This window comes from Microcebus murinus, chromosome 28 (genome assembly GCF_040939455.1).
Source record: "Microcebus murinus isolate Inina chromosome 28, M.murinus_Inina_mat1.0, whole genome shotgun sequence".
NCBI classification, from domain to species: Eukaryota; Metazoa; Chordata; class Mammalia; order Primates; family Cheirogaleidae; genus Microcebus; species Microcebus murinus.
The window spans coordinates 12,581,785-13,735,217 of NC_134131.1; the positions used below are offsets into that span (position 1 = coordinate 12,581,785).

A 1,153,433-nucleotide genomic window follows, 5' to 3' on the forward strand; every position below is an offset into this window, starting at 1 on the left:
AAAAAAAAAAAAAAAAAGGTCTAGCAATGATCTCCACTACCCAGTCAAGTTTGGGGAAGAGGGAGGTGGGTCAGAAGGTCTTTTTTTTTTTTTTGAGACAGAGTCTCACTCTGTTGCCCAGGCTAGAGTGAGTGCCGTGGCGTCAGCCTCGCTCACAGCAACCTCCAACTCCTGGGCTCAAGCAATCCTCCTGCCTCAGCCTCCCGAGTAGCTGGGACTACAGGCATGCGCCACCATGCCCGGCTAATTTTTTCTATATATATTAGTTGGCCAATTAATTTCTTTTTATTTATAGCAGAGACAAGGTCTCGCTCTTGCTCAGGCTGGTCTCGAATTCCTGAATTCAAACGATCTGCCTGCCTTGGCCCCCCAGAGAGCTAGAATTACAGACGTGAGCCACTGCGCCCGGCCAGAGGTCTTTTAAGAACTAAAATAAAAAAGATGCCAAGGCCAAAGAATGGCATGTCATTTGAGTCCTCTGTTTCCTGGGCTTATTTTATTAATTTTTTCTTTTTTATCACTTTCAAATTCTTGGAGATGGCATAGCAGATTTATTTCCGTAATTAAATGGATTGTTATTTACCAGTGGAAATAAAGCTGGCATAAAGAAAAACATGTGATCAGTAACATAGTTCAGGCTTTATGAATTATTAGTCAAGGCTGATGATGAATGGGGTCGTTATGTCCCTTCGTGCAGGTTCGCGAATGGCATTTCTAGGACGACGGATCAGAACAGGCTAGTAGTGACCGGCGTTGGTGAACCAGCCGTGGTTCCTCTCCCCCACTCCCCCCCCCAAGTTTCAGGATCAGTCGTGAAAACATGACAAAATACGATCTTTTCATAGCGCTGCGCTCAGCACTGGAGCAGCGCGAGCCACAGTCACAGTGTCATCGCTGGCAGGTGTTGTGTAGTGGGCTGGGATTCAACGTGTGGGATCGTCCACTTGGTGCTGGAGTTCCACATGTTGGGGGGGTGGTAGAGGCACAGACAGGTTCTGGATGAGTCAGCCCCCCAGTACAGGCTTGGCATCTTTACAGGGTTGAGGAAAATTCTGGAAGGTGATAATGACTTCACTCATAGGCTCGAAGACTTTGGGGTTGTTAGAACTAGCAGAATCTCTGATTGGGATGAAAAATATTTATAAGCGGGTCATGCAGTCTTCATGGCCAGAAAGGGGAAACAAAACAAGGAAAAAATGGGTCCAGCATCCACAAATAAATTTCGGCTGAGCTCTTCCAAAAATTGTGGAAACATCATTTGAGTTCATTTTTGAATAATACTGCTCCTAAAACTCTACCCAAGTAGACCAAATTCAGTTTGAGGATGAAGGGTAAAAGAACATTACAATTTTCAGTTTGAAAAGTTTAATAAACCTCTATCAGATTGTGCAAAGAATAAGATAAAATATCTTTTTTCCTTTCTTTATTTTTTTTTCTGAGTCAGAGTCTCATTCTGTTGCCTGGGCTAGAGTGCTGCGGCATCAGCCTAGCTCACAGCAACCTCAAACTCCTGGGCTCAAGAGATCCTCCTGCCTCAGCCTCCCAAGGAGCTGGGACTACAGGCACGCGCCACATTGCCCGGCTAATTTTTTCTATATATTTTTAGTTGTCCAATTAATTTCTTTCTATTTTTAGTAGAGAAGGGGTCTCGCTCTTTGCTCAGGCTGGTTTTGAACTCCTGACCTTGAGCGATCCTCCCACCTCGGCCTCCCAGAGTGCTAAGATTATAGGCGTGAGCCACCGCGCCCGGCCTTTTCCTTTCTTATGATAGATATAAACTAGTGAGAGTCAACCTTTTGTGTTTTACATACAGAGAAGAGTCAAGACAAGAACAGATTTTTATTGGTAATGCAGTTAAAATTTGCTAATGGAGTCTCCATATCAGTCAAGATGAGCCTTGTTTTGCTATGTCAAAAAAATTCGCCAAATTTCAGTGGCTCAAAACAACAAAGATCTTCCCCCATGCCATATGTCTGTCTTGGGTCGGAGTCTCTGCTTCCTGTTGTCTTCACTCAGGGACACAGGTTGACAGACCCTCCACTATTGGAATATCATTGTCACCCTTGCACATGTAAACGAAGGTGAAGAATGTGCCACGGCTCAAAAAGACTCCTGCCCACATATCATAGGTCTAAGCAAGTAACCTGCATTTCCAACTTCGAGTGCAGTCTTACTCTCTAGGACTAGAATAAAGAATACTGGAAATACTTGGTGATGAGCCATGATAACTAGCACATCCTCCGATCCATCTTTCTCTGATTAACCACGTTAGTCCAGAAATATGCATTTTACTGTTTTATATCACCTGCCCCTTTTTCTCTCTGACTGTACTAAATTCGATGTTTGATAGCAGAGTGGGGTGAGTCTATTTAACAAAAATAGATTCTACTCGGGTGATGGACACCCTAAATACCATGACTTGATTCCTATGCACTGTATGCACAGATCAAAATTTCACATGCACCCCATAATTTTGTACAAATAAAGATAAATAAGTGAGTAACAGGTATGTTATTTTTCTGTTAAAAATAGCATAAAATTATCTTAACAAACATCTGAAGGTTGAATGAAGGCTGTAGTTTTAGAAACACTGAGTTTTGGTGCTAGGGAGACCTTAGAGAATATTTGGTCCATCCTTTCGCTTTACAAATAAAATAGATGAAGAAAGTGTGGCTATGTTAAATGACTCATCTAATTGCGTAAACTGAGTTAATGTCAAAGGTGAGATTCTCAATCAGCTTCTTTTCTATTACATTACATACCCTTTGGGATACGATAGCAATAACTACAGTGTTTGAAGGGTTTCATTTGGGATTTCAGTAGTGTTCTGCCTAGAAAGTAAGATATTTGCAACTTTTGTTTTTTATAATGTGTTGGATATGTCTAGATTCTAACACTTACAAACCTCCTTTGATTTGAGTTCATGGGTGTGGGGCATTTGAATTTCATTAACTGCTAACTATAATTCCCAGTACCAAAAATAATATCTGGTACACAGAAGGTGTTAAATTAATATTCATCAGGCTTATTTGTTTGTTTGTTTTTTCTTTGCATATCCATTTATTCGCTTTTGCTAATGAGCTCTAGAGAGTTCTATTTTATTCATTTCTGTAGATAGAATCAGTGCTTAGCAAAAGACCTGGGCAATAGCACTTAGGTAAATTTTGAGATGAATGCATAAATGAAAGGAATAATAAGGTATCATTAGTCTGAGCTAATTGTGAAGATTACATGGGAAATCCGAATTACTGCAAAGGCTGAAATATATTTTTCAAAGAAATCTGATTTCATTTAAGTTCATATAGATGATAACAAAGCTAAAATGTCACTCAAAATCTCTTAAGCTTACGTAAATAAATTTACCTGCCCGTTTGTGAAATGGAGTTAAGTTCTCACAGATCCTTCAACAAATTCTTTTTTGTTGTTGTTATCTTTTTAGAGCTAAAAGGTAAGCTCTAAAAGAACTTCCATCACTCCCATTTTAGACGTATTTAAACAATTTGGCCTGCTTAACCAGGTTGACCATTGGCTAGCAAATAAATATGCAGATGGACTTGATTTGAATTTATTGTAATATCTTATTAAAAGTGGTTACAAGCTGCTGATTTATGCATGCTTCACTGTAATATTCTTACATATTTACTACATTCATTTTTTTTCAGTATAAGTCCTATTTTTCAAAGTGTATAAATTGCTCATTTCCTTTTTCAGCAAAGTGTTTGGACTCTAAGTCAAAGAGCTCGAGTGAGTGTTGGGTTGACCCATTTACACAAGAGTAAAACGTAGTATAAGAGCAAACCTCAGTGCAAATACCCCTTCAGACGAGTTGCCCCAGCCCCCACCTGGTTCCCTTGGTGTTCCTTCGACATCCAGCAGACTCAATGTGAGGTCTCTGCCGTGTTCTCTGGCCAGCCTCCTCCGAGCAGGGACGTGCTGGTTTGCTGTCACAGTGTCCCCGAGATGTGTGCGTACCTGGGGGGGGAGGGGGCTGGGGAGGGGGAGGATTATTTAACACTTTTTATTTCCCAGCTGAAGAGAGTTAAAAATCAAAAGAGCTGATATAAAAGGCACAATAAGCTCGGCTTCCGTGGGACTGCCTGGAGCACATAGCAATGTTAGCATCTATAACGGAAAAGTGACAAGCTCCTCCCCCCTCCTCCAGAGAAGCAGACCTCAGCATGCTCACTTAGCCTAGGAATAGCTACCTCTACATTTTATATATATATATATATATATATATATATATATATATATATATTTAAAAAATGTTTTTTTCGAGATAGAGTCTCACTCTGTTGCCTGGGCTAGAGTGCCATGGAGTCAGCCTGGCTCACAGCAACCTCAAACTCCTGGGCTCAAGCAATCCTCCTGCCTCAGCCTCCCCAGTACCTGGGACCACAGGTATGCACCACCACGCCTGGCTAATTTTTTCTATATATATGTTTAGTTGTCCAATTAATTTCTTTCTATTTTTAGTAGAGACAGGGTCTCGTTCTTGCTCAGGCTGGTTTCGAACTCCTGACCTTGAGAGATCCTCTCGTGTCGGCCTCCCAGAGTGCTAGGATTACAGGTGTGAGCCACCGCGCCCGGCCCCTCTACATTATATTAAAGATAAATGAATATTTTTACTGACTGTTGCATGAAGACTCATGAAAGACAGTCTATGTTAGACACCACGTCACCAAACTTCATAAAAGCATCTAAATGCTCCATTCCATCTTACCTCATCTCTGCAGATACAGTTCTTTCCTTTTTCTCTTTCTCTGCGGGCTTTGCAGTCATTCAAGCTGATGTCAGTTTTCTTTACCTTACCATCATTTCTGTCCTCCTCCAAGACATACACGTGCACACACATACACACACAGATATACACACACACACATTGCCTGTTCTTTTTTTTTTTTCATTATTTTGAGGAGACAGAGTCTTGCTCTGTTGCCCGGGCTAGAGTACTGTGCCATTAGCCTAGCTCACAGCAACCTCTAACTCCTGGGCTCAAGCCATCTTCATGCCTCAGCCTCACGAGTAGCTGGGACTACAGGCATGCACCACCATGCCTGCGTAATTTTTTCTATATATATTTTTAGTTGTCCAATTAATTTCTTTCTATTTTTAGTAGAGACAGGGTCTTGCTCTTGCTCAGGCTGGTCTTGAACTCCTGACCTTGAGTGGTCCTCTGGCCTCAGCCTCCCAGAGTGCTAGGATAACGGGCATGAGCCACCATGCCCGGCCTGCCTGTTCTTATTTCAAAAAAAACCAAAAATGATCTCTCTTGATTGCTTCAGGAAGGGTTCTCATCCATTCAGACATACAAATCATACGGTCATTTTAGGAAGGAAGAGAGGCCGTCTATAGCAGAGCATGATGTTTTTTCCCTGTCACTCGTATAGGAACTGGCACCCTGGTCTGTGTCACATTTTGTCCCAAGCTTGAATAAGCAGATTCATTAATTTAGTCAACAAATCCGTACTAAGTGACTACAACGTGCCGGACATTTTCCAAAAGACAAGTTCAATGTTTCATCATGACTCTCCAATTTGTGGTTTGTCTGACAAAAAAACAAGCAAAAACATTCATGCCATTCTCAGTAAATATTTACTGCATGGTGGTGGCCACAGAGCATTGAGCTACTGGGAGGAGAAGGGTGTGTTCATGATGCTAAGAAAAGACGGCCAGCTCTCTTGGACCTGTGCAATTCGCAGAAGGAATATTAGCATAATAAAGATGAAGCCTACCAGGACTCTTTGGCCATTGGATACTTATTTCTGGGTAAAATCTTATGGTTTCAAGGGTGTCTGAAGAGTCAATGAACTAAAAATACCATACCCAAGAGGAGTGACAGGAGGTCAGGGTTAGAATGGGTCTAGAAGTTAAAAGATCCAAAGTTCTCGTTCCAGGTGTGAGAAAACTAAAGAGCACACAGAGAGAAGACGATTTCTCAAATCTAGGTAGTTCTTGCTAGCTTTGGGGAACGCATGCAATAATGGCTTTTCTTCTTTGCTGTAGAGTTGGCATTGGCGATGAGGTGTTGGTGAGTCAGGCATGGTGTTTGAATACACAGTTAAAGGATCTATCCAAAAATTCAGAGCTGCAACTCCAAACGATGGTGGTAGGGAGATATATATATGTGTGTGTGTGTGTGTGTGTGTGTGTGTGTGTGTGTGTGTGTGTGTGTGTGTGTATGAAGAATTAATGAACCACGATAGAGTAATTCTGTCCCTCACTCAACAATTAATATATAGAAAGACGTTTTCTTAGGCTAAACTTAAAATACGACAACCAAATGACTCTTCCTAGCTACAAAAAAAGCAGAATCCAGGACATCTTCAGGTTAGCTTGGCCCTCTAACTTCTCTTTTGAATTGGCTTTAGTCATTTTTAATTATTTGATAATCAGACCTGAGAGCTGCTTTGGTCTGAATTCCTTAAATAGTGGAAGGAAGGGTGGCTGTCCCTAGTCTGCCTTAATCTGAATGATCTCTATTGGCTGGAACAGTCCGATCAACGCCAACCCTGGACTACCCCCCTTCCCTTTCTCTTGTGCAGATGTGGCCGTAGAAAGTTAACATGAGCATTCTTTTCAAACGTTATAGGAAAGGCATCACGTGCGCACAAATTCCTGCTAAGTGCAGAAGAAATGAATTATGTGTCTGGGTAAAATAGATCACCCAAGGTCCCTGAAGGGTGATTTGAAGGGTGATAGAAGAATGCTCGTGATCTCTGGGTTTTGTTCTGCCTTTGTTCGTCTCGGTAAGCAAGTATCCCAGTTAAGAATGGTACCTTCTCAAATGGCTCAAACTTCAGAATAGAAAATGCCATTGACACATGCTTGGTCTGCCCCTAGAAAGCTCTGTGGTGTGAATTTCCTACCAGGGATCCTGTTTCATGTCTCAGCAGATGTTGGTTTACCTCTATGAGGAGGATAAATGCATCTAGATCTTTCCCCTTCACATCTGACTGTCAATGTTTGAAGCCTGTAGCTCTTTTTGAACTCACACGGTATCGGCTTTACAAAATGAACATGTGAGCCCATACATACATGTACATATATGTACCCCAGTGATAAAGGCAGGTTTCTGGAGTCTGAAATGGAAAGCCTGTCTACAAGCCAGGGGAGATTGTTTCTAAATGCAAAAGCAGACTGCTTTAGTTTGCCATTTTCTAGCTAGCGCCTTGCGTTTAATTTGGTGGGTGGGTTTTGGTCTGAGTTTTGCTCTTCGCTTTCTACTCAGATAAGGAGAAGTCACATCTCAGGAGCAAGAAAGGAGAGCTGGCCCATAGGACTATGGTAGCTGAACGAGTCTAGGATCACATGACTGATATTGCCTTGGCATAGAGAGGAGCCTTTCTAAGAGTTAAGCCCCTCAAACGGTGGAATGAGGGAAGGGAAAGGTAAAAACCCACCTGTCAGGTACAACGAACACCATTCAGGTGACAGACACACTAAAAGCCCGACTTAAGGGTTATAAAAGGTATCCATGTAATAAAAACATTTGCACCCCCTTAATATTTTGAAATAGTAAATTTTTTTTAAAAAGTAAGAATTTTTTTTTAAAAAGATAGAGCGATAAGACAGAATTATCAAAGGATCTCAGAAAGAATGAAGAAAATGGCCAGACCACAAAAAAATAGCCTTTAGAAATTACTACATATTTGGAAATCTCTTAACAAAATTATCAATCACCTTTCCACATCTGGCACAGGTGTCAGTTTTCTCTTGCAGTAACGCCTTGCCTGATCTTTCCTCACTCTCAGAAACCATTTTGAAAATGATGGCAATTCAGCCATGACAATATTATCCTATGTATTATACTATGTTACATATTAGTCAGCCTAAGAACACAGACACAATGTCCTGTCTAGCCTTACCCTTTTAAGCTGCCCACTGTGGAACAGTGCATGTATGAAATATTGAAACATTGTAATTGTATCCTTATAACTATGTGTTCATGTAGATATATACATCTCTGTTTCACAGATGGGGAAACTGAGTCTTAAAGACATCGGGTAGCTCAGACAAGATCTCATAGTAAATGGAGGCTTCAGTACTCAGGCACAAGTTCTAATGCCACAGTCTGTATGTTGCATCATAAGCTATATTGTTTATCCAATGGCTGGGAAATTAACTGGGCATTAATATTTCATATATATAAACATACACTTATATACACATATTTACATATATGCATAAACATGCACACATATATAAATACAACTGATTATGTAGAATTTACTTAATGTTCATATATAGAAAGTTTATTAATATAAATACCTCATATTAATTTGTTTCATCTTTGTACATGCTTTTTAGTTCCAAGCAGGAAATACGGTAGATCTTACGACTGTTTTACGACATTCGGCATCTAAACTTCCTTCCTAGATTTAGGGAAATCGCCTTCCTTATGAGGTGGTGAGCCTGCCCTCCACTTTTGCATTTAAAATATCCGGACATTGTAACTCTAGCATTCTGGGAGGCCGAGGCAGGAGGATGGTTTGAGCTCAGGAGTTCGAGACCGGCCTGAGCAAGAGTGAGACCCTCGTCTCTACTAAAAAAAAAAAAAAAAGAAAGAAAGAAAGAAATTAGTGGGACAACTAAAAATATATATAAAAAGTTAGCCAGGCATGATGGCGCATGCCTGTAGTCCCAGCTACACGGGAGGCTGAGGCAGGAGGATCACTTGAGCCCAGGAGTTTGAAGTTGCTGTGAGCTAGACTGATGCCACGGCACTCTAGTCCGGGCAACAGAGCAAGACTCTGACTCAGAAAATAAAATAAAATAAAATAAAATAAAATAAAATAAAATAAAGTAAAATAAAATAAAATAAAATATCTGGACATATTCACTCCTAGCTTACCTTTCATGCAAGGGGTGAGAGGCCTGATTTTAAATATCATTCCTGGTGTTATAGTCACTGGCCTCGATTGCCAACATCCTGGAAGTCCTGGAAGCCTCCTAACATCCTCTTAATAAATCATGTGCCACTTACATTAGCTAAAGAAAAGTTTCTGTTCTGTGGACTTCAGAACCCCAGGCGCATGTTACAGTGGAAAGATTGTGGACTTTGGTGACAGAAGGTCACTATGGTTTTCTGAATCTCAGCTGTTTAAAGTATGGGAATTGGGATAGTAATAGTAAGTACTTCACGAGATAATAGCGAGAATTAAGTGTTGTGATAAGTGTGAAAATTGAAGTGCCATATCTGGCAATAGCAATAGAGTCACATACGGCGCCTAAAATCCAAGGAATTCTCGAAAATTATCAAAATCTAGGAGAATTTTTCATAATTGTCAAAGAAAATAAAAATTCAAAACCCATTGGATTTTGTAAGCAATGAATTACAAATCTCTAACTCCCTTTCTGACAAAAATCTGCTTTTGGGAGAAGATCTACATTGGAACATCATCTTCTACCTCCAGAGTAAATTTCTCTACTTCTAGAAGGTCATTTCTTAGTCAACTGAAGCCTGGGATGGAAATCATCCATAAGGAGCATTTATCGAAAATGAGCTGTCGCCAGAAATTTGCAATAAGTGATTTCAATCCACCCCTAGTACAAGCTTGGTTAAAATCCCTGTTTCTTCAAAGGGGAAAACATAGGTTCGAAGCGCTGTCTGGTTGAGGTTTGTGTAATAAACCTGACAAATAAAGGTATTCACAGACATGTCTTTTGATTTTACGTGTAGGACACGCTACCCCAATACAGTTCCTTGCTTCGCAGTGATGAAAGAGGTGTTTCTAGCCGACCTTCACTCTGCAGGGGGTGGAGATACCAGCCTTGTTGAATTCCTGATAAGTTAAAAGCAAGAAATGGGCATTATTTCACTTGTGTTTTCAAAGATGGTATACATTTATTAGTTTGTTTAGCAATGCAGTAAACTCAGTACAAGCCAAAGGGGGAAAAGGGTATGCCTTATGCTTTTCAGTGTGAAGTAAATCTTAAAAAGAAGAGTTTTTCATACTTTAGGTTCTCTCTTTTACCATAACCTCTTGTACTTTTTTATTTATTGATTGACGTTAGGGACAGACAGGGTCTTGCACTGAAGTTCTTCCAGGCTAAAGTGCAGGGTTGTGATCATAGCTCGCTGCAGGCTCGAACACCTAGACTCAAGAAATCTTCTGGCCTCAGCCTGCCAAATAACTGGGGCTACAGACTTGAGCCACCATGCCCAGCACCTCTTGTATTTTATTGACACTCTGATAGTTCCATAGGAACGCCATTTGACTCCTACTAGCTAAACAAATTAGCTTAAATCTCAACTCCTCTAACATCTAGCTGAGTAAGGCCCAGGCAAGTCATTTAAACGTCCTGGGTATTGGGTTTCCTCATTTGTAAAATGAGGAGGATATCAGCATAGAACTCATAGGGTTGTTTAAGAGTTCAATACCACAAGCATGTCTACATAGCACATAGTTAATTCTCAAGTCATGTTCACTAATATTTCTAAGATGAAATTACCTTTCAACAAATATAGATCATATAAATATATAGTGAATTTATATTTATAGTTATTTTTTATTAATTAGTATATTTATTATAGTTAAATATACTATATATCGTTCTTACACAAGGAAGATTCTTGTGAAAGAAACTGTAAAGGGCACTGCTAGCACTAAGCCGTCTACAATAAATTCACTTCTCTGATTCATACAATATGACTTTGGAGCTAGGGCCACTTGGTCTCCCTCACAAACAAGTGGACCTTATTAAATAAGCAGATTCCTAGACCCCAACCAGACCTACCAGGTTGGAATCACTGGGAATAAATCCTGGCAATTCTCACTTTTCATAAAAATCCAGTGATTGTTATGCACACTTAACGTTTGGAATCTTTGTTTTTCTTTCTTGCTGTGCCAGGTACCTTGGGCAAGCCATACAAACTTTCTGTGTCTTATGATTTGATGGAAAAAAGAATGTTGGTCTTAGAGGAGATCCACAGCCTGAATTTGAATCTGTGGATTGCTAGCTGTTTGCCTTTGAGAAGAGCACATGAACAAATTTAGCCTTGTTTGCATGATATGTAAAATGGAAACATTAAAGCATGCTCAACCTAACACACAGCTGTGTTACCAAGGTAAAATTAGCTAATAGAAGTGAGTAGTATTTGTAAACTCTAAGAACAATAGAGATGAGAACATTTTCCCTTTCCGTAAAAATTCAAAGATTTCCCAGGTGTGATGCCAGGGCAAATAAGATTGTTTAGAAAGCATTTTGAATTTTCTTTTTAAAGTTAGGTGTTTCTAAAAAGAGAATGTGAGTTGGATGAATTACTTATAATTTTTTAGGTGGTGTTATTAATATGTTACCTCTGAAGATGGTAAAAATTTATAGAGTGATTCAGGATTCTTCAACGAAGAATATTATAAATATCCTTTGTTTCCATTATAATTTTATCCATATTATTAAGTGCATAATAGAAAAATCTAAGCTGCATGTTTTGGTGTAGTCATGTGTTAAAGGCACTGAGGTTTTTATTCAGAGTGAAGTGAGGGACATCCTAAACTTATTATAATAATAATAATTATTATTATTATTTTTTGAGACAGAGTCTTGCTTTGTTGCCCATGAGTAAGTGTTGTGGCGTCAGCCTAGCTCACAGTAACCTCAATCTCCTGGGCTCAAGCTGATCCTCCTGCCTCAGCCTCCTGAATATCTGGGACTACAGGCATGCGCCACCACGCCCGGCTCATTTTTTCTATATGTTAGTTGGTCAATTAATTTCTTTCTATTTATAGTAGAGACGGGGTCTCGCTCTTGCTCAGGCTGGTCTCGAACTCCTGACCTCGAGCAATCCTCCCGCCTCGGCCTCCCAGAGTGCTAGGATGACAGACGTGAGCCACCGCGCCCAGCCTATAATTATCATTAATAATAGCCTGTGCCAATTTAGTGATCAATCTATTTACGCAGTATTCTAGTCCCTTCCTGTGTAAGCCTGGCCTAGGGCTGTGGGACTGTGGGCCCACTTATCAGACTGAGATCCAACCCAGCAACTCATTCTAACGTCCTCTAGAACTGAAAAGGATTTCCCCCTGGACTGTCCCGGTCATGAAACCTGGTTAGGTGAATATGGCTCTGAGTGTATTCTTGATACTAGGAACTTGGCTCTCGAGTCATCAACAATCTCTTCTCTCAAAAGTTCCAGTCTGTGCTAGAGGATGTCAAAGATGCGCTCTGAAGACAAAAGTGGACCTGCTGCGTGCTCCGACAGCATCCACGGGGCCTCTGACTCTTTCCCCGTCTCTCACGCCCAGGGTGGAGGATTTGGGGCCTCAAGAAAACGCAGGCTGGAAAACCTCGCTTCCGACCTCAGTCGCACCTGGGGGGCTGACCGTGGCTGGGGACTCAAGGGTGTTACGAACATGCAAGTTCTTAGCAACACGCTCGTCTCTTATTGTGTGCTCAAAAATTCATACAGTTTGTTTCTCTTTCCCTGAATTCCTTGTCCCTTTCCTTCCCCACCTCATCATTTTTTTTTTCCTACTTTCATTACTTTGTTTACTTGTTTGTTTATTTTCTCAGAGGTGTTGCTGACAAATAAAAATTGTATATATTCAAGGTGCTCAGCGTGAACATTTGATATACACAGTGACATGATTACCGCAATCGAATTGTTTAGCACACCCATCGCCACCCCTTCTTTTGTGTGTGTGATACGCGGGCTGTGTGTGTGCACTGAGGCTGCTGAAGTCCTGCGCTCTTACCAAATTTCACTCAAACAAGGCAGTATCATTAGCCGTAGGCACAATTTTCTTTTTACATTCTTTTCCCTCTTTTCCACGCTTGACGTTTTCCTCACTAGGAAAAAAAAAATAATCTTCATGCATTCTTTTTTTTTTCTGAGACAGAATCTCACTGTGTTGCCCAGGCTAGAATGCTGTGCCGTCAGCCTAGCTCACAGCAACCTCCAACTCCTGGGCTCAAGCCATCCTCCTGCCTCAGCCTCCTGAGTAGCTGGGACTACAGGCATGCGACACCATGCCTGGCTAATTTTTTTCTATATGTTTTTAGTTGACCAATTAATTTCTTTCTATTTTTTAGTAGAGACGGGGTCTTGCTCTTGCTCAGGCTGGTTTCGAACTCTTGACCTCAAGTGATCCTCCCGCCTCGGCCTGCCAGAGTGCTAGGATTAGGGGCATGAGCCACTGTGCCCAGCCTTCATGCATTCTTGATACAAGTATGTATTCTCTTGGAAAACTTAGTGATTTTAATATGCAAATGACTTCTAGCAAATTCTTTCCTTTTTTTTTCTTTTTTTTTTTAACACCAGAGATTGATACAGAGCAAACCCTTTTCAAATGGAAGAACTTTCAGGGTGTTTAGCAGGTGAAGGGGCATTACAATCTGAGTAGAAGGGTAACTTCAGAAGAAACAAATAAAATTATCTAGACACGTTTTTTCTACAAGAAGAGAATATTTTTTGACGGTTATGTATAAGTGATTGTGAGGTCTCTAACTCAGAGATACCTGGATTTACATTTTTTGATTAAAAAATCGTCGTTGCCTTTGTCTTGCCCCATGTAGAAGCATCACCCCAGTGATACTGTCCAAGTTAATGCATCCTATGAAAAAGGTAGGATGGCTGCCCATTTCTGGTGAGTAGTGAGTTCTTCCCCTATTCGCGTTCTTCTCACTATTCACCTAATGGGAAAACACGCTCAGAGAACCGGCTGCTCATTTTGACAAATGAAAGGGGCACACACTAATTTCTTAGCTCATCCCAGGATACAAGACAATAACCATGAATCAAAGATCAGAGCTTTGCTTGATTCTGCCACCACATGTCACTCTATTCTCAGTGTCACACAGCCATGTCGCTTGGATCGCTGCCCATCTCGCTCCAGCCAAGAGATAATTGCTCAGATTCAAGTCTGGGCAAGAGGCACACGCTGGCTTCTTGCTGGAAACCCCACTCGGAAAGTGGGTTAACAATCCTGATCTTCTTCCCAGTCTTTGGGTTCTGATGTAGCTTTTATTATTATTATTTAATTATTCATTGGACAGCAATAATTCCTCAGTCCTTACAATTGTTGGAATAATAATCCATGGCATCATTTGTTAGGATCTATCTACAGAGACACCCATAGACGGTGGGGCAAAGGACAGGCATGATTGCAAAGGACAGGCACACCTCCTGGGGGCTCAGTATGCGGTTTTCTCTGCTTTTAACTTATTGTTGGCAGGAGGTAGTGGCTCACGCCTGTAATCCTAGCACCCTGGGAGGCCGAGGCGGGAGGATTGCTCAAGGTCAGGATTTCGAGACCAGCCTGAGCAAGAGCGAGACCCCGTCTCTACTAAAAACTAGAAAGAAATTAATTGGCCGAATAAAAATATATAAGAAAAATTAGCCGGGCATGGTGGCGCATGCCTGTAGTCCCAGCTACTCGGGAGGCTGAGGCAGGAGGATGGCTTGAGCCCAGGAGTTGGAGGTTGCTGTGAGCGAGGCTGATGCCATGGCACTCTAGCTGGTCGGCACAGTGAGACTCTGTCTCAAAACAAACAAACAAACAAACAAAAAACTTGTTGTTACTGGCAATTTCAAAAAATATGCTATTCCTTGTGTATCTGAAATGAAATTAGCTTGGCTGGCTTCGCCCTCACTAAAATTTTGAAAGCGTGGGTCTTACCTTGGAAGATCAGCTTAGGCTAAGCACTTGAAGTCAAAGGGAGGAGGGAGAATGTCTCTGGAAATTAAATGTCTCCATTAGTAGGAGTTAGAGCTACTTCACTCACCCTTTCGCACGCTGTCACCTGACCTTGTGAAATGAAAAAAAAAAAAAAAACAGTCCAAGGAGAGGTGGCTAAGCTCCAGCTGTTTCTAAGCGTAAATACAACTAATGCCTACAAAATGATTTTAAAGCACATTAGGTTTCATAATTATTTGTAATAATAATAAAATAAAGATGATATAATGCTTAAATGTTTGATCTTTTATTATTTGTAGATTTACCCTAGCACTCTGGGAGGCCGAGGGGGGAGGATCTCTGGAAGTCAGGATTTCGAGACCAGCCTGAGCAAGAGGGAGACCCCGTCTCTACTAAAAAATAGAAAGAAATTAATTGGCCAACTAAAATATATATATAGAAAAAATTAGCCCGGCATGGTGGTGCATGCCTGTAGTCCCAGCTACTCGGGAGGCTGAGGCAGGAGGATCGCTTGAGCCCAGGAGTTGGAGGTTGCTGTGAGCTAGGCTGACGTCACAGCACTGTAGCCCAGGCTACAGGGTGAGACTCTGTTTCAAAAAACAAAAACAAAACAAAACAAAAATTGTAGATTTATAATGCTTGAGATTGGTGTGTTGTTGTTGTTTGCCTCATGAACAGTTTGAAATCTCTAACTTATTTTGTTAAATGCCCAATTTTGCAAAAAGGACTCACTATGGGTCCTCCCTTCAGATTCCCCTATATTTCTCAGAAATGAATTCCACTTAAAATTTTCTGACTGTTAACACAGTTATTTCTGACCATTCTCAGAAATAATTCAGTTTCTCAAAATCCGCTTTAGCAAAGGGAGGTCTGGATACATGAAAAAGGGTAAACTGATTAATAAAGTATAAAATAATTTGCCAGCTCACCCATAGGAGAACAGGAGTTTGAGCTATGGACTTGAGGTGTGTAACGGATGAAGAAGATAAACAGGGACACTACAGGAGAAAATACCGTTTTTAGGCCCCATGGCCTGTGGCTGTACCTCGGACCACAATTAGGAGAGTAGTAGCACAGCCAGGCGGGCTCCCCAAAGTAACTCTGTTGAGCTGTCTATGTGGTCAGGCTCTGCCTCCTCAGAATGTTCTGGTTCCTACTGGAGAAGACAATGGCCTTGGGGGCGGGGGCGGGGGGCGAGGACACCCTTCGTCGTACAGCTTGCCCACGCGTATCTCCGCAATGTCGTGAAGTCGGTGGGGTGGCACCAGAGGTAAAGGCAGATGACAGTCTGCGGCAGGGACGGCTGTATTGCCGCAGACATAAAATTACACAATGGCGGCTTCTGATTTATGGAGGAATCAGGCAGGGAGAAAAGGTAAATGTTTCGTTTACCTTTGATACCTTTATGTTTTACAAAGGCATAACTTACCAAGTAGCTGTAAGCTATAGAGAGCTCAAGACAAAGGAGAAAAAAGGATTCTGGAAATTAGTCAGCCTTCTGGACTGGGGGAGACAATGGTATTCCTTCTTGCCACCGGGAACTGGAAGAAGCAAAAACAATCTTTTTTTTTTAGACAAAGTCTCGCTTTGTTGCTCAGGCTACAGTAAGTGCCGTGGTGTCAGCCTCGCTCACAGCAACCTCCAACTCCTGGGCTCAAACGATCCTCCTGCCTCAGCCTCCCGAGTAGCTGGGACTACAGGTATGCACCACCATGCCCGGCTAATTTTTTCTATATATTCTTAGTTGTCCAATTAATTTCTTTCTATTTTTAGTAGAGACGGGGTCTCACTCTTGCTCAGGCTGGTCTCGAACTCCTGACCTCGAGCAATCCGCCCGCCTCGGTCTCTCAGAGTGCTGGGATTCCAGGCGTGAGCCACCGCGCCCGGCCCCAGAAACAGTCTTTCCCTTCAACCTTTCTAGATTCTCCACCAGGGCCTGTGACAAAAGACAGATTGAGCAAGAGGAAATGCACACATTTATTTGTTTAATATGGGTTTTACGTGTTACTGAAGCTTTTGTAAGGAAATGAAGATCCAAAGAAATGGCTCCGTCTAAGTGGTTTTGTACTGGGTTTGACGAAGAGTGAAAAGTCTTGGAAAATATGGGTAGGACGAAGGGATCGCAGCCAGGAGTAGTGAGCTGGGCAAACTCAGCAAGGCCTGTCCTTTGGGACTCCTCTCAGCCTCTCTATCTTGGAGATAAGGAAGTTCCTTTTAGTTTTCTTTATTTTAGCATATTATGGGGGTACAAGTGTTAAGGTTAAATATATTGTCCATGCCCCCCTCCCTCCTCGAGTAAGAGCTTCAAGCGTGTCCATCCCCCCGTTGGGGCTCATCGCATTCATTATGTATGTACACACCCATCCCCTCCCCCCTCCCACCTGCCCAACACCCGATAAATGTTACTCCTATGTGTCCACTTAGGTGCTGCTCCGTTAATACCAATTTGCTGGTGAGTACATGTGTTGCTGGTTTTTCCATTCTTGGGATACTTCACAAGAATGGGTTCCAGCTCTATCCAGGAAAATACAAGAGGTGCTAGATCACTGTTCTTTCTTATAGCTGAGTAGTACTCCATGGTATACATATACCACATTTTATTAATCCACTCATGAATTGATGGGCACTTCAGTTGTTTCCACATCTTTGCAATTGCAAATTGTGCTGCTATAAACATTCGAGTGCAGGTGTCTTTTTTATAGAGTGACTTTTGATCTTTTGGGTAGACGCCCAGTAGTGGAATTGCTGGATCAAATGGTAGATAAGGAAGTTTCTTTGCTTTGGATCTAGGAATGGATCCAGGAGAAGGTCAGAGAGCTCTTCCTGCACCTGCTGTTTCTCGAATTCCTTCAGTGTCAAACATTCAATATGCTAAGGCACCATATTTTAGAGGTAGCGTATTCTGAACCCCTTCAATTTTAAAGTTTCAGTGTAAACAAAGCACTTCTAAGCGCATGCTCAATTACCGCCAGGGTCATGCCAGCATTTCTCTTCATTTTCATTTTTCTCGCAAAGACATCAAGGAAAGAATGCAACAAAGGGAAAAATCTAACAAAGGCTCTTCAACCAGATATAATTGGTAAGGCTCATTAAGAAAAGAGAAAACATAGAGGGAAAGAAAAACAAAACCCTACTAAATACTCTCTCTGTTCTTGTATCCTTGCTCGTTTTCTGGCATTCCAAAATTCTCATTTGCAGAATTTGGTGTAAATACCATTTAGGAGAAGCCACAGGGTTAACAAGGAAGATTTTGTCCTCTAATTTTTATTTTGCTTCATTACTTTAGAATTCAGAAGGATGTTTCCATTTGCAAGACATATGCTTTCCTGTGTCAAGTGAATGTTATTGAGAGGACCTTATATCTCTTGTTCCTGTCTCTGGAATAGGGGTTTTTTCCTGTGGCTTGGCATAGTAGAACTGCCCCTTTTAGACAAGTCTCGAATGAGATTTCTTTTCCCATAATTTGACGGAAGCAAAATGGTACCCTCACCCAAAACGTCACCTACTCCAGACTGGCATCTTGCTTGATAGTAGAGGTCTTAGAACAATTCTCGAAGAGGCGTCTGTGTTTTTATCTCAGAAATGTCGCTCTATTACTGCATCTGAGACCACTTGGTTATTTCATTAGGTCAGATTTTAATCCTTAAGAGAGAGCAAAGAATTATAAAAATGGTACCTAGGGCACACAGATTTCACTTTGTTCATCAAACTTTAGAGCCAGAAGGAAAAATAGAGGTCACTGAATTGGGCACCTAGCAAAATGAATTTGGAAGAATCTCCCTTTCATTGCCATCGTGGGAGAGAGGGCCTCCTAGGGCCTCAATTTTTTCCTCCCATCATGTTGCTCTAGGTTTCGTTTTACATTTTGCTTTTCTTTATTAGATGAAAAGGATTTTTAAAACAATAATTTAAATATTTCATAGTAAGCAGGTAGAAAATTAGTTTATAAGGCATCAGATAATTTTCCCAGTCATAATTCAAGTAAAAGACATACTTGGAACTAGCATCAGGGTTTCTTGAGCTTAGTGCGCTGTGCTTTTTATTTTATTTTGTATTCTGTGGAAGATCTAAGAACCCAATTGGAATGCTGTAAACAGGACATGAGGGCTTGAAATAAATAGAAAGAATGAAAGGAAAGGGTTACAAAGAAGACTGAACTCATCAGTGGCTGTCACTGTCTGCTGAATTTTGCTTTCATTAAGTTCTTTCTCCACCTATTCGAGTATGTTATGGGTATTGAACGAAGTGATGAAGATAATTTGATAGTTTTGTCCATAATCCCTGGGGTTACTAATCTAGATCAGGGTATCTCAAGCTCAACACCACTGAAATTTTGGGTTGAATCTCTTTCTGTTGCTGCTGTCCTGTGCATTGTGCCACGTTTAGCAGCCATCCCTGCCGGCAACTCGCTAGGTACCAGGAGGAGATCTCAGTCGTGACACGTGACAATCAAAACTGCCTCCCTACGATGCCAAATATCCATGAGGTTGGGCCCGTCACCCCTAGTTGAGAGTCACTGACCTAGATGACATAGGATCTAAACTGAAATTGAGAGACCTGCCTGAAGATAGCTTGCCACATGTTAGTTTTTGTGTACGGACATTTGTTCCAAGGTTTCAAGCACTACAAAGAGATATTTTAGAAATTGGAAGGGTTATAATTGGGACTTTAAGCAAGGAGGCAGGTGTGGGAGTCAAAGCTTAATGCAAAAAGATAAAGTAGGCTGCCTGTGAGCTGACTGTGCGTCTCTGGTGGGCGTGGTGAGTCAAGAGAAAATAGTTAATATTGAGATTTAACAGAACTCAGCTCTTGCTAGCAGCGTCTTTCTGTGGCCCCACAAATGCTGGGCAAAAAAAAAAAGAATTAAATATTCATCTTTGCTGTCTAGACAAGGTAATCAACCTCAAGAACAGGGGTCCTCAAACTTTTTTTTTTTTTTTTTTGAGACAGAGTCTCACTTTGTTGCCCAGGCTAGAGTGAGTGCCATGGCATCAGCCTAGCTCACAGCAACCTCAAACTCCTGGGCTCAAGCGATCCTCCTGCCTCAGCCTCCCGAGTAGCTGGGACTACAGGCACGCGCCACCATGCCCGGCTAAGTTTTTCTACATATTTTTAGTTGGCCAATTAATTTCTTTCTATTTATAGTAGAGACGGGGTCTCGCTTTTGCTCAGGCTGGTCTTGAACTCCTGACCTCGAGTGATCCTCCCACCTCAGCCTCCCAGAGTGCTAGGATTATAGGCGTGAGCCACCGTGCCCAGCTGATCCTCAAATGTTTTAAACAGGGGGCCAGCTCACCGTCCGCCAGACCGTTGGAGAGTGCGCACTGAGCGTTGGCTGCTGAGCAGGACAGGCAGCGGTGGCAAAAACACCAGGAGGGCTGGATCAATGTGCCGTAGTTTGAGGACGCCTGCTCTAGAGGAGGACGTGGTGATGGTGAGGACACACACTTCCTTTACCGTGACACTTGGACGCCCAGATGGCCGTGCTCTGCAGGGGAAGATGCACAGTGTCAGGAGGGAAAGGCCGTCTTGGAGAATGGGCGACGGCGGGCCACGCAACTTCTGTGTGAGCCCATTTATCCCTTTACTTCCTAAAACCCAGGAGGCTTTGTTCATCAGCTCTCCATAGTTACAGTAAAAGAAAGCTATTTGTTGGCTTATTTGCTTATTTTCGGTCACTTCTTACTTTGTATGGACGAACCCCCCGTCATTCCAAATGTGGGGCCGTCTCTCCGTCAGCTGCATGGCTCTGGAGAGCCGACCCCTGACCGCCCACGGTGACCGCGGCGACACGCCGGAAACGCGGCTCAGCTTTGTCCGGTCACATTACGTTCATGATGTCTCTTCATGTTTGTTCTCTGGACATCGGCGTCGACCTCAGGGCCACTGTCACACGTTGGCCTTCGGGGTTCCGTAAGACAGCTGGTGCCGTCCTGGTCTGTCTTGCTCGCCGGCACGGACAGCCCGGCCACAGCGAGGGTGGGTCAAGCCAACGAGCAAAGTCACGCGATCGAAGGCAGGTGGGCTCTGAAGAACACAGTTTCCTGCCACTTTTTTTTAAAGCGCCTGGATCCAGCCATTCCTGAAGCTGGTTTTCCCCTTTGGACATCCAGCTACGTGAGCCGACGAAATCCCACTTTGGCTTCGTCTAGGTTGCCTCATGTTTCCGTCACTTTACAGAGGAAGGAGCTCTGCCGAGGACAGTGGCTAGTGTGCTCGAGCAGGTGTGGACCAGCGATGGAACATGCAAAGACACAGCGAAGTGAAGGATGTGGAGACACAAGACCAGCAGGTATCACAGGGGCTAGAAGTCCCTTGAAATTTAAGGCAGGGATGATGAAGAAAGAAAGAGGGAGTGCATGATTTCCCTTGCAGGCCTCTTCCTCAAGGACAAAGATTCAGAGAAACATGATCTTATAGCAGATTGAAACAGAGACGATTACGGAGGAAAATGTCCGGAATCAAACCAAAGGCTTGATTTGCTCACCGACCGTGAGCAAATGCCAGTGAGGGCAGACCAATTGTTCAATGCAACCGTGTAAAAACTGTTTTTGTTTTTCAGCCAACATACGTAAATCATCAATTAAAAGAGCGATTCTAACTTGATAAAGATCCTGTCTCTGGACTTAAAGGGAGTTCACTCTGAGAAACAAATATCAGTAGTTATGTGATGAAGAGGGCTCACGCACAGCCTATGATAGCTATTGCGGTAGAGGGGAAGTTTACCAGATTACTTATGGTTTCCTCAGCTGGCAAATGCAAAAAATAAAAAATCGAGCTAAAGTAAGTAGGAGAAGAAAAAGAAAAAAAAAAGAAACAACTGTATGGAACATGCTCTCAGGCAAGGCTGGGCCGGGCGTCCAAACCACGACCCCAGGGCGCGGCCTCCGCTCTCAGCCTCTCAGCTCCGTGTGCCTCTGCGGGGCTGCGCCCTGGGGACGCGCGTCCACGCCCGCGCGAGGGAGGATCGCAGCCCTGTCTCGGAGGTCGCGAACGCGCGAGGGTCGCCTCTCTGCCCCAAACGCCCCGGTCCACCCTGCCCGGCCCTCGGCTGCTTCTGCTCCAGCCGGGCATCGTCCCCACGCCGCGGCCGGGTCCCCTCTGCTCTGTCCTGGGTGTCCCCGCCCCGCCGGGCACCGTCCCCACCCGCGCTCGCCGTCCCCACCCGCGGCCGGGTCCCCTCTGCTCTGTCCTCGGTGTCCCCGCCCCGCCGCGTCCCCACGCCGCACTCGCCGTCCCCACTCCGGGTCCGCTCTGCCCGGTCCTCCGTGTCCCCGCCCCGCCGGGCACCGTCCCCACGCCGCGCTCGCCGTCCCCACCCGCGGCCGGTCCCCTCTGCTCTGTCCTCGCCGTCCCCACCCGCGGCCGGGTCCCCTCTGCTCTGTCCTGGGTGTCCCCGCCCCGCCGGGCACCGTCCCCACCCGCTCTCGCCGTCCCCACCCGCGGCCGGTCCCGGGCAGGCGGGGGCGGACAGTGGCCGAAGGGAACCGGCCACGCAGTCGGCGCCGTCTGCCGTTGCTGCGTTTTGTCTCCGTTATCGGCGCCGGCGACGTCCTGCGGTCTCTCTCTCTCTCTCTGTGACTTTGCACTGTGACGCCCCCAGCCTGCCCGCACGTCCTGAGTGGGACTCGGACCCCGAGAGTGGCCCCTGTGCCGGGTGTCAGCCAGTGAGCGCTCATGGGGCCTCCAGGGGTTGGGGGCACAGGACGCGTCAGTGTGGGCCGGGGCCTCACACTTTCTAAACAGGGGCAGGTCACCGTCCCTCAGACCGTTGGAGGGCCGGGCTATAGCTAAAAAAAAACTATGAACAAATTCCTGTGCACACTGCACACAGCTTATTTTGAAGTCAAAACACAAACGGGCAGAAACACCCGCATGTGGCCCGCGGGCTGTAGCTTGAGGACGCCTGGCGTAGAGAATTGGGTGTGACTATGTGGGTATGCTCTAGCAAAATTGACTAAGGTCTATATATGCGAAAATATTATCTATAGTTTGTCAAATATTTATTATGCGCCAGGCACTGTCCTAAGTAAGCACTTAAATTTGATAGTCTCATTTAATCCCCCCCAATTTTGTAAGGTAAATATTATTCTCCTTCCCAAATTGGGAATAATGTTGAGTGAGGTCAAGTAATTTATCCAATTAGCTAATGGCAGAGATTGGACTAAAACATAGGAAATATGAAACCAGGACTTGAATATCTAATATGCTTTTCACTTCATCCTATTATCCTGATATAATTATTAATGGCATATACTTTAAATCTAAAACTTTCCTGATTTGGACAATAATTGTATGATCACTCTAATACTGCCTCCTGATATACATATATGTACTTCCATATGTTTTATATGCACATTGTCTTTCATTTAAAGTGATTTTAGGTTGGGTGCAGGGGCTCACACCTGTAATCCTAGCACTCTGCAAGGTCTAGGCAGGGGGGTCACTTGAAGTCAGGAGTTTGAGACCAGCCTGAGCTAAAGCGAGACCCCATCTCTACTGAAAATAGAAAAATTAGCCGGGCATGGTGGTGCATGCCTGTAGTCCCAGCTACTAGGGAGGCTGAGGCAGGAGGATCGCTTGAGCCTAGGAGTTTGAGGTTGCAGTGAGCTATGATGATGCCAGGCATTCTACCCAGGACAACACAGTGAGACTCTGTCTCAAAAATAAATAAATAAATAAAATAAACTCTACTCTCAGAAAAATGATTTGGAAAAAAAAATCACAGGAATGAACAGCTTCCCTTATAACTGCTGAGCGTCTGACATGACTTTGGCAAATATGGCATAGCGTGGGCTGTTTGGGATATCACCTTCTGAAAAACAAGGATGCGAAGTAAGAAAATCAAGTGATATTTTAAATTCAAAGATTTCTAAGGTCTACCCTTTAGGTCAGATCCACTGAAGTAGGAGGGAGACAGTTATGATCTTAACTCCCTAAGAAATGCTTTCTCAGCGTTGGAAAGAGATTTCTAAAGTAGCTTTCGGCAACGCCTTCTTGAAAGTGACAGTTATAACAACGTTAATCACTGTTGGATTTATGGGAAAGTGGTGTGTTTTACAAGAAGCAACACAAATATCAGTGTCCAAGTTCATGAGGAGACATTGTTATACACGTTTACATTTTATCAATAGTTGTAAGAATCATGGCATGTAATTAGAACTGAAAGAAGTGTTAAAAGTTGGAGGAAAATATCTTTTCAGTTGATCGATGAGAAAAAGTGTATAATAGAAGACAAGTTGAATAATTTGCCCAGATCATGAGTTGTTTTAACCTTTTGTATCTTTATTGAGGTACAATTTAGATAAACAAACACATACATACGTTAAGCATATAGGTTGATGAATTTATAAATATATGAAGTGAACATAAAATTTTACATGATGACAATTACCACAATCAAGATATAGAACATTCCCATCACCGTATAAAACTACCTTACACCTTTACGTCTTCAATCCTCTCCTTATCCTCAGACTTCAGCTGAAAGGCTGTCACTAAACATTAATTCTGACTTTTCTAGAATTTCATATAAAGGTGTCATGCGGCACTTGCTCTTTTTTGTCTGTCTTCTTTTACTTGGTATATGTTTTTGGGATTTACTTATGTTGAGTGTATCAGTAGTTTCCTTTTTTAAAGCTGAGTAGTATTCCATTGTCAGGATATATCACAGTGAATTTATATTGGTTTTTTTTCCCTTTCTTTATTTTCTTCAGCATATTATGGGGGTATAAATGTTAAGGTTATGTATATTGCCCTTGCCCCTCCTCCCCCCTCGAGTCAGAGCTTCAAGCGACATTTGGGTTGTTTCCATTTTATGGCTATTTGTGATAACACTGCTATCAGCATCCCTATCGAAATCTCTGTGGACATACAGTTCTACTTCCTTGAGTCGAAGTGGAAATGTTTAGTTGCATAGTAAGTGCATTTTTAACTTTATAAGAAGCTAATAAAGAGTTTTAGAAAGTGGTAATATCATTGCATATTCTGACTGTGTATAAAAGTATTAGTTCCTACACATCTTTGCCAACACTTGGAAGGGTCAACCATTTTTTATTTTTGTTATTCTAATAGGTAGTAGACTCTTACTGTGGTTTTAATTTGTATGTCCTTGTTAAGATGATATCGACCACCTTTTTATATGCCTATTGCCATCTGTATATCTTCTTTGGTAAATATATATATATATATATATATATATATATATATATATATTTATAAAGAATATATATATAATAAAGAATATATATATATTCTTTATTCTCTCTGTGTGTATGTATCATATAACTTTAATTATATACAAATTATTTAGCAATATATGTTTTGTGAAATTTTTTTCCATTCCTGCTCCCTTCTCTTCTATTTTTGGAAGAAGTCTATGAAAGATTCATAAGTTTTTTCCTTAAATATTTGATCCAATTTCTCTGGACCTGGGATTTTTTTGTAGAAAGAATTTTTTAATATACGATTTTATATATCTTATTTTAAAGGGCTTTATTGAGATTTATCTCACTTCTCACAAAATCCATCCATTTCAACTCTACAACTTAATAATTTTTATTAGTTGTACCAAGTGTGAAAGCATCACCATAGCTAATCTAGTTTTATTCCATTCCCCTAAGTAAGATCCCTCATGCCCGTTTACAGTTACTGTTCATTGCCAACCACCAACCCCAGGCAACAGCAAGGTTTGTAATCATAAAGTATGTTTAAAAGAAAAAACCTTTTCAGATTTTCTGTTTCCTTTTGAGTCAGTTTTTGTAAAGCATGCCCTTTTTATGAATTTGCCTGTTTTATTTTGTTAACCATTTTTTTGGACATGAAATTGTTTCTAACATTTTCTTATCCTTTTAATGAGTCTAGGATCTAGAGTGGTGTTCTCTTTTCTTCATATCACTCATTTCTGTCTTCTCTCTTTTGTATTAATCTATTCAGCTATACATTGTCAATTTTACTGCTCTTTTTAAGAAACAGCTTTTGGTATTATTAATTTTTTCTGTATGTTTGCCTTTTTCTATTTTATCTAGCTATGGTTTTTATTCTTTATTGCTTTCCACTTACTTTAGGTTTAATTTATTCTATTTTATAGGTTTAATCCATATAGATACATGGATTAGATCACTAAATTTAAATACATCTCTCTTATACAAGGATTAAACTATTAATATCTTCCTAATACCTGCTTTAGCTATGCCCACACATTTAGATAGACTGCCTTTGTTATCAGTCATTTAAATCATTTAAAAATATTTTCTAATTACTCTGAATATTTTTTTTTGAATTGTGGGTTATTAGGAAGTATGTTGTTTTGTTTTCAAATATTAAGGGATTTTTCTAGATACCATTTTGTTATTGATTTTTAATTTAATGCTACCATTATTAGAATGAGTTCACTAATTTTTAACGTATTCAGACTTGTTTTATGGAACAACATAGAGTCTATTTGGTCAATATTCCGTATGTCTTCAAGTTCATTGCTCTTTTCTTTTGTGATGCACTACTGCTGTTATTTACAGACAGTAAAGTTCACAGATTGTGTTTTCTACATTGCTCTTTTCAGCTCTAGACATTCTATTTGGCTCTTTTCTATGTTTTCAATGTCTCTCCTCTTTACACTCATGTATTCTTCTAATTCTTGAACATATTTACTCTCTCTGTTTATATTGGTTTTTCTATTGCCACACCACAAATTACCACAAATGTGGTGGCTTTAAACGATAGTCATTTATCTTACAGTTCTATAGGTTGGAAGTATGGGCAGGTATAGCTGGGTTCTCTCCTTAGGCTCTCTTGAGACTGAAATCAAGGCATCAGCCAGGCTGAGCTGTTCTCTGGGGAAGAACCCACTTCCAGGCTTATCTGTGTTATTAGCAGCATTTAGCTCCTGCAGCTACTGTAAGGCTGATGTCCCTGACTTCTTACCTGCTGCCATTCAAGGGCCATACAGTCCCTAGGGCCATTCTCAGATCCTTCCAGATGGTCCCTTCCCCCTTGGCAATAGAGAACCTCCTTGGTGTCAAATCCTTCTCATGCTTTGAATCTCTTTTGCAACCAAAGAAAACCCTCTGCATTTGAAGGACTCGTGTGATTAGGTTAGACTCACCTTGACAATTTCTTTATCCTAAAGCCAACGGATTAATAACCTTAATTATGTCTGCATGAGCCCTTTTGCCATGGAACGTGTAATAGGACCATGTGGGTTATTTCAGTATTCTGTCTACCTTGCTGCCTTACTGTGTTAGTCTGCTGACTCCAAAATCTGTCATTCCAAAACTCTGTTTTTATGGACTGGTTTTTTCTCCTGCTTTTCACATGCCTTATAATTTTCATCGGCGTCTCTATACTGTAGTATAAATGTAATGGAGTTAAGTGTTTGCATTTCATTGCCTTCCATTAAAATCTGTCGAAATTTATTTTCGCAGGCATCACGCTACTTGAAGATCAGCTCCACACATTCCAGGCTTGTTTCGAAGACATTTTAAAGTGGGTGCTTAGCTCTACTATTAAAGTGTAACCTTTGTGGGGACTGCACAAAACGATCTGAGGATTCAACAAGGGCTTCTCCCTCTGGAGAGTTGAAACACAAGTGTCCATCCCTCTGCTTAGTGTTGGGTACTGACATTATACTTTCCTAGTTTAAGAATTAAATCTAGTGAGTAATGTACGTGCTCTGCCCAGAGCGTTTGAAAGTAATGTGTTCCAGACAGGGTCCCTGTGATAAACAAAGTTGCTGCCTAGAGGCTTAACAAAGGACCTGAGTTTCTGCACTAAGGCAAGAGCTGCCCAGCCCCACGGCAGTGGGGGTCTGGAGGCCACATGATAAACACATTGTTCCTGTGATTGCTGCTTAGCCCCATAGGATGGCTGGTTAGTCAATGACGGGTAAGGCCCCTCAAGAGAGGGGTGACCTAAGACAGGGACAGCCGCAGGGAATCAACTTAAGAGGAACTGGGGACGGAAAATGTCCCCTGTGGCTGCCATGCCCATCCTTGCTAACCTCGGTCTGTGATCTATGCCTGGAGCCTAGAGAAACCACATGGAAACCTTGAGTCAGGGGACATCTGTGTCCTTAAGGCTACGTGTTCCAGAATTTATGGCCATTGCTGCAATGCCTGGGTGGTCACGTACAGGGAACTAACTTTAATTTTTTAGAGTGTAAAAATAAACTGACCAGTGCATTCGACACTCGAGTCATGTGACCGTCTGTACATGTGTCTGTGTTTTCTTTTGTGTTCTGTGTTCATCCCCCATCCTGTAAATAGGCCACGGAAACTCAGCATGAACTCTGTTGCAGTTCCCAATGGTCGTTATGTTCCTGGAGTTCCCGGTCCTCATCCAGTGTTTTCCACAGTTCAGTGTTCAGCTAAACCTCTAGTGAACTACATGCAGATTTCTGGCCTTCCTGGTTTTGGAAGTCCAGCATTTGAAGGACTTCTCTCTTATACTCTGTTCTGCAAGTGATAGCTTCCTTAGCCCCCCTGAACTCTTGATCTCTGTCTCCTCAAATTAATCCATCTACTGTGCTCAGCTCAGGCACGAAAAGTGGCACCAGGCAGAAAGTCGTGGCATTCACAGAGCTTTCCTCATCCGCCCCCTTCTTTGGGCGTCATGGTCCCAAGCTTCAAATCATCCAACATCTTAAAAGAGTTGTTTCTTCTATTCTGTCCAGTTTCCCGATGATTGGCAGGTAGTGAGAGGGAAAGTCTGAGACCAATTAGTCCATCATGAGAAAGCAGAAGTCCTAAATCAAGCTTGACTGGCTAGCTAAACGAATGCCCACAAGATCTTGACCTGCTACCATCTCCCACAGAAATGAGGCTAGATCTCAATTCTTTTGGTTTACAGACACTTTGTTTCTTTTTGCTAGGTGGGATCCAAGGGAGACTGAAGAATTAAAATCATTACAGGATAAATAACTTGCATGGCTAAGCTACCTGCATCAACTTCTCTTACATAATTTCAACACAGATAGAAAAATAAGAAAACAGGCAAAATCGCAAAGAATCAAGACCTGTAAAGAGCATGCACGAGTAACTTAAGGAATATCATTTAGGTCTTAAATGAGGATATTAATATCCACATCTTAAATGTGGATATTAAACAACACAGTAGATGGTCTCAGAAGACAACTTAAGGCATTCATTCCCAAGAGAAAAATGCCCAATATTTTGAGCAGTTAAAAAATAGATCTATAACATCTCAGTTGACTGTGTGGGAGGATACAAAGCTCATCTGGATGCCCTAGTTTAGGTGCTGTGAAAATAGGGTTATCGTAAAATCTAATGTATTCAGTTAATATTGATTGAAACAAATTTTAACCAGGCAGGAAACCATTCATTGCATGGACCCACTCTAGGTAAAGCATTGAGCTTGAGCTGGATCTTGATTCAGGTAAGTGTTTGGACTTGGCAGTTTCAGGGAGTTAGAGATGGTTGGGGGTAGAAGCATCCCAGTAAGCTCCAACAGGATGCCACCCAGAGAGAGGATCCTCACCAAGACTGAGTAGCTTGTCCAGGGTCTTGGGGTAAATAGAGGTATTGACAGCCATGTGAAGACATAGAAGAATGAAAGAGAACAGACGTACTCTACCTCTTGTCTGGCAAACAAAGCAGAAATTGGACAAGTGAGTACCTCTGGTTCACTGGACACATCCTGAACATGCTACCCCAGGATAAATAATCCTGGAAACAGCCTGCTGATAAAATCAGCGTCTATTGACACAGACAAACAACAGAGTGCGGTGGTTATTAATGCAAGCCCGGCTGCTGAAAGTAGACCCGAGTGTGAGCTCCACTTCTGTATCCACAAGTTGGGAAGCACAATGATGGAAACATAGACTTTGGAAATGGACTTTTCCTTGTTCAAATCTGAGCTCTGGTGCTTCTTAGCTTTTTGATGTTGGAGCCACCCTGTGGCTCAGTTTCTTCATCTGAAAAATAACGGCAATGATAAGAATTACTTACCTTGTATATATCAGGGATTAAATAAATCACCATTACTGTGAGGATTAAATAAATCAGCATGTGGAAATAATTAGAACAGTATCTGAATCAAAGTAAGTGCCAGGTAAGTGTTATTTATTATAATTATTTCTTGTGTGAAATTAGGGTAATAATAATGGTAACGCTTTTATAGATTCAATGCAGAGATTAAACGAGGCACTGCATATAAACTGCCTATTTCGGTGCCTAATGCAAGTAGCTGTTCAATAAACAGAATAAATCTCACCCACCAGTCAGGGTTTGATTCAGGAAATACATGAGGTCCAATCATCATGTTCAATTGGCTGTAAATAAGCAGGTCTCCAGAATGCAAGGGCTGTGGGGTTTGAGTCTCACAGCAAAGCAACCAGTACTACTTTAGAATTATTACTGCCTTTAAATAGGTAAAATGTCAAATCCTGCATATCACCTGACACGTGCACACATATAAAATCTATATTATTGCTACATTTCTTATCATGAGATGAACACAGTAAATTGTGTTTTTAAGAGAATTTAAAATTCCATCAGGCATGTTCAGTCCTTTCTAAGTTTTAGTTTTAATTCCTACTCAATTGGTCATTTAAAGTAACTGTAATTTGGATCTTGATATTATATCTGCAAGGTCTGCAGTCCTATTGAGAGCTCTTAGGCTGCTATTCTCTGTGTCATAGAATTCTGAACTCCCTATAGTTCATTCCCACAGGTATCTAAGACTCAATAGCTACTTTTCATTTTAATTGCCTGCTTATCTTTAAGCAGTAACCATCTAAATTAGCACGCTCAATTTTGAGAGATCCAGTTCCCAACCAGCTTAAGCAAAGGATGGGAGGCATTGGGTGGCAAAGGATGGGAGGCATTGGGTGGCAATATACAACGCTCAAAGGCAAATACAGCTTCAGGAATTGCTGGATCCAGCACCTCAGAGTACTTCATCAGTACTCCACTTTTTCTCATTACAGCTTGGATCTGCTTCCTCCTTTTGTGGGTTGGTTTTATTCCCAGACAGGCTTTCTTCACGTTGTGGAAATGACAGCTGCTGGAAGCCTCAGGTCTAGCTAAGAGCCCTGTAGACCTGCCATCTTTAAGTATCAGTACATCGAATTCCAGGTTTTTTAACTATCTTTGGCCTCACTGGGGGACAAGAGAGCTCAGTGTGGCCAACCCTGGATGAGTTGGGTAGGTGGTTTGGATAGGTGGGGTGTTAGAATTGGCAACTCCATCTCAACTCGGGGTGACTGAAAGCGCTTCTCTCCCAAATAAATCAGTGATGATGTTACCAAAGGAAGAGAAGCAACATTCCCATCCTTTACCAACGTAGGGGACACAGTAGGGACATTGGAAGGATTGTAGGGGTAGAGTAGAGTACAAGACCTTATAGGCAGGTCTTTCTAGAAACTTTAAGGGAGGGATTAGTTTTTGCCTATTAAGTAAGCCAAAGCCATCTTGTTCTCTGATTCACAGCTCGGGAAGGGACAATAGTTTTTTTTTTTTTTTAAATGGCCATATAAAATATGATGAAGAGAGGAGATTCATACCTAGGGAATCACTTTTTGTAACAGTGACTTACGCCAAAGCTGTTGTTTCATGTCCCTACCCAAAGGGCAGGAAGAAAGAGGTCCTCCTTGTCTACCAAGAAAAGAAATGAGTGGGATCATTGAGATCTGGCATGAAAGAAAACTGGGGTGGGAGGGCTTCTTCGGTCCTGAGGTCGGATTCCTTGTGACTTCCTAGCCACTGTGTCTAAAGTGGTCAACAAGACCTGATAGAGGTAACAAGTGAGGTCTTTGTGAATTGAGTGCATTTGATGAGAGGGAACATGTGTGGAGTAGCTGGAAGCTAGAAAATATATCCATGAAAACTTCAGGGCAAGAAGATAATAAGGATGGCAAGCTGAAGAAGCAGTAACAGATGGCAGTATATTTAGTGAACAATACCGTGTTTTCCCGAAAATAAGCCCCAATAGGATTTCTAGGCATGTGTGTAATAGAAGCTCTACCCTGAAAATAAGCCCTAGTGATGGGCGTGGCTGTGTAGTGCATCTGCACAACCCATGCATGTCATCGCGGAGCGGTCAAGAAGATGAGCAGCCCTTCTCATCTGCCCCATGAGAGCTCTATGGCTCCACAGGAGAGATTGGGGCCAATGCTTCTAAAGGAAATAGAGTCACAAGAAATTCAGGATGGGATTTGGGGTTTGGAGAGTTATGGTGATGTTCTAGAAGAAGACGACTTAACTATATTTGAATAAATGTATTGTGCCAAAAATAACACATCCCCTGAAAATAAGCCCTAGGGTGTCTTCTTGAGGAAAAATAAATATAAGACCCTGTCTTATTTCCAGGGAAACATGGTATCTTTCGGTTTTCTGGGCCTCCATTTCCTGATCTGTAAAATAATGATAATAATAGTGCCCTATCAAATGTGGTTATCCTGAGAATTAAACTGATATATACAGAACCTGGTATCTAGTAAGCTCACTTGAAAAATGTGAGCTTTCAGTAATATTCATTATTTATACAAGATAGTCAACATTCATATAAATGTATTCATATACTGTTTATTATGATAATGATGATATAAATAATAATTAGCATGCATTTGACTGCAAGTAACAGGAAGCTCACCAAAAACTATGCTAAGCAATGCGCACGTTTTTTGGCTTATATAATCAGAAGTCAAAAGGTGGAGCTTTAGAGTTGGTTGGATCTGGTGCTACAAAGGGGTCTCTGTGTGTTGGCATCATCTTCACCCAGCGAATGAAAGGGCTACGATAATCCTGGAACTTGTGTCTACACACAGTCAAGCCCAAGGGCAGGAGCCCAAGAGGTATTTTCAGAAATGTCCATCAAGGCTTGCACTGTGTCTGTGTCATTGGCCTTAACTCCTACTAATGAACTATTAGAAAAGAAGATAGAATTACCAGCAGGGACCCATTCCAACCCACCTTCGCAGGCTCTGTGGGGTGAGTTTGTCTGTACAATATCAGGGTTGTTCTTAACAAAAGGGCATCAGAAATGGATAAACGGATGCTAGTTAAGATAAGACAAAAGATGCCTATTACTATAAATATAAAAGAAAAGCACAACAGAGTAGCTCTCTCTCCCAGGAAAAGCGAACCCCATTCGATCATACAATGCAAATGTGAGATTGTGTTTTAAAAAGTTATGGATGAAGACCTACAGAAACGGGGGAAGGACTGGCAGTGTGCATTAGCAGCAGTAGCAGGAGCAATAGCTGTTAAGGAGGATGGCCTTGTACATTACAAATTGGATTTAAATAAACAGAAGGGGACATGCAAGTGGAAACACAATTTCCTGCAGAAGATATTGGGCAGTGGAATAACAAAATAAATAAATAAATAAATAAATGAAACTAAGATGATCAAGAAAACAAAACGCTAAGCATATGAATTAAAACCGAGAACTTAATTGCAGTTTGATATTTTTATCAATCCCCGAGTGTGGACAGGTTGATGACTAAACAAACAGAGCCAAGCCTGCGAATGCATTTTATCATGTACGATCCTTGTGCTTAAAACTGGGTTCTCCTCCCATGAAAGCTGACATTTTAGAACAATGACGAACCCAGTCTTACTTCCATAAGCCAGTCTTACACGGAGATTTTTCAGCTCATATAATTTGAAAACAAACAAAAACAAAAACAAAAAACAAAGACCGTGACCTCTTTCAAGCGTCACATCCTATGCACCATGGCTAAAGGTACACAGATGAATTCGATGCCGTATGTACCGGCGTGTGATGATTTTGCAAGCTCAGCATCGCTTTCCTGGTTTCTCTGGTGACAGATTCCTCGCTCCATGTAGTTGAGGTGGTGCTCTTGCCTGGGGAGAAAAATAGTTCTGTGCTTCTGGCCTTTGCTGACCATTCCTATGGGAATGGCCACAGGAACGAACCTTTGACTCAGGAAGGACCAATCAAAAGCTTCCTCTGGGAGTCGATCAAGTGCTTAAGGCTTATTTTAGTCTTGTAATTTTTTTTAAAAAACAAAAGTATCGCAAAATGTACTGATCATCCTCTAAGTCCTGCAAACTGTGTACGGTGACTAAAAGGACAGCAATTCATCTGCCCCCGTTTCTGCTCTGCCCACGCTAGATTTCGGACACTGTGAAATACAGGCAGCGGAGAATGGCAAAGCCCATTCTGATTCATTCAACACATGAATGCTTCTTAGGCACAAGACACCGCTTGAAACATGGCCCCGGCTGAAAAGATAAATAATACCTAGCTCTTACCCTCAAGGATCTTACAACTTGGCAAGGGAAAATAAGACAGGCACACAGACGACTGCAATAAAAAGAAGATAATGATTGCAGCCAGATGCTCAGGGAGAACAGAGCGGAGCAAAGAGAGGACCCAGAATAGGGCAGCATTCAACAGCCGGGCAGGAATATTTATTGAGCAATCACCGGGTGAGAAATGAAAATGGAAGCATAGAGATGGAACCGAGATGCACACAGGTGAAAAATCAAGTGACATTAATTGTTACCCAACTCTGCAATTTTTTTTCTGTCATCAAGTTCCTAATACATAGGCTGAAATTAAAAACTAAATAAGGATATAATAGTCTCTGTCAAAGACAGCCCAAGGCACTGATGCTCAAGCAGGAGGTCGCAAGTACAGGTGTTCCCGAGGGTGCCTTTCTCTTGCTTTATTTATTTTCTTCTCCCCCTTGCAAATGAGCTGAGGCTACCTTAATAGGATATCTGTTTAATCTCTCCCACCCTTTTGGATCTGGTGTATTAAAAGAAGATCCTTTTGGCTTCAAACAACAGAAAGAAAATAACTATGTAAGTGAAAAAGTCCAGGGGCAATCCTTCAAACATGCCTGGGTCCGGGAGCCCAAATGTTTTCATCAAACCGCTTTCTCTCCTCCTCTCTCTTTCTCTCTTGCTTTGGGGTTCGAATCTCTCTCTGTGCATGTGGAAGTCTCTAGAGCAGCTTCAGACTCACACCCTCATGGCATCAGGGCTTACAGGAAGGAGCAGGGGTCATAGTGGCATAAGTTGTGCGCTTATGTAGTGGGGCATTGAGTCTAAAGGTGATTGACACATACATTGTACAGAGGGTGGTAGATTTGTGTATTCACCATAGCACTGTTTTCTGGAAGACGGCAGGGTCGTGTCTCGTTCTTTTATTTATTTATTTTTATACTTACTGTCTTCACTTATTATTATTATTTTTATTTCAGCATATTATGGGGGTACAAATTTTAAGGTTTCAATAAATGCCCTTTCTCCCTCCCCCTACAAGTCTGAGTTTCCAGTGTGACCATCCCCCAGATGGTGCACATCTCACTCATTATATATGTATATACCCACCCCTCCCCCCTCCCACCTGCCCAATACCCTATTACTGTAGTTCCTATGTGTCCACTTAGGTGCTGCTCAGTTAATACCAATTTGCTGGTGAGTACATGTGGTGCTTGTTTTTCCATTCTTGGGATACTTCACTTAGCAGTATGGGTTCCAGCTCTAACCAGGAAAATATAAGATGTGCTATATCACCGTTGTTTCTTAGAGCTGAATAGTACTCCATGGTATACATATACCACATTTTATTAATACACTCTTGGATTGATGGGCACTGGGCTGTTTCCACAGCCTTGCAATTATGAATTGTGCTGCTATAAACATTCGAGTGCAGGTGTCTTTTTTGTAGAGTGTCATTGGATCTTTTGGGTAGATGCCCAGCAATGGGATTGCTGGATCAAATGGTAGATCAACTTGTATCGCTTTAAATTATCTCCATATTGCTTTCCACAGAGGTTGAACTAGTTTGCAGTCCCACCAGCAGTGTAGGAGTGTCCCTCTCTCTCCGCATCCGCGCCAGCATTTGTTGTTTGGAGACATTTTGATAAAGGCCATTCTCACTGGTTCTTACAAGATCAGAATAGCGTAACGGTTTTCCAAAAGAGGCACATAAGGTATTTTGAGGACGGGACCCGTTTTTATCAGACTCACAGAGACGTTGTCTATGTGACAGTCATAACCTTTTGCCCCCACCCTGGCTGCCCCAGCAAAAGTCCAGGGATTAGCCCCGCACGGCTCTGGCTGGGCTCTCTGCCCATCCTTGAACTCAGCACTGCGGCGTTAAGATTCTGACGCTCTGATTAGCTTGGCCTGGATTATAGGCAGTGGGTGGGATGTGTTATCCTCAGACCATGAGCATTGGAATATGAGGGAGGGGCACAGCCAAATAGAAATGGAGGGACTGTCCCCCGAAGGAAGGGGAATAGATGCTGAACAAACAAACAAAAATGTCGTCTACACCAGGAAACACTTAGACCATTCTTGGGCTATCTAAAAACTGGTCTCCTACGCATAAAGCAACAGAAAATATTGGCCTAAAAAGAGCACCGTGGCCAAAGGAACATGACCTATTTTAACAGACGATCTGAAAGTTGAAGGGTAACTTGGATAGCATCCAATTCAATCTCACCCTTTTCCCATGGGGAAACTAAAACCCAAACAGAGGACAACAGCACACAAGTATTAGTGGCTCTTCTGACATTTTTTTTTGTGTGTGTGTGTGTGCAAAATAAAATAGTTCTCTTCCTTACATCATCATCAAAAAATATATATATTCTGGTTTTCTCTCCACTCTCTAGTCTGTATAATATGGGTTTGCTTCAAAGCCTCAGCAAGAGTTGAGTCAACCTTTTTGAGTCCACTCCTGGGAGCCCCAAAGACAGAGACATCAAGTTGCCTTAACATAGAAACCAGAGCCACTTGTTGCTTTAATGGGTCAAGTTTGGGCTGGGCCTGCAAGGAGTGGTGGGGAGTGGGGGGCGGACACCTTTCCTAAGGAACTTCTTAATTGCTTTGTCACCTGTTCTGGCGTCCTGACTTGGCCCCACGTCTCCAGCCAGAGAATCTTGAGAAAGGCATTCCCAATCTTTGGGGGAGACTTCTGCCAGTCCCGCTCCCTCCCCCCTTTTCTTTCCCCCCTTTGCTGCTGTTTTCCTACCGGCAAAAACCTGTCACCAGGACAGAAGCATCTCTGGAAATAGGTGGGAGGGGAGCCTTACACCTGTCAGCGCTGGGGAAGAAAGTGCGCTCAGCGGAGTTCTCAGTCGTTCCCTCTCTGGCGAAGAAGGAAAGAGGAGGGATGAGTCTCAGAGGTTGCTGCCGCCTCGGTGTGGGCAGGTCACCAGGCTCTGTTGGGTGCTCCTAACCCCTTGATAGACCCACAAGGATGCTCTCCCATCCCTAATAACGTTTGCTCTCGGCTTTTGCTTTTCTCAACGCCCGGCCCGGAGGCGTCTCCGGGTTAGATTCGTGTGAGTCGCGAAGGAGGCTCCTGCGTGCCAGTATGGTTTTCTTGGCAGGAGCTGGCCGAGTCGGTCTCCCTGCGCCCCTCCTTGCCTGGTTTCTGCGCCTCCAGACTCCCCGGGGTCCTCCCAGAGCCAAGAGCCCGGGATCCGGAGCCCCCAGGGTAGGGGGCCGAGCGCATCCCTGCCCAGCCCGGCCGAGGACACCCGAGCCCGGAGCGAGGCCGCGGGGCGCGGGCGGGCGAGAGGCTTCCACCGCGAGCTGGGTGCACGAGCCCGGCCGACCCTGCAATCCCCCGGGGACCCCGAAACTCCCCCGGCGAGGAAACCTGCCCCCTCCTTCCCGAGCCGCCCACCCTCTCCCCCCTCCGTTGCCTCCGCACGCAGCCCCTCCCTGCGTGATGATGCAAACCGGTGGGGCGGCGGGCGGGCGCCGGGCAGGGTGGGGAGAGCAGGAGAGTAAGCGAGGGAGGGAGGCAGTGGGAGGAGGAGGAGGAGAGCCAGCCGAACGACCATTTAAAGCGACAGCAGTCCCTGCCCTCTCCCCAGTGCCGGGCTGGAGGAGAGCGCGGCGCGCCTGGCGGCCGGCGAACCCGAGCGCGCGGGGCGCCCCAGGCAGGCGGGCAGGCAGGCAGGCGCCGCGGGACCCTGCGCCCCGCCCGGCCGCCCCCGGCGTCCCGCGCCGGCCGGCGGTAGCCACTGGGCTTCCCCGGCGCAGCTCGCCCCGAGGGGCCCGGACCTCGGCGAGCCCGCCACGGTCCCCTCCGGCGCCACCGCCACCGCCGCCGCCGGAGCAGCATGGCCCAGCTGGGGAAGCCGCTGCGCGCCCTGACTTCGCTGAAGTCCCCCTGCTGCGTGCTCGAGGTGCTCCTGTGCGCGCTGGCGGCGGCGGCGCGCGGCCAGGAGATGTACGCCCCGCACTCCATCCGGATCGAGGGGGACGTCACCCTCGGGGGGCTGTTCCCGGTGCACGCCAAGGGCCCCAGCGGAGTGCCCTGCGGCGACATCAAGAGGGAGAGCGGGATCCACAGGCTGGAGGCGATGCTCTACGCCCTGGACCAGATCAACAGCGACCCCAACCTACTGCCCAACGTGACGCTGGGCGCGCGGATCCTGGACACTTGTTCCAGGGACACTCACGCGCTCGAGCAGTCGCTCGCTTTCGTGCAGGCGCTCATCCAGAAGGACACGTCCGACGTGCGCTGCACCAACGGCGAGCCCCCCGTGTTCGTCAGGCCGGAGAAAGTAGTTGGAGTGATCGGGGCTTCGGGGAGTTCGGTCTCCATCATGGTAGCCAACATCCTGAGGCTTTTCCAGGTAGGGGGGCGCTCGCTTCGGGGCGCAGCACGCGGCGGCTCCGCGGCGCTCTTAACCGCAAGGGCCGGCTTGGAAGCCCAGGGGTGCAGGGCTCCGGTCTTCCCACCCCTGGAGGTCGTGCCGAGCCCCTCCCGCCCCACCCGGAGAGATGAGATACCTTCCCTCCTTGGTGCATTTTCCTCCTGTCTCTGTCCCCCTGTCCGCGCTCCACTCCCTCCGGCTCGACAGTCCTGGATTTATGGCCCCATTGACAAGAAGCAATCTGTGAAAAACAAGGCGATGATTTAAACGGGTTTGCATTACAGTGAAATATGGTCCGAAAGCGGGCTTGGAAAAGCGCCGGGGCTCCCAGCAGAGCAGGTTAGGTTGGGCGCTTGGCACAGGAACGATGGGAAGGTGCCTGGAAGCCGGGGGCATTTCCCACCTCCCCAGTTTCCCGCCCCCAAGCCACCCGGCAGAGCTCCACTCCCTCGGAAAATTTGGAGACGACCTTAAGGGGGCACTGGGCAAACCCAGGCGAGGTCTTAACCCCGAGGTGGACGTTCACTGCCCGCCTCCCTAAAGCTGGGGTTCCCGACCTGTAGCCAGCCTCCCAGGAGCGGGGGCGGGAGGTGCAATTGGGGAGATGCCGCCCACAGACGTGACCCCCGTGGGATTCCTCCGGGCAATTTTTTTTTTTTTTTTTTGCACCGTCCACATTGCATTTGCAGCAGCTGGGCTATCAGCTTTCTACCCCTGCCACTTCAGCCCTCGGCCAGAGAGGATGAGCTCATGCTAACTGCGAAACAAAATCGCTTTCCCTGCTTCCTCCCTCCGCCCCTCACCCAGCATCCCCAGCTCGGCAGCCCCCAACCCCAATTCTTGGCTCTGAGGACGGTTCCCGGAGCGAGGCAGGAAGGCGCCCGTTGGGAGCCGGTGGGGTGCGCGGGCGCAGGGCCCCCCGCGGCCCTCCTGCTCCGTGCGGGGAGGGCCATGGAGAAAACCCGGAGGAAGGCGGATCCCGGCCGCTGAGCGGTGGGCTCTTCCGCAGTGCCCGCGCCTCTGCCCCTCGCTCCTGCAGCCCCTGCCCTGTGGCTTCTGCTCTGCATTGGGTGGAAATGCGGGAGGTTTTGAGGTTCAGGGACTGAGATTCAGGGTCTCCCGTGACTGTGATTCCCTTCTGGGTGTTTTTCCCTACATGCGCATCTCTGTCTCCTTGCTCTGTTTTTTATTTTCCCCACTATGTTTTTATTCTTTTCTTCTCCCTTTCTATCTCTGGCTCCCTATTTCTCCCTCTCTATCCTCACTCCCAAGTTCTTGGTTCATCTCAGTCTTGAGATGACCCTTTCCTAATTCATGGCTGTCTCCCTGCCTGGTGGTACCCAAACCCGGCGCATCTCTTCCCCAGATTTGCAGGCTGATCCTGGCACCTCACTCTCCCCATTCTAAAGAACTGGTTCTCTCTCAAGTGCTTTCCCCTCAGGGTGCTGGTTTTCAGGAGGGGTCTCCTTGTGAAATTCAGGCTGTCACCACCCAGTCTCCCCCAGGAGTAGGAAGTTTTGTGTTCAAGAAGGAGGGGGTTCCCATTCAAGGCTGCAGCTTGGCATGGCCCCTCTGATCCTGGGAGCATCCCTGCCACCCTCCTGAGTGTGCCCTCCTGGAGGTCCCTAGATGTTTGTAAACCCAAAGTGCTTTGGGGGTAGCTAGCGCTCTTGCTTGCTTGCTTTGGGGAAGAACCTGGGTTGTTGTAATCAACCTCCAGAAGCACTTCCTTTATTTTTGAGGGTAAAGCTAGACAACTTGAGCGGCAGGGCTGCTGGAGAGGGTGAGGCCAGGGAGGTCACCTGAGAACCCCTGGGTATACTATTTACATTTTCCCAGTTAGTCCTGGGGGTTGACGGCAGAAAATGTTTTGTCTTTAGCATTTTGCAATTATTTTGCTTCCTGTTTCTCTCTTCCGCTCAGCATGGGCAGTACTGCAGACGGGCCTGTCTGTCTCTCTGAAAAAGACAGAAATGCTAAAGTTAAGAAAGGCATTGCAGACTAGGCTGACGGACTGTGTTTGCTGAAAAAGATTCCAGGGGGAGCTGATTCCTCTCCTAGTGTGTGAACCTGAGGCAACTTGCTTGGGAAAAAAAGAAAAAAAAAAAAAAAAAGGCTGGCTTTACACTCATTTCTCCATTGCCTGAGCTGGGGAAAAGAACCAAACGCCAGCGTTAGCGGTGTGGGTTGGGACTCAAAACCATTCAGAGAAAACACTGTCATTTTCTTCTAATTTGCAAATTGCAGCTATTCATGTTGGATTGAACAGCTGAGGGAAAAAAAGGAGCCCCTAGTTTCCACCTGCAATTTTTGAGAAGAGGCTGGAAGTAGGAGCAATGTACCAACTTGTAGCTTGTGCAGCTCGCAAGCTTGATAGAACAGTTGGTTGGCAATGGTACCTTGCTTAACCATTGCCTGTGTTGGGATATTTATTTCTGTAGACCAAGAATCTCTTCCAGTGGCCTTTCTTTTTCTTTCTTTTTTTCTTGTCCATGTGATTTTTAGAAGCTCCCGGCATGCTATTCCAGTCGCCAGTTGTCTAGCTTCTGCAAGCCTGCAAAATGAGTAGGGAAAATAATGGCACACATACCCATTGTTCATTGGCACTGCCGCTTAGGCAGGGGGGAAAAGGATTCCCATGCTGAATCTTCTCTGGGATTCTAAGGTTCAGCTCTATTAAGATTGTCCTATATAAAAGAAACTCCTCCAAATGACTGAATTCCTAGCTCTCCAATGATTTGAATTTTCTTTTTCCCTCTGGTCCCTGCCGATGCTGTGGGGGTCATGCCAAGCCGATCACTGGAGATATAAATTTATATTGAGATAATGCTCTAGGCTGTGTGTAGGAGGAGGGAAGGGGCGTATACTTAGGCACTTATTTGGGGGTGCTGAGTGCTGCAGGGCTGTAGGGAGTAATGAGATAGTAACAGATGTATCAAATGCTGCTACTGCCAGCAAAGCCTGGGGTGGATGGAGGAAGTTCTTTCCTGAAAATTAAGACCTGGGCAGGAATGACTTATGGAGATGGAAATAGTGTCTGTGACTTGGAGTTTTCCTGAGTCTGCTGGTGTACCAGATCTAAGACATGAGTTGAGCAAGTCCTGTCTCTCTTTCTTCTGTATACACACTGTGTAGGTTAGGAAATGACATGTCTGAGGACAGGCATCATACCCAGTGGGTCTTTCAAATCCAGGAATTTGAGGCTAATGAAATTAGCGTGTGGCCAGGGCTCTGCCAACTGAAATTAAATCACTCGCAACTGCCCTGCAATTGCATTTTCGGCCTCAAAGAAGCATCAGGGAGGAATTTCTGGAGATTTGTTTCTGAGCTTGTACAAAAAAAAATAATAATACTCTCCTAATGCTAAGAAAGATTAAACGTAAATTAATATTGAACTATGAGTAACATATTTTTAAAAAATCATCACAGAGTGGGGATGGCTTAAAGTGGAGAGGTTATATAATACGGTGACCAAAAGATAAATCTCTCCCCCGACCACTGTTTTATGGGCAATAAGTAAGATATATTATAGTGGAAAGTAATGGGAACATTTTTATTCAAGGCTTCTCTGTTACTGACTTAAGAGCAAACACTCCCGGAGTATAAATTACTCCTGCTACATCCTGACTCTGAACGAATAATATTTCATGTATAGTGACATGGTCTAAGCTATAGACTTGGAATGGAATGGCATCTGTTTCAGGTTTTTGGTTTTTTTTTCCTCTCTCAAAGCAACTAGATGTAAAAAGTGTCAACTCCATTCTTGTTGGACGATAGTGCAAATCTAAGCCAGTGGGCCTTGTACCATACATGAGATACATTTGTAAATGTGTCATTGTTTTCCTTTTGTTTATTGAAACTTGAATGTAATCTCAAACTTTGGGGGCAACATTGTATACATAAATAGATATTTTTCTTCTCTCTCTCTCTCTGTCTCTCACTCTCTCTCTCTCCATCTTATGTAATCAGCTAGAGCTAAGCACATAGAGTGATGTGGTATTACTATACTGGGGAAATTTAAAAAAAAAGCAACTCTAACCTACACTTTTTAAAATGTCATCAATATTGGTGCCACTGCCATTTGCAACAGTCTCTATAACAATCTCAGCCTCCACATTCACTGTGTTTTAGGAAATGTGCCTAACAGGTGGTGAGTGGGAAATTTTTAAAGGGGCAATGTTTAAAAGAGCAGAGAGGGAAGGGGATGAATACATGCACATATTATATTTGCATGTGAATTTTGTCTTTGCATACCCATACAATTAGGATGTCTTTGGGCGTTTTTCTCTTCAAGAATAATTGAAACAATGAATGCAAGTCATTCAGCTTCATAAACATTTGAGTTTAACAAATTACAGTTGCTCTATTTCTTGCATACATACAGGCTGTGTCATAGATTTCAAAGATCAGAGTGGGATGACACAGTATGTTCTTGTCTCAACCCTGCCATTAATGAGCTAAGTTATGCTAAATAAATCCCTTCATATATGGGGCCTCATTTTCCTAATCTGATTTTGTTTTTTCTTAAACATTGTAGTTTCTGGAAGTATCACATTTTTGTTTAGCTTGAAGAAAACCTGCTCTTGTCCAAACTCTATTTGTATTTCTAGTATCCACTTTGAACTTTCATTGAGTTTTGGGGGAACTTTTAAAGGTTATTTTCACATAGCTATCTTGGTCATGACTAGTTTAATTTCCCATATTCAGACTTTTTCCTTATCCTTTTCGCAGTTTGCTCCTCAATCACATATATGGCTAGTAGGGAAAATGACCTCCTGGGTCAGTGTAATGCATGGTCATAGACACAGGGCAGGGAGTAAGAACTGCGAAGTTTACAGTAGCAGTTACAGTTGCATCTCTCCAAAGTCCCATTGCTTTTCATCGTGTAAAAATACCAGACTTCTCTCTCTCTGAAAACTGCCAAACAGTGACATCCTGTGTTTGCTTATCTTGCTGGCCCCAGGGATGAGGCTTCTGACCCAGAGCCGAGCAAAGCAGGTAATTGGTTCCGTTGTGTTCATCTGACCTTGTCTAAGCCAATCAAAATCCTCCCCAAGATGCTTCTGCCCGAGAAAAATGGGAACACTGTCTCTTCTCCCTGGAATTTCCAAGTTGGGCAGGTGTGGTTCTCCCAGTGGTCATCCAGCACAAGAAGTGACGTTCTGTGGCATAAAGTCACGCAGATGTGAACGGGGCTGAGCTCTGGGGAGAGAACAGGCGCCCTGTTGACATTCTGGAACTCCCAAATCCAACTGTATCTGAATCTAGATGTCTCCCTGAATTCCTAGCACATGTTGTTTTTGTAAAAGAAACAAGTTTCTTGACACTATTTTAAGTTTGATTTTAGCCACATGCGATGGAAACTATCGTAGCTCAAACAGCTGCTTCCTTACATTAATGTGAGATCCGCTGACTGGCATTCACTAAGTGGGAAACCATACTGTATAGGGTGTTTAGTTACACATAACCCCTAGCCCAGGTTTGGGATATTCAAACGTCCACATCCTTCCCCTCTGTCTCCAACATCCACTGTAGTTGCTGTAAGGCTTTGTGATCACATCTTTCCCATCTTGATGCTGTTGAGAGCAAGGGTGGACACTGGTGTAGACTGCAGGCTCCAGGCCTCCTATCTGGAATTTGGGAACCATAATCAGTTCCTTTCATTAGAGCAAATCTTTTGTTGATATCCCCAGGGCTCAGAAGCATTTTCGTGGCATAATGGAGTACAAAGTACATTAAATTCCTGGGTCACTCTACAGTAAGCAACAAGCCTAACTCTACTTCTCCTCCCCTTTGCCATTAAGTAGGCAATTAAGACCAGCTGCAAACACATTTTCCCAACAACTAAAATGCATAGATGATTGCTATTTAAAAGGATATTTGTACAACATATAGTTGGGCCCATTAATTAATGGACCCTTTGCAAATTGGCATAGTCAATATATATATTTTCTGCACTTAAAAAGTCAAAACAAAACTTTTTTACAGGTAAATATTTATCTAGAGTGTTGTGCCCCAATTCTTACTGTTCTGACATTCCCATGTTTGACAAGTAATCTCCTTTCAATTATATTTACTACTAAGTGTTTTTTATTTGGGGGGGTTCACATTATTAGATTATAATGCCAAAAATAAAATATCTGAAATTGCAATGATGTAGTATACATGTCACATTTTATGAGAACAGACATTCTGATTTTTTAAAATAATGGTAGCAATGACCATGATAATAATCTGAGTCTGGACTACAAGCTGCAGGTCCATGTGCTAAAAATAACTTCATCTCGTTTATTTCTCACACTAGTCCTGCAATGTCCACAATGTCATCCCTGTTGTTCAGCGAAGGGAAGGGATTCTCATATCCTAAGGTCACGTAGCTGGTAGGTGGCAAAGTCTGGACTCAAACCTAGAAGTGTCTGACAATACCCAGGTTGTTAACCACATGCATCTATCAAAAGTTGCTCATTGCTTAACTATGTCTATTTACAGAAATAAATTGCTTTATGTTACTCCTAAAATGAGATTCATTGTGTAGTCCCATAGAAAATTGGAGCATACAAGCCTTTACCTCCAAACGAAAGATTCTTGTTCTCCGTTATTCAACAAGTAGCCCGGTATGCCAGCAGTAAATACACAGTAGACTTTTCATTCAAATAAATGAGAAGAGATGTTTCTTCTTGTCTTGATTCAGTGCCCATCATTATGGATTGTGATGGCTCTTCCTAAATTTTATTTCCTTCACTCCACTCTTTCTGCAGACCTCCAGTGTGGAAATCCATCATTCAGATGTATGTGCAAAGTGAGAGAGGACTGTATTAATACAATTGCCGAGAGTCAACTTGATAGAGCGCAGGGAAGTACATTCTAATAAATGCAGCGTTAATGTTTGCGTGGGCCGTCGAGGGAAGGGCAGGAGAATTTTCAGTTTAATGGATTATTTTTGCCTCTTGCTGGAAAAGAGCTGCAGCTTAATAGTTTTATAATTGGTCATTTGCAGAACTCTCCATCTCTGGGTTGTGCCTGTGTTTTCACCATTTTGGGGGCTGCCAATTCTTCTGTCTGTTCTTGATGGTAGGGTAGCAAGAAAGTCACTTAGAAGGGCTCAGGCTGCTCTTCCACATTATTGTTTAGATGAAAATATTTCTATTTGTTAAAGTATGATTTAAACATTTCTGTCATGTTTTAGACTCGAGGATGGTATTAGCTCAGGCAGGTATTTTGGAAATATTTCCTAGGAGGGAACACGCTCTATCAAAGGAATTATGAGACTCTTCATATAGGGGTTAAGAATCAAATTCTGGAGTTAAGAATCCCAAGAATGGAAAAACAAGCACCACATATATTCATCAGCAAACTGGTATTAACTGAGCAGCACCTAAGTGGACACATAGGAGCTACAGTAATAGGGTATTGGGCGGGGGGGGGGGGGGGCAGGTATATACATACATAATGAGTGAGATGTGCACCATCTGGGGGATGGTCATGCTGGAGACTCAGACTTGTGGGGGGAGGAGGGGAAAGGATATTTATTGAAACCTTAAAATCTGTACCCCCCATAATATGCCAAAATTAAAAAAAAAAAAAGACAGACCTGAATTGAAATCCATACTCTCCACTTGTTACCAGTTTGAGCTTGCCCAAAAAGTTACCACCCCTTTCATCAGTTTGCTTATCTTTGAAAATGGTATAATAAAAAAGTAGCTGTCTGGTAGAGTAATTGCAAGGATTGCAGGAAGAATTGATTGAAATGTGCATGGAAATATTTATCAATGAGCTTGGCATAAATGTTTAATACATTTAAAAGTTATTTTACTATTATTATGCTATCATTAAATGTTGCTATTGCTTAAATAATCATTATTGCCAAATTTGCTGCAAAATTAAAGTAATCCATGCTGCATTACACTGTTTTTTTAATGGAAAATTTATTTATTATTTAAATGAAACATATATATATATAGAGAGAGAGAGAGAGAGAGAGAGCGTGCAAGAGTGAGAACAGCTTAGTGATGCTATTCAGTGGAATGAGCATTTTTTATGGCACTGATTAAAGCAAATCATGAATTCCACAGACTTAAGATAGCAGAGAGGCTAAGAGCAGTGGAAGTCAGCCAGCCCCAAGTTTGAATTTCATTGCAACCCTTTTCTAGCTGCAGAGACTTGCGAACATTACTTACACTTTTTAAGCTTTACTCCTACTTTCCTCATCTATAGTTTTTTTTCCAGAAATATTTATTAAGCTCCTTCCTAAGTGCTTGGATACATCAGTAAAAAAGTAATAGCTTTCTCTCTCTCCTTTTCTTTCCTCCTCTCCTCTCTTTCTCCTCTTTTTCTCCTCTCTTTCTCCTCTCTTTCTCCTCTCTTTCTCCTCTCTGTCTCCTCTCTGTCTCCTCTCGTCTCTCCCTCCTATCTCCTCCCTCTCTCTCAGATTACACTCTCCTCTCATGTATGGAAACAGATGGCTGTTATAAATAAATCCTATGGTATGTTGGAAGTTGATGAGCATTATGGGATAAAGAGAAGAGAGTAGGACATGTTGAAGATTGTTGGGTTGGCAGTGCCAGAGGGATGTCACTATGGGCTCTACTTTTCAACAGAGCAGTCAGGGCAGACTTGATACGGTGACATTGGAGCCAAGACTCGGGCAGAAGGAGCTGGCGAAGCGGATCTAGGGGAGGACCACTCCCTGGGGACGGGAAGGACCAGCGCCCGAACTCCAAGGCGGAATTAGGCCGGGCATGCTGGGGGATCTCAAGGCAGCCCCTGTGGCTGAGTGGGACCAGTGGGGGAGGAAGGTAAGAGAAGTGATAGGGCCAGATTGTGCGGGGCCTTGTAGCTCATTGGGAGCATCTTGTCATTTACTCCAAATGCAAGCAGCCGGTGGTAGGACTTCAGCAGAGGTATAATAAGATGATCTGTCTCTTGTTTTCAAAGGGATGACACTCTCTGTGGTATGGAGCGTAAAGGGAAATAATGGATTCGGGGAGAACAGACAGGAGGTATCTGTGAGATAGATATGTTGGTTTTGGTGGCTTCAGCTTCCAAGAAGTGATACATTTTCATGGTTGAAACAGGATTTCCAGGTGGATCGAAAAGTGTAGGATGAGAAAGAAAGAAAGAAAGAAAGAAAGAAAGAAAGAAAGAAAGAAAGAAAGAAAGAAAGAAAGAAAGAAAGAAAGAAAGAAAGAAAGAAAGAAAGAAAGAAAAAAAAAAAAAAAGGGTGAATGAAGGGAACAAGGATGAATCCAAGATCTGAGACCCAGGTACCTGGAAAGGTGAAATCACTATCCCCCTGAAGTAGAAAAGGCTTGGCATGGAACAGGTTTGGGAGCTAGAAGGTTCCAGATGTTTTCTTAACATCCACTTAGAGATGTTGGATACACAGTTGCACAGGCAGGTGTACGGTTCTGAAGAAAGATCTGGACCAGAGATACATTTGTATAAAATGGAGATATTAAGAATAATTACCTGACATGGTTACCTAGCACAGTAAACGAGGTAATGGAATTAGCACTGTGGGTTCTAAAAAACGCTTAATAACTATTAGCTAAAAATAATTACCTGAAATAGAAAAAAAAAATCCTGTAGTTTGTTTTCGCAATAAAACTGTACAAAATGATATCTCCTTATTTTAATCATATTTGTGACACAATTATTTTAGACGCATTATTGCAAACATCTAGAAGAAATTTCAATTTCTTGCTTTTCTCCTGCAGACTGTAACTCGACCATATTTTGTAAGGGTTAAGTCAGTTGTGATAGGATACCTCTTTAAGGAGAAGCAATTCTGAACGATTTAGTTAGTGCAATAATTTATTATTATCATTATTAATTAATTTATGTTCCTTGTCAACCTCAGTTGAGAATTTGTCATTTCTAAAAAACATAATCAAGGGTAGGCAGTTACACAAGTGTTCAAGAATAAATAATGGGCTCGTCTTAAAATATCCATCTGGGCACCTACTTCAAACAATTTCACCAGGCATCTCACATCTTTCTTTGACATTTTAAATTAAAAACATGGCAGGGGGAATTTTATCTCATTGGTTTTCAGTTCCCTTTATGTATGTGCAAACCCTTAAACTGCCATTGTGGCTTAACCCAAATTCTGTTCCTTATTCCTTTGGCTATCAGATATTGGTCTAAGCATGCATCTACACTAAAAATGCATGACCACGTTATCTCTGCACATCTATAATTTTATTTTAACACTATCATTATGTAAGCTACATTTTAATTGTAATTATAACACATTTTCTATCAACACTCATCCATTTCTAGTGTTCAGGGGGAGAGCAGCATGTAGTAAATTTTATCAAAATACAGCTTCCGAGGAATGGAACAGAGGGTAATTGTGTACTTCTGTATTCTCTATAATTAAGTTCAATGGAGTTGGCATAATAAAATTATGATAAAAAAAAAACCCGAAAACTGAACAAAACCACTGAGGCACCATGACTCCTCTCCTCCACCCTCTTCACATTAGGGAGTGTGGATCTTAGCATCTTTCGGTACAGAAATAGGGAAAACAGAAGCCTACAGAGTGGAAGCAAGGAGAGCAGTATGAAAATGAAATATTGCTTTCGGATTTGGGTGGCGGGGAATATCAACTAGGTTGTGTGCTTACTGGGACCACGATTTCTGAAACGGTTCATCTCGAATATGCTGCCCCACCATCCTTCCCAGTAGGGATATACTTGTATTCCAGTCTTTGCTTCCTGTTTCTTCATAATTGGCTAAGAAAACGACCACCAGAACTGTATCAGAGGAGGCGAAGTCCATGGATTCGAAATGATTGGCAGCCCTTCAACGGCCACTCTCCAAGCTTGCATGCCTCACTCGCGCTCTCTTGTCTCTCTCTGTCTCTCTGTCTCTGTCTCTCTCTCGCTCTATCTCACTCTCACTCTCTGTCTTTTTTTTTTTTTTTTTTTTGAGACAGAGTCTCACTCTGTTGCCCAGGCTAGAGTGCCGTGGTGTCAGCCTAGCTCACAGCAACCTCCAACTCCTGGGCTCAAGTGATCCTCCTGCCTCAGCCTCCCCCCGAGTAGCTGGGACTACAGGCATGTGCCACCATGCCCGGCTAATTTTTTCTCTATATTTTTAGTTGGCCAATTAATTTCTTTCTATTTTTAGTAGAGACGGGGTCTCGCTTTTGCTCAGACTGCTCTCGAACTCCTGACCTCGAGCAATCCTCCTACCTTGGCCTCTCAGAGTGCTGGGATGACAGGCGTGAGCCACCGCGGCCGGCCCATCTCACTCTCTTTCTTACATGAACTTAAGTTTGGAGTGCAAGTTGGCTTATGGGAAAATGTCATTGTAATTTTTATGTCTTCGGAAGGCAGTAAACATGATGGTTAAGGGTGTAGGTGCTGAACAGAGTTCAAATCCCTGCTTTCCACTGGCCAACCGTGTGAGCTTGGGCAATTTTCCTGATGACCAGGGTCTCACTGTTCCTTCAGTAAAATGATGATGAACAATCGATCCACCCACAAAGGACATTTCCAGGATTAAATGAGGTAGGCCACGTCAAGCACTTAATACAATGTGTCAGCATAGTAAGGGTCTATTGCCCATTACTAATAGTATTTGTATGCTCACCATGCCAGGTGCTGTCCTTCCCAGCCGTATTCCATTATCCCCTACCTCCCACTCCTGTCATGTCCCTGTAAAGGGATGGGTCTGTCACAGAGCATTCGCCTCCAGTGGCATCTGACCCCTGCGCATCTCCCAGCATGCATTGCTGCTGCTGCTCCTTGAAACCATCCCTGGTTTGGGAAGGGAAGCTGGATGCCCAGGCAGCGTCGGGGAGAGAGAATCTCCTCTCTTCTTCCCCCGAGGGAAGGAGTGAAACATTCAGACGTCTCAGAAGGAGAATCAGGCAAAGAGCAGAACGCTTAATGACATGGTTTACTAATGGAGATCAAGTCAGACAGACTGAGTTTGAACTAATTTCCATCGCCTACTGGCAGCAGGATCTTAGGTGTTTGTTGTAACCTGTCTACACTTGAGACTGTCTGAAAAAAAGGAATGACAGTTTCAGGACCTACTGCAGGGGGTGGTTGAGAAACATGAATGAGTAAATCCTTTTAAAGCACTGGGCATGCTGTTTGGCATATCGTCAGCGCTCAGTAACTGCTGGCTGCCATGACTGCCTCTACTGCTCATAACATTATTATGGAGTAGAACGAATCTGAGGTCCTTCCCTTTCTGAAATGGCACCTGACCATTGGGACGACCAGCTTACGTTTATCAAGCATCATAGATGCGAAGACCCAAAAGTCTCTCATCTGTACCCCCCCAATCAGGGCCAGCTAGGGGGGGCTGTTATCAATACCACCGCTACCAACATCATCATTGCCATCGTTATCAATCAACCAAGCATATTGAGCACCCTCTGTGCGCCAGGCACCAAGCTCAGCCCTGGATCATGGACTGTAGCATTTCGTTCTCCCACTCAGGTAGGAGAAATTGTCATCATTTTCTAGATAAAGGCCCTGAGGTATTGGATAAGCAACTTGACCCAGAGCAAGAGACATGGAGCCAGGATATCCGAACCCCAAGATACTCTCTCCGACCTCATCAGCCCTGACATGGTATTATACCACAGTAAGGAAAGCTTTCAGCCACTCCTGTAAGAGTAGGGAAGATGCTCGATCTCTGTTCCCTGTGCCACCCTAGCCTCAGTGCTGGGAAGTAACAAAGGGAACCTCCTCGAAGAGCATTTGAAGAGAATCTACTCTCTTGAGCCTCTCCTGAATCAACTAACCAACATTTTATTTCCTTTTAAAAAATTCCCACATGTTCCTTTTGGTAGTTACCTTGACCTTTTAGTATTCTTACATTCCGTACATGACTCATCCACTCTATTTAAAGCTAATTTATTTGAGGTCAAGTGCGAGGTCTTACTCATCCTGAAGTACAATTTTCCTCTAGTGTTTAACTCTGCACTTTTCATCTTGTCGGACTTCTGCAGATATCTCTTTGAGTTTTGTTGAACCGGGCTCATCAACTATACATTAATAAAAGTTACGTGGAAAATGTCTTCTTATGGAGGGAAACATGCAAACTAAAATTGCAGCTTTTTTAAAAAAAGATTATTACAAGGGTCTGGGTTTTGCAGGCATTTTTTTTTTTTAGAGTAAGTGCTTCATATTCCTTTATTTGAACATACACTGATAAACCTGGTTTTTCTCTCTCAAGCCTACAAAATTTCACCAGCTTACAACTTAGCTTGTTGACTATGTTGTTGATGTATCCTTTTACAGTGACACCATCTGGTCATGGCAGAGGTGGAGGGGCCTCGGAAGGGCATACTCAACCCTAAACATGGGTTTTCTAGAGAAGTAACATAAAAAAAAAAAAAAAAAAAAACTACAGTTCTTTCTTATTTCTGCAGAACTCAGTGTTTTATTTTGATAATTTTATTTATTCGGGAAGTATACAATGATCTTAAAAGAGTCCATCTCCATTTGTTCAGCTTCCCTTCCAGTCTTAATGGGGAGAGAGTAGGCTGAATGGGAGGAAGTCATTATGGCGCGAGTCAGGGCTGGCTGGGAAGGATCCAGGGCCCTGGGCTTGCTGGTGTGTTTCCCCCTATTCATCTTAACTAATGCCTGAGTTCTCGCTAGGTGCAAGCACTTTGCCGACCACAGCAAATGCATCGTGTCACTTAATCCCTTGATACTTATACAGCAAAAATGATGCCACTGTGACCCTCTGCAATGAGCACACAGAACAGAGCCTCTGGGTGGTTTGGGGCTCATGCTAAAATATGGTGGAGTTGGAACTGGAACTCAGGTCTGTCTGACAAAACAGAGTTGTTTTTTTGTTTTTTTTTTTTTTTTTGAGACAGAGTCTCTCTCTGTTGCCTGGCTAGAGTGCGGTGGCATCAGCCTAGCTCACAGCAACCTCAAATTCCTGGGCTCAGGCGATCCTCCTGCCTCAGCCTCCCGAGTAGCTGGGACTATAGGCATGCGCCACCATGCCCAGCTAACTTTTTCTATGTATTTTTAGTTGTCCAGTTAATTTCTTTCTATTTTTAGTAGAGACGGGGTCTCGCTCTTGCTCAGGCTGGTTTCGAACTCCTAACCTTGAGCTATCCTCCTGCCTCAGCCTCCCAGAGTGCTAGCATTTCAGGCGTGAGCCACTGTGCCCGGCCAAAACCAGAGGTTTTTAACCACTAAATTCAAGTTGTACAACTCTACAAGCACGGCTAGATAGTTTCTATAATTCCTTCAGCTCTTTTTGTCATTCTTTATCCAATTGTAAGCTTATAGGGTGTGAGCAGTGGTAGGGAAGACTTCTAGCCCAGGAAATGTTTTTTTTTTTTTTTTTTTTTTTCAGATATGAGTGAGGGCTGTTTTACAACAGCAATTGATTTATTCAAAATATGTTGAGTCTCTGCTACGTGCAAAGGCGTTTTGGAGCACACGCATCTTATTAGTGAGCTCTTCTTCGTTAGACTCTATTGGAGCAGGCAGAGAAGTCCTGAACTAGTTTGTCTTGTGTAGGGCGTGAGGGGAGTTGGGTGCTGGGAGCCTAGCTGGTCCACGCCAGCAAAGCAAGTCAAGACATACTCAGGTGAGTTCCTAGGCACCTTGATGCCATGGTTACAGCAGCACGCTTGGATCGTACCATTGTTGCTTGGGGTTAATGCTAAAATGGCTTTGGGCTTGCAAGTAGACCATGTTCATGGGCTTGATGGCCCTGTGCATAGAAGGACATCACGTATCATCAGCCTGTAGTTCCCTGTCCCCTACTACTCCTGCAGCTTATACAAGCCAGACAAGGACCTTCTTTCCTCTCCTGTGGATAAGTTCTTGACAATGCCATGGGGCCCCATATCCCCTAGTAACTACATCACTGGCTAAACCAGTGGTTTTTCAAAGATGCTCTTTGAAAGACCCATAAAGTAGACTGACATTTTGCTGGTAAGAGTAGAAAATGGTGTTCTTTTATAATTCATGGGGAAAAAAAAATAGGCCACTGGATATAATTTTTTTTCAGTTTAAAAATTTGTATGTAGATAGATAAGAACAATTTTAAATTAAGGAGCTATGTACATATTTGGCTTCTGCTAGCAAGTAACAAATGAAATTATTAGTAGCTTTGCATACACACACACACATACACACACGAGCAGGAAAATAGCTGATCAGATTTAATTTAGTAGTTTGCTTTTTTGTAGATTTATGATAGTGACTTTATATCTACAAATATATTTGCTAAAGAAAATGTCTCTTCCACTTTTTGCGACAAAATTCCACTCGTTTAAGACCAATATAGCGCATCCCTAATGTTTCGGTGCAGTTTTAATCTTTAACAGCTTCAGAAGTATGGAATTACAAACATACCCCAAAAATATTGTTTGAAAGTTTAATTATTTAAATTCCCCTTGTACTTATTTACATTTGTGAATTTTGAAAATCATTATTTAATTGTCTTTGATTGTTTTTGTCCTTCTGATTGAAGATGGGAAACACTGACTAAAAGGCAAATGTTAAAATTAAATATGTATTATTAAAATGATCAAAATTATATAGGAAAGAAATTCAAATGATCAAGTTTTCAAAGGGCGATATTTTTGTGCATGAGTATAGTATTTCTTCTGCACAGATTAAATCCTTGAAGCTCTAGTAAGACTTTTGAGACACCTCGTTTAATGAGCAACTACTCTGTGCCTGGGATTGCATTATGCACTAGAGATTCTAGAGATTAACAGAAAAATAATGATAATACAAACAGTAACAACTAATCCTGTCAGGCAGGGAAGGAAAGTGCACTGGGGAAACAGACCAATAAATGACACATTAATAATGGCAGAGGCTCACAAACATTAGCGTGCTGAAGAATCACATAGCAAGCACGCTGAACCGGCGGATTCTTGGGCCCTTTCTCCAGCTGGCAGATGTGAGGTCCTGGGCACTATGTTTTTGTTGGACACTCTCAGGAGATGCTGAGACTGATATTCTCAATGGTCCTCCAACTTTAGTATTTGTGGGATCCACATGAAAGTCTTATTAAAACACAGATGCCTGGGTTCCACTCTCAGAGTCTCTGGTCACTGATTAGGTCTGCAAATCTAATCAGTGCCCAGGTGTTGCTGACCTGTTATTGGTCTAGGGACCACCCTTTGATGATATTACTGGTCCCGTGACCACTGGCTTTCAGAAAACACCTTTGGTATAAGATCGTGCGTATCCCACGAAAGGAGTTTAACAGAGAACCAAAGGAAGGCAAGGGTCTCTACCCTAAATTGGCCAAAGGTAACAATACTAGCTAGAATTGATTGGGCCAAACAAGATTATAAGAACTTCACCTGCATTAACCCATTTAATACTTCCAATAAGGTTTGTAGGTGCTACTTATTATTATCCTTCATTTACAGAGAAGTTAATTAATTTGCCTAAGTCGTACAATTGGTCTGTAGCTGATGAAGAGTTCGAATTAGCAAGTCTGACTCCAGAGTGTGGACACTTTTACATTACTTTTAATTGACAAATCACAATTGTGTTACATTTATGGAGGGCAGTGTGTTATTTTGATATATGCATACGACGTGGAGTGATTATATCAAGCTAATTAACATAGCTTTCCTCTTGCTTACTTGACTTTTTTTTGTAGCTCTGCATTTGAAATTTACTCTCGTAGTCGTTTTGAAATATACAGCATACCACACCCTTAGCCATTCCGATTTGCTTATTTTGCTTAATCATTCTGCTTCTGTACAGGAGTAAAGTGTTGTCAGCCAAGGCTTCCTGGAGGAACTCACCTCTGAGTGTAATGAGAAAGATGAGGAGACACAAAAATACTGCTATTTTTTTTAAAGGAAGGAATCAGACCTCCCCACATATCTACCCTAAGCAATCAGACTATCAAGAGTCTAGAATATCCTAGCACTCTGGGAGGCCGAGGCGGGAGGATCGCTCGAGGTCAGGAGTTTGAAACCAGCCTGAGCAAGAGCAAGACCCCGTCTCTACTATAAATAGAAAGAAATTAATTGGCCAACTAATATATATAGAAAAAATTAGCCGAGCATGGTGGCACATGCCTATAGTCCCAACTACTCGGGAGGCTGAGGCAGGAGGATCGCTTGAGCCCAGGAATTTGAGGTTGCTGTGAGCGAGGCTGACACCATGGCACTCACTCTAGCCTGGACAACAAAGTGAGACCCTGTCTCAAAAAAAAAAAAAAAGAGTCTAGAATAGCCATATAACTGTGGGATGCTAGGAAAGATTATAGAAACCTGATGTTAGAATTCAATGTCGATTCATAATGAGTTTGGCTGAAATAATAGAAATTGAATAAAAGTGTTTTACCTATTTTTCTCATGTAAAAAGAAGTTTGGGGACAGTTCTCAGGTTAATTTAGCTGGTAAAGGGTGTCCACAAGGAACTAGTTTCTTCTCCTACCTTCCTGTCCCCCAACTCTAGGGTGTCACTGTAATGCCCATAGTTTTGCAAGATGACTGCTGAATCTCTAACCCTGTTCTCCATGTTTCATGCAGGAAGAAAGAAAAGAAAAAAAGAGGCGGGGGAAGTGTTTAAATCAGGGGGCAAATTATTTACCAAAGATTGACATCAGACTTATGGTTATATCTCATTAGCTAGGGCTTTCAACTGGCCACTTCTTTGAGGATATTGGGGGGTGGGTCTCGTAAACCAGGGTTTAGATAGCAAGGAATAAGGGGAGAGTGGCTATTAATTAGGCAGCTCACAGTGTCTGCACCAGCCTCCTCCCGGGTCTCCCCTGAGAAACTCCCCAAGTCTATTTTATTTCATATATTTTACTTTGAAGAATGGTGTGGAAACATTACTTATCTGTAAATAGCCTCTTAGAAAGGGTACAATTACATAATTATACAACCCCCTAGAGAGCCTCTTTCTTCTAAAAAAACTCTTTGAAAAATGTTCAAGGTTGAGGATATTTTGATCTTAATTTAGTAACTTGGAGTTGATTATCCTGGAATGACATTCTCTCCCTGCGGATGTCCTGTTAGGTTTTTAGAAAATTCTGGAAAGAAGTGGAAAGAAACATTTTATGGCTCACGTATAAGCAGTATGAATCTTTTGAAAGTAAAACTCATTTGGGGACCAAAACGTATTTTATGCCTTTGCTGTTTTTTTTTTTTTAATTCTCTCTGCATTTTCACAAATCTTCCTTTCTAAAATGTCTTTGAAGAAATCTGTTTGCTATCACCCGTCCATTTCTCCTGACTGAATTCTTTATTGCTAAGAATAAAGAATATTGCTAAGAATAAAGAAAGAATTCGGCATTCTTTCTCTCACTCCTCTTTGTCAAAAGCATTTCTCTGGTTCCTCACTCCCTCTTCTCATCTCAGATTGGTACTCATCTCTCAAACTAAAGGATGAGTTTGCTATGGTTTCTCCAGAAGCTTGGAGAACTTCCCTCTGCAAAAGAAAAAAGTGGAGCTATTGATTAACTTAAAAGGCAAGCAATATGTGGAATGCTTCGGAGAATTAAAAAAAAAAAGATAAAAATGTAAGCAATGGAAAACGCTTAGTGTAGATTCTTCCAAAAACTTCATTTGACAGACAAAGACAACTAAAGTCTTAAAAAATGCATTAGTTAAAACACACACAAAAAAACCCAAAAAACAACACTAAAAAATATGCCTTAAGTCTCAGAGGTGTGACACATTGGGAGTTTATTGCTCACCACGCACTCACTTTTCTGCTCCGTGGGGCAGGAGCCCACTGTCTTCATTGCGTGGCTCTACTTTGGTCCCAAAAGCAGCAGAAGAGGGGAAATTGCAAGCTCACGAATAAGCTCATTATCCCTCAAACATAAATTCTCATGTGATTTCTAGTCGTATTCTCTGGGCCAGTAAGCAGTGACGTGGCCCCAGTCAGGTGGAGATGGGTTTACTATCCTGGGCTTGGTTCTACCCATGGCTCTACCATCTGGAGGGGCTAAAACTGTTTAGTCAATGCTGGTTATTTCTGCAACGTGGTCACTTAGCCTAAGGTGAAGGACTTGTGTGTGTGTGTGTGTGTGTGTGTGTGCACGTGCGTGCATTAGTGTGAGCTCACACTTAGGGGATTGTACCTTGTGAAAAGTATATAGATCCAATTGCCCCTCGTTGCTGTCTTTTCTGGTTGAAGACGATTACTATTTTTCTTTTCTTTCTTTCTTTTTTTTTAATGTTGTATTTTATTTTATTACTTATTTTTTTAGGAATTTTTTAAATTTCAGCATATTATGGGGGGACAAATTCTTAGGTTACATGTTGCCTTTGCCCCCCCCCGAGTCAGAGTTTCAAGTGTGTCCATCCCCCAGACGGTGCACACTGCACGCATTAGGTGTGAATATACCCATCCTCTCCTCTCCCCTCCCACCTGCCCAACACCCAATGAATGTTACTACTATGTGTGAACATAAGTGTTGATCAGTAGTTAGTACCAGTTTGCTGGTGAGTACATGTGGTGCTGGTTTTTCCATTCTTGGGATACTTCACTTAGTAGAATGGGCTTCTGCTCTATCCAGGAAAATACAAGAGGTGCTAGATCACCATTGTTTCCTATAGCTGAATAGTACTCCATGGTGTATACATGTGCCATATTTTATTAATCCACTCAGGTATTGATGGGCACTTGGGTTATCTCCACATCTTTGCAATTGTGAATTGTGCTGCTGTTTCTCTTCATCTTCTACCTCATAGCTGTCTTAGTATCAGTGTGAGGAAAACTGTGAAAGAAATAGTCCCAAGATCTCCAATGCTTTGAAAGATTATAGAGCACCCAGACCCTAACAATTTTACTCCATACAACTTCTGCCAATTTCAAATGGTGAATTTGTGGAAACTTAACACAGAAAGAGGCTGATTTTCTTTTGCACCAAGATCCTGAGCCATGGTGCAAAATAATTGGAAGATTAAAGAAATCTAAATCTTGTTGAAAATTAAAATATTTTAAATTCTAAAAGTAGTACGAACTCAATGTAGAAACTTTGACAATTAAAGACGACATAAATTTAAAAAGTATAAATAACAAATCTTCTTCCTAAGCAATGATCTCCATAAGGTTTTTGAGACTTTTTTTGTTAGTGAGGGTACACACAAATGCAATATAAACATACAATCTTTAAGTATTAGACCAAACTATAAAAATATTTTATAACATTTTTTACTTGCCATATTGTGAGCATGATTCCATGTTACTTACTAAAGCTCTGTATCATAATTTTAAATGATTGGGCACCATTCCATTATTTATTTAACCAGTCCCCTACCACTCAGCATTTGGGTTGTCCTTTCTCCCTATTTTGCTACTGCAAACAATGAGAAAAACATCTTTGTTCATATGTCTTTGAGCATTGATTCCTTTATTTCCTTAGAGTGACTTTTTAGAAATTGGATGGTTGTTTCAATTTGGGGACGTATTGACATACGGTCTTCCAGAAAAGTTTATACTACTTTCCTTTTATATCAGCAATTTAACATTACGTGCAGTTCTCGCCGGGACCAGCATTGCCCATTTACTTCATTTTTGCCACTCTGATGGGTAAAATATGGTAGCCATATGATTCTGATTTTATTCCTTTGATAACAAGACTGAGGTTAATCATATTTTTATATGTTTACTAGCTGTTTGTATTGCTTCTTTTGTGATTTTATGACCTTTACTCATTTTTACGTTGATCTATAACAACTTTTTTATATATTAAAACTTTCATTATTTTGTTTGTTGTTGTCAATGCAATTTGTCTTTTTTTAATTTACAAATTCTTATTTTATGTTCATAGAAGTTCTTTAATGTTGTCCAATCTATTCAAAAATCTTTTTTTAAACCATGAATTTTATAAGTGTTTCTTTTTATTATTATTTCAGGATAAATCATCAGCCACTCTCTCACATTTTATAATCAATTAATTTCCTTTTGTGCAATATGGAAATATAAGTCCCCTATTTTATACCATGGTTGAAAATGATCTATCCTCTCTGAAAGGGACTATAGCCTCTGTAATGCAGTAAAGAGAGATTTTACAGGGTAGACAGGGTGTACAGAAAAAATAAGGAAATAAAACAGCCACAAATCACACTCCATTGGTGACTGCCTTATTTATACAGGTGGCATTTTAGGGTTGTATACCTGTCGTCGGGTAGAACAATTATTTTTTGTTAATGTTAGCAAGAACAGCCTAGGAAGGCTTAGCTTCAAGAAGTGAGGCGTTATGGAAGTGGGAGATACCTTCTGTCCCTTCCCAATCAGCAACTCTTTAAACTGTGAAACTCCTGCTTGGGGGTGTTGATCCAGGTAAGGTGCGTTATCTGGTAAGGTGAGTAGCTGAAGAAGGCTAGGAAGCGATCACTGGTCTCCTCTGGAAATGAGCTGAAAGTATCGTGTAGAGCAGACGTGATCCACACACAGTCTGGAGATTTGGAGCTCCCCCTATAGTCCTGCAAGTCAGTGTGATACAAAATGCTAATATAGGAGCCAGAAGCCTGCCTGTAATCCTAGCATTCTGGGAGGCTGAGGTAGGAGGATCGCTCCAGGTCAGGAGTTCGAAACCAGCCTGAGCAAGAGCGAGACCCCGTCTCTACTATAAATAGAAAGAAATTAATTGGCCAACTAATATATATAGAAAAAATGAACCGGGCATGGTGGCACATGCCTGTAGTCCCAGCTACTCGGGAGGCTGAGGCAAGAGGATCACTTGAGCCCAGGAATTTGAGGTTGCTGTGAGCTAGGCTAAGACCACGGCACTCACTCTAGCCTGGGTAGCAAAGCGAGACTCTGTCTCAAAAACAAAAAAAGAAAAAAAAACCAAAATGCTAATATAAATCATATTGATAACAGTATCAGTAAGGTGACAGTGCTTTAAATGGCCCCAGAAGTTTTTGCAGCGTGCCATCCATGGGTAAATGGGCAAAGCCATTTGACAGATCTATTCGGTGCAACGAATAAATCTGACACATTTGGAAAAACTGAAATTGTATCCATTTGTCAAGAAGAGTGGCTACTTTCTGTGTTTTAGGGCTCCATGTAGAACCACAGGACATTGTAGGCAGCAAGGTGTCATCTCATTTGACCCCTGGACTTGTCCACAAGTGGAAGGAGCTGCCTTATCAGGTAGTCAGATCCTTGTCTCCCCAAGAATGTCACTAAATGAAATAAAGATCCTATTTATCACTTCTGTAATTCCCATTTATCGTTTCTGTATACTCTAGGGCATCCAGATTATTATGAAGAATTTCTAACAATATATTAGGATAGTTTTGAATATTTTTATTTGATTAACCATAATCTTCTAGTTATAACAACTGTCACCATCTTGACCATTAAATTATGCCCTTGGTCTTTCTTATAGCCTAGCAGTGTAGCCTTGAGCAAGTCACTAACCTGTCTTACAAGAGGCAGGAAAACTATATGCCTTTAAGGACGCAGAGAGATGAGGGGTGATGTTTGTACGCCAATACTCCGTGCATATCCAATTCACTTCCGTCCCTAGGTAATTTACATTCGTAGAATAGATAATGGTTAGTATGATGAGTCCAAGTTGATGAGAACCTAAGGGGAGGTTCCACACACACCCAAAAATATGGATGGGTTTTCATGCCAAGTGCAAATGTAGGAAGGCATTATTCTCACATTATAAAGGAGCTGGTGGGAAGACCAACCAACTTGAGGGGTCTCTGGGTTGTGAATCGAGAGATTTCATTCCCTGTTGTGTTTGCCCCACACCTGGCCACAGGCACTCTGAAGTTCTGTAGCAGGAACCCCCACCTTATACCCTTGTAGTGACTGTGTTTCCCCCAAAATAAGACAGGGTCTTATATTTACTTTTCCTCAAGAAGACACCCTAAGACTTATATTCAGGGGATGTGTTGTTTTTTTAAAGGACGGTACAACCATCCACATTTATTCAAATATAGCGAAGTCGTCTTCTGGAACATCATCCTCACTCTCCAAACCCCGAATCCCATCCTGAATGTCTTGCGACTCTATTTCCTTTAGCACCATCGGCCCGATCTCTCCTGTGGAGCACTAGAGCTGTCACGGGCGGATGAGAAGGGCTGCTCGTGTTCTTTCCCGCTCCGCGACGACACGCACGGGTTGTGCAGACGCTGCGCAGCCACGCCCGGCATTAGGGCTGATTTTCCGGGTGGGGCTTCTATTGCGCATGTGCTTAGAGATCTTGCTAGGGCTTATTCTATGGGGAGGTCTTATTTTCAGGTAAACACGATAGTAATAAATTCCACCACACAACTAATAGCTTATAATAGCTATAGCTACAATAAATACCATATATTTAAGATCTCCAATTTGTTAAGTATTTAATGATCTTAACATATTGATGGGACTGTGTTGTTTTGTTTTCAAGGTAGTTTGAGATTTTTTTTCAAGCTGTATTGAAGTATAATTGACAAATAAAAATTGCATATATACAAAGCATACGACTAGATGATTCAATATATGTATACATTGAGGAATGTTTACCACAATCAAATTAATTAGCATATGCCTCACCATGCATAATTACCATTGTGTGTGTGTGTGTGTGTGTGTGTGTGAGAGAGAGAGAGAGACGGGGGTGGGGGGTGGGTGAGGATACTTAAGATCTGCTTCTAGCACATTTCAAGTGAACCATACAGTATTATTAACTATAGTCACCGTGCTGTGTGTACATTTGATCTGAGGGTTACTATATTGCTGTGCTTAGCAGTGTAGTATCTCAAGCTTGGTGATCTTGGGTTGGGATCCCATCTGTACTGCCTCTTAAACGAGTGACATTTGGTCCATTGTTTATGCTTTATATTCCTTGGGATTTTTCCTATAAAAAATACACTCATGGATTATTGTCCGATATGTGGAATATTTGTTGAATTAACAACATATGCTTAGTCGAGATAGTAAGTGTGACACAACAGTGTATCATATATATCATTACTCTCTCTGTTAATTCTTGCAGTCATTTAAGTAGTCAGTAGCAATAATAAAGTTTTATAAGATGCTTAGGCCGTGCCAAGCATTTGACATATCTCATTTCATCTGTGCCACATGCTATTGTGTAGATATTATCTTCCACCTGTTTTTCTTCAGAGCAAGCTGAGGCTCAGCAAGATTGCTCAGCTTGCTCTGGATAGGCACTCGGGTCTGATTCACTCCAAACATGCGTTTCTGCTGCACAATGTCTACAACTCCGCCTCTGAGTTTGTTTGCTCTTCTTGTTATTTTTAGCTTCCAAGCAGCTGACTTGAAATTCCTTTCTTTATTTGGGGGATTTTTTTTTTTACTTTATCAGTCTTGTGTAAGGGATGGTGCCTTCCTCCACTGTATGAAGTGGAAATACGAGATACTTTGTATGCACTCTTTTTCATTCTCCGTTGCCACTGGAAGACAGTCAGGTTATGTAGGTTTGGCCAGTTGCACCTAAATCCTAGACCAGGCGTCCTCAAACTACGGCCCGCGGCCACATGCGGGCAGCCTAGCACATTTATCCGGCCCTCTGGGTGTTTTTGCTGCCGCTGCCTGTCCTGCTTAGCAGCCGACTCTGGGCCCACAGCGCGCACTCTCCAACAGTCTAAGGGACAGTGAACTGGCCCCCTGTTTAAAAAGTTTGAGGACCCCTGTCCTAGATTGTGAATTAGAAATGAAATATGAGGAAGCAAGGATGTCACAGGTCCTAGTGGCAGCAACAGTAACTAGGTCATCACCCTGCAGCCCATTCCTTTTTGTCCAGCAAGACAACCGGGACATAGAACTTCGCTTCCGGAAGATTCTGTGATTTCCATGGTGTGGCCTTGGCTTCGGCTCATTCCTCCGCTTCTGTTACTGAGACCTAAACTATAACCTTTCAGAAAATGTCTTTTCTGTCCAAGTCAGGCCGATCTTGTTCCTGCTTCTTGCAAACTTAGCGGGAAGGTGTAACGTAGTCCTCTCAGGGGCAAAGGGCGAGAAAGTTCCCTGAGCATCTGAGAGTGAGGAAGAAGGAGAAGCTGAAGCCAGTGCTGCTTGCTCTGTGATTTTATCCGTGGCTGCCTCTGCTTCGCAGACCGAATGCTAACAGATACATCTGTTTTGGATTGAATCTTTTTAAATGACAAATAATAACTGTACATCTTCATGGGGTGCATAGTGATGTTTCAAAACATACCGTGCTTCCCCGAAAATAAGCCCTGCCCATAAAATAAGCCCTAGCAGGATGTCTAAGCACGTGCGCCATAGAAGCCCTACCCCGAAAATCAGCCCTAGTGACGGGCGTGGCTGCGCAGCATCTGCACAACCCGTGCGTGTCGTCGCGGAGCCCATCATCTTGTGCATGTTTCTCCTAAGTAGCATAGGGGCTGAGTTTAAGAGTGAAAGAGAGGAAAGGATACAGTAATAAATCTCTCAGCAAATGAGATTCAGTCATCAACTTTCGTTACTTTTATATTGTGGATTCCTCTTAGCATTTACTAACACCAGTTTGTATTTTTTTTAATGTTTTATAATATTTTTGGTTAAAAAAATTTTTAATAGACACATAATAATTGTACATATTATTAGGGTACATAGTGCTATTTTGATACATATAATGTATAATGATCGGATCGGGGTAATTAGCATATCCATTGTCTCAAACATTTATCATTTCTTTTTCAAGGGGAGCATTCAATATCCTCCTTCCTGCTATTTGAAACTCTGTGATATATTATTGTTAACTGTAGTCATGCTACAGTGCCATAGAACACTTGAAGGTATTCTTCCTGTCTAGCTATAATTTTGCATTCTTACAAATCTCTCCCTCCTACTCTTCCCAGCCTTTAGTAGCCTCTGTTCTACTTTTTACTTCTGTGAGATCAACTTTTTTTTTTTTCCTTAGCTTTCACTTATGAGTGAGAACACGAGGTGTTTAACTTTCTCTTCCTGGCTTATTTCAGTTAACATAATGTGTTTGAGTTGCATCCATGTGGCCGGGAGTGACAGGATTTCATTCTTTTTTGTGGTTGCATGTCATTCCATTGTGTGTATTTGCCACATTTTCCTTATCCATTCTTCTGTTGGACACCTAGGCTGATTCCCTACTTTGGCTGTTGTGGACAGTGCTTCAGCAAACATGGGGGTGAGGATGTCTCTTCAGTAAAGTGATTTCCTTTCCTTTGGACTAATGCCCAGTAGCGGGATTGCTATGACAGTTCTACTTGTAGTTTCTTTTTGTTGTTGTTGTTTTTAAGGAACCTCCATGCGGTTCTCCATAGTGGCTGTACTTCTTTACTTTCCCACAAACAATATGTATGTATTTTTCAATATATCATTTTTATTCACAAAATATTTTTCTGTATGGTTATTATTTATATTCCATCATCTAACAAATGATATATATTTATATATCATCTAACAGTGATACTAGTTACAGACTATTGAAAAATTCATTCAACTCTACATTTTTTATCCCAAAGCTATGAAATAAGGTAGGAAATAAGGTGGAAAGTGAAAAATCTCTTTCCTTTGCATGGGATGAGGGGCTAAATTTAATATGATCTTGTTGGCATTTCTGGTTAAATTGCACAAGCTCTCCTTGGATCGTATGAGCACCTCTTATTAAGGTAAATGACAGCCTTTAGTGTAAACTTAAAAGAGGAAAAATGAAAAGCTTTTAGGCAATGGTCAAGTCAAAGTATCTATATTTTTGGCAATGAAAAACAAATTTCTTCTTGAAAAGCTCAACCACTATAAGTTCCATGGGTAAAATCTTTCTAGGTACAGGTAAAACTTCTTCTCATAGTTTGGAAAATTTCATTACACTGATGCTGAGGACCCTTATTTCATTTCTCCTTGTTTTTTTTTCCTTCCCCGTCTTGCTATATTGAGATTAAAGTCTGTAGCAGAATTACATATTAAGCAGTCTAGGAAATTGATATGACATTTTATCTAAATCTCCAAAGTAAATTTTAGATTGGAGATGCTCTGAAAGTCACACAAGAAAAAAAAAATTGAGAAATATTTTTATATTATCAAATGTACTGTAATAATGAAAGCAAATCTTATTTCTAGCTAATAAAACATAATTCCTTAGGTGGTGTTATATTATGGCAGAAAAGGAATTTATATTATCTACTGTTTCTATTCTAAAAATGCTAGGGAGTGGGGCTAACGGAACTATATTGATTATTTTGAATTGAAGTTGTAGTTTTAGTAGTCACTCTACATAGTGAGTCTTCTTAAGCAAATGGAGCTCATTTACCACCAACAACAAATACGTTATTGTGCAGTTTTACAACAAATAAGACGTTATAACATGTATTACTTTAAATGATTTGTATTAATGTATCTATTCATCTTTCTGTCAAAGTATATAACTATATTCCCTACATAAATCTATTTATTTTCAACTTATACCTTAAAAAGAGCTGTGTGTTCAAACTGAGCCAAATATTCTTAAATTGTCGTGGTTAATTATGAGTCTCTGAGAAGGAGCTGTGATGAGCAGCAGTTCCCAGATTTGTTTGACTATGAATCCTTTCCTTCATGGGCTCCTCTCTGGGAATTATGACCAGTTAGCACACCTTGAGAGATTCTAGTATGTTTGTAATAATTATTTTCTATTAACTGACTATATGACATTATTCTGGATATTTTGGAGGACACAGTGATGTGCATGTACATAATGTATAAGATGTACAACACAAGGACATCCAGCTTAGGAAGAGAAAACATGGAGTTATAATTTAATATGCTAAGTATATATATATATATATATATAAATATAGTTCAGATAGTATGCCTATATATAAGTATATGTATACATAGCTATATGTACATATATACATATATATACACACACACATATAAACACACATGGAAGTGAAATTCTCAAGTTGGGTGCTCGGAGCAGGTTTTGCAGAAAACTTAGGATGTGATCTGGGTAGGCTTAGGTTCTGACTTTATGATGAAATCAAGCATTTCAGCTAGTCAGTTGATCTGACCTTGGTGGAAAAACACTCCACCTGGAAAGGGTAAGTACATTAAAAGTGCAACTGTAGGGGGCCGGGCGCAGTGGCTCACGCCTGTCATCCTAGCACTCTGGAAGGCCGAGGCAGGAGGATCGCTCAAGGTCAGGAGTTCGAGACCAGCCTGAGCAAGAGGGAGACCCCGTCTCTACTAAAATTAGAAAGAAATTATCTGGACAACTAAAAATATATAGAAAAAGTGAGCCGGGCATGGTGGCGCATGCCTGTAGTCCCAGCTACTCGGGAGGCTGAGGCAGGAGGATCGCTTGAGCCCAGGAGTTTGAGGTTGTTGTGAGCTGGGCTGATGCCACGGCACTCACTCTAGCCTGGGCAACAGAGTGAGACTGTCTCAATAACAATAACAACAAAAAATGCAATTGTAGGGATGCCCAGATTATAACCTTCCAGCTCCTGGGAAGTGTTGAAACATCTCTTTTCTCTGGGGTATCTCAAGGGAAATGTCAGTAAAATAAACAGAGGCCAGTGCTATTTTTTTTTCTTTGCACACTGTTTTGATTCTATAACAAGTAGCAATCTTGTAATCTGTTTAGGATTGCCTTTATCCAGGAGGTTTCTTAGCAATAGGAGTAGGGAAGAAAGGTTTCTCTTTCTGGGGTTCTGTTCTCTGTCCATGAGCAAGAGAAGGTGCCAGCAGGCCAGCCAGGTCACAGCTATCCATAGCAGAAGGGTGTGGGGGACATTAATGCTCATCCTACTGAGAAGCAAATAGATAGCCAACCAAAGACAGACTTCAACCATACGCTACAACTTTTATATATTTTATATACTTGTTACGCTAAAATGTCACCTTTAGTGGGCCTCATTCGGTAGAAATGCCAGTGAGTTTTTGCCAGTATGTGGCAGAATCTTAGAGGTAAAATTGGGGATGAAAGTGGAAAACTGCCTTTAAATTCTACCCCTTTGAACAGGGAAGACACAATAGGTTTTCAATAATCCTAGGAATCACACTCATGATAATGACTATCAGAATAGCTGCACTTTTCTGTCCAGGGGAAATATATCACCACATTCTTTTCTTTTTTTTCCCTTTAACCTTACGACTTGAGTTCTATTTTTATTTTCATTTTGCAAGTTATGTAAGTGAGGCTCAGAGATGCTAAGTCATTTGGCCAAGGACACACAGCTAATACGGACTAAGTTTGAACCCTTTCTGTCAGATCCCGAAGACCACAATTTAAGGCCTTTCAGCATCTACCTCAGAGCCTTGGAATGAATTAATAAAAACATCTTGATCGTCAGACTGACCAAGCCGTTGCATTAGGTTAAGCAAAGTGGGAAAATGGCATGATAATATTTGGACAGTTAATGTAAGAATTTGCCTGTATCTGAGTTATCAAATGATGTTCAGCTCATGATCGCTTTGTGATTTTAGCCGTTGAATGGAAATGGACATATTTTGCTGTTTGGAATAAGATTACTCATTGAGTCAAATATATATTTATTCCTAGGCCAGTATCATATGAGGAGCAGGTGACAGTGAAGTGCCACCTAGCAGTCCCCCGATATAGTTCATCATGTCAGCATGGCCAACAATTTAAAAATGTTCTGAGTCTATAATCTATGCACCCATAAAGCATATTTCTAATCAATGCAAATAATATTTTCCCGTGCTAAACCCAGAGTTAAATTATAACATGCGGCATAAGATTAATGGGCCATTTTTTCTTCATCACTTTGTTAAATGACTTAGTTTGGAAACCATTCAGAAGGATGTGAATTGGAGCGGTGCTGAGCAGTTGGAATGAGACTCTGCTTTTGATGAAAGTATTCCCACGCCTGGCCCCCCTACTTCTAGCTTCTTAGAAAAGAAGAGAAAGTTTCTTCTAGAAAGCATCACTTGTTGAGAAGCTGGCTCCTAGCATATGCATGGAGAAATGGCGAGTCTTCTCAGCTAAGCCTGTCTCGACATCTAAGGGAATTTTTACCTACCGTTTCATAAAAGGAACATCTGATTCTGAGCTGAGGTCTTAAGTCATCTGATTCCTGGATCACTTTCACGAACGGATTTTGCTTGAGACTAAGTTGGAACTCGATATGTTAATATTATGTGCAGTGCAGTCCGTCTAGCCGCTGTGCATAATCTAAAATGTAAGTTGCCTGAGGGCAGGCCTATAGCTGTATCATCAGCACAGCCCCGAGGCTGAGCTCAGTGCCCAGCGTCTGGGAGACATTCAATAAACATTTGTACTGAGGTTTGCTTCCCACCTTTAGAGAGAGAAAGGATACCCATCCACACTTGTGTCCAGTGAACACTGGGTACCAGAATCTTGCTACACTATTGTTCAGTTCCCTTTGTGGGCAGGCTGATGGGACTATTGCAATGCTTAGAATGCCCGTCTCTTCTCATTCGCCTGCAGAATAACTCTTCTTCCTGGAATAGTTAAGTCCCGTTATTGACTCCTCGAGATTGCATTTATTATACCTCCTTGCAAAGAGAATGTATTTGTTCGTCAGCTGTGCTCTATGTTGTTTGCGTGTATGAGTGTGCATGCTCTGTGACAACAGTCATCACACTGTGTCATAGTTATTTACTTAAGTGTTTGCTTGCTCAGAAAGAATCCTTGAGCGTGGTGCATTTCTTTTCGACTTTCATCAGCAGCAAATTACGCTCCAACAAATACTTGGTGCTCCTAAGATGCTCGCTGAACTGAATCACATTATATCGCCCATAGGTAGATGATAAAACCCCTTTGTTCTTCTGACTTGCAGCTAGGAGGTCGGCTGGAAACTGGCACTAACATTTCTATAATTCACACAGCTGAACAGCTTCTTTAGTTGTTGTGTACAAGAGGCAGTACTGAATGTTCTAGCAGTTCTGAAGGTTTGGTGCTCAGACCAGCACATCAGCATCAGGTGGGAATTGGCTAACAAAAATGCAAATCCTTCGACCTCGCTCTAGGCCAGCAGTCCTCAAACCTTTTAAACAGGGGGCCAGTTCACTGTCCCTCAGACCATTGGAGGGTGCGCACTGTGGGCCCGGGACAAGTGGGCTGCTAAGCGGGACAGGCAGCGGTGGCAAAAACACCAGGAGGACCGGATAAATGTGCTAGGCAGCCCGCATGTGGCCCTCGGGCCATAGTTTGAGGACGCCTGCTCTAGACCAACAGAACCAGACATTCTGGGGTTCGAGCCCCCACATCTGTGTTTTAACAAATTCCTCAGGTGATTTTGATGCATGCTGAGGCTTAAGACCCACTGGTTCAAATCCACAGCTTGAGGTTTAGGCTCTGGAGCGACCCAACTCCAGGGCTGCGTGCAGTCAACCACGGCAGTGATCTGGAGCCAGTGACTTCTGGTAAGCTCTCCCCATTTTCCTCCCTTGCTTTGCTAACAGTGATAATTGCATTAGATGAATGCATTCACCGCACGCCTGAACAGAGTGCGTGTCCCATCAGTGCTAGCTGTTACCCTTGTCATCGTTCAGAACTTATTGACTTGGCCTGTACACACGCTTCTAATAAAGGTAATAATCCGGGTTGCAAAATTAGCAGCTTAGAAGAAATATAGTAAGAAATTCACTGGAAGGGTTTCGGGAGGAAATCAGGGATCCGCTGAAAAGGATCATTTGAGCAAGATGTAGCGAAACGAGATAGCATAGCATTATGGGGTCAGTAAAATCTTGGCTTCTTGTATCATTCTAGGCCTGGGGTGGGGGCGGAGAGAACGCAGAAGGCATTGCTGGGGAGTGGGGGCCTCCCCATAGCGGCTCTGACTTTAAGTTGAGGATGCAGCCAGCCCTAAGCAACTTGCCAGGGAGAGAGTCAAAAGAATCAACAGGCCAACTTCACCGTTCTCCCAGTTTTTCTCCAATATCCCATGGGCAGCCTCCATCGGTGAACCAGAGAGAAGCCACAGCAAGGACAGGCCGTGCGAGGCCTCTAGAGCACGGAGACGGGTGGACAGAGACTCCGGAAGGGCCAGTGGGGCGTATTCGGCACAGGCGTAGCCTTCTGTGCCATCACGCGCCGTTCTCACGTCATTCCCACCCCGGGCATAGAGGAGGAGCAAGTGTTTGCAGCTGGCTGGGCAGGCCCAGGAGGCTTCAGGGTAGACCTGGTGTTTGAATCAGGCTTAAAAGGAAGGTCTGGATCCTATTGGAGAGTGTGGTGCGGGGATCGGTGAAGAACCAACGTAAAGGGAGAGTTGCATCCCAAGTGGTGAGAAAGCAACAGCACAGAGCCGAGAAAAAGGCAGGGCATGCGGGACAAACAGCAGGTACTCTTCATGTGCCTGGAGCAGAAATGGACTCGTGGAAGGGTAGACTTGAGATGGAGTTAATATCTGAAGAACATCAGCATTCCCTCCTTCAACCTCAGTTTCCCCTTTCTCCTCTCTTCTCCAAGACTGGGAGAGTAAAAGTGAGCGTGACTTGGGCGTGACTGTTGAACGTGGCTGTTGATCCTTTGATAGTACTTATGCTAACAGCCCTAACACATCAACTTTTAAAATTCAACCTTATAACATTTCTTTTTTTTCTGAGACAGAGTCTCACTCTGTTGCCCAGGCCAGAGTGCCGGGGTGTCAGCCTAGCTCACAGCAACCTCAGACTCCTGGGCTCAAGCGAGCCTCCTGCCTCAGCCTCCCGAGCAGCTGGGACTACAGGCATGCGCCACCATGCCCAGCTAATTTTTTCTATATATTTTTAGTTGGCCAATTAATTTCTTTCTGTTTATAGTAGAGACGGGGTCTCGCTCTTGCTCAGGCTGGTTTCGAACTCCTGACCTTGAGCGATCCTCCTGCCTCGGCCTCCCAGAGTGCTAGGATGACAGGTGTGAGCCACTGCGCCCAGCCCAGTAATGAAGTCTTAAAACACATGAGCTTAGGCGACAATGATAAGAGTAGCACTTACTATGTGTCTGATACTGCTTGCGTTCTGTTACGTATCTTTCCTCGCTTAGCTTTATCTGTTTCTATAGACAAGACACAAGCAATGACTCACTTGTGGAGGAAAATATCAAAGGGAAAATGTACCAGAGTATTAATTTTTAATGAGCCTGTCAGCTTTATACATAACACAGGGCATGCAAAATACCCGACAAAGAGCTGGGCACAAAATACTCAATTGGACAACTTTTGATGAAATATTCAGTTTCATCTGAATGGCAAAAACAAGTTGAGGAATTTTGGAGGGCATGTGGTAATAACAGTATTATAGTGTGATGTTATAGTGTGATGTGCTCTAAGGTCTCAAGAGGCCAAAAGGAATACCAGGAAAGGGTGAAGAGTTCTCTCTGAAAGTTCTAGGAAAAACCAAGTTGCTAAGATTACAAAAATGGGAAATCCTAAAAAGTCAAGTTACTCATAGGCCTCCTTAAAAATGGGTCCATGAGAAATACTTACAGTGAACGGAGGCCAGGATAAAGGAAAAACACTGGCTTCATAAATGGGTAATTTATTTTAGACAAACTGGCTAATGATAAAAAATAAGGATACTTGGATGGGCATTACTGAGAGTTGCATCCACCAAACTGTCACTAAAGAGCCTAAACACCAAGATGTTCATGCTTTTATTGAACTCATTTTGGAGGTAAGCAAAGAGAGCATCCGAGAAGTTCAGGGGCTTTTATCCAAGGTCAACACCGTTAATTAGTGGTATATGCAGGACGTAAATTCATTCCTAAAATCCTCAGGTCAGCATCCTTTCAGGAGTCATAGATTTGCCTTGTCAAAAACAGCATGAATTTACTTCCAGGAAAAATGCATAACAAAATAACTGGGGCGAGAAAGGATGCTGATGTAACAGCTAGAGTTAAGAATCCAAAAATAGAGATAAAAAGTAAAGCAGTTATTGGTTAAGAGAATGCATAAACTCAGCTAGCAACAGGACATGGTTAGAGATGGCAGTCTGAAAACAGGGAGTCCCCAAAAGTAAAATTTGAAATTACAGGCAGTTTGGGGACCTTCAAGAGAGGTCTGACCTACAGAGAACAACCTAGAAAGAAAGCATTGCGGAAAAGTCATACCTGTTTGAACTGATTTGGGAACATGAAAACAGCTGTTTTAAAAGCACAGCATTAATCCAACCATTTGTCAAATAATACAAGCTATTTTGCATTTATATTAATTCCTACACATAAACACCACTTAAAACTAAAAACGAACAAAAATCCATAATCCTGATACTATTTTGAATCAACAGAAAGCTAACTTTTGCCCAAGTAGGCAGGTTAAAGACGAGGCCATAGACATTTGGGAAGAGAGCATTCTTGAAAACATTTATATTACCGTTTATTAGCTGTACCAGATTTAAAAGGTGATGGTATATAAAAAATAAAAGAGAAGTTAACTATTGATTTTTAAAATGTAATGTGTTGGCCAAAAGAGAGAAGCTTGTAGAGACTTAAAGTGTTCTTTTAAGGATATATTTGAATGTCATTTCAAAAAATAAACGCATTTCCCATCACAATGCAGTGAGGTTAATGGGAAATGCAGGTGAAAGCTTTCTGGCCCAAATGAGCCCCATCAGGGTGAGGTATTGTTGTTTAATACACCACGACCCAGCCGTGCGGGTGCCAGACAGTGGCTATTTTTACACGATCCAGCCCAACATTCACAGTATTTCTGGCATTAGAAGCTGGCAAAGATAATTTTGTTTGCATTTTCATGATGCCTTCTCTATTTAAGCTGAATAATCCCTCCTCTGTCAAACTGAAAAGTAGTTTTCTTCATCCATAGTTTATAGATAAAAAATTTGAGTTATAGAAAAATCCAAGTGAAATGAGTTCAAAGCTTAGAACTAAAATTCTACTACCCCAGATACTCGGATAATCCCCACATATTTATAGCTTTAAAATATAGGCCGGGCGCGGTGGCTCACACCTGTAATCCCAGCACTCTGGGAGGCCGAGGCGGGAGGATCGCTCAAGGTCAGGAGTTCGAGACCAGCCTGAGCAAGAGCAAGACCCCGTCTCTACTAAAAAATAAAAATAATTTAATTGGCCAAATAAAAATATACTGAAAAAAATAGCTAGGCATGGTGGCACATGCCTGTAGCCCCAGGTACTTGGGAGACTGAAGCAGGAGGATCGCTTGAGCCCAGGAGTTGGAGGTTGCTGTGAGCCCAGGAGTTGGAGGTTGCTGACGCCTAGCTCACCCCCCCCCAAAAAAAATATATATATATAAATTTAGTTTATAAATTTCTATTTCCTTAGAAATTTAGTTTATTGCTTCTGGCCACTGTCTCCTATCCACCATATGTTAATATGTTTTGCTTATCCATTACTCAAGCGATAATCACTTAGGCTGTTTCAACACTTTACTTCCACCATAAAGCAATAATAAACTCTTTTTACATGTCCCTGGAAGAACATGGCAGGGTTGCTCTAGGGTTTATGCTCAGAAATGGAACGGCCCAGGTAGAAGTTGTATATCTACCTTCATTCACAGATTGCTCCCAAGAACAGCGTCACCATTCACCTCCCACTAGCAGTACTCGACAGTTTCTCTTCCGCCATATCCTTTGCAACCACACGATACTCTTTGCTTTCTGACTTTTGGTAAACTGGCATATCTCAGTGCATATGTAATTATTTTTTTTCCAATTTTTTTTTTTTTTTGAGACAGAGTCTCACTCTGTTGCCTGGGCTAGAGTGCCGTGGCATCAGCCTAGCTCACAGCAACCTCAAACTCCTGGGCTCAAGTGATCCTCCTGCCTCAGTCTCCTGAGTAGACTACAGGCATGTGCCACCATGCCTGGCTAATTTTATATATATATATATATATATATATATATATATATATTTTTGTTTGTTTGTTTGTTTGTTTAGTTGGCCAATTAATTTCTTCCTATTTATAGTAGAGACGGGGTCTCGCTCTTGCACAGGATGGTCTCGAACTCCTGACCTTGAGCCATCCTCCCACTTCAGCCTCCCAGAGTGCTAGGATTACAGGCCTATTTTTTTTTCTCTTAGAGACAGGGTTTCTCTCTCTCACCCAGGGTGGAGTGCAGTGGTGTGATCATAGTTCCGCCTCAAACTCCTGGGCTCACGTGATCCTCCCACCTCAGCCTCCTGAGTAGCTGGGACTATAGGCATGTGCCACCATGCCTGACTAATTATTTTTAAGTTTTTATAGAGATGGCAGGGGTCTCACTCTATTGCTCAGGCTGGTCTTGAACTCCTGGTCTAAAGCAATCCTCCCGCCTTGGCCTACCAAAGTACTGGGATAACAGGTGTGACCCAAAGGGCCTGGACTGTAATTTTCATTTTAATTCTCCACTTTTCTGATTCTAATAATATTGAGTCTTCATATACTTTTTTGGCCTTCCATGTTTCCCTTTCTGTGAATTGCCCATTCATGACCTGTGCTTGTTTTTCTATTAAATGTCCCATGTTTTGAAATAGATTTTTAGGAGTCCCTTTATATTCAGATATGTCTGTTATCCGTATGTAGAGGTTGCATATTTCTTCACCTAGTTACTTGTTTTCAACTCTGACTTTGGATCCCTTTATTGTACATAAATCTCTAATTTTAATATAGTCAAATTAATCAGTTTTCCCTGTAAAACATACCCGTTTGTTTTTTTTAAATCTATTTTATTTCTTACCCTGAAATCACAATGATATTCTCTTGTAGTTTCTTCTATTGTATGTTTTACCTTTCACATTTAGATCTTAAACCCATTGAATTTCAGTTTTATACGTACTGTGAGATTGTACAACATAGTGGTTAGTAGAATGGGCTCAGAGGACAAGACTGTTTGGGTTTCGATTGGATTTAAGTTCCAAATCTGCTATGTACTTAGATTAATCACTTTGTTCTCATGCTTCAGTTTTCTCACCTGTAAAGTGAGGATAATAGTTTTTGCCTCATAGGATTTGTGTGTGTGTGTGAAGATTAAGCAAGCTATGTAAGACTTAGCACAATATAAATTATATTTCTGGGTTAGAATTTGGCTCTATGTCTCTTTATATAATGAGCCTGTTTCCCCAAAAGCTATAATTCGACTTTTTCAACAGGACTGCGATGCTACATCTTTCAAGTATTTCCCATCTATATATGTCTCTCATTCTAGCCCATCTGTTTAGTTGCATTTTGCATTTCTTGCAATAGCATTACTACGTTGTTTAATCATCACGACTCCCCAATATATCTTATTATCTGGTAGGGCAAGTTATCCATCATGGTCTTGCTTTCCAAAACTGCCTTAGTTATGTGGTGAACTTTATTCTTCCAGGATTAATTTCAGAATCACTTTTCATGCTGTCTTTCAAAACAAACAAAAAAAGTTGGATTTTGATTGGAATTGCATTTAATTTATAGATTAATATAAGGAGATTCATAGTATTAGTGTTAAGCCATCTCATCCACAGTTGTGGTATATATGATTATTACTCATGTATCTTCTCACAGAGAGTTAAACTTTTTACTATGAAGATTTTCTACATTATTTATTAGATGAAGCCCCATATTCTCTATAGTTTTTGTTGATATTACAGATGTATCTCATTTTCTAGCTGGTTATTGATTGTATTTGGGCTCTTTTCTTACATTTAATAGCTCATTTGTTTTCTCTGGTTTCCAAGTAAATGATAAAAGTATCCATAAAATGATATTTTAATCTATTAATGATTTTAACCTATTAATGATTTTAATAACTTTAATCTTCTTAACGTTCTCTCTCCCTCTCTCTCTCTCTCTCTCCCTCCCTACCTTATGTTTGCCAATTCCAGTAATGTTGGAAATCTTTGTCTTGATTCTCTTTTTAAGGGAAATGCTAAAATTAAAAAAAAATTATTAGCAAGATACTTTTCATTAGTACACATTTGGCATATATTTTTGGCATATAGCTTGTATCAAAAAAGCTCTTATCTGGTTCAATATATTTATAAAATTTACTTCATCCAATAAGTTTTGAACATTATCCAGTGCTTTTAATTTTTTATATCTAATAACATGATTTTATATGATTTTCTCTGTTTATTTAGCTTATGTAATGATTCACATTAATGATTTGCTGACATTGAACCAACCTTGCATTTTCCAGTATAAATCTAATTGAACATATTCTATTATTGTGCTGCAAGGAAGATTGTGCCATCATTTTTGAAACCTCCTGTCACAATATTTCAAAAATACTTTAAAAGTCTATGAAATAATACTATATTCAGTTTTATGGTTTCTAACTTATAAGGGACATTTGACTGATTTTTTTTTTGTATTGTCCTTACTCAGTTTGATAGTCTTATTTTTCCTCCAACCCCCTCATTCCAACCTGGGGGCGTTTAAATAGATGTAAGGGAATAGAAATGAGTATTACATTTTAAATCACATAGACTTGGACAAGTGGTTCCCATCATGCACTGAAGATGTTCTCCTCACTCTGATTTCATAATGAACTCTTGAACCTGCATGATCATGGGGCATTTTTAAGAAGGGCAATACATAGTATGTCTCATTTATACCTTAGCATTTTTCCTATGTTTTCAGCTACCATACAAGGAATTAAAATTCATTTAAAAGTGTCTTTAGGGTTCAAAGAAAGTTTCTCTAAATATACCTTGTATTTTTACCTTGATGCATTTTTAACATCTTTATGGAGGTATAATTGATATACAAAGAACTGCACATATTTAATGTGTGCAATTTGATGAGTTTGGACATATGTAAACATCCATGATACCATCGCCAGGATCAGGGTAATAAATATATCCACAACTCCCAAAGTTTCCTTAATGCATTTTTTGTAATCAATAGCAGCTAAAAGGAGACTAAAAATGTTCCTTACTTCTTGCAATGTATTCTATTTTTTAAATTAAAGATACTAAATGTTTGAAAAAAATAAAAATGCAAAGTATGAAGGGAAAATTCTTCATCACCCTAGTCTTTCACTCTCACGGGTGAAAGTGTTATAAGGTTAGGATATCAATTTTAAAATGTACATCAGATGAGAATGGTTTTTAAAAGACCATGAGGATATTTGCTCTTTGAAGGGTTATGTTGAAGAAGATAATCAACAGTCCAATCTCTAATTCAAAAATTATTGGCAAGAAGCAGTGGTCTAACAATGTGATCTCAAATCCAAGAAGGATAGTTAGAACTAAAGAAAAAGTTACATAGATCATTGGCTCTAAATTCACATTTTTCATCTGAGAAATGTGAAAATCATAAATCATTGAATGGTCTCCAATTATTTCTAAGTAATTCCACAATGCTATTTCCCCAACGTGGACCATGAAGAATGAGAAGGAATAAGGCTATTTTGGCTTTAAGGAACCATGGAAAGAGGAAGTTGATTCATTGTATCATTTCCTGGTGGATAGAGCTCTTCTAGGAACAAGTGCCTCATTAAAGTAGGGAAATGCAAGACATTATTCCGAAAAGTGCAAAAATATGTTTCCATTCAACCTTATTCAGGGCAAACACATTTTAAAGTTCATTTGTATTATATAGTGTTTTAGATTATAAAATTGCTTTGCCTTCAGGAGCCAGTTTGCTTCAGCCATGTGGGTTTGTTCTTAATTTATTCCTCTCTCCTCTCTCTTCTCCCTTATTACTCCCTTCTCACTTCTTATTAGCCAATCGGAAAGAAAATTACATACACCTTACATATGCTAAACTGTGCGATGGCAAAACCCAAAATATAACTAATTTTTTTTTTAAAGATGACAACAAGCAAGGACATTTTCCAGCCTCAGAATCTTGGGAAAGTGGAAGGAATTTCTGGGTTCTTTCTGTCTTCAAGTAGATTTGAGAGGTAGATTGGAAGCTGGCAGCTCTCTTTTCTAATGCAGGGATGCTAGTTGAGCCTTTGTTTTGGTTCCAAGAGAACAATCTGCTTGCATGGTTCTTACACAAGGCGACCTTAACCTTTGGAAATTAATAATGATGAACAGAATGCTGTGTACTTAGATGACATCTTCTTTTCTTTTCTTCTCATGGGCTCAAGGCACTTAAGCCCAGACCTGTTTAATAACCCTGACATGGGACAGATGGTTTTTTTCCACATTTCACAGATGAGAATACTGAGGTTCAAAGGGTCTCAATGACTTGGCCAAGGTCATTCTTTGAGGTGATGCCAGGGCTGGAAATAGCACCCTATTCCTTCGCTCACTCGCATTTGGTTTCCTGTCCACTGGTCCACTTCTCTTTAGATTCACTGTACCTGCCCTCACATAGTCTCTGAAATGGCCTTTCAGGAGGACGCCAAGACTATGACAAGACTGGCCAGACACAAAGAATGCGTAGAAAAGGATCAGTCTGTTTTATTTACTCTATGCCATAACATTCCACGGCCTCGCTCTTGTGAGAAACATGAGACATCCCTTAAGGTCACGCTCCCATTAGATCTAGCACAGACTAGATCGTGTGGAAATTAACCGTACATCTTGTGGCCTGACTGCTGAAACGAGTACCTTGGGAGTCAGAGATGCAGTGCTGCCTAGGTACATCTAGAATGCCCTTTGCTGATTGTTTCTCCCTCATTTCCTGGAGACTTTAAATTTGTGATTGACACCATATATTGTAATTCAGTGCCATTCATCATCCAGCTTGTACGTATAGTCTGGGAAGAAAGTTGCCCGAGTCATTAAATACTCTCATGATTCAAAAGATTATGACCCCAGGTGGCAGCCCAGCAGGTAGCTCACCAGGTGTACTAAATCATCCCTGTTAGAGACATTACAAGAGCATGACCTCTGACTCACCCAGCTGTCTCTCCATAAAATGAAAATGGAACGGAGAGGGTAGGGAAAAATTTTGCATCTGGCTCCTGTAGTCATCTAAGGAGATATTCATTTCTTTTCTTTCATTTTTTTTTTTTTTTTTTTTTTGGAGTTAGAGTCTCACTCAGCTGCCCAGGCTGGAGTGCTGTAGCATCAGCTTAGCTCACAGCAACCTCAAACTCTGGGGCTCAAGCAATCCTCCTGCCTCAGCCTCCCGAGTAGCTGGAACTAGAGGTGCTCACCACCATGCCAGGCTAATTTTTCTATTTTTAGTAGAGACGGGGTCTTGCTCTTGTTCAGGCTGGTCTCGAACTCCTGACCTCGAGCGATCTTCCTGCCTCGGCCTCCCAGAGTGCTAAGTTTACAGGTGTGAACCACCGCACCAGCCTAGGAGGTGATCATTTCTAGCTTCTGAGCCTGCCCTTTGATTGGTGGTTATTCCAAAATCAATGGTAAAAAACAAACAAACAACAAACAACAACAAAAAAACCCAAACCCTCTTCTAGACTCTTTGGAGATTTTTTTTTTCTATATTTTCTATACCTACATGTCCAGTAAAGGAAACCACCCACCTGGCCCTCTAATTATCTTCTGTTAAATACTATTCAGGGGTAGGTTAAGTCTTCCTCTATGAACTCTTTCAGGACAGAGGTGGGCCTTATTTTTCATTGCCTTTCCAGCAGATAGCACAGTGCTGGGCTCCGATTAAAACCTCAAAAATGTTAGTGAGATGGGTGGATGGGGGGTGTCAGTATCTTGCAGCACATGAATAACTGAAAATACATTGATTTTTTTCTTGTGTTTAAAAAGAACGATTTAAGTCAGGAAAATAAATTCCTAGCACCTCTGCCACCACTCTTTCCCTTCCCGTGTTCATGACTCACTACTAATCTATTGTGACATTCTTTCCCTCCGGGTCCGGACATGGCGCTAGAATCCTTCTTCATGGTCTAAGCCATCCAAGCCTGTTAGACTTGAGTTAGGAGCACAAGAAAAACTCTATTTTCCATCCATGATGTAGACGTTGGAGAAAATAGCTAATTTTATGCAAACAATTTCGATTTATATTAATAGAAGAGAAAAGTAGTTTTCGAGAAGTGACCTCATGCAAACTCTAGAGGAAGATGTATATCTAATTGATTACAGAAATGTGGTCAGTCATTCAGCTTCATCCTTCAAACGTCGTATTAATTTTTGTTTTAAACCCTCAAATGAACAAAAGGTATGGCAAAACAGAGTCCTTCTAGAGGATTCCTTCATGGCCTGATCCTCCAGGATTTAATCTCTATAGATAAACAGTGCCAGCTTCCTTATTGGGAAGTTGGGCAGGAGGGGGAGATAGAGTCGTACAAAGGATGATTCTAAGCTGACTTAGTCATCAAAAAACAGTATGTGAAAATCGGTTATGGTAGGTAGGGTAAGTGGACAATGAGAAATGGAAGAAGTTGAATTGAGTAGACTTATCTCGTATCCATGATCATCATCACTACTGTGCCAGTTTTAGCAGTGAATTAATCAGGGTTCAACGCTAGATGCTGTAACAAGCACTCCTTAAACCCAAGTGGTAGAACTTAGTAAATGTGTATTTCACATATTGGAGGCCAATATGGTTCAGGTAGTTCTTTCTTAGCAGATCACCTTTAAGTAATGAATCAGGAACCCACATCTCTCCCTTCCATCTTAAAATGTTCACGTCTTAAAACATGTGGCCTCCTAAATTATAGCAGAAGGGGATATGGGCAGGAATGCACAAAGTTTCCTGACCTGAGCCTGTCCTATGCCCCTCCACTCCCTTCCATGGAAAAATGGTCTTCCAGGAAACCGGTCCCTGGTGCCAAAAAGGTTGGGGACCTCCCGATGGTCTAGTACAAAGTTGAAGAACAACCATTGCAGATAATGATGCGTGAAGATTGAGGAAGACTGATGCCTTAATCCTTGAAGAGTGCTGTTTCGTCTAACGGCATTCTATCCTGCAACAAGTTCATTCATCCACTCAAAACCACCAATCCAGTTTGTGTGCTAGATAGCAGAAACCATAGTCCTGTCATTTGTTTAGTAATTCAACAAATATTTATATCTACCAAGCACTGTGCTGTCAACTGCCACCTACCACTGTGTTTTTCCTGGGCCCTAGAAGATTTCTAGTACCTAATATCAGGATCTGAGTAATTTATTTTGCATGGGCACTAGCCCCCTCGTGGGAGCTAATAATCATCCTTAACCAAAAACGACAGGAAAGTGGGCAGCTTTATTGTTCTGCTTATGAGAAAGTACCTCCTAAAATCTGGCTTTTTTTTTTTTTTTGCCACATTTGAGTTATTTCTTCTTTCTTCACTTTCCTTGGCTTACTTAACACTGCGATCAAATTCTCTGTCAGCTTTCGCCTTGCCAGAGTATACAACCACGTTTTCTTCAGCCTTTTTCTTAAAAGAATCTTTCATTGTTTCTTTATGCTTGGGAAAATCTGATAAGGTCACATATTCAAAACTCAGCTACTATAAAAAATAAACAATGGACATTTCTTCTGGGATTTTTTTGTTCACTTATCCAGCCAGTTTTAGAGTCTTTACACCTTTCTTAACAGCTGTTATTAATTTCTTATGTGTCCATCGGAAGAGTTTTGTGGATTTATGCAAATGCACACATGTATGTTTCAAACGTTATTATATTATGAAATTACAGAAGCAGGAAACTGGAACAAGTTGTCTAAGTAAATGTTTGTACTATCCGAGACAAGTGGTACTCACCAGGGAAAGTAAGCAAATAACCCATCTTTGCTATTTGCTTTTCAAATCAGATGTAAGAAGAGATTTTTTTTTCATGGCTGATGAAAACTTCTACCTTAGCTCTTGTTTATTTGCAGTCATATTTTTTTAAAACTTTTTGACTAGCTTCAAATATTGTTATTAGTTTTAATTAGGTTAGGATTAAACCTTCTAAAGCTAAAAAAAAGTCATTCTTATTTTTATTTATTTATTTATTTTATTTATTTTTATTTTTTAATTTTTTGGAGAAAGAATCTCACTTTGTTGCTGGGGCTAGAGTGCCGTGGCATCAGCCTAGCTCACAGCATCCCCAAACTCCTGGGCTCAAGTGATCCTCCTGCCTCAGCCTCCCCAGTAGCTGGGACTACAGGCATGTGCCACCATGCCTGGCTAATTTTTTCTATGTATTTTTAGTTGGGCAATTAATTTGTTTCTATTTGTTTTTAGTAGAGATGGGGTCTCGCTCTTGCTCAGGCTGGTTTAGAACTCCTGACCTTGAGTGATCCTCTCTCCTCAGCCTCCCAGAGTGCTAGGATTACAGGCATGAGCCACCGTGCCCGGCCTAAAAAAAAAGTCATTCTTAAAAGGGAGATTATTTTAGGCTTAGTGAAATGGATATGAAGCTGGGATCATGTGACAATCATATATGAGAGATTTGGAGATGATTTGCATCATGTCAGCGACATTCAAGTCTATTGACTGTAGGCAAAACAATAGGATAATTAAGTCAACTTTGCAGATTGATGGCACTAAATTAATAAATAAGGTCTCATTTTTAAACCAGATTCTTCCCCTCCCAAATATTTTTCAAAGAACGCTCATTTCATCAGACAGCGTCTGTCTGATAATGTCTTCATGCTGATGGTATTAAGTATTTTGTGTATCACCTGTGCTTCAATGGGATATTAGTTGATATCAAGTCAAAGAAAAATGAAAAAGGATTTTTTTTAGTAAAATTTGTTTGAAAAATGCTGGAATAGATCAAATGAAATAGGTTTCTTTTTACTAGAGGACTTCTGAAACGTAGAATGAGCTATATAACGTGCCCTGTGAATTTTCATGTTAATTATGTGTTGGTGTAAAGTGATTTTTAAACCTCATTTAGCTACACAGTGCTCTGTTGGTGGAACATTTTAAAGGATTCTTGTTTCTAGCAACTTTGGAAAATAAATGCGGTCTTAGTTTCTCAGTTGTGCCGTTGAAATGTTAGCAGTTGGAGGGAGGCCCACAAACTATCTCATCCAATTTCCAGTAGAGAAATCTTCGCTGTATCTGTGCTATCAGCTCATTTGACTGTAGATGAATATTTTGATAATGCAATGTTGAATACCTTATAAATCAGCTGATTCTATAGTTGGAATGCTCTTCTGTTAGGACATTTTAACTTAAATACCTTTTGTAATTAGAAAATTTTAACTTTTAAAAGTTCTTAGATCTGATCTAAGAACTTAGATTACTGATTGATTGACTTGTTGATCTTCAAAGAATTACCATTTATTTTCTGAAGTACTGAATGGTGAAATAGGATTTAATCCTGTGAACAACCTGAAAGAACTTTCTAGGCAGAGAAACAAGGATATAATGGGACACAAGAGAAGAAAAACAGTCAGATCTGACTTAGACCTGATCTCTGCATTAAGGAAAATCCTACTCAAGTCAAGGAATCTTTATTACTCAAGGAGAATTTCTACCTGGGGGAAAAAGAGATTGCTAAAATAAGCTATATACATAGTAATCAAAGATTAGTTTAAAATTATTTTTTAAAATATTGATTTGTAATTTATGTTAAAATAGGTTGTTATTAAATCATTAAAACCAGAAAATGTTCTTCTGTATATAATAAAATTTACGTTAAATTGCAATTATGCACAATTGGTAGAATAAAATAAACCACATGTTGTTTTGAGTGATTATTCCAACAAAATTGGATTATAACACAGTACTTTCCCTTCACTGAATAGGCAATATTAGCAGCTCAAATCAATCAGTGTAATTCTCGCAAAACTTCATCCAAAGAGTTGATTGATTTTCCTAAGGCCATCTCCTAATTATTTGATACTCAAATAAATTTCTTTTTTTAGCCCTATTGTGTTCCTTTACCTTTTTAATATGTGAGCTTTATCATTTAGCAATTGCTTCATATATTTATTCTAGCAGACTTCTGATATTATTTACATTGGTTTAATGCTATCCAATCTGCAAAATTTAGTATTTCACTTTGCAGTTGGTTTGCATTTACTTCTGTTGTACGGCATGATGTTTATATCGGGCATCCCTTGGCGAGTAATCAACTAAAATAATATGGGTAGGTTACCAACTTAGAAAAGCTGGATTCTCTGAGCAACTTGAAATTGTGAGGATGTGAATAATAAATACCTGGATGACAAGCAACCTGTCATGTGAAAATGCATACCCATGAACCCCACAAATTTCATGTACTATATTCTTATCTTTTTTTTATTCCTTAGTTATGGAGTTCTTAATTTTCTAGTCAGTACTGAATTCTTGATTATTTTCAGGCCTCCCCATTTCTAGGTCAAATTCGATGAACCTTTGTTTAGTTTCATTTTTTATTTGTGAAGTGGTGTTTCTAGTCTGACCAGAAGGTTGTTCCATTCAAGATTTAGAGTTTGAAAAGTTTTAGTAGCAAGTGCAGGCATGGGTTGTCCTCAATCCCTCAGTCTTCCAACTAACTCTACTTCTTGATTAGCTTGATATGATGGAAAGGTAGGCAAACAGACTGAAATGATAGAGTCCATAACTTTGACCAGCAATTTTTTTTCTCTCCTCCTTGGACTCCTGGGTATGCCATCCTTCTCAAAAACAGCCTGCCAGATAAAATCTCCATTCCTGATTTTGGTATTCAAGATACTGCATACTCCTGTCTTCAAAAGCCCACGTCCAGTCTTCCTCACTCTTTCTTTCTTTCACACACTGACCATCCATTCTCCTGGACCACATTCAGTTAGTAGGATATAAGTTGTTTTTCTTCTCTTGTGTCCCATTATATCCTTGTTTCTCTGCCTAGAAAGTTCTTTCAGGTTGTTCACAGGCTTAAATCCTATTTCACCATTCAGTACTTCAGTAAATAAATGGTAATTCTTTGAAGATCAACAAGTCAATCAATCAGTAAGCCATTCATAGGCTCATAGGTTGCTTCAATGAAGTTGCCCACCCACTATAAATAAAGTTGTCAGTCTTTGCTAGTGATCGTTATATTGCTCCCGTAGTAATGTATCCTGATGTACTTGTTTGACTTAGTGCTGTCCAAAATGACAATTAAAATATTCTTCATTGTTTTAGTTATTTTCACGTTTTGATATTGCTACGATAGTATCCGTTCTTTGAATCCATATTTATCATCAGTTTTGTCAATCTTCTAGTATCTTACCTTGTTTTTCACTTAGTGAGTGTTCAACAAATTTGACTTTGACAATTTAGAAAGTAAAGAAAATTTCCCTCTGTCCTCCCCATGACTGAGAACCGTATGGACCCTATCATTCTTTGCACAAGATAATTTGATTATATCAGCTGGGAAGATGAATTTGATAGGAATTTGAAAGGACAGAAAAAATCCTACATGTTTCAAGGCTTAAGCCAGTGTGTACAGTTATATACAGTTCCTATTCAACATGATAAATACATTCTTAAACGTATACAATGAAGAGTCACACTTTTATTGTTTTGTGATGAATCCCATACAATATAGTCATCAATATTTGTGCATACTCCTCAGAGTGCAATTCTTTTGGAGGTTTTATTTCTATACAAATTATTTCACAATTAAAAGGAACCAAAATATAACAGTTGGGTTTGTTGTTGTTATTGCTGTTGTGTTGTGTTTGTTTTATCCCATATTGTACCTTGGAGATGATGAAGCAACTTTTACTGATATTCTATGGCAGTTTTTAGGCACAATCCTTTTTAAATCTCGTGTATAAATATTGATTTTTACAGTCACATGGATGGCAGATATAAGGAAATGTGAATCATTAGAATATTTCTAACTTCCTGATTTTAAAATAGCAGGCAATTTCTCAATGTGCATCTCCTCATACATTCATCAGGTTTCTCACTTTAATAAAATCACTGGATCTATGCATACCAATGAATCTGAGTGTTACTTTTTCAAATTCATGCTAATATATGCTCTGTAAAATTTGGAGAATTTCTTTCTGTGTATTATGGATATTTCAGTATTCATCAAGGTGGTTTAAATGCTTGGGTGAATTTGACCTAAAGGCATCCAAATTCATGGCAATCAGTGTGAAAAATGGGACAATAGGATTAAACATCACAGATAGTGGGCTTGATACTACTGTTTCTTCCTTTACCCAAACATATTAAAAGTAGATTTAACCAGAAAAAAAGAATTTAGGACAATGCTCAGCCTTAGTTAGTCTCTATATAAGCATTAGATATTGTAGTTATACAATATGGTATATGGCATTGGTATATGGTATGGTATATGGCATATGGTATTGTTGCCCAGATTTTTAAATTAGAAGTAGATTGAGAAAAATATATTAATTAAATAATGGTGAATGTTGACCAGAGATTAAAGTAAATTACAAGTGATAAATAAAACTTTCCATGCAAGGTCAAAAATTCAGATGGGGAGGCAAGAAAAATGTGGAAAAGAGGCAAACAGAATGATGCAAATGAACTAAAATACATGTCTTATAAAATGACACCTAGGAAAACCGGAAATCAATGATGTTTTGTTAATTGCTACTTTTTGGAAAGAGAAGATGGATGTTTGTAATAAACTTAAATGAAAGAGTTTTAAAAATGGTTCCCCGGGAACACACAGGCACAAACAAATGCTCATAATTTCGTGGCTCGGGCTGAAGCATTTCTCAAATGTCCTTGAAACTTTCCTCGGGAAAGTATTTCTCCTGTGAGTAAATAATGTTCTTGCCTAGAAATGGAATTCGGTAATATATTACACTGCGCCTGAACTGATAGCCAGACTGGCAGACGAAGTTCAGAAAATAATGTCACATTACAATCTAGGGTTTTGAGTCTTGTATCCAAATTTCCACAGCTTCTTAAGAGATGCCCTCTGTATTAAGTCAAAATAATACAGAAGGCAGTTTTGACTTCTCTTTACCTACCCATTACAGGGATTTATCTGGAATTATTATTGCACCAACAACATCCTGACTTAAATTTTTTCGTGGTTGATAAGCTAACCATTGATAAGCTAAGATTTCTTTTCACCATAAAAAAGTCCTTTTTTAAGGAGTTATATAGCAATGACATTTAAAATATTTGCTAGTTTTTGAAGAAAGCGTTGTACTTTGCAAAGTGCTTTATACTTTGCAAGTGCTTTATATATGCATCTTTATGAGGCAGGTAGAACGTGTCCTGTCAACAGTATTTTAGAGAAGAGGAAACAAAGGCTGCAGAGGGAAACTGCAGGCTCAAGGTCATTCTGTGAGTTAGGCAAGGATTTATTTCACAGAGGAATGACTCAAAGTTCAGTAGCAAAGTCAGCAGGGAAAGCTTAAGCCTTTAGTTCATCTTTGCACAAGTTTTTTGCCCATCCCATTGCCCTGTAGGATGCCATAGCGAATGAAGTGCATTAGGTACTCAGTATCGTGTTGCTTACAGTTTAGTGGGGCATTTAGGGTAGACATAGTCTATACTAATGAAGATAACTCTGAAATCCTCATGACTGATCATATGGGCTTTAGAATTTGGGCTCCATCACTTACTAGTAGTATATCCTAGGAGGAAGTTACTTGACTTCTTGAAGGCTGTTTTCCCTCCATTAAGTGGCAGTTTCAATAGTCTTCTATGTGTATTCATTCATTCTTTCAGCAAATACTGGTTAAGCACCTACTTCGTGTGAAGCACCCTGCTAAGAATGGTTCAATTCCTCTAAAAGGCTGGAGAGATTTTTCAGTGGCTAGCAGAGGTCAGGAGCGGGTAGAGGTAAGCCTTAAACTGAATTTAGGGAAAGATAAAAGGCTCAGATAATAATAGGGAAAACAGAGGTGACTCTCACACAGTTCCAGGGGGTGGTGGGCCTGGAGACATCTGAAGCCATAATACGTTGTGGCTTTCGGATATCCTGCCGTCCCAGTCTCAGTTTCCAAATCTGGAAAATGGGAATAATGATCAAATAGATCTCATGGAGTTCATCTGGTAAGGATTAAATGACAGGATGCTTGGGATTGTGGCATGGAAATCATTGGATAAATTATTATATATGAGTATGCGTGCAAACAGAATCAATCTGTGTGACGCTTCTCCGTACCAAAGGATCACAGCGCTCTTTACTTTTCTGGCTGAGGCTGATACGGACACGTCCGGCAGCCCTCACCTTCGAATCAATGGGAAATTCTCCAAACCTCCCCACGCCCCCTACCAGTCTAATATCACTTAATGTTCATGCTTTAGGTATGGAGACATAAATAAAGGAAATCATAGAAGAAGTGTGTTTTAGATTTTGTGATTCAAAATATAGAAAAACATTATTCGATCTTGTGTCCTTTTACCTTTTTGCTGTGCCGATCGCCTATTTTTCCGTCCCTGCCTGGGTAAAAGAGTCTGAAGGAAGCACTTTACCATTTTGGTTTCAGATAGAAGGTCACGGAGGTATCTTCCTACTTGATTTAGACTTATGCCAATCCTCACCTGTAGTGTTTTAACATGGATAATGATAATTTTAGGAGATTCCAAGGTATTTAATTTCTGATAATTACGCTTAACCATGGTAGGAAATTAGGATTTGACTAAAATATCCCCTCCTCCTTTTCTTGTGCCTTAGTTTGCTCGTACATGACTTGTGGCTCTTCCGCCTTGAGATTTTCTCCCAGTTGACTTGTGATAGTCAGAGGTAAGACTCAGTTTCTGCCGATTCAGTCGATCTGAATGGAACAATGGAGATGAATCCGCAAATGTGCATCGTGCACTTTTTATGGAGTGGAATATAACACAGTAGTTAAGGGTCAAACAGGCAGAGCTATCTTCTATTCCTTTTCTCTACCAATCGATTAATATACAGTATATAACCAGCAAAAGCTATGCAGCATAGTTTTTCTCCTTTGCTTTATTTTAGATGTATTTGTACTCCATTTGTTATTTACGGAGGAGTTTTGACATTGCACAGCTGTTAATTAGTGACATAGCAATAATGCATGTTTACCCATTCCCAAATTAAGGTGAACAAACATGGGTAACATTTCTCACAGCTTTGCAGGGTGATTTCTCTGCAGATCAAGTCAAACTATTAACAGTTTGCCGTGGCTTCCCACGGGCTGTCCAGTTTGATGCCCAACTCGCTTACTCTAACACCCGTGATTGCCATCGCTTAGGGCTGGTCTTCATATCCATTTGGACACCTGCATCTGGGGGAGTTGTATTTCATGAGATGCTAATGCACGAAAACCTGAAAAGTTACTTCCACAATGAGCTTTTCTATTTTATTAATATGTATCATTCCATCTTGCTTGAGTGGACCCAACCATGGTCTCAGAATCACCCATTTCCCAACATGTCACCAGCATATCTCCAAGCCAATAGGAAGAACACGATCTAAAGATCCTTCTTAGATGATAGAAATTTCAGAAGAGTCTAAAGAGGCAGATAATTTAAAAATAGCCAGTGGCTCATGCCAGTCATCCTAGCACTCTGGGAGGCTGAGCTGTGTGGATTGCTCAAGGTTAGGAGTTCTAAACCAGCCTGAACAACAGCGAGACGCCATCTCTACTATAAATAGAAAGAAATGAATTGGCCAACTAAAAATATATAAACAAACAATGACCGGGCATGGTGGTGCATGCCCGTAGTCCCAGCTACTGGGGAGGCTGAGGCAGGTGGATCGCTTGAGCCCAGGAGTTGGAGGTTGCTGTGAGCGAGGCTGACGCCACGGCACTCACTCTAGCCTGGGCAACAAAGTGAGACTCTGTCTCAAAAAGTAAATAAAAAATAAAAATAGCAGCATATACTTCTGGAGACTGGCTGACACATTCTCTTGTGAACGGGCATGAAAATTACATCCAAAGGCATCCATCGCTGCGGCTTAGGGGAGTCTGTTCCATCAGCATATAGATGAGCCCGAGATGCGAAGTGTCCTCACTTTGGCTTGTCTGTGTGGTTTGGTTCTAACCCCAGCAGGAACAGAGGCTGTCGGGAGGCAACGGCTTTGGCTTGGGATCACGCCCGATGTGAAAAGTTTTGCAGGCAGAATCCGAAAGAGCAGCTGCAGGAGGAGAGCGATGGGGGTAGATGACAGCTAATGATTCAGAAAGCAATTTGCATGAGCCTTCTGCTGAGCAGGAGGCAGCCGTGCCCGGGGAGATGGTTCACCATCCACTGCCAGGCTGGTTTCTACACACCTGGGATCTTTCTTCTTCCCCCGGTACCTGTGTCCCCAGGGAATGCCCAGACAAACAGGTTCCACTCACCTGACATAGCATGCCTCGCTATTTAGAATTTCAAAGAGCTTTACATCTATTAGAACCCATGGATCCATTTGATCCCCAGGCTCAGAATGCCTAATCTCGCATAAACTGATTTAACGACAAAAGTGTAAGTAGAAACCCAGAGCTACCCAGCCGATACTCCTTGTGTAGCGGGCACTGCGCTGTGTGCTTCCCACGCCGGCCTTGCTTGATGCCAGCCCTCAGCAGCGGGCGTTGAAGCTTCTTGCTGCCAAGGGCCCCGTGTGCACGAGGAACAATAGCCGGGGAAAGGCCGAAGTGTTATTTATTGTCACTTTAAGCTTTCCCCTGTTATCTCATTTTGGAAATTCTAGATAAAGCCTTCTCTTTTTCCACTGCCCGCAAATCACAGATGACTCGATCACAGGATAAGCCTAGGATAACGTGACTTATCCACCTAATTACAGGCTGAGGTCCTTGGACAAGACTGCATGGCACATTCATCACTTTCTTTATTTTCTTTATTTTATTTTCTTGAGACATAGTCTCACTTTTTGTTGCCAGGGCTAGAGTGCTGTGATGTCAGCCTCGCTCACAGCAACCTCCAACTCCTGGGCTCAAGTGATCCTCCAGCCTCAGCCTTCCGAGTAGCTGGGACTACAGGTATGTGCTACCATGGCCAGCTAATTTTTTCTATCTAGTTTTAGTTGGCCAATTAATTTCTTTCTATTTTTAGTAGAGACCCTGTCTCGCTCTTGCTCAGGCTGGTTTTGAACTCCTGACCTTGAGCGATCCTCCCGCCTGGGCCTCCTAGAGTGCTGGGATGACAGGTGTGAGCCACCGCGCCCGGCCTCGTTCGTCACTTTCTAACGCAGTAACTCCTCTCACTGCTCAATAGGCATGGTGGTTATTGGCCAATAAAGTTCGCAATTTCCCTTCCAAGAACAGAATGGAGGGCCGTGGGGTGGGTCTCCTGTTCCCTCCCAAGAGTTTGAAGACTGAAGCGTCGTCTGGACACAGAGCTCTTTGTGACATGTTTTATTCTGTGTTTTCAAGACGCACCAATGGAAGGAAGAGTATCACGTCCATGTCACGTAACCCATGCCTTTAACCTTGATGCGGCCCTACTTCCTCACCTGCCAGTTTGCTTCTTATCCTGACGTCTAAAAAATTGACTGCCGTTCCGGGTGGACATGAACAACCATGAATAAGCTTGAAATGTGCTTAGATTTCCATTATCTGAGATAGTCACTCTTTGCTTTTAAGTGAGTTCTTCTATTACCTTTTCAGTGGCCATGAGTAACTAAGGATGTGCTTCAGTTGATTCAAATGACCGGGAATTCTCCAAGTATAATATTCAAAAAAAAAAAAAAAAAGACTCATATTTGTTTAAGCCTTATGGATGCTTCCAGAGTTTAGGTTCTAAGTCAAATAGGTTTCTTCTTGTCATAGAGAGGATGAATACAAGACTTCAGTTTGTAAATTTATTCACCCTTTTTTTTTTTTTTTCCTTCCCATAAGCAGGGACTATTGTTGGGTTTTTGGACATGGTGGATATAGGCATGTCCTTCATCACATCACAAATTTTGGAAACCCAACATGAATGTAGCACAGAACTTTAGAAAGAGATTAGGGGAAGCTAAGGTGCTAAGAAAATATGAGTCAGTATTGAAATAAGAGCTTAACACGTCGTAATTCATCTGGAAAGAAGCTCAGATCATGATTGTCAGTTATTTAATGTTGTGTTCAAAGACGACGAAAACACTGTTAGAGAATGGCATTTTGGCTGCCAGTGCAGTGGTCTGATTTCAGACAGCAGTGCATTAGTTGTGCTTAAATGGATAAAGAATGCTGAATAATTAAGTGAGGAGAAAACAAAAGACTTGCATTCCAATCTTGTCTTGGCCTCTGACACAAATGAAATTGACTGTCAGCCTGTCACATAGTCATTTCCTAACTCAGTTTCCTCACTTATAAAAGGAGGGGGTAGCCATAGATTTTTAATAATGCTTGATGATTTTTTTTGAGACAGAGTCTCACTCTGTTGCCCAGGCTAGAGTGAGTGCCGTGGCGTCAGCCTAGCTCACAGCAACCTCCAACTCCTGGGCTCAAGCGATCCGCCTGTCTCAGCCTCCCCAGTAGCTGGGACTACAGGCATGCACCACCATGCCCCGCTAATTTTTTCTATATACTTTTAGTTGGCCAATTAATTTGTTTCTATTTTTTTTTTTTAGTAGAGACGGATTTCACTCTTGCTCAGGCTGGTTTCGAACTCCTGACCTTGAGTGATGCTCCCGCCTCGGCCTCCCAGAGTGCTAGGATTACAGGCGTGAGCCACCTCGCCCCGTGCTTGATGATCTTTAGCTCTATGATTCTAGAACCATCTTTATTTGATTTATGTATAAATTCTAGCAAGGAAAAAAAAAGTTATTTTATTTCCAAAGTGGCTGTAACATTGGATTAATACAGCCAGTGAAATCTTTTGAGGACTGTTCAAAGAATCACCAGTTTAGAATTCATCTCCACTGTTGGTCTTTATTGTTTATTTTTTAACTTTTACTAGATCTGTGATGGCTTTATTTTTTTTTCTCCCGCACTTGGGCTGGCGGGTGGGATGGTTGGAGAGACACATCAACATCTGTCTTAGGTGCTTCGCTATCAGGAGCCCACTCTGGAACTTTGCTCTGTCCATGAATTATTTATTTCGTTGGTTATGTTTTTCCCTGGATTCCTAAAATTTCCTTTTGTCAGGATGTCTCTTCCCATTTATGAGACTGTAAATACAGCTGACTAAACCTCTCTAAATGGCTGAAGATATATCAAGTCTTTTGTGCGAAGGATGGTATCTCTCTGTTCAGAAGCCTGTTTTCATTCATTTGCTTTTCTTCTGTTCACTCATGGCAACATTGTCCGTGGAGTAAATAAAAGAATGGCACTTGATATTTATTTAAGGTGGAGTAAGAAGACTTGAGCTTTCTCTAACCTGTTTAACACATTAACTGCCATGTGCGTTGTATTTAATTCACTCTAGATTTCAGCCCAGGGGCTGGTGAAGCACGTGAAGACTCAATTCTCCGAAATAGATTCCATAAGTATGTTGTGAGTTACGTACAACTCAAGTGGGGTACAGTGTAAAAATTGATTCTAGCGCCACATGAGTTGAATATAACTCACACACAGAAAACAATAAAAAAATAACAAATTTTGCATTAAATTAGAAAGGATTTTTTTGTTTTCAAAGCTTTTTATTCTATTTTCATAATAAAACACCATGGCCCCATGCGAAAAAAAATTTTTTCTAGAATTTTCTAGAAATTCTACCCATGTGCTACCATGTTGGGGAAAAATCACTGAATCACTGACTTTCATCAGATTTGAAGGCTTGCAATAGTGTATTTGAAAATATTGGCTACAGGGGTATACTATGGACACCTCAAAGGGATAGAGCAATATCTCCCCAAGGGCATCAAAAACTAAGATAAAATGAGAAATATTTTGATTTCTCATCAGCAGAGATAAGATCCATGATGTCAGTGGTTTTTTAACTTTGGCCATACATTAGACTCTCTCAGGGAACTTTAAAAAATCTTAAAGCCTAGCCAGGCAGGTGGCGCATGCCTGTAGTCCCAGCTACTTGGGAGGCCGAAGCAGGAGGATCACTCGAGCCCTCGAGTTTGAGGTTGCTGTGAGCGAGGCTGATGCCATGGCACTCTAGCCCAGGCAATAGAGTGAGATTCTGTCTCAAAAATAAATAAATAATTGAAAATAAAATAAAAATTTAAACCCAGACTATAACTTCAGACCAATTAAAGATGAATTTCTGAGTCTGGGGAGTTGAGCCAGGACATTGTTATATTTTAAAGCTTGCAGGGTGATTTCAATATGCAGTGGAGATTGAGAACTACTCTCTTTGCTAATGTGGCTTTAAGTATCACAAAAATGAATGCTGTGACAGGGTACTCCTGCTTCTTAGGATGAGTAGCAATGTGGACCTTTTTTATTATTATTAAATAGCAGCCAATCATACATATTAAAGCACTTTAGGAGGCTACGGACACTCATTAAAGGAACTCAGAATACGTTAGCATTAGAGGTACATCTCCTGTACACTTGTCAACGGAAAAAAAGCCAAACTCTGTAAAGTAATTTTAAAGAGATTTATTCTAAGCCAAATTTGAGGACCATGACCCAGAGCCACTGCCAAGAGGCCCTGAGCTAGTGGACTGGATGTGATTGGGTTACAGTTTGGTTTTATACATTTCAGAGAGACAGGGGTTATGGGTGAAGTCATAAATCAATATGTGGGAGGCGTTGGTTTGGCCCAAAAAGGTGGGACATCTTGAAGTGGGGGCTTATAGGTGGGTTTAAAGATTCTTTGGCTTGTAATTGGTTAAAGACATGAAGCTTTGTCTGAAGGCTTGGAATGTTTTAACACAAGGAGCTGTTGTCACAGATAAGCCACAGGACATAGATTTGTTGTGTCAATCGAGGACCTGCAGGTGTGTCTTGCATACCCTTAGGCCTGTTAATGGGTTACAAAGGATGTCCCCAAGAAGGGAGGGGGGGCATGATAAAGCATGTCTGACCTCCTTCCTCCTGGCAGGCAATTTAGTTTTAGGATATTCTTTTGGCCACAGGGGGGTCCATTTAGTCAACCGGTGTGGGGGTGAGCCTTAAAATTTTATTTTAGTTTACACACTGTTCACTAGAAGTGGTTCTAGACCTGTGATTTAGAAGACCCCACACCTGGCTCATTGAGTGAGACACAGGGGAGACCCCAAAGCTACTGAAATTGGAAGAGAACACTTGTGACCCTTTGCAGGGTGGTGGTATCAGGGCTTATTGGCCCCTGGCTCCTGTTTTGTAAAATAGGGACACACAGTTTACATAGAAAATTTATATCCGGGGCTTCTTTTCCACCAGAAGTGAAAAGGTTAAGAATCTTCCACTGACAACAAAAATAGAGGTGGGGGCAGAGAGGATGGAGTAAAGAAAAAGGAAAGCAAGGCTGGCGGTGGCTCACGCCTGTCATCCCAGCACTCTGGGAGGCCGAGGTGGGCGGATTGCTGGAGGTCAGGAGTTCAAAACCAGCCTGAGCAAGCTCGAAACCCTGTCTCTACTAAAATTAGAAAGAAATTAATTGACCAACTAAAAATGTATATAAAAATGAGCCGGGCATGGTGGCGCATGCCTGTAGTCCCAGCTACTCGGGAGGCTGAGGCAGTAGGCTTGCTTGAGCCCAGGAGTTTGAGGTTTCTGTGAGCTAGGCTGACGCCACTCTAGCTTGGACAACAAAATGAGACTCTGTCTCAAAAAAAAAAAAAAAAAAAAAAAGAAAGCAAAAGTAATCCCGGTAGAGAAGACTTACTTCTTTTGGGTCAAGCCCTAGGCATATGATCATCTCCTGTTCTTCTGTCAAGATTCATCTCATGCTTTATGTATGCATTTAATAGTTTGCCCTCCTCATCCTTTAAGTTCCATTAAGGAGATTCATTGGTGCTGGTGTTTCGTTCTACCGAATGATAGGCACTTAGTCCCAGTCTCTCAGTATTTGTTGAGCGAATGAATGAACCAATTCATCAATCAATGCAACCTCAAACTCGTCACCCTTCTCAAATTAGTCACCTGCTTTTTACCATGACTGAGAAGGTTATATTGTCACATTGTTAGGTCGCAAAGGGAAACGTGATCTTGATTTTAGAAGCTGGGGTCATCTCTTCTGTCATCTTGCCCAATGTAAGAATTTCCTCTATAAACCAGGCAGTGGTTATCTACCGTGTTTCCTGAAAATAAGCCCTACCCATAAAATAAGCCCCAGCAGGATGTCTAAGCACGTGCACAATAGAAGCCCCACCCCGAAAATCAGCCCTAGTGCCGGGCGTGGCTGCGCAGCATCTGCACAACCCGTGCGTGTCGTCGCGGAGCGGGAAAGAACACGAGCAGCCCTTCTCATCCGCCCGTGACAGCTCTAGTGCTCCACAGGAGAGATCGGGGCCGGTGGTTCTAAAGGAAATAGAGTCACAAGAAATTTGAGATGGAATTTGGGGTTTGGAGAATGAGGATGGTGTTCAAAAGAAGACGACTTCACTCTATTAGAATCAATGTCGATGGTTGCACCGTACTTAAAAAAAATAACACGTCCCCTGAAACTAAGCCCTAGGGTGTCTTCTTGAGGAAAAATAAATATAAGACCCTGTCTTATTTTCAGGGAGACATGGTAGTCTCATGGTAGCCTTTTGAGCATTTCTGGTGACTTGAATGCTGCATTTGGTGATTTAACTGATCCTGGGTATGAACAGCTACAACTGCTATTAAGTACTTCCTTATTTCTGTCTCCTCGAAGCATCCCTTCAATTGACCTTACCTTAACTGGGTGGAATTATGGAGAAAAATAGGACAGTCTCACAAACACATATTGGCACGTCAGATTTTTGTAGCCCATTGTCACACCCTGAGATGTTCTTTTCTCTGGATAGACATCCCTGTGTTTTGTTCCTATGAATCGTGTGAAAGTATGTCTAAGCCCTACACCATCTTGTTTGCCAAGGTTTGCGTTTAACTTTCATTTTCTTAAGTTTACTCCCCAAAAAGTGGTGCTCAGATCTGGCTTTAGTGCTCCTACTGTGGTCCATGTGAGATAGAGAGGGGTCTCACTCACACACACACACACACACACACACACACACACACACGGAAAACCATATTACTATTAAACGTAATTATCATATCATAAAATATACATGTGTTTATTTCAAAAAAAAAATAAAAACTGCATAGGCTCACATAAAGAAAAACACAAAAGTCATTCAGAATAACCCATTACCCATAGAAAAGCCCTTTCAGATTCTTTCAGACCCATTTATCTCTCTGCTTTTTCTCTCTCTATTGTTGTGTTAATTTATGTGAACAGCACTAAGATGTGCATCCTCACAGGCACATGTCATTTTATCTAAATGAAAATGCAGTCTTTTAAGCGTAGGTTTTAAATTTATCACAGGTATTGGGCCTTATTACCTGGTCATAGTTTTATTTCCACATCAAAGTTTGCTGAGTCACAGCTGATGGGTAAAATGCAGCCGCAGATATTGTATTTCCCCCAAGACCTGCACAACATTGTAAAAGCCATGACATTTTGCAGGTTCTCTTGAAAACTGAATAATCTAGTGATTTTGGCTCTGTAGCCTTGCAGAGAAGTGATGGGAGCTGAAAGGCAGGTGTCTTCTTTACACTGGGCATCTCATTTCCATGGATTTAGTGGTTAGTTCTGCCTGTTTCTTGCAAATAGCCTGTAAGATCCCTAGCCCTGTAGGGCTGAGTGTGTGTTCTCTGACCATCATCGTTTGATTGGCTGTAGCACTAACTATTTGCAATAGACAGACCAAGATTCATTTCCTAAACCCCCTTTGGATAGACCTTAATCTTGGCTCAATGGTTTGTCTTTTATCAATAAGAGTTGCAGTAAACATCTTTATACAACATATTCACTCTGACACTTGATAATTTCTTGAGATGAAATCCTAAACTAGAGGTTGAATTTTTGGATCAAAATAGACTTTAATGTTTTAGAACTAATTTTAGTCTTTTGAACATTATCAGACCCACAAAAATGGCCTGCGTTTTTTTCACTCTTACTGTGTTAAGCAAAACTTGGACCATGATACGTAAAAAAAAAAAATTTAAATAAAATTGTTCAGACTTCATGGTGGTTAGCTTAAATATGTGCAATATAAATAAATAAATAAATAATAAATGAATTGTTAGAAAAAATCTAGTCGTTAATATTTTACTGTAGAAAAATTGTAAAATAAGAAAAATGTAGAGAAAAATAAATGTATGTATACTTTTAAGAGGATAAGTATCATTTCTACTTTTATTATTCTCACATTTATATGCACATATGTTCATATACATAAATATATTTGAATATACTCTATTTTATACATAATAATGTTGATATGCTATTTATATGACTTTTATCTATTGTATATTTTCACCTGACATTATAACATGACCATCACCCATATGAGCTGGCACATAAAATGATCTAATACTCTTCATTTAGATAATTTATAAGTTGCATAATATCCCAACATATGGGATCACTTATTTAAATAATCCTCCGTTATTGGGCACTTAAGTTGTTTCCAAGTTTCTTCTTTTACAAATAATTCTCCACTCAGTGCCGCTGTACGCAGATTTCTGTGACCTCTTTCTAGTTACGCACTGAGAACAAATTTCTAAATATGTGAACCCAAGGTCACACGTGTAGCTTTTACCTTATGCAGGCAATTATTTAAAAAGCTAAACTCAGGCCTTTGCATCGCGACTATTTTAATTGTATTCCTTTTATTTGTTTTGCTCTTTTGTTTTCCCCTGTTGAGAGACACATTTGAAATTGAACACATCTCTCATTGATCTTGCTGCCTCACCTCCCTGCCTCCTCCCAGCACTTTGCACACTTTTGGCATTAACTAGGCATCTTGCCAGGACGTCCCTTGGAATGCCCCCAAAGACAGTTGCTCAATACCGCTCTGCTTCCTAGGTGCTGAAAAATGCAGTTGTCATGATTTGTTAACATATAGATCCGATTAAAGCCTACTGTTTTCCCATGAGAGCTTACCCTCTGGGGCTGGTTCCTCAGAGATATCACAACTTTACTTGCATCGTGAAATTGTATTAATATTCCATCTATTATACATCGTGGCATATGAAGCAACAAAATCTGCGAAAGGATTTAAATGTGAAAATAATTATGCAAATGATAAATATTAGTTGTTATTAAGTATAATTAGTAGTTGCCAAGCGGATCTTTTCCCTGCCAAAGGACTAAACACCTTTAGAAATGAATGTTTGTAATTAATATTTAGGTAGGGGGGAAAAATGAGTTTTTCTCAACTTTTTCATCGTAGCCCAGATATTGCCAGGCAAACAACTTGATAGAATCAATGGAAGCTTAGTTAAGCAGGTGATAATCTTCTCTTGCCCTCCAATTTATCACTAAATGGCTTTTCCATGGATTGCGGATCATTGAAAGGTGGTAATTGTAGCCTTCTGCTATATTTACTGTTAGGAAATTTTCTTTTAAATTGAGCATGCTGTGCTAATAAGTGGTGGGTTTGCAAGCACTTGTTTGTCATTCGCAGTGATTAGGTTCCCCCATGTTTGAGCTGGTGCATAAAACACCAGTTACAGTATTTTAAAGTGTTTCCCAGCTACATTTCTGGTTGGACTCCTTGGATAGGTGCTCGGTTAATGTCTTGCACCGCTTGGCCTCTGCAGGCGATCAGCAGAGCCGCACCCCGGGAGTAGCAGGTGAGAAATAATGAGGCAAGAGTGGTGTCGTCTTGTAGGACTTAATTTTTTTTCATGTTATAATTTTTATTATGGATAAAAGCCCGCATACATGAAAGGCATAGAAAAATCTTCAGATGTCACAAAATGACTTCTGTCTTCTTTACAATAGTACACATTAATTAAGTGTACATTTGAAATTATGGGGATGTTTTGCATATTTGCATATTCTATATGCACATGTAGATTTGCATATTCTATATGCATATTGTATAGAATATGCAAATCTTATCATCACATTGCCAAGTACACCAGGCTACCATTTCCCTTTTTGCTCTCATCCGGAATCCCCTTGGGAAGTGACATTGGGAACTTGCTGCAAGTCACGTCTGTAGGACGTATTCCATCCTAGGCCACGGGCCTATCTATCCTTATCTTTTCTAGACCTCGAATATCACCTTTGATCTCTCCTCTCCATTTTCCTTCGTCAGTTTTCCTCCCACAGGGCCTATTTATGTCTTTATGTCTCATCTAACCAAGATAGAACTTAGGTGAGAATGATTCCCCAATAAGAGACTGGCTATGTCCCACCCTCCCAGTTCTCCCTGCCACCCGCTGAAGAAATAAATAAATAGGAACGTGGAGACAGAAGCGGGTAGGTTCCATTTATATTTCAAATGTAAAAATGTTGTTGAGATTTCCAATTCTCTGCAGCCTCCCCAGTGTTTTTGTCGCCTCCTGTGTATCTCTGTAGGGCTTTCGATCTGTTCCGTCTGTGATATCGGTATGCATTGTCAGTAAAATTCATCGTCAAAGCATTCCGTGTGGTTCAGGGAGGTGCGAGAAAGGAGTGATTCAGTCTCGCAGAGATGCGAGTCCAGTTTGGCAAGAGGGGCCCCATCTTCATGCTTGGCAATGCACAGAGTGTCCATTCCCTGTCCTTGTCCCCACGAGGAATCCGATTAGCTCTCTGTGCCTCCCTGACCACCTTCCCCGTCCCGCCGGCTGCCCGGCTCAAGATTTGCTTTGGAATATCCACTGGAGCCGGCGCTGAGCTGGAGCTGCTCCGAATGCAACTGGAATCTGGACGCCAGGGAAAGCTCCTCTGAGCTGAAATCCAGCAGTCACACTGCGGGACCCTGTGCATGACGATGCTGCAGCCAAAGGCCAGCCGCACACCACACAGCGGCTGCACTATTTTTTTGTTTTTTTCTTTCTTTGTTTTCTTTTTTACCCCCGGGGAAAAATAGAATGGATGTATGCCAATCTACTCGTGCTGTATATTTTGTCCATGGTTGTGAGATAAAACCAGGGGACAGGACACCGATGGAGTGATTTGGCCATCAATAAGGGGGTAGGACAGAAAAGACGTCCTACACCTGCCCCATGTACAATGAGAGACTTGTTAAAAGGAGCATCTATTGGAAAATAGAAAATTGTTTCAAATCCTAAGCAGCCTGAGAGGGCGTAGGGAAGGTGGGAGGTGCTGAATGCAGGTACCGTGTTTCTCCGAAAATAAGCCCTACCCATAAAATAAGCCCTAGCAGGATGTCTAAGCATGTGCGCAATAGAAGCCCCACCCCGAAAATCAGCCCTAGTGACGGGCGTGGCTGCGCAGCGTCTGCACAACCCGTGCGTGTCGTCGCGGAGCGGGAAAGAACACGAGCAGCCCTTCTCCTCCGCCCGTGACAGCTCTAGTGCTCGGCAGGAGAGATCGGGGCCGGTGGCTCTAAAGGAAATAGAGTCGCAAGACATTCGGGATGGGATTCGGGGTTTGGAGAGTGAGGATGATGTTCCAGAAGAAGACGACTTCACTCTATTTGAATCAATGTAGATGGTTGTGCCGTACTTAAAAAAATAACACATCCCCTGAAAATAAGCCCTAGGGTGTGTTCCTGAGGAAAAGTAAATATAAGGTCCTGTCTTATTTTGGGGGAAACGCGGCACTCCTGGCCCCGTGTACAATGAGAGACTTGTTAAAAGGAGCTTCTGTCGGTATACATATATATGTAAAATTGCTTAGTGTCAATGGGAAAATAAACAGCATATAATATTTCATTTATTATATTGGAGATCATGTTCCCCAAACTGAACAATATATAGCAGGAAATAAAGTAATATGGCATGTAGTTATTGTGTGCTCGTTAAAAAAAAAAAAAAAAAAAAAGGAGCTTCTGTCGGGAAATAGAAGACTGTTCGGGACCCTAGGCAGCCTTCGGGCGCAGGGCAGGTGGGCGGTGCAGAATGCAGGTCCGGCCCAGAGGTGGTCAGAGGGGTTTGGGGCGGATGGAGGTGACCTGAGCCTGTCATAGACCTTTTCCGCATCAGATGGGAGCGACTCTTTCTCCCCTCCCCAGATCAACCCCTCAGACACCTTCTCACAAGCAGACCTCCCCAAACGAGCTGTCTGGAGCGATCATCTGATTCTTTTCCAACCCCTGTGTGGCTGGGACAGAAATAAAGCCAATGGACAGGCAAACAGAGAGGAGTGAAAACGACAGGCGCTCCAGAGGGGAGCCGGCGCCCTGAAATACCAGCCCTGCCGTTGGTTTCCTTATATGCAAATCGAACAAGGCCTTTCAGGGGTCTGAACTGCAAGTTGCCTTGTCGGGAAGGTGGGGATTAGGGTCATTCCATGCTGGGTTATTGTGAGCTTTGCAGAGAACATATGTAAAAGGCCCAGCAGACATAAAAGACGTTCAGAGTGGCGAGTCAGGAAAAATAACTCGAGAGAAAAAAACACCCTATCTGACATGGACCGCCCTAACGTGAAGCAGTACGTTAATAAAAACTTACGGGCAGAACTTAGAGTGGACAAGGGGTCGAGTGACTGTGTGACTATATCCTGTGGTTAGGACTTAACACATACGTTTATGTCCAAATAGTTTCTCGGCGTGCAGTGCGGGTGACGTATTTCCATTTAATGTCGCTGCAAGAACTAAACCTTTGTAGCTTTTTGGTTTCTTAGTGTCTGATATTTCCGTCTTCATAATGCATTAGGGTACCTCCGAGTTTAGCTCTTACTGAATTATAAATGCGATCACTTTATACCTAGACGTACGGTTTGCCCGTGTAAGGAGGGGGCGGAGACAAACGTTTTGGACAGGCTGGCTCTGGCTTGCTGGGGTCCTGGCCCCGGTACAGAGGGACCAACGGTAGTGTCAGCAGAGCTGACAGGTGGATCGCTCCAAGTGTACTTGAGTTAGGTCACCATGCTAATATCCAGTTGCATCATGCACTTTCAGACAGTCTTTTGTTTTCTCTTGAGTGTAAGGGAGCTTCTTTTTCTATGTTTTTGAGAATAGACTAGCTACTGGCCCAAGTAAAAACTACAGGGTTGTTAAAAGCAAGCGCACTCAGTGCTGCTTAGCTGGTGACTCTTCTTGCCTTCAGGCGCAGCCTCAAAGGTGAGCCCCATCAGTTAGCAGGATGCCGCCCCCTCCGCTGTCACCAAGATCGCGTGCCGGCCCCGCGCCCGCAGCAACCGGGCTGCGTGGCGTCCGCTTCCATTGTGCACGCCTCAGATGTACAGCTCGATTCACGTTCGCTCCTGCCTCACTCAAACAGATAGCAACCTAGACCTCATTAGGTGAAAAAAAATGATATTAATATTAATGACTTAAATCAGGAAGGGCAAGATGGTATCGTCTTGAGGGCCCTTCCTGAATGATCGGTAGTGGCTGCCAGGAACACTCTTAGCAGAAAAGCGCAGAGAGGTCTCAGGGCTTTGCCCAGCCTTCGTGGGGGAGAACGCCACGATGGATTAGCACTGTCTGCTTGGGTGAAAGAAAGAAGAATAGAAGCACCTTGTTTCCCCGAAAATAAAACAGGGTCTTATATTTATTTCTCCTCAAGAAGACACCCTAGGGCTTATTTTCAGGGGATGTGTTACTTTTTTTTCAAGTACGGTGCAACCCATCACTAGGGCTGATTTTCGGGGTGGGGCTTCTATTGCGCACGTGCTTAGACATCCTGCCAGGGCTTATTTTATGGGTAGGGCTTATTTTCGGGGAAACATGGTAGGAAGAATAACATGGAAGACTGACAGGATGGCAGATCTCAGGCTCCTTTCCTGTCCTTGCTCTGTATAACTTTCTGGGAAACCAACATGATCCCAACTTTTTATCCTGTTGCTGTACAGTTCATTTCCCAAGTATTCATTTTTTTCCCCTTCAATTCTCCATTAATTCCTGCTGCATCCTCCTAACTCAGAAATTTCACTCGCTCTGTTCCCTGAGCCTCCAGGCTCGGCTGAGCATCCCATAATCCAAAGTATTTGGAGAGAGGCCATGCACTGTTTCCCCCGGGACCTCCTCCAGACTGCTGTATGCCATATGACACCCTCCTTTTGGATGGTACAGAAAGGATAGGAATTTGTAATCATTCCTGGGTGTGATTACGTGTGCATTTATTATCCCCTGTCTGAGGTCAAGAACTAGATCTCTCTTTTTGGCCAATCACCTTAGACCCAGCACACACGTGTGGAAGAGAATAGATGTTTGACATATAGTTGTGGAAAAAAAAAATAAATGCACTAAACTCTGAGGATTCGAACTTAATAGAACAGACTTGCTGGCTGCAAGGAACTCATATTCTAGCGAAGGAGGAACTTGATTAAATAAGGGATTATGATGCAATGAGATAAAAGCAATATAGTATGAGGGAATATTGTTGCTTGGGTGGGGGTACAGGGTTGGGACAGGACCCCAGAGGGGATGGTAAGATTAGGTTTTGAAGAATAAGAAGTGAAAATGAGCCTCAAGAAAATTGCTACTTATGAAAAATCAAACACTGCAACGTGCGCTCTCTATTTGGATGCTATATTTGGATGCTATACTGCGCCCTGCCTAGTCTTAACTCTTTATCCTGCTTTCTCCTTGCTGTATCCATTCATTGTTCTGATCCAGTAGCTTAGACAGAGGCCCTTGGTCCATTTGTAGAAGGTCTGTAGGAATTACATGAGCACAGCGCTTCTGAAACTTTAAGCAAAAAATGATTCAAGCATCTCCTACAGTTTGGGAACACTTGATAATAGCAGAATAATTTAGAGGAATGAAATTACTTTTTCCCTTTAGATTAATACGCATAATTTGGGGACAATAAAGGGAAAATCATTACTAGTACAGCAAGGGATATTTAAAATAAAAGACAGTTTTAAGTACAACACAGACTTTTTCACATCTTCAATGCTAAATTATTAGGTATCATATTCATTGTAGCAAGATGTAACATGTTACTTTCCACTTGTAGCTTTTTTTCAGAAATGAGCTAGATACTTTTGGCTTGTTCATTTGCTTGTCTTTCTATAGGGTAGAAAGGAAGGGAGGGAGGGAAGGATTTAATGAAGAAAGAATGAGGTGGGGCCAGGCGCAGTGGCTCACGCCTGTCATCCTAGCACTCTGGGAGGCCAAGGCAGGAGGATCACTCAAGGTCAGGAGTTCGAAATCAGCCTGAGCAAGAGCGAGACCCCATCTCTACTAAAAATAGAAAGAAATTAATTGGCCAACTAAAAATATATAGAAAAAATTAGCTGGGCACGGTATCGCATGCCTGTAGTCCCAGCTACTCGGGAGGCTGAGGCAGGAGGATTGCTTGAGCCCAGGAATTTGAGGTTGCTGTGAGCTAGGCTGACGCCACGGCACTCTAGCCGGGGCAACACAGTGAGACTCTGTCTCAAAAAAAAAAAAAGATAGAATGAGGCAAAACATTTCCTTAAATCACATTTAAAATAAGGTGGAGTTAAATAAAATACAGGAAGGAAGGCCGAAAGGCAACAGTCATTGAAAACAAAAGGCTTTTACAATTATATTATGGCACTTGCGAGAGATGTCGTAGTGCTCTGGGGAGGGCCCTGTCATTTCCCCAAAACATATTCATTCACCTTATCTCAGTCACATTCAAAGGAAAGTGTCCTCGCTGGGCTGGTGAAATAGGATCACACCGAGGCTTTAATTGGAGCCTAACCTGATCACAGGTGCGTGTGGACCCGCACATCATGTACACAGAGAAGCCAGGCAGCGTTTAAATCCAACGATGCCGCTTACTTTAAGACGAAAGCCGTTGAATGAATTTTAAAGTGGAAAAATTTATGCAGAGTCAGTTCCATCTTCATCCCCTATTTTATTTGAAATACAGGAGGACGTGGGTATAAAACACATCTTGCAACTTGTTCAAAATCAAAACTAAACTAGAAACAAGGGTAACGGCACGCCATGACCTGCAAGATCAAACCAGAAGTTTCAGTCCTCTTCTTGAAAGACTAAAAAGATCAATTGTGTGCCTAATGCCTGTTTTGCAATCAGACAAGCTGCAGTTTACCAAAAGTGTCTTTTGAGAAAGGACTGGCAAGAAACAAAAGCGTTGCCAGTCATTCTCAGATTCAGGTGAAAAAAAAAACTACACCAATGTGGTAATTAGGGCTTGTTGCTATTACTCAGAAAAGATCAAGCCAGAAGAATAAGTTTTTATTTTTTTTATTTTTTTACTTTGCCTATATAAATGGCAGGAAATACTGACTTATAAACTATTTTTTTTCCAACTCAGTGATTACATAGAAAAAGAACCAATAAGATTAGGGTGAAATTTAAACAAGGACAAGGATGGGCTAAGTGAGGGGAAGAAAGGAGCTTTCAAAGCTAAGCCAATTTCAGTGAGTTCCTGGCACTTATTCTGAGTATGGGGAAGATTTTTCTTGCTGTTGGTCGGTACGCACCATGATCCAGTCTACAAAACCAGGGTAGGATTGACTGCTGATTATGTCCAAGCCTGATTATTATTCATTCACTAGTGATGGAAGATCCTTGAAATTTCTAGCATGATCTCTGGGGCATGTTAGGCACTCAATAAATATCTGCTGAATGAATGGGTGAACCATGAGGAAGTATGTTTACTAAGACGCACACAGTGATATTTGCTCATTCATTTTTTGTTCACTCATCATTTAATGAGTATTGTTTAATATCATTTCTGTGCAGGGCTGTGCAGGGCCCAGATACAATAGTAGGCTGCCGTAAGAGATGTCCCCTGCCCTCCTGGAATTTAATTATATTAGGAGCAATATTGAGAAACAAAACCAACTAGAGAATATATCATTGCAATCCAAGGTTAGTTCACCTTAAATATTATGGCACTTAAAATTAATATGAAGGGCTGGGCACGGTGGCTCACGCCTGTAATCCTAGCACTCTGGTAGGCCGAGGCGGGAGGATGGCTCAAGGTCAGGAGTTTGAAACCAACCTGAGCAAGAGCAAGACCCCATCTCTACTAAAAATAGAAATTACAAGTTAATTGGCCAACTAAAAATATATAGAAAAAATTAGCTGGGCATGGTGGTGGATGCCTGTAGTCCCAGCTATTTGGGAGGCTGAGGCAGGAGGATCGCTTGAGCCCAGGAGTTTAAGGTTGCTGTGAGCTAGGCTGATGCCACGGCACTCTAGCCCAGGCAACACAGTGAGACTTTGTCTCAAAAAAAAAAAAAATTGATATGCAGGCATTTGAATGAGTGTATGTGAATATTTGTATGTCTCTGCAGGGGTATAGGTAACTGGGTGTATCTTTGACTGCCATAATATGGAGGATAGATATGGCTGAGAGCAGAGGGGAGGAGAGACCACGAGGTGGTTGCACTGCAGGTGGGAGATGGTTTACTATGTGAGGGTGGTGGCTGGTCAAAGGTAAGACAGGTACAGGTTAGAGATATATTTGGGAGGGAAAGACCAATAAGAATAGGTGAAGTTTGGATTTAGTTGGGGGTTTTCAACAAGGAATCCTAGATTTTTGCCTCGTGTGATGTTTATATCATGACCTGAGAAAGAAAGAATCTTTGAAGATGGCAGCCTTTGCCCAAATAGAATTATGTTGAGAAATGTCAATGAGCTAACCGCCCCTCCTCAAGGTCCTTAATGAACATCATTGTTTCAGCAGTTCCGAGAGGCCCAGTCATAGGTAGATCTGTTCCCCTGTGGCTCATTGATCACCTTGCACCCCCCTGTCCCCAGCTCCAACCCCAGAAAATACATTACACACAGTTGACTTGGAGAACTGGAGCCTGGTTCACATTAGAAGGGAGTGTTGGGTAGTAGAATGGAAGAGGAATTGGCAGGGATAGTTGAATGATCTTTTACTTGATTCGACAAAATGAGTAAAATGTATCAATAGATTATGCCCATAAACGTGAAATATCCATGCTGTACGAGTGCTTATGCTTTACACTATGGATAATTAGATGCAAAGTAAAAATGAGGGAATGGATATTAAGTTTATGGCATACTTGATAGTTTTAATTTTTTTTTTACAAAGGAAATCAATGATTTACATTCACATTGTCAAAATATGGCACTGCTCAAGAGTAAGGTGAAAGTAACCTGCAATCTCCACCCCCGCCCCCCAGAGAGATCCATTGTTAGCATTTCAATATATTCTCTTTATGCCAGTTCTTTTTTAAATTTATTTATTGCCTCTCAGCTCTAAATTTACTCTTTTTACCAGATCTGGGCCTTTTACGTAGTGTTTCCTTGGCCAGCTGAGGCGGTATTAAGCTTTGCCAATGGATGGCACTGGCAGGACCTTGCAGAAGGAGAGGCTTTGCTTTGCATTTCCAGTGTGCTTTCTTGGAAATCTCCGGAAGGCCTCTCCAGTATCCAGCCCATGAAGCACCTGTGACCTCAGTACCCAGCTCTGCAATGCATGTGGTTTCTCCAGCCTTCTAGGTTCCTCCAGAACCTTCTATCAAGAGCTTCTGTAGTACAGTCCCTCTGGCAAGAAACCTCCCCATGAGTAGCTTTTCCTGGAAGCCTCGAGGGTGATTTTCCAGTAAGTTCCAAAGGGCACATTTCCAGAAGGTTCCACCAGTACAGTACTGCGGAAACTCTCTGCCGTTCAGTGAGCCACAGTCATGCATGCCCTCTCAACCAGGTCTGGGTGTCTTCTCTGCCCAAGGTGAAGTGGCCGTTGCTCACATCTGCTACTCCTGTTTCGTAGGGTTCTCTTCACTTAACTCTATCCATGTTCTCATTAGTCTAATTCCCTGCCATAGTTAATAATTCTTTCTGTTAAACTTTTCGTGCTGACGTTATTGCATGGCTTTTCCCTCCTGGAAAACCACGGGCCACCTCTGGGAAATCCTGTAGCATGCAGCTTGTGCTCAGAGCTTAAAAAGTCTGACCAAATAATGAAGGGGAGTGGAGGTGACAGCAGGTAGAGCAGGCAGCAAATCATAGAGTCGGGTCTTATACACAACCTTAACTCCTAATCCCTAAAACTTGGGATATCTACAGAGCCCATCACATTTATCGCAGAATGATAACTGGTAAGTCCTCTGACCCGCTATTTGTATTATTAATAATATCTGTATTATTGTTTTAATTTTTAAAAGAATCATAGGCCCCCTTTCCACAATATTCTATGAGTTTCTATGTCATTATTTTAATAGTTTCATAATATAGTCCATAATAATTGTACATACTTCATCATTTCTCCCTTCTCCTATTATTAGACGTATAGACTGTTTCATTTTTAATTGTTAGACATATAAAATGTTTTTAAATGGTAAACAGTGCTCTGGTGAACATCCTTGAACATAAATCTTTGCTCGTATCCGTAATGATTTTCTTACAATGAACTGGTAGTCATTTGGACATTTTAGTTGACGGCAAATGATGAACACGCTATGCAAAGTACTTCGTCTAACTCCAGGGGCGTCTTGAATGCATTATTTAGTGGTACAGTGAAACATCAGAAAGAAGTATAGGAAGAAAGGAAGTCCTGGTGTTCATTGTCTCCTGCTGACAAGTTCATAGCAGAAATTGGAGAAATCTCCCGAGTAACAGGAGAACTGAAACCAGATTTGAGATTGAGCCATTAAATATCAATTATCATAAATCACTTCTAGCTGCTTCTTTGATTAAATGTTTTCCTTGTGTTTTACAATTGGGGAATTCACCTCATCAAAAGGATGGTGAGTGGGAAGGATTAAATGATTCGGAGGATCTTGGTTGTTCTTGGGAGGGAGTGCTTTGAGAAAGAAAGCAAATTATTAAGCTCAGCATCTTAAACAAATTGTGTTTAGCCGATTTCCTGTGCTTGGAGAAAACATCCCCTGTAGCTTCGGCCGGAAGTGCTGATGTGCTGGCCCAGTTGTTTTCCTAACATGTTTGCAGCCCAGGTGTAAACAACCTTGAATCTTGAGCCAAACATACCTGAACTACCTTTCGAGGACCTTTCGAGTTAATTTGAACCAATGAGGGAGTGATCCTGACTGGCACCCATTGACAATTCTCTCCCACCAACAAGGACATTGGGGGCAATGCCTTCTAGAACCAAGCATACTTCAGACACTGGTTCTGATAGTGCTCATCCTAGTTCTACAGTTATGTTTCTGATTTGTTTATAGTTGTTTTTTTGAATGAACTCCTGGGAACACCAGGTTCTTTTTTGTTTTGTTTTGTTTGTTTTTTTTTTATTTTATTGTTTTTGAGACAGAGTTTGCCCGGGCTAGAGTGCCATGGCGTCAGCCTAGCTCACAGCAACCTCATACTCCTGGGCTCAAGCTATCCTCCTGCCTCGGCCTCCCAGAGTGCTAGGATTATAGGTGTGAGCCACCGCACCTGGCCAACTCTACGCCTTTGCCTCTTACGGATCCTAGAGTCTGCAGTTGAAGATTTACAGTCTAGTGAAATTGAGAGAGACATGCTGGCTCCACAAATAGATTTGAGCACCTTTAACTTGCAAAGGGCTGGATCAGTCTAGGTAGGCTTGTATGAGATTTAAAAATAATAAAACAGCCTGAGAGAGACAGCACAGACAAAATCACTTCAATCATGAGGGAAGGAAGAGTGGAGGGAAGTGGGTAGAAGGACATGTCAGCAGGGAAGGCTGAGTGTGGCCCGTTCTCAAGTTTCTTAATTGGAACTCTGCTCTTCAGAGATGGGCCAACCCTGGGAAATTCTACAGCATGAAGCTTTTGCTCAGAGCTTAAAAAGTCTGATAATAATAAGAGGTAGAGCAGGTAGCAAATCATAAAGTTGTATCTTAGAAACAACCTTATCTCTTAATCCCCGAACTTGGGAAATCTGCTGATTGTAGAACCCATCCCATCATAGAACCCCTGTCTGGGGCACTTGCTGTTTAGCCATCAATAGGCAACATGGCGTAAAATCAAAACTGCTCGTGCATAAACTCAGCAGCCCCCCTTGCTTGAGTGTGTGACTAGTAACCCTACTGCTAGGATTCTGTATATTTTACATTTTTTTCTTCCTGCACAACTTATACAGGATCACAAAATCACAAGATGTTCCAGGAGACAGGACAAATATTTCATGCAAACCTTTTTTTTTTTTTTTAGAGATGAAGAGACGCTAGGTTAGTTAAGAGAAGTGACTTGATTCGTATAGACTTAACTAAAAAAATTATAAAGAGGTTGTAACCAGAAATATCCAATTGTACTACCTCCCATTTTTGAGATTCATTCACCTTACCATCAATTGATAAACCTGATTCGAATATAGAATACTTCAGATTGGCTTCGAAAGGCAATACCACCACCACCCCCCACCTCAAAAAACAAAGAAAAGAAAAAAGTGGGTAAGAGAATGAATAATAAAAAGAAAAATTAACTAAATCTGGGATTTTTTTTTTTTTACCAGAGTTATTCACATTGTTATTTTGGCGCAGGGCAATAGTTCGCTGCCACATTTAAATGAAAAGCCTATCTATTGCATATTTATAAATCATTAGATTCTGTATGTGTTATGAAAAAGGTAAGTAAGTTTTAGAATAGTGAGGTGTATGAAATTAATTTCTACTCTGTGTCTAAAGGCTCCATGGTAAGCAATTAATGCATAAAACACCAGGGACCACTGCCCTAAGGGCAACATTGCAAGATAAAATTACAGATCTCAAATCCCATTATTATCCTGGTATTTATTTTTTGTGTGGTTTAGGGAAAATGTAATCTTAAATTGAATATTTACCTAATCAGCAGGCTAAGAGTGTTTTCTGGTTTCTGTCTCCTTCCAATCTAGAGCGAAGTGTCTAGTGGTCAATGTTAATGTGTTACTCATATCCTAGGCTACTACTGCTTACTGTTTCCATTTCATGGAATAGAAAATAATAACATTTATATTCCACACTGGAGTAAACTGGGGGAGATTTAAGTGGAGCTTGGTGAAAATGGCATTATACTTTTCTTAGATTACACAGCTTTCATAAGAATACCATATAGGGTATTTGGGAAGATACCAGCTATTTAATTTACATAAAACTTTTAAACAATGTTTTCAAATTTTTAAATGAGAAATCTGTTCCTACTTCCACAAACACAAGTGTTGCTATCCGATCTTATGCTTTAACTTGTTACCTGCAATTTTGATCAATATGCTTTTATAACATTATCTTCCAATTCTTGATAATCACATTCAATAAGAAAATTTTAATCATTTTTACAACCATTTTGAAATTTACAAGAGGTGTTTTTTTGTTTGTTTGTTTTTTGTTTTTAATCTACAGTTTCTGGCCATGCATGTGGTGATGGCTCATGCCTGTAATCCTAGCACTTTGGGAGGCTGAGGTAGGAGGATTGCTTGAGGCCAGGAGTTTGAGACCAGCCTGAGCAAAAGGAGTGAGACCCCCTGTCTCTACAAAAAATAGAAAAATTAGCCGGGCATGGTGGCTCATACCTATTGTCCTAGCTACTCAGGAGGCTGAGGCAGGAGGATCTCTTGAGCCCAGGAGTTTGAGGTTGCAGTGAACTATGGTGACACCACAGCATGTAGCCTGAGTGGCAGAATGAGTCCCTATCTCACACACACACACACACAAAAAAAAGCAAAACAAAAATCTACAATTCCTTCTTTTACACACACACACTAATTGAAACATTTCCCGATAATGTGTGTAAAATTAAATTCAATCCAAGTTTGTCATTCTTACAAGTGTGTCACAATGATGCTGGTGCTCTGTTTTCTAGAAAGCACCGGCTAACAGTTAGAGCCCCTGTTTTCTATCCAGCTTGGACATTCCCTCAGCAGTCATATCATCTTTACCTGCAGAGACAGAGATGGGGTCACCACCTAAGTTCTCCCTGACCTGCTGTGTCCTGGAGCATGAGTCCTTCTAGAAAGCCCAGCAGTCCCTTGTTCACGGTGAGCACTGGTGTGCACGGGAGCTGGCTGTTGCAGACATGTATGTCCGGGTGGTTGAATATCAAGCAATGGTGCTGGACCCCTTGGTGTGGATGCAGCCCATTGTGTTTGCCATCTGTGGCCACGTAAGCCTCATCAGTCCCTGTCTTGGGCCACCGTCCTGGGAGACTGTGGAGTTGCTACTCACTCACGGCTGGATGTGACTCTGTGTGAGGCAGCCTCCATCCCAGAAACCCCAAGGTTGAGCGATCACTGTTTCACGCCCCCCTTACACACGTATGTTTCCCAGCGGTGTGCCCAGGTAGACTGCTGGGAATGCCCAGTTTTAGGTATATGATTTAAAATAGCCACGAAGGACTTAAAAGACACCTGCACCCGCATGTCTATAGCAGCACAACTCACAATTGCAGAGTTGTGGAAACAACCCAAGTGCCCATCAATACATGAGTGGATTAGTGAAATGTGGTATATGTATGCCATGGAGTACTATTCAGCTCTAAGAAACAATGGTGATCTAGCACCTCTTGTATATTCTTGGATGGAGCTGGAGCCCATTCTACTAAGTGAAGTATCCCAAGAATGGAAAAACAAGCACCACATGTACTCACCAGCAAACTGGTATTAACAGATCAACACCTCAGTGGACATATAGGAATGACATTTATCAGGTGTCGGGCAGGTGGGAGGAGGGAGGAAGGGATGGGTGTATACATACATAATGAGTGAGATGTGCACCGTCTAGGGGATGGACACGCTTGAAGCTCTGATTCGAAGGAGGGTGGGGGGAATGGGCAATATATGTAACCTTAACATTTGTACCCCATAATATGCTGAAATAATAAAAAAAAAATACCCCAAAAAAGTAAAACCACAACGGCAAACTTCTCTATTTTGCCCTTTATCTAGACTAAACCTGCAGTCTCCTAGGAGCTGAAAACATTGACTTTTTATGCTGAAAACACATGTATTTTCTGTCTTTCATTAATATTTAAGATAATCAGCAGGAAGTTAGCACACTTGGGTTGAATAGGGCAATTCAAGTTAGCTTGTTGCTTTACCTTGGTCAGAAAGGTTTATGGAGAGAAACTGAGGGTGAAGAACAAAATAGACAACCTTTTTTTTGTCCTGCTAGATCTAACCTCCGATCTCTTGATTTAATTCTATTATCTGAATGAGTTGGGGCCGATTCAGGCACAACCACATGTAAATACAAGCTCGAAAAGGCATTCTAAAGTCAAATGGAGATTATTTTGAATGGTCTTGATATGAAAATAATAGTTACGTTCTTTGTATATCCCAGTCTGTCCATTCATTCATTTTTTTCGTACCTGTATTCATGCATTCACTCATTTACATATTCATTCATACATTCACGTGCATTTGTTGGGGTGGACTCTGTACCTGGTATTGATCTAGGTGCTGGGCTAGAGAGGTCATTATATTCACTTTGGAGACCCCGTCAGTCCTGTGTGGAATCCTATAGGTTAATACATAATTATCTCACAATTTGACAAGTGCCGTTGTAATCATATGAATGGAATATCTGGGAGACGACAATTTCATTCAGTCTTGCTGTATATTTGACTACTTACCTGCCCAATGTGCAAAATCTTTTAATAAAAGTTGTGATTTTAAGGGGACAACCCATGTTTTAATCACTTTTATTTTAACCATGTTGCATTATCAAATGCTTTGCAAATAAGTAACTATTAAATCTATATAGGCCGGGCGCGGTGGCTCACGCCTGTCATCCTAGCACTCTGGGAGGCCAAGGCGGACATATCGCTCGAGGTCAGGAGTTTGAAACTAGCCCGAGCAAGAGCGAGACCCCGTCTCCACTATAAATAGAAAGAATTTAATTGGCCAACTAATATATATAGAAAAAATGAGCTGGGCATGGTGGTGCATGCCTGTAGTCCCAGCTACTCGGGAGGCTGAGGCAGGAGGATCGCTTGAGCCCAGGAGTTTGAGGTTGCTGTGAGCTAGGCTGACGCCGCGGCACTCACTCTAGCCTGGGCAACAAATCGAGACTGTCTCAAAAAATAAATATATATATTTATATATTATATATATAATATATATTTATAGCTATTTGTTAACTATCCACCCCTATTTTCCTCTTCCCCTTATATGGATTTTGTTTTTGTAAAGTGGCAATACTACCACAATTTCTATCTGTAAGATTGTGAGGACGGAATGATTGAACACATTTAAGGGGCTGATTTTTAGCAGCTTTGTGCGGTACAATTGGCTTAAAATAAACTACATGCAGTTAAAATGCACAATCTAAGTCTTGACTGAGCTATACATCTGTAAAACCCATCACCGCAATGATGCCCACAAAAATTTCCTCCTGTGTCTTTTTGCTAATACGGATGAATTCACGTTTTGTAAATCGTGTATAAGAAAGGGCTCACACGGCCACTGTTAGCTTCTTTTACTCAGCATAATTACTTTGACATTTATCCATGTTATGCCTGTCGTCCTTTTTAATGCTAAGCAAAAGTGTTCCATTGTGTAGACATACCACAGTTTGTTCCCGTTTACTTGCTGATGGGATCGTGGGTTATTGCCAGTTATTCAGGCTATTAAGAAACTAAAGCTGCTATGAGAATTTGTGTAAGAGCCTTTGTGTGGCTGCACGCTTTCACTTCTCTTGGGTCAGGGCACCCAAGAGACATGGCTGGGTCACATGGTAGAGATCAGATGCTTAACTTTTTGAGGAACTGCCAAACTATTTTCAAAAGTCACTGTACCATTTTACATTTCCCACCAGCATCACGCAAGAATTCCAGTTCTTCTATACCCTCACCAAGCTGTCTAGTCACTCTTTTTAATTTTAGGTATTCTAGTATGTGTGCAGTGATATCTCATTGTGGTTTTGATTTTAATTTCCCTAATGATGAACAATTTTAATTATCTCTTTAGCTTTCTTTTTTTTGCCATCCATATGTCTTTTTTGATGAAGTGCCTGTTCAAATCTTTGTCTACTTTTTGTTGAGTAGTTGCTTCCTCATTGTTCAGTTTTGAGAATACTTCATGTAGTCTAGAGATAAGTACTTTATCAGATATATGCTTTGCAAATTTTTTTCCAGGCTGTGGCTTGTCTTTTCTTTCTATTATCAGGGTCTTTCAGAAAGCAGAAGTTTTAGTTTTGATAAAAATTAATTTATGCATATAGTTTTTTTCTTTTATGGATAATGTGTTTGGTGTGGTGTCTAAGGAATCTATAACTAATCATAGACTCTAAGATTTTCTTCTATGCTCTGATCTAGATGTTTTATAGTTTTATACAATTTTCAATTAGGTCTATAGAATATTTTAATTGAATTTTGTATGTGATTATGGATTAAAATTAAATATTTTGCATATGAAAATCCAATTTTCCCGCCACCATTGTTGCATAGACTTTTGTTTCTCCGTTGGATTATCTTTGTTAAAAATCTGTTGCCAGAAAAAAGAAAAATTCTATTGCCAGTGCATCTGTGGGTCAATTTATACACTATGTTCTGTTTCATTCGTGCATTTGTTTATATTAACGCCAGCCCATCAATTAGTGTAGCTTTATAACAAATACTAAAGTCAGCTAATGTAAATCATCTAACTTTGTTTCTTTAAGGTTATTTTGATTATTCTAAGTACTTTTCATGTCCACATTATTTTAGAATCTACTTGTCAATTTTGACAAAAGCACCTGCTGAGTTATGTTTGGCGTTGCACTGAATTTATTGATGAATTTGAGCAAATTATCTTGTTAATAATATTGAGTTTACTGATTAATGAAAAGAGATCTCTCCCCATTTAATCTTTTAAAATTTCCTCAGTAATGTTTTATGGCTTTCAGTGTACAGGTTTTGCACACTTTTTTCTTTTTATCACATTTTACCCCTAAGTATTTTAAAATGTTGATGCTATAGGAGAAGATATTTTTTAAAAAACTCACAATTCTTTGTATCTAACATATAGAAATATGATCTACTTGATTTTGTATATTAACCTTTCATTTTGTAATCCTTGTAAACTTGCTTTTTAATTTTATAAATTTTGTAGATTTCATCCAATTTTTATATATATGATCATGCCATCAACAAATAAAGACAGGCTTTCAATTTGGGTTGCTTTTTATTTCTTCTCTTAGCTATATTGCACAGACTGATGTCTCTGGTACAAAATTGAATAGAAGTGGCAAAGGAAGGTAATCCTTGTCTTGTATCGGATCTTAGGGGAAAAAGCTCTCATTAAGTATGATCTAATCTGTAGATTTTTCATGGATACTCTTTATCAGATTGAGAAATTTCCCTTCTGCTCCTGGTTTTCTCAGAATTTTTATCAGGAGTGGATGCTGGTTTTGTTAACTGATTTTTCTACATCTATGGAGTTGATTTGGCATTCTTTTTTAGTTTGTTAATGTGTTGCATTATATTGATTGATTTTAGAATATTAAACTAGCCTTCTATTTCTAGAATAAACCTACTCATTCATGATATATGATCCTTCTTACATGTTATTGGATTTGATTTCCTAAAAAATTTGGTTTAGAATTTTTGCATATGTATTCATGAAAGATACTATTCTGTAGTTTTCTTATAATGCCTTTTTTCCCTCTGAATTTCGGTATCGGTAATTCAAGCCTTATAGAATGAATTGGGAGGTATTCTGTCTTCCTAAATTTTGTGCATTTTGTGTAGAACTGGTATTACTATCTTAAACACTTAATTGAATTTACTAGTGAAGCCATCTGGGCCAGGAGTTTTTATTGTGAGAAGGTTTTCCATCACAAATTCCATTTCTTCAGTAGACATAAGCCTATTAACTTTCTCCATTTGTTTTTTTTAAAACAGGGTCTTGCTCTGTTGCCCAGGCTACAGTGCAAGCAGCAGCATCATAGCTCACTGCAACCTCAAACTCCTGGGTTCAAGTGATCCTCCTGCCTCAGCCTCCCAAGTAGCTAGGACAACAGGTGCATGCCACCATGCCCAGCTAAATTTTTTTTTAGTTTTTGTACAGATGAGATTTTGCTGTGTTGGCCAGCCTCATCTCAAACTCCTGGGCTCAAGATCCTCTTGCTTTGGCTTCCCAAAGTGCTAGGATGACAGGCGTGAGCCACCTTCCAGACATTCGCTATTTTTAACATGAGCTTTTGTAACACGAGTCTTTCATTTAAAATATCAATTTATTGACATTAAGTATTCATAATATTCTTTTATTGTCCTTTCAATATTTGTAGAATTTGTAGTTATGTTACTGCTCTCATTTCTGATATGAGTAATTTGTATCTTCTCTTTTTTTCTAATCAGTCTGACTAGAAGTTTATCATTTTTATTGCTTTTTCAAAGAATCAGCTTTTTGCCTGATTGATTTTCTTTATTGTTTCTTGTTTCTATGCTATTATTTTCAGGTTTATCCTTATCATTTTGTTTCCTTGGCTTACTTTGGATATGATTTTCACTTCTTCTTCTAATTTTAGTATAGAACCTGAGGTCATTGATTTGAGATCTTTCTTCTTTTTCTAATACAAACATTTTGTGCTGTAAATTTTCCCTTAACTAGTGCTTTAGTGGCATTCCACAAATACTGATATGTTGTGTTTTTATTAACATTTAATTTAAAACAGTTACAATTTCCCTGGCAATATCTTCTCTGACTTCTGGGTTATTCCTCAGTGCATTATTTAGTTCATAAGTATTTGGGATTTTTTTCTTTTTTAGAGATCTTTCTGTGATTGATTTCTAATTTGCAGACTTACATCCTTTTAAGTTTATTGTGGCTTGTTTTGTGGCCAAGAACATGGCTTATCTTGGTAAATGTTCCAGGTGTACTTTCCAGGAAAAAAAATACATACATATACATATTATACGTATATGGAGTGGAGTGTTCTATAAATATCGATAAGGTCAAGTTCGTTGCTAGTGTTGTAAAAGTCCAAATAACCTTACTGATTTTCCTATCTACTTATTCCATTAATTATTATGCTTCATGTATTTTGTAGCTCTGTTATATTTTGCATAGACATTGAGAACTATTCTATCCTCTTTATAAATCGAGCTGTTTACCATTATGAAATGATCTTCTGTATCCCTGGTAATATTCTGTGCTCTGAAGTCCACGTTGCCCGGCCTTAAGATAACTGCTTCGTTTTCTTTGCCTACTCAGTATCGACACGGTTAGGTTGAAGTCTATCATCTTGCTGTCTGTTTTCTATTTGTCTCGGAGGATTTCTAATATTCTTGAGCTTCGTGTTGGGATGCAGGGATGTTGCTTAGAAATAATTTCATTCTTTCTAGTACGGCTTTCAAGAGTTGTTAGGAATGACCAGAACCATCTTTTCTTTGAGGCTATGTATTCCCCACAGCCTAGGCAAGATCTTTCTGAGACCTCTACCCAATATTTCATGAATTCATGAGGTTTTCTGGTCTGGGTAGTGAAAAGGTCCTATGCCAGGGAATTTTTGCACCTGGCTCTGTTACCTCTAAATCTTTTGTTCTTTTTCTGCTTTCTTTCCTCCATGCACCAGTCAGTGCTCGGCCACATGCTGAAGGGAAACCCTGTGCAGAAGTCTGGGGCTCCATCTGCATCTGTGTGTGTGGCTCCCTCTGCTCTGGTGCCCTGTCTATAATCTCTAGCTGCATGAACTGTCCAAGCTCTCGGCTGTGGGCTCCTCAACTCAAGGAATATGCGGGGCTCTGCCTCATTTAACCTCCCTGCTTTTTGGCCTCAAAATTAATTTCTTAAATTTTGCTTCATATGTTTTTCTTTTTTAGTGTTTCAGGTAAGAGGTTAAATCCAGCCCCCAATACTACATCTTAGCTAGCTAGAATAGAGAGCGTGAGAGCATGCAAAACCGAATTAATGGTACCATATGACTTCCCTTCCTATATTACTTTGCTACCAACATCCCCATGGTTAAAACGAAGTTTCACGTTTCCCTGTGGATTTCCCTAATGTAGTCGTGATGCAGAATTCCAACGACAATGGATAATTGACTGCACAATGCAACATCTGTTCTTAAGGAAATAAAGAAGATTAACATTTCTACCTTATATCAGCGAGGGTAATACGAGCTGGTGTAACGACGATTCTCTAGATTTTAGTGACTGAATGTGAAAAAAGGTTTGTGTCTTGTTCATGGGATACTAGAACATGGCATTTCTGATTTGCTAAGGGCTGTTCTCCATGGCATGGCTTGGAGACCTGGACTTCTTTCATCTGCTATCTCTGTCATTTCCTAAGTCCTCAAAAGTGGCTTTTTGTTGTTGTTGTTGTTGTTGCTATTGTCATCATTGTTGTTTTTAATATAGTTGGAAGACAGAGAAGAGGGACTTCGGTTCATAGTCCATTGACTGGGTCTAGATGCAGAGGGCTCTGGGAAATGTAGCCCTAACAAACCAACATCTAACAGCAGCTTTACGACTTGGAAGGCAAGCGAGCTCTTTGCTGAATTTCTCCCCCTCTCTTGACAAACAAGGAACTTAGTGGTCCTTTAACCTCTTTTGAAAATCTAGGCTTCCCTTTTCTCCCCCATCCCTCCAACTCTGACCCTGGGAAGCATCCCGAATGTTTCCTCAATCTTTTGTCCGCTCCTGCCGCCAAGGGGCCCTTCTTCTCCTGTACAACAAGCAAAGCAGGCTGGATTTCTTTTCATAGCAAATTTTCCACATTCAGATCAAATCCACGCATTGCATCTCACCAGGTGATTGCTGACTAATCTCAAGACTGTGGAGTCCCTGTGAAAGGAAGAGGTGATTGGCTTCCAAGGCACTTGGGCGGGGGCAGACCTACTGGGTGGGTTCCTTTTAACCAGGTAGGCTAATACCTGCTGTAGTTCTTTGGGATTGGTAGATTGCTTTCTTGACTGAAATAAAGAAATCATAAACTGAATGCGGTGTGCCAAAGGAAAAAAAACCCCAAATTCTGTAATATAATTTAAAGAAGTTTATTCAGTGGCAAATATGAGGAACATAGTTTTAAGAGATCCTGAGAAAATGTGCCTGAGGTATCCGGATTACAGTTTAGTTTTATGCATTTAGGGAGAGAGAAATTGCAGGTAAAAAAAATCACAAATCAATACATGGAAGGTATACATTGGTTTGGCCCCAAAAGGTGTGACATTCCCAAGCAGGAGCTTATAGGTTATAGATGAGTTAGAAGATTCTTTGATTTTTTTTTTAGTTGGTTAAAGAATAAATCTTTGTCTAAAAACTCGGAGTCAGTAGATAGGAATGCTTCAGTTGCGATAAGGGGGGGGTCAACAGAGATCAGAGAGCACTCACGATGTGCTCAGAGTGGTCTGTCAAGCAAATTGATCGCCTGCAGGTGATTTAACCTTTGGCATGCATGGCATTAGGCCCTGTTAATAATTTTAGTTTCATAAAGGGTCTGTCTTGTTAGTCTTATGATCTTTGTTTTAACATCGATGATGGTCAATTTTTGTGTCTGAACTCTACAAGGGAGGGGGTATCATGAGGCATGTTCGTCCTTCCTTCCCTTCCTGGCTAGGAACTCAGTTTTAAGGTTTAGCTGGGGTCCCCTTGGCCAGGAGGGGGTCTGTTCAGTCAGTGGAGAGCTCAGGATTTTATTGTTAGTGGATAAGTTGTTGTGAGGCTCAAATGAGATGACGTGTGTGAGGTGGTAAGCGTGGTCCTGGGCACATATAGAGAGCAATCCATAATTGAATCTCTTGTAATTATTAAATTAAGGGCAGGATATTAAGCAAAAATCGAAGTACACGTCTTGAGGACAGTGATAATGTAGTGAAAAAGTAATATTTTGGATTGCTTTCTGCAGCTAATTTATTTTTTTGATACATTATATTTGTACATATTTAAAGGGGACCTGTGAAATTTTGTTACATGCATAAAATGTGTAATGGTCCACTAGGATATTTAAGGTATCAACACGGTAGTATTTATTACATAATATCTATGTGTTGTTGGGTGCATTTCGAGTCCTCTCTTCTGGCTCTTTGGAGAAATACAATACATTGTTGTTACCTATAGCCACCCTACTCTGCTATCAAACAGCAGAACTTTTTCTGCAACTAGCTCCATTACTTACTACCTGTGTGAAATTAAGCACCCTCTGTTTCCAAGCTTGTGAAATTTAGCCAATGGTCTACCTTCCTAGGTACTTTAGGATGGGAATGACACCATATAGGTAAAGCACTTAGTAAGGAAGATGCCATATAGTAAGTACCTAATGAGTGTTATTATAATTAATAATATGACCGTAAAAAGAGGCAGTAACATGTAGTACATAGAATATTGGGATTGGGGTCAGGTGACTCAAATTTATGTCCATGTTTTGTTGCTTTCGACTTCGCCGTGCCTCAGTCTCTTCACCGGTAAAATGGGCCAAAAAAATCACCCTCACAGGGTTCGTGGAATAATTCTGTTATAAGGTGTGTGAAAGTGGACAGGACATTGCCTCAAGCGTGCAAAATGCCAAATACATGCTAAAATTCTTCACTTCGTTTATAGTATGTGTGGCCTTAGTCAAACTGATTCCTCTTTCACATTAATTATGCCTTGCTGTTGGTGAAACCAAATAAAACAAAATGAACCTTTAAACAACTATAAAGAAGAGTCCTGGACCATCATTATTATTTAAGAACAGGATGACATCCTTTGTCTGAAGGATTTGACCGCCGAAATTACAGAAGAAGACTGTTGGCGGATTTGTGCAGTGACATTTCTGAGACACGTGGTACGGCGTGGATTGCTTTCATCACAAAGAAGGGAAATGTTAATATCTTTGATCTCATAAGCCCTACCCCGGGTTAATTTTTAAATCATTAGCAAAGACAAATTTCGTTTGGACATTGAGGACCCTGCCAGAGCATCTCTCAGTGCAAATGTTGGGAAAGGCGTCACAAGACGTTCGGAAAGGGATAAAACTCGCCTATGCCGTGGAACGCCGTGGTGCCAGGCAGTTCGAGAGCAAAAGTGACCCCCTAAGCAAGGGATGGCAAACAGATTGTCCCTTATGGGCCAGCTCTCGGACTCTGCGCCGTGTTGGTAGAGATTCCGACAAGTCTGAAGTCAGCGGTCAAAAGGGACTTCACAACTAATGTTCTACAGTGAGAATTAGTGCGGAGAGGTCAGGTGGCACTGCCTGTTCACCCCGCCTCTGCTCCGAGGTGGTTTCTAATTCAAATTGGAGGATGGTGTCACTGCAGAGTGCCCTGCTACTCTCACACACTTCCCTCTGAGACTCTGGGGCGAGCTCAGGCACCATACGATTCTATTTTTAATTTTTTAATATTTTTGTACAAAAAGAAAACCTGAGGGTGTTCTGTGGCATCTTTTTCACATCTTCCTCCTCCTGTTTTTCTTTTCTTTTCTTTTCTTTTCTTTTCTTTTCTTTTCTTTTCTTTTCTTTTCTTTTCCTTTCCTTTCCTTTCCTTTCCTTTCCTTTCCTTTCCTTTCCTTTCCTTTCCTTTCCTTTCCTTTTCTTTTCTTTCCCTTTCCCTTAACCTTTCCCTTTCCCTTTCCCTTTCCTTTTCCTTTCCTTTCTTTTCTTTGACACAGTCTCACTCTGTTGCCCAGGCTAGATAGAGTGAGTGGCGTCAGCCTCGCTCACAGCAACCTCAAACTCCTGGGCTCAAGCAATCCTCCTGCCTCAGCCTCCCCAGTAGCTAGGACTACAGGCATGTGCCACCATGCCTGGCTGATTTTTTTCTATATATTTCTAGTTGGCCAATTAATTTCTTTCTATTTTTTAGTAGAGACGGGGTCTCCCTCTTGCTCAGGCTGGTTTCGAACTCCTGACCTTGAGCGATCCTCCCGCCTCGACCTCCCAGAGTGCTAGGATGACAGGCATGAGCCACCACCCCTGGCGTCTTCTTTCTGTTTTTCTATGTGGATGTCCTTCCTCTGTCTTATCTCCCTTCCCCAATCCTAAGCATCCTTCCAGACTAAGCTCGAAGTCCATTTCTGTGCGGATTCACCCACTCCCGGGAATCTCTCTCCTCTCTGAACACCTGAAAAAAGTGTTCATACCTCACAGTTGAGTGTTCAGCTCAGTGTATCTTTCATATTATTTTAGTATGCACGTTACTACGCCTTCATCAAGTAGCACGGGGCCAGGAGATGCATTCTGGAAGGAGAGGCTAATCTTTGAAGGTAGACATTGATTATATTTCAAATTACAATTTGAAACCCCATGCTAACGAACGCATAAGCTAAGCAAATATAAATTCAATTAGAAAAACATGCAGCCGTGCTTCATAAGACTGCTCCTGAGAATGACATCAAGTTTGCATCAAACTATCTAAAAATAGCTAGATACTATCTGAACCTTCCATCGATATGTTTAGATATAGCGTAAGGGTTTGGCCACTAGGATTTTATTTTCCATGGCAGGTCCATTCCGTGCGTGAAGTGACCCTGTGAGCATCTCTTTAAGATTACCTTTGGACCCCAGTGTACCATCTTGGGACTGCCACGCAACGCAAGGCTAAAATTTTCCATAAAGGCTCACTCTTAGCTTTTATTTCAGGAGCTGTTTCCATTTAGTTAAAAATTAATCTCTCTGCTGCAGGAATTTCTCCTAGGACTTCCAGAGCTTTCCACTCTTGATTAAGGTGACGAACCTGCCGGCTTGCTTGCTGAGGGCAGGGAGCTCAGAGCATAGCTCAGTGGCAGCGGAAGCCCAGTGCGACGTGTGACATTGCTTCATTGCAGAAGGACTGTCCCCTGGAGGGCCGCACCTGACATCTGCACAAACTCCTCTTCTGCACTTGCCTTCCCAACACTGATGCAAAAGTGTAAGCCTTATTCTCTGGTGTCCCATAGGCTGCGCATCTTGCACAGGATATTTTTGAATTGTATTGCGCCTCCGTGTACATTCGTCTCACTGGGTTTCGCATATGTCCCAGGTTAAAGCAGACCTCTCCTGTTCCCACTCTCGTTCACCCACCCCCGTCTCATTGGCACCCCACACACAGCGCAGTAAGTGGACACCTTTCCTCGTGTCCACCACTGGCCCGTCCCCTACTGCTCTGTCCTCAGGGGACCTGACTTGATAAGAAAGGAGATTCCTTCCCGGATATTTAACCAGCACAAGGGAGACCTTCAATGTTCCATCCATTCATTCAGCGTGCTAAATGTTGAGGGGACACAATGGGCAAGAGGGACGTACTCCCTGTCCACGTGGAGTTGACAATCTAGGGAGGAGGGAGGAGGATAAACAAACAGGTGTGCCACTAATTATAAAACATAATTGGATGCATTTTGTAACGATAAGGCATAGGTTATTATGATATGTGACATAGAACGGGGCACAGGAGGTCACCTGGTTTGGAAACAGGTGATCAGGGGAGAACAGAAGGACTTTTTTTTTTTTTTTTTTGAGACAGAGTCTCACTCTGTTGCCCCAGCTAAAGTGCTGTGGCATCAGCCTAGCTCACAGCAGCCTCCAACTCCTGGGCTCAGGCGATCCTCCTGCCTCAGCCTCCCGAGTAGCTGGGACTACAGGCATGCACCGCCACGCCCGGCTAATTTATATCTATTTTTAGTTGGCCAATTAATTTCTTTCTATTTTTAGTAGAGATGGGGTCTCGCTCTTGCTCAGGCTGGTTTCGAACTCCTGACCTTGAGCAATGCTCCCACCTTGGCCTCCCAGAGTGCTCGGATGACAGGTGTGAGCCACTTTGCCTGGCCTCCGTTGGACTTTTTAAAATAACTTTAGAGAGGTAAAATTTGCATATAATCCATTACACATATGTAAGTAACCTATTTGATGATTTTTTAATATATGTCTACACCCACAAAGCCATCATCACAATCAAAATGTCAACTATATGATCACCCCCAAAGTTTTTGATTTTGAGATCCATCCATGTTGTCAATAGTTCATTCCTCTTATTGATTGATTTGATTATTCATTTATATATTATTGAATAGTATTTCACTGTGAGGATATACCACAATTTGTTTATCTGTCCAACCACTGATAGGCAATTTGGTTTATTTTCAGGCTTGTTTATTTTAAATCAAGCTGGAACAAATATTTGTCTACAAGTCTTTGTGTGGACATTATACTTTTATCTCCCTCGGGTAACTGTCTAGGAGTGGAATTGCTGGGACATAATGTCATTGTTTAAGACACTTCGTCATTGAATAAGTGGCAATGACAGTGGTCTAGAACCTTCCAGGACAGATGTCCGAGACATACTTGAGAATTAAAGCTGAGTTAAACTAAATCCGAAGAGACTTGCCCAATAACCAATATGGATGTTATCAATTTCATACCCTAAAATCCATGACTTTTCTTCAAGAGAGTCCTTCCGGCTTTCCTTCAAAATCTATTTTGTACTCACGTTAGACTGTTCCAGTAAATCCAGATAGATAGCAAGTTTCTTATACCAGAGCATATTAGAAGCAGAAAATCCACAGCAAAAAGAGTGATGATATTGAAAAGCGTGAAATTATAATTCAAAACTTCAGTGGTTTAGAGCTAGCTATATTGTGTCCTGGGGCATATAGCCCTCATGGAATCATTTGGTTAAAGAGGAGGAAATGTTTGATGGAAAAAATGAAAATGCTGATCCGATGAGATAACTGATAATGAGAGTTACCCTTGGTTGTGCACGACATGCTAGGAGTGACTCTAAGCTCTCTCTGCCTATTATCTCATTTAATTCACATAATGACCCTATGAAGGAAGTATTGATACATTGTACAGAGGAGGAAAAGGAAAGCTTAGAGAAGTTAAATATCTTGGTTGCATGCCTCTTGGCCATGACCCTAGCCTGCCTAATCTAAGCAATCAAGTAATCTAGTCTAGCCTGCCTAGACTAAGTAATAAATTAGTAAGAACCTAATACATTTTAGAAACAGAATTTTTTTTTCCTCCAAGTTTTGAATTCTCCAGGGAGATGGCCAAGGTCTCTAAAATAGCACTTAAGGCAGAAACAGGTATATTGCAATCATGCCAAATAAATGAAGTTTTTCTGGAACTGCATTCCAATGATCACATGACCCTTTGAGTTCCCCTTTGAGGCTATGATCGGACTCTAGGAAACAGTAATTCCTGCCAAGTGGCCAGGGCAGAACGCTGATACTGGATAGTGTATTGCCCCACGTGGGCTCTTGGAGGGGTGCTGTTATCGCTTTCTTTTATTTATTTATTTATTTTTTGAGACAGAGTCTCACTCTGTTGCCCAGGCTAGAGTGCCATGGCATCAGCCTAGCTCACAGAAACCTCAAATTCCTGGGCTCAAGCAATCCTCCTGCCTCAGCCTCCCCAGTAGCTGGGACTACAGACGTGAGCCACTGCACTCAGCTAATTTTTTCTATATATTTTTAGTTGGCCAATTAATTTCTTTCTATTTTTAGTAGGGACAGGCGCCTCACTCTTGCTCAGGCTGGTCTCGAACTCCTGAGCTTGAGCGATCCTCCTGCCTCGGCCTCCCAGAGAGCTAGGATTATAGGGGTGAGCCACCGCACCTGGCCCTGTTATCACTTTAATTGCATGGAATTTATAACCCTCAAATGAGTCCATAGTCTTTTTTTTTTCTTTAAATTGGAAATCCCAGACACATAAATAGAATGTATCACGAGATCTATTTAGAATCCATTTATTTTTCTGACTATAAGTGTTATAGATCATCAGCCCACGATCAGTGCTCATCTTCCTTAGGGTGAGTTTAAAATGTGGTGTCTCTCCTGGGAGATTAATTTTTTTTTATTCACACTTTTGAGTGATCGATAGACAGCTAGAACCCTAAACTTATAATACTGTGCTTGAAGTAATTAATTCTAATGTTACATTAAGCAAACGTGGGCTTCCCAGCCCTGCCTTCTAAGGGGTGGCTCCGGCCCCAAAGTGTACTGCAAGCAATGACTCCAGGTGATCCATCCCAATGCATTCCTCTGCTCACCCCAACCTCCTCATTTTGGAAGATTCCCAACCTCCTCTTTCTCTCTCTCTCTCTCTCTCTCTCTCTCTCTCTCTCTCTCTCTCTCTCTCTCTATATATATATATATATATATATATATATATATATGTATCTTTCACCCTCTTAGATTTAAGAAAGTCTCAAAGGATTCCCTGTGGTCCTGATGAAGAGTTTTTCTTCCATAGAATGACTTTTGTTCTTTTGGGTGGATGCCCAGTAGTGGGATTGCTGGATCAAATGGTAGATCCACTTGTATCTCTTTAGGTATCTCCATATTGCTTTCCACAGAGGTTGAACTACTTTGCAGTCCCACCAGCAGTGTAGGAGTGTTCCTATCGCTCCGCATCCATGCCAGCATTTATTGTTTTAGGACTTGTTAATAAAGGCCATTCTCACTGGAGATAAGTGATATCTCACCTGCACTTGAATGTTTATAGCGGCACAATTCACAATTGCAAAGTTGTGGAAACAACCCAAGTGCCCATCAATACATGAGTGGATTAATAAAATCTGGTATACGTATACCGTGGAGTACTATTCAGCTATAAGAAACAACGGTGATCTAGCACCTCTTATATTTTCCTAGGTAGAGCTGGAACCCATTCTATCAAGTGAAGTATCCAAAGAATGGAAAAATAAGCACCACATGTACTCACCAGCAAATTGATATTAATGGATCAACACCTAAGTGGACATATAGGAATGACATTTATCAGGTGTTGGGCTAGTGGGGGAGGAGGGGACGGGTGTATACATACATAATGAGTGTGATGTGCACCCTCTGGGGGATGGACACGCTCGAAGCTGACTCGAGGTGGGAGGACGGAAGGGAAACATATGTTACCTTATCATTTGTACCCCCATAATATGCTGAAAATAAAAAAAGAGTTTCTCTTCCACAGCTATGACATCACTTTAGCACCTGGAAGCCCACTAAGCGCTGTGTATAACCAACAATCCCACCAATCCCAATCAGGGTCTCTCTATACCTCCTCTGCTCTCACCTCTAATTCCTCTTCCACCAAAATACCACCAGGATTAATCCCATTACACCTTTATTCCCATTTTACCTGTACTCGCCGAGAGTTCAAGCATCCCAGGATCTTTAAATACCCAGAATTTCTCTCTGCAACCTGTTAGCTCCCTTCATCTGACAGAACCTCCCATTTCTTTCCAGTCCCTCACCCTTCAAAAAAGAACTTTCAATATATTCTCTGGAACATGCAGTCTGTCATTAGCAAAATTACCAGTCTCCAATATTTTTTCTTACTATTTCCTTTGACTTCTGACTTGAATAAAAAAAAAAAATACTGACTTCCCCTGATGACACAGCTTCCATGATTGTCCCCCAAAAGAAGAACTCTTTTTCTACCTCTATTCTACCTGTGGAAGGGCACGTAGGGGCTAAATTCTCATTGTCTTTCTTCCTCCTTGCTTTTTCTAAGACATTTCTCCTAATTAAAAAAAAAAAAAAAAAACTCAGTATGTTTTAAGCACATGCCAACAAAATGTACTATTCTGGTTGTCATAGTTGTCTGCAGAATCTTATTCATTACTTGAATATTTTTTGCTGGCGGCATCCTGTCTTTATGTCACTATTTTTGGTGATTTCAGCATTTAAATGGGTCACCCGCCCCACACCCCATTCTCTCAGTTGCCTGACCTTTCCTACGTTTGGCGATCTTTTCTTCCACGTGGCTTCAGTCATCTATTTCTTCAGACGGATCCTAGAACTTGTCATCATCAAGAAGATCACAGTTTCCCAAACCTCAGTCGCCAGCGTCTCTGTCCTCACAGCCCCCTCCTGCCTAACTTCCCGCCACAGCAATGCTCCCAGTCTTAGGGTTCGCTGACCCCTTTTCAGATCCCGAAACCCTTGTCAGTTTCTCCTCGCCCTGTTTGACTGCCGTAATTTTGATGATCACTTCCTTGTTCTCGCCTCTGGTTCCTTCGGCTCCTTTCCGTCCGTTTGTCCAGCGTGCCCGCCAAGCCCCACTGTGACCCTCCATCTGTTAGGTCCTTAAATTGAAGCAGCAGAATGTGGACGGAGAAACAGGCGCAGGTGTGCCGGCCAGCCCCGCGCTGGTGGCACGGTGGACCTCCACGCTGGTCGGACGTCTCCTCCACAGCCTCCATCAACCACGCCTTCTCTCTACCCCAACATCCACCCCATCCTGCTCCCGCTTGTACGCCCAGTGACTCCACTCGCTATTTCATTTAAAAGTAGCACAGCCATGTCGAAAGGAAACTGCTTTATCTTGCTAGCACCAACTCCAGCATCCCAGCCGCCTTTTACCCTAGACAATATCTCCTTGTTCTTTTTTTGTTTTTGAGACAGAGTCTCACTCTGTCGCCCAGGCTAGAGTGAGTGCCGTGGCATCAGCCTAGCTCACAGCAACCTCAAACTCCTGGGCTCAAGCGATCCTCCTGCCTCAGCCTCCGGAGTAGCTGGGACCACAGACATGTGCCACCATGCCCGGCTGATTTTTTCTATCTCTTTTTAGTTGGCCAGTTCATTTCTTTCTATTTTTTTTTTTTTTTAGTAGAGACGGGGGTCTTGCTCTTGCTCAGGCTGGTTTCAAACTCCTGACCTTGAGTGATCCTCCCACCTCGGCCTCTCAGAGTGCTAGGATTACAGGCGTGAGCCACCGCGCCCGGCCTTGACCCATCCACTTCTGTAATGCGGTCCCTCCCCTCTGTCCTTCTCGAGCCCTGTGCCCACACCGTGATTCCCTTCTCTCCTGTGTGTTTAATTTCCGAGTCGCTTATTCCCACGGGAGTATAGGCATGCTGCGCTGCCATCCCATCTGTTCTTCAGAAGACCACCAGGAAGACTCAATAGCAGGAAGCTTTTACTGGTGATATCAGTTTGCAAACCGGGAAGAGATAGTGTAGGGCGATCTCTCTTTGAAGAGAGAAGGGGCAGGTTGGATTTTATGCACCACAAGGCCTGCATGGCACAATAGAGTCATATATTTTTTGCAGGTTGGGGGAAAGCCATACATATTTGAGACTGGGACCCTTGCTCTCAACCGTTAAGCTATATTGCAGCATGAATTACACTCCCGAAGTAGTAGAGAAGGAGGTGGATAGGTCCAGGTTTTATCAAGAAGACAAACAACTCAGTAGGAAAATAAAGTGGAGAGGATTTCTTCCTTAAAAAAAAACAGGAACAAACACTGTAATCATTTTACTTTTCAAGTTTAAGCTGTTTACTCGTCTCCAGCTATTATCAATCATGAAGCGATTGTGAGGAAGTCTGCTTCAAGGTTAAATGCAGGGGGAACTGCCTTCCTCTCTGGGAAACTGCCAAAGGACCCATGCGTAGTACGTTTCTCTGCGGCGTGTAATTGCAGCTTTTATAAATAAGATTAAAAAGAGCCTTGGGCGTCTATGGGAGCCCTCATTTTCTTTGGGGATGTTTCACAGGTGGCCAGTGATCTGCAAAGTGGGCGTAGCTGCTGTTTCAGCATAAACACAAAGCTCTGCAGTTTTGCCAGGAGAGAAGTAAATCATTTGCCAAAATCCCGGCCGTGTAGGAAACTCAGAACTTAAAGGTTCTTAAGAACTTTCATGGGCAGATACTCCTGCATTCTTGAGCTCAGCAACCCCACATACCTACTGTATAATGAAAAACACCTGTGTAGTAGTCCTGCCAGAATGCAGATGCTTCTCAAGCTATATCCTGGACAAGGGTGTACGGGCAGATTACCGCCTACACAGTGTGTCCCTGCGAGTGATTGAAGCCGACATTAACTGAAGAAAAAAAGAGTTGTAGTCCCGCCCGGTACGTTTCATCTGTTCTAAAATGCGTGTACACGTTTAGCGTTTCTGAAATCATGGCATGGCTTACAATCCACGTGGGTCATACCTTATTCCCCTGAAAATCAGACAGGGTCTTATATTTATTTTTCCTCAAGAAGACACCCTAGGGCTTATGTCACTTTTAAGTACGGTACAACCATCTACATTGATTCAAATAGAGTGAAGTCGTCTTCTTCTGGAGCATCACCCTCACTCTCCAAACCCCGAATCCCATCCTGAATGTCTTGCGACTCTGTTTCCTTTAGAGCCACCGGCCCCGATCTCTCCTGTGGAGCACTAGAGCTGTCACGGGCGGAGGAGAAGGGCTGCTCGTGTTCTTTCCCGCTCCGCGACGACACGCACGGGTTGTGCAGACGCTGTGCAGCCACGCCCGGCACTAGGGCTGATTTTCGGGGTGGGGCTTCTATGGCGCACGTGCTCAGACATCCTGCTGGGGCTTGCTTTATGGGTAGGGCTTATTTTCGGGAAACAGGGTAGTTTCATTGGTAGTATTTTTCCTTTCTTATGTAAAATAATGGTAGTTTCATTGGTAGTGTTTTTCCTTTCCTGTGTAAAGTAACGGTGGACTTACAAGGATGGCACCCTGGTATCAATGAAATAAATACTAAGGATACACTCGGTATGAATAAGAAGATGCACGCTTATTTTTTAAATCTCCGTTTCGTCAGGTTTGCCAAGCTGAAGCTTTATTGGATTTTTCCTCTACTTTGCAAAAGTTTCTTCTTGGCACCTCAATGCCTTCCCGTATCTCCCTGCATTGCTTTTCACCACTTGCGTCTCTGTGCGTGACCTCCCTGTTTTCACCACTTGGCCACTCCTTCCCCCAAATCCTTGTGCAACATTTAAGTGCAAGTGCTCTATTGGAGATCCACAAGTGCATTTGAATCAGCAAATTCAAAGCCCTCTTGATAGCTGTTGTTGCTATCAAACATCCCCTATCTCGGTCCGTGAGGGGCGGCTGTAACAGAGAACCGTAGACAAGGTGGCTTGCAAACCAGAGACATTTTCTCACAGTGCAGGGTTGGAAGTTCAAGATCAGAGTTTCATGTGCTTGGGTTCTGGTGGGGGCCTCTTCTGGGTTGCAGACTGCCAGCTTCTCCTGCCCTCGCTGGCCAGAAGAGCCGTAGCGCAGGAGCTCTCTGGAGCTCCTTTTATTAGGGAACTAGTCCTATTCCTGAGGATTCCGCATCTTGTGGGGACTTAGACCTTTAGTCGTAGCACTCCTCCTCTGCGAGCTCTCTCTTGCCTCTTATGACAGCTTGCCCTGGTTTTCAGACGTATCTATCTGGTCCCTTCCTCGCTGACTCTGCCTCTTCCACCAGCCTCCGTGATACGGGCATGGCTTACGAGTCAGTCTCCGACTCTCTGCTCTTCTCTCCAGGAATCAACAAATCTCCCGTCTTCAGCTGTGAGCCTCTGTGTAAGTAATCCTCAGGGAGTGATTCCTGTCACCTCTCTGTCCTGAACGATGGCCTCTCTCTGATGACCTTTTACATTTGATTTGGGTTTTTTTTTCTGTTTTTACATCAAATGCAAACCAAACTCATTATGTTTTTTATTTTTTTGTACCCATTGCCCCTGCAGATTTCTTGCTATCTGACAGCAATGCCATCCTCATCCTCCCTGTCTCCTGTGTTTGATATCTCAGGGCCATTTTTGGTTGTTTTTTTTTTTTTTTTTTTTTTTTTTTTTTTTTTTTTCCTGTCCCTTGACTTTGTTATAAGTCTGATTATTCACTGGGTGCCGTGGATGCCTTCTTCTAAATGTCTATATCAGGTGTTCTCAAACTACGGCCCGTGGGCCACATGTGGGTGTTTTTGCCCGTTTGTTTTTTTACTTCAAAATGAGATATGTGCAGTGTGCACAGGCATTTGCTCATAGTTTTTTTTTTTTTTTTAAAAAACTATAGTCCGGCCCTCCAACGGTCTGAGAGCCAGTGAACTGGCCCCCTGTTTAAAAAGTTTGAGGACACCCTCATCTATTTTATCTGTCCTGCATTTTCTGCTTTTACTGCCACCACTCTGGCCGAAATCCGTGCTCTGATCAGTTCATCACTGTGCAGCGTGAGGCCACACGCCACTGGGGGTCAGGTGCAAGCTCTGTTGGGTAGGCAAGGGTCCCTCAACAGCCGTTTGTCTAGTTGAATTGAACTGTGTCATCACAACCCCCAAACAGCCAGGAAACATGGGCAACAGGGAGAATGATGATGGTGTTACTGTCAGAAACCGAGAAGTCCGGAGGGTGAGCTGGTGGGGAAAAACCATGCTGAGTTTTGTTCTGAGTATGGAAAAAAGTGGGAAAAACATGCATGAATAACCTTCTGCCATCCGTTCTGAGTCAGAAATAGGTTAAACGTAAACTCTGCAAGAATCTCAACCCTTTCTCCTGCCTTCTCAATCCTGCCAAAGCCACTTTCTCTTTGACTTGCGAGATGCCAAATGTGATGGGTTAAAAATCTCAGTGTCTTTCTGTTTCAAGCTTTTTCAGGTTGTCAGAAAACTTTAAAGAAGTGTGGAGACACATTTATAGAAATAATTCTATGTACTCATACTCTATATTTGCAATAAAAGGCCTGGGGTTTTCCTCCCAGTCACTAGCTAGATTTTTAATAAGTCATTCTTAGCTGAACCTCTTTCAATTTATCTTTATAATGGGGATCATTAAAAAGCACCATACCTGCATTTTAGTGTTGCTGTTAGTATATTCTCAGTTTATATGTGTATAGGTATGTGCAGTAATCTGATATCTCATCTCACTTTTTCTAATTCAGAGCCCCGTCCCATGAGAATTGTGAAGCAGAGAAAGTTTATCGTTCATCTTTGCACCTGTCTGCGAGACTCATATGAAAACATGCCACATATTTGCCTTAAATCAACATTCCTCCCCATAATTGTAGACTTCTCTCCTCCACTCTCCTCCAAAAGTGTTTCCAGTCTCCCTTCACCTTTGACCTCATAAAAACCCAATTCAAATGTGAACCTACTCTCACCTAGGCGGCAGTGAGTGAAGTGAGCTGACAAATTGATTCACGCTAAATGTCAGTGGAGGCTTGCCAACATGATTTCCCAGGAGATGCATGCTCATAAACATTTCTTTTTTGTTTAAATGCAATATATTAAACAGCATGATCTGTAAATTATATACAACCTAAATGTCAAAAAAAATGGGGGCATTTCTAATTGTTGCATAATATTCCGTTATATGGAGTTAATGCCAATCATAAAACTCCAGAGTCCAAAAAAGGGAGATTGGGTAAACTAATTCCTTAGGATAGCACACTAAAAATGACACACAGCTACATTGACTTGGAAAGATGCTTGTGAATATTATTAAGTTTATACAAATATTATAAAATTGTAGATATAATATAATCCTTGTGGGGGTACATGTATGTGTGTGTGTTTATTCGAAAAGATGTGCATAAACATAGTAATCATTGTTATTTAAAGTGATCAAATTAGTTTTAAGTATTAGTGTTTTCCCTCTGGATTTTCAGATCTTCATGTAGTAATTGAAGTAGTAATATATGACATCGTACCTGTTACTTAATAAGCAGTTAAATGATACATGAAGGAAGGAAGAAAGGAATGACGCACTTTTCCTGGTCTCTGTTATTCAGTTAATTTCTTTCTTTCTTTTTTTTTTTTTTTTTTTTGAGACAGAGTCTCACTGTGTTGCCGGGGCTAGAGTGAGTGTCGTGGCGTCAGCCTCGCTCACAGCAACCTCCAACTCCTGGGCTCAAGCGATCCTCCTGCCTCAGCCTCCCGAGTAGCTGGGACTACAGGCATGGGCCACCATGCCTGGCCAATTTTTTCTATGTATATTTTTAGTTGTCCAATTAATTTCTTTCTATTTTTAGTAGAGACAGGGTCTCGCTCTTGCTCAGGCTGGTTTCGAACTCCTGACCTTGAGCAATCCTCCCACCTCAGCCTCCCAGAGTGCTAGGATTATAGGTGTGAGCCACCGCGCCTGGCTTGAGTTCATTCTTAGTCTACTCAGCAGTAGTTCTGTCTGCTGCCCTTCTCTTCTAATACTTCTCTTTTCCAGCTTCTTTGCACCGTGCTCTTCCTCCTCTTTTCCTTTCGATTTCATCCCTCTTTGCCTAGCTCCCTGTTTTCCTTCCTCCCTTTTCCTTCTAGACTTTTCCTGTGCCTTATTGACTAGTGTTTTTTGAGCTCTAACTCTGCAGCAGAGACAGCGATGAGTTGCAAGAGCAACATGATGAAAAGTGCGGGCCGTTTCCCTGCGTTCAGAGCATCGTTAACATCCTGGTAGTGGGGGAAGAGAGATAGTGAGCAAGGAGTAAACAAGACGGTTCTAGAAATTGATGGTGCTAAAAGACTAAAATGTGATAAAGTCACAGAAAGTATCTGGAGCTTCTTGCAACGTGATGGTCAGAGAAGACCCCTCTGAGAGCCATTTGGGGTGAGAGGTGAGTGGCGCGAGGGGACAGCCTTGCTGGCACAGGTGAGGGCAAGTGCAAAGCTCTGAGTCTGGAGTGGTGAGCGTGGGGCGTTCGAGGAGCAGTCAGGAGAGCAGCAGCAGTACACCAAGGTCAAGTTCAAGAGCGATTCAGACTAGATCCTGTTAGTTCCGCTTAGGCACTATTTTCTGAGTGCGACGGGAAGCCAGGAGAGCGAGTCTGAATGGAAAGTGGCATGGTCAGGTTGTGATATTTAAAAATCACAGAGGGCCGGGCGCTGTGGCTCACACCTGTCATCCCAGCACTCTGGGAGGCCGAAGCGGGAGGATCGCTCGAGGTCAGGAGTTCGAGACCAGCCTGAGCAAGAGCTAGACCCCGTCTCTACTAAAAAAAAATAGAAAGAAATTAATTGGCCAACTAAAAATATATAGAAAAAATTAGCCGGGCACGGTGGCGCATGCCTGTAGTCCCAGCTACTCGGGAGGCTGAGGCAGGAGGATCGCCTGAGCCCAGGAGTTGGAGGTTGCTGTGAGCTAGGCTGATGCCACGGCACTCACTCTAGCCCGGGCAACGGAGAGAGACTCTGTCTCAAAAAAGTAAATAAATAAATAAAGTCACAGTGGCTGCTCTAGGGGAGGCTGGGGTATATTGAGGCCTGAGATTTCTGGAAGCAGGGAGACGAGGAAAGGATACTTGGTCCACGGGAGATCTGACAGTGGCCTGGGCCAGTGGGGTGGCAGTGGGAGTGGAGATTGTCTGTTTGATAATGTCACTCTCATTCCAGAAGAGCAATGTATCCTTAAAGGAGAAACGCAGGCCCGGGGAGCTAGACTCTTTCCCCACATCAACTGCCCGTGAGCATCACCAGTCTGGTATCTAGGGAGACTGCATGGCCCCAGCTCTCACAGGTGTCCAGGGACCACTCTTTCAGGACTGAGAAGCTGGGTCTGTTGGGTGGCCAGCAGGAGTTCCACCCTGCAGCAGATGGACCCATTGTTCTCCAAGAATGCCCATCAGTCGCTCAGGGAATTATCTTTCTTATAGTATTTCCTGTTGACTGACTGAGTCTCACAGTGGTTTAATGTTGCTTTGATGAATACAATCACATAAGACTAAAAACTTTTAGAGAACCAATGCTTCTCGTCTGTAGCTCAGGCATACGCCATGAGCTACTGGTTTTTGCTGCTCTTGTTCTTGCTGTTTCCTATACCAAAACTCTGTCATATTTCCTATCATTTTCTTTTTTTATTTCACATAATGGAAGCAGAGATTGGGGTGTTAAGATTTAATTTTAATTTGCAAATCTTCCCCAAAACAGGTACTCCTACAGTGCCAAAATTTTCATTGCTGTATAACACCCAAATCATTTATATTTTCTGTCTTTGAGTTGCAAGCCACCATGTAAGTTGGCTATTTCTTTATTCTGTGCACACCAAAAGTAGGCCTATTTATACAGGCCATGTAAATAAATGTTCCTAAGTCAATGTTTCCCAAAGGCTCAATTTTACTCTTGAGATATTTATTAATAGGTATTCTTGCAAAAAAAAATTTCCTGATTTCCTATCATTTTTTAATGTTAGGTCAAACCGAATCAGTTTTCTTTAGCATGAGATTACTTAAATCCTTTAGAACAAGAATGTGCTATGAGGTTCTTCAAGTGGTCCGGAGTGGATAGAATATACCAGCTTTATCTAAGTAACTACAAATTCACCAGGGAACCCTGGTCACAAAGCAATTAGAAGTAATACATCAAGAGGTCCCATTGGAAGATATTTCTGTGTTCAAATGGCACTCTGGAAGGTAATTCTGCAGTCCAAAGGAAATAATATGCTTTTTTTCCCCTTTCATATACTTTATATACTTCAACACTTCGGCTAATGCTATTACAACAACACAGACAAAAATAGAATAGTAGGTTCATGAAATCTGGAATTTTTTTTAAGGTTACCCTTACCCTCAGCTTATAAATCAGAAAACTCAGGCCGAGCACGGTGGCTCACGCCTGTAATCCTAGCACTCTAGGAGGCCAAGGCAGGAGGATCGCTCTAGGTCAGGAGTTCGAAACCGGCCTGAGCAAGAGGAAGACCCGGTCTCTACTAAAAATAGAAAGAAATTAATTGGCCAACTAATATATATATATATAGAAAAAATTAGCCGGGCGTGGTGGCACATGCTTATAGTCTCAGCTACTTGGGAGGCTGAGACAGGAGGATCGCTTGAGCCCAGGAGTTGGAGGTTGCTGTGAGCTAGGCTGACGCCACGGCACTCACTCTAGCCTGAGCAACAAAGCGAGACTCTGTCCCAAAAAAAAAAAAAAGAAAGAAAACTCAGAGCCATTAGGGTACGGTGAATTGTCTAAGGTGACACATAACATAGTCAGAAATGGGATTCAGTATTCTACTTTTTATTCTATTTTTTTATTTCAAAATATTACATGGGTGTCAGTGTTTTTGGTTACATGGATAGCTTTTGTAATGCTTGAGTCAGGGTTATAAGTGTGCCAATTACACAGATAGTGCTCATTGTACCCATTAGGTAGGTTTTCATCCATCCCCTCCTCTGCCCAACCCCCACCCGGCTCCCCAGCTTGATTTCCACTAAGTTTTACTTCACTCTGTGCCCATATGGACTCATCAATTAGTTCCAATTTAATAGTGAGTACATGTGGTATTTCTTTTTCCATTCTTTAGATACTTCACTTAGGATAATGATTTCCAGTTCCATCCAAATTGTTGCAAAAGGCATTAACCCATCCTTCTTCTTGGCTGAGTAGTATTCCATGGCATACATGTGCCACATTTTGTGAATCCACTCATGAATTGATGGACAGTTGGGTTGATTCCACATCTTTGCAATTGTGCATCTTTGAATTGTGCTGCAACAAACATTCAAGTGCAGGTGTCTTTTTGATAAAATGACTTCTTTTCCTTTGGGTAAATACCTAGTAGCAGGATTGCTGGATTGAATGGCGGGTCGACTTTTAGTTCTTTGAGGAATCTCTACACTGTTTTCCATAAACGTACAAATTTGCAGTCCCACCAACAGTGTATAAGCGTTCCTTTCCCTCCTCATCCATGCCAGCATCTATTGTTTTTGGACTTTTAAATAAAAGCCATTCTAACTGGGGTAAGGAGATATCTCATTGAGGTTTTAATTTGTATTTCTCTGATGATTATGTTGAGCATTTTTTCATATGTTTGTTGACCATTTGTCTGTCTTCTCTTGAAAAGCTTCTGTTTATGTCTTTTGCCCACTTTTTAATGTTTTTTTTTCTTGCTGATTTGCTTGAGTACTTTGTAGATTCTGGTTATCAGCCCTTGATCCATTTAGGGAATTTTTCATTCATTTCCTGAATTGTTTTTTTTTGTTTTTGTTTTTTTTTTTGTTTTGTTTCTTTGAGTTGGTTTTCCATTTTCTCTTGGATTTCATTGAGCTTCCTTACAATTCATATTTGGGATTCTTTATCTGTCATTTCAGTATTTTCATTTTCGTTGGTATCCATAGCTAGAGAGCTGGTGTTCCCTTTTCAGGGTGTCCTTTTGCTCTCATTTTTGATACTTCTGGAGTTTGGTTTTTTTTACTGATTCCTTCTCATTTGGAGCAGCTGTTGCTTCTTATTTTGGGATTTGCATTGATTTAGATAGGGCTCCTCCCCGCACACACTTGTAAGGGTGTATCTGTAGCATATATTGGGTAAGAACATTTGGCATTGCTTGTGGTTGCTTTGATGGAGATCTAGGTCTGGATGGGTGCCTTGGTTATAGATATCCTTAGTGTGGTGGTTTTCTCAGTTGCTAGTTGTCTGTTGGCTGTAGCAGTGGTGAGCTCTGTGAGTGGGCAGATTCCCTGTCTCTTCTTTGATGAGAAAGGATGGAGGTCTTTGAAATCCTTTCAAAGGAAGATCTTTAAAGTTATTACTATTGTACCTGTTTTAAAGGTTACTAGCAGGAAACACAGATATGTTGGTAAACATTTGGTTTCTATAGTGTTTGCAGTTTAAGGAGAAATTGGAGGGAGGTTCAGCCATGAGGAAACAGTAAATGAGAGAGGACACTGTAGTCGTAGAAAAAGAGAGGCAGAAGCGGAAAGAGAATGGGAGGAAGATAGGGGTGCGGCCACAGGCTGCGTGCCAGACAATTTCAAAGGTGAGCCTTTGTCCGGGAAAATTTCTCTTAGTACTCCTTTCTTGCCCTGTCTGTCTTGCTATGTGCTCGTTGGCATGGCTTACACTCAACTCAGCAAGTACTTATTGAGTCTCTCTACATAAGACGGGCTGAGTGCTTTGATTTTTCTGGAGTCCTCAAAGATAAATATTTAACCCCGACAAAGTTACAATCAAGGAGAAGAGATAATATGCACATACAAGCAACTGAAATGTAATGCAGAATTGGAGGCAAGTGACAAAAAACAGGAGCAGTTGGCCTTTGCAAGCTAGTAAGTGGGTAATGGCACCTCTTCACGTTCGATAAGGCTTCCAGCAGAGGACAGAATCCAGTTCGGGTGATTCTGAAAACTTTAATGAAGGAACTGTTGACAGAGATGAGGATAGGTCCAAGGGAACTAGCAAGGGATGAGGTTGCTGAGACCAGCAGTCATGGGAAGCTGTTAGCAGCAATCTTGGCCCTAAAGGGGCCAGGAGAAGAAATAGTGTCTCTGAAGCCCAGTAAGGGCAGAGGCATGAAAGAGTGTTCCTCACAGGAGCTGTAACCAGGGAGAAAAATCAGCTACTGCCAAGAGAGGTGTGTTAGAATCAGGAGAAAGTCAGGAAGAAATACCTCCAGCTGTCTCTCTCTTCCCACCCTCTGATCTCTTGCCTCGACATTCCAGCAGCTGGGCCGGCCTGAAGTGAGCTGATGTGAGAGTCTAGAAGGTGCAGGCCACGAGATAATGCGGGGTCCTGGGGCACGGCTCAGGGCAGGGAAAGATGGCAAGAGATCTGAGGATGAGCTAACAGAGACCCATGTTGGAGTTGTCAAGAAGGAGCAAGTCACATAATGATACAAGCCCCTAGAACATGAATGTCATGGTCATCTCAGCGGAGGGCGTTCCTAGGGGTGTGAACAGATTGAGAAAAGGCAAGGAAGCGAAGACTCAAGGATGGCAAGCCGGATTGGCTCGAATCTATGGTGTGTGTCAGGTGAGCAGTCTTAAGAGTGAGTGACGTGTCCATCAATTCATGAGTGGATTAATAAAATGTGGTGTATATATATACCATGGAGTACTACTCAGCTCTAAGAAACAACGGTGATCTAGCACCTCTTGTATTTTCCTGGATAGAGCTGGAGCCCATTCTACTAAGTGAAGTATCCCAAGAATGGAACAACAAGCACCACATGCACTCACCAGCAAATTGGTATTAACGGATCAACACCTCAGTGGACACATAGGAGTAATATTTATCGGGTGTCGAGCGGGTGGGAGGGGGAGGAGGGGATGGGTGTATACAAACACAATGAGTGAGATGTGCAGTGTTTGGGGGATAGTCACGCTTGAAACTCTGACTCGAGGGGGGAGAGGGGGCAAATGCAATATATGTAACCTTAACATTTGTACCCCCATAATATGCTAAATAAAAAAAAATTTAAAAATATAAAAATAAAAATTAGGAAAAAAATATTTAAAAAATGAAAAGTTTGTTGTCATTAAAAAAAAAAAAAAGGGAGTGACCTATGAGCTGCCCAGCTGGGTGGCTTGTCGTGTGGTTGGGAGTCACATGGTCTGAGCTTACAAAGAGAAGCATGTTGGAACGATTGAACTAGCATCTGAAACGATAGCTTGGAAGCAGCACAGATCTGGCAGTGGGGAGAGATCAGGAAAGCATGGTTCTGCAGCCAAAGGGGGCTTAGCCATGGATTAGATGCAGAAGGGGACGTGAAAATAAAACCCATGTCGTTCCATAACACACAGACATAGGAAGTCTGCAGGAACTAGAACAGAGGGGAGAAGAGGTGAATTCATTCCCAGTTACTTGCACCGGCAGATGGAAGATCCAGGAATGGGGCAAGGCCTGAATTTGCACATTCCGGAGTCGACCGGAGGGAGTTGGCGGCGGCCTGGGAGGGCGTGGGGTTTCCAAGAATAGAAGATGGTCACTGATGTATTACTGGGAATTCAGCAAACAGCATCCCAGTGGTGTGATTTATATATAAAGGGATCAATGCAAGATGTAGAACAGGGATGTTCTGAGGCGGGAGAACAGGAGAAAATACTGTGTCCCACAGAGGCCCCAGAAAGATGCATTTTCAAGGTAAAACATTTCCAAGACGAATCAGGAATGAGGAAGACTGTTGGATTGTGCAATTATGTAAATTACCCTTCCTGAGACTTTGATGGTGCCGGAGCTGTGGGTAGTACAGACCCTGTGCAGGGGAATGGCAGGAGAAAGATTTTCCTTGTAAGTTCAGACCATTTGACGGCCACTGGTTTTATTTCTCTGATCGGGGAGACCCAGCGTGTTGGCAGAGAGAGGGGAAGCAATCCTCTTATTGTCGTATTTTCTGCCTGTTTTTTTTTTTTTTTTTGTATAAATGAAATACAGTCTTAGTTGTCCTTAATAAAAATGCAAGAACAACATGCCGAGAGTCCACAGGAGGGAGACACTGCTTCCCAGAAGTGACCCTACCAAGTATTCAAGTTGCCAAAATATCCTAATAACTAAAGCAGAAAGGTGAAGCCCCTTTTTTGTTGTTGAAAATTTTAAAAAGAACATTAAAAACAAAAACAAAAACAAAAACAAAAACAAAACAAAACAAAACAAAACACTTACCAGCCATTGATTCTGGACATGTGGATTCTTTCTTTTATCTAAAATATTACACTATTCAATTTCAGTATCTTACAAAAAAAAATAAATAAATAAAAAAATAAAATATTACACTTAACTACATGTCAGAATGAAGCAAAGATTATACCTAGACAAAAATAGCCAGTGCCCCAAAGGAAAAATTCATAATGTCTGGCATTTTAATCAAAGATTAGCAGGTATTCAAAGAGGCAAGAAAACAAGACCCATAATGAGGAGATAATCAATCCATTGAAATTAACCCAGAATGACACAGACATTAGAATTATCAGAGAAGGACATTGAAACAGGCATGAAAAAAAAAATTACAGCTTTTTTTTTTTTTTTAAAGACAACTTACTACTTACTGGGTGCGATTTTTACCTTTACGTACTTTGGCAGTGATAGAGACATAACATCCTTTCTATTATCTTTTTTAGTAGTTATATCCCCTGATCATACTGCTGGTGCTTAAAAATATTTTTTATTGTTTTTCTAAAGCATTTGATGATGAGATTGTGTGTTTGGATGGTGGAGTAAGTTGAATGTTTGTATTTCGATGTTGAAAGGGAGATTTTATTTATGGGTGAGCTGTTGCTATTTTTCAGTCTACTCCCTGCCATCTTGCAGTTAGTCACGTGACTTGCTTTTGCTAATGAAAAGTAAGCGAAAGAATGCATGCCGTTTTCCATGCTCTCTTCTTTGTTGGTCAATCCTTGTTGGCATCGTAAAATGGCGGAGATTCATTCATTCCAGATCCCTGAGTGATTGCTGGGGAAATAGTCTCTCTCAATCACATGAGATATAAATGACAAATAATCTTTGCTGGTATAAGCAGAGGTCACCACACTTATTTTTTGTAAAGGAATGTAGATATTTTTGACTTTGTAGGTAACATGATCTCTATTGCAACTAGTGAACTCTGCCATTGTAGCTATTGTAGCACGAATAGTCATAGACAAAAGTAAACAAACGGTCATGTCTGTGTTCTAATAAAACTTTATCTATAAAAGCAGAGAGTAGTCATACTTGGCCCGGGAGCCATAGTTTATTCACTCCTGCTTTAAGCCCTTGAGTTGTGGAGGTTGTTACAGCAGCCTACAACCTAGACTATACTGTCGGATGTAACTACCGCTACACTTTACAAAGGAAATTTGTTTGAGAACTTAAGAGATGAAGTGGCGATTGTTAAAATTTCAAAATGTTAGAAGGTTACAAATATTTTTGTTACATGAATAGCCTTTATAATGCTTCATTCAGGGCTATGAGTGTGCCCATAACCCAAATAGCGTTCATTGTACCTGTCAGGTAGGTTTTTACCCTTCTCTTCTCCCACCTCCTCCCTTCTTGATTTCCAACAATTTTTACTTCTTTCTGTGTCTATTTTGTGCTTCTCTATGAGAATATTTGTTAAAATAGGATTATGCAAAATTTGTTTAGTTTCAGATCTTTGTTTAATCTAACTGAATCATATCAGGAATCAAAGAAATAGGAACAAAAAATCGAAATGGGACAGCTAGTTTTTTTAAATAAGCCAAACATTTAGACTTTTTTTTACACTCAAAATTGAACACACAGGGGGAAAAAACACCAAAAGAAATCCATTTTAAAAGGCTATAATGATCTCTAGGGAAGTAGTACTTAGAGAACATGTTGAAACAAGTGTCCAGCAAAAGACATTTCCTGACTTCTTCTATTATCACTTAAACCTTAACACAAATAATAATTGAGTTCAAATTGTAATTATAGAGGTTTAAAAAGAGGCAAAAGGTGGGCTTCTGGGATGCTAGTTATTTTCTATTTCTTAAGTTTGTTCTAGTGCCGTAGGTGTGCTCAGTTTATGAGAACGCGTCCAGTTGTATACCTGATGATGTCTTCTTTTCTGCATGCATGTTATACTTTGATTAAAAAGTTTTCAAAATATAATTTTTTAAAGAACTTAAGTGAAGGAAATCCTTTTTGAAATGTTATGTCATAAATGCACAACCTGGTTTTAAAGGTGATTTATAAAGTGTGATTGTTATCATCAATAAAATTCAGCCTTCTACCGTGTTTCCCCGAAAATAAGACAAAGTCTTATATTGATTTTTCCTCAAGAAGACTTCCTAGGGCTTATTTTCAGGGCATGTGTCATTTTCCCCTCAAAGCCTCAGCTTGCAGCACGCACAGGGTGGCCGGGACCTGACAGGGGAGCCGACCTTGTTGGTGGGGCTGCCCGCACCTTTCCGGTCACCTCTGGGATAGTAGCTGTCACGACGGGGCAGATGAGAAGGGCTGCTGGTCTTTTAGACCACCCTACGACGACACGCACGGGTTGTGCAGATGCTGCGCAGCCACGCCCGTCACTGGGGCTGATTTTCGGGGTGGGGCTTCTATTGCGCACATTCTTAGAAATCCTGCTAGGGCTTATTTAATGGGCAGGTCTTATTTTCGGGGAAACACGGTAGCATACAATCAATGGGCAATGTCATACAATTGAGAATTTGCTCCTTTAATTTCTAAGCTCCCTTATTTTCTAAAACTTCCCTATTTTCCAAGAAGCTGCTTCTTTGGAGTAAAATCCCATAAATCATGGATATCTGTTTGATGAGAAGAAAATGCCCCAATTCCCCCCCTCCTCGCCCATGAGCAGTGAAGCCCCTCCTGGCCAAATGGATTACGTCCCTCTAATTTTCTGTCCCCAAAGCAAAGGGTATCTTCCTTCCCTTCAGCCTTTATTTCTTATCTCCCTTCTGTCATTCACATTGCTGTTTTCCTGTTTCATGCAAAGGAAACCTGAGCCAAGGGTTCCTTATGGGAGCTGAGGATCTTATTTACCAAAATCAAAATCCCTGGCAAACAAATCCCCACAGCTCAAAGAAAAGCCAGAGAACTGGCAAGCACAAAAGGAAGTCAAGAAGGAGAAATAGCCATGCAATTCCCTGACCTAGCTACAAACATATGGAATGCAGATGAAATCTTCAGAATGGAAGATGATCAGCTACTTGCAACACAGTAAGAAGTTGGGAATTAAAAGCAAAGAAACAAATATGTTAACAATTTTAGAATCCTGTTCTTAATTATTTCTTTTCTCACTGTGAGGAAAGGTTAAAGACTTAATATGCATGTACTTAATTCATTATTTTATAGCTCTATTGCCTTCTTGTTTCTTTCTCTTATTTTTCCATTTTGAAGCTGGTTTTATTAGCTATATTAGACAATTAATATTTTCTTGGTCAGGTGCCATAATGAGACTACTTTTCTAAAGAGATAACTTATCTTACCTCTTTTTAACAGAAACTTTAGCTAAATATTATAATAGCTTAAATGAATATGATTATATTTAAAATAAATGATCTATTAATTTTGTTTTCAAATTAAACTTCAGAACATAAGATGTGCTTTTAACAATAAACTGTTGGATTCCTTCTATAAGATGTGACATAGTATAGGAGCTTACATAATATTTGTCAAGATTTGTTCTGTCCTGCTAAAAGATTTTTTATAACACTTTTTATTTTTTTATCAACATAAATGCAACCACAATAGTAATGATACAGGATTCAACATTTTAAAAGGCACATTATGAATTGTCGCAGTATAATAGGAAAAGCACGGACTACAGGTAGAGTCCATTAGACCTGAGTTCAAGTTCCATCTCTGCTATTGGTTTGCTTTGTCATCTGGGGCCATTTAATTTTGATGAGCCTCCTTTTCTTATCTATATAATGGGGATACAGATTCTTACCTCACATGGTGATTGTCTGGATTAAATGGGATAGTAGACAGTAATTGGTAATTCCTCATTCCTTCCTAAAACATTGCCTCATTTATATTGTATAAGAGTCTTATTAAAAGATGGTTGTAGGCTGGGTGTGGTGGCTCACACCTATAATCCTAGTATTCTGGGAGGCCGAGGCGGGAGGATTGCTCAAGGTCAGGAGTTCAAAACCAGCCTGAGCAAGAGCGAGACCCCGTCTCTACTAAAAATAGAAAGAAATTAATCGGCCAACTAAAAATATATAGAAAAAGTTAGCCAGGCATGGTGGCGAATGCCTGTAGTCCCAGCTACTCGGGAGGCTGAGGCAGGAGGATCGCTTGAGCCCAGGAGTGTGAGGTTGCTGCAAGTTAGGCTGACTCCATGGCACTCTAGCCCGGGTGACAGAGTGAGACTCTGTCTCAAAAAAATAAAAAAAATAATAATAAAGATGGTTGTATTAGTCAACTGCTTTAAAAAACAATCCTGAGGTGTTAGTGGCTTATAAGCATGAGTATTTGTGAAATAAGTTAGCATTTGGGGACTGACTGAGGTATTTCAATGTCTCTCTCTTCTATTTCTGGGGATCAGGCTCTAGGGGTGGCCACTATTGGGGGCAGTTATTACTGTAGAGTTCAAAAAAAAAAAAAAAGACAGAGCCAAACTTCTGCTCAAACATGGCCCTTGTCATCTCTGCTCACATTGCGTTGAGTGGAGGAAGTCACGGGATGGAATTGTGTCTGAGGGTCTGTCAAGGCGCAGATCAACGGAAAGGAAAAGGGGAACCAATGATAAGAAAACTTGTAATATGCTGCAACGGTATTGCCAAGCCAGGGTTGACTCCGTGGAGTAATGGCCTCTTGCTGAAAATCCTAAAGGCCTAATAATAATAGTGATAACCGATACCCTAGCCTTCCAACAGAACCCAGAATGAGGAAACAATTCTAGAAGGCATAGTCATGCAAAGTCTTTTTAAAGGCTACGCTTGTGTGCGTGGGAATATGCTCTGGTTGGGAGAGGCAGCATGCATGTTAACCCTCTGTGTGTGTAATTTATAGACGAGCTATTGAATTATGAATGTATTTGTACATCTGTTAAAAACAAATGAAAAAACACACCTATTTGTAAATTGGCACACGAGCTCTTCCCACATATGAAGAACAGCTTGTTGCGGAGTTGAAAATATAATAAGATTAACTTTTAAATTGAGTTGAAAAAAAGAGTAAGCTACAGATAAATTGAGTTACTAGAGTGGTTTCACTTTTTGAAACCAAATTAGGGGCTTTGGAATTAATTTATTTCTGAACAGAATGTGCTCAGTGTAAGTCGCGTTTATTAATTTGTCTTTGGACTAACTCTTTTGAATGAAAAACAAATCCATTACAAAACTTTATTTTTCACATTTGTTGCCCTCACATCAAACTTTTCTCTATAATAAATACGAATTGAATACCACTTGCAGTTGTAAGTCCCATCTGCACATAGATTCACTTCAACAAATGGCATGTGTCTGTGACATTGTCCATTATGTCCCTTAAACCGATCACTTAGTTGAGATATTTAATTCATTTTAATCTGTGATCACATACTTTAACGGTAAAAATAATCTTACGTTATAGATCCGACATTCCAAATTAATTAGTGGGAAACATTCTAGGCAATCTGGAAGACTTTCTTATATCTATTGTTTTAGTTTTCTTAAAAAGAAATCAGAAGAAGGAAAAAAGACAAATGATTTTCTCTGAAGATTGAACCATTAGGAATGTTGAAGGGAAGTAATTCCCGGAGTGGTAGGTCCACAGGCTCAGAATCAGACTTACCTGCCGCATTTCAAATCGTGCTCCGTTCGCGTTGGGGAAATTCTGCGGAGCCTTTCTTAGACTCAGGCTCCTCATCTGAAAAACAACAGAAGGGCTGCTCTGGTGATTAAATTTGAATATGAACTTGCATCGCTTTGAGGTATCTCCATATTGCTTTCCACAGAGGCTGAGCTAGTTATAGCAGCACAATTCACAATTGCAAAGCTGTGGAAACAACCCAGGTGCCCATCAATTCATGAGTGGATTAATAAAATGTGGCGCGTGTACACCACGGAGTAGTATTCAGCTATGAGAAACAACGGTGATCGAGCACCTCTTGTGTTTTCCTGGCTAGAGCTGGAACCCATCCTATTAAGCGAGATATCCCAAGAATGGACAAATAGGCACCACGTGCACTCACCAACAAATTGATACGAACTGATCAACACCTAAGTGGACATAGAGGAATAACATTCATCGGGTGTCGGGCAGGTGGGAGGGGGGAGGGGATGGGCATATACATACATAATGAGTGAGGTGCGCACCAACTGGGGGATGGGCACGCTTGAAGCTCTGACTGGGGGTGGGGGCAAGGGCAATATACGTAACCTTAACATTTGTACCCTCACAATATGCTGGAAAATAAAAAAAAATTGAATATAAACTATATGCCTAGCAAACAGTATTATTCATAAAAGCACAGATTCTATGTTATGTGCCACTTAAAAAAATCACATGATATTTAAAAATCAAAGATTACATGATATTAAAAAATACATATACTGACAAAGAATCACTAATATACACATGTGAGAAACTTAAATATATTTTGAATGAATACATTAAAGGATATTATCCCTAGCCACTGGGGATATAGAAATATGGAAAAACAAGAGTGGCCCCTAGCCTAAGGGTAGAGGCATTGATCTACAATTCTCAATATATTGCTGGTGGGAATGTGAATTAGCCATTTTGGAAAATGGTAATGGGGGTTCTTCAAAAAACTGAAAATAGAATGACTATATGATCCAGGAATCCCATTTCTGGGTGTATAGCCAAAGAAATTGACATCAGTGTGTCAGAGAGGTATCTGCACTCCCATGTTTATTGGAGCACTATGTACAGTAGCCAAAGTATGGAATAAACCTAAGTGTCCATCAACAGATGAATAGAAAAAGAAAATGTGATGTATCACATGATGGAATACTATACAGCCTTTAAAAATAAGGAAATTCTTCTTGTCATTTGCAACAACACAGATGAACCTAGAAGACATTATGAAATAAGCCAGGCACAGAGACAAACACTGTATTATCTCACTTATATGTTGAATTAAAAAAAAAAGTAGATCTCAAAGAAACAAAGAGTAGATAGGTGGTCACCAGAAGGTAGAGGAGGGGGAACAGCATGGGGAAAGGAGAGATACAAAGTTTCAGTTAGAGTGGAGGAATAAGTTTTAGTGATCTGTTGCAATGCATAGTGACCACAGTTAATAATAATGTATTGAATATTTCAAAGTTGCTAAAAGAATAAACTTCTAGCCTTCTCACTACCAAAAATAAAGAATATGTCAGTGAGAAAATAAATCCATTAATTAGCTTCATTTAATATTTCTGCAAGGTATTCCTACGTCTGAATGTCATGTTGTATCCCACAAATATATACAATTATAATTTATCAATTTAAATACTAATTAATCAGTTAATTAAAGTTATAATGCTGTGCAGTGAGTACACGCAGTAGATCATTGTTGTACGAAGAGTTAACATTTTTGGGTCGTCCTCAGGATTGTACCATACCAAACTCTGGAATGTGGCTCGTTGACATTTATGACTTTTGCTCATTCTACGACTGGGGCATTCTCCATCATTCATGCAATATCTCACGTTATACATGTCGGCCATATTCAGTGTGGCAGGGAAATACATGTGAGCAAGGATAACAGGAAGTGAGCATCATGTGGGTCCATTTTAGAGGTTGGAGACCATAGTACATTTTTTTAAAAATAAGAATTTCATATATATATATATATATGATATATTGAGGTGATCTAGAAGGATTTGGAAGTATACATTTGAGGTTTGGTGAAAACAATCTTTTTTTTTTTCTTGCAAGTGATATATCTTTGGTTAGAATGATAAAACATAAGTATTGGGACAAACATAAAATATTGAATTGGATAACATTTTTAGATAAAATCTTTTTAGGTTATTATCAGTGAGAAACTTGACTTCCCCTTGCGAACAAGATGATTTTTAAGAACTTGTTTTATGCTTGAAGTGGTTACATGAAATTTCCAAAAAAAAATCAGAATTTTTTTTTAATGATGATCTCTTCAAATTCTTGATATAAACCTCTGTAACAAGAAACTCCATTCACACAAGTAGATAATATAATAATTAAAATCATTTTTTACAACCCTTGAAAACATATCAAATTACGTTTAAAGGTTGTAACCACTCTTTCTTTTCAATTTATTGTGAAAATGCGAATAGGTTTAAAATCCAATCATTTCTTTTTTTCATGTCAAGTGGTTCAATATAACGATGAAGCTCTAATTTACAAACATATGCACTGCCTTGTTGGATGAGGGACCCTAGGACAAGCTTGGATGCCTCTAAAAAAGAAATATCAGATGTGCCTCAAAAAAAAAAAAAAAAAAAAAACACATTGGACAGTGAACCAGCGAACCAATGCATGAGAAGGCGTTAGACTTCTGGCTTCTGGCTGGAGCTGTGTGTGTCGGGAGTCCTTGCTGTCATCTCTGGGGAGAGTCCCCTCTGCACAGGGCATTTAGTCCTCCAGCAGGCTCTGTGAGAGGGGCATCTTGGTAGAGCATCCTGTCCACAACAGGAAGGCCACAATCTGCAGCTGGGTCTTGAGACAGACGCACAGATGGTATGTCCATGACCAAGTCACGCTTCAGTGTGGAACAGCAGATGCTGGATATTAATCATCATTTTCACTGCCAGTAAGGACGAGGGGCTTCCTCAGTCCTTCCTCCCGGGGTCACCGCCCCGTGGAGGCCTGGAGACTCTGCTCCCAGCCGGAGGAGACCACCAGGGCACTCAGGCCACCCGGCGCTAGTTGGCTCCACTTCCACCCCGCACGACCCAGGACTCACCTCTCTCGCCAAACCTGTAACTCATTCATAGCCCACGAGAAACGTAGTCTATTTAAGGGTTTGGTACATGAATTTCATCCTATGATCCTGGCATCTTTAAATTTCTGAGAGCATCCAGACTTTTCAGTAATACTTCACTGAACTTTATGAATCAACTTATGTGCAACAGCAGTATATGCCAACTGGGCGTTGGCGGAGGTACTAAGACAGGCTTCGTGAGAATGTCGCATGCGGTCGTTTTCTAACTGGGCTGATCGTGAAGCTCATCTGGGAAGGTTTGTTTGTATGATTTTATTTTTATTTATTTATTTATTTTTGAGACAGAGTCTCACTTTGTTGCTCAGGCTAGAGTACGTGCCGTGGCATCAGCCTCGCTCACAGCAACCTCCAACTCCTGGGCTCAAGCGATCCTCCTGCCTCAGCCTCCCGAGTAGCTGGGACTACAGCACGCGCCACCATGCCCAGCTCATTTTTTCTATATATATTAGTTGGTCAATTAGTTTCTTTCTATTTATAGTAGAGATGGGGTCTCGCTCTTGCTCAGACTGGTTTCGAACTCTTGACCTCCAGCAATCCGCCTGCCTCGGCCTCCCAGGATTACAGCCGTGAGCCACCGCGCGAGGCCTGTATGATTTTAAAACATCGATAAGTAGGCATTGTTAGTGAGGGCTCTTTGATATAATAGCAGCTGTTAAAAAGTCAATTTAAATTTAAATTCAGACGTCCAGGATTACTTGAGAGATGGGAGAATCAAGAAGCACCAAAAATGACAAGCAAGTTATTTGCAGGCACTCTGCATTTCTCTCTGCTGACCCTGTTCATAGGCAGCCCAGGCCGAAGCTGTCTTCCATTGCATACTGCATAAAGAGGACGCCTCTTTTCTGACAGCTTCAGTGCAGGTCTTTGTGGCTATCATATCCTTTTTCACCTTCCTCGTGACTGTTATTCAATGTCCAATTTTACAAAAATAGTGTAAACCACATGAAATCATATGGGAAGGAGAAATCAGGATACTTTTATTAAATTAATTCTCATAATTGAAAACAATAATTGAAATATAATTGAAAATAATTCATATAAATGAAACGGCAATGCATAAAGATCTGTGTGTGAATATGTGTTTATGTGTGTGTATAGATAACTGAAAGGGCAGAAGAGACATTGATGTTGGTTCACAGTCTTTAAGTATTTCTAATGAATTAATACAAATTAATTGGTGAGTTACTGAATACCTAATATGTGTTAGGATCTGAAGGAGATCTAAGGATTGAAAGAACAGGCGACCTACCCTCAGGGCAGTTGACAGATAATGATAAATAAGACATAGGCAAATAAGTTCGAACAATACATAATAGCTCAAGGAATATGAGAGGGAGTGTTTATTAAGGAAAACAACAAACCTTGATAGACCAGTTAATAGAGGTAATTTGGCTATTATTTCTGGACAGACTTGAGTAGAGTGGTCCAAGGTATTTCTGCTTGGTTCTCCAGCTTCAACTAGGTTGCTCAGACGATTAGTGACAGTGTAGCTAATGCCAAGAAAGGTCAGCACTGAGGCAGGTGACCTTATTCTGCCATTGGACGGCAGCTGTGTGTCCCTCAGCAAGTGCCCTTGGCCTTTTGAGCATCTGTTTCCTTGTCAATCAAATGTAGGTGATGGTCATGCCTTTGTCTGTAGAGTGGTCAGAAAGATTAAATGGAACAGTTTATGTAAAACAGTGGAAGCATCACTACAAGCGTTAGTTATCGACATTGTTTTTGGTCTTAAACATCTTCCTTGTAAATCTTTTTCCGGCAGATATTCTTTAATATGCTCCAAAAATAGAGACACAGTGTCTGTCATCTTGCTGACGCACAGAGATTTGGGGAAGCCTGTTACCAAATCTCTCTTAATATTTGGAATAGTCCAAGGTCTCTGAACACGATTTATCTCAAGTTCCTTTTTCTTTCTTAATTTCCCACTCCTATGCCTAGAAGTTGTCCCATAAACTAATGGGGAATGTTCTAAGTTACTCACTAAGTTACTCACAAACTCAATTCCTGTCTGAGTTTGCTCTGCCCTGGAAAATCTGGCTCGCATTTTCCTCTTATTATCGTTTAGGAAAGAGTCTTAAATAATCGGATGCCCCGCAAAAATGTGCAAGTTCACCCATAGGTTGTTCGTTTCTTAAGGAAGAAAATGCTAAGCCTGTAACATAAAGGAGTTAGCTGTAGCTTCAGATCTAATCCGGACTCCGAAGCGCACACAGAGGTCGCGGTGCTGGGAAACAGGTAATTCACCTACTGGCTGACTGACAGCACTGAGGACATTGGCTCCGTGGCCCAACTCTCCCTGCAGGACAAGGGACACAGGAATGTTCAAAACACCCCCTCTCGTTCTGTCTCACATTGAATTATTGCAGACCATAATCTTTGCTTAGCCAAATGTCCTAACATCTAACATGGAAAAAGAGCAAAAGTTGGTACTCGAACTAAAATAAGATCTTTAAGGCTCCCCTCCACCCACAGGCTGACTAAATGGACCCCCTCTTGGCCAAGGGGGTATCCTAAGACTAAATTGCCTTCCAGGAGGAGGGAGGTCAGACACGCCTCATCATGCTCCTCTCCCTTCTTGGAGACATCCCTTGTAACCCATTAACAGGCCGAAAGGCTATGCAAGACACACCTGCAGGTCCTCAATTTACACACGAAATAGGTGTCCAGTGTCTTGTTTGTGATTAACAGACTTCCTTGTCTTAAAAACATTCCAAGTCTTTAGACAAAGCTTCATGTCTTTAACCAATGACAAATCAAAGAATCTTTAAACCCACCTGTAACTTGTAAGCCTCCTGCTTCGAGATGGCCCACCTTTTGGGGCCAAACCAATGTATGCCTTCCACCTATTGACTTACGACTTTACCTGTAACCCCTGCCTACCTCAAATGTATAAAAACCAAACTGTAACCCAGCCCAGTGAGCCCACTTGCTCAAGGCCTCTTGGGCGTGGCTCCGGGTCATGGTCCTCAAATTTGGCTCAGAGTAAATCTCTTTAAAATTATTTTACAGAGTTTGGCTTCTTTTCCATTAACAGTACAGGCTTGCTATAGTGTTTGTTTGGAAGATGCGTATGTACAACAATGAGGATGCAGTTTTTTTAAGATAAGTATACTCGTCTATAGCTGCCCTTTAGCCTTTTTAACTGGATCATTTACAATGAATGAATGATTTAGTTATGGCAAGGTACCGGTGTGACCTAGGAGTCACAGAGCTACCGTGATTCTCCGAAAATAAGACAGGATCTTATATTTATTTCTCCTGGAGAAGACACCCTCGGGCTTATTTTCAGGGGTCTGTTATTTTTTTAAAGTCCGGTACAACCATCTGCATTGATTCAAATAGAGTGAAGTCGTCTTCTTCTGGAACATCATCCTCACTCTCCAAACCCCGAATTCCACTCTGAATTTCTTGCGACTCTATTTCTTTTAGAACCATCGGCCCCGATCTCTCCTGTGGAGCACTAGAGCTGTCACGGGGCGGAGGAGAAGGGCTGCTCGTGTTCTTTCCCGCTCCGCCACGACACGCACGGGTTGTGCAGACGCTGCGCAGCCACGCCCGGCACTAGGGCTGATTTTCGGGGTGGGGCTTCTATTGCGCACGTGCTTAGACATCCTGCTAGGGCTTGCTTTATGGGTAGGGCTTATTTTTGGGGAAACACGGTAATTGTCTCTGGAACTTTCATGCAGCATTTTCATTGCTCAGTGGAAGTTGTCTTTGTGATTCTCTATTGCCTTTGTCAAGAATGGCCTACTTAGATAGCTGTTGATTCGAGCTCCTGCTTCGTTTAGGGCCTGGTCCTTAAGGAAATCATCTGGCATTCAAAGCAAACACTCACAACTGCTAGAAAACTCTGATGGCAACTCACATCATCCTGGGAGGCCCTTAGACACTCATGGCGCTGATTCGCCAAATGTGTTTACATTTAATTAAGAAAACTCTCTTCACCCAGCAGAAAGTTGCTGAAGGAAATATTCAATTGTTGGAAATTCACGTCTCCTCTAACGAACAAAAGGAAACAGAATTAAAATGCCGTCTTCTTAGAGAAAAATGGGTTTGCAAAGAAAGAAGCAATCATCACTTGATGATGAGTTTGTGTCCCTCTCAAATCCAAGTTTATGTCTACAATTTTGAATAAAGGACTCAGTTGTTATTACCGCACTTTAGGGCTAGAAGTGGCCTTCAGGGCTTGAGTGGGTGGACCTGCTAATCTCTTCCCTTCATCTTTTGCTTCTTCCTTGGCCTCTCTCTTTCTTCCTTGAAATGAGCTTAGCGAAAGATGACAAGGGCTCAGATTCTCTCCGCGCCCCCATCAATTGCACTAATAGCAGCTGAAACAGCCGACTTCTTTCAGACTCAGTTTCCTTATCTGATAACTGCAGGTGATAGTAACGGCTATCTCACATAACTTACCTGAGGACTGGATGCAACAACGAATGTAAACACACCTTCTCCCAAACTGTGAGTCTTTGTGATTGTGAGCTTATGACTTCTTTAAAGAAATAATTTCAGAATTGTTCATTCTTGTTGTCATGGAGGCCTTCGTGTTTCCCAAGGCAAATGGATTCCTTCATTTAACCCTTTGCACTCACTTGCTTTTTTCTCATTATCCACTCGACATTATCCACACTCGACATCCGAGTGCAAAGGGTTAAGCCAGTTTCTTCCCGTTCTGTCCTCGGAAAGAAAACAACTGGTGCCCAAACTTCTCCCCGTCCTTTCCTTGATTTTGGTAAGGCTTGTTCATGTCACAATGATGATACTATCTGTGTCACCCTTTCTGTGCCACTTTGATAACATGCATTGAGCATTTCCCGGGTGCTAAACATTGAACTAGTGAATAGAATTAACTCCCCCAACATCTACGGTGCAAGAACTATTATAAACACATTCTCTTTAAAAATGAGGAAAATGATGTTTATAGAACTTGCCCGAGATCACAAAGCTGAGAAGTCACAGAGCCCAGGTCCTCATCCCACTTTACGTGTTCGATCCTGCGCGCTGCCTGCCTTTGGTTGTTAGAAATGGGCTCACTTTTTGGACACTTTCTACTGGGTAGTCACCAGAGAAGAATGTCCTTAACGGAGAGTCCATGACCCTCTAAGTGAACGCTGCATGGGCTTTGGGAATCTGAGAAATCTCTGAAGTCGAATGCAACAGGTTGAGTCGTGTTCACAGATTCTCAGATTAGACTCCGAAATGTTAAGACCCAAGAAGACTCATATCTAGCAACGTTAGTCTTTATCAAAGGCAACCCTTGGCCTTGACAAGACGTTCACAGCAATTAGATTTACCGCTACATCTGCAAACCCAGACCTGTGCTAAAATATATATATTTATATATATACGTATATATATTTTTATATATAAATATATATAAAAATATATATACATATATATAAATATATATGATATATATTTATATAAAAATATATTTAATATTAAATTTTTTATTTTTAATAATAAAAATAATAATTTTTATATTTATTAAGAATTAAAAATTTATAACTATATATTATATATAAATATCACTGAATATATATTTGTTATGTAGTGATATTTGTTATATATGGTGATATTTGTTAAAGAACAATAGGGCAGGCTTTGTTAACCCTTTGCACTCGGATGTTGAGTGTGATTTGACACGGTGAGCAAAAATTATAGAGATTAAAATTACTCTTTGAATGTATCAATAATTTGAAGTATAAAAAATCCAAATAAATAAGTTTGCATGAAAAGAAACTCTAGTTTTTTATTCTACTGCCGCGCTTTGTAAAATCCTGGGTATTTAAAAAATTAGATCCCAAGTAGAATAAAGGGATCGAGAAAAAAGCAAGCGAATGCGAAGGGTTAAGGACCATCGTGATAGGTGTAGGGGGCCGTGGAATAGGGGTTTGCAGTAATGGAAAGAGATTAGGCTTGACTGCAAATAATACAACAAGGAGAAGTGGGAGTTTACAGCCGAGGAACAGAGTGTGGGTCACTGGATGGAGAATTAGCAAAAGGAAACAATACCAATAAGGGGAGATTCTGGCTAAAGGGACCTAGCAGGTTTCTTGGTGAAGGTAGACCCAAGGTTTTGAGACATTACCTGGGGAATTGTGGGAGGAGGCGGAGGAGGAACAAGGTCGGATATCCAGGGTGATCAGACAGTGAGGATGGGAGACACCGGCTAAAATGACTTAGCAGGATTCTTGCTCAGAGTGAGGAATTTAGAAACAAACACAGAAACCCAGTAGTCAGAGCCTGGTTGAGAAGAGGGTTCAGAGGAGCCTGCTTAGCGTTTGTCAAGCAGAGAATCATTGTCACCTGCAGGTGGGTGGAGAACAGGAGGGTAGGCACCCTCTTCCAAGGCTCGGTCCCCTCTTGAGGGAACTTTCTTGGCAATATCATGAATGTCTTGAAACCATGGAATTGCCAGAAAATGGGAAGACACACAAACAAACGTTCTTTTTCTTTTTTTTTTTTCCCTTGTGACATTGGCTAGTGAAGAAAGGAATTACAGAAGCAGAGTCAGGAAGAGAAGAAGGGTCTCCCAGAGTCCTTAAATCCCAGGTGTCCTGGGTCCCCTCCTGGCTAATTCTGAAACTCAGGAAGGTTTTGACTATCAGAGCCTTTGGTTCTGTCAACCTGACAGAAATGTGGGGAGATTAAGGGTTGGGGTAAAAATTGCAACTAATTTGTAGAAATGTCATGTAAGTGAAGTGAACTCGTCCATATATACACCTAGAATGGACCCTGGAACATATATTAGTGTTGCCAATAGTAACAATAATTAATAATATTAATGTGAACACAATTGAAGCCATATTTTAAAAAGTTCTCCATAAATATAAGAGAATACATTTATTATCATTAGTGAAGTGGGTGAATCTCTTTCCTGACCTTCCTAATGCCAAGTTTTCTTTTTCAAAGCATTTTTTAAGTTCATATGCTCATCATATTCTACCCAATGCCTTAATTTTAAGTGAGTATTTTGTTTTTGGTGGTATTTGACTACCATGAGGTACGTTTTTGGCCATTTTTATTCTTTGAATGATTTTTTTTTTTTACCCAGTTGAATGCAGAGAACAGAGCCAGAGTAATTATCTCCTGTTTTTCATTTAAATAGCTATCACTCAATGCCAGTGGTTTCAGCAGTACACAATCTGTTTTATCTAAAATGGAATCCATTTAATAACACCAAGAACTTATTCCTGTAATTGACTAACAATGGAAAGCAAACCTAGTAACAGAAAAAGGCAGCCTTACCTGAACTGAGGGCCATGGGTATGATAATGGGAATCTCTTTTCTTCAGTCTTGAAGGATTAAAAAGAGATTTTAAAATGTTAAGTGAATTTGTAATAGAAACAGTAGGAAAGGTATCATTTTATATTTAAGCTTCCACAAAAGCTTTAGGAAACAGCAGATCAGCCATTTGGGTGTACGTGGCTCATTTTTATTCTGCCCTTTGTCTTGCAAATGAAGGTTCCTAGAAGAGAGAGCATTCTTCTAAAATAAAATAAGCTTTTGAATTAACCTCAGAAAGAGGTTAAACTGCTGAATCAGATTAACCCTGCCTCTGAGCTCTGCTTCTTGGCTGCACTTTCTTTCCCTGCCACTAGAGTACCGGAGTGGACTCTGGGTTCCTAGTTCCAGAAAAGTCTTGTTTCTCTAGAGATCAAATGCATTGAGCTTCCAGGAAAATAATGTGCTTGAATCGACCAGGGTACTTGAGACGGCATGGCATGGTCTAGCTGAAGGAGACAGGCTCACCCTCAGCTCCATTTCCTTGCTGCCTGATGCTTGCTTTTTTTTTTTTTTTTCTTTTTTTTGAGGCAGAGTCTTACTCTGTTGCCCAGGCTAGAATGCCATGTCTTCAGCCTAGCTCACAGCAACCTCCAACTCCTGGGCCCAAGCAATCCTCCTGCCTCAGCCTCCCGAGTAGCTGGGACTACAGCCATACGCCACCATGCCCGGCTCATTTTTTCTATATATATTTTAGTTGGCCTGATGCTTGCATTTGAAAAGAGGATTTGAAAACCTAGAGATACCCTTTCGATGATGTAAAATCTCTTCATTTGAAAAAGAATGTTTATAGCAGCAAAATTCACAATTGCAAAGATGTGGAAACAACTCAAGTGCCCATCAATACATGAGTGGATTAATAAAACGTTGTATATGTATACCATGGTGTACTATTCAGCTATCAGAAACAACGGTGATATAACTCCTCTTATATATTCCTGGCTAGAGCTGGAACCCATTCTGCTAAGTGAAGTATCCCTAAAATGGAAAAATAAGCACCACATGTACTCACCAGCAAATTGGCATTAACTGATCAACTCCTAAGTGGACATATAGGAATAACATTTATCAGGTGTCAGGCAGGTGGGAGGGGGCAGGAGGGGACAGGTATATACAAACACAGTGAGTGAGATGTGCAACATTTGGGGGATGGACACGCTTGAAGCTCTTACTTGAGGGGGGAGGGGAGCAAGGGCAATATAGGTAACCTTAACATTTGTACCCTCACAATATGCTGAAAAAAATTTAAAAAAATAAACAATCTTCAGTATAGACTGTATGGCAGTTCATAAAGCAAGTCTCAAAAAAAATTAAAAACATTGAAATAATAATTTTAAAAAAGAAAAATAGTTCATTAGAATTTCAAACGCATATAAAAGCAGAAAATAGTATTTAATGACTTCCCAAATACCTATGATGGGGTTCAGGAAATGCTACCCCAAAATAGGCCACATTGGCAGAGTGAGTATCTTAAGCTGAAGGACATTGAGAGAAAGATGGAAGCCAGGGAGTGTTTTTGACCTTCGCCTTCCCTTCTCCCCGGAAGAAGGTCATAAAACCTGGGAAGGATGTTCCGACCGTCCCTGAGACAGGCCATTCCACCTGTATTAAGGGACAGGTGCCTCCCCTGTGCCCAGAGGAAAGGGACATCTTATCTCTGAAGACGCAGGACTCCGACCAGAATCTGAACAAAATGGGCCTTGTTGAGTTTCCACCTGTTTACTATCATTAGATCGTGCCCTTTTTGCCCTGTCATATTTCTCTAGGGACGATTTATTCTTTCTTCATTCAACCTACTATTAAGAAAAACACTCAGAAACAGCAACTCTTCTGTTTCTTTGGATCTCCATTTCCCTACGAGAGCTCTAGTATATTGACAATTAGATAAAAAGACTCAATCAATTCTGATATATATATATATATATATTTTTTTTTTGCAAGAAGATATGCACAGCCGTCTGTGATTTTGTGTGCTTCCATTTGAATGCATAGAAGGTCTAGATGCCTGTTCTTTTAGTAATGTGTGACATCCATCCATGATAATTGCCTAAATCTATTCATTGACTAAGGAATTCAAAACAAAAATCTCTGGACAGCATCATGGCAAGCTTATGACTCTACCCTAGATTTTCTGGTTCGCACTGAACCCAGGGAAAGAGTAGACACAGTTTGGCTCAGTGGGACTTAATCGGCAAAAGGAGCCTATTTTTAAAACACTTAATAATAGCTGAGATTTCACTTTATTTACTGTATTCTGCCTCAAGTCATTTATGCATTATTTATTGAAAACTTCTCTGTCTCCTTGCCTTGACTGTAAACTTCTTAAGAAGAGAGCCTGTGCCGTATTCGACCGTTGTATCCCCAAGATCTAGAAAGAACACCTGAGATAGTGTCGCTTCTCAATAGGGATTCGGTGATGGATGAATGGATGTGAGAGAGAATGAGGAATACAATAAAGAAATGGGTAATATATGCTACGCCGGGAACTGTCTTTCAGTCTTTGAAGGTACACAGATAAGGAATGTATCAGTCTTCTCTTGCTGTATCGTAACAGATGAACAGGAAAATTAGCTCCTTAAAACAGTGAACATTGATTCTGTTTCTGTGGGTAAAGAATTCAGGAGAAACTTACCCAGGGGGGTTCTGGCTCAGGGTCCCCCAAGTGGCAGTTGAGGTGTCTGCAGAGCTGAGAGTGGTAGTGCACGCCTGTCATCCCAGCGGCTGCGTGGGTAGTCTGAGGCAGAGGCAGGAGGATATCTTGAGCCTAGAAGTTTGAGGCCAGCCTGGGCAATACAGCAAGACCCATCTCTATTTAAAAAAAAAAAAGAAAGAAAAGAAAGATGCCTGCTAGGGCTCAGCTCCTTGACACGTGGACTTCCCCATAGGGTGGCGTGAGGTTGAATGTCCTAGTACCTTGGGAGCTGGTTTCCCCAGAGCGACTGATCTAAGAAAGAACAGGAAGGAGGCCGCAGCGCCTCTTGTGACTCAGTCTCAGCAGTCATGGCCGTCGCTTCTGCCCCATTACCGTGTTTCCCTAGAAATAAGACAGGGACTTATATTTATTTTTCCTCAAGAAGACACCCTAGGGCTTATTTTCAGGGGATGTGTTATATTTTTTAAGCACTGTACAACAATCTCCATTTATTCAAATAGAGTGAAGTCGTCGTCTTCTGGAACATCATCCTCACTCTCCAAACCCCGAATCCCATCCTGAATGTCTTGCAACTCTGTTTCCTTTAGCACCATCGGCCCCGATCTCTCCTGTGGAGCACTAGAGCTGTCACGGGGGGATGGGAAGGGCTGCTCGTGTTCTTTCCCGCTCCGCGACGACACGCACGGGTTGTGCAGACGCTGCGCAGCCACGCCCGTCACTAGGGCTGATTTTCGGGGTGGGGCTTCTGTTGCGCACGTGCTCAGACATCCTGCTAGGGCTTATTTTGTGGGTAGGTCTTACTTTTGGGGAAACATGGTAACTTGCTCAAGGTCACCCACTGGTGGAGACAGAATCCAGACTGCGGCTGTTGTAATTTCATTTTATACCCCAGGTTCGAATCCATCTTTCTAAACTTGCTGTTCGGGGCCAGTAGCATCAACCTCACCTGGGAGACTGTTGGAAAAGCAAAATCTCAGGCCACGTTTCCTACCTGCTGAGTCAGAATCTGCAAGTTAGCGTGAGCCCTGGCCGATTCCTTTGCACTTTAATACTCGAGACGCACTGCTCTGAGAACAGTGCTCTCTGTGGAACCTTGAGTCATGAAGTAATTCTAAATTCTCTATATTTAATAACCGTGGGAAAGCCGTGTACATAAAAGAAAATGGAACTTTGGGCTTCTTAATATAGTGAGATTGCTGGTGTTTTCACACCTTCCTTGTCCTGACAATTTTCAACAAGAGTAAGAACCAGTTGGACGTTATAAAGAGGGAACGGTTTTGCATTTTGCACTTTTAATAATCATACTAAAAAATAACTAAGCTGGGCCACAAAGAACAGAGGTTTGGGAAAAGTCCTTCTCCATACCCAGAGGAAAACAAAGTTCATTGTTTAAAGCCCATGGGATATCAGTCAATTATGAACTGGATAAGCAAATCAATTTCGCTAATCCACGTTGAACGGAATTGTGCAGAAATTGAGGAAAATCGTATAGCTTAGATACTCCGAAGCAGCTAAGTGAAGAGTAATGGTACCCTCAGGGTTTTTCATTAACGGTCATCTTTTCCCTAATCTGATGTTGATAAGATGTGCTCGCAATTCTCCACTTGCTGTTCATTATAATTACCTGGGAAGTTCCTACAAAATACTGATCCTCCAAAGATGCTAATTTCTTAGCATGCGGTGAAGCCCTATTATTGGAATGTTTTAAAAAGCTGCTCATATAGGTCTAATTTGCAACCCGAGTTGAGAACCGCAGACCTAGAGAATTACTCTTTGTTATGATTCATCTTTGTGCGTCTTGATTTTTCCCCCATTCATGTTCATTGAAGAAGCATAGTGGAGATAAAATGAAAAGTTCTACAAACACCTCTCATCTACTGTCCTAGTAGATTCACCGGTTAGATTTTTCGGTTCCAAGCACCTAACCCCACATGAGTTACGTAAAAAGGAGGAGTGATTTATTAGAAGAATGTGGGACATTCCACAACGCTGAAGACAGTGTGCTATCCGGTAGAAATGTGAACATGCAGCACTGAAAATGCTTATCTGTCGAAAGAACACTTTTGGTGAGGTATATCTTATAAGACTTGTGTATCCTGCATCACAATTTGAAAAGAGATGCAGCATATCTTTGCTACTAGATGTATGCTCCATGCACTGGTAGCATCGGAATGCAAAAATCCAAGCCCACCTCTAACATATGATGATTGTTTCACTGTATATTTCTATATTGAGAACATGGATGTTCAATAAATACACCAAAGGAGAACCTACTACCTACGATTTAGAGCATTGCTTCTCAAATTGTTTACCGGACATCGAACGTCATAGTTCAAATGCAGATTCCTGGAGCCCAACCTATATCTACTGACATCATTTCTGAGAGTCCAAGACTCTGAATTTCATACAAGGCACCTACACAATTAGTATAGCTAATAAAGTTTGAGAACCACAATTCAAAGGAATACAGTTGTGAAATCTATTGTAGAAGGCATTCTTTTATAGGTTGAATACAACACTCAACACTACAGACATCATCCTGGTGATCTTGTGTGTAAATTTACAAGTTTAATTGATTTATGCTTCATTGATACATTTGTTTATTTTTTTTTTATTTATTTTTTATTTTTTTGAGACAGAGTCTCACTTTGTTGCCCAGGCTAGAGTGAGTGCTGTGGCGTCAGCCTAGCTCACAGCAACCTCAAACTCCTGGGCTCGAGCGATCCTTCTGCATCAGCCTCCCGAGTAGCTGGGACTACAGGCATGAGCCACCATGCCCGGCTAATTTTTTTTATATATATATCAGTTGGCCAATTAATTTCTTTCTATTTATAGTAGAGACGGGGTCTCGCTCTTGCTCAGGCTGGTTTTGAACTCCTGACCTTGAGCAATCCGCCCGCCTCGGCCTCCCAAGAGCTAGGATTACAGGCGTGAGCCACCGCGCCCGGCCACATTTGTTTATTTATTCAATCTTTTTAGAGTGCCTTCTATGTGTAAGACTCTGCTTAGATACTGGGTAATTTACGATAAGTTTTTGTCTAAGAATGCTCAGTCTAAGTCTTTTGTCTAAGAATGCTGTTGGATAGAACACAGGATATAGTTCAGCTTGATGACAGTCACGTTACATAATGTAAAATAGTTTCTGAGAGCCAAGAAGAGGACATCCCTAGCTATGGTTGTGAATAGGGTCTCTCAGCAAAGAAGAAACCAGATCTGTTTTTTAGATGATACATGCAAAGTAGTTAGATCAGATCACCTTAATAAACTCTGCTAGATTATGTAATTCTGGACACATTATGTTTTAATGATTTTCTGGTACTTTGGTTATTATTTTCAAGCTATTATATGTATTTTCTCTCTCTACCCAAGTAGATGAATGGCCCTTAAATTGGCCAATCCTCTGTTTCCCTTGCATGTTTTCAGTGGCAATTAGGCAAGGTATATAGATGCACTCATGCCGGATACAAGAATATGCTCTTCTAACAGGCACTAGAGCACTTCCTTCTTAATGGAGCAGAACTATGGATTTGAACTGATCTCCCTCCCACGCCAGCACCCCAGAGTGGGCATAGGTGTAACTTGCTCATGATTGTCCACTTAGGACATCGTGGAGAAGGTTAAGAGAATGAACTTTCAGTTATACTAGACGCTGAGTGATGGAAGTGCCTTCCTTACTTATAAAAGGTCACTGGCATGGTCATTGCTAGAAGACTGAGACGCTGAACAGCTGGAAGCTGTGGTGCATAATTCTCCCGTCTCAGCTCTGTACAGGACTGACTCCCTTGGGGGAGGAATATTTCTGATGAACGAACTCAAGAGGTGAACCTCTTCTAGAAAATCTTAGAGCAAACCTTGGCTTAAAAGATGTTAAGACAAAGTATGTTTTCATTGTACAGTTTTTTAAAATCTTTTTTGCTTTTTTTTTTTTTTTTTGAGATAGACTTCTCACTCTATTGCCCAGGCTACAGTGCCGTGGTGTCAGCCTAGCTCCAAGCAACCTCCAACTCCTGGGCTTAAGCGATCCTCCCGCCTCAACCTCCCGAGTGGCTGGGACTACAGGCATGCGCCACTATGCCTGGCTAATTTTTTCTATATATGTTTTTAGTTGGCCAATGAATTTCTTCCTATTTTTAGTAGAGATGGGGTCTCGCTTTTGCTCAGGCTGGTTTAGAACCCCTGACCTTGAGCGATCTGCCCACCTCGGCCTCCCAGAGTGCTAGGGTTACAGGCATGAGCCACCACACCCTGCCTCTTTTTTGCTTTTTAACGTGGTTAGCGATTACTATATATGGATCAATTATTAATGATCTTGTATGTAAATTGGGAGTTTTAATATAGGCATGCATTATTTATTTGCTTATTCATCTAATAGTTTTTGAATGTCTACTCTGTGCAAGAGTCTGCTTAGGTCCTAGGCAATTCATGATACGATAAAATATAGGCAATATCATACAGTGTTTCCAAGGCACTTAGTGCTGCTTAGCACTTGGTGTGATGGTGTTACATACTGCATTACCACACTAAGGGGCTTTTTCACATAGAAATAAATTACATACACTATGAACCATACAGTCAATGAAATATAATGTGATATAAAAGAAAACAATAAGAAAGACATAAAAAAAATATGCACTGTCTGGATATTTCATTGACCACTGGTCCCAGCTAAGAGAGCTTCAACCTCTCTACTTCTGTAGCGCCCAGGATGGACTGACTCACTGGGCTCAGGAGGCCACCTGCATTCAGTCCATAATACTTCTAGGAGCCCAAGAAAATGCTTTAATTTCTTTTAAAATTGGAGGGGGGGGAAACAACCCTGATCTTTTCGATGGAAGAACATGTTTGAATATATAACATTGATGTGTTCATCTTTATATCTACATAGCTGTAAGTGAATTGTAAGGGTGGTTGTAAAATGCAGTTCTTTTTTTTTTTTTTTGAGACAGAGTCTCACTCTGTTGCCTGGGCTAGAGTGCTGTGGCGTCAGCCTAGCTCACAGCAACCTCAAACTCCTGGGCTCAAGCAATCCTCCTGCCTCAGCCTCCCGAGTAGCTAGGACTACAGGCATGCGCCACCATGCCTTGCTAATTTTTTCTCTATATTTTTAGTTGGCCAATTAATTTCTTTCTATTTTTAGTAGAGACGGGTCTTGCTCTTGCTCAGGCTGGTCTTGAACTCCTAACCTCCAATGATCCTCCCGCCTCGGCCTCCCAGAGTGTTAGGATGACAGGTGTGAGCCACCCTGCCCGGCTTAAAATACAGTTCTTAATATTCCTTATGGGAGCAGAGGCCTGCGAAAGCAAACATGCCTGGAGCCCGTGAGGGTCATCGTGCAGCCCACAGCAGCAGAAACGGGGGACTTCTTCCCTGTCCCTGGTTCAAAGGGACAAAGGGAAACTTCCCCTTAGCCCTCTGAGGTTCCCCTGGAAAAGGAACTGACAAAAGGCAGATCAATAGGCGAAAAGGCATATAAATTTATTAATGTGCGTGTGTGTGGGAAATCACAGAGTGATCATCCAATAAGCCAGTGCTTAGAGAGCTTTTGCATAGAGGAAGAGAGGGATGGCGGAAATGGAGGCAATCCCTTCCGGGTCAGAGGGCAGTAAACCCTTAGGGAGACTGAACCAGCATGGCGGGGAGGCGGAAGTCGAGCTGCACATGAGCGAAGGTCGTCTCGTTCCGCGGGCGAAGTCTCCCAGGTCGTCTTCTTGGAGCTGCCTTCCCAACGAGGATAGATGAAGGAGTCTGCCCGGGCTGTGCCGACTAATCCCAGTGTCGGCCTTCTCCGGAGGCCCATCTTCCGGTCGTTGCGTGAGACCCTGGGGACTGAGGTCTGGAGACAGCTGCATTTCTTTTGCGAAGAAGCCTGTTCGTGATCAGATCAGGAGGGTCCGGAGAGAGTCCCACCCACCCCTCCCGTCCCTGGTGCTTCGGGCAGAAGATCAGAGAGAGGCAGGAAGACGGGGAAGGTCAGAGGGAGACCTTGGTCCTGAGGCCCCTTTCAGTTTTCCAAAGCACCCGGCAGCGTGTGCCCAAGGACTGGAGGAATCCTTCTCTGTGCCCCAGCCCTACCCAAGGGGTGTCTTGGGGCCCCTCTCCTTTTCTTGGCGTGTGCGTTTCCTTCTGAGGGATTGTGGTTTAGTCCCGCACCCCGGGGCTGCTGTGACAAAGCACCGTGAAACTGGGTGGCTTGCGACAACGGAAGCCTATCCCTTTCCCGTCCGTGCGCGAGGACAGATGTCCAGACTCAAGGAGCAAATGGTGCTGGTCCTTTTCCAGGGAGAGTCGGGGTCTGGTGACAGCTGGAGAGCTCTGGCCGTCCTTGGCTGAAGCTGTGGGTCACTTCCGTCCCCCCTCTGTCATCACGAGGTGCCGTCCACCCCGTGTCTCTCTCCAGATTTCCGTCTTCTTAGAGGGACGAGTCATGCTGGGTTAGGGTCCCTGCTAATGACCTCGTCTTAACCTGGTCACCTACGGTGAGACCCTGTTTCCAAATAAGGTCATAGTCACATGTCCTAGAGCAGGGCTCCTCAAACGTTTTAAACAGGGGGCCAGCTCACTGTCCCTCAGACAGTTGGAGAGTGCGCACTGTGGGCCTGGGAAGAGTCGGCTGCTAATCAGGACAGGCAGCGGCGGCAAAAACACCAGGAGGGCAGGATAAATGTGCTAGGTGGCCTGAAGGCCATAGTTTGAGGACTCCTGTCCTAGAGGTTAAGATTTCAACATCGCTTTTCAGGAGGGAGAACAAAATAACTCGCAACAGATTATTTACATGGGGGAATCAGAAGGGAACCAGACAAACTATGGTGGCCTGGGTAGTGTCACTGCTGAAGGGAGATGATGAGGGACATGCTAATGAAAGTGACAAGAGGCCCAGCCTGTTCTCTGCCTCCAGGTAGGCTCCAAGACCTCCCAGCAAGGCAGGTGCAAACCAGGGTTGCAAGCTCCTTCCCTTGCAGCACAACTTGTCCCAGTGTCTCCGGAAACTTCCCTGCTTCCTTCTCTTTTCAATTCCAGAGAAATCTTACCTCCCTGGCTACTGGTTCTTTCTGGGTGGTCTTGCCTCCAATCCTCTTTTCATTTTATTTACAGCAGACCTATTTCACTCACAGCGGCCTGAATCTTTAGTGATGGAAAAACTAGTTTCCTCTTATCTAGGTCAGGGAAGGCTTACTGTTTGAACCTTCCCTGGGAGGGAGGGAGGGAGGGAGGGAGGGGCGGTCCATGCCATCCTGCTGTGCGTGCAGCTGAGGAAAGGAAACCAAGCCAAGCCCCATCAAACCAAACCCAATCCCTGCATTTCCAAAGCAAAGCCAACTGATCTCGTTCCTGCAGACATCAGCACCATTAGACATAGGGAAAACAAAAATGTTAATTTTTCCCAAGATGAAAAATGGTAGACAGAGAAGGAGGTGGTGTTTGCACTGGGCCTTCGAGAACAAATGGGAGATTCCTGGGCATAGACCTGTAGCTATTAGGGAAGTGGGTGGTGAGAGCCTTCTAGACAAAGACCGCAGCATGCCTCAGGACTCCCAGGGTGACAATGCAGGATTTGCTCACAGAATAACAATCCAGTGTGGCTGGGCAGCATGGCTCACACCTGTCATCCTAGCACTCTGGGAGGCAGAGGCGGGAGGATCACTCAAGGTCAGGAGTTCGAGACCAGCCTGAGCAAAGAGCAAGACCCCGTCTCTACTACAAATAGAAAGAAATTAATTGGACAGCTAACAATATATAGAAAAAATTAGCCGGGCATGGTGGCACATGCCTGTAGTCCCAGCTACTCGGGAGGCTGAGGCAGGAGGATCGCTGGAGCCCAGGAGTTTGAGGTTGCTGTGAGCTAGGCTGATGCCACGGCACTCACTCTAGTCCGGGCAACAAAGCGAGACTCTGTCTCAAAAAAAAAAAAAAAAAAAAAAGAACAGAACTATGGGTATCCTCCCTTTCTCTTTCTCTTTCTCTTGCATCTTTTCTGGTATCTTCTGTCGATGGCCTTCGAACACCTGTGTGTTTGGCTCTGCCTACATTTCCTTCTAACATTGGCCTCTTTCGATTTTTCTGAAGGCTCATCACCCAAACACCTTGTTAGAGGGGATTAGCAAGGGAGCACTGTTGAAAGACACTTGCAGTGTCTTTATTCAAAAGGCAAATCTCAGCTTGCACGGGGACCCACCACCGGTGACAGGTAGTAGGAATCTTCGCCATGGGAAGTCGTGAGTCCATGTATTCATAGCCTGTATCTCATGACACGTACCTTGCAAAGCCTTACGTGGCTAATATATAAAAGGATGCAACGAGGTGACTCCCTGTGACTATTTGTCATCCCAATACCCCTGACAGTGACTCAGTTGCAGCTTCTCTGGACCAATCACCTGCCTGATATCCTAAGCAACATGGGGAGGAGGCAGAAGGAGTGGATTGTGGGAGAGTCGTATCTGTCATAGAGCATGGTGGCACCTGACATAACCCAGTGATTTGGGGACCGTGACTCATGCGGCCTTGCTGTCTGAGACAAATTGGGTAGCACCTGAGGCTTTAGCCACGGTTGTTAACTGTCGTTCCCACCTGCGGGTTTTCCAGCACCCTCTGGCCACTAACGCCAGTAGCAACAACTCAACGCTCAGCAGATCTATCTATGCCGTTCCGAAGCTTATGGATAGCTTTGCTGTCCACACTGGATGGAGAATGACTGGACCCCAAATAAATGGACTCTTTGAGCTGCCCTTCCCTTACCCTTGCTTTTATAAATGCTCTTGGAACAACACGACTGGTAGTTGTGAAAATTCAGGGCTTTTCCATCCCTGGGAGTTTTCTCTGCTATGATTTTGAAAAGGGATTTAAATTTTGCCTCTTTCGTAAAGCACTCGGGAATGCTTATCATCACGGCACAGATATAAAAGAGAAACATCTCGCTGGCACTCAGGAAAGGGGGGAAGAATGCTCATTCATGAAAACGCACGCCCATGTAAGATTAATCACTGATGGTGCCAACTCAGTTTTTTCCTCGCTAGTAAGTTCTCTCCTACTCTTCACTCAGCTCATGTAATGGCTGATGATAAAAGCACTACTGGTGGGCCACTTCTCCCCGACTGTATCACGACAGAAAATATGGGCTTTCAGTGCAGTCACCCTGGATTGGATTCCAAAGCTACCCGAATTACTGTTTGACTCCAGTCCACCTCTCCAATTGATTTCCTTCTGCTCCATTACCAAGTTCCTAGGGCTGCCAATCAACCGGTCTTCCCCCAACATCTCTTGAGCTTTCAAAACTTCAGTTGCCATCTTCTCTCCCTAACACGCCCTCCCAACAAGATCTGCCTCTGTAGAGCACCTAGCCTTCAAGGATCAGCAGAAATGACGCCTCTTCCTTGAAGCCTGACTGTCATCTTCTTGTGTCAAGCCTTTAATTTGCAGAGATCCAAGCGCCCGGCGTTCAGTCTGTCTTTGCCTAGACACCCACATCCTGCCTTCAACCTCTTTCGTATTGTTGGCTGCCACCGGGGACCGCACCCCACTGGCCAACAGGATTAATCCAGCTCACAGACACTTAAAGGCATCCCCTGCAGTATTTGTAAATTAGGTTATCTCAGAAACCTGGATGTCTAGATCTCTGAGAGATGACAACAGCTACTGTTTCTCCCCGAAAATAAGCCCTACCTCTAAAATAAGCCCTAGCAGGATGTCTAAGCATGTGCGCAATAGAAACCCTACCCCGAAAATCAGTACGGTATGGTTGTACTGTACTTAAAAAAAAAAATAACACATCCCCTGCAAATAAGCCCTAGGGTGTCTTCTTGAGGAAGAATAAATATAAGACCCTGTCTGATTTTCGGGGAAACACGGTAGCAACATGGCACCTGTGTTCAAAGTGGCAGCGGCTGACCAGACCTGAGTGACAGCCAGCCCTGTGCATAGACAATTAGTCTCTGGCTTGCCAACGATCCTGCCATTCCGTTTGATCACATCCAACCAGCTTTACTCATTTATGCTATTTCATTACCGTCTCTCTAAAGGCACTGCGATCACCTGCAAATTAGCCTTTATTCCTTTTCTGTGTTTCTTTGATTTAGTAGTTTCACCTCACTACTGCTCACTCTCCACATGCAAGCTGGAAAAAGGAGAACAAGAAAGGCAAAAGCTGTACTAGAGATTCTTAATCACTCCTTTGGTTAAAACTACCCAGAGACATTGCACTGAATTTAGAGAAATTGCATGTTCCTGTGATAGCCTCCCCCCCCTGACCTGGCTCTCCCAGTTGCTCCTGTGTTTCAGCCATCGCTCTTTCTCCTCTCCCGGGAAACACTCCACGTTTTTCACTCCTTAGTCGTTTTTTGTTTTTTTTTCTTAGACATTTGTTTTTCTTCCAGATCTTTACATGGCTGTTTCCTTCTATCATTTAGGTCTTATTTGACTACCCCATATAAAGTCCCATTTTTTTTTTTTTTTTTGCCCCATTATCCTATCTCATTTTCTTCTGCTTTTCTAACATGATCCTGTGTATATGTGGAATACCTGCTATTCCTGTTTCCTTCCACTAGAGAGGAAGCTCCAGGACAGCAGGAAACTGGTCTGTCTTTTTCACCCCTGTTTTTCAGTCCCTGGCACAGGGCAGACCAAATGTAGGTGATTAACAATTAAAAGGCTGGGAGTGGTGGCTCATGCCTGTAATCCTAGCACTCTGGGAGGCCTAGCACTGTGGGAGGATGGTTTGAGCTCAGGAGTTTGAGACCAGCCTGAGCAAGAATGACACCCCGTCTCTACTAAAAAATATAAAAAATGAGCCAGGCATGGTGGTGCATGCCTGTAGTCCCAGCTACTCGGGAAGCTGAGGCAGAAGGATCGCTTGAGCCCAGGAGTTTGAGGTTGCTGTTTGTTAGGCTGACGCCACGGCACTCTAGCCAGGGCAACAGAGTGAGACTCTGTCTCAAAAAAAAACAACAAAAAAAAACACCCCACACACAGCAAGAAACCAATTACAAAGTCAGCTTACTAAATATGTGCCTGGGTCATAATGCCATGTAATAGTTATTTATGCTTTTTCTGCCCAATGAGTTTGTAAGCATCTTGTAGGTGAACACCTGGCTTTGCATATTTAAAAAAAATTTTTGAAAGTACAAAAGCAGTGAGCTATTTATGGATGTTCAATGGAGATTTGACAATATGTTTATTGAATGATTCATAAATAGATTTAAAAGGCCAGGATGAGGGAATCTGTAATGTTAGTATTACAACTTTTAGATGATAATAACCTTAGCCCCAAAATATCAAATCCAGACTTCCCCTTCTAGACAAGATGAAGTAACAGATACCAAATTCATCCTCTTGCCTGAAACCACTATATATATATATACACACACACACACACACATACACGTATATATACACACATTTATGAAACGGTGGTTTTCAATACACTTCATATCAGACAACTAAGAACAGAGATTCCTGGGGGATGGAGAAGACAAAGCGTGATCCCTATAATTTTGTCAGTTTACTGCACAAATAAATGCATAAAAAATGCTCAATGTGATGAGATACTAGGGAAATACTAATTAAAACAATCACGAAATACTACCATACACACCTATTAGAATCACTAAAACAAGAAGACTGACCACACAAAACGTTTACACTGACACACACACACACACACACAAAAATAGTGGAATCTAATGGAAATGTATAATAATGCAACCACTTTGGAGAACAGTCTGACAGTTAATCGGAACCCTTGTGCATTGCTGCTGGGATGTCAAATGGCGTAGCTGCTATGGAGAACGGTATGGAAGTTCTTCAAAAAAGTTAAATATACTCACCCCTGTAATCCTAGCACTCTGGGAGGCTGAGGTGGGAGGATCGCTCAAGGTCAGGAGTTGGAAGCCAGCCTGAGCAAGAGCGAGACCCCTGTCTCTACTATAAATAGAAAGAAATTAATTGGACAACTAAAACTATATAGAAAAAATTAGCCAGGCATGGTGGCGCATGCCTGTAGTCCCAGCTACTCGGGAGGCTGAGGCAGGGGGATCTCTTGAGCCCAGGAGATGGAGGTTGCTGTGAGTTAGGCTGATGCCACAGCACTCTAGCCCGGGCAACAGAGTGAGACTGTGTCTCAACAAAAAGAAAAGTTAAATATAAAAATATCACTTGATCCAGCAATTCCACTTATGGGGATATACCCCTAAGAAGTGAAAGAAGGGACTCAAACAGATCTTTGTACACCCATGTTGAGAGCAGCAGTATTCACAATAGTGAAAAAGATGGAAACAACCCAAAGATTGATTGATAGACAGATAAACACAATGTGGTCTATCCACACCATGAAATGTTATTCAGCCTTAAAAAAAAGAATGAAATCGTGACACAGGCTAAAACATAGATGTACCTTGAAGCACTTTGCTAAATGAAAGAAGCCAGATATAATACGACAGATATTGCATGATTCCACTTAATGAAGTACCTAGAGTAGTCAAATGCATAGTGACAGACAGTAAAATGGTGGTTGCTAGGGGTGAGGGTGAGAAGAGAGGAAACAGTTCTTTGTTTTGTTTTCTTTTTGTTTTTAATGTCTACATAGTTTCACTTTGGAAAGATTAAAAAGCTCTGTGGTGATGTTTGCACAACAGTGTGAATGTGCTTGATACCACTTAATACACTTAAAAAATGCTTAAAATGATACATTTTATATGCTATGTATATTTTGCTGCAATAAAAGAGCGAGACATTCACCTACATTCCTCTCCTCAGTTTTTATGCAAGAGAAAAGCATACATTTGTACAAAAACTTGTACATGAATGTTCATAGCAGTTGTACTTGCAATAGCCAAAAGCTGGGGCCAATAGAAATATCCCTCAAGGGGTGAAGGGATAAACAAATTGCGATATAACTGTTCAATAAAATAATGCCCAGCAATGACGTAGAATGGACTGCTAAGGCACACATGAACATTGAGGGATAGCAAAATAATTATGCTGAATGAAAGAAGACAGATGAAAAAGGACTACATTTTATGATGCCATTTGTAGAAAACATTAGAACATGCAATCTCATCTGTAGTGACGCCAAACAGATCATTGGCGGCCTGCAGGTTTGCATGCACGTGTCAGTGGTTTGCAACAAAACAAGGTAGGGTGGAAGGATTCCAAAGAACCACTAGGAAAGTTTGGGGCTGATGGATATGTTCACTATCTTGATTTTCATGATTTTCTAACAGGTACATACTTATGTCAAAACTCATCAAACGGAACACTTTTAAGTATGTGAAGCTTGCTGTATTTCGATTTTGCCTCAACAAAGGGTGTTAGAAACTAGTAAGTCTAATGCAATACCAGTGCAACAATGTCCACACGCCCAGGCTGGCCTTCTGATCCAAAAGCCACTGCTATTTATGGAAGACAGGAGACACGACTTGGCTCATACTCACAGTCGTTGTATCAAATGAATCCTGGGAAACATTGACTTCAGGAGCTGGAATGTATTTGGTGCCCATGCATCTTAATGAAAATGAATGATAACGATTTGGAATTTAATGGATTCCTTGCTGTCTTATTGAAATTTAATAGAAAATTATAGAGTATAATTTGAAATCAATTTAAATTATCCAAATGAATAATTAATATGCCTGTCATAAAATTGTCTAGCATCTATTATTTAAAGGCAAATGATTCGGAATGAGGTTTACCAAAAACTCTGGCTCTCTTGAAGCAGAGAGATGTTAAACCCATCCTCATCCCTTGGTCCTCTGTGAACAATTCTTGGAACAAAAGAAAGAATAGAATAGTCACTATTTGTATTGCAAAAATATGTTTGTAGCAAGAAATACCTTATTTTGTTTGACATTTATGTATAGTGTATGCCTAGACACTATCACATTATACCTTAGGTAGCAAAAAAAAAGGGGGTGAAGTAAATACCACCACCTTCATTTTACAGATGTAAAGCTTTCAATTAAACTCAGGATAAAATCCAATCACTCCATCCCATTGCCTTTCTCCTTGTGTTTTACACGCTGGTGTGTTTGCCTTTTTTAGCTTCCATCAGAACGCTAAGTCCCTTCACACCTAATATTCCCTTTGAATGCTCTTTTGTCTGCCTAGAACTCATTTCCCTGGATTTAGTATGGGTGCTGCTTTCTTGTCCTCAGTGACTGGCCTTGAATCCCATTATAATACGGACTCCAAATACTTCTTCATAAGAATGCCACTCCAAATACGTCCCTTCGTAGAACCTGATGCTGCTAATATTGTGTGTTCATGATGCACTGTTGTGTTAATAGCACCGCTTCGACATGTGATCTTCTTTGTTTTTAATATCTGTCTCCCATATAGATGGCATGCTCTAATTCCATTTTGTGCCCTAATTTATCTCGAGTATGTAGCACAAGGCCAGACCCAAATAGGCATGTAGTAAACAGATGGTAATAATAAACAAGTCAATCAAACTGAGACAGAGAGTTTAGTGACTTGGCCAAGGAAACTCAGCTAAGAATGGAACATCATCTTCTGACCCATACCCTACCCATTAACCTGCCTGTCCTCTAACATTGATCATGCGTTGAGGGAAATGGTAATCAATGCTTCTATGTCTAAGGAAGGATTTGTAGATTAATATTGCATTGGAAGTGCCTGACCTCCTAAAATATGTAAAAGACATCCCACGTAGATGTCAGCTGCTATGGTAGTTAGTTTGGTGAGCCAGCTTGGGGAACAATATGTTCTTGTACTTTAAATGTTGATTTTACTGTCTGAAATGTATGTAGGCCTTCTGCCGGAGAGGGATGTAGAACCTATACTTTATCTCCAAATGCGTGACTGATTAAGTAGCTGTGGGAAAATGTGGCTTGCAGCCCAAACTGTTCTTACATACTCTGAAATTTATCCCTGTGAGTTCTTTGGTTGGATGTGAATGGCATAGGTAGGCAACTTTACTTATATTTAACTGCAATTTTATAAGGTTGCGTGAGGATTAAAGGAAATAATAGATACAAAGCACTTAGAACGGAACCTAATAAATGGTCCATAAATGTTAGTTGTTATTGCTCTCGTGCTTAGGAGAAGATCATTCGGAAGTACACTTGGAGACAGATCCTCTCTCCTTCATATCAAGTGAGCATTATTTCCCCAACCATGCTTTCAGTCAAATTCCTTACAATATCTTTTAATAGGGGCTAATAGATCTTTAGGGTCTCAAGCTGTTTGCTCAAGGACACTATTGCATGAGTTGTTAGTAGGAAGTGACTAGTATACACACAATGAAAACACAAGAATGATAACATGATTCACTCATAATCAGAACCTACGGTCTGATTATGAGTGAATCAGATCCTTTGAAAACCTTCTAGTTCTAGTTCATTCTCTAATTTTGCAAATAAGGCAATTAGAACATGTTCTTTGAAAATACGTGGAACGTATTCAAAGATACAAAATGAGTCAGAGGCAGAACTTGGAATAAAATCTAGACTTCTGTTCTCCTATCTCAGGGGTCTTCCCACTGTCCTGTAACTTACTCAGTTCTATGCTGTATTGATTTTCAAGGACGACCAGAAAACAGTCACTAGAGTGGAACTGTATTTCCTCACCGTCATCAAGGCTAGAAGACTGAAATCAAGGTGTAAGCACAGGCGGGTCCTTCTGGAAGCTGACAGGGAAAATCTATCCCATGCCACTGTCCTAGCTTCAGGTGGTTGCCAACCATCCTTGACCTTCCTTGAGTTGGGGACACGTCACAGCATTCTCTTCCCTCTGTCTTCATATCAGCTTTTCTCCTCTGTGTCTCTCCTTTTATAAGAACAGTAGACATTGGGCTTGAGGTCCACTCTAATGTAGTATGACCCCATTTTAACTATTTACAAAAACTCCATTTCCAATAAGATGGCACTCCGAGGTTCCAGGTGAACATGAGTTTGGGGGGTATGCTATTCCACTGACAACATAAAGCAGATCATTTTTGACTTATCAAAATATAAAATGAAAAGCTTACAGTCAAGCTTTCTCTATTTTTATCATTTAGGGGTAAACATCAAATGCAATGTCATTGACGAAATCACTTCCAGTGTGTAACTGTAACACTGTAGCTTCTCCCATGCTAAACACAAACATTCTTGGGTTCATACTTGATTGAAATCTACTCTCTTTCCAGCCTACCCATACACAAAATGTTTCTGTAATGTGTTTTCCCCTAACGCTGTACCTGGCTTCCTCATATCAAACTTAACTTTGCCCCCTTTTCCAAGTCTCTTAGTCTTCTTCCTTGATGCCTAAGAAAAGGGAAGCAGAGTGGGGTGACCAACCATCTGGTTTTCCCAGGATGCCTCGAGTTCCACATTCAGAGACCCCCATCTTGGGAAACCCCTCAATCCCAGGCAAACTGGGACCATTGATCACCCTTGCAAAGGGTCTCAGGGGATATTGACTCAAGAGGGTGACAGTGAAGATGACTAAGCAGCATTCATTTGCTAATTTGTTATATTCCTGGGATTGTATCCTTCTGGGAATTGCCTTACTTTGCAGGTAAAATAGAACATTGATCAAAATATTGAAGTGCAGTTATCTGCAGCTATGCCTGGGCACCATTTTTAGGTCCTGTGGTTTAAATCTTTCATCTAATGGTCTTCGTGGATTCGATTATACACACCTTGTTGAGCTAAAGAATCATGCAATACTTTGTAGGAACTTGTCAAGGGTAGGCTAAGGGAAGAAGTATTCCTCTGGGTAAGTTTATACCAGGTTCCTTAAATGATCTCATTTCATCATTGATCGTTTCTTCCTAAATTGGTCTCATTACTGAAATCACTTGGGAAACATTAAAAAAAAAAAAAAAAGGAAAAGATTTTCTGATCTTAACTCTAGACATTTAATAGGTCTCTGATGGGGATTAAAAATCTGTGTTCATCAGGTGATTCTGATAATCAACCAACTTTGGGAAGAACAGCATGAAGCTACTGAAATATGTGGCCTGAGTTTGAACTATCAAAAACAAAAACAAAAACAAAAAAACACCCCCCAAAGCATTGTTGCCACCCAACAAGGTTCATTTTCCCACTGCCCAAGAGGAAGCCATACCCTGAGTCAGCAGGGTTTACAGTAGAGAAAGAGTTGATTCCACAGAGCGCTAAGCAGGGAGATGGGAGAAATTTCTCAAATCCACCTTCCTGAGAATTCGGGAGCCAGGGTGGTTTTATTTTATTTCTTACCATGCCTGGCTAATTTTTTTTCCATTTTTTTTTTTTAATTTCAGCATCTTATGGGGGTACAAATGTTAAGGTTATGTATATTGCCCATGCCCCCCTCCCCCCTTGAGTCAGAGCTTTAAGCGTGACCATCCCCCAAACGTTGCACATCTCACTCATTATGTTTGTATGTACCCATCCCCTCCTCCCCCCTCCCATCTGCCCGACACTGATAAATGTTATTCCTATATGTCCACTTAGGTGTTGATCCATTAATACCAATTTGCTGGAGTACTATTCGGCTTTAAGAAACAATGGTGACATAGCACCTCTTGTATTGTCCTGGATAGAGCTGGAACCCATTCTACTAAGTGAAGTATCTCAAGAATGGAAAAACAGACAGGGTGGTTTTCAAAGACAGTTTGGCGTAGGCAGTTGAGTCTGCTAATTGGCTGTGTTTGGGGCAGAACCATAGGGTAGTAGGAATTGTGGTCTTTGCTGACCAGGTTCTTGGGTGGGGGTGTCACAAGATCAGTTGAGTCTCAGTTCTTCAGTATGGGCTGCTGGTCTGGCTGGGTCAGCCCTTCCACTGGATGTGGGACCTGGAAGATGTCTCAGGACCTACCCCCTGGGTTTCAAGAAGGTGACATTATCTATGGAGCGAGCTAAGAATCTCTATGACCACCAGCTAGGTGGCTCCAGAGTGGCAATGACAGAGAAGCAAACGGAGGGACGGTGGCTAGTTATCATTATTTTTAGCTAAGCCTGTGCCTTATTTTTTAGCTAGGGGCTTACCACAGTTCTCGCCTTGCACCCCTCTTACTAATTTGCAAGGGCAGTTTTAGCATTTCCTAGGCAAATAACTCCCACCATTAGAAGCCTTGTTGCGTGATTCACAGCTACCCTAGAACAAAACAATCTCCATGTGCAGATTGATACGCACGTACAGACTTCAGTGTTGCCCCTTCTTCCTGACTTTAGTCGTTCACAGCATTTGAGAGCTAGGCTCTTTTCTTGGCTCTGGAAAGTATATATACATTTAGGAGCCCGGAATAGATATTTGTGACCAAGTGCTGGAAAGCCAAGCTGTGTGTAGGAACCAGAACCCAAAGCAACCGAAAGAGACCGGCTGATTCCGTTTGAGCTGGACACGGCTGGAATCGGTGTCCCTTTCCTGTCCTGCGAGGCTCCCCTGGGGTCCCGAGGGAAAGTGTTTTGGGGCGGCGCGGAGGTGTGGAGAAAGATCTCTCAGGCCTGCAGAAAGAGGAAGGCTCTGGAGAAAAGAGAAAGATCCAGAGGAAAAAGGCCTGGATTAAGCCCGATGGCTTGCACGGAGAATGTGCTTCGAGGGAGTCGATGTTTGTTTGGTCCTTGGTGGGGGCTGTGGATCGGGGCCGGCCAGGGCCAGGGAGCAGGTGGAAGTTGGCAAGCTGGCACTGGCTGTCTCTTTGGGACGCAACTCGTTCGCCCAGTGGTAAGAATGAGAGGGCTACTTCTCGATAAAAAAAAAAAAAATCCTTTGTTGAGGTCAGAGATGTGTAGTGCCTGGGACGCCAGAGCCCGTCTCTGGTCTTCTGTAATGGCCACAGCAAAAAATGGAAGCTAAGGCATCTCCATGTTGCTTTCCACAGAGGTTAAACTACTAGTTTGCAGTCCCACCAGCAGTGTAGGAGTGTTCCCATGTGAAAACAACCCAGGTGCCCATCAATTCATGAGTGGATTAATAAAATGTGGTGTATATATATACCATGGAGTACTATTCAGCTCTAAGAAACAACGGTGGACTAGCACCTCTTGTGTATTCCTGGATAGAGCTGGAACCCATTCTACTAAGTGAAGCATTCCAAGAATGGAAAAACAAGCACCACATGTACTCACCAGCAAACTGGTATTAACGGATCAACACCTAAGTGGACATACAGGAATGACATTTATCAGGTGTCGGGCAAGTGGGAGGGGGCAGAAGGGGATGGGTATATACAAACACAATGGGTGAGATGTGCAACGTTTGGGGGATGGTCACGCTTGAGGCTCTGACTCGAGGGGGGAGGGGGCCATGTGCGATAGGAGTAACTTTAACATTTATATCCCCATAATACGCTAAAATAAATTTTTAAAAAATGGAAGCTAAGAAGCCAAAGTAGGGTTTCTACTCAACTAGGAGAGAGAGGTCATTTCAGGTGATTTAGTCAGTATGTTAGAATCTCTACTGGAATAAAATGTAGTCATTATGAGAGCAGGGAAAGTATGAAAGGCACGAGGGGAGGAATAGAAGATAGTGCTATTCCAAGGCTTCTGCAAAGAGATGCATAAAAAGGGAGCTAGCTGAAAGAAACAGCTTCCTTTTATATATACTTTAAAAGGAGATATACCAGACCGTAAGAATGGTCTGCTTTCCCATGAGCCCATAAACATGGAAAAATGAGGGTGTATCAAGGATTCAGAGACATTTCAGAGTACAAGTAAGTCCCAGAGATGCCTTCTTAGCCCTCATATTTTGAAAATATTCATGAGTTCTTTTAGCCCTCCTAAGACACACATGTGGTTTAAGCTTAAATGAGTATTTTCTTTTTGCTGACATTTATTGAGCATCTACTATGTGCCAGGCTTTGTTACTAAGGTCATGGCATGCATCATTTTTGTTTATTCTTGACAACAAACGATAGTGTTTTTATGACTCCCACTTTGCAGATGAGGAGATCAAGACTGAGAGATGAATTAACTCCAGAGGAGGACAGAGCTGGGACATAAATCTGGGTCTATCACACTGCAAACCAATTGTTCTGGTAGCCCACGCTATAGAGGTTATTGCATCATGGTTTACGAATTGTATAATAAATTTCCCTGTAAAAGGGAGATAAAGGAGAGGCTGATAGCTGACTCATGGCCAATGATTTGAAGTAGGTTGAAAAAAAAGAGGAAAGAGTAAGAAGCATACTACAGCATAATGAAATTAAATTATAATTTTATTTATGGAAGTGAACTTGCTTTACTTGCTTTGTGGGGTGAGGCTATGCCTCATGTTGCTCGACTATGGCATGAACAGTAACATTGAAAATGGAAAGAGATCTGGGGGTCACAGTCTTCAGAATTGCATGTCGACAACTGAGCTCCCATCTGACTCTAGAATCTCTAACTCTTACATCGACTTCATTAAAAATACCATCTGGGGGAGGGGAGAAGGTGGAGTACACTCCGATTATAATTCAATGAAGAGCTAAGTAAACTGTAAATTAAATATTTTATTTGGGCAACTTTTTTTTCTTTAAAATCTTCTATACTTCAGTTTCACTGAATGAATAGGAAGGGTTCCCCATCTAATATGGAAACTATGTAAAACTCTGTTTTCTTTGTTAGTGCCCCACAGTTTTGCAGTGCTAAAGCACTGTTCTTCCAAAGATGTAGGGAAGTCTTGATTGCTTTATATCGCTGTGAATAACAATTAACAAAGTCAGTGGCAAAGTTTGAGTAAGATCCAGGTGAATCATGAACTACCCTGTGTTTCAAATCGCTCCATCTGCAAAATGGGTCTGGCTACAACTATTTCTGAAATTTACGGATTGAAGAGGGCATGACAGAGTGAGTGATTAGTGGGGTGAGTGATCTGTCTTGAGTCTCTGATTTCTCCACCCACGAAATGGTCCAGCTGCCGTCCCTCCCTGCATCTTCTTAACGTTGGTACGGTACGATGGGTAACCAGTAGATGCGAATCTTAGTGCGTTGGAATGTTTATTAATGTTTTTAACGATGCATCACCAAGCACTTGGGAATACTTTTGTGGCCTTGGGTGAAATTTCTAGAAGTGTTTCAACAGCTGTACGAGTTTTTCAGTGTTTTCTTTGTGGTTTACTAGCTACAACTGACTGGCTGCTAATGGGCTGTTACCTTCATTTAGAAAAAAAGTTATGCTTGTCAAGCTGGAAGAAATATACTCCATACATACAAAATTAGGAAAGAATTGGGACACTAGATCACACAGGTTTAGAACCTAGATATATCACTTGCAGAGTGTCTTTGGGCATGCTACTTAACTTCATCTTCTTGGGTCTCAGTTTCCTCATCTTAAAAACAGGAGTAATGATACTACACCCTGGGACTGTTTTAAGGATTAAGTGAGTTGATGTGTGGCACGTACAAAGCGATCCATAAGCATTAGCTATTACTTTTCTCACCTTAATTGGAACCGAGGTGCTTTTCTGCGGGGATATAAAATATTTTTCCACACTTCTTTGAGGAACTGGAAGGAACTTTAAATACCCCATCTCTGATTGAAAGAAGGGGCCCACAGGCACGCGATGGATTTGATAGCATGCTAAATGCCTGTAGAAACAGGGGGAATATATTTAGTACAAATATTTTAATTTCCTCAAGAAATAGAACCTGTTACTGCAGCAACAGCCCCAGATCTGACTACAATGTGTTCCCAAAATGAAAGGGAAAAAAAAAGAAGAGTAGTCATAGAAACCACAAAGGAGAAATTATACTTGGAGCGGATTTCCAAGTCTCTAGTTATTAAATAACAAACTGAGACCTCATAAACATGGAAATGTATTCTAAACATAAAGTACTCAAGCTCTACTATGCTAATTTAAATAAAGTCTAATTACTTTCCATATTAAAGAGGTAGCCACTTTTTTCCCTCTTGCTCATGCATTATAATAAATAGCATCATTTCAATTGATTAAAAAAAGGGCATCCAAATGAATAAAAGTTTTCTTTTCATGTACACAGACCCCTCTGTTGACTAAAGATGGGTTGATCCGGCCGGCGCGGTGGCTCACACTGTCATCCGAGCACTCTGGGAGACCGAGGCGGGAGGATCGTTTGAGCTCCAGGAGTTCGAGACTACCCCTGTCTGTACCAAAATAGAAAGAAGTTAATTGGATAGCTAACAATATATAGAAAAATTAGCCAGGCATGGTGGCACATGCCTGTAGTCCCAGCTACTCGAGAGGCTGAGGCAGGAGGATCGCTTGAGCCTAGGAGTTTGAGGTTGCTGTGAGCTAGGCTGACGCCACGGCACTCTAGCCCAAGCAACAGAGTGAGACTCTATCTCAAAAACAAAAAACAAACAAAAACAAAAACGTGGGTTGATCCATTGCAGCCTTGCAGTAGCTTAGACCTCAGAGAGCAGGCCGATGGCCTAGCACCCTTACGACATGGGGGAGGATATTGGTTTTTAGATCTTAAACTCTCTTGAATGTTTAGGAAAGATCTCTGCTTGGCCAGCTTTTTCTGCGCAGCCAGCCAAGAAGGGGGGTTCCCAGGTAGTGAGTGACACACAGCCCTACAGACCGGGTTCTTCCTCTGCCCAGCTAATCCTTGCCTTCCTGCAAACCATCCACACACCCGCTGCGTCTCCCTCTTTCTTTCTCTTGGCACCTGACTCGGATGGATTGTATTAACAGAGGAGAGACAGCAAAAGCAAAGCTCACTGGCTTAGCTGCTGCCTACAAAAACCCTTGGCTTTAGGGATCAGAGCTCCCAGATAAGATAGAAAAGAGCTTTCTAGGTTGAAGAACTAGGAAAATACTCACCTGTGCGATATACCCTTTCCAAAGGGTACATACCTGTACGACTCTATTTACTGCAACTACTTTTCGTGATGATGTGTTGGCTAATGTTTATTTAGTCTCTAGAGCCTGCCAAACAATGATAAATTTGTTACAAGCACTGTCGTGATTCTCTCAATAGTAAAAAGAGATTGATACGGTTATTATTTTACTTTATAGATGAGAAAGCTGAGGGAGCTGAGGCTTAGAGAATTTTAATGATTTGCTAAAGAGGGTGTAGACAACTAATAAGGTAGTGAATAAACACTCCATCCCCCACCCCTTTTTAAAAAAAAAAAAATTCCAATACTCACGTTCTTAACCTTGATGCTCACCTTCTTAACCTGTATGCCCGTTCTCAAAGTGGGGTCCCCAGAGGGCAGCAACATCATCTCTTGGCAACTGGAAATGCAAATTGTAAGCGTCCATCACAGACCTACTGAGCAACCTACCTGGGGGGCGGGCCCAGCTCTCTGTGGTTCAATAAATTCGCCAGGGCCAATGTGATGCAACTTTGAGGACCACTGTTTTATGCTGCACTGCCTCTTCTTTAAAACAGGAAGGGGAAGGCCGGGCGCGGTGGCTCACGCCTGTCATCCTAGCACTCTGGGAGGCAGAGGCGGAGGATCGCTCAAGGTCAGGAGTTCAAAACCAGCCTGAGCAACAGTGAGACCCTATCTCTACTAAAAATAGAAAGAAATTCATTGGCCAACTAATATATATTATAGAAAAAATGAGCCGGGCATGGTGGCACATGCCTGTAGTCCCAGCTACTCGGGAGGCTGAGGCAGGAGGATCGCTTGAGCCCAGGAGTTTGAGGTTGCTGTGAGCGAGGCTGACGCCACGGCATTCACTCTAGCCTGGGCAACACAGTGAGCCTCTGTCTCAAAAAAATAAAATAAAACAGGAAGGGAAATAAAGAAAAGAGAGAAAACACCCTCTTCTTGGTCCAAGTATTAGAAAATGGCCTTATATTAATCAATAACCCCCACTGAGCTTGCTGGGTTTCATATAGGCCTCTGACTGCCACAATTGCCTGGCTCTTCTCAAGAAAGAACAAGTTGTCAAGAAAAACTTGGAGAGAACCCAAGACTTCTGAAATCCTGTCCCTGTTCAAACCGTATAGGAATGCGGGATGACGTGGAGAAAACTGGCTCAGTTTGAAATGAGAAAGCCTTGCATTTTTTGTGTGTCGTGACAGGTATAATATATGGATTAAGAAATTTTCTATTTACGTCTCTATTTCACTAATGAAGCACACTGAGATAAAAGGAAACCTTCCTCCTCCGGAGCCCGTGTGACAGCTTATTTCCTTTTAAGAGATGAAAGCGATGAGCGATGCATAGGCTAGTAACCCCACGGTGGCATTATTTTGCTTGTGAATGTGACAATATCGCAACCCCATGTGACAGGTAGAACCTCCGATGTGCCATGATGGGGGGAGGAAAAAAAAAAAGACACGCAATTCCCACCTGGGATCGTCAGTCAGGACCAAGTTGAAATGTAGTTCAAGGGAAATGCCATTCTTGTAATATTCTGGCACAGCAACTGAGAAAACAAACAAACCAAACTCTTTGAGAATTCCTAGATAAATTAGAGTCTGTTCTGCCGACAGTGGAGTAGACCTGCTGCTGCTGCTCTGTCTTTTCTAGATTCTCTAGAAACTCTTCTCTTGCAACTACGCAGACTGGTTATCTCCTGTTTCCTTCTATGTTTCGGAATGTTTTGCATAGGAACACATATAGCATCCCCCTGGCATTTTAAAAACACCATGACTTGGCCCCGTTCAGAGCTGTGTCTTCTGTACCGAGCGCAAAGCACCTGCTTATACTTACCTGCCGCCTGGGTGGCCGGTGGGACCTCTCAGTAGGTCGGTCACTCCCCAGCCTGCGGCCCTTGTGTCTGTCTCTCTAAGCCAGCGTGCCCCGTTCCAGGATGGCCAGCTTATATAAAACATATTTACTTGAAGTTCAAGTTCAGGGAATTATTAAATTTTACCCTTGGAAGGAAGCTTAGAAATATCCTAATCCCAGCCTCTCTAGAACACAGGCGAAGACCGAGCACCCTCTCAACACCTCTTGTAACAAAGATCTTGCTGTTCTATGGTGGATTGTGTTTCTTGACTAGATCCCCTTTCTTTCTCTGTAAGATCTTATCCTACCATGTTTCCCTGAAAATAAGACAGGGTCTTATATCTATTCTTCCTCAAGAAGACACCCTAGGGCTTATTTTCAGGGAATCTGTTGTTGTTTTTTTTTTAAGTACGGTGCAACCATCGACATTGATTCTAATAGAGTGAAGTCCTCTTCTGGAACATCATCCTCACTCTCCACACCCCGAGTCCCATCCTGAATGTCTTGCGACTCTGTTTCCTTTAGAGCCACCGGCCCCGATCTCTCCTGCCGAGCACTAGAGCTGTCACGGGGCGGAGGAGAAGGGCTGCTCGTGTTCTTTCCCGCTCCGCGACGACACGCACGGGTTGTGCAGATGCTGCGCAGCCACGCCCGGCACTAGGGCTGATTTTCGGGGTGGGGCTTCTATTGCGCACATGCTTAGAAATCCTACTAGGGCTTATTTTATGGGTAGGTCTTATTTTCAGGGTAGGGCTTATATTAGGCAAATGCTTAGAAATCCTGTAGAGCTTATTTTATGGGCAGGTCTTATTTGGGGCTTAGGGCTTATATTGTGCAAATGCTTAGAAATCCTGGTAGGGCTTATTTTATTGGCAGGTCTTATTTTGGGGTTAGGGCTTATATTGGGCAAATGCTTAGAAATCCTACTAGAGCTTATTTTATGGGTAGGTCTTATTTTTAGGGAAACACGGTAAGTGTGGATATATAGGAATAACATCAGGTGTTGGGCAGGTGGAAGGGGGAGGAAGGGAATAGGTATATATATACATAATGAGTGTGATGTGCACCAACTGGGGGATGGACTCGCTTGAAGCTCTGAATCCAGGGGGGAGGGGACAGGTGTATACATACATAATGAGTGTGATATGCACCAACTGGGGGATGGACTCTCTTTAAGCTCTGATTGGAGGGGGGCGGGGGCTAAGAGCAATATACGTAATCTTAACAACATCTGTGCCCCCATAATATGCTTGGGGGGAAATAAATAAATAAAATTAAGAAATGAATGACCAGGTGGCGGAGCGGCCACCTGGTTGGAACAGGGAGGGAAGGGGGTGGTGCGCAGTTGAACAGGCCAGGAGGCCTGGGGCGCCCTGCCCCCCACCCACCACCCCGCGGCCCCCACACCGTCGCCATGGACCCTGAGTCCGACTACCTGTCCGAGCTGCTGCTGGGGGGCAACAAGCACGACCTGGCCGCATCCGCTTCCTGGAGACCCGCGCTAAGAGCGCCACCAACGCGCAGCAGGCCTTCATGACCATGGCCCAGAGATCACGAAGCGCATGGGCCTGGCGCGGCGGCCTCCGCCTCCTCCTCCTCTGCCTCCGGGCAGAGGCCCAGCCTCAAGCTCCACAGCAGCCCTGTCGTCAAGCCGGTGGAGGTGGAGGCTGTTGCCAGGAGAACGGGGCAGGCGGCGTGGGGACACCTTCTCCAGATGGTGCGGACAGGAGGTGCCAACCGTGCGCTCTCTCCCTGCAGGGGACAATTCGAGTCTGTGGCTTTTGGGGGTGTCCTCGGGCCCCCCTCCCCATCTCCCTCTGGCCCATCTGCCTGCAGCGCTGAGTGAGCCCTGACGTCGTCAGGGTCCCCAGAGTCCCCCCAAGGCAGGACACTGAGGACCCGTGGCTAAGGTGGGACTTGCCGGCTCTGTGGCTGCCTCGAGACGGCTTTCGAAAGACGCCCCACTACACACACTTTGATTTTGGAATGAGGGCCCCTCTGGCTGCCTCCCCCGTGCCCCCCGAAGTATGTGTGCCCCACACTGGGTCTCTCTCTGTCCCCTTCTTCCTTCTCTCCTTCCTTCCCTAAAGCTGAGGGCCTCCCTGGCCTCTCTTGCCCCCTGGCTCGGTCAGCGGCCGGGGCCACGAGTGTGGCCAGGGCGGTCCAGGGCCCGGGCTGGGCCTCAGGACAGGTGTGGGGGCCACAGGGGCTCAGCAGCCCACCCTTTCCTCCCTCCCACCCCCCACCAGCTCTCTCCCACCCCTCCCACACTCCCAGCTCCAGCCGTCCAGCTGAGCACAAGGAAGGCAGGGTTGCTTGCAGCCTGGCTGGGCCTGTGTCTTGAGCCCAGAGGGAGCCTGCCCCTGCCGCCCCCTGCCCTGCCAGACAGGCCAGGCACTGCCTGCCCACCCTGCCTTTCTCTCCCCAGGGCAGGCAGCGGCAGAGGCGGGAGGCCCACTGAGGCAGAGGCGGGCGCCAGCCTTAACCCTCACTCTGCCAGCACCTGGCTTATTCTCCCTCCCAGCCCTTGGAGCCTAGTGGGGCAGATCCGCAGCTCTGCCGCTACTTCTCTGGGGAATGTGGGCTCCACCCAGGCTTGGGGGACCCCCGCTCACCCCCTTCCCACCCAGGATCCTCGCCCCCTGCCCTCTGGCACGGCTGCTACCTGCTGAAAAACCAATCTTTGGTCTCTCCCTAAGAAGCCACGTCCCTGGTGCCGTCTCCTGCCTGCCCCACCCGTGCCCTGCGCCAGCTTGGATTTGAGCCCCTGGGCTGGCCCTTGGGGGCGTCGCCGGCTCCCAGGCTCCTCTCTGGTGTCAGGCCAGGCATTTCCCACGGAGAAGCCTCTCGGGGAAAAGATGGAAAAGGACAAAATAAAAATCCATGCATTTCTACCAGCCCTCAGGTCATCTGAGGGTTTTTGCAAGGAAAAGAATAAAAAAAGAAAAGAAAAAGAAAATAAACTCTGAATAAACAGGAAGGGAGTAATTTATTAAACACTTCTGAGCCATTTGGGTAGGTCCAGAGTCAGAACTGGGGAGGTTTCTTATCCCAAATCTGTAGTCATAGTTGCTGTGTTATACACGAAAGTCCAGCAAGGTCTGCTAGTCTAGGGGTCAAATCTGGCTCTTTAAAAAAAAAAAATATATATATATATATATATATATATATATATATATATATATATATATATGAGAGAGAGAGAGCACTCTTTTTTAAAATAAAGTTTATTGGAAAATAATTTTTGTGTTGTCTATATCTCCTTTTGCTCTACAAGGACAGAGTTGAATAGTTGTGGCACAGAGACCATATGGCCTAAAAACCGAAAATATTTACAATCTGGCTTTTTAGGGAAAAAGTTTGTCAACACTGGCTGTACAGAGTAAACATAGGAATCCTGGAGAATTGTGCTTGTCACCGAAGTGCTGTGCCAATGGTTGGAGCTACCACGCCATTGGGAAATACGCATCTGAGCATCTGATTTTAAAACTGAGGCTCACGGCCATAATCCTAGCTCTCTGGGAGGCCGAGGTGGGAGGATCGCTCCAGGTCAGGAGTTTGAGACCAGCCTGAGCAAGAGCGAGACCCCGTCTCTACTATAAATAGAAAGAAATTAATTGGCCAACTAATATATATAGAAAAAATTAAAATTAAAAAATTAAAAAAAAATGGTGGCGCATGCCTGTAGTCTCAGCTACTCGGGAGGCTGAGGCCACAGGATTCCTTGAGCCCAGGAGTTGGAGGTTGCTGTGAGCTAGGCTGACGCCACGGCACTCACTCTAGCCTGGGCAACAAAGTGAGACTCCGTGTCAAAGAAAAAAATAAAGAACTGAGCTTAGTGGTGTGTTGGAGTCCTATGGTTCAACCAATGCATCTCCGCCAGGAGGAAACCAAGAGCAGGAGAAGAGAAGTGACTTGCTCCGGGTCACAAAGGCATAATAAACCTCCAGGCCTCTAGAGTTCCAGCCAGTACTATTTTTAGAAGTTGATTTTTTTAAAAAGGCTTACGTTATAAGTGGATAGGTGGTCTCTATTGCCTAGTATTTGACATGCATCCCGTACAGTTTGGGGAGCTGATGCACAGTGGAATGCTATGTTTAGATTCTATCCAAAGATATCATAATAGTTAAATCTCCAGTAATAACAGAAAGACCTCGATCTAATGTGGACTCGTTGTTGAATGAAGATCCTGGCAGGAACTCTGGGGTCAGAATTATCACATAGCTTGAGTGATCTTTCAAAAAGTTTCTTGATTCTAAAGTTGGTTTTGCTCTCAAAAATCTATTTTTTTTTTTTTAAATTCCTATGAGATCTCAACTTCCCAATTCCACCAGTGTCATTCAGACTCATGGTGCGTAATTAGACTTCTGTGTAGCCATGCTTTCTTCACGGTGGTAAGTATTGGCAATGTGAGGACGTTGATGTTAAATATCTTTCCCTGACACGAACATAATTAATGATTCTAGTGCTGATTTCAACCTTGAGATTAAATGGAACAGGCAGAATTTGCGCATCGAGTTCTCGGAGTATTAGAGTCCTCCATAAAAGTTTGATTTCCTATATTTTTAATTATCTCTGACTTACATAGTCAAGCATAGGAGATAAGCAAAGTAATGGATTCAAAGTTTTCTCCCTCCTGATGCAAGCATAACTGAGCCAATGCCTTTTTATATGTCGAAACACAGCTCAGAGTTGGGGTAGCGTCTGACATTGGGGAATTGAATATTCAGATTTTTCATTGCAATTTTCTCTATAATGAAGTGTACACAGAAAATCAATACTTTGCCATGAAAATTACTGTCTGAAGTGTTCACATCAAATTACAGTTCATTAAAATTTATGCCCAATTGATGTTTGTACCTTTGTTTTGCAGACAAAAGAAGGTGAAAGTTGTCATGTATAAAGTATGAAAAAAAAAGCGGTACTGGGGCCTGTTAGCCTAGTTATAAGTAAATGTGGTTTACAAGTTTAGAAAGACAAGTTAGGATATCAAAAACATAACCTGCACGCCCATGTTTATTGTAGCACTATTCACAATAGCCAAGATTTGGAATCAACCTAAGTGTCCGTCAATGGATGAATGGATAAAGAAATTTCGATGCATATACACAATGGAATATTATATACCATAAAAAAGAATGAAATTCTACCATTTGCAACAAGGATGGAACTGCTGAACATTATGTTAAGTGAAATAAGCCAAGCACAGAAAGCCAAATCTCACATGTTCTCACTCATATGTAGGAGCTAAATATTAAAATAACTGATCTCACAGAGACAGATAGTAGAATGATAGTTACCGAAGGCTGAGAAAGGGTAGCAGGGAGGGAGGGATAAAGTGGAGATGGTTAACGGGTCCAAAAATATATGTAGATACTTAGCCAGAATAAACAACATTTGATAGCGCGACGAAGTGTAATCTACAATAAGTTAGGGTCTACTTTAAAATAGCTAAAAGAGTGGAATTGAAGTGCTTTCCTAACACAAAAAAATGACAAATGCCTAAGGTGATGGGTACCCCAATTAGCCTGATTTGATTAAGTCACATTAAATGCCTGTGTCAAAACATCACATGTACCCTATAAAGATATGCAACTATTATATACCCATAATAATTAAAAATTCAAAAAACCTTTTTTTAAAAAGGCGAGCTTTACTTCCCCCATGCTTTTAAAAAATTAATTGACAAAAATTGTATATGTTTATCATGTCCAACACAATGTTTTGATATAAATATATATAAACACATATACACATGTGCACTGTGGAATGGTTAAATCAAGTTAATTAACAAATGCATTAACTAACATACTTACTTTTTGTGGTGAGAACACTTAAAAAGTCTACCTCTTCGACAATTTTCAAGATGGCAGTACCTTGTTATTAACCTGATCATCACTGTGCTATACAATAGATCTCTTGAGCTTTTACCCTTCCTGCCTAACTAAAGTTTTATCTATTCTTTGACCAACATCTCCGCAGCCCCTGGCAACTCCCCTTCTATTCTCTGCTTCCGTCAGTTCTGCCTGTGATTTACACAATATCTCTCTGCTAGTGGTTTTGTTCCTCAGTCAGACAAAGGACTGTGCATTTCTAGAAGTTAAGTAAAATTGTCACAGCGTTATCACCAGAGATCAAATAAATATTAAAATGTACAAGGGACGTCTCACCCATGCCCATTCACTCCTCTCACGTTTGTTCATCCAACAGTTTATTGGGGTTGACTGTATTGCTACCTCGTCCTACAATGAATGTCAAGCCAAACCGAACACCACCATTGTTCTCATGTAGCAGGTAGTATGTATATAGAGCGAGGGGGCAGATGATAGGGTTTGGATATTTGTTCCCCCTGAGTCTCCTACTGAAATTGCATCCCCAGTGTTGGAGGTGGGGACAGGTGGGAGGTGTTTGGGTCATGGGGGGGTGGATCCCTTGTGAATGTCTGGGTGCTCTCTCAGTGATGATGAGTGGGTTCTCCCTTTAGTGGTTCATGGGAGAACTGGTGCTTTAAAACAGCCTGGTACCTCCTCCTCCCCCTCCCCCTCCCCCTCCCCCTCCCTCCTCCTCCCTCCTCCTCCCTCCTCCTCCTCCTCCTCCCCTCCTCCCTTTCCTGCCATGTGACACCTGCTCCACCTTCCCCTGCCACCTTGATTGGAAGCTCCATGAAGCCCTCACCAGGACTTGATGCTGCGGCCACACTTCTTGTACAGCCTGCAGAACCCTGAGCCGCCTGGACCTCTTTTCCTTGTACATTACCCAGCCCCAGGTAATTTCTTTTATAGCAATCCAAAAATGGACTGCCATAGAAGCTGTTCATCACATCATCCCACAGATATAATTGTAGAATTGCGTCCCAGGGCAAAATTAACTGTAGAAAGGTCCAGGTGTGGAGGGTTAGCTAGCTGCAGAACATATGTTACCAATTGGGTCTGGGACAGCTTTTTCTTTTTTACTGAAATTACTGGTGAAAGAATCCTTAGGAAAAGTTGCTCCAATCCCATTTAAGTGTCCAAAGGAGTTAAATATCCAGGACATTTCCTCCTTTTCTACCACCTCCCCATTGCTATAATTTAAAAGTCTGGTTTCAGGGTGGTTTTTTTTGTTTTTTTTTTTTAGAGCTCTATATGAAGTCAGCAATTTAAAATGCCTCTTAAAGTGCAAGAGCATTTTTTTTTTGAATTCTGCACTAGTTCCTATTGATTCAGCCAGAACAATATTTTGAGAAGGATTCCATGCAGATAATGAAAACAAGAAGGGAGGCTGACCTGCCAGCTCAACCTATAATCTCTGCATTAATGAGCAACTTTATTTAATAGTTTAGAAACTAAATAAATCTAATCTAATTAACTCTCTTAGCTGTAAAAGATGTTTATGTTAATTAATTTTTAATTCTTAGTTCCAAAGGACAAGATGCTATCCCCCTCCCTTCCCAGACTGGCAGAGTCTCAACCTAATAAAATAATAAATTATGTTAGGGAAAAGGCATCTCATTGCTTCAGAAATTCTCTTTTTTCTTATATGTTGCTGCAGGGGGTTAAGTTTGAAGCTTCCAATTTACAGAGAAGTAACACCTGATACGTGGAGCAAAAATGTGTTTTTGAATGAATGATTGCTTGTCTTTGAGCTTGGTGGCTTTTATTTTCAATCTGGGGATTTCATTACTTAACAGATATCATGCTGGTCAGAACCCTCCCTCCTGCCTCACGGCAGTTCCAGAAAATGTTTCATATGATAGTTTATTCAATGGACTCTTTGAGACTTGTGCAAAAGTAAGCATTTAATAGCAATTAAATTTTAGGTGTTGCTTATTTTTTTGTTGTTGTTCTGCTTTTGCTTTCATTGAGGTATGATTTACATAAAAATTTATTAATGTAAGTGTACAATCCTATTAAGTTTTAAAAATCTAAATCACCCCTGCAACCAAGATAAAGAATTTTTTTCATCGTCCTCTAAATTTATTTGTGTTATACATACCTCTGTATTTGTGAATTTAACTGCCTCCACACCCAACACACACACACACACACACACACACACACACATGTACACACACAAAAACCCTTGCAAGCATTGGTCAGTTTTCTATTGCTACAGTTTTGCTTGATAAATAGAGTAAGAGTATGTAATCTTTGTGTCTGCCTCCTTTCATTCAGTGTATTCCTTTTGATATGTGTCTATGTTATTGCAAGATTTGGTGGATTGTTTCTTTGTATTGCTGAGTGTACTGTTTTGTTGGTATGCATCACAGTTTGTGTATTCCCTGGGTGCTGGACATTGGAGTTCTTTTCAGTTTGTGGTTATTAAGGGTAAAGCTGTTATAAACATTTGTGAACAAGTATTTCAATGGACATATGTCTTCATTTCTCTTGGGGAAATACCTATCAGTGTGTTATTGCTGGATCTATGGTAAGCCCATGTTTAACTTTGTAAGAAACTGCTGAACTGCTGTCCAGAGTCGCTATTTCATTTTATATCCCAGCCAGCATTATGTGTTCCAATTGACCCGGACCCTTAATGACATTTAGCATTTTGTCTTTTTAAATTTTTTTTCAGGGTTTTTTTGTTTTGTTTTGTTGTTTCTTTTGTTTTGTTTTTCCTTTTATTTCATCATATTATGGAGCTACAAATATTGCTAGGGTTACAGTTAGTGTATATTGGTATTTCATTTTAGTTTTAATTTGTATTTTTCTAAAGCTTCATGATAAAATCTTTTTATGCACTCATTCACCATTTGTATATCTTTTTTTGGTAAAATGTCTATTCAGATTCTTTATTCATTTGTTTAATTTGGTTGTCCCATTATTTTTGAAATGTAAGAGTCCTTTATACATTCTGGATATAAGTCATTTATTGGATATATATTTTACAAATATTTTCTGCCAGGGTACAGCTCTCATTTTCAGTTTTTTAACAGTATTTAATAAAGAACATTTTTAAAAAATGTCAAAAAAGTTCAATTTATCCCTGTTTTTGTGTTTTAAAGTTTTTACTTTTTGCACCCTGTTTTTAAAAGTCTGTACCTAATTCAATGTTCTCCCAAGCTTTTCTCTAGATCCATTTGAAGTCAATCTTATGTATGTTATACAATAGGGCCAAGGTCCATTGTTCTCTATTGATATCCAGTTGTTTCAGTGCCATTTGTTGAAAATATTACCCTTTCTTGATTGATTGCCTTGGTACCTTTTTCAAAAATCAACTGACCATATAATAGGGCTTTATTTCTGCATAATCTGTTCTCTTCTGCTGATGAATACCACATTGTCTTGATTTATGATAGCTTTAAAATAATTTTTAAAGTCAGGTGGCAGTACATTCCTCAATTTTGTTTTATTTTTTTGAAATTGTTAAAGCTATTACAGGTCCTTTGCTTTCCCGTACAGATTTTAGAATTAGTTTGTCAATTCCTACAAAAATCTTTCTGGAATTTTGATTGAGACTAAAATAAATGTATAAATCAATTTTATATTCATACCTTACCAATATTGAGCAAAGGCTATTGAATTTCTCTAATTTCAACAATGTTTTTTTTTTTTTTTTTAATTTTTTTTTTTTTTTTTGAGACATGCTCTCCCTGTGTTGCCCAGACTAGAGTGAGTGCCATGGCGTCAGCCTAGCTCACAGCAACCTCAAACTCCTGGGCTGAAGCAATTCCTGCTGCTTCAGCCTCCTGAGCAGCTGGGACTACAGCATGTGCCACCATGCCCGGCTCATTTTTTCTATATATATTAGTTGGCCAATTAATTCCTTTCTATTTATAATAGAGATGGGGTCTCGCTGTTGCTCAGGCTGGTTTCGAACTCCTGACCTCGAGCAATCCTCCCGCCTCAGCCTCCCTAGAGTGCTAGGATTACAGGCGTGAGCCACCGCACTGGGCCTAAACAATGTTTTATAATTTTTATTCTATAAGCTTCATATGTATTCTTCAGTATATAGCTATTTTATATTTTCTGCTATTATAAATAATATTTTTATTTCAATTTTCAACTTTTCAGTGCTAGTATATATAAATACATTTGATTTTTCCATGCTGATCTTTTATTGTGTGATATAAATTTTCTCAATAGGTGGTCTGCAAATTAAGACATTTTTATCTTATCTTTTATGACTACATACTTTAAAATTTTTGTTACCTTATTGTACTGAATACAATGTTCAGTCCAGGTTAAGTAGACATGATGAGAACAGTCACCCTTGTTTTGATCTCAGTCCCAGGGGGAGAGAATTCAATCTTTCTCTACCAACTACTGTTTATTTCTTACAAGTTGTCTTATAGATTGAGGAAATTCATTCTATTCCTAGTTTCTGGAGTTTTCATTTTTAGCCATAATCAAAGATTAAATTTTTATCAAAAATCTGCCTCTGCATATATTGAAATGAATGTGTTTTTATTTTCTTATTGCTTTTCTCTTCTCTCTCTCTTTCTCTCATTTAATATAGTAAATTACAGTGATTGGTATCCGTACATTAATTTCTGGGATAAGCCTCACTTGCTATACTATTTTATTTATAATACTGAATCTATTATTTTGTAAAACACTGTTGAAGATTTTTGCACCTGTTTTCATGAAGAACGTTAGTCCTTAGTTATCTTTTTCCTGGCAATATCTTTCCGGTTTTAATATCGGTGTAATACTGGCCTTGTAATAAAGTTGAGAAGTGATTCCTCCTTATCTGTCTTGTGGAAGAGTTAGTGCAGAATCGCTATTGTTTCTTCCATAATTGCTTGGTAGAATTTGGAGTCTTCTTTGAGGAAAGATGTTTCTGTTGTTGTTTTGTTTTTCAAGGCTGGTCAAGTGGAGCAGTGGGAGTGGAGAAGGAACAAAGGAATCTGCAACTGGTTGTGATCAATTAGTTGTAAACACCACTGCACTCGGACCAACCAAGGAGGAAAAGTTTTTAATTAAAATTTATTTCTTTCACAGTCGTAGGGTTATTCCGGTTGTATACAGCTTGTTGAGTGAGCTTTGGCAATTTGGATTTTTTAAGAAATTTTCCCATTAATCTAAGTTTTCTGAGCAGTGGACGTAAAATTGATTATCCCATACCCATCAGTTGCTTATTTTATTGAGATAAAATTCACATAACATAAAATTCAGTATTTTGAATTTTATAGTTCAGTAGTGTGTGTGTGTGTGTGTGTGTGTGTGTGTGTGTGTGTGTGTATCTCATTAATCTCAACAGGGAAGGGACAGTATCTTCAATAAATGGTGCATGAACAAGGTTGTGGAAACAGCCCAAATGCCCATCAATCCAAGAATGGATTAATAAAATTTGGTATATGTACACCATGGAGTACTATTCAGCTCTAAGAACCAACGGTGATATAGCACATCTCATATTTTCCTGGATAGAGCTGGAACCCATACTACTAAGTGAAGCATCCCAAGAATGGAAAAACAAGCACCACATATACTCACCAGCAAACTGGTATTAACTGAGCAGCACCTAAGTGGACACATAGGCACTACAGTAATAGGGTATTGGGCAGGTGGGAAGGGGGAGGGGGACGGGTATATACATACATATGAGTGAGGTGTGCACCATCTGGGGGATGGTCATGCTGGAAACTCAGCTTTGTGGGGGGAGGGGGGAATAGGCATTTATTGAAACCTTAAAATCTGTACCCCCATAATATGACAGAATAAATAAATAAATAAATAGTGCATGAGAAACTGGATATCCAGATGCAGAATAATAAAATTAGACCCTATCTCATGCCATATACAAAAATCAATGGAAAATGTGTTGAAGACTTTAGTATGAGAAACTGAAACTGTAGAAATTATAGAAGAAAACTTAGGTGAAAAGCTCAATGACATTGGTCTGGACAAAGAATTTTTTTTTTGGATGTGACCCCAAAAAAACACAGCCAAGAAAAGCAAAAAATAGACAAATGGAATTACATCGAGGTAAAAAGCTCCTGCACAGAAAACAAAACAACAGAGCAGAGAAACTGTATACAGAATGGGAAAATATATCTGCAAACCACACATCCGATAAGGGGCTAATGTCCACAAGACATGAGGAATTAAAATAACTCAATAATAAGAAAAAAAACCAATTAAAGAATGGGCTAATGCCATGGAAAAAATGTTCAGTATCACTAATGGTCAGGGAAATGTGAATTAAAACCACACTGAGATATTACCTTACTCCTATTAGAGTGGCTATTATAAGATGAAAGATAATACTTATTGGCAAGGGTGAGGAGAAAAAAAGAACTTGTACACTGTTGGTGGGAATGTAAATTAGCACAGCATCATTTAAAACTATATGGAGGTTCCTCAAAAAATTAAAAATAGAACTACCATGTGATCTAGCAATTCCACTGCTACCGTGTTTCCCAGAAAATAAGACAGGGTCTTGTTTTTATTTTTCTCAAGAAGACACCCTAGGGCTTATTTTCAGGGGATGTGTTATTTTTTTTAAGAACGGTACAACCATCTACATTTATTCAAATATAGCGAAGTCATCGTCTTCTGAAACATCATCCTCACTCTCCAAACCCTGAATCCCTTCCTGAATTTATTGCAACTCTATTTCCTTTAGCACCATCGGCCCCCATCTCTTATATCGAGCACTAGAGCTCTCAGGGGGCGGATGAGAAGGGCTGCTCGTGTTCTTTCCCGCTCCACGACGACACGCATACTTCTTGGGAGGTGTTTGGATCATGGCGTTGCATTCCTCATGAACTGCTTGGTGCCGTGCTCCTGGTAGCGAGTGAGTTCTCAGCCTGGAGAGACTGGGTTAGCTCTCACAGGAGTGGATTAGTTCCTGAGAGAGTGGGTTGTTATAAATTCAGGATGCCCCTCTTGTTTCATCTGTTTGCCTGTGGACCTTTCCCCTTTGACCTTCTGCCATATTTTGATTCAGCACTATGCCCCTTAAAATTCCCAGTGTGCAGAGCTGTGAGCTCAATCTCTTTTTATTTATAAATTAGCCAGCTTTAGATATTCTATCACAGCCACACTAAATAGCCTAAGACATGCAAAAAATACAAAATCAGTATCTTAATGAGGTATCTGCACTTCCATGTTTATGACAACATTGCTCAGAATAGCCAAGGTATGCAACTAACCCAACTGTCCATCAATGGAGGAATAGATAAAGAAAATCTTGTATATATACACACGATGCAATGCTTTTAACCCTGACATAAAGGAAATTCTGTCATTTGCAACAACATGGAAGAACTGGGAGGACGTTGTGTTAAGTGAAACAAGCCAGGCACAGAAAGACACATACTGCATGATTTGACTTATCTATAGGTGGAGTATTAAAAAAGTCGAACTCAGTATAGAAACAGAGTGAACGAATGGTGGTCAATGGAGGCTGAGAAAGTAGGGGATTAGGAAGACATTGGTCATAAGACACAAATTTGTAGTCAGATAGGAGGCATGAATCGAAAGATCTATTGTATATCATGGTGACTGCAGCTAATAACAATATATGACATACTTGAAAATCACCAAGAGAGTAGATCTTAAGTGTTCTCACTGTAAACAAAAAAGAGATATGTACATGAGGCAATGGATATGTTAAATAGCTTAATTTAGCCATTTCATAATATATACGTGTATCAAAATACCACGTTGTTGACTATTTGTACAATTTTTACTTGTCAATTATAAAATTTTAAAAAATAGATATAATTCAGTGTTTTTTTTTTTTTATATCTCATTTCTCTTTAAATGTCTGTAGAACTTACAATTATGGCGTCTGTTTTATTCCTGATATTGGTCATTTCTGTCTTCTCTCTTTTTCCATATTCAGTCTAGCTAGGGGTTTATCAATTTTATTGAGCCTCTGAAAGAATCAACTCGTAGTTTCATTATTTTTTTTCTATTTAAATTCATTGATTTCTGTGCTTATTATATGATAATTTTTTCTACTGCTTTCTAGAGGGAGAGGTTAATTTACTTTTTTTTCCCCTAGTTTTTGTAAGTGGAGACTTAGATGATTTATTTGAGATTTTTCACCTCTTCTAATATCAATGTTTAGTGCTATGAAATTTTCTCTCTAAGCATTACTTTATTCACACATGTCCCATAATTTTTCAACTTCATTTAGTTTAAGGAGTTTTCTAATTATCCTTGTGATTTCTTCCTTGGACTTTGTGTTTTTGCAACTGTGTTGTTTAATGTCTAGATCTGGTGGGAATTTTCCAGTTATCTCTTAATTTCGCATTTCTAGTTTAACCCTGATATATTCATAGTGTATACTTTGCATGACTTTAGTCTTTTCAAATATATTGAGACTTGTCATTTTTACATTAAACATTCAATTACATTTTGAAGAGATTTAAGCAATAAAAAACACGTTTTTTGTATTTTCTCCACCTTGAACATTTCTAGTGCTTTTTATTCCTTGGTGTATGCCCAAATTTTCACCCAGTATAATTTTCCTTCTGTCTGAAGGATTTTCTTTAGCTTCCTTTAGCATTTTTTTAAATTCTCTCCTTGAGGGGGAAAAAGTCTCTCGATTTGAGCATGTCTGAAAGAATATGTATTTTGCCATGGAAGGATATTTTAACTGGTGTAAAATTATTCACCCTGGCCTCTTTGTTCATGCCTCCAAAATCTCAGTAGCCATCTGGTGTGCATTGTTTATGAAGACAAGTCTGCTATCATTCTTATTTTTGTTTTTCTATTCATATGTACATTTTTAAATTTGCTGCTTTGATGTTTTTCTCTTTACCAACAATTTTCAGCAATTTGATGATGATATGCCATTTTTTTCTTTTTGTTTATTTTGCTTTGGGTTCATTGGGTTTCTAGGGTCTCTGTTTGCAGTTTATGCAGATTGGATATCCCTTATCCAAAATGCTTGGGACCAGAAGTTTTTTGGATTTTAGGCTTTTTCTAATTTTGGAATATTTGCACACACATAATGAGTTAGCTTAATGATGGGACCCAATTCTTACCAGAAAACTTAATTATGTTTCATATGCATCTTATACATGAAACCTGAAAGTAGTTTTATATAATACTTTTATAATTGTTTGCATGAGACAAAGTTTTGACTATGACCTGTCACATACGGTCATGTGTGAAATTTTCTATGTGTGGTTTCATGTTGGTGTTCAAAAAGTTTCAAATTTTGAAGCATTTCATATTTCACAGTTTCAGATTAGAGATGCTCACCCTATATCAACTGCAGAAATGTTTGATTTTTTTTCATATATTTGTGGGGTTTTTTGGCTGTATCTCCTTGTTAGACTCTTATCCAACACGTTATATGCTGCTTCATATTTTCCAATGGTTCACTAACTTGACACTCTGTTTACTTTTACCAAACCCTTTTTGTCTCATTATTTGATTTTGGATGATAGCTACTGCATACTGTTCATTGCCATTAATATTTCCCTAGGCTTTTAATTTTATTCCATGTACTTTTCATTTTAGTTATTATATTTTTACCTATAAAATTTCCATTTGGATCTCTTTCATATTTTCCATTTCTTTTACCTAATATTCCTGCTTTTGTCTGCCTTCTTGAATATATGAAGAATATTTATAATAAGTATTTTAACATCTTTTGTGCTAGATCCGTTCTATCTGGGTATGTTTCTGTAATTTTTTTTTTCCCACCTAATTGTAGGTCCCATTACCTCCTTGGGTTGTTTTTAAATTAATTAATTTTTAATTTTTTGACATATAGGTTCATTTTGATTCGATGCCGGATGTTGTATGCATGGTTGTTTGGTGGATTTGTTGTTCTCTTTTTTTTTTTTTTTTTTTTTTTTTTAGCGTAGTGTCTTGTTCTGGTGTACAGCTAAGTTTCTTGAAAGCAGTTTGATTCTTTTGAGGTCTGCTTTTAACTTTTGTTAGCTGGATCCTGTTTGACATTCAGTCTAGGGTTAATCTGGCTCCAGACTGAGATAGTGCTTTCCGATGTTGCTGCTTGATGCCTTGTGCAGCTGGAAGACAAATTCTCCTCGGTTCTGTTGTGAGCGTTCAGTATTCTTCCATTTGCTCCTTTCCTGCGGTGTATTTCACAGCCTTGCTGGCTTGCCCACATGCCTGTGCGGATCATTATTTGGCCCCAAATGGATATTTTAGTGGGTTGGGGGATTCATTCTCACTCTCTCTCTCTATTTCTCTTTCTCTCTCTCTCCTCTTCACAGCAACTTCTCTTTTTTCTGTCCTTAAAACTCTGGTCATCTTGGGCTCCTGGAACTTCCATTTCTGACTCTTCAATTCAATAAGATGACCAGGCTCGGTTCACACTTCTCCCCCATGTTGCGTGTCCTATAACGTCTCTTTCTAGGGTGGCAGTAAGTCAGGGCTCATCTAAGTAGTTTTCCTGGACTACCTCTATTCCAGTTTTTCTGTTGTTTAAGATGGGGGAATATATCTGGTTTATTTTATCTTATCATGGCTCCAAAGTACAAGTTCCATCATTGGTTTTTTGTATCAGTCATTTTTTTTTCTTGCCTTTTCCTGTTTGTTTATTTTTGCTTAGATCAAATGTAAATCTATCACCTTTGGGTGATGTCTTAACTCAGTGTACGAAACCGTATACTGGGATTTTTCTCCTCTCCTCTCCTCCCCCTCCCCTCCCTCTCCTCCTCTTCCTCTTCCTCCTCCCCCTCCCCTCTTCCTCAGCATCCCTCTCCTCCTCCCCCTCCTCTTCCTCCCTGCCTCCCCTCCTCCCCTTCCCTTCCCCCTCCCCCTCCCCTTCCTCCTCCCCCTCCTCCTTCTTCTTCTTTCTCTCTCTCTCTCCCTCTCCCTCTCCCCCTTCCCCCCCACACACACTTCCTTTTAAATTTGGGGTACACCGTTGCAAGTCATTAGCTATTTTTTAAGACTGTTTTTAATACCAATAACTACTCTTAGGTTTCCAAACAAGCTGGGTGATTAAAAGCTGCTGCAACATTCTTCTTTAACATTTTTCCTTTCACAGGTGGAGGAGAATTTAGTTGAACTTGGGCTAATCATCTTGTTTATGCATAAAAATCAGGAGCTTAAATATTATATTAATATACGTCAACCTATATATGTGACTGAAACAAAAAAAAATCTCAATGAATGAAGACTTATTAAGCCAAAGTTGAGGATGCACCTGGGAAAAACACAAACTGCAGACAAACCTATAGCTGTTTTTCCCCAAAGGGGAATTTGAAATTTTTGGTATGTAAGGGGAACCAGGGCATAGAGAAAGAGGAAAAAAAAAAGTAGGGCATGGAGGTAGTGAGACAAAAAGGTTACATTCTCCTGAGACCCAAGAAAATGTGTATTTTACATAACATAAGGTGAATGTTAGAAGAGAAAAAGGGAATGAAGGAAGCATTCCTTATGTAGATGTCCCTGGGCAGGTGGAAGGATGTCTGATCCTATCTTGTCTCTGTTTTATACCTGTGAAGATAAACTTGTGATTTATTAGTGTCGAGTGGGACAGACTTTACTTTTTGGAGCTAGACATGGTGTATGTACCTAAAGATGCAATTTGCATGCCCTTGCTTATGGGAGTCAGCAAGGAAATTTCCTTGGTGAGTCATCTGTGAGGCTAGTCCTTTATAGCTGCCTGAGGCCTTTGCCTTCTCTTTTGTCTAAGGAATTGGGGGTAGTGGTCCTGAGTTTTTTGGGTTTCTTTTGCATATATACTGTCAATGGAAAAAAGCCAAACTCTGTAAGTAATTTTAAAGAGGTTTATTCTGAGCCCAATTTGAGGACCATGACCTGGAGCCACTGCCAAGAGGCCTTGAGCTAGTGGAGTGAGTGTGGCTGGGTTCCAGTTTGGTTTTATGCATTGCAGGGAGACAGGGGTTATGGGTGAAGTCATAAATCAATATGTGGGAGGCATACATTGGGTTAGCCCCAAAAGGTGGGACATCTTGAAGCGGTTGGGGGGGAGGACTTACAGGTTACAGGTGGGTTTAAAGATTCTTTGGCTTGTAATTGGTTAAAGACATGAAGCTTTGTCTAAAGGCTTGGAATGTTTTAACATAAGGAGATAAGCCACCAGACATAGATTTGTTGTGTAAATTGAGGACCTGCAGGTGTGTCTCGCATACCCTTAGGTCTGTTAATGGGTTATGAAGGATGTCACCAAGAAGGGAGGGGGGCATGATGAGGCCTGTCTGACCTCCACCTCCTGGCAGGCAATTTAGTTCTAGGATATTCCTTTGACCACAAGGGGGTCCATTTAGTCAGCCAGTGTGTGTGTGTGTGTGGGGGGGAGGTGAGCCTTAAAGTTTTTGTTTTAGTTTGCGACACTGGGTGTACACACACTCACCCCTCTCACTGCTGGTCAGGAGAACTGTCAGGCTTTCTTAAATAAAGCCCCACTGTAACTCGCTTTGGAATAAGTTATGTCTAGTTCTTCAAGTGAGAAGGAGCTCAAAGGTGAATCGGATGTTGTTGCTATTCTGGAATATGACTACTTACTTCTGTGAGATCTAGTGACCATGCTATCCCGTCATTATGAGGTCTTCCAAGAAAACTATGGGGGTGCCACATTACTTATGTTTATTAGTTATGCCACGCACATTTGATTAAATTCTTGTACCCATTTTCAGATAGTGTGATAATAATAATAATACTAAAAAAATCTGAAGTATTTTGCTCCTAAAAATAGCATACTATTTCATCATATTATTAACTTGAATTAAAATGGTCATCTTATATTAATATTTATAATTTAGTGCTTGATTTTACTGTAGACCTCATAGATGTTCTTATTAAGTTTGAAAGGTTTGAAAGTATTATTTTCTTTTTCTGATCTGATTAAATTTTCTAAATTACCCTGCAGTATAATTAAACGTACTCATTTGGATTTTGTAGGGGAGGTCTGTATCTGCATGGTGTGAATTAATGAAAATATTAAAAGGACATTCAATTAGGTTTATTTCAAGACCATTTGGTATGAAAAGCTAGGCTAACAGAGTAAGTGTTGTCTGTGATAGACCCTAGGAAACTTGTTGAAATTAGTAGATTGTAATGATTTTCAATTAACATATGGGTTGTTTCTATGCAAATAAAGGTTTCTCAAGGCTTAAGGGAATGTTTGAGAAGTTCATTTAATTACAATAGTTTGTAAGTATTACCTCTGAAATCTGTTTACCCCTGTATTTATACATATCTTTTGTTTTGTAGATAATCCTTCATTTCAACTAACCTCTTCCAAATTAGTAGAATAAAAAGTAGTGAAGTGGTTGTTTCTAGATAGTAGAAATACAGATGGTTTAAATTTTCTTCTTCAGATACTATTTCACTATTTTTATACATTTAATAACCTTTTCCTTAAACAAATATTTTTCATCTATATCATTCATAAAAATAGCCAAGAGCTGCCTTTCCAAAGTATCAAGTTTTTTTTTCCTTTCAAAATTGAATGGTGGTAAATCACTGCATTTAAAAAAAATGGTGATAATTTTAGAGAATGAATGACCTATAGCATATCTATTTTAGAAAACCTTAATGTTTGAGTTAGATGAACTGATCTCTGGAATATTTTCCAATTCTAATTTGTAACTGGGGAAATTGAGGCTCAGCAATATTTGGGGCTGGGCGCTGTGGCTTACTGCTTTGCTGTGTTGTGACTTAGCATCTCTTCATGCAGTAGAATGATCTCCATATCTACTGCACACTCTATCTCTATTGCTGAACTCCGAGTTAGTCGATTGATCTGCTTCGGCAAATGAACAGATACGTAGTCAGGCCATGGATTCATTAAGTATCTAGATAGGATATGTTTTGCATAATGAGTGTCTTGCAGTTCTCAGGCATTAATCAGCATGTGGTCAGCTTTCCCTCTGTGCCCTAATCTGATTTTCTGGAATTATTTTGATAGCCTCATTTGAATTAGAGGGAATCGCTCAGGTCTTAACTTCTATGTGTATAAACACATGCAGCATTTTACATTTTGCAAATTCAGATTCCTTTTTATTGAAGTCCAGAAACTGAGGGTTTTGGGGGGCCTTTGTGAAGTGATTGAGCATAGATTTTCTTTCTCTAGGCTATCCTATAGTTCTTGAAGACTAACTCTATAAAGTTCTATCAAATAACTCTAGAAAGTCTCTACAAAATAATTTTCTATTACTGATTTTTGTTCTATGCATTCACAATTGAAAGTATTTAACACAAATATTGTACTAAAGCTTTCTTTACCATGTTCATTGGTTAATACAGAATAGCACATTGATTAATATTAAATGTTTAAGTTTAGAAAGAGTTAGCTCAATTTTGTTCTACTGAGGGAGACAAATATCTTTATGCAGATGGCACATTTTGACTGTCAACAATGTTGTCATTCATTTGGTTAGGGTTTATCTGTATTTGTTGCTGTTTCATTAATAAATATTTTCGGTAGGACAAAGTGAATCCAGACAGGACTGGGAAACTGTGGTTTATTTTTTGACTGTTCTAAGGCAAAAGTTTTCTTTTTGTATCAATGAACCAAGTCTGAACAGCTGATATTTACTACTTCTTTTTACACTATTTCTCCTTCTCTTTTATTTACTCCCATCATTGTTTAATTCACTGATTTTTATTATTGGAAAGGCTGTATAAAATTTCCCATGCAATCCTTTTAGTATAAGTAACAAAAAAATATGACATCTCAAAAGGTTAAAAGATTAGCTCATATTTGCTTTGTTGGTGATTACTAGCCTAAATCTTCTGCAGAAGATTGCAACAGATCTTGAAAGGTAACTTAATGCTTTCCAAAATAGTTTCTTTTCTATCTGCTATGGTCTACATGCTGTGTCATTCCCTAAATTTGTATATGACGACCGTAGCCCTGACAGTATCTAAAATACCTAAGGTGATGGTATTGGGAGGTGGGATTTGGGGGGAGGTTGAGTCATGAGTGCGAAACCCTCATGAATGGGATCAGTGCCCTAATAAAGGACACCTCGGAGAGCTAGCTAGCCCCTTCTGACATGTGAGAGCTCAGCATGAAAATGTCATCTACGAATCAGAAAATTGGCCTTCTAGAGACACTGAAGCTGCCGTTACCTTGATTTTGGACTTCCCAGCCTCCAGAACTATGAGAAATGTATTACTGCTGTTTGTAAGCCGCCCAGTCAGTGGGATTTTGCTGTAGCAACCCCACATGGACTAAGACACCATCCTTAGAAGGTGGTAGAGTGTACATAGTCTAAAAGCAGTCCAGCATCCTTCTCATCCCTATATCCTAGAATGCTTTGGGGTAAGGGAGGGAGAGGAAGGGGTCTTCTTAGAAGATGGATCCAAGTTTCTTAGGGGATCCCTTTCATTCGGTTTTTGTTTCTCTCCCTTAGAACTAATATTTTTAAGTAATTGACAGGGCTCTTAGGTTCATGTTCCTAGTATCTTCTTCTGAGTATCCAGCCAACTTACATGTGGCAGAAAGCGTCTATCATCTACCCAGATTCGTGCCTTCTTTGCTGTGGTTGGCATAAAGCCATTGGAAATGACTTCCCCGCAGGCTGCTAAATGTACGCCCTCCAAGACCACCACCTCCCTGCATTTCAGTAGGGTGATAGGACTAGTGTCTGCCAACTGAGTAGGAGCAGAAATGTTGTATCATTTTAGGGGCAAGATAGTGAGAAAGACATGTGCCTTCTCTAATCTCCTCTGCCTTCCATTTCTCTTTCTCTGACTGCAATGCAGAGAAATCTGTGGCCCTAGGAGTAACCCCCCATATACACAGTAGAAGGAATCATTTTGAGGAAGAAAGCCGCGCATGAATCAGGGACATCCTTAATGAGCTGAACAGGAATGATAAATAAACTTTTGTCATGTGAAGCCACTCCAGTTTGGGTGTTTATTGGTTGTAGCCAGCAGCATTATGCTGACTCCAGTGGCTTTGTGGATTAATCGTGTCTAATAAAAATAAAATGCTTATTCCATTTACTACCTAGATATGTTTCCTTGTGCCTATACATGAAGAAATGGTCATATATTTGTTGAGGAAAGCAGGAAAGAATAAAATATGGGGAAAGATAAAGGCAGCATCTTTGAAGAATGTGTTGATATTTATATGGCATATTATTGTTTATCTCTCAGGCAATTTCCCTGCCTCACATGAGATGCATCAGCCACTTTCAAAGCGCCTATTTTCATACTACTGGGTGACTGATTTATAGACATCTTGCCATTGAATCCATGAGCTTTTTCTGAAGCTATTTCCATGAATGTAATTTAATGCCCTTTAAGCTTTGTTTGGAGTTCACTGTCATGTTAGTACAGGCATTTTGCGATGTGCTTTCATAAAAACAGTAATATTTACATATGGGCAGACTCCTAAAGAACACATCTCTCATGTTAGGGTGTGAGGTATGTGGGATAAATCTCAGGAAGGCTGTGTATGAAAATTCAGCGTAATATGCATGCATTTCCTTTATATTGGTTGAATTGTCCTTAGATAGTTACAGGGTAACTGTTAGCTATAAACATGGATATAATAATACTAGTAACAGTGGCAATAATAATAGCCAGCAATTTGTTTGTGTTTTGAGAGCTTTATTATGTTCCAGATAATGTTCAGATTTCATAAGTCCTTTTTTTATCTTCATAGAAAATTAATGTAGTTGCATATTAACATTACCCATATTTACAGATGAGTATAAGAGGGACAGAGAGGTTAAGCAACCTGCGTAAGTTTCCACAGGGAGCGAGCTGGTATTCAAACCTGGAGTTGATTATTGTTAGCCATTATACCTCTCAATTAAGACCTGGAAACCGTGATAGGAAAGATTTAAAAATTCATATCTTGGCCTGCCTTTATTGAGAAACTAGGCATACACATCAAATAAATGTCTCAGCAGAGGAAATGATAAAAGAGAAATTTAATGGGAAATAGCAGCATTTGATCTGGGTAGTAGATGAGACAAGTAAGGACTGACGAGGGGAAGAACAGGAGCTGACATAATGAGCACTTTGCATACAATCTCATGGAATATCCCTCCAAAGACCACCCAGCAAAATCGTTTTCATCATCAAGTTTTAAAGCAAGGAAGGGAAAGCTCAAAGAGATTAAGTAACTTTCTTACCAAACTAAGAGTAAATATAAGAGCTGGGATTTGAACCAGGCCTTTTAAAATACAGAATAGCACTTTTTTTTTCTCCCTTGTTATCTAATCAAGATGCTAAAAGAACCTTCCAGGGGAGAGAATGGTATGGGAACACTTGCAGAAGTTAATATGGCATCAAGCATCTTGAATTGTTCAGAGGACAAGAATCTGAGAAGATGAAGGAAGAGAGAGAGGCATAACCAAATGTTTGTACCCTGTAATATTCTGAAATTAAAAAAAAAAGAGAGAGAAAAAGAAATCATCTGTACCAAATCTATAAAAGAAAAGCCAGTACTCCTTGCTATAAATAGAAGGAAACCATAAACATAAATACATTATAAACAAAATAAGGTTATTGAATTCTAACTAGATACTGTTGCTTGCAGACAGTCCTAACTCTGAGGTCTTCTGTCTCTGTTAAAAAGGAAAATTAATAAGGCTACAGAGATGTTAAAGATCTTTCAGTAACAAACTGAGCCTGTCTCCTTGACTTAAGGGTTAAAAAATTCAAATGTAAATAAAAAAATAAGAAAGAATCAGAATAAGTTAACTAAGAAATATAGCACCTACTATATATACAATATTATGCTAGGAGTTAACAATAAACATAAAGAACTATAAGATGTGGTCTCTGCAATTCAGTACCTTTAACTGTGCCAGTCACCCCTGGGTGTTTGCCACTCTGATGAAATGTGACCCAGAAAATGGATCAGCCCAACACATAATTTGAGAAGGATAATGAGTGAGCAATGGAGAATTCCAAGTAAAAAATTGACTTTTAGCATAATTGTCTAATCCTCTCTTCCCACGTCTAAACTCTATTCAATTGCTAATCTATGCAAATGCTGACACAACCCATATCAATATTAGATGGTTGTCATCAACCAACTAAAAAATCTGGGTGATTTTGGCCAAATATAGTACATAGGAGATTAAATTTCACAAAGTATTCATCTTAGCTATGCCTCTTCATAGTGGAATAGCTCTATAAGAGGAATAGCTTATTCTTGGCTGTGTTCCTAGAAGAACTACACTAAAACTCCTAATTGAAATAAATAATTATGTTCCAAGGGACCATCTTATTTCCACGGTGTTTGGGGCAGCTGCAATGGAAACCGGAACGACATATTGAGAATAAAAGCACTTAGCAGCCTTTATTTCTTATTTCTCCTTTCCTCAGTAGCACAAATCAAAGCTCAGCTCAGCTGACTGATATTTTGTTCTAAACATAAAGGTACGACTTCTTGAAGCATGAGTATGGGTCTTGTGACCCAGCCCCCTCCAGCCAAAACTAATTTGTCTAGAGGATAACACGTTACCAATCCAAGGACTTCGAGGCACAGTTTAAGGCTTGTGTACAAGGCTTCACCGAATCAGAGATAATCTTCATTTTATCAGATTTATTCATTTTCGTTCTGCCTGGAGTTTGAACTCAGAGGCTGCTGTTCCCTGGTGTGATGGTTGGGTTGGTTGGCCTGTTGGACCAGGAGCCTGAAGGGTCAGCAGGTGACCCTGGGACTTAGAGAGAGGACATAGCACCACCAGCTGTATCTCAGAGGCAGTAGATCTCTCAGTTCCAGACAGATTATAATTTCTGTGCACAAAGCTTTTGCCCATGAATTTGATTTAAAAGAAAATCAAATCAATGCACCTTAAAATAATCCCTTTTTATATGACATAATTTGCATAGGTTTATGATCCTTGCAACCATAAGTGTCTTGGCTAAAAAACATACCAACTAAAAAAAAAAAGCAAAGAAAGAAAAGAAACTAATTGGCATGCAGGTGAAATTCCTTCTTGGGACAGACCCCAGATTTCTCCCTATTCCAACTGTGTGCTGTGTTACCTGCAAAGCAACACCAGAAAAAATATTAACCTACCCTCTTCTCCCCTTCTCGGTCTGCAGATTTTTAATAAGAACCTGTGTACCGTCCAGCAGATGCCGTCCATATTACAGACAAATCTGGAAATCTTAACACATGGAAATGTATTTCTAATTCATGTGGAGTAAAAATGAGTGGGTTTTGATCCATATGGTCATTCAGGTATCCAAGCAGACAGAGAATCTGTTTTTTTTTAAATGCAAGGCTCCCAGGAATACTCTGGTTGTTGGCAGGCAGCCAAGAGTCAAGGGGAAGAGAGAGTTAGGAGACTAGATAGAAGTCTCCATGGGTCAAATCTGGAAAGATTATAAGTAGCTTACATCTAAAGTCCATTGGCCAGAATTTAGTTGTAAGGCCACACCTGATTGCAAGGATGGCTGGGGAATGCAGTCTAGCTGCACACCTAGGAGGGAAGGAAAAGAGGCTGGAGAACAGCTAGCCAGTTTGTACTATAATATCTCTATTTCTACTACTGGATTCCCTTAAAGTATCCCCTCTGTTAAACTAAAATATAATACTGAAAATATAAAAAAATATATTACACATATATTATCTTTTAATTAAAACAATAAGAACATTTTACTCCGAGTCTCAGCCAACGATTCAGAGCACCTGCCATCCTAGAATAAAGTTATTACCAGAAATGGGAGAGCATTTTAGATAATTCATGGTGTGTAAAGGTACTGTATCTTTGCCGAATGTGTGATTCTGAAACAGAACATCCTTGTGACAAACCGTCTGAGAGACTGGAAGATTGCATGGAAATGAAAAATAGATTCAGATGTGTTTTTCGAATACTCGGAGGCAGTTACTGATATGTGCAACTTTCTAAGTCGCCAGCGGAGCAACTGAGCAAAGGGAAAACAATAGCTGCAGAAGCTCAGCTGCACTCTCTCCCTCCTGCCCTCCCAGATCAAGAGAGAACTAATGTTGGCATGGATGCGGGAGGCTCTTCCCATGGGAAAGGAGAGCTGGCCAAGAAAACAGAACCGCTTTATCTCAGGTTCTTGAAAATTAAAAAAATAAATAAATAAATGAGAAAACTCACGAGCTGGAAAACAAAACAAAGCAAACAACCAAATGCACCACGCCTTCCCTGCACCCACGCACTGCCCAGAATCTGACATTTCCGGCCAAAGCCACTTCCTATCTCAACAGCCAGAGTAGGTAGGGTCCGTGCACAAGTCCTTTTTTGTTTGTTTGTTTGTTTTTCTGCCCTGATGAAAATAAGACAGGACAACCGCGTGTTCCATAATCGGCATTTCATACGCTGCCGTCAGCATGATACAAGAAATGAGCAGCAGCGTGGCTGACACCCTCCACGCCGGTCCAAGGCATCCAGGCTCCATCTGAGCGTAAAGAAAACCTCGTTCCTTTGCAGTGTTGATGCAGAGGTTCACTAAGCATACAGCAGCGGCAGCTTCACGACAGGGCGGTGACAGGGCCGTGCAGTCAGACCCACGTCTTCTGCGGAGAGCCCAGGGTGCGTGAGGAAGAGAGTTTAGAGATCGTGTCCAGTCGCTGCCACCTGGAATCACCTGATGATCTCCGCTGTCATCCAGGTGTGGCGTCAGGTGGCCGGCTGTCCTGCGGGCTCCCAGGGGGTGGGTGCATGCTTGTCACCAAGCCCAGCGACCCTGTCTGTACCACGGAGCACATGCGCGCACCTTTATTTTTGAGACTAAGATGTGGATAGTTTTCAAAAAAATTTGTTTGCATGTGCCCCATTAATGTATGCAAATATTATGTTTCAATGAAAAGATTATAAATAAATAAATAAATGGATAGCTATGAGACAGGGTGGGGAACTCTGGGCTGGTAGAATTGTTTGCATTCCGAGGCTGGAGGAGTAAGTGGAAGGAGAGGTGACAAGTACCAGAGGGACTGCAGTTGGGGAAAGGACTGCCGAACTAGAGCTGTGGCCATCTGCAGAAACACAAAACCACTACCTACCTGCAGCCGGGAAGGGAGAGAATTGGGAGAATAAATACCCCACCCTTGTTTTCCTCTTTTTCTTTAATATTCTAGCACTTCCCATGGGCTGTTGAGAAATATGATTGAGGAATTAATGAAATGTGGCTCATAAGATGATTATTTTATTGTATAACCCAATGTTGCTATATTAAAGACAGAAACAGGAGTTTTCAGGGTTTTGCCCTAAAGAAATGTGTGGACTCAATGGTTCACTTATTAGAGGCTGCTATCATGGGAGAGCTCTCAAATCTCCAGTAGGAATGTTTTCCAGGAAGGCTTCCCAGTATCTCAAAATCTGTGAGCTTCCCTGTGTCTTGAAAGACAAGACAAGGCAAACATGGCCCACAGGATGGGAGCCGGAGACAATGAGTGCCCTTTGCCCAGAGATGCGCCCGGTGGTTATAAACAACCTGTTTACTAGACATGGGCTTCCTGCTCTCTCCTGTCTGTCTACCTTTAAGTCTACTGTAACTAATCAAAGAAATACAGAGTCATTATACCTCTTTTTTTATACCTTTGTTAATTGACAACTACCTCTTAGAACTTAGAAGTTAGCCCCTGAAAGACTTTGTACCTTTTTGTTCACCTTGATAGATTAGAAGCCCCTTGAGAGGACTTTGGACCCCAATCCACTACCTGTATCCCCTAGCAACTGCGTTCCCTGATATGCAAATGTGTTACCCTGACAACTGGTAATTGATTATAAAAACCTGTATAAATCTAACTGTATTGCTGGTGTTCATGGGGCTACGCCAGTCCCCTGAGTACCCCGCTGTGTTATATCTGATCTTTTTATACATAAAACTATAAACCATACCTTAGCCTCTCCATATTCTTTTATTCTCTCTATTTCCTATCGATTTCCTTACCCTCTGTGGGGGACTATCTTAGGGATTTGGCCCTGTAAAAAAAAAAAAATAGCTAATCTCCTCGCGGGCCTGCCTCAACTATTCCCCCAAAATGGGCCAAACCTGACCGAATGTGCGAGAATCCAGTTGCTGGTAGTAGTAACAGAGCAAGGTGAGAAGTAGGGATGGAGGGGATGGAGAGGATCCACCCTGCTCGCTTTACCCGCTCGAGTGAAAAGTGGCCTCGTGTGTTTTAGGGAAAGTGGCCATTGGCCCTACTTGGATCGAATGTTTGCACCTGGTGGCCAAGGCCATTTTGGTGTCCTGGTCGGGTAACTCTTCTCAGTGTGGATGTCTGGATGGTGTGATTGAGAACCGGGCCAAGCACACTCCTGGATTGGGCAAGAGTTTTCCAGCAAAATACTCTCGTAGATCCAGGTATCTGTGTGACAATGTACGGGAGCAACATGGTGTGTGCCGTGTGCGTGGTCGCGAGACATACATTTTCTCAGGCCGGTGACTCAGCTCAGTAGGTTCCAAGTACTTCACATTCACACCACTCAAGTGGCTGGCTTTCCAGAGAGAAGGAAGAGGAATAAATCCTGAGGGGGAGCCGTGTGCGTTTGCCACGGTGGTCTCCTTTGAGAAGATGGGCCAAGTCTCCTTCTAGGAAACCTGTATGGAAGATGGAGGGAGAGAGTGCATTCTCCTTCCTCAAAAACATTTATATCCTCGAAGTCCGACCCAAATCCAGAAAAGAATAGCTGGTCACTAAATGTTTCATAAAACGGTTAATTATCAGAATAATGGTTTCCAAGCTTTATTTTGTGAAGTCCCCAGGTCGCTGAGAAAAATGAGGAATAACTTGCTTTCCATATGGCAGCATCAAAATCCATATTCTATGTGCTTCACGCTTTTCTCCTTATAAAACGATTTGCATTGATTCCAAATGAATGCTGAAAATGGAAATTGTTATATATATATATATATATATATATATATGTACACACACACACACACACACACACACACACACATATATATATATATATATATTTGAGATAGGGTCTTGCTCTGTTTCCCAGGCTAGAGTGAGTGCCGTGGCGTCAGCCTAGCTCACAGCAACCTCCAACTCCTGGGCTCAAGCGATCCTCCTGCCTCAGCCTCCCGAGTAGCTGGGACTGCAGGCATGCGTCACCATTCCCGGCTAATCATTTCCATTTTTTGTAGAGACAGGGATCTCACTCTTGCTCAGGCTGGTCTTGAACTCCTGGCCTCAAGTGCTACACCTCTACCTCCAAAAAGTGCTAGGTTTACAAGCATGAGCCACCACCAGTGGTCCTAATAAATTTACTTTTATATAATAGTTGTTGCTTCAGAAAAATCTAGCAGTAGATTGCAAATACTGTTCCAACATGAGTACACCACAAACTGTTGTTCTCATAGGGTCTGTTCTTTTGGTTTGATGAAAACAGCCATATGACAATTAAAAAAAAAAGTCACTATGGAAATATACTAGGTATCAAGCTGATTTCTCTCTCTGTCCTTTCTTCTTTTCCACAAGATTTGGACCATGAGAGAGTTTGGAATGTCTTAGTACAAGATAGTTGCTCATAGTTTTTGTTTGGCCTTATGAGAACACAAGCTGCAATAATGGAGGGGTAGAAAAACTGAGAATTGTAGACAGAGCCAATGCAGATTCTGCACATCAAGTAGAAGCTACAAGCTTACTGATTAAAAAGAAATATTTCTAAGGGTTCTACCGTAACAGCTGCCTTATGAGTGGTCAACTGGTTCAACGTCACTAATTTATTTATTAAATTAGTGACTAATTTGTTATTATTAGTTTTATTTATTTTTTTAAATTTGCTTTTAAAAATTGCTTCCTAAGACTTTTCTTTTTGAGAGTGCTGAGGGCTTTTCAGTTTGGATCCTCTGGTGAGACAGAATCTTTATTCTTCATAAAGAAATGAGCACAGTGTTTTCCTTTGAAAAGCTCAGCGTCCCATTCTGAGAGGAACAAAACTCGTGTGGTAGGTCCCGCTTGAGTCAAGCTTATCAGGGGATGGTGGCTTTCTTCCGTGTGGTTCTTACGTCACCCAGTTTATCCGGGTTTAGGTAGTATTTGTTTTTGAGTTGCTTTCCACTTTCAGGTAGAGTACTTTAGCCTCAGAAAGGGCCTCGAAAGAGTTGATGGGAATGAAATAGGGAGACATCTTTTTGTCCTTGTTAAGAATCACTCTTGCCTCTTCTCAAATTAACACCCAAGCCTGAGGGATTTAACTAGTTTCACCTAGGGGAAACTTTCAGGTTCTGTCCCTGTCATTCAGGAAGAAAACCATGCTACCCTGCCTCTTCCACTGTCTTGACATTCTTGCCCAGCTTGCTCCTTGTGTTTTCTCCTCAACTACTGGCATGCTCCCATAGCTTCCTGTCTTTGCATTTGAGTGAGCTATGACTACAAAACACACAGGCAGCTACTGTTCCCCACACTGAGGACAGAAAGAACCATAAAACAAGAAAGGAACCGTAAAACAAGAAAGATTCTTTTAGTGAGGCTAAGTCCTTTGCAATAACTATTTAAAATATCTATGGGTTCAAAGTCATACAAAATTTACTCTCTTGCCAGTGATTGTATTTAACCCTTTGTGCTTGCTTGCTTTTTTTCTCAGTTCCTTTATTCTATTGGGATCTAATTTTTTAAATACCCCAGATTTTATAAAGCACGGCAGTAGAATAAAAAACTGGAGTTTCTTTTCATACAAACTTATTTATTTGGATTTTTTTTTATATTTCAAATTATTGATACATTCAAAGAGTCATTTTACTCTCTATAATTTGTCATGGTGTGATATTTTTTGAGACATTCACCCACACGAAGACCTGGTTTACGTTCACGTGTCTCGCAAATGTAAAATCGTCTCTCTTCTTCCTCCTTTGATTTTTCTGTTAGAACAGACAACACAGTCTTTGTGTTTTTTGTTAGGGTGAGGTGTGTGATTATATGGAGTTTTCCATCTAAACGTTGCTCTAAGTTGGTGGTTGATAATCTACCCCTGGAAGTTAGTGTGCCGTCTCTGCATTTACATTTTACTTGTCCTTCCTAATGTCCTTGCTAATGAAAACAAGAGAAGATACTGGAAAAATAGACAAAAATCACCCTCCTCCCGTGGTGAAGCTACGTGTCGAGTGTGGCTCCACATACGAGCTGCGACCGATGCCAGCTGTGTCGGGTCACACTGGACAGCCGAGTGCGAAGGGTTAATCATCAGCACACAGTCTGAAGTTCACTGGGTCCGAGCCGCAGCACTGGGCAAGCTCACCCAGAGGAGCCAAGCGTGGACACGCTCTCTGAGAAGCGTGGAGCACAAAGAAAGACTTGCTCTCAGAGCAACCGTCTCAGAAACATTTGCGCTCCTCAACTTGCGGGCCACGCATTTCTGCCCGTCTGCGAATTCTTCGTGTCACTCTTCAGTGGCGGAATCAATGCAAAACTTAAGAATTCGGCACCATAAAACTTTCAGAGCCGTTTGATAATGATTTTATATCCGCTCACTCTCATGACAACAACAACAAAAAAATGGGGATTGCAGTTTGTAAGTATCACACCTAATATTTTTAGGATTGTATTTTTATTATGTTCTAGAAATGATCGAAGGCAGCTTGGAAGATTTAAAATAAAGACAGAGATCTGGTGTTTTCTAGCAGATAGTGCGAGGAATACCAGTGGAGAATAAAGACCATCCCGATTCTATTAGTTTCCATTATCTTTGCAATGGATTTAATGTCTGCCTAGTAGGACGGTGGCCAAGTTTAAAAGCAGGAGCATATTAGCTTGCAGCTCCCACTGTGTTTAGCACATGGCAGATTTTTCAATCAAAGCTGGCTGAACTTGTTTCCATAAGAAGAAAAACCAAGAGTTGCTTAATGGCATTTTCATTGCATCTCACTCCAGCGAGCGTTTTAGTCTGAGGAACAATATTGAAGTCAAACCATTTTTTTTTCTATCAAGGCCTCCTTCAACCGGTCTATTTTTATAATTTGATACTAGAATAAGGAGGCAAATTAGGGGATAAAGGCCCAGCCCAGGGAATAGATGCAAAAATAAAAAAAGAATTTGGTGAGATTGTCATGGAATCTACCATGTTTCCCCGAAAATAAGACAGGGTCTTATATTTAGTTTTCCTCAAGAAGACACCCTAGGGCTTATTTTCAGGGGACGTGTTATTTTTTTTAAGTACAATATAATAAATAACCTACATTGATTCAAATAGAGTGAAGTCGTCTTCTTCTGGAACATCATCCTCTCCAGACCCCGAGTCCCATCCTGAATGTCTTGCGACTCTGTTTCCTTTAGCACCACCGGCCCCGATCTCTCCTGTGGAGCACTAGAGCTGTCACGGGGCGGATGAGAAGGGCTGCTCGTGTTCTTTCCCGCTCCGCGACGACACGCACGGGTTGTGCAGACGCTGCGCAGCCACGCCCGGCACTAGGGCTGATTTTTGGGGTAGGACTTCTACTGCGCAAATGCTTAAAAATCCTGCCAGGGCCTATTTTATAGGTAGGTCTTATTTTCGGGGAAACACGGTATATGAACTCAGATCAATCTTCTGCAGTAATTTACAGTGAATCATGATGCTTTAGAATGATATCCCTGCACTCAGACGGTGCAGCTGTCTAAGAAAAAGCCCTGGTGCCCAGTACTCAAGATTTCTCCACCAAAGACAGCCACTGGGGGATTTTGAGCAGCTCAGAAAGCAGCACCAGCTGCCGCCTGCAGAGACTTCAACTTGATGTACTGTTGTTGCCAGGTTGTCCTTTGAGGCTTTGCTTCCTTCTAACTTCTGTCCCTCCCGGCCTCCTCCACCACCTTCCTTCCCTCAACTCTGCATGGACAGGTTCCTCTTGATCTCTTTCACTGTACAAAACTTCCTGCATCTAAGACCTGGCTTTCCACATATTTTTTATAGAATATTCTAGAAGGATTCTTTCATAAAACATTCTGGTTCAAATGCCAATCTATTTCAGTCATCCTTTGTGCCACAAACCTAGAAGACAGAATTTCCCCTTCCTTGTTTCCAGATGACTTTGTATTTTCTTCTTGCTCTATCGTTCCATCCCAAGTTCTAAATGAAAGTTCTCTGATCTAGGTTTTTTTTTTTTGAGAATTTTTATTTTATTTTTTTGTTTATTTTTTTCAGCATATTATGGGGGTACAAATGTTGAGGTTATGTATATTGCCCTTGCCCCTCCTCCTCTCGAGTCAGAGCTTCAAGCATGTCCATCCCCCAGACAGTGCACACCTCACTCATTATGTTCGTATACACCCATCCCCTGCTCCCTCCTCCCACCTGCCAGACACCCGATAAAGGTTACTCCTATGTGTCCACTTAGGTGTTGATCAGTTCATACCAATTTGCTGGTGAGTGCATGTGGTGCTTGTTTTTCCATTCTTGGGATACTTCACTTAGTAGAAAGGGCTCCAGCTCTATCCAGGAAAATATAAGAGGTGCTTATCACCGTTTTTAAGGAAAAAAAAATTACTAAATGTGTGAGTATTTTGGAAAGATTTACTGTGTGTAAGGCATTCTTTTGGGTATGAGAGAATACAAACATGGGTTATCTGCTCCTTCAGTGTTTATTGGGATGGTCACTGTAACACACATCAGGAATAATCCTAAAGCCATATACAAATATACAGCTTAAACTGACTAATATAAAAATAAAAATAGAAGTCCCATTGTTTCCCAATGGACCATCTTGAACACTTTGTAGGCAAACATACTCCACTCGAAAGACTGCTCTTCAAAGGTGAGGTCATAAAGATATTAGGTAAATATATCATCAATAGAAAATTGTGTGTCATGAAATTTGACCATGAGACAGTGTGGAGTGATGAATGGGAACTATTATGTTAAACTAATGGATTCTAAGCATTTGTTTCACTGCATTCTCCGCAGAGGTTGGCAAAAAAAGGCATAGAGCCATAATATCGCATTTCAGAAAATTTTGTTTTATAGACTTAAGCCAGAAAAGCATTCACAGTTAATCAGAAATTTAAGTAAACAAGAGTTCTGCATTCTCTTAATATTTGTTATGCAATAGGTAATAGCAGTAATAAACTGAATTCTGTCCTTCGTATTCGTTCAACCTTCTGTTTTTTGCTAAAGCATTGGCCCAGGCCCCTAGGTTTTTGGAATTAACCGTAATTAGGATACCTCTTTTTTCCTAAGGGGTGCACACCCTGCAAAGAATTTTGCAATGTGAGGTCACGGCCAAGCAAGAGAGAAGGAGCACACTCTAGCAGACTCACCTCACCTTCTGTGTCTGTTTTGTCAGCTGTTAAATGAGAATAATGCTTGTTCTTCTACAGATACCGTGAGGACAGCTGAGAAAGGTCACTATGCTCTTTGAAAGAATGATACTCTGTAAATCCAAGCCAGCATTACAATTGAAATATCTTATTTCAACCTTTTAAGAGGTAGAAGCAAAAATGGAGAGCTGTGCAGGTGACTGGTGAATTTGAAACAGTTCACGTTGTTTATTTTTTTTTTCTTTAAAGAAATAATCCAAGTTGACTCTGCAGTGTTTTCTGATCAGGGCTGGGTAATTAAGCACCACGCCTAGGTGGCATTTAGTCGATAGTTGAGTGACAGTACCCAGGACAGGAGTGTGAGCGGGCAGGACAAGAACTTAACTGGTATAAAGATCTGGATCAGGATGAGTTCGCCTGTGACCATAAGACATTGAGGAGGGTTGACAGAGCACAAATTTGGTGATAGATGTTGAATAGAGGCTCTGGAAAGTAATTTCCGGAAAAAAGTAATTCCATTATGTTTTATGTAATGGTTTTAATAATTGCACATGCGTCGGTATGTTGTGAGAATCCCAGGTGGTCATGCCTGTAAAATGACCTTGTAGAATTCCTAATACAGGGCACCTCCAAAATGTTTATTCATTGTTGGAAAGTCTGATGCCAGAGTTCACTTAATGAATGGCACTTCGGTAGATTAAGGACTTAATGGGTTTCCTTCATGTAGTCACTCCCGCTCTTTCTGCTCATCATAGCCAAGCTTCTAAGAAGAATCGCTCACCAAATCCCTAAGCTGTTGTTTTATCATCTGTTTTCTAGTGTCTCTATTTCCTTCCCTTTCTACTCGTTGCAAAAACTTCTCCCAATTGCCTTTTGTTTTTTCCTCCTCACAAAATGTTTCCAAAAAACGTGGTCACCAGCCACGTGAATGTTTTTAAGGGCAATGGACATTTTTCCAAATCCCAAACTTATTATTCAGCACTCACTTCTGACACTTTAGTATTTTTTTTTCTGTACAAAACACTGTTCCTGTCTCCTTGCTGTGCACACTTTGCTTTGGAGATGTTGTTCATAGTCGTGGAGTGGTTGGCCAACCCCATAATCCACATCTGCAATGTGGAACTAACTCCCAGCCAGATTTTTCACTCTGAGCGTCAGAGTAATAGGCAAGACGACTTACCTGACCTCTTGTCTTAGATGTTTCATGGCCAACTGATACGTAATAAGTTCAGTCTAAATCCTGAATCTAGCACAATGTCCTTTGTATACACTGTATTCTTCTGGGACTATTATATTCCTTCTTAGCTTCACCTCACCTTGTAATGAGACAGACAGACAGACACACATGTACACACACATGGCAATTGTGTTGTTTTTCTTCTCTACTGGATTGTAAATAGAGACTTAAAAAAAAAAAGTAGGCCGGGCACAGTGGCTCACGCCTATAATCCTAGGACTCTGGGTGGCCGAGACGGGAAGATCTCTTGAGGTCAAGAGTTCGAGACCAGCCTGAGCAAGAGGGAGACCCCGTCTCTACTAAAATTAGAAAGAAATTAGCTGGACAACTAAAAATATATATAGAAAAAATGAGCCAGCCATGGTGGCGCATGCCTGTAGTCCCAGCTACTCGGGAGGCTGAGGCAGGAGGATGGCTTGAGCCTAGGAGTTTGAGATTGCTGTGATCTAGGCTCAAAAAAAAAATTATCTTTGTGTGTCCTCTACTTAGATAAGATAAGACCTGACACATAATTGACACTCAAAATATTTATCAAGTGAATTAATCTAATTCAATTTGTCCATTGCAACACAGCATTCATTCTGTAGCTCTTGGATCAAAGAATAATTCCCAATTTCAAGTCTTATCATTTAAGAAACACATTTTGTGGCTGCCATCATAGTGATTCCTCTGATGGGTGTGGGCAAGTGAATTTAAAACCTTCTGGAAAGGATTTGCCATTGTAGATGCCATTAAGAAAATGTGTGATTCATGGGAGGATGTTAAACTGTCAATATTAACAGGAGTTGGGCGTTGACTCCAACCCTCCTGGCTGACTTTGAAGGATTCAAGACTTCAGAGGGGGAAGTAACTACAGATGGGGTAGAAATAGCAGGAGAACTAGGATTATAAGTGGCTCCCGAAAATGGGACTGAATGGCTATAATCTCATGATGCAAACTCAATAGATGAGGAGTTGCTTCTTACTGATGAGCAAAGAAAGTGGTTTATTGAGATGGAAATCTGCTGGGGAAGATGCTGTGAACATTGTTGAAACAACAGAGGATCTAGAATATTACATAAACGTGGTCGATGAAACAGAAGCACAGTTTGAGAGGATTGGCTTCACTATGGGGGGAAAAAGTCCTACTGTGTGTAAAATGCTATTAAACAGCGTTGCGTGCCCCAGAGAAATCTTTCATGCAAGGAATAGTCCGTCAACGCAACAAACTTCACTGTTATCTTGTCTTAGAAAATTGAGATATCTACCCCAACCTTCAGCCACCACTCCCCTGATGAGTTAGGAGCTATTAACATCGACGCAAAACCCTCACCAGCAAAAAGATGGCAACTTGCTGAAGACTCAGATGATGCTTAGCATGTTTTAGCAATAACATTTTTAATTAATATAGATACATTGGTTTTTTTTAAATATAACATTGCACTCTTAATAGACCACAGTATAGTATAAACGTAATTTTTATATGCACTGGGAAACCCCAAAAATGCATGTGACTCACTTTATTGTTGTACTCTGGAATCAAAACTGTAATATCTCTAAGGTGTGCCTGTAATGCCATATAGTTAAGTATCTAGCACAGGTTTTTTTTTCTCTCTCTCTCTCTCTCTTTTTTATTTTAGCGAATTATGGGGGTATAAGTGTTAAGGTTACATATATTGCCCATGCCCCCTCCCCCCTCGAGTAAGAGCTTCAAGCATGTCCATCCCCCCAATGAGTAAGAGTTGCACATCTTACTCGTTGTGGTTGTATACACCCATCCCTTCCTCCCTCCTCCCACCCGCCCGACACCTGATAAATGTTACTCCTATGTGTCCACTGAGGTGTTGATCAGTTCATACCAATCTGCTGGTGAGTACACGTGGTGCTTATCTTTCCATTCTTAGGATACTTCACTTAGTAGAATGGGTTCTAGCTGTATCCAGGAAGCACAGGTCTTGATACAAAAGTACAGAAGGTGCTCTTATATTAATTCATCACTCTGCCTGTAGGCCTACATTTATTTATTTATTTATTTTTGCTGACCGATCCAATAATGTCCAAGCAGCTACAGAGTGTGAGATAGTGTTCCAGGGGCTGAGAATCTAGTGGTGAACAAACGGGGCCAGATCTCTGCTCTCGTGATGGCTCATATTATTGTAGGGGAAGACAGATAAGAAATGAGCAAGTATATTTGGTGAATTCTGAATATGTTCTCTGGGAGTTCTAAGAAAAAAAACTTAAAGGCCTTTCTATTAAAGTGTGATTTGAGCATGCTGAGGGAATGCACCATTCCCAAAGGAGGGGGGGGGGTACTGCAGGTAGAGCCAACAGCAACCTGAGGGGCGCTGAGTGGGAATGTGTTCTGACATTCTCGGAGCATCTCAAAGCATCCTCCAATGCAGCTGGAGAAAAATCAGTAACTTACAGAGGTAGAAGGTGAGCTCGGTGCTGTAATGCCTTCCAGGCCATTGTGGAGACTAGTTTCTTTTCTGGGTGACATGAAAATTATGGGGAAGGGAGGTCTGAGCAGAGGAGTAATAGAGTTTGATTTAGGTTGAAAGCAAATCCTTTGGTCTACTCTCTGGAGAACAAACTCCAGGGGAGCAAGGGCTGAAAAGGAGAAGCTGGAGAGAGAAATATTATGAAATATCCTGAGCGAGGGGCATAAGATAGGATGGTGGTTCTCAAGCATGCTTCCTGAAGCAGCAACCACAGCATCGCCTGGTCTCTCTACCCTAGACTTTCTGGATCAGAGACGTGGAGGTAGATAGAGCCCAGGATAGCTCTGATATAACCAGCCTTCCGGGAAATTCGAATGCTCACCAAAGTTCGAGAACCACTGCTCTAGGACATTACTAGCTTTGAAGGGAATAAGAAGTAGTTATAGTATTGATGTATGTTGAAGTTAGAGCTCCATTGGGTTGACTTATGGCTACATGTGAGGGATGTATGAGAACCAAGGTTTTTGAACCGAGGAACCGGTGGAATCCAGCCAGTTGCCATGTGCTTAGAGAAGACCCTGAGAGGAGCAGTTGAAAAGGGGGATCAGTTTAGTTCTAGGTATACCCATTTGGATGTGTCTATTAGGCATTCCAGAAGAGCTTGTTGAGTAGGTAGGCGGTTCGATATTCAAGGCTGGAGTTGATCTTTAAATAATCTGTTTAACTTGTGCATGTAGACTCATACATTGCTATCCTGAATTCCTTTATTCGAGAAATGAAATTAGAAGAGGACCTGTAGAGATTAAAGCGTTATTTAGGGCAGCATTTTTTAAATTAGCTTAAGAAGAGAAGTGAATTGTTCAATTTTTCCCAAGACTAATTCCTTCAATTTGTCATATGCTGTGGATCGCCTAATAGAATCTCTTAAATGACTAAGTGTATTTTAATGAGCCCAGAAATTAAAATCGTTCTATTATTACCTTGAAAGACAAAGGTAGCATGAGCATTTCATATCCTCAGGTAGTACTCTGTATCTGATTTAATAGCTTGCCAAGGGGCCGGGTTGCTTTAGAAGTCCAGACAGTGGCATTTTTATGGACATAGTACCAAGGATCCTAATAGTCTGTGAAATCTGTTTCACATTAGATCTTTTCAGAATTGGCTTAGCCTAATTTGCACCAATTAATTTAATGTTGAACATCCCAGGCTCAAACTTATATTGGTTGCTTATATATAACATCTTCTTTTATAAAGTTCAGGCACCTGAATCATATAGCTTGTTATCTATTTCCCCTTTGTTTTGAAAGATAATAAATCTTTTTATTTAAGGAATCTAAATATTCTTTATTCTTCAGCTAATAATATGCCTGGATTTATAATGGGATAAATAGTTGTATTTCATCCTATTATACGATTGAGAATCTAAGTAATGGCATTGTTCTCTAGCTAACTGTAAACAAGAATAGTGGTGTGGCTTTGTCTTATATTATGGTTTTGTTATGTCTTGATAATCCAGAGCTTCAGTAGTGGCCAACTTAACAGGAAGAGTTGGAAACCAGAATAATTTTAGAACTAATTACTTGGAGTATCTTGGAAACGGAACAAAGATTTGTTCAGTTCAACTAACTTTTTGCTCAATACTTAAGAACGAGTTGAGTGGTTGGCATGGTAGTTACAATTAAGTTAAATATACTTGAAAGGCATCAGTTACCCCTTCAAGCTTCTTTCTGAGATGTGTAGCCAGACAAAATATTAAATAGCCACCTTCTCTTTTATGTATGGAACTTACCCAAGCCCCAGAGACATGGATATTATTCAATTGTTTAAAAATCATTGTGTGTTATTCAAACCCTATAGAACGTCAGCATAACTTTAAAGATGAAAATTTAGCAATCAGATAGGAAAACAATTTGTGATATGTGCAATTAATAAAACAAAACATATGCTAAAAATAGTAATGGCAAACTTTGAGGGTCAATGACATGGTTTTGAGTTGGTAAAGATAATAAAGTTTTTTCCTACGTTAAAATTTTGCTAAAATTTATTCTTTGAGGAAAGATCCAGTGATAGTAATGTGTCTTAGATTGCTATGCATACCCATGGACAATAGACCCGCTGGCAATCCTTAGACACATTTGTATCACTAGATTAATCCTGGTTATGTTCACTGAAGCTATATTGAGTCTACAGGATCCATGTCTTACATTTCGAAGATGCTTGGGTTTTTAATTGATGTAGCATGACCATCCCAAGTATCACTTTATCGGAATAATTAAATATGCATGAGTGCATATGTGTATATACAAATGTATATGTATTTATAAATGTCTATTCTAAAATCTTAAAAAAAAAGTCCTATAGAAATACAAGTTAGTGTTCTTTTTTAACCATACTAGTTTCTTTTTAACCACAGGTCAGTCAAGCTTAGATGGGTTTGAACATTCAGGAGTTGTGTTAAATTAGAGAAGTAAGGGGAACATTGGGTTTCTAGAAGGCAAAGGTGAGGAACAGACAGAAGAAGGGAAAATGTTTTCTGAGAAGTATTTCACATACTTGATGATATTTGCCTAATACCCCGATGACTTTACATGCAGATGATTACTGACATGAAATTCTGGGTTTGGCAACTGGATGTTTCTCTCCTGCTCAGTGCTTTGTTTAGTTTTCCCCAGGAGAAGTTCCCAAAGGAAACAGCGGGTTGGAAGAACATCAAGTTCAAAGACTTTAGCATGTGGCAGTGAACCGAAGGAAATAAAGGGTTAGCCTCCTTTGTGTCCTTTCTTTGTACACTCGCTTAAGAAAAAGATAAAAGAATAGAGAGGGAGAGATTCAGGCTCACAAACCCTGGGGTGGAAACTTGCTTCGCCCAGACGTCAGTCTCTGACCGTCGGCTGTGGTCACATGGAGAAGCCACAGCTACTGGTTTTCCGCGACTAATCAGGATTGCAGTTCGTGTAGCTGCCGTCCCGGTATGTCCTCCCGCTGGTAAATAAGGACAGGGGACAGACACATTTCCTGGAGAAGAGCATGAGTGTGACGTGAAGGAAGACATGACAAGAGGCCAAAGTGAAAACAAACAGAAGAAAGTAGAAAAAACCTCTCACTTTTAAGGTTATGGTTCGTTGAAAAAATAACTTCCAAACACCTGATTAGTAAGCATGTCTTTTCTTCTTACAATGGAGGGATTTATTTAATTATCAAGAGAGTTACTCTTGGCTTGGGAGATTGAATGATCTTCCTAAAACATTGAACTTTGTGGAACATATCACTCTCCTCGTTCAAGTAAATGTGTCTCTAAGTTACATTATAGTACTGAAGGGTTTGGAATGCAACCAGCGATTCTGTCTGATACGTTCTGAGCTCTCTGCTAAGCGTTTATTGCACATCTTCTATACGGGAATACAGTTAATTTTCTTGCCCCCAACTTAAAAGTTCCTTGTAGCTCTCATGATCTTTTTCCGATTGATAGCTAAGGAAAAGACAGATTTATTTACAGTAGAGAGAAAATAGCTTTCAGGATCTAGGAACTTGAAAGAATACAGCTGAAGGAAAAGACAGACATAGACCTTTAAGTGTCTTTCTTCCCTGATAAATTGGTCCCCAGAACTAACATTTTAAGCTCTATTATAAGTCAATACTCTGTGTTCTAAAGCCCTGAGTACAAGGACGAAAGAGAGGTAGCAAGTGAATGTGTGTTCGAAGAGCTGAAAGCTCTCAGTCCGAAGACTCCGTGACATTACAGTTTCCCAGTTAATTCCTTTCTCTGTGACATACAAATGATACCTTGCCTACCTATGTATCTCAAAGGTTGTGAGAATTCAGTGATTATGTGAATGTATAACGAATGACTTTGTTAGTATTGATGTGAAAATATTCTACTTGGGTGGCGGCATTGCCCGATACCTAAAAAAGAGAGACAGCATGATGGTTTAGTGGGCAAAACAATAGAATAAACAAATGAGTTTTGCCTGGCCTGGGTTCTCTGGTGCTTTGTAACTGTGCATCCGTGAGCAAAGCAGCCGACATTTCGGAACTGCACTTTTCACACCTAGAAAATAAGAACGACGGCCCCTAGTTTGCGATCATACCGAGAGGATTAATGGGGGGGTATTTAGCAATGAACTTATGGCGGATGATGCAGAGAATGTAACTATTGCTACCAAGCCTCAGCCCAGCCCCCTGGCCTCCGCACACTTTCCCCACCTCTAGCACAAAAGGCCGGGCTGCGCACCCGTGCAGGAAGAGAAGGTCAGTCCTTCGTTTCTTCGTGGTGGCCGAAATCAGGGAAGTAGGTAAAATGGATAGTCACCAAGAGGGACACTTGTCTCAAACATGCCTTGAAAGAGAAACTAAGAGAATCTCCAAATCAAAAAACATCTGTAAGCGAGAACCTAAAATGGATTAGGACGTCAAGCATTTGAGATTTAAATGGAATTTTAAAATGGCAAAAAAAATGATGATACATTGACTGTAAATAGAGGATTACCTAGAATATGTCTTTCTCCCTTCCCTTCCCTTCCCTTCCCTTCCCTTCCCTTCCCTTCCCTTCCCTTCCCTTCCCTTCCCTTCCCTTCCCTTCCCTCCCCTCCCCTCCCCTCCCCTCCCCTCCCCTCCTCTCCCCTCTCCTCTCCCTTCTCCTCTCCCCTCTCCTCTCCCTTCTCCTCTCCCCTCTCCTCTCCCTTCTCCTCTCCCTTCTCCTCTCCCCTCTCCTCTCCCTTCTCCTCTCCCTTCTCCTCTCCCTTCTCCTCTCCCTTCCTTTCCTTTTTCCTAGTGGCTATATTTGTAGTGCCAGGGGTGATAGTGGCCAGTGATCACCTAATGTGTGGCCTCAGCAAATATTAGCTTACATCTCTCTATTTAGAAAAATAAATGTGGATCATTGAATGAATCCTTTTGTTCATCCTTTTCACCTCCATACGTCATCCAAAGCCACAGTGGATCCCACGGACTTGCTGATCATTCATATAAGCACCCATGGTGCCAGTGTAAACAGTAAGAGCCCATGGGGCATGCCCTCCACCATTTGACCCAAAGGTTTAAGGACTTAAAGCTACTTCTTAGGGGAACCCATAAAGCGCGAAAAAGAGACTTAGAGAAAGAATTTAGTTAAAACTTTTCTAAATGGTCTAAACTGACCACTTTGGCAAAGATGACATCTGTGTATTTCAGTGTGCACATACAGCTGTTGTCTTAAAAGCCAAGAGCTCTTCAGTTGCCTATTTGTTGGTGCTCAAGCTATTTGTTGTGTTTGCTTTCTCCAGCCAAACACAAATGTCGCTTACAAACATGGTTTGTGCGCTTTCTATTACTTTTGGCTTAACCTCTCAGTTTTGTTTTTTTTTTTAAACAGTTTTGGTAAAAAAGTATATCTTCTGGGAAATCCCAATTTTATTGGGTGGTTATTTTATTTCAAACAATATGTATCCAGTGCTTTATGGAATTCAATAATACCAGGGATAGCATACAATCTATAGGAGGGAAAATAGGATAAAGAAATATTATAAATAAAATATCAAGTCACAAAATCAATGTGAAAGATATAAAAGGAGAGACTTATGATATTATGTAATTTTCTTGCATCAGCTCAAGGTTTCATATAATAGAATGTTTTGTATATCCAGTTTCCTTTAAGCCTGTTTGTGTTTCTTCTGTAATTCTTCAAACATACTATAAAGAGATATTCTTTCTCATTTAATTATATTCATTCAAAATGCTGACTGTGAGCTGTGGAAGAATAAGAAGGATTGTGTATATTATATTATCACTGGTCCTCTAGCAGAGATTTGGGAGAACTTATGCATAGGAAAATTAAAATTGAAGGCATTAAGTTATGGAGCATCATGATACTAGATATAAACACTGAATGATACAGGCATTCAGGAAGGAGAATATCGACATGGACTGTCTTAAAAATATCCTTCCAGTGTTTGGCAACTAAGCTACAACTTTGAAGACCTTGTGTTTGAGTTTTCAGAGGCAGAAGAAGATACCAGTACAACAAGAACTGGTAGTTGAAGAATAACTACATCTCAAAGGATGTTACAAGATAGGCCTGAGTAATCATGAAAGACCAAGGTAAACACTTAAATTAATATCGAATTTCAAAAAGATGAATTTTAAATGCTACCATCCTCCAAGTGGAGGCCCTTTCAGTCTCTTCGTGATCATCAGGAAAATAATTTCGGGACACACCAGTAAGCCAAAGCAAGCAGCTTTTCCTGGCAGCAAGAGCGAAAGTACACTCTCACGAGCAAGGGAGCGGCAGGCTCGAAAAGAGCAGCCACGCCAGGAAGGTGTGATTTTTGGTCTTTCAAAATCTTACTGATTGAAGGGAGGAATATTCAAGACTAAGGCATTGGTTTTTACTAAGAATTTTGGTTAGTAATTCCCAGAATTGGGTTCCCTCCCATTTTCATACTTTATGTAGCTTTTTGGGAACTGTCATGGCAATTTCAAGGGTTGGAGAAATTTTAAAACTATGAGACAAATGGTATTGTAATTAGCCGAAGTTCATGTCAGGCGATCTAATTAGCTGACAAGCTGGCTGAAGCCAGTTCTTACTGTAGTTATCAACCCCCTTTAGTTAGACTTTAACTCCCACTCGGTAAGCCCTTGCATCTGGCTCCTAGCCCTGTCTCTGAGTCTCCTACTCTAACATAAGGAGTATAAAACTTTTTTAAAAATGAGTAGGCATGTGATAAGTGGAATTTGAGAATGGTGATGTGAACATGAGGATTTGGGGTGTGTGTGTGTGTGTGTGTCTGTTTGTGTCTGTGTGTGCAATGGGCAGCCACTGAGAAAGGTTAGTTTGACAGATGTGGATGGGGTAAAGACAAGTCTGGAGAAAGAGACTGACCGATTAGTAGGCTATAAGGGTGTCACCTTATAAAAAATATATATAAGGGCGTCACCTTGGCTTGGATGAGTGGCATTGAGAATGGGACAGTGGGGTGGACGTATGAAACAAGAAAGTTTCTGGAGCATGAGTAATACAAGACTATGCCCAACAATGATGCCACTGGAGTAGTACCATTGGTATCTGTTGGCTATCAGTCTTCTTCCCACATCTAAGACTTTGACCGACTGATACTCATCCCTGATGACTTCCTAACTCATGGAAACCACCTATGCTATTCTTGTAGTGCCTAATTGGCAAACCTTCTGATTAGGGTAGCCACAGAGAATTGATAGTATTACAGATCAAAGATGAAGAATTAGATTTCACGAGCTTACATGCAGAAAATTTTTATTATGTTCAAGGAACTCAAACTAGGAACCAACAGGTAATAAAGCAAAAGAGAGAGAGAAACAGAGAGATTCAAAAAATAGTCCTCCATCCTACATGAACTGCTAACTCAAGGTTAGCAATGAGTCTTTGAAGTGCTTAAGAAAATGAATTTAGTTTCTTAAACAATACCTTAAACTATTAGGGGATTCTATTACAGAGATTTTTTTTTAAACCAACTTCTTAAGAAAATCACACGAAGAGTAAGAAATAAAATAGAGAAGACATACTGAGATGAACATTAAAAATTCCACTGTAAATTATTAACATATTAAATGTATCTGTAATGATTTATTTGTCCAAGATACTGACATTGTATGCTTTCTGTTTGGGAACATGCTTTGGAATTTTCATTATGTACAAATTGATGGATGTAAATTCTTCAGCTCTGGAGAAAGGTAGAGGAATTTTACAGGTTAATAGGTGTCAACAGAATTGATTTGTGAGTCTAGCACTGTTGAACAAAAAAAAAAAAATCCTATGATAGAGGAACCAATTAATTTGTTAAATGTTGGTAACTAAAGTCCTTCTCTTGGGACTTGAACATCCTCTGGGTTTCTCCAGTGACTGTAAGTGATACCACACTGGGTAGCACAACTGTAAGACACCATCTCTACCATTCGATACAAGTTGTTTATTATTTTGATCAAACACAACACATAAAACACCTTGCACTAAATGGCTGCAAGGCATGTTAGCTAGTGCCTGCTGGAGCGTTTATGCCAGTCCATTTCCAACATTTCCCTTGCTGCAGGCATCAAGAAATGACCTTGTTTTGTGGTGTCTGCTCTCTTTTGGATGTGTTCTCCCTTTCAGAGCCCCATTATCTCATTAAATCATTTATGAGCAGGAGGAGAGATGTTACGGTGAATAGCAAACTCTCGCAATTTGTTTTTGATATGCTCTGCCTTTTCAGCAAATACATTTGGCGTAAAACCTATATAAATAACTTAATTAAAGCCAGGCATTTAATGCCGGGGATGAATGTTTTTGACAGTATGGTGCAGACTGAGTTGAAAAACCTGGGACAATTTTAGAAGTCCTGAATGACACGGTAGCTAATTCATGCCGCTGTGGACTTGATGTGAAGTTTTTGCTTTAGCACAATGCAGGAAAACTCTTTCCTCACCAGTGTTGCGATTATCAAACTCTAAATGGTATCATTTTGCTTCTTGTCACCTCAGTTCTCTCATTTGTAAATGGAAGCATGTATTGAATTTTTATTTTATTTTAAATATTTCTTGTACGCCATGAAGGGATGAATTAATTGATGGTCAATCAGATCAGAATCCAATGCCAAGCTCTTGAATTATTAACCTAGTCCTTGACTAATACTAATAGCTATTAATACCTTGAGGATATACACCTTCTAAACAGACATAGTTCCTTATTTGATCTTACATTTGACACGCGTGTATTGTTCTCTCTATAATGTTAAGAGCGTAAGTTTTAGTTACAACTTCTTGGTTTACTCTAGGATCCACTACTTTGTAGTTTAGTGATCTGGGCAATCGACGGTCATTTTGTACTTCACTGTGCTTTCCTGTGAAATGGTTTCTCAGGAGGCTTAAATACGACAGCCAATGTTAAATGGTTAAGTGCTGGTGGACACTTCGCGAGCTTCCTGAGTTCTGTTTATTCTTTGTGTTGATGTTTGCAGTTGCAGTAGTGTTCCTTGAATACCAGCGTCTGATGGGATCGTAAGTCAGTTGGGAGCCCGAAATAGCTTCGAAGCCTCTGCTCTCTACCGTGCTCGATTCAGAAGAACTGTTAATATGTGTGAGAATTATGAGAACCCCGCTGGAATTTGGGGGGTTAGTCACAAAGGTGGGTCTTCTCCCACTGTCCCCCGATATTAGGCTTCAAAGAAATTACTGAAATCAGTCAACTCTGATTTAGGAGGGATCCATGCATACACCTTTGCTTGTCACTCTCTTCCACTTGGAAACTTTAGGCAATTAAAATATGTCACCTTTAAATTTTCCAGTGAGATAACTAAGGCACAGTTTGGTTAATTGGCTTCCAAAGTCATACCAACAGGCACTGATGGGGAAGGCCACCTTGTTGTAGGAAAAGAGGAAATTCCTACACTATTGGATAAAAGTAGTTGCTGTTGCTCTTCTGAATTTAAAATGTTGGAACCAACTAAAGAGTTTTATGTTGAGCTGCTGAATACCTACCATGCACCTGGAGTTTTTGTAGATTGTCACCTGTGTCATCACCTTATAGATAATATCTCATCTAAGTCCCGCAATTAAAGACTCACAATTGGAGACCAGTATATGAGCCCAAACGTAGGGGCTGGAAAACTCTTATTTATGGGATGAAATTGTTTATGCATATTTTTTCTTGCTATACACTGATAAAGCAGTTTAGGTGATTGTCTTTCCATCTTCCCATCGAATTCTTTAACAGCTATCTTTCATTCATTTACTCGTTCAACAACTATCGAGCTGTTGAGCGTCTACTGGGGGCTATTCTAGGTGCCATGAGTACAGCAGGAAATAGTATGAATGTGCTCTTTGTCCTCAGAGTTTACATTCCAGGAGAAGAGACAACCGATAAAAAGGTAACTAATTTAATGTCAGGTAGTGGGGATGGCTCTGTAGCCGAGTGAAGCGAGCTTAAAAAAGGAGCCACAATTTCTTCAAACAAAGACCAAGTGTGGCAGAGTATCTTACTTAATTCTCTACATCCAACCTACATGATTGGCCATAAAAATGAGTTCATGCGCAGGATTATGTCACACTATTGCACAATATCATTTCACATAGAAATTGACTATTGCCTCTAGAAGGATTAACCCAGATTGAGGAGCAACTTAGAAAATTTCCCAGGCTATTCTTCTTAGGTTACATATGGAAAACTAAGAATTAACGTGATGAAAACCAGAAAAGTAGCTAACAGCAAAACTGAGCTTGAGAGATGTTACCTATATCCTAGGTTTAATACTCTTTTTCCTGCACTAAATGGACTCCTATTGGGCTATACTTTTGCCTAAAATGCAATTGCCACCTGCAAATGCATTACGTAGCTTTCGTAGGCAATATAACTATGACTATAGGCTACAGAGTTTATATTTTGGCTTTGCTGCTTCTTAGCTATGTACCTTGGGGCGAAATAATTAAACTTGCTGAGGCTCTGTTTCCTAATTTGCAAAATGGGAATAATAAAATGTATTCTGTAATTATAATGTTGGAAATTAAATGGGTTAATGCATATAAATCACTTACCATAGAGCCTAGTATTAAGTAAATGTTATTAAAAAAAATCACATCTTTATTTTAATCAAGGACACTTCATTAGTGCATTACGGTATTTAGCATGTAGAGAACCATCGTTAATGTTTGATGAATAAGATGGAAAAGTGCTACTTCCAGTGAGAACCAAGAGATTTCTGTTTTTAAAAAATCTGAGGAGCGTGGCAGCCCAACCCTGTTGTTTTAACTTCTTGTCCATCCCCTATAATATGTTGTAGGGTTGCCATAGTAGAATCTATTGGTCTGTGGTATTGCTTTAGTAGTCGTGCCTAACTTAGTCAACGTAAGAAAGAGACTTACTGAAAGTAACAAGGAGTTTTCACTTTCAACGTACTTCAGGAAATTAACTGATCTTCCCCAAACCTCTCCAAAGAAGGTAAATAGCTTTAATTATCTTGACAGATGGAGAAATGGAAGTGATGAGTCCCCAGACTCCACTCTTTTGCTCAGATTACTGAGTGGCTTGACTGCATGTCTAAACTCATTAACTTGCTATTTCCTACTTTCCTTTTCAAAGCAACCCTCTTTGGAATGACTCAGTGAGCGATTCCTCCCCAAACTGACGCCCTTTCTTTCAGGAACAATTGGGGTTCCTGTGCAATTTGTTTTCCCTTCCATGGCTTTGAATATTTATTCTGTAAGGAGAGCTCATTGACATTCCACATTGTGGGGGAGGGGGTCCCAGGACAGTGGGGGGATGAGAAGAGCATTCTTTCCCAGTGATTGCTTAAAAAAGAAGTGACTAGGCCAGGCGTTGTGGGTCACTCCTGTCATCCTAGCACTCTGGGAGGCCGAGGCGGGAGGATTACTCAAGGTCAGGAGTTCGAAACCAGCCTGAACAAGAGCGAGACCCCGTCTCTACTATAAATGGAAAGAAATTAATTGGCCAACTAATACATATAGAAAAAATTAGCCGGGCATGGTAGCGCATGCTTGTAGTCCCAGCTACTCGGGAGGCTGAGGCAGGAGGATCGCTTGAGCCCAGGAGTTGGAGGTTGCTGTGAGCGAGGCTGATGCCACGGCACTCACTCTAGCCTGGACAACAGAGTGAGACTCTGTCTCAAAAACAAACAAACAAAAAAAAAACCAACAGGTCACTGTTTTCTGTTATAGCAGGAACAGGCATTTTCATATTTCATAATTATTGTTTTGGAAGTAGGATAATTTATGTTATCTTCATGGAATGCAGCAGTGAGATAAAAATACAAACTGTTACAGAGCGAGGGGTCAGCATGTTGTCTCAGAGGAAATTTCCCTCTGTGCTCACTTAGCCGTATCTCTTTGCAAACTCTTATTTTGATTGTGTAAGAGTCTCAATTTCTCAAGATGTATTGAAAAGGCAAATTACTAATGCAAGATTGAAACTACTCAAAGAGAAAACGCACACTTTACACACCTACATATATGCATCTATAAAATATATATTCTAGTAATATTATATATTTAGTATATTATAATATATGTATTATGGTAATATAATATCATAGTAATATAGTATATATATTATAGTAATATTTTATGAAGTGTGTGTATAGACACAAATACACATACACACTTTATTGCTTACAACTGAACATGTTCAGTACATACTGTATTAACTTTATAGCTATGCAAATCAGTTACCTCTTATGTGTCTATTTGAAGTATCTTCCCTACAAAGTTCTATTAAGGCTACAAAGATATTAATAATAAACACAAAAGGGCCAAATGTGGAACAAAAAGCGAGGATATAGTATGCATCTGAGGCCCAAATTAGTTTCCCACAGGTCTCTGTTTACATTGAACCAATCCAGGAATGCAGGTCAAAGCCAAGTGTGGTAGACTGACAGCACCCAGATGGGGCCCACGGCATTTAGACTGCTCATCGGGGAGAACACTGTGCCTACACACAGGCTTGTCTAAGAGGGTGTGAGGCAACCAGAAAAAAATTGCTAGTGCTGGGATTTCAGTGCCCTCGCTGGCCACCCAGGGGATAAATATGGATCAATGAAGGCTAGGCTCTTGTCCCAATCAGAATCTTTGCTTCTACACCTTGTCCTGAAAGAAGTATTAGATGAAGAACCAAAGATAGTTTCTGCACATTTCCTTCTTCTCTGGGGTGGAATCTAAGTGACTCTGCTCTAGGACAACTTGGAGACAACGTTGAATTCAGCCATTCACAATTAAAGTGCTGGTAGAGTAATACGAAATATAAAAGAATTAGGACTGCAAAAAATGAGTGCCGGAATAAAGACTCTTTCATTCATTTCACTAAATATTAATAATAGAAATAACATGCTCCTCTGCCTTCATTCTTCCACTGCCTTTATTCTTCCATCACCCTTACCAGTCTGGGCTCCATACTCTTATTTATTTATTTGTTTAATATTTTAAATTTTTTTTATTTTTGGAGACAGAGTGTCACTCTGTTGCCCTGGCTAGAGTGCTGTGGCAGCAGCCTAGCTCACAGCAACCTAAAATTCCTGGGCTCAAGCAATCCTCCTGCCTCCACCTCCCAAGTAGCTGGGACTACACGCATGCGCCACCATGCCCGGCTCATTTTTTCTATATATTTATAGTTAACCAATTAATTTCTCTCTATTTATAGTAGAGACAGGGTCTTGCTCTTTCTCAGGCTGGTTTTGAACTCCTGACCTCGAGCAATCCTCCCACCTCGGCCTCCCAGAGTGCTAGGATTACAGGCGTGAGCCACTGCACCCAGTCACCATACTCTTGACTTCTCTACTAAACACTTCTCTGTGAGGCCATCAGTACTTTCCTATTGGAAAATCCAGCGACCTGATCCCACGTGTCAAAATTCTTGATTTCTCTGCCTCCTTTAGCATTAGAGACTACCCCCTTCAAATTGGAAATTTTTCTCCCCTAATTATTACTCGACATTGAATTTCCCCAAGCTTTGACTTACAGAAAGCAATAGGGAGCCATTGAATCTTTTTGAGGAGATGAGTAACCTACGGAAATCCAGTCTACTGTGTATTCTCAGCTATTACATCCTGATGACAAACATTAAAATGGCAAAAGGACAAAAGTAAAATAAAGCCTGAAGAGCACGGATTTTATGTTTTCAAAGCAGCTGTGAATTTCCAAAATTAAAACGGATTACCCAGAATGATTTTTAAATTCTTTACAGAGTTTCCTTATTTCCCCGGTAACAGCTGTTTCTGTCTTCCAAGTGATTCAACTTTGTGTCACGAATATTGAAATGATATGCCAAAAAAAATATAACCCATAGCACTTTGAATAACTGGATAAATGAATCGACAAATTTAAATCTGGTAGACTGTTATTCGTTGGGTCCTTGCATGTTTATAGTGAAAGCTAGATTTAAGAATCTGGAAGTAGGTGTTAGGCTAGCTCGAAGATCTAAATAATTCACCTACAACTATATAACATAATTCCATCGATGAACTATTGCTCACTTTTGAGTTATCAAGCAAATGGAGACAATGCCTTAAGAAATGTCCAACAAACACCCTGGAATTTAGAATCCGATGTAAGATTTTTATTTCTCATCTGTGGATTAATTTTATGCATTACTTCTCACCCATTTTTATGTATGCTGTCAAACAGCAAGGGAGATATTATCTAAAAAAAAAAAAAAAGAAGCAGTCAAGGTGAATATTTATGCCCTTAATTTTTGGTTTTACTCTTCAGTAAGACTGTAATTATAGCTCTACTGGAGAAAGCTGTTAGGAAGTATTTTTAGGTGTCATTTATTAAAAAAACAAAGCATCTCGGATGGGTAATAGCCATATGACGGACTCCATTTGTTTCCACTGCAAGGGGGTGTGACAATCTGCTCTAGCTCCTTAGAGTGCTGGGTTATGCATAGGATGAATCTTCCATTTAGGGAAGCTATTAGGCTTGGCGTGCTTACATATCAAATACACGATGCTTTGTTTCATCCCATTGAGAAATAGAATAAATGCACAAGCAAATTAAATGACTGCCAAATATGCTCTCTGATGCCCATGGGCCTTTCTTTATTCCAGCATTTATCATGAAGTTTGAGTATTATCTTTTTAATTATCTTTAACTACCATTAGACTATGTTCCTTAAAGCCAAGACCTGTATATTTTTTGTGCTTGAACTTGTTTCAAGTCTAATTTTATTTTATAGTAATAGCTCAGTAGCTGTTATGATCGAGTGAATAACTGAATGAAGGCAAAGGAACAAAGAAAAACATTAGGCCCAAAGAATTCCACAGATTTAATTGCAAAAAAAATAAAATATATATCTGCACACAAGGCCATAGGTACTGACTCGCCTCTTACATCTTCAAAGCAGAAGCAAAATATAGAAGCACAATATGAAAATGGAACAGAATTAAAGAGCCTAAACTTTTTATAAGATGCTGACTTCCTGAACTTTTATATATTTTTTGTGTGTGTGTGTAGGTCTCATTTGTTTTAGTTGACTGTTGAAATATAAGCTTTATGAAACCACAGGGTGTTTCATGGCCCGTGTACTTGGTAATATGAGAATGTCTCTCTGGGATTTCAGTTCAGGCACATCCCGAAACTGTGTTAATTGGCATCCCCCCTGCAGTTTTAAAGAGCTTGATGTGGCTTCCCAAGAGGCTCGCGTCTTTCTTTCCCCTCAGAAAGAAAATTGTACAAAGGGAAGATGTTTCCAATAACAAAAATAGGATAGTTTTTCATAGGCAAAAACACCAACCTATATCATAGTCTAAAATCCCCACTGTAGTTTAATGTCAATGAGCTCAGAGTGGAATGAATGGCGCGAAACACGTGGCACTTGAATTTTGCTGAGCTTCAAAATTCCCAACTCTACCATTATCTGAATTTGTAACTTTTCTTAATTAAAAAAAGAAAAACGTACATACGGTGAAATGTTCAGATTTTAAGACACAAATTATATAGGGTATGGTAAAGGTATGCACTCATATTACCATTGCTTCTGGCAAGATATAGAACATTGATTTCCATCAACACAAGAAGTTTCTTGGTGTCTCCGTTAGACCAACCCTTCCTCATACGAAGGTAAATGATGTTCTGACTTTTATACAATAGATCCAGTTTGCCTATCTTTCTCGAAATCTATGGTATAAAACGAATAGTATACTACGTATTCTTAACCTCTCGCATTTTGCTTAACACCTTTTTGAGATTGATCTATGTTGTCATGTGCATTCATAGTTTGCTTTTCCCATGCTGAGTCAAATTCCGTCGTACGGATATACCACAATTTGGTAATCCATTCTCCAGCTGATAGACATTTATGTTGTGTTTGGTTTTTGTTTATAGTAAACACAACCATTATGAACATTCTTTCACAAGTCTTTCAATGGAGGTATGTTTTCGTTCTTTCCTCGGAAAATACTTAGGAGTGAAATGGCTGGGTCATAGAGTGGCTTTTATGTTTAACTTTATTAAAAACTCCCAAACTGTTATCCAAAGTAATTATGCCATTTTTTGTTCCCATAAATAGCACATAAGAGTTCTCATTGTTTCAGAGCTTCTCCCATTCTTAGTGTTGTAGGTATTTTTAAATATAGCCTTTTTAATGGATGTATATTTGTACCTTATTTTGGTTTTAACTTCCATTTCTCTAAAGATTGGATTGTCATGTATAAATACCACGTTTCCCCCAAAATAAGCCCTACTCATAAAATAAGCCCTAGCAGGATTTCTAAGCATTTGTGCAATAGAAGCCCCACCCCGAAAATCAGCCCTAGTGACGGGCGTGGCTGCGCAGCATCTGCACAACCCATGCATGTTGTCGTGGAGCAGGAAAGAGCATGAGCAGCCCTTCTCATCTGTCCCATGAGAGCTCTATGGCTCGACAGGAGAGATCGGGGCCAATGGTTCTAAAGGAAATAGAGTCGCAAGAAATTCAGGATGGAATTTGGGGTTTGGAGAGTGATGATGATGTTCCAGAAGAAGACGAGTTAACTATATTTGAATCAATGTAGATGGTTGTACTGTACTTAAAAAAAAAAATAAAAAAAAACAGATCCCCTGAAAATAAGCCCTTGGGTGTCTTCTTGAGGAAAAATAAATATAAGACCCTGTCTTATTTTCGGGGAAACTCAGTATGTCACTACTGGCTTCTGCTTGCTGTTTGCATGGTGAATCTTTTTACAGCTCACCTCTTGCTGTACCCCACCCTACACATACCTCCTTCCTAAGTTTTATGGAAGACAGTTTTTTCACAGACAAGGTTGTGGGGAGCAGTGGAGCTCTGTAGCCAGTCCCTAATAGGCTGCAGACCAGTATGGGTCCACAGCCCAAGGGTTGGGGACCACCATTGTAAACAGCATATAATCGTGTCTTTATTGTGTGCTCAGTTCATTTGAATGTTTAGTAGATTTACATGAAATACGATCATGGTTACATCTGCCATTTTCTTAGGAGCAAGTTTATTTTATATATTATTTTTACAATTCTGTTTTTCTCCTTTCGTGCCTTCTACTGGGTTGATTAAATATTTATTAGTTTGTTTTCATGGCCTTTGGTTGAATAGATTTGAGGCTTTTGGCTAATAGCGTTTTGTATTTGTTTTAGTAGTGTTTCTAGAGATAATGATCTGCATCCTTAATTTATCCTTCAATCACTGCAGCTTCTTCAGAGATAATATTGCACTAGTTCATGTACAATGTAAGAGGATAGCGAAAGCATAAATTCATTTAACTTAGCCCCATCCTTTGTGATGCTGTCTGCCGCTTTACATGTATGTATATTATACATCTCTTAATATAATGTGAAAATGTTTGCATTCGCCATCCAGTTATCTTTTACAGAATTTAAGGAAAAAATGTTATCTACCCACTTATTTACCATTTCTATTTCTGCTCGTGCCTTATGTTGCCTTTGGCCTAAAAAATTTTGTTTTAGTTATTCCTTGCATGTTAATGTACCGTCAACCGTCTCAACTTTCATTCATCTGATACTGCTTTATTTCCATTGTTGGAGCTGTGTGTGTGTCTGTTTTGCCTTCTTACAGAATTTTTTTTCCTGGATGTGGAATTTTGGTTAGCAGTTCATGCTTTCAGACTTTAACAATGTCCTTCCATTGTATGCTGGCTGCCATTATTTCCAAAGAGAAGTCAGAGTTTCTGCAAATCAGTGTTCATTGGTACATAAAGTGCTGTTTTCTCTGGCTGCAATCAAGATTTTCTCTTTATTTTTAGTTTTCAGAAATTTGGCTATGATGTGCCTAGATGTGATTTCCTTAGTATTCATTCTGCTATGAGTTTGTTGAACTTCTTGGATCTGTAAATTGAGATGCTTTCCTTAAATTGAAGAATATTTATCTAGTTTTTCTTGTTCTTCACATATTTTTTTTCTATGCCATCTTCTGTTTCCTTCTGAAATTCTAATTAGACAAATATTTAACTGTTTTATATTGTTCCAAGCACTAAAGCTCTGCTCACTTTTTTTTTTTTCATTCTTTTGGTCTCTCCTTTATATTGAATAGAGTCTGTTTATCTGTAGTCCAGTTCAGTGACCCTTTCATTGGCTGTCTGAAGTGTTCTGTTAAGCCAGTCTAGTAGATTATCATTTCATAGATTAGTTGTGATTTTTTCTTTTAGTTTTTTAGCTGTACAATTTTTATTTGATTCTTTGATTCTTTTATATAGTTTCCTTTTCTCTGCTTAAATTTTCCATCTCTTCCTTAATTTGACCATCTTTCTTATAAGATTTCAATATACATATGAAACCTTCTCTAAAGATTTCCCTTGCTAATGTCAACAACTGGGTAATTTCGGGGACTGTTTCTATTGAATTTTTCACTTTACTGTAAAACTATTTTCCTATTTATTTGCATGTCTTTTTAAAAATTTTATATTAAAAATTAAAAGTAATATATTATAGAGGCTCTAGATTGTATTTCTTTTAAGAATATTGATTTTTTTTTTCTAGTATGCTATTAAAAATCCTAGGTGATTAACTTGAACTTTGGGAGACTTTTTTTTCACACATTGTTTCAGTTTTGTCTCTTAGTCTGAGGGTTGGTCCTTAGTATTTGTTCCAATGGTGTGGTCCTGAAGTGATTACCAAGCCTTTCTAATTGGATAGGATTCAAATTCTGAATTCTGCCTCCTCTATAATTGGGCAGAAGCTGAAATCTCTGCTCAACTTTTGCAAACTTCAAGCTATTGCTTTCTCTTGGAATCACTGGAATTTTCCCCATGCAAATTTAACTCAGGAGTCAAGAAGGATTTGAGCTTGCCAAAATAAGATTGTTCGTGGCCAATGTTTCTAATACCCAGACATCACACCATTCTGATTCAAGCTCTTGAGTTCCAATATTGGGTCTTATATTCGTCTAACTTCTGTTATCTTTTCCTATCTCCACTTCTGTAATTAATTATATACTAATATTTAATTGCATAGCATTTTTACACTGTTCCTGTGTACTGATGTCTTCACCTTCTTATTTTCTTTCTTCCTTTCCTTTTCTTTTTCTGAGAAGGGACTATCATGATAAATAGTTCTGGGCATCCAGAGCCCACCAATTAATACTTTTTATGGTCAATATTTTCAATACACCCAGCTATCGCACCATTATGATTTGTTGCTACAGGGTTTTGAATTCCAATGTTGAGTTATTACCTTTGTCTAACTTCTCTAGTTCTCCTATTTCATGGTAGAGACTAAAATTGTGTCTGCCCCAAATTCATACATTAAATGAAGCCCTAACCCACAATGTGAAGGCATTTGGAGATGGAATCGTTGGGAGACAATTAGATTTAGATGAGGTCATGAGGATGGGCCCATTATGATAGAATTAGTATCCTTATAAAAAGAGATATCAGAGAAATTGCTCTATCCCTTTCTCTCTTTGTCATGTGAGGACACATTGAGAAGGTGGCCCTCTGCAAGCCAGGAAAGAACCCTCAGCAGAACCTGACCATGCTGGTAGCTTGATCTCAGTCTATTAGTCTCCAGACTATGAGAAAATAAATTTCTGATGTTTTAAGGCACCAGTTCTACAGGGTGTCCCAAAAGTCTCCATACATAGGGACAATGGGAAATTGTAGCTAAATGTACCTTTATTTACAAAATATTCATTAAGAAGTTTTTCTTTTGTATGCAGACATTTGGGACACCTGGATAGTATTTTGTTATAGCAGACTGAGCTGACTAGTATACTCCACTTCCATAATCTGGTTGTTTATACATTTGTTTCTCTTTCTAATACATTATTCTAACAATCAGGATCCATTATCAGCACTGCAGAAACAATGCTCAAATCTTGTGGACTTCACAATCCAAAACTGTACAATTTATTTCTAGCAATAATAATTGATAGATTTTTTTTTTTTTGGTAAACATCTTTGAATGTTTGTTCTGTATTATGCCTGGCACTCATCAAATATCCCATAGTGTTAGCGGCTACCATCATTGTCATTTTTATTATCAGTCATCAAGTCCTGTGAGGAACAATTCATTTAATTCTTCCAACAACGTATGAGGTGGGAACTGGTGTTATTCCTGTTTTACAGAAAGAACATCTCAAGATCAAAAAGTTAAGCAAATTTACAATGGTAAATAGTTAAAAATTGGTATATCTAAGATTCAAAGTCATGTCAGTCTGGTCCAGAGTTCAGAATGTTAATCAATATATAAATAATATAATATAAATATACATATGTATATTTATATGGCATTACTTATGTTTCAGAAACTGTTGTAAATGCTTAGCATATTTCCATTAAATAAGTATGGCTTAATCATTTGTTCCCTGAGCATGAAGGCATTATCTTATTGTCAAAACATGTAGTTTTGAGAGATTCCCAATAAATACTTACATATTTCATTTTACCCAGGCCCAGATTTCTGAAATATTCAGATTTGAGATTCTAATGTTATTTAGTTCATCCCTAGTATTCTTTATCATAGTGTAGTAATGAAAATTTTAAAAAACTTAACATGTGTAGAAAGTGAAGAATTTTCCTAGTTTAGGACAACCAAGAAGTGAGCTGTTGACCTAGAGCAAGCTGACGAATTTGTTTCAGGGTTTAGTTATTTAAAGTGAATGAAAAATCATTGACATTCTATATCTATAACCATCTAGCCAAGGACCCAGCTGCAAAGTTGGAAGACCTGGTGGAAGCTTTGCCTACTCTGAGGTCTAATGTTAGCAAGTTCTCCAAGTTCCCCCAGGGGAGTTTTCGTTTAGGAGGTGTTGGATCATTTTTTATGGTTTTCAGTGTTTTCTCCTCACTTCAATAGAATTAAGTTGATCATATGTCTATAGTGCTGGAGATCAATAGCTTTTCTCTTAAGTCTTTCAAAGATTTATATTATATAAACTATTCCATTTCCTATTTAATATAATGTTTTTGTGGCATCTTGGAAATTTTAATGATTCTCATTCATTGTTTTTGTCAGCTTCTACATTCACTTTACCTCCGTTTTCTGTGTTTTGAATTCTTTCCAGCATTTTGTGAGATGGGTGGAATTATAAGTTAGGACAAAAAAAGAGAATTGAGTGGGAAGAATAAACTTAAATGATCTTCCATATATAGTACTTGAAATTTTTGAGATGAAACATTTGAGTTGTTATTGAATATATAAAATAATATGCAAAAAACCAGTATTATAAATATTTTATATTAAATAAAAAGAATAATTTTAATTTGCTGTCAAATGCCCCCATTGGAATTTATGTTGGTATTTATTGGTACTTTTTCTCACAATTCAAATGATAAAATATGTATAATTTCATCTGGAAAGTCATTCACTTCTTAAAAACTCTCTTCGGAAAATGTGTATAGATATTATGCTGCTTGTTCAACTAATTCCTACTTAATTCAGTCCATTTGCTTGTATGTTTATTCATTCGCTCAACTAATATTTACAAAATGACATGCTTTTAAATTGCTAACAATGTTAATTCATATCTAAAGAATATTAGGTATTTTCTTCCAATCTGCAATTTCTGAGAAAATCAAATTAGAAGAGAAATTAGACAAGATGAGTAACATTTTAATGAGGCAATTAAGATTTTTTTCTTTTCTTTTCTTTTCTTTTCTTTTCTTTTCTTTTTTCTTCTGGAACAATTTACTTCCTTGTTGACCCCACTGATGTTACAATTCTTTTCCCATCAAGTGCCTGAGTTTTCAAACTTCTTGGACATTGCTATGTTTGGCAGCTACCAAAAAAAAAAAAAAAATCAAATGTGGATGATAATTCTCAAGAAAACAAAGCTCCAAATGAATGGGATGCCTATGCACTTCCAAGAATGGGGCAGCAATCAGCAACTGAATAATGGCAGCAGCTGAGTTCTAACAAACAGGAGATGATCCAGCTGAAGCCACTGCTACAATTGGATGAATTTGGCACCAGGTCCATTTTATTTCTGGCGTTTGGACCACATTTTATCTCTGCTGGTGACCCCATTCCACCTGCAGTTGTCACTGCTACTTTCAGACATTTGACAAACCATTCATGGGATGAACTTGGGATGGTGATTTGGACTCAGGCACATGCATATTGTGCTTTCTATTTACAAAGGCTACAAGGAGAGCGGTTATGTGTGTCTGGCAAGTGAGGATGTCCTGCCCCCATATTGCCTGCCCAAGAAGAGAAAACCATGCCATTCACCGAACCAATGTATTGATGTGTAGTGAAATGCCAGGTGCTATGCTAGAGCTATAAAGGCGACCCAATCAAACCATTGTTAAGGCACTGAGTTAGACAGGAGCTACCCTTGTAAATGCACATAAAATCCATGGGGCTATGGAACATGAAGTACAGGACGGTTTCATGAGTTGAAACTGATGGGAGAACGTGCCTCAGATCACACAGCGTTTATTTTCTTTCATTCAGCAAACTATTACTTTAGTAATTGTTTGCATTAGTTAGAATAGAGATACTCTCTTTTTTTTCTTCTTTTTTTATTTTAGCATATTATGGGGATACAAGTGTTAAGCTTACGTATATTGCCCATGCCCCCCTCCCACCTCGAGTCAGAGCTTCAAGCGTGTCCATCCCCCAAACTTTGCACATCTTACTCCTTGTGTTTGTATATGCCCATCCCCTCCTCCCCCCTCCCACCTGCCTGACACTCGATAAATGTCATTCCTATATGTCCACTTAGGTGTTGATCTGTTAATACCAATTTGCTGGTGAGTACATGTGGTGCTTGTTTTTCCATTCTTGAGATACTTCACTTAGTAAAATGGGTTCCAGCTCTATCCAGGAATATACAAGAGGTGCTAGATCACCATTGTTTCTTAGAGCTGAGTAGTACTCCATGGTGTACATATACCACATTTTATTAATGCACTCATGAATTGATGGGCGCTTGGGTTGTTTCCACAGCTTTGCAATTGTGAATTGTGCTGCTATAGACATTCGAGTGCAGATGTCTTTTCTGTAGAGTGTCATTGGATCTTTTGGGTAGATGCCCAGTAGTGGGGTTGCTGGATCAAATGGTAGATCCACTTATATCGCTTTGAGGTATCGATAGAGATACTTTCGAAAGCCTTCAGAAAACAGGGAGCAGCAAGACAAACATGCATGGTTCCTATTCACTCCTGGAGTATGCAGTCCAGTTCTTTCGCCAGCTCGGTAGGTACCTGATGCATCTGATAACTGAACAAATTAGAGACTGATGAATGTTTGCTGGGTGGATATTCCTGTAATAAATTCCACAGGAAAGTCTAGACAGGTTGTCTCAAGTGGTCCTGCCCCATAAATCAATTATATGAACAAACGTTCTTTAAGCGGGAGCTTTGCAAGGATCACAAACATGAAAACTACGATGTACTTTGCTGTGAGTGATATATAACAGGGACAGGTAACAGATAGGACATTAGTCCCAGCAGAATCCAACCCTGGAAAAACATACTGTGAAATAGCAGTGATCACAAATAAATAGGATGGAACTGATGCTGAAATCAAAGTTCTAGTAGACTCAGGGACTTCAAGGTTTTATAAACCCTTTGCACTCAGCTGTGGAGTGTGACTCGACATGGTTGGCATCGGTGACAGCTCGTATGTGGAGCCACACTCGACAAGTCGTTTCACCACGGGGGGAGAGGGGGATTTTGGTCTATTTTTCCAGTATCTTTTCTTGTTTTCATTAGCATGAAAGGCCAAGTAAAATGTAAATGCAGAGACGGTACACTAACTTACAGGGGTAGATTATTATCCGCTAACTTAGAGCCAAGTTTAGATGGAAAGCTCCATACAATCACACCTCACCCTAACAAAAACACAAAGACTGTGTTGTCTGTTCTAACAGAAAAATCAAAGGAGGAGGAAGGGAGACGATTCATATTTGCGAAACATGTGAATGTAAACCAGGTCTTCCTGTGGGTGAATGTTTCAAAAAATATCACACCATGACAAATTATAGAGACTAAAATTACTCTTTGAATGTATCAATAATTTGAAATATAAAAAATCCAAGTTAATAAGTTTGTATGACAAGAAACTCCAGTTTTTTATTCTATTGCCATGCTTTGTAAAATCTGGAGTATTGAAAAAATTAAATCCCGAGTGGAATAAAGGAACCGGGAAAAAAGCAAGTGAGTGCAAAGGGTTAAGAGAGACACCAGTAATATCAGTTGTCAGTAAGATTAGTTTCATAATGCACTTGATTGAAAACAGATTGGCAAGAAGTATTTTTTAAGAAGTTAACAGTTCTTGAAAGAGCTTCAGAGAAGAAAGCAGTCATTTTTTTTTTCCACGCCACATGAAAGTCAGGTAAGATGGAAACTAAAGAGATAAAAATCAGATTTGTCAATTGGAAATTAGTTGACCTTTTACTATGCTGGTTTAAGTGGTAGGATATTACCAAAGACCCAATCTCAAAGAACTGGAACAAAAGACATGGAAAGGAGACCAGCAGGTTCCAAGGCATTGGGGTGGGGGGAGAAAGAGCAACAGTTTGGATGCAAGCAGAAAGGAAAATGTCTGAGCCTTCCTGGGATGGTTCTAATTGTTATTCTCTGTACCAAGCAGTGGGGTTGTTTGCCTGGGTGGTGCCCTTTTTGGTGGAAATGGCGTTTGTGCTGTGATTAGAGCTGGTTTAATCTCATAAGCAAGTGCTGCATGTTAGAGTGTTCAACAAACCATACAGCCTCTGCGTTCTGTATTTTATAGCCAAAATGGAGAGTCAACTTCCATGCAAGGGAACTGTGTTAGGTTCTATCCGATTGCAAGAAGCAGCAATAAGGTCATGTGTCCTTAAGGCAGTGAGACAAAGGAGTTGGTCACATGCACGGACAGGGAAGAATTGGAACATTGCCGATTTGTCATTGAATATAGACTCGCCACTATGGCTCTCAAGAACCAGTGATCCTGTATTCCCTTACAAGCAGGTGTTTGCTTCTACTGTGACTTGACTTTATCTTGGACTCAGTCATTCCTATTTTCCTCTTTGATTCTTGCCCTCTTGAGAGTTCTGCTTCTCTGTCATTGCACTGTCATTTCTCTGTGTCTCGTGTTAAAGACCTTACAAGAGGAAAGATTAGGGCAGTCAGTTCCCACCCATCATGTACTCTCTCATTTGATTTCTTAACACCAGACCAGACTAGAGGCTACTGGGTCTGATAGCTACTTCGGGCAAGTACATAGCCTCCTGGTTCAATCCATGATGGCCAAAGTAATAAATCACATAATGCACCCAAAATGCCACCTATGTGAGAGAGAAACAGCCAGGAGTTGTTTTCTCAGAAGGAGGGGCCAAGCACATTTGGTGCTTGGTTTCCATGCGGAGCTTCCCAAGTTCATCCAATGTGATGAGATTCAACATAGTGGCAAGATTCATAAGCAGATTTGTCTCAGAGATAGTATGCAATCGGAGATTTCAAAATCAAAATGTATTGTTTTCCCCCAGAGTAATGTTAAGGTTTTTTGTGGGTTTTTTTTCCTTAATTGAGAAAATTCTTTTAGAGATTAAGTAAGTGCTGAACGTCTGAGTAGATAGCATTCTCTCGGGAGGAGAGTCTATGGCCAAATACCGAGCACAGGAGTGGCTGGTGTGTAATGGGAAGGAAGAAAGACTCTTCCCCCCCCCTTTTTTTCCCATTTCCTTTTCCTTTTTTGCTGGGGACAATTTTATTCATTTTTGGTTAACCGTAATGTATAATCTGAACCAGAAGTCAGCAGAAAGATTGAATTCAGGGAAGGGGTACTGTGAAATTTGATCAGCAAGAAAAGCTACAAAAAGAAATAAGTATAAAAAAATGAGAAATCAAAGATGATGCTCTGTTTTACTGTGTACAGGTTATGTTATTTTAATGTTGCTATAAGGCTCTTGCTTTTACCAAATGCCATGCCATTTCTGACAAATGTTTTTTGTTCCTCTCTCCGTTCTATTGAACCATTGTTCACAATATGGGCTTAAATTAAATATCACCAGTTTTTATGCTTAGCTATCTTGTTGACTATTTTGTGCTAAGACAAGTGATACATGTAGGAAAAAATAGTCATTGCCAGTAGACCTACTGTCCGGGAATGGGCAAATCATGATCCCAAATGGTTCAATTTATTTAGGAGATTCTCTAGCATTTTCTTCCACTTCTCCATTCCGGTTCATGGTGGAGGAAGCTGAACTCTTTTCATTTCATCTTCTATATCCAATTGTATGTACTAAAAATAAAGCATGATATCAAATGAATCAATTCACTTGCCAGTAAAAGAAAACTCCCATCTGTATATTTCTTTGTCTTTATTTTGTCTTTTTTTTTTTTTTTGAAATTATATCGGTAGGTAATACCAATTTAGAGAAAAGCAATACCATTGCAAGCAATTATTACAATTTTCCCATTCTACCCAAGGTTGTGAAGAGCATGTCTGTGATTCCATTACAAATGCAATCTTCTCATCTAGAATTGATTTTTCTTTTTTTAAGTGTTTTTATCTTGCACTTTTAAATTAAATCTGTTTAGCTTTCCCTAAATTAGATGAACAAAAATCAAAGCCAAACCTATCTGATATACAAATGTATTTCACTGCTTTTCTAACTGTAAAAAGAAATATTTCTTTTTAAAAGTTTATAAGGGACATGAGGTTTGCCCCAGAGACTAAATCTCATTATTTATTTTAAACCACCAAAGCTATAAAACTTCAGTCTATTGACTGTGGAAAATCATTTAGTAGCCAAGTAATTTAAAACATCACCTACATTTTCAACAGGTTTTGATTACTGTGAAAACTTTTTAGAGACTCTAATGCCGAATGTCCAACCGACTCACATTATATGAGCATTGATTATGTATCGTTCCTTATCATTTAAAATATTAATGTAACATTGATTTGTAGAAACAAATAGAGATATGTCAAAACATCTCACCAATACATAAAGTGAAGTCAACTATATTAGCTTACTTACCCTCAGGTTATATACTGCAATTAAGTTCGTGCTAGAGGTACTCTTCTATTCCACATTCTTTGGCATTCATTTATGTTCATAAAACTTGAACAATCACCTACTAAGTGCCAAATGCTAGGCTGAGAGTGTCAGAATGAGTATGTTGTAGGGAAATACTTAGTGAATAGTCTGAGAGCAGGGAAGGATGTGTAAATAAGCAATAAGTTATAACAAGATCAACAGGGGAAGTGCTGTGTTTCCCCGAAAATAAGACGGGGTCTTATATTTATTTTTCCTCCAGAAGACACCCTAGGGCTTATTTTCAGGGGATGTGTTATATTTTTTTTAAGTACGGTACAACTATCTACGTTGATTCAAATATAGTGAAGACGTCTTCTTCTGGAACATCATCCTCACTCTCCAAATCCTGAATTCCATCCTGAATGTCTTGTGACTCTATTTCCTTTAGAGCCATTGGCACTAGAGCTCTCACGGGGCAGATGAGAAGGGCTGCTTGTCTTCTTTCCCGCTCCACGACGACACGCACGGGTTGTGCAGATGCTGCGCAGCCACGCCCGTCACTAGAGATTATTTTCGGGGTGGGGCTTCTATTGCGCACATGCCTAGAAATCCTGCTAGGGCTTATTTTATGGGTAGGTCTTATTTTCGGGGAAACACAGTATATATACCATGCAGGTGAGCACCGATGAGGACGATTCAACACAGCATGCATGCAGGGGGGCCTGGAAAGATCCTTCTGGAAGATGATATCTGAGATGCAAGTTGAAGTACAAAGTAGTGAGCCAGGGGAAGACAGGATAGGGGAGAGGGAGCAGGAGAGATGGAATGGGGTAGGAGGAAGAACTCTGTCCCAAGTCAATACAGCAACCTGAACAGAGGCACAGAGCTGAGAAATGGCCTGGTGTGGGGTCAGCCACAGGTTTCAGAATTTAAATCCTGAAGCACAAAATCACAGCAGACAGGCTACAGTGGTGGATGACGGCCCCTCACCAAAAGTGCTGGCTTAGCCAAACTCAGGTGCAGCGCCTGCCCCATGGGTGGGTCACTGAAGAAGGGTTTTGAGCAGGAGGACACAGGGCCCGACATGCATTTGAATTGGTTACTTTTCGGATAAAGAGTGATAAAAATGGATTGACCGCAGGCAAGCCTAGAAGGCAGAGTTGCTCGCTCTAAATGATATTATATTGCAGAGGTCCAGGCAAGGAGTCATGAAGGCTTGGAACTAGGAATACGTGTAAGGGGACCAAGTCAAGATGCATTTAGATGCCTGTAACCCTAGCTCTCTGGGAGGCCGAGGCGGGTGGATCGCTCGAGGTCAGGAGTTCAAAACCAGCCTGAGCAAGAGCGAGACCCCGTCTCTACTATAAATAGAAAGAAATTAATTGGCCAACTAATATATATAGAAAAAATGAGCCGGGCATGGTGGCACATGCCTGTAGTCCCAGGTACTCAGGAGGCTGAGGCAGGAGGATCGCTTGAGCCCAGGAGTCTGAGGTTGCTGTGAGCGAGGCTGATGCCACAACACTCACTCTAGCAACAAAGCGAGACTCTGTCTCAAAGAAAAAAAAAAAAAGATGCATTTAGGGCCAGGCGCTGTGGCTCATGGCACTTAGGGAGGCTGAGGCGGGAGGATCACGCAAGCCCAGGAGTTCGAGGTTGCAGTGAGCTATGATGATGTCCTTGCACTCAAGCCTGGGCCACAGAGTGAGACCTTGTCTCCAAAAAAACAAATGAATTTAGGAAGCAAAATCAGCAAGCAAGACTTACTATTTGATTCAAATTAGAAGCAGGCAGGAAAAGGGAAGAAACTATCAGGAACCCATTATAACATCAGTGGCTAAGAGATGCCCTTGCCTCTTACCGGCAGATTTGGAAGAGCAGAGGTTCAGTTTAAAGAATGACTTTAGCTATGGCTATATCTGTGATTAATACACAGGATAATTGCATAAACTCCTTATTGCATTGTTGCCGTTTCTCTTTAACTGTGTTTTTCTTCAGACTGTTCTAGGCCCTTTTGTTTACCTTTGTTATAACTTTTAATCGAATTATAGCATGCATGCAGTAAAGATGCTTGTATCATAGCTACATAGTTGTCTTCATTTTGAGGAAAAAAAAGTAGTGATCTGTAAACTTATGATTTGTACATAGCTCTAATTTTTTTTAAAGTGAACACACTTTCATAACCAGCACCTGGATCGAGAAGCAGACTATGTTACCAGGCCCCCTGAAAAACTTCAGGGCTTTCTAAAGTTAAGCTTGATATTGACTGTCTGTGAAAATGATATTCCTCAGGATGCCCATTATTTTAGGAAAGGGGCAAAAAGTGATGAAGTTGGAATTTAAGTTGGCAGAAGTGCAAAAGGCGGGAGATTTTTTGGAGTTGTTCATAACTACATGTGGTGAAGGTCACATCTGAAAGAAAAGCAAGCGCTGTGCCGCCAGTCCATGAATTAATAGCAGAAGGAACTGGCTCAGCTAATTTTATGAAAGAGAGTGTGTTTCTTCTTAATAGTTTGCCAGTTGAGATTCTGTATTTTATCATTCTTAAAGTGCATTTTCCCCCACAGTCTTGTATCTCTGATTTTGAGACGTGTCTTGCTACGGGTGCTGATTTACAGCCACCATCAGCTTGGCGTGTGGTGTGACAGCTCCATTCTGTTGTCTTTGTGCTCACTTGCTTGCACTTGGTCTTAGCCATGACTGCCATCCCTTCAGTTGCCAAGCAGTGCCACCAAGGAAGGGCAGGAGAAACGGCCCTGTCCTTCAGAATAGAAGAAAGACGCTTCGAATCGTGAATGAGGGTATGGCCGATTTGGCGGGACTATTGGTAGCACACCAAACGATGGAATATTCCTTCCTGCTGACTTTGAACTGAAGCTTCTTCACTCCTGGTGGCCTGTGACTCCATAGAGGAATAAGCAAAATAGAGTTTGTTCAGATAAAAGAGTGTTAGCGTTAAGACTTGAAAAAATGAGCTTGGGTGAAAATTCTGTAGAAAATAATGAAGCCCAGACGGATGGTTCCGTGGGGGGGGGGGGGGATTGAAAGGAGTTGGATCTTGAATATGATGAAGTTTTAGAAACACCTTAAATACTTTTTTTAAAAACACTATATAGCAAATATCTTTTAAAAATCACTGTGTAGTTAAAATGTTTCTTTCAATAAATATTAAAGAATTCTTTAAACAAATACAAAACAATTCTGAGTTATAAGAATGCATTGTGTCACAGTTTAATGGCAGTGGCTTTATTTTGTTTTTACTAATAGGCTTTATTTTCTAGAGCAGTTTTAAATGCACAGCAAAATTGTGCAAAAGCTCACAAGATTTTCTATAGAGCCCTTTCCCCAACGGTGATCCGGCACCTCTTGTATTCTCCTGGCTAGAGCTGGAGCCCATTCTACTAAGTGAAGTATCCCAAGAATGGAAAAACCAGCACCACATGTACTCACCAGCAAATTGGTATTAACAGATCAACACCTAAGTGGACATAGGGGAATAACATTTATCGGGTGTCCGACAGGTGGGAGGGGAGAGGAGGGGCAGGTATATATGTACATAATGAGTGAGATGTGCACCATCTGGGGGATGGTCACACTTGAAGCTCTGACTCGAGGGGAGAGGGGAAGCATGGGCAATATACATAACCTTAACATTTGTACCCCCATAATATGCTGAAATAAAAAAAAAGAAAAGAAAAAAAGAAAAAGAATAATTAGAAGAATGCTTTTCTCAAGTTAAAGTCTATAGAAGGCCAATGGATGGTAACTCTGTCTCTGTTTTCTAAATCAAGGGAAGGACTAATCTGTTAGAAATGTCAGTCTTCACTGGAGGCTGTTGTAGGAAGTTGTTCGGGACAGGTAGCTATAACAGGGTCACCCAGACCATTCCATTAAATGATGCCTGTCCTGACTACTCACAGAGAACCCCGGAATGGAATGCAATACGTCCGTCCTCCAGATTAATCCCTGCTTATTCTGAGCACACGAAAGGCCTGATAAGAAAGGCTGTGAATCCATCAGCGTGTATACGTCTCAGGGCTGAGATGAATTTTTCATCCTCTTAGCTCTCACAAATCAACAGTCTAGCATAATTTCATTTGGGCACAAAACAGGGACCAGGAGGTGATCTCGTTTAGACATTGTCTTTCAAATGCCTCATCACTGCCACTCTGAATACTTAGATGTTTCCTGAGGACTATGAGGCAGGGCTCCAGACAATAAAAGTGTAGATTTCGCAGGTAAGGCGCTACACAATGTGGGCTTGTTCTCCCATAGTCATCATCTGCACATTCCAGGGTGCACACCTGTCGTGCTTGATGGGGCATGTGCAAAGACTGTACCAACAGAATGTATCGATGGTGGCAAAGTAATTCCTGCCTTTGAGGATTGGTAGTTGTTCCCTTGGTGACCACAGGCACAATTGCCTAAGGGGCCTCTTCTCTCTAGCGGTTACCAGTGTTACCAAAAGCTGAAAATCATGAGCCATAATAACAACTGAGGCACAGCTAACATGGATAAATGCAGTTCTAGGTACTTGACTTGTATTTGCATATTAAGTCTATATAACAATCTTTCATCTTTGCATATGAAGTCTGTATAACAGCCTTTCATCTTTGCATATGAACTCTGTATATAACAATCTTTCACGATGAAAGATGGCCTTTAGGCAGATGAGGAAACTGAGGCCCAGAGAGATGCCGCTCATAAGTGGAAAAGTCACACATTTAGCATCGAGCTGTCTGGCTTTGGGGCTTCGGTCCCTTACCAGAGTCCCATAACCGTCTATATGTATGCCCTTGTTTCTAAAACTGTGCCGTCGTATTTGTGAAGAGGTGACATGGTCACTATCACAGATAAGCAACAGGGTCTGGAGCAAATGGAAAAATAATGGCTTGGAATGGTGCCAAGAAGAAATAATTCTCCCACCGTTATCGTACTTTGAAGATTTTGGTCATCGGGAGGAAAATCTAAACCTTCTCTTTTCAGACGATGCTCTATTTCATCTCCTCCTTTAAAAACAAAACAAAACAAACAAAAAGTGGCATTGGGTCCCCTGCAGAGGGTGGCTGGAGCTATTCCCTGACTCTGTGGCCTTCCCAGGAGTCGGAGGACCGGAAATTGAGTTTATAGCCCACAGCCACCCTGTGCTCACCCTGTTCTCCAATTGTCTCAGAGCATGAAGAAAAGAGAACAGGACAGACAGTTCAGATAAAAATATGAATTTAGAATCTTGAATTCCACTGTACGGGCTGCGTGAAGCTGGAAGAACCCTTAGCCACCTGGACCTCAGTGTGGTCACCACACCACGTGGCGTTAGTAACTACCGTGTTTCCCCGAAAATAAGACAGGGTCTTTTATTTATTTTTCCTCAAGAAGACACCCTAGGGCTTATTTTCAGGGGATGTGTTATTTTTTTTTTTTAAGTACAGTACAACCATCTACATTAATTCAAACAGAGTGAAGTCGTCTTCTTCTGGAACATCATCCTCACTCTCCAGACCCCGAATCCCATCCTGAATGTCTTGAGACTCTGTTTCCTTTAGAGCCACCGGCCCCATCTCTCCTGCCGAGCACTAGAGCTGTCACGGGCGGATGGGAAGGGCTGCTCGTGTTCTTTCCCGCTCCGCGACGACACGCACGGGTTGTGCAGATGCTGCGCAGCCACGCCCGGCACTAGGGCTGATTTTCGGGGTGGGGCTTCTATGGCGCACGTGCTTAGACATCCTGCTAGGGCTTATTTCATGGGTAGGGCTTATGTTCGGGGAAACACGGTAGTTACACGCTGCAGAAAAGAGTAGAGGAGGTCTCTCGAAATGCCAGGCTCGTAGAACTTTCTCAGCAATAAATCCTCCCTTTCTTTATTGGGTGGGGGCAGGGTAACTAAAACTCAAGTTTTTTGCCATCTAAAGAGCTGCAGGACCCTTATGATTCCTCTTTAATCAAGTCCCAGGGGGCAGTGGGCTTTGAAAAAATCATTTCTGAGCACAGCAGAGAATGCTTCTTAAAGATTACCAGGAATTACAAAAATAGAAGAAACCATTTCTGTCAAAGAGAAAAGGATTTTCCTTATGCATAATTATCCCATGAGGAACTTCAACACCATATGAATTATTTTGAGAGAAGGAATAAAATTTTATCTAGTATGTCCTTTAGCTCTTTTCCCTAAACAGTAGGTTGCAGAAAACAATAGTTTGCCTTTGAGACTTTTGATAGAGCATAAAGCGTCGTTATATGTGGTTCATTTGGAAATTGGAAGTTCAATCCTTCCAATTAAAAAAAAAAATGAAAATCTGATTTTTTCTTTCTAGTAGTGAGATTAAAATCATGCCTTTCTACGTGGTTTCTGTGGTACCCTATCATGCCAGAGCCTTTGGAAACTTCTACAGAAGTTTTTGGAGTTTTAAATCCTAACCACTGAAAATAAAAAAACTAAAATAAAAAACTAAATGAGTTGAACACCATAGTTTTAGGCAGAAAAAAAAAAAAAAACTAAATGAGGTTTTTGTTTTGTTTTGTTTTGTTTTTAAATCACAAGAACATCACCATTCTCAGTTTCCAAAATCTTTCCACATTTACATTTTATCCTAGCTAGGGTATTACATTTATTTCTCAGAAGTGTAACATTTATAATCATATCTTGGCTTGCCTTAAAACAATAACTAATCTCTATTTTCTCTCTTTTAACTAAGTAGGAGCATTCCAATTTCTTGGCTTTAAAACCCAGCAATTTTCTACAGAATTCTCACTTAAAAAAAAAAAAAAAAACACACACACACACACACACATACAATAAACAAACAAACAAAACGGCTGAATTTCCCAGTTCTTCTCTCTTTTATACGTTTTTATCCCATATTAGAAAATATGTGTATATGTTCGACCACTCAAATCATTCTGGAATTCCAAGGTTATATATACTTTTGCTTCTATCTTTTCTTTAAAAATTTCCAGGATTGTTTCCACATATGATTCATTCACATTTTTTATGAGATGGGTTTTTGTCCTCAATTTCTTTTTATTTCCTTAGAACCTTTCTAAACTGGTCCCTTGAAAAAAAATTGCATGATTATGTTATTGAATGTGCTTTACTTGAAATTATATACCACCTAAGTATCAATGATCTATTCTTGTCTGGTATTTGCAGTCCATGATACCTTCCTGAGATTTCACATACATACATAATTAGGCTGGTGGTCCATGTATCTTAGAAACCTCAGAAAGCACTTGTGGTAATGTTAGCAAAAAAAAAAAAAAAAAAAAACACCCAAAAACAAACAACAAAAATAAAAACCAATTATGCTCTCAAATATATATTTCACAGCCTTTACCATTTTTAGATATTTGATCTATAAAGTGAGTATTTTTAATTATTTGAAATGTCATCTAGCATTTATAATCTGGGATTGGATGTTTTCTTGTAGTCACTCATGTTATGCCAAATCCTGTATATTAAAGGATTAGTCTAATTTTTTTTTTCTGTGAGCTTTTCCTCTGTTCCAGTTCAAATCAGGAATTAGGGATCTCTACACAAACACAGTTTATTATTTTATAGATGAATTCCCATTTGTTCAAACCTAGAGCCAAATCAGGTCAATATCTTAGAGAACAACTTCAGCTCACATTTCAAGATTATGGGTGCTTCTGATTTGCATAGCTCATTTCCTCCCATTGTAGTATGTGATTGCATGGCATTTGTCTTGCTTTGATTTAATATGGTTTTTCCTTGCAAGGTTTTCTAGATATGACAATCTTTCATTAAGGTAGCAGATGAGGACTTTTTTTTTCCCTCTCTCTCACAGTCCTGAAAATAAAACCTAGGAGATTGAGAGATAAAATAAACAAGCACACAAAGTCTCTGATAATATTTAAGAAAACTGAAGATGTTTGAGATGTTTGTCTTCAGGAGAAAAATTAGAAAAAAGAGGTAACCATGAGTGTATAAAAAAATGCTGATTTACACAGTGACTGAAATATTCATGTACAAGGAAGCCTAACACAAAAGCAAAAACCTATGAGTCAAGTATGCAAGAATTTGGATTTTGTATAGGAGACTAAAGTTCTGCATATCTTAAATCTCAACTCCCAAATCCACACTTCAATCATAGGTAGTTGTGTAAGTCTACCTTAATTTACATAGCATTTTTAGGAAGTGAGAAGCTGGAAAGATTGGGGTACTCACTTTTTATCATAATTATAGTCAATATTAATTTTAATGTTTTCCAAAGAATTGAGCAACATACTTCTCTTGTTTTAGAAGTGACTGGTACCCTTGGGTAGTAAACATTTTCTATTAGGCATTTATAGTTTTTCGTGAAGAGGATAAGATCTATATAATAATAAACTTCATGAGCAAATTGTACAAGATTATGTCAGGATTCTATTGCCTATATTTTACATATATTACCAAACATACATTTCACATGAAACATAAAATCATTTCAACCAGCAAGTATGGACCAAAGGCTATTTTCTGTTTCTAAAACCAATGAAAATCTCAAGTCCATAAACTATTTGGATCAAAAGTATTTGATGACATTAAAAAAAATAAAACCCTCTTGTAACTGTTTGTTTATCTGGAGCCAGTTTAATATGTAGACCATCTTAAAGTTGTCTTTTTATAAATTTCTAGAGAGTGGTTTGTATTTGTTAGAGGAGTTGGAATTATAAAACTTGCGCAGAAGGAAATCCTAAATCAGTTTATACCACTGCCCCCCTTGGATTCCTGCATTTACCAGAATCATAACACTCATCACGCCATAGTCTGGCTTTTTCCCCTACTCCTCTCTCCAAATTCAGAGGTCAATCTCCTTACCCTCAGGGTGCCAGGATTCCTGACACATGCATATCTCAATAAATATTATTTAGTTGAACTGTATGTGAAAGCTCACTGCCACCAGGACCTTCTGTTACTGCCAGTAATACTCATCTGGACTTGGCCCAAGAACTTGACGTATCCTCCAACGGCAGAGTCCACTAAAAGGAAGTGACTCATGGACCGTAAGCCCCAGCTGCACTGATAGGGAGCCGCGCCATTTGACCTCTGCCCTGGTTATAGGGTCCCTGTGGTTTTTTTCACTCATGCGTCCATCTATCCATCTATTTATTCATTTTAAAGAATTGTGTCTATCGAACTTTGCTGTCGCATGGATTTGTTAATGAATGCATAACTGCATTCTCGAAGTCATTGTGAGCTACTTATGCCTTATGCAGACCTTTGACCCACGCTGGTGGGTTTAAGTAGCAGATGCAAGTGTGGACTCAGTTAGCCAGGAATTCTTGCAACCAAGACTCCGACATGATTCCCCTTTCTCCTCCTTTCGATTCTTTCCTGTCCTTTCCCCAGTCTCACTGAGAGGACAATTCATTCTCAAAGAGTGACGGAACATGCATTCAACATCTACGGCCATAAGGCCACCTGGACCTGCGACAGTGCAAAGACAACGAGGGAGCAAAAGTGTGCTTTGTGGGAAAAGCTGAAAACAGTATCAGCACACGCTGGCTGCTGTGGCTCGAACATTTCCCCCCAAATTCATGTATTGGAAACTTGGATCCTCAGGGCAACAATGCTGAAAGGTGGGGCCTATTGTCACAAGGGTGGAGCCTTCATAAATGCCTTAATATGGCTATGGAGGGTGTAGTTAGTTACCACGAGGGCACATTATCATAAAGGGTGCCCACCAGTCATGCTCTCGCTGTCTCCCAGGCTCACTTGCCTGACCTGGCACCATGCTCTTGGAACTTTCCAGCCTCCAGGACAGAGAACCAAATAAGTCCCTTTTCTGGTATAAATTTCCCAGGGTGTGGTGTTCTATTATAGCAGTGGAAAACAGACTGGGACAGTGACCAAACTGAAGCTTGGTGAAGCGTGGCAGTGGCATGCCTGGCTGGGAGGGGCCGTCTAGCAGGCTCTCTGTAGACACCTGGGCAGGCATCTTTACAGGATGGCCCTATATTTATTATGTTTTGCCCCAAACCTTTATTCATTTGTCATGACTAAAGGCATAAAGAATATACTAGTTTTGAAGACTAAGTAATAATTTTAAAACGCACTAAAAACTGCATGTAAGGAATATATATGTGTCAAAACACAGATTTTTTTTTTTACCAAAAATCCAATTCTAAAAGATAAAGTGACCATTAAGTGACATGTTAAGAATGAACCCAAATATATTTTTTATCTGTGTTTTAATATGATCAGCTCTTCAGGTTGTATAAGTTCATTTTTTGCAAAACAATGTATTTTTACCAGGTTGACTTTGTTTTGCAAAAAGAAAAAATATGGTGGTAAAATGCCCTGAAAAATGTAGCCGCTTACCCGTACAGTAATGACCTAACTTTTATTCCACCCTGAAAATACTTGCCAGCGAAAGATATTTCAATGCTAACATTTTAAGTTGTTGAAAATAGTAACTGAACATTTTCTGCAGCTAGCACGTGTTATTTGGCAAACCTCTGTCGGAGTTGATACCTGCCATTAGATACAAATAACTTTTCAAAAATAATAGTTAGCTCTTAAGTCCAAGGGAAATAGTGAGAGCAGCCAGTAAGCTCTTAATAAGCGCGCTGTTGTGGGGACGGGTGTCTATTTAACCTTGAATTATCAGTGTAATGACAACCTGGTGGCTATAAAAAAAAAAAAAAAGCATTTCAGGAATTTTTGAAAAGGTCCCGTTTTCCCTGTGGAGAGGCATATGGAAATTATGCACCCGTGCTCACAGTGAAATTGGTAAATTGCAATCGCTATACTCAGAAATTTCCCGTCTTTGAACGTATCAGTGGTAAATGCAGGATTCACACTAATGATTTACCCATCAACTGCGCCTTTCATCTCTTCTCTTCTCCTCCTCCATTAAAATTCACCTCTATTTATCATCAGAAGCATGTTTGTTGGGAATGTGCAAATGTGCTCTGCAGCTACTTCTCTAAGCTGCCGTGGTGAAGATGCATGATGACTGGGGGTTCCATGTATTGGGAGAGTGCCTGCAATCGACCGCCGCATCTGATTGGCTGTGGTGTACCCTCCTTAACGAAGTGGGGTGCAGGCTGGGCGCGGCGGCTCATGCTTGTCATCCTAGCACTCTGTGAGGCAGAGCCGGGAGGATTGCTCCAGGTCAGGAGTCCGAAACCAGCCCGAGCGAGAGCCAGACCCCGTCTCTACTAAAAAATAGAAAGAAATTAATTGGCCAACTAAAAATATATGGAAAAAATGAGCCGGGCATGGTGGTGCATGCCTGTAGTCCCAGCTACTCGGGAGGCTGAGGCAGGAGGATCACTTGAGCCCAGGAGTTTGAGGTTGCTGTGAGCTAGGCTGACGCCATGGCACTGTGGCCCAGGCAACAGAGTGAGACTCTGTCTCCCAAAAAAAAGAAGTAGGGTACATTATTCTGGAACACACTAAAGCAGAGATTACCTTCCCAGCTCACTTGTTTCTCACTCCAGTGGAAGCTTCTCAATAATTTCTATCCTCAGCCCTGGAGATCAACAGTTCCAGGATTTGCCTGTGCTTCTAAAAGAACACCAGAAACACCCGGTATTGGGGCCTCCCTGTTGCCTCGTTGATAAAAATCTTCCTTGATCCTTTAAATCTTTTCTGCTGGTCCTTTGGTCTGGCCACCAACTCCTGCACATCAATCTGCTGCCCTGCCTCCCCACCCCAAAGTTTGGTGCTCAATTGTATTTTGAGTATATTCTTGGCCATTTCATAATAGACTCCGTCCTGGGTCTCCCCCTATTCCTTTATTTTCCTGCCCTTGCCATGATCTGGCGCCTGTTCTGATCTAGCGACTTTGTGTTCATTTCTCCCCGGTCTCCACGCTCCTTACGCTGCGTGGCCCCCGGAGTGGCCCCCGGAGTGATACGAAATCATCCGTCATGAGGCTTTCATGGATATGATTGTTTTCATGGTGCTTTAAGGGTATAGTTGAAGTGGAAGCCATTCTTAAGTCAGAAGATATATATTCTTTTTTGTTGTTGTTCAGTTATTTGTATTATTTTTTTATTTCAGAATATTATGGGGATACAAACATTTTGGTTACATGACTTGCTTTTGCACAGTTAGAGTCAATGTTATACGTGAGAGGTGTGAATTTACCCATCCCCTCCTCACCCCTCCCACCTGCTTGATTTCCATTGATGAGCACATGAATATTGATCGATTAGTTCCAATTTAATGGTGAGTCCATGTGGTGTTTAATTTTCCACTCTTAAGTCATTTCACTTAGAAGAATGGTCTCCAGTTCCATCCAGGTTGTTATAAAAGGTATCAGTTTGCTGTTTCCAACTATTATGTTTTGAAGTTCCTCTGCTATGGTCTGACTCTGTCCCCTGAAAATTCATATGTTGAAACATAATTGTCAGTGTGATAGTATTAATATCATGAGGTGGGGCCTTTAGGAGGTGATTAGGCCATGAGGATAGAGCCCCGAGGAGTGGGGTTATTGCCCTTATTTTATTTATTTATTTTTTTTGAGGCAGAGTCTTGCTTTGTTGCCCAGGCTAGAGTGAGTGCCGTGCCGTCAGCCTCGCTTACAGCAACCTCCAACTCCTGGGCTCAAGTGATCCTCCTGCCTCAGCCTCCCGAGTAGCTGGGACTACAGGCATGCGCCACCATGCCTGGCTCATTTTTTCTATATATATTAGTTGGTCAATTAATTTCTTTTCTATTTATAGTAGAGACGGGGTCCCGCTCTTGCTCAGGCCGGATTACTGCCCTTATAAAACAGGTGGAAGGCCGTTTGCCTCTTTCCACCATACGAGGATGAAGCAAGAAAGCACCGTCTTCAAAGCAGAGGGCCAGCCCTCGGCCAGGCCCTGAATCTGCTGGCGCCTTGATCCTGGATTTCCCAGTGTCTAGAACCGCAAGCCGTACATTTCGATCGTTTATGAATTAGCCAGTCTAAGATATTTTGTGACAGCAGCATGCATGGACTCAGACAACCACCTTGGTGCCAGGCGTTGTGGGAGGCTGGGCACACACCGGCGGGTGAGAGGGATGTGCCTCTTACCTTGTGGAGCTCGGAGCCTAAAGGGGCCGACAGACAACAACCGAGGGACAAAGTTAGAGCAGTGTTGTAACTTGGGATGAGAGTCACGATGGGAAAAGAGCAGGACCTTGGGAATAATGAGAGAACTTGGGATGACCAAGGAAAGCCTCTCACTGGGGCTAGAAGCTATATATTCTGAACAGGAACAGTACTCCCTGATTCTGGCAACGTCTTGGTTCAAGAAGCATCTGTAATTTCTTCGGGGAAAGTTACACTGTGGAGCATAGAATGCTTCTATTTAAAGCCTTGTGATCCAGCAGGGCCTTGTATCTCTAGAGAGGAGAGCTACTGATAATCCAGAATGATACAGAAAAATCAAGACTTGTGGGAGGTGGGGAGGGTTGTAAACCAGATTTGGAACTTGCTAAATTACCAGAGTAATTTTGATTAAAGTTACCTAATAATGGACAAAATATTCATTATTTTGCCAGAGTAGACATGAGCAAACTTCAGATCTTTTTTTTTTTTTTTTAATTTCTCAGATTATACCAACTCCAGTTTTCTTTAATAACAGGGAGGTGGTTAGCCATTTATTAACAGACCCACTTCTGTCCTGAGCCCTTTCCCCTCACAGTGGGCAACTTTTGCAGAGAAAAGGAAGATGGATTCAAGAAAGATAATTTTTTAAGACAATTGTGAAATATAGCCATGGTCCTGTCCCACAGACTAAAATGATGCCTTTTGTTTCCTGAAACATTAATATGCTAGTCTAAGATTAATACTTTTTTTTTCTTTAAGCTGGGTATGATCATGCATGCCTGGAAAATCACTTGATCCTCTGAGCTGTAGGCCAGCCTGGACAATATAGCCAGACCCACTCTATTAAAAAAAATAAACCAATAACTTTTATTTGTAACATTTTCCTGATTTTTAGTTTCATCCCCCTCCCATCCTATGCTTTAGAGTGTGCATATGCAATAAAGATTGCCTGTTTGGGGAAAAAAATTAATCTGAAATTTAAAAAAAAATCCTTTTGGATAACAAATTTTTAGTGCTTTATTTAGATAACTAACGATAAGCAGGTTATAACGCCTTCTATTCCCTTCTGAGCTAATTCACTCTCACCACAAGCTGCACGTTTGCTTATTTTCTGCCGTTTGCACACTTACACTCATTTATTTCTGAGCGCCCAGTACCGTGATGCGACAGCTTGTGGTTAGCCTTATGGGGCATTGAGCACCTGAGACCCGTTGGTGGTGAAGATGTTGACGGTGGGAGGGTTCTCTCTTTCCGTGCCCCTTTTCTGCTATTGCTGCGGCTGCTGCCGTCTTTGAGATTGCTTTTCTTCTCCGGGCAGTGACCCAGCTAAGGACGGCAGCTCCTGAGTGTCTGTTTTGAGGGCGAGAGGCTTGGGTCGATAGAGACGGGATGTATGCGTGAAAATTGACAACCGAACTGTCCCCTTCCCCTCAGGGGGTTTCCTCATTGTCATGTGTTCTGTGCAGTGTCAGGAAATAGAACAATAGGAAAAAAACACAAAAACCAGAATCTCTTTTCCTGTTGCAAAGCCCACGGGATCAGGCCAGCCTGGTGGAAGAGGAACCTCGCACCAGAAATAGCTGCCAGGTCCCGAACCAGCCGGGAAGACCTGGGCCACCCACGTGGGAAGGTGACGCAGGCGGTTCGAACTTTCTAGAACCTTCAAGTGAATTTGACTCATGATAGGGCCTAGCCATAGCGATCCCAAAATAGGCTGGTGCTCTGGTGCTTTGTTAGGACTTGAAATTACCTTCCTGAAAGTGCCATCTGTTACCCCAACCACACTAAAAAAACTCATTTATAATTGCAAAGCTGTGGAAATATCCCAGGTGCCCATCAATTCAAGAGTGGATTAATAAAATGTGGTATACGTACACCATGGAGTACTACTCAGCTCTAAGAAACAATGGTGATCTAGCACCTCTTGTATTTTCCTGGCTAGAGCTGGAACCCATTCTACTAAGTGAAGTATCCTAAGAATGGAAAAACAAGCACCACGTGTGCTCACCAGCAAACTGGTACTAACTGAGCAGCACCTAAGTGGACACATAGGAACTCGGTTAATTGGGTACTGGGCGGGTGGGAGGGGAGAGGAGGGGGCGGGTGTATACATGCATAATCAGTGAGATGTGCACCGTCTGGGGGATGGTCACGCTTGAAGCTCAGACTTGTGGGGGGAAGGGAGGCAAGGGCATTATTTGAAACCTTAAAAATTGTACCCCCATAATATGCTGAAATAAAATAAATAAATAACTAGTCAGTGAAGGTCAAATGTGCAGCAGCCAGACAGACAGACAGACATAGAGCAACAAATTGCAAATCACCCCTAGTGGCTTAATGGCCATGCTCTGGAAAGCATGGCCTTGGGACACCACTAGTCACCTGTTGTCACTTTGGTGGGAGTATGGTCTGGTGGGTGGGAGAATGCTGCTGGCTGGAGAGGCCCAGGCACCTTGCTTTTCACATCATCAGCGTCCACTGTTTCCAGGGCTGTGTGGCGTGAGGAGGAGGCCCGAGTTAATTACTCCTCACATCAGGGAGAACTTAAAAAGATCCTTAATTAATAAAAAGGTGGCCGGGCAGGGTGGCTCATATCTGTCACCCTAGCACTCTGGGAGCTGAGGCAGGATTATGGCTCAAGGTCAGGAGTTCGAAACCAGCCAGAGCAAGAGCGAGACCCTGTCTCTACTAAAAAAGAGAAAGAAATTAATTGGCCAACTAAAAATATAAAGAAAAAAATTAGCCGGGCATGGTGGCGGCGCATGCCTGTAGTCCCAGCTACTCCGGAGGCTGAGGCAGGAGGATTGCTTGAGCCCAGGAGTTTGAGGTTGCTGTGAGCTATGCTGATGCCATGGCACTCACTCTAGCCCAGGCAACAGAGTGAGACTCTGTCTCAAATAAATAAATAAATAAAAATAAAAAGTTAACCATCCCAAGATAACAGGTGTTAACTCAAGAGAAGCTCTCTCTCCCTCTTCAGTCTGTTTCCCTGTCCACCTGTCTCTCCCCTCCTGTTACTCTTCATTTTCCACTGTAGTGTGTTTCCATCTCCCTGCTTCTCACTGCCCTGACTTTTCTCCTTTTCTTTTTCATGGCCAATGAACTAAGTTTGTGAAGAAATCATTTGAACCCCATGTCTCTGGAATACAGAGAACAAGATGCACACAGGTTTGATTTGACAATTTGAACACGTCGGGTGAACTGCAATTACGTAAATGTTCCACTGTAGAGAAGTTGTGGAAAGGTGAGCTCTTGGCTCGTAGCCACAGATTCCCCCAAATTGGCATGGTGCCCGCTTTTAAAAACAGCTCATGACTTCACTGAAAAAGGGATGTCACTTGTAAAATCATCCAACACTGGCAATTCTGCCAGAAAGGCAGAAGGAGGCACTTGGAAAGACAGTCTGCTATCTGTGTTTCTAGACAGCAGCCACATTTAGTGTGGATGGACGAGGTCAGGCCTCTCTCTGCCCCATAAAGACCTAAAGAAGAGAGATAACGTCTCTTTGTGTTCTTAACATCTTCCGCAAGGTGACTCCGATGAAGTGTTCAAGAAACAGCCTGAGCATACAAAGGATCAGACCAGTTAATGTGGATAGATTCTCCACCCCCACAAAGAAAATTAGAGTTAATATTTCAGCATCCACTTTCCTCATCACCAATATCTGTTGAATTCAGGGTGGCTGCTTTCTATTCCATGTTAGTATTCTTTAGAAAAGCTTCTCATTAGAATATTCCTTGGGATGTATAGGGATTTTGAGGACCACTTTTATTAACACTAACTGGGAAGATGTATGCTTTAAGTTATACATAATGTCTTCAAAAATTTTTGTAATCAGTAATATGTAGTGTATTGTAAATTTTATTTATCCGACACACACATAAATGAACTAGGCACGGACGTATTTATTTCGAACCTAAGAGAAACTCGTTTGGAATCTTTTGACATTTTTGCTGCTTCCAATACCCTTTGCCTAGCACGAATAGATAAGTTTTCAAATTTGGAAAGTTTCAGGTGCATTCTGCGTCAGAAGTGGAGTCAAAGCTCTTTAATATGCTTATTGATTTTCCTGTGGCAATAGATTAAGATCAGAATGAAAAGCGAAACTTTTTCTCTGGTAGAACAGTGCCAGCCTGGATAGATGGGGTTCTTTCAAGGAGGAAGCACACACTGTAGAATTTTAGAGAAAGGTAAAAGCTGGCCACAAAAAGACTGGAAGAATTCAAAAGTAAACATATGAATGGAGCCCTTTTGCTGTCAAAAGTCTGGTGGATACACAACAAAGTGCCAATTATGGGTGAAAAATTAGAAGAAATTCTTTATTTGGCATAGCAGTTCTTCAGCTTTCAAGATAGAAAAAAAAATGACACTTAAAGTATTGATCTCCTGGAGTGCATTTAAAATTTGATCGAGACACTTTTCGAGGTTCAGAGTGTATCTATTCATCGTATAGAATGAAATGCATCTCCATGGCTTTGCTCGACATTTTAGCTGGGAAGTTATCTTTTTATTCTTTCTTTTTCTTTTCTATGTGTGAATATAAACGCGATTCAGATCAGACTGCTAGAAACCAGACGCCTAATGCCTCTAGTTCATTGCCCCAGATTGCAGAATCTGAGCACGAGGATATGCAGAACCTCAAGGGTTCTTCATCTGGAATGATGTTTTATAGCTCTAGGTATTTTCCTGCTCTTGATAGAAGAAAAATAAAAAAATCATGGCTTCTTAACTACTCTAAGCCGAGTACGTTAAGAAAGCTATCTTTCCAATCCACGGAGAAGCATTTGGTGGAAAAGAACACAGGAACCTCAACAAACTATCACAAAATTGCCATTAAAATAAAGTTGGCAGGGAATGTCTTCTGAATGAATCTTAAACTTGCCTGTATTGGGCTGGGCGCAGTGGCTCACACCTGTAATCTTAGCACTTGGGGAGGCCGAGGCAGGAGGATTGCCTGAGGCCGGGAGTTCAAGGCTAGCCTGAGCAAGAGCAAGACCCTGTCTGTACACAAGAATAGAAAAATCATCTGGGTATGGTGGTATGTACCTGTGGTCCCAGCTACTTGAGAGGTTGAAGCAGAAGGATGGCTTGAGCCCAGGTGTTCGAGCTTTCAGTGAGCTACAATGATGCCACCACACTCTAGCCTGAGTGACAGAGCAAGACCCTGTCTCAATAAAACAATAACAAAAAACAAACAAAAAACCTTGCTTGTATTAAAACATTCAGTAAGAGTCTTTTTGCAAAAGAAAACTGAACATGCTTAGTGAACATTCAGAGATGTTCATAGCAGAAGACTTGGAACATTGTAGAGAGCATGCCATTAGAGGCATGCCTGTTTAGTGCCTGAAATACTTTCAAGGAACTAGGAGGAAGCACTGTCTGGGGTCCTTATAAGATGATCCTAATCAAAGTATACTCTCCACGTCATTTTTTTGCCTGTGGTCAACATACAATTAATATCCTACTACCATGTTTCCCCCAAAATAGGACCTACCCATAAAATAAGCCCTAGCAGGATGTCTAAGCATTTGCGCAATAGAAGCCCCACCCCGAAAATCAGCCCTAGTGACAGGCATGGCTGCGCAGCACATCTGCACAACCCATGCGTGTCGTCGCGGAGCGGGAAAGAACACGAGCAGCCCTTCTCCTCCACCCCGTGACAGCGCTATGGTTCGTCATGAGAGATCGGGGCCGATGGTTCTAAAGGAAACAGAGTCGCAAGACATTCAGGATGGGATTCGGGGTTTGGAGAGTGAGGATGATGTTCCAGAAGAAGACGACTTCACTCTATTTGAATAAATGTAGATGGTTGTACCATACTTCCGCCAACACCCGGAACTGTGGACAGCCTGAGGATGGAACTGGCAGGCCAGGACAGGTGGCTGGTCATATCAGGATTGCCGTACCAGATCCAGACTGTGCGCCTATCAAATTAGTTTGTGTGGCAGAGACATAAACGTCATTTCCACACAACTGTCATTTTTGAGTTTCCATTTTTGCAACCAAATTCACAATGGATATTGCTTAAGAAGCAAAATGAGTCATTTGTTGTTGTTGTTGTTGTTGTTAATTTTGAAATGTAACAGACAAGGGGACTAAACACCTTGACAGAGAAGGATGGATTCTCACAAACATCGTTATAAGACCTAGTCAAAGCACGTGATTCTAGTTGTTTCTCAGTAACTCCATGGCAGTGAGACATTGAGTGAATCACTTTGCCTCTCTGAACATTGTAGCCTTCTGTAAAAGTGGAGATCCAACTCGATTAGAACTGACATCCCATATGTGACCCATTGGATCCTTTTGTAAACTAAAATAAAATTTTAAGGCTCACCCCCTCCTCCTCCTACCGGTTGACTAAATGGACCCCCTTATGGCCAAAGGAATATCCTAAAACTAAATTGCCTGCCAAGAGGAGGGAGGTCAGACACGCCTCATCATGCCCCCCTCCTTTCTTGGGGCCATCCTTGGTAACCCATTAACAGGCCTAAGGGTATGCAAGACACACCTGCAGGTCCTCAATTTACACACCAAACCTATGTCCATTGGCTTATCTCTGATAACAGCTCCTTATGTTGAAACATTCCAAGCCTTTAGACAAAGCTTCATGTCTTTAACCAATTACAAGCCAAAGAATCTTTAAACCCACCTATCACCTGTAAGCCTCCACTTTGAGATGTCCCACCTTTTTGGGCCAAACCAATGTACACCTCCCACCTATTGATTTATGACATCACCTGTAACCCCTGTCTCCCTGAAATGTATAGAACCAAACTGGAACCCAGCCACAGTGAGTCCACTAGCTCAAGGCCTCTTGGCAGTGGGTCCGGGTCATGGTCCTCAAATTTGGCTCAGAATAAACCTCTTTAAAATTATTTTATAGAGTTTGGCTTTCTTTTCCATTGACACCTTGTTTTGACTAAACTGTCCCTCACGGCCTTGCATCTAAAGGCCAAGATCAGGAGGAGAGCAAAAGCCCAAGTCCAGCCAAGATTTCCCTTTCATAAGAACCTGCTCAGGGAGGGGGTTAGCAGCTCCATCTTAAAATCTCCCCTGCAGCACACTTGTTGAAATCCAGCCAGTGGTGCTGCCATTGACAACATCCTCTCTCTCTGTTCCTTAATCCCCACAGGAAGCAGTCAGCCTGAAATGCAATTGCATGTAAAAAAGATGCAATCATGGTAATTGGAAGATGACATGGTGGCAGGTGCTGTGATAGCAGAAGTCAAAGCCGCCGGATGTGGGGACGGAATATTGAATATGTTAAATTATAGAGCAAATCAATCGATATTTCCGGCAATATGCAGTGAAGTGAACCTACCAGGCTATTTCCAGGCTGGAAAACACATTAGAAATTTTACAAATGGTCCTTCACACATATAAACACACACACACACACACACACATACACACACACACACACACACACACACACACAGAGACACATGACAATATCAGGGTTTATTGACCCTGGATGAATGTCACTAACGTTGTGGATCTCTGGCTAAGACTTTTTCTTATGATAAAAATGTGTTTTCCCTTTTCCACTGGTGTATGCCCATCCAGGAGCTAGGAAAAAAGACCAAGAGGGAAATATAGAAAGACAGGTACTCAGGTTTGCTGCTTCCACCAGTATCTGTGATCTGTAGGCAGGAAAGATCTTTATTATCAACGTGAGCAAATTCCTTACTCCTCCTAACAGCAGGGAGTGACCTGCCTCAAATATGCAATGGAACCATAAAAACCTCTTGTCAGCTGGGCGCGGTGGCTCACACCTGCAATCCTAGCACTCTGGGAGGCAGAGGTGGGAGAATCGCTCGAGGTCAGGAGTTCGAGACCAGCCTGAGCAAGAGCGAGATGCTGTCTCTACTAAAAATAGAAAGAAATTAGTTAACCAACTAAAGATAGATAGAAAAAATTAGCCAGGCATGGTGGTGCATGCCTGTAGTCCCAGCTACTCGGGAGGCAGGAGGATTGCCTGAGCCCAGGAGTTGGAAGTTGCTGTGAGCTGGGCTGACGCCACGGCACTCTAGCTGGGGCAACAGAGTGAGACTCTGTCTCAAAAAAAAAAAAAAAAAAAAAACCTCTTGTCACAGAGACCCTGTTGAAGAATGAATGACACCCGTCTAATTGAGTCCTTGTGCAGAGAAGCTGGTGTCTGCGTGAAGCAGCCTCTTCGCTAGTTACACTGGACGCGTCCAGGACTTCGCAGCTCCTGAGATTTCTGTGTGTGCGTCTCCTAGCTATCCTTCCAGGACTGCAAGAATGCATGTCACAAAGACTTTGTGTACTTTATCAGTTTGGAGGAGTAATTATTATAATAGGAGAAGAAACAATGTGCATGTAGGTAGATATTCATGTTATTTATTTCATCATCTTGCCACTTCCTTCTCTCTCTGGCTGTAAATCAAATAAACATACGGCTTCCCCTCAAGCCAGGCACGTGTCTCTTATCTCTTCAAAGCAACCCCATGTCTTCGTTGCTCTCTGCATTTGTTTTTACCATTTCTTCTCCTTGGGGAGGGCTTTCCTTCAGTCTTCTGCTAGAGGAAAACTCCATCCTCTCTCCCAGCTAGCTTAGACAGCACCTCTTGCTCATGTCTTTTCCAGACTTCCGGGTTTAAGTCATTGTTCTGTCTTCGGTGAACTCTCAGTATTTTATTGAGACTGGTGCCCAGGCAAAGTGGTTCCTGAGGAGCAATAACCATGTGAGATGAGAACATGTTCTGGGGGACGAGGGGTTATGGGTCAAACATCTTTGTACAAACCAGAAATTACAACCCCCATTGGGTAAGTAACAAAGCATGAATACACTCAGGGGTTATTTGTGCATTCTTTGAATAATTTCTAGGTGCCTACAAGCATGTGTAGAGCTGCTCTCTCTTATTAATTACCATTAGTATACCTGCTGCACTTCAGATTTAAAGATTAAAGGAAAAAAGGTAATATACTACTTACGTGGTATTGTATTATCTGCATTGAATGATAAGGAATTACTTACCATGCAGAAATCATACAAATTATTAGTATAATTATTATTATTATTTTGGTAGTAACAAACAGGCACCAAGTGCTCATATGTCTAGACTATGAGGCATGTAAAAGCTAAAAGAAAAAAAAAGAAAGAAAGAATAAAAAGGAAAGAAAAACCATGGCTTTCCTCCTTTTTATAAGGGGAAAAAAAGTAAATAAAAATGCTTTGTGAAGTAAGCCTCTTTCAGGGAATCAAAGGATCAACGGAGATTTAACTTCACCTTCTGGAACATCTACATCTGTGGTCTTGTACGACGGGCGTGAATGAATGAGCCCACGGCTCCGCGTGGCTCAGAGTGGCTCGTGAATCAGTAAGTGAAGATTGCCCTGTGTCCAGTAGCACTTCTGTTAAATGCACTTTATTGTCCACCAACTTTTTGTGAAGCTGGAACTCACATCGAGCCCACCATGGAGTTTACTGGAACATGCAATTAAATATAGCACTCCATTTTCAACCACCCTGAATAATCGAGATTTTTTTTTTTTTTACTGGAACATACTTGTAAATGTGGCAGTGGTTCTCAGAAAATCATTTGGGTTTCATTTCCCTCCCTCCTGAAAGTCTTTCTCCACTTTAAGATGTTCTCGCCTGTGTCAGTGCTAAGGACTAAGTATTATTCTAGCAGCATTGCCACTGTGGGTTCTACGGGGACAGACCGGGTAATCGGAGATGGCTAGGAAATAGTAGGAGCTCCGATCATTGGGAAGGTCTGGCAAGTAGAAAGCAAAATGCGGAAGGTACGGAGTATCTACGAGACGTTAAAAATAGCTCCTGCTTTTCTTTTCATTTTGCAACCGTGGCGTGATGATCGTGATTGCCCTTGTCCACGATAGACCTGGAGCCCAGCGTCCTACACCGGTCGCTCACCCCCCTCCCCGCTACCAACCATACCACCATCCCCACAGGTGATATTTTGCATTTGTTTTTTTAAGACAGAGTCTAACTCTGTTGCCACAGCTAGAGTGCCGCGGCGTCAGCCTCGCTCACAGCAACCTCCAACTCCTGGGCTGGAGCGATCCTCCTGCCTCAGCCTCCCGAGTAGCTGGGACTACAGGCATGCGCCACCATGCCCGGCTAATTTTTTCTATATATTTTTAGTTGACCAATTAATTTCTTTCTATTTTTAGTAGAGACGGGTGTTTGGCTCTTGCTCAGGCTGGTTTTGAACTCCTGACCTCAAGCAATCCACCTGCCTCGGCCTCCCAGAGTGCTAGGATTACAGGTGTGAGCCACCGCGCCTGGCCAATATTTTGCATTTTTTAAAATACCGTTTGATTTTTACAGCTGGGGAAGATGCTGCTTAGCATGTAGGGCACAATGGCCTGGGTCCTGCTACTGATTCGGCACTGCCCAGCACCCGCCTCTTGTCCCGGACAAGCAGGGCCAAGGTGGAGAAACCCTACTCTGCAGAGATTTGACATTTATAGTGCTAGCAAAATACTTCAAAAGTCAGCCTTTAGTGTTCGGTAAGCCAGACTTCTATGCATGAGACTCTGTCTCTTGGGGCCTGAAAGAGATCTAGGATATATTCGATAAATATGAGAAATGTCGAAAGAACCCTTCACTTTGTTTAGTTTCTTGATATATGGTTGTTCATGGAGATTCATCCTAGTTTTCTGTCCAGAGATGGTTCACAGACAATTAAGAGTAAGCAAGACTTTAAGGTGTGTGTTGATGACTTCTATGGTATGATGCTGGGAGGGAACGGCCTCGGTTGTACTACTGTGTTTCCCCGAAAATAAGAGCTACCCATAAAATAAGCCCTGGCAGGATTTTTAGGCATGTGCGCAATAGAAGCCCCACCCCGAAAATAAGTCTGGATGTTTCTTTCATCTACGAATTCTAGCATTGCATCTCACTCATTCACAATGGTTTGGACCAGGCCATATTACTCCTCTTGAGTGGATCTTGTGGCTCAAGACATCCTGTGTGCTGATTGGCCAATTTGTGTCACATGGGCCAACGTGCAGATACAGTCATGTCTACCCAAACCACAGGATCTCAAAGGTGAGATTTGCTTCCTAGAAGCAGATCAAGGAGCTGCACCCAAAAGAAAGGCAGATGTATGCTGAAGAGGTAAAAAAAAAAAAAAAAAAAAAAACAGTGAATATGATAATAGCATTTCTATTTATTGCAGATTGTTGAAAAAAATTCATGAGATTTTGTATGTGAAGTGACTGTGTATCCAAATGTGTAAAGAATTTATAGAGCAATAATAAGAAGAACAGCAATGGCTAACATTCTTTTGAACAGGTACAATAACAGAGATGACCTGCAACCACACTCAAAACTTCGGGGATATCAAGGAAATGCTTACATGGCAGTCATAGAATGTGAATGTGTTTGGAGTTATATGATTAAAGAAAGGAAAAATGAAGGAAAATAAGAGCTACCATAATTGATAATTATCTCTCATGAGTAATGTAAGGTTGCATAAATTTTCAGATTTTAAACACATTCAAAATTATTAGTCATCCCTCAGTACTTTGGAAAAAATTAATCAAAACTAAATTACCAAAAAATTAAACTCATTGCCTAACCATTCTATAAGCAGAGATAGTATCTAGAGAGAAGATAAGTATATAAATTGAAAGGAGTGATGTTTCAAAGAATGACCCTGCTATGATTATGCAACCCTTTTCCCTTTTTTTTGGGGGGGGGGGGAGGATGTATATCAATAAAGCTTAATAAGAACCAAGAGTGAAATTACTGCTAACTGTGAACTTAATAATGCCCCACTGGGAGTTCATTACTATCTCAACAGGTACACCGGAGCTTTATCTTAATTGTACATGATACTTCCAAAAAAATTCCCTTTCACGAGTTTTGTGAAACTGCCCTCTGGAACAAGCATGAGTAAATTTTGTATGGCTTTTCCTAGCTATGCAGATTCCTATGAACAAGGAAATTGTGTTCACCTTTTCAAAAATAAGATGTTCACCAGGTGACCGAGCATAGAAACTGCCCTTGTAACATAAAAAGGGAGGGCTGGGTCCCGTGGCTCACGCCTGTCATCCTAGCACTCTGGGAGGCGGAGGTGGGTGGATCACTCAAGGTCAGGAGTTCGAGACCAGCCTGAGCAAGAGTGAGATGCCATCTCTACTAAAAATAGAAAGAAATGAATTGGCCAACTAAAAATATAGAGAAACAATTAGCGGGGCATGGTGGCGCATGCCTGTAGTCCCAGCTACTCGGGAGGCTGAGGCAGGAGGATCGCTTGAGCCCAGGAGTCTGAGGTTGCTGTGAGCTAGGCAGACGCCACGGCACTCACTCTAGCCTAGGCAAGAAAGCGAGACTCTGTCTCAAAAAAAAAAAATAAAAAAAGATAAAAAAGAAAAAAAATAATACAATGAGGGAGAATATAACATACAGAAGAAGAAGGCCAACATGCACCAAACCAATTCCAGATTTTCAGGGTTTATTTCTGAATAAATTAAATAGTTCCTTTCCTTGTGTATTCAAAAACTTATTTTGATGAGAATGGGGTTTGTGTCGCAGCAGTAGTGGTGGCAAGTTGTATTTTTCAAACATTCATAGACGCGACGTGGAGCACAGCTGGACTTGGGTCTTCGGTTGTTTCCACAGCTGTTGGCAGTGTGATGACGGGTACAGGGGCGTGCTTCCAAGCCTAGGAGATCCCTGTGGCCAGTGGGGTTGACTATGTGGAGATTATGGGATAAAATCAAATTTGGAAGGGCTCAGTCTCATCAACACTTGGAAACTGAAGGTGTGTCACACACGTAGTGTGTGATTCGTATGTATTGGAAGTGACATAGGGTTAGTTACTCCAGATTGGTTTGATGGACTCCTTTTATTCATTCTTTCTCTTTCCTCTTTTAACTTGAGAGTAGCAATGTTAACACAAAGTAAAGGGATTTAGCTAAAACTGAGTACACAGGACCCCCAACGCTGAATTTCCTGCTGGCGTCTGACAGCTTGGTTCCGGAGGGAAGGGAGGCTAAGGGGCAGACAGGGACAATCAGCCTGTTTAAAATGACACATCCTAGTGCGTCTTGCAGAGTTAGACCGAACCCTGGGGCACCATTGTATATATATTTTTTGTCTTGAGTTGTCACGACCAGGACCTAAGAGAAAAAAAACACAGTGAGTAGCTTCCTAAATTACTTTCTTGGTCTTTTTTACCTTTGAACTTCCATCCACATGACAGCTTTCCCTGTTTTACATTCTAATGACGAGGAAGGAAATCCCAGAGGAAGCGTTTTGAGGAAAAGATAGGATGAGCAAAAGTGTTGGCCCCAGTACCTAAAGCCACTCAGAGAGCTACTCAGGGCAGGGACGGCTCCCAGATGCTGGAGGGTCTCTCTGGAGGCACCGATCTTGCAGATGAGGGAACACACGAGAGGGCTCTGTTCTTTTAGGATTATTCCATTTCTTCATTTACCGACCTACTAGTCCATTCAGTGAACGCTGATCCTGTTCTATTCACAGTAGAGTGGCATCTAATGGCTACACGATGATGAGCAAGACCCTTGCCCCCATGGGCGTAAGCACTCTCAAGGAAGGAAGAGAACAATAAACAGGTCATTACACAGATAATTGTTTAATTAGAACTGAGATACTTGTTACCAAAGTGTGTTGCAGAAAAACTCATCAACTGACCTTCCTATAAACTCACTTGAACGCCTCCTAGAGATTTAATGTGTGCCACTGATTGGAGATAACGTCAGATTATTCTTTCAAGCCATGGAAATAACTCGATCGCCACAATCGCTTGTATTGATGAGATATCAACATTTATGTCTCAGCAGCGTTTATAAGGCATATAGGATGTGAGTAATTTACATGTCCATTGTGATTATTCTTGACATTGGTTTTCCCCTAGCTTTTTAATTTGCTTTTAGATTTACAGAAATTCTCAGAACCATACATATGGTATAGGTAAAATTAGGAACAAAGAGAATTGGACTTCTTTTTCTTTTCCTATGTTATAGTAAGATAGGAGTTTGGGAACTGTTATATCGGATGGCTTGAAAGGTGATGGTTTTTCTTGCTGTCTTCATTCCCTGTTTGCTTTTTCGTCGTTTAAAAATGGTCAGGACAGTTGACTTCTACATAAATTTGGAATCGTTCTGAGGCGTGGGAACTGCTCTGAGAACTTGACTACTTGAAACTAGTTTCCTTTCTTGTCTTGGGAGAAATAATTGGAAAAACCAAGGTGATTTTCTTTGAGATCCCTTCTTTGAGATCCCCAAAAGACTTGGAGATCCCTTTTCAACTATTTGAAGGCCCCCCCCATGGAGAGGTGAAAGTAGTTTTGCCTCCAACTGTAAAAGGCAGGAAGGCAAAGAGGACTTGGGGGATGTGCTGGCTGCCCGGCAGGGGGAGTGGTGGCCACTCAGGAAGAGAAAAATCCCCAGCAAGTCTACTTTTCACTTGAACCTCATCAAGAGGAAGTACGAGTGATTTGCAGGCTCCGGGAGGAGCAAAGATATGCCAGTTTGATAAGTCAAATTATTGTCAGTTTCTCCAAACAGAAATAACAAACTCAATAACTTCAAGACAACACAGGAAAGATTAAGCTTCTTTACAAAAAGAAGAAATGTAAATATTTTATGCATGAATAGTACATGAACAGTGAATTTGTAAACCACCCAAGATGATGAGATTAAATCTATTTAGCGCTTTAATTTTTACAATCCCTGTGTTTGTGTGGATGTAACTTTACATAAAAATGCATAAAAGCGATAATGACATATAAGTAGATATTTTTGTTATCTTTGTTCTTAAAATACTGGCTATTCATTTGGTTATCCAATAGAAAAAAAAACAAACTTAAAGTTCTAGTCTATGATATCTAGAAAAGAGATCACAGATGTATTAAAATATTTAATCTAAATCTAAAAAACAATTATGTGAATGTATAATCATGAAATCTAGGTAGCAACGGTACAATCAGCAAGATGGAAGACTTTTTTTTAACACTGAAAACCTACAAGCTATAAAATAAAATATGGATATAATAGATCATAAAAAAATGTTTTTGTACGTAAAAGATATATGGAAATTATTAATGATGACATATTCCTCTTTCATGTTAAAATAAATATATAGTCATTCATAGGCATATGGTAGACTTAAAAAGTCTTTTTAAATCTACATATTGTTGACTTAAAAAGATGTTTGTTTTGATACTTTATTTAAACAAAGAAGAGTGAAAAATTGAAAATGTTAAGGAAATAACAGATTAGGGAGTATGAATCTATGGTACTATTCATTAACCTGGGACTGCATATGAGAAAAATCATGAGGCACATTTGCAAATGACTAAAGATTGAAAAGTCCCAGTTTAAAGTTTAGTTTTTCTTTTTCACAATTTCTTTAAATTAGCAATAAATAAAATTAATTAGGACATGTACCATGTTTACTGTATATTTATATGAAAAGCATGCACTTATAAAAACCTGAAATAATGGAGACATTATTAAACTCATTGAAAAAAGTCATGGGAAGTGTGGGAAAGAATACTTTCCTGGAGTGTATTTTGTGGTCCTTACACATTTGGAATTATCTTTCTGTTAATTACCAAAAAGAAATTAAAGGCAAATATTGACAAGTTTGGACACACCGAAGAGAAGTAATGACTGTTGTTAAGTGTGACCAAAATTTCACCTTTACCACATTGTTCTAGGTTTTTCTAATATTACTAATATGTTTTAGCATGTTAAATTATATCAATAAGTGCTATAGGTATTGGATTTTTAAAACCAGTAAAGTAAAAAGGGAAGAACACCACGGAGACTTGACTGTTGTCATATTTGCTCTTCACTATATTGAACACATCAAGAACACTAGAGAGAAATGGTTGGTGCTACAGTGACATTAGAAAGATCACAACATCTAGCACATGGGAGCAACATACACATGGCTTTCAAAAGTTGTAAACTAATCTGAAGGATCAATAGAAAAATGACAAAATTGGTTTTCATCAGTGCTTAAAGTTATTTAGTGATATAGAAGCAAAAAAAATCTATAGTGTTCTAGAAAGTACTGATAAAAAAAATTCCCTAGAGGAAAATTTGATTTCTGTAGAAGAGTTGCCTGGATGCCAGGGAAATACATTGCAGATATGAGAGTATGAATTCACACATAGGTATTTACTCTGAAGTTACAGAATATCTTATAATAAAGTATCTTCATGGAAACAAATACATTTTTTTCCCAAATTGGGATTTTCTAGAACCATCTACACTTTAGAGTGATTTGTTGGCATAAGTGAAATCATAAAGATATTTTCATAGGTTATGTGTCAGCAGAGATTTATTGAAGGGAAATCTCCCTGGTAATTATTTTTTGGACATCACACAGAAAGCTCGGGCTACAAAAGCAAGAATAAATAAATGGGGCCACATCTAACTAAAAAGCTCTGCACAGCAAATGACGCAAGCAACAAAGTAAAGAGACAGCCTCCTAAATAGGAGAAAATATTTGCCAACTAATATCTGATAAGGGGTTAATATCCAAAATATATTTAAAAACTCACACAACTCAGTAGCAGAAAAACAAATAACTCAATTTATAAAATGGGCAAGGGACTTGAATAAACATTTCTTCAAAGAAGACATACAAATGGCCAGCAGATACATGAAAATGTGCTGGACATCCCTAATCATCAGGGGAATGCAGCTCAAAACTACACTGGGATATCACCTCACACCTGTTATGACAGCTATTATCAAAAAGACAAAAGATAACAAGTGTTGGTGAAGATGTGGAGAGAAAGTCCTTCTTAAATAGCTGAAAATAATTCGGAGATATCTCTGTTTTTCTTATAAGAGAAAAATGAGAAGTTGTAAGACTAAAGGTATGTAGTATTCCAGAAAGAACACATAGTGGTTAAATCCTTCAAGTATCGAGAGACAAATGTTTCAGACAATGCAGGTGGGAGAACATAGTATAAAGGAAGAGGAAGAAACCATCAACTGTGATGCTTTCTAACCAACATCATGTTCTCCTAAAGGAATTATATTAATAGCACAGTGGCTATAGAGACATATTTAACGTGAATTCCAGATCTTCCCCTTACTTACATATAACCTAGGAATGGTTCTTGATCTCTCAGTGCCGTAGCTTATTTGTAAAGACAGAAAAATGGAAATGTGGTGTTGTGAAAATTAAAATAAGACAACATAAGGCATAGGTGAAGAAAAAGACCCCCATTCCCCAAAAAAGGGAAATGGAAAGAAAATAAAAAGAAAGGATATAGGAGAGGAAGGAGGGCACCTCAGGGGGCATTTATGTCATGACTTGAGTCACCTGAGGCCAAATCTATGCTAAGCCATCATCAAGTCTGCTTTTCAATCAGGAGAAGAAACAAGTCGATTTTAAAAGATTTTTTAAAAGATAAAGAAAAAATATAACACTGGTAGTAAACTATGTCAATTAAAATCTCACTGGGACATTTCAGTAGTTATACTTCATATTTGTAAGAAAAATTTCAATGAAAGGTGGTAGGTGGCAAAATTAAAAAAAATAAGATAGTATATTATAGCTTTTAGAATGGTGTCTCATATATGGAAAGAAGCTAAATGATAATTGATACTGATAATATAATTATTTTGTTTTTGGTCATAGAATAGCTTTATTTAGATTCCCCAAGGAAGCACCATTCTGTCCACAAAACAAAAATAAGAGTAACTTATATTGATAAAAAGTATAAAGGAAATGCTTCAAAAAACATAGCTATCGACAGTGATACAAAGATTGGGTAAAGGGCCCCAGAATACTGTTGAAAAGAGTTATAAAATTATAAGGAGATGGTGACTTTGGTCCAGATGATCTAAACGTTCCTTTCAAGTTCCCTTCTCTTTCGAAATCTAAAGAAATGTATTATGAGTTCTACCTAAGACTGTATTTTGACAAAATAAAAAATTAAACAACAAGCTTAATTTTTCATTTGACTATGCATTTTCTCAAGAGAAGAAATTAGAATAAATGCTAGTTGGTTTTAAAATACTCACTGTTGAAAAAATAGGGAAAGGGAAAGCAATTTTGCCCACTCTCAATTGTTTTTCTAGAAATAATAGCTGATATAATTAGAAAATTAAATGAATTATTGCAATATAACTTGCTTACCTGAAGTCCCAAGAAAATAAACTGAAAGCTATTACAGCTAATAAAAATTTTAACAAGGGTGGAATTCACTAAGAAAACATACAACAATTAATAGATTTCTATATCCTGGTAATAAATAGATAACATGAAATTTCATCTCATACATAATGCAATGTAAAACACAATTATTTAGAAATAAAGTTAACAAATAATGTGCAAGGTTTACATGGAAAAAATTGTGAGATTTTACTGAGAAGAAAAAACAAGCAACTGAATGGATGAAATCAGATATTTTCCTATGGGGTGGGGGGGAATAAAATGTTGTAAATGTATAAATTCTACCCAAATTAATTTATAGCTACAATGTAATTCTCATAAAAATCTTAATGGAACTTTATTATGAACTTTAAAAAGTAATCTAAGGTTTATATGGAAAATTAAAAAACGTGATTACTCATGGTCAATTTAGGAAGGACAGTTATAAAGAGGGAATGTTTTGTAATTAATGTAGCCTTAAAATACTCTAAGCTTATTACAGCCAAGATAGCAAAACACTGGCCCAATGCTTGAAAGACAGGACAGTAGCATGGCAGAGCATACAATCCAAAGACCCAAGGGTGTTTAAGAATTTAATATATGACAAGAGCTGTCCTTTCCTTTCAGTAAAGAATGATTGATTATTTAATAAATTATTCTGAGACAAGCAGTTAACCATTCAGGAGGAAATAATACAGATTGTCATTCTACCTTATATACCAACCCAAAGTAATTGCCATAGTGACAAAGATTTCCATGTACACCTGTCACTTTAAGGGGAAAGAAAATGCTCATGGGTGTGTACAAAGAATTGGACTAGTCCTGGGAATTTTGTTTTTACTTCTAATGATAGTAAACATTTGAAAAAGGTTTAAATATTTAACAATGAAGGTTTGGTTTAGGTTAAATATCCACACAAGAGAATATTATGCAACCAGGGAGAGAGAGAAAGAGAGACAGAGACAGAGAGAGAGAGAGAGAGAGAGAGACGGAGACAGAGAGACAGAGAGAGAGACAGAGAGGAGAAGAGAGGAGAAGAGAAGAAAAGAAAGGAGGTGGGAGGGAAGGAAAGAGAAAAAGAGACTAAGATTCATATTTCAGTAATAATATATGTGCACATACCTAAATACACACAAAGACAATAAAGAGATATAACAAAATGTTAACAGGCATCGTGGCATTAAAATTAACTTGTTTTTGAAAGTTTTTCACTTTTTTAAAATAAATAATATATGGCTAATTTTGTAAGAAAAAGCATAAACTCATTCTATAAAGAGTATGTTGTAGACGTTTGTCATCCTGTTTGATGCTCATCAATAACAAAACCATTCTTGTGTAATAGACAACTCTTAATGAAAAGAATAACAAAATAAGATGACAATTTTATCCTACGATAAAGATCAGAAGTGTTTTAGTTGTTTTAAATTGGAGAAAGAAGGCTCAAGAAGAAATGGAATATCTACTTTTATAGAGCTGAAGTGTTGTTACACTACACTGTCTGTATCAAAAGATCAATTCTCCATTTCCATAGAAGACAGGCAGAGAGAGGGGAGGGTTTCAGTAGCAGCAAGATTAAGTTCAGCCTAGGCATCGAGGAGAGTGTGGAAGTCAATCTCTAAAGATGACTCATAATGATTGGGTCAGTAGTACGTTCCAGTTATAACACACATCTCAAAATAATGACTATATAGGCTTAAACATTCCTTTGAAAACATGAACTAAATATGCCACGTAAGAGCTAAATAAATAGACATCATTATATTTCATAGCGTCCATAAATTCCTCCAGTCCTCCATCTCTGTTGCTAGGAGGAATATTCTTACAAAGCCATGTTTTTAGCTCAAAACTAGAAATCCATTTGGTCTTTCATTCCTTATTCTTGCATCATTATAGGCATAGCGCAGCAATGAATATCATCGGATAGAGGGCATACATGAACCTGAAGGGAAATAAGGATCTTAAGCCAGGAGATACTTTTTATTTACACTGGAAGGGGCAGATGACAGATAGCAATCAATTTGAAGGGTGCATGGTAATGAGGAAAGACATCTCTTTCTCCGGGATTTTTCACTACTAAAATTTGCGGCATGGTCTAGAAAATGCATTTGCATTGAGGCACTCCACAGTTCTGACGTTTTCACAGCAGCTACAGCAAATGCAAATGCAAGTCCAGGGTGGATGTGTCTTTATTAGCCGTCTTTCAGAGGGAGAAAGGGATTTTGGCAGGAAAGGCATCTGCACAACAGCATGAAGCTTTTACATTTCCACAAGTCGAAATTGATGGAAATGTATTGACATGCTTGGCTTCTTCCCTTTTTATTTCTAGCAAAGGAAAGCCTCTCTCTCTCTCCCCCTCCTTCCCTCCCTCCCTCTATTTCTCTGCCCAAAGCCGTTATTCGGTTGATATATTCTTTACCCAAAACTTATAACCTCTGAACTACAGACGGGATATAGGTAACTCATTCTGTTAAGATATTTATACAAGCTTTTCCAAGGCGTTTAAATAAAATGCGTGAACAGCAGTCTAAGACTGACCAGGAAAACAACTTTTAGTGGCTATAGACTCAATGCTGTGAACAGAAATTGGCCTGGACTCCAGTTACCTACTAGCCTTTGTCGTTTCATGCATATTTTTAAAATATTTTAGTGGCAATCTGGCAATGTATATCATTTGTTTAAGTAAGAGTTCAGACATTTGTAATGGGCAGTTTGGGATTTGCACAGTGCTCTGTGGTTTATAGCTTGGTGACCCAAGGCAAGGCCGTGTTCTGCTTCCAAGTCTCAATTTCCTCTTTCGTAGAACAAGTTACTATTAGTGTAACGTAGTAGTCTGACGTGGTGTAGTGTGAGTATTTGCTGATGATTAGATAAGGCAATGCATATAAGACTCTTAGAATATGACTGGCACAAAACCAAGAGTTGGCTAAATAGTAGACATTACTTCTAAAGCAGCCATGATAGGAATATGTAAAAACATTGCCTTGCCTTTGGACAAGAAGGAGAATATGACAATATGTCACAGAAAACTTGGGGAGTCCAATGTGGGGACTGGGTAACCCCAGTAAGGAAAAGCATACTATTTTCTACTTTGACTATTATCACCCCATGTTCTAAACCAGGCGTCCTCAAACTACGGCCCGCGGGCCACATGCAGGTATTTTTGCCCATTTGTTTTTTTTACTTCAAAATAAGATATGTGCAGTGTGCATAGGAATTGGTTCATGTTTTTTTTTTAAACTATAGTCCGGCCCTCCAATGGTCTGAGGGACAGTGAACTGGTCCCCTGTATAAAAGTTTGAGGACCCCTGAAGTAAAGCATGATACAACATGTTTGCTGGAATGGTTATGGTCTTTTGTTTGTTTGTTTTGAGACAGAGTCTCACTCTGTGGTCCAGGCTAGAGTGAGTGCCGTGCCGTCAGCCTCGCTCACAGCAACCTCCAACTCCTGGGCTCAAGCGATCCTCCTGCCTCAGCCTCCAGAGTAGCTGGGACTACAGGCATGCGCCACCATGCCCGGCTCATTTTTTCTATTTTTTTTTTTTTAGTTGTTTGGCTAATTTCTTTCTATTTATAGTACAGACGGGGTCTTGCTCTTGCTCAGGCTGGTCTGGACCTCCTGACCTCGAGCGATCCTCCGGCCTTGGCCTCCCAGAGTGCCAAGATGACAGGCGTGAGCCACCGTGCCCGGGGCCTGCTGGAATGGTTACGAATCCTTTCCTCCCCAAACAGCCGTGCCCCTGACCTTGTAATCCCCACGCTGACCTCCTCACTCCCTCTCCCTAAGAGGAGAAAATAAGAGGCGCGAGGCAGAACAGGCGATGCTTTTGTGCCGCTAGGAGGTGGACGGTCGCAGTGACAGAGGCGGCCGGTGCACGGGTACGCGGCGATGCCTGCAAAATCACACGTCTTCTTGGCAGCTGAAGCCCCGTGTTTGGCCACGAGCGCGTTGTCACAGATGCGACTGGTCTGTGTCTGTCTGTCTGTCTGTCTGTCTGTCTGTCTGTCTCTCTGGTGCCACGGCGCGCTCTCAACGCGGCGCTCTCCTGTGTTTGCAGATCCCCCAGATCAGCTACGCGTCGACGGCCCCGGAGCTGAGCGACGACCGCCGCTACGACTTCTTCTCCCGCGTGGTGCCCCCCGACTCCTTCCAAGCCCAGGCCATGGTGGACATCGTCAAGGCCCTGGGCTGGAACTACGTGTCGACCCTCGCGTCTGAGGGAAGCTACGGAGAGAAAGGTGTGGAGTCCTTCACGCAGATTTCCAAAGAGGCAGGTAGGAAGCCATTGTGCAGGGATGGAGTGGACCCTGTCCAGGTGTCTGTGGCTGGCAGGTTCTCTGCAGACCTTATGAGACCAACCCTACAAGTGATCCTCCTGGCCCGACGCCCACACGTTCCCAAAGCCCTGCAGAGTCTTCATCGACATCATGGTCTACCTGTAACAGGGCGGATTCCAGGCTGTGTATGCAGACTGGGGCCATGTGGCTAGACACGCCTCTCTGTGCATGTTCTTCCTCCCCATCACTCTGCAACACGGGAGAATTGTTTGGAAGTAGGTGAACCCAGGCGCAGTGCCCCTGTGATTTGAAGAATGGCAGTGATGCCTTGGCCACATGACTTGGCCAGAACAAAATTAAATGAGTTGCCCAGGCCAGTAAGCATGTGTTTAGAGAAATAGTCTTTGAACTTGGGATTATTTTGAGAAAGAAGGTTCTATTTAGAAGTACTCGGAGAGGATTCTCTTGGGTTTCGTTTATTTATTTAGCTCACATCGGAAGTAATAGGGCCCAATGTTTGGCCAGCTGTCTTCCCCTGTGCAGACTTTGGAAAACGAGACAAGATTCTCCTAGTTAGGAATCCTGACAATAAAGATTCATGTCTAGGCCGGGCGCGGGGGCTCACACCTGTAATCCTAGCACTCTGGGAGGCCAAGATGGGAGGATCGTTTGAGGTCAGGAGTTCGAGACCAGCCTGAGCAAGAGTGAGACCCCCGTCTCTACTAAAAATAGAAAGAAATTAGCTGGACAACTAAAAATATATAGAGAAAAATGAGCCGGGCATGGTGGCGCATGCCTGTAGTCCCAGCTACTTGGGAGGCTGAGGCAGGAGGATAGCTTGAGGCCAGGAGTTGGAGGTTGCTGAGAGCGAGGCTGATGCCACGACTCTAAGTCTAGCCTGGGCAACAGAGTGAGACTCTGTCTCAAACAAACAAAAAAGATTCAGGTTTCCTTATCTGGATAGGCTGGGTGTAGTAAACATAGACACATATACTTGCCTGGGTATTGCCATACAGCTCTGACGCTAAGATTAGGTCCTCAGTTTTTGTTGGTAAGAATTACATCCAGTCCAGATTGTTATTGACCAGAACAGTTAACTGACTGTAAAAGCAAACAAACAAGCACGGCGATAGAAAGAGAAGTCCATTTTGTGACGAATGATGTCATAAATCCTGAGGCCAGAGCTGTGAGTGTTTGACTGTCAGACTACGGATCTACTGAGGCATTTAAAGCTTCAGCATATGGTCGACATATCTGTACATCGATCCTAAAAGAAGGGAGCTAGGGCTTGTCTGTAAACCCCTTGGTTTTTATTCATTGCATCCTTGTTAGCTACAATTTCAGAAATTCACGGGAAATCTGGGTCACTCTTATTGTCTCTCTTCTGTCTTAACACTGTTGACCAGACAGCTCCTAGCCACGGACGTGCCATGTCCTCCTAAACACCGTTTCTAGGTTCCAACACACACAGACACTCTCACACCACCGTTCCTGGTTGTGTTGGCTTGGCCTTGTGTTTTTCAGTTCGTTTTCCCTGCAACCCTTATCATAGGTTGGCATAATTTCTTTCTTCTTTTTTTTTTTTTTTTTTTTTGAGACAGAGTCTCACTTTGTTGCCCAGGCTAGAGTGAGTGCCATGGCGTCAGCCTCGCTCACAGCAACCTCAAACTCCTGGGCTCCAGCGATCCTCCTGCCTCAGCCTCCCGAGTAGCTGGGACTACAGGCATGCGCCACCATGCCCAGCTCACTTTTTCTATATATATTAGTTGGCCAATTAATTTCTTTCTATTTATAGTAGAGACGGGGTCTCACTCTTGCTCAGGCTGGTCTTGAACTCCTGACCTGGAGCAATCCGCCCGCCTCGGCCTCCCAGAGTGCTAGAATTACAGGTGTGAGCCACCACGCCCGGCTGGCATAATTTCTTGTTTGTTTTGTCTTCCTGTCCTGTCCCCAAGATGAATAGGAGACCATGTCTGTCTCAGTTACCATGGAAGCCCTGGCTGCTCTGTTCCTCGGGGGACATTTTCTGCTGTAATTCAGTTAGAAACTTCTTTCTGATTTGGAGAGGAATCTTAACTTGGGCTCGTGGCATGATGTGATGTATAGGACTCATTAGCAGTGGACTTCATGAATTCCCAAAAAGACACCTAATCATTTTTGATTACTCTCTGTTGTTTCTTCCTTTTTTTTTTTAATTCAGCTTTGATCAAAATAAGGCTGGAGGCTGACTTAGAAAAATATCAGAATAGAAGCAAATAGATAAGACGAAGAGAAAATACGGGTAAAATAGTAAGACATGCCTCAGAGAGAAGGTTCAGATGCCAGCTTGCGCTACATCACTGCTAAAACTGGGTCCCAAATTTAACACTGAGCCTTGTGCTTGGATAAAGCAAAGGAAGGATACTGCCCATTCAGTTACAAGGTTTACAGTATTCATGAGGTCAAGATCTTGGTTATTATTCAGTAAAGACAGCTCTCCTTGCCTTAGGATCAAAACAAGTGTTTGCTCTGAGTATACATGAAAGATCATATTGTATAGGCAGGTCGGTGGTGAGTATTTGAGCTTCGTATGGTTGTTTTTTCCTGGTGTCATTTGATGGAAACTTAAGACGTGATATACCAGTACTTGCTATGCAATGACTCTGCAAAGAGGAAAAGCCCTTGTGACACGGCAGGAACTCGCCAGCTCATATTTTCAGCTAATGCTACGTTGAAATGCACCGGCAAAGAATGAAGGTGGTATCAGTGGCGGGCATTTTGGATGGAATCTTTCCTTCTTAGAGTCTTTCCCTTAGGAATGAGAATAGGTAAAAACCTGGCCGGTGCAGCAGAAATGCAAGCAAACATTGCAGGTGAAAACATTAGGTGATGTCTCAAAGATGAGCGCTTCTAAGTATTTTGGTATTTGATGTGTATCTATAATAAAAACATCGGAACTGTATCACATGTACAATTAATTCAAATGAATTCACTTATATGCTTAGGAATTACCCCTTCTCTCCAGGAAGGAAAGAAGGAAGGAAGGAAGGAAGGAAGGAAGGAAGGAAGGAAGGAAGGAAGGAAGGAAGGAAGGAAGGGAGGGAGGGAGGGAGGGAGGGAGGGAGGGAGGGAGGGAGGGAGGGAGGGAGGGAGGGAGGGAGGGAGGGGAGAGGAGAGGAGAGGAGAAAATTACAATTTAAACGATATGGGGTAAGTCTACTCAGACTGGGTATGACTTAGAGAAAACAGAGAAAACGTGAGATTCATTCAGTTAGTTTCATTGCTGTGGGACTCTCATACTATGAGTATCTTGCTTCTCCAGAGATGATTCTGGAATTTAAAGACACGTTTTTATATCCCACTACCTCTAAAAAGAATCCAACTTCCTCCTCTGATGTCCAAAGAAACAGCAATATATTTTAGTTCTCAAAAAAAAAAAAAAAAAAAAAAGAAGAAGAAAAGAAAAGAAAAACTTGTTCTGTTGGGATTTCTGGGAAGTAGTCATGGTTAGGGATTTCTCAAGGGTAATTTAAATGTTCACTTCTTCCTCGCCTGCTGATTCTAGAACCTAACCCGCAAAAGAGATCCAAGCCCAGCGTGTGTGCGTCTCCAGTTAGCAAGACACTGGTTATGGCAGCAGGAAGACCTGGATTTGGATAATAGACTCCATCACTTCCTGACTCTGAAAAGTTTGACACATGATTTCACTTTTCAAGCCTGAGCTTCCTCGTATAAGGAGTGAGATTGATGGGGCCTGCTCCATCAGATTGGCAAAATAAATAAGAGGCTGCACGCGGAAGGCTCCAATACCCAACAATACATGATAATGACACATCCCACCGGGTCCCTGTCAACAAGCAGAGTTATTGTCTGAGTTTGAAACGTTTGGAAATAACTAGAGTGATAGATGTTATCTGCCTTTTGGTTGCAATTACAAGGTCATTTATTTTATAAGCTGAGTGACTATTCTTATTAATTTGCTTTGACCACATACGAAGTATAAGAAGAGAAGGAAGCGAGCTATTTGAGTTGTCCTATGTATGTGGGGTACATGTGTGTGTGTGTGTGTGTGTGTGTGTGTGGACAAGTCATAGGCTCAATGATGTTCTACTGTGTTTCCCGGAAAATAAGCCCTACCCATAAAATAAGCCCTAGCAGAATGTCTGAGCACGTGCGCCATAGAAGCCCCACCCTGAAAATCAGCCCTAGTGACGGGCGTGGCTGCGCAGCATCTGCACAACCCGTGCGTGTCGTCGCGGAGCAGTCAAGAAGACCAGCAGCCCTGCTCATCCGCCCCGTGAGAGCTCTATGGCTCAACAGGAGAGATTGGGGCTGATGGTTCTAAAGGAAATAGAGTCGCAAGACATTCAGGATGGGATTCGGGGTTTGGAGAGTGATGATGATGTTCCAGAAGAAAACGACTTCACTCTATTTGAATACATGTCAATGGCTGTACTGTCCTTAAAAAAAAATAATACATCCCCTGAAAATAAGCCCTAGGGTGTCTTCTTGAGGAAAAATAAATATAAGACCCTGTCTTATTTTCGGGGAAACACGGTATATGTACTCCTGGCAGGCTGGAAGGATTTATTTCCATGCTCTCTGAGTAGTTTGACTTTCAAGATTGTGATTCTCCTTCATTATAAATGGCTTCATTCTTTTAGAATGTTTTCGTTCCAAATTTTACTTTAGACTGAAATCCTGAAGCAGAGGCTGCTTATAAATCAAAGCCTGGAACAGCTCCACCATGACATAGTTGCAGGGAGTGCCTGAGTTCTCCATTGTTGCTCTCTGATAGAACAAACCAAGACAATGAAGTCAGAGAAAAGAAGCTGTTCTTTAAGAGGGGCCATATAATTGGTTTAAAACATGGAGATCTAGGCGCAATTTTTCTAAGCTGTCAAAGAAAAACCTCAGTAATTCTCCCATGCATACTCCCGGCAGATTTAAATATTCACGGTTGCTGTTCCTTGTTGAACTTTCAAAGAGGACTGTAACATGATTTTCTCAGATGATGAGATTTTGTAAAACAGTTGTATTTGCATAAATCGCCCTGTTTATTTGAATGAATGTACATGCAATGGCCAAAAAAAAAAAAATGAGGCAATTTATTTCTTAATATTGCAGGGAATGAAGGAAAATTCACTTCCAACGTGCTTCAAAATTCAGGTCAACATAAAATGACCTAAATTAGACAGAACGACTTCTTTTCCTAAGTGCGGGTCAAGGTAAATGTGTATGATAGCATGTGTCATTAATAAATTCCAGATCCTCTGAAGCAAATGGGATTCAAGGATTATAAGCGTGAGGACTACACATGACTGCTATAGTGTGTCGGACAGTTTCCAGAAGGTTCCCAGGGCCCCTGCTTCACAATACAGCACAAATAGTAGTGATCTGTCACTGCGAGGCTGTCTTGATACAGGCCAACTTTTCAAAACCTAAAAGAACATCTGAACCATCCTTTTGGCTTTTCATGGCAATAGCTTAATGCAGTTGTATTTCAACTGGCCTTATAAAGTAATTATTATTCAGAAAAAACCCTACAACTTCTTTTTAATTCATAAATCACCTTGGCCTAGAATCTTCTTTTCTGGAATGCTTAGATGAAGGTTTCATTGACTATTATTAATTATTATCCGGACTTCAGCATTTCAGACCTCGGGAACTAGATGGATTTGCTTACCGTGGGATTTTGTAGCACTGTGTGCCTCTCCCTTTCGCACGTAGAATGTTCTGTTTCATCGTATGCGTTGCCAATCATCCGTCTCCCCAGCTTGTTCTAAGCTCCACAAGAGCAAAGGCACTGCGTTGTGTTCCTATGATCTGGCATAATTCCTGGAGTTCAGAAACCATTTAATCGTTACACCCTAAGGGAAGGAGAAAAGGAAGAATTGTATTTTTCCCTTTGCCTTTTAGGAAAAGAGAAAGCATGTAGAGGAAACACTTGGGATATGTAATTTGTATGTGCGGCACACAAAACACTATTCCCTAGATTTTTTGCTGTGGTTTTTTACAGTTGCCCTTGATCCAAGTCTACACCATCCTTCCCTCTTGCCATTCCCATATAAAACTAACAGCAGTATGGGGCAGCCAGGCTACAGAATTCCTCATACCTGAGAATCCTTTCTATGTCATGGTGAGTAGGGAAAACTGACACATTTTAATAACTGGATAGATTCTATCCCTAACGAGGTGCTGGGTGGTTCTAGCTTAAATATAGATATTAAACACTTGAGGAGTTAATTTCACACAAAATCACAAAAACTGTTATAACATCATTTATCTCTAGGTGTGTTTAGAACAGAAGTGTACATTCCTCCGGAAAAGACTTTGTGTTTGACGTAATTTTTTATCCTACGTGGTTAGCAGCACGTTTTAGATTTTAACCCAGGCTCGATTTGTGAGCACCTCTTGAGTATGCTCCCCTTCTCCCTGTCATCATCACAATTGCCCAGCGCTGGGACCCATTTGATCCACCTTGATTTATAGCTTTAGTTATCCATTCTTCCAGAATAACCCCTCCAACATAGCAGATGATCTTTCTGAAACACACATACAGTCATTTCAGTGTCTTTTCCTGACTTCCTATTCCATACAGGTATAAGGAAAAGATGTTCAGCATGGAATATAAGGTTCCCTATGACCCGGTGGATGCTCTAATCTCCATTGTCACCCCTATATTTGCCCTCTTTATTATTATTTTTTTGCTTTTTTTAATTTCAGCATATTATACATATATTGCCCATACCCCCTTGCCCCCTCGAGTCAGAGCTTCAAGTATGACCATCCCCCCAACATTGCATATCACATTCATTATGTATGTATGTACCCATCCCCTCCTCCCCCCTCCCACCTGCCTGACACCCAATAAATGTTACTCCTATATGCCCACTTAGGTGTTGATCCATTAATACCAATTTGCTGGTGAGTACATGTGGTGCTTGTTTTTCCATTCTTGGGATACTTCACTTAGTAGAATGGGTTCCAGCTCTATCCAGGAAAATACAAGAGGTTATAGATCACTGTTGTTTCTTATAGCTGAGTAGTACTCCATGGTGTACATATACTACATTTTATTAATCCACTCATGTATTGATGGGCACTTCAGTTGTTTCCACATCTTTGCAATTGTGAATTATGCTGCTATAAACATTCGAGTGCAGGTGTCTTTTTTATAGAGTGACTTTTGTTCTTTTGGGTGGATGCCCAGTAGTGGAATTGCTGGATCAAATGGTAGATCTACTTGTATCTCTTTGAGGTATCTCCATATTGCTTTCCACAGAGGTTGAACTAGTTTGCAGTCCCACCAGCAGTGTAGGAGTGTTCCTATCTCTCCGTGTCCATGCTAGCATTTATTGTTTGAGGACTTTTTGATAAAGGCCATTCTCACTGGAGATAAGTGTGACTACACGAGTTGTGATGAGAGAACAAGCCTTTGTAACACTTTAGTGCTAATAAGGCCAGGCATTCATGTCACCAGCCTCCCCTGAAGGGAGCGCACAGTCAGTTGTTCACCCAGTCTCTGCTAATGAGACATACCTACCATATAGGAATCAAGATCTAAAGACATAAAAAAACAGGCACCATGGGCAACCCATTTGATTGGCAGCAGCAGCAGCAGCACCCGTTTCTCGTGGGTGGATGTGATGCCCGGCAGCAGGCGGCTGCAGTAGTGTAATCCCAGCTTCCCATTGCCAGGAGAAACTCTAGGCGTGCCCAGCTCAGCCAGCTTGGTTCTGTGGAATGTTTGTGTTTTTTTCTTTTCTTTTTGTTGTTTTTGTTATTGTTCTTTTTTGCTGTTTTTTTTTTTTTTTTTTTGCTTTGTTTCTGCTTATTTTCTGATTTTGCTTCGCTGGCCTCTCCGGTGATACTCTGCGAATTATCCAACATAATTTATACAAATTATTTTTCCGCTTAATCTAGACAGACTTGAATTCTGTTGTTGGCTTTCAAGCTTCATGAGTATAATTAGGCATGTCTCTTCTTAAGTCCTGTGCATCGCTGTATCATGGATTCGTTGCATTTCACTGTCGCTATCTGCCTAGTTATCTTCTCCACTAGAAAGTAAGATTCTTAGAAGGTAAACAGTATGCTGCATTTGACATTCAATACGCTATACCCAAGGCAGTGCCCCAGAGAGACGAGGTTAAATAGAGGCACATGGGATTTAAAAATAATGTGTTAATAATACAAGCAGTAATGACCTTAAGACTGTAGTTGGTACAGTGAAACTGTGAAAAGCTTTCACGATTCAGGTTTTCTGAGGCGATCGTTAATTTGCTATCATGAGCTAACTGTATGGGAGAGAAAAGTGGGAGAGGGAGTCTGGTGGCCTGGCTTGCACGTTCATGCAGCGTGTATCTGAGGGCCTTCTATGTGCCAGGCCCTATTCCAGGATAATAATAAATACTATTTATACTAGTAACAACAGAGAAAAAAAAATTTCTACTTTCAAAGAATGGAAATACTTAAGTAGAGCCGTGAACACAGCCTGGGTGGGGCACTCTACCAGAGAAGATTCTGGAAGAAGGAAGATGCTTAACTCAGCCCCAAAGGTAAACAATTTAGGAGTTAGCCAGACAAGGCTGACCTAAAGGGGGTTGTGTATGGCATTTTAGGACAAAAGAAGCATGTTCAAACCCTCCAATAAAATTGTCTCATAGTGTTTGAATTTTTGAATGGCGTAAGAGAAATACTGTTGATTTGAAAAAATGTATGACTCTTGAATTAATGTGATGGAATTTTTTTCCCCATGGAGCATCGTACCCATTCCAGAAAATACTCTCTGGCTTTTGAGCCAAGAGTGTCGGGTTCTGACCCCAACTCCTTCAGTCACTCGCTGGGAACCAGCATGTTGCTTCTCTGGGTCGCAAAGTCATCACTTATGTACTGAGGAAACTCTCCTCGTTGAGATAATTCTCAGAAGCGTATCATCCTAATTGCCAAGGGTGGGTTCCTCCCAAGTTATAGACCAGGGGTCCTCAAACTTTTTAAACAGGGGGCCAGGTCACTGTCCCCCAGACCGCTGGGGGGCCGTTGGAGAGCGCGGCGCACATTCCACACATGCGCACTGCGGGCCCGGGACGAGCCGGCTGCTAAGCAGGACAGGCAGCGGTGGCAAAAACACCCGGCGGGCTGGATAAATGTCCTCAGTGGGCCGCATGTGGCCTGCGGGCTGTAGTTTGAGGATGCCTGCTATAGACTGTCATTGTCACTGTGGTACTAGAAATAGATAATGACAGAATCTTTGGCTGCATGAAAAAATATACAAAAGCCTATCTCAGCAATTCCTTCTCTCTTCCCCCGGCCTTCACGGCACCTGAGAAAAATGGGGAGACACGAAAAGTCGTGAAGTAAAATGAACTTCTCTCTGATGCATATGCTAAAGAGAGAAAAGTGATGGGATTCTGGTATTGAAGTTAAAGATGTAGTGAAGGCCGGGCGCAGTGGCTCACGCCTGTCATCCCAGCACTCGGGGAGGCCGAGGCGGGCGGATCTTTTGAGCTCAGGAGTTCGCTCAGGAGTTCGAGACCAGCCTGAGCAAGAGCGAGACCCTGTCTCTAGATAGATAACTAGATAGATTCTATCCCTAACGAGGTGTTTGGTGGTCCTACACTAAATATAGATATTAAACATTTGAGGAGTTAATTTCAGGACACAAAATCTCAAAAACTGTTATAATATCATTTATCTCTAGGTGCGTTTAGAACTGAAGTGTACATTCCTCCAGAAAAGACTTTGTGTTTGATGTATTTTTGTATCCTCTGTGGTTAAAATACAAAAGAATTCTATTTTTTCTTTCTAAAAACAGAAAGAAATTAATTGGACAACTAAAAATATATAGAAAAAATTAGCCGGGCATGGTGGCGCATGCCTGTAGTCCCAGCTACTCGGGAGGCTGAGACAGGAGGATCACTTGAGCCCAGGAATTGGAGGTTGCTGTGAGTCAGGCTGATTCCACGGCACTCACTCTAGCCTGGGCAACAGAGTGAGACTCTGTCTCAAAAAAAAAAAAAAAAAGGATGTAGTGAAAAAGAACATAGCTCTTCCTTAAATAGAGGAGCAACGACTCCCATATATAGGGTTCCACTGGACAATGGAGTGTCTTGGTCATCTGGGTGACGGGAAGGTCATTACTGTACTGTGAGAGCTTACTTTGATAAACTGTAAAGGCGGGAAGTTTAGTCTGTTCTTCCTATTTAATGAAACTGTATCCCACCTTCGAGGTGAAGCTTTCTCTTCCCAGTCTTTACAAAAAATGTTCATTGAGAGAGATTCCTAGTTTCAAATCTCATAGGTTTTGATCACTGTCAGCAAGAGAGAGAAATTTCAATAGAAGGAAAAATAGAGAGAGAGAGAGAGAGAGAGAGATAGGAAGAATATCAGTGAGCGTATAGAACCGGAGGAACACATACAGAGCAAAGATCAATAATAGCCAGGTTTAGGATAGCGAAAACTTTCAGAATAGTAAAAATTACTTAAATGTCTCCCGTGTTTCCCCCAAAAGAAGACCTACCCATGAAATAAGCCCTAGCAGGATGTCTAAGCATGTGCGCAATAGAAGACCTACCCCAAAATAGACCTACCCAGAAAATCAGCCCTAGTGACGGCGTGGCTGCGCAGCGTCTGCACAACCCGTGCGTGTCGTCGCGGAGCGGGAAAGAACACGAGCAGCCCTTCTCCTCCGCCCCGTGACAGCCCTAGTGCTCCACAGGAGAGATCGGGGCTGATGGCTCTAAAGGAAACAGAGGCGCAAGACATTCAGGATGGGATTTGGGGTTTGGAGACTTATGGTGATGTTCCAGAAGAAGATGAGTTAACTCTATTTGAATCAATGTAGATGGTTGTTCTGTACTTAAAAAAATAATAACACATCCCCTGAAAATAAGCCCTCAGGTGTCTTCTTGAGGAAAAATAAATATAAGACCCTGTGTTATTTTCAGGGAAACATGGCACTGCCGTTATTGAAGTCTAGAGCAACCAAATTGTCCTCCACTGTGTCATGATACTCCAATTTCAGTATCTCATCGGAGAAAGTGAATTAGCTACTTAGGGCACTTGCCCATGTTTCAGTCGTGGGAGACTTAGGACATCTTGACTTTGAGTCTCTCTGAGGCTATAACAGGGAAGAGATATTCCCCCATGTAATTTCCATGCTCTCATCAAAACTTGGCTGGTCACAGTGTGTAAGCGATATGCTCTTTTTGGCTGCTTTTGCCAGAGGCTTCCAAGTGTTTCATCCCACTAGAACAGACAAGTAAAGGGGAGGGGGGTTGGAACTGTGCCCAATAAAAAAATGCAAGATTCACTAAGATAGAGGTACAGAGATGGGCGCTGAAATTAGTCGAATGGAGAGTTCTGAAAAAGAGGCAGAAACTCCAGTCCAAAAAACATTACATTAATAACTGGTTGCTTGCAAACTATCTATGTATTGGACTTCACCTGCCTCCTAAATTGTTTTGTGTTTTGCACAACTCCATGAGAGTAAACGTAGCCTCTTTGAGACTTCCACAAAGGGATCTGTTTTCCTTTAATTTGGCAAATGGATCCCTGCTGTTAAATCTTTTAAGAGGCTGTAGAAAATTCTACAAAGCCCCACATCGATTGCATTAGCACTCTCAGGCGAATGGAAGGACAGCCAGTGATGAGCGACACACCTTTGGCAGGAACAGTAGCCATCCTGAACACATACTGCATTCACTGGCTTTGAAATACTTTGACCTTGCTAGCTCCAAATTCATCTGTTCCCAATTGCTTGCTTTTACTCTTTGGTTTGGATGACTTCAAAGCAAGCACTTAGACATATTGCCAAGAATCATTGGACAGTATTATTCCATTGCATTCATATTTTATAGCTGGATTGTAAAATCCTGCTGTTTTGCTGTAAAATAGCCAGCTCCTGTGTAGGTAGGTGTTTCTTAGATATCGTTATACTCTGCAAGCAATGATATTAGGATGCACCTTTGATAAACTAGTGCATAGGTTGCATAGATTTTATATACAAAGGGAAATATTGAAGTCATCACAGAGGTATTACCTTAGAGAAATTATAGGCATATATCAAAAGGGCTCAAAAAATAAAATAATGCTTATTAGAAATGTCCATGTAAAGGTTTATTTTCCCTTGAGGTGTTCGTGATCCTTTTAGATTTAACTTGATTTTAAAAAACAACACACACACACCCCTAACAGGTGTATTTCTCATCAGAGATGATGATAAATTCTCTTGGGAAAAGGGAAGTCAGAATTATGATTACAGAAATTAAAATGAGTGCTAACTGATTATATAGAAGTATATTGTTTTCAAAGTTTTAATGCTAGTGAGTACAGAAATCATAAAGGCTTCTGATTATTATCATCATTTTCTTTTCTTTTCAGCAAAAAGTGGTAGTACTTAGTTCCTTTTCAGGATTATGAGTGTTATTTTGTAAAAACCTGGTATACGGTGATGGACTCAGTACATGTTCCACTGCCTACACTTTTGATTGACTGACGTAAATTTTGCTGTCGGTCTCTTCTCGTGGGTGCTTTGTTCAACAGTTGCCCGCGAGTAATTCAGATGGGAAATAAGACCTGGAACGAAAAGCTTACGTTAGACTCGCAGATCGCATCCTGATTTGGGGCCATCCATTTATCTATTAGGGCCCCACTGTGTTTTTGAACAATAGGACACTAGAGAACTTAAACATAACTGAACCTAAGATGGAAGGAAAAAAATAGAACAAGCACATTTTGTAATGAAAATATGTACTAGGCAAGTCATTGATTTTTTTTTTTCTTTAAGAATTGGACTGAATTACCTTTGATACATTTCACTATTCTTCCATATGTTTTCCTGAATTGGTATAAGGCAGTCAACTAAATGGTGGCACTGTCCCAAATATTTCTAAATTTCTAACTAAAATCTCTCGTTGAGAAGACAGACAAGCAGACAGAAGATGCTGGTTGGAGACTGAGTTTTAGGGGTGAAACATTAAAGATCAGGAGAGTAAGTAGAGTCAGGATGGTAGAATGCTAAGGATGGGGTAAAGCAATGGGCAGAATGTAGCCAGAATATGAGGGTGAGCCTGAGCAAGGACCCCTCCGAGGGGCCTGTCAGGCCCCCAAAGCATTGAAATAAAGGACAATCTTGAGTTCCTTTAGGGAAACTTTGTGACATCCAGCTAACCTTAAAAAGTCAACAGGCAACCTGGTGAGAACAATGGCCTTATAAGGGAGCCAGAGTCAAGAGGTGTTTAGGGTCCCTACACAAACCAAATGATGGCATTTCTTTTTTCTTTTTTTTTTTTTTTTCATGAGTCAGAGTCTCAGTTTATTGCCCAGGCTAGAGTGAGTGCCGTGGCGTCAGCCTACCTCACAGCAACCTCAAACTCCCGGGCTCAAGCGATCCTCCTGCCTCAGCCTCCCAAGTAGCTGGGACTACAGGCATGCGCCACCATGCCCGGCTCATTTTTTCTATATATATTAGTTGGCCAATTAATTTCTTTCTATTTTTAGTAGAGACGGGGTCTGGCTCTTGCTCAGGCTGGTCTCGAATTCCTGACCTTGAGCGATCCTCCTGCCTTGGCCTCCCAGAGTGCTAGGATGACAGGCGTGAGCCACCACGCCCTGCCTAAAAGATGACATTTTAACATACATTCTTAAGTTATTTTCCAGAAATCCCCACCTATCGAAAATGGGGAAACTGAGGAATTGAACTCTGTCCTCCACTCTTTGTTCTAAACGTCCTGCAGGGTGTCTGTCAAACCCATTTAACATTCCTTTCCTCTAATCCAAGTGTCTCTGAATCCATCTATACCCACCTCCCGTTTTCAGGATACTTCGCGCTTTTGGGGGCCAGATCAATGTATAACCTCCACATATCGATTTGCAATTTTGCCTGCCTAAAACGTACCCTTGCCTCAAAACGCCCTGGCTCATAAGCCACAGGGGAGTTTGGAGAGATCTTAAGTGTCAGCTGCTCATTCTTCTTGCATGGCACCGTGCTATGAAGATGCCTCTTTCTTCCTCTACAACTCTTGGCCCCAGTGTCTGTCCTTACCGTGGTGGGTGCTATAAAAACCCCAGTGTTGCCCGGGCACGGTGGCTCACACCTGTCATCCTAGCACTCTGGGAGGCCTAGGCGGGAGGATCGCTCGAGGTCAGGAGTTCGAAACCAGCCTTGAGCGAGAACCCCCGACCTCTACTATAAATATTAATTAATTGGCCAACTAATATATATAGAAAAAATTAGCCGGGCATGGTGGCGCATGCCTGTAGTCCCAGCTACTCGGGAGGCTGAGGCAGGAGGATCGTTTGAGCCCACGAGTTGGAGGTTGCTGTGAGACTCTGTCTCAAAAAAACAAAACAAACAAACAAACAAAAAAAAAAACACAAGCAAACTACAAAAAGAGCCCCTGGTAATAAACTTCTTCACAAATTTCTGTAGGTTGTAATATTATCCGATATGATCCAGAGTGTCCCCTTCATGTGATCGGGCGAAACAGCGTTTCCATTTCCTCATCACAGCGGGTAAAGTTCGGGCAAAGCTGCTTTTCTCTCACGAGTTCACTCGGCCTCAGATGGCTGCACTCAGATTGCAGTCACGGCTTCGGGTGGCGACCGGGTCCACAGTAAGGCCCGTCTGCTGAGCTGCTGGTCCCCGGTCTGACTGACAATTACCATGTGCTCCTCGGCGCACGCGCGCTTCCGTCACAGGGGCTGTCGAACCCACAGCTGCTCTGTGGACACGTGAGAGCGTGCTCTCCACTGGGCATGCGCGGAAAAGCGACTTCGTCCGTAAAGGCAGCCTCCCAAGTGTAAAGCACAGAGACTCGTTCGCAGCGAAATACGGATTCTGCGTCCCTGTGTGTGTGACCTTGTCTTAAGTTCTAGAAGGCAGCGCTGGCACCAGGCATCAGAACGATGAAACCTCTGGTGATTCTGAAAGTTGTTTTTATCAACGTGGGTTTTCCTTCATTATTATTTTTATTTGTATGGCCTTTTTTTTTTTGAGACAGAGTCTCACTCTGTTTCCTGGGCTGGAGTGCCATGGCGTCAGCCTCGCTCACAGCAACCTCCAACTCCTGGGCTCCAGCGATCCTCCTGCCTCAGCCTCCCGAGTAGCTGGGACTACTGCATGTGCCACCATGCCCGGCTAATTTTTTTCTATATACTTTTAGTTGTCCAGTTAATTTCTTTCTATTTTTAGTAGAGATGGGGTCTGGCTCTTACCCAGGCTGGTTTCAGACTCCTCACCTTGAGCAATCCTCCTGCCTCGGCCTCCCAGAGTGCTAGGATTTCAGGCGTGAGCCACTGCGCCCGGCCTTATTTGTGTCGTCTTTTTTGACTCTTTAAATCAGTTGTTCAAAAATTTTTTAGGATTACCCAAAAATAAAAAAAAGAATGTAAATAACATAAATCAACTGTGGGCACTTAAGCAAAACAAAAAACAAAAAAATAAAAGCAATGAATGCTTTGGAAAGTGATGAGGCAACTCAAGAAATTAGAGGGAAGACTAAAGAACCACGCTTGGAAGGGACAGGCAACGAGGCCCCTAAAGGATCCAGGCAGCAAAGATGACTCGGCAAAGCGATAAGTCAGCGGCCTTTAATTTTGGCTCCAAATTCAGGATCTCGTGGGAAAGCACACCAATGCCTGCCCTTGGTCACGTGGTCACCCTTCGGCCACAGGCATATGGAGCAGTTGGTTGACCATTCCACAAGACGGGTTTGAGGGACTGTTGTAAACATCCCAAGATAAACATTGGATCTTGATAGCCCACTCAAGGGGGGAAATGATAAATGTGCCAGGCAAAATGTGATAAAACAGATATTACCTCCTTCCCTGTAATGCACACCTGAAAAAAGAGAAATAATTAACAATGGTGTAAACATGTTCTCATCAAGTCGAAGCAGTTCTGTTAAAATTGTGAAATAAAGATTGGTGGGTTGTGTTTGTTTTGTTTTGTCGTCTTGTTTCTTTTAACCAGATCCTCAAAGAAGCCATTACAACTTTCAATACTATACAAGATTTTCCAAACTGCTAGCTTTCTAAAGCGATAAGAAGTGCAATTTTCCAAGCTCTGCATTTGTGACAGGGCTTGTTAGGAGCCAGGTTTCCATCTGCAGGTGATGCAGATCAGCTCTGCCCTGCAGCGCGACTTCAGCTGTAAGGAGTGAGTCGGGCAGTCTGCCTCCCCTGCTGGGAAGGTCCACAGTTCTCAGCACTCGTTCTGAGACAGAGGGTCAGGAGGAGCATTTTTCCAAGATAAGAACAGCCTTTGCTGGGCGTGGTGGCTCACGCCTGTAATCCCGGCACTCTGGGAGGCCGAGGCGGGAGGATTGATTGAACTCAGGAGTTCGAGTCCAGCCTGAGCAAGTTCGAGACCCTGTCTCTACTAAAAATAGAAAAATTAGTTGAATGTGGTTTTGTGCACCTGTAGTCCCAGCTACTCGGGAGGCTGAGGCAGGAGGATCGCTTGATCCTAGTAGTTTGAGGTTGCTGTGAGCGAGGCTGACGCCACGGCACTCTAGCTGGGATGATAGAGTGAGACTTTGTCTCAAAAAAAAAAAAAAAAAAAAAAACTTTTTCGTTTTTTCTATGAATCCCAGAATTTCTTCCAGCAAACCTGTGGGTTTTTGATAATGGGAGTAACAAACTGTCTTTGAAAGGTAGAAGTGGCCGAAGACAGGGCCTTGTTCCTGCTTGCTGCCCTGCAGGGACATGGGTTTAATAAGGTAGCTGAACAGTTCTGTGCTCAAGCCCTGGGGAAACAGACTGGCTGAGAAAGGAGGTGGCAGGCGGCCGCCACGCTGGGACCGGGAGGAGGCCCTCCCAGTGGCACTTGTCCTGCAGTCTCATAAAACTCTTCTCCAGAGCTGATTGGGAGCGCACTGCAGAGAGAGAAGTTTCTAGTAAAACCAGCTGAACAGGGCCTGGCGCTAGTTGTTCAGTTTGGAAAACGCTTTCTGCAGGAAAAGAGGAGTATCAAACACACACATCCGCCTTGCAGAGATGGGAACAGTGCTAAGGAGGTAAGGGAGAGAGTGAAATGCGAACGCTCACCGTATTTCCCCGAAAATGAGACAGGGTCTAATGTTTATTTTTCCTCAAGAAGACACCCTAGGGCTTATTTTCAGGGCATGTGTTAATTTTTTTTTTTTTTTAAGTGCGGTACAATCATCTACATTGATTCAAATAGAGTGAAGTCGTCTTCTTCTGGAACATCATCCTCACTCTCCAAACCCCGAATCCCATCCTGAATGTCTTGTGACTCTGTTTCCTTTAGAGCCATCGGCCCCGATCTCTCCTGTGGAGCACTAGAGCTGTCACGGGGCGGAGGAGAAGGGCTGCTCGTGTTCTTTCCCGCTCCGCGACGACACGCACGGGTTGTGCAGACGCTGCGCAGCCACGCCCGGCACTAGGGCTGATTTTCGGGGTGGGGCTTCTACTGCGCACGTGCTCAGACATCCTGCTGGGGCTTATTTGATGGATAGGTATTATTTTCGAGGAAACACGGTAGGTGCAGATTAATATTTTGCCATAAAAGAGAGTTAATGAGCAGGCTAACACAGAGAAAGAGGGCTGAAGGCCATTCTGTTTAAATCCTCTCTTTCCCTGGCTCTAAGCTTTTCTTTGGCCATTTTAGTCACTATCCTTTGTCCTTTATTTTCCCTGGAAAAGCCAGTCCCCAATGCCAGACATGGCATCCATCTGGGCTTTGACAGTGTCCTGTGCCTGGAGTACCCTCCCAAGCTCAGTTCCCTGGCAAACCCTGCCCTCCTCGAAGTTTCTCCTGCATGTTCCCTTAGTGTTCCTGTCATTGATACATATGAATATCTATGGCGACACATTTGCTTTTGCCACTGTTCCAACATGAAAGATTGCACACGCCTTTAGGGTAGCTACAGATATTAAAAATGGGGAAGGTGAGCTATAACTTAGGGGGCGTCTCTCCCGGTCCATGTGCTCGTCAGAGCTTGTAACAGAATCCCATGGAAATATTAAATACCAAGCAAATATTTGTTGATGTAGTAAAATTCTGGCGTCTCCAATCCATAAATCTACTTTTCCTTTTTGTTTAAATTTTGCTGCTATTCTCACCTATCTAGAGAGCCTTTATCTTACCCCTCTGTGTTTTGTCAGGGACAAACACCCATGACAATTTGTTAGAGAAACATGCGCTTCCTAATTCCTGAAAGTTGGTTTATACGTAAGTTTATGACAGGTTAAAAAAATAATACAGTATTAACACTAGGTTTAAGATTGTGATCTCAGTGATATTCTTGTTGTTAGTGGTTTTAAGATTGTTAAAGCAAGACCTAATGTAATTATGTTGTAAAACAGAAGCTTAAGGCCGGGCGCGGTGGCTCACTCCTGTCATTCCAGCACTCTGGGAGGCTGAGGCGGGAGGATCGTTTGAGCTCAGGAGTTCGAGACCAGTCTGAGCAAGAGCAAGATCCTGTCTCTAGGAAAAAAAAATATATAGAGAAAGAAATTAGCTGGACAACTCAAAATATATAGAAAAAAATTAGCCGGGCATGGTGGCACATGCCTGTAGTCCCAGCTACTCGGGAGGCTGAGGCAGGAGGATCACCTGAGCCCAGGAGTTTGAGGTTGCTGCAAGCGAGGCTGACGCCACGGCACTCTAGTCTGGACAACACAGTGAGACTTTGTCTCAAAACACAAAACAAAACAAACAAAACCCCAAATTACCTGAAGCTTAAGTTCTGCGCATAGATTAAAGGGTTTGTTTTATGCACTCAATACATGGAGTAGATTTCTGTATATTTTTTATGTGTATGAGAAGGATTGAGATTAAAATAGAGAGACAGATGATACATGCTTTAAACCAGAAAGTTAAAGAAAACTTGTTTGTATTGAGTCGAGAGATCAAAAATGAGTATGTTTTCTCCTAAATTATCAGGAGCTGTCTGAAGTTAAGAAACAGTGCAACTCTGAGTTTCAGGTGAGCTCTATTGTTTGTATGGCAGGAATGTTACCTGTCTCAAGACCAATTTGCTTTAGCATTTTCAGCCTTAAGGCCTCAGTAAGTTCATCAGAGGAGCAAAGTTTTAGGCTAACTTCATTATTCTTACTTTCCCCCAAAGTGTGTGGGATCAGTCCGGGAGGAAAAAACAATCAAGCTTCGTTCTAGTTTTATGGAGGAAAACAGAGGCGGTCACCAAGCAGTGGGCAAATGTTCCATACCTGGTATTCATCTTTCCTGCTTGCCCTCTTTCCCGTTCTTCCTTCCGTTTTCATCCTCGCCTCAGACATCGGGAGAACACCAGAAGGTTCCCATTTCCTAATGTTTAAGGGCGTGATTGGAAGCCAGGCTTCCCTAGGCTTACTCAGGCGTCCTCAAACTGCGGCCCGCGGCCACACGCGGTGTTTTTGCCCGTTTTTTTTTTTTTTCCTTCAAAATAAGCTATGTGCAGTGTGCATAGAAATTTGTGCATCTTTTTTTTTTTTTTTTAACTATAGTCCGGCCCTCTAACGGTCTGAGGGACAGTGAACTGGCCCCTTGTTTAAAAAGTCTGCGGACCCCTGGCTTAAATCCCGGCTCTGCCTTTATTAGATACGTGTGAGTCACTTGCCCTATTTAAACTTCCATTTCCTGGTTTATACAACGACTATGAAACCAATTCCTGCCTTAAAAGGCTTTCTCTGGAAAGTAAGTGAGATACCTACTGAATCCAAATGCTTGAGCTGGTGTCCACTATATAGTGAATAATCTAGAAACATTAGCTACTATAAGGGTCATTACAATTATTACGATAATGATAACACGAATACTAATATCAATAGCAAAAGTCCTTCTTTGGTTATTACTTCTGTGATTCATTTATTTTCAACAAATATTTCTTGAGTGCCTACTGGTGACAATCACTATTCTGGGTTGCAGGAGTGGACACCACACACCCAGACCTTGCCTAGACATGAAGGTAAGAAGAACAGAGAGTAAACAGATAGCCATGTCGTGTTGGGGACGGATTGGTGGACCACAGAGACGAAGTCCTTTCATTTGTGGTGCTTTTGTTGTACTGGGGAGGGGAGGGATGGCTTTAAACAGGGTGGATGCGGCTGAGACAGCAACAGGTGCTTGGTGACGTTATCAAGGTAGTGCCAGGAGGACTTGCCAGTTACTCGGCTGTGTGGTTTCAGGGAGATCCAAGTGTGACTCAGAGGTTTTTGCTGTGAACAACTACCGTGTTTCCCAGAAAATAAGCCCTACCCATAAAACAAGCCCCGGCAGGATGTCTGAGCACGTGCGCAATAGAAGCCCCACCCCGAAAATCAGCCCTAGTGCCGGGCGTGGCTGCGCAGCGTCTGCACAACCCGTGCGTGTCGTCGCGGAGCGGGAAAGAACACGAGCAGCCCTTCTCCTCCGCCCGTGACAGCTCTAGTGCTCCACAGGAGAGATCGGGGCCGGTGGCTCTAAAGGAAACAGAGTCGCAAGACATTCAGGATCGGATTCAGGGTCTGGAGAGTGAGGATGATGTTCCAGAAGACAATGACTTCACTCTATTTGAATCAATGCAGATGGTTGTACTGTACTTAAAAAAATGACACATCCCCTGAAAATAAGCCCTAGGGTGTGTTCTTGAGGAAAAATAAATATAAGACCCCGTCTCGTTTTCCGGGAAACACGGTATACGGGAGGCGATGTTTGCTGCTGAAGTGTGAGGAGCAGGTTTGGGAAATGGGGTGAGGCCCGGAGAGCCCTACTTTTGCCTTGTGAAGCTGGAAACATCTATGACAAATCCCAGGGGAGGAGCTCAGCAGGCAGGTGGATGCAGCCATCGAGAGCCGAGAGGGATCCACGGCAGAGACCTGAACGTGCGATGCGTGAGTGTGCGTGTGGCGCGCGGTCCTGGGACCGGAGATACAGTTGCTTCGGCAGAGAAGATGCCCCGGTGACGGAGCCAGCAGGACAAAGTCTGGAATTGGTGACAGACCTAGTAAGACGAACTGGGAAGTGTGTGGAGAGGTAGAAAGAAAAGCAGGAATAATGGTGTCCCAGAGACCACGTGACAAGGTGTTTAATAAGAGGGAAAGGCGAACCGAAAGTCTAGCAGGATGAGGGGTGAGAACCGATCATTGTATTTTGCAGTGGGAAAGTCATCGATGTCCTTGAAAGAGAAGTCGGTGGAACGACAAGGTCCACACCTGGGTGGATCGCTCAAGGTCAGGAGTTTGAAACCAGCCTGAGCAAGAGCCAGACCCCGTCTTACTATAAATAGAAACAAAGTAATTGGCCAACTAAAAACATATATAGAAAAAATCAGCCAGGCACAGTGGCGCATGCCTGGAGTCTCAGCTACTCGGGAGGCTGAGGCAGGAGGATCGCTTGAGCCCAGGAGATTGAGGTTGCTGTGAGCGAGGCTGACGCCACGGCACTCTAGCCCAGATAATACAGTGAGACTCGGTCTCAAAAAAAAAAAAAAAAAGAAAGACAAGAAAGAAAGGGAGGTGAGACATCAGACAGAGCAGACAACTTAACGGGAGGGTATTCTACTAGAGATGAGAGAGATGGAGCGGTCAGAGTCTAGGAAGGCCATTTGGGGATGTTTATTTGTTTGCTTTTCCATGTCTACCTCCTTTTCTCACATTACTCTTCTTCTTACTACTCTTCTAATTCTTTCTACTCCTTTAACCTCATTCTTCTCCCTCCCTTCCTTCTCCACCAAACTGCTGCTGCTCTGGACTCTATCACGGGAAAGGCACAAATATGAGATGCCCCAGGCCTGTTCCTCAAAGGGCTCCTGGTCTAGAGACAGACCGCGTGGCTGGCACAGCAGCCCTTCCTGCTGTAGGACAGGCTCATAGAAGTGTCAGGGGAGCCAGCAAGACAGGGCCCTCAAGACCACAGTCGGGGTCGTTGTCTCAGTGAACCCTGAGGAGCACTCGCTTTCTGATCCTTCTACGATGGGAATGGGAAAGGAGATTGCTCTTAGGGTGCAACCGGAAGCTCTTCCTGGCTCATGAAAAAAAAAAAAAAAAAACATGCACAACTCAACAACTCAAAGGAGAGATTGTCCCTCATTCATCACCCAGTCTGTCGTGAGCGGCCACTCTGTGCTCGTCGCTGCCAGAGGTTTTGAGTAATCAGCGATGGACACTCTTTGTCCCCGTGGAGCTTATACTAATAGGCAAGGGCAACACACGGCAAGTGGTTAGGGCAGATTAAGGGGAGACAGGAGAAGGGGTGTGTGTTGGATGTTATTTTGAACAGGATGAATGGGGAAGCCTCTTTGAGGACGGCATATCCAGAGGACTCTTTCATACCCAGTCGCATGCGTTCCACTGGCCGCCTCATAGACCATCACACTCCAAGTGTTTATCACAATTAAAATCAAAACCTAGACTCAAAATTTGTCTTTTTATAGCTCCGGACACTTGCAGTGGTCAAGCAATAAAGAATGCCAAGACGTTTTCTCAAAGCTACGTTTCTGCAAAATTATCACTCCTGACCATATGCCCCGGGGTGACACCCATCCGTCTCCAAAATCACGATTAACTTGGAGCCACATTTTCACTTGTCTCTCTCTTGAGTCCAGTTAGTTGCTAGACCCCCTCCTCTCCTTTCCGTTAACGTTGGCCATGAGAATCAGACATAAATCTTGGTTGTGAGGAACAGAAACCAATTTAAATATAAAGAAATGTATTGGCATGAACAAGAGAGAAATAGCTAAGCATCAGATAGCTCCAGGAAGTTTTAGTAATAGTCACCCGCTTCCTGCTAGGCCTGTGCGATTGGAATGGAAACATTCAAGCATTTCTTCTTCAGTTGTTAGAGTGCTTGACTCAAAGGCAGCGTCTAGGAGAGAGGGTCTAGTGGAGCCCACTGGGACCCTTGCCCAGCTAGAGTTGGTAGCAGGATAATATATGAACAAGCTAATGTCAATAGACAAAAGCCAAACTCTGCAAAATAATTTTAAAGAGATTTATTCTGAGCCAAATTTGAGGACCATGACCCAGAGCCACTGCCAGGAGACCTTGGGCAAGAGGACTCGCTGTGGCTGGGTTACAGTTTGGTTTTTATACATTTCAGAGACAGTGGTTATGGGTAAAGCCATCAATCAATACGTGGGAGGCACATATTGGTTTGGCCCAAAAAGGAGGGCCATCTGGGGGGGGGGGGAGTTACAGGTTATAGGTAGGTTTAAAGATTCTTTAGATTGTAATTGGCTAAAGACATGAAGCTTTGTCTAAAGACTTAGAATGTTTTCACATAAACTGTTTACCAGAGGTAAGCCACCATTTGTTGCATAAATTGAGGACCTGCAGGTGTGTCTTGCATACCCTTAGGCCTCTTAATGGGTTACAAAAGAAGTCTCCAAGAAGGGAGGGGGCATGACAAGGCATGTCTGACCTCCCTCCTCCTGGCAGACAACTTTGCCCTAGGATATTCCTTTGGCCAGGAGAGGGTCCATTCAGTCAGCTGGTGGGGGGCGGGGGTGAGCATTTTAGTTCAAAAGAAAAGGAAAAAAAAAAGAAGAAAAGCAAAAGGAGTCTCCAGGAGTTCCTATGGCTTCCCTAGTGGAAAGATAGAAAGTAAATCCAGGAAGCCAGACATAGCTAACTTTAGACTTTTATTATCCCTTCATTTGAGATACTGTGGTAGCATTTTACAGGTTTCTCTGTTTTCCCAATTTTCCCAACTTTCTCCCCACCCCCAACTCCATTTTCTGATGAACTGCCCATGCTACACCCCAGTGACTGCATTTCTTGCTTAGACACCTTCAGTGGTTCCAGAATTAACTGTACCGTACAAGAGCAAATCTACCGTACAAGCTGGATTTGTTCATAAAAGGCCAACCTCTGGATCCCCGGCAGTACCATGTAGAAGGGGGAAAAAAGATAAGAACAAAACTCTTTGAGTCATTCAGAGTCAAATATTTTATTTCCTATTGTCCATTCACTTTACCGTTTGAGGATATAAGTATATTTTATGTATATTTTTAGTTGGATCAGGTTTGGTTTGAATTTTTCATTCAAAATTCTATACAGTTTTCTGCAATGATGGATTCATGATACTACTAGAGGAGAAGAAAATTTCCACTAACAAAAAGTGAGATTGGTGTGCCACATATATTTAGTAATTGTCATATAGTGTACTTACCTAGCACATTGAATATCCATACTTCTAGTCAAAATACCAGCACTTAAATACTTGCTATTATGGCATTAGGGAAAAAGAAATATTGGTTACGGGAGACTTTATTTTAAAACATTTACCATTTAATAAATATATATTAATGATATACCCCTTTAAAGCTCTATTTAAATGTTTAAAATTTCAGTCATACCATCCATCTTTTCAGATTTACATTCTAATACCAATGCTTGTATTACTTATTTGGCATTGCCAATTAATTTTTTATCCTCCATAAATTTATTCAGTAATTTTACAAGTGAAATTTTGCTTTTAATGTAGTCAGATTCTCAAGGATTTGGAAATACAGTCTTACTTTAACTTCAAAGAGAAAAACTTCATTTTCATCAATATGGATGTCATCTTTTCCTTATTTTTATCATTATTTATAATATGTTTTCCTGAAGTTCCATTGATTTGGCTAAGGCTGACAGTTCCAATTTCAGAATTAGGGAAACTGGGACGGAGAGATTTGTATAATTTTATAACCAGTAGTCTCTTTACCCTGAGGACAAAGTACTTGAGCTCCTATTTAAATTATGAAGTTTTTTTTTTAAGAAAAGAAGCTATCCCTGGGTTTAAATACAGAAACTTTAAAAAAAAAATTATTATAGTAGCATATGTGAATTCTCTAATCTTATGCCTGTAACACTGCAATATTTTTTGGGACAAAAACATTATGTACCAAATGTAGCCACTAGCCTAAGGAGCATTTTGGATGATAGCTGTTGATGTATTTCTGGGTTTGCATGGCCCCGTCTCCATCAATTAGCTTGATGAATGAGCAGTCCTGTTGTTCATGGAGATATTATCTCTGGGATGCAAAACTGGGGTGAGCCCTCCCTCGCCCCACCCCCAGCCACCACCCCCACCCAGACTAGGAGATTGTTTTGGTGACCTGCAGACTCGGTTGCCATCCCAACACTGCCTGAAGTCTCAGTGGCAGCCCTGGGACTCCAGCCCAGAAACATGGGCTCTTGGGCTGCTGTGCTAACCACGAGGCCATGTGCACCAAATCCCTGCATCTTCTAAGCCAGTTCCAGGGCAGCTGCTTATTAACAAGCAGATGTCACTCGGTGGCACTGGCATCCATCAGAGAAAATGACTCGGCTCGCGTCAGTCCCCGGGCGGTGCAGAAGTCCCCACGGGAAGCGTTGTCCCCTGCTTCTTGCTTTAGTGATATTCATACAACGCCAGTGTTGCTCTGGCATTTATCTGGCCTTAGGAAACGAATGAAACCTGACTGTTTGTGTTTAAATAAGATGTCCTGTAAATCACGACGACCTTCGTATTTTTTCACGTTTCCGTTATTATAAAACGAAGTGAGCTATGCCCCGCCGAATGGGTTAGGGAGCTCACGATGCCCAGAATGAAGTGATGAAAAGATGGAATAGCGTTTTAATAACAGAGACGACGTGCCTCTTTGTATTTCAATATTCGCCGTTCTGTCGGTCATGGGACCTTAAGAAAGCAGTTTTTGTTTTCAGTCTGTCAAATATTTCCTCCATCAGCACTCTACGCAAAACCACGATCGCGGCTTCTCTTGTATCACTTTTGCTAAAATGAGAAACACCAGCCCTAGTAAGTGTAATGTGTTAGCCACGCACAGTAAGCATTCGATGCCGAAGCTTGATTAGTTGTTTATGTAGCGTGTGATACGCTGTTCTAATCAGCATGTCGTGATGATAGCCTCATTTTCCATGAAGCTTTCCTCATGGACGATCAACATGGGTTTACACACATGACGACCAACATGGGTTACATCAACATGGGTTTACACACGATCAACATGGGTTTACACGCATGACAGCATGGGTCTACATCAACATGACGATCAACATGGGTTTACATGGATTTACATCATGGGTTACATCAACATGGGTTTACACATGATCAACATGGGTTTACATGGGTTTACATCATGGATTACATCAACATGGGTTTACACATAATCAACATGGGCTTACATGGGTTAACATCATGGGTTACATCAACATGGGTTTACACACGATCAACATGGGTTACATCAACATGGTGATCAACATGGGTTTACGTACATCTTTATGTAGGTCTTTGCGGAGTGCCATTTTGTGGTTAGTTAAGAGTCCTTTGGTTGCCACATACCAAGATTTATTCTTGCAAGCTTAAGGGAAATACTGAATCTATTGAAAAGATACTGGCCTGTGTCATGTTTCTCAAGGCAAACTGGAATAAGCAAGCCTCTGAAAAGGCAAGAACAAAAGAGATGAGGACCTTTAGCAGTGGGACCTTAGGAATCTTTACTCTAGATTGCTGTCATCACAATGGCTCACCTCCAATGACTGCAAGGGTCACTTTGTCTCATTTAAAATATAGCCAAATTCCTGAGAGAAACTGGCCATACCAAAGCCTGAAACTCACTCTTCAATGAGGATCACCGTGGCGGTTCTGAGAATAAGAAAATCACTGTGTGCTAGGTAGTCAGCCCATGAGCTACCTCCCATATTCCAATCCTGTAGAGTCTCAGCATATATAAGCACTGCCTTTTCATAGAAAACATTAAGTACATCGCCCGGTACTTCATACATATGCAGTTAAATTTTCACTGTTGTTTTGGTGATGGTTCCATAATTTCCATGGCTGAGGTTATTCACGTCTGCAATGGACTGAATTCTGTCCTCATCAAATTCATATAGAAGCCCTTTCTCCCAGTGCGGTGGTACTACTGTGTTTCCCTGAAAATAAGACCTATCCATGAAAGAAGCCCTGGCAGGATGTCTGAGCATGTGCGCCATAGAAGCCCTCCCCTGAAAATCAGCCCTAGTGCCGGGCGTGGCTGCGCAGCGTCTGCACAACCCGTGCGTGTCATCGCGGAGCGGGAAAGGACGCGAGCAGCCCTTCTCCTCCGCCCGTGACAGCTCTAGTGCTCGGCAGGAGAGATCGGGGCCGGTGGCTCTAAAGGAAACAGAGTCGCAAGACATTCAGGATAGGATTCTGGGTTTGGAGAGTGAGGAGGATGTTCCAGAAGAAGACGACTTCACTCTATTTGAATCAATGTAGATGGTTGTACCGCACTTAAAAAAAAAAATAGCACATTTCCTGAAAATAAGCCCTAGGGTGTCTTCTTGAAGAAAAATAAATATAAGACCCTGTCTTATTTTGGGGGGAACACGGTAGTGACTGCAATAGCTGCTCCGGGGAGGACGAATTGTATCCCCTGTCTGTCTGTTGCCCGTGAATGGCTCCCAGGGCAGAGCGCCATGCCCTCTCAGAAGACCTTCCGGAGTCGGGCGCTCTGCAGGTAGCCTGGCTCATGCTGACGATCTCCTCATACTCCACGCTGGGAATTCTTATTTTCGGGGAAACACAGCAGGAGGTGAGGCCTTTGGAAGATGATTAGGCTTAGATAAGGCCACGAGGGCAGGACCTTCACGATGAGATCGGTGCCCTTAGGGAGAGACAGGAGGGAGCTGTCTCCACCGTAGAGACGGTCCGGCACCTCTGCCAGGGTCACGGCACAACAGGCGATGCTCCTGGCCTCGATCGTGGGCTGAAGGACGGGGAGAGACTCTTTTCCTTTCAAAGAGCTCTCGAACCTCTCCAAACCTCTGTATTTATCGCAGAGGAAGGCATGCAAGGTCAAAGCGAAGAAGATACAGAGAGCATGTTTGGAAAGCACAGACAGATAAAATCTCTGATGCCGTAAACACGTGATCCTAGAGAACCCTAGTGAGTGACAGGCAGCACATCCATATTTATCCAGGGATTCCTTGTGACTCCTTACGACCCTCAAGAAAAGGACAGGGACCCACTTCCGTCACACTCCTATGCATCTCAAAGCCTGCTGTATGCAGCGGCTGATGAGCATTCACGTCCCAAGTCCTGTTTGCAGGACGGCCAGATTTCCACCTTCACCCGGGCCTTTGTGCCTTCTCTAGTATCCTCCACTCTCCACCTCCCCACTGTGTGAGGACACGGCAGAATCACCTGAAGGACTTCCTAAAATCCAGGTTCCATGGCTCCATTCCCTAGAGAGTCTGACTCAGTAAGTAGATCTGGGATAGAAACGGATACTTGGTGTTTTTCACTCAGTGGCTGAGGCTGATGGTTTGGGGGCTACACTTGGAGAACCCCATTTGAAGCACCATAGGCTTCTACTTTCAGAATATGTTGCAGGTGTAATTGCATTGTTATTTATGCAGTGCTGTCTGTCTGCCTCCATAGATGGGTATCTATGTCTCCCATTGCAGGGGTCCTCAAACTTTTTAAACAGGGACCCAGTTCACGGTCCCTCAGACCGTTGGAGAGTGTGCACTGTGGGCCCAGGATGCGTCGGCTGCTAAGCAGGACAGGCAGCGGCGGCACAAACATCCGGAGGGCCGGATAGATGTGCTTGGTGGGCCGCATGTGGCCTGCGGGCCATAGTTTGAAGACACCTATCCCATAGCGTGAGGTTCTCTAAGAAGACAAGAGTAACACCTTACAGGTGTCTGTGTTAAAAAAAACAAAACAAAACAAAACAAAACGAAAGGGAACAGCCCTGCATACCAGGCTCAGTTCTTTGGCCTTTGTCTCGTGGATTGTAAGACATAGGGGCATGACTTGATGAGAACTCTGAGTTAGAAAGTTAGATTCTAAATCTAACTCTGATTTAGAAAGCGGGAGCCCCAGCTCCTCCCCAAACATCAGCACCAAGTCCGCGCCGGGCGCCTCGCATGTTGCTGGGAGTGAGGGTTCTGTGCGGTGGAGAAAGCTTCGCAGTTTAAAGCCTTCTCTCTGCAGCTTCCCCAGGAAAATAATACAACGGCAGTGGAGTCACAACAGCATGCTGTTTCCCAGGGCACCGGGGCCCTGGCCGCGGAAGTGGGTGTAGAATGCATTGTCACCAGAAATACGGGTGTCTTTCAGCACTTACGTGGGGAAAAGGGGCTTCCATGCTGGTGTTTGAAATTGCCAGTGCGTTCCACGTCCACATGAGTTCTTTCAGCACAGGATCTTAAACATCATGCAACGCCACTAAGACATGAGTTGTTCAGCACCCAAAGGATTTCCCAGAGGAAAATATAAGATGATCTCTGGGGTTTTAAATGATAGATCTCTACTCCCCCCCCCCCTGCCCCTTAAGTAACAAAATTAACCCTTTGCGCTCGCTTGCTTTTTTTTCTCCATTCCTCTATTCTACTCGGGATTTAATTTTTTAAATGCCCCAGATTTTACAAAGCGCGGCAGTAGAATACACAACCAGGGTTTCTTCTCATACAAACTTATTTATTTGGATTTTTTTTATGTTTCAAATTATTGATACATTCAAAGAGTCATTTTAATCTCTATAATTTTTGCTAACCGTGTCGAGTCACACTCGACATCCAAGCGCAAAGGGTTAAAAGCTCAATCTGGGGAGGAGGAAATTAGCAGAGTGATGTGGTAGGGACTTCAAATTTGTAGATAAAATAGCCAGATCCACATTCCTCTAGCTTATAAATGTTGGCAACCGTCCTCCTAAAGATAAAGAAGAGAACTAGATGCCTTTCTAGCTACTTAGTGGCCTTAATGCAGGCAGTGGCAATTGTAATAATCATTGCTTGTATTCAAGGCCTGGACGAGTCTATTTCTTCCCACTGGAAGTGTTCCAAACAGTGCTCACATCTTTGGTGGCTCACAGTCTGCAGGACATCTGTGAGAGTCAATACCTAGTCTCTCACCCACATCACATATCACAATATGACAACGCATATTTGTCCCACAGTGGGCATCATTGGACATTGTAGCAATGGTTATACATTTAATTTTTTAATATATTTTGCAATGGTTATACATTTAATTTTTTACATAATTTGGGAAAGGACACCAACTTCTGGGTAATTGGTGACAGGATAATAGAATTTTGGAGTTCCACTTGAACAGCAATACTTCCTTTGAAAGATTTCATCTAGTGGTACCATGCGACTGAACTTGTAAGAAACGATGAATGGTATACATAGTGAACTATGAGTTTTTAATAGATATATATTGAGTCTCTAATAGATACAGATACTATGCTCTATGTCAGTCCCTCTCTTAAGAAAATAGTTGTTCACCAGGGGAAGATAAATATCTACATATCTATGCTGTGATAATAACAAACACATAATTCATTATATGTATATACACATATTTGTGTGTGTGTATAATTATCCTCAGAACAGTCTTACAGGGTAGGTGCTATTAACTTCCAATCTTCCAGAGAATGACACTGAGGTACAGGAACTTGTTCAATGTCACCAAGCTAGGAGGTAACAGAGCCAGTATTTGAAGGCCAGCAGTAAATGCAACTCCATAATTTTAATCACTGCGTCCCTCAAAAGGTGTGACTACGTTCCTTAAGTTCCTACGTTCCTCAATCGCATTCAAGCTGAACACCAGGTTCTCTTGCCCTTAGTGCTTACGATCTGGGATTATTTCACCACTTCTCTTCCTTCCCGCTGTGGCCCCAAGGTCCAGATCAGCGCAGTGTGTCTCACCTGCAGGACGGCAGAATCCCAGCTGCTCCTCCTACGCCCTCTCCTACTCAGCACACCCTCCAGATGGTGGCCCTCACCATCTTCTAAAATGCATTTCGTGCATCAGGTTTTCCTAGGCCTGTTTAGTGGTTTATCATATCCAGACCCAGACCCTGAGCATGTTACCAAGGCCGTGCGTGCCTGACCTGGCCTTGCCTGGCTGGGCGCTGTTTCTTAAGCCCCCTTCTCCGCGTTGCTTGTCTGGTCCCACCCACGCTGTTCTTCTCTGCTCCTTAAATATACCTTGATGCTCTAGACTTGCGGTTCAAACACATGCTGTTCCTTCCGCCTGAAATACCCTTCCCTGAAATATGCTTTCTGGCTTTCCCCCGGCCCCCTCCCTCACTGGTTTGCAAAGTTAACTCCTACCCACCCCTGGAAGTTTGGCTCTTATTTCAGTAACTCATGGAAGCCTGACTCCCCCTCCAGGCTGAGATCATTTTCTCTTTAATTGATTACTCCAGCAGCCTATGCTTTTGGATGCAGCCTTTATCCCAACTGCCATGAAGCCATCATTCATTTTGCTTTTAGTAGTCTCTTTCCTCTGAAATGCAAGCTCGTTAGATTAGGATTTTTTTCTTTTGTTTTCTGCATGAAATCGTGCGTGGTTGAATTGGTGAATTTCTGTTGAAATGACCAGAGTCATAGAAATATTTCTATTGAGGAAGAAAGTGAAGATACTTCGAGAAGGTGGCATTTAATCTCTGTGTTGGAGTGGCTGGCTTTTCAATAAGACCAGGGGCGGGAGCGGAAAGAAGTCTTTCTGGGTAGCAGAAAACACCTAAAAATCTTAGGGATGGGAAAACACAATGTTTATAGTTTGTGAAGAGTGTAGATTTATTTGCATACAGAGAAGGAGAAGGGAAGTATCAGAAGATAAATTTGAAAAATTAGGCATAGGTAAAATGGGGAGCCAACAGCCGTACTTTTATTCTATAAACAAAAAGAAACAGCTAAAAAATAATCAGAGGATGTGAGCGATCTCAGTGGTTTAGGAAGATGAATTTGGCAGAAATATACTTGAAATTGGGCCAGGCGCGGTGGCTCACGCCTGCAATCCTAGCACTCTGAGAGGCCGAGACGGGAGGATTGCTCAAGGTCAGAAGTTCGAGACCAGCCTGAGCAACAGTGAGACCCTATCTCTACTATAAATAGAAAATAATTAATTGGCCAACTAAAAACATATAGAAAAAATTATCTGGGTATGGTGGTGCATGCCTGTAGTCCCAGCTACTTGAGAGGCAGAGGCAGGAGGATCGCTTGAGCCTAGGAGTTGGAGGTTGCTGTGAGCGAGGCTGATGCCACAGCACCATAGCTCAGGCAACCTAGTGAGACTCTGTCTCAAAAAAAAAAAAAAAAATTGTTTTAGAATCAACATGTTTCATTTCAATCCCAGCTCTCATCTTTACTTGATGTTTGACCTTGGAAATTTTACTTAAGCTTTGTATTATTTAGGGCAGTGTTTTTTACAACTAAGAAATCCTGAAGTTTCAGTGGCTTAATACAACAAAAGTTTATTTCAAGTTGTCCAATATGGGAGTCGTTCATCAGTAGTCCATGGTCTTTATTCCTCGTATCTTGTGGTTTTGCAATCACCCTAAAGCCTCAAGTCTACTGTGTTTGGCCGGCAAGTAGGGAAGGAGGCAGGCACGAAGTGCTACCTGGTTTGCAAAGTCCCAACCCCACCTTCCATGGGTGAAAACTATGATCAGGGGTCACATGGCCCCGCCTGCCTGCAGAGGCCGCTGAGAAGTATCATTCCCGGCTGGGTAGCTGCCTTCCAGGGCGGTTTCACACCACGGAAGGAGGAGTTTGAATTTTGGTAGGCAGTCAGCCAAGTTTGCCACACGCCCTAAGCCACGATTTATTTTTTTCAGTACAACGAGAATGGCAGCAACAGATTCATTGCGAAGACAAATAATCCAATCTGTGAGATGTCCCAGCCCAGTGTCGGGACGCAAGTGACCCCCTCCTTTGGATTAAAGAGAGAGTCAGGGCGCAAACTCCACGGAGGGCAATAGAGAAAAAAAAAAGAAAAATGGACAAAAACTAAGAAAAGTGTGTGTTATACTTGGTTCTAAATTGATGTTTTCGGTTTTGCTTTTGGAACATGTATTTAAACTCTTGAGGACTTGAATGGAAATGATAACTTGCCCACATCCGGCTCGAGACAGCCTGGCAGCGCAGCTAGCAGCTGCTCCAGCCGTCCTGTCCCGCGCAGACGCTGGGACCCCGCACCGTCAGCCGGCGGGCGCGGCAAGGTGCTCAAAGGTGCCATGGTTCTGTGATCTTTAACAGTTTCACAGTCTGAGTTTTCTTTTCTTTCTTTTTTTCAGGCAGAAACCAAGATTTTATTTAAAAAGCTAAGCAGTTAAGACAGTGTGGTGTTTACCCAAAAATAGAAAAATTGATCCATGGTACAGCGCAGATTGCCTAGAAACGTGTGTGTGCATTTATGGTCACCTGGTTTGCTACGAATTTGCCAAAGTTTTCATTTACTGTTGAAGATTGGCTGACACTGTTGTCGTGTGTCTCCATGAAACGAAGAACGCTATTGGAGTTTGCTGATAATGTGGGAGAGATTATCTCATCACTTCTTGATTTGGTGCTTAGCACACGACATATAGAACAAACACGGAAACAATTCAGTGATGGATAGAAGCTTGAAATGATGGGATCACCTTGAAACTTAACATTCTATCGATACATATCATCACGATTGAAAGAAAAAATTCTGCCAGAGGAGTCAGCCCAAAACCACCAGAAGTTGAAGGGATATTGTTACTGTTGGCTAATCTTTGTCTATCTGTATGTGTGTGTGTGTGTGTGTGTGTGTGTGTGTGTAAATTTCAAAGAGCTCATACCATCTGCATCATTAGATACAATAGTTCCATATGATTTCTGTTTTTTTACTTTGGCCTGACCAAGATAACAGTATGTGACATACAAACCTTAAAGTGACATGTATTTACATTTATAGACTAGGCAAAAAACATAATAATAATAAATAAATTCCTAGAGGTGACACTTCATATTATGATTTTGCAAGCTCATCCATTCATCTTTTGAAGAAGAAAACATATGCAATTGACCTGCTATATTTACCTGCAAAAACGAAATAGTCTGTTCTTTAATAGGGTTGGTATATAGGAAGTAATTTTTTTTATTGATGCCTAGAAAAATAAGATAAGCAGTTGAAAATGACCCCCCAGGCACTCAAACTGCAAAACTTAAACAGTTGTTTTTCCACTCTGATCTCTTAGAACTATTTGGTGGCCAAGACTTTGAGTTAATTACATCTTGGTTACCTTCCATTCTCCCATCCTCATCGTCTCTGTCTTAACTTAGGCCAGTGAACCCAGCCAATTTTCTATTTCATACCTGTGACTTCATCAGTCAGCTTTATTCATGTCACTCGACGTCCTGTCACTCACCACTGCCTTTAAAAGAATAGGAGCTAATCTTCATGTGAAAGAGGATTGAAGAACCACAAGGTAGGATTAGTAAAATCCCACTCTGGTCCCTAAATTTTCAGCTGGGGCCATTCAGCACAGTGCAAGTTCCAGGCAGAGTGAGCTCGTCTCTCTTCTCACGTGGTTGCTAAATTTTTCTGACTCCCTCTCCTTGTTCGTTTTGTTTCCTTCCTCTTTCACTCCTATATTTCTGCGAGTCAGAATCCAATCAGTTCTTCAAGTACTGGGTAGCCAGTGTTTGGAAAGAACACATATACTTAAACTAGACTCCCAGATACGATCCTAGCTTTGATCTGCCTTTATTAATTCATGTTTTGTTTTGTAGCAGAGTATTGAGCAAGTTATTTAAACTTCTGGATCCTCAGCCTTCTAGTCATTAAAATAGGCCACTGAATGCATAGCCTTCAGGGCTCTTTGAGGCTGAAGCATCAAAGTAGAAGTGACGTCACTTTGCTCTGCACAACCGTGACACTTTTCTGTCTTACTAGGATGATAGACACCATTGTCTCCTTATTTTTTGCACTGGTATTACTTCTGCTACCCGAACATGAGCTCTCTGAGGATATAGCAGTTGTGTTTATGTCTTCTTGGTATCTCTTTTGCCTTCACATTTTTGTCATTACAGAAAGAGCAGTGTTTCATTCATCTAGGTGCACAGTTGATATCTTGTACTTAATAGCTGAAATAAACTTAGGAAGAATGAAGGAGGGAGGCAGGGAGGGAGTGCACGGAAAATAACTTTGTTTGTGTTTATAAAGCTTGAGAAACAGGACATATAATGTATTTTTAATACTATTTATTAAGCCACTCATAATATATTTATGCTTATAGGACCCAAAAGTGACACTTTCTTATTACTTATAATTTACTATTAATTAAGACCTCAAGTTTGATTAAATCTTGTCACAAATGAAAACAATTTTAAAATATGATTAGTTTTACTCTTTTAACTTTTTAATTTTTTCTTTTCTACTTTTTCCCCAACTTTGTATAGAGTAGAGTAGTGAGAAGTGCTAGAAATTTAATCTCTGAATAACAAATATATTACTATAGGTGTTAAAATAGAACTTTTCATTCCCATAGTGATGTTCTCTGTCTTCCAGAAATAATTTTTATTATATTTTGTTCAAAATACCCAGTCCTGGCCGGGTGCGGTGGCTCACACCTGTAATCCTAGCACTCTGGGAGGCCAAGGCAGGTGGATTGCTCGAGGTCAGGAGTTCGAGACCAGCCTGAGCAAGAGCGAGACCCCCTCTCTACTAAAAATAGAAAGAAATTAATTGGCCAACTAATATATAGAAAAAATTAGCCGGGCATGGTGGTGCATGCCTGTAGTCCCAGCTACTCGGGAGGCTGAGGCAGGAGGATTGCTTGAGCCCAGGAGTTGGAGGTTGCTGTGAGCTAGGCTGATGCCACGGCACTCACTCTAGCCTGGGCAACAAAGCAAGAATCTGTGTCAAAAAAAAAAAAAAAAGATACCCAGTCCTGGTGTTAAATGTTATTTTTGCTTTCATTTTTATTTTTGCTTATTTTGCTGTTTTGCTGATTAACTGACTTCCTTATTAGCAGATGACTGTTTAATAAATTTAATATTTTGGTTAAGCCCATCTATCAGCCAATATGAAAGCAAGGCTTCTTAAAGAATCATTTCTCTGTGTTTTATTAAAGCCAAGGTCATAGCATGGCATCAGAGAGCCTACGCAGAATGTTCACGGACATTTTTGTGTTAATCACAATCACTTGGAAGCCAATGGTCCCAACATACTGGGCATAAGGACTGAGATAAAAATTGATTTGGAAGCCTCTTTTGGTCTTCTATTAATACACTGCCATGTTTCTGCCATTCTCTTCCTTGCTTGCTAAATGTTATTTGTTTCACATGGTATTATCAGATTTTGCATACTTTTTTTTCACTTTAAATGTTAAATGTCTCAATGACCCAATGACCTTGCTCTACAATTAAACACATGGCGTCCAAGGAGTTCTGGTCTACTCTGTGTGATTAGCAGAGCTCACTGCTCCCCAGCCCTGCTCCCATTCTTCTCTTCTAAGCTCTTGGCTCGGTACGGGCTGATAAGCTTGGTGTGAGGGTCAGGTTCAAGAGCCAGCTGTAAGAGCAGAGACTGCACATCACCCAAGTTGCTGTTGAACAACTTATAGGAAAGGCACAGTGGCTCAGGAACATATTCTCAATTGGGCTAAGACAGTTTAGATCAGGGGTCCTCAAACTTTTTAAATGGGGCGTGGGAAGTTCACTGTCCCTCAGACCGTTGGAGGGCCGGACTATAGTTTAAAAAAAACTATGAACAAATTCCTATGCACACTGCGCATACCTTATTTTGAAGTAAAAAAACAAATGGGCAAAAACACCCGCATGGGGCCCGCGGGCCGTGGTTTGAGGACGCCTGGTTTAGATCCTCCCCTCCAACTGTGTTATTTGGATACTCTGGAATCTTAGAGACTTAGCACAGTACGAACTTCAGTATAAACTGAGGTAGTTTGCCCGCGTCTCCCTGTCTCCCCAACCCGGACAGCACCCACACCGAACACCCCAGAGCGTGAGCAACTGGAAGAATCTGAAATATTTAACTTCCCCCCTCCCCCCCAAACATTTCTGTTTGCTTTTAAGAACAAAGCTCTTGTGTACGCAGATGGCTCAGTGCGTTTCTGTGCATTCAAGACTAGACCCAGGATTTCTCTCTGGACAGTGGTGACTTTCTTCAGTGCTTTCTCTTTTAAATTACAGGAATCAACTTCTGGTTCATTTTTCTACTCTGCATTTTAGACTCAAAATAGTTGCTTCAGGAGTGTCCTTCAAACCACTTCAAGGTGGTTTGATGTCACCCTCCCGCTTGTTCAAACTGGAAGGACTTGTTTCAACCCACAAGAGCTGGTCGACCTTTTCTACCCTGCAGACACTCTGTAACTTGCCTTTTTCCTAATCTAGCTTGGCAACATGGTGAATGTCATGTATCTAGTGCCAAACGAGGGATGCAAAGCTTGTCTTGAACTTTGTGCATTCCACTGACTGCTGTCAGTCATATGTATTTAAGGGACAGCAGTTTAGCTCGAGAGTAAGTTTACTGCATGCAGACATAAGAACCGTTGGGGGCAGAACCACTCAGTTTACCTAGACTTTTTAAAGTTCTGCACAAAAATGAAATCTCGAGAAATCTTCCAGACTTCATTCTCTTCCCGGAGGTTCACTCCATTGGCAAATCAATGGCCTTAAGACACCCTGCGGAGTAGAAATCCTTTATGTTGGTTAACATGGGATTTCCAAACTTAATTGACCTTGGAATCTACCCCCTTCCATTGGTTTGCACCTCCTTTAATTAACATCCGGCCTTCTCAGAGGACAGATTGAAAAATGATGGTCTAGAAACACTGCAAAAAAAATAATCGATTTATAAATAAACTATCATGGAAATTATTTGTTAGAATTTGCCAAGAGGGGTAAGCACACTGCAATCTGGTAACGACTACTTTATTTTTCAAAATGTTGAGAAATCATCCTCTTGTTAATTTGTGCTAGAATCTTGGCCAAAATAGACATTAAATAGTTCCTGTCTCACTGTCTGCAGCAGAGTCATCAGACATCAGACGTTTGTGTGTAGGAGGTTCATACTTCTTATCTCCTTTACTTTTCATCACAGCCTAGAGCATCCCGAACAACAACCTGTGGCCCTGCGGTTAGTGGACTGGCTGCGTAAGGGTGGGCTCAAGGGTGATCCACATTTTAATGTCCACCGGAGATTGCCATCCAATCGGGTCACACAGGGTAGAGTCACCTCTAGCGGGTATAATTTAGTCCCCTCATGGCTTTTAGTTTGAAGAGCTGAGTTCAAATCCACGATGTTCTGACCCCAGAGTTCATACTCTTTTCCTAAGAGACCCAGAGCCACGCCAAGGATTTGCCAGATACTTCTTTCGAGCAAAGAAACACTTTAGCAGATGATTGACGAACTTACGTCTTCACTGTCTCTTAAATCCCTAAGTTTTATCTCTCTGTGCCAGTTATAGAGACCGCTGAACCTGGAAAGCAGCAAAGAAATGTCCCACCTGACCAGTAGGTCTGCAGCCAACACCTACCAGTGCATTCTTTTTGTTCCTATTATTATTATTATTTTAGTGGACTCTTCTAGTATATTTTGCTACCCTTGGGTTTTCAAACTTTAAGCCAGCCCATTTTTATCCCTAATGCGCCCATTAGTTCATCTCCTTTCCTAGAAAAATTGAATTGGATAACCCAATCGTTTTCGTGATAATGAGTCCCATTCAACTAAGTCTTGGTGATCTCTGGGATTATTTTCCACCTGGCTGCATACTCAGTGTCTACTTGGTAACCATGTTGTGAGCACAGATGTACAGATGGAGAAAATCTTACATGTTGTTTCCAGTTCCTTCCAATCTTCTATTCTACATTGCCAGGAAGTTTTTAAATTATTACCCTTCTCTTCCTGCCATAGCCGATGGCCTCCATAATGAGGGAACACATGGCTCAGCTGCTTTTATAATGTTGTCTCTCCCACACGGCTTTTTTTTTCCAGGTTTATTTTAAAGGCCCTTCAATTAGATTTGTCTCCCTTCCATGCAAATTCATTCTTCCCAGACTTTAAGGTCCCTCTTTCCCTCTCTGGTAGCCTACCGTTCTGGAATAATCTCTGGGAGTTTAGAAATCCAGCCATCATTTTTTTTTTTTTTTTGTCACTGACTGGTTTAGTCAATTGTTAGTTTTCTATATTCTCATATTTTTTTAAAAGCATTACAAGTAGCAAAGAAAACAAAACTGTGCGTTTTATAAGCTGAGCCCTATCATTTTTAAAAGAAGAAATATATTTTTACCCCAGCTTTTAAAACGTTCTAAAAACACTGTTGAAATAAAATTACACAATACTTAAGAAGAGGTGTAGGATTTTAGCTTAACACATAAAAGTGTATATAAATCTAATTAGCAGTAGCCTTGATAGAATGTCAATTTGTTACTTTCATCTTCAAGTTCAAGGCCAAAGGATAAGTCAAAATGGTATGGTCTTGTTCCACTTATAACTGTTTTCTTTTTTGACTCTTTTTCTCCACTTATCACATTGTCCTTTTTTTCTTCCATACCTTCAACATTCAAGTTCAGAGAATTATGTAGGTAATTAAAAAAACTTCTCAGAATTTACTGACAATGCAAAAAATAACCATTTAAATAAAAGAGCATCATTGTATCTTTTAACCTTGAGACAGCCTCAAGCTTTTCACTCATTAATGTGCCAGTATTCAGGCATTTTGTAATATCAACTGCCCTGTAATTAGCCATTTTGGATAGTTTGCAAATTTTCTTCCCTCTAGTATCTTTGGACACTTTTTAAACATTATTGCTTCAATAAAAAGCTTTTGTCTAGGATTGCTTTTTGTTTTGTTGTTTTGGTTTTTTTTTTTTTTTACTTGTTGTTCCCTAATAATAAAGAAAGAAGATCAAAAAAATAAATAAAGTTACAACAAAATAAATCTAGTTTATGTTTCTACGCTTAGCTCATGTTAAATGCCAGGTTCAGAAGTGGTACCAGGTCCTTCAGAGTGGCTTTGCATGTTTTCTTTCTTTCCACAAGTCTTCAAGTAGGAAAAGTTCAATTGATTATAACAAGAATTTCTTCGTAAGAAAAATCTTCCTTAATCTCACCAATGGTAAGAAGTCACATCTAGGGTAAACAAATTCTCCTTAAAGTCAACTGGAATTTTTTCATTGTTGATTTTTTTTCCATAAGGGAAATAGCCTAGTTTGTGAATTCATCTAAAATTTTGTGTTGCAGATTTTGTTGTGACCCAGAGTGCTAGGTATTATGTATGGGGTAAAGGGGGATGTGCTAAAAAGATGAAAAGGACAGAAAGACAGTGGTCTAGAACTTTCGGAAGTTTGCAAGCAAATTATAACGCAACTCATGATAGCATGTGAATATATGCAGAATAGCATAGTGGGAGTGACTCTTACTCAGGATGGGCATCAAAGTGAATTATTAACCTTTTAAAATTTATATGCTTGCCCTTGCCTTGTTCCAAGAGACTCCAATTCTCTAGCTCTAGGTTGTGCCTTAGTATTCATATTTTTTTAAAGTTTTACATATATATCTCGTTAGCATTAAACGGTAAGTGTTAATGCCATGCCCATTGACATCAAAAACTCCAGATTAAGAAAGAACCCCTAATTGAGTTCTAACTATTACACTTTCTCATTGTATACAGGGGAGTAAAATACTTCATGCCTTATAACACTTGGTGCCTTATGTTTACTAAGAATGGAAAAAGTGATGATATAAAAATCTTGCATCCTGGGTCTGCTGTAAAATAAGTGCTCAGCAAATAAATATTAATTTCTATTTGTACCACTGTTTTCCTTGTGGTTGTTGTCATTGTCATTAACAAAGCAAACTGTCATAAATACTGTAGCTGACGTGTGCACACAGTGTAGTAAAACTCAAAACAAATCAGGGTGAAGAAATTAAGGAATTCTTCAGAGAAGAAGAGAGATTGGAGTTGTAGAAGAGAGATTGGAACATAAGACGATGGATTAGGAGCTGAATCAATAGAAAAATGATACATTGAAGACAAAGTATGGCCAGTCCTGAATGCCATGTTCACATATGTGGCCCTGGTACAAGATGTCACTTAAAGTAACATCCAATGTGTGTTTTGGAATGATTAGCCTGTGGCAATGGAGAAGATGATTAAACGGGAAAGAAAAGGAACAGAAACGGGAGGGAGAGAGAGGGAGAGAGAGAAAGGGAAGGGGAGAATGAGAGAGACTAGAGACAGAATTATTATGTACATAATGGACTATATAGTACACTTTTATAGCAGAAAATACAGCTAATATGGAAAATAAGCTTTTTCCTTCTCTGAAAAAGTAAAAAACTTTTGAGTACAGTCTCCATTTATCCTTTCCCGGATAATTGCTCCCTACTGTGATCTCTGCTTTTTGCAGCTCCTTGTATTAGATATATTAATGGAATTTATGTACCAATTTCCAAAATAGAATTAGTTTTATTGTCATTTCTAAATAAAAGCCAATGCATTACAACAGTTTTTATGTATATGTGTGTATATATATATACAATATACAAATATATACACATATATATACAATATATACAAAAACCAATGCATTACAATAGTTTTTATGTATGTGTATATATATTATACAAATATATACACATATATACAATATATACAAAAACCAATGCATTACAATAGTTTTTTGTATATGTGTACATATATATACAATAGACAAATATATACACATATATACAATATATACAAAACCAATGCAGTATAATAGTTTTTTGTATGTTTGTGTGTATATATATACACACACATCAGAAAATATATTTAAGAAAATAGAATATGTTAATCGTTCCGCTGCTCAGTGGTACTTACTGTGAACATTGTGGTATGGAGATGAATTCACATATAATTCTTCTCTTTTCTCTCTCCCCAAACCTTCTACTGTTAGCAATTTCAGAATTCTGTTGGGACTAGTGTAATGATAAATGATGTTTTACTTTCATTGAGTGCACCTACGTATGTGAAGCAGTGCCTTTCATGTATGTATGTCAAAATTAACAACTGGAGCTGGGCAGGGTGGTGCACACATGTAGTCCCAGCTACTCAGAAAGCTGAGGTGGGAGGACTGCTTGAGCCCAGTAGTGCAAGACTGTAGTGTGCACTATAGCCGTGCCTCTGAATAGCCCCTGAACTCCAGCCTGGGCAACAGAGCATGACCCCAGGTCTTTAAAACAATAATTAACAATTGATTGGATCTGAACGGTTCTATCTCCATGAACTAAGTGATTTTCTGAAATATGCCCATTGCACTGCAAAAGGGGAAAACATGTAACATACACCTAATCTTCTCCTTTTTTCTCGTCTATCAACAAGATATGCCTTCGAAACACAATACCCGGTATCTGAAACAAAATCTCTGTTGCTTCCCATTCCTGTCTGGTTTCTATTGGCAACACTTGCAGCCTTGTAACATTGTTGCGAGTTTAGTTTTCTCATCCTCTGTAAGTGTATCCAGGGTGTGGGCTGCTACACACCGTGTTTCCCCCAAAACAAGCCCCACCCACAAAACAAGCCCTAGCAGGATATCCGAGCACGTGCGCAACAGAAGCCCCACCCCAAAAATCAGCCCTAGTGCCGGGCGTGGCTGCGCAGCGTCTGCACAACCCGTGCGTGTCGTCGCGGAGCGGGAAAGGACACGAGCAGCCCTTCTCCTCCGCCCCGTGACAGCTCTAGTGCTCGGCAGGAGAGATCGGGGCCGGTGGCTCTAAAGGAAACAGAGTCGCAAGACATTCAGGATGGGATTCGGGGTTTGGAGAGTGAGGATGATGTTCCAGAAGAAGACGACTTCACTCTATTTGAATAAATGTAGATTTTTGTACTGTACTTAAAAAAAAATGCCCTGAAAATAAGCCCTAGGGTGTGCTCTTGGGGAAAAATAAATTTAAGACCCTGTCTGATTTTCGGGGAACCACGGCAGTCGGTGTAGAAGTCTCAGTGCCTAATGGTGTAACTGGGAGTCAATGCTGAAAAGTATTATCGAGTGCCCAATGATGGGGTGAACGATCCCTCTTTCGGGAGCTCAGAAGTAAAGGCCACCCTAGAGCGGCTAGAGTGTCCCGGTGAGATTTTAGAGGAGGAAAGCCTCGGGGCGGGCGTTGGCCGGCCTCGTCCTCAGCTTTGCGCTCGGGCAGGAGAGTGGAGACGCTGGTGCCGAGAAGGGCTACAATGGCAGCGTGAGACAAGGAGCACGTGTGAAATGAGGAGGGAGGAGAGGCGCTTATTTTAGAGAATGGAGTGGTGCGATGGAAGGCCAGTGACCGAAGCCTGAAGAAGAGCCAAAACTCTAGGCGGAGAACTTCACAGGTGATAAAATAGAAATTGTAGATCCCAAAGGCTTTCTGAGAGTGGGCAGGATATAATAATACATAATGTAACTAAATTTTTAATCTGGCAACGAGATTCTAGGCCAAAGGATGGCAAATTATGGCCTGCAGTCCAGATCCAGCTGATAGATTGTTTTTATTATTATTATTATTTCAAGAAATTATGAGGTTACAAACATTTTGGTTACATTTTATATCTTTGCCTCTCCCTAGCAAGGGTTAGAGGCCTGCCCTTCCCCTCTACAATGTCCACTGCGTCCCTCAGTTGTGAGTCTACCCTCCCCAACCCCCTAATCCCTGGAGAATATACCACCACCATGTGAGCACCATAGTGTTCATCAGTCAGTACCAATTTGATGGCGAGTACAAGTGGAGCCCATTTTTCCCATCTTGTGTCACCTCACTTTGGAGAATGGGCTCAAGATTGTTTTTGTATGATGCTCAAGTGAAGAATTTTTTTTTTTTTTTACTTATTTAAAGTGTTAATTTGGGCCGGGAACATTGGCTCATGTTTGTGATCCTAGCACTTTGGGAGGCTGAGGCGGGAGGATCACCTGAGGCCAGAAGTTTGAGACTAGCCTGAGCAAGAGTGAGACCCTGTCTCTACAAAAAAATTTTAAAAAAATACCTAGGCATCGTGGTGCATGCGTTGTGGTCCCAGCTACTCGGGAGGCTGAGGCAGGAGGATCGCTTGAGCCCAGGAGTTGGAGGTTGCAGCGAGCTATGATGACACCACGGCACTCTAGCCCCGGTGACAGAGAGAGAGAGCTTTATGTCAAGCAAACAAACAAATTAAATAATAATAAAGGTCATTTGAAAAAATAAAATAGAATATGCAACAGAGGACTCTTGTGACCCCCTCAAAGCCTCAAACATTCACTATCTGGCCATTTAGAGGAAAAGCTTCCTGAAAGAGGAGGGACAACGAGAAACAGTGCTGGAGTGAAGGATCTACGACGGGAGAGGCCAAGGGAAGGGCGGACGGTGGTGGCAACAGACCGCTCAGTTCCAACGGGTTACCAGGCGTTTGTTTCTCACTCCCATGACAGTCCCAGGCACCTGTTTGTCGCAGGTGATGTCTTTCTCCCACGTGGAGATTTGGGGCCGAGCTCTTTTTCTCCTGCGACCCTGGGGTTCTGTAGTGTCTCATCCCTGTCGCATCCAGAGGGCGAGAGGACACTGGAGTGGACGAAAGACCCTCCTCTTCTCATGCCCTTGGCTTGGAAGGTAATGCGTGCCTCTCCTCCATTCACTTCCTATTGGCAACAGCCGGCGTGTGGCTAATCTAGGAACGAGGGGCCCGGGAGGAGCTGCACTTCCTGGCTCAGTCGCCCCTGCCTGGTTACGGCTCTGTGGTTGGCCACCAGCTCTGCCACGCGAGAGGTGGCTGTGGCGATTAGCCCAGCTGGGAGGTGCTTGCTTTCCGCAGCCATGAAAGCAGTAGCCAGATGGTGATCTCTTGAGATATACGCATACATATGTGCATTATGTATGTATATGTATTACTATGGCTACACATATGCATGTGTATATATCATGTATACATACACACATATGCACATAGACCCCACCCCCATGCACGCACACGAAGAGGCAGTGAATAAAGGAAGTTTGGGGCCCGAGACCCTGGGTGAAACACATAGCTCTCCTACTCTCCATTCATGACATTAAAACAAAAGGTATTACCCTTTCTGGTGAATGCACTTTTATTTTTTTCTCATCTATCAAATGGGGATTTTCTGGTTCCTGGGTTTATCCTGAGGATTAATATCGCAAATACTCTGGGTAATTGCCTGGCATATAGCAAATGCTCAGTAAAAGCTGTCTGCTTCAGCTGCTGTCATCACTGTTAGTGTTCTTATACTCAAAGTATTCTGAGAAGTGTTTATAAGCTTACCAACAGTTGACGGACGGGAGACCCAAAGCAAGATGACCTCGATCTTTTGTCTCATATGATGGGATAATAGAGCCAGGGAAGATGGGAAGAACAGGATTGCAGGATAAATTTTAAAATGTGTACCTATAAGCAAGGTGAAACAGTAATAAAAATAATTCTTGTTACCTATATTCTTTTCAGGGACTTGGGAATTTAATGGTGACAAATCATCTTGCAGACAGAAAGCATCATAGAAATGTCACATCGCAAAATGAGGAATAGTGATTCTTCCAGCACTATATTAGAATGACTAAACATTTGCCTTTTTTGCTGAGATGATCGCATTGTTTATACACACTCACACACACATACATATAAAAGCAATGTAGACACACACACAGAAGCACACATGCATATGTATTCTACAAACAACTTTCACAGTAAGCAGATTGTTCTTTTCTGCAAGGTTGTTGAGCAATGATAGTTTTCATATCTCTGTAGATTTTTGTCTTGTTCTCTAAGCCAGGAGCCATAGTCAAGTTCCAAGTGCACCAAAGCTATTTGCAAATACCCTCTCTGTGTGCTTTCTTAATGGTTCCGTTTGGTTATGCAGTTTTGGAAGCACGTTGATCAGAGTAAGGCAGGCATTTGGCTTTCATTGCATGTTGGGAAGCCTAGTTACTCCTTCCTAATTTAAGGTTATCTGTGAGCTATTCTCAGCGTTCAGTGTTTCTTCTGGTAATATCCCCGAACGGATGTTGTCTTAGTCAAAAATAAAGACTCAGAAGCAGATTTCAAAGCAGATGTGTGTTGGTTTTAGACCAATGTGGGCTCCCTGGGCCCGTTTTTAAAGCCGAGTGAGATTGTGAAGTCTCCTGTTTGCTCCAATTTGGAAGCAATATCAGACAGATCTTGACCCCTTCACTCTGACTCCCGGCACAGCTTTTGCTTTGCCCTGCTAAGTTGCTCACGGACACTTCAACTTCCGCTAACAAGGTGCCTTGTTTTTGCCAATTCTTTTGGTTTCTACCTTGGGAAGAGGCTCCAGGGACTGTCATTTTGCAAGCTTGTTACTGTTTTGTGGATGTTCCCCCTGCAAGCCCGTTTATTACTGTTTCTTCTTTCTGTCTTGGAGTCCCCAAGCTGAGAACACACAGTGTGGCTGGATCCTCAATCAACTCACGCCGCCGAGTCCGGTCGCTAGACGTGGAGAGTGGTGCTCTTGCTGGCGCTCTCTAGTCCAGGGGTCCTCAAACTTTTTAAACGGGGCCAGGCCGGGCGTGGTGGCTCACGCCTGCAATCCTAGCACTCTGGGAGGCCGAGGCAGGCGGATTGCTCGAGGTCAGGAGTTCAAAACCAGCCTGAGCAAGTGCGAGACCCCACCTCTACTATAAATAGAAAGAAATTAATTGGCCGACTAATACATATAGAAAAAAATTAGCGGGGCATGGTGGTGCATGCCTGTAGTCCCAGCTACTCGGGAGGCTGAGGCAGGAGGATTGCTTCAGCCCAGGAGTAGGAGATTGCTGTGAGCTAGGCTGACGCCACGGCACTCACTCTAACTGGGCAACAAAGCAAGACTCTGTCTCAAAAATAAAAATAAAATAAATAAAATAGACAGGGGGCCAGTTCACCGTGCCTCAGAACGTTGTAGAATGCGCACTGTGGGCCCGGGACGAGTCGGCTGCTAAGCAGGACAGGCAGTGGTGGCAAAAGCACCCAGTGGGCCGATTAAATGTCCTAGGTCGGCGGCATGTGGCCCTCGGGCCGTAGTTTGAGGATGCCTACCTAGCCAGAGGGAAGATGGGCATCCTACAAAAGCTGTTCCAGAAACCTGTTTCCTATCATTCCCAAGCCATCATTGCATAACTAAAAAAGGATTTGATTGTACCTGATCTCAGCTCCTGCAGGACAAACAACTGGCGCTGTTGTCCGCCCACCTGTCCGCCCCCACCGCTACATACGGATTGTGCCTCTCCCTTTATTTCATTAGCAAGCGTCTATAGGCAACATGCTATGGACTAATCCTTGTCTATAACGGTGAACAAAAACATCTACATAAGCTTTATTTTTTTTCCCTTGATTTAGATTGGCCATTGCTTTGGAGTCCACAGTGCTCTATGATATTAGCCAGGGCAATGAGACGAGAAAGTGAAGTTGAATAATGTTAATAGTCAACCTGCAGCCGGCCCTTCCCTCCTGAGCACCTGCCCCTAGGCCTTCCATCAGCCCTTCGTGATAACTGTGAATATGTCCATCTCTTCCACTTCACGTAAAAACCCATTATGCGACTTATTCAATGTGGTGATGATTCTTTTATGCTGGACAGTAAAACTCCCCTTCATATACAGTGGCTGCTAAATATCTATTTGATGATAAATTTATTGTCTTTTTTCTTTTTTTTTTTTGAGTCAGAGTCTCACTCTGTTGCCCAAGCTAGAGTACCGTGGCATCAACCTAGCCTCACAGCAACCTCAAACTCCTGGGCTTAAGCGATCCTCCTGCCTCAGCCTCCCAAGTAGCTGGGACTATAGGCATGTGTGGCCACCATGCCCGGCTAATGTTTTTTCTATATATTTTTAGTTGGTCAATTAACTTCTTTCTATGTATAATAGAGACGGGGTCTCACTCTTGCTCAGGCTGGTTTCGAGCTCCTGACTATGAGCAATCCTCCCACCTCAGCCTCCCAGAGTGTTGGATGACAGGCGTGAGCCATGGCGCCGATTTATTGTCTTTTGTAGAAATCCCACTCCTGGATGTTTTTGCTAAAGAAATGGAGATTTATATTAATACTTGATTCTATACACATGTTTATTGCAGCATTTTCCCAATGGACAAATGAGTAGATACACTTGGAATACTACCCAGCAATAAAAAGGACCAAAATATTGGTACAAGCAGTAATGTGCATGAATCTCAAAGGTATTACATTGAACGAAACAAGCCAGTCTCGAAAGGTTACATACTATATGATTATATTTAGATGACACCTTCAAAAGGACAAAACATGATGGAGGCCGGGCGCGGTGGCTCACGCCTGTAATCCCAGCACTCTGGGAGGCCGAGGCGGGCGGATTGCTCAAGGTCAGGAGTTCAAAACCAGCCTGAGCGAGACCCCGTCTCTACCATAAAAATAGAAAGAAATTAATTGGCCAACTAATATATATAATATAAAAATCAGCCGGGCTTGGTGGCGCATGCCTGTAGTCCCAGCTACTCGGGAGGCTGAGGCAGGAGGATCACTTGAGCCCAGGAGTTTGAGGTTGCTGTGAGCTAGGCTGACGCCACGGCACTCACTCTAGCCTAGGCAAGAAAGCGAGACTCTGTCTCAAAAAAAAAAAAAAAAAAAAAAAAAAAAAAGCATGATGGAAAACAGGCCATTTGCAGGCAGAAGTAAGTGAGCAGGTGAGAATCTGACTTTAATGCACTAGGGCGTTTTTCCCGATGATGGAGCTGTTGTGATTGTGATGGCGCTCACCCAAGCCTGCACGCATGCTAAAACTCACAGAGCCAGATGCGTCCGTCTCTGCCATTCATGTTGAAATCTGATATGCAGCTTCTTCAACGTGGAGATAATTCTTTCATGCTAGGCAGCTAAAACTCCCCTTCATACACAGTGGCTGCTAAATATCTATTTGATGATAAATTTATTGTCTTTTGTAGAAATCCCACTCCTGGATGTTTATGCTAAAGAAGACACAAGTCAATTTCATAGCATATTGATTTTTTAAAAAAATTTAAAAAGTCATCTTTTGTCAACTCATACACCAATATTTTTTTTTTGAGACAGAGTCTCACTTTGTTGCTCAGGCTAGAGTGAGTGCCCTGGCATCAGCCTGGCTCACAGCAACCTCAAACTCCTGGACTCAAGCGATCCTCCTGCCTCAGCCTCCCAAGTAGCTGGGACTACAGGCATGTGCCACCATGCCCAGCTAATTTTTTCTATATGTATTAGTTGGCCAATTAATTTCTTTCTATTTGTATAGTAGAGATGGGGTCTTGCTCTTGCTCAGGCTGGTTTCAAACTCCTAACCTCGAGCAATCCGCCCGCTTCTGCCTCCCAGAATGCCGAGATGACAGGCGTGAGCCACCGAGCCTGGCCATCATACACCAATATTAATATTTCTTACCAGGTTCCATCACATCTAGATTTTAAGTCAGTATTCTTAAACTTTACTGCTCATCGGAAGTACCCAGACTTTTGATTAGCAGTACAGACCCTGCGCTGAGGAAGTTCGTTCCGTAGGTCTGCATTGCAATGAGACCCAAGCCGGGCGATTTTGGGAACACAGAGAAAGTGCGAGAAACTGCTCTAAGTCGCTGTTTCCAGACGTCAGCCTGGGTCAGAAGCAGTTGAGAAGACCTGCAAGGTCAGCAATGGTACCTAGAAATTGGAATTAGTACCAGGAACACCTGTGTCAGCTGGTAGGAGGGACAGATGTTGAGAAACGCCACGCTCTCCCTCAACACTGTCAAACAAATATGGCAGACTCCGCTTTGCTCTTGGCGTCAGCTCAATGGCTCCACCCGTCCTGGCTTAGCCTCCTCTCCTTCCTCCAGCACAGGTGTGAGGCACCTGCACCGGCCTCCTCAAATCCTCTGCCCCACGCCCCCAGGAGGTAGTGGACTCTGTCTTTGCCATCCGGGGAAACAGCATCTTTAGATGTCTCCTCTTCAACTTTCCGTCCTCACACTTAAACACACACACTTAAACACACACACACTTAAACACACACACACTTAAACACACACACACTTAAACACACACACACACACACACATTGGTCTGTCTCCACAGATGGCATTGCGTTGCATTCCATTCTGATTTTCAGTGCCTGGGGAAGAGATGAATCTCCTCTCTGAAGGCCACTCGTCTTGGGTCTGGGCTCTTCCTCAGAGTGGCCGCTGGCTCTCCGCTTCCTCTCCCCAGCAGTTCCTGTCTCTCCTGTTCTTGCTCCTTCCACGCAGTCTGCGAAGGTGCTCAGGTGGCCCCTGTCTCACGCTGTCAGCCCTCCTTTGACTCGGAATATTCTTTTTTGCTCATCCTTCCTGTTTCTCTTCATAGCCAGACTCCCCCAGTGGATAATCTCGGGTGACATTTCTTTAGTTAGGGCCGTCCCTTACTTTCCAGCCCATAGTGATGTGGCTGTCACCTCCTGCCCTGCAAGAAGATGTCGCATGATGAAACTCTTGCCGGTGACTTCCTGGGCACCAATCCTCTGGTCCTGTGCAGTCCTCCGAATTTAGCTCGCCAACTTCTCCTTTCTTATTCAAAAGTTATACCTTTTGTGTTCTCCTCCTAATTTCCTGATCATTTCTTTTTTAGGTTTCTTTCCCCTAGTGCACACTGTTTATCCTTCAATGCTTGCATTCTCCATGGGTCTATCTTTTGGCCTTCATTTCTTGTCCCTGAATTATTTTTTATTCTCTGGAGAATCTCTTCCATACTCATGACATTAGCCACCACCTATAAAGCTCATGATTCCCACAACTGTACCTCCAGTTAGGGCCATATGCCTTGAATAAGATGGTAGGTACCCGGTAAATGTTTATTTAAATGAGCATAAATATCAAATATTTAAATGTTTATTTAAATGAGTATAAATATCAAATGAGCATGTGCGTGTATGGATGGATAACTGAATGAATGTCCATGAACTAGAGAAACATCGAGGCAAAAGGAAATAGATCATTGGTTTCTGATTGTGCGGATTAATTTAAAGGTGACATCCCCTAAGTTGCTTATTTTCTCTCATTCATGTTTTCATCTTCTACCATGCACTTAGGGCGAATCAGAACACTATGTTGTGTTTGGCTTAAAGTTCATGATGAAAAATGCAACCTTATCAACCATTGCACCGCTTGGGAAGGCTAAGGATTTGGCGGAACTCTTGCCCCCTGTATTTCTTTCAAGGACCTGATTTCTGTTGTGCAAATTCAAAAGCAAAGCTCAGGATTAATGGGATAATGCATGCTAATTATCAATGCTTAGGTACCACATCTTGAAATCATCCCTGATGTCTAAGCTGTTTTGTGATGCACCCATTCGTGTTAATTTCTGCATCTTTCATTCCCTCTCTCTCTCTCTCTCTCTCTCTCTCTCTCTCTCTCTCTCATTTTCTCTGTCATTCACTCACATACACATAAGGACAGATATTGGGATGATTTATTAAATTCAAAAACAATATTTTCAGAAGGACTTTAAGATGTAACCTCAAGCTACAGCATATAAGAATTTTTGCACGCCAATAGACAACCAGAGACCAGACTGCTGACTGAGTCACCTCGCAGTGCCAGAAGTCAGGATCAGGGAGGTGACAGCCATCAGGGTGGACACGCCCCTCCCAGCCCAGAGCTGCTGGCAGGTGTCGCGATTACTTCAAGGTTAAAGATATAATCCACTGGCTTTGAAAGCAATGAGCGCGGTGCCTAATACATGATAGACAGCAAATGTCGGTTCTTGATTCCCTCATTCCTTTCCAAAGAGAGATGTCCTCCTTGCTTTAGACATCTGTTAGTAAGCCCAATATTTTATCTCCATTAATTAATAGAAAAAATAGTTTGCATATAAAAACGTATCTCCTTTCCTCCCCCAGTGGCTTCCCGTTCACTCACTAAATGTTTATTCACCAGACTTTGCCAGACACCCATGCAGAGTTACTCCTTGTCTTTTGTTGATCCAAGACAAGCTCTCTATTATCTCTGAGTCCCTATTTTCTCCTCTTTGAAGTGGGGATTGGTGGAATTGTCTCACAGGAACGAGGTGAAGTGTTCGGTGTGCTTGTTTAACCCAGTGTTTGGCGTAAAGGAATCATGCCAAAAAACGTCAGATGGTGCTATTATTACTGTTGCTACTGTTGTTTTAGATATCTTACTCCTATCTACAATTTAAGTCATCAGAGTTCTGGAATATTTTAAAGCCCTCATCTCCTCCATAGTGATCATGTCTCAGATCTAATGTCCATCTTAAGAGAGGACTTTTCTGACTGTCCAGTCTGACGTGGACCTCAGAGGCTTCCTCTCACAGCAGCCAGAATTGCGTGGAAGTTAGAAGTACAGAGGACTTAGGATGCTTTGAGGCTATCCTGGCTCTCCCCAGTTTCAGCCAAGTTACATAACCTCTTGGTCACTCAATGTCCTAATCATTGTGGGTTTTTTGTTTTAAGACAGAGTCTCACTCTGTTGCCCCAGCTAGAGCACCATGGTATCAGCCTAGCTCACAGCAACCTCAAACTCCTGGGCTCAAGCGATCCTCCTGCCTCAGCCTCCCGAGTAGCTGGGGCTACAGGCATGCACCATTGCCCGGCTAATTTTTTCTATCTATTTTTTGTTGGCCAATTAACTTGTTTCTATTTTTAGTAGAGAGGGGGTCTCACTCTTGCTCAGGCTGGTTTCGAACTTCTGACCTTGAGCGATCCTCCCGCCTCGGCCTCCGAGAATGCGAGGATTACAGGCGTGAGCCACCATGCCTGGCTTGTCCTAATCTTTAAACAGAGGTGACACTAGCACCTGTCTCATAAGGTTGTGATGAGTGTCAAATGGTTTAATATGAGTAAAATACTTAGCATAGTTTCTGGCACAAAACATATGCTAAATGTTTATTCTTTGTATGATTACAGTCACAGTCCTTATTGCTTTGTAAAATTATCTTGTTCAATCATCATATGATAATCTATCTCATCCTTCTAGAAGAGAATAGGATCCCATGGAAGAGGGAAGGATTCATGCTCCGTGATTCCTAGTTCGCTACTATATCAGAGAGGCTAGAACAGGGCTTGGCATTCAGCATGGTTTTGTCAAATAAATGAATGACACATGCAATCAGTCATTCAGTCCCTAATAACTGGCCTAGTACATTCTGCATTGTTACCAAAATATATTTGATGGTGATTAAAACCATATATCATTCAAGATATTTTTTAAACAAAAGCTTGCAGGCATAGTGTAGGGCTAAAATGGAGAGCTATAATCGCTCTCTGAGGTTTATGAATTCCTTCAGAAGGAGTCTGACTTTCCTCCATGCTTCAGTGAGCCAGAGAGCCCGTCTCTGTGTCACTTGATATAGTCTGGTGGCTTTTCTTACATGGGAGCCATGAAAATAAAATTGCAAGCACCCCCTGCCAACCGGGCACCCCAATTCAAAGAAAGGTCTCCAAAGATTTATTTTTAGAAAGGAAAAGGAAAACGAAATGGATCTTTATCTTAACTTTGGTATCTGGACTGAATTTTTCTTGTCACTCAACTCTATTCTTTGTGCAAGTTTTTGAATAAGAGAAAATAGGGATGTTGGACCATGTGTAATTGGTATGCTGGGAGCAATGGGGTTAAATTGGCTTCAAAGGTGTTTTATTTTAGTGATTTCTCCAGTAGAATCTTTAGAGCAGGGATCTGCAGAACTTTTGAGATTGGAATTGGTTAGATAATGGATAGGAAGGGAGAGAGAGAACATGCACGGTGCAGAATGTGACAGAAAGGGCGGTGGGGGGATTGTGAGTCTGGTAGTCCATTTCACAAGATCATACTGAGATATTGGGATTTTTAAAAATTACAAGAACTATATAAGTGATGACCAATATTTGCTACAGCCACTTACTTACCTTCAATAGCTCCCCATTTTAACCTTGAGCCAAATAAAACGTGCAAGTTTTCTAAGGTCTGTTGTATGAGTCAAGGGTCTCAGAGCACAGAACCAACAGGATGTATGTAGATAAAGAGATAGATATACAGATGGGTAGATAGATAGATAGAGACAGACAGGTATCTAGAAAACGAGATCTTTATTTTAAGAAATTGGTCTTGCATCATGAAGACTGGCAAATCCAAAACCTATAGGGTGTGCCAGTCCATTGTAGGTCCAGGGAGGGGCTGATGTTGGAATTCATGTCCAAATGCCGTCTTCTGGCGGAATTCCCTTTTGCCCTAGAGAGAAGTCTTCTGTGCTATTCCAGCTTCCGGCCTTTGGCTGTTTAGATAAGTCCCACTCAAATTACGGATGGCAATCTGCTTTACTCAAAGTCCACCTGTTTAAATGTTAATCTCATCCAGAAACACTCTCATAAAAACATCCAGTCTATGCCGGGGCGTGGTGGCTCACGCCTGTAATCCTAGCACTCTGGGAGGCCGAGGCGGGAGGATCGCTTGAGGTCAGGAGTTCGAAACCAGCCTGAGCAAGAGCAAGACCCCATTTCTACTAAAAATAGAAAGAAATGATTGACCAACTAAAAATATATAGAAAAAAACTTAGCTGGGCATGGTGGTGCATGCCTGTAGTCCCAGCTACTGAGGAGGCTGAGGCAGGAGGATGGCTTGAGCCCAGGATTTTGAGGTTGTTGTGAGCGAGGCTTATGCCACGGCACTCTAACCCGGGCAACACAGTGAGACTCTGTCTAAAAAAAAAAAAAAAAATCCAGCATAATGTTATATCTCATATCTGGGTACCACGGCCAGGTTGACCCATAAACCTAACCATCCTACCGGGCAGGAGCTACTTCTGCCCAATTATCCACTTCATCCTTGATCACTCATCTACTTCACACACACAGTGCTTCCTTCAGTTCCTCACAAACACAATTTTTTCTCCCGGATTTGGTGTTTTCACAGATGTTCTTTCCTCTGCCCTGAATGCCCTCCCTCCCACTCACGGCTTAGAAAATTCCTTCCCATCCTTCCGTCTCAGCATAGATGGCATTTCCCTAGTGGACATGCTCCTGACCTCCAATCTCAATCCAGCCTCCTCCTCAGCATCTTTGTGTCAAACCCACTGTGTCTCTCTCTCATGACACTTGTCACAATTATATGGCTCGGCATATTTGCAATGACAAATTTGTTTTCTGTATTCATTAGTTTAATGTCGGTTTTCCCTTTTAGTTTGGATGCTCCATAAGTTCAGGGACCTGACTCATTGTGTTCACTCTACTTTAGTGGGCATGGTAGTCACCCAGTGAATATTGAATAAATAAACCAATGAATGAGTGAAGCTCAAGATTATCAATTTTTTTTTCATGTTAAGCTTAGAAATCCAAAGCATTATTTTTAAACAGGGGCAATGTGAAACACTTCCACACACCCTTTCTTATCAAAGGTAAACATTCAGGTGCTTACTTACAATTGTACATTCTTGGCGTACAAACCCTGGGTGGGTTAGGAAGTGGGACTAGAGCAGGGGTCCTCAAACTTTTTAAACAGGGGACCAGTTCACTGTCCCCCAGACCGTTAGAGGCCATTGGAGAGTGGGGTGCACATTCCACACATGCGCACTGTGGGCCCTGGACGAGCCGGCCGCTAAGCAGAACAGGCAGCGGCTGCAAAAACACCCAGCGGGCTAGATAAATGTCCTTGGTGGGCCGCGTGTGGCCCTCGGGCTGTAGTTTGAGGACGCCTGGACTAGAGGATCTTGCTTTTTAGCAAGTGCCCCAGTGACTCTGTTGCTTCTGGTCAAATCAACCAACATTTGAAAACCACTAACGTTAGACAGAACTTTAACCTAATTCAGGACTCTCGGCTTTGGTGATGGGGAGCTCATTGTCTACTGACAGTGCTTCTGCCACTCCTGTAGGACACCCCCAAGCTAGATCCAGGTCTAGACCAAGTAGAGATGAAAATAACATTGTTCCCCATATTTAAAGACATCTTTCATCTCCACTGTTCCTTCATGTTCATAAAAAAAAATTTCAATTTTCTCAATGATAGTTACTCCTTTCTAGACCTTTAGTGCTCTCTGATGCCTTTAGTTCCCTAATATATGGTACTCCCAAATCTGCAGTAATTGGACTCAAGCAGTATTCTTTAGCCTCACATAATCCCAGTGCAGAAGGATGGTTAATCCTTCAAGGTCATTTGGTTCTATCCAAACAGACGTCTGTTCAATTGTTTTTCTCATTTTTCTGTCTTTCATTTTCCTAATCATTTTGTGTTTTTGAGATCTCAATCAAGTTTGATATTTTGAGAATTCCTTCTCCTAACTGAGGTAACATCTTGGGAAAAAAGTACTTTTTAACACAAGGTTACCCCCCCACCCCCCCAGTTTATCCAGAAACATGTTTAACTATCTGGTGTTAACAAACATCTTATAGACCAGTTAGTGGTGTGTATACTTACTGCTGTGTTTAAAGTCTCATAATTGAAAGTCAGCCAACTCAGTGAACCCAAAATACAAAACCCAAACAAACAGTACCTTGTGAGGAGGCCCATGTCTCCACCCCAAGTCCCTAATAAGGCTGAAGGAAAATATGGTGGAAGCTAAAGAAAGATTAAGTGCTCCCCCGTGGGGCATTCAGGTTGGTGAGTTAATATAAGACTCGAAGATGGATCAGTGTCAGATTGCGGAGGCTAGACAGCTAGATTTTGCTTTGGAAGTAGAGAGCCTAGAGCTCATGAGGAGTTTTAATCAGGAGAGCTGTAGAATCTGCTTCTGATGAAGATTAATGGAGTTCAGGAATAAAAGATAAAAAATGTGAGAAAAGAGCGGGCAGACAGGCACCCCAGTTAAGGGGAAGTAAAAAAAGGATCTGGCTCTATAAACAACGGCCCAGATGAATCTGCAAGATACGGTGCTGAGCACAAGAAGCCATACGCGAAGGGCTAGCATTCTATTATTTCATCTATAGGAAATCGAACAGCGGGCAAATCTAATTTATGGTGACAGAATGCAGTGTGATTGCCTTTGGCAAGAAGCAGTGGCTGGGAGGCTTCTGGGGTGCCGATAACCTTCTACATCCTGATTCAGGGTGTGCAAGCTCATCTAGCTCTACAATTGAGTTAGGGACAGACGCCCACTGACTTGCAATGAGGTGGTGTCAGGTGCGCCCATTGTAAGTTGAAAATACCCCATATTAAAAATGCAGTTGTTTCCAGCCCAGTGGGTCCAAGATGATGGGACTGGGCGCCTTGCCCTAGGACCCCTGGGTCAAGGCGGGGTGCGTCTACAAGGACAACAGCCTGGATCCCTGGCTTTTTGTAGGAAGCACATGCAAGGGGAGTGTAGTGTTTGGAGCTAATAGCATCGGTTCCACCAGTGGTGCCTCTTCTGTCCCCAGCACAGACGATGAGGACAGCGATCACAACCAGGAGTCCCACAAGGACTGGCGGTGGCAAGCACATGCTCACACACTAACAGAAAAGGAGGGACTCCATCAAGGAAGGCCGTGACGACCTTCAGACCATGTCCCCACCTGGCCAGCAGCAGGACTTCTCCACGGGCTCCCAAAAAGCTCAGCAAAGCCATTGTCCTACACAAGACCATCGATGTCATCCAGCTTTTGCACGAGGGAAAGAAAAGGCAGGAGGAGGAGGTGTCCACGCTATGCCAGGATGTCACAGCCCTAAACATCATGAAGGTGAACTATGAGCAGAATGAAGGCACACCAGGACAAGCCCCGTGAGGGCAGGACCAGGAGGTCCCGGTCTCTGACCAGGTCAAGTTCAGCGTGTTTCGAGGTATCATGGGCTCTCTGTCCCAGCCCTTCACTGCCTCCATCTCCACGGCCATTTTCCAGGAGCTTCTGGCCTGTGTCTTCAGCTGGTCTGAGGAGCCCTGTGAGCTACAGACGCTACAGGAGGTTGTGACTGGTGTCCTGCACCTGACTGGCTCGTGGCAACCTGCACAACAGCCAGCAAAGAGGCCTTTGAGTCTCCACTTGGCCCTGGAGCTGCTGGGCCCGTGAGCTTGGGCCACGACACCTCACGCTAGGCAGCTGGTTCCCACCTGGTGTTTGGTTTTCCCAGCCCCAACTTCATCGTCAGGGGGTCTGGGGTGTTTTTTTCTGTGAAAGCTCCCAATCAATGTATTATTTTGACCACCAAACTCGAACCTATTGAGTCTTCCCTCTCCCCATGGAGGTCCCCGGAATCAGAATCTGCTCTGGGCACCCCAAAGAGATCCTGGCCTCTCAGCCCTTTCCCTGAGCCTCAGACTTCTGCTCTCGGTCTGCATATATTTGGAAACTTTTTGCCTACATTTTTGTCTCTTGGCCAACATCTGGCCCTAGTTTGGCCATCTGAGCAGGTGAAAGGGGGAAGAGGAAACACATCACAGCCATGAATGGTGAAAGGCCACCCCGTGCCTGGACTAGGGCTGCCCAGTCAGTCCAAGGTGAGGCCAGGCTTTCTGGCCAGCTCAGAGCAGGGCTTCGAGCTCCTGCCCTGCTAGGGTGGTAGGGAAGCAGCCCTATCTACTCCTGCCATTCCCACAGGCTATTGTGCTGGTTGGCACAGGCAGGTATGACACAGCACTTGTATATTTGAATTTTTTTTTTCATTTTTCTAAACGCCAACGATGCAACTTTGCTAAAGCTACCATTTGGGAAAATTAGCTGGGCCCCAGAATTGCCCCCAGCCTTTCTGTCAAGCATATCTGGGCCTCTGTCATCTCTCAGTGTTGCCTGTATTTCTCCAAGGACTTGGGGTACGGAAGATACTCAAAAGGTTTCCTGGGTGCACAAGCCCAAGAGAATCCTGGGTGAACCCAGGATCCTCAAAATGCTGGTGTATAGTAGCTTCTCTCCATCCTTGTCCCTCAGGCTCCCTTCTGCCTGCCTCAGGCTTGAGATCTGAAAGGTTTGACTATCCAGAGGAAATTAAATATTTTTATATCAAATTATATTACCATAAATATTGCCAAATGCTTTCCTCAAAAAAAATAACAATGTATTTAATAACCCTAACCTACTGAACATCATAGCTTAGCCTAGCCTACTTTAAATGTATTCAGAACACTTAAATAAGCCCACCGTTGGTCAAAGTCACCTAACACAAAGCCTATTTTGTAATAAAGTGCTGAATATCTCATATAATTTATTGAATACTATACTGACAGTGAAAAACAGACTATTTTTATGGGTTCTCAAAGTATGGTTTTTATCAAATGCACATGGCTTTGGCACCATTATAAAATCAAAAATTATAAGTTGAACCACCGTAAGTCAGAGAACCCACCTGTATACTTTTGTTGTCAGGTGTCACTCAAAGAAGTTTACTCCACAAAAGGGTGGTAGTGTTGGAATGGAGGGGACAAAATTGCAAAGCCAGAAAAATGTTATTTCCACAATGCATCTTTGAAAAAAAAAAAGGTCTAATAGGATGCACAAACAGTGCCTGGCTATTTCTGTTATTAAGGTGGACTATGAATGTGAGGCTTATCAATGTAAGTATTCTCCAAAGATAACTGCTATGAATTCCTTCCCTCCTGTAAGTGGGCATGTCCGTTTGCCCTCCCCTTGAATTTGAGCTGTCCTTGACTTGCTTTGATCCATAGAATGTGGTAGAAATGACACTGACAGCTCTAGGTCCAGCCATTAAGAGGCCTGGAGGCTCCTGCCTTCTTCTTGGGACTCTGTCTACCATGTGTGCTTGGGCTGGACTGTTGAATGCAAGAGACGTCACGTGAACAGAGAGAGCTCCGAATGACCAGATATGTGAGTGGGGTCACCATGGGCCCTCCAGCTCAGTTGCTAATGGAAGCAACCAAGAGAGTGTCATGATGTCACATGATACAGAAGAGCCACTTAGCCAACCCTCCCTTGAATTCCTGACCACCCTCCCCAAACCCACACGGTGGTTGTTTTAAGCATTGGAGTAGTGAAACAGCAGTCAATAACTGCAACAGTTGTCTTCAAGAACAATGAAGAATTTCTGGCCCAAACTGTTAATGGTGCCAAGGTTAAGACATACTTACATAGAGCAATGATTCATAACTCAGGTGGTGCTCAGAAATTTTTCCCGAAAGCCATGTTTCCTAAACTTTCCTGATAATATTAGTCACCTGGGAGTCATTTTATACATATGAAATCTTAAAATCACTCCAGACCTTCTGTCTTGGTCCATTTTGTTTTGCTATAACAGAATACCTGAAGTTGGGGAATTCATAAAAAGAAAAGAGGTTTATTTAGCTCACAATTCTGCAGGCTGGAAAGTTCAAGAGCATAGCGGTGCATCTGGCCCAGTTCTGGCGAGGGCTACATGCTGGGTCTAAACATGGTGGAGAAGGAGAAAAGTGAATGGGTGTGTGCAAAGAGATCACATGGCAAGAAGGGAAGCAAGAGAGAGAAACTGAGGAAGCCAGTCTCTTTTTAACAGCTCTTCTCATGAAAGTGAGAACTCACTCACACCCCCATGGGAGGGCATTAATATATTCATGAGAGATTTGCCAGGATGACCCAAACACCTGCCCCGTCTCTCATCGCCACCACGCTGGGGATCAGATTTTGACATGAATGTTGGTGGGGAGAATCCACGTCTAAACCGCAGCAATCTTCCAAATCAGAATATCCAGGGAAGGAGTTGGGGAAATTACATTTTTACTTTTACTTTCATGGAATTTTAAAACACTGCTGTAGCCCAGTTTTTCTCAGATTTTAACGTGCATGCAAATAATCTGGGTGGGCATCTTGTCAAAGTATAGAATCGATTCACTTGGACTGGAGTGAAGCCCAAGTTTCTGATTTCTGACAAGCTGAGGTGGTGCAAAGCTTTGCTCCTTGGATCACACCTTGCACAGCAAGTCTCTAGAGCAGTAGTTCTCAAACTTTAAGGATGCCCTAGAATCGACTGGAAGGCACAGAGGGCTGGGATCACCCTCAGAGTTTGATTTTGCAGGTCTTGTATTCCTGGCAAGTTCCCAAGTGATTCTGAAACCCTGTCCTGCAGGGAACATGTTAGAATATCTAGAGTTTGAGGGAAGAGCATGACAAGGTTTGAAAAAAAATACATTTAATTTTAAAATTAGTTTAATTGGCTTCTAATTCTCGAACTTATTTTCGAATATCAAATCGCATGAAAAGAATGGAAGAGATGTTTGTGATTCTCAAAGGTGATCACAGGTTATATACTGGGACCAGAAGTCCTGTTTTAAAAAGTGGTGTTTTCTTCCTGGGTTGGTCCCCCAATTCTTTCTGAGTCCATGTGATTCCGTTCTCTGTAGGAGCTGCAAGTTGAATACTGCTGCCAATTTAGATACAAGACATTAATAGTAATGACCATAGCTATACTTTCTTGAAGTTTTGCTATATACTAAGCATTATGTAACTAGCTTGCTAATGCTACACTAGAAGATGGTAGTATTCTTCAGAAGCGGGTAGTACTATCCCTAATCCATAGATGGGAAAATTAAGGCATACTAAGTTTAAGATACTTACCAAGATCATCTAGTGAGCTTATATAGCCAGAATTTTCTGCCTGTCTTATCTGATGGATAATTGATTTCTCAGAGATAGGATGTGTGCATCTGTATTTAAATATGCCTTAAACGTTTCTTTTTCTTTAGCTAAAGCAGTAGTTCAAATGGAATGCTCTTTCTATATGATGAGTACAGGGAATGTTTTAGAGCAAGATTTAATATATCGCTTTGACCTGATGTGGCCATGGTTGACAGTTGTTACCGTCTGTTGAGCATTAATTACATTACCAGGGTTTTTGTTTGTTTTACCCTTATTAGAACTGTAGTATATTCCTTTTATCCTGCGATTGGGTCTGGAGCTCCTCGTGCTACATCTTCTCCAGCAGTGTTTTTGGCTAGATAAAAAAGTCTGTAGTCATCTTGTCTCAAATCGAAGATAATTTTCAAGACTTTCTTGTTCTCTATGATATATGTATTAATAGAAGGTAAGCGTTTTTCCTTGTCATCTGTTGTCTTCTCTTGCTAATAATGCGTTTAAGTCAAGTTCCAAGCAGGCTTGTGTTACTGCCACTCCTCAATTTCCTCCTCCCAAAGTCAAAGTACAAGATATTTTAAAACAATAGCACACATGCAAAGTTTCTTTTGCTGATGTTTAAAGTACCATTCCTTATTTTTAGCTTTCTTGAAGACATAATCAATCGCCTATCTTAAACACATCCCTGACCTTCTGAGTCAAAATCTCCAGGGAAGGGGTTTAGAAAACTGTCTTTTTACCTTTCTAGAAATGTGAGTGTCTACATTAACCTCTACTTTCACAATCTGGACTTTGAGCACCCAGTATAGGAACCCACTGACATTTTAAAAACCGATTCTTAATGAAGTCTTGTTTCAAAATGTGGGGGTTTTTTTGTTTGTTTTTTGTTTGTTTGTTTTGCAGTCTACACTTTTTAAATAAAATTACAAATTTTCTGAATGTTTTGGACATCATATGCTAAACAAAAATGTTCTTCTCAGATTTGAAATAAATACTCTTGTGTGTTCATATTCTTATTACTACAAATTTAGATATTGGATGTCAGATTGAGTCCAAGTCAAGTAGGAAAGACTTGCTAGAAAAGATGAAATTAAGCTGTGTTAAGAGTACAGAATGAATCAGTGCTGAAGGGATAGGCTTTTTAATGTCTAGGGGAAGCTGAGACATAATATTCGTGAATGGAGAATATTTCAAAGCACTTTGGGTTATGAATAATAGAAAGGAAAATTCAAAGTCACTTAAGCAACATAGGAAAAGTATTGCTTCTGTTAAAGGAAAAAGTTCAGGTATGAACAGGAGCCAGGCCTGGTTGGACCAGGATTCTGGCCTTGTACACTTGGAACATCATTTCACGGTGTGGGAGCTTGATCCTCAGACAGGAGGACAATGACTGTGGCAAATCCAGGCGTCATGTCAGTATTCAAAGTTTAGAGGACGAGCAACGGTCTCTTCCAATGGTTCTCTCTTAGGAGAAAGAAAAATCTCTTTTTCTTGCCTGGGACAAAGGTCCACTAAGTTTTATCAGTTAATATTGTGTTACCTGGCAATGATTTCACCATTCCCTTTGATCAAGACAAGTTAATAAAATTAGATTGGCTTAGCCCTGCATTTCTGAGCTGATTGTAGGCAAAGGGAGAAGGATTCCCTTAGACTGGTCAGGTCTGGAGTTAGGCTGCCTCTCCCTGAAGCATGCAGGCCACCTTGCCAGGGAGTATGGATACGTCCATGAAAACAGAGGAGACGTGTAATCCTAGCACTCTGGGAGGACGAGGAGGGTGGATCACTCAAAATCAGGAGTTCGAAACCAGCCCGAACAAGAGCGAGACCCTGTGTCTACTAAAAAAAAATAGAAAGAAATTAATTGGCCATCTAAAAATATATAGAAAAAATTAGCGTCGCATGGTGGTGCATGCCTGTCATCCCAGCTACTCGGGAGGCTGAGGCAGAGGGATCCCTTCAGCTCGGGAGTCTGAGGTTGCCATGAGCTAGGCTGATGCCACAGCACTCTAGCCTAGGAAACAGAGTGAGAGTCTGTCACAAACAAAGAAACAAACCAACCAACCAGAGGAGACGGATGCTGAGTGGGCAAGTAACCACTGCATAGATAAGAAGGTGGCCTTGGTGAAGTGATGTCCACTCTACCAGCTGCCCCATTCTGACTTCCTCAGGGGGACTGCAAGACAGACCACTGCTTTTTAACGGATGGAAAGATACTGAACCCAGTGCCACATTAATCATAGAGCAATGGTTTTCTTTTTTTTTTTTTTCCTCCATGCATTAATGATTACTCATATTAAAAATAGCTTTGTAAGAGGAAAAAGATGTGAAATTTATGTTCTAGGTCAATGTGTTTGGGACTTCTGAGCTGTTTTTCATTTGTAAATAAATAATTTCAGTAAAAACTCAAAAGGCTTGGCTCGATGTAAGTAAATAATTCAATAGCTCTCTTGGCTTATGGGTGATTTATTTAAGTATTTTCTCTAAAAATAAGTACAGAAGGAGGCTAGCAGTGTGGAAGGGTTTATTCTGTACATTTAGATCAAGCGTCCTCAAACTACAGCTCGCAGGCCACATAGGGGCTACCTGGTACATTTATCCGGACCTCAGGGTGTTTTTGCTGCCGCTGCCTGTCCTGCTTAGCAGCCGACTCGTCCCAGGCCCACAGTGCGCACTCTCCAACGGTCTGAGGGACAGTGGACTGGCCCCCTTGTTTAAAAAGTTTGAGGACCCCTGATTTAGATGGACGCATGAGAAGATGAACACTAGGGTTTTAGGCTCCCAACATTGTCAGTCTCCCTTTGTCGTTTCATAGGTAACATAGCTATTCTTGAACACCAAATGCTGTCTTTAGAAGTTACCGTCGATGTCCATATGAACCGGGTGGATTGGTCTTGGTTTTCAGAAACTTACTGAAGATGATAACTCAAAAAGAGTGGAAGATCTGAGGGCCCTTGGGTTGTGGATGGTACATTAGATTCACTGTCACATTGTGTTGTGCATCTTGTAACTGTGAATTAATATCTGGGAAAGATCTTTAGGTTGGGCCGTAAAATTGCTTATTTCAACTCCAAAGCTCGGCGAACTGAGTAATGTAAACTTCTAGTTGGCACCAGGGAACAGAAAGCCTGCCTTCTAGGGCTGGCCTTAATTTAGAAGCATGTAATTCATCCAGAACTATACACAAAGTGTGCTTATTAGCTGTGCAAATTTTATATAATACTCTTACATCATGTTTCCTTTTGATGCTGCTTTCCAACGCTGAGACTCGCTGACTTCAGTAGCTCCCTGAGACGGCAAGTCTTTATTTGACACTGGGAAATGCAGCAGAGCCATTCAGCAGGGTGTCTGGTTAAGTACGTGAGCTTGGTGGCTCACTGTTGGTGAACAGGGAAGGCGAAACCCAGACATTGGTGTAGAGGAATAAAAGTAATTTTCATATGTGGCCGATGAACTGGCCATAAAGATGATTTTTAAAGAGGGGTGTATATTGATAATACGCTAATTTTAACCACCTTGAAGGAAGACTCATTTGAAGGAATGAGTTTATGTAAACACTCTGGCTAAAATAGGAATGAATAGAATTGCACTATATGTGTCTTTAAGCCATTCTTAAAATTTCCTCTCAGAGCCCTCTCAGTGAATCAGACATGATTCTCTCTGTTCCTGCCGTTGTGTCAGTACCCCGGTTCCACCTGAAATACACCCAAAAGTCCTATAGCTCGGAGAGGAGTCTCTGACACAGTCATTATTCTTGTGACGTGGCGGGGAGTGGTGGAAAAGCACGTGGTTCTATGTTCATTAGTGTTTCTGCTTCCACTTTCTCTCTCTCTCTCTTTCACTGCCTCCTCCTGGCCACTTTCTTGCTTATTAGACCTTTCATTAGAAGGCGGATAGCGAAATCAAAAAGATAATGAAACTTAACTCTGCTAATTTTGCAACTTGCTAGCAGCTTCTATTAAATGTTCAGCAGGAGAAGAAGCTATCACTATTAGCTAAAATGAAGCTGAGGGTTAATCTATGGAGTTTATTTATCTGTTACTAATACATTAATAATTGATAATTAAATTAGGCAAACCAATTTATGGCACAACTAAATGATGCCCAATGTGCCTTTTCTTAGATGCTGATGGTTGAAAAGTTTGCTGGAAAGGAAACCAAGTATTATATGTTTAATGAATGTGAAATTTAATAAAGCGAGGTCTCTGACGTCCCAAAGCCAACCCCTTTTATTTCCTCTGACATTCGTCAGTGCTCACAATGGCTACGTTGAATCATCTTGGACCAGGAAAAATATAACCCTGTTGTTTCTAAGGTGCAAGACAGGAGAGTCTATCTTTATATCTGCTAAACTTTTGCAAGAAATGCAAAAGGCTGACACTCTACAAAAAAGACACCTGCACTCGAATGTTTATAGCAGCACAGTTCATAATTGCAAGGCTGTGGAAACAGCCCAAGTGCCCATCAATCCAAGAATGGATTAATAAAATGTGGTATATGTATACCATGGAGTACTATTCAGCTCTAAGAAACAATGGTGATATAGCACATCTTATATTTTCCTGGTTAGAGCTGGAACCCATACTACTAAGTGAAGTATCCCAAGAATGGAAAAACAAGCACCAGATATATTCTCCAGCAAACTGGTATTAACTGAGTAGCACCTAAGTGGACACATAGGTGCTACAGTAATAGGGTATTGGGGAGGTGGGAGGGGGGAGGGGGGGCGGGTATATACAAACATAACGAGTGAGATGTGCACCATCTGGGGGATGGTCATGATGGAGACTCAGACTTTTGGGGGGAGGGGGGAAAATGGGCATTTATTGAAACCTTGAAATCTGTACCCCCATAATATGCCAAAATAAAAAAAAAAATTGAAAAGAAAAAAAAAATAAATAAAAGCAATGATGAGAAAAACAAACAAACAAACAAACAAACAAAAAAAAGAAATGCAAAAGGCATGTGAGAAAATTCAGAGGTGCTGGTGGCAGTCAGGACCCAGCTCATGAGAGTGTGACTGTAATTGTTTTCGAGAACAAGGTGACATAAAGGAAATGGACAGCCACTTCAGCCTCCCCGTATCATTTGATGGGCTCTAATGGATGCTTGCCTCCAAACAGCTGACTTCCTGATAGAATTAGGACCTGCAGGTGTTGGCGGATGCTTAACCACTTCAGGACGGCGCTCACCGGCCGCGACGCCTCGCCCACAGCCGGCACTCGCAGTCCCCACGGTGGTCTGCTGAGCACTGACGACGAGTCCGTTTTGCTCTTGTGTGACGGGGAAGGCTCGAAAGCACTGAAAGCTTGTTTTACTTTACAGGCAGCTTTCCTTGTCATCTCAATCAGAATAGGTAACAGACATATATGTTTTCATTACGTTATTTTTAAATGGTCACAATTTTATGTTGATATACGCAAAATTAGAAAAGTCATAGCACGGCTGTCGGCCAGAGTCGCTGTGCGCGTTCACCTGTGGCTGTCGCCTGTAGTCGATGCTGGTCCTGAAGTGGTTAAGTGGAGGGAAGTTCAGGAGAAGGTTTCTAGTTGAAAATACGGACAAGAGGTGTATGCAAAATGAAGCCAGAGTTTTGGTTAGAGGTGATTTGCATGGTGAGAGGTGGTCTGGGTGGCCATACGTAAAAATGATGTAGAAAGCTGGCATGAGAAATTAAATGTAACCGGAAAGAGAAATAGCAGACCATAGAAGGGAAACAATGCTTTCTAGGGAGCAAGAGTCCAAGGAATGTGTTCATCACTGCTGCCCCAGTGAGCTGCTGCAACCCCATTTCCTAACAGCTGTGTACATGAGAGACTTAGGGGTTCTTGGCCTTGACTGAATGTTGGGAACACCTGAAGAGTTTGAAAATGCACAGCTGCCTACATCCCCAAGAATCCTGGGGATTCTGAGTTAACTGGGCTAGGGCAGGGCTCGTGTGTCCTGGGGTTCTCATATGCAGCTGCATTTGCGGACTGATGCTCTGGAATAGACTTCTCGTTGCATCTGCCTTCTCCTCTCTTTGCCACTTACATTCCTTCCCACCCGCAGGCTCACTTTTCTGTCTTTCCCATCATTCTATCCCTTCTACGTACATTGTCTCAGCCTCAACAGAAACGTGAGTGGAGTGATACAATGTCCTGACACCCAGTACCCATCCTCGCGTGCTCGTTTCCTCGCTCAGGTCCAAAGGGAAAGAGGAGTGAAGCTCTAGAAGCTAACACCTCATCCCCGTGCCTCCATAAACCAAGCTTTCCACGCCAAGTGGAGGGTTCTCCCTCCTTGGCTTCAGCTTTGCTCACTACATGTTTAGGGTGTTAACTCTGGAGTAGGAAACAGTAGACGTGTAGCAGATATTTAATATTTTTAAGGCACTGATAGCACAGATTTCAGAATTTGTTACTTTCGTTCCAAACCCTACTGATTTTGCTACATCTGTTCAAAACCAAAATGAAAATGGCACATTTTATCTTTTCAGATGCCTCTGTAATGATAACCACAAAAATGGAATATATTTACTCAAATTTGTTCCTTTTTTTAAAAGAAATGTCTGAGGCACAGAGGAGGAATGTTATTAAATAGGTCATTTAGATGGGCTCAGCCTGATATATTTAGTACAGCTGCCTTAAAATCGAACATGGCAAGATAAATTGAGAAGGCACTTAGAAAACGCAGTAGTGCTTTTGACAACAGCATATTTAGCCATTATTGTTCCTCAGAATCAAAGAGGATAAATATTTCACCCACCATTTGAGCCCTTTCCAAGAGATTTATTTATTTACTCATTCATTCACTCCTTGATTTATTGAAACTATGTTTTCTTTCCTTTTTTTATTTCAGTATATTATGTAGGTACAAATATTAAGGTTACATATATTGCCCATGCCCCCCCTCCCCGCTCCCACCCGCCCGACACCTGATAAATGTTATTCCTATACGTCCACTTAGGTGTTGATCCATTAATGCCAATTTGCTGGTGAGTACATGTGGTGCTTGTTTTTCCATTCTTGAGATACTTCACTTAGTAGAATGGGTTCCAGCTCTATCCAGGAATATACAAGAGGTGCTAGATCACCATTGTTTCTTAGAGCTCAGTAGTACTCCATGGTATGCATATACCACATTTTATTAATCCACTCATGAATTGATGGGCATTTGGGTTGTTTCCACACCTTTGAGACTGTGAACTGTGCTGCTATAAACATTTGAGTGCAGGTGTCCCATTTGTAGAGTATCATTGGATCTTTTGGGTAGATGCCCAGTAATGGAATTGGAATTACTGGATCAAATGGTAGACCTACTTGTATCGCTTTCAGGTATCTCCATATTGCTTTCCACAGAGGCTGCACTGGTTTGCAGTCCCACCAGCAGTGTAGGAGTGTTCCTCTCTCTCCGCATCCACACCAGCATTTGTTGTTTGGGGACTTTTTGATAAAGGCCATTCTCAGTGGAGATAAGTGATATCTCATTGCAGTTTTGATTTGCATTTCCCTGATGATTAGAGATGTTGAGCATTTTTTCATATGTTTGTATGTTTTCAAGTGGCAGTGATACTAGAAGAGGGTGCAACATAGACATGGCCCTGGCCTTCCCTGGGCTCAGAATCCTCCTTAGTTGGTGGCTGGCAATGAGGAGACACAAAGAATGAGAGTGCAGTGCCACGGGCTCGAGGCTGGGTGGTCTGCAGCTACCGTCCCCAGGTTGCTATTGCTGCTGTTCTACTTGCTGTTGTGTGACCTTGCTCAAGTTGCATCACTTCTCTTGGGCTTGGTTTTCTCATCTGCGGGATGCAGATGTATTTAAGAAATCCATATGGAGCGCCTTCTGTGTGCCAGGGGCCGTGCTGCTGGTGAAGGAACAGAAGAGAATGAGATGGAGAGAGGCTTTCTCAGAGAGCGACGTACGTAGCACCAGCTGTAATCGAGACTAGCTGTCATCTTTTTTTTTTTCTTTTTAAATCACGGGGCTGTGTTGTGTCTTATGGGTGTTCAGAATATCAAGGATAATTACTGAGATACATCTGATTATAGTCCCTAAAACCAATTATTTTATTTGACCAAATCGTGGCATCACTCCGTACTTCTCAGCAGTGGGTGTTTTCTAGAGGCACTCATAATCTGCATGTCGGAGCAACGGTGCTGAGCATTTAACACAATCCTGGATAGGATTTTTCAGGAGGGTGTGATGGATACGAGATCAAGTGATTTGAGGTTTTGGCAAGAGCATGGCTGCATATGCCGTCTGCAATTTCAGAAATCTTGTCTGTATAGATGTTCCTCAACTTATGATGGGGCTATATCCTGATAAACACAGAGTGGGTTGAAAGCATCCTAAAGTTAAAGTGTGTTTCATACACCTAACCCACTGAACATTGTAGCTTAGCCTAGCCTACCTTAATCATGCTCAGAACCCAAGCGTTAGCCTACAGTTGGGCAAAATTATCTAACACAAAGCTTATTTTATTCTAATAAAGCGTTGACTATCTCATGTAATGCTGTACTATAGGGTGAAAGCCAGAATGGTGGTATGGGTACCCGAAGGATAGTTTTTACTGAATGTGTATCACATTCACATCGTCGTAAATTTAACAAATCCTAAGTTGAACCATCACGAGTCAGGGACCATCTGTATTATTTAGTGCTATATTCCCAAAGATGACTAATTTCTGGAAAATACTAGGAAGTTAAGAAATATTTGAATGAAGGCTGGGCATGGTGGCTCATACCTGTAATCCTAGCACTCTGGGAGGCTGGGGCAGGAGGATCGCTCAAGGTCAGGAGTTTGAAACCAGCCTGAGCAAGAGCAAGACCCCGCCTCTATTATAAATAGAAACAAATTAATTGGACAACTAAAAATATATAGAAAAACTTAGCCGGGCATGGTGGCACATGCCTGCAGACTCAGCTACTTGGGAGGCTGAGGCAGGAGGATCCCTTGAGCCCAGGAATTTGAGGTTGCTGTGAGCTAGGGTGAAGTCACTGTACTCTAGCCCAGGCAACAAAGTGAGACTGTGTCTCAAAGAAAAAAAAAAAAAGAAGAAGAAAGAAATATTTGAATCAATAAGTGAATGAAGCAAAGGACCAAAGTTGGATAGATAAAGGAGTAAGAACATTAGAGGTGGAGACCAGCCACAGAGAAAGTACAGAGGTTAAACTTCCAAAGAGAGTGTGCTCTGAGCAGTGGAGGTCATTGCCAGGATATCGGGAGCTTGATTAAAAGCTTTAAAATGGTGCAATTCTGAAAACATCAAAAGCCAAGTAGAGACAGCACTGCAGCAGGTATAGACAATGCGGAATATACTGGAAAATGCATGGAACTAAGAAGCTGTCTGTGGATGAGGAGCAACTCAAAGGCATGTGGAGGTCAGGCAGGAGTGAGGCTTACAGAAGAGTATGAACCAGTTGCAAGGTGTTTGATGAATAGAGCCGACCAGGTTAGCCAAGAGCCAAAGGAAGGAGTGAGAGGGGAGATGGGTAGCAGTAGAGAAAGATGCAGCTGGTTGCATGAGCCTTGAAGGATAATTTTGATTTTCTTTTATTTACATAAGGGCCGAGGAGCAATGGTTTGGGCTTGGCAGGAGAGATGTGCATCTCAGCTCTCCGGTACAAAGGAGAGGTGAGTAAAGACACAAAATGATAGGCCAGACTGTAAAACTTTTAAACAGGATGGTCTGGCAGCGTGTGTTAACTCATCGCCCTTCCTACAGAGGGGATACTTTAGGCAAGATGATGAAATGTTTTGGTTTAGTTTATCAAGGAGCCCCATCTGCATCAGCTGCTCACAGTTCAATCCCATAAAATATCTCTGCATCCAGCCATGGCCACATTCCTCAAGGGGATGGTAATGGCTTGAGTGCTGAGTCAAGGACTGTGAGCTAAGGAAGGTGAAAGGCAGTGTTTGCTGCACACAGAACTGGCAGACGTCTCACCAGCTTGAACAAGTGCAGGGTTTACTCTGTTCCCAACTGTTAGCTACGGCGGCTCCACAGCCGTTAGAGTGGTACCCAAGGAGCTTTCCTACCATCTTTGTACAGACATTAGTGTTCCATTCAGCGTACTGATGGGGCTCGGGGTATCTTTGGGAAACTTGTTATCTTTAAAGTAGAGACAGACAGATGACAGAAGAAAGAAAAGAACAGGAAAGAAGAAAGAAAGAAAGAAAGAAGGAAGGAAGGAAGGAAGAAAGGAAGGAAGGAAGGAAGGAAGGAAGGAAGGAAGGAAGGAAGGAAGGAAGGAAGGAAGGAAGGAAGGAAAGAGAAGGAAAGAAAAGAAAGAAAGAGAGAAGGAAAGAAAAGAAAGAAAGAAAGAAAGAAAGAAAGAAAGAAAGAAAGAAAGAAAGAAAGAAAGAAAGAAAGAAAGAAAGAAAGAAAGAAAGAAAGAAAGAAAGAAAGAAAGAAAGAAAGAAAGAAAAGGAAAGAAAGAAAGAAAGAAAGAAAGAAAGAAAGAAAGAAAGAAAGAAAGAAAGAAAGAAAGAAGAAAGAGGAGGGAGGGAGGAAGGAAGGAAGGAAGGAAGGAAGGAAGGAAGGAAGGAAGGAAGGAAGGAGGAAGGAAGGAAGGAAGGGGAGGGGAGGGGAGGGGAGGGGAGGGGGAAGAGAAGAGGAAAAGAAGGAAGGAAAGGAAGGAAGTAAAAGAAGGGAGGGATGGAGGAAAGGAAAGAAAAGAGAAGAGGAAAGGAAGAAAGGAAGGGAATGAAAAGAAGGAAAGGAAAGAAGGAAAGGAGGAAGAGAAGGAAAAGAAGGAAAGGAAGGAAAGGAAGGGAGGAAGGAAAGGAAAGAAAGGAAAGAACCTGATAAACTCAAGGGAGAGCAGGGATATTGAAACATAGGCCCAGGTGTTACGGAAGGAATGTGTTTTTAAGAATCAAGTCAAGAACAGAAATACCAAAAGCACCACAGATGGGATGAGAATGGAAGTTTCCTTCTAATTTAAGAGCTTGCACTTTTCAAAAATAAAGGAAATGCTCAGGGAATGTTGCATAAAGGGAATGTCTGAGTATCTCAGCATCGCAGCTGAGGCTGAGGCCGGGGCTCCCACGAGAGCCTTCTGTGACCGCCCTGTTCTTCCTGCAGGCTCTGGGCGTGTGATGTGAAAGAGATGACACAGCGATGGGGGCAGTGATGCACACGGTGTGTGTCGGCTTTTTGGGGAATTACAGTGCTCTGTTTTGTGCCTTGCACATTTTAAACGATGTTACTCTGGGGGAAGGGTAGCGTGATAAATGACAATTCATAAAATGGAGACTACCCAGTATTAGAAATGGAAATCACTCATTGCATGAAGAAGCCCCTAGCCGTGATGGTGCTAAATCGTGGAAAGTAATAATATTCACCAGTTTTATCCCCAAGTGAAACCACAACTCCATAAATAAATAAATAAATAAACCAACCGGCTAGGTATTTATTGTTCCATTTATTACTGAATTGTTCAGACCTCTTCACAGGGTGATATTTAGCATACATTTTAAAAGTAGATTTTTTTTCTTCTTCATCTTTGACTTAAGATACCTCGCCTTTGATTAAAAAAAATACATATGTATGGTTAAACTAAGGCTTCTAAATGTCAAATGCAAAAAGCTGAATTCTGTCTGAACTCTAGGAGAGTTTTGCCAACGAAAGCATGTAGCAAGTTCTACAAACTTGCAAAGTTTGTAGAAACTCCTCTTGGCCTTCCTAATCAGCTTCGTTACAGAAAAGACCTCCCCCCCCACCCAAATGTGTACTTTTAATAGGACCCTCTGGGATTCAGATGCGAGTGGGAAGAGAACCAGACAGTGAGAAAAGCTGGATTACTTGATGGCCCGTCTAGGGTTCCTGAGTGGGGCTGTGCTAGCCTGAAACCCCTAAACTGCTAAATCCTTGGCCTGCTTCTTACCAGGTAGAATAAAGTAAATCCACTTACCTGTTGAGCAGGAGCAGATAAGATCTATTTTGGGGATTGAATTTCATATAAACCTATTAAAAAGCGCCAGCAAAGTTCCAAGCATTCAGAATTAGCTTTCTGTATTCCCAGCCAAAAAAAAAAAAAAAAGTCACCCTGAAGGAAAAAAAATTGTTCACTGTGGATGTCAATAAGGAATGAAAGGGAAGAACAAGCAGAAATTCATTTTGCACTTCAGACTTTGCATTGGATTTAATGGCACAAATTGTTAATGAGGAGCGAAAAGGAGCCAGCATGTTCTCCTGACCCCTCCTGGCGTTTGACAGCACTAATCGCGGCCGCGTTCATTAAAACTTTTCTGCACTTGAATTTCCCTAACTCCGTGTCCTCAGTCTCCCTCCCTCTAGGACTGTTTTTGGCTGGCACCGCCACTCTGCTAACTAACCAATGCAAGTTGCTCAGGCTGGGCTCTCTCTTTAAACACGGTGTTGGGGTGCAAGCCTGCACACTCCCACCCAGCCTCCCTGGTCGTGACGCCACCGAGACCTGCATTCTACGCAATTTCCAGTCGAAGCATCAGGTTCGTGTGTCAAGATGGAATTCATCTCCCTTCTAAATGAGGCATGGTTTTGCACACGTGTCGTCAGTTTCTCTCATTCCCTTTAGTCTTTTTCTCTCCCCTCACCCACCCTTTTTCTTTTTCGTTCATCACTGAGATTTAGATCCAGTCCTAGTTTTTTTTAATTTCCGCTGAATGGTAGGGAAACCAAAATATCTGCCTGGTTTCTTTGATTCTCTCTCTCTCTCTCTCTTTCTCTCTCTATTCATTCATTCAGTATCCATTCATCCACTCCTCTGTCCAATAAATATTTATTAAGTGCCAGCATTTATAATATTAATAATATTAAAATAATTAAAGTAAAATAATTATATATAATTATATATTTATATATAAAATATTTATATTTATATAAATATTTATATAATTTATATATATTATTTATATAGTCATATAATTAACATTATATAATTTTTAATTATAGTAATTTAATTAAATCATTAAATTAAAATATGAAATTAATAATATTTATTAATGTCTCAGGCATGGTACTAATTTCCAGTGATAATGAAAAGCAACACACACACACAAACAAAAAAATAGAAAGAGTCCAGCCTGTGTGGACCTTTGAAGATAGACATTAGTGAAATCATCATGAAAATATATCATGGCAAACTGCAGTAAGCACTGAGAAAGAAACGTCTGGAATACTGGAGAATCCACAACTAGGAAACCTGCTCTCTCGAGAGCACAGAAAGGGATGAAGGAGGAGGATATTCCTGAGAATCATAGTTGCCAGCGAAAAGAGAAGGGAGGCTTACCTGGCTAAAGCTGAGTGGGAGTGAGAGAAAGAACACTGTAAATTTCATTTATGTTTTGATCCACTCACCCATTCATCCGCTAACCAAGCGCCATGTATTGGAGCGATTATTTTGTGCCGGATGCTGCATGTACTCAAAACGAGATTCAATGATAAGCAATACCTGACAACACTCCACAAATACTGTATCGTGTACTCATTGTGTGCCTGGCACTGAGGAGATGCCACATGCTGAGTTTGTATCCCTTAAGAGTGTGTTTGCAGCCCTGGCAAAGCCCAGGGAGCAGTGATGGGGCAAAAGGAGGGCTGTGAGCAGCATTAGAGTAACTCTTGCTGCTTGTTGCTTCGGTCTTATGAAACTCGGATCAAAACTCACAAGTATTTGGAGACCCTTTCAGACTTTTATTACCCAGATTCTGTTCCATTTTTATATGTTTCCTTTCCCACCCTCTCAGTGCTGGTAAAATACTCACTAGCTAGTTCTTTCCATCCCTTCTCAAGGCAGTGAAGACTCCACTTTATAGAAAACCAGCTCAACCCGTCAGAAACAAAATTCCGAGACAATTCTCTTCTAGAAGACAAAGGAAAAAAAAGGTATTGTTGTATCATCTTGATACGAACATTGGATGTGAACAGTATTATCCTCTCGTTCAAGATGGATAAGGATCGTGGTTTTCTTTCTTTCGAACATCTAAGGCAGGGGTCCTCAAACTTTTTAAACAGGGGGCCAGTTCTCTGTCCCTCAGACCGCTGGAGAGTGCACACCATGGGCCGGGACGCGGCGGCTGCTGAGCAGGACAGGCAGCGGCGGCAAAAACACCCAGAGGGTCGGATCAGTGTCCTAGGCGGGCTGCATGTGGCCCACGGGCCATAGTTTGAAGACGCCTGATCTACGGCATTTGCAGCTCATTTATCTTATAATAAGAGTGTTAAGTAGTGGACTCACACAACTTCAGAGGTAGGAAGGCCCTTGGAGATCACCGCCACTTGGATCTCGCAATGTCACAGGCAGTGTAGGAATGCAGCTAGGGGTGTTAATTGGCTTGATCGCAGTTATGCAAATACAGCACAGATCGCAATATGCGGCGTCTGAACTTGAGTTCTCTGGGAAACAGGCTACGAGGCACAGGCGTATGTGCAGGAGGCTCACTGGGGAGAACTCTGGAGCACACCTGTGAGGGAAGAGGGGCCAGGAAGGCAGAGGAAGGGCATGGTCTTCTCTGCAGTCACAGCCAGGACCTCACTCACGTGGTCCCACAGAGCAATCTGGGGTGGGTGAGCCCTTCATTGTTGCTCTGCCTGGGGTCACAGGGACAAGTCACTCACTGGATGTGGGCTGCCCCCTGCAGAGGGATCATGACCTTGGACAAGGGCAATTCTAGAAGAATCCACCAGGCTCCCAGCGGCTGGGGAATGAGGGACTTGGTGCTGGGAGCCATCCGTGCAGCTCACTGAATGAAGCACCTGCCACTTCAGATGAGGATAGATGCATGACAAGTATTTGCCATGGAAGAGGGACAAAGGGCCTTTTATTGGATTTCTTGCTTAGTCTCTCATTCCGTCTTAATTACCTTATTTAAAAAAAAACCAAAAAACAAACAAAAAGAAAGTATTATTGGAAGAACATGCATTCACCTGAAAACTTCATTCAATGTTAATTTGGGATGTTCACCACAAAGCTCATCTGTCCCAGGTAATGTTCTAAGTCAGGAGTCCTCAAACTACGGCCCTTGGGCCACATACAGGTGTTTTTGCCCGTTTGTTTTTTTACTTCAAAATAAGATATGTGCAGTGTGCATAGGAATTTGTTCATAGTTTTGTTTTTTTTTAAACTATAGTCCGGCCCTCCAATGGTCTGAGGGACAGTGAACTGGCCCCCTGTTTGAAAAGTTTGAGGCCCCCTATGTTAAGTATTCGAGATTCAGAAAGAAAGAAAAGAACGCTCGGTAGAATTCATTCTATTGGTTTCCTTATTATCTTTCTCACTATATTGTGGATTTTTGGAAGAGGGAGCTATGTTTTGTTTTTCTTTATATTTCCCATATCTTGCTTCATGCCTGGTGTGTAAATGTTTGTTGAATGAAAAGAGTAACAAACTCTTCTACACACATAGACAAGTTCTTGATCTTCAACCATCACACCTCTACATATTTAATCACTGAACACATGTTTGTTTCATCTCTAGCCAGATTTCAGAGATCTCCTAAATATTCCTGAGGCAGACTATAAGGGAGAGGAAATGCTGGCAGGTTTGAAAAATACATACAGAGGAAAAGAATATGATTTGCTCATCACCGGAAGAAATAATCTTGGCTTTGAGTTTTTTGTTCTTATTTTCTTCCCATAGTTATTCAGATACCCGCAGATATTTCCTAAGAAGGTTGCAGAGTTTGTAACATTGGATTCTTCATATACCTCAGGATTTTTCTGAGATTAGTGTTCAGAAAGTCCTAAGAACCTTATTTGCAAATAATGGCATGTCCCTATTTAAACCTCTTTCAAAGGGAGACAACATACTCTCTGTTTTTCATGAAATTATATATTTGTTATGTATTTTACAAAGCGACCCCTACAAAAATGGATGAATGGTATAAGAAGGTGGTAACATACCTAGTGGTATATAAACATTACATGGGGAATTTGCTAAAAATATATACTTTAAAAATTATCCCCTGAAACTCTGATTTAGAAAATCCAGGGCAAGACCTAGCATTTCTGATCATTCCAAATGGCTTAGTATGTTGGAAAGAATAGAGATTATGGAGTTAAAAGTTAAGTTCCTGTTCTGATTCTGGCACTTACTTTGTGACTTTGGGCAAATTGCATAGCTTATCGTCTGACTCTGTTTCCTCACGTGTTCTAAGTGGTATTAAAGGTAAATTTCTTTTCTACCTTGAGAGAGTTATTAATGGGTATTTAAAAAAGTGAGTATGCATAATAATATCTTAGAAGTCTTAAAGGCTAGACAAATGTCCTTATGAATGAAATTTTCTTTTCTTTCTCTTTCTCTTTCTCTTTCTCTTTCTCTTCTTTTCTCTTCTTTTCTCTTCTCTTCTCTTCTCTTCTCTTCTCTTCTCTTCTCTTCTCTTCTTTTCTTTTCTTTTCTTTCTTTTCTTTCTTTCTCACTCTGTTTCCCAGGCTAGAGTGAGTGCTGTGGCGTCAGCCTAGCTCACAGCAACCTCAAACTCCTGGGCTCAAGCGATCCTCCTGTCTCAGCCTCCCGAGTAGCTGGGACTACAGGCATGCACCACCATGCCTGGCTAATTTCTTCTATTTTTAGTAGAGATGGAGACTCACTCTTGCTGGTCTCAAACTCCTGACCTCAAGCAATCCTCCCGCCTTGGCCTCCCTGAGTGCTAGGATTACAGTTGTGAGCCACCACGCCCAGCTCCCTTTCTCCTTTTATATAGAAAATTTTCGTGTTTTACTTTGAGTACTTTTTTGTTCACTCATCAGTACATGGAGAAGTCTACTCTTGGCCTGATCTTGTCTACACACCGGCTAATGAGAACCTCCTATGTCTATATCATCCTCACAAAGATACTGTTGGAAAATCAAATCAAAGCTGGGCGACAGAAATATGCATGGCCAGCCCAGGGGTTTTCCAGGTGGAAGATGTTGCAGAGGAACCTATAGGCAGGTTGCTATGCAAAGGAACTTGATCTGTTCACGGTTTCTTCTTTATATTGATGAGCTGCTCTGTCATCTAATTTTCTCTTCTCCTTGGTCTCTGTTTCTCATATACAGAATGGCAATGGATGGGCTATTTCCTGGTGCTTTTATCTTTTGACTGAGGGAATAGCTCAAATATCAGTTAGAATAGCTCAAATATCAAAGTCTCTTTGGTGCCTTTTTCACCCTTGGCCATCCAAGACAAACTACATCCAGAAATTTCTTGTTCAGAACAGGACACAGTTCCATAGTAGCGGTCCATATACATCCTGCTGCTCACCTTGACATCCATGTCTTATTTCCTATTTAAGAAGTAGGAGGGTGGCCGGGTGCAGTGGCTCACGCCTGTCACCCTAGCACTCTGGGAGGCCGAGGCCGGAGGATCACTCAAGGTCAGGAGTTTGAAACCAGCCTGAGCAAGAGCGAGACCCTGTCTCTACTACAAATAGAAACAAATTAATTGGCCAACTAAAAATATATAGAAAAAATTAGCCGGGCATGGTGGCGCATGCCTGTAGTCCCAGCTACTCGGGAGGCTGAGGCAAGAGGATTGCCTGAGCCCAGGAGGTTGAGGTTGCTGTGAGCTAGGCTGACGCCACGGCACTCTAGCCTGGGGAACAGAGTGAGACTCTGTCTAAAAAAAAAAAAAAGAGAGAGAGAGACAGAGAGAGAGAAAGGAGGAGTACAGTGGAGGGTGTTCACAGAGAAAAATACATTTCTTCAAACCTGTTCTCCAAACCACTGCTCCTGGCAGAATATCTTAACATCCCACTAACTTTGCCATACTCTATTAGTTAGGAAGCAAGTCACACGATCTATCTGCACTCTCAGGGAAGGGATTATACTATGGTGGGATGCATTAGGTTACCTTAGGTCTGTCCACCACAGAACATAATAAGAAAAGTCTGAGTTTCCTTTCTGAAATTGTGTAACACAAGATTCCTTCTCTATTCCTCATTATGGTTTTCCCCATTTATCTCCTTAGTCATTATGAAAGTTCTCATGCTGCCTTACATTCTGTTGTCTGCTCCTGGCGAATTTGCATGATAATAAAACTCTATTTTAAGGAGTTTTATTATTTCATCACAAACATTTGTTTCAGGATCAAACCACACAAAGCCTAAGAGTGGCATTGCTCTAATTTGTTCCCATAAATAAACTTCACTTAACATTAAGCATATTCAAAAAGGCATATTCTCAAGGGCATTCTGATTGAGCTAAGACTTGCTGGAAGTTAAAGAATTATCTAGAGATGAGAAGAAAAATAGATTTCAGCTAGAATTTCTGCTTACAATTTTTATTCAAATTATTTCAGTATTAGTTAAGGTGTCTCTCTGGCAATATTCAGCTCATTAAACTGTAAAAGTCATCGTTTAATGCCATATAGTAATCATTTTCTACATTAGATGTAATTTCTTTTTGGATTACCTTTGGCCATTTGTAATTTCATCATTTATATGAATCAATGGGAAATTATGAAAGGTTCGTAATTCAGGCATTTGAAAATAAGGGGCTATGCATTTATTCTAGAATAATTTGGCATCTCTGTGTGACTTGCTTTTATTATAGTTCTAGCAGATAGTACCTGTTGCCTCTAGAGTGCATATCCTATTACGCTTGACATCTTTTTTTTTTCAGTTCATTCACCATAGAAGGTAGAAACATTGAGTTCCCAGAGAACTAGCATTGTACCCTGTTCCCACTTTTTTCAGTATATATTCGGACAATTAATGTAATAATTTTCCTCTTGAACTTCATCATCTACAAAAATAGAAATAACGAGCCTTCCTACCTCACATGGCATCGTCGTCACTGTTGAAAAGATGAACATCACATTTCTGTCACTGTAAAAAAACACGTGGTAAGAACTCAGCGAATGGAAGCTGCCTTTTCCAAGTTACAGTTACTCTTAAAAAGCATAAAATGGTAGCATTTACCCTCATGTGTTCGTTAGCAGCAGAACTAAATCATGATAGGAGTTTTCACTGGCTATCATAATATATTGAAATGAGACTGTTTTTTTTTGCAAGTGTCAGAAATGTAACTCACGAAAAGGTGGGAGGGAGGCAACATACTGGCTTAGATGATTGAAAAGTCCAGGGATAGTTGGATTCTTGAGCTCAAACACTTTGTCAGAATGAAGACTCTTCCAATGTCTTGGATCTACTTTAATATTAATAGTCTTCACTCAGCTATTCTCTCTCCATTTGACCAGAAAGCTATTCCTTTCCAATTTGTTTCGGTAAAATACCTGTGATTAGCTCTAATGTTACCAACGTAGGTCGCATGCCGTTTGCCTAACCTGTAACTTATAGTGAGGGGAGTTTATTGATAGGATCGCCCAACTCCAGACCCGTGGCTGAAGCCAATCGAAATTGAGGTGCATGAACAGAGAATGGACCCTTGCTGACGTCATAAGGGGTGGAAATGCTAGGTGTTACACCAATAAATAAGAGAGCAGATTTTAAGTATAGCTATGTTTAAGATAAATGCCCATTTATTGTTCAGTGATAGTTTATTAGTCATAAGAAACAGATACTGATTCTGGATAGCATTATTACAAATCAAATTTATTGGAAAGAAAGAGGATTGGAGAGAAAAATCTGCGAAAACAAGTAGAGAAGCAGGATTCAGGAATTTCAGGACGCCTCTTTAGAAATCCAAGAAGCAGAGATTCTTGGGTCCTTGCTTAAGGTCCCTCTGAGAGTTTGCTCTAGATCTTGTATTGTTTGAATGAAAAACTTCATTCTAGTGAAAGAGTGAACGATTCGCCTGGCTTGGGTCATGCCCATTTCCTTTGTATAGAAAGAAAGGTAGAAAAAATCTTGGGCTAATTTGCATGGCAGTCCTGCTAAGAATATATCCAGTGGGAGAGGGGTAGCTTCCCAAATCAAAATCTGAGGAGCTGTTACCAAAGGAGGTGATATGAATGTCTGACAGGCAAAAATCAGGCCACAGATCTGCAGTCACGTCCTTCGTTTTTATGGTAGAGTCCCTTCTACAAGAGATTCGGGAGATTCGGAACCAAGTGTTCCGGGTTTTAATTATGGCTTTGCTATTATTACATGTGTTGACATTAGACGTATTACTTAATATATCCATCTGTTTGTTTTTTCGGTGTGAATAGTATTGGTCTCTCCTTTTTAGGTGCCTGAAATGGGAAAGGACAGTAGTTTTGATAATGACGTGATGAAGAGGTGGTCAACCACCAGTTGACTGAGTGAAGTAGTAGTAATAGTTTTATTCAATAAATTGAGAAATATCAGCATAGTGGTGAATGTACATATTTACACAAAATGGAAGAAAACCAGGCTTTCTCTTTCAAGAACTGGTATCCTCATAAAGTAGAAAGAATCACGGAAGAAAATAAGTAGACTTTAGCGCTTTTTCCTGATGTCCATCATAATTGTCTACACAACCACATCAAAGAGGTCACTTAATCTTCTTGACTTCAGTGATTAAGTTGAGGTGTGGGATTGGGGTCATTAATGGATTCACTTTCCAGTGCTAACGTTCATGACAATAAAACAACCAAGAGAGAGACAAAAAGTAGGTTTACAGAAATATTTTTTTCATAAGGTAACTTTTTGAGCATTTACTGGGTAACAGACACCAATTTAAACACTTCCACGTATTAATTATTTAATCCTTGCGACAGTCCTATGAGATAGGCTCTTTTATGATTTGCTCATTATAGCAGAGTAAACTGAGGCACGAGGTGGGGGGAAGTGACTGGTCCAGGGCCTTATGTAGAAGTCGCAGCGCTCTCAGAGATTCGAGCCCAAGTATCGTCTGAGTATTGAATTATGTTAAAGTGCCTCCTAGCCACATGTGAAGACACTAGTCACTCAGCCATTCTCCCCTTAAGTAGCCCCGATGGGAGTTTGGGAAATGTTGAGACAGTTTGGATATTACGTAAGAATAATTGAAGATTCAGTTCCACGATGTTCCATGCTGGAATAAAAAAAAATAAAAAATAAAAAATAATAAAAATAAAATTAAAAAAAAATAAAGAATGATTGAAGAGTCGATGGATTTTAATGGGAAATACTCCCTGAAGAAGAAAAACAATAGTGGGAGAAACACAGCCAACAGATGAGCTTCTTTTCTTCTCCAACTCTGCTCACCCTAGAGAGACCTACTTTCTGGTTGACAGGTGTGCAATGCCTCCTTGTGCTTCTAGACTTCATGGGTCAGCAGTCTCCCATGTTCTGCTATGAACGCTTATGTAGGAAAAATTACCTAACACGCTGATTCAATTGATAGTGAAATGAATAAGTTCATGTTTACAAACATTTTAGAATAGAAACAGACAAAATTGTATGCCCAACACTTGGAAGGAGTTAAACACTAAAATAAAATGGGCATCGTGGAGGTGCTTACCATTTTGCAGGAGCAGATATCTCAAGTGTGAGCCGGACAACCTAGTGCTGGGTTTTCATGCCATTTATCAAGGATCAACAGATTGCTATGAGGCAGAGAGTTACTTGAATTCTAGTTACCTCTGTAAGAAAGTACCAGCAACTGTTCCTTAGTGTTCTGCTCTGAGTGAACGTTCATGTTTTGATAAGAGAGGGGTTGGTGTAACTTTGATTCTTCTCTTGCAAATGCCCAAGCTTCCTCCCAAGTCAATGAGAGAGAGTGTAAAAGACGAGAAACTTGGGCGTAGATTAGAAACTGGAGATGGGTCGGTGGCTTCAAGAAGCTTTCAAAGAGGTTTTGTTTATATAGAATTGGATTTTTTTTTTCCTAAATAGCATTTGTGAATCGACAATGATCTGGAAAGACTTAAAATCTGATGTGTTAAGACATTTTTGCAAACAGCATTAAGCATGCCTCGGGGAAGAAATAATGGAGTGGACCCGGCTTGTGAATGTAGGAGCAATTCTGGGAAGCAGCTATCGCACAAAACCCTTTCAGTGTATTTATGGATCTTGGGGGTGGGAGGAGGACAGTAATATAGGCCATTACCGTCCCAATCGGATCATGAGAAATAGCATTCACACCCACCCACACATTCATGGCTTCGCAGGAGCACTGAAAAACAGTCCACCCAACAGGCTTGAACTTGAAGCTCAAGTTCAAGTTCATGTGTGTGTTATGGAAGGAGAAGGGAATGGGTAGGGAGGTAACGAGAGAGAGGGAGGGAGGGAGGGAGGGAGGGAGGGCTCTGTTAGGCAGCACCGAAGGGAGAAAATTGTAGATGACACCACTCTCTTGGCAGCTTCTATTAATAATAAAAATGAACCCTGGACACTGAATTAGGCATTGGACATGTCAGGTGGTGTTTCCTGGATTCCAGGAATCTTTGCACATAAAATCCAGCTGAAGAACATGTCATTGTGTTGAGTTCCAATTGGCCTTGCTGTGCAAACTTCTAACCAGGTGGCCGCTGGGAGCTTCCACAGTGACTCAGTGGCCAATTAAATGCTTTTGAATTCTTGGCTTGCATGCAAAAGGGATGCAAACATATTCAACACACACAGCAGTAATGGGAGGGGGGAGAACTAGCCACATAGAGCAGCTTGGGAGACCAGCACTCACAGAAGAAGGCAGGCCAGAGTGACTTAAAAAGGGCCACCTGCAGGAGTTGGGCGGGATGGTACGTGTTTCCCTCAAAATAAGCCCTACCCATAAAACAAGCCCTGGCAGGATGTCTAAGCATGTGTGCAATAGAAGCCCCACCCCGAAAATCAGCCCTAGTGACGGGCGTGGCTGCGCAGCATCTGCACAACCCGTGCATGTCGTCGCGGAGCGGGAAAGGACACGTGCAGCCCTTCTCATCCGCCCCGTGACAGCTCTATGGTTCGTCATGAGAGATCGGGGCCAGTGGTTCTAAAGGAAACAGAGTCCCAAGAAATTTGGGATGGAATTCAGGGTTTGGAGAGTGAGGATGATGTTCCAGAAGAAGACGATTTCACTCTATTTGAATCAATGTAGATGGTTGTACCGCACTTAAAAAAAAAATAACACATGCCCTGAAAATAAGCCCTAGGGTGTCTTCTTGAGGAAAGATAAATAGAAGACCCTGTCTGATTTTCAGGGACACACGGTAGTCTTTTCCCAGCAGAGCTTCTGGGGACTGCAGTAGTCCGAGGGGGACTCAGGGTTCTCCGGGTTAGGGCCTCTGCGGGCTCCTGGGCCGTGGCCAGTTCCTTTGCTGTTCTTGTGGCCTCACTCAGCAGGAGTGTCCGTAGCCGCTTCTCAGCTGCCTTTGGCCTTCACTTTGTCGTCCGGTCGCAGGGTGGCCGGACCCATGCGGTCTCCTGTTATCAGCTCCATCCAGCGAACATGCGTTTGTCACTCAGTGTCCCTGCGGGATGAGTGACTTATCACACATGACTCCATTCGGAGACATTTAGGGCCACAAAACACGTTACCATGCATCACATGTGCCCTGCAAAGATGATCTGAACAAACTTGGTACCCTACGGAAAACTGTCTTTGATAACGAGATGTCAGCATTTAAATATGTTTCTTGAAATTCCAACAAGTTGGCCATCTCTTATGTATAAACAGATGGCATTCTAAAATACTTTTATCTGGAAACATTATTTTTAAAATTTGGAGTGTGTGTGTATATATATATATATATATATATATATTTCTCTCTCTAGAAACACTGTCTATATTGGTCACATTCCAAAGCTAACCAATGAAAGCACCTCTTCTGGGATGTTCCTGAGCTACGACTGACAGTTGCCATGGTGACATGTCACAACTGTGTCGGTAACTACGACAATCGGCACCACAGCGGGCGCGTACTGACTTGCCACATGGCGAGCACGGGTCCGAGGACCTTGCGCGCACTCATTTAATTGACCCTCACAACATTCTCTATGAGATGCCGTGTTTCCCCGAAAATAAGACGGGCTCTTATATTTATTTTTCCTTAAGAAGACACCCTAGGGCTTATTGTCAGGGCATGTGTCATTTTCCCCTCAAAGCCTCAGCTTGCAGCACGCACAGGACGCCTGAGACCCGACAGGGGGAGCCGGCCTTGGTGGTGGGGCTGCCCACACCTTTCCAGTCACCTCTGGGACAGTAGCTGTCACGATGGGGCGGATGAGAAGGGCTGCTCGTGTCCTTTCCCGCTCCGCGACGACACGCACGGGTTGTGCAGATGCTGCGCAGCCACGCCCGGCACTAGGGCTGATTTTCGGGGTGGGGCTTCTATTGCGCACGTGCCTAGACATCCTGCTAGGGCTTATTTTATGGGTAGGGCTTATTTTCGGGGAAACACTCTAGGCCAGATTGCCCGTTCATTTACAGATCAGGAAAGAAAGGCATTTAGCATTTAGGTCATCGCCTGCAGTCCCCAAATTGGGAAGAGGCAGTGCTGGATTTAAAACCCAGTAGTCAGTCTGGCTCTAACTCTGTTCCCGTTGGGCTGCACTTGGTCGGTGTTGCAGTTGGGCATCTGTGAAGACGCAGGTAGCCTTGGGTGCTGTGCTCGGTGCTGGTTATAGGCAGGAATCCAGTTTTAGCCCACGGGGAGCTGCTGGGGGAGCCCAGCGTGGACAGGTAAGCTCGCAGTGCCCTGAACAGAAGCACAGAGAAGACCGCCCAGCAGGACGTTGACATGAATGGCGGACTCTTGGCGAGGAAGCAGAAACTGAGAGATTTCATGGATGTGGAAACATGTGGGATGCTTTGGAAGCAGGAGAGCAGAAGTTTCAACCAACGATAGGAATATCATAGGCGGGAGAAGTAGCACATGTAGGGGCATGGAGCAGTTCTCTCCTATATTCCTGGGTCGACTCTTTTCCAACCCTTTTTATTTTCACTCAGATCTTGTTAATAAGTTGAGTTCACTATGTTGGCCCTGGATTGGATCAAAATACAGATCAACTTTGGGCAACAGACTGAGACTTTTATCATGCAAGTTGAGATGTGATAAAAAAGCAAGAGGAGAGACTGAGCGTGTATCTTACCCTTTGCCCACCAAAGAACCCCCCCCCAGCAGGCCAGGTGAGAAAAATCCAGATGGAAGGGGGAGCGAATGGGCTGCAGCGTCGCATGTAGGAGGACGGATGTGAGAAGGGGGAAAAACGTTCCTTAAGGAGCATGTGTGTGACAGGGATATAAGTCAGTCGGCATCTCTTTTTAACTTCTTGTAATTCCTGAGCAATAAAGGAGGACTCTTGCAATAAGAGATGAAAGACCTTTTCATGTTTGGGGGCATCACCATGGGCCAATCACTGTGTCCAGAATTTTGCAAACTTTTTAACTTACTCATGTAGCAACTTGATTGCAACAGCTTCTCTCTCTCTCTCTCTGTGTATGTGTGTGTGTGTTTAACACTCAGCAAATGAGCAAGGGCTACTTTTATTTGCAACATTTGGCAGATGAAGGTTATGCAATTAAGTAGCAGAGCTAAGATTCTGATTCAGACCTGATGGACTCAGTTTAGGGTGCTCGAGATGGGCTTTCAGGCCGGCTAACAGCCTTGCCGTGATCTCTTCCACACAATTTCCTCCTGTGAACCTTCCGATGCCAGTGAAGGATGGATTATGGACACTTATGGGTACCCTGAAGGAAATGCTTTGTTGGTAGAGAGTCTGTCTAAATACAGATACTTTTTTATTTGCATGACTATATGAAGTGTGATATTAAAATAGTTCTTTGTGTTGAATAAATTTAAGGCTATTACCAAGTTTTGGTTTGGACCATTATATCAAAGGATTTTTTTTTTAACTTCAAAAACTGATTATATATTCTTGAAACAGAGAATAGAATATATATGTCCTAGTTTAGAGTTCTGGGAAACTTTGTAATTGAAGTTACAGAATTACATTTTGAATAGAGAAAGTCCAATTTATGTAATCTGCTTATTGCAGCTTTCCAAGATAAGATTTGTCAGGAGGCTAAAAAGTCTTCCCGATCACTGGCGAGTTCTTCTAAATGGGCATTTTGATTAATTATGATCCTTTCACTGATTAAATATTGGTGACTAATCCTCTAATACAGTGGGAAGTAACCACTGCTGTAATTGTTGGAAAGTGAAGGGATAAGAATGCAGAGTCTATTTTGAGTCATATAAAGTTGTGATTATGATATCAGATTGTTCCAGCTATTGTAACTTTGAGGTTTCTTAAAGCCTGGCAGCTTATTTTATCTGAGCAGGGTTAATAAGACGCTGTGACAGCTATTTTGAAAGACTACATGGTCTTTTTGAAATTGTACCAACTATGAGTAATATAGCAATAGGCGTTTATTGAGTACCCATTCTGTGCAAGACGCTGTGTTTAAGAGAAGAAAAGTGTCACGTGACTAGAACTGCTTATCTAGTTCACACAACGTGACTTTTTGAACAGGTAAAAACCTTTCTTTTACTAAATGACTTCAAACTGCAGTGAATAAACCCAATTCTTGGATTCCCATGGAATTTCCAGGCTGGAAAAAAAGGGCCATCAAATCCATTCCCTCTCCAACTGTTGCTTTAATACCTTCTAATCCGAAGTGTTCCTTCTGAGTAGATAATTAGTATTTTCATGAATACATCCCATAATGAGTAGTTTATTATACCCTAAAGCAGTTCATAGAATTTTTAAATAGTACAGAACATTAAAAGTTTCCTTCCTGCAACTTCCAACCATTGATCCTAGTTTTGTTGCCCTACACTTTCATGGTTTTAATACAGCTTAAGGTATCTAAAATATAAACCTTCAAAATAGCCAAAGAAGAGGAATACTTAAGAATTTGTAATAGGATTTAAGAAAACAAAATTATGTTCCATATTTACCCAGAAACAATGTTTCAATAAAATAAAAAAAAATAAATAAGGTAACTTTCGGTAATAAAAACCAAATTTGACATTTTATCCTAGATTCTGAGGTTTACTAGAAAATGTGTACCTGTCTCTTTAATATGAAGTATTCCCCAAAGGAGGATAGTGGTTAATCCACAGATTTGGATTCTAACTGTGTGGTTTGGATTCCATTTATTTCTACCAATTATTAATATTAGCAATGCAACTTGAGAGTTATTTGCCTCTTTGAGACTCTGCTTCCTAGCCCGTAGTCATACAATTTGCTTCATAGGATTGTTCTGTGGTTATAAAGCACTTAAGAACGGGTCTGGTCCATAAACGGCCCCCAGTAAAATCTTCACTCAACCAATATCTATAGATGACATGTATATCCGGTGTCTTATCTAGGAATTTCACTGTGTGATTAAATTTTCTCAGAAAATAATAAAAAAATGAAAAGTTGTATTTTTCTATGAATTTTTATGATAACACCTAAAGCAAATAGTTTCTTTATGTTTTGAGAGAGTGGTCACTAGTTTACAAAACACTGTTATGGAGAGACGATTTGTTAAAGTTGCAGTTGAGATAAGGAAGAGAGTCGTGGTAGTTTTCCAGAATATACTCCGCATTAGAGATGATGTTTTGCTTTATCACTTAATATTCTTGAAAGGTGCTGGATCAAAGAGTCCTTCATAAACTCATTAAAGTTGTTTCTTTGACCCATTTTACGACAGGCCTCTGCAATGTGATGCTCGTCTCTCTTTCTTTGTTGCCTGTAATGAGACTTACCTCTTTATATTGATGTATGTCATGCCTCTGGAGATCCGTTTTGATATCTCATTATTATCTGAGTGCCTCCCTCATCAGAACACAAGGCAGTTTCCAGTCTCGCAGTCAGGAAACCACACTTGATAGAGCTTTTCGCACGAAACCTACGTTGCCTTATTAGTTAGGACTAATCCACGAGGCAATGAACTGCAGGAGCAGCCAATACAGCCTGCCTTTGTATCTTTCCTGTGGATGTCCCAAGCCTTTGCGCTAATCCCTTCGTGCATGGGGCCTCTGCAATTTTCTACTCCCATAAATAGCATTTTTCAGAGCTCGGTACTTATGCCAAGTAACTGATTGTACTTGGTACAACATCTTTCCATACATGGGTAGAAGGGACAGAGTTCTTGCTTCTGAAACGACCTGCTTATACTAGTAACTTGGGCTACACCAATATAGAATATTCTACGGTGCTGATAAGCACTCCTAGGTTACCCCCGTGCTGAAATACTGACGCGGCTTTGTCTCTGGCCTTCAAGGAGCTATTCCAGCACCTCCTGGCAATCTGGCCTAGGCCACCAAGCCGACCCTTTGCAGAGAGAGGTAGCACATCCCTCGTGTTGCGCATTTCTGTCTCTCGCTTCCTTGTTTAACACGCTGCAGGAAAGATGCACGTGCATTCCACTCACAACAGAAGTACATCCTGTACAGCAGATGCTATTCATCATTTCTAAACTGGATGTGAAAAGCACATAACATACATCTAATGTGTTCTTTATCCAGAATTAAGTCTAGCTGGTTTTCACTGTTTCTGTGAAAGAAAAAAAAATCCAAATCCGTGGAGAAAATGCTTGATTAAATGATAGCACAGAAATTAGATCCATATAGCAAAGGTACTGTTTTAGTTTGTTCCTGCTGCTATATAACAAAATACCTTGGACTGGGTAACTCCTAAATGACAGGCATTTATTTCTCATAGTTCTGGAGGCTGGGAAGTCCAAGCCCCAAGAACTTTCACAGGCATGAGCATTTACTGGGTGCCTAGATCTTTTAAGTATTTTGTCTTATTTTCTGTTTACTACAAACTGGAAAAAAAAAGTATGTTTTTATATTTTTTCTGAAAAAGAAAGGTGGCAGGTTGATTGTGGTCCTAATTTTCCTCATCTTCCTATATCCATGCCCTATGTATGTGTGACTTGACACTGCCTCTCATCAAAAGATGGAGTTTCCCCACTGCATGCATGACTGGGGGCCAGCCTCGCGGTGTGCTGGGCCTGGAGAACATGGTAGAAGTAGACCATATGCCAGTTTCTAATCTAGCTCTCTAGAGAGACAGAGCCTCACTCTGTTGCCCAGGCTAGAGTGCCATGGTATCAGCCTCACTCACAGCAACCTCCAACTCCTGGGCTCAAGCGATCCTCCTGCCTCAGCCTCCCAAGTAGCTGGGACTACAGGCATGCGCCACCATGCCTGGCTAGTTTTTTCTATATATTTTTAGTTGGCCAATTAATTTCTTTCTCTTTTTAGTAGAAACAGGGGTCTCACTCTTGCTCAGGGTGGTCTCAAACTCCTGAGCTCAAACGATCCTCCTGTCTCGGCCTCCCAGAGTGCTAGGATGACAGGTGTGAGCCACTGCTTTCAGCCTTTTAAGGTATTCAATGGCAAAGTAGCTCTTTGCCCGGCTCTGCTCACATTCCTCTTCCCCCCGCACCCTCCACCACACACGTCCACATTTCTAATGCTCAGTCACAACGTGACGTAGCAAAAGCACCTTGGGCTTTGGGGAAAGGCACCCCTGGCCCTGGAGGTCACTATCTAGGAGGCTCTGGGAAGTTGCTCTCTTCGCTGCCATAGTTTGCTCACGTATGAATTAGGACTGATCGTACCTGCTTTAAGGGCTGATTGGGAGTGAAACAGGTGTGTGCTACTGTGCCCAGCTGTGATGGCAAGTTTTGTGTGTCGACTTGAAGTACCCAGAGTGCTCCCATGAAACATTATTTCTGGGTGTGTCTGGGGGTGTGTTTCCAGCTGAGAGTCGCATTTGAATGGGGTCACAGGGATTGCTCTCCCCCACCCGGGTGAGTGGGCATCTTCCTGTTTGTGGGTGGTCTGAATAAAGCAGAAGGCAGAGGAAGGAAGAAATTCACCACTCTGCTTGTGCCGCCTGCTCCTCTTCTCATCTTGATAAGGGAAACTCCCATCTAGCACTTGGGGAATCAGGCACCAGAGAACCCCAGCCCTCATGGAAGACCCATGTCAGCATACCATGTTTCCCCGAAAGTAAAACAGTGTCTTATATTTAGTTTTCCTCAAGAAGACACCCTAGGGCTTATTTTCAAAGCATGTGTTATTTTTTTTTAAGTATGGTACAACCATCTGCATTTATTCAAATATAGTAGTCTTCTTCTGGAACATCATCCTCACTCTCCAAACCCTGAATCCCATCCTGAATGGCTTGCGACTCTGTTTCCTTTAGAGCCATAGGCCCGACCTCTCCTGTGGAGCACTAGAGCTGTCACGGGGCGGATGGGAAGGGCTGCTCGTGTTCTTTCCCGCTCCGCGACGACACGCACGGGTTGTGCAGACGCTGCGCAGCCACGCCCGGCACTAGGGCTGATTTTCGGGGTGGGGCTTCTGTTGCGCACGTGCTCAGACATCCTGCTAGGACTTATTTTATGGGTAGGTCTTGTTTTCGGGGGAAACACGTATTTCACTCCCTGTGCCCCTGGGTACCCACAGCTTAGTGCCCACTTATAAGTGAGAACATGTAGTATTTGGCCTTCTTGATCTTTTTTCAGTTTGTCTTTATTCTCTCTTCTTTCTTGCTTTGACCTTGTTCCCAAATATTACTGGGCCCAAACAAAGCCCGGGCCTCCCTTCTTCTCTTTCAGCTCCAGTTATCTCGCCCTTCCTACCCCAGGCAGTTTCTGCAGAGACCCTCCTAACGGTCCCTAACCCACCCGCTCTCTCTCCAGATCACTGTCTCCACGAGCCAGGCTCTGCGGTACAGCAGGACACTTTTGACATGGGAAAATCTTCTAGAGATTCTTCAAAAGAAATTGCCTGTTTAACCACGGAGATACTGCTTGTTTTGTTCCAGCAGAGACCAGGAAGCGAGAAAAACACAGGGGTTATGGCTTTGTGCTCCTTCTTTCGTCATCAGGGTTTTTCTCCCAGGCTTTAATGCACAAGTTAGTTCTGCCTCCTCTCCTGAAATGAGACCGTCCCACACCGTACCCAGCGCTCTGGCTATAAACTTTTGATCATATTTTTTAATTGCTTTTGGCTGCAAGCATCCCCCCTGCATTTTATCAAGCCTCCTCAGAGTGAAAGCACTATCATTTTATCAATGAATTCTCCATTCCCTACTAGAGATCATATTCAGCCACAGCAGATACCCACTCTCCTCTGTGGAATCCCATCAGACCTGCATGAGTAGGGAGTGGCAGAAATCTTTTTAAGCATGTGTTCCCCCCACCCTGGCCACAGTGGTTTAATTTCCTTCCTGTTTGGCTATCTGTTGGAGAAAGCAGAGGCACATCTAGGTGATGTTCCTGAACCCACAAGAGAGTTTCGACATAGGTTCAGTTGCTCACCACACAAAGACCCAATTATTGAGACAATGAGGGTTTCTAAGGAAGAAAGGAATTTTTTTGGCCAAGCATGGTGGCTCACACCTATAATCCTAGCACTCTGGGAGGCCAAGGCAGGAGAATCACTGAAGGTCAGGAGTTCGAGACCAACCTGAGCAAGAGCGAGACCCCCGTCTCTACCGAAAATAGAAAGAAGTTAATTGGCCAACTAAAAAGATGTAGAAAAAGTTAGCCAGGCATGGTGGTGTATGCCTGTGGTCCCACCTACTCGGGAGGCTGAGGCAGGAGGATTGCTTGAGCCCAGGAGTTGGAGGTTGCTGTGAGCTAGGCTGACGCCAAGGCACTCTAGCCCAGGCAACAGAGTGAGAGTATCTCAAAAAAAAAGGAATTTTTTTTTTAAGGTAGAAAACAAGCTGCCTCAAAAATCCCTCTCTGATTAATGGACTAAAGGAGATTGAGGGGTTTTTCAGGAAGGGCCAAGTGCCTTGGGGCAGGTGGAGGGGGGTGGTAATGACAATCTGCCCTGGGGCTCTTAGAGTCTTCACTCTTTTGTCTTGCAGAAAATTCATCACTTCTGGGAAAAAACTCCAAATTCAAATAGTTCATTAAGGCGGAGGAGGATTATAAAAAAACAAAAAAACAAAAAAAACCATGTAGGGGTCATTGAAATTTGTTCATGCAGCCTGTTGCACATGGGGTGGGAGGGAAACGTAATCGTGTGCTGGTGAGAGGCTTCTTGCAAAAGAACATGCAATATGAAATTCGGTGAAGGGCTTTGCAAGGAGCTGTGTTAGGGAGGGCCTGAGCCTAAGCTTTGCCGTCTCTGAGGAGCATCCGAATCAGGCAGGGATATATTAAAAGAAATCTATGGGTTTAGGGCTGAAGTCATGCACTCCAGTGCCTGGAGGGGCTAAGCATGTGATGTGAGGGAGGGAAGTGAGCCCAGTGCAGATGCGTTCATGGGGCGAGCGGACGGAGGGGCCCTGAGCCTGGGCAGGACAAACCTTTTCCAGAGAAGGCAGCCGCTGTTTCCCTCCAAGGGAATGTTGTCCTGCAGAATTCAGGGCCTGGGATGACGCCACAACTTACAGCTTTTTAAAGCATCCAGACATAGGGAAGTTTTTTTTGTTTGTTCCTTTCCTTTTCCTTTCCTTTCCTTTCCTTTCCTTTCCTTTCCTTTCCTTTCCTTTCCTTTCCTTTCCTTTCCTTTCCTTTCCTTTCCTTTCCTTTCCTTTCCCTTCCCTTCCCTTCCCTTCCCTTCCCTTCCCTTCCCTTCCCTTCCCTTCCCTTCCCTTCCCTTCCCTTCCTTTCCCTTTCCCTTCCCTTTCCCTTTCCTTTCCCTTTCCTTCCCTTTCCTTCCCTTTCCTTCTTTCCTTTCTTCCTTTCCTTTCCTTTCCTTTCCTTTCCTTTCCTTTCCTTTCCTTTCCTTTCCTTTCCTTTCCTTTCCTTTCCTTTCCTTTTCCTCTCCCCTCCCCTCCTTCCCTCCTCCCCCTTCCCCTTCTCCCTTTTTTTCACCCTGGGAATTTTTAGGAGTTTTTCTTTCTTTAATGCACCAAATAAGCTTGTCCATCAGGAGTAAACTCAGCCCAATGACTTAACAGTCTGTGACCTCTACCGTAGTTTTTGTCCCTGAAAGATATTTAAAGTAGTTTGAGGCTGGGGCGAGGTGGCTCAGGCCTGTAATCCCAGCACTCTGGGAGGCCAAGGAGGGAGGATAGCTCGAGGTCGTGAATTCGAAACCAGCCTGAGCAAGAGCGAGACCCCATCTCTACTGTAAATAGAAATAAATTAATTGGCCAACTAAAAATATATATACAAAAAATGAGCCGGGCGTGGTGGCGCAGGCCTGGAGTCCCAGCTACTTGGGAGGCTGAGGCAGGAGGATCGCTTGAGCCCAGGAGTTGGAGGTTACTGTGAGCTAGGCTGATGCCACAGCACTCACTCTAGCCTGGGCAACAAAGTGAGACTCTGTCTCAAAATAAATAAATAAATAAATAAATAAAGTAGTTTGAAATATGGATGAGAGAATGATAAGGCTGCTAAGATGATTTGATATTGGCATGGATTGAAGATCTAGCTTGTTAGAAGAGTTGTATGTCTCACTCAGCCTTCAAACCTGAAATACTCATCTCCCACTTTAACATTGATAGAGGATTACAAAGTCTGTTTTTTGGGGGTTTTTTTTCCATTGCTTTTCAGGAAGTTTTGTCTTTCTCCTGGCCATTGATTCCTGCATTCAGTCTCTGTCTTGCCCGAAGGAAGCACAGGTGCTTAGCAGGTGGCTGGGCACGTAAATAAGTAACCAGTCTAGTCTCATGCTGCCTAATTGATGTTTCAGTGGACAACAGACCCATGAGATTATAACGCCGTATTTTTGCTGTACATTTTCTGTGTCTAGATGCACAGATACTTACCCTGTGCTGCAGCTGCCTACAGTGTTCAGCACAGTCACATGCTGTGCAGGTTTGCAGCCCAGGAGCCAAATGCTCCACCACACAGCCGAGGTGTGTAGCGGTTATACCATCCAGGTCTGCGAAAATACTCCCTAGGATTGCACGGTGAGCAAATTGCCTAAGGGTGCATTTCTCAGAGCACATCCTCATTGTTAAGTGATTGCATGACTGTCTATGGCTTTTGGCTTAATTATGTGAAGTATGACGTAGCCTAAGTTTACTTTATTTTTTTTTAGCACATTATGGGGGTACCAATGTTAAGGTTACGTATATTGCCCTTGCCCCACCCGCCCCCCTCCAGTCAGAGCTTCAAGCGTGTCCATCCCCCAGTTTGTGCGCACCGCATTCATTATGTGTGTATATGCCCCTCCCCTCCCCACACCCCTACCTGCCCGACACCCGATAAATGCTATTCCTATATGTCCACTTAGGTGTTGATTAGTTAATACTAATTTGCTGGTGAGTACATGTGGTGCTTGTTTTTCCATTCTTGGGATACTTCACGTAGTAGAATGGGCTCCAGCTCTATCCAAGAAAACACAAGAGGTGCTGGATCACCGTTGTTTCTTACAGCTGAGTAGTGCTCCATGGTATACACCTGCCACATTTTATTAATCCACTCATGTATTGATGGGCGCTTGGGTTTTTTCCACATCTTTGCAATTGTGAATTGTGCTGCTATAAACATACGTTAAAGGTGACTTCTTGCTCTGCCTCACATTTTGTAGGGCCTCATTCAACATACACAGCATAGCACATAACAACATTTGATCAAAAGTGCCTGATATTGATTTGTATATATATCGTGAACAAAGGTATCTCCATGGCCGACAAGCATCTGAACTGCAGTCATCGTTTGCATCCTGGCCATGATGAGTCATGCTTACCTATATGCCATGCCCTGCTTTGAGCATTTTACACATATTCACTAATTTTTTTTTTTGAGACAGAGTCTCACTTTGTTGCCCAGGCTGGAGTGAGTGCTGTGGCATCAGCCTAGCTCACAGTAACCTCAATCTCCTTGGCTCAAGCGATCCTCCTGCCTCAGCCTCCCGAGTAACTGGGACTACAGGCATGAGCCACCATGCCCGGCTAATTTTTTCTATATATTTTTAGTTGGCCAATTAATTTCTTCCTATTTATAGTAGAGACGGGGTCTTGCTCTTGCTCAGGCTGGTTTCAAACTCCTGACCTTGAGCGATCCTCCCGCCTTGGCCTCCCAGAGTGCTAGGATTACAGGTGTGAGCCACCATGCCTGGCTCATATTCATCAATTTAACATTTATCATTAACATTACTTGTTATCCATAGAGGAACCTTCCTTTGTAAAATTTAAGTTAGAAATTTATATATATATATATATATATATATATATATATATATATATTAAATGCTTGAATAAGACCATCTCATCCACCTGAGGTCAAACCAGGGAAAGTTAAACTTGAACATAAGACTATTGACTTTTGCATTAAGTAGATTCAATCAAGATAAACAAGTCAGCACCATGTGCTAAATGCCCTGCTCAGTGTAGGCTACACACTTGGGTGAGCTAATGAGTAAAGAAGTGAACAGAAGAGAGGCTGACTGTGAATTTCCAAAACCACTGCAATCTTCTAGCAGCCTGGAAAATAGGAGACTTAGGAAGCTGGTGGAGACTTCAGCTTAGCCAACCAAGATGTGTGTTCTGCTAACCAGCTTCCCAAGGCCCATCTCCAGGTTTCTCTTTATGCGCAGATGTGTGTGTTGGTCGGCCAAACATTTCAGAGATTCCCAGCTTTCCAAAATTCCAGCTCGCCCCAGGAGCAAGTCTCTCTCAGCAAAACTGGCATACAAAGGCCATAATGACACCTGTTTTTTTTTTTTTTTTTCTTGTGTTCCCTGCTGAAATTCTTGGTACTTTTTTTTTTTAGCCTATGGAACTTTTTAATAGCTCCATGGAACGGGATGGAAATGACAACTTTGTCTCTGGGGAAACTGAACAGTCACTGGGACCACCCACTGAGCTGCTAACTTATAACACCTTTTTCATGCCAGCCCTGTCTTATCTGATTCCCTGCAGGATGTATCTTGAGCATCAGGACAAGATTAAACAAAGATGTCAACTTAAATAATGATGCTCTGACTGGCGAGAGCTAAATGGTCCAGAGAAATAGCACATGCTGTTTACCACCCAGGGAGCCGTTAGGTTCGTACTACTGCATCTTTTACGGGGTGTGGACCTTAGATTAGACAACTGCGGTTGAGGTTAATGGGGCAGAAGAACCTATTTGGTTTATCAGAAAATGATCATATTTGGAGTTGGTCTTTCTCATATTTTTTTTTTTTTTGAAACATAGACTCACTCTGTTGCCCAGGCTAGAGTGAGTACTGTGGCGTCAGCCTAGCTCACAGCAACCTCCAACTCCTGGGCTCAAGCGATCCTCCTGCCTCAGCCTCCCGAGTAGCTGGGACTACAGGCATGTGCCACCATGCCCGGCTCATTTTTTTCTATATATTTTTAGTTGTCTGGCTCATTTCTTTCTATTTTCAGTAGAGATGGGGTCTCGCTCTTGCTCAGGCTGGTCTCATACTCCTGACCTTGAGCGATCCTCTGGCCTCAGCCTCCCAGAGTGCTAGAATTACAGGTGTGAGCCACCACGCCTGGCGTCTTTCTCATCTTTAAAATGACAACATTGAACAAAAGGTCATGGAAGATCTTTTCCAGTACAATGCACCTTGCTTTGTGATATTGGCCTGCCCACATTCAAACTGTGCTTTTTCTTATGTTTTACTCCAGAGACTGAATGACACTGCCTTTTTTTTTCAAGCATAGGACGATTGTGCTGTGCATGTGAGTGCCATTGTTGGAACTGATAGCTATCAGCCAAAGGATGAAGACTCCAGTGTTACTAGAACCTCCCAGGCTCGCTCTCTATGCTGATTTTGGTGATTTGCAGTGTCCAATTTAGGATTTCCTTTTTTTTTTTTTTTTTTTTTGAGACAGAGTCTCACTCTGTCTCCCGGGCTAGAGTGCTGTAGCATCAGCCTAGCTCACAGCAACCTCAGACTCCTGGGTACAAGCGATCCTCCTGCCTCAGCCTCCCAAGTAGCTGGGACTACAGGCATGCACCACCATGCCCGGCTAATTTTCTCTATATATTTTTAGTTGGCCAATTAATTTCTTTCTATTTTTAGTAGAGACGGGGTCTCACTCTTGCTCAGGCTGCTTTCGAACTCAAGCGATCCTCCCCCCTTGGCCTCCCAGAGTGTTAGGATTACAGGCGTGAGCCACCACACCCAGCCCAATTTAGGATTTTCTTAAAATCGGGTGCTACTAGAAATCATCCAGGTTTCAGATGAAGAGAGCTGGTCCATTTTATTTTTATGCAACTACTCAACATTAGTTCCTCTATTATGGTACAGGGCTGTGCGTTAAGTGTCCTCTCCATTCGTTTTTCAGTGTTCATATAACCCGTTCCCTCTTGTGCTTGTCCAATATGGTTTTGGAGTTTATTACTATAATTCTGCAGACAGAATTGACTATGTGGAGTCCTACAATGGTGCAGATTTAAAAATCCGTTAAAGGTAACCTATTATAGCTTCCTTATTATTCGAATGATAGAAATGCACCTCAGAACTCTCAAACGGTTTGCTTGGGGCGATGCTTCTCAATCTAGTTCATATCATGGCACAGATGGAAGATGGCCATATTCGTATGACATGCTGGGCTAACGTTTTGAGGTTTTTAGTGGCTACAGCTGACGAGCCCAAGGGCTTCAGTGGATGTAGACCTTTTCTGGCCTTTCTGAAGGCTGAGCAATTAAGACTGAAGCATGCTTTTAACTCATCCATGGTACATTCTGTAATACATCATTTGCAAAGCTATAGCCTAGATTCAAATGATAGCAGAGGTACAGTAGCCTGGTCTCTATTGGCTTAACATAAAATATGCATTGCCTCGTACAATATAAAACTGAGGCTGGAGTCCATGGATAGAAACTTCACCCGGAACTTCATTCCTTGGCTTAGGTCGGCTCTTGTCTCCTACAGATGTGGACTCCATTCTCAGGAAGAAAATACTGTGTTTCTTCGAAAATAAGCCCTACCCATAAAATAAGCCCTAGTAGGATGTCTAAGCACGTGCGCAATAGAAGCCCCACCCCGAAAATAAGCCCTAGTGACGGGCGTGGCTGCGCAGCGTCTGCACAACCCGTGCGTGTCGTCGCGGAGCGGGAAAGAACACGAGCAGCCCTTCCCATCCGCCTGGTGACAGCTCTGTGGCTTCATATGAGAGATCGGGGCCGGTGGTTCTGAAGCAAATCGAGTCGTAAGAAATTCATAACGGAATTCGGGGTTTGGAGAGTTATAATGATGTTTCAGAAGAAGACATCTTCACTATATTTAGATAAATGTATATTGTTGTACCGTACTTAAAAAAAAAATAACACATGCTTTGAAAACAAGACCTAGGGTGTCTTCTTGAGGAAAACTAAATATAAGATCCTGTCTTATTTTCAGGGAAACATGGTCATCTCATGATGGCAACATGGTTTCTGCAGTTCCAGACTGTTCAAACCTCTGGCTTAAAATCCTACAGTAAATGAATGGATCGTTCCCAGGGTTTTCTGTCGAAATTTTTCTGACACCTCATGGTTTCTGAATGGGACAGGAGCCCATCCCTTAACCAGTTACCATGCTCAGGAGAATGCAGTTCACTGATTGCCTCAGGCCAAGGCCACGTGCTTTTACCTCCGTGTCAACGTGAGCCTAAATATACCTGTGTATCCCTTAGCAACGGGGATGCTTTCTGAGAGCTGCATCCTTAGATGATTTTGTCCTCATGTGCACATCATAGAGTTCACTTAACCCAAACCTAGTGGTGCAGCTTAGGACATACCTAGGCTACACAGGGTGGCCTATTGCCTGTAGGCTGCAAACCTGTACAGCATGTTATTATACTGAATACTGTAGGCAATTATTTACAAAAAGCATTTATGTATATAGACATATACAAACATCAAAAAGATACAGTAAAAATACAGGATAAAAGATAAAAAACAAGCCGGGTGAGGTGGCTCACGCCTGTAATCCTAGCACTCTGGGATGCTGAGGCAGGCGGATTGCTCGAGGTCAGGAGTTCGAAACCAGCCTGAGCAAGAGCGAGACCCCGTCTCTACTATAAATAGAAAGAAATTAATTGGCCAACTAATATATATATAAAATTATCCAGGCATGGTGGCGCATGCCTGTAGTCCCAGCTACTTGGGAGGCTGAGGCAGGAGGATCGCTTGAGCCCAGGAGTTTGAGGTTGCTGTGAGGTAGGCTGACGCCACGGCACTCACTCTAGCCTGGTCAACAAGCGAGACTCTGTCTTAAAAAAAGATAAAAAACAGTGTGCCTATATAAAGCACTTGCCATGAATAGAGCTTGCAGGACTGGAAGTTGCTCTGGGTGACTCAGAGAGTGAATGTGACGGCCTAGGCCAGGGGTCCGCAAACTACGGCCCTCGGGCCACATGTGGCCCGCCGAGGACATTTATCCAGCCCGCCGGCTGTCTTTGCCACCGCTGCCTGTCCTGCTTAGCAGCCGAGCGTCCCGGGCCCGCAGTGCGCATGTGTGGAATGTGCGCCGCGCTCTCCAACAGTCTGAGGGACAGTGAGCTGGCCCCTGTTTAAAAAGCTTGAGGGCGCCTGGCCTAGGCCATTACTATGCACTACTGTAGACTTTATAAACCCTGGACACTCAGTCTACCCTACATTTATAAAAGGTTTTCTTTCTTCATTAATAAATTAATCTTTGCTTGCTGTAACATGTTTACTTTATGAATGCTTACATTCTTTGAGCTCTTTGACTTTTGTCTATAACACTTAGCTTAAAACACAAACAAGTTATACAGTTGCACAATAATAGTTTCTTTCTGTATATCCTTATTCTTAGCTTTTTGTATTTTGTATTTTTTTATTATTCTTTTATGTATTTTTAAAATTATTATTATTATTATTTTGCCTACTTTGTAAACACTGTGGTTAGAAAGCAAGACACAAACACACTAGGCTAGGCCTTCGCAGTGTCTGGATAATTCTTTTCATGGGCTTCCACCTCCACGGCAGGAAAGTCTTCAGGGACAGTAACAGGCCTAGAGCTGTCATCTCGGATGATAAACAAGGCCTTCTTCTGGAATACTCCTCAAGGGTTGGCCTGAGGCTGTTTCATAGTTACCTTTTTTTTTTGTTTTCTATAAGTAGCACACTCTTAAATAATGCTAAAAAGTACAGTATAGAAAATACATAAACCAGTACCATGGTTGTTTATTATAATATCAAGTATTCTGTGCTGGACATAATTACACGTGCTAGGTCGTTATACAACTGGCAGCACGGTGAGTTTGCCCACACCACCAGCACCACAAGCATGTGAGTGAGGCATTGCAATAGGGTGTGAGGAGGGCTGTGATGTCACCAAGTGACAGGCACCGTTCAGCTCCATTATAATCTGATGGGACCACCTTTGGACAGGTGGTACACTGTTGACCAGAATGTCCTTAAGCAGTGGATGCCTGTACAATGGGAAAAAGGCAACTTAAAAGTAATTCCCAAAAGAAGAGAATAGATGGCAGCCAGTAAGATTGTTTTCTGCATTCTAAAACCACGGTTTCCTGGTGGCTCATGGCTGTAATCCTAGCACTCTGGGAAGCCGAGGTGGGAGGATCGCTCAAGGTCAGGAGTTGGTGATCAGCCTGAGCAAGAGCGAGATCCTGTCTCTAATAAAAATAGAAACAAGTTAATTGGCCAACTAAAAAATATATATAGAAAAAATTAGCCGAGCATGGTGGCGCATGCCTGTAGTCCGAGCTACTTGGGAGGCTGAGGCAGGAGGATCGCTTGAGAGGTCAGGAGTTCGAGGCCAGCCTGAGCAAGAGCGAGAGCCCATCTCTACTAAAAATAGAAACAAGTTAATTGGCCAACTAAAAAAAAAATATATATATATATATATATATATGGTTTATATATATACATATATATGTATATATGGTTTATATATATATATGTATATATAAAAACCATATATATATATAAAAAAAATTAGCTGGGCATGGTGGCGCATGCCTGTAGTCCCAGCTACTCGGGAGGCTGAGGCAGCAGGATCGCTGGAGCCCAGGAGTTGGAGGTTGCTGTGAGCTAGGCTGACGCCATGGCACCCTAGCCCTAGCAACAGAGTGCAACTCTGTCAAAAATAAATAAATAAATAAATAAAATAAAATAAAACCATGGTTTTCTGATTTTTTATATCACTTTGAATTTTATATTATATTAGTTATGCTGTGCTATTTTTTTTTTTGGTGCATGTGTATATTTCAAGACCTGTTATTTCTGGAGTGTCATGGTTAACTTTACTGGAGCAATCTGTCTTCTTCCTTGTAACCATAATTGCTGGCCTTCATTGAGATCTTTATGTGTGCTAGAAATAGTTTTATATGCTTTATGTGATGAACACAATCCCAACATGACATAAGGGGGAATTATTATCACAAGCACAGCAGTATGATAACAGTCTTGGGAATGTGCTTGACAAAGATGTATGTGGCCATTTTTAAACATCAACATTTTTTGGATTTTATTAAAAGTTCAAATATTCATTTTTTTATGATTCTACATTTTAACTAATAAATCCTGCATGGGCATTTCATCAGTGTTTGGTGATGTCTCCCACATAGCATCCTGTGATCAATGTTGTATATATATATATATATATTTTTTTTTTTTTTCCCTAGGTAGACAAAATTACCTTTGTGTAAAATTGATTGGATTAGAATTCTAGTTTCTGGTAATGATGAAAAACTTGTATGAGACTAATTAACCCACCAATAGCAAATGTAAATTCTTAAAAAAAAACTATTTCAAAAAACATGGAAGGCACCGAATTCTCACCAAAGCAGAAAAATACCTGGATAGGACTCAACTTCTGAGAGAAGGAAAACACACTGATTTGAGATCCTGGTCTAGTTGCCTTTTTCCCTGAGAGTCCTTCCACAAGTCTGTACGCTGCAAATGGAATAAAACCTAGCCAGAAAGCAATAATCTTATATATGTCTTAGCTATGAGACGTTGGAATTTGGAGATTCCAGAGTGGCTGGAAATTAAAGGGAGGTGGAATCCTAGAACAGAAAGAATTACAGAACATGGGGCAACAAAAATCTTTGCGAATTATTAGCTGACTTCTAAAATATAAGTCTGGGGCAGGATTCTAAAGAGTTCTATAGAAAGCATCAGCTGATAGACTGCAAAACCTTAGCAGATATTCTGGCTACTGTCCATTTTTTGGGAGACAGTGTTTAGAGTTCAAATCCTACCAACTTAGAAAGGTTTGGCACACACCTTATCTTACTGTTGAAATATCAGAAGGAGCAAGTTGCACATTTTAGAACTCATATGCCCAGGGGCAAAATGAACCCCACCTAAATCCAAGCCCCTATATGATCAAGGTGGTCTGTTAATTACTTCACTGCTGTGAGAAAAAAAGAATATTCTTCATAGAAAAATGACAGATTTGATAGCTTCTATAACATATCTACCACAACTTACATAATCAAAAAATACTCACCATGTGCGGAAGTGAGAAAAATGTGACCCGTAAACTAATCAAGAAACAATCAATGGAAGCGAATCAAGGTATATCTCAAGTGTTAGCATGAGCACTACATGACTTGAAAATGGCCATGATAAGTATGTTTAAGAACCTATAAGAAAAAAATGTATATAATGAATGAAGAGATGCAAAATTTCAGGAGATACGTAAAAAAAAATTAAAAATGACTAAATGGAAAAATCTAGAAGTGAAATATGCAATATTTGATGTTATAAATGTATTAGAAGCAATTAACAGTATATTGGACATAACAGATCTTTTGATCAGTGAGCTCGAGGAAAGGAAAATAGAAACAGAAGTCCAGATTGAAAGAACTGAAAAAGCCCTCAGTACTTGTAGGATGATAGCAAGTAGCATAATATATGTCTATTTGGAGTCCCAAAAGGGGAGGAGAGGTAAAAAGGAACATAAAATATATTAAAATATATAATGGCAAAGTGTCTTAAAATTATGAAAAACAACCACTAGATGAGAGAAGCTTAATGAATTTCAGGGAGGATAATAAAACCATATCTAGGCACATATAGTCAAACTACTAAAAACCTGTGAAACTGAGGCATAGAACAAAGGCAAGCAAAGAGAGGCATTAGAAAAAGAAAAAAAAGGTAACAATAATATGTGATGCTTGATGCTTGACTTGTCAGAAACAATGAAAGCCATAAAAAAAGAGATCATCCTTAAAGTGCTGAACTGGGGGAAAAAAGAAAAACGAAAAGATAAAATAAGCCCATAGATGTATAGTTTTCTGTAGCCAGGGAAAATATCCTTCAAAACGCTATCACATATGACAGCTGGAGAACTAACCTAAACAAACCTGTGCTGGAGGAGATGACAAAGGAAATTTGATAAGCACACTGTGAGTGATAGCTAGTGGAAACTGAATCTTTGAAAAGGAATATGAATATGTGAGCAGATAGAACTCACTTTTTTTTTCTATTTTTAAATTATTTAAATTGCAATTGGATATTAAAAACAAAAATAATAGCAATATATTTTTGGGGTTTATAACATATGAAGAAATAAAACTCATAGGGGTCCTAAGTGGAATTATTCACTTGCAAGTTTTAAGTGCCATTTTGAAATATCATCAAAATAATAAAATATTAATACATTGAACAAAATAAGTACGTGATTGAGATCCTAAAAATTTCAAAACGCTGAGAGAAATTAAATAAAATGTAAATAACTGGAGAAATAGATCTTATTCATAATCCGAAAAGCTTAATGTTACTAATTTGTCTTTGAGCACATCTTTAACAAAATCTTTTCTCCTTCTGTGTGAGAAATTGCATGTAATCTGAAAACAGAGTGGGGTCTCTGATGACAATGGACCTTTATTACAAGTGAAAAATTATTAGAGTTCTACAATCATTTTCTAGTTCTGATCCCCTGGAAATGTAAAAGAAAAAGACACAATGTCAGTGATCGGGTAAATATGACTCCAGATTGGTATAGTGTCTACCTGGGAAATCCCATAAATGCCCAGCGGGTAGACTTAATTTTTCCTATACATTGTCATGTCTCTTGCAGGAGCCGTGGAAATTATGTCTGTAAACTTTTTACAGGAGGTGTTGGCTCCTGTGTGCATAGACAGTCTAGAGAAGCCAGACCTCACATTCACAGTAGGGATCATACCCCCTTTCACTTGCACTGTGACCTCTTGGTAGATCAAAGATAAACATTCTTGGATGGCTGTTAAACAGATGTAAATACTATTGTGTTTCCCTAAAAATAAGATCTGCCCTCAAAATAAGCCCTAGCAGGATGTCTAAGCATGTGCGCAATAGAAGCCCCACCCCAAAAATCTGCCCTAGTGACGGGCGTGGCTGCGCAGCATCTGCACAACCCATGCGTGTCGTCGCGGAGCAGTCAAGACCATGAGCAGCCCTTCTCATCCGCCCCGTGAGAGCTCTATGGCTCGGCATGAGAGATCGGGGCCAATGGTTCTAAAGGAAATAGAGTTGCAAGAAAATAAGGATGGGATTCGGGGTTTGGAGAGTGAGGATGATGTTCCAGAAGAAGACGACTTCACTCTACTTGAATCAATGTAGATGGTTGTACCGTACTTAAAAAAAATAACACATGCCCTGCAAATAAGCCCTAGGGTGTCTTCTTGAGGAAAAATAAATATAAGACCCTGTCTTATTTTCGGGGAAACATGGTACTTTGACACCTGACTCGACTCTGCTGCCAAGTTTTTGCATGACTTCTGTCCTTGTAAGTAGACTGGTCCTGAGTATATTCTACTTGGGCCTTATGTCTCTGAATTAGATGTGTACAGACCTGAGTCTCCCTACTAGCAATTGCTATGGCAATTCTCTGCAAATTGATCTGTAGATTCAATGCAATCCCTAGCCAAGCTCCCAGCAGGATTTTCTTGTGTAGAGATTATAAAGCTGATCCTAAAATTTATATGGAAATGCAAGTGGCCTAGAACAGCCACCAGCTGAAATGATATTGAAAAAGAACATTGTTGTAGGATTTAGAATACCAGATTTCCAAACTTATTGTTAAATTATAGTAATCAAGAGAGTATCACATTGGCAGAAGGATTAAAAAAATAGATTAATGCAGCAGAGTCGATTCCAGAAATAGACCCATACATATCAACCGATTTTCTATGACAGCACCAAAATTATTCAATAGGGTTAGACAAGTCTTTTCAATCTACATTACTCAAACAATGATTTCTCCAGATTTTTTTAAATGAACCTTAACCCTTACCTCTCAACATACATAAACATGAATCAGAACCATAAATCTAAATTTAAAAGTTCAAATTACCAAGCTTGTAGGAAACAAATATGTAACAGTATATATTCCATGACTTTGGGTAAGGAAAAATTTCTCAAGACACAAATAGCACAATGTATAAAAGAAAAAACTGGTGAAAATTGGACTTTGCCAAAATTAAAAATTCTGTTTATAAGAAAGGCAAGCTGCAAACTAGGGGAAAAACTATGTATATACATACATAAATATCCATGATCCTTTATATATAAAAATACCTACAAATGAATAATAAAAAGACAAATAATCTAGTAAGGAAAGGTCAAAGACTTAATGAACACTTCACAAAAGAAAACATAAAAAGTAAATAAGCATTTGACAGAGCACTCGAGGAAATGACAAATAAAATGTTAATAATATACTGCATTACACTCACTAGAATGGCTAAAAATAAAACTAAAAACAACTACAGCAGCAACTAAAATAACAACAACCTGATAATATCAAATGCTATCCACAAATCAGAACTGTCACACATTATTGATGAGAGTAAAGTAAATGTCATGGGCATTTTAGGAATATGTTTGATAGTTTCTCATAAAATTAAATGTATACCTGGCTTATAAACCAGAAATCTCCCTCCTAGCATTTATTTTATTTTATTTTGAGACATAGTCTCACTCTGTTTCCCTGGCAAGAGTGCTGTGGCGTCAGCCTAGCTCACAGCAACCTCCAACTCCTGGGCTCGAGCGATCCTCCTGCCTCAGCCTCCCGAGTAGCTGGGACTACAGGCACATGCCACCATGCCCAGCTCACTTTTTTTTTATTTCTATATATTTTCAGTTGGCCAATTAATTTGTTTCTATTTATAGTAGAGACAGGGTCTCGCTCTTGCTCAGGCTGGTTTTGAACTCCTGACCTTGAGCGATCCTCCCACCTCGGTATCCCAGAGTGCTAGGATTACAGGTGTGAGCCACTGCGCCTGGCCCTTCCTAGTATTTATCTTTAAATGATGAAAGCATCCATTCTCTTATAGACCCATGCATAGATGCTCATGACAGTTTCATTCATTATAGACAGAACTAACAGTGATGCAAACATTTACTAAGAGAAAAAAGGATAACTAAGAATCATACTGCATTTATATGAGGGAATACTATACAACAGTAGAAAGGAATAAACTACTAACACATGCAACAGTATAGATGAATTTTAAAAATGTGTCAGATAAAGGAAGCCAGACCCAGAACACACTGAATAATTTCATTCCTATGACGTTCTTGAGAGTCAAAGCTAGTATGTGATGATGAAAATCCAAGCTATGCTTGTCTTTGGAGGGGATGAGTTAACTACGAAAGGAGCTTTTTTGGGTGATAGACAGGCTGCTTGTCTTGATTATGTTGATGGTTATGCATTTGACGAAGGTTATTGAAAGTTATACTAAAACTAACCTGTATGAGTTATTTTTTTCCAGCATAAAAAACTGATGGGAGGTCCAGCTCCATATTAAGAAATATTAGCTTCAAATCATGGCTCTGTCACTTTCTATGATGGTCTTTAATTAGTGACACAAGCTCCCGACACTTCAGATGAGCCGTCTGTAAATCACCTACGTGAGTGATTTAGTTCGAAGATAAAATGAGACAAAAATTGCTCAATTCCTGGGGCATAGTAGGTAATCAATACTGGTAACTGCTGCTGTGATTGCTTTTATTATCACTTTTATCATCATAAGTGAGATCAGGTAGAAAACACAATAGTTTATTAAACAGTAAACATATTAAATATACAGGAGAACATAGATAGATAGATAGATAGATAGATAGATAGATAGATAGATAGATAGATAGATAGATAGATAGGGAAAAAACCCCACCCTTGGCTGAACTCACTACTGATTGGATATTAATGCTTGTTGCTGATTGGATATTAATGCTTGTTGCTGATTGGATGGTAAAGCTTGTTGCTGATTGGATATTAAAGCTTGTTGCTGATTGGATGCTTTATGAATCCCACCAAGAGTGTAAAAACCGGAGGAGAACAAGGAAGGGGCTCAGATGATTCTATGACTCTCCCTGTGCGGCTCGGCTCTTTCCCTGGTTAATTGCTGTTACACTTGCTGTTATACATGCTGGTACTCTTTCTGGAACAATATAGACATGGACATAGATGTAGATATTTATATCAGTATCAGCTCTAGGTTTTTAGTCTGGAATTCACAATATGGTCTTCTAGAAGTCCCTCATTGAATTATATGTATGTTTATATGTAGATTGTTTGGGACAAAACTTGCCTAGCTTTTTTGAGGATCTCTCCAAGAGATATAGACCTTTCCAGGAATTCTCTCTCATGCTGGAATTTTATTCCAAGAGGTTACTCAGCTTTTGAAAACAAAAGCCAAATGATCGTACAAAGGCATATATATGTAAATGCTAGTTTTCCATCTGTACATGTCCTTGCATTTTGTTTTCTTGTATTTTCTTGTCCTTTTATGATACCTTCATTATTTCTTGGAGTGAAGGTCCATAAGGAGAAAAAGTTGAAGATTTCTCAATATTATTTTGGACAGAATAATTCCATGGATTATCATCTGCGTATGCCTAGAGACAATTAGGAAATGGATAGGAAGTATTCTCAATGCTGATCTTCCAACTAAAATGTTGTGTGATTTTAAAAAAATAATACGGGTTAATAACATAAACTGACTCTGACGAGGGAAAGGAAATTGGATGCAGAGCTGAAAAGAGCGTGACTAAACAAGTCACTTAATCACTGACATGAAAAGTATTGACATAGACAAATCATCACATTTGAATGGGGTTGCATCCTGAATTTACCACATTGGAAAAAAAAGAAAAAAAAATCTGTGGAAATTAACAAGGAATTAGCCATCTGTATTTGTTACAATATAGATGTAGCTGTGAGTGAGAGAGAACAAAAATAGCACAATAAATCCACAGGAGAGGTTTATCTCTGTCTCACAAATGTCTGAATGGCTGTTTGTAAATCACCACAAGCCCAAGCCAATTCCATCTTTGTCACCATCTCAAGGGCATGACCTTCACCTGCAAACTCAAGATGGCACCGTACCCAGGCCAGCCTTCCAACCAGGAAGGAGAAAAAGCTCAGGAAGAAGAATGCTCTTTCCTGTTAAAAACATGAGCACGGCCCGGGCACGGTGGCTCACGCCTGTAATCCTAGCATTCTGGGAGGCCCAGGTGGGAGGATCACTCAAGGTCAGGTGTTTGAGACTAGCCTGAGCCAGAGTGAGACCCCATCTCTACTAAAAATAGAAAGAAATTAATTTCCCAACTAAAAATATATGGAAAAAATTAGCCAAGCATGGTGGCAGGTGCCTGTAGTCCCAGCTACTCTGGAGGCTGAGGCAGGAGGATTGCTTGAACCCAGGAGTCTGAGGTTGCTGTGAGCAAGGCTGATGCCATGGCACTCTAGCCCCGGCAACAGAGTGAGACTCTGTCTCAAAACAATAAAAACATGATCAGAGGTGATGGACATCCTTGTGCTCAGATCTCTTGGCCAGAGATTAGTCACACAAGCCCCCTTATCACGTGAGGCTGGGACATACAGGCTTCATTCATTCTGGCCAAGTGCTTATCTAAGTATTCTGCAGAGGAAGAACAGAGAGGATATTGGCAGAACAACAGATTTGAAATCAGATATCCCTAAATAATCGAAGCTGCAAACAAACAAAACAAAAAGCCCAATACCTCAGAAGGTTTCCTGTCCTATGTGCAGTTTGTTTCAAAGGATTGCATCCTCCTTTGCAATTTGTAGTGATCATTGTCAGGAGCCAGAGGTTGTCATTTTTCTTTTCTCTTTTGGCAGGAAGCATTTAGAGGTAGTTAAAAGAAATGAGCATATTGTATGATGCTATTTCACCACAGAAATAATTTGTGTTAATAAATAAGCATTCATGTAAAAACTAAACATTTACTGACTATATATATATTTTAATTTCAGTCTGGTAAGAATTTTTAAAGCCATGGCATGGCCGGCACTTGGCCAGCTGGGAGCAGGTGTAGTTCGTTTTTGGAGTGCATTGGATATGGTATTTGATTATAACCGAGAGAAACCAATTAGGGGAGCTTAAGGCTAGCAAGGGTGGAGAGAAGGTCAATATATCTAGAATGGAAGTACAGAGTACAAGGTGCAAGATTAGAACGGTCGAGAGGCTGACTTACACTGTGAAGTACCTTCTAAGGCTCAGTGAGGAGTTTGGCTGTTATGCTGTAGGTGACTAGGAGACACACAGTGAACATGACATTACTAGGACTTCACTAATGACATGCTTACAGGGATGAGTCCAGGGTTGATGCATTTCAACAAGGGGGTCTTAAAAGTGTGAATTCCCCAGGAAGAATTTTAATGCTTTCCATGTAGGAAAAAGGGGAGTGGTTTATCTACTGAGAAAAAGTGTACTGAGGTAGCTAGCAATGAAGATAATCAAGTTATTCTCCCAAATGCCTCACCTTCCATTATTTTATTTTTCCGATCCTTTTCAGAAAGACAGTCTGAGCGTATCGTGAAAACGTGCATAAAAATACTTGAGCCATATACTAAATGCCATTCAAACCCCATATGCATGAATCGTTGAATCGGCGCTATAATGGAGTAGATATAGTAGACTGTGCGTGTCGAGCTATTATTACGATCCTTGCATTTCTTTATTGTGATCCTTGCGAGACAGATGGTGGCAAGTACAAAAATATCCAAAGCACATTGATCAACATTCGGTTCAGTTCCAAGACATCCAATCCCCTCGGTGAACTCAATCTGTGAGCCCAGCCCCATGACAGATCCTGAAAGTCTGGTGATGTCCCCAAAATATCCTCTGGCTACTGGGATGTGAGGCCTTTAAGTCTCTTGCATGCATCAAAAATCATATGGGCAACCTGACGTCAAGAGCGAATTTTTATCAGAGATGGTTATTACTATCCAATTTTTTTGTTGCTTGGAGCCAGGCCAAAAATGGATGAATCAACTCCATTAGCCAAGGAACTGAGCCATTTTTTTTTCAATTATTAGAAGTAATATTTAAACTGGGGATTGAGACACACAGAATCCACTTCCTGTCTCCTTAATCTACCTCCCCCCTCCCCCCAAAAAAGCATCTCTGGGAGAGGGAAGATATCTGACTTACACTCACAGCGAATGATATACTTTTCCCTGGTGTGCAAAAAAGGGAGAGTGCAAAAGGCAGACGAATATCCCAAAAAGAAACCCAGACAGAGAGAACAGAATTTCTTACAAAGAGGCAAGTGCTTTAACTCTGAGCTCCCCTGTGTTATAAGGTGGTTTAAGATAGTTCTGGTATTACTGTGTTTCCCCGAAATTAGACCTACCCATAAAATAAGCCCCAGCAGATTTCTAAGCGTTTGTGCAATAGAAGCCCCACCCCGAAAATCAGCCCTAGTGACGGGCGTGGCTGCGCAGCGTCTGCACAACCCGTGCGTGTCGTCGCGGAGCGGGAAAGGACACGAGCAGCCCTTCTCCTCCGCCCGTGACAGCTCTATGGCTCGACATGAGAGATTGGGGCCAACAGTTCTAAAGGAAACAGAGTCGCAAGAAATTCAGGATGGAATTCACGGTATGGAGAATGATGATGATGTTCCGGAAGACGACTTCATTCTATTTGAATCAATGGAGATTGTTTTACTGTACTTAAAAAAAAAAAAAAAAAAGACACATCCCTGAAAATAAGCCCTAGGATGTCTTCTTGAGGAAAAATGAATATAAGACCCTGTCTTATTTTCGGGGAAACACGGTAGTGACTGCAATAGCTGCTCCGGGGAGGACGAATTGTATTCCCTGTCTGTCTGTTGCCCGCGTTGCCCGTGAATGGCTCCCAGGGCAGAGCGCCATGCCCTCTCAGAAGACCTTCCGGAGTCGGGCGCTCTGCAGGTAGCCTGGCTCATGCTGACGATCTCCTGATACTCCACGCTGGGAGTCCCCACCCTGCTCTGAGGCGCACGCACCTTTGAGAGTCTGATGGCTGATGCTACAGAGCAAAGCTTATAAAATGTTTGGCTAGTAGACAGTGAAGTTAGGTAATGTTTGACCAGCCCCGTGTATTTAAAGGGAGTTGAATTTGCTGTCAAAATTGAGAATTGGGGAGATTTCCTGCAGAAATCCAGATTTCTGGCCTTTGGTAAAAAAAAAAAAAAAAATACTGAGCATCGATTCCATTGGAATATGCTGATTCAGTGGCAGCCACTGGCTAAAGTTGAGGGCTAACATGGCGCTTGGGATAAACCATGAATACCCCAGTTGGCCGGCTCCCCACTGGTCTCCTTTTTAAAGCACCGACTTTATTCATTCATGTTAACTAACACTTTTCAACTTACATTGCCTTCAGGGGATGTTTACAACCTTTTCCATATATGCACTCCATAGGAAATAATAAAGATGATAACTGATGAGATTCAAACCTATATAGCATTTGTCAGATATTGTTCTAAGCATTTTTATACATTTAAGCTCACTGAATTCTCACAGCATCCCCATGACGCAGGTACTGTTCCTGTTCCTGCTTTACAGCTCAGGAAACTGAGGAACAGAGAAGTTTAGTAACCCGTCCAAGCTCACAGTGCTAACATGTGGTGGGGTGAGGATTCTGGTGCAGGCATTAGACTGCAGAGGTGGGGATTTTAAGCTATCCTGAATGACCTCCCGCGAATATATCCATGGAATTTGCCCACCATTTCCGAGTAAATTGATGGCACACCCCCCAGTTCTCTTCCTGGGACCTAACAGATTTCTTGGATCTCGGGGTAAAGGCCTCTTGGAGAATGCTTTAGAATGTTCACTCTTAAGTTCATCCTGAAACAGATATTCGTGGAAACTGAAAATTGAGTTGTTTCGTTATGCTTTTTTTTTGGTGTGATGATTGATGGAACCGGAATGTGGAAACTGAAATGATTCAGCATTTTTTTATATAATCCAGCACACAATGGCTCACGAGAATTGCTTGAAAAATGAGGACGACAGGTGAGTCAGTGCAGCCAAGGGTGAGGAGTGCAACCTCGCGTGTTGTGAGTCCCTGCGGGTTGGGTCCTCACCGATGTCCTCATGGCCGTCTCCTAGCAACCCGGGAGGTCACCCAGGGCTGGCAGTGCGAGGAGGAGGGGCAGGGGCCCCTCCCTGTATGGTGAGGTCGTCAGGTCCAGACTCTACTGGGTCACAGCCTGTGTCACCAAGGCCATATCAGGAGCAGGGTCAGCTTCACAGGTGTGTGACCTGTCACCTGTATAATCCCGAGGGGCCTCACAATTAGAAAAATTGAACTTGAACTTGGTTTAATGTTCTGCTCTTGCCATCTTGAAAGTATTCATACATATATATATAGAGAGAGAGAGAGAGAGAAAGAGAGAGATACTTACAAAATATTTCTTTTTTTTATTATTTCAAGAAACTATGAGAGTACAAACATTTTGGTTGTGTTTTATATCTTTGCCTCTCCCATTTTCACTTTGCAACGGGCACCACGAATTTTGTATCCAGTCCAGCTTGGTAGACGGCATCTCTCTGAGTCCTGCTCCGGAACGGCAGGGAGCTTTATCTTTTCTGTTTGCCGAACGAACACTCAGGGCAGTGCTCACCATAGCGTAAGCACTCAGTGCACGTTCGTTAGGGAAGTTTCAGGGTACAAGGTCCAGGTCAGCAAAGTTCTCTGTAAAGGGTTGGCCAGCAGTTGTTTTCTGCTTTGTTAGCGGGTCCCTGTCGTAATGACTCAACTCTGTAGGGTCTGTCGTAATGACCGGACTCTCGTGGGTCTGTCGTAATGACCCGACTCTGTAGGGTCTGTCGTAATGACCCGATTCTGTAGGGTCTGCCGTAATGACCGGACTCTCGTGGGTCTGTCGTAATGACCCGATTCTGTAGGGTCTGCTGTAATGACTCAACTCTGTAGGGTCTGTCGTAATGACCCGACTCTCGTGGGTCTGTCATAATGACCCGACTCTGTAGGGTCTGCCGTAATGACTCGACTCTGTAGGGTCTGTGGTAATGACTCAACTCTCGTGGGTCTGTGGTAATGACCCGACTCTGTAGGGTCTGCCGTAATGACGCGATTCTGTAGGGTCTGCTGTAATGACTCAACTCTGTAGGGTCTGTCGTAATGACCCGACTCTCGTGGGTCTGTCATAATGACCCGACTCTGTAGGGTCTGCCGTAATGACTCGACTCTGTAGGGTCTGTGGTAATGACTCAACTCTCGTGGGTCTGTGGTAATGACCCGACTCTGTAGGGTCTGCCGTAATGACCCGATTCTGTAGGGTCTGCTGTAATGACTCAACTCTGTAGGGTCTGTCGTAATGACCCGACTCTCGTGGGTCTGTCATAATGACCCGACTCTGTAGGGTCTGCCGTAATGACTCGACTCTGTAGGGTCTGTGGTAATGACTCAACTCTCGTGGGTCTGTGGTAATGACCCGACTCTGTAGGGTCTGCCGTAATGACTCGACTCTGTAGGGTCTGTGGTAATGACCTGACTCTCGTGGGTCTGTCGTAATGACCCGACTCTGTAGGGTCTGTCGTAATGACCCGACTCTCATGGGTCTGTGGTAATGACCCGACTCTGTAGGGTCTGCCATAATGACTTGACTCTGTAGGGTCTGTTGTAATGACCTGACTCTCATGGGTCTGTCATAATGACCCGACTCTGTAGGGTCTGCCATAATGACTCGACTCTGTAGGGTCTGTGGTAATGACCTGACTCTCGTGGGTCTGTCGTAATGACCCGACTCTGTAGGGTCTGTCATAATGACCCGACTCTCGTGGGTCTGTGGTAATGACCCGACTCTTGTGGGTCTGTCGTAATGACCCGACTCTGTATGGTCTGTTGTAATGACTCAACTCTATAGGGTCTGTGGTAATGACCCGACTCTGTAGGGTCTGTCATAATGACCCAACTCTGTACGGTCTGTGGTAATGACCCAGCTCTTCCACTGCGGCTCAGAAGCAGCTGTCATGGCAGAGAAAGGAATGAGGGTGGCTCTGTTCTAATATGCACAGGTAATGAGCTGGCTTTGGCCTGCAGGCTGTAGGTTGCTGACCTGTGCTGTAGTTGCTGACTCCTCCATTTACTCTGTGAGTTTAGGCAGGTTGCTTAACCTCTCTCAGCTTCCATTTATTTTTCCGGAAAACTGGGATAGTAGGATTGCCTTCCTCCCAGGGAAGTTGCAAGAATTGAATGAGGTAATGCCTAAAAGACACCTAGCACAGCTCAACGCATGGTAACCCCTGGAAATACTGGAGCTATAACTTCTATAATCATTACTGTGTTTCCCTGAAAATAAGTCAGGTCTTATGTTTCTTTTTCCTCAAGAAGACACCTTAGGGCTTATTTTCAGGAAGTGTGTTATTTTCCCCTCAAAGCCTCAGCTTGCAGCACGCACAGGATGGCTGGGACTCAACAGGGGGAGCCGGCCTTGTTGGTGGGGCTGCCCGCACCTTTCCGGTCACCTCTGGGACAGTAGCTGTCACGATGAGGCAGATGAGAAGGGCTGCTTGTCTTCTTGACCCCTCCATGACTAAATGCATGGGTTGTGCAGATGCGCTGCACAGCCACGCCCGTCACTAGGGCTTAGTTTCGGGGTGGGGCTTCATTATGCAAATGCTTAGAAATCCTGCTAGGGCTTATTTTGTGAGTAGGTCTTATTTTCAGGGAAACATGGTACTAAGAACTACCTGACTTTCAGAGCTCTATGCCGTCTGCAAATGATAGAAATGTGTATAAGACAATTTCATGAAATCTTCTGTAAGATCAGTTTTGAGGTATGAGCAAAGGCTTTGTTAAATAGCCCAAGTAAATGACCTATCCCCACGTTCCTTTGCAAATATTTCATGGTAAATAGGTAATGGTTTTCGTCTTCATAGAGGATGTATACTCGCTAGAATCAGTCCTGTAGGAGGCAAAAGACCCAAAGATCCAAAAGTCTCCAAGGGACCTAACTGTCTCTGATCCTCAGTTTCTCATCTGTAAAATGAGGAGTTTACTCTAGAGCAATGGTCAGAATTCTCTTTAAGTTGACGAGGCTGCATAGTGTAAACGTTGAACTCTTGTCCTCTGGAATGACATCTTGTTTGTCGCTTGTTGTAAATCTCATCTGCCCTCGTCCGTAGCTTTGTGATGCTGAGCGGACACTCAGGCCACCACTGCCTTCCCAGTTCTAGAACAAACGGCCTACCCCACTTCCTTTTCAGTTGTTGGCTTCTTCCTGCATGAAATAAGGAAGGAGCGCATCGCCTCAACAATCCAAACACGGCTTTGCATTGAAGCTGACACGTTACGGAAGACTGCTCAGAGATGTCCCCATTTTAATGACATGCCTTGGCTATACTGTTTATTTGCTTCCAAAATTTCGGATAAGAACAACAATAAAAAAACCCCAAAATGGCCTGAAAACCATTCTGCTCCTTCAAGGTGTTCAAACCATATACCCATTTATAGAAGGGATGCAAGAGAAAAGTTGTCTGTGTGAGGCTGCTGTCAGTATAGCTTGCTTTCCACCTTGAAGACAATGCCCATGGGAATTGTGTAATTCCTTTGTAATTGACGTGGTTTATTCAAAACGCATCCACCAGTACTAACATGCCACCCCCAACTGGATTATTGTCACAACCTCCTAAGGTGCTTCTGTGTACCGTGTTTCCTTGAAAATAAGACAGGGTCTTATGTTTCCTTTTCCTTAAGAAGACACCCTAGTGCTTATTTTCAGGGGATGCATAATTTTCCCCTCAGAGCCTCAGCTTGCAGCACGCACAGGATGGCCGGGACCCGACAGGGGGAGGCGGCCTTGTTGGTGGGGCTGCCCACACCTTTCCGGCCACCTCTGGGACAGTAGCTGTCACGATGGGGCAGATGAGAAGGGCTGCTTATCTTCTTGACCGCTCCGCGACGACATGCATGGGTTGTGCAGATGCGCTGCGTATGCACGCCCATCACTAGGTCTTATTTTCAGGGTGGGGCTTCTATTGTGCAAATGCTTAGAAATCCTGCTAGGGCTTATTTTATGGGTAGGGCTTATTTTCGGGAAAACACGGTATCTGCTCTTGGATGTCCCCTACTGTCTATTTCTCTGCAAAGCTGCACCAGCCAGCTTACAAAACCACACATAGAACCATGCCACCCTGCTGCTTAGATTGCTCCATCAGTACTTAGGTAAAACACGTGCCTTTCACTGGGCCACAGTCCTGATGCAGACTGCCCTTCCTGATCTTGTCAGAATCTCTCACCCCTCTGCCCCCAGCCCCATTCACACTGGTGGCCTTTCCTCTCTTTCTCCCACACAGCACCCTCACCCCCTCCCGTAACTCTCACCTGGCTCTTTCCTCTGATTGCAGCAAGCATTCCCAGAGCATGGCATGCTTGTTTCCTTCTTATTCTAAAGGGCTCTGCTTAACTATCCCAGAGCTCTTCACATCTCTGGGAAATTCTCCATTTTATTCATTAGTTTGTAGTTTTCCCCAGCGTGAAGGAAATTGCTGTGAAATAGAGGATTTTCTTTTTCTGCCCAGCACCCAGAACACTGCTTAATGCATGTTAGGTGTTCAATAAGTAAATATTTATTGAACGAACACATCGGGGAATGCATATATACAAATGGTTTTTGTATGTAGTTTGAAGCAACGTACTGGAACAAGTGGCGTAGCTCGCCTGCTATTAGTTTCATCACTTAAGTGTCAGAGAAAAGTCTGGATGCTGAGTGCGGCATTCGTGTGCCTTTCTGTTATACTCCAGTAAGAAGCCCGGGAGGGGGTAACCACTCTGAGATAGTAGGATGGCTATTTCATACGTGAAACTATACACTACCCAGACACACCACACACACACACACACACACACACAATGGCAGCAACTGCCTAAGGAAAGATGCTCAAGGCCCTATTTACTGAGCACCTACTATATCCCAGACCCAGGGAATGAAAGGTGAATAAGTATGGTACTTATCCTGGAGGAATTTAGCATCTTGTAGAGGGATAGAGATTGTTCAATAAATAAGCTGCAACTTGATCAATTTTCTAAAAATTGTTTACGGAATCAAGGATAGAGTGATTTACGTTTCTCGGGGGTATTTGAAAAAGCTTGATTAGGTAGCTAGGTCTCAAAAAATGACTAGAGGCTGGGTGTGGTGGCACATGCCTGTAATTATACCACTCTGGGAGGCCGGGATGGGAGGATCACTTGAGCTCAGAAGTTCAAGACCAGCCTGAGCAAAAGCGAGACCCCGTCTCTATCAAAGATATAAAACATTAGCGGGGCATGATGGCGCATGCCTGTAGTTCCACCTACCTGGGAGGCTGAGGCAGGAGGATCGATTGAGCCCAGGAGTTTGAGGCTGCAGTGAGCTACGAGATGCTACTGCACTCCATTCAGGGTGACAGGCAAGACTCTGTCTCAAAAAAAAAAAAAAAAAAAAAGACTAGAATTTACCAGGCAGAAAAAAAGATAATGCCATTTCCAACAAAGGGATGTGCTTAGGCAAAGGCTCAGAAGTGAGAAAGTGAGTTATTAATATGGATGGATTTTCTCTCCCATTTTCTATCTCAAGTTCAGGCTTCTAAACCAGTTCAACCTTTAGTTAATCCTCAAATTCTCCCTTTTTTGGCAGCCCTAACCCAGGGAGGCTTTTCATGTAACAACAAGTTGGGTGAGGGACCTTTAGAGAATCCGTTAACGTTCTTCAACATCACTCATAAAGGAATTCTCTGGGGACATCTCGAGCATTCATGCTTTTTCAATAAAAAGCAACCTAGTGGTTTCAGTAGCAGGCCTCATCTCTCTCGACAGCCATTGAAATCTGCTGCCGCCATGGCGAAAACCTTAGGAAGCTTAGTACCTCTCTAGGATGGCAGTATTCAAACACAGAAGCTGTTTTTGCTCTCAATTTAGGTTTTTTTTTTTTTTTTTTTTTTTTTTTTTTTGAGACAGAGTCTGACTCTGTTACCAGGGCTAGAGTGCTGTGGCGCCAGCCTAGCTCACAGCAACCGCAAACTCCTGGGCTCAAGCGATCCTCCTGCCTCAGCCTCCCGAGTAGCTGGGACTACAGGCATGCGCCACCATGCCCGGCTAATTTTTTCTGTATATTTTTAGTTGTCCAGCTAATTTATTTTTATTTTTAGTAGATCCAGGGTCTCAATCTTGCTCAGGCTACTTTCAAACTCCTGACCTTTAGCAATCTTCCCGCCTCGGCCTCCCAGAGTGCTAGGATGACAGGCGCGAGCCAGCGCCTGGCCTCAGTTTAGCTTCTGGTCCTTTCTCTTTCTTCCTACAAGTGTACTGTAAGGACTCAGCCATACGTGCAAATTTCCCACGTCTATCACAGGAAGCAATTTTTTCACGTCTACCGGGAACTGGCAGTAGCAAGCAAATTTCATTACTGACTCATAATTAATAATAGTTATCACTGCTTTTGCTGAACTGTTCCTGGGAGTCCAGATCGGAACTTCAGCCTCTCCCTAGTCCACCTGTAGCCCCTTCCACAGTCTCCGTTACCGTCTTTTGAGTCTTCATTTAAGTTTCATTCATTGGCCCTTGTAAGAAACTCACGTCCTGCACAGTTAATGTTTGCAAAATTTTCATTCCCTGTCTGTTCTCCTTTCCTACTCTGGTGATCAACCTTAAGAAATTGCAGAAGGTATTTTCTAGTCACTTTCACTCTTTCACCCTTAGGAGTTTTCAGCGATTGAGCCATCCATGCATGGGGTACTGTGCTAGGCACTTTATTTATATCATACATCCAAACTCTCTCTTTTTTATTTTTGAGACAGAGTCTCACTCTGTTGCCCGGGCTAGAGTGCCATGGTGTCAGGCTAGTTCCCAGCAACCTCAAACTCCTGGGCTCAAGCGATCCTCCTGCCTCAGCCTCCCAAGTAGCTGGGACTACAGGCATGCGCCACCATGCCTGGCTAATTTTTTCTATATATTTTTAGTGGGCCAATTTCTTTCTTTCTTCTTTTTTCTTTTTTTTTTGGTGGAGACAGTCTCGTTCTTGCTCAGGCTGGTTTCGAACTCCTGACCTCGAGCGACCCTCCTGCCTCAGCCTCCCAGAGTGCTAGGATGACAGGCGTGAGCCACCGCGCCCGGCCAATGATGGATAGATTCTTTAAAGCTAGAGCGTTGCAGACACTCTACAGCACTCTGGATGGGTGACCAGGTTGAGAAAGCAAGCTTCATGCTGAGATGCAAGCCCGCAGGCCTGGCGTGTTAGGGGGTGCCGTGAGTAAGGAAAGCAGACAGCCTGTGGTAGGAATGGGGGCGACAGGAGAGAGGACACACCCTTGCTAAAGAGGTGGGTCCCTTGTGTTTGAACCCTCCGACTCCCCAAGGGAAGCCAGAGCTCTCCATTCTTACGAGACATGTCTGATTTTTACACGGTGGCCACTAGGTTCAATCTTCCTGAACAAAATTCAAACACAAAACTCCTGAAGGCTGAGTTTGGGCCACAGGCCACTGTTTACCCCTGTGGTTTGGAGAGCAGGCGTCGGGATGTTTCCACGTCTGTCGTCATCTCCTTCCGACTGCTGCCAAGGACGTCTGGGCCAGAAACCCCAGGGCAGCAGGGCACCCTAATGACGGTGAGGGCCGGGAGGAGCGGGCGACGGCACAGGGCGATCGGGGAGGGTGGGGCGCACCGGCCGTCGGGCGCTGACGGGCAGAAAGGGGCCGCCGGTGACCCCCACAGCCCGAGGTGAGGCTGGACCCCCGGGGCGCTGTGAACCGCTACGGCGGGTAACTCGGGGACGCGGACAAGCAGCGCGCGTCCCACACGCGTGCGCGGGCACTGCCCCCGTCGGCGCCAAGGGCGGCGCAGGCGCGGTGGGACCGGCGACCGCTCGCGACCGGCCGCGCCTGCGCCGTGGGGCCGCTCTCGCCCTTGCCGGAGCGCCCGGCGGCGAGCGCGCCAACGGCTTCGAGAGGTCGCGCCAACGGCTTCGAGAGGTCGCGCCAACGGCTTCGAGAGGTCGCGCCAACGGCTTCGAGAGGTCGCGCCAACGGCTTCGAGAGGTCGCGCCAACGGCTTCGAGAGGTCGCGCCGTCGCCTGGTCAACTTCGCGCACTTTTGTTTTCGTTTTAGCGAATTACGAGGGTGCAAGTGTTGGGGTCACGCACATTGCCCATGCCCCTCTGCCCCCTCGAGACAGAGCCTCAAGCGCGACCGTCCCCGACGGCGCACACCTCACTCGAGGTGTTCGCACACACCCGTCCCCTCCCGCCACCCGCCCGACTCGCGACGGACGTCACTCCTGTGTCCGCCGGGGTGCGGGTCCGCTCACACCGGCTTGCGGTGAGGACGCCGGAGCTGGGTCTTCCGTCCTGGGACGCTCGGCTCAGCAGCGTGGGCTCCGGCTCTAGCCGGGAACACCGAGGTGCGGATCAACCACGACGAGATGTCGCTCACCTCCGGGGAGGACGGCCTTTACCGGAAAGTCCCCAAACGGCAGATGCCGGCGTGGATGCGGAGAGAGGGGACAGCCTCCACTGCCGGCGGGACTGCGGCCGGCGGGCCATGCAGAGAGCCACGCGGGGGGCCTCAAAGCCTGCGAGCGCACCTGCCACGTGACCAGCAGTCCCGCCTGCCCGCGGACTTGTCGGAGAACGTTGCTGAGGTGGCGAGTGAGCGGCCGCCGCACAGGAGAGCCGCGCCGCCTCTGACGGCACAGCCGAGCGGGGTGTGGGGTCCGCAGCGGGTCCCTGCGGCTCCACCTGGGAACGCGCCAGGTCGGCCACCTTGACTCCTGAGAGTCACAGGCAGGCCGGGCGGGGCTCACGCCTTCATCCAGCACTCTGGGAGGCCGAGGTGGGAGGATCGCTCGAGGTCAGGAGTTCGAAACCACCCTGAGCAAGAGCGAGACCCCGTCTCTACTAAAAATAGAAAGAAATTAATTGGCCAACTAAAAATATATATAAAAAATTAGCCGGGCATGGTGGCGCATGCCTGTAGTCCCAGCTACTCGGGAGGCTGAGGCAGGAGGATGGCTTGAGCCCAGGAGTTTGAGGTTGCTGTGAGCCAGGCTGACGCCACGGCACTCTAGCCCGGGCAACACAGTGGGACTCTGTCTCAAAAAATAAATAAATATAAATAAATAAATAAAAGTCACAGTGCCAGCTCCACAAACACAGAGACCCTCCGAGACGCCTTCTCCTTCTGCGCGGGGGCACGCGGCGGGGGGGGGGGGTGAGGCGGCGGGGGGGGTGAGGCGGCGGGGGGGGGACGCGGCGGGGGGGGTTGAGGCGGCGGGGGGGACGCGGCGGGGGGGGGTGAGGCGGCGGGGGGGAACGCGGCGGGGGGGGGTGAGGCGGCGGGGGGGACGCGGTGGGGGGGGGTGAGGCGGCGGGGGGGAGGACGCGGCGGGGGGGGTGAGGCGGCAGGGGGGGGACGCGGCGGGGGGGGGACGCGGCGGGGGGGGGGTGAGGCGGCGGGGGGGGGGTGAGGCGGCGGGGGGACGCGGCGCGGGGGGGACGCGGCGGGGGGGGGACGCGGCGAGGGGGGTGAGGCGGCGGGGGGGACGCGGCGCGGGGGGGACGCGGCGGGGGGGGGACGCGGCGGGGGGGGAGAGGCGGCGGGGTGGGGACGCGGCGGGGGGGTGAGGCGGCGGGGGGGAACGCGGCGGGGTGGGGTGAGGCGGCGGGGGGGGGTGAGGCGGCGGGGGGGGGTGAGGCGGCGGGGGGTGAGGCGGCGGGGGGGTGAGGCGGCGGGGGGGGACGGCGGCGGGGGTGGTGAGGCGGCGGGGTGGGGGCGCGGCGGGGGGGGCGCGGGGGGGCGCGGGGGGGGGCACGCGGGGGGGACGAAGGCTGAGCCGCGCTGCGGAGTCCGCGAGAGCGCCTGGGTCCGGTTCCGCCCTCCCGTCTCCGTCCTCTCCGCTCCGGTTAAAAGCGCGTCCGTGTCTGGGACACTCGCGCGCGGGCGGGCGGCGCCGGGCTCCTGTCGCCCCGCCGGCCCGAGAGTGAGGGGGCCGCCCGTGCCCCGCAGCGCCTGTGGAGGCCGCTCCCCGGGCCTGAGGCCTGGCCTGAGCGGAGGGCGGTCAGGGGAGCGCGCCCAGCCCGCCTGTGCCCAGCCCGCCGCGCTGAGAGCCCCCGTGTCCTGTTTATTGCTAGTCAGCTTTTAGTGCGTTTGTTTGTTCTCACTGGATTGGTGTGTGCTTTCCCAGTGAAGACTGTCCTCCCCTCCCCCTCCCCTCCCCTCCCTTCCCCTGTCCCCTCCCCTCCCCTCCTCTCCTTTCCCTTCCCTTCCCTTCCTTTCTCCTTTCCCCTCCCCTCCCTTCCCTCCCCTTCCCTCCCCTCCCCTCCCCTCTCCTCCCCTCCCCTCTCCTCCCCTTCCCTTCCCTTCCCTTCCCCTGTCCCCTCCCCTCCCCTCCTCTCCTTTCCCTTCCCTTCCTTTCTCCTCTCCCCTCCCCTCCCCTCCCTTCCCTACCCTTCCCTTCCCTTCCCCTGTCCCCTCCCCTCCCCTCCTCTCCTTTCCCTTCCCTTCCCTTCCTTTCTCCTTTCCCCTCCCCTCCCTTCCCTACCCTTCCCTCCCCTCCCCTCCCCTCTCCTCCCCTCCCCTCTCCTCCCCTCCCCTCTCCTCCCCTTCCCTTCCCTTCCCTTCCCTTCCCTTCCCCTCCATTCCCCTGTCCCCTCCCCTCCCCTCCTCTCCTTTCCCTTCCCTTCCCTTCCTTTCTCCTTTCCCCTCCCCTCCCTTCCCTCCCCTCCCCTCCCCTCCCCTCCCCTCCCCTCTCCTCCCCTCCCCTCCCCTCTCCTCCCCTCCCCTCTCCTCCCCTTCCCTTCCCTTCCATTCCCTTCCCCTCCATTCCCCTGTCCCCTCCCCTCCCCTTCTCTCCTTTCCCTTCCCTTCCCTTCCTTTCTCCTTTCCCCTCCCCTCCCTTCCCTACCCTTCCCTCCCCTCCCCTCCCCTCCCCTCTCCTCCCCTCCCCTCTCCTCCCCTCCCCTCTCCTCCCCTTCCCTTCCCTTCCCTTCCCTTCCCCTCCATTCCCCTGTCCCCTCCCCTCCCCTCCTCTCCTTTCCCTTCCCTTCCCTTCCTTTCTCCTTTCCCCTCCCCTCCCTTCCCTACCCTTCCCTCCCCTCTCCTCCCCTCCCCTCTCCTCCCCTTCCCTTCCCTTCCCTTCCCCTCCATTCCCCTGTCCCCTCCCCTCCCCTCCTCTCCTTTCCCTTCCCTTCCCTTCCTTTCTCCTTTCCCCTCCCCTCCCTTCCCTACCCTTCCCTCCCCTCTCCTCCCCTCCCCTCTCCTCCCCTTCCCTTCCCTTCCCTTCCCTTCCCTTCCCTTCCCCTCCATTCCCCTGTCCCCTCCCCTCCCCTCCTCTCCTTTCCCTTCCCTTCCTTTCTCCTCTCCTCTCCCCTCCCTTCCCTACCCTTCCCTGTCCATTCCCTTCTCCCCTCCCCTCCCTTCCCTTCCCTGTCTCCTCCCCTCCCCCTCCCCTCCCCCTCCCCTCCCCTTCCCTGTCCCCTCCCCTCCCCCTTCCCCTCCCCCTTCCCTGTCCCCTCTCCACCTAGAGGTATCTGGCCCCAAGAGCAAGGGGCAATTCTTGACTTTCAAGCACAGTCATGCGAATGCAAATAAAGGCGCCAGGGGGAAAATATTCCGAGCTGCAGATTCTGCCAGTCTGGGGCTGTGCAGGCCGCTCTCCAGATGTGGGGAGGGCGGCCAGAGCTTAAGTAATACCGCGTCTCCCCGAAAATCAGACAGGGTCTTCTATTTATCTTTCCTCAAGAAGACACCCTAGGGCTTATTTTCAGGGCATGTGTTATTTTTTTAAGTACGGTACAACCATCTGCATTGATTCTAATAGAGTGAAGTCGTCTTCTTCTGGAACATCATCCTCACTCTCCAGACCCCGAGTCCCATCCTGAATGTCTTGCGACTCTGTTTCCTTTAGCACCACCGCCCCGATCTCTCCTGTGGAGCACTAGAGCTGTCACGGGGCGGATGGGAAGGGCTGCTCGTGTCCTTTCCCGCTCCACGACGACACGCACGGGTTGTGCAGACGCTGCGCAGCCACGCCCGGCACTAGGGCTGATTTTCGGGGTAGGTTTTCTATTGCGCAAATGCTTAGACATCCTGCTAGGGCTTATTTTATGGGTAGGGCTTATTTTCGGGCAAACATGGTGCAAGGGAGCCTGTTCTTTTATTTCCTGTCCTGTTAGAGCTGCACTTAGCTCTCCTATCACACGACAGAAGATGCCAGCCTACCTCTCTTTCTTCCTTTCTAAGCGGCCTCAGTCCTCTTCTCTTTCACTTTCCAAAGATGGCCCTGTGGAGAAGGGGCTGGTCTTTCGGTGGTGGCATCTCCTTAATCCTCCAGATGCCCTGGAAGGTCCGGCAGGGTTGCAGGAAGGGCACTGGCATCTGACACAGCTTTAGGGACGTTCTCTGTAGCGGCCAGTGCTGGGCAGGGCAGTCTCAGCCCCGACCCTGGGGCAGCTGTGCGAGCCTGTGATTCTCTACAGCAATGAAGTGGAGAAGTGGCTTAAAAACAAACAAACAAACAGAAACCAGAAAGGAGAGAAAAGCTCGGATATTCCTCACCATGATGAAATGAACAAATGAAGGTCTAATAGATATAACACAGTAGTAGAAAAAAAAATATGAGTCCAGTGTTGAAGGAAAAAAATAAATATATAGGTTCAAGCCAGTGCTATTAACATTCACTTTTTTCTGGCAAGAAATTGAAGGATTTCATATAGCAAAGTGTTGCTTTCCAAAAGAAAGCTTTAAGTTTGACTACACCATGCTTGACAATCACCTAAATTACTGCATGAAATTACAAGAGCCGGTCTTGAAAAATAAAACCGTGTTATGCAACGCAGAGTTTCTCAGTGTAGGTAGAGGTTGCTGGAAATTGCTTTTTGCAAGGCCGCCCAAGTGACGCGAGAAAGGATTGTTTGTGTGTGACCAGCGTTGTACCCAGAAATTACATGCAACAAACAAATCTCCGTGAATTAGCGATGCTTGAACACTGTTATTACTCACCCTTGAAAACCTTAGAGAGGGAAAACAAAGTGCCTACTCTTTTATTTTTTCTAACCAAACAAAATGTTCTTCTAGTTTATTTCATTTTTCAGCTCAGCAAAAGCATTTCGGCTCAGGATTTTTGATACAAATTTAATACAACCCAAAAAAAAACCCCACTTATTTTATGACAATCCAAACAGAAACTGGGCAAGGCATCAAATTTCGAGTTGCTGAATGTACTTGAACCCACACTAGTAAAATCACATTCACTTTTTAAATTTGGATAATTCATATTTTTAAAGAGGTTTTTTGGACATCATCCAAGTATTCTAAAATAAGTTTTATTCTATACTGAAATGCAACTTTAACTTATTTTACACCCACTGAACTGGCCCTTTGACTGGGGCAGACCCCTTCAGTGTTTCAATTGGGCCATTTATTTTAATTTCACACGGCAATTGGCAGTTTTCCATCCAGAGTGGAGACATTTGCTGATACAGCTCTCTGGCGCTTTTGTGTGTTGTCTCTAAGAAACTCACCATAACTGTTACTATCATGGAGAATTTGTAGCTGTCCTTTTTTTTTTTTTTTTTTTTTGAGTCAAAGAAAAACAAAAGAAGGTAGAAGTTGCTTCTCTGTGCAAAATTGAAGTGTACTGATTGATACAGATCACAGGAACTCACAAGCTCCCAGCTGAAAGTGTTATATATCTTGGCAACTGTTGATTAAGCCCAACCCACCATCTTTGGTTGGCAAGGAGAATACAAAGCTGAGGAAATGTGGGTGAGGATTGCTAACAGCAAAAAAGCTAATAAAGAGAAAGAGAATTCTGTCTCTCCTAATGAAATCACATCGATGTTGCAAGACTCTCTTGAAACAGATTGCTGTTTCACTGGACCGGGTTAAGAAGAAGGTTACATTCACTGGTATTCTGATAAGGAGCTGGGAGGCAGGGGGCTGGAATTATACCTTTGCGATAGAGTAGTCTTCAGACCCAGGGCAAGAATGGGGAGTAGATTTGCAGCCAATTTAGCGCCACTAGAAACGTCCCTTCCTTAGCCTCCATAGAGAGGCCGTGTCCAGCCTGCACAGCTCACATGCCCTCAGCACTAGGTTAGATCAAAGTCGTGTTAAAACATAATTTTCTCCAGGAAAGCTAAAGCCATGACTCCCATACAGATATAAAGTTAGCACATGAAAACAATCATTCAACTAATTATTATTATTTTTTGAGACAGAGTCTCGCTCTGTTGCCCGGGCTAGAGTGCCAGGGCATCAGCCTCGCTCACAGAAACCTCCAACTCCTGGGCTCAAGCGATCCACAAGTTAACCATGACACTCCAGAAATAACAGGTCTTGAAATACTCATGTACAAAAAAAAAAAAAAAAAAAAAAAAGCATAGTAAAACTAATATAAAATTCAAAGTGATATAAAAATCAGGAAACCATGGTTTTATTTTATATTTATTTATTTATTTTTGAGACAGAGTCTTGCTCTGTCGCCCGGGCTAGAGTGCCGTGGCATCGGCCTCGCTCACCGCAACCTCAAACTCCTGGGCTCATGCGATCCTCCTGCCTCAGCCTCCCGAGTGGCTGGGACTACAGGCATGCGCCACCATGCCCGGCTAATCTTTTTCTGTGTAATTTTAGTTGGCCAATTAATTTCTTTCTATTTTTAGTAGAGACGGGGTCTCGCTCTTGCTCAGGCTGGTTTTGAACTCCTGACCGTGAGCGATCCTCCCTCCTCGGCCTCCCAGAGTGCTAGGATGGCAGGCGTGAGCCACCGCGCCCGGCTCCAACTAATTATTAATGAAGGAACCAGAGAGATGTTACCACCGGCTCAGAGGAGCGTCCGAAGAGCACACACATTCACAGGTCGGGAATATTGAAAAGAAACTCACAGTGGATGCCTCAGAAGACAAAATCACAACAAACTTACACACCTGATTGGCTTTTATTTGCTCTTCTAGAATCGGGCCACAGCTCGCTCTATTGTATTCCAGTGAGGCGAGCAGAGGAGGTGGGCTTTGCACACAGAACAGGTTGAGGAAAGCACAGACAGAGGACGAAGAGTGGCTCGGTCCTTTCAGAGAGACCTTTCTACAGGACTTCTGACCATGCCGGGCAAAACTGGCTAGTTTGGGGGTTTGGTTAATCTCTGTCTCTCTTCTGATTTCTCCTAAGGTGCAACACACAACTGAGTTTTGGCTCAGTGACTCGAACTTCAGCCTCAGCAGCTCCATTTTAGTTTGGTCGGCAGGACCTAGTGCAGAGGTTTAATCCAGACCACTGGCTTCCCATACATTTTCGCAACAGATGTACAGTTGGCTTGGGGTGGGGTAGTCCATCGACCCTCCACCAGACGGAATTTATTTGCACGTCTTTAGACAAGAATTCTTTTCCTTGACTGTCAGTCTATACCTTACAGAGTTGTAAAATAGCTCAGATGCAGTGAAAAGACAGAGCCCTCCAAGAATCCGAATCAGGTAACCTAGAAGGGTGTGCTCTAAGCAAGGCATGGTTTTCCATCTAAGCGAAGTTTTCTCTACCTTGGTGCATTGGGAATCCCTAGTTCATTCTGCTCGTGAAAATGAACGTGCAATTTAACAGATACCCTTTCCCATGTCAGCATTAGGGATGTGAGCAAGAAAGCTAAGATGGAAACTCTTGTGTTCATTCCCACCTTAAACATCACTTGGGAAATCCTACCAGAACCATGACTTTGCTGTCTTCTTTTTTATTTTTTATTTTTCCAAACTTGCATGAAGCTCAAGCAACCCTTGCTGAACATTAGAATCACCTAAGGAGATTTCAAAAAATCTGATGCCTGGACCCCACCCGAGAGAGCTTGCTTAATTGCTCTAGGTTGGCCTCTTGCATCTTATGTTTTCAGAGCTCCCCGGGTGGTCGTAATATGCAGCCTGGGTTGCGAACTATTGCTCTAAAGGGCCGTGTACTACTTCCCAACCCCTTCTCCTCCGATAACTTAGCCAAGATCGCTAAACCAAAGGTCTCTGGGGGCCAGGCTGGTGATGTAAATGCATGAACATCCTGCTCCTTCTAGGCTTTTAAATTAAAGTTGGTTTTTCTGCTGATAAGAAAGACAGGTCTATGAGCAAACCTGGTCCCTGAGCTGCCATTTGGCTACCCTTAATTTTGAAGACTACGGACTATCATTTTCTTCTCCTGTATTTATCTCACTGTCTCTGACTCCCAGGCCTTCTGCATCTCTCCCTTTCCATGCTGGGGTTTTGGCTCTTGCTGTTTCTTTCCTTATCTAGAAACACGTCTTCACTTCTCTCATTCTAATGCTCCCTCTTTCCCCAATCTTCTGCATATTAACTCCTGCTCTTCCTTTAGATTAATATTTCTCAAGCTTTAGCATGCGTCCGGAGTCACATGGACATGGCCAGAATCACTTGTCAGTACACTGAAGCCGGGGTTCCATCCCCAGAGTTTCTGGCTCAGTAGATGCGGGGTAAGGCCAGGTAATTCACATTTCTAAAATGTCACCATGTAGGCAGATGCTGCTGGTCTGAGGAACCAAACTTTGAGAACCACTGCTTTACATCTTAGCTTATTGTCATTTCTTCTTTGAAAGACATCCGTGGCCTCCTTAGAGGTTTTTATCTAGCGCCAGGGACCTCTGACCTATGCAGTTGTCATAATCATAATGTTATAATTTCTGTGCTTGATGGTTTTGTTGGGTCCAGAGCCCAGAAGGAGACGCACAAAGCCTCACGTGCAGCAAAATGCTCTTTACTTGGAGCATCTGGGTGCAGACGGCTGGAAGCCAAAAACAGTGTCCACGAGAGAAAAGGGAGAGCCTTGTTTTTTTTTTTAATTTATTTTATTTTATTTATTTTTTTGAGACAGAGTCTCACTCTGTTGCCCAGGCAACAGTCCCGTGGCGTCAGCCTAGCTCACAGCAACCTCCAACTCCTGGGCTCAAGCGATCCTCCTGCCTCAGCCTCCCGAGTAGCTGGGACTACAGGCATGCGCCACCACGCCCGGCTAATTTTTTTTCTATGTATTTTTAGTTGGCCAGCTAATTTCTTTCTATTGTTATTTAATAGAGACGGTCTCGCTCTTGCTCAGGCTGGTTTTGAACTCCTGACTTTGAGCAACTCCTCCTGCCTCGGCCTCCCAGAGTGCTAGGATGACAGGCGTGAGCCACCACCTCACCCGGCCTAAGAGTCTTGGGTTTTATGGAGGTTTTTCCAAAGGGAGTGAGCAACTGGGCCAGAATAGCTGCTGTAATAAATTCTTTTCAAACAACCTCAAGGGATAAGTTCCCCTCTTGCATTCCATTCCTTCATCTCCCTAAGGATCTGGCAAAAGCCAGTACAACCCTAATATGCCCCTAGGAAGGGGAGAGTGCTGGGTGTTATAGGAGGTTATGGTGTGACTTTGGGGAGGGTGAATTCTTTAAGCCTAACAGTTATGGTAACTGACTATCTCTCTGCTAGAGTCTAGCTGGACTATAACCTCATTGAGGACAGAGATCGTCTTTTTTTAATGTTATTAATTTATTTATGTTTTTGAGACAGAGTCTCTCTTTGTTGCCCAGGCTAGAGTGAGTGCCGTGGCATCAGCCTAGCTCATAGCAACCTCCAAATCCTGGGCTCAAGCCATCCTCCTGCCTTTGCCTCCCGAGTAGCTGGGACTACAGGCATGCGCCACCATGCCCGGCTCATTTTTTCTATATATGTTTTTAGTTGGCCAATTAATTTCTTTCTATTTATAGTAGAGACGGGGTCCCGCTCTTGCTCAGGCTGGTTTCAAACTCCTGACCTTGAGCGATCCTCCCCCCTCAGCCTCCCAGAGTGCTAGGATGGCAGTGCCTCCTTTTTGTTGTTGTTGAATTTTTTCCCCCTCTGTATGTGGCTTTCTCTCCATCCAGGTTCCTGTTCTCTGTGAAGTCTCAGACTGGCCTAAATATGGCTCCCTCTCCTGGTGACATATTTTTTACCCCGGACATGGGTTTGAGGATCAGTAAGCAGCTTCAGCATCGCGTGAAGCTGGCCAGAAGTGCAGACCCTCAGGTCTTGCTCTAGATCATGCAATCTGTCACCATCATCTGGACCATCACGAGGTCCAGATTCCTGATTCCTGGGCACTCTGAAGTTCGATGAGCACTCTTCCCTCCATCAGCCTACAGGTCCTCAGTCTAGCTTTGTATTAGAATGAAAAGAACGAAGCAGAAGCCACTTGCGATAGCTGCTGTCCTCTTTCCTCAGGGCCTTCTCAGCTGAGTGACTTTTGAGTCTTGTCCACACCTGTGCTGCACTCCTGACAGCTCATAACGGCTCGGTGGGCCCTTCCCGTGCGACCAGTTTTTCTGTTTTAACAGGGTCTTTCCAAGCCCCGTCTAAGAGAATTAAGGATACAGAAATCTTAAATACCGTGACAGATTCATAGAGTGGAAAGACCCATCGGGGAGCTTTGAATCACACACATATTCTTTTAACTGAAAAGAATCCATTTTTGCACAGTTGAGATACAATCATGTTCTTACGCTCCATCTTCCTCTCGTTTCTCCGTTGCTATCTCTTTGATCCTTCTGCTCCTCCCCTTTCCCCCCTCCCCTTCCCATTCCTGTTCCCCTTCCTTGTTTCATATTCTTTGACATTTTTATCATTTCATAATTCTATACGGTCTCGTTTGGACTCTCCCCTGGCATAAAATGCAGGCCAAAGAACACGCATGCTCATTTTCCACGTGAGTAACTATTGACCCAGGCTTCTAACAGCAAGTCTGGTGATCCTCGATGTAGACACGGTGGGATCTCTCCCCAAGAGCCAGAGCTGAGCATGTGTCACGAGTTAGGACTGTATAGGGTCACGTGTTTTAGGTGATTGTTTGCAGACTATTACACACCCCTCTACCATGTGCAAAATACTTCTTGATTTGACTACTACTTTTTTAATAGACTCTATTTTCATTTTATTTTATTTATTTATTTATTTATTTTTGAGACAGAGTCTCACTCTGTTGCCCAGGCTAGAGTGAGTGCCGTGGTGTCAGCCTAGCTCACAGCAACCTCAGACTCTTGGGCTCAAGCAATCCTCCTGCCCCAGCCTCCCGAGTAGCTAGGATTACACGCATGCGCCACCATGCCCGGCTAAATTTTTTTATATACTTTTAGTTGGCTAATTAATTTCTTTCTATTTTTAGTAGAGACGGGGTCTTGCTCTTGCTCAGGCTGGTCTCGAACTCCTGACCTTGAGCGATCCTCCCTCCTCGGCCTCCCAGAGTGCTATGATTGCAGGTGTGAGCCACTGCACCCGGCCAGATTTTATTTTTGAAGAGCAGTGTTTGGTCCAGCAATATTGAGCAGAAGGTAGAGAGATTTCCCATTTACCCCCTAATCTCACACATGCATAGTCTCCCTGGTTACCAGTGCCCCCCACTGGACTGGCTCATGTATTACAACCGATGACCTTCCATTGACACACTGCTATCACCCAATGTCCATAGTTTACATTAGGGTTCATAAAATTGTGCATTCTATGGCCTTGAGCAAGTGTGTAATGACATGCATCTACTGTTATAGTATCTTATGAAATCGTTTCACTGCCCTAAACACCCTCTGTGTTCTGCCTACTTATCCCTCCCTCCCCTGAACCCCTGGCAACCACTCACTCATCTTTTTACTGTCTCCATAGCTGTGCCTTTTCCAGAATGTCATGTCTTTGGAATCATATGGTACATCAACTCTTCAGATTGGCTTCTTTCACTCAGTGATATTCATTTAAGTTTCCTCCTTGTCTGCCTTTTGTCTCAATAGATCTTTCTTTTTAGCACTGAAAACTATTGCATTGTCAGTGTGTAGCATAATTTATTTTTACCATTCACCTACTGAAAGATATCTTGGTTGCCTCTAAGTTTTGGCAATTACAAATAAAACTGCTATAAATATCCTTGTATATGTTTTTTTGTGTGTGTGTGTGAACATAACATTTTCAGTTTGTTTGGCTAAATACCAAGGACCACAATTACTGGATCTTATGGTAAGAGTGTGTGTTTTATAAAACAAACCACCGAAATGTCTGCCAAAGTGGGTCTATCAGTTTGCATTTGCACCAGCAGTGAGAGAGAGTTCTTGATGCTCCACATTCTTTCCAGAATTTGGTATTCTCAGTGTTTTGGATTGTGGTCATTCTAACAGGTGCATAGTGGTATTGCATTGTTGTTTAAATTTGCACTTCCCTAGTGAAAATGATGTGAAGCATCTCTTCTTATATTTTTGCTATCTGTATATCTTCTTTGCTGAGGTGTCTGTTAAGGTCTTTGGTCCATTTTTAAAGTGGGTTTTTTTCTTATTGTTGAGTTTTAAGAGTTCTTTGGTATAGTTTGGATAATGGTTCTTTATCAGATATGTCTTTTGCAAAAAATTCCTCTAGACTGTGCTTACGTGTTTGTTCTCTTGACAGTATCCTTTGCAGAGAAGAAAATTGTAATGTTAATGAAGTCCAGCTAATCAAGTCTTTCTTTTATTGATCATACCTTTGGTGTTGTATCTGAAAAGGCATCATCAAACCCAAGGTCATCTAGATTTTCTCCTGTGTTATCTAATAGGAGTTTTATAGTTTTGACTTACACATTTAGATCTATTAACAATTTTGAGTTAATTCATGTGAAGGGTTTAAGGTAGATGCCTACATTCAATTTTTACACATGGATGTCCAGTTGTTACAGCATTATTTGTTGAAAAGATTTTCTTGGATTCATTGTATTACCTTTGCTTCTTTGTCAAAAATAGGTTGACTATATTTATGTGAGTCTATCACTGTATTCTCTATTCTGTTCCATTGACCTATTAGTTTATTCTTTTGCCAGTACCATACTGTCTTGATTGCTGTAGCTTTATGGTAAGTCTTGACATCAGGTGGTAATAGTCCCACTCTTTTCTTGGTTTCAATATTGTGTTGGCTCTTCTGAATCTTTTGCATCTACCTATAAACTTCAAGATTAGATTTGCAGTATACTCAAAATAACTTGCTGGAATGTTGATTGAGATTGCATTGAATCTATAGATCTAGTGGAAAGAACTGGCATCTTGACAGTATTGAGTCTTCCTATCCATGAATATGGGATATCTCTCCATTTATTTAGTTCTTTTTTGATTTATTTGTTTCAGTTTTTTTAGTTTTCCTCATATATGTCTTGCACATGTTTTGTCTGATTTATACCTAAGTATTTCATTTCGGGGATGACAACATAAATGATATTGTATTTTTTAATTTCAAATTCCACTTGTTCATTGCTGGTGTATAGGAAAGTGATTGGCTTTTGTACATTTACAAGGTTGTGAGTATATTTATGAGATTGTATAGTACAACCTTGTTCTGATCACTTATTAGTTCCAGGATTTGTTTTGCTGATTCTTTTGGATTTTCTACATCGATGCTCATGGTATCTGCAAACAAAGACAATTTTCTCTCTTTCTTTCTGATCTTTATACCTTCCATTTTCTTTTCTTATCTGGTTGCACAAACTAGGACTTACAATACAGTGTTGAAACCCAGTGGTGAGAGGGGATATCCTTGCCTCGCTCCTAATCTTATTGTGAGAGATTTGGGTTTCTCACCATTGAGTATGCTGTTAGCTGTAGCTATTCTTTATCAAGTGAGTAAGTTTCCCTCTATTCCTGGTTTCCTGAGAGTTTTTGTTGTGAATAGATGTTGTATTTCATTAAAAGCTTTTTCTGTCTATTGTATGATCATGGCCTGTTGGTGTGATAGATTACTTTCAATTGATGGATTACATTAAATTGATTTTCAAATGTTGAACCATCCTTGCATACCTAGGATAAATCCCACTATGTCATGGTATGTATTTCTTTTTATACATTGCTGGATTTGATTTGCTGATATTTCATTAGGGATTTTTACATCTATGTTCATAGAGATACTGGTATTCAGTTTACTCTTCTTGTAATGTCTTTGTCTGATTTTTAGTATTAGGGTATTATTATCCCCATAGAATGAATTAGAGAGCATTCCCTCTACTTCTATCTTCTGGAAGAAATTATAGACAATTGATATAATTTCTTCCTGGAATGTTTGGTTTAATTTACCAGTGAACCCACCTACGGCCTGGTGCTTTCTGTTTTGTGATATTTGTGATGAAATTTTTGATCTCTAGCAATTACATTTTTTTTTCTTAAAATTCTCATCTCTCTACTTACATTACCCGTCTGTTCTTGCATGCTGCCTCCTTTATTCATCAGAAATCTTAGCATGTTAATTATATTTGTTCTGAATACTCAGTCCAATCCGAACATCAGTGGCATAGCTGATTGTAGCTCTGTGCTTTTTGGCCTTTTAGAAAGTCTTATATATTTTTTTTTTCTGATAATAGTCAGTAATGATGTTCTTGGTAAAAGAAACTGTTGTAAATAGGCCTTTAGTAATACAGTGGTAAGTTGTAGGGGAGGAAAACGTTGTAAAACCCTATGATTAGGTCTCAGTCTTTTAGTTACCCTGTGCCTTTGGACTGTGAACTTTACAGGAGCTTCTCAACCACCCCCCTTGCCCTTCCTCGTTACGTAGGAAAAGGTGTCTACAGTGGGCTGCAGTTGGGTATTTCCCACATGGAAGTCTAGAGTTAGCTGTTATCAGGAATTTCCCTTTTTCCAGGGTAGTTAGGTTCTGATAAAACTCCAGCAAGGTAGGATCTGGTTAACTCATTCCTTCTGAGAACAGGAACAGGATGCTCTCAGGTATTTCCAGATGATTCTTTCTCCCCTCCCCTGAATGAAGTCACAAGGGGATTTTTCTTGCAGATATTCACTGTGAGAACCCTTTTAGAGTTCTAGGAGGTAAACCTCATAAGAGTGTCGGGGAACCCGGAAGAAAGGGTGCCCTGAGATTTTCTTTCTCTCAGGTTTGTCCACACTGACCTTCCAAAAATTCAGGAGTTACAGTTTAGGTTTTCAGACCCTGGCACTGGTTCCCTTGGAAGATTCATGGGTCCCTGCTCTGGTCAGGTGCGATCCTCAGGTTGTTTTTGGAGTAAGATATATTAGAATTGAAGAAGAAGGGAGAGAAAAAGATGAAGATAAAGAAAAATGGACAGGAAGGTGTATTATGGTTGCAATTTACTTTTTCTATAGCTATTAGGTGAGAAAGAGGGTTATAGTACCTATTTATTGTATTTTGGATTTATTTCTTTTTTAGCTCACTATGAGAATAATTGATGATTTTTCAAGATATTAAGAATTCTAAAGCCATATATTATTTCTGAGGACAAATACATCCTGCTTTGAGTTGTTCTCTTTTCAGTGTTTGCTTTTGAATTGCTACTGAATATCATATTAATTCTTACTGTACATCCACAGTAGCATTTCTGTGTTATGTGGAGTTTGATTTAGTTAGCATAATCAAAAATACTCTTAGCAGTGCTAAAATGTATGAAGACTATATTTAAGACATACTCAAATCTGCACAGACATGTTTAATAGCAGCTACCTTAAAGCAATTTCTGAACTGAAAACCTTAATTTATTAAGCATTAATATCGGGCCCTCTGTTTTATTTTGTTCCTTGAGTTTAATTTTATCATGGTTCAACTAAATCTAAAATAAAAATAATAAATTTGACAAAAGCCAAACACTATAATTTGTCTTATTTTAATAAATCTTTGCTCAGATAACAACATATATTTTCATTAAAAACTGCATAGTATACTCATATATATATATATATATATATATATATTTATTTATTTTTATTTTTTTTTTTTAGACAGAGTCTCACTCTGTTGCCTGGGCTAGAGTGCCGTGGTGTCAGCCTCACTCACAGCAACCTCAAACTCCTGGGCTCAGGCGATCCTCCTGCCTCAGCCTCCCAAGTAGCTGGGACTACAGGCATTCGCCACCATACCCGGCTCATTTTTTCTATATATTTTTAGTTGGCCAATTAATTTCTCTCTGTTTTTAGTAGAGACAAGGTCTCGCTCTTGTTCAGGCTGGTTTTGAACTCCTGACCTTAAGCAATCCTCCCGTCTCGGCCTCCCAGAGTGCTAGGATTATAGGCATGAGTCACCACGCCCAGCCTATACTCATATTTTTAAAAAATAATGTCACTCTCTTATTAATTAACCTTTGTAAGCTTCTTAAAAGTAAAGGTCATGTCGTTTTTTTTCTTTCTATCCTTCCTTCTTTTTTAAATTTATTCATGGATCATTTAATTTGTTGATCTTTCAAAAACATTTATTGAGTGCCTGTCTATGCTCAGTATTTCCTTTCTGTAAGGGAAATAATGATGCATAAGATGTGATTCTGGTCACCAGGTACCACTCACTATCCACAGGTAAGACAAGTAGATGAGCAAGTTTGGAAATCATGACAAGAACCATGATAAAGTATAGGGTTGAATCTGCAATGATAGTTAAGAGAAAAGGCCTGAGGACCAAGGCAGTGCTTGGAAGGCAGGGAATTCTCAGGTCTTCACTGAGTGGGTTAGATGCAAACTGAATAATCTGAAAGCAAAAAACGTCAAACACAATCAACGCGTAGCTTTTTGGTGGGCCGGAGATGATATATTTCAATTGTGTTGAAAACTCATCGCTTTGGTCTTAGGGGGAAACAGTGTCAAGTCCAATGTAGTGTAGAATTTATGATGCTACTATCCTCTTTAATGCAACTGTTAAATAAAACATAGGATGATGCTTTAGGTTTTCAACAAAGGTTAAGAAAACGGTATCTTACGTATCTACCCGAAGTTGATGTCAGGGATGTGTTGAGGCTCACCAAATAAACATCGGAGTGATTTGTCAAGTAAAGGTGTAAAATCTTATTCTCTCAAAGCCTTTAAATCTGAGCAAATCTCAATTTATTTTATTTTATTATTTTTATTTATTTTTTCCCATATTTTTTATTTTTTTATTTTAGTGTATTATGTGGGTACAGTGTTCAGGGTACGTATATTGCCCATGCCCCCCTCCCCCCTCGAGTCAGAGCCTCAAGTGTGACCGTCCCCCAAAAGTTGCACATCTCACTCGTTGTGTTTGTATATACCCATCCCCTCCTCCTCCCTCCCACCCCCCAACACCCAATAAATGTTACTCCTATATGTCCACTGAGGTGTTGATCCGTTAATACCAATTGCTGGCGAGTACAGACGTACTCCATTTATTTTTAAATACTAAAGGTGTGGACATACCTGGGTCAATTTCAACGTGGTGGGAGTAAGGCCATTGGCCATGCTGCTGCGTCACTCCTACCCCCTCTGACTTCATCCGTAAAGCCAACCGCAGACAGCTGGATAGCAAGGTCTGGAGCAGAGGCGTGCCCGTCTTTGCTCTGGGCACCATTGCGCGAGGCGTGCCCGTCTCTGCTCTGGGCACCATTGCGCGAGGCGTGCCCGTCTCTGCTCTGGGCACCATTGCGCGAGGCGTGCCCGTCTCTGCTCTGGGCACCATTGCGCGAGGCGTGCGCGTCTCTGCTCTGGGCACCACTGCGCGAGGCGTGCCCGTCTCTGCTCTGGGCACCACTGCGCGAGGCGTGCCCGTCTCTGCTCTGGGCACCACTGCGCGAGGCGTGCCCGTCTCTGCTCTGGGCACCACTGCGCGAGGCGTGCCCGTCTCTGCTCTGGGCACCACTGCGCGAGGCGTGCCCGTCTCTGCTCTGGGCACCATTGCGCGAGGCGTGCCCGTCTCTGCTCTGCGCACCATTGCGCGAGGCGTGCCCGTCTCTGCTCTGGGCACCATTGCGCGAGGCGTGCCCGTCTCTGCTCTGGGCACCATTGCGCGAGGCGTGCCCGTCTCTGCTCTGCGTACCATTGCGCGAGGCGTGCCCGTCTCTGCTCTGGGCACCATTGCGCGAGGCGTGCCGGTCTTTGCTCTCTGCAAAGAGAGCACCATTGTGCGAGGCGTGCGCGATTGACCAAACCACATGGGGCGGATCTAAGAGCCAGTGAGCGAGCGAGCTGCAGGGATGCGGGAGGAGAACCCACGAGGACGCGGAAGCCAGGGCACGGCAGACGCCACCGGCAAGCAGAGGCGGGGACCAGGCAGCCCAAGGTGACCGTGCCAGTGACAAGGCCTCAGGGCCGCCGTGCTTTCTCAGTTCCGCTTCCGTGAGACCCAGCTGCCCCGTTTGCGTGCTGTGCTCGCTTCCCAAGGACCCCCCGCCTATCTGCTGTGTGCGTCTTTGTCTCTGCGTGTGCGTGTGAGAGAGAGGGAGCGAGGGGTTTGCAGTCACCAAAACCGAAATTAGCACTGTTCTGAAATGCCAGCCCGTCCAGTTGTGGTCAAGATGTTTTCTGCTGGGAGCCAGCTTGACCAAGCAAGTGCTCCTATCTGGATGTCTCCTGGTTCTAAAAATAGCCAGTTCCCTTTCCTACAAAACCTGGCCCTGTGTGCTGGGTGTCAGGAAGGGGGACTGGTGACCCCAGGGCAAGCTTCCAGCTGGTGTCACTTCCAAGACCTGGACACGTTCCTCTCAGAATCAGACGTCTTTGCTTTGTGTAAATAAAAGCTAAAATGATCGCTTCCTTGGAAAGGCAGAAGTATTTAGCATTTAACATCCTTGTTTATCATAAAAACGAGCTTACCCCTTCTTTATTCTTCCAGCTAAAGTTGACTCTATCGGCATGAGCAAAACTCAGTTAAGAGGTGGCAGGCTGAGGACCACTTGGGCAATCCTTGGTCTCTGAAAACAGTACAGCTGAATTAAAATGTGACTCCATGTCATACTTCCTGTGTGATATTTGGCCTATCATACTCCTTAAGTATTGGTTTTCTCATTTGGTAAACGCGGTTTTCTGCTTCTTGGAATTGCAATGGCAGCATGCTCTAGAGCTGTTAGAGCGAGCTCAGGAACCCGGGTCAGGATTCAAATCCCAGCTCCTTTACCTTTTAGCTGTGCCACCACAGGCACGGCACGTGTGTACGGTTTTGTGATTCAGCAGCTGCATCTGCAAAACTGAAATAACAGTAGTACCTATTTCATAGGCTGCCATGAGAGGCACATACCGTGTTTCTCCGAAAATAACCCCCCCACACACACAAAATTAGCCCTGGCAGGATGTCTGAGCTTGTGCGCCATAGAAGCCCCACCCCGAAAATCAGCCCTAGTGCCGGGCGTGGCTGCGCAGCGTCTGCACAACCCGTGCGTGTCGTCGCGGAGCGGGAAAGAACACGAGCAGCCCTTCTCCTCCGCCCGTGACAGCTCTAGTGCTCGGCAGGAGAGATCGGGGCCGGTGGCTCTAAAGGAAACAGAGTCGCAAGACATTCAGGATGGGACTTGGGGTGTGGAGAGTGAGGATGATGTTCCAGAAGAAGACGACTTCACTCTATTTGAGTAAATGTAGATGGTTGAGCCGTCCTTAGAAAAAAATCACACATCCCCTGAAAATAAGCCCTAGGGTGCCTTCTTGAGGAAAGATAAATATAAGACCCTGTCTGATTTGGGGAAACACGGCACAAAGCACTTGGCACAAAGCCCAGCAGCCCCGGCACACGGGCAAGCTCGGGAAAGCGTATCTGCAGTCCGTGTGCACTGTGACAACGCGCTTTGTAAATTCTCCAGCACCGTACACGTGCCATCATGTTTAAACAACAGTTTCCTGAGACACAAAATGATATATTTCAAGTTGATCCTCAAAGTGCCTACGATTGCTAACTTGCTAATGGCTTAGGCAAGGGGTCCTCAAACGTTTTAAACAGGGGGCCAGCTCTCTGTCCCTCAGACCGCTGGAGAGTGCGCACTGCGGGCCCGGACGCGTCGGCTGCTGAGCAGGACAGGCAGCGGCGGCAAAGACACCCGGCGGGCCGGATACATGTCCTCGGCGGGCCGTAGTTTGTGGATGCCTGGCTTAGCCTGTAGTTTCTGTCTTCTTATGTGAAGACCCGGCAGGTAGGCACGGTCGAGACACACGCTCTCCGTTCGGACGGAGCAGGGGCGTGGCAAAGCTTTATCAGCGTCACCAGATTGCAGGTCCAGAGAATTCACGGGTGTCTAAGGATTTTAACTTGGCACTTTTCGGGGACACTAAATTTACTCTGAAAAGAAGAAAAAAAACCATTAAAAGTGTCTGTTCGCTTTGTGCTAGCTGAGGTAGCAGAGAATGAATGGTTCTTTGGGGCACTCTCGAATTTTCCGAAGCCCTTTTTCCTCCTCCAGGCAGGGAGCAGGCAAGATAACTGATGAGGCTGTCCGCCCGCACGCGCCGGGCATTTCTAAAGTAACTATGGAACATCGGGAATGCAATTTGTCTTACAATATCACTGGAAAAAGAGAAGGAGGCAGAAACCTCCAGATTGTTATAATTTTTTTTTTTTTACTCAGCAGATTATTTTATATAAATCTAATTCTTTTTGCAGTACTTAAACAGGTATTTTATGTGACTTTGTGATCAGATGGAGAATATGTCATAAAACGTCCTTTTGTGCTTCAGATGTCTCCTGTCTTATTAGGGAGGCAGATGGCATCCAAACTGTTAGAGATGGGAGACCTCAATAAATTGTGGCTTTTTCTTCTGCCCCCTTTTCCTTAGGAATTTTTCTGTGTCATCAGTGCTGATGGATGGGACCGTACTTAACCATCTACTTCCATGGTCATTTGCCTGCAGCCAACCATTTCCTTTTTGTATCTTCATGGGATTCCTTTTACCGAAGTTTTCCTAAGAAGGCAGGGGATTTTTGTTTTTTTCAGGTATCCATTAAACGTTGCCATGCTAAACGCCAACACCCAGACCAGCGGCGTGAGCGCCACACCAGCGGCTGTTGGGAATGCAGGATTTCATGTCCCACCCAGACCTGCTGAATCTGAGTCCGCACTTTTATTTTATTGTTGTTGTTTTTTATTAATGTCTCAGGCACTATTGAAGCATTTACATTTATTTTCTCATTTCATATACGAAAATTGAATTACGCTAGTTTACTCTGTATGCATGTCTCCCTATTCTTTTTTTTTTATTTTAGCGTATTATGGGGGTACAGATGTCAAGGTTACGTACATTGCCCGTGCCCCCCTCCCCTCTCGAGTCAGAGCTTCAAGCAAGACCATCCCCCAAACGTTGCACATCTCACTCATTATGTTTGTACATCCCCTCCTCCCCCTCCCACCCTCCCAACACCCGATAAATGTTGCTGCTATATGTCCACTCAGGTGTTGATCTGTTAATACCAATTTGCTGGTGAGTACATGTGGTGCTTGTTTTTCCATTCTTGAGACACTTCACTTAGTAGAACGGGTTCCAGCTCTATCCAGGAAAATATAAGAGGTGCTGGATCACCATTGTGTCTAATAGCTGAATAGTACTCCATGGTATAGGTAGACCACATTTTATTAATCCACTCATGAATTGACAGGCACTTGGGTTGTTTCCACGTCTTTGCAATTGTGAATTGTGCCGCTATAAACATTCGAGTGCAGGTGTCTTTTTCATAAAATGACTTTTAATCTTTTGGATAGATGCCCAGTAGTGGGATTGCTGGATCAAATGGTAGATCTACTTGTATCTCTTTGAGGTATCTCCATATTGCTTTCCTCAAAGGTTGCACTAGTTTGCAGTCCCACCAGCAGTGTAGGAGTGTTCCTCTCTCTCCGCATCCATGCCAACATTTATTGTTTGGGGACTTTTTGATAAAGGCCATTCTCACTGGAGTTAAGTGATATCTCATTGTGGTTTTGGTTTGCATTTGCCTGATGACTAGAGATGTTGAGCATTTTTTCATATGTTTGCTGGCCATTGTTCTGTCTTCTTTACCTACACAACCGTTGTGCACATTAAAATCTTGAGAGTGTTATGTTAAAAATATTAGAATTCCATCTTCTCCAAACCTTCAAGATGTGTCTCTTTAAGCCAGGATGATGGAGTAGATGAGTATGTCCAAAAGTAAATTTGACAAGAGGTGTTACAAGATGAATGGTGTATTAGTTTGTTGTGTGCTGCTGTAACAAGTTATCTTAAACTTGGTGGCTTAAAACAATACAGGTGCATTATTTTACAGTGCTAGGAGTCAAAGTCCAAAATGTGTCTCAGTGGTCTAAAACCAAAGTGTTGGTGGGGCTGCCTGCATTCCTTCTGGAGACTCTCAAGAATATTTTATTCCTTGTTTTCTCCACATTCTAGAGGCTGACACCATGCCTGGGCTCACGGCCTCCTTGTATGTTCAAAGCTGGCAGTGTAGCACCTTTAAATCTCAATCTCTCTGTCTCTCTCTCTCTGTCTCTCTCTCTCTCTCTCTCTCTTTGTCTCTCTCTCTGTCTCCCTCTCTTTCTCTCTCTCTCTCTGTCTCCCTCTCTCTGTCTCTCTCTCTCTCTCTCTGACTCTGACTCACCTATTTCCCTCTTTCACTTAAAATGGGCTCCGTCATTACTATTAATCCCGTAGCTCTTGCAGGATAATCTCCCCATGACCAGGGCGGCTGAGGAACAATCTTAACTCCACCTGCAGTCTTAGCTCTCCTTTTCCACGTAAGGTAGCGTATTTGTAGATTCTGGGGAGGAAGGCTTGGGCGTCTCTGGGGTGTCATTATTTTGCCTACTACAAATAGGATCTGTGACTTTATGAATTTAGGCGATGGTGATTCGACATAATTAAGGTGTCTTCTCTGGAGAACTCCTCAGTACCTTTACGACATTAAAGTTGCACCATGAAACGTCAGCGGTGAGATGTTCGGTGGAATGTTCTCCCAACTTATCTGGCCACGGCACTCTGTTGTTAGCATCTTCCAGAAGAGGAGTGCTCATTTGGGAAACGTGGACCCGAGGAATTGACATTCACCCTTTTCATTCTGCTGGAGGATTACCCGACACACAATGGAGCCCTGGGCTTTGAGATTTAGGACTAAGCTTTTATCAGCAAAAATCTCACGTAACTTTCATTGTAGGCAGATTACTCTTTATTTGAGGTCTGCTTGGCTTACTGGAAAACCTGCGTTCACAGCTTGAGCCTCCCACTTACTACCCTGTTTCCCTGAAAATCAGACAGGGTCTTCTATGTATTTTTCCTCAAGAAGACACCCTAGGGCTTATTTTCAGGGGATGTGTGATTTTTTTTAAGTACGGTACAGCCATCTACGTTGATTCAAATAGAGTGAAGTCGTCTTCTTCTGGAACATCCTCCTCACTCTCCAGACCCCGAATCCCATCCTGAATGTCTTGCGACTCTGTTTCCTTTAGAGCCACCGGCCCCGATCTCTCCTGTGGAGCACTAGAGCTGTCACGGGGCGGATGAGAAGGGCTGCTCGTGTTCTTTCCCGCTCCGCGACGACACGCACGGGTTGTGCAGACGCTGCGCAGCCACGCCCGGCACTAGGGCTGATTTTCGGGGTGGGGCTTCTATGGCGCACGTGCTTAGACATCCTGCCAGGGCTCATTTTCGGGGAAACACAGTAGTTACATGGGTTTGATTTTATTCTCTCTAACTAACATCAGTTTCCAAATTCTGAGTTGTGGGAAATCGCAAAGAGGCTGGGTCCTACGGTCAGACAGTCTGGGTTAGGATTCTAGCCCTCGCTATTTCCTAGCTTTGTGACTGAGAGAAAGGTGGTTGAACTCTTTTTGCTTTAGTTTTCACATCCATAAAATGAAGGCAAGAGTAGTTTCAACCTCATAGAATCTTCCCCGATTTAAATTAGATGATGCTGACGGGCACAGTGGCTCACGCCTGTCATCCCAGCACTCTGGGAGGCCGAGGCAGGAGGATCACTCGAGTTCAGGAGTTCGAAACCAGCCTGAGCAAGAGCGAGACCCCATCTCTACTATAAATAGAAAGAAATTAATTGGCCAACTAATACATATAGAAAAAAAAATTAGCCGAGCATGGTGGCACATGCCTGTAGTCCCAGCTACTCGGGAGGCTGAGGCAGGAGGATCGCTTGAGCCCAGGAGTTTGAGGTTGCTGTGAGCGAGGCTGATGCCACAGCACTCACTCTAGCCTGGGCAACAAAGGGAGACTCTGTCTCAAATAAATAAATAAATAAGATGATGCATATAAAGAACTTGATATAAAGTGCGGCACGTGCTAAATGTGAGTGTTGATGAGTGGTTTTTTTTTTTTGGTCTCTGTTATTAAAAAATAAGTATAAACAGCACAGTCCAATGCAAACAATGAATAGTATAGAAGGACAAGCCCAGTTTCTCATGGGGGATGTTGATTTAATAGATATGAAAGAGTGTTATTGAAATAGACACTAAAAAATTATAAGTTAAGATTTACTATTATATGCAAACCAAGGAAGAGGATTTGAAAAAGCGTTTGGTTGAATAAAGAAGAGTTGAGTTTGAAGACTTTGGGAACATCCTCTGGCAGAAATGCTTTCATCAAGAATATCATTTTCAGATGAATCGCTACACAAATATAACCTATGTGAGCCCAATTCACTAAAAGGTTCTTTAAAGTTCTACAGATGAATTTTTGTGGCAGTTAAAAAGTTCACAAAGAAGAATTATTGACACACATAAAACACTTTAGCAGTTTTTTTTAAAGAAAATAAATGGGGTTCCTGACCCGGTATTTTATTTTGATATTCTAATAAATCCAGTTTTGTATGAAAGGTGACTCAAATAACATATTAATCAAAGAAAGTGAGAAGATTATGTCTTTTCATTAAAAGTGCTCTCCATACCTTTGTAAAGTGACAGTTCAAATATAACTGCAACAGCAGCGGCAGTGTCTTTCCTGAGAGGGAAAGAAAGCAGCATCAGGAATCTTAATTTGTCTCTATTTCCGCCTAATAACTCAATTAAGTTGTGATAGAAAAATGAGCTTTGAAGGAAATTGAGAGAAACACACTAATTTCCCCAGGTTTAATTAGTTAAGTAGAAATCACAATACCCATAATCACAGATACATGTAGTTACAAAATACTGATTATCCAAGTTCCAGAGTGTTTGGCTGCAGGAGTTAGGACTGTGTGTGTGTGTGTGTGTGTGTGTGTGTGTGTGTGTGTGAGTGTGAGTGTGTGTGAGCTCTCTCGGATCTGCACAATAGTGCAGAGGACCAATGCTAACAGTTAAAATAGATCAATTTAAAAATATCGGTACAATATCACATAATGAATAGAAGGATTATGTCATCCGCTTTGAATAGGGAGATCTAGTCTGGGAAATGTTAGGCCTGATGAATTTCCAAACTGTGACCCCCTTCTGTCTTTTTGTTACAATTTAGATTTAATCAACTCTCAGAGCACTGGCAAGAAACCTAAAGACTGCCTTTTCATTTTTCTGGCTGAGGTTTTTTCCAAGCCATGGCTGTTGTCATGTTTTCTTTATCATGATGGAGTGAATTATTTGTGTTACATAATTCAACCTAGTTTTGAAATCAGGCTCAATTTACCTGCTGGTGAATCTTAGGCAAATCACTTTTCACCTTCCTATGCCCATTTATAAAGCAAAACAATTACTTACTTTAGAGGCATACGTTGGGCTCAAAGTAAATCATTTTATAATTCCCTTCTCTATATCAGAAAATAATTTTCAATAATAATCATAAAATAAAAAATTAAAAATAATAATGATGGGCAGAAAACAATTGTAATCAGTGAAAATCTTATTTCATTTCACATGTATACTCAAGCTTATGATAAATGATAAATGATAAAAAATAGATACACAAATTAAGTATGACAAAGAATAGGAAAACAGTAAGAGATAAATTTTAAACACATTGTCTTTTTTAAAAGGGGAGAAACATTATAACTATATGCAGATACAGGTTGGCCTATTACAGTAATAAGCAGTTTCTATCTGGAGGCTTTTACTTCTGTCAATTATTTTGTAAGAATTGATCTTCTTTGTATAAACATGTTCAATTGACAGCTTAGCCCGATTTGCTCATTTATATTTGTTCAAAGTTGATAAAAGTGTGTTTTAAATTAATTTTATTTCAAAAAGATTTTTTTTCCATAAGGAGCAAACACTATACAAACAGGAGAAGTCTTAAGGACTAGTACAATTTTGGCCAAAATTCATGAAATTCCTGTCTCACAATGAATTCTAGAAATTCCCATCACATTATGTTTTTATTTCTCTGGGATTGATGTTTTGTTTTTTTTTTTTGTTTGTTTTTTTTGAGACCTAATTTCATTTTGTTGCCAGGGCTACAGTGCCGTGGCGTCAGCCTAGCTCACAGCAACCTTCAACTCCTGGGCTCAAGGGATCCTCCTGCCTCAGCCTCCCGAGTAGCTGGGACTACAGGCATCCACCACCATGCCCGGCTAATTTTTTCTATATATTTTAGTTATTATTTATAGTAGAGATGGGGTCTCGCTCTTGCTCAGGCTGGTCTTGAACTCCTGACCTTGAGCGATCCACCCGGGCTCGGTCCCCCAGAGTGCTAGGATGACAGGTGTGAGCCACTGCGCCCAGCCTGAGGCTGGTCTTAAACACCTGTCCTCATGTGATCCTCTTGCTTACAAACTTAACTTTTGAAAATAACTTGTATTTACTGAGTCTGCCCGAGTTGAAGGCCAGTTGCATATATGGAGTTCTCTGAGTTCACTTCCATGTGGAATATCATGTTTCTTGAGAGATAAGCAATAAAAGTGGTGTTTTTTAAATTATTATAGTGTATTGTGGGGGTACAAGTGTTAAGGTTGCATATATTGCTTAATATAAAGCTTATATGTTACTAAAAGTCAGCAGTAACTGCAGCCATTGTTTAGAACTTAGACTAAGTGTCAGCGAATTTTGACCTGTAGTGGTAAATTTGTCCAGTCACCTAGTTTTAAAATTTTTTATTTATTTATTCTTCTAGAGATAGGGGTCTCACGCTGTTGTGCAGGCTAGAGTGTAGTGCCATGATCACAACTCACCGAAACCTCAAACTTCGAGGCTCAAGCCATCCTCCTGCCTTGGCCTCCCAAGTAACTGAGACCACAAACATGAGCCACTACACCCACCTAGCTTTTATTTTTTTTCTTTTTTAATGACAATTCGCTCATGTGTTGCCAAGGGCAGTTGGCTGTTTTGTGCTACTACAGAGTTGATTAACTGTGACAGAGACCATGTGGCCTACAAAGTCTAAAATATTTACTGTCTGGCCATTTACAAAAAAAAAAAAAAAAAAAAAAAGAAAATTTCGCTGACTCCTGACTTAGACCAAGAAAAAAATTTTTAGAAGAATAAGTTTTCCTTTTTGGCCTGATGTTGCAGAGAATTGCTATGATAGGGTTAAGTTAAAAAGCTTTTAGTTGTTTTATTTTTAATTCTTTGCAGACAGTGCACCTCTTATTGCCTGACCATTCCCACCAGCCTGTTTCAGGATGTCTCTGTGATTGTGTGATTTTCTCGAGTGAAGATCAGACACGAATATCAAAAAGGACATAGTGCATGGTAAACCTTCCATGATTAATATTAGTGTGCTTTCCCTTCAAAGAGCACAAAAACTGTAAGTTAAAAGGGGAGGTGGTCCAAAATCTGCAGGTTGTAGAGGGATTCCAGGCTGAGGGTGAGATGTGTGGTACATTGTGCATGCTCACAACAGCGTGCAAACTCTATAGCCCAGAGGGCTGGGCTGGAGCGTGTGCATTCTAGGGCCTGCTGGAATTTCACATGCTTCTACTTTGCAAGTAGTACTTTGCCATTTGGTTGCAGGGTGATGCCAATTCCCTGTTAAAAAGTCAACTCTAACCGTGATAGAAAGATGAGAGTTTTGATTCTTTATACCTTCCCACTCTTCTATTTACCATAGTTATTTATGAAATACTCTGCTTCCCATTTATCTCTTAGAGTAATTTTTGTAGCACAAGGTGATTTCAGTGTAGGAAGATACAGCTTTTGGAGTGAAAGTCCACGGGCCATCTTGAGCAGATAATGTGGATTTGCCATGTGTATACAGCATGTCACTTTAAATGCAGATTTTCATATGCGTTCCTTTGATTTCTTTAACTTACAACATGGCCAAATAGGCAGCAACCCAGATACGTTCCTAGTCTCTAATAAAGATATTTGACTGAGAAGAAATGTGTACTTTCCCCTCTTGGGAAGAAAATTTGCCAGAGCTAGCTTTATGCTCGGAATTTACATAATCATGGAGGTGATTACTTGGTGCGACCTAACCCAAAACCCATACTCATTGTTACCAGATTGCATGTTTTCTCTTGATATTTTGCATTAAGCATTTAACATCCGGTTGATTAGGCAGTATTTTGTGTAATCACATTTGAAGATGTAATTTGGCATTTGTGAGGCCAATTGACGCTCACGTGATTGCTGACTTACTATACTCTGGAGAGAAACTGTGTGATGTCTAGAAGTATTCATCTCTCAGGTTCTTTCCTTGTGGGTGTGGCTCTGTCACTAACCTGGGACTTTTTATCAGAAGAAATTGATTTCCAGACCTAGCGGTTTCAGATGCATTGGTTTCATTTATATGCATGGAACATAACCTTCTCATTAATTTTTATTTAATTTGCTAAATTTCAATAACGCTTTGAATATGTAATGACAAAGGTGAAAATCATATCTTCTCTCCTTTTTTCCCCCATATTTTTCTGGCCTGAAACATAAAGCCTTAAAAACCGGTCATGTTTTATTTAATCACTTGTGTCTCTTTCTGAGATTTGGGGGTATTTGCATGCACGTCTCTCTCTCTTCTTTCAAGACTGTTGCAAATGGTTGATCAAATTTATATTGAAGACGTCAAAGGTGCGATTTTATTTATTTCTCTTTTGAATACAGTGTGTTTGAGAATAAAATCATTTCTAAGATCAAAACATCATAAAAATAAATATGTCACGAAAGACAAGTATATTTGCAAATACTGTGAGAAAAATAAATGTTACCTTAGTCTAATACTAAGAGTTAGCATCTTTTTAGGACTGGATTTCGGCTTGATCAGGTGCATAGATGGGACTGCTCCTCTCACCCCCAAGACCAGTAGGGTAGATCCAGTGGATGGAGGTGAATGACACTGATTTTCAGAACAGCCCTGTCAGTAAGCCCACATCTGTTTTGCAACTGAGTACACTAAACTCATCTGGAGAGATTTGCTGCAGGACATTCTTCAAACTGTCAAGTGTGACCTAAGAACCTAAGTATTGAGTTTCCTAGCTTGATAGCCCCCTTTTGTGGCTGGCATTCTTGTGGGAATTTCTGTAGAGAAAACAGAAAGAGGATGCATGACACTTCTCCAAGAGCAGAGCAGCAAACTGGAAGGAGAAATGCACTTCAGATGTCTTCTTCTAGCCGATGCATTTGGAAAGCTCAATGAACTCTTTGCCCTCTGCCATTCTCGGTATAATTCATCTTCTGGGACTTGGGAAACTTTCATAAAAAGCCATCTGCTTGGATCACAGAGATGACAATTGTGATCTAGCAACCTTCTAGTTAACCTGTGTTAACTAGCAACCATCATCTACCTTTTGTGCTTGAAGCACAGGCTGGGAGAAAGCTTTAAATATCAGACTCTTCAATGAGGAAGGGAAACAATTTTCTCTGAGTTTTCTGAAAAATGGTGAGGGTGACACTTCTAAAGCCATTAAATGCTGGGTTCATTTGTTTCTTTTTCTTTGGTTTGGGACATACACACTGATAAATAGTAAGGTTTCTTTAACAATAATGAATGTTCAAATTTTTACGAGATGGCATTTACTGACACATGTACTCCTGCAAGTGTTGAGAGAGGTAATAGTTCGCCGTAGCACTGATATATCTTAGCAGAAACACTAAGAGGAAGAGGGCAGCGAGCTGCAGAAAAAGGTGCTGGAAAACAGCAGAATTCTTGAAGCTCTATTTACCTTTTAGCACACGAGGTCACTAATTCAATGACAGCTAATCATATTACATAACTCCAATGCTGATATCCAACCTGGCAAACTGTTATCCACATCGTATAATCGTATGAAAGTAATGCTTTCTTTATATTTCTTTACAAAGTTAAATTCTCTGTATTTAAGCATTTCATTTAGCATACAGAAACAAGCCTAGAGATCTGAGTATAAATTATCCCTAATTCTATTGATGGGATAAAGACAATCTTTCTTCTCTGAGGATATGCAAAGGGGTAGGCATTTGTGTGGCTGGGTTGAGTTAAAATACCTGGCACTCATTTGCCAAATGAAAAGCCACTGGGACGAAAGAACTAACAAAAAACATTCACTGTTCAGAAGAACTCGATAGCCTAGAAGACCACGAAGGAGTTACAACAAGCGTTCAATTCCTTCTGTTTTATTGACTCGGTGGGGGAGATGTGACTGAGGCAAGAGTGAGGGGTGGGAGGTGAAGGCAATCTCATCAGCGTTCCCGAGAGCTAGTAGGAAAATAGCGCTGGCCTGTGGGGCCAGGTGTTTTCAATTGCTGTCCCGGTACTGCATTTAGCTATTGTAGCAGTGAAGAAACTTCTTAGTAGCACGTGCGGAGAGCGCATGCGTTCTACACAGAGGAGCAGTTGTGGTTCTCACCAGCAGGGCGTGTAAGTGGAGTGTTCCTTGTCCAAGCATACAGTTCCTTGGGGTGTGTCTTACAAAGTGTCATGCAATTTAGCCCCACGCCACCGGCCTCACCTCTGCTCTTTGTTATGCTTTGCTGCAGCCAAAGCTCACCTCCATGCCCCCCAAATGCTCTCCACATTCTGGCTGCTGAGCGGTTTCTTGGAGTGTCCCTCTGTCCTTCCTTCCCACCTTCCTTCTTTCGTCTCTCTCCTCTTGCAATCCGGAGAATGGTGCGGTTGTGTCAAAGATCATGCAGAGTTAGCGGCTAAGAAAGATCAAGAACTCTGAACTCACGACTCCTAGGCTTCCAGCAAAGGTGCCCCGACCGTGTCCCCCCGAAAACAAGACAGCGTCTTGTATTCATTTTTCCTCAGGAAGACACCCTAGGGCTTATTTTCAGGGCATGTGTGATTTTTTTTAAGTACGGTGCAACCATCTACATTGATTCAAATAGAGTGAAGTCGTCTTCTTCTGGAACATCATCCTCACTCTCCAAACCCCGAGTCCCATCCTGAATGTCTTGCGACTCTGTTTCCTTTAGAGCCATCGGCCCCGCTCTCTCCTGCCGAGCACTAGAGCTGTCACGGGGCGGAGGAGAAGGGCTGCTCGTGTCCTTTCCCGCTCCGCGACGACACGCACGGGTCGTGCAGATGCTGCACAGCCACACTCGTCACTAGGGCTGATTTTCGGGGTGGGGCTTCTATGGCGCACGTGCTCAGACATCCTGCTAGGGCTTATTTTACGGGTAGGGCTTATTTTTGGGGAAACGTGGTATCACCAAAATCTCTGGCCACTCCTCTCTCAATCCCAGATGTTGCTTCCAATTTCCAAGTGACTTACCCAGTCACTCCCTCTTCCCCAGTTTCCCACCGCCACCGTGATTCCTGGGGTCTCTCCAGCTTTGTCATTGTCTTGGGTTTCCCCACACACACACATTCAGGAATTTTCTCTGCCTTCTATACTGATCTGCAAATTCTTTGAAGGCTAAGATCATTTCGGATGATGTTTAACTGCAAATAACCGAAAACAGCCTACTGCTAGCCCACATAGGAGGAATTTCATTTTCCCCCCTATGAGGAAATAGGTAGATGCTGACGCTGTTTCTTCTGCTCAGTGATGTGTGACATCAGAGACGCTGGTTCCTTCTGTTTTGCTAGCGTTCATGAGTGGGTTTTCATGCCTTTGCTTGTGCCTAGTGGTGCCAAGAGAACAGTCATCGCTCCGGCCATCACAACATACACCAGGCTGAGGAGAAGCCCTGCTGGTTTCTCTCTAGCTCTCTCGCTTATTTTTCCCAAGACAGCAAAAGGTTTCCCAGAACTGTCTCTCTCCAGCAAATTTCCGTCCGTTTCATGTGTTACAAGGTCATTTGTACTGGAAAAGAGGCTGGGATAGTGGGTTTGTGATTTGGGGTGAGTTACTGCAGAATGGCTGTTCCCTCCTGCCTCATAGGGTGGTGTAATTGTCAAATGTATTAATAGATAAAAAGTACTTGGAATGCTATCCGACATGTAGACAGAACTCAGTGAGACCCAGTCCTTCAGCTGTAATTAATATTGCCTCTGTGAAACTCTTTGGACCTCAGTTTCTCCATTTGCAGTGGAGGATTGGCTGAGGTTATTCTAAGGCTCCTTCTGTAGCTCATAGATATATATTACTTCTTTTAAAAAAATCCTACAGAGCCTCTCTCAAAATACAGTCTCAATGAATATTTGCTAAATTAAAAGGGGCATATCTAAATAATAGAGCAATCATCAGTAGAACTCTATAGTGTGTAAGCTCTTACAGGTTTCAAATTGCAAATTAGAAGTTGTTTTCTATTGCTTCTTTTTTTTTTCTTTAAAGAGTGAAGTGACTGTGAGAATTCCATATGCATAAAATCCAAGTGGTATAAAACGTGATTAGTCCCTCATAGTCTATTCTTTTTTATATTTATTTTTATTTATTTATTTATTTTTTAGCGTATTATGGGGGTACAAGTGTTACGGTTACATATATTGCCCATGCCTCCTCTCCCCCCTTGATTAAGAGCTTCACGCGTGTCCATCCCCCAAATGTTCAGATGGAAAAGAATCTATAGTGATTTGGGAGAGAAAAGTATTTTATTGGAAACACCTGTGGCCTCACTCCGGAGGCTCTTCTTGCTGTTACAGGTTGCAGGCCGCCACGGGCAGGCAGAAACCGGCCGGTCTCAGCTCCAAATCGAGAGGCAGATTGGTAACTGGGACTCAAATTCTTCCCAGTGCCTCGGTGGCTTGTATCTCCTCCAGCCAGCGGCCGGGCAATTTTCCTCAGAGCTGACTGCCACCAAGGGACTTGTCCAGCTGTGCTCTGGCTGGTCCATCGCAACATCTGTGATGGGACTGCCCCTTCTAGCTTTGTGTGTGCTCCCACATAAGAAAAAAAATAATTAATTTGGCAATTGCAACGCCAACTGGCACTACCCAATTCCAATTAGTTTTCGTGTGTCAGAGGAGACTGTATTGTGCTGAGTTATCGACCTTACTGAAAATGAAGCCAACTGACATTGAAACATCAGGGGTGTGTATGTGCACCCTTCCATCTCTTGCTTATGGACACATGGGACCAGCATTGTTTTCTCATCATGACACCCTAGGTCCGAACTGAATGCCTAAGGTGCAGTCATCCACGCACAATGTAAGTGAGTTTTCAACCTGCCATTCTCCTAGGGATTCCGTCCCAGGCGAACGAACTGACTTGTCTTTCCAGTTCAAGCCTTCCAAGAGCAGATCAAAGCAGCACACTATGTCTCTTCCTCTGCTTTCCAATCTTCTTTCTTTTTTTTTCCCCACCTTTTTAATTAGCTTTATGAACAGGTTATCTGCATCCCCTGCGTTAGTAGCAGTCTTTTCTGCGGAGCTGTTTTGGTTTTGCTCACCTGTGGGCAGCAAAGGCGGCGTCTCCGTTGTGCAATCACGGAGCTCCGCGCCGCTTGCCCGAGCGCGGGCGAGCCTTCGCGGGCGGGTGGAGGCCGGCCTCCGCTGCTGCCGGCGAGTCTGCGCTGATTGCGGGCCTCGGCTCTCGCTGGGTCCTGGGGGAGCTGGGTTTCCTTCCAGAATGTTTCCCCCGCTCCCACGGAGAAGGCGGTCGGTCAGGTAGGCATTTCTCCTCCCGGAAGCCCCGGGACGGTCCGCAGACGGCTTCGCCCTCCGCCCCCTGCTCCGGACCGGAGGGGTCCGGCTGCCAGGCGGTGGTCCCCGCCGCCCAGGGGACTTTTGCCGCCGGCCCTCCGTGCGTCTGTGAGCTCCGGAACATGGCGTCGCGGCCCCGCCGCCCAGGGCCTGCCGCCTGCCCTCTGTGCGTCTCTGTGAGCTCCGGAACATGGCGTCGCGGCCCCGCCGCCCAGGGCCTGCCGCCTGCCTTCCGTGCGTCTGTGTGAGCTCCGGAACATGGCGTCGCGGCCCCGCCGCCCAGGGCCTGCCGCCTGCCCTCCGTGCGTCTGTGAGCTCCGGAACATGGCGTCGCGGCCCCGCCGCCCAGGGCCTGCCGCCCGCCCTCTGTGCGTCTGTGTGAGCTCCGGAACATGGCGTCGCGGTCCCGCCGCCCAGGGCCTGCCGCCCGCCCTCCGTGCGTCTGTGAGCTCCGGAACATGGCGTCGCGGCCCCGCCGCCCAGGGCCTGCCGCCTGCCCTCTGTGCGTCTCTGTGAGCCCCGGAACATGGCGTCGCGGCCCCGCCACCCAGGGCCTGCCGCCCGCCCTCTGTGCGTCTCTGTGAGCCCCGGAACATGGCGTCGCGGCCCCGCCGCCCAGGGCCTGCCGCCCGCCCTCTGTGCGTCTCTGTGAGCCCCGGAACGCGGCGTCGCGGCCCCGCCACCCAGGGCCTGCCGCCCGCCCTCTGTGCGTCTCTGTGAGCCCCAGAACGCGGCGTCGCGGTCCCCGCCGCCCAGGGCCTGCCGCCCGCCCTCTGTGCGTCTCTGTGAGCCCCGGAACGCGGCGTCGCGGCCCCGCCACCCAGGGCCTGCCGCCCGCCCTCCGTGCGTCTCTGTGAGCCCCGGAACGCGGCGTCGCGGTCCCCGCCGCCCAGGGCCTGCCGCCCGCCCTCCGTGCGTCTGTGAGCTCCGGAACACGGCGTCGCGGCCCCGCCGCCCAGGGCCTGCCGCCCGCCCTCCGTGCGTCTCTGTGAGCTCCGGAACACGGCGTCGCGGCCCCGCCGCTTCTTGCCATGCCCCTGCCACCGTCCCGAGGGCTCCCTGAGAAAGTCCGGCTGGAATGGGAGCGTGCAAACCCTTCTCCTGCCCGGCTGGCCGCGAGCAGTCCGAGACGCTCGGCCGTCTCCCCGACTCGAGCCGCCTGCCGCGACTTCCCCGAGCGCGGGACTCAACGCGGCAGGCCAGGCCGTTCCCAGCCTCGAGTCGGGCTCTGGGAGCCGGGACCAGAGCTGTGTGCCTGACCAGCTCTCTGTGTAAGCGTGAATTCTCTTTTTTTCGTTTGTTCGCTTTTTCTAATTGCCGAGTTTAAGCATTGCTTATGAATTTGCAATGCGGTCTTTTTTCGAATATGTGGTTTTATCCGAGATTCTGGCTTGTGTTTTCATTTTCTTTCTTTCTTTTTTTTTATAACAAAATAAAGTTTTATTTTTCTTTGGCTTTTAACTCTATTTATAGAATGCAGCATTGAACATTGTGCAGATTACTTTCTTTTTCTTTTTTTTTTATTTCAGCGTATTATGGGGTGGTGTCTTTAACAGAACAAGAGTTTTACGTTTTCAAAAAGTGCAATGTATCAGGTTTTCTTTCCCCTGTATGAATTGTGCTTTTAATGTGGCATCCAAAAACTCATTCCCAAAGCAAAGCTGATACAGATTTCCCGTTTGTTCTAAAAGTTTTCTAGCATTATATTTTATACTTAGGTCTTCATCCATTTAGAGTTAATGTTTGTGTAAGGTACAAGTCAGATTTATTCTGCATATGGATATCCAATTTTCAGCATCATTTATTGAAAAAACTACCCTTTCTCCTTTGGTTGCATCAGCACCTTTGCCAACAATCAGGTGATTGTATTTGTGTTGGTCTATTTCTGGGCTTTTATTTTGTTCCCTTGGTCTAAGTGTCTGTACTTTGTACCAGTATTATATCATGTTGATTCCTGTAGCTGAAACTTGTGTAGTGTGAGTCTCCTATCCCAATTTAGTGAGTTTTCAGAATTGTTTTGATGATTCTGTTTCCTTTACCTATATAAACACTAGAGTTAGCTGTTGAAATCAACAACAACAACAAAAAAGCTTGCTGAGATTTTGATTTAGCTTGTGTTGATAAAATTGGGGAAAACTTATTTGGATTTTTAAAAATTCCTTTTAGCCATGTTTCATAGTTTTTAACACACATTTTGTTACATAAACACTACTTTTCTGGGCTGGGCGCGGTGGCTCACGCCTGTAATCCTAGCACTCTGGGAGGCCGAGGTAGGCGGATTGCTCGAGGTCAGGAGTTCGAAACCAGCCTGAGCAAGAGCGAGACCCCATCTCTACTATAAATAGAAAGAAATTAATTTGCCAACTAATATATATATAAAAAATTAGCCAGGCATGGTGGTGCATGCCTGTAGTCCGAGCTACTCGGGAGTCTGAGGCAGGAGGATCACTTGGGAGGTCAGGAGTTCAAGGCCAGCCTGAGCAAGAGCGAGAGCCCATCTCTACTATAAATAGAAAGAAATTAATTGGCCAACTAATATATATATAAAAAATTAGCTGGGCATGGTGGCGCATGTCTGTAGTCCCAGCTACTCGGGAGGCTGAGGCAGGAGGATCGCTTGAGCCCAGGAGTCTGAGGTTGCTGTGAGCTAGGCTGACACCACGGCACTCACTGTAGCCTGGGCAACAAAGTGAGACTGTGTCTCAAAAAAAAATAAAAAAAATAAAAAATTAAAAAATAAACACTACTTTTCTGGTGGTCTTGTTAATGGCATCGTTTTTAACTAAAAATTCCAACAGTTTCTTGCTGAGAAATGATTGACTTTTGCATATTGAGTTCATATCCTGCAACCTTGCTTACGTCACTTACTATAGGAGATTTTTAGTAGTTTTTGTTTGGGGGTGTGGAAATCAATCATGTCATCTGCAAATAGAGCTGGTTTTATTTTTTCCTTTGCAACCCATGTATGCCTTTTGTTTCTTTTTCTTTCCTCTTTTTGGGGAGGACTTCAGTCCAATGTTGATACTATTAGGTATGATAATAGCTGTAGGTTTTTTGTAGATGCCTATTAGGCTAAACACTCTTCTAATTTTAGTTTACTGAGTTTATCATTTTTATCATAAATATATATTGAATTTCATTAAGTGCTTTTTCTGCATGTATTGAGGTTATCCTATTTTTTCTTATTTGACAATATGGCAATTACAATGACTGATTTTCAAATAATGAGTCAGCCTTGTATTCTTTGGATGAAACCCACTTGATCATGTATTATTTTTTTATATTGCTGGATTTGTTTTGTTAATATATATATATTTAAGATAATTTACAAGTTTTCAGTTTATTTTACATACAGATGGTTCTATGATAATAAAAACAGATAAATTGTTTCCTACCATTTCAAGTTTCCTTTAAACTATTTTTTTCTTTTTTATTTCAGGAAATTATGAGAGTACAGACATTTTGGTTACATTTTATATCTTTGCCTCTCCCCCTAACCCTCCACAATGCCCACAGCGTCCCTCAGTTGTGAGTTTACTCACCCCCCAACCCCCTAATCCCTGAAGAATATACCACCATTTGAGCACCATAGTGTTAATCAGTCAGTACCAATTTGATGGCGAGTACATGTGGAGCCCATTTATCCAATCTTGTGTCACCTCACTTTGGATAATGGGCTCAAGCTCAATCCTGGAAAATATAAGCAATGATAGCTCACTGTCGTTTCTTAAAATTGAGTAATATTCCATTGTAAACATATACCAAATTTTAATAATCCACTCATGAATCGACAGGCACTTGGGTTGTTTCCAAGTCCTTGCTATGGTGAATTGTGCTGCCATAAACATTCGGGTGCAGATGTCTTTATTATAGAATGTATTTTGCTATTTGGGGTAGATGCCTATTAGTGCTATTGCTGGATCAAATGGTATTTCTATTTTTAGCCCTTTGAGGTATCTCCAAATTCTTTTCCCCAAAGGTTGCACCAGTTTGCAGTCCCACCAGCCATGTAAGAGTGTTCCTGTCTCTCTAGATCCTCGCCAGCACTTGTTGTTTGGGAATTTTTTGATAGAGGCCAATCTCGGTGGGGTTAGGTGATATCTCATTGTGGTTTTGATTTGCATTTGGGGTTGTTTGATTTTTTTTTCTTGTTGATTCTTTTAAGTTCTAGATAGATTCTTGTTATCGGACCTTTATCGGATGTGTAGAGAGCAAATATTTTCTCCCATTCTGTAGGCTGTCTATGCACTCTAATGATAATTTCCCTGGCTATGCAAAAGCTTTAGAATTTGATCAGATCACATTTGTTTATTTTTGTTGCCGCAGTGATTGCTGTGGGGGTCGTCTTCAGAAATTCTTTGCCTAGGCCAATATCTGAAAGGGTCTTCCCAACATCATCTTCTAGAATTCTTAAGGTTTCATGCCTCAGGTATAAGTTTGTTATCCATCTTGAGTGGATTTTTGTGGGAGGTAGGGATCCAGTTTTATTCTTCTACATGTAGCTGTCCAGTTTTCCTGGCACCATTTATTGAAAAAGAGATTCCTTTCCCCAATGTATATTTTTGTCTGCTTTGCCAAAGATTAGAATCAACAATAAAAAAATCAAACAACCCCATCAATAAATGGGCAATGGAAGTGAACAGAAACTTTTCAAAAGAAGACAGAATAATGGCCAAAAAACATATTAAAAAAAATGCTCAACATCTCTCATCATTAGAGAAATGCAAATCAAAACCACAATGAGATATCACCTAACCCCAGTGAGATTGGCCTCTATCAAAAAATTGCAAAGATGAATGGTTAAACTTTGGCAGCCACTAATGTTTTCCAGTTTGGTAATGTCATCTCAAGAATATTATATAAATAGAGTCCTGTAGTATATCACCTTTTGGGATTGGCTGCTTTTACTCAGCATTATTCTCTAGAGATTAATCCAAGTTGTTGAGTGTGTCAATAGTTCATTCCTTTTTATGGCTTAGTAATTTTCCATGATAAGGATGTGCGAGTTTGTTTAACCGTTCATTTACTCTAGGATGTCTAGGTTGCTTTTAATTTGGGGCTATTATGAATAATGCTACTGTGAACAGTCATGTACAAGTTTTTGTATGAACATAAATCTTCATTTCTCTGAGATAAATATCCAGGAGAGCTGGCAGGGTGACACATGCCTGTAGTCCCAGTTACTTAAAAGACTGAGCCCAGCAATCCGAGGCTGACCTGGGTAACATAGTGAGACCCCATCTCAAAAAAAAAAAAAATCCAGAAGTTAATTCCTGGGCTTCATGATAGTTGCGTGTTTAATTTTTAAAGAACTGCCCAACTGTTTCTTAGAGTAGCTGTACCATTTCACATTCCCACCAGCAATGTATGAGTGATCTGGTTTCTCTACATCTCTGCCAGCGTTTGGTATTGTCACTACTTTTTATTTCAACTATTCTGGTAGGTACTTAGTGATGTTTCATTGTGGTTTTAATTTGCATCTCTTAATGAATAATGCTTTTGAGAATCTTTTTATTGATATCCACATATCCTTTTCAGTGCAATTTCCTTTTTATGTCCTTTACTCATTTTCTGATTGAATTTTTTATTGAGTTTTTGTTATTGAGAACTCTTTATATAATCTAGATAATATTCCTTTGTTGTATGTGAGGTTCGCAAGTGTTTTCTCCCGCTCTTCAGCTTGTCTTTCCTTCCTCCTAACAAGGTCTTTTGCTAAGCAAGAGTTTTTAAAATTTTGATGAAATCTCACATATCAATTTTTCTTTTCTTGATCGAGCTTTTGGTATCAAGTCTAAGAACTCTTTATCTAACTCTAAACCTGAAAGAGTCACTTGCATTTTTTCTAAGAGTTTTATATTTGTCTATAATTCCTTTTGAGTTAATTTTCGTATAAAGTATGAGACTTAAATTGACATTTACATTTTCGCTTAGAGATGTCCAGTTACTCTAGCCTCATTTTTTGGAAAGGATATATTTTTCTCCTTTGAATTCCTTTACTCCTTGGTCAGAAATCATTTGGGCATCTTTGTGTGGGGGTTTATTTCTGGGTTCTCTGTTCTGTTCCATTCATCTGTGTGTCTATCTTTCCACTAATACCTCACAGTCTTGATTATTGTTGGCTGTGTAATAAATCTCAGAGTCATATAGACTAATTCCTCCCCATTCCTTCTTCCTTCTTATTATTTTTTTATAGTTTTGAGTGCCAATTGCAGATTTTTAAAATAATATTTTATTTCAAAATATTAGGAGGGTACAAGTATTCTTGTTAAATGGATGAATGGCATAATGCTAAAGTCAGGCATTTATGTGCCCATCTCCAGGATAGTGTACATTGCACCCAGGTAGGTAGTAAGTTTTTAATCCCTAACCCTTCTCCCCACCTCCCCCCCTTAGTCTCCAATGGCCTTTACATCACCCTATGCATATGTGTACCCATCATTTAGCTCCACCTTATTGGTGGGAACATGTGGCGTTTGTGTTTCCATTCCTGAGATACTTCACTTAGGATAATGTTCTCCAGTTCTATCCACGTTGCTGCAAATGACATTACTTTATTCCTTTTTATGACTGAGTAGTAGTACTCCATGGCATCTATGCATCTATCTCACATGTTCTTTATCCGCTCATCAACTGATGGGCACTTAGATTGATTCCATATATTTGCAATTGTGAATTATGCTGCAGTAAACATTTGGGTGCGGGTGTCATTTTGATATTTTGTGACATCTTTGTCTTGTTTGAGTAACAGGTAATATTCATCTCCTGAGCTAACTTCTCCTTTCTTCTGTTTTCTGAAAGATTATGTAGATTATGTTTTATTTCTTCCATCACTGCTTGGTGGAAATCATCACTAAAACCTTGTGAGCCTGTTATCTTTTTTTTTTTTTTCTGGAAGTTTTCAAAATGTGAATTTGGTGTTTTTAATTTATATAGGACTATTCAGATAATCTATTCTTCATTCTATTTTGATACTCTGTATCTTTTAAGGAATTCTTCCATTTCATTTAGGTGGCTGAATTTATTTGCATGAAGTTGTTCATAATATCCTTACTATCTTTTAATGTCCATGAGATTAGTGTTAGCCTTCTTTCATTCCTGAATAGGCTCATTCACTATTTCTCCCTTTTTGTCTTACTCTGCTTTGCAGATTTATCAGTTTTATCTTTTATCTGCTTTTTTCTTTTCAAAACAGCTTTTTGAGGAGATGGGGGTCTCACTATGTTGCCCAGGCTGATCTCAAACTCCAGGGCTCAAGTGATCCACTTATCTCAGCCTCCTGCGTAGCTGGACTACAGGGCTACACTCTCATGTCCAGCTAAAAAAAAGCAGCTTTTGATCTCATTGTTTTTCTCTATTATTTTTCTGTTTTCAAATTCATTGAAATTTTGCTTTAACTTTTACTGTGTTCTTTCTCCTTTTTGGGGGTATCTGTTCTGCATTTTTCTCTCACTTAAAGTGAAAGTTTGGGTTTCTTCTTTTTTAGATGTTTCTTCTTTTTTAATATAAGCCTATAACACTGTGGTTTTCATCTAAATCCTGTTTTAGCTATAACCTATAAATTTTGATATGTTGTAGTTTCATTTAAAATAGTTCAAACTATTTTTACATTTACCCTGGCGCTTGCTCTGTGCCCATGGGGTTATTCTGCAGTGTGTTGTTTAATTTCCAAGTGCTTGGAGCTTTTCCTGTTACCTTTCTGTTACTGATTTCTACTTTCATTCTGACATGGTCTGAGAACATACTTTGTATGATTTCTATGCTTTTAAATGTGTTATTGTTTTATGGCCCCAAATATATTCTTTTTTTTTTTTTTTTTCTCAGTTCATATAATTTATTGCAGTTAGCACACAGTTTAAAAATTCACCAACACACCAATAGTACAAAACTAAACAGCATTATAAGTTATTCCCCCCTCAGGAAAATAAAACATACTATGATTGTCAAAGCTAGATGTCAGTCTAAGTTTTAGAACAAAGGAAGAATGTGAAACTAAGGAAAGGAGAAAGCAATCACTCACAATGACCACAAAAAGAAAATCCAAAAGAAAGTCCGTTTTCTCACAGACATTGATTGTCTTCTCTAAATTAATAAAAATTATTTTAACATAAACTGTATTTAAAAAAACTAGAAACTCTTCAAGTAACTAAAGATAATGCTCCAAGGCCATTTTCACAGCTTTTTTTGTTTGTTTGTTTGCTTTAAATGCCATTACAGCCAAATTAACACACATTTGACCAAATATTTCCAAAACAGTCCAGCAACACGCAACACATGTCCCATTGGCACTTGAGAAGAGCACGTGCTCTTCTGTTGTTGTGTGGATTGTTCTAGAAATGTCAGTTAGGTCAAGTTGGTGGGTAGTGTTTGTTAGACCTCTGTAATTTGGAGAAGGAGGCCAGGCAAAGTCATGCACACTGAAGGTGGAGAGCCACTTACAGAGAGCTGACACTAATTGGAATTAAAGTGCAATGAAGGCTCAGTTTTGGATTCCAGTTTATATCTTTCTGTTTGTGGAAGCTTAGTAGCATCCGCCCAGTTCTCTCTGTTCTAGTGTGAGCTTATTGATTACAGGTGTCTCCCGAACACATTGCAAATAAGGCAAGGTTTTCCACTTGTCTCCTCCTCTCCTAGGTCTTCCACCCTTGGGTAACTTTCGGGATCTTTCCTGCAAGTATCCTCTCTACCCCTTTCATCTGTACTGGCCTTTCTCTAAGTGTGTTTTGCAAAATACCAGATCCAGGAGCAACTGCTGAGCAAGAAGTGGGGAAGTCAGAACCCATCGGGCCCATTACTTAGTAAACTGCGTATCTCCCAGTCTTGAAATTTATAAAGTCAATTAATATCATGATGGCTTTGAGAAGTCTGGAGTAAACACATCTATTTTTCTCTTCAATCTTCCTTTTCCCCAATTGAAAATAGGTAACACTAAGTACTTTATAAGGTTTTAATGAGGATGAGATGAAATAACACCCATAAAACACTTAACGATGTCTTGAACACATAGTGTATGGTTAGTAAGTTTGTTACTCTGATGTGTAATAGTTGCCATTTTCTTCATTTTTATTTCACCCCACTGGAGCAGAGCGTTAAAAGTAAAGATGGGTATGAAAGGAGAGAAAAATGAAAAAAATATGGGAAGACAAACCCCAGAAAAGTCACAGAGAGTAAACATGAGCTTTTCTTGGTCCAGTTTCTTTATTGTAGTTTACTTATTGCAGGGTTAGTGTAGCATGTTGCATTCGTGTTAAAGACCCCTTTCAACACACCGTCTTTGTCTGCCAACCTAAACCTACCGTGTTTCCCCAAAAATAAGATAGGGTCTTATATTTATTTTTCCTCAAGTAGACACCCTAGGGCTTATTTGCAGGGGATGTGTTATTTTTTTAAAGAACAGTACAACAATCTACATTTATTCCAATACAGTTAAGTCGTTGTCTTCTGGAACATCATCATCACTCTCCAAACCCCGAATTCCATCCTGAATTTTTTTTGGTTCTATTTCCTTTAGAACCACTGGCCCCGATCTCTCCTGTGGAGCACTAGAGCTGTCACAGGGCGGATGAGAAGGGCTGCTCGTGTTCTTTCCCGCTCCGCGACACGCACGGGTTGTGCAGATGCTGCACAGCCACGCCCGTCACTAGGGCTGATTTTCGGGGTGGGGCTTCTATTGCGCACGTGCTTAGACATCCTGCTGGGTCTTGTTTTATGGGTAGGGCTTATTTTCAGGGAAACACGGCACCTCCTCCAAGTTAGTATCTTTGCTGTTCCTGAGCATCACTAAACATTCCCGAGGGCACCATAAAGAGAAGGAAGTTGTGCCATACTGGGTGACATGTTCTAGGTCCAAGCATCCGCGCAGGTGGCTTGGCATGACCATGACGGGTCATACCCTACCCACTCTGCACTGCTTCCAGGAAGCGGGGTGCACTCAGCCTTCAAAATTCCCTACCCCGCCCAACCCCTTGCCCTGGCTCCTTGGGTACCTCTGTGGGGACTTTGTTGACACTCTGCTTTCTTTTCTCAAACAGGTGGGCTCTGCATTGCCCAGTCCGTGAGAATCCCCCAGGAGCGCAGAGACAGGACCATTGACTTTGATAGAATTATCAAACAGCTCCTGGACACCCCCAACTCCAGGGCCATCGTGATTTTTGCCAACGATGAGGATATAAAGTAAGGATGACTGGTGGGATTTGTTCAATGTGCACGTTGCAACTTTAAGGAGCCGGAAAGGTCAGGCTGCTGGCAGAGAAGGGGGAGAATGATAGCATAGGATCGCGTCTGTAATTACCCAGTGGCTCCTCTGTGCTTGCCCCACTAGTTACAGTGAGCCATGACAGTAGCGGCTTGTTGTCGTCACGTGTTTTCCCTCTTAGCAAATAAATGTAGTATTAAATCATTTGGAAAAAGAGTAAAAGCAAGCTACAGTTTTTGAAGATGTTTTATTAAAATATATCCAAATAGAACAGCTTTTGATTCAAAGAATTGTTCTCTTAATGTAAAAAGGAAAGTATCTTTCAATTCTGGCTTTGTCGCTAGTGCCTTAAACTTAGTATGTTCAAAACAAAACTCGTCATACCCCTGTATTCTCTTGTCTCCAGCTATTTTTTTTTTTTCCCATTTTTCCTTCCTTACCTTGATCCTCCTTGGATTTAAAGATCTGCTTGTCATCTTGACCTTTCCTTTTTTCCTAGTCCTTGGCATGCTTGGCCAAGCTATAGAAAGCCAGCCTGAGACATGGGTTTAGAACATAAAGGTTCCCCTGCTTGCTTTTCTGATTGTAGACCAATGTGGTCTACAATCTTTATTTGTTATCCTTTTATAACAAACAGTAATTATACCTGATTAAAAAGTAAAAATAAGTAAATAAACCTCTAAAAGCAATTAAGGTAAAAAAAAAAAAAAAAAAAAAGCTATGTCCCATCCCTTAGCTTGCAAGTTCTCCTCCAGGTGTGACGAGTAATTACTGGAGATGTCTGTGTGTGTTACAGGGATGTGCCGCTTGTTTTTGTACCAATGGTCGCATCCTAGATGTACCCCTGTTGTGCACTTGGCTTATCTTTACTTACCATTTTGTCATAAAAGTCACTGAATATCAGGACCTATATACATCTAGTCAGTCTTTTTAATAGCCACGTGGAATTTTATTTTACGCATGCACTGTAATTCATGTATTAATGGACATTTAAATTTGTTTGCAGACTATCATAATTATAAATAACACGGCAATAAACTTCCTTTTCCACAAATCTGTGTACACGTATAAATATGCAAATATATAATGTTAATCTACAATGTAGGATGCAATGTATAAATATGTACTAGTACTGTAATACAGGGATAGAATAATATGCAAGTACCAGATTTCATATATTTATCTCGTAAGTACTCACAAATGCCTAGAAAGGAAACTCCTTAGACAAAGATGTGTCCCTTCTTAAAAATATATAAATATCATGTCCTAGAGAATTTGTGCCAATTTACACTTCTAATGGGAAAGAGCTATTTGTGGGTGTGTTTTAAATCTTTTTCCATCATAGAATTCAAAACAATAATATGCCATTGACTTTGAAGGTGAGTGTATGTTATTAATGTAAAGTTTAAGGGCCCAGGTCATTATCAGTTCTTGCTTGGATTTTTGCACTGTCCTTGTCATCAGCCCCCCAATCCTGTGATGTTTCCCTCCTTAGTGTATCCTCCACACTGCTCCCACGTCTGTTATTGTCCTAGTACAAAGCTTGAACTTGAACTTTTTTTTTTTTTTTGCTACTTAGATGATAAACACTGTCTCACGCTGGGCAAATTCCCTCTGCTGCTTGCTGGCTTCTTTGGGCCTCAATTCTTCCATCAATAAAATGAAAACCATTTGGAGCTCTTTTTTAGGGTGATCTGGCCTTGTCTCACCTTTCTAGTTTTATTTCGTTCTAAGTGCCCTGTTTTTTTGTCTACTCAGGTACGAGGGGCTGTCTGTATTTCCTCACAAATGCATTTTGCAAAAGCAACAGTGCTTTCACTTCTTCATCCCGAAGCAGCGTCTAGTGCCGCTGTCTCAGGCAGGGTCTCTCTGAGCAAGGCAGCTTCGGAAAACTCCCCCGATGGCTCGATCCGTGGTTTGTGTCCGTGGCATCCTTTTACGTTGCCGGATGGTTTAGTGAGTGTGCGGACCCTTCGCCGGGCTGTAAGCATCCTTCAGGCAGGAATGGTGCTCCCTTTGCCTTGCTTTTTGTGTCCTCAATAAACCATCTCAATGCCCAGGACATAGTAGATACTCAGTAAATGGCACTGAATGAATGCACGACATGACAGTCGAATGCCCCATGTTTAACGATGTAAAAACAAGCTTCTCTTTCTGAACTTCACGTTGCTTCAAAATGCCTCCTCGCCTTAACATTTTAGACCTCACCAGCATGCACCCAGTTCTGCACCTAAAATGCATGGCTCTCACCTTCCGACGTGTTCTACTTTCTCCTCCACTGTGGCCTTTGCTCTTTTTTGTGTGTGTGTGTTTCAGCATGTTACGGGGGTTACAGATGTTAAGGTTACGCGCATTGCCCTTGCCCCCCACTCGAGTCAGAGCTGCTAGCATGTCCATCCCCTAGTTGGTGCACATCACACTCATTATGCATGTATATACCCCTCCCCCCACCTGCCTGACACCCGATAAATACTCTTACTATATGTCCACTTAGGCGTTGATCAGTTCATACCAATTTGCTGGTGAGTACATGTGGTGCTTGTTTTTCCATTCTCGGGATGCTTCACTTAGTAGAATGGGTTCCAGCTATATCCAGGAAAATACAAGAGGTGCTAGATCACCGTTGTTTCTTATAGCAGAATAGTGCTCCATGGTATACCTGTGCCACATGGTCTTTCTCTTTCTCTTCCTGTTGAGCTTGTGTCTGTCATTCAAGGTCTTTTTCAAACGTGCTCTTCTCCGGGGAACTGATTCTGATCATCCTTTAAATGTGTAATTTCTCTCCTTACAAAATTCTCTTAGGGAGGACATTTTCTTTTCTGCTTTGTTGTTTTAGTTAGTTATGGAATTTTTTTTCTTAATATTACTATTATCTTTCTGCTCCAGTGTTTCTTTTTTTTAAAAAAAAAAACAAAACTGTACCAATGCCCTTCTTAATCATCTCATAAATCCTTTTTATACCTTTTTTACACATTTGCTAAATGTGTAATGCATTGATAAGATACAGCTTCATGTTTAGTTGTAAATAGGTTGTACAAGTCTCAAAAAGGATTAACTGCAAACAGCTTTGGTGACAGATCAGTTATAATACTCCTGACCTGCAGGTAGTGTGAATTTTTAATTTTGGATGTAAAATATAACTAATCCACTCAATAATTAATGCTCATTCTTTTTGCATTGGGTTTTATTTGTGTGTTTAATATTATTGTATATTTCCATTCATGGTAGCGATGCCAATAATAGTTCTTAAGCACAGTAATAAAAGCCAAATGTGTATATTTCTTCCAAAACATGATCTTAAACACACTGATGTCTGAAGTATACTGATAACCCACAGTGTTATTTCTTTCTTCAGAAGATTTATACTGTAGATGAGAAATTTTGTGGTTTCTTGAAACATTAACTTCAAATACTTTGTCAGAGAATTGTAGTGGGAAGACATTATCATCTAGATTTGGAAGCTAAGATAAGTGCTAAATCAGTCATGGGTATCGATAATTTAGATTTTAGGCAGGAACAGATTCTTTTTCTGAAATACTTTATTCTGATTATAAAAGGAATATACTCGTTGTAAATCCCTTGGGAAATAAAGAAAAATGCTTTTTTTATTGTTGTTCTTTCATAAAAGGAATCCTTAAATTTTACTTTGCCCCCAATTTTCTAGAAAAAATTAAAGGTTAAAGAGAATAATCACAAACAATAATTTAAAAACAAATCTCCTATAAAGCCTGCGATTCTAACACTCAGAGATAACCACTAATAAAATTCTGGTTTAATGTTTGCAATAATTCATATTTTACAAGTTTCCCCAACAGAATCAAGATCACATAGAATATTATATGTCCTTTATTCTTGCAATTCAAGTTATAGATTAATCCTTGTCATACCATAAGTAATTTTAAATGGTTAGTCATACTGATCTTAATAAATAAACCAAAACTTTTACATAAATATATTAAATTAACCATACTTTTTTTTTGTATTTCTATCAGTTTTGTCTTTCTCCTCCTGTTTTACTTGGCTTCTTCGTACCTTTTTCATCCTCTTCAAACTTCATCAGCCTCTCCCCAACCTAGTTAATAACAAATTGTATGTTATTCCACATTTTCTGTCCTGTAATATCATCCTATACGTTTATGCATATATGCACATATACATGCAGTTTTTGGCCAGTTTTTATTGTAGAATAATTGAATAATCTCTTCTTAAAATTTGACTTTACATTTTTAAAAATTGCCTTGTGGAAATCTAAATGTATTTTTAATTGCTAAATATATTTTCATCCTTTGGGTGTGTTGTCATTTTAAAAACCACTCTCCTGTTGTATTGTATTCAGGTTGTTTCCAGTGGTGAATAAACATTTTTTTATAGCACTTTTGGTCATTTCCTTTGGTTGGGTTAGTAGACGTTACCTATACTCTATAGGCTAAGAGTATAAATATTTGTGCTAATTTTTGTGAAAATAAGTATATGTATTTTTTAAAAAAGCAAAACAAGATGGAAACAGTTTAGATGCAGAGTATTAGTCACCTGACCTATCCCTCCATACACTCTGGTTCTGTTCTCTTTGGGCAGCTATTTTAATTCTTTTACTATTTCTTCTAGTGTTATCTGCATAATGTGCATATATTTTAGTTTTGAAATTATTAATTTTATATTATCTACTACTACTTAGGTAGAATTTAGGTCACTGATGTCTTCCCTATCCCATTAACATTGTTATTTTAGGTTTTCATTTAATAATAATTGCTGTTTACATTGTTATGATTATGTAAATATCTTGCACTACAGTATCAGATATTTTTTTCTATAACATGATTTATTTTTTGGAAAACTTTTTGGTTTTCTTTGGAGTTAATATGACAGTGTTTTTACTTGCGTAGTTACCTTTAGTATTTTTTCCTATTGATGTTACAGGTCTATCACTTTTTCCCATATGTTCATGTACAAAATAATCTGAGTTCCATTATTGTTCATGAACATTTCTTTCCTGAAATCTCCATTGTTATGTTTTAATGTGGGTCAGTCACTACCATATTAGGAGTTTTTACCTCCCTCTCTTCCTCCCTCCCTCCTTCTCTCTCTACTTTCCTTTTTGCTGGATCCTATGTGATTTTTATTCTTGGTTTATTTCTTTATTTTCCTGGAGTATATCTTGTAATAACTTTTTTAAAAAGAGTAAATTAGGCAGGGTGCGATGGATCACAATTGTAATCCTTAACAATTTGGGAGGCCGAGGAGAGAGGATCGCCTGAGGCCAGCAGTTTAAGACCAGCCTGAGCAATATAGTGAGACTCTGTGTCTACAAAAGGAAAGAAAAACTAGCCGGGCATGGTAGCGCACACCTGTAGTCACAGTTACTCGGGAGGCTGAGGCAGGAGGATCGCTTGAGCCCAGGAGTTGGAGGTTACAGTGAGCTATGATGATGCTATTACTCTCCAGCCTGGGCAATAGAGCAAGGATCTGTCTTAAAAACAGAAAAACAAAAAATGCAAAAATAAAAAAAAGAATAAACAAAATAAAACTTTTGTGTTTAATGCCTATGATTTTTTTTTAAGAGACAGGACTCTGCTCTGTTGCCCAGGCTGGGGCGCAGTGGCGAGGTTGCGGCTCACTGCGGCCCCCGGGACCTCGGGCAGCAGTGACCCTGCTGTCTCCGCCTCCCAAGTGCGGGGCTTAGGCACATGCCGCCATGCCCAGCTGGTTCTTTAGATATTTAGAGACAGGGTCTCACTGTATTGCCCCGGCTGGCCTGGAACTCCTGGTCTTGCATGATCCTCTTGCCTTGGCCTCCCAAAGCACTAGGATTACAGGTGTGACCCACTGCACCTAGCCCCTAGAAATGCCCTTATTCTGCCTCTATCCTTCATTAATAATTGGGATGGTAAGATGTGGCTTCATATTTATTTTTAAACACATATTTCCGGCACATAAATTTACAGCAAATAGCTTTGGTGACTAATGAGTTATAGGATTCTTAGCTCGTAGGGAGTTTCATGTTCTAATATTGGTGGGAAAGATCTATAAGATCTACCGGCCAAATATGCAAATTCTGTTTCCATGGGGATTCTTTGTGTTGTCAGGTATTAAAATTTTTTACGTTAAAAAAATCATCTTTCCTTCAAAATTTGGAAGTCATTGCCTCCTCATCATCTTTATTTATTTATTTATTTTTGCTCCTGGGAGGTTGATGATATTCTGCTGCTTATTTTCCTGTATGTTTTCTGTTTTTCTCTCAAAGAACTTTTAGAACATTCTCATTATTTCCAGAGATCTTACGTCTTGTGTGTGACGTGCTTAAAATATCCTCCCCCCTCCATCATTATGCTAGTTGAACTTTTAAATTTGGAAACTTATACTTTTGTTTTTTAAAAAGTTTTCTTTATTAGAAAATATTATTTACTAAAATTAATTTCACTTTCTTTTTACATTTGTTCTGCAAATGTTAACTGGCTACCGGTCTTCCCTGACCGATTCTTTTTTTTCTTTTTTTCTTTTTATTTCAGCATATTATGGGGGTACAAATATTTAGGTTACATGTGTTGTCTCCCACCCCTCCCCTCCCCCCCCCCCGAGTCAGAGCTTCAAGCATCCAATCGATTCTTAATAAGAGAAAAAAATGACTCAGCATGTCTTGCTTATTTTCTAACTTTTTGCTATTGTTTTGCATTCTGGAGCATTTTTTTCACTTCCTCCTATATCTGCACTGAAGTAAATTTAATTTCACATTTTTAATAACGAAGGGCTATTCCTTCTTGGGTACATTTTTCTTATTATCTTGTCCTTGATTATAGACATGGTAATTCTCATTTCAACGTGTTATTCCTATTTTGTTCTTTTTCCCATGGTATCTCTTCCACACGCCACACCAGTTTTCTTTTTCTAGTTGATTTTTCCATTTTGCAGTGGAGATTTTCCCCAATGATGGGTGACTTCTGACAGTTCACATTTGCATAAGACCCTAGGAAGCCCTGTGAACAGGGACTTGAGTGGGGATCAGTTCAGCCCTTCCCTTAAAGGATCTCTCTAGGTCAATACCCAGGGTCTATTTTCTGGGATGGTTCATATTTTTCCAGAAAAGCTGTTTTCGGCGTGGGGCATTATACCCCTGGTTCCCAGCATTCTGTGAGCACAAGTTCAAGTTTCCTAAACTGTCTTTCCATCTCAATACCTAATACACTGACTTCTAGTCATTTCCTTCCTGTGCCACCCACAGGTTTTTTGTTTGTTTGTTTGTTTTTTGAGACAGAGTCTCACTCTGTTGCCTGGGCTAGAGTGAGTGCCATGGCGTCAGCCTTGCTCACAGCAACCTCAGACTCTAGGGCTCAGGCGATCCTCCTGCCTCAGCCTCTCGAGGAGCTGGGACTACAGGCATGTGCCACCATGCCCGGTTAGTTTTTTCTATATATTTTTGTTGACCAATTAATTTCTTTCTATTTATAGTAGAGACGGGATCTTGCTCTTGCTCAGGCTGGTTTCGAACTCCTGACCTTGAGTGATCCTCCCACCTCGGCCTCCCAGAGTGCTAGGATTACAGGCCTGAGCCACTGCGCCCGGCCTCACCCGCATGTTTGACGCACTGTCCTTCACCACTTGGGTGTTCACAGTATTAAGACTTTATTATTCGGAAATGGCCATTCCATTTCCTTCCCAGAACTGGAAGAGAAAGGACAGTTGGACTTTTGCTATTTTATAGAGTCCCTCAACCAATCCTCCTGCTTTTAGCCCTGTGTCTCTGTGGGGTTCCTGGTACGTCCAAGTCCTGAGAGGTGGGCAGACCCCTTCTCCCATGGTCTTACCCATCAAAGGAGCTTTGGTCCTGGCTTTTCCTGAGCTGTAAATGCAGTTACCTCTCGTCCATTCCCTCTTCTTCCAAAAGCACTATTGCCCTAACTTTTCCATGGAAAATAAATGGAGATATTAACTATTATCATTAATTTTATTCCATTAATAATAAAAATATCCTTTTTTTCCCTTTTATTTGTCCTTGTTACCCTTGTAATGTATATACTATTTCCATTCATAAACATGGGTTGTAAATTTTTCATGTGTAGCATAGAGTTCCATTTATTCTAATAAATAATTTAAGACCTTTGGTTTGTAAATATATGGGCTTCCAGAAAGGATATATACCCCCAGCAGTGAATGAGAGTGCTCGTTTGTCCAGCCAAAACTCATACAACAAAACAAACAGTTGGGCCAACGTGATCAGTGAATTTGATAGCTTGTTCCAATTTACATTCTCCTTTTTAACGGAGGTAAATGTGTCTCTCCGGTTTATTAAGCATTTATATTTCTCCTGTATATTGCCAACTTTGAATGCTTTTTTGTCTATTTCCCTCAAGATGCTTGGACTGTTTTCCTTATCTACAACATCTCTTTGTATATCAGTAATATAAATTGTTTAACTATTTTTTTTTTTTGCAATTGGTTATTTACTTTTGGGGGAGGCATGGCTTGCTTTCCTTTTGATTGACTGCCAGTGTGCACATGTTCAGTTGCTGTTCGTGATCGTCAATGCACCTTTTCGTGTTCCTCTTGACAGGCAGATCCTGGCGGCAGCCAAAAGAGCGGACCAGGTGGGCCACTTTCTCTGGGTGGGGTCCGACAGCTGGGGGTCCAAGATAAACCCCCTGCACCAGCACGAAGACATCGCAGAAGGAGCCATCACCATTCAGCCCAAGAGAGCCACTGTGGAAGGTACGGCCTCTGCCACCTGCTTGCTCTGCTAGGAGAGTGGCTGGTGCTGAGTTGAGTGACGGATGCATGAGTCTCTCCGAGGGTTTGGCATTTTCACAAAATGTGTGCAAGTTCGTTTCAAACTTGTAGCCGTCAAATGCCAGTGAAGCACATACCGCGTTTCCCCGAAAATAGGACCCACCCATAAAACAAGCCCCAGCAGGATTTCTAAGCATGTGCACAGTAGAAGCCCCACCCCGAAAATCAGCCCTAGTGACGGGCGTGGCTGCGCAGCATCTGCACAACCCGTGCGTGTCGTCGCGGAGCGGGAAAGAACACGAGCAGCCCTTCTCCTCCGCCCCGTGACAGCTCTAGTGCTCCACAGGAGAGATCGGGGTCCGTGGTTCTAAAGGAAATAGAGTCACAACACATTCAGGATGGAATTTGGGGTTTATAGAGTGATGTTCCAGAAGAAGATGACTTCACTATGTTTGAATCAATGCAGATGGTTGCACCGTACTTAAAAAAAGTACACATCCCCTGAAAACAAGCCCTAGGGTGTCTTCTTGAGGAAAAATAAATATAAAACCCTGTCTGGTTTTCAGGGAAACATGGTACCTGGTCTGCTCTTTTGGTTGATCTTCCTCTTTGGAAGAGGTTATGTTACTTTCATAGTATCACAATTAGCATGCATTCCTTTTGTTGTTGTTTTTCATTCATGCCATGGGAGGTTTCTAAGAGGAAAGTATTACTGTTAATAAGAAGTGAAGTATATAGGAAGCACATGCAAGTTTGTGTAAGTGGGCAGCAACTTCTGAGAGATACTTGCCCTGTGTGTAATCTGTCCATTACTTCCTTAGCAAGGTAACTTACTAGGCAGTTTTTCCTCCAGAACCTTCTAGAGGCCCCTCTCTCTTAAGCACCAGCATCATGTCACCTTCCTGGGTAGCTTTTGTCCACACTCTTTCTCTTGCCTTCCTAAATTTATGCACCTTTAGGGGAAGGGTGTCTGTTGGCACCCTCTGATCTAACGAAGCTTACTGATTATCGTGTGTTCCCCTTTAATTTGAGAAGAAAAGTTATTTCTAAACGAAGACACTGTGTAAAGAAAAGGCACTCCTCTGCCAGTACCCTGCTTTGTGTTCCTTTTTCCGGTGGGGCCAGGTCTCCAAGGATTTCCTAAAATCTGCTTTGCACATTAAAAAAGAACTCTGTCCTCTCATTCCAAAAAAAGGATCAAATATTTGCATTTCTTTCCATTCTCTCTCTCTCTCTACCCCAGTGTCATTAATTATTCTTCCCAGAAGGCTACATGGTCTGTGCAGGCCCTTTTTTTTTTAAAAAAACAAATAAGGTTGTGCCACTGGAGGAGATAAAAGATCCCACGAGTCACTCGTGTTTTCACTGGGAGGCTTCGAATGAATTTCATTCCTCAAGGCAGGCCCGGAGAAGATCGCCTGTATCTTACGACCCAGACTCGCGTCTGCAGCTGGGAGGCAAGAATGGAAGCCAGCGTTTTCCCTGTCTCTGCTCCTTTCCCGCCCAAGTCAGTGTATCTACCGGTGCTTGCTCTGTGCCAGGGGTCAGGAAACGAAAGAGGAGGACTCTTAACTTCCTCTCCGCCAAGCGCACAGAGCGCAGGCAGTGTGTGACTATTCAGCACGAGAAACGCTGTGAGTGTGCGCCGGCGGAGGTGCCGTGGGAGTGTCCCTTTACAGATGTGGTTGGGGAAGACGCCCGTACAGGCGTGAAGGGATGGCTGAGAGACCCTCACCGATGACGAGTAGAACCCCCGTCTCCTGGGAGACGGGGACAGAGGGATTAAAGGAGCAGGACACGCTGGGGAAACACGAACAGTTCATTCTGCAGCACAGCCTTGCACGCCAAGCCATCGTGAGCTGCTTCCAGTTCTCTTAAGAATTTTCCTGTTTATGAGACATTGGGAAGGCCCTTTCCGCTTCTAGAGCTCTGGTCGCTACTGCCCTGCACGCTGGCCGATTGACTCCTATTCAGCCTTTGGGTCTCAGCTTAGATGTTAATATTTCTTGGAAGAAGGCATCTGTGTGGCCATCCCACCCCGCCCCAGCCTGTGTTAGGAGCGTCCCATGTGTCCTTCGCCATTGTGACTACCTCTTCACTCGTCTCTACCCAGAAATGTGTCTATTATGCACCATTGTACCGTGTTTCCACCAAAAATAAACCCTACCCATGAAATAAGCCCTGGTAGAATGTCTAAGCATGTACGCAATAGAAGCCCCACCCCGAAAATCAGCCCTAGCGATGGGCGTGGCTGCGCAGCATCTGCACAACCCGTGCGTGTCGTCGTGGAGCGGGAAAGAACACGAGCAGCCCTTCTCATCTGCCCCGTGACAGCTCTAGTGCTCGACACGAGAGATGGGGGCCAATGGTTCTAAAGGAAATAGAGTCACAAGACATTCAGGATGGAATTTGAAGTTTGGAGAGTTACGATGATGTTCCAGAAGAAGACAACTTCATTCTATTTGAATCAATGTAAATTGTTGTAGCATACTTAAAAAAAAAATAACACATCCCCTGAAAATAAGCCCAAAGGTGTCTTCTTGAGGAAAAATATAAGACCCTGTCTTATTTTCGGGGAAACACGGTACCCCCGGCACTTGGTTCTTTGCCTGAAAGTTGCAGGTGCTCAAAGTTTTTAAGTGGTTGCCTGAATGGATGGATGGGTGGATGGGTGGGTGGGTGGGTGGATGGATGGATGGGTAGGTGTGTAGGTGGGAAGGTGGGTGTGTGGGTGGATGGGTGGATGGATAGGTAGGTGTGTAGGTGGGTGAGTAGATGGGTGGGTGGATGGATGGATGGATGGATAAGTAGGTGTGTAGGTGGATGGGTGGATAAATGGATGGATAGGTAAGTGTGTGGATGGATGGATGGATGGATAGGTAGGTGTGTAGGTGGATGGGTGGATAGGTAGATGGATGGATGAATAGGTAGGTGTGTAGGTGGATGGGTGGATAGGTGGATGGATGGATGGATAGGTAGGTGTGTAGGTGGATGGATGGACAGATAGGTAGGTGTGTAGGTGGATGGATGGACAGATAGGTAGGTATGTAGGTGGATGGGTGGACAGGTGGATGGATGGATGGATAGGTAGGTGGATGGGTGGGTGGGTGGGTGGATGGATGGATGGATGGATGGATGGATGGATGGATGGATGGATAGGTAGGTGGATAGGTGGATGGATGGATGGATGGATAGGTAGGTGTGTAGGTGGATGGGTGGATAAGTGGATGGATGGATGGATGGATACAAAGGTGTGTAGGTGGATGGGTGGATGGATGGATGGATGGATAGGTAGGTGTGTAGGTGGATGGGTGGATAGGTGGATGGATAGATGGATAGGTAGGTGTGTAGATGGATGGGAGGATGGATGGATGGATAGATAGGTGTGTAGATGGGTGGATGGATGGAGGAATCACACACTACATAAGGACCTGGCACAAAATAGGCTTGAAAGTGGTCCCGGGTTGCATTGTGAATGGTCTTGAGAACTACGCTAAGGAGTTTGTGCGGAGTCTGAAGAGTATCTGAGTGTGTGAAATATGAGCGTGGTTAGAAACTCCAAGGTGGGATGAAAGGTAGGAGTTGGCAACAAACTTCAGGGTCTCACCTGAGGTCCTGTCTTTCCTAAGCTCTAGGTACCACGTGGACACAATGCTCTTACTGCATGGCTACTTACCCCTCGTGCATTATATTTTAGGAAACTACTAATTATTACAAAGGTTTTATACATTATTGAAAGTAAAGACTATTTTAATATATGTGTGTATGTGTATATATGTGCAAAATTGCAAAATCAGACATTAAAACAGCATCATGAACCAGCAAAAAAAAAAAAAAATATATATATATATATATATATATATATGACCCCAAATAATGAAATAGGGTAGAAATGTTGATATTAATAAGAACAGTATCGGAATGTGATAGAACCACAAAATTTCATGTGAAAATTTCCATTCCTACCCAGAGAAAGGTGGTGATTTTCTTGGGGCCCTGTAAAAAATGCTGTAGCCTCGCTCTAGCCATACTGCCTGGGAGCAAAGGGCAGCCGAGCGTCGTTCACTTTCACAGCAAATAGAACGTTAAGACTGTGCCTATGTGTTGACAAGTGTTACTCCTAAGAAAGGAAAAAAAGAAATGCACTTGTTTGTGCCAGGGCTTCTAAACAAAGCTATGAAATACCTAAAATAAAACTAGAAGTGGAACGTGTTGCGTATGGTCGAGAAAGTTTTTCTGTCCTGCTTAGAGTTGCTTGCTTGTTTCCTTGTTGGTTTCTTTTTATTATTATTATTTTTTTTTTGGTGGATATTCCATATTGAATTGTTCTGGGCCTAGAGCATCTTCCAACTATTTCTAATCCTGCTTGCTCTATATCCCTGTGTCTTCGACTGTCGTGTAATGCTCAGAGGTAAATAGGAAAAAGGCCGGTAATAATACGCATTATTTCCCTCTAGATCCATATTGCAACGTGCATGTTCCGCAAACATCTGGACCAGGGGTCCTCAAACTTTGTAAACGGGGCCAGCTCACTGTCCCTCAGACCACTGGAGGCCGCTGGAGAGAGCGGCGCCCATTCCACGCATGCGCACTGCGGGCCCGGGACCAGTCGGCTGCTAAGCAGGACAGGCAGGGCGGCAAAAACACCTGGCGGGCCAGATAATGTCTTCAGTGGTCCGCATGTGGCCCTTGGGCTGTAGTTTGAGGACGCCTGATCTGGACTTTTGGCTGGCATTTTCTATATGTGCGTAAGCATGGCAATACGTTGTTTCCAGGCCACGATGCTAGCAAGTTGATTGTGCAAGCAGTTTTTAATCATCTGTCTGCGTTTATTCTTCATTTATAGAAAAAAAAGAGGCTCCGTGTTCCTTAGCCAAGGATGTTGTTTTTGCCCCTTTTGATTTAACCACGATCGGAGCCAGATCCTAGGAAGGTGGGCTGTGGCCCTGCCCCCCGCCCCTTGCTCCTGGGAGATCTGGGAAATGTTTCCAGAACTTGGCAGCACTCCCCCAGCTCCTGAGCCAAAGTGCCTCTGCAATTTTTAGTTTCTCTGTATTATGTGATGAGCCAAGGAATCCCCGGCATTTTTCTCACTTGTGTGCGTTGCCCCGTTAACTGGGCCTCTCAGTGATCCTCTTCGGCCCCCGACCAACCCTCAGAGCACAAGAGGCTCAAGTTGCCTTCGACTCTTCACCCTCCAGAAAGCTCCGCTGCTCTTCGAGTAGGCCGTCCGAGCATCCGCTCACCGTAGCCAGCACGGGTGGTGGACCGGCGTCTTCTCTTCTCTGCCATCATCATTAGCATTAGGGAGCCGGAATGATGAAGGGCAGATTTGCAAAGCTAACTGTAATGGCTTTTCACAATCGGTGATGATTTTCAAATGAGTCTATAGAACAGCTTGATTCATGAATTAAATTTGCAATACATGTAGAAATAGTCAGGCCCAGCATTAAAAAAGCCAGTTCCATGGTTTTTGTTTTGTTTTGTTTTGTTTTTGTAAGTAGATTTCGTGATTTTTGTTGTTGTTGTTGTTGTTACTCGTGACGGATGCGATTATTTTTCCTAAAATCAGAAAGATCAAAGCTTTGGAGATCTGAATGAAAATATTTCTGGCTCTAATGTAGATACGCCCTAAATTTTGACTTTTGTTGATTATCTGGAATGTTCCACCTGTGTCAAAAGGATTTTTTGCAAGGTGAATGGGAGAAAATTCCAGGAAAGGAAAACATTGCCTTGAACCACAGTGCCGTTTGTAAACAATGTATGCGTATGCCTTTTTGAACCTGTCACCTTGTTTAATAAGAAAGCAATGACATACTGCGTGTTTGTTGTCACGATGATGTATTTCATTAAGTGTTTCCCTAAATGTTCACGTTACAAGCTCCAGCGGGGCATCAGCCGCTGATCTCCATGCTGAAACATAGCAGGTGTTAATCTAGACAAAGTCTCGCATCTAATGTGGGGTAGAGAACACAGGTGACAAGCATGTAAATGTCATATGAGGATAATGATTGTAAAGCACCTTTCCTTAAAGACCAGCAGCTAGGTCACTACGGTGCCAAGGAAGAAGAAAGGCCAGGAAGCCCAAGACGCAGTTCAGGTCAAAATAAAGATCTGAAAGATGTGGGTTCTGGGTCAGCAGCTCAAGCCCCTCCAGATTGTTCTAGATTCCTGGCACATATTTATTTATTGATTTATTGACACAGAGTCTTGCTTTGTTGCCCAGGCTAGAGTAAGTGCTATGGCATCAACCTAGCTCACAGCAACCTCCAACTCCTGGGCTCAACCGATCCTCCTGCCTCAGCCTCCCGAGTAGCTGGGACTATAGGCATGCACCACCATGCCTGGCTAATTTTTTCTATATATATTAGTTGGCCAATTAATTTCTTTCTATTTATAGTAAAGACGGGGTCTTGCTCTTGCTCAGGCTGGTTTTGAACTCCGGACCTCAAGCAATCTGCCCGCCTCGGCCTCCCAGAGTGCTAGGATTACAGGCATGAGCCACCGCGCCCGGCCTCTGGCATATATTTATAATCTCATCCTTTCATGGCCTAAAATCTACCAATGTTTCCCTATTTCTTATTGCCCTAGAAAATACTCTTTCCTTCAAGATCCACATCAATCATTTTTTTTTTCTTAAGACTTCCTTGCTTTACCCGGAATGAGATGGCTATGCTGTGTCCCCCACAAAAAGCAAAGTCATTGCACCCCAAGTCCAAAATCTGCCACATGCCTCTTTGCAGCCAACCCTCATTGTGCTCATCTGCTCCTGCGCAGCACTCGATTAGCCTCTGAGCTGCCTTGAGTCCAGCGCTCTTGGGTTCCCTTGATTTCTGAAGCCCTGGCATCAACCAGAGGACCTAAAATAAAATAAAAATACTTTTCTAAAAAAATTATCTTTCCTATTTACTATATGCCAATATATTCTCTGAATATACAAGGGACTATTTGTATAAATTTAAAGAAAGAAAATTTTGGACAAGGAAAATATTTACCCCAAATTGACTTTTTGTTCCTAAAGATGTTCAGTAAAAAAAAAAAAAAAAGATGCACTTGATATTCTTATTCAACAATGCAACAGGTGGTGAGTTGCACTTTTGTTTGTTTGTTGTTTTTGTTTATTTGTTTTGCACCCTTTAGGAGTGGCTCTTGCATTCGTGGTTCATTTTGCTTTTCCTGTGGATTTTGGAGAGACTGTCTGAGCAGGGTTGGCGTGATGGTGGCTCAGCTGGGTGGCTTGTTGAGATGTTGCAGGCGTGCAGGGAAAGCCCTCAGGTCTGACTCCCCAGAAAGGAGAAAGTGCAGAGGCGGGAGCCTCTGCCTGGGAAATTCCAGGGGGAACTTCCTGTCTAGACTGCCCTGTGACTGCAGATAGACCTGCCCTGAGGGCAGGGGCGGTGGGGAGACAGGTGTCTGTGCGCAGAAGAACACCATCTTTCTTTAAGTTTGTGACTTTAGAGACTATTGGCCTTGAAATGTAAACAGGGAAATCTGCAAACCTAGATAAACTGAGGAGCTCAGAGATCAATTAACTGTCAGTTGCTTTGTATGAAGACAGCCCCAGTTTTTGAACCACTCTCTTGTCAAGTACCTTGTTTCCCCCAAAATAAGATAGGTTCTTATATTTATTTTTCTTCAAGAAGACACTGTAGGGCTTATTTTCAGGGCATGTGTTATTTTTTTTAAGTACAGTACAACCATCTACATTTACTCAAATAGAGTGAAGTCGTCTTCTTCTGGAACATCATCCTCACTCTCCAAACCCCCAATCCCATCCTGAATGTCTTGTGACTCTATTTCCTTTAGAACCACCAGCCCCGATCTCTCCTGTGGAGCACTAGAGCTGTCACGGGGCGGAGGAGAAGGGCTGCTCGTGTTCTTTCCCGCTCCGCGACGACACGCACGGGTTGTGCAGATGCTGCGCAGCCACGCCCGTCACTAGGGCTGATTTTCGGGGTAGGGATTCTATGGCGCACGTGCTCAGACATCCTGCCAGGGCTTGTTTTATGGGTAGGGTTTATTTTCGGGGAAACACGGTATGATAGACTTTCTCTTCACTGACTTGACTTCACTGGCCACTAATCGTTTCCAAACAGGCAAATATATAAGCCAACAAGAAAGTATCCGTCTCTTTTTTAATACATACTAGGTGACGCCCCAGCATATTGAACACTCACAGCTGATGATAGAGTCGTCTCTAGTATGTCCCGCAAGTTGGATTTTGGCTATTAAGAATGAGCTGTTTTTGTTTCTAAATCGACTCATTCCTACAAAACGTGTTTCTGCAATTATTCAGTGTAATTAAAAATCACATTAAACCGATGAAGTTGGTAGAGGGACGGAAAAAGAGAAAGATGCTATTTCCAAGAAAATAAATCCTAAGGCTTTGAAAACAATGTGGTGTGTTTATCACTATGAGTTGCAGGCAGGAAAATGGTATAGAGGTTGCTGAGAAATCAAACGCTGGAAAAAAGACTGCAGTTAAGTTGTTGTGTAACTACCTATAAGTTTGCCTTTCATCTTAAATACCATAAAAGTGAGTTTTAGTATATTCAATTTTTTTTTCCAGATGATGACAGAGAGAGTTAGGTGATACATGGTCACTTTTTGGTCACTGTTTATAGAAATACCTTGATCCCACATTCAAACATTAAATGACCCTCTGTATCTGTGTGTGTGTGTGTGTGTGTGTGTATCTCTCTCTCTCTCTCTCTCTCTCTCTCTCTCTCCTCTCTCTCTCTCTCTCTCGGCAGGGATGTGTGTGTGTGTGTTTCAAATCATAACATTTAATGTATTTATGTATTTTTAATGATTGCTGAGATAGACATTTTTGATTAACTGGCCAATGGTGAGTCTTAATTATATTTGATTATTAGGCTTGCAATGTGCTAAGTCACTTTCATTTGGGCTCTGTCTCTCTAGTGCTTAAATTTTCTCACCTAAGAGAAAGGATTTAAGCTGACCTACCCCTAAGGTCCTTGTTAGGAGGAACATGCTAAGAGTCAGGTGGTGATCATTTATTATTTCTGCCCGGCCTCTGTTCCCTTTCTCGTCCCAGCTCTCAGATTTTTGTCCAGGGGAAGCCTGCATCTCACTGTCAGCCCAGGCTGTTGTTCACGTGGGCTGGAGTCTCACCTTCAGCTCTGGGAGGAGGCACAGAGCTTACGTGACTACTGGCCACCATCGAGATTATTCCAAAGTTAGCCCAAGACTGAAGGCAGAGCGCAGTTTATGTCATCTAACCCCTAAATGGTCACTGCAGCTCTCAAGAAAGAAGGGACTCTCTCTCTTTTCCTTAAAGTTACTGAATTAAAAGGTAGAGCTGCTGGAGGCTACCTCCATAAAGGGAGCCCGCCCCAAATCATAGAACAGCGAATCCTGCAAAAGATGGTACCAAAGTTCAAAGGCATCCTCATGGTTCCTGAGCCCTCCTGGGCCTGAGTTTGCATCTGAATTTTTTACTTTTATAAACGTACAGGCTCCTGCCATTTGTATAAGGAGCTTCAGAGTAGGTTTCCGTTTTTGCAGCCCAAACAATGTGACAAGTACAGTTAAACATCACGACGACTTTCTCATGGGCCTTTTGTGCCCACTGTTCCTCTTGTCTGAGTGGTGTCCTTTCCAAGTGCCATCCGGCCCACGCCGTGGCTTTCTCTTCCGTATTCTTCCTCCTTTATTCTTCTCCAGAAAAACCCGTGCCTCCTTCAAGCCCCAGCCTGAGTCTCGATGCTTTCCTTCCCCCATCACGCCAGCCTGCCCCTGATCTCATCTCTCAGGCATGCTCTGTCCATATCCTGCTTACCAAACATTCGTCACATGTGATCATTTATTCTTTGTATATATCAAGGGTGTCAAATAGGATCTAAAGGATAGATTCAGATATATCGGGTAAACGCAGATGAACTCTCAGATCGCTCTCCAGAAATCTAATTGTTTGAGAATAGAGTAGACCTTTGAAGGGAGAACTACTACTTTTTTTTAAAATTTTTTTTTATTTCGGCATATTATGGGGGTACAGATTTTAAGGTTTCAATAAATGCCCTTTTCCCTCTTCCCCCCACAAGTCTGAGTCTCCAGCATGACCATCCCACAGATAGTACACATCTCACTCATTATGTATGTATATGCCCGCCCCGCTCCCACCTGCCCAATACCCTATTACTGTAGTACCTATGTGTTCACTTAGGTGCTGCTCAGTTAATACCAGTTTGCTGGTGAGTATATGTGGTGCTTGTTTTTCCATTCTTGGGATACTTCACTAATAGTATGGGTTCCAGCTCTAACCAGGAAAATATGAGATGTGCTATATCAGCGTTGTTTCTTAGAGCTGAATAGTACTCCATGGTATACATATACCACATTTTATTAATCCATTCTTGGATTTTTGGACACTTGGGCTATTTCCACAGCCTTGCAATTATGAATTGTGCTGCTATAAACATTCGAGTGCAGATGTCCTTTTTGTGGAGTGTCATTGGATCTTTTGGGTAGATGCCCAGTAATGGGATTGCTGGATCAAATGGTAGTAGATTCACTTGTATCGCTTTAAGGTATCTCCATATTGCTTTCCACAGAGGTTGAACTAGTTTGCAGTCCCACCAGCAGTGTAGGAGTGTTCCTCTCTCTCCGCATTCACGCCAGCATTTATTGTTTGGAGACTTTTTGATAAAGGCCATTCTCACTGGAGTTAAGTGATATCTCATTGTGGTTTTGATTTGCATTTCCCTGATGATTAGAGATGTTGAGCATCTTTTCATATGTTTATTGGCCATTCTTCAGTCTTCTTTAGAAAAGTTTCTGTTCAAGTCCTTTGCCCACTTTTTAATAGGATTATTTGATTTTTTTTCTTGCTGATTTTCCTGAGTTCTAAGTATATTCTAGTTATTAGCCCCTTATCGGATGCGTAGGATGCAAAAATTTTCTCCCATTCTGTAGGTTGTCTGTTTACTTTCCTGACTATTTCTTTGGCTGTGCAGAAGCTTTTTAGTTTGATCATGTCCCATTTATTTATTTTTGTTGCTGCTGTGATTGCCTTTGGGGACTTGTTCATAAACTCTTTGCCTAGGCCAATGTCTAGGAGAGTGTTTCCAACATTTTCCTCTAGAATTCTAATAGTTTCGTAACTCTGGTTTAAGTCTGTTATCCAGTGTTAGTTGATTTTTGTGAGAGGTGAAAGGTGTGGGTCCTGCTTTAGCCTTCTACAGGTGGCTATCCAGTTTTCCCAGCACCATTTATTGAAAAGGGATTCTTTTCCCCAGCGTATATTTTTGTCTGCTTTGTCAAAGATTAGATGGCTGTATGAGGATGGTTTTATATCAGGATTCTCAGATATGTTCCACTGGTCAATATTCCTATTTTTGTGCCAATACCAGATTGATTTGATTACTACAGCTTTGTAGTATAGTTTGATATCTGGCATATTAATGCCTCCCATTTTGTTTTTGTTGCCTAGAATTGCTTTTGATATTCGGGGTCTTCTTTGGTTCCATATGAAGCGTAAAATTATTTTTTCTATATCTGTGAAGAATGCTGATGGGATTTTAATAGGTATTGCGTTAAATCTGTAGATCAGTTTGGGTAGTATAGACATTTTAATGATGCTGAGTCTGCCAATCCACGAGCATGGTATGGATTTCCATCTGTTTACATCCTCTGCTATTTCCATCCTCAGTGTTTCATAGTTCTCCCTGTAGAGGTCTTTTACCTCCTTGGTTAAGTATATTCCTAGGTACCTTAATTTCTTTGTTGCTATTGTGAAGGGAATTGAGTCTTTGATTTGGTTCTCAATTAGATTGTTGTTGGCGTATATGAATGCCTCTGATTTCTGTGTATTGATTTTGTATCCTGAGACTTTACTAAATTTATTTATTAGTTCCAGGAGTTTCTTGGTTGAATCTTTGGGGTTTTCTAAAGATAATATCATATCATCAGCAAACAGTGAAAGTTTGCTGAAACTTTCATCAGTGAAAGTTTGATCTCTTCTGCCCCTATTTGAATACCTTTAATTCCATTTTCCTGTCTGATTGCTGTAGCCAAGACTTCCAGCACTATGCTGAACAGAAGTGGAGATAGTGGGCAGCCTTGTCTGGTTCCAGTTCTAAGCGGGAATGATTTCAATTTTTCCCCATTCAGTATGATGTTGGCTATGGGTCTGTCATATATGGCTTGTGTCATTTTTAGGTATGTCCCTTCTATGCCTATTTTCTTAAGTGTTCGTATCATGAAAGGGTGTTGAATTTTGTCAAAAGCTTTTTCTGCATCTATTGAAAGAATCATGTGGTCTTTGTTTTTGCTTCTGTTTATGTGGTGAATTGCATTTATAGATTTACGTATGTTGAACCATCCCTGCATCCCTGGGATGAAGCCCACTTGGTCGTGATGGATTATTTTTTTGATAAGCGTCTGGATTCGGTTAGCTAAGATTTTGTTGAAAATTTTTGCATCTATATTCATTAGGGATATTGGTCTGTAGTTTTCTTTTTTTGTTGCATCCTTTCCTGGTTTTGGTATCAGTAATATTCGCTTCATAAAAGGTGTCGGAGAGGTTTCCGTTCTTCTCGATGTTGTGGAATAGTTTCTGCAAGATAGGTACTAGTTCTTCTTTGTAAGTGTGGTAAAATTCGGGTGTGAAACCATCTGGAGCGGGACTTTTCTTTTTAGGGAGATTGTTAATTGTTGTTTCTATTTCAGCTGTTGAGATTGGTCTGTTCAGGAAATCTATTTCTTCCTGGTTGAGCCTACGGAGGCTGTGTGTTTCTAGAAATTTGTCCATTTCCTCCACATTTTCCAGTTTGTTTGCATAAAAATTTTTGTAGTATTCATAAATTATATCTTGTATCTTCTTGGGATCAGTTGTGATGTCTCCTTATTGTTTTCTGCAGAGGTTGAACTGATTTGCAGTCCCATCAGCAGTGTCGGAGTGTTCCTCTCTCTCCGCATCCACGCCAGCATTTGTTGTTTGGGGTCTAAAGGCCATTCAGACTGGAGATAGGTAATATCTCATTGCAGTTTTGATTTTCATTTCCCTGATGATTAGAGATGTTCAGTATTTTTTCATGTTTGTTGGCCATTATTCTATTTTCTTTTGAAAAATTTCTGTTCCTGTCCTTTGCCCATTTTTTACCCAAGTGCCCATCAATTCATGAGTGGATTAATAAAATATGGTATATGTATACCATGGAGTACTACTCAGCTTTAAGAAACAACGGTGATCTAGCACCTCTTATATTCCTGGATACAGCTGGAGCCCATTCTACTAAGTGAAGTATCTCAAGAATGGAAAAACCAGCACCACATGTACTCACCAGCAAATTGGTATTAACAGATCAACACCTAAGTGAACATATAGGAATAACATTTATTGGGTGTCTGCCAGGTGGGAGGGGGCAGGAGGGGATGGGTATTTACAAACACAATTAGTGAGATGTGCAACATTTGGGGGATGGTCACGCTTGAAGTTCTGAATCGAGTGGGGAGTGGGGGCAAGGGCAATATACGTAACCTTAACATTTGTACCCCCATAATATGCAGAAATAAAAAAAAATAAAAGTTTTATATATATATATATAATCTTATTCCCTTCTGTATACTCAGCGCTTGAATAATACCTGTAACTTAATACACTCTCTCACAATGTTTGTTGAATAGATATTTGAAAATAATGCTGATTTTTGTAAAAAAAAATATAGATTATAAAGTAAGTCATATTACTGTGGAGTGAAAGTTAAGATAGCTGCAAGATAGATTGTTACCTTCACTCTATATACCTATATTTATCACCACAGGTGTTATTATTTTGGTAAATTTTCATTACAAAGTGAAGCCATTTCACAAGACTTTTTTTAATGGAAATTATGAATTACATGAAAATATCTATACAAGGATTGTCCTTAAGGGAAAGTGTAAGCTCTTACAATCGTGGAATCAGTACAGCTAATGGTTCTTGATTGTCAACAAAATTGTAAAAAAAAAAAAAAAAAAAAAAAGAAAGAAGAGAAAAAAGAGGGAGAAATTTAATATTTTAATTAAATATAATTAAATACTGTTTGTTTCAAAATTCGAAATGTATAAATATTGATAACCTCAATTTTAATTTTGAATGAAAAAGCAACATGCAAATGTCTTGAAAAAATATTTTCCATGTCTAGGAAATTTGACACCAGTTATATTATTTTGGGGTTTCATTGAATGAACACATTTGACATTGGGAAGATTCTCTCCTTAAGATAAATGGTGAATTTTATGTGATCCTTGCCCGGCTGAGAACTGATTGTGTGTATAATGTGCACTCAGGTTTCAGACTGTCGGTCCAACTCCGTCCCCAGCAACTGCCCCGAGTTCGTCGTATCTACTTTATAATATATCATCCCTCTGACTTTCTTCCTCCCTGCCCCCCAAAATTGTCACTGTCATGATGTCATAATTAATGTTTCCATATAACACAGAGCTATTAAGTAATGGGCTGTTGGACATGGAGGAGACCATTTAGTCAGTTAAGAGGTGCTGGTGACCAGAAAATAAAGTTCTTTGCCTTGTTAGAGATTACATTCTAGGAGAGGATGAGAGATGATAGATCAACAGGCATAATATATAAGTAAATCATGTATAATAGTAAGAAATGCTAAGTGTTATAGTTTCTACTCTTCATTGATATTCTTATTTTGTTCATATGCTATTTTCCTGTTTTCATTTAGTTCTTGGTGGTTTCTTTTAACTCTTTGAGATGTTTAAGATAGTTGATTTAAACTTTTTGTCTAATAAGTCTAATGTCTAGGCTTCTTATTGGACAGTTTCTGTCTATTTTTTTTCCTTTGAACGTGACCATCCTATTTCTTTGTATGTTTTGTGATTTGGTGGTGGTTGTCAAAAACTTGGCATTAGAATATTATAATGTGTTAGCTCCGGAAATAAGATTCTTATTGGTGACAATATCTAGACTTCTCACTGGACAGTTTGTGTCAATTTATTTTTCTCCTTTGAACAGGCCATACCATCCTATTTCTTTGTATGTTTTATCAATTTGGTGGTGGTTGTCAAAAACTTGGCATTTGAGTGTTATACTGAATTAGTTCTGGAAATAAGATTCCCCCTGCCCTGTATTTGAATATTCTTGTAGAAGGCTACAGTCATCTGTGTATCAAGTGACTTTTCCCAACTCTTTCTGTGAAGATTGTATTCCTTGTCATGTGTGGTCATTGGAATCTGTTTCTTTGCCTTGTATTCAGCTAGCGTCTTGACAGAGATTTCATTAAATGTCAGTACCTTATAAATGCAAACAAAACAACAGCAACAATAATACAAAAGAAACACAAGAAAACAAAAATACCACCACTGCTCCCATTCTCTGTGGATTGGCTCTGTGCTAGAAAACTCCTTCAACCCCTCAGTCAGTCAGGCCCTTTACGACTCTGCCTTGTGACTCGTTTCCTGGTTGCTGTGAGTCTAGAAGTCAGTCCATGGTGATCGCTAAAGGTCTTCTGAGGTCTTTTCTGGGCATGCACCCTGCTGTGTGGACATGTGTGTGGATCTCTAAGTTCTCTGATGTACATAGGTACCTTTGAATGTCTTCCTTTCCCAAAGATACCATTTCTAGCTTTTTCTCCCAGACTTTCTGCTATCTATTGTATGCCTTGACATCAGTCTTTTCCCCCAGGTGGGTCTGGGTTTTTCATTCACCTCAAAATACTCTCGAGCCTCTTTTCTACCCTGAGCAAGTTCCAAGTTAAGTGAGACAGAAACAAATGCCCGCTGTGTCAGCCCTTCAGGTAGTTCCCAGACAGGTTGGCGCAGACAAATAAAATAATTTGTGAATAAGTTCTACCTTGTTCCTTCCAGAAGCCTGTGTTAGGGTCCCACAATGGGAATATTGACCTACATTCTCAAGACCACTGCAGAGCCATTGAAGTATAGATGGCGCTTAAAAAAGTGTTATAGGAAATGGGGAGGGGAGGGGCCAGAGAGTACTTGCTGGAACATTTGATTATTAAAAGGCTGAGAAAGCACATTGGCCAGTGAGGTTACAATAAAAGTGAGTATGATTTCCTGGGAACCAGGTGAAATAAATGTATTAGAGGGGACAGAATTTGTCAGCTTTATCAGGATACTGCTGCTACCCCAGGTAGAGGCACTGAGAATTGGCCATTTGATTGGGCAATGTCTCTACTTACATGGTGCCTTTTTTTTTTTTTTTTTTTTTTGAGACAGAGTCTCACTCTGTTGCCCAGGCTAGAGTGAGTGCCGTGGCATTAGCCTAGCTCACAGCAACCTCCAACTCCTGGGCTCAAGCGATCCTCCTTCCTCAGCCTCCCGAGTAGCTGGGACTACAAGCATGCGCCACCATGCCCAGCTAATTTTTCCATATATATCAGTTGGCCAATTAATTTCTTTCCATTTATAGTAGAGATGGGGTCTCGCTCTTGCTCAGGCTGGTTTCAAACTCCTGACCTCGAGTGATCTGCCACCCTGGCCTCCCAGAGTGCCAGGATTAGAGGCGTGAGCCACCGCGCCCGGCCCTGTGGTGAATTTTGACAGAGAGTTGTTACATTTGAGTGATGATGGCTAGAGCCTGGTTAAGGTAGGTATAAGAGAATGGGGAGGAGTGTCTGCAGTGAATAAACATCATACCGCCAGCCTTTCCCTTATTTTACAGGAGCGTATCACAGACCTTGAGGAAAGAGGACTGTGGTCACCTAAATCTGAGTATCTTCAAAGAACAGGCCATTGTCAATGTCAAAAGGGCATAAATATACAGGACACATAAAAACCCTGCCCTCCAGAATACCAGATTAATTTTGCATGTGAGATCACGTTAAGGCATGTAGGTAAAGCAAAAGCTTAAGAGGTATACTTTTTAAAAATTTTATTTTAGCTTATTATGGGGGTACAAGTGTTAAGGTTATGTATATTGCCTATGCCCCCTCCCCCCTCGAGTCGGAGCTTCAAGTGTGACCATCCCCCAAACCTTGCACATCTCACTCTTTATGTTTGTATATACCCATCTCCTCCTCCCCTCTCCCATCTGTCTGATACCCGAAAGATGTTTTTCCTATGTGTCCACTTAGGTGTTGATCAGTTCATACCAATTTGCTGGCGAGTACATGTGGTGCTTGTTTTTCCATTTTTGAGATACTTCACTTAGTAGAATGGGTTCCAGCTCTATCCAGGAAAATACAAAAGGTGCTAGATCACTGTTGTTTCTTAAAGCTGAGTAGTACTCCATGGTATACATATACCACATTTTATTAATTCACTCATGAATTGATGGGCACTTGGATTGTTTCAAGAGGTGTACTTAATTAGGCAGATATATTGTTATCTTAACGATCTGATGCAATTTACTTCAAGGCATGTACTCATTTGTATTTTGGCATATAGAGTGTGTGTGAGTGTGAGTGTGTGTGTGTGTGCGCGCATGTGTGTATGAGAAAGCGAGAATTGCCACCAGTCACTCTGTTGCTAGCTACAGAGACATAGCGGACGGGTATGGTGTTAACCAATATCAGCTCCATGACGACTGTGCCACCAACTAACAGGGATGCGAAGTAGTTACAGGAAAATATTTTTTCTGCTGCTCTATTCCATTTTTCCCCTATAGAAAATGAGTGGATGGGATTAAATGATCACTGAAAACTTAGCCTCAGTGTTCTCTAATTATCTGTTATCAAAGAAAACATAGGTATGTACAACGTAGGCTAAAAAAAATCTTGAAAGACTATTGTGAAGAAAAACACTGAGGGAATAAAGAGAGGGGGTTTTAAGTTTAGAGATGTTCTAGAGGCAGGAAATAAAACTGATTAAACAACAAAAATAAGATACCTCAGTTTTAATCATGCCGAGTATAAACACCAATGGCATGATTAGAGAAGAGAGGTTGAGGAACAAGAAAACAAGAAAGGGATCCAAGGAGAGGTGAAATCTAAAATCTGAAGCCAGAAAAAAGGAAGAAATGTACAAATCGAGTAAAGAAAGGGGAAAACTTACAAACATCTTAACACTTTGAAATGTCCTATCCTTGGATTCAGCTGCTGCCAAAACAAACGGTTCTGAAACGTGTCCCAAATCTACTTTTCTTCCATTTTCAGGATGTAAGCAATTTATTTCCTTATCACAAGGACAAGGAAGCAGTTTGTTTTTTGTTTTTTTCTGTGTTTATTATTCAGGAAAGCAGCAACTTAGTCCATTGCCTGGAGGAAGACGGTTGAAGACTGACACTAAGCCCCCTTTTTCCTTTTTTGCAAGCAACGGGTCACCCCAGGAGCCCGCAAACTCACCTGTAGGCTGAAAGAACTACACCTAGTATAATACAAACAAAGTATAATTAGTTTGGATTAAGTGTGAATCATAAGGCAGAAGTGTTCGGAACTATTAAATCCAGGTTGAATATGAAAGAAAGCAAAGCAGTAGTGGGAATTAAAAGGGCCATTAAGTTAGCCAAAATGATGGCCGGAAGAAAAGTCATTTATAAAAACGGGAGGTTGAAGGGGCTTCTTTAATGTTCTTTAACAAAAATTAGATGCTGGTTAATCTCTCTTCATTTGGAAAAGGGAGGAGAAAAACCTCTAAATAAGAGATTTTTTTTTCCCCAGGCTGAGTATGTTCCTGATATTAGGTTAATTGAAATTTTAAAGTTAAAATGACCTTCTCCTTCTAACCTTAAGTAGAAACTTTTTTTTTCCTTAGTCAATTGTAAAAGGGGATGTTTTGCATACCGTTTCCGAAGACTAAATTTACTGTACCATTTGTAATGCGACTGAGAAAATTACTTCCCTAACCTCTTAGTACTTCATCCTCCTTAATATTGCTGAAAGGGCTGATTGCTTTTCTCTTTAGAATTTGCATTTCAGACAAAAATACCAGCGGATCCTGTTGGATTTGGGGGAGGTTTTGGCAAAAGACTTAGGGTGTTCCCAACCTTTCGAGAGTTTTTGAAGTCCCTTTATGTAATATGTCTTCAACAAACTTTAATGGAGTACAACCTGGATATTCTGATAGATCCTAGAGGGTCAAGAAATAATCTCAGTACTCTGGGAGGCTGAGGTGGGAGGATCGTTTGAGGTTTGAGCTCAGGAGTTCGAGACCAGCCTGAGCAAGAGCAAGCAAGACCCTGTCTCCACTAAAAATAGAAAGAAATCAATTGGCCAACTAAAAATATATAGAAAAAGTTAGCCGGGCATGGTGGCGCATGCCTGTAGTCCCAGCTACTCAGGAGGCTGAGGCAGGAGGATCATTTGAGCCTAGGAGGTTGAGGTTGGCTGACGCCACGGCACTCCAGCTGGGGCAACAAGAGTGAGACTCTGTCTCTCCCACCAAAAAATAAAAATAAAAATAAAATAAATATATATATAATGTTTTGCCACCTTTAATTTTCTCAAAAGGGCACCAGAATTTGTCTCCAAAAAAAAAAAAAAGAGTGAGAGAAATAAGGCACCACCCGGTTAGAAAGGGTTTCTGTCCTTACCTTTTGCTAGGCCCATGGCCAAGGCACCTATGTAACAAAAGAGACACATTAACAAGAGAAAGGCGTACACTTTTTATAAGCTTTGTGTGATGCAAGAGCCTTCAGAAATGAAGACCCAAAGAAAAAAGGAAACCTGCCTGTTTTTATGCTAAGTTTGATGGAGACCTGGATGGTAGTGTAGAAGCCTGATGGACAGAGGAGGTGTGATCCAGTGGTGATGAACTGCAGGAACTTAGCATTCCATAATGACAGTCCTACAGGGAGGATACTACTAGCTTTTGTTTGTTTGTTTGTTTGTTTTTGAGACAGAATCTCACTTTGTTGCCCAGGCTAGAGTGAGTGCCGTGGCGTCAGCCTCGCTCACAGCAACCTCCAACTCCTGGGCTCAAGCGATCCTCCTGCCTCAGCCTCCCGAGTAGCTGGGACTACAGGCATGCGCCACTATGCCCGGCTAATTTTTTCTATATATATTAGTTAGCCAATTAATTTCTTTTTCTTTGTAGTAGAGACGGGGTCTCGCTCTTGCTCAGGCTGGTTTCAAACTCCTGACCTTGAGTGATCCTCCCGCCTCGGCCTCCCAGAGTGCTGGGACGACAGGTGAGAGCCACCGCGCCCACCTGAGGGAGGATACTTCTTGAGAGTCTTAGGACCTGCTTCAGAGGGAAGGATGGGGAAAGGTCAGAGAGGAACCTTCCTGCTATTCCTGTTGCTTCAAATGCCAGGGCACCATGTTTTGGGGTAACATGTCCTGAACCCCATAAGTGTGTTATCAGTGTGTGTGTGTGTGTGTGTGTGTGTGTGTGCGTGCGTGTGCGCGCGCGCGTGCAATTATTCATTCAACATAATGTTTTGGAAATGGATCTTTGCTGTTGCATATGACTGTAATTTCTTCTTTTTATGGCTGTGTAATATTCCATTGTGTTATACAGATACATTGCAATGTGATTATCTGTTGATACATCCTAAATATTCGTCTTACGAGTGCTCTGCAGGTGTAATTCCTGATGCCTTTCCTATTTTAGGCTGAAAGACTGAAGACACTAATATCCCTCTTATGTGTTGTTACTTTTTAAAGAACATGTCTTACTGGGTAAATTCATATTCTGGCTCTTTTTTCAGTGCATATACCATTTGGACGAAGTATTCTAGTGCTTTTTCCATCTTCTTTATGTCTCGATGTCATTGAGCTCCCCACCCCCGGATGAGCTTTTGTTGCAGTCGTAAAAGAGGGGCACACACAGGAGCAATGCATATGGGTAGAAGGCAGCAGAAAAGTCAGATAATGCAGAAAGATGTAGCTATATGATGCAGGCAGAATTCGAAAAGAATTATTTATATTCTGAATTTTTCACATAAATATTATAGAGTTCATGAGGTTCTGATATTAATGATGATACTAACAGGTTTTAAATTTAGATGGGATTTCTATTTGTAGTTCGACCTGTACACTGAATTACCTCATGACCTGTATGTGGAACTAGCAATATATGTAAAAATAGAAGGTTCAATGATTTGATGAATTTGACAAATATAGGGGGGAAAATCTCTGGCCAGTCCCCCAAAACTGGAATAATTAATCCCATAATTTTTCTCCTTAGGAAAATAGATAAATTTTTAGCTACATAATGTCTCTGCTATGTATGTTTTTTCTGTCCTTACACAAATAATCACAGTGGAACAGAATTTCTCTTTTTCTATTTTACTGCATAGTTTAACACTCTTTTGTTTGTGGCAATTGTTTTTTGTTTTTTTTTTCTTAGTCAAATAATAGTTTTCCAAAAGCCAGTCACTCTAACATTGACATTTGGAGCACTAATTCATTCTAACCTCAGGGACTTTGCTTTTTAGGAATAAATCGAGCATTGAAAATTTCTGCCTGATGTTTTAAAAAAGAGTTTCGTGGAATTTCTTACATACGAGTCAAGTGAAGTTCAGTGTATTGGCACTTACTTCTGGGTAGCATGGGATTCTAAAAAATGTTCTTGTCTTAAATTGATTATTTCAGCCATCAACACCACCCACGCAGGTGCTGGTGACTTGTGCTCGGGGAGGTGACGTTTGGCCTCTGTCTGCCCACGCCCCTGTGAGTGGCCTCTACCCAATTCGTGTGTGATTCTGAGAAAAAGCCAAGAATGTTTCAGACATAGTCAATAGGGAAGTAGAAACAGGATTCCCTTCAAATTAGCTGTATAAATAATAAAAAAGGGGGAGTATATGGAGTTTCAAACGTTATTTACTTCATTGTTAGAGTGGTTAGATAATTGGATGGAGCTATTTCCACACAATGTTAATGGTGATGACATCGATGGCAGCACCACTGAACTTCTCTTAGGCACTTGTAATATGCCAGGTATCATGACATAGAACCTTGGAAGTGAGAATTATTTTTATTCATATTTAATAGATGGGAAAAAATGGATTGTTGGGTTAAGGAACTTGCCAAAGTTACATAAGATAGTATCTGCTAAAAGTGAGATTTTCTCACAAAAGCTATCTGATCCCTACCACTATTTTCTTTCTTTTTTTCTTTTCTTTCTTTCTTTTCTTTCCTTCTTTCTTTTCTTCTTTTTTCTTTTTTTCTTTTTTGTAACAGAGTCTCACTCTGGTGCTCAGGCTAGAGTGCCATGGCATCAGCCTAGCTCACAGCAACCTCAATCTCCTGGGCTCAAGCGATCCTGTTGCCTCAGCCTCCTGAGTAGCTGGGACTATAGGCATGCGCCACCATGCCCGGCTAATTTTTTCTATATAGTTTTAGTTGGCCAATTAATTTCTCTCTATTTTTAGTAGAGACGGGGTCTTGCTCTTGCTAAGGCTGGTCTGGAACTCCTGACCTTGAGCAATCCTTCCGCCTCGGCCTCCCAGAGTGCTAGGATGACAGACATGGGATCCTACCTCTATTTTCTTAACTACTGCTTTATACTCTATTTGAGGAAGGGGAAATCTATAAGTTGGTGTACAAAATTTGTCATTATGTTTTGAAAATGGGAGCTTGGGGAAGGACTGAAAACGATGCTAACTGTTAGAAATGTACCTATTTTGATGACATTGGTGTTTCCAATTGACTTCCTTTGAGGCCGAGTCTAAGTGGAAAAAAAAACAACTAAGTTTTTTCTTTTCTTTTTATAAGAAACCACAGCAGATGTATCACTCCATATCCAGTGCCAATCATAACACCACTTGGAGTGCTCACCTTCCCCTGCCACAACCTGGCCCCAAGGGTACACTCAAAACTGGGGGGAAAAAAAAGTAAACCCAGATCCCTGCTCATCCTATGGCAGAGAGAGGGCGTTTGCTGGGAAGCCCCTGCCACAGGTCCCAGCAGGCGGGAGAGTGGAACCCTAAGGGAGGGATTGCTCCAGGAACAAAGGAAGGCAAGAAAGGAGGACGGGGCAAGGCAGGTACTAAGTAACAACATGGCCTCTGCTGGAGTCTAGCTACAGCCCGGGCACAGAGATCTCTGGAGCACGAATTGCACCTGAGACTCGGTCCCACTAAAAGGCAAGAGGGATGGATATTTCTTCTATGGATGGGATACAAATGACTCTGAGATTTGGCTTCTGCTCAGCCAAAGGAGAAAGGGGGTAGCTGTGAATCCTCAGCAGCCTGTCTGTTGGGCATCATACAGCTTTCTCAGGAGTAAGAGGGCAAGACACAGGAGCTTTCCTTCTACTTTGGGAAATGAGTCTTGGCGTGTTCCTGGCTGCCAACTGCCCTGCCCCTCCCCCACAAAGAAAACAAAAAAGACTTTCCTGACATAGTAGGATCCTAAATCTCTGTGATGTGTGTTTCTCTCCATCTGGTACACGTCTTCCTCAGGCATCTGGAGAACTTGCCGCCTGTTGCTCAGCATGCATGAGTGATACGATATCATCACTATGGCAACTCTGTTGTAGTTTTTGCCAAACGGTTCTGCAGTGTTGAAATATATACTGTGGAGGAGAGCAGGAAGATTGTCATGACCACGGGGCAAAGCTCATGTGTAGTGTTTTTAAATGTGTACTGCTGTCCCTTCCATGTGAAAGCCAACTGCTTTTCATACCCTTTCCTTTTAGGTGTTAGAAAGGAAAAGACAACGAAACCGACTTGCGAGGTTGGTGGCCACATGGCGCGTGCTGGCTTTGTTAATCTGCTCTATTTAAGGTATCACAGCAGAGTCAGCAGCCACCATTTGAGCTACAACTTGGTTTGGTTTGCAGCAGTCCACTGTCATCAGCCATAATGAAGCTGGTTTCTGCAAGGATCGAGCTAGTCAAACAAACATGGCTATGATGCTTTTCACTGTTCTTGCACCCTTTAAATCAGGTGTCCTCAGACTACGGCCTGCGGGCCACATGAGGGCTGCCTAACACATTTATCCGGCCCTCCGGGTGTTTTTGCCGCCCGCTGCCTGTCCTGCTTGGCAGCCGACTGGTTCTAGGGCCACGGCGCACATGTGTGGAATGTGTGCCACACTCTCCAGCGGCCTTCCAAGGGTCTGAGGGACAGTGAGCTGGCCCCCTGCTTATAGTTCTATAATATAGTTCATTCCAATCAGATATCAGAAACCAGGGAAGCCACTATTGCATGGCTCCATGGACCACCTATGAGACAAATCTGGGCCAGAACTCCATTTACTTCCTGATCTGTGGCTTCCATTTCCACGTGGGTGGAAGGAGGTTGGTGCTTTCCAACCGTGGGTGTGAGCGTCAAGTCAAAACCTATATATGAAAGAGTCCTTGGAAAAATCTAGTTTCTCTTCCTTTACCTAGGGTGTAGTTTTCAAAGTACATGGCATAGATTCCTTTGAGGAAGAAATGAGAGAACCCACCTCTCTATTCACTGGCCATATTTGCAAAGTCCTACATCATGGGGAACTTCAGCCCCTGAGTTCTGAATTGAGAAAGTGGGCAGATGATTGTGGCTTTTGATTGGGGCAGCTGATGTCAGCCCAGTTCTATGACAGTCACATCTATCAAAGAGCAGCCTCTAGTGACCTCCTCCATGAGCATGGATTCCCTTTAGCAGCTATTCCTGCCAACCGGGGCAAAAGGTGTGCTCTCTCCAGGTACCCTAGAGGGACATCCTCTAACAGTGGGTTTTCCATTATTCATGCACTAGACACATGCTAATTTTCCATTATTCATGCACTAGACACATGCTAGCAATTTTTTTGTTTCCTCTGAGCATTTTTTTGTTTGTTCTTCAACTCTCTGCTGTGGAATGTTGGTATCTCTACTTCATTTAAGGCCGTTGTTTTTTTCATGTTTTCCAAGAGCCACCCTAACACAGTGTAAGGATGAGTCCCTCCGGACCCTTGTTAAGTGTGTTGAAGACAGAGTCTCAGACGAGGGGTCCAGCTTTGTATATTCTGGCTCCTTTCCCCTCGGCCCAGCACCCTGAGGATCCACTCCCAAACAGACTCTCCCGGTTCCCTGCACGTACCTATCAGCCAGGTCCTGTAGCTTTTCCAACTTGTGATTCCAGTCCTCGCCTAGCGGGACAGTCCTCCCTGCTGAGACTTAAACCAAGTGATTTTTCCAGTCTCCAGGACAGGAAAGGATGCAGACCCCGAGGAAGCTAAGCATGGCCTTGGGGGCCTCCTGCCTCATTCTGAGCTTTCTCAGAATCTTCCAGCAAGAGCCCTTCCCCCAACTGTACCCAAACAATGGGATTGGGCCGGAGGATGCAAGGTGACCTAGGTGTTGAAGGTTCTTGAACATACCTACCAAGATACTGCTATGCCACATTCTGTTAGTGAGTATTAATCAGTGAGCAGAGGGAGGTGGCTACTTGTTTTGTGAGGTCCTGTTTTATCTACAGGAAATTTCCTTGTGACCGAAAACAACTGTTTTGGACCAGGGGAATTCTCTGGAGCAATGCTTTTCAGACTGTGGCATTTATCAGAATGACCCGGTGGGCTTATTAAAACACAGATTTGTTGGGCCTCCATCCAGAGTTTCTGATTCGGTAGGTGTGGGGTGGGGCGGGGGTGCAGGTTTCGCATTCCAAGGTCCCAGAGCAGCATTTCTGCAAGAACCTCTTCATATTGAGTCTTTTTAAGTATTTGTAGCATTCACAAGATTAATATGGATACTTTTATTTTCCCCCATAACTTGGCGATGAAAACTTTTGGGGGTTATGGGCTCTCCTCCCAGTTTGTTAGTTTACCATTTGTTTTGCTTTGTTTTATTTTCTTTCTCTTGGCAATGAAGAAATGCTTGCCCGCATCAAACCAGGGCTGAGAAGCTGCATTGAAGCCATAGCTGAGCATGTGTTTCTTCCTAATGAGTCATTGCTCAGGGGAATATATCTAGTAGAAAATAAATCCAACTTGTCTAGGAAAATAAACTCCCCTTTCTGTCCTTCCCAAAGCATGAGCATTACCCAATTCTTGGCAAGGTAAAAAAAAAAAAAAAAAAAGCTTTGAAATCAAAGTGACGTGATATCCACAGTAATTAAAGGTGCCAACATCTGTCGAACAACAGTAGGCAAAATTTTTTAAAAAATCACTTATTTTAAGAGGAAAACAGCATCTTAATCATGTGGTCTCGTACCTGGAGGCCTACTTAAAAGTTCAAATGATAATTAGGGGATAGGCGTCTCATTTCTGTCAGTACTGGGCTAATTTTGTCTTGAGAACTCATTGCGTGAAATTGCAGGTGAGTTACCGTTACGTGCTTCGTGACTGCCAATGGTGACAGATCGTTGTCTGTGATTATAGCGTTTGTTTTTTTGTTTTTTGTTTGTTTTTTCTTTAAAGGGCTCAAAGTTAAAAGCGTTCGCAGGCGATATTTTTGTTAGTTCACGGCAGTGTCATGTCGTTAGTTAATGAGGTTTAATTGAGCGCTGTGTGTGCAGTGAAAGGAAGGAAGGAAAAGACATGGGGGGAGGAAAGGCTGTTTAGAGGGGAGAGATTGGAAGTGGGGAGACAGGGAGGCTAGGGAGGGTTGAGAGAGGAAGCTGATGGGTAGGAAGTGGGCCATTGGGGCAGATCCTGAGGCGGGTGGAGAAAGGAGGAGAGACAGACAGATGGAGAAAGGAAAGACAAGCCGCAAGACTATGGTCTTTGGGGGTGGGAGGTGGGGCAGGGGACAGGTGTGCACACGGATGTTTTGGAAGGAGGCGGAAGCTTTTCTAAGTGAATAACTGTTATACACCCAGTCACAGAGCGACATACCGTTTGTTTCCCTGAAAATAAAGGCAAGGAATTATATTTACTTTTCCTTAAGAACACACCCTAGGGCTTATTTTCAGGGACGTGTTATTTTTTTAAGGACGGTACAACCATCTACATTGATTCAAATAGAGTGAAGTCGTCTTCTTCTGGAACATCATCCTCACTCTCCAAACCCCGAATCCCATCCTGAATGTCTTGTGACTCTGTTTCCTTTAGAGCTATCGGCCCCGATCTCTCCTGTGGAGCACTAGAGCTGTCACGGGGCGGATGAGAAGGGCTGCTCGTGTTCTTTCCCGCTCCGCAACGACACGCACGGGTTGTGCAGACGCTGCGCAGCCACGCCCGTCACTAGGGCTGAATTTCGGGGTAGGGCTTCTATTGTGCACATGCTTGGACACCCTGCCGGGGCTTATTTTATGGGTAGGGCTTATTTTTGGGGAGACACAGTAGTTGAGAAGGACAACCTGCTCTAGTGCAGAAGGGACAGTATTTATTTTTATCTTTAAACGCTGAATCCAGTCCCTTCTGATACTATCATGAGACTGCTTAGGGAAACTGAGCTCCTGCAAATCTGCCCTCTTTCGTGGCCGTCTCACCATGGGGACACTCAGTTTAGCTTTGCCTTGCTGCTTCCTGGTGGTCTCAAAGGGGTGCTGGCAAAGTTGTGGTCCCCCAGCCAAGAGTAGGGTCCAGTCCCCAAATAGAGAGAGAGATTGACTGTCCAGGCAGCATTGCAGAAACTGTGCTGTGACCAGCTCCGTTTGAGAGAGAGGAAGGAGGGACCTGGGAAGTATTAGGTTAGTAATTTTTCTTACCTGCCTGTAGTCACAGCTCTCTTCATGCATCTTTTTAATTTACTGCCAATAATCATGTGCTTATAGTTTATACATGTAAGTTGCTTAGGACAATGCCTAGCGTATAGTAACCACTCAGATTTTGTTTATATCGCTGTAGTCATCACCACTACCACACCGTAGTACTGTACTAATTTACCTCTGCCACCACTAATCTACCCACCCACGCGTCCGTCCCCCACTTTAACCATCCTTTGCCTCTGTGTGTGTGTGCATGCACATTTTTTTGCACATTTTTCCTTTGTTTCTCTTCACTGTCTGCCTCTGGCTGGCTTTTATCATGGCCATATGCACACATGTAACTTACAGTATTTGAAATACACTTTTATACATTCAGTATTGTGAAATCTTTGCCATTTCTTTTGCTTTCTGCAATGGGGAAATGTCCTGTTTTTTTTTTTTGTTTGTTTGTTTGTTTTTGTTTTTTTTATTGAGACAGAGTCTCACTCTGTCACCCTGGGTAAATGACAATGGCATCTTCATAGCTCACTGCAACCTCCAACTCCTGGGCTCAAGCGATCCTCCTGCCTTAGCCTCCCCAGTAGCTGGGACTATAGGTGTGTGCCATGACACCAGGCTAATTTTTCTATTTTTACTAGAGAACGGGGCCTCGCTCTTGCTAAGGCTGGCCTTGAACTCCAGACCTCAAGCAGTCCTCCGCCTCAGCCTTCCAGAGAGCTAGGAATATAGGTGTGCGCCACCGTGTCCAGCCTCTTCTTTCATTTCTATAATTTGTATGACATTTGACCCCAGGCATGGATGTCACTGAGAGGGGTGTCGGATTCTGCCTCCCCTCCACCCCAAGTCCGCCTTTTCTCCGTTTGGATTACTGAACTCCAGATGCACTGGCCTTCCCTGGCGGTTTCAGATTCTCCCTGCTTCTAAGATAGTCCATCTTCATCAGCGTATACATTTGCTTTTTAGCATTTACATGTGATGCTCCGTTTGCCTTAACCCTTTGCACTCGCTCGCTTTTTTCTCGATTCCTTTATTCTACTCGGGATTTAATTTTTTCAATACCCCAGATTTTACAAAGCGTGGCAGAAGAATAAAAATTGGAGTTTCTCTCCATACAAACTTATTTATTTGGATTTTTTTATATTTCGAATTATTGATACATTCAAAGAGTAATTTTAGTCTCTGCAATTTTTCATGGTGTGATATTTTTTGTGACATTCACCCGCATGAATGAAGACCTGGTTTACATCCACGTGTTTCGCAAATATAAACCGTCTCTCTTCTTCCTCCTCTGACTTTTCTGTTAGAACAGACAACACAATCTTTGTGTTTTTTGTTAGGGTGAGGTGTGATTGTATGGAGCTTTCCATCTAAACGTTGCTCTAAGTCAGTGGATAATAATCTACCCCTGGGAGTTAGTGTACCGTCTCCGCATTTACATTTTACTTGTCCTTTCATGCTCATGAAAATAAGAGAAGATACTGGAAAAACAGACAAAAATCCCCCTCCCCCTGCGGTGAAACTCCGTGTCGAGTGTGGCTCGAATACGAGCTGCGACCGGTGCCAACCGTGTCGGGTCACACTCGACAGCCTAGTGCGAAGGGTCAAATGCTTCTCCCAATGGTTTCATCCACAGTGACCCCCCACCATGGTAATTCCTTAAAAACAGTCATATATATATTTTTCCACCACAATTATTGCAGTGGCATTTGCATGCCCGCTTACGTGAACATGCGTCTGACATCTGCCCGTGTTCCTAGAGGCCAGCGTCGTGAGAGCAGACTCCGTCTCCCGCCTGTCAGTAGCGTGGTGCCGGGCGCGGAGTCGGTGCTTGAAGGAACTGTTGAACGTTAATTGGTTGGTTAGTTAAAGTGCTTCTCTGTACCAGCCGGGGATCTATGAACCTAAAACCAATCCTGAGTGTGCCTGTGAAGCCATTGTTTGTTGCTCAAATTACATTTTATCCAGTAAGGATAAGGTCATTAAGGAAAAAATATTCTTAGATTGAGTATTTTAAAGATGGGCTCAGAGTTGATATTCACGCATTCCTTCCTTCCTTGCTGGATCTCAGGGTGTGCCTGACATCTATTATTTTACCAGTCTAAGTCCTGGTGACCTCCTTTTGCCTCCTATGAGAAGAAAGGAAGGGAAGGAGTGAGAGGGGGAGGAAAAGAAGTATTGTGGTCTTTTTCCTCATTTGAATTTTTTTCCATTTGAATCAATGATCTTTTCCCATTTGAATTCAGTGGTATAAATTCAATTTGGTTCTACAAGGAAAAACTGATCCTCAACTGCAAAATGACATATTCATATTTATATATTTATATTTATTTATATGTTTGACATTTTGACCTTTAGTATTACTTAAGTACAAAATTATCTTTCTACATTTACTTTCAAAAATCATATCGCTCTTCCCTTGTAGAAAATATTCCTGCAATGCAAAGGCAGTAGGCTTTTTGATTTTTCACACCAAGCTTTAATTTCCAATGAAGCTTATGAAAAAATAAAGATTCCTGAGCCCAATTACTTGAAGTCAGACTGACCAGGTTGTAAGGCAGGTGTCCTCAAACTATGGCCCGCGGGCCACACGTGGCCCACCGAGAACATTTATCCAGCCCGCCAGGTGATTTTGCCGCCGCTGCCTGTCCTGCTCAGCAGCCGACGCGTCCCGGGCCCGCAGTGCGCATGTGTGGAATGTGTGCCGCTCTCTCCAACGGTCTGAGGGACAGTGAGCTGGCCCCATGTTTAAAAAGTTTGAGGACCCCTATAACATAAGGGGTGTCTTAATATTTGCAGTTTTCACAAGTCCCTCAGGTCACACCAAAGCTGACATTAAACTTACCTAGTTTTCAAAAGCAACCATTTATTGAGCATCTGCTTTGAGCTGGACACTATTCTAAATAATATATAAGAACATTATAAGTCCCATAAGAAACCTGCAGGAATACAAATGGGATATTTACTTAATTATGTAGATGCAGAAAACAAGGGTTAGAGAGGCGGTGGTTTTGGTCAGGGCTACTAGCTACCCATTCCCAGAGACAGAACTTGAACCCAGGGCTTTCTATGCTGAAATCTCTTTCTATCCCACTACGGAACCAAAATTTAGAAAGTATTAACCCTAAAATTCAATGACTGTGGTTTATTGCAACCATAGAGTTAACAAATATTTGCCTGTAAAAAGACATGATGTGCGTGGTTGATACATCAATCATAATGGATTAGGAAGAGTTTTCTAATTCACTGTCATGGCTTTTGTGTCCTATGCCATTTGATTAAAAAGTTTTTGACACTCTGCACATGCTGATAATGTGGCCCAGACCTGAGTCTTTCAAGAAATGTCCGATGTAAGAGAAACTACCATGTTTCCCAGGAAATAAGCCCTACCTGTAAAATAAGCCCTAGCAGGATTTCTAAGCATGTGTGCAATAGAAGCCCCACCCCGAAAATCAACCCTAGTGCCGGGCGTGGCTGCGCAGCATCTGCACAACCCATGCGTGTCGTCGCGGAGCGGGAAAGAACACGAGCAGCCCTTCTCCTCCGCCCCGTGACAGCTCTAGTGCTGACAGGAGAGATCGGGGCCGATGGCTCTAAAGGAAACAGAGTCGCAAGACATTCAGGATGGGATTTGGGGTGTGGAGAGTGAGGATGATGTTCCAGAAGACGACGACTTCACTCTATTTGAATACATGTAGATGGTTGTACCGTACTTAAAAAAAATAACACATCCCCTGAAAATAAACCCCAGGGTGTCTTCTTGAGGAAAAGTAAATATCAGAGCCTGTCTTATTTTCAGGGAGACATGGTAATGGTTTGTGTGTTCCCAAACCATTTCTAACCCTTTACTGCTAGGTCAACTCCCAGTTGGTATTTTAGCTTTTCTGCCACTTCCAGGTGGCTAGGTGCCTGGGTTTTGGCCCATGAGGGGTGAGCAACAGCATAGTCTCTTTGCACCCTGACCCCTTTCCTCATCTTACGATAGATGGGATGGGAGTAGAAATTCCGAACACGTCTAGGCTCTGACAGTCGTTGAGCCTCAGGAACTGCCTAAGATTTTTTCGCTTGCAGAATGCTTGCTTGGAAAGAGAAATCTAACCCTGTCTGTTGAAGGTCCCGGGAATCATTAATTCTATTCATCTTAGCTAGACGTGTTCCTCTCTGATGTGAATTTTGCTAGACCAAAATATAGCAAAATTTTGCTATATCAGGCTGCACTGTGAACCGCTCCCAGGTCAGGTTTACCATTTGCTTGTGTAGTACCCAGAACTGAGTTCTGCAGGTGGTAGAAGGTGCCCAGTACCCAGAACTGAGATCTGCAGGTGGTAGAAGGCACCCAGTACCCAGAACTGAGATCTGCAGGTGTAGAAGGTACCCAGTACCCAGAACTGAGTTCTGCAGGTGGTAGAAGGTGCCCAGTACCCAGAACTGAGATCTGCAGGTGGTAGAAGGTACCCAGTACCCAGAACTGAGTTCTGCAGGTGTAGAAGGCGCCCAGTACCCAGAACTGAGATCAGCAGGTGGTAGAAGCCCTGGGAAATTTCTGTGGGGGCTGAGGCATGGGGTGCGTGTTTCGATGTTTCAGCACATGTACCTTCTTTTTGATGTGGCCCATTCGTCTCTTTACGGGCTCTCTTCTTTCTGAATATAAATTAAAGTTCTCTGAGAATGCAATTTGATAAAGAACCTTAAGTAGAAACAGGTCCCAGGCCCCGTTATATTTATAACCTGGCCTATGTTAAGCATGTCACCTCCGTGACATCGGTATTTCTCATAACCTGCTTTCTGCCCCACGAGACATCATCAAAAAGTATTTGAGGCCGGGCACGGTGGCTCACGCCTGTCACCCTAGCACCCCGGGAGGCTGAGGCAGGAGGATCGCTTGAGTCCAGGAGATTGAGGTTGCTGTGAGCTAGGCTGACGCCACGGCACTCACTCTAGCCTGGGAAACAGCGTGAGACTCTATCTCAAGAAAAAAAAAAAAAGGGATTCAAACCATGAAGTCACTAGAAGAACATTCGGATGACACATTCTCTCTTAAACTCTGTTGCTTTGCTACCACTTTCCGCGAGAGAGAAAGAGGTTCCCAAGGTGCTCACTCTAATGAGGACAGGTAGTCTGGAAACTGCTCCACTCATCATTTAGCCAGCGGGGTCCTTTCCACCATGCAGCCCCAGACATTGCTTTGTCCTGCCGCCGCCTGGCACCAGACCTTGGAGAAGCTACTTGGTCCGTGGTGGCAAGACCGCGTCGCCAGGAATTGAGAGGCTGCCGCCCAACTTGCCCTTTCTGGGGGGTGAGTCCAGCCGCCCGCTGCTGAGCAGTAGTTTTCTCCACCCTGCTTTGAGGCGTTGAGACTCAGGCTTTGCAGAACAAAGCTAGGTGTGAGTGGATTATTACACCATAACTTCTGAAAGGGTTTTGTGGATACCAGCAATGGAGTAATTTTTAGGTGAACATATATAAATTTTGAAAAGTTTTTATAATTTTTTTTTTTTTTTTGAGACAGAGTCTCACTCTGTTGCCCGGGCTAGAGTGCCATGGTGTCAGCCCAGCTCATAGCAACCTCAAACTCCTGGGCTCAAGCGATCCTCCTGCCTCAGCCTCCCGAGTAGCTGGGACTACAGGCATGGGCCACCATGCCCACCTCATTTTTTCTATATATTTTTAGTTGTCTGATGAATTTCTTTCTATTTTTGGTAGAGACGGGGTCTCGCTCTTGCTCAGGCTGGTCTCGAACTCCTGAGCGCAAGCCATCCTCCCGTCTCGGCCTCCCAGAGTGCTGGGATTACAGGTGTGAACCACCACGCCCGGCCAGTCTATCTTGAGACAGACAATAACTGTCTTCACTCTGTCAAGCAGCCTTTCTAAGTAATACAAGGAAACTCTGAAATCATGGAGTGATGTCTTCGCCTAATGTCCCTCTGGCTAATACATGAATCTATAACAGAATCGATAACAACCGAGCCTTGAAAGAATTTTTCCCTCAATTAAAGATACTTCTTAGGTGAATCTTCAAGTATGGTAAGTGGTTACAGCTGAGTGTCAGGGAGCCCACCCTGCATTGCATGACCACGTTTGACCTTTGCATTTCACCATCATGGGTGCCCTGTGCACACGTCTGAATTGCTTAGCATCACTGGTCCATTGGTATCAAAACTAGGAAACTCTCTTCATTTGATGCCACAACTGTAAAAATAAACCTAGGTCATTGTCTTCTGAACAAGCCTATAAAGTTGGGGTTTACTGGTATGGAAACCAACAAATTCTCTGCATTTGATTTCAGATAATAGAAATATATTTAGGCCTATAACCTTGGCTTTCCACCAGTTGAACACTAACTACATTTGCCATAATTTCATAAAGAGACATTCCTTTCCAGGCCAGAAAAAAACTTCTACCTGGCCTCAGCTCCCCATAATATCATCTCTTCACATCTGTGTTTTTTCCGGAAAACATCAGATTTTAAAAACCAGAAATCCTCAAGCCACAGAGAACAGCATTTAGCGACCATTTGATACTACAAATTGGATTATAAGGGTCGTGTTGCAAATATGTGCCAGGCAGGGATGTGATTAGATAATTGGAATCTCTCTGAAGGGAAGCTCTAGAGAAACCCACTTTATCCTTTATGAATTGCCAAAGTAACAGAGGCCGTTCGAAGCCGGCTTGGGTGGCACGTGGACCCGCAAGAGATTGGAAAGCAATCCAAAAGACAGAAATCAAGGCAGGCAGTGGTAGATGCCAACTCTTTTGCTCCATTTCTGGCTTCTACCCTTTCTCTTTTTCAAGTAGGCCAGTCATGGGGGAAATACATCATTAGCAAATACCGTAATTGGCTGCAGGGTTCAAACTTCCAGCTGAGATGGGGATTCCATGTAAATTTTGTGTCTTGTCTATTATAGATTTACTGGTATCTGATAGAGTCTATAACATCCCCCACCCCCTTGGAGTGAGGAGAATGCTTCTTTCCAAGGACACAGTCACAATTTCCTGGTGGCCTGGGGGTGGGGGATGGGCGATAGTTAAGTGAGTGACAGGAAGATGAGCAAGTTTGGTAAGTGGCTACCCTGTTTGAAAGGAATTGCCCCAAGGGAAAAGGGGTTTCTTCCTGGCAAGGAACAAAATAAATAGCATCTCAGTAAGGATGGAAGGGATAGATTGATGAGCTTTGCTGAATGCTTTGCTGGTGTTTGCATAAATGAGCTATGGGCCTATTTTTCCCTGAATAACTGGGCAGTCAGCTTTGTTCAGCAACCTCAGAGAACACGTGCTGCCACGTCTGAAATGGCTCCAGCAACTGCCGACTGTTCGTGTCCATTTGGGGAAACATAGGCACAAGCCAGGGAGCGATGAATCCTGGCTCTAAGGGCTGGAGACTTAGGCCTGGAAATAAAAGAACCATGCCGGCAGATGCTTCTCTTTGTTCTTCAGCGTTGTTAATTTTGGAGCAACCTCTGGCTCTGGGAAGAGTGCTTTGGAGAACAGTTGCTTATGGAAATGATGCTAAATATTTCTGGGTGACATTCAAAGGCCATAGGCAACGGATGGTATGGAACAGAGTAGTCACTCCAATGTACAGCACATCTAGAGATTATATTGGGGTGAACAGTTGACAGGTATGATAAGTAACAACAGGAGACGCTCGTGTAAGGGAGAGAGAGTACGTGTGACTGCACAGGGGTGCATAGATAATATTACAAACAATGGAAAAAATTGAGGTCTTTGCTTATTAAACATTTATTACCACATTATGAGTCAGGCTGTGTGTTTCTGGCATTGCAAAGGCTCATAAAATACTGTCTCTGTCTCACAGGAGTTTGCAATCTAGTAGGTAGAGGTACATTTTTTTTTTTTCGAAGATATATATTTTTTTATTTTAGCGTATTATGGGGTACAAGTGTTAAGGTTACATATATTGCCCATGCCCCCTCCCCCCTCGAGTCAGAGCTTCAAGCGTGTCCATCCCCCAATGTCGCAGGAGAAATCAAGACATTCTCAGATAGAGGTACATTTTCATAAGCAGTATTACTCTGCATGTTGATTAGATAAGCAAGAGCAACCTTAACCAAAAGTCTTTTGGCATGTTTCAACCATTCCATTCAAAGAATACCACTGGCATGAGAAGGGAAAGTTACATTTTATCTCCAGAACTTGCTGAGGTCAGAACCTAGCCAATTCATGCCTGTCCACTCTGCACTAATGACTGTCAACGTTCCGTCTGCCTTAACACGACCTGCAGGGCGTTAAACTAAAGTAGTTTCCTGGGTCCACGCTGGAGTCCCTAACTCAGTGTTTCTGGGCTGTGGCCAAGGAATTTCTATTTCTTACAAAGCTTCCAAGTGATGCTTTCCAAGTGATGCTACCAGTCTAGGTACCGTGTTTCCCCGAAAATAAGACCTCCCCATAAAATAAGCCCTAGCAGGATTTCTAAGCATTGGCGCAGTAGAAGCCCCACCCCGAAAATCAGCCCTAGTGACGGGCGTGGCTGCGCAGCATCTGCACAACCCGTGCGTGTCGTCGCAGAGCGGGAAAGAACACGAGCAGCCCTTCTCATCCGCCCCGTGACAGCTCTAGTGCTCCACAGGAGAGATTGGGGCCAGTGGTTCTAAAGGAAACAGAGTCGCAAGACATTCAGGATGGAATTCGGGGTTTGGAGAGTGATGATGTTCCAGAAGAAGACGACTTCACTCTATTTGAATCAGTGTAGATGGTTGTACCATACTTAACAAAATAACACATCCCCTGAAAATAAGCCCTAGGGTGTCTTCTTGAGGAAAAATGAATATAAGACCCTGCCTTGTTTTCAGGGAAACAAGGTGCCACACTGTGAGAATCACTGCTGTTTAAGGAGTTCCCTGCGGGTGAGGTCCTAGGCTCGAGGTCCAGAGAGCCTGCTCCAATGCCAGCTCCACCACCTGGGAGGTCTGTGGCCTCAAGTCATTCAACTTCCAGGTGCCCACAATCACCCATCAGTAACATGTGCAATAGTTAACCCCTCTCGTGGTCATCAGGAGGGTCATGTATGTTAATTATTTAAAGAGAACCTGGAACTTGGAAGGTTCACCAAAAAATGCTGGCTGATATTATTCACTGTGGGTATTGGCGCGGTTCAGAGCTCTGCACACGGCAGACACGCGGACGCTGGGTGCGTGAGAATGCAACATCCAGGCGTGCAGGGTGCACCTGCCACATGGCCCCATGAAGCAGAAGGCATCAAGAGGTCTTACAAGAGGCGATACAAGTTTTCAGCTCTTTTAAGAGGCTTTTATTTTTGGTTAAACTATTTATTTTCATTCAATGGTTTGAGGTTTTTGCTTATCAAATTGATGCACAAACAGAGAGAGCAACCTGTTGCATCCTGGGGGTGGGGGGAAAGCCAACACTTGCCATAGGGAAGAAAGACAAACCTGCTGCATCTTCTTCAGCATTGCTGCCTAAAGGTTATTAGGCATTTACCCAAAAGAGCATAAGACATTCTATACGGGGTCCTCAACCTTTGTAAACAGGGGCCAGTCCACTGTCCCTCAGACCGTTGGAGGGCCGGACTATACTTTAAAACAAACTATGAACAAATTCCTATGCACAGTGCACATATCTTATTTTGAAGTAAAAAACACAAACGGGCAGAAAGGCCCACAGATGGCCCGAGGGCCGTAGTTTGAGGACGCTTGTAATCTATAATAAAGACATCTGCACCCGAATGTTTATGGCAGCACGATTCACTATTGCAAGGATGTGGAAACAACCCAAGTGCCCGTCAATTCATGAGTGGATCATTAAAACACGATTAGAACATTTGCCACACGTCTGCCAGGTACCGTGTTTCCCCGAAAATAAGCATGACCTAATGGTTTAAGTATTAGCAAGCTCAAAAATAGCCTTTTCTCCGTCATTTTGGAAAGCGATGTAAATACATCGTTAGATTGTAGGAAAGCACTCTGAACACTTGAAGAATGAATTAAAACTGTAAACGTGCAAACCAACGTTGCCTCTATGTTTTGTTGTGGGCTACTTATACAAAAGGGCAACGATTCCAGTGACGGCCTTACAGCGTGAGCGAGGCCTGTATTGCCAGCAGTGTAGCTGGAGGTCGGGAGGGAACACGCTCCGGAAAGCTACAGGATGATTCCAAGGGGAGCCAGACACGACAAGGGAATTGGCCTCAAAGATGCTTATGAAGCACGTGAGTATGGTTATTTTATGAAAAGGCAAAAACGGAGGCAGCCTAAGCTAGTGTATTAGACCATGTAGGAGTTAAATATGTACACAGAAAAAGCAATCGTTTCAGTTTCCTGAATAGATATCTGATCATTTCACCTACACCCTTAACAGTTATATATGCAATTGCTCAAACAAACTTTTTTGAGTCTTGTTACGGGGAAAAGGGAAGATTGCTCTATGCTGGGGGATAAATGATATGCCTGGTTCCATAGTGATTTGGCCATGCCCTACACAAGGGGTCCTCAAACTTTTTAAACGGGGCGGGGGGAGGTGTTCGCTGTCCCTCAGACTGTTGGAGAGTGCGCACTGCGGGCCCGGGACCCGTCAGCTGCTAAGCAGGACAGGCAGCGAAGGCAAAAACACCCGGCGGGCGGGATCAATGTCCTAGGCGGGCGGCACGTTGGGCCGTAGTTTGAGGGCACCTGGCCTATACTATCTAGTGCTCCCCCGGGGATGGGCCCGATCAGGCAATGAACTTGACTTACTAATTTGCACAGAACTAGAACACACAGACACATTGCATTTCATCTCCTTCAACGCCATCAGTTAAAATATATTCCCTGCTCTCTATGGGTATCACCAAACTCAAGTACAAACGGATATCAGTGCAGGGTACACGTGGAGAAGACAAATTCCAAATTAGGAAGGTTCACACTGTGCTTGGGGAACAGCTAGTCGTCATGTCCTGAGTTCTGCATGACACGCCCCTCCGCTGGGCCACTTTATGCTAACAGAAAGTAAGCTGGCACGTCACAGCAACCCCGAACGGAAAGCCAGCAGTGGCCAGGCTCTTAATGAGGAGAGAAAGAAAACTGATGTCAAGCTGCAACCAAGTAAAATGATGAAGAAAATCAAATGACAATGAGGAGGAAAAAAAAGGAATAAAAATGTTCGTGAGGCACTAAGCTGATTTAGACATGGACATTTCTGCCAGACTGCATTCTAAAGAATACTTTATGAAAATGGGGAATGGGAGAGAGTCGAAGAGGACGACGCTCATGTTTGTCTATGTTATCGAAAGGAGGACCACAGGAACCTATTCTGATTGACGTTAGAGGAAAGCTGCCTATGAAGTCAAACAAGCTCTCGGTGCTTTCGAGCCTTCCTCGTCACACGAGAGGAAACGGACGCGGGGTCAACACGCAGCACACTGCCCTGCGAGTGCGGGTGCGGGTGCGGGTGCGAGTGCAGCTGCGGGCGAGGCGTCGCGGCCGGGGGCGCCGTCCCGCGGGTTACAGCTGTGATCGGCTCTGTGGGTGGAGGTCAGTTGTAGGTGTCCATTTGACTGGGTGGCAGGGTGCCTAGGTGGCTGGCGAAACAGTATTTCCAGGCGTGTTTTGTCGTGAGGGTGTTCCAGAGAAGATTGTAGCCGAGTGGCTGGGCCGAGCGTGGAAAGACCCTTCCTAAGTATGGTCAGCCACCACCCAGTGGCTAGACACCTGCTACGACAAGGCAGCTGGAAGAAGGGGACATCAGCTTGCTTGGACTCCTTTTTCGAGTCCTCTTTCCCTCTCTCTGTTATGACGCAGGACACCTTTTTTCTCCTCCTACTCTTGGGCGTTACGCTCCGGCTTCTCTGGCCTTTGGACACTGCGGGGTTTGCACCGCAGCCTCTCGGGGGTTCTCAGGCCTTCAGCCTCCTCAGACAGGGGCGACCCTCTCTGTTACCCTGGTTTTAAGGCTTTTGGACTTGGAATGAGCCATGCTACCAGCCGTGCTACTGGATTCCCTCATTCTCCAGCCGACAGGTGGCCCATGGTAGGAATTTGCCTTTGTAGTTGTGTGAGCCCATTCTCCCTAATAAATCCCCTCTTATTTGTATGTGTATGTATATTATATATATATATATATATTTTTTTTTTCTTCTGTCCCTCAAGAGAACCCTGACTAATTCAGATTTTATTACCAGGAGTGGTTCTAGGCAAATAGCATTTTAAGAATGAATTTCCTTAATTGGTTTTAGGGTTTTGGGAATTGCCTCTCTAATCTAATTAGACCTAAAAATGCCGAGGACTCTTACTTCTAATAGTACAGGAAGTACTGGTAATCCTTGAGGTGAGCTGTTGATAGAGGTGCACAAAACAAATGCATTTCGATATTCTTCGTTCACCACTTACAAGAGGCAAAGGGTTCAGTGACTCTATTCATGACACTTCTGAACATCCGTGGTTAAACCAAGGAATATAATGAAGTTGGTCAATTGCTTCTAGCATTGCTGGACAAAAAAGTGTGGAAAGGAAAGGAGGAGCTCAGGGATTCAAACTCCCAGCTCTCCAGAAGTGCATGGATGTAGCCTAAAAGCTTCTCAGCGTGTCCTGAAGAAGAGTCGTCTCTCTTGTAGCCATGGGGTTGAAATTAATTGGGAACCGAACACAAGCCCCATCGCACAAGTTGACTGGCTTACAAGGAAGGGTGAACTCAGCCTTGCGGGGTGTTTAGTGCTACAGCAAGGGCACAGATGGGGGGAAAATGGGATCTTGTGACTTGGGATAGGGATATATGGGAAGACCCTGAAGAAGCTAGAGAATGCTGAGCCCCTAAATTCTGATGAGTCTTGTTTGCCCTGGGAAGTGGCCTCCCTGAGCCAGAGTGCGATTAACCTCTGTACCCCCATGGGAGGGAGTCACTGCATTGGCTAAGGGGACAATAATGGTCTACCCAGAGGCAAGTGCCAGACACAATGACGCTGATTCTCCTCTGGTTACCGCCCCACCACCCCTTTTGCCTTCTAGATCTATAACTACACTCATGTCCCAGCAGGCCCCTAAAACTGAAGTGCATAATAAGACCCATGAGGAAGTCCTCAAACTTCGGCCCATGGGCCACATGCCGCCCGCCGAGGTCGTTCATCCGGCCCGCCGGGTGTTTTTGCTGTCCCTGCCTGTCCTGCTCAGCAGCCGACGCGTCCCGGGCCCACAGTGCGCATGTGTGGAATGTGTGCCGCTCTCTCCAACGGCCCCCAACGGTCTGAGGGACAGTGACCTGGCCCCCTGTTTAAAAAGTTTGAGGACCCCTGCTCCAAAAGGACAACTTGAGTTTTCTAATGTATATGAGCAGAACTCCGGAGAACCTGTGTTGGAATGGATATTAAGGGTGTGGGGCAATGGTGGGAGGAACATAAAGTTGAATCAGGCCAAGTTTGTGTATTTATTTATTTATGCTTTTTTTAAATTTCAATGGATTTAGGGGGTAAAAGTGGTTGTTTGATATAGGAATGAATTGTGTAGTGGAGGAGTCAGGGCTTTTAATGTACCTATCACCTGACTAGTATACAATGTACCTGACAGGTAAATTTTTAATCCTTCACCTCCATCCACTTCTGATAGTTAAGATAGTATCTCATTGTGGTTTTAATTTGCATTTTCCTGATGATTAGTAATGTTGCGAATTTTTTGACATGCTTCTTGGCCAGGTGTATATCTTCTTTTGAAAAATGTCTATTCATGGCTTTTGCCCAATTTTAATGGGGTTTTTTCTTGCTGAGTTTCTTGTAAATTCTGGATATTAGTCTTTCGTGAGATGTATAGCTTGTGAGTCTTTTTGAGGAGTCTTTAGGGTTTTCTAGCTATGAGATCATATCATCAACAAAAAGGGAGGATAGTTTGACCTTCTCTTTTCCAGTTTAGATCTCCTTTATTTCTTTCTCTGACCGCATTGCTCTGGCTAGGACTTCCAGTATATGAGGAATAGAAATGATGAAAGTGGGCATGCTTGTCTTGTTCCAGTTCTTAGGGGGAATGCTTTCAAACTTCACCCCATTCAGTATGATGTTTGTTGGTTGTGGGTTTCTCATATACGGCTTTTATTATTTTCAGGTATGTTCTGTCTATACCTAGTTTGTGAAGGGTTTTTATCATGAAAGAGTGCTGGATTTTTATCGAATGCTTTTTCTGCAACTATTGAGATCATATGGTTTTTATTCTTAATTCTATTTATATGGTGAATTGCATTTATTTTGTGTATGTGGAAAAAAATCTGGTATGTCTCTGGTATGAAATCTGTTTGATTGTGGTGAATTATTTTTCTGATATGCTGTCGCATCTAGTTTGCTAGTATTTTATTGAGTATTTTTGCATCCATATCATGAGAAACATTGATCTGTAGTTTTCTTTTTTTGTTTGTTCTTTCCTGGCTTTGGTATTAGGGTAATACTAGCTTTGTAGAATGAGTTAAGGAGGCATTCTCTCCTTCTCAGTGTTCCAGTTTCGGTAGGTTAGTTACTGATAATTCTTTGTAGGTCTTGTAGAATTTGACTATTAATCCATCTGGCCCTGGGGATTTTTATTGGGAGGTTTTTATTAACTTAATCTCACTGGTCATTATCGTTCTATGTATGATTTCTATTTCTTCCTGTTTCAAACTTGGGAGGTTGTGTGTTTCCAAAAATTTATCCATTTCTTGGATGGTAAATGTCTTGAGACTCCCCTCCCTATTTTGTTAAGAATACTTCAGTGTTTATGTTACACAGGTATTAAGCAAATATTTTTCTTTCCTCTCTTATTTTTTTATTACATAGCATCAGATTCATTGACTTTATATCAGCATTTAAGTATTGTTGATTTTACATCATAATATTTAAGTTATGGGACATCAGAAGAAGAGTGGACATCATTCGAGGACTTGACTTTCTCTTCTGGGGAAGGGATTAGAGCATTTTTTTATTGTACATGGGATAGTTGTATTATGTTAAGTGGAATCATGACCTTGTTATTGTGTTTATTGGGAGACTAAGTGTGGTTGAAGGAGATGCATATGGAATGCCAAGTCAACAAGGGGTGGACTTGTGGTGGTTAATATTTGGTGTCGACTGGAACTTGAGGGATGCCTAGATGTCTGGGGAAACAACGTTCCAGGCATGTCTGTGAGGGTGCTTTTAGGGGAGAATGGCCCTGCGCCAGGGGACCGAGAGGGGAAGGCCTGCTCTTGCTGTGGACAGCACCATCCAGTGGGCCACTGGGACCTGCGGAACAAACAGTCAGGAGACGGGGGATATTCAGCTTGCTTGGCTTTCTTTTTTGAGTGCTTTCTTTCTTGAGTGCTTTCTTTCTTTCTCTTATGGAATAGCAACAAGTCTTTTTTCTCCTCCTGCCCTTGGAAGTCAGACTCCAGGTTCTTTGGCCTCTGGACTCTGGGACTTGTACCAGAGACCTCCCAGGGGTTGTCAGCTTTCAGCCTCAGCCTAAGGGCTGCGCTCTCTGCTTCCCTGGTTTTGAGGCTTTTGAACTTGAACTGAGCCATGCTACTGGCTTCTCCCATTCTCCTGCTTGCAGATAGCCTGGCAGCCCATCATGGGGCTTTACCTTTGTAATTCTGTGAACCAATTCTCCCTAATAAATTCCCTTCCGTGTTTGTGTGTGTGTCTGTGTGTGGATGTTTGTGTTCTATTGGTCTGTCTCTCTGAAGAACCCTCCTCATTCACTGTCCAAACAAGCAAAAATACGTAACAAGGAATTTTATTTTTTTGGCTCCTATCTTTAGAGGATACGTGAGGAGAAGTGCTTTAGGAAGCTCTGTGACACTACTGTCCCTAAATTCTTGCCAGTTTTTTGTCACCCTAAATAATTCAACACCTTTTATTTTTTATTCTTTTTATGATTTTTTTATTTCAGCATATTATGGCGTTACAAATGTTAAAGTTACATATATTGCCCATGCCCCCCCTCCCCCCTCGAGTCAGAGCCTCAAGCGTGACCATCCCCCAGACGGTGCACATCTCACTCATTATGTTTGCATATACCCGTCCCCTCCACCCCCCTCCCACCTGCCCGACACCTGATAAATGTTATTCCTATATGTCCACTTAGGTGTTGCTCAGTTAATACTCATTTGCAGGTGAGTACATGTGGTGCTTGTTTTTCCATTCTTGGGATACTTCACTTAGTAGAATGGGTTCCAGCTCTATCCAGGAATATACAAGAGGTGCTAGATCACCGTTGTTTCTTATAGCTGAATAGTACTCCATGGTGTACATATACCACATTTTATTAATCCACTCATGTATTGATGGGCACTTTGGTTGTTTCCACAGCTTTGCAATTGTGAATTGTGCTGCTATAAACATTGGAGTGCAGGTGTCTTTTTCATAGAATGACTTTTGTTCTTTTGGGTAGATGCCCATTAATGGGATTGCTGGATCAAATGGTAGATCCACTTGTATCACTTTAAGGTATCTCCATATTTAAACTTCATTTCATTTCCATTTGTTTAAATTTAAAACCTGTTCATGATTATTGGCCATAATATTAGATCACACAGTCCCAGATGTAATGAGATACTGTAACACTTTCCTTTCTCCTCATGCCTCCTTCAATGAAATACAGTACCCTGCTCAAAGCCACCCTTGTCTCCATATCTCTGTCTCTTTGTCACCCTCTCTTTCCTCTCCTCCCCCCCATCCCCCATAGACACATTAGAAAGTAGTGGAGCTGGGATTTGCACCTGGGTCTGTCTGACTCCAACAGACCATTTGTTTAACCTCTTTCCTTACTATAATACTTTGAAGAAAAAAAATCAAATTTCGAAATGGGGAGACTTTTGCAATGGGTTTAGCAAACAGAATGAGCAGAGGTAAGACTCAGTGAGTGAGTGGGCTTGGTGGGTGTGGACCACTATTCTGAATCAGGGCACCCTAAGAATATGGTTTGAAATAATCTTAAAGAAGTAGGAGACGCTCAGGAGGGAGAGCGATCGGTTAAGCCTGGAGCAGGACCAGTGTGCAGAATAGCAGAGCCTGAAGGCTGAGAGCCCTGGTCAGGTGAGCCGTAGCGACAGGTAGGAGCCTCACCTATTGCTGTAGCATAAGTTATAGAAAGGGGGGGGGGGGTTGTGGACATGGCACTTGGGAAGAAGCTATGACCAGCTAGTTAGGGGATAACTAGGTAAGGAAGAGTGGTTTGGGGCGGAAGATAGCGCTCCCGTCGGGATTTGGGTTTCAAATATTAGCAAGGTAGTCGTGTATCGATGTCTAACAAGGATTTGCTGGAGTCCCGAATCACAGCAGACGCTGCTGGGTGCTGGCCGTGTCCATCTGTGTCCTCGGGTTGTGAGGACAGTCTAATTACAGTCGGCAAACCGTGGAAAATTTAGGTGTGGCGTCAGGAGTGTGAAGTCTTACTCTAAGACATATACCCGTGTTTAGAACCAGAATTTTCGAAGGCGGTCCGTGTGGATAAAAATGGTCTCCCAGTTAGCCTTGGGTCCACCAGTATAGGGAACACTTTGTAGCCCTTAATCGTGCGCCGTTGACTTTGGTCACAGTTTAAGCTCTGTGATGTTTCAACGTCTGATCATCCCAATGATGGGTAGCGGGAGGACTCAGAATAAAATAGGTAGCAGGTGTTTTAGAATTCTGTGCTTCGGTACAAAGCAGGTAACAGATTGATACTTGTCATATTTGTCAAGGACAATGAGGACGTGACGTTTTATTTTATACCATGTTATATCTTATCCATTCTAACCTGCATCAAATTTCATATGTGGGATGGGTGAGAGGGTTGTCTCGAGAGAGAGAGGGGGAGAGGGTCAGGAAAGAAAACAACAGAAAGCATTTTTATTTTTTAGCTTTCACAGGAATCTTGTCCTTGGCAGTGGAAAACCGTTATGAGATATTTTTTCTCTTTCTAACTAAGATATTTTTCTTGGGAGAAGAAGAACCTTCTATCACTAAGCCAGCATAATTCAAATTACCGTTTGGAAAACATAATCGGAGCAGCGTATTTGAAAACTTTCTGAAATTTGGAATTATAATCTAGCCATTGAAAAATCTGAAGGTGCTCAGACGGTTTCTCTTTCCAAGGACACTCGGCATAAAGTTTTCACAGCCGAAAGCTGCCACTATCTGCTTAATGCCGTAAGTACTCGTGGAGCCTTATCTCGGGAATACCGGATACACCGCTTCCTAAATCCTACTTGCCAAGTTTTCCTTTCTGAATCACAAGTTGCTTTTGTGACTGATAGCCCCGTAGCTGGGTCACTAATTTTCCAGAACTGCCTCATTTGGTTAGCTCCCCTGGGTTTATTTGTGATACTCCCCCGCATGGTTTTAGTCTTGGCTAATTCTGTCTTATTTTATTTTATTTCTGTGACACTCAGGCATACAAAGAGATCAGATTATGGGGATGCTTCGACTAAGCTTTAATCTCCTTTCCGCTGCCTGTTAGGTAGAGCTGTGCTTTATCAGTCTTCTCCAGTTAATCTCCGGTTCCCGTTTAAACTGTGCATTAATAAACAAGAGCACCGAGAAGCGAGTCCTTCACGAGCAAAGCCCAGAGCATCTTAAGCCCGTGTTTATTATTCACCTCCACGTCCTCCTTGTTTTAAGGTGGGACGCTTGCATCCATCCCCCAAGGAGGGATGAAGAGAAAGAAAAGAAAATGACCACTGGGCCCCATTATCTCTGGGTTTGTAATGTGAACGTCTGCATCCCGTTTCAACCGAGTTTGGAAATGTGGCTGACATCTTTGAAATTTAATATTCTTTTTTTTTTTTTTTTTTTTTTTTTACATTTTTTAAAAATTCAGGATATTATAGGGGTACAAACATTTTGGTTACACGAAATGCATTTGCCTCGCTCAAGCCAGAGCTTGAAATGTAATATTCTGAAGTAGCTACACTGCCCAGCAGGTAGACCTTTCTTGTAATGATGAATGTCCTGTATTTGTGATATGACGTGTGGCAGCCACCAGCCGCCTGTGGCTATAGGACCCTGCAGATGGGGCTTGTGTGGTGGACGGACTGCAGTTTTTTGTTTTTGTTTTTGTTTTTTTTTTTTGTATTTTAATTTTAATTAATTTGCATTGAAAAAGCCATTTGTGACGATGTGCTGTGGCGTCAGGGAGGAAGTGCCGTTCTCACGAGCCTTCATCTCAGGGAGGGGAGCATGGTGTCGTGCAAAACCAGCCTCATTCCGTGTTATCTCTGGGATCTGAGGCACGTTCCCTGCTGCGTAGGTCTCCGTGCCTCAGTTTCCCCACTAGAAAAAAGCCCAAGCAGCAATGCTTCCTTGTGCGAGGCATGAAGCTTCCTGCGTCTGTTACCTCAGTTACGGAATGAAGATGAAAATGCCTGCCCTCCTATTCTGGGGAGATTTCCAAGCTCTGAGACTGTTGCCTCCTGGGTGTTTCTCGAGGCTGCTTCCGTTTCTTCTCCCAGAACGACTGTCTCATCCCTCCCGTGCGGGACCCAGCAGCTTCCTAACGGGCCTCCACGCTCCTCCTCACAGGTGGACTTTGCGTGCTGCCTCCAGGGTCGATGCTTGACTCTCCTCCGTCAGCTAAAGAGTGAGATCCCTACCCCTCAGAAGGGCAACGGGACAGGCCACGCCCCGGCTCCCGTTTAAATGTCCGTTTCTTACTTAGCGTTTTTCCTTCTCCAAACTTCATCTCAGGGTTCCCCCAGACTTGCCGCCTTTCCCTGCCACGTGCCGCGCCACGCCGTGGCTCCGCTGTGTGGCTCTGCTGTCCCGGCGGGTGCCTGCCGTGCTCCCGTTGTCCCCACCTCCGTTGCACCCATCTCCGGGCTGACTGATTTTTCTCATGCCCCCTCTCTTCTCGGCTGCACCCTCGCCCCGAATTCTGAATGGACTCTTCGTTATTGTAGCTCGACTTGAGGGAAACAACACTTCAGAACAACTTCCCGACCGTGACTGTCCTTAGCCTCCTTCCCGAGCCGGAGCGCGCCCCAGCCTCACCAGGTGCAGTCTCGCTGGGCACACCCTGCTGTTGGGGCTCTCTGCCTCCTCCTGTGTCCCCCTGTCGTGGCCCGCTTGCAGGAGGGGGGATGGCACACATAAAGGCACAGACGTAAAATGCGGACACAAGAGAGTTGGCTGCAGTCCCAGAAAAATAAAGTACATAGACACGGAGACGGCGGAAGACTGCAGCACCTCAAAGCGCCAGTCGTTTTGTTTCCATACTGTTTAATCGGGCAAGCGGCCCGCGGCTATTTTCTCACGCCAGCTGTTTCCCAGCTACTTTCGGGTACGTGACTCCCCACAGGCCAACAGCACCTGTTCCTCCAGTCATGGCACAGGAGATGCCCTTCAACGTGTCATACCGTGTGTGGATAACAAGACGCCTTGGCTTAGTTGCATAGCACGACAAGAAGGAGATGTTTCCATCTTCTCTTCAGTCTGGCACCGCGTGCGGATAACAGACAACCTTGGCTCGGGTGCGAGACCACGGGTCCTTGGCCATTTGCCTAGAGGAATGGTTCTCTCTGCTGGTCATCAAGTCATGTCCTGCTAATTGTGGGAACAAGCAATGGGCTCCCGTTCTGCTGACTTTGGGTCTTGGCCGATCCAACCCAGGGATGTCACCTTCACTCCCCACCCCCTACTAAACCAAAACCTCCTCAAAAGACAGCACATGTCTCACTCACTTTAAATGCCAGACACCTGTTGGTTACAGCTCAGGGAAGGTCCCAGGAATCCCATGGAATAATGTAGATGAAAGCAATTTTCAGCATGGCACAGCATGGCCAGCGCACAAGGTAGTGAGGTTTTAATTAAATTTTTCCCACTGACGTGGTAGCTATACCATGCCAACCTGCTTTACAGCAAGCAAAGGGCTTATGCCTGGTGGTTCTAACTGTCTGGATGTTTCTCACCACGTGGCCAGACGACTGCATCTGAGACGGGATGTCCCCTCTCCCTTCTGTATTCTCACCTGCTGGTTTATGGTCTGTGGCTGCAAGTGCTGTGCTGACTGTCCACTCCTACAGATGCTGTAATCCAGGAGTCCTTAAACCTTTTAAACAGAGGGCCAGCTTACTGTCCCTCAGACTGTTGGAGAGTGCGCACTGTGGGCCCGGGACGAGTCGGCTGCTAAGCAGGACAGGCAGCGGTGGCAAAAACACACCCGGAGGGCCTAATAAATGTCCTAGGCAGGCGGCATGTAGCCACGGGCCGTAGTTTGAGGACACCTGTGTTATCCTCTGACCAGGCTGTCCTCCTCATTCATGCTATGTATTACACTCATGTCACCTCCATGCAAAGTGGCTTTGAGTTCCTTAAGGAAGACAGAGTTGAAGGCTTCAGTGGAGCTAGGATCCTCAGCTAGAGACCAGAAAAGATTACTGGACATGTACCCAAAAGAACAAAGGACAATCTACAATAAAGACACCTGCACTTGAATGTTTATAGCTGCACAATTCACAATTGCAAAGCTGTGGAAACAACCCAAGTGCCCATGAATACATGAGTGGATTAATAAAATGTGGTATATGTATACCATGGAGTACTATTCAGCTCTAAGAAACAATGGTGATCTAGCACCTCTTGTATATTCCTGGCTAGAGCTGGAACCCATTCTACTAAGTGAAGTATCCCAAGAATGGAAAAACAAGCACCACATGTACTCACCAGCAAACTGGTATTAACTGAGCAGCACCTAAGTGGAGATATAGGAATAACATTTATTGGGTGTCGGGCAGGTGGGGGGAGGGGACGGGTATATACAAACATAATGAGTGAGATGTGCACTGTCTGGGGGATGGACATGCTTGAAGCGCTGACTTAGGGGAGGGGAGGCATGAGCAATATACGTAACCTTAACATTTGTACCCCCATAATATGCTAAAATAAAATAAAACACTGTCAAGATTCTTCCTGAGAATATTTACCCTAGAGCAGGGGTCCTCAAACTTTTTAAATGGGGCCAATTTACTGTCCCTCAGACCGTTGGAGAGTACACACTGTGGGCCCAGGACAAGTTGGCTGCTAAGCAGGACAGGTAGCGGTGGCAAAAATACCTAGCAGGCTGGATAAATGTCCTCAGTGGGTGGCATGTGGCCCATGGGCCGTAGTTTGAGGACGCCTACCCTAGAGCATTCATCCTTTCTTGGGTTGAGGTTAGGCAGCTTCAGGGACACTCTAGACCAGGAGTTTGCAATGTATGGCTCTTGGGACAAATCTAACCCACTCTCTTGTATAGCTGGGTGTGTAAATAAAGTTTTATTTAAACACAGTGACGCTCATTTGTTTATGTATTGCCCATGGGTACTTTCAAACTACACCAGCAGAGTTGATGAGTTGTACCAGAGACTGTGTGGCTTGCAAGGCCTGAAATATTTACCAAAATATTTAGTAATTTTATTACTAAAATAATTAATGTGACTCTTAATAGAAAAAAAAAATTGCTAACCTCAGGTCTGAAGCAGGATTTTTCTTTCTTTTTTTTTTTTTTTTCAAGATAACAGAAATGTATTGCTCACAGTTGTGGAGATTGAGAAGTTCAAAATTAAGGTGACAGCAGATTCAGTGTCTCGTGAGGTCCCCTTTCCTTGTTCATAGAAGACCTATCTTTTCTTTATGTCCTCATATGGTGGAAGGGATGAGGGATCTCTCTGGTGCCTCTTTTATAAGGGCACTAGTCCCATTCTAATCACCTCTCTAGGTACCTCCTTCTAAATGCCATCACCTTGGACGTTTGCATTCAACATATGAATTTGAGGGAGCATAAACCTTTAGTGCATTGCAAATCCACTCCCCTTAGCAATGTTATTAGTGGCAGTTACTTTCACTCTGATTGGGTTTATAGTTGTGACGTGATTTTACATACCGTTTCGTTGGTTTGCCGTTCGTAGTTATTTGTTTTGTGTTGTTTCTATTTTTTTAAATTTTTTAGTTTCAGCATTTTATGGGGCAGGATTTCTTACCCTCAGACCTGTTATAGTTGGGGACAGGAGAATTCTTCGATGTGGGGCAGGGGTTGTTGCTGTCCCGTACAGTGTGTGACATTGGGTGGAGACATCCCTGCCCTTTACCCACTAGATGCCAGTTTTTGACACCTCCCCGTTTTTGACAGCCGGAAACTTCTCTAGACATTGCTAGGTGTCCCCTAGGGAGGAAAATCACTTCCAGGAGAGAACCACAGCTGGAGAAACGTAGTCCCAAGTACATTTTCAAAGATAGCAACAGCAAGCCAGTTATTAAATAACACAATGATGTCAGGTGCACCAACTGCATCTTTTGGTTTGACAAACTCATTGCATACATTTCACTGACTTGAGCGCAATACTGTTCCCTCTGTGTGGGCAGGAGGAGGAAACATACTGAGATTTGTTTTTGGTGTTTTTTGGCCGGTTCCCATTATTCTCCTTCCACCACAAGTTGAAGGCAAGTAGTATATGCAGAGTGGCGGTAGGCCCCCAGGGGTGTTGGGCACCGACTCAGGCATCTGGCAGAACCACGCTTAAATCTGAGCCTTCTCAACATACAAGCTCTGTGCATGCGGGCACGCTATTTTGTTTCTTTGAACCTGAATTTTCTCTTTTGCGATATGTTAGGATTAAGTGAGATCATGTTCTTTGAAAGTGCTCAGGACTGCGTCTGTCTGTAGTGAGTGCTTATGGGATAGCTATGATGAGGGTGTTGGTGGTGGAGATGGGAGGTAGGGGAGGAGGAAAGAAGAACCCAGTATTCACAACACAGGCTGTGGAGTGATAGACGTATTAAAACCATAATGTGTTAGGGTTGAAAAAATATTAAAGGAACCTCAGATGTCAAAAATCTCTACCATGCCCTGAAGGGCTGGAAGGGTTTATATCCTCTGTAAGATGAGAACTAGATCTTTTGGTGAAAGACACAGTCCAATTCTTCGAGAGGCCAGATAAAAATAGTTACATAACAATACCAAGCTTTTAATTGTTATAGCTTGATAGTACAGCTTGAAGTCTGATAGACTGATACCTTCCAGTTCATTCTTTTGACTTAAGATTGCTTTGGCTATATGCGGTCTTTTCTGGTTCCATAGAAAGTATAGAATTATTTTTTCTAGATCTGTAAAGAATGATGATGGTACTTTGATGGGGATGGCATTAATTCTGTAGATCACTTTAGGTAATATTGCCATTGTAACAAGATTGATTCTCCAGGGATTAGGGGGTTGGGGGGTAGACTCAAAACTGAAGGACGTGGTGAGCATTGTGGAGGGGAAGGGCATGTCTCTAACCCTTGCCTCGGGAGAGGCAAAGATATAAAATGCAACCAAAATGTTTGTACTCTCATAATTTCCTGAAATAAAAAGAAACATATTTACATAACAGGAAATTATATCAGAAGAGTTCAAAATGCCGAACATTAGTTGCGCTGATGGAGCATTAGCATTTCCCATTGAAAGTCTCGCCGTCATTGGAGGTTTCTACTTAGTTAACTAAGAAGTGCTAAGGTTTCTTTGCAGAAAATCTGTGGTCTCTCCCACGTATCTGCAGAGGCTAAAGGGACGGTTCTTAGTTACAGGAGACAACTGTTGCTTTTATTTCCCAGAATCTACTCATCTACATCTGTTTCCTTCTGGAAAACACTCCCTTCCCCTTCCCAATCCATATAGTTTTAGCAGAGCTGACTCTAATTTCAATTCTAAGCAAAAGTACATGCCCTGCATCCCGAGCCACCCCACACAGCCTCTGGGTGACTGAGCGCAGAGTGGCTGCACAGCCCAGGTAGGACCAACAGATTCTCATGGATGTCTAGAGAAAGAGAATCTCTCTCTTACCTTCTAGTCCTAAAACATGAGAAGTTGCAGAGGCTGGGGCGGCCACCTCCATCTTGCCAATACATAAGGTCTGCGTCTGAAATTCCAAAGTCAAAGGCCGAAATGAAAAATGTGAGAAACACTGACCCTTCGTGATACTGTGTGCCCTGAATCCACCTGAAAGTAAGTGGACACTGAGATACGGGCATTATATGAAGCAAAATTTGTTGGGATTACTCTAGCTCTTGTAAGAACAAAGTCCTAAGTACCACAGCAGTCTTGGGAGTTAAGAGGTTCCTCTGCCACCCAGAGGGGCCAGTTCTTAAGATGAGCTTCTTACTCCTGAATGTCTCTTTATGGAAAATGCCATGAGAGGATTAATGCTGTGCTAGAATCCTAGTTGACAAGAAAGTTTATATATTAGAGACTTAAAGCTAGTTGTATATTTAGATGTTATATTAACTAATAATAGCTAAGTATTAATATAAACTATCATGTATTAATATATAATGTCATAAACATATTCAATATCAAACCTTTTAATTTTTCCTATGAAAGATGTATACAAATTCAAAAGAGAATAATAGAATAAACTCCCATATGTACATCAACATGCTTTAACAGTTATCAGTATTTTGCCACATGGGATTTGTCTTTGTTTAATTCCTTAGTTAAGCATTTCAGAGAAAATCCCAGACATCACACTTTTTCTTCCCCAGATGTTTTAGTATGCTTCTCTAAGGATTAAGAATTTTCTCATACATGGCAGACATGGCATTATCACATCTAACAGAGAAAATACTGAGTCCATTATCAGATTTCCCTGATTGGCTAAAAAAATAGCTCTGTAGTATCAAGTTTAAATAAGTTGTATTTATTGAACACATATCATGTGCCAGACATCTTCTGGGCACTTTACAAGTGATATCATAACAAATTCTAAAGATAATAGATGTTTGGTGACTTGCCTAAGAACTATTATATTAACCTTAATATCCTCAGCCTTCATCTGCTAACACCACCGCCTCATTTATTCCTATACCATTATTAGTAAAATTTTTTTCTTTAATTCCTTAAAAATTATGACACAGTGGTATTACTCTGTTTCATATATAATATATATGTGTGTGTGTGTGTGTATATATGTGTATGTGTGTGTGTGTTTATATTTCCATTTTGGTGTGAAATTGACCAAATGTTTTATAAATCTGTAAAGAATGTAAGTACATTAATTTTCAGGGGAAAAAATGTACCCTTGGTGGAGATTTTAAATTTAAAGCAAACTACTTTTAGGAACATGTTTTACAATATGTTACTTCTATATCTAGGAATATGAGGATGCCCTAAATCCTTCATTGGTTTCTTCTTGCCTTCCTTATTGTTAGTGGTGCAGGGTGCAGTATTGTCATGAAGGCCAAAGCAGATCTTTCTTCCATACCTATATCCTAAGTACAACCCCAAACTCTGTGATAATGTTTTCCTTTCTGTCATCTCCCCACGTCTCCAAACATCCTTCCTGCCCTTGTTTCTTTTCCACTGACAAATGACCCTGTACTGAGGGAGGTTGTACCTGTTTTTTGTTCTATTCTGTCTCTAAATGATATTTCAAAACTAATCAAAGCCACTGGAGAAACAAGCAGAGAAGGCTGTCATGGCTAGAAATTTAGGAGTTCCATATTCACTTGTAAAAAGGACAACAAATGCTTGTAGCATTTCAGTGGAAATAAAGAATTGTTCAGGGAACTCTTGAATGCATCCCACATGAATGCATGAAATGGTTTGAATGACCTAGTTTGGATGCAGCTGTCAGAAGTTTTAACACTCCTCCTTGGAATATCTGTGTTATTAAGGTGAGGGAGTTTGTTAGCAATAATAGAAAAACAGGGAATCTGTACCCTACACATTCTATTCAGTTGATAACGCATTATATTCTATTCAGAAGCTATTGTGTGTCACAAAGACATCAACTGGAGTTGAAATACTGGATTTCGTGATGGAGATTGAATGAGTGCATCATCAAGTTGACTTTTTGCAGCTTATTCTCAGCCTTTTTCTCTGGCTTAGGATGCCTTACATAAGAAACTTAGTTTTGCAGGATACAAAATTCTAGGCTGGCCAATATTTTGTTTGAGAAGACTGAGAAGGAGACCCCAGTCCCTTCTGGCTTGTAGGTCTCAGTTGAGATGTATGCAATTAATCTGATGGGTTTTTCCTTTGTAAGTTGCCTGATTTTTTTCCACTTTACTGCACATAGGTGTGCCTCTTTCAAGTTTATTTTGTCCTGTCTGATGACTATGTGTCCTGATATTTGCCTCTTTGCACTAGGTCTCCTGGGATTCCTTTGGGCTTCTTATATATGCATATCTAGATTTCTAGCAAGACCAGTGAATTTTTCCTTGATTATTAGTCTTTTGAATAGATTTTTCAACCCTTGTGCATTTTCTTCTTTGCCCTCATGGATACCTGTGATTCTTATGTTTGGCCTCTTTATATAATACCACATTTTTTTTAGGCTTTGTTCATTCTTCTTGTGTCTGTTCTTTCTCTTCAGGTGACTTGGTTAGCTCAAAGTGGTTGCATTCAAGCTCCGAGCTTCTTTCTTCTGCCTGATCTAGTCTGTTCTTAGGACTTTCCACTGTGCTTTGTAATTCCTTGGAAGAATTTTTTTATTTCCAGAGGTTCTGTCTGGCTTTTCTTGAATAATTCGATTTCTTTAGAGAATTTTGCATTCATTCCTGCATTGTTTTTGTGACTTCTTTGTGTTGGGTTTCTATTTTCTGTTGTATTTCATTGAGCTTTCTTACAATCCATATTTGAAATTCTTTATCTGTCATTTTAATCTTTTCATTTAGGTTGGTAACCATTGGTAAGGAGTTACTGTTTTTTTTGGGGGGGGGGGAATGGGTGTCCTTTTGCTTTGATTTTTCATATTTACAGAGTTCTTTTGCTGGTTCCTTCTCATGTAGCCTCTCAATCAAGAGCTGATAGTGCTAGCTTTTGGTGTCTTTGAGTCCCCAGAGATTGGTCCCTGGCTGTGCCAGGGAGAGGCGTGCTAGTATGAGTTACTTTCTGGGTGCTCTAGCAGGTTTGACGAATATCTGGGGTTACACCACCTTGGAAGCTCCACTTTCAGTTGTGGCTTCCTTTGGGAATGTGCCCCCTCTGCAACGAAACGGGTGAGTACTTAGCATCAAGCATTCTTGTGGTTGCTGTGGAGGGTGAGGGACCATGTGCTCTCTACACCATTCTCATGTCCTGGGGGTACCAAGTCCTGCCTGTCCTGCCTATCTAGGCCACCAGCAAGCGATCTCACAAAACGCTGCTACTGTGGCTCCACTCTCAGTGGCAGGTGTAGGCAGGAACATGCTCTTGCTGAAGAGAAACAGGCTTCTCAGCACTAGGTGCTCTTTCGGTTGCTGTGGTGGGAAGGGGCTATGGCTACAAGCCAGCTCGAGCCACAGTTACTTTTTGTGGTGGCAGGAATGGAGGAGGTGCAGAGGAGGAGGTGTCTAGGTGTAAGAATGCCAGCTTTCTGGTCTGTCATGGCATTGTCTTGGGGAGTGATAGTTTTGTGTTCTGCTGCTCATCAGAGTCACCCGTGTGGGAGAGGGGAACCCCCCCTTGCCCTTTCACTGGGCTCTGGGCCTCTCTGCATTCAGCATACACGGCTGTTCTCTATCCTCTCTCTTCCTCTTTATCAGCTTTGCAGCATCTTCTTGGTGGGGGCCCTAGAAGCCACTGCTGTCTGTCCCTGGGATCCACATCTGAACCGCAACTTTCTCTACTCTCCTCAGTCCAGTCTTCTACCCTTCAGCCAGGACAGTGCGACAAGCCATGTCTCTAGTCCGCCATCTTTGCTGCCTCTCTCATGGTCAGAACTTCTGATTGCCCACCCTTCCCTTCTTTCTTTCCTCCAATAAGTGTCAGAAACTTAAGGAATGTGCTATGAGGATCAAATTTCTTACAAATACATTTTAAACAATAGATGTAATACTGAGAAAAGAAAAAAAAAGATACAATTACACCTTCCTTTGAAACTGTCTTTAAGTGAAAACTATTTCATCTGGAAAATCCAAACATTATTCAGTATTCACATTTCCCCTTAGGGCTAAAGCAAGGAATTAAAGACTCCCTTCAAAATATGCAAACAATATCTTGAAAAACCTTTCTCATGAAAATAAGGGAAAATGCATTTCCAGGAAATTGAATCATGCCATATGTGACCATATAGAATATAACTCTTTTATTTTAATATAATTTATGCTTTGTTAAAGGAATGATTTGGATACATTGATACAAAAAAATTACTTATTTGTTTTCAAGATGCATTACTGAACCTTAATTTATATAAAAGAGTTTCACCTATTACCATAAAGTTTCTTGAATCTTATTTCTACATACAGATTTTTAAATACATACTGACTTTTAAATACAGAAGTGTCAGAATGATAGATTTAATTTTATATGAATTCAATTATATGTGCTTGGCAATGGAATATAGAAAAATAATTTAAGTAGTAACTTTTATATATTTTTCACAAAGATTCTTCCATATGGGCACAAATGCACCACAAGACATGAACAAAAACATTCATGGCATCCTTGTTGGCAGAAGCAAAGCATTAGCAGCAAATTATTTTTCCATCAGTGATGGGAAGGACAAAGACACTGTGATATATTCATATCCTGCAAATTATCAGCAACAAAAATCAAAGAGCTATAATGGATGCATTCATAGGCATGACTCTTCACACTGAAGCAAAATGTTGACCAGAAGATACAAAGCACAAAGTACATACAGCATGACTGCATTTACATTATGTTAAAAATACTATGTTATATACTGTTTAGTGGTGTATGAAATGTCCTTAAACTATAAAGAAAAACATGTAGCTGATGATTACAAAAGCCACTATAATGATTTGATTGAGGGAGGGAATGCAATGGTAAAACGATAGTTCCTGGAAGGAAATCTATTTCTCTCCATCTGGGTATTGGTTAGGTGGATTGCTTGTTCTAAAATTGTTCATTATACCTGCAACTGAGTTTTATGTAATTTTCTTAGTATGCGTTATACTTCACAAATAAATTGGTTTTATGTGCAGGCACATTTGCTCCATTTAATTCCATCTCATTTATTTCAGATTGTTATGTGCCTCCCATCACACTATTAGCTTTCTTCCAAATTTTGGATTTTGTAGAAATTTGGCAAACATATCAGTTAAGGCTTCCTTCCATAATCTGTTGATTAAAATCTTGATAAGGCCAGCACCAGGGTTTGTCCCTGTAGTACACTACTAGAAACCTCCTAACGGATTATTTTAGTGGTACTCTTACTAGTAATAGTAGCAGTAATACTAATCAGGTGATACAACTTTCTCAGCATCGATACTTTGTGTATATTTTATCTGTATCATTTTGAATAATTTTTGCCATAGCATTATTATGTTAAACCCTTTTAAAGTAATTGCTGTTCTCTCCATCTTAGAGATAAACTGAAGCTTAGAATATTGAAATAACACATGCCCAAGACCACACAGCTATAAGAATAGAACCTGACTGTGAACTCAGATATGTCTTTTTTTTGGGGGGGTAGGGGACAGGTCTCGCTTTGTTGCCCAGGCTAGAGTGAGTGCCGTGGCATCAGCCTAGCTCACAGCATCCTCAAACTCCTGGGATCAAGCAAACCTGCTGCCTCAGCCTCCTGAGTAGCTGGGACTACAGACATGCACCAGCATGCTTGGCTAATTTTTTCTATATATATATTAGTAGGCCAATTAATTCCTTTCTATTTATAGTAGAGACAGGGTCTCGCTCTTGCTCAGGCTGGTTTCAAACTCCTGATCTCGAGCGATCCGTCCACCTCGGCCTCCCAGAGTGCTAGGATTACAGGCGTGAGCCACCGCGCCCAGCCTACTCAGATATGTCTGATTCCAAAAACCATTCTCCTTTCTCCCGCCTGTCCTGCCTTGTTGCTCTGTCTCGAATCATCCATCAGTCTTCAATTTTGTCAGCTCTCAATGCATCTACTCGCTGTCTCCAAACAGCGGATTCATGCAGCATCTCTTTTGCTTATTCACAAAAAGGCTGTCAAAGACTACAATGAAATAAACATCCACAGAGCACATGCAGTATTCTTGATCATTTTTCATATCATCTAGCCTGGTCACTCAAAATGAAACTTGGTGTCACCTTGTTTTCATAAAGACATATCAGTTCTTTCTGGGTGATTGTTAAATTCTTTACTTGTGCTCGCCTACCATTCGTTGTATGAAGACATAGAAATTTTTCGAAGGATGCAATAAAAAATTTTTCCGTATTTCATCTTTTTTTGTCCTCTGCTTTTTATGATAGGGAAAACACTTTTCCACCTAAGATCTTACAGCCTGTCTCAAATTCTTATGATTTTCACTGACTTCTGACTATCCTTGCTCTCAGTCCTACCAAGTAGGTTCATAGTATAATTGGTCTGCACCTGAACTTGAACTCGGGTACTCATGTGAACTCAGTGTATAAGATGCCCTCTTACTCTACCCTTATCTAGTTGGAGATTCACTTCCCACCTTATGCTTTTTTTTTCTTCTTTGCCATTTTAAACATAATTTTTTGAACCGCAATATAGAGTCAAAACAGACTTCGGACAGCCCTGTTTTCCTTCCGTTACCCATTCTTGTTACATTTCAGCAAATAGGATAGATATTTGATTTCTTAATAAGTTTAAATTAGCCCTTTTGCTTGACTGTTTTCCTTTCCAAGTCTACGATGGAGTTCCACTTCAGATAGCATGTCTTCTCGCCATTTCTCTTCATTAAAAAATAATAATAAACTCTAGATTTCATAGTTTCCTTTTTATCCATGGTTCTCATCTCTGAGAGGGTACAGTTTGGTAAAAATTATATCAAAATCATCAATGAAACCCAAGCAAGTTTGGAAGGAAGTTTTAGATAAAATGAAGAATTGCCCAGTAATAACCTTTTAAAAATCTTTATAATCATATATTGGGTTTAACATAATCTGCATTTTCAAGCTGTATTGAAATGAAAGTGCAACCACAAAAACTAAAGAGGTGAATCTGAAGAGAGATTTAAGAGGCTGAGTTAAAAGTATCCTTTTAACTTATTTATTTTATTTTTACTTTCTTTTAAGAGGTAGTTTACATAAGTAAAAAGACATCTGTTAAATTCTCACCCATTAACCTACCCTTAAATTTAGTAAGTTCTCATCTTCTGCATTTTGAATTAACCTATGTTGTAGACATTCTGCTTTCTTTCTATTTTTTATATTTTTATTGCTATTATTTTAGCATGAATGCCTATAGGAAGCTTTGGATATGCATAGAGTGTCATGCACATTTTTTTGTGTGTGTGTGTCATCAAGACAAGAAATTAGTGGTTGTTTAGAAAACCCATTTGGATGAAGGGCAGGTGTGTAGGTGACCTCAGTTCAGTGGCTTATTGCACGAGACAGGTGCACACTCTCTTCATACATGTTACCTGGTATCAGTGGCCCCACTATTTTTCTTCCTTAGCAAGTTGCGCTGCATTTTGGCCACTTCCTTCTAAAGCTCTACCTCTGGCGTATTGACTGTCTGTCTTTCCTGTGTGTATATAAAATAGCATTGTATCAGAAAGTGGAAGGACTTCATGCATCTAATATTATTCTCATTTTCTTTTTGTGTGTGTGTGTGTGTTCTTAGAAAATATTAATTGATGTAATATTTTATTTTTGGCATATCATCCATATAAAAAGCATGCAAATTATAAAAGATTAGAAAAAGCAGGACTTACAAAATAGGATACATTTAAACGTTGTGTAGATCCTTAGTTCATTTTCTCTAAATCATAAGAGACGGGTTCTTGAGAAACGAAAGGGAAAGAACGGGGACTCCCCCCTCCTGCCTTGTGACTCTTGCTTGAATATGTCTGTGCCCCTAGCTCCATATCCCGGTCACACACATGTTCCATTACTCAATTTCACAATGAAAACAGCATTTTTTTCTCTGATAACAAACAGTATTCATTCTAATTGAACAGAAAGAGAATGGAAAGTATGAATAAGTAACTAGATCAGTACACCCAAGAAGAGATATGAAGGAGGAAACAAACTCATTCCCAGGGAAGTCTGTCCTGTTGACATTCTGGTGACTCTCTTCCCAGACCTGTCAACACACGCACAACTTGCGGAACACCGTGTCATACAATACACTCTTTTTTACATCCAGTTTTCAACATTACAAGAGAGTTGTGTAATTTCAGAGAAGCAGTCATCATGCACTGACTTAAAGGCATCATGTGCAGTTGCTTTACTTTAAATTAGCGGTTCTCACTCCAGGGTGATTTGCCCCTTGGTAGACACTTGGCGGTGTTCAGAGGGGTTTTTGATCGTCACAGTTGAGGGTGTCAGTGGCACTACTAGAATTGAGTGGGCAGAAGCCAAGGATGCTGCTAGACATCTTGCAGTGCGCAGGACAGGCCCCAGAACACAGTCATCTGCCACAGTGTTAATATAGCGCCAGGGTTGAGAAACCTTGCTTCAGGGGAAGCCAACATCCCTGGGACATACCCAAGCTACAGTTGACCCAAGAGATGTGAAAACCCCTCACCTTATAATTTTAGGGAAAGTTGAAAAAAAGTTAAGAGTCAGTGTAGGCATGACCACTGCCTTCCAGAAGTTTCCAAGGTCGCCATGAATTATAGCTTTGCAATATCTCTGTGCTTGCAGTGTTTTTCATATTGAATTGTTAAGAGTATGGGCATTCAAGTAAATATACTAGGACTAAAATACTGTGTTCATCTTTTCCATCTGGTTAACTTGGGAGAGGTCTCTTGCCTGTCAGAGCCTTATCAGCTCCTTCAGCTAAGTTTGGTTGTTTCTACATTTCAGAGTGTTAAAAGGGTGGACAAGAGTGCTCCTAAAGCAATCTCACTCAACAGAGGTGAACTTTCCTCCCAGTCCTGTGGTGCACTCTTCCTCGAGTGCTGCTATTATCATGGTGTCCATTCTTAAGAACCAGCCCTCAACTACTCCACAGTGCCTGTGAGATAACATCCGAATTCCTTATACTCGGGACCCTCCACAATCCGGTTCCATTATGTCTTTCGATAAGGACGTCCTCTGCATTGAACATCTATTGTAGTCAGGTCAGTCCGTTCATCACCCCAAATCACACATGATGGAAGCACCACAGCCTGTGCACACTGCCGTCCTGCACTCTCTCCAGTCCTTCCTGTCTACATGAAATCTGCATTTTCAAGGCTCAACTCAGATCATAGATCTTCATGGCAAAAATGCGAAGCATTTCAGCCTGGCATTCTGCTTCAGTCCATGCAGTCCTGCATCATTTATAGACTACGTTGGAATTATTGTATGGCTTTGTTCTCTTATTTCTTCCAGCATCATGGTTTAGGGGCTTATCCTTTGGAATCAGGCAGACTGTGTACAGATACTCCTCATTAGCCACAAGCCTTTGGGAAAATTATCCTGTGTAAGTTTCAGTTTAGTCGCCCACCAAATGGTGATAATAATGGCTAACTCATGGGATGTGTCCGAGAATCGAAATTACATATTGAACATTCTTAGCCCAGTATAATCATTTAAAAAATTTTCAACAAGCATTCATTAACTAGAATTAGTGTTGTTGGCTATATTTTCTTATCTACCCCCAAACACTGAAAATGTCTGGGGTGGGCAGGGATTGTGTCATATGCTTTAGGATCTCTCTACCCTGGATCTTCTTGTTTTCATTACTTTCTGCTATAATTAATTGCTCCATCATGCCGTTTTCTGATATCATCCAAGGCACACTTAAAATGTGTATGACAACGAAGCTTTCCCTGGTGACTAAAATGCAGCCGTATTTCCTTTGGATAATGTCACGGACCCTGGTAGCAAGCACAGGCCACGCCAGTAACTGTCACAAAACTCTTATTTGGCACTCGGCGTGGTGCCTGCTCCTTAGAAGAACAGAGTTCTTAGTAGGTCTATAGCGCAAACCGCGTCGACCATGTTTTGGTTTTGGAAGCATCATGTCCAGGGCAAGACCATATTTATGATGTTGTCGTATAGTTCGAATATCAAGTCCATGCCATTGCTCACTCTAAAATATGGAGCACGAAGCCCTCCTACCACCAGCATTCCACGCTGAGAGACAAGCAGGGACGTCTGTGCACCAGCAAGATTGAATTCGCACTCCTGCGACACCAACCACCTAGAAAAAATTCTGAAAGAAAAAGCGTTGGCCACCATTTCCGATATTTCCAAATATACCAAACAACGTCTCTGTTCCAAAAAACACTTTTTAAACCCACCTAGTTCCAAGTCAAGCCTGTTTGCTTCTTACAGCAAAAATGTCTGCTGTCTCACCTTTATAACTTCAGAGTCTCTCTCTCTCTCCAGTTAAAATTATCCGTGCTGTATGTCCCTCTCCGTGGCCGTCTCCACAGGTCCATATCTGACCTTTACTATTGCTAATGGCAGGCACACATTGAGATCTGCCTAAGGGAGAAGGAGGAGGGTTGATGTGTTATAAGGAAAAAGGAGATGACCTACGGGATCCAAGAGCAGGGAATATATTGGGGCCTTAGAACTAGGTTGGAGCCCGGTAACTGAGCATTGCAGAAACTGTAGGATGCTTTCTTCCCTCCCTGTCTTTTTGCTGTGGCCTTCTAAATGACCCAGTCTTCTCTCTCCAGGCAAACCGACGTTTTTGACTTCCCAGTCTACATGGCTGCCATCCGCAGCTCCTGGGTTTATATCTCATCCGTGAGCGTGAGTCGTCCTGACTGGTGGGGTTCATTATTTCCAGTTTCAGATTGCCAAGGGAAGGGGATCCGATTCACCCAGAAGGGCAGAGGTGCCTCAGCCGGGTCAATCCAGAACCTATTACAGCCATACGAATGTGTGAGTCCCGAGAGAACAGGACGTAGCTGTCCGGGGTGTAAGAGTTCAGAGGTCAGGGTGAGCGAAGCTCCCTGTGACGGCACCTGCAGCAGTGTCTCCCTCACAGAGACATCTTAGTGGCTCAGGTTGCAAGAAACATGACATGATCTGAGTTTGCCTCTTAAACTTGACCATACGTGAAGACATTAATTTATGTGGGCCATCTGTGCTCAGCTCGTTTTTATATTTCTGAGAATACGGTATCTTCATCAATGTGTCAGAAATACAAGGAGAAATCCTATACATCAAGATAGCGTGTTTTAAGAGTTGATGGAATAGGAGTTAAAAAGCCAGAATGTTAGACAGTTCCTCTCAAACCTGAAAACACCCCCAAATGAAAGTGACCTTTTAAATGAAAATTTTAAATGATATTTTTAATATTAATTGATTTTCTAGGTATCCAAACCCTTTTCTTCTTTTGATTTTTATTTTCATATGAATTCAAATACTAAATGGTCATGCATTTAGGACCATCTTTTTTTTTTTTTTTAGGTTTTCTTTTTTTTTAAGGTTTTTTTTTTTTTTTTCCTTTTCAGATCTGCAATGAAAAGTCCTTCCTTCAAAATGTTAATTTTTTTCCCCTCAATCTTTAGGTAGTGGCTGAATCTGTGATTAGGAAGAAAATGAAATATCATTTTGGTAAAATTCCTTTTGGATTGTTCTAGATGTTTGATTATATAAGGTTAGGTATTGAGCTTGCAGAAAACTTCTGGCTGCTGAGACATTTTTAGATCAGAGTACAAAATGAAGACAGTAACCAGGCAACATGGTTCTTGTATGGTTATTAAAAATAAAATGTGAAGCTTCCCCAATGCAGAATAATTCTCTTGACAAGTGTGTCTGGCTTTTGCTCTGTTGCTGCCTTAGAAAAATGTGTGAGTTCCCTTTGCAGAATTGATCAATAATTTCTATGTATTAAATTAATCATCTATAAGAATATGATTGTTGGAAATTTATATATGCACATGAATGTGATCACAATAATTTAACATGATTTCTAAAAAATTCCTCAAACATTTCTGCAAAAAAAAATTATATATTACAATTGTTCCTATAATCTATGGAAACAAATTTGAATCTACATTCATTGGGATGACATCAAGCTTAAATAAACATATATATAGTTGGCATATACAAGAATATTATTAATTAAAATGTTGGAAAGATTTCATGTGATAAATAATTTTTTTAAAAAATGGCACCAAGATGCAATCAACTATGGCAAACATACTTCAATCCTTACTGGATTTTTCAGAAGACCGGTGAACAAGTGATATTATCTGATTAAATGTAAGAGAGATATATACTAATATATGCATATAAACAGAAGTAGATATATTCAAATAAAGGGGCCCTTATCTCTCATATATCTCCTTGGACTACTCTTATAGGGCTGTGTGTCAAATGGATATATGAGAGATGCAATTGCATAATACTCCAGAGCAGACGTTGTCCACACTAGCCACACGTCAGAATCTCTTAGGAAACTAAAAATGCTGATGCTTGGGCCACCCAGCAGAATCTCTGATTTAGCTGGTCTGGCTTGGAAGTCCAGGCATAGGTCATTTTCTGTTTAAATTCCATACACAATTCCAGTGTGCAGCAAAGGACATGAAACTGCTCTAGACATGGGTACTCTGCAATTTCCTTGTCTAGACCAGGGATTGAGTTTCTGGAAAGGGGCAATACACAAGTCAGTATTTGTGGGTCGTTAGAGCACAGCGCTGGGGAGATGCATTTGCAGGCATCGGGTCTAGGCATTTTCTAGGGATCTTCTAGGGAGGGTGGGTCTCATTTGGGACATTTGGGACATTCCCTGGCCGATGCTTGCCGATTGTTTTTGATTTCACATGATCTTCTCCAGCGAGTTAATTGGGCCGACCGCGTGTTTGGGGTCTTGCTGTCAGGCTGCTTCCTGGATGTTGAGAAAGAAACAGAAACTGAAATGGAGTCTTACAGTTCAGGGCACAGGAAGAGAAGTTCTGGCAGTTGACTGATTATTTTTTTTTTTTGAGGACTGGCTTTCATAAAAAATAAGTTTAAAAAGAGAATCTATTAATCTCAAGGTGAGCATTCAACCCTTGTTAGCAACGGAAGTACAACTCAAGGATGCTTGCTCTGTGGACTTTAGCACGAGGAAATACAAAGGTGTTTTTCTGATACACGCCCTTTCGGACCACGCCCTTCCCTCTCGCCAGGAAGCCTCTTGGTGGCCCAGTAGATGATAGAAAACTCTGAACTCTTTTGAGTCTTATGAGGAAAAAAACAGTTTTTAATGCAAACAAGATGATTAAGCCAAAGGCACTCTCTAATCAATAAACAACGTTTGTAGCACTCCCCGCTGTTCTTGGTGTTCTATAACGACAACCCCTACCACCTACCATGTTTCTTTCTTGAATATACTCAACAGATTATATTTAGCTAAGTCCTATATGTTTTTCTTTCATATCTTCTAAAAGAGGTTATTGGACTACGAATTCTATGAGAAGAAAACAGTGTGTTTACGTCCAATATGTAAAATCCATGTAAACCATTTAGCCCAAGGTGTAGCCACCCATAAAGTATTAGATTGTGTTGTTATTGATATATTTAAATATTCATATCTGAGAATAGCACTTGATTGATATATGATAAATCCTCTGAAATAATTTCTTAAATGTAATCATATCAAGAATGGTACATAAGGATTATGTACATACATTTTGTTTTAAACGTGTGTGTCTTTTATTTTTATATATGTATAAAGAATTAGAAAATATGGGCGAGCTTAAAGTAAAATATTACCTACCATCAGTAATAACTTACTAGTGATATATTGATGTTTGATGATTTATGAATATTATGTATATATAATATGATCAGATAATCTTTTGGAGGCGATATCATCACCCCCATTTTATAGATTGACAAACGTATATTGGTTAAGTCATTTGCTCATGGTATTCTAGCTAGCAAGTGACAGGGGTAGGAATTGAACTCTAGAATTCTAGTTCCAGAGTTTGCTTTTAACCATTAAACCATCAATTTGATATGTATTGTTTATATCCATATTTATTCCCATAAAATTATATTCAGATTGCATAAATGTCCTTATGTTTCCCAGGCAGTTTAAAGAAATTTAACAAATGACAGGCATGCTGTATTATATGTTATGCAACAACCCTTTGGAGCCATTCTGTGGAACAACATTGCAGACATTATTCGCTCCACCTCATCCATAAACACTTCCGTTGGGATTTCTGTTCTCTGTGGCATAATTCCCATCGCAGTAATTCTTTTTGTTCCCTCAAAAACAGTGGCTGGTTTCCACCACTCTCATCAGTAGACACCACCAAATCATCATGGCTGCATCTCCCACTAGAGCAGTAATGATTTCTTGCCAAACTGATTTGCATGTCTTCAATTTATTTTAATAAATATTTACAGGAGCTCAAACATTTGGGAAGGGGGAGATGAATAGTAGACAGTGTCTGACTTCTAGAAGCTCAGAGACCTACGAGAGGGCAGACAAGGAACTGACTGCCCACAGCCTTGCACAACGCAGACTGGGCTACCTGCAGACGTGTCACGAGAACACGCTGCACGGCACTAGACTCAAGGGTGACGGACCTCCAACTCCTACAACCGTGCAAAATGCATCCTCTTGCAGAGACAGCAAGCCCCAGATGCACTTGCTATAGATGGATCCCTGCAATGCTTCCTAGTATTTTTGTGGGCAACTGTGTTAAATTCCTAACTGGGATCCAACGAGATCTTTTTTTCCAAATATCCAACCAGTTGCTGTTCATTAGATGATTATTAAAAGAGCATCATTTCTTTTTCTTGTTTTCTTTTTTTTTTTTTTTTTTTTTGGAGACAGAGTCTCACTGTGTTGCCCGAGCTAGAGTGCCGTGGCGTCAGCCTAGCTCACAGCAACCTCAAACTCCTGGGCTCCAGTGATCCTCCTGCCTCAGCCTCCTGAGTAGCTGGGAATATAGGCATGCACGACCGTGCCGGGCTAATTTTTTCTATATATTTTTAGTTGGCCAATTAATTTCTTTCTATTTTTAGTAGAGATGGGGTCTCGCTCTTGCTCAGGCTGGTTTCAAACTCCTGACCTTGAGCGATCCTCCCACCTTGGCCTCCCAGAGTGCTAGGATTCCAGGCATGAGCCACCTCGCCCTGCCCAGAGCATCATTTCTGTAGTCATTTGAAATACTACCTTTATTATTCTCTACTGTATTTAAATTCCCTTGTGCAATTGGGTCCAATTCTGGACTTTCTGTTCTGTTCTGATGGTCTGTTGATGGCCTTTATTCACGTGCCAGGGCTAATCTTTTCTTAATCATAGTGGATTTAAAATCTGCTGTTATCACACCTGGTGGTTTGTGTCCTTCTGTCTTTTTACTCCCTTCTTTCCCCTGAGCTGCCACATTCTCACGCACACTTGCTCTTCCTTTTCAGAGATCTTGTGGCTCTTATATATCTTTCCATATGAAATTTAAAAGCAACTTGTCCTGCTCTAGAGGGGAAAAACTTCATATTTTCATTGAGGTCACACAAATATTCGAGGGAGAGTGAGGGGGCCCCGCACCTGGCCACCTAGGCCTACGGGGATGTTCTAGAGTTGAGATGATAGGGAAGAACCCCCACCCCAGGGCCCTATGGCTGAACTCACTGCTGATTGGATGCTTTTTGGATCCCACTGCTGATTGTATATGTAAGGCTTGTTGCTGATTGGATAGGTGAAGCTCGTTGCTGATTGGATAGGTAAAGCTTGTTGCTGATTGGATAGGTAAAGCTTGTTGCTGATTGGATGCTTTTTGGATCCCACTGCTGATTGTATATGTAAGGCTTGTTGCTGATTGTATAGGTAAAGCTCGTTGCTGATTGGATAGGTAAAACTTGTTGCTGATTGGATGCTTTTTGAATCCTACTGCTAATTGGATAACTCCTCATGCTCACAGTTGATTGGTTGTGTGTAACCCCAAGAAGTGTATAAAAGCGGAGGAGAACAGGGAAGCGGTGCTCAGAATTTGGTGGCCTGCCCCTCTGCGCCCGCTGGCAGAATAAAGGCCGATTCTCCGAGCGTCGCTCGGTTCTTTGCCCGGTCGGTTGCTGTCAACACTTGCTGGAACAGAGAAGGTGGCCATCGGAGCTCCCGGTCAGCTCTGGCTGCCACAGGAAGCACCACCAGTACCTGCCAGCTCCCATCACCCTGGCAGGGCAAGCAGCTACATCCTCGACCCCTCGCGATACTCTGGTAGTTTTCCCTCGCACCACACACTTGTGATAGGTGTCTTTGCCCCTCTCTCAGCTGAAAAGGTCACCTCCCAAACACCACCTGGGATGAAATATGTCTCTCTTGATTTGCACTCTTTTGTCCCAGCTACACATTTCAGAGGGTGTTTGAGGGTGGCGCCCCAGTTAAAAGGGAGAAGAGCCAGGTAAGCGCAGTCGTCGTGCCAGCTGAAGCCCTGTTTGTTCTCGTGCCGCTCTGCGTTTCCTCCAAGATCGCAGGGAACGCCGTTAGACATGTCACCAGCGGGGCGTTCCCTTCACGAGCACCTGGAGACTCGTTTTTGAAGTTAAACTCATCTCCAACCAAAGGAACAGTTTTATACTAAAACTTTTTCCCTCTGCTCAGTACAAAGGAAGGATGTTTCTACTTTTACATAAGTCTGATGCCATTTCCTCGAAATGATGCCTTGGTTTTGGTGGCATGGGTTACATTTTGAAACCCTGGTATTTAAACTAATAGTAAGTAATGGGATATGTGTCCAGATAACTTTTCTTCTGGGCTCTAGAGGGATGGGAAGAGAGTCTCAATTCACTGTGATTCACACACACGCACACACACACACGCACACGGATAAGATTATCAGTGTTATTCTAATTTCTGCCTCTATCTCTGACTCTCTGCTCCACGTTGGCGACCATAAATCATGTATTGAACATCCTATTCTTCATACAGGACAGGTAGAATCCTCAGGCTGCGTAATTAGAATGGCTTGGTGACTTCAGCCCAACAGAAGGCTTTGAGTCACACTGTGTCAGAGGCTCCGTATCTATTAACAAAGAAGAGCTGTGGTGTGTGCTAACCCCAAGAGCTGCCTAGAATATTCCAATACATCGTAAATACATGGCTATAACAAGGTCTGTTTTAAAAAAACTTTTGGATATATCTCATGGACAAAAAAATTGTGTATTTGGGAACCTGCGAGACTTAATTTGTTTTTTGCCATGTCACTCACTGGTAAAGACAAATGAATAGATGGTTTGGTCCCCAAAGAAATCCGACTCTGCTAAGCCTAGGTAAGTCGGTGAGAATTAACTCGATGAGGTAATACCCATTCAACCTCTGCTGCTACTGCTTTGAATCGTCTGAGAGGAGCCCTGTTTTCGAAACTGGCTTTTGCTCCGGTCCTGTCGGACTGTGTAGCCGGTGTTAGCATTTGGATGGACTTACTCATTGCAGCACCTGGCTCTGTACTATTTTCTCTCCACCTACTGAATCACCAGTTGCTCTGTGGCCTCAGCGGCTGATACATTGAGTTGGGGTAGGGTGTCGGGCAGGGAACGAGAGGAGGTGGCATGGAAGTGGGCCACAGAAAAGCTCCATCGCAGTGGTTCTCGAGCTTGGGTGTGTTTGCAGAAATCTCCTAGGGAACTTGAGAAAAATCAAAAAGACCCAGCCCCCTGCCCACCTCGGTGAGCCTGGCCCCTGTGTCCTTCAAAAGCTCTGCAGGGGACTGTGACACCTGCCAAAATGTGAGGCGCGTGGCTCCATGTAGTGTGTGAAGCACGAGCCAGGATCTGGGATTTAGACAGACCTGGGTCGAAATTCTTCTCCCAGCCTTCGCTTCTACCTCTAAACTATAGATCCGAGTGGTACCTACTTCCTAGGGTTGATGCGACGCTTGATGAAAAAAATGTATGCAACAGACTGATTATTTTTGTCATTAGCATGGTTATGCCATTTGTATGGCTCTAAAGGTAAGGGGGAAATTCAAATAATTTAAATAATGTGAAAGTAAGTCCATCTTTTTCTGTGGTTCTTGATCATAGAGCTCAGCGCTGAAAGTTTCCAAAGTCTTCCCACCACCTGAAATCCATCTCTGTCTCAGGGCAAAGGCGGGTGGCGTCTTCACCGATAGAGACAGAGGAAGGGAAGGTCAGAAAGGATGAGTGTGCACCTGCTCCTGTTTCCATGACAGAGAGATTGGTAGAGCTGGGACTGGAGCCTGGGTGCTGGGACACCACATCCAGTCTTTTTTCCACCTGGATTCTCGCCTGGTCTTATGGCCCTGTTGGAGCCTTTAAAGTTGCATTAATTACTCCCCAAAGCTGACACAGCAAGAATGTGGCCATCTGCAAGTCAGATAGAGGACCCTCACCAGGACCCAAAGCTGCCAGGACCTTGGTCTTTGACTTCCCAGCCTTCAAAACTGGGAGGGAGGGAGGAAGGAATGAATGAATGAATAAATAAAATAAAGTTGCTCTATTCTAAAGTGTCCCCACATACCTTGCTGCCTGGGTCTCTGCTCACCTGGATGCCCTTTATAAATAAATAGGATTGAGCTTTATGCATGACTCAGTTTACCTGTGGCCTCTTCAAAATCTTTTACTTCCAATTTGCCTAGAAAGTCAATTGCATAATGGGGCATGACTAAGTGAAAGAGCCTTCTTGAAATGACGTTTACAGGTCAGGAGCTAACATGGTCATGCGTGCACAGGATGGCATCATGGTTGATCTTACACATGTTATTACCACCTCCCATCCTCTGTTTTCTCATCTGCAAAGTGGAACGATATTAATCATAGTTACTACCTGACAGATACACTAGGGATTGAGCCACATATCGTGTTTCCCTGAAAATAAGACAGGGTCTTATATTTAGTTTTCCTCAAGAAGACACCCTAGGGCTTATTTTCAGGGGATGTGTTTGGTTTTTTTTAAGGACGGTACAACCATCTGCATTGATTCAAATAGAGTGAAGTCGTCGTCTTCTGGAACATCATCCTTACTCTCCAAACCCCCAATCCCATCCTGAATGTCTTGCGACTCTGTTTCCTTTAGAGCCACCGGCCCCGATCTCTCCTGTGGAGCACTAGAGCTGTCACGGGGCGGATGAGAAGGGCTGCTCATGCTCTTTCCCGCTCCTCGACGACGCGCACGGGTTGTGCAGATGCTGCACAGCCACGCCCGTCACTAGGGCTGATTTTCGGGGTGGGGCTTCTATTGCGCACATGCTCAGAAATCTTGCCAGGGCTTATTTTATGGGTAGGTCTTATTTTCGGGCAAACACGGTATTAGGTTAGCATTAGAATATTTTTTATTCCTCCCCCCTCCTTTTTTTTTTTTTGGTTGACACAAAAGAGCATCCAGTCTACTGAAACAAAGAAAACCATCACGAGTATTTTTGTTTCTACGTGGGCCAGCGGTACCCCACAAGCACTGACCTTTCCACTTAACTCTGTGTAGGGTTTGACGCCTACTTCACGTCCCGCACGCTTGAAAACAATAGAAGAAACGTATGGTTTGCCGAGTACTGGGAGGAGAACTTCAACTGCAAGTTGACGATTAGTGGGTCCAAAAAAGAAGACACAGATCGCAAATGCACAGGTAATTTAATTCTCATTGTCCTTCTCCTCTCACTCCGCGTGGCTAGCATTGAACTCTCTGCGTAGCTGACAGAAGGGAGCGTGGCTGGAGACAAATTGAAAAAGCAAATTGAATTTTACTAGCTCTCTCAGAAAATGGAACAGGAGCCATAAGTCTTGCAGGACAAAAGAAGAACAGACAGGCATGTATTCTTTTCTGCCTGTCTATCTAGCAGTAATTGGCATGCTCACCGATGCTTTGAATTCAGAAGGGGTCGTGTTGCTGTGAATGCTCTCGTTGATAAACATTAGTTCGTGTGCCAGCCGGGAGCATGGAGTCATTTTCACATAGACAAAAATCTCTGACGAATCCCATACTGTTGCCAGATTTCTCTCTTACCGTGGATAGTATATTTGATTAAGGAAACAAAGTGCTTGGATTTAGAGTAGTGAACACTCCAGATTATTTCCATAATGTCTAGGTTCATGAATCATCTACTTAAAATGTGCTTAAAATAGTCACTGCTCCTTGTACGTTAACCTTGCATAGGCATTACAAAGTGAAAAAATGTATGTGTGTGTGCGTGTACATAGTGAGAAAGAAGAAGTACACATTTATTCATTCAGAAATATTTATTGATCTACTCCTTTCTGCCAAGTGCCGTGCTGGGCATTGTTGAGGACGGTGAGCAGACCTGATAAAAACTTGCCTTCCATGCCGCTGAGAGTCTAGTGGAGGGACTCTGACATCATTCTGGTGATCCGCCAATGCAATACGGAATTATAAACTTCCATATGAGATCTGGGGCCATGAGGGGGGATAACTAAGGAATTTCACTCACGCTGCAGATGCAAGCTCTCTCGAAAGACTTCCTTTAGGGAAGTATGCTTGAGACAAGATCCCAAAAAAAAGGGAGTAGGCATTGGCCAATTGTGGAAGGAGGAGGGTGTGGGTTGGAGAATTTCTGAGTTAACGTGGCAAAGGGCTTGGGACAGGAGGAATTATCATAGCTCTGAGGATGTGAAAAACAGCAACGATGTGAGTGAAGTACAGAGAGCAGGGAGAATGAGTGAACCGAGGCTGCAGTTACAGAGAGAAAGGCAGAGACTAAGTCATGTTGGGATGGATGGATGTGGAATTTGGTCTTTATCCTAGGAGTATTGGGTAGCCGTGGAAGGCTGTTTCCAGAAAATGCTGTGATTTGCTGTTGAGAAATATGATTGAGAAATTAATGAAATGTAGCTCATAAGACCATTATTTTATCGTATCACCCTATATTACTATATTAAAGACAGAAACAGGAGTTTGCCCTGTAGGAATGTGTGGACTCAATGGTTCACTTATTAGAGGCTGCTATCATGGGAGAGCTCTTGAATCTCTGGTAGGGATGTTTTCCAGGAAGGCTTCCCGGTATCTCAAAATCTGTGAGCTTCCCTGTGTCTTTTTTTTTTTTTTTTTTTTTTAGACAGAGTCTCGCTTTGTTGCCCAGGCTAGAGTGAGTGCCGTGGCGTCAGCCTAGCTCACAGCAACCTCAAACTCCTGGGCTTGAGTGATCCTTCTGCCTCAGCCTCCCGGGTAGCTGGGACTACAGGCATGCGCCACCATGCCCGGCTAATTTTTTTTTTTTATATATATCAGTTGGCCAATTAATTTCTTTCTATTTATAGTAGAGACGGGGTCTCGCTCTTGCTCAGGCTGGTTTTGAACTCCTGACCTTGAGCAATCCGCCCGCCTCGGCCTCCCAAGAGCTAGGATTACAGGCGTGAGCCACAGCGCCCGGCCTTCCCTGTGTCTTGAAAGACAAGACAAGGCAAATATGGCCCACAGGGTGGGAGCCGGAGACAGTGAGTGCACTTTCCCCAGAGATGTGCCCGGTGGTTATAAACAACCTGTTTTTTAGAGATGGGTTTCCTGCTCTCTCCTGTCTGTCTACCTTTAAGTCCACCGTAACTAATCAAAGAAATATAGAGTCACTATACCTCTTTAGTTATATCTTTGTTAATTGACAACTACCTCTTAGAATTTAGAAGTTAGCCCCTGAAAGACTTTGTACCTGTTTGTTCACCTAGATTGATTAAAAGCCCCTTGAGAGGACTTTTGACCCCAACCCACTACCTGTATCCCCTAGCAACTGCATTCCCTGATATGCAAATATGTTATCCTGACAACTGGTAATTGATGTCTTTGATTATAAAAACCTGTGTGAATCTAACCATATTGCTGGCGGTTATGGAGATACACCAGTCCCCTAGGTACTCCCCGCTGTGTTATGTCTGATCTACATATGTATATATAAAAACTATAAACTATACCTTAGTCTCTATACATTCTTTTATGTTTCTCTATCTCCTATCAGTTTCCTTACCCTCTGTGGCGACCCCTGTCTCAGGGACTTGGCTCCGCGGGGAAAAGCACCTGATCTCCTCATGGGCCTGCCTCAAATACTCTTCCCGACAATCTGCCAGAACTCATCTAGACAGACAGCATTCCCTAATTCCATCCCCTACAAGCCACCAGCATTTGTCATGATGACATTGAGTTGTCACAAAACCCTGAAATGTCTTCTGTAGGACCAAGAAAGGCATATATTCCCGTTGGACGCAGTTCCCGTGTTTAGTTTCCCTCTGCAACATGGCTCTTTGAATATAGATCATCTGAGTGTTGCAGATTGATCTACTCAACACACATCTGCTAATCAGGACGGTCACGTGTAACGCGTGGTACTAAGAATGCCTGTGAAGAGTGTGAGGATGCTTACATGTAGTTTTTTTCTCTCAAGGAGTTTTCTGTGAAAAAAGAGATACAGTAACAAAGACACGAATAAAAACAATGATGCAAAATCAATAGGATGCATATATTCCCTGTGCAATAGCAGGCCGACCGTGTTCTCCAGATCATGTTGTGTGATGATAAGGTATTTCCAGAAATATGTTCCTTACAGGGTTGGGGGAAAAATTAGTTTAATGTTGAATAGATCCTAGGTGACACAAAGCTTTCAAGTGGAAACTGGAAAAAATTAGTTTGACACCTGGATAGTTTGTCTGTGTGACAGGAAATATTCAGGAGCACTGGAAGTATGTAGATAGATGATTGATGAGAATTTGGTGGGTTCTTTCTGGCATTTGGTTTTCTGCAGAGTGTCTGGAAGGTGGAATGGATCGTTTGATGGACATTGGGATTATTTTCGTCTTCTAAGGGCAAGCCCCTGTCTTTTTATGTGCTCTGACATGGGCCATTTGATCTGTAGCCACGTTTTAGTCCTGCTGTTGAGGATTTGGGTTTATAAAAACAAATAGGGTCATAATCCAAATCATTACCTTAAAAATACGGAAGTAGAATTGTCTGTGTCTTCCTTACCCACTCTCCCATGTGGGTAATCTATAATCACATTCGCTAAATGACCTTACCCGTGGGGCCCCAAATCATCCATATATTCTCTCTTTTCCCTTTCTTTTCTTACCACTTCCACATGGCCATCGGTACCCTACTGAACAGAGGTGAATGTAATGACCACCATCGTACCTTTCACCCTTCCAGTTATCAGATGTAAGTACATGGCCAGTCATGCCTTTGTTTTTCTTTCTGGTTCTTCCTTTTTCCAAGTCCAACACCCTGTCTGTCTTGCCTTGGTAACCAGCCCCAAGGGAATACCCTAGTATACCCTAGTACTAGGGAATACCCCAGTATTCCCCAAAATACTATTTAACACATCTTGACATGTATAAATGCCCCAGTCCGGAAGTGGAGAGTCAGAAGGAAGGCAAGCTGAGGGAGAACCACTGGACTAGAGGGAAAGGAGCAGAGATGCAGAGAAGTGACGGATTCCGTTGAATTAATGAGAGATCTTGTAGTAATGAGAGATCTTGAACTGCAGTGAGAAAAGAAGGGGCCGGAGGGGGAGGCACTGATAGGCTTAAGGTTGCGGGTGCTATCAGGGAAAACTGCCTCAGTAACCAGATTGTGAAACATTAAAAAAATGGGCACATTCAGAAGAGCAACCAGAGGCAGCCAGCTGAGAGCTCTGGTGCTACCAATCGGTGTCAGGGAGACAGAATATTTTCCCATCTGAGGACAGAAGACGGCCCCCGCCCCAGAGCTCTTTCTGTGCCTGGGATCTGCTGAAGAATAAGGAGGTCTTAGCATCTCCTCTCCTAAGACGCGAGCACGGATTGAAATGCAAACAGTTCTTTCTTCTGGGACCTATACCCTCTTTAGCCATAACGAGCTACATTTGTTATGTATCATTTGCAAGTAGACCAACGTTGACTCAAATCATTTGACAAGTTTTGAACACAAGGAATGAGATCTGCACTATTTGGAAAGAGGAAGTTCCAGGGGTCCGGCTATCATGGTGTGTTCTAAAATCCCAAGAAAGCAAAAGATCATGAGAGGAAGAATAGCTGTTGAAAAAAATATATATTCATTAGCAGCCATGGGATACATTGTTCGTACATCATAATGACACTTGGTGCTAGGCGTGCACGCATATTTATAGAGAACAACCCGAACCACTATGTAATCGTTATTCCTGTGAATGATCCATATGCATTTACAGTTTCACTCAAGCAAGGGATGCTATCACATCCGTTAGTATTTTAAGAACTTCCCAACTTTCCTCAATATCCAATTCCAGGGTCTCCCAGCTCTGAGAGCTGGACAGATTTCCTCGTGCCTTCCCTAGTACTGTGTTTCCCCCAAAGTAAGACAGGGTCTTATATTTATTTTTCCTCAAGAAGACACCCCAGGGCTTATTTTCAGGGCATGTTTTTTTTTTTTTTTTTAAGTATGGCACAACCATCTACATTGATTCAAATACAGTGAAGTCGTCTTCTTCTGGAACATCATCCTCACTCTACAAACCCCAAATTCCATCCTGAATGTCTTACGATTCTATTTCCTTTAGAGCCATCGGCCCCGATCTCTCCTGCCGAGCACTAGAGCTGTCACGGGGCGGATGAGAAGGGCTGCTCGTGTTCTTTCCCGCTCCGCGACGACACGCACGGGTTGTGCAGACGCTGCGCAGCCACGCCCGTCGCTAGGGCTGATTTTCGGGGTGGGGCTTCTATTGCGCACGTGCTTAGACATCCTGCTAGGGCTTATTTTAGGGGTAGGGCTTATTTTCGGGGAAGTACGGTAGTGGCCTAATTTTCACTGATACAGACCAGTCCTTGGCAGTGATATTTCTTGCTCACAGGTTGTCTCGGCCTCCAGGCCTCAAGTGGGTGCATACATGGGCATATGTATGGTGGTCCACACGGTTGCAGAAAACACAAACCATTTGACAGGCATTGAGGCCACTCACACTACTTTGTTTTCTCGTGGAGAGAGTGCTAGCTGTAGGCGCAGTGCAGTGATCTCTGCTGGATAGTCCCCACCGACAACTTGTCGTTCAGAGGCAGAAAGATCAAATGTGATTCTGTTCGGGTATGTTTATAGTCACCCACCACAGCCCGCCAGCCAAGTGCATTCCCCCTTGAGCCTGGCCGGTGTGCCACGGCTACAAAGACACGTTCAGGGTACGATCCCTGGGAATAATAGGTTTCTGTGCAGAAATCGAGGCCAAGAAAAGAAGGAAAATTGCAAAAAAAAAAAAAAAAAAAATGAGCTGATGTCTCTGGAAAAAAAGAGATGGAGGCAGGAAGTCAGGAAGATCACCACACCAAAGCGGTGAAGACACTACAAGTTTGGGAATCCAAGAGGCTTTGGCTTGTGCTCTAGGGTTACCCATGAGCCACACGTGTGAGAGCTTGGACAACGTTATGTAATCTTTCAAAGCCATTCCTTATTTACTTATTTATTTTTTTGACATGAGAATAGTAAAGCTTCCCATTCAAAATGGTTGTGGGTTGGGCGTGATGGCTCACGCCTAGCACTCTGGGAGGCCGAGGTGGGAGGATCGCTTGAGGTCAGGAGTTCGAGACCAGCCTGAGCAAGAGTGAGACCCCGTCTGTACTAAAAGTAGAAATTAGCTGGACAACTAAAAATATATAGAAAAAGTTAGCTGGGCATGGTGGTATGTGCCTGTAGTCCCAGCTACTTGGGAGGCTGAGGCAGGAGGATCACTTGAGCCCAGGAGTTTGGGGTTGCTGTGAGCTAGGCTGACGCCACGGCACTCTAGTCTGGGCAACAAAGCGAGACTGTGTCTCAAAAAATATAAATAAATGGTTGTGGGGAGTCGATGAGATAATTCAGGCACAAGATCTGAAATGATCCTGGCTCGTAGGTGATAGCTCAGCCCTGGCAATGGTTTTCTGCTGTTCTGGGCCGGCTGCAGCTGCCGGGGAGGAATTCACGGGGATTCTATGGTCTGTGTTGCTCAGGAGGGAGATGGGGGCGTAGATCAAACATCATAAAGCTCCGTGAGCATAGACGGGAGCTTTCCACCGGGGGGCGCACTGGGGAGTGATGCATCGAGGCGCCGAAGAGTTCGCAGACAGGCGTCGTATGTACGACGTTGCGGTGCAAGCGAAATACGGAGCCGGAGCCTTGCTAGCGCTGTGATGCGGAGAGTGCATCTAGGTGTCAGCGGGCCCCGGGCGTGCACGACACCGCGTGTGCCAAACGTTCATTGTCTCCTGGTGAGCTATGGCCTTTAGTCAGTAGCACCCCCCAAACGTCTTAGCTCCCAAATGCGTCCTTTAACCCTTCGCACTCAGATGTCGAGTGTGACTCCACATGGTTAGCATTGTTAGCAGCAAGAGAAAAAAAGCAATCGAGTGCAAAGGGTTACATTCGCAGGGAGGCTCTGAGCATCTGCAAGCATTTGCCTATGGCCTGGCCAGGCCTTGTGGGTCACCTGTCACACCTTACGGGCCAGGCCTTGTGGGTCACCTGTCACACCTTACGGCTCGCGCAGAGCATTTGTCTAACTGCCATGACTGCTCTGCCAAATGCCGCTTGGTGGGAATGCTGATGCCTCAGAGTTCCCTCCTTGCTGGAAAGAAGGAACACGCCACCTAGAAACCCGTCACCCCACGAAGGGACAACTTCAAATACTGAGATTTGAGATTTGTTTTCCTTTTTTTTTTTTTTTTGTTTGCATCCGAGTTCTTTTTATATTTTTAACAAATAAAAATTGTATATCTTTATGGCATAAAAATACTTTGACATATGTATGCATTGTGGAATGGCTAAATCAAGCTAATTAGCATATCTGTTACCTCACATGCTTATTTTTGTGTGGTGAGAATGCTTAAAATCTACTCTTTTAGCAATTTTCATTAAGTATAGTCACCATGTTATACAACAGGTTTCCTGAACTTATTCCTCCTGTGTCATTGAAACGTTATATCCCTTGCCCAACATCGACCCATTGCCACCTACCTCTTAGTCCCTGGTAACATCATTTTACTGCTTCTAGAAGTTCAACTTTCTAAAATTCCACATATCTGTGAGACTATGTGGTATTTGCTTTTCTGCACCTGGCTTACTTTGAGGTGACAGAGGATGAATAAATGGTGACTTATTTAGGGCGTAACAGCCTTTGTGTCCCATGGCTAGAGCTCTCAAGTGGCACAATGAGCATGCTCAGTTTTGACTTGTGTCCCTAGTCAACCAGGCTGTACTGTGGGAAGATGTTAAGAGGTAAATATGGCGTGGATGTGGGGAGAGAGGAACACTAACACTCCCACACTGCTGGTGGGACTGCAAACTGGTTCAGCCTCTGTGGAAAGCAACATGGAGATACCTCAAAGTGATGCAAGTGGATCTGCCATTTGATCCAGCAATCCCACTACTGGACATCTACCCAAAAGAACAAAAGTCACTCTATAAAAAAGACACCTGCACTCGAATGTTTATAGCAGCACAATTCACAATTACAAAGTTGTGGAAACAACCCAAGTGCCCGCCAATACATGAGTGGATTAATAAAATGTGGTATATGTACACCATGGAGTACTATTCAGCTATAAGAAACAATGGTGATGTAGCACCTCTTGTATTTTCCTGGATGGAGCTGGAGCCCATTCTACTAAGTGAAGTATCCCAAGAACGGAAAAATAAGCACCACATGTAGTAACCAGCAAATTGGTATTAACGAATCAACACCTAAGTGGACATATAGAAGTAACATTTATCGGGGGTTGGGCAGGTGGGAGGGGATGGGTATAAACAAACACAATGAGTGAGATGTGCAACATTTTGGGGATGGACACGCTTGAGGGTCCGACTCAAGCATGGGAGGGGGAAAGGGTAATATATGTAACCTTAACATTTGTACCCCTATAATATGCAGGAAAGAAAAGAGATAAATAGCACACTCTGGTAAATGTCTGTGTTTTGGGAGGTCAGAATCCTTAAGCTGTGTTTTTTTCTTCCTCAATCCTCAAAGTTATAGTAATAGTTTAAGTAAAATTCCTGTTTTTTAATGGGGCTAAAAAAAAAAAAAAAACCCTGTTAACAAATGCTATTAGTGAATAAACCATGTATTTTTCAAGTCTCTTATTCTCCTCTGGACCCAGGCCGATTAGAGCCTATATAATTTATTAACAAGACTATCAAGGCAAATGAATTACACTTAACGAAAGTCAAGTGCTTTGAGAATATACGTGCAAAAGAATTTATGACTTATACTAATAGTTTTCCCTGTCATCGTATTATTTTATTCTGTATTAACCTTTAATTGTCGTGTGGATGTTGTGTTATGGCACCGGATTTTCTTAGCATGGTTTAGAAATCCATGTGAAAATGCCGTGGATAAATGATATCTAACCCTTTGGTGCTTGAAGACTTTTCGAAGCCATTTGGATGACAAGCATCCATAAAATGCATTGTTACACCTTCATTCTTTCTTCAGCAGAAGCTTGGCGCAGATTAGTTGTGATTTAATCTCTAAGAGCATGCATTTATAGGATTGTGTGTTAATAAGGTTCTTTGTTAAATGTTTTATTCTCTGACTCATCTCTAGATGTTAGAGTCTTGATTGACATTTCTCTTGCTACGATCACCCTTAAATCTTCCCCTGCCTGCGACCTGAATGGCCGGTTTCTGTGTTTGCATAACGTGTGCACGTGTCCAATTGTTAAGAATTTTTATTTGCTAATTATTTCATTGATTTTGAAATGTACATGAAATAAGTACAAAGTGATCACAGAAAGGTTATCAAGGTATATAACTCTGTGCATTTAGAAAGGCATTTTGCAGAAACTCTTTGGGCAAGATTGCTAACAAAACTTAGCCGCTGCGGCGCCAGCGTCGACCGTAGTCGACAGCCACAGGTGAACGCGCACGGCTGGGCGTCGGCTTTAGTCTGTCATTTTGAATTGACTTTTTAAATTTTCATTTATCAAAATAAAATTGTGAACATTAAAAAATAACATAATGAAAACATACATGTCTATGTTACCTATTCTGATTTACGTTACAAGTGAAGCTGCCTGTGAAGTCAAACCAGCTTCCAGCGCTTTCGAGCCTTCCTCGTCACAGGAGAGCAGAAGGGACTCGTGGTCAGTGCGCGGCGCAGACCACCGTGCGGCTGCGCGTGCCGGCGCGGCCGAGGCTCCGCGGCCGGTGAGCGGTGAGCGCCGCACTCAAGTGTTAGACAGATGGAATGCCAGTTAACATGGGGTTCTCCAAATTAGAATGATGTGAGCGTCACATCTGAAATACTCATTGTTTTTGGAAACCCTCTTTAAATCCTTTTTTGGAACATAGGGTATTGAATAAAAATGCTGTGAACAATAAAAGGTGATTATCTTTCTAGACTGTAGGTTTCCATATATAGTAGTCAAAAGTAGACTTTAGCGTAGCCTTAAATTCATGCTAATTCTATGGCTTTGATTTTAATTCACTTAGATAGGAAAGTTTTTCTTCCTGTATTATTTTGAAATTAAGAAAATTCTTTTTTAATCTCTTTTTGAGGGCGGCATGTCACCAGCCATGCCAACTGTCAGTTGTTCCACTGGATAAATTTGGAAAAAGATCAGCAAGACGCTGAGACGATGTTTGATTCTGAGAGCAATAATTAGCGTGGCCTCCCTCTCCTATGGTTATATATTGTAATAGGCACTAATCTCAGGCCACAAAATCACCAATGAAGACAATAGAACTTTCAGTTGTTTTCTATAACTTTACTTTGTTTTTTAAATCTCCATTCCAGTGTTTCGTAGAAATTTAATCAGTCAAAGTCCCTTATCTCACCTGGTCCATGGGACTGAGCCTTGGCTACAAAGGACTCTTTCAAGTGCAGGACTTGGAAATTATTGGTGGGATACCTTTGCTCTGAGACCTTTGGACCTATGTGTGATTTCTGCTGACTGTGAATGCTTCTCCAGGAACGTTCCTTGTCTGTTCCTGCCCTTTAGTGATGAAGGCTGAGGGCTGCTGGGCATGGATCTTTGGTCCTGGCCTCAGGGCCTCTCTCCCTAGGCCCAACCTGACTTTGGTGACTTCTAGGGCCCTGCTGTGAGGCTGGCTGGGGTGGGTTGCAGAGCCTGGGACCTTCTCCATGAGCTCATACCAGCATTTAACTTTGACACCTCCCTCAGTCTCTCCCTTCTCATCTTCCATTTTTGAATGTCTTTTTTTTTTTGGAGACAGAGTCTCACTCTTGTTGCCCAGGCTAGAGTGCCGTGGCATCAGCCTAGCTCACAGCAACCTCCAACTCCTGGGCTCAAGCGATCCTCCTGTCTCAGCCTCCTGAGTAGCTGGGACTACAGACATGCGCCACCATGCTTGGCTAATTTTTTCTATATATTTTTAGTTGGCCAATTAATTTCTTTCTATTTTTTTTTTTTTTTTTTTTTTAGTAGAGACAGGGTCTCACTCTTCCTCAGGCTGGTCTCAAACTCGTGAGCTCAAACGATCTGCCTGCCTTGGCCTCCCAGAGTGCTAGGATGACAGGTGTGAGCCACCGCGCTAGCCTCATTTTTGACTGTCTTTATCATAGACTTGGATAAAGGGGGTGGGGCGTTAACTTAGATCTAGTCATATCCTTCCAAACGTTTTGTATAGAGCATACGCTTGATGAACTTCAGGGCTCTAATTTTTGAAGCTTGGAGCCTAGTCCTGATCACGTAACATGGGCTCTTAAAACCTAAAAGTCAATCCTTTATGTATTATTATTGTTATTGTTATTATTTATTTCTGCTGTTCTCCTGTGTTCTCTTGTAACCATCCTTCCCAAATGCAGTGACAAAGAGTTCTAAAGCTGCCATGTTTAGGGAAAAAAATGAGGGAAGGGGAAATGAAAGGCACATTCATTGATATAACCTGTTACCATATCAGAATATTATCATATGGCCCCAGCCAAAGGACAACCAAAGTAGTTGAATGGCAGGGCCAGGTCCTTGTCTTTGCTAAATAGTATAAACATGGCACTCAACTCCTATACCTCATCATTCCAAATTTTTTTTTTTTTTGAGACAGAGTCTCACTCTGTTGCCCAGGTTAGAGTGAGTGCCGTGGCGTCAGCTTAGCTCACAGCAACCTCAAACTCCTGGGTTCAAGCGATCCTCCTGCCTCAGCCTCCCGAGTAGCTGGGACTACAGGCATGTGCCACCATGCCCGGCTAATTTTTTCTATATAGTTTTAATAGGCCAATTAATTTCTTTCTATTTTTAGTAGAGATGGGGGTCTCCCTCTTGCTCTGGCTGGTCTCTAACTCCTGACCTTGAGCAATCCTCTTTCCTCAGCCTCCCGAGTACCTGGGACTATAGGTATGCATCACCATGCCCAGCTAAATTTTTCTATATCGTTTTAGTAGGCCAATTAATTTCTTTGTATTTTTTAGTAGAGACAGGATCTCACTCTTGCTCAGGCTAGTCTTGAACTCCTGACCTCGAGCGATCTGCCTGCCCCGCCTCCCAGAGTGCTGGGATGACAGGAGTGACCCACCACGCCTGGCCATCATCTTTTCGAATCTTGACCAGATGTCCGAGGTCGGGGGCCTGGCCATCTTCAGCCTTAGAAAATAGATACTTATAGATGAACTCTGACCCTGAAGTCAATAAATTCTCGCTTCTACCATAACCCTACAGAAAGCCTGAAAAAGGGATCTCTGCCACATACTGTTTTAGTTCAGGCCACGCTCCCTAAAATTTCTCTTGCCACATAAGCACATCAAGGCATCCACAGAAAAACTGTGTTTGATTCTGCACAGAACCAAGCCAGGCAGTGGGAATACTCACTTTGAAAAGCCCAGAAAATATCCAGGCGAAATTGTCTCCATAAATGCTAGAAGCCATAATTATTGGAGCTGTGTGTCATTTTTTTCTCAGTGTCTCCAACAGGCAAAGTCTCTAAAATTGGGAGTTGTTATGGCCTGTCTATAACCCGGGCAGCCGTAGGGCTTGGCTGCTAATGGGGGGAATTCCTGGGCCAGAGGAATGAATACGCACACGTGTCCTCCTTAGCAACAGCCCTCGCAAACAAAGTGCCTCTTACAAGCGATATAAGTATCACAAATTGTATGCTTAGAGTCGTTTTAGTAGGCGTAGAGACAGGGCCGTGGAATGACTTATCAAGGATCATTAAGCAAGTGAGACTAGATAGAGAGCCTTCCTTAGGAAGAGTTTCTATTAATAGAGGTTCCCACCCCCACTACACCCTATAACGAGAAATATGGGCACTAAAAGCATTTTAGGTTTTTATGGGGTGTGTAGTGTCATATTTATTTTCCTACAGAATAATATGTGCTCGCAAGGTAAGTATCAACCAAACATATCATATACAAACCCAGATAAAAGCTTTCTAGAGCTAATTCTAACTTTGTCGCCCTCATTCCAACAGCAGGAGGTCTGGGTTGTGGGGAGCACGTACAGAGGGTTGCTACTTTCCTTATCCGCTCGTCCTCCAGTAGTATTTACTATTTGCGGTCCTGGGCACAGGAAGCCCGTGCTGACTTTGAATATGGTCGGCATGGTGTGGAGATGCAGTGTGTGAGCGCAAGGCTCACAAGCTCACTCGTGAAGGAAGACTTGAGGCAAATTGCCTGGGTTTGGATTCCAGTTCTTTCTGTCATGGTGGCACCCTGGGCAGACTGCTTAAGTATTCTCACCCTGTCCCCAACTCTCATCTGTGAGCTGGGGGTAGCAGTGGTCTCCGCTCCATGGGATCCTTCACAAGGATTAGACAGAACAGCACCTGGTGGGGGTCAGGGGTGGTGGTGACTGATCCTACTTTGGTTTCTGTTTAAAAACACAAAAAAAGACTCTTCCATGGCTAAAATGGCCTGTCCTTCCTTTGTTTTCACCTCCAGCCTGATTCTTCCTTGACCTTAAATGCCCTTTGCTTTATATTGAGCTAGGCACATAGCAAAACATTTGCATATGGTTATATCATTCTTTTTTTGTTTGTTTTTATGATTTTCTTTTTCTCTCTTTTTTAAATTATTCTTAAATTTTACTCTTTTTTTTTCCCTCCTGCAACCATGTCATGGACTTTACATATCGTTCTTTTTGACCCCTGTATCTGCCTTGTGGGGTAGACAAGGCAGGGATTGCCCTCCTTTTACAGATCAACTCGAAAGAAAGCAACCTTGCAGAGCTGCTGTGAGTTATCTGGGAGCGTAGCTGCCGGTGGGGAAAATGCGATGATCTCAGCCACGAACTGTCCACGTTTTCCCCCGCGCTCCGTCACTCGTTCAGTCACTCGTCAGATACGCGCTGGGCCGGCGTCTGTGCTGGGCAAGAGAGCACGGGCGAGACCTTTGCCTTCAGGCAGCTTCCGTTCCAGCCCAGGAGACAGACAGACAGCCAGAAAAGCAGGTGTGTAAAACAGTGGTGCGTCGTGATCAGGGCTGTGAAAGAAACAAGAAAGAAGCTGAGCTAGAAGACGGAGGGAACAATTGTTCCAGGAATATGGAGTTGGCAGAAACTATCATAACGGCCATCGGAGGTTGTTATTTTTATTATATAGATGATGAAACTCATGTTTTTAGGGATCCACAAAATGGCACAAACAGCTCATTTCTTTCTCCTCTGATGCCTAATTGCCTCCTAAGACCCTTAGAGAACAGAACTTGGAAATAGGTACTTCCTCATTTTGGGGTAACTTTGTGGTTTTGCTTTATATAGCAATTTCCTTATTCTGTGACTCCCAGACGCATAAGAACTCTTAGTAGAATGTATTTGATGATGATCCTGTATTGATCCCTTTTGGTCCTCACTCCTCAACAGCTATAGTGAAGAAGTGAGTTGACCTTGTTTCTTTCTTCCTAAGCTGAAAATAGGGCAGCATTTTTTCCAGTTTATGTTCAAATTTTGTAGTATGGGTGAAAAGCTACCAGGTTTCTCCGAAAATAAGACAGAGTCTTATATTTATTTTTTCTCATGAAGACACGCTAGGGCTTATTTTCAGGAGATGGGTATGTTTTTTTAAGTACGGTACAGCCATCTACGTTGATTCAAATAGAGTGAAGTCGTCTTCTGGAACATCATCCTCACTCTCCAAACCCCGAGTCCCATCCTGAATGTCTTGCGACTCTGTTTCCTTTAGAGCCATCGGCCCCGACCTCTCCTGTGGAGCACTAGAGCTGTCACGGGCGGAGGAGAAGGGCTGCTCGTGTTCTTTCCCGCTCCGCGACGACACGCACGGGTTGTGCAGATGCTGCGCAGCCACGCCCGGCACTAGGGCTGATTTTCGGGGTGGGGCTTCTATTGCGCACATGCTTAGACATCCTGCTAGGGCTTGTTTTATGGGTAGGTCTTATTTTCGGGGAAGCATAGCAGTAGCTTATACAAGGAGAAAAGACACAGAACTCAAACTCCTTGTCTCCGAAACCGAATACTTATACAATGAGGAATTGTAGCCCTACTGTAAAATTCTCTTAGACTATATGTCATTCCCTTGGGACTCTCTGTCTTTTCAGGGCGGGCCAAACGCAGGCCTGCAGCCTTAGTTGAAGCAGATGGTGGAGATTGAAATAGTGAGAAACCAAGGCAGGCACGAAATAATACCTTTAGGGAAACTCGCACCAGTGTTGGAGTAGCAGTTATAAATTGAGATACCAAACTGGTCCGATCCTCTTGGCAGAAGTGGACGATTTGCTATGAGTGGAAAAATGTCGAATTACAAGACGGTATTGCTTTCTCATTTGAGGAAAAATAACACAACTGTCATGTGCGAGTTCTGGGCAAGTTTGTAACAAATGGCTACCCTTTAAAATTAAATTTTTAAGAAAATACAAAAAAAGAATAAAAAGGAAATGATGCCAAGAGCCAAGCGGAAGCAATTTCCTGTTTGTGGATAGACGTGCACAGAAATCATTAGGACAAGTAGGTACCGGACTTCTGAGAGCCTGGCTGTTGAGGTGACTACAGAAATCACGCCTCGGACACAGACTGTATGTCCCTAGTTTCTCTCCTCGCTTGGGCAGGTTTTGAGATTGCAGAAGTGTTTGGTGAGTTTTACGAAGCACTCAACATCCAAATCGCGGCCACTTTCCGCCTGCAAAATGAATCCTGTTGCCCCCAATATTTAAGACATTTCAGTGGCCGTACGTTATTCATAGGAGGAAGATTAAAACCCCCGGCATGGTCTCCATGGCCCTGTCTCATATTCCTGTGACTCTGATCTTCTGGTTCTGGGGAGGCATCTGGATTCTTCCTGCCACAGGGCCTTTGCACATGACATTCCCTCTGCCTGGAATTCCAGATTCCCCAGTGCAACTTTCAAGTGATGAACACTCACTCACCCTTCCCATCTCATCCTGTCACCTCTTTAAGGAATCCCTTATCATGATCTAGGGTAGGTCCGTTACTATCTACTCTCCTTGTGAGAGGCATTTGCCTGTGTTTGTGACACTATGCTCATCAGTGGGAACATGTGGTGTGAAGGTCCCTCTCCTGTCCTTGGCTTCAAGCTCCACGAAACCAGCCACTCCCTCTCTGTTTATGCCCATCTTCTCATTCCTAGCCTTAGCCCATGCATCGGGCTTGGAGTAGGAATGCAGCAAATAGTTGTTGGGGAATTAATTTTAATTTCCATGCTTAAAACAAATAACCAAAAAAATCTGCTTTGCATAAAATATTTCAGTACAACTGATGAGGGGCAGGCAGGATGTTCCTGTGCTTTTCTGAAGGTGCCCAGCTTGCTGCACCGACAAGCACTGAAGTGGCCTCGCTCTTTTGGAGAAGCAGCCTGGGCAAATGTGTTGAATCAGGGGCTTTGTTGAATTTATTGTGCTGCATGGGTTAAATGTTTCATAAGCCCACTATGTTTTCTGCAAGACACAAAATGAAAATAGCAACATCTTCGTGTATTTGAGTCGACATGTATTCTTGTTTAGGGATAAATGTGAGCATCCTGAAATTCATAAACTGTAATATATTAGAAATTTCTTTCTTTAGAAATAAATCACATGAATAGAGGACCGAGGAAATGTACCAGCCTCTCAGCTTTGACCATTTCCTTCTCTACACTGATTATTGTCATGCTCAAAGTGAAGAATTGTTGCATTTTATGTGTTATGAAAAAATAAATTACAATCAGGGATAAAACCATAACAATAAAAATAATAAAAGAGTCAACGCTTATTAGCTGCTTTCTTAAATGGCGACGTTTCTTTCTGCAAACGTGTAGGTGAATACAAATCTGAATAAACAAAATATATTTTTGCAAGTTTTATGCTTAAGATTTTAATTTCTAGCATCTTTTAGTGAATAATTACGATAAGCAATATTCATCGAATACTTGCTATGTGCCAGTCACTAACGTAAGCACTTTGCATAGATAATAATGATCCTCGAAGTGGGTATTCCATTTCTATCCACAGTTTTCAGTTGAGGAAAAGGAAACCCATTGTGATGGTTTTTACACCTCCCAGCAACCGTCTGAGAGAGTGTTGTTTTTTACCGTTTTATGAATGAGGAGATGGAAGCGCAGGAAGGCATAATGACTGGCCCCAGGTCCCATGGCACAGAATGGCAGGCCGTGTTTAAGGAGGGTAAGGACTCCATGTGCTCATGTCAACTCAGTTAGGAAGTGGCAGAGCCAGAATCCAAACCCAGGACCGGCTGACTCAAAGCCTCGTGCTGCCGTTTGCTTCTGCTGTTCCAAGCTGCCTGCCTGGGTCAACACGTGTTGTAGTTAGAATGCTGTGCGGCCGGGTCCAAGACATGCAGGATCCGGCACCAGCCAGGGCAGCACCTACCGTGTTTCCCCGAAAATCAGACAGGGTCTTATATTCATTTTCCTCAAGAAGACACCCTAGGGCTTATTTTCAGGGCATGTGTTATTTTTTTTTTTTTTTTAAGTACGGTATAACCATCTACATGTATTCAAATAGAGTTGAGTCATCTTCTGGAACATCATCCTCACTCTACAAACCCCGAATCCCATCCTGAATGTCTTGCGACTCTGTTTCCTTTAGCACCACCGGCCCCGATCTCTCCTGTGGAGCACTAGAGCTGTCACGGGGCGGAGGAGAAGGGCTGCTCGTGTTCTTTCCCGCTCCGCGACGACACGCACGGGTTGTGCAGACGCTGCGCAGCCACGCCCGCCACTAGGGCTGATTTTCGGGGTGGGGCTTCTATTGCGCACGTGCTCAGACATCCTGCTGGGGCTTGTTTTATGGGTAGGTCTTATTTTCCAGGAAACACGGCAAGGAAAGAAATGGAATGAAATGTGTGACCGCAGGCTTTTGAGTTTGGGGACAACTGCCTTCCACTCGGGCTTCTGTAAGGAGCTCTCTGCTGCAGGCTCGTCCTCTATCGAGCTGGTCCACTGGCAAGTGTGTATCTGGCCGTTCAACCACTGAGTTCTTTTTTACCCAGGGGTAGAGAAAGCATGTGGCAAAAGGGAAGGCAGCTGCCTTGAGAGAGAGAGGTGTCGCTGCTCTGATGGAGAATGAGTGCGTGTGCCGTAGACCCCAGGCGTGTGCCCTGCTTGACTCTCCTTCTCCTGGTGTAGTTGATTTGCTTGTTCACTTGTTTTTAACTTTTTTTTTTTTTTTTTTTTTGAGACAGAGTCTCACTCTGTTGCCCAGGCCACAGTACTGTGGCATCAGCCTAGCTCACAGCAACCTCCAACTCCTGGGGTCAAGCGATCCTCCTGCCTCAGCCTCCCGAGTAGCTGGGACTATAGGCATGAGCCACCATGCCTGGCTCATTGTTCTATATATTTTTAGTTGGCCAATTAATTTCTTTCTATTTATAGTAGAGACGGGGTCTCGCTCTTGCTCAGGCTGGTCTCGAACTCCTCACCTCGAACAATCCACCCACCTCAGCCTCCCAGAGTGCTGGGATGACAGGCGTGAGCCACTGTGCCCGGCCCTTTCTTCTGATTTTAACACCGTAGTGTGTGTGCTTTCATTAAAATACAGAATTATATCTATTGTTCGCTCAGTGCTGTTTACTAGTGCTCATGCATCTAGGAATTTCTCATGACATCACCTGGGTTGTGACCTGGTCTTTTCCTACATGGGAAGATGCTTGCTTACCACTTTAGGGTTCCATGGGCTTGAAATGCTAGCATGGGCTGAACCCAAAATTCTTGTAATCCTATGATACTAGCATAGTGATGATAAGAAATCCAGATAACTTTTTATTTTAAAAGACATCTTTCCATTTATTTTGACTTCCTAAAGTTCTTATATCAGTGTACAGATTATTTACATTTTGGTTAAAATTACAAGACATACATGTAACAAAAACACTTCTACCACCTTAATTAGTATTTTGAAATTAAAAGAATAACATTGCACTGAACGTTCTATCCGGAAAATTTAGTTAAGAACTGGAAATAAAAGGCATCCATATATGAAAGGAAAATAAAACTATTCACAGATTCCAAACCACATGATCTTAAATATAGAAAATCCTAAGGAATTCAAAAAAATCATTTGAGCTAGCAAACAAATACATCTAAGTTTGTGTTTTTTTAAAAAATGTATAAATTGTAAACACCATACCAATACTTAGTTTTCTTCGTTACTTTAAGTGGTGTATGATGGCCTCCTGATCACATACACAGTGATTTATTGAATTCTTCCTTGCATTGTTTCCAAATTTTGCAGGTATATATTATGCAAAACACATTAGGACATATCTAACCTTTTGTTTTTCCTGTTTGATTTTCTTTTTTTGATTGGTTCCTCCGGATAAATTTCTAAAAGTTAAGTGCAGTAGTTAAAAACAAGTGCTTTGAAACCAAATTGCCTTGAATCAATTTCAGTTCCTGCCTCCTACTAGCTATGAAGCCTAACACAAGTGACTTTGCCTCTTTGTACCTGCTTCCTAATTTGTAAAACACTGGTGATAATAATTACCTGTATAATTACCTAGAGTTTTGCTTTGTTTTGAGTTTTAAAGAGAGTTAATACATGTAACATCTTTATTACAATGCCTGACACATAGGAAGCCTTTGGTTAATGATAATAGAATGCACATCATCTATCTTTAGCTTTACTGATCCAAAGAGTATAAGCATTTTTTTTTGGACAATTGAAATATATTGCCAAGCCGCTTTCTGAAATCACTGTATTAATTTATTCAGCCTTTGGCAAAGCTACTAAAATGTTATCTCTGTTTTGTATTTCTTGGAAAACTTGCAAGATTGAATATCATTCCATATGTTTGGGCACTTGATTTATCCTTTTTATGAGAGACACTTTAGAGTCCTTAAATTGTTTTAATACCCCTGTGTCATTTGAGCATCTCTAAAACATAGTGCAGTTAGCAGAGCTGGTGATATTTACAATCTACTGAAGAGAAAGATAAAAGCAGATTTCTTAGAGGTTCATTAAATGTCTTGCCCAGCGTCACTTGGAAAGCATCAGGCAGAGCTGAGATTTGAACCGACGTGTTTTGCTTTGCTCTTGTAAACAATGATTCTTGGAAATGGTATCTCCCTGTCATGAAAGGGTTAACCTCATATTTTAAAAAACAAAACAAAAACTGCCTAACTTTTCTTGGGTAAAGTGTTTAAGCCCTTAAGAAAATATGATTTAAGTATCTTATAAAACTGTTTCCTTTTGCTCATTTGGAAGCCACAAAAGAAAACTTATACCTTAACTGGTTCCCTAAAATACTTATTATATAAAAAAAAAGAATTAGCGGCAGTTTGTAACTTGGAAGTAGTTATCTGGGTACAGTGGCACGTGCCTGTAGTCCCAGCTACTCAGGAGGATGAGGTGGAAGAATTGCTTGAGTCCAGAAGTTTAAGAGCAGCCTGGGCAACGTAGCAAGACCCTGTCTCAAACAAAAAAACAAATAAATAAACAAGAAAACTTACTGGGAGGTAGTTATGGTCTTATAAAGTATAATGGTTTCAGCCAATATAATTTTTAATATGTATTAATCATTTTTGACAAGCAGTCAGGCATTAACCTGTCATCTCTTGGACTGTTGAGCTCCTGTAGTAGAAAACTTACAGAACCTGTAAATTTAGTTTCTAAATTGAGGTTTGAATATGCAAGGGAGGGTATTAGATCTGATACATTTAGCCAGTAGGCACATGCAAAAAAAAATGCCCATCATCATTCACCAGAGACATGCAAATTAAACCATAACGGGATTCTACTCCACATGGATAAAATGAAAAGATGGATAACATCAAAGAAGGCATGGAGAAGCCAGCACTTTCATGCACTGCTGTTAGAATGTAAAGCGTGTAACTGCTTTGGACCACTTCTTCGAAAGTCTAACACACATGTGACCCTGTGGTATACAGCTGTACTCCTAAGCATTTGTCCAAGAGAAATGGGAACATACGGCCGCAAGACTCTTGTGCACGGATATGTATAGCAGCTTTGTTCATAGTAGTCCTCTTGAGGGGACAGTCCCCCATTGGTCCCTCTTGTTTCTACTAATCTTGCAAGCAGAGGCCCTGATTATCTTTTCATAATGTTTCTGTTGCAAATATCCTTGGAAGAGACACAGGGCATGCCTATAGAGCCTAGAGAAGTTTGTTTACGGCCATTAAAGACAGTATCTCAGGCCGGGCATGGTGGCTCATGCCTGTTATCCTAGCACTGTGGGAGTCTGAGGCAGGAGGATCGCTCAAGAGTGAGACCCTGTCACCACTAAAAAAAAAAAAGAAAGAAAAAAAAAGAAATTAATTGGTCAACTAAAAATATAGAGAAAAAACATTAGCTGGGCATGGTGGCACATTCCTGTAGTCCCAGGTACTCGGGAGGCTGAGGCAGGAGGATCGCTTGAGCCCAGGAGTTTGGGGTTGCTGTGAGCTAGGCTGATGCCACGGCACTCACTCTAGCCTGGGCAACAGAGTGAGACTCTGTCTCAAAAATAAATAAATAAATAAATAAATAAATAAATAAATAAATAAATAATCTCTCTCTCAAGTAAAGGCCAGGTGGCTTTGCTGGAGGTCCTTTCTAAAAGATTGAGGTTCCTGAAGCTCAGAGTTTGACAGCTGTCACACAAACCCGCTGTGTTTTCTGCACCTCTGTGGGCCACTCTGCCTCACCCGCATGGGACTTGATGGGGTGGCGAGAAGGGACCCAGAGTGAACAAAAGGACTGTGCTGCTCGCTGTGCCTGGCTCTGGTGCAGCCCCCAACATCTTTACCCAGCACTCAAGAAACCAAGAAAGCCTAACCAGTTACATGCAGGGTGAGATTCCACACCCTTCCTACTTCTTTTTTTTTACTACCTCATATTATGGGGGTACAATTATTGCTAGGGTTACATATCTTGTCCCTACCCCCCTCCCCCACCCCGCTATGCCAGAGCTTTGGCGTGCCCAGCCTCCAGGTGGTGCGCACCGTACCCACTGTGTAAGTCCACACCCTTCCCCCCCTCCCCCTTCCACCTGCCCACCTCCTGGTAACAGATTTATTATTTTTTTTAGGCATTTTGGTTACAGTGTATATCTTTGCCTCTCCCTAAAAAGGGATAGAGGTGATCCCTCCCCCCCACAATGCTCCAATGCTCGCCACATCCTTAGGATGTGGGTCTGCCCCCCACAAATCCCTGTTGAACACTACCGTTTTTTGAGCACCATAGTTTTAGTCAGTCAGTACCCATTTGATGGCGAGTAGATATGTAGCCAACTTTCCAGATCTTGTGTCGTCTCGCTTTGTATTACGGGCTTAAGTTTAACCCAGGATAGCATAAACGGTGCTAGCTCACTGTCATTTCTTAGGATTGAGTAATATTCCACTGTGAGCATATACCACATTTTAGTTATCTGCTCATGTTGACAAGCACCAAGCTGGAAACAGCCCAGATGTCCATCAGAAGAAAAATTGATAATCAAACTCTAGTATATCCATGCACTAGAATGATACTTAATAAAGAAAAAAGGAATGCATTGTTGATGCATGAAACAAAATGGATAAATCTCAACATTTTTAGTCTAAATGAGAGAAGCCAGACCCTCCCCCTGAGCACATATTCTATCATCTTATTTATTTGAAATTCTTGAATAGGCAAAACTGATTTATGATGCTAGATTGCAGATCAATGGTTCCTTCCCAGTAGGAGGAGAAGGGTTGACTATAAACAGGCACAAGAAAAAGTTTCTGGAGGTATGAAAATGTTCTGCATGTTGATATGTGTTTGCCAAAACTAGTTAAGCAATTCACTTACGACCTGGCATTTCACTATATGCAAAATATGCTTCCATTAAAAAATATTCACACCTTGGATTGCGAGTCAAACAGCTGGAGTTTGACAACTTGACTAGCTACTTGTTATCTGTGTAACTTTGGGTAAGCTGTTTAAGCCTCAGTTTCTTTACTTGCAAAATATCCATATGAATAACAGCACATACTTCATTGAGTGATCACTAGAATTAAATAAGAGAATGCACGTAAACTGCTTAGAGTCATTTTTAGAATGTAGAAAAATATGCATGAATGTTAACATTTCTGTTGTTCATTGTAGTCCTCTCCGTGAATATCGCACGACTTGACCTTGGTAGTTATGTGAGAAATGCCAGATGTATTTGGATCAAGGTATAAACCTTCCTTTATAGAGAAAGGAAGAAGTATTTAAGTGCAAACCATTAAGGTTTAAATCCCTGACACAATGCTTTTATTCTTCCCTAGTCCTGAGAAGAAGCCTCATGGGCTATAAAGCTGGTTTAGGGGATTGGCTTGACTTTGAGCAAGAGTGTGGCCTCCAGATACTCCAAAAGGCTCTGATCAAGCCTCAGGGTAGAGTTTTAAATCTGAGATTCCAGCATAAAGCTAGAACTGCTATAAGAGAATTAAAGTAGTAACCAGGGCCTGGCGCGGTGACTCACGCCTGTCATCCTAGCTCTCTGGGAGGCCGAGGCGGGAGGACCGCTCAAGGTCAGGAGTTGGAGACCAGCCTGAGCAAGAGTGAGACCCTGTCTCTACTAAAAATAGAAAGAAATTGATTGGCCAACTAAAAATATATAGAAAAAAATTAGCCAGGCATGGTGGCGTGTGCCATAGTCCCAGCTACTCGGGAGGCTGAGGCAGGAGGATCGCTTGAGCCCAGGAGATTGAGGTTGCTGTGAGCTAGGCTGACACCATGGCACTCACTCTAGCCTGGGCAACAAAGTGAGATTCCGTCTCAAAAAAAAAAAAAAAAAAACAAAAAAAACAGTAACCAGGAAGGATTTGCCTTCTGTCTTCTAGAAAACATCATCTTGAAGAGAAGTGTATATTATTTTGTCCCCAGGAGTCCAAAAAATTGAAATTAAAATTAATCAACCATTATTAGCTCATAATCAAAGCTGACAAGACACCAAGGGAAAAAAAACATGCACTACGCCTGAAAGACAACAGAAACAAAGATAATATATGTAAATCCAGCAAGTCATCTAGCTTTAAAAAATTATGAGAAATAATATATTTAGAATAAGATCATGTATAAAATATTTAGAGGAATAAATGTGGAATCCCCCGAAATGTGCAATCAATAAAAGGCTGTTACAAATGACAAAACAGTCTATGGATGGATTAAAAAGTAGATTTGGACATAGCCAAAGAGAGAACATGTGAACTAGAATGTAGATCTGATAAAACACACACACACACACAGCACAGGACAATAAAGGATAGCAAATACTGAAGCATTTAGAGGATAAGAGTGTTAATATAGCATTAATCAGTACTGAATCCCAGAAGAAGTGAATAATAAGAATGAAGAAGAGGGAATTTATGAAGAAATGATGGCTGAGGACTTTTCAGAGCTGAAGAAAGAAAATAATTCATAGATCAAGGAAACATAAGATATGCAAACCACAAGAAAGAAAGGAAGGAAAGGAAGGAAGAAAAGAAAAGAAAAAGAGAGAGAAGGAAAATAGAGAAAAGAGGGGGAAGAGAGAAACTTTCCACTGGACTCAATGATGGAGAAAATGCACAATATTAAAGACAATATTGAACAGTGGCTCAGTGGCAGTCTCAATTCAGTTCACTGGAAGCACTTTTGTGTGCCCTGGTGCAAACGTGCTTGTCTTGAGAATCAAGACCTCTAAGAAGGCAGAGATCAAATGTGCAACCATGGGAAACATGATGTATGCAAGTAAGTCATTTGGTGTAATAACGATGAGCCTGTTTTCACTTCCACTCCTTCTTCTAAGACCTCAGTATCCTGATGTAAGAACAACAGTATGTATGTTTCTGGTTAGCAGCATATACCTAGTATTGTAGGATACCATCCCTACCTTGCAATGCATTGTCTACCAGCCCGCACAGTAACTTAGTCTTCAGTAATCTGTTCTGTCATTTTATTGTATTAGGGAATAGTTTTTAGGTGGAAAGGTATGTAGTAGGACCAGTGCATCCAGTCTTATTCCCTTATTTTGTTTCAGTAAGAGTGGTTATATGATGAAAAATAATATGAGTGATGCCATGAAAGTTAACAAGGCATTAGTAACATTATGGGTGGTGGTTCAAGTATATTTTCAAATGTCTTCAGATGAGCATATTTTTTCACCAGGATTCTAGATAAAAGATATCCATGCCAAATTCATTGAAATAACTGAGCTATCTCCCCTAAGGAATGTTGAACATCCTTATAAGGCTTATCAAAAATTGGATCAAAAATAGAATCCTGTCCGTATAATAATGAAAATGTTCTCATCATGTCTCATCTGTGCATTTTGAGTGCACATCCAAATGAGATAAGCCCAGATACTTATTTCAATTTTGTCTAATCTGTAGATCAATTGAATACAACGGACATCTTAATAATATTGTCTTTCAACACATGAACATCATATACCTCTCTTTAAGTTGTCTTTAATTTCTCTCATACTTTATTATTTTTATTGCTTAGAATTTGTATGTGCTTTTTGTTAAATCTAACCCTACCTTTCATGTTGCTACTATAAAATAGCTTCTGTAATTTTTTCCAATTTTTAATGCTACCATACTGAAATAATATTAACTTCTGTATATAGATCTTGAACACTACAAATTTTCTGCATGCATTTATTATAGTAGCTCCTTTGTAGCTTTCTTACAATTTTTTATATGGATGATCATCTGAGGATCTGTGACATAATGCTTTCTAATCTCAAGGCATTTTGTTTATTTTTCTTGCTTTATTACACTGCTTGGGACCCCCAGTGCAATATTGAGTAGAAATAATAATGAGAATAATTTACCTTGTTCACAGTCTTTGAGTAAGTCAGTCTTGCACCAATTAATATGATCATAGTTGTTGAGTTTTTATAATTGTTTGTGGATATTCTCTATAACATTACAGAAGTTCCTCTCTATTTTTAGTTTGCTGAGTTTTGTTATGAATGGATGAATTCTGTCAAAGGATATGTTTGTATCTATTGAGATGATCATGTAATTTTTATTTTTTAGTTAATTATATTGATTTATTTTCAAATATTAAGTCAAGCTTGCAGTCCTAGGATAAATGATACTTGATCATGTTGAATTATTTTTTAGATAATGCTGTATTTATTGGATAAAATTTTGTTAAGGAGTTTTATATCTACTTTCATGATGGTCATCATTTTATAATTTTCATCTCTTATAGTGTATTTTTCTGGTATTGGCATCAGATTAATGCTGACCTCAAAAAATAAGTTGAAAAAGGTCCCCATCTCTTCTATTCTCTGGAAGAGTTTGTGAAGAGTTAGTAATATTGTATATTGTTGAAATATTTAGTAGAATGCACAAGAGTAGTCATCTTAGCCTGGAGTGTATTTGTTCTTGAATGAGTTTGGTAGCTTATGTCTCTCAATAATTTTATCCATTTTACCCACATTTTTTAATTTATTGGCAAAGAGTTCATAATAGTAATATCTTTTAATATTTGTTCAGTATCTGTAGCATCTGTAGTAATGTCTCTTCCTTGATGCCTGTATTTTCTTTCTTTATTTTCTGGTTAGTTTGTCTAGAGATTTAGCAATTTCATTAATCTTAAAAAATAACTTTTATTTCCTTTATCATTTCTATTATTTTCTACTTCATCTATTTCTGCTCTTACCTTCATTTCCTTCTTTCTCTTCTTTTCTAGGCATTTAAGAAGAGGTTTAGATCAGGGTTCAGCACGCTTTTTATTTTAGGATTGGAGTCATATACACCCTTTGTCTTATAGTCTTTCCTTTTGATTTTTTTTAGCCATGTTTTTAAACTTTAAAAACCATCCTTAGTTTGTGGGACATACAAAAACATGACACATGGGTCATACGTCATCTATCCCTGGCTTAGCTCATTGATTTGAGGCCTTCATTTTTTTCATGATCTGAGGCCTTCGTTTTATATAACATCAAATGCTACAAATTTTTCTAGTTTCATTATCTAAATTTATGGAATGTGGCTAAAACAACTCTGAATTCAGTCATTTTCTTCTAAAGATTTTTATGTTTTCTACTAGATAGTTAAGTTACCTAGAATAGAACTGCAAACTTTTCTCTTCTACAGTATGTAGCTACTTTTATATCTGCCCTACTCATCATTTCCCACTTTGGCTTCTTAGCCTTGTCTTGTGTAGATCTCCTCTGTACCTGTGAACCGTGCAGTCGGTCAGGTATTTGGACAGAGATGGGGCTCACCTTCTCTGTGGCTTCCTTGCTTATAGAGATATGTCCTACATTTCCAGTTGCTCTGTTGACTTTGGATTCTGTGGTCTGGCCTCACACCTTATTATTATTCCAACATTTTTCTGTGTTATTTGCTTTGTTGCTTTATTTAATGGCTTCATTGGACACAAAAGACACCAAGTACAAGGATATTCTTTACAACTATTATTTCCTTTTTTCTATCAACCAATAATTTTTATTACTAATTTTTATTTCCTTCCAGAATGTATCTAGCTATGCAGCTAATAAGAGGCAGAGCCAAGATTTGGGGCTAACTCTCTAACTACTCAGAGCTCTTCTCTTCTACCTTAAGTGTTTATTTCCTAATTTAAAAATTAAGGTAATGCAATCTATTTTATAGGACTGTTGTATAAGTTAAATGAGGCCAATTTTAAAGTCCTGAATCTGATGCCTTCTCTTCACAGGTTTTAAAAACTGTCTGTGCCCCACTTCTCTCTCTTCCTTTCTTTATTCACTTCCGTCTCATATTCACTCTGTTCCCAAGTCCTACTTAGTGTCTTCTATTCTTAAAAACTCTCACAAATCAAACATTTATTGTGCTGGACCCCGAGGGAAGCAGATAATCCTCACTGCTACCCCTGCGGTCCGAGACGGCCTCACCACCTGCCTCCGTTTTCCAGCCATCCTCAGTAGGGTTGCTGCCTCCAGCCTCAGCCCCTGGATTAATTGACTGTGTCAGTTTGTAGTCGTCTTCATCTCCAAACCCATGATGTTTATTCTCTACATCATTGTTGCTTTCTAAATCACATCTTGCCTGGCCTTATGTTCTTACTTATTAGCTGATTCGTGTCTGCCTATCTTCCTCTCATCATTTCATTTTCTTTCTCTTTCCTTTTCTTTCTCTTCCTTTTCTCCTTTTTTCCTCCCTGCCTTCCTTCCTTTTCTTTTTTTTTTTTTCTTTTTTTTTTAGACAGAGTCTCTCTTTGTTGTCCAGTCTAGAGTGAGTGCCATGGCGTCAGCCTAGCTCACAGCAACCTCAAACTCCTGGGCTCAAGCGATCCTCATGCCTCAGCCTCCCGAGTAGCTGGGATTACAGGCATGCGCCACCATGCCCGGCTAACTTTTTCTATATATTTTCAGTTGGCCAATTAATTTCTTTCTATTTATAGTAGAGACGGGGTCTTGCTCTTGCTCAGGCTGGTTTCAAACTCCCGGCCTGGAGCAATCTGCCCGCCTCGGCCTCCCAGAGTGCTAGGATGACAGGCATGAGCCACCTCGCCCGGCCCCTTTCTTCCCTTTCTCTCTCTCATTCTTCCTTTCTTTCTCAACAATCGTGATGTAATTATTTAATTATTTATGTCTTTGAATAGCCTAATTCTGTGCTAAGAACAAGTAGGGAAACTGCTCAGAGAGACCAAACATTGAGAGTCAGTGGAGGCCTCTTTAATGAAATAACATTTAAGCTAAAACTTGAGAATAGCAATTAGGAAGAAGGGAGGGTTTTTTCAAACAGAAGAGACAGGGAATTGAAAAATGCTTGGAAGTTATTAAAAAAAAAACAAAACAAAACAGAAAAAGGTCAGTGAATGTGGAATATAATGAAAAGGAAAGTGAGTTCTAAGATGTCACTAAAGGAATTCGGGTCATCCTGAGCCTTACAAGACTTTGTTAAAGTTCTGAATTTTAAGCAAGCAAAATGGGGAACAAGTGATAGGTTTTATTTTTTTTTTTTAACTTTTTATAGATTTTGGCGGAACAAGTGCAGTTTTGTCACATGCTTATAGTGAGCACCTGTGAAGTCTGGGCCTCACGTTAGAATGAATGAGGTTGCTGGGAAGGAGTGAGCATGAGGAGAAAGGAAATACAGACCCTAAACCCTGAGGTTGATAGTGTATTAGGAGCCCCCAACGCTGCTGGAAGAAAATTGTCCACGTGTCTGTCGTGATTCTGCACATCTTCTGAGTGTAGACAATAGACGGTGACTGCTTTTGTTCCAGACCATCTTTTCAAGGATGTTTGTGTAGCAGATAACTTTGGACGATGGAGATGCTGTCTCCCTACAGAGCAAAGATCAGCTGTGCTTTAGGCTGACCATGCAAAAGTCACGCTCTCCAGGGTCAGAGGTCAGGCTCCCTAAGCCCAGGCTTCCTCTCCTGTAACACAGTGTATGGTGTCACTTGACCTTTTCCTGTCGCCCTGTGGGAATTGGTAGGGCTCAGGGAACCAGAGTCAGGAAATGCTCTGGCTACTACCGTGTTTCCTCGAAAATAAGCCCTAGCAGGATTTCTGAGCATTGGCGCAATAGAAGCCCTACCCCGAAAATCAGCCCTAGTGACGGGCGTGGCTGCACAGCGCATCTGCACAACCCATGCGTGTCGTCCCAGAGCGGGAAAGAACACGAGCAGCCCTTCTCATCCACCCCGTGACAGCTCTATGGCTCGACAGGAGAGATCGGGGCTGATGGTCCCAAAGGAAACAGAGTCGCAAGACATTCAGATGGGATTCTGGGTTTGGAGAGTGGGGAGGATGTTCCAGAAGAAGACGACTTCACTCTATTTGAATCAGTGTAGATGGTTGTACTGTACTTAAAAAAAAAAACACATCCCCTGAAAATAAGCCCTAGGGTGTCTTCTTGAGGAAAAACAAATAGAAGACCTTGTCTTATTTTGGGGGAGGTTTGCAGATGTGGTATGTCAGACCCTTCACAGTTCTTGACAAACAAGGCAAGACTCACGGGGGCATAAGACTCAAAGGAACAGGGATTGTTTGTTTGTTGTTGTTTTTCAAGAAGGGTAGAGATAAATCAGAGGCAGTAAGTGGCAATGGGGAGTAAGAAGAGCACTGGATTCGTGGGCTGGGCAAGGGGAAACTCCCCTCTGATAGAGCCCTAGGAGCAGTCGAGTTCCCAGCACCCATCCAGGTTTTGGTGAAGGGAATATTTGAAAACTGGGATAAGGTTGTCCTGAGGATGCTCCAGGTGGATCAGGAGTTCCAGAGAGTACAGTGGAAGGATTCGTGAAGGCAGAAGGGAGCTGGTGGTTGAACAAGAGAGAAGGTGGTATATTGGGGTGAAAACTTGGCAAATGAAGGATCAGAGAGGCTTGTCCAGTGGTTCGTGGTCAGCAAAGCTTGAATGGGAGGTGTGAAGGATTTCTTACTGAAAATGTTCTGAAGGAAGGTGGTCATTTGAGCCTAAGAAGATTGAGGTGAACTTTCAAAATGAAGTTCAAGGATTAAACTATCACTTCTAGCAAGGGGGAGATAAATTTCAGCCCTAATATGGGTTGTCTTCTTTTGACTATGGGCTTGGGGACATTGGAGGTGACACAGTGTTCCTCATAGCACCTAGCCATGCGGAGAATTGGAATGTTTCTCTTTTTGGATGACTACTATTTATAGAAGAAGAAACATGCTTAGAGAAGCTATATAACTTGACTTTAGTCACAGATAAAAAACACATTCAGGGTCAGAATTTCAACCCATGTCTTTCTGAAACCTGCAAGGCTGGTGGTGGGGCCCCCCTCCCCTCCCTAGATCAAAAAGAAAAGGCTCACGAGACCAGACCTGCCAAGGACAACTGCCAGGCCCCGCTGAAAACAAACAACATCTGGATGTCCACCCAGATAAAGTTTTCGGTTCCTGGATTCCACAAATACCATCAGCCCCTCCTATTTCTCAGTGATCACCAAAGGTGACCCCAGCTCTTCCCACCAAAAGTACTCAGCCCACTTAAAATGATACAAAAGCCTTCCCCCTCTTTCAAACGGGGGGGATTTCTCAGGCCTCTCTCTCTCGGGACCCACGAACCTCGCCCAGGAGTGCTCAGTAAAGCCACATTGTTTGGCTCCTCTCTCTCTCTGTCTTTTCTTTTCACCACCACCAAAACCCTTACATCACCAACCTGCAAGCCCCTCACAGTTTTACAGTGGTTGGGTTGATTATAGGAGATATGGAAGTGCCATCACATCGCTTTTAAGATACTGACTCTTTGAAGGACATTTTCTCCATTAAAATATAGTCGTTGCATGTAAGTCTTTTAAACAAAGCCTGGATTTCAAGTCTCTCTGCCCTCAGTACTGCTTTACAGAGGGTGGCCCTCCAGTATCACTGAATCCTTTTCCTCCCACAGGTAGCAGGGTCGTGGCCAGTGGCTTCTCAGGCAGGTGATCAAGTGTGCTCTGACTGGTTAACTGCTAACTGCACTTACCTAGAAATAAAAAGTGGACTTACAGAAGAAAACAGCTTTAAGAGAAAAGAGATAGCCCTCCAGGAAGCATTCTGGATGGAAAATGCTTAGCAAAGAGGTTTTTTGTTTTGTTGTTATTGTTCTTGTTGTGGTTGTTGTTTTTAAGGCAGAGCCAAATGAAGACTATGTGTCTTTCAGATGCTGATAATGTTGAAGGATGTTGCATGTGGAGTTGTTTGTTTTTTTGAGACAGAGTCTCACTGTGTTGCCTGGGCCAGAGTGAGTGCCGTGGCATCAGCCTCGCTCACAGCAACCTCAAACTCCTGGGCTCAAGCGATCCTCCTGCCTCAGCCTCCCGAATAGCTGGGACTGCAGGCATGTGCCACCATGCCCGGATAAATTTTTTTGTATATATTTTTAGTTGGCCAATTAATTTTTTTCTATTTATAGTAGAGACAGGGGTCTCACTCTTTCTCAGGCTGGTTTGGAACTCCTGACCTTGAGAAATCCTCTTGCCTCAGCCTCCCAGAGTGCTATGACGACAGGCATGAAGCTCCGCACCCAGCTGAAAAGAGAGTTTTGAGCTAGATAGTTTTTCTCCCTTGCTGGAATTTCTTTTGAATGTATAACCGAGTACTCAGTGCTCCACCATGTAGAACAGTAGGGTGTTGATGGTCCAGTTGCAATCGGATTTTGGTCATCTATGTTGGAGGATCAGTAGGTAAGTCACCTGGACTTTTTGCTTTGTTCTCTCGGTTCCTCTGTCAGCCTTTTGTTTGTTGTTCTGGGTGTTAACTTTTCTAGCCAAGGAGAGGTCAGGAAAGAATATAAGGGTAGCTGCCAAAACCATCCATTTCTTTGCTTGTGGGAAACTCTACAGAAACATTCAGTGGGCAAAAGAGGATGTAAATAAACATCATGCCCAACATGAACTGTGAGATTCCTTGTGGCTCGAAGTCAGGGGTCCTCAAACTTTTTAAACAGGGGGCCAGATCACTGTCCCTCGGACCATTGGAGGGCCGGACTATAGTTTACAAAAAACTATGACCAAATTCCTATGCATATTACACATACCTTATTTTGAAGTAAAAATACAAACGGGGAAAAACACCGCATGTGGCCTGCGGGCTGTAGTTTGAGGACGCCTGCTCTAAACTAATGTTGGAAAGAATTCAAGCGGAAAAAAAGAAACCCATGTTCATCGCTTTTCCTTGTGTGGATAGAGAAGGAACCATCTGGCTCGCTGTCTGTAATGTGCAATGAGGAAGGAAACAGAGGCAGGAAATGGCTGGCGAATGGAGAAAATAATGGCGCCTGCCCTAAGAGGCTGCCGCGAGGGTCAAACGTCAAACCATGAAGAGTACTTCCGCGGCGGGCACAGAAAGTCTGCAATAAACACCTGCTGCCAGCGGTGTTGGGGCCCACTGTGAACCCCGTCACTCTTCTCGGGAGTTGCTCATCCCATTCAATTCTCACTTATCTTCACCTACAGATAGAGGCCCAGCCACGCTGCAGACTGTCCGACTCCATCCAGACCTCCTGATTTCCCTTCTCCTGATAGTTCTTGCAAGGCCGTGTTTTTTTTTTTTTTTTTTTTTTTTTTTCTGGGAGCCTCTAAATGTGGTCACTATAAAAAACAGCACCAAAGTAAACTTCTATAAGCGCAGAATCTTATCGTCCATTCGTAGTCATCTTATAAAGAGAAACACATATATCGATGAGGGGAAAAATATACCCAGCCAACAGGGCTATTTGTTTATTTATCTTTAAATTATAGAAGGGACTGTAGCAACTTATTCATAAGGCTTGCTGGGTCACTGTGGTATTTTTTGAATCCTGCAATATTTTCTAACACTCCAGGATACCCACCCTGCTGCTCTTGGATCCTCTTTAGCTGGAATATAGCAGTTTTGTCAAAAGCAAAAAAAAAACAAAAAAAAACATTCTGACTCCCTTTTCAAAGCTTCTGTAGAATATTGATTTCCTGTTTATTAAAGTGTTTATCATTTACAGTAAATCCAAACATTCATATTGAAGTTAATGATGCACAGTACTAAGGACTTCAACCTCAAGAAATTTTAAGTTTGAGGCTTTCAGTTTGATAAAATAGATCTGTGCACCGCCAGGTTTCAAAGCACCGTCTGCTCAAACATGCATAGCTTCAGACAGGACTTTTGAAAGCAAATCACTAAAGTTAAGTCATTAAAATTAATATTTGAAATCAAAATAGAAATTTTAGCGATTCACTCCCTTAAAAACATGGGCTGCTATCTTGATTACATTAAAAAAAAAAAAAAAAAAAAAAAATGGGCTGCGCGTCGAGCCAGTTGTTCAAATCCTCTGGACCTTTCTGGTATCCGTGTGTTTCAGTCTGTGTTAGCAAATATCACTGATGTGGATTTTTTTTTTTTTCCCATTACTCCCACCCATGTCTTCTTTTGTTTATAGTTTCCCCATTGAAACAGGATCGTTTATATGGATAATATCAAATGCATGATTTCTTTCATTTTCTCGGTCTTTTTTTTTTTTTTTTGTCCTAATAATTTGCTATACATTTTAGCTAAGGTTTAGAGTCCAAGAAACAGTAGGTTAAAATGGGCAAGTTAAACAAGTATTTCAAGGAGAAGATCTCCCTGGCAGCATGAATGTTAGAAATTCTGCTAGAGAAAGAGTTTGTGGATAATTCTCGTGTAGTGCAACTGACAATTTATTCCACAGAGGGTTAAAAGAATGTGCTATTTATTTATTTATTTATTTATGAATGAATGAATGAATGAATGACAGTGTCTCACTGTGTTGCCCAGGCTAGAGTGCTGTGGCATCAGCCTAGCTCATAGCAACCTCAAACTCCTGGGCTCAAGTGATCCTCCTGCCTCAGCCTCCCGAGTACCTGGGACTACAGGCATGGGCCACCATGCCCTGCTAATTTTTTCTATCTATTTTTAGTTGTCCAGCTAATTTCTTTATATGTATAGTAGAGACGGGGCCTCGCTCTTGCTCAGGCTGGTCTCAAACTCCTGACCTTGAGCGATTCTTCCGCCTCAGCCTCCCAGAGTGCTAGGATGACAGGTGTGAGCCACCACGTCTGGACAGAATGTGCCTTTTAAAGATAAATACTGGACTGTAGGGGTCAAAGTAACAGTGGAGCAGATAATCAGGAGACTTGAAAAGAGAAGCTTCTTGTGCATGGGGGAGAAATAAAAGACACCACTTCAGAATTCTCATTTTTTCTACACCCCAGACTCTTTCTTGGGAAACATGTTAAAAAGCATGAATTTCATCCGAGTTAAGAATATTATAACATCTCATTAAATCAAAAAGATTGAAAGAGTCAGCTGGTTACTGGGAATTAATTGAAAATGTTTTCTTAAAAATCTATTTCAGCTGGGTGCGGTGGCTCATGCCTGTCATCCTAGCACTCTGGGAGGCTGAGGCAGGAGGATTGTTTGAGCTCAGGAGTTCGTGATCAGCATGAACTAGAGCGAGACCCCATCTCTACTAAAAAAAGAATAGAAAGAAATTAGTTGGACAACTAAAAAAATATATATAAAAAATTAGCCAGGCATGGTGGTGCATGCCTGTAGTCCCAGCTACTTGGGAGGCTGAGGCAGGAGGATCGCTTGAACCAAGGAGGTTGAGGTTGCTGTGAGCTAGGCTGATGCCACGGCACTCACTCTAGCCTGGGCAACAAAATCAGACTCTGTCTCAAAAAAAAAAAAAAAAAGAAAAAGAAAAAGAAAAAAAGAAAATCTATTTCAAGCTAAGCTATATTGTTGAAAATATTTCTTAACACTGCATTTCAGTTTGAACGAGAGAGAAAAAGAGAGTGTGTGTGTGTTTAATGCTAGTCTTTTAGAATGCTGTAAAGGGAACATGGTTAAGAAGTGTATTTTCCGGTTAAATAAACCAGGGAAACATTGAGTATCAAGCTTTAGTGAGTGACTAACGCATTTAATATGACACATGGAAAAAACAACGTAGGGTGATTTCAGGCTCGGCTAACTCCCAGCTCGAGTTGCATTTTCGTGTCTCTACCACGTGTGTGTTCTGTTGCCATCCTTCAACACTGTGTGATTTCCTTGGGGATAACAGAATGACTGGGGCAATTTCAGGGTGCGTGTGGAGGTGGGGGGAGTGGAGGGACTTTGCAATCGACCAATCTCTTTGTAAGAGCAAGTGCAGTTTCTCAGGTGTTGCCCCGCAAATTCTTTCCTTACATCTCATTGGCTAGACTTGTTTCCCATGCCTGTGGCTAACCCAGTCCTCGCAGAGGAAATTGGATTGGTTCAGACAAGTCAGGATCCACTCAGTGCGGATCGGGAAAGGTCCAGAAATCCTCACTCTCTTTGCTGACTGCCAGTGTCTAAACAGAATCAGATTTCATTTCAGGAAAGAGGAGCGAGAGTGGTATATAAATAGACACATACTCTGAAGATGGCAAATGATTGTGTCTGCCACACCAGGGAAAATAAAATTTAAGGTGCTTTTTTGTAACGAACTTGCCACTTATGATTCTCTCCATAGAAGTCTGTGTTTCCAAGTCCTATTAGCACCAAAGACAAATTTAACCCGTAAGTCTTCTCAGAGCCATAAATATGATATGTTAGCATACCTGGCGACTCTCCAAGAGAGGGATCAAAACCTGCAATGTTTCACAAATCATAAAATATTTCCTTATTTAAAATATTGCAACAGGCTAGGCATGGTAAGTCGCGCCTATAATCTTAGCGCTTTGGAAGACACGGGTGGGAAGATTGTTGAGGCCAGGAGTTTTGAGACCAGCCTAAGCAACACAGCGTGACCCCCATCTCTGCAAAAAAAAAATTTTAAAAATTAACCAGTTGTGGTGGCACATGCCTGTAGTCTCAGCAACTTTGGAGGCTGAGGATTGTTTGAGCCCAGGAGTTGGAGGCTGCAGTGAGCTATAATCGTGCCACTGCACTCTAGTCTGGGCATCAAAGTGAGAGTCTGTCTCAAAAATAAATAAATAAAATAAAATAGCACAATTGTTTTTCATGGCATTCTTTCCAGGGTGATTGTCTCTATTAATGTAATCTCGAAACTGGTCTCCTGAATTATTAGTCTGAATGTATTTCATAGTATATATTTTATAATAGTCATAATGCCTCCAAGATTGCCTTTTCTAAGTACTATAAAAAATAAGGACATTTATAAAGAAGTAGGTTATAAAATTAGTATTAAAAATGAACAGGCTTATAAAATAAATATAGTGAAATGATAATGTTAGAATCCAGTTGTTGGGTTCACTGTAAAGTTCTTTTTTAACCTTGCTTTATGTTTAAAATTTTTCATAATAGAAAGTTGGAAAATAATAAAGCAGCCACAACATGACAAAAAATAGCTTTTATATACACAACCAAACACCAGTGAGAAGAAACATGAAAAAGAACACCATGTTTATATTCATAATAGCAAAAATAAATGAAATACCTTAGCTAACTTTGCAAAAAACACTCAAAACCTGAATGAGAAAAACTTTAAGCACCATTTATTAGAGGAAGCAAAAGTAGACTTGAGCAATTGAAAAGACACAGGAAGATTCAACCTAATCAAGATTTCTATTCTAGGTAAGTTTATCTTTAAATGCAACAGAAACCCAAAAAATAGCCCATCAAGTTGTTTGTTTAGCTTTTTCTGGAGTCATACAATGGTCACTAAGGTAGGTTCATTTAAGAAAATAAAATTAACCAATAAAATCTAAAAAAGATCAGTACTTATGGCAAGAGAGGGGCTCACTCTCCCAGTTATTAAAATATGCTACAAAGCCTTTCTACTTGAAACTGATATTGATGCGTAAATATAATCAATCACAGAATTTTAAAATCCTGAAGTAGACTCAATTACATGTGGGTATTTAGTACATAGTAAAAGGCAGCACCCCAAGTCAGTGAGAAAGGATGAATTATTACATATGTAATACGACAACTGTATCACTATATGAAAAAACATAAAATTTTGGCTCATTCCTCATGCTGTACACCAAAATATATTCCAAGCAGATCAAATATTTCACTTTAAAAAGTAAAATTACACAAGTACTAGAAGAAAACATAGATGGGATCTTCTATATCCTTAAAGTGGAGAAACATTTTTTCTAACCATGATTCAAAATCCAGAAGTAATAAAGAAGAGATGGATACATTTTGTCATAAAAAAGTAAATGAATAAAATTTTATTTGGCAAAATGGCCTAAAGATAGTAAAAGAATAATGACAAGCTGGGGAAAAGATGTGCAACTTGTTCTTTAAAGAGTTAATGCATCTAATTAATAAAGAGCTTTTAAAATGGAAAAGGAAATGGCCAAAACCATTTTTGTAAAAAGTGGCTGGATTATGAACAGTTTACAGAAAATGAAAAATAACTTCCATCTTTTTCTATGCAAAGAAGTTCAATTTCTGCCATAATAAGAAAAATGTGAACAAAAGACATCACCATAATAGCATTTCTCATCTATCTGATTGATGCGAATTCAAGGTTGACAACACACTCTCTTGGTGCAGTTGTAGGGAAACAAACATTCTCATCCATTGTTGGCAGGACAGTAAAATGGTGCAAACTCCTTTAGAGAGGGATTTGCCAGTAAGTGTGAATTTACCCATTAACAAAGCATTCCCATTTTTCAAAATACATCCCCAAAATACCCTGGCAAAGATTGAAAAACACACATACGCAATGTATGAGGCCATTCTATGCTTTTTACACTATTTGTTTGACATGATTATTATTTTAAGAATGTTTTCTCTATAGTATGTCACAAAATGAATAATTACAACAGTATTACTAAGAACCAGCATTTTCCTCATGAGCGAAAGAAGGCAGAGATATTAAGAGAGTCAAAGTTGAGTAAAAACCCGTAGTCCTGAATTTGAATGGAAAGTAGCAATATGGATTCATGATGAAATTTTCTTTAAAAAAATTCTCAGTGCAAAGGATTGAATTAAGTAGAAGATTCTACTGTACACACACTGAAAAACCCTAGATACAGTGGCATGCAGTGAGCCTAAGGTTGATTGGTATATTTCAATGAGATACTTATAAAACCACAGAAGTCTCTGGCATGTGAGCCATTCATGTGTGTGCTCTGAGGAGGGAAAGTTAAAATTCAGGTAGATTTGGGGAATTCTGAATTTCCCTCTTGGAGATTCTGTTTTCTGTTATAATGTTGAGTACTCTGAAAAGGTCGCTCGGTAAAGAAACCTAAAACTTTGTAACACTGTGGGGCTCTCAGGAACCCTTTGCGTATTTTGCACAAGGGGTTGGCACCGTAAGTAGAATTCCCGTTGTTTCTTTACTACACGAATGTGCCATCGAAAACAATTTGGAAGATATCACTGTGGAAGTGAAATGCAATCTGTGTGTAATTATTCTTCATAGAGGCACGAGAGGTCTATAGAGAGCTGCTGGCGTTGCGTACTTAGTGAATGCATAATTTAATACAACAAATGTTGTTTAATATCCACTAGATACTAAATGCTGTGTTCAGTGCTGGAGATCTAAGGGTAACAAAAAAATTAAGAAAGAAAATTGTCTGAGACACCAACTGGCAGAGCATTTAAAATATAGTGCTGCCAGCGATGCCGTCTTAGAGGTTTGAAATGTTTTATGGAAATGTTTAATTGTGACTGAGGGACTTGGTGTAGGAAACCTTTGGGTTGTGCCCTCAAATGAGAATTAAGTCATGCTGGGTGAAAGCAAAGAGGAAGGACAACCCCATGCAAGGTAAACAACTCGAGAAAAGACGGCATTACAAAAACAACAGAATAAAAACAGAAAAAAGACATAGGGAAGGGTGGGCAGGTCCAGTGTCACGGAGAAGAATGTGGGTTTGGGTTCTGCCAAGCCTGAGCTGTCCTTATTGCTCTGCCTGTAAATGATCTTGGGAAAGTGATTTAATCTCTGTAAGGCTCAGCATTTCCATCAGTCTGATGAGGACAGGAAATATTTACCTCGCTAAGCGAGGATGACATGAAAATTCTGTATCCGAATCTTCCAACTCGGTGTGGGTGCTTAATTATCATCATTTATTATCTTTATGGGACAGATAGGGGCAAAAGGGCGAGCACCCACTGGATTTTGTTGTGCAGGCTGTGGAGAGCCATTGAAGGTTCTGAGCTTGGGGCTGGGGTGATGGGCTCCGTATTTGCAAAGATGAACGTGGGAGAAGGAATGGACTGAGGGAGGCATCAAACACTGCATGCTGATGGAGATGAGAAAGGCATAAATAGGCCATGGGCAGAGTGTTTGAAACTGTTCGGCATTTCACAGGTACAACTGATAGAACTCTGCTATTGTTTAGACTTATGCATGGGAGAGCGAGGATTGAGAAAAAGAATGAAAAACGACACCAGGGTTTCCAGCTAAAGTATCTGAATCTCCAGTAATACCAACAATTTAGACAGGCAGCATAGGAGGTCGAGTGGGCATGTAGGAAATAACAATGTCAGGAGTAGAATTTAGGGTGTTTTTGTTTTGTTTTGTTTTGTTTTAATCATTTTCCTTTGGGCCTTTCTGGAGTAAGCGAGCTTTGGACATTTGGATGTGGCAACCCAGCTTCTCATCTCAAAGACCCTTTGATTCTACGGGATTATCTTTTGAGTAGTGTGTTGGCTTATTACAAGAAATCTATCATTGTGACTGTTTAGAGTTCTGCTTCTTAAGTTGATCCAATACCTCAGATCAGTGTACCATGCTCCAAAGTAAAATGCCAAAATCGGTGAGGACAAGCTATCATTGTCAGCCAGATGTGGGTTGCCGTGGCAGAGCCTTCAAGCACTGTTTTCTTTGAGTGTAACTGAACATAAATGCAAACGTAGGCATTCCACTCAACACCAGTTTTTGTCTGTTTCTTGTTTTCATGTGCAGGGCAGGAGAGAATTGGGAAGGATTCCAACTACGAGCAGGAAGGTAAAGTTCAGTTTGTGATTGACGCTGTCTACGCCATGGCTCACGCCCTCCACCACATGAACAAGGATCTCTGTGCTGACTACCGGGGCGTCTGCCCAGAGATGGAGCAAGCCGGAGGCAAGAAGTTGCTGAAGTATATCCGCAATGTCAACTTCAACGGTGAGTGTCCCCAAACAATCCATCACGTTTGGAATCCTAAGTGTTGGCATTCTGCGTTTCATGAGTTAGAGTCGCATGGCTGTTGACACTTCGAATATGGGTCAAAGCCTGCTTGGTTATGTGGCTTCAGTTTGAATCAATCCACGAATGAGTGAACGCATGAGTGGATGAATGAATGAATGAAGGTATTTTGGGGGTTTATGGTTTGGCCTCCTTTTCTTGAAACAGAGAGAAGTCTTTTCACAAAGCCAAACTCTTGGTGTCTGTGAGAGGGAAGAAGAGAAATGGGATGGGGCATTTGCTGTGTGTACCCAAGTTCATAGAAGTAGTGCCTGTGACGTGGCCACACCCACCGCATCTTAGGGTACAAACTTATTTTTGGAAGTGCAAAACTGTCCTATAAATTAATATGTTACCTAAAAGAGATGAAAAAACTGGATAAATAAGGTAGAAGGAATGAGAGGGCAACGCCAGTTCTCTGAAAGTAACTTTTGTATAGACTTGACTCTTTACAACATCTTAATGCTTCTTATACCAAAAACTAAATAAATAATTTAAATGGACCTTAATATGTAACACAAAATCTAACAGAGACAGTCACAAAATCTTAACTGTATTACAAATAAATGACATAACCACAGCAAAGAGGGTGAAGAAGAAGAAAACGAACGTAAGTGATTTTGAAAAATAGAATTTGAGTCTATAATAAAAGGCAGAAGACAAAAATAACTATACACCAGATATGGTACAACAGCTAATAAATTTGTGGGATATTTTTCATAGTTCTGAAGCTAGTTTAGATACATCATGGAACTCAGAAAATAATTACACGTATTTTGGGTAATAAGAGCCAGGTGTTTCATTGTCTGAGATGAAAATGACTAGTCAGGGATAAGAGGAAGCTAGGATGAACCCTGCTGGGTTGGATTAGAATAGAAGATATCAGCATTAACTCATGGCCTTTAATGTCAGTGCAAATGGGTAGACACAGACGTGCAGGTGTGTGTGTGCATACCTGTATTACCTACCTCTGTTTCCTGAGAGGGCAGCCTGGTAGCAATGGGCACATCTAGTGCCCAGATCTTATTTATAAATACCATTCTTCAATTAAAAAGAACCAGAAATCCCTAAAGAAATGGTAGGGTCCAAGGCCAAGGTAGTGAAAGCCTAAGATAAGCTTGACACAGACTGTGCCGTCCAGGAAGGAAGTTCTCAGAAACTCAGGGGGGTCATGACACAAAAGACATCTGCACTCAGATATTTATAGCGGCACAATTCCCAATTGCAAGGCTATGGAAACAACCCAAGTGCCCATCAGTCCATGAGTGGATTAATAAAATGTGGCACATGCATACCATGGAGTACTACTCAGCTATAAGAAACAACGGTGATCTGGCACCTCTTGTATTTCCTGGCTAGAGCTGGAACCCATTCTACCAAGTGAAGTATCCCAAGAATGGAAAAACCAGCACCACATGTACTCACCAGCAAATTGGTATTAACTGATCAGCACCCAAGTGGACACAGAGGAATGACATCTATCCGGTGTCGGGCAGGTGGGAGGGGAAGGAGGGGACGGGGTATACAAACATAATGAGCGCACCAACTGGAGGATGGGCGCACTTGAAGCTCTGACTCGAGGGGTGAGGGGGGCCAAGGGAAATATACATAATTTTAGCATTTGTACCCCCATAATATGCTGAAATAAAAGAAAAAAAGGAAAAGAAAGGGCACAGGAACCAGCCTGGAAGAGACCCCATCACTCTAACACATCTGAATATGCTCCATCATTAGTTTAGTTCTGGTCCCAGCAGGGGACTGTAATTCTTAAATATCCATGAGGGGCTTCCTGCACTCTTCTCGCCGGCCCGCCTTCGACCTGAGCTTCCGTGGGGCTCACAGGCAAGGCCGTGTTCTCTCTCTCTTCGGCGTCGTTGTGATCAGACTCTGTGGCCAACACCATCTTCTTTCTCTGAGGCATGTTTTGTTTCCCATACGGACACCCAGGAGACTTCTGATTCTGGGGCTGCTACAGTCGTTGATGGCTGGGCTCAGAGGTTTTGTAAAGCAAAGAGGCTGTGTTCAATCTAAGCAGGAGAACCCACATCACTTTGGGTGAGCAACTGTTAGAGTGAAAAAAAAAAAAACTTGACGTGTTTTATTCACTCAATTTCCAGATGTTTCGATGGAGATATCAAATCCTAGAGAGGAAAAAATATTTGTCCAAGACTTTGACAAGTGGTAGACACAGATCTAGATCTAGAATTCAGTTCTCTTTCTAGTTCATTGTGAAGACTTCAGTCCTTATTTTTTTTTTCTGCATGCTTTAGGAGGATTTTTATTTATTTTTTTGTCGTAAGCTTGAGATTGTACTTCTCTGTTGCATTAGTACAAAATTTGCTGTACCCTTAGGAAATTTTTTTTCCAGACCAGCAGTGTACAACTTAATAACTCTGACCTTCACATTTACCAAAGCACCAATTTAGGAAATGATAATAGAGGTCCTGGAAGAATTGCTACAGCCTCACTAAGTACTTAACCTCCTTTTATGCAGGCTGCTTTAGTCTTTATCGCTTCTAGCCATTTTTTCCTATGTCCCAAATGAACGCAAAGTCCTGAGCCTAAATTTGTTTTGGTCATCTCTGTGTTGGCCTATCTGACCAGGTGGCAACACTCGCAAATGTAAATTTAACAAAGTTGGTGCCTTAGATATAAAACCTTAAAGAATTGCTGTGTAATGAAGGATTTACTATGAAGCATGCCTGTACCTAGGTTTACCAGTTTCCAGAATACAAATCGTACCCCAACTTTGGGTATATCCTTCATCAAGAGGTGAGATCTACGCCTCCTGCCTTGAAATCTGAAATGGCTTCTGCCTGGTTCTCTCTGGATGTTTGCACCGTGAACTCAGCTGCCATGCGATGGGGAGGTCAAGAGGCCACACTGAAAGGCCACACGTGGTGGCCACAGGTTCTGGCCACAACCCCAGCTGAGGTCCCTCCCACCTGACAACCAGCCTCAACGGTCAGACGTGAGAGCGTCAAGCTGCCCCAGGTGACGTGAGGAGACTGGAGGGCTGCTCTCCCCAGCGGCCCCGGACAGACGCAAGATGCGCGTGGTCACTGTTTTGAGCTGAAATTCAGGGGGCTTGCTGAGCGGACACCGATCGCAGGAACACAAGGCAATGCAGCGTTGCAGGAATCTGCACGTGCGGTGGTGAAATGAGAACAGAGAAACTGTCGGGTCAGTACTTTGATGCAGAGGGCCATTTTGTCATGTGGGAGATCTGAACACCCCAGTCCTTCTCTGGGAAAAGGAATGTCATTCAGATACGCTCAATTGGTACGAGGGCTCTCAGGCTTGAATGCATTCGAGCATCCTTCCTCTCGTGCCTGTTTCCCATCTTTTCAAGTGGTCCTGTTTCCTCTGGCTTAGTGTACCTGCATTCCTGCCCTGCTACCTTGTAGATATCTCTGTGGGTGATCGCTTCCCCCTTTGATAACTTCTTTCTCATCTCTGGACTTCTTTGATTTTTTTTTTTTTTTTTAATACAGAGCTCATTGAACACAATGCCACTTCTTTCTCTTTTAAGAGAGTCAGGGAGGCTGTTAAATAGGATTTGTGTGGGGATAAAAACCTGGAAAGAATAAGCCGGTTGCGTTCTATTAATAGAATCCATCAAAAAAAGTCAAAGCTGCACACACGATGCTATTATTACAGGTCATCACTTAGATAAAGTACTCAGTTCTTCTGCCTTAATTAAAAAAAAAATAAAAAGCTCTTCTGCCTTAATTAAAAAAATAAAAAAAAACAAAACAAAAGAAAAAAACCCTGAGCTCTAATGAGAACAGAAAGGGCAGGACAAGAATCATTTCTCCTAACAAAGATTGGAAGACGGGAAGTATGAGGCAACGTGGCCGGTTCCGATGAGCATTTGGCCCGTGCACTTGAGATCCTCTGACTTTGCAAGTCTCTCCTTGCAAAGACTATGGAAAGCTGAAGTCGTATTATTTAATGCATAGAAACGGTAGAATTATGGCAAAGCACAACATGAATCCCAGTGTGCAATGTGAAAGAGAAGAAAGGTGAGTGTCTGGATATTAATATCTTCCTGCAAAATGACAGGATGTTTATTTGCTAATAGCATGTGGAATCTAGATGGTTTTTTTTTTTTTTTTGCCATATAAGGTAACATTCATAGGTTCTGGGCATTAGGGCATGCGCCTATGTCGTCATTATTTAGCCTACCGCAAGCGCTGATTTTTTCTATTTTTTTTTTTTAATATACAATGGTGTCATAAAATCCTGCGACTGATGATTGTAGGATGGTGTCCAGTTGCTTTCCTGTTAGTGTGTTCTACCTGGTGATGTTGCATCCTGTCTTCCAGCAAGGTAACCCCCAGCACAGAATTAATTGCAACTTTGTACATCTTGTTGTGCAAGGCATCGTCTCTGTTTCTGGACCCTTATTTTAACTTCATTGTTTAATTCTATCTATCTATCTATCTATCTATCTATCTATCTATCTATCTATCCATCCATCCATCCATCCATCCATCCATCCATCCATGAATGAATGAATGAATGAATGAATGAATGACATAGCCAGGGCTAAGAGTGCAGCGGCATCAGCCTAGCTCACTGCAGCCTCGAACTCCTGGGCTCAAGCGATCCTCCCACCTTGGCCTCCCTGAGTGCTAGGGTTACAGGCGTGAGCCACCGCGCCCAGCTCTTTAACTTCATTCTTGGGTTGAGTGATTCCTCGTGTGGTTCACTCTCAACCTCAAGGGTTGGCATCCTTTTTTTTTTTTTTTTTTTGACTATTTTAAGTGTACTTTCTCCCACCCAGCTAGGATGCCGCCATAGCTCTAGTCCTTATAGCTGCTGCCTCCACGTCTGTCTCATTCCTTGTGTCATCTCCCTTAATCTGCATTTCTTGGAGCAGTTTCCACCCAGTTCTGGGCTTTGGGGTGGCAGAGAGGTAAGGCCCTGTGCCCTGTACCACATGACCACTTTACTCTGTTTGAGCATAGTGAGCCCCAACAGCGTAAGCCCCAAGTTCCCGCCTTAGCCTCGCTCTCTTCAAATGGACAAATCCAACACATCTACGTGATGCCCTGAACCCCAATAAAGGCTTTGCCCCCCAGTCCCCTTCCCTTCCTCCTCCTCTTGCTCCCCACCTCCTGTTCCCGTTGCCCCTGTGTGGGGTGTGATGTCCTCTTCTCTCTGGGATCTGTGAATAAAGAACTTCCCACCGTGTCTGAGCGTCCCTCCTCGGGCCACGCAGGACTGCACCGGACCTAACTCACATGCCTGGCCCGACCAGGTCACCGCACATGCCTGGCTTTTTCTTTCCTGTTGTTCGTGTCATTCGTGCAAATGTTCACATTGGCTCAAATTCCACAGGAGCTAAATGGGGCTTTGCTCACCGGATTCAGAGCTCTGCCACCATGACTGTACCTGGGCAGTTACCAGAAGTGCTTCATGCTCGTTACCTAAAACTTACTCCACTGCCCTTCCAAAAAAAAAAAAAAAAATAGTACAGTGAACTCCCGTTCTTAGTGATTCTGTTACAGTTTGTAAATGTCGTATAAATTTCCTGGTACATTGGAAGAAATAGAGTATTGTTTTCTGCTGGGAATATTGATTCAGTATTAACCTACCGACAGATATCAGCTATATATACCATGATGCCAATGGTATCTTTTCTGTTTCCACGAGAACATGAAAGAAATAGCATGCAGTTAGTGAACATTTTTTTTTCTGCCTTTGTAACTGTTGCCGAAACTAACCAAAACCCAGATCTTGCACTCTTTGTGTATGGTTTGCTAATTGTTCCGTGTAGGTAATATTAAGGATCTTTCGTGCATCCGACTGTATGCACTTATACACTGAATGCATTTAGTATTTTAAAATTAATTCCGGTATCTATTTCTGCCAGCATAATTCGTTGTGTGTTATTTTATTTTATTTTGAGACAGAGTCTCGCTTTGTTGCCCAGGCTAGAGTGAGTGCCGTAGCGTCAGCCTAGCTCACAGCAACCTCCAACTCCTGGGCTCAAGCGATCCTCCTGCCTCAGCCTCCCGAGTAGCTGGGACTACAGGCATGTGCCACCATGCCTGGCTAATTTTTCTGTATATATTAGTTGGTCAATTGATTTCTCTCTATTTATAATGGAGACAAGGTCTCGCTGTTGCTCAGGCTGGTCTCGAACTCCTGACCTCGAGCGATCTGCCCACCTCGGCCTCCCAGAGTGCTAGGATTACAGGCGTGGCCACCTCACCCAGCCTGGTTGTGTTTTAAAGTGGACATTTCACAGTGACCCAAATGAGAGGTTGGGAAAGAAACCAATATTTATTGAACTACACTATAAACAATTTTATACGGGTTATCATATAAAGAAAATGATAAGCAATCAGCAAAAAACAAAAATTATATTTTAAATGGAATGAGTAGGCAAGCACGTATTTAAATAAACTTTTTTGCTTGTTTGCTAATTTTTTAAAAAATCACCACCTCCTTTTAAAATCAATTTATGTTTTTGAAATTGTTCTTTACTGACCACCATTTGGTGTCAGATGGAAACTAAAATAATCATCATCATATTTAACAGCAGCATAATAATAAAACTTAAGGCTGTCTCTGAAAAAAGATAATGCATATAGCTTTTATTCCTCAGAAAGGGGGATAAGATTAGAATAACATTTTGGAAATATTGAGAAATATCAAAACTATGCCAAAGGGGGGGGAGTTTTCTTCCCACCCCCTTACCATGAGCACCCACAGGCCACACTGATAACCCGCTGTGCATCGCAGGGGCCGTTCTGGGGGAGCCCCACAGACAGCGGGTGTCCACTCCCTCCCTTGCGCCTGGGCAGGTCTGCAGACCGTCAGCCCGCCCACGGGAAGTGGCAGGGGTCCCGTTTGACTCCGGAATCTTCCTTCTTGTCTTCCCCAGGCAGCGCGGGCACGCCAGTGATGTTCAACAAGAACGGGGATGCCCCAGGGCGCTACGACATCTTCCAGTACCAGGCGACAAACACCACCAGCCCTGGCTACCGTCTGATCGGGCAGTGGACGGACGAGCTTCAGCTCAACGTGAGTTCCACTCGTCTTCTTTCACCTCCCTGGGGTGCGCGAACAGTCGTCAGTGTTCGGCGACGCGGGTGTTTCTCGCCTGTGTGTTTCTGTGCGCGCGGACGTGAACCCGAAGCCCGCTACGGGCACCGGCCGGGACCTGATTTGCAGTAATGCCATCACAGCGATGGCAAAGAGGATGATGAAGACGGTGGTGATAGGAAATGTGCACTGAGTTCTATGCGTTATAGTCATCGCCTTATGTGACTTGCCTCGTTTAACCTGTGGCTCAAGACACGAGTCAGCAGCTAGCCCTTTATCAAGACCCTCCTCTTGCTCAGACCTTGGTTTCTTCTTTTCCTCCTTCCTTCTTTGTTTGGTGGTCTTCTTTTTTTAATGTATTTTAGTGGAGTCACTTTGGTTTATACTGAGATTATCTGAGTAACTGCAGTGCTGGCCATTTCTATAATCTCTTTGTATAAAATATGGACTTAAGTAAACAGACACTTCCTTGCATGAGATTATGTCCAAGTCTGCTAGCTGATGTCCCAGCTTGAGGGCAGGCAGAGAGAGGAGGGAGAGAAAGAGAAGAGAGAGAGGAGGGGAAGAGAGAAGAGAGAGAAAGAGAGGGGAAGAGAGAAGAGAGAGAGACAGAGGGGAAGAGAGAAGAGAGAGAGACAGAGGGGAAGAGAGAAGAGAGAGAGACAGAGGGGAAGAGAGAAGAGAGAGAGGGGAAGAGAGAAGAGAGAGAGAGGGGAAGAGAGAAGAGAGAGGGAGGAGAGAGAGAGGAGGGGAAGAGAGAGAGAGGAGGGGAAGAGAGAGAGAGGAGGGGAAGAGAGAGAGAGGAGGGGAAGAGAAGAGAGAGGAGAGAGGGGGAAGGGAAGAAAGAAGAGAGAGAGGAGAGAGGGGGAAGGGGGAGAGAGAGAGAGAGAGGAAGGGAAGAGAGGAGAGAGGAAGGAGAGAGAGAGGAGGGGAAGAGAGAGAGAGAGAGAGAGAGAGAGAAAGAAATAAAAGAGAAAAAGAACACTCTATTATTCAAACTTTTTATTCTATTCTAGCCTTGAAAAGACTGGATGAGTCTCACCCACCCAAGGGAGGGCAATCTGCTTTTCTTAGCTTCTGATTCAAATCTCATCTGGAAACACCCTCACAGACACACCCAGAATGTTTGACCAAATATCTGGGCACCCCATGGTCCAGTCAAGTAGAACGTAAAATTAACTGTTAGAGTTCCTATCCCTCAAAATTTTTTGTCTCTTCCAAAGCTGGAAATTATGCCATTTTTTTTTTTTTAGCCCTTGTCAATCTATACCTTAGGAGGTACTCCAGGAATTATTGAAAACGAGACTTCTTGGGAGAAGAATGCAGACTCGACATCGTCTTGGGCAGTGTAGGTTTACGTCATGGTTTCTAAGACTAGAGAGTTGTACGTACAGAGAGGGGTGAAGCCACCACAGGCCGGTGACCTCGTCTGCACGTCACCACAGCCTGATCCGCGTGTACCTGTGCAGTCCTCCCTCTCCCAAGTTCCACCATCCAAACGAGCCGACGCTGACATGAGTCTGAGTGTTGCAATCTGGCGTCCGGGATGGATGAATGGAGCCAGAAAGCCACTACCACCGTGGCTGAAGTAAACGCACAGGGCCAAAACAAAAAAAAAGAAGCTTAAAATTATTCTCAATCCAAGGCACACTAAACTTGCGAGTCAGAAGAGAAAATAGAAACAAAACAAACAAACAAAAACCCAAAAGGTAAGCCCAACAGGTAATGATAAAAGGCAGAATCAAAGTACTATGCCCTGGCTAAAATACCTCAGAGTGTTTTTGTTTTTGTTTGTTTGTTTGTTTGTTTGTTTTTAGAAAGTCTTGCTGTGTTGCCCAGGCTAGAGTGCCGTGGCATCAGCCTAGATCACAGAGCCCTCAAACTCCTGGGCTCAGGCGATCCTCCTGCCTCAGCCTCCCGAGTAGCTGGGACCACAGGCATGCGCCACCATGCCCGGCTCATTTTTTCTATGTATTTTTAGTTGGCCAATTAATTTCTTTCTATTCTTTAGTAGAGTCTATCACGAGACTCTATCTCAAAAAAAAAAAAAAAAAAAAAAAAAGGAATAGCAGAGGGCCTGAGGCCTCGAAAACCCGGTAGAAGAGGATGCAGTTCCATTCCCGCTACTCCAAGTAGCATGTAATTTAAAGTATGCATTTGGTCTAATTTGTCGGAGAGTTGGGCCAGTGGTCTACTCTGGATTTGGAGGGTTTATGGAAGCTACATCCAGGGTGTACACTTGGCTCGGCATTAAGTGGGGACATTTGTGATTCTACTTTGCCATGTTGAGAGTGGTGTGTTAGGAGAAGCAGACAGGACACCTGAATCAGGTGGGTGCAGAAGTTTACACTTGGTGTTACGTGCAGCCTGGACAAATGAATGAATGAATGGGCCCCAAGAGACTGGGTTAATTCAACCAGTGTGGCTGCTGAGAACCCAGTGGGCACCCCCACTCCTGTCACCTGGAAACACAGAGCCACAGCTGTCCCATGCGGTGGCTGGTATCCTCCTGCCCAACATCATCCTGCCCGCGACACTCCTTGTGCCGTAACGGTTACGATTCAGTTAAAAGGGGTGCGACGGTGGAATTTGCACAGTTTCGTAGGTTTGCTTTCATCTAAGTCAACAGAGCAAAGGAAAGCGTTTTAAGTCAAGAGGATACTTCTCCTTATTTACAAAGACTCAGGGGGTTGTCTTTTGAACCCCCAGTTACATCTTCTCTGGCAAAAGAAATTTTCAGGGGAGCTGTCTCTGTGGTCAGTAATTGCAAATAAGTTTCCAAGCCAAGAAATCAAGAGTTTCAGGTTCTCGGAATCCCAGCAATGTCGGTCAGACTGTTGAGCTACTCGATGTGCAACCCTCTGGGATTTAGGTGCCGAGCAGTGTGCTGTACGCTACGAAACACCCCATGTGCCCTCCCTGTCAGCATGGTTCCACTGGTCCCTGTCTGTCTCCTCTGGCCTAAGAGAGCTGCATGGTTTGCTACCACGATATTTCTGCATGTACAAGAATTCTGCAGAAGAGAAATGACAGCTAGCAAAGACATTTACTCTCCCGATTCTAAGTCCTACAGCAATAACACTGATTTAATTTCTTAGGTTTCTATTCTATCTAGATCCAGTTGTCTTAGTCCACATACTAGGGTGAGGGTGCTGTAATAGACAATATTGAATTTTAGGGCTGCAGATAGGCACTGGTTTAGGGAATGCCTCCAAAAACTTACATTCGAACTTGATCTTGAAAGATACATAGTAGTTCCCTAGACAGACTAGAGGAAAAAAAATAATAACTTAGCATGAATAATGCAGTACTATTTAAAAATAATGTAGTACTATTTAAAAATCCAAGGTAGGAAAATATGTTGGAAAAGAGGCAAGAAATGATGGAATGTAGGTGCTTAAAAAATTCTACATTTATGTTGTCAGTAAACTCTTTTAACATGATTGGTTATAGAAACCATGGTGATTTATTTGTTATTGTTGTCATCTTTCATTTATCTGGAATTAGGAGGAAACTCAGATATGCCAAAAATGTTAATTTTTAAATAACTGAAATTCTCTAAAATGTTAAAGTTTATTAAAAAGAAAACATTCTTAGAGGGCAGATTCCTGCAGTGAATTGCACCCTTTTACATAGAAAATAGAATGCATATGACTTCACCCTTTCTGGATAATTCCAGTTCTTGTAAACTTTGGTTGTCTGCCGTTCTGTAGGACGGATCAGCTTTGTGATCTTCTGTGGTTTGTGAGGCTTATTAGCTTTTTCTGTGACTTCTTCCCTGTTGGACTTACACTTCGCACCTAGAGACTATAAAAGCTCCTTCACGGTAAAATCCATGTTTTAGTCATTGTTCTGCACGCCTATGAACACAGCACCTCGCATGCAGTAGGCACTTGGGGATTTTTGTGGTGGTTGTTTTGGTTAATATATAAAACCATGTACCGTGTTTCCCCCAAAATAAGACCTACCCATAATATAAGCCCTAGCAGGAATTCTAAGCATGTACGCAGTAGAAGCCCCACCCCGAAAATCAGCCCTAGTGACGGGCGTGGCTGCGCAGCGTCTGCACAACCCATGCGTGTCATGGCGGAGCGGGAAAGAACACGAGCAGCCCTTCTCATCCGCCCCGTGACAGCTCTAGTGCTCCACAGGAGAGATCGGGGCCGGTGGCTCTAAAGGAAACAGAGTCGCAAGACATTCAGGATGGCATTCGGGGTTTGGAGAGAGAGGATGATGTTCCTGAAAATGGCAACTTCACTATATTTGAATAAATGCAGATTGTCGTACCATACTTAAAAAAAATAGCACATCCCCTGCAAATAAGCCCTAGGGTGTCATCTTGAGGAAAAATAAATATCAGACCCTGTCTTATTTTTGGGGAAACACGGTACAATGAACATGTATTCTTTTTAATGATGTTATCTGCAGCCACCAGCCACTTTTCTTCTGTCTCTGGGATGAGCAGCTAAAGGTGCTCTTTTCCTTTTTTAGCCATGTGGATTGCCCTGATTGGTTCCCAGGGAAGGCAAATGATTCTGTCTAAGCCAATCACTGTGGGTGTAGTGATGGGTGGGGACCCATTCTAATTAAGCCTGTCCAATCAGGACGAACCACTGGATGCTGCCGGCAATTCTGGGCCCTCAACGTGCTCTTTTTGGACGTGGCTGGGTCCGAGTGAGCCTCCCCTTATAGAACTGCAGGAGAGAGAAGTCAAAACTTAGAGAAACTACATCTAGGTCATACTCTTTGAACTCTAGGAAACCCTTACTGGAAGTCATTTATAATGATTGTTCAGCTATCAATAAAGTAAGTTAAGACAATTTAGGTAAGATACTCTTTAAGTACAATCTCATTCACCATAATAATCAAAAATTTAAAAAAAATTTTTTGTTTTAGCATGCCTGGGATGGAAAAGAAAAAATAAATGTCAGCCCCCTCTTTAATAAGCAGACATTTTCAGATTTTATTAAATGGAGGTGATTAAAAATTAATTTCAAAGGTTGTCGTTTTTGTTAAATATTGAATCTTTCACACTGCTTAGAATTTTGGCTCTCATAGACATTTAAAGACATAAGAAAAACAAGGCCAGGCGCAGTTGCTCACGCCTATAATCCTAGTACTCTGGGAGGCCGAGGCGGGAGGATAGTTCAAGGTCAGGAATTCAAAACCAGCCTGAGCTAGAGAGAGACCCTGTCCCTACTAAAAATAGAAAGAATTAATTGGCCAACTAAAAATATATATAGAAAATTTAGCTGGGCATGGTGATGCATGCCTGTAGTCCCAGCTGCTTGGGAGACTGAGGCAGGAGGATTGCTTGAGCCCAGGAATTTGAGGTTGCTGTGAGCTAGGCTGACGCCATGGCGCTCTAGCCTGGGCAACAAAATGAGACTGTCTCAAAACTTAAAGACATAAGAAAAACAGTTGATTGCCTAAAATCACTATTTAATAAAATTATATATCCCCCAATCCATACTTGCTTATAGCTGACTATAAAACTGCTAATCACTCTATTGTTTCATAATTGCAACAGTAAAAATGTTTTTAAAATGTAATCATACTCATAATTTATAATGTATTACATGACATGTAGTAGCCATCATCAGAGAGATATTGACAAAGGGAAAAATATAGTAGTTGTCAAAATGTGGTACTTGTTCAGCTTCCATTTGAAGGCTGCTTTTATGGAATCACCTTGTTGTCCATCATAATTAATAGCTCTTTTCTTATAATTTATAGCTTTATTGTTACTAATTGGGACTGCAGGCTTTGAAGCTGAACTGATTAAATGGATCTGAAACTCAGTTCCACCATCGCATGTACAACAGGATCACAGCAGGACCTATTTCACTGAGTCACTATTAGAATTAAATGTGATAATATGTGTAATGTACTGCAACAAAGCCTGGCACGTAGTATATGTTCAGCAAATGTTAGACACAGAAGTAACCACAGTAACAATAATTTCCCATTCTTAGTTTATCACGCGATCTATAACTGCCCAAAGTGTCAATTTCTTGTGTTTAGTTGGATTGTCTTTCTTTATATTCCAGCACCTACCATGATGCTTAGCATCTAGAAATGCCCCATTATATATTAAAAGGATGGGTAGATGAACAAAGAGTTGAATGGTATAGATTATTTATGAGCAGGGACTGTGTCATTTTTGACGTAGAATTCCCAATGCCTCCTCATCTATCCAACGATGGATAGATGAGGAGATACATCAGAATTCTACCCTGATCAGCAAATCTATAGGATGCAGGGATCCATGTTAGAACTTGGTTTACCAAATAGGTTACTCAAGGATTCCCTAAGTAAGCTTGTTCAGATTGCTAAGACATAGACTATGTTGGTCTTTGAATGATAAGACAGGTCAGAAAGGAAAGGAGGAAAAAGGATAGAGGAATTGGTTTTAGTTTTGTCCCAATTGATGTGGAATCTTTCAAGACCTGTCCGTGGCTCTTGGAGAGCGTGAGGTGGAAATTACCGCTCTTGAGGGATCAAGTAGAGGACTCATTGCCCATTTTTGCTTTGAAGTGAATTAATAACCAAACCACTCAAGCTGGTTGCGTTTGCCAACTGCCCGTCTACCCTTTAATGCTGACATTGGGGTAAGAGTCAGAACATGAAAGGGTTTAGGACCAGATGCCTCTGGTCTCTACCCATGACCCTGCCTGTTACTAAGTCTGTGAACTAGGACCAGAAAGGTCCCTCTGAAAATGTGGCCTTTCACCTGACTCCAGTGTGACGAAAATGACTTCCATTTCTCAGCGTCTCTGGATCTGTGATATTTTACAAAAGGTCTGTTTATGGACCTTGTGCATGTTCAACAAATGTTGGCCACGAAAGCCACAACAACAGTAATTTCACATCTTGAGTTTATCCCATGCTCTGTAACTGCTCAAAACGTCAACTTATACTGCGTTTTCCCGAAAATAAGACAGGGTCTTATATTTATTTTTCCTCAAGAAGACACCCTAGGGCTTATTTTCAGGGGATGTGTTATTTGTTTTTAAGTACGGTACAACAATCAACATTTTTTCAAATAGAGTGAAGTTCTCTTCTTCTGGAACATCATCCTCACTTTCCAAACCCCGAATTCCATCCTGGATGTCTTGCAACTCTATTTCCTTTAGAACTATCGGCCTCAATCTCTCCTGTCGAGCCATAGAGCTCTCACAGGGCAGATGAGAAGGGCTGCTCGTGTTCTTTCCCGCTCCGCGACGACACGCACGGGTTGTGCAGATGCTGCGCAGCCACGCCCGGCACTAGGGCTGATTTTCGGGGTGGGGCTTCTATTGTGCACATGCTTAGAAATCCTGCTGGGGCTTATTTTATGGGTAGGTCTTATTTGTAGGGAAACACAGTAGCACTTAGCTGGATATTTTTCTTTATATCCCAGCCCCTATCGCGATGCTGTTTACAAATCAGTCTATATTGCTCTCCATTTGTCAGCCAACTTGGGAAGAGAGATCTCAAACTAAATACAGATAGCAGGTGTATTTTAAACACTCATTACTTGCCAAAGTTTTTAAAAATTAGGAAGTTCCATAATAATAACTATTTTTGGCTTCTTTTTAAAAGATCAGATCTGTCAGCAGTGTGCACTTATTTTCGGGGAGCGAGAGCTGGCTAGATCAAAGAAGCAGTGTTCACTTTATACAGGGTGTTGCTCTCTGAGTTACCACAGACCCCACCACTCCCTACTGCCCGACACCCAGCTCACTCTGCTCGCTCGCATAATCCCCCTGCCTGCCTGCCAGCCAGACATTTCATTTCATTCGCCTGATCTAGATTTAGAGTAGATTTGAACTTGTTTCCACTAATTGGGCTGGAGCACATTCTTGACTTTCTATAGTGTCTGGAAATTGGCTTCTAAAAATCAACAATAATGTATAAAAAGTGTTAATATCCCAAAATGGCCATGGTCTATAATAATACTTTCTTTAACTGGTCAATAAATGCAACTGGGAAGAGAGGGCTGCCTTCATAAAGAAAAAGCTTTTGTTTGGAGACAAATCTGTGTGTAGTCTGAAACATACCAGACATGAACGAAACAGAGATTCCCTTGTTTGTGTCAGAATCGCTTCTAGTAATCAATGGTGTATAACTGCGTTCTTTCTATGAATGTCTAGAAGATTAATGGTATTTATAATTATCAATATGGTTCTACAAACATGTGCATTAGAGAAGCCTAAATCCCCATAAATTCTTGTTTGCATTTTAGGCATTCAAGCAAATCACTTCATGTTTATTAATATATTCCATGTTCTATGGGGAATTTGTTGCATTTCATTACTATCTACATTTTGAGCTCATCACACACACACACACACACACACACACACACACACACACACACACACACAAATGGAGAGAGACAGAGAGAGAAAAGAAATATAATAGGATGGGCCGGGCGCAGTGGCTCAGGCCTGCAATCCTAGCACTCTGGGAGGCCGAGGCAGTGGATTGGTCAAGGTCAGGAGTTCAAAACCAGCCTGAGCAAGGACGAGACCCAGTCTCTACTATATATAGAAAGAAATTAATTGGGCAACTAAACACACACACACACACATATATATAAATATAAATTAGCCGAGCATGGTGGCGCATGCCTGTAGTCCCAGCTACTTAGGAGGCCGAGGCAGGAGGATCACTCAAGGTCAGGAGTTTGAGACCAGCCTGAGCAAGAACAAGACCCCATCTCTACTAAAAATAGAAAGAAATTAATTGGCCAACTAAAAATATATAGAAAAAATGAGCCGGGCATGGTGGCGCATTCCCATAGTCCCAGCTACTCGGGAGGCTGAGGCAGGAGGATCGCTTGAGCCCAGGAGTTCGAAGTTGCTGTGAGCTAGGCTGACACCACAGCACTCTAGCCCGGGCAACAGAAGTGAGACTCTGACTCAAAAAAAAAAAAAAAAAAAACCCAGAAATATAATAGGATGGATGAGTTTAGAGAACTCAAGTATCACAACAGGGACTCTCACTAGTTGTTGCCAAACAAAAATTATGAAAGCAAAGAGGGTGAGTTTATATGCCATCTGCTTGACTCTTTTACCTTGGGAAGCCAAAAATTCTAGAATGATCTGATTATGTTAAAATTAAAATATATGAATTAGATTTAGATTAGATTTGAGGTGGTGTCAAACGACTGGGAGAAAGTCATAGAAAGCTGGGCATCATTTAGGCCCTGTCTGAGTCCCGCCTTTTCTCCTTGCTGCTTAAGGAAATCATTTAACATCCCTGCACCACGGTTCCCTTATGTAATTAAAACGAAGTAAAATAAAATAAGGTCGAATCAAGCAACACGGCGACCTCACAAGGACAGTCTGAGAATGGACTGTGGTGACTTCCGTGGTGTGGGAATGCAAATGAGATCTGTGGTTAGGGTTCTTGTGTTGCTTTCCTATGGCTGCATTAAAACCATAGAAACAAACACCACAAATGTAGTGGCTTAAAACAACTTTATTATCTCGTGGTTCTGTCTCTCACAAGCCCAGCATATGAGGCTCACTGGGCTAAAATCCAGGTGTCATCAGGGCTGTGTTTCTTTCTGGAGGCTCCTGGGGAGAATTGATTTCCTGCTCATTCAGGTTGTTGGAAGAATTCAGTTCCTTGTGGTTATGGGACAGAGAGAGGTCCCTGCTTCTCTGCAGGCAGCTATGAGTGGATCGCAGCTTCTCGAGGCCACCCTGACATTTACACCGGTGACACCTTCCTCCATCAATGACAAGCCAGCAATGGCAGGTCAAGTTCCCCTGAGCATCCAGTCTCTCCTGACTCCTCTTACGTCCACACGTTTCTTTCATTGATTCTTCCGCTGTCGTCTTCCTCTCTGAAAGGCCCATGTGACGGCCTTGGGCCCACCCACATAGATAATCTAATAGGATCTATTTTAGGGTCCACAACCTTCTTCCATCTGTGAAGTCCCTTTTGCCATGGAATGTAACATACTTTACAGGTTCCCGAAATTACGATGTAGACGTGTTTGTGGAGGGTTGAGAGGAATGGATTGTTTTGTCTACTCTTGTTCTTTGCTGTGTTTAATACCTTTGTTTTCCTGGGAAGTCTACAACATCCATATTAAATTCCCATTCTTTTTTTTTTTTTTTTTTTTTTTGAGACAGAGTCTCGCTTTTGTTGCCCAGGCTAGAGTGAGTGCTGTGGCGTCAGCCTAGCTCACAACAACCTCAAACTCCTGGGCTCAAGCAATCCTCCTGCCTCAGCCTCCTGAGTAGCTGGGACTACAGGCACGCGCCACCATGCCCGGCTAATTTTATATATATATATTAGTTGGCCAATTAATTTATTTCTATTTTTATAGTAGAGACAGGGTCTCGCTCAGGCTGGTTTTGAACTCCTAACCTTGAGCAATCCGCCTGCCTCGGCCTCCCAGAGTGCTAGGATTACAAGCGTGAGCCACCACGCCCGGCCTAAATTCCCATTCTTAAATAGAGGATGCTGTCATTTGTGTGTTTGTCCTTTCCAAACCTCCGGTTGCAGTTTATCCCTTTGCACTCGCTTGCATTTTTCTCGATTCCTTTATTCTACTCAGGATTTAATTTTTTAAATACCCCAGATTTCACAAATCGCGGCAATAGAATAAAAAACTGGGATTTCTTTTCATACAAACTTATTTATTTGGATTTTTTAATATTTCAGATTATTGATACATTCAAAGAGTAATTGCAGTCGACATACAAGTGCAAAAGGTTAATCCCCACTGTGGTGGGAGGTGACGCCTGGTGGGAGATGTTTGGGTCACGAGATGATTTCATAGACTAATACCTTCCCTCAGGGGAGCGTGAATTCCCCCTTTCTTAGTCCCCAAGATAGCTGGTTGTCACACGCAGCCTGATACCTCTCCCCACCCTTTGCTTCCCCTCTCTGGGTGTGATCTCTGCCCGTCCCAGCTCCTTCTCAACTTTGCCATGAGGGGGAGCAGCCGGAGGCCCTCCCCAGATGCCCAGTCTTGAGCTTTTACATCAGAATCCTGAGCCAAACAAACCTTTTTTTCTTTATAAATCACTCAGTTTCAGATACTGCTTTATAGCAACACAAAATGGGCTAAGAGAGTTAATCTAGTTGTATAAACACACAAGAGTTTTTATCAAGCTTTGTATACTTAAACACCTTTGATGTCTCATTGAGCTAGCATATTTGATGGATCAATTTCCTACTAACATTTCTGGAAGGTTTGGGAAAGAACCCTGAATTAAGGGATAAGCAGATGGAATTCCCCCTTGAGTGACAGGGCAGGGGTCAAGATGAACAAGAAATCTAAGTGGAGTCAACACCGTAGGAGAGTTAAGTGAGCTTTAGGAGAGAATTTTGCTTCCCTCTAAGCTTTTCTCAGACTCCCTGCAGATGGCATGGCTCGATCCACTGCAGCCAAGTGAAACTTCCAATGGGGTCCTGAGACATGAGGTTACAAAGTCACCGCTACCAGGAACCTGGTCAAAATGGGAAGACAGTGACACTTCTCGTTCATGTGTCTCCCTGATAAGGTAACTCATTTTCTTCTTTCCTTTATAGCAGGATAATACTTTGATCATGCTAACTGATGTTTCCCAATCACCCTGCCCCCACTGAAGATCTTTTATGCCTATTTTAGCCCCCAAAATTTCTGAGTATCTTGATTTCGTTGCATGAGATCTCTATAAATGACAGAACAGAAAGGTGGAGCATTTCCTCAAAAAGTTTCTTTAAAAGCTACATGAGAAGTGACTGCATAAACTAGCAATTCCACTTCTGGGTCTATACCTTGCTCTCACATTCTCTGGCTGTGAAAGGCAATGAAGCAGTAGTCTATAGTAGTAAATAGCTTGGGATCTGGAGTATTGACTGCCACCTTCTTGTGAAAAACTACTAAAATAGCCCATTATAAAACGAAGTCGTATTCATTGCTTACTATAGTTAAGAGGGAATACCACCCTGAAAAAGTCTCAGTGGCATCTCAGGAGAGGGAGTTCAAAGGCAGATAATTTTCTAAGATTTGGGGGTCTGGATTAAGAAACTTCTTTCACAGGGGGAAGTTTGATTAGAATTGGGCAAAGTGGACCAGGCACGGTGGCTCACGCCTATCATCCTAGCACTCTGAGAGGCTGAGGTGGGAGGATCGCACAAGGTCAGGAGTTCAAGACCAGCCTGAACAAGAGCGAGACCCTGTCTCTACCAAAAATAGAAAGAAGTTAATTGGACAGCTAAAAATATACAGAAAAAATTAGCCGGGCATGGTGGCTCATGCTTGTAGTCTCAGCTACTCGGGAGGCTGAAGTAGGAGGGTCACTTGAGCCCAGAAGTTTGAGGTTGCTGTGAGATAGGCTGATGCCATGACACTCACTCTAGCCTGAGCAACAGAGTGAGACTCTATCTCAATAAATGAATGAATGAATGAATGAATGAATAATTGGGCAAAGTGAGTGATAGTATAGTTTTGGCGGACGCAGCAAGGAGGATCTGAAATAAGTCTTTTTGAGTACACATTCATTTGCTTAGAAGACTTGGCCCCGTTGAGCAATCAGTTTTTCTGAAAAGAGGCTATTTACCCCTATGGCAACTTTTTATCCCCTGATTTATTGTTCAAATAAATGGATTTTCAGGAAGTTCTAAAACAAACTGTAAAGTTATTTGTAACTTTATCTTCCTGGGCAAGGATTTCTTGGGATCCTAGAATCCCATTAGCGTAGACAGTTTCGGTTTCCTTGATCCTATTAAGCTGGGTGGTTGCAGGCAAATTGGTCTGAGTCAGACTCTTTTAGTCTATGCAGGCATCGTCAAACTAAGGCCTGCAGGCCACTTGTGGGCCACCTAGCACATTTATCCGGCCCTCCGGGTGTTTTTGCCGCTGCTGCCTGTCCTGCTTAGCAGCCGACTCGTCCCGGGCCCACAGTGTGCACTCTCCAACGGTCTGAGGGACAGTGGACTGGCCCCCTGTTTAAAAAGTTTGAGGACCCCTGGATGGTGTACCAGCAGTGAGCAGGGGCGGTCTCAACGGAGTTCTGTGGCACCTATGGGCGGGCTGTTTGGTGGCATCACTCACAACCATATTCCCGGATAACTTTTGCTCATAACGTCATAGGCCTTGGTAAAAGGTCAAACTCATCTGCCTTTTCCACTGTCTGTCGACTTTTAGAACCAAAACAGCACATGCACGGAGCTAGCTGTATGTCATCTCGATATTCTGCCATTGCTTAAGCAAGCAGGTGTCATTATCCGTCCCGCCAGGGCCCTGCTCTGTCGAAATGACGGCGTCTGTGTGCTGAGTAGGCGCTTTGGTCTGAACCGGGGCCGTTTTTCTGCTTGCTGTACCTGGAAACGGCCGCCTCCCCACCCTGTCCTCTCAGGTAGGCACTGCCATTGCTAGGGGTGTTTTGATCAGCCCACCTTTCCTTCCAGCATCTTACGTGTGCATCATGTGTGTACAAATAGTTCCTCCAAGGGAAAAAAAATCTACAGTCAAGTATAGTATAGTAGCCCCCACCAAAAAAACAAAACAAACAAACAAAAAAAAACGCATAGAAATGAGCAAAGTCCCCCTCCAGTCCCCCGTCGTCAGGAACATTCATAACTGTGTTTCCCCTTCCTGGAAACAAGTTCCGGCTGATCTTTGTAGAGCTGTCATAGCTCATTTCCCATCGTTAAGAGTGTAAGTGGTTTTGGTGAGTTTTTGGAGCGAGACATTACCAGGTGTCCTCAAACTACGGCCCGAGGGCCACATGCAGGTGTTTACCTGTTTGTTTTATTACTTCAAAATAAGATATGTGCATTGTGCATAGGAATTCATAGTTTTTTTCTAAAGTATAGTCTGGCCCTCCAGCGGTCTGAGGGACAGTGAACTGGCCCCCTGTTTAGAAAGTCTGAGGACCCCCGCTTACACACTAGCATTTGACTGATGATGGAGCCCACAGAGTAGGCTTCATCTTGCTTGGCAGATGGGTCAGCACATGCTGTTGAGTGCCACGAGTTCATGTTAAGAGTGCCCTGGGGACATTGAGTGGGGGCTCATTGGGATTTACCGTGTTGCCCCGAAAATAAGACAGGGTCTTATATTTATTTTTCCTCAAGAAGACACCCTAGGGCTTATTTGTAGGGGATGTGTTATTTTTTTTTTCAGTACAGCACAACCATCTACATTGATTCAAGTAGAGTGAAGTCGTCTTCTTCTGGAACATCATCCTCATTCTCCAAACCCCGAATTTCGTCCTGAATGTCTTGCGACTCTGTTTCCTTTAGCACCATCAGCCCCGATCTCTCATGTTGAGCCATAGAGCTGTCACAGGGCGGATGAGAAGGGCTGCTCGTGTTCTTTCCCGCTCCGCGACGACACGCACGGGTTGTGCAGATGCTGCACAGCCACGCCCGTCACTTGGGCTGATTTTCGGGTTAGGGCTTCTATTGTGCACATGCTTAGACATCCTGCTGGGGCTTATTTTATGGGTAGGGCTTATTTTTGGGAAAACACGGTACATGTAGGTTGGCTCTGGGTCCAACTGTGCAATTGCGTGGCAAGTTTGTGGGCTGGATTCCTTTCTGAAAGGAGGTTGATCTAGGGACAGAGGCATCTAGAGCAATTTCCAGTGGGAAAAGTGGGTGAATGAACAGCCTTTTACTAGTGTGAGGTTAGGTGAGGATCTCTCAGTCTTCTAGGAACAGTTGCAGGCTGCAATTCCTCCAATTCTGAGAATTCATGTGCTGTGTCGTGTCATTCCATAAATTTTTAAACGTGTCCCTATACGAGTGATACATTCCTTAGGGAGAGGAGGGAAGGAGCCAACATTTACTTTGTGTCTACTGTGTGTCACCCTTCCTGTTTAAAAATGGCTCATGTCGTCTCATCCAACACTCCCAACCGCCTTGAGCAGCAGGTCTCTCTTGAATTCCCACTTTGCAAATGAGGAAATGAGCAGCAAGGAGTTGACTGATAGAGTGTCTTTCTAGCACCTCCAGTGATTCATGCATCCGTGCAGCGGATCCTCGTTGAACGACTGCTCTGTGCCAAGCGGTGTTCCAAATACTTGGGATGCAGCGCCGAACACGAAGGACTAGGTTTCCGTTCCTAAGGAGGGTAGCATTCAAGTGCAGAAAACAGCAATAAAGCCAATCAATGAGCAAAGCAAGAGCATAGGTGCTATGAGGAAAACAAAAGAGGATCATGTGACTTTAGAACGCGGGTACTTTGCATTGCAAGTCAAGGCCTGTCCGTGGAGACGATAACGTTGAGTGGACGCGTGAGTGACAAGAGGAGAACGATACTCATTTGGGGACAGAAGGGGCTTGTCGGAAGGAAAGAATAGAAAGCAACGGAGGCAGAGAGCCCTCTGGCATGCCTGTCCTGTCCTGGGAACTGACAGGATTGGTGGTGGAAGGTGAGAGAGGGTCGGGGACAGGTGACCCAGTCAGAGACACGCGTGAGCTGGAATATCTGGGGCCTTGGGAAGAGTTTGGGGTTTTCTTAAAAATACAACGGGAAGCCTTGAGAGGATTTGGATTAGGGCAGCGATACAGTCTCTGCTGTATCAGTTATATCTGTGGTTGGGAGGCTGAGGTGGAGCCGTAAGAGTCAGAGTTGTTAGGCTGCAGAAATGTACAGCCCGTGTGGGGGAGAGACGGCCGCTCGAAAAAGACTCAGAGTCCAGAGACTTGATGCAAAAGCATGAGGTTTTATTTTCCAGTGCAGCGCAGGGGCAAACAGCACCACCTAGCTAGTGAAGCTGCCGCCCCGGCCCTTTTTTCCTTAGGATTTTTATAGGCAGAAACCTCACGCAGGTGGCTAGGGATCACAGGGTGGGGGGAGATTCCATGGGCTTTGACCTTGCACAAACATGTACCAGATGGGCTAATATCGGGAACTTCTAATCTTGGTTAATAAACTCCAAGGACTAATGGCAAGCGGTTTTCGGGGAGTTACAGAGTGGCGCCGGCGCCAGCGGGGGAGGGAATAGGGTTGAGCGAGCCGAGGGACGCCAGCGGGGGGAAGGGAGTAGGGTTGAGCAAGCGGAGTTTACAGAAGCAAAACGGCGGGTTAGATTTTTCTCCACAGAGTCACAGCGAGGAAGCAAGCCCGTTAGGCCCGTTCGTTTTATTATTCCAGGTGAGAGAGGTGTGGTGGCTCATCAAGTCTCTCCACTAGAAATCCCGAAGAGTAGGAATATCTGTTAGCATTCTCAATCTTTTTATATAGACAGATGGACAGACAGACAAATAGATACACTTACAAACTCCCATCTATATATATGTTCGTAGCACATGTATTTAAGCCATTAAATAATGAAATGTCCGATTTCCAATTGAAAGTGTAGTTTGTTATATCTCAAACCAGAAGCAGTAGAGTTAATCAAAGCATGTGTCTGAAACCACCGACACAGTCCTGCCATCTTGTCGGCAGCTTGTTTATGCTTGCACCGAAGATGCCTGGCTGAGCGAGTGGCAGTGAAATCGCGAAAGGCGCTTGCTTTCCACAGCTTGTTGAGAATTGAGTATTCTTCCTTCCAAGAAGTGGCCCAAAGCCTGGAAGGGAGTGGTAGTCAGTAGGTGCAAGGTCTGGTGAGTAAGGTGGATGACAGAGCGTTTCCAAGTGCAGCCTCGGTAGTTTGAGCAGCGCTGTTTGTGCAACATGTGGTTGAGCGTTGTCTTGCAAGAGGATTGGCCTGTCTCTGTTGACCAATCTTGACTGCTTAATCGCAAACATCTCCATCATTTCATCCGCTTGGTTGCAGTAGACAACCACTGTTGCCGATTGACCAGGTTTCATGAAGCTGTAGTGGATAATACCAGCGCTGGACCACCAAACAGACACCATTAGCTTTCGGGAAGAATATTTGGTTTTGGACTGTGTTTTGGCGCTTCATCTTTATCCAGCCATCGTGCCCCAAACTTGCAATTGTCAAACAGAATCCATTTTTCATCACACCGGACGATTTGGTGTAGAAACGGTTCGCCATCATGTCGTGACAGCAGAGAAAGGCAGCTTCGAGATGAATTCTCTTCTGACGCTGGTTTGGTTCAGGAGGAGCCTGTGTATCCAGGGTCTTCACCTTGCCCGTTTGTTTCAAATGGCCCAGTGTTGTTGGAATAGTGACGTCCGAGCTTGCTGCTAGTTCACACGTAGGTCGAGATGGATTCGCTTCCACGACAGCTTTCAGCTCATCGTTGTCCACTTTGGTCTCAGGTCACCCACGGGGCTCATTTTCAAGATTAAAATCACCAGAACAGAATTGCTCAAACCAGTCTCGAACCATCTACGTACTGTGCATTCCTTAGGAACATCCTTCCCAAACACTGTTGATATTTTGCATTAGAAAACTCATATTAGAAAATAACTCAAATATTTTACATATCCATGGTTTCACAAAAATTGCTCTAAAATTTTTTTAAAAATAGTCTCACAAGCCAAACCATGCATTGGAAAGACTGAGGATGTACCTTCACAATAAAAATAAAATAAGAAGTGTCAAAGTGAAATGTCAGAGATATCAACCTTCTAACTTAATGAAGTCAGACATTTCATACTTGACAACCTCTAATAATTTTTAATTTATATATTAACATTATGTATTATATATAGGATACTATACTATTTAGGGTATTATAAAACACAAAATACACATTAAAAAGTATTAGCTAAAGAGAAAACACACATTCTACATAATTTATTGCATTAAAAAAAGATTTGCTCATACTAACGTGTTACTATAGAAAGTGCTATTAATATTTTAGTGAGAGTAATATAATTGAATATACTTTCTTGTTTTTTTTTTAAAAAAGCAAGCATTTGGTTTAACAGTTTTTGTACAAAGATTCAAAGATCTGATGCTAAAATTAGTTTATTTCCAGAATAGTTTTGAATAGTTGTTACAACTGATAAAGCACCTCATAATGAAACAATATGTAAATATAAAATAAAGACTTATGGTAAGGTGCATTTTTTAACAAGAATGGAACTATCTGTATTTCCAATTGTCTTTCTGATATGTTTGACTTTTTGGGGGGTAGATTTTGTCAGATCTTGTTGGATTAGAATTTCCAATACTCTTTAATGAGGCTGGAGAAGGAATAAGAGAAGTGGCAGCCCTGCCATTCATTTTCTGATTGTTCACTTGTGCCAATGTTAATATTATTTTCTGGCTGGGCATGTTGGCTCACGCCTGTAATCCTAGCACTCTGGGAGGCCAAGGCGGGAGGATCACTGAGGTCAGGAGTTCAGACCAGCCTGAGTAAGAGTGAGACCCCGTTTCTAAAAAAAAAAATAGAAAAAATGAGCTGGGCATGGTGGCGCATGCCTGTAAGTCCCAGCTACTCGGGAGGCTGAAGCAGGAGGATCGCTTGAGCCCAGGAGTTGGGGGTTGCAGTGGGCTACAATGATGCCACTGCACCATCTGTATCTGTCTAATTTTTTTTTTTTTGAGGCAGAGTCTCACTCTGTTGCCCAGGCTAGAGTGAGTGCCATGGCGTCAGCCTAGCTCACAGCAACCTCCAACTCCTCGGCTCAGGCGATCCTCCTGCCTCAGCCTCCCGAGTAGCTGGGACTACAGGCATGCGCCACCATGCCTAGCTAATTTTTTCTATATATATTTGTTGGCCAATTAATTTCTTTCTATTTATAGTAGAGATGGGGTCTTGCTCTTGCATCAGGCTGGTTTTGAACTCCTGACCTCGAGCAATCCTCCCGCCTCGGCCTCCCAGAGTGCTATGATTATAGGTGTGAGCCATTGCGCCCGGCCTCAGCCAGATTCTTAATGTAGAATGCATAAATGCATGGTAGTACCAACCAGAATTATATGTGTATAATATTGCTACATTATAATATTACAAATTGATTAATTTGTTAGATATTATATTATGAATATATGCTGTTCATGTATTCATATGTTGGGATCACAGCTTTCTTGGATTTAAGTGTCACTTAAAAAAGTTATAGCACAGAATAAATAGGCTTAAGGGCAAAACACAGGCTGCACATAAGAGATATTATGAATAGTATACACAATGTATAACAAATTAATTTATAATATTACATACCCTGTAATGTTAGTGGGGCATAATAGTAATAATGCCCTGTAATATTAGTTCATATCTATATATCCTATAATATTAATAGGTAAAATATGGCAAAATATTTCCTGAAATCCATCCCAACCAAAGAGTCTCAAACACTTATATAATTATAACAGAAAAAGGTACCAAGTAAACAAAAAAAGTTTATATAACTAAGAAACCACCATTTGAAGTTCAATATATGAAAGTTATACAGAAAATATAATGAAAATTTAGTATATTCATTCTTTTTTCCTTTTTTTCTGAATCATTTTCTTTCCCATGTTTTTACCTTTTGGGTCACATAGTTATCTTGCACTTAAACATCACTTAAAAATAGAGTTATAGCACAAAATACATAGGCTTTAAGGCAAAGTACAGGCTACACACAGAGCACGCTGATGTATGTGGAAGTAGAGTAAGTATGCAATGAGCTGAAAAGGCATGGAAGATTCTCCCTGATTAACCTTCCCCTAGACTTACATAAGCAAAACTACATTTGAATTCATCCAAAAAATGTCATGCAATTCGAATTATCTCTGTGTGATAGTCTCTAACTAGAAACTGGCTTGTAGAGTAAATGGTTGCATCTGTCTTAGCCTGAAACTATAATGTTGAAATATCACTTGTTGTAGCATACTTATTGTGTTTTGGGTGAAAAAAGTGCCTCCCTTCAATACCCCTCCATATAAGAAATAGTTCAAAGTGTGCTATTAATAATTTTCGAAGTTGAATGTCTTACACGTGGGGATCCATCAGATTATCTCTCTATTTTTCTTTATGTCTGAAAACGTCTTATTATAAAGACATCTGCACCCGAATGTTTATGGCAGCAGAATTCACTATTGCACGGTCATGGAAACAACCCAAGTGCCCGTCAATTCATGAGTGGATAACTAAAATGTGGTCTATGCTTGCAATGGAATATTACTCAATTCTAAGAAACGACAGCGAGCTAGCACCGTTTATGCTATCCTGGGTTAAGCTAAAGCCTGTTATACAGAGCGAGGTGACACAAGATCTGGAAAATGGGCTGCACATCTACTCGCCATCAAATTGGTACTGACTGACTAAAACTATGGTGCTCAAATAGTGGTGGTGTTCACCAGGGATTTTCAGGGGAGACCCACATCTTAGGGATGTGGGGAGCATTGTGGGGGGGGGGAAGGGAGTACCTCTAACCCTTTTTAGGGAGAGGCAAAGATATACAATGTAACCAAAATGTCTAAAAAAAACCTGTTATCAGGACTTGGGCAGGGGGGAGGAAGGGAGGGGTGTGTACTTACATAATGTCTGCGGTACGCAACACCTGGGGGTTGGACACGCTTGCAGCTCTGGCATGGCAGGGTGGGGGAGGGGTGGCAGGGGCAATATATGTAACCCTAACAATATTTGTACCCCCATAATATGAGGAAATAAAAGGAAAAATTATTTTAAAAGCTTTTCAAAATTGCAATAATATCCGAATTTACTACATATATGGTAAAACTTATCTATCTCCCTGGTAGCTGAATAAAGTATGGACGGACATTTAAGAAATAAATTTGGCAATATCAATAATTTAAATGCCATAAAGATATGCATACTCTTGTAACTTTACAAGCTAACTCCTTAGAGCCTAAGGTAAAGAAACCTAAAACAAAAGAAAAACAAGCAAAAACTTGTGTTATTATCTAAGATAACAAAAATATGAAAAGAAAGCATTCTGCATTAAAAATAAGCAAGCAAATTATTTTTTACTTGAATGGAGTGTGTTTGATGGCTTAACATGTAATATGTAGACAAGTAGAAAGATTTCTACGCTATAATAATAAAAGTCAACTGATCACTATCTCAGCTTCATGAGGACAGAGCCTGTCTGTTTTTCCTTTTCTTTATATCACCAAAGTCCAGCAAATTTTTTTTTAGCTTAATTAGGTGTTCAGTAGAAATGTATCCAATGACTGAGCGAATAATTTTGTAAAAATAGCATTTGCAGGTAAGCCAGGAATGGGAATAAATATGTAAAAACTGAAAGGATGTTTGTTGAAACTCTGAATGGATACGTTTTTGTACGTGTTTTGATTTATCTTGCTGTTATACTTGTGTTTTTATACTAAAACATTAAAGAGAATGATTTAGTTAGAATAGATAACATACAGTGAGATTAACAGGAGTTTGGCCTTTAAAAGTTAGTTTCTCTGGTTGGTAATTTGCATAAAATGTTTGTTTGTTTTGTGTTTATGGCAGTGCCCTAGGCTCCCAGGAAGGATGCCATGGGACTGACCTCTCTGTCAAGGCGGGGGAAGGTGGGCCTCTTAAATGCCACATGTCCTTCCAGCTTTTAAAATGACCAGATTGTGTAATGGCCTGCTTCCGGTCAGCAGGAGGCATTGGGACTTGGAGTTATTAAACACCTCTGCATAATAGTTGCATGACCTTGGGTAAATCATTTTCTCTTCTTTGAGCTGCTTTCTTCATCTGAAAAGTAAAGATACTAGTAAGGATTAAATAACATAAAGCACAATAAAACCAGATACAGCACTTAGCACAGCAATTCATGTAAAATCTGACAGTTTAATTGTAGATCTGGAGCTAGACACCTTTTATTTCTCACTTCCCTACACCGTAGCATTCTTTCATCTCTATCCCTGATGCTATTCCTTATGAAATATTTTTACAAACTTGTTTTGACAAACCAGGTGAAGGTGTCCCCTTGAATTCACTGTGAAGCTCACAAGAGCTCTGCTCTCTCTGGTTTTAAGCTTCCTTTTGGTCCACTGTAATATAAAGCAGGCTGATGCATCAAATGCATTCTATACATACATCAGTCCTCATCGGATTTGAAAGGAAATTTCCATTTGAGATATATTGAAGGTGTCAGACCCTTCAGTGGTAATAAGAACTTGGAGTTGGCATTTGCTTCGCTGTGCATTATTGCCCTAAAGCTCTAGCGTTCTTTATTTGGAATCCCAAATGCAGCCTTTGGGCCAGAGGGCTAGTTCCTTTCTACTTGGTCTGCAGGAAAAGATCTTGAGAGAGAATTTGAACCTGTCCTTATCTAATCAACCATATTCCCAAGGGTTTGGCTGTCCAGATGCCTGGAGGGGACTTCTTTTGATATTGGATGATATTGATTAAATTGGTCTACCCAGCTCATGAACACTTGGAATCCAACTGTGACGGATTAGAGCATCATTTGTCAAATCTTCACTCCCATCCTTCACCCATCTGGGCAGATGTACTGTGTTTCCCTGAAAATAAGACCTACTCATAAAATAAGCCCTAGCAGGACTTCTAAGCATGCGCGCAATAGAAGCCCCACCCCGAAAATCAGCCCTAGTGACGGGCGTGGCTGCGCAGCGTCTGCACAACCCGTGCCTGTCGTCGCGGAGCGGGAAAGAACACGAGCAGCCCTTCTCCTCCGCCCGTGACAGCTCTAGTGCTCCACAGGAGAGATCAGGGCTAATGGTTCTAAAGGAAATAGAGTCGCAAGAAATCCAGGATAGAATTCGGGGTTTGGAGAGTGAGGATGATGTTCCAGAAGAAGACGACTTCACTCTATTTGAATCAATGTAGATGGTTGCACCGTACTTAAAAAAATAACACATGCCCTGAAAATAAGCCCTGGGGTGTCTTCTTGAGGAAAAATAAATATAAGACCCTGTCTTATTTTCGGGGAAGCAGGGCACTGCCCTTCCCCGCTGACTTGGGTTGACCCCTGTGGCTTGCTCAGGGCGGCGCACTGCCAGCTAGCGTGGCCGGAGCCGAGGCAGAGCTTGCCCGGAGCCTGCAGCCCTGACGTTCACAAGGAGACAGGCCGCTGGGGAAACAAGGGTGATGAGAAACACATGGGGCAGACTCAAGCTCACCTGCTTCCGAACTCAGCCGTCCCACTTCGGGAAGCAGCCTTGCCCAGTGAACCCAATCTGCCCCAGACAAATCATTCAGGCTGCCAACCTAGGAGGGTGAAAAGAAAGGTTTGTCCTTGCAACTACTGAGGATTTGGGGATTTGGTTTCACAACTTTAACGCAGTAAAAAGTTAACTAATGGTAACACTTAACGTTTATTGACTATATAGCGTTGACTATTTTAAAATTATTGCTATAATTACCTCCCTACAATATGGTGCCAAGCACTATCTAAGCAGATGCCATGCGTTGCCCCTTTTAATTCTAAAACAAGCCTCTAAAGTAGATAATATCATTATCCCCATTTTTTAAAGCCTTAGAGAGGTTTTATGCCTTTGATGAAAATGATTAGAATAATTCATCAAAACTTACCCTTTTGAACAAGGCACCAAAGTGGAACTTGGATAATCTTATTAAGATCAGAAAGCAGGTGGCTTCCAAAACTCTTGGGGAATAGTTACAGCTTCTGCTTTTTAAGATATGATTTTGCCAATGTGGTGGTGGAAACCACTATTGTAGGTGTAGTTGATAAGAGCTGTGATTAAGGCTGCCGTTGATTGACTGCTTGAGTGAGACACTATGATTTGATTATATAATTTAATGCACAATAGCGATCTGAGGTTGGTACTAATTTTATTCCCCTTTATTAAAGGATGGCTGATGTTCAGGGGGGTTAAACAGTACACTTAAGGTCACACAGCTTGTAGCTTACTCATCTAGAATTCAAACACAGGACTTGACCTCTTATCCGCCACACTAAGGTACCCGTTATGGTACCAATTTCTTGCTACATGGTTTACCACAACTCTTATACCTTGTTCACAATCATTTTCTTTGCAGAAAAAGATATATTTAAATTTGAGTCAATTTTTTTGATTTAAATTTATTTTTTTCAGCATATTATGGGGGTACGAATGTTAAGTTTATGTATATTGCCCATGCCTCCCCCCACCTCGAGTCAGAGCTTCAAGCATGTCCATCCCCCAGACAGTGCACATCTCACTTATTATATATGTATATACCCATCCTCCCCCACACACACACCTGCCTGACACCCGATAAATGTTATTCTTATATGTCCACTTAGGTGTTGATCCATTAATACCAGTTTGCTGGTGAGTGCACGTGGTGCTTGTTTTTCCATTCTTGGGATACTTCGCTTAGTAGAATGGGTTCCAGCTCTATCCAGGAAAATACAAGAGGTGCTAGATCACCGTTATTTCTTAGAGCTGAGTAGTACTCCATGGTATACGTATACCACATTTTATTAATTCACTCATGAATTGATGGGCACTTGGGTTGTTTCCACATCTTTGCAATTGTGGATTGTGCTGCTATAAACATTCAAGTGCAGGTGTCTTTTTCATGGAGGGTCTTTTGTTCTTTTGGGTAGATGCCCAGTAATGCGATTGCTAGGTCAAATGGTAGATCCACTTGTATCTCTTAAAGTTATCTCCATATTGCTTTCCACAGAGGTTCAACTAGTCCCACCAGCAGTGTAGGAGTGTTCCTGTCTCTCCACATCCACACCAACATTTATTGTTTTGGGACTTTTTGATAATGGCCATTCTCACTGGAGATAAGTGATATGTCATTGTGAATTTGAGTCATTTTAACAGTTTTATCAGTTACTTATTGGAAAAATGTTTATTTAGAATATAATATGTTCAAGGTACTATGCAATCAATGCAGTGGAAATGAAAAATTGGAAAGAGTTTGGAACTGGGTATCAGAAAACCTAGGGTCTCTGGCAATATGCTCACTCAACACAAGGGCATTGGGGGCCTCAAGAGGAACTCCAGTTGGGCTTTCTGTCCAGTGTAGGAACTTATCGCCTCATGTTATGGACAATGCAAACTTGCAGAGTGGTTCTTCTCCACCTTGTAAAGGGTTTGGCTTTGGATTCAAATAAAACTAGACTTCAATCCAGGCTCTGCTGTCCGCTGTGTATAAAGTGGGCAAGCTATGTCATCGTGCTAAGTCTTACTCTCCTTCCCTATAAGATCCGAAGTGCAGAACCAATCTCACCCTCTGGCACAGAGGATCAAAGGTGAAATGTACCAAAGCCCTTAGCAGAATGACTCTCCCAACAGACAGTCAATAAATCAAATAACAACAGTAGCTCTTACCCTATGAGGAATTATGCCCAGTCCCTCACCCTCTCGTTCATTCACATCTGGTATGTTCCTATTTGAAGATACTTCTCCTGAAAATGGCACACTTAGAACTGAACACCTTCTTCTAGTTGACTTTCAACACCAGAGTGGACTTTCAACACTTGGAGTAGACAAGACACTAATCGAATCTGATCCTTTCCCTGGGCCTCAGTTTCTTAACATTAAAATGAGACATTTGTATTAGATCGAGTTTTGGTTCCTTCTAGATTTAAGACTAAACAAAACCGATTGACAAAAAAAAGCAGGACTCAAAGATGAAAAGTCTGGGTTAATGTCAGTTCCCCATGTTTGTGTGTGTGTGTGTGTGTGTGTGTGCGAGTGTGTATGATAGGCCCACAGAATGTTCTGGATCCTGAGAGGCTCAGAGAAAATGGATTGTATGTTGGTATTCAACCAGCATACACCAAAATACTTCTCTACTGAGAAGTAAATAGGTACTGTTTCCCACGTGGTTGGGAGAATGTTGGTAGTAATAAATAATAGTTGATGTGGCTGGTTTTGTTTATGTATTTATCAACACTATTTTAATTCTTTAAATTCTTTAAATCCTATTTCGCAGATGAAGATACTGAGGATCCAAGTGACTCACTAGATGATTTCCATTCAGTGTTAAATCGCGACTTAACGATTCTCGGTGCAGATTTCTGCTCCCTTTCTTAGCCCGTACAATAGACTTAGTAATAGCTTAGACATGTAATTTGTTCTGTAGGATATAACTGTTCCTGTCACCATACTGTGCCTGATTACCATCAGAGGAAGTATCTAGAAAGCAGTGTGGGAGAAACCATGTGGGATGGTATGATTGCTTCTCAAGAAACAATACATTCCCTACATCAGTATTTTTGGTAAAATCACATGTCCTTAAACAATCCCAAAATCCATTAACAAATGAAGGATTTCTGAGAAAAGACAGGAGACCCAGTAAAGTTTGTCGTCTTTATTTTCCTACGTCACCTCTCTCCTACCCAGATTCTCAGCGGCAAGGGAACGAGCGTAGGGTAAAAACTCTTTCCTAGAAAACAATGCTCTCCCCACCAAGAGAATAAATAAAAACTAGAAAAATAACCAATTTCTCAGTATTTGCCTGAGTCTTCCCTGCATATTAAATCAAATTCAGTTTTTCGACTTCTAGAAGCATTTTAGACAAAATCGCATACTCGTTGTTTGGCACGTCTTCCGTGATTTATTTTTTTAAATCAGTTGTGATAAAAACATTATTTTTTAATCATCCACTAGAAAGTGGATCTCCCACTTGGTAGTATATTGCATGCATCCTCTGTACATGGCGCTAATACGGTGTATTAAAGATGATTATTTCTGTGTGTTAGAAGGAATTGGAAATGTCGGCGTGTTTGTCATTGTCTGCTAAACCCTCTGAAGTCAATTGCTAATTATAAGAGCTTGTAACTTTAGGGACTTAGCTGATGACTCCAATTGAACTGTCAGCGTTTCCAGGCTAGACCGGCTCTATAAAGCATCTCCGTCCTAATTGCTTTAATTAATGAAGGCAGAGATAAGGCAACCCACCGAGAGCAACGCTGCGACATCTTTATAGCATTATTGCCACTCGTGGTTCCAGACTGACAATAATCTGTTCTCCAGGGATGGGGCACTTGGAATATCAACCGGTGCACTTTTACGGGACACCTACCGTGTGCATGATGTGTGAGAATACAAACGGGGTTTATTTAGCTCGTGGTTCTAGAAAGGAAGTCCAGTGGCCTGGTGCCTGTGGCCGGTGAGGGCCTTCTTGCTGTGTCCGGACGTGGTAGAGGGCATTCCGTGGCAGGAAGGCAAGACCAAGAGAGGCTGAGAGAGCTCACTTCTATAACAAAGCTGCTCCCAAGATAATAAACCCACTCCCTTGATGACAACATCAATCCATGAAAGGAGGCAGAGCAGTTAAGTTTCCAGCACATGAACTTTTCGAGGACATGCAAACCGCAGCGCCATGTTCAAAAGGGACCCAGCCCAGTGCCCACACCCACCAACTTTCGTGAGATGACCCTTGCCACCACTTTTATCATGATCGCTGCTAGGATGTCAGCTCCTACGAGCAGAGTTCTGTGGTTTTCCCATCAGTGATTCACAAATGTCGTGTAGATTGTGGGCAGCATTTAAAAAGCATTAGTGGATAAGCAATTTGATGGATAGGGATATTGTATTCTACATAACAGAAATCGACCGACTCTGGTTAATTTCAGAAAAAGGGAGCATTAAATGGAATTTTCTCATTTGAGATGAGAGAAACAGGCTGAAAACCAGGCAGGAAGTGGGGTAGTTTGGAGGACTTGGGGACAGGAGCCACAGCAGGGAGCTTCTGGTCAGGACATAGCTGCTGGGAAAAGTCAATACCATGTCTCCCCGAAAATAAGACAGGGTTTTCTATTGAGTTTTGCTCAAGAAGACACCCTAGGGTTTATTTGCAGGGCATGTGTTATTTTTTTTAAGTACGGCACAACCATCTACATTGATTCAAATATCATTAAGTCCTCTTCTTCTGGAACATCATTCTAACTCTTCAAACTCCTAATCCCATCCTGAATTTCTTGCGACTCTGTTTCCTTCAGAACCATCAGCCCTGATCTCTCCTGTCAAGCCATAGAGCTGTCACAGGGCGGATGAGAAGGGCTGCTCGTGTTCTTTCCCGCTCAGCGACGACACGCACGGGTTGTGCAGATGCGCTGCGCAGCCACGCCCGTCACTAGGGCTGATTTTCGGGGTGGGGCTTCTATTGCGCACATGCTTAGACATCCTGCTAGGGCTTATTTTATGGGTAGGTCTTATTTTCAGGGAAACACAGTACCAACTCTGTCTTTTGTCTTTTGATGCTTATGGAATTATTCCCATGCAGATAGGAATCAAACTAAATCCTAAGAAAGACAGGAGCCACAGCATTTTGTATCTGTCCTTTAAAGAAAGTTGCAAGTAAGAAAATAGTTGCTATACTCCAAAGATTTGTCAGGCTAAAGAGTCTATTTTGGTTCTGATAAGACATACAAGCTAATTGGAGCCAATTAACCTATCAGCAGATAAAAGCAGAGGCCAAGTTCTCTCTTAATGCATAGTCCTATTTCAGAACTAGTGCCGTTCCACTAGATTTACATATTTAATAGACCTGAGCTGATTATTAATTGACAATTAAATATAATTTAGACAGCACCAGATCATTCTGTTTTGATTTTTTTAAAAGTTGCTCATTTTTATAATTTAGTATGTTTTACTTCTCATTTAAGGAATTGATGCTGTGACATGTAGGGGTCAGTTTTTATTTCAGACAAAGTAGAAGTCCTACTATATATTGCTACCTCAGTGAGGTCAGAGAAGATAATTCCTGGTTAGCTTTTGCTTGCTCAAGGCTTATTTTCATTTTCCGGTAACCACAGCTTGAGTTTTTTCCCTGGGCCATCTCTCTTGTTACCATAGCCACAATCCAGGAATAGATTTATAGTCTCTCAGAGCAGAAAAAGACCATGGATATGGTCATCCAGAGGACTAAAACCTAAAGTGGCATTTTTTTCAGCATGTTATGGGGGCACAAATGTTAAGGTTATGTACATTGCCCTTGCCCTCCTACCCCCTCGAGTCAGAGCTTCAAGTGTGTCCATCCCCCAGATGGTGCACATCGCACTCATTATGTGTGTATATGCCCATGCCCTCCCCCCACCTGCCCGACACCTGATAAATGTTATTCCTATGTGTCCACTTAGGTGTTGATCAGTTAATACCAATTTGCTTATGAGCACATGTGGTGTTCATTTTTCCATTCTGGGGATACTTCACTTAGTAGAATGGGCTCCAGCTCTATCTAGGAAAATACAAGAGTGCTAAATCACCATTGTTGCTTATAACTGAGTAGCACTCCATGGTATACATATATCACATTTCATTAATCCACTCATGTATTGATGGGCACTTGGGTTGTTTCCACATCTTTGCAATTGTGAATTGTGCTGCTATGAACATTCGAGTGCAGGTGTCTTTTTCATAGAGTGTCTTTTGTTCTTTTCAGTAGATGCCCAGTAATGGGATTGCTGGATCAAATGGTAGATCCACTTGTATCGCTTTGAGGTATCTCCATATTGCTTTCCACAGAGGTTGCACTAGTTTGCAGTCCCACCCGCAGTGTAGGAGTGTTCCTCTCTCTCCGCATCCACACCAACATTTGTTGTTTCGGGACTTGTTAATGAAGGCAGTTCTCATTGGAGATGAGTGATATCTCATTGTGGTTTTGATTTGCATTTCCCTTATGATTAGAGATATTGAATCTTTTTTCATATGTTTGTTGGCCATTGTTCTGTCTTCTTTTGGAAAGTTTCTGTTCATATACTAAAAGTCACATTTTAGATGTCTAGGTGCTGAGAGCTCCGGTCTGTATGTGTTTCCTTTTTTGGAGACTTGTCAGTTCATTAGTTCTGGATGACTGGTGAATACAGATGATGAGGACCATAGCTGCAGTAAGCCTATCAAAACCACAACATGTGGGCTGCGTTTTAGAGACAAAACAGCATTCAAAGTAGAAATCAGATTTACCATTAGCCCTGTGGTAAAAATAGAAAGTAAGGATTCAACTAGGGAATGGTAAATAATAGTTGAGATTCTAGAAGACACTGATCTGTGCCTTGAAATTATATTTATTTAAAGGCTACTTCAAGTGATATTTTACCTTATGTTTAAAAACACAAATTCTTTGTGGTCAGCAAATATTTATACATTAAAGAATATTAGTGTATAATGTTATGTATACATATAGACATATGCAGGTAATGATGATAAAAATAATGGTTATGCAGTGTGCTAAGTACTCATAAATGATTTTTTTACAGCTGTGTACTTCCATTTGTGAGCAATGTCATGAGGATGCTGGAATTTATTTCTAAGGATATTTTTAGCCATCTTTGTTTGGCCAATTTGTTTTCATTTTAGAGGATTGAAAAGTTGTTTGGGGGAAAATGGTTTATATGGCATTTCCTGAAAGAGAATTAAAGGAGGAAAAAAAGTGAAATAAGAGGATTGGAGTTTATAAAAAATACCTTGGGAAGGTATCAATAATGTCCTTTTAGGGTCATTTCGGAGTATTTCTATTTATTTACCATGCATTTCTTGAGCTCTTTCTATGAGTCCGACATCAACTCCATTTGATGGGTTAGGCATCAGTAAACCCACCCACACGGGCATGCCAAGACCCAAAGAGCAGAATATTAGGGCTCTCTGTTCCATATTACAGTAGTCTCTCCTTATCTGGGGTTTTGCTTTCTGAGGTTTCAATGACCCACAGTCAACTATAGTCCAAATGTATTAGAGGGAAAAATTCCAGAAATAATCCATAAGTTTTAAATTGCATGCCAGAGGAGCGAGATGAAATCTCGGGCTGTACTGTTCCATCCCACCCAGGATGTGAATTGTCCATCTGTCCAGCATACCCATGAGGTATAGGCTACCTGCCCATGAGTCATTTAGTGGCCATCTCAGTCATCACGTCAACAGATCACAGGTAAAAGAGGATGAGTACAATCCAGTAAGATATTTTGAAAGAGAGAAAAGAGAGAACATATTTATATAACTTTTATTACAGTATATTGTTATAATTGCTCTAATTTATTGTTGTTACTTACTGTACCTAATTTATAAATTACACTTTGTCATAGGTATGTATGTGTAGGAAAAACATAGATAGGTTGGATACCATCTACGGTTTCAGGTATCCACTGTGGGTATTTCCAACAGGTAAGGGGTGACCTTCATAGCAAGATCCAGTCCTTGCTCTGATAAGTCACTCCACAATGGACTCTCAACAGTTCCTCTGGGAAGAGGTGCGTCCTCCCCAGCGAATTAAGCACAGAAGATGACAGTCTTAAGGTCAACGTGGTAGCAATCTTTTCTTTAGTAGCCCTTCAGAAAGGCTTGGTCGAGAAAGAAGCCACAATTCATTTCTTCTGAGTACATGGCAAGTGGGGCCAGGCTTATATTTTCAGCTAGAGAGATTTTCTTTGATATTAAGAAGGGCCTCCCAAACCTAAGAATCAAGGGATAAAGAAAACAGAAAAAGAACAGGAGAGCGGAAGGATATGGAATCAACAATGATGACTTGAAAAGCAAGAACTCTGATTTTGCTTGTTTTGTTACATGTCATCTTGGAAAAAGAACACTAAACTAAATCCCTTTATTGTATTGGATTCCATCCATACCTGGCAAACTCTGAAAGCAAGCCAGTGTCATCTGTAATATTTATTGTTTCTTTTTTTTAAAAGCAAAACAACAAAAAAAATGCTTTGAATCAAGTGCATCATATATATATCGGTTTTTGAGATTTTTGAGAACATATGCCTCTTCTTTTTCTCTAAACTAGAGCATTAACCCTTTGCACTCACTTGCTTTTTTCTCGATTCCTTTATTCTACTCGGGGTTTAATTTTTTAAATACCCTAGATTTTACAAAGCGCGGCAGTGGAATAAAAAACTGGGGTTTCTTTTCATACAAACTTATTTGGATTTTTTTATATTTCAAATTTTTGATACATTCAAAGAGTAATTTTATTAGTCTCTATTATTTTTCATGGTGTGATATTTTTTGAAACATTCACCCGCACAAAGACCTGGTTTACATTCACGTGTTTTGCAAACATAAATCGTCTCTCTTCTTCCTCCTTTGATTTTTCTGTTAGAACAGACAACACAATCTTTGTGGTTTTTGTTAGGGTGAGGTGAGATTGTGTGGAGCTTTCCATCTAAACGTTGCTCTAAGTCAGTGGATAATAATCTACCCCTGGGAGTTGGTGTACTGTCTCTGCATTTACATTTTACTTGTCCTTTCATGCTAATGAAAACAAGAGAAGAAACTGGAAAAATAGACAAAATTCCCCCCCCCCCCTGCAATGGAACCACCTGTCGAGTGTGGCTGGACATGCCGCCGGTGCTCACCATGTCGGGTCACACTCGACAGCCGAGTGCAAAGGGTTAAAATACCCTTTGGGGTAGCCCCTACCTCTCCTCCTTGCCTCAGAAGTTTCAGGTCTTTTAAGCGCTCACGGCCCTCATCCTCTCTTACATGGTTGGAATCATCTTGGACTTCGTGTCTCTCTCTCTTGTTCCGCAGAACATACATGTCTTTGGAATATCCACGCTCCCCAGAGAGCGTCCTGGGCAGCCAGAAGTGATTCTTTAAATATCCTCTGTTGTTTCTTATCAGGCTTGTCTGTGCCTGTTATGTAGAATGCTCCCACGGACTGTGTTAGCCTAAATGACAGCTGTATCCTCCGAGCCTATTATAGCCCCTCGAGCATAAAAAGGTGCTCAACACAGATTGAATGCGTGAATGAACGAATAAGGAATGAGCAGTGTCGGAGGACCTTGTAGCCAATCTCCGTTAGATACAAGCAAATTCAGTGCACCTTATAGTCAGCTGTCTTGGGTGGCAGGCCACTGAAACTGACTCCAGTTAGACTGGGCAAAATAAAGGAAGTTATCGGAAGGAGAGAGCTCAGCTGAAGGATGAAGCTGGGGGTGGGGAGGTCAGATCCAGTCTGTCCTGCTGCCTGTTTTTGTGCACACCACCTGCTAGGAATCATTCTTGCATTTGCAAAAGGTTGGGCAGGCAACAGAAGAATAATACGTCGTGACATGAAGATTCTATGCAATGCAAGTTGCAGTGTGCACACATATGTGAGATTGTGTTGGAACACAATAGCCATGCCCATTCTGTTTACCTGTTCTGCACCTGTGGTTGTACTACCCCAGCAGAGTGGAGAAACTCTCTCTGAGAACGCACAGCCAGAACAGCCTGAAATATTTAGTTGCCTGTTGTTTTGCAGAAAAAGTTAACCCATCCCTAAGTTGGCTCGTGGCATCCACGCCGGGCAACCAGAGCTGAGGGTTGCCGGAATTCCTTAAGGCAGGGGTCCTCAAACTTTTTAAACAGGGAGCCGGCTCACTGTCCCTCAGACTGCTGGAGAGAACGGCGCACATTCCACACATGCGCACTGCGGGCCCGGGGCCGGATAAATGTCCCCGGCGGGTGGCATGTGGCCCATGTCTGTAGTTTGAGGACCCCTACCTTAGGAAATCCAGTACCAGGATAATGCTGGGAATCTGGTCAACAGGAAGGAAGAGAGAGAATCACTTAGGCTGGCCCCCATCGGAATGAGTCTGCTCCCTCCCATCCTGATTGCCTTTGGCTCAGTTTTCAAATTCCGGGAAAACAGAGCCCAACTTAGGCTACGAGCCTGCCAGCCCCTTGACTGTAAGGGGCTGGGGTGGAGGGAACGTTGATTGATGTCCTGATTATATAGAGACTTAGCAAAGGGACAGGTGTCCACGACAGTGCCTAAACAGTGGTGCCAAGACACAGCCTACCTGAGCCGGTCCCTCCTCCCGGCCGAGACAAACAGAAGCCATTTGCTGCCTGGTCACAGTCAGAGGCTGTGGGCAGTGGCGAGCGCACGCCAGACCCTGTGACCTCCTGTCGGTGAGACCGAGCGGCTCCTCCTCGCACGCTGTGCTCTCGTTCCTCAGAAACGTCACGCCCATCTCTTCCGCTGCATTTCGCCCAAGGCCATCACTCCCAGACATGCACCGTCTCGTTTCGCCTAAGCGACTGAGCACCTGGGACATAGAGGGATTTTCTTTTTAAAGATTTATTTTGATTTCTGCAGTCCAGTGTCGGAACTGCAGTAAAACACCTGCTAATACAGTTAACATGCAGATGTCTGAATGAAACTTGCCAAACGCAGGGGTGCTTCTCTAAAGAGGCGGAAGGAAGTAAAGAACGGGGCTTTTTCCCATCCTATCCGCAGAGTGTGTCCTGCCCTTACCCTCAGGAACTATGGCTTGAAATTAAAAAGGAGCATTCAGGCCGGGCGCAGTGGCTCACGCCTGTCATCCCAGCACTCTGGGAGGCTGAGGTGGGCGGATCATTTGAGCTCAGGAGTTCGAAACCAGCCTGAGCAAGAGCCAGACCCCGTCTCTACTAAAAATAGAAAGAAATTAATTGGCCAACTAAAAATATATCGAAAAAATGAGCGGGCATGGTGGCACATGCCTGTGGTCCCAGCTACTCGGGAGGCTGAGGCAGGAGGATCGCTTGAGCCCAGGAGTTGGAGGTTGCTGTGAGCTAGGCTGATGCCATGGCACTCTAGCCTGGGCAACAGAGTGAGAGTGTCTCAAAATGAATAAATAATTTGAGAGAAAGAGAGAGAGAGGGAAAGAGAAAGAGAGAAAGAGGGAAAGAGAAAGAGAGAAAGAGAGAGAGAAAAGAAAGAAAGGAAAAGGAAAGGAGAAGAAAAGAAATGAAAAAAGAAAAAAGAACGAACATTCGGTGACCATGGAAAGGTCTAGAAGCAAAAGGTTCCACTCCAAAGCCTGTTTTACTTTTGTGCTTGTGAGAAGTGAAATGGGGAGATACAAGTTAATTTCCAAGCTTGAAAAATGTGAGATTCAGTTATTACCTAAGGAAAAAAAAGCCAAGTGTGATAGAGAGGTAAGAAGTTAGTAAATTACCTTCCAGAGAGAGTGTCATGGTTTCTCTGCAGGAAACGCAGCTTCTAAACAGCACATGCGCAGTGTGTGTGTGTGTGTGTGTGTGTGTGTGTGTGTGTGTGTGTGTGTACACGTAACGGTGGTGTAATGATGGCAAAATATTTGGTGAAATCTCTTTTTTTCTGGGTTCTAGAGAAAGAGCATCATTCTAAGAATCTTTCTGGAGGGGCAAGGTGGATATGTGGGGATCTTGTTTATTATTTTGTTTTGTGAGCTGAGAAGAGACTTTTGGGGGATTTTAGGGATGGGCGCAAGAGCGTTCGTGGGTGTTCTTTTATCAGGTCAGACATGTGAAAGCGAGCCAGTTCCTCTCGAAAGCCCTCAGTGGATGGAAAACATGTTTGCCCCACCTGGAGCTCACCTGGGAAGGGCCTAGCAGCTGCTGCTTCGAGAAGGAGAGGCTGAGACAGACCTCCCTGGCTGGGACAGAGGAGAGGCAGGGAGGCGGCCAGTCTGGACTGGATGGTGTCCTTCCCCTTCACACACACACTTGAGGCTGTGTTTAAAAAATTCATCAGTGCAGTGAAGGCAGGAATACTAATCAAGTGTTTTTTTGTTGTTGTTGTTAGCATAATAGAAAATCAATTTTAATTGTCCCAAATGGAACTATTGTTTACAGTTGCAGATGGCTGCCAGGCAGTACCTGGAGGAAATAAATGAGCCCGGGGAGTGGGGAATAGCTCTCAATTCCTGGGAGTGTCGCAAGGGAGGGATTGGAGAACGCAGCCTGAGAAAGTTGTTGCACAGAAAACAGATTGCCCAGAAAGGCTGACAAATGGTGTTTTCCTCTAGGACTGAGCTGTCAGTGGGGTATGGATGTCCACCTTCTCACCTTCCTCCTGGGATTGGCCCTATAGGAGAGATGGATGCTCAGGTTACTTGTTACCCCATGGCTTAAAAACATCAGCCACTACAGCCAGAGACCCCCTCTCACCTGAGCTTTTTGGTGCAGAGAAAGTTTTTCTTTTATTGCACTTCACTCTTTCTACCGTATTTCCCTGAGAATAAGACCTACCCATGAAATAAGCCCTAGCAGGATGTCTAAGCATGTGCGCAATAGAAGCCCTACCCCGAAAATCAGCCCTAGTGACGGTGTGGCTGCGCAGCGTCTGCACAACCCGTGCGTGTCATCGCGGAGCGGGAAAGAACACGAGCAGCCCTTCTCCTCCGCCCGTGACAGCTCTAGTGCTCCACAGGAGAGATCGGGGCCAGTGGTTCTAAAGGAAATAGAGTTGCAAAACATTCAGGATAGGATTCAGGGTTTGGAGAGTTAGGATGATGTTCCAGAAGAAGAGGATTTCACTCTATTTGAATCAATGTAGATGGTTGTACCGTCCTTAAAAACAAAACAACAACAACAAAAAAACACAAACACATGCCCTGCAAATAAGCCCTAGGGTGTCTTCTTGAGGAAAAATAAATAGAAGACCCTGTCTCATTTTCGGGGAAACACGGTATCTGTAGTCTTTTGCATATTTGCCTTATATTTCAATTTATCTAAAACTTGCTCAAGGAATTTCATTTCAGTGGAGCTAAACCCAGCTCTTCACTACTGCGCCTTGAGTGAGTGACTGAATCCATTTCTTTAGCCATGAGCGGTGGCCAGTGACAGCACCCCTCTATAGACCTATGGAGAGTATTGATGACTTAACACAAAGGAAGCTTCCAGAAAAAGCTCCGGTGTGTAGTTCGAAATCAAAGACATCAGCTGCTTATACTATTTGCTTGTTTGTTTGTTTTTCTTTCATTTCCTCCTTGTTCCTTTTTTTAGAGAAATAACTTGGATGCACATATGCAAAAATGTGTAGTTCTCCTCTGGCTAAACTCAGAAAGACAAAAATAAGATGTCGGAGATAGAGGCTCACTCTGGGTAACTCTCAGCGTAGATTGCCCTAAGACTCTTTACAAGAGAACTACCGGAAGTGCTTGTTAAAATTGCAAATTCCTGTTGAATCAGAATCCTTGAAGCAGGACCCCAAAATATCTGTAGCTTTGCTAAGCTTCCCAGGTGATTCTGGGGCAAGCTCAATGTTGAGAAGTTTGGTTGAAGGAGAATGGTCAGCTCTGGATTTATTAATTGCTGAAATCCAGCTGTAGGCTCCAATGTGCCAATGTGTGGTGTTTCACTTATTTTATCATCAAAGGGGACTTGGTTGGGGTGGCAGTAGCCAGCTAGGATTCCCTTCCTGTTTCTGTCCACCACCGTGAGGATAACTGATTTCTGAGACAGTCTCCCCAAGCTCCTGGGCCTCCCGTAAGAATTAGAGGGCTATCTTGTTTGCAGGATTGAATAATTAACGTAAATCATTGCATGGCACGGTATCAACCCAGGGTGAGCCTGACTTTGGTTTACGTCTATACCCAATGGAAGGGACCAGCATGAGCTTCACCCAGTCTCTAACTCAGTGTGATACTTTCCATAAAGCGCAAGCATTTGATTCCATTCTCTAGAGTGTTTTCCAATGCAACTTTGCTCAGATTTTGGTATCTCAAACTTAAGCATGTTTGGGAGTGAGTTGGATTTTCCCCCCCTGAGTTCAAGATAAGACTGTTAAGTCACAGAGGTTATGCAGTGCTTCACATAGACCTGGGTTTGAATTTGGTTTTGTTGTGGCCTTTGGCAAGTCTGTCAACTTTTCTGACCCTCAGTTTCCCCATGTGGAAAATGAAGATGCTCCTAAATAGCTCAGAGTGCTGTGAGAATCGAGAATATGTTAACACTTGAGAGCATGGGTGACAGGTGTGCGTGCTCAAGAGATGTTAATTTCATGTTCCTTTGAAACACAGGGGCAGTATTAAATGGAGAGGGGGGAAAAGACACTGCATATTTTCCCTAACACAGGGTTTCTCACCTTCAGGACTGTTGACATTTGAGCCAGATAGTTCTTTATTTGGGGTGTGGGGTGGGGAGGCGAGTGCCCTGTGCTTTTGGTGGCAGATTTAGTTGTAGAGGCATCTGGGCCTCTACTCACGAGCTGACAACAGCACCCTCCAGTTGTGACAGTCAAAAATGTCACCAGACATTGTCACTTGCTCCCTGCAAGGCAAAAACCACCCCGTCGAGGAGGACCGCTGCCCTGCTTCTTGGCCTGTGATTTTAAGGCATCAAGTCAAAAAAGTGAGATGAAGAGATCAGACTCACCACACCAGTATCAAAAAGGAAGAGCAAAGCATGACCGCGCCATGCTGGTCGTCCTCTTGCAAATGCCCGGCCTTGGGAAGGGGAGGTCTTGTGGCTCTCGGAGGTGCAGCCAAGGAAGGCCAACCTCGAGGACTCACGAGAAATCCATGGATTAGCCACAGCAGACAGTAAATTCTCACACTTTAAAAGGCCGTCACCCCAGACTTGCTCACGTCCCGGATTTTACTAGACTAGGGCCACATGGCTCCTGCCGCGTAAACAACAGACGATGACTGACTCTGGCATGAGAAGCTGGTATAAACATTAAACGGTTAGTCCCTTAATTCTTTTTTTCATTTTCCCAACCTTTTATTTTCTTTTATTTCAGCATATTGTGGAGGTCCAGATGTTAAGGTTACGTATATTACCCTTGCCACCCCTCCCTCCTCGAGTCAGAGCTTTAGGCATGTCCATCCCCCAGTTGGTGCACATTGCACTCATTATGTATGTGTGCACCTGTCCCCTCCTCCCTCCCCCACACCTGCCCGACACCCGATAGATGTTATTCCTGCATGTCCACTGAGGTGCTGGTCAGTTAATACCCTGGAGCTGTCAGGGGTACCTTCATCCAAGTTGGTGTGACCAGCACTTTTGATTCTTAAAACAACTGTAGGGGAAGTCATGTGACCAAAGGTCCCTGGTGAGCACACGGTGGGAACAGGGTGCGTATGACACGGAACACTGGCGTGTTGGATGGAGTCGAGCTTTCAGAGCGCGACGTGTATGCCCACATCAAGGATATGGACCAGCCGGGGGCACACCAGCCGGTTCTTTGAAGTGGGGAGTGCTGGCACCTTGCCCTGCATCCTGACTTCCTTTCTTCCGAGAGTGACCAGCCGGCCACCACCAACACCGTGTCGCAGCGTCTTTCACTTGAGTTAGTGAGTGAGTCCCTTTAGACTTAGAGCCTTGCTGTCTGCACTCGGGGCTTTGTGAGTCACCGTAGGAATCTGACAGGTGGTGGTTTTGTTTTTGTTTTTTAGGAGGACCTTAATTCTAGGTTTCCAAGAGGCACCAGTCTGCAGACCCCCACCCACCCCACCACGTCCCCCTAGGGCAGGCGTCCTCAAACTACGGCCCGAGGGCCACATGCGGGCCACCTACCACATTTACGCGGCCCGCTGGATGTTTTTGCCGCCGCTGCCTGTCCTGCTTAGCAGCCGACTCGTCCCGGGCCCGCAGTGCGCACTCTCCAACCATCTGAGGGACAGTGGACTGGCCCCGTCTAAAAAGTTTGAGGACCCCTGGCATGAGGGTGTCGATCTCTCTGTTGCCAGCTGCCCTCCATCACCCTTGATCCTTTAGGCAGACTTTTCTCAAGCAGGGCCATGGCGGGATTTCACACCCTGCCTCTTTCTGAGCATCCTGGACAGGCCAGGGCTGCATAAATCCCACTGAGCCCCTAACTGCCCCGTGTCCTTTCCTCTTGCTAAAACTGAGACGGAAGCACAGAAAGGCTTTGTCGCTTTGCCGTCTGTTTTGTTTCATTTCAGTTTCACAGATGTTGCTCTGTCCTTGCTTTCGCACATAGTATTTTGTAAACATTTGTTGAATGGAAAATAAGTGTCACTTGTGTGAATAAACACATGCTTGACATGATTGTAATAGTAACAGGAGCTGCTATTTTTTGATGCTAGCTGCTGATTATTTTTAGGGCTTACGAAAGTCAGACAGTGACACTTTACAGGGTTTATCCTAGTTCATCTTCATCATGGTTCGGTTCAAGTCTGAGCTTCTTTCATCTCCTGGTTTTAACTTTAGTAGCTTTCCCAAGATCACCCAGCTGACATGGGACTGAGGCGGGGTTTCAACGGCTGCCCAAAAGGCATGTTTACAGGGGTTCCTGGCCCTCACATCCAAGCCCCGCGAGAGCGCGGCTGTGGAGTGCTTGCTGTTCCACCAAGAGACCTCAGTGTCTTCCACCAGGAAGGCCCTGGTTTCGGCATCCTGGCCAGGGGACCAGGCATTCTAACCATGCCAATGAAAGTTCTAGAAAGTCGGCCGGGCTTGGTGGCTCACGCCTGTCATCTTAGCACTCTGGGAGGCCGAGGCGGGAGGATCACTCAAGGTCAGGAGTCCGAAACCAGCCTGAGCAAGGGCAAGACCCCGTCTCTACTAAAAATAGAAAGAAATTAATTGGTCAACTAAAATATATATATATAAAAAATTAGCCGGGCATGGTGGCGCGTGCCTGTAGTCCCAGCTACTAGGGGAGCCGAGGCAGGAGGATCGCTTGAGCCCAGGAGTGTGAGGTTGCTGTGAGCGAGGCTGACGCCATGGCACTCACTCTAGCCTGGGCAACAGAGTGAGACTCTGTCTCAAAAAAAGGAAAGAAAGAGAGAGAGAGAGACAGAGAGAGAGAGAGAGAGAGGGAGGGAGGGAGGGAAGGCAGGTAGCCAGGTTCTAGAAAGCCAGCTCCAAGTGAGTGCCGTTTGATGGTTCCCACGCAGCAGGAGACAGCAGCAGACGGCATCGCAGAACACGTCTGTCCTTCTGTCTGGCATGGCTACAGCACCCACCTGTCACCGTATTTAACTCAGGTAGGGTAAGGCTTTAAACCAGAGGGTAAAAAACGATGCCAGTTCTTTCCGTGTTCTTTCCTCTCTTCCTAGGGCAAGATTCCATGTCTAGGTTTCTCTCCCTCCTTTCACCTTGCTCCTGACACTAAGCTGTTCATTCTCTGACATTAAAATACTAAGGAGCCTACCTCTGAACTTGACTGGGTTTTTCAAACATCACAATTATGAAACCCCAGCTGCCGGCTCTGGCTTCCTGGAGCTTGCATTTTGGCTAAAAGCCAAGCATCAGCGGATCAAATGCTAAGAAGCCAAGTGAATTTAAAAAATCATAGCTGCCCAAATAGGCGTTAGTTAAGATGGTTATCGGTAAATGGAAAATACGTCTCATGTAGTACCTCTAAACATAGGTTAGTGAAATAAGTCCCTAATTTTCCTTGTAGAAAAATGAGACCTCTGATTGATGTTAAGATTTAGCCAGCTGTTTGAACATTGGTCTTTTTTTTCAACAAAAAAATATTGAAAAAGCTCTCATTTATAATTCTCATTCATGTAGCAATTCTATTAAGCGATTTGATTAGATCTTAGTAAGAACTGTAAGAAGGGGCCATATTATTAACCCAAATTTGCATTTCAGGAAACTGAGGTCTGAGGAACTGAACTGACTTGCTTCACTGGAAAATGACAGTGAAAGCTTCAACCCAGTGTTTCTTCACTGTGAATTTATCACTTTTTGCTCAACCATGCCACTTCTTGCTAGAACTTAAAAGCGTTTACTTCCACTATAAAACTGATATTTGCCCATCATATTTCCACTTTTTTTCCTGAAAATCTGTGCAGTCATTCATAACACAGACCGGGTCTGGAACTGTTGCTGTCAACGGGACTTCCCAGTTACTTACCTTCCGTATTCAACTCAGACGATAGCATTCATTTATTTGCAATTAACTGGGGCAGAAAGGACAGGGGCCAAAGAGGTGTCACAGATAATTTTGAGTTGCCAGTGAGGCAAAATGAGAGTCACTTACTCATTATCGAGGAATGAGTTTACCATTTTGTACATGAGTAATGTCAGATGCCTGGGACCCATTCCTCAGTAGCGATTACCTTTAATAACGTGCAAAACTGTCCTGGAACTTAGTGGCTTGAGACAAGACAAATCTCCGTTGCTCATGAATCTGTAATTTGGGTGGGTTTGGTGGGAGATAGCTGAAATCTGCAGTGCTTTGTGCTGGAGTGGCTCGAAGGCCAAGTGCTAGAGGCATGTGAAGCCTCATTCGCTCACCTGCTGCCAGCTGGGAACTTCCATTCCGTTCCACGAGAGCCTATCCATGCCATCTATGCGTGTGGGCTGGTTTATGCTTCCTCACAGCATGGCTGCTGGTTGCTAAGAGCGGTCATCCTAAGAGTAATAGCAAGAGACAGGTGGAAGCTGTAGCCCAAAGATTCAGCCTTGGAAAACAGCCATAGCACCCTTTCCACTATATAGGCTGTTGGCTGGAATAGTCCCAACCCCCGCCCCACACCCAGATCCAAGAAGAGGGTACGTAGATCTTACCTGTGAATGGAGAGGAGTGTCAGTTACCTCCTAAGAAAAGCATGGGCCGTCTTTGCAGTACATCATCTTCCCAGAAGAGTTTGGTGATCTGATTATGCATGGTCGCTAGAACCCTAAAGGAAAGGCAAGAAGGCGATAAGGACACAGGCGAGTTCCTGTAGAGCCACCAGGTTTCAGAGACACTTATGTGGTCAGTCAGGTGGTACTGTGTTTCCCCTAAAAAAATAAGATGTACCCATAAAATAAGCCCTAGCAGGATTTCTAAGCATGTGCGCAATAGAAGCCCTACCCTGAAAATCAGCCCTAGTGACGGGCGTGGCTGCGCAGCATCTGCACAACCCATGTGTGTCGTCGCGGGGCGGGAAAGAACACGAGCAGCCCTTCTCATCCGCCCCGTGACAGCTCTAGTGCTCGACAGGAGAGATCGGGGCCGATGGCTCTGAAGGAAACAGAGTCGCAAGACATTCAGGATGGAATTTGGGGTTTGGAGAGTGAGGATGATGATCCAGAAGAAGACGACGTCACTCTGTTTGAATTAATGTAGATAGTTGTACCGTCCTTAAAAGAAATAACACATCCCTTGCAAATAAGCCCTGGGGTGTCTTCTTGAGGAAAAATACATATAAGACCCTGTCTTATTTTCGGGGAAACATGGTAGCGTCATGAGACAGATATGGAGGTCCCTGAGAATGTTCTCAGCAGGGCCTTCAAGGAGGAGGAGGGATGAGCAATGGAAGGAGGTCCTCTAATTGACCTTTTCCCTTCTGTCAAAGCTTGTCTGACCTCCCCTCTTCCAGCTCTCCAAGGATCTCTCCAAGTCTTCTTGTAATGTGCTCTAGCACAGATTCAAGTTTAAGGGCTAGAGAAAAGAGCAGCAAGAAGATACTGGCAGTAAATAAGACAGCAGGCACTCTGGGAGGCCAAGGCGGGTGGATTGCTCAAGGTCAGGGGTTCGAGACCAGCCTGAGCAAGAGCAAGACCCTGTCTCTACTAAAAATAGAAAGAAATTAATTGGCCAACTAATATATATATATATAGAAAAAATTAGCCAGGCATGGTGGCACATGCCTGTGGTCCCAGCTACTGGGGAGGCTGAGGCAGGAGGATTGCTTGAGCCCAAGGAGTCTGAGGTTGCTGTGAGCTAGGCTGATGCCACAGCACTCTAGCCTGGGCAACAAAGTGAGACTCTGAATGAATGAATGAATGAATGAATGAGAAAGAAAGAAAGAAAGAAAGAAAGAAAGAAAGAAAGAAAGAAAGAAAGAAAGAAAGAAAAGAAAAAAGAAAGAAAAAGAAAGAGGAAGGAAAAGGAAGGAAAAGAGTGAAAAAAGGAAAAGGAAGAAAAGGGAAAGGGAAGGACAGTCAGATAGACAGACAGACAGATGTACCCAGCGTTGCTAGGAGCTGCTTTCATTCATGTTCCTCATGAGGATCTGTGGGTGGGATAATACTGAGGACCTCCCGTGATCCTCAGAGGAGAATTTATAAAGAGGCTTTACCTTGGAAGCATATAGTTGAAAATCAAGTCAGTTTTCTTCTCCCCCCAATGCATTTTTCCCCATTATAATTATAATCCATACTTACTCTGAACATTTTTTTAAAAACAAAGAAGCTTTTCAAATAGCCCCCAATTCTACCTTGGTGTGCATTTTGGCATTCCCTGCCCCAGCCCGTTGGCCATGAGCATCCCACATGGTTATTGCCTACTGTGGTTTCACGTTCTGCCGTTATGTTTTATTTAACTTTGCATCATAATTTGCTGTAATGAATTTTTGATAACTAGAATAGCCAAAGAGGTTTAGAATGAGCTCTTTGGGAATCAAAAAATTTAGAATGGGATCTAGGCTACCCCTAACTGCATATAAGACCTTGGGTTCATTTGTTTACCCCTCTAGGCTCAGTTTCCTGTTCTGTAAAATGAGACCAAAGAGTCCCCAACCCTGGGAGGTTGTAAGGCTTAAATGGGATAAAGTCGATAAAACCTGTCTCCTTGTGCTTGGCATACGGTATTCACTCAAGGATGTTTTTAATAAGAAAAATGAAGAATTTTAATGGCTGCGGTATGGTTTATCTTAAGATATGCAAAAACCATGCCCGTAGTTAAACCTCTACAGCACAGTACGTTTTGCTTAAGACTTCTTTATGCATTTAATGTATTCTTAGGCACTTAATGTGTGATGACTGCAAATAAGGGAAACTTAAAGCACCTTGAACAAAAAGAGGCAGATTTATTGATCAGTGCAATAAAACTGTGGGACAGATAGAGGTGGGCTTTCTTCAAAATTAGTAGAATCTGGAACTCCATCATCTTGAAGCTTTTGCTCTCTGTCTCTCTGTGTCTCATCTCTTTTCTCAGTCTCTAGACCAGCTGCTGGTTTAGAGACCGACATCCTCACAACCACACGCAAAGAGAGGAGGAAGCCATTCCCCACAAAGCTCCAGACTGGGGAAAAATACACAGAGGGAAATCTCTGTCGTGGTGTGAGTTATGTGAGCACGCTCTGTGTGTATTTGCTATGGCCAGTGAATGGGTTGCCATGACTCCATTGACGGATGTCATGGACCCAGTCCCTGCTAAGGTGGAGGGAGGCTGTGATGGACAGCTGCTTCCAGGAACCCTATGGCACAACCCAAACACATGATTATTTCCTTAGGACACAGTCTCAAGAGTAGAATTATTCGGTCAACGTCATTACCATTCTAGAGACTCTTTTTTTTTTTTTTTTTTCTTAAGACAGAGTCTCACTCTGTTGCCCAGGCTAGAGTGAGTGCCGTGGCATCAGCCTAGCTCACAGCAACCTCAAACTCCTGGGCTCAAGCAATCCTCCTGCCTCAGCCTCCTGAGTAGCTGGGACTACAGGCATGTGCCACCATACATATTTTTAGTTGGCCAATTAATTTCTTTCTATTTCTGGTAGAGACGGGGATCTCGCTCTTGCTCAGGCTGGTCTCAAACTCCTGACCTCGAGTGATCCTCCTGCCTCGGCCTCCCAGAGTGCTAGGATCCAAGCATAAGTCACCGTGCCCGGCCTATAAAGACTCTTAATGTGAGCATATTGCTTCATTTTCTTGCTCCATAGCTTGCTTTTCGCATATTCTTTCCTTGGATCCCATAACTCGGTGCCTAGCCCACTGCCTGGGTGATGGTCTGGACCTCCCAAACCCTCGGTGTGTTGCTCGAGGTGGTCCAGCCTGCCTCACCACGTCTCTCCTCCCCACCTTCAGAGTCTAATGAATCTCCTGGTCCTGGAGCTCCTGCCAGCCCGTCCTCCGAACGTCTACTCCTGGCATGACAAGAAAAATGATAGCCGTTCTCAAAAGCCTCTACCTAGGGAATGAATCGTCTGCTTTTTTTAGAAAAAAAATCTCAGAATATTATGGGGGGTCACATAAACCGCTTTTGCACCACCCAAGTCAAAGCTACAAGCGTGGCCTTCCCCCAGATCAGGACGGCCCTGGACCTCAGGTCCTTGACAGACACGACGGCCGGTTCGTCCCCTACCCCGGACCCCAAGGAGCAAGCCGGGCTCCCCAGAAAGCCACATAGCCTCACAAAAGCGCTCGGAAAAATCCAGAGGAAGCCTGGTCCCGGCGGAAGAGCAACGCTTCCTGACGCTTGCCGGGCGCCTGTTCAGTGATTGACCGGCATCTTCCGTCCGCCCTGCTGAAATCAATAGGGGACTTAATGAAGTGAAAGTGAAATCAATATCAATTCCCACAGGTAAGAGATACTGCCACGGCCTGTGTTCAGCTGCCACCTGCCCCGATCCCAGAGTGGAATCGGAGCTGTGCCGTTGTGGACTCAGGGCCCAGACCTCTACCTGTCGTTTCTTCTTCAGTGAGGTGCTGCGCCCCTACTATGTGCCGGCATCATGCGGTACGCTTTCACTGCACACATCGGAAGTCCAGCCAGTGATTTACTGACTAAGTATTAAATGAGGTGCTGCGCCCCTACTATGTGCCGGCATCATGCGGTACACTTTCACCGCACACATCGGAAGTCCGCCAGTGATTTACTAACTATTAAATGAGGTGCTGCGCCCCTACTATGTGCCGGCATCATGCGGTGCACTTTCACCGCACACATCGGAAGTCCGCCAGTGATTTACTAACTAAGTATTAAATGAGGTCCTGCGCCCCTACTATGTGCCGGCATCATGCGGTGCACTTTCACCGCACACATGGGAAGTCCGCCAGTGATTTACTAACTAAGTATTAAATGAGGTGCTGCGCCCCTACTATGTGCCGGCATCATGCGGTACACTTTCACCACACACATGGGAAGTCCGCCAGTGATTTACTAAGTATTAAATGAGGTGCTGCGCCCCTACTATGTGCCGGCATCATGCGGTGCACTTTCACTGCACACATCGGAAGTCCAGCCAGTGATTTACTAACTAAGTATTAAATGAGGTCCTGCGCCCCTGCTATGTGCCGGCATCGTGTGGTACACTTTCACTGCACGCACGGGAAGTCCAGCCAGTGATTTATTAACTAAGTATTAAATACGTGGCAAAGAAAGTGCTACCGTGTTTCCCTGAATATAAGCCCTCCCCATAAAATAAGCCCTAGCAGGATGTCTAAGCATGTGCGCAGTAAAAGCCCCACCCCGAAAATCAGCCCTAGTGACGGGCGTGGCTGCGCAGCATCTGCACAACCCGTGCGTGTCGTCGCGGAGCAGGAAAGAACACGAGCAGCCCTTCTCATCCGCCCCGTGACAGCTCTAGTGCTCGGCAGGAGAGATCGGGGCCAGTGGTGCTAAAGGAAATAGAGTCGCAAGACATTCAGGATGGAATTCGGGGTCTGGAGAGTGAGGATGATGTTCCAGGAGAAGACGACTCAACTCTATTTGAATCAATGGAGATGGTTGTACTGTACTTAAAAAAGAAATAACACATCCCCTGAAAATAAGCCCTAGGGTGTCTTCTTGAGGAAAAATAAATATAAGACCCTGTCTGATTTTGGAGGAAACATGGTAGCATGAGATTATAATATAAATAGTCATTATCTTAAGTTGCTAAGTGTGGGGTAATTTTTGTGCAGCAATAGCTAACTCATACAGGGTGTTGCCTTTCCAACACTTCTGAATAGTCTTTTGTGTGGGCAGGGCAAGCTCCTGTGGCCAGAGAAGTCACCAGGCAAAGGTGCCCAGACACTTGAGGAAAGATGCTTATAGAACATTCTAGAACTGCCCTCCAGAGCTGCAGGTGAAGTCTGAAGGTGTCCATGAGGACAGGGCACAGCCAGGCCACCTGTGCAACTCTGAGCCTGGCCATTCATGCCGCTGAGCTTGAGTTTTCCCTCCTCTTTGTACCACTCCTCTACTTCCTGATGTTACTCTTCCTCTTCTTTCCCCCTTCTACTTATTTATCGATGGATAGATGAGTTTTGAAGGCATCCTCTGCTCTTTTAACTAAAATTTGGGTTCTCGACTCTCAGCTGGGGCCAACATTGAAGGGCTGCTTAAGTGGAGTGACAGTGAATCCGTGGTTCTATGCAGAAGGTGTTTCAGCAGCAAGCGTGTCTGACTGTGCAGCTTGGTGCAGAGAGCAGCGTCCGCCAACACAGGGTCAAGGAACTCGGCAGGAATTCTCCAAAAACTAAAATGTGTCAATCAGTGGATCAACGAAAAGATAAACAAACAGGCATAATTTCTTTTTTTTTTTTGAGTCAGAGTCTCACTCTGTTGCCTGGGCTAGAGTGCCGTGGCATCAGCCTAGCTCATAGCAACCTCCAACTCCTGGGCTCAAGCCATCCTCCTGCCTCAGCCTCCCGAGTAGCTGGGACTACAGGCATGCGCCACCACGCCCAGCTAATATTTTCTATATATATTTTTAGTTCTTAGGTCAATTAATTTGTTTCTATTTTTAGTACAGACAGCATCTCGCTCTTGCTCAGGCTGGTCTCGAACTCCCGACCTTGAGCGATCCTCCTGCCTCGGCCTCCCAGGCGTGAGCCACAGTGCCTAGCTGAGCAGGCATAACTTCTACCCCAGTCTCAATGGTGCAGATAGGTCCGTGGGCACTTGCTGTTCATGTTCTATTTGCCAAAACAACTGTCGCATGGCTGGGACTTCAGGTCGGTTCCAGGAACTGCCTTGGATTTGTGCAGGCGCTGGGCTAGGAAGGGCTGACCCACAAGGACAAGATGGCATGAGCTTCCTCTCCCTGCAACTCTAGCTGGTGGGGAAGGTGGCCCAGGGACCGATAGATACTTTTAACGTAAGTTCAACTAGACATGCAGGTGTGCTTCTTTAGATAGCGAGTCTATTGCTTCCGACAGATTCTTAGAGGCCTGAAAAAATGTAAGTGCTATTTGATCTAGGCCAGCGTGGTCTGCCGTTTGGATCCACATAGCAGAAAATAGAGCTTCGGGTGAGTTATTTTCTTTTTCTTCAGAATAGTCTTGGAGAGATGAAAATAGTATTTGCAAGGAATGTTCCCAGCAGCGGCGTCCAAAATTTATCCTGGTTTAAGCTTATCGTCTACTCATTTATGCTGATGCCATGCCTGAAACAGGAGCTGTTGCCTGCGTGGTTAGATGCATTTTAGTATGTGGGACTTGCCCTCTGGCTGCGTTAGTTATCGCTGCCTCTGAGCTAGCGGCAGCAAAACTCTCTCCTTCCACGAGGCTGAGAAAGATCAAGGGTTAATTTAATCAGCACTCTTACTTGGTGAAGGACTATAAACACGTTGGCAGTGTTTAAAAGTGTCAGTAACATTGTATTCCAATCAGAAAACATTCCTGAGTGTCCACTAGCTGTCAGATTCAGAGCTGATATACATATATTATACCATAGCAATCAAAAAACAAACAAAAATTAAAAAACAAACGGCAAAAAGCATGTACAATTAAACACAGCTTAATAGGGTTTTAATGATTCAGAAGGCATATACTGGCTGTTTGAGGGGCTTTACTTATCATAGATCTTCTTGTTTCTGTTTTTGTTCTTTATGTAGCAGACTCAAGTGAATACATGCCAGATCAACCTGGCTTACTAAGCAGGTTATCAGACTAGTGACTTTGACAGATAGGGTGTGGTTTTATGCTTGACTACCACTAGCAAAAGAAAGGCCATATTTTTATTGCACTGTGCATTTATGTTTCTGGGAGAGGCCGTCAGCAGCCTCCACCCCCAAATTAACTGTCTCTTGCCAAGTGATCCAAACTTCGGTTCCTCTTCATGGACCTCCAAAATTAACTTTCAGATGGTTAATTCTTTTTTTTTTTTTTTTTTTTTTTTTGAGATAGAATCTCACTTTGTTGCCCAGGCTAGAGTGAGTGCCATCCGTCAGCCTAGCTCACAGCAACCTCCAACTCCTGGGCTCAAGCGATCCTCCTGCTTCAGCCTCCCGAGTAGCTGGGACTACAAGCATCCACCACCATGCCCGGCTATTTTTTTCCTATATATATTTAGTTGGCCAATTTCTTTCTTTCTGTTTTTTTCCTTTTAGTATATATGAGGTCTCGCTCCTGCTCAGGCTGATTTTGAACTCCTGACCTTGAGCGATCCTCCTGCCTCAGCCTCCCAGAGTGCTAGGATGACAGACGTGAGCCACCGCGCCCGGCCAAACTATTTTTTTTTTTTAAGTGAAGTAGAAGAATGAGGATTTGTAGCCAAATTTACCGACACTACATTGAAAACAGGGCATGCTCTTTTGGGTCCCATTTTATATTAGGCTTTGTTAAATTCCAATAAGAGAGAGGATAAAATGATAGTCATAGCAACACTGGCTAGAGTAATTTGTATTAGGTGTTTGCTACATGCCAGGCACTGTGCAAATCTTCACAGTGACTCTGTGATTCATAGTCCACAGAAAAAATCTAAGGCTAGGTTTTAAGAACTTATCCAAAGGGATTATAGACAATTAGTGGAGGTTCCTGTGTGTTTTTCCACTTTTTTTATTTAGAAACATTGGCTCCGACATAAAAAAGCCTAGCCGGTTCTTTCTCTGTTATTTACTGTGACAACCTTTAATGCAAACCACCCTCATTTTTTCTCTTGGCGACTACGAGTCTCTCCTGTTGCCCTGGCCGCCTCCCCGGCCTGCCTTTGATCACCTGTAGTGGCACCTGGAGCCCTTGCTGCTGTCTGCAGGGCTGTTCTAGATGCCTGGGCCGCTGTAGCAACGGGCCATGCTGGGGAGCTGAAAACAATGGAAATTTATTATTTCATATGTTCTCGAGGCTACAAGTCCCAAACTGGGTTTCCGCAGGGCCAGGATCTCTCTGAAACTCTGGGTAGATTCCTTCGCTGCGTCTTCCCAGCCTCCGGGGTGGCCGGCAGTCCTTGGCCTTCCTTGGCTGGTGGCTTTGTCCTTCCTGTCTCTGCCTCGTTCTTGGACATTTTGTGCTGGTGGAGAGAATGCAAACGAGAGGCCAAATCGTCACAAACAAGCATGGCGTTTATTGAAAGTGCTCCCGGGCCCGGGCGCGGTGGCTCAAGCCTGTCATCCCAGCACTCTGGGAAGCCAAGGCAGGAGGATTGCTCGAGGTCAGGAGTTCGACACCAGCCTGAGCAAGAGCGAGACTCCGTCTCTACTATAAATAGAAAGAAATTAATTGACTGACTAAAAATATATATACCAAAAAAAAATTAGCCGGGCACAGTGGCACACACCTGTACTCCAGCTACTCGGGAGGCTGAGGCAGGAGGATCGCTTGAGCCCAGGAGTTGGAGGTTGCTGTGAGCTAGGCTGACGCCACGACACTCACTCTAGCCTGGGCAACAAAGCGAGACTCAGCCTCCAAAAAAAAAGAAAAGAAAAAAGAAAGCGCTCCCGGGCGAGGTTCAAGGGTCCCAGAGGAAAGGGGCCCCAGAAGTCTCACACCAGGATCGTGGCTAGCCTTTTGTAGGGGGGCTGCTCCTGTTTTTTGGGGTGATGCAAGGTCTAAGCAGCAAGTTCTGCACCTGGATGTCCTCCTGCCTTGCCTTGGTGGTTTGTCTGAGTTGAGATGTTCTGCCGACAACAGTATCTGATTGCCACAGCACCATGCACCTGTTACCAACGGAACACCCCAGCCCAAGGGCTTGGCGGGTTCGAGGTAGGGGGTCAAGGGGAAAAGGGGAAAGGGCAGCCATCGGCCTTACAGTTCCCTCTCTGTGTGTCTGCCTGTCTCTGTGTCTCCGTCTGCTCCTCTTATGAGGATTCCGGCCATGTGGGATGGGAACCAACCCTAAGCAAGTATAACCTCATTCTAACTCTACAATTTCTGCAAACACCCTGTTTCCAAATAAGGCCACATTGTGAAGTACTAGGGGATTAGTACTTCAACAGCATTCAACCCATCACAAATGCCGTTCAAGACCGTGCCCTGCACGGCTGCCCGGGCCCTTGTTCAGCTCCTGGCCAGCACGCCGCTAGGGTCTGGAGCTCACTCTCTGGCCTTCAGACACCTTGCTCCTTCTCCGCCTTTGCCTCCCTGGTTTTAGATGGCGCCTCCTCTGCCCCGCGTTTCCTATCCCACTCTGCCTTGAGCAGGCCCATATCTCGCTTTTTTTTTTATTCTCTTTCTCTTTTATGTTTTCAGTTTCCTTTGTAGCAGTTTGTAGAGTTGTAATTAAATTATCAATAAAAATAATCTATAAATATTTCTTCATGCTTTTTAATCATTACTGAATTGATTCACATGTTCCAAATAGCATAGCATCGAATTGTATAAGAGGAAAACTGGCAGAAATGTAAAAATAAATTGTTCTTGTAACAGGATACAACAGATGAAGCTATGTATTCTTAGCTGTAGAATTGCTGAGTCCAAGGGTATGCTTGCTTGCCCATTCATTCATTCATTCATTCATTCATTTATTTTAGGATATTATGAGGGTACAAACATTGTGGTTACATTTTATGTCATTTCCTCTCCCTAGCGGGGGTTAGAGGCCTGCCCTTCTCCTTTACAATGCTCACCGTGTCCTATAGCTGAGAGTTTACCCCTCCTAACCCCCATCCCTGGAGAATATTACTACCACGTGAGCATCAGAGTGTTAGTCAGTCAGTACCAATTTGATGGGGAGTACAAGTAAAGCCTTTTCTTCAGATCTTGTTATTTACTTGCCCTTCCCTTCTTCTCTCCCTTCCCTTCCCTCCCCTTCCCTTCCCTTCCCTTCCCTCCCCTCCCCTCCCCTCCCCTCCCCTCCCCTCCCCTCCCCTCCCCTCCCCTCCCCTCCCCTCCCCTCCCCTCCCCTCCCCTCCCCTTCCCTTCCCTTCCCTTCCCTTCCCTTTCTTTCCTTTCTTTCCTTTCTTTCCTTTCTTTCTTCTTTTTTTTTGTTGTCCCAAGACAGAGTCTCACTCTGGTGTTCGGAGTAGAGTGCCGTGGCATCAGCCTCACTCACAGCAACCTCAAACTCCTGGGCTTAAGCGATCCTCCTCCCTCAGCCTCCCAAGCAGCTGGGACTACAGGCGCACACCGTGACGCCTGGCTAATTTTTCTATATTTTTAGTAGAGACGGGGTCTCACTCTTGTGCAGGCTGGTTTGGAATTCCTAACCTTGAGCAATCCTCCCGCCTCGGCCTCCCAAAGTGCCGGGATGACAGGCGTGAGCCACCGCGCCCTTCTACTTGCCTATTTTCTGCTCTCCATCCTCCCCCGCCTCCACCCTGCCAGACCCCTCCAATAGAAACTCCAGGAAGGGCTGGAACCTTGACGCTTTGGCTCACAGTGGCAGCATAGTTGGTGCTTGTCACACAGTGAATACCTTAAGGCTTTGTTTGGATGGATGCATGAATGAACAAAAGAAAGAATGAATGAAATCAGAAGCAGGTAAGGTGGGTCTACTCTAAAGCACACATCCCTGTCTGGGAGTTGCCGTTACATAAACGGTTCAGAGCGTATTGCTCACTAGGAGGCCGACTCCAAATCCCACCACTTCCCGTGTGACCTGCGACAAGGCACTCGGTGTCTCCCAGTCTGTGCTGGACTGCCTGTGGACACGTGCTGACCACAGCACCAAGCTGGCTCCGCAGATGAGGAGGGCAGAGGAGCCAGGGCGTGAGTGATGGTGGAAGTGACAATGCAAGGAAAATTTGGGACTTTGTCAACGAGCAAAGATGTGAGTGGGGCTGGCCGGCCAGGAAGCTCCCAAAGGACCAAACCCACCGCATGCCTGTTCTGAAAACCTGGAAGACAGGGCATTGTCCTGAGGCCACCGTGCCTGTGCTTTTTTCTCTTCCTTCTGCACATTCAGCTCATTGCTTTGGCGGCAGCTCTGTCACCGGGCGGCTGGCCTGGAAACCTGCTCATGACAGATAATAGCGTGTTTCCCTGAAAATAAGACAGGGTCTTCTATTTGTTTTTCCTCAAGAAGACACTCTAGGGCTTATTGTCAGGGGATGTGTTATTTTCCCCTCAAAGCTTCAGCTTGCAGCACGCACAGGATGGCCAGGACCGGACAGGGGGAGCCGACCTTGTTGGTGGGGCTGCCCGCACCTTTCCAGTCACCTCTGGGATAGCAGCTGTCACGACAGGGCAGATGAGAAGGGCTGCCTGTGTTCTTTCCCACTCCGCGACAACATGCATGGGTTGTGCAGATGCACTACACAGCCATGCCCGTCACTAGGGCTGATTTTCCGGGTGGGGCTTCTACTGCGCACATGCTTAGACATCCTGCTAGGGCTTATTTTATGGGTAGGGCTTATTTTCAGGGAAACACAGTAGTCCAAATCCTTGAAGCGAGAAGGTGGCCATCCAGGAATTGGGAAAGAGCCACACTCCTGATTTTATGGAGGAAGGTCTAGCAAGAGGCTATCGAAATGTAGAATTAGCCCGAATGTAATAGGAGAGGAGAATTCTATGGATATGCCTTTTGGAGGCAATAGATCAACACAAGAACCTGTAGCCACAGCGAGCGCTTGCTGCCAGGGACAGAAGACAAAATGCAGATCTGGGGACTGGGCTGTACAGGTGTTAGCTTTAAGTGGGAGGCACAGATTCACCCCCGGGCTTACGATGATCCAGTGAAAGTAGAGTCTGGGCATACATTTTTGGACAAGAAAGTTAGGTTTGTCCTTCAGTGAGAGCTTTTCACCATGAAAAAGCAGTCATGTGGGTTTCACGATGATGTCGGGAAATCTAGGCAGGAAGCTCTTGGTTGATTGACAAGCAGGAGGGAGCTAATTTGTTGGCTGGTGTCCAGAAGGCGCAGACTTGAGAGAGAGCCCCAGTTCTAGCACATTTGAGAACAGAGAGTGTGGCAACTGGGGTTCACACTGGGGTGTACCATGTCTCCCTGGAAATAAGATGGGGTCTTATATTTATTTTTCCTCCCCAAGACACCCTAGGGCTTATTTTCAGGGGATGTGTTATTTTTTTTGACAATCATCTACATTGATTCAAATAGAGTGAAGTCATCTTCTTCTGGAACATCATCCTCACTCTCCAAACCCCGAGTCCCATCCTGAATGTCTTGCGACTCTGTTTCCTTTAGCACCATCGGCCCCGATCTCTCCTGTGGAGCACTAGAGCTGTCACGGGTGGAGGAGAAGGGCTGCTCGTGTTCTTTCCCGCTCCTCGACGACACGCACGGGTTGTGCAGACGCTGCGCAGCCACGCCCGGCACTAGGGCTGATTTTCGGGGTGGGGCTTCTATGGCGCACATGCTTAGACATCCTGCTAGGGCTTATCTTATGGGTAGGGCTTATTTAGGGGAAAACACAGTAGATTATGTAGCAAGGGCCCTGGATTTGAAGTCACATCTGCCTCTGACTTACTCGATTGGGGCTCTTGGGTGGTCCCAGTCTTACTAAGCCCTGTGTGTTCCATCTGTCAATCAAAGATGCTGATGCTCTGAGAGTCCCTTTGGGTGGCAACCTAAGATCCTTTCCGAGTCCTGATTTACAGGCACTCACAGCTACCTGCTCGCACTGGTCCTGGTACCTCTGCTAGTCTAATACTCATGGCTTACTGTTACTTTTGTCCTTCCTCCTTAATACAGTGTTTCTCTACTTTTTTTTTTTATTACTGTCCCCTAAGAAGTATTTTTGGCATTTTTTTCCCTCTAATTCTCTGTCTTCTCTGCATGATTTTAATGCCACAGGTATTTTGTATATCAATTTCTATAACATGGTTCTTTGGAGGGTCATGGGTCATAAGGCGTTGCAGGATCTAAGACTGTTTTGCCATCCTAAAATCCAATTGTTGCTCCCTGTTGAAAATGCATGCTTTATACAGTAGGTTATGGGTCGGTGGAAATAGTGTCTCATTTAGAACAGTATCCTCGGCACACACAGCCCGTAAGAAGTGCACGGTAATATTCATTGGGTGGGTGGGTGGATCACCATATGGATAAAGATGAACAGAACCATATAAAAAATTGCCTAGTTTTATGCCTCCTGCATAGCAAGTAGAAGATACATATTTGCTCCCACTTCTGAAAAAGTCATCTAAATCTTCCAATAACATTGATCAAAATTATTTCAGATCTTTACTTTCCTCTCTTCATCTCTAACCTGACTGTTGACACATTGAGCATGCAACGAGTGGTCCGTTGCCTATCCTCTGTCTCACGTACTGCATCTGTTAACTAACTATTGATGGACGAATACATTTAAAGGAAGAATTAAAGCGCACAACTCATCTTTGGCTGGAACGATTCCAAGAGTCTAGTGATGGTTCCACTCATAAAGGAGGTTTGACACCTTTGCTCACAAACACCTTTTCTATCTCATCGAAGTGATCTCTTTCTGCTTGCTACCTGGAAAGCCCTCTGTGGGCAGAGGAGAAAGCAGCAGTCTTGCACGTAAGAGCAGTGGCTTATTCCGCGCATTTTAGTTTTTAATCGGAAAGTGTTTGGGGTAAGAATGCTATTACATTGCAAAGAGAGAACTTTGCCCCGGGCATTTGAAAACAACAGGAAAGAAGCCCGGCAAATTGAATCTATGGGATGAGAAGTCTGGAGAGGAAAAGATTTGGGGGGAAGAGGGTAGTGATTTGGAGGGAGAAGGTTCTGGAAAGTTTCTGTTTCCTGACCTGGGTGCTGATCATTTGAGCATGCTTGTCTCGTGATAACTCACAAGCTATGTGCTTATAATGTGTGTGTTACTCTAGATGTTCATTGTACTTCAATTAAAAGAAAGAATGATGAGGCAAAGGAGAAGTAAGGTCTGAACATTCTGAGGGGTGAAGTCATTTTTCTTCTCTGGGCCTCAGTTTCCCCTTTGTAAAAGATAATAGTCACACCTATTCATGGCTTTGATGTGAGGATTAACCCTTTGCACTCTAATGTCGAGTGTGACTCGACATGGTTAGTAAAAATTATAGAGATTAAAATTACTCTTTGTATCAATAATTTCAAATATAAAAAAATCCAAATAAATAAGTTTGTATGAAAAGAAACTCCAGTTTTTTATTCTACTGCCGCGGTTTGTAAAATCTGGGGTATTTAAAAAATTAAATCCCGACTAGAATAAAGAAATCAAGAAAAAAGCAAGTGAGTGTAAAGGGTTAAATTAATACAATAAATAAATCAGTTAATATAGTGTCTGTTTCACTGAATATTAGTTATTAATTCTTATTCATTATCATTATTAAGTTAGCCCAAATTTATTAAGACCATAAAGTGTCAACCACTGTTAATTCATGTGCAATGAAGATTTAAATTCAGAAATAGGGTCAAGTTGAGGACTGCCCTCTCTCCTCCAATATTTCATCATGAAAGTTTGCAAACGCACAGAACAGTAAGAAGAATGATACAGTGAATACTTACAGCCCACCACTGCCTCCTACACGTACCGTGCTGCTAGACTTGTTGCTTCCTCACGTGCGAATCCATCTGTGTGTCGCTCAGAACGTGGCTGGGACTTCTGTTACGGGGGTCTCAGTGTGGCCTGGGACAGGGTCCGCTAAGGAAACTGAGTAAGAAAGACAATGGCGCTAGTACCAGGAAAACGTCCCAGCTGAACTTGACCGGGAGCCCCTTCTGTTGCGTAGTTCAGGTTTTCCTATTTATACTTCCCACAAGTCCATAAACAAAAGAGCGTGCAGTGGGAGCGGGAGACGGGGGTGTAGCTTCGAGGCTGCTCCTTCCTGCACAGAACCGAGTGCAAACACAAAGCCTTCTCCTGACCTTGGCTTAACCCAGGAGAATCTGCAAGCAGATGTAAGTTCTTCCCAGGAGTTTTTGAATTCACGAATTAACACTGACCTTGAATTAGTCCTCTTCTCCACTGAATGGATACAGAAAAGCCTGGAGTTGTTTGTTTTGTTTTGTTTTCCTCTTGCAGATGTGCTGAGTTTCAGTATTCCAGTTTTTTTTTTATATATATATGTAACTACGTAGGATTTGTACAATAAGAGCATTTGTTTTAGCTCCTGCTTTAATAAATTGAGGTTCTGCTTTAATGAATAAAAACAAATAATTTGTAATTGGTCCATTAATTATTTGCATGTAAATGCCTGTGTTAGAGCAACTCACAAAGCCATTGAAAAACATGCTCCTTTTCCAGCTGAGTTATGCCCTATTTAGTAAATAACTCTTTTTGGGGAGGTGGGGTGATATGTTTTGTTTTGTTTTAAAGCAAGGAGGCCCTAGGAAACTAAATCATAATGCAATCTGAAGCCTCCAGAACTCCTGGGGCCTAAGCGATGAATGGAAGGCTCAATGAAAATTCAATTAATTGAAGTGTTAATTAATGAACCTGCCCTACACCAGATCCATGAGAAAGCCCCTGGCACTGTGGACTGCCTCATCACCACCCCCGGATGGGTTGAATTTTTAACAGCTAGGACAGTGTTGCTCAACTTCGCTGCACATTAGAAAAATACCGTGGTGCTTCAAAAAACTCCCAGCACCCAGATACCCCATCTTACAGTTCAATTAGAAAATCTGCGTGTGGGTGCCAGGCATCAGCATTTAAAAAAAAAAATCTCCAGATGATTCCAATGGGTAGCAAAGGTTGGTCAACACTGGCTTAAATAATCCCCTTACCCCGCCCTCTCCCCTGTGTACCCAGAGGAAAAAATAACCGAGCAAAAGAACAAAAACAAATAAACTTTCCCATAATCACATCTCATCATAAGAAGTGTCATTCCTTGGGTGTTTTTGAAATATGATTGACTTTGACATCAAGTGAATCATTGGGCTAACTGGGGCTCTTTTCCCCAAGAGTCGATTCGGGGAAGAGAAAAGACGAGACGGACTATAGATTGTGCACAGAAGCCCAAGGACGGCAGAGTGGTGGCCATGAATAAGGAGGGAGGACGGGGTAGGCAGGGACAAGCTTGGGTCGTAAACAATAGGCCAGCACTGCAGCCCCCCAGGATATGGCTACTATAGTTTGGTCCCTCCAAGTCTCACGTTGGAATTTGATCTGGAATTGTTGGAGGTGCAGCCTCGTGGGAGGTGTTCTGGTCACAGGGCAGATCCCTCATGAATACTTGGTGCTGTCTTCCGAATAATCAGTGAGTCCTCCCTCTCGTAGTTCCCAGAAGGGCTGTTTGTTAAAAAGAGCCCGGCGTCTCCCCTCTCCTATTCTCGCACGTGATCTCTGTACACACCGGCTTCCTTTGCCTCCTGCCACCAGTGCCGGCAGCCTGGACCTCTCCAGGGTGCTGAGCAGATGCTGGCACTTGCTTCCCATACAGCCTGGGAACCACGTGCACATCAACCTCTTTTTTTTTTTCTTTTTCTTTTTTTTGGCAAATTGCCCAGCCTCGTGTATCCCTTCATAGCAGCACAAACAGACTAAGACAATGCCTGCAAGAAATGTTTCAGACGGAGAATCAGACTCTATTTGAATACAAAACCTAAGGTGAAAGGCATCTAGCAGAAATAGGAAGGATGTGTTTTCCGGGGAGGTTAGGAGGACCACCTGTTACAACCTCTAAAGCAGGGGTCCTCAGACTACGGCCCACAGGCCACGTGCGGCCCACCGAGCACGTTGATCCCGCCCACTGGGTGTTTTTGCCGCCACTGCCTGTCCTGCTTAGCAGCCAACTTGTCCTGGGCCCGCAGTGCGCATGTGTGGAATGTGCGCCGCTCTCTCCAACGGCCTCCAACGGCCTGAGGGACAGTGAGCTGGCCCCCTCTTTAAAAAGTTTGAGGAGCCCTGGCCTAAAGGCTTCTTTGGTCCTCCTTCCACTCATGACACCCCTGGAATTGCCCCTCATGTGTCCGGCTCTACTTGAGTCATCTCTTGAAAGCACTTCACAGCATATTGCATGAGAGTCCGGGAACAGGTTGGGTGGCAGTTTTGGGTGTGTCTCCTTTCTAAGAAGCCTCAAGTCCCACTCTCCTTATTTGTGATGGGAACCAATATTCGAAGCTTTCAAAGTGAATGTGAAGATTAAGTAAATTCGACAGTGAGCTAGCACCACTTATACTATCCTGGATTGAGCTTTAAGCCCATTATCCAAAGTGAGGCGACACAAGATCAGGAAAATGGGCTCCACAAGTACTCGCCATCACATTGGCACTGACTGATCAACACTGTGGTGCTCAAAGGGTGGTGGTGCTCACCAGGGATTCGGGAGTTAGGCGGGGAGACCCACATCTTAGGGATGCGGTGAGCATTGTGGAGGGGAAGGGCAAACCTCTAACCCTTGCTAGGGAGAGGCAAAGATACAAAATGAAACCAAATGTCAAAAAAAAAAAATAAAAAACAACATTTATCGGGTGTCAGCAGGTGGAGGGAGGGGAGGGGCATATACATACATAATGAGTGCTATTTGTACCCCAATAATATGATGAAATAAAATAAAAAGATTAAGTAAATTCACAGCAAAGTACTTTTCACAGCACCTGGAACTTTGTGGCAGGGGTTGCAATGGTTTTTGGCACCAGGGACCGGTTTCATGGAAGACGATTTTGCCACGGGCCGGGCGGGTGGGCAGGGGGAGGCGGAGCTCGGCGTGACGGGAGCGATGGGGAGCAGCTGTAAATACAGACGAGGCTTCGTTCGCTGACCCGCCGCCCACCGCCTGCTGTGCGGCCCGCGTGCCTGACAACCACTAGCCAGTTCCGATCCAGGGCCTGGAGGTTGGGGTTGCAGCTCTGTAGGACTCGGCACAAAGTAGTGCTCGTTGTCATGCAGTCAGCTTGTCTGGGGTGTGTGCTGCTCAGTTTCCGCAAAGTTCGCTTTGGAGGCAGAGCAGCAGAGAGAAGGACGGTGCACCTCCAGGAGAGCCCTGGGGCCTGTCTGACAGCGGCAGGCCGGCCCTGGCTCTTGCCACCGCGTGTCAGCTCGCGAGAGCTGGCGGTTAGAGTTTTGGGGCTCTTGCCGGCCAAATTTTATTTTAAAAATAATCAGTATGAAAATAAACGACAGTGACTTACAATCGAATGCATTAGATGAAAAGCAAAAGCGATAAATACTCAAAACTCACCACTTGCGTTATTTTGCGACGTTTTGCTGTTGTCTCTGTCTTGCGGCCGTAGCTCGCCTGTGGGATCTGAGTGGTGGGAATGCGTGTGGGGGTGCCGTCTGCCGTCACACGGGCAACCGGAAGTCAGTCACGGTGTCTGCAGCACAGAGATCAGCAAAGGTGGCAAATACAATTTTGCTTTTCTCTCTCTCGGGAGCTGGTTGTGAACGCTTAGCCACACACACGTGGGGCAGGGCCCGTGTAGAAGGAGGGAGAATGAATGGGTGTCGTTGAAGCACTTCAGCAATTATCAGGATAGATATGGAGACGCCGCAATCCGGAGGGAGATTTTCCCAAAAGTTGCTTAGAAAACCAAGTGGGGAGGAAAACTTCTCTCAGGATCTCAATTCGAAACAGTGAAGATGCTGAGAAAGGGAACCTCGCGCCAGGCTGGGCTCCACGCTCTGGTTTCCTAACGGCAAAATCAACTCTGTCTTCGCAAGCGACAGTGACGCAGGCCAGAGGGTTTTGAACAGCTGCTGGTGAAATCCGAGAAGACAGACTGCTCCCAGTCCTGACAGTTGACCTTGTAGAAAAGACAATCTTGGATCGTGAATTTTCCGTGTTTGTGTTCTGAAATGTGATCTTCAAACAAAATGTATTCGGATGGTCCAGACAACCAGAAGGCATGGGAAACTGTGGAATGAGTTTGCCCTCTTTCTGGTAGCCCAAACCCCGGGGATCACTACTGCTCTTTTTCATATATCCTTCCAGTTTCTTTCTGGACATCCAAGTAGGTCTAGATACGGACTTTACCACCATCCTCCTCCTCCTTTTACATAAAATGTAGCATACTGTACTCACCACTCTGCACTTTACTCCCCCCCTTAATAATAGATTTTGGTTATCTTTCCATATGAGTGCAGAGAGAGCTTCTTTATTTTTTTTAAATCAGGTGACTGCTCAGAGTCCAAAGTTTACCAGGTGGAAAGCAACCTCCAAACTCAGCTCTGGACACTCCCCCCTGTTGTGTGTGTGTGTGTGTGTGTGTGTGTGTGTATTTTTCTACTCCCACGAGAATAAGGCCTCCTCACCTCACTTCAGCAAACTGTGCTTCCCTCGCCCTCCACACCTTTCGTTGCTTTGTTTGCCACGCCTGAAATGTCCTGGGTCATCCAGCAAAACTCTTGCACTCCGGTGTGTTGTCAGTGGTTGTGGCTTGGTGGCCAGGCCACCAGATCTGTAGCTGGGTGCCGAAGGCTCAAACCCCAGCCCTCTTGCTCACAAGCTCCTTCAGCCTTAATGGACTGAATCTTTAGTTTCTCTAAGCCAGGCGTCCTCAGACTACAGTCCCCGGGCCCCTCTCGGCCCGCCTAGCTCATGTATCCGGCCCGCCAGGTGTTTTTGCCACCACTGCCTGTCCTGCTTAGCAGCTGACGCGTCCTGGGCCCGCAGTGCCCACTCTCCAACGGTCTGAGGGACGGTGAGCTGGCCCCGTTTAAAAAGTTAGAGGACCCCTGCTCTAAGCCCTACGCTCCTAGCCTATAAAACGTGGAGGCTGTATTGCTTATTGCTTAGCGGCTGGTAATGCGAGCATTAGGGTTAGATACATCAGGATTGGAATCCGTGCTCATCAATCTTGCAGGTTAACGAAGTAAACCCCTTAATGATTCTGAGCTTCCTTATCCCACCTGTAAACTAGGAAACGAATCTCCATGGGTCCCTCACATTTCTGCGTGTCTCAGGAGCAAAGAAATCCATTTAGCTTTCGTTCAGAACTTTTCAGTGATATTTACATAGCAGTCACTTTGGAATGTAGAGGTAAGCTTCTCCTTACAGAGAAGAGGGCAGATTTGTTTTCTGCCCTGGATAATAAAAGCATTGTCCATAAAGAGTGGACATGTTGGCATACAGGACCTCTTGTAAAATGCTGGGGTTTCCTAAACTCCAGGTTCTCGTGAAACAACCCACAGCATGTTATAGCACCCACCTGGCCCTTTTCCGTCACGCTGTGGGGAGTTCAGCCTTGGGAACCAAGCACAAATGACGCAACTCTGGCTGTTGCTGTTACTGAGAACAGTAAACTGTCTTTGTCTCTGACCCAGGGCTGCGTGAGCATCTCTGAGGACGGTGCAAACGTTAGCTTGCAAGTAGGGTAAAATCGCAGGTGTTTTCTGTTTATTGGCATTTATTTCACAGGGTTTGTTGCAATAATTAAATGTAATAGTATATACAGCATGTACAACAATGCCTATGCCTAGTGCATAACATTTAAGGGAGGAAGTGCGTTGTGACCAGGTGTCCCTCCCCCCCCACCCCCCCGTGCCAATCATGTCATTGCATCGGCTCCCAGGTTTCCAATAGTCACTTAACAAACATCGCCAAGTGTGTGCTGCATGGCCGGGCTCTTGTTACCGTGTTTCCCAGAAAATAAGACCTACCCATAAAATAAGCCCCAGCAGGATGTCTGAGCACGTGCGCAATAGAAGCCCCACCCCGAAAATCAGCCCTAGTGACGGGCGTGGCTGCGCAGCGTCTGCACAACCCGTGCGTGTCGTCGCGGAGCGGGAAAGAACACGAGCAGCCCTTCTCCTCCGCCCGTGACAGCTCTAGTGCTCGGCAGGAGAGATCGGGGCCGGTGGTGCTAAAGGAAACAGAGTCGCAAGACATTCAGGATGGGATTCGGGGTTTGGAGAGTGAGGATGATGTTCCAGAAGACGACGATTTCACTCTCTTTGAATAAATGTAAATTGTTGTACCGCACTTAGAAAAAAATAACACATACCCTGAAAATAAGCCCTAGGGTGTCTTCTTGAGGAAAAATAAATATAAGACCCTGTCTGACTTTCGGGGAAACACGGCAATCCCTGGTGGCTTCGGGGAGCTTACAGCGAGCAGAGACGACAGTATTGACTGAGTGACGTACACGTGAAGGGCAGATGTGGTGTGGTCGGTGCTGCGGAAGAAACCAGCACTTTGCAGTTAGCTTAGGGTAAGTCGCCCGCCCCCAAATCGCAGCTGCTGAGCCTAAAATAAAAGTTTGTTTATGTCTCATGCTCCCATAACAGCCCAGTATGGACAGACATTGGGGACCGGAGTTTGTGTGGGGTGGGAGAACCTGGGCTCCATTCAGTCTTTAAAGAACCAGTCTCTTTCCATTAGTTGGTGCTGCCATTTCTGGGGCGTCCTGCCTTCTCTCTCTCCTGCGGGTGGATCGGGGAAGGCTCTACCCAGGCCTGCGGTGGCCCTTGTCACTACTGCCTGCGGCATAAATCCAGGGAGCTTGCAGGTGCAACCCAGCCACGCGCCTGAAAGGCCCTTAGTGGTTTCTGCCCCACGGCAGAGCAGCAGAGAACGGGGGAGGAACTGAGTCCGGGTGGTCAGGAAATGCGTCTCCCGGGAATCGATTCAGGTTGGGAGCACAGAAAGTAGAGCCAGGCAGCCGGGGTCCCCTCCTGGCTCTGCCCCCGGCCCGACGGGGGCTTTGGGCCCAGTCCCCCGGTCTCTCAGGCCCCTCAACCCCCTCAGTGGCGAAACGTGGTGAGGACAGCAGAGCCCTTGTGAGAAATCAGACGCAGTGACTGGAACGACCCGTCAACAGCGTTCAGCGCGGCCGGTCAGTTTGTCCGAGTGCATCGTCACGGCGACGTCGCCGTCGTGGCTGGCGTCAGCAGTGCTAGGCAGATCCATCCGCAGGAGTGCGCGTCTTAGAGCCGCATAGCGGAGAGCGCTGCTGCTGGGCTCCTGGCCACTGTTCCCAACTGCCGCGTCTCAGCGGGGAGTTTCGCCGCGTCTTTGTCGGTGGCACCGGGACTCTCTGCCCCCCCTCCCCGTGCCCGGCCGGTGGCTGCAAGCGTAGCTCCCGCTGTGCGAGCAGCGGCTGTTCCTCGCCCCTCAGACGGCGCGTGGAGCTGGCGCTTCCCCAGGGCCCCTTTCAGTCCCACGGGCCCACACCGTCCCTCCGACGGAAAGAGGCGGCCGGCGGGGCCTAGGCCGTGTGTCTGGCGGCTGGCGGCGGCGCGAGCTGGCAGACGTCTTCGCTCGCTGACACTCATGCTCAGGGCGGATCCACCTGCTTGAGAGCCAGCCACAGGAAGGGCCAGCGGCATTGCTGACCACGGGCACCGTGTCTCTGACCGAAATGTTTAAAGGGGACCCCGCATTTTAGACAGTGGCGTAGGCTCACCCCTGTCTTACTCCGTTCGGGCTGCTGTAGCAGAACACCACAAACCGAGGAGGCTTATGAACAGCAGAAATTTAGTTTTCACCGTTGATTTCAAGTCCAAGACTAAGGTGCGGCAGATTCTGTGTCCGACCCGCTTCCCGGCTCAGACCTGGCGGCTTCTCACCGCCCACGTGGGGGGAGGACGAGACATCTCTCTGGGTCCTCTTTTATAGGGGCGCAGACCCCGTTCATGAAGGCTTTGCCCTCACGGCTTAAATGGCCTGCAAAGTTTCCACCTCTTAATGTCATCACCTTGGCCATTAGGTTTCAACCTATGAATTTGGGGGGCATATAAACATTTAGACCGGGGTCCTCAAGCTTTTAAACAGGGGCCAGTTCACTGTCCCTCAGACCATTGGAGAGAGCAGCACACATTCCACACATGCGCACTGTGGGCCCAGGACAAGTGTCGGCGGCTAAGCAGGACAGGCAGCGGCGGCAATGACACCCGGTGGGCCGGATAAATGTGCTAGGCAGGCTGCGTGTGGCCCGCGGGCTGCAGTTTGAGGACGCCTGATTTAGACCTTAGCAACCTGCATGTTTTCATTATCTTCACCTCTATACACTGGGGTTTAAGAGACATAGTATTATACTTGGTGCAAAGATCCAATGTGATTCTGCACGAGAAGTGCTAAAAAATGTGCCTGGCTCAAAGTAAACCATTCCACCTGCTTTTGTGAGTCATCGCTACCTGCTGTTGGAAATAGCCACCAATTAGGTACTTGTTTGACTAATATTTATCTGCTGCCTGCTTTAGGCCAGGCATTTTGCTGGCTGCTGAGGACTCAATTGGTGAACCAGACACCAGTTGTCTCTGCTCTCCCTGAACTTGCCACTTCCTAGAAGGGACAGATGATAGTCTGGTGCTCTCTCACATGCAGCGTGAAACTGCATCTTTGACGATGACTGATATTACAAGACTCTATTTTTAAGGGAATTTCAGCTAACTGCCAGGTCTGGGATGGTGTCCTTGCAGAGGTGATGCAGGGACGGAGGGCTGGAGCAGGAGCAAGCCTGGGCAAGGGAGGAACGTCATTCGTGAGAAGCAGCAGAGCATGGTGGAAGGACTCATGGGTGAGCCTTTGGGGAGAGTGCGGGAGATCATGCCATGTGGGACAAGACCAAAAACAGGTCTTGTAGGCCACAATGAGTATTATGGGTTTTTTAATGTAAGAGCAATGAAAACTCGTTTAAGGGGTTTCAAGCAGAGAAGAACGGGGCTGCTGTGACCAGATTAGATCTGCCCTATGTAAAGGTCACTATATCTGGAGGGTGGATTCCAGCAGGTGCACGCGGACCCGCCACAGGGAAGAGAATTCTGAGAGTCGGGGCTGCGTGCCAGATGGCCAGAGCTCAGTCTCTGGAGGGGGGTCGAGAAGGACACGTGTGGTGACTGTGGAGGGTGAGGCTGACAGGCTGGGGGACGGCTTGGACGCGGGAGGTGAGGAGAGCCGGTGTCCCGAGAGAGACTCTCAAAGACTGATTTTCTCAGGTGGCCGCGAGCCATTCTCGGAGGCAACGCCTGCCTGGAAGGAAACTTCGAGAGTAGATCTCCAGCCTGAATATATTTTGCAGTTAATATGATTTTAAAAGTATAATTAGGACAGCGAGATTTGTCAAGTCAAAAGACACATACTGAGGAAGGAAGAAAAAGAAAATAAATAGCCGCGTGCTCATCACCTGCTAAGGTTTGATGCTTTTAATTTTTCTGGGTTCATCCTTCTGGTGGGTCTCCCAGGCAGACGCTGTCCTCGTGGCTAGAATCCAAAAAAGGTTCCGAAAGATTTAGTGACTGGCCTAAGAGCACACAATTCACGATAAGGAGAATATATGTTCCATCACAGGTTTGGATGCAACCAAAACCAGCTGTGGGCTTTCCTCCGTGCCTACGTCATGCGGGTTTGGTGAGGGTTTATTTTATGGGAGCCCTGCCTCAGCCCAGGGCGTCTGCAGCGATCCCTTAGGAAGATGCCAGTCACACTGTGTTTCCCCGAAAATAAGACAGGGTCTTATATTTATTTTCCCCCAAGAAGACACCCTAGGGCTTATTTTCAGGGAACGTGTTACTTTTTTAAGTGCGGTACAACCATCTACATTGATTCAAATAGAGTGAAGTCGCCTTCTCCTGGAACATCATCCTCACTCTCCAAACCCCGAATCCCATCCTGAATGTCTTGCGACTCTGTTTCCTTTGGAACCACCGGCCCCGATCTCTCCTGTGGAGCACTAGAGCTGTCACGGGGCGGAGGAGAAGGGCTGCTCGTGTTCTTTCCCGCTCCGCGACGACACGCACGGGTTGTGCAGATGCTGCGCAGCCACGCCCGGCACTAGGGCTGATTTTCGGGGTGGGGCTTCTATGGCGCACGTGCTCAGACATCCTGCTGGGGCTTATTTTATGGGTGGGGCTTGTTTTGGGGGAAACACAGTAGTTCCACAGTGGAGATTCAAAGGAGATGCCCTGGGTCCTCAGAGGAGGTGGTTTGGGATTACTTGGTGGCTTCCACGTGGGCCAGGGTTAAGAGCGCTGTGGGAATCGGGAATTGTAGACTCCTCAAACAGAGATGGAAGGAAAGCAGGGAGGAGAAGAAACAATCCAAGTAAGGCCACACTGGGACTACTAGAACTCTTCGCCGCCTTTGAAACCTAAGTTTGCCCACGAAAACAGTAACGGAAAATCAAGGGAAATGTACAAAACTTAAGCTCATTAACCGTCTTCAAATCATGCGTAACCAGTATTATCAAAAATAATTCTGAATGTAGGCATGAATATGTAAATCTCCTTTTTGTTGCCTTAAACCAGACATTTTCAAATAAGACAAATCTTTTTTTTTTTTTTTTTTTAAATCTCTGAGCGTAACCCCAGAATGCCTTACAGTTGAGCAAGGAGGGTAGGAACCTTTAGAAATAAGCAGGATCAATATGTGATGATTGGTGTTTTGAACCCCTTGGAGCACTTTTATTTATTTACTTATTTATTTTTCTTTTCTATCTCTCTCAGTGGGATTGGGGGCAGGGGTGAGACATTGAAATTAACCTAAGCAGTGCAGTTAGTGAAGATGTTTTCACGAATGCGTTAAAACATGCACAAGAGACTAGCAACCGTGTTGGCTTCCACATAGCTTGTTTGCAGGCATGCCAGGGGGGCTCACTTTTCACTGAATACGATTATGCAACTCTAGAAAGTTTAGGAAATATGTTTTCACATTTCACATGTGTTTCAGTATATTTTTAAAGTTCATTGTTTTTGTGGCAAGAAAGGAACCAACATGTAAACAGACAGTTAATGAGCTCAGACACTTAACAGCTGAGCCTGGGCTTCCTCATCTATAGAGTTCAGGGAACAGTTTTTACCTTACATGGCTTTTAATAGGACATGATATATATGTTTATATATATATATATATAAAATATATCCTCATTACAGAGATAGCATGCATTTAATGCCTGGCATAGAGGAGGCATTCAATAATACTCATAAATGCATTATTGAAAAGTAAAAGATATTTTTTGACAGATGCTGGTGAGATAACATTTTCTGGCCAAGTTTTAGTTCTGAAGACGTTTTCCAAGTAAAAAAAATACTAACCTGGTATTCAAACAGGGAAAGGAGTGACAGGCTGTACTGCTTCTAGGCCACAGAAGAATTTCGCAAGTTTAGCAGATTTATCCTGGTGGGAGGGAAGGGAACAAAATAACGATAATGATGATGCTGATAAATAATGGTCCATTATTATGCCAAGAATGTTTATGTATCTGACCTAGGCTCAAGCTAATTTCATCTTTGTCCCATATATTTAATAAGAGAAGGAGAGGTTCATATATCTCAGTGGATTGTATTGCCTAAATGTTATTGACATAGGTATTAAACTATTATCATTTCCAAGCTCTGGATTAGAAAACTAATTACAAGGCTTTAATAGTTAAATTCTAGCTGCCAAGTCTTATGAATATTGTAGCACTATCTATAAGGCTGAATAATTATTTGAACTGTTGACATGGTAACTGTTTTTATAAAAAGCAATCTGTATGGGTTGCATTCAGTCATCAAAGTGGTTCTCAAGAATTGTGTTCAAATACGGCCGCTAAAAACCTGGGGAAGCTTGTTATTAAAAGCATGACCAGCAAAGTGGTTAATTTCTCTGTGAGAAGATGTCAATTAACCCTAATAGAATTATTTTGGTGCTGATTTTGTTTAATCAAACATCCGAAAATAATTGAGCTCTCTGAAAAAATGGCTTATTACAGGAACGTGCAGGTTGGCAAGAAAGATCGGGAAGTGTATTTCAAGAATGCAGTGTGTATTAACAGTTACTTATTTCATTAAAATGAGCAATGTACAGAAGGCCCAGAGCTGAGGGCATCAGTGGGGTACTTGCACCCCTTAGAGAGCCACTTGGCTTCTCACCCAGCATAAAGTCAGATGGCCCAGAAGTGTGAGCACAAGGAGATCGAAGGGAAGGGACACTTTGCTTCCTGTTTATCACCTCTCAGGTCTGGAGAAAGGACCAGAACTCAGGTGTGTGCCCTACGTCTATTTGCAAAACATGACCTGACGTTGCTGCCTTGGGGTGTCCGGAAGCATCTTTAAAAGCTCAGTTTAACCCACCCGTTCTCACTTTTGCATGCACACAGGAATCCTATGGGACGTTTTGCAAACACACTGGTGCCCAGGCCCCATCCCTGAGCAATTAAATTAACACGCCTTGTGGGATACCTGCACCTGGCTGGGCTTCAAATTCTCCCAGCAAATCTCCATACGTATCCTGGGCAGGGGACCGCTGCTGTAGGTCACACCGCAGGATGACTTCTCAGCTCTGCTGCAGACACGAGCGCACACAGAGGTCGGACTGTCGAATCTGATTCTGCGCGGATCAGCGGCGCTCTTACCCAGCCTGTCGATCTGCTTAGGGTGCCCCAACCGCATGCCGCAGACTGCATGACTTCCACTGCAGGGGCTTGTTTGCCCTCGGTTCTAGAGGCCGGATGTCCAAGAGCGGGCGCCTTCGCTGTCAGTTTCTGGCGAGGGCTGTCTTCTGGGCTTGCAGACAGCCACCTACTCACCGAGTCCTCACACCGCCTTCCCTCCTCCTTGGGAACATGCCTGGTGCCGCTCGCTCTTCTTACAAAGACACCTGTCCTGTTGGACGAGGTCTCCACCCCTGCGACTTCACTTAGCCTTACTGTTTGTGTGTCTCCACGCACAGTTACATTCTAGGGTTAGGGTTTCAGCACAAGACTTCTGGGAGGACAAACTGGATCCATAACTCCCACTATTAGGCTTTACCCTTAATTCCAGAGTTACAAATACTGTGTTTCCCCGAAAATAAGACAGAGTCTTATATTTATTTTTCCTCAAGAAGACACCCTAGGGCTTATTTTCAGGGGACATGTTGTTTTTTTTTTAAGTACAGTAAAACCATCTACACTGATTCAAATAGAGTGAAATTGTCTTCTCCTGGAACATCATCCTCACTCTCCAGACCCCGAATCCCATCCTGAATGTCTTGCGACTCTATTTCCTTTAGAACCACTGGCCCCGATCTCTCCTGTGGAGCACTAGAGCTGTCACGGGCGGAGGAGAAGGGCTGCTCGTGTTCTTTCCCGCTCCGCGACGACACGCACGGGTTGTGCAGACGCTGCGCAGCCGCGCCCGTCACTAGGGCTGATTTTCGGGGTGGGGCTTCTATTGCGCACGTGCTCAGACATCCTGCTGGGGCTTATTTTATGGGCAGGGCTTATTTCCGGGGGTAATCATGGTAATGGTGAGGTATGGGCTAAGTATAGGGAGAGGCACGGAAGTACTGTAACATTCCCAGGCCCTTTCTTCCCCTCAGTTCACCCGCCAACCAGGATGCTAAGGCAGGTCTGTGAGTATTGTGTGCATCTACACACAGAAAAGGAAATTTGAAGAAGCAACCTTTCCTCTTTCTTTCTGCAGGATGCTCACATATCCTCCCCGCCCCATAAAGGAGGAGGATGAATTGCAAGGCTGCTGCCAGCCATCTGCTTCCTGGTGGCACCTGCGACTGTCCTGAGCTGCTCTCTCCCTCCCTCTGCTCACTGTCCCGTAGACTGCTGCTGCCCTCACCGCTAAGCTCTGCCCTTGCTCTCTGACCTTTGTTCTTCTCTCACCTTGCTGCTAGATTTCCGAGGACCACCGGCGACATCGCCTGGGAGCTTGTTAAAGATGCGGAGCCACAAGCCCACCGTGGCAGGCACACTGAACCCCACTCTGCCGTTCAATGAGACTGGCAGGGCATAGAGCACGTTTTAGTTATCCACTCGTGAACTGACGGCACTTGGGTAGTTCCCATGACCGTGCAATAGTGAATTGTGCCGCCATAAACATCCGGGTGCAGGTGTCTTCGTAATAGAGAGACGTATGCTCTTTTGGGTAGATGCCCGACGATGCCATTGCCGGGTCGAATGGTATTTCTATTTCTAGCTGTTGGAGGTATCTCCAAATTCTTTTCCACGGAGGTTGCATTAATTTGCAGTCCCACCAGCAGTGTAGGCGTGTTCCTCTCTCTCCACATCCTCACCAGCATTTGTTGTTTGGGGACATCTTGATACAGGCCGTTTGCACTGGGTGGGGGAGGGGTGGCAGGGGCAATATATGTAACCCTTAACAATATCTGTACCCCCATAATATGAGGACATAAAAGGAAAAATTATAAAAAAAGAAAAAAAAAGATTGGCAGGGTGTTTGTTTGCACGTTGAGAGGCAAGACTGTCCTACCTCAGGGCCTTTGCACGTGTCTTGCTACTTCCCATGCTTGTTTCCTCACCTTGCAGGTCACAGCTTAGAAATCGCCTTCTGTACCCCCAAATCTTCTGACGGAGTTGCCCTCGCGTTACTCCTCCTGTTAGAGCATGATCTATTCCCTGCTTAACCCTTGTCACAGTGCCTGCTCTGTTAATCTGCTGTGTCACTGCCTGACCGTCTGCCCTCGAAGCTCCCTGTGGCCGGCGCCGTGCGCAGCGCGCTCAGCAGGTCCCCCGCGGACAGCACTCGCTTCGCCGCGTGGCTTGCGGCTGGCGAGCGGGATGCCGAGCGGGTGACAAGCCGACTGCTTTCCCACGAGCTGTGGCCTGCCTGTGTCCGCGTCTCCAGTGCCGCCTCCCTTTCGTCCTCTTTGCTCGTGCTCCACGTTTCAGCTCAGCCGAAACTACTTCGGGGCCCCCTCCGCGTCCCCACGCGGGAGTCTGACGCTTCCGTGCCTTCTCGCGCTGGCCCAGCTGCTCGGCTCCCCGACGCCGGCTCGTTTCGCTGGAGAGCCCATAGCCGTCTCAGAGGCCCCGCTCCGGGGCCCCAGCAGAGGGCCCTTGGGCGCCAGTGGGGCCCGATCACAGCCTGGGCGACGGCGAAGTCGGCGAGACCGACACGCAAGTCTCCATCACCACAGCAAGATCCCGGCAAGGGGAGGAAGCGACGTCCCTACCTGTATTTGCATTGTTTAGTGTGGCGCATGGAACCCAGCTGCTCAGTGGCTGACCCTGGAATTAGGAGACAGGAGAAATGAAAAATGATGTAGGCACCGCTCATGTGTACTTCAGAGTGTTGGCGTGGAAGAACCTTCCAGAACATCATAGTCCCCATAGCACTGTGCGCAATTTTTTTTTTTTTTTTTTGTTTGAGACAGAGTCTCACTCTGTTGCCCGGGCTAGAGTGAGTGCTGTGGCGTCAGCCTCACTCACAGCAACCTCCAACTCCTGGGTTCAAGTGATCCTCCTGCCTCAGCCTCCTGAGTAGCTGGAACTACAGGCATGCGCCACCATGACGGGCTAATTTTTTTCTATATATTTTTAGTTGGCCAATTAATTTCTTTCTATTTTTATCTGGCCAGATAATTTCTTTCTATATTTTTTTTTTTTGGTTGTAGAGATGGGGTCTCGCTCTTGCTCAGGCTGGTTTTGAACTCCTGACCTTGAGCGATCCTCCTCCCTCGGCCTCCCAGAGTGCTAGGGTGGCAGACGTGAGCCACCAGTGCCCAGCCCCTGCATTTTTTTTAAATGAAGGAAGTACTTTCCATATCCCTTTAGTCCTCCAGCAGCCCTGTAAAGATAACACGAATCAAATCAACACTTCAGTGTCTCACTCTCTGATAGTCGACCTAACTTCCCAACGTGAAAATAAGCGCACATGCATATAAAGTCGAGAGGCCAGTTCTCTCTGAGCTTTGTGGACTTATAAATGTATAAGATAAATAGATTCCATTTCTTAAATAGTCTAACTGGATTTTTAATGTGTTTACGTGGAATAGACATCAACATGAACATCTATGCCCCTCAACAGCTTCAGCAAAACCCAATGAGGCATGGGGCAGGATTGGATTCAGTGGCAGTAGGTGGCTACCAAAAGCCCTCTTATCTAAATATGTCACTGGCACATCCCCTGGGCTGTCACTGGAGCCTGAAATGTTAATTATTCGAGTTGTTTCCTTGCATTATCTGTGAAAGAGCTGATTGTCCGAGTCATCATTGAAAGGCACGTGCTACAAAGCAGTGCTCTTTCCTATGCTCAGTGGTGGGGACTAAACCATTTTCGTATAGGAAGAAGGTTGACTGCTCAGTTTGGCTTGGCGGCGTTCATCAGAAAAGGTGTTTGGCTCAATCCTGCTAACCTGGGTCGGGGAGGGAGTGCCCGTCCTCAGGGGCTATGTGAAAAAGGTATCGAAGCAGTGCCTGAGAAAAAGCTAAAACCCACATGAAACAATAATAGTTTATTCTTCCTCTTATAATAAAAAAGAAGAAATAAAAAATGCCAATTATAATTGACTATTCACTGTTTTAAAACAGCCATATATTACAATTATGTCATTGTCTATTTGATTTTCTTATGACTCAGTTTTACTGGTGAGGAAATTAGCCTCACAGGAGTTGAGTGCCTTGCGGGAGAGTTGATAACCCAGTTCCTGTTCTCTGACTTCTTCCACGACTCCACACGGTTAATAGCCAAGAAGGGAAAAGACCCTAAAGGCGGCGCTAGAGTCCCAAAGCACTTGTTAAGCAGTGTCACTGCTTTCCCAGCGTGCTTTTCCACCGTGTATCGAAGGAATATAGATTCTGCAGGATGGTGAGATCATACATTTCACAGGAAGAGAGAGCACGCTTTGTGTTACACTCAACTGAATTAGAAAGCACTGGATCCAATCAAGGAGGCCTAGCCTTGCCTCAATAGCAAAACCTTTCAGGCCTGTCGAAGCTAACCCGCGTCGCAGCGCCGGCCCGTATCCGATGGCGTTTCCTTTCTCTCAGAAGACTGTGCTGCAAGGCTGGCACCCAGCAGAACAAAATGTGAGATGACTACCCTAAATAATCTGGATGTAAAATAGTTTCTATCGTCTAGATCAAAAAAAAAAGGGATGCAAGAGATTGAGAGGCTTAGAAAAATAGAAAGGAGGGAGGGAAAATGGGAAAAAAAATCAAACGCCGTTTTGTCTTAGTAAACGGACTGATCAGCATTCTTCTCCTCTTACCTGGCAGAGCGTGACTCACCCCGGGTGAGTGGGCGAAAAGCAATTTGCGAGTTGTCTTGGGTGCGAACACCTAAGAGGAATGGCTGAGCTGGCTAGAAGAGAAGATTTAGGAGCAGGGATGTGAGGACTTACATTGTTCTTGCTTGTATAGTTTGTCATATTTAAAGCAAGTTAGATTCAGAAGGCTTGAACTCAAAGGAAGAATAAAGGAGTATTCAAGGACATAAAATAAGATATTTTCCCCCCTATGGATTTATCCTTTTCATCCTAATCCTGAAAGTTCTGTCTTAGGATAGAATCTGCCGCATGTTCAGTATTACCTTTTCAGCTCTGTAGGGGATTACAAAAAAAAAAAAAGGATAATGATTTCAGTTTTCAAAGTATAAGTAGAGGGAGGAGGAGGAGAGTAACATATAAAATGCTAGGAGATTTCAAAGGAAGGAGAGGCATCAGGGAAGATTTGAGATGTGTAAGCTAGCTGCTGTAAAGAATGGGGAAAAAGAATTACAGGGTGTATACATACATGATGAGTGAGATGTGCACCGTCTGGGGATGGTCACGCTGGAAACTCAGACTTGTGGGGGGAGGGGAGAAAGGGCATTTTTTGAAACCTTAAAATTTGTACCCATAATATGCCAAAATTAAAAAAAAAGTAGGCACAAATAAAGATCCATGATAAAACCCATTCTAGTGGCAATGATACAAATATAATTTCAGAAATAATGATACAAATAAAAAACATGAGGGCAAAGAAAAAAAAGAATTACAGCTGAAAGAATAAATGCAAACAAAATAATGCAAATAGGAACCTGTATCTTTTTTTTGTTTGTTTTTGAGACAGAGTCTCACTCTGTTGCACAGGCTAGAATGAGTGCCATGGTGTCAGCCTAGCTCACGGCAACCTCAATCTCCTGGGCTCAAGCGATCCTCCTGCCTCAGCCTCCCAAGTAGCTGGGACTACAGGCATGCTCCACCATGCCTGGATAATTTTTTCTATATAGTTTTAGTAGGCCAATTAACTTCTTTATACTTTTTAGTAGAGACGGGGTCTCCCTCTTGCTCAGGCTGGTCTCCAACTCCTGACCTTGATCGATCCTCCTGCCTCAGCCTCCCGAGTACCTGGGACTATAGGTATGCATCACCATGCCCAGTTAAATTTTTCTATATTGTTTTAGTAGGCCAATTAATTTCTTTGTATTTTTTAGTAGAAATGGGGTCTCACTCTCGCTCAGGCTGGTCTTGAACTCCTGACCTCGAGCGATCTGCCTGCCCCGGCCTCCATGCCTGGCTAATTTTTTTCTGTATATTTTTAGTTGTCCAGCTAATTTCTTTCTATTGTTAGTAGAGATGGGGGTCTCACTCTTGCTCAGGCTGGTCTCGAACTCCTGACCTTGAGCGATCCTCCCGCCCTGGACTCCCAGAGTTCTGGGATGACAGGTGTGAGCCACCACACCGGGCCTCCTCAAAGGTGCAGCAGAACTCACAGTTTCCTTCGAAGGGGGAATGTCAGATGAATAGCCACTGTGAGCCCCTGTTCTTAGGGTTCACGGATGAACGTCAGGAAGCAACGCAGATGTGGGCTCTGGGCTCCAGGGCTGTGTCCAGGTGAAGGGAGACGGACACAAAAGTGTAAACACCTGGATATTTGATTCCAGGCAGTCATGGCTGTGGAGAGAAATAAAGCAGAGAAAAGGAATAAGAAACCGAAGACGGGGAAGCCCAAAGTCAGAGAGGGCAGCAGAGAACCGACTACTGACGACTGCAGTAGATGGAAGACACTGGAAACGGGTTTATGGGGGAAACTGAGGCAAAGGCTGTGATCACTGCTTTTTGGGGGGAGCCAGGTGTAGCAGGCGGCCAAAGATGAATGTACTGCCACTGAGAATGATTTCACACACAGACCTCGTTCAGATTTTACTGTGTATCAGAAAATACCGTGTTTCCCCGAAAATAAGACCTACCCATAAAACAAGCCCCACAGGATGTCTAAGCACATGTGCCATAGAAGCCCCACCCCGAAAATCAGCCCTAGTGGTGGACGTGGCTGCGCAGCGTCTGCACAACCCGTGCGTGTCGTCGCGGAGCGGGAAAGAACACGAGCAGCCCTTCTCATCCGCCCCGTGACAGCTCTAGTGCTCCACAGGAGAGATCGGGGCCGGTGGCTCTAAAGGAAACAGAGTCGCAAGACATTCAGGATGGGATTCGGGGTCTGGAGAGTGAGGATGATGTTCCAGAAGAAGACGACTTCACTCTGTTTGAATCAATGTGGATGGTTGTACCGCACTTAAAATAACACATCCCCTGAAAATAAGCCCTGGGGTGTGTTCTTGAGGAAAAATAAATACGAGACCCTGTCTTATATTCGGGGAAACAGGGTGTGCTTCCATATATTTATTTTCTCAGTAAGTCTAGGAAGTAATCATTACTATCTCCATTTCATAGGCAAAAACTAAATAAATAGGTTCAGGGAGTTTAAATACCTTGGCAATGTTATCCTGCTAGGCTTTGAAGCCATGTCCCTCTGAATCCAAGACTCATGTTATTTACTACTCTGGTCCACCAAGACAGGTTGCAGGGTGCACGGAAAGATCTAGAGAAAGTAAAAGGAAGATGCGTTTAGATGTGTGGAGTCTGAAGGGCCACTCTGACTTTAATCCTGGGGATAGTTGCCTGGAGAGCCGGAGCTCAGAAGAGAGGGAGGACCAGGAATGACCGTCTTAAAGTCCTTTGCATGAGTTTAAGTTGATCATGGGAGCCGTAAGACAGTCTAACATAAAACTTAACAATTATTTAGGTAACTGGTATGTCTCGGGCACCACGCTGGTTTCTTACTCGTAATTATTATTGTGTCATCTTCTAATTATTATTTAATCTTCTTAACTAATAAGATCAAGAAAACTGAGGCTGTGTATTGTCTAACTTGCCTTATGGTCATTCTGTCGGGAGGTGATGGAGCCAGTCCTAGCTCATACTGTTTCTATTTTGAGCTATAGTTAATCTTACCAAAGGAGACAGAGTGTTCAGAGGGCAGTCAGGCACCTATTGAAACCAAGCTCTGTCCCAGGCTGAAGACTGCACACGACTTGTATCTCTCTTGCTCCAGAGTGTGCTGCTAATTGCATTCATTTTCCCTCCACTTAGCAGTTGAGTGCTCCATATTTAACTCCTTTTCTTCCCATAAGAAAATGCCAAGGGCGTTTCAGCTGCAAACACTCACTCTATAGATAGATGTGCATTAAGTGACCAGAAGACAGATGAGACACGTATGTAATTATGGATCCTTTCAGCACTCCTAATTGCAGTTAAACTCAAATAATTGTGACTGGGGGGAAGAGGTCACTTCTAAAGGAGTGGTCAGTCTGTTCTTTCCTTCACATCATCATTTCTGCATTCAAGCAGCAGAGCTACTGAGTTCCCTTCCCAGGTGCTGAGTTTCCAATAGAGGATGAAGCGGGTGGAGGCTGGGATCTCATGGAGCTTATGCATTCCTTGGCAGATGGGTTTTGATCAGGGCATACATTTGCATAATTGCAAATTGTGTCAAGTGCTATGAGGAGGGGTCTCTATGAGCTTATGAAAAGGGGAACTGGCCAGGCGCGGTGGCTCACGCCTGTCATCCCAGCACTCTGGGAGGCTGAGGCAGTAGGATTGCTCAAGGTCGGGAGTTCGAAACCAGCCTGAGCAAGAGCGAGACCCCGTCTCTACTATAAATAGAAAGAAAATATGTAGAAAACTAAAAATATATAGAAAAAAATTAGCCGGGCATGGTGGCGCATGCCTGTAGTCCCAGCTACTCGGGAGGCTGAGGCAGGAGGATCGCTTGAGCCCAGGAGTCTGAGGTTGCTGTGAGCGAGGCTGACGCCACGGCACTCTAGCCTGGGCAACAGAGTGAGACTCTGTCTCAAAAAAAACGGGTGGGGGGAACCAACCCAGTATGTGTGGCGACTTCCTGAGCAAAGTCTGGTGAGCCGAAGGGTCATTGAACAGCATGTTGCAGCAAACACCAGCGTGTGGCGGGAAATTCCACAGAACTCGGATAAAACCAGGACAGTGAAGCCAGCGGCTGGGTGTCCCTGCCAGACCCTGCCCACCCCTGCAGGAGGTTCAGGGAAATGAGAACTGGTCGACAAGATTAAGCAAAGGGGCGACACAGCCAGACCTGCGCGTTGAAAGGACCTTTCTGGCCTCTGTGCGGATGGATGATGGGCTTAGGAGGAGGCCGGGAAGGGAGGCGGAGAGACTGGGTGCGGAGCCTCGCTGGAGGCGCGATGGCTAGAGGAGCGGGAAAAGAGGATTCCGCTCTCTCGGGAACTAACTTTTGTCTGGTTTGTTCCTAGCAGCTAAAACAGGGTCCAGCACCCAGGAAGTACTTAATGTAGATTAATAATTTTTTGATAAAATGATCCAAGGGATTGAAAGACATAAAACTGACGCCGAATTGTCGGTTGTTTAAATATGGGTTGTCAAGGGAAAAGGGAGGTTCAAAGATGACAACTAACTCCTGGCGATGGTTGGGCAAGGCCGCCTGCACTAGGAATTGGATTTCTGGTTTTGTTTTTTGTTTTTGTTTTTTCTTAAGACAGAGTCTCACTCTGTCACCCGAACTAGAGTGCTGTGGCGTCAGCCTCGCTCACAGCAACCTCAGACTCCTGGGCTCAAGCGATCCTCCTGCCTCAGCCTCCCGAGGAGCTTGGACTACAGGCATGCGCCACCATGCCCGGCTCATTTTTTCTATATATTTTTAGTTGGCCAATTAATTTGTTTCTATTTTTAGTAGAGACAGCATCTCGCTCTTGCTCAGGCTGGTCTTGAACTCCTGACCTTAAGCGATCCTCCCGCCTGGGCCTTCCAGGGTGCTAGGATGACAGGCGTGAGCCACCAAGCCTGGCCTGGATTTCTGTTTTCTTTGCATCTGAGTCAGCCGCTTGTTTTCTGTAAAGGGTCGGACAACAAATATTTTAGGCTTCTCTGGCCGTGCATTCCCAACTACACAAATTCTACCCCTGTTGTAGCCCACAAGGGGCCACAGATGATGTGCAAATGAGTGAGTGTGGAGATGTTTCAATAAAACTTTCTTTGCAAAATAGGCATGGGGGGAGGATTTGACCTACAGGCCATCATTGTTAGCCAGACTATGAGTTTGGTTTTGGACAAGATTAATTTGAAGCATTTTTGAGGCATCTGTGCGATTTATGTTTACGTTATACATTATTCTTAAATCCAGGCTTTAAAAGAAACTATTTTCCAATATATTTAATAATTAGGCCAAACTAAATATCTATCTTAGGTGCATCTTTTAGGAAACTGTATCCCAAGAGGGAGAAGAAATAGGACATAACTTGTAGTTAGCACATAAGTCGTTTGTAAGGAGATGGCTCCTCTAGTGGCAAAATTGTTTCAAAAAGAGATCCTGAATTGCAGTCAGCAGATGTCCACTGTTTGGCCATGTGAGTATATGGTATTTTTTGACCCTTTGCACTGGCTTGCTTTTTTCTCATTATCCACTCAACATTATCCACACTCGACATCTGAGTGCAAAGGATTAAAGGGCATTGAAGTTGTAAAAAACAAGAAAACCCAGAGATTCCACATAAGGCTATCTTAATTCTTCCAAAAAGAAAAAGAAAAAAGAATTTCTGAAATCAAGTAAAATCGGCCTCTTTCAGTTATAGGTATAGAAAGGTTTCATAAAGAGAGAGAGACCCATGTTTGCTTTTGGGGCAGACTGTTCAATTAGTCTGGGAGCTTCGAAATTTAAAATAAGAACCTGGCCAGGCACAGTGGCTCAGGCCTGTCATCCTAGCACTCTGGGAGGCCGAGACGGGAGGATCCTTTGAGCTCAGGAGTTTGAGACGAGCCTGAGCAAGAGTGAGACCCTGTCTGTACCAAAAATAGAAAGAAGTAAATTAGACAGCTAAACATATGTAGAAAAAATTAGCCGGATATGGTGGCGCATGCCTGTAGTCTCAGCTACTCTGGAGGCTGAGGTAGGAGGATCGCTTGAGCCCAGGAATTGGAGGTTGCTGTGAGCTAGGCTGCTACCACAGCACTCTAGCCTGGGCAACAGAGTGAGACTCTGTCTCAAAAAATAAAATAAAATAAAATAAGAACCCATCCTATTGTCCCTTGTTCTTTTGGGAAATGAAAGCATGGAAATAGTAAATGCAGATCATGTAGACACAACTATAATGAAATCTGTTCTGTCTGTATCATTGAACACACCTCTATTTCTTTAGACTGGGTTGTTTTGTGGGGAAGAAATTTTTCTTACACCCAACCACTTCATTTATTTACTTGATATATCTGGCTTTTGTAGGCATTCTAAGTTGTTTGACCAAATACATTATGAGGCTTAGGTCCGGCGACCTTCCTCACTGTGCAAATTTTTAATTCCACCACGACATCCTATGTTTCCATTCAATCAAGATAGAGTATAAGCAAGCATTTTAGGTGACCCATTGGGACTTTCAAGGAGAGACAGGCCATCACCAGGGCAGGAGTAGTAGAAGGCCAAGGCCTGGAGCGGTGGCTCATCCCTGTAATCCCAGCACTCTGGGAGGCCGAGGCAGACAGATCGCTCAATTCAGGAGTTCGAGACCAGCCTGAGGAAGAACGAGACCCCGTCTCTACTTAAAATAGAAAGAAATTAATTGGCCAACTAAAAAATACATAGAGAAAAAACTAGCCGGGCATGCCTGTAGTCCCAGCTACTCGGGGGGAGGCTGAGGCAGGAGGATCGCTTGAGCCCAGGAGTCTGAGATTGCTGTGAGCTAGGCTGACGCCATGGCACTCTAGCCTGGGTGACAGAGTGAGACTCTGTCTCAAAAAAAAAAAAAGAGTATAAGGCCAGAGAAGTACTTCTGTAGTCCCCAATTCACCAAACAGCAACATAGAGATTTTCCTCTGTATCCCGGCCCCTTGGGGGAACTTAGCTCAGTGATTACCAAATTTGCCACATGCTGAAATGACCTGGGAAACTTTAAAACATACCAATGCCTGTTTCCTACCCCCTAGAGATTGTGATTTAATTGGTCCAGGCTTTGGGATTCTTAGGAGATTCCCCAAGGTATTCAAACGTGCAAGAGAATTTGCAACCACCAGCTTAATTCAAAGCCAAAACTCAGAGACCTTAGGGAAGTCTTAGGCAGCTTAGACCCTTCGGGGCTTTGCAGAGAGATGAAGTTCTGGATCCTTCTGTGAATGCCCAGGGCCTACTGCAGTTAAAAAAAAAAATCCTGACAATACTGTGTACGACACTTTCTTCCTGGAGTATATATATAAAAAAGGATGATTGCTATAATCACAAATTTTGAATAAGTAGAATCTGAATTAATGAGTATTTTTACTATAACACAGAGTCCCTAAATTCTCTTCACAGTCTAGTCATGCTGTCTACTGTTTAAACGGAGAGGCTCAGTTGAAACAAGAGGTCTAGGGACCTGCGGATTCCCGGTCAAGCCCTCGTTAGTTACTCCATTTCTCACCAGAACCGAAATCTGGCTCTTTTTTGGTATTAAAAATTCAACATTCCTGTGCATTTTTTTCCTAAAATGCATTTTTTTTCTCCCATAAATGAGACAGGACAAATGTATTTTAATGAACAAATGGCATTTTAATAAGAAAGCTCTGTTTAAATTCGCTCGTTCTATTAAGGTTCTAATAAGCAAAAAATAATATTGCAAAGAATTATGCAATATAAGCACCAGCTGACTTGGTCTAAGCTTTGGAAATATGCAAGTGGAATGTCACCAAGAAAAACACCCCTGGAGTGACAAAATTTTCTTTTAGATGGACAGTGTCTGTGAGGGTGGGAGGAAAGGAACCCATCTCTTCTAGATAGAAAATCGGAGACACCAAACCGTGTTCATAAAAATTCTATCTCTAGGCCGGGCGCGGTGGCTCACGCTTATAATCCCAGCACTCTGGGAGGCCGAGGCGGGAGGATCGCTCAAGGTCAGGAGTTCGAAACCAGCCTGAGCAAGAGCGAGACCCCGTCTCTACTAAAAATAGAAAGAAATTAGCTGGACAACTAATGTATATAGAAAAAAAATAGCTGGGTGTGGTAGCGGATGCCTGTAGTCCCAGCTACTCGTGAGGCTGAGGCAGGAGGATCGCTTGAGCCCAGAAGTCTGAGGTTGCTGTGAGCGAGGCTGACACCATGGCACTCACTCTAGCCTGGGCAACAGAGTGAGACTCTGTCTCAAAAAAAAAAAAAAAAAAATGGAGTCACATGTTAAAACCATAGTCAAGTTGGAGTTGGGGAGGGCTGTGAAGAAGAAGCCGTCATACTTGCACCCCTGAATTACCTGGGTGTCTGGTCACCCCTTGTAGACAGAGCAGGGAGAGCTTGTCACAGGATTTCCCTCTGGCCTGCAGTGTTTCAGACAAGACCCTGGGACCAGGACAGTGAACTGATGCCAGCTGCTTTAGTGAGTCCCTGCGAGTGGCGCGCTTTGCTGCGAATATGAACAGTTTGCATGGACTTCCTGTCTCTCCTTCCGTTTCCTCCTCTGTGCGCCTGTGACTGTCGGGGTTGCGGGCCTTCGCCCTCCCAGTTAAACTCTTTCCTTCTAGAGAGGCTGTCTTTCTGAGTGTTTTGTTTGTTTGTTTTGTTTTGTTTAGGTTAATGACAGCATATCCCTTTTTTTTGTGTCTCATTTTAAGAATGAAGAACACTTTTCTGGCACTCCATAGCAGACTTGTTCTCGCTTTCTCTGGCCAGAACTGCATAATTTGGCCTTTCATAAACTATGGATTCCTCTTATCCATGTGATCTCTGTGCCAGGTATGATATGGAATTGTTGGTACCATGTTTCCCGGAAAGTAAGCCCCACCCATAAAATAAGCCCCAGCAGGATGTCTGAGCACGTGCGCCATAGAAGCCCCACCCCAAAAATCAGCCCTAGTGCCGGGCGTGGCTGCGCAGCGTCTACACAACCCGTGCGTGTCGTCGCAGAGCGGGAAAGAACACGAGCAGCCCTTCTCATCCGCCCGTGACAGCTCTAGTGCTCCACAGGAGAGATCGGGGCCGGTGGCTCTAAAGGAAACAGAGTCGCAAGACATTCAGGATGGAATTCGGGGTTTGGAGAGTGAGGATGATGTTCCAGAAGAAGACGACTTCACTCTATTTGAATCAATGTAGATGGTTGTACTGAACTTAAAAAAAAAAAAATAACACATCCCCTGAAAATTAGTCCTAGGGTGTCTTCTTGAGGAAAAATAAATATAAGATCCTGTCTTATTTTCAGGGAAACACAGTATTAGACATAAAGTTCTGTCCTCTTGCCAAAAGCTAGTATCTTAGCAGTTGTTCTCTGCAAACCAAGTACTGAGCAAACCAGGTATCAAAAAATCATAAACGTTAGGTGTCCTGGAGGAAAATGTGTCCCTACCAGGTGATGTAAACTTGTATGGTCAAGTGAAGAAGAGGATAAACATTCAGCCTTTTCCTAATCTTTCTGAACCTTACAGTTGGCTTTCCAATTCCATGAGACACGCTTTTGTTGCAGCATTCCGAAGAAACCTGGAATTTGCATTCCTCCTAGCCTTCTGGCAAAGTAAACTGACATCTAGTTGGTATTTTTCATACCCATAAATGATTATCCTTCTTTCAATGGATGCTCATGGGCATTTGCAGCCGATCGTTTCTTCTTATGAAATAACAAGCCACGGTATGCGTGTGGATGGGTACAGGCACACACAAATCATACGCATCCCTCTAATGAAGTTCTCACTTACTGGAGCTTTTAGAGGCTAGTCGGTACCTTCCTGGGAAACCCATTATATTTCCAACGGTGTTTTTGTTGGCAAAGCAAGTAAATTAGACTTTGTTCATCTGGAGCAAAAGGCAACTTTGTGGATTTAGTATATACGATTAAATTGAGTTGAAATCTACTTTAAATGAACATTGAAAACAAATTAAGTCATCAGTCAATGTAATGTTTGTGGCTACAGCTCTTGTATAAGTTTGGATAAGTTGAGAAAAAACAAAAAAAGCTGTTCTGCAATGCCAGGCATTTTATTTTATTCCAGGGCAAGGGGAAGAGTGAGCTTGGCAACATGTGAAATTGGCTATAAAATATTATGTATAATGATAATTTGTTTTTATGTTTGTGTGTGAGCCGTACATTTGTTCCCATAGATCAAGTCTAATCATATGCTACATCAGTCTCTACTAGTGTTGGAATCAGGCAGCGTCAAGTTTAACTGGTGAAATTTATTTATCTTGTTGTTGTCGTTGTTCATCTTTCCTGTTAACCACCAATAGGACCTTTTAGTTTGACATTTGAAAGCACCAGCATTAATAATAGAAATTTTATTTTTTTTTATTTTGGCATATTATGGGGGTACAGATTTTAAGGTTTCAATAAATGCCCTTTCCCCCCTCCTCCCACAAGTCTGATTTTCCAGCATGACCATCCCCCAGATGGTGCACATGTCACTCATTATGTATGTATATACCCGCCCCCTCCCTCCTCCCCCCTGCCCAATACCCTATTACTGTAGTAACTATGTGTCCACTTAGGTGCTGCTCAGTTAATACCAGTTTGCTGGTGAGTATGTGTGGTGCTTGTTTTTCCATTCTTGGCATACTTCACTTAGTAGTATGGGAATTTTTTTAGTCTCCAGCTTCGTGAAATTTGACATTTGTAAAGTTAGTGTGTATCTTTTTCTCTTTTATTGCAAATTACTCCTTTAATCTTTTGACTTTGGGATGGCTTCTGGTGACTTACTGCCTCAAAGATGACAACGTCGATAAAAAAAATGATTATGTTTTATAGTTAGTTAGATTTATCAGTCCTGACTTGAGTTTTGTACTTATACAAATAAGTTCACGCTAGAATCATGTGAGCATTCTTGGTTCTCTGGTAAAGTTTAAATTCAACCATTGAGACTATGACATTTTAGGAAGTTTAACTCCTGCGCCGTTTTCTTTCTGAGTTAGCTACATTTGATTCAGATTTTGAATGTAGTTCACATTCAGCTTCTCATGGGAACTTCACTCCCTGTTATGCATTGCATTCGTATACTAACACTGGAATTCCAACAGGCAGTCAATTATTGTTTTCTTTCCCTCTTATATCTTAAAAGGCATATATCTTAAAAAGTCTCAGACTTTATAGTATCTTTCAATCATTTTTTTTATTTAATTGTATTAAAAATTCAATTAACTAGGTACAGGGAAAATCAGCTATATTCGTTAATTAGAATTTATTCTGTAAAATAATTTGCTGACTTAGTATATTTTTTGTAAATTGCGAGTACTGAAACTATTTAGTGCATAGATTGCTCAAGACTCTTGGTTACAGGCTGGGTGTAGTGGCTCACGCCTGTAATCCTAGCACTCTGGGAGGCCGAGGCAGGTGGATTGTTTGAGGTCAGGAGTTCGAAACCAGCCTGAGCAAGAGCGAGACCCCCGTCTCTACTATAAATAGAAATAAATTAATTGGCCAACTAATAATTAGCTGGGCATGGTGGCGCCTGCCTGTAGTTTCAGCTACTCGGGAGGCTGAGGTGGGAGGATTGCTTGAGCCCAAGAGTTTGAGGTTGCTGTGAGTGAGGCTGACGCCACGGCACTCACTCTAGCCTGGGCAACAAAGTGAGACTCTTTCTCAAAAAAAAAAAAAGACTCTTGGTTGCAAATGCTGAAAATGAAATTTAAAGTATTTTATCATAGGTGAATTTACTGGCTTACAGAATGGCATAGTCTATGTCAATTCCTGCTTCAGGCATAGCTATATCCAGGAGCTCAAATACACTCAGCAGTAATCATTCTCTCTACACCTCTTTGCTCTTTTTAGCCATGAGCACCAGCAGCCTTATACCCTGGAACCTCCAAATCCAGTGATTTTTATCCTGTATAATCTCAGCAAAAGTCATGAAATTAAGCTCCATGACATGGGACAAAATGAACCCATCCCTGACCCGATCTCTATTGTTGGGAGCTTGGCGGTTGACAAAGACTGTCCCTGGACAATACCCGGCAGCACCACCCGGAATCTTCTTAGAAATGCATATGTTCAGGCCCCATCTGCGATCCAGGGAATCAGAAAACCTGGGAGAGGGCTCCAGAAAACTGTCACTATAAGTCCTCCAAGTGATTCTGATAAACGCTCAAGTTTGAGAACCACTGCAGTGTACTCACTGTTGAGCCCTGTGTTATGTGGGCAGCCCCAGAGCTTCAGTGTAAATTCAACCCCGCAGAAAGTGCATAGAAATCTCAGGAGCTGATACCAGGAAAGAGGAAGGGAAGAACCATGCTGGCCAAGAGGAGAGGCACCTACCAGAGTGAGATTTCAGCCCAGTAGTGAGGTTTTCCATTGTTTCTCACGCCATTATTTTTAGAGCACTGCTGGTTTTAAGTTCCCCTCCAGAAAGCCAGTATTCTAATTAAGCAAATACACGTTGATCTTCCCCTAGGATAGAGTGGGTTAGCCCAAACTTCATCTCCAAATAGGTGGATGGCTGATCTTGAAAGGTCTCCAGACTACATTATTTTTTTTTTCAGAGTAAGTGCTTTGAATACATTATTTTCCTATCAATTGCTTCCCAAACTCTTAGCATACAGCCTCATGTACCTAAAGCCCTCCACGATGAACCTTGCCCTTCGAAAACTCTGGGATAGTCATAAACAGACCGACTCCACTTCAGAAATTCTCTGTGAAAATGGTGGCAATGCCTGCAGTATTTTAGGAAAGGTGGTCAGCCCTGCAATATCATCTGCAATAATTTAAAAACAATTATTTTTTTTTAATCCAGCATATTATGAGGGTACAAACGTTAAGGTCACCTATATTGCCCTTCCCCCCCTCGAGTCAGAGCTTCAAGCGTGCCCATCCCCCGGACGGTGCGCATCTCACTATGTATGTATATACCCATCCCCTCCCCCCCTCCCACCTGCCCGGAAGCCAATAATTTTTTTTCTTAACATTTTGGTTACATTTTATATCTTCGCCTCCCCCTAGCAAGGGTTAGAGGGATGCCCTTCCCCTCCACAAGGCTCACCACATCCCTCAGATGTGGGTCTACCCCTCCACAACCCCCCGAATCCCTGGAGAACACCACCACCCTTTGAGCACCATGGTGTTGATCAGTCAGTACCAATTTCTTGGCGAGGACATGTGAAGCCCATTCTGATCTTGTGTCACCTCACTTTGGATAACAGGCTTAAGCTCAATCCAGGCCAGCAAACATCTCTCAATGAATGCTCAACATCTCTAATCATCAGGGAAATGCAAATCAAAACCACAATGAGATATCACCTAACCCCAGTGAGATTGGCCTATATCAAAAAATCCCAAAATAACAAATGCTAGCGAGGATGCCGAGAGAGAGGAACACTCCTACACTGCTGGTGGGACTGCAAACTAGTGCAACCTCTGTGGAAAAGAATTTGGAGATACCTCAAAGAGCTAAAAATTAGAAATACCATTCGACCCAGCAGTAGCACTGTTAGGCATCTACCCCAAAAAGCATAAGACATTCTATTATAAAGACATCTGCCCTCGAATGTTTATAAAAACAATTTTTTTTTAAATAAATGCACCTAGCAAGGGAAATGAATGCAGCTTTCCACATTGCTGTAGCTGTTTGTATCGTGTTCCTTTTCTTACTTGATTTGGGGTCGTCCTACATATTTATCCAGGGGCAGGGAGCAAGGGCGTGGGTCGGCGTTTCTCAATTTATCTGCACACGCGAATCCTCTGAGCGTTTGTCGTAAATACAGACCTCGTGGTTCTTTTTCAGGATGTGCATGTTCGGGAGGTCAGGGGTGGAACGGGGGAATTTGTGTTTCGTTATTGTCATCCAACGGGGAACTTGTACGTTTCATTGTCATCATCCAGGCGTTCTGACGATCGGACGTTTCTGGAACACACTCTGGGATGGCGAAGAGAGAGAGTCCTGGAGTCAGTGCAGTGGGGTCAGGTCACAGCTGTCTGCAGAGCTCAGGGGCCGGGGCGTGGGCTGCGTCACCTGCCGAGCCTCTGACGTTAGCTGCCCCTGTCGATGAACGCTGCTTGTTGTTCTTTTCTCGCCCCTGGAATAATCCCCTGTTCTACCTTCTTTTTTGTTCTGGTGCTGCAGATAGAGGACATGCAGTGGGGAAAAGGAGTCAGGGAGATCCCGGCCTCGGTGTGCACCCGGCCCTGCAAGCCAGGGCAGAGGAAGAAGACGCAGAAGGGCACTCCGTGCTGCTGGACCTGCGAGCCGTGCGACGGCTACCAGTACCAGTTTGACGAGGTGACGTGCCAGCACTGCCCGTACGACCAGAGGCCGAACGAGAACCGCACGGGCTGCCAGGACATCCCCATCATCAAGCTGGAGTGGCACTCGCCCTGGGCCGTCATCCCAGTCTTCCTGGCCATGCTGGGCATCGTCGCCACCCTCTTCGTGATGGCCACCTTCATCCGCTACAACGACACCCCCATCGTGCGGGCGTCGGGCCGGGAGCTCAGCTACGTGCTGCTGACGGGCATTTTCCTCTGCTACATCATCACCTTCCTGATGATCGCGAAGCCCGACGTGGCGGTGTGCTCCTTCCGGCGGGTGTTCCTGGGCCTGGGCATGTGCATCAGCTACGCGGCCCTCCTGACCAAAACCAACCGGATCTACCGCATATTCGAGCAGGGCAAGAAGTCGGTCACCGCCCCCAGGCTCATCAGCCCCACGTCCCAGCTGGCCATCGCCTCCAGCCTGATATCCGTCCAGCTGCTGGGCGTCTTCATCTGGTTCGGCGTCGACCCCCCGAACATCGTCGTGGACTACGACGAGCACAAGACGATGAGCCCCGAGCAGGCCAGGGGCGTCCTCAAGTGTGACATCACAGACCTGCAGATCATCTGCTCCCTGGGGTACAGCATCCTCCTCATGGTCACGTGCACTGTGTACGCCATCAAGACTCGGGGTGTGCCCGAGAATTTTAACGAGGCCAAGCCCATCGGGTTCACCATGTACACGACGTGTATAGTGTGGCTCGCCTTCATCCCGATTTTCTTCGGCACCGCTCAGTCGGCGGAGAAGGTAAGTGGAGACCCCTGCCGCCCCCCCTCAGAGACGCTGCCTGGTTTTGCAGGTCCCGAAGCCGGATCGGCTGTGCGAAGCAAGAGGGTTGGTAGAAGCGGAAGCGGCACCCCCAAGGCGGGAGCCCTGGTTCACAGGTGCGGGCGCTGCAGGGGCTCTGCAGCCGCGTCACACCCGTGCCGCTGGGACCCGGCAGAGGCAGCCTCTTTCAGGTTTCTTGCACGTGTTAGAGAATGATTCAGCGTGATGACAGATTATCTGGTATAAAATTATCTAATCTATCTAAATTGAACCCTCCTCCTCATTCACTCCCCACCGCCCTTACACACATACTTTCATTAATTCGGGATAGGAGAAGAGGACCAGGGAGCCTTATCCTTCAGGTGGGTGTTTCTCACCGTCCCTACTGGCCCCAGAGTAAATGCTCATTGTCGTCTTTTTTACATTATTATTATTTTAGCGTATTATGGGGGTACAGGTGTTAAGGTTACGTATACTGTCCATGCCCCCCACCACCCCTCGAGTCAGAGCTTCAAGCGTGTCCATCCCCCAAACGTTGCACATCTTACTCGTTGTGTTTGTACACACCCATCCCCTCCTCCCCCTCACACCACCCGACACCCGATAAATGTCATTCCTATGTGTCCACTTATGTGTTGATCTGTTAATACCAATTTGCTGGTGAGTACATGTGCCGCTGGTTTTTCCATTCTTGAGATACTTCACTTAGTAGAATGGGTTCCAGCTCTAGCCAGGGAAATACAAGAGGTGACAGATCACTGTTGTTTCTTATAGCTGAGTAGTACTCCATGGTGTACATAGACCACATTTTATTAATCCACTCAAGAGTTCATGGGCACTTGGGTTGTTTCCACAGCTTTTCGATTGTGAATTGTGCGGCTATAAACATTCGAGTGCAGGTGTCTTTTTTGTAGAGTGTCATTGGATCTTTTGGGTAGATGTCCAGTAGTGGGGTTGCTGGATCAAATGGTAGATCAAATGGTAGCGTTTACCTGCCTATCACTACCTATCCCATCTAGAGCTCGAGCTGTGCGACGTGGTAAAGTTGCTCAATTGTACGTACATGCACAAAATATGGCGAGATGGGTGATTGACTATAGGAGACTTTGGGCTATTGTTCTGCCCCGGGCTCCCTGCAGCTAGATGTACGGTAATCACGTCAAGCGATTCGTAGTGAGATCAGAGACTGCTCCCTTCCAGAAGAGTAAGAGACCAGCATGCCAAGTGGAGCAGGGTTCATTGCATTCATCTGTCAAAGTTTGAGGTTTTCAAAATTGGTAGGCCCTACTACCGTGTTTCCCCGAAAATCAGACAGGGTCTTATATTTATTTTTCCTCAAGAAGACACCCTAGGGCTTATTTGCACGGGATGGGTTATTTTTTTTAAGTACGGTACAACCGTCTACATTGATTCAAATAGAGTGAAGTCGTCTTCTTCTGGAACATCATCCTCACTCTCCAAACCCAGAATTCCATCCTGAATGTCTTGCGACTCTATTTCCTTTAGAGCCACCGGCCCCGATCTCTCTTGTGGAGCACTAGAGCTGTCACGGGGCGGATGAGAAGGGCTGCTCGTGTCCTTTCCCGCTCCGCGACGACACGCACGGGTTGTGCAGATGCTGCGCAGCCACAGCCGTCACTAGGGCTGATTTTCGGGGTGGGGCTTCTATGGCGCACTTGCATAGACATCCTGCTAGGGCTTATTTTACAGGTAGGGCTTATTTTCGGGGAAACACTGTATGTTGGTACACACGCTCTCCCCAGGTAGTTACAAGTTTTCCGAACCTTTAATTTAGGGGACTCTACGGTATTGATTCTAGACATGATTCTTACACATCTGATTCCTATATTCCTATTCCCATATTCCTATATCTGGCTATCGTTTCGTGTAACGTCACTTCTAATATGTTGACAGTAGGACGAAAGCTATTCTTTCCTGGATGTGGGCAGCTCTTTCGGATTGGTGCAAACGAGGCCAGAAAGGAGACCTAGAGCTTTCAATCTGACCCGCTGTGTGGAGACGCTCGTTAGGGCTGGCTTAGCTGTCAGGACACTGGGAGTCTTGTCCGATTCCCTTACACTTTGGACAGCTCTCTTACACATTCAAGGGATTCATCCCTAGTGAGAAAAACAACAATTGAAGGAGCAATGTCTAAAAATGTACAAAAGGCTGTGCTTCCCAGAATGAGTAGAATCTGGTTTTTCCATTGTTACCTCTGTTCTCTGCGTAATCATATAAAGGATTAATGGCATTTGGCTGGTTTCCCTACCGAAAAGATGGCTTTTACCTAAATTTTGTGATTCAGAAGCTATACATTTGGACTCTATTTTTTTTTTTAAAAAGGTAAATATTTTGTGAATGCGTGCAGGATTCTAACATCAAAGACAGTGAATTATTCCAGATTATGGTGTTCATCATAAAGTGTCTTAGAGAAAGTTCTTCTAAAATATGTGCTTATGAGCATAGTATGTTTCCAAAAGTATGTTTAAAAGTATGTTTAAATTTCACAGGGCATGTTTACTATCTATGAAACCAACTTGTATTTTATTTTATTTCTGCTACCTGTCCGTGGGCCAACATGATCATAAAATATGAGTTAGGGTAGTGAAATACAATAGAAGAAAAAAAAATCCCAAAAGGTATGCTAGTCAGCTGATGACCATTGCATTTTTTATGAGGAGTGATGGGCATCATCAAAGCCTATGAAGATAATAATTATTTTGTTTTTCAAACAAACATAATAGCCCATGCATCAGGTTAAAAACATTAAAACCTTTTCTGTAAGTTTATTCTCGAGGAATATAAAAAGGAAGAATATTGTAGTGGTTTCCTAGATGCTTCTGGTTGCAGTGCCTGTTTGACAGTATATATCTCTACCATCTCATTCTTCACTTCTAGCTTTTTCCAGTCATAACTATGGATGTTTTCAGTAAGGTCGCGGGAATAATTTACTCATTGCAAAACCTGAAAGTGCTGTGAGGCCGCAGGGACGGCATTCTAGCTATTGTAGAAGACATGGTGTTGGTGTAAAATTGGACTGTGTGGGAAAAATTAAGCTGTCTTCGAGCAGTATGCTTTATATCCCAGAGTTTTAGGAGGCACATATTGCTATTTGTAGATTCTCGAAGGGTCATGATGTTTAACGTGGTTGATTGGCACAGTTAAAGGTACTGAATTGCCAGATGGGAACAGTGAATCGTTAATATTATATGTAATGCACATGCCCTAATGATAGGCCTATTGCTAGAGAGGCATGAGCAACTATTTACAAAATACAACTCTGTGTACACGAAACCTTGACATCTAACTCGTGGAAAGTGGCAAATCGTCAAACATAACAGAGAGACCCCAGCAAAAGGCATTTTTGCCACGCCAGCAGCCTACAGAATCATAGTCCTTCCATTTTTATTCGGATTGAACATTTTAAGTGTTTTACATGGAAGAATTTCACCCTAAGAGAGGAAAGAAAAAAGATTAGGCAGTGAGTTCAGTAATAACTATTTACTGTTTCAGGAAATTGAATTCATGCTGATTATGCTAGGAATATCTTTGTAAAATTTCTCTTCGGTTGAGTTCATTAGCACGGCGTGAAGATTAAGCCGTGTTCTTATTTCCTTGCAAAATGCCAACGCCCGTGAAGATTATTTTTGCCTTTGTTAAGGAGGACACAGACCACTGCCGTCTTGTTCTGTCATTGCTAACCCTGTGACTTCCGGAAGCAGGGACTTTGCAGCAAGGCCGGCGAGGGGAGTGGTGAGCTTTAGCCACGAGGAGAGAATTCCAGGTTTCGGGGATTATATTTAGGTGACTGTCGTGATGAGAGGACGCACGGCAGCCGGTAGAGCAGTAACACAGTAGCAGCTCGCTGGCCAGTGCAGTGTGACAGCGTCCCTTTATCGTGTCTTGACATTATCTGGGGAAGCCTACGAGATTGTTCTCTACGGAAAGCAAAGGCTTGGCTCGTGAGTGTGTCTGTGCAGGGAATTGTGCCTACAGAAGAAAGCAGCGTCCTTCAGGTAGGGAGGAGTGCACAGGCTACCCTGCCCAAATCTGAGAAGCCCTGTAGGTGATGTGTTCGTCCAGAGCATGTTAGCAGTTACCTAAAGCACTTTCTAGGAAAGCTAATATATCCTTGCACGAGGGCAGGGAAACAAGCTTTGTACAGTGTGACTCTGTAATGAAAGGCAGACCGAGGTACAAAAGGAATGGGAGCAGAAATCCTTAGAGCTCTTCTTCCTTTGTGTGCATGTGTATTTGTTGATAGGAGGGTGGCAAGAAGAGAGAAAAGGAAAAGGTCGAGGTGGGGGAGGGAGAGAGGGGGAGAGAAAGTTGCTGGCCGAGAGTAGAGCCTGGAAGGAAAGGAGCATGTCTTCTGAAACCTCATCCACACGCCACCGTCTGCACAGATCAGAACGGAAGCAGGGTGCATTGCAGATCTACCTCGGAGGACGCTTTGATTTCCATTTGGGGCATTATTCTACTGAATGACAGAATTGGGGCAACTCCATGCACATCTCTGACCCAGCTCAGAGCCCTTAACTCAGTGGTTCTTCAAACTGTGTCCATGGCCACCCTCTGAGGAATTTGTCTTTAAAAAATCATTGCACGTCTGCCTCCCCTCCCCCACTGGTGGAAAAGGGCTGATCCTGGCCTGCTGGAAAAATGGCAGTGGAAGCCAAGCATGCTCTTTAAAGCTGCCTAAATACTTTCTTCCCTCCTCTAGAGAAAAAAAACCTATAAATATTTTCTTGATTTCTAAGTTTGGAGCCTTTGGGAATAGATTGATTCCCGTCCCCAGCCAAATGAGAGGTGCACAGATCAAGGAACCAGGAGGTCAGAAAGACACATACAGGGTCAAAGATAAAGTCAAGGATGAGAAGGTGCGAATGAAGCGCAACCCCAGCGTTTGGGCCAGAGAACTTCAAAAGCCAGGACCAAGTCCATGGCCTTGGACCCAGAGATGTAAAGCAGGCAGGTGGGGCACTCCCCAGGCGTATTTCTTGGGGAGCTGGGAATATACTCCAAGATCTTTGATCTTCCACATGTAAGAGATAGCTCCCCAGGATCTGAACACAAAGCAGAATCTGCCTGGACCAATATAGTTAATCAATAGTACCAATATTAGATCATCAATAGTTGGCAGGCAGATAAACATTCCTTCCTCTGTGCCCAGGGCGGACATCATCAATCAATCATGGCACACTTCCCCTGAACACAGGTGGAGTCTTGAAATCCTGACCATAAGACAACCACTATTGATAAACCAAACGAGAAGAAATTTGAAATTCATGAGCTATTCTGGTCTAATCCCAGGCTCTAGCGAATGATCCTCGATGCCTCTTGCCATCTAGCTGTTTGCTGCCATCGTGAGAAAACCAGTGAATGGTGTTCATTACGATGAATCTATTTAAAAGTGAACAACAGAGAAATGGGAGTGTGCTTTCATTAGTTTTTATTTTGTCTCCTATCACAGACCTCTTCTGTTCAATTCCCAAATGCCACACAGAAAAGAGCAGTTCTAGTTCTCTTAGGGAGAGTGCATTCGTTTATGCTTCTGCACTAGTTGATCTGCTTAAAACGAGTCTTGCAGCAATTGAGCTCACATGTGTGCAGCGCCTGCTCTGCACCCGGTGCCCTGCCATGGAGGTGATGTGGAGGGCGAAGACTCTGTCCCCGTCGACTCGGAGCTTCGCAAGCTCCGGGTCAACACAGGTCTTCAATCAGCGGGTGATATGTGGCGAGCTTCAGCTGCGGCACAAGGAACCAGGGACCGGCACACGGAGAAGCAGCTTCCACTGAAGCCTCACAGGAAATATGACGAGTGAACTGAAATTAAGAGGCAGATAAAGTGGCAACAAAATCCAGAAAGAAATTATATCACAGGCGCGGTGGCTCATGCCTGTCATCCCAGCACTCTGGGAGGCCGAAGAGGGAGGATCGCTGGAGGTCAGCAGTTCCAGACCAGCCTGAGCAAGAGCGAGACCCCGTCTCTACCAAAAATAGAAAGAAATTAGCTGGATAACTAAAAACATATAGAAAAAAATGAGCCGGGCGTGGTGGCGCATGCCTGTAGTCCCAGCTACTTGGGAGGCTGAGGCAGGAGGATCGCTTGAGCCCAGGAGTTTGAGGTTGCTGTGAGCTAGGCTGACATAGGGCACTCTAGCCCGGGCAACAGAGACTCTGTCTCCAAAAAAAAAAAGAAAGAAACTATATCACATATAAAAAACTGTAAGGTGGTGCTTTCAATACATGGCACATACAGTAGACAGGTAGCACTAATGTGAGCTTGTCTCTTGCAAATGTAAGGGAGTGTAGCAACAAAAATTAATGGAACTTCATTTTATGGGCAAATTTTAAAATAATGTGAATCCCAGTGTTTCACTTTCAAACTTTTGGCAAGGATCACATTTTTTCAATGTGTTGGGACCAAGTTATTTTTAAATATTATAGTTTGTCAGGTAAGGAACATGTTCTCTGTCCTTAATAGGAAATACCGTGTTTCCCAGAAAATAAGACCTGCCTGTAAAATAAGCCCCGCAGGATGTCTGAGCACGTGCGCCATAGAAGCCCCACCCCGAGAATCAGCCCTAGTGCCGGGCGTGGCTGCGCAGCGTCTGCACAACCCGTGCGTGTCGTCGTGGGGCGGGAAAGAACACGAGCAGCCCTTCTCATCCGCCCCGTGACAGCTCTAGTGCTCCACAGGAGAGATCGGGGCCGGTGGCTCTAAAGGAAACAGAGTCGCAAGACATTCAGGATGGGACTCGGGGTTTGGAGAGTGAGGATGATGTTCCAAAAGAAGACGGCTTCACTATATTTGAATGATGGTTGTACCGTCCTTAAAAAACATAATACATCCCCTGCAAATAAGCCCTAGGGTGTCTTCTTGAGGAAAAATAAATAGAAGACCCTGTCTTATTTTCGGGGAAACACGGTACTCCCTCATACACAAATTGAATTCTTCAAGGTCTGAAGCCATTCCACCACCCTATGGTTTCGTGGGGCTGGACTGCACAGCGGAGCGAAGCATGCGATGCAAAGTCCTGGGAACAAACTGTGAAGGGCCCTGTTTGGACTTTATCCGTGAAGCTGTGTCTGGAACAGGCAACCAGAGTTGCTAAATGCGGGCGAAATGGGAGCATGGCGTATGTTGGAGTGGGAATTTCAGGGGCAGCGATTGAGGGTGAAGTAGGGTGAGAAGCAGCTAGAAGCAAGAAAACTAGTTAAGTAGCTTCTGTGATAGACACAATGAGGGCACTGGTCTGAAAGGCCTGAGGGACTAGGAAAGACAGGGCAGGTGTAGAAGCTGTTTGGAACTTGTTGAGCATTCCAACAAATAGGTGAATAGGCTATGCCTTGTTTCTTTACTTTGGGATGGTTGTTTTGTTATTTAAATAGATTTTTTTTTAATTTTTTTATTTTGCAAGTGACATTGCCCACTTTTTAATCTTTTCTCAAACAGCAACTAAATGAAGACATAGAAAGAACTGCCATCGTCTCATCCCCTAGCAACAGTTATTGTCCAATGCTCTGATGACTATTTCCAGCTCTGTATGAACATACACACATTTAAACACGTACCCAAATTTACTGTAAAGCAAACATCCTGATTTCCTCTTCTTGAATGCTTCCTAAGAACCATCACCCTGCTTCTAGACACAGTGGAGACAGATGTCCGCATGCATAGTTTCTGCTGAGGCCATTTATCTGTGCACCCTGCTGTGACAGTCCTCCCTACTGGTTGCTGAGGTCTTGCTTCTGCCGTTTGCTTGTGTCTGTTCCTATTCCTACCGGAAGCCCATGAAACCGTCTCCTTTCTGTTGCCTGCCATGACCTTGGGGATAAGTAGCTTCTCTCTCATCTTAGCAGCTGCCAGAAGCCAGCTGTCTGCAAGTCTGGGCTTAGCCAGTGGCTTGGGAAGGTGCAGCCCTTTCTCCCCCTGCCATGGGGACATTAGTTTATTTCAGACACAGTCACCTAAGGCCATTGAGGTCCTCACCACCTCAGCCTTTTCCCTTGGCCAGAAGAGCTAATTCAGCAGATGCCAACCAAGAAAAGAGCCTGGATAAAACCGAACCGAGCTGGAACTAATAGGGAAATAGCTTACCATGCTAAAACAAAGGCTCCAATCATTCCAGGTTTGGCAGAGTGATACTCAGAGAAATTCCTGCAAAAAAGGGAAAGATTCAATAAGCGACCTTCCATCTACCCACTGTCCCCCCAAGGGAGTGGTTCCCTGGAGCTCGCTTTCCCGCTTAGGTGTCTTTCACTTTGAGATCTCAGCCACCAAGAGCCCCAGCCGCAGGGACCCTGGCCTCAGCTTTATAACTGGAGCCTGGATAATCTGATCCATCCCTGTTCTTTGGCTTTTCTTAGTGCCTCCGAGACCACCTCTCAAGACTTGTGCAAAGCACAGGAAATCATAACAGAGCAGGGTGCACTGATGGTAAGCCAAAGGACTGCCAAATCCTCAGATCCCTGTGATGTAGGTCACCCTACGGGAACACCTGTGAGTTCTTCCTGGTCCCAGTTGCCTTCCTGTCTTCCCTCTGCTTCTAGAAGCCAACATAGCCTGTTGACTGCTGCCTCCTACCCCACCAGCCTCCGGTGCTCTGAACCTAGTCATTGTGCATCTTGGGTGTGTCCCTTAACCTTTTTGGTCCTCAGCTATTTCATCTCTGGGTTGAGTATGATTATTCCTACCTCTAGGTTCCCGGCAATATGAGATCTTTACATTGCTCAGCACAAAACCTTGAAAGACTGATGGTAGCAGGTGCAGGTAAGGATGCAAAGAAACCGCAGGATACTGCTGGTGGGAATATGCAAGATGCTACAGTCACTTCGGAAAACAGTTTGGCAGGGTCTTAAAAAGTTAAACATGTACCTACCATACTGTGTCAGCCATTTCTCTTCTGTGTTTACCCACGAGGAGGGACACAATGTGTCCCTGCAAAGGCCTGTGCATGCATTTTTATGTGGCTTCATATATAAGAGCCCCAAACTAGATATAACCCAATTATCCATCAGCAGTTGAATGGATAAATAAATTGGGGCCTATGCATAAAATGGAATAGAATACTATTCTGCAATAGAAAGCAATGAACTATTGACACATTGAACAGCATAGATCCATCACAAAATAATCATGCTGGCCGGGTACGGTTGCTCACACCTGTCATTCTAGCACTATGGGAGGCCAAGACGGGAGGATCATTCAACATGAGGAGTTCAAAACCAGCCTGAGCAAAAGTGAGACCACATCTCTACTTAAAAATACAAAGAAATTAATTGGACAACTAAAAATATATAGAAAAAATTATCTGGGCATGGTGGTGCATGCCTGTAGTCCCAGCTACTCGGGAAGCTGAGGCAGGAGGATGGCTTGAGCCCAGGAGTTTGAGGTTGTTATGAGCTAGGCTGACGCCACGGCACTGTAACCCGGGCAACAGAGTGAGACTATGTCTCAAAAAAAAAAAAAAAATCATGCTGAGTAGAAGAATCCAGACATTAAAGAATATGTATGTATGATTACATCTGTATCAAATTTTTAAATTCAAATTAATCTATAGCGGCAGAAAGATCGGGGCCAGGTGTGGTGTCTCACACGTATTACCCTGGCACTCTTGGAGCCAAGGTGAAAGGATCACTTGAGCTCAGAAGTTCAAGACCAGCCTGAGCACAAGAGTGAGACCTCACCTCTACAAAAAAATAGAAAAAAAATTAGCTGGGCACAGTGGTGCATACCTGTAGTCCCAGCTACTCGGGAGGCTGAGGCAGGAGGATCGCTTGAGCCTAGGAGTTTCAGGTTGCAGTGAGCTATGATGATGCCACTGCACTCTACCTGGGGGTACAGAGTGAGACTCTGAGAAAAAAAGAAAAAGAAAACAGATCAGTATTAATAATAGTTGAACAGAAAGGGACTAAAGGAACACAAAGGGGCATGAGGGAATTTTGGGAGTGATGTATGTGTTCACTCTCTTGATTGTGGCAAAGATTTCATAGGTAGATACATGTGTCAAAACTGATTAAATTGCATGTTTCAAATATGTGCAGTTTATTATGTATCAATTGCACCTCCATTAAGCTGTTAAAACACTGCTTTTCATGGAAACTCTTCTCCCCCACCCTTCTTCGTCCTTTTCCTTGGAATGTAATCATTAACTGTCCTTGTACCAGTTGGCCTATTTACACAGTTCTGAAACTAGAAATTGCGTCTGTAATAAAATGAGAACTGTGCAGACGAGGGCTGCAGATCTCTTCCAACACTCGCCAGCACGTGGTAACTGCTCAGTAAAGGGGAGCTGTGTCCTTTTACTTTAGGCTTTCCTTAGCAAAGACGTCTATCTAGGCACTGGCAGGAAGAGGTCTTCAGAAGGCAAAACGGCCATGCATTTGGGATAACTGTATGTGGAGGCTGCAGTCTGGGTTAGGGCAATTGCAAGAACTGAAGGTGGAGAGGAAGCAGAGAAAAAGTCCTGGGGACCCTGTGTGCACTATTAAGGAGCTTCGACTTTGTTTTCTAGGGATAATATTGTTGCTTTAGAAACATTACTCATTGCTTATAAACAGTGGATTGCATGACAGTTAGTATGTGTAAGTTTACCCCGGAAAGACAGACGGCGGCTCCAGGTCCTGCTTTAAATGGACTTCACCTATGTTCAGATTTTCAGACCCATGTACAGTGTGTTTCCCCAAAAATAAGCCCTACCTGTAAAATAAGCCCTGGCAGGATGTCTGAGCACGTGCGCCATAGAAGCCCCACCCCGAAAATCAGCCCTAGTGCCGGGCGTGGCTGCGCAGCGTCTGCACAACCCGTGCGTGTCGTCGCGGAGCGGGAAGGACACGACGAGCAGCCCTTCTCCTCCGCCCCGTGACAGCTCTAGTGCTCGGCAGGAGAGATCGGGGCCGGTGGCTCTAAAGGAAACAGAGTCGCAAGACATTCAGGATGGGACTCGGGGTTTGGAGAGTGAGGATGATGTTCCAGAAGAAGATGACTTCACTCTGTTTGAATCAATGTAGATGGTTGTACCGTACTTAAAAAAAAATAACATCTCGGCTAAAAATAAGCCCTAGGGTGTCTTGTTGTGTCTTCCTGAGGAAAAGTAAATAGAAGACTGTCTGATCTTCCGGGAAGACACGGTACAGCAAGGAACACGGAAGACAAGTTAAGGCCATTACACCAGCGCTTCGTGAGGTTCTCAAACGTCTCTGTCTACCTGGAGGAGGAACCTCACGCACACAGATTTATCGCTGTAAATCCGTGGTGGCCAAATGATGGAAACACAAAGCCCCATATCCTTTCTCACCTCCCAGGCTCTTTCAGCTTAGAAGCTTCAGTGATTTATCACTCGCACAAAAAGCGAATCTTGTTTCCAAAGAGGCGAGGGGTGTGCGTGTGTGTATACGAGGAGCCAGTTGCTCACACCGGGGAGGTGCCGCCTAGCGGGGCCGAAGCCCTCGGTCGTCGTGCAGGGATTGGGTTTCAGCGTCCAAGATGGACATGCTGCTACACCTGCCTTCCAGTTCTGCCCCTTCCATTGTGTTTCTCTGGTGGCGTTCCCAGTGTCCCCGCCAGAGTGACCATGTTGACACAGCACTCGGCCAAACCTCATTGCTGAGGACACCGGCTGCCGCCTGGTGCCAGGCTGAATGCCAGACCGATAGGATCCTCATTTTAACTCAACTGTCAGGCCATTATCTATCTCTTTGTTTCATGCTCCAGGTCTTGAGATATACAAGTACCTTGTACTTTTTTATTTTTGAGAAAAGAGTCTCGCTCTGTTGCCCGGGCTAGAGTGAGTGCCGTGGCATCCGCCTAGCTCATAGCAACCTCAAACTTCCTGGGCTCAAGCGATCCTCCTGCCTCAGCCTCCCGAGTAGCTGTGACGACAAGCATGCGCCACCACGCCCGGCTCATTTTTTTCTATATATTTTTAGTTGGCCGATTAATTCCTTTCTGTTTTTTTTAAGAAGAGACGGGGTCTCGCTCTTGCTCAGGCTGGTCTCGAAACTCCTGACCTTGAACGATCCTCCCGCCTCGGGTTCCCAGAGTGCTAGGATGACAGGCGTGAGCCGAACACCCGGCCGTACTGTTTTCTTTTTTTTAAGGAATTTAACTGGGAGGCAAGGAACCTCGTGGATGTTTCTAATTTATGCGGTGTGTTTTAATTTAAATTTTTCTTCTAAATTCTTACTAAGTGGACAGGAGCAGGGATGAGCGTTTTCTAAGGCGGCAGCACCTTTGTGTGAGTCTCTAGACTGAGACGTCGGGCAGGCGCCGGCAGCAGGGAATGGGATGGAGTCGAGGCGCCTGCCCCGCGTTATCGCGGGGGCAGCGGCCACATGGGGGGCCGGAGAGCGAGCTCATGAAATCTTACCTTCTAACAGAGGGCTTCTGGAAATGAGAGAGGCCACCGTTGATTTTCTCATCGAAATCCAGTTTCCCACTCACAGCAGTTAGGTAGAGAAAACGTAAGGAAATGGTGCCTCAGTGGTGACGGTGACAAGCAGGGTGCCTCACACGGGGGCAGGGACATCTGTCCTCTGGTCCCTAAAACCGAAAACTCCCTCTCCAGCGTGCCTGCGTGCCGCCATTCAGCTGTATGTTCCCATTGACGGCGTGGCTTACAACCAACTGCGATTTTTTTTTCTTTTTTTAGATTCAAGGCCTCCCAACAAACAGGTCTCAAAAGTCCCAGCGCGTAGATGTCCGGAAACAGAAACTATGACAGGGTTTGCCCCCCCCCCCCAGTGACACTGTCTTCATTCCGCCAGTGCTTGGCTTTCCACCCCTGAGCTGGGCATTCCAGGAGAGAGGGCTTTAAAATAGTTTCCTTTTCATTCAGGATGCCCCCTGTTATTTAAACATCACTTTTTAAGCACCTGTCACCTGACCTGGTCACCCGCACTGCTGGGGTCCTGTCACTCCCTTTTTAAAACATCTCCGATTGCTGCTATTATTAACATCTCCCTGCCACCGCCACACAAAAAGGACAGTGTTGAAACTTGTCCTTAGAGCCTGTGAGGCTGAGATCAAGGATCAAAAACTGTAGCCCGTGGGCGTGCGTCCAAAAGTGGCTTGCTTTTATGAATAAAGTTTTATTGGAACGCAGCCACGTCCACACATGTACGTACTGTCCCCCTTCCCCTGGCTGCTTTTATACCACAAGGACAGAGGGGAATGGCTGTAACGGAAATCATGTGGCCTGCAAAACCAAAAATATTCACATGCTGGACCTTTACCAAAAAAGTTTGCTGGGCTGGGTGCAGTGGCTCACGCCTGTCATCCTAGCACTCTGGGAGGCCGAGGCGGGAGGATCACTCAAGGTCAGGAGTTCGAAACCAGCCTGAGCAAGAGAAAGACCCCACCTCTACTATAAACAGAAATAAATTAATTGGCCAACTAAAAAGATATAGAAAAAAATAATTACCTGGGCATGGTGGTGCATGCCTGTAGTCCCAGCTACTCAGGAGGCTGAGGCAGGAGGATTGCTTGAGCCCAGGAGTCTGAGGTTGCTGTGAGCGAGGCTGACGCCACAGCACTCACTCTAGCCTGGGCAATAAGAGTAAGACTGTCTCAAAAAAAAAAAGCAAAATTTTGCTGGACCTGCCTTAGGTGGTCTGGTGGTGGCTTCTTTCTTTCTGGCTCCCATTTATATTTATTGTTTATCCTGTTGACTCCCCTTTGGTCTAGCCGCTATTCTTTCTGGCCCCAAACACACCACAGCCGTTTCCTGCCCAGCGCCTTTGCACAGGACATGCCTTCTGTCTGGGATGACGTCACCCAGAACTTCCTCCGCGTGTCCTTGTCCCCGAGGTCTCCGCCTGCATGTGCCTGTGAGGTGCTTGTCCTAACTCTGCTTCCGCCCCCGCTAACGTGATCTCCACCCCGGTTACGTCCTGTTTCTCCTAGCATCCATCAGTCACCAATGCCGGTTACCGTTTTATTCATGTGTTTGTTACTTGCATCTCCTCGTGACAATACAGGGACCTCGTATGCAAAAACTGCGTCCGTCTGGTTCCACTCTGAACCTTTAGGGCTCTCAACAGTGACCGGTATGTACCGTGCTTCCCTGGAAATAAGCTCCACCCATAAAATAAGCCCTGGCAGGATGTCTAAGTATGTGTGCAGTAGAGGCCCCACCCCAAAAATCAGCCCCAGTGACGGGCGTGGCTGCGCAGCATCTGCACAACCCACGCGTGTCACCACAGAGCGGGAAAGAACACGAGCAGCCCTTCTCATCTGCCCTATTGGGACAGCCACTATCCCAGATGTGACTGGAAAGGTGCGGGCAGCCCCACCAACACGGTCGGCTCTCCCGTCAGGTCCCGGCCATCCTGTGCGTGCTGCAAGCTGAGGCTTTGAGGGTAAAATAGCACATGCCCTGAAAATAAGCCCTAGGGTGTCTTCTTGAGGGAAAATAAATAGAAGACCCTGTCTTATTTTCGGGGAAACATGAATTCTTGAATAATGAATCTGTTTTGCAGTAAGATCCAGTCCCTACCCTTTTAGAAGGGCAAAGAGACGTGTAAATTAATATCTGTGAAAAGCGCGGCAACAGAACTACGAGAAAGTAGATTTATGGCAAGAACAACCTGGAGAGAGATCAGTCTTGCCGGAAGAGTATGGCCAGGAAGAACGCACGTAGGAAGCTCATCTCCAAGGGTGACCAAGCATTGCTAAACCTTAAAAATACCTTCTGAAGTGAAGCAATTGATTTTGGGAGTTATTTATTGAAACCGATTACCAATGAATATATAAAAATGTCCAATACATCATTTTCCATCTTCAGAATAAAGGTGAAAACCAATAATAACAGTACACAGTAATGGTGCGTGGGTGAAAAAATGGATATTTTTGCAAATTACAAATGAATTTCTGAACTGATCAGATCAGGGTACTTTCATGCTACGCATCAAGATCTTTTAAAATATGAGTGATGTCTGACCCCGTAGTTCCGTTTCTAGGAGCTTAGGAAAAGGAAGAAATCTTAGAAACATTTCCAAAGTTGGGGGTACCAGAGAGTTTGCCACAGTGTAAATAGCTAAGCAAAGGGAAGCGGTTAAATGTATTATAGAGCTTCTATCCAATACACCACCTAGACTGGTTGAAAATGATGGTGTGACACATAGCGTCTGTGATACCAGTTGTTGAACATTCTCTGAGTGTCAGTCACTAGGACGGACACCTTACATACATGCTTTCATTGAAACTCCCCACCAAACCCTAAATAGAGACGAGCATGCATCTGTTTACAAATGAGAAAACAGAAGCATACGGAGGTTACCGTGTTTTCCTGAAAATAAAGACAGGGTCCTATATTTATTTTTCCTCAAGAAGACACCCTAGGGCTTATTTTCAGGGAATGTGTTATATTTTTTTAAAGCATGATACAACCATCTACATTGATTCAAACAGAGTGAAGGCGTCTTCTTCTGGAACATCATCCTCACTCTCCAAACCCAGAATCCCATCCTGAATGTCTTGCGACTCTATTTCCTTTAGCACCACCGACCCCGATCTCTCCTGTCGAGCACTAGAGCTGTCACGGGCGGAGGAGAAGGGCTGCTCGTGTCCTTTCCCGCTCCGCGACGACACGCACGGGTTGTGCAGATGCTGCGCAGCCACGCCCGTCACTAGGGCTGATTTTCGGGGTGGGGCTTCTATTGCACACATGCTTAGACATCCTGCCGGGGCTTGTTTTATGGGTAGGGCTTATTTTCGGAGAAACATGGTAGGTGATTTTTCTGGAAGTCCCAGAGCCACAAGGGACAAAGACAGTTTCTCATCAGGACCTGTCTCGCATAGTCACCGTGCCCTGGGACATGGAGAGTGACAATAAAAATCATCATTTCTTTTACCTTGGACAAGTTACTTGCTTTTTCTGTGTCTTGATTTTCTCCTTGTAAAATGAGGATGACAATAGCATTTATCTCAGGAGGCTGCCAGGAGGATTGAACAAATGAATTCATTACACGTCTGTGTGTGTCCATATAAAAGTACATGTATGTAGGTGTGTATGTATGTGTATGTAGATACCAGGGACTGTTGTATATTTCTGGGGAAGCAGTAGCATGCAAAAGACATTCTCCAGGCTTCCAGTGAAAGAAAGATGAACTTTAAATAAATAAATAAAACAGAGACTGTCAGACCATGAAAAATAGCATGGAAAAAGTGAACAGGAGAGGAGGTACCAGGACGGGCGCAGGCAGCGTGCAGTTGTTAGCAGGTGCTCAGGGAAGATGCCCTGGGACAAAGTCACAAAGAAGCAGACCGTGAGGAGGTCTAGGAGCGTGCTACAGGTACAGGGGCCAGCACGCACAAAGGTGCTGGTGCAGAAGCATGTCAGGAATGTTTGAGAAATGATCTGATCCTATTCTTTTTCTTTGTTGTTGCTGTGGTGATTTCTTTGTGGGTCTTCTTCAAAAATTCTTTGCCTAGGTCCATGTCTGAAAGGGTCTTCCCAACATCATCTTCTAGAATTCTTAAGATTTCATGCCTCAGGTTTAAGTCTATTATCCATCCTGAGCGGATTTTTGTGAGAGGTCGGCAGGCATCCAGTTTCATTCTTCTGCATGTAGCTATCCAGTTTTCCCACCACCGTTTATTGAAAATAGATTATTTTCCCCAATGTATATTTTCATCTGCTTTGTCAAACATTAGATTACCATATGCGGAGGGTTTCATCTCTGGATTCTCAGTCCTGTTCCAAAGATCCATGTCTCTGTTCTTGTGCCAATACCAAGCTGTTTTAATTATTATTGCTGTGTAGTCCAGTTTGAAGTCTGGTAGACTGATAACTCCCAGTTTGTTATTTTTACTTAAGATTGCTTTGGCGATACGAGGTCTTTTCTGGTTCCGTACGAAGTGAAGAGTTATTTTTTCTAGATCTGTAAAGAATGATGATGGTACTTTGATATGGGGAGTGCATTAATTCTGTACATCACTTGAGGTAGTATTGACATTTTAACGATATGGATTCTACCAATCCATGAGCAAGGTAGATTTCATGCAAGGAGGAGCATAGCAGGAGACGAGTGAGGATGACAGGGAACAGGACTGGAGGAGGTGGGAGCCTTTAGAGGATTTGTATGGCAGCACAGAAGAATCCGAATTATATTTTGGGAGAGTCAGTCTGACATGCATTAATTCCGGTAAAGGACTCAGACAGTACCTGGTGCATGGTACGTGCTCAATGAAGATTAGATATTTCTATTTGAAGTATTAACATCATCATCTTCTAGCTTGAGGACCTTTTCCAAAATTACTTCAGAGATTTTATACACACACACACACACACACCGTGTTTCCCCGAAAATCAGACAGGGTCTTATATTTATTTTTCCTCAAGAAGACACCCTAGGGCTTATTTTCCCTAGGGGATGCGTTATTTTTTTTAAGTATGGTATAGCAATCTACATTGATTCAAATAGAATGAAGTCGTCTTCTTCTGGAACATCATCCTCACTCTCCAAACCACAAATCCCATCCTGAATGTCTTGTGACTCTATTTCCTTTAGAGCCATCGGCCCCGATCTCTCCTGTGGAGCACTAGAGCTGTCACGGGGCGGATAAGAAGGGCTGCTCGTGTTCTTTCCCGCTCCGCGACGACACGCACGGGTTGTGCAGACGCTGCGCAGCCACGCCCGTCACTAGGGCTGATTTTCGGGGTGGGGCTTCTATTGCGCACGTGCTTAGACATCCTGCTAGGGCTTATTTTATGGGTAGGTCTTATTTTCGGGGAAACACGGTATTAACATCATCATCATCATCTAGCTTGAGTACCTTTTCCAAAATTACTTCAGAGATTTCAAATATAAATATATATATGTACATATATATATAGAGAGAGAGAGAGGAAAATCTTGACTTTTCCTCATCCCTTATGCACTTGTGATTATGTGCTTTCTCCACTGCTAGAGAGAAGCCAGTTTGTGCTGGAAAACGCAAGGAAACTGAATTCTAGGTCCAACCCTGCCTTTGCACTCAGCCTGGAAACAGTTAAAACCTGAGCAGAAAGCTGGGCACACTGAGTGGCTCACGCCTGCAGTCCCAGCTACTCAGGAGGCTGAGGCAGGAGGATCGCTTGAGCCCAGGAGTTGGAGGTTGCTGTGAGCTAGGCTGACACCACGGCACTCTACCTGGGGGGACAGAGTGAGACTGTGTCTCAAAAAAAAAAAAAAAAAGAAAGAAAAGAAAAGTAGAAGCTGGAGTGTGGATGATGGAGGTAGCAGACGGGATTAGGGGTAGGGTAGCCGTGGGCTGTTCATGTGGGGCTTTGGAATCTGTTCTAAACAAGATGAGAAGTAATAGGAGGCTTTAGAGCCTGGTGTATGTTCTAGAAAGACCACTTGGGTGGCTGGTAAGGAGGCAACTGTAGGAGAGTCAGGAGGAAGGTCAGAAAGGCCAGCTAGAAATTTCCTAAGTGCCTGCCCGTTTGACAGAGCTTCTAAAATTACATCCTTTACACAATCCACAGAATGAGGGGAGGGGAATGACAATGATTTACTTACAAAATGAGCACATTTATTTTGTAAGTAAATCATTGTACTTAAATTACTTAAAGTAATTTTCATGTATCCCTACTTTTGGGGAACCCATTTTATCAAATCACTTTCTATACCTCCCAGAAAGCAGGCAAAATGCTATAATGTTTTGGCTACAGGGCTACAGACCCCAATTTTTTTCCCTCCTTTTTTCTGAAAAGGTGTGGCCATTTCAGGTCTCACTGCCCTGCCCAGTGGCCATCTGAGATAGTTTCCAGACAACAAATAAGCCTCCTCAGCTTTCTCTCATCCTCATCCTTTCAGCAAATTTTATAGAGCACCTTGATGTGTCCAGATGCCATGAACCGGGACTGAAGGGTAGGGCCGAGCCAGGTGTATCCTTCCTAATGCCCAGGGCTGCTGTTCGCGCGGGCTGTGATCAGAATGCCACTTGTGGGGTTGGACAGAATGTCACTTGCACTCTGGGGACAGGCGTACCCAAAACATGGCATTTCCAGTTCGCCAGGCACCCAGGTTATAGTGATGGCACACCTGTCCTGGCTTTCCCGTGAGTTCGTTTGTTTGGCAACATCTTTTTCGTAAAATACCCAGAGCAGCTGGACAGGTAGCAGGGTGCATTTCCCAAAAGTTCAGAAGCTCCGAACCTGTCTCCTGCCCGGCAGGCCTGCAGCAGCGTTTTCTGGAAACCCATCAGAAGCGTTTCAGATCAAAGCAGGTAGCAGAGCGGGAGGCCGCTGTGGGGACACAGGTGAGCAGAGGACGGAGCACGGGAAGGAGCTATGAAAAGTGGGGGTGGGGCAGGGATGGGGGTGGGGAAGAGTGCCCAGGGAAAGACCAGCAAATGCAAGGGCGGTGGGCACTGAGGCCGGGGCGGGGCCGGCCCGAGGAGGAGCAGGGAGGCTCCTGGGGCTGCAGGGGACAGGCAGGGCGGGGTCCGGAGGGCGCAGATCATTTGACACTGCATAGGCCGTGCAGAACAATTTCAATTTTATCCTGTGTTTTGTGGGAAGTCATTGCATCATTTTGAGTGAGGGAATGACATGGTTTGACGTAGCATTTTGAAAAGATCCCAGTGCTCGTGAGGAGAATGGACCCTAGGAGTAAAAGGGGAAGAAGGGAGGTGGCCAGGGCACTGTCTGGGGACCCAGGCAGGAGACCATGGTGGCCTGGGCTACAAGGAGAGCAGTGCACATGCTGAATGGTGGCACACGCCTGCAATCCCAGCACTCTGGGAGGCCAAGGGTCTAGTAGGTGATGGCCATGATTTTGTTTTGCTTTTTCTTTTTTTCTTTTTTCTTTTTTTCTTGAGACAGAGTCTCACTCTGTTGTCCGGGCTAGAGTGAGTGCCGTGGCGTCAGCCTCGCTCACAGCAACCTCAAACTCCTGGGTTCAAGCGATCTTCCTGCCTCAGCCTCCCGAGTAGCTGGGACTACGGGCATGCACCACCATGCCCAGCTAATTTTTTCTCTATATATTTTTTAGTTGGTCAATTAATTTATTTCTATTTTTAGTAGAGGTGGGGTCTTGCTCTTGCTCAGGGTGGTCTCGAACTCCTGACCTTAAGCGATCCTCTTGCCTCGGCCTCCCAGAGTGCCAGGATTACAGGCGTGAGCCACTGGGCCTGGTGAGGCCAGGAGTATAAGACCAGCCTAGGCAACATAGCAAGACCCCACCTCTACAAAAATAGTAATAAAAAGAAAATTAGCCAGGCATGGTGGCGCATGCCTGTAGTCCCAGCTGCTTGAGAGGCTGAGGCAGGAGGATCGCTTGAGCCCAGGAGTTAAAGGTTACAGTGAGCTATGTCATACCACTTTACTCCGATCTGAGCAACAGAGAGAGGCTCTGTCTTTAGTTAAAATGAATGAATAGAAATCTTGCAAAAAGAAAAAACTAAAAAATTCAAAAGAGTGAAGAGATCGTGATTAGAAGGATATGCCTGTCATGTGCTTATTTGTTTGTTTATTTGTTTTCTTGCAAACTTTTAAAAATGTAAAAGCTATTCTTGGCTTGCAGGCCATACTAAAACAGGCCATTGGGCAGATGCAGCCTATGAGCCGTGGTTTGCTGACATGTGTAGTCCGGTAGACTGTCCAGTGATCTTCCATTACCAGAATTGGGTACACTGGTTTTAGTGCATCAATTCCTGGGACCATTGTGTGTATGAAGGGTATGATATTTCCATGCATTAGATCAGGGGTCCTCAAGCTTTTTAAAAGGGGGCCTGTTCACTGTCCCTCAGACCGTTGGAGGCCGTTGGAGAGCGGGGCGCACATTCCACACATGCGCACTGCGGGCCCGGGACGCGTCGGCCGCTAAGCAGGACAGGCAGCAGCGGCAAAGACACCCGGCGGGCCGGATAAATGTCCTCGGTGGGCGGCATGTGGCCTGTGGGCTGTAGTTTGAGGACGCCTGCATTAGATGGTGGACACAATAAGGCTTCAGATCCGGGGCTCCTTTGGTTCTTGGTCTGAGTCGTATTTGGTTTGTTTCCAGGGGATGCGATCTTAAAGTGTAGTGTTTGCCAGATCCACGGACAGTGTTGGCAGTCAGAATCGCGACGTTCGGCGGATGGAGCAGAGTGTTGGCAGGCACCAGAGACGCAAGAAGGCTGGCCCAGGGAGTGGCGTAGCCCCCGCTGACCAGAGCAGCCACAGATGGAGAAACTGGGGAGTTTGGCGATGGACTTATTTATTATTATTATTTATTATATGTGAGGCAGGAAGGCTCTCCGTTCTCTGCCTACTCCCCTAAACAGAGGGGAAGGGGAGGCTCTGTTCTTAGCAGGCCAAGGGGACAGATGTCCCTCGGCCGTGGCATGCAGGCATTTGTGTCCTCGTGAGCAGTGACGTTTGCACGCACATCAGAACCTTCTCTGGGTCTCAGGGTTCAGTTCTGCCGTCATCAATCCCTAACACATTTCAGAGAAAGCGAAGTCGCGTGGCAGTTGGGCAGCGCTTTTCTGTCCTGTAGCCGTGTACCTGGAACGCCCGGCTCCGAGACTGCAGGACGGGTGGGGCGAGAGGACGCTCGGGAGAGGAAGAGGGGCACGCGCTCTGGCTGCCACGGCGAGTGTCCCGGGCAGCCGGTCCCCTTTGCTAGCGAGGGCAGACGCAGCTCGCCTGTCCCACCGCCGGGCCAGCGTCCTTCCCAGCAAGGAAACGTCTCCAGCTCCTGCAACCGTGCAAAGAAACGGTCCTTAAAACACTTTGTATCCATTAGCACGAGAAAGGTCTCCTGGTTCACGGGTCTCGAAGGTGCCCTTCACAAGGCAATATAAGGTCGGACTTCTCCGCCCTCAGAACAATTATAAAATTATGTAAAAAAACAGGCGTTCTGACCTTTTATTTGCGCTTCTGAAAACACTGCTGGCAGTTCTTTGTCTAATGAGGTGCATTTCAAAGTGGGCTAGATGCGGACACTTCCTGATGGCAGAGAAGCTTTTCTCCAGGATGAGAAAGTAAGCATTTGTGTCAATAGTGAAATGATCAGTAATTGACTTTGATGGATTAAAAATGAACCAGCGATGAGACTGGAGACGTGAATTTGTCTTTCCAGAAGGCTGCAAGCTTGAATATAAGGATGCGTAGATATCAAGATATCTATAGTCAATGAGCACAGGGCAAGGATTCAGAGCCGTGCGTCTTTTCCTTAAATCTCCATCTGTTCCTCTTGAATTTCCACGGGCAGCCACTGCAACTCGGAGGGGCTGCAGTTATAATCCAGTCCAGCCTTTCTGTTCTACAGCTCTGAGAACAGAGACTCAGATTCCGTGACCTTCCTCCATCCCATCATCAGTGGCAGCATCTGATTTCATTGAATGGGACATATGTAAATCACGTTTCCCATCATGCATTGAGACCACCTGGATATCTTGACCAGGCGTCCTCAAACTACCGCCCATGGGCCACACCACACGCAGGTGTTTTGCCCGTTTGTTTTTTTTACTTCAAAATAAAATATGTGCAGTGTGCATAGGAATTTGTTCATAGTTTGTTTTTTTTTTTTTAAACTATAGTCCGGCCCTCCAATAGTCTGAGGGACAGTGGACTGGCCCCTGTTTAGAAAGTCTTAGGACCCCTGGTCTTGACGTATGGGCTTTCCCATTATTTTTAGAAGTCTTTCTTGATTTTCTTTTATTGTAAAATTAATGTTTGCCATATACAGTTCAACACTACAATTTTTTTTTTTTTTTTTTTTTTTGCGACAGAGTCTCACTCTGTCGTCCGGGCTAGAGTGCCGTGGTGTCAGCCTCCCTCACAGCAACCTCCAACTCCTGGGCTCAAGTGATCCTCCTGCCTCAGCCTCCCGGGTAGCTGGGACTATGGGCGTGAGCCACTATGCCCGACTAACTTTTTCTATATATTTTTAGTTGGCCAATTAATTTCTTTCTATTTTTTTAGTAGAGATGGAGTTTGGCTCTTGCTGTTGCTGGTCTTAACTCCTGACCTAGAGTGATCCTCCCGCCCCGGCCTCCCAGAGTGCTAGGATTACAGGCGTGAGCCACTGTGCCCGGCCAACACTACGAATTTCAAGCATCCTTGTGTTAGTCTCTTTCTTTTGTGAACCTAAGATATGTTTATCTCACACCGGTTGTCGTGTTTCAGAGAACCACTCAATGACATGTCAGGGACATCGTTTCAAACTCGAGTCTCTCTGTCTGCTGAATGAGTGGTGAGAAAGCATGGTCCTCAGAGCATGAGCATCCAGTTTTTGCACTAGCACCTGGTGTGTCGTTTCAGCAGTAAGAGCTTATCTCTCTGCTCTTCTAGTCAGAGCTTGACGCAGGGACATCTGTGCTGTTTCCGCATTCAGAGAAAGGTGTCAACTGTATGGCTAGCAAAACGTCGCATAAAGAGGCCATGTCCTGCTGACATATTTTATAGCCCTAAGTATTTTACAGCCTTCTGGTAGAGGAGGGATTGTCAGAAGGACAGATATGGTTAACTGAAGTGGAATCTTAGTCTCCTGGAGTTCAGGTGGGGCTGGTGACATCCTGACCCCATGCAGCCCTGAGTAAGGTTGTCACTTATTTACTGCTGCTTTGGAAGCACAAACTTGAATGCTGGGTTTTCAGACCCTGATGGACACGGTCTGGGGGTCTCCGGAAAGGCAAGAAAGGCTACTGGGTCCCCTTGAAAGTCGCTGTCTTTTCTGAGCGCCACAGTTGTATATTTCATTGGCTTCCCTATCACCTTAGCAGCAGTTCATCCAAACAGGTCATGGAGCGTCATTCATGCAGAATATCTGGGTGATCAGAGTTTGTACCCACTGAAATTTATACCGCTGAAGCTGCTGAACCGCCCAGAAGTGTTGCCATCATAGATACGCAGTTGCCGTCTTCAGGAAAGGAATCCATGTCATGGCTAAATTGTTCAAAAGGCACACAGTGGCACCATGATTTTTATGCTGCTTATTTTTTTTTTTGTTTTTTTTTTCCAAGTGGATACTTAAAAATCAATTTGTTTTTATTCTGGTGTATACCAAGGGTACAGTGTTTGTTAGGATGAAAAAGCCGCTTTAATTTAGTGGGAAATGGATTTTCTTTATCACAGAGAAATGTTAGAATAAATGAGACTCACCAAATAAAATTCTCACTGTTGATCCCAGGGGTCGAGGTGGCGAGATGGGGCTGGCAGAAGGACAAGTTTAGAATTTGATAATTCTGTTTGAATTTCTCCTTAGAGCTCTTAGCTGTCAATAAAAGCTCTCGGCGAGCAACACAAATGCCCCCGCTTATGCCTGTCCTGTTGAACTGGGCATTTAGAGCACAGTGAAATGGCGCTAAAGACCAGGGCTCTCTTAGGCCCTGCACTGTCTCCCTGTGTGCCGTGCAGCCATCTGCTTTTTCTCTCTGGGCGTCAGTTTACCCATCCATAAAGTGGATTCTAAAATTACCTTAAGTCTGTGGCTTGAGAATTTAAGTTGACTGTGCTGATCGTTTGCTCGTATCATTATCTCAGCCAAGGTTTATCACAGCCGCCCGTATCACGTCGCGCCTCTGGGAAAGTTCATGTTTAACAGAGTCATTCAGAAGCCACACCTGCAGTCTCTTTTGTGCAGGTATTTTGTTGACTTTGCATGCACTGATCCAGCCAAGGCACAGGTGGCTTTCTTACTACACTTATTTTGGGGCGTGTGGGTGAGTCTGTGTGTGTGAGAGAGAGAGACAACATGCACACCAGTGCCAGCGTCCGCCAGTGCCGCCTCATCCATGCCCCGTGTGATCCACGCCGGCCTTAACCCTGAATACTTGCCCGTGTTTTGTCTGGTGATCGAGGTTTGCATATATGTTAAAGAGCACAGGGATAGTCACATCATATTACATGTGTTGCAGCTATCTCAAAATATCATTTATGTTCTTCATGACTTTAAAATTAAAACCTGCTGCCTTGATCTTATTATTTAAGGCCTTAGTAGAGAAGCATGTATACATAACAATGTCACAATTTTTTTTTTTTTTTTTTTTTGAGACAGAGTCTCACTCTGTTGCCCAGGCTAGAGTGCTGTGGCATCAACCTAGCTCACAGAAACCTCCAACTCCTGGGCTCAAGTGATCCTCCTGCCTCAGCCTCTCAAGTAGTTGGGACTACAGGCATGCCCCACCATGCCCGGCTAATCTTTTCTATATATTTTTAGTTGGCCAATTAAATTCTTTCTATTTATAGTAGAGATGGGGTCTCGCTCTTGCTCAGGCTGGTCTCAAACTCCTGACCTCAAGCAATCCGCCCGCCTCGGCCTCCCAGAGTGCTAGGATGACAGGCGTGAGCCACCGCGCCCAGCCAAACAATTTTTAAAAGTATTTTGATAACTGTATCTCAATAAATCTGGTTTTCTATAAGATATAATACTGTTGTATCTTACACATCTAAAGCCATGACTCTGAGAAGGGTCCACATGTTTCACCAGCTTTTCAATGAGGTCTTCGGCATCTAAAACGTTGAGAAACCTCTACATTAATCAGGCCATAAGTGAGCAAGGCAGGGGTTGCATCTGGTTCTGCTCATCGAGGTTCTTGGCAGACTTTGGTACTAAATAAATATATGTTGAATGAATAAATGCAAAAAGACAAGGTTGAAGAAAATACCCTTCATTCAGAGGTCTAGTTACTTGGTATAACCTGCTGAGATTTAATGCTTGGAAGAAAAGGCACATCCAAGCTTGTATATGTTTAAAATATTTTGGGCAGCAGGGAGTGGAAACCTGACCCAGGGCAGCCTCAATACGGAGGACACATGTGCTCCCATGCACGGAAGCCAGGTCGGGGGCTGTGTGGTCATTGTCTTCAGACTCTTCCAGAACCCAAGTTCTTTCCGTGCCTCTGCGCTGCTGTCCACAGAGCTAGGCTCAAGAGGCGTTGCCATTAGCAACCAGGGCCACGTTCTCCTTTGTTTCTGTCCAGTAGGAAGGAGAGAGCCCCTACTCCCATGGGGTAGGGGTCAAGAACGACATGCCTTCTTCCCTTCGGTCTCCTTCACGACCAATTAGAACAAAATGATTCCCTGGACTGATAAAGACTCGCCAGGGTAATGGCTTATAGTAACTGGGTGAGGCTGCTTAGCGTTCATCTCTGAAGGGGAGGAGAGGAAGAGTGAAAAATAAACCATCAATAAACCATGCTCAAAAAACAAAAAAAAAAAAAAGGGAAGAGAGACACGTTGGGCAGGCAACCAACAGAGTGGACGGCATGTATCTTTTCAGAAAGGCTCACCAGGACACATGTTAGCAGGAAAAAAAATGTGATTCTGTTTGCTAAATCCTTCTCTTTGGAAAAGAGGATAGCGAGAGAATGTGAAAATAAGAGGGTAACATCTATGATGAGCAGCCCTGCTTTGGATGCCTTTATTTATTTATTTAGAGACACAGTCTCACTCTGTTGTCCCGGGCTAGAGTGAGTGCCGTGGCGTCAGCCTAGCTCACAGCAACCTCAAACTCCTGGGCTCAAGCAATACTTCTGCCTCAGCCTCCCGAGTAGCTGGGACTACAGGCATGCGCCACCATGCCCGGCTAATTTTTTTTCTATATATTTTTAGTTGGCCAATTAATTTCTTTCTATTTTTTAGTGGAGACGGGGGTCTTGCTCTTGCTCAGGCTGGTTTTTGAACTCCTGACCTTGAGTTGATGATCCTTCCGCCTCGGCCTCCCAGAGTGCTAGGATGACAGGCGTGAGCCACCGCGCCTGGCCTTTGGATGCCTTTAGAAGGGAACTTCACACGGGCCAGGCAGGGGAAGACGCAGAGTCACATCCCCCAGTCATGTGGCACTGGGTGAGGCAGGTTTTACACGCTGTGAAATAAAGGGTACAGGATGAACACCAGGATTTGACACAGTTCTTTTCTATTTGGTCATGTTTTATTCTTCATATTAATTTAGTATCCATCTCTCCGATAATCATCTGCAGAAGAGATGAAAAAAAAGAGCTGAAAGTCAGAGTGATTCTCTTTGTAATTACTTACAGATTCCTACGCCCACCAGCGAAAGGAGAGATGCCATCTCACCTCCCGAGGAGACAATTCACATCTCTCCGGTTCTCTCCCCTGCGTCCAGACTTTAGCATCAGGGATTGCTTGGGCGTAATTAGGCCCCATTGATTCCCTGCAAATTTAGCTCTCGGAATAGAAATCTTTGTGAAGGTGCGATTGTAGTTAATTTGCCTGTGACTGTTTCATAATAAAGCAAGTTATTTCGGAAGAAATTACTTTTTTTTCAGTTAGAATTCTCTAAGGTAGGCTGGTAGTCAGTGAGGAATTCTTTGAAGCTTGCAAGTTTTGTGCTTTGATGTTTCTCATGTAAAATCGGGAGTTCCTGCCATCACTGCCACCGGTTAGCAATGAGTCTCGCCTTTATACTACTTCTAGAGGCTTGCTGTCGTATAGCGCATGAGTTAGTAAGTTAAACTTTTATTTATTTATTTATTTTTGAGACAGAGTCTCACTCTGTCGCCCAGGCTAGAGTGAGTGCTGTGGCGTCAGCCTAGCTCACAGCAACCTCCAACTCCTGGCCTCAAGCAATCCTCCTGCCTCAGCCTCCCGAGTAGCTAGGACTACAGGCATGCGCCACCATGCCCGGCTAATTTTTTCCATATATTTTTAGTTGTCCAGGTAATTTCTTTCTATTTTTAGTAGAGACGGGGTCTCGCTCTTGCTCAGGCTGCTCTCAAACTCCTGACCTTGAGTGATCCTCCTGCCTCGGCCTCCCAGAGTGCTGGGGTGACAGGCGTGAGCCACCGCACCTGGCCAAGTTAAGCTTTTAAAAGTCGCGGGTTATTCTGGTAAGCAAAGCATCTACTGTCAAAAGGGGGGAGATTTCGTGAACTCATTGTTCACAAAAATGAGTTCGTGGGACATAAAATCACAGGCATCTGATTCCTATAAATGTGTGAAGTAGACTTTACCAGAAAAAGCAATTGTGTCCAGTTGTAGAAACACCACTGAACATGGCACTGAAGCCCAGACACAGCCTTTCCATCAGACCTGTCTGTTTTTAATTGGTTCAACAGAGCTCAGATCTCTTTCCCAAGAGCTGGACACACACGTGGCCAACTGTAAATCTTACTTATTTAATGAGAAAAATCAGTCTCTCAAATCAGCTCTCTAATCCACACGCCTGGGGCTGTCTTTTGTAACATAAGAGAAAGAAGGTTATCACTGGTTGATACGATATGTCACTTAGTGAATGTTCTTGTTGTTACTGTTGTTTTCTTAGTGACCCCGGCCTTCACATGTCTGCTGTTTTATGATATGTGAGCAAGACCTCTGTTCGGCCACAAAGAGCAGTGGGAATTCCAAGGGTTATTGCTCTTGGTTTTATTGCCTCCCAGAGACAAGTGTGTCCGTTAGGTTTCCAAAACAGCAGCTCACGGTGCTGGTGTCTTGTATTTATTTCTACAGCACTGTCCTCTTCCAATGTGCTATATGGCTTACATGCTTATCCTTCTAATTGTTCCTCTCTCTCCTTCCTCGGAATACAAGGTCTAGGATTATAGGCTCTCTTTTTGTTCCCACCCTACTGTGTTTTTGTTTGTTTGTTTGTTTGTTTGAGACAGAGTGTAGATTAAAAATGAACCAGTGATGCAACTTAAGACATAAATTTGTCTTTCTAGAAGGCTGCAAGCTTGGATATAAGGATGCGTAGATATCAAGGTATCTATAGTCAATGAGCACAGGGCAAGGATTCAGAGCCGTGCGTCTTTTCCTTAAATCTCCATCTGTTCCTCTTGAATTTCCACGGGCAGCCACTGCAACTCAGAGGGGCTGCAGTTATAATCCAGTCCAGCCTTTCTGTTCTACAGCTCTGAGAACAGAGACTCAGATCCAATGACCTTCCTCGATCCCATCATCAGTGGCAGCATCTGATTTCATTGAATGGGACATATGTAAATCACGTTTCCCATCATGCATTGAGACCACCTGGATATCTTGACGTATGGGCTTTCCCATTATTTTTAGAAGTCTTTCTTGATTTTCTTTTACTGTAAAATTAACGTTTGCCATACAAAATTCAACACTACGTTTTTTTGTTTGTTTGTTTGTTTGTTTTTTGAGACATAGTCTGGCTCTGTCGCCCGGGCTAGAGTGAGTGCCATGGCGTCAGCCTTGCTCACAGCAACCTCAAATCCCTGGGCACAATCCTCCTGTCTCAGCCTCCCGAGTAGCTGAGACTACAGGCATGCGCCACCACGCCCAGCTAAGTTTATCTATATATTTTTAGTTAGCCAATTAATTTATTTCTATTTTTAGTAGAAGACGGTCTCACTCTTCCTCAGGCTGGTTTCGAACTCCTTGAGCGATCCTCCGGCCTCAGCCTCCCCGAGTGCTAGGATTACAGGCGTGAGCCACTGCGCCGGCAACCCCGCTACTGTTTGTCATCAATTTCAGTCAAGTAGGGAGGTGGAACTCAAGACAATATAATGCTATGAAAAAAAATTAAACTTTTCAAGTAATTTAAAAGTTATATTTAATGAATACATATTTAAGATTGTATAATAAATTCCTTGCTAATCAGGGTATTAGGAAGATGTTAAAAACCAATTCCAAGGAGAAATCAAAGAAGCACAAATTTATATGGAATAAAAAGTCGAAATGAATATGCAAATAGACATAAAATTGGCTGTAGCCACAGAATGGGAAACAGAAGTCAACTGGGCATCCTATATATACTGCGCAAATTTTATCTGTAGATAAGAGCTATTTTGTGTTACTGTGAGTTAGCTACAAGTTACACAGTTGTAAAATAGCTCAAAGGTAATGAAAGTCCAGATCCAATAACTTAGAAGGGCTTATTCTAAAAAAGAAACAGTTTTCCATTAGAGATACCAGTAATTATTTTGTATGCTACCAATTTTCTTACAGTCTTCTTTCTTTGGACCAAAACTAATGTCAAAAAAGATATTTGTAATCATAAAATAAGACTGATCTCATTAGATTTAGCCTAGTTATTTACATAGGTGCAAAAATTATTTACCATCTAAGATACCTTAAGTTTGCTTTGCTAGAAGTATTCATAAGGAATATCAGATTGGTCTTTTATTGTTTTTTTATATATATTTTTTGAGAGATGGGATCTTGCAGTGTTGCCCAGTCTGGTCTCAGACTCCTGGGCTAAATGGTTCCTCCCACCTTAGCCTCCAAAAGTGCTGGGATTATATGCATGAACCACTGCACCTGGCCATATTAGACTTCAAAAGGCTCTGTCATTTGCCATCCTGAGTGTAGAGGGCCAAGCCTAAGAAACCCCACCATATTTCGGCCAGACAGAATTGAACGCAAGCAACCCAGAAGAAGTGTTACAGCTGGCAGCGCAGAGAAGGAAAAAAAAGTTTCTCCAAGCAATGGCAAAACTTTACTTTTAAGCAGTTAGTTAAAATTTTTTAACTTTTATTTTTTAAACAATGGGCTAAAAATAAACAGTATTAAAAGATTAAGTTTATATAATACATAAAAAAAATCTATAAATATGGGCAATTATCTATAAATATGGGCAAGTTTCTCCCTTGTCAAGATTCTCAAATAACTCTAGTATCCTTGGCCTGCTAGAAAGTGACATTCCTTACCTTTAATGCTGAAACCCTGTAAAGCCAGGTACTATAGGTGAATTTTCTTGCAAGTGCTCTATAAAAGTCTTAAATATGATTTGCTGTATCTGATTAAGTGAACATAGTCCTCAAATGTGATACATCAGGCAAAGCTTTAGTTGCATAACCCATATTTTCTAATATATTATGGTAAAAAAAGGACAGGCTCTTATGGAAACCAGGCAAATAACTGTACTGTCATGTAAAATAAAGGGAGCACAATAAATGTTTCTGAATTGTGGGTGGGAGAGTCAGTAAAAATCACACCCCATGGCCCTACATGGCACCCAGCAAACCATTCCCCCAGGCGGTACCCCACGTGCGGTCCAGCACTCTGCGACAGACCTGCTAGACGTGAGCCCCTGCCCTGCCACCTGCCACCATGAAACTTGGACCTGGGTGAACACCTGTAGCCCTGACACCCACAGCCACCGACTAGATAGACTCACCAAGCAGCCACTGCCACCACCGTGGGGAGAAGCAGGCAGACCAATTTTCTGCAATGCCCACCTCCGTGGAGAGGGACTCGCCCAGCCCCCAGCCCCAGCTTCCAAACGCAGCCTGGGAACCAACGTGCAACTGCACAGGAAGACCCTCTGGTACCCAGCTTGGACTGTGACAACCACAGGGGAATGGAACAGTGCAGACCAGCCACATCACAGGCCCTCGGTGCCTCCACTGCTAGATCAGCATTCCAGAATAGGACACCAATGCACCATCTAGGGACCTCTCCTCCTCCTCACTAAATAGGAAGTTTGCCAGAAAAGGAGAACAGGTGCTCCACAAACCTCTCTGCCTGGAGCAGAGAGAAGAGGTTTCAGATTAGAAGAAACCAGCAAAAGATTCTAGAAATTACTTAGTGCTGCTCACTGAAAATAAAGGAAAAAAATGTAAAGAAATAAAGAAAAATAAAAAAAAAACCAAAATGAAATTAGCCAAAGAACTATACCAACATGAAAAAAAAAAAAAAAAAAAAAAAACAAGCTAGTTAGATACCCTCAAAGGATCACGGTGGATCTATAGCAATAGGCCACAACAAAAAGGAAATTGTCAAAATGTCAGAAGTGGGCCAGGCATGGTGGCTCATGCCTGTTATCCTAACACTCTGGGAGGCCCAGGCAGGAGGATTGCTCAAGGTCAGGAGTTCGAGACCAGCCTGAGCAAGAGCGAGACCCCGTATATACTAAAAATAGAAAGAAATTAATTGGCCAACTAAAAATATATAGAAAAGGTTAGCCGGGCATGGTGGTGCATGCCTGTAGTCCCAGCTACTCGGGAGGCTGAGGCAGGAGGATCGCTTGAGCCCAGGAATTGGAGGTTGCTGTGAGCTAGGCTGATGCCATGGCACTCTAGCAGGGGCAACAAGAGTGAGACTCTGTCTCAAAAAAAAAAAATATCAGAAGTGGAATTTAGAATATGGGTGGCAAATAAGATGAATGAGATTCAAGAGAAAGTTGAAAACTTATGCAATGAAGCAAAAAAAAAAAAAGAATATGAATGAAAAAAATGAAAAAGTTGCTAAAGAGATAGACAACATAAGAAAGGATGTAACAGAACTTTAAAAAATGAGTCATTTAGGGAATTTCAAAATACAGCAGAAAGCTTCAACAACAGGCTCAACCAAGCAGAAGATAGAATTTCAGAGCTTAAAGACAAGGCTTTTGAACAAACCCAGTCAATCAAAGATGCAGAAAAAATAATAAAGAATAATAAACGCTCAGAGAAATATGAAACTACATTAAGAGAGCTAGTATACAAATTATAGGTATCACTGAGGGAGAAAAAGAAAAAATAAAATGCATGGTTCTCAAATAACACTAATATTCTTGGCCTGCTAGAAAGTGACATTCCTTGCCTATAATGCTGAAACCCTGTAAAGCCAGATACTATAGGTGATTTTTCTTGCAAGGGCTCTACAAAAGTCTTAAATGTGGTTTGCTGCATCTGATTAAGTGTATATCACCCTCAAATATGATATACTAGGCAAAGCTTTAGTTGCATAACCTATGTTTTCTAATATATTATGGTAAAAAAGGACAGACTGTTATTGAAACCAGGCAAAATGCATGGAAAACCTATTTAAAGGAAATTATTGAGGAAAACTTCCCTGGTTCCATGAGAGATTCAGATAACCAGATACAAGATGGTCACTGGACAGTGCGAAGATTCATGATAAATAGAATATCTTAAGGACAAAAAGACATCAACCTGGCCAAGGTCAAAATGAAGGAGAAAATTCTACAAGCTGCAAGATGAGAGTAAAAACTAACTTAAAAAGGAAAATCCATCAGACAAATGGCAGAATTCTCAGCAGGGTCCATACAAGCCAGAAGGGTTTGGGGCCCCATTGGTAATCTTAAATGGAACAACTGCCAGATGAGAATTAGAATTTTGTATCTTGCAAAACTAAATTTCATAAATGATGGAGAAATAAAAACTATTCCAGATAAGCAAATACTAAGGGAATTTGTTACTACTAGACTTGCCCTACAGGAAAAGCTCAAAAGTGCACTATATATGGAATAGAACAGTAGATACCCACTAGTGTAAAAACACCCCAAAGTTAAAGCTCACAGCTTTTATAAAATAGTAGCACAATAGGGAAAACAGAACAACAATGTGTCATTCAACATGATGAACAGATCAGTATCCTACACACCAATACTAATACTGAATGTAAACAGTCTTAATGCTCTAATTAAAAGATACAGACTGGCTGAATGCATGAGAAATCTCGACCAAAGTACATGCTATCTTGAAGAAATCCATCTAACTTAAAAGGACTTGCACAGACTCAAGTTACAAGAATGGGAAAAAAAATATTCCATGCCAATAGTAATCAAAAGCAAGCAGGTGTACCCATTCTCATATCAGATAAAACAGACTGTAAATCAACAATGGTTAAAAGAAAAAAGTCAAAGATGGTCATTATATAATGATAAAGGGAGCAATTCATCAAGAAGTCATAACAATCCTAAATATATATGCACCTAACACAGGGGAACCCTCAGATTCATTAAACAAATTCCACTAGATTTAAGCAAAGAAATAAATAGTAGCCTCATAACTTCCAGGGACTTTAACACCCTACTGACAAAACTGGACAGATCATCAAAGCAGAAAATCAACAAAGAAACACTGGACTTAAATAAGACTCCAGAACAAATGGAACTAACAGACACTTACAGAACACTCTACTCAAAAACTACAGAATATATATTCTTCTCATTAGCACCTGGGACATCTTCCAAGATTCATTGTATCTTAGGCCACAAAACAAGTCTCAGCACATTTAGAAAAATCTAAATCATGCTATGTATTATATCTGCTCAGACCACAGTGAAATAAAACTAGAAACCAATTCTGGAAGAAACTCTTAAATCCATACACAGTCATGGAAATTAAACAATCTGTTGCTGAACATTTCTTGGTCAATGGTGAAATTAAGATGGAAATAAAAAGATTCTTCATACTGAGTGATAAAGGGGATATAAGTTTTTGAAATCTATGGGATACCGCAAAAGTAGTCCTAAGGGGAAAGTTCACGGCCTTAAATGCCTACATTAAGAAGACAGAAAAATTACAAATTAACAATCTAAGGTCATATTTCAAGGAATGAGAAAAGGAAGAGCAAACCAAACCCAAAGCCACCAGAAGAAAAGAAATAACAAAGGTCAGAGCAGAGCTAAATGAAATGGAAAACAAAAACACAATACAAAGGATCAATGAAACAAAAGTTGGTTCTTTGAGAAGATTAACAAAATCAATAGAATAGCCAGATTAACCAGAAATAGAAAAGAAAAGACTTACCTCAATTAGAAATGAAAACTGAACATTACAGCTGTTACCACAGAAATACAAAATCATCTATGAATACTATGAAAACCTGTATACATACAAATTAGAAAACCTAGAGGTAATGGCCAAATTCCTGAAATGTACAACATCTTGAGCTTGAATCAGGAAGAAATAGAAATCCTGAACAGACTAATGAGTAGCAAGTTTGAGGCAGTAATAATAAATCTCCTAACAAAAGAATCAGCCCTGGACCAGATGATTCATAGCCAAATTCTGCCATACCTATGTAGAAGAACTGACACCTATCCTACAGAAATTATTTCATAACATTGAAAAAGAAGGAATCCTCATTAACTCATTCTACAAAGTCATTATCTTGATACTAAAGCCAGGAAAGGACATAACAAAAAAGAAAACTGAAGACCAATATCCCTTATGAAGATAGATGCAAAAATCCATGACAAAATACTAGCAAACTGAATTCAGCAGTACATCAAAAAGATAATTAACCATGATCATGTGTTTCATCCCATGGTTGCAAGGATCATTCAACATATGCAAATCAATAAATGTGATTCATCACATAAACAGAAACAAAAACAAAGACCCTACGATCATCTCAATAGATGCAGAAAAAGCATTTGATAAAATCAGGCACAATTTCATGATAAAAAAAATCCCTCAATAAACTAGGAATAGAAGGAACATACCTCAAAATTTTAAATCCCATATATGACAAACCCATAGCCAACATCATACTGAATGGGCAAGAGTTGAAAGCATTCTCTCTAAAAACTGGAACAAGACAATGGTACACATAGTCACCATTTCTATTCAGCATAATACTGGAAGTCCTAGCCAGAGCAATCAGGCAAGAGAAAGAAATAAAGGGTGTCCAAATCCATAAGAGATGAAACTATCCATGTTTGCTGATGATATGATCTTGTATCTAGAAAATTCTAGAGATTCCTCCTCTAAAAGACTCCTAGAATTGATAAATAAATTCAGCACAGTCACAGGTTACAAAATCAATGTACACAAATCAGTACACAAACCAATGTACACAAATCAGTGTTTCTATATACTAGAAACAGTCAAGATGAGCGTCAAATCAAGTCCTCAATACCATTTACAATAGGTACAAAAAATTAAAATGCTTAGGAATAATCTTAACCAAGATGGTGAAAGATCTCTACAAGGAGAACTATAAGACACTGATGAAAGAAATCACAGATGACACAAACAAATGGAAAAATATTCCATGCTTTTGGATTGGTAGAATCAGCATCATTAAAATGCCAAACTACCCAAAATGATTTACAGATTCAATGCAATTCCCATCTAAATACCAATCTTATTTCCTAGATCTAGAAAAAATAACCCTAAGCTTCATTGGGAACCAAAAAAGAGCCTGAATAGACAAAGCAATCCTAAGCAAAAAGAGCAAATATGGAGGTATCACATTAGCTGACTTCATATTATACTACAAGGCTATAGTAACCAAAATAGCCAAGTACTGGTATAAAAGTAGAGATCACTAGAACACAATAAAGAACCCAGAAATAAAACCATCTAGCTACAACCAACTGATCTTTGACAAAGCACACAAAAACATACACTGGGCAATGGGAACCATATTTAATAAATGGTGCTGTTAAAATTGGATAGTCACAGGCAGAAGAATGAAAGAGGGCCCCTATCTCTCACCATATATAAAAATTAATTCAAGATGGATTATAGACTTAAGTGTAGTGCATGAAACCATAACAGTTCTGGAAGAAAATGTAGGAAAAACTATTCTAATTACTGGCCTAGGCAAAGAATTTATGACTAAGACCCCAAAGACAAATACACAAACATGAATAAATGGGACTTAACTAAATTAAAAAGCTTCTTCACAACAAGGGAAATAATCAACAGAATAAACAGGCAACCTATAGAATGGGAGAAAATATCCATAAACTATACATTCTACAAAGGACTCATATCCAGAATCTAAAGAGAATTTAAATCAGCAAGAAAAATACCAAACAACCTCATCAAAAAGTAGGTAAAAGCCATGAACAGAGTTTTTCAAAAGAAGACAGATAAATGGCAACTAAACATATGAAAAATGTTCAACATCACCAATCATCAAGGAAATACAAATTAAAACCACAATGACACATACTACCTTACCCCTCTCAGAGTGACCATTTTTAAAAAGTAAAAAAAAAAAACAAAAACAAAAACAAAACAGATACTGGCATGCAGAAGAAAAAAAGGAACCCTATACACTATTGGTGGGGCTGGAAGCTAGTACAACCTCTATGGAGAACAGTATGGAGATTCCTCAAAGCACTAAAAGTAGACTTCCCATTTGATCCAATAATCCCACAAATGGGGATCTACCCAAAGGAAAAGAAATTATTTTATCAAAAAGACACTTGTACTTGAATGTCTACAACAACACAATTCACAACAATTACAAAGATATGGAATCAACTTAAGTGCCCATCAATGCATGAATGAATGAAGAAAACATGGTGTACGTGTGTGTGTGGGGGCGGGGGGAGAGAGAGAGAATGAACTACCATAGAGTACTAATCAGCCATAAAAAGGAATGAAATAACGTCTTTCACAGCAGCTTGGATGGGACTGGATCCTAAGTGAAGTATCTCAGGATCTCAGGAATGGAAAAACAAACCCCACGTGTTCTCACTAACATATGGGAGCTAATTGATAGCTACGCACAGGCACAAAGAGATGTAAAGGACATTGGAAACTAAGAAGGGGCTGGGTGGGAGGTGAGTGAGGGCTAAAAACTTATCTGCTGGGCACAATGAGCACCATCTAGGTGATGGGCACCTGGAGGCCCTGACTTTAGCAGTCTCCAGTCTATCCATGTAACAAAAACACTGGTACCCCTTAATATTTTGCAATAAAAAAAGTCAAAATCACCTATCATTTGGAAATTTTTCATTTCAGTTTACAAATGCAGAACCTTCCAAATTATCCTGAGTTATCAAGAGCTTAAGAGGAAAGAAAACGGCTTCCTTATCTATCAAAAAATAGGAATTTAGGCTGCCTTCAACAATATCATATATAAATAATGCAGTAGCATTTCCTTCATTGGTTCATTCAGTCTCAGGTAATTAATTCTTGTTCCATTGGACTTTTGGGTAGCAGTCCCAATGAAGCTGCCTGATTTTTGATTAAAAAGAATTCTGGAAATTCCGGTATGGTCCACAAGTCGCCCAGCTGACACGGTCCAAGGCTGATTCAGTCCTTTCTCTCCTGAAAGGGTCTGTAGCTGACAGCAGAAGCTTCAGGGAAGAGTCGGGATGAGATCAGAGCTATCTGCAGACGACGGAGGACTCGGACAGGCTGTGGTTGTTTATTACTGGCAATTTGCAAATGCGAAAGGTCTGATGAGAGTTCATTTCAAGAATAATGTAATTGACGAGGAAATTCGGTTGATTCTGCGGCGTGCAAAACAAGACAATAAAGCCAATCAAAAAATGTTTTAGATAAAAATGTCTGAGAATAACGATTAAGGCTGTTTTCAATAAAGAAAGAGGATGCTTCATGTAATTTATAAAAACGAATGAACATAATTTTTGTGGAAGAAAACAATCCTGGTACATAACATATAATAATCCTGAGGCGTGATACACAGATACACCACGAACATAGCAAGAGTGTCCAGTGAAGAGATTAAGCCTGCAGTTGGTCCTAAATATCTAAATTTTCATAAAACTTCATATGTAATACTGATGCACATTCCTCGTTGAAATCTACTGACATAGAAAATGCTAAATTTAAATTAAAGAAGTGAAGTTGTGGCAAAGGCAGCATTTTAAATAATAACTGAAATTATGAATAATACTATACCAGATATTAGCAAACCTTTTCTGTAAAAGGCCAATTAGTAAATATTTCAGGCTTGTGGGGTATAAAGTCTCTGTTACAACTACTCAACTCTGATATTATAGTGCAAAAGCAGCCATGGGTAATATGTCAACAAATGGGCTTGTCTGTGTTCCAATAAAACTTTATAAAAACAGGCGGTGGGGCCGGGAGCGGTGGCTCACGCCTGTAATCCTAGCTCTCTGGGAGGCCGAGGTGGGCGGATTGCTCAAGGTCAGGAGTTCAAAACCAGCCTGAGCAAGAGCGAGACCCCGTCTCTACTATAAATAGAAAGAAATTAATTGGCCAACTGATATGTATATAAAAAAAAAAAATTAGCCGGGCATGGTGGCGCATGCCTGTAGTCCCAGCTACTTGGGAGGCTGAGGCAGAAGGATCGCTGGAGCCCAGGAGTGTGAGGTTGCTGTGAGCTAGGCTGACGCCACGGCACTCACTCTAGCCTGGACAACAAAGCGAGACTCTGTCTCAAAAAAAAAAAAAAAAAAAAAAAAAAAAACAGGCGGTGGGCCATATTTGGCCAATGCCTGTGCTGTATCACTGTTGCCTGACATCAAAGCATAACCAGGACTGTGACAAATAGAAACCCATCTGCACAGAGAGGGAGGATACTGATTAGGACTTCCTGTGAAGCATATCATTTCTGAATATTTATATTAAAGCACTTCTTCTATGCAAATTTTAATACCAAGAAAGCTGAACAACTCTTCTAATTGGACTTTTCCCATGCAACTCATAAAGGGTAACACAGCAAGTGAACCAAATTACTTCTAACTCTTCTCTTTTTATAAAGCGAAAAAACATCTCTCTGTGATTTTCCAGGCATGCTTATGAAATTTGAAGGTAGTTTTGGGTGTAAAAGTTGGTTTTTTCCCCCCTTACATTAAGGATCTGATTAGGGGAAGCAAAATTTGTTGAAGAATGTTTCAGAGGGGATTTAGACTTTTGATTAAGATCTGACAATAAAACCACATGAATAAGCATAGAAGTTCATACAATTGTGGAAAAAAGACTATTATTTTAATAAGTGAGGAACTTTTGCTTGTTTTCTTAATAATTAAGGGCATCATAAAGTCAACACACAGCATAAAAGTTACTTTGGTAAGAACAGAATCTTTGTTGTGTAGACTGATTGCACAGAACAAGAAGAGAAACTTGGGATTGCAGGTGGAAGCATTAATCCGTAAACAAAGAAAGTAAGGCCATCTGATTGCAGAAGCTTTGTTAATATTTCAACACAGTTTAGAGGTTCCCAGATTCAGGCATTATATAAACCCAGGCAAATAAATTTGACTCTCCAAGTTGTGTCTCTCATTATGCTCTTTTATACTCTGTCACAAACTGACACTTTATTTCAGCACAGCTCTCAGGGGGTCCACGAGGCCGGGACTAACTTTATCCTGTTACTGAGATACTATTAATATGCAATGCTTTCATCTTCCTTAGCTACCTTCCCAATCATCATTATATAAGCATTGTAAGAGCAGCTCCATTTCAATTTCCAACATGTGGTAAGTGCCTATAGTTTACCACCCAGAAATAAAACCTCTTTGGAGCCTTCAATGAGCTTTAAAATTACAAGAATATAAGGTATGTGAAGAATGTAAAGTGTTTAAAGAATATAAAGACCAAAACAAAGACAGCAAAACAGTTCTGATTTCCATTGCCTTAGGGCAAAACTACTCATTTTCCTGGGGAAAAAAGCAGCAAAAGTGTACACTGTGGACGGAAAAATCCAAACTCTGAAATATTTGAAAGAAGTTTGTTCTGAGCCAAATTTGAGGACCATGACGCAGAGCCATGCCCAAGAGGCCTTGAGCAAGTGCACTCACCGTGGTTGGGTTATGGTTTGGTTTTATACATTTCAGGCAGACGGATTACATGTAAAGTCATAAATCACTACATTGGTTTGGTCTAAAAAGGTGGGCCATCTCAAAGGGGGGGTGCCTTACAGGTTATAGGTGGGTTTAAAGAATCTTTGGCTTGTAATTGGTTAAAGACATGAAACTTCGTCTAAAGGCTTGGAATGATTTAACATAAGGAGCTGTTATCAGAGATAAGCCACTGGACATAGATTTGTTATATAAATTGAGGACCTGCAAGCTTGTTAATGGGTTAGGCCTGTTAATGGGTTACCAAAGATGTCCCCAAGAAGGGAGGGGGGCATGATGAAGCACGTCTGACCTCCCTCCTCCTGCCAGGCTATTTAGTTTTAGGATATCCCCTTGGCCAAGAAGGGGGTCCATTTAGCCAGCCAGTGTGTGTGGGGGGTGAGCCTTAAGATTTTATTTTAGTTCACAGTCCTTAGTTAGAAATGATCTAGATACTCAAAAGTTGGGAGAGGCAGGACATTTTAAATGCCCTTCATTTTAAATGAAGAAAGTGGGTCTGCAAATGGAATTTAGTGCTGGGAGGAAAAACAGCCTATCGGTATGTAGATGGGGATGATGGAATAGAGAGGGAGAAGTTGATGATGCAGGGTTGGCATGGAGATGCTGGAACTGCATTCTTGAGTAGGGCAGAGCAGAGGCACTTGGACCACATGTGGAGCAGTTGAGTGAGCTGAGCAGGGATAATTCATGCCAGTTACCAGGAGGGAAGCAGAGGACATGGGCACAGGTGTGGGGAGGTGGGTGACCATGGGATTGGGCACTGGTGGTACCGCGTTTCCCCGAAAATAAGCCCTACCCAAAAAATAAGCTCTAGCAGGATGTCTGAGCACGTGCGCAATAGAAGCCCCACCCCGAAAATCAGCCCTAGTGCCGGGCGTGGCTGCGCAGCGTCTGCACAACCCGTGCGTGTCGTCGCGGGGCGGGAAAGAACACGAGCAGCCCTTCTCCTCCGCCCCGTGACAGCTCTAGTGCTCCACAGGAGAGATCGGGGCCAGTGGTGCTAAAGGAAACAGAGTCGCAAGACATTCAGGATGGGATTCGGGGTTTGGAGACTGAGGATGATGTTCCAGAAGAAGACCTCACTCTATTTGAATCAATGTAGATGGTTGTACTGTACTTAAAAAAAAAATAGCACATCCTCTGAAAATAAGCACTAGGGTGTCTTCTTGAATAAAAGTAAATATCAGACCCTGTTTCGTTTTCGGGGAAACACGGCAGTGTCTTTCTGGTGCATCCTGTCCTGTATGATATAAAGCAAAACCTTCAATGAGCGTGAAGGGCAGGAAGCAGGCATTGGGCTTCCGAGAAGAGCGGACGACATCTGAAACAGTCATCATCTAAAGAACGAGACCACTGGGGCCCAAAGTGTAATACGATCGGAGAGTAACAGCAGGGCCCGCTTGGGGTTGGAGGTGGGGAATTTAAAGTGCAACCAGCCAGCTCAGACGCTGACTGACTTTGAGAACCTCTCTAGTAAAGAAGGAAAAAAGAAACGGGTGATACCAGGAAGGAATTAAGTTCTGGATATAGTTACCCCATTTATATCCCGATCATATCCCATCTATGCCCATTTGTATCTGAGTATTTATGCCAAACAGAGTCCCAGCCCTTCAATGCTGGTTCCTGCTTGGCACGGCTTCACTTACGTCAGACAGACGCACCCACGCTTCTTGTTTATGGTTAATTTTTTTTTTTTTTTTTTTGAGACAGAGTCTCCCTTTATTGCCCAGGCTAGAGTGAGTGTCGTGGAGTCAGCCCAGCTCACAGCAACCTCAAACTCCTGGGCTCAAGCAATCCTCCTGCCTCAGCCTCCTGAGTAGCTGGGACTACAGGCATGCGCCACCATGCCCGGCTAATTTTTTCTATATATATTAGTTGGCCAATTAATTTCTTTCTATTTATAGTAGAGACGGGGTCTCGCTCTTGCTCAGGCTGGTTTTGAACTCCTGACCTCGAGCAATCCGCCCGCCTTGGCCTCCCAGAGTGCTGGGATGACAGGCGTGAGCCACCGTGCCTGGCCTATGGTTTAATTTTTTTTTTTTTTTCCATGTTGGAAAGAGGGATAGTCATTCAGCAAGTATTATTGGGTGTCTGTCTTATTGAAGGTGGTTGGAAGGATTCTTGGTTAACTGACTTGGACTAAAAGTTGCTTGAATTTTAATTCTGAAATAGTGTGGGAGTTTAATCCCTAATGCTGGCAGTTATCTCTGGGAATCATTTCTTTAAAAATGTGCAAAGCCACCCACGACTTGTCTATTGAATAAAGAATTAGCCACAATAGAGAATTACTTTTCGAAGTAATTTGGAGCCCCCAACACCAATTGACATGATGGCCCATTAAAACCAGGCACTGCCAGCAGCGCTGCTGACACCAATTTGAGTCCAGTTAAACAAAGCAATTACCCTGCAAATGAAACAACCGGATGGCATTTTTTAGTCTCTGCATGTCATAAGGCATTTTCATTTCTGTTCTCACTTCTATTAGAATACATGGCCATGGTCATGAAGTTGCATCTTAGCATTAAAGGGCCTACTGTGTATTTGTAAGGAACTTTCAGTTTTCAGTGGGTAAACCACTACCGAAAAGAAGCACGCAGGAAGTCAGTCTGCTTTGCAGAGGTGGCAACATGGCTTAGGTGCAATGTGTATCCGAAAGAAGCGTCTTGGGATTTTCGCTTATTATTTTCGTGATTCAGGTCATTACATCCGGCTTATTGTGTTTTTCCTATAAAAATCTAAATTTTAGTCTTTCACAGCCTCCCAATAATCCCCAAGGCCACATGTTCTTAGAAGTGAAAGATGTTTTTGTTTTTCGATTTCCCTTGTAGCCATCAAGCTCTGTGTATTGGAGTGAAAGATTATAACCAACAGGATATTGTTAGCAGAAACTTCACTTGGCCCATCCTGGGCTGACCAACCCAAAAACCAAAGTAAATAACAGCTAAAAATACACAGAAAAAGTGAGCCGGGCGTGGTGGCGCATGCCTGTAGTCCCGGTACTCGGGAGGCTGAAACAGGAGGATTGCTTGAGCCCAGGAGTTGGAGGCTGCTGTGAGCTAGGCTGATGCTATGGCACTCTAGCACGGGCAACAGAGTGAGACCCTGTCTCAAAAAAAAAAAAAAAAAAAAAAAAAAGAAATACAGAACACTCTTCAGCACTTCCTATACTTCTAGTCTGAGCACAAAGGCCACCTCCTCAGAGAAGCTCTCCATGATTGGAGTATGGAATCTTTCACATTCCTTGCCCACCAGGTCACTGTAGGTCACAGTGTCTTGCTTTGTCAGCTCCAACAGGACTCGTGTGAAGATGGAACTCATCTGCTCATGTGAACCCTGTGAGCCCCTGGTTCACTCGCCACCTTTGCAATAGGTCCACCTGCATTATCCAAACTCGTTAGACACATAAAAACTGAAATAGCAGAGCTTTCATTTGCAGTGTGAACAGAACTGCTGTGGAACCAGCACATCCATTTCAGGGTAATCAGTATATTCTCTTTCCTGTGGTCAGACAAATAGCGGTGAGAGATCAGAAGGGTGAGCGGTTAAGGGCGTCCGGCCAATCGACCTAGTAACTCTCCTTCCTGAGCCAGGACGCTCTTGCTGGGAGAGCCAGACATGCCAGCACCTGGTTGTGTTTTTTGTTGGTTTTTTTTTGAGACAGAGTCTCGCTTTGTTGCTCAGGCTAGAGTGAGTGCCGTGGCGTCAGCCTCGCTCACAGCAACCTCCAACTCCTGGGCTCAAGCGATCCTCCTGCCTCAGCCTCCTGAGTCATTGGGACTACAGGCATGCGCCACCATGCCCGGCTAGTTTTTTCTATGTATTTTTAGTCGATTAATTTCTTTCTATTTATAGTAGAGACGGGGTCTCGCTCTTGCTCAGGCTGGTCTCGAACTCCTGACCTTGAGCTGATGATCCTACCGCCTCAGCCTCCCAGAGTACCAGGATTACAGGCATGAGCCACTGTGCCCAGCCGGAGTGTAAACAGTATCTTGAAGCATCCTTTCCACCACCTTGGGTGGTCGAGGGGCTATTTGCATTTTGCACTTAAGAAAAAGGAGCCTCAGGGAGGAGGAGGCACAAGCAGCAGAGCTGGGATTGGCAGACAGGTGTTTGGAAGGCGTTTCTCCAGCCTGTCTATTGCAGTCACTCCTGTCTCCCTGGGAAGTCAGCCAAGGAGACAAAGAAATTAGAAGAGAGAGAGGCCAGAGAGAAACACGTAAAATTGTCATAGACTTAATGGAGCCGAAAGGCCTTTGATGAAGTCAAGCCTCCCAGTGATTGGAAATGGAAACCAGACCCCAAAGAATGAGGACAGCTATGTCCTCACTCATTAGACTTGACCCACGGACCCAGAGGACCAGTGCCAGCTTTGCAGAGTGCCCGGCTACACCTAGACCAACTGCATTGGGATCTGCATGCTGGCAAGATCCCCGGTGGCCGGCATATGCCCACTAAAGTCAGACGTGCACGGCTCTCTTGCACGGGGACGGCTAGAGATGTGGAACATTGGAGATCATTCATGGCGGGGTAGTACCAAAATCACAAATTAAACAACCATGAGCAAAATTTGTAAGACTTCACGATTCTCATAAAGAATGTTTCTTATAGGAAGAACTCTGAACTGAGAGTCAATAGCCCAGGATTTTAATCCAAACTTTTGTTACCTTGAAGGTTTTTTGACCTCTCAGACTCTCTATCTGTGTGGCTTTGCTGCCGGGTCTCCGCGAAAATAAGACAGGGGCTTATATTTATCTTTCCTCAAGAAGACACCCTAGTGCTGATTTTCAGGGGATGTGTGATTTTTCTTAAGTACGGTACAAAAATCTACATTAATTCAAATAGAGTGAAGTCGTCTTCTTCTGGAACATCCTCATCACTCTCCAAACCCCGAATCCCATCCTGAATGTCTTGCGACTCTGTTTCCTTTAGAGCCATCGGCCCCGATCTCTCCTGTGGAGCACTAGAGCTGTCACGGGTGGATGAGAAGGGCTGCTCGTGTTCTTTCCCGCTCCGCGACGACACGCACGGGTTGTGCAGACGCTGCGCAGCCACGCCCGGCACTAGGGCTGATTTTCGGGGTGGGGCTTCTATGGCGCACGTGCTTAGACATCCTGCTAGGGCTTGTTTTATGGGTAGGGCTTATTTTTGGGGAAACACGATATATGCCTTCCCCCTGCCCTTCTGAAAGTCTTGGATGATAGACTAGGATACTAGGATGGTTAGAGCGCAGCCTAGCTGTTAGGGGCAGTGGTGCCAGATTTTAAGGGCTTCTGCACTAGCTCACCACTCTTGGGTTGTTATGCCCTTAGTCAGGCTTCTTAAACTAGTCTGCATCTCAGTTTCTTCATCTGGAAGATGGGTATGACAGCAATAGCAGCTACTGCCTTGAGTTCGTTTTCAGAATTCAACTGAGATAATATAAAGTGCTTAAAGCCATTCGAGAATATGCATTTTATATGCCACACCCCAGCGTAGGGTGGGCAGAGGTCAAAGGTGAGTCTCTGCCTTTTAGGGAGGGAACTCTGGACTGAACCCCCTGGGACCTATTTGGAAGGAGGGGGTATGTCTAGGTTTAGAGTGAGCGGCCAAGTTCAAGAGGACCAGGGAAACACGAAGCTCTAATTCAGGGAGTAAATGAGATATATTTAACTTAGAGAAGATGAGACAGCCGAAGAGATGTAATAGCTGTCTTCATAAATGCATTGCTGTGACGTGGAGGCTCCACTTCTCTGTGTGGCCTCAAAGGGAAGGATCGGGCTGAAGAGCAAAACGGACTTTGGAAGGACAGCTAGTGAATATTTCGGAAATGGTCATTCGGATTTGTTAATATCTGAGAAGACTGAGATTTAGAGGAGAGAAAGCAATTTACCTGGGCACCAGGAAGAATTCTTAAAGACAGCTTCAGTACAACTGCAAGAATTTGAATTAGTTTGTGGGGAGGACCAGTTAGATTCAGAGAGAGATCCATTGCTTATCTTGATTCAGAGAGAGATCCATTGCTTATCTTGAAGGAAGCGGTATTTAATTGCTTTTAACTATTCATAGTAACTTGAACCAATTCCTCTCTCAGAGTAAACTAATGATCTGCTCTAATGAAGTGATAATATGAACATATAATTATCAGCAACGTGAATATATAATTTGTGTCTCAAATTATTTTTTGTGAACATATTTATGGGATGTAAAGACATTCAAAACGATCTCCCCATGTATTTACCCTTTGGGTTTGCTTGGGAAACACATTTCAGGAGTCAAGTTAAATTCACCACCACCAGCCCCCCCCCCCCCCCCCCCGCCCCATTTCACTTGGTCTGAATGGATGTGAATTTGGAATTAGTGGCCACTGGATTCATGAGGTTTTACTTAGATTGTAAAGGTGTATAAATAGTAAAAGTATTTGCTTTATTTTATCAATAAAAGATTTTCCTCTGCTGGGCGAGGTGGCTCACGCCTATAATCCTAACACTCTGGGAGGCCAAGGTGGGAGGATCACTCAAGGTCAGGAGTTCGAAACCAACCTGAGCAAGAGTGAGACCCTGTCTCTACTATAAATAGAAAGAAATTAATTGGCCAACTAAAAATATATAGAAAATATTAGCCGGGCATAGTGGCACATGCCTGTAGCCCCGCTACTCGGGAGGCTGAGGCAGGAGGATCACTTGAGCCCAGGAGTTTGAGGTTGCTGTGAGCGAGGCTGACGCCACGGCACTTACTCTAGCCTGGGCAACAAAGTGAGACTCAAAAAAAACCAAAAAATGATTTCCCTCCATTGCTGTCCTCAAAGTGCGAAATAAGATTTAGTCCATGCATTCAAAATTCCAGCCGTAATGTACATATGTTATGCATATTTCAACAAGATTCAATTATAGCTGACAAAATGTTTGTAAAGGCAGCTAGATTTCAGCCCAGATGGTGGCCGGGCTTTTGATGAACACTCTAAATATGTGGCATTATTCATCCCTGACACTCAGGAAATAAACATAAGGCACCACTTCTCCCAGGGCAGGAAAATGTAGAAGAAAATGTCCACATCTTCCCAATGTACAAACAGGTGTTTTCCCCTAGAAGTTGCAGAATGTTTACATTTTGCCTCAACAACAAGGGCAAATGTCTTTCTAGTTTAGGTAAATTAGAATATTTTACTTTGTCTCATCAATTTCCATACATTTCTCTTTTTGGTCATTTTTTCTCATTCAATCTTGTAGTTCATCCAATCTTTCTCTTGCAGTATGCTGTAATCTGCCATTAAACCTGTACACTAAATTCTGGATTTTTTTTTGCCAGTTTTTCTCAATTACATTACCTTGAATACCTAATAATTAAAAACTACTGAATACTGTATAAAACAAATTCTACAGGTAATTTGAGATAGTTGATGATAATATTTTCTCTTGGTAAGATTGACTTTTGCTTCTAAAGAAGCAAGGCTGATCTTTATGAGGATGTATGTCTATGTAGTGCTTGTTCATAGCTCATGGCCCTTTGGGATTTCAAACCAAGACCTGAATTACACGAGGTTTTCAGGAATAAGCAGATGAATCTTAGGGAAAAAACAAAACAAAAGGGATAGAGGAAGAGACTGCCCAAAATATCAAACTTACCTCTCTCTGATTTTGTTTTACTTTTGACTTGGGGTGTTTTGCCTGTGCTACTTCTCTACCTTGTTAACTCTTCGATGCCTGGCACCACTGTCCTCAGCGGAAAGGTTGACCCGAAGCAGGTGGTATGCTATGAGAAGTGTCCTGAAATGCAATTTTTAATGATGCTCTATTTTGATATTACTTTATGCAAAGATCAAATAAAACGTTTCCTTTCTAAGTGGAAAATACCATGTCTTTTGCTAATGGAATTTACTGCTGGCAGCATTTCACAAACATTTTCGAAGCTGCTTACATGAAAACCCCTACAGTCCTTTAAACACTAAATGTACCCCGCTGCTCCTCTTCCAAACAATTATTCTTTACGGCTTAGAATATCAGTGAGTACGTAAATCTATGTTTCATGTGTGTGTTATGCCTAACACAGACTCTCTTTCTCACAACTACAAATATCAGGATGCTAACCCACAACACATGTTGCATGTGGTCTAGCTAATGCTTGGGTGATTTCACTCGCTGCTAGGGCTTATTTTATGGGTAGGTCTTATTTTGGGGGAAACACAGTAGTAAGTGTTACTTTATAAAAGTCTTTATCATCCCAGGTTTAGCATCACAAAAAAGGATATATTTTCAGAAAATGGTTCTATTCCCCCCCGCCCCCCCCCCAGGGTGTGTGGGCAGTTTTTCTTCCTTTGACCAACATGCTGCAGAGAACAAGGATAGACAGGACAGAGGCGGAAGGAACCCCAGGATGCTCGGGAAATGAGATGCACCGGGCTTGTTTTAGTCGGCCCACTTTGCAAATGTGTGTCACGGAACGCTGTAACCCTTAATGAAGGTAATTAAGTGTGATTTGAAGACAGGTTTCCCCTCTGCAGTGGTGACACAGCGCCTGTCAACGATTAGGTTATCAACATAATGTGAAGACTAAATTGGCCTCCACTGATGGCATTGAGGCGTCAGAACATTACTCAAATGTCAGGTGCCAATAAAAGTCTGAACCGGGCAGTGCGATGGTTGAGAGTCAGCTCGTGTGTGTGTGTGTGTGTGTGTGTGTGTGTGTGCGCGCGTGCACGCGTGTGTGTGTGTGTGTGTGTGTGCGCGCGCGCGCTCCTGCACCTACAAGTTGGGAAGAAAGGGTTGGATTCCAGGAAAACATTGGCCTCTGCATGGAAAGATCTGCCTGGTCCCAGGACATTGAGCCCAGACCAAGACACCCGAGAACTATTTGCTAAACAAGCACGGTTTCACGCAGTCTGCCCATGTTCGGAACGAAATGCAGACGTTAGGGGTGACTTCAAAAGCTGTAGAGAGGTCAGCCCCGTAAGGGTCATCGTCCGCTGCCTTGTCTTCCTTGTGCCTTCTGAGCGAGAGCAGGAGACGTGGAGGTGTCAAGAGATGTATTTTGAAGGCAGCGAGTCTGTCTGTGGAACATGCTCCTGCTTACAGGCGGCCTCGGGGTGGAGGGTCTTCTCAAGGCGGATTTGATTTGATTTATTTTATTATTTTATTTTATTATTTTTTAATTTTTTTATTATTTTATTTTATTTTATTATTTTATTTTATTTTATTTTTAGACAGAGTCTCACTCTGTTGCCCGGGCTAGAGTGCCATGGTGTCAGCCCAGCTCACAGCAACCTCAGACTCCTGGGCTCAAGCGATCCTCCTGCCTCAGCCTCCTAAGTAGTAGCTGGGACTATGGGCATGCACCACCATGCCCAGCTCGTTTTTTCTATGTATTTTTAGTTGTCCAGCTAATTTCTTTCTATATTTAGTAGAAATGGGGGTCTCACTCTTGCTCAGGCTGGTCTCGAACTCCGGAGCTCTAGCAATCCGGCCCGCCTAGGCCTCCCAGAGTGCTAGGATGACAGGCGTGAGCCTCCGCACCCGGCCTTCAAGGTGGATTTTAAAAGCTCAACTTTTTATCAGATGCTTCCTAGGGAGAAATGCTTTCCCCAAGCCTCACTGCCTGCTCCCCTCACTTGCCTAGCTTCTGGGGCAGGGGTGGGGGGAGCTGAGTATTTGCCACTAGCATGAAGAAGAAGAGGAGAGAGACCTTGACCACCCATGACCAGTGTTTCAGGGCAGAAAGAAACATTATCTGTGCAAAAATTTTGCTTCTAGAGTTCCCAGATTTAGTGAATAAAAATACTTGGATGCCCAGTTACATTTTAATTCTAGGTAAACTGTGAGTAACTTTTGGCATAAAATATGCACTATTTGGGGCATCCTTAAACTAAAAAAAAAAAAAGTGCATTTGTTGTTTCTGTGGAATGTAATGGGTGTCCACTATTTTTTCTGGCGAGTAAAATACTGCATCTGTGTGCTCAGCTAAAATACCACTCAGGTTGGGGAAACAGGGTGATGTTTTAAGGGGCTTTGAGAAGATTAAATATTAAGTGACTGCTTCCGTGTGTTATTGAGTTAGGGCCACAGTTTAATTTCCGAAGAGGGGCGATAGCAAACGAGAAGAATGGCAGTGCTCATTTTACATTTGTATCAGCCTTAAGTTATATTTACAGCACACCAGGCAGCAAAATGCCGACAGGCACTTGGGCCCGGCACCGATATGATATATGTGGCGCGCGAAAGTCCACATATGTGGCTTTATTTCCGAAATGACTTTTATTTGCTGGTGGAGAAATGGTATGTGTTACCTTTCTCTTCATTTTTATGTCCGGTTATGGAGCAGGGAAATTGCTTTAAAATGGCCCAAATTGTAAACTGCCATTTAGCAACTGTGGTTTGGGGACACCAGCCTCCTCCTCCTCGCTTGCTACATCAGAGCAGCCTTGGCCAGAATTTCAACAGCGTCTCTCTCTCCCTCCCTCTCTCTCTCTCTCTCTCTCTCTCTCTCTCTCTCTCTTCCAGACCCTGGTGGGGAAAATTAGGGAAACCAATGTTCCTGCCCCAGGGGAGGGAGGAGGATGAAAACCCATCTTAGGGCAGAAGGGAAGCATTAACCCTTTGCACTCGCTTGCTTTTTCCTCGATTCCTTTATTCTCCTCAGGATTTAATTTTTTAAATACCCCAGATTTTACAAAAACTGGAGTTTCTTTGCATACAAAACTTACTTATTTGGATTTTTTTTTTTATATTTCAAATTACTGATACATTTGAAGAGTCATTTTAATCTCTGTAATTTTTCACGGTGTGAGCTGCTGCCGATGCTAACCGTGTCGAGTCACACTCGACATCCGAGCACAAAGGGTTAACTTTGAGGTTGTCGCCGCTTTACCCAACGCAGGTTTTTTATCTTCTCCTTTTTCTGCTGTACAAAAAGGCATGCATTTGCACCCTACACACACACACACACACACACACACACACACACACACAGTGAATTCATATCTGTTTTTATGGAGTGCAGTCTCTCCCTGACTGAACACACATACGAGCGACACGCGGACGACTGGCACTTGGCAAACACCCGTGCGAGGCAGGCTCCTTCTCGTGGTGGCGTTCTGGTCCGCGATGGGGAGCTACTGCCCACCACACGGCTCGCTCCGGAGTGGGCACGTCCCATGTGGCGGTCGCCGCGAACGCAGGCTGCTGCGGAGAGCCGCGAATCGGGCGGGCTCAGAACGAAGCCACCCTTGTTTCAGGACCAATGTTTCAGGCCAGCGGTTTCCATGGCAACCGTACGCTCTAATTGGGCTACATTAATAGCAACAAGAATTGGATGGCTCAAGTCATTTAGCTAATTAAACACAGACGCGGACGCTGCCAAAAGAATTATGGATGGAATTAGCATCCGCCGGAGTCACCTGTAGGATGTGAATTGCATTAGTCCCCTCCGCTGGGGAGGGGCTGGTGGCTCGCTCGTGCATTCTGAACATGCCTTTCTTACCCCCCATCCCGTTACGGGACTATTCTGAAATTTACTTTTAAAACCCTGTGCTCTCACGTGGAATACGACAGCTCTGATGGCTGGCAGGCGGTTTCCTGGCTGTTGTTCTGACCAGCGAGAGAGATGCGAGATTTCACATGGAGCGGGTGGCGGCTCACGGCAAGCACAGCAAAGGGTGAAGCCACCGCGTCTCCACGCGCACACGGGGATCCCGAAAACGGGTTTATAATGGAAAAGGCTGGCGCAGGCGTCACCGTGGCAGCCAGCTCCGATCTGACAGGGTCGAGAGCCTGGTGCGTCCCTGATGGAGAGCAGCAGGAAGACGAGAGCCCGGGCTGCGTCACAGGGGAGTGGGGCCGGGCACCCTGCCGAGGAATCTGCGCAGGCGCCGGCACAGCGATTCCCTCCTCGTCTGGCCTGGCGCGCGTGTGTCTGCGTGCGCCACCCCCCTCTCGATATTCGCAGTCCTGGAAGGAAGGTGTCACGGGCCACCGTTTTTCGGATGAGAGAATGGAGACTTTAGAGAGGTGAAATGATTTACCCAAATCACCACTAAGTCCAGGGTCCTTCCTGCCCCCCATGGCTGCAGAGCGGAGCGTTGTATCAATAGCCAGCGATGGAGGATAGCGTGTCGTCAATTTGTTGGGTCATTCGCTGAACTAAACGCATGAAGCACCTATGCTGCGAGGGGCACGTGGAGCAAAGGCATGGGTAGAACTCGAATCACGAACCTTCCCTTCACTTTGTTCTAGCTATGCCACGTTGCTCTTTTCCTTCCAAAATGCAACAGACCTCGTTGGCTGTGAACAGGTCTGTCCAATGCTCTACAGACATTATACCGTGTTTCCCCGAAAATAAGACAACCTCCCCATAAAATAAGCCCAGCAGGATGTCTGAGCATGTGCGCAATAGAGGCCCTACCCCGAAAATCAGCTCTAGTGCCGGGCGTGGCTGCGCAGCGTCTGCACAACCCGTGCGTGTCGTCGCGGAGCGGGAAAGAACACGAGCAGCCCTTCTCCTCCGCCCTGTGACAGCTCTAGTGCTCCACAGGAGAGATCGGGGCCGATGGTGCTAAAGGAAACAGAGTCGCAAGACATTCAGGATGGGACTCGGGGTTTGGAGAGTGAGGATGATGTTCCAGAAGAAGACGACTTCACTCTATTTGAATCAGTGTAGATGGTTGTACTGTCCTTAAAAAAAAAAAAAAAACACATGCCCTGACAATAAGCCCTAGGGTGTCTTCTTGAGGAAAAATAAATATAAGTCCCTGTCTGATTTGGGGGGAAACGGTGTGGGCGTGAACTCCGAAGTGCTGGGTGCTTTACTTCTGCTCTCTAAATCCCATGCGAAGTCTCTCCGGTGGCCCAGCTTCCACTTGGGACACCCAGGGCGGCGACTCTGGGAACTCTCATGCAGCCTAGCCAAGTGGGCACCTTGCAGGTCCTGCCTGAGCAGCAGGGCTAACTGCTTGTTCGAGGCTCCGGCGTAAAAGGGTGGTTCCTGGTCGTGGAGGGGCTGGGGGAGACCAAGGAGCAGAGCGAAAAGAGGGACAGGGACCACTTGTTCTCAGAGGTGATTTCTTCCGCCGACCCGGTGTCTTTCCGTGGACGATCTGGGGGATGGAGGCCCGATCCCGTGTGCCTTCGTTTCGCAGCTGTGAGCAAAACGCTGTGGTTTAGGTGCCAGTGCTGTCCCTGGGATCCCTCCGGGAGATTTTCAGGCAGCCAGGCCGAGTGCACCTGAGTCAGAACTCGTCTAAGCTGAATGGCGCCAAAGGCGCGTGCGCCGAGCGCACACTGGAGGTGATGGGGTTTGACGTTGGTACCCGCGAGTGGGGCTGGGGGCGGTCAGCCTGCGGACTTGGTGACTGCAGAGCAGGCCGGCTGTCTGTCTGGGAGCGTCCCTGGCACTCAGGACATGTCCGGGAGAGGGGGCCCCAAGCCTGGCGTGGGAGCCCAGCCCTCCAGGCGTCAGTTACCTGCCACCTCACCTGCGTGCTCAGATGTGCACTAGCAAAACCACAGAACAGTCCCGGTGGGGTTATTAGGGCAGAAAAAGGCACAGCGGAAGGTTGGGAGGCCTACAAGATGGGCAGGAGTCGATTCCGTAGAGAAAGGAAAGGGGGAACCAACTTACCTGGAAGGACAATGTATTAGATCATCTGGCCAGGTGTGTGCAGCTGCGGTCGCGAACCTGGCCTGGCTGGCGTTCTGGGGAGCAGAGCGTGCTGAGTTTGTCAGGGTGTTGTGTGGTCCAGTGCACGAACATCTGGGGCCCAGCGCGTCAGTTTGATGTGAGCATCTTTGCTTATGTCACTCAAGCCCTCTGCACTTACACCTTCTGTGCCGTGTTTCCCCGAAAATAGGACAGGGTCTTATATTTGCTTTTCCTCAAGAAGACACCCTAGGGCTTATTTTTCAGTTGATCTGTTATTTTCCTTAAGTACGGTACAACCATCTACATGTATTCAAATAGAGTGAAGTTGTTTTCTCCTGGAACATCATCCTCACTCTCCAAACTCTGAATTCCTTCCTTATATGTCTTGCGACTCTGTTTCCTTTAGAGCCATCGGCCCCGATCTCTCCTGTGGAGCACTAGAGCTGTCACGGGGGGATGAGAAGGGCTGCTCGTGCTCTTTCCCGCCCCGCGACGACACGCACGGGTTGTGCAGACGCTGCGCAGCCACGCCCGGCACTAGGGCTGATTTTTGGGGTGGGGCTTCTATGGCGCACGTGCTCAGACATCCTGCGGGGCTTATTTTACAGGTAGGTCTTATTTTCGGGGAAACATGGTAGTGTCAAGGGAACAGTTCCTATCTGATAAGGCTGTGTTGAGAATGAGACATAAAAATGAATCAAAGGAAGCCAAAAGTCTTAGAGGTTACATTCAAATAAAGATGTAGCAGGCAAGCTGATGATGACTGTTACGAAGAAAAAGAAAGCAGGCTTTCTTTTTATCAGAGAGGGGCTGTTTCTATTTTATAGATGGGGTAGGGAAGGATGGGTTAAGGTTTTGAACTAGGATTCTATGTTTAAAAAATAACATAATTATACCTGTAACATACTTAGAGTCTCCAAAACGATAGATCATTTATATCTGACTTTGGATTAACTACATAATACTAGAGTACCTGATAACATAGAAATTTCTAGCACTTTCTTACAAAACCTGTGTATGGCTTCCAGGCTGCACAGTGCTTCTCAGACACCACAAAATTGTAATGTATGGTTTATGCCAGAACAGTCCGCGAGCTCTGCAGATTTGGTTATTATCATAATTATCTGTCATAACTCTGATAAAATCTGCCATCTCCGAGTTGTTATGGAAATTTAATGAGATAATGTTTGTGAAGTGCCTAACTCAAGAGTCCAAAGCATTTTAGGAGCTCGATAAACATTCATTTATCTTAGAAATTTTACTGGAGCAGAGTTTAGTGCTAATCTTCTGTCTGTCCTACTTTGTCCTTTCAAAATTTAAACTTCACCTGCCTGGCAGCCTTAGCAGGCTTTGAGCAGTAAAGGAAAGCAAAGTTTTAGAAAGAGTAGTTTGTACACATCAATGAATACAGTGGGCAGTAGAAACAAGTGTCTGGGACAGAGAAACTTTTTTTGGTGAGGGGGTGTTTATTTTTATTTCAGCATATTACCAGGGTACAAATGTTTAAGTTACATATATTGCCCTTGTCCCACCCGAGTCAGAGCTTCAAGCGTGTCCATCCCCCAGACGGTGCACACCACACCCATTAGGTGTGAATATACCCATCCCCTCCTCCCCCTCCCACCTGCCTGACTCCTGATGAATGTTACTACTATACGTGCACTTAAGTATTGGTCAGTTAATACCAATTTGTTGGTGAGGACACGTGGTGCTTGTCTTTCCATTCTTGGGATACTTCACTTAGTAGAATGGGTTCCAGCTCTATCCAGGAAAATATAAGGTGCACAAAGACCATATAATCCTCTTAATAGATGCAGAAAAAACATTCGACAAAATTCAACACTTTTTTTTTTTTGAGACAGAGTCTCGCTTTTTTGCTCAGGCTAGAGTGAGTGCCATGGCATCAGCCTAGCTCACAGCAACCGCAAACTCCTGGGCTCAAGCAATCCTCCTGCCTCAGCCTCCCGAGTAGCTGGGATTACAGGCATGCGCCACCATGCCTGGCTAATTTTTTCTATATATATTAGTTGTCCAATTAATTTCTCTTTATTTATGATAGAGACAGGGTCTCGCTCTTGCTCAGGCTGGTTTCGAACTCCTGACCTCAAGCAATCCGCCCGCCTCGGCCTCCCAGAGTGCTGGGATTACAAGTGTGAACCACGCACTCGGCAAAATTCAACACTTTTTAATGATAAGAACGTGTAACAAAATGGGCATAGAAGGGTCTTACCTAAAAAATGATATAAGCCACATATGATAAACCCATGACCAACATCATAATGAATGGGGAAAAATTGACAGCATTCGCACTTAGAACTGGAACCAGTCAAGATTGCCCTCTATCACTGCTTCTATTCAACATAGTGTTGGAAGTCCCAACCAAAGCAATCAGACAAGAGAATGAAGTCAAGGGCATCCAAATGGGGGCAGAAAAGATCAGACTATCACTTTTTCCTGATGACATGATCTTTTATCTAGAAAGCCCCAAAGGTTCTGCCATGAGACTACTGGAATTGGTAAACAAATTCAGCGAAGTCTCAGGTTACAAAATCAACGTACAGAAATCAGTAGCATTCCTGTATGCCAACAACAGTCAAACTGAGAACCAAATCAAAGACTCGATACCCTTCACAATAGCAACCAAGAAAGTAAAATACCTAGGAGTATATTTAAGCAAAGAAACTCTTTAAAAGCTTCTAGTAGCTATATTAGCGTGATGAGGCTAGCCATGAGATGGTGTATGTGGAATGTTGAGTCAAACACATGCCAGGGGCCTTTCAAAGAAACAAACAGGACTTGCTGGAGGAAACAGGAATGGGAAGAATCCAGAGTTCAAAGTCTAGAGAGCAAGAAAAAAAAAAGATGACGTTCTAGCAAAAAACAAGGAACTATCGTAGGAGATTGATTTTATTTAAAAAGCATCATAGAATTTTTCAGCTGAGCAAGCCCTTATCAATCATTAGCTTGTTTCATAAATGGGAAAACTAAGGCTCCATAGCGGTTTGTTGAGAGTTTTCCAAACTCATGAGGGTAAGAAACAGGGACAGAGAAATGTCCCCTGCCTGCTTCTGTTCTGACTTCTGTACAGGCAGGCTTTTTAGGTTCAGGTTAAAGCGATGATGTGACATCCAGGTGGAAATGTTCCCTATGCATGCAGTTCTAATGCTAGGATTTCCAAAACAAGGGCCCCAGGCTGGAGAAGGGCTTTCGTATTAAGGCACTTTGCTGAAGATAGAATAATACCAGCCTAGGGAGAAAGTAGAGAAAAGAGTGACAGTGGACTTAGGGTTAAAAGCACAAAGGGTGGCCCAACAAGGGAGAAGAGGGCCAGGTTAGACATTGCGCTTTCTTGCAGCTGAGAAAGGAGTTCACGTTTCATAAATGTAGGAAGCATGTTGTTAGGCATCAGAGAGCCATTTCCTAGGAAGATGGGGAGCTGTCTTAGGATATGAGTAGGTCCAGAAGCCAGGAGGTAAAGGGAGCCCTTATCAGGAGCTGGTTTCCCCGGGCAACACCTCCTCCTCTACGACTCTTCCAGACTCTTCCTTGATCCCTTCCTCCCAGAGCCTTACTTTGACAATGCAGCTCACTAATTGACACTGCGTGGAAGCTACCCATTCTACTTGGTAGGAGATGGCCATTCTACGGGGTAAGGGGATAAATGGACCTCCCAAGTATGAAATGTCCAGAAGGCAGCTGTAATTATTGGGTCGTGGGCTGGGGCATTCTCTGCAGGCTCTAAATACACCCTTTAAACATCCCTTGTAACGGAACTGTGATTCTTTTCCCAGAGCTGCCACACCATAGCACAGCAAACTGGGTGGAAATAAACAACAAAACTCACAGTTCTAGATGCTAGAAGTCTGAAGTGAACCTGTCAGTTGTGTCGGTTCCTTCCAAGAGCTGTGAAATGCGGAGCTTGTCCCGTGCATCTCCCAAGCTTTTGGTGTTCCTCATGGAAGCCTCATCTCAGCATCTGTCTCCATCTTCATATATCGCTCTCTCTGCATGTGTCTGTGTCTCCATTTCCCTTTTTATAAAGATGCTATCTGTATTGGGTTGGGGGCTCACTCTGAACACCTCGTCTTAACTAATCACACCCACAGTGGCCCTGTTCTGAGTGAGGTCACGCTTTGCAGCAGTGACGGCTTAAGACTTTGCCGTGTGAATTCGAGAGGACACAAATCAACCCATAGAAAGGGTCCAACACTGCGGCGTGTCGGGATCTTACGTGGTCAAGGTCTATGGCACCCCAGGTCCAAAAGCCTTCACACAAGCACTTCTTTCACTTTTCATTTTTTATGACTCTGAAATAATGACCACATTGCCTTTCTTTGGCCAACTTACAAGGGCTGACAGTTGGGTAAGAAAGAGGAATCACTGCACTGCATTTCCATCCTGACTAATGTCAGACTGTTGTCTTTGCGTACGCCTTTGAGCCTCAGCTCCCTCATCTATGCATTGGAAATTCATCCTTTCAAGTCAGAATATTGTGGTTCAAAGTCAGAATATTGTGGTTCACAGTCAGAATATTGTGGTTCAAAGTCAGAATATTGTGGTTCAAAACAAATAAAATGCAAAGGGATATTGGAAGAGCCATAAAATAACTTTCTTTTTATCACTTAGAGTTTTATAAATACAAAAACAAGAACAAATTTAGTCATTTTTTTTTCTTTTTCCTCTTATAGATCAACATATGTTTGAGATCATGCACATGCCTTAAGAGGCAAATTATCGCAAAAACGTTACCTGGAATACAAATTAACACCAGCTTTCTGTACATGTAGAACAAAGATCATGTCCCCTGTGTCAGAGGTTTCCTGTTAGTGTATTAAAGCTAAATATCTTATCAAAGCTAGATATCTTAGGAAGTAATGATTCTTGTTTGCAATAGTAACATCGCATATTCACAAAGACAGGGAGAAATTTTTTCCCTTGTAGGTATAGAAAGGTCAGCATGACAGATACTCACTTAGTGGTAAAACCACAAGCTCTCAACGAGTGAGAGTTGAAAGCTTCTTGTCGTAGCTCATTAGAAAACATGTAAACTCGTATGTGAAAGAGTGTGCTCCCTACTGTACAGTTTATTAGTGCTGCCTCAACAAAGCGTTATACAATAGACTAAATCACTTAAACAACAGCAATGTATTTTGTCTCAGATCTGGAGGCTGAGATTCCCAGACCAAGGTGTTGGCAGGGTTGGTTTCTTCTGAAGTCTCCTCCCTTTGGCTCCACGTGGTCTTCCTCTTGTGTGCACCGGTGTTCAGATCTCCTCTTCGTACAAGGACGCCAGGCACATTTTGAGTTCCTACCTCACATTACTTTAATTAGCTTTTACAATTTCCTATCTCCAAATACAGTCATATTCTGGTGAGATATGAAGGGTTCGGACTTCAACATATAAATTTTGGGAGACACGATGCAGCCCATAATACTCAATCCTCTGCCACCTCTGCAAATTCATGTCCTTTTCCTTTTTTTTTCATATAAGATGTGTTTATTGTTTTACTTTGGAACTCCAAAGCACAGCTCTCAAGATTTCTATAAAGTATGAGGCAATTTTTCCCTTGTCATATCAAGATATTTAGGGTCTTCTTTTCTTCCTCTTAAAACAGGGGGCACCTACTTCAATTATATTAAATATTATAGATAGTAGCTCATTTATCCAACACGCATTTCCTGACAGGCTACTGTGTCCCCCAACCTGGGTAACTCAGCCTTGTCTTCAGGTAAAGTTCTTATTCCAGTAGCATTCACTATATTTCATGACTTGCCCAAGTCATTGCTCAGGAAAGAACCGGAACCATCTCTCCTTCATGCCTGTGTCTTCAGTGCTTGGCACTTTGTCAGCATTTATTATAAACTGGTCCCGTCTTGTCTCAACTGCATATTAGAAACTATTTTGGACATACATATTTCCATGTGTCGAGGTAAAGAAAGTGTTCGACTAAGAGTCTTGCTTCTGTGCTACATTTCCAATGACCTCACTTGCCTTCATGTCTTCATTGTCGAATATTGTGATTTGGGCCAGAAAAATCTCTAAATTTAATTCCAATTTAATAATTCTATTGCTAATTCAGGCTCTGGGAGTCAGAGAAAGCCTTCCTGGAGGAGGAGGAGGCATTTGAGGGTCATCACCAAGAACAAGTGGGAGTTGGTATGGGGGCATTTGGGGCAGTGGAAAGACCAGAAATGATACCAATCCTAGTATCCTTCCAGAACTTGGCCTAGGTTCTGGCAGCCATGGTAGTATTTGAACCCAGGAATGTTCACTCACCTCCAGGAATGTTCAGAGGTGGAAGTGACACTACTTGGTGGCTATTTAGCTGTGTGTCACTGTTGACCCCTCAGATCAACAGTGGTGGCCTTGGGTGGTGGTGGTTCTGTGTTTTTGTTCACGCTACTGTTATCCTGAGTGGAGTAGTATAGAATAGACATGAGATACTATATATCTCTACTTGCCCTATCACCCAAACCTTGCAATAGTCTTGGAAAAACAGGGTGATTCCAGTAGGGCAACATGCTATTTATGAAGGCTGTGTTTAAAAAAGAGGTAACTTATTCTACTGAGTGAAGTATCCCAAGAATGGAAAAACAAGCACCACATGTACTCACCAGCAAACTGGTATGAACTGATCAGCACCTAAGTGGACACATAGGAATAACATTCATTGGGTGACGGGCAGGTGGTGGGGGAGGAGGGGATGGGTGTGTACAAACAATGAGTGAGATGCGCACCACCTGGGGACGGGTGTGTACAAACATAATGAGTGAGATGCGCACCACCTGGGGATGGGTGTGTACAAACATAATGAGATGCGCACCACCTGGGGATGGGTGTGTACAAGCATAATGAGTGAGATGCGCACCACCTGGGGATGGGTGTGTACAAGCATAATGAGTGAGATGTGCACCACCTGGGGACAGGTGTGTACAAACATAATGAGTGAGATGCGCACCACCTGGGGATGAGTGTGTACAAACATAATGAGTGAGATGCGCACCACCTGGGGACAGGTGTGTACAAACATAATGAGTGAGATGCGCACCACCTGGGGATGGAAACGCTTGAAGCTCCAACTCAAGGGGGGAGGGGTGGAGGCAACACATGTAACCTAAACAGTTGCACCCCCATAATATGCTGAAATAAAAAAGAGGTAACTTGACTATCACAACTTAAAACTCATGGGCTTTGAGACCGGTGTTTCATCCTTTAATCCTGGGTTTGCCAGGAGGTTAAATGGCTCACAAAGCGGATCTTGCAAGTGAGACTTCACTGTGACAGACGGTGACATGTGACCAAAGAAAGAATTAGGTAGAGTTGCCCTGCTAGTCGGCCCAGGCCGACATACTGAAATGATGCTGTGCACTGGGTGGCTTGAATGTTAGATCTTTATCTTCTTAAAGCTTTGGAGGCAGGGAGCTCAAGATCAGGGTGCCGGCAGGCAAGGCTGGTTTCTGGGGAGGACTCTGTTCGTGGCTTGTGGACAGCTGTCTTCCTGCTGTGTCCTCACCTGGCCTTCCCCGGTGCCTGCACACAGAGGGGCTCTAGCGTCTCTTCCCTTTCTTGCATGTCCCTATTGCATGAGGGCTCTACTCTTATGGCTTTTTTTTTTTGGAGACAGAGTCTCACTCTGTTGCCCGGGCTAGAGTGCCGTGGTGTCAGCCTAGCTCACAGCAACCTCAAACTCCTGGGCTCAAGCGATCCTCCTGCCTCAGCCTCCCGAGTAGCTGGGACTACAGGCATGCGCCACCATGCCCGGCTCATATTTTCTATATGCTTTTAGTTGGCCGATTAATTTCTTTCTATTTTTAGTAGAGACGGGGTCTTGCTCTTGCTCAGGCTGGTTTCAAACTCTTGACCTCAAGCAATCCTCCCGCCTCGGCCTCCCAGAGTGCTGGGATGACAGGCGTGAGCCACCGCGCCTGGCCTCCTATGACCTTATTTAATCCTAATCACCTCCTTAAAGGTTCTATCTTCAAATGTATTTGCATTGGGGATTAGGGCTTCAACATAGGAATGGGGTGGGGGCAGAATTCGGTCTACACCAAGTTGAGGCAGAGCTTCAAGCATCACTTTGTGCTAAGTGTCCTATAGACCGGTTCACCAGAGCTTGCCATCTAAACCCTAAAACACTATCTCAAACGCCAGCACAATTCTGAAAATATAACCACATTGCTTAATTCTGTTTCAAAGATGAGAAAGTTATCTTCCATTCCAATTTCTTCTTTTTTTTACTCTCTCTCAGCCTAGTGCATTTTAAAATAGATTTGAAACCCAAGAAATTAGCACCTTCAACATATTCCCAGAACAGAGACCTAATAAGTGGGGAAAATTAAAATTTTTCAGCCAACATGCTTTCGTGTTTCATAACACATACCACTTTGGCTTCGGAGTAGTTTAAGCTGAATTAATCATTAGACTCCGGTTTGGGGTTGGAAGTGAGGTGGTATTTAAAGCAAGTCACATTGTGAGCATAATCCGACACCTAAAATTTAGCCAGAAGCGTACAGCCGTGCATAGGCTTGATACTCTGCATGATTTTTTTTTTTTAAGCAAAAATTTCAAATGGCAAGGATGATTTCCAAGCTCAAGGCTTGGGCTGGGGATAAGATGGGGGAACCTCATGAAAGAAAGCTCTAAGGAACACAGATTTCAGGGTGGGCGAGGATTTTTGCCCATTCTATCAAGCTAAGAAATCTTCCCTGAGAATGTTCGATCAGACACAAAGCAGCAGGGCAGTAGAATCACTCCTGCGGCCTCAACATTTTCAGCACCTGGCAATAAGTGTTGTGCAAATTTGCAGATGACCCTGATTGCCAAATCAGGTGTCAGGGGTGACCTCTGTGTCTGTCACCCCCTTGCCTCCTGCCCAGGCAGACGCACTTTCCTCCTTGATCAGGCAGACGAAAGATAAGGAGGGGAAAGGGACTCCTGATACCCCCAAAATGTCTTCTCTCCCACTTGGGCTGTTAGAAAGCCCTTGGACCTGGGAAGACAGGTTTGGCTCATGCCACATCCTGCCTCTGTTTCCAATGAGAGCATTTAACATTATCAGCAAACTCTTTGGAGGAGGAAAGCCTGACACTTTCTCAAGAACACTGAAGCACAGAGCACGTTGCCCCAAATCACGAACATACGAATTTGGGAAAAAAAACTGTTGGCTTTCAGAGAGTGGCTGCATATTCAACATTACTTAGCATTCAGAGGTATTTGATGTATGTTACATAGTTTTTCATTGTTATTGTTTTTGAGACAGAGTCTCACTTTGTTGCCCTGGCTAGAGTGCCATGGCATCAGCCTAGCTCACAGCAACCTTCAACTCCTGGGCTCAAGCGATCCTCCTGCCTCAGCCTCCCGAGTAGCTGGGACTACAGGCATGTGCCACCATGCCCGACTAATTTTTTCTATTTATATTTTTAGTTGTCCAATTAATTTCTTCCTATTTTTAGTAGAGACAGGGTCTTGCTCTTGTTCAAGCTGGTCTCGAACTCCTGACCTTGAGCCATCCTCCTGCCTCGGCCTCCTTTTCTTTTTTTTTTTAATTTCTGTTTGATCATCTACATTGTTGCCAGGTATCCAGCACAATAAAAAAAGAAGGGATTCTTTGTTTAATGGTGACGTGACGTCTCCAAAAATGCCAAATGCAATCATGTCTGCAGTCTTGGATGTCATCAAACTGGAATTACTGGGACGCCATGGTGGCAGTGCTCTTCGGGTCTATGCTCTGAGGCCCAGCAGAACGCTGGCCAAACATTCTGGCTGCAAGGTCCGAGACCGTTTGCCTTTTTAGCCACGGGGACCAGACAGCAGGAGTCTGGCCGGCCCCTCCAGTGCCAAACTGATGCCCCTGTTACCACCAGTGGGCAGCCAGCCTTCCGGGATCCTGGTGTTGTACTTTCTCCTTGTGCCCTACAGGCCTCGCCTTTGGGGGAGTCTGTTTCTGCTGCAGATCTTTGTTTTTGTACCCGACAAAGATTCCAACAGAGGGCTACTACAGTGTTTCCCCGAAAATAAGAAGTACCCACAGAATAAGCCCTAGCAGGATGTCTAGGCATTCGCGCAATAGAAGCCCGAAAATCAGCCCTAGCGACGGGCGTGGCTGCGCAGCATCTGCACAACCCGTGCGTGTCGTCGCGGAGCGGGAAAGAACACGAGCAGCCCTTCTCCTCCGCCCCGTGACAGCTCTAGTGCTCGGCAGGAGAGATCGGGGCCGATGGCTCTAAAGGAAACAGAGTCGCAAGACACTCAGGATGGGATTCGGGGTTTGGAGAGTGAGGATGATGTTCCGGGAGAAGATGACTTCACTCTATTGGAATCAATGCAGATGGTTGTACCGTCCTTAAAAACATAACACATCCCCTGAAAATAAGCCCTAGGGCGTCTTCTTGAGGAAAAATAAATATAAGACCCTGTCTTATTTTCAGGGAAAACACGGTAATTGGTGCCTTAGGTGGAAGTAGCCTGGCAACAGGAATCTAAGGGAATCCCAGACAAGGATGCTTATTTCAACAGAAGTCCCCACAGTGAGATGGCACCCATGGTGGACTCAGAGGCCTCTAGAGAGCCTTGAGAAGTCAGGGACTTTATTCACTTTCAGTTTTTCTCCTTCGTATCATTCATTCATTGATTCAATAGGATCTTTGCTAAGTCCCAGGATCCACGGGTGTTTAACAAGCCAGGGAGGGCCAGGCACGGTGGCTCACACCTGTAATTCTAGCAATCTGGGAGGCAGAGGCAGGAGGATCACTCAAGGTCAGGAGTTCGAGACCAGCCTGAGCAAGAGCGAGACCCCATCTCTACTAAAAATAGAAAAAAATTATCTCGACAACTAAAAATATATAGAAAAAATTAGCTGGGCATTGTGGCGTATGCCTGTAGTCCCAGCCACTTGGGAGGCAGAGGCAGGCGGATCGCTTGAGCCCAGGAGTTTGAGGTTGCTGTGAGTGAGGCTGATGCCACGGCACTCTAGCCCAGGCAATAGAGTGAGACTCTGTCTTAAAAAAAAAAAAAAAAACAAGCCAGGGAGAAGACCAGCCTTCGATATAACTGTGGAACTAAACAAGGCTCTGTCGGCATTGGCACTATTGATATTTTGCACCAGATCGTTTGTGGGAGGGGAGAACTGTGCTCTGTAGGATGCATAGGAACATCCCTGGTGTTTACCCACTAGTAGTGACAACTGAAAATGTCTACAGACTTTGCCGGGTGAGGGCAGGAACAAAAATGCCCTTAGTTGAGCAAGGCTAAAATATAGAGAAAATAACCAATCCAAAATATGTGCACGTGTGTGCGTGTGTGTGTATCTGGAATTTATAACAAGTATCACTGAGGAAACAAACGTGGCACTAGGTAAGAAAGTCAGAGAATGGACCTAATGTGGGTTAGGTGGTTAGGGACAGTCATTTCAAGAAGATGACATTTAAAATGGGTCCTAAAGGAAGATAACCGAATACAGGATGTTGCAGAAATAGCTCAGAAGAGAGCGAGGGCCTTTCAGGGGGACAGTCGGCCCGTGGAGGAACTAAAGAGGCTGGTGTGAGTGCAGGGGCTGGGGGCCGCTGGAGGTCGGATCATGTTGTCACAGCAAACTGGACCGGGAAACAAGCCAAGAGCCACGCGAGAGTCTGGCAAAACAGGCTTTTATTACAGCGGCGAGCTCAGAGGGGTCTCACCTCCAAATTGTGAGCAAGATGGGGTCTAAGCCTGGCGGCTTTTACATGTTACAGCAGTAAATGGTTACAAAGTCTGCATGAGGCTGTGTTACTCTATAGCTGCTTAGTCATGCTGTTTTGCACAAGATTGAAATCTAGTCAGGGGTCACTCTTTTAGTTGCTTAGTCATGCGAGTTTGCAATTATGCTACTATTAGGAAGGAAGTGGAAGATTCTACTTTCTCTGGATGAGTAACCGGGACACAATTCCATTTTGACTATGTCTCTATCCAGAATATGATCCTGTTTTCAGTTTATCGTTTTTAGGGTCATTCTATAAAACTCGAGATAGGCTGTAGACACTGCACATGATATGAAGAAGAGGGAGAGGGGAACAAACTGAGACGGAGAGAAGCCCAGAGTCTGGCGTGCACAGTGAGGCGTGTTAGACAAGGAGGGTTGCTTCGGAGCAGAGGGGAGCAAAACCAGAATCACTGTAGCCCTAAATACCGAAGCCTCTATTTTCCCCTACTCCCGACAGCTTCTGAAGACCAACACGAACCAGTTTGATTTTTGTCCGCTACGCACGATAGCCTATTAGAAAATGCTAACAAAAAAATTTTCAAAGTGATCACTGTTGCTCTTGCCCCATGAGGCAGCGCCGTTACTTTATTTCTTTGTGTGTATGTACCACGTGATTTATCAACGAGACCCTTTCGAGCTGACCTTTTCTTTTTAATTCTTTTTTTTCCTTTGGTTACAGCTTATTCTCATCAACTTAATTACATTCCAATAAATAGGGCTCTTTGTTAATTAGCACAGTCCTAGTCCTTGACCTTGGGGTGTACCAAGAACAATAGACTGCCAACAGCTTAAGAGAAAATATCCCAATTTATCTTATGTGTTACGCTTGCCTTTTGTTCACCGATGTCTCTATTAATTTAGTATTCAAAAAGCATTGTTGTAGATCTAATTTCATCTGGAGTAAAATCGCACATGTGGAAACTCCAACACGGAGCTTAGTCCGCACTGTGATACCCACACGTCCATTTCTTCCTTCCCCTTTTCCACTTGTATGATGTGGCTGATAAAATAATATTAATCAAAAAAAAAAAAAGCAGGAGGTTTCAACTCGACATTGCGTAACTAATCTTATCCTAGTAAGGCGACGCAAGCCAGGCGGCTTACTTAAACTCCTCCTCTGTTCACCACCAGTAACTGCTTATCAGTCACCTGTCAAGTCAATTGCTGCGTATCATCTCATTCTTTCCTAGGTCAATCACAAGCCTGTTTCTGAAACAAATAGCAGCCGAGTACAGTAACAAGGGTATTCCCCGTAAAGATTTCCCAGATATACAAAATCACATACCATTAAACATATTGTCAAATTTTCGCTAAGGGTGACAATGACTAGGATTCAATTTTGCACTTTTCTTCCCCGCAAAGAAATCTGCAGATCTTTCAAATGTCCTGGTACTTTGGCCAGATGTTGAATATGCTATGCACAAAAGCCAATAGTTTATAGGAAATATAGAAAAGCGCTCTCAAGGAGTATAATCTAATGATACTGAGGAAAATATTCTCTTTTTTTTTAATTTCAGCATATTATGGGGGTATAAATGTTAAGGTTACATGTAATGCCCTTGCCCTCCTCCCCCTCCCGAGTCAGAGCTTCAAGCGTGACCATCCCCCAGATGGTGCACATCTCACTCATTATGTATGTATATACCCATCCCCTCGAAAATATTCTTACATGGGGTGGGTGGTACCAACCACACATGTGCATGGGTCAGCACTGCCCAACAGAACGTCCTGTGATGATGAGAATGTTTATATCCACCCCGCCCAATATGGCAGCCTCCTGTGGACACCACGCACTTGAACTGAGATTGGTGGGACTGAGGATTGAGCTGCTTAATTTTAATCCATTTAAACTTAAATATCCACATGTGGGTAGTGGCTGCCATCTACTGTGTTTTCCTGAAAATAAGCCCTACCCATAAAACAAGCCCCAGCAGGATGTCTGAGCACGTGCACAATAGAAGCCCCACCCCGAAAATCAGCCCTAGTGCCGGGCGTGGCTGCGCAGCGTCTGCACAACCCGTGCGTGTCGTCGCGGAGCGGGAAAGAACACGAGCAGCCCTTCCCATCCGCCCCGTGACAGCTCTAGTGCTCCACAGGAGAGGTCGGGGCCGATGGCTCTAAAGGAAACAGAGTCGCAAGACATTCAGGATGGGACTCAGGGTTTGGAGAGTGAGGATGATGTTCCAGAAGAAGACGACTTCACTCTATTTGAATAAATGTAGATTGTTGTACCATACTTAAAAAAACATAACACATCCCCTGAAAATAAGCCCTAGGGCGTCTTCTTGAGGAGAAACAAATATAAGACCCTGTCTGATTTTCGGGGAAACACGATAAGCACAGCACAGCTCTGGAAAAGTTTCCCTGAATAAAAGTAAGAGAAAGAAGCCAGGAACTTGTCACTAGTAAGGCACCAACTGGCGGTGAGTAGATGGGACTTGAAAATCCTGAAAAGCTAGACTCCGAACGTGAACGTGGATTAAACCTCCCCTGTGTCTAAAGGAAACTTTGGCTGGAATCAAGCAGAACTTGAGGGATGTTCAAGACCGTGTTCATTTATTCCATCAAGAACTGGGACTGTCACGCCAGCCTGACTCTTTAATAAAATGGCATCTTTAATTAACTTCTCAAGATGATATCGTCACTAGTGCTTAAGATGAAATGCTCCGTTTCTCCGCTGAAAGCTACAGGCTGCCCCTCCTGCCTTTGCACGTAGCATCTTCGGCACGTGCTGCTGTCCATCTTTGCTGGAAGTTGTTCACGCTGATCTAAGGCCCAGCGTCCTGTCTATAACACCGTCTCTGCTCCAAAGCCAGACTCGCTGCAAATCTTCGCAGGCTAATTCATGTTGCTCCCAAAAGTACGTCTAATGTATTCATGGCTCTGAAAATACGCCGCGTCATTAAAATCAGCACATTCGAGAACAGGGGCTTCTTCCAACTAGGGCTACGGCAGATGTTTGCCCGCCAGTCGTCCCTCTCGATGCACGCTAAACTTTCGCCTGAATTGTGTCTACTAGGCTGACTCCTTTCCATCCTTCAAGACTTAAGTTGAGCCTCAATTTCTTTGTAGCCTCCCTTCATAACCTCCTTTCTCAGGCCTCAGCCTGTCCCTTTCCCAGTCGTGCCAAGACAGTGGAGATGCAGCAGTGGCTGTTCTTGTCGCTGTCCCTTGCTCGACTTCAGCTAAATGAAGACAGGGACTCTGCCCTGCGTGTTCTCCTGAGCATCTAATGGCACCTGGACACACAATGCCAATTTGTAAAAAGAATCAGCATATGTTCAGTCTGAGAGTCGTAAGCACAATCGGTTGAGAGCAACTCCAGGAGAACGTGGCAGAAAAATTCCAAGGGTCAAGTAATACACAGAGTTCTGTCTACAGCAGGACAGCAACTGGAGCGTTAGACCACGTGGATTATGATAAACCTTCAGGAGTTTCTCTTTAAGAAATATGGGGCTGGGTGCGATGGCTCACGCCTGTAATCCTAGCACTCTGGGAGGCCAGGGCAGGGAGGATTGCTCTAGGTCAGGAGTTTGATACCAGACTGAGCAAGAGCAAGACCCCATCTCTACTAAAAATAGAAAGAAATTAATTGGCCAACTAAAAGTATATAGAAAAAATTAGCCAGGCGTGGTGGTGCATGCCTGTAGTCCCAGCTACTCGGGAGGCTGAGGCTGGAGAATGGCTTGAGCCCAGGAGTTGGAGGTTGTTGTGAGCGAGGCAGATGCCACGGCACTCACTCTAGCCCAGGCAACAGAGCAAGAGACTGTCTCAAAAAAAAAAAAAAAAAAAAAAAAAAAAAAAAAGTCAGCCAGACATGAAGCTTCCGTAAAGTTCCAGAAGAAACCAATGGAGAACCAGAATTTGGTTTCCAGAAATTCTCCCCAGTCTGGCTGCGCAGGAGCCTGTCTATCAGCTGCAGGCGGAAGAGGAGGCCCACCTGTTTGAAACGTGACTTGAAGTCGTTTCACACAAGCACACGTCCCTGGGCACCCCCTCTGGGGAGACAGGCTGGTGGGCATGAACAGCGGTGTTGCCCTGTCACCAAAGCGTGTGATGCAACAATGACAGCAACAGACAGTGCAGTATTAGCAGTGGCATCAAAGGCACAGACTGGCGGGCTGCTTCTGAGCAGTCTCTCCTGACCAGGAAAAACTCCCGCCCCAGGGCCCCATGGCTGAACTCACTGCTGATTGGATATGTAAAGCTTGTTGCTGATTGGATATGTAAAGCTTGTTGCTGATTGGATGTATTTTGAATCCCCCTGATGATTGGATATGTAATGCTTGTTGCTGATTGGATATGTAAAGCTTGATGCTGATTGGATATATAAAGCTTGATGCTGATTGGATGCATTTTGAATCCCCTTGATGATTGGATATATAAAGCTTGATGCTGATTGGATATGTAAAGCTTGTTGCTGATTGGATATATAAAGCTTGTTGCTGATTGGATGCATTTTGAATCCCCCTGATGATTGGATATGTAAAGCTTGTTGCTGATTGGATGCATTTTGAATCCCACTGCCGATTGGATAACTCCTCATGCTCACAGTTGATTGGTTGTGTGTAACCCCAAGAAGTGTATAAAAGCAGAGGAGAACAAGGAAGTGGGGCTCAGAATTTGGTGGCCTGCCCCTCTGAGCCCACCGGCAGAAGAAAGGCTGATTCTCTGACTCTCTGTGTGCCGCTCGGTTCTTTCCCCGTTGGTCGCTGTTAACACTTGCTGTGCACGTGCTGGACCTCTCCCATGGCAGTCTCCTGGGCATTCTTCTTTAGATGTGGGTGGCGGTCACACACCCTGATCTGACAATCCCAACATTGACCTCATCTGACCCAGAAAGTTGTGTTTCCCTGGTACAGGGACTGCAATGACCGGGTACCCAGTGTCCCCTTGAGCCAAGCCTGAAAACTTCTCTCTGGCATATCTGAGAGAATGGAGAGACAGCAGATAAGAGACCAAGAGAAAGAATAACCTCCTGGAAGATGATGATTCAGTCCTGAGTCCAACCGTGATCTCCTTCTTCCTCATTTATTTCCACACTTCCTCACCCCAATGGGCCCACACTCTTCTGGGGTTGGATCAGGTCAAGTTGCAGAATCACTAATTAATCTTTGCAGAGATTCATCTGCCTTTGAAATGTCCCGGGAACTCATCCAATAATGAAGGAACTAGAGAGCTCCAGGAAGCACAGGGACTACACCATAATGAAATGGAATAACAGCTGTTCAATTGTACTCAATAATTTGCCATCTGTAATGCATTCTGACATCCATTAATGTAGGTGATACTCAAAATAACTCTCTGAGGTGGATATTATTATCCCATTTTTCAGAAGCAGCAGGTAACTCTTGGTCTGTAAAAGGCTGCCCAAGATCCAATTTGGAGGTGAGAAAGGATGTCCACAAGGGGTGTCCAGATTCCTGCTGTCAGTCACACACGACCCACCTGGGTACAACATACCTCCCAGTGGGAGCACCTCTTTCTTTTCTGAGCAAAAAATTATCCTAGTGCTTGAGTATCTCCATTCTGCTGAGATTGGCATGCCTTTACCACTGAGTGGGCGCTGTTTCCTTAATCCAGAAGGAAGGCCATGGCAGGGTATGCTCTTTGAGGACACAGTTGCATTGCTCCGAAGAGTCTGAGAGCCAAGTCATCCTAATACCAATAGGGAGAATAATAATAGCTCAAGGAAGACAATGTGGAAACAAAGACAGGACTGTTGTTTGCTTCCTGGATTGGTTGTGTCCAAGGGCTCAGTCAGAAGAAATGAAGGGGAGAAGAGAACTAATGACTCTGGTGGAATCTCCCTAAAGCTGCTGGTCTGAGTTTCTCAGCTTTGCCAGCTGTTGACTGTGTTCCCCAGATGTGCTTTCTGGCCTTATACGATGTTGCCATGCCTTGTAAGGCACCCTCACATGCCTTCATCTTTTTTGTCCCGTTCCTTAAAAATAACCTCTTTGGGGGCAGGCAGGGCTCTCAGCCAGTTTATCTCGCAGATCTCAGGGTTTTACATGTGTCCAACACATATTTGGATTATATGGAGCAAATGATCCGCTCCGTTCTTAGGTCAGTAGATGACTTCAGCTGGACAGGTCGCATGTAAGCAGGGTAGCGTGTCCCGTGCAAAATTACATGCCACGGGGACAGCGTCACAGCAGTGAGGGTTTACTGGGTCTGATATAAAAAGGAAGACAGTTCAGTATCTAAAGCACCTTATCCTATTCTGTGAGAGTTAACAGCAAAGGCTCAGTGCTTTGTGCAGTGAAATTCTGCTTTCTGACATGCCCCTATGCCTGGCATAGGTTACCATGCCCTGAATTCTGTGAATTTTATGACCACGAATTTTAAACTGAAATGTCAAAAAAATCTGCGTGTTCTCCAGTGATAATGGAATGCGATGAAAGTTGAAGAATTCAAAACTCCCAATGCCGGTCAAGCATATATACTTAGAAGGCAGATATATTCCATTTGCCCTTTGAGTTTGTACAGAAAGTGAATCTACAGGGAGTCTGAGAAATGTCATTTTTAGCAATAGCTATAACCTGGTACTTTGAGCTTATCAAATCTTGGCACTGGGTGCCGATTTAATGGGACTTGGAAAACTCTAAAAAAAAATGATGAAAATGCTGCAAAGCTTTCTGCAGGGACGTCATCTGCATTTTTGGGTATAATGCACATTGCTTTGTCTCCGAGCTGAAGCTAGGGCTACATAATGGCGAGACCTCTGGCTTTTAACTAAACCATCATAATGACCACCATCAGCCGTGTCTGCCTTGACAACCCCTTTCCCCATTCACAGATCACTCGGCAGAGGAGTTATAATTATAGAGCAACTGCTCAAGAGCAGCGAAGGAACTTTCTACTGCATCTCTCTGGTGATTATTGTCAATATGGAGTCAATCTAAACTGAATAATTCACTCAGCCTTTCACCGACTGAATTGATGAATGATTAACTAACTTTCCAGTAATGAGTGTTTGCAAATGAAGCAGTGAACCCAATTCCCTCCTGCTTCTTCCTAAAACTCTTTGAGACCAGAGCCTTCTCGAACTTTCTACCTATGGGATGGTCCTTTCTGGCCCTTTGCCGTTGTGGTCCTAAGTCATCTGGAATTCCATGGTGAGACCGATTATCTATTAGAACTAAAAAAAGAAAAGATAAAAGAGGAATTATAGACAGAAAGAAGAACTGAGAGTATTAGTCACAGAGTTCAGCTATGTCCTGGGCTGAACCCAAATTCATAATGAAACCGTGGGACAATTAGACGCCCGTGGCTGAATGCTATCTGATCTTGCCGTGGGGAAGGACTCTCTAGGTCAGTGGTTCTCAGCCCGGGCTACACAACGGAATCAGTTGGGGAACTTTTAAAAATTTTGGTGCCCATGTAGGACACCAGACTAAGCAGATCCAGGGTATCCAGGGGAGGGAGGACGCGGGTAGAAGCATCAGTGGTTTTCAAAACTCCCAGGCAATTCCAGTGTGCAGCTAAGGTTGAAAATCACCACTGCCAACATGAAATCAAAAGAAGAAATAATAATAATGTCCAATTATTTGACTATATAAAAAAATTCTGGCCGGGCGCGGTGGCTCATGCCTGTCATCCTAGCACTCTGGGAGGCTGAGGTGGGAAGATCACTCAAGGTCAGGAGTTCGAAACCAGCCTGAGCAAGAGCGACACCCCATCTCTACTATACACAGAAAATAAATTAATCAACCAACTAAAAATGTAGAAAAAATTAGCCGGGCATGGTGGCGCAAGCCTGTAGTCCCAGCTACTCGGGAGACTGAGGCAGGAGGATCTCTTGAGCCCAGGAGTTTGAGGTTGCTGTGAAGTAGGCTGATGCCATGGCACTCTAGCCCGGGTGACAGTGAGACCCTGTCTCAAAATAATAATAATAATAATAACAATAATAATTCTGATAAACATTACATATAAAAATGGAGAGAATAATGGAAACACCTATAAAAGATGAGGTATTAATGTAAGCCTTATAAATTCATAAGAAAACATTTTCTCCTTTATTTGTCTTATTTTCTAAGTGCTGGCACTCTCCCACCATGTTTACTTTGAAATTGAGATGGGGGGAAATCTCAACATGAAAGCATCAACGTTTTCTGGACAGTGCAGGGTACAGGTACCCCATTAACTTCTCCTACTTCCTACTACCTAGCTTTTCTGCATCTAATTGTCCTTGTAATACAAATCTACAAGCGGAAACAACCATAGCTAGGGAACTGTTAACAAGGAAGGTAATCTTTTACAGGGCTGGCTTTTCAGACTTTAATGCACATAAGAATGACCTGGGGTCCTTGTTAAATGTACATTTGTGCCACAGAAGTAAACTCCTAGGAAGTACTGACACCACTGATCTTGGGGGCTGCACTCTGCGTAGCAAAGCACTCAGTCAAACTGCAAAACTGCAGAGCATGTAAGAGCTTGTTTGCACTTTTGTTTCCCTGAGGATCTCAAAACAATGGGGGGGGGGGTGGAGGCACACCTTGGGGACAGGCATCTGTCGCTTCTCGTAAGCAAGAGTAAGTATTTCAGATAGTCTCAATCTCATGCAAACGGATGACACATTGAGAGGTAAAAATCTGATGGTCTGCGCAGTGGCCTACTGCCATCAGTCATCTGAAAAGTGAAGTCCTTGAGTTGCTGGTGCGAAAGAAGACATTTAGTCAAGTCAACCTGAATATCTGACGGTCACCAAGAAAGGAATAGTGTTGTTGCTGTGTCCACCTCGGGACTTCCACTAGACTCTGAATAAGACCGCGCTCGCCAACGTAAGCTAACGATCAAAGTACGTGTGGGGCCATCGAGGCCCATGGCTCAGCCCCACTGGGTCCGTTAGTGGAAGAACTCACCTGAGTAACCACTACTTATCAGGCACGTTGATCCTCATGGCTAAACAGAATGCATATTACAAGGTAGGCATTCAGTGAGTGTTTGATGAACGAATGAGAAAAATTTCACATTGTCCAAATGACAATGAGAAGGCAAATGTTTCCAACCCACTTTACAGATGAATAAATCTACAAAAGTGACATCATCCAGGGGCAGAGAGCAGAGAACTCTGTAAGTGCCCGGATGCCGCTAGACGATCCTCGCTGCAGAGAGCCAGGCTGGCAGAGCCAAATAACCAAGGAGGCTCCTTGGTCTCGGGGCTCCTTAGGACAACGCTGCTTGGCATTTTATCACACAGTGTTTATTGTTGTTGTTTTAATTTTTTAAAATTTTTTTCAGCATATTAAGGTTATGTATATTGCCCTTGCCACCCCTCCCCCCTCGAGTGAAAGCTTCAAGCGTGTCCATCCCCCAGTTGGTGCGCATCACACTCATTACACACGTGTATACCCATCCCCTCCCCACCACCCACCCTAACCCGATAAATGTTACTCCTATGTGTCCACTTAGGTGTTGATCAGTTCATACCAATCTGCCGGTGAGGACACGTGGTGCTTGTTTTTCCATTCTTGGGATGCTTCACTTAGTAGGATGGGCTCTAGCTCTATCCAGGAAAATGCAAGAGGTGCTAGATCACCGTTGTTTCTTACAGCTGAATAGCACTCCATGGGATTCCAGGATCTAAATTAGGTCATTCCATTTGAGAGCCTTCACCCCATAAAGACAGAAGCAGAGACGGGGTTGGCACCAGAGCTCTGGTTTCAATTTTTGCTTTTTGCCACTTATCGGTTGCTTGGTCTTAAGCACATTTCTTATCCTTCCTGAGATCTGGTTGCAAACTGCAGTTTCCACAAGGGCCCTGGCAAACTGCAGTTCTCCCGCCCTGCCCCTGCTCCTAGCTAGCCATCTGTGGTCGTCTCTAGAAAAAGAGTGGCCAGGCCTTGAGATTTTTTTTTTTTAAAGAGAAGTCAGAAATCCAGAGTGAGTTTTCCATGAAAATTTGGAACACTTAAAATGTTAGTCATTCGGTCCCAATTTTTAAAGCGTGTGTCGTGCATGTTGTGCTATAGTTGAGAAGCTGCCCACTGGCTACCAGGTTATGGGCTCTATCTTAAAACCTTGCTTTTTATTTTATTTTATTTTTCTTCTTTTTAACTGTCCAATGAGGCCAATAACACTTACCGGGCAGGATTGTGGGGCAGCGGTCAGAGACATTGTAACTGAGCAGCACTTTGTAAATCATAAAGCACCAAAGTAAGAGGTTATTAACACCACGATTATCGGAATCATTGTACTGCAGTGCAGTGTGTCTAGTGCTGCAGTACTGCGTGTTTTGCATGTTGGGGAGGAGAGAAAGAAGGATATTTCTTGTTGAAGTCCATTCATCTACTGACTACATTGCAACAGTCTCTCCGTTTCCCCGTCATCTCTTTCCTATGTGAGAAGTGGACCGATGATGGTCATCTCAGGGGCTGGGCTATTCCATGGTCTTGCTTTTCTACACTTGGCCTTGAAGACAACATCTTCTGATTGTGTATATATTAATACATACCTCGATTGTGCCCCTGGGCACGGTTCTACAGTAGAATTAAGTAGGTGTGGTGTCCAACATGCCAAAAGAACACAGAAAAGAATGGAGATGAGGCTATAGACGTGCATGAATATGTTTTTATGACCACAGACCTTCTGTTGATGTAATTTTCAGAAATGGTTAGTTCTACTAGCACAGACCTAATTGCTCAGTCATCTCCTGGTCGCTGTGTGATCTATGTAATGGCAGAGAGTAACATGATTTTCTTTATTCTTCCTGTCAAGTTATCTAAATCATTCGATTCCCTTCGAGGCAAGTCCTCAGAACGTTAAAAGATGCAGAAACCGAGAAACAATTCTTTACCCCTAAATCCTTATTTCTCACCACACTTCAATACTGTGACATAGTGTCTCACTTCACAATCTTCGAAAGGAAATGAGGGGGTGGACCACTGTCCTGATGATTTGCCATAAGAAAGATTTTTGGCCTCAATTACCTGGATTTTTCCAGGTAGTTTTTGGAGGCTCATGTTATCTGGAAAATTAGCCCCAGGACTTTGACAATCTGTGTATAATAATCTGCTATTTAATTTTGTTGGTTTGCAAGGAAAACTGGTTCTTTTTTCCAAGGGAATCAGCGGCACTGGCTTCACTCTCTCTGTTGGGGTCAGGCCCAGAGGGGAGAATCTCTGCGTGGCCCTGGCTGAGCCTCCGCCCATCCATCAGCCTCTCGCCTGCCTCTGCAACCAGCCTCCCAGGGCTGCCCTCCTAGCTTCATTCTCCCCGAGAGCATCTTCCTGCAGATGCTCTTTATAGCTCCTGCATTCGGCATGGAAGTTGGGGATGGAGGGGTGAAAAAGAACTGGCTCCCGCACCCCAACCCCATCTCTGGCTCACCCAGAGAAGTTGCCCATTTTCCCCCAAATGAGCCTTGCATACCGTTGGACAGGAGGAATAACGCAGACCTTGGCTCAAGAACCACTGACTACTTCCCTGTTACCTCTTCCTAAACCGAGTGAGATCAAAGAGATCATGGGAATCAAACTCCGGATGAACCTGAATTCCCTACTGCCAACCCCCAGGAAAATGAAATAAAAATGAAGAAGCCGGCACTCTCTATCTTCCTAGACCCTTGAACGCCAGTTGGCAGGACAATCTCTACAGGGCACAGAGTCATAAAACAGGAAATCTTAACTGAGTTTCTGTGCACTTCTTGGGCAGAGACGTTGAAAATAAGCCCTTGTCGACCTGCGTATGCCTGAGCTGTCAGCCTCTGCATTTAGTCTCTGGAGGTGGTAATCTTCCCCAATCTGACCTCAGTTCTCCTTTCCCTGTCCAAAGCTTCCTGCTCTCTAGGATCATTAAGACAGAATTTATCACACCCAGCCCGTGCATAAATGAGCTGTAAAGATTTTATTTTGCCATTGCCCCAGGGAGCAATCCAGTTGGTTGTTTCAAATCAGAAGGTCTTTTTGCCCAGCCCTCATCAACATGTTTGAAGATCCGTCAGAATATTCCTTCTCTTTATTTCTCTTTCTCTCTCGGTCTTGAACTTAAATCTAATGAGCAGCTTCCCAACATCATGCAAAAAGAAAGTCTTGGATGGATGCGGGGTTTATGCCCTGTGGCTGCCGCCCTGGTTGTGTTTTCCCTTCTTCAGCTGTTTGCTTGGAGAAATCATAGTTGATTTTTAAGCCATCACGGTACAGCTAGTCCTGTCAGATTCAATATCCGATTTCTTGATGGGCCCTGTTACTGCCACGAAGTACACGTGGGTACAAAAACATGGTTGTAATTTTTTTTTTTTTTTAAAGACAGAGTCTCACTCTGTTGCCCAGGCTAGAGTGAGTGCCGTGGCATCAGTCTAGCTCACAGCAACCTCCAACTCCTGGGCTCAATCGATCCTCCTGCCTCAGCCTCCCGAGTAGCTGGGACTACAGGCATGTGCCACCATGCCCAGCTAATATTTTTCTATATATTTTTAGTTGTCTGATTAATTTATTTCTATTTGTAGTAGAGACGGGGTCTCGCTCTTGCTCAGGCTGGTCTCGAACTCCTGACCTTGAGTGATCCTCCCGCCTCGGCCTCCCAGAGTGCCAGGATGACAGGCGTGAGCGCCCGGCCAGTTGTAATCTTTTGTCAATAGCATTTGCCTGGTTTTCCACATCCCAGAAAAAGCGGCCACGTACCCCCCGTGCTCCATGGGGGTTTGGGGGTGGGAGAAGGGGGCACGTGTCTAACCTGTGCGCGTGTCGGAAGTGGGCGAGTGGAGCTAGCGTCTCTGATGCTGACGAATGGTTCTGGACTACAAACTCCTTTTCTGGTCAAGACAGACTCTTTCCCGGTCTGAAAGAAGGGACTCCCAGCTGGGCCGCGGCACTTCCTGGGGCAGCCGTGCGAGGGCTGCAGTCCGGGCCATCTGCAAGGCGTGAGGCAGGGAGCGGGTCTGTCACTGGCGGCATTGCCGGGCATGGTCGTGGGATGAGCGGGCTGAGGGCCACAGTGCCATCCTTCGCGTCCCTCTTTCCTCCCAGTGTCCCTTGCAGGTTCACACTGGCCCTTAGCGAGCGGCTCCATGAGAGCTTGCCGGGTGGGTAACGGAGGTCGCAGAGGGGAAGGGAGGAGAACCCGGCAGGCACGATGGGCGGGCGTGAGCACCTGTCCCATCCAACCCAGCCTGGAAAACCTCCTTTTCCCCCTCTGGCTTCCAGGCCACGGGGCCACAGTCCGACTGTGGCTTCCTCCTTGGCCAGCGCCAAGCCGCACACAGCCGCTGGCTCTCGGGAACACGCGTGCAGACGCTTCCCTGCTCCTGCCGCCTCCCGCTGCGCGGACGCAGCTTGCTCTTTCCCTGGGGCCCCTCGCCGTCCACGCGTCCACCCCCCGGCGCCTCGCCGGCCGCGCTCCGCCAGAGGGCCGCATGCTGCGGGGACTACAGGAGGCCAGGGGTGAAAGCAAGGTTCTGAAAGAGTCTGGGGTCAGACTGTGCAGGAGCAGTGTAGACGAGAGCGAGGAGGGTGGGATGTAATGCAAATACTACAGAGAGCCGGAACCTGGGCCAGACCGTGCAGGAGCAGTGTAGACGAGAGTGAGGAGTGTGGGATGTAATGTAAATACTACAGAGAGCCAGAACCTGGGTCAGACCGTGCAGGAGCAGTGTAGACGAGAGCGAGGAGAGTGGGATGTAATGTAAATACTACAGAGAGCCGGAACCTGGGTCAGACCGTGCAGGAGCAGTGTAGACGAGAGTGAGGAGAGTGGGATGTAATGTAAATACTACAGAGAGCCGGAACCTGGGTCAGACCGTGCAGGAGCAGTGTAGACGAGAGCGAGGAGTGTGGGATGTAATGCAGATACTACAGAGAGCCGGAACCTGGGTCAGACCATGCAGAAGCAGTGTAGACGAGAGCGAGGAGTTTGGAATGTAATGCAGATACTACAGAGAGCCGGAACCTGGGTCAGACCGAGCAGAAGCAGTGTAGACGAGAGCGAGGAGTTTGGAATGTTATGCAGATACTACAGAGAGCCAGTGGAGGGCTTAAAGCGTGGGGGTTACATAACTTTGTTTAAAGTAAAAAAAAAAAAGGCTTTCTCTGGACTGCAGCAGGGACGGGAGAGATGACCGAGGCCACTTGGGAGGCCCTAGGGGACAACAGTGGTGGGGCAGAGAGCGAGCTAGGCGACAGCCTGCGCAGGTGGGCTGGGCGTGAGTGCACAGCCAGGGCGCTGCAGTCCGGGTGGAGGGACGTGGGGCTGGGGGCCGTCACTCGGAGCAGATGCCCTTGCTGCTTAGCAACATGGGGTGGACCAGGGGCAGTGGGCTTAGGAGTGTCAGGAAAGGGGACAAATCAGAAATACCCACGTCTACTAGGGTGTCACTCGTTTCCCTTATTAACAGTGTCGGCGTGTTTCTGCATTTAGCCTGCGTTAGGGTGTCTCAGCTAGCGGAGGCTTGCGGGGCTCTGAAGTCGCCAGGCCTGCCCGCCCTCTTCTAATAAGGATGCCCGTGTACCCAGTCGCCACCCAGAAATGAACCAGGACACAACTCAGTCGTGGGGCGGAGACCTCTAGAGCAATGCTCTGCCCTTTCTCCCTCCCTCTCAGTGTTTTGGGATCTCCCAAAGGAGGTTCTAAGAAAGACAGGAGCAACACGCTTCACTTCTGTCTCTTAATGTGGCTGTGACGTTAAATATGAGCTGTGTACTGTTCTGTTTCTGATGTTTACAATAGGAAAAATAGCTGGGCGTGGGAGCACCTTTGATAGCAGAAAACGGGACTCGCAGACGCGGAACACGGGGAGGATCAGGAAGAGGCCACTGTCCCGCGGGTACCCTGGGCAGAGAAGTCCGATGTTGTGAAAATGTCCAAATGTCTCCAGATTCTGCTAAGCCACATTTTGCACAGGCGTACTGTCTCACAAGGCCGTTGCTTTGCGTGATGTTCTCTTTGGCTCTACAGGCGGATCTACTGTGTTTCCCCGAAAATAAGCCCTACCCATAAAACAAGCCCCGCAGGATGTCTGAGCACGTGCGCCACAGAAGCCCCACCCCGAAAATCAGCCCTAGTGACGGCGTGGCTGCGCAGCGTCTGCACAACCCGAGCGTGTCGTCGCGGAGCGGGAAAGAACACGAGCAGCCCTTCTCCTCCGCCCCGTGACAGCTCTAGTGCTCGGCAGGAGAGATCGGGGCCGATGGCTCTAAAGGAAATAGAGTCGCAAGACGTTCAGGATGGGATTCGGGGTTTGGAGAGTGAGGATGATGTTCCAGAAGAAGACGACTTCACTCTATTTGAATACATGTAGATGGTTGTACCGTACTTAGAAAATAACACATCCCCTGAAAATAAGCCCCAGCGTGTCTTCTTGAGGAAAAATGAATGTAAAATGAATGTAAAATAAGACCCTGTCTTATTTTCGGGGAAACACGGTAGACAAGCAAGGTGTGCTAACACACAGGCCGGCTGGTTGATGGAAGAAACCATGATGGACGCAGTGATGTTTCCCCAGACCACATGGTAGCACGCGTCTGCTTGAGCGAGCCAAGTTCACCCCACGAGGAAAGCAACTGGCTCTGATGACATGAAGATCGTGTTTATATGACTATGTGTTTCATTTGGCCAGGGTGGTGAAATGAACCTTTTTGATAAAGTCTTCAAAAATAAATGAATGTCTTATCTTCTTGTTGATAGTGGGTGTTTCGGTTTGGTTGTGCTAAGTGGTTTGAGGTAGTATAGACACATCCTTAAAGTGTGTTTATAGACATTCTGGTATCACATGCACCCCTCTGCTGACCTGTGTGAGTTGACTGGGTTTTTTTTTGTTTTTTTTTCTTTTCCTTTTTGGAGACAGAATCTCTCTCTGTTGCCCAGCCTAGAGTGCCGTGGTGTCAGCTTAGCTCACAGCAACCTCAAACTCCTTAACTCAAGCAATCCTCCTGCCTCAGCTTCCCGAGTAGCTGGGACTACAGGCATGCGCCACCATGCCCGGCTAATTGTTTTCTATATATATTAGTTGTCCAGCTAATTTCTTTCTATTTTGTAGTAGAGACGGGGTCTCACTCTTGCTCAGGCTGGTCTCGAACTCCTGACCTTGAGCGATCCTCCCGCCTCGGCCTCCCAGGATCCTGTGCCAGGATTACATGCGAGTCGACTGTTTTTACACGATCACGTTCTTTAACAAAGTCAGTTTGTGTTGTGGAGGAGGCACTCACTGGTGTTTAGGTATAAAATGATTGTTGGCTGAATCCAACTGTTTACCATCCTCTGCTCAAGAACTATCCCTAATCATATAATAGGGCCTATGTCATTTTCCACATAGATTTATTCCTGCTGCTGGTTAAAAAAGGTGGGGGGTTGGGTAATGAAGGAGGAGATGCACTTTTAACAAGGAGAGATGTTCCGAAGCCAACATGAATTCTGTAATAATTGTTAATTTCATAGTGGTGATAATAGATTGTTATTTTTATGATAATTACAGCACATCATTATCTAGGCTCCAAATGGAAAGTCTGAGGACTTAATTATAGGGTGAGTTATTTGTTTTTGTGTCTTTTCTACACTATTTGTACTTGAATACTTGTGTCTAGATGCCCAGCAAGGGGGGAACCTTTTATCCTGCACCAAAGGAAGATGTGGTCGTTTAAAAACAAGGACTTAATGATGCTTTGGGGCCAGTGCTATTAAGTGACGGGAGTGTTTTCAAGGCCTTGCTGGCTGTGAGCCCATAGGCGATGGAGTGAAGATTCTCCCAGGTGTAAATTCTGCCTCTGCTGCTCCTCAGCTGTATGAGCTGGAATAAGGATGGCCTTTCTCTGGGCTTCCTTTTCTTGCGTGAGCTCTGTGACAGTCACGGCGTCCACCTGAGCATCCCTTACGCTGGGTTTTCAGCGAGATGCCGTGTTTGAGCCACGAGCACAGAGCCCGCTGCTAGTCACTATAATACCAAAAAGTGGCAGTGCGTGTCGGGCCAAGTGGGATTTCTAAACGATTCTTTTTCTGGAAGAGAAAAGCGTTGTTTTTGCCTCTTAGGAGGAGCTCTGTTACCTGTTGAGGCTCCGGGCCCTAACTCAGTTTCAGATGTGTGAGATTATTGATTACAATAGCACCGTCTGTCTGTGAAGCGTGGCATGCATTTCTGTCTGCAAAGGGCAAGCTGAGGTCACCTTCTAGGAATAGATTGAGAACATTCAAAGCCCATAATAAGATTTATGTTCGTTAAAAGAGAGAAAAGAGACTAAGAAAGAGAGTCAGAAGGTGCCTAAAAGATTACCGTACAGGCACTAATGAAAATTCATGCAGACTGTCTCCTGGTCCCAGCCCCAAACCCCAAGTCTGGCTGCGATTCTTATTCTTGGAAAGAAAATTGGGGGGGGGAAGAAGACGGCTTCTTTCTTATTCAGCACACGAAGCCTCGATAGCACAGGGTGTTTATGTAGTTCAAGTCTGCTCCCGACAGATGACAAGATTCCCCAGATCAGGGACCCCAAGGGTTTCTTTCTCTCCTCTGGAGTTTCAGCTTCAGCCTTTGAAAGAGAAACCAAGCCAGGGACCTCACACTGGGGACAGAATGCGAGCTGCAGGCGGGAGTGAGGGAGGTGGCTTTTGGTCCTGGCAGGGAGAGGGGAGTGAGCACTGATATTTGAGTTGTCTGTGAACTGTCAATTCATTTGTTTACAGTACCAGAGAGAATAAGATGAATATTTATAGGCTTTTTTTTTTTTTTGAGACAGAGTCTCGCTTTGTCGCCCAGGCTAGAGTGAGTGCCGTGGTGTCAGCCTAGCTCACAGCAATCTCCAACTCCTAGGCTCAAGTGATCCTCCTGCCTCAACCTCCCAAGTAGCTGGGACTACAGGCATGTGCCACCATGCCAGGCTCATTTTTTCTGTATATATTAGTTGGCCAATTAATTTATTTCTATTTATGGTAGAGATGGGGTCAAGCTCTTGCTCAGGCTGGTTTCGAACTCCTGACCTCGAGCGATCCGCCCGCCTCCGCCTCCCAGAGTGCTAGGATGACAGGCGTGAGCCACTGCACCCAGCCTATTTATAGGCTTCTTAGTGCCTGTGCTGCTGGACTGGAGAAGTGGATTTCTAGAACTCGGGCGAACGAACTGGCCAAGCTCCTGCTCTGCAGTCGAGGAGCCTGATGGCCGGGAATGCAGGGAAGGGGAGAGAGATTTACATGCACCTCATTAGACCTCCTCCTCGGCAAAGAGTCCTCTGCCTGGGCTCGGTGAGAAATATTGCTGTCCAGAGCCACAGAGGACGTTTCTACCAAATTTCAGCACTGGTTCCGTGGAAGGGCTCCCCCCCATCTCTCTGTGGTGGGGAGTATGCCGCCCCCACCGGGGGTTTGGGGTAACTGAGTCCCGACCCACAGTTTGCGGGAGAGACAGCAACCCTGAGGCAGGAGGAAGCTCAACAGGACTGGTCTGTGGCACGTTCCTGGGAGAAGCTCCCGGGTGCAGGAGGAAGAGTGGAGGTGAGGGTGGAATTTGTCCCCTGGCCCAGCTGGGCACACGTGCGGGGCACACCGCCCGACCTCTTGGCCCCTGACCCAGGTTGGTAAATATCTTAAATAGCGTGCCTGCCTTCTCCCTTTGGAATTAGACAGATTCTGATAAACTTTTGGGGACAAAAAAATAAAAAAGAAGAACATCCGCTCCAGCAGAGTGATGCATTTACCTGAGCAAGTGAGGGTCTAGGCCGGGACACCAGGTGAGAATGTTCTAGCAAGTGTTACACAGGTAGTGTTAGCAGCGAGTGTGCACAGTGCTTGACCAGGGAAAGAACTGAGTGGCACCCGGAGAGTCGGAGAGTCGGCCCCTGTTCCGCCAGCAGGCTCAGCATGCCACCAACGTCTGAGCCCCCTTCCTTGTTCTCCTCCAGTTTTTATTCCCTTCTGTAGGGTTCAAAAAAGCATCCAATCAGCAACCAGCTTTAACGTCCAATCAGCAACAAGCTTTAACCCTTTGCGCTTGCTTTTTTCTCAATTCCTTTATTCTCCTCGGGATTTAATTTTTTAAATACCCTAGATTTTACAGAGCGTGGCAGTAGAATAATAAAACTGGAGTTTCTTTTCATACAAACGTATTTGTTTGGATTTATGGTTCAAATTATTGACACATTCAAAGAGTCATTTTAATCTCTGTAATTTGTCATGGTGTGGTATTTTTTGAAACATTCACCCACACGAAGACCTGGTTTACGTCCACATGTCTCGCAAATATAAATCGTCTCTCTTCTTCCTCCTTTGATTTTTCTGTTAGAACAGACAAAACCACCTTTGTGTTTTTTGTTAGGGTGAGGTGTGATTGTGTGGAGCTTTCCATCTAAACGTTGCTCTAAGTCAGTGGATAATAATCCACCCCTGGGAGTTGGTGTACCGTCTCCGCATTTACATTTTACTTGTCCTTTCACGCTAATGAAAACAAGAAAAGATACTGGAAAAATAGACAAAAATCCCCCTCCCCCCGCGGTGGAACTACGTGTCGAGTGTGGCTCCACGTACGAGCTGCGACCGATGCCAGCCGTGTCGGGTCACACTCGACAGCCGAGTGCAAAGGGTTAACATCCAATCAAGATTACGCCTCACCCGCCCACCCACTCTAGGAGCGGGACCTGCAGGGAGGCCGGGAGTGGCCCTGTCCCGGCGCCGGGCGGTTTTCCCTGTCCAGAGAAGGGCTGGCGCGTCCTGAATGCTGTGGGAATGCTGATTTAGAAAGACTGTAGAGTTGGTCCTCCAGACTGGCACATGTTGGAGAGAGGAAGTGGGAAACCAGTAAGGACCAAGCCAAGATACAGGTACAAACATGAGCATCCCTGGCCAAAAGGGACATGTGGTCATTCCACTTTTGTGCCATGAATCCAACCGCTCTGACCAAGGACTGGGCAGCGGAGAAGGGAAAGCATGCAGGTGCTGAGGAAGAAGGAAGGATGCTGGATTGGGGCAGGCTAGCACAGCAGCTGGTGAATTGTATTTGTTCTATTACTGTTACGGGAAACAAACCGAGAGCCACACGAGAGTACTGCAAAACAGGCTTAATACGCCGGCGGGCTCAGAGGGGTCTCTCCTCCCAATTCTGAGCAATATGGGTGCAGGCATGGTGGCTTTTATACGTTTTGTTAGGAGGAAGCTGGTGGCTATAAAGTCTGCAGGAGATTGAGGGCCAGTCCAATGTGACTCTACAGTTGCTTAGTCATGCTATTTTGCAGAGTTGGCACAGGATTGAGATCTAGTCAAATGTCGCTCTACAGTTGCTTAGTCATGCTTGTTTGCAGTTATGCAACTACTAGGAAGGGAGTGGAAAAATTCTCCCTCACATTCCCCTGCCCCCTTGATGTCCCTGAACGCGCTGTGGCCATCGCCACTGCAGTGGAGGGCATCACCTAAGTTGTTTAGTGGAGGGCCGTGATGCGGGTGTAGCCCCTCGGGTGACTGTGGTTTCTGCAAACCTAATAATCTGGCTGAGAACACAGGGCCCTGCAGTGACAAGGAGGAGACTGGTCACCAGGGCGACCATCGGTCCCCAGTTGAGCCCTAACCCCAAGTTTTGGCTTTCTCGTCTTTTTCGTCGGACTCTTTCTCTTAGTTCTTTTATCTTTTCTGTTACTACCCTGATGGGTTGCCATGGTAACAACCCTCCTCCCCCAGGAATAGGCGGGTTCCCCCTTTCTCAGCCGCCAGGAGATCTCGAGTTCTCTGGTTTTGAAGGGTCGCTGCTGCTAAGGACTTTAGTTGACCCTGGAGGGTAGCCATGGAGTCTGCTGTCCGTTATGTGTCATCTCCCAGTTCCCAGGATATTTTAGGGTGAATGTGTAGCGAGGTCCCCAAATCTGGCCCCCATGCTCATTAAAATGCCTGCCCCTGCGAGGAGTGGGGTGAGCAGAGGGACTGCATGTTTTTTCTGGACATTTAGGGGAGGGTTTAAGGCAGATTTGGGAAGTATTATAGATTGAAACATCTGGGACCAGGAATATTTGGGTACACACCCCGGCCCAATCGTCCAGAAGACAGAGGTATAAAGTTTTGCCCCATAGGAAGAACATGCCTTCATCGGACAGAGAACACTGGAGCTGTAGGTGCGATTTTTATTGCATAGATCACCTGGGCGAGTCCCTACAGGCTTGCTCTGTCTTGAGCTGAGCAGGCAAGTGACGTTAAATGACCTGGCCAGATGTACGCGACCAGATGTTACTGGTCCAACTAGGAGGGTTGTGTTGGGTTCTGGTGCAGGGCCTCTCCCACCTGTGGGTGTTGGGATCCCCAGGGACAGTTAGTTGCCTATTGAGGGGTGGCAGATCCAACATCGGGCCTGATTAGGTAATGCCTTAAGTGTGCTATTATTAACAAACCGGGCTGTCTCTTGAGGGACTTGGCAGAGTTTTGGGAGGCGGGGAAAGTGGCCTTTGGGGTGCCCACCCCTCGATTTGCATGTTGCTTCATCAGGAGCCCAGCAAGCCATGTCCCCTCGTCTTCCCTCACAGGTACTTCCTATTCAACACCCTTCCCAGTATTTTTTGTTGTCTCCTGACACATTCCGGCGTAGGCGCTGTGGTTTAAGGCTGGAACTCATAAGTGCCACGGGGCCTGTTTCCAGGCCATCAATCCTGCTTACATATTTGTGGCAAGAAGGGGAACATGGGTTTTGAGTGTTTATGTGTGTGAGCAAGGAAATACCAATGTTAAAAAAAGATTTTTAGTTGCATCTTGTATCAATAACCTGTATTAAGTGGATTGTCTACAGGAATACCCAAATTAGAAATAGGAGCCCCGTGATAGCCCAGTACAATGTGACGAAACAATCTTTTACCCTGTCTTGGGGGGCGATGGAGTAAAGTCCAGTGCCCAGTCGTAGGGCCAAGAGTCCTGGTGAGCCAACCAGTCTGGTCATTCTGGTCACTGTGTCGGGTCTTTCGAGTCTTGCTGTCCAGGTCCTCTTCAGATGATGCTGTTTGTCCTCGGCTGTGGAGGACCCAGGGAGGTACTCCTGCAGCCTGAATAGCAGTGGGCGTGGTTGGGGCCACAGCGTGGGGGCCTGGCCAGGTGCTCAAGCAGCCACCTCTTTCTCCAGTCTTTGACTCACACAGAGTCTCCCGGGGTGATGGGGGTGGACAGGGTACCCCACTGCTACGGGTGTTCTCTCTGTGATTGTGATGAATTCTGTGCAGGGCCTTGGACCAGGAACCAAGCTGAACTTGTGGAGTGTTGTCTTAAGCAGCCTGATTATGGGTGGGAGCCTTCCGTAGAGAGTCGCAAAGGGTGAATATCCTGACAGCCCCAGGGAACATGTGACTCTGAGTGAGGCCACGCAGGGTGGCCCGGTTTCCTGGCACTTCATTGCGAGGGTGTTTTTTTGTTTTTTTAAAATTATTTTAGCGTATCATGGGGGTACAAGTGTTAAAGTTACGTATCTTGCCCATGCCCCCCCCTTGAATAAGAGGTGTCCATCCCCCACACGTTGCACATCTTACCAGTTCATGTGCAGTACTTTCCCTGAGCTTTGGGGGCTACATGCCGTATGGAGCTTCCACTCAATCCCTAATGCTTTGCTAAAGTCTGCCGTGAAGCTCGGCCTGCCGTCGTTGCCTCTTGAGAGTGGCAGCCTGTGGCAGGGCAGAACTTCCCTTAGGAGCACCTTTACCACTCCCCTTCCCCTTTCAGTTCGGGCGGGGATGCCTCCACCCCTCCCGGGCGGGCACAGGTCGTCCATGACCCCTCCCGGGTGGGTGCAGGTCGTCACTAACAGGTATTTCACTCCTTAGCTCAAAAAAGCCCCCTTCTGTATCTTCAACGGGAGATGCTCTGGCTGCCTGTGGCCAGCCTGGGCTGCACTATTTGTGGCACGGACGGTTGGTGCCATGGACGGAAGCTTAGGGATGCAACGGCCAAGCAGGTGGGGGAGGACTGTGCTGGCCAGCCTCACTCTCTCGCACGGAGACCCAGCCACCGGGCGGACTCCGCCACCCTGCCTCGGTCTGTTCGCACCGCTCTCTCTTTGCACACGCTGGGCTGTGCCGTGCACGTCTGGGCCCTTCTGGTGCTAGGGGAATTTTACCAGCCTGGCGCCTTGTGCCCTGTGTCTGTGGCCCTTGTGCCACTGTAGCCTTTGCTACAGTTCTGTCTGCCCACTGATTTCCGAGGGTGACTCTGGGTCTGTTCCTCCCTGGTGTCTGTGACGCTGTGACGCAGCTATTTCTTGAGGCTCCTAGCCCACATCCAACAGCGGTAAACTCTCTTCCTTTCCTCCTAGAGTCCCCCTCCTTGACAGAGGGCCCCACGTACGTGCCGGCTGCTCCTCGCATAGTGGCAATCTGTGTACATATTTGCTCCTTTCCCTCTGCGCGTCTCAGTGCCTGGATTAGGGCCCCTAACTCTGCTGAGCGGCGCCCCCCCCAGCAGGCAGGGGCTCGGCTAAGACCCCCTTGTCTTTGGTTGGGACTGCATATCCTGCCTTCCATTGTCCGTCCTGGACGTGACTGCTGCCATCTGTAAACAGCTCCACTTCTGGATTTGCCCGGGGAGTATCCCTTAGTCCTGGCCGGCTGGCGTAGACTTCCTCTATCAGCTCAAGGCACTCATGCTCTGGGGGTCCTGGGTCGATGGGCAGGAGGGTGGCGGGGGGCAAGGCCCGCTCTGCCTCATCTGTGGGCTATCACAGAGGAGCCCTTGATGCTGCGCTGACCGGCTGCTAGAGGCCACCAGTGCCGTGAGTTGTCGAGGAGTTGGATGCCGTGCGTGGGGTGTGAACTTTTCAGCTTCTTTGCGAAGGCGGCCCATTGCCGCCGTCACTGCCCTTAACAGGAGGGCCCTCCTGAGGCCACCAGGCTTTGCCCGAGTCCCGTGGTCATATTCGTCAACAAACAGGTTAAGTCTTTAGTGTGAGCCCAGGAGCCATGTAGCTGATTCTGCAGGTCTCGCAGGGCGTCTTCCCGCTCTGATCCCCACTGCGGCTCCCGAGTCTGAGGCCCCGCAGGGCCTCACAGGGAGGTCTGGCCATCGGTGCGAAGCCCCGTCTCCATGTTCAGCAGGATCCCGCCGCTCCTAGGGACTCCTGCCGCGTGCTTGGTCTTTGGAGGGAGCAGGTTGCATGCACTCGTCCTGCCCGGGCTGTCTTCTTCCTTCGGTGATTTTAAGACCCAGGGGTGTGACGGCCTGTCGGCGAGTTTCCCGTCGTTACCGTGCACTCCCCTTGGGTTGTGCGCCAGGAGGACGTCATCCGCCTACTGCAGTAGAGTGCAGCGGAGCTGCCCCGCGGGGACGAGTCTAGACCTGCGCCCAGTGCTTCCCGAGAGATCCCCGGGGAGTTCTGGAAACCTCGTGGCAGCCTGGTCCAGAGGAGCTGCGTCTTCCCAGTCGAAAGCACAGAGGGGCTGGCTCGCCGGTGCCACCCAGGTGCAGAAGAAAGCGTCTCTTGGGTCCAGGCAACTGAACCACGGGACGGGGCTCAGGAGCGTGTAGGGCGGGCACTGCTGGACGGAGGGCGACAGGGGTGGCTTCGTTTACAGCCCGTGGAGTCCTATCAGGCTTCTTCGCTGGGAGTAGGGGTGTTCCATGGGGACTGGCACTCTCTGAGGATGCCTTCCTGCAGAAGTCTGTCTAGGGGAGCTTGGATCCCCTGCCGCGCTTCTCCAGAGATGGGATATGAGCTGCGTTCCCACTCCACTATGGCTGCAGCCCTTCCAAGAGCTATTTTGAAGTTGCCGGTGTAGACATTCATTTGTCCAGTTTGCTTGCAGAAAGCACACAGGTCTCTTGTTTGTGCAGCCTGACTTTCCATCCGTGTCCCGGCAGGGATGCAGGAGCAAGGCCTCTGGGCCCCACAGTCCTGGTTTTGAGCCACTTCCATTAACGGGGTGACATTTATACCAGCAAATGCATCTAGCTTCTTTCTCCAGCGTGTTGTATGTCTGGACATGCCTGAGCCATGAAGGCAGCGTTCACCGTTCGCTGATTTTCTGGGGTTTCGGGATCAAAGGGGGTTGTAAATTCGGTAGGACTCGCACAGACATTCGTAGAAATCACTGGGAGTTTCGTCGGCCTTTTGGGCGACCACAGCCACTGTGTTCGTGTCAGTGGGCTTCCTTGCTCCTTCTCGGCCCCATCCAGGAGGGCTTCTCGGTGGGCGCCCCTCATCCTTCTGGAGTGTCAGAGTCCCAAGCAGGCACAGCGTCTGGAACTTAGGCTGGGCCCACGCCACCTGCTACGACTCGGGCCGTGTTGAGCAGGTCGGGAGAGCTGCTGACGGCCCCCTCAAGGGGGTTGATGGGTCCAGCAGATGCTCTGCAGCAGGTCGATCCTGGCCTCGTGTTGCTGCAAGGCGCACAGCTGTGTCACGCCCTGGACCGGGGAAGAACCGAGCGGCAGCCGAAGAGGCGGAGAACAGCCCTTATTCCTCCAGCAGGCTCAGCCACCTTCTGACCCCTTCCTTGTTGTCCTCCCGTTTTTATGCCCTTGGCAGGACTCAAAAGCACCCAATCAAGATCGCGTGGCTGAGCGCAGGCCTGGCCGCGGGCGTCAGCATGCAAGGCCGGCCCGTGGAGAGGGGGCGCGGCCGTTTTCCCTGAGTGTGAAGGAGGGTGCTACTTCCCCTGCAAGAGACCGGTGGTAGAGAAGGGCTGGGGTCCTGCCCCAGCGTGAGCTGGGTCGGCTTCCGACCTCACGTGAGCTGCCGGAGGCGCTTCTGCGGTGTCACCAGGCCTCGGGAGGGGGTGCTGGTGGTGGCAGGGGGGCAGGCGCTGAGCAATTTCCAGCCAAGAATCTGTATAAGGGCCCTGATCGGGGTGTCCAGTTCCAGACAGCTCAGAGAGCAGAACGTCTAGAGTTCCTGCCCCAGGGCCACCCTACTCCAAGCTAACTCACAGAGACTCTGGAGACGCCTGTCTGCCCCTCTCAGGGTGTGCTGTAGGGTCCCCAGGAGCTGACAGTCGTCTTCCACCCTAGAAGGCGTCCAGCCTTCGTCCCAGGACGGTCTGACCCTGGGGTGAGGCCTGGGACCATCTTACCGCGGTTCAGTTGGCCGTTTCTGGTTCCACGTGCTCTTTCTGTGTCCGGTGGGTTCGAGGAGTCCCTTCTGGAGGAGAGTGGCCCCAGTGGGGGTCATGGCACGCCTGGATCCTCCCCAGGGTCGGCCGGTGGGCTCAGAGGGGTCCAAGCTTGGTGGTGGTTATACGTTTTCTCTGGAGGAAGCAAATGGCTACAGGTCTGGGCGAATGTCACTCTACAGTGGCTTAGGTGTGCTGTTTTACAGTCATGCTACTACTAGGAAGGGAGTGGAACAATCCCCCCCCCCCATACAACATGGCTGGCTGGCCTCACCAAACCAAGGGTTTGAAGTCCACGAGCTAAAATTCCTGAAGCAGCAGGACGTGGCACAAGATGATGCCTGTTCCAAAGAAAGGCATTCCGATTTAAAGACTGTATTGGCCAAAGCAATCATGGCTGAGGGTGTAAGGGAAAAATTTTGCACGCCTTCCTAATAATAGCATGGTTAGGCAACCATAGAGAAGCACGTGACTACACCTTAGCCTTGTACAAACTTTGGGACTCCTAATAGCAGAACTGAAAAATAGCAACTTTTGGAACCCTTACCTCATCCACACCGTACCAACATTTACCACCAACTTCTTCATAACAAAGCATATAAAAACCAGCATATTAGGCCGGGCGCGGTGGCTCACGCCTATCATCCCAGCACTCTGAGCAATCCTCCCGCCTCGGCCTCTCAAAGTCAGGAGTTGGAAACCAGCCTGAGCAAGAGTGAGACCCCGTCTCTACTAAAAATAGAAAGAAAAAATTAGCCGGGCATGGTGGCACATGCCTGTAGTCCCAGCTACTTGGGAGGCTGAGGCAGGAGGATCGCGTGAGCCCAGGAATTGCAGGTTGCTGTGAGCCAGGCTGACGCCACGGCACTCACTCAAGCCTGGGCAACAGAATGAGACTCTGTCTCAAAAAAAAAACAGCCTATTTTTAATTCCATTATGCTGAGATTTTGGAGGCGAGACCCCTCTGAGCCTGTCGGCGTAATAAAGAGCCAGTTTTGTAGCACTCTTGGTTTCTTTCCTGGTCCTGTTTGCTGTAACAAGAGCAGGGCTTTCCCAAACATGACTTCTTTGAGTGTCAGCTTGACTCTGTGGAGTGGGCAGGGAGGATCGAGACTGCCACCTCCTTTATAGGTGTAGAAAAACAGGACCAAGGACTCCCCTCCAAGACAGGGCTGTAGGACCCGTGGCGGCTTCCCACGGGCTCCCTTCCCTTAGGTCAGCTTGACGACACTTTGCTGCCTCTGCCTTCCTTCATTCTCCGCCAGAAAACTCGGAATCGTGCCCGAACACGCACAGCCGTCCTACCTGAGGGCCTCTCCCCGTGTCCTCTGCACTGCTCATTTCTGGTCCCTTTCTCCGAGCTCATGCAGTTGCATGGTAAGCCCCGCACGAACGTCTTTGCAAATGGCCTGAGTGCAAGTAGAGAGGATTCATAAATAAGTTGCAAGGTAATTGATGCTGTGAAAATGCCACAGCCTGGATGGGAGTCTGTCCTTTCAGCGAACCTGCCTACTCACCAGAACGGGCCTCCCCGATCACTTCCGCATCCGGTGGGTGGCACCTTTAGCCCTGTGCTGTCTCGGTGATTAGTGTCGCCACTCCGAAGGGCTATCTGTACCGCCCTTTGTCTTGTTTATGAATGAAGGGGCCTCGAGACTTCCTAAATGGGAGGGAAACAGGAGCTGCACGTCCTGGCTCAGTCACCATGGCCGCACTGGTCCAGAACAGAGAGGACACTTCTCTTTTTTATTTTTGTCACTTTCGCTGGTTTGCTGTCCAGCAAAGAGGCTGAGAACAGGGGCTTTGGGGTGGGGGAACCCTGGGTTTGAAGTTCAGCTCCTCCACCGGCCCACCCTGTGAACGTGGTGTTGCCTTCTGAATCTGTGCATCTGAGGAAACGGGCATCGCCAGGACTCATGGCTGTGGCACTGGCGTGAGTTCCGTTAAACAGTACGTCATTCAAAGCACAGGCTCACAGTGAGTGCGTACACGTGGCAGCCATGGATTATTGTTCTTCTGAAATGCTATCCATGACTTTATTCTGTGTTAGAAAATAATCCCATGGGGTAAGCCCATGTTTGTGTTCTGTTCTATGACTTAGGTGACAAAAGGAAGTCAACTTCCAGCCATCCTTTTCTCTGTCCCCTTGTCTTAGAGTATAATGGAAGGTCAACGTACTTACACGAGGTCCCTCCTCACAGTTGTCTCTAGTTCTGCAAACTGATCCACTGGAACAAACGAGTCTGGCTGATGACAAGCTCATGACCAGTTGCGACCCTTCGGCCACAGGGGCATCCGAGTAGGCTATTTCAAAGGAAAGCAGAAAAGCAGGCAAATGAATGCTAACATTTCATCAAAAAGGTGGATTTGCCTTGTTGGCAGAGACCTACGTGAGAAGCGTAGTCAGATTTGAGGCCAAAGAGCAAGAAATTTTTTTTTTTTTTTTTTTTTGCAAAATCCCCAAAGCTGGGAAGTACAAGCTGCTTCTTTTAGCTTCTCTAATGAATCATTCCTGTATCTGCTGAAAGTTTTTCTCCAAAGCTTCCAAGGAGTAAATCTCATAGACCCAGGGCCCAAGTGTCATGCTTAAGCCCCAGCCCTGTTAGCTTCCTTACCTGGGACTCTTAGAGCCACGGTGGCCACGTACTTACCTGGTTCATCTCCTCTCTGTCTGTCATCCTTGCAGAAGGTACTGTCACTATTATTTAGTCACCTTCACCAGGAACTCTAACTGAAGGGAAGGTCTCCTGCCCCTAGCTCAGATGGCTAGGGAGAACTAAAACACCTTCACTGGAGGGGGTCAATAATAGGCTCACTCTCTCCTTTTTTCTCTCTGCAATTGGTTATAAGGAAGAACTATATATAATAACTAATATTGACCCTAAGGATCAGACCTGGAATTTGGAGTTGCAACATGAATATCTTCCCATTTCTGATCTCATTTTCAATGACTAGCATTCAATTTCCCCTTCTCCCTGTTGGAATCAGAGTTTCTTTTTGCATAAGCAGGAAAGGTTTCTCCAAAAACACTGTGTAGGCTGAATTTAGCTAAGTGCTTGAGATGAAACGGGAAGATGGGAATTACTGTGTATGCCTCTGTACACACACAACACACATGTGCACAAAGCCAACGACCCTCCAAAAGTGTGCTGTGGGTATGTGCTCCAGATAAATAAGATGCATGTCGAGCCAACCCACAAGACTTTCACTAGGTGTGGGGCAGTCACCAGGCACCCATGTAATGAGCTCCCCACAGGGATTGAAGATGTTTGAAAAACACTGAAAACTCATGGCTTCAATGGCAAACTTGTTTGTCTGTATTTCAAATGCTGATTCTAAGCTGCTGTACAGCACGGTCTGTTTTCTATTTGTTTTCTCCCTTTGAAACCAGTTAACCTCTCAGGTGAACAAAGAGGAAAAGTGTGCTTTCAGCATCAATCTGTACTCCATGTGTGTGCCCACAGGCAAGGGTACGGTTGCACCTTAGTGCTTCATTTATAAGGAAATTTCCAACCCGACTGTAAGCTTTGGAGCATTCCCAATTGTTTAGCATAAAACTGAAAAAGCATTTCCAATCTCCAATTGGACTTCTCTCCTGACCTTTACAGCCACTGCCTTCATTCAGCCCTCATCAGTTTTGGGGGTGTTGGTTTCCGTGGGGGTTTTGTTATAGTTGTTTTGCTTTTGTTTTTTTTGTTTTGTTACTGATATTGTTTGCTTTTGTTGCTGACACTCCTATAGAACTTACTTTGAACCAAGCACTGTTCTCAGTATTCTATAGTTATCAATTCATTTAGTCTTCAAGAAAAAGAAGAAAACTAGTACCAATTGTAACAATGACAACGACTCATTGACCCTTTTTAAAATGCCAAGTGTGATGTATTCAGCCTTTCTTCTGTGTTATTGCAATTAGTTATTTCTCAACTGACAATCCTAGGAGGGTTATCTTCACCACCATTTTATAACAAGGAAACCAAGGCTCAGGGAAGTGAGGTCACTCTGCGATGGCCCATAGCAATGGTAGAACAGAGCAGAAAAGTCAGGTCACAATGCATGGAAAAGGAATGGCTGCCTCCCTTTTCTGCACACGCTGAGGATGTTTTCCTGGGACGGCTGTCTTGATCCAAAGGAAGCGGCCATCAGTGACATTTAGGACCTGAGTTGCGGGTAGAGATCGTTCCAAGCTTTTCACAGACTATCAAAGCTAGAAGAAACCTCAGAGCATCACGGCCAGCTTCTCTCAAGACATAATTCAAGGACCACCAGTCAAGAAATCACTAAAATACAAATTACAGTCTCAGGTCAGACCCCTTGAACTAAAGAGGCGGCTAGAAGTGAACTTTCATCACTAAATCTGTGTCCTGTGCACGCCAGATCACTGTGGACCAACGCTTTCACATCACGAACAGGAAACTGAGGTCTGGAAAAGGCGTGTCACCGTGTCCATGGCATCAGAGCCTTTCTCCAAGGTTGCACTGAACAAGTGTGGTTCAGTTGCTCTGGGGATGACTGTAGGCAAGTGCTCATAAGAGGCCACTGATATGACAGTAGTCCCCTTGACCCGTGGGGACATGTTCCAAGATTCCTGAAACCACAGGTCATACCAAACCGATATACACTGTTTTTTTCTGTATATACATGCCTATAATAAAGTTTATAAAGAGATTAAAACCAATAATACTAATGTGATTATAGCCCTATGCCAGCATCTCTCCTGGGGCCATTGCTAAGTAAAATACGGGTTCCTTGACCACAGCACTGCGACACCACGGCCGCCCATCTGATTCCCTGGATAGCAGTGCAGACAGCACGGATTCCCTGGGAACAGGGATGACGCCTCCTGGGCCTGGTGGGGCAGTGTGAGATTTCATCATGCCGCTCGGAATAGTGCACAACTTAAAACTTATTAATGGTTTACTTCTGGAATTTTCCATTTAATAGTTCCAGGCTGAGGTTGACCGCAGGTAACTGGAATAGCAGAAAGCAACGCTGTAGACAAGGAGGGGAGACCTGCAGGCATCCCTGTCTCCTACCCTGATTGGCCACTGCCACAGCCACCTCTAACTCAAGGTTCAAAGTTAGTTACCAACTCTCAATCTATGGACAAGCGGAAGCAGGGGCTCTGGTCTTTCCGATGGCTAGGAGGAGAATCTGTGCAGGTTAGGGGTTTGGAATCTTCCCCAGAAATGCATGTGAAAACCACAAAACTTAGTTACATCTGCGACGACCCTTTTGCTCAGGAGGTGTCCCTGTCCCAGAGATTCAGGGGGGGGAGGCTTGTGCGCTCCACGGTGCTGGCCCACCTCCAACTGACTTCCTGGTTTGGGAATTCACGTTTATGCCTTGAAGGCGTCACTGTAAAGTGCCGTGCCCCTTGAATGGGACCTGGGGGCGGGGGGTGAGATTTCTCCCTTACCTGCCAGACACTGAGGGTTTCGTGACGAGAAGGAAACCACGATGACATTCTGCTTCCCCAGAGCACCATGGGGAAATGCCTTCTCACCCTAAACAGAAATCTGGTCATCCTTGCCCTCTCCAGAAGTTTTAGATGTGGAAAAATACAAAAATAATGCATTGATTTATCATTCAATGAGCAGATCTGGGGCCCATGTGATCATATCCTTGTATATACCACCCCACAATATGAGAATGATGACATCACTGCAGTTGGTTTAAAGTGATGATAATAAATGTAAAAGCACCTGGCATAGGGCTTGGCATATGATAGCAACTTGAAGAGCTATCGTCTGGTGGCCTTCTAACTCTAGATGTGGTTGTGATGTGACCCATTAATTAAATCCCATGTGTTTGTAATTAAATGTGCATTCCCTAGAACATGCAAAGTATGCTGTAACAGACAGAGAACAAGCAGGTGGTGTGATTTTTGTACCTGGTGGCAGGGAGTTTCAACACCATCTCTCCAGACGTGAGCAGTCATTTATACCTGAGTCTCAAGCTACTCGGTGCCTCCACTTAAAAGTGGAAATTGCCACCTACCTCTGGGATGTCCTTTGAAAAGCGAAGCATTCACACACACACACACAAAAGGAGGTCAAGAAGAGGTCCTAGAAAAACAAAGGAAACAATTAGGAGCTTCCAGACTGTGCCTTAAAAAAAATATCAGAATATTCCTATCATCAACTAAAATATGAGATCACTTAAAATGGGCGTCATTCCCTAACAATTGAGCTGGTAAATGAAATAAACATCAGCAATGGCCACTTGAACGCTTACATTACTGACAACAGAATAAGTATTGACTCTGAGTGAAGTATAAAGATATCCTGAGATCGACAGCAGAAAACCACAGTGTTTTCATACGAGCTAATGTGGTTGACCAGGTCATGAGTGCCAAGAGAATGTCAACTCTGTGCTCAGGACAGTGAACTCTGTTTCCCACGTCTCCTGCCCACTCTGACGGGAAAGACGCCCACGGTACAGATGCGGAGTGCAAAACTCCCTTGTTGCAGTGGTAGCACTATCCTAGAGTCCCTCCTAATCTCACTGCAGTTCTCCAAGTGAGAAAATAAAATGTTAAGAAAACAGAACTGGGGGAGGGAAGAAGGAACGTAATCAAGAAATGGTGATTATTTCAGTCATACCTTTGTGATGTCCCAACACTTCTTTGGGTAGAAATCTAATGAGGATATTATCAGACATAAACCCAGATGTACACATCTGGGCGGGGTTCATCTGTGCTGTGCAAGTGTGTTGCTATATTTACCTAATCCAGTCCATAGAAAAATATAAGTATTAAAGCAGCTACAACATGCTCTTGGAGGAGGAGAGAGGGTTTTCATTTTATCTTAGTTAACAGGCAAGAAAAGCAGAGTCATAAAACATCGAGGCAAAGAGAAAAATGTAATAGAATTCATGTTTTTTCCCCAAATAAACATTGAGTGAGTGTCCAACACTTTGCTAGCCATTAATAAAAGGGGTTGGGCTTTCAGAATAAATCACTTAAGTACTGGAGACCCTCACGGTACAGACTGGTGGCGGCTGGGATTAGCAGTGTGCAGAGATAATCGTTCCATCAACAATTGTAGTGATGATCGCAGAGGGAAAACCATTCTCTGCCTGGGAAACTCAGGAAAACCTGAGACTTAGCTGGGCCTTGAGAAACACTCCTGGCCAATGAGAACAGGAGCCCTGATCTCAATATGCAAACAAGGCTGATCAGGAAACACTCAGTTCTCCAACTAAGCAACTAAGTTAGGCTTAGAGAGACACCATTCTGCTCCCAGGTATGTCTCTCCCCTCTTGCTGGATCACTGAAGACTTTAACTGTAAAATAATTACCCAGCCAGTATTCTTATACGAAAAACACTATTTGTGGTGTGTTTCTCTATAATTGCCAAGTTCATGGGCATCAAAAAGGCATTCCTTATGGCTGCATAAAAGAAGAACGTGTATGTGTGTACGTATCCATATAACCACACTTTTAAATCTAAATGAATCTCTGAAGCATCGATCCTTGTTGGATCTCATGGTGGATTTTATAAAACAAGTTCAATAAATTTCTAACCAATTTAGAAACCACAATATTAAGACCCGCCCCCCAATAAATAAATGCTCACTATGTATCTTTTGAGTAGAGGATTCCTCCCTTGACTTTGTAGAACAAACATTTGATTGCATGAAACGTGCACCATTTAGTTCTGGGAAGATGAAGGCTGGTCCATTGCTATTATGGGGTAGGCTTTCTCCTAGAGAAAAGTTGGCAGTGATTTTGGCTTGCTTCATCTTATCTTTCCAGCCCATGCCAGCCGTGACATTTAATGAAAGCTAGCTGCGGCACCAGTTCCCAGGGGCAGAGATGTATGAAATCCACCGAAATTGATCCACAGTCAATTTTTAGAGAGATAGCTGATATAAAACAAGTTAACGATGCCCTCTGTAAAAATGCTGCATGAGCAGTTTAAAGGGAATATTTTTTTCTGGTAGGGGTTGGGGGGGAAGGATTCTGCAAATAGCAATAATGTATCTTGGGAAAATCCATATCATTGTTTATAGAATAGTCTACGGAATGGCAAACACCAAATACAATGAAATCATCAAATAGCATAAAATACATGACTTATAAGTTCAATGTGAGTCTCTGAACTCTTCTAACAATTTCCCATCCATTTCTTATTTACATATATTTCAGATTTTTACTTGTGTAATTTGTAAAAAGATAACAAGGCATGAAGGTTTTTGAAAGAGTACACTATCATTTTACACAGATATACTGTTGAGACTATTTATACAAAAGATTTCTTTGCATTTTTAGTGAAGATTTTAAGATAGCTGCAAACAAACTTTTTACAAAAGTGAAAGCAATTCCTATTTATCAAGTCAGTAACGGAAGACCAGCTCCGATGTGAGCCAAATACGTTAAACTGTCACTTAAGGTAGCTGGAACTTACTGCATCTTGCAAATTTTTCCCCATGAGCTGAAATGAATATGGCTGCATCCCTACAATTTGCAGAATAACTTGTTCACTCAGGTTTTCATGGATGCAGAGGAATGAGGAAACAATGCATAGTGGGGTACACAGTGTAGCCTGAAAGTTGAAACGTATATTATTTTATAGAAATATGCTTCATACCTATGGGCGATGACGTCCTCAGAGAAAAGGGTGTCCACTGGATTAAGTAGGAGGCACAGTGTTCACTTAAACGCATCTTTTGTGACTCCAATAATGGCTACACTGTTTTAAAGCAAAGTCCTATAGCACCAAGCCCAGCAGAGGGCTACGTCTCTCAATAGACAGGAATTCTCCCCACAAGGCATGAAATATAATACCTTCTGTCCGGAAAGCAAGCGATCACCTATCAGAAGCACATCTGTTCACGGGCAGCACACACCATTACGTAAGTGAGGCACCTGTTTTTGTTTCATGCTGATTGAGGACCTACAAAACAGGTTGGTTCAGAGCTTATCACCAACCTATAAAACTGATCAAAACCTGGCTGGCTCCACAGTGACAAAAATCACGCTGAGACCAGAACAGAATTTGTATGGTCAATACCGTGAGAGGTGAGAGAAGAGGACTTTGTTGCCCTATACGGATCTCTTGGGAGCTCGTCCCAGGTTCCTTCAGATTCGTTCCCACCGCCAGCTCGACCACCCCGTGCACGGGGTGCCGCGGCCTAGGCGAGCATTCCCTGCTGGAGCGTCATCTATTTCAGAGGAGGGAGGGTGAGGGAAGTGGCAACATCCGCTTTCTAATCTACAGAGAAAAATTGGAATTCCATTGACCGAGAGAGAGTATAGATTAAAAACAAAATATATAACAAAATCTCTAAATAAAATATAGAAATATAGAATATAAGCAAAAGAATAGTATCAAATAAAACTTTATGGTTTACCTTTCCAAAATAATGTTGTCTCAGTGTATCAGCCCTGGATCATTTTCCAGTCACGAAGGTACGCTCTCACTTCATCGCGGTGAGCTCTGGCAGTCACCGCCTTAACCACACACTCAGATTTAGCAGTAGGACAATTGACGTTGTAGGCCGTAGGACATCTTGACACTTCGATGCCTTTAATACCACCTGTGAAGTACTCCTAACCAATACATTTGACCTATATTTATTTAGGAGAAAATAGACAAATCCAGAAAGTGGGACATTTTATAAAACATTGCCATAGGCCTGGAACCTCCCAAAAAGTCAAATATCTTGATTTAAAAAATATATATGATAGACATGTATAAGGAAAACTGTAAACTATTACTGAAAGAAATTAAAGTTGATCTAAGTAAGAGAAATATATGCATTGTTGATGGGTTGGAAGACTCAATGTTATCAAGATGTAAATTTTCCCCAATTATTCTATAAATTCAATCCAATACCAATCAAAACCCCAACCAGGGGTTCTTGTAGAAATTGACAAGCTGATTTGAAATTTTATGCAAAAATACAGAGAATCTAGCTAAAACAACTCTAAAAAAAAAAAAAGAGCAAAATTGGAGGGATAATACCATTTACTTTCAAGAATTTTTATAAAGCTGTAGACATCAAAACAGGGTATTGGCATAAAGAAAGACAAACACATTGATGAAACTGAACAGAGTCCATAAGCAAACCTCGGATATGTGGACAACTGTTTCTGACAAAGGTGCAAACATAATGCCATGCAGAAAAAATGACCTTTTCAAGAAACGATGCTAAAACAACATTAGTATCCAAAAAAAAAGAAATAAGCTTAGATTCATACCTATGGCCATATGTAAAAACTAATGCAAAATGGATTGTAGATAATAGCATAAACTGCAAAACTTCTAGAACAGAAGGGAGGAATCTCTGAGACCTTGAGTTAGATGGTGGTGCCCTAGATACCTCCCCAAAAGCACAGTCCATAGCGAGGCTGACTGATTGATTGATTGCACTTCATCAACATTAGAAATTTCTCTTCTTCAAAAGACAGGGTTAAGACAATGAGAAAACAAGCCATAGACTAGCAGAAAAAAATTTTCAAGGCATACAGCTGATAAAGGTCCTGTATCTGGAATCTAAAAGCCCTCAAATTTCAGCAATAGGAAAACAACCAGATAAAAACAAGTGGGCAAAAAATTTGAACAGACATGTCGTCAAAGAAGATACAGTGCTATATTCAAGATTCACGAGGCCGCAGGACAGAGAGACAGAGTCACCGAGGCTGTAATTATCAAAAGGAGTTTTATTGTCTAGCTCAAGCTAGGGTCCGAGCCCCCAGAGTGCCAGCGCAGTGGCCTCTTCTCCGGGCAGGGACCTTCCTTTGTGTATTAGTCCCCTTTTTATAACTCAGTTGCTTACACACTGGTCATGCATCCACCCCATAGTGATTCTTACTTCATCCTGCCTGTGATAGGCCCTAACCTGTTCCGGGTCCTAGCCCAGAGACTCCGGTTTCCGCGTTCTTTGTCTTTCTCCTCTGCATCCCATAATGTACTCATAATGCCTTGCGGTTAGCAAGCAAGCAGTAAACAGGAGCTGGAAGGTGTCTATTGTCCTTATAGCCCAGTATCTTACAATAGTAATGGCAGACAGCCACATGAAATTTGCTCAATATCACTGGTAGTAGGAAAATGAAAATTGAACCCACAATTAGATTTTACTACACCTCTATTAGAATGGTTAAAGTTAAAAAAAAAAAAAAAAACGAATGAACACTTTAAGTGTTGGAGAGGATAGGAAGGAACTAGAACCCTCATACACTGCTGATAAAGAATGTAAAATGGTGCTACCATTCTGGAAAATACTTTGGCAGTTTCTTAACAAGTTAAGCCTGTACCTACCATAAGATCCAGCCATTCCTCTCCTAGGTATTTACACCCCACACACACAAAGTGAAAAATACGTACACACGAATTCTTATACATGAACATTCATGACAGCAATCACCAGAACTAAAAACAACCCACGTGTCTGTCAAAAGATGAAATAAATTGCAGTATATCTGTTCAATGGAATACTACTCAGTAGTAAAAATGAACTATTGATACACGCAACACGGTGAATCTCAAATTTATTATGCTGAATGAAAGAAGTTAGTAAGGTAGTAGATATTACAAGATTTCATGTATATAAAACTGCAGAAGTTTGCAGTGTCAAAAAGCACATCAATGGTTGCTTGGGCAAGAGGGGAGAATTTAAAAAGATGCAAGGAAACTTCTAGAGGTGAAATATAACCATGTTGATTGTAGTGATGATGTCACTATTATACATATGTCAAAATTCATCCAATCTCTAGATATGTGCCATCCCTTGTGTATTGATTACACCTCACTAAATCTGTTGAAAAACCACTGGTGGGGAGATTCTTCTAGATTATAAGTCTAAAGAGCTATACAACCAAATGCAATGCATGGACCTTGATTGGATTTTGGATCGGGGGTGGAGGGAAGAATTCTATGAGACATTTTTGGAAGAAATGGAGGAACTAGGCTTTGTATCATACATATCAGGTATGAAACAAATGTATATCCTAGATATTATAAAATTGTTACATTTCTTAGGTATGACGATACTGTGTTTATGCAAAAAAATGTCTATTTCTTTAGGCGATGCCTATGGAAATAATAAAAGCGTGAATTATTACAATGTAGGTGACTTTTAAATAGTTTAGCTACGAGAGCATAAAAAAAAAACACAGAAAAGAATTATGGCAGGGCATTTGCAGGTCGTGAATCTGGAAAAGGAACATACAGATGTTCTTTGTCCGATGTCCAACTTCCTGAAAATTTTAAAAGGTTTCAAAATAGAAATCTAGGGAAAACATATGCATTGCATATATCTAGGTACAAAAACTAAAAGGGGAAGGGGTATCTCAGTTCACAGGCAGTCACGCACGGGACGGCGGAAACAGGGTCTGGGAGACAAGGCGCCTTCCTGGAGAGATGCTGATGGTGCCTAGCACCCTCTGTAAATGGTGCTGGGTGCTCGGTTGACCATCGAGGTAAGCGCTAGAAAGGGAATTAATTATAGAATAGACTGTCTTTAGAAAACTCTTGGTTTTGATGGGAACTGGGATGCCCATGGGGGTTCTAAGTGATGCCCTCATGCAGGGCTGCAGGGCTGCAGGAAAGCACACGGGCAGGAGGTTTACTCGGGACTGCCTTTGGCCTCAGCACCAGCAGGGAGGAGGGAGGAACAGGGGCTGGGATGCGGACTCGGTGGGTCTCAGCTGGCCCTACTCGGGAAGCTGCTCTCCACAGATGTGCCCACCTGGGCACAGGGCCTCGGCCAGCATCTCCCAGTCCTTGCTGGCAGGGGCCCCAAAGAAGAGGGCAGGACCTTAGACAAGTCTAGTGCCTTCGGCCAAAGAGAGCTGATGGCGAGGAAAGAGGGAGGTCTTGTCCTACCATACAAAGACAGTAACAAACATTGTGAGACATTCAATGACTACTTGAAACTCAAATATCTCCAATTAATCTTCCTGATATGGCTCAAAGTTCCTCCCTCCTCCTCTATGCTTGGTTTCCTTGGTCTACGCTTGACCGCCTCCGGTTGGTGAAGTCCACACCCCGACACAGGCCGGCAGAGCCCTCCGGCACCGCAGCCTGTTCCTGCTTCAGACAATACTCACGTCCCCTTGTGCGTTTGCTCTTCACCCTTCCCCTCCGCTTTCTCAGGCGCAGCTTCTATCACCTGGGCATCTGCCTAGGTGTAAGCATGTGCACAACAGGGAAGAAAGATACAGCAAGGATGCATTCTTTCGACAAAAAGTTAGATTTGGCAATGCAACTAGATACAGTTTCAACTACAGACGGAGGATATTTGCCCATTATTCTTACTAATATGGAATTAAATGTAGCACACACACAAACGTGCACTTTGTGGTAAAGAACCAGAATTTCCTGTCAGTTCCCTTTAGAAATATTAATACTTAGAAGCTATTTGTTTTTCTAAGCACTGGCAGTGAAATCCTTAGAGAATGAGAAATTAAGCAGTTTTACAATCTACTATTTTATTACATAGGCTTTTTAGTTGAAAGTGAAAGTCAGTGTACCAGAATGGTCTTTACAGTCCAAAGACCTCAACTTTCGTCGTAGCTTCACCCTTGATTACTTTGTCCCTGAACAAGTCAGGTAACTTTCTCAGGAAACTCAGGATTTTGAATTAATATTCACTATGGGAATTCACTTCAAGAACCCAAATCTACCCAACATGTATTTACATCTCAAAAAGAGGGTCAGATTTACTCATCAGGATTTTTACATGTGCACCTTATTTGATATATATATATATATATATATATATATATATATATATATAGAGACAGAGGCTCACTGTGTTGCCCAGGCTAGAGTGAATGCCCTGGCATCAGCCTAGCTCACAGCAACTTCAAACTCCTGGGCTCAAGTGATCCTCCTGCCTCAGCCTCCCGAGTAGCTGGGACTACAAGCATGCACCACAAAGCCAGGCTAATTTTTTTTCTATTTTTACTTGTTCGGCTAATTTCTTTCTATTTATAGTAGAGATGGGGTCTTGCTCTTGCTCAGGCTGGTCTCGAACCCCTGACCTTGAGTGATCCTCCAGCCTCGGCCTCCCAGAGTGCTAGGATGACAGGTGTGAGCCACCGCTCCCAGCCGAGGTACTATTAATTGTATTATTATCATATATATTATACATTATATTATTAATACTATAGTTTATCTATAGTATTAATTATACTATTATATTACTATAAATACTATACTAGTATTATAGTATACCAATAATACTATAAATACTATAAACTAATAATAGTTTTTAATGATACTATAGTTTCAATAATACTATAGTTTACCTATAGTATTAACAATATAGCCAACCGGGTAACAGACTGGATACAAAGTGCAAAATGTGGGGAACCTGCAGGTATTAAAGAATAATCCTTAAGGTTCCAATTTGTGCAACTGAGTAGACGGAGATAACAGTTCTCAAGAAAAGAAAAATTCACAGAGAGGCACATTGTAGAGGGAATGCCCTGTTTTTGACATTTTCCAAAAAAGCCCCTTCGATTGTCTCAACAGCCCAGTGAGGTTGAAAAAGAGGAGGATCCCTACCTCAAAGACGGTAAATAAAACATCTAGTTGCACAGAAACGAGAATAACTTTCTCAGGAACTTCTGCACGCACCTGCTAGGTGGCCCGGCATCGCAGAGGAGACGCTTTGTGTTTTCTTCCTCTTGCCTCCCCATCCCTGCCCCTGACAAAGTATGGGGATTCCATAAACCAAAACTGAATAGACAATTTGCCTTCAAAAATTTTTTTATGATGCATTTATCTATTTTTCTTAGAGTTATATCAAAGTGTGATATAGTTTCATTTTAGGTCTATTGTCAGAAACAATAGACCTTTGTCTAAGAATTTTTTCCCCAAATTATAAGCACTCTATACATGAGCCTAGATAATTTCTGGGTTGTGGGAAGACAGCAATTTACTCACATTCCTGTCACTGAACCATTTTGGATCATCTCTTTTGTACTTTCTAAAGAAGGTGTGCTTTCAAAATATGTATTAATGATTTTTTTTAAAAACTCCAAAAGAGATTAGCATTGCAAAAAACAAAAGACATATAGGGGGGATCTCAGTTGAGTCAAAGTCAGGAGCTTTATGTCAAAAAAAGAATATTCAGTGCCTGAACTCTTCCCCCAGTTGTCATGGCAACCATTGCATTTTTTTTCCTCCCATTGTGAGGAGACAATTAGGTGCTAACCTGGGTGTTGTCCCAAGCTGTTTGAAAGAAAGGCTCCCATGCTTCCAAAACATTCAGGGTTGCTGGATTTTCATTGTTGCTGCAGGCTCTATAGGAGTCATTGTTGATAGTTGTGCCTTACTGTTTCGTGAATGTATCAAAAATTGGGTAGGAAATGCTGGCAGCTACCCCTGGGCAACACAGTCCCCTCCTCCCAGCTCGGGCCAGTTTGGGAAGCACTCACCGAGTGGAACCTGGGGGCTCTGGGAGTCTCAGCAGCACCGTTGGCTCTCTGTTCTCAGTGACTGCTCCAGGGCCTGGAGATTGGAAAGGGAACCTCTGTCTGTGTCTGCCCAAGGCTTCCTTCCTCAACGATGACAATTCAGTCTTTCTATTCGCCACAGTGGTGGCCTAAACAGATGGGGGCTTCTTGGGTTTTTTTGGGGGGAGGGTGAGAGATAGAAATTAACCAACCTCTTTCTCTTGCACTTAGGTATGAGTGGTGGAATTTGCTTTGAGAACTTGCAGGTCGGATGGTGTGACCTAGTCTTGGTTAGAGTCTTGCTGAGGAAGAGCAGCTTCAGTGGATATCGGAAGGGTGAACAGGGTCACAAGGTGGGTGGGCTGGAGAACAGCCCAAGGAAAGGGGAAGCGCAGGCAAAGGCCCTGTGGCAGAGGACAGCACAGAACGTTCAGGGATATCAAGAAGGCCGGAGTAGCTTAGGGGTAGGGTAGCGGGCAAGATGAAACATGAGACGGAAATGAACGAGAGACTTCAGATTTGCCATGGATGTATCAAATGAGTGAGGATCATCTCATGCATCACACAAATACCAAACCTGGTTCCTTGTGCCTGGTGTTAAGATGCCAGGTAAATTAAAGATGGCCCATGCCTTTGATTCGCTCACTTCTAGTTGCTCTCTCCCTTCCTGACTCCCACAAAACATTCTGGTTCTGTCACTGTCATATGCTATTACCGTGTTTCCCCCAAAATAATACAGGGGCTTATATTTATTTTTCCTCAAGGACACACCCTAGGGCTTATTTTCAAGGGATGTATTATTTTTTTAAGTACGGTACAACCATCTACATTGATTCAAATAGAGTGAAGTCGTCTTCTTCTGGAGCATCATCACTCTCCAAACCCCGAATCCCATCCTGAATGTCTGGCGACTCTGTTTCCTTTAGAGCCATCGGCCCCGATCTCTCCTGCCGAGCACTAGAGCTGTCACGGGGCGGAGGAGAAGGGCTGCTCGTGTCCTTTCCCGCTCCGCGACGACACGCACGGGTTGTGCAGACGCTGCGCAGCCACGCCCGTCACTAGGGCTGATTTTCGGGGTGGGGCTTCTATTGCGCACGTGCTTAGACATCCTACTGGGGCTTATTTTGTGAGTAGGGCTTATTTTCGGGGAAACATGGTACTTGCCTAATTTTGTGAGCACTGAAGCCCAGGAGGCTGGGTCAGCTCTTGCTCAGGCTGGTCTTGAACGATCCTCCCACCTCGGCCTCCCAGAGTGCTAGGATTGCAGGCGTGAGCCACCACGCCCGGCCAAGGTACTATTAATTATATTATCATATGCATTATACATTATTAATACTATAGGTAATATTAGCCAACCGGGTAACAGATTGGATACAAAGTACAAAATGTGAGGAAACTGCATATATTAAAGAATAATCCTTATGGTTCCAATTTGTGCAACTGGGTAGACGGAGATAACAGTTCCCGAGAAAAGAAAAATCCAAACCCAGCACTGCACTCCTGACTCCAAGTCTAGCGCACCTTGCCTATCTTTTGCTGCTCAGGGATGTACAATATATAGAACACGAACATGCAATCCAGCAAGGGGACACTTATTAAAGAAATTAGACAGTGAGGCTGGGCACGGTGGCTCATGCCTGTAATCCTAGCACTCTGGGAGGCCCAGGAGGGAGGATCACTCAAGGTCAGGAGTTTGAAACCAGCCTGAGCAAGAGTGAGACCTCGTCTCTACTATAAATAGAAAGAAATTAGTTGGCCAACTAAAAAATATAGAAAAAATGAGCCGGGCATGGTGGCGCATGCCTGTAGTCCCAGCTACTCGGGAGGCTGAGGCAGGAGGATCGCTTGAGCCCAGGAGTCTGAGGTTGCTGTGAGCGAGGCTGACGCTACGGCACTTGCTCTAGCCTGGGCAACAGAGTGAGACTCTGTCTCAAAAAGCAAAACCCAGAAATCACACAATGGATTAGTAATCACAAGTTGTGACTGACGGAATGAAAGGAGGTGACGCACTCTGTAAGCGAGTAACAGCGGCTGAGCATCGGGTAGACTTGGGGGCCAGAGGGGACCTCAGCCTCAAGACAAGCAGGAAGGAGCCAGGTAAAGATGGGAGGGAACAGCACGGAAGGCAGAGGGAACATCATGTGCGAAGGCCTTGAGGGTGGGCCGAGCATGGCTCAGAGAAGGGGCCAGGCTGGCAACGGGGCCTCCCCCAGAGCTGTCTGGACCGTGTTGGGTTTCTATGTTCATCCAAAACGTGGCGGGAAGTCGAGCTGGTGCAGAGACCTGGGAAAACCTGCCTCTAGGGTTCTGGCAAGGAGCCTAGGGAGGCCGGGAAGGAAGGCTCAGAGGAGGTGTGAGGACAGAGGCCTGGGTGGAGGCCCTCGAGTGTGAGTGGTTAGGACTAGGAATTTTAGGTCCTCGATCCAGCACCTTGCAAATATAAAAGCAAAGGGAAATGGATCTTATGGGAAAGGCAGGATCAAAGCCGGAACCACTCACTCAGCCCCTGCTCCCTGGCCCAGCTCTCCTCCCTCTCACTGTCCCTCTCGGCAGGAGCGGGCGTCATTGTCCCGCCCACTCTCGGGCCCTCCCTGTTCCACTGAGGAGCATGGACTGAGTGACTGACGGTCCACGATTTTCTCGACAGTGTCATTTCAGCCATTTGTTCCTCTGGGCCTTAAAATATCACGAGAGGCCGAGGGGCTTGGTGAGGCGTTAAAAGTGCACAGTGAGGCCCCACGCGGTGGCTCACGCCTGTCATCCCAGCACTCTGGGAGGCCGAGGCGGGGGAGATCGCTCAAGGTCAGGAGTTCCAGACCAGCCTGAGCAAGAGCGAGACCCCGTCTCTACTATAAATACAAAGAAATTAATTGGCCAACTAAAATATATATAGAGAAAAAATGAGCCAGGCATGGTGGTGCATGCCTGTAGTCCCAGCTACTCTGGAGGCTGAGGCAGGAGGATCGCTTGAGCCCAGGAGTTTGAGGTTGCTGTGAGCGAGGCTGACACCACAGCACTCTAGCCTGGGCAACAGAGCAAGACTGTCTCAAAAGAAAAAGAAAAAAAGCGTACCGTCACCCCTGCATGGGCAGTTCATCTGGCCAGGTCCCAGCTGTTCTGTGATCTTCCCATCAGCAGGGAGGCCTCCCTGTCAGCATGGAGGTTGAGGGGCAGCCTGCGTACCCAAGCACGTTGCCACGCTGGGGCAGGGGCCGGGCAGGGAAGCAAAGGCATGCACAGGGAAAGCAAGGGCTGGTGCAAGGCGGAATAAAGGAAGTTGAAGGGGGCGGGTCAGGATCCGAGCTCAGTGGCGAGATGGGAAAGATAAAGCCAAAAAGGTACACCAGGGTCAGCAGTGCGACGCCCAGAACTCAGAGCAGCAAAGACAGCACTGGTGATTACGTTGATCAAAACCAATCAGTTCACCAGGAAGCCGTCGTCAGTGGCTTTGAGAACCGAGATAGAAACATACTTTGTGAGAATCTGACACTGTCTTTTGGGAATGACACTCACGGGTCCAGTTGCTACGAGCACGTTACGGGTCCAACGTGAAATGCCTGAATATGCCCAAGAAATGCTGAGGACGTTTGCTTCCTAACTGCTCATTTTGGCATCAGTGTGTTCATTTCATTCTTTTTATGTTCATTAGAACGATAAAGATGACTTTCAAAGCCGGAAAGGTTAGACAGCCTTGCACTCGTGAGAATGGACTGTTTCCACCACATCTTCAGAAGCTGGCTACTTTAAGCTCAGGCTCCGTTTTTCTGTTAGAACTGCCGGTTGACTCATAAAGTAATGCAGAGCATCACCCTGCATCACCCGGGGCATCCTCAGTGACGCACAGGCCGGCATTTTCACATCATGACGCAGAACCTGCTGTTTGCTACAACAAAGGCTGTTAGGCTCAGTGTTTTTTGTTTGTTTGTTTGTTTTAGACAGAGTCTCACTGTGTTGCCCAAGCTACAGTGAGTGCCGTGGCGTCAGCCTAGCTCACAGCAACCTCAGACTCCTGGGCTCAAGCGATCCTCCTGCCTCAGCCTCCCGAGTAGCTGGGACTACAGGCATGCGCCACCACGCCTGGCTAATTTTTTCTATGTATTTTTAGTTGGCTAATTAATTTCTTTCCATGTATAGTAGAGACGGGGTCTCGCTCTTGCTCAGGCTGGTCTCGAACTCCTGACCTTGAGCCATCCTCCTGCCTCGGCCTCCCAGAGATGCTGGGATGACAGGGTGAGCCCCCGCGCCCGGCCGTTAAGTTCAGTCCGGATGAGTACTGCAGAGCACGCCAAGGGAACCTGGCAGAAGTGTGGTCTCTCGGGCTGGCTGCGGGGAGAGCGCCTTGCCTCTGTGGGCTCAATCCCTGCAGGGCAGAGAAGAACACTCCGGGGCTCTCCCGGCAGCAGGAATGGCGCGTGGCCTTTTGGATAGCACAGCGGAGCAACAGCGCCAGTGCTGGTGACAGAAAGAGGGGAACGCCACCTGTCCTGCCATTCGGTGGGGAGTGGAAATCTTGAAAATCAAAATTGCAGGTTCATTTTAGCCCTTGCTACTCTTGAGAGGAAAAAAAAAAAAGAGGAAAAAATAAAAATTGAAAAAAGAAAAAAATATTTTAAAAAAATTGCAGGTTCAGAGGGCCGGCGGGGGAGAGGGATCCTGGGTGGCAGGAGTGTGTGGGCTGCGCTTGCGCACGCCCGGCAAAGCCGGGAGTGACTGGTCTAGAAGACTCCGCGTGGAGAGGGGCCGGGGCTCCCCGGATGGCGCCAGGCGGGGGTGCACACTGGGCGTCCCCAAGGGTGTGGGCGGTCGGCACCTCAGCCTCTCTCCGATCACACTGCACGGGGACAGACGCGGCCTCAGGAGAGCAGAGCTCGGAGATGCGGGCGGTGTGGAGCATGAACAGCCACTTGTCTCACGTCCCAGAGACCCGACTGCATTCCCCTGGAGCGCTTGCCTTCCGTCCACCCAAATAAAGCATGCAATTGTGTGTAGACGTGATACTGTGTCTCCCTGGAGATGGTAAATGAGGAAATAATAATAAAAACACACACACACATAGTAAAATTAGTTCTTATCCAATAACCCTCTAGTTGCCTCCATTATTTATATAAATAGTTTTTATTTTTTGATTTTTTTTTTATTTTAGCATATTATGGGAGTACAAGTGTTAAGGTTACGCATATTCCCCTTGTCCCCCATCGAGTCAGAGCTTCAAGTGTGTCCATTCCCCAAACACTGCATGTCTCACTCGTTGTGTTTGTATACACCCCTCCCCTCCTCCCCCTCCCACCTGCGCGACTCCCGATAGATGTCATTCCTGTATGTCCACTGGGGTGCTGATCCGTTAGTACCAGTTTGCTGGTGAGTGCACGTGGTGCTGGTTTTTCCATTCTTGGGATACTTCACTTAGTAGGATGGGCTCCAGCTGTATCCAGGAAAACACAAGAGGTGCCGGATCACCGTTGTTTCTTACAGCTGAGTAGTGCTCCATGGTGTACACGTGCCACATTTATCAATCCACCCATGTATTGATGGGCCCCTGGGCTGTTTCGACGGCCCTGCAGCTGTGAATTGCGCTGCTGTAAACATGCGAGTGCTCCGACGAGATGCCTGCCCTGGACTATTTGGAGTGTGGGCGTCTCTGTGTCTGTCCCGTCGTCCCGGCAGCCGTCTGTCTATCTGGCATCCGTTTGCAGAGAGGAGGTCTAAAGTGGGCCGGCATACAGGCCATCTGCAGAATTTGAGGACATCCCCCCCAATAACGACAACACGGGCATTTCCTGGGCGCCCACCTTAGATGCCAGGGCCTGCGCTGCCTATTTTCACACGTGATTCCCTCGTCTTCCAAACAGTGAGCAAGTCTTCAGGGTCGTGCCAGAACGACCCTGTCATCAGACCACTGCTTGAGCTCGGATCTTGATCCTGTCCCCTCCCCGAAGCGACGTCAACTCACACAGATTCACCCACCAGCGACAGGACGAGGCTGAGATTCCAAATCCGTTCTAACACGGCAGGTCTTTTTCTTTCCTTTACACCAGGGGTCCTCAAACTCGCTGTCCGCTCGCTGCCCCTCAGACCGTTGGAGGGCGCGGCGCACGTTCCACACATGCGCACTGCGGCCCGTCGCGTCGGCTGCTGAGCAGGACAGGCAGCGGCGGCAAAATATCCTCGGCGGGCGGCATGTGGCCCGTGGGCAGTAGTTTGAGGACCACTGCTTTAAACCGTCCTTTTATAGAAGATGCAAATCCCCTGCCCACCAGGAATTTAAAAAAATCAGAATTTCCTGCCACCCAGCACATACTGGATCTTTCTAGCAGCATGTGCTGTTTCACACCTAAGCAGAAGCCCGCACCGCGTTACCCTCTGGACGGCAGAGAGAGTCCCGTCTGCCAACACCTGCCTGGCTCTCACCCGCGGGGCACTGTTTATTTCCCACCTATGTGGTCGCTCTAACCAGGAAGCAGAGGGTGTGGGTAGTAAACATAGAAAACCTTGGTCGGGACCGCCGGGAACTTTCCTTTCAGTGAAATCATGCGAATGTCCCAAACGTCTCTCAGATAATAGCGCACCCTTCCTCTTATTCGCGACAGCAATGGCCACAGTTTTCATGTTTATTCCACAGACTCTGTGATGTCACGAGAGTTATGAAACCTCTCCCATCTAACCTAGAGACTTCATTAGGGCGTTCTTATCTCAATTCTCAACTGTCACGCCTGGGAACACACAAAACTGGTTATTTCCCGAAAAAATAGTCAATGACAGGTGAAATAGAAGTCTGAGTGTGCTTTCAAATGAAATGGAAGCACACTTACTGAGATTTCCCCCTAAAACAGGCTGATGTTATTCAGCGGATTTCACGAGAAAAATAATCATTTAAAAGTGTGTTACGATCAAATGAAAAGAACAGTGTAGAGCAGGGGTCCTCAAACTTTTTAAACAGGGGGCCAGTTCACTGTCCCTCAGACCGTTGGAGAGTGCGCACTGTGGGCCCAGGACAAGTCGGCTGCTAAGCAGGACAGGCAGCGGCGGCAAAAACACCCAGAGGGCCGGATAAATGTCCTAGGCGGCCCGCATGTGGCCCGCAGGCCATAGTTTGAGGACGCCTGGTGTAGAAAATAAGTTGTTTTATGTTATGGCCAATAAATGCATCAATAATACTAACATCCTTGATTGAGTAGTTGCTACGTGCTGGGCATCCAAGAAACCATCATCTGATCCCAACAACACTCTTACAAGATAGGTATTATCATCTCCACTCCAGTAATGACGGAAAAGAAGCCCACAAATAATAGAAGAAAATGTTATTAAAAGACTATAAATAGGCCGGGCGCGGTGGCTCACTCCTGTCATCCTAGCTCTCTGGGAGGCCAAAGCGGGAGGATTGCTTGAGGTCAGGAGTTCGAAACCAGCCTGAGCAAGAGCGAGACCCTGTCTCTACTAAAAATAGAAAGAAATTAATTGGCCAACTAATATATATATGGAAAAAATTAGCCGGGCATGGTGGCACATGCCTGTAGTCCCAGCTACTCTGGAGGCTGAGGCAGGAGGATCGCCTGAGCCCAAGAGTTTGAGGTTGCTGTGAGCTAGGGTGACACCACGGCACTCACTGTAGCCTGGGCAACGAAGTGAGACTCTGTCTGGAAAAAAATAAAAAATAAAAATAAAATAAAATACCATAAATAATAGCTTTACTTGAAACAACGCTGGATGCCAAGGATATTGATCACACCTAATACTTGCTTCCAGTGTGGAACTTTCTGGTTCAAAGAATTTAATAACTGCACACTCTGCAGCAAATAGTGTGTTCATTATCTAGTCATTTCTGCCGTGATATGACATACATGTTCCTAAAAGATCACCATGCCGTGCAAAGTGGTGCCATAATACACAGCACTTATAGGACAAATTGGGTTAAAGAAGCAACACTCAAAAAAAGTCACCAGTGATAAAAGAAAAAATAGGAACCGAATAGAAATAGTGGCATAGTTTTACATGTTAAATGGCCAAGAAATGCGTAAGTACTACACTAAATATGTCACTTTACCTGGTGGAAAGCGACCTGGAGTTTATGAAAGTGGGTGCCAGAGGGTTGCTGCGGGGGGAGGTTGATGGGGCGACCGTGGAAGGGGGTAGGGAGCAGGCAGATGTCGGTGCATTTTGTGTATTCCCACCCCTCGGGCTTCAGCCGGGTGCAGCTTATTCCGATCCCTTAGTGTTCCTTATGGAAGAAATCACACATTTACAGACACAAACTTTGTGTTATACTCAAACCGATCCCTAATCTATCAGTCTCTTAGGAATGAATTTGCATTTTCAAAGCAACTTCACAGCACGAGGCTAGAATGATCCTCTGCGCCACCCACGGGTTAGGTGCTCGTCTTGGCGTGTGACGGTCGGTTGCTGAGTAACACGTGAAGGCGCAGCGTGAGACACCACGATTGCTTTCTAAGGCGGCGCAGCACTCAGTGTCAGCAGTGTCAGCAGAGTCCTTCCTTGTCTAACCATTACTATCACAGTAAGAAATCTGAAAACCTGTTACTCTCTCAAGAACGACTCTGAAACTTAGCAACTCTTCTGTGCAAGTTTCGGAATCAGTTGCTCAGTTGAGAAAAGGGCAAAAGAAAAAAAAAGGAGCTGTCCTGACCAGGGAGATGGGGAATGCTTTATGTAGAAGGCGCCCAAGGACAGCGCATCAAATATCTGTAAGATATCAAAGGCAGAGCGGTGGGCAAAGGGAATTCCAAGAGGAGGGAAGAGCAGGAGCCAGTGGGTGAGAGACAGGATTCAGTGTGCAGTTAATGCAGATGCGTTCAGTGGTGGCCAAACATGTTTTGTTTGTTTGTTTGTTTGTTTGTTTGTTTTGAGATACAGTCTCACTCTGTTGCCCAGGCTTGAGTGTCGTAGAGTCAGCCTCGCTCACAGCAACCTTCAATTCCTGGGCTCAAGCGATCCTCCTGCCTCAGCCTCCCAAGTAGCTGGGACTATAGGCATGCGCCACCATCCCCAGCTAATTTTTTCTAGTTGGCCAGTAAAAGAATGGAATAAAATAGAGTAAAAATTTTTCTGTATTTTTAGTTGGCTAGTTAACTTCTTTCTTTTTGTTTTTTTAGTAGAGACAGGGTCTCACTCTTGCTCAGACTGTATTTCGAACTCCTGACCTTAAGCAATCCACCACCCTCGGCCTCCCAGAGTGCTAGGATTACAGGCATGAGCCACTGCACCCGGACTGAATATTTTATTTATTCATTTATTTTTAACTGACAAATACACATTGCATATATTTATGATGCACGACATGATGTTTTGATATATGTGTATGTCGTGGAGTGGCAAAGTCAAGCTAATTAATCATTACCTCCCATAGCTATGTTTTTGTGGTGAGACTTTAAAGACTGCTCTCTTAGCAATTTGCAAGAATACAATACATTGTTGCTAATTACACTCTCCATGTTGTACAACATGCGCAAGTGGCTGGGCCAGGACAGGCACTTGGTAGTATTGCAGTGAAAATGGTGAACCCATAAGTGGGTGAATGAACAAGTAAATGGAGAAGTAAGGTATCACACATACAGCCTATTTGGGAAATACAGTTAACAATAGATTCACAGCACATGGTCGTAAGTTAATCATCTCCTATGTCAATGTTTTGATGCCATCAAATAGCACCGCATAGCATAACTCTTCTCTAATTGAATTAATTTTATAAAGATACAAGTGGTGATTCACTAGTAAAAATACATTACTAGTTCGTTTTTATTATATAATAATTATCAACTATATATTATAATGATAATATAATTATTTCTAAAGACATCAGTAGTAAGTTTGATGAACCCAGCAATCTGAATTGATTTTGCCTGAAAGTTCTAGTTGTATATCTATCATTGTGCCCTGTGAATTTTTCTTTACTTCTTTTCCTTTTATGGTTTTTTGAACAGTACTGAGATTACTCTGATTTTCAGAGTTGAGGAACTGTCATTATTGTGACTATTAACAGCTTGCCTTGAAATCTCTCAGAGTAGTCTCCAATTAAAGTGATTCTGAAGCTTACACAGAAGAGGTGGCAAATTTCAGACTTGCTCATGAGCACTCACAGGTTTTCAGATTTCTTAACGTCTCAGCAGTTGGAAGTTAGGCAAGGAGAACTCTGCTAACACTGAGTGCTGCACCAACTTATAAAGCAATAATGGCATGTCATGATACGCATTCACATTTTATTCAACAATGAACCATTATGCCAAGATGAGACAAAGCGTGGAACAAATTCAACTGAGCTTTTGCCTTGCATTGACTTGACCGCACGCCTGGGTCTTCTAGTAGTATACCTGCTGGTACATTTCTATCTGACTAGACATGAATAGGTGTGGATTTTGTAGACCCTGCAACTTAGTTTATCAACAACACATGCATAAAAAGTTTAAAATATATGAAAGTGGTTGCAGAGGAAGCCATATCCTGAGAGCTATACCCCAGCAACCTAACCTGGAAAAAATGTAAATATTCGCAGCTAACATTTCATAGGTACTTATTTTCCAAACACTCTGCTAAGTACTTTTCATGTATTTGGTAGATCTTCACAACAGCCCGTATGAAGTCGGAATGATTATTATCATCTTCATTTTACAGATGAGAAAACCGAGAGACAGAGAGCATAATTATAGCCATGGACTCTGTGCATCAGTCTTTGTGCACAAGTCTTTTCTGACTTGGCTCTGAATTCCTTACCTAAATGCCCTTTAGTTCCGTAAGCTACATTACACAGGGTGGGTGTTAGAAAAGCCACATTCAACCCAGGAGCGGAAATTGGATTCCAGAAATTCATTTAGGTCGATGGTAAAAATGAAAGCTTAACTATCAAAACACGTGGAAATTCGGAGGCAGTCTGTGTGCTTCCCACTGGCCTGGGCCACTCGGGATTGGCCAAGGCGAGGGGTCCCTTTTGTCCATTTCGAATACCCCTCTGATGGCCTAAACGGGACAGGGCTCAGTTGAAGTCCACCCTGGGGGAGGGGCTTGATCTAAATACAGCTGTGCACAAGGACACCCTAAGCTTTGACAAAAGGGACAGATAATGATCACCCACCCACTTACGTTCCTAAAAAGATTATAAAGAAAAGAAAACGGTGTGAAACACCCAAGTTTAAACAGCGTCAAGTGCTATACAATAAGCATCAGGTAATACAAGAACAGCTGTGAGACCAAATATAAACCTGCTGCATTTGCTAAAAGACCGTACTAAAGGCAGATGATACTGGGATGGAAACTTGGGACTTAGCAGCGGGCTTTCCACCTCACCAAAGGCCACACAGACTCAGTGACTCAGTTTCCCTTCCAGTGCTTAGTGGGATCATATCCCTGTAGACCAATGCCTCTGGGATCTCTGCAGACTGATGCCTCCCTAGCCTCACACCATACATATAGTCGTGCACCACACGATGATGGCTTGGTCAACAAAGGACTGCATATACAATGGTGGTCCTGTTGGAATATAATGGGATATTTTTACTGTGCCTTTTCCCTGTCTAAATATATTCATATTTAGATACACAAATACTTGCCATTACGTTCCAACTGCCTACAGTATGCAATGCTGTAACATACATGTTGCACCAGTCTGTAGCCTAGGATCAGCGAATAGGCTATATTCCACATGCACTAGGTATACAGTGGGCCAGACCATCTAGGTTTGTGTGGGTACATTCTTCGAGGTTTGCACATTGACAAAATCACCTAGTCACGCATTTCTCAGAACACAACCCCACTGTTAAGCAATGCATGACGGTACTTATTGAAAAAAAATGCTTACACAGTACTTACTACACTCTAGGCCAGGGGTCCTCAAATTTTTTAAATAGGGGGCCAGTTCGCTGTCCCTCAGACTGCTGGAGAGTACCACCACTGTGGGCCCAGGATGGGTCGGCTGCTAAGCAGGACAGGCAGCGGCGGCAAAAACACCTGGCGGGCTGGATAAATGTCCTCAGCGGGCCACATGTGGCCTGCGGGCCGTAGTTTGAGGACACCGGCCTAGGCCCTATGCCAAGCACCTTACAAATACTAACTTATTCAATTAACAAGACCACACTAGAAGGTAGGCGCTAGTGCTATCATCATTCCCATTTCAGAGATGCAGAAGCGGGAAGAGAAGTAATTTGCCCAAGGTCACGACACCAGTTAGTGGGGACTGAACCCGGACCGGCTCTCACTGCCCATCCTTATCCCACGTGGTGTGTAAAGAGGGTTTGAGAGGCAGGGGCGTGGAAATCCAGTCGGTGAGGTTTATCTCAGTTTTCACGTACTCCTCAAGTGTCACCAGAGACTGGACAAGTTTCTAAACAAAATACCAACATCTTGATGGTCCCTGGTATGAAAATAATGAAATTTAACTCTGTATTACATAAACATTATAGTTTTGGAGTCTTTAAGAAAACGTATATTCACACACACGTGTTCAAATATATGTAAGCATCATCCATACATACGTAATTTATAGTCATATATAAATCATAAAACAAACTCTGAAGAACTTGTGCATGAGCAGAGAAACAGAAACAAAACCCAAGACCCCGTGGATAGCTTACAACTCTCTTTTCTCGGACTGGCTGAACGAACCATCGTTTACAAATCCTTCTGTGAGTGGGATGACAGCCCCGATAATGAGGGAAAGAGGGGACCATGGCATAATAGTTAATAATTATTAACTATTATTATAAAATATTAACTATGTTATTAAATATGTTAATTATTAAATATTAACCATGGCATCATTAATAGTTATCATATAATAAAAACTAACTGATAACGTATTTTTACTAGTGAATCACCACTTGTATCTTGATAAAATTAATTCAATTAGAAAAGAGTTGCGGTGCTATTTGAGGCCCATAAAGCCCTGTGACCCCGTAAGCCTTTCCTGAAAGAAGATGCAGGCCAGCAAGGCGGAGCTAGGCTCAGAGTCTACAGGTATCCTAGCAGGAAAGATGAACGTTAGAAATGCGATCCGATTTACAACCTAAAGGAGCGTTAATACAGTTCTGTGTATTTTACAGGCATCGTATATTCTAGAATCAGCAGCTGCCAGCTGCTGACTGTTAACAAGTCAGAGTCCTACAGATTTCAGATTCAGCGCTGGCTAGAAAAGTGCACCCCTTCCAAAAGAGATGGCGAAGCTACTTTTGATGTCACGGGGTCCTCAAGCTTGAAGAACTGAGGTCAGAAACGTCCAGGCAGCCTGGTGGAAACGGCTGTGTGTTTAGCAGGCGTCCTCAAACTACGGCCCGAGGGCCACATGCGGGCCACCCAGCACATCTATCCGGCCGACGGGTGTCTTTGCCACCACCACTGCCTGTCCTGCTTAGCAGCCGACGCGCCCCAGCCCACAGTGCGCACTCTCCAGCGATCCGAGGGACAGCGAGCTGGCCCCCTGTTTACAAAGTTTGAGGACCCTTGGTTTACAGTCACAGGCAGGAAAAGGGCGTCCACTATGCAAACGAGCGTGTCTGTGGGTTGCCTGCTGTTTGTCCGTCCTGCAGACACCCCGCACGCCCCGTGGAGACGGGTTCTGCCTTCCCCGAACTTGAGGCTTGGTCGGGAAGACGCACGGTCCAAGGATCCAGGCAGTGAGAGCGCGATTAGAAAGCGAGACCCAGGATCTGACGCCAGCAGGTCTTTGAGAGCGTGTCCGTGAGGAAGCCGGGCCAGCCCGCAGGCGGGGGCGAGGGCAGGCTGGGGTGGGAGTTGTAAGCAGCGAAGGAGGAGTACCCCATGCAGAAGATAACGAATAGACACAACACAACACAACACAACACAGTAAAGAAGAATGGCGCGCCAGGAGTTCTGTGGTTCGAGAGTTCGGTGCACTCAGGATGCGACAGATAAATGCGGGCGGCGCCCCGGAAGGCAAGGCAGGGTGGCTGTCAGGGAGCTGGAACGGACGGACAGCCAGTCCGAAGACTTAGGCAAGCACAAAGCACACGGGTTCCTCGTAGGCTCCATTAGGCGTGGGGGGTCATCGTCACACCCACGGGAGGGCGCAGTGGCGGAAGGCCGAGGTTGACCACATTGCCAGGAACCAGGCTCTGCAAAGCCATGGGAGCTGGCCGTTCCATTTCAACAGCCTCCTGGAAGTCCTGTGAAACCCAGACACGCCCGAGCACACGCCCGGGCGGCTCCGGGTCATGGTAAGCGTCATGCACGCAACGAGACCAAGGCGGTTTCCTGGGGCTTTCCCGTCGTGACTGTCCACCTCCCCACACGCCCGGGCGGTCGCCGTCTCAAACTTACAGCCAAGGGAATGATTTGACGCATTGGTTAACAGTCGGCAAGCGATTCCTGGATCCAACGATTTCCTGAGAAAGCCAAAGGAGACAGGGACATCTCCGGGGACGCCACCCACGCTGCAAATAATAGTGTTAGCAGGAGGTTTGCATCTGATTAGTGAGCTGTCCATGTAAGGAGAGTGGGCAAGGCAGCAGCTCTAGATCGCAGTCAGTTGTCATTTGTGTTTTGGAAAACAGCACTGAGCAAGAAGTCCTCTTAGTTTTCATGGAAACTCCACTCACTCCTTGGTACGGATGGTGAAGGCGGTGTACCTTTTTTTAAAAAAAGAAAAAAACCCAGCTGGGTGCAGCGGCTCACGCCTGTAATCCTAGCTCTCTGGGAGGCCGAGGCAGGAGGATCACTCGAGGTCAGGAGTTCAAAACCAGCCTGAGCAAGAGCGAGACCCCCTCTCTACTATAAACACGAAGAAATTAATTGGCCAACTAAAATATAAATATATATACACACACACACATAAAAAATTAGCTGGGCATGGTGGTGCACGCCTGTAGTCCCAGCTACTTGGGAGGCCTAGGTGGGAGGATCGCTCAAGGTCAGGAATTTGAGACCAGCCTGAGCAAGAGCTAGACCCCGTCTCTACTAAAAATAGAAAGAAATTAATTGGCCAACTAAAAAAAAAATTATATATATATATATAATTAGCCGGGCTTGGTGGCACATGCCTGTAGTCCCAGCTACTTGGGAGGCCGAGGCAGGAGGATCGCTCAAGGTCAGGAGTCCGAAACCAGCCTGAGCAAGAGCGAGACCCCCATCTCTACTAAAAATAGAAATTAATCGGCCAACTAAAAAAAATTTTATATATATATATAAATTAGTTGGGCATGGTGGCGCATGCCTGCAGTCCCAGCTACTCGGGAGGCTGAGGCAGGAGGATCTCTTGAGGCCAGGAGTTGGAGGTTGCTGTGAGCTAGGCTGACTCTGTCTCAAAAAAATATTTAAAAAACAACAACAACAGATGCACCAATCTCCAGTGAGCGTGCAGAGTCTCACTGCCTCCTTTCTTCCCTTGATCAGCATGGCCCGGAGAGGCGGCTTTGTTTTCTCTCCTAGCCCCGTGGCCGCCCCCGACGCCGCTCTGCGCGCTTGGCCCCGCTTGCGGCCGCCGTGTGAGTAACGGTGCCTTGTGTGTTGTGTCCTGCAGCTCTACATACAAACCACCACGCTCACCGTCTCCATGAACCTGAGCGCGTCCGTGGCGCTCGGCATGCTGTACATGCCGAAGGTGTACGTCATCATCTTCCACCCCGAGCTCAACGTCCAGAAGCGGAAGCGCAGCTTCAAGGCCGTGGTCACGGCCGCCACCATGTCGTCCCGGCTGTCGCACAAACCCAGTGACAGGCCCAACGGCGAGGCCAAGACAGAGCTCTGCGAGAACGTGGATCCCAACAGTGAGTGGCCCTTCAAACTTCTTTCCATCCTCCCATGGTGTGCCAGGAAGCTCTAGGAAATGGGCTGTGTGTGTGTGTGTGTGTGTGTGTGTGTGTGCGCGCTGCGCGCTTTTTGGGGAAGAGATCAGGACCATTTTTATGCCTAGGGACCAACAGCATTGCCCTGGAGAATTGCTGACTACTTCTGCTTTTTTTTTTTTTTTTGAGTTTGACTCATTCCTGCCACCCACTGTCTTTCCGCTCTGTTAGAGGCTTTCAGAGGTTTTGCTTCAGAAGCATGAGGTCTCTCTCCCTTCCCTTGCTTCTTGTGCTTGGTACTGATCTCTCTGATGGATATCAACACCCTGATTGGGTTTGCAAGCCGCCTTTCTTGCATGCCTTCCTGCTAGGGAAATGACTTCCTATTAGGGAAAGTTCCATACCTAAAGGAGCTGTAAGAGTGGGAATAAAATCAGAATATTTAAGAATTTCGGGGCAGGGCACGGTGGCTCGGGCCTGTCATCCCAGCACTCTGGGAGGCCGAGGTGGGGAGGATCGCTCGAGGTGAGGAGTTCGAGACCAGCCTGAGCAAGAGCGAGACCCCATCTCTACTGTCTACTATAAATAGAAAGAAATTAATTGGCCAACTAAAAAAAATATATATATGTATGTATGTATATATATATATATATATATATATATATATATATATATATATATATATATAAAATGAGCCAGGCGTGGTGGCTAATGCCTGTAGTCCCAGCTACAACGGAGGCTGAGGCAGGAGGATCGCCTGAGCCCAGGAGTTGGAGGTTGCTGTGAGCTAGGCTGACCCCATGGCACTCACTCTAGCCTGGGCGACAGAGTGAGGCTCTGTCTGAATAAAAAAAAAAAAAAGAATTTTGGAAGCATAACTCCTTTCCACTGGCATATGAATATGGAGAAAGTTATATATATATACACACACACACATATATATATAATTTTTTTCTTTTTTTACTAAGTCAGTCTTCTAGAAACAAAGTCACATAAGATATTGGATAAAGTTGTCAAACTTTCATCCAAGTGTATAGGGCCAGACATCACCTGCTAAGAGCATCACCGCATGGGAAAAAGGCCAACCACGTCACGCAGGGGAGTTTATTCTGTGGAAGACTAGACTTTAGGGATGGGATTAAGGAAGAAACAGGAGATTCGAGATGCCGCGTGGCATCTCTGCAGGGCCCTGGAGCCTTCAGTCACGCCTGCAAAGCACCCCAGATAAAACAGCCATGGGGCTGGCATCTTGCAAAAATGACACAAGACCAGCTCAGAGATTACACGCATAGAATTCCCAATTGCTAATTTTACTACAAATACAGTGGTAAGAGCATGTTTCAGATTTTAAAAAATACTAATTGTATTTTACAATTTACAATCTAATCTTTACAAAAATTGTAAATTTTACAATTTACAATCTAGGAATATTTTTGGCCAGTTGGATTTAAAATGAGATAGATTCGAGTATTTGTGACGCTTCCCGTTCTTAAGGTAGAAGAGATTTCAGGTTAGCTGTCATTGGCCACATGTTACATTTCAGTTATTACAAGCTGATATTTTTGTGAGCAAAGGCTTCACACCAAGCAGAAAGAAGTTTCTATTTTAAATATTCTTGAGGGAATGAAATCCTTTTTGCCCCGCAAGGAAGAGACGGTACCTTTAAAAACAACGCAGCCAAGTGGGCTTGGTCGTGGCAGGTACTGTGGAAAGAGCCGGGATCTTTGCCCACCTGCGTTTATTCATACGCATCACAGAGTGGATTTTGTGAAACGCTTTGAAAATTCATAGACGAGGCAACAAGGCGAATTATCGAGATCACGGGGCTCACTTTGACCTTTCGATAGAGGAGATCTGGGAGGAAGCTAAAGGAAGGAGCAGGACCATGCCTAGAGAAGGGAGAGGCAGAAGGAACAGAAAGGCTCTGGTCCAAGGTTGCTCTCCAGAGCAACGTGCCAAATCGAGAGCAGGGGCGATGCATGCTGAGTTGCTGTGGCGTTCAGGGCTTTGGGTTAACAGACCTGGGTTCAAATCCAGCCCACTCCAATTACCAGAGGCCGTAAGAGTCCCTGAGCTTGTCCAAAACTCAGCCTCTTTATGTATGAAAAGGAGGTGATCATATCTATGTCATAAATGCATCATAAAATATTATGTGCCTAACAAATAGTACATCGATTACATGTCAATTCCCTTCCATTCCTGAAGAGGGACAAAAAGCTTTGCTTAAAAATAGACGTCAGCGTGACGTGTTAAGTAGATGACGATGGTGCAGTAAGAGGCAGATTGAACACCACGAGGGAGATGAAACTGATTCCCGAAAAGTGTCTCGTGAACACATGTATCTTGCATACTTCGACCTGCACTGATAAATATACCTGCGTGTTGATCATTTTGTAGATTTGTATCGTAGGGCCTCTCTCGTCCAACTGGCGCAAGACTCTTACCCTACAGGCATCCAATGACCGTTTTATATTTGTACACACACACAAATTTAACTAGATGCTGCTAAAAATCAGCAAGCAGAAAATGTAGTTGGAAGTCTCCATGTGATGACAAGTAATGACCAGATTAGAAGTTTTGGATTTGGACCATGAACATTAACTTTTCAAAAAAATCTCTACTGTTGCTCATTTTTAATAATTAGGTCCAATCCTTGTTTGGGCTTTTTAGGGTACAACGGTGGTTGTTGAAATGCTAGCACTCACACAAATACTAATACTAGCCTCAGGTACTTTTTGAAATAGGCACCGTGCAGAACCTTTATGTGGAAGACCTTGCTCGTTTGCTCCGAGTCTGCAGAGTGGGCATCATGACGCTCATGTCACTGAAGAACCCAGGCCTCACATGATTAAGTGACATTTCCAACGTCACACATCTGAGTTGGCAGTAAAGGCTGGACTAGAACCCGGGTCTGACTGCTAAACCCACGCTTGCTCCTCTTTCCTCCCCGGCTTCTCAGAAGGTTGAGTGCCGTGTCAAAATTCCAACGCAACAAACCACCCTTGGGCTTCCCCGTTTGATAATATACAATTTGTGTATACAAAATGGAATGATGTTTGGTGGGAGATTGTTTAGCCAAACACGCTGTGAATTGTATTATTGCCTGCTGTGTTGTCCACAAAGACAAGAGGGATTAATCTGAGCTCAAAGAAGGCTGCCCAGGTAGAGGACTCATCTTATTGGCTCAAAAATTGTGTTGTCTATTTTAACAACCACGGCAGCGATCCCATTTGGAACTCATTTGATGTATTTCCTTGAAGAAGTTGTGTTGGGCTTTTATGGTTGTTGTTCTAGTGAGATATATAGGTTCAGAAAAAAAAGAAAAGAAAAGAAAAAAAAACAGAGCCTTTGTCTTGCAATGAGTCTGAAAGATTTTTAAAAATTGGTTTAGCTCTTTTGGCATTATGTAGATGCTCTCTAAATTGTTATTGAAATCCTGTTGACTTAGATGCTGAACCACAGGAGGAGATTCATGTACCTCCAAACATTGGGGTTTCTGACAGCCCAGCACTCCAAGGCCCCAAAGAGGAATCCAAAGACCTTATCCAAAATCTGTCCACTAGAATTTTCTGGAATGATGGCCATGTCCCATATCTGTCTGTCTAATACAGTAAGCACTATCACACATGGCAGTTGAACAGTTGAAATGTGGCCACTCAACTGATCAGATGCATTTTTTTTATTTTACTTTTTTTTTAAAACAATTTAAATAATTTGAATTTACGTGGACATCTGTGGCTGTGGCTACTGTATTGGGCAGTGCAGCTGCAGACAGTGGCCAAGGATTTTATTGGAGGACACTCAGTCCGAGTCAACACTGCATGTAGCTCCCAGAGTTTTAGTGCTGACACTGATCTGGAAGCAAGTCAGCTTAAAGGAATGCATGTTTGGGATGAGACAGACATACAGACAAGTCAGTCACTGAACGATCCCAAAAGGGAACCGCTATGATGGGAGGAAAACCAGTCCTCTGCGATCACGAGCAATCGTGAAAAATGCAATTAATAATAAAAACAGACATGACTATTCTGTGCTGGGGATAGTACAGAATAGGATGTACTGTTCCGTTTAATACCATCCTATTCTGTTTAATACCAAATGTAACTCAGATTCTCTCCAATAATCTGAATTTTGGTAACAATGAGATTACTTGCTGAATTTACGCTCTCTGGTTAGAAACGAAAGCACAGACGATGGGTTTCATAAAGGAATGTCTCTCTCCCACGGGCAAATTCTGTGCAGGATTTTTTCTGAAGAAGGGTATCTGAGAGGAAGCTCAGTTCACAGCATGAGCTGCAAAGTGAATAGTGGAAGGGAAATATCCTTTATGCATTGTTGCTCTGAACACTTAGTCCCGGTGTATTTCGATCTTCAGCATTGCCGTGTTAACAGCTCTGCTCGGTCACTGCAACTTGCCACCTGCCGCATGCAGCTTCTGCTCACCTGGCTCCTCGCTGCAGCTACCTGTGTCTCCATGAAAATGGATTTGCTTGTTGGCTTACTAGAGACAGACGTTAAAATGGCCCCAACCCTGCCTTATTTTTTTTTCCTTGAGAAGCTCAATTCTCCTCTTAGGTTGCTTCATTAACAAAAACTTCATTGTTTGAAATAAACTCTTCTTCCATAAGGGATACATAAAAAAAGTAAACCTGAAAGTTTTAATGCATCTGTGCACTGGGTATTTAAACATTTAGATATTCGGAGTTCAGCCGAGGCTTGCTGGTTTCTGCATTCAGATTGAAAATAGCAAGCTCAGGCTGGGCGGTGCGGTGGCTCACGCCTATAATCCCAGCACTCTGGGAGGCCAAGGTGGGCGGATGGCTCAAGGTGGGGAGTTCGAAACCAGCCTGAGCAAGAGCAAGACCCTGTCTCTACTAAAAATAGAAATTAATTGGCAAGGTAAAATATATAGAGAAAAAATTAGCTGGGCATGGTGGCGCATGCCTGTAGTCCCAGCTACTCGGGAGGCTGAGGCAGGAGGATCGCTTGAGCCCAGGAGTTGAAGGTTGCTGTGAGCGAGGCTGATGCCACCACACTCTAGCCAGGCAATAAAGTGAGACTCTGTCTTAAAAAAAAAAAAAGGAAAGAAAAGAAAATAGCAAGCTCAGAGCACGTAGTGGTGTAGGCTCAGTGACTTAACTGAATTTTTATTTATATAAATAAGACATCTGTTGTTAGAGCTTCAAAAGAGCCTGCCCTCATTTGGATACCTTTAGGTCAGGCCAAGATGGTATCTTGTCAACATCTCCTTCCCGAGAAGAAGGGTACCTCAAAAACACTTTAGTTCTCCCGCTTGTACCCTGAATGTGGCAGGTTTCCCTGCACTTTCTACAGCTCACTTGGTAGGTGTATGTCCATGGCAAGCCCAAAGGTGCCAGGTAAACAGGAGGCCACGTTTGTGCTTGGGCTGTGGCTGCTTATCAATGGCCGTGATGGTCCTTTCCAAGTTGGATGGATGATATTACATCCACGGCTTTATGGGGATGGGAGGGTAAGGACTGCTGCCTTCTTCACCTGGACGGACGGGTCACACACAGCCACAAGGTACCTTGTGAAGAACCCTCTGGTCTCACGCTTTCCTTGGGAAAGGGTGGCAGGGTAGTGATGAGGGACCCTAAGCTACCTTGGTTCTAAACAACCATCCATTTTCTGAGCCGACGCCCCTCCCAGGCAGTGCAGAGAAACGCCTCGCGTCTGTCGCCTACGGAGAGTTTCACTCTGGCGGGGCAGGACCAGCCAGCTAGCGATGGCAGGCAGGTGGACAGAGAGGGACACACCCCTTCCTTCTTGGAGTGGGGACGTATAACCGGATAAACTGATCCTGGGTTAGAAGCTGGACATATACTGCATAAAAGAATGGCTTAAGCCAGTGAATATTGTATGGTGTGAAGCACATGTGAGAAGAAAATAATAATGGATACCCAAAATATAAAATAAGGTATTTTAAACAGAAGTTTGTATTCTGCTGCTATTTTTCTTTTACTACCATTTTTGCATCTACTGTAAGGAAACGGTATAAATAAGAACTTTTTTCTTCAAACTTTTTAAATGGGGCCAAAAAAACGAAAGAATAAAGAAGGAAAAAATAAATATAGAAAAAAACCCAACTTTTTTCTGTTCTCAAAGAAATAGATGATTGCATAAAATAGAACTGCCAATGTAAGGGATTATTTAACAGAAAAAAACAAAAAAGGTCTCAGACTACTAGGAAATGGATGTGGGCACCAAACCCTACATAAAAAAAAAAAAAAAAAAAAAAAAAAAGATGCCTAGAAAGTTCCGGAACACACTCCTGTGCTGTGTTACTTTGTTATGGTTCTTGTTTTGCTTTTGCTTCTTCATCTGTTTGGAGCTCTCCCATTCTCAACATCGCGGTACTTGTTTCACGCTCTGGACTAACCGCACGGCTGGTCAGCATGGCTGGACTGGGCTGAGAAAGCAGGGATGGCCACAGGAGGAAATAATGTTCTGACCCGATAGGCAAGCTGGTCGTGGGGCTGGTTCCCTCAGGTGCTCCAACTCAAACGCAGGTAAAACCCAACTCACTGCGTCAACCCAGGAGGCCCCAGGGCTCCCATGTTGGGAGGTACCTGAACTGTGGTGAACTGGCCTACCAAAGGCGGGCATAGTGTCTGTGGTCTCTGCAGCAGCCTTTTCTCCAAAAGGAAAAAAAAATAGTAACAATAATAATGATGAAAAGGAATATTGTGTGCACATTTTATACATACCTATATATTTACTTTTCCTGTAGACTGTATACCACCAGTAAGAAAGAGTGTACAAAAGTCTGTTACTTGGTACACTATCCCACCAACAGTATAGCTTTTGACTGCTTTCTAAAAGGTAAGAAAACAATCTAATTCTTATTTGTTTGTGTGTTCTTGTCTGCGCTGAGAGTTGGAAATGTTTCCAGGAAAACTGTGCATGACTGATGACCTATCAATCTATCTGTACGAAGAAATGCATTTTCAGAGATGAACTACTAATCTGATAAGCTTAGTGCCGGGAACCTGCCATGGGTCACATTCTTTTCTGGAGTGTATGTTTATGAACGTGTGCACGTGTGCACACTTGTCGCTCTTGAACGACCAGCCAATGTTGCAGAGAATTGGTGCTGGTCACCCTACCACTGGTGAGGAACTCTTTTTCAGTGTGTGTTTTCCCGCTCTGGTTTTGGAAGGCCATGTGGGAAACTTAAGAGGGTTTTTTTACAAGCCTAGTAAAAATGTTTTGTTCTGGTTTATTTTTATGAAACATGTTCCAAGAAATGTCCACATTCCCAGACATGTATCCATTCAAAAACAAATCATTGGCCTTATCTTAAACCTAAGATTGACTTGGTTCCCCCTCTTCGCAACAGATAAATAGGACAAAAGTTTACCGCCTGGGTTTGATGATGTGTTGGTGAGGATGGGAACATTGAGAAACACTGAACTGACTTCAGTCACTGCGTGGAAGCAGAGAAAGGGTCTAATATCTAAAGATGAGTTTCAACCTGAGTTGAACCCAGGAAATACCAATACACACCAAGGGTATCCACACAAACAGCTTAGGGAAAGTGATGGATGGTGTGCTGTGTGGACTGGCCACATGAACGGGCTGGCCTACAAATAATCAAGCCACATCTTGGTGCTGATATGTTACTTTGAGCTCCCACCAAAGAATACATGCTCTGAAAGAATATTATCATGTCCCTGCTTCGGCCTACACAACATTCTATTTATGATACAGTGCAGCGCAAGGCTGGCTTTGGCCGGCATCCTCGGCGGGCTGGAGCTAAGGCTTTCTAAACCGTGGCAAAATGAAAAGTAGAGAACATGGAAAAAGTCATTACAGTCACGTGGTGGCTTTGAATAAAAGCTGAACTCCTATTGTGCTTACAAAATAGAGAGACCTCTCTCTGGGGACATTCCAAGATACTAAGCAGTGAGTTCATGCCATGGGAAGAGAAATGTATTGCTTAATATCGTGGGCTGGTCTTTCTCTCCCCTCCGCCACTATCATGGGACCTCTCATCAGATCGTTGCTGTTTCTTCCCATCTTTGTTTTGGTAATGGTATTCTGAATGCAAATAATATCTTGTTCTCTCTCTCTCTCTCTCTTTTCATTTATCCATTTAGCACTGTAAGACAAGACAAGAGTACTTTCAAAGAGTAATTACATTTCCTGTTGATTTCAGATGGAGGCCAGCAACCCAGTCTTTAATTTAGGATGTATTGTTCACACAGTCACTTCCCTTTCCCATATCAACATGATCTGTCCTACTTTTTAAATAGGGCATTATTTTCTACCAGTGAATATATAACTGTATTCCAGTGAGACTTCAAGTTTTTTGCAGTACAAGTGCTTGTCAAAACACTGCAGCTCATCACTTTAATAATCTTTTTACATGAGGCTGCCTGAGAATAAATGAGAAGGAATTTTCCCTGGGTAAAAAAAAAAATGGTAGATTTAATCTCAATCCATTAAAAATTCTCTTTTGCTCCTTTCTAAGTTGATGCCTTTTGGTTTAAAGGGAGTCAAATGAAAATGTGAAAATATTTTTAGTCAATCTTAGAGTTAAAAAGTACTTTCAGAAGGATGTTCTGTTTAGGAAAAAATTCAAACTTTTTGCTAAAATTATCTTGCCTCAAAGATTTTGAGTAGACAAATTCCAAGAGAGCAAACAGTAAAGGCTTAATATGGGAGGTGGGAAAATATTGCTTAATAATGTGGACTTGTCTTTTTTTTTTCCTATGCCGATATCATGGGACTTTTATCAATTCATGTTCTGTGTCTTCCCATCTTTGTTTCTGTAATGGCCTTCTGCATGCAAACAATATTTGTATTGGGTCTCCTTTTCTGAGCAACTTAAATAAGGCTTTAAAAGCTAATAAATAGCCATCCTACATAACTACTTATAAATGATCAGGAATGGAAGTCGGTTCAATTGTGTTCATTCAAAGAACATGTCATTCACATGGTGCAGGTCTCCAGCGAGGCTGGCGAATTTGGGAGATCTGTGAAAGGGCTGCTTAGTGTTGTTTGTTCAGATCCGCTGCTATGTGATTGCTTAGGAAGGCATAATAGTAAAGAGAAAACGGTTAACTTTTGTACTACCGTGCTATTGAAACCTCAGTTCCAGCCACCACGTCCCGACAAAGGCACAGTAACATACGACAAATCCAACAATTGCTTGCAGGGAGTTGAAGGAACCGGGGTTCAAATTCAGACAGAACGAAACCTAACCTGGTTTGAAAACAGTTTCCCCAGAATACTTGTGTTTAAAAGCATTCTCGTGTGAAAAACACCGCAGGCCAGATATCAGCAGAATCAATGATCCCTGCATCTTTTATCAGAATGTTTATACATTTTAAGATTCTGCAAAGTGCTGTCTAATCTAACGGACATTTATTTAAAAGTGTGACTCAGCAAAAAGAAAAATGAAGCGCGCTTGCTTCACCACCAGGTGAGGAAACACAATTTGTTAGGAGGTCAGTTTTCATACCGCAGGCTGGTGTTCTGGTTAAGAAATTATAAAAGCCTTGCAAGTATGGATACAGAGAAGCCCCGAGTCATGTTTTTATAAGGTTTCGTTCTCATGAACATGCTATTATTGACACCTCACTCATTTATTAAGTGGTATTTAAAAATTAATAATCTCTTGTTTCTTGTAGTCACTATGATGGGATTATTTAGAAATGTAGCTTTTTGCAACAGTGCAATGCAAGTTTTTGTATCGCGTTCAGACTCTCCGTCTGTTAACATTCAGTGTGATATGTCTGCTCTAACCGCAAACCACATCCTGCTTTAAAATCCGCTTTGAAACACTCTATACATACAGCCTAGCCAAGACTATTTGTTATCTGACCTTTGACATTGAACCGCCTTGGAACGAACGTAGCTATAAATCTTTTTGGCGCATTTCTGTCTGCCCAAGAGCTCTGTGAAGCACTTCTCTCATCAAGCATCTCCCATCAAGGTTTGATATCCCAGCCTAACTTCAAAAACCCAGTTAAATATTTGCCATCTGTGTTCTGCAACTTGAGTTCAACTTAGAGAACGGGATGAGAGCTCACGTGGCTAGTATTTCTAGAAACTTCCATACGCATCACGGACACTGTGTCAAGTTTTTACATTTAAGTATTGTATGTAACTGCCCGGTCTGGGTCGAGATGTATGAAACTGTAAGACTGTTCTGAAGTTGGGTCGATCAAAGACATGTTTGCTGAGCGCCCCTGCTCTGGGTCAGCCCTGAACTGATTAGAAATGGGAGGCAACCATGGATGATGGCTCCAGGGAGCACAGATTGGATGGAAGACGCCAAGGTGAGCAGTTTTGATTCAGGCTGCGTTTGGAGAGCATTGCCCGGGAGGGCTCGTGTGAGCTGGTCTTAAGAGATGAAGGACTGCAGGCCGCCACACAAGGGAAAGCACTGGAGGCAGGGAGAAGTATGCAAAAAAAGCGCTCGGTACGCGGGAGGACGTGGTATGTTCTGGGACCAGATGCGGTGCTACGAGGCTGGCGCACTGGGTTTGTGGGAGACAGCTTCAGGAGGCAAAGCGCAGGAAGCAGCCCGAGGGTGGAGGGCTGGGTCTCTTTTATCTCTGTGCCTTTAGACCCAGGGCTGGAAAACACTAGGCTCTCAGAAAACACGGGTGGGATGTGGAGAGCATTACATCTCCCATGCCAAAGACACCTAGTCTTACCCTAGAACCTGATAGGTACAGTGAACATTTATAAGTGAATAATTATTTATGAATAATAAGAAACTAGCCAGTGTCCAACCTCAGGAGGTAGAGTTATACACTTTCAGATAAAGTTTCTAAGTTTGCAAAGACTGCCCTGAAAAGACAGTTTTTTTTTACCCTGATGTCACGGGTTCTAAAGAAATTTGTTAAAGTGTTCATGTGTAGCTCCTAAAACTGACCTCAACCTCCAGACTTGGGTGATTGACATCTCTTTTGAGACACTACACCCACATATAAAACCAAAGTTTATGCCTGTTTCTTTTCTTTTGTGGACTACATATATCCATACTATTTATTTTTCTTTCAAAGGGCACAGAAACTTGAAAGTTTCCCTTGGAAATGGATCCTAAGCACTTGGTTTAAATAGTTCTGATTTTGGTAAAAACATAATCTTAAATTGGTGATTTTCTAATTATTGAGCTCATTTTCTTAGAGGCTGCCATGAAGGACAGATTTTTGTCTTTTAGGCTTCCAAGTATCATTTGTATGTATTTTTTTTTAAGTGTGTGTCCTGAAGCAGAGTCAGTTAATCTCTGAAACCTCCCCTCCCCCATCACTGTGAACGAGCGTCTTCTCAGTATCCACCCGACGGTGGCTCTTGTTTCCGCCTCCTAAAGACGTATCTCAACTTTGCAGATATTTGCCCCCTTTGGCTGTACAGTGGAACTTGGATACATTTTCAATTAACTTTCTCTAGGAATCAAAGGTAATCATTATTTCTCTTTATGATCTACACGCCTTTTCTCATTATTTCTTCCTTTTCAAGCCGAAGATTAGTTTTGAATTCCCTTTCTCTCTCTGCCCTCTTTCAGAGTAAGCTCTGAGGACCCTCAGCTTGTCCGAGGAGGGTTGAGAAAACACCTCCAATGCTTGCTCTGCGCGGGCTGACCCCAACGCTTTTAGAAGAATGTGGCATGAATCAGCGACCCCACTTCCTGTGAGTGTTGGTCCAAGTATTGGTTCTGACATTGCATGCGCTATTATCCTTTTCTCTGGCCAGGAACCAGGAAAACTGGCCTGGGATTCATTCCTCCCTCGGTTCTGATATTGGGGTAGCGTAGCTTCAGCACCTAATGAATCCGTGTGTCCTGTCCTACCCGATCCTCAGTTTCCTCTTGTGGAAGACGGAAACGGGCTTATCTTCATGGGATGCCTTGGGTGTGGCATGGAATTCTGAAAGCCCTCCTTTGTAAGGTCAATGCATATGGCAGGCTACGTAAGGTAACCTTGTTGGTCTCTGCCCATCTCTCTCTGTTTCTTGTTAATTGGCTTTTCTTTCTCCCTTTGGTTGTGGTTACATTTTTTTTTGTCCATTATAAACTACCGTGTTTCCCTGAAAATAAGACCTACCCATCAAACAAGCCCTGGCAGGATGTCTAAGCACGTGCGCAATAGAAGCCCCACCCCAAAAATCAGCCCTAGTGACGGGCGTGGCTGCGCAGCGTCTGCACAACCCGTGCGTGTCGTCGCCGAGCGGGAAAGAACACGAGCAGCCCTTCTCCTCCGCCCGTGACAGCTCTAGTGCTCCACAGGAGAGATCGGGGCGGTGGCTCTAAAGGAAACAGAGTCGCAAGACATTCAGGATGGGATTCGGGGTCTGGAGAGTGAGGATGATGTTCCAGAAGAAGACAACTTCGCTATATTTGAATAGGTGTAGATTGCTGTGCTGTACTTAAAAAAAAAATAACATCCCCTGAAAATAAGCCCTAGGGTGTCTTCTTGAGGAAAAATAAATATAAGACTCTGTCTTATTTTTGAAGAAACATGGTATCAGGGTTTGAAGGCATGATATCTAGAACTCCAGTGAAGTCGGGCAGCCTTTTCTCTAGGGATAAAATGAGCTGTATTTTTGAGGCGAGTCACTATGGTCTTTATCGATGGGTCTTAAAGAGTCTTTTGCCGTGGTGCAATTGACAGAGAAAGACAGCCGTCACTCGGCAAGGCTGCTCTGGGAGACACGGGCTCATGCCACCTGCCGTATGAACCACTCCGTGCGAGTGACTGCCACAGGCAGCTCCAGGCGTGCTGGCAAGCCGAAGACCATTTTGAGTGCAAATGATAGCTGCGGTACATCTTGAATGATACAGACTGATGACTGAGGGAAACAGAACCCCTTCATCTTAGCCTGTGAAAACACATTTGGTTTCTTTTTGAGGCCTCAGAATCAATTAGCAAAAACTCTCCAAGATCTTCCTCGATCCATGTGTGATAAATGAACACCAGCCTTCAAAGTATCAAATACGGGCCTGCCCTGGCTGGCCAGGCTCATTCATCTGAATCTTCGAAGAGCCTATCACAGGGTCCTTTGAAGCAATTATAATTCTGATTCTGACGACGGCCAAAATTCCAATCAGTAATCCCTACGGCTGCAGTTTACTGAGTGCTCTGCCATCCATGGAGGCAGGTCTTACTGTCCCATTTCACAGATGAGAAAGTAGAGGCTTGGAGCAGGGAAGTCACTCTGTAGAAACACACACCAATGAGTGAGTGGCACAGGGCACACCTGTCACTTGGTCGTAATGGCCTGGGGCCTCTCTAACGAACTTCTCTGAAATGGGATGGCGTAAGGACAAAACGTTTCAGCCTACATCGTGCAGCTAATCTGTGCTCATGGCTCTCGTCACTCGATTCTAGAAGGCCTCGACTTCCTAAGGATTAGACAGGCCCTCCAGCGTTTCCACGGGGTTAGGGGCAGGGGGGAAATAATCTGACTTCAGGCTCACTGTGGGACGGTACGCACCCTCTTTTTTTTTTTTCTTTATGGTATTACAAATTATAAGGCCACTTGGTGTAGTTTTGCTTCCTCTTGGATTCTGATGGTGGTCTGAAGAATTAAAGACTATGCATAGAGTTCCTGTTTCAAAGAGCACGGTGTTTACTCCTTAGCAATTGACTGACAGCGAGCCCATGGGCAAATATATGTAGGGTGTCTACTTGTCATTTTGAACTGAGTGCAGCCGGCTCAGAGTTAAAATCACGAGTCTTCTTTTTTTTTTTTTTTTTTTGAGACAGAGTCTCACTCTGTTGCCCAGGCTAGAGTGAGTGCAGTGGCGTCAGCCTAGCTCACAGCAACCTCCAACTTCTGGGCTCAAGTGATCCTCCTGCCTCAGCCTCCAATGTAGCTGGGACTACAGGCATGCGCCACCATGCCCGGCTGAGTTTTTCTATATGTATTAGTTGGCCAATTATTTTCTTTCTATTTATAGTAGAGATAGGCTCTCGCTCTTGCTCAGGCTGGTTTTGGACTCCTGACCTCGAGCGATCCTCCAGCTTCAGCCTCCCAGAGTGCTAGGATGACAGGCGTGAGCCGCCGGGCCCAGCCACCAGTCTTCATGTACTGATGGTTACAGGCAGACTCCGCCTCTGCTAAGGTGATTGACTTTGGCGCGTGAGCAGAGGCCATGAGGCTCAGAAGAGAGGAGGCCGGCCTAAAAAGCGGCAAGCCCCGGCCCTGAACCGTGCAAAGCCCATTCCCACTGCAGCTTTCTCACCCTCTGCTTTGGCCCTAGCGGAGCTCTACAAAGAAACGGACCACCAGGGTCCTCAGCGTTAGGCGAAAATTTGATGAAGCTGCCCTCCCCAGGGTTAGCATAAAAAAAAAAAAAGAAGAAGAAGAAGAAAAGCCAGATTTTTGTGCTAGGAACGGTAATTCCTCTCCCCCCCCCAACTTTTGTCATGTTTGCAAATTTCATTTGCATTTAATTTCCTGTGGTTTGCCAAAGTGCAGACTGAGACTTGAGCTGTTGTTTCCATTCAGGTGAAGAAAGTGCAACTGCGGCTGACCCCCGAGGCTGGCACCTGGTCAAGCAGCTGTCGCAGGCAGGTATCCTTGAGGCTCTGCTCCCCAGAGCACCGGTGGGGTTAAGGAACGAAAGAGACTCTGTCCAGTTTGTTGCGAGCGTAGTCGGGGAGGTCCTCGCCACATACCAGCAAGGTCCTCCTGACACTCCGCAATAATTGGGAAAACGACGCTGGAGATGCCAGGGCGGATGAGAGTCTCACCTAGGAAACTTCCCTTAGGAGAGACATCATCGTTGCCACCAAATGAAGGAGAGACCCCCTGCCCTGATCTGTTGAGATCGGCTGTGGCCTAAGGCAGAGAAATCCAGTCTCTTCCCGGTGCCGGATTCTCGGTCTGTTCTGGGCCAAGTCAGCAGGAAGGGGGGGGGGGTGAGTGTAGGTCCCTGACCCCATCCCGTTTGCAGGAAAAGGAGACGGAACAGGGGGCCCGCATGCGAAATTTGATCATTTCTGCCAGGCAGGGGAGTGCTAGTAACCCTTCTGAAAAGATGGTCTCTCCGTGCCTCAGTTTTCTCATCCGTAAAAACAGAACCCCAGGTGGCCGTTGTGAGAACACACGAGACTCGAACGCTCTTTAGAGCAGGGTTGGCAGGCGCCACTCAGCCGTTAACCATCAGCATTGCTGTCGCCGGACGCTAACTGGGTTTTCTGTTTCTTTTTCCTCTAGGAAAGAATGTTGGCGATTCCCATGTGATACTCTCCTCTTTGATCTCTTGTGCCCATTCTCTTCCTGTGCCACGCACAATAAAGGCTGAGAGTGTCAAGCAATCCACCTGCATCTGACTGTTGTCTTAAAAAAAAAAAAAAACCCTGCAGGATTTTCAGATTGAAATGTCAATAACCCTCTTGTCTTATCTTCAACCTATTTAGTATTGATTATTTTGGGAACCGTAGTGCCTTAAAGCCAAAATCTCACTGCGCTGTCAAAGGAGCTACCTGGGAAAAGCACATTCAAACACGCTCAGCTTCCACTTAATTTCGCGACACACTCAGCTCTCCTGACTGGAGGCATAGACACATTGAACACGTTCACCATCGGGGTAACGTTTGCACTGAACTATTACTACCACCTGTCATTACTCGGACATTGAAGGAAACACCAAGGACCAATTTTAAAAATCCTACGTAGGGCAGGAAATTTGCCAAGAAGAAATCTTCCAAAATACGTTTTCGTTTTATACTTCCACCTAACTTAAATCGTTTATTCCTCTAACCTGGTGTTCAGCAAAAGGTCACCACCTACACCCACATTTAACAAGCATCCAAACAGTGATTCTGATGTATGTCCAGGTTTGGGAAACTTTCTTTTAAAACAAACAAACAAACAAACAAACAAGAATTCTGCTTGATAATTAACACATGCAATCTAGCACTGACGTGGCTATGATCGCTGACACAGGACCATGTTTTCCAGGATGCTAAAGTGACTGATTTTTGAAAAGCTATTTGGGTTTGCCGCGCAAGTGGCATGCAGCACTCCCCCAGGAAGTCATGGCTAGCTGTCTTGCAGGCAGTGAGAGCAGCTAGTTCAAGGTCTTCTGTCTGGAGACTGTTCCCTGGTGCTGCAAACTAAATAAAGCTGGAGCTAATTGCCGAGCTCTAGTCCTGGAGCAGAAAACCACAGCACCGGCTTTGTCTGGAGCTGGATCTCCATGATCATACCCCGTAAGAAGCTGGGTCAGTATTCCTCTCTCTATTTCTGCACTCTGTGGACTGCAGGTCATGGTCTTCTGTAGGCAAAGCGAGTTGACACGTCTTATCCAATCATTTCAAGGTACTCAGTAGAATGACTTTGCATTTGTTGAACCCTGAAGTCCTCAGGAAGATGACCAATTTTGAGTTTTGGCAGGTTGTGAGGTGGCTCACGCCGGCAATGGCAGCACTTTGAGGCTCGGGGAGGCCGAGGCAGGTGAATCCCTTGAGCTCAAGAGTTTAAGACCAGCCTGGCCCACATAACCTGCCAACCTTGCTTCTACAAAAATAATAATAAAAAAAATAGCCAGGCATGGTTACATGCTGCTGTAGTCTCAGTTACTCGGGAGGCTAAAGCAGGAGGATCGCTTGAACCCAGGAAGTGGAGGCTGCAGTGAGCTGTGATTGCACCACTGCATTCCAGCCTGGGTGGCAAAGCAAGACCCTGTCTCAAAAAAAGAATAAAAAAAAAAAAAAAAAATCAATCAATCTCCGTTTACTCTTTCCATGCTTTTCTGCCCAATCGGGTAGTAAAAAAGATCAAGTTATTTTTCAATAACTATCACTGTTAATGAATTAGCCATGATCTTTACGGGAGAGGCAGCCGAGTGCCCAGGTGAAGACCAAAGATGCTGAAATCTGCACATCTGGGTGCTAAATCCAACTTTGTGACATTCCAGACTGTGATGTGGGCATGTTGCTTATTCCCTGTTAGTTTTCTCATCTGCAAAATGGGCATAATGCTAGTAACTACGTCATGGGTTTGTTATTAAGATTAAGTGAGTCAGTACATGTGAAACACTCAACACAGTGTTTGGCATATAAGATAATGCTAAATAATTTTTTGTTAGCCTTGTTTGTTGTTGTGAAGACACACTTGTGACTGTCACTCACCAAGCTAGAGCTGCCAGTCTGTACGATAGCCACCAGCTACACAGGACTATTTGCATTTAAATTAATCAGAATTAAATAAAATTATACATCCTTGTTCCTCAGTTGCACTAGCCACAGGTAGCTGGTGGCTGCCGTATTGTTCAGCGAAGATACGGGACACTCCCATTTTCACAAAAATTTGTATTAAACAGCCCTGAGTCATGGCTTAGAGGAAGTTAAAAAAAAAAAAAAATATATATATATATATATGAGAACCCCCTTTACAGTAGAGATACCTTTTGTTCTTAGCAGTCTTCACTGCTTACGAGAACAGTCCACGGGCTCTCTCCCGCAGCGTGGGGACCCGTTTTCCTTTTGTAGCTCCTAGCAAAAAAGTGGTTTACATCGTGGAGTGCACAATAAATACTGGAAACTCACAAAAATAAGCTGTTTAGCAGAAGTGATTTTTCTCTCGATTGAGAAGCTTCTCCCAATTCCTTCCATACCCTGTTTACAGTGAATGATCTGTATTTCCTGATGGTGCAGGTGACCATAGTTCCTGAGAAGCGGCAAGTTTGCTTGCAGTCAGCACGCGGGAGGGTCACTACAGGAGGATCCTGTCGCTAGGGCGGGACAGTCTCCTTAATCGCCACCCAAACGGGAGCAAGGGACCGAGCTCACTGCCGTGCCGTTTGTCCTCACCAGCAAGAAAGTCAAATTAAAAGTCCGTGGAGGTGAACAGTTTGCCTTCGCCCAAACTCACACAGGGCATGTCCAGACACTTGTCATCTGTGATTGGGGACTTGGGGACTTGGTGTTGGCTAGCAAATTCCTGGTCCTTTTCCCCGAGGAGCCGAGTTGGCATGACTTATTTAAGCCGTGCGCGGCTGGCCCCTGGGGTCATTGTCTGGCAGCTGTTTTGTGAATCTGAGCGCGGGAAGATAGAGGCAAAGGGTGACGCTCGCTGTGGTTCTCAACGAGCAGTTTTATGGGAGTCGTTATCAGTTCAGCCGTCCTCCAACTACGGCCCGAGGGCCACATGCCGCCCGCCTAGGACATTTATCCGGCGCTGGATGTTTTTGCCGCCGCTGCCTGTCCTGCTTAGCAGCCGACCCCTCCCGGGCCCACAGTGCGCACTCTCCAACGGTCTGAGGGACAGTGGACTGCCCCGTTTACAAAGTTTAAGTACGCCCGAGTTAAGTGATGTTATACGCCAGCTAGAGGAGTCACACCTATCAGCTTCTCGGGAGAACTTTTACCGTGAAACCAACATGGAAAGCCAAGAGCCAGAGCCAACGTCAGAGAGTCCATCCGAGGCTAGCTCCGCCAGACTGGATAAGGACACAGCAGCTAACGAGCATCTCAGCTGCTCGTTCCAGACAGGACTCAGGCTGCGAACTGGCAGGTAAGGTCCAGGGCAAGGAAGAACTAGGTCTGTCTTTCTGCAAATTTGCATATAAGCTATACGCTTTTGTCAAGGGAAAGAAAAAAACACAGCTGATGATGTTGACCCCTAAACCTTGTCACTAAAACAGTATCCATGAATTTATGTTCAGAAGCACAAAAGAGATTAAAAGAAAAATCTACCCAATTTTTAAGAATTATAGCATCATCAATTAACTGTGGCAATCGACCTGCCCTTATAAAAACGTTGCACTGTTTTGTTGCATGCTTGCAGTTTCACTATCTCATTTCACCTCCGGGGCATCTCACTGCAGTAGGTGGAATTATCCTCATTCACAGGAGTACAAAGTAAGGCTCAGAGAGGTTAAGAAAACCGTCCAAGGCCGGGTGTGGTGGCTCACGCCTATAATCCTAGCACTCTAGGAGGTCGAGGCAGGAGGATCACTCAAGGTCAGGAGTTCAAAACCAGCCTGAGCAAGAGCAAGACCCCGTCTCTACTAGAAATAGAAAGAAATTAATTGGCCAACTAAAAATATAGAGAAAAAAAAAATGAGCCGGGCATGGTGGCGCATGCCTGTAGTCCCAGCTACTCGGGAGGCTGAGGCAGGAGGATCGCTTGAGCCCAGGAGTCTGAGGTTGCTGTGAGCGAGGCTGACACCACGGCACTCACTGGGCAACAGAATGAGACTCTGTCTCAAAAAAGGAAAAAAAAAAAAAAAAACCCATCCAATCTATCAGTGACAAAGGTACTTTTAGAACTCATTCTCATCCCTTTATATCCCAGCATCTCTTCATTAAAGAGCTACAGTATCTTTGAACTGACAAGTTAATTGCAAGCCAAGGAGAGAACAACAACAAAAATCTTTCATTACAGAGATTCAGATTTACAGTACAGCAGTGCAAAAATATATTTTGTTTTCTACTGCTCGTCGATGATCATCAGCAAGGCGTAACCGCTTGTCACTTGTTTAGTTCGAGCCAGAATGGAGAGTCAAGACAGAGGGCCATGGAAGGAAGGAGGCTGCAGCGTTGACTCTAGACAGCAGTCCACGCGGTGCGTCTCCCCAAGGCCAGAAGGCGGGCAGGGCTGGGGGTGACAGGCTGGGTCTGGTGGGAGGAAACAGTATTTCTCGCCTTGCACCTCTGTTCAGCTCTCGCCTCCCACTGCCAACTGTCTGAGAGGTCCCAAATTACTGCAGCGGTTATAAAGGCACTGAACGTGTCCGACGTAAAACCAGGCTTCTTACTCTCAAAGAGGTAGCCTTGGGGGCTTATTAAAATGGTTACATCCAGTTAGCAAAGAAAGAGAAAAGTGCCTACTACCGTGTTTCCCCGAAAATAAGCCCTACCCAGGAAATAAGCCCTAGCAGGATGTCTGAGCACGTGCACAACAGAAGCCCTACCCGAAAATCAGCCCTAGTGCCGGGCGTGGCTGCGCAGCGTCTGCACAACCCGTGCGTGTCGTCGCGGAGCGGGAAAGAACACGAGCAGCCCTTCTCATCCGCCCCGTGACAGCTCTAGTGCTCCACAGGAGAGATCGGGGCCGGTGGTGCTAAAGGAAACAGAGTCGCAAGACATTCAGGATGGGATTCGGGGTCTGGAGAGTGAGGATGATGTTCCAGAAGAAGAGGACTTCACTCTATTTGAATCAATGTAGGTTGTTGTACCGTACTTAAAAAAATAACACATGCCCTGAAAATAAGCCCTAGGGTGTCTTCTTGAGGGAAAATAAATAGAAGACCCTGTCTTGTTTTAGGGGAGACACGGTGTGTGATGTACAAGCCTGGAGAAAGGCAGGAACACGCATGTTAGAACTGTAAGTAGTCCCCAGTTCTATTCCGAAGGCTGTGGACGTGCCCGCAGGGAGGAAAGTGGCCCGGGGGCTCAGCGCGCAGCAGCAGGAAAGGCTTGCAGGAAAGCACAGGCGCGAGGTCTCCTGGGGGACCAGGCTCACCGCCGAGTTCTCAGCTTAGGAACAGGAGGATGCTCAGACTTCGTGGAGTCTGCGTGCAAAATCCTCCGACGCAGATGGGACAAAGGGTGACGCACGAGTCCAGCACCCACCTCCCTCGGTTTCCCCGGGGTGCGGTCGCGGCCCAGACCTGAAAGCTCAGAGAACTCAAAAGTATGGTTTCAGGGAAGAAGCTTGCTAGATCTAGGAGAAGAACTGACCCCCCTGATTTCCGAAGCAGCTCTGAGAGCCTCAGATCCCAGGCCACCGTGCACGTGTGGACACGGCCGTGTGAACTCGAGACACGCCATGTCTGCAGAAATATTCACTGGACGCTTTGGTAACAGTGGGAAAGTATTCTTACAAGCCCTCTCCCCCCAAGTCTCTCTATAAACAAAAATTTAAACCAAAGGAGCCTGTGTGTTTAGAGCTACTACTCTCTTATACACAGGGAAAAAACAAATCTATGTACCTTTAACCTTCTATAAAAACACGCTACTTTTATAAAACAAAATCTGTTTTTTTAAGATTTTTTTAAATTTGCAGTTTTGTGGTTGAAACTGAGCTCATGTGAGCTCTGTTCCTGGCGGTGGGTTGACAGCACTGACCACCAATTCAATCCATTTTCAAAAATCAACTTTGGTTCTTTTCTGGTGCTAACGAGTTGTTTACCGCATCACTGGGAAGGGTCAGTAAGAAACGTGTTCTTGGTCTTCTTTATTATAAGACCACCACAACGGTTTTGAATATACTACAAGTTCAAGCCTCTGATCAACCTTACAGTTTCAAAGATGGATCTCTCCCTTTTTTTTTTTTTTTTTTTTTTTGAGACAGAGTCTCACTCTGTTGCCCAGGCTAGAGAGTGCTGTGGCGTCAGCCTAGCTCACAGCAACCTCCAACTCCTGGGCTCAAGCGATCCTCCTGCCTCAGCCTCCCGAGTAGCTGGGACTGCAAGCATGCGCCACCATGCCCGGCTGATTTTTTCTACATATTTTTACTTGGCCAATTAATTTATTTCTATTTATAGTAGAGACAGGGTCTCCCTCTTGCTCAGGCTGGTTTCGAGCTCCTGGCCTTGAGCGATCCTCCCGCCTCGGCCTCCCAGAGTGCCAGGATGACAGGCGTGAGCCACCGCGCCCAGCCCAGAACAATTTGATCCCTAAGAAGAGTGATCTAATCCCAGCAGAAGCAAGCAACTCATCTTTGAGTAGAGCACCCGTCCAGGATGGAAGCTGTGGGCCCCGGGGTCAGACATGGGCGGCGTAACTCTGAAACAAGCACCGGCCCCCACGCCACCTCAACTGTCAACTCGGGGACTGATACCCTCTGCACGTAAGTTATCTCGCGATCGGGCGAGATGGCACAAGCTGAGGTCCCAGGCGTGATCTCGTGCGAGACTGACCTTCACCGTCGGTACCCCTTCCCAACCAGTATGTAAGCGGATCATTCAGGAATTCTGGGAGGTCAGCCCTGTCTTGCAACATCTGAAAGACTTCCTCTGTTCAGATAAGGAAACAGGGACCTGCTCTTACTGAAGGCAGATTGAGATTTTGTGACTCTTACCAGACTCAAGACAGAAACCCCCCCCCAAACCCCGGCCTCTTGCCCTGTGGTCTGCACTCCAGCCAGGGGGGCTGCAGAGGCTAGAATTGCAGGATCCGGGCGTCTCGACATCAGAGGTTCCCCCGGGAACACGACGCCGAGCCCTCAGCTAGCATCGTGGCGGAGACGTGCATACCAGGGAAATCGCCTTCGACAGCTTTGCCTTAAAAATGATACTCAGATCAGGCGCTTCTGTTGAGATCAGACATTCAGAGCCGAGGACGTGAGATTTCAGACAGCTGGGGTTTTCTCAGCCTTGACAGTCTGTCTTTGAGGGAGATTGCTAAGCGTTGAGAGTCTTCATAAATAGTAAACAGATTTAGTCGTAAATATCCTATAGTATGTGCTCGTGCCTTTTATTCGGAAGCGAGTTGTAATTCCTGATTCAACATGACAAACCATCACACGACAGCCACGGCAGGAGGACAGCAGCCAACCAGGAAGCGCACTTTCCACGCCCATGACAGGCACTTGCAGGTGTCAAACCACGCGGTGTTGGGGAAAAAGGGGCGCTGAGCAGCGTCTCGTGGCATCTTGAGGCCAGCAGGCAGCTGGCGTGCATGCAAACGGTCGCACGAGGCGAGGGAGAGGCTCGGATCACAGGATCAGGGACCCCTCCTGCCCTCCAGAAGGGAGCGGTCTTTCTTCTTCAGGATAGTTGTCGCCCAGGCGGAAAGCAAGCATCCAGGAAGTGTGACCGTAAAACCCCACGAGGGCAGTGAGAATGAAGGCCTCCCTCCCTCCCTTTTCACGCCCAGGGAACAGAAGCATGAGAGTGTCTAGAATATTTGGGGACCGCCAATGTCAGCTGTGGAGCTGGCACCAACAGGTGCGAGCGGCTTGGGCACAGCACTGGGGGCCGCTCGGGTTGGCGAGCCGCCCGTATCTGTCCCTGAAGCCTTTCGTTCTGGAAGGTTCTGGAAGGACGCACGGAAGATACCACGCGGTTGCCTTTATGTTTCGTGCCGTCCGCCCCGGCCTCAGTAAGAGCTGGGGCAGGAGTGCGATCGAACCGGTGGCAGGAGCATCACTCCAAAAACTCCCGCTCGGCCTAAATGAAAGAGCGGCTGGTGGGTTCACAGGGATGCCCGGCAGACAGAGGCGTGCTTCAGCCGCAGTCACTTGGAAACTGCAAGCTGAGCTGCACGGAACACAGTGCTCTGCACACCCTGCAGGCCTGCTGCCCACCCCTGCCCACCTTCAGCTAGGCAGATGCTGAGATCCATGACAGTGGGAATGTTGTGTTTTTTCTTTTCTCCTTGTCATTGTACCTTTATACCCCAGCATAGTCCTTGGTAGATGGACAGTGCTTTTCCTTTTTTTAAAACTTCCACTAGCATATAAAATACAGGGGAGTTGCCATGTATGCCATTTCAGCTAACATCAATTGATCCACATGATTCTATAGAAGAAAAGGGGAGGGAGAGGGGAGGGAGAGAAGGAAGAAATCTGTTTTCTTCCTGCTTTCCCTCATTCAACCTAGAGCCAGGACTCCACGCCACTCCACTCAGCAAAAATGCAAAGAGAAACCAAGTCAATACCGTGTTTCCCCGAAAATAAGACAGGGTCTTCTATGTATTTTTCCTCAAGACGACACCCTAGGGCTTACTGTCAGGGCATGTGTCATTTTCCCCTCGAAGCCTCAGCTTGCAGCGCGCACAGGATGGCCGGGACCTGACGGGGAGCCAGCCTTGTTGGTGGGGCTGCCCACACCTTTCCGGTCACCTCTGGGCTAGTGGCTGTCACGATGGGGCGGAGGAGAAGGGCTGCTCGCGTTCTTTCCCGCTCCGCGACGACACGCACGGGTTGTGCAGACGCTGCGCAGCCACGCCCGGCACTAGGGCTGATTTTCGGGGTGGGGCTTCTATGGCGCACGTGCTCAGACATCCTGCCGGGGCTTGTTTTACGGGCAGGGCTTGTTTTCGGGGAAACGCGGTACCTGTAGACTCTCCAGCGGCTAAAGTCCTAGGCCTTAGCGACTCGTGAATAATTTAAGGCAGTATTTCTCACATTTTAGTGTCCATACCATCACCTAAGGATGTACAGGCGTGGGTTCAGCAGGTGGCTGAGACTCTGCACTCCCAGTCCCCTGGGAGGTAGCCGAGCTGGCAGTCTCGGGTCTACACTCTGGGTAACTGGGCATCAGGGATGCTAAAGAGACATTTTGACTATGCCCACATTTTGCCATGCACGGTGACTTAAAACCTAACCCTAAGGAAAATGCGAGTCCACTAGACACAAGCACTTTAATCTGACCTCACAGTTACTGTGTAACTAAGCTAAATATTAAATGTGAACATCGGGTATAATTCAATTGGCTATTGTCATCTGAAGAGGTTCCTGTCTGTCTCAACAGAAAACATAAGAGACGTGACAAGTGATGATTTTTTACTTGCGAGACGTTTAAGTTATCCTTCTGAGCGTGACAGTTTAAAACACCTAAAGTACTGGGAGCATACATAATAAAATATTCAATCCCCAATTACAAGCGATCATAATTACAGACTACAGATTTCCAACCAACTGCTAACAGCGAGTCAGCTCCTGAGTCATTAGGAGGAGAAGGGAAATGCAACTTATCATTGTTGGAACCATCTCAAGTACAAAAAACAAAACAAAACAAAAAAAATCTTTTGTTTTTCAAAGGTCACTGTGACATATTTAAAAAAAAAAATACCAAGAACTGCAGAAGATAGTAATAAAAAAAATGCAAAAATGGCCGGGCATGGTGGCTCATGCCTGTCATCTGGGCACTCTGGGAGGCCGAGGTGGGCGGATCGCTTGAGGCCAGGAGTTCAAAACCAGCCTGAGCAAGAGAGAGACCCCGTCTCTACTATAAACAGAAAGAAATTAATTGGCCAACTAATATTATAGAAAAAATTAGCTGGGCATGGTGGCACATGCCTGTAGTCCCAGCTACTCGGGAGGCTGAGGCAGGAGGATAGCTTGGGCCCAGGAGTCTGAGGTTGCTGTGAGCGAGGCTGACGCCATGGCACTCACTCTAGCCCGGGCAACAGAGTGAGAAACTGTCTCAAAAAAAAAAAAAAAAATGTAAAAATGAGTCCAACATTGACCAATCGGCAAGACGGTCACCAGCAGAAACACGCATGTCCTTCATCCGTGGGTCTCGGCACTAACTGCCCACTTCAATCACCTGGACACCTTTCAACATGGCAGGGCCACGCGGGATCCTGTGTGACTGGTCCAGGTCAAGGGTCTAGACAGCTGTAGGTAAAACACCTCCCCCAGCGACTCTAAGGGCCCCGAGCCGAGCGCTGCTGCTGTGATGCAGACTCTCGGCTCTGATCCCCGGGCCAGAGGCTCAGCAGTGCCTGGACACGCACTAAGAAGGGAAATTCCCGAGTCTCACCCCGGACCTGCTGAATGGGAAACCCTGGCGTTGGGGTCCATTCCTCTGAGCCTTAAACAAGGTCCGCAGGTGAATCTGATGCTATTGGAGGTTCCTTCCTAAGAAGGAAAGGTCTTTACCCAGGGATTCTCTGGGGAGTCGGTCGAAAGATTTCTAGGACTGGCTCTGCTACTTGCGGTCTGGGAGTCTCAGTGATAAAAGGGATCTTAGCGTCACGTAATTATGGATTTCATTGTCACCATGCCATCCCTACAATGTGATCTTCCACAATATGCTTGAATACCTAAAGCGATGGGGACCTCACTACCCTCTGGGCCGGTCTTTTCCATCTCCAGATGCTTGTTGGGTGCAGGCGCCGTACCTAGTGTTTTACAAAGACGACTTATCTATGTTCCCCAGTGACCCTGAGGTGGATGTTACAGTCCACCCACATCTGACCCTGCGGAAATGGAGCCTTAGAGAGGTTTCGTAATTGACCAAGGTAACGTGGCTTCTTATAAAATCGTCACTGAGTTCTGGGTCTTGAGGCCACATAGAGAACTCACTTTCAGAAATGATTACAGATAAGCTGTGGTTAAGAAAACTGAAATGTCAGCCAGGCACGGTGGCTCACGCCTGTAATGCTAGCACTCTGGGAGGCCGAGGTGGGCGGATCGCTTGAGGTCAGGAGGTCGAGACCAACCTGAGCAAGAGCGAGACCCCGTGTCTACTAAAAATAGAAAGAAATTAATTGGTCAACTAAAATATATAGAAAAAATTAGCCGGGCATGGTGGTGCATGCCTGTAGTCCCAGCTACTCGGGAGGCTGAGGCAGGAGGATTGTTTGAGCCTCAGGAGTTTGAGGTTGCTGTGAGCTAGGCTGACGCCATGGCACTCTAGCCCGGGCGACAGAATGAAACTGCGTGTCAAAAAAAAAAAAAGAAAAGAAAAGAAAACTAAAATGTCCTTTTATGTTCCCTTGTCTACAAATAAGTAGCCCTCGTTCCTCCCAGCCAAGCCCAGGGACTTCACCATCCCTGCTGGGTCACGCTGACCGGCAGGTGGCACAGAGAGACTGTCACGGGTGGTCACGCTCTCCCCGATCTGCCAACAGCTCTTCCTCACGTCTTAGGTGGGGAAACCATGATGACATTGGTCACCCTACGGAGGGAGCTGGAGAGGTTTTGGGGAATCTATGTAAGGCTCACAGGAAAAAAAAAAACACATGCAGTTAAGACGTACAATACCAAGTTCAAAGGTTTTGGAGAAGAGATCAGATATTTAATCTGCGTTGCACTTCAAAAGCCTCACATCTTCAAAAATTTTAATGACGTCTCAGGCTCACCACCTTCATAAATAGATATTTTACACCAACTTATAGGCAGAAAATGGCTATAAAAACAATTCCTGGTCAAGACTGATTTTTTTTTTTTTTTTGATGATCATCTCTTCAGATTCTTTATGGCAAACATAAATGGAAAAACTCTGTGTGAATAGATGATAAAAAGTTTCAAAGTATTTTTTTACAAGCCTTCAGAAATATATATAACAGTTGAATTTATATTTATGTTGTGGGCCTTTTGTGCATGGCCACCCTCCCACCCCAAGTCTCACTGTGACATCCGGCTGGCAGGAGGCACCCAAGGAAACAAAGATCACCTCCTGGGAGCCAGACCTCTTTGGGGGCAGGGTTAAATCCTTTATGCATAAATACTCCGACGCCATCTAAAATTGACTATGTGGCCAGCAGCAGAAATGAAGTTAAAACCGAAATGCGTTGAGAGTACAGGCGCGTAGAAATAGGGCGTTTTCCTCACCATAAGCAGTTTAAATGAAGGGAGGCTAGTCTGGGACTAGTTTTCGCACCTCTTAGACAGAAAATTGTCTTCCAAGAATTTCTCTACCCTTTCTTTCTCCCTTCCTGGCCTCAAACATCCTACTTCCTGTGGCCAACTTAGGAGGAAAAAGAATGCACTTTTTTTTTTTTTTAAGATTGCCAGAGAAGGAAGTCGGGCTACACTTCAGTGTTTTAACCTTCCCCGCATCTCAAGTTTCTTAGTTTGTCATTTCTTGCCTGCTGAGCCGGCTAAGGGGCCAGATTCCTAAGGTCCCCCTCCCACCAGTGAAGAGAAGCCACCAGGGAACCAGGGGCGGGATGGTCTCGTGTCTGGCGCGACTGCCGCACATGCTTGGCCGTCCAGCGAAACTGAGCCGTTTCCATGGAGACTGACACTTGAAATGGCGCCCACAGGATGGCCCAGCAGTCCTGAGTGCCGTGTTCAGTTGGCACAGTCGCTGGTAGGGCATCTTTTTTATATATAATTGAAACCAGCCATTGTAGAGGAAAATGAAAATATTATTTACGAAACACCAGACGGTGGGTCCTGCAGGGTCACCGGAAATTTCCACGGCCACTCGGGTCAGATGTCCCCAGAGTGGTCCAGGAACCACTCTGACGCGAGCTGTCTCTGCCACGTAGACCTCCCAGCTCCCTTCATCTTTCCTGCCCGTCCCCCTGCCAAGGCAGAACCACTGCACGTGGCTGCTTGCTGTGGCCTCCCGTGCTGTGTGCTCCTGGATGGCCCCAGTGTGTCATTTAAACTCATCCTTAGTGGCCGGGTGTGGCAGCTCACACCTGTCATCCCAGCACTCTGGGAGGTCAAGACGGGGCGGGGGGGGGGGGGAGGATCGCTCAAGGTCAGGAGTTCGAGACCAGCCTGAGCAAGAGCAAGACCCTGTCTCTACTAAAAAGTAGAAAGAAATTAACTGGACAACTAAAAGTATATAGAAAAAAAAAATTTATCCAGCATGGTGGTGCATGCCTGTAGTCCCAGCTACTCGGGAGGCTGAGGCAGGAGGATCGCTTGAGCCCAGGAGTCTGAGGTTGCTGTGAGCGAGGCTGACACCACGACACTCACTCTAGCCGGGGCGACAGGGTGAGACTCTGTCTCAAAAAAAAAAAAAAAGAAAGAAAGAAAGAAATGAAAGCAAAGCACATCTTTCTCATAGTGTGTGTGCATTGCATGAAATACCACCTAAGACCTGTTTGCCACTCGCGGGCTGCACTGGTGGCCTGGGGGAAGCCCAGGATTGTGCCGGAGTCCTGAACTCGTGGCCCGAACCAGGCTGAACTCAGCACAAAGGCCTAGCGTGTTCGGAAGACGGCCTCAGCGGGTCGGACTCGCAGTCTGTCCGCCTGCCTCTCCCTCTCTCTGTCTTTGCAGGACCCGCCCTCTCCCCTTCGCTCTGCTCTTCTTTCCTTCCCTCGCTCTCTTTCTTGAGTGACAGCGGGTCCCATGGCCCTTTTGCTTAGTATCAGCCCTAGTGAAGTATTTGCTTTTTTTAATTTTACTCTTCTCACACATGCAACACGAGATCGGCCCTCCTGACAAAGTTCTACGTGTGCGACCCAGGACTGTATTCGTTTCCGTGCGTCTTTAAGAAAGCACCATACACCAGACCTAGTTCTGGAGGCTGGCATCTGAAATCAAGGGGGACAGCAGCAGAGCCAAGCCCCCCACCCCGGAGCTCTCCAGGGGACAGTCCTCCCTTGCTTCTTTCCGCTCCCGGTCGCCTCAGGTGACTCTTGGCTCGTGGCTGCGTCATTCTGATCTCTGCCTCCGTCTTCCCCTGTGACCACCCTCTCCCTCTGTGTCTGCCGGGTCTAAATTCCCTCTTCTTATAGAAGCACCAGTCGCTAGCTAAGGGCACCCCTCAGCCAGCGTGACCTCGCCTGACCTCGGTTCTACCTGCAGAGGGCTCATTTGCAGACAGGGTCAAATTCACAGACACCAAGGGTGGGAACTCCAGCAGATCGTACAGGAGGTACAACTCAACTCACAGCATGGGCCCCTAGAATTCCAGGGAGCAGTAAAAGTTTAGAACAGGGGTCCTCAAAGTTTTAAACAGGGGGCCAGTTCACCGTCCCTCAGACCGTTGGAGGGTACACACTGCGGGCCCGGGACGCGTCGGCTGCTAAGCAGGACAGGCAGCGGTGGCAAAAACACCCGGCGGGCCGGATAAATGTCCTGGGCGGGCTGCATGTGGCCCGCGGGCTGTAGTTTGAGGACACCTGGTTTAGAGCTCTGGGGCAGAGACAAGTGTAAATTCAGGCTCTAGCTCTGCTTTCTGCCGTAGCCTTAAATGATTTCCCTAACCTGTAGGGAACAGGCAAAATCACACCCAGCTATCAGGGCAGTTCCGAGGTGAGTGCCCAATAAAGTGCTTGGAATAATGCACGTTCATACCATAAAAATTGTCCGGGTGGGGCGGCTCACGCCTGTCATCCTAGCACTGTGGGAGGCCGAAGCGGGCAGATCGCTCAAGGTCAGGAGTTTGACCAGCCTGTGCAAGAGCGAGACCCCCGTCTCTACTACAAATAGAAAGAAATTAATTGGCCAACTAAAAATATATAGAAAAAATTAGCTGGGCATGGTGGTGCATGCCTGTCATCCCAGCTACTCAGGAGGCTGAGGCAGGAGGATCACTTGAGCCCAGGAGTTTGAGGTTGCTGTGAGCGAGGCTGACGCCACGGCACTCACTCTAGCCTGGGCAACAAAGTGAGACTCTGTCTGGGGGGGGAAAGTATAAAATTTATAAAAACTATGGAAGAAAGAAAGGTATAAAATAGAGTTTGTTCTTTGGCTGCCGTCAGTAGGAAGGGCTAAGGATGTTGTTTCCTCAGCAAAGGCTTGAGTTTTCTTGGGGCCACCGCCCTACCCACCCATTGCCTGGTCCCTGGGGAATAGCAGCACACCTTCTAACAGAAATTGATTTGGACAAAAAGAAGGGCATGTCCATAAACCCTCCACACTGTCTCTTGTTTCCTGGAAATACATAGAAGGAGACCCTGCTGTCTGCACATTGGAAGGTAAAACCAATCTCAGCTAAACAGGCATGTCCCTTCTCTGTTATTGCTTTTTATAATCCTATTTCAGTGAGTGTGTTGCCAGCGAAAGCAGCTGGGATGGAAAACAAAGCCCTCTACAGACTGGTGCCATCCAGAACGCCTGGAGTTTAACCCAGGAAAATGAAACTCGGGGACAAGACTTTCATATTGGCACAGGGCCTCCTTACACGTGGGTCGTAGAAGAGCAGGAAAAACGTGAAGCAGCCGCATTTCAGCAACTCAAACCGAAGAATAAAACCCAACCTGGGTCTACGTCCGTCACCTCGACGTTTCAGATGGGAATGGTCCGTGGAAAGTGCCAGTTCTCCTCTGAACGGTGAGTACCAACGAGGCCAAGGGCGCTCAACAGAACTTGAACTTGACCGTGATGTCGATTTCTAGGCAAGTCCCTAAACCTCGCTGCAGCCGATGTTTGCTCTGTGGACCAGAAGCACCTGCGACACCAGGGCGGGCGGGGTGGAAATGCTCACGCCTACGCGCCGTGCCCACCACCGCGTCCGCATCCACCCTCTCCAGGACCGCCAGGTGACTCCTACCGTGTGTCCCTGAAAATAAGCCCTGCCCACAAAACAAGCCCCGGCAGGATGTCTGAGCACGGGCGCAACAGAAGCCCCACCCCGAAAATCAGCCCTAGTGACGGGCGTGGCTGCGCAGCGTCTGCACAACCCGTGCGTGTCAAGAGTCCCGTCTGGCACGAGTCCGCTCCCCCGGTCTGCCTAACGCTGGCCTCGCATGCACGCTCCGCAGCTGGGCCGTGCCACCAAGTGCTAGCCACGCAGAGTCCTCCGTGCATGGAGAAATCCTCTGCCCGAGAACAGGCGGGTCCTCAGAAGCTGTGATCCCAGCCCGGGGAGACACCGCCACGCACCGGTGGGTCCACGGGGGTGACACAGTTGAGGAGCTCCCGACCTGGATCGTGGCTTTGTCTCCACCCTCGGGGTTGCAGGCGCAAATGCTGAGTCGTCAGCCTTGCTCCTGGGCCAACGGCCCCGGCAGTCACCCAGCTGGTGGCTTCGCAGCCAAAGCGATGGCTGAACTGAAGGTTCTTTTATTTCTCCTGCCCAAACCGTGGCGTTCAAGGCTCTCACAGGCCCACAAACATGCCTCTCGATTTGGGAGATAAGATGGCCCATTTCTCTCACCTCCTGCTTCGGTGGGTTTTGAAGGAATTCCCGTTACATGGCCCAGTGGGGAGTGACACGCAGCCTTCGTCCTACGCTGTCTCGGGCAGAAAGGAAGCCGTGGAGGACAGACAGTGCAACACATGAACGTTTATCACGCACCGACATAGTAACAATGGCAGGTCCTTGCTAACTGTTTACTAAGTGCCAGTGTTTATCAAGCACTTACATAATCCTCGGAACAACTCAGCGAGTAGGTTCTGTCATTATTCTCATGGAGCGGTGAAGTAGAGGAAAGAACAGAGAGGTTAACCAGCCTGCCCAAGGTCACACAGCAAACAGCAGGACAGGGATTCAGACTCTTACACATGAACACACCGCTCACATACACTCCACACACAGAGACAGAAATAGGATGCAACTTAAGAGGTTGCAGGCTGGGCGCGGTGGCTCACGCCTATAATCCTAGCTCTCTGGGAGGCCGAGGCGGGCGGATTGCTCAAGGTCAGGAGTTCAAAACCAGCCTGAGCAAGAGCGAGACCCCGTCTCTACTATAAATAGAAAGAAATTAATTGGCCAACTGATATGTATATAAAAAAAAAAAATTAGCCAGGCATGGTGGCGCATGCCTGTAGTCCCAGCTACTCGGGAGGCTGAGGCAGGAGGATCACTGGAGCCTAGGAGTTTGAGGTTGCTGTGAGCTAGGCTGATGCCACGGCACTCACTCTAACCTGGACAACAAAGCGATACTCTATCTCAAAAAAAAAAAAAAAAGAGGTTGCAAACGTGGCCTTCTTTATTTATTTTTTGAGTTGGCCAGCAAAGGCTCTGCGATCGTGCTGTGGGATGTTTTCCTAGCTCGGAAGCTCACGAGATGGACGCGCCCCGCGCCCGGCACCTGATCAAGGCTCTCGAGCTGCCCGTCCCGGCAGCCCACCCTCAAACGCCTGCTCCCTGCGCCAGCACTTCCGCACCCTCGTTCCGCAAGTACCGTGTGTCCCCGAAAATAAGACAGGGTCTTCTATTTATATTTCTGCACGCTCATTGGAGATTTGTGCATCTATTATTATTTATTTTTTATTATTACTTTTTTTTGAGACAGAGTCAGCCTAGCTCACAGCAACCTCCAACTCCCGGGCTCAAGCGATCCTCCTGCCTCAGCCTCCCGAGTAGCTGGGACTACAGGCATGTGCCACCATGCCTGGCTAATTTTTTCTATATATATATTTTTTTAGTTGGCCAATTCATTTCTTTCTATTCTTTTAGTAGAGACGGGGTCTCGCTCTTGCTCAGGCTAGTCTTGAACTCTTGACCTCGAGCAATCCTTCCGCGTTGGCCTCCCGGAGTGCTGGGATGACAAGCGTGAGCCGCCGCGTCCGGCCCAAGAGTGGTTTTCTTTGTTTCAGATCTCCTCTCGAAGCCCAAACGCACACTGCATTTCTTGGCCAAAGTGTCTGTCGTGCACTGGTCCCCTTGGGGGGAGGGAGGTGGTGAAAACCAGTGGACTCTGACCTGCCAGGCTTGGCTGTCAGGGGTGTCACTGCCCATAGGGCGCTTCCTGGTCTCCTGGACTCTAAATCTCCAAGCCGCCACGCCAGTCACCGAGCGTCCCCAGCGCGGGACTCCCTGCTCCCTGCAACAGGCCGAGCACGCCCGGCAGCTGGGCGCACGGAATTTAAAGGGAGAACTCGAGGGTGATAGGGACTAAAGGTCAAAAGAAGCGAGCAACAGCGACGTTCTCCGTGACTTCTTAGAACTCCCCGTCCGTCCCTGCGCGCAGTGTAGCAGGCGGTTAGAAAAGTGTTTGCAGAATGGGAATTATCTTTGGCCCCTGATATCGGCCCCTCCTGTTAGCCCTCTCTCCTGTTTTTATCAAAACCATGATTCGGAACAGGTGGGGAGGTCTGAAATGACGCCAGGTGCGCTCCTTAACCTCGCTGGGCCTCAGGTCCCCTTCGGTGAGCAGGAATAGCATCGGCACCTATGTCGCACGGCTCACCCGAGGGATCAAAAGGCTTTGTGACTATGAAGCGCTTTCTAGCACATTCTAAGTCTTCAACAAATGCTGTCACCTTCAGGGCACAAGTGTTTGTACCGTTCAACGCGTGATCCAAGACCCACGCTTAGCTGCCTGACAGCCCATTTAACTTCTTGATTTCTAGGAAACAAGAACTATCAAGATAATTTTTTTTCTCGTTTCTAGTGTTCCATTATTTCAGCACTGTTCATTGCCTTTGGAAAGATTCCCCCTCCATGGTTTTTGGTCCGACTGCGCAAGGCAGGCTCCTCTTTGGGCGGTCACAGGTTGCTTTGGGTACTGGAGACACGAAAGTCTCCCGGGAAACGAGGGCTGCTGAGCAGCGATCTGCTAAACGGTCTGACAGCGGCTGGGAGGTGTGGACGCCCGTGCACAGGCGCTGCCACCACGGACCTGCACGCTCAGCCCCACTTCTCTCTCACCTCCTTCGGCCTCTGCGCAGGCGTCATCCCCCCTGACCTTGACATCCTCCCTCCCTAGGATGGCAACCTCAGCCTGATCCCTCTCCAGACCCTCAGGCTGCTTTGTCAGATAGTGGTTGGGATTCCTGGACATCAAAACGCCGTCTGTTCTCATGATCCCTGGATCCGACATTTAAGAACGTGCCTACCTGCTAAAACCCATTTGCAACCTCAAAATCAATCGCGCAGCCCTATTTGCAGGCGTGCGTCATTCACGGGCACGCTCAAAGGAGCAGGCGCTGCCAGTCGCCTGGTGCACACGTTCCCAGCCGAGGCCAAAGAGGGCCTCTCTCTGCCTTCTTTTTCTCCGTCTATTTAATACCGTGTTTCCCCGAAAATCAGACAGGGTCTTCTATTTATTTTTCCTCAAGAAGACACCCTAGGGCTTATTTTCAGGGCATGTGTTATTTTTTTTTTAAGGACGGTACAACCATCTACATTTATTCAAATAGAGTGAAGTCGTCGTCTCCTGGAACATCATCCTCTCTCTCCAAACCCTGAGTCCCATCCTGAATGTCTTGCGACTCTGTTTCCTTTAGAACCGTCGGCCCCATCTCTCCTGTGGAGCACTAGAGCAGCCACGCCCGTCACTAGGGCTGATTTTCCGGGTGGGGCTTCTATGGCGCACGTGCTTACACATCCTGCCGGGGCTCATTTTGTGGGTGGGGCTTATTTTTGGGGAAACACGGTCCCTGTGTTTCTCGTTGGTGGTTTTGCTGTTTCAAATGCCCCACCCCCAGCACAGCGCCACGTGCGCCAATTCACAGGCGCAGGGCGCCGCGACGTGCCGCGTGGGGAGAGCACGCGAGGTGGAGCCTTTCCGTTCAGGCGTGAGCCGGCTCTCAGCTCGCAGTGTTGGTGACGGACGGTACAAAATAAGCTTTCCGGTGACTAGAAACTCACAGGTTCGCAGCCCCGTGTGGCTCCAGGAGCAGCGGTTCAGTGTCCACTAGGTCAGGGTTTGAGACGAGTGTACACAACGAAACTACCGTGAATAAAGAGAAGTGACTGCATCTACTTTTATTTTTATTTTTTTAATTAATTAATTTGTTTTGTTTTTGAGACAGAGTCTCACTTTGTTGCCCAGGCTAGAGTGAGCGCCGTGGCATCAGCCTCGCTCACAGCAACCTCCAACTCCTGGGCTCAAGCGATCCTCCTGCCTCAGCCTCCCGAGTAGCTGGTGTGCGCCACCATGCCCGGCTGATTTTTTTCTACATATTTTTAGCTGGCCAATTAATTTCTTGCTATTTTCAATAGAGACGGGGTCTCGCTCTTGCTCAGGCTGGTTTCAAACTCCTGACCTCCAGCGATCCGCCCGCCTCGGCCTCCCAGAGTGCTAGGATGACAGGCGTGAGCCACCACTGCGCCTGGTGACTTTTTTTTTTTCAAATGATGCGACTCTCCGAGTAAAATTTAAGCTCCACGAAAGCACGTCACCTGCACTGTCGTGTGGCCGGACCCTGCCGCCTGAAACAGCATCTGGCAACCAGAAACTGTTCAAGGTGAAGGCGATGATTTTCCCTGCCTGTGTAGGGGAAGGGACTAGCCAAGCTACGAGCACACTGAGAGCTGTCAGTGACGCCTGGGCAAAGCTATAAAGGAATGAATGGATGGGCTGTGACTGTCCCATCCCCAAACTGAAAGGCCTGGATTTTAGCAAGAGCTTTTTACCCAGTGACACTGAGTACTTCTCTGCTGCTGTTCTATCACTGTTGGCGTATTTGTGACGTTAGCCTTAAAACAGACTTGGGTGCCAAGCTTCCCTCTTCCATGCATCATTGCACTGCATCTGTGTATCACGTGCTCTGGAGAACTTGTGTCTATAACATATTGAAATTGCAAAACACACGAGTTTTTCGATGCCCAGGAAAAATGAGTAACAAGAAAAAGTAGAAATCTCTGATGCCGGTAATGTATTGTGTATCTTTTTTTCCAAAGCAAAACATATAAAAACCTAAGTCCAATAACCCAGATTTTGGCTTAGCCAAAGCTTGAAGATGTTTCAAGACAAAAAATTTGCCTATTTGCTTCAAATGTATCTTCTAAGAACCGAGTACACCTCTGCTTGGTGCTTTACATCTTGAAGTACAACATTAGGGTAAAAAAAACCTAGAACATGTATTGACTCTTTTCATAGTGGAATTGAAAATTGATTTCTCAATCTTAGGCAGGCTGTTTTGGCCCTGTTTAGATGCAAAAAAGAGGAAAGCAAGAATGTTGTGGTTTAAAGTTACAAATTAAATCTGAGGAGTTCTAATAACAGTTAGCATTATACACAACACCACCAAGAAGCATACTGAGAGGAAGAAGAAAAAAGGATGGCAAAGCCCATGAATGTCCCCACATATTTTTTATTCTGTTCAACTGTCAGTAGGGACAATGCCATAGACTATTATTTCTCCTTAAAACCTATACCTTTATAGGAGAAAAATATCCTAGCCATTTTAAAATAAAAAGTATATACTTCTTTAACAAGTGTTTCATTGCACAACTATTTTGAGCTAAGCAATTTTCTTGCCCGGATCATAAACGATATTGCTATTCAAATAGATGGCATTATTAGAAGCCATAGGCAGGTATGTTATTTACTCGTAGGGCCAGAATGGTTTAAAAAGAAACGCTATAATAAGTTGGACGTTGCCGTGAAAACGTATGTAAATTGCCCTTTTAGGATTTGCACAAACTTCCTTATAATTTTGGTGCCCTGTTCCTAAGCAATTCTGCAAAGGACGCATGTACTGAGGCTTATTGTTTATATAGCATTTTGTAATTTAAAAATACATTTATGGGCCAGGTGCGGTGGCTCACGCCTGTCATCCTAGCACTCTGGGAGGCCGAGGCGGGAGGATTGCTGAAGGCCAGGAATTTGAAACCAGCCTGAGCAAGAGCGAGACCCCGTCTTTACTAAAAAAAAAAAAAAAAATAGAAATAAATTAGCTGGACAACTAAAAATATATAGAAAAAATTAGCCGGGCATGGTGGCGCATGCCTGTAGTCCCAGCTACTCGGGAGGCTGAGGCAGGAGGATCACTTGAGCCCAGGAGTCTGAGGTTGCTGTGAGCGAGGCTGACGCCATGGCGCTCTAGCCCAGGCGACAGAGTAAGACTCTGTCTCAAAAAAGTAAAAACAAAAACATAAAAATAAAAACACATTTATACAATGATATTCCCAAATGAAAATATTTGGGAGATTTCATACAGCGGTGCTATCGACAGTGCGCAGCGTGACCACCTCTCTCTCCATTTTACAAAGGCTCCTAGGAGCTCGGCAGCACGACCCTGGGCCGGCTCACACCGCAGTGGGTGACGGAGCTGAACCAGAACCGGCCGGGAGGCCCCCGCCACGCATGCGCCCCGTGGAGCGCGGAGAGGAGAGGGGATCCAAGCGTCGGACAGCCTCCTCTCAGCGCGCTGGTCCCCGAGTCTCAAGGCCACGTGAGAGCGCGTGAAGGTCACCCTCGCAAACCATCAGCAATGCCATCCTCATCACTGCTAATTTTTTTTTAATGTGGCGGCGGACCAGACCGGAAACAAACCAGGAGCCACACGAGAGTGCAGCAAAACAGCTTCCATTACGCCGGCAGCTCAGAGGGGTCTCGCCTCCAAAGTCTGAGCATAACTGGGGTCCAAACTTGGGTTTTATATGTTTTGCAGAAGCAAATGGGTACAGAGTCTGCACAGGCCCGAGGTCTCACTGCGGGCTGCGCTGTGGTTACGAAGTCGTGCTGTTCCGCAGCTTTGCGCAACAGACTGAGATCTAGTTGAGACGGACCGACAGCCAGTGAAAGCTCACTCTGTAGCTGTGTGCAGTTATGCTACTACTGGGAAGGGAGTGGGAGGATTCCCCCTTACATTTCATCCTGATTTTTATTTAATTTAAACCAATGCTCGGCTTTACCAATGCAGGGATAATATTTTCCAACCGACTTATTCTTTCAGTAAGAACTCTTCCCGAGTAATTGGTGTTTGATCTTAACCAATTTGAGGAGATTCCGTTCTTTCACTAGACAGTACCGCTTATATGGAAAACAGTCTTAATTAATCACACAGTAGAGGCGGTCTCAGATCGTGAGGTCAGTACAAGCTTCTGTTGTTTGTTTCTTTCGTTTTCCCCCTCCTTTTGTCCTGAGGGTAATGAGCGGGTTGGCATTTGGCAGGGCGCGCTGCTACTTGCAACTGTCAGCTCAAGTGTTATAGCTGGACACTGTAAAATAAATTTCAGAGTTGAGAAGCATCTTTAGAAGGTTTTCCTTCTTGTACCCAAACTAAACGTCTTGTTGAAAACAGGTGAATAAATAGTGTGTCAGTGACGGGGACTTCTTGGGAGACTTGGGCATTACTGAAGCCACGCGTTCATCAAGTGAGGCTACATCGCGACTAAGTTCTCACAACCAGATTTTCCAGGACACTCTGAATTTCATGTATTAATAATTCTACTTTTTTCGTGTAAGTGTAGTTAATGTATGCAGTCTGATGTAACAGAGAAATGAGTCTTCAGATCAAAATTCATCAGAGGGAGAGCCCTAACTTTTAATCTAGAAAAAAAATAAGACTGGTGTTCTTGTCTCACGTGCACTATTTTGGACAATGCCCACGATCACGCGTGCATCTGTAACACACACTGGATGGGTTATTCGAAGTTCCAATAAAGCGCCTCTCGGTCTGTTAATGTCGCTTCTCAATTTCTCTAATATCCCACACCCTAAAATCATGCGTCCTTACTGAAGAGTTCTGAAAGAACTCTCGCTACTTCTCTGCGTCGAATGAACAGTACTGTTTAGCACCTAACAACGGAAAACAAAATAATCCAGCAGTAAATGCTACGTGACAGTTCCTTTGTGTCCAACAGAAGCTGATGCAGAACGTGTGCCACTGGGTGAATAGAGAACATGTCACGTCACCTCCGTATACTCGGCACTGAGGACAGGAGCCCTGGTGTCTTTGTCTCTAAGCACTAGGACAGGAAACGACTCCGGCGCTCACCGGCGGTCACGGAGCCGAGCCCTGTGTGGCGGGCAGCTGACACAGAGCTGCTGATTGAGGGCCTGAGCAGTGGAGGTGCGTCCCAAAATCACTGTACCAAAGGAAAAAAATAATTTCTACATTTAAAGAAAACAAATGCAGGCCATGCACATTGAGACACCCGGTAGGTTTCAGTGCGTTTCCAATCTTAACAGAAAGAGTTCTACAAATTACCATTCACAGCTTACTGATGACAACATTATGTGAGTCGATCTATAACCGTTTGACTGTGTGCAGCGGCCTTGGAGAAGACGAGTCTAGTTGTCTCAACCTAGTCCAAGGTCAAATTCGATGACCTGGAACAGACCTTTCCCAAACAGAGGTCATTTCTTTTTTTTTTTTTTTTATTTCAGCATATTATGGGGTACAAATGTTAAGGTTATGTATATTGCCCTTCCTCCTCCTCCCTCAAGTCAGAGCTTCAAGTGTGACCATCCCCAGACGGTGCACATCTCACTCATTATGTGTATATATACCTGTCCCCTCCCCCCCACCTGCCCGACACCTGATAAATGTTACTCCTCCTCTATGTCCACTTAGGAGTTGATCAGTTCATACCAATTTGCTGGTGAGTACATGTGGTGCTGGTTTTTCCACTCTTGGGATACTTCACTTAGTAGAACAGGTTCTAGCTCTATCCAGAAAAATACAAGAGGTGCTGGATCACCGTTGTTTCTTAGAGCTGAATAGTACTCCATGGTATACATAGACCACATTTTATTGATCCACTCATGTATTGATGGGCACTTGGGTTGTCTCCATAGCTTTGCAATTGTGAATTGAAGCAGAGGCCATTTCTAATGGAAAGGCCTTAGAGAAGATCACACAGCAAACTGTAAACTGCAACTGCAACACGGATGGGTTAAGTTTGGGGTTGGCTGATTAGAAAGCAAGAGAACTACTGGCAAATTTACTAACCTTACAGACCATAAACAGGGAGGCCAGAAAAGAAGACACAGACCATTTGAGAGTCACTGGGAGCTGCAGGTGTTAGCAAACAAAACCTTAGAAGTAGTCAGAGGGATCCAAGGTTGTGTGTGTGTGTGTTCCCCAAAGCCATGTCCGCCCTACCTCGACCTTGCAACCTTGAGTGCAAAAGTCCTCATCCTACTTCTACCTTTGCAGACAGGGTTATTTTGCTGCAACTGACTCTCTACAAATTTTCTTTCAGGCCCTGCTGCAAAAAAGAAGTATGTCAGTTATAATAACCTGGTTATCTAAGCTGTCCCCTGCCCGGGAGCCATGGACGAGGCCGGCCCTCAGCTATTCCTCACCCAACCTGGCATAGATAGGACCCTTTTGGTCCTAACTCGCTTCCCGTCACCAGAGGACCTTCCCCCACCGGAAGACCGATGTTAGAGGATCCAAGCATCCTACACAGCTGCTTCGTGAGGCATCCTTACTTCATCTTGGCCTAACGAGTCACTGGCATCAGCACTGCCAACCCGGCTGCAGTTCTGGACCTTCCCTGCCAAAGGGAGTGTTTTGGGACCCTAGTCCCACCCAGGCTCTCAAGGACAGACCGCTGGGAGCCACAGGACCGTCTTGGGGCTGACCTGTCTTTCTTCGTGTGTATGCACTTCCAGGTTGCGAGGTTTTGGAATTTTCTGTACAGTTGGTGAGAACTTTTCGTCCTTTGCCATCTGATGTCGAACCTCGGTTCACTGTTTGTTTCCGGACGCCCTGTTCCCATACAGCCCCGTTCTCTCAGACAGCAGAATATTTGGGAAAACGTCACCACATTTGAAATAGTAAAAAGATCTCGGCAGACTTAAAAAAAAAAAAAAATAACTACAGGCATCTGTACATGACTGTATGATGATGATTATAGTACCGCTGCAGATCATGTTTGTTTTGTTTTGTTTTTTTCCCAAACAACAAAAAAAAGATATTTAAAGACCAAAAACTGTGCTGAGAAAAGTATGCCCCACCTATCTTTGGTATAGGTTACATGAAAGGAAGGTAATTGGCTGAACTGAGCAGAAGTCTTGATCTTTGGAATGCATGCCAGCAATGTATTTTACAGTACATGTTTATTACGTTCAATATTTGTATTTGTGTTCTCTTTGGTTATTTTAATTAGGGTATATGGATTTTTGCAATAATTTCAATAGTGATTAAGCTGTTTGAAGGAAAGAATATGGATTTTTCACGTCTTGAGGTTTTGTTCATGCCCCTCTTTGACTGACCAGTGTGATAAGGACTTTAAAAAAAAGCATGTATGTTTTTTACTGTTTGTAATAAGTATTTTCGTTAATCTTGCTGCTTATGTGCCAATTTAGTGGGAAAAAAGAAAAAACCCTTCCTGAAAAGTTCCCTCTTTCCATTCTCTTTCAATTCTGTGATATTGTCCAAGAATGTATCAATAAAATACTTTGGTTAACTTTTTTATTTTCTGCAATAATATTTTTAGTTGTTTTTCCCCCTTTAGTTATAGTTTATTTCATAGAGTCCTAAGTCAGACAAAGACGTAGACAATCCAACTTGTTAGAAGCCACATGCTCTAGTCCACGACAACAGCCACATCCGACATGCGCGGTAAAGCCCAGAGGGGTTACACTGTCTCCTAGAAAGGGAGCTGCCGTGGCGCTCATGCTTTTTTTCCCCTTCATAATTGAAGTTGAGACCTGACAACTCTCAGGTATTTACTCAGTCAGTCATCTATCAAAAACAGCAAAGCTGAGAAAGGAGGAAAAGTGAAAAGATAAACACCTTTGCAAAATTTAACCAAAGGACACAAGTAAAGATTAACCACTATAATTAGTGCATTTGTCAACAAGCATGGTGATCACGCTGCCAACAGCAAGACAAAGACTTGAGATCCCCAAAACCCAACAGTAACAAACACCCTCATGGATCGATTCACAGCACCTTCAGCAACAGGGACAGCAAAGATGGTCTATTTGCCCAGGGGAACATTGGTCTTAGCACTCAAAAGCTAGGCCCCGAAACCCAACATGTATTTATGTTGATCCGTGGGAGATCTGACTAATTTTCTGCTGTAAGTAAGAAAACCCACACCTGTGTCCCACCTTTGGCATCTGCTGAACTTCCCTGCTGACCCTCAGCTGCCCAGCCTGCTGGCTCAGGCAGTGTGTCTGCTGAGACCAGAAGACTCGTTTCAACATCGGCCTGATGAAAATCAAATGCATTTCCTAGTTTCCCTATCCTTTAACCCTTTGCACTCGCTTGCTTTTTTCTCAATATCTTTATTCCACTCGGGATTTAATTTTTTTAATACCCCAGATTTTTACAAAGCGTGGCAGTAGAACAAAAAACTGGAGTTTCTTTTCATACAGAGTTATTCATTTGGATATTTTTATATTTCAAATTATTGATACATTCAAAGAGTAATTTTAATCTAATGTTTCATGGTGTGATATTTTTTGAAACATTCACCCACACGAAGACCTGGTTTACATCCACATGTTTCACAAATATAAATCGTCTCTCTTCTTCCTCCTTTGATTTTTCTGTTAGAACAAACAATGCAATCTTTATGTTTTTTGTTAGGGTGAGGGGTGTGATTGTATGGAGCTTTCCATCTAAACATTGCTGTAAGTTAGTGGATAAAAATCTACCCCCGGGAGTTAGCGTACCATCTCTGCATTCTGCAACAAGATCATGTACTGGTTTCCTAATAAATTTCACATGCGTTATCGGTTTTTCATTTCTTTCTTTTTTGGCATTCTTTGTACAATATATAGGAATGTACAACACTGACCTCAAGCCCCCAGAAAAACAACATATGCCACCGTTTTAGAGTCAAAAAGCTCAAAAAGGCATGATGCCACGACTCATGCCTTGGACCCTCCTACTCAAGACTGCTGCCTATGCAAACGATAAGCTTAGGTGGTGGCACCAGTTGAGACGGCATTTATGTTTTACTTGTCCTTTCGTGCTAATGAAAACAAGAAAAGACACTGGAAAAACAGACAAAAATCCCCCTTTTCCCCCCCGGTGAAACTCCGTGTCGAGTGTGGCTCGATATACGAGCTGCTACCGATGCCAACCGTGTCGGGTCACACTCGACAGCCGAGTGCAAAGGGTTAAACACCTTCCAACCAACAGACCATAGGAAATGCAAATGGAAGCAGAAATGAGCTTTGGGTTACCCACGTGTTGAAGTCGTAGAGCCACACAAACCAGCACATAAACCTGGCTCCCCTCCTCGTAATGATGCGGAAAATGTCGGATGCCGGGACGAGGCCGCCTCCCCGTAGTTCCGCATCTCCTCGGCCCAGCGCTGCCCGTGGCCAGTTGGAGGGCGCGCTGCTGGGGCTGGACCCCGAGGCACACAGCCACCTGGGACCCCTGCGTGCCACCAGACCCCGCATGCCGGAATGCCCCAGGCCCACGTGCTGCTGCCCATTTCTGGTCACGCTGCTTGCATGATCCTGATTGGGTAATTTTTGAATACCACTGTTTTTGGTTGGATGTTAAGGCTTGTTGTTGATTGGATGTTAAAGCTTGTTGGTGATTGGATCTTAAAGCTTGTTGTTGATTGGATGTTAAAGCCTGTTGCTGATTGGATATTAAAGCTTATAGTTGATTGGACGCTTCTTGAGCCCTACCAAGGGTATAAAAGCAGGGGCAGAAGGGCAGGAAGGGGAGAACATCGGAGGACGCCAAAACAGCTGTAACACTAGGCGTGCTGAGCCTGCTGTAGAAGAATAAAGGCTGTTCTCGGACTCTTCGTGTGCTCTCGGTTCTTTCCCCTGTCAAAGGAATAAGAGCTGTGACAAGAGCTGTAATGCTGGCTGTCCACTCTGCCGCAACAGTGACTGCTGTTGGGGCAGTTACGTGAATGCTCTTGAGTCCTCCATTTCCTTAGCCAGAAAACGAGTTAACATCAAAACTGCTAACTAGTAAGAGAAAAATCCCTGCAAAGCACTGGCAAATTACCGCACTGCACTCAGCAAACGGCTGACTCTTTACACGTAGCTGTCACCACCACCACTGCGGCTACCAGCGTCATCGGCGTATTTCCTTTCCCTGCTCCTTCTGAGACACACAGCTTCCCCGAGAATCTGCATGTGGCAACTGAGCTGGGCGACGGCAGAGTCCGTCTGGGGAACTGCCGTCCTCCTGGTGAACATTTACGACGAACAGAAACCGGGACAGGCAAATGGCACTGGACCTTGAGCCAAGCGGGCAGAACAGCCTTCGCTACGACCCGGACGCCGGGGTGCACAGAGACAGGACAGAGAGAAATGCAGCGGGCGCTCCTGTGCTCAGGACTGTGCTGAACCATTCACACGTATCGCCCCGTTTAAACCTGGCATCGGCTCTACGTGGGGAGGACTAATTACCCTCGTTATAGAGAGTAGTGAAAGGAACGAGCAGAGTGGTGCGATAATTCTCCTAACATCACACACACACGCACGCTGTTAAGTGGCAGAGCCGGGATTTGAGCTCACATCTTACAGGCTTTGGACCCTATGCTAATTAAACACCAAATTGTTAATAGAATGCCCAGAACATGATTTCTTATTTGCCCAAGCATAACAATCATAATCATCAACGTATAAAACAATAAAACCCTAACCAGAGTGAAATAAGATTGTTGACAAGAGTTTATGTACGGACAGTACATAATAATAATAGATAGACCATTAAACAGCATAGAAAACAATTCACAAGAATGAATGTTACACAGAAATGCTCACACAGTTATTTTCAGGATGATCTGAGTGACACAAATACACATTAAATATGCCAAGAAAAAGCTTCAAAGAAATATAATGAGTTATGCAAGTATGAATTATTATTTACTCTTGATTTTTTACCCTGTGCTTTCCATTTCCTTTGCATTGAGGATGTGCTCTATTTATACTCAGATGGAAAATGTTAATTTTAAAAATCACACTATAGGCCGGGCGGGGTGGCTCACGCCTGTCATCCTAACACTCTGGGAGGCCGAGGCAGGAGGGTCACTCAAGGTCAGGAGCTCTCGAAACCAGCCTGAGCAAAGAGCGAGACCCCCGTCTCTACTAAAAATAGAAAGAAATTAATTGGACAACTAAAAATATATAGAAAAACGAGCTGGGCATCGTGGCGCATGCCTGTAGTCCCAGCTACTCGGGAGGCTGAGGCAGGAGGATCGCTTGAGCCCAGGAGTTGGAGGTTGCTGTGAGCTTGGCTGATGCCACGGCACTCACTCTAGCCTGGGCAACAGAGTGAGACTCTGTCTCAAAAAACAAACAAGAAAAACGGCACAGAAAGGCTGCTAGTAAAGGAACGGTGTGGTGAGCAAGCCAGGGCTCCACAGCTGCCACCCTGACCCTAGAAACCGTCGCTAGCCCCACCTCATTTGGGCAAGGCATCTGCAAACGTGAGTAAATTCAAGCTCTTGCGACAGGGCCACTCTCCCGGACTCCCGGCGGGCCATAAACGCCATCACAGGCGTCTCTGTCAGAGGGTGGCTAAGGGACATGTGCTGTGCACAACAGACGAGCAACGTCGCCCCGGCGGCAGAGACCGGAGCGAGGCGGCCACCAGGTGCCAGAGGAGACAAGGAACGGGCCGTCCTCCGAGAGCCTCTGAACGCAGCCTGGGGCTGCCCACACCTGGATTCTTCCCGCCTGGGATTTCAGAGCTCCCGGCTGCAGAACCAGAGGGGAAAGCTCCCTCGTGCTGGTGGCCGGGGCGGCAACCGAGGTGCCCCGCCTGCCCCAGCAGCTCAGAGCGTGACGCAGGAGGCGGGGAGGGGAAGCAGCGTCTGCCGCCCTCGGGAAGCGAAGGCAGCGAAGATTAATCTGGAAGATGCATTGCCACCAAACGTGGTGACCGCCGTAACAGGGGAATGTCCGAGGTACACGTGCCTGGCATGCTCCCCCCCAGGCGAGTCTGAAATATTTACCGGAAGAAACGAAGGAGCTAGAGGTGTGGTGGTGAGAAGACATGGAATAGGCGGAAAAGCAAGGGCGTGGATGCTGGAAGAAGGACTAGCATGGCAAAGCCACAGAGCTAAGAGAGGCATGGCGCCTTCCAGGGACAATGAAAAACTCAACGTTGTTAGGTTTCAGGCAGCAGATGGGGACACGAGCTTGCTGGGGCTGGAGTGGGGAAGGGCCCGTGTGCACGGCTCCAGAAATGAGAGGTTCTTAGCGCTAAAGACTTGTCATCAAGAGGGTGACAAGCCACCAGGGTGCCCTGCCGCTAACACAGGACTTACGTGGCAGAGCCATCAGCCAACAGGAGAAAGTATCGGCCGTCTAGGAGAGCAGGAAGGGTGCCTCCTGGTGTGACATTAACGTCCACGCGCTGCTGTCACTGGGCGTCTCCGGGCCCTACGCGGAGGTCTTTTCCTCACGGTGCTGTGGCCTCGTAACCCTCTAAGGAGATTTTACTGCAGCGAGCTAGCAGAGTTCAGCCTTTTCGAGATCCTCTCCTCCTGGGAACAGGAGTACGACAGGGTGGAGATATGAGATTAACGGGGCTCAGAGGTTCGGGCTATCTTATTTCTGCAGAGGTATTTATTACACCTGACACAGTGCCTTACCTATGATGGTATTTGATGATAAGATGACTATCGCCAAGTTAAACCTCACTAAATTTAGACTGTGTGCTGTGTCATCTTTGTAAAATTAATAAAAACACTAAGTCGTGACCACAGCGTTGCACTCTCAAAGTCAGGTGCTCTCGGCGCGTGCCGTGGGACACCAGGCCCCTGGAGAGTGTCTGCAAAAGGACAATGAAGACGTGACACGCTGAGCTTGAGGAGTGTCCTGATGGTCCACGGCTGTGTGATTATCCCAACTTAGTGGCTTAAACCAGAGTGACTTTATGACACCTCCTGCTCGTGGAGGCGTGTTCAGACCCACCAGCTGGGTGACACCTGCTGGCATCTGGGCTGGTCTTAAAGGTCTGCTGGTCCCACTAACATAGCTGGTGCCTTGATGGGAACAACTAGGAGGCTGGGCTCTCCGCTGAGCCGCCGTCCCTCTCCAAGTAGTGTGTTGTTTTTTGGGTTTTTTTTAATAAAATAATGATAAATGTGGGTATATGAGGGCTGTCCGGAAAGTACCCAGCCCTGCAAACACTCTCATCACATTAACTATGGCTGGATACTTTCCGGACAGCCTTACGATTTGAAGTTTATGACCTGATGCTCTAGGACACACATAGATAGTAACATGGTCACCATAGTGGAACAGATGAACAGATCTGTCATCTCATGCAGTTGCTTTTGTGTGTGTGTGTGTGTGTGTGTGTGTGTGTGTGACGAAAGTATAAAAAAGAGCTCAAATACTCAGAGAATGAAAGAGTTGGGGGGTGGGGAGAGGAAATGGAGTTGTAGGTCAAAAGATACAAATAGCAGATGAGTGGGAGGAACAGGTCTAGAGATCTAATTAATGCACAACATGAGGACTAAAGTTAATGACATCGTATCGTGTTGAGGATTTTTGTTAAGTAGGTTGACTTTAGTCACTCTCCTCCAAGTAGCCTCAAGGGCAGTGCATGAGACCTCTCCAGGAGGGTGGGCGGATATTTCACATGGTGACTCAGAATTACCAGGGAACGTGGTAAAAACTGTGGTGTCTTCGTGGTGCAAGGGAGAATTTGTCCACTCCCTAACAGTGGCATGACTGCAAACCAGCATGACTAAGCAACTGTAGAGTGACCTTTGGCCAGATTCCAATCTTGTGCATAACTGCAAACCAGCATGACTAAGCAACTGTAGAGTGACCTTTGGCCAGATTTCAGTCTTGTGCATGACTGCAAACCAGCATGACTAAGCAACTGTAGAGTAACGGAAGACTAGACCTCGGTCTTGTGCAGATTTTGCAAACGTTTGCTTCTGGAACCTATAAAAGCCACCAGGCTCAGACCCCATGTTGCTCAGAATTGGGAGGCGAGACCCCTCTGAGCTCACCAGCGTATTAATAAAAGCCTGTTTTGCAGTACTCTCGTGTGGCTACTCTTAGTTTGTCTCCTGGTCTTGTTTGCTGTGATAAAGTCACTGCCAAGAGCTTTCTTCGCAGAGTTTCTCAACACTGGCTCCACTTTGGAATAACAGCTCAAACACACGTAAGGGGGCCCCCTACGATGGCAATGGACCGTAAAGCTTGAGATGCACTGAATTAAAGGATGAAGCCAGAAGTTTCTAACGCCTGCTCGAGTGGCGTCGTGAGCCACTCACGCAAACACACAACCATCACAGCGAGAATGAGAAGGCTCAGGCCCCACTCCGCAACCCACTATTTCGCTGTTCACCAGCCGAGGCTCAGGTGCCCTGCAAAACGCCGGGGATAACAACACCCACTTAGTTGGTGGTCAAGTAATTTCACTAACTTGGCGATTGCCATAAAACATGATTCACTTTTTAAAAATAAATACGCCGATGCGATGTGATTATCCTTTGGGGGCCGGTCCTCATTATTTTTGGTTTTAAAAATGTCACTTTATTCTGTTCGAGGCAGGGAAAAAATTGTCAGCATATTATAATCCATTATACTACACAGTAAGATACAACAGATACGATTGGCCAGGCTCACCAGGGAGAGTGCAGAAGGGTAGAACAGGGAACATGAATTTGGGGGCCTGGCCGACTTCGGCTTGAGTCCTGTCTCCATGGCGGTGCGTGTCATCTGGGGGCAGAATTTGACCACTCAAGGTGCCAACTCCATGGGCTGCTGCCAGCAATTACTCAGAGCAGGAGTCTTGTTTTTGTTTTTTTGAGACAGAGTCTCACTCGGTCGCCCAGGCTACAGTGCCGTGGCATCAGCCTAGCTCACAGCAACCTCCAACTCCTGGGCTCAAGTGATCCTCCTGCCTCAGCCTCCCGAGTAGCTGGGACTGCAGGCATGCGCCACCATACTCGGCTAATTTTTTTTTCCTACGTATTTTTAGTTGGCCAATTAATTTCTTTCTATTTTTAGTAGAGATGGTGTCAGGGTGGGGGGGTCTCACTCTTGCTCAGGCTGGTCTTGAACTCCTGACCTTGAGCAATCCTCCCGCCTCGGCCTCCCAGAGAGCTAGGATGACAGGCATGAGCCACTGTGCTCGGCCAGAACACTTTCCCCATAACGGGCCGGGCAGTAGATCTTTTAGGCTCCTGGGCCAGACAGCCTCTGTTGCAACTACTGGACTCTGCCACGGTGCACAAAAACCACTACAGACGGACGGCACACAAATGCACAGGCATCGACGTGCCCGACCGCAGCTTTGTTTGCCGCGGTGGGACCCAGGCCCGGACTTACAGAGTGTGGATTGAGCACTCAACCGAATCTGGACAAACTGTGAATATAAGATCAATAAGAGGTAACGGCCATGGCTGCTGTGGCCCACGAGGACAATGATGGTGAGAAAGGGTGACACAGCTGTCATCGTTACCTGTCAGGGCCTGGAATCCAGGGATGTGGGATCCTGTTCTGCTCCTGACCCCAGTTATTGTGATTTTTGGTCAAATCCAAAATTTGGCTTTCCCTCCTTCTGGACATTCAAAAGTACGTCACAGCAGGGCACCTTCGGCTTCCTTCCCAGGCCATGAGCGTCTTCTACAAACCAAACAATCTATTAGAAATTCACTGAAATCGGCTGGACTTTCAATGTTTTAACGTGTTTTCCCTCTGGCTCACGAGCAACGACAAAGACTCTGTGGCTGGGGAGACACTTGTCAGAGGTGAAGACAGAAGAGGATCTTCTCTTCTTAGAGAACCGTCCCCTGCACAAAACGTTTTCAGGGACAAATCCTCTCAACCATCTGACGCTACGTGGAGTTTGACTGCAGGCGTCAAAAAAATGCGGAGACTCCAACGCACCGCGGAATTTGATTTTCATCGTAGGTTTTAACATGGACACGAAAGCCAGGTCCAGACAGAGGCGTCCTCCTCAAGGTTAGGGGAGGTGTGCTCAAAGAGGACTCAAAAAGGCGCCCACGCACGACCCCTCACAAATCAAAGACGTGGGATCAACCGCTATTGAATGACAACAAGGCAGATAACGAGTTCCGTTTTTTTTTTTTTTCCAGAACGCAGATGTGGATGTATTACTACTAGAAAAACATTTCTGACTAAAACCTAGAGAGAGAATATAATTCATGTAAGACAGTGAGTCTCCAAGTCTGTGCCCTCAGCTGGCAGCATCTGCATCATTTTAGGAATGTTCTAGAATCTCAGGTCCTTGTGTCGGGGCTACAGCGCCAGAACACAGGTGAGAAACCGGGTCACCTGCACTGGAACAGGCCCTCCAGCTGACACTGATAAACACTGGAGTCTGAGAGCTGCTGAAAATGTAAATGGCAAAAGTGACCCTCTCACTATAGAGGGCGGAGAGCTGACCCCGCCTCAGTGGCCATGGCAGGGAAATGGGGTGGAGCCACCCTAATCAGGCGGGTGAATGCGGGGACGGCGCTTAGCTCCATGCACACAGCTTGGGGACTCGCCCTGCCTAGCGGGTTTATAGCAAAGACCATGGCAGGTGAGAGAGAGCAGGTGGACACAGGACTGGGGTGTTGGAGGTGCCCTGTAGTGTCATTCAGGACTCTCTGAACCACATGCTGGTGTAGACACCAAAGAATGAGAGAGGCAAGGCCAGCCAACATTTTCTGCAAAGGATCCCTGAAAATAAGCCCTACCCATAAAACAAGCCCTAGCAGGATTTCTAAGCATGTGCACAATAGAAGCCCCATCCCGAAAATCAGCCCTAGTGACGGGTGTGGCTGTGCAGCGTCTGCACAACCCGTGCGTGTCGTCGCGGAGCGGGAAAGAACACGAGCAGCCCTTCTCATCCGCCCCGTGACAGCTCTAGTGCTCCACAGGAGAGATCGGGGCCAATGGTGCTAAAGGAAACAGTCGCAAGACATTCAGGATGGGACTCGGGGTTTGGAGAGTGAGGATGATGTTCCAGGAGAAGACGACTTCACTCTGTTTGAATCAATGTAGATGGTTGTACCGTACTTAAAAGAATATATAACATCCCCTGAAAATGAGCCCATGGGTGTCTTCTTGAGGAAAAGTAAATATAAGACCCTGTCTTATTTTCGGGGAAACACTGTAGGTCCTGCTTTGCTGGGCCCTACCATGCACAGTCCTACGTCCTCTGGCTCTTGCCCCCCTTCCCATGGCTCTCCACTTTAAATCAGCCATCTGGTCCTGTTGATTTTCCCTTTCCCTCCATCACTTGTCATTACCACCACCCCCTTCCTTCCAGGCTCAGTGCTGTCCCTCCATTCCGACCTGCAATTACTCGACACCTCGCTATTATAATCAGCCTCTCACCGTTCTCTTCACTGCCAGTTTCCCTTTCCTAATTATCCTCCGCCTCCAATCCACCGGGCACCCTACCTCTTAACAAGCCTCGCTAATGGCGTGCTTTCCCCACGCCGGGCGCCCTTCTTGCTGATCGTGTGGAAAGAAAGCTCTGGGATGATCGAGACTCCCCCTGGTCACATTCCAAGTCCCCTAAAACACTTGTCTTGGCTGTGGCTGTAGAGTTCGGGCCTCGCTGCTATCTCCTGGTCACTCTCATCTGATGCTGGACTTCGCTAGCCACAGACTCTCCTGGGTCTTCCTCACTCTTTTCCTCATCATGAATGAAGCCTCACTTTCAACTTACAATCATTCTCATCCGGCTCCAGCCTCCTCTGACACTTGAGTCTCAAAAACTCCTCTGCTGAAGCCTCAGCCCAATCAATGACTAGGCCTTGCAGGTGTAAAACCTACAAATCCCCATACCCATCGCTGGGGGCCGATTCTGGCGTAATGCCTTATACTAATCATGGCGCAGCGGTAGTCAGCGTTTTCTTCAGACACGGTTGCTGCCTCGTGCCATGGTAAAGAGGCCTGAGTTTCTGCACGTGAGCAAATGTTTCCCAGCTCCCACACGGAGCCCCCCGTGGTGGGAGTCTGGAGGCCATTTGATAAGAAGAACATTCCCAAAGTCTGGCCCTGTGAGATGGCTGGTAGTCAGTGACGGGTAAGACTCCTCAAGGGAGGGGCGACCTAAGACAGGCACAACCACAGGGGCGGCCGCTGGCTGGGGAGGAGCCGCCAGCTGGAAAGGAGAACAAGAAGTTCTTCAGATGGCTGCATTGCTCCATGTTGCTTACCTCGGCCTTGGCTTTTGAGCTATGTCCAGCGCCTTAAGTAACCATTTTGAGGTCTGAGAGCATGGGACCTTTGTTCCCATGTGAAACAACTCCGTAATTGACGGTTATCACTGCTATGCTCAGATGCTCACGTACAAGGAACTAACCTTGTGTCTGAGGGTATAAAAATAAAGCAACCGGTGCATTGGACACTCGAGTCATTTCATGTCCCTGTGTGTCTGTGTCGTTATTTTATGTTCTGTGTCATCTCCTGTCCTGTAATTGGGCCACGACACCCGTCTTCACTCTCATTTCCCTTCTGCGACACACCAACACCATGACTCCCTGGATGACTACGACGGCCTCTACCTTCCTTCTTTCTTCTTCCTCTGTATCTCATGTTCTCACTTTAGCCAGAGTGACAAAACCCCATCAAGTCATATCCCTGGTTACACCTCGCAATGACTTTCCATCACCCTCTATGGTGGTTCCCAATTCTCTATCCATATTAGAGTCACCTGGAGTATTAAAAACTATGATAAAGGCCGGCACAGTGGCTCACACCTGTCATCCTAGCACTCTGGGAGGCCGAGGCAGGAGGATTGCTCAAGGTCAGGAGTTGAAACCAGCCTGAGCAACAGCGAGACCCCGTCTCTACTAAAAATAGAAAGAAATTAATTGGCCAACTGAAAATATGTAGGAAAAAAAATTAACCGGGCATGGTGGCGCATGCCTGTAGTCCCAGCTATTCGGGAGGCTAAGGCAGGAGGGATCACTTGCGCCCAGGAGTTGGAGGTTGCTGTGAGCCACGGTGACACCACAACACTCTAGCCTGGGCAACAGAGTGAGACTCTGCCTCAAAAAAAATAAAATAAAATAAAAATAAAAACTATGATGCCCTGGATTCATCCCAGGTAGAAGACCACTTACCCACAGGCATGTTTTTTTTAGACCTCTTATTCAGATTTGTCCAGTTTTACTTGTTCTGATGTGTGTGTTTTCCATGCTGCACACTGTTGTCACCTGCGTGGGTTTGTGTAATTCCCGCCACAGCTAAGGAACTGACCTGTCCCAACATCTCGGTGATCCTGTTGCCCTTTTGCATGGGTGGTTGCCTGGAGTAAGGGACCGCGGGTGGGGGTGCACACACAGACACGCACAGTCAGCCCTTTGCATTTCTAACAAGCACTTCAGGACATGCTGACACTCTCCCACCGAGGACAGCCACTGTCCTAGTCATCCGCACCCATCATCTTCCAACCCTCAGTTTACTAACGTCTAAGTCACTTCCAGACTCTGGGATTCATTCCCTCCATTGCAATCCCATAGTAGCCTCATTTTCTTTAAAAAAAACCACTCTGCACAACGTATAAGTCTTTGCCCAGCCCATCTTTCCAGAATAAGCTATTGCAAGAAGTATCCAGAATGCTTAGCACTGTGTCTGACATATAGGCTCTCAATGAATTTTTTTTTTTTCCGGTAAGGCTCACTACATAGTAGCTGCTACCAAAAAGAAACCACTGTTCCCAAAGATTTGTATTAGGTCCAGTTTTACTAATGGTGTGGTTAAGTCACCCGCCCAGATCCCAAATAGTTTTCAGGGGGGAAGCTGTGATGCCAATAAAACCCGGACTCTCTGAATCCAAACCACACACCCCGGGCTGTGAGCAGGGCGTGGTGGCACTTCCTGGTCGCGTCTCCCCACTGCGTGCTCCTGTGGCTTCTGGACTGTGTCAGCACCCTCGTCCCATACCCCCAAACCTCCTCTGGCTTGAGGAGTTTACGTCAACTGCTCACTGTTATTTAGTAGATGCTACACGCTTTGCCCATGCCCACCCATTTTACATACGCCATGTATTTATGTGAATGCATACGTGTACGTGTGTGCATCTGAGAGAGAGAGAGAGAGAGAGAGAGAGAGAGAGAGAGAGAGAGAGAGAGAGAGAGATTGCGTGTATGTGTATCTTTCACCTGGGAAATGAACGTCCTAAAATTATGGAGCACACAGCTCCATATCACTTTCCCTTTTAATATTTGATTGCTTAGCTTATAAAAAATTCCTTTCCATGGCTCACCTTGCTCACAGCATAAATAGTCTTCTCTAGGCTAACCGCAGTCACACTCCTTTCCTCCCCTTTGTAGTTTCAAATAGTTGAAAAGATTTCTGGTCCCATGGGGATCTGGCACCAGCTGATTTTATGGGCCTTTTGAGATGCAGGAAGCAGAAGTGGGACCTGAACAAATGCAGGTGCCACTGTTCAGCATAGCTTTCTCTGACTCAGGCTCCAAAGGAAATTTATTTTATTTTTTTTAATTTTAATTTTTTGAGACAGCGTCTCACTCTATTGCCCTGGCTAGAGTGCCATGGCATCAGCCTAGCTCACAGCAACCTCCAACTCCTGGGCTCAAGTGATCCTCCTGCCTCAGCCTCCAGAGTAGCTGGGACTACAGGCATGCACCACCATGGCTAGCTCATTTTTTCTATATATTTTTAGTTGGCCAATTAATTTTTTTCTATTTTTAGTAGAGATGGGGTCTCGCTCTCACTCAGGCTGGTTTCGAACTCCTGACCTCAAGCGACCTGCCCATCTAGGCCTCCCAGAGTGCTAGGATGACAGGCGTGAGCCACTGCGCCCAGCCTCCAAAGGGCATTTGAAGAAGGAATCTGTCTCTTGTGCAACTCCATAGTTCCACAGACTCACGGCTGAGTTGAATCGTGATGTTTTGGTTGCAATTTTGTTTTTTCTCTTCCACTGATGCCTCTGCTACTACTCTGCACAAAAGAAGAAAACGATAGAATCCAGGGGCTCTCAAACTTCAGTTGGCGCCAGCAGCACCCAGAGGCCTGGCTCAAACAGAGTCCAGAACCCACTGCCAGAATGTCAGAATCAGTGGGTCTGGGCTGGAGCCTGAGCGTTTGCTTTTCTAGCAAGTTCCCAGTTGGCCCATGTACCACACCGGAAGGACCACGGGTTTAGTACGATTCGGGAGCTAATTGGTCTCTCCAACTAAATTCCAAACGCGCTGGTTACAAAGTATAAGTCCCATAGCGAGCCCCCAGAATTCTATCATTTCACACATTCACTGCCACACCAACACCCCCAGAAACTTGCTCGGGACCACAGTGTGTTTTATTACCAAAAAAAAAAAAAAATTGAACAAAAACTACGAGTGTCACTTAAAGGTAAACATAAATAGAAAAATGAAATTTGCTGGCTTCTGATCATTTCATCCGCGTTTTTAGAATTGTCAGCGTAACAACAAGAACATCAACAGGATTTTACGGACATTTCACGTGGCCCTGGGGTCAAAACTAGAGTGAGTTAGATACAACGCCCTGGCAGTGAATGTGTTTTAAAAGGCTTGCGTTTCATAGTTCTCCTTGTATAAGTCTTTCGTATCTTTTTTTTTTTTTTTGAGACAGAGTCTTGCTTTGTTGCCCAGGCTACAGTGAGTGCCGTGGCGTCAGCCTAGCTCACAGCAACCTCAATCTCCTGGGCTCAAGCGAACCTCCTGCCTCAGCCTCCCGAGTAGCTGGGACTACAGGCATGTGCCACAATGCCCGGCTAATTTTTTCTATATATATTAGTTGGCCAATTAGTTTCTTTCTATTTATAGTAGAGACGGGGTCTCGCTCTTGCTCAGGCTGGTTTCGAACTCCCGACCTCGAGCAATCCGCCCGCCTCGGCCTCCCAGAGAGCTAGGATTACAGGCGTGAGCCACCGCCCCAGGCCCGTATCTTTTGTTAAATATACTCCTAGGTATTTAATTTTCTTTGGGGCTATAGTAAAAGGTATATGTGTTTTTTATTTGAGTTTCTGCTTGATGGTTCTTGGCATATATGAATGCTTCTGATTTGTGTATATTGATTTTGTAACCTGAAACTTTACTGAATTCATTTATCAAATCCAGGAGTTTCTCGGATGAATCCATGGGATTTTCTAGGTATAATATCATATATCATCGGCGAAGAGCGAGAGTTTGATCTCATCTGCCCCCACTTGGATGCCCTTAATACCCCTCTCTTGCCTGATTGCTATGGCTAGGACTTCGAGCACTATGTTGAATAGAAGAGGAGACAGTGGGCATCCTTGTCTAGTTCCGGTTCCAAGAGAGAATGGTTTCAATTTTTCCCCATTCAGAATGATAATTGGCAGTGAGTTTGTTATAAATGGATTTGATACATTTAAGGTATGAGCTGTCTACGCCTATTTTGTTAAGAGTTTTTATCATAAAGGTGTGTTGGACTTTGAAAAAAAGGCACGGTGGCTCACGCCTGTCATCCTAGCACTCTGGGAGGCTGAGGCTTGTGGATTGCTTGAGGTCAGGAGTTCGAAACCAGCCTGAGCAGGAGCGAGACCCTGTCTCTACTATAAATAGAAAGAAATTAATTGGCCAACTAATATACATATATAGAAAAAATTAGCCAGGCATGGTGGCGCATGCCTGTAGTCCCAGCTACTCAGGAGGCTGAGGCAGGAGGATCACTTGCGCCCAGGAGATTGAGGTTGCTGTGAGCCAGGCTGACGCCATGGCACTCATTCTAGCCTGGGCAACAAAGTGAGACTCTGTCTCAAAAAATAAAATAAAATAGAATAAAATAAAAAGGCTCTTGATAGCTCTGAATTAGGAAATCTCTCATCGCAATTCAAAATTGTCAGCTTCCTTTTTGGGGAAAAAGATATATAGATATAGATATAGATATAGATATAGATATAGATATAGATATAGATATAGATATAGATCTGGCGACATGGGGTCCTTCTTCCCTTGCGGCACCAATGGGACGAATGGATCGACAAGTTTTCAGAGCTGCGCTGCCCTGGCATGGCTTCCCATAGGAATGGCCAGGGCAGCTTTTAAAGCCACCGATGCCTGGGGCCTATCTCAGGCCAGTGATGTCCATCCCTTCCGTAAACAGCAGGAAAACTCTCTCCTAGTGTCACTGCGACGAGCAAATAACGCAGAAGGAGCGAGAGCCTTCACTCTCAGTATCTACTGAGCACTCGCTCTGCGAGGCACTGCAGCAAGCGACTGAGAGCCGCACTTGGTGCTGGCTGGGAAGCACTGGACGTTGAATAGGCATGAGTAACCCCAGGAAGGATTTCACAGGCTTCATCCATTGCGCAGGAAAGCAGGGGATTATGAAGGTTACTTAGGAAAAGGAAATACATTTAATTAATATAAAACCTGGCTCTGCCACCGGCTAGCTGTGTCATCGTGGGCAGACTCGCGATCTCTTCACCCTCAGGTTCCACAGTTGTAAAATGGGGATGATATTATCTCCCTCCTCTGGTTAGAGGAGTAAATAATAATTGGATATATGTGGGCTTCCTGCTTGAACATAAAAAGGAATTGGAAGTCATTATTCCCATTCTTACAACAGGAGAAAGCTGGGTAAATTAAAAATCAATGTCTATTATTATTATTATTATTATTATTTTTGGCTCTATAAGAGAACTGAGGCTGCAGAGCAAAACCACACCCTGAAATCTAGAGAGTCAGGTGCATACAGGGGATCACAGCCAAGATCTGCCTTGCCGGAGCAGGGGACCGTGAAAACAAACTGGTGGAAACCCTCAAACGATCGCGTTGATGAATTAATTGCTGGAGGGCCAGTGTGGACTGGGCAGATCGCGACGATCCCAGCATTATAAAAAATGTGGAGGCCTCTTCTTCCTTCTCTTTATCTGGAAGAGTTTGCATAGGGTTAGTATTATTTTTTTCCTTGAATGTTTGCTAGGATTCACCAGGGAAGCCATTTGGACCTAGACGCTCCCGTGTAAGAGAAGGTTTTGTTTACTGGTTTCACTGCTGCTGCTGCTTTGACCCTGATGGCGGAAGTGGGCACTTCCTGGGCTTCAGCTCTAGGAGCCCTCTGATTCCCAAGGTGAAAATCCAGCCTGGGTTCTGGCAGAAGCAGGACTAGAGTGATCATTGTGAAATCCAGAACAAAGGTTTCCTCTCCTGTAAACTAAAATAAAATTTTAAGGCTCACCCCCCCACACACCGGCTGACTGAAAGGACCCCCTGGTGGCCAAAGGAATATCCTAAAATTAAATTGTCTGCCAGGAGGGGGGGGCTCAGACATGCCTTATGCCCCCCTCCCTTCTTGGAGACATCCTTTGTAACCCATTAACAGGCCCACGGGTATGCAAGACACACCTGCAGGTCCTCAATTTATACAACAAATCCATGTCCAGTGGCTTATCTCTGATAACAGCTCCTTATGTTGAAACATTCCAAACCTTTAGACCAGGGGTCCTCAAACTTTTTAAACAGGGGGCCAGCTCACTGTCCCTCAGATCGTTGGAGGGCTGTTGGAGAATGGGGTGCACTTTCCACACATGCGCACTGCGGGCCCGGGACGCGTCGGCTGCTAAGCAGGACAGGCAGCAGCGGCAAAACACCCGGCGGGCCGGATAAATGTCCTCGGCGGGACGCATGTGGCCCGGGGGCCGCAGTTTGAGGACCCCTGCTTTAGACCAAGCTTCATGTCTTTAACCAATTACAAGTCAAAGAATCTTTAAACCCACCTATAACCTTTAAGACCCTGCTTCGAGATGGCCCACCTTTTTGGGCCAAACCAATGTACGCTTCCCACATATTGATTTGTGACTTTACCTGTAACCCCTGTTTTTCTGAAATGTATAAAACCAAACTGTAACCCAGCCACAGTGAGTCCACTAGCTCAAGGCCTCTTGGTAGTGGCTCCGGGTCATGGTCCTCAAATTTGGCTCAGAATAAACTTCTTTAAGATGATTTTACAGAGTTTGGCTTTTTATCCATTGACACTCCAATGGAAGAGATTTTGGAGGCTGTGTCTCAGCTTGGAGAAGGGAATTTCTCCTAAGCATCCTCTAGCTTATCCTGTCTCACTTAATTGAGTAAAAAAAACTTAGTCCACCTGGGTTAGGGCAATCAGGATTCAGAACGCTGGGCCCGGGGGCAGGGAGTACAGGCTGGGGACAAGGGCTACGCCACTGGGGTGACATTCGTGAAGGTCACAGCTAGGGACATGAGCCCACTAAAAGACTGATGTTTGATTGGGAGATTAAACAGTGCTTCCCTTCCCCACACCGACGACCACACCAACAAGGGCTCCAGTGGGTCATATCTGAAAGAGCCAGAAGACGCCAACACTCTCTGAGGTCGTGAACTCAACACAGCTCAAAGTCAGGAGCAAGGACAGAAACAGGGACATCTCCAGGGGCACTTCCGGCCTCTGGCACTTACAGTTAACAACAACAACAACAAAAAAATATGAAACACAACCCAACTCCAAGCCAGATCAACATGAAGTCTCAACCTAAAGGCCTATTTGCCTGAATTCCTAGTACTCCATACAATGCCTCTAACTTCCAACAAAAAAAATGACAAGGCGTGCCAAAAAGACAAGAAAAAAAAACAGCATTAAATTGGATGGCCACGCTTGAAGCTCTGACTCGAGAGGGGAGGGGAGGCAAGAGCAATGCACGTAACCTTAACACGTGTACCCCCATACTATGCTGAAATTAAAAAAAAAAAAGATTAACAAAAAAAGAAAACAAAAGAGACAAAGAGAGCCTCAGAATCAGACTCCAAAATTCCAGACACAGAAGTTGGAATTATCAGACAGGGCATTTAACGTAACGGTAATTCACACGGCAAAGGCCTGCCATGGTTTACATGCTTGTGTCATGCTCCAAAATTCATATCGAAACCTAATCCTCATAAATTAGATGAAGAGCCTTACAAAAGAGGCTTCACGTGGCATTCTGCTCTTTTTGCACGTCCATCCCTTCCGCCGTGTGAGCACAGCGGTCGGCCCTCAGCAGGACACGGTGGCAGTTAAGGCACCATCTTGAGGCAAAGGTAGCAGCCCTCACCGAAACACCAAACCTGCTGGTGCCTTGATCTTGGGCCTGCCAGGCTCCAGAACCATGAGCAATAAACTCCTGTCGTTCATAAATTGCCCAGTCTCAGGTGGTTTACTTGTAGCAGTAAGAAAGGACTAAGACGGGGCCCCAAGAGAAAAAGTTGACAACAAGCAAGGACAGATGGATCATAGAAATTCATAGAAATGGAAACACTAAGAAAAAAAACATCTCAGGGAAATTGCTACGAATTAAAGCCACTGCTAACAGAAATGATTTAATATATCGGAACATATATAACGTTCCAGAGAATACCTGACACACAAGAAGGGCAGAATGTTTGGTATTTGGGGGAAAACCCAGGTGCCCTGGTGAGGAACAGAAAAGGAAGGAGAAGCAGTTGAGAGTTCTTTTGCTCACAGAAGGGAATGGTCAAGAACACGATGAGGGGTTTGTCAGAAAACACATCTTCGGTGTGAATCAGACTGAATCCCTCCAAAATTTATCTGTTGAATCCCCAACCCCCAATGGGACTCTATTTGGAGGCATAAGATGCAAGAGGTAATTAAGGTTGCATGAGGTAATAAGAGTGGGATCCTAATCCAAGAGGATTTGTGGCCTTGTAAGAGGAAGAAGTGTCACCAGGGATGGCACACAGAGAAAATGAGGCCACGTGAGGACACAGGGAGAGGCCGGCTGTCGGAAGCCAAGGAGTCAGACCTCAGGAGGAACCAACCTGACTAGCCCTTCATCCTGGACTTCCCGCCTCCACGACTGTGGTCCAGTACGTTCCGGTTGTTTGAGTCACCTGCTCCGTGACATTTTGTTATGACGGCCCTAGCAGACCAACGCAGTCAAGAAATACCATCCCAGTTCTCCTGGACCCCTTTCTTTAGGATAATCACTTACAAATAAGCAACAGTGTGCAAATGAAGCAAAGAAATATAAGGAAATTTGGATTTATGTACTAGAAGGCCCCACGGGGAAATGGTTAAATTTAACCAAGAATAATCACAACCCCAAGACATATCCTAACCAGATACAGCCTAATAGGGTTTTGATAATCATTGCATTAAAGCTACAAATGAATTTGAGAATTGCTGCCTTAACAATATTGAGTTTTTCAATCCATAAACATGGTATATTTATTTAGACCTTCTTTAACTTACTTTTGAAATATTTTATAGTTTTTCACTCCATATAGGTCTTGCAGGTATATTGTTAAATTTATTCCTGTTTCTTATTTTTGATACCATTATAAACTGTTCTTTAAAATTTTACTTTCAGACTTTTAGTTATCATATAGAAATAAAATTGATTTTTGCTTCTATTTCTTGAATCCTGCTATAATATTTATAATATTTATAATATCTATAATATTTCTTGAATCCTGCTTATGTAATCCCGCTATAATTGCTAAACTTGTTTATTAATTATATTCATTTTATAGATTCCTTAGGATTTTTCACATACAAAATCACATAAATCTACAAATCATGATAATATTACTTATTTCCAATATATATGGCTTTAATTTATTTTTCTTGCTTTTTTGCACTGATTAGCACTTCCAGTATATTGTTGGGTAGAAGTAGCGAGAGGGGGCAGGTTTGTTTCTGATCGAAAGGAAAAGGATTCATTTTTTCATCCTTAAAAATGCTAGCTGTGGTGTTTTCATAGATACCCTTTATTAGGTTGAAGAATTTTCCTTCTAAGGTTGTTTAGCTTTTTTTCCTCTTATCATAAATGAGTATATTTTTTAAGTGCTGTTTTGCATGTATCAATATGATCATGTGGTTTTGATCTTTATTCAATCAATAAGATATATTGGGCAGGCGGGAGGGGGGAGGGGGGCGGGTATATACATACATAATGAGTGAGATGTGCACCATCTGGGGGATGGTCATGATGGAGACTCAGACTTTTGGGGGGAGGAGGGGAAATGGGCATTTATTGAAACCTTAAAATCTGTACCCCCATAATATGCCAAAAAAAAAAGTATTCTTAATGATAAAGAATAAATCATTATGTTTATAACAACAACAACAAAAAAGATATATTAATTGATTTTCAAATGTTAAACCAACATTGAATTCTTGAGATACACACATTTGGTCATGGTGAGCACATGTTTTTATATATTGCTAAACTTGATTTGCTAGTTTTGTTAAGAATTTTTATGTCTATGTTCATGAGGAATATTGATCTGTAATTTTCTTATGTCTTTGGTTTTGGTATCACAGTAATATGGGCATGATAAAATGAGTTGAGACATTAAGGAATATTTCTTCCATCTCTTTTTTCTAAAAATGTTTGCATATAATTAATATCATTTTTTTCCTTAAATGTTTGACAGAATTCATCTATGAAGCCATCTGGGCCTAGACATTTATTTGTGAAAAGTTGTTTTTTTTTTTTAAATTTCTCCTTTATTAATTTGATATGAGTATGAACAGATTCTCATTTTTTCTTGAGATATTGCTAGTCATTTGTGTCTTTCAAGAAATTTTTCCGTTATGTCTAAATTGTATAATTTGTTAGCATCAAATTTTTCATAGCATTTCCGTATCATCCTGTAATTTCTGCAGAGTTGGAAAGTAACGTCTCTGGTTTCATTCCTAACGTTGGTGATCTGTGACATCGTTTCTATTTCCCTGAAAAGGAAAGTGCCTGTCTAGAATGCAACAGCTCAGTTACACTGCTCCTCTATTGGACGATGCATTCTCTCGTTTGCAGAAGGGCAAAACACGCCTGAGCCGCAGCCACACCTAGGCAGACACCCCACGGAGGAGAACATCATGCTAGAAACCACATTTTTTTTTCCTGTCTTCCGACGCTTTGATATTTGGGTCCCTGTTAAGCCTGGTTCCCCTGTCGAAGAACTACCTCTCCAGGGCTGGCCAATTCCCAGAGATGGCAAGCAGCTCACTGGAATTTGTCTTTCCCATGCAAATCAACCGATCCCCAGCCCGCACCCCACCACTTCCCACACTTCCCCAATCCCTCAGGCTTTCACACGCAGAGCCACTATTCCTCTGCCCTCATCACCCGGGGACCGGGTACCGGACAGCTAGGGACAGTCATACACTCCAGAGCCGGGCAGCATTATTCCAACTACCGTGTCTCCCCGAAAATAGGACAGGGTCTTATATTTATTTTTCCTCAAGAAGACACCCTAGGGCTTATTTTCAGGGAATGTGTTATTTTTTTTAAGTACGGTACAACCATCTACATTGATTCAAACAAAGTGAAGTCGTCTTCTCCCGGAACATCATCCTCACTCTCCAGACCCCGAATCCCATCCTGAACGTCTTGCGACTCTGTTTCCTTTAGAGCCACCGGCCCCGATCTCTCCTGCCGAGCACTAGAGCTGTCACGGGCGGAGGAGAAGGGCTGCTCGTGTTCTTTCCCGCCCGTCACTAGGGCTGATTTTCGGGGTGGGGCTTCTATTGCGCACGTGCTTAGACATCCTGCTGGGGCTTATTTTATGGGTCGGGCTTATTTTTGGGGAAACACGGTAGTCAATCCTAATTCTGCTTACACTGCCTTGCCCGTTGTTTCCCATGGAAACCACAGTAAAAAAGCTGCTGCCCCCAATTCCCCCTCCCTCCTCTCTGGCTTCTGAACCACCCTGTGCTATCTGGCCTGGCCCCTCGTGGCAGGGTATGCACGCTCTTCCCTTTGGGATCTGCGAGTAACACGCTATCTGTTCAACGGCAGTCATCTCTTGATGTGTTGGTCTTACTGTACCTAAGTAAATAAAATGAAACATATTTTAAGCCAAGCCACGGGCGATCTCTCCCCCATTCTGCGTGAGTAAGCTAGATTGGCGAGCGCCTGCAACGCAGAGGAACACGCCTGCGCATGTTCAGGGCGATCCTTCCCTCCATCACTAATTTCCCACCGCAAGCCTGCTTCCTGGGTCTTTCAAGCAACATGGTCCCCAGAGCGGCAGAGTGAAAATGACCTTGAGAGAGGTGTCTGGGACCAAATTATTTCTAGCAAGTTCCAGGGAGTGTTGGACTGATTACAGGAAAGCCGCCCTGTTGCCACATTTGCTGGATTCGGTCACATCCTTGTCTCTCAGCGGGGCAGAGAGAGAGAGTGGGCAGGCACAGGGAGGTGAGTGTACCTGTGTCTCTGTGCTAATCACCTGTCTCATGTAAGCATCATTTAATATGGTCCGGTAGGTCACAAACAAACCAAGTACAGGTGCAAGTTTTGGGGTGTGAGCAAGAGAAAGGGAGGCACTTCCTATCCAGCCAGCAAGCAAAAATATCCCTATAAGAGGACGAGTGTTTACCTGCTATCTCCACTGGCGGTTACGTTGCCTGCACGCCCCTCTCAGCAGACACATCAAGAATGAATGTGAAATGCATTTAAAAATTACAGCATATATTTATCATACATAGGGTCTATCACCTTTATCCGTTGATCAATAAAGGAATATTCATTAAGTGCAATGCTGCAGAAAAAAGTAATGGCTAAGAGTGACTAATGGAGAGAGAATATTATAGGCAATCTTTAAAAAAAAAATGCAAGGGTAATTTTGACAATACTGAATATTCGCCTTTGAACTGATCGTTGAAAGAACCTAAATTTCGAGCAAGATGAGGCTTTTCTGTACTGAGCGCTGACCGTGGGCAAGGGAGTAGCCGGGTACTGAGGAGCACAAAGGAGTGGCAGGCCGGTGCCTTCTGAGCCTATGAACAATGCTGCCTTGACAGAGAAGATATGAACAAGGAAAAACAAAAAGTCAGAATCTAGAGTCAATGTCAAGTAAGAAAAATATCCCATGAATGTTATCTCAGTTGAATCTTGAAAAACGGGTTGAGTTTCCACATGAGAGAAGAACAACAGGAATCTAAGCCTGGGGAAATCTGAAGGTAGAGAGGAGCAATGGACTGGGAAACGTGTCTCTCTGCCCATGTACAAGAACATGTAAACCAGCAAACCGAATCTTGTGAACGCGCAGCCTGCAATCCCTCTTCTGAGCACACGAGAGAAACACTTGCACATGTGCGAGAAAAACCACACACATTTTCTCTGTAGTTTTTCAAAACCATGGAAATGACCCAAACACCCATCGGCAGGTGAATGAATAAACAGTACAGTAGTTATTAGGAGTTCCAGATATCAAAAATTTGTTCAGTTTAAAAAAAACAAACCATGGCGTGAAGGCACACACTATATCAAGCTATCCATGTGAACTGAAACAGATTATTACCGTAAATTAGGCCTAAAGATGAACTGGATAAACATGCCACAAAACTAAAATAGTGGCCACTTCGGGGGAAAATGAGAAGGAATCAGGATTGATTGGCAAGGACGATTGAACAGAAACTCTATCTGTTAACAGTCTTTCCCTTTTGGAGTATGTCTTTCCTGTATCATTTTTGGAATTTTAAAAAGGTAGCATAAACATAGAAATTATACATAGACTTACGAATTTTAAAGAAAGGGAAGCAATATGGCTAACTACCAACAAAGCATGACTCCAAGCAGCAGAGCTAGAGGCGTCCTCTTCTGCTCTGTGCTTTCCAAATTTCTTCTCCATCAATCAAAACTCCAAAACCTTCCCAGACCAGCAAAGGTAATTGGATTTTCAAAGCTCAGAGCCTAGCCGGAGGCCAGGCGGGAGGACGATTTGACTGGAACAGTATGGGAGAATTTTAGGAGAGGGGTCAAGAAGATAAATCGGTGCTTGGACGAGCAAGCCTTTACATTCAAGGTTAAGGCGTTCTGGGCTCTGTCCTCCACCCACCGGGAAGCACCGCGTGTTTCTGGGCTGCAGACCGCCGTGGGCCAAAAGCAGAAGCCCATACCCATTCTTCACCTCTGCATCTTCTCCCCATCGCCTCCTACCGGGCAGAACTCCACGGCGCTGTGGATGCCTAAAAGACGGGTTCTGTTCTCTCCAAGGGTGGCACTGGCTAAGGAGGGATTCAGACTCTCAGACTTTCAAGAAAACACACAAAGAACCGTCCCTCCCTCTCTCTTCACTCCCTCCAACTCCAGGGGCCGAGAGCGATTGAAAACCACGATGCTTTCTCAGCTGGACGTCGCAGGCGCGTCCACCCATGGCCAGAGGAGGCGCTGTCCCGCCTCTGCCGTCCCCCAGCCTCCAGGCTTCTGCGTTTCAAAGCAGAACCGACTCATAAGCTCCGCGGTGAGAGGAGCAAAACAATTATGACTAGGATGACTGAAAAATAAAAAAATAAATAAAAAATCAGCTGACATTATTCCTAAAAACCCAGGGTGCTGCTGAGCCAGCGACAGTGACCACAGGGACAGTGACGTGCGAGACAGGCCCGGTTGCATTTCCAGAATTCAGCATACACACAGATAATTTATCCCCGGAGAACATCGTGGAAGGGAAGAAAGAGTTGGTCTACTGGCGAGTGTTGACTTTAAAATGTCACCAGCCAGAACGAAGGGTCTGCAAAGTGTCTGCCTGTCTCTCAGACCCTAAAACAGTCTCATCCTTAACTCCCTCCCCTCCTGTTTCTTCCAAATTCTGGCTCAACAGTGGTCAGAGAAAGCCCACAGTAAGAGAAACAGGCCAGAGAGAAATAAGCCTGATATAAAATTTTAAAAAATTGCTAGCACTCTGGGAGACTGAGGAGGGAGGATCGCTCAAGGTCAGGAGTTGGAGACCAGCCTGAGCAAGAGCGAGACCCGGTTTCTACCAAAAAAAAAAAAAAAAACAAAAAGAAATTAGCTGGACAACTAAAAATATATAGAAAAAATTAGCCGGGCATGGTGGTGCATGTCTGTAGTCCCAGCTACTCGGGAGACTGAGGCAGGAGGATCACTTGAGCCCAGGAGTTGGAGATTGCTATGAGCGAGGCTGACGCCACGGCACTCTAGCCCGGGCAACAGAGTGAGACTCTGTCTAAAATAAAATAAATAAAATAAATTTTTAAAAAATAACAAATAAAATAAACAAACAAAAATAAATACATAAAAATAAAAAAATAAAATAAAATAAAATAAAATAAAAAAATATATGGGCAGTAAGAACCAGAGGAGAAAAGGACAATGTCATGTGCTAAAGCAGCCGCTCGCTGCCGGACCACACACTAGGCGTTTTCATACCGGAGGGTTTTCAGTCTTGGCACTCATCGTTGCCTGTCCATTCCCTCATCACACGTGTTACATGCCTGCTGCAAGCCAGGCTCTGTTTTGTGCCCCAGGAGACCAGTGGCAAACACCATCACTGTGCTCGCCAGGCCTGCCCTCTAGCAGGGGTGAGAGAGAGAAAGGAAGACAGGCAGCACACCCTGCTAACTCATTTCGCAGGGGAGGAGACCACGCCCTGGAAGTCCAGTAGCTTGCCTGAAGTCCACGGGCAAGCAGCCTGGAAGGGACTGCACCAGCCTACCCCAACACAGGTGCTTCACAGAGGTTGCTGTCTTCTGCTCCCTGGTCTACACCGTCGTCCACACAGCAGAGGCCTTCGTCTTACAAAAAAAAAATGAGTTTGTTGGGAGAAGCCAGTGTGCAGCTTAATTTTTTTGAGCCTGAGTGAAATACAAAATATTGTCACTAGAGGGCAAGTTGACATATGCTTTATTTTCTTCTTTAAGAAAGGATACTACTACATTCTTGGAAACAGAAAGTGCTCGAACAGGCCCACGTTTGTTACATCACACTCATTTTGATGAGAATTACATGCAGAACTGACTGGTAAGTAGCATTCTAACCCATCTATTGCGAAGCGTTATACAGAGTTGAGAGACGTCAGATTACGGCGTGTAGCCTCTTTCCATCAAAATCACAGGTGCATTTGTTCCTTACACTTAAAATATTCCTAATAAGGACTGTTGTGCATTGGGCTTGAAGGAAATGGAATTTCCGCCATTCTCTTCCTTGTCTGCCTGAAGGATGCGGACTGTTCTTTCAAGATTCAGCTCAGCCTCCTCCTCCCAGCCTTTCCTGTCTCTCCTTTCCCAAGGGTTCCTGCCCTCCCCCACCCTGTGTGTCCCCTGGGAATAGCTAGCAGTCCCAGCATCACCAAGACTTCCGTGACTCCCAGTGAGTGAGCAGCGACAGGCTGCCCACTTGTTAACTCTTCTAATCTTCAGCATCACCCCGCAGTGGGGAAATTCATACTTCCCCATTTGGAGCAAACAGAAGCCCAGAGTGGGTAGGAGGCTGTAGCTAGGTCATCAGAGCTCAGTGCGGTTTTAACTTGCATCTCCCTGATGATTACTGACGTTGAGCATTTTTTCATGAGTTTGTTGGCCATGTATCTTTATCTTTCCTTTGGCAAAGCTTCCGTTCATGTCTTTTGTCCCCTTTTTAATGGGGTTGTTTGTTTTTTTCTTGCTGATTCGTTTAAGTTCTTTGTAGATTCTGGATATTCACAGCTTGTGAATATTTTCTCCCATTCTGGATCTGTTAGGATAAACACTGTTCAAATGTCCATACGATCCCCATCAAAATACCAACTTCATATTTCACAGATCTAGGAAAAAAATAAGTCTACGCTTCATTGGAATCATCCCCGTGTTTGACTGCTTTTCCCTGTCTCTCCTTCAGCTAGTAGGTCCGTAAGTGTCGGGTCCCTGTCTGCTCACACCCACAATTACAGGCCCAGTGTCTTGCACACAGCAAGCATGCACTAAATGTTTTTGATTGAAATGGGTAGATGAAGGAATAAAATAATTAGTGCCAGAAGCTAAAACCTGAACCCTGGAACGTAAAAAGGCAGCCTAAGAAAAGAACAGGTGGCTAGCAGGCGATTGGTAGACACGCACAGGTTTTAGAATCACACACACACACACTGGGTCTGAGGCACAGCTTTGATACAACTATGAGATGTTGTTGGGCTTGGAAAATGACACCCCAGAGTACGGCGCCTTGACATGCTGAGTACTCTAGATCAGGAGGGTCTCTGAAGCAGTTCCTTTGTGACCTTCTCCTGCCTTTCTTCTGCCTGTCCCTCTTTGCCACTTTTCAAGGCAGGTCATAGAAACTAGAATGCCTCTTCTTCAAGGTGGATCATAGAAACTACAAATCTTACACCAGCCTTCCCCTGTCTTTCTGTCAAAGAAAATGAACAGAAACTTCTCAAAAGAAGACAGAAGAATGGCCGACAAACATATGAAAAAAATGCTCAACATCTCGAATCATCAGGGAAATGCAAATCAAAACCACAATGAGATATCACTTAACTCCAGTGAGAATGGCCTTTATCAAAAAGTCCCCAAACAACAAATGTTGGCGTGAATGTGGAGAGAGAGGAACACTCCTACACTGCTGGTGGGACTGCAAACTAGTGCAACCTCTGCGGAAAGCAATATGGAGATACCTCAAAGCGATACAAGTGGATCTACCATTTGATCCAGCAATCCCACTATTGGGCATCTATCCAAAAGATCAAAAGTCACTTTATGAAAAAGACACCCGCATTCAAATGTTTATAGCAGCACAACTCACAATTGCAAAGCTGTGGAAACAACCCAAGTGCCCATCAATTCATGAGTGGATTAATAAAATGTGGTATATGTATACCATGGAGTACTATTCAGGTCTAACAAACAATGGTGATCTAGCACCTCTTGTATTTTCCTGGATAGAGCTGGAACCCATCCTACTAAGTGAAGTATATCAAGAATGGAAAAACCAGCACCACATGTACTCACCAGCAAATTGGTATGAACTGATCAACACCCCAGTGGACATATAGGAGTAATATTTATCGGGTGTCGGGCGGGTGGGGGGGAGGAGATGGGTATATACAAACACAGTGAGTGAGATGTGCAACGTTTGGGGGATGGTCACGCTTGAGGCTCTGACTCGAAGGGGGAGGGGGGCATGGACAATATACGTAAACTTAACACTTGTACCCCCATAATACGCTAAAATTAAAAAAGAGAGAGAGATGCTCTGACCTATCTTGTCTGCTAATAGGTCATAAGACCCTTATTCAAGAAGGACCCTGCCCTTCCACCCAGAGGAAGGAATGCTGCCCAGGGAGGACAAGAGGGATCTGAGCAGACAAACCTTGCTGGGTTTTCTCACTCAGTCTCTTACCGTTATATTATCCCTTTTTTTGGTCCAATCACATTTCTGCACGGCCGTCCATTCTATACTGAACGCCGGCGTAAAACTGTCCTACTTTTCCCTGAGTCTCCAGGTTTTCATTTCTGAAGATTCCCTTATCGTGTGAAACCTTGATTAAATCCGTTTGTTATGCTTTTCTCATGTTTTTCTCATAGCGTGAACGCTCATGTTAGCCATGTTACGAGTTCGTTACAGGAGCACGGCCGGTGACCCTTACGATGGGTGAGGGAAAGGTGTCATACCTGTCCACGCCTGCGACAGCTTCTGCTGTCGTCTGCGATAGCCACTCTCCTGGGAAAGGGTACACGTCGATTCCTGGCTGCACAACTCTGATTAAACAAGCAAGAGCCCCGTGAGCCAGGAAAATATTCAGAGCGATGACGACCGCCACTGGCCTCCAGCCTGAGGCCGAGTGTCCAGCAGTCTTGGCAACCTGGGACTGGCTCTCTGGACTTCTCCAGCCCTGCGGCCACCTCTGCTAAGGCTTCCTGGACTCTTCTCAGAGACCCAGTGGCTCAGCGCACACAGTCCTGTCTGCACTTTGTGCAAATTAGCTCGGATGCTCTGTACAACAACTCTGCGAGACTGCTATTATCGTCAGCCCCGCTGCGCAGATGAGGAGAGTGAGACACGACCACAGAACGATCCCACAGTCCTCACTCTGACCTCTACCCAACGCTGCTTCTCTTACAACAACCGCTGCGCATTTTTGAGCCCCTACCCTGTGCCAGGCACCGTGCCAGGCGCCTCTCAGTTTACCTCCTTGAGACGAATTGTAAGAATAACCCTCCCCGCCAAGCCTATCTGACTAGCTAGAGGTGATGTCTGAAAAGCACATATTTCAAAGCACGTCATACACCATCAAATTTCTTATAGATGCTATCACTGTGAAGACATTTGGAAACATAAAAAAATACTCGCGGGTGTCTACAATGGAGCACTATGCAATGCTCGGAGCACACCTTTCCGAGTTATCTGCCTCTAGCCTTTCATTGCCCAGGAGCTAGGTTACCACTGAGGCACCAATAATGGAGAATAATGCAAAACGAGTCTCGTCTATAGACTTACAAATACATCTTGTCAGTGAATACTGGGAGGGGCATTTTCTCAGGACTTCTTGAGGCCATGCGTGCAAGGCTGGTCACACACATTCACTTGGCTCCATCCTTTTTCATATGGGGGAAAACTCAGTTTCGCATCCATTTCAACCTTCCCACACACCATACAAAGCTTCTTACGCTTCTCCTGTGAAGCTGTGATATCAATAATATCCGATTCACTCATTGATAATGAGTTAAGTCTTTAACACATGCTTATTTCATATCTTTATGAGAGTCTTGATTTTTACTTTTTTTTTTTTTTTTGACAAACTCTCACTCTGTTGTCCAGGCTAGAGTGCCGTGGCGTCAGCCTAGCTCACAGCAACCTTACACTCCTGGGCTCAACCGATCCTCCTGCCTCAGCCTCCCAAGAAGCTGGGACTACAAGCATGCGCCACCATGCCCGGATAATTTTTTTTTCTATATATTTTTAGTTGGCCAATTAATTTCTATTTTTTTTTTTTTTTTTAGTAGAGACAGGGTCTCGCTCTTGCTCAGGCTGATCTTGAACTCCTGACCTTGAGTGATCCTCCCGATCCTCTTGCCTCAGCCTCCCAGAGTCATCCTAGGATGACAGGTGTGAGCCACCCCTCCGGGCCGATTTTTACTTCTTAATGTGTGAAGATTATCCTTTCAAACTATTTATTATTACTATGAAAGAATAATCTCTCACTGTTTGGCTTACTCATTCTGTCTGTGCATGAGGCATGAATGACTGTAATTTCCCTTTTCATTACATTCAACTGCCTTATTGCTCATTGCGGTAGATGAAAACTGGTAGAAGGATGCACCTCGATTTACTTTCATATGTGGGTGACACACATAATCATCATATAATCATCGCAGTGTTGCTGCTGCATATTAGGTTGAAAAAAACAGTGGGTCAGCTGCGGAGACCTGGAGGTTTCTGGGAGAATGCAGAAACATGCTGACCCTAAACAGGCCGTGTCCGGCACCGCTGCACGCAAAGAAGCCAGTGCGGAGCGCGGGACGGACGCCAAGAAACAGTTCTGAGAGCCGGCGCCTTGCTGAGTCGTGCCGACTGCCTAGAGACAGGCAGGAAACACCCAAGAGAACAAAGACTGCAGTCTACACGCAGGATGGCTGGATGAGATACTGAAAACAAATTCTCTCATGAAGCTCAGCCTGAGACAGAAGAATGAGGTAAGAGAGGCAGCCATGTGCTATCAGAGGACAGCTGATCAAACCCAGCGGGAGAAGAGCGGCGTTCTCAAGAGATGCTCCACAAAATTGTCGACTTGGAAAAGGAAAACGGCATGGAAAGCCACAGTGGCAGTGGCCCGGCAAGACAGACAGGTAGGTGGCAGAGAGGAGACGCACTTGGGTGGGGAGGAAAACACAAAGAGCCGGTTATAATATGATCTATTTTACTTGCAAGCCATGTTCAAACTCAAGGCCGTTTGGGGACAGCATGAGAAGAGACACATGATGTATCCCTTTCAATTCTGTGGGTGCAAAAAGTAGGCATATATATGATCAAACATTACACATTATGGACCTTTCTGTAAGATAATTAGCATGCTAAAAAATCAGTGTGATTAAATTAAAAGGGCAGGAGGACAGTTCAAGGTTAATAGAAACTGAAGCAAGGGTCTTCAGTCTTGGCTGTGCGGTGGAACCACCGGGGTGGGCGGGGGGGGGGGGGTTTAGCAAGACTGATGCCTGAGTTTCATGCCCAGAGATTCTAACCTAACTGGTCTGGTGTACACTTGACCTTGACATTGGGTCTTTGTAAAACAATCCTTAGTAATTCTATACTATCATACAGCCGAGACTTATGAGTCAAGATTGCGCTAAAGCAGTGGTTCTCAAACTTCACCCTCGGAATCACCTGGGCTTGTTCAACCACAGAGGTTTGGCTGCAGCCGCAGAGCTTCTGACCCAGAAGATTAGGGGCTGTGAGATCCAGGAATTTGCTTTTCTAACAAGTTCCCAGTGAGGCTGGTGCTCAGGGATTACATTTTGAGAACAATGAAGTATAAATACATAATGACCAAATACAATGTATAAAAATTTGACCAGATTCTGATTTTAAAACAAATTATAAAAGATGTCACAGGGACTGTTAGGGAAATTGGAAGAAAAAAATTGGAAATTAAATATTATGGAATTTTAACATTTGCATAGGATTGATAGCAGTATTCGGTAGTGGAGAAGTATGTTCTTATTCTTATGAATTGGGTGCTGAATTTTTAACTGCAGGACCAGTATGCTGGAGCTTTTAAATGGACCAGCAGCACATTGCAACATGACTTAGTCCATCTGCTATTAAACTTGGGGATATTTGCCTTCCACTGCCCCCCAAAGATAATGCATTCCTCAAGTTTGAGACATGCCTGCAAGTCCGTATTTTTAATTATAAAGACCTACGACAGAAACACAATAAACACTTACTGATTGTTTTTGAATATAACTTACCACCCACCAGACGTCTCTCAGAAGAACTCAGTCATTTAACAATGGTCATAAAATTCTCTGACTCTCCAAAAACCGCCACTCATGTAGAAAACAAATCTGTTCATATTACAGTGGAGAGGAGGACTTAATTAAAATGATTAAAACTTGAAATCTCATATAAAAGTTTTCCAATTTTACATTCTTCATGGGAGCCTGAAGCTCTCTGGACTTTCCCAAGTCCTGAAGGACGGATGTCAGTAACAGGAGGGGTCGGACCGAAACTCGCCCTCCCAACAACGTGCCCAGGAAAATTCATGCTTTATTACTTGAAGACCCTCAGAGCATCCAAGATTGATGTCAGTGCTGCATATTTTGTCTGACTCTGTCAAGTACTGCCCATTCGCCTTTCACTTTCTATTTCCCGTTCCTCCCCTCAGCCTAAGCATTTATTAGCTTCCACCTGGGCTACCTGTCTCCATTCTCCCCTCCCTCCTTTCAGTCCATCTATGCGCTACTGCCAGAAAGATGTTTCTTCGCCAGTGATTGACAAACTGTAGCCTGAGGGCCACATCGAGCCTCTGCCTATTTTTTGTTTTAATTTTGTAGGAAAACATTCCTAGACACTCATTAACATGCTGTCCCAGGCTGCTCTCACCCTGTACTGGCAGAATTGAGCAGTAACAACAGAAACTGTATCGTCCATGAACCTGAAAATATTTACTATCCGGTCCTTCGCTGAGAAGTCTGCAGATTCCTGTTCTACACTCTTACTCAGGCGTCCTCGAACTATGGCCCGAGGGCCACATGTGGCCCGCCGAGGACATTTATCCAGCCCACCGGGTGTCTTTGCCACCACTGCCTGTCCTGCTTCGCAGCCGACTCGTCCCGGGCCCACAGTGCGCACTCTCCAACGGTCTGAGGGACAGTGAACTGGCCCCCTGTTTAAAAAGTTTGAGGACCCCTGCTCTTACTGCTCAAAATGCAGTCCGTGTACTGGAAACATCAGCGTTCCCTGAAAGTTTGTTAGAATTACAGAGTATCAGGCCTCAGGCCTCCAAGACTGCTGGATCTGATTATGTATTTTAATAACATCCTCAGTTGAGTCTCAGGGACCTTCAAAGAGCACAAACATTGCCATTGCCCTAAAGTACACATCTGAGCCTACGACTCCCTTGCTCAAAACTCTTTCTGAAATTTCTCTTCATAGACATGAGTACAAAGTGTGACGTGCAGGTGGGGCATCACGCTCACTTCGTCTACACCCTACAGACAGGCCATCAATGTGTGAGGGACCCTAACCAGGAACCCACACTCCAGCGCTAGCCATGGAACGTGCTTCAAATCTCTCTACCCAAACTGGCAACACAGGCTCAGCAGCAGCAGCCTAAGGGAGGATAGTATAAACTTTTCTTGGTGAACGGGCAGTGCCACAATGCATGGGTGGCTGAAAAGATTGACCTAGGACTTCTGCCCTCAGTGAGCCACACTGAACGGTTTGGCAAGCCCAGTAGCTAACACTTTCAAGTAGTGCCCTGGGTTAGGATGATCTATTTGGTTCTGTGTCCCTCCTCTTTCACTGAGAACTCTTGTCAAATGCTAGAATAGTTTGCATATTCTAGCATTGGGGATCAGGTCAAAATCTGATCCCCAATATTGGGGGTGGGACCCGATGGGAGGCCTTTGAGTCCCGTGCACAGATCCCTCTTGAATAGCTTGGGGCCATCTTCACGGTAATGAGTGAGTTCTCACTCTAGTAGTTCCCTCGAGAGCCGGTTGTTAAAAAGAGCCTAGCCCCTCCCCTCTCTCCTTCCCTCTTCCCACAGGAGCCCTGCAAACACTGGCCCCCTCCTCCTCCACCATGAGTGGAAGCTGCATGAGGCTTTCACCAGATGCCCAATCTTCAAGCCAGCAGAATCATGAGCCAAATAAACCAAATAAACCATTTTTTTCTGTATAAATTACTGAGCATCATAGCCACACCTATGGACTAAGACATCACCTATCCAACCAGCACTGGATCCAACCAGCATTATAGCAACGCCAATGGACTAAGACATCACATATCCACACAACTCATCCAGCTGTGAGAATACTGGTGGATCAGTTTCCATGGGAAACCTTCCCATGAGCTGCGTGGCCATGTGAGTACCCCACAGGGCTTTCAGGAACTGGCTATTCCTTCTTGTGTCTGTTACCAACAATGTTTGCACAAGTGGCATAGTCTCTCTGGGACGGGCTGTCACTCAACCATGCTTTATGGTAGTAAGGTTGTATAGGAGGAGACAAGTTACCCCCTGCATGTAATTGTTGAACAATTTGATATCTACCAAAAGAAAATGAAATGACAAACAAGTGGCTCAAGTAAGCTTGCAACAGGCTCCTTGTGGGATACAGCTCAGATGCATTAGATATATCATGCCCTATCCTGCTGGTAAACGATACATGTTTTTTAAATAAAAAAGGTAGAATGACTACCTTTTAAACAGATATAAAATGAAAAGGCATGTTAAAGATTTCATTTAATCCATTATTAATAAGGAACGGGTAAGATGTTGCAAGTTCAAAGGAGAAATCAAAGCAGCATAGATATTTATGGAGTAAAGGAACGTTGAAATGAATTTACAAATAGATGCAAAGGTGGGGTGAGGAGTCAATAGATTCCCCACTGTACATATAGACAATAATTATTTTTTCATTCCTATTAGTTATCTACAATTTGCAAAATAGCTCAAAGGCAATGCAAGCCTAGGATCACATAACCTGGCAAGTCGTACGCAGCGTTTCACACTGGAGTTGCCCCGCTCTCTTTTCTGCTTATTCCAAGTGTACTTCACTGCGGAGACTTCTTCCCCCCAGAGCAATGTCAGAGAGCAGGTCACGGGTCCCCACTGGTCATAGGTGTCATATCCTCCTATTCTCTCCTCTCTCTGGGGCATCTCTCCTCTTAGCTTGCATCTCTCTAGGTTATGCATATTTTTTTCAGGGACTTGGCCTTAGGAAAACAAAAGCCCAAAGGGAAAACACTAGCACAGAACACATGCCATTATTTCAGTAACATGACCTCTCTTAAAGCAAAAAGAAATGCAAAAAGGCCTGCCAGGAATGAGGATGATATAGGGAGAGAAAACACAACTAATACACCAATAAATTATCAAGCCACAATGTGAGACACCCATGGAAGAAAAGCAACTGGATTCTTATGAGAATCCACCTAATGTCTTTATCCCTCTGTCCTCTTAGTCTCTATTGACCAATATGATCTACAGATAGAGATTTGAGGAGACCTAGGTCCAACAGCTCTCCATGATGTATCTATACTAATCCAGCATCCCAAGGGTAATAACTGGTCCTCTCCCATTTCCCATAAACACAAGTCACCTTGGACCTTAGCTCTAGTAACGAGTCTCAGCTCTTTGTCTCCTGCTTCTCTGCCCTGCAAAAGCCCCTTTCATAATCAAATGCCATTATTAAGGAGGTGGGGAGGTGTGCTTGCCTTCCTGCTAATCTGACTCCTCCCCCAAAAAGTCAGTTCTCCTAATGGGATCACAGGCTTATGTACACATCCACTGGTCCCAACTTGCTCCCTTCCTGCAGAGCTCCACCTTCCACACTATGCTAGATGTCCCTCAGCCTCTGCCACCACGTCCAGCAAGGTGTGATGTCCTCCATCAGGCTTTTTCTGGGCCCTCCAGCCACTCCCTTTCCTTCCACCTAGGCCCTGGTTCTTCAGGTTAACTTCTTCTCGGTTAGCCCCTCCAGTCTCAGCACTGCTGCTGAGAACTGACATAAGCCAACGTGCACACAATCCTGCGGTCCCTTTCTGGCGGCCAATGCTACCAGTGGAAAGATTGAGACGGACGAGTGTTGGCTGCCACAGGGAAGGAAAAGTATCCTTCCTTCCACTCGTCCTCAGTTCATGGCTGACGCCCCTTTAACAGAAGACAGATTAAAAAGAGCAAAGCATACAAATGTACGTTATGCAAGTTTTATGTGACATGGGGACTTTTATAAGGAAATAAAGACCCAAAGAAACAGGTAAAATCTGAGCGTCTCACGCCAGGTCTGATGAAGAGTGGATGATGGGAAGAGGCGTGGCAGGCAGGTGAGAAGGCTTGCAGATGGAAAGGGCGAGCGCCGAGCCGCACGGGGCCGAGCGGCAGCTCCGCGACCCACACTGTCTCGGAACATCACGGGCACAGTCCTGTTGCACCCCCACGACGATCCCGGCAGGAGGCGCCGTCTGCAGGCAGGGACTATTCTCCCCACGTGACAGGTGCCAGGAGTTTAGGTGGCTCCCCCCAAATCACTGAGCCAACAGGAGCCGACAACAGCATCTTAGATCCACGTGTAGTGCAAAAGGACCCAGCTCGTTTATTTTTTCTTGAACGTAGTGACAGGTGTGACTTAGACAAACAAGCAGTAGGACGCGGGTCCCCAAACCACACACCTGTGACTGTCCTCACAGCCTGCCCTTGGCCCGAGTCCAGACCCACCCTGGTTTTCCGCACCCTCCCCCCTGCACCTTCACGGGAACCACTGAGGGCTCTGAACCTGCATTCGGCCGCAGATCCGATTTCACGCCTGGTTTCATCTTATTTAAACTGAAACGCCTGCTTTCTTTTCCTCTTCAGTGCTTCCAGCCGACAGAGGCAGCGTTTCAGCTATTCCAACCGATAATTTGAAAATCAGAAAAATATATGTAATAGCTATTTATTGACAGAGCAGTGTTGTTTTTTGAAGACAACAAAATATTCATCAAAAAAAAGGTTAATCTGTGGGAGTTTTCTTGAAGTATTAATAATCGGCGTTGTTTTTCTCTCTGAAAGCGTGCAATGAGCGTAAACCGTCGATAATTAATTACGAGGGGAAAAGGCTGAAATACCATTTTGCAGTCATTTTATAGAGTTGATTTCCCTCCATTAACATGGTACTGGCATTAAAAGTAGTAGTAAAATATTTATGTACTTAACCTCCATTATCGTAATTAATTCTGCTTAATAATGCTGTATCTTCTACAAGGCATTAGAAGGCTACTAAGATGTCTGGATCTTTAATCAGACTTTGAGTTAACTTGTATTTCCAATTTTAAGAGTTAAGAGCACACTCATTCTACCAGCAGATTTTTATTGAGCACTTACTTAGTGCAAAGTGCTGTGCTAGACAGCAGGGACTCGTCTATGTAATGTTTCCAGAGGGCCCACTCTCTGTCAGGCACTGTTGCAGGCATCAGGGATAGAGAGGCTCTTTCGTAATACGGGTATCCTCATCATTCATGGTGAGCCTGACTCTATGTCAACAAGGTGACTTGTGGTGGTGGGAAACTAGATGGTTTAAGCCAGGGGTCCTCAAACTTTTAAAACAGGGGGCCAGTTCACCGTCCATCAGACTGTTGGAGGGCCGGACTCCAGTTTAAAAAAAACAACTATGAACGAATTCCTATGTACACTGCACATATCTTATTTTGAAGTAAAAAAAAAAAAACAACGGGCAAAAACACCCGCACGTGGCCCGCGTAGTTTGAGGACGCCTGGTTTAAGCTAATGATGATTCGCGATGAGACTCATGAGAGGATCGGGCTCTGAGCCGGGTCATATCAGCCAACCTCTGGGAGAAGAAAAGGGTTAGAGGTGGAGTTCAACCCTCATGACCAGTGATTCGATCCATCACACGGACAAAGTGGTCCCCTCTCCCCTGTGAAAAGAAAAACCTCTGGAAGCCTCCCTACTTGGCAATATTCTGATGGCTATTGTCACACGTTGTGGCAGGAGGGTGACATGTCACTGAGGATACAGAAGCTTCCTATCTGGGGCTCTCCCAGGCTTTACCCTATGTGTCCCTCCTTCCGTCTGGCCCTAACTTGCACCCCGTCGCTACAATACGACTGCAACATCACAGCCCTTTCCTGAGGTCTCTGAGACATTTTAGCAAAGTGTCAAACCTGAGCGGGTAAGTAGGAAGCCTCAAAGTGGAGGCCATCTGGTCAGAAATGAAGGTGCCTTGGGACCCCTAAAACTTGCAGTTGGGGCTCTGGTGACAGTAGTCTACGGGGACCATGACCTTAACCTATAGCCTAACTTGGGGTGTTCAGAGTCAGAGCCGTTGCAGAGGTGAACAAGCAGCAACCCTTGACGTCATGAAACTTTTCTTCCGGTGGGCAAAGTGAACATGAAGCACGTAGAGAAATAATAAACATTTCACCAAGGGGCTGGGCGCGGTGGCTCACGCCTGTCATCCCAGCACTCTGGGAGGCCGAGGTGAGAGGATCATTTGAGCTCAGGAGTTCAAGACCAGCCTGAGCAAGAGTGAGACCCTGTCTCTACTGAAAATAGAAATTATCTGGACAACTCAAAATATATAGAAAAAATTAGCCGGGCATGGTGGCGCATGCCTATAGTCCCAGCTTCTTGGGAGGCTGAGGCAGGAGGATCGCTTGAGCCCAGGAGATTGAGGTTCCTGTGAGCGAGGCTGACGCCACAGCTCTCTAGCCCAGGGCAACAGAGTCTCAAAAAAAATGATATACATCAGAATAGCAGCTGCTATTCAGAGGCTTGCTATGGCAGTTTCTGATGGGTATGAAGTAGGAATTTTCACAGGTGTCTCCTCTAATCAGGGTAGGGTGGACACAAGAAATGGATTTTTTTCTTGCAACTGAATTCTCTGGATTGCTGGCCTACATTAACAAAAGTCAGCAGGTGATCGCTCAAATGCCCTGGCCTGGCAGGTAATGCTATTAGCATTTTTTATCTGAGTCCCCCAAGCGCAGGAAGAGCACAGCTAAAGCTCTGCAATATGCCCCAATTTACAAACAAAGTGATAAGGCAGCCATCGGCTGGATAATTTGTTTCCAATCCCGGGCCCGTCCAGCAGACCGGTAATCAGAAGCCATCACTACTGCACCCTCTGCCACCACTCTGCCCCGCAAGGGACACTGCATCTTCTCCCTCAAATCCATCTTTCCAAGTCACTTGAAGCAATGGCCTGGCGAAGAATGATGTTGGTAAAAAGGAAGCGAGCAAGCTGTTAGGACCATTAAAATAATGATTTTTTTTTAAGATAAACTCATAGTTGGAAGTGGAATATCTTTGCACACTAAGGAATTATCGATCACTCCGACAAGAGAAAATACAGTTACGATCCATAGTCATTAGACCTGGACCAAAATAATAATAATAATAATGTGTTTTTACGGATAGAAGGGGAAAGCAGGTTTTTTATTGAATTGCCAGGGCCAATTGTCACAGGGTAGGAGGACATCTCCAGTAACACAGACAGATGTCAGTTGCCCGGGAAGCACACAAGTGCTAGCAGCGTTGGATGCCCGATAGTTCACGGGCTGTGCATTGTTTACAGAGGACCGTCGTCAGTTTCAGTCACACAGATATTTTTATTATTAAGTATTAACCATTATTCAGCACTTACGTTGCCAGTCCCTGCAATGAGGAAGGATTTCTATATATGTTAGAACTGAGTCCTCATAATACTAGAAGCTACAAACATTTATTAATCTTATTTTAGAGATTACGGAGGTTAATCAATGTGACCAGTATCAGAGCCAGGAAGCACAAAAGACCTGTACCCAGATCAATCTGACTCCAGACTCGCCATGCTAGTGACCACCCTTTTTACTTCTGGAAAAGCACTAATCGTTTAAACTAAACCATTCCACGTAATAAGCCAACACCTGACTCTCCCTGTTTCCACTACTTGGTGCCAGAGCTCAATATTCTGGGACCAAGTAAAACCAGTTTACTGCGTATGCAATGTGTATGTTGGCATATCTGTATTTTCCATGAGAACTTTCTGTGCTATACTACTATACTCCGTGTTTCCCCGAAAATAAGACAGGGTCTTATATTTAGTTTTCATCAAGAAGACACCCTAGGGCTTATTTTCAGGGGGTGTGATTTTTTTTAAGTACATACAACCATCTACACTGATTCCAATAGAGTGAAGTCGTCTTCTTCTGGAACATCATCCTCACTCTCCAAACCCCGAGTCCCATCCTGAATGTCTTGCGACTCTGTTTCCTTTAGAGCCACCGGCCCCGATCTCTCCTGCCGAGCACTAGAGCTGTCACGGGGCGGATGGGAAGGGCTGCTCGTGTTCTTTCCCGCTCCGCGACGACACGCACGGGTTGTGCAGACGCTGCGCAGCCACGCCGTCACTAGGGCTGATTTTCGGGGTGGGGCTTCTGTGGCGCACGTGCTCAGACATCCTGCCGGGGCTTGCTTTACGGGTAGGGCTTGTTTTCGGGGAGAAACAGGACTAGCTCCTAGCTCCCTTCAGCCGCCCTTCACATCTTACGGGCCCCCATCCGTTTGCCACGCCAAGAACCCACCTTCTATAGGGTGCCCATTATATTTTGACAGAGTCCTGTCCTGTGTCCCAGCAGCCACTCTGATGGGCTGGAGGAAGATGTTGACGTTACTTGTCGTTATCATCTAACATAGACAACGTGATGCAGTAAGACATTATGGGAAATTCTGCCCACTTGGCGAACGTGTGTGTTTTTCAACCCTCTCTCTCCCACCCCTTCTCCCCAAAAACAAACAAAAATAATCTGATGGTTGGTGCTCTGGGAGAATAAACTCACGAATGGTACACCGAGAAGGAACAGGAAGAAAGAATGACAGGACAGCTGAAAGGCTAAGTGTGGTTCATTGCAAAAGCGGCCACCGGTCTCCATGCCTCCTTGTGTCCTTGCTCTTTTGCGTTGTGTATTTGTAGCTCTTCTAATCGAAAGATGGGAGTCTATTTTATCTTCTTCTTGAAAATAGGCTGGCGTTGTGACTCGTTTTAAGGATGAGGCAGAAATGACATTTTTTCCAATTTCAAGCCTAAGCCTAAAAAAAAGCCTGTGAGCTTCCACTCAATCTCTCAGAAAGTTGCCCAGCTTCCGTGTGAAGATTGCAGGCTAACCTTCTAGAACATGAGAGACTGCATGGAACAGAGATAAGATGTCGTAGGTAAGGCCATTGTAGATAACCCAGTGCCTGGCCAATCCAACAGTTGGCCACAAGTACCTAAGTGAGCCCAGAATAACTACCCAGCTAAGACCAGCCCAAATGCCAACCATGAATTAAATAAACAGCTATTGTTTTAAAGCCTTTCCATTTTTAGGGTGGTCTATTATTACAGTTTTAACAGCTAACCAATGCACTGTGTCTGGAGCTAACATAATATATCCTCAAGGAATTCTATATAGTATTAATAAATATACAATAAACTACAAAGCAGCAGAATTGAAGAAACATCATAAGCATTCTCTTGTTTTAATAACTTGTAGCTGATATTATTACTTCTGTTTATAGATATCTAAAAACAAGTAGAAACAGGCCACTTGGAATAAGAGGGAGGGTTGTTGTTGTTTTCTTTTTCCCCCCCTTAAAGAGCTCACAAATGACTGGTATCTGAAGCATTAGCTCAATAAATCATGCCAGTTAATGACTGTTCTTTTATGCTAGAGGGCTCGTACAAGCGGCCGTTTTCAACAGTAGGTATTGACATGGAGACATCCTGTTTGGCCTTATTCTCCCACTGCCCTGTTGTTCCGGTCAGTGGTTTAAAGCCAGTAAGTTCCTAACAAAAAAAGAGAAACATCCAAGACCTTCCAGTAAACTGCAAACTTTCCCGTTGCAAAAAAAAAAAAAAAAAAGAAGAAGGGGATGCTAATCAGAAATCAAGCCGATATAGCATATAACTTGCCAAGCTATAACAACTAGGTGCTAGCCACTGGTAAATACCGATTTGTACATTGTTAACACTGTGTGTGTTGCAGGTACTGAAGTTGTATCAGTGAGACCAGAGACCTTCTGATTTGTCTGCCTGGGTTGGAATCTTGACCTTACCACCCTAGGCCCTTGAGTAAGTTCACTGGCTTCTTTATGCCTGAGTTTCCACATTTCACATTGGAGATAACAATAATAAATACTTCTCAAAGGATTAGATATGAAGATTAAACCAGTTACTAAGTTTCTTTAAATCTAATAAGTTAGAGGCTCTGCTTTCTTTCTTTCTTTCTTTTTTTTTTTTTTTCGTACCAGTAGTAGAAGAAAGAAGGCATGGAATCATATGCTGATTTGGGAGAGGTTAAATGTAAGGGGAAAGTCCACGTTTGAATTCATTGGGTAAAAGTAGAATCCGCTTTCTGCGTTTGTTAAGACTGAGTTGTCAATGCATAACTATGAACTAAGCACCAAGACTGTGGCTGCCATATTTCAAGGATGCTTAGGAGTACTACTCAGCTTTAAGAAACAACGGTGATCTAGCACCTCTTGTATTTTCCTGGCTAGAGCTGGAGCCCATTCTACTAAGTGAAGTATCTCAAGAATGGAAAAACAAGCACCACATGCACTCACCAGCAAACTGGTGTTAACAGATCAACACCTAAGCGGACACGTAGGAGTAACATTTATCGGGTGTCGGGCGGGTAGGAGGGGGAGGGGATGGGTGTATACAAACACAACGAGTGAGATGTGCAATGTTTGGGGGATGGACACACTAGCTCTTACTTGAAGGGGGAGGGGGCACGGGCAATATATGTAACCTTAACACTTGTACCCCTATAATACGCTAAGATAAAAAATAAATAAATAAAATGAAAGATATAAAAAAAAGAAAAGGGTGCTTAGGAGGCAGCTGGCTCATGAGCTAGGACATCAGAGGAAGTGGTTTGAAATGTTGGCTCCAACGTTTACTGTTAGCATGGCAGTGGACAACTGCTCTACCTGGTTAGCCCTCAGTTTCCTCCTCTGTGATTACTCAGGTTGAGGTATGTATTAAATTTAATAGAGTATCTAAGGTGTTAATTATAACGTGTGTCAAATAATAAATGCTCCACACATATCAAGATGTGTTAAGTGCTGGAAACTACCAACCCTTCCCTCCTACCCTCTATCCCAATGTCTTCTGCTAAGAGGATCTTTTATATTTTAATTTCCACAAAACCACTGGGAGCAATAATTCTAATCCAACAGAGTTTCTAGCATGATTCCTGGCACATAGCAGCTGCTCACTAAACATTAGCTGGTTTATGCACGCAAATACAGTGCTCTGATCAATCTCTTCATCTAGTGCTGCACTTCTTTTTTTTTTTTTTCCCTGAGAATAACTTTATCGAGATGAGGATTTACGTTATGATAACCACGTAACACACTTCTAGCTTAACTGCAATATCGATTCTGTACAAGACCCTCACCAGACCTGTTCTCTTTCAATCTGCATTGTTTATTCTGGACTTGGACTCACTAAGGGCCTGGAGGCAACAGTAATTTGACAGACCTCCACGGCGAAGGGAGGTGAATCCAACTTCAACGTCTCCAGTAGAGTAAAAAATATCTGTTGAGCATTCCTGACATGCTTGGTGGTGTGTTACCTTAACCACTTGCTCCCAGCAAAAAATGGAGCAGAGAGCATGATTCACCCTATTATACAGATAAGAAAACTGAGGCTATGGGAGTATAAGTAAGCCATTTAGACTCACATGTGAAGGGCTGATATTTGAATCAAGACTGTGAGTCAAAGGCCCATGCAATAAGCTCCAGGGCAGGGTGGACTATTACAACACACGATCATTTCCTTATATAAGTCTTCTCATTTAACCCTTTGCACTCGGATGTCGAGTGTGACTGACATGGTTAGCAAAAATTATAGAGATTAAAATTACTCTTTGAATGTATCAATAATTTGAAATATAAAAAAATCCAAATAAGTCTGTATGAAAAGAAACTTCAGTTTTTTATTCTACTGCCGTGCTTTGTAAAACCTGGGGTATTTAAAAAATTAAATCCCGAGTAGAATAAAGGAATCGAGAAAAAAGCAAGCGAGTGCAAAGGGTTAACTTGTTTGAACTTCAGTTTCTTCTCCAACATTATGGAAATGGGAAAGACTGGAGCAGGAATCTTCTGGTTTGATGGTTTTAGCCGCTCTGGAAAAATATGGTATGAATAATTATCAAACATCGCATGTAATCCTCATTGCTGCAGATCAGCTATATACCGTGTTTCCCCAAAAATAAGCCCTGCCCATAAAACAAGCCCCGGCAGGATGTCTAAGCACGTGCGCAGTAGAAGCCCCACCCCGAAAATCAGCCCTAGTGCCGGGCGTGGCTGCGCAGCGTCTGCACAACCCGTGCGTGTCGTCGCGGAGCGGGAAAGGACACGAGCAGCCCTTCTCATCCGCCCCGTGACAGCTCTAGTGCTCGGCAGGAGAGACGGGGCCGATGGTGCTAAAGGAAACAGAGTCGCAAGACATTCAGGATGGGACTCGGGGTCTGGAGAGTGAGGATGATGTTCCAGGAGAAGACGGCTTCACTCTATTTGAATCAATGTAGATGGTTGTACCATACTTAAAAAAATAAAAATAAAAAATAACACATCCTCTGAAAATAAGCCCTGGGGTGTCTTCTTGAGGAAAGATAAATATAAGACTCTGTCTCTTATTTTCGAGGAAACAAGGTACCACATGTAACACACACACGCACACACTATAAAAAGGTAAAACAAACTTCAGAAGCTAAATGATAATCAAGAAAGCCTGGGGTCCGTCCTGCTGCGACAGGCTGGAAAGATTAAGGCTTCTAGGACTTGAGGTCTCCACAATAGTGACCCACTATGATATCAGAGATCCTGGCATATTTAGGGCAGCCAGCCTATACATGCATGTCAGGGGTAGCTTGGGAGAATGAAACGACCACTTGGCACAATGAAGAGTAAAACGACGTCATCTTGGGAAGCTGAACGCTTAGGGATAATCCTACACGTGCTCAGTGCCTGCTCGGTGACCGCTTATCTAGGTGCTTCGTGTAGACTCTTCATTCTCTGACTCGTAAAGACGACTCCATGTTCATTTTATGGATCACTTTATGGATGAGGCGACTGAAGTTCATGAATGGCCACTAACTTGCTTCAGATAAAAGAGCAAACAAGTGGCAAAATATGGATTCAAGCCCAGGCTTTTAAAGTTCAGTGCTGTGCCAAGACCACCCGGAGGGGGTTAGAATAGTATTCCTCAGTGGGTTCCTATATGCTGGATTAAATTAAGGTTTGGGGGAAGCTGGGTTAAATACAATTAGATGGGATAGGTTTTATCATTATGGGACTTATCAGAAGCTTTGTTAAATTTCAGCAGGATATATATATAGCAGGTATCATTTCCCAGACAGAATTTGTTTTTTGTAGGCAATTTCTCCAGACAAGCACTGGCTATATACATATATATATAAATATATATATATATAAATATATATGAATATATAAATGTCCACATAAAATATATATATAAATATATTTATATGTTTTTTATATTTGTATTTTATATATATGTATATTTAATAACATTAAATAAACATTTAAATAACCATTTATTTGTAAATTTTAAATAAACGTTTAAATAAATAAACAATTAAGTTCTAGATAGATTCTTGTTATTAGACCTTTATCAGAGGTATAGAGAGCAAATATTTTCTCCCACTCTGTGGGTTATCTATTTGCTCTACTGATGGTTTCCTTGGCTATGCAGAAACTTTTTAATTTGATCAGATCCCGTTTGTTTATTTTTGATGCTGCAGTGATTGCCTTGGGGGTCTTCCTCAAAAATTCTTTGCCTAGGCCAATGTCTGATAGGGTTTTCCCAACATCTTCTTCTAGGATTCTTAAACTATGGTTTTCAAATGGTGGCAATGCTCAGCAGGGATTTGGGGGGGGACCCAAGCTTAGGGATATGGCGAGTATTTTGGAGGGGAAGGGCATAACTCTAACCCTTCTTAGGGAGAGGCAAAGATATACAATGTAACCAAAATGTCAAAAAAAATCAAAACAAAACTTTTTATCGGGTGGTGGGCAGGCGGGAGGGGGAGGAGGAGAGGGGTGTATGCTGTCATACGTGGGTGATGCACACCACCAGGGGATTGGACACATCGGGGGGAGGGGGAGGGCAGGGGCAATATTTGTGACCCTAACAATATTTGTACCTCCATAATATGATGAAATAAAAAAAGATATAAATATGATTCAAATAAAACCTCTAAAAGTAAAAAAAATAAAATAAAAATAAGCAATTAAACATGTTTATTTTATATTTATATTTATTTATATATTATATATATTTATATATATATAAATATAAATGTCCACATACAATATTTCTTACTGCTACTTAGGTAAATTATGTCATCAGGGGCTAATGAAGGCCAGCAGTTGCCCAGCCATTGGTCCAGCAATGGAGAAGCCGCAGTGCTTTTCTAACCAGGGGAATGTTCTTGAAGAAAGGACTGGACTCTTTCTTAATACTTAACAATTAAAGTCTATGGCTTTCTTTCATGCCTTATGTTTAAAAATATCATTCTGCTTGGTGGTCATAGAAGTGGGGGTGTCTTGAAGATTCTTATTTTTTTTTTTTTATCTTAGATAATGCCATGTGTTGGTGAGTATGTGAGGAAATGAGAAATCTCACATAGGGGGGGTATAAATTTCCACAACCTTTCCCACTAAGTAGGACTTAGAGAAAAAAAAAACTATAAAACCAATTCAGGAAGCAAGTTGGTGATTTCTAATTGAAGTCCACATGTAGGTGAACAGCCTAGAGGAGCCCTTCCAAATGCACAAGGGGGACTGTGCGAGTATATCCATTACACAATATTTGAAACAGCAAAAAAAAATCATAAATAATCTAATTGCCCACGATTAGAGGAAGGCAAAAACAAACAGGTTTATTCATACATTTAATCTTATGTGGCAAAAAATTAATGAGGTACAGGCATCTACATAAATTAATCTAAAACATGCTTTCACGGAAGAAAGATCAAGTTGTATCTAGCATACGGCATATAATTTTTAAGCTTGGACAAATAATACTCTAAATCATGCACAGATACCTGCCTATAGTAAAAGTATAAAAATAAATATATGTTTTATGTGAATGTGATATTAAAATATATACAATTTACATACCTTATATGAAACATATAAAATTCAACATATTTAAATAGGTTTGCTAGGTTTAGATATGGGTTTGTTTGGCCTTGTCAAGTCTCGTGTTGAAATTTAATTCCCAATGTTGGATGGGGGAGGGGCTGGTGGGAGGTGTTTGGGGCATGGGGGAGGGTCCCTCATGTGTGGCCTTGTGCCATTCTTACTGGAATGAGGAGTTCTCACTTCTCACTCCTCCTGAGAACTGGTTGTTGAAAAGAACCTAGCACTTCCTCCTCTTTTTGTCTCTCCTCCTCTCTTGCCATACAACCTCTACTTACACCAGTCCCCTTCAGCCACGAGTGGAAGTAGCCCCACACCCTGACCAGATGCGAAGCTGGCTGGCACCATGCACAGCTGTAAGCCACATAAACCTCTTCTCTTTATAAGTTTCCCAGCCTTGGGTATTTCCTTTATAGCAACACGAAAATGGACCACGACGGAGTTATATCTAGGAAGGGTAAAAAGGAATGTAAAGAATCAAATTTAGCTGTATCAAAAAAGGTTTACTTCTTACGACAGCTGTAGAGAAAATGTAAAATAGTCACATAACTGGCTTGTGGATGGGACATACATATCTCCTTTTTGTGTACTATTATGCATGTTTGAGCTAATATTCTTAATAATAAAGCAAAAATTTCTTGAACTTAAAAGTCTTGCATCAAGATAATCAGCCTTGTGGTTTACGAACAAAATCAAAATGATTTTAACAACAAAGAAACTAAAACCTTCCCTCTTAAATATTGATGTATTTCATAAGTGCGATAGGATTTATTCTGCAGCTTTTATTTCCAAAGAATTACAAAAGAGATACTGTCTTAGTTCATTCGTGCCGCTATAACAAAATACCATAGACTGGATAAGCTGCCACACAACAGAAATTGATTTCTCAGCTCTGGAGGCTGCGAAGTCCAAGATCAAGGCACCAGCAGATTTGCTGTCTTCCTTGTTCCTGGCTATTTTCTTGCTGTGTCCTCATGTGATGGAAGAGGCAAAGCAGCTCTCTGGGCTCTCTTTCATAAAAGGGCACGAATCCCATTCATTTAGGCTCTGCCCTCATGGCCTAACCTCCCAAAAGCGCCCCCCCCCCATTTTATTGCACTTGTGATTAAGTTTCAATATATGAATTCAGGTCACAGCAGATACGGACACATGCGCTGATTTAAGAGATGACAAAATGTCAAAATATATGCATCTTAGAATACCCCCCAAAACGGTAAATTTGATATTTTTAAAGCATTTCTGTTATTAGTTGTAAGGAATTATTCAGAAATTGCCCCAAGATTATACTTAGGATTGATGTAATGTATAACTTAATAATAAAGCAACATAACATATTGGCTAGTGCTTTTCCTTGCATTCCAAGATCATGTAAAGTTTATTAGAAATGCTTTACATGACAAGATTACTTTAAGACATTATTCATTCTATCCGTGACGTACCCTTGTTTTGTTAGTGTTACATAGGTCACTGGTCACGTTTCCTAAACTGTAGGCTGTGTGTCCCATTCTCCCCCTAGAAATTTCATATGTACATGGGCTTGGGTTGAAGCAATAGCACAGGATACTTATAAAAAAAAGATCGATAACAGCTCGGCTGCCAGCACAACTGTTAAATCTGTCCCTTGTCTGCCAGGCTGTGGTCTACAGCAGCAGACTGTGTAATTACAATTCTTCATAGCTCTACAAACCTTCTCTGACATCAACATGATTATTTCCCGGGAAGCTTTAACGTTAAGCGACTCCCTGAACTTCAAACTGTATGAATCAGCTCCTTGGAATTCAATGTTTTAAAGTGTCCAGCAAATCATCTTCTAAAAATTAATATTTCAGGCCGGGCATGGTGGTGGCTCACGCCTGTCATCCCAGCACTCTGGGAGGCTGAGGTGAGTGGATGGCTCAAGGTCAGGAGTTCGAAAACAGCCTGAGCAAGAGCGAGAGCCCATCTCTACTAAAAGTAGAAAGAAATTATTTGGTCAACTAAAAATGAATAGAAAAAAAATTACCTAGGCATGTTGGTGCATGCCTGTAGTCCCAGCTACTCAGGAGGCTGAGGCAGGAGGATTGCTTGAGCCCAGGAGTTGGAGGCTGCTGTGAGCCAGGCTGATACCACAGCACTCTAGCCTGGGCAACAGAGTGAGACTGTCTCAAAAATAAATAAATAAATAAATAAATAAGGATATTTCCTGGAACACTTGGCTTGAAAGAAAGTCATGTGGTTCTCCAAAATTTTCACAGGCCTCTGTGGGCTTTTTGTTTAATGTCTTTTAATATATATTGATTTATTTCATAAGTGAAATATATTTTTTCATATATATATATAAATTAGGCTCTCCTCCTACTTAAAACGACTTCTAAAATCTCATAATACCAACAATATCCAGAGAAATAACATGCGTGCCTCACTTAAAAAAATTTAAGTTCTCAAGAGTCATTAAAATAAGTGGACGCTCACATACAAAGGGAGGCTTCACCTTTATCAAGGGTTTAAATTTCTTGTTTTAAGGAAAAAACATCGCTAGTAAGTTAAAATGCAACTTGACTACTAACTGATCTTGGGTTTCCCTTTCTACTCCAAATTTAGCCAGGCTAATCTTTTCTAAAATGATAACCTGATAGCATCACATAAATCAAGGAGCTAAAAGTCCTCCACAAGGATGTGGCATACAGTTCTGCTTCCAGCTTTAGCAAACTACCAGCTTTAGCAAATTTCAGAGCCTGAAAATCAGACAGGGTCTTATATTTAGTTTTCCTCAAGAAGACACCCTAGGGCTTATTTTCAGGGGATGTGTGATTTTTTTTAAGTACAGTACAACCATCCACATTGATTCAAATAGAGTGAAGTCATCTTCTTCTGGAACATCATCCTCACTCTCCAAACTCCGAATCCCATCCTGAATGTCTTGCGACTCTGTTTCCTTTAGAGCCACCGGCCCCCATCTCTCCTGCCGAGCACTAGAGCTGTCACGGGGCGGATGAGAAGGGCTGCTCGTGTCCTTTCCCGCTCCGCGACGACACGCACGGGTTGTGCAGACGCTGCGCAGCCACGCCCGGCACTAGGGCTGATTTTCGGGGTGGGGCTTCTGTTGCGCACGTGCTCAGACATCCTGCTAGGGCTTGTTTCATGGGAAGGTCTTATTTTGGGGGAAACATGGTAGACTGATTCTCCCACTGAAAAAAGGTGGAAATTCTAGATTTTTTTTTAATCTCATAAATTCCCCAGAGTCTAAGAAGAATGGTTATAAATCAACAATTGTTTCTGGTAAGTAAGAAACTTTCCTATCGACTACACCCCCTCTGGCCACCTTTTCTTGTGCCGTCATTTAGAACTGCCATTACTAAGCCTGATTCGCCTTTGAGTATTCTCTGACTTTGATGCCACCTCCAGTCATTCTTGAGGACTACAGCAGCCTATCATGTGTGCTCATATCAAAATTACTGCATGTGGGTGATCTGCTCGAGCTAGCAAATCATTTTCCATAAGCAGATGTTTCTCACAAATCCTAGGAAACACATACTTCATTTGAGAAGATTTATCCATTCCCCCCGAAAAATTATTTCCACTGTTTGTTTATTTTGCAAAAGTAGCAGTGAAAGAAACTAGAGCTCACTGCTTTGTGAGTAAATATTTTCCTACAACGAAAGTAAGAATTAACAAACCATCTCGACTACTTTATGCGCGGGTACTGTGCTAACGACATTTACATGCACCATCTCAGTTAATCTTCACAACAAACTTATGAAACAGAAGCAAAATAAATATTTATCCTTGGTTTTGTAAGTCCAAAGCTTCAAACTTATTTCTTCTGAATTTTAATCTTATTGTATGCATTCCAGTGTTTTATCTATTTGAAAACATTTTAGCTTCTGACTTTTTGTATTTCTGAGCTTTAGTTCAAAAATGTGTATCATTTTTTTCTTTCTCTTTTTGTTTGTGTGTGTGCATGTGTGTGTTTTCCAACAAAACCCTATATATTTTTGAAACAAAGACAAAGGACATTTTTTCTCTTTTCATATAGACATACTAAGTGCATTCCTGCCTTGGATGCTGCTTTTATATAAAGCCATACCAAGATAACTTTTGAGTACAAAGTAAAGGGAAGATAGAAGAGTTTCAAAAGTTTTAAATGCATTCAATTCAAGATTTATTGGGACATCACAAGGCACATATTTTTCAGAACATCCTAAGAGTTGAAAAATGTTTTCACATTCTGTTTAAGCTCATAAGCTGTTCTAGTTTCCTTTCAGGGTCATTATGACTGACATTGTAAGGAATAACAATGTCAAAAAATCCATCTGTCCATTTCAAACTCATCTTCTAACTCAGGATATATTAGTCTGCATGGAATGGAACATCTGTGTTGTCAAAAATATGGCATTCGGCTACCCTTAAAGAAAACCGTTACTTTCTAAAATAGGAAGTCTTACCCTCCCCCCGATTCATGGATATTCTTGGAATGGTCTCTAACCTGAAGATACAAAGTGTAGAATTCCATGTAAAAGAATGGGTAAATCTGCATTTTAGAAGAGGCACTGTCCATCATGTTTGCTTCATTCTCAAAGATGCCTGTGATATAAAAGAAATTATAAGCCCACTATTTTAAAAGAAAAAATACAAAATATGGAAGAATAGAAGTAGTTGGATTCTTCACAATGCCACTCTTGATTTCAGACTAAGTAGAAGAGTATATTTGGAATGTTCTGTGAACAAAGAACTGATAAATGTTTGAGGTGAGAGATAGCCCAATTACCCAATCTGATCATTGTATGATTATATCAAAATATCACATGTATCCCATAAATATATATACGTTTATAGATCCATATGAGTTTTTAAAAATTTAAATAAAACATATTGAGTGGAAGACAAACCAAAATTAAAATGATTGGAAAAGTAAATTTAATAAAAGGAACAACTGTATCAGGAAAGAGGCATCATTAGAGACAAGCAGGAATTTTAAGAAACAAGTCCTGTAAACAACTCTATGCTAGCTAATTTGAAAATAGACAAAACAGATGTGTTTTTAGAAAAATCTATTTAACAAAACTAAATTAGAAAGGATAATACAATCTCACCGGTTCTTTATCTGTTATAACAATTGAGCAGATGTTTAAACATTGTCACCAAAAAGTAAAATAAAATACAAATATATATTAGCAGGCACAGTTAGTTTCATAGGCAAGTTCTAATGAAAGTCAGTAGATCAATAATTTCAATGTTATGTGCTTTTTCACAGATTAAAGAGTGAAAGCACTATCAATTATTTCAATAGAATAATCTTGATTCCAAAACTAGTCATGAGTAACAAGATCGGGGAAAATTAAGGGCCGATATCATTCGGGAACATGTTGGAAAAATAAAATTTTTAATTGGCAAAAATGAAGCCATCAATGACCATTCAAAAGTAAAATAGCACAACCAAGCAGGGCTTATCAAAGGAACTCAAAGCTAGTTGAAAGTTAAAATATCTATTAATGAAATTTACCCCCATCAACAAAACCAAGGGGGAAAAAAAATCACATCATAATCTCAACAGAAGAAAAGCATTGAATTAAACTCGACACCCATTCATGATGAAAAAGGAAAACAAAGCCAAAACAATTCTCATAAAACCGAAAATAAGAGACTTCTGTATCTGCTAAATGTACTATGCTCTATCAAATTTAGGGCACCACTTATTATAAGATGCACTGCAAAGAAAAAAAGATGCTAATTGAACTATGGTAATCTCTGTAGTCTCATCATACTTTGAGAGTTGTCAAAAGGGGCAAAATCATGTGTCTTAGAATCCACAAATTCTGGAGCTGTGACAAATTAAAAGCACCCTCTTCAGAATATGACTAAGGTAAGGAAGCCCACCCTACCCCCTTCCTGTTCTTCATCTAACTGAAGGTCTTGGTAGTGGATTGAATGGTGTTTCCATAAAATGCATGTCCACCCACAACCTCAGAACGTGGCCTTATTTGGAAATGAGGCATTTTGCACATGTAATTAGATAAGGATCTCAAGATGGAATCATCGAAGATTTAGTGTCACCACTAATTGCCATGACTGGCACCCTATAAGAAGAAAAGGAGAGAGCAGAGAAAGAGAAGGCCTTATGAAGACAGAGGGAAAATTTACTATGGTAGCCCCAGAAAACCAATACACAGTATTTTGATATACTTGGCAATAAGACAAGAAAAGAAATAAAAGGATTGGAAATAAACAGATTGTTATTATTCACAAATCATGAGTATAGGAAAAATAAAATCTATGGAAAATGTGTTTTATTTTAAGATGAATAGGGCAGGATTGGAAATAAAATTAGTACACCAAAATCAATTGCAACCTTATATAATAGCCACAGAAACACTGTGTATTTTCTAAAAACTTGTATAAATATACCATTTGTGATAGCAATAAAGTTCCTTGTTATAAATAACCTAGGAATAGAGATATATGGACTTTTTTTGAAGAAAGTTATAAAACTTTATGAAAGTTTAATTAACTAGTAAAATTAACCACATTCATAGATAAGAAACCACATTATTGAAATCATCGAAACCCTCTCCATATTGATAATTGAAGTAAATCAAATTCCAGTATAAATAATATCAGGGTTCTTTGTGAAACTTGACTTACTAATTCTACAATTTACATGGTCAGAGCAAAAGGCCAAGAATAACCATGTTATCCCTGAAAAGAAGGTTGGCTAAGAGGGGAGAGAGCTTGTCTTAGCTGATATGAAAGCCTCGTTATAAAGCCATAGTAATTAAGACAGTGTAATATTAGTACAGAGATAGACGAATAGACCAGTAGAACAGAATTAGAGAATCTAGAAAGATTTATGCATATATGCAAATAGAAAATATGCAAAATTGAAAGCATTTAGAAAGATTTACAGCAGTTTGGCACTGCTAACAACATCCAAATGCAAGATTGCATAAGTATAGGTACATAATAGATTAGAAATTCAAGCAAAACAAACAACAACAAAAAAAACTGGTTCCTCACTATTTTCTTAAATATCAGCTTAGAGAAAAAGATGAGAATTTAAAAGTAATTTTGAATAATTAGACAAAATGTGATGTTTTCCTAGATACACCAAAGTAGACTGAAGGTTGCAGATGAAAATGAACAAAGGTACATGATGACTGGGCCAGTTGGAGCAACTGAGTCAGGCTCTTGCTGTAATGTTTTAGCAGATTAGAGTGGACTGCAAGCTGACCTACCATGTTTCCCCCAAAATAAAACCTACCCATAAAATAAGCCCTAGCAGGATGTCTAAGCATGTGCGCAATAGAAGCCCCACCCCGAAAATCAGCCCTAGTGCCGGGCGTGGCTGCGCAGCATCTGCACAACCCGTGCGTGTCGTTGCGGAGCGGGAAAGAACACGAGCAGCCCTTCTCATCCGCCCCGTGACAGCTCTAGTGCTCCACAGGAGAGATCGGGGCCGGTGGTTCTAAAGGAAATAGAGTCGCAAGACATTCAGGATGGAATTCAGGGTTTGGAGAGTGAGGATGATTTTCCAGAAGACGACGACTTCACTCTATTTGAATACATGTAGATGGTTGCACCATATGTCAAAAAAATAACACATCCCCTGAAAATAAGCCCTAGGGTGTCTTCTTCAGGAAAACTAAATATAAGACCCTGTCTTATTTTCAGGGAAACACGGTTTGCCTAACATGCACCGACCAGGGTTGGATTTGTGCCCTCAGGATCCAGCCACACTGTGAAATATGGACGTGGGGTTCCTGACGCTTAAGACCCCGTGTGGAAGCTCCACAGCTCCAGGGAAATCAGTACAAATGCATTGATTTGCGGAGCATTACAGCTCGAAAGGATCCCACAAGCCACAGAGCTTCACCCTGTCATTTCTGCATAGGAAAGACAAACACCTCGAGGTTGAACATCTAACCCCAAGACGACACAGTCAATTAGTGGCAGCCTGGTGAGACCAGACCTTCGGCTTCCTGCGACGTAGTAGGCTTCTGCCTGCAGCTTTTAGACAATGGTCTCTTAGACAAAGCAGTCATTTACCGGGTATGAAACAGAACTGCCAATTGTCATCAAGGATGTAGAAGAATAGTTTGCAGAACCACCAGGCCTAAAGGGGCTGTCCCGGCAACTGGGGAAAACAACTCCAGTTAATCCAAAGACTCTCCATCTTCAGTAAAATGCCGGTATCTAGGGCAGGACGCATTGGAAGCGATGCACAAGGTCGCGGTAAGTCTACTCACACCGACGATTAAGCAGCAGCTTGGCTTGTAAGATCTAGCAACATGAATCACGAAAGTCGACGCTCTCAGGGACTCAGCCCATTTCTTTCATCCATCACAGGTACCTTCTCATCTCTTCTCTGTGAAGGCAGTCAGAAGATACAACATCCCTGGCTCCAAACAAAAACACCATGAAGCCAAACTCCCCACACACCACGTTCCTAAGAGAAGGCATTCCCTAAAATGGAAATAGTTAGCCTTCATAGCAAATGTCAAGCACTTACACTGGTTGCAAAATCTTCCAGATCTATTTGATCTTCACACACGGTCTGCAACGTGAGGGCTATCATTCCCGTTTTACAGATGAGGAAACTAATGTTCATAACCAGTAAGTACTATCACTAGGGTTTCGACTTAGAAATCCTATCCCAAATCGAGAGCGCTTTCTTCCATTTTACACATCCTCATATTAGAAGATCCCAGAGGCAAGGTTCAGGAATACAAAACTGGAAACCATTGTGTTTTGGTCACTGTGAAGGAGAGACAGTTAGAAAGGCAAAAACTCAGGTTCCAAACATGCTTATAAGCAATGACAATTTCTGAAGCTTTAGGGGGTGCCCAGTCTCACATATCTTTGGTTGGATCAAAAATGTTGTAAGAAAGACAAAGCACGGGTTTTTAATATAACTTACTACACTCTTAGAGGACACAGCTAATATGTAAGATCCAAAAAGCACATTGATGTGGGGCACTAAAATTATGCAGAACCAGGAGAAGCATTTTTGGAAGAACAGGTGGTAGAAAAGACATTTTGTTACTATTTTCCCATTTTACACACATGCTTTACCATATAGCTTTGAGTTCTTCCCACAAAGGTATTTCCTCTCGCTCCTTGACTTTAGACTTGGCTATGTGATTTGCTTTGGCCAATGGGATATTATTAACAATAGATATGATTCAAGTTTTCTGTATGCAGTGGAGCTATATAACAGCAAGAGCACAACAGAACTTCCACAAGTAGTACATGACCCTTCAACTTGACCCCCAGAAAGAACACATGGGCCAAATCTGAGCCCAACTCACAGTAAGGAGCCAACGCATCAGAACCTGTGGCTGGAAGCAAAACACCCAGCGAAGTCCAACCTCTATCAGACAATTCATGATCAGCTTACCTGTCCATGAAAATAACCGTTTATTGTTATGTGCCGCTTAGTTTAGGGACAGTTTGTTACGCAGCACTATCGTGGCAAGTGATAACCGACGTGAAGGACGACAAGAATTAAGTTTGAGGGAAAGTAAAGACATCATGCTCCATAGGATAAATGAATAAATGCCAGGCAGGAAAATGCCAGAGGTCCCCTAGAAGAGGCACCAAGTAACATGTCCAGCTAAAAATAACCATGCATAGGAAAGCTATTAAGGAAAATTTTAAAATGGTAGCATTGTATTTTATAGATATAGAATATTACTGTTAAGATAAAAGAAAAAGACAAATAACACAAGGATGAAAGAGAAAAAGCCTGTGCTTTGAATCTCACAACTTCAACTGATGGCTTCAGTTTTCCTATAATCCCTGCCCATGCGCATATACTACTTATATCACAACAACGTAACAGTGAGCATACAATTTTTAGATCTGTTTTTCTCACTTTATATCAAAATTTTAAAAACTTATTTTATCACACAGCCTTGATATCCATCAGTCCCTAACGTCTGAAAAATACTCTATACCCCGGGCATCCATCATCCTCACCCGATTACCCCACTGGCATATACGGGTTTCAGAGCACTCATGCTAGTTCATATTTTGATGGAAGCTATTATTTTTCTTCCTGGTGCTTCTTTCAATTCTGAAAACACTGTAGTTCTTGTCAGGGCTTCTGAGCACGGTGCCGGCCACGGGGGCGTGGGGTGGGCCATGGTTAGGTATGTCTTCTCTGGCCACAGAAGTCCAGAAATGGGCAAGACATCCCAGGAAGGCTGCTCAGAATCAATCCCCAGGGTTTGTGCTTTGGATCAAAGCTGCATAAGACTAAAGAAGGTGGGCTGGAGTTTGTTTCAGCCTCCTTCCCCACTTAGAAGAAAATATATCTCAGCAGGAAAGGAGAGAGGAAAACAACACAGACCAGCAGAACTGAGACCGAGTTGGAATAAGAGAGAGTCCTGAGAATCTTTGTTGCTACTGAATCCAGCCTTCACTGAACCCAGGTAGCTCCTGGGTGTTCAATGATACAAACCAATTAACCCCTATTTACTTAAATGAGTTTTAACTGGGTTTATGTACACCCCACGTAGCCTGTCAGCTTCTTTGGAGAAGTGCAATGACACTGTGAACCAGGGAAACTATTCACAAAAGTTTACGTGGTGTGTTTTATTGATCTGATTTGTTCCAGGCATTTGTTCCCGCATCTCAAAGGTCCATTCTAGTCCTGACAACTGAGTTCTACGTGTGTTCCAGGCATCTATTTCAAAGAAAATAATGAAGTCATTTATAAACACCCAACTAAGAAAGAACAAAAACAACGTTTTCAAAGACTGCTGGCACCAGAACCACTTGTACACCTTGTTAAATAAATTCCATCTGGTCTTCACTCTCGGCCTCCTGAAATAGACTCTGTGGGAGTGATACTCAGGAATCCATACTTTAGAATTCACCCTTGTTAATCTTACATACTATAAAGTTTGAGAATCACTGAGCCAAAACGATGTCCACCTCTTCCTCCTTCGGTTCAGAACACTTTTTGAATTATAGGAGGTAATTAAAAAAAACACTTTAATATGATAGAAATTATCTAGAGATCTTGTTAAAATGCACATTATGATTCAGAAGGTCTAGGATTGGGCCCAAGATTCTGCATTAAAAAAAAAAAATTTCCAGGTGATGCTGATTCTGCCTGTTCTGAAGGCCACACTGACTAGTAAAGTACTGGGTTGCATGCTGCAAGGTAGTGCTGCAAAGTCAATTGCATGCTGCAAAGTCAATTGCATGCTGCAAAGTCAATTGCATGCTGCAAAATCAATTGCATGCTGCAAAATAAAAAATTGATTTTGAAATAAACTAAAACATAAATCAAATTGGAACTATGATAAAACGTAAATAGCAATCTCTATATTAAGAGATAATATAAGGATACTAGAAAGAACACCATGCTGGGAGTAGTAACCCCAGTTCAAGTTCTGCTACTACTGCTACTAACACCCAGTCATGTGATCTTAGATGGATTGCTTCCTATTTCTGGGCCTTCCCCCCCACCCCCCCACCCCTACCCATTAACACAGGAAACCAAGGAGATCGTCATTTGCCGTTTATCCAGTTCCGATTCTGAGTCCAGGACTGTGGCGCAGAGAACAGAGTGCCGTGCTGGTGGAGGCAAACCTCCCAGCCCTGGAGGGAGGCGGTTTCGCCGAGTGAGTCTGGCTCCACTCAGGCTTCTAACAGTGACCGGTCCTAGAGGCACACGCCCTTCCCTTAGGGCTAGATGCTACTGAGTCAGAAGTTGGAACACGCTGGTGGCCATGACTTCTAAAAAAGCAGAAGTGAGTGGGGGGGGGGGACTTTGACCCTCCTAGAAACATCAAGCTGCTGATAGTCATGTTTATTTCAGCCATTTGGGTACCACACTCTCTTTTGAGGAAACCAGTCTTGCCAATTCTCTGAAATTCGTACACAAATTCGTACAAGGACAGAGGTCACACGCCCCTCAGAGTTAAGCGAGTCCACTCTGTAGGGACACTCATCATGCTTCCCGTGGCCCAGCCTGTGCTATGGCATCAGCAATCTGTGCAATTATTTCCTCTTGGGGCTGTTTACTTGTCTATCGGTGCAGGGATTTTAGCTTCCCCCAGTGGATATTTTCAGCGACACAAACTCAAATCCTTCAAACGTCTCCTCGGCAAAACCCCCGACCGTGGAGGAGCAGAGCTGAGCCCTGCTGCCGCTGCTGAATCGTCAGCGAGCATCCAACGGGCTGGCGGAAATAATTTCTACGGCACCAGGAAGGAAGGAGAATTGAGCCATGTGGACAGAGCCGTGGGAAGGTCGCGCCCGCGTCTGAGGAGGATCTGCACGACAAAGGAGCCGAGATTCCGAAGTTCTCTGGGCAGCCTTCCTGGCATTAGGATTCACCATCGCCTGCGATCTGTCCCCAGTGCACACAGCCCCCCATTATACCGTGCCCTGCCCCAAGGCTCGCGGCCACTCCTCTAGAACTAGAAGTCCATAATAATCTCCATCAGTTGAAGAGATGAATTAGAGGCAACTTCTCCCATTCTCACAAGACATTTATTGTATTAAAAATTCCTTTCTTCCTTGGCCAACCCTCACAGTCTCAATGATTGGATCTTGGTGCAGCGATGCCATACCCCTTTCCCCTTCTCTCCCTCCCATAACACGTGTCTACACTCCAAGCCCCTCCTCCTTTCTCTACAGTATGAAAACTTCAGTCATCTTGGTCTCCTTTGACCAGGTATCTTCATCCAGGGGTGGGAACTCCGCCATCCTGGTAGAGGATGGAAGGAGGCAAGGACGAGCAAAAGGGAAGGATATTAGCCTTCGCTCCACACTCGCGCGCAGGGCACTGTGCTAGGAGACTGGTGTGGTCACACTCAGCCGTCTGCGCTTTAAACATCAGCCAGGAAAATGACGGAGAACAGTATGTGTTGGGCTCTGAGGTCAGACAGCGATGGGTTTCTGTCCAAACTCTAAATTGGCTCTATCCATGTGGTCTTGGGCAATGACCTTGAAAATCTAAGTGTCGGTTCCTTCATGTATGAGATGGGCATGATTTTCCTACTTACCCCTCGGAGCTTCTGTGAAGATGACCGGGCTGAGCCAAGCACCTAAGCATAGTTCGTAGGACTCATAGGAGATACCGTGTTTCCCCGAAAATCAGACAGGGTCTTATATTTAGTTTTCTTCAAGAAGACACCCTAGGGCTCATTTTCAGGGGATGTGTTAATTTACCCTCAAAGCCTCAGCTTGCAGCACGCACAGGATGGCCGGGACCTTACGGGGGAGCCGAACTTGTTGGTGGGGCTGCCCGCACCTTTCCGGTCACCTCTGGGACAGTAGCTGTCATGATGGGGCAGGCGAGAAGGGCTGCTCATGTTCTTTCCCGCTCGGCGATGACACGCACGGGTTGTGCAGATGCTGCGCAGCCACGCCCGTCACTAGGGCTGATTTTCGGGGTGGGGCTTCTATTGCGCACATGCTTAGACATCCTGCTAGGGCTTATTTCATGGGTAGGGCTTATTTTCAGGGAAACACGGTGGTTATGCACTGTAGTTACTATGACTGTCCTTACTTTAGATATGAAGACCTCAGGCTCAGAGAGATGAACTGACTTGATCTGGAAACTCCCAACGCCCTTGATCTGATATCCTCACAAAAGTCAAGCTTTTTATTGAAGCCACACAGTACACTGTGATCTTGTAGCCTAATTTTTCCCTACTAGTCTTACTTACTGATGCTGTTTTTAACCCTTTGCACTCGGATGTCAAGTGTGGAAAATGTCGAGTGGATAATGAGAATAAAGCAAGCAAGTGCAAAGGGTTAAGCTAGTTCTGAAACCATTAAGGACCAGACAGAACTCGCCTTGTCCTTGATCATTTTCACATCATTATGGGAGGCTCAACGATGAAGGGTTTATATTCACAGGAAGAATTTACCTCTGTTGAATTTACTGTTCCATGCAGCCACAATCTTTTTTGTCTGCTGCTTTTATCATGTGAACATCAACCATACCTTCCACTGCACATCCTCTGCAGCGCCGATCAGTATGCCTTCCACATCCTCATGGCTCACGAAAACGTTGGGCAGATGGAGCTCCACAGAGACCAACTTGCCTCTCCTGCAATGCTAAGGTTTTACCACCTTAGTTTGCAAACGAGCAAACAGGTCCATTTGCAAGCAGGTTAGATGTCTGTATCATTCTTCACGGCCAGTGGGCGAGACGGGTTAAATGCCTGCATAATATTACGTGACCGGTGAGCACCTTGCATCCAGATCTTATTAAGACATTTTTTCCAAGGAGAAAAAGCAGCAGTGAGCCATCCTCTCTTAGGGATAACATCTCCCAGAAGAAAAGACCAGGTAGCCAGTGTTCGGGCAGGCGCCGTGCTACATGGCGGGACAGACACCACCGTGTGCAGGTGGACTGGCCCCTTGCTCTCAAGTGGGTATGGTCCATCCTGGGCGGTGGTAATTCTTTGGTTTTTGATAGTTCTTAACAAGCCAAAACAACATAGCTTTAATGGTTTAAAGCAGGGGTCCTCAAACTTTTTAAACAGGGGGCCAGTCCACTGTCCCTCAGGCCGTTGGAGAGTGCGCGCTGTGGGCCCGGGACGTGTCGGCCGCTAAGCAGAACAGGCAGCGGCGGCAAAGACACCTGGAGGGCCGGATAAATGTGCTAGGCAGCCCTCGGGCCGTAGTTTGAGGACGCCTGGCTTAAAGAGGGCCAGGAGTTCTGAGAGAGAGAGAGAGAAAATGTCTTTATAATGCCCTGCTGTCTACTGGTCTCTCCCCAGATGAAGCGCCGTCTTGGGAACTAGCACTGGGTCCCTCAAGCAGGTCTTCGCGAACCGTGCGGGAAGCCCAGCTCCTCCCTAAGCTCTTCACTGACAGCTCTATGCCAGAAGATCTACGCAAGGAAGATATTTCAGGAGAAGAATGAATGGTCACAGTCCATAAACATTTTCATCATAGACATCTGCATTTTATAGGCAAGGATATAGAGCCACGCATGTATTAGCGCCTCATCGGGAGCCTGCAGAAGGCAACCGAGGAAAAGCTCCGAGATCTCCCCGAGTAGCAGAGCGGTGCCTGCGAGGAGCTCTCTGCTGCCTGGCCGCTGCGCACGGTGGGCACTTGCCACATACGTGAGGCACGCGTCCCCAGGGCCCACGCACCCACAGCTCTCCTAATCCAACCTTAATGTTCATTATTAATAGCTTGATAATCATAAATACTAAGCTAAAATAAGGAATGCATTTTCCCAGAGCATAAATCTACACCACGATAGCACTTTTAAAACAAAAATCTGTATTTTATTGTTTTGTTTCAGCATTATCTCATATTGTGCAGACTGTTTGCTCCTCCACCATGACATATCCTGATTGGTTCATCAAATGCAACCCCCAGGCCAGGGTTTACTAACTTATGGATGTATTGTCTGGCACTACCATGTTTCCCCTAAAATAACACCTACCAATAAAACAAGCCCTAGCAGGATGTCTGAGCACGTGCGCAATAGAAGCGCTAACCCAAAAATCAGCCCTAGTGACGGGCGTGGCTGCGCAGCATCTGCACAACCCGTGCGTGTCGTCATGGAGCGGGAAAGAACGCGAGCAGCCCTTCTCATCCGCCCCGTGACAGCTCTAGTGCTCCACAGGAGAGATTGGGGCCGGTGGCGCTAAAGGAAACAGAGTCGCAAGACATTCAGGATGGGACTCGGGGTTTGGAGAGTGAGGATGATGTTCCAGAAGAAGACGACTTCACTCTAGTTGAATAAATGCAGATGGTTGTACCGTAGTTAAAAAAAAATAACACATCCCCTGAAAATAAACCCTAGGGCGTCTTCTTGAGGAAAAATAAATATAAGACTCTGACTTATCCTCGGGGAAACACGGCACGCACTTTTCAGTTCTGTTCTCAAGCACATTTGCACGACGGCGTTAAGGACTGGTAAACCGTTTCCCATCCAAAGCCAAGGCACGCATTCATGCTCACCAGCACCGAAGCCCCAAGTGAAGAGACTAGAGACACAGCAGGGCTACGGGGTCAGCTGGAAGACATTTGCGGAGGGGTGAAGACAGTTTTCTTGGCAACCCTGAGAAAACGCCCAGTGGCAGCTGCCCACTGCAGCCTGCCATACGGGCATTTAGGGCCCAGAACACACCGAACTACCAAAGACGGCACGGTCACTGTGCTGCCTGCAAGACCCAAATCCTGGAGTCTGCGATTCCTCCTGATCCAAAAACCTCTGGAGCTGCCCTCTCCCCCAACACTCGCTGTGTACCAGAACACGGCATCTCTGCTGTGTCTCAGCAGGACAGGACACAGGCGGAAGCATCAACCACTCGGCAAGAGCCAAACTCTTCGGAGAGGTCTAATTTGATTAACGCACATAGCTCATGTTGTGATGGCCTGATCAAAAACTAATGACAGCATGCAGTGAATTCAAGAGGGAACATACTTTTATAAGAAGAGATGATCTTAGTCCGTGGTGGGTCCCACCTTTGTCAGGCCCGAGGCAGAGCGGAGCTATCTTTGGGCAACCAAACTTCCGGTAATAAATATGGCGGAGTTTCGCTTTAGCCTCCAGGTTGGATATTTCTGCCTTTGTTCAGATTCAGGACAGTTGAAAAGATCTCTACTTACTGATTTATTTAAGCTCATGAAAGTGAAGTTTCAAATGCATTGCCATGTGCAAGCCCTCAGTCTTCACTTCCGGGTTTATGGCTACTAAAAAGCTTAGCTTGACAACATGCCGTTTCGAGAGTCAACGTGCCCGTGTTTTGCCAGGGTTTGCTGGCTGCAAGCTTGAGTTTTCTGCAGGATTTGAGATTTGAGTGGTGAGGGGTCAGTGGTTTTCTGCCCCTATCTGATAAACTCATATGAACAATCTTACATGTTGAGAGCTCTCGCCCTGAGTCGGCCTGGCTCCCTTCCACACCACGGCGGAGCTCGGTGGACTGGTCAGCAAACGGTCTTCAGACTCTGTTAGCTGGGCAAAGGCTAGATCTTAGTCAACTTTAGACCCCAGGGCCTAGCACTTAAAATGGGTCTGGAACCCCTGTGAGACTGGAGCCAGTCCCGGAGTTCTGCTCCTCCAGGCCCAAACAACTCCCTCCAAGCTCCATATCAACAGGGCTCCCAAGAAAAAGGGCATTCCCAATCTAAATTCAAAACAGAAATCAAAACAGAAAGACACCTTGACGTTCTCAGGAAACCCTGCAAAATGGAAGTCCTGAAACCCACCAAGATTAGGCCAAGTTTTCCTTTATCTCACCTTAGATTATCTCTAGATTATCTCCCTTATCGCACCCGATCTCTTTTCTACCCCCACAATAAGTCACCTTGATGCCTTGCACAAGGTCTAACATATCGTGTTTCCCTGAAAATCAGACAGGATCTTATATTTAGTTTTCCTCAAGAAGACACCCTAGGGCTTATTTTCAGGGGATGTGTTATTTTTTTTTAAGTACAGTACAACCATCTACATTGATTCAAATAGAGTGAAGTCGCCTTCTCCTGGAACATCATCCTCACTCTCCAAACCCCAAATTCCACCCTGAATGTCTTGCGACTCTGTTTCCCTTAGAACCATTGGCCCCGATCTCTCCTGCCGAGCACTAGAGCTGTCACGGGGCGGAGGAGAAGGGCTGCTCGTGTTCCTTCCCGCTCCGCGACGACACGCACGGGTTGTGCAGATGCTGCGCAGCCACGCCCGGCACTAGGGCTGATTTTCGGGGTGGGGCTTCTATTGTGCACGTGCTTAGACATCCTACTGGGGCTTATTTTATGGGTAGGGCTTATTTTCAGGGAAACACGGTAGTAGTTTATTGAATGGAAGAAGATTGTTGGATGGATAGACATGTGGGTGGGTGGATGGATGGATGATGAGATGGACAGATAAGCAGGACAGGGAGAAGGTGGCGAAAAATACAGAGACAGCCAATTCTACCCATTCCCAGCCTTTTCATGACACACTCAAAATATCCAGGGATATACCACAGTGTGACCCAAAGTGGTTTCCTAGCAACGCTTGTCTATGAGACACTCAGTGTATGGACTATAAAAAATTCTGAATGTGACAGAAAACCCTAAATTCTCTTTGAGAACCACCATTTATATTAACATTTTAAGGGCTCCTATATAGGTCCTACAGTAAAACTCTCTATCCCACTAAGTTTAACTCAGTATTTTCTCAAATTCAACTGCCCTTAACTAGCCCTCATATAACTTTTTATTAATCCCTTGGATCTAGCACTCAGCTGGTGTAGTTTAGAAATTGCTGATTTCCAGAGTTTTTTCGACATCGACGGCAACTTTCCAATGTTTCACTGCAGAACTGACCAGCGGAGGGAAGGTGGTATAGAAAAGTACGTAATAATGAAAATAAAGAAAACAAGTTGTACCTTTCCCAGAGAAACATGCATAGTGCAGTACCTATGCGGCCACATGGTGAGAAAGAGTCGACACTGGTCCTAAAGGTGTGTACTCGGGTCCAGGAGCTCGGGCTAAAATCAAGTTCCCATTTGGGTCAGGTGTTTTTTTCCAGCATTTTAGGGCCGATTTACTGGTCCCGGAGAGCTCGTTAGTCCTGGAAACACCTCCGTCGGGTTCTGTCATCGTGCACACTTGTTTTGTCTTTCAAGGAAACTTAGCACTAATTGGTTTTCCAAATGCTAATCAATGAACAACTTTATTTTTTTCTTCAACAATTCAAACCAAATACAGTGTGAAAATTGCAGGCCAATTGCCTGTGTGTGACCGGGGAGAAATCAATCTGAAGCTGTCACAAAAACGGGCTGGTGTTTATATTCCCTGATTAGCGTCAGTCTCTTCCTGTTCCCAAAGTCTACGCTGGTGCCCATGTACCCATTGCTCAGCCTTCCACTGTCAGGGGCAAGAGCCTTCCTCCTCCTCTCCGAATACTTACGACCCGCCAAGGGGATGCATGCTATACCCCCGCTACAAATCATGCTTATTCAAAAGCACAGCCAATGCACTTCATCCGTAAGAGAACTGCGAACAAAGTGGAAATCTGAAATTAGATAGAGACTGCTCCGTACTGGACAGACTCTTCTAGAAACCTGTACAGATAGGTATTTGTGCAAGAATCAGTTGGAAAGGCCAGTATCTCAGAAGATAATCCTCAATGACTCACGTTAATGATGTGATATCTCAAATAGGTAAGTCAAAGCAACAGTGATTTAATTTCTGAATCTCTGTGTGTTTCAGTTTGACTATATATATATATATATATATATATATATATATATATATATAAAATTTTTTTTTTTGAGACAGTCTCACTTTTGTTGCCCAGGCTAGAGTGCCATGGCGTCAGCCTAGCTCACAGCAACTTCTAACTCCTGGGCTCAAATGATCCTCCTGCCTCAGCCTCCCAAGTAGCTGGGACTACAGGCATGCACCACCATGCCTGGCTAATTTTTTCTATATATTTTTAGTTGGCCAATTAATTTCTATTTATAGTAGAGACGGGGTCTCGCTCTTGCTCGGGCTGGTCTTGAGCAATCCTCCTGCCTTGGCCTCCCAGAGTGCTAGGATTACAGGCTTGAGCCACCACGCCCGGCCTGACATTCTATCTTTGACGAGATAGGACAGTCATTCTCAAATGTCTGAAGTGCTATCATGTGAAAGAGAGTGCTCGGAATAGGTGGCTTTCCTGCTCATAAACCTTTCGTGAGCAGAGTTTGCAGGAAAACGTACCTAGATGTTTTCCTATTCTGACAGTGTTAAGTTAAATCCATGTTTTAGATATCAATAATCCGCCTAGATTGCCTCATTAGTATACAGTCTTGAACAAAGCAGACTTAGTTACTCCATTCCACATGAATGGATGAATTTACTTTTCTATCACAACTGTGTCAGTTTTCATTTTGTTTCCTTGTTAGTCTCATTTAAATATGAATTAATTCCATCACAGTATTCCCAGAAAGATTAACCACAAAACAAATTGCTTTACCAATGACAAATTAATATACAACTCTGAGTTCTACTTGAACATATACTTGAAATACAAAATCAAAAATATTCGCTTTATTCAAATATGCCTAAATGGAAGCGTTTACGCTATTGTTCAGGAATGAAATTTAGTTACTATTGACAGTTGTGAGGCTGATGTGCTAATTTCAACCTAAAAGAAGATAAAGAAAATATTTTTGATATTGCAATTTTTATAATTTCATTATATTTAAAATACTGATACATTTGTTGATGGATCAGTAGAGACAGGGCCTTGCTCTGTTGCCTGGGCTGGAGTATAGTGGTGCTGCCATAGCTCACTGCCACCTCAAACTCCTGGGTTCAAGTGATCCTCCCACCTCAGCCTCCTGAGGAATCCTTTTCCCTTAGCTGGAAATACAAGCATGTGCTACCTACCACAGCTTGCTAAATTTTTTTATTATTATTATTGTAGAGACATTGTCTCCCTATATTGCCCAGGCTGGTCTCGAACTCTTGGCCTGAAATGATACTGCCACTTTGGCCTCCCAAAATCCTGGGATTACAGGCATGAGCCAGTGTGCCTGGCCTATTAATAATAATTTAAAAACCTTGGCGGGGTGTGGTGGCTCACACCTGTAATCCTAGCACTCTGGGAGGCCGAGGCAGGAGGATCACTCGAGGTCAGGAGTTCGAAACCAGCCTGACCAAGAGCAAAACCTTGTCTCTACTAAAAATAGAAATTAATTGGCCAACTAAAAATATATAGAAAAAATTAGCTGGGCATGGTGGTGTGTGCCTGTAGTCCCAGCTACTCAGGAGGCTGAGGCAGGAGGATCACTTGAGTCCAGGAGTTTGAGGTTGCTGTGAGCTAGGCTGACGCCATGGCACTCTAGCCCAGGCAAGAGAGTGAGACTCTGTCTCAAAAAATCTCCAATGTCTCTCACAGAGTCTACTCCCAATCAGTTCAGTACTCATTCCCATGACTTCTCCTTATGTTTCCATTGTATGCTGTAAACACTTTATTTTCTTTTAGCAAAAGTGCACTAAGCATAGTCCTATCAGCTTTCTTTGCATTTGTTCAAGGGTACAGCTGATCCATATCCACACTAATGTAAGCTCCATAAAAACAGGGATTTGTCACCTGCCCTGGCTCTACTACCTATGATGACGCCTGGCATATAGCAGGTGCTTAATAGATAATACATGCTTGTGGAACAAAAGACTGTTTGTGACCATTATTACAATGTAGTACTCAGTAAATATCTATATATGTATATAAACATATCTACATATATACATATCTATAGATATCTACATATATACATATCTATAGATATCTACATATATACATATCTATATATGTATATAAAGTAAATATCTATATATAAACATACACACACATATGTACCATATACACGCTATATACACAACCATGTATATAAATCACACACACACATATATAAATACATATCCAGCTACGAGTCCATGCATGGGAGAAAAGACACTGGGCCCCAGGGCTGCAGGGCCAACATCCCCAGGTGCCACCATCATCATGGTGCTGCATGTGGACTTGTGCCAGGCAATTGTTACCATAAATTACAGGCATCAGATAGGAGGATAATTAATACGTCACATGTTTCCGGGTGCCCTTGATTTTACCCAGTAAGGGAGGTAAACACTTGCAGCTCAGATCCGATTTTCCACTTTCTTTTCCCACCATAATAAATGGGTACACGACCATCCCCCTTGGTGTGGGTGTCTTGCAAAACTCACAGGGTGAAGGTGAAGAGACGGAGGGCAAACAGCACAAACTTGCAGTTACACAGAATAAATAAGCCTAGAGCTCTAATGTGCAGTGTCAACACAATGACCAAAAATGCACTGTAGGGCCAGGCATGGTGGCTCACGCCTGTAATCCCAGCACTCTGGGAGGCCGAGGTGGGAGGTTCGCTGGAGGTCAGGAGTTTGAAACCAGCCTGAGCAAGAGCGAGACCCGATCTCTACCATAAATAGAAAAAGATTAATTGGCCAACTAATATATATATAGAAAAAATTAGCCGGGCATGGTGGCGCATGCCTGTAGTCCCAGCTACTCAGGAGGCTGAGGCAGCAGGATTGCTTGAGCCCAGGAGATTGAGGTTGCTGTGAGCTAGGCTGACGCCATGGCACTCACTCTAGCCTGGGCAACAGAGTGGGACTCTGTCTCAACAAACAACAACAACAAAATGCATTGTATACTAGAAATTTGGGAAGAGTATATTTTAGGCAATTTTATCACAAAAAAGAGTAACTGTGAGATGATGGATATGTTAATTTGCTTCACTATAGTAATCATTTCATTATGTGTATCAAAATATGTCATAAACCCTAAATATATATTGTAATTAAAGATTGAAGTTAAAAAGATAAATGTAAAAAGTTGTTAATTTTAAAGGAAAAAAATGGAAAGAAAAGCCATGTCCACAGAATACATGCCTAGCTGCAGCACTGCTCAGGGGACAAATGGGAAAAAAATAAATCAACCCTTCCTAGCAATACAATTGAAAAGCGGGGCGGGGGGGGGAAGGAGGGTATCCTTGATAGAAGACAAAGAGAAATCTGAATCCAGCCATGACAGTCCTGACTGCTCTGTACCCAAGGTTTTCACCACTGTTCACCCAAGAGGAAATTATGAATGTGTCATTTTTTGAATGGATAAGTTATCATAATCACATAGCAAATGACACATAGTTATCATCCACATGCAACTATTCCTTTTATGACCCTCAAAAAGTTCTGGGGTTAAGGAACACTCAGGCAATGGCATATGGGAGCCTTAGGGAACCTCTGATTTGATCATGAGAACCCAGATTTGGAAAATCATGGATACCCCGCACCAAAAGATGCCTTAATATGCTCTTGAAGGAAAAGCAAAGTGCTGTCATGAGAAGAATGTACTGCTCTATGGAGAATAAACATTTGGGTGGCAAGAAGAACTTCCTAGGACTTCCAGCACTACGTTGAATAGAAGCAGTGACAGAGGGCAACCTTGTCTGGTTCCAGTTCTAAGTGAGAATGCTTTCAATTTTTCCCTGTTCAGTATGATGTTGGCTGTGGGTTTGTCATATATGGCTTGTATGATTTTTAGGTAAGTCCCCTCTATGCCTAGTTTGTTAAGCATTCTTATCATAAAAGCATGCTGAAGTTTGTCGAAGGCTTTTTCCTTTACGCCAACAACAGTCAAACTGAGAACCAAATCAAAGACTGAATACCCTTCACAATAGCAACAAAGAAAGTAAAATACCTAGGAATATATTTAACTAAGGAGGTAAAAGTTCTCATTCTGCAGCAAGAACTATGAAACACTGAGAAAGGAAACAGTAGAGGCCGTAAACAGGTGGAAAATCATACCAGGCTCATGGCTCGGCAGAATGAACATTGTTAAAATGTCTGTAGTACCCAAAGTGGCCTACAGATTCAATGTAATCACTATTAAAAAAACAATTGCCTTATTTTTCACAGATCTAGAAAAAATAATTCTATGCTTTGTATGGAACCAGAGAAGACCCCATATAGCAAAAACAATCTTAAGCAAAAAGAACAAATTGAGAGGCATCAATTTACCAGAATTCAAGCTATACTACAAGGCTACAGTAACTAAAACAGCATGGTATTAGCACAAGAATAGAGACATAGACCAATGGAACAGCACTGAGAACCTAGATATAAAACCACCCTCATATAGCCATCTAATCCTTGACAAAGCAGACAAAAACATACACTGGGAAAAAGAATCCTTATTCAATAAATGGTGCTGGGAAAACTGGATAGCCACATGTAGAAGATTGAAACAGGATCCACACCTTTCACTTCTCACAAAAATCATGAAACTATAGGAATTCTAGATGAAAATGTTGTAAAAACTCTTATAGACATTGGCCTAGGCAAAAAAATTTATGAAGAAGACCCCAAAGGCAATCATAGTGACAACAAAAATAAATAAATGAGACCTGAACAAATTAAAAAGCTTCTGCACAGCCAAAGAAACTGTCATGAGAGCAAACAGACAACCTACTGAATGGGAGAAAATATTTGCATGCTACACATCCAATAAAGGGCTGATAACTAGAATCTATATAGAACTCAGGAAAATCAGTAAAAGTCAAAAACCCTATCAAAAAATGGACAAAGGACATGAACAGAAACTTTTCAAAAGATAAACAGACTAAAGACCAACAAACATGAAAAAATGCTCAACATCTCTACTCATCAGGGAAATGCAAATCAAAACCACAATGAGATATCACTTATCTCCAGTGAGAATGGACTTTATCAAAAAGTTCCAAAACAATAAATGCTGGCGTGGATGTGGAGAGGTAGGAACACTCCTACACTGCTGGTAGGACTGCAAACTAGTATAAGCTCTGTGGAAAGCAATATGGTGATATCTCAAGGAGCTATAAATACAACTACCATTTGATCCAGCAATCTCATTACTGGGCATCTACCCAAGGGAACAAAAGACATTCTATAAAAAAAAAAAAAATAGACATCTACACTCAGATGTTTATAGCAGCACAATTCACAATTGCCAAGATGTGGAAACAACCCAAGTGCCCATCAATACGTGAGTGGATTAATAAAATGTGGTATATGTATACCATGGAGTTCTACTCAGCCAGAGAAATCCATGGTGATCTAGCACCTCTTGTATTATCCTAGATAGAGCTGGAACACATTCTACTAAGTGAAGTATCCCAAGAATAGAAAAACAAGCACCATATGTACTCACCAAATTGATATTAACCGATTTAACTGATCAACACTTAAATACACATATAGTAGTAAGTGCACATTCATCGGGTGTCAGGCAGGTGGGAGGGGAGAGGAGGGGATGGTTATATTCACACCTAATGGGTACAGGGCACACCGTCGGGGGGTGGGGATGGACATCCTTCAAGCTCTGACTTCAGTGGGGCAAAGGCAATATATTGTAACCTAAACACTTGTATCCCCGTAATATTCTGAAATAAAAAAAAAAAAAGTTGTACCCTGGTTGCTGCCATTATCATAGTGGCCAACCTAAAACTCCATCCTTACTAAGTACTGATGAACCACTCCCTATTCCCTGAGGGCTTAACGAGTATCCAAAATGCTTCAGGGAGGCCAGGCAGAGGTCCAGACCAGAAGCACCATTCCTTCCATTCATCCTTCATGATGGAACCACCTGATGAGGGAGCTACTAAGAGGAAGTATCTCTTAAAGTTATAAAAATGCAGACCTTGGGGGGAAAAAAGTTCTTCTCACAAAATTTCCTTTTCTCTATATTCTAATGAGTATGCATATGTTTTTAAGTAGGGCAAAACTATCATATATCAAGGTAATTGGACTTTTTTTGTTGGTTTATTTGCTTACTTGTTTGCTTAAAGTTTCTCTCACAATGTAGAGGAGAGTTGCTTAAGATGGTCATGCAAAGTAGCCCAAGCCTAAAGGGACTTCATTCAAATCCAGAAAAAATTGGGATGTGGCCTAAGAAAGTTGTAATATACTTAAACATCTATTTGTATCCATACATATCCACAGTGTTAAGGATTGGTAGCCAATTATTCCTGAAGCCTATAGAAAAGCAATGCAAAATAACTCTGCTTTCCCAAACTTCAGCCCTAGGGGAAATTTAAGTTGTTACCATATCTGTAGGTCACCTCTACTTCTTAATTTTTTTTAATCAACTTGCATTATTTTAAAATTTTATTTTAAAAAAGTAACTTTATATAGCCACTGAAAATCAAAAGCAGTATTACTCATCAGACAGGACATAACTGAACATAAATTCAATAGAAACAATGCTATATTATGAAATCTAGCAGAATTTAATGAGGCTCACTATCTCTTTGTTGTACAAAAGATTAGCAAATATTCACAGAAGTATAAAGCATGGCATTGAAGTAAGACCATCTCCTTCTTGGGGTCTGAAAGGGAATTAAAAAAGGAACTCTTCTTTCAGCAAGAAACTCTCTAAATCCATTGAAGATGACCCGTGGTGGGAACTCTGATACTTTGGGAAATGTTAATAGAGAAGAAAGGAGGCACAAAGAAACTGGATACTCACCCCAGCTCCACTGTTACCAAGTCACAGTTCTGCCTTATACAGGCCCTTCCTCTCTCTCTGGACCTCAATTTCCCCACGTGTAAAATAAAATATGTGTAGTTATTAGATTATTTCCCATTAAGCACAATTAAAATCCTACCATATTCATGTTTTAGCTCTCCAAGGCAGACAGAATCAGTTGAAATACAAGAAAAAATTTACTTCCCATATGGATTGAACATTAGTATCAGTGAGAATACAAGATATAGCGCCATCTTTACATTAATTGCTCCACCCTAGCCCTTCTGTAGGCAGTAGGACCCACCCGGCTTTAGAAAGGACCATCTCCAGAGTAGATACAAGATGGCAGTGAGGCTCTCTGTGTTGTCTAATCACTTCTGCTCAGGAATAAGCTTGCCCCTGGATAGTAAAACAGAGACCTATCTTGCAGACATTAGGCTAAACTGCAAGGGTGAAAAAAATTCTCAATTTACACTTTACCAACAATAATTTAATTCAGTCATGAAATCCCAGAGGCAGCTCCCAAGGAAATGCATTCGTTAGATTTTAGACTCCAAAAATGATACAAAATAACAGATGATGTTCATTTATTCCTGTGTCACAAGAGCCCAGATGTTAATTAAAAAATGCTGTTTTCAATAGGTTTAGCCAACAGTTTCTCCCTGACCAGAAATGTCTGCACAAATCGGTGGCCCCCACATCAGTCTGGCAGACTTCTCTAAGGCACACAAAATGGTCATCGATATCTTGGTAACACACACTCCCTCCCCCACGGTGGGTCCACTCTCACGTCCTTCTCAAGGTTGAAGGCAGACTGGGGACAGGGTACAGAGTGTGGTTATATTTATGCAGGTGAGGAGGGGAAGAACCCCACAGCTTTGTTTTGCTTTGAGGTTGCAGCTTTCTGTTTTATCGAGCCTTTTGGGAACTGAAATGGAGAAATGATGAGTTCTGTTTATAAAAGATGAAACAAACACTTAGTCTTTGATACAAATCAAAAAAGTAAAGTACAGCATAGCTCTGGCCTCCTGAAAGAGGAGTAGGAAATAAACTTTTGTCCAGTTAACTCGGGACAGGTCAACCCCAAATGAAATAAGATTTCTCTTTATATCCCAAGAAAACTTTTTCAGTGACACCTGCCTGTAGCCTTCTGTGAATATGTACAGAGACTAGCAGCCCTGAGAGGTAAGTGAGGAAGTTTTTTGGAATTTTAAAGATGATAAAGGAAGAAATTCTAGTGGACATGTGTTTTTAGCCACCTATGCTCCCTTTCCTTTCGAGAGCCATATCACTCCCCTCCGATTGATAAAGTTCTGATAGCATCAGAGCACCCCCCTCATTACACTCACAACCACTAAAGCTTTCCTCATTGGTCAAAGAAACGTACATGTGACTTCCTGGGTCAACCAATCACATCTCTGCTCCCCTCCCAATGATGGCAATTGGTTCAAGGTCTAGACAGCAGAGCCAATAAAGTCCTGCCATGAGAGTTTAATATACAAATATTTGAAGAAAGAAGTTGTCTTCTTTCAGTCAGCTTAGGCTCAGTTATGCTATTGTAATAAACTCTCAAATCACAATGGCTTTCAACAACCAAGGTTTCAAGGTTCCTTTCTTGATCCAAATCTGGTATTAATGAAGTGAAAAACTATAATTCTCCCACAGGAAGAGGTACCGCAAGTCATATGGCCAAAATTGATATAAATGGGTCAGGGAATGTATAATCTTCTCACAGTTAATATTTTGAACCAGTATTACATGCATTCTATTCAAGTCTGACGGGAATGAGGTGCTATGAGAATGTACATACAGAACTGCTGACAGCCATGTTACCCACCATGTTTAGGAGAGAAACTAAAAAATACAGCTTTAATGGAGCAGTCAATCACAAAATATACACTGCACTTCCCCAGGGAAGACATGGAATCCGGGCATAGCCAGGCAGGCTGAGCCAACCCCTGTTAACAGTGATTGAACTGAATGAACACTTAACTGGGGGGAAGGGGGAGAGAGGGAGGAGGGAGACAGCTATGTTCTAGAGATCTTGAAACCCAGTTCCTGTCCCCAAAGCTTGTTTCATTGCAAGTTTAATACACAGAGCCTAGGAGATATCTCAATATCTTCTTCACACTACATAGTAATAGATTCTCTCTTGCTCTCTTTCCCTGTTTTGCTTTTTAAGCTAGTTGAACTGAGAGCGTTCTGAGTAATATAAAAGTTAATTTTCCTATTAATACATTTATAAATGCCTCCAAAGTAATAATAAGTCCCATAAAGCTCAACATTTGCTAAATTTCTTCCTTTTCCCAGGACTGATTTTCTGATTTTGGAAAGAGGTCCTGCAGATGGAGGAAGGCCTGAAGGTAGGTGAACAGCATGCTGCGGTTCTCGGTCCCAGCAGGTGGGCTCCCACTCTGGGGTGTCTTCCTGACCACAGAGGGCTGCATCTCCCAGGCTCCCTGGAGGCTTCCGGGCAGACACGCCGCTCCAGGAGCCTTGGAGCTTCACGGTGAGCAGTATGAGGAGGCTGCAGCAGGCGGAGAGGGTGGAGCTTCTGCCAAGCACCACGTGGAAGGCCTAGGACTCTCCTGGGGCAGCCCGGGAGGCCCCAACATCACTGGTCGCAAGTGACACGAAGGCTAGGAGTGGGGCTCCAGTTACATGGTCCATGCTACGGTTGGGCATTTCTTTTTGGCCACAAGTTCTTGCTTATACAGATCTCAGCTTGATTTCCGGTCCCTTCTGGAAATTCATTAAGCTGCCCAACTCTCTGTGATGATGTTCTTTCTGCTCAATCAGCGCAAGTAGATTTTACAATCTGCAAGAACCCTGACCTCCCTAATTACCTCTCGTGAATTAGCCTAGCCTTGCTACCCAGGGTTCCTCTGTGAAGCATTGGTATCCGCCCCGAAACGATAGCAGCTCTGGACTCAGGAAGAGGCAGACTTCGGGGAACTGCACCCGCCGCCAGGGATTCCCGTCAAGCAACGAAGAACCATGTTGACGAGGTCAGAGTTCAGGTGGCTGACACCAGCCAGATGCCGGCAAGTAACAGTCTCAGGCTGTGTTATTTCTATTGTTTTCCTCATCGAAAGGTTTATTATTTTTTCCCCCTAATTACAGAGAATGCTTTTGGGTTTGTTTATTTTTTGAAAGAATCATTTTGAAATCAACATTAGTGAGCAAATAAACAGATGGGAGATTTATACTGTGAGGGGCAAAGTATTAAATTGCATCTGAGTTAACGTGCCGGGGCGGGAGCGGCAGCGTGTCTCGATTCAGAGCGCGAGGCATTCGGCTCGCTCCCAGAGAAGGCGGCAAATGCGTATTTATGTCTTCTTCGAGCATTCTAGATTATTTAAATTTGTCTAATTTGGGGCCTCCTTTTACCTCTGAACACATGCTATTTATCTCAGAACCCTGACAGCAGCCCTTTGTTTAAGAATTAATGCCTAAATACCAGTCTTTACCATAGGTTCAAATTAAAAATAGGCACTTATCTACTTAATTTAGTTTTATGCTTCAGTGAATTTCAAACACATCCTCTGTTGTTTTTTTATTACATCATTGCAGCAGCATTTTTTTTAAGCTTAATTGTTTTAACGTTAGATACTTGATCGATTCCCATCTCACTTTTATTTAACTGAGAAGGCCTGGGGAGGGGCGCTGGCGGAGGCAGCGAGGTGGCTGCTCAGCTATTGGACAGTGAACACTGAAACTGAGGGTAAATAATCACTGCCTGCGATCCCCAGGCCCCTTGTTTCCCGTTGTAAGGGCGTATACGCACAGGAAGACCCTCTCTTCTCTCGGTTCGCAATGTCACTCGAGGAATTTAAGAGGTGAAGTGCCTTAGGGCTGGCTCACGTGGACAGAGGGGCGGCTCTTTTCACAGACTAGAATCTTCCATCCTAGAAGAGGGGGGACAGTCACCTCACTAACATCACATCCTGGGCAGGTGGCAGGTCCTTGTCTGTGTGAGGACTTCCCTCCTCTACTCATGTGAGATTTCTAGATATTACCATCACAAGACTAATAATAGTAATAGTAGCCATATGAATATTTGAGAAGTAATACATAGTTTGCCAATCCTTTTATCTACACACTTAATTTCCATCTTCCCAGCAGCCACGGAGAAATATGTTTTTCTCCCAGTTTTATAGACATGGACACCATAACGTTTGGAGTATTTAAGGGAAGAGCTTAAAATCAAACAGTAACAATCAAGGCTGGAATGTGGACCAAAAGTAATCAATGACATCATATAGGAAAAATAATAGTTTGACTTCTTATTATTAAAGTAAGTCTTACATACAGGTCCATCGGGGTTGGCGAGAGCGCAGGAGGAAACTAAAGGTGCATGATTGTGCTGGGAAGTCAGGCATGAGCACGGAGGGGCCATGTTTCCGGATTTAAATGCTTAGCTAGACCTCAGCTGGGAGAGCAACGATGTACCAGAGAGACGCAGAGACAGCCAGAAGATCAGCTGCCAATGAAATGTGCCCAGCAGATACTTGGCATTGGACTTTCCAACCGCCAGGGCTTCTAGAATTCTGTGGACCCCTTAGAGTTCTGCCTCTGGGGCTGGCAAAGCCATGAACCTGCTTGCAGAGGATCATAAATGAAAGACAGCCACTTCTGGACCTCCTTCTCGTGGACTCCTCCTTCCTCCCGGCCTCTGTTGGTGAGCACCAGAAATCACGCTACAGGGACATCCGCTGCTTGGACAATAGCAGCCCCACGTGCGGCAATACATACCGGGCACATGCTCCGTGGCTGGCACACACAGCCCGGGACCATCTGCCACGATGGCTCCCAGCCTGCTGAGAAGACGGGGAGCCACTTCCCTCGGGGCAAAGGAGCCAAAAATAAGCTTGTAGAGTTTTCGTCAAACTAAACCTCGTCACTTGTCTCCCGGATCTTGCTAGGCAAAAAGCAATGAGTTGTACTTTGTTGCATCTGTCTTTGGAATTTCAGAGCCCTCTGCACTTTGCTGAGAGAGGCTTAAGTTTGTACGCTAACGATTCTGGCTTGATTTCTGACTGCTAGCGAGTTAACAGTGGCCGTATGAGCTCCATGGATACGGGAACACCATCTTTCCTTTCCACCAGGTGCCTAGAATAGTGTCCAGCACAGAGGAGCTACTTAATAAACATGTGACACGAAATATAAGCACTTAACACAGTAGAAGGTCATGTCACTGAGTGGTCAATACTTAGCCTGGGCCGGGCGCGGTGGCTCTCGCCTGTAATCCTAGCTCTCTGGGAGGCCGAGGCAGGCGGATTGCTCAAGGTCAGGAGTTCAAAACCAGCCTGAGCAAGAGCGAGACCCCGTCTCTACTATAAATAGAAAGAAATTTAATTGGCCAACTAATATATATAGAAAAAATTAGCTGGGCATGGTGGCGCATGCCTGTAGTCCCAGCTACTTGGGAGGCTGAAGCAGGAGGATCGCTTGAGCCCAGGAGTCTGAGGTTGCTGTGAGCAAGGCTGACACCACAGCACTCACTCTAGCCTGGGCAACAAAGCGAGACTCTGTCTCAAAAAAAAAAAAAAAAAAAAAAATACTTAGCCTGTTCTAGACTAAACTTCAAGAGAGAGTAAGAATTGGTAGTAATGCACCATTTCTTTTAACTCACCACTTTCTCCCTCTAACTCTAGAGAATGCACAGTCTATCTGCGTAGCTCTTCTGGTGGGCATGGAGGAGATGACCCGGCATCCAGATGATTTTCTGTATTTGGAGAACCGTAAAACAGTGGGTGGTCGTAGGTGGCGGGCAGGACATGGGAGGGATGGGCCAGGTGGGGAGAAGGCGTGAGAATTACAGTAGCTACCGTGTTTCCCAGGAAATAAGACAAGGTCTTATACTTATGTTTCCTCAAGACGACACCCCAGGGCTTATTTTCAAGGGATGTGTCATTTTCCCCTCAAAGCCTCGGCTTGCAGCACACATGGGATGGCCGGGAACTGACTGGGGGATCCGACCTTGTTGGTGGGGCTGCCCGCACCTTTCCGGTCACCTCTGGGCTAGTGGCTGTCACAATGGGGCAGATGAGAAGGGCTGCCGTGTTTTCCCGCTCAGCGACAACATGCATAGGTTGTGCAGATGCTGCGCAGCCACGCCCGGCACTAGGGATTATTTTCGGTGTAGGGCCTCTATTGCACAAATGCTTAGAAATCCTGCTGGGGCTTATTTTATGGGTAGGGCTTATTTTCGGGGAAACACGGTAGTCATGCCCAGAACAAGACATTGAAGCTTAAAAAAATCAACATGAGTGCTCATCAACAGCAAAGACATTTTCAAGGTATTTGCAGCAGGGAGTTGAAGAATCTTGGGAAGACTCAGCCACGAGTGTCCAGTGGCGAAGAAAGAGGCAGGTGGTGGGGAAGATGCCAATAACAGCATTTCAGGTGAATGAACGAACAGACTGCTCACTTACAGAGATCATATGCATACTTGTTTTCCTAATATATCTTGGCTCTGGCCTATTTTGTAAACCTTCCCTTTGATTCTAGAAGCCTTCTAAGAGATCTCCTCTGGGAGTTATCCAATCAAAGGTGGTTTCATTGATTTCTAAATAAAAGATATTTTTGTAGGGGAAAAAGTGCCGACAGGTAATTAGATTTGCCTGGTTGCCTATGGAGCACTAGGTGCTTTGGGAGGAAGCAGGGGAAAACTGCAATATCTGGTGTTGAAAAAGTTTCACCCAGCAGCCTGGTAACATAAGAAGGCATCGAGTGTGGTACGTAGCAATTTCTATACTTGTATGTGAATTCTGATGACTTTAACACACTGCCCAGATACATCATTCGTTCTTTCTTCAACTCTTAATTGAGCACCTATGTGCTTGGAGCCACACTAGATGCTGGCAAATAAGGCCTGCGCTGGTTAAAAACGTGGGTCCTGAGGTCCAGCTGTCTGGGTCTGAATACTGGAGTTACCACTTCCAGCTATGAGACCCTAGACAACCGACTTAATCTCTCTGTTCCCAATCCATCTGTACAACAGTATTAACAGTGCTGAGCATATCCAGTTGTCGCGTGAATTCAGTTAATCCTCACATGGAAAGCACTTGGAACAGTGCCTTGCATGCAAGAAGCGTTCAATAAGCATTAGTGGCAGTGGCTATGGTTAAATTTCTTATGAGCAGAATGATGGACTAAATGTTGGACACAGGCAAGGGAAATATACAATTTGATATGTTGTAAGCAAGGATATGCAGAAGAACATTGAAAAGATGCAGTATTTAGAAAAGTCATCCCAAAGCAAGCAATGTCCAAATGAGGAGCTGAAATCAAGGCAGCAGGGAACAGAATGTGCAAAGGGTCAGAAGATCAAGGGGGCGTGGCAGGTGGAAGGAAATAAACTATATTCAGAATGTTTAAAGTGATGGGCCGAGCGCGGTGGCTCACACCTGTCATCCTAGCACTCTGGGAGGCCAAGGCGGGAGGATTGCTCAAGGTTGGGAGTTCGAGACCAGCCTGAGCAAAGAATAAGACCCTGTCTCTACTAAAAATAGAAAGAAATTATTGGCCAACTAAAACCATAAGGAAAAAATTAGCCAGGCATGGTCGTGCATGCCTGCAGTCCCAGCTACTACTCGGGAGGCTGAGGCAGGAGGATTGCTCGAGCCCAGGAGTCTGAGGTTGCTGTGAGCTAGGATGACACCATGGCACTCACTCTAGCCTGGGCAAGAAAGTGAGACTCTGTCTCTAAATAAATAAATCAAGTGATGGCAAGTGGGATATGGGGTGGGGGAGAATGAGAAGAGTGGGAGGTGGAGCTGGGGAAAGGCAGGCAGGAGTAAATCATGAAGAGCTACTTTAAAGACTAGTGCTGGATAACCTTGGTCACAAGGTGCCAGTGACCAGCTGTGCAGTGGAGACATGAGGCCTTCCAGACAGCGAATTCAAAATAGCTGTCCTGCAGATGCTCAGCGAGCTTTTTGAAGGAATTCAGAAGCCTATCGGAGACATTTAACAAAGAGCTTGAGACAATTAAGAAAAAATCAAGAAGAAATTCTGGAGCTGATCACCAAACTGGAAAAATGCATGAAAGTCTCTCAACGGCAGAACTGATCGAGCAGAAGAATCAGCGAAGTTGAAGACAGAGTATCTGAAAATACACAGAAGAGAGAAAAGGAACAGGAAGGAAAAAGAATGAAGCATGCCTATGATCTCTAGAAAATAGTCTCAAAGGAGCAAATCTAAGAGTGATTGGCTTTAAAGAAGAAGTAAAGAGAGGAATTGGGGTAGAAAGTTTGTTCAAAGAAATAACAACTTAACCCTTTGCACCCGGATGTCGAGTGTGACTCGACACGGTCAGCAAAATTATAGAGATTAAAATGACTCTTCGAATGTATCAATAATTTGAAATATAAAAGAAATCCAAATAAGTAACTTTGTATGAAAAGAAACTCCAGTTTTTTATTCTACTGCCATGCTTTGTAAAATCTGGGGTATCTAAAAAATTAAATCCCAAGTAGAATAAAGGAATCGAGAAAAAAGCAAGCGAATGCAAAGGGTGAAGTCCATTATCCAAAGTGAGGTGACACAAGATCAGAAGAATGGGCTCCACGTGTACTCGCCATCAAATTGGTACTGACTGATCAACACCATGGTGCTCAAAGGGGGGTGGTGGTCTCCAGGGATTCGGGGGTTGGGGGGTAGACTCACATCTGAGGGATGTGATGTGGTGAGCATTGTGGAGGGGAAGGGCATCCCTCTAACCCTTGTTAAGGAAAGGCAAAGATATAAAATACAACCAAAATGTCAGCAAACAAACAAAAAAACATTTATCAGGTGTCGGGCAGGTTGGGGGAGGGGACAGGTGTATGTACTTACATAATGAGTGTGATAGGCACCACCTGGGGGATGTATGTGCTAGAAGCGGGGGTGGCAAGGGCAATATATGTAACCCTAACAATATTTGTACCCCCATATTATGATGAAATTAAAAAAAAAAGATAAAAAAAATAGAGAAGAAAAGAAATAACGACAGAGAATGTTCCAAACCTTCCCACTGTCCTTCCTCAGGCTGCTGTAAGACTCTGAGACTCGAGTGGAACTGCATTCCCCGTAGCTTCTGCCCACACTGCCCACTTGAGAGGGACCCTGCCTGTCTCTGGACGTGGGCTCTCCCACAGTCAGCACTAGCTCCGGGGTTGACGCTGGCCTGCACCCTGCCTTCCGGCCAAGCACAGGCTCACATGCCACGACTGCCTCCATGCCGAGGAGGGAGAAGGGAGACCGAGCCCTCTGGCACGTCCCTAGGACGGTTCCTCCGCTCCTGCTGCTGCCTGCTGTGGGGAGCGAGCCATCAGCACTCTGCACTGCCCACGGCTCCTCCCATGCTGTTCCACCTGAGGGCTATCAATCAAACACGCAAAAAGTAACAGATGTTGGCAAGACAATCTCATTATGATAAGTTAAAAAAAAATTGCAGTCGCACCAGCAGTGTAAGCGTGTTCCTGTCTCTCTGGCAGAGCGTGGTGGGGAGGGGCAGGGGCAAGGGCAAGATACGTAACCCTAACAATATTTGTACCCACAGAATTTGGGGAAAAAAGAATGCATGCAAAGTACTCAGCACAGTGCCTGGCACACATTAATTGCTCAGTACATGCCAGCTTAGAAGAAAGAGGGGAATGAAGTATATTCACCTATCCACCCAATGCTTAATTTCCTATATATTCTAAGTAAAGTTTGCATTAGTTTGGAAAAAAAAGTTGCCTAGGAATATATTTACCCAAGGAAGTAAAAGATCTCTAAAAAAGGAAGCTACACTTATGAAAGAAATTGCAGATAACACAAACAAATGGAAAAACATCTCATGCCCATGGATAAGAATTGATAGTGTTAAAAATGGCCACAATTTCCCAAAGCAGTCTACAGGTTCAGTGGAATCCCTATCAAAATACCAAAATCATTTTTCAAAAGATTAGCAAAAACAATTCTAAAGTTCATATGAAACCGAAATAGCCTGAATAGCCAAAGCAATCCTAAGCAAAAAGAACAAAGCTAGAGACATCACATTGCCTGACACCAAATTGTATTACAAAGGCTATAAGAACCAAAACAGCATGGTACTGGTATAAAAATAGACTGATAGATCAATGGAACAGAATATAGCTACATACTTACATACAACTGATCTGTGACAAAGTCAACATGAACATACACTGGGGAAAGGACACCCTTTTCAATAAATGGTTCTGGGAAAATGGGATTGCCATATGATATGGAGGAAGACTGGACCACTCTCTCTCACCATACACAAAGACAAATTCAAGATAGATTAAAGATTTAAATGTAAGACCCGAAATTACAAAAATACTAGAAGAAAACCTAGAGAAAACTCTTCTGGACATTGGTCTAGGCAAAGAATTCATGACTAAAACCTCAAAAGCACAGCAACAAAAGCAAAAACAGATAAATGGGGCTTAAACTAAAAAATTTCTGGACAGCAAAAGAAAATAATTCATGAAGAAGACCCCAAAGGCAATCACAGCAAATACAAAAATAAATATATGGGACCTGATTGAATTAAAAAGGTTCTGAAAAGCCAAGGAAATTACCACGAAAGCAAACACACAACCTACAGAATGGGAGAAAATATTCGTATGTTACACATCTGATAAAGGGCTGATAACTAGAATCTATATAGAACACAGGAAAATCAGCAAGAGAAAAATCAAACAACCCTATCAAAAAGTGGGCAAAGTACATGAACAGAAACTTTTCAAAAGACGACAGAATAATGGCCAACATACATAGGAACAAATGCTCAATGCCTCTAATCATCAGGAAAATGCAATTCAAAACCACAATGAGATAGGTCCAGTGAGAACACCCTTTATCAAAAAGTCTCCAAACAATAGATTCTGGCGTGGATGCGGAGAGAGAGGAACACTCCTACACTGCTGGTGGGACTGCAAACTAGTTCAACCTCTATGGAAAGCAATATGGAGATACCTTAAAGAGATACAAGTGGATCTACCATTTGATCCAGCAATCCCAATACTGGGCATCTACCCAAAAGAACAAAATCACTCTATGAAAAAGACACCTGCATGCGAATGTTAATAGCAGCACAATTCTCAATTGAAAAGATGTGGAAACAACCCAAGTGCCCATCAGTACATGAGTGGATTAATAAAATGTGGTATATGTATACCATGGAGTACTATTCAGTTATAAGAAACAATGGTGATCTAGCACCTCTTGTATTATCCTGGATAGAGCTGGAACCCATTCTACTAAGTGAAGTATCCCAAGAATGGAAAAATAAGCACCACATGCACTCACCAGCAAATTGGTATTATCAACACTCATGTGCACATATAGTAATAACATTCATCGGGTGTCAGGCAGGTGGGAGGGTGAAGAGGGGATGGGTATATAAACACCTAATGGGTACAGTGTGCACCGTTTGGGGGATGGACACTCTTGAAGCTCAGACTCAGGTGTGGCAAAGGCAATATATGGAACCTAAACATTTGTACCCCTGTAATATGCTGAAACAAACAAAATTTTTAAAAGTTTTTTTTAAAAAAATCAGCAGCTATCGAGGTGTTTGATATCCTAAATACTCCGATTTGATTATATTTTATATTCATGTATCAAAATATCATATATACATGTACAAATATTATGTATAAATTTTTAAGAGGAAAAAAGACAGTCAAAACATCTAAGAAAGACAAAATAACTTTTTAAAAAATTGCTTAAGGAATATACAATTTGTAATAATTATTTTTTAAGCCAAAAACAGAATCAAAACCATCTATGGTGAGTTTTATTTTTTAATGCCAGACACTATGCAAAGTGATTTTAGGAGGATTGTTTTATTTGGTCTTTGTGATTGCCTTTGTAAGTCCCATTCTTATCCCTTTTTACAAAGGAGGAAACTGAGGCTCAATGTGCTCTCTCTGTGACCATACCAAGTACCATGTTTCCCCGAAAATAAGACCTACCCATAAAATAAGCCCTAGCAGATGTCTAAGCATGTGCATAATAGAAGCCATACCCCAAAAATCAGCCCTAGTGCCGGGCGTGGCTGCGCAGCGTCTGCACAACCCGTGCGTGTCGTCGCGGAGCGGGAAAGAACACGAGCAGCCCTTCTCCTCCGCCCGTGACAGCTCTAGTGCTCCACAGGAGAGATCGGGGCCGGTGGCTCTAAAGGAAACAGAGTCGCAAGACATTCAGGATGGGATTCGGGGTTTGGAGAGTGAGGATGATGTTCCAGAAGAAGACGACCTCACTCTATTTGAATCAATGCAGATGGTTGTACCGTCCTTAAAAACAAAACAAAACAAAAAAAAAACACATCCCCTGAAAATAAGCCCTAGGGTGTCTTCTTGAAGAAAAATAAATATAAGACCCGTCTTACTTCTGGGGAGACGCGGTGTTAGAGACAGGGCTTGGACGAGGTCCCAGTTGACACCCACTCTAGTGGTGTCCCCACCCAGCAGCATGGTCCCCCCAAGAGTGCTGTGTGCGGTTACCCAAGTCACACATGATGGTGAGGAGAAATGGCATCACATGGGGCGATCTGGCAAGCGTTAGACGGTGTCCCTATAAATCCTAAGACAGTGAAATACATTTCAGAAAGCAATCCGGATAACGTGGCGGGGTGCCCACATTTCAGAACCTTGAAATGAGCTGAAGATGCGGTGGGCTCCATGTTTACCTCATGTTAGAATTAGAAACAACCTTTGCTATATTACAGATGCTAATTATGTGTGCATACTATATCAAATGTATGTTAAATTACATAAAATGAGAAGCACTGACTTAGTGGGATATTGTTATATATGATAATCGTGTGTGTATAATGATATTCCATTATTAAATCAGTGCTTCTCGTTTTATTTTTTCCTGTCTGTTAGGTTTTCCTCCCCTACCCGATGCCTTTTTTCTCCCAACAATCACATTTTCCCGGACTCCCTACAGACGGGAGGCGGCAGATAACACATTAGCAGATTCCAGTGAACACCCGGGCTGTTTCCTCCTCGTTTTCCCTAAGTTATTTCCGACTCCTTAGATGATTCGGGGGAATAAAGGAATCTTGGATCGTTTCAAGGTTACAGCAAAACCAGTCATTTTAAACTGGAAAATCACTTTTATGACGTGGAGTTAATTCCAGATTTAAAAGGAGCAAACTACACCCGACTGAACCTATCAGAGTTCCCGGCGGCGGCGTGGGGACCGAGGTCGCGGGGAGGGAAGGCGCGCTTTCTTTGCCCGAGACTGCGCACCCGGCAAGGCCAGGCTACTCGGGAAGCACGGAGGCGGCGGAAACAAAGATGACGTTGGAGCAAGCAAAAGAAAGTTCTGGAAGCCACGTGCACACAGGCCTACGGAGGACGAGCAGATGCTGCCACAGACCCAGGAGGCCACCGTGAGCGGGCAGCAGCGCTGGGGCCGCAGGCGCAGCGTCCGAAGTGTGCGACAGCTTCTCGGCTCCGGAAGATCGCTGCTGTGCAGGAGTATTGGACCAAGCTCCCAGGGTCTTCCCAGTTTCCCACAGAAGCAGAACTTCCAGAAGTTTCATGTGACATTTCCTCACATTTGGAACACTGTACAGGCCCCAAACAGCCACAGAATCTCTTATCGCCCAAGACCCAAACCTGGACCCGAGATAAACCGCGGGTGATTCCGAACTCGGCGCCAGCTCCGTCTCCTCCACCTACGCGTGGAAGCCTGGGAGATCCCAGCAACTCACCCACGGCCAGACGTTTAGGAAAGGGCAACCTGGGCAGGGCGCGGCGGCTCACGCCTGTCATCCCAGCACTGTGGGAGGCCGAGGCGGGAGGATGGCTCAAGGTCAGGAGTTCGAGACCAGCCTGAGCAAGAGTGAGACCCCGGCTCTACTAAAAAATAGAAATAAATTAATTGGCCAACTAAAAAAGAGAGAGAGAGAAAAAATGAGCCAGGCATGGTGACATGTGCCTGTAGTCCCAGCTACTCGTAGGCTAAGGGCGGGAAGATCGCTGCAGGTCAGGAGTTCCAGACCAGCCTGAGCAAGCGCGAGACCCCGTCTCTACTAAAAACAGAAAGAAATTAGCTGGACAACTAAAAATAAATGGAAAAAATTAGCCAGGCATGGTGGCGCATGCCTGTAGTCCCAGCTACTCGGGAGGCTGAGGCAGGAGGATCGCTTGAGCCCAGGAGATTGAGTTTGCTGTGAGCGAGGCTGACGCCATGGCACTCACTCTAGCCTGGGCAATAAAGTGAGACCCTGTCTCAAAAAAAAAATTTTTAAAAAGGAAAGGTACAACCTGGAAATAGAACCCTGGTCTCTCTCAACCTCATGCTCTCCATATTTACGTCACAGCCCCCCAAAAAGACAACTGGCGAGGTTCCCTTGCAGATGCTCCTCCGGGACGCCACCTGAGCTGGGTCCTCCCCTGGGAGAGGCGGAGGGAGCAGGAAGTGAGTGTGGGTGACGGCCGCCCTGAGCTCTCCTCCATCCTCCAGTCGTGCCCTTCCTCCCAGGTCCCCCTTTACAAGGGCAGCTGCTCCTCAGGATCAGGATCAGGATTTTAGCAACAATAAAGGACATTGCCCGTGTGTGTTTTATTGTTAAGCAAATCGAGAACTTGGCGTGGGAAAGAACCACTGTTGAGCACCATTGAAATACTGCCCGAGGGGAAAAAACTAAGCTTGTTGTTGTTAAGCCATCTACATGGCATCTTTCTTCTCAAAGGGCTTTTCAAAATTGTTTCAAAATGCTGATTCTTACCTGTAATCTCATTACAAGTCAATGAAAATTCACGCCTCTGCTCTGCAACCTGGTCCTGCAAGACTTCCCAGCACTTGGAGAGCCATACGTCCCAATCAGGAACATCCCACGCCCGGAGATTCTCTGAAGGAAACTTTTCTGGTTCTTTGTGTACACTAAGCCTGATTCTCCCACCGCCAGGGCCTTGGCCTCATCCAAAGCAAACTGCTCAACTCGTGGGACTGGCTGTGTCATTCGTATTTCCCAAGTGCATTAAGATAAATTCAAAATTAAGAAAAAATACGTACTGCTGGCCTTCCCAATAAAAAAGAATGTATGTAAAAGAAAAAAAAAGAAAAATAAAGTCTACGCTCATATCATCCAAAATCATCTTTTATAACATCCATCTTTTAGAAAATCTGACTTAAAGCTTTTAGAACTCTAATTTGCAACAATTTCCCGATTCTTAATAATGTTAAGTATTAATTAATAACATTGTTGTTAATGTTGATTAATTATTAATAATAATGTTGATAATTCTTAATAACAATGTTCATTATATTATTGAAGTAGCAAAAGAGTAATAGGGAAATAGGTTAACTTCATTTCATCAATGAAAATATTGAGAATAGCAAAGTCACACGTTAACACACGTCAGACATTCCCGTCATGACTCTATGAGGCAATTACTATTAGCTCCACGGAATACACAATTACTATTAGTTTCCACCGATGGGGAAACCGAGGCGCAGGGGAGCTGAGTGGCAGGAGGTCATAGAACCAGCCAGAAGCAGAAGACTCTGGACTTTCTGCCATGGGGAGCAGGTGTCCCGGGGGAAGGGGGAGTCCTAGAAGTCCACACAGATTTGTGACCTGTCCCTGAGGCTGTGCTCAGTCAAACCAGCCATAAATGCAGAAGACTCCAAGACTCAGGGCCATCGTTAATCAGGGGCCTTGATTATCCCCAAGGCCGCTGGGAAGCTCTGGGAGAAAGTTCTATGGTGACAATAAAGTCTGTTCCCGAACGGAAGGGGAGGAATTCTCTACCTAGTTTCTAGAACAGTCCTTTCCCTGCTGAGCTGCCCTGTCCGGACGCTGCCTGCTGCAGGCTAGGGAGGAGGAGAGAAAGGGAAGGGAGTGGTCAGCAGCAACTCTGCAAAGGGTCGAATCAGATTTAAGTCATCAACATGTGGGAGGCTCTTTCGTTTTATCCTCCTTGGTAATCCCACGAGGCGGGTGGGTGTGATCATCTCTATTTGACGCACGAAGAGATTTGAGGTTCAGAGTGGCTAAGCCGTTTGACCAAGTTCAGCCCTGTTGGCAAACAAAACAGCCAAAAAGCAAAACCTCAAGATCGAGGCGACCAAGTCCAGTGCCCTACGAGAGTTGGAGGGGAAAAACAGGCTCCTAAAATGCTCTGTATTTCCACCATCCGGAAAAGCAAAACCAATATTGAGCCTACGGCTGGCTTGAGGGTATATTCACCGGAACTGTTTATTTTTAAGTCTGCGGTTCTGTTAAATGAATGGCCTCCCTCTGTGATTCAGAGAGAAGGAGAGAAAAAACATGTGGCATCGAGAGACATGGCACCCTGATTCTGGAGTTTCCCGGGGAACCTGCCCCCTCGCCAGCCAGGTTCCCAGGTTTCCAAACTGTCGTCGCCCACAAAAACCAGAGCAGAAGCCGAACTCAGGCACCAGATCACAGATGGCAAAGCTCAAAGCATCGGAGTGCATCTCCCTCGGTTCGCGCCCAGCCCGGCAATGCGAAAGGGAAACCAGAGGTCCCTAAACTCCAGGACAAAGAGAAAAGTCCCTGTCACAAAGACTAAAGAACCCTCTCTCTGGCTTTATTCCAGGATTGTCCACTTTCTCCTCTCAGGTTATATAGCGTAGGGATTATAAACACAGTTAAGGGCTCTGAAGTCAGATGAACCAGGGTCCAAGCTGGGATGCTAACCTGTGACCTTGAGCAAGTTATTTAACCTTGTGTGCGCATCCGTTTCTTCATTAGCGGACCGTGAATAGCAATCGTGTCTTCCTGATGGAGTCACCACGCACGCAGCTAGAGTCATCGTGCATCCAAACACTTAGCACACGGTCTGACCCAAAGACGTGCTCCGTAAGTGTTAGCAGTTTATTATGATGCTTACGAAGGAGCATTATAAACTGTAAAGTGCCATTTGGCTGATATTTATCGCTACAGCCTGATATTGCTAACAAGGTAATGTACTGTCCTATATGAATCTATATTCTTCCTCATACACCGTAATAGCACTTAGGCAGGAACAAAATAATCCATAAAGCCATCTCGTTCCTCATCTTTTTTAATGTAAGCAATGCAAACTGCACGCATAATCATTTCTAATATCCCCACATATCTCAGCCCAGACCTAGATAGTAAATGTGCCCTTACGCAAAGGTGCAGATTTGTCAATGTGACAAACGGCCTTCTCTACAACGGCATTTCTCCAAAGCAAAATTGAAAGATGTGGCGCAATAAAAAAATATATATCTCGTCCCATCCCAGAGTTCCCGGCAGAGAGCTCCCGAAAAACCCTCGGAATTTCCTGAGTGGTAACAGTTATCTTTTGTTATTGACGACGAGCCGCTGCAGCGTCGACAGCGTCCTGGTTGAGTTTACGCTGATAAAGTGACTCAGGGCAAGGCCGCTAGGCAGCGTCAGGACGACGGCTGGTCACGGGAAAGCCCAAACACGTGTGGGAAGTGGGAGCTCCCAGTCCTCCCTCCCTACAGCACGGGTCACAGCGGGAGTTCTGGGGGACAAAGCTAGTGGCACAAGGAGAGTCCGGAGAATCGAAAGTTTACTTGCCGGCGGGCTCAGAGGGGCCTCGCCACCAAATTCTCAGCACCCTCTACCCCCGATTTTTCCCACTTTGATTAAGTTGGGGTGGCCCGAGGGCTGGGGTATCAGGCCTAGGTTAGTTGATGTGTCAGGCAATAGGTTAACCCTTTGCACTCGCTTGTTTCCCTCGATTCCTTTATCCTACTCGGGATTTAATTTTTTAAATGCCCCAGGATAATAAATACTGGGGTTTCTTTTCATGCAAACTTATTTATTTGGATTTTTTTTTGTATTTCAAAGTATCGATCCATTCAAAGAATAATTTTAATCTAACTTTTCATGGGGTGAGCTGCTACCAATGCTAACCGTGTCGATAATATGATGCTGATGCACCAGGTGATAGACTAGTTGGTGGGCCAGGTGACAGGTTAGTGTCACGCTGCCCTGGGTCTTCCCTGAGGGCTGGGGGTCTCAGGTGCCTGACCCCCAGTAACAGATGGGGGTTTTCCGCATCACCCTCGTCTCCGGGGCTGGGGATGAGCTGCAGGGCGAGTGCAGTCGCCCGGCCAGCGGTTCATGAACCACGCCTACGTCGTGAAACCTCGATAAAACATTCAGAAACACTAAGGCACAGAGGACGTCCAGCCGGTGACCGCATTGGCGTGCTGGGCCGGGAGGTGGACACGTGAAAGCCCGCGCCCCCGCCCGCACCTTGCCCGGCGTCTCTTCCGTCCCCTTTCCCCAGTCACGGCCTTCAGATACAGCTGCTGTCGCGGCCGCAGCTCTGCCTGGGCCGCGGGCTGTTCTAGCAAATCACGCCTGAGGGGGCAAGTTCTAGGCAACTTCCTAAAGTGTGTTAATGGCTGGCTTGTGGCCACCTGGGCCTCGGGGCTGGCATGGAGGCAGGGACCGTCTCGTGGTCCGGGCTCACGGGGGTGGTTAGAGCTAGAACTGAACCGAACCGTCAGCCCCGACGGCCGCGTCAGAGGACCGCTGTTGGAAGGACTCCAGAGGGAACTGCTCTGGGTTCGAGCCTTCTCCACACCTTGCTGTCAGACTGGCAATGAACTCTCTAGTTCTACTCTCCCTTGTGACTTTTAGGTTCTCCACCTGGGACAAAAGGAGAGGCTGTCTGTTGCCGTGTTTCCCCGAAAATCAGACAGCGTCTTATATTTATTTTTCCTCCAAAAGACACCCTAGGGCTTATTTGCAGGGGATGTGTTGTTTTTTTTCAGTACGGTACAACAATCTACATTGATTCAAATACAGTGAAGTCGTCTTCTGGAACATCATTATCACAACTCTCCAAACCCCGAATCCCATCCTGAATGTCTTGTGACTCTATTTCCTTTGGAACCACCGGCCCCGATCTCTCCTGTGGAGCACTAGAGCTGTCACGGGCGGATGAGAAGGGCTGCTCGTGTCCTTCCCGCTCCGCGACGACACGCACGGGTTGTGCAGATGCTGCGCAGCCACGCCCGTCACTAGGGCTGATTTTCGGGGTGGGGCTTCTATTGCGAACGTGCTCAGACATCCTGCCAGGGCTTATTTCATGGGGAGGTCTTATTTTCGGGGAAACACGGTACGGCGACCCACAGCTGGAGGAACTGCAGTGGTCTGAGGACCCGTGAGAGTGAAGTTGGAGCAGGAAAGACCTGCCGAGTCAGGATAAGGGGGAGAGAGGCCGCGGTGAGGAAGAGGAGGAGAGGCCAGGGCCCAGGCAGGCTGAGGATGTGGAGCGTGGAAAGGCACTGGGGGCAGGTGTGGCAGGTGTGGAACTGGGGAGGTGGCGCCCGGCACGAGAGATGGAAAGACGTACAGTGTCATTCATGAAGCTCTGTTGTGACCATGACCCGAAACTTGGAAACCTGCTTTGACCCGTCACCCAACACTTGGAAGTGGCTGAGGCACAGGGAGGTGGCATGTTTGCTCAGTGCCACACTGGAGCCCTGCCTGAAGAGTCCACTCAAGGATTCATTTCATTCTCTGGAAGCCTCAACCTGTGTTTGATGTGGCTGTTTGGTACCTGGTAGGAGCCTGGGCACTGTAAGTTACATGTTACAGAATTGCGTCAACTAGAAAAGACATCCCGGACGTTAGGGTTTTAAGGTTTCATTGCCCTGCGAATCATCAACCAGTTTTGTGTCTAACCAAGCAAACTTGTGCTCTCGTGGTGTTTTTTTTTTTGCATTCCTGTAAGTTCCCAATTCTGCAAATGCTCTCACAACCAACCTCACCATGTCATCGTCCCCTTATTATTAATGAATTAAATAAACTTGACACGTGTTTATATTATATTTGCATCAGGGTCATGTTTCCAATTCCTTGAAAATATACTTTGACAGAATTAAGGATGTATAATTCCATCATTATCCATATCCTTTACTTTTGTAGGAACTCTCCAATTTCATTTTAATTATTTTTTTTCCACCTGCTAAACTACTTTTTTGAACAGACTATGCTGTGCCTGGCTTAAAAAGGAAGAAAAAAAAGGTTACTCTGGCTGCACATGCATTCTAAGTCCTTTATATATTTTTTTCTCTGAGTGGCAGCTGCACGTTGGAATGCCCACAGACCTAGGGCATTCCGGTCCTGACTTTCTTTGCCTGATGTTCTAGGCCAGGGGCCTTTCCTCAGTTTCCCCATCTGCACCATGACAGAGCAACCTCCAGGGTATTTTCCCGGGTTCTGATAATCCTGGAGTCTGTTATCTCAGGTTGTTTTCTCTGTCCTAAAGGCTGTTGTCTGACCCTCTCGTCTGGATAGTGAAAACGTCCTAAAGCTCCCCCAGCTTTCTGTCTTGTTCCACAAAGAAGGAAGAAAACCCCCCCCTTGTGGGTTGAGCTGAGCCACTCCAGACCAACCAGGAGAGGCGGGCTGCGACCCCACCAGAGAAGAAAAGCATCGGGCTAGAGCGAAGCCCAGCAGAGAGAACCTTCGTGAACGCACGGAAAAGCAAAGCAAAGTAGCCAGCAGCTCTGCGAACCCCATGGCCAGCAGGCAAACCCCTTAGCAGCTTGCAGATGATTTCATAGTCGCATTTAGGGGGCGGGGGTGAAAAATCATTTCCACATCGCTGCCCTCGCTGATAAATAATATCAACGTAAACACATGCGGATCTGTACTCGTTTTCTAGCCATTTGAAGCGTTTGTGTCTGCTGAATGTGTATTATTAAATTAACGCTGATTGCAGTTGGGAGGCAGTTTAAATCGAAATGCATTTCATTGTGCTGTAGGTGAAGCTGAGTGTGGGAAGCAAATTATCCGGCAAATTGAACTCGCTGCACTCCAAATGCCCATTCCCGGCGCATACTCGGTTTCCCGATTATCTGCCTGGTTTCCTTCCCAGCGCCCCAAGTCTTCTCCCGGAGCTGCCGTCTGGGGGGAACCAGGGATGGGAGAGGACACAGGGCACGTGCGGGGGGCCAGGCAGCCGGGAGCCCTCCTTGTGGTGCTTTAATAAACAAACCGGCCAGGCGTGGTGGCTCACGCCTGTCATCCTAGCACTCTGGGAGGCCGAGGTGGGAGGATCGCTCAAGGTCAGGAGTTCGAGACCAGTCTGAGCAAGAGCGAGACCCTGTCTCTACTAAAAATGAAGAGACATTAATTGACCAACTAAAAATATATAGAAAAAATGAGCCGGGCATGGTGGCGCATGCCTGTAGGCCCAGCTACTCGGGAGGCTGAGGCAGGAGGATCGCTTGAGCCCAGGAGTTGGAGGCTGCTATGAGCTAGGCTGACGCCACGGCACTCACTCTAGCCTGGGCAACAGAGTGAGACTCTGTCTCAAAAAAATAAACTAAAATAAAAAAATAAGCCATGGACAGAGAGGTGTAGACGCTAACCACCTGTGAAGTGAACCAAAGCAAACCCACCCAAGCGCTAGTGCTGGCAAGCATCCTGTTTCCAGGAGAAACAGCAGTGGAAGGAGGATGATGTCACAGAAATGCGCGTAAGGGGTGGAGTCGGCATCCCCAAGCCTCAGGGGAGGAGCCTCCCAGCTCCCAGGGGTGGCTGCTCGGAGACCCCCATGGTGGCTGAGCGCAGCCCCTCCTCTGAGCCTCCGCTGGGTCTGTCCAGATGCCCCCCAACCTCCTCCAGACACCCCCTTTTAAACTCCCTCCTCATTTCCATTAACGCTGAGGCCAGCCAGGTTTTGCTTCCCAACATTCTTCCTTCCTTGTGTTGGGGCCTAGAGCCCAAAGGCAGCCAATAACCCGCCATCAGCCTCTGCATTATGCCTGCCTGCCTGCCTGCTTAGGAGAGTGCGAAATTTTCAGCTGACCCTCATCTGCCTCCACACCTGCCATCCGGCCTCTGCCGGTGTGATTGAGTTTAGAAACTGAGAAGGGCGGTGGTGCATGGCACAGCTGTCCACAAGATATAGCCTCTAGCCAGGGTCGAAACACCCCGGACCCCTGAGGCGCCTGGCATGCTTCGTGTACCCGGTGGATGCACTCGGGCTTAGATCATGGGATGCAGGATGTACTCCAGCTAAGATTGATGTTGTCCGTGATTAGGATACTTCAGAGGCTTCCTCGCGGCCGAATCTTAGCTGCAGCCGGGAACTCCTACAAAACCCGCTCAAGGCTCCAACCCCCACCCACCCCCATTGTGCTAAAACAAGATAGAAATGTAAGATTGAACACTCTCAGGTCTAGGCTGGATTGTCACTTCCTTGGAGGTCGTATACTGCAGGTTGGCAAATCACTTGGCCCATCTTGTTAAAACACAGAGACTGATTCAGCAGGTCCAAGATGAGGCCTCATTTTGAAGACGAGCTCACTTTGAACAAGCTAAGGACGCTGATGCTGCTAGTCCCCAACCACACCCTAAGTTGCAAGGAAATATACACAGGAAAGTTGTATAGAAAACAAGATAGAAATGTAAGATTAACCTCCTCCCATTGTACTAACACAAGATAAATGTAAGATTAATGCTTTCTCTCACTTCTGTAAAAGTGCTTGCTTGTTAGATTTTTGGAGTGTGGGTTTTTTTGTTTGTTTGTTTTTTGCCTTTAAAAGGGGGGCGTTTTTCCATTCTCAGCACTACTTTTCTGTGCTTGCCACACTCTGCAGGACAGGAGGAGTCCTGGCCAGTAAGTAAAGACTCACGATTTGGCCCTATTCGGTTTCAAGGGTGGTTTTTTCTCGCACTTCGGACTATAACACTTTTCTCCTCGTTTCTGTCCATTGGAGATTTGTTCCACTCTTTCTGGTCTCAAATGTCATTCCAACGACGCCTTGCAAGCGTTGTCTGTCCTCTCCTCTCGGCTAAGCTCCAGGACTGCCCTTCCAGGAAATGTCATCTAAGTCACATCCTCCCCCTGCCCCTACCGAGGTGAGCGGTGAGCGTCACATCTCGATTTCCTTCTGTCTGCCACTTAACCTCGGGGCTTCTCCAACTACTGTGGAGGGAGGGCTTTTTTTTTTTTTAACCTTTTGCACTCGGATGTCAAGTGCAATTACTCTTTGAATGTATCGATAATTTGAAATATAAAGAAATCCAAATGAATAAGTTTGCATGGAAAGAAACTCCAGCTTTTTATTCTACTGCCACGCTTTGTAAAATCTGGGGTATCTAAAAAATTAAATCTCAAATAAAGGAATGGAGAAAAAGCAAGCGAGTGCAAAGGGTTAAATTGCCTTTCTGTCTTGGACTGATGCTGTTGGGAGCTACTTCTCCACACTCATGCTTTGTCTGAGCTTTCTGAGAACTAGCACACTTAGACAAAGCATGATTTAATGGCAAGTACGCACTGAAAGCTGGAGATAGTACATTGCTCTAGAGAGATCTGGAGATTTCTCTCTCCCTGGGACCACTTACGCTCCAGGCTAGGGGAGCTACAGACCTCATTTCCCCTCACCTCCTGGAGAGTATTTGTTTACATTCCAGAGTAAAGATTCCCTCTGGAGGGGAGGACGGGCCAATAATCCAGCCGCTCTATACAAGCTCCAAGTCTCATAATTCTAAGGTTCCTCTCCTGCTCTCATTGGCCCCAAAAGAGTTAGGTCTCAGGGAACCGCAGCTAGGAGACACTGTGAGCAATAATCCATCTGCTCTCTGAGCCAGACACCTCGTGTTTCCTATCGGAAGATCACGTGTACACTCCACAAGAAAGACACCTGCACTCGGATGTTTATAGCAGCACAGTTCACAACTGCAAAGAAGTGGAGACAACCCAAGTGCCCATCAATACATGAATGGATTAATAAAATGTGGCGCATGTGTACCATGAAGTACTATTCAGCTTTAAGAAACAACGGTGATCTAGCACCTCTTGTATTTCCCTGGCTAGAGCTGGATCCCATTCTACTAAGTGAAGTCTCCCAAGAATGGAAAAACTAGCACCACATGTACTCACCTGCAAATGAGTATTAACTGATCAACACCTAAGTGGACATACAGGAATGACATTTGTCGGATGTCGGGCAGGTGGGAGGGGGAGGAGGGGACGGGCGTATACAAACACAATGAGTGAGATGTGCAATGTTTGGGGGATGGTCACGCTTGAAGCTCTGACTTGAGGGGGGAGGGGGCATGGGCAATATACATAACCTTAACATTTGTACCCCCATAATATGCTGAAATGAAAAAAAATTAAATTAAATAGATAAAAAGATTACGTGTATAAATATGACATAGCTACGTGTGAAACGCCACCAAAATAAAGCGCATAAAACACAAAATACAAAAGCATAAAACATGGAAGCCAAAACTCTGCCATGACATTCAACAGACACGAGTCACTCTACCAACTTGCCATAAGCATTTCTGACGCTCGCTGCCAGCTTCCACGCTCACCGCGTCACGGATTGCCATGAACCATCTGTGGACTGCGTTGACCTTTGGACCTTCCTCTGAGCGGCCACTGCCCTTTACCACCAGGCTGGTTTTCAAGCCGGCACTCCAGCACTAGCGTGCCTGCGGTCCCTTAGTGGAGACAGATCATGGGGGAGACCTGGACGGATGCCCAGCACAGGTGTCCGGGCTCCGTGAGCGGTCACTGCTATTGCCGCCCGGCTCCTCCTCCTCCTCCCCCCTTTCTTCCTGATGAACTCCCACGCCTCGCTAAGTTCATCATTTAATCTATTTTCTGTGCTCCTCCCTCCCTCCCCATTGCCACAGCCACGAGTTTGGTTTAGACGGAGCCTCAGCACCGCGCAGCTATGGTGTATTTCAGTGGAATCCAACGAGGAACAGTGGCAGCACCACAGGCCCGGCTGGAGCCACCGGGCGGACGGTCCCACGGACTGTGCTAGCAAACACAAGAAACACACGTAGGGCGCCTACTGGCAAATAGGGTGTTTATTTGCGGGAACGCTGAGTTAAAGCGCTGCACGGCTGCGCTAAGGACGGACGGCCTGTTCCCCGGGGGACCACGAACACAAAGACCAAGCTACCAAGCCCCCATTTCTGCAAACACCACTTTCCTTCATTTGTAAGGGAAGACGCAGGAAGAGAGGAAATCAGGAGCGTTTCCTGACTTCCTTGCTCCCCACGTGGACAGCCCGCGATTGGCTGGGAGCAGCCCAGTAAGGTGCCGTAAGGAAAGACAGTGAGGGGGCCCGTCTCACCGAGGGTGGGCCAGAGGAGCTGGCCACCCTGCTCTGCAAGGACAATGATGTCTGTCCACTGTGTGTGTGCCCACCATGTTGTCATAAATACAGACTTCCATCTGACTCACACTGGACCGTCCTGGAGTCACTTCCAGTGACTCCGCAGAAATCCTTCTACAGAGGACCGTGGTGGCAGCAGTCTCTGGTGGCGGAACTTCCAAGCCAAGGTGCTTGAGCCACGTGGCTCCTCCTGATCCACAGGTGAAGGCTAAAACCTGAGCAAGCCCCTTACAGGCACCAGAAGGACACTTGGGTGCAGAAGTGTGTTACAGCAGCCCGGCAGCAAGTTAACCCTTTGCACTCAGATGTTGAGTGTGACTTGGCACACTTTTAGCAAAAGTTATAGAGATTAAAATGACTCTTTGAATGTATCGATAATTTGAAATATAAAAAAATCCACATAAATAAGTTTGCATGAAAAGAAACTCCAGTTTTTTATTCTACTGCTGCGCTTTGTAAAATCTGGGGTATTTAAAAAATTAAATCCCGGGTAGAATAAAGGAATCGAGAAAAAAGCAAGTGAGTGCAAAGGGTTAAGATCTGGAGATGAGAAGGGTCAACACGGTACTCACAGAGAAACGCCGTGTTACGAGGTTGCCAGGTCAAAATTATTAAAAAAAAAAGAAAATACAATCGAGGACAGATCTTACCGGAATCCTTTTATTTAAGGAAGAGCCAGAGAAGGAGCATTTAGAGAGGATGAAGAAAACCCAAAAAGCAACCAAATAATAACAGCAAAGCATCAGAGAAGCTATTTGCAGAAAATATTTTAAAGAGGAAGGGATGTCTACTATGTCATGTGTAAGAGAAATAAACAAAACAAAACAAAAACAAAACAAAACAAATGGGCATATAAAAAGAGAAACAAGAATGGAGGGGCAGAACGTCACCAAATTACTGTGAGGGTATCCAGGACCTTTGAGAAAGCCGTTGGAGTGAACAGGAAAAGTCAGGGAGTCACTGGGTGGTGAGATTGGCAATTCAAATACAAGACAAGACAGTTTCAAGATTGTAGTAAAAAGAGAAACAAAGCGATTACTCATTAATGCAAAGATACATTGCCATGTTAACCTGGTTTTTGTTCTTGCTTACCACAGTTCTGTTGTTCACATGCAATATCTTGCTATCCTTTACAACAGTAAGTCAAAGCCTCGAGTATGGGGTTAAGCACAACCACCATTAAAGAAGCCAATTATCCAGGAAATTCACCCCAAAAAGTGCCTGTTGATCACAGACGCTCGGATGATGCTAAGGGAAAGCATTCAGTTACTTCAGTTCAGTCACGTCATCATTTCAAAATTCCTCCTTACCTTAGAGAGAGGTGGAATTACGGGCCAAGGTGGAGAAAAGAACAAGAAGTGACGTCTCGATCCCTACCTGTGCCGTGTTGGGATTGAGGCGTCTCCGCGAGGAAGTGAAAGCCGCGGAGGTTGTTCCCTCAACGGCTTCCAACGCACCGAGGGCTGAAACGAGAAGGCAGAGACGGAGTGAGGTAAGTCCCGCACCGTCTGTCGCGCCCCTAGTCGTGCAGCATTGCGGGAGAAGAGGCCTCGCTTAGGAGCCAGTCAAGGTCAAAGCCAAGCCAGCCCTCGGCACGACTGCTAGACATCATTGCCCGATGGGGAATGGAATTGGAGCCAATCCAATGAACCCGATCTCCCTCCATTTCCCGAACTAAAATTTTGGCAGCCTGAACTTAATGTTGAAACCCCCTGAGAGTTTTTTTTTTTTTTTTTTTTTGCTTACTAAGATTAAAAGATAGATTACGGCGCAACCAGACCGACTCTCACTGCTAGAAAGCAACTCTGCCCACTCTTCTTCCTGGCCTCACTCTGGTCCTTCCGTCTGGATAGGTGGTCTACACCAGGGGTCCTCAAACTATGGCCCTCGGGCCACATGCAGGTGCTTTTGCCCGTTAGGTTATTTTTTTACTTCAAAATAAGATATGTACAGTGTTACATAGAAATTTGTTCATAGTTTTTTTAAAACTATAGTCCAGCCCTCCAACGGTCTGAGGGACAGTGAACTGCCCCCCTTCCCCCCGTTTAAAAAGTTTGAGGACCCCTGGTCTACACCCTCTACCTCCCCCACCCCACCAATTCAAATTCACAGGTCTGGAGACTGGAATGCGAACGTTTTCGAGGGGCCGTCATTCTTTCTACCACAGAGCGAGAAAGAGAAGGGAGGGGAGGAAGAGAGGAATGATTCTTCCTCAACTTCTTTTGTACCTGGCTACTACCAAAACCTCCTGACTGTCTGAAAGGCCCTTCCTTTGCAACACTGTCTCCTCCTGCACCCCCGGCCACGCTTGTCAACTACGGTTTCTTGATTCGAGTGGAAGTAAACAAAAACACCATGACCGGGGTCCACATTTTTATTTGTCTTTGTAAAATAAATATACTGTCTTTAATCTTGAAGGGCATAAAGAGCTATTTCCATTTTGTGTATTTCATGCCAAAAGGAGTCATTATTATACATTCTAAAAGAAGATAAAATTTATGATATCAGGAGTCTTTGGGAAATTGGCCAAAATGGTAATAACTGGCAAATATTCCATGTTTCTAAAGATTGGTGGGCATCTACTTGCTATAATGGAGTTAATCAGCTCAATTCTTTTAGACAGTCGTTCAACACAGTTAATATTCTCAAAACTAAGTCAAAACAGCTAATTCATGAACTATTCAAGTCATTACCAGTCTGAGAAACACCAAATAATTATTTTTATTGCCTTTTGCCCCCTTCACGAGTTCTTGTGGCTGCTTCCACATTACATAAAACAAGCAATCGAAAGCAAAATTTTAGCAGACCCACAAACACAATTGATTTCCAATGGCCACCAATTCTTCAGAAAATGAGACTTTATAACAATATCCAGCATAAGCATGCAATAAGGGTTAGCTAGTGTTATAATCATCCTTGTGATTCTTATCTTGAAGGCTGCCGACATATGCCTAATTAACAGCTAATTTGCTGAATAGATATTTAGGCTTCTTTTAAGGTTAAAATTATTCTTGATAGCATCTTTTTCCTGAAGCCAACATCCCTCCCCAAAGCCTCATGCAGGCTTTCAAATTAGGATGCATTTCTACATTCAGAAAGCCCAATAAAACTCTCTCCTGCCTCCTCAGACCCTGGCCTCCACAGTTGATGGAGTATTTCGTTATGTCGCCTGCAGTTCTTGACAAGAGGTGGGAGAAAGAGGAGGAGGAAGACACTTCAGGAAGTAATTGAAGTAAGAAATGTCACCTTGTGTTTAGTGTCCCCGAGCTTATATTCAGCCTTGACTGGGAAAGCAGACAGTGGAAGTAAAATGGCACTTACAAAAAATGCCGACCCTGTGCATGAACAAATCCATCTTTCATTAATATTTGATTTTTTTTGGTTCAGTATTGATCGCCATGGCATGGCTGTCACCCAGCTGAGTCCCGCAACTTCTATTGCAGGCAATTTCCTTACAGAATTACTTTTCTGAAAAGGGCTGGACACTATAGCAGTCTTGTCACACTGCACACATGTCAACAGCATCCGGTAGCGACCATTCATTGGTTTACTCGGCTGGACTGCAGGTCTAGCGTGCAAAGTCTCCATTTACTGTTCACGCTTCACAAGGCCAACAGCCCAAAGTGGGAGCATCGTGACTGGACCGCGTATGGCACAAATACCGAGTTTCCCCGAAAATAAGCCCTACCCATAAAACAAGCCCTAGCAGGATGTCTAAGCACGTGCGCAGTAGAAGCCCCACCTCGAAAATCAGCCCTAGTGACGGGCGTGGCTGCGCAGCGTCTGCACAACCCGTGCGTGTCGTCGCGGAGCGGGAAAGAACACGAGCAGCCCTTCTCCTCCGCCCGTGACAGCTCTAGTGCTCGGCAGGAGAGATCGGGGCGGATGGCTCTAAAGGAAACAGAGTCACAAGAAACTCAGGATAGAATTCAGGGTTTGGAGAGTGAGGATGATGTTCCAGAAGACGACGACTTCACTCTGTTTGAATCAATGTAGATAGTTGTATTGTACTTAAAAAAAAAATAACACATCCCCCGAAAAGAAGCCCTGGGGTGTCTCCTTGAGGAAGAATAAATACAAGACCCTGTCTTATTTTCGGGGAGACACGGTACCAGGTTACATGAGCTGATGCAATTAACGTGAAATACGTCCTAAAGAAAATGAGTTTAGAGTCACGAGTTAGAGGTCAGAGGAACCGATATCCGTTAATCTCTTGATCAGACGACCCATTGATCACTTAACTCTTTGATTTTAAAGAATTTGTGGCACTCACATTGGTAAAGCTCAATTAGAAAACCACGTTAAATTTTAAATGTTCAAACGGCACCTTTATATTCTATTTCTCACCGCATGAGAAGGGATGGACAGAATGAGAACCAGAACAAAAGGGACAGCAGCATGTGGTTTGCTTCTGCCAGTTTGTTCCACCTCACGGCAAGTCTGCGCGGGCCTGAGAGTAAGCGTGCCGATCTGAAGTGGGCACTCCCGGGCAGTGTTTCTGGTTGTGTGCTGCCTCTCTGATCGTAGCAGCTCCAAAACATGATGGCAGCTTTTCAACTCTCTTCCCACTAAGACCCCTTTGGTCTGGGCAGGCTCACGATGGCTGTGACTGACAACATAGTACAGTGGAAGCGATAACACGCGACCAGGCTGTGTGGCTTCCACCTCAGCCACCGGGGCTTTCTTTTGGAGCCCTGAGCTACTGCCTTGTTTCCCCGAAAATCAGACACGGTCTTAGATTTATTTTCCCTCAAGACGACACCTAGGGCTTATTTTCAGGGGATTTGTTGTTGTTTTTTAAAAGTATGGTACAACCATGTACATTGATTCAAATAGAGTGAAGTCGTCTTCTTCTGGAACATCATCCTCACTCTCCAAACCCTGAATTCTATCCTGAGTTTCTTGTGACTCTGTTTCCTTTAGAGCCACCGGCCCCGATCTCTCCTGCCGAGCACTAGAGCTGTCACGGGCGGAGGAGAAGGGCTGCTCGTGTTCTTTCCCGCTCCGCGACGACACGCACGGGTTGTGCAGACGCTGCGCAGCCACGCCCGTCACTAGGGCTGATTTTCGGGGTGGGGCTTCTATGGCGCACGTGCTTAGACATCCTGCTAGGGCTTATTTTATGGGTAGGTCTTATTTTTGGGGAAACACGGTAGGTAAGAAGTCCGATTACCCACACTCTCAAGTCATGATGAGTACACACTCAGGCACCATGTTTAATAGTCCCCGCTGAGCTCAGCTGCTGGGAGCTGAGCTCACATCCCACATCAGGTATGTGAATGACAAAACTTCTAGATGATGCTAGCCCAAGCCTTTCCAGTTGAGGCTCCAGACATTGTGGAACAGGGACCAGCCAACCCTATAATATCCTGTTCAAATCCTTGACAACCCTTCATGAGCATACTGGGTTGTTTTATGCCACTAAATGTTACAGCGTTTGTAATACAGAAATAATCACAATACCAACAATATCAATCCCATCCCAATTTAAAGGTACAGATGGAGATTTTTTTTTTTTGAGACAGAGTCTCACTCTGTTGCCCAGGCTAGAGTGAGTGCCATGGAGTCAGCCTAGCTCACAGCAACCTCAAACTTCTGGCCTCAAGTGATCCTCCTGCTTCAGCCTCCCGAGTAGCTGGGACTACAGGCATGAGACACCATGCCCAGCTAACATATATATATATATATATAACATATATATATATGTTATATATTATATATAAGTTATATATATTATATTATATATATATGTATTTTAGTTGGCCAATTGATTTCTATTTTTAGTAGATATGGGGTCTGGCTCTTGCTCAGGCTGGTCTCGAACTCCTGACTTCTAGCGATCCTCCCACCTCAGCCTCTCAGAGTGCTTGGATGACAGGCGTGAGCCAAGTCTGGCCAGAAGGAGACTGTTTATTCTGTGCTACGGTACCCTGCCCTTCCCTGGGAGTGCATGGAACACATCTACCATCTCAAGAGAAGATGGTGTATAGGGTAGGAAAGAGATGTAAAGGAACAGAGAGACAGTGTGCACTCACTCAGAAATAGAATTACTTATGGATATTCAGAAGAATCATTGCAGGGAAGTTGAGAGTGCCTCGTGGTTGGGGTGGAGGACATAGTATAAGACATTTTACAGTTGCACAAAATTAAGAAAATATCCCAAAAGAATGGTATTATCTGCTCAGAAACTCTGTTTTCTTATTTTGAGCTGAAATCTGTTCTCTACGTTAACTTTTCAATCAGAAATTTACAGGTCCCTTTCAGTTTCAGATCTTCATAAGGTTATAGGTACATGAATTGCTACACAATGTTAAGTGACCCCATAAAACATCACCCATCTGTTACAAAGCCATGATGTGAAGCCATGGAGACCGGTTGCCTGCCTGCCATGTTTCCTGCACAAAGCAGCTGGGTCTTCAAAGATTAAAAAGTCTCTGCAAGGGTGGAAAAAAATCACATTCTAATTTGGATCATGTCACTGCCCTACTGAAAAGTCTTCAGAGATACCCCACTGCCTACTTAGCACAGTGCCATTCTATGTCTTACTGTTCCTGGCATTTCATCACCTTTCCTGACTTACTTATCCAGTCATAGTTTTTTTGTGCTATTTTATTGAATTAAAAAAAAAAAAAGCAGGCACCATTTTCGGGATACTCTGGTAAATACCGACAGAAGGTCCCCACCCTGATCGGGATGATATTTTAGTGGAAGATGGCACAGTCTGAGTACATACGACATTTCGCAAATCTCAATTAGCGCCACTGAGTAATCGATCGGATGTGATGGGATGATTGGTGAGGACCGCTCAGGAAAGTTCTATGGCAATAAATGGATTTTCCAAATTCTCATTAAGAAAATTTTTGGCCGGGCGTGGTAGCTCACGCCTGTAATCCTAACTCTCTGGGAGGCCGAGGCGGGAGGATCGCTCAAGGTCAGGAGTTCGAAACCAGCCTGAGCAAGAGTGAGACCCCATCTCTACTATAAATAGAAAAAAATTAATTGGTCAACTAGAAACATATGGAAAAAATTAGCCGGGCATGGTGGCGCATGCCTGTAGTCCCAGTTATTCGGGAGGCTGAGGCAGGAGGATTGCTTGAGCCCAGGAGTCTGAGGTTGCTGTGAGCTAGGCTAACGCCACTGTACTCTAGCCAGGGTGACAGAGTGAGACTCTGTCTTAAACAACAAAAAGAAAAGAAAATTTTCAAAGATTCAAGAAAACAGAATATTTTGCCATGTACATTTCTAATATATTTGCATTAAATATCTTAAAATAACTTTCAGGTATCTTTCATCCCTTAAATAACGCTGTAATCTTAGGGAAAAAAACAAGGGCATTTCCCTACCTAACCCACACTACTGTGAACCCCAGACGAAGGTGCTAATTTCTCAACGGCAAATTGCCACACCACATTCAATCCAGTTGCTCCCAAAGGGTATTTTATAACTGTTTGGTTCAACTATGCAAATAAGATCCAATGTTTATAATCGGTTATCACTCTCCTCCTCCTCTTTTTCCCCCCATGATACTGACTAGTTAAAGACACTGGCATAGCTCTGAATTTGCCTAATGGTTTGTCACAGTACCTTTTAAACTGTTCTTTTTTTCTATATATTTAAGTGTCATATAAACTGGAAGTTAGGTGTGATGGCTTGACTGAGCTCAAGTTAAACATTTCTGGCAGGAGGACTTGAGGCGGCACAGAACACCTGCATACCCCCTTCCCCGACTCAACCTTTTAGGTGGAAGTGGGGACAATCCTGCCTGCAGAAAGTAGCGTGTCCTGACTTGAAACCCAGCAGGCATCATTGCACGGAGAGACAGGGGCCAGAGACAGAGACCACACACAGCCAGCTCTTCATGCTTCTTTCATTGATGAAACTGGACTGGCTCAATCTTCCATTGGGGGTTTCAAAAGGGTAATGTTCCTAACTCCCTCATTCCTTCTACGCTTATTGGCAAGCAGTCTTCTGTTGGAAACACAAAAATAAGAAACAATACAGCAGCGCCTTTCTCATCAAATGGGGTTATGTGGTCACCCTGCCGTGTAGTCTGCAGAAGGACAGAATTACTACCTCTTTGCCTTTAAATCCCTAATGGATTTTTTTTTTATTGCTGCCATTATTTGCTTTTGATTTGGATTTCTCTTTCATGAGAATGACTGTAGGCTGATGGAATTTTATGTAATAATTATGCTTTGATTATAGTCATTCTTACCATTATTTGAATCACTTTGTCTGTAGAGACTACAGGCTCTCTCAGACTGGCTCTGTGTGTCTTTTCAAATGACCACGTTAGAATAAAGAATATCTTTGCTCTCTACTACAGCAGAACATTCTGGTCACGCCCAGGGCATTCTCTGGATCGGACCTGAAATCAGCCCTTTCTCTAAGAGCCTAAATTCTCTTAAATGAGAAGTGATATTTAAAGAGCATAATCTACCTGTCAGGGGTGGACCACTGGCACTGCAAAGTTATTGCTTCTTGGCTTTGTCAATTTAGAGCTAGGAAATTTGCCTTTTAAAAAATTGTAAGTTCATGCTGAGACTTCCAAGTCCATTTTAGCACTAAAATTTTACTTAACATTTTTATTTTATACTTGTATTTTGTTTCTCTTGCAGTGGAATCGTGGCTCCTAATTACAACGTAATTGTTTATTTACTTTATGCCACTATTTAAGTATAGTGGTCTCTAGATAGCAAGACCAACATTATTCCTAAAAATAAATCCACTCCATGCTGTTTAAAATTATGTTATTTTTCTTTTTGGAATTTATTTCACTAAGGATGCAATCACTACTGTATCAAAAAATGACTTCAACTATCTCTCTCTCTATGGATGTATATTTAGATTAATTTGTTTCGTATGTTCTAGTTTGTTTTCAAGCTTAGAGACCTTAAAAAATATCCCACTAATGGGATATTAATCATTAATTTTCTAAAGTCAAATAGAAATTATTTTATCAGTGTGTTCATTATACAGCTAGTTGCAATTGCTTCTATTTTCTAACTCAACATTAATGAGACATAATTGGAAAATAATAAAACTCATTTGAAGTTCACTTATTTGATAGGGCTTAACAAATAAACACTTCCAAAACCACCACCACGATCAAAATACAGAATAATTCCATTACCCAAGGTTACCTGTGCTCCTTGCAGGTACCCTCTCTCTGTTATTGTCCTTTGCTCTGTTGTCAAGCTTTATAGTTGCAGTAGTTACTAAAATTCTATTAATTTGAGCATAGGTTTTCATGTGAACTCAAGTTTTTATTTCTCTTGTGTATGATGTAAATAAGTTAAATGTATGTATCACCTGACATCTTCCATTTCTCAAAGTTTTCGTATTTTTTCTATTTTTGAATACATGGAACATACTTCCTAATAGTTATCTTAACACTCTTGCCTGCTGATCCCATCATCTTTTTGTGTCCGGGTCTATTGCTGTTCAGTGACCTTTCTCCTGGTGAAGGGTTGTATCTTCCTGCAACTTTGAATCCCTGGCAAGTTTTGATTGGATGCTGAACACTGGCTGTTTTGTCAGTTGCTAGAAATAGCTTTATTCTTTCAATATTACAGAACTTTTTGCTAGTATACAGTTAGGTTGTTGTGAAACAGTTTAATCTATGAAGGCAAGCCTTTAAGCTTTGTCAGGGCAGGCCTACGGCAGCTTGTAGTCTAGGGCTAATTCAGCCCAGCTACCTATTGAGGATGCAAACCAACGCCCCAGGCCAGGGGTCCTCAAACTTTTCAAACAGGGGGCCAGCTCACGGTCCCGCAGACTGTTGAGAGTGCACACTGCGGGCCCAGGACGTGTCAGCTGCTGAGCAGGACAGGCAGTGGCGGCAAAAACACCCAGCGGGGCCAGATAAATGTCCTCGGCAGGCCGCATGTGGCCTGGGGGCCGCAGTTTGAGGACCCCTGCTTTAGACCAAGCTTCATGTCCTTAACCAATTACAAGCCAAAGAATCTTTAAACCCACCTATAACCTGTAACCTGCTCACCTGAGGACCCCTGCCCCAGGCATTAGCAGGCCTTTCCTACCGACTGTTGGGACAGAAAGCATTGCCGGCTTGGCAGGCTCTCTGAGCCTGGTGTATTATGTGCATCCCGGCAGTTCTGCCCCTGGCCTTGGGCTTCCTCTCATATACGCAAAGGCCAGCACCCAGCCCCGACGCCAGCGGTCGCCTCTGCAAGTTCCTGCTCTCTGCGTCCAGCTCCACCTTCCCTCGTTCTCTGCCCGCACAGGTGTTTGCCTCCTTGGCCTCCCTGGGCTCTGCCTGTGCGGTTGCCTGGACCACCTGCTCTCGCGGACTCCCCAGACTCCTTCCCATTGCTCGGGGCCGGACGCCGCTGTGTTCTGTATTTTGTCTGTCATTTAAAGTGATGGGGAAATCGGGTCTTCCTTACTCCACCTTGTCTGGATGCCGGAGTCCCCGGCATGGTTTCACGGCTCCGTCTGTTAACCGCTCGTTGCTAGTGGCCTCAGCTTGCTTTTAATTCCAGGACTCGCATTTTGTCGCTGACGCAATTGTATTTTTAAATTTACATTTTCAAAGTAAAACACATTAAAAAATAAACTCAGTGATTTTACTTAGGCCCTTGTATATTCACACCACTCCTTTGACTTTTTTTTTTTTAATCATTTCATGATGATTAACCCTTTCAGTCTCAGGTTAGAGTGAGAATGGTTTCTGGAATGGTTTCATCTGAAGAGACAACTCTTCAAAGAACCATGGAAAGGGCGTCCGAAGCAGAGACACCATCAAACACAGATGCCCCGATGCTTTACAGAGCATGGCAAAAAAAAAAAGGGGGGGGGATGAAACCCCAGATGTGGCCAGAGCATTAAATAACAGAAATGCAAATCAAAACCACAATGAGATATCACTTAACCGCAATGAGATTGGCCTCTATCAAGAAGTCCCAAAACAACAAATGCCAGTGTAGATGTGGAGAGACAGGAACACTCTTACACTGTTGGTGGGACTGCAAACTAGTGCAACCTCTGTGGAAAAGAACTTGGAGCTACCTCAAAGAGCTAAAAATAGAAATACCATTGGATCCAGCAATAGCACTCTTAGGCATCTACCCAAAAGAGCAAAAGACATTCTATTATAAAGATGCCTACACCCAAACATTTATAGCAGCACAATTCACTATTGCAAGGATGTGGAAACAACCCAAGTGCCTGTTGATTCATGAGTGGATTATTAAAATTTGGTATATGTTTACAATGGAATATTACTCAATTATAAGAAGCAACAGTGATCTAGCACCGCTTATATTTTCCTGGATTGAGCTTGAGCCCATTATCCGAAGTGAGGTGACACGAGATCAGAATGATGGGCTCCACATGTCCTCGCCATCAAACTGGTACTGACTGATCAACACTATGGTGCTCACATGGTTGTAATATTCTCCAGGGATTAGTAGGGGGTAAACCCACAACTAAAGGACGCCGTGAGCATTGTGGCGGCTAAGGGCATGCCTCGAACCCTCGCCAGGGAGAGGCAAAGACATAAAATGTAACCAAAATGTTTGTACCCTCATAATACCCTGAAATAGTAATAATGGTAATAAAAATTACAACGAAGAAAGGAAAGAAACCAGGCATTTCGGGTTTCAGAAGTCAGAAATCTTATCAGGTGTGATAGAATAAGAAACTTATTCTCAACGCAATAGGAGGCAACCAAAGAGCTTTAAAGCAAGGGAATGAAGAGATAAGGTTTTCATTCTTACAACTACCACTCCAGTAAAAGAGGAGTGGAGGATGAGTTATTAAGGCAACAGTAACAGAAGCATGTAGACAATTGAGGAGGTCACAGAAAAAGTCCAGGGGGCAGAGAATGATAATTTTGCCTCGATACATGACCAGAGGAGACAGAAAGGACAGAGACGCTTCAGAGTACGTTTTTGACCAGGACAGAGGTGAGTTCTGGTGAGTTCCACGTAGTCGGTGAAGAGAAAACAGGAAAAGGGACGATTTTCTTGGGCGTCCGGCTTGAGTCACCAGGTGCTCTGAAATACCTCAAGGGAGAAACAGGACGGAGGGAGGTTGGGGGACCGGGAATTCTATTTGTGCCAAGTTCAGGTTTTTAAGGAGCCTGCTAGACTTGCAAGCACACGATCAAGTAGGAAGTTGGAGATACTGGCCTGGAGCTTGGGGACCAGGAAGGGCAGGAAGTGATTTGTGACGCGAGGGACAAAGCAGCAGATCGAACTTTCCAGGAAAACTATGTTCAGAGAGTAAGAGGGGAGACTCAAGCCCTTAGGACATATAAACATGCAAAGGTCTGGCAGAAGAAAAGAATGCAGCAAATAAAAACAAAAATACTGAAAAAGTGGTCACTTAGGTAGGGAAAAAAAACCCAGAAAAGTGTGGTAGCGTGGAAGTCAAGAGTAGAAAGCGAGCCAAGGAGGAGATAAAGTTAATGGCGCCTAACTCAGACCTGAAAGAGAGGAAGAGAAAGGTCGCAACGAGAAGCAGAAATGGAAGCGGAGGCGGGTCCAGACAGGGAGAAAAGAGCTACCTGGTCTTTTCCGGTTCCTGTGATTAAGCTACATTTTCTACAGTGGAGAGTCCTGCAAGCTCCCGATGCATCCTCCAAATTCCCTTTACTTGAAATATTCCAAGCAGATTTCTCTTTCTCATACTGACAAATAAATCCTACGATGCCACTTCAGGGGCAGGAACCAGATAACTAGAAGCAATAGTTCATATGCAAGAATGTTTTGATAACCGTAACTGAAGACCAGAGCCATGGATGATTATTTTTTTAAAAAAGAGGGTAAAAGAAATTAATATTTTGAAAACCAGCTACATACTACATATAGGATGTGCTTCACCACACGTTGGGTCATTTGGCCATACAGAAACCATGCAAAGTTAGGGTTTTGTTTTTTTTTTTTACTACCAGTTGCATATGAAGATGTGAAGACCCAAAGCTAACCAAGTCTCCATTCCCTGCATGTAAAGCTAATTCATGGCAGTTAAGTTTCAAATCGAAGTCTACTTTGAAGTCCACACTCACCACCATGGTTGCCCTTCTAAATAGCAAGCCTTTATGTTGAAGTACAAGATTTCCACCCCGCCGCTCCTCCCCCAGCACAGTCCATTTCTGTGGACAATGTCCCCAAGAGGAGGTGTCCGCGGTGGCCTGACCCCCTGCGATGGATGGCAGAGACGCTTGGCGAACGCTGCTGCCGCGATTAGCAAAGTCAACGGCAGGAAGAAAACCAGCGGTAAATGCATTTTCTAGACAGTTCACACACCCGTCTGGATGAGGCATCCGCCCAGATATTCCCAGAGTAAGGGTAATCGAGCAACGATATAAAATCACTAGAGTTGGCCGGGCACGGTGGCTCACGCCTGTCATCCCAACACTCTGGGAGACCGAAGCAGGCGGATCGCTCAAGGTCAGGAGTTCGAGACCAGCCTGAGCAAGAGTGAGACCCCATCTCTACTAAAAATAGAAAGAAATTGGCCAACTAAAAATACATAGAAAAAATGAGCCGGACATGGTGGCGCATGCCTGTAGTCCCAGCTACTCGGGAGGCTGAGGCAGGAGGATCGCTTGAGCCTAAGAGTTTGAGGTTGCTGCGAGCGAGGCTGATGCCATGGCACTCTAGCCTGGGAAACAGAGTGACTCTGTCTCAAAAAAAAAAAAATAAAATAAAATAAAATCATGAGAGCAACATATTGGATTTAGGGAAAACATGTTAGGCAGAAAAAATAAATCATAGTGGAGGAGATTCTAGGAAATTTATAACTTCAGCTTGGGGTAAGATTTACAGGTTTTTGTTTTTTTTATGTGTTGCACAGAAATTGCAGAAAAGAAAAAACAATGGGTTCTTTAAATAGCATTGGAACAGAACTGAAGGAGGGAATCTCAGAGACTGGAAACTCCAAATATCTTATTGAACAGATATGGATACTGAGACTCAGAATCGAGTTTCTTGCCCGAGATCAAACAGCTGGTTAGCAGAGACTGAAGTAGAAATCATGTTTCTCCTCCTACAATTGAGATCTTCCCAAGACTTTATGGCATTAGGTGAAACCCATATGTACGCACGACCAACGATATTCATTTAGAGCTCAGAGGCGGTAAATGCAGATTTAAGTAAAGCACAAAGTGAGCTTCTTGGAGGATCTCTGAATAGTTCTATAATTTCAACTTCGAAAAGGGGACAAAATTCTTTATTTCCATTACCACTTAAGAAAACACACAAACTGATCGGGCATGGTGGCTCACGCCTGTAACCCTAGCACTCCGGGAGGCCAAGGCAGGAGGTCAGGAGTTCGAGACCAGCCTGAGCAAGAGCAAGACACTGTCTCTACTAAAAATAGAAAGAAATTAATTGGCCAACTAAAAAAATATATATATACAGAAAAAATTAGCCGGGCATGGTGGCGCATGCCTACAGCCCCAGCTACCTGGGAGGCTGAGGCAGGAGGATCGCTTGAGTCCAGGAGTTTGAGGTTGCTGTGAGCTAGGCTGATGCCACGGCACTCACTCTAGCCTGGGCAACAGAGTGAGACTCTGTCTCAGAAAAAAACAAAACAAACAAACAAACAAAAAAAAAACCCCACAAAGCAATAGCATACCCCTGAAGTTCAGGAAGGGTTTTTTAAAGTGTTTGTTACTTTAAATGGATGCACTACGGAATGGAGGGTTTAAAGGAAACTTCCGCAGCCTTCTCAGGTTGGAGGGGCTGAAATGCAGCAGGGTCCGCCTTCTCAGAGGAGGGTCATCCAAAGAGGTCAAGGGCCAAGTGTACACATGGGCGGACTTTTCTCCCCCTTTTAAAGGGACACTGGCTTTTAAACTGTCTGGTTCTACACTGCAGAGGTTTTGAGACTCACCCAAAACCTTTGCCGCTGTGAGAGGAGTGGCTGGGCACCGAGGACTGGACACCCTCTTGAGCCAGTCTCTAACCAGGCCAAGCCACACCCTTCCAGCCGTCTCAGACAACGGCTCTCGTCCTGACCGTGCCTTGAGACGTTTCTTTGAAACTCGGAACCACAGGTGGGCTATCTGAGGAACTTCCTAAATATCGACGCCAACGATGAGACAAGAGATCACTGAGCGTCAGGACCCTAAATCCGCCGTTCCCGTCTGCAGGCGGCTGTGTGACCTTGGCCAGCTCGCTTTCTCTCTCCTACTCCCAGATTCCTAATGGCCAAAACAGAGGGATCATGTCAGGCTGGCGATCTGGCCACAGCTTTGGGGCGACTCCAAACGGTGGATTGGGCGTTCCAACCCATGTCAAGTCTCAGCTACATGTATAAAGACACAAATGAGTTATAAGTAAATGGGTGGGAAAAGATACAATCTGCAAACACTACTGAGAAAACTGGATTATTTGCAGGAGAGACAGACATTAGACTTTGGACTAAGATATATTTCCAGATAAAAAGCAAAGTACTTCAGAATGATATAAAGAGTCAGCTTATAAAAACGACTTAAAGATCTTAAACACATGCATGCCTAATAACAGAATTTTAAAACATTGGTGGAAGTAAAAGAAGAAACAGATGGATCTACAGACATAGTTGGAGATTAACGCTCCTCTCTCAATAATTGACACACAAAGACAGAAAAACCAGTGACACAGAAGAGTGGCACAACACTATCAACCGACTTGATCTAATTGACGCGTCTAGAACGTCACACACTTGGCAGAACACACATTTAGCCTCACATGGGTCGTTTGCAAAGATATAACGGCTGAGAATTTTTCACAATTAAGGATAACGACATGGATTTGCAGATTCTAGAAGCCCAGGGAGTCCTGAGAAAAGTCAATAACAAACCCATAGCTAGATATTTGTAATGAAACTATAGAACATTAAAGATAAAGATCTGAAAAGCAGCTAAAAAGACCAAAAAAAAAACCCCAAAAACCTCAGATCACCTAGAAAGGAACACTAATTAGACTAAACAGAAGAAGTCTTTCCAGCAGCAAGAATGGAAGCCAGAACACACCCCAAATCACATGAATAATATGCTCAAAGGCCTGAGAGAAAATAGCTGTCAGTTAGAATAGAAATGTCTGCAGCAGACGTCAAGAACAAAGGGAAAAGTCTCAGTTAACCAAAATATACAGTTTACCACCACAAACCTTCCTTTAAAAACTCTTCTAAAATACGTAATTATGGAAGAAGGATTATACCAGAAGGTCTAAATGCAAGTAATGAATGGTGAGTTGTAAAGTGATAAACATGTGGGTGAATCTAGATAACTATTGATTACATAAATTAATGGTGATTTGGGATTCAAAAGGTAAATACCTTCAAATACTGAATAATAATAGTACATAAGCCATGCACAGATAGAATTTAAGCATCCTAAGGTCTCCATTTTGCTAAGGAGAGGAGTAAGATTGGTTGACTTTAGACTGCCTCAAATAAAAAATACATGGCAAAATGTCAAGTTCAAGAATAAAAATAGATTATATAATTTTCAAACCAGTAGAGAAAGAAATATAATAAAAAATAGCTAAGACAAGGCAAGAGAGAAGTCACAAGCAGCACACAAAAACTGGAAAAGAAAAACATAAATTAATTTTAAAACAACAGTAATCACAACAAAGATCGGTCAGCTAAACTTCTCATTTAAAAGACAAGACCATGGATTAGCACTCTGTTCTGTGCTGTGAGAGAATACACCTAAATAGAAGAAAACAAAAATTATAGGAAAAGAATGGAAAAGGATATACCAGAAAAATGCTAAAAGAAAGTTGAGGAGTTTGTATCCATGTCATCCAAAAGAGCATTTAGGTCAAAGAGTATCATTAAGGATAAGGAAGATCACATAATGATAACAGTTTGTTACAAAGATTAGATAATAGTTCTCAACTCTATGACAATTAAGAAGAAATTGAAAATTTACCAACATAGCCTACCAAACAAAATTTGAACAATGCAAATAAGTTGCTTGGTTTAACTACGAGTGAGTTTACATTCTTCTGAAGCCTTCCAATAAAACATTTGTGAACACTCACCCCCTGCTATGACAACTTCAAAGAATTGTCATGATATAATCCATATTCTTGGATCAGTGTAATTCACATTAGAAAACACCTAAAAAATTCTCATATGGGAAAGTTTACAAACAATCAGGTAAGGAGTAGTTGTCCTTCTCACCTTAAAAACTGTTTTCTCTCCCCAGTTCTAAAATTGATGTGGAATCTGAATTTAAGAAGAAAGGAGACTTGAACTTAGGGAAGATAATTGAATCCCAGAATCTCATGGACGGGGTCGAGGGCAGGAGAAAATGGAGGGACAGGGAAATCAGGAGTTTTTTTGGCTTTTATTGGAGACAGAGTCTCACTCCATTGCCCAGGCTAGAGTGAGTGTCATGGCGTCAGCCTAGCTCACAGCAACCTTAGACTCCTGGCCTCAAGCGATCCTCCTGCCTCAGCCTCCCGAGTAGCCTTTCCCAGGTCTTGTGTCTTATGCCTTTCCCAGCTGGGGGACCACAGGCATGCAACACCATGCCAGGCTAATTTTTTCTGTATATATTTTTTAGTTGGCCAATTAATTTCTTTCTATTTTTAGTAGAGATGGGGTCTCGCTCTTGCTCAGGCTGGTTTTGAACTCCTGACCTCAAGCGATCCGCCCACCTCAGCCTCCCAGAAATCAGGAGGTTTGATTTGTGCAAGGACTTGAATTGTCGTTTGGGGCGAGCAAGTTAACTAGGCACACGTGGCTGCTATAAGCAGGTGGGTCTGTGGGGGGTGCTGGGAGACATGAGGGGGGGGCAAGCTGGGAGACTCAGGACACAGGCAATGAGCGGCATGGATATTAACTAACAAGCTGGACTTCCTGCTAGGCTCTGCAGGTGTTAGAAGGTGACAAGTGGAGACTTCAGTGTTATTTGGTTTTGGAGGGGCGGTACCTTGAGCTCTATGGTGAATGAGAGAAGACCTGCCAAGAAAGAAGCATGACCCCGTTCATCCCTTCCCCCTCTGGAAGAGTGAGTACGGTAGAATGAATCTCCTCTCTGCATTCGTTTTACTCTAGCTCTTAAACTCCATAGCCACTATCTCAATAAAGCCAGGGCCTAAGCATAGAAATTGAGTTTTTAGAGTATTAACAACAAAGCAGAAATTTCCTCACCAAATCTCTAGGCATACTGATGTACATTCATTCACCCAGAGTACAATTAGAAAACAACTCTGAAATATTCCCATTAGAGATAAGACACAGGAGAATTAAGCTACCAAGGTCTTTTTTAAAAACAAAGGTTGATTATTAATTTAAAGCCAGTTTTAAAAGCTTACAAGCAATAAAAGTAAACACCACAAGCTTCACCTCCCAGTCGCCACAAAAAATACTTTAATGCACAATAGTTCTAAACTGTCTTAGGGAATAAAGCTACCATTACCAAATATATATATATACACACACATACACATATATACACACACATATACACACACACATATATGCAGATAACAGGAGCGCCATTTTGTTTGGAATATTTGCAAATATTTTGACTCAAATAAGAATGCTGTGGAGAGAAAAACCCATAATAAAACACTCTCAAAAATATGTTGGTTGATACCCTGAATATTTTAATAGTTGGGTGGGATATTGGTTTGCTAAACCATCTGCAATTTTCACTCAGTGCCTGTCCGGAGCCACAACTCCTGATAACGCAAAATGGCTGCGGCAGCCTCACAGGCCAGCCTGGCATGGACGCCTGGTCACGATCGGGAGGCAGAGAGTGCATACTCTGTTTCCCTGGAATGCCGTAGCACACAGACCCTCTACTGCCTTCCTTTTATGGTTATCCTCTGCCTCTCGGAGAGACCCGCCGAGCTGCTTCCTCCTCCTTCTGGCATATGGGTCTGCACTCTACTCCTAATAAACGAGGCTTGATCAGACTCCTGTCTCGTCTCCATTTCTTGTGTCTTATGCCTTTCCCAGGTCCCACTCCCTCCTCCGAGGGCCCTACTAATAACTTGTCCCGCAGGGCGGGACAATTCCCCTCAGCTACCACTGATGATGTTTGCTGCAAAAAAAAAAAAAACGCCATCAGCAGAGCCAAAAGCGAGAACATTCTTGACCCCTGCTCCCTGCACCCAGTCTGGCAAACCACGCCCCAGTCCCATATCGTGACGCAGAGCCGTGGCCGCAGGTGCACGCACCTGCCATCGGCAAGATGCGGGATCGCAGCGGCTCTCGGCAGAACTCTCCATAGCATTTGCTCTTTGATCAACTCTGCCTTATTATTTTAATTCCAGGGTCTACACTGTCCATAGAGTAATAACTACTCCCTGAGAACCCCTCACACCGGGGTCAGTAAACTGCAGTGCACAGACCACACCAGGCCTGCCACTCGGTTCGTCCATGAAGTTTTATTGGAGCACAGCCTTGCCCATCGTTTACGTATCGTCTACAGCTGTTTTCTCTGCAAAGCGAGTTAAGCAGTTGATGAGCCCATATGGCCCACAAAGCTTAAAATATTTACTATTTAGACCTTTACAGAAAAAGGGTTTTTCAACCCCTGCTTTATACTCCTGGGCTATGAAAATGGAATAGGAGGAAACTTCGCAGTGAGAGATGAAGGCATTCCTCAGCCCATCTTTGCACTTTTGTGCAAGTAGCCACTCTCGCAGCGGAAAAGATAGGTACCACATGTTACCGTGTTTCTCCGAAAATAAGACAGGGTCTTGTATTTATTTTTCCTCAAGGAGACACCCTAGGGCTTATTTTCAGGGCATGTGTTATTTTCTTTAAGTACGGTACAACAACCTACATTGATTCAAATAGAGTGAAGTCGTCTTCTTCTGGAACATCATCCTCACTCTCCAAACCCCGAGTCCCATCCTGAATGTCTTGCGACTGTGTTTCCTTTAGAGCCACCGGCCCCGATCTCTCCTGTGGAGCACTAGAGCTGTCACGGGCGGATGAGAAGGGCTGCTCGTGTCCTTTCCCGCTCCGCGACGACACGCACGGGTTGTGCAGACGCTGCGCAGCCACGCCCGTCACTAGGGCTGATTTTCGGGGTGGGGCTTCTATGGCGCACGTGCTCAGACATCCTGCCGGGGCTTGTTTTATGGGTAGGTCTTATTTTCGGGGAAACACGGTATTTGCTAGTGCAATACTGGATGCTGCATGGAATTGGTCAAAAAGAGTCTGACCTAGAAAATGGGTCATAGCCCATCTCTCGGGAGCCCGGGACAAACGTCATTAAGCAACCGAAATACAGACTTTCCCTCTAGGTCCAGATGTCAGCTCAGAATCCTCCCCATGCAGTGTGATGAACTGAGGGTAGCATAAAAGATGAATTTTTTTTTTTTTTTTGCTACCTTTGGTCTAATGAATTGTTATGCAAGGGCTTTAAACCATTCTGCTTTAATCTGTTCACTGAAAATGGTCTCCCACTAACTTCTATGTCCTGGGGCAGTTTGGACCTTTAAGCTGGCCTTATTAAGTCTCGCTCCTCTCTAAGTCTTGCCAACATGGGGAGGTGGGGGGAGAGAAAGAAAGAGAGAGAGTAAAAACTGAAGGGAAAAAGGGGTAAGTGACTAGAAGGCTTAACATAGAAGGGTAGGGGATTATAATGGAAGTTAAAATTTCAGAACATGATTTCCTGTTTGTACAGAAGTTTTTTTTTGTTTTCTGTTTTTTTTTTATTTTTTGGTGTGCTTTTTACCAACAAAAGGCAGGAGGGGCTACTAGTGTGGCCAACACTGGACACTGGAAGCTTTTAGCCTCAGCGAAACTAGCCAGTTACGAGTCCCTGGGGTGGGAGCCTTTTCTAAAGCTTACGCTGCGCCCGTCTGAGAGCAAGGCCTGCTTCCCGCCTTCTTGAAGCCCTTGCACCCCTCTGTTGGGTGGACAAGGCCCCCCGAACACGCCCTGTGGCCCCAAATAGGTGTGCCACACAGGTGCCTGCTGGTGGGGCCTGATTCCCTGCCTGTCTCTGTGATCGGCTCGCTATGCCTACCCCAGTAGCCTAAGCACCTGCTTGGGACTTGACTTCACTGCTTTTGACTTCGGAGAAGTTCCTAGGCCGGCGCGGCAGCTCACGCCTGTAATCCCAGCACTCTGGGAGGCTGAGGCGGGAGGATTGCTCAAGGTCAGGAGTTCCAGACCACCCTGAGCAAGAGCAAGACCCCGTCTCTACTATAAATAGAAATGAATTGGCCAACTAAAAATATATAGAAAAAAATTAGCCGGGCATGATGACGCATGCCTATAGTCCCAGCTACTTGGGAGGCTGAGGCAGGAGGATCGATTAAGCCCAGGAGTTTGAGGTTGCTGTGAGCTAGGCTGATGCCACTGCACTCACTCTAGCCTGGGCAACAAAGCGAGACTCTGTCTCAAAAAAAAAAACAAAAAACAAACAAAAAAAAAAAACGTTCCTTAACCTAAGCTGTAAGACGTTTTAAGGACCCAAACGAGATAAGCCAGATCATGAAACTCGCTAAGGGTAGGAGGCTGGGAATCTGGGCTTTAGCCAGCAGGTGATTCTACTGATGGGACAAGCATGGGAAATACTGTCTTTAACCCTACACCTTTCACATGCAGCCGAACCATCCAGATGCTTGTTAGATAGGCAGCTTCTCCCCGTCTCTCTATACCAGGGGTCCTCAAACTTTTTAAACAGGGGGCCAGTTCACTGTCCCTCAGACCACTGGAGGGCCGGACTATCGTGTAATAAAAAACTGTGAACAAATTCCGATGCACACTGCACATATCTTATTTTGAAGTAAAAAAACAAACGGGCAGAAACACCCAAGTGTGGCCCACGGGTCGCAGTTTGAGGACGCCGGCGTCTAGGCCCAGCAACTCGGACTCTCCTCATGTCTGTGTATTTTGGTGCAAGGCTTCTGCAGAACGCACCTGGAGGAAGACTAAGAGAAGTCCCTGGCATGCAGCGTGTCCTTGCCCATCAGCTTACCTGGGATTAGGGGTGTTCCTGATGGGATCGTGGAGGCCGAGGAGCCGCACATTCTGGAAGCTGGAGAAGGAGCCACGCCTGTAGCTTGGCCTCTGAAGGCCTCGGAACCAGGGAATTTGAATCATTCTCAGTCCGAGGGTGGAGGCCCAAGACCGGGGTGAGAAGGTGTGAGTCGCAAAGGCCAGAGAGCATGGAGGTCTGGCATCCAAGGGCAGGAGAAGAAAAACATCTCCTACCTTTTAGTCCCACCTGGGCTCCCAGCTGGTTGGAGGGTGCCCTCCCCATGGAGGGTGGGCCTTCCCCACGCACCCTCAGACCCACGACCCAATCTTCCCCAGAAACACCCTCGCAGCCGCAGCTGGGGCAGCACGAACATTCTAGTCGAAAGCAAACCCAGCGGGGTGTCCCTTTCAGAAGAAGAGACACGGGCTCCCTATCCCTGAAACATGGAGAACAAATAACGGTTTCCCAGCTGTCTTCGATCCTTTAACCCGGTCAAGTTGGCACCCTAAATCAACCATCCACAGAAGCACCCAGGTGAGTCCAACCATGAGCCACAGCACCGAGATCCTAAAAACGATTCCGAACCCAAATGTTCACAGGTGGATTTAAATAAAATGCCACGTAGCCCGCTTAATCCCTGTCTCCAGGTGAAAGAAATGCACAGACACCTGTAACAGGTGAATGGTTGTCTGCCTCCAGGGCTGCGGCCAGGGTCCCACGGTGACCATCCAGAGCTCTGCCATCCCAGCCGGCGTGGGACGCCTGTGGCAGAAATCATCAGCCATTTGGACGTTGGCAATAAGAATCCCTTAAATTGGCCGGGTGCAGTGGCTCACGCCTGTAATCCTAGGACTCTGGGAGGCCGAGGCAGGAGGATCGTTCAAGGTCAGGAGTTCAAGACCAGCCTGAGCAAGAGCGAGACCCCATCTCCACTATAAATAGAAAGAAATTAATTGGCCAACTAAAAATGAATATAGAAAAAATTAGCCGGTCATGGTGGCTCGTGCCTGTAGTCCCAGCTACTCTGGAGGCTGAGGCAGGAGGATTGCTTGAGCCCAGGAGTTGGAGGTTGCTGTGAGCTAGGCTGATGCCACGGCACTCTAGCCAGGGTGACAGAGTGAGACTGTCTCAAAAAAAAAATTCCTTAAATGGAAATGGCCCTTCATTTCAACCTCAGTTTCCCTATTTGTCAAAGGAGATGGTAATGCCCACTTCATCAGGTTGCAGAGAAGATCAAGATGATGTAAAAGTCAAGCTTTAACGTGAGGCCGCAGAAGGGAAGCAAGCAGAAAGCCCTGGGGCGGGGAACTGCTAGGCCTGGTGCAGGGTAAACAGGGGGGCAGGAAGTGGCTGAGGGTGGAGAGGGAGAATCAAATTGCAGCTAGGAACCAATCACAGCTAGGAACCAAGTTCAGCTAGGAACCAATTGCAGCTAGGAACCAATCACAGCTAGGAACCAATCACAGTTAGGAACCAATCACAGCTAGGAACCAATCACAGTTAGGAACTGTTCCCTGGTGGGAACGTACACAGTGAAAATCTTCCAGCAACCTTTAACTGACCTGGACCAGCTCATTACCATCTAATTAGCATGGCATGGGAGGGACCTTGTGAAGGATTCTGCGGAAGATGCCTGGGGAGAAAGGGAAACTGTTACCATGTTTCCCAGAAAATAAGCCCTAGCAGGATGTCTAGGCACGTGCGCCATAGAAGCCCCACCCCGAAAATCAGCCCTAGTGCCGGGCGTGGCTGCGCAGCATCTGCACAACCCGTGCGTGTCGTCGCGGAGCGGGAAAGAACACGAGCAGCCCTTCCCATCCGCCCGTGACAGCTCTAGTGCTCCACAGGAGAGATCGGGGCCGGTGGCTCTAAAGGAAATAGAGTCGCAAGACATTCAGGATGGGATTCGGGGTCTGGAGAGTGAGGATGATGTTCCAGAAGACGACGACTTCACTCTATTTGAATCAATGTAGATGGTTGTACCATACTTAAAAAATAACACATGCCCTATAAATAAGCCCTACGGTGCCTTCTAGAGGAAAAAACAAATATCTTGTTTTCGGGGAAGCACAGTAGGTGACCCATCTGCACCAGTACTTATTCTTGACACTGGGAACCACAGCAGGGGGCCAGGGAACATCCAGGTGACCCCAACGGAGGGAGTGGGGACAGCCCTGAAACTGTGGTGTAAGCCCTGGCCAGCACGCTGGCTCTGCCTGGCTGTGGCCAGAGAAGGCACAGACGACACCACGGTGTCCCACTGACATCACACCTGGGAAGATGCTCGGGAAGACGAGAGGCAGGTATGGATCCGAGAAGCATTCCCCAGAGAGCCAATTCTTACTTGGAGCTCCTTTGGCTTCTGCCCGTATTGTTCTTACTCTGAACCCAGAAAGGCGCTCACATTGACTGACAACCTGGGATGACAAGGTTGTGGCCCGCACCCTAACGACTGAGGATGTCTGAATTGTAAGCGCCCACCACAGCAGGGCCGGCTGGGGTCCCTCCCTCAGCTCCCTCAAGGAGGAGGAGGTGCAGCCGGTCCTTCACTCCTGTCTCCATTCCAGCTCGCGTTGCCTGAGCACTCGCTACGTGCCAGCCACGTCACTAAGCTCTCCTATGTGTCGTTTCATCGAACCTGTCCTATATATAGCCCTAGAGGTGAAGAAGTCATCTTATACCTTTTCTGCAGTGGAGACTGAACCATAGATAGGCTAAAACGTCGCCAAGTTCACTCAGCTAGGAAGTGCCAACGACTCTGGGCCATTAAACCCAGGCAGCCTTATTCAGACCCGGCATCTCTAGCTGTTGTAGCAGCTGCTGTGTGTGTGGGAGGGGTTTTGCCTACCTTGTTTCCCTGAAAATAAGACAGAGTCTTATGTTTATTTTTCCTCAAGAAGACACCCTAGGGCTTATTTTCAGGGGACGTGTTATTTTTTTTAAGTACGGCACAACCATCTACATTGATTCAAATAGAGTGAAGTCGTCTTCTTCTGGAACATCATCCTCACTCTCCAAACCCCGAGTCCCATCCTGAATGTCTTGCGACTCTGTTTCCTTTAGAGCCACCGGCCCCGATCTCTCCTGTGGAGCACTAGAGCTGTCACGGGCGGAGGAGAAGGGCTGCTCGTGTTCTTTCCCGCTCCGCGACATGCATGGGTTGTGCAGATGCTGCGCAGCCACACCCATCATTAGATCTTATTTTCGGGGTAGGGCTCTATTGCACAACTGCTTAGAAATCCTGCGAGGGCTTATTTCATGGATAGGGCTTATTTTCGGGGAAACATGGTAATGTAAGCATGGCGACCCTATCTCAAGTCACCAATGTTTGTTCCTTGCCCCATAGTAAACATTTCTAAGTGACCCTCACAGTCTTCCTCACTAAATCTGGACTTGTCACATGGGGCTCCAGGGAGTCACTACAATTGCTAGAAGTTAGCATTTGAGATGACACTTCTTCCCATTCTTGCTCTATTGAATAAATGTAAGAGACTCATCTTTATTGCATCGAGTCTTGGCCTTTGAAAGAGGCAAAGAAGGGCATTGACAGCACGTGCAATTAACAACATTAGGTATTAGAGGTCCTTTGAAAACAGGCACACACCTAGAAAATGGAAATATTACCACAGTCAAGTCACCAAGACTATTGCTCGAATTTTTTTCACTGTGTCAGGAAAGCCAAACCTTCTACCTTATTCAAATCATACCACAATGTCTCCGAAATCACTAGAGCTCCTAGAAGTTATTTGCTTGAACTTTATCTTTTCAGAATGAGAAAAAGCACGGGTTAAAAATAATGGGGTTGAAATAAGTCTATGCATCAACTGCATTTAACATCAGAGGAGGTGAGCCGACAAGGCAAGAAATCTAGTGAACCGGTTATAAGTCACCTTTCCCCAGATAATTGAAAATGACTTAATGCACAGGTGGGCTAGGCTAAAATTAGCATAAAAGAAAAACATTTTTTTCTGTTGATATAATTTGCATTCCTTTGTAATCAGTGAAATGACATATCAGACAAGAGGCCTACCCGCAGCGATGCAATCTTTAATCCCAGTTTTCTATTAATCATCCCTCTGTAATATAATAAAGCTGTTTCTGTCGTGATAGCATCGAATGTAAATAGTTCCAATTACTGGTAATTCTCAGTTGTTTTGCAGAAAGACTAGTGTGATATGATCCATGGGCTTTGTAAGGAAACAAAATAACACAAGGAAGTAACTGAGTTTTTCATCTCGGTTGAAACTTTTCCGGAGACTTCTCTCGCCCCGCATTTACTTTCCTTGGATTATTTCTAAAAAGCCAAAGCAACACAGAAGTGGACCCTTGGGAGCAAAAATATCCTCTAGTTTATAAAGTGGAGGGTGACTTTAGTAGGCTGAAAGTGGGTGAGCAAGTCGTGCTGTTAATTTCCCACAGGCATCTTCAGCTTTTTACCCGTCAGAGTGTGAGGCCTTTGGATAAAAAGGTTCTGTTTGAACCAGAACATTGCTGTCGCTCCGGTGGCACATGAGGGAGAAATAAAAACATTTCCCGCAGTGACAGTGAGCTACAAAGGCAGGGAACAAGCGTCACAGCTGTCTGGCATGATGGTGTGCTTTTCTCAAATGTTCCCCCCAAATTCCATTGGCGTTTAGACCTTCTGGCACTCTTAGAAAATAAACGGCCACTACGGTTTCCAGTGCTCCTTGAGGTGAAGTTCTCCAAAGGGAGATGACAGCTGGGACTCCAGAGAAAGGCCATTATCCAGGTTGGGGGCAGAGGAGGGTGACGAGACCAGACACTGTTTGCTGCTCTTTCACCATGGCAGACATGACTAATCAATCTCAGTGCTCGCTCACACTGAGCCCTGTTTAACCCTCTCACCTTAATCCTCGGGGCAGCCATCAGCAATGGATTGAAGTTGAAGCAGGACGTGAAAGACGTGTCATTTCTTCTAATTCGAACAGCCACGCCGAGACGATGACATTCCTATTGCTCTATTTGAGCCACTTCTTTGTTGGAAGGCACTCGAAAGGCTGCCCACCTTCCTTCCTGTCCCTGCCCCCGTCTCCTCTTTAAGAAATAATTAAAACCAACTGTAGAAGTTCAAGGCAAGGGGAATCTGAAATTTGCTCCCAGTGTCCAGGATGGAAGATATTTTGTAAGATTTTTTTTTTTAAGCTCTGCTGATTTCCCTTAATGGGTTATTTTTGCAACCCCACGTCCAATAGTAACAGTAAATGTGGAACTAAACCTTTTTTGTCATGGGAAGCATCCACCCTTTGTTCCAACTTTTTGTTAAAACGATTTATCTTAGCAAAACTGCAAGATTGAAAGCACGGTGTTTTGGTGGCACACCAATGTGTTATGGCGAAGAACTCGGACTCTGCCCTGAAAACACAGCCCCAAGGAGGCAGAGGTAGACGGAAGCACAAGAAGAGACCAAACCAGCCTCCGTCAGCACCTGACGCTAAACGTTTCTCTCCCATAAGCCAGGTTGGAGCACCCTGTGTCCCTTTGAGGGAAAAAAGAAGGTGCATTCTCTGCTACCTCACCCTGAATCTAAATCCATTATTCCTGCAGGCCACACATGATGAGAGGTGACACGACCCCACAGGACACCCCCCCACCACGCCCCCCCTCCACTTATCCACCCAGCTGCACAGAATAGGAGCGGGCAAGCTGCATGTGGGAACTGTGTTTGCCGTTTATTTATTTATTTTTTTGTCACAGAATGATCACGAGGCCTAGTATTCATAGCACGTGCAATTGCGCTTCTTTCTGACCAAACAGACCAGCAAATATGCTCTCTGCTCTGGGAAGAGAGGTTGAAACAACGCTTCCCATCCAGGTTTCCTATTTTTGAAACCCATATTTTTATCCCAGGTTTCAATCGCTATCCATCACGTAACCTCCCTGGTCTCTTGATTCACGGGGTCGTGTGAACCCCACAACTATTTTGAAGTCTCTACCTGGTGCATTGTTGCCACCTAGATCTAGATAGAGTTTCATGACAGAGCTAACTAGCCTTCCAACGATCACCATGTCACTCTGTAGAAAGTGCTTTAGGCAGGGGCAAGAGCTGAGGAAGAGCAGTTAAGAGACGGAAGTGGGCTTGCTTTGGCATGCTGAAAGCATGAATTTTATTTTTTAATATTGTCTTAAAATGTAATGCAAACTTTGCATTTTGGCATGCTGTGCATTCTTGTTTGCTTTAGCATTTAAAAAATATTCCAAATCATTTACTAGTGCGAACCCCATTAATAGAGCAGCAAACTGTCACTGCTCCTGGAGCAATGGACATTGATTTCCCTACTCGAGCCCCGTTTTGTTCCAGAGAGCAAGGTCACAACCCCCACATACGGGCTCATAACTGGCCTGGGCCCACTGAGGCAACTGATTTCTGGTACGTGATGGTCCCTCCACCCAGCGATGAAATTTGCCCAGATTCCTGCAACTAAGAGTGAAGTGGAATCTTTATGGAGAGAATTCTTTTTTTTTTTTTTGAGTCAGAGTCTCGCTCTGTCACCCGGGCTAGAGTGCTGTGGTGTCAGCCTAGCTCACAGCAGCCTCAAACTCCTGGGCTCAAGCGATCCTCCTGCCTCAGCCTCCTGAGTAGCTGGGACTATAGGCACGAGCCACCATGCCCGGCTAATATTTTCAATATATTTTTAGTTGTCCAGCTAATTTATTTCTATTTATAGTAGAGACGGGGTCTTGCTCTTGCTCAGGCTGGTCTTGAACTCCTGACCTCGGGCGATCCTCCCGCCTCTGCCTCCCAGAGTGCTAGGATGACAGGCGTGAGCCACCGCCAGGCCTAGGGAGAGAATTCTTGAAAGCTTTTGCTCCTCTTCAAAAGGGGACAGAGGCAGCTGTCAGCGCTGAACAAGCTGTCCCCTTCTCACCTCACACACAGCCTCCTCCCTGAGAACACTGAGGATGCTAAGGATGAAAAGAAAGAATCTGTGCCCGCTAAAAGCAAGAAGCCCGATTCTGGAGATCTTGCGAATTAAACCCCTATTTGTCTAAACCACTGTTTTTGTTACTTGCGAGTAAACCCATTCCTAACTGACACACCAGGGGTCCTCCAACATTTTAAACAGGGGGCCAGTTCACTGTCCCTCAGACCCTTGGAGGGCCGGATTATGGTTTAAAAAAAACAACTATGAGCAAATTCCTATGCACACTGCACATATCTTATTTTGAAGTAAAAAAAAAACGGGCAGAAACACCCGCGTGTGGCCCGCGGGCCGTCGTTTGAGGACGCCTGTGCACTCACCCTCAAGGAGAAGCATCCCACCTGAGCTGCCTCTAACTCTATATCCTGGGATTTCACGGATTCCCCGGGGACAGGAGGCCAGACCTCCAGGAGCGATGTCCCGAGTCTGGGAAACAGCCTTGGCCAAACGCCACCCTTTCCAGAGGGTTGCGCCCTGCCCCTTCCAGGAAACAGCCAGGGGCCAACGCCACCCTTTCCAGAGGGTTGCGCCCTGCCCCTTCCAGGAAACAGCCTTGGCCAAACGCCACCCTTTCCAGAGGGTTGCGCCCTGCCCCTTCCAGGAAACAGCCAGGGGCCAACGCCACCCTTCCCAGAGGGTTGCGCCCTGCCCCTTCCAGGAAACAGCCTTGGCCAAACGCCACCCTTTCCAGAGGGTTGCGCCCTGCCCCTTCCAGGCCGATTCTTGTTCTTTGCTTGGTGTCAGGGAGGGAGCCGTACGCTAAAGACCGGGAGGAGGAGAGCGAGTCCTGCCTGCAGTCTATCTTGGCCCTCTGGTTGGGAGTGACAGTGACATTCTCCCATGCACAAAGTCTCTTGAATTGCGCGGGAAAGGCAGTCCACCAGCTCACAGGGCGTCTGCTCTTCTTGGAGAGTCTTTCCATTTGTTTCCTGGAGGACTAGGGTGCTTTTTTTTTTTTCCAAGAGCCCCCCCAGTCGTCTGAGGCACCAGCTTCAGTTGTGATGTTTGCGTGGGAGAGGGGAGGGGAGGGGAGGGGAGGGGAGGGGAGGGGAGGAGGGGAGGAGGGGAGGGGAGGGGAGGGGAGGGGAGGGGAGGGGAGGGGAGGGGAGGGGAGGGGAGGGGAGGGGAGGGGAGGGGAGGGGAGGGGAGGGGAGAGGAGAGGAGAGGAGAGGAGAGGAGAGGAGAGGAGAGGAGAGGAGAGGAGAGGAGAGGAGAGGAGAGGAGAGGAGAGGAGAGGAGAGGAGAGGAGAGGAGAGGAGAGGAGAGGAGAGGAGAGGAGAGAAGGCAGGGGCCTTCACCGCGCGGCGCCCCTCACAAAGCCCAGGGTGAAAGCAGGCACGGGCGGCTGCGCAGAAGACAGGAGCCCGGTGGCTTCCTCTGCGCGCCTCTCTGGCCAGCGCTGTGCCGGCGGGCGGTCCCCAAAGCCAAGGCGCTGGCCTGCGCAGGCTGGCTTCCCCATAGCTGTTTGCGAGCAGACCCTGGCTCCTCCCAGGCTCTCAGCAGCGAGTCTCTCTCTCTGGTCTGTAAAGGCAGAAGCACGGCCATTTAGGGAGAAATGGGCTATTTGTGTGATGCATTTGAAACTGCTGCTGCTCTGTGAGATTCATCACAGACGAGTGTGAGAGGGAATGTAAAAACTATTCCATTAATTTCATTTCCATGTTAGTGGTTATGCGGGCTTAGCTGCCTTGCAAATTATCTCCTCGTTCTCTCAGGAGAGAGATTCCCCAAACTGCAGAGTGGCTGGCTGTGTTCTGGCAGCAGCGATGGAATCGCACTTATGAAGCTAGTTCTCCGGGCTCTCCTAGCCCCCGCCGCCTATAAAATAATTTTTGGGCAGTGGAAGGAAGTTGTTTGGAGCCTTCTCTGATTCTACGTATCCCCACGTCTAATAACAGTGTCATTATGCCTTCCCACTAATTATACTTCACTCGTTCATATTTAAGTCCATCTGTTCCTTCAAGGGGCTCAGTAATGTCTGTACTTGGAAACTCTAATATCCTGATTAGGTTTTCATATCAGGAAAGCTCTTTCTAAATGCCTGTGGTGCATTGTCAAAACCCAGGTTTGTAAACTGGACAATTTAGAAGGAATCATTTTAAATTCATATCAATTCTGCCAATTCCCAAAGATGTCTTCAAGCCAAAAACTCCTCATCCCATCACAAGTTCTAGCTCTGCTTTAGAACGACTGGCAGAAAACCAGGTTGCACGGAGAAAACAGGTGATAACATTAGCTTAAATGTATTGGGTTCTTACCATAAGCTCAGCACAGTTCCAAGACAGCCACAAACATCACCTCCCTGCAGCATCTGCACAATTCATTATGGTAGAGATAGTTATTAGTATCTCTATTACGTGGATAATAATAACTAGGATTTAAGTTAATTGCCTAAAATCACACGCCTGGTAAACGGTGGCACCTGGAACAGCACCCAGAGCTCAGATCCAGAATCCAGACTTTGTAACTGTTGAACATCTTTAAGAAAGCGATGCTTCGAGATTTATCAATTATTGGTCCTGTGCTGTCTGTGGTTATTCTAAAGAACAGACGGCATTAGCAATGGAATAAATATTGGCAGTGGTCAAGCCCACACCCTCCTTTCTTCCCTTTTTCCTTTCGAAATAATTATTTTTGTTCAGGTATCTACTCTGTTCCCGTAACTAACTCCATCTGCCCCTCCAGAAGAGGTCCTTGGTTAATCGAAGCCAATCGGGACACTCTTATCATCCTTGAGGGTGACTGCGTATCAGGATTGAGCCAATCTGCTCTGGGAGTTCTCCTGGTCACCATCACTGGCCCCAGAGTGTTCTCAACTCGTAAGTCAGAACAGTAAGACCAAAGGGAACAATGTTCATCCTACATTCAGGGAAGCAGATTAGCTCCCTGCTTCTAGAACAAGCGTCCTCAAACTACAGCCCGAGGGCCACACCTGGCCGCCTAGCACATTTATCCGGCCCGCCAGGTGTCTTGGCCGTCGCTGCCTGTCCTGCTTAGCAGCCGACTCGTCCCGGGCCCGCAGTGCGCACTCTCCAGCGGTCTGAGGGACAGTGGACTGGCCCCCTGTTTAAAAAGTTTGAGGACCCCTGCTCTAGAACAATGCAGCGCCTTGCCCCGTTGCAGTTGGCACCCATGTGCGAGGACCTTGCAGAGAGCAAAGCTGGCGCAGAGGCGGCCCGGAGGTGGAAGGGGTCCAGTGGACAGGGGAGAAACAGCCAGGACCCTGGTCACTGGAAATCGGTCACATGCCTGTCTACGGAAGACACATTTCCGTTGCATTTTAGCTGACTTGAGCCGTGGTTCCTTTACAGCCTCCTGCACCCTAGAGGATGCAGCTAGCCACTGCCGTGCGCGTTGCATGGCAGGCGGCACCCACGTCTCTCACCCACGGACTGCCCCTGCGGCAAGTTCCTGTCGCCACGGTCTTTCCTTAAGGATCTTCTGATGACGCTGTGTTTTGTTTGTTTGTTTGTTTGTTTGTTTGTTTTACATTACATTCAGCTGCTGCTTCTGATATGTCGACTGTTAACTACCATGTTTCCCCGAAAATCAGACAGCGTCTTATATTTATTTTTCCTCAAGAAGACACCCCAGGGCTTATTTTCAGGGGATGTGTTATTATTATTTTTTTTAAGTACGGTACAACCATCTACACTGATTCAAATAGAGTGAAGTCGTCTTCTTCTGGAACATCATCCTCACTCTCCAGACCCCGAGTCCCATCCTGAATGTCTTGCGACTCTGTTTCCTTTAGAGCCACCGGCCCCGATCTCTCCTGTGGAGCACTAGAGCTGTCACGGGCGGAGGAGAAGGGCTGCTCGTGTTCTTTCCCGCTCCGCGACGACACGCACGGGTTGTGCAGACGCTGCGCAGCCACGCCCGGCACTAGGGCTGATTTTCGGGGTGGGGCTTCTATGGCGCACGTGCTCAGACATCCTGCTAGGGCTTGTTTCATGGGTAGGGCTTATTATTAGGGCGACGCGGTGGGCCAACATGATGCTTTACGTGAGGGAGTTATTGAAGGGCATCTGGTCAGCAGGCTAGTTCATACTACCCTGGTCCTGCCTGGCGCCCTCCAACCTCATCACACCTGGTCTTCTCCTGACTCCCACCACCGTGGGTTTCTTTCTGGTCTTCCCATTCCCCCCATTCTCCTCTGCCTCGAGCCCCTGGCTGCTAGCATCCTCCCCCTACACACACCCACACGCCAGAACCCTGGCCAGGCTCAGCTTGGTCAACATTTCTTCTGTGAAACCTCTGGTCTTTCTGTTCAGATCACATCCCCGTTGTGAACCACCCCCAGCTCCATCTCAGCAGAGCCCGTGAGAGGTTTTCCTGCATCTGTTTCTTCCTGCTTCCCTGGCAGGACCCCAGATTTTTAGCGGGGCACAAAGCTGATTAAAGTAGGGACTCCATCTCCTCCTTTTTCAGCTGTGAGTGGCCCGGTTCAAATGCTGTTGCTGCTGCTCTTAGTGCCTGGTGCATGTCCCCTCCGTGGCCACCATGCCAAGGCATCCCAGCCTCACCCTACTGCAAGGGCCGTAGGATGTACTAACTGCCTTGAGGCTGCTCTCTGGGCTGGGGCTGGCGGGAAATGACGGGAGTCAAGGAAACCATGAGCAGCCTTCAGTGAATGGCAGAATCAGGTGAGGAGGAAAAGTCCCCCAGCTTCCCTGCCTTCGAGGTGGCACTGCTCTGAGGCATGTCCAACATCAACTCCTGGAGTCCCCCGTGGCATTGAGCCTCAGTCTTCCACAGTGATAACTTGTTCTAGCAATACCCTTCATTGGTTTCCCTCCCTTCTCACTTCCCCAGTAATTTTCTGGGATTACTTCCCCAAACAAACAACGTGCACTTCATTCCTTATCTCAGGGTTTGCTTCCATCAAAACCCAACGTTAGGCCAGATGCGGTGGCTCACGCCTGGAATCCTAGCACTCTGGGAGGCCGAGGCAGCCAGATTGCTCTAGGTCAGGAGTTCAAAACCAGCCTGAGCAAGAGTGAGACTCCGTCTCTACTATAAATAGGAAGAAATTAATTGGCAACTAATATATATAGAAAAAAATTAGCCGGGCATGGTGGCGCATGCCTGTAGTCCCAGCTACTCGGGAAGCTGAGGCAGGAGGATCGCTTGAGCCCGGGAGTTGGAGCTTGCTGTGAGCTGGGCTGACGCCACGGCACTCTGGCCCAGGCAACAGAGTTAGACTCTGTCTCAAAAAAAAAAAAAAAAAAAAAAAAAAAAACAACCAACGTGAGACGCGGTGCTCGCTCCCATGCTGAGGCCTCCCCATCTTCCCACACCAAACATGGTCGGTCACCTTTCTTTCCCGAACCCATCAAACACTTATTTCGTACATGTCCTGTGATATTTTTATTGTTTCTCTGCCTTACTGGCTCGTAACCTCAATTAGAATCTTAATTCTTTAAATGTCCGATCAAACGCTCAGGTTCTGGTGCCAGGCAAATTTAAAATCCCAGTTCCTCCTCTAAGTAGCTGTGTGATTAGATACTGTATCTCTCTGGGTTGGTCTCATCAGGACGATGAAAATAATAGTAATGGTAGCTGCTGTTTAGTGGTTTTGTGAGGATTAAATTAGGCCGTCACTATAAACCAGCCATCCTCAAACCACGGCCCTCAGGCCACATGCGGGTGTTTTTGCCCGGTTTATTTTATTTTATTTTTTTTCACTTCAAAATAAGATATGTGCGGTGTGCATAGGAATTTGTTCATAGTTTTTTTAAAACTATAGTCCGGCCCTCCAACCGTCTGAGGGACGGTGAACTGGCCCCCTGTTTAAAAAGTTTGAGGACCACTGCTAAAAAGCATTTAGCAGAATGCCAGACACAAGTTATTTAATAAATGTTTCCTGTTACCACATTATTATTACTAGTAGTAGTCATATCAATCTTTTCATCTTCCACAGTGCATGGTATAATATCCATTTAGTATACAGCAGACACTAAATTGATATTCTTAATTGAACAATAAAGTGGTGAGCCGGATCAGCACAGTTTGTTTTCATAAATCCACATTGCGACTCGATATGACCAATAAATAGACTTTAATGCAACACGCAGCGGAGGCACTGCGAGCCCACTCCATCCCTGAGATCTCTCAGGGACGTAAACATAAACGGAGAGCATCCTTCCCTCTGCTCCAGGAGAGATATACAGCTCGTCATTCTTCTGAGAAGTTCAAATGCACAAAAAGATGGGTTAGACATCTTTCTTCTCCTTCGACGCACTCAAGACATGTTTAAAGGGGTCTGCTTTCGCTTTAAAGTATAAAAGGGGTACACTTAAGCTGCACTTAGAGGTTCCCTGTGGACAGTGGCTTGGGGGGCAAGGGCAGACCACTCTACATCTCTCCCCCGGCCACCCCCCGTACAGTCTGATAAACCGAACCGGACTAAGTCTCTCCTCTGCTAAAATTTCCTCGAAAGCTTTCCAGATCCTGCCCTAAAATGCGGTTGACAAGGTCATGTGAGGTTCACGCCAACCTCTGCTGGCACATCACCCCAGCAGGGCAAACTCTACCAGAGCTTCCTGTGACCCCTCTGACGCCTGCTTCCCACTGACGTGTCACTGCCCACAGTGACGGCTTTGCCACGAGGACCCTTTCCGCACCCGTGTTTTCCCTGGTAAATATCTGCTCACCATCCAAGGTTCAGCTGAACCTCCACCAAGAGGACGCCCCTCCATCCCAACCCCAATCAGGTAAAAGCGCCCACTTCCTCTTGCGTATCCCCGAGAAGCTCGGCCTTGAACATACCGTGTCTCCCCGAAAATAAGGCAGGGTCTAATATTTATTTTTCCTCAAGAAGACACCCTAGGGCTTATTTTCAGGGGATGTGTTATTTTTTAAAAAAAATACGGCACAACCATCTACATTGATTCAAATAGAGTGAAGTCGTCTTCTGCATCATCATCACAACCCTCCAAACCCCGAATCCCATCTGAATGTCTTGCAACTCTGTTTCCTTTAGAGCCACCGGCCCCGATCTCTCCTGTGGAGCACTAGAGCTGTCACGGGCGGATGAGAAGGGCTGCTCGTGTTCTTTCCCGCTCCGCGACGACACGCACGGGTTGTGCAGACGCTGCGCAGCCACGCCCGGCACTAGGGCTGATTTTCGGGGTGGGGCTTCTATTGCGCACGTGCTCAGACATCCTGCCAAGGCTTATTTTATGGGTAGAGCTTATTTTTGGGGAAACACAGTATCTGTTCAATAAATCCATGGCAGGTACAGTTAACTCTGCAAGAGTTGCAAATGAGGGAGTGGAGTAAGCAGGACTTCGGGAAACAGGTTGCCCTCAGGTGACTATGCACCCCACCCCCCAAGTGAGGGAGGGACTGGAAGTACCTGGGGGCCCTAATTCTAAAGCAAACACGTTCCACATCTCCTATCACAAGCTAGATGCCAGGGTAATTTCTGACTCTAAATTATTTTTTACACTATATTAATTTATTTCCATATATTCACTTTTTTTTTAGAAAAAAAACAACTATAAATGTACATGTAGGACACTATGAGAACAAATAAAGACACCAACATTTATCTTCTTTACAGTTGGAAAACTAATGAAATAACTGCAAAGCACCCCCTCCATGAGATACCTTTATGAGCAAATGCAAACCAACATTTATTATGGAACCAGGGATTTTAAGAGGAGAAGCAGAAAAAGCTTTTAAATCAAATCTGGCACTCTTGCCTCGGACTCAGCCCCTAGAGTCAGGGGTCCTCAAACTTTTTAAACAGGGGCCAGTTCAGTGTCCCTCCGACCGTTGGAGAGAGCAGCGCACATTCCACACTTGCGCACTGCGGGCCTGGGACCAGTGGGCTACTAAGCAGGACAGGCAGCGGCAGCAAAAACATCGGGCGGGCCGGATAAATGTCCTCAGCGGGCCGCATGTGGCCCACGGCCGTAGTTTGAGGACCCCTGCCTAGAGGAACAAATTGATATCTTATGGATAAGGAGGCAGAGCAGTGTGGAGGCTCATTCAGAAGCTACTGGAAGCTCTGAGATCACTTCAAGACCCAGTGTGTTAATGATACAGAAAAAAAATACTAGGAATGCGAAACAACAGGAGCCAGGTGAAGACAGGTGAGTTTCTTCTCATTTGGCTAGGGGAAATGGGCTCCGGTCCCCAAGCCAGACTGAATTCTTGGCACCAGACTTCCCCTCTTTTCCATTCTCCGTTCTCAACTTCCTACTCTCTTTGGCATGCTAATGCAAGGTTGATAAGAGCTTGGCAATCCAACAGGTGGTTTGTGTTCAAACTCTAGGTCTGCAATGCAGTGTCTGTGCAGCTGTGAGTGAGCTGCTCCTCGTGTGTGAACCAGGAATGTTTCTTAGCCGATGATGCTTGATACAAACATGAAATGACACACTCTGTGTGCATGGAGCACAGTCTGCACGATTCTTATTGTTCATGTCCATAGTCTTCATGTTGCGCACATGGGCTATGGCGGGGGATTACAGAGGTGGGGAGGGAAGATAAACAGCATCTACTGCAAACATGCCTTGTGCCAGACACTACTAAGTTCCCAGAAATGACAAAAACATTTCAAGACAAGCATCGTTATTACTCCCACTTTTTCAAAAGCGGACATCAAAGCTCAGAGATATGAAGTTATTTACCCAACTAGAAAAATGGCAGAGTTACCTTTGGACTCAAGTCTACTCTATCTGACTCCAAATTTCATGATCTTTCTATTGCTTAAAAAGCAAAACATGGGCTGGCTCACACCTGTCATCCTAGCACTCTGGGAGGCCGTGGCGGGCAGATCGCTCAAGGTCAGGAGTTCAAGACCAGCCTGAGCAAGAGTTAGACCTGGTCTCTACTAGAAATAGAAAGAAACTAGCTGGACAACTAAAAATGTATAGAAAAAAAATTAGCTAGGCATGGTGGTGCATGCCTATAGTCCCAGCTATAGTCCCAGCTACTCCGGAGGCTGAGGCAGGAGGATCGCTTGAACTCAGGACTCTGAGGTTGCTATGACCTAGGCTGAGGCCACGGCACTCACTCTAGCAACAGAGTGAGACTCTGTCTCAAAAAAAAAACAAACAAACAAAGAGGAGAAGAGACATCCTACGTGGGATTCTGGAGGATGGATTGGGGAAAGTTTCTGAGATGCATCCACATGTAGAACGATCGAGGGAACGTAAGTTACAGATCTCACTCAGTCTATGATCTTACCATTAACGCAGAATCACCAGCAACAGTTCCGATTAACAACTTCAGAAGGTCTGAGAAGGCAATAACGCTTCCTGGATATAAACAACTTGCGCCTACTCCAAGTACTAAACTGTAAGAGAGGTAGAAGGAAATCCAACAAAATCTTAATTTTTTTCATACAGTCTCTGGTTCTTTCACAAAATATATCAAGCATAAAATTATTTCAAAAACGTTTTTACTCGTACTCTTTGGCATCCTTGCTTGCCTGGGTGCTCACAGTGTGTTCTTGAGTGATTCAGGAAGAGTCTTGGGCGTGAGCAGGGTCCAAAAGGGAGTGAAGTTGAGAGGGAGGAAGGTCTTGGAACGGGTGTTTGCTGGTGAAGGCGAACTTGGTTCTGAAAATTTCGGTGAGATGTTGCCAGTTTGTTAGCAGAAAGAGGCTAGACAAAGGCAAAGCTGTGCCTTAGAAGTATTCCTGGAACAGTGGTGTGAGCCAAAGATAGAGAGAGAGAGATATTGAAAGAGATGGATTTGATAGACATCAGGAAAGAGACATTGGCAGGGCTCGGTGACTGGTGGATTCTGGCTGGAGAGGTTGGGGTTATGGGTCTGTATGCTTGAATGAACGGCACCAATGACAGAGCTATAGATTTATTTATAAAACTCATAGCTCAGGGTTCATGGCAGGTCACTTTTGTTATTTAAGAAGTTATTGGCTCAGTATGAAGTCACCCTGAAAGGTAGAAAATTAAACACACTTTCTCCAAGGGGGAAGCGGAGAGCTGGACAATGAGAAGGTAATTGAACGGAAATGCGGAGAGAAAAGAAGAGCTTTTTACAATAAAATTAGCATTAAAAGAAGAATCAAATCATTGGAAATATTGTTCGTTGTTCTATGTGATTTAAAACACATTTAATTCAGCGAAGCAAAAAACATACATCCATTTAAAGATTTAATGAAGATTTTATTTTTTAATTTAAACTGGCTGTTTCAGTGTAAAATAGAAATGCGGGTTTTTTTTTGTTTTTTTTTTTTTTTGGCCTTGGTGAGCGTTGCCTGGAGGATCGTATTAAATTCCTATAAATTAAAACTTGTGTATAACCTTTTATATCTTCATGGAGAGCTTAAGGCCCTGAGAACATTACTTGTAAATTAGGAGAAGATGACACACGGGTCCATTCTTCTTTTACAATCCCATTCCATTATCATTGTTCTGAGGTTGTTTCTCATCTCTACTTTTGGAATATTGCAATGATGTGCCGACATCTTTTGGGTTACCTTCCCAGCCACGTGCATGTTTCCTGAGAACTACTTTCCCCTGCACAGAATAAGTCAGCCCAGCCCTGGACAGACCACATGACAGCGCCTCTTGGCCATAGCGGATTGGGCCAGAGGTAGCCTGATGACTTGGGCTGAGCCAACCGGATGGTTACTCCTGATATTTGGGCACTCGGATCAGGAAAGACTGCAGCATTTGACTGTGGAAAGAGAACTTGTCGAAAGATAGCAGTTTGTCGGCCAAGGGCACCACGTTGAGGGTAGTTGTGATGGCTCATCTGTTGATCCAGAGGAAAGTGGAGAATAAAAAGGTTTTGACTGCTATAAGCATTGCTGTACTGCGGAAGACCTCGGTGCCTACCCTTGTCTTCTACCCTTGAATTTTACCAGAGATTCCTGAACCATGTAACCAACATTGGAATACCAGACCCAGGGAGTGCAATTTAGCAAAGAAAGTTTTTGCAACCATGTAAGGTAGTTATGCTGGATTTTGAGGGCTGTGTTTGAGGCTATTCAGGTCTGGATAAGCACTTGCAACTTATCCAATCTCCTTTAGCAACTCAGATGTGCTGATGCCCCAGCCCCCTAAACTTCTAGTGCTCATTCCCTGCACTGGGACACTCGCCACGCCTTCTGGTGACAAAGCGCCTCCTATGCATTGATTTGGACCTTTCTAATAACAACAATGATTTTATGAGCAAGGAGCAGTAATGGAATAATTACTTTTGTAGGACAGGCAACAAACATTCTGGTGTGAAATCATTACTCGCCTTGTCAGAAAACAGCAAGTAGACAATGCAAAAATATTCCTCATGTTAACTCCTTGTATATATTCACATTTATGGCTAATGTATCACCCAATGGATATCATTAAGCCACCCATAAAAGAGATAGTATCCTCTAATTTTATCTATTTATACATAAACTGCCTCTCTCTGGCAATGCCCTTAGCAATTTGTGGGCCTTCGTGGAGTCACAAAATCGGTTAATGATTCTGGAAGGCTCTTGCCAAAAGTTATGCAACATTTCTACTTTTTTAAAAACCAAGCTGACAAAGTCAATCCTTAGAACGGTATTAGGTTATGAGTGTATGTTGCATGTCCATGATTGTGTGTTTTTATTCTCTACCGTTTAAAATGCTTCAATAAGGCCAAGCGCGGTGGCTCACGCCTATCATCCTAGCACTCTGGGAGGCCGAGGCGGGTGGATCGCTCAAGGTCAGGAGTTCGAAACCAGCCTGAGCAAGAGCAAGACCCCGTCTCTACTAAAAATAGAAAGAAATTAATTGGACAACTAATATATATATAGAAAAAATTAGCCAGGCATGGAGACGCATGCCTGTAGTCTCAGATACTCAGAAGGCTGAGGCAGGAGGATTGCTTGAGCCCAGGAGTTGGAGGTTGCTGTGAGCTAGGCTGACACCACGGCACTCTAGCCCGGGCGACAGAGTGAAACTGCCTCAAAAAAATAAATAAATAAATAAAATTCTCCAACAAATACTATTATTATTGTCTTTGACATTAAAAGTTAGGGGAAGGTCCTTGAAAGAGATGCTCCCATTATTTCTGCTCTCCTGGTTTGGATAGCCTGGTGGTTAAATAATCTTTCTAACATCCCGAGATGCATAATGCATCCAGCTCCTCCACTGCCAAAGCAGCATCAGAGACAGATGGAACAGGCAATGACAGGAGGCAGTGGACAGGGATCCCACGCCGAGCTGGCTGGCGGGCACAGCGAACGGGCATCAGTGTTATTTGAGCTCCACACAAAACACCTTGGATTGAGAATTGGAGGATCTGAGGAAGAATCCTTAAGCCCAGTAAAGCTGCTCATCCGAAACACTGGAGCCAAGGCAGGTCCAGGGCCAATAGAGCCCAGCCTATGCCACCGTGTTTCCCCAAAAACAAGCCCTACCCATAAAACAAGCCCTAGCAGGATGTCTGAGCACGTGTGCAATAAAAGCCCCACCCCGAAAATCAGCCCTAGTGACGGGCGTGGCTGCGCAGCATCTGCACAACCCGTGCGTGTCGTCGCGGAGCGGGAAAGAACACGAGCAGCCCTTCTCATCCGCCCGTGACAGCTCTAGTGCTCGGCAGGAGAGATCGGGGCCAGTGGTGCTAAAGGAAATAGAGTCGAAAGACATTCAGGATGGGATTTGGGGTTTGGAGAGTGACGATGATGTTCCAGAAGAAGACGACTTCACTCTATTTGAATCAATGTGGATGGTTGTACCATACTTAAAAAAAAATAACACATCCCGTGAAAATAAGCCCTAGGGTGTCTTCTTGAGGAAAGATAAATATAAGACCCTGTCTTATTTTCGGGGAAGCACGGTACCTACCCTCCTCTCACACCCTCCAGGTCTTCGCCAGAACTATCAGATGTAGGCACTTAGATCATCTGGTTGCATCGCCTTTGTCAAATCAAATATAACACACCCTGTCGCTGTGCTGGACGTCTGGGTCCCACTGGAGTCTGGGAAGACAGTCTGCATACGGCAAGTCTCCTGGCTACCTGGGATGGAACAGACACGCTGTAAAAGCCAAAGAAGGGGAGAAGGAAAGAGAGAGAAGGGATGTGAAACAAGAGCGAGAAAGGATGCACAGAAGGAAGGGGTGATGAGGCAGGGAGAGAAAGGGAGAGTGAGGATGAGGAGAGAGGAACGTTGGCAGGGGGAGAGCTGACGATGGCATGGGAGGAGAGACAGGAAAGCGATGGGGTGGAGAACAGGGAAGATGGAAGAGAGGAGAAAGAAGGAAGGCGGAGATGGTAAGAATAAAGGAGGGAGGTAAAGTAGTTTTAAAAAATAACTAAAGGAGGAAGGAGGAAACAAGCAAAAAGAAGAGAGAAGGAGGAGTGGAAAGACAGAAAAGGAAAGGAGAGAAAAAGGAAACTGATCAGCCTATGGGGAGAGCATCTCGTGTGCTGCTCTAGACACCATCGAACTAACCGGAGGGGTAGGAGGACCCTATCCCAGGAACGTGCCCAGAGGACCCTATCCCAGGAACGTGCCCAGAGGACCCTATCCCAGGAACGTGCCCAGAGGACCCTATCCCAGGAACGTACCCAGAGGACCCTATCCCAGGAACGTACCCAGAGGACCTATCCCAGGAACGTACCCAGAGGACCCTATCCCAGGAACGTACCCAGAGGACCCTATCCCAGGAACGTACCCAGAGGAACCTATCCCAGGAACGTGCCCAGAGGACCCTATCCCAGGAACGTGCCCAGAGGACCTATCCCAGGAACGTACCCAGAGGACCCTATCCCAGGAACGTGCCCAGAGGACCCTATCCCAGGAACGTACCCAGAGGACCCTATCCCAGGAACGTACCCAGAGGACCCTATCCCAGGAACGTACCCAGAGGAACCTATCCCAGGAACGTGCCCAGAGGACCCTATCCCAGGAACGTGCCCAGAGGACCTATCCCAGGAACGTGCCCAGAGGAACCTATCCCAGGAACGTGCCCAGAGGACCCTATCCCAGGAACGTGCCCAGAGGACCCTATCCCAGGAACGTGCCCAGAGGAACCTATCCCAGGAACGTGCCCAGAGGACCCTATCCCAGGAACGTACCCAGAGGACCCTATCCCAGGAACGTGCCCAGAGGACCCTATCCCAGGAACGTGCCCAGAGGATGCATCCCAGGAACGTGCCCAGAGGAACCTATCCCAGGAACGTGCCCAGAGGACCCTATCCCAGGAACGTGCCCAGAGGACCCTATCCCAGGAACGTGCCCAGAGGACCCTATCCCAGGAACGTGCCCAGAGGACCCTATCCCAGGAACGTGCCCAGAGGACCCTATCCCAGGAACGTGCCCAGAGGACCCTATCCCAGGAACGTGCCCAGAGGATGCATCCCAGGAACGTGCCCAGAGGACCCTATCCCAGGAACGTGCCCAGAGGACCCTATCCCAGGAACGTGCCCAGAGGACCCTATCCCAGGAACGTGCCCAGAGGATGCATCCCAGGAACGTGCCCAGAGGACCCTATCCCAGGAACGTACCCAGAGGAACCTATCCCAGGAACGTGCCCAGAGGACCCTATCCCAGGAACGTGCCCAGAGGACCCTATCCCAGGAACGTGCCCAGAGGACCCTATCCCAGGAACGTGCCCAGAGGACCCTATCCCAGGAACGTGCCCAGAGGACCCTATCCCAGGAACGTACCCAGAGGACCCTATCCCAGGAACGTACCCAGAGGACCCTATCCCAGGAACGTGCCCAGAGGACCCTATCCCAGGAACGTGCCCAGAGGACCCTATCCCAGGAACGTACCCAGAGGACCCTATCCCAGGAACGTGCCCAGAGGACCCTATCCCAGGAACGTGCCCAGAGGACCCTATCCCAGGAACGTGCCCAGAGGACCCTATCCCAGGAACGTGCCCAGAGGACCCTATCCCAGGAACGTACCCAGAGGAACCTATCCCAGGAACGTGCCCAGAGGACCCTATCCCAGGAACGTGCCCAGAGGACCCTATCCCAGGAACGTGCCCAGAGGACCTATCCCAGGAACGTGCCCAGAGGACCTATCCCAGGATCTCTGACCTGCATGTGCATGTTGACCCAAGAGCAACACCTGTCAGCCCTAGGCAATTTTGAAAAAGAGAGAAAAAGTGCCTATTTAGTGATAGAATAGTGGGCAAAGAACAAATATGTCATTGGTCCTTGCACCTGTGTTCCCAGGCAGGGAAGTGACATGCTCACCGCAGTGGCCCCACCTCACAACCGAGGATTCATCTGCTCATTCCCGCGTCTGCCCTCAATTCAGTCCCGATGCATGAGCCAGTTCCTCCCTAGTCATTCCCCCCAATATCGAAACAACTAACTGACTTCCTGTTGGCATATTTTATGCTGAGACATGCTTGCAGAAGAGTGGGATCATTGATGGATTAATTCTCTTTTCTTTTTTTTTTGTTTTTTCTGAGACAGAGTCTCACTCTCTTGGCTGGGCTCGAGTGCTGTGGCGTCAGCCTCGCTCACAGCAACCTTTAACTCCTGGGCTCAATTGATGCTCCTGCCTCAGCCTCCCGAGGAACTGGGACTGCAGGCATGTGCCACCATGCCCAGCTAATTTTTTTTTCTATATATTTTTAGTTGTCCAGCTAATTTCTTTCTATTTATAGTAGAGATGGGTCTTGCTCTTGCTCAGGCTGGTCTCGAATTCCTGACCTTGAGCGATCCGCCTGCCTCAGCCTCCCAGAGTGCTAGGATGACAGGCGTGAGCCACCATGCCCGGCCTATTGGATTAATTCTTAACTTACTTAGTAAGGAAAAGGTTAGTCATAATCAGCACCTAGAACGTCCTTATAACCAAGACTCATGCATCAACGCAAGGTCGTTATCTTTGCTATCTTATCGTAGCTCTTGACTCATAAACCAACACGTCATTTGCTCTCATTTTCTAGGTGAGGACGGGGGTGTTGGTGTCCCACCCAGAGTCCTTTTATGGGCTGGGTGCGCTCAGCCCCAGCTGCCGTGCGTGTGGGACCTCAGCTGTCCTCTTCTCCTCAGTATCGCCCCTGGCCAAAGTGGAGCCATCTCGTCTGAGAGATGTCCCCCTCGCAGCCTGCAGTCACTCACGGCCCGCAGGCCAGAGGGGATGCAGGGGCTCGACCCGGGGCCTCAGGGTGGGCTGGCCCGGTGGGGGGTTCTCTTTCCACAGGTCCTCAAAGACCAAGCTAAGGCTAGGCTTGTCCTGACGTCGCACCTTTGCCCGCTTTTCCTTGCTTTCCCCTTCTCTCAAACACACTCATCAAAAAGCCAGTTGCATGAGATTCTCTATTTTAGGCTCTGCCTCTGGGGGAATCTGAACTAAGACAGCGAGATCACCTGTCGATCAAACTGCACGCCTAGAGGCAGGAAATTCCGGAAATACCCACCTCCGTCACACGAACAACAGGGACCTGCCAGGCCATGCATATGTCGATGAAATGAGATTTTATGAATTGCTGCTGCCTCGATTTAATTCGAACCAAAATACTTGAGCTGGGAGCTCCGTGCAGACCCAAGCAAGGGCTAACCTATCGAGAAGGCCATCTGCATACTTGGTTGTCAGAGAAGGCTGTCACGAATGCTTCCTTCGCTCAATTCCTTATCGCCTCAGGTTGGAAAATCCTGCACTCACCATGGCAATAATATGCATGCATAACCCCTGGCTTGAGCAGGAGAGCGAAGTAACGCGAATGACTTGATAGAGCTGTTGCAGTGGCAACCAAACCGTTCCCTCAGCATTGTACCACTTACTGACTGCATTTTATTTCTGCTTCAGTGAGAAGCTGTCACGTACTCTGAGAATTTCACAAATTCACTTTACCCTCCTGACTACACTTCGCCATAAATTAATTACCACGAGCGCATAATATTTATTTCTGCCCAAGGCGGTCTGCCTGGTATGCCTCATTAGCATGCACTGAAGAATGTAAACATAAAGGCTAGAGTTAACAGGAAAACAAAATCTCGTTTATGCCTTCACATCTCCAATGACTAAGCTTAAAAATAATTTTCTACTTTCTTTGTAGACTTTGGCAGCCACTTCACACCTTCAGGTTGGTCGTAGAAGACCAGGGCAGCTTCTGTGTCATTCAGGCTGTGATACTCGTTAACCACACATAAAGTAAAACATGGCAGATGTTGGATGGATTGGAAACCGGTGCTCCAGCCATTTTGACAGGCAAACGGCCTAGACCAGGCGTCCTCAAACTATGGCCCTCGGGCCACATACGGGGCACCTAGCACATTTATCCGGCCCACTGGGTGTTTTTACCACCGCTGCCTGTCCTGCTTAGCAGCCGACGCGTCCCGGGCCCGCAGTGCGCACTCTCCAATGGTCTGAGGGACAGTGGACTGGCCCCATTTAAAAAGTTTGAGGATCCCTGGCCTAGACGGTAATATCGCATGTCTGTGTTTTTTTTAATCTGATTCATTTTTGTCTCCCCATCAAAACCATCCAGAGTAGCTTGCAAGTAACAAGGTATCATTCAATGCTTCTTGAAAGGATGAATAAAAACGAATCAAAAGCCACTCTGGATTTATGGCTTAAACAACTTGGTGCACGCAAGTGTCACCTCTCTTTGTCTTTTCCTAAAAGAACCATTTCATTCGGCCCTCTTGGTTCTATCTCCCTTTTCCTCCCCTCCATCTTCCAGAATTTTTCTTTTCAATTAAAGGGGACAGCATACTCCTTCTAAAATGTATATGACATTGGATTCTCATATAGTTTCTCTCGATTTTCTCCACCCGTAATACCTGCTAAAGTCCAAAAAAAAAGTTAAGCATAATCAGCAAAGAACCTTCAGTAGATCCCTAGGGAAAGAGGGAATAACTACAGTAGTCGCTCGATAGCCGAAGTTTCGTTTTTGCTGTTTCGATCAACGGTGGTTTGATAATAGGGGAGTAGAGCACAAAATAAGATATTTTGAGAGAGCCAGAGAGAGCGAGAAGATACCACAGTTACATAACTTTTATTACAGCATATTGTTATAACTGTTCTGTTTTATTATTAATTGTTAATTTCTTACTGTGCCTAATTTATAAATTAAGCTTCATCGTAGATGTGTACGCATAGGAAAACACTTAGTATTCACGGTACAGGTCTCAGTCCTATCTGCGATTTCAGGCATCCACTGAGTCTTGCAAGGTACCCGCCAGAGATAAAGGAGGACTACTGTATAAATACTCCTATGCTACCATTTTTGTCCCTGTCTTACTTAACAGGACATAGACCTATTCAATGAAGACGTATTGTGCTTCTCAAACTTCAACGTCTGACATAATCGCCTAGAAAATGAGAGAACACACTGATTTCTGGGCTCAGCTCCCGGGTTTCTGACTTAGCAGGTCTAGGACATAGCTCAAGAATTTGTGTTTCCAGCAAGTTCCCAGGTGATGGTGATGGAAGGATGGTCTTAAGAGCTCCACTTTGAGAACCATCGAGAAATACCATCAGCATTGTATCGAGGAGTGCCCAAAATATGCAAAGAGGAAGAATGCATAACTAATATTTTATTTTATTTATTTATTTATTTTTTTTAGATAGAGTCTCACTCTGCTGCCCAGGCTAGAGTGAGTGCCATGGCGTCAGTCTAGCTCACAGCAACCTCAGACTCCTGGGCTCAAGCGATCCTCCTGCCTCAGCCTCCCCTGAGTAGCTGGGACCTCAGGCATGCGCCACCACGCCCGGCTAATTTTTTCTCTATATATATTTTTAGTTGGTCGATTAATTTCTTTCTATTTTTTGTAGACAGGGTCTTGCTCTTGCTCAGGCTGGTTTCGAACGCCTAACCTCGAGCAAGCCACCTGCCTCAGCCTCCCAGAGTGCCAGAAAGACAGGTATGAGCCACCACGCCTGGCTAATATTTTATTTGTAGATTTATTTACATATATAAATATATGTAAATCATGGTTTCACTCCCACCGTCATTTCTCACCATGACACTTAGGTAGTAAACTCCTCAACCGTTGGCATGATCGCCGACCTGCCTCTGTGTGTAAAGTGCAGCCCTCTAAGCGGCAGAACACCTGGGCACTGTGGTAACTTCTCATTACGAGAGAGGAAAGCGGATGGGTTAATCAGGAAGTCCCTTCATCTCCTCCGAGGCTCATCATTCCCATTCCAGGCATTCAGACAAGCAGCTAATCTGCTGGAAAGATGGGAAATGAACTGGCAATCCATTCCTGCCAGAGGGGCCTAGTGGGGAAGAGGACGCTCACCTATTACCATTACGGACTTCCAGGTTGTTCGTTCAGGTGTTTATATCGTCATGCAGTGCTCACTGAGCCTGCTGCTTTTTTTGTTTTTTGTTTTTTTTCCATCAAGTAGGGAAAAGCCACAGTAAGATCATCCTATAACTGTGTGCTGCTTTATATTTGGGGAAGACTTTAACACATAATATAGTTTTTAAGACTTTAGAGTCACCTGGTACGAGAGGAATGGCTCACCCCAGTTTGCAAATCCCTTTATTAAAGTCTGGGCTGCGAGGAGTCGGTGGGTCTGAACTTCCACTCACCAATCACCCGGGTCCTTTCACTCTGACCAACTGAGCCCTTCGAGCCTTTCAGCCCGTTTTCTTTTAACTATTGAGTGTAGTACTCTTTTAATAAAAAAGTCCACCGTAAAAGGATTAAGCTGAAGCATATGAACTTGCCCATTTTTGATGGCTTTTAACCTACAATTTTATATTGTTCAAACCAGGGGTCCTCTAACTTTTTAAACAGGAGGCCAGGTCACTGTCCCTCAGACAGTTGGAGAGCGCGCACTGTGGGCCCGGGACGAGTCGGCTGCTAGGCAGGACAGGCAGCTGCAGCAAAAACACCTGTCGAGCCGGGTAAATGTGCTCGGTGGGCCACATGTCACCCGCAGTTTGAAGACACCCGGTTCAAACTAATAAACTGACATCAATTGTATTATTACATTCCAGGAGCCAGAGGATGTTTTGGAAAGGAAAACGGCCTTGGGGGTCAGAAGTTTGGGGTTCAAGTCGGACACTGACTGTAGCACTTACTGCCTGTGAGCCTTAATCTCCACACTGGTAAGAGGAGGACGAGTGTAATAATGCCTACATCATCGCATCTTTGAGAGGATGCTTGGAGAGCATCTATTCAGTTAAGATTCATAAAATATTGGCCGGGTGCGGTAGCTCACACCTGTAATCCTAGCACTCTGGGAGGCCGAGGCGGGAGGATAGCTCAAGGTCAGGAGTTTGAGACCAGCCTGAGCAAGAGCCAGACCGTCTCTACTAAAAATATACAAAGAAATTAGCTGGACAACTAAAAATATATAGAGAAAAAATTAGCCGGGCATGGTGGCGCGTGCCTGTAGTCCCAGCTACTCGGGAGGCTGAGGCAGGAGGATCGCTTGAGCCCAAGAGTTTGAGGTTGCTGTGAGCTAGGCTGATGCCATGGTACTCTAGCCCGGGCAACAGAGTGAGACTGTCTCAAAAAAAAAAAAGAATTCATAAAATATCTATCTTCTTCTAGGCACTCTGTGAAGCACTGAAGATATAGGAAGAAACAAGACAGTCTCTGCTCACAGGGAGCACAGTTTAGCAAAAGAGGCACAGTTTTGTAGAACAGTGTGTCACGTCATGGCAAAAGTATAATGGAAACGAGAGAAGATGGTTATCTAACCCTGCCCGAGATTAGGGCAGGCTGGGAAGGATTCAGAAGTCTCAGGCGGAAAGACTAGCTAGCTCGGTGGCATCTAGAATCATCTGAAAAACCTTAGGAAGTCCCAGTCACTGCCCTGACTGCCCCAGGGATAAGGTGTTTGTTTGGGTTGGTGGAGAGAAACGAGGTGGCCCAGGTTGACCTGCAGGTAAGCAGGCTCGTGAACTAAAAGGACCAATCCGTCCTGGGACATCATCGTTTTACATGAATAAATGGCCAAGGGACAGAAAATCGTGGCTTCGTTTCCACTGAAAGTGTTTACAGATGAAAGTACTGACTAAGCCTGACCGAACAGTAGGAAAAGAAATAAACTCAGAAATGGGCACATTCCTCTGTCCATAACCCACCATGGTCTTTCTTAACCAAAGCTGTTACATTAACACTCTGGGTCAGGTGTCCTCAAACTTCGGCCCGAGGGCCACATGCGGGTGTTTCTGCCTGTTTGTTTTTATAACTTCAAAATAACATATGTGCAGTGTGCACAGGAATTTGTTCATAGTTTTTTTAAAACTATAGTCCAGCCCTCCAGCAGTCTGAGGGGCAGTGAACTGGCCCCCTGTTCAAAACGTTTGAGGACCCCTGCTCTGGGGTTTTTCTTGGGGGGGGGAAGTGCCAGCCGTATCTCCTTGCTAGGTGTGAGCTACGCTTGTTCTGGTGCTAGGCTAAGGCATCAGCACCACCGTGTCTCCCCGAAAATCAGACAGGGTCTTATATTTATTTTTCCTCAAGAAGACACCCTAGGGCTTATTTTTAGGGCATGTGTTATTTTTTTTTTTAAGTACAGCACAACCATCTACACTGATTCAAATAGAGTGAAGTCGTCTTCTTCTGGAACATCATCCTCACTCTCCACACCCCGAATCCCATCCTGAATGTCTTGTGACTCTGTTTCCTTTAGCACCACCGGCCCCGATCTCTCCTGCCGAGCACTAGAGCTGTCACGGGGCGGAGGAGAAGGGCTGCTCGTGTTCTTTCCCGCTCCGCGACGACACGCACGGGTTGTGCAGATGCTGCGCAGCCACGCCCGTCACTAGGGCTGATTTTCGGGGTGGGGCTTCTATGGCGCACATGCTTAGACATCCTGCTAGGGCTTGTTTTATGGGTAGGGCTTATTTTCGGGAAAACACGGTAGACAGGATGGCACAGATACTGGGCAGCTCTATTGGAGAATCTCTCGAGGTGAGGTCCCAGTGTCCCGCGCTCTGAGCTGAGAATGTCGCCTGTACAAAGACCCACAGTTGGAAGAGTTTATGGGCACCCAGAGGCCACTAAGTTCTTTCCTCCCCAGTCACTTCCCGGGGCCAGAGCAGCTGGGCTGCTTCCTTCGACGGCAATGCAATGCCTGCGCCAGCCACAAGATCAGACTGCAAACTACCAGGCAGGAATCCGGAAGGACCGGGCTGGTTGGGCCTTCTGCCTGTCTTCATTCTCTGCCTCCTCATGGGCCACGCCCTGGCCAGGGCTGGTGGAGACTTTCTAACTACCGACCAACCTTTATTTGCCTTAATCTGGGGGAAAGCATCGATTTTCCTTTGCCAAACTAGCGCTCTCTCCCCTAATCAGCCCACATATAATTTGGGTGGGCTGACTCCAAGTCTAACTACAGGAAAGGAATCATGATCCGGGCCCGGGTGATTATCAGAGTCTACCTCCTGGCTACAGGGTTGGTCAGAGAATGTGAGACAACACATGATAATGGTCACTTTACTCCCGATTCTGGGACTTTGGCTGGACTTATCAGGAAGGAAGTGCCATCACTCAGTCGGCATGGCCGGGCGACTGTAAGCCTAGAACCGCCTAGATGGAGAAAAGCAAGCTCGAGAGATGAAGGTAGGAAGCTTAGTGCAGACGACGCAACTCGATTCCCGGGACCCACCTGTGCCTAAAGCCAGCTGGCCCTGAGCCTTGCAGTGACAAGCCCAAACGCTACTGTTGTACTGTAGGTTGTTGGATTTGGGTTTCAGACCTGTCACGGAGGGAGCTCTGACGGGAACGTGAAATGCCCTATCTTGAAGGGCAGAACCAATTCACTTAGCAGACCCAAGAGCAGGGCCTTTGACCAGGACTGGAACCGCACAGAGCAACGCCGCACACACTTTCTCTGCGAAGGGCCGGGCAGTGAGTGTGTTCGGCTTTGCCGGCCACGCTGCCCCGCGGCACCTCCTCAGCTCTGTCTTTGGAGGAGTGACCCACGGATGCTGAGGTCTGTGGCAGCTTGAATCCACCTCCCGCTCCTGCCTGCAGTTGCCTTCCAAGGTTCCAGAGCCCTCGTAGCCCTGTTGTAGCTGTGTCTACAGTCGATCAATGGAAAAGGCCGTGCTCAGGCCCAGGCGTCGTTCCAGAAGGAATCCCCACAGCCTTACTGCACTGGGAGACAGTGAGATGTGACCAGCATTGGAGGGGGACAGTGGCGAGGGCCAGCCAGTTGGCAGGAGTAGGCAGTGGGACGGGTTTGGGGAATATTTAAGCATCCGTTGGGGATGTCCAAAGATACCTGGGGAATAAAATCTTCAGAAAGAGCTTTCTGCAGTCAAGCATGGTGGGGCTCCTGTCTTAATGTTGATGTAAAAACAGGGGCATAACCTTATTCTCAACCCCATTCTCTAACAGAGGCTGATCTGATGGGGTCTGGGCACTTGGGATATACCATATTTCCTGAAAACAAGCCCTACCCATAAAACAAGCCCCAGCAGGATGTCTGAGCATGTGCGCAATAGAAGCCCTACCCCGAAAATCAGCCCTAGTGACGGGCGTGGCTGCGCAGCATCTGCACAACCCGTGCGTGTCGTCGCGGAGCGGGAAAGAACACGAGCAGCCCTTCTCATCCGCCCCGTGACAGCTCTATGGCTTGACAGGAGAGATTGGGGCCATGGTTCTAAAGGAAACAGAGTCGCAAGAAATTCAGGGTGGAATTTGGGGTTCAATGAGTGATGATGATGTTCCAGAAGAAGACGACTTCACTCTATTTAAATCAATGTAGATGGTTGTACCGTACTTAAAAAAATAACACATGCCCTGAAAATAAGCCCTAGGGTGTCTTCTTGAGGAAAAATAAACATAAGACCCTGTCTCATTTTCGGGGAAACATGGTACTTACCGTTGTCTTTATCAAATGTTGAGAAGGCAAGCAAACACATAAGCATGTTTAGACAAGTGGGACCTCACAATATTTCTCCTTTGACTCTGACAACTGTTTCCAAATAGCACGGTAGCTACTTACACGACAAATGGCCTCAAGAACCCACAGTGTAGAAAACCAGCCCAGAGCACTGGGGAGAACCCAGGAGAACAGGAACCTAACAAGGACCCAGGGTAAAGTGTTTTGTACCCAATCATTCAACGAACCAGAGAGTGAAGCAAAATCTACGGCAGTTAATGGTACTTTCTAAATATCTAATTACTTGGGTTTTGGTTATTAGTTAATGAGCTGGAAACATGGAATAAGACAATATTAGCTCACAAGCAATCACAGTAATTCAATTAACATGAGTAGGCACACAAGATGCTTGGAACCCTGTTGCGATAAATAAAAATAAAAGATCTTTGGTAAAATTTCTAAGGAAAAAATAAATGTCTTCCTTTTCCTCCAAAATCATACTGAGGTCACTCAAAACGTCCACTTTTTAATTCTGGGCTTTCTTCTCCTGACTGCAGCCTTCCAATAGGAGGATTCAAGGGTTAAACAGGTGAGACAGGCAGGTGTCTCTCTCCAGTTACCCAGAATCACTGCTACAGAAGCACAGAGCCCTGTGAAAAGTGTGCATGAAAAGGAAATCTTAATAAATGTTTTTTCTCAATGAGTAAGTCCCGTTCACCATCTGAGGTGATAAAGAGGTGGTTTAAATGCCTTTTAGAAGACAAAGAAGAGCAAACCGCTGCCCACAGGAAGCTCACCGCCTCCTAGGACTTGTGAATTATTTACGACAAACACCACAGTGTCCACGATAATAAGAGCAAGTACGTCCAGAGTTCGTGATGATCCCAGCGATGGTGCTGATGGGCGGGGGGACAGGTGGGTGGCGGGCGGCACCGCAGAGATGGGGGGTGTGCTCTAGCCGGGCCTGGCGCGGGAGGGGAAGAGCTAAGCGGACGAGCGGAGCTGCAGAGGGCTCTGGTGGGGAAGGAATGGACAAAGGCAGGTAGAGAGCAGGGCAGAGCTGAATTGTTACGCTGCTGGAATGCAGAGTACAAGACAGGACGGGGGTGAGAATGGGCAGCCGCAGCCAACAGAACCAATGGGAAGTTTTAAGCAAAGCAATAATTAGAATACACTTGTTTTGGTTCTCACTTTCCTGTTGTTGGCGTACATGAATGCCTCTGAGTATTGATTTTGTTTCCTGAGACTTTACCAAATTCATTTATCAGATCAAGGAGTACTCTTGGTTGAATCCTTGGGGTTTTCTAGGTATAATATCATGTCATCAGCAAAGAGCGCGAGTTTGATCTCTTCTGCTCCCATTTGGACGCCCTCAATTCCACTCTCTTGTCTGATTGCTGTAGCCAGGACTTCCAGCACTGTGTTTAACAGAAGTAGAGACAGTGGGCAACCTTGTCTTGTTTCAGTTCTAAGTGGGAATGCTTTCAGTTTCCCCCATTCAGTATGATGTTGGCTGTGGGTTTGTCGTATATGGCTTGTATCATTTTTAGGTAAGCCCCGTGTATGCCTATTTTGTTGAGCGTTCTTATCATAAAAGGGTGTTGAATTTCGTCAAATGCTTTCTCTGCGTCTTGCTTTCCAGTGGCGACTGCTGCCTGCTGCTCATTACTCAGGGGTTAGCAGGAAACGTTTGTGAAGACGGGAGGGGTCACCAGTCAAGCCCATTCAGGCTGAAAAGCAGCGAGCCTGTGGCCACGGACGACATTCCCAGCTCTCCCGAGCACGTGCCACCCACAGGAGACAATCCTGTAGCAGGCGCTTTATTTTTGGCCAGTGTATTGGGAGCGGCCGTTGGGTGTCTTGACGGGGTTTGCAAACACGTAGGGATATCGAGACGGGCCAGGGAACTTGGAGCCAGCTTTTTGTCAGCAAGAGCCAAGTTGTGCGTGCTGAGGTTGGAAATGCTATATAGGCAGGAGACGGGGGTGTTTCCAGCAGTGCTTTCTGGCCCGCACCCTCCTTCTCCTTTGACATTTTTCATAGTGTTATTCACACATAATAAAACGGGAGAGAGTCGTGGGCTCAAGAATGCCGATGCTCTGTGTGTTCCCCGTCCCCGAAGCTGGGGAAGGCTCGCTACTTGCGCCCTTCTTCCCACTGGTCCTCGGTGCCCTTTGACCCGCCCAGCCCGCCGCCAAGGAGCTATTGGCACTGGCACAAGGAGCAGAGCCCGTTGCATCTCTGCGTTAGAGCCGCGCCGCAGAACGGCTTGTTAGCGCTGGCTTTCGGGGGACACGGTCCCAGTGGCGGGCCACTCAGGCGGTGGCCTCTGTGCTTGGTGGCAGGCTTTTGGAAGGCTGGGAGCCAGGCTTCGCAGAGGCGGGGCAAACATCAGAAGGTCGGCGTAGGAACAATCGCAGAACAGACGTCCACAAGGCAGAGCTCAAGAGTCAAGAGACACACACCGTCCCTGCCCGCTTGGAACTACCTCCCGCCGCCCGTTCCCTCGGCAAGTCTCGGCGTGTATCCATCACGCTCCGGGTTGGAGATTTCTTTCCTCACTCGACTTCCCCGCGAGAATGTAGTCACAACTTTGATTGCGCCTGACAGGCCCCTAGACTTTTCTGGCATGGCACCTCCTTCTACCGTCTATGGCAATCTCACGGGCACGGTGTACACCCTACGAAAATGCCTATTAGTCCGCTCATCCTACGACTGGCATGGCAGATGCCCCCGTCCATATTTTTCACCTTGAATTGACATCAGAGGACAGAAAAACAATGGAATTTGGCCACCAAATTCCACCAGTTTATTATATACTTGGCCACCAAATTCCTCTGGGTTATTAAATATTTGGCCACCAAATTCCACCAGGTTATTAAATAACCACCAGGTTATTTAAGTCAAAGGCTAAACGTATAATCAGGGCTCCAAGAGCCAGGAACAAGGAAACTTTTGAAATCATTCCTTAGGCAGAAAGCCTTTCCTGTTTCTCTGCTGTGGAGGGTCCAGTGCTTCGCCGCGCACAGCCAGCCCGCAGTCTGGATGAAAGCCTGAATCCCACCTCCGGCAGCTCTCGGCACTCACTGAACGGATAGCATCGGTGAAGCAAAATGCTATTGCAATCCATTTTCTTATCACTTAAACCTGTACGTACTATGCAGCGAGTTGTGACCTGGGTCTGAAAGAAACAGTGTAGTTTAGAAGAAAAAAAACATTTGCTCTAAGAAGAAAGATCTGGGTTTTATTTTTGATATTTATCGGAGTGGGAGCCGGGGGCTTGTATTTCGGTTCTGTGTAAGCTCAGTCAAGATACTTGGCCTCTCAGAGTGTCAGAGTTATTCATTTGTAAGTTCTTTGAAAGCTTTCTGGGACAAGACATGACATTTGTTGCAGCTGAATAACGGTTGACACACACAATGAGCGCTAAAATAAATAAAATCAGCGGTACTCATTCTGAAAATTATTAATCAAATAATGCATGTCTATGTATCCTTCAATCTTTGCCATGGCCCTATGAAGGAGGCTTTCTCATTATTTCCATTTGACAGGTGGTAAGATTAAGGCCCAAAGAAGTTCCCTGACTGGCCCAAGGTCATGCAGAGAGAAAGGGGCAGAGGGAGCTGGGACTCGAACCCAGATCGGCCTGATGCTGTAGCCCATGTAGTTCCCTACGCCCACAACTAGGAAAGCACCTGCAAGGGCAGCTCTGACCTGCTCAGCTTATCGAGGTGGTAGGGATACACTTCCATACGGTGAATGGCTTTTTGGCAAATGTCTGTATATCCCACCTTCCCTGGAGATAGTAGGCAAAAGCTGTAGGAGTGTGGAGCTTTCCAGAAAGCTCTTTAAAGGGGGCTCACTCAGTGGGACACATCACACCAATTCTCCAGCCCCTCCCTCCCTTCTACTGCCGGAACATGAATGTGATGGCTGGAGCCACAGTGGCCATCTCACGGCCATGAGGCACACCCTTGAGGATGGAGGTCATAGTAAGGACGAAGAAGCAGAAAGAGAGAACAGGTCTGGATACTTGATACGTGTCAGGCACACTAGCCCTAGAATGCCAACCACTGGACATCTTGTGCGTGGGAGAACAAACAACCTCTTGCCTTATGTAAGCCATTGCTATTAGAGCAATTTTTTTTCATACATGGTTGAACTTAAATCTCAACTAATACAGGCTTCCACTATATTTTTCATTTTTATATTTCTCAGACTCAGGGATATAGTGGTATGGAGACACGAATCATATTTTAAAATTTATAAACCCTAACTGAATCAGACAAGGCACCAAAAAGGATAGCTAGGGAAGACTAGAATGACAGCGGAATTCACTATTGCTCTGGCTCAGGAAAATTGCAAAAAAAAAAAAAAAAAAAAAAAAAGAAAAGAAAAAGAAAGGAAAAGCAAATATTCATTATTCTGCTTTGGAGTAACCCAAATATCCATCATTCTGCCCCCAAGAGGAAGAGACTCCCAGAGACTGAAGCTTCTGGAATAAAACCTCACATTTATCTGCTCGGGGACCTACACTCAGAGATCCCATACTACTTGACCTAATCTTTTTGGACATTGGAAATAAATGAATAAAAATAGCCTGTTGATCTTCACATTTTTGCAAGGACAACAGAGATACTGTGTTTCCCCGAAAATAAGCCCTAGCAGATTTTCTAAGCATTTGCTCAATAGAAGCCCCACCCCGAAAATCAGCCCTAGTGATGGGCGTGGTTGCACAGCGCATCTGCACAACCCGTGCGTGTCGTCGTGGAGTGGTCAAGAAGACCAGCAGCCCTTCTCATCTGCCCCATCGTGACAGCTACTGTCCCAGAGGTGACCGGAAAGGTGCGGGCAGCCCCACCAACAAGGTCGGCTCCCCCGGTCAGGTCCCGGCCGTCCTGTGCGTGCTGCAAGCTGAGGCTTTGAGGGGAAAATGACACATCCCCTGACAATAAGCCCTAGGGTGTCTTCTTGAGGAAAAACAAATAGAAGACCCTGTCTTATTTTCAGGGAAACACAGTAGTAACATCAACAGCCGTGACCTTGGCAGTAGGGGCCAGGTACTCGGCGCCCCTCTGTGCCAGGCAGCGTTCTGAGTCCTTTACATCCCTTCAATGCCTTGAATTTCAGAACAGCCCTATGACCAGCGCTCTATTTTACTGATCAGAAGACTAACATGCGGAGAGGTTCTGAATTAGGTATGCATAGGAAAGAATGATTTCAAAGAAATAATGACAGAGCAAACTATTTGAAACCTACCTAATTAGTTTCAATCTGCCACTTGCTCCTCCAAACCCTCGCTCCACTGCTTTCCTCCCGCTCTGTCCTGCAGGAGGCTGGCCAGTGTGGGCGCCTCCCAGCGTGGTTTGGGGGCTGGAGCACATCCACGACACCAGTGGCCTGGAGGGAGGACTTCAGGGCATAAATTTCCCAGGAGGCCTCTCCCGTAGAGTTTCCATGAACTTCAACACAGGGCATGCTCCTTGCTCTCAGGCACCCTCCACACAGCTCTTACTCTCCTTCTTAGCATTTCTTTTCTCCACGTCTCAGTAACTGTTTTCTTCTATCCCGCATTCGGGCCCAGCCCGTTTCTCACCCCGGGGTTAATACCCATCCTTTTTCGGTTTCCTTGCACGCTGATCATGACTTTGTAAGGAGGCCCTTTCTAAAATGCCCCTCACACCACACAATTTCTGTGCCACCTGCTTCCTGCCAGGACCCCGATCAGAGCAGGGTCCCCCGATATCTTGGATGCGGGGAGACTCGGGTAAGAGAAATAACCGAGGCCCCCCTCCCCCCCACACCGTGCAGCTGGCTGCTGCATAAAACAGCCCCACGCACGCTGCCCTTTTGGAGGATGACCCAGGAGAGTTCCGGGGTTATTACACTCATCAATAAAGATGCTAACGGCCACCGGGAGTCAAGGGTTTCGCCAAGAAAACGTCCCTGCGCCGACCTAAGGTGAAGAATAGTTCACCTCGTCGTGAAAGGGGAGAAGCAGCACTTGAGTGACAATAGACAGCCACGAGCCACAGGCACCCTCCAGCAAGCAGGGAGAGGCAGGCAGGCAGGCCCACCTTGAGAGTGGAGACGAGAATGTGAACTCACTTAGGTACCAGCCGCAGTCGCTCAGGCGGCCTGCAGGGCCCGGGACAGAAAATAGTGGGGAAGGCAACTTAATTCAAACAAGCTCTTCAGAACATGACTTGAGACAGGCTCAGCACAAAGGCAATCCCTGCAGTACGGTCTGGAGTTTTGTCCCACTGCGTTTGCTCATGTTATTAGACAGACTTCGATATAGTCACTATTATGGGTGGTATCTTTAATCAAGCTTGATTGATTTTCTCATCCATTGATTGGTTCATTCATTTCTCCATTCATCCACCCATCCACCCACCCACCCACCCATCCATCCACCCAACCATCCATCCACCCACCACCCACCCATTCACCCATCCATCCATCCATCCATCCATCTACCCACCCATCCATCCATCCACCCACCCACCCATCCACCCTCCCCATCCATCCACCTACCCACCCACCCACCCATCCATCCACCCACCCATCCACCCATCCACCCACCCACCCACCCATCCATCCACCCAACCATCCATCCACCCACCACCCACCCATCCATCCACCCAACCATCCATCCACCCACCACCCACCCACCCATCCATCCACCCAACCATCCATCCACCCACCACCCACCCATCCATCCACCCAACCATCCATCCACCCACCACCCACCCATCCATCCATCCACCCACCCATCCACCCTCCTCATCCATGCACCTACCCACCCACCCATCCATCCACCCACCCATCCATCCATCCATCTACCCACCCACCCACCCACCCATCCATCCATCCACCCACCCACCCATCCACCTTCCCCATCCATCCACCTACCCACCCACCCACCCATCCATCCACCCACCCATCCATCCATCCATCTACCCACCCACCCACCCACCCACCCATCCATCCATCCACCCACCCACCCACCCATCCACCCTCCCCATCCATCCACCTACCCACCCATCCACCCACCCACCCACCCATCCATCCATCCACCCACCCACCCACCCCATCCATCCACCTACCCACCCACCCATCCATCCACCCACCCATCCACCTACCCCATCCACCCACCTATCCACCCACCCCATCCACCCACCCCATCTACCCACCCACCCCATCCACCTACCCATCCACCCACCCAGCCAGCCAGCCACCCACCCACCCCATCCATCCACCCACCCATCCATCCACCCACCCCATCCACCCACCCACCGCATCCACCTACCCATCCACCCACCCAGCCAGCCAGCCACCCACCCACCCCACCCGCCCATCCACCCACCCACCCCATGCACCTACCCATCCAGCCAGCCATCCAGCCAGCCACCCACCCCATCGACCCACCCACCCACCCCATCCACCCACCCACCTGTCCACTCACCCAGCCCATCCACCCACCCACCCAGCCACCTACCCCACCCATCCACCCACCCACCCATCCATCCACCCATCCAGCCACCCACCCAACCATCCAGCCACCCACCCACCCACCCTTCCATCCATCGACCCATCCACCCACCCACCCACCCACCCACCCATCCATCCACCCATTGACCCATCTACCCACCCACCCTTCCATCCACCCATTGACCCATCTACCCACCCACCCAACCATCCAACCAACCAGGGATGCTGGAGGCATCTATGAAGTACGACCCATGGGATTATGCATGTCACATATGAATAAAAGCAAGGTTGGGCGAGCAGACAGAGAAATGAATAAGTTAGTGATTCTGTGATACTGTGAAGAGTGCATTTAAGTGACATGCATAGAAGGAAGGGAGGGACCACAGAGGAAGCAGACATGGCCCAGACCCCAGGGACCCTGGGACAGTCCAGGAAAGCTTCATGGAAGAGGTGACGCCAGAGCTGAACTCTAATGCCGAATCTGATTCGACGGGGACAGGCTATCCAAGCACACGGTACAGATCATAAGCATCTTTAAACGGGAGAATTCCAAGAGCACATCCTTCAAGGAAGCTCGGTGCCTGAGGTGGTACCCAGGGCCTAAAGAACCCTCCTCCTGTTTCCAGCACGTGGCTTGGTTGCTAGGCAACCAGCACTGGGCTGGTTCCAGCCTCTCTCTCAATTAATTTGGGGAAGATACTCTGTTGTTTTTTTTTTAATTCATATCCTCTGAGCTTCATTTACAAAGGACAGGAAACCACTTTGGGTCACTCTCTCTGGTTTAACTGTGAGTTTCCTAATCATGCCTCTACCTCCATATAGGCCCCAAAACGTCACACCTATCCCTGTGAAGAAGCAACTGGTACAATCGTTCTGAAACAAATCTTTCTCAGATCGACAATCGTTCTGAAACAAATCTTTCTCAGATCGACGTGTTAGAAGCCATTAAACTTTTTGTACTCTCTTGGGAGAAATAAGGATGATTAAGATGAGTTTTGAGTGTGTCCATATAACAAGGCAATATTGTAAATACAGAGAAAGGTACATTGTAATTATCTGTATCCAGCATCCTATGCCTCCAGCTATGGGATCAGCACAATGCCAGGTATCAAGAGATGAAATAGCAACGGGATTCATGATTTCAGCCCTGAGAACTTTTAGGGGTGATCGAAAAGGGTACTGATGCTGCAAGACGAAGGATTCTTTTTTTAGCGCTATTAAATTCTATTGAATCTGGCTAACAAACGTGAAAAAATGCTCAACATCTCTAATCATCAGGGAAATGCAAATCAAAACTACAGTGAGATATCACTTATCTCCAGTGAGAATGGCCTTTATCAAAACGTCCCAAAACAATAGATGTGGGTGGGTGTGGATGCGGAGAGAGAGGAACACTCCTACACTGCTGGTGGGACTGCAAACTAGTGCAACCTCTGTGGAAAGCAACACGGAGATACCTTAAAGCGATACAAGTGAATCTACCATTCGATCCAGCAATCCCACTACTGGACATCTACCCAAAAGATCTACTGACACGCTACAAAAAAGACAACCGCACTCAAATGTTTATAGCAGCATAATTCACAATTGCAAAGATGTGGAAACAACCCAAGTGCCCATCAATACATGAGTGGATTAGTAAAATGTGGTATATGTATACCATGGAGTACTACTCAGTACTACTCAGAAACAATGGTGATCTAGCACCTCTTATATATTCCTGGTTAGAGCTGGAACCCATTCTACTAAGTGAAGTATCCCAAGAATGGAAAAACAAGCACCACATGCACTCACCAGCAAACTGGTATTAACTGAGCAGCACCTAAGTGGACACATAGGAACTACATTAATCGGGTACTGGGCAGGTGGGAGGGGAGAGGAGGGGGGCGGGTATATACATACATAACGAGTGAGATGTGCACCGTCTGGGGGATGGTCACTCTTGAAACTCAGATTTGTGGGGGGAGAGGAGGGCAAGGGCATTATTTGAAACCTTAAAATTTATACCCCCATAATATGCTGAAAAAAAATTCTATTGAATCATTCTATGGAAAAAGGTGGACTTATATGTGCTGAATTAGAAATATCTACAAAATAAATAAATAAATAAATAACCCACAGGTTCTAGAAGAATTCATGTAGTATGAGCTGCTTACGTGGGTGGGGAGATGAGTTCGTTCGTTTGCAAATGTATAGAAGGAGACAGAGGACAGGCAGCGACAGCTGTTGACAACATCACCTCTAGCCGGGTTGGGGAGCCGCAGTGGAGTTTCAACTTCTACATGGAGTCAGGTAAAGCGGCAGGTCCCCACCTTTGCCCCTGCTGTGCGGCCGCCCCACAGGCCACACAGCGGCCCAGTCTGTGGCCCTGGGGTTGGGAAGGCAGACGCAGAGGAGGAGGTGCCTGAGCCTGCGCGGCGTGCCTCGCTTCATTGCTCCTCGCTTTCTTGCACTTCGCAGGCCTTGCACGCTTTGCAAATCGGAACTTTGTGGCGACCCTGCATCCAGCAAATGTGTGGTGGCTCCTTTTTCTCCAAATTAGTGCGTGCTCACTTTTTGTCTCTGTGTCACGTTTTGGTGATTCTCAAAAATCCTTCGAACTGTTTCATTATTATTGATGTTGCTGTGGCAGTGGTGTGGGGCCACGGACCGAGGCCGCGTAAGACCGCGGATTCGCCTGGTCAGCGTCATGTGAGTGTTCCGACTGCTCCATCCACCAGCGTCCCCCCCCCCCTCACCAGCTCCTCCGGGCTCGCCTATTCCCTGAGCCACAACAATGTCATGTTTCCCCGAAAATCAGACAGGGTCTTCCATTTATTCTTCCTCAAGAAGACGCCCTAGGGCTTATTTTCAGGGGATGTGTTATTTTTTTAAGTACGGTACAACCATCTACATTGATTCAAATATAGCGAAGTCGTCGTCTTCTGAAATATCATCCTCACTCTCCAAACTCGGAATCCATTCCTGAATTTATTGCAACTCTGTTTCCTTTAGCACCATCGGCCCCGATCTCTCCTGCCGAGCACTAGAGCTGTCACGGGGCGGATGAGAAGGGCTGCTCGTGTCCTTTCCCGCTCCGCGACGACACGCACGGGTTGTGCAGATGCTGCGCAGCCACGCCGTCACTAGGGCTGATTTTCGGGGTGGGGCTTCTATTGCGCACGTGCTCAGACATCCTGCCAGGGCTTATTTTGTGGGTAGGGCTTATTTTTGAGGAAACACAGCAACAGCTCTTGAACTGTCACATGAGCCTAAGAGCAAAAGGGTTAGTTCCAAGACGGGGGGTGCGGGGGCGGGGTTAAGGAGGCCGAGAGCAGGTGAGGTTCTCCCGGCCACTGCTGAGTGTCCCTGTGGCTCACCAGGCTGTGTCCCCACGTGCTGCCGGGCCAGGTGGACACCGGCCATTGACATGACTGTCTCCTCTGTAGGGACAGCAGGGGCCTCTGTAGGGACAGCAGGGGCCTCTGGAAGTCAGGGCAGAGCAGCTCTGTGGCTCGACATGAAAGGTCGGGGCCAACGGTTCTAAAGGAAACAGAGTCGCAAGACATTCAGGATGGAATTCGGGGTCCGGAGAGTGGGGATGATGTTCCAGAAGACGACGACAACTATATTTGAATAAATGCAGATTGTTGTTCAGAGAAGGCAGCGTGGGGCTCAGACTGAGGTGCAGGACAGGTGTGTGAAAGACTCTGGTCTGCCTCCAGCCTCCATGACCTATGTCTTTGGAGAAGGGATCCACGGCAGAGAAGGGTGACCGGAGGAAGAGCCCATTCTTTTTCTCACCCAGAGTGTGGGGTGGTGTGTCTGTGTTGGGTAGGTGAGCAAATGGCACAGTTGGTGACGCTACTTCTGTTCAAGGTGTGTGCTCAGCTCTTGTGGCTCATTTGACCCCACCTACCGTGTTTCCCCAAAAACAAGCCCTAGCAGGATGTGTAAGCACGTGCGCCATAGAAGCCCTAGTGACGGGCGTGGCTGCGCAGCATCTGCACGACCCATGCGTGTGGTCGCGGAGCGGGAAAGAACACGAGCAGCCCTTCTCCTCCGCCCCGTGACAGCTCTAGTGCTCCACAGGAGAGATCGGGGCCGGTGGCTCTAAAGGAAACAGAGTCGCAAGACATTCAGGATGGGATTCGGGGTTTGGAGAGTGAGGATGATGTTCCAGAAGAAGACGACCTCACTCTATTTGAATCAATGTAGATGGTTGCACCGTACTTAAAAAAATTAACACATCCCTAGGGTGTCTTCTTGAGGAAAAATAGAAGATCCTGTCTTATTTTCAGGGAAACACGATAGAAAGTGAACCAAGCAAATGACCCAGAGCTTCTTACTCCTAATTTGAGACCCCTTATCAATGTCAGCGATGAGACTGAGCAACGGATTCATTTCATTTTGCCCCATGTGGCCACAGCCAAAACATAGTCCCCTCCCAGAGCACCTGGGCCCGAGCGGCCATCACCCAGGTGTGTGGCTTTGGAAACTAGAAGGAGTGTTATTATCACCAGTCTGCTTTCTGTAAAGGAAAAGACGAGCAAATGGGAATCAGGAGCCTGCCAAGTCTGAAGGCAGTGCCTCCATGGGAACCTAATTTCTACTTAATAGCACTAAATGATTACATTAGGCCCTTCGACGCTGCTGCTTAAGAACAAATGATGGCTGAGGCTTTCTGTCGTCAGCCTTCTGTTTTAGGATTCTAGCCGCTGAGTGTGGTCTAGAGGAAGTCTCTGAGCTCTTTCAGCCTTGAGAGACTCCCAAAATGTCTTCTCATCATGCCGGAGACGCCGGCAGAGAGCATATGCCACAGTTATTGATAAACTTCTCTAAGTGCCGGGATTATAACTCGGCCCTTGCTGGATGATTCCGTTAGATTTGCTGCTAATAACTACACCCCGGGAACTAATGCAACTTCTCATTCCTCCCTGCAGTAGTATTTTACCTTACCCCTTTAGTTCAAGGGAAAGTTGGTGAATCTCAGTCACCACCCATGAGATAAAGGGGTAATCTGTCAGGTTAGATCCCTGAGCTAAAAACTAAACAGTGAGCACATGGCCCACGCTTTTTATGAGCCCCTGTCCTCAGGGTGATTGGAGAGGCATCAATTTAGATTCCAAGACTGGCGCCATCCCTGGGGACGTTTCCAGGTTCAGTCTGAACCGGAGGGTCTCCGTGGCGTGGAAAGCGATGACAGTGTCGGGCTGAGGTTTTGGAAGGAAAACTGTAGAAAGGAGAAGTATTTCTAGAAATCGAGAGGCAGTGCAGGCGGCCGGCACCGGGCCCTGGAGAAACTACAGGCGATGGCATTCCTGTGCGAGAAGGGGGACGCAGTGGGGGGCTTCTCACTTCACTTCAAGGAGAAGACAGCGCAGTGAAGACCAAGCCCGACCTGATCTGGGTCTCCTCCCCCAGCCCACCCCCACCCTGCCCCATCCCCCAGCCTGCTCTTGCCACTTGACTTCCCGCATGCTCTTGCCTCCGGGCAGCTGTATTTGCTGTTCCCTCCTCTACCTGGAGTACCGCCCCAGGCCCCAGGTGAGCAGGCAGCCACTCCGCTCTCCTTGGGGCCTGGTGACAACTTCCCGGACCACCCTGTTTAAAAACAGCAAACCCCACCTCCCTACCCTCCCCCCACCCTCCTCCTCATGGGCTCCTCTCCCCCACCTCCCTCCCCTCCCCCCACCCTCCTCCCCCTGGGGTCCTCTCCCCCACCTCCCTCCCCTCCCCCCACCCTCCTCCGCCTGGGGTCCGCTCCCCCACCTCCCTCCCCTCCCCCCACCCTCCTCCCCCTGGGCTCCTCTCCCCCACCTCCCTCCCCTCCCCCCACCCTCCTCCCCCTGGGCTCCTCTCCCCCACCTCCCTCCCCTCCCCCTACCCTCCTCCTCCTGGGCTCCTCTCCCCCACCTCCCTCCCCTCCCCCCACCTTCCTCCTCATGGGCTCCTCTCCCCCACCTCCCTCCCCTCCCCCCACCCTCCTCCTCCTGGGCTCCTCTCCCCCACCTCCCTCCCCTCCCCCCACCCTCCTCCTCCTGGGCTCCTCTCCCCCACCTCCCTCCCCTCCCCCCACCCTCCTCCTCCTGGGCTCCTCTCCCCCACCTCCCTCCCCTCCCCCCACCCTCCTCCTCCTGGGCTCCTCTCCCCATGCTCAGCCCTGATCACTTTCCAACACGTCAGGTAGGTCGCCCTTGCATTCCTTCTCTGTCCCTCTCACCCCCACCCAGCTCCAAATATTAAACTCCCCGAGAGCAGGTTTGGGTCACTGCTGTGTCCCAGCACCCCAAACAGTCCTGGCGAGTAGGGGAGGAAAACAGTTGAAGGAAGGAAGAGAGAAAAACAAAGGTCCGACTGGGGGAAAAGAAAGTACAGAGAAACAGCAAGAGGGATGAAAGAGATTGGTTGCAAAGATGAAAAGGCGAAGCCCAAAAAGGGGAGAGGACAAGACAGCCCCAGAGATTTGAAGGGTGCACACAAGGGTCACTGCTCCCACCCTACTGTCTCTCTGGGCATGGGGGCTTCCTAGCCCGCCCCTGCCCCCTTCCTAGCCCGCCCCTACCCTCTTCCTAGCTCACCTCCTGCCCCCTTCCTAGCCCGCCCCTGCCCCCTTCCTAGCCCGCCCCTGCCCTCTTCCTAGCCCGCCCCTGCCCTCTTCCTAGCTCACCCCCTGCCCCCTTCCTAGCCCGCCCCTGCCCTCTTCCTAGCTCACCTCCTGCCCCCTTCCTAGCCCGCCCCTGCCCCCTTCCTAGCCCGCCCCTGCCCTCTTCCTAGCTCGCCCCTGCCCTCTTCCTAGCTCACCCCCTGCCCTCTTCCTAGCCCGCCCCTGCCCTCTTCCTAGCCCGCCCCTGCCCCCTTCCTAGCCCGCCCCTGCCCTCTTCCTAGCCCGCCCCTGCCCCCTTCCTAGCCCGCCCCTGCCCTCTTCCTAGCCCGCCCCTGCCCTCTTCCTAGCTCGCCCCTGCCCTCTTCCTAGCTCGCCCCCTGCCCTCTTCCTAGCCCGCCCCTGCCCTCTTCCTAGCCCGCCCCTGCCCCCTTCCTAGCCCGCCCCTGCCCTCTTCCTAGCCCGCCCCTGCCCCCTTCCTAGCCCGCCCCTGCCCTCTTCCTAGCCCGCCCCTGCCCCCTTCCTAGCCCGCCCCTGCCCTCTTCCTAGCCCGCCCCTGCCCCCTTCCTAGCCCGCCCCTGCCCTCTTCCTAGCCCGCCCCTGCCCCCTTCCTAGCCCGCCCCTGCCCCCTTCCTAGCCCGCCCCTGCCCTCTTCCTAGCCCGCCCCTGCCCCCTTCCTAGCCCGCCCCTGCCCTCTTCCTAGCTCGCCCCTGCCCTCTTCCTAGCCCGCCCCTGCCCCCTTCCTAGCCCGCCCCTGCCCCCTTCCTAGCCCGCCCCTGCCCCCTTCCTAGCCCGCCCCTGCCCCCTTCCTAGCCCGCCCCTGCCCTCTTCCTAGCCCGCCCCTGCCCTCTTCCTAGCCCGCCCCTGCCCTCTTCCTAGCCCGCCCCTGCCCTCTTCCTAGCTCGCCCCTGCCCTCTTCCTAGCCCGCCCCTGCCCTCTTCCTAGCTCGCCCCTGCCCTCTTCCTAGCCCGCCCCTGCCCTCTTCCTAGCCCGCCCCTGCCCCCTTCCTAGCCCGCCCCTGCCCTCTTCCTAGCCCGCCCCTGCCCCCTTCCTAGCCCGCCCCTGCCCCCTTCCTAGCCCGCCCCTGCCCCCTTCCTAGCCCGCCCCTGCCCCCTTCCTAGCCCGCCCCTGCCCCCTTCCTAGCCCGCCCCTGCCCTCTTCCTAGCCCGCCCCTGCCCTCTTCCTAGCCCGCCCCTGCCCTCTTCCTAGCTCACCCCCTGCCCTCTTCCTAGCCCGCCCCTGCCCTCTTCCTAGCCCGCCCCTGCCCTCTTCCTAGCCCGCCCCTGCCCTCTTCCTAGCCCGCCCCTGCCCTCTTCCTAGCTCACCTCCTGCCCTCTTCCTAGCCCGCCCCTGCCCTCTTCCTAGCCACCCCTGCCCTCTTCCTAGCTCGCCCCTGCCCTCTTCCTAGCTCGCCCCTGCCCTCTTCCTAGCCACCCCTGCCCTCTTCCTAGCCCGCCCCTGCCCTCTTCCTAGCCCGCCCCTGCCCTCTTCCTAGCCCGCCCCTGCCCTCTTCCTAGCCCGCCCCTGCCCTCTTCCTAGCCCGCCCCTGCCCTCTTCCTAGCTCGCCCCTGCCCTCTTCCTAGCTCGCCCCTGCCCTCTTCCTAGCCCGCCCCTGCCCTCTTCCTAGCCCGCCCCTGCCCTCTTCCTAGCCCGCCCCTGCCCTCTTCCTAGCCCGCCCCTGCCCTCTTCCTAGCCACCCCTGCCCTCTTCCTAGCTCGCCCCTGCCCTCTTCCTAGCTCGCCCCTGCCCTCTTCCTAGCCCGCCCCTGCCCTCTTCCTAGCCACCCCTGCCCTCTTCCTAGCTCGCCCCTGCCCTCTTCCTAGCTCGCCCCTGCCCTCTTCCTAGCCCGCCCCTGCCCTCTTCCTAGCTCGCCCCTGCCCTCTTCCTAGCCCGCCCCTGCCCTCTTCCTAGCTCACCTCCTGCCCTCTTCCTAGCTCGCCCCTGCCCTCTTCCTAGCTCACCTCCTGCCCCCTTCCTAGCCCGCCCCTGCCCTCTTCCTAGCCCGCCCCTGCCCTCTTCCTAGCTCGCCCCTGCCCTCTTCCTAGCTCGCCCCTGCCCCCTTCCTAGCCCGCCCCTGCCCTCTTCCTAGCTCACCTCCTGCCCTCTTCCTAGCTCGCCCCTGCCCTCTTCCTAGCCCGCCCCTGCCCTCTTCCTAGCCCGCCCCTGCCCTCTTCCTAGCCCGCCCCTGCCCTCTTCCTAGCCCGCCCCTGCCCTCTTCCTAGCTCGCCCCTGCCCTCTTCCTAGCTCGCCCCTGCCCTCTTCCTAGCTCGCCCCTGCCCTCTTCCTAGCTCGCCCCTGCCCTCTTCCTAGCTCACCTCCTGCCCCCTTCCTAGCCCGCCCCTGCCCTCTTCCTAGCCCGCCCCTGCCCTCTTCCTAGCTCGCCCCTGCCCTCTTCCTAGCCACCCCTGCCCTCTTCCTAGCCACCCCTGCCCTCTTCCTAGCCACCCCTGCCCTCTTCCTAGCCCGCCCCTGCCCTCTTCCTAGCCCGCCCCTGCCCTCTTCCTAGCTCGCCCCTGCCCTCTTCCTAGCTCGCCCCTGCCCTCTTCCTAGCTCGCCCCTGCCCTCTTCCTAGCTCACCTCCTGCCCCCTTCCTAGCCCGCCCCTGCCCTCTTCCTAGCCCGCCCCTGCCCTCTTCCTAGCTCGCCCCTGCCCTCTTCCTAGCCCGCCCCTGCCCTCTTCCTAGCCCGCCCCTGCCCTCTTCCTAGCCCGCCCCTGCCCTCTTCCTAGCTCGCCCCTGCCCTCTTCCTAGCTCACCTCCTGCCCTCTTCCTAGCTCGCCCCTGCCCTCTTCCTAGCTCGCCCCTGCCCTCTTCCTAGCTCACCTCCTGCCCTCTTCCTAGCTCGCCCCTGCCCTCTTCCTAGCTCGCCCCTGCCCTCTTCCTAGCTCGCCCCTGCCCTCTTCCTAGCTCGCCCCTGCCCTCTTCCTAGCTCACCTCCTGCCCTCTTCCTAGCTCGCCCCTGCCCTCTTCCTAGCTCGCCCCTGCCCTCTTCCTAGCTCACCTCCTGCCCCCTTCCTAGCCCGCCCCTGCCCTCTTCCTAGCCCGCCCCTGCCCTCTTCCTAGCTCGCCCCTGCCCTCTTCCTAGCCACCCCTGCCCTCTTCCTAGCCACCCCTGCCCTCTTCCTAGCCCGCCCCTGCCCTCTTCCTAGCTCACCCCTGCCCTCTTCCTAGCCACCCCTGCCCTCTTCCTAGCCACCCCTGCCCTCTTCCTAGCCCGCCTCCTGCTCACCCCCCAAAAGTCCTGTCCTTCCTGAGAAAGCCGAAGCTTCTCAGCACAAAGGGGCGGGAAGAAATGATTCTCTGGGCTGTGACAGCTATAGCCACATCGGAATTATCTGGCAGGGGCTTGGCAGGGAAGCTGGGGTCCACCTGGGCCAGGGGCTCTTTGTTTCCCCACCCATCCCACGGCGCTGCCACGACTAGCAGAAATGCAGGGGAACGAGCGGCCACAGCTCACGACTCCTCCTTGCGCCAAACCGCAGAGCTAAGCTCACGTTTCCATTCTGTAAAGAACCGCAGAGAAACAGGAATAAACACACGCATGGAACTCCGCTATGTCCGAGATCTAACGTGAGAAAAATACAGATTTTTTTAAGCAAAAAAAGGACAGAGAGGATAGAAGAAGTGATAAAGTAAATAAGAGATGTTGATTTATTTGGGCAGGAGTGGGAGACAATGGAGGAATGGCCCTATTTCATCAATTCTGAAGCACGCGTCTCGTTTGCATTTGAACATTTCTGAAATCCGCACGGCTCTTACCATGGGTGGCATCTGACAATTGGAATCGGCAGCATGTTGTTTTCCTTCTTAATTATTCATTAGATAATGACTGCTGTGTGAGCTAAAATAAAATCTTAACCCTTTGTACTCGCTTGCGTTTTTCTCGATTCCTTTATTCTACTCAGGTTTTAATTTTTTAAACACCCCAGAGTTTACAAAGTGTGGCAGAAGAATAAAAAACTGGAGTTTCTTTTCATACGGATTTATTTGGATTTTTTTATATTTCAAATTATTGATACATTCAAAGAGTCATTTTTATCTCTATGATTTTTGCCGTGTCGAGTCGCACTCGACATCTGAGAGCAAAGGGCTAGGACCCCCCCGCCGGCTGGCTGAATGGACCCCCTCGTGGCCAAGGGGTATCCTAAAACTGAATTGCCTGCCACGAGGAGGGGGGGTCAGACAGGCCTCATCATGCCCCCCTCCCTTCTTGGGGACATCCTTTGTAACCCATTAACAGGCCTATGGACAAACCTGCAGGTCCTCACTTTATACAACAAATATATCTGGTGACTTGTCACTGATTAACAGACCTCTTTATCTTAAAAACATTCCAAGCCTTTAGACAAAGCTCCATGTCTTTAACCAATGACAAGTCAAAGAGTCTTTAAACACAACTATCACCTGTAAGCACCCCCGCCTTCAGATGGCCCATCTTTTGGGGCCAAACCAATGTACACCTCCCACGTATTGATAGATGGCTTTACCTGTAGCCCCGTCTCCCTGAAACGTATGGAACCAAACTGTGACCCAGCCACAGCCCCGAGTCCACTAGCTCAAGGCCTCTTGGCAGTGGCTCCGGGTCATGGTCCTCAAATTTGGCTCAGAATAAACCTCTTTAAAATTATTTTACAGAGTTTGATCTTTTTCATTGACAGATGTATTCTAGAATAGATTGCATCTTAGATGAAATAAAACACGGTAGCAGCACAGAGAAATCCGAATGTCCGAAGGTGGCAGAGGGCAGCGTCCCTGAGGGGAAGCCAGGCTGCCTGGCGGAACTCCAGGAGGATTTGCGGGCACCGTGCACCATGAGGATGGGGTGGGGATCAGGGCCAACAGGGAATTGGGCAAAAGCTGGTAGAAGGAACCTGGACTCCCCCAGATCCTTGCCGCCTCCCACCCCAACACAGCCAGATTACTGTCCTGCGCCTTCCCAGGTTCCTGCTATACCATGATTTCCCCAAAACAAGCCCTACCCATAAAATAAGCCCCAGCAGGATGTCTAAGCACGTGCACAATAGAAAGCCCTATCCTGAAAATCAGCCCTAGTGACGGGCGTGGCTACGCAGCATCTGCACAACCCGTGCGTGTCGTCGTGGAGCGGGAAAGAACACGAGCAGCCCTTCTCCTCCGCCCCGTGACAGCTCTAGTGCTCCACAGGAGAGATCGGGGCCAGTGGTGCTAAAGGAAATAGAGTCGCAAGACATTCAGGATGGGATTCGGGGTTTGGAGAGTGAGGATGATGTTCCAGAAGACGACGACTTCACTCTATTTGAATCAATGTAGATGGCTGTGCTGTACTTAAAAAAAGATACCCATCCCCTGAAAATAAGCCCTAGGGTGTCTTCTTGAGGAAAAATAAATATAAGACCCTGTCTTGTTTTTGGGGAGACGAGGTAGCTAGGGCTACCAGATAAAATATGTAAGGCGCCATGAAATTTGAATTTCAGATAACAAATAAGTATATGGGACATATGTATGCTAAAAGAGTATTGTTCATTCATCTGAAATTCAAATGTCACTGGGCAGCCTCTCTTTTATTTTTCTTTGGCTGTGGAGAAATTGAATCGGAAACGTTTTGAACTGTCAGATGCAACCCCTGGGGGCAACGAGGGAAGAGGCTCAGAACTGGGCACTAGAAGTTTCAGTAAAACCACACTGAAAGCCACTCTCAGTCGTGTTTGCAAATCTGCTCCTGGAACACTGGGAGGGAAACGGCCTCCTTGACCCCCATCACTACCACCCAAGGCAAAAGGGTCAGGGGCTGCTCTGAAGGATCCTGACTTGGGGGGAGGTCCCCCAGTAAACCCAGCTGCAGAGAAGCCCACCACCACTCTGCAAGTCTCCTCTCCCTGCTCCCTGGAAACACATGGAAGTTGCATGCAGATTTTCGCCTCACTCCTAATGTGGGCAGAGGACAAAAGACCCCCAGCCATGCAAGAGCAGCCTGCAACTTGGGAAAAAGAATAACTGGCAATGAAGCAGAATAAAAAGAACTCACAAGATAGAAAGGAAGACCAGGCACGGTGGCTCATGTCTGTAATCCTAGCACTCTGGGAGGCCGAGGCAGGAAGATCACTCGAGGTCAGGAGTTCGAAACTAGCCTGAGCAAGAGTGAGCCCCTGTCTCTACTAAAAAAAAAAAAAAAAAAATAGAAAGAAATTAATTGGACAACTAAAAATGTACATAGAAAAAAAAATAGCCTGGCACGGTGTGCATGCCTATAGTCCTACCTACTCAGGAGGCTGTGCAGGAGGATCGCTCAAGGTCAGGAATTCGAAACCAGCCTGAGCAATAGCGTGACCCTGTCTCTACTACAAATAGAAATTAATTGGCCAACTAAAAAGATATACAGAAAAAATTAGCCTGGCATGGTGGTGCATGCCTGTAGTCCCAGCTGCTTGGGAGGTAATCCACGTCAGATCAGAATCCAGATATATCAAACCACACAGCCCATCTATTCAAATAGCTATTCAAGAACTACCGTGTTTCTCCGAAAATAACACAGGGTCTTGTATTTATTTTTCATAAGACGACATCCTAGATCAGGCGTCTTCAAACTACAGCCCTCGGGCCACATGTGGCCCGCCTAGCACATTTATCCAGCCCGCCGGGTGTTTTTGCCGCCGCTGCCTGTCCTGCTTAGCAGCCGACTCGTCCGGGGCCCGCAGTGCGCAAGTGTGGAATGCGCGCCGCGCTCTCCAACGGTCGGAGGGACAGTGAGCTGGCCTCGTTTAAAAAGTTTGAGGACCCCCGCCCTAGGGCCATTTTCAGGGAATGTGTTATCATCTCCATTAATTCAAATAGAGTGAAGTCGTCTTCTTCTGGAACATCATCCTCACTCTCCAAACCCCGAATCCCATCCTGAATGTCTTGCGACTCTGTTTCCTTTAGAGCCACCGGCCCTGATCTCTCCTGTGGAGCACTAGAGCTGTCACGGGCGGAGGAGAAGGGCTGCTCGTGTTCTTTCCCGCTCCGCGACGACACGCACGGGTTGTGCAGACGCTGCGCAGCCACGCCCGGCACTAGGGCTGATTTTCGGGGTGGGGCTTCTATTGCGCACGTGCTCAGACATCCTGCCGGGGCTTGTTTTATGGGCAGGGCTTGTTTTCCGGAAAACACAGTATTCAAAAATAGCTCTTTCTGTGATATGAGACATGATGTCTCTGTGCTAAGCGGCAGCTGGGAACACACACACACACACACCTGCACTGGGAATGGGACTAGCAGTTCGGGAGCATGTCCCTGCAGTTTGGTGGCACATGTTTTTAGATGGCGATGGCCTGGCATCGGACCACCCGTGTGTCCCCCAGCACAGGCCAGACCGACAGCCGTGTGGCTCAGGAACCAGGGGTCCTCACACTTTCTAAACAGGGGCCAGCTCACTGTCCCCCAGACCGCTGGAGAGCGCGGCGCACATTCCACACATGCGCACTGCGGCCCGGGACCCGTCGGCTGCTAAGCAGGACAGGCAGCAGCGGCAAAAACTCCTGGCGGGCCCGATAAATGTGCTAGGCGGGCCGCATGTGGCCCTCAGGCGGTAGTTTGAGGACGCCTGAGCTAGACCCTGCAGGTTAAGCCCGGGCTGGAAGCACCTGTCCCCCTGAGCCCCTCGGCAGCCCCTGGCAGGTATGATAGAGGAATGAACAGAACGACGACGCCTCACTCTCGGCCTGTAAATCGTCCAAGAGCCCCATCATTTTTGTCGAGTTATTTTAATTGCCCTCGTTTGCAGAAGCAAATTAGGTGTAGCATTGTTCCCGGGACGCTGTTCGGATCAGTGCCAAGGAGGAACAAAATGAGCAAAATATGGAAACCTCTTTCCAAACAAAAGCCCCAACTCTGTGAGGGAAACCAACTCGTAAATCCTGTCAAGGTGGTTTCTAAGGCGAATCTATCTATCCGGGCATAATGGGGTTTGGAATCAGGTGGGAAGAAATTGTTTGATGAATACACAGATGTGACACCAATAAAAGATTTCCTCCTTGCAGTAGAACTGTCAGAGAGCGTAACCTTAGAGCAGGCGTCCTCAAACTCCGGCCCGCGGGCCACATGCGGGTGTTTCGGCCTGTTTGGTTTTTTCACTTCAAAATAAGCTATGTGCAGTGTGCATAGCAATTTGTTCATAGTTTTGTTTTTTTTTTAACTATAGTCCGGCCCTCCAACAGTCTGAGGGACAGTGAACTGGGCCCCTGTTCAAAAGTTTGAGGACCCCTGACTTCGAGCACAACCACTGCGTGGTCTCCTGAGCTCAGGATAAAAGAGCAGTTGTTTCTTACAGCAACGCTGTTGACGGCTTGTTGGGTCAAAGCTTCTGTACCGCGCACTAAATGCAGCGGTGACAGGGAACAAAGCAGTCTGGGGAATGCAGGCAACCCACACGCTGCCTCCATTTACCTGGCTAATTTGTTTCTGTTTTCTCTTCACCAATTTGGGTTGTTCTGATTAATTTACCGCTTAACAACATAACCACAGGAAGGGGAGCAGGGGAAGGAAGATTTGATCCGATTCAAGAAATTTTTGTTTTGTTTTTGTTTTTGAGACAGAGTCTCACTCTGTTGCCCAGCCCAGAGTCAGCGCCATGGCGTCAGCCTCGCTCACAGTAACCTCAAACTCCTGGGCTCAAGTGATCCTCCTGCCTCAGCCTCCTGAGTACCTGGGACTACAGGCATGCGCCACCTTGCCCAACTATTTTTAGTTGGCCAATTAATTTCTTTCTATTTATAGTAGAGACGGGGTCTCGCTCTTACTCAGGCTGGTCTCGAACTCCTGACCTTGAGCAATCCTCCCGCCTCGGCCTCCCAGAGTGCTAGGATGACAGGCGTGAGCCACCTTGACCAGCCCTGATTCAAGATTCAAGAAATTTTTAATGCACGCATGCTTACCCTGATTCCGGAAAAACGTGTTGAAGGTGCAGTTGCTATCGGTGGTGAGAGCTGCTTTCTGAGAGCCCGGATGTGTGGTTGGGCTGTAAACGTGTTCAGACCCCCAGTGCCCTCCTCAACAACTCACATGAGGCACACGAGGTAGCTCTTGGGAACACACGTGATGGATTTCCCGAAGGAGTTCCAATTTTAAGTATTTTGTGCTGTCGTTCAGTGGCTATCACCATAATTCCCAAACTCCAACACTTGAAAATTTGACGCACATAGGTGGTTAACTTTTGTTCACTATTTGTCTTAATTCCCCTTTTATTCTTCTGAATATCTCAAGGAGGAAAACCTTTTTTTTTCTCCTCACAAAGAAATACTAGGCTTTAGACTCAGAGACTTGGCAGGCAGTGGAATCTAGCTATAATTTAATAGTATTATATGTTTCATAGCATTTATTTTTCCACTTGTATTCCATTTATAAAAATGTGTATTGGTTTTCCCTGTATGATTATACAGTTTCCCTTATAAAAATAATGTTTATAAAAAAGAAGCAATTTATAGGCATAGCTCAGAGGTATTGTGGGTGAAGTTGCAGACCAACACAATAAAACAAATATCACAATAAAGAGAATCACACGAATATTTGGTTTTCCCAGTGCATATAAAAGTTATGTTTATACTATTCTGTAGTGTATTAAGTGCACAATATAGCATTACGTCTAGAAAACAAAGAGCGTACCTTAATTAAAAATAGTTAATAAAATGCTAACGATCATGTGGGCCTTCAGTGAGTCATAATCAATTTTGCTGATCGAGGGTCTTGCCATGACGCTGTTGGTGGTGACTCATCGGGGTGATGGTGGCTGAAGGCTGGGGTGTCTGGGGCAAGTTCTTAAAATAAGACAACAATGAAGTTCTCCATATCCATTGACCCTTCCTTCCACAAAAGACTTCTCTAGCATGCAATGCTATTTGATAGCATTATATCCACAGCAGAAATTCTTTCAAAATTGGAGTCAGTCGTCTCAAACCCTGCCACTGCTTTATCAACTAAGTTTATGTGATCTTCTAAATCTTTTGTTGTCCTTTCAACAATGTTCACAATATCTTTACCAGGAGTAGAATCCACCTCAAGACACTACTTTTTTTTTTTTTTTTTTGCTCATCTATAAGAAGCAACTCCTCATTTGTTAAGGTTTTTATCAAGAGATTGCAGCAATTGAATCTCATTTCAGACTCTCCTTCTAGTTCTCTTGCTATTTTCATCACACCTGCAGTTACTTCCTCCACTGAAGGCTTGAACCCCTCAAAAATCATCCATGGGATTGAAATCAACTTCTTCCAAATGCCTGTTAATGTTGGTATTTTGACCTCCTCCCATGAATCAAAAATGTTCTTCATGGCATCGAGAATGTCGAATCCTTTCCAGAAGGTTTTCAATTTCCTTTGCCCATATCCATCAAAGAAATCACTGCCCATGTAGCCTTATGAAATATATTTCTCAAATAATAAGGTTTGAGAGTAGAAATTACTCCTTGATCCATGGGCTGCAGAATGCATGTTGTGTTAGCAGGCCAGAAAACAACATTCATCTCCTTGTGTATCTCCATTAGAGCTTTTGGGTGACGAGGTGCATTGTCAATGAACAGATATATATATATATATATATATATATATATATATATATATATATATCTTTCTAAGCAGTAGGTCTCAACAGTGGGCTTAAAATATTTAGTAATCATGTTATAAATAGGTATGCTGACACTCAGGCTTTGTTGTTCCATTTATACAACACAATCAGAGTAGATTTACCATAATTATTAGGGGACCTATCATTTCTAGGATGGTAAATGAATATTGGCTTCAACTTAAAGCCATCAGACTAGCTAGGCATGGTGGCACATGCTTGTAGTCCCAAACACACTGGGGAGGCTGAGGCAGGAATGCTTGAGCCCAGGAGTTTGTGGTGACAATAAACTATGATGACACCGCTGATATCCAGCCTGGCCAACAGAGTGAGAATCTGACTCTAAAAAAATTTTTTTTAATTAAATAATTTAAAAAGTAAAATAAACTTAAGTCACCAGCTGCATTATCCTCTAACAAGGCAGCACACCGTTTGAAACCAGACATTGACCTCTCTTTAGCTATGGAAATTCTAGATGGCTTCTTCTTCCAATAGTCTTCTTCCAATAGTCTGTTTTACCTGCATTGAAAATCTGTTGTTTAGTGTGGCCATTCTCGTCAATGATCTCAGTTACATCTTCTGGATAACTTGCTGCAGCTTCTCCATCGGCACTTACTACCTCACTTTGCACTTTTAGGCTATGATGACGGTTTTCTTTCCTTTAACCTCATGAACCAACCTCTGCCAGCTTCAAACTTTTCTTCTGCAGCTTCCTCACCTCGCTCAGCCTTCATAGAAGTGAAGAAAGTTACTCTGGATTAGGCTGTGGCTTCAGTGTGGCGGCAATGTGTACAGCTAGTGTTACAGCTCTTGACCGGGAAAGAACTGAGCAGCACACGAAGTTGGAGAACAGCCTTTATTCTTCCAGCAGGCTCACCTAGTGTTACAGCCCTCTTCTCATCTTCCCATCTTCTGACCCTTCTGCTCCTGCTTTTATACCCTTGGTAGGGCTCAAAAAACGTCCAATCAACTACAAGCTTTAACATCCAATCAACAACGAGCTTTAACATCCAATCAAAAACAGTGGGATTCAAAAATTACCCAGTCAGGATCACACAAGCAGTGTGGCTGGAAACAGGCAGCGGCACGTGGGCCTGGGGCATTCAGGTACATGGGGTCCCGGCAGCACGCGGGTCCTGGCAGCTCTCTGCCGCGGGGCCAGGCCCAGTAGCGCGCCTTCCAACTGGCCACGCACAGCGCTGGCCCGCGGAGATGCGGAGCTACAGGGAGGCGGCAAGTGGCCGAATCCCAGGGCCCGACATTTTCCGCATCATCAGGAATGTTGTGACTAGTTTGTTCTATCTAGGCCACTGAAACTGTCTCCGTATCAGCAATAGGTCTGCTTCATGTTCTTCTCATTCATGTGTTTACTGGAGTTGCATTTTTAATTTCCTTCAAGAAGTTTTCCTTTGCATTTACAACTTGTCTAACCGTTTGGCACAAGAGGCTGAGCTTCTGGCCTATCTCGGCTCTCGACATGGCTTCCTCGCTCAGCTTAATCATTTCTGGCTTTTGTATTAAAGTGAGAGAACTGGAATGATCGTTATGGGAGCAATCAGAACACACACAACATTCATTGCTTAAGTGTGTTGTCTTAGATGGGCATGGTACATGGCCTCCCAAAACAATTACAACAGTAACGTTATAGCAAACAGGACCAGGAAACAAACCGAGAGCCACACGAGAGTACTGCAAAACAGGCTTTTCTTAGGCCGGTGGGCTCAGAGGGGTCTCACCTCCCAATTCTGAGCAAAAATGGGGTCCAAGCATGGTGGGTTTTATATGTTTTGTTAGGAGGAAGCTGGTGGTTACAGAAGCAAATGCTTACAAAGTCTTCATGAGATTGAGGTCTAGTCAAATGTTACTTTATACTTGCTTAGTCGTGCTATTGTGCAGCATTTGCACAGGATTGAGGTCTAGTCAAATGTGACTCTAGAGTTGCTTAGTCATGCTACTTTGCAGAGTTTCCACAGGATTGAGTTCTGGTCAAATGTGACTCTAGAGTTGCTTAGTCATGCTATTTTGTAGAGTTTACACAGGATTGAGGTCTGGTCAAATGTGACTCTATAGTTGCTTAGTCATGCTGTTTTGCAGAGTTTGCACAGGATTGAGGTCTGGACAAATGTGACTCTATAGTTGCTTAGTCATGCTATTTTGCAGAGTTTGCACAAGATTGAGGTCTAGTCAAATGTGACTATAGTTGCTTAGTGATGCTGTTTTGCAGAGTTTGCACAGGATTGAGGTCTAGTCAAATGTGACTCTAGAGTTGCTTAGTCATGCTATTGTGCAGTTTTGCTACTATTAGGAAGGGCGTGGAAAAATTCTCCTTTAGAGTAACATCAAAGATCACTCATCACAGATCACCATAAATAATGAAAAAGTTGGAAATATTGTAAGAATTGCCAAAATGTGACGCAGAGACATGAAGTGAACATACACTGTCAGAAAAAAATGGCAGCAATAGACTCGCTCCACCTGGCTGCCACAGACCCCTCATTTGTAAAACAACGCAATGTCTGCAAAACACTGTAGAGCAAAGCCCAAGGAAACAAGGCATGTCTGTCATTGAAACAGGCAAAGTGAGTCTATTTAATTTAATGCAAATGAGAAGCTTTAGAGGCATGGGATTTAAAAAAGGACAAAGTCTAGAACAGGCGTCCTCAAACTACAGCCCTGCAGGCCACATGCCGCCCACCTAGGACATCTATCCTGCCCGCCGGGTGTTTTTGCCACCGCTGCCTGTCCTGCTTAGCAGCCAACTCATTCCAGGCCCACAGTGCGCACTCCAACGGTCTGAGGGACAGTGAACTGGCCCACTGTTTAAAAAGTCTGAGGACCCCTGGTAGAAGGAGAGAGCTCACTCATTGTAAGGAGAATCAAGAGTGTGGGTTAGTCATTCCCATTCAGGACTAGACGCACAGAGCAGACCTCCTGACGTCATGATGCCTTCTGCCATTGGACCACCTCAGAGTCAATTTTGCCATATACAAGGATAGACATTCTTTGTTTTCTCTCTCTCTCTCTCTCTCTCTCTCTCTCTCTCTCTCTCTCTCTCTCTCTCTCTCTCTCTTTTTTTGAGACAGAGTCTGGCTCTGTTGCCCAGACTAGAGTGCCATGGCATCAGCCTCGCTCACAGCAACCTCAAACTCCTGGGCTCAAGCGATCCTCCTGCCTCAGCCTCCTGAGTAGCTGGGACTACAGGCATGCACCACCATGCCCCGCTAACTTTTTCTATATATTTTTAGTTGGCCAGCTAATTTCTTTCTATTTTTTTTTTTAGTAGAGATGGAGTCTCGCTTTTGCTCAGCTTGGTTTCCAACTCCTGACCTCAGAGATCCTCCCGCCTCGGCCTCCCAGAGTGCTGGGATTACAGGCGTGAGCCACCGTGCCCAGCCAAGGATAGACACTCTCGTCAGTTCTTTCTCTTAAAAGCCTTGGCTTTGTTATCAAAGTCCGTTACTTCACACTGGATTGCTGTTGTGTGAGGTCCCTATTAGTACACACTTTGCACTTCCAGACTGGTGACCTACAGGAATACTCAGAGAACTTCCTGAGCACCTGAGACAAAAACAGTACAGCCCATGATCTGATGTGGAAAGACTGATAAGACATTTTGGTATTGTAGAAAAGAGGATTGGATCTCTATGCCTTACCCTCACCCATGTGGAAAAACATAAAAGAAACTGTAAAAAGTAGTTCTTTCTAGGGAGAGTAGGTTGAACTTGGAAGAAACTGGGGGAAAGTATGCAGAAAAAAGTTATTTTTTATTAATAATACTCCCGTCTATTATTGGACCATTTCCCCCAATGTTATGTGTTACAGTTACAATTTTTTAAACTAGTTTATATTAAAACAAATAAATACCAAAAACTGAAAAGCTAGTAAGCTAAGGGCACCATTGAAAGCCCACCAGGAGTTGTCCTCTCTCTAAGCTGTTTAAAGATAAATTGTGGCTGGGCATGGTGGCTCACGCCTGTAATCCCAGCACTCTGGGAGGCCGAGGTGGGAGGATCGCTCGAGGTCAGGAGTTCAAAACCAGCTCTGAGCAAGAGCGAGACCCTGTCTCTGCTATAAATAGAAAGAAATTAATTGGACAACTAAAAATACATAGAAAAGATTAGCCGGGCATGGTGGCGCATGCCTTAGTCCCAGCTACTTGGGAGGGAGAATGAGGCAGGAGGATCGCTTGAGCCCAGGAGTTGGAGGTTGCTGTGAGCGAGGCTGATGACACGACACTCACTCTAGCCTGAGCAACAGAGTGAGACTCTGTCTCAAAAAAAAAAGATAAATTGTCTAGCCGGCCCCTGCGCTCCAGTCCACGCGGCAGATGCAACCCTGTGTCTGGAAGAACCTGAGAGGGCGCAGCAGGACTCCTGTGTGTGGGCGAGGTCCGCCAGCTGCTGACCACGGGCGTCAGCGTGGAGGAGCAAGAGGGGACAGCAGGGATGAGAGAAGCCCCTGCCGAGAGCAGGTGCTCAGCCTGTGACTTGGATCGCAGGGAATTCCCACTGGAAGCCCCGCCGGCCGTCGGATGACTCCAGTGACAACAGCAGTCAGGCAGGAGGTGGGGCCCAGGAGGCTCTTGCTCTTTTTTTTCCCAGCATATTATGGGGTACAAATTTTAAGGTTTTAAATATTGCCCATGCCCCCCCCTACAAGTCTGAGCTTCAAGCATGACCATCCCCCAGACGGTGCACGTCTCAATCATTATGCATGTATATACCCGCCCAACACCCAATAAATGTTATTCCTATGTGTCCACTTAGGTGTTGACCAGTTAATACCAGTTTGCTGGTGAGTACATGTCGTGCTTGTTTTTCCATTCTTAGGATACTTCACTTAGTAGAATGGGTTCCAGCTGTATCCAGGAATATACAAGAGGTGCTAGATCACCATTGTTTCTTATAGCTGAATAGTGCTCCATGGTGTACATATACCACATTTTATTAATCCACTCATGGATGCGGAGAGAGAGGAACACTCCTACACTGCTGGGGGACTGCAAACCAGTGCAGCCTCTGTGGAGAGCAACGTGGATGCCTTAAAGCGATTCGAGCGGATCTGCCATTGGATCCAGCAGTCCCACTACTGGGCATCTACCCAAAAGATCCAAGGACACTCTACAAAAGAGACACCTGCACTCGAATGTTTATAGCAGCACAATTCACAACAGCAAAGGCTCTTGCTCTCAAATCTCTCTTTTACCTCCATTTCTGGGTCTGCCCTACTCGTTCAAAGCAGTTTACCGGCATCTGACATTTTATGGATCGACTGACTGACCGCTTCCGTCCGCCACCATCACAGACGCAGCCAGCCCGTGAGAGCAGGGAAGTGGCCGTTTTCATGGCTTTGGCCCCGGGTCTGGAGCAGCGCCAGAGCCCTGGCGAGCACCTGCCAGGTGCGCCGGCACGGGGAGGGCGAGGCCACACCCAAGCAGCGGCCCTGCCGTGGAGACGCGGCCGTGAAGCCGAGGCCGTGTTCCCTCTGGTTCTAGCCAAACCTGATTGTGTTGATAACATGCGAGGGAGACGTCGGAGCCATTGCCTAGTTGTTTTCTGTCGCGAGGAAACGCCGCCCTAACAAGCGCGAGAGCGAGACCGGCGTGAGGAGGGGAGCTCTCGGGCGGCCGCGAGGGGCCGATTGCGGGGTGCCACCTGCCTCCCCTGGACAGCCGGGGCGCCCGCCTCCCCTGGACAGCCGGGCCGCCCGCCTCCCCTGGACAGCCGGGGTGCCGCCTTCCCCTGGACGGCCGGGGCCGCCCGCCTCCCCTGGACAGCCGCGCCGCCTCCCCTGGACAGCCCGGGCGCCCGCCTCCCCTGGACAGCCGGGCCGCCCGCCTCCCCTGGACAGCCGGGCCGCCCGCCTCCCCTGGACAGCCGGGGCGCCCGCCTCCCCTGGACAGCCGCGCCGCCCGCCTCCCCCTGGACAGCCCCGGGGCGCCCGCCTCCCCTGGACAGCCGCGCCGCCCGCCTCCCCTGGACAGCCGCGCCGCCAGCCTCCCCTGGACAGCCCGGGCGCCCGCCTCCCCTGGACAGCCGCGCCGCCCGCCTCCCCCTGGACAGCCGGGGCGCCCGCCTCCCCTGGACAGCCGCGCCGCCCGCCTCCCCTGGACAGCCGCGCCGCCCGCCTCCCCTGGACGGCCGGGGCGCCCGCCTCCCCTGGACGGCCGGGGCGCCCGCCTCCCCTGGACAGCCCCGGGGCGCCCGCCTCCCCTGGACAGCCGGGGCGCCCGCGGCCTCCTGACCCCCTTCAGCATGGAGGACGCGTTCTGTTAGAATCCAAGAGGGACTGTCAATGTGAATCCGCAACATGGAATAGCTAGTCCAGTGCGCTCCTGTGAAGAGCGAGCTCGGGCTCTCCTTCAGCGGCGTCTCCGCCGTTGCGGTTGAGGGGTGAAACCATTCCCTGGGGTCCCTTGGAGCCGCCCCTGGCCGCTGGCCCCTCTGCCCAGCGCGGCCTTCTCCCCTGCTCCCCGCCCTGCGGCTCCTCGAGCCCTCCTGCCATCGCTGCCAGGGCTCGCCTGCGGTCCTGCCCGCACCCTGCTAACCCCACACTTCACTTTTTTTTTTTTTCTTTTTTTTTGACACACAGTCTCACTCTGTTGCCCAGGCTAGAGTGAGTGCCGTGGCATCAGCCTCGCTCAAAGCAGCCTCCAACTCCTGGGCTCAAGCGATCCTCCTGCCTCAGCCTCCTGAGTAGCTGGGACTACAGGCATGCGCCACCATGCCCGGCTAATTTTTTTTCTATATATTTTTAGTCGTCCAGCTAATTTCTCCCAGATACATTTCACTTCTTTCTGCCATTCTCACCAGAAATTCCTGTAGCACTCTTCCCACTCAAGAGTCCTTTTCCCAAACTCCTTGCTCACCTCCTCGGCCCCATTCTCCCTCCACCTCAGAGAGTAGCGCCCGCATGCGGCCTGTCTCTCTGTCCCTAACATCTCTTGGCTGAACTCTCACGGAAGTCCCAGCTCCAAAGACTTAGATATTTCCACTCCCCCATCCATTCCCCATGTCCTTCTAGAGAGTTCTCTGTATAAAACCTGGGCATATAGAGATCACCTCCGTTCTTAGAAACCTGCCAGAGCCATTGGGCACAAGACACAAAAAAGAAGACTGCTCAGCACGGGACTATTCTCTTGCTTGCCCCAAGGCCAGTCCCCGCTGTGGCAGCTCACAGGACATTATTTCTTCCAGCAAGTGAGTCTGCTGTTTCTGACCCGCCCAGCCTGGGCCGCCGCTGTCCTCTCCTCCTCCATCGCCTGCCTGCCTGCTCCGCCTGGTGGATGACGACGGCTTCATCATTTAAGACCAACATCTAAAATCTCGTCGTCGTGACGCTTGGTTCCACCCACTCACATGCTCGCAGACTTATGTTCCGATAATGCCATGAGCTCCTACCATACAAGTGACCACACTGTATTTTAACAACTATTATTCTGATGATCTATCTTTCACCTTCATAGAATATAGCCCCTCTAGAGACAAGATTCACATCTTAGCCTTTTTTATATTTTTACATTCTCTCTCTCTTTTTTTTTTTGAGACAGAGTCTCACTCTGTTGCCCAGGCTAGAGTGAGTGCCGTGGCGTCAGCCTCGCTCACAGCAACCTCAGACTCCTGGGCTCAAGCGATCCTCCTGCCTCAGCCTCCCGAGTAGCTGGGACTACAGGCACGCACCACCCTGCCCGGCTAATTTTTTTCTATATATTTTTAGCTGGCCAACTAATTTCGTTCTATTTTTTTAGTAGAGATGGGGTCTCGCTCTTGCTCAGGGTGGTCTCAAACTCCTGAGCTCAAACGATCCTCCCACCTCGGCCTCCCAGAGTGCTAGGATTGCAGGTGTGAGCCACTGCGCCCGGCCTATTTTTACATTCTTATTGCAGCAAGTGTCCACATATAAACTCTGGGGATTGTTTCAGATGAATAAATAAATGGATTTTTAAAAAGTATAAATAAAGTAAATGACCGTGGGACTTAAAGAAAATGGCAGCAACCATCCAGGGAGTTGTCGATAGTATGAATAGATATCATTGCTCCATCTGAAAATACTGTCTTTCCTAGTCTCTTGCCCTCTGAATCCCATTTTATTCCTTCACTCACAGATAACAAGTTTCCAGATTAAAATTCCATCCAATGTCAGTTCTACAGAAGCCGGAGAGGATGAATCTAAGTCTTAAGATGGGGACTATGAACATCAGTAGTCCTTTGAAGCACACGCTGGAGAAATGTGTGCTTGCCTAACCTTCCCTCAGACCGTTGGAGTGCGCACTGCGGGCCCGGGACGCGTCGGCTGCTAGGCAGGACAGGCAGCGGCGGCAAAACTCCCAGCAGACCGGATAAATGTGCTAGATGGCCCGCATGTGGCCCGCGGACCGTAGTTTGAGGACGCCTGGACTGGAGCATGGCAATCTCTCTCTGTTACCTCCTGGCATGCCTGAATTACCCGACAACAAATAGCTGGTGTCTATTCTGCGTCCGACATTCGAATCTGTATTCTTCGTAACGATTATCATTTATCAATGATCAGCTGTTGGTGACAGCTGTCTGGGTCTGCGACTTGAATGAAGGTGAGGGAGAAGCACCTGCCCGTCAGACTGGTGCACAGAAACCCAGCCTGAGCTGGGTAAAGGAGGTGGCCCGCAACAAAATGAACGGCGCCAATCCAAATTATATTAACTTCTAATGAGCTGAGATTAAAACAGCTTCGGGGACTTAGAGATCTTGAGGAGGAATAAAAATATCCAGGCTGGTGAGATGCCATTTTGACCAGCTTTTGCAGAGGTTTGGATTTTGTTTTCTCCAAATTCTGCACATCTTCCATACAGCTGAAAAATACCTATTAAAATACATATTTTGCAGTGATTGTTTGCATCTCAGCACTTCTTTAATGGGGGGGGGAGAAGGGCGCAGAGAGATAGCATTGCCATCGGAGGGGAAAAGATGCCTCGGGAAACTCCCTCAATTATTAAACTCAGTAGTGAGACCAGCTCGATGCCACCAAAATGAGGTACAGTTTTGGGTAAATTGGAGAAGTAATTGCAGGGTTTTAAAAGCTTGGCAGGTTATCACGTTTGAATGGAATTCTGGGCCATTTGAATCTAGACCCACGATGTGCTATTTTTAAAAACTGGCACTAGGTATAGAGCATCATGACTGATGGCGCAGATTACATCGCGACGGTCGGAGCTCGAACCCCAGCGCAGCCACTTAGACATCACTGAGTAAATCACCTAAATCCCTAAGACTGTCCACTAGTCTACATAATGGGAACAATAGAGTAGCTTGACATCAGTTGTGTATTATGTCTAATACATACAGCTACAATGGAAAGCATAGTTGTTATCGTTATTCTCACTCTTGCTTCATTTGGTCGACAAATATTTATTGGATGCGTATGGAGTATGCTAAGCTCCATGTCGAGGATAACAATGGTAAGAGGGAAAAAATAGGCAAGATGCCCACCATCATGTTAATAGACAATAAAATAATTCCAATCTTCAGTAAGTTCTATGTAGATAGCAAACAGTGTGTTCAGCGAGATGAAAACAAAGGCATTTCGGGAGAGGCGGCGTCTGAGCTGAAAACTAAGGAAGAGAAGTAAAACCGTGACAGAGTAGGAGAATGAGCAGTCTAGAAGGGGGGAGAGGATCTTCAAAGGTCCTGAGGCAGGAAAACATGTGAGCTATCGGAGGGACTGAAGACAGCCAGTGTGGTGGACCGCTGTGAGCAAGGGAGACTGCAGATACGTTGGGGCAAGAGCATGCACAGCCTTTGTTGGCCATGGTGAGGAGTTTCTATTTTATACTGAGATGAACAGGAAGCTGTTGGAGAAATTTTAGGGCAGAAAAGTGTGTTTAACTGTGCATGATAATTCACTACCCTTCCCCAGAACACTTGATCCTCTGTAGAGGTCTAAGGCAGGGGTCCTCAAACTTTTTAAACAGGGGGCCAGTTAACTGTCCCTCAGCCCGTTAGAGGGCCGGAATATAGTTTTTGTAAAAAAAAAAAAAAAAAAAAAAAAACTATGAACAAGTTCCTATACACACTGCACATATCTTATTTTGAAGTTAAAAAAACAAACATGCAAAAACACCCACATGTGGCCCGCGGGCCATAGTTTGAGGACGCCTGGTCTAAAGTAATGCACTAAAAGAAGTTTGCGCTCCTGCCTGCATTTTCAACACCTACTGCCCTGTGGGCCCTGGGCTTTCTCACTCCCCAGATAGTTCCACGGTCCCGAGAGGAAGGAGACAGGCGAAATGCTACCTTGGAGCAAAATGTAAACCAATACCTACAGTGGCAGATCCATGAATGCAGTTCATTGGGTTTATTCTCAAAGTGGTGGGTTAATCACCAAAAGAACTGTGGGTTCTTCAATAGCCTGAAAGTGCAGATTTATCTTTCCAAAATGTATTTCATAGTTTTATATGAACAAATGCATCTTCCAATAATAATTATGTTTTTAAAAGTTTTGTGAACAGCAGCCTTGTGGTGAAAGCTTATATGCCTTAGAGATTATGCAAAAGCATTCTAATTAAATAGTAAATATCACAGAGAAAAACAGAGCATGTATAGATTTAAACTTTTACTTTTCCCATATAGTCTGTAGATACTATTTCATCTTTTCCTTCTCTTGGCAAAAGGGCAAGTTCAACAGCACTTGAGTATTTTGCTAGTTGAGATTATTCCCAAGTGTTCCTCTCAAATATATTTCTTTAATAAGAGTCAAAGAATTAAACACTATACTTATCAGTTTCCATAATTTATCTGATGAATTCACTCACACTAAGGCATGTATGACAGTCTAACTCTACTCAGGCTTATTTGACTTTGAATAGCAAGAGGATAGGGCCCAATATCGTGGTGGAATTCAATATTAGAGGAATTTCTATGATCAGTTGTAAGATATGCATTGGTTTCCCTGACACCTTCAAAATTATTTCGGTAAATTCCTCCTTGGGCCATGCTTCACACACCTAACTGGAATATCTTGTTGGTAAGAACTTGTAGACTTTTTTTTAATGTTAAGAAGAAATGAAGAGCCAGGCGCGGTGGCTCACGCCTGTCATCCCAGCACTCTGGGAGGCCGAGGTGGGCGGATTGCTTGAGGTCAGGAGTTCAAAACGAGCCTGAGCAGGAGTGAGACACTGTCTCTACTAAAAATAGAAAGAAATTAATTGGCCAACTAATATATATAGAAAAAATTAGCCGGGCATGGTGGCACGTGCCTGTAGTCCCAGCTACTCAGGAGGCTGAGGCAGGAGGATCGCTGGAGCCCAGGTGTTTGAGGTTGCTGTGAGCTAGGCTGACCCCATGGCACTCTAGCCCGGGCAACAAAGTGAGACTCTGTCTCAAAAAAAAAAAAAAAAAAAAATACCTGTGGGTCTCTTTTGCCTTCAGGGTGAAATCACTCCCTCTCCCTGGTCTACCAGTCCTTTAGAAGCTTGGTCCAGTCTTCTCTCTCCAACTCCATCCCTTCCCACTCAATATTTATTACATCAATTTGGTCTATTAAATATCACCCAAACATGCCTACTATTTTACACCTCCACGTCTGCCTGCAATGCTTTCTTTACTCCCACTTCTCCCCATGACTGGTCCTATTTATCTCACCCCGGAGGCCACTCCAAAGGAAAATGACCAGTAATCATATATTTTCCTAGTTTAAGAATTAAAATTAGTGAGTAATCTACGTGTTCTGTCCAGAGCGTTTGAAAGTAATCTGTTCTGGACAGGCTCCCTGTGATAAACAAAGGTGTTGCCTAGAGGCATAACAAAGGACCTGAGCTGTGAGTATCAAGAGCGGCCCCATCCCACGGCAATGGGGGCCTGGAGGCCACACGATAAACATATTGTTCCTGTGATTGCTGCGTACACCCCATAAGAAGGCTGGTCAGTCAATGACGGGTAAGACCCCTCAAGGGGGCAACCTAAGCCATGCAAAGCTGCCGGGGTTCAGCCAAAGATCTTAGGGGGTCACCCTAAGAGGAGCTGGGGATGACAAATGCCCCCTGTAGCTCACCTTGCCCATCCTTGCTAATCTCAGTCCTTTATCTATGCCCAGTGACTAGAGCAACCACCTTGAGATTCTGAGTCAGGGGACGTCTGCTTCCCTAAGGCTGTTCCGGAATTTTTGGCTATCACAGCCAAGCCTGGACAGTTGCGTACAAGGAACTAACTTTAATTTTTTAGAGTATAAAAATAAAACGGACCCGGTGTATTACTACTCAAGTCAACCGTTTGTACGTGTGTCTGTGTTTTTCTTCGTGTTCTGCGCATTTGTGTTTTATGTTCTGTGTTCATCCTCCGTCCTGCAAACGGGCCACGACAGTCTGCCTCCAGAGTGTTCTTTCCTACACACATTTCCCAACACCCCGGTTTTTGTGTGCTTGTGTGTCTCTCCTGCATGTTTCTGTTTTCATTCATTGCGCGTTTGCTTCTTGATTATCCACCCACACCCATGTCTTCCAGTGCCGTCCTGAGAGCTCCTGGAGGAAGGAACTCGGTTTTCTTCACCTACTTCTTGTCCCCACCCCACCGACCTGCCAGGCAAAGCAGTTCGAGAAATGCTTTCTGCACCTACATTTGAAATGAACGCATCATGCCTTATCGACTAAGGGTGGAGAGAAACTTCAAGGCAAAAGGTCCAAATGGCCTGTCTGGGTAACTGCCAGCACTCTGAAATGGTCCATTTTCCACTGCATCCCCCAAGAGCGCAAACATTCAGCACATTCTCTGTCTCTAAATCATTAGAGACAGAGAATGAAGAAAGCCTGAAATAGGCTTTCTTCTTTTTTTTTTCTTTGAGACAGAGTCTCACTCTGTTGCCCAGGCTAGAGTGAGTGCCGTGGCATCAGCCTCGCTCACAGCAACCTCAATCTCTTTGGCTCAAGAGATCCTCCTGCCTCAGCCCCCCGAGTAGCCGGGACTAGAGGCATGTGCCACCATGCCTGGCTAATTTTTTTTTATATATATGTTTTTTTAGTTGGCCAATTAATTTCTTTCTATTTTTAGTAGAGACGGGGTCTCGCTCTTGCTCAGGCTGATGCAGAAAATGTCGGGCAGCGGGACACGGCCGCTTGCCACCTCCCCGTGGTTCCGCATATCTGGAGGCCAGTGCTGCATGAGGCCAGTTAGAGGCACGCTGCTGGGGCTGGCCCCGCGGCACACAGCCACCCTGACACCCGCGTGCCACCAGGACCCCTCGTGCCCGAATGCCGCAGGCCCACGTGCTGCTGCCTGTTTCAGGCCATGCTGCTTCGGTGATCCTGACTGGATAATATTTGAATCTCACTGTTTTTGATTGGATGTTAAAGCTTGTAGTTGATTGGATGTTAAAGCCTGTTGCTAATTGGATGTTAAAGCTTATAGTTGATTGGATGTTAAAGCCTGTTGCTAATTGGATGCTAAAGCTTGTTGTTGATTGGATGTTAAAGCCTGTTGCTGATTGGATGTTAAAGCTTGTAGTTGATTGGACGCTTCTTGAGCCCTACCAAGGGTATAAAAGCAGGGGCAGAAGGGCAGGAAGGGGAGAGCATCAGAAGACACGAAGAGGGGGGGCGGAGCAAGATGGCGGACGAATAACACCGCCAGACAGAGGGTCTCTACAGAAAAGACCAATTCTAGCAGAAACTAGAGGAAAGAAGCAAGAAGACGAGCATACAGCGGACAAGGGCCGGAAGGAGGGGTACCTGAGACCCCGGGAGACTCCACGGGAGAAGGCTGCGGAGGAGAACTGGAGGCTGAGACCACCGGAGCAGCCCGGAGACCAGCGGCAAGGGTAGGTGGAATTTCTGTTTCCCCTCCCCTGCATTCGGGACTGCTGGCGGGCTCCCCAGTGGGTGGAGAGACCTGCGGACATCAGCCCAGAGACTGCTGCCGCTTGCCAACGGTGAGCCTGTAGCAGACGTGGCACCAGGTTCCCAACTTCCTCCGGGCACCTCTGTGTGCACGGAGAGCCGCGCGGCAGGCGCCATATTGCCTCCTCCTCCCCTCCGCCGACCCTACCCGCGGCTGCCCAGAGAGACAATACAGCCACCAGCCGGAGGCACCTCCAGGGAACGGGACCTTCCCGTTTGGGACCCCGCCCGCCCTCCCAGGTGCTGCTGGCACCGTGTTCCCAGGAAAACGGTGCCGACTCAGAGGCTGAGAGACATAGATCCAGCTTGGGCTCCCTGTGGGTGAATTAGGACCGGAAATCCTCTCCCTGGTGGGAATACAGTTTGAACTCTGGGACCCAGAGGTCGGACCTGCAGACCAGATCCCCTGCACCGAGGGCTAGCATTGCCCCGGGCACAGAAGGATTATACGCGAACAGCCTACTGAGGGCTGTGTGCCTCCAGGGGCGGATCGGCGTCCTAGAGGGCAACCCTCCTCCCAGGAGGAGGCCGTGCGCCCAACCCAGGTGGCGTTCCTGTGCAGGGAACCTCCCCGCCGGCACCACAGTCCGGGGAGGCCTGGTGGCTTGTGGTCTGGACTGCTGGCAGAGGCCCAGGAGTAGCTGCAGAGTTGGGGAGGGTGGAAAGAAGCGAGGCCTACTGCAGACTGCGGGTCTCAGACAGCCCCACCGCCACCTCCAGACTTTCTGGCTGAGCGGGACCATTCCAGCCCTGCCCTGACAGCTTTCCCTGTAAGCTGAGAACAGAACTTTGACCCCTGCTAACGGCCTGAGGGCAGGCTTACCCAACCCAGCTCCGCCCAGAACGAGTGCTGATAACAGGACTCAAAATCAACACCATAGCCTGTTCCTCCAAGCAAACGCCACCTACTGACAGGGGCGGCATCTTGCACAGCCTTTCCACGGCACCCACTGACTCAATATACAGGGAGTGGTCCAATTTCACCCACAGGCACCACCTAACGCCTCAGAAACTAAACAAGGTGTGTGAATACCCAAACAATAACCTAAGGAAAGAAACAACAACTGATCGACATGGGAAGAAGTCAGCGAAAGAACTCAGGAAATATGAAGAACCAAACGGAAAACACACCCCCAAGGAGGAGCACCAGCCCCCTAGAAACGGACACCGACCAAAATCAGGCAACCAATATGACAGAAAAGGAATTTCGTATGTGGATCATAAGAACACTCACCCAGCTGCAACAACAACTCAATAACCAACACCAAGAAAACACAAAAAACCTCCAAGAAATGGAACAAAGGTTCAACAAAGAGATTGACACAGTGAAGAAAACTTTAACCGAAGTCCTGGAGATGAAGAATCAACTCAGAGAACTACAAAATACTGTGGAAAGTCTCAAGAACAGGGTAGATCAAGCAGAAGAAAGAATCTCAGAGCTTGAAGATAACACCTTCCAATTAAATAAATCAGTCACAGAAATAGAGCAGAGAAACAAGAGAAAAGACCAAAGCCTACAAGAGCTGTGGGATTATGTGAAAAAACCTAACGTGAGGGTCATAGGTTTAGCCGAAGGGGAGGAAGACAACACTCAAGGGCTGGACAAGCTTTTTGAAGATATAATAGAGGAAAATTTCCCAGGCCTTGCTCAAAATCTCGATATACAAGTTCAAGAAGCCCAGAGGACCCCTGGGAGATTCAATGCAAACAGGAAGACGTCACGTCATGAAGTCATCAGACTGACCAAAGTATCAACTAAAGAGGCCCTTCTAAGAGCTGTAAGACAAAAGAAGCAAGTGACATACAAGGGAAAGCCAATTCGAATAACATCAGACTTCTCTAATGAGACTTTACAAGCAAGGAGAGACTGGGGCCCCATTCTCACTCTTTTGAAACAAAACAATGCCCAGCCTAGAATATTATTCCCTGCAAAACTAAGCTTCATATATGAAGGAGAAATAAAAACATTCTCAGACAAGCAAAGGCTCAGAGAATTCACCAAGACAAGACCAGCCCTACAAGAAGTACTTAAAACAGCGTTACCCACGGAACATCATAATAATAATCCACGGATATAAAAACAACCAAAACCCAAAGATATTAAAGGCCAGATATTACAATGGCTCAAGACAGAAATCATAGCAACAACATCCAACCCAACAGAATGATCAGTAATCTACCTTACCTATCAGTTCTCTCAATAAATGTGAATGGCTTAAACTCTCCACTCAAGAGACATAGGCTGGCTGAATGGATAAGAAAATACAGGCCAAGTATATGCTGTCTTCAGGAAACACATTTAACCTGCAAGGATGCACATAGACTAAAAATAAAAGGGTGGAGATCAATATTCCAAGCAAATAGAAACCAAAAGAAGGCCGGTGTGGCAGTTCTAATTTCAGACGATTTAGTTTTTAAACCAACAAAAGTAGTAAAAGACAAAGAGGGTCAGTATATAATGGTGAAGGGCACAGTCCAACAAGAGGAGATAACAATTTTAAATATATATGCACCCAACTTAGGTGCACCCAGATTCATAAAGCAAACCTTACTGGAGCTAAGCAAATGGATTAATAGCAACTCCATAATCGCCGGAGATTTCAACACCCCACTGACGGCACGAGACAGATCCTCCAAACAGAAAATTAATAAAGAAATAATGGACTTAAACAAAACTCTAGAACAATTGGGTCTGACAGACATCTACAGAACATTCTACCCAAAATCCACTGAATATACGTTCTTCTCATCAGCTCACGGGACATTCTCTAAGATTGACCATATCCTAGGACACAAAGAAAATCTCAAGAAATTTAAAAAAATAGAAATCATACCATGTACTTTCTCAGATCACAGTGGAATAAAACTAGAAATCAACCCTAACAGAAACTCACATTTCTACACAAAAACGTGGAAATTAAACAACCTCCTACTAAATGATTACTTCGTAAATGAAGAAATCAAGACGGAAATAAAAAACTTCTATGAAGAAAACGACAATGGAGAGACAAGTTATCAACTCCTCTGGGACACAGCTAAAGCAGTTCTGAGAGGAAAGTTTATCTCCATAAATGCCTATAACCAAAAGGCAAGAAGATCACAAATAGACAATCTAATGAAACGACTCAAAGAGCTGGAAAAAGAAGAACAGACCAACCCCAAACCCAGCAGAAGAAGTGAAATCAACAAGATCAAATCAGAACTAAACGAAATTGAAAACAGGAAAGCTATTCAGGAGATTAATAAAACAAAAAGTTGGTTCTTTGAAAAAATAAACAAAATTGACACGCCATTGGCTAAGCTAACGAAAAGCAGAAAAGAGAAATCTCTAATAAGCTCCATCAGGAATGAAAAAGGAGATATCACAACTGATCCCAAAGAGATACAAGATACAATTTATGAATACTACAAAAATCTTTATGCACACAAACTGGAAAATGTGGAGGAAATGGACAAATTTCTAGAAACACACAGCCTCCCTAGGCTCAACCAGGAAGAAATAGATTCCCTGAACAGACCAATCTCAACAGCTGAAATAGAAACAGCAATTAAAAATCTCCCTAAAAAGAAAAGTCCCGGTCCAGATGGCTTCACACCTGAATTTTACCATACTTACAAAGAAGAACTAGTACCTATCTTGCAGAAACTATTCCACAACATCGAGAAGAACGGAAACCTCCCCGACACCTTTTATGAAGCGAATATTACTCTGATACCAAAACCAGGAAAGGATGCAACAAAAAAAGAAAACTACAGACCAATATCCCTAATGAATATAGATGCAAAAATTTTCAACAAAATCTTAGCTAACCGAATCCAGACACTTATCAAAAAAATAATCCACCACGACCAAGTGGGCTTCATCCCAGGGATGCAGGGATGGTTCAACATACGTAAATCTATAAACGCAATTCACCACATAAACAGAAGCAAAAACAAAGACCACATGATTCTTTCAATAGATGCAGAAAAAGCTTTTGACAAAATTCAACACCCTTTCATGATACGAACACTTAAGAAAATAGGCATAGAAGGGACATACCTAAAAATGATACAAGCCATATATGACAGACCCGTAGCCAACATCATACTGAATGGGGAAAGACTGAAATCATTCCCACTTAGAACTGGAACCAGACAAGGCTGCCCACTATCTCCACTTCTATTCAACATAGTGCTGGAAGTCTTGGCTACAGCAATCAGACAGGAAAATGGAATCAAAGGTATCCAAATAGGGGCAGAAGAGATCAAACTTTCACTGTTTGCTGATGATATGATATTGTATCTAGAAAACCCCAAGGATTCAACCAAGAAACTCCTGGAACTGATCAATGAATTTAGTAAAGTCTCAGGATACAAAATTAATACACAGAAATCAGAGGCATTCATATACGCCAACAACAATCTAATTGAGAACCAAATCAAAGACTCAATTCCCTTCACAATAGCAACAAAGAAATTAAAGTACCTAGGAATATATTTAACCAAAGAGGTAAAAGACCTCTACAGGGAGAACTATGAAACACTGAGGAAGGAAATAGCAGAGGATGTAAACAGATGGAAATCCATACCATGCTCGTGGATCGGCAGACTCAATATCGTCAAAATGTCTATACTACCCAAACTGATCTACAGATTCAATGCAATACCTATTAAAATCCCATCAGCATTCTTCACAGATATAGAAAAAATAATTTTACGCTTCGTATGGAACCAAAGAAGACCCCGAATATCAAGAGCAATTCTAGGCAACAAAAACAAAATGGGAGGCATTAATATGCCAGATATTAAACTATACTACAAAGCTGTAGTAATTAAAACAATATGGTATTGGCACAAAAACAGGAATATTGACCAGTGGAACAGATGTGAGAATCCTGATATAAAACCATCCTCATATAGCCGTCTCATCTTTGACAAAGCAGACAAAAACATACGCTGGGGAAAAGAATCCCTCTTCAATAAATGGTGCTGGGAAAACTGGATAGCCACCTGTAGAAGGCTAAAACAGGACCCACACCTTTCACCTCTCACAAAAACCAACTCACGCTGGATAACAGACTTAAACCTAAGATATGAAACTATTAGAACTCTAGAGGAAAAAGTTGGAAACACTCTCCTAGACATCGGCCTGGGCAAAGAGTTTATGAAGAAGTCCCCAAAGGCAATCACAGCAGCAACAAAAATAAATAAATGGGACATGATCAAACTACAAAGCTTCTGCACAGCCAAAGAAATAGTCATGAAAGTAAACAGACAACCTACAGAATGGGAGAAAATTTTTGCATCCTATGCATCCGATAAGGGACTGATAACTAGAATATACTTAGAACTCACGAAAATTAGGAAGAAAAAATCAAATAACCCCATTAAAAAGTGGGCAAAGGACTTGAACAGAAATTTTTCTAAAGAAGACAGAAGAATGGCCAACAAACATATGAAGAAATGCTCAACATCTCTAATCATCAGGGAAATGCAAATCAAAACCACAATGAGATATCACTTAACCCCAGTGAGAATGGCCTTTATCAAAAAATCTCCAAACAATAAATGCTGGCGTGGTTGCGGAGAGAGAGGAACACTCCTACACTGCTGGTGGGACTGCAAACTAGTTCAACCTCTGTGGAAAGCAATATGGAGATACCTTAAAGCGATACAAGTGAATCTACCATTTGATCCAGCAATCCCATTGCTGGGCATCTACCCAAATGATCCAGTGACACTCTACAAAAAAGACACCTGCACTCGAATGTTTATAGCAGCACAATTCATAATTGCAAGGCTGTGGAAACAGCCCAAGTGCCCATCAATCAAAGAATGGATTAATAAAATGTGGTATATGTACACCATGGAGTACTATTCAGCTCTAAGAAACAATGGTGATATAGCACACCTTATATTTTCCTGGTTAGAGCTGGAACCCATACTACTAAGTGAAGTATCCCAAGAATGGAAAAACAAGCACCAGATATATTCTCCAGCAAACTGGTATTAACTGAGTAGCACCTAAGTGGACACATAGGTGCTACAGTAATAGGGTATTGGGCAGGTGGGAGGGGGGAGGGGGGCGGGTATATACATACATAGTGGGTGAGATGTGCACCATCTGGGGGATGGTCATGATGGAGACTCAGACTTTTGGGGGGAGGGGGGGAAATGGGCATTTATTGAAACCTTAAAATCTGTACCCCCATAATATGCCAAAATAAAAAAAAATAATTAAAAAAAAAAAAAAAAAAAAAAAGAAGACACGAAGAGAGCTGTACACTAGGTGCGCTGAGTCTGCTGTAGAAGAATGAAGGCTGTTCTCCGACTCTTCGTGAGCCGCTCGGTTCTTTCCCCGGTCAAACGAATAAGGGCTGTAACGCTGGCTGTACACACTGCCGCAACAAGGCTGGTCTCGAACTCCTGACCTCCAGTGATCCTCCTGCCTCGGCCTCCCAGAGTGCTAGGATGACAGGCGTGAGCCACCACGCCCAGCCCTGAAATAGGCTTTCTATGCAGAATTATAGAAATTGTAGTGACTACTTCAAGAACTTTCTGTTGATAGAAACCTATGTTTTGTTTTTCGATTTTCTACAGGACAAACACTCAGACTAGTGACCCGGCAAACTCACTGACACTGAGACGTCAATGCTCACAGAAAACATCGCAGAGGTAGAAATTCAGCCCTCACGGCTCACAGCCGCAATAACAGTCTCCCATTTGCCCCAGAGGATTCTGCAACGTCTGAAGTTTACCTCGAGACGGAGAACCCATGTGCTATAAATTCAGAAGGGGGGGTGTCAAGTGAGCGGAAAGGGATAAAATAGAGACGTCACCTTACTCTCACTGCATCCATTCATCTTTCTCCAGCATAGAGCCCGTGAGTTTCTCTACACCCATCTAACATGCTGTAACTGGGTGCTACGTCGCCAGTTGTTTTCTAATGCTAAGTACTAGCTTTCCCAACTCCACTGGAGCCTGACTTTTGAGATGGGTGAGATGTAGCTGCGTTATTCTTAGGGGAGAAAACAGGTGGATTCCTTCAATTGGCCATAAGTGGCCTATTTTAAAAGTCCTGGGAGATATTTCTGACAAAGGCAAGCAGGGAGACAACGTGCTGTGACTACCTGTTGGCCCGAGCCCTTCACTTGGTCTTCCTGGGATTTAGTCCCACATTTCTACCCTCCCCTCCCCCACCCCATCACCCCCACCTAGCGGGGAACGGAGCAATGGAAGACGTCATACACAGCCTTGCTGACAGTGCCGGGGCTAATGGAGAGAATGCAGACGCCTCCAATCCAGAAGAGAATCCAGCGAGCGTCAAAATCAAGAGAGGAGACCGCCTTTCCCTGGACTCCACACACACACACACACAAAAACCCTGAAAAGTGGGGCGAGAGCTGGCAAGAGCCAACACGGTGCATCTCTCCCAGTTCTGCGTTCTGTGACGACATGCTGGGAGTTCAGAACTGGTTGTGGTGTGGTTAGTCACGCCACGGAAGCTGGAAAACGCTGCAACCCAGGGCACTTCACTTCCCCAGATGACAGGCTTACCAGCACGCCACCGTTACGTGTCTGTAAACGTGAAACCCAGTGGTCTTTCCATATCCTCATGAGTTTTGCAATTTTTCACTGTCTTTTTCTTGCATGAATGCACTAAGCAAGTAGTTGGTGACCACCTTTTTATATACCAGGCACAACACAAAGAGTCGTGGATAAAGCAGTGATGAGTCAACAAGGCCTCGCCCTGGCTGCGCGTAGGACAACAGGGGACACGGCATTAAGTGCAGGACGGTGATGGCTGCGAACCCAAAGCCCAGCATGGGCTGTAGGAGCGCCCACGAGAGGAACATAACCTCGGCTAAGGAAGTCACATTCAAGGAAGACTTGTCTGCCACGTTAACGCAAAGTAGGTCTGTGTGGTTGTAAAATGTGCTTTGCAGCCAGAGAAATCTCAGCTTGCGTCCCAGCTTTAAATATTCTTGTTGGGTAACTTTTTAGACAACCTGTCGAAGCCTCAGTTTCCTCTTCAGTAAAACAGACATAATCGTATCACCTGCTCCATAGGGTCGATGTTAGGATTGAATTGATAACATCTGAAATGCCCAGCACGGAGCCTGGCGTGCAACTGCTGTTTGGTAGAGCTTGCCGACAGCAATGTTTACGATGGAGATCAGCAGCATTGTCTTTTCTTCCCATTGCACTCTAGAATGTTCATTCCGCCTGTGCCCGTACAGGACATCAGCTTTGCCGCTACATGGGATTTTCCTGACAACGCAGGGGACTCGCAGGGGCCATCTGCTGATGGTGCACGCTGGCCAAATCGCCACTAATCGCCTACGCGTGGTGCCGCTGTCCTTGGAAACGGGTTTGGCGGGCCTCATTAGAGCCGACCAGAGGGCGTCTTTGAGTCTTGGCTGTTGGGAACTTTGAGCCCAAGCCAGGAGAGCTCCAGGGTCCTTCTGAGGCTGGAGAGAAGCCCTCGGAGAATCGCACGTAACCAAGACTTGGCAGAAGCGGGTCCTGTCTGCGCCCTCACCCTCCGTCGGGGGCTGGCTGCGACTGTAAGGACTGCAGGGCTGTGATCAGAGGGACAGATGGAGAGTGGGAACATTCACTTAGCAGCTTTCAGCCACCTCTGAGGATCGATCTTGAAGCAGCTCCAAGCCCTCGGCCTGGGTTTTGATTTGCAAAGCTAAGGCCAAGACCCCCTCCCCTCCGCCCAGCCTAAGCTAGGGAGCATATGCTAGTTCCAGAATCTACCCAGCCTTGAGCCTCCCAGCTGCCTCTCTCTGCATTGCCACGTGTGGTCAGGCCTCGGTCCCAGTAACGAGTGCCACGGAATACGTTTGACCCGCGAAGAGGAGGGCACGCGGCAGGACTCCCTAAATCAGGGGTCCTCACACTTTCTAAACAGGGGCCAGTTCACTGTCCCTCAGTCTGTTGGAGGGCTGGACTATCATTTAAAAAAAAACTATGAACAGATTCCTATGCACACTGCACACATCTTGTTTTGAAGTAAAAAAAAAAAAAAACGGACTATTGCTCTTCATACTGGAGGTGACTAGACCAAATGACCTCTTTCCAGCAGGGAGTGGGGAAATATCTCTGACTTACCTTCACCGCTGTTGGCACCTTGCTTTGGCATCGCCTCCCTTAGTTTCCTGGTTTTTTCCCCATGCAAGCGAGAAAAGCATCAGATTCAGGCCAGCGTTCCTAACCCCTTCCTGTCACGACTGCTGAAGACTTGTGCGGTTCTGAGCCCCGTGTTTTCATAGTGCAAGAGGCACAACAGCTGGCATGCAAGAGGTGTTTCACGCAGCACAGGAGGTACTTGACAGACGTTCCAGCTACGGTAAGGTTCGGTTTGCTGAAAGCACAAACCAATGAGCAACGCACATGTGTCCAGGTGGAGGTGACTCTTCCGGATCGGCCACTTTGCTCCCGGGTAGAGTGGTAGGTATTAGGATCCTGGTGGTGCAAAGTTAGAAACAATTCTCCTGCCCACTTCTGGTGGCATACAGGGGGGTAGGCGCCTCTAAGGACAGGACGGGTCACATGATTATCAGGAATACCCGGGCACAGGGCCGAAGAGTGGGAGGGTCAGTGAAGAACTGGGGAGGGCACACTGCGTCCTGTACCCCAGCTGGCCTCCCACCACTGCGGCCCTGAGGCTTGGCATGCCCGATCCAGCCTTTCCTTCCGATTCTAGCCCCTGACCGCTTCATGTTTCATATTCTCTAACTGAAAAATTATATAAAGAATTTTTCCCAACACATACCCCCTTAGATCAGGGGCCCTCAAACTTTTTAACCCTTTGTGCTTGGATGTCGAGTGTGACTCGACACGGTTAGCACCGGTGGCAGCTCACACCACGAAAAATTATAGAGCTTAAAATGACTCTTCGAATGTATCAATAATTTGAAATATAAAAAAAATCCAAATAAGTTTGTATGAAAAGAAACTCCAGTTTTTTTATTCTACTGCTGCGCTTTGTAAAATCTGGGGTCTTTAAAAAATTAAATCCCAAGTAGAATAAAGGAATGGAGAAAAAAGCAAGCGAGTGCAAAGGGTTAAACAGGGCCAGTTCACTGTCCCTCAGACCGTGGAGAGTGCGCACTGTGGCCCAGGACAGCTCGGCTGCTAAGCAGGACAGGCAGGCCGGCAAAAACACCCAGTGGGCCAGATAATCCTCAGCGGGCAGCATGTGTCCCTCAGACAGTAGTTTGAGGAAGCCTGCCTTAGATCCTCAAAAAAACCCTCAGGCAGCCAGGGAAGGTGTTATTCTTCTTCCCATTCTTCAGACCCTGAGATAAAGGATTGCACGCAAGTTACTTTGGGAAGAAAGGAAGTCCCAGCAGGAAAAAAACAAATGGAAGAGACTGGGGTAAGGAAACACAGATAAGTCAGGGCATATTAGTGGCAGGTTGCCAAAGTGGGCACCAGGGCCTTCATCCGGCGGGACACGCTGGGAATGGGTGGAGGCGCCTCTGAGGGTGGGGCGCCAGGGTGCTTCTCCGCCGGCTCGCTCCCTCCCAGTGTAAGAGCAGCTCCTGGAGGGCTCTTCCCGATGTTTCCAGTCTGCTCTCCCTGCGGCTAATGATCAGGCTGCACAACCGGGATGCCCAAGGCAGCAGAGACCTGTGGATGCTCGTAATAAATAGGAAACCCACGACAGGTACCAACGGTGGATCTGGGCGGGTTCCAGCAACATGTATGACTGGCGAGGTCAGAGTGCTCTCCTCCCCTCCGGCAACCAATTGCTACGGCAGCCAGAACTCCACCCCAGGCCTCTCTGGCATCTGGTTTGTTTTTTTCCCCCTGATGTCCATGCATGAGATTCCTCCCTGTCTTGAAACAATCCTTGCTGCAGATTGGATTTCTGGACATCCCTACAAAGAATGAGGGCTGGAATATCAAGCAAGATGGCAAGAACACGTTTTCAAGAGTCGCTTTAACAAAAGCACTTGTGTTCTTCATCTTGCCTTTCAGGCACGTCTAAGTGACACTGGCAGCACTTGGAGGAGCACTCAGCCTCTCGATCCTACACTAAATCATCTTCCCAGAGCTGAGCATCTTTCTGAGAAGTGCAAGGAATCTCTATCAAATTTCTGTCCTCAGGGGGTCACGAGGGAGAAAGATCCTGGCAGGATCTTGTAAAAGATGGCTCCAGCACGGAGGCAGTGCTGGGAAAGGACACACTTGGAAACTAGCAGAGAGCAGTGTCGGTGGCATGCAGCCTGTGCCCTTTCAGCCTCTCACTGCCGGCCAGAAAGGAAGCCACAGCCAAGAATTTTCTTGGCCACAAGAGAAGAGAAGACCATAGCTCCAGGAAAGACACAAACACTGAACTGAGAACCTCTACTCCATGGATGTTTCTTAGAATCCCAAAGGGAATGCAAGATGTGGGGCTCAGAATCATTTGAGGGACTAAAAGATGTCGCGTTCGCGCTTACACTCCTGCCAGCTCCCACCCCACCCAGCAGGGGACCATGGCCCAGATGTGGGCGAAGCCTTGCAGAAGGCTCACCGGCACCCCTCCATCTGCCTCGCTCTCTTCCCACCGCTGCTCGGCAGGCAGCCTTCTACGGCCGGAACCAGCATTTCCCAGATGCCTGCCACTTGTGCCCCGCCTTTGTGAGTCTTGCCTCGGCTGCACTATTATATACTCAGTATATTTCTTAGCCCCTTCCTCAGTTATTTCAAGAGGATATCTTAGAAGAAAACTGGTACTTTAAGATGGAAGTCCACCCTTCTTATTTGCTGGCAAATTAACTAAACTCCTCTTTCCTTCTCCTCAAACCTCGTTCTTCTGACGCGGCCTCGGGGACGAGTGCTGAGCTCTCGGTATCAAATTGGGCGTCCTTAGTGGTGACACTGCAAAATGGTGGCTCCCAGGTCCCTGAGAGAGACATTCCTGGGTTGTAAAGCTGACAAGAGGCTGGGAGATTTACATCTTAACGGAAGGATTTGCCACCGCGAGCGTTCTAAAGCAAACGCACTACGAAATGGGAGGTCAGGGTGCTAGAGTCGGGAAGAAGCGTATTTAAAGTTTAGAGCCGGGCCGGAGGGGGACGTTAGGCTGCCTTTGTCACTGCGTGCCACCAACACCAATATCGTAAGAAGGAAAGAAACCCTTGTGCCTTCAACCCAAGCAGAATTCCAGCTACTCAGGGGTTTCCTCATCCTCACCAGAGACAGTCTGATGGAGGACGGAGAAGATTCCTGAACACTTTCGTGGACTAGGTGTGGCCACAGGGACGTGAAATAAAAGCGGGCTTGGCTCGTTCTCCCGTCTTGCACCTGGGCCGGGTGGACCCTGCAGGCAACAGGTGGGGCCTCCCACTCTCCGCGCCAGGTGGCCCACGCATCCTGCTGCTGCCCCCCTGGTGGAACCCAGGCTGGGAGAGATGTGCGGGCAGAAAGAACGGCGACGCGGAATTGCTGGCGCCATCAGACCCTACGGCCCGTTCCTCTCATTTCATTCATTCGTCGACTCGTCTATTCATTTATTCTCACAAAACCTCATTTACCAGTTGCCTCCCTGTAACAGAAGTAAGCGTCTGACAAAGGGCAAAACGATTCATGAGTTGCCCTTTAAACCTGCCGCCTGTTTTGAGGAATTGAAGCCTGCATTCCTGTCCAAGGCCAGTAATCACAGGGGCAGAGGCCTGTTCCTTGTTCTTTGTTTTCTAGTATCTTAAACCACAGGAGGTGGCTCAATGGAATTATCTGGACGGAGGTCATGAGATCGTCTTCACCGGAGATGCTCTAAATGGCAACAGCCCGAAGCTGAGAACCCCCCTGTAAAAGTCCTGTATCTCTGCTGAAAGGGGGAACAATGATTCTTTAAGAAAAGAGTCTGGGCCGGGCACGGTGGCTCACACCTATCATCCTAGCACTCTCAGAGGCCGAGGCGGGAGGATCATTTGAGCTCAGGAGTTCGAGACCAGCCTGAGCAAGAGAGAGACCCCGTCTCTACCAAAAATAGAAAGAAATGAACTGGCCAACTAAAAATATATAAGAAAAATTAGCTGAGCATGGTGGCTCACGCCTGTAATCCTAGCACTCTGGGAGACCGAGGCAGGAGGATCATTTGAGCATAGGAGTTCGAGACCAGCCTAAGCAAGAGCGAGACCCCATCTCTACCAAAAATAGAAACAAATTAATTGGCCATCTAAAAATATATAGAAAAAATTAGCCGGGCATGGTGGCGCATGCCTGTAGTCCCAGCTACTTGGGAGGCTGAGGCAGCAGGATTGCTTGAGCCAGGAGATTGAGGTTGCTGTGAGCTAGGCTGACGCCACGGCACTCACTCTAGCCTGGGCAACAGAGAGAGACTCTGTCTCAAAAAAATAAACAAATAAAGAAGGTGGGTATCAGCGTCAGGGCTCCAACTCTGGCGCTGTGACTCACAGCCACGTGTGCCGACCGGCACGTGTGCCGACGGGCACGTGGAGCTCTTGACGCCTCCGTTCCCGCATTTCTGCAGCAGGAACGTCCGGAGGGTCCTCGGCAGGGAGCCTGGCACAGGGCAGTGGCCGCGCGATTTTCTGGTCACGGGCTATTTGCCAAGGACAAGCAAGGGGAGACTTGCTTCTCTCCTTCCATCTGTCCTCAGTCCTGGGTGGTGCCAGTGAGGACCTGGATGGCATCAGCCTGTCCCCCGCCTGCAGGGCGGCCTTGGCTGAGCTCGAATGGAAATTCACACGCTCGGCCTTCTTTCATGGAGGGTCAGAGGGAAAGTCGCCAACGGCCGCTGCGTCTGAGGCAGCTGGGCGCTCACGCCCCGCAAGGCGCTCGCCAGCCCGCCCCGCACAGGGCCAGGACCGCTACTACTTCCTTCTCGCGCTTGCCGGCAGCGAAGGTCCCAGGGCGCCAGCAGCCTGCCCAAGGCCAGCTCCTGGGGAGGGACGAGAGATCACCAAGCGGCACAGACTCCTCCCGCCTGCGCCTGCCAGGGCGCTGCTTCCCTTCTTCCAGACAAACCCAAAGCAGCTCGGTCTTGCTTCCACCAAAGCGGCCGCGGCTCTGACAATGAGAAATAGGCAACAGTTGCTTGGTTTCTCATTGTCAAAGTAACCTGGCTGAAGGCAGCCCCGGGAGGCTTCTCCCCGGGGCACTGAAAGAATGTTTAGCCTTAGGGACATTTCCAGAGAAGAGGAGAAATCACAAGTAAAAGGAATGTATGTATCTACCTCAAAGGAGCACCACAGAAATAAATAATCCGGCTTAAATGTGTCCCCTGGTCTCGTCTGCAAGTCCCCCGAGAGCTGCGATTAAGTGCCCAGTGGCTTTGTAAGCACCCCCCCCCATTTGTACGGCCGGTGACAGTGGTGGCCAAGTGGCTTTCCCGTGCCCCTTTCAACCGAGACTTACTAAGTTGCTGGAGTGATTTTGTGTGAGGCAATTTTCCCCCTTTTCCAAATGACTCCGTGCTCACCTCTACAGGATATTCTGACTTTGAAGAAAAAGGAATTTGAAGAAAATGGTCAGGCGGGGGTGGGGTGCCCAGAGGGCTCTGAGATCGGGCAGTGCTAACTAGTTAGACACTCCACCCATCATTTCTTGCCCCAGCTGAGCTGCTGATGCTATGACAGGTTTTCCACTGGAGATTTTTTGTTCTTTGTTTTAAACAAATCCTGCTATTCTCCTCCGGCAATCCTCAGGGTTTGACACTTAAATATTAATACTACCCGAAACAAGGGTGCAAGTTCAGTCTCACAAATAGAAAGCAACCCGTGCGTGTCGTTGCGGAGCGGGAAAGAACACGAGCAGCCCTTCTCATCCGCCCCGTGACAGCTCTAGTGCTCCACAGGAGAGATCGGGGCCGGTGGTGCTAAAGGAAACAGAGTCGCAAGACATTCAGGATGGGATTCGGGGTTTGGAGAGTGAGGATGATGTTCCAGGAGACGACTTCACTCTATTTGAATCAGTGTGCAGATGGTTGTACCGTCCTTTAAAAAAATCACACATGCCCTGAAAATAAGCCCTAGGGTGTCTTCTTGAGGAAAAATAAATATAAGACCCTGTCTGATTTTAAGGGAAACGCGGTAGCAAGTAGCACGCGAGGGCTGGGAGTGAGGGCGGCTGGAATGTCCTGAAATCCTCCTGCTGAATTGGCCGTGATCTTGGGCAACTGGATTCAGCACCTCTGAGCCTCAGTTTCCCCACCCTAAAGAGGGTGATCTGGAGGATCGCTGTCACACAGTAAAGCACCCTATTCTCGCGGCCCCTCCCCCACCCTCTGTCTTAGCCACTGCCACGGGAACGGGTCCACGTGGGCTCCGGCCAGCCCCGTGAGGACGTGACCTGACGTGCAAGCCAGCTCCCCTAGCGTCCCCCTGCGCCCAGGTCCCGCTGTGCCCGAGCGCGGGACATCATGGGGGGAGGGTGGCCGGGACTCACGAATGCCGGAACCTGGAGTCGAGGGCCCCCAGCCCCAGGGAGGACAACACCTCTGAGCCCTCCTTAGGGTTCTGGAGAAAGCGTGTGATGCTTCTGCGAATGACTAGGCATCGCGGAGACCCTAGACCAGGACTCCTCAAACTTTGTAACCCTTTGCACTCGCTTGCTTTTTTCTCGATTCCTTTATTCTACTCGGGATTTAATTCTTTAAATACCCCAGAATAATAAATACTGGAGTTTCTTTTCATGCAAACTTATTTGGATTTTTTTATATTTCAAATTATTGATACATTCAAAGAGTCCTTTTAATCTCTATGCTTTTTCATGGTGCGAGCTGCTACCAATGCTAACGTGTCAAGTCACACTGGACACCCGAGCACAGAGGGTTAAACAGGGGGCCAGTCCACTGCCCCTCAGACCGTCGGAGGGCCGGACTATCGTTTTAAAACTAGTTCAACCTCTGTGGAAAGCAATATGGAGATACCTTAAAGCGATACAAGTGAATCTACCATTTGATCCAGCAATCCCATTGCTGGGCATCTACCCAAATGATCCAATGACACTCTACAAAAAAGACACCTGCACTCGAATGTTTATAGCAGCACAATTCATAATTGCAAGGCTGTGGAAACAGCCCAAGTGCCCATCAATCCAAGAATGGATTAATAAAATGTGGTATATGTATACCATGGAGTACTATTCAGCTCTAAGAAACAATGGTGATATAGCACATCTTATATTTTCCTGGTTAGAGCTGGAACCCATACTACTATGTGAAGTATCCCAAGAATGGAAAAACAAGCACCAGATATATTCTCCAGCAAACTGGTATTAACTGAGCAGTACCTAAGTGGACACATAGGTACTACAGTAATAGGGTATTGGGCAGGTGGGAGGGGGAAGGGGGACGGGTATATACATACATAATGAGTGAGATGTGCACCATCTAGGGGATGGTCATGATGGAGACTCAGACTTTTGGGGGGAGGGGGGAAAATGGGCATTTATTGAAACCTTAAAATCTGTACCCCCATAATATGCCGAAATAAAAAAATACATAAAAAAAATAAAAAATAGAAAAAAAAAGCCATGAACAAATTCCTATGCACACAGCACATATCTTATTTCGAAGTAAAAAATAAATAAATAAACGGGCAGAAACAGCCGCATGTGGCCCGAGGGCCGTAGTTTGAGGACGCCTGCCCTGAAGGGTACCCCTGGGCCTCTCCGATTCTATGGAAGCTATTTTACAATCCTCTAAAGCGTGAGTGATTGGCAGCAGTGCAGAATCATCCTTGTCTACACAGACAAGCAGCTTCCGTCCTGTCCAAAAGACTCCCTCCCCCGCTGCGGTGAAAACCAGTCTCGCCTTCATCGCAGGATCTCTTCCGTATCCCTGATCCACAGATGCGCGTGTTCTTTGCATTCTCTTTCCAAGAGGGTAAAAGAGCCGTCTAGTCCCCTCGTTGATTAGATATTAACTATTTAATGTGCTCAGCTTTCTATCCCTGTGAAAATTAAGATTTTTATCCTACTTTGCAAAATTACTCTTTAACAGCGCCTTGCAACGTCTCAAGGGAGTCGACGGCAGTGGCCTGTCTGCGTTGTAAGTTCTCGCCTCAGTTTCCTCTCTTGTCTGTTACGCTGGGCCTCGTCCTGTCCCTCCTCCGTCAGGCTCCTAACTCCACGTTCCCAAGAACCTGGGACTCAGGTGTGAGGACTGAACTCTGATCTTTTTCTTTTGCTAAAAACTCCTTGCCAAGGAGGCCAGCTGGGTCAGGCTGGTCAATGGTAAATTCCACTAAGTGGCCTTTGTTAACCAAATAAAGCGGCGGTTTACTTCCCAACCTGATTCTGGTATGGCATTAACATCAACTAAAAGATAAGAAGCCCCTGTCTTAGCTCATGCATCCTAGCAGGCGCCTATCATAAATTTAAAGCATCCTAGCAGGCGCCTATTGTAAATTTAAAATGTCCTCCTGTCTGGACCTCCCAGAGTGCCCACAGCTTTATCTTAAAATAAGCATATCCTTTCTGGTCTTCTAGACAAAGTCTAACTCTCTCAGCCAATTGCCAGCCAAAGAGTCTTTAAACCCACCTATAACCTGCAAGCCCCCCGCCTGCTTCAAGATGTCCCACCTTTTTGGGCCAAACCAAGGTATGCCTCTCATGTATTGATTTCTGACTTTGCCTGTAACCCTTGTCTCTCTGAAAATGCATAAAACCCAACTGTAACCCAGCCACGGCGAGCCCACTTGCTCAAGGCCTCTTGGGCATGGTTCCTGGCCATGGTCCTCAAATTTGGCTCAGAATCAACTTCTTTCAAATATTTCAGGGTTTCGGTTTTTTCCGTCCACAGGTGCCAGCTTTCTTCTTGATGTCTGCTTGGGGTTGGGGGCGGGGGAGGTGGGTTAAGATACTGGAGGATTTGAAAATGACCCCATAAACGTTGGTTGTCATTGGGCCTATCGCTCAAATGAATCTTGGGACCCCTGACGGAAGCCACATATCCAGGGTGGCAGAGCAGGGCGCCGGGGTGTCCCGCAATCATGGAAGCATCACCCTAACCCGAGACTGGATAGGATCACAGGAAAGAGAAACAAACGTCTCCATCCTGCGTGCCACCCTCACCCGGTTTTCTGTCACTCCTGACGGAGCTTCCTCGGCATTCCCGCTACCATCTCTGAGCACGTTTGGCCCCTTCCTTCCACCCACGGCAGGTGGAGCCCTTCTGCGGGTTCGAGGAGACGAGACAGTAAAAGGCCCTAGCAGGATGCCCATCAATGCGCCCCTCGCCCCCTGCCTTTCCCTGGCGACTCCCATCCCCCACACAGCTCAGTCCCCGGCAATCTGCACTGTCGCAGCTTCGCAATCTGGCTCCTGACAGAGGTAATTAAGCCATTTAGCTCGTCTGCAGAAACCAGCGGGCATATGAAGTCTCCTCTTCCTGTACCTTCAAAAAAAATAATAATAATGATCTTTTCATACCAAACGCTCACGACAACAACAGTTCTCAAGTCTCGTGCTACTTGTGGGTCTTATCACACAATTAGCGATCACGCTGGCTCTGGACCCCATGTCATTATCTTTATTCCTTAACAGCCAACACAAAGGGATGGACCCCACCTGGTCGTTTTTGAAAGGAGCTTTTTTTTTTTAATACCCTCCAGGGCTCCACCCTGTCAGCAAGAGCCGTGACAGTATGGCTGGGTTTTTAAAAATCGTGTTTTATAATCCATCACCTAAAAATATTTGTACATGCTGTTGAGGCAATTTGTTGCAATGGGTTCATAAAAGGAGAGACGTAACCCTGTAGCCCAAGTTTTTCAAAGCAATAGCTCTATGTATTAAATCTAGAAAGTTCCAGTGAGGTGATTGAGGAAGAGAGAGAAATCTGTTTTCCAGGCATCACATGACAAAGGAAACACCTGGGTACGTGTTGGGGAGGGGTGGGGAGAGTGGGAATGTACCGTGTTTCCCCGAAAATAAGACAGGGTCTTATATTTATTTTTCCTCAAGAAGACACCTTAGGGCTTGTTTTCAGGGCATGTGTTTATTTTTTTTATGTACAGTGCAACCATCTCCACTGATTCAAATAGAGTGAAGTCGTCTTCTTCTGGAGCATCATCCTCACTCTCCAAACCCCGAATCCCATCCTGAATGTCTTGCGAGACTGTTTCCTTTAGAGCCACCGGCCCCGATCTCTCCTGCCGAGCACTAGAGCTGTCACGGGGCGGATGAGAAGGGCTGCTCGTGTTCTTTCCCGCTCCGCGACGACACGCACGGATTGTGCAGATGCTGCACAGCCACGCCCGTCACTAGGCCTGATTTTTGGGGTGAGCCTTCTATTGCACAAATGCTTAGAAATCCTACTAGGGCTCATTTTATGGGGAGGTCTTATTTTCGGGGAAACACGGTAAAACGCACATTCTAAAGTTCTAGGCACAGAGACTCTGATTCATTAAGTCTGCACAAGGACTGTGGAATACACAAGAATGTGCATTTTAACAACCCCATTCACCTACCCCTGGGATTTGGATGTAGTGGCCTCTGGACCACACTTTGAGGGACAACCTTGCAAGATGTCAACGTGCTAGCACAGGGCTTCTCATTGAGCTAAGGACCAGCCCACAGGTGACCCTAATTCTGGACAGAGGGAAAAGGATTTCAGAATATGTCTTAGTTCATTTTGTGCTGCTATAGCAAAAGACCACAGACTGGGTAATTTATAAAGAACAGAAATGCATTTCTCACCGTTCTGGAGGCTGGGAGGTCCAAGATCAAGCTGTCAGCATTTGGTCTGGCGAGGGACTTCTCACTGCGCCACTTAGTGGAATTTACCATTGAGCAGCCTGACCCAGCTGGCCTCCTTGGCAAGGAGTTTTTAGCAAAAGAAAAAGATCAGAGTTCAGTCCTCACACCTGAGTCCCAGGTTCTTGGGAACGTGGAGTTAGGAGCCTGACGGAGGAGGGACAGGACGAGGCCCAGCGTAACAGACAAGAGAGGAAACTGAGGCGAGAACTTACAACGCAGACAGGCCACTGCTGTCGACTCCCTTGAGACGTTGCCAGGCGCTGTTAAAGAGTAATTTTGCAAAGTAGGATAAAAATCTTAATTTTCACAGGGATAGAAAGCTGAGCACATTAAATAGTTAATATCTAATCAACGAGGGGACTAGACAGCTCTTTTACCCTCTTGGAAAGAGAATGCAAAGAACACACGCATCTGTGGATCAGGGATACGGAAGAGATCCTGCGATGAAGGCGAGACTGGTTTTCACCGCAGCGGGGGAGGGAGTCTTTTGGACAGGACGGAAACTGCTTGTCTGTGTAGACGAGGATGATTCTGCACTGCTGCCAATCACTCACGCTTTAGAGGATTGTAAAATAGCTTCCATAGAATCGGAGAGGCCCAGGGGTACCCTTCAGGGCAGGCGTCCTCAAACTACGACCTGCTGGCCACATGCGGCTGTTTCTGCCCATGTATTTATTTATTTATTTATTTTTTACTTCGAAATAAGATGTGCTGTGTGCATAGGAATTTGTTCATGGCTTTTTTTTAAACGATAGTCCGGCCCTCCGACGGTCTGAGGGGCAGGAATCGAGAGAAAAGCAAGCGAGTGCAAAGGGTTACAAAGTTTGAGGAGCCCTGGTCTAGGGTCTCCGCGATGCCTAGTCACCCGCTTGGCAGAGGGTGGAAGGGCCAGAGAGCAAGCTAGCAGAATGCGAGCCCGAAGCCTCTTTTTTAAGGGCCTTAATTCCTTTCACCTTAAATCCCATCAGTGAGGGAGCAGCCCTCGTGGCCCAATCACCTCTTACAGGCCCCACCACCTGCTAACACTGTCTCATTGTCAACACCTGAACTTTGGAGGCAACACATTCAAACTCTAGCATTCTGCCCACAGCCCCGCTAATGCATGCCCTTTTCACATAAAAAAATACATTCATTCCACCCCAATAGTCCCAAAAGTCTTGTTCTAGCATCAACATTAAAGTCTAAGCCCACGGTCTCACCTGCACATCCACCGGGGAGGTGCGTGGCACAGTTCATCCTGGGGCAAATTGCTGTACAACTAGGAACCTATGAAATCAAGCAAGGGGTATGCTTCCAAATATCGTGGCAAAAGCATGGGACAGACGTTGTTATTCTAAAAGGGAGCAATAGGAAAAAAGAAGAAGAAAAAGAAAAAAAACACAGGTCTCAAGTGCGTCCAAACCCAACCAGGCAAACAGCACTAAGTCTTCAGGTTTGAGAATAATCTCCTTGGACTCCATGTCCCGCCTTCCAGGCACGGAAGGGAGGATGTCACGGTCATCAGGGCCTGGGAAGCCCCCACCCCTGTGGTTTTGCTGGGTGAAGCCCCACTTCCACTCTCACACACGGAAACATCTCATGGCTTTTCCAGGCTGGCACTGCACACTGGTGGCTCTCCAGTTCTGGGGTCTCCCATGGCCCAGCCAGACCTCGCCCTACTGTGGGCTCTTTGTGGAGGCTCTGCGCCCGCCACAGGCCTCCTGCTGGTCCCTGAGGCTCCTAGAGACGCACTTTAGTCACTCTATGAAAAAGACACCTGCACTCAGATGTTTATAGCAGCACAACCCACAATTGCAAAGATGTGGAAACAACTCAGGTGCCCATCAATACATGAGTGGATTAATAAAATATGGCACATGTATACACCATGGAGTGCTATTCAGCTCTAAGAAACAACGGTGATCTAGCACCTCTTGTATTTTCCTGGCTAGAGCTGGAACCCATCCTACTAAGTGAAGTATCTCAAGAATGGAAAAACAAGCACCACATGTACTCACCAGCAAACTGGTATTAACTGAGCAGCACCTAAGTGGACATATAGGAATAACATCTATCGGGTGTCGGGCAGGTGGCGGGGGAGGAGGGGATGGGTGTATACAAACATAATGAGTGAGATGTGCACCATCTGGGGGATGGACACACTTGAAGCTCTGACTCAAGGGGGCAGGGGGGGAGTGGAAATATATGTAACCTTAACATTTGTACCCCCATGATATGCTGGAAAGAATAAATTTAAAAATTGTGAAAAACTTAACTTGCCCACTGCCCCCGTGCCCCCTCAAGTCAGAACTTCAAGCATGTCCATCCCCCAGATGGTGCACATCACATTCATTATGTGTGTATACACCCGTCCTCTGCCCCCTCCCATCTGCCCAACACCAGATAAATGTTATTCCTCTATGTCCACTTAGGTGCTAATCAGTTCATACCAATTTGCTAGTGAGTGCACGTGGTGCTTATTTGTCCATTCTTGAAAACTTCACTTAGTAGAATGGGTTTCAGCTCTAGCCAGGAAAATATAAGAGGTGCTAGATCACCGTTGTTTCTTATAGCTGAATAGTACTCCATGGCATACACATACCACATTTTATTAATCCACTCATGTATTGATGGGCACTTGGGTTGTTTCCACATCTTTGTGATTGTGAATTGTGCTGCTATAAACATTCGAGTGCAGGTGTCTTTTTCATTAAGTGACTTTTGTTCTTTTGGGTAGATGCCCAGTAATGGGACTGCTGGATCAAATGGTAGATCCACTTGTATCGCTTTAAGGTATCTCCATGTTGCTCTCCACAGAGGTTGAACCAGTCCTTTTTCCTCCATCCTCCAAGCTGTCCTGTTCCAGGTCTTTATGCCCTGTGTCTGTGCATTGCACTTTCATAAGGCATTTATGTGGCTGTAAACCGACCATAGAGTGGCACAACGTAAGATTAGGGTGCTTTTATGGGGTGCTACAAATAAAGGACAGAAATCAAAGTCTATGTCTTGCTCAGCTCCTCGCAGCCTGGGTGATAAGGTTCTAGCTACGATCTCTCACAGGGTCTCTATGACGGTGCATCAGTCCATGTAGATGGAAAAACTAGGTTCCCTTGACTCACTGCAGTCTCTTGGTCCGTCTCAGCTGGGTGTGGGGAACTAAGACAGCGCTCACTGCTGGCGTGGTATTGAGACACTCAGCAAACTCCCTTGATCCAACTTGCAATCTCCATCTGCAATCATGTAGGAAGCATCTTTTTCTCTCCCTCCTCTCTTAGTCTCTCTTTCTCCCTCTCTCTTCCTTTTATATCTAGAGCAAAGCCTTTGGATCCCAGTTGTCTTAAAACTTACTGATGGCTTCATAAGGTCCTTCAAAAGTAACAATAAAATGCAACACAGCCCAGCTATGCTTTTGCAGAAGAGGGTGCCATTTTCTTCTTATTCTGTACTTTGGGAGTCTTGGCCAACAGGGAATCAAGGAAGCCTGTCAAACTTACTTAATTAAAATGAAAAGAAAGAGAATCTGCTTTAACATTTCTAATCAACAGGAGTCTAATGAGTCATGTTGGTTCCTGGAGTTGAGACACAGTGGGGCATTTTTGGAGCTAATTTGCTTCATTAATATTCAAAGGACATAGATCACCCAGCATTTTCCAGGAGACTCAAGAGCCAAAAATGTCAGAGGAAACGTTTTATTTTGCATGTGATGTTAGACAGATGTTCCACATCGAACCGACTGTAGCATTTAATATAAAATGTTGTCAGTTAGAATCATCATCTTATTTCTTGCCTCAATCTCACTTTCAACATGGATCCATAAATCTCACCCCCAAGATAACTCTTCTCCAATTTTTAGACTTGACATTGATGCTACTAAGGCCACCATGGCTGATTCTGGACTGGTGGAAATGATTTGGGCTCAGGAGCCCGTCAACCTGGGTTCAAATTCAGGTCTGTTATCTTCTAGGAGACATTTTTATTTTATTGATTGATTTGAGACAGAGTCTCACTCTGTTGCCCAGGTTAGAGTGCCGTGGCGTCAGCCTAGCTCACAGCAACTTCCAACTCCTGGGCTCAAGCAATCCTCCTGCCTCAGCCTCCCAAGTAGCTGGGACTACAGGCATGTGCCACCATGCCCGGCTATTTTATATATATATATATATATATATATATATATATATATATATATATATATATTTAGTTGTTCAGCTAATTTCTTTCTATTTTTAGTAGAAACGGGGTCTCGCTCTTGCTCAGGCTGGTCTCAAACTCCTGAGCTCAAACAGTCCTCCAGCCTCGGCCTCCCAGAGTGCTAGGATGACAGGCGTGAGCCACCACATTCGGCCTAGGAGACATTTTTAAATGTCAAATTTAGTTAATTTGGTTTTTGTTTAGTATTTAAGAAACATTTATGGAGCTCCTCTTTGGTAAGTGCTGTGCTAGGCGCTAGAGAAATAGGAGAATCGAGGCACTCTGAACCTCAGTTTTCTGATCTGTAAGCTGGGGTCATAGTTCTGCTCCACAGGGTTGTGGTGCTGATGAGACGAGACAGGAGACAGAAGACGAATGGGGCATAGCAGACGTTCCACAAGGGTTAGTTTTATCTCTCCCAGTGCAGGGTTATGTGTACAGCTATAACCACACCCAGACATTGGATTGCAAAGTTGTGGTTTTTGGTGTGTGATCACAAGGTTGAAACGAGGGTTTAAAAGGCCAATCTGTGGAGTACAGTTCAGCCAAAACCCTCCGTGAAAACAGAACCCACAGTGAGGACTGTCATTTGTAATGTGATCTAATAAACAACTTACAAGTCAAGTGCTATGAATCCATCCATGTTAACTCTGTAAGTCATTAACACAGATTCTTACCTATAGCATGTGTTTAGTAAACATTTTCCGAATAATAGGAATGAATCAACTAGATAGAGGGTGAACTGTATCTTTACCCAATATTATAAACAATACTCCAAACAATTTATAAAGCTCTTTCAAGTTTTATTCCTGTGTGTATGCGTATATATGTATGTGCGCACACACACACACACACACACACACGCACACACAGACTCTACCATGTTAAGACAAAGGTCTAGACACCAGAAATATTTAGTAAATGAGACAAGGTCCCTGCCCTCATAGAGCTTATATTCTAGTGGGAAAGACAGACAACATGCAATAAAGAAATAGGATGGCATGTATTGCTAAGAGAAGAAAACTAGAGTCTCCAATTATTGCTCGCATTCTCATTCCCGAGTGGTTTTGAAGAAACGAAAACAATATGAAGAAAACTAAAATAGCACAATGGAAGAGACAGACGTGCGTGCACTTTTGGATGAGACAGCCATGGGAGGTCTCTCTGAGAAGCTGCTGCTTGAGTGGAAACCTGAAGGAAGTTAGAGAGCAGCCTAAAATCTAGGGTGAGAACACTTCAGAAAAAGAAAACAGCAAGTTCTGAGACTCTAGAGTGGGAGGAGGACTTGCCTATTGGAGGAAGGAAGAGATGGGCAGCGTGGAGAGAGGGGAAGGGAGGAGGGCGGGCAGTTGGTGGGAGGCGAGGACGCATGGAGCGAGGCTCGGTGAGGGCAGTGGATGTCACTCCACAAGTGACAGCCAGTATCCAAGAGTGGCCACATCGGTTCTCCTCCCCTGCTCACACGTACCGTGTCTCCCTGAAAATCAGACAGGGTCTCATATTTATTTTGCCTCAAGAACACACCCTAGGGCTTATTTTCAGGGGATGTGTTATTTTTTAAGTACGGTACAACCATCCACATTGATTCAAATAGAGTGAGGTCGTCTTCTTCTGGAACATCATCCTCACTCTCCAAACCACAAATCCCTTCCTGAATGTCTTGCGACTCTGTTTCCTTTAGAGCCACCGGCCCCGATCTCTCCTGTCAGCACTAGAGCTGTCACGGGGCGGATGAGAAGGGCTGCTCGTGTTCTTTCCCGCTCCGCGACGACACGCACGGGTTGTGCAGACGCTGCGCAGCCACGCCCGTCACTAGGGCTGATTTTCGGGGTGAGGCTTCTATTGTGCACATGCCTAGAAATCCTGCTGGGGCTTATTTTATGGGTGGGTCTTATTTTTGGGGAAACACGGTACCCTCTGGTACACAAGTATATGCTGCCTTGCAAGCTCTGAAGTTTGTGACTCTGTGGTCCCAAATTCATAGAACTCTTTAGAACAATACAGATTTCTCTTAAAGTGTTATCATCATAACAGAAGGAAAATGATTTGAACACCAACAACTGCACCAAACTGCCCGCCACTGACTGAGCTGGGTGATTAATTACTGAACTATTCATTATCGCTCCATTCTTTATTGCAGTGTGTACAGCATCTTCTTATATTTAGGAAGCAGAAAACACTTTAGCTCCTTTGAATGACAAGGTGAACAGAAGTGCCTCTCCATTAGAATTGTCTCTATAATTTGTTAGTCATAACAAGTCGTATTTATATCTAGACTTTTGAAGCATCAAACTAGAAACTTAGGATGTAAAAATCGGTGCCAATGGAGATCAAGGCAGGGAATGGAAAATACTAGTGAATAAAAGCAGGTCCTCAGAGCCTCAGAAGCAGAACCGTGTCTGCAGCATTGCACCAGGCCTGCAGGGAACTCAAGCCACATAATGACAATGTCTATTGTCAAGTTCTCCTTGTCTAGACGGGGAGACCCTAAAGAGTCCTGACATGGTAGCTACCGTGTTTCACCAAAAACAAGACCTACCCTTGAAATAAGCCCTAGCAGGATTTCTAAGCATTTGCACAACAGAAGCCCTATCCCGAAAATCAGCCCTAGTGACGGGCGTGGCTGCGCAGCATCTGCACAACCCGTGCGTGTCGTCGCGGAGCGGGAAAGAACACGAGCAGCCCTTCTCCTCCGCCCCGTGACAGCTCTAGTGCTCCACAGGAGAGATCGGGGCCGATGGCTCTAAAGGAAATAGAGTCGCAAGACATTCAGGATGGGATTCAGGGTTTGGAGAGTGAGGATGATGTTCCAGAAGAAGACGACTTCACTCTATTTGAATCAATGTAGATGGTTGTACCATCCTTAAAAAAAATAACACATGCCCTGAAAATAAGCCCTAGGGTGTCTTCTTGACGAAAAATAAATATAAGACCCTGTCTGATTTTTGGGGAAACACGGTAGTAAAGATGGTGGCTAAAAGCAGCAAAGGTGGCCAGAAAAGGGACTAACTAAGGTATAGGGCAATTCTTATTTTCCCCTACTGACAGCAAATTAAACCTCTGAATATTACTCTTAGACAAAAAAAAAAACAAAAAAAGCTTCCATTTTCAAGATCATGGTAAAATCAAGTGAACACCTATTTTGAGACGTATCAATGAGTTAACCGTGCGTACACGTGAAGAAGAATCCGTCGCTTAGGTGGGGTGTGTGTGTGTTTGTCTGTGTAGGCATCAGCAATATAGAGCCAGATCAATTATCGCATAACAGGAAGCACTTTGGCCAAATACGTCAGTAAGTCCCAAAATAGCTTTTCTCTGTCCACATAAAACCTGTCGTTGGCCAAGCCACCTAGCATGTCTCAAAGGCAGATTATTTTATTGGACCACGTACTACAAATGACATTTATTTTTAGGTACTAATAGCTCTAAGTTCCGTCTACAAGGCTGTATCCACAGACAGGGGTCAAAAGCAACGGCTCTGGATAACTCCAACGCCCGGGAAAGCAGTCTTGCCCGAGCTCGGGAGGCCCCTCACTGCTGCCGTGGAAAAGAAACTGAGTGAGACTTGGGAAGGACACGCGTGGAAACGGCCTTGGGGTGGGAGTGTGCCATGTCCCCAAGCCTCTCAGCCGCTCTCCTTTCTGATCTTGATTTTCTGCTTTCATTTTGCCATGCCCTTGTCATGAAACCCCGGAACCGCTGTGAAGCTGGCAGGGGTTAAAATAAATCAACAAAAATTTTCTAAGTATTGACCACTGGCTATAAAGAGAGAGAGAAATGAGGGGAGGTAGACAAAGTGGGTTCCAGGATTCTGCAACGCATTGGCAACTGTGTGTAGCTCCCTCTCAAAAAAGTATTTATATGCATGTTTCTCTCCACAATTTCTGAAATGCCCCAAGGACTGGGCTTAATTGTGAACTTTTCCATTCCCAGCACCTACCAGACTTTCTTGGCCTAGACCAGGCGTCCTCAAACTACGGCCCTCGGGCCACATGCGGGTGTTTTTGCCCGTTTGTTTTTTTTTACTTCAAAATAAGATACATGCAGTGTGCACAGGAATTTGTTCACAGTTTTTCTTTAAACTATAGTCCGGCCCTCCAACGGTCTGAGGGACAGTGGACTGGCCCCGTTTAAAAAGTTTGAGGACTCCTGGCCTAGACGTTATGATCGGATATAGGCTGTTTCTCACTTCAATACGGGACAGAGTTAACTGCCCAGGCTTGCGATCCTCGGTGTGGAAAGTCACGGGGACTCCCCCGTCGCATCTGAGCAAGCTCTGTGGTAAGACGTGGAGGCAGAAGCTATCTGTGCACTGGGAAGACAACATTTTAAGTTTTGTTATATCATGTGCTTTTTGTTGTTGTTGTTGTTTTGTTTTTCTTTTTTTTGAGACAGAGTCTCACTCTGTTGCCCAGGCTAGAGTGAGTGCCGTGGTGTCAGCCTCACTCACAGCAACCTCAAACTCCTGGGCTCAAGTGATCCTCCTGCCTCAGCCTCCCGAGTAGCTGGGACTACAGGCATGCGCCACCATGCCCAGCTGATCTTTTCTATGTATGTTAGTTGGCCAATTCATTTTCTTTCTATTTATAGTAGAGACGGGGTCTTGCTCTTGCTCTGGCTGGTCTCAAACTCCTGACCTTGAGCGATCCTCCTGCCTCGGCCTCCCAGAGTGCTGGGAACACAGGCGTGAGCCACTGCGCCTGTCCATATCACCTGTCTTATAGCTACATTTACTGGAATTTTACAAGTGATTATAATCTGAGCCATTGTTTCTAGTTTGGAAATGCATAGAATCTTATCTGGCTGATGGGTTGTCTTAGAGTAGTTTATCATTAGTCAGTAGCTATTTTTATTGTGGTAAAATATGCAAAACAGAATTTACCATTTTAACCCTTTCTAAGTGCACAGTCCACTGGCATTAAGTGCATTCACATAGCTGTGCAACCATCACCGCCCTCCGTCTCGGAAATTTTTCATCTTCCCAAACTGCAACTCTGCACCCAATAAACACTAACTCCCCATTAACCAGTCTCCCCAAAGCCTTGTAGACCTCCATTGCACTTTATGTCTCTATGAATTAGACTATTTCATGTATATCATATAAGCAGAATCACACAATATTTGTTCTTTTGTGACTGGCTTATTTCATTTAGCATAAAGTTTTCAAGCTTTGGCCGGGCGCGGTGGCTCACGCCTGTTGTAATCCTAGCACTCTGGGAGGCTGAGGTGGGAGGATCGCTCAAGGTCAGAAGTTTGAAACCAGCCTGAGCAAGAGTGAGACCTTGTCTCTACTAAAAAGTAGAAAGAAATTAATTGGCCAACTAATAATATACAGAAAAAATTAACTGAGCATGGTGGCGCATGCCTGTAGTCCCAGCTACTCGGGAGGCTGAGGCAGGAGGATCGCTTGAGCCCAGGAGTTGGAGGTTGCTGTGAGCTAGGCTAATGCCACAGCACTCTAGCCCAGGCAAGAATGTGAGACTTTGTCTCAAAAAAAAAAAAAAATTTCAAGCTTTATCCACATTGTAGCATGTATCAGAATTTCATTATTTTTTAAGGCTGAATAATATTCTTCTCTGTGTGTGTGTGTGTGTGTGTGTGTGTGTGTGTGTACACCATGTATTATTTTTTTATCCATTCATCCATTACTGGGCATTTAAGTTGTGTCCACCTGTTGGCTATTATGAAGAATGCTGCTATGAACATTGATGTACTAATATCTGTTTAAGTCCTTGCTATTAATCATTTTAGGCATATAGCTAGAAATGGAACTTCTGGATCCACAGAAGTGTTGATTATAAGTTTAATTTTATTGACGAGCCCCTGTAATTTCTCTTTTGTGTGTGTGTGTGATTTACTTTCCCCATAATTTCTTTCCTAGTGGCTGCACCACTTTACATTTCCACAAAAGCATACAAGGGCTCCAGTTTATGTACATCCTCATCAACACATGATACTGTGGGCTTTCTCTTTTTTAATGGTTCTTACTCTTTTTAATTTACATATATTTACATGTAGGTTTACATATTTGGGGCCATACGTGATAATTTAATATATTTATATGATGTGTAAAGATCAAACCAGGGCAACTGGGATATCCATCACCTTTAATATTTATCTTTGCTTTATACTAGGAAATCATCAAATTATCCTCTTCTAACTATTTCGAAATGTACAGTAGATGATCATTAATTACATTTATTTTGTTTTGTTTTTATGATGGCCATCCTAATGGATGTGAAGTGGTATCTCGTTGTTTTTATTTGCATTTCCCTAATGGTTCGTGATGTTGAACATCTTTTCATGCCCTTATGGGCCATTTGTATCTACTTCACAGAATCGTCTACTCAAGGCCTTTGCCCTTTTTTTTTTTTGGATTGGGTTGTTTGGTTTTTGTCATTAAGTTGCAAGCAGCTTTTTACAAGGAAAAAAATTCTTTTTGAACCCACGTCTAAAGCCAGAGTTGGCAAACTATAGCACGGGCTCTCTGTCTGCTGTATAGAAAGTTTTGTTGGAACACAACCACGCTCACTCATTGATGCATTGTCTACACCTGTTCCATGCTAAACAGGCAGAGTAATTAGAAACCATATGGACCGTAATGATTAAAATATTTACTATCTGAGCTTTTATATAAAAATTTTGTCAACCACTGTTCTAAAGATGTCATCTGGCTGAACTTTTCCTAAAGAAGTACGTGGTACCAAGGAACATATATTTTCCTCTTCCAAAGATTCCTGGTCTGCACAAAGTAGTCTATGGTCGGCCCTGTGGTTTATGGCTGCCAGATAAAATACAATGTGGGACAGACTCACAGTAAAACAAATCTGTTGTTTATCTGAAATTCAGATTTGCCTGGGGGCCCTATAATGTATTTGCCTGCCATGACCACCCTACAAAAACCCTACTGGTTTTTCACAAAACCAGGTTCAGTAAGGAGCCCCGAACTTTTTGAAAAGCAGGGAGAGTTTTAAGAAGGTTTGCATCTTTTTCTCAACATCTGCAAGCATTTGGCCCCACTGTTTTCTCTGCCTGGAAGGCTTTTTGCCGTGTTTCCTGTCTACTCCCGTCCAGCTTTGAGTCTCAGAACCATGTGAAGCCTTTGTTGACCATGCGGTAGGTGAGGTCAGCTGCCCCCTTTCTCTGATCTCATCGAACACTGTTAATACTGTGTTTCCCCAGAAAATAAGACAAGGTCTTATATTTAATTTTCCTCAAGAAGACACCCTAGGGCTTATTTTCAGGAGATGTGTTATTTTTTTAACTACGGTACAACAATCTACATCTATTCAAATAGAGTGAAGTCGTCTTCTTCTGGAACATCATCCTCACTCTCCAAACCCCGAATTCCATCCTGAATGTCTTACGACTCTGTTTCCTTTAGGGCCACCGGCCCCGATCTCTCCTGTGGAGCACTAGAGCTCTCACGGGGCGGATGAGAAGGGCTGCTCGTGTTCTTTCCTGCTCCGCGACGACACGCACGGGTTGTGCAGATGCGCTGCGCAGCCACGCCCGTCACTGGGGCTGATTTTCGGGGTGGGGCATCTATTGAGCATGTGCTCAGACATCCTGCTACGGCTTGTTCTATGGGTAGATCTTGTTTTCAGGGAAACATGATAATAATAATAATAGCAAAACACGCAGTTGCTGGCTTCTACGTGTGAGGCACCTGAGAACACACCAAAGGGCCTCGGCAAACCGTGGATGATGGACCTAAATCAGGGGTGACTTTGGACGAGTCAAATCACTGACGGGCACCTCTTTTGCCTCCTTTAATCATCCTGAACAACTGGGTCTTGTCCTCAGCTGATTAAGGAATTGAAGTTCCTGGACTCTCTCTCTACCACCGCCCTCTAGGCCTCCTCCCTCGGCCTCCTACACCTCATGCTCCTCTTGCTCCACTAGGACCACAGCATCCCAGCAGGACAGAGCTCCCGATGCCCTTACCTGCTGCCCATCAAAGTCATCCTTCCCACGTCCCGATCCTTCCTGCTTCCAGCTTTGGCTCCTGGCCATTAACAGGTGCTAAAAGATTTGCCACAACTACATTCATTCACTCACGTGCTCTTGCGTGAAGTTCCTTAGGAAGAGCCACAGGAGGGGGCACTCATCTTGGGAGGAATATTCTAGTTTTTTTTTTTTTTAAACCTGACCCACTCTGGGAGGCCGAGGCGAGAGGATCGTTCAAGGTCAGGAGTTTGACACCAGCCTGAGCAAGAGCGAGACCGTGCCTCTACTAAAATATAGAAAGAAATTAATTGGCCAAGTAAATATATATAGAAAAGATCAGCTGGGCATGGTGGCGCATGCCTGTAGTCCCAGCTACTCAGGAGGCTGAGGCAGAAGGATTGCTTGAGCCCAGGAGTCTGAGGTTGCTGTGAGCGAGGCTGATGCCATGGCACTCTAGCTCGGGCAACAGAGTGAGACTCTGTCGCAAAAAAACCTGACCCAGGGGCAGAAACTGGGGCTACAAATAAAGAAAGGGGAAATTGCCCTCCCTGCTCTGCCATCTGTCCTCTAATTCCATTCCGTGCCCTTAGCTTGCTCTGCTCTCTCCTGCAAGGGCCTGATTCTTTTTTTTTGAGACAGAGTCTCGCTCTGTTGCCCAGGCTAGAGTGAGTGCCGTGGCGTCAGCCTCGCTCACAGCAACCTCCAACTCCTGGGCTCAAGCAATCCTCCTGCCTCAGCCTCCCAAGTAGCTGGGACTACAGGCATGCGCCACCATTCCCGGCTGATTTTTTCTATATATATTAGTTGGCCAATTAATTTCTTTCTATTTATAGTAGAGACGGGGTCTCGCTCTTGCTCAGGCTGGTTTTGAACTCCTGACCTCGAGCAATCCGCCCGCCTTGGCCTCCCAGAGTGCTGGGATGAGGGGCTGATTCTTACAAACCACAGTCCCCAAGCTCCCTGGCCAGTGGGCGCTCCGGTGGGAGAAGCCAGGCGTCTGCCTCCCTCTCTGTGTGCCGGGAGCGCTGTCTCTGGGGGAGCTCGCCACTCCCCTGTGGTCCCCGTTCACGCTGGCCAGCCCTGGCTCCCGGCTCTCGCACCACCACCTCCTCCTGCTGTTCCTCCAGTGTCACAGCGACAGCGCAGAGAGAGGGAGAGGAGGAAGAGACAGAATGAGCGTGCACTAGCTGAAGTGTGTGTGGGCAGTGTAGCAGACACCGCCACCAAAACAGCAGGTGTGAGGACTGGGCTTATGTGGGAAGGTGACCTTGGATGGCTGAGGTCGGAGAGGGTGAGGTTCTGTGAAGCGGGTAGGAGGGGACCGCACAGCTCTGCAGAGAAAACAGGCAGGACGTCGCGGGGAGTTCATAAGGGAAGGGAGGGAGGACTGGGCAAAGAGGAGGGTGACGTGGGCGAGACTCGTGATGGCCAAGAAGTTTTATATTATTTTATTATTTTTGAGACAGAGTCTCACTCTGTTGCCCAGGCTAGAGTGAGTGCCGTGGCGTCAGCCTCCCTCACAGCAACCTCCAAATCCTGGGCTCAAGCGATCCTCCTGCCTCAGCCTCCCGAGTAGCTGGGACTACAGGCATGAGCCACCATGCCCGTATAATTTTTTCTACATATATTAGTTGGCCAATTAATTTCTTTCTATTTATAGTAGAGATGGGGGTCTCGCTCTTGCTCAAGCTGGTCTCGAACTCCTGACCTTGAGCCATCCTCCCACCTCAGCCTCCCAGAGAGCTAGGATGACAGGCGTGAGCCACCTCGCCCGGCCTCAAAAGAATTTTGAAAGCAGACATCTGGGGTGTTTAACTGACTTAATGCATTTAACACATCTGTGGCTGCTCTGGTACGAGGACCCCCCCCCCCCCCGAGCCTCCAGCTTTCGGCCACAGTGTGTCTGTGGGCAGTGCCCACCAGACGTGCATGAACTTGAGGGGCTCGGGGTGAACTTGAGGCAAAGGGGTTGAGCTCCAGGAGGAGGCTGGCAATGCAGCAGGGAGGACAGGCCACGGGACCTGGCACTTGGGCAAGATCAAGTGCTTGGTGTGAGCAGAAACTGACTGAGCAGAGAGCACGAGTCTGCAAACCGCGCCAGAGATTTAGAGACCTTGGGGAGACTCGAGGCGGGGCCTGAGCTAGCTGGTGGTCTGTGCGCCTGCGTGCATGGATATCCCATGGTGAGTGCAACGGAGATCTTGGAGGATTTGGGTGAGATGTGAGGCTCTCTCGGGATGGTCGGCTGAGAGGATGGCTCTAATCCCAGTTTCCCCAGAGAGCTGACCAGTAAGACTGAGAAGACTGACGGCTGGGCAGGGAAGGCCCGCTGGGGAGCAGGAAGGAAGATGTATCTTACGGGCTGGCCGAGGACAAAGGAGCTACGGAGTTATTGCTCAATCACATCAACATCCTAGAGCCCCAAACCCTTGTTTATCTCTCTGTTGTAGTTGGTTAGTTACTACCGTGTTTCCCTGAAAATCAGACAGGGTCTTATATTTATTTTTCCTCAAGAAGACACCCTAGGGCTTATTGTCAGGGGACGTGTTATTTTCCCCTCAAAGCCTCAGCTTGCAGCACCCACAGGATGGCCGGGACCCGACAGGGGGAGCCAACCTTGTGGGTGGGGCTGCCCACACCTTTCCGGTCACCTCTGGGACAGTAGCTGTCACGATGGGGCAGATGAGAAGGGCTGCTCGTGTTCTTTCCCGCTCCGCGACGACACGCACGGGTTGTGCAGACGCTGCGCAGCCACGCCCGGCACTAGGGCTGATTTTTGGGGTGGGGCTTCTATGGCGCACGTGCTTAGACATCCTGCTAGGGCTTATTTTATGGGGGGGTCTTATTTTCAGGGAAACACGGTATCGTTTCAGGAAATTAACAGGATTTGTGTCCTACCAACCCAAATTATGGGCTACAAGCCGTGTGCTGCTATCAGCAGGAAGATGACGGCAGGATAAGGCAGATCAGACGCGTTTAAATAGAGCCGAAGTGTCCACGGCAGGGGACTGCTCAGGGTGGCTGGCAGGTGCATCGAGGGGCCACACTGGAAGTCTAGGGTTGCCCTGCAACCTCTGAGAAAAACACATTTCCTTATCTGGTCGTCTTCTCATATTTCTTGCATATGCTCCTACGGCTCTGCCTGTCTTCTCTCTTTCCCAGAGGGTCTGGTTGGTCAATGTGATGGGAATTAAAGAGTAGCTAAGACCGATGTTTAGATACACACAGCAGAGGCTTGATTCAAAGTAGCTTACGTGCAAAGGGAACGCGCTGGTTCCCACAGCTGGGACGTGCAGGTGTGGAGCCTCCTTAGGCGAGGCTGGGACTCCGGCAGCCGAGTGGGGCCGTCTCTGGTCCAGGCCAGCCTCCATGCCCGCTGCACACTGTCTCTCCAGGCGAGGAAGACGCCTCCCCACACACCCGATTTCACCTCCCAACTAGCAGCACAGCAGCGCCTTTGGGAGGCAGGCCCTTGTCTCTCCAAACGGCCTTTGCAAATGGACAAATGGCCCTCGGATTTCGATCCGAGACTCATCCATTCTGCAAGTCCTTACTGAGCTCGTGTCCCCTTCTTCCGAGCACAGTTCTAGGGCCAAGCCTCCCTCTCGGGAAGCATCTATTCACGTGCTGCCCCAGGGAAAGGGGCGGCTGTGGCTGGAACAATCCGGATCAGACACTCGCCTCCGTGAGGTCATGGTGCGGAGTGGACGGGAGACTGGCGGCCCCAGCCGGCGCCACAGACCGAGGGAGGGCAGTCTCCGACGACCCGGCGCGGAACGCGGGGAAGGACGGGCGCGCCACACACCGTCTTGCTTGTCTCCACTCCCAACGGGTTCCAGAACTGCGGCCTCAAGGCCCACCAGCTGCACAGGAGCACTCGGGCGGGAAAGAATGCGCGAAGGCTTCCCTCTGGAGCGGCCCTCTCCCTCTGGCGAGGCGCAAACAGGGTGGCGAGCAGGCACGAGGCACGCGGCAGGTCTCCAAGTCTGCAAGCCAGGTACCGCCGTCCGGCATCTGATCGTGTTTGCATTTATAGATTAAGTTTCCAATACTCACATGTGTAGACGTGATTGTTTTTTCTTTTTGGCATTTGACTTTTTGTCTCAGAAGCAAAATGCCGTGGTATTTTTTAAAGTGCATAGATTTGAAGGGAAATGCAAAGCAAGTATCTTCTGGTGATGCCGAAAATGTCGGCGCCTCCCGTGGTTCCGCATCTGAGGCCAGTGCTGCCCCGGGTTAGAGGCGCCGCTGGGGCCGGCTCACAGCCCGACACCCCAGCCGGCGCCCCAGGCCCTCCGCGCCGCCGTTTCCGGCAGCTGCCTGCGTGATCCTGATTGGATAATTTTTGAATCCCACTGTTTTGGGTTGGATGTTAAGGCTTGTAGTTGATTGGATGTTAAAGCCTGTTGCTGATTGGATGTTAAAGCTTGTAGTTGATTGGATGTTAAAGCCTGTTGCTGATTGGATGTTAAAGCTTGTAGTTGATTGGACGCTTCTTGAGCCCTACCAAGGGTATAAAAGCAGGGGCAGAAGGGCAGGAAGGGGAGAGCATTGAGGGGACGTGGACACACAGGAAGAGAGCTGTACACTAGGCGGGCTGAGCCCGCTGTGGAAGAATGAAGGCTGTTCTCCGGCTCTTCGTGTGCCGCTAGGTTCTTTCCCTGGTCAGATGGGTAAGAGCTGTGAAGAGGGCTGTCCACACTGCCTGTCCACACTGCCGCAACACTGGCTGGGAAAATGACCAGACTAAACCCACATCTTGAGACGGGCTGTGACGAGAGACCCAGGAACTCTTACAGCACCCTCCAGCAGGGACCGCGGCTCGGCTTGCCTGTTCTTTCGAAATTCCAAATACTTGTGACGCTGCGTGTGTCTGGAGGAGCGTCAGAAATACATTTCGCAGAGCCCAAGAGATTCGGAAAGCCTGAAATTATACACAGAAGAGAAGAGGCAGGTCTTATGGGTGCCCCAGACTCTACCTCAGGGGTTGCTAAAGAAATAGCTTTTTTATCTTGAAATCGGAGGGCTGCACCTTGCCCCAGTCCCATGCCCACCATAGATCAGGAAACTGGTTTAAACATCCGGTTTAAGCAATCCGTTAACTCTCAAAGTGCCACAGTGGGCTGGAGACAAAATGAGAACTCTGATCCCCAGCCTTAGTGTCCAGCCCCTTCCCACCTCCTCGAAGCCGGTGGGGCAGAGGCCGCTGTGACCTGCTGAGCAGGTCACCACCATCCGCCCATTGCCTCCAAATCACGCGCCGGGGAGCCAGTTATGAATCCAGCCACCGGCGCCAGCGTTGGACGTGGCCAAGACCAGGGAAACTGACACCGAAGCGCGGGAAAGGGCATCTGGGATCTCAGCCGGAGATGCGACCCGGCGCAGCAAGCTTCCTAATGCAACCTTGGAGCAGGCAGGTGCCTCCTCACCTGTTTCTGTGGCGGCGGCGCCCCCTCGTGGCAACAGCGGGCACGGCACCCCAAAAGGATGTGCTGAGGGGGTGGGGAGTGGCGCCTTATAGCCTAGGACACCCCGCCTCACCGTGCACCCCGACACAAGCTCCAACATCCCCGGGGATAACAGCCCATGTGTTACCGGAAGGCTCCGCCGCATTTGCAAATGAAGACTAAGACCCTCCTTAGAGCCTCAGGGTGGGTGATTGTATCACAATCTCCCCCCTTTTTGTTGTAGAGCCTGCGTGCTTCCTGCATTTCAGGGGTCGCCTCCTTGCACACACAGCTGCCACACTGACACACACACACATGCACACACACACATCACAGAAAGTCACAGCTGGACCTAAAGAGTATCCGGCCCAGACGTTGCCAACAGGCAGGACTGAGATTGTTGGAAGGGTTTGTTCTATGTGGCCCACATGACGCTTTGCTTTGTATTTGCTATTTTTCTAAAGTGAATTTAGATACTTTCGCACTCTCCAGTTGCCCACGGTGTTGTTTCCTTTTCTTTAAACCATGTCCTGTTGTCTTACTTTGGTTTCCCGCAAAGGTGGCCCAAGACAAAGACACACAGGGAATTTATTTGGAGGGGGAGTCTAAGAAGGCAGCGAGAGGCTGGGGAGGCAGAGGGTGCCGATTATGGGCCTGATCGTCTCCCCCAAACCCGTGTGTTGCAGCCCCAGCCCTCGGGACTGAGGAGGTGACTGCGCTTGGAAGCGACACCTTCGAGGAGATAGTTAAAGTGGAATGAGAAAGCTGTCCACCAGTATGACTGGTGTCCTGACAAGAGAGGGAGGCGGCCACCTGTCTGCCAGGAAGCCTCAGAATAAACCAACCTGGCAACACGGTGACCTCAGACCTCGGCCTCCGGGGCTGTGACGATCCATTTCTGTCGTGAGGCCACCAGTCTGCGGGGCTTTGCTGCGGTGGCCCCACGAACTAACTCGGGCAGTGAAGGGGTGTCGGCACTGCGGACAGTCCTGCGGGGACTCACTGAGACAGCCCAGGGAACACACCCCGAACTGTGTCCCCAGGAGGTCAGGGCATTTGTCCTGGGACTGCCCCCCCTCCACTGGCTGAGGGCTGGTCCTGGGGGAGCAGGAACTCCCTGCGATTTTTGTTTGTTTTTTTTGAGACAGATTCTCCCTTTGTTGCCCAGGCTAGAGTGAGTGCCGTGGCGTCAGCCTAGCTCACAGCAACCTCCAACTCCTGGGCTCAAGCAATCCTCCTGCCTCAGCCTCCCGAGTAGCTGGGACTACAGGCATGCCCCACCATGCCCAGCTGATTTTTTTCTATATATTTTTAGTTGTCCAATTAATTTTTTTCTATTTATAGCAGAGACGGGGTCTCTCTTGCTCAAGCTGGTCTCGAACTCCTGACCTTGAGCAACGTGCCCACCTCAGCCTCTCAGAGTGCTAGGATGACAGGCGTGAGCCACCGCGCCCGGCGACGTTGTGCTTTTTATCCCACGACGCACGTGCATTCGTGGGATGTTTCCGGGGACGACGCGTCTGTGTGGCGCGAAGTGCGCGGTGACAGCCGTCGCTTTGTTTTTCCCCTATGTCCGCCTGTCTCGCCCCCCACGGCCTGGGTGAACCCTCACCGCTCGGGCACAGCCAGTGGCGACGCGCTCGTAGCCCTCAGCTGCGACACTCGGGAAACGCGGCGGACGGGGAGCACCCCGCCTGCAAACTTGGCGAGCCGGGGGCTGCTGCCGTGACCGCTCTGCCCAAGGTCACCAGCGGGACTGCACCCGCGACCCCTCCGCCCAAGGTCACCAGCGGGACTGCACCCGCGACCCCTCCGCCCAAGGTCGCCAGCGGGACTGCAGCCGCAACCGCTCCCCCAAGGTCGCCAGAGGGGCTGCAGCCGCGACCCCTCCGCCCTAGGTTGCCAGGGAGACTGCAGCCTTGACCGCTCCGCCCAAGGTCGCCAGAGGGACTGCAGCCGCGACCACTCCGCCCAAGGTCGCCAGCGGGCAGCTGGGACCCCTCCCCCAAGGTCGCCAGCGGCAGCCGGGACCCCTCCCCCACGGTCGCCAGCGGGGCAGCAGGGACCCCTCCCCCAGGGCCGCGCGCCTGAGCGGTCCCGGGCGGGGGGGGCCGGGAAGTCCCAGGGACTGCGGAGGAAAGCGGCCAGTCTGGCTGCCAGGGAACCCCGAGAACCCCGCAGCACCCCGCTCTCCTAGCTGGAACCGTTTTGCTGTCTGGGTGACAACGGAGTCCGGCTGCTGCCGGCGACTGGAAAGGAGGTTATGGGATGGCGGGCTCAGCCGCGGCCCTCCTCCCTGCGGTCAGCTGCCGCCCCGCAGCCAGCCCGGCCGGCTCCCCCTGCACCCCGCCCGGCAGGAGGCTGAAAATCTCCCAGGAGCTTCCCGTTGCGGTCAAGGTCAAAATCATTACTGCCCACAACTGTATTAACTCCCCTTAGAGGCAGAAGAGAAATAAAAAAATCAAAAAAAATAATCATTACTACCGTGTTTCCCCAGAAATAACACAGGGTCTTATGTTTATCTTTCCTCAAGAAGACACCCCAGGGCTTATTTTCAGGGGATGTGTTATTTGTTTTTTAAAGTACAACACAACCATCTACACTGATTCAAATAGAGTTGAGTCTTCTTCTGGAGCATCATCCTCAGTCTCCAAACCCCGAGTCCCATCCTGAATGTCTTGCGACTCTGTTTCCTTTAGAGCCACCGGCCCCGATCTCTCCTGCCGAGCACTAGAGCTGTCACGGGCGGATGGGAAGGGCTGCTCGTGTTCTTTCCCGCTCCGCGACGACATGCACGGGTTGTGCAGACGCTGCGCAGCCACGCCCGGCACTAGGGCTGATTTTCGGGGTGGGGCTTCTATTGCGCACGTGCTTAGACATCCTGTGGGGCTTGTTTTATGGGTAGGGCTTATTTTCAGGGAAACACAGTATCTCCGTTTAAAAAAACTATCATAAAAAAAAACTATGAACAAATTCCTATGCACACTGCATATATCTCATTTTGAAGTAAGAAAAGCAAACGGGCAAAAACGCCCCATGTGGCCCGCGGGCCGGAGTTGGAGGACACCTGCTAACGCTTCCGTTATCCGCGGATCTGCTGGCGGCTTCTGTCACTTAGCGACTGAGCGCGCGCTGCGGTGACTTTGGAGCGCACACGTCTCTTCCACTTACTGATTTCAGACTTTCGGGCAAATCCCGAGGGGCGGGATTGGTGGATCGGATGGTGGCTCCATCTTTGGTTTTCTGAGGAACCTCCGCGCTGTTGTCCAGAGTGGCTGTAACAACTCGCATTCCCTCCTGCAGCCTGTGGGCCTTCCTGCTCTCCGCATGCTCGCCGCACTTGTTACGTTTCATCCTTTTGATAACAGCCGCACCGACAGCGTGAGGTGGTATCTCACTGTAGTTTCAATTTGCATTTCCCTAATGATCAATTCAATGATGATGAGCTTTTTTTTGAGACAGGGTCTTGCTCTGTCGGCCAGACTACAGGGACTCTATAATCCTAGAGCAGGCATCCTCAAACTATGGCCCGCGGGCCACATGCGGCCCTCCGAGGACATTTATCCGGCCCGCCGGGTGTTTGTCGCTGCTGCCTGTCCTGCTTAGCAGCCGACTTGTCCCGGGCCCGCAGTGCGCACGTGTGGAATGTGCGCCGCTCTCTCCAACAGCCTCCAATGGTCTGAGGGACAGTGAGCTGGCCCCCTGTTTAAAAAGCTTGAGGGCCCCTGCCCTAGAGTGCAGTGGCATCATCATAGCTCACAGCAACCTCAAACTCCTGGTTCAAGCAATCCTCCTGCCTCAGCTTCCCAGAGGGCTAGTATTACAGGTGTGAGCCACCACCGTGCCTGGCCCATTTTTTTATATACCTGCAGGCCATTTGTACGTCTTCTTTTGACAAATGTCTATCCAGGTCCATTGCCCATTGTCCATATTTTTACTTGAATTATTTTTTTCTTTCTATAGAGTTAGAGTCTGTTATATATTTTTATTATATAATTTGAATCCATTATATATCAGCCCCTTATCAGACACACGGCTTGCCAATATTTTCTTCCAATCTGTAGGTTGCCCGTTCACTCTGTCAGTTGTTTCCTTTGTTGTACAGAAGCTTTTCATTCTGCTGTGATCCCATGCATCTATTTTTGCTTCTTTTGCCTGTGCTTTTTTGTGTGCTAGTTCCTCTGAATTTCTCATCTTTGAAGGAGATAAATTTGCCTGAGCCAGCTACAAAGAAGAGGTCAAGGGTGGGTTTCAGGTGAGTGGGAATTTTTCTTTGGCTCTGGTTTTTGTACATGAGTTTGTTCAGCCTTTACATCTTTCCGAGTGATGAAAATGAACGGCTATGAGGCTGTTCTTATTGTAAATTTCTCTCTTCCCTTCCACTGCCTCAAGGACAAACTGCCGCCTACAAATATGGCTGTTCCGTGTGCTTCTCTGCTTGAACTTCCTGAATTCCTCAGATTGAAACTGAATGTGGGGCAACTTCATGTGTCAGCTTGCATTTCTGTTTCCTAATTCTGCTCCCAAGGAATTTATGTTTTTCACGTCAGTCTGCTTCCTCAGCTTTAAGAATTATCCTCTCTAGACTTTTCCTCATAGCTTTGTTTCTTAAGATAACCCGCTTCCTTCCACATACATCCCGCTCAGCCTCTGTCTCTTTGGCCTTCCCTTCCACCTAGTTCACAGTTGAGGTTTCATCAAGCTCCACATTTCACTGAAGGTGGAGTTTCTGTTTCTATTTCTTCAGGTGACTTTATGCCACCATGTTGAGACCAGACATCTCCTATGTCTCTTATGAGCTCAGTGTCTAGTCTGAGAGTGCAGGAAAAACCAGCTCTGCCCAATCAGGTATCTTTCTGCCTCTAATTGCTTGTGATTGAAAATTCATGCCCTGAGCCTTCTGGACTTAGAAGTTCCAAAGGTCAGGTGCCTGAACCTGAAAGGCTTTTGCTCTCAAAACTTCTGACTCTGCAATGCATTGCAAAAGTCTGCTTTAAAACTCCAAAGCCCAGATGTAAATTTTGTGTTAACTTGAGATGTGCCAAACAGCCCATCAGAAATCAGTGGACGCTTCAGCTTACCTGGCAGGGCAAGAGATTTAAAAAATTACTTAGAAAAAAAACCCAAAAACACCAGCTAACAGCTAACATATCAAATCATTATCCTACTATACAATGTAACAGGTAATAATAGCTCAGAACCAACACACTAAAGCAGGGCTAACTATCTTTATTTATAGGATAGTGACTCATTAGAGAAGACATAAAAAATACTATAAGTAAGTGCCAAGTAATTTCAAGGACAGCAATTTGGCAAATAACCTTTTAACCGTCTTTCTAAATCAATCGATCTCTCAATTTCTTGTGCACTCTCACACACTCCCTCTCCCTCCTTGTCTCTCTCTCTCTCAAGTTGTGTTATGATTTAAAACAAATTACTGCATTTTTATCTCCAATTTTCAGTGATTTGACCACCATGTCAGATTAACAAATGTCTACACAAGAGACATGGGACAATAGACTATGGCTTTGTTGGAGGCAGTATTAGTTAGAAATTGTTAATAATACACACAAAATTCTTTTTGGGATTCTGCTCTTAAGATACACATTACATTCCTCCTTTCTGCCAGGAAAATAGTATTTCCAATGCCCACAAACTGGATTGAAGGGTTTATTTAGAGCCATACTATCATAATAATTTCTTGGTGGCACTATTAACCAGCACTTATTAATATTTTTAAATGTTATTCTTTCTCTGACACAGACATGGAGGTGACTTAATCATGTTTCTCTTCACAGTATCTTCTCTGAAAAACAAATTCTGAGAAGCTGTTTATTTGTACATGCAAGAAATTTCTTTCATTCAGTTTCGTATGCGATACCCTAACCTTTCCTGCAGAACACATCATGACTGTCCACCTCCGGTCTGCAAGTTATTCAATGACCTGTGCCTAAAGCAATAACATCCTGACATTCAGAAAGAGTCAAATATCTCAAATGGGTTGTTTCATATTTCTTTTTTGGTCTAAAGGAACCCAAGGTGATCCAGAAACTTCCAATGGTCAGGAGTGAATGGCAAAGCAATGACCAGAGATTCTACATGCACAAAACAAGGATCTGAGCTAAAGAAATGCATCAGAAGGGAGAGTCAGACTTTGAGCTCGTCAAGCACAAAGAATACAAAAAGCATCGAGCCAAAAAACCCAGGGTCATGAAGCTCCCACATTTGTTAACCAATCTGGGCCTTTTTTTTTCTCATTGCAAAACTGAGGGCAATTATATACCTGTAAAAGGGAATTATTTTGAAGGAATGTTCACATGTGGAAGACACAATGCAAACTGTGTAAATTATACGTCACCTGCCACTATTAACAAAACATTACATTTTATTTAAAACCACATACCAAGCACTGACTCTCTTTGTTCCTTCTTCAGTTTATCCCTGGCTTAGGACGGCATCTCTAGAAGCACAGTTTGAAACTAGCAAACTTACTCTGGGGGGGGGGGTGCTCAGGAAAAACCCACAGGATGTAGAGAAACAGAGCACGACAGCGGAGAAGCCATCCGAGATGTGATTTCCGCTGAAGTCTAGCCTTAGCCTGACCTCGTGGGGAGTAGCCTGTGAATGTCACCTTAACTTGGGGCGAAGGGGCCTTTTGTGTCCTTACAGTGGGCATCTGTCACTGGCCGTGGGGGAGGTGGGGACACCATAATGTCCCAGGCACTTCCAGATGAGGCAGCTCCAACCGTGCTGGGCAGTTCTCCCAGGAAGGGTCCAGCTGGGAGCTGTCAACGACCAACCCGCCCGGCAGGGGGAAGCGCCCACCAGCTGGGGACCTTTGCCACCTGGGTGGGGCACAGCAGCACCTGCTGGCTGCCCTGTTCACACGAAACCTAGACTGGTACCCAGATCTTCCTCACCTGCATTCCCAGTGTAGGACCAGATTCTCTGCTGCTTGTCTCCTCGAAGCCTTCCATGACAAAAGGAGCAGCAGCTTACATTAGATTAACTAGAAATAAGACAGGAAAGTAATATTTGCCCCTGCCTGGACAGCCAGCTGACGTTTACTGAAATTGTACTAAGTGCCAGGCATGGTGTTAGTTACTTACACATGGTATCTCATGTTGTCCTTGCAAAGAGTCAATGAAATTGGTAGAGATGCTCTTCCCTCTGCCAATCTTTTAATTTTTTCGTTTCAAGAAAACTGAGGCTCACTTGAACTCTATTCATTTGGGAGACAGAACTGAAAATTTCGACGCCCCCAAATTACAAAGATTTGAGGACCTCTTTGAGATTCCTAGCTCGTGATAATTAAAAATTATCCTTGGTAATCCAAGTCTGTAAACAAATAATTTGTATATATTTATCTATAATATAAAATTTAAATCAAACGCACGTTCTCTTTTACAAATGGTATCTGCAAGTTCGTATTTCTGTGTCTCAGCTGTGATCTATTGAAGAACAGAGCAGTAAGACCTGTCCCTTCCTTCGGCGAATGTAAAACAAGTAGCGATTATCCCATGGTGCAAATGGTTCCTCATTAGTGGCTGTATCCCCAAAGATAGCCAAGGAATCAGACTGCCTCTACTGAATACCTACCGTGTTTCCCAGAAAATAAGACCTACCCATAAAATAAGCCCCAGCAGGATCTCTAAGCATTTGCACAATATAAGCGCTACCCCAAAAATCAGCCCTAGTGACGGGCGTGGCTGCGCAGCATCTGCACAACCCGTGCGTGTCGTCGCGGAGCGGGAAAGAACACGAGCAGCCCTTCTCATCCGCCCCGTGACAGCTCTAGTGCTCCACAGCAGAGATCGGGGCCAGTGGCTCTAAAGAAAATAGAGTCGCAAGAAATTCAGGATGGAATTTGGGGTTTGGAGAGTGAGGATGATGTTCCAGAAGAAGACGACTTCACTCGATTTGAATCAATGTAGATGGTTTTACCGTACTTAAGAAAAAAATAACACATCTCCTGAAAATAAGCCCTAGGGTGTCTTCTTGAAGCAAAATAAATATAAGACCCTATCTTACTTTGGGGGAAACATGGTACTATATGCTGGACCATGACCCAGGATTGGAAGTCAGTATATAAAGGAATAAATCACAGTCCCTACTTCAGAAGGGTGTATGGTTTAATGATATGATTTAACTATCCAACTTTTTGACTTTTAAGACCATATCCTAAAATCTAATCTCACTTCCACCTCAATATTGTGCCTAACTTGTTCCACAAAGCACAGGGTGCAGAAAGCCCACAGGTTCCGTTGTTCTGCCACTCATCCCTGTGCAGTGCATCAAGTCCTTGCTGGAGAATAAAGACTGACATTGGTCCTACTGGGACCACATAAGGTATAATAAGAACCAAATTAGATACTTTCACTTTGATGAGACAGAAAAAACACATTCCTAGAGGACGAGGTTAGACATGAGCCATAATCTGGAATAATCAGAATTGCAACAGTTGCCATTTGAAGTAGATACATCGAACCTACTGGAATAAAAACTTTAATCAAGCTCTGCATTTCAAGTATTGTAAAATGCAAACACTGATTTAATTTTAATTATCTTCCCTCCTCCGTCAGATTCCATCTTGATGTCAGCCCAGCTATCAGGGGTCATTTCTCTTTCGGAACTGAGTGGCAATGTATCTGTTTAGGACTGAGGACATTGGTCAATCATGTCACACATTAGAGAATTCTTTTGTATGTATCTCATGCTTTATTTCTCCTATGAGAGCTCTGTCTTGATCTGTTTTTGTTGTTATAATAGAAAAACCACAGACTGGGTAATTCATTTAAAAAAAAATAAGTTTATTCAGCTCATGACTCCGGAAGTCCAAAAGCACGGTGCCAGCCTCTGGGCGAGAGCCTTCCTGCTCGGATTACATGGTGAGAAGCAAGAGCAAGAGGGCCAGAGAGAGCTCACTGTCATAACAAAACTGCTTCCACAATAACTGGTCCACTCCAGGGAGACAGAGCTTAATCTATTCACAAGGGCAGAGGGATCACGTTACTAACACATGAACTTTGAAGGGGCATAGTCAGGCCACAGCATCACACACGTGGCCCATGTCCTTCTCACATGCACAATGCATTCATTCCATCCTAATATGCCCAGAGTCTTAACTCATTCCAGCAGCAACTCAAATGTCCAGCGTTCAGGGCCTCATCTCAATCAGATATGGGTGAGACTCAAGGCAAGATTCATGCCCATGGCAAATTCCCTCCAGCTATGAGCCTGTGAAATCAGAACACGTCATCTACGTCCAAAATGCAATGGTGCCACAGCCATAAAATAGACATTCCCATTCTACAAGGGGGAAAGAGGAAAGAAAAAAGGAGTAACTGGTCCCAAGTAAGCCCTAACCCTAACAAGGAAAAGACATCTTGAAGCCTCAGCATGATCTCTCACTCCATGCGTCATCTCCCAGATACACTTCCAGGTTCAGAACCCCAAAGCCTCAAGCAGCACCACCCCTGTGGCTTTGCGGGCTCAGCCCATTCAGTGGGTTTCACAAGCTGGAGTCTCGCGCATGCCGTTGTCTCGCGCATGCCGTTGTCTCAGGCTGGCGCTGCACACCACTAGCGCTATAGTTCTGGTGTCCAGCATGTGGCCTTGCCTCTGAATCTCCACTGGGCATTGCCTCATGGGGCTTCTCTGTGGTGGCTCCAGCTACCGTGTTTCCCCGAAAATAAGCCCTACCCTTAAAATAAGCCCCGGCAGGACGTCTAAGCACGTGCACAATAGAAGCCCCACCCCGAAAATCAGCCCTAGTGCCGGGCGTGGCTGCGCAGCGTCTGCACAACCCGTGCGTGTCGTCGAGGAGCGGGAAAGAGCGCGAGCAGCCCTTCTCATCTGCCCCTGAGAGCTCTAGTGCTCGGCAGGAGAGATCAGGGCCGATGGTTCCAAAGGAAACAGAGTCGCCAGACATTCAGGATGGGATTCAGGGTTTGCAGAGTGAGGATGATGTTCCAGAAGATGACTTCACTGTATTTGAATCAATGTAGATGGTTGCACCATACTTATTTTCCCCTGAAAATAAGCCCTAGGGTATCTTGTTGAGGAAAAATAAATATAAGACCCTGTCTTATTTTTGGGGAAACACAGTATTAACCCACATTTCCACTCAGCATTGCTTTCTACGGGCTCTCTATGTTGACTTCACCCCTGCAACAAGTCTCTTCCAGGCTGCTAGAGACATCCTTCGAAATGCAGGTGGAGGAAGCCATGCCCCCACAGTTCTTGCATTCTTCATTCTTGCAGAATTAGGACCATGTGGACACCGTCAGGTTTACAGCTTGCACCTTCCGGAGCCGTGGGCTGAGATGCTCCTGGGCTGGTCTGAGCCACAGCTGGGGTGGCCAAGGTGCGCTGCACCAGGACCCAGGGAGCAGAGAGCTGCGGTGGCGTGGGCAGCGGCCCGTTTCCCGCAACTGTTCTGCCCTCCTAGAGCTCTGGGTCTGGATGGGATGGGCAGCCTCAAAGACCTCACTGATGCCTTCTGGGTTTCTCTCCCATTGCACTGATGAGTAGCCTCTGGCTTCGTTCTATCTATTTTAAATTCCTCATCAATTGGTGGCTTGGTCACACCCTTGGTGTCCTCTGCTGAAAACGTCCTTCTTTCTTTCTCTGCCACGTGACCAGGCTGCAAATTTTCCAGATCTTTCCGCTCTGCTTCCTTTTACTTACAAACTCTGTCTTTAAGTCATCTCTTTCTGCTCTTACCTAACTATACGCAGTTAAAAGCAGCCACGCAGCAGCCCGAATGCTTTGCTGCCTAGATATTCCTTCCACCAGATATTCTAGTGCATCGCTCTTGAGCTCCGTCTTCCAAAAAGCCCTTGAGCATGCATGCAGTTCAGCCGAAGTCTTTGCTACTTTAGAACAAGGATGGCCTTTGCTTCAGTTTCCAATACTGATCCTCAGTTCCAAGTGAGATCCCACCAGAATGCCCGTTACTGTCCACTGTCCTACCAACATTCTGATCGTGACCACTTCAGCAATCTCTAAGAAGTGCCACACTTTCCCTAGTATTTTCTTCCAAACCCTCACTGGAATTGCCCTTCATGTTCTGTTCTTGGCAATACAGGTTTTTAGACAGCCTGCTCCTCCAAATTCTTCCAGCCTCCACCCATTACCCTCGCCCAGGCCCAAGGCTGCTTCCACATTTTTAGGGATTTGACGTAGTGAGATTCCCCACTTCTTTTTACCAATTTTCTTAGTACATATCCTGTTACTACAACAGAATCCCATAGACTGGGTAAGTTATAAAGAAAAGGGTCTACTTAGCTCATGGCTCTGGAGGCTGGGAAGTCCAAGAACACAGCGCCTGCATCCGGCAAAGGCCTTTTGCTGTGTCACAATGTGGTGGAGGGCGCCACATGGCAGGAGACAGGAGCAAGAGAGCTAAAGAGAGCTCACTTTTGTAACAAAGCCACCCCTGGGATAAAAACCCCACCCCCATGATAGTGACATTAATCTACCCTCATTAATCCATTAATTCATTCTTGATGCTAGAGCCAACATTAATCCATTCATGACGGCAGAGGGATTACATTTTCAGCATATAAACTTTGAGGAGGCACATTTGAAACAGAACAACCTCCTTCTAGATTGTTCAGCTTCTTGAAAGCAAAATATTTGTTCCAGCTGGTCTTTGTCTCTTCTCCAGCACACAGGAGGCTTTCAATAAAAGATAACTGAACGGCGGGCCGGATTGACAAAAGGATGGATGATTGTATATATGGAAACCACTGAATTCTCTGCTAATATTCTCTTGGGGCACATGCATGCTATAAAGCATGACTTGACTCACCACGAACAGAGAATAAGGGGAGGAACACCTGGGGCAGTGCAATTGCCAGTGGGAGAAACCACTGGCAGAGGATGTAAGTCTTTCACATAACGTGTGTTCTGGGAATTCTTTCTGAATTTTATCTCACTTGCAGGAGTGCAGTCTGGGCTTGGGATTTTCTTGCACACATATCAAGAGCAACAGATATTTCTTTTTGTCAAAGAAAAAAACAACAAGAACAAGAAACTCATACATTAAACAGAGCCCTACATCACTTGGGCTATACCGTAGCGAGCACTGTTCACCACACTCCTGTCTCACTTTTGCCCCCTGACCTTCAAAACCCTTTCAAGAGACGATAGCTACAGATAAATATGGAAATGTAACTCCCCTGGGTAATCGTACTGGATGTCTACACTTCGGCTTCTCAACATCGAGTGGCCCTACAGGAGGCAGCTTCTGCTGTCATTTGGAGACGCACCCCCCCAGCTTTAGCCCAGAGAATCTGGAGCCAAGGTGGAATGCATGCTGCAGCCTACAGCAAGCTCCACCCCATTCCCTGGGTGACAGTGACTCGCTCCAGACCAGGCATGTGGCCTTGGCGAGTCCGGCCACAATGAAGCTTAGCACTTTTGCTGGCCATTCTAAACGGAAACATTCGATCTTATAGTGGAATCAAACCTAGAAGGAAATAGAGTTGGGTGCTGCTGCAGCTGCTTTTGGACTGCACGTGAAGAGGCTTTCTGAAGTCGAGCTGCCACGTTATGGAAATGGAAGGGACTTGGTCCTGCAGCCCCTGCATACTCAGCACCCACAGCCACATTTGTCTCTGGACTTTTCTTCTACATGATCCAATAAATTCCTTTCGTGGTTAAAGCCAGTTTGGACTTGATTGTCGATTACGATCAAGAGACTTGAGAGAAGACACCAAATGTCCTGAAAGAGGGCTTATCCAGTGAGTCGACTTAACAGTAAAAGTACAGAACTACAGCCCATACGGTTGCTGCCTCCCCTCCCGCCCCAAATCCCCAATCCTTACCACGTCTGCAAGTCCAGCAGGGGTGAGAACTGAAACTTCAGTGGACAATGATCGTCTCTGCTGACTGACTTTGTGTTTCAATTGCCCATGTATCTGTCTGAGGACATTCTCTGATCACAGGAGTATGGTCACCCCATGCATAAATGAGGATGGAAAGTTAACGACCCCAGAAACAAACTCCAGCCAATGAGGGAATGGAGCTGGCTTTCCCTCGGTGGGACCACTCTCAGGCGGGTTTTGCAAAGCACGCCTGCTGGCACAAAGACCTGTTAACCACGTGTTAACTAACTCGTTGCTCTGTCTCCCCCTCCCGTCTGACCTCTTCTCTCTTTCACGGGGTACGTGGAATCACCTCCCAAGTAAATAACTGGCACCTTGAACTTTCTCTCGGGGTATGTTTTGGGGGGAACCTGAACTAAGCAAATGATGATAGGGAATCGTGTCTAAAGAGCAGCCGGGGAGGCGGAGAGAACACTGCCATGGGAAGCGAGTATCATGGGCAAATGCAAGACAGGGAGAAGAGCTGCTGGAGCCAGTCCCTATTTCACATATTACACTTTGGCTCCTATTTCCACAGCACAATTATTAGGAGGCAGAATTAATCTTTGTCACCAAGAGCCTTCCCTTCTCCATAATTTTGAAAACAGCATGAGATCCGGAGTTCTGAGACCTGGAGTCAACTTTTAGTTCCACCTTTTGCTGTCAGTGTTAATCTTCAGCAAGTGACCTAACACTTTTAAACCTCGTTTTCCTTATCAAGGGATAGTGATACCTAGTGTTTTGAGTGGTTTTAGGACAAAGAATAAAAGATGGGAAATGATTTGTAAAATATAAAGCATAGGCAAAAGCAATTTTTTTTTACAGAGAAGGCAGCATTTCCGGACTAAACCCACATCTCTGAATGTAGCTTCAGGAGAAAATCACATTGAAAATGCAAAGTGAAAACATTCTACCCCAGGAGAGTGTGGAGACATGAGAAAGGGTAAGTGCGTGATACAGATGTGATTACCAGTTTATTATGCTGATCCCTCCAATAAGAAGTATTTATCCAAATCTATCCTCTACAAATTCTGCGAAAATCTAATTGGTTTTAAAAGGTGATGGTGAATGTAGTTCTTTGAACGTATGAGAAAGGTCCCAGCTGGATATTTTGGTAAGGAAAAGGCAGCCGTAAAAGTGTTTTATGGCCCTAGAAACTTAACTAATTTGGAATCAGAAGTTTACTGCTTCACCAGTATTTATGGGATCGCAAATTTATCTAGGGATGTGTTTTTGTCCTGCACACCCAAAGTTATTAATGGGCCAGCTGTTGGTTCTTAATCTTCATTCCCTAAAACAGAACTAGCCCTATCTTTCTTGCAAAGTGTAGACCGTGCATACAAACCACACCCTGGGAGGCAAGTTAAGCTTGAGTCAATAGCCCGTTCAAGCCAAGAGTTGTGAGCAAAAGCCATACAGAACTGCACGTCTAGAGCCATGGTGATGGGACCGCATTTCGATGTAGGAAGGTTTTGGAGACACTCTGTTTTCTCATTTAGCAAATAGCATAGCTTTACATCTTGGTTTTAGTTTTAGTTTTGTTCTTATTCCATTCTCTTTCTGCACAAATGTTTTGTCTCTTAAAAACTGGGCTTCAAAGTTGAGCCACGGCCACATACTGACAGGTGAGAAGCGAGGAAAAAGTTATTATCAAGGGGAGTAGTAATAGCATCAATTTGATTGTGGTGTAACATGTGTTAAGAGGTTTGCGAAGTGTTGCAGTTACCATAGTACCCCTATTTTACTAATATACAACTGAGGCTTAGAGACGTGGTGATCTATCCAAGGTTATGCAGATCATTAGCTAAACAGCTGAGATCTGAACTCAGTTTATTCCAGGGCTCTCTGGAATAATCCTATTGTCTATATCACCTACAAGAAATAGGCTAATGGATTTTAATAACTCACGTTGGCCAGGAGCAGTGACTGAATGCAGCAGAAAATTGCTCAGACTGTCCCTGTTCTTTACTTCTGATAAAGGTCTAATAACAAGAATCTATCGGCCGGGCGCGGTGGCTCACGCCTGTAATCCTAGCACTCTGGGAGGCCGAGGCAGGCGGACTGCTTGAGGTCAGGAGTTCAAAACCAGCCTGAGCAAGAGTGAGACCCAGTCTCTACTAAAAATAGAAAGAAATTAATTGACCAACTAAAAATAGAAAAAATTAGCTAGGCATGGCGGCGCATGCCTGTAGTCCCAGGTACTTGGGAGGCTGATGCAGGAGGATTGCTTGAGCCCAGAAGTTTGAGGTTGCTGTGAAAAGAATCTATCTAGAACTGAAAAGAATTAACAAGAAAAAAATCAAACAACCCCATCAAGAAATGGGCAACGAAAATGAACAGAAACTTCTCCAAAGAAGACAGAATAATGGCCTGCAAACATATAAAAAAAATGCTCAACATCTCTAATCATTAGAGAAATGCAAATCAAAACCACAAATTGAATTTGAAAGTGACTCATTGCAGCCGGTCAGCCACCGCTAGGTGGGAGGTCTTGTGCTGTCTGTCACCGACAGTCTGTCTACAAGATGCCCAGATCGAGGAGTGGCTCGATCACGTGGGACAAGGCTGTGCAAGGTTGGAGGCAGCAAAGGGAGCTTCAGCTTTGAGCCCGACGTCCACACACCGTGAGAGAAGTTGTTCCTTATGCAGACGCCAGGGGGTGAGGGCACAAGAAGGCAGGCAGCTCTAAGATGAGCACAGAGCACTTTGGTCCCGAGTCTACCTCCAGCCCTCTCTCTCCTCTCTGATCCACGGGTCTGGGGTTAAGCACATGTAACAGGCTATCGTCTTAATTTGGCTACGCGGAGAGTTCTGTGCTTTGGAGCGCAGCGTCTCCAGCAGCGTTGCACGCATTCGAGAACTACAGCAGGGCAGCCACCGAGAGGCGCGGCCCCGGCACTGCCTGCCGAGGCTCCGGCGCCGGTGCCACGTGCCCTTTCCACGCTTGCCCCTGGATCCTTGCGTGCGCCTCTCCAGGACTGCTCGGTGAGACGGGATTTTCTTCACAAGAGGAACAGCACACTAAGAATATTTCCAAAAGTGTAATGAGCCCAGCGTAGAATTCCTCTTGCTAGGGATTGCCGAGAGATCCGACATTGCCCACCGGTGGGGCTCCCTCCCTGGGAAGTCCCCGAGTCCCAAGGAGGTTCATTCAGTGTAAGTAATTTTAGGAAGGTTTTTTTCCCCCCCTTGGTCCTTACTGCACTAGGATCCCATCGAAGTATTTACTGTTCAAGGCTGTTCAGTCCACTCAAAGTTAGAAGCCTCAAAGGCCCCCATCGTTCAGGTCCTTTCTTTTTTTGTTTTGTTTTTTTGAGACAGAGTCTCGCTCTGTTGCCCAGGCTAGAGTGAGTGCCGTGGCGTCAGCCTCGCTCACAGCAACCTCCAACTCCTGGGCTCAAGCGATCCTCCTGCCTCAGCCTCCCGAGTAGCTGGGACTACAGGCATGCACCACCATGCCTGGCTGATTTTTTCTGTATATTTTTAGCTGTCCAATTAATTTCTCTCTATTTTTGGTAGAGACGGGTCTTGCTCTTGCTCAGGCTGGTTTTGAACTCCTGACCTCGAGCGATCCTCCCACCTCGGCCTCCCAGAGTGCTAGGATGACAGGCGTGAGCCGTGCCCGGCCTAGGTCCCTTTCTGTTCAGATCGGCCACTGGGTGTGTGTGACGGTGTAGAGTCTGTGTCACTCCCTGTCTCAAAGGACCTGCCCTCTCTCCTCGGGCACTGCAGGGGCAGAGCAGGAGGCTACCATGGCCTTCACTTACTTGCCTTGGTCTGGGAACCTCTAGACCTCTCCTAAAACGAGGCAGAAACTACTTTTTAGCCCCTCCTTTCTCAGGCAAAAGAATACACAGTTCAACTTTCTCCTGGGAAGCTCTGGGGAGGAAGAAACAAGGAAACGCGGCTCTTTCACAATAAAGAGTCCAAGAAATAAATAAATAAAACGATTCTTTCAGTTCTGTTTCCCTTGCTATATCTGTTTGCAGCAGGCTTCGTGGAGTTTTCTCGCCGCGGGGTGGGGACGCAGCTACAGTGTTTATTTCGTATCTTTTATTTTACTACGTGGGTGACTTGTCAATGAACAGGGAGTGGACGGATCTGCCACGTGCAGTAGCTGAGGTTGTGCACTGCACAACCCGGAGGGGCCATTACCGGGGAGAGTCATGCATCACGAGGGGACAGTGCCCCCTTGGTTTGTGAGCCCGTAAAGACACACTCGTTCATGCTCTCTTCAGGTTGCTCTGAGGAACACAGGGAGTCTCAAAAAAAGGCTTTTTACATTATTTTCACCAAGTAGGTGTTTGTGGAGATTAACAAAACCTTTTAAAATGAAAATGTCAGTGACCATAAACAACTCACTTGAGAGCAAACACATTAAGATCATTGTCACCTTTTGGACCAAACAGAAAGTGCAAACCCAAGCAATCCTGAAATAGCATATTATCCTGTCAAATTAGTAAATATTACCACCAATAATTACGAACTAATGTCCCACTCAAAATAAAATGGACTGGCAATATAGTTCTTATTGCATTTAACTTCTGCTATACCAGGTTCCTGGAGTGAGGCTGCTTTGAATTTCTTGAGAAAGAGCAAACTCCCTGATTATTGATAGTGTCTTATCTTGATACAATCTTTTTGGAATATGATATATAGTAAAAACACATGCCTATTCCTTTTTAATATAGTGATTCTACTACTGGACTAAATACTTCGAGAGAAGCAAAACAAACAGAAAACAGCCATGTGAACAAGAACACATTACTTATTATCATCCCAGACAAGAAGCCATTACATGTTTTATACCGTAGAGAAATGGGTAAGTTCATTGCTATCCAGCCAGACAATTTTTAACACTAACCATAAAAATCATAAGCTCACCACAAATGAAAAGTGTAAAATCAGAATAATAAATGACATGACTGCAAATATGTAATACAAAGGTATGTGAACAAGGTTGGGAAAATAATTTGCAAAAAGAAATAGTTATATTTGAAAAGTGGAATTATGGTTGAATTTTCTTTTGAAAACATTTTAGATATTTCTATGCTATTTTTCAAATTTAAATTTTCTTTTACAAAATAAACACTTGAAAGAAGTTTAAATATTAAAATAGCATAACATTTTAAAGAGGAAAAACATTCTCTACCCAGCCCTTCCTACCTGTAATGCCCAGTCCTCAGTGGAAACCACTGGCAACTTCTACAATTTACTTCCACATTTTTCTGTAAATACTTATCTGCTACTTATTGATTTTACAGTTTCTTCTATTATGCGTTTTTATGAAAAATGAAGATTTGACTCACATAACCCCCTTAAAAACCACACAAGCATACCGCTGTCCATCCCTCATCATTTGGGAATAGCTACATTGCACTTCTTGTTTAAGCCAATCTTCACTGGTATAGCTATGTAAATACTGTTCACCATTAGCTCCTTTGTCATAGTCTGCGACTTCACTGCCTTCCTTTGAAAACTTTTTGATTTCCCTGAATTTAATCATTGCCTCATTTTGTTGTTGTTTTTGTTCACTTATGTTCTGCATTGGTCACACAAAATATAACAACTTTTCCCACTACTGCCTACTCACTATGCAATAACCAGGCATCTACCCAAAGGAAAAAAGACACTCTACAAAAAAGACACCTGCACTCGAATGTTTATAGCAGCACAATTCACAATTGCAAAGACGTGGAAACAACCCAAGTGCCCATCAATACATGAGTGGATTAATAAAATGTGGTCTATGTATACCACGGAGTACTACTCAGCCATACAAAATGACGAACTACCTATTGTATTATCCTGGATGGAGCTGGAGCCCATTCTTCTAAGTGAAGAATGGAAAAACAAACACCACATGTACCCACCATCAAATTGGTACTAACTGATCAACACTAACGTGCATATACGGGAAGTAATATTCACTGAGTGTCGCCGGGTAGGTGGCTGGGGGCGGAGGTGATGGTTAAATGCACACCTAACAGATGTGGCGTGCTGTCCGGGGGATGGGCATGCTTGTCGGGTGGCAAAAAAACAATTTATGTAACCAAAGCATCTATACCCCCATAATACTCTGAAATTTAAAAAATTTAATTTAATTAAAAAAAAAACTTTCCAAGCAACCAAAAGTAGGAAAAAATTAAGCACAACTAAAACCTTTTTGGATGTCCTTCCTTGTCTGCATGACCATCGAGACAATACTCAAACATCACAGGAAGTTTGGAAAACAATGGAAAAAAATGCTAATAGTCCTACTCTTCAAATACAGCAACTCATTGCATTATTAATATCCCCTTTCAGTTTTTAATCTATTTGCCTATATAATACATTAGATAGCTAAAATTGGAACATGAACAATAAATATCTTGCTTATTAAACTCACAACTTAAAACAGTATAAATATATGTTGCTATATTACTTTCTATAATTATTTTTAACAACTGCTTAACATTGCTCAGAGTTCTGTGTGTCATTACCCTACCCATAGGTGAGAGTGATGATGAATAGCATTTATTATCACTAATCCTGGGAAAGCATAGAGAGAAAATTATATATTTTTGGTTTTCTCCCCAGGTTCTGCCAAATACCACTTGCCAGCAAAACAACAGTGAAATGAAATACATATTCAGGTATTTGATTTTCAGTTTCCGGAGATTTTTGGTAGATCTGATCTTTCACATGATGAATTTACTGTCATTAGCAAGACTTGGGCCCTTTGAGCACACAGAAAACTTTGTAGAAGTATAGTAGCTGGGGGATGATTGGATGGATGGATGGATGATTGGATGGATGGATGGATGCATATATGGATGGATGGATGATTGGATGGATGGATAAATGGATGGATAGATGGATAAATGGATGGATGGATAGATGCATAGATGGATGGATAAATGGATGGATGGATGAATAGATGGATGGGTAAATGGATGGATGGATGGATGGATGGATGGATGGATGGATGGATGGATCGATCGATCGATCGATAAATAGGTGGATGGATAAATGGATGGATGGATGAACAAATGGATGGATGGATGAATGGATGGATGGATAAATGGATGGATAGATGCATAGATGGATGGATAAATGGATGGATGGGTAAATGGATGGATGGATGGATGGATGGATGGATGGATGAATAAATAGATGGATGGATAAATGGATGGATGGATGGATGGATGGACAAATGGATGGATGGATGGATGGATGAATGGATGGATGGGTAAATGGATGGATGGATGGATGGATGGATAGATAGATGGATGGATGGATGGATGGATAACTAACTAGAAGGGAGGGAGAGAGGGAAAGAATGACTCTGTCTTTGATCAAAACACCTGTGCATGGTTAGGAGAACGAGTGTGGAGGCCCCCCTGTCTGATGGTGATCACCATCATCTGATCACAAACCAGTATGTGGGAATCAGGACTTGAGTAAATGCAGACATATCACAGCCCTTTTTACTTTACATGAAAAAGTTAGGATTTAAACAAAAACATTACTGAATAGGGGGAAATGTATATTGCCTTTAAGAAAAGCTATGTCATCTCTTTTAAAAAAATATTCCAAATGTATTTGACTGTCATAAAGCTAGTACTGTATTTGTAAAAAAAAGAAAGAAAGAAGAAAGAAAGAAGAAAGAAAGAAAGAAAGAAAGAAAGAAAGAAAGAAAGAAAGAAAGAAAGAAAGAAAGAAAGAAAGGAAGGAAGGAAGGAAGGAAGGAAGGAAGGAAGGAAGGAAGAAAGAAAGAAAGAGAGAGAGAGAAAAGGAAAGGAAAGGAAAGGAAAGGAAAGGAAAGGAAAGGAAAGGAAAGGAAAGGAAAGGAAAGGAAAGGAAAGGAAAGAAAAACTCACATTGTCCTACCCTGTGAGATAAACATTATCTCCACTATGCAGAGGTTAAATATGTCACTAACTATGTGACTAAGGTTAAATATGTCATTACGTTCTTGAACCGTACGTTGCAGAGTTAGAATTTGAAGCATCATAATATATTGCCTTTCACTGTGGGGGTCAATGTTGTCGTTTTCCATGTAGAGAAGCGTCATAGGTCCAAAATACTTTCAGATTTTTGTCCTAGGCATTTGTGGCAGGCAACCCACAAGAAGGCCCTCAGTGAGCCCTGGATCCTGGTGTTCGGGCCCTTGGGTAATCCCTTCTCTTTGGGTGTGGCTAGACCTGGCGACTTCCTTCTAACAAACAGAATACCGGAAAAGTGATGGGATGCCGCTTTCAAGGTTACGTGACAAAAGACTGCCTTCCATCCTACTCGCACTCCCTGTCCTGTCGTCTCCTTGGCCCTCTCTGACGGTGCAAGCCGCCATGTCGCGAGCCGTCCCACAGAGAGGCCACGTGGCAGGGAACTAAAGGATGCCTCTGGCCAACAGCCAGCAGGGAACTGAGGCACTCCGCCGAATCCTGTGAGGAATGGAATTCTGACAAAAATCCCCGAGTCAACCTAGAAGCACGTCCGCTCCTAGTCGAGCTCTGAGAGGAGACCGCAGCCCATCCAACAGCTTGGTTCAGCCTTGTTAGGGACCCCGAGATCTCAGATAAGCCACCCCCAATTCCTGATGCACAGAAACCGTGGGACAATGACTATGACTTGACCTAAGTCACTAATTTGGGGAGTAACTTATTAAACAGCAGTAAACGACCTACACAGCAAGGCCCCTACACGTACACATCTGTAAGGCTTAGGAAATCCACACGAAAACGACCAACTCAACGTGGAGGTTGTGATTTTAAAGAAGAGCTTTCCATCAAGATTGAGATAATCAACCAGAATAAAATGTTTGCAATAATCCATTTTTGAGACTTGAAATTTATGCACTTCCTTGTGCAACGATGCATTTGCACCAAGTGCTTGCGAACGAGGTTTTCCATCACCACGTAGAGCAGTTTTTTAAGTCGTTAAGAGGCAGAAGAAAAGTAGAATTTCACGGTCAATGATGACTTAGAACTGCCCTGTGTATTCAATCATAAAGCTTTTTATCCATAATAAAGTAATTAGCATGGAGCAGTGATATTCTCAACGAGGCTGTGTTTCCAGAATGTGTGTGATTTATGTCCCATCTAAACAATACATCTTCGTCTCTTTCTAATTTCTTTTCATGGGGCGTTTGGAAAGACATTACTTCACAACCAAGGCATTACAGAGAGGCCGATGACAGGCAAATGGCTTCCCTAAATGCTCTCAAGCTCCTCCAAAGATTTTAGCCTGGGTGGAAGGCAAGCCATTATTAGTTCCTAAACAATAGATTACTCACTTCTGGTTTTTATTCCAACGTAATGAATAGAGGGAGATGCACTGAGCAAAAACCACTTAACACCTTCTGCAAATCCTAATGTCTACACCTGGGTATTTTATTATTTTGTTTTCCCGTGCTTGCTTCCATCTCCTGAAAGGGCTGTCTAACTTACGTTCGAGGTGCTGCTAGAAAAAATGAGTGGTGAGACATTTACTTTGAACGGTGCTGGGGACAGAGCAGTGAGTAGAGGCAGTTTCCATCCGGAAGGTCAGGGACTTGGAATTGTTGGATAAGCACATTACCTAACTTACATCAAGACAGAGGGAGTGAGAGGCGCGTTGGGACTTGACATTCACTACTGCAACTCAAGGGAACAAGCAAGAACCAGTGTCCAAGGTGAATGTGTCTAGACTCACGGTTCTAGAAAAAGACTCGTACTAGGCGTTGAGATGGCCCAGCTTCTCTGAGCCCTGGCTGCTAAGGCAATAGAGCTAAGCTTACCGTTTGACTCCTTACCTTGTTATTAGGGAGGAAGGGTTTGTCTTCCCTTCTATGGGTTTGCAGTAAGTGGATATTATAACCCTACCAGAACATTTCTGCAGAAACTCGACGTGCATCGCTCAGAGGTGGGGATGGCACTGGGGAGGCCGCAGAAGGGAAAGCCGAGGCCGGTGCTCTGATGAGACGGCACACAGGACTGTGGCTGCAAGCCCAGCACACCTGGCTGCTTCTTTGTCCAAGTCACACTTACAGTTTCTGCATACGCCACAGCTACCACCAAAAATGATGTGCGGCCGCTGATCCACCGCTCAGCCCAAGTTTGGGGCGTGGCTGAGACAGGCTGTGGCCTCGGGGAGAGCGGAATTGCGTGGGGCAGAAACCATGCAGGACCTGAGGACACGTCAAACTGAAAGTGTGCCCTGTAAAATACTGATGGAGGAAATTGTAGATGGCACAAACAAATGGAAAAGCATTCCACGTTCCTGGATTGGTAGAAACAACCTTGTTAAAACGTCCATACCGCCAAAAGTAAACTGCACATTCAATGCACCACTGTTACATCACCAGTATTGTTGGGCCGCAGAAATGTACAGCCCGTGTGGGGGAGAGACAACCGCTCAAAAAGACTCAGAGTCCAGAGACTTGATGCAAGAGCAAGAGGATGATTTATTTTCCAGCGCAGCGCAGGGGCAAGCAGCACCACCTAGCTAGCGAAGCTGCCACGCAGACCTTTTTTTTCTTAGGATTTTTATAGGCAGAAACCACACGCAGGTGGCTAGGGATCACAGGGTGGGGGGAGATTCCATGGGCTTTGACCTTGCACAAACATGTACCAGATGGGCTAATATTGGGAACTTCTAATCTTGGTCAATAATTTCCAAGGACTAACGGCAAGCGGTTTTCGGGGAGTTACAGAGTGACGCTGGCGCCAGCGGGGGAGGGAATAGGGTTGAGCGAGTGGAGGGACGCCAGCGGGGGGAAGGGAGTAGGGTTGAGCGAGCGGATTTTACAGAAGCAGAACGGCGGGTTAGATTTTTCTCCACAGTATCATGTTTCACAGACCTAGGAAAAATAATTCTGATCTTCATTTGTCTTCTTTTTTTTTTTTTGGAGACAGAGTCTCACTTTGTTACCCAGGCTAGAATGAGTGCCGTGGCGTCAGCCTCGCTCACAGCAACCTCCAACTCCTGGGCTCAAGCGATCCTCCTGCCTCAGCCTCCCGAGTAGCTGGGACTACAGGCATGCGCCACCACGCCCGGCTAAGTTTTTCTATATATATTAGTTGGCCAATTAATTTCTTTTTTTATTTATAGTAGAGACAGGGTCTCACTCTTGCTCAGGCTGGTTTCAAACTCCTGACCTTGAGCAATCCGCCCGCCTCGCCTCCCAGAGTGCTAGGATTACAGGCATGAGCTTCCATCGTCGTTCATCATGCTTTGCTCTCACCATGGACCGATCTTATGTTCCACTCTAAGCTCTTTAAAGAAAGGAGCTAGATATATCTTCTTTGATCCTGTTGGCATGATTCAAGAACTGGCAGATGGTTGCCACTGGATAAATCTTAACTGAATAAAGTAAGATCGGTATGCCTTCCGTTAGCCAAAGCTTTTTGGTGTATTTAATTTCCCAAATGGCAGCCTGGTCAGAACATTACTTGAAAAACAAACACTCTATACAGGACGGGCAACTTTGGTTGTCAGGCTTCTAGGGAAGGTCTGAAGCTCTGAAACCACTATTCCCACCCATTTGGATGAATACTCTGAGTCATGAGCAGTTCTCTATTTTTAAAATGGAGACCCTCTTTCTTTCCTTTGTATAAGGCATAATGGAATCCATTTCTGCTTCTGAAAGTAAGAAAGAGAACAAATTTATTTCCAAGTTAATAGCTAGGAACTTTCTGTGGAGGTAGTTTTAGCAGCCATAATTTGACCCAGAGTCTATCTGAATCCTGCTGATAACATATAACATTATCACAGGTTTGGACTTTCAGAGTAATGGGGGAACTCAGCAAAAATTTATAACATGGCCATAAAATGATATAGATTCCAAAGACCCTTTCCTGGATATGGATTTCAAAGGCCACAAACAAAATATGTTTTCTCCTTCTCTATTTCTGCTTATCTTCCCAAATAACTTATGAAGGATCGCTCCAAGACATCCTCCTCTCTGTGTCTTAGGGACGTTAAGAGACGGTACACCCTGACACAGCGCGGAATGGAAGGCCCATCTGAGGACATTGCCGATCACCTGGGACGAATTCCAGTTCCTTCGGAGGACAAATTGCTTTGGGGTCTGAGTCATAAAGCCTGGCTGCCCCGCTCCCTTCCCAGTCACCTGAGCGGCCAGCATCTGAACCTTGGTTCCCTTAGCAGCACAGGGCCCTCATTAAATGCTGTGTGTGCAAAAAGGTCAATAATGCCTCAGACTGAAAAGAGGAAAATAAGACAAGTCCCTTCAGCAATACAACCAAAACACACTGTGAACGTCACTGAACAAGAACGCTGGAGAGACACTTGCTGGAGGCAGATGTGCAGCAAAGCACCGCCACACGGAGAGTCCCTGTCACCATCCATCGGGGCCTGCAAGCAGGTCTTCGGCCTAACCAGGGTTTTGATTAGTCAGAGATTTAGCACCGATTCAGATTTCCAGTTTTCAAAGAAATAGAGTAAAATTAAATAAACTCAAAGTACCCTACCCTTTCTCTAGCACTTCAGAGTATTTCAGAACATGGCAGGAACTCAGAGAAATCCAACCAGTCAAATTATTCCTCCGTTCTTGCCTGATTTTTCCTCCCTGAGGTTAGGTTTCTGCAAAAGCTCTGCCCCCAGAAGCCTCAAACAGTCAACTACACAGGGGCTCCATGTTGTCATTTAAAAAATGAGAGTGATGATATATTTTTTTGGCTAGAAAGTTTAATGATGCAGGGACAATCCAGTTGCTGGTTTCTGTAACCAGCTATTCTTCCTATGTAGAAGGGTGCTAAGGCCCTTCACATCACTGAATTCCTTAATGGAGTTGTTAGAAAACCATCCTGGGCCATCCAGACAACCTGACCTGTTGTTGGGTGAATTAATTCGGAGATAAAATCATTTTAAGTGCCTCGAATTCAAGATAGGTGATTTTAAATGTGCTCAATTTTGTAGGTGCTTTTTCAAATACAGTTCCTTTATCACATTGTTCTGATTGTCTTGACAATTAATTTTCTGACACTGAACAATCCAGAGCAGGCACAACGGGCAAAAGACATTCCACAGAGTCTAGACATAGAGCCCTACGGAGCAGACGACACTGGCCATTTCTGCCTCTCCCAGGAGAAGGCTGCGACAGCCACCCAGGGCTGTTTCAAGCAGGACAGCACATTTACTATCAGCTACTGAAACTCAAAACTCTTTTCTAGAATTTTCCATGTTCATGACAGCTCGGAAGGATTATTCCCATTCAAGAGGTTAGGAGTCATTACCCTTTATTATCTTCCATGTCAACCAAAATTATTAGGAGGTAGAAAATTAAATATTCAAGACATTTTAATTCATTTATTATTTATTTACAAATCCCAAGAATGAATTTATTCATGTTGTTCCATTTGGATTTATGTTTCATCAAGCATTAAAAGGCCTCGAGCCAAATGCCTTTCACAGTCTGACAGGTTTGCCAGCCTGGCTCCGCTCATGTGCATGAACAGGCAAATCTGCAAAGACACAAGGTGAGCTTAACAAAGATCTCGGTTGCTTTCAAACGACTGCACTGATCATTTCAATTGTGCTTTTTGCTGAAACACTTTCTCCTTAAAGAACTCCAGAATCTCATGTCTACTCTGGCCAGGATGGTTAACAAATTCTCCTTCCACACTATGTCAAGCCCAAATTACCCATAAATTTGCCATTCATTTTGTCTTATCTGTTCAAATCTTTGGGTGATTTCTCTAAAATGAGCCACTAAAAAGAAGCACACAAAAGCAAAGGCTGGGAATCTTCCAAAATAAGTTAGTATCTAAATCACTGAATTATCTTTGTTCATGGGAAGGTTGACAGGGCATTGTCAATGTACATGGCATTTCTAAATTTGGTCTTGTTGAGCGAGTTGAAGCCCCGCAAGGCAAAAATTCTCGTTGGCAACAGAGATGTTTTTGAAGCAAGGCATTAGGGCCAGATTGCATCCAACACAAAAGGAGAACGCTGTAACTGTCACTGTTTCTAACTAAATTGCTGAGTAATCCTCTGAATAATTTAAGCCACCCGATTGCCCTAGTAAAGCAGAGACCAGGAAAATGATTTAAAAACAGTGAATATTTTCTTAACAGTAGACATGCCGCCGTACAGAGAACCGCAAGAACAATCTTGCATTCTCATATTTTAAACTAAGACGAGAAAAGAAAGGCCGTAGTGGAGAAGAGGAAAAAAATCAAAATGAAGACAGATGAACTGCCGATGGAGATGAAAAGCTCTGGGAAATACTTAAGAGGCTCACTAAGACTTATTAAAGCTGGGCATGCAGACTGCAAGAAAAACATGAAAATATTCAGACAAAGGAAGGAAGGAAAGTGTAGGTAACTAATAGGAGATTTCCGGAAGATTGATTTTTTTTCGGTATATTTTCCCCTAAATATGTCATCAGGAATGCTAGTGATTATTCTCTGAGACTAAGCTTACGAATGGCCCACTTTGATGTCCTAATGTCTCACTCCCTCATGACACGTCCTAGATGAATTTCTGAAAAGCTCCCTGACACATGAAACGTGTAGACACGACACCATTTTCCCAGGGGAAAGGAGACCTGTCGCCATGGCAACCAGAGTCATCAAGCCGCACATTTTCTGAGTGGGGAATCAGAAAGATCCACAACATTATTAAGGGCGGGGCGGGCGGTGGGAGGTGGGGGGCGGGATTCTCTCCTAGCTCACTATGGGGTGAGCGGTGGTGGAAAAGAAGATTTTGATGGCTCTGTGCCGGGCGAGAGAGTCAAGGTCGTTGCACCAGCGCCAGCGTGGGACTCCAGCACGTCAAGTGGCCCCACGCGCCCACCGAGGTGAGTTGCAGAATCACGTGTGTTTCTTTCCAAACAAGGAGAATGTTCGAATGTAAGGCCTCCGTGAAAAACAGAAAATATCAGGGCAATGCACATCTCGGCAACGGGGAATATTCTTCTGAAACCAAAGGGAAGGGGAGCGCGAGCATGCACGCCCGGAGCCCGTCAGTCTGCGGGTATGCCTGAGGCGCCTGCAGTTCGGGCCAACCCATCCAGTCAAGACGGCTGTCTGAATGGGAGAATGACCAGAAGGTGACCAGCAGCCTGGCCGAAGAGATCTCTGCGTGGCTGTGTATGGCCACAGGACCCTCCCCCGGCAGCCTCTGCTCGTCTGGAAGAGCACCCCCCCCAGGAATCTTTATTTTTGACTCGACTTGTAGATGATTTTAGACAGGGAGTGCGTGGACTTGGACGTGAATAGCGATGGCCTAAGGGAACCATCTTCCTTCCTGGGAGTATGCACGACTTCGAAAGTCCCGGTAATGCCAGACAGAGTCCACTTCTTCCAGACTTGGGGTGGAAGGAGCAACAGGAAAAAAGACAAGCACTCACTTTCAAAAATAAAAGCGAATTCACATAGGGAAGAAGGGTTAAATCTTGAGTCCTGATAAAATAAAAGGTTTAAAAAGTTAAATCTTTTTCCTGGTTCGAACCCATTCTACTAAGCAAAGTATCCCAAGAATGGAAAAACGAGCATCACGTGTACTCACCAGCAAACTGGTATTAGCAGATCAGCACCTAAGTGGACACATAGGAGTGACGTCTATTGGGTGTAGGGCAGGTGGGGGGTAGGAGGGGATGGGTAATGGGTACATACAAACACAATGAGTGAGTGCAACATTTGGGGGATGGACACGCTTGATGGATGGGGGATAGAAGCTCTGATCAAGGGTGGGCATGGGCAATATACGTAACCTTAACACTTGTACCTCCATAATATGCTAAAATAAAAAAAATGATCTGGGGAAAACTGGACATCTCATGCAATTAGTCACAGCGGTCATCTCTATGAGCGGTTCCTGCCTGATAAAATGGTAGCAGAAATGAGCAAGACTTTGGGAATCACATCGGGTCTTAAGAAAGCTGCTCTTGATACCACAGCCATTCCTAGTAGAAAGTGTTCATACACACAATGGCCAAGTGGATTACTTCTCTTTCTATATAAAGAAATTATCTTTGGAAATGAGACTGAATCCTAAACCAGGGCATTCTGTTATGGGCACAGCATGACCAGCAGAAACAGAGAATCCCATAGTGCTGGAAAGATGAGAGATCCAAAAATAAGTGTTTTCACTCTATTATTAAATATCAACTAAAGGACCTGTCTTTGTTTAAATCTCACATTGCAATTATTTGACTTTTACTTTACTTATGTTAAGGAAACCTGTGGCTATCTGACATGTTTCAAGTGGAAAAAAATTAAATGGATTTGTCCATGGGAATTTCACACCATGGAAACGTGGCGGTTGGGTATACAGCTGTTAAATTATAGAAAGTCAATAAAATTTTAATTCACACATTCGTATTTCTAAATACTCTAGGATAATAGGTTATTTGGCTGAATATAATGGAAAAACATGACTGTCCATCACTCAACGAGCTATTTCTGTTAAATAGGGCTTTCCCGTAGCAGGGCTTACCTCTTACTTCTGAAGCACTGAGAAGGCACAGAGAAACGTGTAAGAACGGCTAAAAATTGAGAGCGTTTAAATACAAGGGATTATCCCTTTCTCTTTTTTGATGGGTTAATCATTGCTGCCCTGTGCTCCAGGCAGGATTATTTCTAAAATCTTAGATTCTGAACTCCTAGAAAATTTGATATTCTAGCCCAGCCTAGCATTTTATCTTTAAAGGGCTCATAAGAAGTATGTTCTGATGATCAAACTACGCCAGACTGGCTTCCATTCCATAGCTCCGATCTAGATAAGTCAGTCCTACAACCAGGGGATTTGAGGGGAAGTAAATATATGGCAACCGCCAACTTCGGCCATCAGAGGAATAACTCGCTGAGCTGTCTTCTGCTGCCTCCGAGGTCTTGCTTTAAAGACAGGCGACCTTGCCAGCCCGTCTACACAGCAAGCTCACTAGCTGTGGAGAAGACCGGCTGACATTTTCCCAAGTGCCTTGATGCCTCTTTTCTCGCTCACTCTGAAGCACTAGTCCAAGGCAGCTAAAGCAGAAAGTATTGTTCACAGTGGAAACAAGAGGGACTTAGAGAAAACTCTAGAAGAAGTGTGCTGTGTCCAGCTATTGACGGTAGAACTGGGTCTAGAACCCAGGTCCCTCGACTCCCTTACAGCCCTGTGACCTCTGGCCAAGTCTCTTATTTCCCCCTCGACTGTCTTCTGCTGTGAACCTCCTTGTCCCTAGGGTTCGTCATCAAACAAGCATTTCCTGAACATCTATTTTGTGCCAGACACGTAGTTCTAAGACTTCTTCTTGCTTTCAAATTCCTCTGAGAGGGCCAAAGTATGCTTACCAGTGCAAAGTGAGGATGGACTAGATTTTCTCTAAGTTTTTTTCTCTTCCCCCAGCTGAGACTAACCATATGGTTGTTTCTCAGTATATAACAAGGAGGAGGAGGAAGATGCAAGCCCAGGTCATAATCAAAAAGTTTCCCCAGTTTTATTCCCATTTTTATTTGCAGAGAAGTTGGAAGACCCAGGCACCCTCACTTATTTTGGGTGAGTTAATAACTTCTGCATTCAATGAAATGCTTGGCTGCTTAATGATATATTGTAATAAAGGCTTGTAATAACCAGAGGGTGCCTGCTTGGTCTGACCATTTGTCATGCTGTTAACACTTAAAATCATTTATTTCTCGTAGTCACTATGTTACCACCCAGGTTTGCACCCCCCTTGTTACACAAATCAATGGTTTAAATGGGAAAGAGATCACAGTCCTATTATTTGCAATTATCCTATACAGTTTCAAACAAAAAACAGCAGGTGCAGTCCAGTCTCTATCTGGCCTGCATCTTCCAAATCTGCGGTCCCCACTCCTGGTCCTGGTTCCTGGCCCATTAGGAACTGGGCCGCACAGCAGGAGGCGAGCGGCAGGGTAGCGAACAAAACTTCATCTGCGTTTGCAGCCGCCCCCCATGGCTCGCATCACGCCTGAGCCCGCCCCCCGTCAGATCAGCAGCGGAGTCAGGTTCTTACAGGAGCGTGAACCCTGCTGTAAACTGCGCACGCCAGGGGTCCAGCTGGGGCTCCTTATGAGAAACTAACGCCTGATGATCGGGAGTGGGCTGAGGCCGTGACGCCAGCCCTGGGAGCGGCTGCAAACACAGATTATTATTAGCAGAGAGGTTCGACTGCACAGGGACCATGATAATTTTTTTTTTTTTTTGAGACAGAGTCTCACTTTGTTGCCCAGACTAGAGTGAGTGCCGTGGTGTCAGCCTAGCTCACAGCAACCTCCAACTCCTGGGCCCAAGCCATCCTCCTGCCTCAGCCTCCCGAGTAGCTGGGACTACAGGCATGTGCCACCATGCCCGGCTAATTTTTTTCTATATATATTTTTAGTTGATCAATTAATTTCTTTCTATTTTTAGTAGAGACTGGGTCTCCCTCTTGCTCAGGCTGGTTTCGAACTCCTGCCCTCGAGCGATCCTCCCGTCTTGGCCTCCCAGACAGGCGTGAGCCACCGCGCCCGGCCAGCCATGATAAATTAATTACTTGCAGACTTGTATCAAAACCCTATCAGTGAGTGGGAAGTGACAACGGAGCTGCACCTGGTGGCAGGCTTTATAGCGGCAAGTGAGCATCTTACTTCAATTGTACAGGTGCGTCTCGTGGCAGGTTTTACATCAGAATCAGACACTTACTTTATTCCGCCCGTTATTTTATTGACCATGTCTGTCCACACCTCTTTTCCTGCACTGCGCACTTGTCTCAGTCACGGTTTGGTAAGCCCGCAAGCTAACCCTAGCAAAAGTGAGTAACAAACAAATGTCGCTGGAGATCTTATTTAAAAAGGGGGAAAGACCCAACGATGAGATAGCAGAAGACTCTAACATGGCCAACAAGATGAAAGCTGCATTTAAAAGAAAGTACCAAGAGTCCTACTTAAATGACCGGTTCATTGCAACAGGTGATTTGCGTTGCCCAAGCCCGCTGCGTGCAGTGCGTGGTGGTGACCGGCTATCCAACAAAGCCATGAAACCTTCAAAACTGCTTTGCCACATGGAGACCTTGCATTAAAAGACAAGGCTCTAGGGTTTTTCTTTTTCTTTTTTTTGAGACAGAGTCTCACTCTGTTGCCCAGGCTAGCGTGCCGTGGCGTCAGCCTCGCTCACAGCAACCTCCTGGGCTCAAGTGATCTTCCTGAGTAGCTGGGACTACAGGCATATGCCAGCATGCCTAGCTAATTTTTTCTATATATATATTTAGTTAGCCAATTAATTTCTTTCTATTTTTAGTAGAGACAGGGTCTCGCTCTTGCTCAGGCTGGTTTTCAACTCCTGACCTTGAGTGATCCTCCTGCCTCGGCCTCCCAGAGTGCTAGGATTATAGGCGTGAGCCACCGCACCCGGCCTCTAGGGCTTTTCAAAAGGGAAAAAACATGAACAGGAAGAACAGAGGCAATTACTGAAGGCCACCCCTTCATCAAATGTTACCTACGCTGAGCGCATCGTTCTTGGTGGCCCCGCATGGCTGACACTGAGAGCCCTTTCCTATCGGTGAAGAGTTGGTCCTGCCTGCTGCTGAGGACATTGGCCGTGAACTTTTAGGAGAGGCTGCAGTTCAAAAGGCGGCATGCATTCCCCTTTCGGCTAGCACCATGACTAGATGAACTGACAGAACAGCAGGGGATACTGAGGCACAATTGCTAGAGAGGATTAATGAGTCACCATGGTGTGCAATCCAGGCTGACGGGTCCACCAAGGACACCAACAAGGCAGTGGTGCTTGCTTGTTGTGCAGTGCCTTTCTCAGGAGAGCGAGCATGGGGACATGCTAAGTGCTCTTTTATTGCCCGCAACACCACAGCCGCATTCAAGTCTTTGAATGGTTCCGTCCCAGGAACACTGAATGGTCACTCTGTGTGGGTTACACGCATTGACAGAGTGGCCGCCATGACTGGTGGCTTTCTGGTGTCAATGCTTGGGTTCAGGAGGGCCTTTCTGAATGCGAGTCTGTGCACTGTGTCGCCCACACAGGAACGCTGGCTAGCCAAAAAATGTCACCTGAACTTTTAAACAGTGTTTTGCAGGATTTGATTAAAATTATCAACCACATTAAAGTACATGCCCTTGGCCGAGTGCGGAGGCTCACGCCTGTAATCCTAGGACTCTGGGAAGCCAAGGTGGGCGGATTTCTCGAGGTCAGGAGTTCGAAACCAGCCTAAGCGAGACCCCGTTTCTACTAAAAATAGAAAGAAATTAATTGACCAACTGAAATTATATACACAAAAAATTAGCCGGGCATGGTGGCTCATGCCTGTAGTCCCAGCTACTCGGGAGGCTGAGGCAGCAGGATCACTTGAGCCCAGGAGTTTGCGGTTGCTGTGAGCGAGGCTGACGCCACAGCACTCACTCTAGCCTGGGCAACAGAGTGAGACTCTGTCTCAAAAAAAAAAAAAAAAAAGTACCTGCCCTTAATTCACGTCTGTTTGCACAGCTCTGTGAGGAGAAGGACTCAGAGCAACACGTCTTTCGTATAAACAGAAGTGACATGGTTTTCTAAAAGCAGAGCACTGGCCAGAGTTTTTGAGTTACATGAGCCGCTCCAGAGGTTTCTTTTAGAAAAACAGTCACCACCGGCAGCACATATCAGTGACACAGAATGGGTCCCAAACGTGCTTACTTATATGACATATTCAACCTGCTCAACAAACTCAACCTGTCACTTCCGGGGAGAATGACAACAGTGCCCAAGTTGGCAAAGTGGCTGCGTGCAAAGCCGAGCTGGAATCATGGGGGCGGTGAGTGAGCATCGGGACTTTGACGTGTTTCAAACATTAGCAGAGATTCTGAAAGACTCAGCCAGGCCTTCTTTCTCCCGGCTGGGGCGTGATCACCTGTGTCAGCTTTCAAACGAGCTTGGGCATCACTTCCCAACCAGAAAAGACCTCCCCCCACCCCCCAATGGGAAGGAATGGACCCACCATGACCCATTTGTGAGTGAGCAGGTGAATCGACTCTGTCCACACTAGAAGAGGATCGACCGCGTGAGGTCGCAAATGACGGTGGCCTTAAAAGTACATTCGAGACAACTTCAAATCTCCGTGTGTTCTGGATTGAAGTCAAGGCAGAATATCCTGAGATTGCCACAGCAGCACGGAAAAGCCTGCTTCCATTTCCAACATCCTATCTTTGTGAAGCAGGGATTTTTGCAGTGGCAGTGACCAAAACGAGATTACAGAGTGGACTGGACATAAGCAACACATTTTGGGTGTCACTGTCTCCCATCAGCCCCAGAAAGTTGCAGGAAAACAAGCTCAGGGCTCCCACTGATCCTGCATTATGGTGAGTTGTATAATTATTTCATTATGTATTACAACATAATAATAATAGAAATAAAGTGCACAAGAAATAAAAATGCAGAAGAATGCACAAGAAATAAAGAAGAAATGCACAAGAATGCAGAAGAATGCACAAGAAATAAAGTGCATGAGGAATGCAATGAGCTTGAATCATCCAGAAACCATCCTCCCCTCTCCCCCGTCCATGAAAAAAATTGTCTTCCATGAAATTGGTCCCTGCCGCCAAAAAGGTTGGGGACTACTGTTCTGAATCATTCCAGAATAAACCACTTTGACATATTCTGACAATTCTGATGATCACATCCATTTGTATATAACAGGGAATATTAAAATATTTTTCCAATAAATTGCCAAAGAATAAAAGCCTTACTCCTATATATATTTGCTGCAGCGTAGGATTTGGTTTTAGAGGGTCCAGCTTGTTCTCTTGCGAAGGTTTATTACCAAGCAGTCTTTACTTTCTCAGTGCTTTCACGGTTTGCCTTTCACATAACCCAAGGAGGGAAACAGAGCAAAGTTGCTGACGAGGAATTGCAGTACTTACACCGGAGCGTGGTGAACAGCCTGAGGCCGTATGTCAGGCCAAATGACAGAGACCCAGATCAGAACCAGCACACCCGACTCTTGCCCAGGAGCCCCCTTTCCGCGGTGCTGTGACTGCAGAATGGGTGGGCCTTATTTGCACCCAGCGCCGGCGCCGGGTCAGGCTCGGGGCTGTGGCTCAGGGCTCTGCATGAACGGGTGGATCGGCGCCGCCCTCTCCCGCCGGTCTCACCGCGTGGTCCAGCTGCTCACACGGCGGAGCCCGGCCCTTGGCCAGATCCCAGCAAGACACGTGCGGTCTCCAGTAACGCCGCGGTCATGGTGCACGCCTCAACCCAGCCGCGTGGCAATCCAAATAGCAAATCCGAAAAACATAAGCACATCCAAGATAGTTTTTGGTTTTCTTGGAATAGCTGCTTAGATACTTTCTGTCCCGTATTATAAATTGCCCAAAGAACATTTTGGAAGGGTTTCTCCTGCTTTGTAGGTACTCTAAGGACAGGGACAGCAACGTGGATCACTCGGAAGTGGTAAAGAACAAACACACACACGCACACATGCACACACGCACGTGCGCACACACACGCACACACGTGCACACACACACATGCACACCCACACGTGCGCCCACACACACACACACACGCACACCCACGCGTCCCACCCTAGCCGGTGCCCACAGCAGGGTCTCTGACAAGCCAGGCCCCCCAGCCCCGTGGCCCAGGGGCCTGCTGTCACCCGTGGAGAACTCGCAGCACACAGCGCACTTCCCCGAGGAGCCTCCCTGTCAGCTCTGTTTCCTTCCTCCGGGCTGGAAGCTCGCGTGCACCCAACTGAGCCGGAACCGTTTGACTCATCAATAACCCGTCGCCGCGAGGGACTCGCTCCACTAGCACCATCAACGCCCATGCGATGCAGGTGTGGGAGCTCCGGGGATCCAAACGCAGCTTCCTGCTGGGCCAGCGGCCGCGGCAGCGAGAGGAGCCCTGGGCCCGGGACCTTGGCGATAAACACGCACCTCACATTGCCAGTGGGCTGGGGGACTCCCACGTGCCGTTAACTCAGGACTGGCTCCCTCCGTCTGCGAGTGCGCCTTTAAGGGACAATTTGCATTTCTGACCGCGTGAGCCAGAGACAAGATCTAAATTCCATGCCAGACTTTGCTTTGGCAGCCGCATATCATCCTGCCCCAAGTCTTCCATCAGACGTTTAGTTACGAGCCGATTTCCCTGGCAGTTGTTAATTCTGCACGACGAATAATGTGAGGCTGCTCCAACGCGCTCAGAGAGACACGCAGATCGCATGCCTGTGCGTGTGATCGCATGCCCGGTTATGTCTCATGCCAGCTACACACTCTAACAGAAACGAAGCGTGCTTTGCTCTGGGAGGGAGCTGGGGTGACCCCCGGCTACTTCCTTTGTGAACAAGCAAGCTAATGACCGGGCAGCGGATGTGACAGACGGTGGCTGCATACTTTTAAGCAGCTATAGTGTCTGCTAAACGCAACACTTTATTCTAAATAATGCTTCTCTGCCACCAGCGGTATCCGGGATGAGCCGTTAGCCTGTCCCCCTTCGCAAAGACCTGAGGACGCGACATCAACCGCAAACCCCGCCGGTCGTGAGAGCCCAGAGCTACTCGGAAGCCATGGCGTGCCTGCCTTGCCAGAAAGACCCTTCCCCACGGGCCGGGTGCTATCTGCCCCCTGTGAGGCTGAGCACTGTCAACCGGATGGTCTGTTGGAGTAGAAGGCTCTTAAAACTGGGGAACAATGAATGAGCCATCGAGACCTCATGGTTCCTCCGGCAGAGGGCAGCGTCTTGTGGGTTTGGGAGAGAAGGAAGGCGGGTTTTGACCCAGCCTGGCTCCCGCTAGCCACCCCTGTTGCCCGTGCTTGGACCGACTCCCCCCCTTCCGCCTCCTTCTCACGCCGGCTCCCTCCGTCCCCTGCAAGGGAACCTTGTGTGGGGCCCACGATCAATCCCGGCCTGAGGGTAAAAGGAGGAAAGAGTTGGCCCTAACCTCACCTTCCGAAAGGTAGCACCTTCCTCCACGGGCGCCCTCCCTCCTAGAGCAAGCCGATCTGGTAGGGTCTGATAGGGTCCGAGACGGAAGGAGCCTGGACCTCTGAAAAACCACATGGAGAAGAGCTACCATCTACTCGCGCTGAATTCACCTAAGCCGGGCGTCCTCAAACTCCGGCCTGCGGGCACATGCGGGGGATTTTGCCCGTTTGGTTTTTTACTTCAAAATAAGACATGTGCAGTGTGCACAGGAATTTGTTCATAGTTTTTTTTTAACTACAGTCCGGCCCTCCAATGGTCTGAGGGACAGTGAACTGGCCCCCCGTTTAAAAAGTTTGAGGACCCCTGACCTAAGCAAAGAACAAACGTGACCTGTGCTAATTCACTGAGAAGGGATTTATTAGTTGCTAACAAACTATAAAATAATGCACTTCTCCTTTCCTGGACCCCCACCAAGCACCATCCTTTAGCCGGCATGACATGCGTGCTGTCATTTCAGAAGCCAGCCCACCCTATAGGGCCTTCCCCATCATTAGTCTTCCTTTTACTCCTGGCAGCCCTCCAACGCCCACGGGGACGTGGGCCGTGGCTCCTCGCGTGATGGGTCAGTGAGAAACGAAATGACTCGAAGCTCCTGGCTGCGGCCCAGCAGGTCTGCTGCCAGCACAGCCGGTCTTAATTGATGGGGCCGCTTACCGAGTGGCTCTGAATTAAATATGCGATCCGAGCCACGTGACATCCCCAGGGTCAGCCCGCCCTCCCTCCGGAGCTCAGAGGTGCTGACGCCCGAACACAGCCGGTGGTGGATAAGTGCATCTCTTCTGTAATCAAGGCCCTAACTCGCCCTCCGGGGAACGACGCCAAAGCTGTGGCTCCAGACACGGAGAGAACAGGTTGACTGCAAACGTGTAGGAGGCGGCACAAGGTGCCGCTCGCTGCCCGCCTCACTCAGACTTCCAGAAGGCGGCGTCTAAGGGTTGCTGGCGCTGTCAGCGTTCCGGCTGCGCCTTCCAAGCCTGCAGCGTTTGCAGAGCTCTCTCCCTAAACACACGGGCAAGAGGAGAAAGAGGTGCCGACACACAGCAGCACTGGGCTGGCCGAAGGTGATGACTTACAGGCTCAGGGATGTGCTATCCAGTCAGAGTCACTATTACTTAGTTTGCTACGCTAGGCCTGGCTGGCATGAATGCTAATTACCTAGTTCTATCAAGCACAGGGCACCCCACTCCCCAGAAAGGCGTATGTTGTCTTGAATTTGTGCCCTTCAAAAATGTCCAGATGAAGATTACTTGCTGGGCTCATGTGCAAATTTGTTGTCGTCTTTTAGAATATCAATAGGTGGCTGAGGAACCGGCAGATGCAACTCTAAAAGGGCAGGGGAGAAATTTTTGGTGTAGCCCTGCCAGCTCGTCCACCCTTGGCTTAGGATTGGAATCAGGGAGTCTAACGGCAGCCGCTGGCTGTTCCCTGTGCCCCACGCTCGCGTGGCTGTGGTCACACCTTCCCATCAATACACGGAAGACGTCAAATACATGGCACTTGAGTAGACACTATCTCCACCCGAGATCCAGGCAGCTAATCCACTTCAGCTCTTCTTCTCAGCCAAGTTCTCCAGATAGCCACTGCTAATTGACCAAGGTTGTTAAAAGAGATGAAACCAATTGTTCCTCCAGGTACTAGACATTGCCGTTTGTTTTCCTGCTAATAACTGCTTGGGGTGAGCCCACTAGGCACAGCCTCCCCGCCCACCCCAGACTCCTCTGCAGTCTGCTGGGGGTCAGGCCGACCTGGGCTCGATCTCCTTCTTTAGGAAGGTGGAGCCTTAGAGAACTCACCTGATCCTTCCGGTGCTCTGTTGTGTTTGTATCATGTGCAGGAAATGATGAAATTTCCCTCACAGTGTGATTGGGAGGATGAAATAAGATAACATGCATGGAAACACCTGACACGATATCTGGTACATAGTACATGCTCAATAAACAGGCTCATCTCATTTTCCAGTATGGGAACCGCTGAAGAAGCCACCCAGGACAAAGAGAACTCGCACTCCGTTTTTGTTTTTCTCTTACCCCCCCCCCACTGTGCCGCATTTATTAATTAAGAAACACAGACTTAGTGGCATGTTTCACAGTTAGAAACATAATTAACATTAGTGGAAACATGCAGGCACACGTGTGAAACGATTTTTCAAAACATTGATTTTTTTTGTTCCCAACAACATTGGCAGATTCAGTTTGTATAAGTTATAGGATTTCACACACTGCTAAAATGATCTTAAAAGTTTCTGCATTTTTTCATAGACGTTAAGAAGTTAGGAAACAGATGCTAGAATCTTCAGCAAATCTTAATTTACATACAGGTGTCCTCAAACTGCGGCCCAGGGGCCACACGCGGGCCGCCTAGCACATTTATCGGGCCCTCCGTGCCGCCGCTGCCTGTCCTGCTTAGCAGCCGACGCGTCCCGGGCCCGCAGTGCGCACTCCAACGGTCTGAGGGACAGTGAGCTGGCCCCCTGTTTGAAAAGTTTGAGGAGCCCTGAAACCTGTCCTGAGGAAAAGAAAACTAAGAGACGCAGGAGGTTTCTCTTGTTTTCCCTGAACGATCGCTGGGATTTAGGGCCGGAAGAACTCGGCCCGGGGAGCTCGAGGCGCTGGATGGCACACAGGCGGCCAAGGCCAGCGCTGCAGCGGGAAGGGCAGCGGCAGGGCGCCAGGAGGGCTCCGGGGCAAGACTGAGAGCCGTGAGCTGCAGACGGCCAGGAGCTGCCACCAGCGAAAGCTCCCAGCACCGTAGACGAGGCCAGTGAGCCGGAGTGAGCCGGCGGGTGTAGACGCGGGAATACCCGGGCTGTCTGGCAGGCATGTTGGAGAACTAGGTCCGGGCGCCCCTTCAGTGGCTCCCTTAGCCTTTAGGATGAAGCCCATGCTTGTAAGCACGACCTGCAAGGCCCCCACGGCCTCACCCCTGCATCCTCTCCAGTGTCCTCTCTTACTGCCCTTCCTTGCGTCTCGCAACTCCACGCGCGCCGGGCGTTCCTCTACCCCGGGCCTCCGCCCGTGCCGTGCGCACGCGCCCTCCCTCCCTCCCCTGCATCAGCCTCCTCTAATTCTCCTGCTCGGCTCCTTGTAACACCCAGCCACCCCAGGACGTCCCCCACAAGCTGTGTGGCGTAGGCCCCACGCATGTTACATGTGTGTTGCGTGGGCTCCCGACATGCCTAGCGTTAGCTCCTTCTTTGCACTCACCACCTGCTGTGTGAGTGCCCGTCTCTGGACCTGCCTTCCGGCCTGGACTGCAAGCAGCATGAGGACAAGAGCCAGGCCAGCGCCTCCCGCCACTGTAGGTATCGCCGGTGCCCAGCATCATGCCTGGTGCTGGGGAGGGAGGGAGGGAGGGATAGAAGGAGGGAGGGAGGAAGGAAGAGAAGGAGGGAGGGATAGAAGGAGGGAGGGAGGGAGGAAGAGAAGGAGGGAGGGATAGAAGGAGGGAGGGAGGGAGGAAGAGAAGGAGGGAGAGAAGGAGGGAGGGAGGGAGGGAAGGAGGGAGAGAAGGAGAGAGGGAGGGAGGGAGAGAGGGAGGGAGGGAAGGAAGGAGGGAGTGACGGATAGGAGGAGGGAGGGAGGGAGATAAGGAGGGAGGGAAGGAGGGAGAGAAGGAGGGAGGGAGGGAATGAGGGAGAAAAGGAGGGAGGGAGAGAGGGAGGGAGGGAGGGAGGAAGAGAAGGAGGGAAGGAGAGAGGGAGGGAGGGAGAGAAGGAGGGAAGGATAGAAGGAAGGTAGGAGGGAGGGAGGGAGGGGAGAAGGGAGGGAGGGAGGGAAGGAGGGAGACAAGGAAGGAAGGAAGGAAGCAGGGAGAAAGGGAAGGAGGAAGGGAAGGAGGGAAGGAGGGAGGGAGAGAAGGAGGGAGGGAGAGAGGGAGGGAGGGAGGGAGGAAGAGAAGGAGGGAAGGAGAGAGGGAGGGAGGGAGAGAAGGAGGGAAGGATAGAAGGAAGGTAGGAGGGAGGGAGGGAGAGGAGAAGGGAGGGAGGGAGGGAAGGAGGGAGACAAGGAAGGAAGGAAGGAAGGAGGGAGGAAGGGAAGGAGGGAAGGAAGGAAGGAAGGAAGGAAGGAAGGAAGGAAGGAAGGAAGGAAGGAAGGAAGGAAGGAAGGAGAGAAGGAGGGAGGGAGGAGGGAGGGAATGAGGGAGGTGGGGAGGGAAACCACCCCTTACAGACCACCTGACATCCACAACGAAATAACAGGAGCCCTGGCCAAGCACACCCACAGATGCCGACTGCCAAGCGACCACATGCTGTAACTCGTAAGACGAAGGTTTCTAGGGCTGTCACACCAGACCTCGCAGCCCATACAGGGGCAGCTGACCCATTCACAGGCCTGAGTGTGACCCAGTGTCTCCCCTCCCCAGAGATCAACCTGAAGTTACATTTTTTTAGAAACCTCTCCCACCGTGGAACCCCCAGAGCTCAAACACTGCCCAGGGCAGCATCAGACGCGGGTCACTTCCGTCCACAAGCGCCGTGGGGCTCTGCCCGCCAAGCCACAGCTCCCCAGCAAGCCTGGCGCACTGGCCGAGAAGCAGTGACAGGAGACACGGCCAGCACACGCGAGCCACCCACTCTTGGTGCTGGGTGAGATTTAGCTCAAAGGCCTTTTGGAAGTAGGCGGGAAGGATGGTGTTTTCCAAAATTTGTGGTTAGAACACAGGTGCCAACTGCTCTCCATACACCATCGTGATACAAACGACATTAAGTGACGTGGTACTTCCTTGAGTGATTGAGCTAATTACTCTTTTCAATTAATTGATACAGAATATATGTACATGTTTTGGGAGTACAAGTGACAACTTGACACATTCATATAATCAAATCAGGGTAACTGTGATTTCCATCACCTTAAATATTTATCTTTATGCTAGGAACATTCAAATTATTCCCTTCTAGCTTTTGAAATGTACAATAGGTTAGTGTTAACTACAGACACCCTACTGATCTATCGGACATCAAATCTTATTTCTTCTAACTATATATTTTTATCCATTAATGAACCCCTCTTCATGAACCCATTACTCTTTTCTCCCCACCAGAACAACAAATATGCTACAGATGTCCAACTCACGTTACAACCTTGCTTTCCAAGGAACCAGTTGATCAATTACTTATACCACGTTAGAGTCAACATAGGAGAGAAGAAATAGACGAATGTCAATTTTACAGCCGCTCAATAGCTTATTAATTCAGCCTGTTTGCTATGATGTACAGGTCCTTCCATCATGCTCTTCGCGAACATATGCTAAGTGCCAAACTTATGCAAAACTTGGTGCAAGGCCTGGGGTACAGCGGTCAACAGGTAAAAGGGAGAACAAGACTAGAGGGTAACCGATAGCTGAAATCAAAGCAGATGGTCTCCTAAGAGAAATTGGCACTTGGGAATTTTTCAGTGGCTGGTCCTCCTTTTAACTCTGTGGTTCCAAACTAGGCTCGCAACATTTGTGATGCTAAATGCCAAGTTCATGTTCTGTCTCTCTGAAGAGATGAAGAAGGAGCTCTTGATAACATGGGAAGCTCTTTACTCACGATGCAGCAAGGATTGGTTCATTTATTAATGAAAGATAGACATCCTCAGTAACCCTGGTCCAGAACATTGTGACACAAAAACTAGGAGAAGTGAAAAGGTAATGAATGACCTTCAAGAGCTTAAAAAAAATTGCAGTAACAAAAAAGGTTAGAAAGTTAAATGAATAATTAATGGGTAATAAAATTAATAGTAATTAATAGCAAAGTGACGCTTCATCTCAACACCTGGCACTGGATGTCATCTTAGGGAAGGAATTAAAGTTGCTGGGGAAATCCTTTATAATTAATTGAGTAGGTGGTGCAAGCCCAAGTATTCAAGACCAGATGTCTGAGGGGAGCAAGAGGAAAGGAAAGGAGTGTGTCTTTCCCCCAAGGGCAGGAGAGGTGAGTGAGGAGAAGAGGAAATGAGGCTAGGCACCAAGAGGCATGCCAAGAGGGCCACCTGGAAGAAGCTTGGCACCAGAGAATTTTCTGGAAAGAGAAATTCTAATACCCAAGAGCATAGGCACTATGTGCACATGCGGAACACAGACCTCTCTATCATCCTTCTAAAGCCTTCTATTGTCTATATTTCTCAAAATACTATAGGCCAGTAGAGTTTTCAGGGAAAACTCAAAAGAGTTTTAGATCCAATTACACAGAGGCATAGAAAAAATATTCGTAGGAATGGAATCCTTGCAGGTAAACAAGATCAAGGGAATATAACCCCTGCAAAGAATTCACTGAAATCTTGAAAATCTCCGTGGACTCACAGGTAAGGGTTCGACCCTGTTGTACCTAGATCTTGAGGAGCTAACTTCTAGGTTATTTTGAGCTTCATTTTATGTGATAATCCTTGCCTTTGGTGATAACCAAAAGAAAAACTGAGACTATTTCCCAGATATTTATGCTCACTGGGATTTGGAACCAGAGGCACAAATTGTCACGCATACCTGTGCTATTGGGGTCTCGTCAACATCTGTGTCAACTTGGCCTCAAACAGTCACAATCTGCAACGTCATCTCCACAAAAAATAGAAGTGTTTGGTGAAAAATAAAAACTTGTAATTATGATTACAATTGAGTCCTCATCAGTCAAGACTGGTCAAGTGACGCTACATCCCCTAACCTCTCGGTGAGTTCAAACAGGTGATAGAGACGAATTACTTATGACATAAACCCATGTAACTTTCAAGGGGAACTTGAAATCAGCAATTGAAATGAACTTAGGTGTTTTTCATCTGCAAGTTGCAGTTCTTAGGAGTGAGGCTGTCAGGAGGTCGGTGCCCCGGCTCACAGCAGCGTGCGAGTGTCAGTCCCCTGGGTCAAGGCGGTGCTGCGGTTACCTAAGACGCCATCTTAGCCCGCAGGAAGCGTGCGCAGAACCTCTCAGTGCTATTTTTGCAACTTCTTGCGAGTCTACAATTATTTTAAAATAAAAAGTTTAAAAGAAATGATGTTGTTAACAATACGTTCCTCACGGGGTAGCGAATGATTAGATGGGATAAAAAATGGAATATATTGTTAAATTGCCAAAAGTGTGCAGTTATAGGCTGTTTAGTGATCACTGCTATTCTCATGCTCTCGAAATAAATGTTCTAGTAACTTCTCTCCAAGGTGATAACAACAGCTAACATGTATGTAGCTCTCATCTGTGCCAGCCACCATTCTGAATTCTTTATGGTTATTACCTCACATAAGTCTCTCGGCAATTCTGAGACAAGCTAACAATGATCTTCCGTTTTGCAGGTGAGGAAACTGAGGCTGACAGGGATGAGACATTGGTGAAAGTCACACAGCTGGGTAGAACGGAGTCACAGACCTGGGTCTAACACTCCAGGGCTGGAGCTCTGCACTGCCACGTGTACGTCTCCCCTCCTGTATTCTCGCCAAAAGTTTGGTTCTGACACTGTGCCCTCAAACTTTCTAAACAGGGGCCAGCTCACTGTCCCTCAGACCGTTGGAGGCCGCTGGAGAGCGCGGCGCACATTCCACACGTGCGCACTGCGGGCCCGGGAGGAGTCGGCTGCTGAGCCCGACAGGCAGCGGCGAAAGCACCCGGCGGGCTGGATGAATGTGCTAGGCGGGTGGCATGTGGCCTGAGGGCCGCAGTTTGAAGACACCTGGGTTAGGGCTTGCATTCATTTCCTATTGCTGCATAACAAGTCACTGCAAACCCGGTGGCTTAAGACGACGCCCATTTATCATCTCGTGGTCCTCTGTAGGTCAGAAGCTGGGGCACGCCACGGCTGGGCTCTCTGCTCAAGTTCCTGTGGGCTGAAATCAAGGCGCTGGCGACTGCATTCTCCTCTGGAGCTCCAAATCCTCTTCCAAGCTCCAGCGACCGTGGCTGCCCTCAGCTCCTCGCAGTTGCAGGACTCGAGTCCCTGTTTCCTTGTGTGGACTGAAAAAATCCAAGCCCTGAAATATTTGAAAGAAGTTTATTCTGAGCCAAATTTGAGGACCATGGCCCAGAGCCACTCTCAAGAAGCCTTGAGCAAGTGGGCTCGCTGTGGCCGGGTGACAGTTCAGTTTTATACATTTTCAGAGAGACAAGGGTTACAGGCAAGGTCACAAATCAATACATGAGAGGCATACCTTGGTTTGGCCCAAAAAGGTGGGACATCTCGAAGGGGGGGGCTTACAGGTTATAGGTGGGTCTAAAGATTCTTTGGCTGGCAATTGGCTGAGAGAGTTAGACTTCATCTAGAAGACCAGAAAGGATATGCTTATTTTAAGATAAGGTTGTGGGCACTCTGGGAGGTCCAGAGAGGAGGACATTTTAAATTTACAATACGCGCCTGCTAGGATGTTTTAAGATGCTTTAAATTTAAGAATAGGCATCTGCTAGGATGCTTGAGTTAAGACATTTTAAATTTGTGATAGGCATCTGCTATGATGTTTGACTTAAGACAGGGGCTTCTTATCTTTTAGGTGATGTTAATGCCATACTAGAATCAGGTCGGGAAGTAAATCACCGCTTTATTTGGTTAACAAAAAACCGCTTAGTGGGAATTTACCATTTGTCAGCCTGACCCAGCTTGCCTCCTTAGGAAGGAGTTTTTAGCAAAAAAAATCAGAGTTCAGTCCTCACTTGCTTCCAACTGTGGGGCGCTCACACACCTGCCAGCCAGGCTGCCATCAGCTCCTCGCCATGTGGCCAGGTCCATCGTGGAGGCCAGCAATAGAGGCTCGCCCAACCTGGAGTCTCTCCCGCATTCTTCACGTCTGTCTCCAGGAAGGGCCCCGGTGGTCTGCCTAGGTCAAGTCTCCCCAGGATCATCGTCCTTTCTTAGAGTCAACGGTGCCACAGAAACAACCTAATGACAAAGTGACACCCACCATAGCCAGGTCCTGGGGACTACACAGAGCTGGGACTCGTGGGAGCCTTCTGAGGCCTCTGCCCACCCCAGCACTTCCTCCACCTTCCCGAAGTGGCCGACTCATCCTTTATCCTTGAAGGACTGAGATGTAAGAAATAGTAAAACATCGTTCCGGATTAACCTCAAAATGCAACGAGCCGACGCGCCCAGTGCTTCCGCGCACACTGCACACGGAAGGGGCGGCTCCGGGGCTTTCCACTCCCGCCTTGCCCAAGTTAGCGCAGACTTTAATATACACTGGGGGTTAACAATGTCAGATTTTTGTCATTTGTTTGTTTGCTGTCAACTTTTGACTATAATAGAAATCCGTATGACACAAAAAGAACACATCGAGGAACACACAGAATGATACTCTATCAAGACAACTAGGAGAGGCCGAGCGCGGCGTAATCCCAGCACTCTGGGAGGCCGAGGCGGGAAGATTGCTTGAGCTCAAGAGTTCGAGACCAGCCTGAGCAAGAGCGAGAATGCGTCTCTACCAAAAATAGAAAGAAACTAGCTGGACAACTAAAAATATATATAGAAAAAATTCGCGGGGCATGTTGGCGCATGCCAGTATAGTCCCAGCTACTCTGGAGGCTGAGGATCTGCTTGAGCCCAGGAGTTGGAGGTTGCTGTGAGCGAGGCTGACACCACGGCACTCTGGCCGGCAACAGAGTGAGACTCTGTCTCAAAAAAAAAAAAGACAACCAGGAGAATCCAGACCAGGCTTCACGCCTGGCCACGTGACCTGTCTGTCCTTCGGGACACCCACACAGGCAGAATTCTCAGAATAGAGCGGGTTTTGACGGTTTTGCTGTCAGATCAATTGCTGACAAATGGGAGTATGAAGAGGTCAAAAATACTAGTGAATCAAGAGAGTGGCACTGCCATTCCCACCCCCCAGCTCTCCTGCCCCTCCCCCGGGCGGGGACTTACCCTGCTCTCCGGGGGACGGCCTCATACTGGGCTGGCCACTAGGCCCCTCGATGTGCAGTTAGGGATGGGCAGGAAGACGGAAGACCAAGAAGGAGGCAGAGACAGGAAGTCGAGACTGAGAAGCACCAAGCCAATCTGCAGAATAAAAAACTTAAAGAGAAACGGAAGAGGAGAGAGAAAAAATACAGGCAGGCTGAAAGCAAAAAACAGGGTTGAAAAATGAGCTACTCCAGAGAATATGGAACAAGAACCAGGCAGAAGCATATCAGAGCTACAGGAAACTTTATCTGAGAGTGCCAACTGGAGTGGCATTGTACCTTCCAGAGACAAGTGAAAGATGATAATTTTTTAGAGAAATAATTACTCTTGGCTATTTGGAGATCAGACCACATGGATACTCTCTGGTTCCTGCGTAAAATTTCCCCTGATCCATGTATATATGGACTTTTAACCTCTTCTGGAAAAAATCTTAACTTTTTATAAATAAATATTAATGAGCTTGAGGGGAAAGGGTCTTCCTGAATTCAGAAAAACTGTAAGTAAAATGGTGCGTGAATGTTTTTCTTGGAAAGTATGTCCATAACTTTGAAAAGGTTCTGAAAAGTTTATTTGACTCCACAAATTTGTGGAAAACATACCACGAATATGGGAAGAGCATCAGAAAAGGTCTGGATTCTTCTGGAGAAGACAGCTGGAGGGTGGTTGTTATCTACTATATTAAAGGATTCTGACAATCCCAAGGATGGACAGGCTCTGGCTTCGTAATTACGCAGGGGGCGGGGCATCTCGAAGAGACACGACACAAAAATGTACCCAATCTCTGCTGATTGACACAGCTGGCCCAGTGGGCATTCATTCCATTGTCCCTTGATGACAGTCTACGGCAGCCAACCTCCCAAATAGCCAGAAATGATCCTTGACTTCTGGTTTTCACACTCCTTTGCACTTCCCTTCCTCCTGGAATCAGGGATGTGCGGCCAAGAGAATGCAGTGAGAGCGAGCACCAGTGGCTGCTGAGATGAGGCCAGGAAGGCATCGTGGCCCCTGCCTGGGACGCTAGGGTTGCTCGCTCAGGGAAAGCGGAACGCCGTGTTGACAGGGCACACAAGTAGCCCTGAGGAAAGACCCATGCGAAGAAGAGGAACTGAGGCCTCCCGCCAACAGCCGGCACCGACCTGCCAGTCCTGTGAGTGAGCCAGATCAGAACAGGCCCCCAGCCCTGGCCACACCCCCCAACGGCTGCAATCCTGGCTGACAGACGGCTGCAATCTCATGAGATACCCTGAGCCAGAACTGCACGGCCACCTGGCCAGCACACCTGGCGAGAGGCAAGGACTGGTTGCTCTTTTTAGCCACTACATTTTGTAGTGACTTGTTATCCAGTCTTTGGCTGGTCAATACACAGACCAGTGTGCAGAGCTGGTGCTCAGTCGTCAATTGTTAGCACTGATATTTAATCTAATGCAAGCAAAAGGTAACATCAATCCAAGCAGAACAAAGGGATTTCTGCTTACGTTGGATGATAATGGTGCTATTACTTATAAACACACAGTAATGTGCTTTCACCACTGACTAATAATGATGTTTACTCTGAGGCACACAGTAGGCATTCCTTATTGTTGACTGACAATGGAGGCACCTGCTCCTTACTGATTATCGTGGGAAATTGCAAGGCTGATATTTGCTCTTGATATGTTAATATTGCAAATGTAATATAGATCCCTCTTACTGTGGAGTAAAACCACCACCTCCCTACAAAAAATAAAAACCCACATCCTTTCCACATTGTTTGTCTTTACAATAATAAAGGGAAAGGCTTGTGCTAATCTTCAGAGGTGTATTCAGAAACAGAAGAACTGAAATATGGTAATGCCTTTAGTGATATAATAATGAAAATAATGAAATTGGTATTAATATTCTTGATGGAATTTGTGTAAGTAATGAGTTTAAATATGTTCACTGCATACCTTGCATAATTTGATATTCTCTACAATCAAAAATTAATAAGCATGAAAATCTACAATGTATTTATTTCTGAAAAGAATAAATATCATAAACTCATAAGAACAATTGAATGATCTCAATAATTTTCTCCTCAAATTTAAAGCAATTAAAGATGAGCCAACCAAGAAAAAAAATACAAAATAATTACAAAATGGAAACCAGTGAAGAAAAATTCACAAACAACAGACTGTGTAAACTAGATCATTAAAGTCTGGTTACTTCCAAAGTCTTGCTGAGTAGATAAAATATTATTTACAAGATGAGGAATTAGTCTTTCACTTTTGCAATTCTCTGCTAATGACATACATGGTGTCATTTGGGATATTTTTTGGAGGCAAATTATATATTTCTAGAGGTTAATATATATCTGGGTTACAATGAGAAGTAGAAGAAAGAAACTTAGATGATCTCTGAGCTAATCTTTTTTTAAAAGTTTCATAGCAAGGGTGATAATATCTGTAGCAAGGGCAATAATATCTGTAGCAAGGGTGACAATATCTATAGCAAGTGATAATATCTGTAGCAAGGGTGACAATATCTGTAGCAAGGGTGATAATATCTGTAGCAAGGGCGATAATATCTGTAGCAAGGGTGACAATATCTATAGCAAGTGATAATATCTGTAGCAAGGGTGACAATATCTGTAGCAAGTGATAATATCTGTAGCAAGGGTGACAATATCTGTAGCAAGTGATAATATCTGTAGCAAGGGTGATAATATCTGTAGCAAGTAATAATATCTGTAGCAATGGTGATAATATCTGTAGCAATGGTGATAATATCTGTAGCAAGTGATACAAGTGTAGCAAGGGTGATAGTATCTGTGGCAAGGGTGATAATATCTGTAGCAAGGGTGATAATATCTGTAGCAAGTGATAATATCTGTAGATAATATCTGGAGCAAGGGTGATAATTTCTGTAGCAAGTGATACAAGTGTAGCCAGTGTAGCAATGGTGATAATATCTGTAGCAAGGGTGATAATATCTGTAGCAAGTGATATCTGTAGCTAATCTTTCTTTAAAAAGTCTCATAGCAAGGGTGATAATATCTATAGCAAGGGTGATAATATCTGTAGCTAGTGATAAGCTAGTTTAGATAATAATAATAATAATAGGAACGGCACACAGTGAAATTTATAAAACGGTGTAGTGGCCACAATCACCTACAGTTGTAACTGCAGCTCCTCCCACAAAGAGGCAGAGTCAACATTTCTTCCTTTTGGATCTGGGCTGGTCTTATTACTTACTTTGGTTCATGAAATGCAGCACAAGAGACAGTGTGGTGGTTCCAAGTGTGCCTAGGCCTCAAGGGGTCTTGCATGCTTCCTCTTCCTCTCAGAACTCTAACTAGCCACCACGAGGAGAAAGGTGTGGACCAGCCTCCTGGAGGACGTGTGATCACATGGAGGTGAGCTGAGCCATCTCACAAACCGACCACAGACGCGTGAGTGAGCGGAGCTGAGATCAGAACAACCGCCCAGCAGAACTCAGCCCAAACTGCCAACCCACAGAATCATGATCTCAATAAATGTTTTTTTTTTTTAACACTAAATTTGGGGATAGTCTGTTAGGCAGCAATAACTAACTGATACATCCCAGGCACTGTTTCATTTGTTTTGCACATATTATTTAGCATAGTCCTTGCTACATGCTATTAGGTAGGTAGTATTATCATCCACCTTTTACAGGTAAGACCTGAGCATAGAGCAACACAGAGAATTTGTTGCTTAATGTAACTAGAAAATCCAAAGGGGATAATCTTTCTGGATCCAGAAATGGCTGGTCTAGAATGTCAGGCAACGTCACCAGGGTTCTGTTCTAATTATTCTCCATTTTTTGTTTCATTTGCCTCTGCCTGAATTCACTCTCATTCAGGCTGTCTCCATGTGAACACGTTGACCATCTACAGCCCCAAGTTTATTTTTTTCTTTTACCTTGTACTCCAGAGAAAGGTCACTCAGATGGCAGTCTAGACAGGCTCTGACTGGCCAGGTCTGGTGACGTGCCCAATCCAAGGACCAAGGGGCAGGTGAAACTTTGCGACTGACAGAGCCACCAGAGCCACCTGGTGGGGACAGGATGGAGGAGGAACAGTTCTTGGATGGAGAAAGGAGAACTGGGGAGACAGTAACTTTACATTCTCCACAGCGGCTCCAAGATGCATAAAGTGGGTTTTTGTTTTTGTTTTTGTTTTTGTTTTGTTTTGTTTTGTTTTTTGAGACAGAGTCTCACTCTGCTGCCCAGGCTAGAGTGCTGTGGCATCAGCCTAGCTCACAGCAACCTCCAACTCCTGGGCTCAAGCAATCCTCCTGCCTCAGCCTCCCGAGTAGCTGGGACCACAGGCATGTGCCACCATGCCCGGCTAATTTTTTCTATATATTTTTAGTTGGCCAATTAATTTCTTTCTATTTTTGGTAGAGATGGGGTCTCGCTCTTGCTCAGGCTGGGCCTTGAGCAACCCTCCTATCTCGGCCTCCCAGAGTGCTAGGATGACAGGCGTGAGCCGAGGCACCCGGCCCACACGAAGTGGGTTTTAAACTCCTTAGTGGTGAAATGATTGGCAGCCTGTGGACTACAATATCCAGGACATCCAGACGCTGGTGTGCCCCCACACGCAGAATCGACAACCTCCCCCCTCTGGTTCTCCGGAAGCCTGCTTTCCCCACGCCTCCCCAAGCCACCTCCACGCAGCTCCTCTCCCTGAACAATGAGAACACTCTCCAGCACTCTTTAGTTTTATAGATTTACCTGATGCCTTGAAGAATAGCATTTTTTCCCCAGCTAAATTGGAGAGTGGATTATTTGCTTTACAAAAGGATTCTTGACTTTATAAAGGATTTCTAGAATAGGACTTCAAATAGAAACCTCCCCCTAGTGCATTTAAAGTATGATTCCATTTGCAAGCTGTTGCTTCTGAATACCTCGAATTCCATGTACCTGGGGGCTGGGTTAGGCAGTTTCTAACAGCCCTTCCAACTCAAACGGTACAGGAGTCTGTGACCCATAGCACAAAGTGCCAAAGCGACCAGAGCCCTGGAAATGGACAGCCTGGGCTCCAACCCTGGCTCTGTCACTGACTTACTGGATGTGCAATGACTTTGGACAAGTCACTGGACCACTCTGAGCTTTGCAAATGGGGTATGAGAATGTCACCTGCTTCAAAGGTTTGCTGTGAGGATTAAATCCATCTGCACATAAAATGCTTAGCACATTCCTAGGTGCTTGGTAAGTGCTCTGCCTGCAACCACTTTGGCTAATTTCCAATCTATTTTCTCCTCTGCAGCCGGGGGAAAGGGGGGGCGCGGGGGTGGGGGGGACGGGTTCACAATGTAATCTTGCTCTTGCCAAACCGCTCTGCTTGAAATCTCAATGGTTTTCCACTTCTCTAACAGAAACCCAATTCCTCAGAATGTCTTCCCAGGGCCTCCATGCCTGGCCTCCCTGCCTGGCCTCCCCACCTGGCCTCCCCTGGCTGCCAAGTATCATTCCTCACCAGGGTCATGACCGTCTGCACACAAACCTGCTGCTGTTGCTTTTCCTAAGTTGAAAAATAAGATAAAATAAAACTCTCTTTTGACCTCACATCCCCTGCTAGCCTCAGCCTCGCTTCTCTGTGAACTGAAATAAAATCTCCCGATTCCCCCCAGTTAGCTGACTGAATGGACCTCCTCCTGGCCAACAGGATACCCTAGAACTGAGTTGCTGGCCAATATAGGAAGGAGGTCAGACAGGCCTCATCATGCCCCTCCCTTCTTGGAGAAATCCTTTGTAACTCAGTAACAGGCCGAAGGCTATGCAAGACACACCTGCAGGTCCTCGATTGATTTACACAACACATATATGTCCGGTACCTGTCTCTGATTATCAGACTTCCTTATCTTAAAACATTCTAAGCCTTTTAGACAGTAGCTTCATTTCTTTAACCAATTACAAGTCAAAGAGCCTTTAAACCCACCTATAACTTGTAAGCCCCTGCTTCGAGGTGACCCACCTTTTCAGGCCAAACCAATGTACGTCTCCCACATATTGATTTATGACGGTACCTGTAACCCCTGTCTCCCTGAAATGTGTAGAACCAAACTGTAAAGCAACCACGGCGAGACAAGTTGCTCAAGGCTTCTTGGGCAGTGGCTCCGGGTCATGGTCCTCAAATTCTGCTCAGAATAAACCTCTTCAAATTATTTTACAGCGTTTGGGCTTCTTTTCTTCCAGTGACATCACCATGATCTGCTGACCCTCCCCCTTCCCCAACTTGATCTCTCTGGACGCACCCTTGTAGCGGCTGATGGCAGCTCCAACCTTCTGCGGGCTCGGGCTGGGAATCTCGGAGAGATGTCTGACTGTTCTCACCCACCACCCGGCCCTTCCGCCCCACCTCGAGGGCGGCGGAACGATAGCCATTCTCCCCACCGCCCTGCCTCCACCTGGCTCAAGCCACGGCCGTCTCTGCTTGCGGTCTCGGCTTCCACCGTTTTGCCGTGCCCCACCATGCCCAGCACGGCACTCAGAGCCCTTTCAAACAAAGCCAGGCTGTGTCCTGGCTGCTCAACCCCCAGGGGCCGCCCCACTCTGACAGAGTAGAAGCTGAAGCCGAGCAATGTCCTCTCAGGTCATCTGTGATCTGGTCCCCAGCCTCACCCTTCTGGCTTTCTCTCCCCGTGGTCCGCTCCGCTCCGGCCTCGCCGGCCTGTTTGCTTCCCCCAGACATTCCGGGCTCACGCTCACCTTTGCCCCCAGCTGTTCCCTCTGCCTGAGACTCCCTTCCTACAGGAGTCTGCACAGCAAGCTCCTCCCTCCTTCCACGACGGCCTGCCACATGAGGCCTGCCTCGACTGTTCACTCCAGATCGCAGCTCAGCCCAACCCAAGGTGCCCACAATCCCCCTTGCCCGCTCCCACCCATTTCCCTGGCACTTACCACTTCCAGCATATTCTGGAACTTCATTAGTATGTTTACCTTTTTGGGACCCTCCACTTCCTTCCCAAATATAAGCTCTGTGAGGACAGCAGTCTTTGCCCATCTTGCTCGTGTATCCTGATCCACCAGGAAAAAGGCGCCCATCACATTAGGATGCTCAATAAATAGCTGGTGACCGAGACGGCCACACTGGTCCTCTTATCCCCTCGTGACCTGAGGCTGCCTCTCATGCAGCACTTCCTCGGGGAGCCCTTCTCTGACCTCCCTGGTCTGCCTGCCCAATTACAAGCCCAGTGTCTACCTGGTAGCCCTTTTGAGAGGCTCAACTTTACGTTTGTTTTGGGACCACACAAGCCCCATCAGGGCAGGTTCGGCCCTGTCAACGTTCACTTAGCATCTCGTCACCAATAGCGACGGTTATCCACACTATTTTAAGCAGTTAATATTCCTTTACTCCTTAAGGCGCCCCAAGTGCATACACAATTAACGTGATTAAAATCAACCTTCTGTATCTGCCACTGACCAACAGCTACTTGTCCCCCAAAAGACCAGTGGTCATTGCGGGGCTCCTATATGTACTCTGCTCGCTACTCGTGTGGCTAACGGGGTCTACCTGTCTTTCATTAGAATTTCACCTCCTCGGCGTTATATGTTTTCGTCTGAAGCAGACCCTTCCGTTTCCCTCTTAGAGGCTTGCAACAAACGTTTTCGTTTCGTCCGCCTGACACATCGAAATTTGAGGGTTGCACCCAAAAACAAAATCCATATTTCAGCCTTGCCCGTGTAAAGTGTTTGCTTTCCAAAGCTGCTCTGTGAGCGATCGACGCAAGATTCACAGCAGGGTTGTTGGAAGGATGAACGCAACAGCCCATTGCAAAGATAACGGGATATTTCTGATCTTCCAGCGACCGTGGAACTCCACGATTCCACACGCGTGGAATTGTGACTGACAGAGCGGCTTCCAGGTACCCGAGAGCTTAGCCGGCTCTGCTGGTGACTGGACACAGGAGCTTATGTGTGCAACACTCTGCCGACTGAGCCCCAGCAGCGTGTCCCTCCCGATGCACAGCGGCCACGCGTGAGGCCTTTAGGAAGGGCGGAAGGAAGAGACTCGGGTGAAGCGCTCACGTGTCCCTAGCCGTCTGCTCAGAACGTCTGCACAGCGTGGCCCTGCAGGGATGTTCGAGGTTGAATGCTGAGCCCTAAACAGACCGGGCTCAGCCGCAGGAGTAGCTTAATGCACGGAGGCCCGGTGGAATTTTCCTGTGATGAAAAGCTCCTCCCCTCCTTCCCGCCCTACTTCTGAGCAGACACCGCAACTCTCGTGCGTGTCTGGGCCTCAGGAAATAAAGCAGCCGGCAGAGAGGCAGGCTGGACATCTTACCTTTGCCAGGGACTCTTGAGACACAGAAGACACACTGCAACAATCCTATTACCAAATGTGTCACGCATATAAAAAGGTATGCCAAGGAATAAAATGATCACCATTGTACCCGCTATCTGATAGCACGGCTTTTAGGCTATATTAGAAATGGCTATGTTAGAAAGAATTACAGCTGTGTTTGTAAAGTCAACTTTATCAGACCTTAATAGTCTGCCTTAATCGTGTCAGATTCCTTGGAAACAGAAAGAGAAGCAATATCGGAGCATACATGGCTAGAGCCCTGCCCCGCCATGCCATCCACTCACCCATCTCCTCCCCCAGAGGTGTGTACGCCCCTCCTGAGTGCAGGGCTTACTTTATGTACGTACTTTTGGTCTTGTTATCCATAAACTTTAAGTTTTGTGTGCTTAAAACGTCTTATAAATGTTACTGTACTCTACGTATCTTTCTGCGAGCCGCACACACACACGGCCACACGACACCCTCGACCTCCCGTTCCATCTTTGAGATGTACTCATGTGAAACCAAGAGTAACACGCGATCCGTTCATGTGAAACCAAGAGTAAGTAACACGCGATCCGTTCATGTGAAACCATGAATAAGTAACACGCGATCCGTTCATGTGAAACCATGAATAAGTAACGTGCGATTCCATTCATTTTAAACAACCGAACTGCACTGCAGTATTTAACAACCCACAGCTTGCATGCTCACCCCCACGGCACTGGGTAAGTTTGTGAGGCTTCCTTTTTCCTGGCAGGGAGAGGATCACTGCTTTTTCTTGCTGGTGACTCAGATCTGGGCCCTGCAAGAGAGGCTGCCTTGTTAGAAGATGTCTGTGATGATTAATTTTTCTGGACCACGGTGCCCAGAGAAGCAATCAAACACTATTTTAGATGTGTCTGGGAAGGAGTTTTTTGTATAAGATGAACATTTAAATCGGCAGACTTTAAGTAAAGCAGATGACCCGCCCCAATGTGTGTGAAAGTGTTAACAAGACTGACTTCCCGTGAGCAAGAAGGAAGTCTGTCCACAGACTGCCTTTGGCCTCGGAATGCAACTCTTCCCTGAGTCTCCAGCCCGCTGACCAATCCCGTCAGATTTCGGACTTGCCAGCCTCTTCAACATGGGAGATAATTTCTTAAAATCTCTCTCTCCCCACCCCTATACATCTTCCCCTGTTATGGCTGACTGGCGGGCATGGGATTAATCTCTATACCCCTAGTTGGTGCTCAACTAATGTGTACTGAATAACTACTTGGTTAAGTGGGTGGCAACTTTACAAAGCCAAGCACAAGGATTATACTAACAAAGGAATTAGTCAACCAACAAATCCATCAATAAAAATATATCTTTGGAGCATGGTCACATATTTAGCACGATGCTGGGAATTCTTGGATAAGTCATTGGGGGGGTTCACAGAGATAAAAAAGTAATTGCAATGTGTTGGTGTTTAAGGTCAAAAAAATAAAAAGAAAAATCATGCAAAAAATTCTGGAGCAAATGATGAAAGTCATTTGGTCCAAAGGAGCAAATGATGACAGTAAACATAAAACATTATAAGAAAGGGAAGATTAAGAGTAAATAGGATGAGAGTAAGTTTGAGAAGAATGAGAGGTAGCATGATAAATGAATGCTGGATTTGGGAACTAAAGGTCCATATTCAAATCATAACACCACCCCTCCCCCTCCCATATAATCCTTGTGCCAATTAGCTCTCTATTCTCGATTGCCTCTTCCACAGCATAACACTGGCTCATTTCTCATGGCGTCCACTGTCGTGGCCCGATTGCAGGACAGGGGATGAACACATAAGACGCAGACGCGACAGAGTTGGCTGCAGTCCCAGAAAAATAAAGTACACAGACACGGAGACGGCGGAAGACTGCAGCACCTCAAAGCGCCAGTCGTTTTGTTTCCATGCTGTTTAATCGGGCAAGCGGCCCGCGGCTATTTTCTCACGTCAGCTGTTTCCCAGCTACTTTCGGGCACGTGACTCCCCACAGGCCAACAGCACCTGTTCCTCCAGTCATGGCACAGGAGATGCCCTTCAAGGCTTGATACCGTGTGCGGATAACAAGACGCCTGGCTTAGTTGCATAGCACGACAAGGAGATGTTTCCATCCTCTCTTACTGTCTGTTACTGCATCCGGACAACAGACATCCTTGGCTCGCGTGCGAGACCGCAGGTCCTTGACCATTTGCCCGGAGGAACGGTTCTCTCTGCTGGTCGACAAGTCCCGTCCTGCTAATTGTGGGGACACCCAACAAAGTGCTCTGAGAGAGGGCGAGGCAGGACTGACACGCAGCGAGACGAGCCAGAGTGTCCCGCCTCAGTCTCCAGTACTGCTGAGCACGTGACCTTGGATAAATAGCATAATCTTCTTGGCAAAATGGGATTCCCTCTTCTGCCTTACCTATGGCAGGGCCAATTAAAGGTGGAAAAATGATAGTAGGAATGCAAAGTGGTTTTCTTTGTTTTTCTGTTTTTTTTTTTTTTTTTTTTTTTTTTTTTGAGACAGTCTCACTCTGTTGCCCAGGCTAGAGAGAGTGCCGTGGCGTCAGCCTTGCTCACAGCAACCTCAAACTCCTGGGCTCAAGCAATCCTCCTGCCTCAGCCTCCCGAGTAGCTGCGACTACAGGCATGTGCCACCATGCCCGGCTAATTTTTTCTATATGTTTTTAGTTGGCCAATTAGTTTCTTTCTATTTTTAGTAGAGATGGGGTCTCACTCTCGCTCAGGCTGGCCTCAAACTCCTGACCTAGAGCAATCCTCCCACCTCGGCCTCCCAGAGTGCTAGGATTACAGGCGTGAGCCACCATGCCTGGCTTAAAGTGTTTTAATAAACACGATCTCTGAGATAAAGACTCATCGTGTTTCCTGTGGCCCCTCTCCGGCCTGCAGGAGGAGAGCTGCAGGCTTCTAGGCGAGGAGGGGACTGGAGGTGACCTTCCGGGTTCACGTCCCACCTCCAGGTCCAGCTCTATGCGAGGCCTCAGGCAAGCCGCTCACACTTAGCTATAAACCTGCTCTTCCCCGCCTACAAAATGATTAGCTTGTAGAGTTGTCAGGTGAGCTCCATGGATGACCAAATTTAACACAGCTAGTTGATTCTAGCTCTGGACTAGGCGTCCTCAAACTATGGCCCGCGGGCCACATGCGGCCCGCCAGGTGTCTTTGCCTCCGCTGCCTGTCCTGCTTAGCAGCCGACGTGTCCCGGGCCCGCGGTGCACATGTGTGGAATGTGCGCCGCGCTCTCCAACGGCCTCCAATGGTCGGAGGGACAGTGAGCTGGCCCCTGTTTAGAAAGTTTGAGGACCCCTGGTCTAAAGGTTTGATTTCCTGCTAGACCCATTAGGCGCACTGTTTGTGTAAAAGACGGAAAAGAAGTCCATGCATGGAGTGTTAGCGTTTGACAAATCACAGAGGAGACAAAGCTCCTTCCTGCCCCCCATAGCAGCGCTCACCTCCACACCACCCTCCCGCTGCCCACCACACCCTCCCCTCGCCCCTCTCCCGAGCTCAGGTTTCTGTGGGATCATCAGGCAGCCCTTCCCCCACCTTGCCCAACAGAAGAACGAGACTTAACTATGCGACACTCTTTTCCAGAAGGTGCCCCTTATGTGGCCAGGCAGAGGACACGAGGGAATCTGAAGGAAAATTCTGGAGTGTACGCCAAGATGCTCGAGAGGAAGGACGACAGACGTTAAGAACCAGCAAGGGACGTTTCCTAGTAGGGTACTTTGCTGGCCACTAGGCTGTATGAGAAACAGGCGCGGCTGTGTGCGTTGAGAGCCTGCTCTGCAAACGTCGTCCAAGCTGCCTTCACGCGGGTGATTTCACTCAGGCCTCGTAAAGGTCTTGCAGGATAAACGTCATCATTCCCATTTTGCAGAGGAGGAGGGGGAGACTCGAAGTCACGCGTCCCGGCTGAAGTCGGACAGAAGCCAGCGTGGGGAGGGGGTTCGTCCTTGGCGGGCTGGCGCTGGGGCCAAGTCTAATGTCACTCGCTTCTCGGGCTTTTCAAAGTTCAAGCCCCAAATGGCCAGGACGGTTTACAGGACCTTGGGCTGATGTTTTCCCGGTTCAGTTCCTGAAATCTCTAGATCAGGAGGAGGAGTGCTCCGGGCCTCAAAGAGAGAAGGAAATAACAGGTAGAGATGATCCTAATCACACTCGGAGAAAACAATGGCAAAAAAGGCCAATAAAAATGGAAACCAAAGTTTCCTAGAGAAAGGGGGAAAGAGTCTGGGACTTTATCTTGAAAAATAAAATGAAAATGTATGAAAATAAGCTCAGTTGATATTTAATAAAAACATAGGTTATATTGCAATGATATGCTAATTGTTAAAATTAAACAAAGATTAAAAATAGGACCATTTTCAAAAGAAATTACATAACAGCATGCCATGAAACCTTTCCATGCATACTCCCAGAGAGGATTATTTTTGCAAAAATGTTGAGGTTCCATCATGTTTCCCAAAGGCCTGGCCGCATCCTTTGATATTTAAATCATCAAATTATTCTCTTTCAAAGCCTATCGTGTTCATCATCCTTGTCGATTTTTCTCCTCTTCAATTATTAACTGGTCTAACTCTATCAGAGCCTCACTTGTCAATCGCTTTGCATGTGATTAGAGAAGTTCTCTGTCAACCCTTTCATCCTAGCAAAATTCCGCATCCTTTTCAAGATGTGCAGTCTCCTTTTGCAATCCGATCACATTACACATGTGCTCTGCTGTCGGGTGCTTGAGAGCAGCCCTCAAAGACCCCACGCTGTGGTGCAGAGAGAGCGGAGTGAGTGGAGGGGGACCCTTGCTTGGAGACTAATTTTAATGAACAGTTTATCAGTACCGTGTTTCCCCGAAAATAAGATCTCCCCATAAAATAAGCCCTAGCAGGATGTCTGAGCACGTGCGCAATAGAAGCCCCACCCCGAAAATCAGCCCTAGTGCCGGGCGTGGCTGCGCAGCGTCTGCACAACCCGTGCGTGTCGTCGCGGAGCGGGAAAGAACACGAGCAGCCCTTCTCATCCGCCCCGTGACAGCTCTAGTGCTCGGCAGGAGAGATCGGGGCCGGTGGCTCTAAAGGAAACAGAGTCGCAAGACATTCAGGATGGGACTCGGGGTTTGGAGAGTGAGGATGATGTTCCAGGAGAAGACGACTTCACTCTATTTGAATCAGTGTAGATGGTTGTACTGTCCTTAAAAAAATAACACATCCCCTGAAAATAAGCCCTAGGGTGTCTTCTTGAGGAAAAATAAATAGAAGACCCTGTCTGATTTTCGGGGAAACATGGTATTATCTGCATTTTTATGTACAATAATCCTGAGACCCAAGGTCATAGAGCTGGAAAACTGTTGAGCTAGGATTTAAGCCTAGGCAGAGTGACTTCAGAGAAAGTGCTTCTAATCACTGTCACACTGCATTACAATCCAGAGTTCTTTTAACACCAACGTTCAGAAAGTATTATCCCTTTAGAACGATTTCGTTTCAATCCCAGAGCCACTTGTCAACCTCTTGGCCCAACACCTACTAGCGTCCATGTACGCGATTTATGAAGCGATCTTCATAACCCCTGAAGCCGTCTGTTCGGAGCCATCTGTTTGTTTGCATTGAAGCCAGTAGTGACCATCAGAAAACGACAGTCTCAGAACTTTGAGACTATCAAAAAAATATCCAAGCAATTGTTTTCTGGTATTTCACTATATTACATTTTCACGTAGGAATGATGCACGAAGATAGGAAACACTTCCCTACCAAGTGATGTTTAATCAGAAGGGCATTTGCTAAAAGGTAAGTGCCCTTTTCCCCGATGGTATTCCCTGTGGTATTTTCCCAGATACCTGCCAAGGCCCTGGGAGGGCCCTAAAAATATTCAGTGCATAGTTTTCTCCTGTTTGTCTTCAAGAAGGCCCCTGAAATGTTATGCCCCCAAAACGTTATACATTTCAGGCCCTCAATACCTAGATTTCTCTCTGCTTTACCCCAGTGTAGAATTTTGCATCCAGGCTCTAGAGATAGTAGAATCTCAGTTTATATTAATAACTCTGACTTTGACATTTACTGTGAGGCTTTGGGTGAATTATTTATCTCTTGAAGCCTCTGTCTCTGCATCTGTTAAATGGAATACGTACTCCAGACAGCATATGATTGTTGGAGAAGAAGAGTGGCTACAGTCAGCAAGGACAAAATGTGAACAAATGCTGAAATACTGTTTCCTTGAGAATTGCATTCATCTGCAGTAGCAACACCTTGAAAACTGGCTAAAATGAATAAAGATCCATTTTTCCAACTTAATGAGAAGTCTGAGAAGAGGCTCAGAGATGTCACGGGGACCCAGAATCACACCTTTCTCTTTACACTTCCTTAGTGTAAACTCCATCCTCATGGCCACAAAATGGCTGCTGTGCTCCAGCTGTTGTGTTTGCATTCCAGGAAAAGAAAAAGGGGGAGAGAGCGAACATAAGGTATGCCGATGCACCTATCTCTTTGTATCAGGAAGATAAAAGTATTTCCAGAAATTTCTCTGTGTAGGGAACAGAGCTCATTTACAGCTGATATGCAGTAACCCTATTCATGTTTCCAGGGATGCCTGGAACCATGGTACTGACCCTTGGTCAAGGAAGGGGTGAAACGCACTAGTTAGTGATTTATAATGTTCTTTAAGTCCAAGACTCTTACACCAGCTTGTCTACCTTGTTTTAAATATATAGATTGGCGATCCACGCCGGTTACACGTGGGTACAGTCTGGCTTGGATTAACTGACCAGGGGGCATAGAAGACCCCCTCAGTAAACTTGCACCTTAGCTGCTCTGAGACAAGACATTTTACGTGACTCTTCGTGGTTTATGAGCTGATGAGGAAATGCCTCCTCCGAGCCCGGGAAGCTGCGCCTGTGTGTCTCACACAGCCCGATGCTCCTCTCCGCTCTCTGTCCTCCGCTGTGCTGTGACCTTCGTCTTTATTAAGACACACACACATATTTATATATGTGCATCTTTACAGATATAAAGATATAGGATAGACATGTTCACAGAGACATACGTCATCCATACACATTATCTACCCAGATATCGACTGCATCTATTTTAGAGTCTACATTTCATCCACATATACTGTCGTGAGTGCTTTTACTTCTCCTGCCCTGTGTAAATGCTGCGACCACCCAGGAAATCTCTGTGCATATCCCAGCTGTAAGGGACCCGGGGAGTGAGGAGCTTTAACTGGCCACGTCTCCTAAACGCCACCGGGATTCTGGGCGTGAGAAAGAGAACATCGCCCATCCAGGGCAGGGGTTCTCAAACTTTAACTAACATGGAAATCAGACTGCCCAGCCCCGGCCCCAGAGTTTCCGATTATCAGGTGTGGGCTGGGGCCTGAGAATTTATGCTTTTAACAACTTCCCATTGGATGCTGATGCTGGTTGGCGGGAGCACAATTGGAGCGCCGCTTACCTGGCGGAATCAACACACAGTTCACAGCCGCAAAGCTGTGGAAACAACCCGAGTGCCCATCGATACACGAGTGGATTAATAAAATGTGGTCTATGTACACCATGGGGTACTACTCAGCTCTAAGAAACAACGGTGATCTAGCACCTCTTGTATTTCCCTGGATAGAGCTGGAGCCCATTCTACTAAGTGGAGTCTCCCAAGAATGGAAAAACCAGCACCACATGTGCTCACCGGCAAACTGGTATTAACGGATCAGCACCTCAGTGAACACACAGGAGTTACATTTATCGGGTGTCGGGCAGGTGGGAGGGGGGAGGGGGACGGGTGTGTGCAAACATGAGTAAGATGTGCGACGCTGAAGCTCTGACTCGAGGGGCGGGGGGACAAGGGCAATATACATAGCCTTAACATTTGCACCCCCATAATATGCTGAAATAAAAACAAAAAGAGACGGAATTCGTTTTGCTTTGCCTTTGACAGCTTCTCCTGGTGTCAATTTTATGGTCAAAGCTGAGGACTGAACTCTAATTTTTTTGCTAAAAACTCCTTCCTAAGGAGGCCAGCAGGGTTAGGCTGACAAACTTTAAATTCCCACTAAGCGGCTTTTGTTAACCAAACAAAGCAGTGGTTTACTTCCTGACCTGACTCTGGTATGGCATTAACGTCACCTAAAAGATAAGAAGCCCCTGTCTTAACTCAAGCATCCTAGCAGATGCCTATTCTTAAATTTAAAGCATCTTAAAACATCCTAGCAGGCGCCTATTGTAAATTTAAAGTGTCCTCCTGTCTGGACCTCCCAGAGTGCTCACACCCTTATCTTAAAGTAAGCATATCCTTTCTGGTCTTCTAGATAAAGACTAACTCTCTCAGCCAATTGCCAGCCAAAGAATCTTTAGACCCACCTATAACCTGTAAGCCCCCGCTTCGAGATGTCCCACCTTTTTGGGCCAAACCAATGTATGATTTGTGACCTTGCCCGTAACCCCTGCCTCTCTAAAAATGTATAAAACTGAACTGTAACCCAGCCACGGCGAGCCCACTTGCCCAAGGCCTCTTGGCAGTGGCTCCGGGTCATGGTCCTCAAATTTGGCTCAGAATAAATCTCTTTAAAATTATTTTACAGAGTTTGACTTTTTTCCGTCAACAAAGCAAAGCAGCAAGTATATAAAGCCTGGATGAAGCTCATTTCTATCTTCTCAGGGCAAATGCTTGCGTGCGCGTGCGTGTGCGTGTGCGTGCGCGTGCGTGTGCCTGTGTGTAAGGCCGGTCTCTGGCTGTATTCGCCGAGCACGGGAAGGCACTCACTCCTGGAGAGGCTGGATGTTCGGCCAGAGGTCTCTGAGCCCGTCTCAGAAGTGAGGAGGGAGCCGCGGGCACCAACTGCCGTGCAGAGAACACGGAGGGAAAATGGATGACGGACGCATTCTAGGGACAGCCAGGTCTGAAACTGTTGTCTTGCACAGTGGGAAAGGTGCCAAAGAGACCGCGTGTTCAGGAAGGCGCGGGCACGCGCAGCAGGGAGGAAGGCGGCAGCCAGCCAGGGGAGCTGCGGAGAGCGGCGCCCACGGCTCCGCGCCCACGGCTCCGTGCCCACGGCTCGGCGCCCACGGCTCCCGTTTGCTCCGGTGGCAAGAACGCTTTTGTTCTGGGGCTGTCGCGGGTGGGGGCTCCTCGCCGGCCAAGGGACCTAGGCCCAGACCACGCCCGCGCCACTTGGGAGCCCCTGACCTGGCTCTGCTCTCCTGCGCCCCGACCGCCCATTTCCTGCCTCTCGTGTGACACAGGTCCACCGTCCTTTTATCCGCAATCTGAAAACCCAAACTCTTGAAAACCAAAAGTCTGTGACTCGTTTCTGGTGAGACACGCCCCGACCTGAACACATTTGGCAGCAGCGCCTGGCCTGAGACGATTAGCCATATCTTTAGAGAACTTTCTCACGGGATGGGAGCAGTTAGCTGTACATTCCAATGCAGAGACACTAACACGCTGGACTATGAGGCGCTGCCCAGACAAGCTGCAGGGAGTTTGCAAAATCAGTGGGGTATGCATCCCATCGCCTTCCTAAACAAGGAAACTTCAGAATTCTGAACCACATCCAGCCCCGGGGCATTCCGGACCGCATTCGCAGGTTCGTCCTGGTTCCCCTCCTTGATGGATGTTCCGGCCACAGCCTTGCCACGCCTCTGCAAAAGCATTCCGCGCGGTTCTGAACACACCCAGGTGTGCCTGAGTCCCCGCGGCCTGGGGCTCTGGCCCGCTAGCCCTGGGTGGAGTCGAGTCTTTGAACTCGGCAGAAAGCCTGGCTCGCAAAGTCCCTTCTCACTGGACTGACTGACAGGCGGGAGAGGAAGTTTCTACATGCTGTCTCTGCTACTTTCTTGGGAAAATCACCCTAATAGTTTAAGCCTCCCGGTGTCTCTCTGTGACAGCACTCAGCGCAGTCTCTATAGACACGGAGAAGAAAGCAAGGCTCAGAACAGCCGAGCAAGTTCCTGCATCCCTGTCCCGACAAGACTCCAGACTCGACAGCGTGCACTGCTAGAGACAGGGACAGAGTCTGCCATCTTCCAGGCAGGCCAAGCTGCACCATTTGCAGAGCCCTATAAAACTGAAAATGCAGGGCCCTTGCCTAAAATTTGAGGATTTTAAGATGGCAACAGCAGAGCGTTAATCCAAGTGCAAGGCCCTGCGCAATGGCTCAAGCCAGACACGTTGAAGGCAGCATTCGTTTGCTATGTTTTCCAAAGCACCTAACAGAATGTGACTGGAAGAAATATTATTTTAATCAACTGCTATCAAATGCAATCAACGGAAGATAATGCCAAGCAACGACGTCCGCAAAATGTTACAGAGATGGCACCACGACATCCTCCCCCAGTTCAGAGCTATCCATCCGACAGTCTGCTCAACTTGCAAACTGCTTCTTGATGAGTTGGATCAGCATTTCCGTAGCAAGTGGATTGCCCGGGAGATGGCAACACTGCTGAAAATCCTCTCTGTGCTTAAAGCCATTTATTATCCTAAAATTTTTTCCCTCTTTCTATGCACCAAGTTGTAACCTCTTCCAATAAAGCATTACCCACCACTTTATCAAAATGTTTTTTTCTTTTTTCAGTTGCACCGTGTGGATTTGATGGTGCGTCCATTTGCCATGGTAAGTTTGCAGGCGTCCAGCGTCCTGTCATCGGACATGCAGCTGCTCAATTGCTGCCAACTCTTGACATGAAGAAAGCCAAGCAGCCAGATGACTGCACGGTTATGCCTAATGGGCAGAAAAGGCCGGCTTCATTACCGCTGAGCCAGCAACGTTCAATGATCTTAACAAATGAAAGGGGAGCAGACGTGCTTAAACCCGAAACAACGCATAATTCAAAACCCTCTTTTGTGACTGTGGAACTTTTTTTTCCCTCCAACGTTCTGTCAACTGCGGTTTGAGTATGACACACGGAGAGCTCCGGTTAGACAAGATAAAGATGCAGGGGACTGAGGCAGGTAAACCAGAGACCTGTCTACGGGTGTCCCTATTTGGTCACCTTGTACAACTAACCCTAAGGACAAAAGGGTGCTCAAGCTTTGGGGACCCTGGAGATAAACAGCTCCAGCTTCCTCGTCTGAATCTCAGAATCTGAGAAAGATCTGACGGTCAGAGTGGCTCCTCCTGCACCCTGCCCAGGCCGGGGGCGAGAACAAGACTCTCACCTCTCCGTCTCTCCTGAAACGCGTGGGGTGGCCGAGGGCTCGCCTTCTACCGTGCTGCTCTAGAGTCCACATCGGGAACAGGGCTGAGGTGTCCAGGAAACTGGTGAGTGCAGATCAGCTGTCCTAGTATCAGAATTCGAGAAATGTCCACAGAACAAGTCCCTAAAGGAGGCAGACGTTAACTGTTACAAGTTGAAACTATTCACTGAATTACCGTGTTTCCCCGAAAATAACACAGCGTCTTATGTTCATTTTTCCTCAAGAACACACCCTAGGGCTTATTTTAAGGGGATGTGTTATTTTTTTTTAAGTACGCTACAACCATCTGCATTGATTCAAATAGAACATCTGGAACATCATCCTCTCCAAACCCCGAATCCCATCCTGAATGTCTTGCGACTCTGTTTCCTTTAGAGCCACCGGCCCCGATCTCTCCTGCCGAGCACTAGAGCTGTCACGGGCGGAGGAGAAGGGCTGCTCGTGTTCTTTCCCGCTCCGCGACGACACGCACGGGTTGTGCAGATGCTGCGCAGCCACGCCCGGCACTAGGGCTGATTTTCGGGGTGGGGCTTCTGTGGCGCACATGCTCAGACATCCTGCTGGGGCTTATTTCATGGGTAGGGCTTATTTTCGGGGAAACACAGTAGTAGGATTTATCTCAGAAGGATTTTGTTCCTAGATGAGTCTGCTGCTCAATAAATATTAAATGAATCAACAAAGCAATGAATCAGTCCTCGCTTTCCTGCCTCGTTTTCCAGAACCTAGTAGACAGGCGCTCAGTAAAGATCACTGAATAACTTTTAGAAGGTTTTGGAATTTAGAAGGGCTATAAAATTTGGAATGCTTCTGTGACCCTTTTATGGCTCCCCTGTTGCCCCTTCTCAGCTCCAGTCCTCTCTCTAAGGCAGCAGTGCCCGGGGACTCGGAGAGCCGTGCCGCGGGGAGGGGGCTTCCATGCTGTCCAGTGTGCGTCCTGTCCGGCGTCCGTGCTGTCCGGTGTCCGTGCTGTCCTGTGTCCGTGCTGTCCAGTGTCCGTGCTGTCCGGTGTCCGTGCTGTCAGGTGTCCGTGCTGTCCAGTGTCCGTGCTGTCCTGTGTCCGTGCTGTCAGGTGTCCGTGCTGTCCGGTGTCCGTGCTGTCCTGTGTCCGTGCTGTCCGGTGTCTGTGCTGTCCGGTGTCCGTGCTATCCAGTGCGGTAGCCTCATGTGGCCACTGAGCCACATGTAAGTGTGCTAGTCCCACCAGGACACTGATCTTTTTTTTTTTTTTGAGACAGAGTCTCGCTCTGTTGCCCAGGCTAGAGTGAGTGGCGTGGCGTCAGCCTAGCTCACAGCAACCTCACACTCCTGGGCTCAAGCGATCCTCCTGCCTCAGCCTCCCGAGTAGCTGGGACTACAGGCATGCGCCACCATGCCCGGCTAATTTTTTCTATATTTTTTTATTTGGCCAATTAATTTCTTTCTATTTTTAGTAGAGGCGGGGTCTCGCTCTTGCTCAGGCTGGTTTCCAACTCCTGGCCTCGAGTAATTCTCCCGCCTCGGCCTCCCAAAGTGCTAGGATGACAGGCGTGAGCCACCAGGCCCGGCCTACAGACACTGAATCGTTAATGTGATTTAAGGCACAGTGCATGCCATTCTAGGTTCCTGAGCATTTGTCAGGGCTGTTTAAAGCCCTCTAACATCTAACTTCCCAGATTTTCCTTCTCCGTGTTTTGCTTAGCCTGCTGTCTGCCTTCACTGCTGCAGGCAGCTGCACCATCCAGTCAGTGGCTGCTGATTGTTTCTGACAGATGCCCTGGGGAAGAGGCTGTTCGTCCTAGGTGGGTTCCGAGTCAACTCAAATAAAGACGGTCCTCCGGCGCGAGGTCTTCCAGGGACTCCCCAGAGCAGTCTGACAATGACAGCTCTCTGGGACGGGGGTCTGTTCTGCCTCCTCCGGGGACTCTGGCTGTCACATGCCAGGCTCTCCGTGTACAAGGCTCCCATGGTGCTGGGGCCACGGGGAGGGCCATGGCCAGAGAACACACCACAAAGCTGGCCCTTCTCACTGAGATGCGGACATCTTCCTTAAGTAAATCCTCTCCAGATTGCTGCAGCATTTGGTCAATTTCTAGAGTTCCAAAATTGGATTCTAAAAATGTTCGCTGGCATTCTCACTGGCCTACAGAGGCGGAGGTCCCTTGCCCATGTCACTGCCACATCCGTCTTCAAACCTCGGGCACAACGCCACCTCTTCTGAGAAGCAGCTTCCCCTATTGACAGCATTTGTTTTTTCCCTCTCTCTATGCTTCTGTAAAGGAAAATAAAACTCTCAGAACCCCCAACTCCAATGAAGAGGGCAGGTCAAGTGTGGAGACTGAGTCACGCAACCCCTTTCCAAAGGAACAGCGACTACTAACGTTACGCATTGACCAGATTCCCACGGAGAGGTGAAAGGCCTCGGCATCTACAAAGGACTGTCTCCTAGATCGTTCACAGAGAAAGCCTTTGCTGGCCACATAAACAAGGATATGATAACTTTAAGGACGTGCATATTGTAACTTTAGGTCTGAAGGCTGAGTCTAGCTCTCAACTGAAAGCCTGTTCAATACCACACTGATAATGCTGATTATACGTTTATCCTCCCAGGTGCAGAACAGAGACAAGACTAGACCAACCATTCTTCCACTTCCAGAGATGTCAGTGTGATTGTTCCTTCCTTTACTCCCTTTTTTGGCTTCAAATATTCGCCTTATTGTATATACTGTGTGGACTTCCTGGGCACTGAGTAAAGTCCCGCAAGAACGTAACCATTTGTCTTTCTGCTAACCTGCCCCTCTTCCCGCATGCCCCTCTCCTTCTAAGGAAATACATAAATACTAAATTTCATAAAAAACCTTTTTGGGAAAAAAACAATCACAATGCATCTATGGCTTGTGTTTTTCCTGGATGCACCCTAAAGCTGGTTTATTTATTTATTTATTATTTCAAAATATTAATTAAGGGGGTGAAGGGTTTTGGCTATCTTGTATAATGCTTATGTCAGGGCTTTTGCTGTGCCCACCATCAGAAGAGCATTCATTATGACCAACAGGTAAGTTTGTATCCAACCCTGTCCCCTTTCTTGGTTTCTCATGTTCCTTCTATCACTTTGTGCCTGCTTGCACCCAACTATTTGAAGCTGGTTTAACAAACCTTGATTGATGAGACCTTTGCCTTGGTCAAGGCATTGCAGATCTGGGTCTGGTGAGGGCTGTCTTCCTAGTTTACGGGAATCTTTCTTCTGGCTGTGGCTTCCCCTGGAGGCAGAAGGGTCTGCAGGGAGCTCCCTGGAGACTCTCTGTAAGGCACCGATCTCTCACATGGGCTCCAGCCCCATGACCTAGTCGCTGCCGACAGCCCTCACTTTCCCACACCATCAAATCGGGGTTAGGTTTCCATATCTGAATTTTGGGGGGACACAGGCATCGAGTCTACACCATTTCCCTTTGCATGCAGTATTGACGCGGCAAACGTCTGGCGCTGGGACGTGGCCGCTTGCCGCCTCCCTGTCGCTCCGCATCCCCTGATAGGGAAAGGCCCCCACCCGGGGCCCCATGGCTGAACTCACTGCTGATTGGATATTAAAGCTATATTTGCTGATTGGATATTAAAGCTTGTTGCTGATTGGATTTTAAATTAGCCACAGCTAATTGGATATTAAAGCTTGTTGCTCATTGGATATTAAAGCTTATTGCTGATTGGATATTAAAGCTTATTGCTGATTGGATATTAAGCTTATTGCTGATTGGATATTAAAGCTTGTTGCTGATTGGATATTAAAGCTTGTTGCTGATTGGATTTTAAAGCTTGTGGCTGATTGGATATTGTTGCTGATTGGATGCTTTTTGAATCCCACCAAGTGTATAAAAGCGGAGGAGAACAAGGAAGCAGGCTCAGAATTTGGTGGCATGCCCCTCTGAGCCTGCTGGTGAAATAAAGCCTGATCCCCCGACCCTCTGTGTGCCGCTCGGTTCTTTCCCCAGTCAGTTGCTGTTAACATTTGCTGTTACACTTGCTGGAACATCCCCACAAAAAAGAATCAGTCAGCCCAAAATGTCCAAAGCATCAAGAAATCTCACTCTAAGTTCCTGCCAGAACAAATGCCGAAGCAGGTTTTAAATATCCGACATTAATTCTTGCTACCTTTTCAAACTAAATATTTCTGGAGTTTTTTCCCCTTTAATTATAATACATGAGAGTCAGGAAAGTTTATTGTTGCTCAGTCAGTTCCGGGTACCAGGAAAATCAGAAAATGAAACCTGTCTTCCCTCCCTTCTACCCTTCGGCCCCGTTCTTACTTTCTTCCTCCCCTCTGTTCCTCCTTTTTCCCCTCTTTCCTTTTTCTCAAAGTTCTCCAAAGATGGCTAACAGGTGCAAGCAAAGATTAAGAAGAGGATCAAGCTGCATAATTTGCATTTCAAGTTCACCGTGGAAATTCACACTCCTCGAACCAGCAGGAAGCTCAGGGAGCTGGTTTTCTCTGGCGACATGTGCACTCCATAAGGCACAAATTGCTGTTGTCAGAATAACTGAGCTAAACTATCAGGATATTTGCCTAAACTCAGAAAGCTTGTCATATAAATTGCCACTGGGCAGGGACTGCATATGGGATTAGAGCCTGCCTTTTGGAGGGCGATTTGTCAGCCCTGTCGGCAGAACTGGCATAGTAAATAACAATAAAGCAGAATGAGCTACGTTCTCGGAAACGCCGTACTTCCCGTTGTAACGGGCAGGCAGGGAACTAGGGATGAGCAACAGCTGCCTGCGTTCTCGGGTTTCTACCTAACCATCGCTGCCTGGGTGGCGGGCAGTGTGAGCCCTGGCCGCGACCTGACCCTCCTCACAGGGAACGCACCTGTGCTTCTGGTGCATAGTAACAGCATGACAGGAGATAAACAAACAACAAAAGAACGTATGGGTCTTAAAAAGAAAAAACATAATGCCATAAGGGCTTAAAGGAGGTAGATTAATTCCAAGTGGGTGGGTTGCTTTGAGAAGGTACATTTGAGCTAAGCTTTAAAACAGGAGTAGACTCTGGATAAGGACTTCTTAACTTCAGGTGAAGTCTATCACCTAGATGAGAAACAAATGACATCTTTATTTTCACCAGTCCCTCCCTGACATTTAGCATTTCCTTCAGTTACTGATGCAGACCACACATGCAGTAGTAGTAGCAGAACCTGTGGTTGTTGTCACCAGTAGAAATTCCAGATATTCTGATGTCACATTACTACTATTGTAGATAATCAAAATATTATTTATGCTCATCACTCCTTGGAAATGACAGTCATTATGAGATAAACTGTTAGATAGAGTTATTTAACAAATCCCTTTAAAAAGCACATATATTGGCTGGGTGTGGTGGCTCACGCCTGTCATCCTGGCACTCTGGGAGGCCAAGGCAGGAGGATCGTTTGAGCTCAGGAGTTTGAGACTGGCTTGAGCAAGAGCAAGACCCCATCTCTACTAAAAATAGAAAGAAATTAATTGGACAACGAAAAACATATATAAAAAACTAGCCGGGCATGGTGGCGCATGCCTGTAGTCCCAGCTACTCGGGAGGCTGAGGCAGGAGGATCGCTTGAGCCCAGGAGTTTGAGGTTGCTGTGAGCGAGGCTGACGCCACGGCACTCTAGTGAGACTCTGTCTCTAAAAAAATAAAAAGCACATATATTACCATATCAAAAATTGAGGTTATTTTTTACAATTTTGTTAACTATTTTTAAATATGATTGGTTTTCTTTGTAAATTTATGGATTTTAGATTTTTATTCTGACAAAGGTAGATAGATTTCATCCTGTCACCCAACGCCAAGCGGGTCCGTGGCACAGGAGAAATAAGAACCCAGGGTAAGACAGACAGAAACTGCAGTGGACTCTCGCGTCGCAAGGCAGGCCGGACACGGGTGTAGACATCTGACTGCACGTCTGGTTTGAGAGTGACAAGACTAAGAGCTAACGCCCTTACAGGGCTTTGCCAGGAGCCACGACATGCTGCACTGTGTCAGTCCATTTAATTCTCCCAAACCACCATCTGAGGTTGCAGTGATCGTTTTCCCCATTTTGCAGATGAGAAAACTGAGGCAAGGAGAAGTTAAGCGACTTGCCAGCGGCCACACAGCCAGGAAGAGGGGGGGTGGCCGACTGAGCCCAGAGGCCAAGCTGACAGCAACTCTATCATGTGGCCACACACCACCACCAACAGCAACCACCACAGCAACGGCAGCAACCGAGCCGCTGAGCGCCGGTGGCCCAGGCGTCGCTGTGCTGCAGCCTCCCCCGGCGTTGTCTTCTCCAGTGTGCGGAGACCGAGGCTTGGAGAAGCGGCGGGATCTGCCGAGCCAGAATCGGAGCTCGGGTCTGTACGATGCGGGCCCGAGCTCTGGGCGTGTGCACCCCGCTGTGTGGCGACAGAGACGGGCCTGTGGTGTGGCGCGTGCAGCACACGCCTGGAAACCCGAGCTCACGCGGCCTTGAACGCACGCCAAGGAGTGCGACCCCAGCACGCGGCAGTAGGGAGTTGGGGTAGCTTTTAAGCGGAAAGCCAACATCATCTAATGTCTGTTTGGGGCTGATCGCCGTGGCATCAATATGGAGAATAAATTGGGGGAGCAAATAATTAGAGACAATGAGGCGGGGTGCGGTGGCTCGCGCCTGTCATCCCAGCACTCTGGGAGGCCGAGGCGGGAGGATCGCCGCAGCTCAGGGGTTCGACACCAGCCTGAGCACAGTGAGACCACGTCTCTAGAAACAAGAAACAAAAAAAAGACACACGGGAAAAATACACAAATAATTAGAGGCAATGGGACCAGTGAGGCAGCCACTGGAGCACCTGTCCTCGGTGAAGTTAAGATGAAGAACAGAGAGACAGAAAAGATGTTCACGGGACCTGGTACATAGCGAACGCCGTAGGGGTGGAATGAGGAAGTAGAGAGTCACAACTCCACCCAGGCGGCCAGCACAAGCCGAAGGTGGGGCCGCAGGAAGACATGCAGACTTATCTTTGGGGGGCAAAGAGAGTGAAATACAATGAGTTGTTCTTTGAACATGTTGAGGTCCCCGTAGAATATACCTGGGTGGGTACATCCAACTGAAAGTTGGAAACTGGGGTATGGTCCTCCACGCTGGAAGGTAGTTTGGTCTTTGAGGGGACCAAAGTTCAGAACTAGAACTTTGAACCTGCTCCTACAGTGCAGAACTAGACCAGACTCAGCCGATGCAAGAGCTAAGAAGTGGACAGAGAAGTACAAGACACAGAAGTCGGGGGAGGAAACTGCTCTTAGCAGGAGAGAGAGAGAGAGAGAGAGAGAGAGAGAGAGAGAGAGAGAGAGACAGAGAGAGAGAGAGAGACAGAGAGAGAGAGAGAGAGAGAGAGAGAGAGAGAGAGAGAGAGAGAGAGAGAGAGAGAGAGAGAGAACAGAGACAACAGGAAACAAAAAGCAATCAAACACTGAAATCGATCCTCAAGAAAGATTTTTAATTTCCTTTTCTGGCGGCCCTTTAAAATAGGTAGAAGTTGGCTTCTTCTTGGGTTTATTTAAGTTCTGATTTGCATAGAGACAGAGGGACGGAACAAATGACATTTCCGGGTCCCATCTGGTCCATTCGCAGACTGGAAGTTCTGTGATAAGGAACGAGGGAAACATTTGGGCTTCCAGGCACAGCAAGGAGAGGCGAAGGCGGTGGGAGTTGTCTAGAAACCCTGCTTTTTAATGGTGAAACTGGAACGGTGTGTGTGTGTGTGTGGGTGTGTGTGTGTGTGTGTGTGTGTGTGTGTGTGTGTGTGTGCGCGCGCGCGCACTTGCGTTGGGGTGGAGGAGAGTATTATTAAATAAAAGATTTAAAAAATCGGCCTTGAATTGTTCGCAAATTTATATGCCAATGCTACAACACTGTGTGAACCTCGGAAACAATTAGCAGAGAAATTTAAACCATGACAATTTTGAAAGAGCCTGAATATGAATGTGGCAAGACCTATAAGAGCGGTGGATCTTTGGGAGGAGTGGAAAAACACAGAGTGGTAGATGATAAACTAGTCAAGCAGGTGAATCATTTTAAATACCTGGAAAAATCTCATTAGCCCAGGAGGAGAAAGAATCCTGAAGCTAAGGGATTAAAATTTATTACAATAAAGGACAGTAAAGAAGATTTATAATATAGTCACACAAAGCCGATTATTAAATTTGGCAGGGAAACTTGGCTATGGAGAGGATAAGATAAAAAGACAATATGAGAGAAGCTGTTTAAATGAGATCTCGCCTTTCACTTGGGGCTTGGATGAGATTTTAAGAGTGGAAATATGCAGGGTAGTAAATATTGGTCATCACTGACCAAAATTTGCTTTTACAAAGAAAAGATAAACTAGAAAAATATGCTGGGAGAATTGGTAAAAGTCCAAAACTACAGTGAAATAATCAGTAAGAGTAAAGGAACTAGAATCTATGGCACGGTGGGGGCTCTGGAATGCCAGTTAGCCCAAACCCAACTCTGTGTGTGAATATGGCCCAGCAATGCAGAGGGCCAGCCCTAGTCCTCTTGGTGCCTGGTTCAGTTAGAGGTTTTCTAATTTTCCAATGACAGAAAACTGAATCCTCCTTATGGCAAAGAGAAATGTCTTGACTTCTGAAGCAGGGCGTTTCAGGGCTAACAGTGTATTTAAAATAAGCTTAAAGCAATGGCACAGTGGTTCCCAGAATCTGTTCTCTTTGTCTCTGAATTCAGCCCTGCTTTCCTCCTCATGTGATTTCTTTCTCACACAGGCTCTCTCCTCCTTGTCTCAAAGTGGCTGCCACAGCTCCAGACCTTACTTCCCCCGCAGCTTCCCAACCAGTGAAATAAAGCACTGCTCCTCCCACAATGGTCAAGCGTAAGGCTTGGGTATGAGGATCACTGGCCAGACATGGACCATCTGCTCATCCCAAGCCAACCACTATGATAAGGGGAATGGGACATTATAATTAGTTAGAGCTAATATGGGCTCACCCCTGCAGTGGAGGGGACTGGTGAACATTAAATCACATGAGTTAAGAGGGGGTAATTGTGGTCCCCCCCAAAAAAAGTTAGGGATAGTTTGCATAGCAAAGGGGGCAAAGATAATAAATGTTCACGACAGTAACAACGTTCGTTTCTGAAAGCCCTACCTGTTGTTGCATTTAAGCTTTTTGTGCTAAAGTTTTAATCCATTTCACTTTGGTTTTGTCAGTAGAGATACCAAGTACATATTATTAGGCCAAAAAAAAAAAATCCCCTTTGCGACAACAGAGTAAAAGTCTTTTGACACTTTTATGGGTGTTCTGCCTAGGGAGTAATTCTAGTCATTATAGGTGAGCTGTTCTTGTCTTCTTTTATTCAATTTAAAGCAAATGATGGCGGAATACATAGTTAGAAAGCTAAACTGATCTGTCCATACAGTCATTGGGCTGTTGGACTGTTAATGCATAAAACGCTATTGATTATTGTTTTGAGTCCCACTGGTCGTCCTGTCAGCGCCTCTCTCCTTCGAGGCGCCCACCCTTCATTGGCTCCAGTCTCGGGAAGGAAGCTCTGAACGTGTTAATTACAAGGTTCACCCTTTGCACTCGGCTGTCCAGTGTGACCCGACACGGTGAGCACGGGTGGCAGCCACACTCGACACGGAGTTTCACCGCAGGGGGAGGGGGATTTTTGTCTATTTTTCCAGTATCTTCTCTTGTTTTCATGAGCGTGAAAGGACAAGTAAAATGTAAATGCAGAGACAGTACACTAACTTCCAGGGGTAGATTATTATCCACTAACTTAGAGCCAAGTTTAGATGGAAAGCTCCATACAATCACACCTCACCCTAACAAAAAACACAAAGGTTGTTTTGTCTGTTCTAACAGAAAAGTCAGAGGAGGAAGAAGAGAGACAATTTATATTTGCAAAACATGTGAACGTAAACCAGGTCTTCGTATGGGTGAATGTCTCAAAAATATCACACCATGAAAAATTACAGAGATTAAAATGACACTTTGAATGTATCAATGATGTGAAATATAAAAAAAATCCAAATAAATACGTTTGTATGAAAAGAAACTTCAGTTTTTTATTCTACTGCCACGCTTTGTAAAATCTGGGGTATTTAAAAATTACATCCCAAGTAGAATAAAGGAATAGAGAAAAAAGCAAGCGAGTGCAGAGGGTTAATTACATCCGTCGCAATGACTGCTGTTGACAATACCAGATCAACTTGGGAAAACCACCGATGGGAAATGGGGAGAGCATCGCAGTGGTTCTGGGCAGCACACAACAAAGCTGCCCACACTCATCTTTTAAGAGTCAGTAGATTGTGATCGTCCTGCAGAAGAAAGAAGTCAGCAGAGCTTGATCAGCCGCTCCTTGCATGGGGGCATCTGAACGCAGGATCACATCAAACGTCTGTCTTGTAATCTGGGGAGAAAAGTTAAACTCTCTCCCTACGTGATATTTTCACAGCGTGCAGTACAAATGCCGGCTCCGATGCAGCAAGACTTCCTTTGAATGCACGAGGCGGCGCCATGCATCCCGGGGGAGAAGCACGCAGCGGCAGACCGCAGGGCGGCGTGAGGCCGGGCAGCTCTGCGCGCACGGTGCGGAAGAAGGAAACGCACACGGGAGGAAAGGGCCCTACGCATGAAGAATAAATATCAAGGGCAGCGTTGTGTTCTCTCTGCTCAGTCCCACCCTCTCTCACGCCACCCCCCTTTCCTTGCCTAAGAAACCTCGACACAGAACAGCTAAGACAGAAGAGTTATCAGAAAAACATATTTCTTCATAGGAACTAAGGTCTGATGTCTTAGAAGTTTATTTTTTAAATGAGAGAAATTTTTTTTAAAAAAACGAAAGACTGGCCGGGCGCTGTGGCTCACGCCTGTAATCCTAGCTCTTGGGAGGCCGAGGCGGGCGGATTGCTCAAGGTCAGGAGTTCAAAACCAGCCTGAGCAAGAGCGAGACCCCGTCTCTACTATAAATAGAAAGAAATTAATTGGCCAACTGATATATATATAAAAAATTAGCCGGGCATGGTGGCGCATGCCTGTAGTCCCAGCTACCCGGGAGGCTGAGGCAGAAGGATCACTCGAGCCCAGGAGTTTGAGGCTGCTGTGAGCTAGGCTGACGCCACGGCACTCACTCTAGCCTGGGCAACAAAGCGAGACTCTGTCTCAAAAAAAAAAAAAAAAAAAAAAAAACGAAAGACAGAAACCACTCTTTCCGGTTTTCCTCCCATTTTGTTGCCAAGAGTTTTCAAACACAGAATGCGCTGCAGTTCTATTGGCCGCAAACGAGAATCTTCTAAGAGGAACTCGGAAAATCACGTAATACAGACAAGCAAGACGCCGCCCCAGAAACGGACAAACCGGTTCTTTGTCAGTTTCTAGAAGCAAGAGAGACACTCAGGGTCGCAATACTCCATCCGTGTCCTCTACGGATGCTGCAGGCAGCCCTAAGGCACGTCCCTCATGCGCGGAGTGACAGTGTCTGACGCCTATTTATGTGCTAGAGACTGTGCTGTCTGCCTCCATCTATTGTTTCGCTTCATTTTCACCTTGTCCCTGTTTCATAGTGAGGAGAATGGGAGCCCGGAGAGGCTCAACAGCTCGTCCATCTTCAGAAACGCAGCGGGAGAGCCGGGCTGGGCCGCGTCCGTCTGCTTCCAAAGCTCGGGGTGTTCCCAGCATGCCATGCGCCCTCCGTGGGAAGCGCCGAAGGAGACTTCGGCTTCCCCCATGGTGCTAGGGATTCCCGAGGACGCTGCCACCGTGTCTCCCCGAAAATCAGACAGGCTCTTATAGTTATCTTTCCTCAAGAAGACACCAGGGCTTATGTTCAGGGCATTTGTTATTTTATTTTAAGTGCGGTACAACCATCTACATTGATTCAAATAGAGTGAAGTCGTCTTCTGGAACATCATCCTCACTCTCCAGACCCTGAGTCCCATCCTGAATGTCTTGCGACTCTGTTTCCTTTAGCAGCACCGGCCCCGTCTCTCACTAGAGCTGTCACGGGGCGGAGGAGAAGGGCTGCTCGTCTTCTTTCCCGCCCCGCGACGACACGCACGGGTTGTGCAGACGCTGCGCAGCCACGCCCGTCACTAGGGCTGATTTTCGGGGTGGGGCTTCTACTGCGCACGTGCTTAGACATCCTGCCGGGGCTTATTTTATGGGCAGGGCTTATTTTCGGGGAAACACAGCAGTTAGACCTCGGGGCCCTTTGATAAAGAAGACTCAGCGGAAAGAAAAGGGCTGTCCAGGGCGCGACCACCCTGTGTTAGCACTGTCTGTACGCGGACCCTGCCAAGGAGAGAGGACCTCCCTGCAGGCAGCCACTGTGTCCCAGGCAAAGGTGGGTTGGACGGGGACACAAAGCCCGCCTCGCTCACCCTGGACAACGAAAGCAGCGAGCTCAGGCTGGCGAGGCGGCCGTCTAAGAAAGTCTGGACCACACACTGCCGATGGCTTTGCGAATGCTCGGAGCCTTACGGAACATGCCCCTTCCTTTTGCATTCATGTACGTTAAAGTTTTGCTGTTTCTGTTTCATCTCGGTGATTAGAAATAAACACCCTAAGAGGAGACACGGGGATGTGGTTGCCTCGGCAAGCAGAGGAGGCAGGACCAAGAAAACGGTGCTCACCTGCACAGCCTGTGCAAGGGAGAGTGCAGGGCTTAAAATACAGCCCAGTGTCCCTTAATGACGGGGATACTGTTCCAGCACGTGCACAGCGAGTGTTAACAGCGACTGATCAGGGAAAGAACCGAGCGGCACACGGAGGGTCGGAGGAGAATCAGCCTTTATTCCGCCGGCAGGCTCAGAGGGGCAGGCCACCAAATTCTGAGCCCCACTTCCTTGTTCTCCTCCGGTTTTATACACGCCTTGGGGTGACACACAACCGATCAACTGTGAGCATGAGGAGTTATCCAATCAGCAGTGGGATTCAAAAAGCGTCCAATCAGTAGCAAGCTTTACGTGAGCAATCAACTATAAGCATATTATCCAATCGGCAGTGAGCTCAGCCATGGGGCCCCGGGTGGGGGCTTTTCCCTGCCGATACATTCTGAGAAACGTAGTGAGGCTGTTTGGTTGCTGTGCCAACATCACAGAGTGTCACTTACACAAAATTCAACAGTGCAGCCTGTGACACACCTGGGCTGCGTGATGTAGCTGGTTACTCCCGGGCTACAAGCCTGCACACATGTTACTGTGCCCAGGAGTGCAGGCAGTTCTAACACAGTAGTGAGTATCTGTGTATCCATACATAGCTAGACATACAAGAGGGACAGCAGAAATATGATATTAAAGGCAGAAAATGGTACACCTGTACAGGGCACTTCCCACGACGGAATCCGCAGGACTAGAAGCTGCTCTGGGTGAGCCCGGGAGCGAGTGGTGAGTGAACTTGCCAAGGTCTAGGACGTCACTGTGCTCTACTGCAGACTTTGTAAGCACTGGACACTCAGGCAACACTGGATTTATTTAAAACTTTCTTTCTTTAACCCTTTGCACTCACTTGCTTTTTTTCTCATTATCCACTCAACATCATCCACACTCAACATCCGAGTCCAAAGGGTTAATAATAAATTAACCTCTAGGACACAGACCAGGTAGCAGTGAGAAAATTTAAAAAAAGAAAAAAGAGGATAAAATAAAAAGAAAAAATTAATTAATTAATTAACCTCAGCATCCTGAAACTTTTTTACTTTATAAACTTCTAAATTTTTAAACTCTTTGACTCTTGTAATAACACCTCAATTAAAACACAAACACATTATTATATCAGTGTAAAAACAATATTTTCTTTCTTTCTATCCTTATGCTATAAGCTTGCTTCTATTTTAATTTTTTTTTTTTTTTACTTCCTAAACATTTTTTGTTAAAAGCGAAGACAAAAACACACACTCTAGGAGTGCTGGGTTTCAGGAGAGATTGGATCAAGATGGTGGACGAGGAACACGGCCAGACAGAGCGTCTCTGCAGAAAATACAGATTCTAGCAGAAATTAGAAAAAAGAAGCAAAAAGATGAGCCTACAGCGGACGAGGGCCGGAAGGAGGGGTACCTGAGACCCCGGGAGACTCCACAGGAGGAGGCTGCGGAGGAGAACTGGAAGCTGAGACCGCCGGAGCATCCCGGAGACCAGGGGGAAGGGTAGGTGGATAAATCACCTTTCCCCTCCCCTGCATCTGGGACTGCTGGTGGGCTCCCCGGCGGGTGGAGAGACCTGCGGACACCAGCCCAGTGACGGCCGCTGCCAGCGAGCGGTAAGCCTGTAGCGGACACGGCACCAGGCTCCCAACTCCCTCCCGGCACCTCCATGTGCACAGACCCGAGCAGGGCAGCAGGCGCCATATTGCCTCCTCCTCCCCTCCCCGACCCTACCTGCGGCTGCCCAGAGAGACAATACAGCCACCAGCCGGAGGCACCTCCAGGGAATGGGACCTTCCCTTTTGGGGCCCTACAGCTGACTAAGGGGAACTCAGACTGTGAGCTCCCTACCCGCCAGCCCTCCCAGGTGCTGCTGGCACGGTGATCCCAGGAGATCGGGGCAGACCCTGAAGCTGACAGACATAGACCCAGCTTGGGCTCCCTGTGGGTGAATTGGGACTGGGACTCCTCTCCTGGGTGGGGATATAGTTTGAACTCTGGGACCCAGAGGTCAGACCTGCAGACCGGATCCTGTGCACCGAGGTCTAGCATTGCCCGGGACACAGAAGGGTTATACGTGAACAGCCTACTGAGGTGTGTGTGCCTCCAGGGGCGGATCGGCGTCCTACAGAGCAACCCTCCTCCCAAAAGGAGGCCGTACTCCCAACCCAGGTGGCGTTCCTGCGCAGGGAACCTCCCCGCCTGCATCACAGTCCGGGGAAGCCTGGTGACGTGAGGTCTGGCCTGCTGGCAGAGGCCCAGGAGTAGCCCCGGAGTTGGGGGGGTGGAAAGAAGCGAGGCCCGCTCCAGACTGCGGGTCTCAGACAGCCCCACCCCCACACGCAGACTTTCTGGCTGAGCGGGGCCATTCCAGCCCCTCCCTGACAGCTTTTCCTGGAAGCAGAGAACAGAACTTTGACCCCTGCTAATGGCATTGGTGGTGCCTGAGGGCAGGCTTACCCAACCCAGCTCTGCCCAGACTCTCTCTTAGACCAGCCCTCACTGAGGGGGAGAAAAGGACACACCTGGAAGTCCCAGGGCCCCACCCACCACCTGAGGCACTAGAGTGCCTCTCTACAGGAACAAGAGCTGATAACAGGACATAAAAACACCAGCATAGCCTGTTCCTCCAAGCAAGCGCCACCTGCTGACAGGGAGGGCATCCTGCACAGCCTGTTCACGACACCTACTGACTCATCATACAGGGAGTGGTCGAATCTCACGCACAGACACCACCTACCGGATCAGAAACTAAACAAGGCGTGTGAATACCCAAACAAAAACCTAAAGGAAAGAAACAACAACTGATCGACATGGGAAGAAATCAGCAAAGGAACTCCAGAAATATGAAGAACGAAATGGAAAACACACACTCAAAGAGGAGCACCAGCCCCCTAGAAACGGACACCAACCAAAATCAGGAACCAAAATGACAGAAGAGGAATTCCGAATGTGGATCATAAGAAAACTCAATGACCTACAAGAACAACTCAATAACCAACACAAAGAAACCACAAAAAGCCTCCAGGACCTAGAACAAAAGTTCACTAAAGAAATAGACACAATGAAGAAAAGTTTAACCGAACTCCTAGAAATGAAGAATCAATTCAGGGAACTACAAAATACAGTGGAAAGTCTCAAGAACAGGGTAGATCAAACAGAAGAAAGAATCTCAGAGATTGAAGATAACACCCTCCAACTAAATAAAACAGTCACAGAGATAGAGCAGAAAAACAAGAGAAAAGAGCAAAGCCTACAAGAGATGTGGGATTATGTGAAGAAACCTAATGTGAGGGGCATAGGGTTACCAGAAGGGGAAGAGGACAACACCCAAAGGTTGGACAAGCTATTTGAAGATATACTAGAGGAAAATTTCCCAGGCCTTGCTCAAAATCTTGATATACAAGTTCAAGAAGCTCAGAGGACCCCTGGGAGATTCAATGCAAACAGGAAGACGTCACGACATGCAGTCATCAGACTGACCAAAATATCAACTAAAGAGGCCCTGCTAAGAGCTGTAAGATGAAAGAAGCAAGTAAAATACAAGGGAAAGCCAATTCGAATAACACCAGACTTCTCTACTGAGACTTTACAAGCAAGGTGAGACTGGGGCCCCATTCTCACTCTTCTGAAACAAAACAATGCCCAGCCTAGAATCTTATTCCCTGCAAAACTAAGCTTCACATATGAAGGAGAAATAAAGACATTCTCAGACAAGCAAAGTCTCAGAGAATTCACCAAGACAAGACCAGCCCTAAAATAAGTACTCAAAGCAGTGTTATGCACAGAGCACCGTAATAAAAACTCACGAATATAAAAACAACCAAAACCCAAAGATTAAAGGCCAGATAATACAATGGCTCAAAGGAGAAATCAAAGCAACAACATCCAACCCAACAGAGTGAACAGTAATCTACCTTACCTATAAGTTCTCTTAATAAATGTGAATGGCTTAAACTCTCCACTCAAGAGACATAGCCTGGCTGAATGAATAAGAAAATACAGGCCAAGTATATGCTGTCTTCAGGAAACACATCGAACCTGCAAGGATGCATATAGACTAAAGGTAAAAGGGTAGAGATCAGTATTCCAGGCAAGTGGAAGCCAAAAGAAGGCTGGCTTGGCAGTTCTAATTTCAGACGATTTAGTTTTTAAACCAACAAAAGCAGTGAAAGACAAAGAGGGTCATTATATAATGGTGAAGGGCACACTTCAACAAGAAGAGATAACAATTTTAAATATATATGCACCCAACTTAGGTGCACCCAGTTTCATAAAGCAAACCTTACTGGATCTAATCAAATGGATTAATAGCAACTCCATAATCACCGGAGATTTCAACACCCCACTGACGGCACAAGACAGATCCTCCAAACAGAAAATTAATAAAGAAATAATGGACTTAAGCAAAACTCTAGAACAATTGGGTCTGACTGACATTTACAGGACATTCTACCCAAAATCCACTGAATTTACATTCTTCTCTTCAGGTCACCGGACATTCTCTAAGATTGACCATATCCTAGGACACAAAGAAAGATTACTTCATCAATGAAGAAATCAAGATGGAAATAAAAAAATTCTATGACCAAATGACAATGGAGAGACAAGTTATCAAATCCTCTGGGACACAGCTAAAGCAGTTCTGAGAGGAAAGTTTATCTCCATAAATGCCTATAACCAAAAGTCAAAAAGATCACAAATAGACAATATGACAAAACAACTCAAAGAACTGGAAAAAGAAGAACAGTCCAACCCCAAACCCAGCAGAAGAAGTGAAATCAACAAGATCAAATCAGAACTAAACGAAATTGAAAACAGGGAAGCTATTCAGGATATTAATAAAACAAAAAATTGGTTCTTTGAAAAAATAAACAAAATTGACACGCCATTGGCTAAGCTAACGAAAAGCAGAAAAGAGAAATCTCTAATAAGCTCCATCAGGAACAAAAAAGGAGATATCACAACTGATCCCAAAGAGATACAAGAAATAACCTATGAATACTACAAAAATCTTTATGCACACAAACTGGAAAATGTGGAGGAAATGGACAAATTTCTAGAAACACACAGCCTCACTAGGCTCAACCAGGAAGAAATAGATTTCCTGAACAGACCAATCTCAAGAGCTGAAATAGAAACAGCAATTTAAAATCTCACTAAAAAGAAAAGTCCCGGTCCCGATGGTTTCACACACGAATTTTACCACACTTACAAGGAAGAACTAGTACCTATCTTGAAGAAACTATTCCACAACATCGAGAAGAACGGAAACCTCCCAGACACCTTTTATGAAGCGAATATTACTCTGATACCAAAACCAGGAAAGGTTGCAACAAAAAAAGAAAACTACAGACCAATATCCCTAATGAATATAGATGCAAAAATTTTCAACAAAATCTTCGCTAACCGAATCCAGACGCTTATCAAAAAAATAATCCATCACAACTAAGTGGGCTTCATCCCAGGGATGCAGGGATGGTTCAACATACGTAAATCTATAAATGCAATCCACCACATAAACAGAAGCAAAAACAAAGAGCACATGATTCTTTCAATATATGCAGAAAAAGCTTTTGACAAAATTCAACACCCTTTCATGATACGAACACTTAATAAAATAGGCATAGAAGGGACATACCTAAAAATGATACAAGCCATATATGACAGACCCATCGACAACATCATACTGAATGGGGAAAAACTGAAATCATTCCCACTTAGAACTGGAACCAGACAAGGCTGCCCACTGTCTCCACTTCTGTTCAACATAGTGCTGGAAGTCCTGGCTACAGCAATCAGACAGGAAAGTGGAATTAAAGGTATCCATATGGGGGAAGAAGAGATCAAACTTTCACTGTTTGCTGATGATATGATATTATCTTTAGAAAACCCCAAAGATTCAACCAAGAAACTCCTGGAACTGATACATGAATTTAGTAAAGTCTCAGTATACAAAATCAATACACAGAAATCAGAGGCATTCATATACGCCAACAAGAATCTAATTGAGAACCAAATCAAAGACTCAATTCCCTTCACAATAGCAATAAAGAAATTAAAGTACCTAGGAGTATACTTAACCAAGGAGGTAAAAGACCTCTACAGGGAGAACTATGAAACACTGAGGAAGGAAATAGCAGAGGATGTAAACAGATGGAAATCCATTCCATGCTCATGGATCGGCAGACTCAACATCATTAAAATGTCTATACTACCCAAACTGATCTACAAATCCAGTGCAATACCTATTAAAATCCCATCAGCATTCTTCACAGATATAGAAAAAATAATTTTACGCTTCGTATGGAACCAAAGAAGACCCCGAATATCAAAAGCAATTCTAGGCAACAAAAACAAAATGAGAGGCATTAATATGCCAGATATCAAACTATACTACAAAGCTGTAGTAATTAAATCAATATGGTATTGGCACAAAAATAGGAATATTGACCAGTGGAACAGATGTGAGAATCCTGATATAAAACCATCCTCATATAGCCATCTAATCTTTCACAAAGCAGACACAAATATATGCTGGGGAAAAGAATCTCTTTTCAATAAATGGTGCTGGGAAAACTGGATAGCCACTTGTAGAAGGCTAAAGCAGGACCCACACCTTTCACCTCTCACAAAAATCAACTCTTGCTGGATAACTTAACCTAAGTTAAGAAACTATTAGAATTCTAGAGGAAAATGTTGGAAACACTCTCCTAGACATCAGCCTAGGCAAAGAGTTTATGAAGAAGTCCCCAAAGGCAATCACAGCAGCAACAAAAATAAATAAATGGGACATGATCAAACTACAAAGCTTCTGCACAGCCAAAGAAATAGTCATGAAAGTAAACAGACAACCTACAGAATGGGAGAAAATTTTTGCATCCTATGCATCCGATAAGGGACTGATAACTAGAATATACTTAGAATTCACGAACATCAGGAAGAAAAAATCAAATAACCCCATTAAAAAGTGGGCAAAGGACTTGAACAGAAACTTTTCTAAAGAAGACAGAAGAATGGCCAACAAACATATGAAAAAATGCTCAACATCTCTAATCATCAGGGAAATGCAAATCAAAACCACAATGAGATATCACTTAACTCCAGTGAGAATGGCCTTTATCAAAAAGTCTCCAAACAATAAATGCTGGCGTGGATGTGGAAAGAGAGGAACACTCCTACACTGCCGGTGGGACTGCAAACTATTTCCACCTCTGCGGAAAGCAATATGGAGATACCTTAAAGCGATACAAGTGAATCTGCCCTTTGATCCAGCAATCCCATTGCTGGGCATCTACCCAAAAGATCCAGTGACACTCTACAAAAAAGACACCTGCACTCGAATGTTTATAGCAGCACAATTCATAATTGCAAGGCTGTGGAAACAGCCCAAGTGCCCATCAATCCAGGAATGGATTAATAAAATGTGGTCTATGTATACCATGGAGTACTATTCAGCTCTAAGAAACAATGGTGATATAGCACATCTCATATTTTCCTGGTTAGAGCTGGAACCCATACTACTAAGAGAAGTATCCCAAGAATGGAAAAATAAGCACCACATATACTCACCAGCAAACTGGTATTAACTGAGCAGCACCTAAGTGGACACATAGGTACTACAGTAATAGGGTATTGGGCAGGTGGGACGGGGAGGGGGGCGGGTATATACATACATAATGAGTGAGACGAGCACCATCTGGGGGATGGTCATTATGGAGACTCAGACTTGTGGGGGGAGGGGGGAGTGGGCATTTATTGAAACCTTAATATCTGTACCCCATAATATGTGAAATAAAACGCACACACGCTAGCCTAGGCTTACCCAGGGTCGAGGTTGCAGACCTTGCTGTCTGCCATCCCCACACCTCACCCCACTGGAAGGACGGTCTCCAGGGCCGCTAACACACGGAGCTCCCACCTCCTGCGACAACCGGGCCTTCTTCTGGAACGCCTCCTGAAGGACTTGCCTAAGGCTGTTCTTATTTAAAGTTAACTTTTTTTTTAAGAAGTGGCAGGGACATGGTCTAAAATAACAATCGAACGTGTGGCATAGCAAAGGCATAAACCAGCAACACAGTCATTTAGTGTCATTATCCAGTGTTGTGTGCTGTGCGTGATCGTGCTGCTAGACTCTCGCAGGACTGCAGTGCGGTGGGGTTATTACCCCAGTGTCTCGCGGTGACAGCTACAGCGACAACAGTACCACCTGATGGGATTTTTCCGGCTCCACTGTAAGCTCACGGAACCATCGTTGTATCTGTGGTCTATTATTGATTGAATCATCATTACGTCATGACTGCATATCCAAAAACCCAAACTTCTCCCTTCAGGCTGGGCGCGGTGGCTCACGCCTGTAATCCCAGCGCTCTGGGAGGCCGAGGCGGGAGGATCGCTCAGGGTCAGGAGTTCGAAACCATCCTGAGCAAGAGCAAGACCCTGCCTCTACTAAAAATAGAAAGAAATTAACTGAACAACTAAAAATAAATATATAAAAAATCAGCCAGGCATGGTGGCGCATGCCTGTAGTCCCAGCTACTCGGGAGGCTGAGGCAGGAGGATGGCTTGTGCCCAGGAGTTGGAGGTTGCTGTGAGCGAGGCTGACACCATGGCACTCTAGCCGGGGCAACAGAGTGAGACTCTGTCTAAAACAAAACAAAGAAACTCCTCCCTTCAATAAATGGAGCATAATGCCCCTTCTTGTGCTGGACTTGGTGACTCACTGCTACCAAGTAGAATAAAGGAGAAGTCAACCTCAGAGACCGGGTCACAAAACTGTGCTGTGGCTTCCTTTCAGAGGCTCGCTCTCTTGACTCACTCGCTCTCGGGGAGGCCACTGCCCTGCTGTGAGCTTCCTGCAGAGAGGCCCATGTGGCGGGGAACCGAGGTCTCCTGACAGCAGCCCTGTGCGTGAGCTTGGCAGTGAGTACTCACCCCCAGGCTCGGTACCTTGACTGCAGCCTCAGGAGAGACTGTCCACCAGAAACACCAAGGCGAGCCACTCCTAGATTTCGGACCCAGACATCTGTCAGCTGACACGTGTGCTGTGCAGGGCTAGGTTTGGGGGCAGTTTGTTCCACAGCAGGAGACGAGTAACAGAGACAGACACATTGGCATTCGGAGAAGAGGAGGGCATCTCTGGAGAGCAGAGAAAAGCTGGAGGAGTCTCGAGGCTTTGCTGACTCTTGAAGAGTCACTCCTGGGCTCAGTCGGGAAGGAAAGGAACGCAATCCAGGTTCGTCACCTGGAAAAAGGCTAAAGGAGTCCCCAAAAAGGTGACAAAGGAAAGCTTTCTTTTTCTCCCTAGTATACTTACCACATATAAAGTAAGCTAGGTTAAAGGCCTTCCAAGTGTGCAATGTAGACTCATAGGAAAGGCATTAAAATACGTGCTGAAGAAATATCCATGTAAAAGAGACTGGCCACGTATCATCAGCTGTTGAAAAATTACATTAAACAATAACAGAAAGTGCCCCAAATGCGTATCAACTGTCTATTCTCCAGCAAGATGCCGACTGGCCGTGGAAGATCAGAGGTGGCTCCTGCCATCAAGGAGCATGCGACCTTCTGAGAGAGGAGAGAGGCACAAAGATCTGCCCGCCCATCAACAGACACTTCTCTCCTGGTGCCCAGGTGTCGGTCCTGCATTTGCCCCCGAGCAGATGACAGGAGACCAGACACAGCCGCTGCCCTCAGAGCTGTAAGTTCATTCATGGACACATCCAGGATGACGAGATACCGGGACACGGGCACATCCAGGATGACAAGATACCGGGACACAGATACATCCAGGATGACAAGATACCGGGACACGGACACATCCAGGATGACAAGATACCGGGACACGGACACATCCAGGATGACAAGATACCGGGACACAGATACATCCAGGATGACAAGATACCGGGACACGGACACATCCAGGATGACAAGATACCGGGACACGGATACATCCAGGATGACAAGATACCGGGACACGGACACATCCAGGATGACAAGATACCGGGACACGGACACATCCAGGATGACAAGATACCGGGACATGGACACATCCAGGATGACAAGATACCGGGACACAGATACATCCAGGATGACAAGATACCGGGACACGGACACATCCAGGATGACAAGATACCGGGACACAGATACATCCAGGATGACGAGATGCAACGACATGGATCCATCCAGGATGACGAGATGCCAGGACACGGATACATGTCCAGGATAAGGAGATGCCGGGACACGGACACACCCAGGATAAGGAGATGCAACGACACGGATACATCCAGGATGACGAGATGCCAGGACACGGACACATCCAGGATGAGGAGATGCCGGGACACGGACACATCCAGGATGACGAGATACCGGGACACGGACACATCCAGGATGACGAGATGCCGGGACACGGACACATCCAGGATGACGAGATACCGGGACACGGACACATCCAGGATGACGAGATGCCGGGACACAGACACATCCAGGATGACGAGATACCGGGACACGGACACATCCAGGATGACGAGATGCCGGGACACGGACACATCCAGGATGACGAGATGCCGGGACACGGACACATCCAGGATGAGGAGATACCGGGACACGGACACACTCAGGATGAGGAGATGCCGGGACACGGACACACCCAGGATGACGAGATACCGGGACACGGACACATCCAGGATGACGAGATGCCGGGACACGGACACACCCAGGATAAGGAGATGCCAGGACACGGACACATCCAGGATGACGAGATTCCGCGGTACTGCGTGTGATGGGAGGTGGACACTGAGCGTTCACAGATGCGCACCGTGGCATATCCCCAAATATTCTAGGAGTCCCACTAAGCCGGAAAGCCCCGCTGGCACTGGAAGTGAGGATTGGGAGAAGGGCAGAGGCCCTGGGTTCTAGGTGGTGCCGCTCCAAGACGGCAGCGCTCCTTCCTGGCAGCCTGGCCCCACCCGTGACCGTGGGAGTGGACCGGGGGCTCCCGCCCTCCCTGCAACTGGCGCGCTGCTCGTGCGCATGACAAATGCACCCTGGTTCCCAAGACCACCGAGGCCCCCCCGGCTGCCGATTTGTGTCTGCGGCACAGCCCATCCTGACTTAGACGAGCACGTCACCCGGCCTCAGAGAGCGAGGAAGGGTCTCTGCAGAGTCACGCTTAGTGCGCCGTTGGAAGTGTCTGGATTCAGATGTGTGGCAGGGGGAGAGGAGTGGAGGGAAAAGCGGTCCCGGCAGAAGGAACAGAATGTGTGAAGGCACAGAACAAGAGAGAGTGCAGAGTGTTCAGGGAGTGCGGACTACTCGCCATGGCTAGCGCAGGCTTATGAGTAGGGGACAGTGACAGAATGAAGCCACAGCTGTGTAGTCCGTCGTAACGAGCTTGAACCCTATCCTGCAGGCCATGGCATCTCTTGGGGGACTTTGAACAGGCAGAAAGACGGTCCGATGGAAGGAAGCTTCTGGAGAACTAACAACCCCAGATGGAGTTTGCATTGTGAAGCAAGAGGCGTAAGTGGCCCGAAGAAGGGACACTCCCGAGGGGCTGTGGTTATTACAGAGAAAAAAAAAAAACACTAAAGAGCAAAGGTACTGGAACATGGAGGCCAGGGAAAGGGCAGAAGGTGAGGGAAAGGGTCAAAAGCTGTGAGGAAAACACATTACAGAGATCGCGCTTCACCTCCTTTAAGCATTCGCATACGGGAGTGTTTAAAATATGAGCAAGAACATTCGAGGCGCCGAATGAAGGCCAGGGCATTCGTTTACTAATGCCGTAGCAATACCGGGTAACCAACACCTCCCGAATCCCAGCGTTTACACGGAATTCATCTTTTTCTCACTCATGAGCGCTGGGGTGAGCTGGCCCGGCCTCACTCGCCAGCCTCCCGTCCGCGGCTGGCGGGGTGAGGGCTGGCGGGGTGAGGGCTGGCGGGGTGAGGGCTGGCGGGGTGAGGGCTGCCGTGGCGGGGTGAGGGCTGCCGGGGTGAGGGCTGGCGGGATGAGGGCTGCCGGGGTGAGGGCTGGCGGGATGAGGGCTGCCGGGGTGAGGGCTGGCGGGATGAGGGCTGCCGGGGTGAGGGCTGGCGGGGTGAGGGCTGGCGGGGTGAGGGCTGGCGGGGTGAGGGCTGCCGGGGTGAGGGCTGGCGGGGTGAGGGCTGCCGGGGTGAGGGCTGCCGGGGTGAGGGCTGCCGTGGCGGGGTGAGGGCTGGCGGGGTGAGGGCTGCCGGGGTGAGGGCTGCCGGGGTGAGGGCTGCCGTGGCGGGGTGAGGGCTGGCGGGGTGAGGGCTGGCGGGGTGAGGGCTGCCGGGGTGAGGGCTGCCGGGGTGAGGGCTGGCGGGGTGAGGGCTGGCGGGGTGAGGGCTGGCGGGGTGAGGGCTGCCGGGGTGAGGGCTGCCGTGGCGGGGTGAGGGCTGGCGGGGTGAGGGCTGCCGGGGCGGCTCTTCTCCCGGCAGATCACGGGAAGGAAAGCCTCCCACGCGCCCTCGGCTCGCATCGCGCACTCGCCTTCCCTCCCCTCCGACAACGCACGTCCAACAGGTCGAGTTCAGCCCCGGCGGGGCGGGGGAGCGGGCCGGCTCGCATGCAGGGGCACCGCGAGCAACATGCGAAGGCCGGCGTGCATGTTCCCATCACGGGAAGGGAAGAACTGGAAACAGCGGCCCGATCTGTCGCAGCCAGCCAGAGAATTTGAAACTGGCGGCCCAGACAGCAGAGATTCGTGACGACTGCGGGCATCAGAGTGGCGGGCACGGGGACCCTCTCCAGCAGGGCAAAGACTAGGGCTCAGAAGGGCTGGGAAGCTGGAGCCGCCGCTCCGGCGTGCAGTCCGGGCGCTGGCCGGGGCGTAGCGGCGGGGACGGAAGGGTTGCGGAGTGTCTGGAGAGTGAACACAGAGGACGACGGTGACGATTGGAGGTGGCGATCACAGGCAGAAGGGCCAGTCCACGATGATTCCGGCATCTCCGGCTTGGACGAGCAGAAGCTCAGGGTGGCACCGATCATTTGAAAGATGTGAGCTAATCTGGAAGACGGGGAAGAACAGAGTGCTGTATACAACGTGGGGCCCTGTTGGTGTGTTTGGTATCAAGATGGGGGAGCCGGACAGAAATGATTGGCGGAAGTTAGAAAGGTCTAATTAACATCTAGGGGAGGCCGGGCGCGGTGGCTCACGCCTGTCATCCCAGCACTCTGGGAGGCCAAGGCGGGCAGATCACTTGAAGTCAGGAGTTCGAGACCAGCCTGAACAAGAGCAAGACCCCATCTCTACTATACATAGAAAAAAATTAATTGTCCAACTAAAAACATATAGAAAAAACTAGCCAGACACGGTGGCGCATGCCTGTAGTCCCTGCTACTCGGGAGGCTGAGGCAGGAGGATGGCTTGAGCCCAGGAGTCTGAGGTTGCTGTGAGCTAGGCTGATGCCACGGCACTCACTCTAGCCAGGGCAACAAAGTGAGACTCTGTCTCAAATAAAACAAAACAAAACAACAACAACAAAAACATCTAGGGGAAAGGCCGGATCCGAATATGTAGAATCGAGGGTCACCCACAGGAAGGAGTTGCTGAGATTTACAGAAAGAGCAAAGAAGGTGGATGTGAGGATGGGGAAAGGAGCAAAGATGGTGAGACGAGAACAGACAGAGATCGTACCGCGTCAAGGGAAAAACTCTAGATAACAAAACACAGGAGACAAACTTCTCAATGTGATGATTTTAGCTATGGCTGTGTCCATGTTAAAATTACTTTGGAATTTTCAAAGCACATTGCATTTCTGTTGCTTTGTGCAACTTAATCCACATAACGGGAACATGTCAAGATGTGACTTTACGGAAGTTAAAAAGCTGGAAGAGGACGCGGCAGCTGGGACGTCGAGGAAAGCATCACCTGCCACGCGCGGAGACGAGCAGCATGCCCTCAGGAACGTCGCCGAAGCACCGTCAACAATCCGAGCGGAGAAACTTGTGCAGCCAAAAGGGAGAAGCGTGATGAATTCTTTCAATTTCCTTTGAACTCCAACGTCCCCTTGCCACGCCCGTGTCGCAAGAGTCAAAGCTGGCTGCGTGCTGGCATTGCACACTCATCAAAAGGCTGAGTGAAGCCGCTCCAGCGTCAGCTAACCCCCAGTCCCCTGCTCCTAACCTGTTCTGTGCGGCAGACCCGGTGCGGCAGCAGCGCCTTACTCGGCGCGGAGCGTGCCGGCGTGACCGCGCTCGCCCGCAGTGGAACGCTCCCCGTGACGGGCCCAGGCCTCCGCTCGCGCGGTGGAGTCCGGCCCTCGCACAGTCTCTGTGAAGCAGTCCGGAGATGCGCCCTGAAGCCCAGCGGACACCGAGGAGCCCAAGCGGCGAGCGGATTGAACGTCTCGGCCAGGCGAGCCCAGCCGGGAGGTCGAAGAGCCTCTCGGATCCACGTCTGCGTCCGCCCTCCCCGAGAGCGGCTGTCCGCCAACCCCGCCTCACTGCGGCCCGTGTTGGGGCCCGGGGGCTGTGGCGCCCCCAGATACAATCCAGTCCCCACCGAGCACACGAGGCTGCGGTGGCCTCACTGCCTTCCCGGTCCCAGCCGTCGACGCCGGGGCCCCGCCACGTCTCCGAGGCTCCAGCCGCCAAGAGGCCCGCGGCGTGGTCTGCAGTGCTGGTTTGGGGAATCTCCACGAGCACAAGGAGATCGTATTGTTCGTTTTGCCCAGTTTCCTCTAAAAGGCTCATTTTCCAAAACCCCAGTATAATGTCACAACCAGGACATCAGCATCGACTCGACCCACCGATCTCATTCAGATTTCCCGAGTTGTGCTTGCACTCGTTTGCACGTGTGCATGTTAAGCTCGACACAATTTAATCGCTTGCACGGGTTGTGTGTCCACCAGCACAGTAAAGACACTGAGCAATGCCAGCGCCACAAGGAGACCTTGTTACTCTTTGATTTTTTATTTCAGTGTATTATGGGGGTACAACTGTTAAGGTTACGTATATCGCCCATGCCGCCCCCTCAAGTCAGACCTTCAAGCGTGACCATCTCCCAAACATTGCACATCTCACTCATTATGTTTGTACATACCCATCCCCTCCTCCCCCTCCCACCCGCCCGACACCCCATAGATGTTACTCCTATGTGTCCACTGAGGTGCTGATCCGTTAATACCAGTTTGCTGGTGAGTGCACATGGTGCCGGTTTTTCCATTCTTGAGATACTTGTCTTAGTAGAATGGGCTCCAGCTCCATCCAGGAAAATACAAGAGGTGCCCTGTCACCGCTGTTTCTCATAGCTGAGTAGAACTCCATGGTGTACACACACCACATTTTATTAATCCACTCATGAATTGATGGGCACTTGGGTTGTTTCCACAGCTTTGCTTGTTACTCTTTTATAGTTATACCCACCTCCCTCCCAGCCCGCCATACCTACAGCCCTTACCCATGGCAACCACTAATCTGTCCCCCCATTCCTGAAATTTTCTCATTTCAAAAACGTCCCATAAATGGAATAATGCGATGTATCAGTGGTCCCAGCCTTGCTGACACCAGGGACCTGCTTTGTGGAAGAGAGTTTCTCCATGGATGGTGTGTGGGGGGGGGTATCTCTGCCAGGGCCCCGCCTCGGATGACCTGGCGTCGGATCCCCACGGGGAGCACGGAACCCGGACCCTCCCACGCGCAGGCTGCAGCGGGGTCCGCGCTCCTGGGAGAGTCTGGTGCCCCTGCTGCTCTGACCGGGCCGGGGCTTGGGTGGTGATGCCAGCGACGGGGAGTGGCCGAGAGCACAGGTGGGCTTGGATGGGTCACCTTTTGCCCCTCGCTGCCAGTCCTAGGGGGAGGGGCATCTCAGTGACACACAACCTGCTGTGATTCGCTTTTCCAGCCCAATTCCCTGGAAACTCATCCAAATCGTTGCATGTGTCCCTGGGTTTTTCCTTTTATTGCTAAGTAGCAATACCATGTTTCCCCGAAAATAAGCCCTGCCCATGAAATAAGCCCTAGCAGGATATCTAAGCATGTGCACAATAGAAGCCCCACCCCGAAAATCAGCCCTAGTGACGGGCGTGGCTGCGCAGCATCTGCACAACCCGTGCGTGTCGTCGCGGAGCGGGAAAGAACACGAGCAGCCCTTCTCCTCCGCCCGTGACAGCTCTAGTGCTCCACAGGAGAGATCGGGGCCGATGGTGCTAAAGGAAACAGAGTCGCAAGACATTCAGGATGGGATTCGGGGTCTGGAGAGTGAGGATGATGTTCCAGAAGAAGACGACTTTGCTCTATTTGAATCAATGTAGATTGTTGTATCGTACTTAAAAAAAATAACACATCCCCTGAAAATAAGCCCTAGGGTGTCTTCTTGAGGAAAAATAAATGTAAGATCCTATCTTATTTTCAGGGAAACACATACACATACACATGGCATGTAGGAGCAGAATTTCTTTAACTATTTACCCACTGAAGGACATCTGGGTTGTTTTCAGTTGAGCTATTACAAATGACATTGCTGTGAATATTCAGGTACAGATTTTCGTGTAAACATAAGTTCATTTCCTGGGTCATATGGTAATTAGATGTTACTTTTATAAAAAAACTGCCAAAGTATTTTCCAGAATGGCTGTAAATTCTACATTCCCATCAGCACTGTTTGAGTAATGCATTGCCACTGCAACCCCTTCAGCATTTAGTGTTAGCGCTATTTTTTTATGTTTGCATTCTGCTAGGTGTGCACTGATAGCATAGTACACATGCGTGTATGTTACAACAGTCTACTGCTTATAACAAGCTGCTAGTATCAACATTTTACCACGGCAGATGAAGTACAGAAACCCCACTTCCATTAAAGTTCTCTTACCTTTTTCATTTTTGAATCTCACTGTCTTATCAGATGGTGTTGTAATTTTTATTTTAATTATGAAAGGTAATTTATAAATCTCATGAGGAAAAGAACTGTCTACATGTGTGCCCATATTTAAGCTTTTTACATTGCTTCTTTTTCCTGCCTGATGCCCCCAAATTCTTTCTTTCATTTTTTCCCCTTTAATTTGGAGAGCCTTCTTTTGTTAATAAGCATTGCTAGTGGCAAACTTTTATTGTTAGTTTTCCTTCATCTGAGAATGTTTACATTTCCCCTTCATTCCTGACGTGTAGTTTCACTGCATAAAGAACTCACATATGAATTCTTTCTTTCTGCACGATATTTTGCCACTTCCTTCTGGCATCCCTGGTCCCTGGTTTCTGATGAGAAAGCCACTGTAGTGTGAATTCATTTCTACATAGGTCACCATGGTTTCTCTCTCTGGCTGCTTTCAGCAATTTTTCTTTGCATTAATGTTCAAAAGTGTAATTCTGCTGTATCTTGGTGTGGATCTATTTAGGTTTTCCTGTTTGAGGTTAATTGAGTTTCTTATGTTTGTATATTTGGGACTTTAGCCAATTATGGGAGTTTTCAACAACTATTTCTTTCAACAATCACTTAGTCCCACACTCTCTCTCCTCTCCT

General features: G+C 44.5%; 1 protein-coding gene and 1 pseudogene across 7 annotated transcripts; both read left to right on the plus strand.

The window, feature by feature from the left end:
* Positions 1-37,474: 37,474 nt before the first annotated feature.
* On the plus strand, positions 37,475-832,447 carry GRM7 (glutamate metabotropic receptor 7). Of its 7 annotated transcripts, XR_001153148.2 has the most exons (12): positions 37,475-38,229; positions 285,361-285,577; positions 450,034-450,175; positions 458,743-458,897; positions 530,437-530,577; positions 570,505-570,705; positions 577,664-577,803; positions 665,805-666,740; positions 789,135-789,381; positions 796,151-799,706; positions 800,766-800,835; positions 800,942-810,584. XR_001153148.2 is itself a non-coding variant. In XM_012761143.2 (11 exons), the coding sequence occupies exons 1-10, from the start codon at positions 37,711-37,713 to the stop codon at positions 796,219-796,221; spliced, it is 2,769 nt and encodes a 922-aa protein (XP_012616597.1). In that variant the 5' UTR covers positions 37,475-37,710; the 3' UTR covers positions 796,222-796,242; positions 829,523-832,447. The 7 variants fall into 7 exon arrangements, 3 of the variants coding, with proteins under 3 accessions (XP_012616597.1, XP_075854663.1, XP_075854664.1); XR_012915318.1 differs by having other exon boundaries at positions 796,151-801,066; positions 803,887-810,584; XR_001153146.2 differs by having other exon boundaries at positions 796,151-800,835.
* On the plus strand, positions 341,516-351,100 carry LOC105869388 (max-like protein X pseudogene; annotated as a pseudogene).
* Positions 832,448-1,153,433: the final 320,986 nt, after the last annotated feature.

Coding starts and splice junctions, on each gene's coding strand:
- GRM7 (XM_012761143.2), top strand. CDS start 37,711: ATGGCCCAGCTGGGGAAGCCGCTGCGCGCCCTGACTTCGCTGAAGTCC. Junction 285,578..450,033: donor GCAGATTTCCAAAGAGGCAG/GTAGGAAGCCAT, acceptor TTTCTCAAACAG/GTGGGCTCTGCATTGCCCAG. Junction 570,706..577,663: donor CCGCAATGTCAACTTCAACG/GTGAGTGTCCCC, acceptor TGTCTTCCCCAG/GCAGCGCGGGCACGCCAGTG.